Here is a 988,823-nt window from a genome sequence, read left to right on the forward strand (position 1 = left end):
GGTAGTGCTCTCTCAGAAGTGCCTTATTTAAGTCCGATGGGTCCAAGCATATGCGTACTTTTTCTTTCTTTACTACCACAACCATGTGACTAGACCAAGAAGTCGGTTCTGTTACCTTAGCAACGACGCCGTCGTGCTCCATCCGAAGGAGGGCGAAGGAGGAGGGTGCTCGAAGGAGGGCGTGGGTTCGTGCCCCACTCCTGACACCATGTGAACGGTCGGGAGGCAGGGAACAAAGTGTGTTTATTATCAGACAAGGGGCTACTTATATAAGGACAGGTAAAAATATGAGCATGTGCACTTCGTACCGTAAGGGCACGTGTTAACATGACAATGCGCATACTTACAGATACTACGGAAAATCGCAGATGCTGTGTTTGTGTTCAAAGTATTGTACGGTATGAATTACCAGCAGCGCACAAAAACTACAACTCATCGAATACAGGCATCGGGTAACAACAGGTCTTTCCGACTTTACCATGCTTGAAGACCTCTATGTAAACGAGCAAACGAACAAGCACCTAGACAGAGTAGAGTTGCAGCCTGCAGCACAAATTATTTGCCTCAAGAGCTCAGAACCTGGTTCCCAGATACTATGCCAGCTAGCATATGAGATGCAAAGATGACTACCCCTCCCTTCAGAAAGAACCTCGGGAGCACCTGAACTTGTAGCACAACAGGCCCATACGGTCCAATATGGGGGCAAACAATTAGGCCAGGAGAATATATGCAACTGCCAAACACACAGAGGAGGTTGCTAATCATGAAGATGCAAGCAAACATCAGGCACATAAGTAGTGCAAAAGTGTAAAAGTAGTATAAAAGTGTAAAATCAGTGTAAAAGTAGTATGACACTACATAAAATTAAACCACTTATAAGTGAGTACCATTCCAGGTCATCCTACACCTAGAAAAGCTGAACTGAAAACAATCAAAGCAGCACTTGTAGTGCAAATTACACCCTGCACAACACCCTGCACACCTGCATGGATTCACCAGAAACTGTCTGGGCTTGCACATCACATGAGATTGTCAGGAAAAGCAGGAGATTGACACGCGACTTCAAAGCACATGGCCAAGAATTAAATTACAGGATGCATAGCCATGCAGATATTCCAGGACACAAGCGGGCTTATAGCGCGACATAAGAACTGAAAACTGGACGAGTGCAATAGATAAAGTGCAATAGATAGACAACGGACAGGAACGAAGCGCTCCGTCTGTTCACTTCGTTCTTGTCCATCGTATTTCTGTTGCACTTTAATTAATAAATTCATGAGGCTGCACGGGAGAAGAATCATGCCTCGGCCCAAGGGCCTGATTTCACATCCAGATCCATGTGTGCGCAAGCACGCACACACAAACACAAATGTTGTAAGGGTGCACAGCATGAAGCAGTATCAACAGGATGACACTAGATGGATGAGTGCTAACTTTCAACTAAGGTTCATTGTAAAAATGTGGCGAGTTGTACAAATTACCAGAAAAAAATACATCTTTGAAGGCTAGATATAAATTGGTGCTTGACGCAGCCAAACATAAATACACATGCTACAGAAAGAAAATACAGAAAAATTCCAAGTGCAGGAAGAATATCATTACAATTGCCAGTCCTGCATGCCAGCACCTCTCAAGAAACACTGTTCTTATTCCAATAGACAGACTGACAGCTTGCTTATGCAAGCACACTCTTCCATTTCTACGCCATCGGAAAAAAAAAAACAAATTTCTTGGAAGGTAGCCACATGCGCACTTGGTGATCACAATGTATTTTTCCCTGGACTTGTATATTTATATGTATTTTCTCCTTTTCCCATTTTCATGCTTGGTTTCATCAAGTACTAGTTCTTATCAGGTTTTATTGCTGTACTACTTTCTGGTAACCGTTTAAATCACTGCATTTTCACAATAAACCTTTTGATTAGAAGTTAGCGTACCCTGTTCTTACTGCTTTACACTATACATTCTTGCTACATAGGCCAAATAAAAGATTTTATAAGGTACACAGAAGCATCATAAGGACCATTAAAGTGACTTGTTGCAGTTCGAAAAAATAAAGAATAGCCTGGCTGCAAACGGCACCAGAGAACACATAGGACGAACAAGAAAGCCGAAATGATCTAACAACCAAAAGTTTAATGTACACACTGAGTAAATGCTGGCTGACAAGCAATAAACCGAACATACACAAAAAGGAGAAGCAAAAATTAATGTGTTTCCCGACAGGAAATGCATCCATTTCTAACGGAGGTCATGCTGACAAGATTCGCCCAGCATTTTTAGTTCTACAGCTTCCATAATTTCTCTAGGCAGCCGATCTGCACATAATGCTAGCTTCTTCCTCTGCAATGCATGCTCAGATGTCAAGAGTGCATTGTAGAGGAAGAAGCTAGCATACTGTGGAGATTGGCTGCCTAGATAAATTACGGAAGCTGTAGATGCAAAGACACTGGGAGAACCTTGTGTCAGCATGGCCTCTGTTACACTTTCAGAGATGGATGCGTTTCATGTTGGGATCTGTATGGACACATACCAGATTTTGCTTCCGCTTTTTGTGTAAATTCGATTTATTGCTTGTCGACCAGCATTTACTCGGCATGTTCAATAAACTTTCACTTGTTAATACACCTCATGATTGTCTTGGTCTCTAGCAGAAAGGTGTTCATTCTTTTTACAGTGAAGCTGTATGTACCTAGGCGAAACACTCGTGGTCCAATCACAAAAACCCTATTGTAGGGGTATGAGCCATTGTTTAGGGGGGTGTGAGCCACTATTCGTCTTACATGATGGACAGAGAAATTTCTTGTTGGGTAGACATAGAAATGCTTATGCATTTAAAACATATACATTTATCTACGCATTATTGCAAGGAAGGGACGCAGAGTGGGACGGGGTTAAGACAAGATCATGATGTCATAATTATCTCGCAGCAAAGGTGTGGTGGGCCATTGGCTACACCGATAGTGATGTCGTTTCTCTCTCGCAGCAGAGCTTCAGCCTCTCCGACTTTCCAACAGGTTCGAAAATGTGTCCCTGTATTTAATTAACTGAAATGTGCAGCCCCGGTGTGTCAATTGGCAACTACAGCGCATAACCGAGTCATAAATACTATGATTAACGCATTACAAAACACAAATGCGTAACATAATCCAGAAAGATTTTGATGGACCTGCTGGATTAACACAATGAACCACTCATTGCACTTTCCATGATGGTGATCTTGCAAAGCGCGGTGTGGGGCATTCCAAACCTCATTAAGAAACACAGACATAACCATTAATATAGAAAGACTTGAATAAACCATCGGAATTAACCCAGTGATAAACATTGGGGCAGCACATTTCAGCTTCGCTGGTTTACCATCTGTACAGGGTGCAGGGGCAGTAATTTTTTCTGTTATTGTTTGTTAAGTATTGTATAATATTGTGCCAGTAAAACACGTTGGGCTAGTTGGTGCGTTGTATTGGTGCTGCTTTTTTGCTGTTTTTTTTCTTAATTTTGTACCCTTCTTCCTTTCGTTACTACTTTTTTATCTCCCCTCGCCTAATACTCCAACCTTGCAGCCTGCGAGGTATATAAATAAATAAGTACATAAGCACGTCATTCATTCACCTGCATACACCTCGCACCATTCCTTGCTCAACCAATGACACTGTGTTGATGTCTCGCAGTCTGCATCAGCATGAACTGCCGTTTGCATTTCGGTATGGTTTATGAACAGTGTAGTGCAAAAACATTACATGACATTAAGGTTGTGACCTATGCGGTGCATAAGTACACCTTGTAAAAGATGACATGTTGGATTGTTGAAAATAGGACAAATTGGATATATCGCAGTTACTTTAACAGCATTTAATTGATCCCTTGACAAAAACTTCACTTCGCATAGATTCCAACATGTGCACTGAATCTGCAGCTTTTTTTTTTTTTTTTGCTTATTAATGTGGTCGTTACTGCATGGCCACATTGTAGATTTGAAAACAAAGTTCAATAAATTCGTTTGTTGCAATATAAAAATATGTGTAGATCACTGCGATTGCAACACCAGAACGTGATACAAACATGCACGCTATAGGATGCAGACAAATGCTTAGGACAAACTGCAGAATGTTTGCATCCTGATACTTGTGAAAGTGAACAGTTTCATTCCGTGGTGTTAAGAACGGCCCGCTGAGGTGCAAGTTTTGCCAGCCAGTTGCGACAGCGGCGTCAACTTTTCCTGGAACGCCACCGCAACCCTCTAGCCACACGGCGTCAATAAGTTTACTGCGTCCGCAGGACAATGCGCCACGTCCGCCACTCTGCGTCGCGGGATTGCCGAGATGAGTTCGACGAATCAGGCTTTGTGACGGAACCCGCCACCGCCGACCCGATCTGCTGTGAGCGGGGGAGTTGCCGAGCGAACGTCTTCGGAGGCCCCTTCACACGCGCCTTTCAAGACGCAAGACAATGGTCAACCGGCGGCCGCGCTGCGGGGGTCAGCTCGGGGAATAAGATGTGCCTTTCCTGACGTAAGTCCCGAGTTCTGCGAAGACCGTCTGACGTCGGTGGGGACCGTGAACCTGTGCGGAAGTGTGTGTGTGTAATCCCTCGCGCAAGGAGGCGGCTCGTCTACGGTGCCTGGTCGGCCATTTCCCTCACCTTGGGATCGAGAGAAGACCGAGTATTCATAAACCGCTGTTGTGCGGCTGCTCAGGGTATTTTCTCTCGCAGTCATGCTAGATTGATGAACTGCAACGTCCTTATGTAGATACTGGAAATAAACCCATATTCGTCGTTCTCGATGAGAAGCAGTCATTCCCTTCAACAACGTCCTCAGCGTGGATAAGTTGGACGACGGCATGGTCCAGCTACCATCTAATTCATGCCCGACTCCAATCTTGACAACTGGTTACGAGCGGTGGGATTGACCTCCCAATCCCTACAATGGCTGTCAACGAGAGGGAGAAAGAAAACTTAATTGTGTTGGTGGAACAAAAACGCATTGATAAGCTTAGAGATATAGTCATTGCTTAACAGTTCCGAAATGAATAATTATAGCTTGCTATCGACATTGAAGCAGCCTTTCGACAGCAAGAAAAAGAATCAGTTTCTCCAGACCTAAAATTTGAATTGCAGATAATGCAAGCAGGCATAAAATTATGCCAGTATAATCTGTTTAGGAATACCAAATTGGAATAAACATTGAGACTTTAATTTGTACTTTCTCTGGCTGAGCAATCTAGTTTGAAATGACTCCCATAAGCATGTCGTAACAATGTTGATCTAATACAGGTTAAATGCATGACTAGCTTAAGAAATCTGGATGATTTATATAAATTACAGTGAAGACACTACAATATCTAAAAGCATTATTAATATAATCATAAAATTTATTTCCACAATACAGGCTAACCGTGGGCGGCGTGCGAGGCTGAGCAGAAAGCTGAAAAACTACGGCAGGTGCGCCTGCCGCGGGCCTACGATCCTGCATTATGGATAGCGCGTATTATGGTCTTATGCTCTTCTTGTTAGAAGTTCCGAGTATACTACCAGCGCGAGACACAGGACAACAATGTGGACGAGAAGCGTGTCTTTTATAATGCTATGTTGCAACGTACAGGTTTTTACAAAAGTGACGGTACCTGCTCAAAACATTTTATGCGTCAGCTTTTGCGCCTTTAGAAATATTTAGACAGGGCTCCCATATATATATATATATATATATATATATATATATATATATATATATATATATACAGCGCACGCACGTCGATGGACGAACCAGGCTAGCGCTAAGGCTGAATTTCACAACAAGATTTTCATTGCATGTCCAGTAATCACACAGATCATTTGCGGCTTCGTTCAGGGGCACACACGGGCTTTCGGGTTGGTGCTTGGTGTTGCGTTTGGCGCAAGATTATTGCTAGGAGCAGGCACCGCATATGCGCAGTCACGAGCAATGTACACACATCATTTCTCCAGAAGCTGACGCCAAGCACGGGTAGCGCGAGGATCTTGTTGGGCTGACACGGCGACTTCGTGGCAGCCGAATTCTGAATACTGCATATGCGGTGAGGGTAGCTATATGAACTTGTCGACAGGACATCTTGTAGATTGTTGTAGCGCAGGCAGAACGAAACGGTCATAGAAGGCAGATGAGACAACACGCGGCGCTGAACCATCTGCGAACAGCTGTTTACGTGCGCCATGACCCACTGACTGCAGAAACCGCTGTTGCGCACTCCAAAACAAATCTTAACACGTTATTAAATTACTAAACGTGCATATTATTTGCTCCTATATACAATCCAGAAAAGTCAATAATATTATATTCTAAACGCTTTGGTCATTACAATAAAATAATTATGCAGCGTGGGCCACGAAACCTGGCAGTAAGCAACCCTGGGCGTCGCACCAGTCGCATTGTTGAAATCGCAATCATGTGAAATGGGCCCTCTAAATATCGTCGATTTTCGTCGTTCCAGTCGCAGCATGTGAAACAGCTTTTAGCAGGCATGCTACGCAGCTGGTGAAGCGAGTGGAGGCGAGCGCAACAACGAGGAACGCGGTGTGACGTCATGTGCCTCCTCGGAGCACGGCCACGGCGAAATCGCAAGTTCGCGGCCAGTACAGCTTTCGCTTTAAAAGAAATAGGGATCGTTTGCTTGCGCCGCCACACTTCAGCAGCCATGCGCACGGAATGCCATGACGCTTGTCGTGCACGATTTCAGTTCGTGAGTTTCGACTGGAATTCGGGTCGCTTCCCGTGCGCCGCGTTCTTTTGTGCACACAAATTATTCCGTCATCAAAGGCCATCAGAGTCAACAACGCCAGCGTTGGCCGACTGTTTAGTTCTTGTATCGCACACTGTCTGCTCCGTAGCATGACCGAAATCAAACTTATAAGCAGCGTCCTCCATCTTCATTCCCGCCGTGGCTAGAAAGGCTCGGGGATACGGCCGCAGTCAAATGAAAACCACTGCCCGCGGCTAATTTACATGCATACGAGGTCGGGTGAGGCGCCGATGCGCCAGTTTACTTCGATTTATTTTTATTTAAATACTGCGTTCTCTTAACTCTAAGTGCCGTTACTGTGCGAAACTGTAATTTAAAGAACTGTATTCGTGAAACGTCAAACTCGCCTCGAATGTGCGACGTTTATCTCTGTTTATCGTGTATATAGGCATGTACATTTCACTCTATGCTGGTTCAAAAGGTGCTCACTGAACCGGGTAAATTCGACCTTATTTTTCTTGGGGCGCAGGCAATTCATATCACTGTTTCATAGGTGCAGCTCCTTGTACATGACACTCCAATGAGGCATCGCGCCGTGCGATGTCCCGGAAGTAATGAATACGGCCCCAGAACGTTATTATACGGAGTTGTCTTCGCTTTGCTCTGAATAGTTTTGTAGCTGTTTCAAGCAGCTAGTAATTTGTTTCTGTGGAACGCACAGGAATCAATAAAGTTTCTGATACCTATACACCTTTTTTGATCCCGCTCCTGATCTCGATTAGAGTTCTACTGAACGGTAAATTTTTACGTTACTCCGACAAAGGGCTTATTGCGAAAGCCACACATCTCCGATTCCTTCTCTAAATCAACAATAAGAAATTCATCAGCCCTTCCACTCTAGGAATAAGGACTAGCAGCGAATATCTGGTGTGTTTTACCTCGATCGACGCATCTATGTATATATAGGTATTATTATTATTATTATTATCATCATCATCATCATCATCATCATCATCATCATCATCATCATCATCATCATCATCGTTATTATTATTATTATTATTATTATTATTATTATTATTATTATTATTATTATTATTATTATTATTATTATTATTTAGAAGCGGTGCACCGCTTGCCTAATAAACGTAAAACGATCCCGACAGTCCTGATACGGTTCACTTCTGTAGAAACGAGAGAAGCTTGCTTTGATTCACGAGGAAAGCTGCGGCGATTACACTAGAACAGTTCTCTACCCAAATTGTTTTTCAACGATAACTTGACAAAGGAAAATCGTAGTTTGTTTTGGCGTGCAAGAAACGTGTCTAAGGAGAACAGGTACAAGTTTGCCTGGGTCAGATTTTTCTAAAGAAGGACGAAGGTGCACCTTTGATCCGAGTAATCAGGCCAGCTGATATTGATAGGATTGTATAAGCAGCATGGCGTCTTGTTTCTGTGTGGTTCCTGATTTTAGAAGTATCAAAAATACGTTTGGCCTGAGGTCACAACATAATTTTACTTTCGTCAGCGTAAACATACGAAGACTACGAAAGTACTGGAATGAATTTAAAGACATAGCGAAAGCGGCTAGCAATTACGTTGACGCTTTTGTTCTCACTGAGATGAATGTACCACAAGTCGGTGCCGATATGTTTACGCTGACTGGTTATCGTTCACATTTCGTGACTCGGCCACGAGGGCGTGGAGGTGGTTTAGCGATTTTTGTTCGTGACATGTATGTGACGTCTGGAATAGATATTACGTTCATGACTCATTTCTAGATGACAAAACAGTGGTAGTTAACGCGTTCAACCGTTTTTTCTCGCGTGCTTCTGAAAACGCTTTATCCCAACAGGAAAATCATTGTACGTTGAAGGAATCAGTGCCGGCGTCCGCCTTTTTGCGTAGCTTATCAACACCTGACCTGAAAAGTATTCTTTTTAGTCTTCGGCAAAATAAACCGCCAGGAATAGATGGCATATCAGGAGGCACTCTGCGAAGAAACTTCGATGTGCTTGCGAACATCTTGCTTCTTTTAATTAATGGCTTTTTAGAAACTGCAGTAATTCCCGAGACTGAAAACGGCTATAGTTAAGCCATTATATAAGGGATCGCGAGGCAGGAAAAATAAGGTTGAAAACTATAGACCAATCTCAATTTTGGCGGTACTTTCCCAAATACTAGAAAAAATCCTTTACGAATGCATGACGTCTTTCTTAATGAAGTTTTCGATTTTATCGCCCAGGCTGTTTGGTTTCGTTGCGAATCGAGGTACCACAGTCATATTAGAAGAATTCTCAGATGAAGTATATTCTGCATTTGAAAACAACTTATTCACCTGTGCGCTATTTCTAGGCATAGCAAAAGCTTTTGACACAGTGAATCGTAACATTCTACTAGAGAAACTAACTTTAATGGGATTCAGAGGACCATTCCACAACGTACTGCGAAACTACACGTCTGGTAGGTCACAGATAGTTATGGCCGACAAGGAAACCGCCAGTAGCAAGTAATGGCTTACAGCCGGTGTTCCCCAGGGTTTGATTTTATCACCTCTTTTATTTAACATATTTGTAAACGATCTTCCTCTAGTAATTTCTAAAGGCAATATCTATCATTATGCTGACGATACGGTAATATTAACAAAGCATATAAATTATGAAAAGGCTGTGGGCGCCTTGCAAAATACAATACACAGTGTAATGCACTGGTTTGCAAAAAAATGTATTAATGTAAATATCAGGAAGACACAGTTAATATGTTTTAGAAATCCCTTAAAGACCACAGCAATAAACATTCCAGTATTCTTGCATGACCAGCACTGGGTTTCATGTACATGTACCCCTGTTCAGTATGTAGACTGTGTGAAATATCTCGGTTTATTTATTGATAGCAGCATGTCGTGGCAGCATCATGTGGCCTACTTAGGAGTGTCGCTTGGTTGCTTTTTAATATAAAAGATTTCACGCCATTTTCGGTAAAGAAAACCATAGTGCATGCACTCGCATACAGCATATTGCGACACGGAATCACCGTTTTCGCTTTCTGCGCATTGCGATGGCAAACGAGAATGGACAGTTTACTAAAAAATATATTGAAAAGTGTTCCCTATGGCTATGGCCAGGTGTCAGGTGACAATTCATTTTCAGCGTTAGGTTTGCCTTCATTTCAGTCGTTATTTAAGCATACTGTTGTTCTTCGTCATTTTTGGAACGACCAATTCAGAGAGAAATATGTAGCCCCTTGACTTTTGAGGGACAACATTCGTTTCAATGTTCCTCGTTCATCAACTAGGCATGGTGAGGCACGACGATGTGTCTATGTGCCAAAAATCTTTAATGGTCTACCTGACGAATTTTTCTCGGTTAGTCAAAAAAGGTTTTAAAGAAAATGTCATCTTCCATTTGAGTTTATTAATGTATGGGTATGTGTTTATTTGAAGTAATTTGGTTGTCTTAACCCGTACATCTATATGAGCTTACAAAAATTTTCACTAAGTTGACATAACTTGTTCTTAATTTTTGTTTTTTGTGGTATATAAGCATGAAAAAAATGTTCACTACATTGGAATAACATGTATTTAATTTTTTGTTTTGATCTATATAAGCATGAAAATATGTTCACGCTACATTGTAATAACACGTATTTAATTTTCCTTATGTTGGCACAATGTTTTGTCGGCACTAAGGTAACGCCTGTATGTACATACACCGACCTCATCGCTGTTGCCGGCGCTGCCGGGCCTAGTCACACAAGCCGTTTAGGCTTCGACAGCCGGGCAACCGTGACGGCGCACTTGGAACTGTAATTTTGCGCACTCATCTTCTCCTATAGACAGGCGTGCCCGGAACTCGAAACAAAGCTTGCGCAGACTATGTCAACCGTTGTGGCGGATCTGCACGGCCAGCATACGACGCTGTCGATCACGTAAATAGTGTTCGCTCGACCGTGTCGGTCCGTAGATGATCTCAACGGCACCACGCCAGTGACCTGCTCTTCAAGAAGACAGTCGTTCACGAGTGATCAGAAGGCTGAAATGATCCTGGCTCTGGGGACGACAAGAGCAAGGCAGCCAAGCTATTCCGGATGTGGCATTGTGGAGGACGACCTGGTCCGTCAACAATCCTTATAACGTACTACGTCCTTTGCGAGACGGGTAGCTTCACAAGGAAACGACACAGGACTCCGAGGGTAGTTCGAGAAGCGGAAACGGATGTTTTGACATTCTTTGCGGCTAATCTTCACGGTAGTGTGCGCGACGCCAGTGCGGAGGCCTTAACCTCAAGGTCATCGGTTCGGAGGATTTAACAATAAAAAAGTCGTATGCGCCCGTACCATGTATACATCTTCATCAAAAACTTGAAAACCGAGATTTTGAAAACAGACTTGACTTTCCCAATCGGATTTTCACGAAATGCGAAGAAGAACCGAAATGTCTCACACGCCTGCTTTGGACGGACAAAGCTAATTTCTCCAGAAACGCACAAGTTGATCTTCACAACGCTCACTACTGCAGTGATCGGAATCCCCACTGGCTGGCACAAACACGATACCTATACCAGTGGTCGTTTAATGTGTGGTGCGGTATTTTTGATGGCAACGTCTTCGGACCCATCTTTTCTTGACAATACACTAACGACGCAACACTACGTCAACGACATCCTCGAGGGCCCCGTGAACGACGTCTGTTCAACGTTCCCCTTGCGCACTTTCGGAACATCTGGTTTCAACACGATGGGGCTCCTGCGCACAGTTGTAGTCGGTCTCGAGCGGGGCTCGACAAGCTTTTTTCTGGACGGTGGATTGACCGCCACGAACCTGCACTCTGACCTGCGAGGTCGCAGGACATGATACCACCGGACTTCTTGAGGGACTGCGAGAAATATCGCGTGTGTAGCAGCGAAACTACCACTACGGACGCCCTAAAGGCAAAAATAAGCAGAGTCTGCCGCGAGATTCCAACGTCGTTGGTCAAAGCTGCAACAGCACAAGTGCTGTAAAGAAGCAAGCACTGTATTGGCTTCAGACGGCGACCTGTTTGAGCACGTGCTATAGGTAGCAGTGGAAAATAACCGCTCGAAACTGATGTAAAAACGTGACTGTTTAACGCACCTTCATGATGTCACCATATCCTTACATAAAAAAACTTTCGACAAAGATAGAAATAGGTAAAAACTGCTTTGTTTTGCCTCTTTTCCGGGGTTCAAGAGACAGAAAGGGCAAATGGCTAAACCACTTGGCCCTTTGGATGTTCCTTTGTGGGCGGCTGAGACGCCTTGCGTGTGTTTGGTTTATTTTTTATTGAAATAAACTCCCGAGTATCTCTTTTCTGTTCTTCCGAGAGCTGTCCTTTCTTTTTTGTGCTCTTTTGCACTGTTAGTTTTTAACATTGGTTCAATTTCTTTTGTAGCCTTGTTTCATGGTACGCGAATTAAGGTTACAGCTATCCCGAGCGCCTCATGATCGAGCACAACGGTCTTGCGTCCGCAGATGCTGACGCTTATCGCACCACGCTACTTAGGTCGCGAGACCTCTCGAGTCATGCTACATGACGAAGCCTTATACGATGGGGCAATAAACGAATGCAGTCGTATATCTTTCAAAGGTTGCTTGGACGAGCTTGAGTAGCAGCGCGCATCTATTTCATACATTGCGCATTTCGCGGGCTTTTCTTCTTGGAAAAAACAACCAGGCACACATCAGCACGAAATAAATGCTTGATTCGGAGGTCATTTAAGGTGCCCTACAACTTTGTAATTGGCATGCTTGCGACTGAAGGAATAATTGAAATGTTAGCTAATTAAACGAAATAAATAATACCTTGTGACGAAAAGAAAAATGTGGCTGTAAGTACACACGACTGCCGCTGCTATGCAGTCGGTACGATTTCCCTAGAGCACTTGGGGTGTATTTTATTTTTTTAATCTTGGTCCAAGTAAACTTGGACACCCTGTATATACCACTTCGCTGTAAAATTTCAGTGCCATTCCACTCCGTGAAGGTAGATGACCAGCGAAGCTCTGTGTAGTGATGACTATGTTGATTTAATATATGGGGATTATTATATTGATCGAATAAATACACAAAGACGTGACTTCTACCGTCTTTTATTTTATTACCATAGTGATAATCGCTTTATGATCACTGTGGTAGACGGCCACGGGCTGAGCGACGATGCTGGAAATACCCTTAGCAAACACATGACCGACGACGCGATGCATCGACTCCAACCCATCCTCGACGGCCTTCCGCCGTGCCCGCCGGCGAGCACGGGGCGTCGTCGGACGCGACGGTCCCGTCGACCGACGCGCGCTCCTTTGATTTATCCGCCCTCGTCAGGTTTTGCCGATCGTCATAGCTTGCACGATATTGTGTCGGTTCACAGTGGTCGCAACATCGTGTTTCCCGAATCTCGCACGCACGAGGCCTTGAACGCGCCTAGGTACACGATATATTTTCGGTGAACTTGAACAGCGCTTAAAACTTGTGCGTAAAAGTGAGCAAAGGAAAAAAAGTTTTCAGCGCTTACCGAGAAGCTCCGAGCGGCGTATCGTGCGCTCGTTGTCTGGTCTGCCTGCCTAGTGTCACGATATAGTGTCAATTCTCAGTGGTCCTAACATCGTGGTTCTCACGCACGAACGCACGCGGCCTTGGACGCGCCTAGCGTGTGGGCCCGCAGCGTTCCCGGAAAACTACGGGAACACTGCGGGCCCGCACGCTAGGAAGTCAGGAACTCATTCAACCTACAATGGTGCCGTCCTCGGTCAGTCAGACATCGTCTGAACATTTCGCGCGTGGATTGACGGCCCTGCTACCGCCGCGCTCGCAATACAATTCCCGGGAATACAAACAAAAGTACGCTACAGAAGGAATAACTGCAAAGGTAGGAATGGACGCAAGTACGATCCTTCCGACTAGATGAAAAGCTGTGTGTTAACTTTACAAGTCGTGGTGTCGCTACTTGTTTTTTCCTTATTCTTTGCGCGAATACTCTAAATACCTTCTCGTCACTTTTATCTGTTCCTTCTGTGCGGAAATTTTGCATCATCAAAGAAATCCCGTTTTGGCAGCGCGCCTCGTAAGTTGGTGCGGATAAATTCTTGAAAATTGTAGTGGTATGGAAAGCGCAGTACTAACATCTATTCACGTGTTAGGTTCCCCGAATCCGTTTACAAGATCTTTGTGAACTACCGTCTGTTTTGTAGGCTTATAAAGAGAGAATCGCGGCAGGTGCAGTTGTTAGGTGTTTGTCCGCGTTATATTTTCTAGTGTTGTCACTAGAAAGTATGTGCAAGCTATGTCAGTAGTGTATTGCAAAGCTGAAAATATGCGGTCAATGTGGTAACACAATTTTTGTGTCACCATGTGAATACATGCCAACCTGAGGACCTCGAAATTCGGGAGACTCTCCAAGTGGAAATGGAATTGACGAAAAAAAATCACTTTTTTGGTTTCACAGCAATGTAAGAAAAACTCTGAATGGTACTGTGAAATATATATATATTGTAGTAGGTAATATGCATGTGGCACTGTGCGGACTGCCACCGCATGCGGCGTGAGACCCGAGCTCGGGCTGCTGATGCGAAGCGCTAGGTCTCGTGATCAGGAGCTGCCTGCGATCCCTCGAACGAGCTGCAATAAACCCCATTTCATTTGATGGAGGTGCGGGGTAACCTCGGAAACTGGAACTCCGAAGCCGGATGCTACCGACTGTTGCAACCATGCCTGACGAAACCACCCAGGAAGATGCACCACAGCCTCCGGCGGTCATCGTTTCCGGTGCGTTCAGCCAGCGTGATCCTGCCAGCTTTAATACTTTGTTTAGCGCAAAACGACAGAGACAAGAAAGACGACAGGACAAGGTCCTTGTCCTGTCGTCTTTCTTGTCTCTGTCGTTTTGCGCTAAACAAAGTATTCATGGATTCGCACCAACTAGCCCGCCAACGCATTGTGCTGCCAGCTTTAGCGGCACCGATGATCATGACTTGGAGGATTGGTTGTCATCTTACGAACGGGTGAAGCAGCATAACAAGTGGGACGACGTCACCAAGTTGCACAACGTGCTGTTTTACTTAACCGGCGTCGCCAACCTCTGGTTCCGAAACCACGAACACGATTTCACAACGTGGAGCACATTCAAGAGAAGTTTCGCAGAAATGCTCGGGCGCCCCGCTGTGCGCAAGCTTCGCGCAGAACAACGCTTACGGGGGCGTGCGCAACATCACGGCGAAACTTTGACAAGTTACATCGAAGATGTCATTGACCTGTGTAAGCGCGTGAACCGGTCAATGGCGGAACAGGACAAGATAAAACACATTATGAAAGGCATGGAAGAGGACGCCTTTCAAATGTTATTAGTGAAGGATCCGCGTACCGTGGCCGAAGTTATCAATTTGAATAAAGGGAAAATCAGACATCAACCATTCGTAGCAATTGCTACAAAGGAACCCATACGGGTTCCTCGAAAGAAAAGCCTCAAAGTTGAAGAAACATTCGTCCTCGTCCGGGACTCGAACCCGGGACCACCGCCTTTCCGGGGCAGCCGCTCTACCACCTGAGCTAACCAGGCGGCTAGCAGATGGCAGGGCGAAGTAGTAGTAGTAACGGGTGGATGTCTGATTTTCTCTTTATTCAAACTACTACGTCAAACTCTTGCCTTTGCTTCGCGTTGTCGACAAATTCGACTTCGCCCTGCCAGGGAGACAGCAGTGGGTTTGAGCCACATCTGACGTGGTTCGCTCGGCTCCCGCTTTTTGCCAACATTTTCGGATGTTTTTCGAGTGTGTACCCCTGAACTTTCCAGATTTTCGGATCCGTGAAGTCAAGAGGAACACGCCGATACCCGACTTTTGTGGGTGGGTGGACTTTTGTGACATTTCTTGCCGTTTTTCTTTCGACTACGCCGTGACCGTGTGCTGTGCCTAACCGTGTTAGGGTTCGCGAGGCGAGGCATCGCTCGCCCACCTCTTCTCGTCGTAGGCTTTTCCACGGACTTAGTAATGGAGTGTGAGGTGGAAGGGGAGTTTTTATCCCCCGAGGACTTCACTAAAGACTCCGGTTGGCAGCTCGTTGCCGCCAGACGTTCTTCAATGAGCAAGAGAAACGCGGCCAATGCCAGTGCGGCCGACGTTCAGCATAACACCGGTTTCAACGCTCGGCGTAGCGCCAACCGCGCGGGCATTAAAAGCAAGATCATTCGAGGGGCCAGGATGCCTCCGATGCCCAAGGAAGAGGCAAAGATCGTCGTGCGGCCCAGGGGAGGCCTGTGTATCAGCAAGTGTGGACCTACCGCAGTCGCCGACGCCATATGGCAGGCTGTCGGGCTCGATTCGACGTCGCGGGACACCGACACGATGTGTCCCCACTTTCAACAAAACATAATGTTGGTCAGCACACCAAACAGGGACAACGCTGCACGCTACGTCGGCATCGAGGGCATCTCCGTCGCCGGCCAACGTTTCGAGGTGAGCGCTTATGAGGCCGCCCCCCACTACACGTTCAAAGGCGTCATCCGAGGCGTCTCCCTTACCGACGGGCCCGCGGCGATCGACAAAAAACTCGTCAATCCGAGAAATCCCACGGCGCTGGGCGCCAAAAGAATCAAGAACACCGGCACCGTGGTGGTCCTGTTCGAGGGGTACCGGGTGCCAAATTTTGTCTCCTACGGCGGCACTATCGTCAGGTGCACTTTATTTCGCAAACAAATGGACGTGTGTTACAGCTGCGGGAGACTCGGGCACCGCTCTGACGTCTGCCCTTCGCCCAACGACGCCATCTGCAGAGGATGCGGAGAAGCAAACCCCGACGCTCAGCATAGGTGCGATCCCAAATGCAAGCTGTGCGGAGGCGACCACCTTACCGCCGCCAAGGAGTGCAAGCGACGGTTTCAGACGCCATATCTCGTCAGGCGCAGACGGGGGCAACGCTCCCGTGCCCTCAACGCCGAACATTTGCCGCCCATGGAGAGCGCGAATCAAGGCCGGCAAGCATCGCCTGAACGCCAATACGATCGCAGCCGCTCCCGGTCCAGGGGGAGATCCAGGTCTCGTGGCCGCTCTAGCGGTCGCACCAGGAGCCACTCCGTCTCCAGGGCCAGGTCGAGGTCAAGATCTCTGCTGCGATCCAGATCCAGGTCCAGATCCGGTTCCAGGGGCCTCCCGGGTTCCATAACCCAGCCAGCATCCGGGCCTCAGCCCGCCTCCACACGTTGCGGAAAGCAGCCTACCCTTCTTTGGGCCGATCTGGTACGACCCAAGCCCGGCGCCAATACCCAGGCTGCTCCGACATCTCGTAGCAACCCGCCCACAGAGCAAGCTAGAGACGCGGAAGTCATTCGCTTACGCAAAGAAAACGACGACCTCAAGAACACGATCAAGACACTAGTTAGCGAAATGGCAGAGATCAGGAAACTCGTTTCGAATGTGTCGGGTAACGGTGCGTCAATCACGGCCACCGAGACTCCAATCTCAGCTCCGGTAGACGGTACTGCGACGTCCTCCAAACGCAGGGCAGTGCTCAAACAAACATGTGAATCGGGAGCGTTGTCTGCAGAAGTCAACGAGATTAAGCAAAGTCTCATTGGCCTGGCAGACGGCCTCAAACAGGTCACCGCTAGCGTCGCTTGCCTCAGTGATAACGTTCGCCAAATTCAAGTTGCGCTCGGGGACCCCAACAGGGGCCTCGGAGCTCTCGCAGATCGCATCGACGCCCTTGAGGCGCGAATGGCTTCATCCGCCTCCGTCGTACAACCGCTAACCGTTCCCGCTATACTAAAGGAAGCTACACTTCGTTATCTCACCAGCGCGGCGACAGGAGGACCCATTCTTTGCGCAGGCCTAACTGCCCTGTTAGGTGGTAGTCCGTCAGGTCAGCCATAATGGATAGATTCAGAGAGAGTTTTCGCATTTGGCAATGGAACTGCAGAGGGTATACTAACAAAAAAGCCCCTCTGCAGCAGTTTTTCAGGTCTTTCTCTGCGAAACCTCAGGTCATTGCTCTAGAGGAAACATTAATCTCCGCAGCCTCGCTCCAGGGATACAGGGCCGTGTCGGGCCGGCCCGGGGGGCGAGGGATTTGCACCTTGATCGATAAACGGCTAACTCATATCACCCACGACCTCAAGCTGGCGAGTGGTAGAATCGAATATGTCATGGTTGAGATCCTGCTCGACGTTCCGCAGCGGAATCAGCGCAGAAACAGCGTGTTCGTCCTCAATGTATGTAGCAACCCCAGAGACTCGCGCCAGCAGTTCAAGACCATTATCAAGAAGGCGACCGACTTGGCCGGCCCTCGACCCTTCGTCGTCGTCGGCGACTTCAACGCACCATATGGCATCTGTGGTTACGTCTACGACACTACCAAGGGGCGAAACCTGTGGCAAGACGCCAACGAGATGGACCTCACTCTGGTCACTGACAAGAATTTTCCTACGCGCATTGGCAACTCCATCACCCGGGACTCGACACCCGACCTCGCCTTCGTGAGGAACGTCGAGGACGTGGGTTGGGAGAACACCGCCATGGAGTTCGGCAGCGACCACTACATTCTCGAGACCAACTTCAAAGTGTCTCGGAGTAGGGTCAGGGAATTCACGTTCATTGATTGGGACCATTTTTGCAGGATTCGTGACGAACGCGGGAGAGCCAGGGCACCCGCCACTCTCGAAGAATGGTGTGAAGACATCCGGAACGACGCTTCCGCGGCCACCAAGAAAGTGGAAACAGATCTCGACGTCGAGCGGATGGACAGCAGACTCGCCCACCTGATCGAGGCCAAAACCGCCATGCTCCGCCGATGGAAGGGTCAAAGGCTCAATCGCAGACTCCGAAAGAAGATTTCGGAGCTCAACAAGGTCATCGAAGACCACTGCAAGGCGCTATGCCAGCAGCAGTGGGACGAGCTCTGCGAATCCATCGACGGACGAATGCGAAACGGCAAATCCTGGGGTATGCTGAATCAACTTCTGGATGAAAGCGGCTCGAAGTCAAATCAAAGGCATACGTTTGCCCGGGCCCTTCACGAAGCCACCAGGTCTAACACGGTCGATGAACTCGTCGCAAAACTCATACAGAAGTACCTGCCTGTCCGCCGCGACGGAGATCCGTCGACCCAACTCTCGGACAACCAAGGCCCTCCACGCCCCGAGCTGGATGAAGACTTCTCCATTGCCGAGGTCAGACAGGCCATCTTCGCGCTCAACCGCAAGTCTGCGCCGGGTCCGGACATAGTCACCAACAGAATGTTGAGAAACCTCGACGACACGTCGATTGTCTTTCTGACCGACAAGATAAACGAGTCCTGGAAGAGCGGCATTGTACCTGCAGAATGGAAGACGGTCTGCACGGTGCTCATTCCCAAGCCCGGCAAGGCCCCGAACATCGAAAACTTGAGGCCGATTTCTCTGACCTCCTGCGTCGGCAAGGTCATGGAGCGCGTCGTCCTCAACAGGCTTAACGGGTACCTCGAAGACAACGAGCTTTACACATACAACATGATCGGCTTCCGCGCCGGACTCTCAACGCAGGATGCCATGAAACTAATCAAGCATCAGATTGTGGATGGCCGTTCCAGAGACGTCAAGGCTCTGCTCGGTCTGGACCTCGAGAAGGCTTTCGACAACGTGCTCCACACCTCCATCGTCAAGACCATTTCAGACCTGGGTCTCGGTTCCAGATTCCACAACTACGTCAGCTCTTTTCTAACTGACAGGAAGGCCAAGCTTCGCATTGGAGACTTCCGCTCCGAAGATGTGCCCCTCGGAGGGCGAGGCACTCCTCAGGGCGCCGTCATCTCCCCAACATTGTTTAACATCTGTATGATTGGTCTTTCCGAGAGGTTGTCGCGCGTCGAGAACGTCAAGCACACCATTTACGCCGATGACATCACCATATGGTGCTCCCGCGGCTGCGAGGGCAGAGTCGAAGAAGCCATGAAGGAGGCGATTGACGTGATCGAGGAGTATCTCCGCCCCACCGGTTTCGATGCTCCCCCGCCAAGTCGGAGCTGCTACTTTACAGAAAAGAGAAGGGAGGCAGACCCAAAGGTTGGAAGCCAGTCTCTGAAAGCAGCATCAGACTTCGCACTTGTGACGGGGGGGTGACACCCAGGGTCGACGTTTTTCGGGTCCTGGGCATGTTTGTCGAATACAACGGCGGAAACGGAACTGCTCTCCGCAAGATTATCGCAAAGACGGACAACGCTTTCCGCCTCGTTCGCAGAATCGCAAACCGGCATCGAGGCATGAAGGAAAGCAATCTTCTCAAGCTGATCAATGCCTTCGTACTCTGCCACCTCACGTACACGATTTCTATGCACAACTGGCTCAGAGCGGAGCGAGACAAGCTCAACGTTCTTATCCGCAAAATAGTCAAGAGGGCTCTCAGGCTACCCATCAGGACCCATACCGAGGATCTCTTGAAGTTGGGGGTACATAACACCGCCGAGGAGATTGCCGAAGCCCAAGAACGCGCGCAACTCACTCGCCTAGGCACCACAGCAGCATGTAAACGCATCCTCGAAGAGCTGTGTTACCACCCTGCGGGATTCCCGATGGTCAGTACCCCGATCCCTAGGTGCATTCGAGACAAGTTCGAAGTGGTCCCTGTGCCCCGAAACGTCCATCCCGTCCACAACGAGGGCAGACGCAAGGCTAGAGCAGCCGCCATCCTCAAACAGATCAAGCGACACGACATTAGCGCAAGCTTCGTCGACGCTGCGGAGTACAGTGACGGGAAGACCTTTGCCGTCGTTGTGGTCGACTCGGGCGGCAACATTTCCAATAGCGCCTCTATTCGCACTTCAGACCCCGGAGTCGCCGAGCAAATCGCCATCGCCCTCGCCCTGCTAGACGGTCGTGGGTCCGAAATCTATAGTGATTCCAAAACGGCAGTTAGGGCTTTTCAAAAGGGTTGCATCGCCAAGGAAGCTGTTCGTCTTCTTAGCGGCTCGAGTCCACATGCTCTCACAAACCATTCAATTCACTGGTTTCCCGCTCACGTAGGATCGGTCGAGGGTGCTCCCCCGAACCTCAATGAGTCTGCCCACGAGGCTGCGCCTGACCTCACCGACCGCGCTTCCTGTATGAGGAGCACTGACTCCCCTCCTCTCTACGGTCACAGGGACGCTCCCGCTACTCACAACGAGATTATTAAATATTTCTACATGTCCAGAAGGGTCTTTCCACCCCCTCTCCTCAAGTTGAATAGGGCGCAAGCCGTTTCGCTTAGGCTCCTACAGACCAGCACATATCCGTGTCTGTCCGCTTTCCACGAGGCTACCCCGACGTGTATCGCGACGACGCCTGCCCGTCCTGCGGCCAGACCTCCACTCTACCTCACATGCTCTGGGAGTGCGGGTCGACATACCCCAAGTTCATCAAGGAGGAGTGGGACTCGCTTTTGCGTAGCCCCGCTCTAGAAAAGCAAATCCTGGCCGTGGGGCGTGCCCGCGACCGGGCCGGTGGGCTAGACCTGCCGGTCCCGACGTGGGACTAGCCGGGTGCGCGACGAGTTCGCGTCCTCGCCGGACCTACAATAAAGTTTATTCACTCACTCACTCACTCGCCCTGCCATCTGCTAGCCGCCTGGTTAGCTCAGGTGGTAGAGCGGCTGCCCCGGAAAGGCGGTGGTCCCGAGTTCGAGTCCCGCACCAGGACGAATTTTTCTTCAACTTTGAGGCTTTTCTTTCGAGGAACCCGTATGGGTTTCCTTTGTAGCAATTGCTACGAACGGGTGGATGTCTGATTTTCCCTTTATTCATTACTTCTCTCCACCTTGCGGGTTTCCGCAGAACTACTACGTCAAACTTATCAATTTGTGCCAAAGTTTTGACGAGCTACGGAAACAACGCATCTTAGCTTGGGACCCACCCCCTATGGAAGATTCGTTAGCAGCATTGGTTATTGGCGACAACCACACAACTTTGCTGACGCAAATAAAAGAATTTGTGCGCGAGGAGGTCGCGCGACAGCTCTCGATTTTGCCGACCACGGAGAAGCCTTCTCAATGTTTGGCTCCAGCGATCCGACAGATAATTCAAGAGCAAGTGACCGAAGCTCTTCCACCTCCGTGTCAGCCGGCTCCCGTGGCCGCGCCTCTGACGTATGCTGAAGCTGTTGCACGGGCGCCTCGTCTGCCGGGATTCTCTCCTCCGCCTTCAGCGCCTCGCCCGCCGGTGTTCTCTCCTCTGCCTTCGCCTCGCCAGCCGGCGGCTCCCTTTTTGAGCGCACAGCAGTAGGGTACAAATCCTTGGCGCACTGCTGACAACCGCCCAATATGCTATACCTGCGGTACCCCAGGACATGTAGCGCGCTTCTGCCGCCGGCGCTTGCCGGCCTTCGTGGGCACCCCGCGACCACCCAGCTCCGGCTTCCGACCATTCCGAATGCCTCAACGACCCCCACCGGAAGTCTACGCTGCCGATGACATACCGGCACCGCAGTCACAGCTCTACGGCACTCGTCGCTCGCCTTCCCCTCGTCGGCGCTCCCTCTCACCCATGCGTCGTAGGCCCAGTGCCAGTACTACTGAGGCGGAAAACTGATTTCCGCAGTTCCTGAAGCATGAACTGCGTCATCGTCGGAACATCAAAGTCCTCGTTTTTCCCCCGCTAACGTTATTGAAGTGTCCGTTGATGGCATCACCCCGCCGTGGTTGCTCAGTGGCTATGATGTTGGGCTGCTGAGCACGAGGTCGCGGGATCGAATCCCGGCCACGGCGGCCGCGTTTCGATTGGGGCGAAATGCGAAAACACCCGTGTACTTAGATTTAGGTGCACGTTAAAGAACCCCAGGTGGTCAAAATTTTCGGAGTCCTCCACTACGGCGTGCCTCATAATCAGAAAGTGGTCCTGGCACGTAAAACCCCATAATTTAATTTTTAATTGATGGCATCAAATTCCTTGCGCTCGTCGATACAGGTGCTACTGTATCCGTGATTAGTGAGAAGCTTTGTCGTGCATTACGGTAAGTGACCATGATGCCTTCGGTACTATTGCTCAGAACAGCCAGTGCACAAGTTCAGCCAGTCGCTATGTGCACTGCCAGGGTGCTGATTCGATACATATTGTATTCGATTGATTTCTTTGTGTTAACTTGTTGCTCCCACGATGTGATTCTCGGTTGGGATTTTCTGTCGCGCCATCGCGCCGTCATTGAGTGTGCACGTGCTGAGGTTAAGTTCTCTGTTCTGTGCGATTTGCCATCTCACGACTTTCAAGATCATGACATTAGCAGGATCTGTGTAGCTTCAGATACTGACCTTCCCACTCACAGCGCTGTATTTGTCCCTCTTTCATGCGCATCGCTTGCCGAAGCGACGGTCATGTTTTCACCCGCTGCCGTCTTCCTTCGCCGCCAGCCTATATTGTTGCATTTCGCCCACCTCACGGTTCACCATGGTGCTGCAGAAATACTGATTTCTAACCCTAATTCGTACACTTTGGCTTCGCACTGTGGCGAGACTGTTGGTACCATCCAGACTGTGGACGCTGACGTTTATTGTGCATTTCTCTGTTGCCGACGATGTGGATACTGCCAACGTAACAGCACTGACAACCCATGTGCCATCTAACCGAGTATCAGCGAATGTTTTTTGTCGCTCTATTGCCGATGACCTCGAGCCGACACAACGTGAGCGGCTAATTACTCTTTTAAATGATTTTCACGCCTCTTTTGACTGCAACCAAGCATTATTAGGCCGCACAAGTACCGTCTCTCACCACATTGATACGGGACATCACGCACTGTCAGGATTTCGAGGACAATCTCAATTGCTGTCCCCCAGATATTTGGACCTTGCCGTTGGGTGCGGGAGTTGGCCGAGGTTGAGGAGGACGTCGGGATGAAAACTGGAGGTTTATATACAATATTTACAGTGAGAGTAAATTAACAGTCTTAAAGTCATTACGGCCGGCAGCAACTCGGACGCTGCGGCCCGTGGCAAGAAGCTCGAAAGCGATGAATGAAGGAATGCCCTCTTGCTGCTCCCGGTCTCTGGCTTTTAAGCCCTTTGGTGTCTCGAAGTCACGTCACGTTCGGCCAATCGGCGAGCCCGCTCAGGTGACGCCATTTTCGGCCAATCGGCGAGCCCGCTCAGGTGTCGTCATTTTCGGCCAATGGTAGGCGCCCGTGTGATTGTGTCACACCCGGCGCCGAGGGTCGCTCCTTGGGCCCCAATTGTCCGAGGGCTTACTTCTCTCTGCGGTATTGCCTTTCCGGCTTGCAAGCGCCGTCACGATAGGCGGATGGGGGCGACGTTGCAGTGCTGCAAAGCAGCTTTGCTCGGGACCTGCTTTACCTGGAACCCATGCCAGGCTCCCGCTACACTTTCGGGAAGAGTCAAGCAGTGAATAGCTCCACCTGCGGCGCACGAGGTGGGGGACGCCAACCCGTTTGCACGTGCCGCTCTTCTGGCCAACTTCACAAGTCTGGCCAACTTCACAAGTACGTAATCACAAGCGCGCTAGCCTTGTGGTTACTATTCAGAACGCGTACTTGCGTCGTAGGCAAACCTTTCATTTCGCTTACTCACGTTTCTTCCTTTAGTCCCTACAGGACACGCAACCTAAGCAAGAGCGTAATTTGCGTAACTTACGCACTCCGCAGAACCCTTAAAAAATGCGTCTACTAATTACTAGTTCTACGCAGGCTCACTAAAGAAGTCAGAATACGGCTCCCCTCAACACACACGAGCAACCCAGTCATAAATCTGCTTCCTTCCGTCCACACAGGACACGCGCTAATAGACCTAAGAACGCTTCTCAGTGCAAATCATGCACTCACTGAAAATCTACGCGCTTAACCTTAGAAAATAAAAAACACATAAAAAAGAAGGTTAACTAATACACACACGCGTTACGATAGGCCTCTCAACGATAACCTTGACCTTCAGGTTACTCACGCACACAAAAAAGAAAGCCTATTTACTCATTAACTAACAACTCGCTAAAGTACAGGTTTACTTAAAACGGGTCTTTCAACTCTCGGAGCTTCTCAAACAAAACATAAACAAAGCTCATACTTTACATACTGAAAGAAACTGTAGTCTTAAATCGCGATATATTTCAAATGCTCAAAAATAAAACAAAACAGCACTTTTTACTTCTACGGAAGCTCTCTTGGCCTCCCGTTCCAAACGCTTACGGCTGACTCAAAACTTTTGAGCCGTACTCGAGGTGGTCGCGGTTCGAAAGCTATGCTGGCTACTGAGGAACAAAAGGGCTGACTCGCTATCAGCTCCTCCAAGACGTTACAGTCCCCTGCCAATTTGCGTCCTGGCGCCACGCTTTCATCACTAACTTGACTGACCGCGTCGCGACTCCCTACCACCTCGTCTCGTCTTGCCATCTGGCGCTCCTTCGCCCTACATGCTGCACTCCGAAAAGAACGACGGAACGACAAGGAACGTAGCTGCCCCGTGCCCTGTGTCCGCGTCCGTGCAGAACATGCTTATCAGTCACTTTCTGACCGGTGGCCCGAACGTGCTTGATGCGCACATGTCAACGACGATCGCACCCTTCTTTTCTTCGCGCCCGTCGCCGTTTTTGGCTTCGCAACATTAGCCACCGCATTCCGATCTTTACGACGCTTCTTTCTGCGGCGCTTTGTCTTCGAACTCGCTTTCATGCCACCCTCTCGCGCCTCGTGCTGGCCGATACACATCTGTTCAGCCTGAATCGGTCTCTTACCCGCACAGTCCGAATGATCCTTAACTAAGTCATCCGTCTCTTGGCTACCTTGACTGGCGGAGAGCTGCACCGATCCCTGAACAATGCAGTTGTCTTCTGTCGAGCTACGCACGCAATCCTGAGAGCTGCCCTCAACTGCATCGTCCAGCTGGCACTGCACTTAGGCACGCAGATCCGACTCGACAGTTATCTCGAAATGGGTGCTCACGTCTGTCGGGTCAGCAGTATTCTGTGCTTCGTTAACTACCTCGTTAACGTTACATGCGACGCACAGGCGTGGTGACTGTGCCAATTCATTCACAGCTGGCCTAGCTGTCTCTACAGTGCTCTGTTGGCACAGCACCTCGTCGCTTTCACTATGGCCTTTAACAGCATCTGTTGCCACTAAGGCATCGTTAGCGGCTAGTCCTTTCCGTTCACCTATGAATGTGCAGCCAATCTCACAGGCACTACTCTTATCGTCGGCTTTTTGTGAAAATCCGCCAGATTCTTCATTCTTTTGCTCTGTACTGCCTACATAATTTTCAGACAGGCGTTGTCTTTGTTCCTTTAACTGCTGAGAATATTGTATCTGCTTTTCCAATGCTGCTTTCTCTTTCTCGTACTTTTGCTCACGCTCACGTTCTTGGCGCTCACGCTTACGTTCACGACGCTCACGCTCCCGTGGTTCTTGTATCACCTCCCAAGCAATCTTAATGCTTTCATCATCATTGCCACTATCCTGAATCGCCTTTATGATAGCTGGCTATTTCATCTGTTGGTCCGCCTCAACTCCCAAATCTTCGCACACCAACAAGTCTAACCTCGTCAACCTTTTAAGATCCATGGTAGCTGCCCTGACTGGTGGTTAGAACTGTTTTCCTTAATTAATTTGTGCAAACACACAATATGCAACAAATTCCCGATTCCTAGAACTGTCAAAATAAACTCGACATTTGAAGTCTGGCGAATCAAAAGGAAAAAAACCACACGCTCACTTACGGTTGCAGCACCCTGCCATCTGGTTCATTGGTCCGCTGTTTCCGGTTCCTCAGGACTCTCTGGGTCGAAGGCTCTTTCTCGATCGTTGTTCCCAGTTCCTTAGGACTTCTCTCGACGAAGGTTCGATCATCCGTAGCGCTGCCACCAGTTGTTGCATTTGGAGACGATCCCACCGCTGTCAACCAGTTGTCAGGATTTGGAGGACAATCCCAATTACTGTCGCCCAGATATTTGGACCTTGCCGTTGGGTGCAGGAGTTGGCCGAGGTTGAAGAAGAGGTCGGGATGAAAACTGGAGGTTTATTTAAATTATTTATAGTGAGAGCAAATTAACAGTCTTAAAGTCATTACGGGCCGGCAGCAACTCGGACGCTGCGGCCCGTGGCAAGAAGCTCGAAACAGATGAATGAGGGAATGCCCTCTTGCTGCTCCCGGTGTCTGGCTTTTAAGCCCTTCGGTGTCTCGAAGTCACGTCACGTTCGGCCAATCGGCGAGCCCACTCAGGTGTCGTCATTTTCAGCCAATGGTAGGCGCCCGTGTGATTGTGTCACACCCGGCGCCGAGGATCGCTCCTTAGGCCCCAATTGTCCGAGGGCTTACTTCTCTCTGCGGTATTGCCTTTCCGGCTTGCAAGCGCCGTCACAATAGGCGGATGGGGGCGACGTTTCAGTGCTGCAAATCAGCTTTGCTCGGGACCTGCGTTACCTGGAACTGTGCCAGGCTCCCGCTACACTTTCAGGAAGAGTCAAGCAGTGAATACTCCACCTGCGACGCACGAGGTAGGGGACGCCAACCCGTTTGCGCGTGCCGCGCCTCGGGAACCGGGTAGATGTGCTTCTGCGCTCCTCAATTAGCTGTGGCGTGATTCGATGTGGTCTGGTGAACTCGAAGGAGGCTCAGGAAAAGGTCCCGTATCTAACAGCACCATTACGCCAGCGTCCGTACCGCGTGTCATTCACCGAGCGTCGTGTCATCACCGAGCAAGTTGAAGACATGCTTGAACGTGGTGTTATCAAGCCATCCTGCAGCCCTTGGTCGTCTCCCGTAGTACTCATTAAGAAAAAAGATGGCTCGATTCGTTACTGTGTGGACTATCGTCGCCTCAACAAGATTACACGAAAAGATGTCTATCCTCTACCGCGCATAGATGACGCCCTGGATCGTCTTCGTGGTGCCGAATTCTTTTCTTCTTTGGGCTTGCGATCGGGCTATTGGCAAGTGCCAGTGGATGCATCCGACCGCTCCAAGACAGCTTTCATTACGCCTGATGGCCTGTATGAGTTTACAGTAATGCCATTCGGCCTCTGCAGTGCGCCCGCGACATTCGAAATGATGATGCACAATATTCTACGAGGCCTCAAGTGGAAGACGTGCTTGTGTTATTTAAACGACGTGGTAGTTTTCTCCCCTGATTTCACCACTCACCTCTCTCGTCTACGCGAAGTCCTTACTTGCCTTACCACCGCCGGCCTTCAACTTGACTTGAAGAAGTGCCGCTTCGGAGTCCGCCAGCTGACCATACTTGGCCATGTCGTGTCCAAAGACGGCGTCCTTCCCGACCCTGACAAACTTCGTGCTGTCGCAGAATTTCCACGGCCGACTACAGTGAAAGAGCTCCGAAGTTTTCTCGGTCTTTGCTCTTATCTTCGACGCTTCGTGCGCAATATTGCTTGCATCATTGCTCCCCTGACCAAGCTCCTGGCTGGCCCAGGTAACCTTCGCGATTGGACTCCGGCATGTGAGCAAGCCTTCATCACTTTGCGTCGTCTGCTTACCTCACCGCCTGTTCTACGCCACTACGACCCGACTGCACCGACCGAAGTTCATACCGACGCCAGCGGCGTTGGTCTTGGAGCCGTTCTTGAGCAACGCAAGCCTGGCTTTACGGAATATGTGGTTGCATATGCGGGTCGCGCCCTCACGAAGGCAGAAACCAATTATTGTGTCACAGAAAAAGAATGTTTGGCAATAGTTTGGGCCTTAAAGAAATTTCGCCCTTACTTGTATGGTCATCCGTTCGACGTTGTGACAGACCACCACGCGCTCTACTGGCTTGCGTCACTGAAAGACCCGTCGGGGCGTCTTGGACATTGGGCTCTTCGGCTCCAAGAATTTGACATTCACGTCATCTATCGATCCAGGCGCCAACATTCTGATGAAGATGCGCTCTCCCGTTCGCCCATGCGATCCGACGAAACGCCACCATCATCCAAAGAGTGCCCGGTTGCTACACTTGCTGATACTGACATGCCGTCTGAACAGAGAAAAGATCCGTGGATTGTGTCTCTGATTGACATTCTTAGCAGTTCTTCAACGGCTACATGCCCTCGAGCCCTTCGCCACCAAGACGGCCGCAAATGGCTGTTAGTCATCCCTCGCCATTTGCGCTTCGACATATGCACGTATTTCCACGCCGACCCACAACAAGCTCATGCTGGCGTCCTGAAAACCTCGAGCGGCTCCGCCAGCGGTACTACTGGCGCGGCATGTATTCTTATGCCGCAAATACATTCGGTCATGTGCAGCCTGTGAGCGACGCAAGACATCTCCTCATACGACAGGCCCTCTGCAACCTTTACCGTGTCCTGCACGTCCTTGTGATCGGGTTGGCATCGACCTTTATGGGCCTCTTCCATGCACTGCTAACGGAAATCGTTGGATAATTCCCGCAGTAGACCACCTCACAAGATATGCCGAAACTGCTGCACTTGCTTCGCCTGCTGCTCGCGACGTCGCCGCATTCATCTTACGGCATTTCATCTTACGGCATGGCGCACCGCGAGGGCTGCTCAGCGACCGAGGCCGTGTCTTCTTGCCCGAAGTTATTAATGAGCTACTAGCCGCGTGCCGCACCACTACGGCGTATCACCCACAGACTAACGGTCTAACGGAACGGTTCAACCGCACTCTTGGTGACGCGCTCACCATGTATGTTGCGTCTGATCATTCCAATTGGGACGATGTCCTCCCTTTTGTGACGTACGCGTATAATGCCGCCGTTCAGGCTACCACAGGCTTTTCACCAGTTTTCCTTCTTTATGGACGTGAACCATCCACTACCCTCGACACCGTACTACTATATCACTCGGATGCCTCTGAATTCATCCCTTTTTCCGAAGTTGCTCGCCATGATGAAGAGTGCCACCAACTGGCTCGCTCGTTCCCGTCGGATACCCAAGGAATCCACAAAGATCGCCACGACAACGATCAGCCCACACAGTCCTTCGCCGTGGACTCTCACGTCTGGCTTCGGCTGCCCTTCCAAGCTCCAGGCCTTAGCCCAAAGCTTGCTCCGAAATATCAGGGTCCGTACCGGATCGTCGCGTGCACATCGCCTGTGAATTATGTGGTGGAACCGGTGACGGCATCTTCAGACAAACGCCGCCGTGGCCGCGAGACGGTTCACGTCAGCCGCCTGAAGCCGTACCACGACCCCCTTATCATATCATCACCTTAGGTTGCCAGGATGGCTCCTCTTCGCCGCGGGGGCAATTGTAGTGGGTAATATGCATGTGGCACTGTGCGGACTGCCACCGCTGCGGCGCGAGACCCGAGCTCTGGCTGCTGATGCGAAGCGCTAGGTCCTTGATCAAGTGAGTGAGTGAAGAAACTTTATTGCAGGTCCGGCGAGGACGCGAACTCGTCGCGCACCCGGCTAGTCCCACGTCGGGACCGGCAGGTCTAGCCCACCGGTCTGGTCGCGGGCACGCCGGACGGCCAGGATTTGCTTGTCTAGAGCGGGGCTACGCAGAAGAGCTACCTGCGATCCCTCGAACGAGCTGCAATAAACCCCATTTCAATATATATATATATATATATATATATATATATATATATATATACATTGTTGCACATACGTGTGAGGAAAACGAAGACCGGTGAGCGTGCTTGCGGTCCCGGCTTGGGAAGGAAGAGGACGACGTTGAGACCTTCGACCAGCGAGCCGCTCTTGAGCTCACCTTCGCGGCCTGAAATAAACGACCCCCTTCAGCCGTACGGGTGATAAACGGTCTTTTTCGCGCGTAAACAAAGTGGCGGAGGTGCGGGGTCAGCGCTCACAAAATCACTGCTGCAGCTTCGCCGAAGCCGTTACACCCGCCATCTGCCGCTACCGTCTTCGACATGCTTGACCAAGAAGCCACTTCGAGGGCAGCGCCTAGCAATTTACTGCAGTACTACGCAGTTACACCCTCCTTCCGAGGAAAAGCGGAAGAAGATGCCGACGAGTGGCTCTTCCACTACAAAGGAGTGAGCAAATACAACGGGTTGGATGCAACCGCTCAGCTTACCAATGTGGTGTTCTCCCTGACCGATACTGCACTCGTGTGGTACGAGAACCACGAGGACACGCTTACGACATGGGGACTTTTTGTGGACGAGCTAATGGCGTGTTTTGGGGACTCAGCTGCAAAAAAGAAGCGTGCTGATCAGGCACTGTCGCAACGGGCGCAGCTACCAGGTGAGACATGCACCGTATATATTGAAGAAGGGTCAAAGCTGTGCAAGGTGGTCGGTGCTCGTATGTCGGAAGAAGATAAAGTCGGACATTTGCTGAAAGGAGTGGCTTAGGACGTGGATAATTTTCTAATCGGGAAAGAAAGCTTAAGTTCAGTGTCCGACGTCACTCGGCATTGCAGAACTTTTGAAACCATCAACATGTGTCGGATTATGCCAAAGTTTGGCCGGTTGGCAAACGTCACGACAGTTGGCAGCGTGGACACGAGCCCTTGCCTCGACCTTCCTTCAACAATCCGACAGATTGTCCGCGAGGAATTGTGCCACCGCAAAGAGATGTCGCGTTCAACACCTGACCACAATGGCTTGTACACGTCACGAGAGGCCATGATTGGGTCACATTCGGCCCCTTGGCAACCGATGGTTAGCTCAGCGGCCGTGGAGTACAGCCCAGCCCCACAGTCGAGGATGAGACACGCTCTCCGACTCCGCGCTGTGACCGATGCGGTCAGCGTATGCCTTCTCGACGCCCGATGTCCTGACACACCCGTTGGACCGACTCGCTACACGAGGTAAAATGATATTCCGTTCATCGACGAACAACCAAGGTTTCGACCCCTCCCGGTGTGTCACTCCTGCAGTGTTCCGGGTCATATATCGCGGTTTTGCAACCACCGTATGACCCCGTGGTATGACCAGCCCTCAGTGGGCACGCTGCTCTTCCTCAGTGCACACGCGTCCTACCCATTGCACGGCCGGAAGGCAACTGCTGATAACATCGCTAGACGACGCTGACGTCACTGTAAAGAGGCGCACGCATGGCGTCGGGCTATAAATTCGCCTTTGGCGTTTATAGTTCGGCCATAGAGTAACATAGTAAACGTAAAGAGTGGACACGCCCATAGGCGCCTGCGGCCTACTTGAGTTACTGTATATGCTACCTTTGGTATCATGTACAGTAACTCTAGCCTACTTTGGCTCTCAGCGCACGTAGCGGAACCGGCAAAACGCACCAGCCTCCAAGATGGTCGCGCACGCTGCCGAATCTCGGAGGCTCCGATTTCAGTTTCGTTTTTTGTATTATATTTTTTTTTTTTTTTTTTTTGTGATCCATACCTTTGCTTAAATCGCGTGATTTCATGCAGGCGCTTGTGCCGCTGTTTGTATGTTGTGACGACGAGCGCGCAAAGGTGTTTCACTCATGTTAGTTTCATTTAAATTCATATTTGCTGTTTCAAGCTGTAACTTAGCGCAACAATCATGCCAACTGTTGAGGAAGTAGAACTTTATCGCTCATGATATTGTACGTTTAGTAACTCACGACAAAAGGCGTATCGTAAATAAATGTGCCGTGTTCCTTAAACATAAATGAACTTGCTGCACAGTCAGGAACACGAAAATAGCAGACAATTTATTGCAGCAAGATTGTAAGAGGCAGATACATGAAAACGGGAAGAAACGGCGAAATTCAAGTAATACGGGTGTCACACGGCGCACATTTAAACGCGATCAAGCCCAATCCGATTTGAATTTCTCAGTCACGATTGGTTCTTTTGCGCAAGCTGCGCGATGGCGCCAATATCAGTCGCGAATTTCAATCCGGATCGAACGTGTTCGCGATCGAAAGTGCTCGTGCGACGCCGCTGTAATGGAGAATATTCGGAAATGGCCTGATGGCAATAACTTTGCACAAGCAAAACACATAGAAGACGTGTTGCAACTATCCAGATAACGAAAAAAAACTGCTAATACACGACAGCAATTAATTTGCTCAAAATGGGATTGTCTTAGAAGGAAAAAATATGACGTTTTTTTTTTTTTTTTCTTGTACTTCTGCGAAGGAGGGTGAATTAGGGCAGCAAAATTATGTGAATGGTAGCGTGCCCAAATAAAATGGCTGCAAAAATAATTGAGCACGCACCATCTTCATCTCGAATGTGTATGCCAGTGTGTCCGTCATTGAACAGCAGCAATTAAGCACTTTGTGTTGGGGGTCTTCACCTGCTGTCTTCGAAGCCTTGCAATCGTCTTCTAATACTTGGAATTTTGCCCTTGAGTATGCGTGATGTCCTTTGGCTGTGCAGTGTATTTTGAGGAAATGGTGGAGATTCCTGGAATACGTAAAATGTCCTACCTGCTTGCAGCGATAGTCGCCGTTAAAGATGAGCAACTTGCGTTGCGATGCTATCGGGTGACGCAGGCATCTGCTGCCGCAGCCAACACAGCGACTACCCGGCATTTTAGCGTTGACTCCTTTCCAACCTGCACGTTTCTTTTCTTTCGGGGGCCGCAAATGTGTGGCTCACACTTGGTGTCCCACATTGTTTCAATATGGACAAGTCGCTTTCGTGGAAATCACCTTCGGCAGCCGTTTTTGCGGGTCTTTCCACCCAACTTCATACACGTCAGACCATGTAAGCACGTATGCTGGTCTCCGTTCGTGCTAAATCGCAGCCGAGAAAGGCCACAGGCGCAATTTTCCCATGGCTGCAGCACGAAAGGGTGAACGGGGAGCACGAATCACGGTGTGTGTAAATTGGGAGTCTGTGTCGCTGTGCAGACTGCAGGAGCAAATGCTTGCTTCGGGAGACTGCTTTCCAATGCAACTGATCAGGCTGCCACATCCGAGAAGCATAACACGGCGACCGTAACCAAGTGAGATAACAGCAAAATTATACAGCAATCAATCACCGCATAGAGTTCAGACAATACATTCTACATTGGCTACGAACCATATGGCAACAGTGAGCATTCACGTACATGGGTCTCTTACGGTACATTCAGCCACCTACCTACAAGCATACTGCTTGCCTTCGTCGCATGTGGTGGTCTGTTAACGAGCGACAACCAGCGGTACAAGCAGATTGGACAGGGCGTCGCACATGTTTGAACCGACAGTTGCCTTTGAAGATGAGCAACTTCCAGTGCGAAGCAATCAGGTGACGCAGGCATCTGCTGCCGCAACCAACACAGCGACATGGACTACCCGGCATTTTAGCATTAACTCCTTTCCAACCTGCATGTTTATTTTATTTCGAGGGCCGCTAATGTGTGGCTCACACTTGGCGTCCCAATTTGTCTCAATATGGACAAGTCGCTTTCATGGGCATCACCTTCGGCAGCCATTATTGCGGGCCTTTCCACCCATACGGCTATCAACTTCATACACTTCGAACCATGTAAGCACATATGCTGGTCTCAGTTTTGAGCAAAATAACGCCGAGGTAGGCCACAAGCACAATTTGCCCATCGTTGCAGCAGGAAAGAACGAACGGGGAGCACCAGTCACGGTGTGTGTATACTGGGAGTCTATGTCGCTGTGCGGACTGCAGGAGAAAATGCTTACCTCGAGAGACTGCTTACCAATGCAATTGACCAGGCTCCCGCATCCGAGAAACGTAACATGGCTACCACAACCAAGTGAGGCAGCAAAACCAGATTCTGCAAATCAATCACTTCAATGTAGCTTGCGCAAAGACCCAGGATATCGAGGAAGAAGAGTAATCATCAACGAGACTAGGAATATGGAAAATGAGAAAGCTTACATTCAAGAGAGAAGCCACTCTGCTCTGCAAGCATTGAAGGCTTTAAACATCAAGAAAAGTAAAATGGTGCATAGCACACGGTGTGTAGGTTAATGCAAGACAAATGCTGATGCTGCATCAGCTATTTCAGGAGAGGAATTGTGCATGGCAACATACACTAGAAGATACTGCTACAGATATGTTAGGCTACTAGACAGTGACTGGTATTAAGTATCAGCGAAGAATCGGTTGACCTTTATGTTTGGATGAGGATGAATGATCTCTAACGAGAATGGGCAATGAAAAAGCTTGCATTTATAGAAGAAAAATAACACTTGGCACAAATGGAATTGACATGGCCAGGAAGCTTCCTGGCCATGCCATGGATTAAGGGCAAACTGACGAAACTCTTTTGGCCAGCGTCGTCCGTGTTTGGTCAGAAGTTGCAGGTGCATCTGAAGATGAAGAATTTCTAGAAAGTCCTTTTTGAGTTACCTGGATGACTCAGCTAAATACCCGTGCTGGTGGAATGGTGGCTGAAGCTCTTTTCAGTCTTGGCACAGTCCTCTGCAGACTTGATGTCTCATCCAAATTCTTCTGCATGCGCTTCTTTGTTCGTGGTGTAAAAGCCTTGCAAATTCAGCTCCAGCCCCTTCCTGTTGGTGCAGATAGGATCTCCTGTGATGACCAAGGTGCGCTTGGCATAGACTCTGTTGGGGCAGAACGGTGACACGAGATACAGCACAGATTAGGCAAACTCATGTGTGTTTTCTTTTATGTTCGAACCATTTATACTGAACCATAAATATGAACAAACATTCATATCTGCTCCAAATAGCAAGCCAATACAGCATATATCAAGCATATTTATTTCTGAACCATGTGTTGTTTACCTTGTAATAGCAGCCAACGTCCACACAATGGCCTTGTTGTAGCAGGCAGCAGCTTCTGTTTAGTGCGTGGAGCGTGTTGCTTTATACTAGCGCCGTCCTCATTACTGCATGTCTGGAACAGAAATTTTGACTGAATCAGAAATTGAAAAAGCACAATTTTGCAATATGAAATGCAAAAAGGTGTGACATATACACTGTAATGGTTTGTGACTACAGAACACATGCAAATGTACAGTTTGTTCTAAAGTGCTTAAGCAGCATGTTAAATAAATATTGGTATTGACCATAAAATTGATGTCTGCCTAGCTACAATGCATGTCAACAGCTTAAATATCATTAAGATCACAAATAAGAACATTTGTGCGTTCATCTATACACTAGAAGAGATCACAATGCTGGTTCCACAAGAAAATTCATAAAAATCATGACGCTATTAGAACTGATGCATTATTTTTCTGCACGAACGTCATGCACCGCTTCACTACTGCAAAAATAAATGCCCTACGGTAAACCAAACTGAACAACAACAACAACATTTGGAACCGACAAGTACGAAATATGGGTGAATCATCATGCTTGCAAGTGTTTAATACATTAAACTCTGTACTTTCACTTCATTTTACCAAAGGATTATTCGGTTTCGTGGACGAAAGGAGTTGGCAGCGGACTCGAAAAAAAGTTTTATATGTACATTGATAAGGCTACTCAGTCTCCTATGACCACGGCTACAATAAGATGAAAAATGAGACGCGTGTTCCGATATCGTTCTCTCTTTCCTGGTTGAGTGTGTATAACGACAGCCTCGCAAGTAAAGGTTTATTTCAAAAACAGCAACTGAGATCCTGACTGCTCATATGTAATGCAGCTCGTTAACTTGTCCCCGCCTGTAAGTTAATGAGACGGATATTATATAACGATTCAAGCAGCGGTGTTAAACGACTCACCGTTATTGCCGTTGTCAGCCGTAGCAAAATCCAGCTCCCGTTGCGATGCAGACGTGTTCCGAATGGCTCACGACCGAAACCCAACTTTCGGACTTACATGTCCGCTTGCAAACACGTCACTTCAACCCAAGTTAAATAACGCGAGACATCGAAGCGCAAGAAACTAGTTTTAGAAACAAAGAAGCAGCCAGTCTGAGTGTACGAACGAATGAATCCGTGCCGCCGTGCACTCGAAAATACCGGTAAAAATTTTAAATCCAGGCCAGAGGTCACGTGAAAGATCGATGATGCTGAACGCTATTTGCGTTTATAGGGGCAAAGAAACAATAAACTAGCTAATAAATAGTGCAATATCTAATTAGCAATCATAATTTTGCCCTATTTTTCATGTAATAAAAATGCTTCCGAAATTGTAAGAGAAAGTTTGTAAAACAAGATTGCGCTTATTACGGCGCCTCTAGCGGGAAATGTTGGAACTAACGTAAGCATCCCAAAGGGATCCTACTCTGCTGGTTTTGTTAGCAGCGGCGTGCGGTCGATTTTTTCGCCCTCTGTGGCCGTTTGTTGAACTTGAGAGTGTGCAGGGCCTGTACAAGGCTTCGCACATGTTGGGTCGTGCCCAGTGGTCGTGCCCATAGAGTTTCCTACAGGAAACTCTATGGTCGTGCCGCCAGTCAAGCTGCTAGCTGCAGCCGCAGTCACAGCCGCATTTTTCTTGATAGGCTCCGCCAGCTAGCGAAATCGGCGAAGCTCCATAGCTCGGCCGCGAAACGGCTCGAGCTCGAGTGTCCGTTCTTGTCGTTTACTATGTTACTCTATGGTTCGGCGTTATGAGGCTCTTGCATTGCCCAGGGGGCGCTGCGAAAATGGTGCTAAAAAGCGCCCTCTGTCCTGAACTGGGTAGTACCGAGCTCGGTCGTCTGCTTCGGAAAGCACGTTTACAATATGGACCCGCCACTTTCGGTTTTTTTGTACTACGGCTTGCAGAGAACATCGGGCGCCGAAGATTTTTTCAGGGGTAGCACGCTGCGTAAAGGCAATAAATTATGCAACGCCGAATACGTGTATGCCATTCAAGAAATAAGCGGCGAAGTTTTAGCGCGGTGTCAATCGCAAGTGAAGCGAGTCGCGTACGAAGTTGAACTTCAGGTAAGGTTTGTACGCTGCTAGATTCCGGCGCCAAAACGCGAGAAAATACTTGCTGTAAATGAATTCACAGCAGTGATAAGCAGACATCATGTGTACGGAACTGCTCGAGCGCACGAAGGTACACGCCGCGACGGCAGCGGTCTTTCGACATGCCGCGAAACGGCGGGCCTCCTGCAATCTTTGTTGACTTATGCTGCTAGACAAGTAGTTATGCCTGCACTGTAGTAGCGGCCATCTGTCCCTTTAGCAACTGATAAATAACTGATGCAATGCATATGAGCTCCCAGTAACGTACGTGCGAATCGCGCTGCAGCGCGAGCTCGTGCGCTGCTCGCTTGATGTAGCTTTTAATGACAGCGCTTGAACATCGATTTGCTGCAATCAGTACTACCTTGCTGCGCTGCCTCAACGCGCTGGCTTGATATCAAGGATGAGCGCATTTAACTCTGTTAACCTGTGCTGCTCGTAGTGGACTAGCGAATTGTCACCGAATGAGCCCGACCATTTGTGCTCATTTGCACACACCTGCTCACTTCACCACTTCCCACCGGTCGAATTGTTAATTGTCGCTGTAGCCGGGTCTCGAATCGTGAATCACCAGCCATGCCTGCTGCTATGTCGGTCTGCCGTCGGGACTGTGGGTGCAAAAGACCGAATTTTAGAACGCAGATAATCAAGCAAGCTTCAAGACAGGTGAAGCAGTCAGCATGGCGCAAGGTTTCGCTTACCCAGCGCGACGAACTGCAGCTATCCAGCGCGCCCGACGCTTCGCTTCGTGAGGCCTTGAAGGAAAACGGTAGAATTTGATGTTGGGATTCAGGCCTTCTTGTTTATGGCAGCTCACGACGCAGAAGTAACGACGGTGACGCTTTTTCGAGGCTGAGCTAGGTCTCTCCGGATCAGCGTCGCCGATTCCTTCTGCTTCCAGCATTACGTCTCACGGAGAGTCCGTTTTCGTTAAACTATAGGCTGCGGCGAGCTCGCAACGTGGTCGGCGTGGTCTGTGAGAAGTGACGAGCTTTTTCGCACTCGCAACAGGGCAGAAAAAAGCGCGAATCGACGCAAAACTCGGGCTATAGAAACGTGCTTCCCCATAGTCAGGGCTCAACACTACCCAAGCCGGTACTACCCAGATAACGTTTCGCGCGCCGCCACCAGGCACCGCTACTATACCTCAAACTCCAGCGCAAGACGGCCATCGGCGCGCGGGCGAGCGTCGCTCGACGCAGGGCGCGTCGATGCGCTGGACTGACCCATAATGATTTCTCGGTCTAGGCGAGCCGCACGCAGAAAAAACTGAAACCTAGCCATGTACAGCTTCGCTGTAAAAATTTCACAGGCAACGTCGATGCGTTTCCCGTATGCAAGTTGCAGCCGAATCGCACAAACACTCGGACGCGCTGGGCCGCTTTCGCTGAGACAAGCCAGCGTGCGTCAAGTGGTTCCTTTCGCTGATGCGATGTGAGGGTTTGGCGGCTCCGATCTTTAAAAAATACGCAGATCCCATACACTGTGGGAATCTATGTAAGCGAAGCTTTCCGTGCTGGATGCTTTGATTGACGATAGTTAGCGGTGATGTTGACTGCTAAAGCTTAATTTCTTGAACGTTTAGGCTAACACGAGAGTGGTGAGTTGATGTTAAGCGTTACCTTGCGTGCACCACTGCTGTTTGTCTGCGCAGCCATACACAGGACCGTACACAGAACACACAGGGAGAGGTGTTTGCTTAAGGAGTTGTTGTGCGCCATATTTTATAGTCTCTGAGAGGGTTGAGCGTTGTCAATGCCTCACATGGCACATCGCATTGTGGCAGAAGTATTAAACTTGAATGGTATTATGGTGCTGTGCGTGCCAAAATCACACTCGGATTATGAAGCACGCCGTAGTGGTGGACTCCGGATTAATTTTGACACCGTGATGTTCTTTAATGTGTCCCAAAATCTAAGTGCACGTGCGTTTTCTATTTCGCCCCCGTCGAAATGTGACTGCCGCGATTGGGATCAACTCCGCGAGCTCTAGCAATGCCTTGCCGTAAAGCTAACGCGGTGGACACAGAAGTGTTGTTTTGACGGTCGACGGCTTCAGTAGTGTCTCCTTGACCCTGCGGTGCGCTTTAATTATTGCGGCTCTGCTTCTGCACACCCTGCGTAAGTTGCCCGCTTGACATATTTGCATGGCGTTTATTTTTCGGAAAACCCGCCGTGGTTGCTCAATGGCTATGGTGTCGGGCTGCTAGGGTCGAGGTCGCGTGATCGAATACCGGCCACGGCGGCCGCATTTCGATGGGGACGAAAACACCCGTGTACTTAGGTTAAGGTGCATGTTAAAGAACCCCAGATGGCCAAAATTTCCCGAGTCCTCCACTACGGTGTGCATCATAAGCAGAAAGTGGTTTTGTCTCGTAAAACATCATAATTTAATTTTAAAATTTTCAGATATACCAGCAACGAACTGTACCTTGAACTTAGGCTTATTCTGTTTCCGATTTTCTTGCTTTCTCACGTCACATTCCACCTCTCTTATATGGGAACGGCCTCTTCTCCTCCCTCTCCTACTCGCTACAGTTCTACCTGCGTCCACTCTGGCCTCGCACGTTAGTAGAAAGGGAAGTTTCTGCAATGCTTCTGAGGGGAGTCACGGATAATTACAAGCCGCTAAGGTGGCGACGGCCAGGGAGCTCCGGAGGGCATTGTGAACATTCGACGCGGTGGGGTGAAAACGAGTTTCTCCCGTCGCCTTTCCTCTCTTACTCGCGCCCGTCATCACGCTCTGAACCACCCCCCGACGCGGTGTGCGCCACAGCAGCAGTGGGAAAGTCGAAGGAAGAGGCAAAGAAAGCTTCGCTTTAAGGTGGCGGTCCCACTCCGGCGGCACGAGCCCCCCGTTTTCAGTACTTTTGGAGCAACCATGGCGGCTCTTCTACGTCTGTGATTACTGAGAAGGGCTTGCCATATAAGCATGGGCGGAACTTTGAAACAGCCCAGACGAGAGCAAGACATTCGCGCTCCGTAATCGAATAGTTGCGCTCTGCAGATGTCAGGAGTCGGCTAGCGTAGGCTATAACGCGGTCGTGTCCGTGTTGGCGTTGCGATAAGACGGCGCCGATCCCATAACCACTGGCATCGGTTCGGACCTCTGTAGGTGCGAACAGGTCAAAGTGGGCCAAGACCGGTGGATTGGTGAGAATCGTGATAAGGCGTGAAAATGCGGCAGCCTGAGGGGAACCCCACGTGAAAGGCACGTCTTTCTTCAGAAGCTCAGTGAGTGGTCAAGCGATTGTTTCGAAATCTTTCACGAACCGTCGGAAGTAAGAACAGAGCCCCACAAAACTCTGGACATCTTTGACAAACTGAGATACAGGAAAAGCTGTTACTGCTCTAACCTTCTCCGGGTCGGTTTGTACTCGGGAAACATCGACGAGATGGCCTAGATGGCCTACGTCAGAGGTAGGTGGTATACGGCGAGGCGACTAACGGCGCGGGTCGGCATATGGGCAAGGAGACGGGGAAAAGGAGCTCGAATACGGCGACGTCCAGGTGGTGCGGCAGTGGCGAGCGACGTGGCTAATGCGGTTACAACGGAAGCATATGGCCTTGTCGTCCGGAGTTCTCCACTCGGCAGAGTTGCGGTATCTGGGATGGGAATACAGATCGCCGTGAGGCGGAGCTGTCGGCACCGGTCGGGCGTCAGGTCGGGAGACGGAGCAGGCAGCAGGAAAACCTAGGTGTGCAAATTCTTGCCGTACAACTGCCTGAATGTGGGAGATCGCTGGGGCTGGTTGGTCAATGGTGGGTTCAAGTGGGCGTGAATGGAACGGCGCAGGAGTTGTAGCCTCGAGTTCGCGGCGAACAATGCGTGTGACGTGGTCATTAAATGGTGGTGAAGCGGCAAAGTCAACACAAGACAACGTCGCAGCCGTGTTAGGGAGCCGGGAGAACTGTGGAATGACGCGGCGGCTTTTGGCGAGCTCAAAGCGGCGGCACTCTTCGACAATGACGTCGATGGTCGGCACATTGTTGAAGACCAACAAGTTGAAGGCGTCTTCCGCGATCCCTTTAAGTACGTGGCCGACTTTGTCAACCGCAGCCATTTTCTCGTCGATTTTCCGGCAAAGAGCGAGCACGTCTTGTATGTACGAGACATACGATTCAGTAGAAGACAACTCGGGTAGAAGGCTCTTTTCTAGCAGCCAGCTGCCGACCGGTGGGATTTCCAAAGAGGTCGACGAGCTTCTCCTTGAAAGCATCCCAGCTAGAGACCTCGTCCTCGTGTGTCCGGAACCAGACACGAGGAGTTCCGCCCAAGTAGAATAGGACATTGGCTAGCATAATGGTAGGGTTCCAGCGGTTGTTTTGGCTAACACGCTCATACAGGTTGAGCCAGTCCTCAACGTCGACATTATCTTGGCCGGAGAATATGCCAGGGTCGCGGGGATTGGTAACCGTAACGTACGTTGTTGTCAGGGCCGCAGGAGTAGAAGGAGACGAGGTGTCGTCACCGGGAGCCATGCGGAAAGCAGGACGGTGCGGCCGCTGCGGAGCTCCGTGGCGAGTATGGGGAACGGCACCCTCCACCACAATGTTACGCGAAGGAGTCAGTAAGACGAGCAACTATTTACAGGTTATATTTACAACAGCGGTTAAGTGCTGACCGGTTAGATTCACAGCGCGAGCCCAGTTCGTTCTTGCTCCACTTTTCTCGAGTGATGGCGCCCACTCGCCTCGTTCAAACAAATAAATATCACACGCGTGTAGCAATATAAAGTTGTCTTATATACCGCAAAAAAGCTTAATTCTTGTAGATTTCAACTATATATAATATAAAGAAATTGATTAATGTGATTTAGAAATAAATGTTCAAGAACAAGCACTATATACATTGCTTTTGCGAACTGTGTCTCAATTGTGACGATATTTAGAAGAAACTACCGCATTTGCTGCATTGCAGCTTGCTCTATAGCTTTAGGACATATTTATCTATTTCCTAGACGCAGCAAAATAGTGTTGAATTTTTACTTTGTGGATAGTTTGCTTTTGAAGATTGCCGAATATCGCAACTTCTGTTGTAAACAGCCCGGCAACTACACGCTCAAGGTAGCTAAATTTTGGATAAATTAGATTTCAAGGAATTTCCATTTAGGACGCAAAATTTCGTTCATGTACCTTTATTAGTTTTCTTAATAATGCGACCGAAATTAAGCAATATTTAGAATTCTGGTCCTACTTTAGCCCATTTTTGCGGGAAGGTACTAAAGCTATGAAGCTGCGGTTTTGAATAAGACAATTAGAAGCCTGAATTCAAAATCGCAACGCATACTTATCCAATAAAGCAAAAAGAAACGCTGTCCGGGACGCGCGAATTTTACTATTTTCTTTCCGCTGGTAGCACGGATAAAGTCGACGCAATCTTCAGACCGTACCATAACCTAAGGACTCCTATCTCACACATTAACAGCTATGGTCATTTATGTTTGTAATATGTTGTAATCACAGTCACAAACTGCAAAGAAAGGAAGAAATTTATACTATTTTCGCACTTACATGCAAAATTTTCACCTAGCGCCATCTACACGACTGCCACAAAAGTGCTGAACCGGGAAGTTCACAGTTTCTTCGAATGTGGCGGGCCAAAACATTTTACCTCAGGAACGAACGTTTTCGACTTTTCCGCCGAAGGATTCCTGGGACGGAATCTTATGGCGGTTCCGAAAGCAAACCGGTTCCCTTGTCCTCACGTAATTGGTCAGAATTATGTTTGCGTCAGCGGCCGTCAGAGACAGCGGGTCGGTGCCGCAAATTTTGAAAACGTCACGAATCTTTCATTCATTTTCAAAGTGAACCCGTCGTCGGCCATCAGTGGAACCGGACGAGCACATCATAATTGGATTTCTCCGCTCTTTCTGCGCATGCGCGAGGAGCAGTGGCTGCGAGAGAGAAATGTAGGGATCATGCGCAGAATTATCCCCAGCCCGCGCACCGCTTTGAAAGGTTGTCTGCGACCGTCGGTGAAACGGCTTGGGCGCCTTTTAGAGCGCAGCCCTTAAGCCCAGGCTACACGGGAATGGGGTCGAGTGCGGCCGGACTAAAGTCCCTAGATTTCCTGCTCTTTCGCCAGTAGGGAAAACTACCTACGTCGGACGCCATGTTCTACCTAACCTCCTCAAGCCGCGTATCCGCATAGATGGCATCCGGCCGTGAACGGTCGCTGCTGCACCGCATGGGTCACATATGAGGAGTTTTTTTTCGAAATGAGCCAAATCCACAAACCGAAACTGGGTCAGATAAAACGGTAATGACAAGAAAAACTAGGCAACTTTCTCATAGAAAAACCGTTGCAACGAAATGGGTCAAATAACGCCAGGCGAACGTGTTCGCAGATCGTATTTCGTATCGAAATTGAGCCAGATCCAGCTGTTGCACGGATCAAAATGAGCCAAATCCATTTGCCCAATAGGAGAGCGCTTTTGGCATGACGTCATTTAGCCATCGCTGCCTCCTTGTCAGTTCCCGCCAAGGAGTTGGTTCCCGCCGGACAGCTCAGAGTGTTTCGTTCGTGTTTTCGCGAGTTCTTCGCTTTTCTGATATCGTTGTTCATGGATTCGGATAGCAATGAAGAGATCGGCGAAAGATCTATCCCTAGACGTCGACGGCGAAGTGAAAAAAAGCCGCATCACCACCGTAAAAGCAAGAATGCGCCGTTGCCAAAATGTAAACACGCGAAAAAGACTCTCAGGTGTGCGCTTGTGACAGAAGCATCCACTAAACGTTTCAAGGAGAAGTTTTACGAACTGTGTAGCGTAGAACAAAAGGCGTTCGTTTTGATGTACTGCACGCCAACAGCCGTAAAACGTAGGAGAGGAAAAGAAGCGGAACCTCGTCGGAGCCTTGCTGTTGTTTACAAGGTACGGATAGAAAATGGCCAAGAGATTCGTGTTTGTCGCGATATGTTTTGCGCAGTGCTTGATATTAGTCACAGCACAGTTACTCGCTATATAAAGCACAAGCATGAAAAAGGTGAAGTGAAAGCCGACAGTCGTGGAGGTGACCAGAAGATCAAGCGCTACGGTCGAAAGCGATCAGCTGTTGTGGGTTTCATTAAGCGACTTCGGGCAAGAGAGTCGCACTACAACCGGAAGAAGACAAAAAAGTTATACCTTCCAAGTGAGCTGAAGAGCATCCGAAACCTGTGGCAGATTTATAACCAACAAGCACCCGAAGATGTGAGGGTGAAGTATGGCTTCTTTCACCACATTTTTCGAGCGACGTTCAATCTTTCGTTCAGAACACCGAGGACAGACGTTTGCTCTGTGTGCCTGAAAAATGCGTATGAGATGAAAACTTGTGGAGATGTTTCACAGAAGCAGCGTCTCATAACAGAGCAACGTGTACACAAGTTGAAGTATAAGGCTTTTTATTCCCTGCTGCGTGAGAAGAGGGAAGACTTGAAAACATTCTCATTTGATTGCCAACAAAATCAAGTGCTCCCCAAAGTTCCGGACCAGGAAGCCTACTACAGCCGCCAGCTCTATCAGTACCACCTCTGCGTGGTGGAAAACCAGGCAGATGGATCAATGCCCAAAGAGGCCATCCATTCCTACACATGGAGCGAAGATGAAAGCTCCAAAGGAAGCAACCAAGTAGCCAGTGCGGTACATAATACACTTCGAAGCGCTAACTTCGAAGGAATTAGAGAGGTGCGGTTAGTAGCCGATGGCTGTGCTGGACAAAACAAGAACAGTACTGTGCTTTGCATGCTTCTTTGGTGGCTCCAGAATGAGGCTCCAGCAGGTGTCTCAGTAGTTTCCCTTGTGTTTCCTGTCACAGGACACAGTTTTTTACCCCCAGACAGGGTATTTGGCAGAATTGAAAAAGATGTTAGACGACACGAAGAAATCCTGAATCCACAAAGCTACCAAAGGATTTTTTCAAATCACGGCACTGTGTTAGAGCTTGGAAAACATTGGCATGCGTACGACTGGAAGGCCTACTGCACGGCGGTGATGAAGTCGACATCCAGCTTGCCGTTCAAGATAACCGAAACGAAGGTCTTCTACACTCAAAGAAATGCAGCTGGTAGGAGTCCTCAAATTAGAGCAGAGCCTCACTATAAAGTTTCTGTGTCAAATTTCGTGTCAGTGCTAAAAAGGGGAAGGTCCCTTGCACAAGCACCCATAAGATGTGCACTGTACGCACACCACGTCAACGAAATGAAAGTCAGAGATGTGACCAGCCTTCTTGTGAAGCATTTCGGAAATTCCTGGCAAGACAATGAAGAGCTTGCGTACTTCGTTAGTGTCTTCAGGCGCGCCCAAGGAAATGATCCTGCGGAAGAATTAGAAGAGAGCTGCTTATGCTGCCAAGAAGACGCACCTGCTCTTCAAGTATAGTTCTATTGTTCTTGAAGCACAGCAAAGCCCTGCTGCCAATGTTATTATAGCTTTTCTGTCATTATTACATGATGCCATTCTGGAAAGCCAATTTTAATAAAGTTTTCATAACAATACCGCCTAAAATCCAGTGTTTCAATTCAATACGAGCCAAATCCAGAGTTCTCACCCTAATATTGGGCATATCTGCCGCATAATTTTTCATTACTTGTGGTCGTAAACTTGCCCTAGCCGACATGTAAAGCATATCATATAATAGCTTTGCTAGCGTTGCATTTAGGTCCGGTAACAAATTTTTGCTTTTTTCTCAACTTTTGTTTACGTGGATTTGACCCATTTCGAAAAAAAACTCCTCATATATGTTTCAGGCATGGGGCACGTGGCTTTTTTTTAACCCTTTCCTATCTGTCCTCTTTCTAACCCCTATCTCCCAACCCCAGTGTAGGGTAGCAAACCAGAGACTGATATCTGGTTAATCTCCCTGCCTTTCCTCTTCTCTCTCTCAGGCGTGGGGCCAGACAAACAAATATGAACCCAGAAGCGCACTGCACTGTTGAGTCCTAACGCGAAATTTGTCGCCGTACTCACCGATGGTGTCCGTTCTCAATTTTACGGCGACGCCTGCCGCGCCTCTGCGGTCGCGCCGGTCGCAGAGAATCCTTCGCACGAGACAAAACGATTAACGCGATCAACTTACTCGAAGTTTGCTCGCAGCAGCGTGCCAGTGACTGCGTCAGGAAGAACGTGGATGGATGGATGGATGGATGGATGGATGGATGGATGGATGGATGGATGGATGGATGGATGGATGGATGGGATGGGATGGGATGGGATGGGATGGGATGGGATGGGATGGATGTATGGATGGATGGATGGATGGATGGATGGATGGATGGATGGATGGATGGATGGATGTTATAAGCGTCCCCTTTATAAGCGTCCCCTCTGCGGTGGTTTGCGCCACCAATCTCTTGCTATTATACTGCTTAATGCCCTACCTCGGTGGAAAAAAGAAAAAAAAACACTATGAACTCACACAACCAAATTTTCTGACTCCCTATTGCCAACTGTGCTTTGGTACGTCTCCGTTTTTTGTCATGTCCCTACTTTTTTTCCACCAATCCTCCAATCGCCTCTTACTGATCCCTATTGCGGACATGTTTACTTTCCCCCTGCTCTCGCTGAACCCAAGGGTTTTAAGGAGGCCAGTGGTGCTGTAACGGTTGGGGTGGGGCATGAAATATATGGTAGCTGGCCCATGCCGTCATCCAACTCATCCACACCGAGGACGTTGTTGAAGGGAGCGACTTGTTTTCATCGAGAACGAGGAATATGGAATTTATTTACGGTATCTACATGAGAACGTTACAGTTCATCAGTCTAGCATGACTGATGAGAGAATGCACACTGAACAGCCGACAACGGCTGCTTAACTACACTCTGTCCTCCCTAGATCCCTAGGTGAGGGAAAACGACTGTTCAACCTTCGACCAGTTCGGAGCGTCCAAAGTCATCGTAGCCTTTTGGGGGGGGAGGGTTTACACACTCACTTCCGCACAGGTTTCACTGACCACACCGAGGTGAGAGGGTTCTCGCAAACACGGCACCTGCCCCGAGCAGGCACCTCTTGATCCCAGAGTTAACCCGCAGACAGTGGCCGCTGCGTCTGTCTATTGACTGACGACTTCTAAGGCCCGTGAGAGGGCGCCACAAAACATCTTTTTTCATGGGTTCCGCCGCTCCCAACAAACCGTGACGGTGACCGCGAATCCACTAACAATACTTGGCCTGCCGACTGCGTCTAGACATCCCGGCGCCGTTCGGTTGGGGACGCGACGCATTGTCGCCCTTACAAAGCGAGTCGCCGCAGCAGACATGCCGGCGCCGACGGGTTGTTGACGAGGAGCATGGTCGTCCTTACAAAGCGAGTCGCTGCAGCGGGCCGGGCAAGTTTCGACGGTCGCTTCCCCGACGATCGTCAGCCCCCGCAGGTCGAACGTAACAGCTCCTCCATGGCCAGAAAAATCTCGACGGGCCAGTGCTGATAACCACTGGGCAGGAAAAGAATGGCTGGTGGTCATGGTGGGATGCCTTGGCTTGCAACGGAAGGCTGTGAAATGATGACACCACACCAAAACATCCAACAAGGACAGGTAACTGCAAAGCGAACCCCACAACACGGCTCTGCGCCGAGATGACGTATCCTGGATCTCACTTTAGACCCGCTAGGCTTCAAGGAAAACATAAGTGCAGGAACAACAAATGCTGCATTTCGCTATGCCAATTTTTGAAGTAATTTCGTGCTGACAAATTGAGCAATCATGGAAGGAGTCCTGGTAAATGAGAGGGGATCTTCTTGGCTTAACAAAATTAACAATAACCCCAAGATTTAGGCGGGTTCCCTAAACTCAGAATTCAAATTAGCCTGCTCAAACCATCCGCATTGCTACGCAACTATCCCTTCTTATATCTAACGGAGAAGTGGTACTCCTGGAGAGTGAGGCTCCATCGGAGAAAGGGGCCATTCTTGTGTGACATTTGATTGAGCCACGTCAGAGGACAGTCGTCGGTCTCGAAGATGAACCTCGCTCCATACAAGTAACGCGACAAGTTCTGGGCTGCCCAAACCAAGCAAGCACATTCCTTCTCTGAAGCGCTGTAGGCTTCCTCTCTTACTTTACGGCTGGCATAGAAGATAGGATGTTCCTCATTATCGTCGCCGACCTGACTAAGTACCACGCCCATACCCATGTCGCTTGCGTCACACTGAACTATGAATTCCTTTGTGTGGTCTGCCACGCAAAGCACAGGACGAGAAACCAATAGCGTTTTCAAACCTTGGAAAGCGTTCTCTTTGTCCTTATCCCAGTGCACGTTACTCGGTGCTCCCTTCCGTAGGGCATGCGTTAAAGGACTTGCTATTTGTGAGTAATTCGGAATGTACCGTTGATAGTACCCCACAAGTCCCAAAAATGAACGAATGTCTGTTCTCGTGCGCGGCTGTGAAAATTCTCCAATCGTAGTTGTTTTCAGCTCGGCCGGCCGTCTCGTGCCTTGACCGACAACATGGCCTAGATAAGTAACCTAAGAGCAGCCAAACCTACACTTTTCCGCTTTCATCGTTAAGCCGGCTTCCACAAACCGTGTGAACGCCTGTTTGAGGTGCGATACGTGTTGTTCTCAGCTGTCCGAAAAAATTGCTAAATCATCAAGATATGGCAAGGCGAACTCCTGAAAGTCTTTTAGGACAATATCCATTAACTTAGAGAAGCTAAAAGGCGCGTTCTTCAGCCCGAAGCTGAGTGCGAGAGGGCGAAAAGTGCCTATAGGTGAGATGAATGCGGCATAGCGGCTGGCACATTCTGAAAGGGGAACTTGCCAGTACCCCCTCACGAGATCTATAGTTGAAATGTATTTAGCAGCGCTAACTCTTTCAATTTGTTCCTCAATGTTGGGTATCGGGTACAGCTGATCCCTAGTGATGGCATTTAACTTCCTGTAGCCAACAAACGGACGAGGGTCCTTGTTAGGGGTTTCTACCAGTATTAGCGGTGACATGTAGTCACTCTTAGCGGGCTCAATAACTCCAAACTCCAGCATGCGCTGTATCTCTGCCTCCATAATTTCTCTCTGTCGTGGAGACACCCTGTAAGGCTTTGATCTTACGGGTTCGGTTGATGTCAGCTCTATTTCATGCGTTATTAGTTCGGTTCTATCCGGCCGATCGCTGAACCTGTCGAGATATTCCCCTAACAGCCCTCTTAGCTCATCTAGCTGCTCGTGTCTAAGAGCGTGCGAGCTTACTGAATGTTTTACCACTTCTTCCAGACTGATTTCAGTGTTGGAGGCCGCCTTATACTCATTAAACTCGGTACTAGTGTAGCCCTGCTCCTTGATGATAAAGTTAACGACTCCTCTCCGCTCTATATACGGCTTCATCAAATTGCAGTGATATATCCTCACATCCTTCCTGTGACCGGACATTTTCAGAGCATAGTCAGTATCTGAAAGTTTGTGCAAGACTTTAACGGGTCCGTCCCAGTGAACTTCAAGCTTGTTCTGTCTTGAAGGTCTGAGGATCATTACCTGGTCTCCGGCGTTAAACGTACGAAGCCTGGCATTCTTGTTGTAATAGAACTTGGCGTTCTTTTGAGCTACTCCCATTTTCTTTTCGACTAGTTCTTGGGTTGCACTTAGTAGTTTGAGCAGCTGTAGCACGTATTCTAACACTGTTGGACTCTCTCCTCTTTCCTACAACATCTCTTTTAACATTCTCAGTGGAGAACGGAGTGTCCTCCCATACACTAGTTCTGCTGGCGAAAACCCTGTAGCCTCATGAGGAACCGTTCACAAAGCAAACAAAGTGGCCGGAAGACAATTTTCCCAGTCCTCCTTGTGCTTGTAACAGAGCGCCCGTCAAACTTGCTTAAGCACTGAATGCCACCTCTGTACACTATTTGACTGAGGGTGATAGACACAACTGTGTATCAACTTTACCCCGGACTTTTGTAAGAATGTGGAAGTCAGTGAGCTGGTGAATACTCACCCTTGATCCGCCTGAATTTCGGCTGGAAACCCAACTCGTGCGAATACTGCCAAAAGCGCGTCTACTACATCGACGGAGCTGAGCTCTTTCAGAGGGATTGCTTCCAGAAACTTAGTAGCCGGACACAGCATGGTAAATAAGTACTTGTAACCTGACTTTGTCTTCAGTAGAGGCCCTACCGTGTCTATCACAAGTCGTCTGAAAGGTTCTGAATTTAAGGGCACTACCTTTAGTGGAGCTTTCCAGGTTTTCCTGGTTTAATGAAAGTAAATGAAGGTAAATGTAATGAAGGTTAATGAGTGCAAAACGAAAGCGGTTATATTTAAGCCGAAAAACAAACATATACCTCCGCATCAAGATATTAAATTAAACTCGCGAAGTATTGAAATAGTCGAGAATTTCAAATGTCTGGGTGTCATCTTTTCCGCGAACCTGTCTTGGGATAACCATGTCAAAAATGTTGTAATCAAATTGGGCCAAATAACAGGTGTAATATACCGCTTAAGGTGTATTCTTTCTACGCGCATCAAACTCTTGCTATATAATTCCTTTTTTTCTTCACACTTGAACTATTGTCAGTTAGTGTGGGGAAACACGACATCCAACAATCTAGAGCATATTCCCTTACTACAGAAAAAATATCTCCGACATACATATAATGCTCCCTACACTGCATCGACAATAACGTTCTTCATGAACACCGGTGTAATTCCAGCGTATAATCTGTACAAATGTCGATTAAGTCACGTCTATAAGGCGGAAGTCTATAAGAATATTTTTAATCTGCATAAACTCGCCCAATTGCAAACTAGAGCACCAAATTACTCGAAGACTGGACAGTACCGACACCATGGTCAAACTATGGGAAACAGTGCCTGAGGTATACATTACCCACACCCCTAAATTATTACAATTCAGTTCGTTTCAATCTTTTCTCTTCGTCTCTCAATGAGCTCCGGCTGATGTATGTGATCGCTTTGTAACACTTGTGTGACCATTCTATGTGTATTTTTCCATTGATGCTATTCGTGACTTTTGAGTAATGTATATGATGAGCAATATTATGTATGTACGGTATACATGTGTATATTTGTAATGGATGAAAGAATGTGATGCTGCCTCTGCCCAAAAGAGGGATGGTGGACTTGTCAACCTGTCCAATGGACAGCTTTTTTTCCGCCACCCCCCATCTGTACTTTACAAGATGGAAATAAACTTTCATTTCATTTCATTTGCCCGAGCGCTGGCAGGCGTCGCATGATCTTACAAAGTTTTCTACGTCTTTGAAACAGCCTGGCCAGTAGTATTCCATAAGCAATCTTTCCTTCGGCTTGTTTATACATAGGTAGCCAGACCACCCATTTCCATGACAGAGACTCAAAAGGTCCTCCCTGTACTTAGTAGGTACGACTAAATGATCTAGAATCCTGCCCTTTCAGTATCTGTAGTCCCGATACAAGAATCCTCCTCTCTCTTGTATCGTCACGTTGCGCTTAGCAATGCCTTCTTTAGCTGTGTGATGCGATTTAGCTAAGCTGTCATCATTGTTTTGCTCGGCTGCCAGTGACTCTTTGTCCACACGTAAGAGCTGATCAAAGTTCTTTGAAGCCGGTGATAGGAACGACCCTGTCTCGCTTGCGAGTGCGTCAGCTGGCTTTTCCTGCAGGCATGAACTTCGACACCCTAGTTATACGCTCTCATTGAGCTGGTCAGCTGGCAGGGTTTCCTCAATCGTTTTTTCGTCCCTCGAGCCTAGCTGAAGCTTCGGTTACTGAAGCTACCTCTTTTGCTACTTTCGCTGGAGCAGCTTTTGCATTTTCAGTCGAAAGCGACGCGATTTTACGAGCTTGGAATCGCGTCAACGCCTGTACTGCGCCCTCTCCCAGTTTAAGCCCTTTGTCACGCAGTAACTGATCTGACCGATTCGAAAAAATGTAAGGCTACTGCAGCGACAAAAATTTGGAAAATGCAGCCTCGCTCACGAGCTCCCTGAACGGTCCACTGATTTTGACTTTGGCCATGGGCAGACACACGCTGTATTCTTCTACAACCTGTTCGATCCATGCTACTTTTCCAGTGAAGTCATCTACCGTCACGTAAGAGGGATGGACAATGTCCATAGTGGCGGCACTGTCTCGCAGCACCCGGCATGGTTTCCCATTAACTTGCCGGTCGTGAAGATATTGGCTTAAAAGTCCCATATTTTCGTCTTTTTCATCCATATAGGAGAAAACTACGCTAGGCTTCCCCCAGTTCACAGCGATATGTCCGAGTTTGTGGCACTTATAGCAGCGGATCGGTCTAAAAGATTCGAACTTTCTTTCCTGCTCTTTTTGTACGGTTTCCCCGTTTGATTTCTGCTCGCTCTTTTCTGAGGGCTTTTCCTCCACGTCTACAAGCTCCGGTCGTATAGTCTGCGAACCCTTTTTGAACGGAAATGGTTTCCGCGGTCCATTTCGACCGTCCCAGTTTCCGTCCTCGGCGTTCAACTTTCTACGCATTGCGCACTCTTCGGCTAATTCGCCGCCCTTTCCACAGTGTTTACATTTCCTCTGTATTGCACCCACAGCTTCACAGATGGTGGGATGCTTTTGTAAAACTGCTCTAAAAACATGCATTTAATGATCCTGTCTCTGCTCTCGTACGCTTCCACGCTTTTCAGGCACTCGACTAGGTTGGCCTTTAAGCTATATGCAAACTCCGGATATCCCTCGCTATCCTTATTGCCTGTGCTTCTAAATCTTTGCCGAAAAGCTTCGGCTGAAAGGCGGTACTTCTTCAAAAAACTAGCCTTAACTTTCGCATAATCATACATATGCATCCTGCCCACTGAGTCTGGCGATTACTTCCGCAGCCTCACACGGCAACATAGACCGCAACCGCTGTGGACATGTACTCGGACCGAAGTTCATCTTCTCGCAAGTCCTTTCAAAATTTCTTAGGAACAAGCCTATGTCGTTACCGACCTCAAATGGCTTTAACAGCCTGTCCATGCGGTATGATTCTGCCTCACTTGATCGTCCCAGAGCCCCTTCACTTCCTTGAGACAACTCCAAACGTTTGCTTTCAAGTTCAAGTTGCAGTTTTCTTAACTTGCGATTTTTCTCGCGTTCCTCTCTGTCCCATTCTTCTCTCTCCCTGTCCCGTTTCTCTCTTTTCCTAAAAAGATCTAATCCAATTTCAATGTTCTCCTCACTGGCCTGTTCAGAAATGAGCTGCAATAATTGCGATTTTAGCATTTCCTTGCGTACCTCCAGGCCCGGTTCCTCACCACCAATCAACAATTCGTCTCTCAGCAGTGTCCTTAACTCTATTATTTCTGCTTTACTACCTTGGTCCTGCTCGCTAAACATACCTAGGTAAACCCAACCTGGCTAACAATAAACAATCCAGCTTCCCTACTGTTCTAAACAGAACAACCACAAAATGAAGCCTAGAGAGTCAAAGCAAGAGCCAAGCACTCACCGCAGACACAGCACCACGTCGCAAAGTCCGTCTCACCGCTGTCAGCCAGTTGTAAGGGTTGGGATGGGGCATGAAATAGATGATAGCTGGCCCATGCAGTCGTCCAACTCATCCACGCTGAGGACGTTGTAGAAGGGAAAGACTCGTTCTCATCGAGAACGAGGAATGTGGGATTTATTTACAGTATCTACATGAGAGCGTTACAGTTCATCAGTCTAGAATGACTGATAAGAGAATGCACACTGAACATCCGACAACGGCTGCTTAAATACACTCTGTCCTCCCTAGATCCCTAGGTGAGGGAAAACGGCCGTTCAATCTTCCACCAATTCGGAGCGTCCAAAGGCATCGTATCCGACCCGCCTTTCTTGGGGGGGGAGGGTTTACACACTCACTTCCGCACAGGTTTCACTGACCACACCGAGGTGAGAGGGTTCTCGCAGACACGGGACCTGCCCCGAGCAGGCACCTCTTGATCCCAGAGTTAACCCCAGGACAGTGGCCGCTGCGTCGGTCTATTGACTGTGGGGCCCGTGAGAGGGCGCCACAAAACATCTTCTTCCAGGAGTTCCTCCGCTCCAAACAAACCATCACGGTGACGATGAATCCACTAACAATACTTGGTCCGCCGACTGCGTCTAGACATCCTGGCGCCTTTCGGTTGGGGACTCGGCGCATTGTCGTCCTTACAAAGCGAGTCGCCGCAGCGAGCTGGCCCCGCAGGTCGAAAGTAACAGTGCCTAAATCGACCGCTGGGCACATGTCTTCACATTCTAATAAAACATGCTCCATCGTTTCCCTATGATGATGATAATGATGATGAAGCCTCAGTCAATGGCACAAACCCACTGAGGGGGATAGGCCACGAATTGGGTGGTAATATGATCGAATAAATAAAATAAAATGAATTGGTTAATAAATAAATAACCCGAAAAAAGAAAAGAAAACAAATAATCCAAGATGCAAAATAAACTATGTATACATGAGATAAAGTATTGATCAATACTATAGTAAGCCTTGCGTTGAGAGGAATGTTTAAAAAAAAGGATATACTTAAACTTGAGTAAGGTAAATTATGAATAATAATAGTAAGATTTAAATTGTGAATTTGTGCTTTTACTTTTTCAATTTTCTATAATGCAGTAGAAATAAATCAATTCTTGAAACTAAAGACTATTAACAAGGCATTCTTTTCGTGCCACATAGAAAATTAGAAATGGCTAGGCAAACGTTCCTGTGGCTATATCCCAAAACTGTTGCTCCAAGGGAGAATATAACAGTGCTACTTAAAGGTAATCCTAAATTTTGAAGTGGAATTTCTAGACATAGTTTTCGATGAGTAGAGAACCGCCGGCATGATAATAAAAAAATGATCTATAGTTTCTGGTTCATTGCAGAGGTAGCATAGAGGGGATACCGCCAGACCACATCTGTGCAAGTAAAAATTAAGTGCTGGAATACGGCAACGCAGCCTGGTAGATGAAACTTCAAATTTCCGATTAGGACACCATTGCCGGTTCCAAGAATAATTTAAGTGTAAAAAATCTGAAGATTTTGTTAATGACAGAGCTTTTTTGTCCTCGCTCAAAAAAATATGCCGATATCTGGCTGCAGTAATGTGCGCAGTTGCCGGCAGCACAAATAGCACAGGACCTGCTAAAGAAGCTCGTGCTAAGGAATCGGTTATTTCATTAATATGAATGTCTCGGTGGCCAGGGACCCATACTACATGAACTAAACTTAAGTGAGGCGGAGCTAATGAATAAAACGTGTTCAATGTTGTCGATTTTGTAGACGCAGTAAGTGCGCTGCATACAGATAGAGAATCTGTGACGATAATAACTCTTGTAATATGAATAGGTAATTTCCGCAAGGCAAGAACCATTGCCAGAAGTTCGGCATGAAACTGATCTGGTAGGCGAAGTGAAAAAGACCAATTGAGAGATGGTGAGTAGATACCCACACCTGCCTTCTCTTCACACGAAGAAGCATCGGTTGCTATTACGTTTATTTTGAAACGGGCCAAATAATCTTGTAAACGGTCATTCAAATATGTTGTGGGCAGAAATTTCGCATTGTGTGGAAAAATGTCTGCAAATTCAATTTTCAGCGACCCCGGAGACCTATGGAGCGGAATTATTTCTCTAAGGCGAACTTTTAAAGGTGCTAATTGTGCTTGCACAAATACAACTTGCGGGGTATGGAACCGTGGCCACATGATCTCAAAAAATGGACTTGGTTCCCTAATAAATGCATATTGTCCACGTCTTAGCGAAGAATCATAAGCTCTTAAGTAGGTTTGAACCGTAAGCACGCGCGATCGCGTGTGAAGAGTAGGTAGGCGCGCTTCCTGGTATAATACATTATTATCCAGGATTTTAGGGAGACCTAAACATAGTCGAAGAGCTTCTCTTTCTAACAGAACAAGGGGTCTTAATTTATATTTTGCACTTCCAGAGAATAAAACCCAGCCAAATTCTAGAACCAGTCGTACATACATACAATAAATCATAATTAGTGTGTCACTTCGCATACCAGAACGTCGGTTACTGATTCTACGTAGTAAACCTACGGCTCGTGTCCCCTTCTTTCCAATATTCTCTATGTGAGAACGCCAGTTAAGTTTTCCGTCATATATGATGCCCAAGTAATTAAGTGACTCTACCTGAGGAATGGTTCTCTGTTCATATTGCTACGGAACAATATGCGCGATCACGAAAAGACGAGCAGGGCGAAGACGACGACGACGATGAGAAGCTAGCGCGGGCTGTTGCCTCTTGGCCAAGCGCAGCGTATTTTCTTGTAAATATACTTGTACATAGCTTTTCGTCTGCGTCTTCCTACGTAACACATCTGGTGGAGGTGGACGTTCCCTGTACCTCGTCACGGAGCTTCGCAGTGGACGGTACGTCGAGCTTTCCTTCATGGCTCCCGGCGACGACAACCGGACTCCCCCGGCTCCGACACCTGCTGCCACTTCGACGACCTACATCACTCTCCCCGCTCCCCGTGATCCTGGCGTATTCTCGGGCAAAGATGGGGAAGATGTCGATGACTGGATCAGCCTGTATGAACACGTCAGCCGCAATAACCGGTGGGACCCTACTATTATGCTCGCCAACGTAGTCTTTTACCTCGGTGGCACACCTAGAGTTTGGTATCGCAGGCACGAAGATGAGCTCACCAGTTGGGATTCACTTAAGACACAGCTTCGGGACTTGTTCGGCAACCCCTACGGTCACCAACTTGCTGCGCAGAAGGCGCTTTCCGGCCGTGTGCAGACGTCAACAGAGCCCTATGTCACGTACATTCAGGACGACTTGGCTCTGTGCCGCAAAGTTGACACCCACATGACTGAGTCAGACAAGGTTGCCCGCATCCTCAAAGGCATTGCCGATGACGCCTTCTTGCTCGTTTGCAACAACGTAGCGACGGTGGATGCTGTTATAAAAGAGTGCCGCCGCCTGGAACTCGCTAAAAGCCGACGTATTGACCAGCAGTTTGCCCGTCTGCCCAACACCCCAGCGACATCTTCCTGTGCCGACACTCCTCGTCCCAACAACACTGCCGATGTTACCAGGATCGTCCGGCGTGAGATCGAGGCCGCCTATCCGGCTGCCTTCGACTCCAGTCCCACCAACACATCTGCAGTCACGGTCTCACTGATCCAGGCAGTTGTCCGCCAAGAGTTCGAAAACATGGGTCTTCACACCATCTGCTCGGCCCATCGTCCTGATACCCGCCCGGCTTCTTCGATTCCGCCCCGTCCCGCACCTTCTTACCCACCACGTTTCCGCAACCCATCTGAATGGCGCACTGCTGACGACAAGCCCATTTGTTTCCACTGCCATCGAATCGGGCACATTTCTCGGCACTGTCGCAGTCGCTGGAGTTCCCCGACCCGGTCTACTTATACCGCCTACTCTCGCCCCCCAGATGGCCCTTCTCGTCCCTATGCCGCACGCTCCGATAACGCCACCGCCAATTCTCCTGCACCGAACCGCTCCTATTCTCGTTCGCCTTCGCCCCAACAACGACAATCTCGCTCTCCCCAGCCCCGTCGGTCCTATTCGCCGACTCCCTTCGGACGCCGCTCCCAGCCGGAAAACTAGACGATGCATTGCTCCCTACGCCGCCAAATCCTCTACTGACGTTGCCCACTCATCTGAACCTTCTTGACGTGCAAGTCGACGGTGTTTCTGTGTCTGCACTCATAGACACTGGAGCGCATTTGTCCGTAATGAGCGCTGACCTTCGTAACCGGCTCAAGAAAATTATCACGCCCGCCACGACGCCTGTTGTCCGTGTCGCCGATGGCGGAACAGCCCCCCTAATTGGTATGTGTACCGCCCGCGTCTCCTTCGCCGATCGCTCAACAATCGTGCTATTCACAGTCATCGCCCACTGTCCCCATGACATCATCCTCGGCTTAGACTTCCTCTCCGCACATTCTGCTCTCATCGATTGTTCCGCCTGTACTCTCCGCCTTGACCTGCCTGTTCTGGATCCTGCTGAACCACACCCCAGTCGCCTCAGTTCCGTCGACTTCGTTCGTTTGCCACTTTCGGCACTGACCTACGTTGACCTAGTGTCTTCCCCACCAGTCCCCGACGGTCGCTACATCGCGGCTCCTATGCAAGACGTCCTCCTTACACACGGGATCACAGTACCTCATACAGTTTTATCTATTACGGTGAATTACGTCTCCCTGCCAGTGGTCAACTTTGGCTTGACGACACAAGTGCTGCCACGCGGGATGTCTCTGGCCCAGCTTTGCTCATTCGGGGATCACTCAGTAGCATCCATTGCAGTAGACGACACTTCATCCGATGCTCCTCTACCATCGCAGTCGGCAAATTGTACCATCGCTGACTTACAGAAAATGATTGCGCCCGACTTGCCGTCCGAGCACGCTCGTGAACTCTACCGCGTTCTGTTTTCCTACCACGATATTTTTTACTTTAACGATCGTCCTTTGGCCCAAACTACAGCTGTCAAACATCGCATTAATACCGGCGATGTCCCTCCTATTCATCGCCGCCCGTATCGAGTGTCACCAGCTGAGCGTCAAGTTATTCACGCAGAAGTTCGCAAAATGCTTGCCAAGAACATTATTGAACCATCATATCAAAAAGGATGGTCAAAAAGAAGGATGGCTTATGGCGCTTTTGCGTGGACTATCGGCACCTTAACAGGGTTACCAAAAAGGACGTGTATCCCCTACCTCGGATTGATGACGCCCTTGACTGCCTCCACGGTGCTCGCTATTTCTCCTCTATTGACCTTCGCTCCGGCTACTGGCAGATTGCCGTGGACGATCCGGACCGCGAGAAGACTGCTTTTGTAACACCCGACGGTCTTTATCAATTCAAAGTGATGCCGTTCCGTCTATGTAACGCCCCTGCCACTTTTGAACGCATGATGGACTCCCTTCTTCACGGTTTCAAATGGTCCACGTGCCTGTGCTACTTGGATGACGTTATCATATTCTCCCCAACGTTCGCTACGCACCTCGAGCGCCTCTCAGCAGTCCTGGACGTTTTTCGTCGAGCCGGTCTGCAACTCAACACATCGAAGTGTCAATTCGGCCGTCGCCAGATTACCGTCCTTGGACATCTCGTTGACGCGAACGGAGTGCATCCGGACCCAGGCAAGATCCATGCTGTTGCGCACTTCCCTGTTCCGAAGTCTGTCAAGGATTTGCGCAGCTTCATCGGCCTTTGTTCCTACTTCCGCCGTTTCGTGAGAAATTTCGCCGCCATAGCACGACCACTAACCGAGCTTTTGAAAGAAGACGCCCCTTTCCAGTGGGGCGATAACGAGGCCTCTGCATTCTCACATCTAATCGACATTCTCACAACGCCTCCCATTCTGGCCCATTTCGATCCTTCTGCGCATACCGAAGGCCGTACTGATGCCAGCGGTCACGGAATTGGCGCAGTACTGGCACAACGCCAGCATGGCCACGACCGTGTTATCGCTTACGCCAGCAGGCTCCTCTCACCCGCGGAGCGCTACTATTCCATCACTGAGCGTAAGTGTCTGGCCCTAGTTTGGGCGGTTGCGAAATTCCGCCCATACTTATGTGGCCGACCCTTTTCCGTTGTCACAGACCATCACGCGCTTTGCTGATTATACTCACTGAAAGATCCTACAGGAAGACTTGCTCTCTGGGCCTTACGCCTCCAGAATATTCGTATACTGTCACCTATAAATCTGGCCGTCTACACAAGGACGCTGACTGCCTGTCTCGCTACCCGGTCGACGAGCCTGACGACGCCGACAGTAGTAGTGCCAACGACATTTTCTCTGTGTCTGCCTTCGCTAACATCGCCGATGAGCAGTACCGAGACCTATCGCTGCGAGCACTTATCGAGCGTCTGCGCTCAACACCTACCGACGCATCCGTTCGCCGATTTGTCCTCCAGGGCGGCATTCTGTATCGAAGGAACTTCCTCCCTGACGGCTCTGGTCTTCTTCTTGTCGTGCCAAAACAGCTACGACAGACTGTGCTCTTTGAGATGCATGACGCACCCACTGCAGGACATCTTGGGGTAACCCGCACGTACGACCGCGTCCGCCGCCGCTTCTATGGGCCTGGTCTCGCTCGCTCCCTTCGACGCTATGTTGCTGCCTGTGATCCCTGCCAGCGTCGGAAAACACCTCAGGTGCTACCTGCCGGTCATCTCCAGCCAATCACCGTCCCTGTAGAACCGTTCTTTCGTGTTGGATTAGACCTGCTCGGTCCCTTTCCCACGTCATCCTCTGGGAACAAATGGGTAGCCGTCGCGACTGATTACGCCACCCGATACGCTATCACTCGGGCTCTCCCTACCAGTTGCGCCACTGACGTCGCGGACTTTCTCTTGCGTGACATTATCTTGCTTCATGGCGCCCCGCGACAGCTGGTTACTGACCGTGGTCGAAACTTCCTCTCGAAAGTTATCGCTGACATTGTGCGTTCCTGCTCCATTCAACACAAACTGACTACCTCATACCATCCTCAAACCAATGGCCTGACAGAGCGGTTAAACCGTACTCTTACCGATATGCTGTCCAAGTACGTTTCCAAAGACCACCACGACTGGGACATATTGCCCTTCCTTACGTAACATTTGCGTACAATTCTTCGCGGCACGACACCGCCGGATTTTCTCCATTTTATCTGCTGTACGGTCGCGAACCTACCTTGCCCCTAGACACGGCACTTCCTCCTGCTGCGATCTCAACAAGCGAGTATGCGTGCGACGCCATCGCCCTCGCCGACCATGCACGCCAGCTTGCCCGTGCTCGACTGACGGCCTCACAAGCCACTCAGCAGTGTCACTACAACGCCCGCCATCGTGACGTACAGTTTTCGCCTGGTGCGCTCGTGCTCCTGTGGTCGCCCTCCCGTCACGTCGGACTTTCAGAGAAGCTCCTTTCGCGATACACAGGGCCCTACCGCGTGCTGCGCCAGGTCACGCCTGTGACTTACGAAATTGCTCCTGTGGGTTCAACCTCGTCCTCCTACGTAACAACCTACGTAACCTTCCTACGTAACAATATACTAATGATAACTGCAACGGCCCGGAAAGCGGAAAAACAAGGACTGCACTTTTGTTTACGTTTACTGATAGATGGAGATCGTGAAGCCACGTCTGTAGAGTACAGAGGTACGTTTGCAAAGACAGGTGAAGAGAATTGATGTCTCTAGCAGTCGCGAAAAATGCAATGTCATCTGCATACACATACAGATTCACATCCTGGTGCAGCGGTACTGAACTCATCAATATGTTAAATAGCACAGGAGACAGAACAGCCCCCTGGGGCACCCCTCTTGTCTGATCGACTGCCTTGAAAAGCCGTTTTGAAAACAATGAAATTTTCTGTTTCTTAGAAATTCAAGAATTCATGCCGTTAAATATCTAGGAAAATTGTAGGACTGTAATCTGTCCAGCAGTAGAGAGTACTCAACGCTGTCATAAGCTTTTGCGATGTCAAGAGTCACTAAAGCACTAACTTGTTTTATATGTTGAGCAAGTTGGATGCGGCTTTCTAAATCTACATGCGCACACCAAATGGACAGACCGGGCCGGAAACCTATCTGGCATGGGCTCAGTAACGAATTTTGAGATATATGATCCATCATACGATCATATAAAACACTTTCAATTAGTTTTACCATATTTGACGTAAGAGAGATAGGCCTAGTGTTGTCAAGGTTGTAGCCAGCTCCTTGTTTTTTAAGCAGCGGAATAACTTTGGCTGTCCTCCATTCTGGTTAAACACAAGCATTTTTTAGAGAATAATTAACTGCGTTAAGAATGTCATCAGAAGACATTTCAAACAACATTTTTTAGCATGGCATTGGAAATGCCGTCAGGACCTGGAGCTGAGGCAGGCAGAGATCTAAGGACATTGGAGAGCTCTGACACTGTGACTTCCACGAAGTCATCGGCGATGGGAGGCTTTAGTGGCCCATTCGGCAAACGTGATGTTAAGCGTTGCGCTAAGCCCTTTCCTATGAATTCTAAAGAAGCAGATAACTCGCGTGGTGAAAGTATTTTCGATTCAGTATTCGCTGGTGTTGGTATGAATTTTCTATATCGAAGGAATCTGAACAGAGCTTTTTTGTTGCTTCTTCTTTCTTATAACTCGCTTTTAGGTGCGCGTTCTAAGGCATCCCGATTTTGTTTCGAAAAGTAATGAGCTACCCTTTGAGTTATCATAAATTGTTTCTTTCCTGATTTCGTTTTTTTTTCCTCTTAAGTAGTTACTCATGGCAGGTTTCTTTTCCACTGCCGCCACCCGTGAGATTATTTCGGCCTCTGTGACTTTCCGCTTGACGTTCTTCGTTGCTGTGTTGCCCACCCTACAGGCCGCATACTTGCTGGTAAGCTTCCTAGTTCTTTTCCTCCCCTGTGGATCAATGTTTTTCCTGTACAGATACCTCAACACTCTCACAGCTCATTTACTTTCTTCCATATTCCCTCAGTCGTTCTTCATACTGAATTTTACTGTGAGCTTCCCTCACTTCAAAACCAGTCCAGCCCATATCACCCTGCACAGCTTCATTTGTGGTCCTCCCGTGAGCGCCCGATGAGAAGCATCCCAATGACCTTTGGTTCTCATCGAGTCCTGATTGTACTCCTGATTTAAAGCAAAAAACGGCATCTCCAAAACTCCTGGAACCATTACACCTTTCCTCATACCCCGGAGCATCTCGTACCTATTGTATCCCCATAGCGCTCTGTGCTTCATAATGGCTGCCTTTCTCTCCCTTTTTACTGTTGTTTTTTCCTGTGTTTTCATATATCTATTGCCTTCGTTTAGCCATATACCAAGGTATTTATATTCTCTTACCCGAGGTATTTCCTGGCCCTGTATTGCCACTGTCTGTTCACTGTTTTCATTGAATACGGTAACACCTGATTTTCTAACACTAAATTTCAAACATAAAACATGGCTGCCGCAATGAGTGCCGCCCAACGAGATTCGTCGGCGGTGCTATGGTGTACTAAATATGGGCAGTGTGTCGTCCGGCGGCGAAAACGTGCCTCTTTTTGCGATGACGGCGTGGGGTGCTGGAGGAAGCCGGGCTACTGCAGCGCCACCTGTTGATGCAGCTTGGAGTCGTTATTGGCAAGAGGGAAAATAATGGTGCAACACAGGGCCTCCGGGATTGGCAGTTATGGTGGTCGCGGAGGTCATGCATCTGCGTACAGAGCTCGCCGATTGCTTGTTGTGGTTTTTTCCTGCTGCGTTTGCACATCCTTTATGTGCACGGAAAGCACTGCATTTCTAAATATATCTGTGTGGGTATGTGCGTTTATTCAGTGAAACCTGGCAACCGCCTTTCTGGCTTATGCAACATGAAAGAAATCCCGTGCAACCCACCAGGCACAGTGCAGGTGCTCCTTCCAGGCTTCTTATCCTCGTGATTCGATATACCAAAAGCAGATGCGTGTTTACCGAACGGAACGAGTAGATGAGTGTTTGTTTGTCTTCTGCAACCGAAACGCTGAGCAGACCATCAGGAACACTGCATGATCTGTGGTTGTAAACGCGTAAGCTTAAATGCTGTTTTGATATATCCTAACAGTTTGTAGTGATCATTGTTTTGTCAATTATATTCACTTCAATTGTTTTGAGAGCATTTTCGTTCATAAATGCAGAAAGTATTGCACAACATGTTTAAATTTCGCGCGCTAGACACGCCGGTCGATCGCAACGCCCTCCTGGTGGCGTCATCGCAGAAGTGTCCCCGGTTCTGCCATTGTTTTACTGTACGGACGACACACTGCCCCATTCCAGTACACCATAGCGGTGCTTCGAGGCTTGTCGCTACTTTTAAAAAAAGCAAAACATATCTAGGGACATTAGGCCGGACGGATGATGATGATGATGATGATGATGATGATGATGATGATGATTTAATGGCATCCCCTTTGAAAATGGGCGGTGACAAATAGTCTGCGAGCCTGCTTTATTTAACCAGCTATGCTAGAGAGAGAGAAAGAAACGTTTATTATTCGAAACAGTGTCCCGAGCGAGGCCCGGTATCACCCTCAGCTGGGAAGGCTCATTAGTCCAGGAGCCCTCGACTGCCCTCTTCGCCCAAGCGACGAGTTGTGGTTGGTCTTCCATGTCCCCGAGGGCGACCTTGGCCTCCAACGTTTCGAATGGGTGGTCAGGCCCCGAACACTCTCAAGTTCAACAAATGGCCACAGAGGGCGAAAAAATCGACCGCGCGGCTCTGCTAAAGAAACAGGCATAGTACAACAATTGAAAAGGTTCCCCACTGAGCGCATTATCTCCCGCTAGAGGCGCCGTAGTAAGCGCAAAGAGTGGTTCGGATTTTATGGCGAATGGACGTGCTTTTCGGGGTTCCGTAGCGGCGACGAAATCATAAGTTTTTCTGCATGCTTTGAGCTTGCTTCTGTTTTTTTATTTCCTGATTTTTTTACTTTAAGTAGTAATTGGGTGGTTTTCTTTCCTTTGTTATTGTCTCTCGTATTTCGGGTGCGCGGGTGTGCTTCGTGTACATTTGTACATTTGTTTTTGCAGGATGGTTAGAGTCCTTTCGTGCCACGTGTTCCAACACGTGCAGACGGGTGGGACGTTGAGTGTTTGTAGCCTTTAAATGGTAGCTTGGAAGTGGCAAGACAAATAGCTATTAGTGGTTTTACTGTGCGTGTTTTGGTAGGAAAGTGAGAGCGTGGCCGCGTGGTTGAGCGCGTGCGAGAGCGTGTCATACCTTCGGTCTCCGCGGCATTGATTGTTTTGGAAACAGTGGTGAGAGTTGCTTTGCGACATTTTGAGGATTTGGATCCTGTGATTATCGGTCTTTGCTAAAAGGCACGCGCTCTGCATTGATATAGTATTATAGTATTTGCATGAGTAGTAGCATTATTATAGTATTGTAGTATTTGCAAAAAGCCGTGCAATACATGGCGAGAAAGATGCTAAAGCAAGCAGTGCGCGGGGGGTCCCTCAAGGCAGATGAGGAGACGGACGACAATGGAGAGGGCATCGAATCAATCGGCACACAATGTGATGTCGATACTAGGCTGCAGAAAATGGAGGCTTTGCAGGAAGAGCTTCTCAAACAGGTGCAAGAGCTGAAAAATGAGCTAAACAGGGAGCGTGATGCACGGGCGGTAGTCGAAAAGAGACTTGAAGCAGCTGAGGAAAAGCTGAACAGGGCCGCCATTGTGAACGAAAATGTGCGAGACAATGGAACGCAGACCCCCGACGCGACAGGCGAGGAGGGGTCAGCGAAATACGTGTAACGCATGCAGGGTGATTAAGGGTTCACTGGAAAGAGCGGCACCTACCTTGAGGCCGCCACGCGGAAAAAGCAGAAGCCCAGGGTACAATGCCCTTTGTCGAGTCCGAATCACGCGGAAAAGGACAAAGGGAAGCAGGGCGAGGTAGGAGAGAGTGAAAGGGTGATATCGCTGGCGACTCAAACCTGTCTGGGTGCTCAAAATCAATTGTGGAGAGGGTGAAAGGCGACAAAAGAGTGGCGGTAGAGGCATTTCCAGGGCGGACACTGGTTTGTGTGATGGAGTGAGCAAAAGAAAAGCTCGCGGAAAATGCCCCCGTGCGCAACCTTGTCATAGTAGCAGCTGGGCTAAATAACGTCCTAAACCGGAAAGGGCCAGGACTAGCTCAGCGCTTGGCGAAGGGGGTGGACTACTTGCGCGAGCTATCCCCTCAAGTGCAAATCGTGGTGTGCACGGTGCCGGAGGTGCCTGTGCGTGACAGTCACGTACAAAGAGCCGTAGTGGCTGCTAATGAGGCAATATGGAAAATGAGCCGAGAGAAAGGCTTCGAGGTTGTCGAAGTAAACAGGGAAGTGAGAAGTTGTGGTGGTTTTAAACGAGACGGGATCCACTTCAATTACAGGCTGGCGACTTGGTGGTAACGCTGTTGCTTTTTTAGGGGGCCCGCGGGCGCTCAGGAGGTCAGAGTAGATAGTAATGAAGGTCCCCTAGGGGAACATCACAAGAGCATCATCGCCGTCCAAAACAGAAAAAGGAGGAAAGCAAGAAAAAGAGCTCGCCATGCAATAGGCTACATAAACATGCAGGGCGGCAAAAGAAAGAAAAAGTGGGCAGAGATTGAGGAGCAGTTACATAGAGAACAAATAGGGGTGTGTGCGGTTACAGAAACGCACCTTAGAGACTCAGAAGAGCCGCCAGTTATTGAGAATTATGTATGGGAAGGGTGCAAGAGAACTAAGTCGGAAAGAAAGGGAGGGGGAGTCGGAATGCTCATCCATCAAGGAGCCAAATAGAAAAGAGTAAATTCAAAATGTCAAGAGCATCTTTGGTTATCAGGTACAATGAGTGGGAAAGAAACTTGGCTGGGCGTTACGTATTTGTGGACCGGATAAAATTGCACAGAGAAGAATAAAGAGTTAGTGCAATGCATAAGCGCTGATATTAACGGTTTCGGGAATGGTGCTGAAATGGTCTTATTAGGTGACATGAATGCCCACATACAGGATTTAGATGGCTATACCGGAAATAACGGGAACTCAATGCTAGACTTTTGTGAGCAACATAACCTCGTTATCGTGAACACAGGGCCTAAGTGTGCAGGGCAGACCACGTGGGAAGTGGGAAACCGGCAATCAACCATTGATTACTGTCTGATGACAGAATGAATTCATGATAAGGTGAGAGAAATGGTTATTGATGAGGAAGGGCATAGCAGCATAGGGAGTGACCGTAAACGCGTTTTAAAAATGGGATATGTAGTTGGGAAAAAGAGCAAGGAGAGCAAAATGGCCAGTCCAAATTTGAACACTGAACAAATAGCAAATATAGTCACTAGAGTTGAGGAAGATCTTGGCAAATGGCCAAGTAAAGAGTGGGAATATGGTGAGCTTCTAAGTCTAATAACGACAGAAATACGGAAAGGGAAACAACATGTTCGTTGGAAAAGAAAAAGAAACCGAAAAGCTGGTGGAACAAAGAGATACGAGAAGCGGTCGCCGAACGACAGAAAGCATCTGGAGAGCACAGGCAAGCACAGAAGGCACAGTTGCCGCATGAAGTAACCAGTAAATGGGAAATATACCGAGAGAAAAAGTCTATGGTTCAAATACTGGTGCAAGAAAAATTAAAAGGTGAAAGTGAACGTTGGTTGTCAGAAATACGTGAGAAAAAGAAGGCCGCACCTAGAATATTTTGGAGCCACATCAAATTATTAGGCAGGAAGTCAACAACAATACAACTGTCACAATCCACCCCGGGTCGTGAACTAGGGAGGGCTTCTCAGCGTGGTGGTGCTGAAAGATTACTGACCGGCGAGCTGCCGTGCTCGTCGGTGTTTATTGTGGCTCGGGTGACCACTGTTGCCTGCCGAGCTATAGCAGGCCGCCGAGCTTGGCGGGTGAACCAAGATTATGTCCGAGGGGGCGTCACCTACTTGCTACAACCCCTCACCCCCAGTTTGTTTGTTAAAATAAAAAACAAACGTCCAAGTTCAAACAAATGTCCAAGTTCACACTATGAGGCTCTGCCTCCATCCTAGCTGGGTCGACGGTGCCTGCTACCCAGGCGAGTAACGGTCTGGTGGCCTCCGCCGTCGAGTACTCCGCCTGGGCACCGGTGTCGACGGGTCGGGTGTGGCAACGCCGGGTGCTGCCTGGGCCAGCCTCGCTCCATCCGGAGGGTCCGTAGTGGTCGGCCTCGTGAGTGGTGCCGAGCTAGACACCGGTCCAACGGGTGCCGCACCACTGGCTACGGTTGCCGCCTCCGAGGTAGGTGGTACTCCGCTAGAAGCGACTGGTGCTGCCGCTAGTCCTCCTGCGGGCTGGAACTCAGTGGCAGTCGAGGGTGCTGGCCAGGTCCCGAGGCGAGGTCTGACATGGTCGGCGTGTCTATGCCACATGGCCCCGTCTGGCATGCGGACGAGCAGCGATGAGGCGCTGGCAGGAGACACCACCTGTCCGGCAGACCAGGGTGAGCCAGGACGGAAGTTCCTGGCGAAAACTGGAGCTCCCGACTCTGGCAAAGGCCCGGGACGGCATCCTTGGTCAGCAGCCAGCTTCTGCTTCAGCTGCTTCAAAAGCACTGTGGATCGAAGGTCCGGATGCAAGACGTGCAAGGGTGTCTTGACCATCCGACCCAGCAGGAGCTCACAGGGGGCACGGCCAGTGACATCGTGAGGAGTGGTCCGGTACTGGAATAGTATCCGAGCAATCTGCGTCCGGAAATCCCCAGTCTGGCTCTTCTTAAGCTTGTCTTTGATAGTTTGCACTACCCGCTCGGCTGCACCATTTCGAAGCAGAAGATGGAGCGGCTGTAGATGCTGCGACAGGTTCGGCAGAAAACTCCTGTAGAAGTTGATGAGGCCCAGGTAGCTCTGAAGCTCCTTCTTGTTCTGGGGCTTAGGTGCCTTGAGCACCGCATCAACTTTGCGGGGAGCCGGGGCTAGGCCTGCCTGGGAAATGATATGTCCCAAGTACTCAACGCTGGGGGCTAGGAAAACACACTTTTCCAGCTTGAGCTTGAGGCCGGCGTCCTGTAGTCGTGCCAAGACGTTGTGCAGGTTCTGCAGGTGGTCACCGTCGTCGCTGCCAGTAACCAGGATGTCGTCCAAGTACACCGCCACGTGCCTCATGCCCCTGAAGAGGTTGTCCATCTCCCTCTGGAATATGGCTGGGGCTGAGGCCACGCCAAACGGTAAGCGCGTGTACTGAAAGAGTCCCAAAGTTGTCGATATAGTGACATACTTCCGGGAGGCATCCTGGAGCACCAGCTGCTGGTAAGCATCTCTGAGGTCGAGCTTGGTAAACTTTTGTCCACCGGACAATGCTGACCAGAGATCTTCAATCCGGGGCAGCGGGTACTTCTCGACGGTAGCGACGGGGTTGATGGTAACTTTGAAATCCCCGCAGATTCTGACACTGCCATCTCGCTTGAGGACTGGCACGATGGGAGCGGCCCATTCAGATGTCTTTACGGGCACCAGGATGCCCTCTCGCTGCAACCGTTGCAGCTCCTGGGTAACCCCGTCCTTCAGGGCGAACGGCAGTGGGCGAGGCTTGAAAAAGCGTGGCCGGGCTCCCTCAGGTACATAGATGCCAGCTGTCGTGCCGGCAAATGTGCCCACCCCTGGCTGGAACAGGGACTTGAACTGGGTCAGGAGGCTGGGGACGTCTTGCACCACATGCAGGCTGGCTTTCTGGTACTGTGGCAGACGAACGCCCAATGCATGAATCCAGTTTCGGCCCAGCAGCGTCGGCGACGACCCCTTCGTTAAGTAAAGGGGAAGGGTTGCCTCCCTGTCGCCAAAGCGAACGCTGACCTGTGCCTGACCCTGGACCTGGGAGAGTTGCCCGGAGTAGCTGCGCAGCATCACGCCCGAAGCCTCGACGGACACGCCGGGGAAAGTCCGCTTGAAGAGCTTCCCGGCCATTACAGACACGCTGGCCCCCGTGTCCAGCTCCATGGAAATGGGGTGCCCGCAGATTTCGACGGTCAGCATGTATGGCGGCACAGACGACGGTACAAAGCCTGTGTGCCACATGTCGAAAATCGGCGGGTCCTCGGCCACGACGTGGAGCCTGGCCGCGGAAGAGCTTGAGCTTGCTGCCGCATGCCTCCGCCGCGTACCCTTGCGACGGCTACCCTGGCCGCGGGCTTGTGTTGTACCTGGGATTGAATCCGGCTGCTGCTTGCTGTTCGTCCTCCCACTTCGGCATACACGTGCCAGGTGCCCAGTTTTCCCGCACGTAAAGCATTGTGCTTGAGAGAACTGGCACTGTGAAGGGGAGTGGGCACCACCACAGCGACCGCAGGTACTGCCCTTTGTCGCGAACTTGTTGACCGCCGCTTCCGCCGACGGTGAGCCAGTCGCACGGGAAATCTCGCCGGCGTCCTTGGCGGCAGCTTCCATTGCCAGCGCTGCCTTCACGGCGTCGTCCAGCGACGGGTCGGGAAGCTCCAGGAGTCGCGTCTGCATGGCGGGGTTGTTGATTCCGCAGACGAAACGGTCCCGGAGCAGCGAGTCCAGTTGGTCCCCGAAGGCGCAGGCACTCGCTAACCCTCGTAGCGCAGCAACGAATTGCCCGAGGGTCTCTCCTTCCCGGCGGCTCCGGTTGTTGAAGCGGAAACGCTCCATGAGTGTGGACGGTGCTGGGTTAAAATGCGAGCGCAGTATGGCAAGCAGCTCACCCAGCGTCTTAACGTGCGGCGTGGCTGGCTTCAGAAGGTCGAGCAAGAGGCTGAAGACGCGGGTCCCGCAGCTGGCCAGGAAAATGTCCCGCTGTTTGGCCTCGGGTGTGTCGTTTGCCCGGAAGAACACGTGGACTTGCTCCTCGTAAATTTGCCAGGCGGACCCATCTTCCTCGAACGGCTCGAGCCTTCCGTACAGCGGCATGGCGACAGCAACGGGGGGCGGTGTTTCGCCGCTCGCGGCGGCGTGGGACGCTCCGTAGGTACTCGTCGCCAGCTTCTTCGCCAGAGTCACGAGGATCCCATCTTCGTCGCCAGTGTCACAATCCACCCCGGGTCGTGAACTAGGGAGGGCTTCTCAGCGTGGTGGTGCTGAAAGATTACTGACCGGCGAGCTGCCGTGCTCGTCGGTGTTTATTGTGGCTCGGGTGACCACTGTTGCCTGCCGAGCTATAGCAGGCCGCCGAGCTTGGCGGGTGAACCAAGATTATGTCCGAGGGGGCGTCACCTACTTGCTACAAACAACATATCCTAGACGAAGATGAAAACAGACTGCAAGGAGAAGCGGCAATAAATTACATCCGAAAAGTAACAGCCGAATCTTTCCAAGGCAATGACGAGGTTGTATTTGAAGAAAAAAAGAGCATGAAAGAGACCCACGTGGAAAAGGAGCTGGTGCTGACAAATTTAAACTGGAGGAAAGCGGAAGAGAAAATTCCTAAGCGCACAGCCACAGGACTAGACGAGGTTCCCGTTAGGCTGATAAATGAACTAGGACCAAAAAGTAAGGAAGCTCGGGTGAAAGCAGTGGAAAAAACTTTAAAAGATAGACGAATACCAGACAGTTGGCGACAAAGCAGAATTAATTTAATTTATAAAGGTAAGGGGGAGAAAGACAGAATTCACTCGTATAGACCGTTGACCATTACATCGGTAATATACAGGCTAGCAATGCAGGCAATCGAATTAAAGCTTCAAGCATGGGCAGAGAATAATGGCATTTTGGGAGAGCATCAGAATGGCTTCAGAATAGGTAGGCGTTTGGATGATAACTTGTTTGTTCTTACTCAGTGTATTGAAATATCAAAAGCAGAAAGCAGACCGTTGTATGTGGCCTTTTTAGACATTAGAGGAGCCTACTACAACGTAGACCGTAACATTTTGTCAGATATTTTGGCAGGGGAAAGCTTAGGTAACGATTGTCTACAGCTTTTGAGAGAGATTTACCTAGAAAATACCGTTTGCGTTGAATGGAAAGGGGTGAGGAGCGAGGAGAAAGTTCATATCAACAAGGGACTGAGGCAGGGGTGCCCTTTATCCCCGCTGCTGCTTATGATGTACATGGTGAGGACGCAGAGGGCGCTAGAAGGAAGTAATATCGGGTTCTATCTCTCATACAATCAGGCGGGTACAGTAATAGAGCAGCAACTCCCAAGTTTATTTTATGCGGACGACATTGTATTGCAGCTAACAAGCAAAGTGATTTGCAACGTCTGGCTAATATCTGTGGACAGGAAGGCAACAATTTAGGTTTGAAATTTAGTGTTAGAAAATCAGGTGTTATGGTATTCAATGAAAACAGTGAACAGACAGTGGATATACAGGGCCAAGAAATACGTCGGGTAACAGCTTATATAAATACCTTGGTATATGGGTAAACGAAGGCAATTGATATATGAAAACACAGGAAAAAACCATAACAGTAAAGGGGAAGAGAAATGCAGCCATAATGAAGCACAGAGCGCTATGGGGATACAATAGGTACGAGGTCCTCCGAGGTATGTGGAAAGGGGTAATGGTTCCAGGACTTACTTTTGGAAATGCGGTTGTTTGCTATAAATGAGGGGTACCATCAGGACTCGACGGGAACCAAAGGTCAGTGGGTCGCCTCGCAATGGGCGCTCACGGGAAGACCAAATGAAGCTGATAAAAGAAATGAAGCTGTGCAGGGTACGTGATATGGGCTGGACTAGTTTTCAAGTGAGGGAAGCTCGCAGTAAAATTGAGTATGAAGAACGGCTGAGGAATATGGAAAAAAGCAAATGGGCTGGGAGAGTGTTCAGGTATCTGTACAGGAAAAACATTGATTCACAGTGGAGGAAAAGAACTAGGAAGCTTACCAGCAAGTATGGGGCCTGTAGAGTGGGCAACACAGCAACAAAGAAGGTCAAGCGGAAAGTCAGAGAGGCTGAATTAATCTCATGGGTGGCGGCAATGGAAAAGAAACCTGCCATGAGTAACTACTTAAGAGGAAAAAACGAAATCAGGAAAGAAACCATTTATAATACTCAAAGGGAAGCTCATTACTTTTCGAAGCGAGATCGGGATGCCTTAGAACACGCACCTATAAAGCGAGATATAAGAAGGAAGAAGAAGCATGTGCTTGCTGCGGTAAGGCTAGGGAAACGACGGAGTATGTTTTATTAGAATGTGAAGACGTCTATACCCAGCGGTCGATTTAGGCACCACTGGCCTCCTTGAAGCCCTTGGGTTCAGAGGGAGCAGTGGTAAAGCAAACATGTCCGCAATAGACATTAGTAACAGGCGATTGGAGGATTGGTGGAAGAAAAGTAGGGAAACGACAAAAGACGGAGACGTAGAAAAGCGCAGTTGGCAATAGGGGATCAGAAAATTTGGGCGTGTTAGTTCATAGTCTTCTTTTTTTTTTTTTTTCAATGTTTAACCTAAGTAGGATATAAGGCAGTATAGTAGCAAGAGCTTGGTGGCGCAAACCACCGCCCCGTTCCAAAGGGGACGCTCATAATATCCTTCCATCCATCTATTTTAACCTACAAACTTTCTTTAACAACAAACGAAGCGTTTTTATTACATGACAAAGAGTACAAAATTATCATTCCTAATTTTAAATTGTACTCTTTATTACCAACTTTATTGTTTTTTGCCATTTTAAACGCAAAATAGCGTTCAGCATCATCGACCTCCCACGTGACCTCTAGCTTGGATTTAAATTTTTTACCGGAATGTTCGCGTGCACGGCAGGTACAGATTCTTTGGTTCGTACATCGGTTGGTTATTTTGTGCTAAAACCAGTTTATTGCGCTTCGATATCTCGCGTTATTTAACTTGGGGTGCAAGCCCGAAAGCTAGGTTTCAGTCGTGAGACATGTGGAACACGTCTGCATCGAAATGGGATCCGGGTCCTGCTGCGACTGGGGACAGCAATACCGGTGAGTTGTTTAACATCGCTGCTTCAATCGCTACGTAATATATTCGTCTCGTTAACTTACGGGCGGAGGAAAGTTAACGAACTAGATGCTGCATTACGCATGGGCAGTCAGGACCTTCCGTAGCTGTTTCCGAAATCAACTTACAGTTACGAGGCCATCATTATACACACATTCACGAAAGAGAACGCGATATCGGAACGAGCGTCACATTTTTCATCTCGTTGTAGCCGTAGCCATAGGTGACTGAGTAGCCTTATCAATATATTCTTTTTTCGAGTCCGCCGGCAACTTCTTTCGTTCACAGAACCGAATAACCCTTTGATAAACTGAAGCTAATGTACTGAATGTAATGTATTAAACAGTTGCACGCATGATAATTCACCCATATTTCATACCTGTTGGTTCCAAATGTTCTTGCTGTTCAGTTTGGTTTACCTCAGAACATTTATTTTTGCAGTAGTGAAGCGGTGCATCACGTTCATGCGGAAAAAGAATGCATCATTTCTAATAGCTTCACGTCTTTCATCTATTTGCTTGTGAAACCAGCAGTGTTATCTCTTCTAGCGTATAAACGAGCATACGAATGTTCTAATTTGTGATCTTAATGATACTTAAGCTGTTGACATGCATTGTAGTTACGCATACATCAATTTTACGGAGAGTAACAATATTTATTTACCATGTTGCTTAAGAACAGTGTACATTTGCATGGGTTCTGTAGTCACAAACAATTACAGTGTATATGTCGCACCTTTTAGGATATTATATTGCAAAATTGTACTTATTCAATTTCTGATGCAGTCAAAATTTCTGTTCCAGACATGCAGTAATGAAGACGGCACTACTATAAAGCAACACACTCCATGCACTAAACAGAAGCTGCTGCCTGTCAAAACAAGGTTATTGTGTAGACTTCGGCTGCTACTACAAGGTAAACAACACCTGGTTCAGAAATAAATATGCTTGATATATGCTGTATTGGCTTGCTAGTCTTGAGATACATGTCATTTCCTTGTAGCAGATGATATGAACATTTGTTCATGTTTACAGTTCAGCATAATTGCTTCGAACATAAAAGAAAACACTCCATGAGTTTGGATAATCTCTGCTGTATCTCATGTGCCACTGTTCTGCCCCAACAGAGTCTGTGCCAAGTACATTTTGGTCATCACGGGAGTCCCCCATCTACACCAACAGGAAGGGGCTGGAGCAGAATTCGCAAGACCACGAACAAAGAAGCCATTCCAGAATTATTTGGATGAGATATCAAGTCTACGCACGACTGTTTGAAGAGTGAAAAGAGCATCTGCCATCATTCCACCAGCACGGATATTGGCAGAGTCATACAGGTACCTCAACAACAAAAATTCTGTCTTCAGATGTACCTGCAACCTGTGAACAAGCACAGACGACGCTGACCAAGAGTGTTCCGTCAGCTTGCCCTTCCTTAGTGAGTTTCCTGGCCTTGCCAATTCGTGCCAAGTATAATTTTGTTTCAATGAATACAAGCTTTTTCATTCCACGTTTTTGTTAGAGATCATTCCTCTTCATCGTCCAAACATTAAAGGTCAACCGATTCTTTGCTCATGCTTAATACCAGTCACTGTCTAGAAGCATAACATATCTGTAGCAGTATTTTCTCAGGTATGTTGCCATGTGCAATTCCTCTCCTGAAATAACTGATGCGGCATTGGCCTGTGTCTTGCCTTTACCTGTGTGCTATGTAGCATTTAACTTTTCTTAATGTTTTTGGCTTTCAGTGCTTGCAAGGTAGAGTGGCTTCTTTCTTGAATGCAAGCTTTCTCATTCCCATATTGAATTCCTAGTCTCATTCAGGATTGTTATTCTTGCTCGACAGCCTGTGTTATTGTGCAAGCTACATTGAAGTGATTGATTGCAGAATCTGGTTTCACTGCTGTCCGACTTGGTACTTGTCACCGTGTTACGTTTCTCATATGTGGGAGCCTGGTCAGTTGCATTGGGAAACAGTCTCTCAAGGCAAGCACCTGCTCCTACAGTCCGCACAGTGAGATAGACTGCGAATTTACATGCACCGTGGTTGGTGCTCCCTGTTCCATCCTTTTCTGCTGCTGCCGTATGCGAATTATTCGCTTGTGGCCTTCCTCGGCTATGATTTGGCGTCAACAGAGACTCTCATACATGATTACATGGTTCTAAGTGTATGAAGTTGATATCCATGTGTGTGGAAAGGCCTGCAAAAGTGAGTGCAAAATGGTGATGTCCACAAAACCGACCCTGCCCATATTTAGAGAATGTGGGGCACCAAGTGTGAGTTACACATTAGTGGCACGCGAAAGAACAAAAAGAAATGTGCAGGTTGGAAAGGAGGTAACGCTAAAATGCCGACTAGTCCATGTCGCTGTGTTGATTGCGGCAGCAGATGCCTTGCGTCACCCGATTGCTTCGCAATGCAAGTTACAGCGACTTTCGATACAAACAAGTGGTGCACTGCCCAATTTGCTTTCGCTACTGATTGTCGCTCGTTACCAGATCGCCATGTGCAACGACGAAAGTGAGCAGTTTATGAGCTCGCGTTGATGGTTTCAGCGTATCTCGACATGCAAATTTTATTTCTGCTCTTTTACGAGAAGGTGCACTGCTTTTCTTCTGCCAATAAAGTCGCACGTCGTGTTCACTCACTTGTGGCTTGTTTGTATGGGCGTCAGTAGAGGCTATTTAGTCTTCTGGCGATTAAAACGCGGCAGCTGAGACATGCCGCAAAGCCAGCAAGGCGAGCACGGCGCGTACCCAGCGTACGCAACCGGTATAAAACGGCTATATTGGATATTGGACTAAAAAAAAGGGCATTTCCGCTTCCTGTTTAAGTGGCGCCGCGCCATCTGTCGGGCCCCCTGCTAAGTACCATGTGCTGCCGCTTCTTATTTTCAAACCACTGTGCTGCCGCTTCTTATTTTCAAACTACTGTGGAAGGTACAGTTTCCCTTCTCTAAAGTTGGTTCTTTATTCTATGATGTAGTCTTCGTTTTCTTCGTGTCCTTGTTTCGCATGTTTCCGGTTGCATTTCGCTGCCTTCCTGCCACGGGCACTCCAGGAGCAAGTGTGCCAGGATGTCGGGTAGGTTTCAGAGTGGGCAGAGGTAGCCGTGGAGCGTCGGGTAGAGGTGGTGCATTATGCTATACATGCTTTTTATCAAGCATTTTGTATACATCTCCCTAATCTTTTTTCTCCCCTTCAAAATCTACATTGTGCCGCTAGCTATGACTGTAAGAGAACCGGTCGTAGTAATATCGTCCCTGCTTTTTTTTTCACCAATACTTTAAACGTCTCTTGCTTATTTCGACTGCTGGCCGGTTGACGCTTCCGTCCACTTTAAACCCAGTCGCTTCTGGAAGGCGTACCTACGGTTCTCACTGGGTGAATCCCTTCGCATTCAATTAGGATGAGCTGAGTGGTCCCCGCATTATTTTGCTGCAGCATACACATGCCTAATCTGGTTCCGAATATTCGCTCCAGTGTTTTTCTCCTTAGGAAACCGGCTCGAGCCTGAAAAATAAGGCACTGCCCCTTCTGTTACCGCACAGATTTTTCCTTCTACTTTCTTTCTTCATATTGTAAATCTCCAGGGTCCATTTTGTTTCCCTTCATTGCGGCGCTCCCCCGCTGAGGCGGCACGTGTGGAAAATATTTCGAGGACGCTTAAGCTTCGCCTTCAAGAGTGGAACACGATAACACTCAGAGACCCCCGACTGCTTTTCATGCTTCCCGGCAACTGCAGTTTACGTAACCGTAACGTTTAACGGGAAACACTGGCGGCGAACGCGATGCGCGAAGGCAAGCTTTCTGGTAGAAACGCGGCCTCTTGCGTGGGTCGATTTCCTATTTTTGTTTCGCACTTTCAATATTTGTCTGAGAAGAGCTAACGTAAAAAATATGCACTGTCGGTATTTTTTTTTTCCATTACATCTGTTTGTGGGCTGCTGTTCTCAAAATTCCGAGGAATAACGTTGCAAAGAATAAAAGACAAGGTATGAGCAACTTTGGCGGTAGAAGAGTGGTTGAGTATGCGTGGTTCAGAATTTGGTCCGAAATTGTTTTTGCCGAAGCGACGTCCGATGCCTGATTTTCTGCGACACGGGGCCCCTAACGGCGTTAGATTTGCACGAGCGAACTGGACTGGGGCGAGGACGCACTCCGCGGCATATTCAACGTACTTTCGCTGCGTGCGCCGAGGCCGATTGCGCATTGTACGCTCTTAACATACTGCTTTATTTACACTGCAAAATTATGCTTACACCGCATTTTGCCAAACATATATGTTTGATCATGGTTATATTGCGCTCAGTTTTACACAGACGATGTTAAGTAAAGGACAGGACGTGGACGGACGTAACGCAAACTAGAGTTGGTAGTTTGCGCTACGTCAGTCCACGTCCTGTCCTTCACTTAACATGGTCTGTGTAAAACTGAGCGCAATATAACCATGAACGTTCACCAACTAGCCCCCTTCATTGTTTTACTAAATATACATTTGAGGCATGGATTATACAACACGATGTTTCGAATTTTGCTGTCATTATGAAGTGCATCATCTGCTAGCAAGCGCGCGTTCGCTATGCGGACACCCTATTTTTGTTGGAGAGCTTGTACTGGAGTCGAGGTCTTACGGAGTCGCCATCTGTCGGAAGCGCCTACCTTGCATAGTACGAGGGATAACGCAGCGCGCTCCTCATAGGTTTCGCTTATGGCGTTCAATGAAAACCCCACGCGGCAGCCCTCCTGGACATTTCTGTAAATACTCTGAAAACGAAGGAAGTTTTTTACTGTAAATATAATTACCTTAGGCAAACTGAAAGCACAGAATAGTTTTACAGACGCTATCTCTTTACCGAATACGTACAGTGAACGCCACTGCGCGCGGCCGCAGCGATGGAGAGAGAGAGAGAGAAACTTTTATTGTCAGGGTTGAGTGGAATTTTCTTTCCCAGCGGTGTGGGCTAGCGTGGCGTCTGCTTTGCCGCGACGCTATCAGCCCATTCCGCCAACCGTATCTGGTCTTCCGGGTTGTAAGTTTTCGTCTTAATCTCCCACTCTTCGTGTGATGGAGCTCTCTAAAGAGTTCTCTCAGGGGAGGGTTCTTTTGGCATCCCCACAAGATGTGACCTTGGTCTGGCAGGGGGCAGTTACATTTGCAGTTTGGTGGATATTCACCACCGGTCATTGAAGCTAGTCCTTTTGGACTAAGTACAGACCTAGTCTGTACTCTCCTGAGGTTAGTCGCCTGTATACTTGTCAGTATCTCGTGCGGGGATGGATATATTAGCCTCGATTCGGAATAAATGGTCATTTCGTTAAAGGTGTGGATACCTTCATGTCGGTCAACCCCATCGGGTAAGCCCACCTCCCAGTTACTTGCTGCTCGGGTGGCCTCATTACCAGGGTTGCCCGCATGAGCGCGTACCCACACCAACTTCAATTGATCGAGTTCTTTGATGATTCTGAATGCTTGAGGGGAAATGAAACCGGAGGTGTAGTTATGAATCACTGTTTTTGAGTCAGATATAATAATCTTGGTGCCCGGGATGGAGGTGCCCATGGCGATGGCGACCTCTTCCTCCTCCACAATGGAAGATGTGTTTACAGTCGCACAGCTGATGGTGTGTCCGTAGCCAGTACTGACGGCTATGGTGTATCGACCATCACGGGTGTGAGCAGCATCCACGTATATGGCGGGTTGGTTTTTGTAGCATTGCCGGAGTGCCGCCGCCCTAGCTTTGCGTCTAACGCTGTTTTCGGTGCTCATGTTTTTCGGAAGCTGGGGGGATAATGATCTTGGTCCGGATAGTGTTAGGTCTCCGGGGTGTCGTTGTGGGATGTCTAAGGCTGGTTGATAGTTCCCCGTGGCCGCGTCTCACGTTCTTCGTCGCCGCAATGGCGGCGGCGTTGTCGTCTTGGGTCCGGACAGACATCAGAGCGATGGCTAATCCGGCGACAGTTAAAGCAGGCTTCAATCCGTTCGCGGAATGGATGCACAATAAAGAATGAGGCCCAAAAGTGGATGTGCTTGGGTAATGTTTGTCCGGCAAAGGTCACCACAATATGGCGAGAGGATCCTATCCTTCTTGCTCCAGCGATTTCCAATCCTGTATTTCTCGTGCATATTTCCTTGAATATGTCGGCGTCAGTCTCGTCCGAGTAAGCGCAATAGATAACGCCTTTCACTGAATTTTCTGGGGCCGGTGCGTATGTAAAAACGGCACATCCCTGTTGCTCAATTTTAAGGCATTTGATGTTATAAGCTTCAGCTCTTACCCTGGATGGGGTGCTGATCAGCGCAGTGTTGCTGGTGACTTGATCTTCTTGCACCACTTCATCCAGGTTAGCTTGGGCAGCGGCATACACTGTACGCAGAATCTTGGCTGGGCCGTAAGATAGCAGGTTGATCGCGCATTGTGGGCGAATGATGATCTTGTAATCTTCGGCCGGGAGCTTCGGTAGGGGTCTTCGGCAACGACGGCGAGCGAGCGCGATATCTGCTTGGCGTTTTCACTTGGCGTCCCTTTGTTCACTTCGGCGGCTGGCTGCGTCCCGGCGCCAGTCTTGCGTCGGGCACATCGCCGCTGCGTGTCAAGAGCGGCCCAACTGCCGTCGTTCAGTTCTTCGTCGGTGATGTTTTCCCCATCCACGACGATTTCCATGCTGCAGAATTTTCGGATCACTAGGGTAATGCAGTCGTGTTGGCGTGGAGTCCCGACTACACCGGCGCCGTTAGACTTCTCGATGAGGAGAGCCAAGAAGTGAATGCGTCTGCTCTCCACGGCTGCTACGAAGCATACTGCAGTAATGGTATTTCCCGAACTGGCTGCTTGCATGAATGGTAGGCAAACGCTGAGAGAAAACTATGGTAAATATGCTCTTATAGTGGGTTGCCTGCATAACCTAATGGAGCAGAACAGAATGAAGCCTCAAATAAGCGATCACATGGTTTCGCAGCTACTGATTGCGCGTTTGCATGCATGTCCGCGCACAATGTTTCGCTTTCGCTGCGAGCACATTTTCGCACTATGCCGTGAGCTTTAGGCCGCAGAATATGAGCATTTGACAGTACACAGGCAACCATTGTTGCGTGGAAGCTATCAGAGCTGTTCAAAAATAATTTCGTTACAGAGACTTCGACGCCTACTTCGATGTGCCGTCGCGACGATTCAATCTTTTTTTTTTTTTACTAAATTCTTGGACGTTTCAATATTATTTCTGAAGTTGCGTCGGACTGCATGTTTATCATTCTTCTCAGCGTGCGATTTCCCGCTGCTTCTTTTTTTGTAATCCAGTACATTAATTTATAACACAAACGTGAATATGTGTCATACCTTTTTTTAATGTGCTTCTTACCGCTCCCTTTCCATTCCAGTGAACTTGCCAGAATCCAGCATCAACAAGTTTATAGACCAAATAAAGCGTCATGACACTACCCTGGCAGCGGGCGCATGCGAGCGTCTCTGTGCTCGTTTTCTGCTACTCACCGAACATCGCAGTCCCGACGTCATGTCAGAAATCTTCCTCGCGTCTGTGCTTGCTGCATACCCGAGTTGCAGCCGATGGCTGTTTTCCGGTTCTAAGTTTCGCGTGCCAAGCTTAACGCAGCTTTTTGTCCTGCGGCTACGTGTGAATAAGGGTGACACCGGTCCGTTGCGTACGTCCTGCACTATGGCACCGGGCAGCAGCCTACCATGCTGCACGCCCCCAAAAGCAGCCACTACCTATTATAATGCTTTCAAATGCTGTCAAGCAGATACCCAAGGCAGAAAAACTTCACCACTTAATCGGAACCACAGCGCAGGTGGAACATTAAACTTTTGTTTTCAGTTGGCTTCGGCGCTGCCAACGCGGCTGCTGTGTCCACTTGATCCCTCATGCCACGTCACGCCGACGCTGGCGCCAGCTTTTCCAGTGGTGGAGCTCGCCCCAACAATTTTTTTTATTTCTTTATTTTCTTTTGTGCGCCCACGGCTCTTGTCGTCTGTTACCAATTGAAGTTTTAGCCCGGTGAACTGCTGTCTTTAACACAGATTTCCAAAATTAGGATGTAGTTCTAAAAGAATTATGATGTCCCTTTATAGTAAGTAAGTAAGTGCTTTTTTCCCATGTACAACATACATTTGAATATGGACAGGTTTTGAGTAAAAAAGCTGCGTCAGCAGCTTGACTAAGTCCTAAAACCCATTTTATGGCAGCAGCAGGGGGAACAACAGTGCATGTGGGAATGATAACAATAAAGCAGAATAATATAACGCAAAAGAAACAAACCTTATACGGGCACCTTTTACGTGCGAAAACCACAATCTGATTATGAGGCACGCCACAGTGGGAACTCGGGAATAATATGGACCACCTGGTTTTTTTTTAACATGCAGCCAAATCTAAATACACGGGTGTTTTCGCCCCCATCGAAATCCGGCCACCGTGGCCGGGATTCGATCCCGGGACCTCGTGCTTAGCAGCCCAACACCATAGACACTAAGCAACCACGGCGGGTAGCATGTAATTTTACCACAGCAACCGCCGATCTACAATGTGCAGCGACGTAAGAAAATTTCATCGTGTTGTTTCACGCCCGATTCTTCTTGGTGGAACATTAAAGAGCACAGACAATAATCGAAGAAAACAATATTATAGCGAAATAAACCAGGTTTATTAGGTGCGTGGTGCGAAGAGGAAAAGCGGGTGACTCAGTAAAGAGATATATTCATGTTATATGTATAATAGAAAAATTGCAAGATACTCTAAATGTACTAATTGAAAAAGTGACAACTCTCGACCGGAATAAGCGTGCTTGCAGTAACAAACGCGGCACCACGTCATACATTTTTTCATGGGAGCGTGCAAGGCACCTACTTCGGCCTGGATGGAACGCATAACAATTACAGTACACTCTAAATTGAACCGACACCAAGTGTACCAATGGGTGTAGGGGTTGGAGGTCGTTGTAGGGAGGACCTGGCTCTTCGTCGGGACTAGGCGTACAGGAGTTACTTACATACTTACATTAGAACAAGGGCTACATTTGAACAGTCTAGCACGATTCCTAAATGGAGCATGCAAGACGAAGCACACATCACACGAGCTCCAAGCACACTGCACAGAGCACACTGCTCACGAGACCGATCACACCTCTAGCAGCCGACAAACTGCTGTTTGAAAAGCTTCTGTCCTCCCTAGATCCCTAGGGGAGGGAAAACTGCTCTCCAACCTTAGTCCAATCGGACCGTCCACAGTTGTTGGGGCGTAGTTGTACCGCCTTTGAGGGGGAGGGCTCACACACACACGTACGCACTTTGGATTCCCAGAACCCGAGTTGAGCGGGTCCTCGTCGCCAGGTGGTCATGCCTGACCCCAGCCGGCGCCTCTTAATTCCAGAGCTGACTTTCTCCGGTAGTCGCCACGAGTGTCAGCAGACTGTGACGAATCCTGGGGCCCGAGGAAAAACATACCGTAAAGCACCCTTTTGTTAGAGAAGCTCTTCTTGCTGCAAATATACCATGAAGGCCACCGCAAATCAACCAACAATACCCGGTCCGCCAAACGTGGCCAGCCCTGCAACCGTCGCCAACTCTCCGAAGAAGGTGCGTGGTGGATTAACGTTGCCGTAGTCTCCAGTTCTCCGAAGGAAGTTCATGGTCTGTTAGCGCTGTCGTCTTCGCCGGTTCTCTGAAGGGTGCCACCACCACGGGTCGATCGAAGCACCTGCAGCAGGCTGAGGTGGTTTAGCAGAGCAGTACCCCTGCAGGCCGATCGTAACACGGGCTTTCCGAGAGAAGGAATTGTGGCAATGCTTGGATGCTAATATGAACAACAGTGTTAAGAGAGATGATATTGAATACGTATACTTGGACTGAACCGGGCCGACTGCGAAGACCAATGTAATCTCCATGGCTGGTCAGGCAATCTTTTTCAATGTGCTTGCACGTGAAATGAAGTAGAAACATACAAGTCTCATCGAATGCTCTTTAGTATTCAGATCTTATGCGGTTCCTGAATACAAAATTAAATATGATTGAACAGTCGCTTTTGTTCGAATGCAAAGCATTGACGTGTCCGATGTAAGTGCGCGGACTGTTCCGAATGATTCTGCTGCCGGCGAGTTGCAGCTGCTGCGTGGAGGCCCATAATTTCCTGAGAATTAACGCACGGGGTTTGATAACTTCTGCATAACACGTCCCTAGCTGTCAATCAATATAAACGCCCCGCTTTCGGGCAGCCTGCAAATCTGCCAACTCGATTCAGGCAAGGATTTCTTTACAGTCTCATGTTTTCATCCCACTAAAACTTAGTGGTGCAGGTTGTAGCACACTTATCTCCTTCAACGAACAAATCAAATCTTCATATATCTCGACGTGTATATGATGCTTGTCGTTTCTTTAACCGTTTCATTATTGTCGCTTTGACAGTGCACCGAATACCTGAAAGTGGCCATTTGTATATATACAAGCTTCTCAGTTGATCTGACGTGCAGTTCGAAAAAGCATTACAGGCAGGTTTGAAATATAAGATAAGCACTTTGTTTAAACCCCTAGGAAAGAGCCGAAGGACAGAGCTACTTTCTTTTTATTTTAAATAAGGAAATTCTGGAGTTTTGTGTGGCAGAACAACGATATACAATTAGGAGGCACCCGCGGCGTTTGAGCTTTCACCACCTAGGGATTTTTAACATGCACCTAAATATAAGTACACGAGTGTTTTTTACAGTGGAGGTGTTAGAACCTAGCTGGGTTTTTCTTGACGTCGGCAGCTTCGCCGAGCTAGGGAACAGCTGAGAGAGAGTGAAAGCAGAGTATAAAAATAGCATCGCGCAGCATAGCGGCGAGGGTGGGTGGAGGCAAGCGGGGGAGAAGGAGCGGCGCGGCGGGGACACAGGTGGTGTAACGTCATTGATCTCTGATAAAAACCCGCGCGCTCGCTTCGGCGGTCCTCTTTCTCACAGTGGAAAACCATTATGCGTGGCTCTGCTATCGCGAACACCAGACCAGCGGAGCTGGGGGAAGCCCAGCAAAAGTTAGACTAAGTGTGCGGTTTGGCACTATTTTACTGGCCTTCCGCCTTCCTCCAACTTTGCTGGTCTCTGGTGTTTGCAATGACAGATACACGCGTAATTTTTTTTCCATTTCGTCCCCATGAATTTCCGCGGCCTGGATTGAACCCGTGAGCTCCAATTTCGAAGCCCAATGTGATAACTACTACTCCCACTAATTGAACTACCGCACCGGCTTCTTTTCCTTTTTTTTTTTTTTTTTTTGAGCATGGACTGGCAAAAAAAATTAACGCGGCTTACGGGCCAAAGATTGGCAAAATATTGTTCTCCAAGGCAACTACAATAACATAGCAGAATCGGAGCGAAAACAATCTGAAATCCAAACATTCCAACAGCGGGCGCTCACCTCATCGATCCTGGAAGCGAGTCAAGCTGTGGGATGCGAAACCTCCCTGCGTCTGCGCACGACGTTCGCAGGTGCCTTCTAAAGCAGTTTTCCGTGCAAAATGAAGACGAAAAATAAAATAAATTATGCACGGATTTGCTATCGCAAACACCAGAGACCAGCGGAGCCGGGGGAAGTTAAGGCTACAGAAAAATCCATGCTTTCTTCCTGTGGGGGGGAGGGTTTCGGTTGGGACGGCGCTCCATTTGAGGCGTCCCCTCAACAGAAGGGATTAGTTGAGACGCCATATGCGTCAGTGTCGTGTGCCAGGGCAGCGGCAATCTTAGCTCTGATGCATTAGGTTTGTTGAAATCCGCCGAAGCGAGCGCGCGGGTTTTTATCGGAGAGCAATGACGTCACACCACCTGTGTCCGCGCCGCTCATTCTCATCCGCTAAGCTCCACCCACCTTCGCCGCGCCGCTATGCTGCTCGATGCTATTTTTATACTCTATTAACGCGACAGCGTTAAGGAGCTCGTGTCGCAGAAAAGCCAGTGTCGTCGGCGGCGTTGGCCGTGAGCGATAAATCCCAGCAGGCACTTCATGAATAAAAAACAGCTTGCAAGATGGGCTGGGTGGGAATCGAACCAGGGTCTCCGGAGTGTGAGACGGAGACGTTACCACTGAGCCACGAGTTCGATGCTTCAAAGCGGTACAAAAGCGCCTCTAGTGAACGCTGTGTTGCCTTAGAAACGAGCTGTTTCTAAGGCTCAGGCGTGCGTCGCTTGCTCAGGCGCACATTTCGTTGTCGCGCCGAACGCTGCGTTGCTCGACGCTCACCGCGTCCGATGCGGGGCACGTAGTCGCTGCACCGTAGCCCATTGTCTTACACCCCTTCGCGGGTCGACGGGAACGCTTTCGCGTTCCACTCTTGAAGGCGAAGCTTAAGCGTCCTCCAATTTTTTTTCACTATTAGATCTCTCCCCACAGTTCGGCGAAGGTGCGGACGTCAAGAGAAACCCAACGTGGTTCTAACAGCTCCACTGTAATAAACGCCGCTTGGAGCATATGCAGAGGAATTTGTTATGAACAAGAAAAAATTGGTCGGCGATTACTGTTCTTGGTAATGCGATCGTTGAGCGCAGCTGCTACCTTACTTCAACAACAGGCAACCGCATACAGAACACGCAGTGCCGGACGGAGGCGCTTCTGCATTTCGGTATGGGCAGCACACACCGCGATCCGCCGCTATCGAGCCGGCGATGCGCCATCACGCCATCTTATAGTGGGTCACCGTCGCGGAGAGGGGGGGGGGCGATTAGCAATCATGTAATGTTTCTTCTGAGGTGGGATGAGGAAACGGGTGGAGAAAATATTTAGTAGAGGTCACACATTCATTCTCTCACAGACAGGCCTAAATGTGGCCGCACAAGGTTGGGGCTGGAAGTAGAAGGGGACGAAACGCCCTAACTGTCTTTCGAGTAACCGCAACGGCACTGCGCTAGGTAAAGGGAAGTATAGGGCAAGAGTGGAGGCAGGAGGACAGCCAGAGGCGACAAATGCCCCTGAGGAACACACCCCGCAAACGGGGAAGCGAGAGACACGGCTGAGAGCCGTACAGCCACGCGATGCGGAGAGCCATGGATCACGCGCGAGCCGGCAAGGAACGCCCGCCGCCGGCACCGCGGAGTGCCACGACAGCGGAAGGGACGTTGAGGACGCAGTGGACGGTAGTGGCGAGAATCGCCGCAACGGCGCTGCGCCGACGAAGGGGGCGAGAGGATAGGCTAGCACACGTGATCCGGCTTTGGAGGACAAGGGGAGAGCGGCTGGCGCCGCACGCGAGATGGCAGCAGGAACGCGCGGATGACGACCTTAGTTACGGCGAGGGCGACGCGAAACGTGAGAACGGGCGCCAAAGAGCTGCGCCCTAAAAATATTCGCAGACTTATGCCTATAAGAGGAACTCGTACACGAAGTACATTGACGCTGTATAAAATAGTTCTTGCGCCACGGTGATGTTTATTGGGCATCCCCTTTGAAACGGGGTTGCGACAAATAGACACCCAGCCTACCTTATCTAATCAGATTTTACTACACCTATCGCTGCATAGCATTGTGCCTATCTGATGGATAATTTCGTCCTTACAGCCTACAGGTATGTATCTCTATACTGTACCTACGTGTGCTTGCAACGACTCCGGTTCTATCAATTCATTTCGTGCTTTTTTCCGCCATTGCTCTGAACGTCTCAACTGCTCACCATTTAGTCCTTCCATCCTCTTCGAATCCAGCACTTCTGGAAGGTGGACGCTTCCTACGGGTGCCGCTGGGTGAATATCCTCGCGCGCCATTTTGCTGTGCCGAATCGTTTCCGGGCTTTTGTTGCAGCACACACATGTGCTCCACCATGTAACGCACATTTGTTACGGTATGTTTTCGTGCTCAGGCAACCATCTCAGGCCTTAAATATCAAGCAAATGCTCTTCGTGTTATTACACAGATTTTCCTCTCGCGATTTTTCTTGCCGTTCTTTTAAATCTCCATGGCCGTTTATCGCGATAGCAATTATATGGACACTCCTGGCGTATTTTCGCTGTGATGTTCCGTATAAAGTCCAAGTGCGATAACATCGTAGCCGCGCGCCATATGCTGTGGGTGCGAGCGAAAGCGTGCGAGGGTGAGTCGAGGATGGTGGCTCGATCTCGCGTGCGCAAGGAAGGAAGGAAGCGCGCTGTCTTTATCACGCGCAAGGCACCGGGGATGTGGGAGGTTTTACTCTGGTGGCGGCAGCTTAAGGGATGGCTGAGCGTGGCGACGGATACAGAGCCTAGGCGCGCTGAGGGCTGATAGCTTCGTGTGCGCTGTGTTCCCGCCACTTCGTTCGCGTTGAAGCGAGTTAGCGCGAAAGTCAATTTGCGCGCAGCTGCTGTCGCTCTTCATCACGCGTGCGTCTTGACAGCGAGTATCCGCTGCTCTCAAGTGATATGTGTTCATTTTCGTCTGTCCGTGCGTGGCACCATGCTTGTTAGTTTAGTTAGTAGCGAATGTTCACACGTTCATACGGCCGATAAAGCTACTATCCTTAATTCGAATAGCTGTCTAATAATTCGCTATCGCAATCGATGCTTCGCCTTTCGGGCGAAACTGCGGCTTTTCCCCCCCTTCGAATGTAAAACAGCGCCCCCTCAGGGAGGGGGAGGTGGGGGCAAAGCACTCGATGCCATCCTTGCAGGAGCCCTGGGAGAACCGGCAGGGCCGGTGATGATGGGCTGAGGTTGCCTAGATTCTTGGCATTACGCCGAAACCGACGCCGATGTGACGCTGACGGCGCGGGAACACGAACGTTGAGGTGCTTGGTCCACACTAAAGAGTTGTCTTCATCAAAAAACACGGACGCGGCAACCGCAAAATATTTGAAAATTTGGGCATCTCCTCCTAGCTGTCCTCTGCAGTGTAGCCGGTTAAACACAACATGAGAAACAAAAATTATCAACTACTGGCTAAGATAAAGATGCAAACAATTCGTTGTCTATTCAAGTGAGGTATATCGAGGTGGCGGGATCAAATCCCGGCCGCTGTGGTCGCATTTCGATGGGGCGAAATGCAAAAACGCCCGTGTACCGCGCATTGGGTGCACGTTAAAGAATCCAAGGTGATCAAAATTAATCTGGAGGCCCCCACTACGGCGTTCCACATAATCAGAACGTGGTTTTGGCCCGTAAACTCCAGAATTTCACTTGATTCACTGTACCCCTGTAAAGGGTGCACCGCCGTAGATATAGACATGTTGAGGCAAGGCCCACCTGGTCTCTTGTTCAAAAAAAGAAAGGGCCGGTCAGGTGTCGACGCTAAAGAAAGCAAATATGCGGTAGCATTTGAAGTTGTACACGTATTTCATGCTGCACAGAGGAACGGTCACCTAATTACCTTCCAGTGGGTACCTTGGTCATTGTGACTGCTGTATATTTTTTAATTGTTTCGTTACCTCATTTTATTTTGTCATCTTGTCATTTCGTTAAGCAAAAAAGAAGTGAGGCGTGCAGACAAGACACAAGAGTAGAAGAGAAGTGGACAACACGAACGATTAAGTGCCTTAACAGTTATCTCTCACGTAGACCGGCACGTGTACCCGACTGACACGTGGTGTTACCATTCCTGAGCTTGCGCAGATGAGTTTTGTGTCTTCTTTATTTTTTCACCTCAGTGCTCCCTTCAGTTGACGGCGTTCGTGTTGTCCACTTCTCTGCTCTTGTGTCCTGTCTGCACGCCTCACTTCTTTTTTGCATAATGAATCCTTACCAACTAGCTCAGCTGTCTGTCATTTTAAGTTTGTCATTTCGCTCTACTTGTGCCATATTTCTGTCACTCTTTAAGAGTTCACTGGTCTGGCCTAATCGCCTTCTTTATTTTTTTCCGGATACATCTCAACTGCTGGGTCATGTTGCTTATTTCTGACGTCATATCGCTTTGATGCCTTTCTGCAACATACTCTTTCTTTATTTTTCAAAATAGTTTCTAAAAGTAAATAATAAATAAACAGGCGTACCGCCAACTATTTTTTCTCGTAGCCGCACGGTGACGGTTCTCATGCTTCCCTGCACAGACGAACACGCTGCGCTAGCAGAGCGACGAGCTAGCGTCTCGGTCACGAAAATGCGACCGGAGAAACGCACCCTGTCGTTCGCCGGAAACGTGCAAAATGGGCCTGTTTTCTACGAGTGACACGACGCGCCGCCATGCTTGCATGAAACCTGGCGTGCGCATCGCATTCACCGTTAACATTGCCAGCCCACTTTATATATATATATATATATATATATATATATATATATTTCTATGTATTCCCTATGTTGTCCTTGGTGTCAATGTTTGTTGACTTCTTATGATATGATTAATAAAAATCCGGCCCCTCGGATAACACCCTCCCTTCTCGTTTATATATATATATATATATATATATATATATATATATATATATATATATATATATATATATATATATATCTGCGCAGTACAATCAACCTTTTTATATGGCTTTCAGATTATGAAAAGGCATTTGATTCAGTAGAGGTATCAGCATTCATGGAGCCATTGTGTAATCAAGGTGTACAGGAGGTATACATTAATATCTACAAACATTCCACAGCTACCTTGCTTCTCCACAAGTAGAAAATTACCTGTCAAGAAAGGGGTTCAGCAAGGAGACACAATATCCCCAACGCTATTCACTGCATGCTTAGAGGTATTCGAGCTATTATACTAGGAAGGCTTAGGAGTGAGGATTGACGGCGAATATTTTAACCTTTGCTTTGCAGATGAGATTGCCTCCTTCAGAAATAGTGCGGATGAATCGCAACAAATGATTGAGTACCGTAACCGAGAAAGTGTACGATTAATATGCAGAAGACAAAGGTAATGCTCAACAGCCTGGCAACGGAAGAATTCAGGATGGGCAGTCAGCCTCTAGAGTACGTGCAGGTGTATATTTATCTTGGACAATTACTCACAGGGGACCTTGATCATGAGAAGTAAATTTACGGAATAAAAAAGGGTCTGATTGCATACGGCAGGCATTACCAAACCCTGACTGGGAGCTTACGACTGTTGTTGAAAAGAAATGTGTACAATCATTGCATTCTACCGGTGCTAACATATGGGGCCGAAACTTGGAGGCTAATAAAGAAGCTCAAGAACAAGTAAGGACCGCGCAAAGCGCAATGGAACGAAAAATGGAAGGTGTGACGTTAAGAGACAGGAAGAGAGCGGTGTGGATCAGAAAGCAAGCAGCGACAGCCGATATTCTATTTGACATTAAGATAAAAACCTCAGTGCCTATCCACTCTGTGAAGAAGGATGACCAGCGAAGCTGTTTATTGGGCCCCTTAATGGCGAACTGCACCTCCGCCGTGGGTCGGCCCGGTATCTTCGGGATCGACCCACGTATTGGGAGTGCTTAACGCCTGTGTCATCTCCGCCGCGGGTCAGCCCGGTATTGCACTATCAGCGGGATCGACCCACGTATTGCGAGTGCTTAACGCCTGTGTTACCTCCGCCGCGTGTCGGCCCGGTATTGCACTATCAGCGGGGTCGACCCACGTATTGCGAGTGCTTAAAGCCCGTGTGACCTCCGCCGCGGGTCGGCCCGGTATTGCACTATCAGCGGGATCGACCCACGTATTGCGAGTGCTTAACGCCTGTGTCATCTCCGCCGCGGGTCAGCCCGGTATTGCACTATCAGCGGGATCGACCCACGTATTGCGAGTGCTTAACGCCTGTGTTACCTCCGCCGCGGGTCGGCCCGGTATTGCACTATCAGCGGGATCGACCCACGTATTGCGAGTGCTTAACGCCCGTGTCACCTTCGCCGCGGGCCGGCCCGGTATTGCACTATCAGCGGGGTCGACCCACGTATTGCGAGTGCTTAAAGCCCGTGTGACCTCCGCCGCGGGTCGGCCCGGTATTGCACTATCAGCGGGATCGACCCACGTATTGCGAGTGCTTAACGCCCGTGTCACCTTCGCCGCGGGCCGGCCCGGTATTGCACTATCAGCGGGATCGACCCACGTATTGCGGGTGCTTAACGCCCATGTCACCTCCGCCGCGGGTCGGCCCGGTATTGCACTATCAGCGGGGTCGACCCACGTATTGCGAGTGCTTAAAGCCCGTGTGACCTCCGCCGCGGGTCGTCCCGGTATTGCACTATCAGCGGGATCGACCCACGTATTGCGAGTGCTTAACGCCCGTGTCACCTTCGCCGCGGGTCGGCCCGGTATTGCACTATCAGCAGGATCTACCCACGTATTGCGAGTGCTTAACGCCTGTGTTACCTCCGCCGCGGGTCGGCCCGGTATTGCACTATCAGCGGGGTCGACCCACGTATTGCGAGTGCTTAAAGCCCGTGTGACCTCCGCCGCGGGTCGGCCCGGTATTGCACTATCAGCGGGATCGACCCACGTATTGCGAGTGCTTAACGCCCGTGTCACCTTCGCCGCGGGCCGGCCCGGTATTGCACTATCAGCGGGATCGACCCACGTATTGCGGGTGCTTAACGCCCGTGTCACCTCCGCCGCGGGTCGGCCCGGTATTGCACTATCAGCAGGATCGACCCACGTATTGCGAGTGCTTAACGCCTGTGTTACCTCCGCCGCGGGTCGGCCCGGTATTGCACTATCAGCGGGGTCGACCCACGTATTGCGAGTGCTTAAAGCCCGTGTGACCTCCGCCGCGGGTCGGCCCGGTATTGCACTATCAGCGGGATCGACCCACGTATTGCGAGTGCTTAACGCCCGTGTCACCTTCGCCGCGGGCCGGCCCGGTATTGCACTATCAGCGGGATCGACCCACGTATTGCGGGTGCTTAACGCCCGTGTCACCTCCGCCGCGGGTCGGCCCGGTATTGCACTATCAGCGGGATCGACCCACGTATTGCGGGTGCTTAACGCCCGTGTCACCTCCGCCGCGGGTCGTCCCGGTATTGCACTATCAGCGGTATCGACCCACGTATGGGGTTTTGTGCCTACACACGGACACGATCCTCGGCGAACTACACCTTAACAGCTTTGCTGTAAAATTGATTACGTCTTTATGTTTCTTAATTATTTAATTAATTAATGCCTTCGACGAACGCGGGAGCGCGGTCGCGCCGATGGGCGCCAACGAGCCAGCTGTGGAAGAAGACGGCGACGCTGGAGGCAATCGTGATGATGATCATGGTTTTGTGTTAACATAAGGACACAATATTGGGGAAACTAGCCCTTAGCAGCTTCGCTGTAAAATAATTTAGCACGACAGGCCATGTAACGCGTAGGGCAGATAACGTGTGGACCATTATAGCTACAGAATGGATGCCAAGGGAAGGGAAGCGTAGTCGAGGTCGGCCGAAAATTAGAGATGATGAAATTGGGAAATTTGCAGTCGCAAGGTTGAAGTCACGTGGCGAAAGAAGGGGGCAAGTAGTGATCGCTGGGAGAGACCTTCGTCCTGCAGTGGACACAAAAAACAGGCCAATGATGATGCAAAGAGACAGAAAACAAACCTGTGTCTTGTTTGGAAAATCACGATGTTTTATTGAAGGATAGCACACTCTTTATTCTTTCTACATTCAAGGTACAGTTTGCATGCCCCCTTCACTGCAAGGCACCGACTGAAATAGCGGAGTCGACGCCCGTAGAGAAATCTCGGCAAGAACAGTGCGCTCGTCCCTCGGCTACAGAAACCCAACGGCTGCCAGTTGTGAGCTACTTTCCACATCGTGCGACAGTTTCAGAGATAATAATGTAGCACGAGCACGGCGCACGACCGAATCAAAGCGAAATGCAGGCGGCAGCTGCTTGGTAAGCTTGTTACGTATGCACGAACAGAGCTCGTCAGCGAAGGCTGACGCCGCAGTTTTCGTTTTTGTGGCCTGCGCGATTCCACACTCACTATGTACGTTGACGTGGATTCGGTAGTTTACAAAACCCGCAGCCGTCCAGCTTCGCCCCTCCCCGTGGGCGCTGCCAACACTGGGCGCACAGTCCAGCAGACGTGGACAAACAGCGATCGTCACCGCTGTTCCCGGCTGCTCACTCCCAAGTCCTGCGGGGAAAACAAGGCGCGCGTGAACAACGTCTGCGACTGTCGCCGCCATCAGATTGCTTCCCCCCCCCCCCCCCCCATCGCGACAGGGCTCCAACGTAGCAGTCGAATGTACTCACCTTTTCAGAGCGTGTGTGTTGTCGTCACTGCGCTGTTCTGAGAATGCTTTGAGCCTGCAATAGCAGCTTTCATTTTATGTTCTCCCTTCGGATTTCCCTCGCGTTCGTGCCCTCGAGCAGAAATAAATGAAAAATCGCGAAGCCGTTCCGAAATTCTTTTCCGGCCTGACAGCTCCTCGACGCAACCAATCATCTCCCGCGACACTTGGCCCCATAAAGGCGGCTGTTGTCTTTCCCCCTCTCCCATAGCGAGGGAACTGCGGCACACGGGCGTCGCATGGCAGCGTCAGCTCTGTTTCTATACGGCGCGTGCCGGGAGATTGTTTGTGCACGGCCCTCTTTTTACGGACGTCGTTATTTCACCTCACGGTTCACTCATTTTCTCCTAGTTCGTTGTCTGCCCTCTCGGTGTCTCTTTTTATTCTTATACAAGCCCTCATGCTTGAAGTGACAAAAGTGGACACAACCCCACGCTGTTAGCTTCGGGCACGGAGCGCTTCGGGGCAACTTGAGAAACTCTGAGGGTGGCTGCCTTCGTACACCCCCCACTCTGCCCACCTATTTTTTTTCTCTCTCGACTCGCCGCGTTGATTTAGTGGATGTACGGTGGCCAGCAGCCAAGCACGAGGTCGCGCTTTCGATTCCTGGCGGCCTCATCGATATTCGGGGATGAAATGCGACGACGCGCATGTAAGGCACGTTAAACAAGTAAGCAGAATCAAGTCAGTGTGCAGCGATCCCGTCTTTGGAAGATTCAGCACCAATTACGGTCCGGACAAACCATTTCGCAGACAAGGCGCTCCTCGGCTGCCAGCAACGGTCTCCAAGCCATAAAACGAGTGCCTCTCGTGCTAGCAATCATCGTGAGATCGGTTCTGTCGGATTTTTTAATTTTATTTCTTTCTTTCGTGGTCAAGGTAAACGCCCATGAAGAAGTCGCGCGTATGAGAATGCAGAAGCAGGCTTAAATCAATTAAAAGTGTTCAAAATTATCCAAAAGGCAACTTTACTATGCGGGAAAATGACAAAGAAAGATTGCCCGCGGATTGCGGTTCCCGCCGATACGAGCCGCACTATTATCAGAGACACGACAGCGAGGGAAATTCCATAGAGGCCGCCACATCGAGGAGGTGGGTGCAGACGAGTGGCCGCGGCCTGCACCGCGGTCAGGAACAGCCTAGTTGGAATTTGTGGCACGAAACCAGAAAACCATTTATTTGTTTCCTTATTGTTTTTCCCATACTTGCGGTTTTGCGCATGTGTTCCAGGCATCGTGTACAACATATATTGGCGAATTTTGAAGGTCTAACGATGATGACGATATCTTTTTTAAAAGAAGACTGCAGTTTTGCCCGAAAGGCGAAGCATCGATTGCGGTAGCAAATTAGTGGACGTAGCAAGGACAGTAGTTTTATCTGCCGTACAAAATTGTAAGCATAGGCATACTCTTTCTACTTTACATTAATGATTTTCCATAAAATATAATTGACTAACATACGTCTCTATGCTGATGATTGCGTCCTCTAGCAGAATATTAACTAACCTCGAGATCATACTATCCTTAACGACGCATTCTCACACTTCTGCTCATTAGGTAACACCTGGCAGATGAGCATAAAGTTCTCCAAAACAGTTGCAATGACATTCACTAGGCGTCTAATTCCTTCTGTTTTCTCGTACGCTTTCAGTAACCGCTTCCTACTAAAATTACCCGAAGATAGGTACCTCGGATCCTTATTCTCTAACAGCTTTTCTTGAAGCAAGCATCTTGAAGTAATATGTACTTAATCACTTAAAAAATTTGGCTATCCCCAACGCACCCTTCGTGTGACACCTAAAGAAACTAAACTGCTAACATATAAAACACTAATCCGCCCAATCCTTGAATATGCATCTATAGTTTGGAACCCTTTTCATAAAACAATATTAACGAGACTAAGTCCGCACAAAAGAAAGCTGTTCGTTTTATCCACCGTCGCTATGACAGGGAGTTCCCTGCCCGTATAAATAAATACTTTAGTTTTGCTGAACCTCCCCGCACCCGTAGCTCTCACAACCTAATATTTTGCCACTGCCATCTAGAACGGACACGTATAAACATAGTTTTTTTCCCTAAACAATTGAACGTTGGAATGCATTGCCTGGAAATATTTGTTCATTGCCCTTGACGAACTTTTTGTCTGCAATTGACATATGATGTTATCGCCACTCCTGCTATAGCCCAAGATAGGCTGCAGTATTTAAAAATTTATTATGGGGTTTTACGTGCCAAAACCACTTTCTGATTATGAGGCACGCCGTAGTGGGGGACTCCGGAAATTTCGACCACTTGGGGTTCTTTAACGTGCACCTAAATCTAAGTACACGGGTGTTTTCGCATTTCGCCCCCATCGAAATGCGGCCGCCGTGGCCGGGATTCGATCCCGCGACCTCGTGCTCAGCAGCCTAACACCATAGTAAAAATAAAAGGTAATAAAAATTAGAAGCATGGTGTCACGTGCGCACAAGCAAACATGAACACATCCCGCTCGATGACCGCGGAAACTCGCTGTCGAAACGCTGCAGTGAGGAAGCGCAGCAGCAGCAGCGCGCGAATTAACCTTCGTGCTGCGCCTCGCATCAACGCGAACTAAGCAGCGAAAACACCGCGCGGCAGACTATGCCCCGTCGCAGATGCGTTTCAAGATACAGCGGCCCGGGGGCGTATTCCGCCTTTTGCGACGCCGAACTGCGCATGCGCAGCGCCCTTGCGGCTAAGGGCCGAAGCAATTTGGCAGGCGCACCTGTGGGCGCACGGCCGGACTCGACTCTCTCCTCCGAGTGAGTGAAGTACGGCCGTGGCAGGCGCTGCACTGGTCAGTGGAATAGGGCGCCAGGCGTTTCTCTTAGACTCTTACAGACCGGCACATATCCGTGTCTTGCCGTTCTACACGGTTTACCCCGACGTATAACGCGACGACGCCTGCCCGTCCAGCGGGCAGACCTCCACTCTTAGCACACATGCTCCGGCAGTGCGGGTCGAGATACTCCAAGTTCAGCAAGGAAGAGTGGGACTCGTGTTTGCGTGGCCCCGCTGCAGCCAAGCAAATCCTGGCTGTCCGGCGTGCCCGTGACCGGGCTGGTGGGCTAGCCCACCAGCCCGGTCAGTCCCTACTCGAGACTTGCCAGTCCCGAGTAGGGCTAGCCGGGTGCGCGACGAGTTCGCGTCCTCGCCGGAACTCAAATAAAGTTATTTTACTCACTTGTTAGTCTTGCCATTCTCGCTGCCGCGCGCACGGAACGCCTTTCGAACATTATTGCCATCGAAATTTGGTGCGATGCCAATGGCGTGTCTCGTGTACGGGTGCACCTCCCGTGACCATCCCAGCAGGGCAATGCGGATCTTCAGATTTCCGTCGGTAAAACGCGATCGACAGCGCCGTGAAGTCTGTATTAGGGCTGCACTTAGCGACAGGTATGTATTGGCATATGCAGTTTACCTCTCTGTTTTTGTCATTACTGACTCGTACGAATAATCTCGATGAAGACGCAAATGTATGTTTGAGCTAGCGAAACAAACAATCTCTGAGCTCGCGCCACCTGGTTGAGTGAAACGCGAAGTGTTCTCTTTTTTTTTCTATCGTCTCTGTGCGTCCGTCGCTAGAACGCCGTCATTTCGCAACTTCACACCGTGCACACTTGCAGCTTTAGAAACGCTCAGCGCATGCTCGTGATGTCGGCGTAGTTATCTGTCCGAGCTAAGATCACCTGCACTGCCGGGCTGACGTGGAAAACAGCGTGCACTGTGGAAGTAGCTGATGGTGCTAGTTAGCAATCGTTGCTAGTTGTCGTTTCGTCATTCTTGCTGGCACCAAGTAATATTTACTTGCAGAAGGCTTTTAGGTTAATTAATTTATCGCTTACTTCACTTATCAAACACAGGTAATTTCCCCTATGTTGTCCTCGGTGTCAGTGTTTGTTGGATATCTGTATTTCTGTATGTTGTAAGCTCAGTGACTGACAGCATTAGCTCCATATGTCCTGTACGAAAATTGTGGGCATGTACTGCTTCATTCACGATTGACAATAAACAATGTAAGCTTACTTGCCTGACATGTTTCTTGCCAGTTGAGACCTCCAGGTCACCTGGCGATATAATAAAGGTATCGGTAGTCATTTTAAAGTATCGTACACACGAACAACGCCCCAAAAGCGGTAGCAAAACGTCCAAAACCAGCGAGCAGCGCGATGAGCCCAACCAGCCGCTACCGTAGCGCATATATTGCTCACTACATAATGATGATGATATTAGTTTTGATTTTGCCAGCACCATTTCTAGGTCGCATACAACGTTCACAACGCCACCACTACTCTTATTTCCGTTGCACTGTGGAAGGTGCAGTTTTCCTTCTCTAAGTTTATATAGGTGTTCTGGCTTTACCACCGCAACAGATGCTCACAGGCCCGCATGCAACGAGTTGGTTACATGCGAATTTTGCTGCCGCGACTTCTCGTTCTCGCGTTTGGTGAATCACTTCCTGGTTGCGGCTTTCCAATTGCTAGTAAGTACAGCGGGGCGTGGCACTTCCGAAGGCGCCGGACATTTGCGCGCATACGCGAGTAAGAGCGGGTGCGAGAGAAAATGTGGGGGCTTTTTCTCCTTCAATATATGACTCTGCCTAGGCACTATGGAAGAGAAGATAGCGCGTTTTAGACGTTTGTCCCTAGGCATGCCGGCATTGCGGAGTGCGCTAGAGTTTATTAACGCTTGGATGCCGGCTGCCGCAGAGGTGAAACAGGTGATAACATCGCAGATGTTTCCAATGGATCAGTAGAGACCGTGGAAGAGGCCGGTCCGCATGTACTCAAAATCTAGAAGGCCTTAGCAACCGCGGTTCAATGCGAAGTGCCTGAAAGGACGCCAGCGACGAGAATACGCCGCGTCCCCCTAACACGTTTTAGGCTAACCTAACCTGATGAGGCTGAAAAAGAAAGACAATAATGCTCACAACCTAACCGTTGTGAGAATATGCCACGGCACCCTAACGGCTTTTACGCTGACCTAGCGTAACGTTGACATAAGCCAACCTAAGCTAACATTAACCTAACCTAATGTAACATAATGTGACCTAGACGCAAGGACAATAATCCACGCGGTGTAACCACTGTGAGAATGTGCCTCGGCACCCTAACGCCTTTTAGCTAAAGTCCCTTGATAATTTGAAAGTAGCGACACTCTTTGACCTCTGCCGCGCGACCTCCTCGCCTCCTCCTCGCCCCTTGCGCGTTCCCCCCGCGGCAACCAGTTTTGCCCCCGTTTTTCTGCACGACGATTGGTCTCCCTGTCGTTGCCCTTGGAAACGCGCGGATCTTGAGCTTTGCTTGCGTTAATCTTTTTCGTTCGCGCCATTTTCCTCCTGAGCACGGCTGGCTCGGCGCTTTAGCTCGGCGTAGCGAACGTTGTACGCTGTGTTTCCTGGTCTATGTGCTAGCGCTATGCCGGGCTGTTGCGCATGTAACTGCAGCAAGAAGCCTGAAGATGGTTATGGAATTTTAATGATACCACAAGGAAAGCGTGACGGCTTGCGCAGAAAGCAGTGGCTGCATGACATTGGCCGAAAGAACTTTGTTCCGACAAAGAACAGCGTTGTTTACGAGCTGAGGCGTCTTTCTTATAACTCGTAGCAAAGCATCCCATAATGTTGCATTTTTTTTTTCATTCTTCCGGCCTGCTCACCATCGTTTTTGTTGCGGTTGTCCTCAGTATGCTTAATATTCTGGGGCGGCTCCATCACCTTGCAAGTCGCTAACTGTTGTTATTCAGTCGGAAGTGCAGCATTATAGATCCTGCTTCGCGCCCTGAAAAAAATTGTGGCAATTATGCCCGTGGTATTGCAGGTGATGAGCGTTAGCTTAGTCAACATTGAGTTTTTTTAAAGTTTTAAGGCGAAAGCCTTTATATCTCTATGTTTCAAGGTCGCGTTGTGAACTGGAAGTATCACTTCACCCAAGGAAGGCCAGAGGTGACCCAAAGCATGTCCACCCCTGTATAAGAGAATGATTACCCAAGTTAATTAATGAATCATTAGTGATTGACATATGGCGGATTAGGGAGGATTAAGGTTGATAAGAGTGTATTAAACAATATTAGGGTGGATTAGAGTGTATTAAGGATTAAGATGCAAGAACAAATATTAAGGTGGGTGGAGGAGGATTAAGGCGGATTATGGTGGATTAGGGTGAAGGGTTGATGAAAGGGTATTAAGATCGATTAGGGTGCATTAACAAGGACTATGGAGGATTAAGGTGGACAAAGGAAGATTAAGGTCGATTAATGTGGATTAAGGTGAATTCGGGTTGATAAAGGAGGATTAAGACCGATTAGGATGAACTAGGGTAGATTAAGGTGGATTAGGGACCATGGAGCTGGATTATGTTTGATAGAGGTGGATTAGGGTGTATTAAGGTAGATTGGGACTATTAAGCAGGATTAAGTTGGATTAAAGTGCAAGAATAGGGATTAAGGTGGATGAATGAGGATTAAGGCGGATTATGGTGGATTAGGGTTGATAAAGGAAGATTAGGACCGTATAGGGTAGGCTAAGGTGCATTAGGGGCGATGTAGGTTGATTAGGTTGTATTAAGGTAGATTGGGAGTATTAATCTGGATTAAGGAGCATTAAGGTGGATTAGGGTGGACTAAGGTGAATTAGGGTTCATTGAGTATTAAGACCGATTAGTCTACCATAATCCTCCTAATGCACATTAATCCACCGAATCCAGATTCATCGACCTTAATACTCCTTTCTTCATAATCCATAATCTACGAAAGTACTCCTTAATGCACCCTAATCCACCTTCATCGACCTTAATCTACTCTAACCCTCCTTAATGCACTGTAATCCTCCTTAATCAACCCTAATGCTTCCTCATTCACTTTAATCCACCCTAATTCGCTATAATCATCCTAAATTCACCTTCACCCACCTTCGTCAACCTTAATCCAACCTAGTCCTCCTTTATGCACCTTAATCCACCCTAATGCACCTTCATCGACTTTAGTCCACCTTAATCCACCTTAATACGCCCGAATTCATCTTAATCCAATCACTAATCAATCATTACATTGCTAATCATTAATCATCTCTTAACGCGGCTGCACATGCTTTAGTTCGCTTCCCGCCTTCCTTCGGTCACTTGATATTTTCTGTAGCTCACAACGGGACCTTGAAACAGAGGTCTAAGGCCTTCGCTTAATAAGCCACACACAAAGGGATGTTTCACAAGCAATACTAGATCAGACGCACGAAGTAAAGCATCTGATCATGTGGCAGAAAAATTGTCTGGAGTATAGAACTCGCCTCAAAGCTTCCTTTACATCGGTATACCCCGTTCATACGGCTTTAAGAAAAAACCAACCTCCTCATAAACGTTGCCTCCAGCATTATCAATGCTGTTATTAGCATTTCTCGAAATTTTCAACCCCACTGTGGCGCGCAGCTGGCACAAAATAACACGCCGCGGACAGGAGGAAAAGCGCACCATGCGCAGCCGGCGGGCAAGGAGAATCGAGGAGGTTGCGCCGTGAGGAGGAGAATGTCGCTACTTTGAAATTATCAAGGGGCTTTATTTTACGCTAACCTAACGTAACCTAAGCTAACTTAACGTTGACGAGACGCAAAGCCAATAATCATCACGGCGTGACATAAGGAAATCCCGTTCAACCATGGTTTCAAGGTTGAATTTTTTCAATTGCTAGTAAGTACAGCGGGGCGTGGCATTTCTCAAGGTGCTCTACATTTCTGCGCCGGCACAAGTAAGAGTGGGTGCGAAAGAGAAAATCTGGAGGTCTTTGCTCCTTGAAAAATACTCCCAAAGAACAACCGTGCTGAAGGCCTTACTCGCGTTAGTAAGGTTCCTGTGGTCTATGGGGCTTCACGATAGACTTTAAGAACACCGCCCCCTACCGCTGTGTATTGTACGCTGTTTGCTCGTGCTCGTCTCTCTTCACTTCGGGTATGCTTCGGGAATGAACGACAATCTTGTGGGCATCATTAAGGAGTGCGCAATAGAAGTCGGTGGTAACGCCGTTAAACAGGAAACCAGTAAGCTATCGCAGGAGACGAAAGATCTGATCAAGAAACGCCAATGTATGAAAGCCTCTAACCCTACAGCTAGAATAGAACTGGCAGAACTTTCTAAGTTAATCAACAAGCGTAAGACAGCTGACATAAGGAACTATAATATGGATAGAAGTGAACATGCTCTCAGGAATGGAGGAAGCCTAAAAGCAGTGAAGAAGAAACTAGGAATAGGCAAGAATCAGATGTATGTGTTAAGAGACAAAGCCAGCAATATCATTACTAATATGGATGAGGTCGTTCAAGTGGTTGAGGAGTTCTATAGAGATTTGTACAGTACCAGTGGCACCCACGATGATAATGGAAGAGAGAATAGTCTAGAGGAATTTGAAATCCCACAAGTAACGTCGGAAGAAGTAAAGAACACCTTGGGAGCTATGCAAAGGGGGAAGGCAGCTGCGGAGGATCAGGTAACAGCAGATTTGTTGAAGGACGGTGGGAACATTGTTCTAGAAAGACTGGCCACCCTATATACACAATGCCTCATGATCTCGAGCGTACCAGAATCTTGGAAGAACGCTAGCATAATCCTAATCCATAACAAAGGGGACGCCAAAGACTTGAAAAGTTACAGACCGATCAGCTTACTGTCCGTTGCCTACAAAGTATTTACTAAGGTAATCGCAAATAGAATCAGGGACACCTTAGACTTTTGTCAACCAAAGGACCAGGCAGGATTCCGTAAAGGCTACTCAACAATAGACCATATTCACACTATCAATCAGGTGATAGAGAAATGTGCAGAATATAACCAACCCTTATATATAGGTTTCATTGATTACGAAAAAGCGTTTGATTCAGTCGAAACCTCAGCAGTCATGGAGGCAGCACATAATCAAGGGTGTAGACGAGCCGTATGTAAAAATACTGAAAGATATGTATAGTGGCTCCACAGCCACCGTTGTTCTCCATAAAGAAAGCAACAAAATCCCAATAAAGAAAGGCATCAGGCAGGGAGATACGATCTCTCCAATGCTATTCACAGCGTGTTTACAGGAGGTATTCAGAGACCTGGATTGGGAAGAATTGGGGATAAGAGTCGATGGAGAATACCTTAGTAACTTGCGATTCGCTGATGATATTGCCTTGCTTAGTAACTCAGGGGACCAACGGCAATGCATGCTCACTGACCTGGAGAGGCAAAGCAGAAGGGTGGGTCTAAAATTAATCTGCAGAAAACTAAACTAATGTTTAACAGTCTCGGAAGAGAACAGCAGTTTACGATAGGTAGCGAGGCACTGGAAGTGGTAAGGGAATACATCTACTTAGGGCAGGTAGTGACCACGGATCCGGATCATGAGACTGAAATAATCAGAAGAATAAGAATGGGCTGGGGTGCGTTTGGCAGGCATTCTCAAATCATGAACAGCAGGTTGCCACTATCCCTCAAGAGAAAAGTGTATGATAGCTGTGTCTTACCAGTACTCACGTATGGGGCAGAAACCTGGAGGCTTAAGAAAAGGGTTTTGCTTAAATTGAGGATGAGGCAACAAGCTAGGGAAAGAAGAATGATGGGTTTAATGTTAAGGGATAGGAAAAGAGCAGATTGGGTGAGGGAGCAAATGCGGGTTAATGACATCTTAGTTGAAATCAAGAAAAAGAAATGGGCATGGGCAGGACATGCAATGAGGAGGGAAGATAACCGATGGTCATTAAGGGTTACAGACTGGATTCCAAGGGAAGGGAAGGACATGTAATGAGGAGGGAAGATAACCGATGGTCATTAAGGGTTACGGACTGGATTCCAAGGGAAGGGAAGGACATGTAATGAGGAGGGAAGATAACCGATGGTCATTAAGGGTTACGGACTGGATTCCAAGGGAAGGGAAGCGTAGCAGGGGGTGGCAGAAAGTTAGGTGGGAGGATGACATCAAGAAGTTTGCAGGGACAACATGGCCACAATTAGTACATGACCGGGGTAGTTGGAGAAGTATGGGAGAGGCCTTTGCCCTGCAGTAGGCGTAACCAGGCTGATGATGATGATGATGATATATACACTCCGATGAAGGCCGGTCCACCGGCCGAAACGTAAGTAAAAACATATGCCTTAACATTCCTCTTCTATTTTTTTGCTTTTTTTTAAATATTACACCTTCGGATGTGGAGTGAAACGCTTCATCTAGTGTGTGTGTGTGTGCATGTATATATATATTATATGTATATATTTCTTGCACTTGAAGAAACTTCGTGTGACCTCGAAGAATTGAGCACTGAAGTGAAGGCGTTATATGAGTATATACAAGACCTCACAGAAGGAGACAGTTCAATTTCACAGCCTGAGTCCTCTCGGTGGTGTAATCTTCCTTCGTGTAATTTTTTAATACTTGGCTATCACTAATACTGCTTCGCCTTTTCGGCGAAACTGCAGCCTCTCTTTCTTTTTATTTTTCTCTGAGTCCGAGTATAAGCGCTACTGAGCATGACTGTTGTTCATTTTGATTTCGAGTGAATCCAGCTTGGCCTCATTTCGGTTACTGAGTGAATTATAGTATTCCCCAACTATCATACACCAAGACTTAAAAAAAAGACTACTTGCATTACTCGAAGGAAACCTAGTGCCCATTGTTTCCAATACAGTGGAGTAGCCGCCACTAATTATTTCATTACTGAGATTTATTAATTTATTATTTATTTATTTATTTATTTATTTATTTATTTATTTATTTACTGAATACCTGTGTCGCCTCGCAGGCATTATCGCAGGGGGGACAGTTAGAGAAAGATGTATTAAATCATTCACAGAAGTAGAGAAGTAACATCAAGGTGCGAGCACACAATAAGCGAACATTTTCAAGCGCAACAGAAAATTAAAACAACATTAATACACTAATGCATTGTCACAAACACAGACAGGAATAAAAATCGTGATTATCAAATACTGAAACACATTCCTCCAGTAACAAATTTCTGTCTGTCACAGTTTGTGGAAAAAGGGATTTGGCAAAGTGGTGCATATTACAGCTGTATTCTCACAGCTTCTTTGAGATTTAATTCGGTTAATTGCAATTAATTATCTGACTCAAGTGCTGTCCTAATTTTCAAAGTGTGAATGAGTCATTTGTAGGTACCCAACATCTAACTGTGGTGTTTTCAGCGACGTACTAATTGCGTACAGTTTCTTTTCCGAATGGCAAGGAAACCTCACGAAGTATGAAAAATACCATGTGAGTGCACTCCCGCCCGCATAATAAAGCAGCGCCCTCAAATAAGCTGTTTGAAAGCAACTGCACTGCCTGTCGCAAACCCGAAGAGACAGCACATCACCTTGATAATGGTACGGAACGAGCCCCAATGGCAGGTCTGGTGGCTTCACAGCTATTCCTTCCTCTCATTTTTACATCACACTTATCCGTCTCTCAAGGCCGGCTGATCACATTGATAACAAAAGCACTTGATAACACAGCGAAGCGCCACGCTGTTTACGCACGAAATGCGAAAAACAATGGAATAGGCATAAAATGTTTCAAAATTCCACATTAGGTACTCGCACCACATCGAAAGAGCGCGCGTGAAGCTATACTTTGAGCCAGAAACTTGCTTCAGATCAAAGCCAAATTAAAACGACCGTTTTATTTTGCATGGAAGAGCTCGGGCCCCGGAGGCATACCCCCCCCCCCCGTAGTCAGTGCCTATGGATGCATGAATTGCATGCATTGTGTCTTCGTCCAACGGCTCGTTTTGTTCCCCATCTCTTCGGCGACACTGATAGCATTCTGCTTCCTGTGTGCTGTAAGAGACTGCCACTGAACGCAGCTCATCGCGATTTGAGTTCGCCGGTGCCGCATACACTATTCGATAACGACAGCCGAAACGCAAAATGACGACCGAAAAGTAGACGAGAAAGGGCGGCCGTGAGAGAGGAAAGAAGGGAGCTGCACAGCATGCGGGGCCGCCTGGGAGAGGGTAGGCTGGCTTCCCTATAAGATATCAAAACCGAATGGCGGAAACCTTTGCCTCAAAGTGCAGCTACACAGCAGCGGAATACGCACTGTCGTGAAACCACATTTCAAGGCAATAATCGCGATGCCGTGAAGCCAGGCGGCAAGGCGAAATTCGTATAGAAGTATATAGCCCGCATCCCAAATTAACTGTTCAGTTTCTTGAAATCTTGGTGCAAGTTCTACGCAAAGTACGGTAAATTTGTACTTCTCATCACTTACAACTGAAATGGGTGGGAAAACATGGTATCAGGTTACAGGGCCTGTTCGCGTGGTAGCACCCAAGATTGTTTCGGAACCCGGAAACTTCTTCAGCTGGTAATAGTGAACTTTTGCTTGCCTCGCCTTAATTCCTAAACAATACAACCAAGAGGCCGCCAACCTCTCACTCTACCTGCGATTAAAAAAAGAACAGCCTTTGTGCCTCATGTAGCTGCTACTCATGAATCTTTCTTTTCTCCCCTGCTGCCGTATCACGTCCGCAAATGGAAGACACGTTCCTACTTCCATTAGCCGTATCAAACGTCTCCGTGATTGCAATTTAAACATTAATCTAATCTTTCCAACTCAGACATTTTCCGAAATGGGCAGAAGCGCATGAACATTTGTTATTTTGGATTAGCCTCGTCAAAGATATATTACACTGTGTTTTGGTCGTTCCCGAAATAGCCATTCCAGCCATAGGAGTTGCTCAAGGGAATATAAGCAAGGGAAAGCGATCATGAAATATTGGAATTTCCTTTTCCAAACATGCCAACGGGCCTTCCCCATTCCAATTCTTTTAAGCTAGAAAAAACATTTCCCTCTTCAGTGAACTAACACTCGCTCATTCTAATGCTAAATAAGCATCATCGAAGGTTTGGTTACGCGGTCTGAGGCCATTCTGTTCTCTGATGGCTCTTCTGATGGCTTAGTGGAGATTTCATAAATGATGTCAATATGTCTCCTGCAGCTTCCGGCCTTGGTGGTGGTGGTACCATTGGGTCCCCCCACGTTAGCTCTAATAAATCATTCTGCTGAATGCCATCCGATTAGGTGCTGAAAAAGCGAGTCTTTTTGACATCAAATATGGTGAAGTTGACAGAATGTCCGCAAAGCACTTCTTGTTCCTCAGTTTAAATGTTTTCAAGCTCGAAATCATGGGCTCATGAGCGTCGGATTAACCTCGCATGGCGAAGCACTAAATATTCTTTGATCATCTCAGATATTTCTAAAGCCTGATGGAAGTAAGGTTAGTGTCCAAAAGCAACACACGCAATGTGAGGAAAGTGGCGGGCTCCGGATTGTTTTCTATCAAGTGGCGCTCCTTCAACCCAAGCCGCAGTACATGCGCGTAATGCGCCCCAATCGGAATGTGGCAGCCAGGATCCGAACTCGCAACCTCCTCATGCACAGCCCTCAAGCTTGTGACAGTGTCAGGCACAAAACTTTGACGGAGTGTTTACATGCTAGTGGCCTTCCTCGGCAACACAGGTCTCGCAATATGCTAGGAACGCCGGGAGTTGCTCTGCCGTTCAAATTTGCCTCTCACTGTGAAATTTCGGGCAGGCTTTGAATGTGCTTTGAGGGCAGCATACGTACAAAGTGCTCCTTCGGGAGTGCATTCCTCCAAAACGGGTGCACAGCTTCGACTAGCTTTTTGCAGTATAAGATGGACCCACCTGGCTGTAGCGTGACCTTATCCTGGCGTAGAAGAATTTGAAGAAGAACAGCAGGTCATCAACGTGTCCGGCACATCCCTGCAAAGCCAGCAACTGAGTGACAGCCAGGTGGACGGCTTCGGCCGTGGCCAGCCAGCTGGACGGTTTGCCCCGCTGAGGGCGCCAGAATGCCGAACGGCCGCCCTCCAGCACTGCGCACGGGAGCCCTGCCAATAAAAGGAGCAACAGCCGCCATACGCCGTCTGGCACCACTCGTGGTGCAATGCATCTACCCAGATTCACATGTTCAGGGAAAACTTTGCACAGCTAAACAATAGGTCAGGGGGTGGCACCTGGCGATTACATTATCACCTTTCACTCGTAAAAATAAGATCAGTAGTATACACGCGTTCTGTTACACTAACAAAAGGCGACCATAACATATAACCCCATGTGGCTGTTGTATGCACACATGCGCCTAGAGGCCGACATCAGAGCCATGTTTTCCTGCGTCTACACATTACAGCAGAATCTTCGCCCGTTCTGTGGCAAAGCATTGAGGGCACACACACACTCTCCAATCGTCGGCACAAAGCACCCCCGCGACAGTAGATCGACACTAGCACATTGCACAGCTTTCGGCCCGCTTCGATTCTGTGCTCGAGCTGTGTCGCGCTAGAAGAGGGCATTCTCCAAGAGCCACATCGGTGGAGTTTTTCACAGTACTCGGAGAGATGACAGCTTTTCTTGTGCACCTTGGCTTTTCAATTTCAGGTGAGCACTGACAAAATATCACCTGACTGGCAGTTCGGCTTGGTTCGAAGCATCTACAAGCATGTCTAAATACGTGGAAGCTAAATACACATTTCTTCTTTTTTTTTTTTAGGCGGTTGCACACATTGCCTTTCTTCCCCTCCCACTGCTCTAAAGGAACTGCATCCAATGCACAGAGTCACAACAAAGGCATGTGTCCCATTCTGCAAGACGCCAGTCTTGCAGACCGATCGCACGCTGCAGACACGGATCCAGCATGGCCCGTGCGCTGCGCTGTAGCTTGTGCTCCCTCCTCGAAGACAATATTCATCACAAGCGAAATCCCCATTCGCGTCAACAGGCACTGAATGTCTGCATTGCACGTAAGGGATTACCTTTAATCTTTGCGTCAAGGTAGATCCTCTTGGTCTGCTTCCACGTACTTCAGCGGAGATGATGACCACGCAAGCACAAGGAGGCCGCATGCAAGAAAAACAAGGCCGCTCTGGGACAGGCTCTCCGTAGATCAGGCCGCAAGAGCAGCACAAATATCCAGGTGAAGTACTGTCGACTCCTGCTAATTCGATCCTTGCGGGACCGCAAGATTCAGTCGAATTATACGAAAGGTTGAATCAACGAACGGCGGCAAAAGCAACGGTTTCACATTGTTTGTATTGCTCAAAGTAACCTGTAATGTATTTCTGCTTCTTGCTTCCGAAGAGCGACTCAACCATCACACGGCGATGAGCGCTGACATGTTTAAGCTAGGCATTGGACTGAAACACCACCGAAGGCATGCTCACACACTTTTCATTCACTTTTTAAATTTTGTAAGCTTCAAGAGTTACTTTTGTCAGTCTGCTTTGGTCCCAAATTAACATAGTAATTTTTGTCAAGACTGGGACGCAGCCGCACTCCCGGCAAAGTATGCCTAAATGGCCTGAAATAACTTTCATGGCATTATAATGATGCCCTTTTAGCCTCCGATTCATACACTAGCCTGTCTGACCGATTACGCGCATTCGCATGACACGGATGTTAAACAACATTCTGTATTCAATGCACAAATTGCATGCAGTGTGTTGCGGTACAGGCAGTCGTCTCTTCTTTGTCTGAGTTTACTTTCTTGCAGATCCTATGCACGCGTTCAGGAGCTGAAAAAAGAAACACTATGTCCACTCTGAACTTTCCCGCTATCCTTCTTAAGTTATTCAAGATGCTATGTATGTAAGGTATGACCACCACCTTCTTTGGTCTGAACTGCTATTGCACACATCCGAATTGGCCCTGTGCTTTTTACTCAAATCCTCCGCTACTGAGGTCAATAGTCACAAGGGGTAACCGGAATCGACCAGAGGCTTAGCCTGGCCCCATAAACTTGTTTCAACCTTGCGGTGACATGACTTCATCAATTCACCTAGCCTGCTTGATCTAATCAGGTGTGATATACATGTTTTTGATTTTGGTATTTATATACATCTCCTTAATTTTCTTTTTCTTCCTCAGGACAATCCATTATTTCTTGGCCAATCCCCCAAAGTGGGTAGGAGCCACATACATGATAGGAAAACCAAACAACCTTGTACCGCTATCTATGCAACCACTACATGGTGTGCGACCTGGTGTAATAATATGCAAAGTGCACACAAACTGATGCTACACAGTGTGCATCTCACATCACATGACAAGTGGCACAATACGATGCTAATGATGATGATGATTTATTGCCATCTCGTTTGAAACGGGGCGATGACAAACAGTCACCTAGCCTTCCTGATTTAACTAGGTATGCCATAAACGTATTTCATGTATGTATAACACCGGCCTGTGACTTTTTTCTTCCTGAAGACAATCCAACCATTTTCAGCCAATCTCCTATAGCGGGTAGGAGTCTGGCGATAGCTGCAACGAACACCGAATGGCGGCGGCAGACAACATCGCCAAGCGAAACAAGCCCGTAACAGGTTAAGCAGTAAAAATCACCAGCGATTACAATACTCCCCAATGCGAAATTTTAGTGCACCTCTACACGTGTTTCAATTTCGTGATATAGTGAGGCATCGCACCAACTGGTAGAGCCACGACACACAACACCATGTATATAGACATGTCCACTCAGTTGCTGCGTCCCGGCAACCACAGCTTGCAGAGAATGCTATACGTGAAGGCAAGCTTTCTGGTCATTGTTGTTCTGCACCCCGCACAGCCGGTACCGCCACTGCCACAGATGCGCAGACGTTAGCACCATCTGGCAGTGCTTCAAGCTGGCTTCCTCCGCTTTCCTCCTCATGCGTCCACCACGCCCTCCTTCCCCACTTTCCTCCTCGTGCTCTCTTCTCTCTCGCTGTGTTTCATTTCCCGCTGCGCTCCACATTCGCTCAGTTACATCGAAGTAGAATGCCAACGCTCAATGTAGGAACGGGCATCTAAGAGCTGCGCTCTAAAATGAATCCTGAGCTGGCATCAGTTTTAAGTACAACCATAAAGAAATTGCTACACATTTGTGCAAGGTTGCATTCTCGGACATTCTCAGGGTTGGTGTAAAAAGCAGAGGGCCGATTCTAATAGACAGTTTGCAACCACACATAAACGCATTACATACGTAATGAAATAGCGTCGTCCCCACTGCGCATGCTCCAGACGCTATTGGGTTTCTGTGGTTTACGTGCACTATGGTAACGTAACTTATTTGTTGAGTTTAACATTCGTAATGTTTACGGATGCTAAGAAATGGCGTTGTTCAACATGGCGGCATCCATGGCTCCTGCTTCGGCGTGAATTCTCGTGATGGCTACACCCTCACTCGTGTTGATCACCAGTAAGTACCAAAATGAGTTTTCACTTTCTCTAAACTCACTTGAAACGTTAGCTTGGGTGCACAGTGCGTTCAATTTCTGAGATTGTTTGGCGATTCCGGTGCCCATAGGCCTAACGAGATGCGTCCGTCTAGCAACAACAGGATGGTTGCTAATGGATTGCTAACGGAGGCGTACAAAACCGAAGTTTATAATAGGGGTTCAGAAAGTTTGGTTATGGGAATCATCGAGGGCTTTCTTGTTTCTTTTTTTTTTTAAAGAGCGTACGTTAGGGCATGTTGGTATTCCATAACTGAGGTTTTTAGCACACAAAAAGGGACGAGAGACAGAGGCAAGACGCGGACACAGCGCTTTTTCTTCTTTAACATAGGTAGGACATTAACAATATAATAACAAAAGCTTGGTGGTGCATGCCACTGCCCCGTTCCAAAGGGGACGCTCATAGCATCCGTCCATCTTTCCTAGGTTCACGTTCCTGTACGGTAAACTAAATGTCTTGAAAGGACGCGCACTGTAACGTTCTGCAAAGGTGTTTACATAAGGTGACAAATGCTATGCTATTCTATATCTGTCCAATGTCCACAATAGCACTGCAGGACGAAAGAAGGTGGCAGTCGTACCTTGCATACATCGCATCTCACATAATTTGAAAAGGACAGCGAGAAAGTGTAGGTTCTTTCTTTCTTTTTTTTTTCCTTTTTTTGCTCCTAAACGCTTGCAAAAGATGTGAAAGAAAGTAAACTCTGAAAAGGTTGAGACGACTGCCTGTACCACAAGGTACTGCACACAACTTGTGCACTGCATAAAGAATGTTGTTTATTTAATACCCTAGTGCGAACGTGTGTATATCAGTCAGACAGGATGTTGTATGAATTAGAGGCTAAAAGAACATCATTTTAATGCCATGAAAGTTATTTCAAGCCATTTAGGCATGCTTTGCCAGGAGTGTGGCTGCATCTCGGTCTTTAAATAAATTGCCTTGGTGAATCGGGCCCAAAGCAGAATGACAAGAGAAATTCTTGAGGCTTACGAAATTTTTAAAAATGAAAAAGAAGTGAGTGAGCATGCCTTCTGTGATGTTATTGCAAAAAGAGATGAGGTTTCTCATGTTATTGAGATAGCCATGCAAAAGTGCAAGCAAGTTGCTGTTAAGCTGTTTGACATGTTTCTGTTCCTTGGTGTGTGCATCTCAATGTTGACATTCTTGCGCATGCGAAATAAGAATTTGTAGTTGAAAGCAGAAACTGTGTGTGCATCAAAACTCTTTTCTGTCCTTATCCTGCCATGCTGCACTGTGTTATCATGAATCCCAACCAACTAGCCCGCCCATGCTCTTTAGTTAAAATAGCAGTTGTTTTTCGTAATAAGCTAACAGCTACAGGGTCGCAACATATGTTTTTGCCACTCTTGAGACTTGCATACACTGCAGGACAAACTGGTGAAATGGTTCAGTCTAGGCATGGGCCACAGTTCCATTTGCATTGTAGAGGAGTGGCTTGAGGAATGTGGGACCACAAGTAGAGTCACAGGCTGTGATCCATGGACAGCGACTGATATACACGGCGATGGACAGTAAGCGTAAATAGGAGACAAGTTCTGCATGTCTGATATTTCTGATTGCCAGAATGTGTGGCATGCTACATTAACAACAAAATAAAATCAGGTGCATGGTATATTTGGGTGTACGTTGTTTTCTATGAGCCCATAGAAAGAAAGTGTGTATTAGAACCTGGCAAATATTGTCAAATAAAGCAGGGCAATTTTCTGACGTTATAATTCAACATGCCAGATAATTCGATTGATTCTGTCAATTACCTCAAGGTCGAATTAACAAAAGTTGAGTATATGCCAGGTGTATTCTTTATTTTTTTTTTCGGATCATGCAAAGTTTTTTCAAATTTCCTGTGGCAGATAGCATAATTCTAGTCACTGAGCTAGATTAATCAAAGATGCAATCATTACTTGAACAAGAAATCTAAATGCATATTCAACAAATAAAAAAATCCCTATTAGGAGCACCTATTGCAATTAATTTTAGTAAGTGAGTTTGCAAGGTATATGCACTTGGAACAAGTTCTGAGGGTGGCACAGGTCTTAAGATATGCGCTATCAAAGCTGCAATAATAATGTGCTCTCGTTCCACTTACCTTTCTAATAAAATGCCGTGTGCACTGAAGCATAAGAGTGACTGGAATAGCCATGTACTCAGGCACACTTTGAGAATGAATATCTCGAAACTTGTGTCATCCTGTAAATTCGTTCCAAGTAGATAAAACTTGCAAGCTCACCGGCTACAATTAATAAATTGCAATATGTGTCATAATGTAATTCGATAAAAAAATAATTAGTGAATTAGTTTTAAATTATTGATAATGCATTTTGATTTCTCATGCGAGTAGCTTCTGCGGCCTCAAGTAATCCAGCTCAAGGACTACAATTACACTATCTGCCACAGGCGATCTTTAAAAATTCTGCATGGTCTATGGGACAAACTATGGGAAAATGGCATCCTCGTTTTCAGCTTTAAAAATATGGAATGACCTACCCCGTTCACTTAAACTTACGTCATCTTTGAATGTATTCAAACATGAGTTAAGATGCGTTATTTCTTATTGTAAATAGCTTCATGTCCTATAACATGCTCTCTGTATAATTGTGCTTTTTGATATATGTACTTTTTTGTTTGTTTTCTCTTACTAATGTATTGCATTACGCGCATTCATTTGTTTTCCTTGTACTTTTTTATATTTGCTGCTGTAACCCACGTTTTGTAGACATCTTTCTTTTTCTTTTTAGAACCGAGGGTCCCATTGCAGTCATTGACTTTGGGACCCTCGTCTGCATACTATTTGTTGTTTACTTATTGTTTTTTGAATGACGAATAAACGGAACTGAAACTGAAACTGAACTGAACTGAAACATTCGTGTAATGAGTACCGACATAATAAATAATCAGACACAATGAAGTAAACATAACATAAAACCTACTGCTATAATGAGGGGCCTGACATGGTATTTCAACGAAGCAAACTCTTGTTTCTGTTTAGCTGAAATATGCAAGTTAGCAGAAAAAGTCCAACCTTCGCAAAAGATAATGTACTCTTCATACATTTAAGTCTTCTTACGCACAAAACACATGTAATTGGGTGCTTTAACAATGTGGAAGCAGCAATCAGAGCTCATCTTGAGCAGTAGCATAGACCTTTATGTAGCCTCAATATAATAGTTGTCGCTAATACTATGTACAGTGTGACGGGTACTGTGAGAGCTGAAGTTTGTGTAAACTTTTACAATGAATATTGTGAACAAATTTGTGCTCTAATTGAGACTATCTTGTGTTGACATACATAAGCTCATTTACATGTAGTAATACAGTATACTTCCGAAATTTCAAATTCGGTTGATTCAACTCTTCGGTTAATTCAATAAAACTGAAGGTCCCGGCCGGTGCCCATGCATTTCTACGGGCCCAAACTTTCGTTATTTCAATCCTATAATTGGCCTTCACGGGACAATTCCAACTTGACCAGCCAGCACGCACACACCCGGTCCCTGTAGGGGAGGCCGATGGCGACCCCTGTAGTGGCAACGTCTGTCTCAGCGGAGCATAGGGAACATGCGTGGAACACGTCACCTCTCGTCGACAACGCCTATTTTGGGCATGTCCTAGGAAAATTTACAAGCAACAACCGTAACTCAAATTGCCTTATTAGGGTCTCTACCTGATTCTAACACACACCTTTGTTATATTTTTAAAGAAAATTGGGCCGAGAATTGCAGTGCGGTGCAATCGTACCTGAAACAAAAACGGCTTTTGCAACAATTCCGTGCTTTACCGCAATACCTAGATGTCATGAGGCAGAGCTAACTTTAGAAAAACGTGTTGCGAAGTTGACTTTAGGCAACTGGCCACCATTGTGCAACATATTTTCTAGCTGAAAAATCGGGTGCACGCTAGATTTCTACTTTGGACTCATAGAACGCGGACGCGCATTTGATTTGGCGGGCATGTTAGGATAGGGCAAATACTAAGAAATGAGTCAGCGGTATGTTATGGCATTTTTGCAGCATTTTGTTTAATTCAACCCGCCAGATAATTCAATTACTTTCGGCAGTCCCGTCAGGATCGAATTAACGGAAGTCGACTGTATTGTGGATACAGCCACATATTTTGCTCACAAAAACACCAGCAACGCCGCACCTCTGTGACATAAGAGCTCTACAACGAAAAAGCCTCACGAAATTACCAGGCACAACAGAAAACAAGCATTGCAAAAACAGCACACACTAGAAATTTCCATCATCCTTAGTAAGCATCGCTCATATGCAAAAATGAGGAGCTGTGTGCTTTGTAGTTAACACACTGATTAATATCACTGTATTTGAAGTTCAGTGTTTGACGGAAGCCCGTCTGGTCAGGATGAAACATGGTAAAAAGGTAAACAAAAACCCGGGGCACTTCGCCGACCAAATAAAGATTTAAAAGAAAAGAAGACGTTTCGGCTCCCACACGGGAGCCTTGTTCACAAATAAAATAAACAAAGGTGCGCGAGCAGCTCGCTTAAATAGTCTTGAACACGTGACACAGGCAGCGCGCATACACTGATGGCAGATTGCCATCGCTCCTGTTCAGAGTGTGTGGCGTAGTCTGAATCATGAGCGACTCAAGATAAAGGCGTCAAGATAGCCCTTTTTCCCTGGCAAGGACACGTGCCTTACCCCAGTCGATTGCGTGGCCGCTTGAAGTGGCATGCTCAGCCAAAGCACTAGATTTCACATTTTCTTTTTTTTTTTTTTTTTTTGACGTCATAAATGTGCTGTTTAAGACGCCTTTCAAAGTCACCAGTTTCGCCAATGTACACGTACTCGCAATCCGCGCATGGGACAACGTACACAACACCTGGGAATTTCTCTTTTGGTAATTTGTCCTTAACATTGACGAGTGATTGCCGTAGTTTCTGGTTTGGAATGTGTGCCACTCACAAAAGGGCAGTGGTTTCGACGCTTCTACGACGCGCGGAGAAAATCTGCACGAGACAAGAAGAATATGCAGCCGACGTAAGCGTGGTACAGCAGGAACTATCAGCCTGTGGTTACCCGTGCTCTTTCTTGAATGCTGTCGAACGACAAATGGCATGTCCGCAGTTACCCTATGCTGCCTCTAGTCAAAAGCGCACCGGAATACCATATATCCCGTCCACAAGTGAAGCTCTAAGCCGTATTCTGCGTTCATACAATGTTCAAGTGGCACACATTCCAAACCAGAAACTACGGCAATCACTCGTCAATGTTAAGGACAAATTACCAAAAGAGAAATTCCCAGGTGTTGTGTACGTTGTCCCGTGTGCAGATTGCGACTACGTGTACATTGGCAAAACTGGTGACTTTGAAAGGCGTCTTAAACAGCACAATTATGACGTTAAAAAAAAAAAAGAAAATGTGAAATCGAGTGCTTTGGCTGAGCATGCCACTTCAAGCGGCCACGCAATTGACTGGGGAAAGGCACGTGTCCTTGCCAGGGAAAAAGGGCTATCTCGACGCCTTTATCTTGAGTCGCTCATGATTCAGACTACGCCACACACTCTGAACAGGAGCGATGACAATCTGCCGTCAGTGTATGCGCGCTGCCTGCGTCACGTGTTCAAGACTATTTAAGCGAGCTGCTCGAGCACCTTTGTTTATTTTACCTGTGAACAAGGCTCCCATGTGGGAGCTGAAACGTCTTCTTTTCTTTTAAATCTTTATTTGGTCGGCGAAGTGCCCCGGGTTTTTGTTTACCTTTTAGCCATCACTGTATTTCTGAAAAGAAAAAGAACTCTGATGTCAGAATAAAAATGCACAGCAGGGACAGATACCTGTCGATAAATATTAATGTCCTCCAGGGAATGTTGAAATGCTCCTTTGCACAAATGACACATGGGCCGGCTGTCTGGCCATTCTGCCTGCTCTTCCACAGCTTCTCAAAGGGCTGGGCATTCTCTCCGGGAAAAAGCAGCAACACCTATTTCCCAAACAAAAATGCAGAAACACAGTGTGTTCCCGCTCATGGAGTTGTTTTGACTGCATGTAATCACTTGCAACATAGTTTAAGCACCACGTACCATTAGACAAGTTTTGTACTTTTCTGCTAAGACTGCTTTCGTTTGCGCCCTAGGCACAAAGCACTTCCATTCTAATGTTGTTATTAAATTCTGGTAAAGCAAAATCAAATAATAAGCTGTTACAGCTACACATTGAGGTGTAGCTGTAAATTATAATAAATATTTATAAACCAACTATAAAAAAAATCATGAGCCATTCGACTCTGTGAACACGGTTGACCAGCGAAGCTGTTTAGCACACAACACAGAGGTGACACATAATTTTGAACAAAGATATGAACTCAGTTATTGTCGTGATGGGTGGTCATTGTGACAAAAGGTATGCACACTCATTTATTTTCTTGATCGGTGGTCATTATTTTACTTGCAAGTCCAATCACAGTCCTTGATAATGTCAAAGCGATGCACATACACGGCTGGGCCGGATCGCACTGCGAGGGATACGCCTGCAACACGGAATGTGTAAGCCGATCCCTTTTGGGTACCGACACATCTACATTGAAATCAATGACAATGGCAACAGGGGTAGTGTCATCGCAGCTAATTCACGCAAAGTGAGTAACCATGAACCTTATAGGACAAAGAGCCATTGGATTTTTTTGCTTGCTTACAGGGTTATGAGCCATTGATGATGAAAGATTTCAATGTGCTTTTCTGTATGTTGTATGCGTGATTAGGAAGAATTTAAGCACTGTTCGCTTCATTTTGCTCAGTACTTGTAGCCTCTGCCTTACAGGCACGACGAAATACACTGTATGAACGGTGAATGATTACGAGGGTATGAGCCATTGATGATGACAGTATTCGTTCACAGAGAACAAAAATGCAAGGAACCCTAGCCATATACAGCTTCACTGTAAAAACAGACTATAAGCTATAAATAAAACAATAAAGCAAACAGTGCAGTCATAAAAGAGAGAGAGAGAGATTTGACCTAGGTACTCAAACACAGAATTCACTATTCCACTACATAGCATACAGCCACAGTAATGCAACTTCACCATAATTTTGAGCAAGCAGTGTGTCACATAGACATAGACCACTGGTCTCATGTAGCTGTAATTAACAAAATACTAGGGCCCTTGGTTCCTCTTGCTCCTCACTCTCGAGCTTGACTCAAGCCCCTTTATTCAAACAACCCACGAGCCTGATGTTCTCTACAAAGCTGTTGCACAATCACTACTGATCATGATTGACAGGCAGTTCTCTCCAGTTCTCTCTTGTTATGTCTACATGAGGCTAACGTAGGTTTCGCTCACCATGAGAAATATGCAATGTAATACATTTTCAAGTATGGTTGTTTGGGCTAGTTGGTTAGACACCACAATGGGGCTCATAGCGCTGGAAGACAGGGACAAGAACGAGACAACAAGGACGAGTGCTCGTCCTTGTTACTTGTTCACTCGTCCCTGTCTCGCTCTTGTCCATGTCTTCCAGCACTATGACCCCCATTGCTGTGATACATTTATTTGGTCTCATAATACCAGAGTCCTTCAATGATTTTCTGGTCACGAAACTCCGCCATAATGCTATGAGAGAGCTTGCTATGTTGTCGCAGCTGCCACGCAGCGGTGCTGAGAGCACGGTGGGAGTAGAGTTACTGTATTGCTACCTTTGGTAGCATATACAGTAACTCTAGGTGGGGGCAAGACGAAAGCTGCGCGCTGCATCAGTTGGTTCTTTATTCTGTGGATGGGCGCCCAAGTAGTCCGGCGACATCAGCAGTCGGTTTACCTCATTTCAAGAGATAATTTGTTGATCTGTGCCGCGTTGTCGCTTCGACTACAGAGGTACGAGCAAAAAAGGTATCGTTATTTTGTTTGCCTAGTGACACCGTTCAGCGGGTGAAGTGGAAATGTGCAATACCACGACAGGAAGCTGGCGGCTTTACCTTCGACTCTCAACACATCAGAGTGTGTGAAAAAGATTTTGACACCACAGACGTTGTTCGAAGCGATAAGTTCATTGTGAAAGGTGACGCTGTGTCCTTGTCCAGCGCCGTTCCTTGGCTGTTCGAAGGGCTGCCGATGTAATAGGCACCACGGCAGAAAGTGTGCATTTGTTTCTCAGATGCCGTCTGCACTTCTTCACAAGGGAAAAGAACAAACTTGCACAGGCAAGTAAGCGTGCAACATGCCTAGCCAGTGGGGGCAAGAAAGTGATGTGCTGAATTGCTTGCTTCCTTAACGGTTTAAGCCATGCAAGCAAGCAGCAGTTCCTTTTTCACTGCTTTTTTTCAATGCGATAGATAATCATAAAAAAATGCATTTGTCTCTTTTCATTCGCTATTATGTCAACCATGTTCATTTTTCTATATTTAACTACTTCACTAGAACTACTTCGTAGCTTGCTGTTTTTTGAGATGCTTTCCATCATACTATGTATTTTGTATTTTGTTTACTGTAATTTTTTTTGCACAACAGTGTCATGTTGACAAACATATGTAATGGAATGTGCCATTATACTGAAGCTTGTGACGCAATGGGCATTAGTGTCTCCTCAGCTTGACACGTTTTGGGATATTTGCCCCATGTTATGTGGTTCGCATTCTGAATAAATCTGCAGTGCAGCAGCGTCATGCTCGTGAACATGTGTGCTTATTTTTATTTAGATTAGTGGCATGAAACACGGCTTCGTTTCAGTTAATCAAGTCTCCCCGGTGCAGTCTTCATTACGAAATCTCACGCTATGCAAGCATAGTCAGTCTGAGCAACACACGCTGTCATTATGAAGCATGCCAGATCGGAGTGGAGGTGATAGCGGGACTCGTCCCAGAAGGCGAGACATTTGTGAAAGCGCAAACAACGCGAGAATTGGGGCTGCATGGGTGGCCTTGCGTAGCTGCACAAGGTGAAGTGAGACATGCTCTCGCTCGTGCAATGCCTACGTAACATGAACTTGTCAAGGTTACACGTTGGAAATGAACAGACGGTGGTACAAACTCGGAGTTAAGGCTAAGTTGGAGATCAGCACGCATTCACGCGACACACGGACGTTGCCCTGCGAAATCTTCGTCGTTCCCGCTTTGAAATGTTGCCGACGCTCTCTGCGATAGGTTGCAGCAGAGTGAAGTTAGCTTTTAAAACTGTAAACACAGGAAATTTAGTAGCTTTCCTGTTTTGTAATGCGGAAGTGGCAAGCTCGCGTGGCATAGACGGTCTCATTGCAAATAGCTAGTGAGATCGGTGCTGTTTCAAGTCTTGCTGCGAGGCTTAAATGTGCGAGTACTTGGCGAGTTTCTTGGGCCTTGCACAGTGTCACAAGCCCAAGCAAATAACCTATTCTTAAACAAATAATCTCATGCTCCTCTGCCTGAGAAAAGGAACTGCGCTGCAACGACGCATACATTCAATATTGCTGCATCAGCACGACTGCCTCCATCGTAGCCTTGTTATCTTGCACAGGTAAGCGAAAGTAACTTTTTTACGCGCACATGCAATAAGCGCATTGTATGTAAGCCAAAATATGAGTGGCAGTAGAATGTTAGTTGTTTGATGAAAGATAAGCAGTTGCTTCAAACCGGTACAGGAGTTTCAGCCAAGTGGACATGGAATGCCCCCATGCTAACACTAGCGACCCTAGCGGCAGCTTCTGTCCCTGTATAAAACTATGGGCGGAGTTTCGTGACCAGAAAAGCATTGAAGGACACTGATAATACAGGTTAAAAACACCACAAAGAACAAAGGCACGGCAAGAAACTGCTTTTTTGGCAGATACAAAGTCACTCTGCACGAGTTGGTCACGTGAGAACCACACAAGAGCATACATATAAAGCAAATATAAAAGTTGGGTTGTGTTAATTTAGACACAATAATGCCACTACCACTTCCACGAAAACAAAACAAGAGGTGCGCTTATTCGATTTCATCATGAGAAACAGCAAATTGATGAACCAATAGTTTGTAATTTACTTTAAAAGTACACATTATCGCAACATTGGTTCATCAACACATCGGTGGCGACTGAGAAATTCATCCATATATCAGCTAAACATGTAAAAAACATTCATGCTTGTATAAATCACATTTAGCCACTCATTTAGTAAAATGGTTAAACACTATCAAGCAGATGAAGTGTGCTTATCAGTGTTATCTGCAATGCCTCCTCCAAAAAAATTTTACTAGAATTAATACTGTGATAGCACGGCATATTGCATGATAGTAACTGCCTACTGCAGAACTGCAGACAGTGTGGCATGAAAGTAGACGCCATAGAATGTGCTGTCGTACATTATACATAGACCAAACATTTGTAGACAACATAATGTTATGTTGTCCCTTTCAAATACATTTTGTAGGTAATGGAGTGACGCATTCAGTCACACTACATGCTAATATATATTTTAACACTCACACTGGCGAACATATGGTGATCAGGGAACAAGCGACACACCAAGCATGTGCAACCTCACCATCCTCTTCTCTCTTCGAGCCGACGCACCGAAAAGTAGGCACTACAGTGCCCTCACTCTAGTAATGAAGCCGCACCAAGCGGCGCGAAAGGAAGAAATGAAGGTTGTATCTGTAGAAAAATGCACTCTAGGACTCAATATGCAGGTTCAAAGGAGTTTACGATGGTGCGTGTGCTTATCGATTCATTTCATCAATGGACACGGTGTCTTCGCGACCGCTCATCAACATAAAGTGTTTGGGCGTACGGTTGAGTACCCTGAAGGGGCCGTCGTATGGTGGTTGTAGTGGAGCACCGACTGCTTCTCGGCGTATGAAGACATGTGTGCAGTCGCTGAGGTGCGGGCTGACAAATGTGTTCTGATGAGTGGGGTGAAGAGATGGCGAAACAATGGTGTCCATCATAGCTCGGAGTTGGCTTGCGTAGCTGCCGTTTTCAATGGGTACAATGTTATACATGCATATTAGCTGTAAGAACATAGTTCAGTTATTTTAAGAATACAAAACTTCATAAAATATCAGGGCATGTCTACAATAGCACATTTGTGATTAATCAAGTAAATAATTATTAAAAAGCAACTAGATATAGCCAATTTTGTTTTGTCGTTTTGCTACAAATAGAGAAGCAATAAGTAATGATTGGCAAAAGGCATGTTATATATTTGAATCCTTGCCTGTTATGGAAGCACTCAGCTTATAATGATACACAGTAAAATGCTTACCTCATTTGGGTTGAAAGCTGGGATGTTGGGAAATGTGTAAATCTTTACGTGGTCTGGAGCAAGGACAGGCAAGTGAGCTGCAGTACTTTTGCCATCAACTTCGCCAGCATGCTTCAGAATGGCAATCTGCATGGGCAACTGAAAAAAAAAACACAAAAAGGTGAATTGAATTGTCTGTCATTTCGGCTAGCACACCTCAACCTCGCATGAACTCGTTGGAGCGAGGAAAACATTCACTAGGGAGCTTAGTTCCCTCATTCATACTTGAAACATACAGAAAACAGTAAGATGTAACAGGGCACCAACAGACATCACTTCTGTGAAATTAAAAAAAATATGTACATTACACAAGTTACAAAAGATTGTTTTGACAGATGCACATGAAAGGAAGCGTTCAGATTTGGCTTTGATGCAGCCACAAGTACTGCATAGAACTACTAAAGGCTACCCAATGGTAGCCTGTTCTCAAAACACGTCGCTCTCGTATATTCATGTTATATTTTTGTGCAGAATTACGATGCGCTCAAAGCGGTGGTGAAAAAATGGCAGAAGTACACGCAAAACATGGTCTGCTCCATTCAGTGAAGCACCATGACGGTTATCTTTCAATACTTTGTAACGACCAAACAACACCTTCATCGAAGTTTCTCAGTTTACCTGTCTTTACATTAGCATGCATGATATCGATAAGGATAGAAATACAGCAAGGTTTCGTGCCTCTTTTACCTTTAAGTATGGAATTCTGTCGCGAATGCTGTCGACTGCGGTAAAGCACGTGTAGCAAAAGTACATACGCGACTTATGACATTTTGGACAAACGCCACGGTCGTTTATTTCTTCCAAAAACTCCGATGATGATATACGCAGATGGGAGAACGGATTTTCATGCCCGAATTCAAACAGGCAGCTTCGCGTAATGAGCGGTCGCCACTCGCGACTCATGCCCTTGCAGCCAAATAGCCTCGATTAAGCAATCTCAAACAGTTGAATGACAGAACACCTCGAGACGTTGCCACAACGCGAGGACTAGGATGAGCATGCATTGGACAGTGAAGGATACCCCTAGCATAGAGTGAAACTCTATGCTCCTTCGCATCTTCCACCATGCATCACACTGCACGGAGGATTTGCTCGTGGCTACTGCTAGGCGTTCGGGTGTTCTGTGCTACCAGCTACAGGCATTTGTATAGGTGTTCTGTGCTACAGGCTTCTTCGCTACGATGAGCTATCCGGCTCCGTCGCTTCTTTTTTTTTTTTTTTTTTTTTTTGTTCTTGCATGTCCTAATTGGACCGTGGTCCTGATACGCCATCAACTTCAAAATAATAAACAATTGTTTATAAAAACATATTAAAATAAATACTTGTAAAATTTTTTTTTCTGAAGTTGTTTTATAACCAGCCCCTATTGCCCACTAACACCACTACATGGAACCAATGGTGAAATCCATAGAGCTTCATATTAGTATAGGTGAAATCAATGCCTAGAAGCTTCTAGGCATAGAGTAGGAAACACTATGCTTCTAGGCGCTATGGGCATAGAGTTTCCTACAAAAATTACTAGAGGGAACTCTGGCGCTAGTGTCTACGGGAGCTGCAACGAGAACGGTTGTCCCAGCACGGCCGCCTCGATCACGCGCGCACGGGGCTTGCTCCGGCCGTTCCATTCGGACGGAGAGGGCGTAATTGCGGAGAGTGGCGCAGCCGCTCTTTTCGCCGCACCGCGGCGCGCGTGCCCGACCCCTCGCCTCCCCTGCTATGGCTTCGCAAGAGGCGATTTGCGGCGCCTTGGACGTATTGCGTGATGAAGAGTGGCGGAAAACCGCGATGAATACAAATTTACACAAGAACACCAATTACTCCTGCGGCTAGGTATTTATTTTCTTACTAAGCTCCAGACGCTGCGGCCGCATGTTGCCCGAAGCGGGCACTCATGATGCCATGCGAAACGAGTGCTCCCCGGAAAACAATCATATCTGCGGGTTTTGGGCGCAGCAGGCCAATGAAAGCATGGAAGTATGGAAAGGCATTGCTTCTTTATAAAAGAAGTGCCACGTCTCACGAGGCAACGCAGTAGTAATTTTTTTCCCCTGTGAATTCATGAACGTTTGTGCATGACGTACAAGCTCGGTCAGAACGTCTTTACCGGTCAAAAAACAGCCTGGAAGGAAAATGGCAATTGTACTATGAAGAAAATGGGCAGGCGTGTTGCACCCTGAGCTGTCAATTTTATATTCCTTAGGCGAGCTCATCACTGTTCCTCCTGTACGAGAGAATCTGCTCACCATGAGTCGACAGCCGCGGAGGGCAACGTCCTGTCGCTCTGATTAGTCTGTATACTTGAATATCATGACTATATTCGTGGTAAAAATTACCAGCATAACAAAGTCAGTGTATGCAGGAATTTATGGCATGGTCTTCTCTTGCCTCGCATATAAAATAGAGGACAACTCTCCAGATGCGGCAAAATCATTGCCGTGATCTTGCACACATCGTTTGTGCCAATACGTGGCACTGCGATGTCGATGGCCTTCTTTACTTTTACAAGAACATTGAACCTCGGGCTTTGGGAACACCAAACCCCCTCTAGTTCGGTGGTTAATAAGTCCCATCACTGGTGATATTGATGGTTCCGAATCATTCAGTCTCGGGCAGGCGCTGCACATCCTTTGTTCTTCTATCGCTTTCACGACGAAACCGGCGACGTATGCTACTGCAGCGGTTTCCACTGTTGAAGGCGGCCGCTGCACTGAAAAAGAAAAGGTAAGAACAAAGTGCTCATATATCAGGACTAATTAAGGAATATGGAGCTCCAATCCCGGCTTGAAAAAGTAATAAGCTCGAAAGGCTATTATAACTGCATGCGCAATACATGAAGTCTGCCTACTTACAGGGCATCACTTTCAAGGGCGCCAGCAAACTGTTGACATCATCCACGAAACTCGGTGGTTCAGAAATGCTAGAAAACAAAACGGTACAGAAACTACATATTAGTGACCGGCATGAAAAAGGTGCAAAAGCATGGGGAAACAGCACTAGCTTGAAAAGCACATTTTTTTTAAACGGAGCTGGGGCCTATGCATACCTAGGTAGGAAATCGCTAGTTGCTGCTGACACACTGCTTTGATCATCCGCAATATCGGGTGGTTCAGACAAGCTGAAAAACAAAACAGTGCAAGAACAAGAAGTTGGTTACCACTGTATGTGGTGTACAGAGGTAAAAGAACCAAAGGAAGCGCGCGTCCTTTTTGAACAACTGACATCAAATAAATGGTGCTGCAGCGGATGTGCATACCTGAGTAGTGCACTACTGGTTTTAGCCGAGGTGTTCTGAGGAATGCTCGATGTGTCCAGTCCTGAAGATGTCCCGCTCGGCACAGCTGGATCAACTCTGCTTAATTGGGTTGATGTAGAAGCACTGTACATGCTGGAGAACAAAAAAATGAATACGACAGAAATGACATCAGAAGGAAAAAATGCCAAGAAAATTTTCTAGCATGTTCAGCACAGACTAGCATTAGTGAACAAGTGAAATTAAACCGCAAGAACTTGATATACTGTGAAATACACTTAACCTTGCAGCAAAACTTGTGTGCTTACCTCATAACACTCTGACCATTTCCAACCTTTGATGCCTGCGATGCACACAGGATGCCAGTCCGGAGTAACTTTTCAAGGCCGAAGGTGACAGCTCTAGCGTCTAGACAGTCATTGCAACCCGCCATTTGACGCAAAGCACTGAACAGGACCTCAACCGGATCACTTGACAGATTTCTCGTGAGGACATAAAAGAACCCACTCTCCAGCAAGTACTTAATACAAAGAACAGAAGACTTGCTTATGAGCAGCAGTGCCTCGTAAGTTTCTGGGCTTAGGAATTTTTTTCCACTTGATTTGCAGGCACTGTGGAGACTCTCAAGGTACTGCGGGAATTCGTCCTCAAGCCAATTCAAGCGTCCATCTGTCGCACAGAAGAAATGCATCTTGTCGGGCTTGTCGGGCTCCGATGTATTCGCTTCTCCAAGCATGTGCCATGCCGCCGCGCCGTCGGCAGGAGTGGGAGAACAGCGCCGCTCCGCGGCGCGCGAGGAAACTTCTCCGATTACACCTCTCCAATGGGGTGCGCGCTGAATGGGACGGCCGGAGCAAGCCCCGCCGTGCGCGCGTGATCGAGGCGGCCGTGGTCCCAGCATGGGAATTATGGGAAGTACATGGATTTGCCTAAACTTCGTCCTTTTTGGGTTCAAACGGCTTTGTGGCTTTTGAAACTCGTCATTTTCAACAGCGTATTCCGTAATAAATAATTAAATAAACATCATTAAAATTGCCCTACGGCAGGTTTCGGACACAGGGGCTCTAGCACAGAAGCCTGATATTGAAACCATTAAGCCACGGACGCATATGTCCACAAGCGAATGAAACGCCCTTATGAATTTATCGTGGGCATGCCCAACGTTACTAGACTAGTACCTAGTCTAGTAACGTTGGGCATGCCCATGGGGCACTTGCATTGCCCAGGGGACGCTGCAAAAATGGTGCTAAAAAGCGCCCTCTGTCCTGAACTGGGTTGTAGGAAACTCTATGGGCCTATGGGTCGTACCAAGCTCGGTCGTCTGCTTCGGAAAGCACGTTTACAATATGGACCCGCCACTTTCGGTTTTGTTGTACCACAGCTTGCAGCGAATATCGGGCGCCAAAGATTTTTTTCATGGGTGGCACACTGCGTAAAGGCGATAAATTATGCAACGCCGAATACGTGTACGCCGTTCAAGAAATAAGCGGCGAAGTTTTAGCGCGGTGTCAATCGCAAGTCAAGCGAGTCGCGTACGAAATTGAACTTCAGGAAAGGTTTGCACTCTGCTAGATTCAGGCGCACAAACGCGAGGGCGCCTGAATCCTTGCTATAAATGAAATCACAGCAGCGATAAGCAGACATCATGTGTACGTAACTGCTCGAGCGCAAGACGGTACGCGCCGCGACGGCAGTGCTCTTTCGACATGCCGCAAAACGGCGGGCCTCCTGCAATCTTTGTGGACTGCATGCCTCTAGACAAGTAGTTATGCCTGCACTGTAGTAGCGGCCATCTGTCCCTTTAGCAACTGATAAATAACTGATGCAATGCATATGAGCTTGCAGCAGCGTACGTGTGAATCGCGCTGCTCGCTTGATGTAGCCTTTAATATGACAGCGCTCAAACATCGATGTAATACCTTGCTGCGCTGCCTCAACATGCTGGCTTGAGGTGAAGGATGAGCACATTTAACTCTATAACCTGTGCTGTTCGTAGTGGGGTAGTGAATTGTCACCGAATCAGCCCGACCATTTGTGGTCATTTGCACACACCTGTGACGCAGCAGAGGGTGCTAAGAATACCTGGCTCCGGACAGGCCGCCAGTGGAATCTGGACCTGGCAACGTTTAACGTTAGAACGTTATCTAGTTAGGCGAGTCTAGCAGTGTTATTGGAGGAATTAGAGGGTAGTAAATGGGATATAATAGGGCTCAGTGAGGTTAGGAGGACAAAACGAGCATATACAGTGCTAAAAAGCGGGCACGTACTGTGCTACCGGGGCTTAGCGGAGAGACGAGAACTAGGAGTCGGATTCCTGATTAGTAAGGATATAGCTGGTAACATACAGAAATTCTATAGCATTAACGAGAGGGTGGCAGGTCTTGTTGTGAAACTTAATAAGAGGTACAAATTGAAGGTAGTACAGGTCTACGCCCCTACATCCAGTCATGATGACCAGGAAGTCGAAAGCTTTTCTGAAGACGTGGAATCGGCGATGGGTAAAGTCAAAACAAAATACACTATACTGATGGGCGACTTCAATGCCAGGGTAGGCAAGAAGCAGGCTGGAGACAAGTCAGTGGGGGAATATGGCATAGGCTCTAGGAATAGCAGGGGAGAGTTATTCGTACAGCTTGCAGAACAGAATAATATGCGGATAATGAATACCTTTTTCCGCAAGCGGGTCAGCCGAAAGTGGACGTGGAGGAGCCCGAATGGTGAGACTAGAAATGAAATCGACTTCATACTCTGCGCGAACCCTGGCATCATACAAGATGTAGACGTGCTCGGCAAGGCGCGCTGCAGTGACCATAGGATGGTAAGAACTCGAATTAACCTAGACTTGAGGAGAGAACGGAAGAAACTGGTACATAAGAAGCCAATAAATGAGTTAGCGGTAAGAGGGAAACTATAGAGGAATTCCGGATCAAGCTACAAAACAGGTATTCGGCTTTAACTCAGGTAGAGGACCTCAGTGTTGAAGCAATGAACGACAATCTTATGGGCATCATTAAGGAGTGCGCAATAGAAGTCGGTGGTAACTCCGTTTGACAGGAGACCAGTAAGCTAGCGCAGGAGACGAAAGATCTGATCAAGAAACGCCAATGTATGAAAGCCTCTAACCCTACAGCTAGAATAGAACTGGCAGAACTTTCTAGGTTAATCAACAAGCGTAAGACAGCTGACATAAGGAAATATAATATGGATAGAATTGAACATGCTCTCAGGAACGGAGGAAGCCTAAAAGCAGTGAAGAAGAAACTAGGAATAGGCAAGAATCAGATGTATGCGTTAAGAGACAAAGCCGGCAATATCGTTACTAATATGGATGAGATAGTTCAAGTGGCTGAGGAGTTCTATAGAGATTTATACAGTACCAGTAACACCCACGACGATAATGTGAGATATGATAGTCTAGAGGAACTTGAAATCCCAGAAGTAACGCCGGAAGAAGTAAAGAACGCCTTGGGAGCTATGCAAAGGGGGAAGGCAGCTTGGGAGGATCAGGTAACAGCAGATTTGTTGAAGGATGGTGGGAACATTGTCCTAGCAAGACTGGCCACCCTATATACACCATGCCTCATGACCTCGAACGTACCGGAATCTTGGAAGAACGCTAACATAATCCTAATCCATAAGAAAGGGGACGCGAAAGACTTGAAAAATTATAGACCGATCAGCTTACTGTCCGTTGCCTACAAAGTATTTACTAAGGTAATCGCAAATAGAATCAGGAACACCTTAGACTTCTGTCAACCAAAGGACCAGGCAGGATTCCGTAAAGGCTACTCAACAATAGACCATATTCACACTATCAATCAGGTGATAGAGAAATGTGCGGAATATAACCAACCCTTATATAGCCTTCATTGATTACGAAAAAGCGTTTGATTCAGTCGAAACCTCAGCTGTCATGGAGGCATTACGGAATCAGGGTGTAGATGAGCCATATGTAAAAATACTGGAAGATATCTATAGCGGCTCCACAGCCACCGTATATAGTCCTCCATAAAGAAAGCAACAAAATCCCAATAAAGAAAGGCGTCAGGCAGGGAGATACGATCTCTCCGATGCTATTCACAGCGTGTTTACAGGAGGTATTCAGAGACCTGGATTGGGAAGAATTGGGGATAAGAGTTAATGGAGAATACCTTAGTAACTTGCGATTCGCTGATGATATTGCCTTGCTTAGTAACTCAGGGGACCAACTGCAATGCATGCTCACTGACCTGGAGAGGCAAGGCCGAAGGGTGGGTCTAAAAATTAATCTGCAGAAAACTAAAGTAATGTTTAACAGTCTCGGAAGGGAACAGCAGTTTACAATAGGTAGTGAGGCACTGGAAGTGGTAAAGGAATACATCTACTTAGGACAGGTAGTGACTGCGGATCCGGATCATGAGACTGAAATAATCAGAAGAATAAGAATGGGCTGGGGTGCGTTTGGCAGGCATTCTCAAATCATGAACAGCAGGTTGCCACTATCCCTCAAGAGAAAAGTGCATAACAGCTGTGTCTTACCAGTACTCACGTATGGGGCAGAAACCTGGAGGATTACGAAAAGGGTTCTGCTGAAATTGAGGACGACGCAACGAGCTATGGAAAGAAGAATGATGGGTGTAACTTTAAGGGATAAGAAAAGAGCATATTGGGTGTGGGAACAAACGCGGGTAAATGACATCTTAGTTGAAATCAAGAAAAAGAAATGGGCATGGGCCGGACATGTAATGAGGAGGGAAGATAACCGATGGTCATTAAGGGTTACGGACTGGATTCCAAGGGAAGGGAAGCGTAGCAGGGGGCGGCAGAAAGTTAGGTGGGCGGATGAGATTAGGAAGTTTGCAGGGACAACATGGCCACAATTAGTACATGACCGGGGTAGTTGGAGAAGTATGGGAGAGGCCTATGCCCTGCAGTGGGCGTAACCAGGCTGATGATGATGATGATGCATACACCTGGTCACTTCACCACTTCGCAGCAGTCGAATTGTTAATTTTCTCTGTGGCCGTGTCTCGAATCGTGAATCACCAGGCATGATCGACTGCTGCTATGTCGGTCTGCCGTCGGGACCGATGGTAGACCGACCGAGTTTAGACCGAAAAGACCGAATTTTAGAACGCAGATAATCAAGCAAGGTTCAAGACAGGCGAAGCAGTCAGCATGGCGCGAAGTTTCGCTTACCCAGCGCGACGAACTGCAGCTATCCAACGCGCCCGACGCTCCGCTTCGTGAGGCCTTGAAGGAAAACGGTAGAATCTGATGTTGGGATTCAGGCCTTCTTGTTCATGGCAGCCCACGACGCAGAAGTAATGACGCTGACACTTTTTAGAGGCTGAGCTAGGTGTCTCAAGATCGGCGTCGCCGATTCCTTCAGCATTACGTCTCACGGAGAGTTTGTTTTCGTTAAACTATAAGCTGCGGCTAGCTCGCAGCGTGGTCGGCGTGGTCTGTGAGAAGTGACGAGCCTTTGCGCACTCGCAACAGGGCAAAAAAAAAAAAGTGCGAATCGACGTAAAACTTGGGCTAGAAACGTGCTTCGCTACAGCCAGGGCTCAATACTACGCAAGCCGGTACTACCAAGATAACGTTTCGCGCGCCGCCACCAGGCGCCGCTACTATACCTCAACCTCCAGCGCAAGACGCCCATAGAACATGCCTGCCGCGTGAGCCGAGAAGCTGCTACCGGCATACTACCGGCCCATCTCCTCTTTTCTCCTCTCTACCAGGGTCGGCTGCGAGCGCTAGTTGCGGCGGCTGCTCCAAACTGGAATCACGTCTCTCTGCCTCCGAGATTTTAGCGGTGTCTGTTGCATTCTCGGAGGCAGGACCCGCGGTCTCTCGTCAAGCCATTGGTCGAGCGCGCGCCGACCTATAGTTGTTGCAATAGTAACCGTTACTTCCTCCGCAACAGGAAGTAGCGTTGGCAGCGAGCGCCGTCTCTCCGCGTCTACCCTGAACCACACGAACCCCCGCTCCAATGGGAAAATCAGCGACGCGGCAGGCATTTATGTAGTAAAGGAGGCATTGGTGGAGTACTCGAGAAAGATCAGGCCTAACATCAAGTGCGCTGCTGTGCGGTGTCTTTGTAGTGTGGTTCTATCGCTATTTATAATTCTTCTTTACAGAAACAATAGTCGAAAATGTCTGTTGGTACAGGGCTTTCAGTATCAGGGAAGCGATCCTCTGGCGCCTCGGTGCGTACCCAGAATGGTATGTTGCTCGTTTTGTGTGCCGGTCGTCAAACGCGTGCTTGTATGCTAGCTATCACGTGTGCGGTCGAATAATTGTGTATGGAAAAACCGCTAATTTCGTGTCTAGTAGTTGTTGCGGCTGTTAAATAATGACTTCATTCTGTGCCGATCGACGTGCATTGCCTTCTGTTAGCTTCACTAAACGTGTTGAAAACATTCCTTCCACTGTGTAAGACCTGCGAACTTCTATATATGGCAGTGACCTGCATATGTGATAAGGGGTTTTCGCGTACCAGCGCAAAATCTGTAACGTTGTTTTTGCGATGCATGTATTTGGGTGCTACGGTGCATATATTTTGGGTGGTGTAGATAAGCTTGATCCTTAACTCTGCAATTAAGGAGTTGCAGAAAAGATGGAACGCCACGCCTTTCTCTTAACCTAGTTTGAGAATGTGTGGGCGGAGTGGCAGGGAGTCTCCTACGGCCCGTAGCACGTCTTGATAGCTTGCCATGTGCACCAGTAGTGCAGGTCTGTGAAAAAGCGTGCATCCTGCATCCATTGCGCCTAGAGCGCTCTAGCGATGCGCAACAGAACAGAGTGTTAACACAACAGCTGCCAAGTTAAACGTACCGGGCCGAATAGGGTGTGGTACGCACGTCACGCAGATTCCACTCTTCTCCAGACGGCAACGCATAGACATTGGTTTCTTTTCGTTGCAGCATACCGACCTTGCGCTGAACAGCATAGGAAATCATTTCAAGACATCCAAGCTGCAACGCTATCAGTCTAAACCTACGCTTCAAAACGTAATTAAGGGATGCCACCAATCTATGACACCGCGGAAATTAGTAAGCGTAATTGGCTTCGTCCATGCAAAGTCTCTACAGCTGTGTATTTGCTTCTCTATTTATCACCTACCATAGACAAATGTGGATGGCCACTAAACCGAAACCATAAGTTAAGCTGTATCAGTGAAAAGTCACTGTTGCCATTAAAGGAGGCTTCGTAAGCCAGAAAAGGGGCAAGAACTGCAGACGAATGGCGAAACCACCTTCAAGTTCCCGCATCAGTTTGTCGTGAAGTCGTGGATTTTGACGGTTTTACTCGAGTCTAGTAAACTTGTTACTGATGAAGATGGGCTACAATGTATTCTAAATGAGCCAGAAACTAACTTTCGAGAACGTTTATTCAACCACAATGGCCCAAACATGACAGAATAGTTTGAAAGCCGTGACGTCAATGCTGTGGTATTGGCACAAAAGCCAAAAAATTTAACCTTGGCCTTAATTTAATGATTAGCCCATTACAGAGTAATTAACGAAAATAGAGTATTTAAAGTATACATTATCACTCTAAACCGATTCAGTGTTTCTCTTGGGCTTGGTGGCCACTCCTCGGGCTTGGTGAAAAAACACATTCTGCAGATGGCATATGCTGCTGTGAGTAGCTCAGCCAAATTTCACAGCCGTATGCGGTGCATGGGGCTAGCAAGCAGAGCACTGCGGCCTTCTCCTCACACTTTCGGGCCGCCAGTGGCTGCCCCTCGACGGGCAGATTTCCACAGACCATTGACTGATACCTGACATAAATAAAAAATTGGAGTTTGGATCAGTGCACCATTTCCTGCTGTTATTGCGTATATTTATTGATGCAATTTGCCAAACCAGTTGAAGTAAGCAAAGATCGATGTTTCAAATTTCAATAAGAATTGCATACCTCCAGAAGAAGCTATCGTCTGCTCGCGCTCAGTCGCAGCCGCCTGCATAGGAACTAAACTTTGGCCATACCGCTTATCGGTCCCATAGCCTTTGGGCCTCGATAATTTCTATTAATTTTAAACAGCCAACTGGCCCCAAACCACTTAAACCTTAAGGTCAGACTACATGTACGCTTGCCAGCATGCGCTCACTTTTGGCTAGATGCATGGACAAATCGCTTCGTATTAAGCTATTTACAGTGCTTCTAAATGTGCAATTTGGATATGGCTACTCTCAGTGGCTCAAGCTGATGCACCACGTAGCGGGGCCAGACTGGAGCGCATATGAACCTGAACATGCACTCCAGCCTTGTAGTGCACATAGCAAACACACTACAGTTGCATGTAGCTACGTTTGCTATGCAACGTAGATACTGCGGCTGCCAAGGAGCACTGCAACGAGCCAGCTGCCTGCTCCGAGTAGTCTCTAGGGGCGATGTGGTTCCAGGCATGTGGCGAGCCTGTCCAAGTACAAAAAGTCCGACTACAACAGGTTGTCTGCCTCCCGAGTTGCACACTGTCAAGGTGTGTCGCCATCATGGTCAAAACTCGTTATGAGGGAACATAAAGACGTGTCATTCGATCCTCTGAAAATGTGCGATTGCCATAAAGATTAAGTACGTAGGGAAATTTGCTAATTGCCACTCGTTGCTAGAAACCTGCATGTAGCCATCTAGTACACTGTGGCACAGCAAATGCATGAGACGCCACAAACACCATCCTTCATAAGTGGAAGGATAGCCTCCAAGTTAGGCGCATTGTGGACACCAAAATTGGAAGTAGTGGTGTCCCCGTGAACATCCAAAATCAAATTTAACCCTTTGAGGCTTGATTTTTTTCGCCATATGCGACCGCCAAGGGTCAATTTTTTTTATTGCATATTCCAATAATTCTTAGGGACTTGTTTCTAAAAAAAATTACCGTAATTTTTCCAGGGTGACCGTAAAGTGAGAAAAAAATATTTTGCGTTGGTATATGTGTACTCATCATTCATGAATAACAACAATAAAAAAGGAAATAAACTTATTAAAATTAAAAATTTGATGCATTATTATACACATAGCTCAAGGCTTTGAAGATGTGCATGCTAGAATATTTCGCAACTCTCACCTGTTCCTTCTCTTACACTAATATTTACGCCCATAGCGTAATCAAACTGTGTAGGTGCAGTCACTAAACAAGACTGTGTGGTTATGTGCCTGTCAAAAAAGCAAAACGTGTGACAAACTTCTGCTAATCTTGATCTTATCACCAACCAGAGGCAATTAGTTTTCACGGGTGTCCAAAAAAAAAAAAAAGCAACGGAAACGCACGCACGGCGGCATCCTTCCTATGCGCACCCTTGTGAGCACTAAGCAATCGAGAAACAAGTGGTAGCCCTTTGAGCGATTAGTAACGAGGTAGCCATCAGTTTTGCGAGCAAAAGAGGCTGAAACTGCCCACGAAACAAAATCCAGACCGCCGCCCACACGCGCGCGCCAATGCGCGAGCGGTAGTATATAAACGCGCGGGAGCAAACTAGTCCTAAAACAAACCATGCAACGAAAACCGAGAGAGGGAGGGGTGCGAAAAACATTTCCTGTATTCCCACATAGTGGCAGCACATGATAGAAAAGAAAAATTTAGGACATTGGCGCGCTTTTATATGTATAGACGGCGCCGTAAATATACTGCATCGACCATTTTTTTTTACTTGTTCACGGTGCCCTATATTTACGTCATTGACCCTCAAAGGGTTAATTGTGTGCCACAGTGACGTTCAGTAGGCGGAGCATTGTGGGCACGTCCTGCTTCCCTGTAGCCTTCGCAGTGCCAGGCATTTAAGAAGCCAGAGCACCGCGAGGGGCATCGTCGACCATCTTTAATTGCCAATAGCTCCACTTCTGCTGAATGCATTGACATACTTGTGCTGCAATGGAATTCTGAAGCAATCTATTTTATCTTCAAATGCATTTCTTCACTTCAGGGACCCTTTAACAACTAAATTGATCTCTTAATATTAAATTCCAGAGTGAAGCAATGTGCTGCTTCAGTAGAGTCTTACACATTGCTTTCAATTTTCTTTTCTTGCAGTGATGGCGGCATGCTCCATTGCCAACATTGTGAAGAGCTCTTTGGGGCCTGTAGGCCTTGACAAGATGCTCGTCGATGACATAGGGGTGAGGCATTTTGTAGTAGTAACTGCTGCTCCAAAAATGTGTTCAATTAGGGACCTGCTTGACTTGAAAATGTTAATAGGATGTGAGGTTTCTGGACTGGAACTACTTTATAAATGAATTTTTAGCTTCAGCCTTAAGGCATGTGGTAATGCAGCTCATCACAATTCCAAGCTGTCTTTCAGGACGTGACAATCACCAATGATGGAGCAACTATACTGAAGCTCCTGGAGGTTGAACATCCTGCAGCCAAAGTTCTGGTAGAGCTTGCAGACTTGCAGGACCAAGAAGTTGGTGATGGGACTACATCTGTGGTATGGCTTTTATTTTAAGTTTTCCTTGGTCAAAACTTACTACGTAATACGGTACTGTTGGCTGTGTATTCATCCCATGCTTTCTATAGTTGTGGAGGCTCCCCATCTGCGGGCAGAAAGGATAAATAAATAGTGGTCATAAAATGAACAGGTATTATTTACTGCATTAGGACAAAAGCAAAGGCATTCATTGTAAGATTCGTTACAGCACAACACAAGACACGGACAAAAGGAAGGTATAAAACGATGACATGGCGTTGTGTCGTCGTTTTATGCCTTCCTTTTGTCCATGTCTTGTGTTGTGCTGTAACGAACCTTACAGTGAATCTTAACCAACTGGCCCAACTTGCCGTCTTAAAAGCAAAGGGGCAGTAAAGAAAAATTTATACGTATGTGATTAATTCGCTTTCGAAAAGTAAGACCCGGGTGCCCAGTGGCGTAACCTGCTGGATCTATGCTTATGAATTGCATGTTTCTTGAAAAATGTCAATACCTGGTTGCCCATCCCACGTGCCTAATTTAAGAACTGTGGGTAAGGTGCTAGTCCTACTACTGTAGTACACCTGCACAATGTATTCAGCTGATGCCATTATATTTGCTCAGCTGCAATAAGGGGGGATTAGGAGATGCCTGCTCTTGAACCACTTGGCATGTGGCTCTTGCGCGAAGCCTCACTGGAGTGAAGACAGGAAGTTGGAGTGTCCTCTTAGCTGGCCGAGGAAGCTGACAAACTATTTCATTCTACTCTTGGTTTCATACATAATAGGAAATGCCACGAAGGCATCATATTTATTGCGACGAAACATTTATTCAAAAAGGATGGAACTTAAGCCTGCTCTTTTGAGGAATAAGGGGATACAGCTACCCTATTTAGTATATTCTAACGTGCCCTCGATTATAATGCGCACAACTTTCACAGCTAGATATGAAAAATGTGAAAGCCTTGTCTGTTAACCTACAAATGTTTATAGTAGGGGCAAAAGTAATGACGATTTGTTTTTACTCAGAAAAAAAAAATTGCATTCATCCCTCAGTGGACAAGGCATCACATATCCCTTTCGAAGGCCTCTTGGCTTTTTTTTTTTTTTGCATTTTATGTCTAGCAAAAATATACAGTCAACAGCAAAAGATTGCAGGATGCACGAGCGCGTGGCAAAGCGACCCTCATCCCCTTCTAGCGGTGAACCCCTGGTGTCGAGACCGACGCCTGCACGCATGCGCGTCCCTCTGAGACTGCAAGTGTGCATGTTTCCGCGCTTCCTCTGCGTGGCAGCGATATCCAAATGTAGCAGCGACATAGCCCTCTTGCGATATGCGCCGTGGCGGCTTCAAGGGGCAGAACATCGTTTATACAATGGAAATCAATTGTCCATTTTCGTCTTGCCGGTCTCCTTCTATAGAGCGCGTCTTCTGCCACACTCTTCTGTGGTAGAACGCACCGTTCGTAAAAAGAAAGAAACAACGAAGATTGGCCATGAGAAGGTGCAGCCCAGAAAAAAAAAAAATTAGTTGTTGCATTCGCCACCGGGCCAGACCTATGCGTCAGCGCTCGTGACTTGACAAAAAGCGGCTGCAGTGGCGCCCGCAAGTTCACGCTTCTAAACACATTTCACACAGTTTCGCCCGTCGAAGCCACCACAGCGCATGTCACAAGAGGGCTACCTCACGGCTACATTCGGATATCGCCGGCGCGCAAGGAGGAAGCGCGAAAACATGCACGCTTGCAGTCTCGGAGGAACGTGCATGCGTGCAGGTGTCGGTCTCGACACCAGGGGTTCACCGCTAGAAGGGGAGGAGGGTCGGTTTGCCACACGCTCGCGCATCCCGCAAATTTTTGCTGTTGACTGTACATCCATGTACATGATGTGAAGAGGAAAGCACAAAAAAAAAACTGCGTCTCAGTGCAGCTTGACAAACCCTGCCTTCACTTAAAATTTTGGCAATTGATCCTACATGTTTGTAGGATGACTTTACAAATTTGCCCTCTGATCGCTATCAACAGTCCATAGCACCTTGTCTTTGGGCACCGTCCATGGCATATGAGATACTGCATTCTTTAAAAGGCCCCTCACCAGGTCTGGCCATATTGAGCTGACAAGCGCGTCTTCATCCGCTCTCGATATGGCAGCACGCGCAAACGATATGCGTGCGTGTGGGCGGCTGAACTTCGCGTGGGCCAATGAGAAGCCTCCATTTTGCCACATGATCCCAAGCAGCCAATGATGGGCTCACATTCGTTTTTTACTTTTTTGCGCTTATGTCTGCATTAACGCAATGCATGAAGCTCATCTACGGCGGGAAAAAGAGCTGAATGATCGCTCTTTCAGACGAGGCCAAGATGGCCGCGTAATGGCTGACGGCTACGAAATGTGGCGCCGCCAAATCTGGGCGTTCTTTTTTCAATGTTTTCGTAAGAAGCCATGTCGAGTTCGCTTGTTTATTTGACAATTTCTTTAAAACTAAAAGTGTCTTTAAAGCATCTCAAAGGCCCAAGACATTGGCTATGGGTGGAAGGGACCCCGATAATTATGAATATGACAAAATTGAAAAAACTATGTTTATGTGATTTCTCCATCCTTAAGACCCGCAGGACACGGGTCTTAAGGATCGAGAAATCTCAAAAAAGCGCCTTAAGGGGGGACTCCGTAAGGCGCTCCACTTGCATTCGAAAACTTGTGCTCAAGTTGTGCATGCAAGCTTTTTCCAAGGCCGTGCGTAAGCACGACAGTACAATTCCGCGCTTCACAATAATAGATTACCAGAATAATTGATATTAAAGCCAAAGCTTTACCGGCCGTGAACTTGCAATTTCGCCGTGGCCGTGCTCCGAGGAGGCACATGACGTCACACCGCGTTCCTCGTCATTGCATTCACCTCTGCTCGCTTCGCCAGCTGCGTCGCATGCCTGAACATCTAGGAGGATTGAAAAGAGAGCTCGCGTGCGCCGCAACCTCGGTTGAGGCAGCAGTATAGACGGCGACAATTATGATGAGCAGGAGGAGGCCTGGAATCGACATCGGAACGAGATGAAGAGGAAACAAATCGCCCAGGAAACAGACGAACGGTGCGCTGAACGACTGGCTAAACGCCGCAACATAGCTAGACAACCAGACTAACCTGGACTTGCAATCAAGATTAACCAGGGCTAACCATCCTATGTCTTAGCTTTCGCTACGTATATCCTGGCATAGCCAACCTAAGCCACTGCCAATTTTTAATAGTCTAAGCAATAATAGATTAGTTTTTTGACTTGTGCATGAATTTTGGTTCGGATCATGTTTGCTGACACTACAATCCAAGTTCTGCAAAATCTGTTATAGATTTCGCGCCGGGCCACTAAAAAATTGTGAAGCGCTGAATTGTACTGTCGTGCCTTGGAAAAAACTTGCGTGCACAAGTTGAACGCGAGTTTTCGAATGCAAGTGGAACACCTGAAGGCCGCAGGTTACCCTATGTACCTCATCACATCAGTTTGTGAAAAGCTCGTGCGCATTGCAAAGCAAGAAAAATGCGGGCGTCGTCCTTCTGTTCAAAATGAAGGAAACGAAAAATTGGCAGTTTTCCCCTACGAACATAAAATTTCACACGGCCTAAAGATGTGGCAAAGCGTTATGGCGTTCGGATGGCATTATCTGCATCACACAGGCTTATACCCCTGTCACATAGCAAATCTAATGTCATTTACAACGAATGACATTTGCTGATAATGCCATTTGTCTGCTGCCACATGGTAAAACGTAATGACATACGTCGAAAATGACGTTTACAAACGAATCAGTTCGCCAAACTCCTTCGCATTCGTTTGGAAACGAATGTGTATCCTCGACACCACGAGTGTACCAGTGTTTCACAAACAGTACTGCTTCTTTTTTGTTTTAACAAAAAAACACTATTATTCTATCAATTTTATCACCTAAATATTGCTTTAACGACATTGAAGTCCATCACGTGCGTAAATACAGAAAACTACTCTCAGTCCAGTACCAGACAGCAGTCTTCAGCTTTCGCTGCAGCAGTCGTGTTGGTTCGCACCGGAGCATCGGCCGCGGCCGCTTCAGTTGACGGCGTAAAAGCATGCGCGTGTTTTCCTGTGGCACGCGTCAAGAATGAGGATATTAGGAGCCCGCATGCACATCAGAACAGCGATGACATGCAACTGCCCTTCTCGTACCACTTTAGCAGATGTAGCGGACGCGCCTATTGTTCTCTTCGCCCTGTTGCTTGCCTGAGCTTTGGCTTGGCTTGACTCTACTTCGTTGGCAATGTCGACAAGTTAGTGATCGAACGCTACGGTTTGAAAGCAACGATCACATATTTTAGGGGAATTTAGCATATTGGAAAATAATTATTGAAGAAAAGTGGGTTTGAGGCGTGTCTTTTTTTTTTTACTATCGTCATTGTCATCATTTTCATATGACATTAGTTTTCGCCGTGTGACAGCGCGCTGTGATAATGACATTAATCGCAACAAATGTCATTTGTTGGAAATGACATTAGACTTGCCGTGTGACAGGGGTATTAGTCGCATTTGCACCATTGTGCACAGAAGGGCACAGGCCACGTCAGTGGGTGATAGAGGGTGCAGCTAAAAACATGTTAATCGTTTTGTCCATTGTGTCTCAGAAGTAGTATACAGAATTCCCTCAAGCTGTGGTCATATGTACACTCGCCCACAAAATATTGCGGGGTGCGCAAGCGCGTGGCAAAATGGCCCTCCTCCCCTTCTAGCTGTGCACCCCTGGTGTCGAGACCAACGCATGCGCGTCCCTCCAAGACTGGAAGCGTGCATGTTCGCGCTTCCTCCTTGCGCGCCGGCAATATCGGAATGTAGCCGCGAGGTGCCCCTCTTGCGATTGGCGCTGTGGCAGCTTCGACGGGCAAAACTTCGTTTATATACAACGCAATTAAGAGTTCATTTTCATCTCGCCTGTCTCCTTCTGTAGAGTGAATTTTCTGCCATGCTCTTCTGCAGGAGAACGCTCCGTTCATAAAAAGAAACAACGAAGATTGGCCGCGAAAAGGTGCAGCGCAGAAAAGAAAAAAATGACTCGTTGCGTTCGCTACCTGGCCGCGCTATGTGTCAGCGCTTGTGACCCGGCAAAAAGCGGCCCCAGCGGCGTGCAAGCTCACGCTTCTAAACACGCTTTACATAGTTTTGCCCGTCGAAGTCGCCACAGCGCATATCGCAAGAGGGGCACCTTGCAGCTACATTCGCATATCGTCGGCGCGCAAGGAGGAAGCACGGAAACATGCACGCTTGCAGTCTCGGAGGGACGTGCAGGCGTTAGTCTCGACACCAAGGTTGCGCGGCTAGAAGGGGAGGAGGGTCGTTTCGCCACGCGCTCGCGCAACCCGAAATATTTTGGGGGCGAGTTTACATTGGCCAGACAGGCAGATGTGTCAACATACACCTAAGAGAACACAGAAATTCGTTAAATGGCACACCATCCTCTCATCTCGCCTTACATTGTAAATCATGTCTGTGTAAACCCATCTTCGAAAACAGTCATTTTGTTCTGTCACCCTAACCAAACCACACGAGAAATCTCTGAAGCCTGTCGTATCACCAAAAATGCCGCGCTGTGTGTAAGCCAACCATCCTTATTACTACATGATAAAGAATTCAATTTTATTAATCGATATTCAAACATGCCTTAGGTGCATGCTGTTCTTATACCTCATCTTGACATGCGTGAATTGTCCATGTTCTATATATTTATTTTTCCATACGTGCATTAAACATCAGTTGGGAGTGAGCGCGTGTAGTATGTTTCTCTTTCTATGTCTTTCGGGTTATTAGCGCTATGAGTTTTTATTAATATGCGTTACCAACTAGCCCACCTAACCATCCTTTTCTTTACTCATGCACAGTTAAGTTCATGTTCCAAAACCTGTCAAAATTAATCTAGAGCCTTCCATTATTGCAAACCTTGTACACACAGTAGATTTCGCACACAAAGGGACAAAGAATTAAGCCCTGCCTTTCTAACCTAACCACAAGGAACCATGAGCCTAAGGATTCTGTCCATCAGCGGCTATAGATAGTAGACTTTTCCGCACAACTGCAACGCCTTGCTTGTACTGAAAGCACGAACATCAGAATTTTTTTCAATAGGAAAAAAAAAATGCCTTGAAAATTTACAAAGTGTATGTGCACATCCAATATTGAAGCTTCTGCTTCAGTTTGCTTCTTGTCTCAGGCACTGCCGCTAAAGCATCAGTGAAAGTCTTCTTGAATGACATACTACTAATATCAGAAACGTTTTGTGAAAGTGCATTGTACAATAAGAGGAGCCATGAGGTCGCGGGACTAAATAAACATAGGGCTCCCTACAAAAAAAATGAAGCAGCAATGAGGGAATTTCATTCTCTGGAATGTTTTAAACAAGTTTATCCTTGCACATTTGCTTAAATATTCATTCTCGTTGCAGAGCATGGCACTACTGCTTAAGCTGGACTTCAGAATTTTTATGCAAAAGAATGTGCACCTGGTAATTACTCCAAAAGTTCGATTTGCACCCTTGAAAACCATGGCCCTGGGTCTACGGCATTTACAAGTTTAGTCTGCCTTGGCTGCTCCAAAAGCTGCTTACTCTGAAGAGACATGGACCTATCACAGCTCTGGAATTATAACTCTCACCTTGTTTTATCGGTAATTGAGTAGAATGCATTACGGGAAAGCATAGATTCCCTGTCAGATTTTTCTTCTTTTAAAACACCGCTATTGGCATGTTTTACTCAATTGGAAACAGTGTAATCGTGTAATTGCAGTTTGTGTTGCGTGTTTGATATAATTTTCATTTGGTTTTAGAGCACAGCTCTTAGGCGGCCGCTCCCGCGGTGAGCATCAGCGTAAACGAGCCAACGGGCACAGCGAAGGATAAAATACGCAAGAAGAAAAATGGAGGAGGAGGGTATGGCGAAAGTGTGAGAAGGAAAGCATATTGCGGTGGCGATGGCTGCAAGATGGCACCATAGTAGCACACGTCGTCTGGGAGGTCTATCTGCGGCGGCGGCTGTGAATCGTGGCCACACGTCACCCACACATTGGCTCGCGATCTCCCGATTAGCGACAGTTGCACCACATTGTGCTTCGTTTGCAACGTGCCGCGCAAGTAAATTACAATGTGTGCCGCATGAGAACGATTGTCCACGCCAGCCAGTATATTGCGAAATAAAAACATGTATAAAGCTTGGCTCAAATTTCGTATTAGAGAGTATCATAATCATAAGTGAATTTCTCCCCTCCTATCTCGTTGCTCTTGTTTACAAGGTGAGACAAGTACCTTTCTGTGTCTAATGTCCTTTGTCTTGCTGCAATAATTACTTGTTCTTGTGCCTATTTGCACTTGTGTAAATTTTTTGTACTTGCTGTAACCACTGATGCTTCTATTGAATGCCTCCTGGGCTCACAGCGCACTTAGGTAAATAAACACAATTTGTGCTCCCTCTAAAGCTGTGCCACATGTGCACAAAAAACGACACTCGACCTAAAGTTCCCCAATGAGATTTTTTTTGGGCAGACCTGCCAGGCATGTAAATTTAATTACATTTGACATGTTGATGCCAATTGCAGGATCTGAAGTGAGCAATTGTAGAGTACTAATGTGAAAAGAATGTGTTGTGGGGTGTGCTGTGCACAGCCATCATCATCATGGTGGTGCTGCTCGGGGAGCTGCATGCCGCTGCATTTGAAGCCCGAACACAACTCGGTGAAGGTCCCTGCTCCCTGTTCAATTGCCTGGTGTTGTTTCCGAAAGCCTCAGCTGGCTGTCGGGCTCAGAAGCCATGGTCCCGAGTCTACGGCATTTACAAGTTTAGTCTTCCTTCTTGAATAGGCAGACTAAACGTCACGTCACTATGGTGCCATTAGCTTCAGTTGTCTTTTAAAGCATTGCAACCGACCACAGCAACTTTGTCCATTGCATGTTAAATACAAAGCCTGGAAGCAAAATGGCACGTGCCATGTCATAGTCGTTGCGATGCCAACCTGAAGAAGCTTGCCGAGTACAACTCCTGACACAAGCATTGTAGTTGAAAGTTGTGTATGAATTATTTTTGGGTGGATAAAAGCTGTTTCAAAGGCTTCAAGTTACACTGCAGTGAGAAAGCACTGGCATAGAGCGTATGCATTTCTTAGTCAAATGAGTTCTGGTGAACGCATTAAATAGCGACTGACATAGGTTTATCTTTGTGGGATCACACAAGGCTCTAAAATTTGAGCCATTACAAAGATTATTTTCTGGGCCCCTGTGGCATGGGTATTAGTTTTTGACAGTTGGTGAAATGTGAGTGCTCAGAAACAATTCAATAAATGAATGTTGTCTGCTGTGGTTAATCCTGCCTTGTCCTTGCAGGAAAAGTTTCATGCTGCAACTGTGAGGGGCAGGTTGTTGTGGCAAAAGTTTCTGTGGGCCTTGGCTGTAATGATGGCTTGCATTCACTGTGCAGGGGTTTTGTAGTTGCATATAACAATTTCCATTGGTATTTCATTTTTGTGGTATTTTACCGCACCAGGTTCTGATCGCTGCAGAGTTGCTGAAAAATGCAGATGAGCTTGTCAAGTGTAAAATCCACCCGACATCCATCATCAGTGGCTACCGCCTGGCTTGCAAGTGAGTAAAGCTGTGTGAAGTCTGCTTTAAAATGGGCTTCTGAAAACTTGGGGGAAACACTGCTTTTTGAGAGTGGTATCTTGCAGCATTGAAAAAAATAAAAACATATATACTAGCTGCTCAAGAGTGCATGGAGCGTCGTTATATCAATATTTGCCGTATAGAAATTGCCTGTGAAGTACCTGTGTTTTAATCTGCTAGAGAAAACTGCATGCACCCTCTGTTACTCCTTTAAGGAAGTATTTTAGGCTTGCACACATTATTGTTACCTGTAAGAAGCTTAGTTAGATTTTGTGTGCAGTGCACATCGGGGTGCCTGCTGTTGTGGTTTTTACATTGGACCAAGCATCTCACATGGTGTGATGTGCCGTTCTCATGATCCCTCAGAGAGGCTTGCCGGTACATCCAGGAGCACCTTACCACGTCAGTTGAAGAACTGGGCCACGAGAGTGTGGTGAATGCTGCCAAGACAGCCATGTCCTCCAAGCTCATTGGGCCGTATCCTTGCTTGCAGTGCGGTGGGCCACACCCGTGGGTCCAGCACGATAATCAAAATGCATCACTACAAAGACGAGCATAAATTTACACACCAAATATTGATGACTTTCAACACAGAGTCCTTGTAGATAAGAAGCACCACTTATTACGGAGATTATCGGCTACAGTGTAAAAATATAGCACAATAGTAATGCTGCAAGCATTTTAAACGTTCACTCAGCAGGAACCCCCCTGTCACTGATTGACGGGGCACTCATTAATGTGGAAAGTTGGGCGAATTGGTGATGGCTGATTTCGGGAGCAGCGAAGCGAGTGTCTCTCCGCTTTGTCCTGGTCAGCATGCTGCTTCACCCACGTGGGGCATTGATGTGTGACTCCTCGCTTTTGAATCAATCAAGCTAGCCATTGCATGTAAAATTGGTATTACTCTTGTCAAGATGATTTCCAGGTACATTGGCTCTTGTGAATTGCCTGGTCTTGCACATCCTCTGTCTCTGCTTCCAGGCCCTTGCCTCAACCTGCCCCCAATGATTACAAGAGTAGTGGCCTGAACCTCTTCTATGAGGAAAACCTGTTCATGCTACATCAATGAGGGGGCAGGCATTGGTATTACTCTTGTCAAGATGATTTCCAGGTACATTGGCTCTTGTGAATTGCCTGGTCTTGCACATCCTCTGTCTCTGCTTCCAGGCCCTTGCCTCAACCTGCCCCCAATGATTACAAGAGTAGTGGCCTGAACCTCTTCTATGAGGAAAACCTGTTCATGCTACATCAATGAGGGGGCAGGCATGTCTTGCTTGAAGGGCTTCTTGGTTAATCGTGTGAGGAATATTCTTGTGGGCCTGTTGTTTTGCTGGCTTTATTTCTGAGAATGTCACTTGGCCTTCTGCTGGAGCTTACTTAAGCCTAACATGTAGAGCATGAACAATACGTACGCAGGAACGACAGTAAAACCTTGTTAAACCGTACCCGCTTAGTTTCGTTTTAATAGTAGTAAAGTCAAATCCCCGACTCAGTGGTCATTGAACATAATGCATTTTGTATATGCATAAACCATACCAGCTTATTGCATATATATTGGTTAAAGCGTAATGTTTCCACATTTCATCGCGAAATCGCGGTAGGCAAACTTTTCGCCCCGTCTTGGTTAAGAGGGGAACTTAGCAACGCAAATACCATGATTATTCTGCATGGAAAATGCCGCCCAAAAGGCAGAATTTCGATACTATATTTGATATGCAGTGAACAACATATTGTTTTATATGTTTTTTTTTCTCATAGCCCTAACGCATAAGTTGATACTCTTAAGTCGACTTATCGCTGTGGACTGCACTGTACTTGCAGCACAGTCATGTACTTCCTTGACTATGTGTCCCAGAGATTCGGACTTCTTTGCCAACATGGTTGTCGATGCGGCCAATGCCATCAAGGTGTCCGATGGCCGAGGAGGCTTCCGCTACCCCATTAAGGCTGTCAATGTGCTTAAGGCACATGGCCGTAGTGCTCGTGAGAGCATGCTTGTTCACGGCTATGCCTTGAACTGCACCGTTGCGTCCCAAGGTATGCTTTCTGGCTATAGGTAGCTTTTACGGTTAGACCTATATGAGTAACCCCTGTTCTTGCAGTGCCTACACAGTCGAATCTCGATAATTAAAACCTGAAGGGGCCCGAAAATTTGTTCGAATTAAAGGAAGCTAATTGAATGGAGGACTTACCTGCAGTGGCGCATATGCACTGAGCTTACACATATGTGGGAATTCCAGAAGATTTACTCACGTGTATTGACCAATTACAGTCAATGTTTGATTTTTCGGACTCGGGGGGCCGTGAGAACGTCGTCGCATAACTCTGCTGTATTGGGGCGAAGCTGACTCGAGAACGCGCCGTACCTTCCGCGCTCCGAAACCATTGGCAAGGATTGCAAAGATGGAGTCGGTGCCATTGCTAACAGCGGCGAATCGTTTCAATGAAAAACACGGCACCGAACAGCAAGAAGCTTGGTAGCGAATGTTGAAGTAGCTAGGCCTAGCATTGCTGCGGTGTGACTATGACTGCCAGTGCATCTGCTGGTCGGAAGCACTGCCGTGTGATTTGGCGTGCTGCTGAGAATGTTGTGAGAGCGCAGTATGTTTGAATTACCGGGCGTTTTCACCCATTGGAATACAGTTGAACCCACTTATAACAATATTTAAGTGCCACGAAAATTTCATTGTTATAACCTATAATTGTTATAACCGGGTTGCAGGAAAAAGAATCAAAATGGGGAGTGGCATAGCTATTCAGAGAAAACTAATGTCAAGGAGGCCAGTTCTCCCCACCGCCTTCCTCCATCCGCCTTTTGATTGTGTTGACTCGTTTAAAGGGCCCCTCAAAGGCCCCGTAGCAAATTTTCGTTATACGCTGGAAGTTCGGCTCTAGGGAGCGTTCTGCCACAAACATTTTTCGAATCGGCTCATTAATAGCCGAGATAGAAGTATTTCAGTGTTGCAAACCCATGATTTCAGGAAGCAAGCTTCACTGCAAGCATAGATGCTCTCTCCACTTGCCCCGTTTAGCCTCCGCAAACGAAATTTCTTCCTTCCATTCTCTCATACCGGTCCCCGAGGATCACGTGACGCATACGTCACAACCCCGCCTTTTTTTTTTTTTTTTACGCTTTTTTGCGGCACTGCATACTTCCGTTGACGGCATCACATGCGAGCTGGTGAGATTATTGAGCACACGATATTGCGCGTTCCGCCCGACAACACCCGACTAGTGGTATAAGTCTGTGCTACACACATACTGAGGCAGACACAAGTGAATCACAGAGCATGATCCCACGCTGGAACACGGTAGACAATGACATTGTTTTGGTGTCTGTGCGTGCGACTGCATGGCATAGGAACAAGCAGATGAAACAAGTACCGTAAAAACCGGAATATAGGTCGAAATTTTTTTTCAAAAAACTATTGCGAGAATTCGACCCTCATCTTATATACCGGACATTGGCGGAAAAACTACGGAAGTCTTGCAAAAATGGGCGGATGAAGTAAAGAGCCGCCATCGCCATCAGCAGCAGCGCGGCATGGCGACATTATGGCATTGCCAATTTGCGTTTACGTTGTCACAAAGTTATTTTGGCTAAAGGCTGCTTTTTCACATTTTGTTTCAAAATGAGCGGAAGCCGACGGCAATTCACCGTCGCCTTCAAGAACAAGGGAAATGAGTGCGCGGAAGCCCACGGCAACCTTGTGGCACAGTGCGAATTTGGAGTATCCGAAAAGAGCATTCGGTACCGGCGGAGGCAGAAGCAGCAAACCAACAGAAAACGTCATTTCATGGGCGGACCGCAGAACTGGGAGACAAGGTTGCGGAGTTTGTCCGGGAGCTGCGTGTAGGATCGCTGCCTGCGACTGCCGAATGCATCCGTTTGAAAGCGGTAGAGATAGCGCGCGCCACTGGACTGGGCAGCGAGAAGCATTCGTCATCAGACTCTAGTTCGGACGACTCTGATTCGGAGTAGTGCTTGCGCACTTCGTGCCTTTCTGTGTACTGTACACTTGGCGTGTGCACTGTGCACTGTAAGTGTACTGTACACTTTTCAAATCTAGAGCAGTGCGCTTTTTCACTGGCAACATCGTGCATTGCCGATCAGCAGGCGGATCAGCCCTTTCATACAAGAGCGACTTAATCCGTTAGCAGAATTGCACAAAATGAGGGCCATAGAATAAAGAACCAACTGTGAGGCCCTGGTCCAGCGAGCAATTTAGGTAGGGTGCCGTAATCTGGGAGCAGCACAGTTAGCGCGGTCCACTCCTGTTTCAAAGGCTGGCATGGTGCAGAGCTAAGGGCACAGCCCATTCTTGTTCACAGGGGTGGAAGGGTGACGGGAGTCATGTGCGCGGGGGCAGTTGGGGTGGTGGGTGATCATGCAGCGGCTCGCATGTCACTTTCTTTTTTCTTTTCAAGGATTTTGCATTCCATTACCTTTCGGCAGGGACGCACAGGAGCCAGACTTTGTAATAACCGATAATGCAACGTGAGGATATTGTAGTAAGCGGATTATTGCTACATAGAAAACATACAAAAGTTGATGGTGCAGCAGCTTTTAATTCTTTAACCTATATATTGTTAAAACAGGTATTATTATAAGTGGGTTCGACTGTACGCATAAGTTCGACGGGACGACAGCGTCGATTCGAATAAACCGAAAGTTCGAATTAACGAGATTCGACTGTACAAACAAATCTGAATTATACAATCATGCTTCATCTGAATTTCGAAAAGTCCCATCTAGAATGCAGCGAGTACAATGTTTCGGATTTTTGGTTGACTGGAATACTCGTCTGGGTTGCCGAGAATAATGCTAATCCCCAAGCTGCTGTCTCAGCCTGGGGGAACACTGACAATGGGGTGCAGTTTCGATGTTGGGGTGTGAAATCTTGCAGTCTTGCAAGATCCTGCACACGTTGTGTGTGTACTCACTGAAGTGGCAGCAATACAGGTGAAGAAAACTTGGCAAAAGATTCTCCTCAGCAGGGAAGAGAAAGGTCAAGGAAGTAATGGTGTGCGAATACTTGAATATCTACTGCAGTAAAACCACTTTAAACTGTGCCCGCTTAAACTGTAGTTTCATCTTCAAAGTAGTAAAGTCAAATCACTGACTCGGCGGCCATTGAACTTAATGTGTTTTGTATCCGCATAAACCGTACCAGCTTACTTTGTACATGTCTGTTAACAGTGTCTCCACTTTTCGTTGCGTAATCACGGCAGTAGGTCGGCCCGGCAGAATGAGCCTCAGAGATTGGAACGGCCTCCAAGCGTTAACGCAGAGGGCGCTTGAAAGGGTGATGCCATATCATTTTGGCCCTGTGCCGGAGAAAGTTCTGGCTTCTGTTGTGGCATTGTGCATGCTAGGGCTTGCGTCATGCCGAGGCTCAGACAATAACCGGGTGCCCAGGCTAGAAGAAAAATTGGACATTGTTCGTGCTATCAAACATGGCACGAGGTAGGCTGGCACTCCTTTCGGCCTAGCCTGCCCATGCCTCGGTTGAATGCCTAGACCCTCTCTCTGTCTAAGGCGTCGTGCGCCAGCTAAGTCAGTTTCTTGTACTTTGCCGATATCCCTGAAACACTTTGGCTATAGCGTCCGTATACTTCACTATTGTTGAAAGAGAGCTTGCTTGAATTCCAAATTCTTCTGCGATGTTTTATTTTTCTTGCCAGCTTCAGCTTGGGCGATTACTCAAGAGCTCTTTCCTAATGACGAAAACTTTCGTTTCTTTGCCGGCTGCGACATGCTTCTTCCGATATGTATCACTTTGGGAGACAACGCCCAAATGGAGATGCAATTTGTTGTCAAGCATACATCACACCCTGCCTGGTACACCGGAGCCATTCTCACGAAACTTTATAGCGAATGAATAATTAGAAATACTATAAAATTAAAATTGTTTTTTGTATGTTGTTTGTACGTGCACTATGTCCCTAACCAATGTGATTCAAAACATTTTCTTGGAGCTCGGATGCTCCCCCGAGTGAGCAAATATGTAAGCGTTATGCCTTGATGAATTTTCTGTATTCAGTTTGATACAGTGCAACCTCGTTATTGCGACCACCACATTAACGCACTTTTCAGAAATCTGCAGCTGACCTCCTTATGATTTCAATGTAAGATAATTTCAGTACTGCGAGCTTCAAAATGCTGAACTTTTCAGAATACCTATCGTTATTCAGTGTCTATGCCATGTTAATATCTCTGTACTGCGAACTAATATTCTGAAATCTGGGGATTCTTATACTGAACTTTTCAGAATACCTATCATTATTCAGTTTCCGTGCCATGTTAACATCATCTCAGTACTGCGAACTAATATTCCGAAATGTGGGGATTCTTAGATTTCCCTGTTTTTTTTTCCGGCAGCCAACACAGTAGGCTAGCAGACAAGGCGTAGAAAGTGGACACTGTGGGACACGGAATTGGAAAACCTGAGACAGTGCTCAGTTAAAAAAAAAAAAAAAAATGTGGAGAGAATTTTTTAAAATATATTGCGGAGGTGACAACGCATTGTGTTTTGTGTGTGCATACTCCGCCCAGGCAAGTGTTGCCTAGCAATGGAGGCACGTCTCTTTCTTCTTTCGCCCTTCTCTCTGCGCATGCTTCTTTCTGCGGCTGTGCTAGCTACACGCACGGAAAAGTGCAACCTCCATACAAGCGCGGATGCCACACAGTTGCACTTTGAACTTTCCAGATGGTGTCGTTTACACGGGCTTGCACTGTGGAATAGTTCATGTGTCTGGCTCGAGTAAAACATTTGCACTGTACATGGCAAGGTATGTGAAAAACAAACAAGAAACATCGCACTTTGGAGGCGACATAAAGCTTCCTTTTTGTCAGTAGTTTTCTCAGCGTCTGCTTTGCATGCGTCACTTATTATACGTAGGGTTGTTCGTTTTCGGGTAAAACCCGATTTTACCCGATTTTTGCACCCCGAACATGTTCCTAAAATATTGGGTAAAACCCGATTTTTCCCGATTTCTGAAACAACTGTGCCCACGGAATTGCTGTGCCTCCAGTTGGCGCGCAGGCAAGAGGCGGCCAAAGCGGCCGACAGACAGACAATCGTTGACTGTAGGCCCCATGGTGCCATCTAACGTCGGAGTCCCGAACACAGCGCCTGCAGCTTGGGCACGTGCAGCGGCGATATTTACACGTCGTGCATTCGCAGCACTGCTGACTAGCGTTCACGATGGGAAGAAAACGAAAGACATTGGATGATTGGTGCAAAGAACACGAGGATTTACAGACTACAACAAAAGACTCTGAAGGCAGCCGCGCGCTGGTGTGCAAGTACTGCAACACTGAGATGTTCACCGATCCAGCGAAGAAGCCCTACGACCGAATTCGCGAGCATCTCGCGTCATCGCGTCATAAGAAGTTGAAGATGGCGGTCCAAGAAGCTGAAAAGGCGGGAACATCTCAGCCAACGCTCTTCGATGTTTCCTGTAGGCAGCGTGCGAAAGAAAATGAAGAGGATGGCGTGATTCACGACTTCGTTCGTGCCCTGGCGTACAGTGGAATCAGCATGCATCAGGCGGACGGACCTCTGGGGGATTTCGTACTCAAATACTGCAAGGCCGCTAAAACTATGCCGACTGGACAGCGACTTCGGATTAAATACCTGAAAGAAGCTTTTGACAAGGACATGGCGAAAATCTGTGATGATATGCAAGCCGTTAAAGTGAGTGTTATCGTCGACGAATCCCCTGACATAACCGGAGTGCCTACCATTAACACTCTGCTGTGCTATTATAGTCAAAAAGCAAAAAAGAAGCAGGTTTGTTTAGTCGACGTCGACAGAGTTAATGCTTCGAACAGCTACACAGTGGCCCGGGTAGTCGGCAAGGCTCTCCTTACTGTGGGCAAGACGTGGAAGGATGTTGTAGCCGTAGCCACAGATTCCGCGGAGTACATGCGAAAAATGGTACGTGAGATCTGCGAAGCTGAAGCGATCCACACCTTGCATGTAAAGGACTTAGCCCATTTGATCCATGTGAGCGTTGACCATGCAATTTCGTCACCTTGCGTGTCTGATGTCCGATCCGCAGTGATCAAGTTTGGAGCATTATTTAAGCACGCTAACAAGCTGCACCAAAAGTACATCGAAATATGTGCCTCTAATAGCCTGTTTGGCGCTGATGCAAAGAAGCCTCCTTCTGTAGTTCCGAACAGATGGCAAAGCTTCTACAAAGTGCTTGTTGTCGTCATAGAAATGTGGAGCTCATTAACAGAACTTGTTGAATGCTTGCATGATAGCACCAAAGCGGAAGCTATTCGAGCGATACTTTCTGAAAAAGAGGTTCTTTATGCAAAGGCAGTCTTAATGAGAGATGCACTCGAGCCTCTTTTAGATGTCCAGAAAACGCTTGAAAGCGGAGAACTCCTCATGCCATGCTTCGATCACCTCGTAAACGTCAAGCTACATCAGACTGTCAACGAGCTTTCCACGATGATCGGTAAAAGTGATTGGGCGAAAGGTGTTTTGTCTATGTTGCCTAAGAGCTGTGCCATATGAGTAAAAACTTGTTGTGAAGAGTTTTGCGCCAAAATCTCCACAAAATGGGACTGCACTTTGAAACGGAACGTCTCAGACAAAGAAGAAAACCAGTTGACATTGTGGAAACTGGGAGCCGTACTCGATCCGTTCCAGAAGCGGCTGCTGAGTCAGTCGTTTGATGACTACCGACCTCTCTTTAATTCCGTGATGGACGATGTAGGCTCGCTTCGCGAGTAGTTCAACCAGTACTTGCTGGAAGCAAGCCCCACAAATGAAGGTGTTGAAGTGACGGACTTTTGGAACGACGCAACTGTGCGTTGCCCAAGGCTAGCAAATGCAGCGTTATCATTGTTGTGCCTAGCTAATGGCAGCTGTGACGTTGAGCGAACATTCTCTCAGCTAAGGTACCTGCAGAGACCAGACAGGTCTCGTATGGAAACCGAGATGTTGCGCATGCAGATGATTATGTATGTTAATAAGGACGGGTAGAACGTCGATGACCAGCCCTCGTGAATAAAATGTTTCTTTTCTGAAAACTGACCGTTGCCTCTCAATGCGAGTAATAATTAATTACCAGAGAAACGCCCAATTTTGCAATATTTTCTTGAAGGCAGCCCAAAATCTAGCCCTATTTGTTACCCACCGGTTAGAGCAAATCAAATAAATTATTAGTTTGCAAACTTAACCTGATAAAACCCGAATAGCGGAATTTTTCCACGAAAAACCCGATTTCTCCCCTATTATCAAGCCGAAAAATAACGCCAGATTTTTACCCCCCGAATTTGAAAAAATATAAAACCTGAAAACGAATAACCCTAATTATACGGTGCTTCAGTGGTGTGTGGCAGCGGAATCTATGGAAAATAGCAACAGTGTGGGCCGAGAACCAACAGGGACGTCTTTGTGGACAGCTCAAACGGTGACAACTTATAAACTGATAGGTTGATGGGCAGAATAGTAAATTCTGATGCTTTGACCATAACGACCTTTCAGAATAACGAATGATTTTCAAGTGGTCCCGTGTCATTTGTTATATCGAGATTTGAGTGTGCTACTATTCGGTATTCGCACACCCTTACCAGAAAGCTATCAAGACTTTACCTTCACTGTAGTGCTGCGATTGTGACTTTTTATGCATTGTATGGATTTTGTGTATTAGTATTTTCCTAGATATGTACCAAGCATTTCATATTGTTTAGGTTCGTCTGTATATGCTCTTTCTGGGAAGTGATGCTTAGAAATGCAGTGTCCACATATTGAAAACTGTAGCTTGCGCCTGTGTAAGCCTGAAGTGGTGCGTAAGTCATCAGTGAATATAATACTAAGAAGTATTCTGCACTAAGACAACACTACATTTAGCTTGAAATTTAATGTGCAGGTATTTGTCGATGTGGCTTTGTCAGAATAATCAATATGCTAACGTAGCTAGTTGCTTGCACATCTGCTTCCAATGATGATTCGAGTTCTTTTAATAAATAATAAGAGCATCACATAATGCATTATTGCCTGGCAGTAATTGCAAAAATTAGTTTTTGCCGCTTCCGCCTGCTTCGATACCAGTGTGAACATAGCCTACACCGAGTTATATAGAGTTCTACTGGACTGTGCCATTTAGTTTGGATTATCCGAAGATAAATGAGCTGTGACTTAAGCTTTTACTGTACTAAGACGGGAAAGAAATTACATCTGCAAGCTAGAATTTTTGTTTAGCTGGGAGGACAGACCTATTGGTGGGTTCCTCTGGGCCTGTGCAGCAGTGATGGGTGCCCTTTCTATTGCAGCCATGACCAAGAAGGTTTCCGGTGCCAAGATAGCTTGCCTGGACTTCAGCCTGCAGAAGGCCAAGATGCACATGGGTGTTCAGGTGCTGGTCACTGATCCTGAGAAGCTTGAGGCCATCCGCCAGAGGTGGGTCAATGCTTTAAAGTGCACTGCATTACTGCAGTCACCCTGATGTGTGTTCCCTGCACGTGACCTCTGCCTTCTTTTCTACGTGTCTGTATAATTATTGACATTTTTTGTGAACATTTTATTTACATCGGAGGTTTTTATTATTTCAGAGTACAGCTAATGGCCCGCTTGTGAGGTCATACACGAGGGGGATAGTAAATAAAGTAGTATTATAACTACAAATAATTGGAACAACACTGGTAAAGCAAGGACAATTAGATTGAGTAGAAGAAAAAAGTAAAGTACATGATACTAACACTGCATTACATCGGCAGTTATTGAGGAGTTTTACATTTTGCTTACCTTAAAGTTAGTGTACGCAAACAACTATGTGTACAAAAGAAAATGCCCTGCGCCTAATTTACACCCAGTTTTTATGAATCCACAGAGAAATACATTGGGCACCTAAATTTACACGCGCCTGATATTGTAACAAAAAAAGAAGTCATGCATGCCTCATTCTTTTAATCAGAAGATTAAACTTGCTGACTTACAATCAGTGGGAAAAGTGGCCCTTTTTAGAAGGCACTAGTAGTTATTTTTTATTGAATATACCATTGTGATTTCAATAACATGCTGTATGTCAATAGAAAGCTAAGCAGATATATTTTTAAAGGTACGAGTTTCAAGAACACCTGTTTGACAGTTATATGTAATGCAATTTGTGGAAAACAGCTTACTGAAAAGCAGACCAAATTCTTAAATACTATGTGAAATGTTTCTACTTTAATTGTCGACAGTGTGTGAAAGTTAACGTTCTAGCTCCTGGGGGTGTGGGCTGCAAGCAAATGTTTCCTGTTTAGTAGAAACAACCTTTTTCTTACAAATATTAGGCAGAACTTCACGTCCTGCTGGACTGGCAGCAGCGAACCTCCACCATATCTTGTATGAAGTGAGTCTACTCCTTAGACTGCACTCTAGATGGTGCAGCAGGCAGATAGCCACAAAGGGTCTCTAACCCTTTCCCGCTGATCGGCATGGCCGCTGATAGCTCCTGCCTTCACAATCGCGGTGCTCCCGGTTTTCAAGATGGTTGATATCGTTAACTGGGCGAGTTCATACTTCACAAGGGTGCTCACCTTGAAGCCGCATCGAGAGTCCTGCAAAATATGTATCTTCGTGTCAATCGACACAGCTTTGCGCTTTGTCGGCGCCATCTTCGAACTGGGTTGAACCGTTGGTTGCACGCTGCTTTGGTGGCGTCAGCCTGGTATCGCAAGAGAGAGAGACGCGGGACGGGTGCCACCGTGCCGCTTTGCTTGTAGCTTTTTTTTCTTTCTCTTTCGGAGTGACTGTGACCGACGCGCATGAAGCAGCTAGCGCCATCTTGTGGCGCGCTGCGCCTACTCAGCTATTCTCCGGTGCACGGGCGGGGCGGGACGCGCTGCGCGGTATTGGTGGCAGATACGAACTTACGGAGGTAAACATTGCCTCGTCTCGACATCGTTCGTTTCAGGGAACTAAGCAACGCAAATGTTACGATTATTTGGCACGGAAAACGCCGTCCAGATGGCAAAATTTTGATCGTTATATCCGATATGCGGTGAATAACCTATCGTTATAACGGTTGTTTTTCCCCATAGACCTAATGCATAAAATGACACTCTCATGTCGACCCATCGTTATAACCGATATATCGTTATATGTGGTATCGTTATAAGTGGACTGCACTGTACTTATGTCATTGACCCTCAAAGGGTTAATAATTCCTACCGCTCGCCATAAGGGCACGTAAACCCGCAAAATAGAAGTGAAATAAGGTGTATGTCACAAATATGCCTGTGATATACACCTCTGCTTTACTTGGCAAACCAGGAACCACATCAAATTGACTCACGCGGGAAAGAAATACAGGAATGACAGTGAAGACCAAGTAAACAAGCGAAAGCGTAAAATGAATATTTCTAGTGGTGTTCTTCTAATGAGCTCTGGAGGAATTATAGTGAGATATATTTGTGGAACAATCACAGTTCTTTTGGGTCCCTCGTTTACTGCTCCACCAAGTGAAGTGCCAAAGCCCATAGAGTTTCATGCAATAATTGCTAGAGGGTACTCTGGCGGTAGTGTCTACGGGAGCTTTAATGGGAGGGTTGAGCCAGCATGGGAATTACGGGTAGTACATGGATTTGCTTAAACTTGGTTCTTCCGGCTTCATATGGCTTCATAGCTTTGTGAACTCGTCATTTTCAACAATGTACTCCGCAGTAAATAATTAAACATTATTAAAATTGTCCAACCGTAGGATTCGAAAACAGGACCTCTAGGTGTAGACGCCCAATATTGAAACCATTACACCACGGTCGCACGCATCGACAAGTGACATATAACGCCCTTATGAATTTATAGAGTGCCTTGAGACGCTAGGCACGTTTTGATTTGGCCGCTACCTGCTGTGGTTGCTTAGTGGCTATGGTGTTGGGCTGCTTGCTAAGTGCGAGGTCGCGGGATCGAATCCCGGCTGCATTTCGATGGGGGCGGAACGCGAAAATGTTTGTTTACTTAGATTTAGGTGCACATTAACCCTTTCGCTGTCGGACGTTTCTGGCCGTGACGCACCCCCAGTGTCGGCTTGGTTTCAGGGAACGAGCATAACAGGGAATGAACATAGCAATTTATTTTTGATTATGATTGGTATACAAATAACATAGTCAATGCAATATGCACATTTCAGTGTTCTGCAGCTGTTGTTAGTAAACATCATCATCATCATCAGCCTGACTATAAAATCTGCTCAACATCCGAATCTGACGATGCGGAACCCTCTTCGTCTCAAGCGACTTTGTCCGAGTCCGAATCCGAGCTCGGCTCGTATTCTGAATCGGAATTCAGCCACCGCTTCCATGAGCAGACGAAGGTCCCGCGCGCCGAGCCATCCGAAAGTAACCGCATGCAGGGAGGATGCGCTTTCAGTCGCCCGCGCAACGGAGAGTTAATGGGACGTTGCGTGATCAAGAAGACAGAGGGAGATGAAAAAAGGCTAAACAAAGTTCGAAGGGCTTTACGTTTACTGCTGCAGGTCGGAAGCGAGGGTGCGGCGAGAGAGCGAAAGCAGCAATCGAGTCACCCTTTTTGGAGAGGCAACGGCACGTGCGCCTGAACTTGACGCGCCGTAGCAGGCACACCATCAGAAGAAAAATAAAAACCTTCAAACCAGCGGAGATTACAGAACAACCCCTGAACCCATAACCACACGCGCGCGACGCATGATCCAGCGAACGCGGAGCCACCGCGCCACTCAGCAAAGAGAAAGTGGGGAGTGGCAGTCGCACCGTACTCTTCAATACATGGGTTAACACAGGTCGGAGCGAATATACGAACTTGTAGAAAGAGTCAATAGATGGCGTGGACAATCCAGGAGCGCCTGTTTTTGCGCTCAGGCGCGAAATTTTGAACGCACGATAGAGAACGTACCGGTACGTCAGTGACACCGTGGGAGGGAAGCGCGATGACGTACCGGTACGTCAGTGACAGCGAAAGGGTTAAAGAACCCCAGGCGGTCCAAATTTCCGGAGTCCCCCACTGTGGTGTGCCTCATGATCAGGTAGGGGTATTGGCACGTAACCCCCACCCCCCACCCCCTTTTTTTGTGACTTGGCTACCTTGACAAGCTGAACTGTTGCAATTAGCAGCGATTGTTTGTGTTGGCAGCATCTTCCGCACCTAGAAAAGTATACATTGCTCTGAAGCTTACGGCAATGAACTCATGCAAAGCGTAATAAGTGAATTCACGAGCACAAAGATCAGACAAATCCATGTGCTTCCCATCACTCCCATGGTGGCTCAACGATTGAAGCGCCAGGGTTCCCATAGTACATTGTGGGAAACTCTATGCCAAAATCGACTGTATTATTTGGGATGTTGTGCAATGATGCATGGCCGCGTAGAGTGCAGGATGCTGTGGTTCTAGACCTACTGTGCCCACCACAGAAGGCTAGAAAAACACCCTCATAAGCACAGCAGAGAAATGCCTAGCTCGGGCGGCTTGACAGATAACGGTAGAAGCGCCATTGAAAACACACCGAATCATTCTACACTTACATCGGTGTTTTCTCTACTTCCTTTTTAAATAAAAAGATTTTCATCCCTAAATATTTTCACAAACAATGGCTAAATTTGTTAATTTTTGCTTTTCCTTCCCATTTGGCTGTTGCCTCGGCTCTCTCCCTTAGTAGACCGCTTAATTTTCAATTTCTTGCGACTCTTGTTTCCCATTGCCACAAGTACTCTACAATTAGGGGGAAAACCAGACGCGGTAACGGGTGACATTCATCTTGCTTATGGGTTTGACGGTTATTGCTGGGTTTGATGAAAATTTTGAAATTTTTAGGGATGATTATGAAATGTACATTGTTGAAAAGATACCAGTGGGGCCTTTCTAGTGGCAGCACCTTCAGATTTCAAAACAAACATCGAAATAATGAGAGAGGTGAAAACATTCTGCCATTTCTTAGCAGGAAGAATATCAATCTGTTTCACGCCCTCAGTTCAGTGTCCTTTCCCTTGACCCAATCAGCGATCGCTTCTATGCCTTGGCCATAATAATACTGTAACAGTAGCCCAGTGTTGACCGCTGTGCCTTGCGAGGAATGGCAGTTTGCATGCGCAAAGACGCGGGACAGTGTACGCTCACTGGGCTCACTCGCGTACGCCTTGACAGATGCCGCTTCGTACTTTGTTATTGACATTGTTTCAAAACACTTCGTTATCTACAAATGTAATTGTTATATTTTTATAGCTGTTAGATCAGCACAAAAAGGAAAGAAGCACTTTCTTGCATGCTATAAATCTGCTTCACTGAGAGTTGAATGTACCGTGCTGTAGCTGCGAAGCCAGGCGTGCCGATGTGACGCAGCCCAGGCGTGCGATAACAGAGGAGCTGTTCCCCAAGATCACACCGCGTTTTGACACGTATGAGGCATGCCGCACCGTCTACGCATGCGCGGGCGCGCGGGCGCGGGCTTGCGTGCATCCGCAAACGTACGCGTGGTCTGAGCTTAAGGGTACCTCGAGCCTTGAGATTGGGCATGGCTGTTGCGGGTAGCCTAGGACTTCTCATGTTCAGTCATCATGGTAGGAATTAATGTCCATTCTCGTACTCTTAGGTAGTCCTTTAATTGCTTTGGGCCACATGTGGTCCTTTGCGCAGTCGAGTGCATTTGATATAAATGGTATAGAAAGCACAAGCAGTTCAAAGCTAATGAATACTATCGTATACAATATAAAATACATAGAAATGAAGCTCTGGCCTTACTTAGAAAATCCAAAAAGAAGTATCATACAACTCTTATAGAAAGCAACCAACATCCTCCGCGAAAAATGTGGAAAATAGTTAACTCGATCATTACACTTCGAGAGAAGGATCATATATTGCCAGAAATTATCCCACCTATTAGAACCACAGAAAGCCTTGCGGAAGACTTCAATCAATACTTTGTAATATAGGTCCAACTCTTGCGAAACAACTAAGTATGCACGAAGCCCCCGATCTCCCAGCTCCTGTACTTAATTCTTTTGTTTTTGATGACATTACTCATGATGAAATCATTTCTACCGTTAAAACAATGACTGGAGGAAGAACACCAGGTAAAGATAAGATCCCCTTACTCGTCATTAAACAGCACATCAAGGAACTGAGTGGGCATTTAAAAAAATCATTTAATGCATCCTTCTACATGACCACATATCTAGACGCATTTAAAATAGCGCAAGTCACACCAATATACAAGTCCGGTAGTAAGGATGACATCCAGAACTACCGACCAATATGAATACTTAGTGCCCTTAACACAGTATTTGAAAAGTTATTGATGAAACGTTTTACCCATTTTCTAGATAAATATAACGTACTAGTAGACAACCAGCACGGTTTTAGGAAAAACAGATCTACTTCCACGGCTGTACAGTGTTCAAGTGAATTTATTAACAAAGCATTAAATCTTATGGGCATCATTAAGGAGTGCGCAATAGAAGTCGGTGGTAACGCCGTTAAACAGGAAACCAGTAAGCTATCGCAGGAGAAGAAAGATCTGATCAAGAAACGCCAATGTATGAAAGTCTCTAACCCTAGAGCTAGAATAGAACTGGCAGAACTATCTTAGTTAATCAACAAGCGTAAGACAGCGCACATAAAGAACTATAATATGGATAGAATTGAACAGGCTCTCAGGAACAGAAGAAGCCTAAAAGCAGTGAAGAAGAAACTAGGAATAGGCAAGAATCAGATGTGTGCGTTAAGAGACAAAGCCGGCAATATCGTTACTAATATGGATGAGATAGTTCAAGTGGCTGAAGAGTTTTATAGAGATTTATACAGTACCAGTAACACCCACGACGATAAGGTGAGAGAGAATAGGCTAGAGGAACTTGAAATCCCACAAGTAACACCGGAAGAGGTAAAGAATGCCTTGGGAGCTATGCAAAGGGGGAAGGCAGCTGGGGAGGATCAGGTAACAGCAGATTTGTTGAAGGATGGTGGGAACACTGTCCTAGAAAGATTGGCCGCCCTATATACACAATGCCTCATGACCTCGAATGTACCGGAATCTTGGAAGAACGCTAACATAATCCTAATCCATAAGAAAGGGGACGCCAAAGACTTGAAAAATTATAGACCGATCAGCTTACTGTCCGTTGCCTACAAAGTGTTTACTAAGGTAATCGCAAATAGAATCAGGAATACCTTAGATTTCTGTCAACCAAAGGACCAGGCAGGATTCCGTAAAGGCTATTCAACAATAGACCATATTCACACTATCAATCAGGTGATAGAGAAATGTGCGGAATATAACCAACCCTTATATATAGCCTTCATTGATTACGAAAAAGCATTTGATTCAGTCGAAACCTCAGCAGTCATGAAGGCACTACGGAATCGGGGTGTAGATGAGCCATATGTAAAGATACTGGAAGATATCTATAGCGGTTCCACAGCCACTGTAATCCTCCACAAAGAAAGCAACAATATCCCAATAAAGAAAGGCGTTAGACAGGGAGATACGATATCTCCAATGCTATTCACAGCATGTTTACAGGAGGTATTCAGAGACCTGGAGCGGGAAGAATTGGGGATAAAGGTTGATGGAGAATACCTTAGCAACTTGCGATTCGCTGATGATATTGCCTTGCTTAGTAACTCAGGAGACCAATTGCAATGCATGCTGACTTACCTGGAGAGGCAAAGCAGAACGGTGGGTCTGACAATTAATCTACAGAAAACTAAAGTAATGTTTAACAGTCTCGGAAGAGAACAGCAGTTTACGATAGGTAGCGAGGCACTGGAAGTGGTAAGGGAATACATCTACTTAGGGCAGGTAGTGACCACGGAACCGGATCATGAGACTGAGATAACCAGAAGAATAAGAATGGGCTGGGGTGCGTTTGGCAGGCATTCTCAAATCATGAACAGCAGGTTGCCACTATCCCTCAAGAGGAAAGTGTATAACAGCTGTGTCTTACCAGTACTCACCTACGGGGCAGAAACCTGGAGGCTTACGAAAAGGATTCTGCTGAAATTGAGGACGACGCAACGAGCTATGGAAAGAAGAATGATAGGTGTAACGTTAAAGGATAAGAAAAGAGCAGATTGGGTGAGGGAACAAACGCGGGTAAATGACATCTTAGTTGAAATCAAGAAAAAGAAATGGGCATGGGCCGGACATGTAATGAGGAGGGAAGATAACCGATGGTCATTAAGGGTTACGGACTGGATTCCAAGGGAAGGGAAGCGTAGTAGGGGGCGGCAGAAAGTTAGGTGGGCGGATGACATTAAGATGTTTGCAGGGACAACATGGCCACAATTAGTACATGACCGGGGTAGTTGGAGAAGTATGGGAGAGGCCTTTGCCCTGCAGTGGGCGTAACTAGGCTGATGATGATGATGATGATGATGAAATAACAAAGAGTATGTAGCTGGCATTTTTGTTGATATTAAAAAAGCGTTTGACAGTGTGAACCATGATATACTACTATCAAAACTACACCGGTATGGATTCAGAGGTCAAGCGAAGCAGTTTTTCGAAAGCTATCTTTCTGGTCGCAAGCAATTTGTTAAAATCGACAAATCCATATCAAGCGTTCATTCCATCCTTTGTGGCATGCCTCAGGGCTCGGTATTGGGACCATTACTCTTTTCCTTGTACATAAATGATCTGCCAGATGCTTTGAATTATGCCCAAACTATTATATATGCTGATGACACAGCCCTTGTCTTCTCGTCATGACCCTAATATGCTCCAAAGGCATGCTAATAGTGATCTTTCTCGCATGTGCCAGTGGTTTTTACAAAATAAATTAACAATACATACCTCAAAGACTAAATACATTGTGTTCTCTAGTCAGTATAAAAATTCATATAGCTTAAATGAGTTACGAATAGGCGCAAACCCCCTCGAACAAGTCGATCAACAGGTATATCTTGGTATAACTCTAGATTCAGCTTTCAGTTTTAATCCTCACATAATTCGAGTAAGCAACAAATTGAGACGGGCTTGCTTTGTCCTAATAAAAGCTAGAAAGTTCTTCTCGCTTCGCACATTAAAAATTTTGTATTATTACCTTTTTCAAAACAATGACTTACTGTGTGGAGTCCTGGGGACTTACGTATAACACGTACTTAAATCAAATAGTAATTTTACAAAAAAGAGCACTTCAAATAATAACACATAGTAAACACACAGATAGATCCGCACCGCTCTTTCGTCACTTAGACATTACACCTTTCTTTGCTATGCGGGATTAGAAACTAGCTTGTGTGGTTATACATATACTAAACCATAACATCCCACTATCATCATCAGATCTTGCTAATCATCATCTGTTTTTGTATATCCATCTCGTCCAACTAGAAATTTTTTCAGTTGTCGTTTTAACCTTCCAGCTGTTAATAATGTGTACAGTAAAAGAACTATCGCCTATGCCACTGCTAAAATCTGGAACCAACTGCCTGCTAACTTAAAAGTAGGTCAATTCTCAACCGCCGATATAAAAAAATTTTTACGGAGCCAGCAATATTCGACTCCACGATAAGTCTGTTTTTTTTTTTGATGCATTCTTCCTTTTATTTTGTCCTCCGAACTATTGTATAATTTCTTGAGCATTTCGCCTTCCTTTGTGTATAATTGTTGCATAACTGCTGTTACATGAATCCTGTGTAAAATATTGAGTTGTCTCGCTATAATTATTTTTTCGCACTTCCTGCATGGGCCCAAGTCTAGCCGAGAAGGCTAAGGGCCCAGATGATTCACATGTACTTCTTATTAGTCGTTTGAATAAACTGATTTTGAATTGAATTGAATATTCCACAACAACTCTGCAGCAATCACAAATGGTATTGTGGCCCATGCCTAGACTAACCACTTCACCAGTTTGTCATGACAAGCTGGAAATATGGGATGCAGTTTCATCGCCACTATCTTAGCACATAGCTTCCCTCTCCATCTTATATGCTAAAAAGAAAGCAAAAACTCGTTCTGTTGCTCTCTTGTGAGGACAGTAGCATTGGCACCGACTCTGACAGTTGGCTGTGAACTCAGTTTCGTTTTCGCATCCAATTGTAATGTGCTACGAGTAGCACAGAACATTTTGAAACATTCAGGAACATTTTGTTGAAAAGGAAGTGTGCACATCAGATTCTGGCAATTATGTAATCATTATGTGCCGTCATTTTCTCCTGACACTGTTGAGGGCAAGGCAAAAGCATTTTCAGTAGGGCTGTGCTAATACCAAATAGATCTCAAATTGAATGTTGAACTGAATCAAGAAAAAAAGCAGAATGTCATATCGAATATCAATTTTTTTTTTACCTAGAATGATAGCCCAAGCTTTTTAGCTGTGCCATCCAGAAACACTTTAAAGCAGCATGTGCTACTTTATTCCTACTGCTAAAACATGGCACCCTCGGTTAAACGGAATGTTTGGCTGCAGTTTTGAGCTTAGTAATTAGTATAAAAATTCAGCTGTATCTAGAGAGAAAATGGGCATTCTCAAACAAAGCTTGTCCGTTGCGATTTTCGCAGAGAAATGGACATCACCAAAGAGCGTATCTCCAAGATCTTGGGTGCTGGTGCCAATGTGATCTTGGTCACTGGAGGTATCGATGACTTGTGCCTCAAGTACTTTGTGGAGGCTGGTGCCATGGCCGTGCGCCGCTGCAAGAAACAGGATCTTCGACGCATTGCAAAAGCCACTGGAGGTACTGAAGTCATTTGCATGGTCTGAGTAACTTGCATTTTCTGCCTCCTGTCTTGAGCACAGGAGCAAGATTTACTTGGAGTGCAGGGTGATCGGTGGTACAGTCGAACCCACTTACAACAATATGAAAGTGCCATGAAAATTCCTTTGTTATAAACGATAATTGTTATAACTGGGCTGCATGTAAAAAAGAAAATCAAAATGGGGCATGGCGTAGGTGTTCCAAGAAAACTATAATGGCAGTGAGGCCAGTTATCCTCCCCACCTCCTTTCCCCATCCGGCTTCTGATTGTGTTGACTCGTTTAACTCTGCTTCCCACACGCTCCGATCTCGTGTTGTTAACAAGCCACGGCTGTTGGCGTTCGAGAATGACACTGCTATAACTGCAAAGAGGGGTCACGGGCGGCAAGTGACATACGAGCTCCGTCGAGGCATCGCTTTGGTAGTCCCAAAAGGTACCTTTTAAACAATGTGGGAAGGTTGCCGCGGCAGCATCTCCGCTTGAGAAATCCAAAAGAAATGCTGGAACGGGATCGCCACAAGCATCTCACCACGTACTTCCCACTGGCTTGCACGAGAAAACTGCATGTCCGTCGGCCTTGCTTGCTTTACGTGAAGCTTGCAGGCATCCTTTTCCAAGGCATCCAGGTGCTCCACGTAGTGAAGCGGAAGGTCCCTCGTGTAAACAGTCCCATGAGGGACTGAACCATCTACAGGACCTCCCACAGGGACAATGTTAAACGACCTGCCCTACCACATCAGCGCTACCGTCGGGGCCATCACTGTCACTATCCGATGCAAGCATGTTCACGACGATCGCCTCATCGGTTAGGAGCACTTCGTTTCCAAATCTAGAGCAGTGCACTTTCTTTTCACTGGCAATGTCGTGCATTACCGATGATCTGTGGGCAGATCAGCCATTTTCCGTTTCAGCGGCGAGTCCCAACGACCAAAGACAAGCACAAGGGACTTAATCTGTAAGCAGAATGGCGCAGAATGAGGGCCATAGAATAAAGAACAAACTGTGAGGACCTGGCCTAGCGAGCAATCTAGGTAGGGTGCTGTAATCTGGGAGCAGCGCTGGCAGTGTTGTCAACGCATTTAGCGCAGTCCATTCTTGTTACGTAGGGTGGCGTGGTGCAGAGCTATGGGTGCAGCCCATTCTTGTTTGGAGGGGTGGAAGGGTGACGGGAGAGATGTGCACGGTGGCAGTTGGGGTAGAGGGTGATCGTGCAGCTGCTCGCATTTCACTTTATCTCTTTTCTTTTCAAGGATTTCACATTCCATTACCTTTTGGTACGGACACCCAGGAGCCAGACCTCATTGTTATAACCAATAATGCGGCATGGGGACATTTTAGTAACCAGGCGTTTGCCCCGTAGAAAACATATAAAAGTTGATATGGCAGCAGCTTTTCATTGTTATAACTGATATATTGTTAGAACCGGGGTCGTTATAAGTGGGTTCAACTGTATTGCGTAAGTATTATCTTAGTATAAAAGAGGTTAGGGAAGATGTATCACTTTACCACACGTAGCACCTCTGCATCCTGCATGATGCTTGGATTGCTTTGTAACATAAAATCTATTGACCATATTTGCTCGATTTTGACGCACCCTCGATTGTAACGTGCACCCGTTTTCTGCGACAAGAAAAAAAAAGGGGGGGGGGAATCCTGTCGATTGTAATGTGCACCCGTTTGCCATGACTCAAAGAAGTCCTTTACAGTACCACCCACCTTATTCTTTCATACAGAAATACAACTTTCTCTCATTTGGAAAAAACAAGGATTTACTCCCAATGCACTGAATTTGCGATAAATAAGGAAAGTCGCAGTTTCGCCTGAAAGGCAAAGCATCGATTACGATAGCAAATTAGTAGACAGCTATACGAAAAGTAAGGATAGTAGTTTTATCGGCCGTATAAACTTTTAAACATTCGCTTACTAGCTAAATTAACAACCATGGTGTCACACACACACACACAAGGAAACATGAACACGTCTCACTCTATGACCGCAGAAACTCTTTATCAAAACGCCGGAGCGAAGAAGTGCTGTAGCAGGAGCGAGGGAATTGACATATGTGTGGCCTCCAGCTTCAACGCGAACTAAGCGACGAGAACACAGTGCGGTGCGCCGGACGCCGGACTTGTTTGTACGTCAAAGGCTTTAGGCAAAGTGTGCCCGACACAGATACATACACGACGCTACCTTCAATGCCTTTATTTCCGAGAAGAGAGCTACATATACGCCTGAACGGATGCGTTGCAGAACATTTACCCAGAGCAAACTGATAACAGCAAAATTGCGACCTACATGAGACCCATAGTTTGATAGTGACTAGCATAGCGCCACTGATCTTCACTCCGGTCCTGGAAAACGCAGTGGTCAGATGACAACTTGAGCCAAGGAGCTTTTGCTCCATGCCGCCACTCTGCTGCATTCAGCATTTTGAATCGTACTTCTTTATTTCTGCTGTTCAGCTCAGCTGCTGGTCAGCTTGGCCAACATGGAAGGCGAGGAGTCCTTTGATGCAAGCATGCTGGGAGAGGCAGAAGAAGTGGTTCAGGAGAAGATTTGTGACGATGAGCTGATTTTGATCAAGAAGTGAGTATGTGCCACTAGCCATGGATCCTTTTCTCCCTCCCACTGTTGGCCTCCCTGCTGGTTTGTGTTGGGTCCTCTTGACTTTCTTGTACTTGTTAAGGGGCGACGCGGCTCTCGAAATCGAAAAAAATGCAAAAAAATGCCAATTCTCAAAAATCTCGATTTTGAAGTCTTCATTGTCCAAAGTATTACCCCACAGAGTATTATTGCTCAATTCCTTCTCAAAGTATTAAAAAAATGGCAATTTGTAAGCGTCGGTGGGCCGGAATTGAAGGCCCAGCTCGAAAATTTTCCCTAATTTCAAGCCGCCAAAGCTCTGGACAATGCAGGGCGATCGCCGCCATCTTGGTCTCATTTGAAAGCTGGTTTTCCGTACTTCATTTTGGCACCTTTCAACACAATGAAGGCATTCTGTGAGCGACGGTATCGGTGACGTTTTCGAAGGGTGAAATTCCGAAAGAGCGACGCTGATTGGCATTTCTTTGCATGTTTAGCACTTTTGCTTTCCCTATGGCACAACAGGGGTCGCACCATCGAGATCCATGTAGAGACCTCGTTCGCGCACTTTTCATTTGTGCTTCGGTGCTGCAGTGCTCGCTTTCCCTGTAGGTTTGTTCGATTCAGAAAAAGGTGCATGGCATCACAAATGAAAAGGTGCAGGGGGTGCCAGCTATGGTGTGCCGGGCTGCACGCACTCGCTGCAAGGTTCAAGGGTGCATCGCACCGTGGCGGCACCTTGCCTTGCACCCCGTTCAATCGCGCCCGGGAGTGCTTGGGGAATCCTCGGGGAAACCTTGGGGAATCGAAAGCCTAGTACAGTGCACCCTGAGTAGATGCAGAATGTGCAGAGAAACTTGGCTGAATTGGATAGACCTTGTGGCACGACAGGGGTCGCGCTGTTGAGATCAATGTAGCGACTACATTTACATCCTTTCGGTTTGTGCTTGCCGCTTTGGTGCTCAGTGTGCACGTGTAGCAATGGTGCATTCCCTGTGGCACACCAGGCGTTGCACCGTAGAAATCAGTGTAGCGAAGACGTTCGTGCCCTTTTCGTTAGTGCTTTGCTGCTGCGGTGCTCACTTTCCCTGTGGCACAACAGGGATCACACTGTTGAGATCAATGTAGCGTCCGCGACTGTGTTCGCACCTTTTCTGTTTGTGCTTGACGCCGTGGTGCTCGCTGTGCACGTGTGGCAATGGCGCATTCCCTGTGTCACACCAGGCGTTGCACCGTAGAGATCAATGTCCTTTTCGTTTGTGCTTTGGTGCTGCGGTGCTCGCTTTCCCTGTGGCACGATGGGGGTCACACTGTCAAGATCAATGTAGCAATCGCGTTTGCGCCCTTTCAGTTTATGCTTGACACCATGGTGCTTGCTGTGCATGTATAGCAATGGCGAGTTCAATGTGGCACACCAGGCGTTGCAGCGTAGAGATCAATGTAGCGACCACATTCACGCCCTTTTCCTTTATGCTTCGGTGCTGCGGTGCTCGCTTTCCCTATGGCAGGCACAACAGGAGTTGCATTGTCGAGATCAATGTAGCGACTGCATTCGTGCCCTTTTGGTTTGTGCTTGACATCGTAGTGCTTGTTCTTCATGTTCGGGGGGTTTCTTTGCATGTTTAGCACTTGTGCTTTCCCTATGGCACAACAGGGGTCGCACCGTCGAAATCGGTGTAGCGTCCTCGTTTGCGCCCTTTCATTTTGCACTTCAACGCCATAGTGTTCGCTGCGCATGTTCATATACTTGCGCATAACCCGCGTTTATGAAGTTAGATGTTGCTAATTCTTTTGCATGAGCCCTTTTTGTTCCATTTCTTTTTCTTAAGTGGCTAATTAGGTGCTTTCCAAGTATGCCAGACATAAGAGTTGTTATTGTATGTTTTGTTACTGAAGAGAGTTCTCACATGCAGTCTACATTCCATAAGCTTGACAAAACTCACTCAACTGAAAATTATCTTCATTATTATTACTGTATTTACTCGCATAATGATCGCATGCGCGTAATGATCGCACACCTGAACTTTGTTGTCAAAATTCTATTTTTTTTAATTTCCCGTGTAATGATCGCACCCCGAACTTGCCGCAGCAATGTCGTGTGCCAAGTCTAGCTAATATTGATTGCGCTTACCATCTGTCGAATGCTACACGAATGACTCTTCAAGACAAACCAAACGGTCTGCACGCGCCAAACATTCTTAAGTAGATGCCTCATTTCATTACTTTCATCACTTTCCGCACTTCCATGACTAAAACAAAGCTGCAACCAAACTTGCCTTTATTATGTGTAGGCTTTATAATGGTTGTGGTCAACAACAACAAAAAAGGCGCCTTTCGATTCTTCTCATCTGCACTCGTGGGCTCGCAACAAATCGCGAGCGGAAACGATAGTAGCCACGTTTACACTGATACGTTAAAAGTGTACCCTATTCATACGCCGACGCTTGTAACACAGCCAAGATATCCACCCACCCTTAGCGGAAACGTGCCGTATTAGGATAGTAGTGAAGACAGATGCCGCAGTTTCCGCAGCATGCCGGCCATGTGTTTCTATGTCACTGGCAGCTAAGTGCGCCCATCTCTTTCTGTCCCCTCAAAGTAGACATGGCTACGTTATTGCCGCAAACTTGCCGATATTAACGATATTATTCATTACTGATACGAAGAAACTGTTTCAATGCACGTAATGTACTCACGAGAAGAAGAAAAAAATCGCGTTCGGCACGTTCGGCTTGCTCCGCCGGCTGCCATTTTTGTTGGTGTCCCGCAGCAAATGCGGGCCGAAAAAAAACAGTTTTTTCTTTTTGCGGGAAATTTAACCCGCGTAATGACCGCACTTCTGATTTTGTGTCAATTTTTCCGACAAAAAAGCACGATCATTATGCGAGTAAATACGGTAAAATGCAGGAAATGTGGTGATAGTAACTTTTCAGTCCACATAGGTAATTGCCTGAAAGTGTTAATCACAAGTTTTACCCTTGTTTGGGATGGAAAATGTTCGGGAGAGTTGTGAGCATGGACGTGCCAGAGCGCACTTCCATCTCAACAAAGTATTGCAGCAACCAAAAAGGTCATTGCCACACTGGTCAGTGGCTCCGTGTCCACGTACAGTGACCCCATGCAAGTTAATGAAGTGGAACTAGCATTATGCAAAAGTGGCTCCTTCTGAGCTAGTTTGTACAGTGCAATCTCGATATAACAAACTTCAGCGGACCGTGGCAAATTGTTCGTTATTCTGAAAGGTCATAATAGTGAAACCATCAGAATGAGCCATTCTGCTCATCAAACCATCAGTGCCCCAGTTCCGTCAGTGCCACTCTATGAGCCATCCATGAAAAGGCAACTGTTGGCTCGTGGCCTGTGCTGTTGGTATTGTTAATATATTCCGCCACCATGGACCGCCGATGCACTGTATAGTGATAATGGTGCCACAAAAGAAGCGACGACACCTTCTAAAGCAGCGACTCACCTCCAAGAACAAAGGTCCTTTTCTTTCCTTCCGCATATCTTATCGCAGACACCACAACTGCCTTGCTGAAGGCAGCCACCTGAATTATTCTAAAATGCAAGTGCGGGTAAACTACACCGTCAGGAAAAAGCAGACCATGTGGCCTCATAAGCACGGAGGTTACGTTTCTCAGCATGCCTAACTGCTGCTGAAGAAAGAGGCACACCTCTGTTGCTAGGTGACACTCGTCTCAACAGAACATGTGCTTGCAGAACCTTCTTCTCCCCCTGCGTGGTCAAAATTAATGTGGCGTATCTCATTACGGCGTGCCTCATAATCAGATCGTGGTTCTGGCACACAAAACGCTATAATTTTTCTTATTTCTTCTCTCACTGTCTCAAGTTTTCTGAGCTAATGCGCCGCGGCACGCACTTTTTGCGCTGTGGTGTCATGCCGACTGCCATGAAGGATACGTAATCCCCAGATTTTGGAAACTGAATAGTGGTCATTATTCTTAAAAGTTTAGTATTCTGAAGTTTGTAGTACTGAAGTACCTCTACATTGAAACTATAAGCAGTTAGCAGGGGATTTCTGAGATGTTTGTTAATATGTATGAAAAATTTGTTAATGTGTTCTAGAGATGAGGTTTCACTCTATTAGCCAAGTCTAGATAGCACTATGCAACTAAACCATCACAAAGAAAACCCAACACCACTCGAGGCCAATGCCACGTGCAAGCACAATACAACCTTGTGTCGTGCTTGCCTTTGTGACATAGTTATGTGTTGCTGTCTAGACTCGGTCAGAATAGCGTAATGTTGCATGTTCAATAAAGTGTCACATTGTGGGCAGCTTTTGTTTCATTATACCACTGTGGAAAACAAATCTATTTTGCACATTTGTCACCAGGCCTAAGGTGCAGACTGCAAGCTCCATTGTAGTACGTGGTGCCAATGACTTTTTTGTGGATGAAGTAGAGCGGTCAATCCACGACGCCTTGTGTGTGGTCCGCCGAGTGCTCGAGTCCAAGACTGTGGTGCCTGGAGGTGGGGCCGTAGAAGCTGCACTCTCCATCTACCTGGAGAACTTCGCCACTTCTCTGGTGAGGGTGTCGCCATTGCAGCTTTTGCAGTAAACTCTAATATGCGTTCAGTTTTTGTGACAGTTGCATGCTGCACGAGTATGCTCAGTCTCCTTTCATAGAGATGCACTGAAGGGCTGATAGCGCAATCAGTCTTGCACCATTATATTTCTGTTTCAAGGGTGGCTAGTATCTTGTCAGTGTACTTGGATGCCTGTGCACCGACATGCATTCATGAAAGGAAGCTGTGCAATCTCACTCACAGCACTGGATGTACCAGTTGTGCCAGTTCTGCTCTGTTAATTTAAAATTCTAACATCTACCAGACTGCCCAACGTCTCTTTCCATGTGACAATTGCAGCAAGTAGACTTGCTCCACACAACTGCGAAATGTTGGTTGCAGTTATACACTGGTCCAAATTGGGTACGCATTCAATTTGGGTACAAATTGTTAAATGTTAATTCTGGGCAAATAGTCTGCCTCTTGTATTATTCAACCCGGCAAATATTTCAACCAACTTTGTCAGTCCCATCAGGGTCAGATTAGTGGAAGTCAACTGCATTTGGCTAGACCAATGGTAGTTTTCATGTAGACTTGCTCCACGCAACTTCGAAATGTGGGTCGCATTATAAAGCGGTTCAAAGTGGGTATGCATTCAAGTTGGGGACAAATTGATAAATGGTAAATCTGGGCAAATATTCTGCTTGTATTACTGTCAACGGCCGATTTTTCGGACCCTCTAGGGAATGTAAAAATGTACGAAAATTCAGGCAGTCCGAAAAAATGAATGCATGCAAAAAAATTGCACTTTTTTCTTTTTTTCTCGGATCTAGAGGTAAAGGGCGAAGTACCAGGCTTCCAAAACCCTGCCAAAGCATCAATGAAGGTGCTATAAAAAGAGGCATTCAAAAACTCTGTATGCAGCCGACTGCCAGTTTATTATGTACATGTGCATCGTCGGGCAGCCACTGTTATTGCTGCAGTGGCTTGAAGAACTTGTTGATTGTTGTTTGGACGACGTTCCGGTTGCATGCGATCATATTCGCCTCGATCTGAGCAAGGGTCATGTCAGCACTGTACACCGATGAAAAAGTCAACAGTGCTCGCGTCAACTCGGCGCTTGTAGGCAGCGCAGGCATGGGCTCCTCATTTTCAACATCGGAGTCTTCTGAATCCCCCACAACCTGATGGACTATTCCCTCGTCAGTCAGTTCTGCGCAGAAATTGAGTTCATTGTCAGCGTCAACAAACTGTTCAAAAGTTATTTCTGTGGGTACGGTACTGCTTTCCGTGCTTCGATGCCATCGGCGAGGTCGACGAAGACTGAGTGGGGGCTACAGAAGGCAAGCGAAATCCTCAAATTGCGAACAGTGGAGTTCGCTGACGAGCGTCGAAGCACCTAGGCCTAGCGTCGCAGAGCACACTTGACACAACAGCACAACCACACACCACGCTAGCCAAAATGTGGCCTACGCAAACAAACGAAATAGCGCCGCTCCGGAAACTCCGCCGGAGGCGGAAGTGCGGCCATTTGCGGCGATGAACATAGCCAGCATGGCCAGACCAAATCGGTGTGTGACGGCTAGATTCGGCTAGTTGTGGTTCAAAGCAGTGATATGCTTCGGCTGCAAGTCGATTTCCTTCGCAAGGGTGCGGCGTGAGGAGCCAAAGGACCTTCCGTCGCATCAAAAAGTCCGGAAAAGTGGACGGCGGGGGGGCTCGAGTGTCCGAAACTTCTGATGTCCTTGTACATTGATTCTATGGGGCTCGTGGCGGTGCCGTGAAGACGTCCGAAATATCAGGCATGTCCGAAAGCTTGGGCGTCCGAAAATTCAGTCGTTGACTGTATTCAACCCGGTGAATATTTCAACCAATTTCATCAGTCCCATCAGGGTCAGATTAATGGAAGTCGACTGTATGTGGCTAGACCAATGGCAGTTTTCATGTGCAAGGATCAGCTAAAAGACGTTTTTTGCCGAAAGTTAAAATACGCACAAAACCCAACACGATTGGCAGCGTTCGTCACACGAATAGAACACAGGCTACCTCACCCGATAGCTGGCGGAACTTCTAGACCACACTGCATGCACTCGAGAATACTCGAGTGCTGTGCCCATTGTGCCAAACCACACCAACCTGCTCAAAAACACTAATATTGAGTGAAGTCGCCAAATTTTATGCAATGTGCGTGTGGTGTGGCGACCACCCAGCTATATCTGTTGGCTAGCTTTTACCCCTGGAATCCAAGCCTAAGCAATTCGTTTCACCATTGGGGCCTTTGAAGTGTGGATGTGTTTGGTTGAGCATTGTATTTTGGTTGCGAAAAACAGTAAATTGTTTTGTGCTGTACAGTGCATTTTGAATGTTTTATATAAGTCTGACGTGTTTGCGTACTATGCGGACTAGCTAAAGATGATTTCAACTGGCGCTCAGTTTGTGGGATAGTCAGGAACGAAAGCCGCGCTCTCAGCTGAATGAATTAGTCCATTCAGCATGTAGCTCAGCAGTTTCATTATACATTTTAGGGCTCGCTTGTGCGCCCTATTAGTAAATCTGTGCTGATTAAGAGGAAGCTTTAGCTTGGGCCCAACTCTGACGCGGCCTATTCAAATGCATGTAAAACACAATAATGTTTTTCTGAGATAACCCCTGGGCTGATGTTAATGAAATTTGTTGCATTTGAAAGAGAAAGTTAAATTCTAGTGACTGTAGCAAGCCGAATTTCGATGTAGGTCCTGAATTTGGTTAATAAAATTTCCAAAAATTCCAAAGTCTGAAAAATGTAGAAGCACGAAGTTTACAAATTCATAGCTCTGCATCAAGAACAGGTGTCGCAGTTCTGTAAACAGCATTGCATTCATTAGATCATTCAAAGCGGACAAATTTGATATGTCATTTAATATTTTACCTGAATTTGTTACGTTGTTTACAAGGGTTCTCCAAAAGCTGTATTTCCATATCACTAAATTTTTTTAGATTCATGTGTAACATTAATTTTGTCCGCTTTAGATGTACTATTCAATGCAATTCACAGAATTGTATTATTATTTTCGTTGCTGAGTTACTGAGTGGTAAATTTGATAGTCTTTGTTTTTTGAAAATGTTCTCTTTTTGCCAATATTTAATAAGAAATTGGCGACCTTAATCAAGAATTCCAAGCCAACAGTCACTAGATTTTAAGTTTGTCTTTTAAATCCAACAAACCTTGCCAAATTTGGTGCAGTGGTTGCCGAGAAAAACTAATTCTCCTTTTACATGTATTTAGATAGGAGCACCTGAGCTAAAGCTTCCTCTAGTGGCGAACACCTTTGCATCTAATGTTCCAAATATAATTCACACCTGCACCACATCCGGTTACCGGGGTGATATTCCAGCACGCTGACAAATGACCCGCTTGCTTTCGCTAAACTTCTTGACCAGAAATATCCAATAGGAACCGTAATCGTTACTGGAATTTGGACTCCAGGTACTCTGTTTCCTTTACAATCACACCACACAGTCGGACTTTTGCCCCAGCAAAATGCAAGCTGAGGATAGAAAGTTTGTTTTAGTCAACCTCAGTGGCTAAATGGCAATTGTAAAAACAGGTCGGAGAATATTCAAATAACATAAATTGTGTTTATGGCAACTATGCTAACGATGCCAATTGTGCATGTTGAATCCGAAAATTTTAAAAACCGTCATTCAGCATCCAAAATATTGGTCATTGTTTTACAGTGGCTTGATGACGCCTCCAGCGGAGCTGCGAATAAGCCCAAATAACCTAGCTTGCACAAAATACTATATTTGTCGACGACGTCGATTGGAAAGCCAGTGAAAAATCTTTTTCTTTTTCTTTACAAAAAATATCACTTCTTGGCAAGCGTTGTGGAATATTGGCAAAAATGCAATGAGCAGCGAAGTAACTTTACATTTATTCTGTGGTATTCTGCTATTCCAACTGAATGTTGACAAGAAGGAGTAATCAACTTAATTTATAAACATGAGCTGACGGTGGAATTGTCCGAGGTGGGTGATGTCCCTAGTCCAAGATGCCGTGGGCCTAGTCTTGTCAACAAGACTTGAAAAATAAGAGGGCATTATGCAAATGGCCTTCACTGTATACTAATGGGTGCAGTTCATGGTGGTCACTGTGAGTATTTCTTGTTTATTGTGCATCAGCAAACTTAATTAGCTAACTTAATCATTTCCCTAGCCGATGATGAGATGTCAATGAAAAAGTTGTGGACGTTGACAAATGGTCGATAACAGCATCGAAAGCAACCTAGGATTCTTGCGGAACTTCTTTCTAGCGAAAAAGAAAGACCATAATTTTAATTTCTTTGTGTGTAAATGCTGTGCACGTGACGTTCCCGCATGCCATAAAAGGCATCAATCTCAACGCAAACGTCGTCATACGAACACTGGGAACGAGCGGTCATGCATTGTTCTTGATGCATCAGATGCTTTTGGCACACATCTTCAGTCATGAAATGTGAAGTAATGCGATCTTGTAACTGTTCAGAAAGTGAACCGTTACAAGGCCACGTAATATACACAACATACTAGATGAGTGTTTACATTTGACACCACTGATTTCACTGGCACGGCGACATGTTTTCACATGGTTTTTATTTTTATTTTTATTTTTTAATTTTGTAGGATTTCTTTTTTCTTTTTCACTTTTGCTAGAAAAAAGGACCACACAAAACTTAGGTCGCGTTAAACACTGTTATTGATCAAACTTTACATTGGCAGCTTATCCAATAAGTAAGTTAATACTGTATTTACTCCCATTATGAATGCGCAATGAACGCAACCTCCACAATGGTGGAACAGCTGTGCCATTTGCGCCCAACTGCGCTGATAGTGGACCTTCGCACCATCCTGCGTCAGAACGGCACTTTAGCGGAAAATTGCACCGAGCTTGTGCTAAAGCAAGCATGCAAGCAAAACCTTCCTTCCATCAATGCCTCGCAGCTAACATAACTGAAATCAAAACCAACAGCCTGCTGTCACTATTATCATTGTAGAAGGAATGGGAGGCTTGTTGGAGTCGTCCAGTTTGTTGTTCCTGTATTTTTCTGCAACACATGTACAATGTAGTGCCTCTGTACCCTCTTGCTCACGCTTTATTTCGGTGTTCATCGAACCCGCATGGTACCGTGATGTTTGCCGAAGGAAGATGTCACATTCTAGGATTAAAGGTTAGCTGTTTTGATGCTTATGAGTGATATAAGGGTTTTGTAAAAGAGCTGCTGTGATCAGAATTGCATGTTGTACATAGTTTAGAACGGTATTAGCAAGCACATGTCAGCTTCTGCATGTCTGAGCTAGTGAATAGATTACGATATTAATAGTACCACCAGTTTACTGCTCGCGGGGATGTGGGCCAGGTTAGTTTTGGTATTATGTTTAAGCATTCAGCATGAACACAAAGGGGTGTTTGAGAAAGAAAACGGTGCGAGTGTTCGTCGCTGGCCTAAGTGCATTCCACTGTCATGTTTTATGTGTAGTGTTCTTGAACTTACTTGCCATGACCAGATATTGTGTCTGATTTTCGGTCACAATATCAGCTTTTAATGCTTTGAATGCAAATATTGCAAAGGTGGAAAAATAAACATTTTTTGCATAACTTCCTTAGGTTGTGTCGTGCTTTATTGAATAAAATTAGGGAAAGTGAGAACCTACGACACCGTTTATTGCATTTGATAGTCGCAGATTTTTACAGGACTGAGGTCAAATGTGTCACACGGTGAGAGCCACCACTTCGATAGGTGCCGCATTTGTTGACGCAAAACTATTGTCGAGTTTGAGTTACTGTGCTACGTCGGTGAGATAGCATCACCAACACAAACGCAAAACTCTCTTGGCGCAGGCACAATGGCACTGACACTATTTCTTTGTTTAAAAACACGGTAATGGGCATGGCGTGACATGAGTGTATGGAATGATGTCATGTTCAGCGTAGGTACGCGTACTCTGTCGATCTTGCCATGAGCGTTTGCCCACAAGCCGTGACTGTCGCACTGTGTTACATCCTCGGTTAATAAACCAGCGTTTGTTGACGATCCGTCTGGTGCCTTCTCGGCACCACAGACGGATCTGTGTTTTTTCTTTTCCTCGCATAATGATAGCATCCTGAACTTGCTGCCATAAAGTAGGAGACATGCGATGTGATTTGGTGCATGTAGCACGACTGCCTCGCTAATCAGGAGATGATCGTGAGAGGCAGCATGTGGGTGACACGGGGGTGCAATTCACAGCGGCCGCTGCAGGCAGACCTACACTCGTGCAGGGCTTTGTTTCCATATGAGGCATCAGTGACGTCAGCGGTGAACAGACGATGTGCACTACTCTAGCACCATCTCATAGCCATCATCGCCACGAAGCCCATCTTGCACGGCACTTTGCTTCTCACGATTTCGCCATACCCTCCTCCTCGCGCTATCTTCCCTATCGCTGTCTGTCATCCACACTCTGCGTTCACTCTTTCATCCTTCGCTGTGCTCGTTCGTTCCGTTACGGGGGCACCAAGGGACGATACCAACGCTTGCCCCAGGAACAAGTGCCCAAGAGCTGCGCTCTAAAAGTAATGCTCACAATTTACTCCGCATAATAAGTACACCCCACTTAGCAAAGATGTTTAGGAAGAAAAAGTGCATTCATTATGCAAGTAAATATGATAAGTGTTAGCTAATTAAACTTAAAATATTGGTTGCTTGTGCATAAAAAAAGCCTGTTGGCTAGCATTAATAGACACCTATCATTGTACAGTGGGTGCTATTTGCATAAAGCCCTGGGTTATTTTTTTTTCTTGGCCACATTTACTTGGACACTTCTGGTATATAGCATCATTAAGGGGGGACCCTGCTCTTTGGAGCTGAAAATTGGCCCAAATATCTTTATGCATCCCATTGCTCCAGGTTGGTGTAGAGCATTTATTCTTGAATGGATCCTTGTATCCTCCTTGATTGATTTAGCCTCTGCTATATCATCATAAGCTGGTAGTGGAATGTTTTTCCTTGTTTTCTCAAAACAGCATTTCTTGCAGTGTCACTGTTTTGGAGGGATGATATCTCAGGTTCTACATATCCTACCACAATAATTATTTGTTTGTGAGAAAGGCAGACAAATAGAGATTGCAGTTGGAATATAATGTAGACAACTGTTGTGACAGAAATATTAAAAAAGTAATAATATTTCCTGGGTGTTACTATGAGTCCATACCTTAAAAAACGTTTGACATGCTGTAAAATTGATTCCAATCAGTGTAGAGCATTCATTCTTGTACCACTGCATGCTCTGGTTGCTCAAGATTATTTTTTATATGTCAACGTATATAACACCATGTATTCATGAATTTTTTTTAATTTCTAGAGATATATTTATTGTGTAAGAAAATGGAATGTATATTGAATTGGCACATGGAAATCCATAAACTCCACAAGTTTCATCAAAATTGACTTGGAAATAAAAAAAGTTTGTTGATGTAGGGTCTCCCCTTAATTATGGGTTCTGAGAAACCCACATCGGTTTCCTTTGTTAGGCGGATGACAGTTACTCCCTTTCATGAATTTTCATGCACATTTCGGACTTCCCCAGAACTGCCACAGCTTAATACTGCAAAGTCAAATAAAGAACACCTTTTCTTGATCTGCCTTTATTTTACTCCTGTTAAGCTTGACCAAGCGGCTCCTAAACGCCCATCTTCTGCTCCGTTATAGACAATTCGTGCTCCAAACCTGCTACAAAATTCTCAATTTGCTGCTCTCAGTGCTGCTCCAATGCTCCCTTTGTCACTTCCATCCCTGATATACTGCATTGTGCAATATCTTGGCTGGATGACAGGATGCCAGCCTGCAGTTTGTATCCACAGAAGAGAGTGTGTTGAGTTGAGCGTGCACCTTTGCCAAATGAAAAAACACTCACTCGCCATGCATTTGTGCACATGCATTTCAGCATCAGCCCATCACTGCGCTCCTGTGATAGACAAGGGGAGAACAGGTGTGTGGTGTCTGTCTTGGCTAGCAAGTTCGGTGCTTCGCTCACGAGTGCAAAACGACACTACCCCTTTGCCTAAGCAACCCACACCCAACAGGCTGAAAGGTACAGATAAAAGGCCCAAACAATCCCAGATGCGCTGCTAAGTTTTGCGGAAGTCGCATGTTATTCTTTTTACCCTCGTTCATGGGGCAAAATGGCAACATTTGTCTACCTGACACGACCTTGGTTGGCACAGTGCGGAGGCACACTTCCTCAGGAGTGAGGAAGTGCCTCACCTCATTTGCCGGGGATTCGGACAGCCTGGCACAACCACAAAGCACATGCCATGGCCACAGAATTGTGTTCTCACATTTTCGTGATTTCACTGCTGTGTACCAAGTATGGAGACCTTTGGGCAGGGATTGTCCCTGGTATCTTCAGAGTTGAGATTTTGAAATATGTGGAATGTGGCGCAAGAACTTTTCAAAAGATAAGATGAGAAACACATGGGAGTTGGCACCATGCTGTGAAAGAATTTCGGCTTAAATGATATTTTATTGCTTAAGACGTACTGGTGAGCTAGTTGGTTAATCATCATGGAATATGGCAGCGCACTTTGAAACAAGGACATAACACAGAGTGAACAAACACAAGTTGCAGTATAATGCTCGTGTTTGTTCACTCTGTGTTACGTCCTTGTTTTGAAGTGGGCTGCCACATCATGATATTTCGAGGTAGCGTAGTTCGAGTTAACAAAGGTTACTGTATTTTTTTATGTGTAAGCATTATAGGGCTACTTTGTTGGGAAATCTGTTCGTCTGTTTGTAATGCGTGACACAATGCACTCCAAAGGATCCTATGGGGTGTTTGTGTGTGCGTGTGTAATGCACAGTTAAACAGTCAAGGTCCAATTTTTCGGTCTTTCTAGGGGTTGCAAAAATGCCAGAAAAAACGAATGCATGCCTTTTACTGCCCCCAAGGACTCAAATTGCCACAGGCACATCCCAAGTAGCTCTAAAGGCCTGCCAGTACACTTATTAGGCACATCGGTGCTCGTACTGTGACACGAGATCACAGTTGCAAGCATGCATGCTTAAGCAGTCCTCATACGTGGGCCGATCCCAAAGATAGTGCAACGTCGGGCTGACCCACGGCATAGGTAAAGCAGGCGTTAAGCGCTCAGCATACGTGGGCTGATCCCGAAGATAGTGCAATACTGGTTTGACCCGCAGCGTAGGTGAACCAGACATTATGCAGTCCCCATACGTGGGTCGATACCGAAGATAGTCCAATGCCGGGCCTGCCCATGGCAGAAGTGAAGCAGGCGTTAAGTACTGTTGGATCTGGAGGGCAATCCCAATTGCTGTCCTCCACATATTGGACCTTACCGTTGAGTGCGGGAGTTGGCCGAGGTTGAGGAGGACTTCGAGATGAAAACTGAAGGTTTATTTACATCATTTATAGCGAGAGTACAAAGAAATTAACAGTCATAAAGTCATTACGGGCCGGCAGCAACTCTGACGCTGCGGCCCGTGGCAAGAAGCTCGAAAGAGATGAATGAAAGAATGCTCCCTTGCTGCTTCCGGTCTCTGGCTTTTAACCCCTTCGGTGTCTCGAAGTCACGTCACGTTCGGCCAATCGGCGAGCCCGCTCAGGTGGCATCATTTTCGGCCAATGGTGGCACCCGTGCGAGTGCAAGTCACATTCGGCTCAGAAGGTCGCTCCATTGGCTCCACTTGTCCGAGGGCTTCTCTGCGGTATTGCCTTCCTGGTCTGCAACTGCCGTCACAAAGGCGCATGGGGGGGTTGCTGCCAGGGCTTCACGGTGCATTACAGCCTCGTTGCCTTGTGGCTTGCAAGCGCTCAGTGGAGGCAGGCGGTTTGTACTCAAGCGACCTTTCAGAGCCGCAAAGCAGCTTGGCTCAGGACCCACGTTACCTGGAACCGTGCCAGGCTCCCGCTACACTTTCAGGAAGAGTCAAGCAGTGGGACAATAGCTCCACATGGGGCGCACGAGGTGGGGGATGCCAACTTGTTTGGACGTGCCGCACCTCAGGAACGTGGTAGATGTGCTTCTACACTCCTTAATTAGGTGTGACACGATTTGATGTGGTCTGGTGAACTCGAAGGAGGCTCAGGAAAAGGTCCCGTATCTAACAGCACTCGCCATACGTGGGCCGATCTCGAAGATAGTGCAATGCCGGGCCGACCAGTGACGGAGGTGAAGCAGGCATTAAGCATTTGCCATACGTGGACCGATCCTAGTGCAATGCCGGGCTGACCAGCGACGGAGGTGAAGCAGGCATTAAGCACTCCCCATACGTGGGCTGATCCCAAAGATAGCGCAAAGCCGTGCTGACCAGCGGCAAAGGTGAAGCAGGCGTTTAGGGCCGATTTACGCTCGAGCTGCCTTCGCCACACCGCACGTTTGCGATCGTACGAAAAATTGCACATATCGAGCACTTGTGCACAAATTACCATTTACACTGTGTGCACAGTGTATACCTTACACATTGTAAACCGAAATTTGTGCACAATTGTTTGATACGTGCGACCGCACGCGTGCGGTGCGGCTTGCGGTGATGGGTGGCTCGAGCGTAAATCGACCCTAAGCACTTGCCATACGTGGGCCCATCCCGAAAATAGTGCAATGCCGGGCCGACCGTGGCGGAGGTGAAGCAGGCGTTAAGCACTCGCCATACATGGGCCGATCCTAGTGTAATGCCGGGCTGACCATCGGCGGAGGTGAAGCAGGCATTAAACACTCCCCATACGTGGGCCGATCCCGAAGATAGCGCCATGCTGGGCTGACCTGTGGGGGAAGTGCAGTTCGCCATTAAGGAGCCCACATACAGTTTCGCTAGTCATCCTTTTTCAGAGTGGTAGGCTACTGAGATTTTTTCGCCTTCACTATCACTAGAAGGGGCAGCTTCTTGGTGCCAACTGCATTTGCCCCAAACACGACAGTTACCCTCTCTTTACTATGCTTCCCACCAGCGCAAGCCTCATTAGTAAAGGAAAGTGAACTGTCCTGCAGCATTTTGAAGAATAGGCCTGTCTCGTCGCAATTAACCCTTTGAGGATCTATTTTTTTTCGCCATATGCGACCGCCCAGGGTCGATTATATTTATTTGATTCCAATTTTCCTCAGGGACATATTTCGAAAAAAAATTACCGTAAATTTTCTAGAGTGACCATAAAGTGAGAAAAAAATATCTTGTGTGGGTATATATGTACTGTTTATTCATGAATAACAATAAAATAGGGAAATAAGCTTGTAAGAATAAATAATTTGGTGCATTGTTATACACATAGTTCAAGGCTTAGAAAATGCGCACACAAGAATATTTTGCAACTCTCAAATGTTCCTGCTCTTACACTAATATTTACATCCATAGCGTAATCGAACTGCGTAGGTGAGCGCACTCAAGAAAACTGTGTGGTTGTGTGCCCGTCAAAAAAGCAAAACTTGTGACAAACTTCTGCTGATCTTCATCTTATTGCCAGCCAGAGGCAATTAGTTTTGCACGTCTCCGAAAAAGAAAAGTAAATGCACGGCAGCATCCTTCCTATGCGCACCTCTATGAGCACTAAACGAGCAAACAGGCGGTTGCCCTTTGAGTGATTAGTAACAAGGTAGCCAATAGCTTTGCGAGCGCAAGAAGCCAAAACCACCAGTAGAACAAAACCCAAACTGCCGCCGCCCGCCCGCGCACCAGCGCTGAGCTATATAGATGCGCTGGAGAAAACTAGCTCTACAACAAACCATGCAACGAAAACCGAGAGAGGAAGGCGCGAGAAAAATTCCCTGTACTCCCACATAGTGGCAGCACATGCCAGAAAAGAAAAAAAGTTAGGAAATAGGCACGCTTTTTAAACGTACTGACAGCGCCGTAAATACACAGCATCGACCATTTTGGGCTTGTTTGCGGTGCCGTATATTTACGTCATTGACCATCAAAGGGTAAAAAATATCTATAGGAGCATACTCTTGTAGCAGAGCCTTCAACTTGTTCCATAATCCGTGACAGTAGGTTGACCCACGGCACCGTTCTCCCCGTAAGCTTTCTTGAAAGAGACTCCGTGCCTTTTCTTAAACCCACGGATCCACCAATCAGTGAAGTCCTGAATGCCCATTTTTAAAGCAAGCATCTCGGCTTTCTGCTTGAGCATGTTGCCGGAAGTGGGGCGGTTCTTTGCTTGCACTCCTTTCAACCACAGCTGCAGGGCCTCTTCCAAGCTTCGGAGGTTGTCCTTTCCGGTCATTTTTTGTAGTTTAGCAGTGTGACTGGTCAACTACAGACAAGATCTTTGTTTTTCACGTAATCAGGCAAGGTCTGTTTGGAGATTAAACTCCTGTGCAACATCTACTTGAGTCCGTTCTTCCTTGATGAGCCTGATGATGACGGCCTTCTTGTCCAGCGTCAAGTTGAATATTTTCCACGCTTCAACACATTCGGTGGAGACGGGTGAAGAGCAGGGGCCTTGGCGTCGAAAACATGTCAGTGTTGCACTGAATGAATGGCCGCAACACACTGAAATACTGATATGTTTTCAGCGGCAAGTGGTGGCAGGTGATGATTTCAATTGCACTGTTCTGGATAAAAGTTGCCGGATCACTGCTGGACGAAAATGTGCGCAACACCACCTACAAAACCAAGGCAAAATTGATGATGATGGTGGTTATCGTGAGCATCACCTGGCTTTCATAGGTGGTGTCCAAAACTGGCCATGCATGACCAGTTTCCGGCTCTGAAAATTGCTTCTGCCACAGGCTACAGGCAAAAGCATGGCCTTTAAGATCAACGTTTCAATAGGCGCCACCGTTGCCGCGTGGATTGTAATGCCTTTTATAATTGCTAATCAAATTACTATACCAGTGCAAGCCACTTCACGTCCGATCCGAAGCAAGTCAGGCGGCTCAAGTTTCAAAATGGCGTTTTCCCTAACTCATAGCGCTGGTCCGTCGCCGCAAATTTTGTCCGGAAAATCAAACTTCTGGCTTTGTGTTGTCCAAAAAATCGGTCACGAAAATGCAGTAGCCCTATGGGAACTCTGATGGTGCATTTATGAAGGCTGGAATATCCATGAAGTCCGAATTTTTGGAGGTAAAAAAAAATCGGTTGGCTACTGTATTGCACAATATTAGCCCTCGGCCTCATCGTTGTTGACGTGAGCTATAATGTTAACGAATTTAAAAGCAGCAGATATTCATAGAAAGTGGGGAGAAACGCCACCTATGAAGCACTTTTGAGCCACACAACAGGCACCGCACCTTTCGCCACCAGTGGTGCCTGGTGCCCCTATGCGTTGCTGCCTCCGTGCGCTGCACTGCCCCTTCTAGTTGAGAATACCTCCGGTCATGGCAAAAAGACTAGAAAATTGGACAGCAAAGGGTCTTTGCATCTAAAATTTAAGGCGGTCTTTTACACACTGACTCAATGGGGTACTGTGGCATGCAACACACACACACACACACACACACGGATAAAATAAAAGAAGCCTAGCAAACATCATGCAACCAGATGTATGTGTGCAAGGTGAGCGACTGAAAAGAAGAATGCTTACACACTACCTGACAAATCGCACTAGGGAGTTTCTGCAGTAATTTTCTATGTGATTTGAAAGTGTGTTCACTGCAAAAAAATTTTGCAGTAGTCTCAGTGAGGCAAGCATTGGTGTAAGTGTTTGCTTCAATTTGCACACTCACAGAACTTGGAGCTGCTCTCTTTCCACAGAAACCAGTTTGGGTGCATTGTGCCTCAAGTGCATATTGACGGTGAATAATGCTGCTTTCATTGATTACTTGCCATGTTTCTTTGGTAGAGCTCTCGTGAGCAGCTGGCCATAGCAGAGTACGCACGCTCGCTGCTGGTCATTCCCAAGACCCTGGCTGTGAATGCTGCCAAGGATGCCACTGACTTAGTCTCCAAACTCCGGGCATACCACAACAGCTCCCAGACCAAGCAGGACCATGCACAGCTCAAGTGGTGAGTAGAGCTCAAAATACGGCTTGCTCCCCATGCATGCCATTTCGCAGCAAAGTTGTTAAGGGGAAATTTAGTGATCCGTAATTTTTTTGCCGCACGTCGTGTTTTACTGGCTCCACGTTGGAAGTCAGGGGTGAAAGTTGGCAGCGTGGTTCAACAGCACAGCCTGCATGGAATGCCTAAGCAGCCATATGACCATGGCGTCAAATGCGCAGGCAGTGTCGGTGATGGATCATCACTAAGACCACTTAGCAAACAGACAGTAGTTCCGATGAAGGGTGCAAGAACTCACTTATACAGCTTTGCTCTCTTTGATGTATTAAAAGCTCAGACTGGCATTCATGTTGTTCTGTAAACCATAAATATTTATGATTGCTTAGCACAAACAAAGAGGGATGGGAAAGAACGAGGGGAGCACCAACTTTCTTCGGTTTATTCTATTTTGTATTATATCCAATGTATATATGCAAGCAAATGCGCAAGGTGCCGAACATGCTTCAATTGCGCAACACCCCAATCACAGCCAGCTATCAAAAAACCTTCTTTCTGCATGCAAGAGTAAAACTGATGTGTCGCTAATACAAGATGAACTTCGCTCTTTAATGTGAAATCCCGGCCACGGCAGCCGCATTTCGATGGGGACGAGATGCAAAGACACCCGTGCACTTAGATTTAGGTGCACATTAAAGGACCTCAGGTGATCCAAATTTCTGGAGTCCCCTACCATGGCATGCCTCATAATCAGATAGTGGTTTTGGCACGTAAAACCCCATTTATTTTTTCCAATCCAACACCAAATTTTGTCACCTCTTGTTAGAAATCGTTTGCATGCGATTGTTGGAATGACAAGTTGGATGCCGCATCATGCCATGTGTGTCCAGCTCCTACCGGTAAAGCATTGCCAGAATTGCTCTTTCATTTACTTTCTGTGAATGACCAACTCTGCAAAATTTATTTCACACTTGGAAATTCACTAACACATTTAGGCTGGTTTCTGACATCCACACTGCAATTAATGCAGCTGCGACGGTGCAGCCTTTTGCGCATGTGAAAGTGCGCTAGGCTGTCCTCACTGCTAACATGTTGTGCTATGAAGTGCTTGCTCCACCTACATTCAAGACTAATCTAGCTGTCCCACAGTGCGGTAGGAAATTGTAATGACAAGCTAAAGCTATAACGAGGCTAGACACCTTTGTGTTACAAAGCACAGTATGGCAAAATAACGCACAAGCGTAACTGTGACAAAGCAGTAGGCGTATAATTGATGGGCGTATGTCAGAAGTCAGCTTTCGCATTTTAGCGTGGCAGGCCATTGCTTGTGGCAGTTTTCATCAACAGGAAACCTATGAAAACTTCTTGAGCCTCCTTTTTTTTTCTCCTCTCTTCGGCACAATTCACCGCGACACAACTTGTCGGCAAACTGCGATTCCTTCCTCGCAATACTGCTAACCATACACGCACCAAACTCGCAAATGAAAGTCCCACACCAAACTCGCAAATGAAAGTCCCACAGCAACTGAGGCATAGAGTGTGACTGAGTGAGCTAGGCAGAGTTGGAGTGCCTACTGCGGCGAAGTTGATAAGGACGACAGCGCTACCGCACCTTCGTGACGACGTAGGGGGAAGCAGGTGTGTACAATCGAACTTTGGTATAACCAACATGGATACAACTAAGTAAATATAAAATTTGATTCGTCATTCTTTACTTAGTGGCACATCTTCCTGCTATGATAAAGCCAAAAATGCAAGACCCAACACAGTGTCTGTTATAGTGAAGCAAATTTTTCGTTTATGCAAGGATTAGGATGGGTATTATGGCGATAAACATGTCAGATGCGATGGCCAGCCGATTTTTCAGGAGCTTTGTTTTTCGGGCCTGCATGATTATTTGGACATCCCGGCAGCAGTGTTCTCTGCCTGTAGAACCAACAAGGGGAATGCAGGGCTGAAAGGTCAACTTTTGAACTGAAATGTCGATTCTAACAAAATTCGGCGGCATGATTTGTCTTGTTGTCACTACAGGGTGTGTACCAACCGAGAAAATCAGGAATTCTCAGGGAATTTGACCAGTCTGGAAACACTCAGGGAAAACTCACGGAATTCGTGCTTTATCAGGGAAAATTAGCTGTGACTTTATTGAAAGGGAACGAATGTTGTCTTAATGCTGGCCCCAGTAACAGAGGAATTGCAACGAATCGTCATTGACGCCGTGTCATCGGCATGAGGTATTGCTAGAGTAGTTAACGACCGATTTTTCGAACATGCCCGATAATTCGCACGGCTTTGCGGCACCACCACATACTCCATATAGTCAATGTATATTGCACTGACTGCAGGTCTGAAATGGCATTATTCAAAGCCACCACTGCCGCCATTTTGATTATCTCGGCGCCTCGAACCGGCGCTCTCACAACCAGATCCGGTGGCAGCCATAGCCACCACTACGGCAACGTTAGGCCTAGCTGCTTCTACGTTCGCTGTTAAAGGGTCCCTGAAACGGTTCTGACAAATTTTGTAGACGCGTAAGGTACAGCTTAAATAGAACATTCGCACCACAATTTAAGTGAAGCGTTACGTATTAATGGATCTACAAGCGATTAGAAGTTACCCTTCTTCCTAGCCATGCTTTTCCTCCTCAACTCGTTCACCGAGCGAGCGGGGCTAAGCTCCGCCTTCACTGGTTCTGCGTCACGATGCGACGTCACATCGTCCACTTCCGGTTGTTTTAGAGCCCGCCCCCGCCCGCGTGAGACCTCTCCGCTAGCCGCTTGGCCGTCGAGCCCAAGCGAGAGCTATCGAAGCAGCGTGCGTTGCAAGCATTCTGTCGTAGCGCTGAACGTGTCTTGTATTCCGGTAACCACAGGCAAGCTGGTCATTTCGGCAAATGACTGGAGGCGTAAACTCAAGCTGATGAAGGAACTTTAGCGTAGACGTACGTGAGCGACCTGATTGGTCTGCACAGTCCATACACTTGTTGGCGCAGCGCTTAACCATCCAAACAAAGCGCTAATCTTGCTCTAACCAAGTGTAAAACATTTTAAACATTTATAAAAACAATGTGTTGATAATTGCACTCCTGCGAAAAATACACACCAGCAGCAAAGAAGAATACACTTCGTTACTGTGTATGGTGCCACCAGGTGGCTGCACCGTGCAGGCCATTCACATTTGCCCTTCTGCTCATCTCATGGCTCATCCCGTTACGGCATAGTCAAGTGGCCAGACTCTGTCGCCTTGCGCATGTGTTTGCCCTAATACCAGACTCGCGAAACGCTATTGCGTTAGTAATCTTCCGGTGTAAAGTGATGGCCATAAACGCGCAAATCCTGACGCCAATCGGATAGCGGCAGTCCAATGCGCAGTAGCCAGTTCCATCGTACGCTGCCTTGCAGAGGGACACGATGTCGCAGCTTGACATATTGCCAGTCGCTACGTTTGCAGTCCACAAGGCAACAAAGTCGAATCATTGTGCTCGCGAAAAGACTGAGACCGACTCTGACCGCGGAGCTATCGTCAAAATGGAGTACGTTGAAACACAAGCAGACGACACTTGCTGTGTGCCGGAAGTGCTTAAGTGTACTGAAAAATTGTTCTTGTGCATTCTCTTTATGTTATTTTCTTTTTATAAAAACACATTAACTAACATTCCAACTATTACAAAGATCATTTGTTTACCATAAAGTTGGAAAAATTATCGATCACGCGCCCTTGTCAGCCACTCGGATAGCTCGCCCCACTGACGTCATATGGGTGATTTCGGTCATATGGGTAGGGGCGGCTTAAAATTCCGCCGAGCAGTGTGCTGCGATCGGCAGCGATATGCATTTTTAAAACCTTATAATAAATTACACGCATTACGCGGGCACTTAGATGTGTCAATTAATGATCAGAAGGACCTAGTCTAACGACTCAGTACGTTTGTAGAAAATCGTCAGAAGCGTTTCAGGGTCCCTTTAAGCTACTTGCCGTGCGGTGCTGTGTTTTTCATTGAAAGAATTCGCCTCTGTCAGCAATGGCACCGACTCCGCCGTTGTAATCCTCTCGATTGGCTTCGAAGCCCGCAGTGTTGCGTAATGCCAGTATCTGAAAGTTAGCTTTGCCTTAATACAGCGGTGTTATGCGGTGAAGGATAACAAGCGTGGGAAGGGGCAATTGTCGCGAGACACAGTATGTATTACTTAATTACACACGTGTGCACCCCCGTCTCCTGTCACAGTACGAGCACCGATATGCCTAATACATGTACTGGCAGTCCTTAAGAGCTTTTTTGGACGCGCCTGTGGCAATTTTAGCCCTTAAGGGCAGTTAAAGACATGCATTAATTTTTTTCGGACTGCCCGATTTTTCGAATGTTTTTGCGGTGGAGTCTGAAAAATCGCACGTTGACTGTACAACTGACCAAGAGGATGCTTCAAATGATCCATGGGGTGAACGCATAGCAGAAGGAGGATGAGAACAGAAAGGACCGAAGCACTGAGGAATTAACAGGAAAGAAAGCATGCAGCCGCCTCTTTGAAGGAGCTTGAGCTCAAAAAACGGAAGTGTTGGCTGACGTCGAGATGCAGGTGTCTCTCATTCAAGCCAAAATAAACTCATTAAAGCCCTGAAACCCAACACTGATATGTTGTGTACGGGTTGAGAGTATGTCAGGGCAGTTGAGGTTGACTTTCCAGCTGCTGAGAGAGAATCTTAGTTATGACAAAGTTCAGGCCTCATACCAATGAGCTTGTTATCAGTTGATAGAAATAGCTCATATTCAAAAATATTTACTTAGGTATGCATCTCCTTTTCATTCGTATTTGAAAAATGTTCGACTCAATTTGGAATGGGTTTTACCATTTTTTTCGCTGTGGCCTCTGTTTTCTTTTTAAATAAAATAGATATTACTCCTTACTACTCCAACTAAATTTTCATTTTTTTTGTTTCAACATGCTTAGAGTGACAGCATCGAGCCACATGGTGTTAGCCTGTCTTGACATAAAACAAAGTTCTGGCTCATTCAGGGAATTTTGCAATGGGGCTCAGAGAAAAACCTGGAAATGTCAACTTGGTAGACACCCTGCATTAGTGTATGTAGAAAACTTCATTTACTACATTTACTAATGTAAAAACGTTTACTAAAGTACATGTAAAAAAAAATTTAGGAGATTGATGCCTGTATTCTCACATCTTTGTGCATTTGCTGGCAAATATTGGCCAAGATTCGTCACATTAAGTGCAACAATTATTGGGCATGTGCAGCGAAAACAACCCAAATACTGGTTATATTGCAGATGATCAGTCATTTTTATTGCAGATGAGCTGGTAAATTGTCAGAGAGCCTAGGAGCCACAGATTGCGTCATACTGATTGGTGTCGCGAGATGCTGCAATTTGAAACCAGCTGCTTGTGCTGATTTTGAATCACATTGATATGTGTTCAAGGCAAACTTCATCAGTAATACTCAGTAAGAGGTGCTTATGCACGCATATGAATCAAAGATCTAATTTGAAACTTTGTGTCAGTGCTACTTTCTATGAATAATATCTAATTATTCATAAAACACAGACCAAAGTTGTCGGTGAACAGTTTGTGTCACTTGTCAGGGTGGGTCAGAAAACTTTTAGCAAATAGTAGCATAATTTTAAACTAAATTTTGTGCAAGTAAGTGCCCATATGTGCTCTCTGCTATAAACGTCCATTACAGCTGGCTTTCTTTAGTGTAGTGCAGTGTTGCTTGTTAGAGCAATTCTTTTAGTTCGGTCATACTGTTCAGCAGGTGGCATGAACATTGAGATTAATAGTGCATGGAGCAGTTAAGGCATTAAGCCCCCCCCCCCCCCCCATTTAAACCAAAGAAGCTTGGCCATTGATGGCAGCAGAATGAAGCTTCTCGAGAGCATTTTCTTGCTTTGTTAGGCATAACACTGCGCGGCTGAACTTGAGCTGCGGCATGCACTCCAAAAATGCTTGTGCCTTGTAATAGGTCACAAGGCTTTGTTTTACATCCCCATTTTGCCATGATAAGGACATATTTATGTTTTCTACATCTGGAGCACCTCTAGATGTTGTCGCACTGTAGTAGTGTTCATAGTGTATCTGCCAAGCCATTAGTATTAGTTTGCAGCTATGTAGTGTAGACAGACTAAACAAAGTGGCGATTCTTTCAGGGTTGGCTTGGATTTGTATGAGGGAACAGTGCGTGACAACCTGAAGGCTGGTGTCCTTGAGCCAACTGTGTCCAAGATCAAGTCCCTGAAGTTTGCTACTGAAGCAGCCATCACCATTTTGCGAATCGATGACCTCATCAAGCTTGAGCCCACCCCTTCAAGTCATGACGACAGGGACGAGTGCATGTAAATTATCCTACTCATGTTCATTACTGCCACTTGCTCCCTGGACTGAAGGCCCGCATGACTTGCGATCTACAACCTCACTGGCCAGTGCTGAACAAGCTATGTGGCAGATATTGAATAAAACATTTTTCTGCTTACATGGTATTCGAAGTGCGCTTTTCTGCATAACTTATTACACAAAAGCAACTCGAACCAGTTTTGAATATGTTTGTAGTTTTTTTCTAAAAAATTCAATGTTTAATCCATTCTCTCTGCAAAATGGTTCAGTACTAAAAAAATTATTCTCATTGTGGTAGCTCAGAAAATGTATAGTTCATTTGTCATCTTAGCATGGACATTAGCTTAATCACCTCCAATGTGCCACATATGTCGGCTTAGTTTCCGTGTAGGCACCTTTACCAGGGCTGTTACTTAAAGTTGTGTTGTCAGCGTAAAGTGAAAGAAGCACTCAGTTTATTATTTTTCTTCAACAGAAACGGGTCAGTGAAAGCAAATGTACAAGCCGGTGATATGCGCACGTGTAAGCTGCAAGCCTAGATGCACCCTGATGCAGTCCGTCTGCCAAAGTCGAGCTTGTGGAGATTGAGGTATGCCCCGGCACCATTGCCTGGGCATTCACCTGTTCTGTCGTCCCTACGCCTCTCCCCTTTTCCACTCGCGACAGTTGTCAGAGGTGGCGTCACAGTGTAGCTGCTCCTGGTGTTAACAGCGCAAAACATAGAAGGGACACGAGACAAGAAGACGACACCACGAGCGCTGTGGTGTCTTTGCGTCTCATGTCCCTTCAACGTTTTTTTGTTAACACCAGGATGGAAAACCAACAAGCCCAAGCTGCTATTCCAGGGGTAGCCGCTGTCGGCTGCTCGCAACGGGAGCACGGTTCTCATCTCTCTGGGACCAGCACTGGGTATGTACAGGCTTCCCTTTTATCTGCCGGCCCCTTTGTATCTCATTCCTGGGCTCGCATACGGTGCCTTTGCCCATACGATGAGCGTGCACCTTGTGTCGATCCCTTCCGGATGCTAAGCTGGAGCGGTGCCTAGTGCTCGCGCATGGTCGAACTGCGCCGAGCCACACTTATCAGAAACCCAAGCTGAAGGAGGTTGCACGAGCTCTCATAGGTTGGCCCATTGGTTATTGTGGGTGCCTTTGCTCTTGCAGCGACGTACTATAGGTTCCCCTGTCTGTAATTTCGGCCTTGGCACAAGAGCCCTTTGGTTCCCACGAACCCCAGGACTGTGTGTTTGGTTGGTTGGGTGCCACGAGAGGCAGTAAACGGTTTCCTCCAACTCGGGGTGATACTGTGTTTTCCTGTGTGCGTAGCGCTTGGTAGCCTCTTTGTGGCCTGAGCATGCATGCAGTAGCGTGCTAGGCGACGGCTGATGGTGCAGTGTGGCTCTCTAAGCACGAATTCATGGTGGTCAACACTCCTGTGAGACCCTAGGACCCCCATAAGTTGTTGCGCATCAGCCTAGCGCCCAAGCAGTCTTCACTGTTTTGAAGACAAGACGTCTTAGCTGACTTCACATGGTTTGCCATATCTGGGTATCTTGTAATCTTACATGCAGAAGGAAAAATGGTCCTGTTGCACCTCCAGAGCATCGTAGTGAGTTGGAAAAGGTATCTAAATGTAGGTCTCAACAAGACGAAGTGAGGATTAGTGACAGCGTAGTAAAATGAATAGCATGGGTGTAAGTAGTGCCAATATAGTTGAAAATTAACCACATTGCACCACAGACCACATATTGCAGATCGGTCCACCTGGCTCTTTGTCAAAAAAAGTCAACCTAGTGCCGACTCTTAAGGTCGGCGTAATTAGGTCATACCACGCGAGACATCTCAGACTCAAAAGTGACCATCATTGATTTTCTTGAAGAAAATTGGGCTACATGGCTATTATTGTGTGAATAAGGTTTTACGAAAGTATTTTCCTCAAAAAATGTTTGATCACGTGAGCGCTCTTTGAAATTTCCACAAAGTTGCAAAAGTTGGTTGGAGGTACACTTTTTTTATTCAGGTTTGAAACTAGGTGCAATAAATTTTATTTGAGAGCATTGCATTCGCATCGTTCTTTCGTATGACGTCATAATTGAATACATTTGAGAACTTTCCGTGTTTATTTGGCTCAGTAAAAAAAGCAATAAAAGTTGCGTTTTTAGAAAAAATTTTCGTAAACCGCTTTATCTTTCCAGCTACCATAATTTTTCTGCCTGTTACTAGTGTGTGCTAAAAATAATTTGAAATTATTAAATATATTTTTTGAGAAAAATGCCTCTAAAGTTGGCAAGAAGTGAATTTCTTGTGATATTCAAGCCAAATTTAAGCATTAAGGCCCTCCAGATAAAAATGTCAGATAGCTCAATGTGCGCTACCGCCTCTTGTCATTTAGAAATGTTCATTCGAGTAAATCTTGTCTGAAGCGAGAAAACAATTTTTGAAGTCAACCAATATCGCCAGCAGGCACTGCATACGTGCCGCAGCTCTCGTCGTCGTCTGCCGCCCAGTAGACTGCGGCTTGTCTACAGGATAATTTTTCACTTTAGTGGAATTTTTAAAAATGGCATGTTGGAGATACCATAATTCTAGTTCTCGATTTTTCAGGGAGGCGGACATGCACCAAAAATTTAAACACATATTCAGGGTTTCTACAAACCGGGAATTCTCAGGGATTTCGAGTAGTCTTGAAAAACTCCGGATTTTTATAGAAAGGGAATGAAAGTCACGGTAATGCTGACTCCAGCAACAGAGAGGAATCGCAACTTTGACGCCGCGTCGGCTGGAGGAGTACAGAGTACTCCTCCCAGAGTACAGTCAACGACTGACTTTCCGGACGCCAGATAATTCGGACGGCTTCGCGGCACAACTACGTACCCCATAGACAAGAACGGCACCACGAGCGACGCTGCTGCTCCGGTGTTGAGAGCGCCGCATGCGGGGCAAAAATTCAACTAGCGGGTGGTACACCTCCCATCTCTCGTTCGCACCGCCTTGATTGCCTCTTGCACTGCGCGTGTTTGGGCACGTTTCGTATCGCGCGCCGTGTGTGCCTACGTGTGTGTGCGTGGACATTTTATTTGAAGGACGATGTACAGTCTGTTTCACACTTAGGGGAAAACTCGGAGCGCATTGCATCGCGATGCGGCGAGCGCTTGAGTCGGGCGGCGGCAGCAGCTCGGGGTCTTGGACGGCGTCGTCTGCTACGGCGGCGCGCGCTGGCCGCATTGTCGGGAAGCGTTCTGCTGTCAGTTGCAGTGCGCTGATGTCATCGTTACTGCGTGAAATGAGCCGGTATTCTTTACTAAGCGTTGTGTGACGCCCGCTGATACGCCTCGAAGGTAAGGTCATCGCTGAAAGGTGCAGGGCAGTCACAGACGACGTAATGATTCCATACATTCTTGACGGCCCGTTCCTGGAAGGCGACTATATATTCTAACACGATAGGCCGCCGATCCACACTGCTCGTGTTGTGCAAGAGCTGTTGGAAGAGCGCGCCGTCATTCTCTTGGAGTGGCCGCCTCAATCCCCGGGCGACAACATCATTTAAAATGTCTGGGGCTCGCTGAAAGTATCGCTGGCGCACGATCCCCTCTATCAGTCGCCCGAAGGTAGGCTTCGATCCACCATCGTCAGCGACTGAGACGTGCTGCGAATGAACACATCCCTGATCAAGTCACTCTACACTTCACTGCCTTCCAGGATGAGCGCTGTCATCGCTGTCGCTGGGGACATGAGATACCAACTGAAGCTCGGAGCGTGACTTGTCCTATTCCCCGCCGGCGGGCAGGGTCTGGCTGGTGTAGTGAATGACTGTCGAGAAAAATCACTTCCATCAGATCATTGTGTTAATCTAAAACATTCATTTAATCGTATCCGGCCGTTTGTTTCATCGTGTTCGACCCCCATAGTTATCATTGTTGAGTGCTTTGTTTTCCTTTCGAGTCAAATAAAGACAGCGCGTTGCGCGCACATCTTGGTGCCTCTTGTCGCTGCTTATTACGGTAGCACACACAGTGAAGAAATATACGTGCACGCGCTCAGTACTCCGGCCTTTCGAAAGAACAAACGAAGCATGCTGTCAAAAGTTTTTGGAATTCTATTATCGCCAATGAAGACTCAGAGTTTGGCGTCGCACAACGTTTAGCAAAGAATATCAACCCAGTTCCCGCAGTACCGATGAAATCGGTGCACTGCCCCTGACCGTGGCACAGGTGTTCTGTGGCAGCACGCTTCCCGACAATGCGGCCAGCGCTCGCCGCCGTAGCAGACGACGCAGATCACGACTCCGCCCCTCGAGCGTCAGCGCCTGCTCGAGCTGCCGCCGCCGCACGACTCCATTGCTTGCCGCATCGCGATGCAATACGTTCCGAGTTTTCTCCTAAGTGTGAGACAGACTGTACACGCGTCTATTTGCCTTTAAGAAGATCGGTACACTTGACGATTATTTTTATGGCTGCAATGCGGCGAAAGGGCAGCGTCTGCTTAGCCATTTAAGTGACGCTGAGCAGGTAATTGGAAACGACATCGTATGTGCCGCTGGAAAAATCGGCGGCACATACATACGAGCTAAAGCCATTTTTGCAGTTTCTCACAGAGAGCTCTCCACAGAGCTTGCCGCAGAGAGCTCATGTTCTTTATTCTATGGAGAGCTCTCCACATGCCAGTTACGAGCACTCTCGTGAGGCACCTTTGTCAACTAATGCACTCAATTCATGACCGTCTATTGTAATGCGCAAGTCTGAAGAAATTCTCTGTTCACTTATCTTATTCATCCGCTTCTGTTCGTCGCGGCTGCTCGGTAAACTTGACGGAGGATCATGGCTTTTTCGAACGTCAGCGGCCTCGCCTCCACAGGTCGCTCGCTTCAGTTTTCCGGACGTGGGCTCAGTGAACGACGCCTTGGTGAAATCGAGAATGGCCGTGAACTTGGTGATCGGTAGCGTGCAGACGTTGATGATCGGGGCTGGTGTTGGTATCTAGCAGCCGGATCCTGTTGTCGGGTCAAGTAGTCCTGAATTTCGATGGGTCTTTCGCCATTACGAGGACAAGGCGCATTTATCGTAAAGCCGCGAAGACCTGCTCTGCGATATGGGCACATTCTGTAAAGGTGTCCAGCTTCCCCGCAGTGGAAACAGAGTGGCGTCCGGTCGGGTGCACGCCGCACGTCACTTTTTCGTGGCCTCAGCTCTTCTAGAAGGGGTCCACTGCGCAGAGTCGGCTGGCGGCTGCTGGGGGTCGCGAATGGAGAACTATGCCCGGTCGGTTGACATACCACATCAGCGTACGTTGGCACGCGGCGTACGGGTGGTGGTTGGTCATGATGAACAGGCGGTTCCTCACGTCCTGGCTGCAGAATGGCGTGGCGAACTTCATCTCGAATGACGGCGGCGAGAGTTGAAACTTTCGGCGTGGCTTCCGGTAGCTGCAGCTTTCGAAGCTCCTCCTTTACGATTGATCTCACCAGTTCCCTTAGTGCTTCGGTGTTACTGCCTGGTCCTGCTGACAGGATATCGGCCGGTGCACTGGTGTCATCATGATTGTAGTGATGGGCACGCTGCTGCAGCGCCTTCTCTATGGTCGTCGCTTCGATGCGAAACTCAGCAACACTGTGTGGTGGGTTGCGGACGAGTCCTGCAAACAGCTCCTGCTTAACGCCACGCATCAGATGGCGTAATTTCTTCTCTTCGGTCATGTTTGGACCGCGCGCGCAAGGAGACGGGACATGTCCTCGATATACATGCCGACACTCTCGTTAGTGCGCTGGTTTCTGGCTTGTAAAGCATGCTCTGCCTTCTCTCGCCGATCGGTGCTGGCATACGTGGCAAGCAGCTGTCGCCGAAATTCTTCCCATGAAGATAGCGTCGCTTCATGATTGACGTACCACGTCCTCGCTGACTCTTCTAACGCGAAGTACACGTTGCGAAGCTTCCGTGTCTCGTCCCAGCCGTTGAAATCTGCCACTCGCTCGAAGTGCTCTAACCAGTTTTCCACATCTTCGAACGTATCGCCGTGGAAGGACTCGGGCGTGCGTGGTGTGTACACAATGAGCTGGGACGATGCCACTGGGCTGGTCATGGTTGCACCGTCGCTGGTAACTGTTGCCTGCACTGCTGCAGCAACAGGAAGCGGTCCTAACTCGGGTGGGTCTCCTCGGATGCGGCGGCTTGTGCGCTGGTGTACTGGAGTCAGTTCCCTGGGTTTCAATCGCTGAGGGTCGGGGCTCCGTTCCCTTACGAACTGGGGACTTCCAATCATACCCCGCACCTCCACCAGAAATGTAGCACTCTTCAATGAAGCACACTAAACACACTGGTTTATTGTGGGCGAACTTGTGCCCGGAAACTCAATATTAAGCATTCACACACTTTAAAAGAAGAGTTAACAGGAGCCTATACCACAGTCAACCGCGTCTCTCCGCCGAACGCACTTTTCACGCGCCCCGAAGGCCAAGAGCCACGCCGTGGCTTCTCATTGGACGGCAGACTCGGGCGCTGCCGTGAGCGCGTGCACGGGAGACACGCGCTGTATCGCCATGCGCGAAGCGTTGCTGGTGCTCTTCTAATGGCGATGCGACGAGTAATGGGTTTTAGCGATGAGACGCATGGAAAGGTGCCTCACGAGAGTGCTCGTAACTGGCATGTGGAGAGCTCTCTGCGGCAATATGTTTGCCACAAATCCGTGTTGTCTCTGATGGCGACAACGGACTTCCATCGACACTGTGCGGAAATAAACAAAATATATCTCTGCATAGCACAAGTACGACATATGCACACAACTGTAACTACTACGTCCCCTACACTATAGAATAGAGGCAGCAATGTAAATAGCTCGGCCATTTTTTAAAAGTTCTCAAGGGACGGAAGCTGAAAGTATTAGTAATCATTTCTGCTTCAGCAATGCCGGCGCGACCAAGACGCGGGCCTGTATCATCCAATAACTCGATCGATCGATCGGTGCAGTGGTGATGCAGGAATGAACCCCGGTCATGTTCAGTGCATCGTGGACATATTCAATTTCTCGACACGCGTGAACTTCGGCCACTACTAGCGCATACAACAGAAGTTTCCATTTTTGGGCAGCGCACACACAAACGAAACATGAGAAAGAAGACAGGACAAGCGCTGGTCTAACAACTGAAAGTTTTTATATGAATAAAAGGATTATATACCGAGTAATTATTAAATTCATGTGGGTTACATATAAAGACCGTCGTACACTCAGGAGTGATCAATGAACGAGCTCGCTTCGTTTGCCTGTTTACTTCGTTCGGCGCACTGCAGTAATCCATGTCTGTCGTCTACTTTTTTCGTACCATTTTCTTGTGAATCGGCAGAATTTCACTGGTGGTATCAACCCTTTCGTGTTTACATTGCTTTCGTAACAGTTAACACTAATAATCCGGTCATCCAAAGCGGCGCCGTCGCAAACAAGAGACGTTTCGCGCGCAGCGCGAACTGAATGCGGGCGCGATCGTGAAGGGAAGCGGCGGCGGAAACCTACACCCGTTGCAGGTGAAATCGTTCCGTCAGGGGAGAAACGAGCGCTGGCGTCTAGGATGAAACTTTTCCTCGGGCCCCAGGATTCGTCAGTCTGCTGACACTCGTGGCGCCTACCGGAGAAGTCAGCTCTGGAATTAAGAGGCGCCGGCTGGGATCAAGCGTGACCACCTGGGTACGAGGACCCGCTCAACTCGGGTTCTGGGAATCCAAAGTGCGTACGTGTGTGTGTGAGCCCTCCCCCTCAAAGGCGGCTACGCCCCAACGACTGTGGACGGTCCGATTGGACGAAGGTCGGTCAGCAGTTTTCCCTCCTCTAGGGATCCAGGGAGGACAGAGGCATTTTAAGCAGTTGTTTGTCGGCTGCTAGAAGTGTGCTCGTGCTCGACTAGCGGTGTGCTTGGTGCTTGGAGCTTTGTGCTCGTGTGCTGTGTGCTTCGTCTTGCGTGCTCAATTTGGGAGTCACGTTAGACTGTCGAAATGTACCTCTTCTTTTAATGTAAATAAATCCTGTACGCCTAGTTCCTGACCAAGAGCCAGGTCCTCCATACAACCCCGAACACAACTCTTACAGTCAATGGGCTTCGATTTTCCACTTCTGGCTACCCGCGGGCTGCCAGAGCCAGCCAGAGCGCCTTCGTTTTTCTCGGGTTGCTCCGCCCACAGCTCGGGCTGGACGGTTCTGGCACGGCCGCTCGATCCAAAAGCACAAGGTGCGGCCCGCTGCGTCGCGCCTGAACGGCGTCTCGGACCTAGTTCTCCGTGCGCCCGCTGCGGCGCCACCGCTCGGGGATGGCTGCTGATAGAGAGCGCCTTCACAGCTGCGTCGGCACGCGCGATCTCCACTCCAGTCAAGGCGTAAATAATGCGTTTTATATTTGGAAATTGCAGACAAAATCTTTTAAGTCGTTATTGCAAGTGCTGATTGTGCCACAAACGCCAACAGATTGTCACAGGGGTGGAAATCTGTTCCATAATACGCCTGAACGCTATCCGTGACGGTTGCCCGTACGATGCACGACCGGGTGGTGCCCTTCTATCGAGAGGTTCTGCTTGAAGCAATCTATCAGTACTTTTATTCACTTCTCGTGAACACGCACGCAAAGTAAAAACTTTACATAGGGAGAACTTGTACGAGCTTCCCAAGTAATTCAAACTAACTAGATGAAATAAAAACGCTTATCATTGCAAATAATCATCAGTAGATTGTGTTTCATGAAAACGAAGCATATTGAGTGATGCTAGAGGTTATCTAAGGAGTGCGTCCCTTTTAACAAAGCTTCAAAAGGCCTCTGCTTCGAAGATGCTCATACCGTTTATTTGAACACTCTTTCCATAAAACACATTCCCGCAGGATTCTTTCATTGTAGGCAAGTTTTTTTCCCCCGGAAATGGCCACTTGGTTGCTGATAAAAACAGCAGCTTTGTCTCCTTTTTCCGCTCTTTGTAATACCTGAACAAAGGACTGAATTTCGTTGTTGTTTTCATAAACTAAGAGGCGGTTTTTCATTTCGTTCCGTTCGGACTGCAATTTTTTCAGCTCTTCTCCTTGACGGGCAACTTTTCTTTTTTTCAATCTCTTGACTGCTTGCTTTGACTGTTCTAGGACGTCCACAATATCTAATGTAGTTTGGCAGGCCTGGTCAACAGAAAAACTACGTTCAGAGCATGATTCTAAGGCAGTCTCTGGAACTAGAGCTTCCACCTCGTCGCTGAGAAACTGCAAGGCACTTTCGATGTTGGGGCTTTCTCCTGAGCTGCCGCAATTATCGCTTGCCTCAACTACTGTGTGATCAGTAAAGTTTCTTCGATGGCGTTTTTTGGGCTGCACATTCTCTTTTTGCAGTTACTGTGAATATTTGCCACACACGGTCGGTACCGCATTAGGAAGCAGGAGCCTAAGTCTCGTGTTCGTTTTATAGTCACTTTCTGTAAAGTGCAGGGAACATACCAGAGATCTATCGCTCGGTTCCCACTTGCTTCCTTTTCCCGACACTCCTGGGCGAGAGATATTCTTTAGCCACGCTCCTCGACGCTCTAAGTCGTAGGAGAACTCGTGATATTTCACAGTCAGGTCCTTTTTGGCATTTATATCGCAGAGTGGCACACAAAAGTTGCGCGGCATCGCGCCACATGAACGAGGCTGGCTACGGCACACACGCACACCGAAGAACCTTAACAAAGCACAGCAAGCACAAGCAAACTTTCTCACACATACGCACGCGAAAAAGCACGAGATTAATGCATATCGCACGAGGCAAACACGTTCTGACGCGTACCAACATGCTCACACACACGCACGTGAAAAAGCACGAGATTAATGCATATCGCACGAGGCAAACACGTTCTGACGCGTACCAACTTGCTCACACACACGCACGTGAAAAAGCACGATATTAGTGAATAGAGCACGAGGCAAACACGCTCTGACGCGAGAACCAACGCCCGCTTAACCCAGGCGCGAAGTCGCGCAAGCATCCCCGAGCAGTGGCGCCTTCACCAAGAAAAGCGGTCGCAACTGTAAACTCGGCCGGGACGCGCCCGCCTATTGTCCGCGGCGCGACGTAGCCGGCCGCACCTTGCTTTGCATCGAGTGGCCGTGGTTCTGGCTACCCGCGGGCTGCCAGAACCTGCCAGGACGATTTTGGTCTGGCTGCTCTCTGGAAGTTCTCTGGCCAGCAGACGACTAAAAGAGGCGATGGGCGCTCGCCGCCATCTTTGCTGGGACTTCACGGATTGCAACGCGGGCGCTTGAGGACTTACATTTACCTCGCTCAGCCAACTGTCTACGGTCATCTTCAGATTTCCTTACTTCTAGTGTTATCTTTTTAGGTGCTAACGCTCCGTTCCGCATCGCAAAGCGGTGTGGTACGAGCCGTGGTGAACCGTCTGAAGCTTTTGTGTGTGTGTGTCCCCTGATTGATTCTTCGCGGCGGTGAACAGAGCGCCGCGCTCTCATGCGCGCATGGTAACTGCATCGTGTTCCACGCAAGTTTAGACGCTCATTCACACATTGCGGTACCTTTTGGGTTCGTCTTTCACTGGTGGCGTTCCTTTTCACATATCTCGCGTATGCATATCTCTCCTTTCTCTGCAGTTAGCGAAGGCTTTGCAGCTAGCCCGTGTTCGCTCCGTCTCTCCGTCGTATGCTTAGGTGGCAGCTCGAAACCGATTTGTGTTCGGACTGCAGGCCTTTGATATAAGAATGCACTGATTGCACTCGGTACATTAGACACACGTACATTGGCTTATTGCTCTCATGATTGCGACCAATGTTTTGGTGTGAAACGTTTCGCTGGTCACAGGCGACGTGCATTTTCATGCGCCAGCCGCGTCCCCAGCTCCTTAGGGTCAAAATGGGAAGCACCATCAGCCACAACAAACTTTCTGAAATCGAAGCCCAAGCAGGTCGGCGCGAAATTTTCAGCTTATGAGATGTACCCGATAACCTGCTTTTTCATGTCTTGTGATGACACAGCGCCAACTCATCAATGTCGCCGGTGGTCGACGTGATCACTGCGAACAGGGATCCTCCAGCTATCGCTTTCGAGTATACAATCACGATTTCGCGTCTTGTCATCCGCCGCGTCGGAGGCCATCTGTTGCGCTGCGCAAGGCGAGGTTGGCCCAGTACGCGTGCTGCGCCGAGTCGCGCGAAATCGCGCGAAAGTGATCGTATTCCTGAATGCAACTATATATTTTCAAGCTGGTAATGCATAAATGGGCCGACTACGTCGAGAGCGCGCTGGCCTCGCCGGGCGCTGCCATGTTGGTCGCATGTTTACATTCTGCCAGCTGTACCGGCGTTCGATTTTGCAAACTTCGGGCAGGTTCGGGTTGTCTTGGGATCCCGGCCCACGTGACTTCCTGTCAGAACCGGAACTAGCTGGCTGCCAGCGGGCTGCCAGAACTACGAAAATCGAAGAGGCCCAATGTATAAGAACGTCTAAAATTTCGGACACAAGAACGCTTCACCGTCCGATTTTCCGGAATTTCGGCCGTGACCGCAGGTCCGAAACGGCATTAATCAAAACCACCACCGCCGTCATTTTGATAACCTCACCGCCTCGTCCCGGCACACTCGCACGCAGATCCAGCTGCAGCCGCGGTAGCCACCAAGCTTCGGTATTAAGCTTCTTGCCGTTCTTTGTCGTGTTTTTCATTGAAAGAATTCGCCGCTGTCAGCTATAGCGTCGATACCGCCTTTGTGGTGATCGCGATTGTCTTCGAAGTTCGGAAAGCACGGTGCGTTGCATAATGCCGGTTCTCGTAAGTCATCTTCGCCTCATTACAGTAATGTTACGCTGTGAAGCATAACAAATGTGTGAATGGGCAACTGTCACGGGACACAGTTGTATTCTTTAATTATACAAGCGTGCACCAGCCATCTCCTGTCACAGTACAGGTACCGATATGCCTAATAAGTGTACTGGCCGGCCTTCAGAGCTTTTTCTGACGTGGCTGTGTTGATTTGAACCATTAAGGGCTGTAAAATACATGCATTCATTTTTTCGGACATTTTCGCGGTTCCTAGGGAGGCCGAAAAATCGGACGCTGACTGTACAATTGTCCAGGAGGATGCTTCAAATAGCCCGTGTGGCGAACGTGCAGCCGAAGGAGAACAAAAAGACAAGGACCTACGCATTCAGAAATGAACAAGAAAGGAAGCATGCGAGCACTTTTTTGAAGGAACTGTCACTCTAAAAGCGAAGTGTTGGCTGATGCCGAGATGCCCTCATCCAAGCAAAAAAACTAAAACAGTGAAATGCAACACTGAGGCGTTGTGTGCAGGCTGAGAGTATGGCAGGAGAGTTGAGGTTGACTTACCAGCTGTTGCGAGATAATCTCACTTGTGATAAAGTTCGGGCCTCATACCAATTAGCTTGCTATCAGTTGATAAAAATCGCTCATATTCGAAAATATTTTGCATGCATCTCTTTCTTATTCGTATTTGAGAATGTTCGACTCGATTTGCAATGGTTTTAACTACGTATTTCTTTCGAAGATATTTTATTCGTTGTGCATTTTACTAACCCCTCCCTTCTGTTTTCTTTTTGAGTAAAATAAACACTACCCCTTACTATTCAAACTGGACTAAGCTTTTTTTAATTTTTAGCATGCTTACTAGAGAGTGACACCATTGGGCGACATGATGTAGAGATAGAGAGCCCGTCTTGACATAAAACAAATTTCTGTGTCACTAAGGGAATATTGTAAATTCACTCAGGGAAAACCTGGAAAACTCGGGATTTGGAAATATCAACTTGGTAGACACCCTGCATATTTAACTAATTAATTAACATTCACTAACTTCCTAATTAATTATTGTACGGCACATTGAAATTTACAAATTATAGCCAGTGAGATTGTCAGACGTATATAAAAGGAATTTCCAGCATGATACCGATTTGGAGATATTTTCCATAGTATGGGACGAAATACAGTTACTTTCTTGCTTGAATGCATAACAGCGTTTTGTTAAAAAAGTAAGCGGACCATCAATGAATTTTTAGGCTAGGAATATGGTGCATATTGACACGTGTACTTGAAACGTGTACGTTACGCACGCTGACGAACTTCCTTGTTTTGTTGTTTCTTTGCTACGGGTGTTTTTCTTTATTACTTTCGTTTGCAGCATCAGGTCAATGCTTTTTTTAAGAGGGGGGGTATTGACACGTGTACTTGCCTATCCTTTTCAGGCGGCCACATTTCGCCGCCTAACAAATGTTATCGCACAGCGCGGGACGCGCCTGCATGTATCGGAAGTTTCTGGAATGTGATCGACGCTTCTATCCGCTGTCTGTTGTCGCCGAACCTTGTGTAATCTGATTGCATGTATGCGCGACGCGAATGGTGTAGAACTTTGTGGAAGGCACGCGGGTCCCGGCGATTACTCTGGAACATTCGACGACTGATGTATAAAAGCCGACGCGCTTGACCCGCTGATCAGATTTTCGACGATCGCCGACCGTGTGCCGCTATCGTTGTGCTATAAGTGTAGCCTGTTTTGTGGGCACAGGTTCGCCCAATAAAAGTTAGTTTTGTCTTTCACAGTATTGCTACTGTGTTCTTCAACGTCACCACCACGTAACAATATCTCGAAACTGGTGGCATTCTGGAAATTCATTGGAAGTGGATACGCCTGACAATCTCACCGGCTACAATTCGCAAATTTCAACATGTGCCGTACAATAATTAATTGGGAAGTTAGTGAATGCTAGTTAATTCGTTGAGTGTTTCGATTTTTGGTGCAAGCAATGTCCGCCTCCCTGAAAAATCCAGCTCAAGAACTAGAATTACGGTATCTGCAACATGCTATTTTTAAAAAAACCCATAAAAGTGAAAAATGATCCCGTATCACTCTTAGGCAAAGTTACACCCTTTGGGGTGTATCTCTGCCACACAACGATAATCGCCATCTGCCATGCTTGCGTTTCCTATCTTGAAAACGCCGCGCCCGCTACTTTCCTGTCGGGAATGCTATGTGATGCTGATAACGCGCATGCCGTTCGTTACTGGAAAGTACCGGGCTCACCGCGTTAAAGAAAGGAAATGCGGACAAGACAGATGACGATTATCGTTGTGTGGCAAAAGGGTGTAATTTTGCTTAAGAGTATACTAGCCGCCATCTGCTGGGCGGCAGACAACGAGAAGAGCAGACGACGACGCGATGTGCAGACGACGAGGAGAGCTGCGGCACATGTACAGTGTGCCTAATGGTGGTATTGGTCGTTGACTTCAAAAATTGTTTTCTCACTTCAGACAAAATTTACTCGAACGAAAATTTCTAAATCACAAGCTAAGAGGTCGTGCGTATATTGAGATATCTGACATATTTTTATCTGGAGGGCCTTAATGCTTAAATTTGGCTTGAATATCACAAGAAATTCACTTCTTGCCAATTTTGGAGGTATTGTTCTGAGAAAATATAAAGTAATAATTTCAACTTATTTTTAGCAGTCTCTGTAGTAACAGGCAAAAAGGGAGAAAAATTATAGTGGCTGAAAGGATAACGCGGTTTATGCAAAAAATTTCTGAAAACAACTTTTATTGCTTATTTACTGAGCCAAAATAACACGGAAAATTATAAACTGCATTCAATTATGACGTCATACGAAAGAACGATGCGAATACAATGCTCTCAAATAAAATTTGTTATTGCACCTAGTTAATGTACCTCCAACCAACTTTTGCACCTTTGCGGAAATTTCAGAGCGCTCACGTGATAAAAATTGTTTTTAGACAAGGATACTTTGGTGAAACCTTATCCGCACAAGCCATGTAGCCCAACCTTTTCAAGAAAATCAATGATGGTCACTTTCGGGTCTGGAACGTTTTGCATGGAATGACCCAAGTGTGCGTGAACTAAACGAATAATTACGAAATTTATGAACATGAAAAACAAAGTATAGAGAGATATAATCGACGTTTAATCATCAAATTTGAACCACCATGTACGTAGACGTCTTCTATAGGCGACACTTGGTTCACCTCTTTTATTATTACCCTATTTACTCGCATAATGATCACACTTTTCTGTCAAGAAAATTGACGCAAATTCAGGGGTGCGATCATTACACGGGTTAAATTTCCCGCGAAAAGAAACATTTTCTTTTTTCATCCCGCGTTTGCTGCGGGATGACAACAGGTCAACAAGCTGGCGGCTGCCGCTGTCAGTGCGGGATACCGAAACAAAAATGGCAGTCGGTGGAGCAAGCCGAAAGCGCCGAACGCGATTATTTTTCTTCTCGTGAGTAGATTACGCGCATTGAAACAGTTTCTTCCGTATCAGTAATGAATAATATCGTTAATATCGGCAAGGCTGCGACAATAACGTAGCCATGTCCACTTTGAGGGGACAGAAACAGAGATGGGCACGCTTAGCTGCCAGTGACATAGAAACACATGGCGAGCATGCTGAAACTGCGGCATTTGCCTTCACTGCTATCCTAATACGACATGTTTCCGGAAAGGGTGGGCGAATATCTTAGCTGCGTTGCAAGCGTCGGCGTATGAATAGGATACACTTCAAACGTATCAGTGTAAACGTGGCCACTATCATTGCCGCTCGCGATTTGTTGCGTGCCCACGAGTGCAGACGAGAAGAATCGAAAGGCGACTTTTATGTTGTTGTTGACCAAAACCATTATGAAGCCTACAAATAGTAAAGCCGAGGCAAGTTTAGTTGTAGCTTTTTTTCATGGAAGTGCGGAAAGTGATGAAAGGAATGAGGGTGCGTGCAGACCGCTTTGTATGTCTTCAAGAGTCATTCGCGTAGCATTCGACAGATGGTAAGCGCGATCGTCATTAGCTAGACTTGGCACACGACATATCGCTGCGACAAGTTCAGGATGCGATCATTGAGGGAAAGCAACAAAAATTGAATTTTGACGACAAAATTCAGGGGTGCGATCATTATGCGAGTAAATACGGTATTATTATTTGCGCGTTTGTCTGCCACTGCGACGAAAACTAGTAGCACTAGATGGCTGTACTCTGAGGGATTGGGGGACCATGGCCTGGGTCCTTGAAAACAACGGGGGAATTATTTGTAGTTTCTAAAGGGGCACTGAACCACTTTCTCGAAGTGGAGAAATGTGCTTGAAGTTAAAATAGGCTATTTCAGAAATACTTTGCCGCAAAAAGGGCTAGAGTGCGTGCTCGTGTTCATGTGCTCTAGTGTGGCTGTGCTACGTGGTGTGGACCAGCTTGACCGACCGATTTTGAAGCGCTATGACTAGCTCAGTAGGAAGCGAAGTCTGCCAAGCCGTCTAACCATTGTCAGGATTGGGGGCTCAATCCAATCGCTCGTAACCCGTTGTCAAAATTGGAGTCCGGCATGAATTAGAAGGTAGCTGGCCCATGCCGTCGTCCAACTTATCCACGCTGAGGACGTTGATGAAGGGAAGGACTGCTTCTCATCGAGAACGAGGAATAAGGGTTTATTTACAGTATTTACATGCAGTTCATCAGTCTAGCATGACTTCGAGAGAAAGTACGTCAGTCTAACACGACTGCTTGAGAGAGTGTCTCAGTCCAACATGACTGCTTAAGAAAAGTGTGTCGAGCAATCGCACAACAGCGGCTTATAAACACTCGGTCCCCCCTTGATTTCAAGGGGACGGAAACGTTCGTCCAGTCATTGTAAACACGCCGCCTCTCCCCGGGACGGCTTACACACACACACACACACACACACACACACACACACACACACACACACACACACACACACACACACGCACACACAGGAGCACAGTCCGGAGCCGACGTCAGAGGGGCTTCGTAGAACTCGGAGCTGACCCTGGTAGCGAGCCCGAGTAGCCATTGTCCTGCGTCTTGGTCGGCGCGTGGGAAGGGATCCCCGACGACGTTCGCGCGGCAACTCCCCCGCTCGCGGTCGACCCGGTTGGCGGTGTCGCGTTGCGGCACAAAGCCTGCTTCGTCAAACTCATTCAGTCCCAATCGCGACGAGGCCGTTTAGTTACAATGGCGACGAGGTGACGCCATGACTAGAGGTTTGCGGTGGCGCTCTAGGAAAAGATGACGCCCGTTGGCGCAACTGGCAGGCAAAACTTGCACTTCATCGGGCCGTTCTTAACACCATGAGCGGCCAGGAGTAAGCGCGCGCTGGCAAGCGGGCGTGTGGTCTGACCTTTAGTTTCGCGTGGTTCGAGGCTAGTTGAGGGTTCAAAACTAGTAGAAATTAACAAGATCCGATGGCTACGACTCCGATAAGCAGGGTGGCGAAAGTTTAATTCCTACGCGGGCGGCCGCGGTCGAGCGTGAACAGACGATAGTGAGCTTCTTCCTGGTGTGCGTAATTATTATAGAAATTCGAAAGCAGATTCTTGCTTCAGCCTGTTTATTAAACTTCGTCAATAAATACAAGCAGTTACAGTAGCAAGAAGCGCACTGATCCAAACACCCTTCTTAATTGATGTCACCTATTAGCCAATAGCAGCCGTGTGTGGGGATCTGCTTTATTACGAGATAAAGCGTCCAGAAACGAGTGAGGAGCAAGCTCCTGTTGAAAAGAGCGTTTGAGAGTGTCAGAGTTGTAGGACGATCTCACCGCTGGCGTCCAGTTGTAAGGTTTGTAGTCGGGCATGAACTATGTGGTAGTTGGCACATGCCGTCGTCCAACTCACCCACGCTTGGGACGTGTTTGTAGGGAGGAACTTGCTCTCATCGAGAACTAGGAGTACAGGGGTTTATTTACATTAAAACAAGATATACATTCGACAGTCTAGCGTGACTTCCAAATGGGGCACGCAAGACGAAGCATACAGCACACAGCTCCAAGCACACTGCTTCTCGAGCACGGGCACACTCTAGCAGCCGACAAACTGCTGCTTAAAATGCCTCTGTCCTCCCTGGATCCCTAGGGGAGGGAAAACTGCTGTCCGACCTTTGTCCAATCGGACCGTCCACAGTCGTTGGGGCGTAGTCCACCCGCCTTTGAGGTGGAGGGCTCACACACACACGTACGCACTTTGGATTCCCAGAACCCGAGTTGAGCGCGTCCTAGTAGCCAGATGGTTACGCTTGATCCCAGCCGGCGCCTCTTAATTCCAGAGCTGACTTCTCCGGAAGCCGCCCCGAGTGTCAGCAGACCGACGAATCCTGGTGCCCGAGGAAAACGTACCGCAAAGCACCCTTTGTTAGAGAAGCTCTTCTTGCTGCAAATGGACCATGAAGGCCACGGCAAATCAACCAACAATACACGGTCTACCAAACGTGGCCAGCCCTGCTGCCGTTGCCGACTCTGCGAAGAAGGCGCATAGTGGATTAGCGTCGCCGTAGTCTCCAGTTCTCCGAAGGAAGTTCATGGTCGGTTAGCGTTGTCGTCTTCGCCGGTTCTCTGAAGGGCGCCACCACCGGGGGTCGATCGAAGCACCTGCAGCGGGCTGAGATAGCTTTGCAGAGCTGTACTCCTGCAGGCCGATCCTAACAAGAGAAAGGTGACTTCGCGCACCGCTTGCGCGAAGTCACCTTGGCTGAGATGTTCACAGCAGCGTACGCTATCCGCAGACCATGTTCTTTCACTATGCCTGAGGAGTGGTTCAGGACCCTTTTAATTGAAGTGTAGAGATGATAAGCTAAGGGAAAATGAAAATGGACAAAAAAACTGTGTACATCCCACGCGAGTGGGAATTAATTTAAGCAAAGTTTTCTGTGCTGTTTTGATTAACGATAATTAGAGGTGATGTTGAAGGCGAATGTTTAATTTCTTCAGCGTTCAGTTCAATATGACAGTGGCGAGTTGATGTTAAACGTTACTTCATATGCACCACTGCTGTCTACATGCGTCGTACACAGAATACACAGGGATACATGTTTGCTTGAGGCATCGTGTGCTATTGTTCATAACCTCCGAGAAGCTTAGCGCTGTGATTTCCTCACACGGCGCACCGCTTCGTTGCCGAAGTGTTAAACTTTAATTGAACTATGGGGCTCTACATGCCAAAACCACTATCTGATTATGAGGCACGCCGCAGTGGCAGACTCCGGATTAATTGTGAGCCCTTGGCGTTCTTTAATTTGCACCTACATCTAAGTGCACAGGCGTGTTTGTATTTGCCCCCAGTTAAAATGCGGCTGCCGCGGTCGGGTTGGAACCCATGACCTCGAGCAATGTCATAGCCGCAATGCTGCTGCGGCGGGTACAAAAGTGATTTGACGTGCAACCGGTTCCGTAGCGTAGCCTATAGACACTAGGTGCTTCAATGCAGCTTTGCGTCTGGACGCTGTGCTTCAGTTGCTCGCTTGAGAAATTTGCACAGAGTTTATTTTTCAGAAATAGCAGAAACGCACTGTGTCATACCTTGAACTAAAATTTATCCAGTTTGTCCACAACCACTGTCGTGCCTTGTAGCAGCATTTTCTCGCCTTCTCACGTCACTTTTTCCCTCCCACGCTGTTCTAATGAATGAGTTTAGCGTAATAGAAGGATAGAAATGCGCAGAACACTAAAGGACCTATAGTGTGTAGCGTGCTATTTCTCTCATTTAATGTTGCCGCGCTTGCGTGGTTTACGTAGTTTACGCATAACATGGTGGCGGTCCCGGCCCCCTGCTTCGGACTGAATTTGGTTTTGCTTTTGTAGAATTAACTTTGTAGCAAATGATTTGTGTAAACAGCTTTCGCTTAGTCTCTGGTCTCTCCGACGACAGAGTATTATGGATAACCATGTTGAGTTTTCGTGATCGTTTCTCATTTTGAATGCGTCGAAGCCCAACGAGAGACATATGTGATGATGACGATGATTTATTGGCATCCCTTTGAAACGGGGCTGGGACAAATCGTCACCTAGCCCGATTGAGTTACTCAGGTATGCTATCGATGCATTTCCTTGCAGCATTCTTGTATACATCTCTAATCTTCTCCATCTATCTACCTTGTACCACTGCCTGTGATGGATCCGGTCGTATCAGTCCGTTCCCTGCTTTTTTCCACCAATACTCTAAAGGTCTCGTGCTTGTTGCGACTGCTGACCGGTTGATACTTCCGTCTACTTTAAATCCAAGCTCTGCTGGTATGTTACGTCCGTCTCTGTTTCTCTCGCCTTCTTTCCTCCCGGTTGTCTATCGACACTTTCAATTACCCTGCACTTGGCCGCCAACTTTGTTGACCTCCTCCTCCATACTGTGTCCACGCTTTTCAAATACAGATACTTGTGCACTTTAGCCGCCCATTTATTTTGATCCATGTTCCCGAGTTTTTCTTCAAAACTAATTTTGCTCTGCACTTCTCTGACTTCGAACGAGGCCAAACTGTCGCCTTGCACTGCTTCATTTGTGGTTTTGCCGTGGGCTCCCAAAGCCAACCGGCCTACAGATCTTTGGTCAACTTCCAACCCCGACAAGATATCCAATTTTAAACACACAATGGCATTTACAGACGTTAGCGCTGGCACATTTACTACTTTCCAGGTTCGAAGTATCAGCTCATATTTATTGTGGGTGCAAAATGCTCTATGTTGCATTATTGCTGCATTCTGCTTCCACTTTATTTTTGGATTACCTTGGTGGATGTTTGAGTAGGTTTTTTTTTTCACTTATGTATACGCACAGCCGAGGTATTTATATGGCTTGACTATGGGTATGCCTTGCTGTTGAATTGGCACCACGTAATTAATCGTCTCTTCATTAAAGATCATAATCCCCGATTTCTCTGTGCTAAACTCGGAGCCTAGATTCGTCGCTGCGTTGCCACAGATATTAGCAAGTGTCTGTAAACCTCTGTTATTGTCCACTAGTAGCACTATGTTGTCTGCGTACATCAAACTGGGGACCTTCTGTTGCACCATATGATCATTACTCATGTAAGATAAATCAAACCCTAATTCACTGTTTTCCAGTCGTCTTTCTATGCCCTTAACATAAAGCTGAGCCTCCTCCTTACAAAATTTGTCGAGGGATCAAATACACGAATAATAACTGCATTGCTGTTGCCAAAGCTGCTGCAAGCGAATTCTTGAACGCTACGCACTGTCAACACAAGTAAAATATGTATCTTTTCATAAAAGAATATATTCGTATGTACCAAAAGTTGTGCCAGAAATAGATTATATCAATGCTTCCGTGTTCTTTGTATATTTAATAAGTAAAGAAAATATCACGAAATTTAGAACTATATCAGTTCGAAACCAGCCAAGCGGTGCATGCCGCTGATGTGATAAACGTAAAGTTCATGGTTATATTGCGCTCAGTTTTACACAGACGATATTAAGTGAAGGACGGGACGTGGACGGACGTAGCGCAAACTACTAACAGTTTAAAGGGACACTAAAGGTTACTATTAAGTCAACGTGGACTGTTGAAATACCATCACAGAAACCTCGAAACGCTTGTTTCGTGCCAAGGAGAGACTTATTTTAAGAGAAAATGCATTCTGAAGCGTCCGCGTACCTCTAGCGCAGTTCAAATCGCCCGCCCTCCGATCGAGGAGTACTGACATCATGGTCTCATAGTGACGTTGCGCCATCGGTGAGTAGAACAGCGTCCGCAGACGGCGCTACGGCTTTTCTGCGGAAAACGCAAACGCGCGGCCAGAAACAGAGCCAAGACAGAGCCGACAGCAGAGCGAAAGCGGGAGTATGGTGGCTAGCGGAAAGAGAAACGAATTACGTCCCACGGCACACGGAGAGTCTGTTTTCGTTAAACTATAGGCTGCGGCGAGCTCGCAGCGTGGTCGGCGTGGTCTGTGAGAAGTGACGAGCCTTTTCGCACTCGCAACAGGGCATAAAAGAGTGCGAATCGACGCAAAATTCGGCCTAGAAACGTGCTTCGCCACAGCTAGGGCTCAATACGACCCAAGCTGGCACCAACCAGATGTCGTTTCCCGCACTGCCACCAGGCGCCGCTACTATACCTCAAACTCCAGCGCAAGACGCCCAGAAGCTGGTACTTTATTCTATGACGCAAACTTCGACGCTCGTCGCAATGGACCCTGACACCGACAGATTGGCTCGCGATGGTGGGCTCAACTTCAGCGATTTGAGCACCGGCGAGCGCGACCTGCTGCTGAGGGCTCGCACTGCCGGCGTCGTTGCGTACTACGACGGCGGCCTCGACACCGGCTCTCCGGAGCGGGAAAGCAACGAGGGCTTCCCACGACATCACATGGACGTGGCATTCTCGCTGCTTGTTCCAAATGAAAGTTTCGCGAGCCAGCAGAACCCTCACAGCACGACGCGATAACGAAACTACTGAAACTCCAAAGTGTGCGCGGCGCAGAGTCGAGCGCGCAGAGTCGAGCGAAAACGAAACCTTTCGAACACCTATATTACTGAAGGGTAACGTCAAAATGTTATTTTTTCTTAGAATCGAATAGACGTAGACAAGTAGCATTTTTTTCCGCCTTAGAATCGAATGAAATGATATTTTTAATACGAGTAGTTGAGTATTCGTAACACAAATTATGAGGAGTGCTTTCGTCATCGGGCTAGTACCGGAATGTCGCTGGGGGGTCTCAAATCGTGTCATGCATTTACCTCAATTTCTCGGTTACTAAAGCTCTGTTCGCGATTACATTGACGCCTTAGACGTTCTAGAACATTGCTCTACCACTTTAACTTGAGTTTTTGGTAACCTTTAGTGTCCCTTTAATACCGTTAAAGAACGCGCTTATATACAAGGAAATACGGCACGGGGGGATATAAAAAGATATGACAAGGTGACAACATGTGATCATGGTTCGGGTCAGGCATACATCGTTCAACTGCACCCGCTTCAACAACAATGCTTCAACAGCAATGATCAGGTATTTCTACAACTTGGCAGAGTTGCATGCCGAAAGCTTGTGGAAAGGCTCATTCAAGAGCCTCCCTAGAAGAGACTAGCGTAAGCCTCAAGGAAGCAGTGCTGTCAACCTATCCGGTAGAAAGATCCCCGATGATGTGCAACAGACCCTATATAAGGGACCAAAATACGCAATTGAACCTCCAGTAACGGCAGTACAGTTCCTGGCCATGGCACGCCCAGTCGCAGAAAGAACCCCTGAGCCAGAAAAAAGTGACTTGAATCCAAGAAGTTTTGACGGGAGTGTCGAAAAAGAGCCTCGTAGAAAAAACCCAAGCCTGCAGGAACAAGCAGAGTGACTAGGTACCTCAAGAATGAAAATCTAAAACTGTTCCTCTCGGACAAAACAGGCGTGTTTGTCGTGATGAACGCTCCTGAATACGAAAAATCCGCCCAAGAAGCGATCCGCAAGAAGTTCGCAAAAAGCGACATTACCTACAAAGCAATCACAAAGCTGAAAAATGAAGCAGACAAAACATGTGAAAGCATGGCCTTGACAAGATTGGCAAAGCGCGTGAAATAGAGCAAAGAACTCACTCTGAAGCGATCTTTCACGGTAAAAACCCGCAAAGAGGGAATTCCTTTTAGGACGATTGTTGAAGACCGCGGAACCTGGCAAAGATGAATCGCGGACTACCTTCAGGCCTGTTTGAATTCCTTACCTTTCGACGACCCGTTCTTGACCCACAACCCTGACGAAGTTGTTGTAACACTAAAGAGTAGCCCGCCTACGTCTTGCTTTTCAATAGACGTGAAGTTCTACAGTGTCCCGAGGCCAGCGGTGGTACAAGCAGTAGAAGAAGCCATCGACACGTTGGGCTACACCAAATTTCAGGACGTGTGCAAGTGCAGCATTTCTAGTTTTGTGAACTTGTTAAAACTGCATCTACATGGTGCGTTTATCGAATATGGTGACAGTGTGTATGAGCAGAAGGATGGTATCGCTATTGGTTCTTGTATAGCTCCCGTGCTTTCCGACTTATTTTTGAGTGTGGGAGACAGGAAACTTGCCGCCTTGTTTGAAGAAACTAACATAACTACCTGTTTCAGATATGTTGACGATTATTTGGTGTGCATGAAAGAAAACCAAACCGATCCATTTAGCGTAGAAACTGTCATCAGCATGTTCAAGAAAGCGCATGAAGGTTTGGAGTTCACGTATGAGACTCCTACCGAAGGTCGATTGCAGTACCTTGACATAAACATTAGGCTCAGAGGCTCCCACATCTGCTGGTGCTGCAAAACTAGAGGAGAAAAAGAAATCCTGAGGTATGACTCTTGCCATTCTAAAATCATAAAAAGAGGCATCGCCAAGGCTTGCATCAGTCAAGCAATTGAAAAATCATGCCGCCATGCTTTGAGGGAACGCATCGATTGGGTATCCGAACAGCATGGTGGTGCAAATCTGTGAAAACTTGTTGCCCGAAATCAGAACCAACAGGAAAAGGCAGAAAACACAGGAAAAATAAAAATAAAAAAAAAACGCTTGGTGTTGCCTTACATCCATGGTTTGTCACATAGGATAAAAAAGACAGCCCAACGCCATGATGTTCAAGTCCTGTTCTCCGCCCCGCAAAAAACTAAAAGGCATGTGCAAGAGGGTGAACGCAGGATCCAAAGAGGCCAATCCTAGTGCTACGGTCTGTCAGACTGAGCACGCGAAAAAGTACGTGGAATGTGCTACTTCAGTTGTTTACCAAATCCCACTAGATTGCGGGAAAGTATACATCGGGCAAACTGGACGTTGTCTAAATGATAGGTTACGGGAGCACAAATACACGTGCCAGCTTCTGACAGCACCTAGCAACTTGGCTGCACATTGCAAACAATGCAAATGCTCTCCGCTACTAGAAAGCACCACAGTCATTGGCACATCAAAAACAAAAACGGAGCGAGAAATATGGGAGGCACTTGCGATAGCTAAAGAAAAAGAGATGTGCGTAAGCACTCCGTCCATCGCGCTTATCGAAGCTGAGGTCCAGCTTGCCAGGGCGAACGGGTGCAAGTGAACGATGTATGCCTGACCCGAACCATGATCACGTGTCGTCACCTTGTCATATCTTTTTAAATCCCCCACCCGCGCCATATCTCCTCGTATATAAGCGCGTTCTTTAACGCTATTAAACAGTTGGTAGTTTGCGCTACGTCCCGTCCTTCACTTAATATCGTCTGTGCAAAACTGAGTGCAATATAACCATGAACGTTCACCAACTAGCCCCCTGCATTGCTTTAATAAACGTAAAGGCCCTGAAATAAGCGGAGGACAAATGTTTTAATGAAACTTTTCATCAGAAGGCAACAAACACTGACACCAAGGACAACATAGGGGAAATTACTTGTGCTTAATAAATGACATAAAGAAACGATATTGGTAGAGCATCGCACGCGAAATGCGAAGGTTGTGGGATCGTTCCCTACTTGCGCCAGGTTGTTTTTTCACCCACTTTCATTTCCATTAATTTATCGTTTCTTTATTTCGTTTATTAAGCACAAGCAATTCCCCCATGTTTTCCTTGGTGTCAGTGTTTGTTGGGTTCTGATTATATGACTAATAAATATCGGGCCCCTCAGTTAACCCCCTTTCTTCTCGTTAATGAAGCTGTAATTCAAGAACCTTGTTTATATTTTTATACACACGCAACGGCCAGGGAAAATTTCAGTAACGCTGTCCATCATTCCCACGTATTCCACAGGAGGAGGCGTCACCGGTAATGTATTGTAATTGCACCGAAATTATAGTCGCAACAGGGATCACATATAAAAAGCAGGAGTTCTGCAAAGTATACATAAGGAGTGCGAAGATACAATGGAATATAAAAATGCGAAGATAAAGGGCAAAAAAGTGTCACTGTTAACAAAGTTCACTGCATGTATACACAAAGCCTCGCAACAAGATATTTAAATATGCGTATAAATATCCAGTAAACATATGTATCTAAGCAAAAGTCGTTGTATATAATGCGTCAAACAAGGCAAATAAACATGCGCAATCACAGAATCCCTAAAGCTCCTTAAACTTCGTAAGGTAGCGCCATGCTTTGAAGAATACCGCCTCCTCCTCGCGCGCGCTGGCCGACGCCGCGTCGCTATCGGCACCACGTGCACCCTCGCGCCGTGCTTCAGCGCCACTTTCGCTCGAGGAGCGCCTACGGAGTGGCGAGGAGCGCATGTTGGCGCCGTGGCTACGCTCGAGCGGTGTAGGCGGCGCCACGGTCGAGGAGGAAGCGTGAAAGAGGAGAAACGAGGAGGAGTGAAGGCGGAGGAGGACAGTGTCGCTACTTTACGACAAAATAGGATATGCCGTACCAACAAGCTAGGGTCTTCTAGGGACCCTACTATAGCTACCCCCACCTACTTTACGAAGTTTAGGGGCTTTAAGAATCCCTCCTCGCTCTCTCCACTCTCCCCGATGCATCTCGCGCTGCAGGAGGCGGCGCGCTTCCTGTACTGTGGCGGCGCTGCGATCGAAATAGTTGCATATGACATGTATTTGTGCCTTAGCAATAGATGCCTTTCTTTCTCTTCTTTATTTCATTTTTTAATGCCGCTCGGTGATTGCGCTTGCATTGCGGCCGCAGTGTCGTTTTCATTCTACCATGTTATTGTATGGTTCCGTTTGCAGAACAAATATTTTTCTTGATCTTCAAGCAGCGTGCATCCTTCGGGTGCATTTTGCGCATGTAGTGTTCCATCAGTAGGTCTTGCGAAACGCAGACGGAAAAGGAGATGTAAATTTCCTGCTTGCCGCTTCAAACAAACAACACATATCTGCCCCATCCGGCGCCCTGTACTCAGATTTACGGTAAGTATTCTTATTTATTTATTTATAGATATATTTATTTATTTCTACATACTGTCAACCCTTTGACAGGGTTATTACAGGAGTGGGGTACAGAAAGAAACTTACAGAAAAAGATCAAAACTGCAGTGCAACATTTCATTCACGTTTCCCTCTTCATAGCGCAATAGAATGTGGAGTAATTGGTATGGGTTCTTTTATTGCGGTCGGACCTCGGGCGCCAAAAAGAGTTGTAGGTAGCCATTATACCCGTTGAACACACATTGGTCTATTAGCCGCCTACAAGACGTCCTGGCAAGATCACCAAGACGTCTCGAAAATCATTATAAACGTTTACAAGACATCTTCTAGACGTCTTGGCAAGATATTTAAGACTTCTTGAAGACGTCTTACCAAAACTTTGTCGGATGTCTTAAAACGTCTTCTAGCCGTCGTGTAGACCGTCTAATGCACCGCCAAATAAGGGATATAAGACGTTTCGCAAGACCTTTTGCAAGGTCTTGGAAAACGTATCATAGCCGTTTTAAAAACCGCCGTAAGAAATATTGCGAGACATTGCGTAACCATCCCAAAACATGCTTTCCCAACAGACTAGAAAAACTTGCGCAAGGTACGATACCTTCGAGTCAATATTTGTGTAACGTAGCCCTATAATTTAGTAAAGCAATTTGTTGAGTGACAGGTAATTTAAGGCCACAAGCTAACGAACTTATAAACGATTCAAAATCTTCAGGAAGTGGCGCAACTTCTAGTCAGGAATATTTAACATTCATTGCAAGCATCAGCACCTTAATATTGTATCGAAAAGTACCACATGTTCATTGGGCTAGGGAGTAGTTGCAAAAATGACAGCAAGACCTACAAACCTGTCAATTTACAGTGGGAACACCATTGCCAGTGGAAGCACTAGCGCAAAGGTGCCAGTTGAAGTAGTCTCTTGACGCTGAAATTCAGTCATAACATTGCAATTCAGAGTCGGTTTCCTTCCAGATCAACTGTCCAACGAAATGATGCTGAGATTCAGTGATCTGTCTAGAAACGGCATACACTGGACCTATGCGATGGTCTGGCAAGACCCAAGATCATTTTCCTTACCTTGCCAGCATTGTTCGAGATTTGCGGATGGAATAATATCAAGGACTCCAGCAACACTATCGCAGAAGTTTTTCTTCCATGGATGTTTGGCACACACGTGAATTCAGGAACACAATACACCCTTTCACTATAGCATTAATTATGAAGAAATTGAGTGACTCCTGACAGGCTAAGTGGACAGATCAGTGGGAACGTTCCTAATCCTCGCAATATTGAAAAGTTTGGTTGCACCGACAGAACCAATGCCTATGGCCCATTTCTTACAACCCACCATAGCACCAATGAAATATTGGCAAGGTCACAAAAGCGACATGTTAAAGCCACGCTTAACATAAAGAGTGATTAATCACACAATATTTTTCACTCCTACATTTTTATGTACGAGCATAGCAGCAAGAATGGCGCTGCCCAGCCTGCGCCCATCTGTTCACGCTACTCCTGAACGGCTTGTATCGGCGTAGCTGGCGGATGCTCTGTGGTGGGTGTGCATGTGTTGGAACGGATTTCTTAAAAATCACCTGGAGCACCGCGCAATTCGGCCTGTTAAGGTGGCATTAGCCAAACGGGAGGACTTCACTTGCACGACGATAAATCGCAGTGTAATGCTAATTAACCTATAATCCATTAATTTCAACTTATTCACTTTAGGGCTCATGCTCCAAATGCGGAATTGAAACCGAGTGATGATGAACATTCATCACGTCTATGGTGAGCTCGTTTCAAGAAATAGTCCCTTGAAATCTGGCAAAATACACTGATCGTAAAATGTGGGGTATCGCGTACCAAAATCGCAAAGTGATTATAGGTCACGCCGTAGTGGGTGGATTAATCTGGCTTTTTTAAGCGTCCACCCAACGCGTGGTGGTACGCGGGCGTTCTTGCACTTCGCCCCCATCGTAGTGCGGCGCCGCCGGATTGCATTCGTGACGTTGCGGTGTGTACCGCGGCAGGTTGAATGCATGCCTCGTGCAGCACTTTCGCTGACGTAATTGTTAACCGGCGTATGAACGCATTTCGCCGCAGTATTTGTGAACGTGTGTCAGCACTTGTAACATAATCGCTAATGTGAATAATTCGAAAGTTAATTAGTTAACCTCTCTTGATTAGCTATCTGAACGTCATTAATTACACCAATCTCCCTGAATAAAAAGAAGTTGAATGTTTAAAAAAGAACTTTCTGAAAGAGAGTATTTTAAATAATATAGTTACTCCTAATCGTCTGCATACTTTTTTTTATTCACAAGTTTTCCAGTTTGCTCACAGAAAACCAGAAGGGTCAAAACTAAAAGCGCTAGCATGAGCATGACTGAGGCCCTGACCCGCGCAGATTGTACATGTACAATCTGCGCTCCCGCGAAGCAATCAGGACAGCGTAAGAATGAGGAGAAAAGGGGAAAAGAGGGGGGGGGGGGGGGATTTTAACAAGGAATTCATGAGGCAAGATCGAGGAAAAACTTGTACACTACAAGCACACGATGCGCAACCAAAAAACAGCATGAACAGCACAGTTTGGGTAAACAATAAAAAAGGGTAATTAACCCTATTTGTAGTACTGATATTTCAGTTCTTAACGTCACGATTTGCAACAGTACGCATTCCGTAACAAACATAGGAATCAGGAAACAAAAACAGACATAGTACTTCACCATGTCTTGCATATAAAAACGCTACAGTATTCATTTGGCTCAAACTATGTATGCATAGTAATTTGCGTACCCTCAAAAATAAGTACATAAATGTAATAAAGCTAGACTTCAAACCAATGGTCAACTTCCACCTGAGCATGCGGATAATCCGCTAAGCATTGTGGCAGCCGATGGGACGCGGAGGGTTTCTCGCGTGAAAATAGGAGCAACGATGTCTTCTTACGGCGGAAGGATTGTGAATGAAACCGGCGCTGTATTACACTCGCCCTGCACTGCAGGTGTGTGCAGCGACTACTCGCTGTATGCAATACGCGAGCGCTATGCACGTCAGCGACAACACCAACCTTCTTGGTGCAGTGCATGTATACATACTAGTTCACTGTATATTCTTGGTCAACACAGCGGTCGATCACCCGCAGTTTTGAAAAGAAAGGCGCTTTCGACGGTAACCGCAGGCTCCGCATTTGTCATAGAGCCATAGTACAAAAATAATCTTATAAGCTGAAATTTAAAAAAAGAAGAGGCGTTGCGAAAGAAATTGAACGTGCTTTTAGAACGTGTCATAACGTCTGTCAGAAAGCCGCCATGTTGAGTTAGACTTTGGCACCTAACCCGCGGAGAAAACGTGGGTTTGATTCTTAATGAATGTGCTTTTTCTTTCTCCGCAATTTCTTTCTTTTGTTTTAAGATTCAGGAGTAGCAAGAACGTTATAAATAACCAGTTTCACGCATTCACAAGTTAGCGGCAGCGCATTCTTCTTCCGCTGACAGCTACTATATGTCTTACGAGCGAAATATAAAGACAATCGTAGATGTACACATACTAGATAGTTTCATGCTATCAGAGGACTATCAAACCGAAAAAATACCGGAAGCAGCTGCTTTGCTTACTGTGCACATATACGCTCGCAGCAACATGGCGAACGCCCGCAGCGGCATCCGCCATCTTCCCGCTCCGTTGAAAAAAAGACGAGAATTGTGCCGCCGTGTCTGCATGCGCCGCGCGAACTTCGCCTTTCAGTTTTGCTCCATGTAACCCAAGGCTTGACGATGAAAATTGCACAGGAAAGAGACTTGGGAACACGCTCAGTTTAAATAAACCGGAAGTGGACAACACTTGCTCCACCGCTTAAAGGAGGCAGAACATAGCGCTGGCCGCACGGTGTGAAAGTTCAGGGGGAACGCCGGGGCTTGAGGGTAGGGTAATGCTTAACCACTGGTATGCGTGTTGTTATAGCGCACTGAATTACGAGAAAGCGTTTGATTCAGTCGAAACCTCAGCAGTCGTGGAGGCATTACGAATTCAGGGTGTAGACGACCTGTATCTAAAAATACTGAAAGATGTCTATAGCGCCTCCACAGCCACCGTAGTCCTCCATTAAAAAAAAGCAACAAAATCCCAATAAAGAAAGGCGTCATGCAGGGAGATACGATCTCTCCAATGCTATTCACAGCCTGTTTACAGGAGGTATTCAGAGACCTCTATTGGGGAGAATTGGGGATAAAAGTCGATGGAAAATACCTTAGTGACTTGAGAGTCGCTGATGATATTGCCTTGCTTAGTAACTCAGGAGACCAATTGCCATGCATGCTCACTGACCTGGAGAGGCAAAGCAGAAGGGTGGGTCTGAAAATTAATCTGCAGAAAACTAAAGTAATGTTTAATAGTCTCGGAAGAGAACAGCAGTTTACGATAGGTAGCGAGGCACTCGAAGTGGTAAGGGAATACATCTACTTAGGGCAGGTAGTGACCGCGGATCCGTATCATGAGATTTAAATAATCAGAATAATAAGAATGGGCTGGGGTGCGTTTGGCCGGCATTCTCAGATCATGAACATCAGGTTGCCATTATCCCTCAAGAGAAAAGTATATAACAGCTGGGTCTTACCAGTACTCACGTACGGGGCAGAAACCTGGAGGCTTACGAAACGGGTTCTACTTAAATTGAGGACGACACAACGAGCTGTGGAAAGAAGAATGATGTGTGTAACGTTAAGGGATATGAAAAGAGCAGATTGGGTGAGGGAACAAACGCGAGTTAATGACATCTTAATTGAAATCCAGAAAGATAAATGGGCATGGGCAGGACATGTAATGAGGAGGGAAGATAACCAATGGTCATTAAGAGTTACGGACTGGATTCCAAGGAAGGGGAAGCGTAGCAGGGGGCGGCAGAAAGTTAGATGGGCGGATAAGATTAAGAAGTTTGCAGGGACAACATGGCCACAATTAGTACATGACCGGGGTAGTTGGAGAAGTATGGCAGAGGCCTTTGCCCTGCAGTGGGCTTAACCAGGCTGATGATGATGATAATGATGATGATGATGATAGCGCCCTGACGTGACATTCTGGTGGGAAATCATTCCTTGAGAGATACCGTCTGTGTGTAAGCTTACAAGAACCGTTTCAGCGGCCCATTAACCATCTGATTCATGACCCACTGTATGTCCCACAAACACTGAGGACAGCAACAACAACCTGTCTTCTTATACGTTGTTGTTGCAACTTCGAAACATGAAATTATGCAGTGTTCTTGTATTCGTGTTTGTGTGTGTGTGTGTGTGTGTTTGTGCGTGCGTGTGTGTGTGTGCTTGCGTGCGTTGGCACGAATTGAAACACATAGATATATAAAACAAGAACTGAAATAAGACATATAAATATGCTGGTATAAGACGTGAGGGGACCACAGAAATGTGTAAATGACAAGTGGCAAAAATAATGAATAAGTATTTTTTTTTTTGGGGGGGGGGTAAGGGGCAGCCACTGAAGTCCTAGTCTTGCGATGAAGAGCATAAATACTTGAAACCAGCCGTATAGTATAGAATGCATCCTATGCGTCGTGCTTTAAGACACTGCATAGTGTCGAATGGCATATCCCCGAAAGGGGTACCTGGACTTCGAGCGGCGACCCCATCCAATTTACTGAGCGGCAATATGCGACGATAACCGACAGAGTGTGCAGCAAGCGGTCGTCAGAACGGAGAATCGCACAGTTTGCTCGCAGTGGCGATCCGAGCAAGGAAAAGAAAGAAGAAGCCCGTTTCGAGCCAGGCGCGAGGGAAGCCCATGGCTGGAAGTGGCCGGACGTGCCGGTATGGAGCTTGACTGCACTTAGGGACTCGCCGTCCTCCGCTAAGGGGCTGGGCCGCGGTGGTGCGGTGGCCACGTCGGAGCGGCCGCACCCGGCCCCGGCATGGCCAAGAAGAAGAGCAAGAAAGGCAGCAAGGGCGACAGTCCCAAGGGCAAAGGTGGCAAGAAGGGTAAGGACAAGGCGCCCCCCTCACCCAGGGGCAAGAGCTCGCCGAAGAAGGCGGCCGCCGAAGAGGCCCCGCCGCCTCCCGAAGCCCCGCCGCCGCCGCCACCTCCGCCGCCGCCTCCCCCCGAACCGCCTGGCAATGAGGAACAGAAGCAGCAGACAAAAGCACTCAAGGACCTCATGGAGCGCAAGATGGATGTGTGGCAGAAAATCCTTGTCTCACCCAAGGACGAAGACCGTAAGGAAGGGCTTAAGAGCTACAAAAACATGGCTGAGGAAGAACTACGCATCATTGCTCGGAACATCTCCAAGACAAAGCTCCAGGAGCTTATCGACCAGAAGGTCAACTTCTTCGTCCAGATCGGTGTGTCCGATGAGGACGACCAGAAGCTGGTCGGCCTGCAGGGCTTCAAGCAAGTCTCCGAAGAAGAGCGCATGCTGGCCGCCATGGAAGCGCCCGCACTCGCCCGGCGGGTCTTCGGTGACGTGGCGATGGGTGAGCTTCCCCCGGTGAGTCTCCAAGGGCCGCCGTCGAGCATGGCGCCCGAAGCCGCCCACATACCGCTGGGAGAGCGTCCTCCCGGAGCTTACCAGCATGGTGATGCGCGTGGAGGCGTGGCGTGGGCGTTCCCTGACCGTAAGGCGTACGGCGGCGGCGTGCAGCGGCCGTCTTACGTGCCCCCGCCGCGGGGCCAGCAACCACCGCCGCGGCCGATGCCCGGGCCGCACCTTACGCAAGACCAGAGCCAGCTAATGGAATACGCCTTGGAGATGCAGCGCCGCCTTCCCAAGCGAAGGCTGCCGCCCAGCGGCGGGACAGCCGAGGTTCACCACAAGAGCCGCCTGGTCAGCGAGTTCGTCGAGAAACTGGCCGCAGAGATCGCTTCCAAACGGATATCTCGAGACGAAGCCAGGGAGCAACTGAAGGACGTAGTAGAACTTGAGAATGCTCTCGCTGAGACCCTTGTGTCGGCGACAAGTGTGAAACCGGACATGACTGAAGAAAAGCTGGCTGCTATCGCGAAGATGTACCAGGACATCTCTCACACTGTAGTTTCCAACCCCGACATGAACCGTGATGATGCGCTGAGCAAATTGAAAACAGTGGCTGCTATGGAGAATGAGCTGACCCAAGCGCTCGTATCCGACGAAGAAATCGCCAACAGGCCTTTCCGCACCACCACTGCAGAAGAGAGCGCTTTCAAGCTCCAGCAGATGAAGATAAACCTCGCTGACGAGCTGCAAAAGAACATGGCAGTCTCTCAACCAGATGCGAATAAAATCCAAGAAAGCATCAAGAAACTGTACGAGCTCGAGGTGAAGCTCATGGACAAACTTTTCGCGACCAAAACTGGCAAAGGTAAAGGTCGTGGTGTTGATAAGGAACAGGGGCCTGATCTCGCCGTAGGTGATGAGCCTAAACGCGTGTTTGTAAAAAAGTCCAAAAAGCCTGCGACAGTCGTCGAGATATCTTTCTCCGAGAGTGACGAGAGCGGAGCGACGCCCGTGATTCGTGTGGTGGACAGTCCACCAACGGTAGGCGATGGCGAGCAGAAGGGTGGTCACCCTTGCCCTCTACACGGAGGCCGTGTGAAGAAGGACAAAGATGACAAGCCTTGTCCACTCCACTCGGATCCGCGTGGGAAGCCTAGGATAACATGGAGCTCGCATCCGGTGGCGCCCGAAAGTATCGACCTTTCCGACAACGATATGCAGCTGCTTACCGGCAAAGATAAGCGCCGCGGAAGGCTGGATGACCTGGGAAAGAACTTGGGTGACAACTTTCGTCGCGGAAGTCAGGAGTGGGACTTCAACCTGCATGCGAAACCTCGGCCTCCACCGCCGTTTATGCCGCCACCGGCACCGTTTCCCCCGCCGCCCGCGTTTGCCCCTTATATCGGAGCGCCCACGGACTCCATGTACCCTGAGTACGCTCCCTATATGGTCGCGCAGAACTTTTCACAGCCGCCTCCTATGCAGCCGTACATGTATCCGCCCCAAGAAGACGTGAGGAGAAACGTCGTCTGCGGAGATGATCGTCCGCCAGTGATGGATGATCGGCCCCCTGCCGAGCCGCGGATCATCGTTCCCACAAGGTATAAGGGCTTGTTGCCGGACCAGCCTGAGAATGGCCGCGACGACGAGCTGAGAACTACTTTGGGGGACAACTCTTTTTACAGTAAGGAGACTTGGGAAACGAAGCCATGCATGCCGCCTAGTTACATGAGTCAGTATCAAACGTATCCGATAATGGAAGCCCCCGACCAGGAGTACGTACTTCCGAAGTACAGGCCACAGCCAAACGTCGACGTGGGTATTGACGCCTCCTCAATGTATCCTGCAGCCGTCACCGACACAGAGTTTGATCAAGAAAACGGTCGGGTCCTTGGTTTGGAAACTGGAATCCAGATCACCTTTCCCAGCCAGACGAACATCGCCGTTCCCAGCCCAGCAACGGCGGTTCAAGCGCAGCAGCCAGTCGCTGTACACGTGGCCACCTCGCCGCAGATGCAGGCCACGACGACGACAATCTCTGCAACCGACGTCCAGTCTGTAGTCACGCCTCCTCGTCGTCGGCGGAGGTCCCGGAGGCATCAGGGGTCCGCGTCAAGGTTTCGAAGGCGTCGCTTCAGTGACTTCGGCGACGGCTTCGAGGACGAAGGCGATGACTCGGACTTGGTGCGCCCGAGACGGCGCACCAGGTCGCGACCGCGTTCTCGCTCTCGAAGGAGAAGCCCACGCACTCGCCGGTGGCGCGGGAATTACGATGACGACGACTTTGGCCGGCTTCCTCCTTCCAGAAGACGGAAGAGGCAGAGGAGCAAAGTGACTCGGCGGAACCGGCCCTCCCGCAGTGACACCGTGGCGGAGGAGGTACCCGGCGTCCCCTTCTGGGATTGGATATGCAAAAGCATTTGCAGCCTGCTACCGTTTTCGAGGGACGGTAAAGGTAGCAAAACCAAGAGAGGGGCTAACATTCAGCGGCTGGTCGACGATGTAATGGCGACGTCTCAAGAAGTCGTTCAAGCCAAGAGGAAGTTGCAGAGTAATAACGGTAGTGTGGAAGCGTCAGTGAGGAGCATGGGAGACTTAGAGAGTAAGCTCTGGAAGCTTATAGACCTTGAGGTAGACCTCGTGAATGAGCTCGCCCGCTACCGTTGGTCTGGTGACGTGCAAGATCCCAAAGCAGAGATTAAGCTCAACACCGCCGAAGAAAAAATATGGAGGGTCATTGGAGTGCAAACCAGGCTTGCGCAAGATTTGGGAGATTGGAGAAAGACGTCTACGCGGTCTCTTCAAAACTCTGGCATGGACACTCGAATGTCCTACTCTGGGCAATACGGAAACTTCGGTCCTCAGGGAAATTACGGTCAGTCTAACGGCTTCAACAATCATGGAAGCTACGCGATCCCGAGCACTCACGCAAACACGACAAGTATGTGGGCCGGTCCGGGCAGTCGCGGGAGCATGGGTAACCAAGAAGGCTTTGCCATCACTCAGGCGCCCGGGGACGATGAACCCGTGGAGATATCCGACGCACCCTCACAGTCGCCGCCAGCAAAACCGAAGCGAAAGGTGTCCAAGGCTTCCAAGAAATCCAAAAGGTCCAGGCGACAGAAAAAGAAAGGAAAGCGCAGGTCACCTGCCGTGACCGGATCTCCGGGATCGGCCAGCAATAGATCCTCTAAGAAGCGCAGCAAGTCACGCGCGCGCCGCGCGTCTTCCAGCACATCGAACACGACGACATCAAACTACACGACGGAGCCGACCTCTACCGAGAACACGTCGTCCACCAACGGGTCGACGAGCGTCGGTAGCGATCCCGACTCTGTGACCATTACCAACACTATCATCATCTCGAGTGAGATGGACGACGATGGAGTCGCCAAGCCGTCCGCCGTCTCTTGGAAGTCTCCGAGCAAGGAGTTCCTCTCGAGTATCGACCGCTCGCAGACGACGCCCGTCGAGTGGGAGACCAAGAAGGAGGGCAAGTACATCTACGTCAGGGCCAAACCTGGCAGCGGTCCACAAATGCGCGAGGCCAGGCGGAGCGCCTCCCACGGGGCCGCCCGGAGGCCCAGGGACAGCCTCGAAATGCTCGGCAGAGGTGGACGCAGCTGGTCGCGGAAAGGCCAGTGGGGCGCTTCCCCGGATCGCAGACGCGCGCCGGGCTACGACATCAGGGTGCGCAGAAAGGGAGGTCGCCGCCGCGGCGCCGACGAGGACGACGAGGAGCTGATGTCGGCCACTCTCTCACTGGTGACGTCGGACGGCACGGACAATGCGTACGGTTCCCGGTGGAGTCCTCCTCGCCAAGGCGGTCGCCGGAGGCGATTCCGTTCCGTTGGCCCCATTGTCAACAGAGGGAGCTACCAGTCGAGGAGCCAGTGGTCGCTCTGACGGTGCCCTGGTATACCAACCTAGTCATATCCTTCGGCACGGTTTTGTAATAAATACTCCAGGCGTTCGATAAACTTGATATGCACATGGCGTCGTCTGTACTTGTCTCTGTACGCACACAAATAAGGCAGGAATTGTCAGGATTGGGGGCTCAATCCCATCGCTCGTAATCCGTTGTCAAGATTGGAGTCCGGCATGAATTAGAAGGTAGCTGGCCCATGCCGTCGTCCAACTTATCCACGCTGAGGACTTTGATGAAGGGAAGGACTGCTTCTCATCGAGAACGAGGAATAAGGGTTTATTAACAGTATTTACATGCAGTTCATCAGTCTAGCATGACTTCGAGAGAAAGTACGTCAGCCTAACACGACTGCTTGAGAGAGTGTCTCAGTCTAACATGACTGTTTAAGAAAGTGTACTGAGCAGCCGCACAACAGCGGTTTATAAACACTCGGTTCTCCCTTGATTCCAAGGGGATGGAAACGTTCGTCCAGTCATTGTAAACACGCCGCCTCTCTCCGGGACGGCTTACACACACACACACACACACACACACACAGGTTCACGGTTCGGTACGGAACCAACGTCACACGTACTTCGTAGAACTCGGAGCTGACCCTCGCAGCGCCCCCGCGTAGCCATTGTCCTGCGTCATGGTCGGCGCGTGGGAAGGGGTCCCCGACGACGTCCCGTTTACAGACGCTATCTCTTTACCGAATATGTACAGTACGTGAACGCCACTGCGCGCGGTCGCCGCGATGCAGTCTCCCGAACCGGCTTCTTGCGTGACAGGTAGGCAAACGCTGAGAGTAAATTATGTGAAATATGTTCTTATAGTGGGCTGTCTGTATAATCAAATGGGGCATAAGAGAATGGAGCCTCAGTATACAGCGATCGCACGGGTTCGCAGCGACCGACTGCGGGTGTGCATGCATGTCCGCGCACAATGTTTTGCTTTCGCGGTGAGCGCGTTTTCGCACCATGCCGTGAGCTTTAGGCATAAGCAGTACGATTGCTTATCGGTCAACAACAGAACAGCATCCCTGGTACACTAATTACAGACGGTCATGAATACAGTAAAAAGACTTTATCGTATAAATTCGATTCCCACTTTTTATCTTCAGGCGCATATTCATCTTCCAGCACTCAACTAGATGCGCAGAAATATATGTCCTCTTTCACTTCGAATTAAAGCTACTCCAATTATTTTCGTTGCTCACCTTTTATCAACACCTTTGCAACATATTTGTAACAGGCATTTTTCCAGTTAATATGAAAACAGCTAGGGTTGCGGTCTTGTATAAAGGTAGTCCTATCCAAGACCTTAACAATTATCAACCAATTTCGGTGTTACCCTTGTTCTTAAAGGTTTTAGAGCACATAATAAAAACAAGACTAACCAAGTTTCTTGATGAACATGGATTGCTTGTCAAGGAACAATTCGGCTTTCGCGAAAAAAAAATGTACAGAAACAGCCTTACTTTGTATCAAAGAAAAATAGCTAAGAATATTGATAGCAAGGAGTTCACCATAGAATTTTTTTTAGACTTCCGAAAAGCCTTCGACTCTGTTAAGCATGATATACTGTTTTAAGAATTACCATATTATGGCATTCGAGGGTACGTAGCTCTACAATTAATACGCAGTTACTTAGCAGACAGCCTGCAGTATACGTCTCTTCACGGGTATAAATCTCGGCTACAGCCATTGAAATTCGGTGTACCACAAGGTTCTATACTCGGTCCACGATTTCTTATTATCTGCATATATGATATTCTGCCCGTGCCACAAACTTCCTCTACAGTTTTGTATGCGGAGGAAACCAGCTTGTTTTTTTCTGGCAGCCGTTTAAGAGATCTAGAAAAGGTGGCGGACGAGTGGTTGATCTCGCTTTAATACTTGCTGAATGTAACCAGCTACAGTTAAACGTTAGTAAAACTAAATACATTTTATTTAAAGGCAGAAATAATCGCGGAAATTTGTCCATTTCTGTTCGATTTAAAGATAATGACGTCGACCGTGTACCGTTGTCTAAATTCTTGGGTGCACTTTTTCATGAAAACCTCAGTTGGACACCGCAAATCAACAAACTACATGCCAGTATGCCTAGATCAATTTCTGTCTTATATAAACTTAGGTCTCTGGTACCAAACTGGCGAAAGCTACAGTTATACTACTCATTAGTTCATTTCATCTACATTACTCTCTCTTACTCCGGGGTACGACTTCAAGAACGAATCCTGAAAGGTTAACAATTGTACAAAAGAGAGCTGTTCGCTGCATAGAAAATCTGGGACCAACTGAACACACTGCGCCATTTTTTAACAAGCTTAAATTACTTACTGTTAACAAACTTTATAACCTCACGCTTGCCTTGTATATTCACAAGGAAATTGGAAATGACGTAAGTAGTCATATGACTCAATGCTACCCTACTAATGTTCCCTATGATCTCCGACAAGAGAGATTTAGAATACCGCTATTCAGAACCATTTACGGAAATCAAATATTGCTCTGCCTAATACCTAACCTTCTCCGCAATGATATATCCACGAACTTATTGAAAAATGTAGTTCTATACACAGTTTCAAGAAAAATGTTACAATGTGCTTACTCTCTGGTACTGCTTCCTAAATAAGTTCCTGTGTTAAAAAAAAAATTCTATGACCTTTGTACTCTGCTACATTCTGTAAACGGCATACATTGCTAGGAATGGCTTATGTTACACATAGCATAACGCTTGCATAATCTTGTACATTTTAACATGTTGTCAGTGATGTACGCGTTTGTTCTTGTTATGGGTTATTGCTATTTCATTACTGTGATTCTGTTACGCAATTTAAGAAGCTTGTTCGCCATGTTACTTCTGCTTTTCGAACAATTTTATTTCGCATGTTCTAATGTATAAAGTCGTCTTTCTTTAATTTTTTCATTTTTTTCTTTTTATTTTCACTGCTTCTGAGCAAATGTATGGGTCAAGGGACGTTAGTCAGACAGAGTTCATCTGCCTTTAGTCCTTTCAACACAGGCAATGTATGTATGAATAAACTGAAATTGAAACTGAAAACTGATAACTGAAACTTGCTCCTGTCATGTAAACACACGCTCCGAACCACCACCCGACGCGGTGTGCCAGACAGCAGCAGCAGTGGGAAAGTCGAAGGAAGAGGCCAAGAAAGCTTCGCTTTAGAAGTGTTACCTAATGACAAGAAAAAGAGTGTTTGTTATGTTCTTGTGTTATGTTGTGTTTGGTTTTCTGCCCTGTGCAGGAAGAAAGGGGGTGAGGAGAAAGGAGGCGGGTACACAATTTTACAGTGAAGCTGTTTATGCGGTCTCTGTGCCGTTGTTGTCGGACGTCGCTAAATCTATCATCATCAGCAATGGCTCGCCCTCTTCCACAGCTGCTCGTTGGCGCCCCTCGGCGCTACCGCGCGAACGCGCTCGTCCACTGCACCCGCGTTCGTCGTTTTCCACCGGCTCCGTTGCCATTCCAGCAGCGTACAATTTCAGTCCTCTCCTGTCGTCGTAATAGGGAGGCCGCGTTCACGGGGGTATGAACCATTGCTTAAGGGGGTATGAGCCATTCATTGTCTAACGTGACGGACAGATTTAATTTTGAAGTAATTTGATTTTGAAGACTCGCAAACGGCAATGCCAGGCAGATGCTGCTAACCACGCCACCGAGCAAACTCGAGACATCGAACGCAAGCGACAAACTGCGGGCATGCCGTCACTGACGTGGTTCTCTCCATCGTTCTCTCCATCGCAGCCGAAATTGTGTGTAACCGCATTAGGAACACAAAGACGTCAATTGTCAATTGTGGGGTGTCTCCAACCCGCATTAGTGTTCCTGTATATGCTCCCGCAGGGAGCAGAGTTGTGCATAGGTTCGTCATTATGTTCCAGATATGCAGTGAAGCCACTCCTCGCGCGCGCTCAGGAGGCAAATGCCGCGCGGTGTTCCATTTGCTTTTTTGTCTGCTTGACGCAATGGCACTTTTTAATGCAGGCTACGCTCGAACCATTGGCGTAGCCAGAAAGGGTAGGGTTATAACACCCCGAAATGTTCTTTGCATCTATACACGCACATATACAAACACACGCACGAAGGTGCATACGGGGGGTAGGACCCCCCTCGATCTCCCGAAATAAAAGCCTGACTACGCCCGTGGCTCGAACAGCTCAAAAGTTCGCGTGCCGCCACCCAGTACCTTGCAAGAAAATGCGGTACAATGTTTTTCAGCATGCGTATGAAATTTTCCGCCGAGGTTGTAAGGCAAGAAATGTTTTAAATAATCTTAAAAGAAAACTTCACACGCCTAAGGTGGACAATTATTGAGCGCATTTTGGCGGCCGAAACCAGCCGATTAATGATCGTCGCCAAGAGAACTGTACTGCCTGCATTTATGTCAGTGACCGTTTACAGCGTCACTTATCACTAACTGTCGTCCACAGCAGCTGCATGTTTTCGATATATGCGGTGCAGACACGTAAATTTCATTTCATTTATTATCGCCTTGAAGGCCCTAAGGCATTACACAAGGGGGAGGGAGGCAATACAAACACGTGTAAGAGTGGTTTCGTACAAAACAAAATAAAGAAAGAAACATTGCTGATTTTGTATGACTTTAAACAATAAAAGAAAAATTACGAATTTAAACAAGCAACACGGAAATACATTCGCAAAAGAAAAATCTAGGTGGAAGGGTTGACAAGGGTATAGACTATTCCGAGTGGTTTATGATGGGTTCATGAGCGATGTACACTGGGAACAGAAAGTTATTCAAAGTGATTTGTTAGGAATTCACGAAATTTTTTGTTGTCAGTGCAGGTAACGAAGTTGTCAGGAAGCGCATTCCAATAAATGATTGCATCAGGAAAGAAGGAAGTGGTCACGGCAGACGAGCGGCCGGGCAAACATGCTATGGCAGAGCTGTGACTTATGCGATAGGAAGTTCTCAATGGTGGTTTAAGAAGGTGGTGCCTTAAGCATGGATTCTAAAAAAAAAAAAAAGGAATGTAGCAAGTAAAGACGTGATATGATGCGGCGAGACTTCAGTGTTGGCAGACCTATTGTTTGCTTCAAAGAAGTGACACTAGTGTACCGTGAATAATGTGAAGTGATGAAGCGGGTGGCTCGGTTTTGAACGACTTCCAATGATGCGGCTAGGTAATCTTGAGATGGGTGCCAGACAGCGGAAGCAAATTCGAGTTGGGTACGGACAAATGTCACGTACGCCAACTTCTTTACCTCTGGGGATGCCTTCTTTAAATTTCTTTGTAGATACCCGAGTGAGCGCGCAGCTTTGCGACGTATTGTTTCGATATGTGTTATCCAAGAGAGTGAGGACGTCAAAATAAGACCCAGGTACTTGTAGGATGAAGTGGTGCTGATGTTGACAAAGCTAATGCGGTAAGTGGACTGAAAAAGACTGCGCTTTCGGGTAAAAGACATCGATTTGCATTTCGATAAGTTGAGAGGCATGTGTCATTTTTTGCACCATGACGAGATGGCATCGAGGTCACGCTGCAGGCAAAGAACATCGTCAGAGGAGTTAACAGTGTTGTAAACTACGCAGTCGTCTGCGAAAAGTCGTAGCTTACTGTGTATGCTAGTGGGCAAGTCGTTCACATAGATTAGAAATAATAAAGGGGATAGACAGGCGCCCTGAGGGACGCCCGAAGTCACATCGGTAAGAGGTGAGCGGTGATTGTTTGTGGAAGTGTATTGTGTGCGCGCCCGGATAGGAATTGTTCAATCCATATGAGTAAGTTATTGCAGATTCCAAATCCAGACAGCTTTTGCAGTAAGAGCTTGTGAGGCACCTTGTCAAAAGCTTTCGAATAATCTAAGAAAACGGCGTCGATCTGCAGGTTCCTGTCCATGATAAGTATAATGGCGCGGGTGAATTCGGCGAGTTGGGAATCACACGATAAGTGCTTTCGGAAACCATGCTGGAACGGGTAGAAAATTTAATTGCTTCCAGGTATTTCATTAGGCTTGAGGCTATGGTGTGTTCTAGTAATTTTGAGGGGATGCTTGTAAGGAAGGTTGGGCAATAATTGGCAAGGTTTGAGCGGTCACCTGATTTAAAGATGGGCAAGATATTAGCTTTCTTCCAGTCACCGGGAACGGTCCCAGTTTCTAGCGATTTCTTGAATAGTACGCAGAGTATTTGGGCTGATACATGAGAGGTGTTCTTCAGAAGTTTACTACTTATACCATCACAGCCAGCGGAAGATGATGGTTTAAGACTATTGATTAGGTTAAATATGCCCTCCGCGTAAATGTCTAGGCCTGGCGTAGCTTGCACTGAAGCAGTAAGTGTGGGCAGGTCAGATACGTGGATGGGAGATACGTGAATGGGAGAAGTAAATACAGAAGAAAAGTAGTTATTTAGGGCGGTTGCGCATTCATCGTTATGGATAGGTTCATCATCGAGGTCAACGAGTTCGATGGTGTTAGATCTGTCTTTCGCGGAGAGCATGCGCCAGAATTTATGTGGATTTGATTGGAGAATTGAGAGTAGATCGTGACTCTTAAATTTATCTTTGGCTTGACTGACCTCTTGAATATACAGTTTTACGCACGCGCGATACCTTTCCTATGCAGCAGTGTTATTACTTTGATTTGCTTTCCTCTAGAGAGATTTTTTTTTACGCTTAAGAAGAAATTTTACACGTTTAGTGACCCAAGGGCTGGTATAATCTGATTTTGCGACAATAGTGCGTATGTACTTATCTTTTAGGTTTGACATTGTGTTTCTAAATAGCTCCCAGTTTGAGTCGACTGAGCGTGACGAGAAAGTGGTCTGAAAGTTCTGCCAAAATGACTCCGCTGTTCATGGCCTCGTAGTTACTTCTCCGGTAGTCAGAGATTAGTTTTTGGGTAGATGATTTCTTACTCAGTGGGAGACGAATAACAACGTGCAGGAGACAATGATCGCTGAAGCCAGGTATCGCGGTAATGGCGGAAATGTCGTCCGGGTGATCTGTAAGAAGTAAGTAGAGCATGTTATCGCCTCTGATGGGACATGCTATCACCTGCTGGAGGTTGAAATCTTCTGTTACTTCAAGAAATTGTTTCGCTTCAGCAGAAAAAGTCCCTGTTGATACAGACAGTATGCTCCAGTTAATCTGGGTGTAATTAAAATCTCCGAAAAGAAAAAGCAGTGCATTCGACAGCTTGTGTTTATTGGTTGCTAAGGATTGGGACAGCAAATCAATGAAAGCTTGCTGTTTATCACGTCATCATCATCATCATCAGTCTGGTTACGCCCACTGCAGGGCAAAGGCCTCTCCCATATACTTCTCCAACTACCCCGGTCATGTACTAATTGTGGCCATGTTGTCCCTGCAAACTTCTTAATCTCATCCGCCCACCCAATTTTCTGCCGCCCCCTGCTACGCTTCCCTTCTCTTGGAATCCAGTCTGTAACCCTTAATGACCATCGGTTATCTTCCCTCCTCATTACCATGTCCTGCCTATGCCCATTTCTTTTTCTTGATTTCAACTAAGATGTCATTAACTCGCGTTTGTTCCCTCACCCAATCTGCTCTTTTCTTATCCCTTAACATTACACCCATCATTCTTCTTTCCATAGATCGTTACTTCGTTTATCAGGTGGTATGTAACAAATGCCAAAAACGGTTTTTGTCCTATTGTTATAGATACATGCCCATGAAAGTTCAAGGTTTGTGGGGCTTCGGGCTAACGTGCCCGGACCCGGCTAGCTAAGGTCTAAGGAGACACGTAGCTCGTCCCCACTCAGCAGCGCACGCAAAGGGGCGCCGCGGCGGGTTCGCTGACTCACCGGCAAGGCGTAGAGACGACTCCAGCCGTGGCACCAACGAATGGGGGTTTATTCCCTGTTATGTACAAAATGCGCGTACAGTACAGGAATACGGCACTGGGGTAGCAGTCGCAGACTACGGGTGAAAGCTCCCGGGAAGTCTGCTCCGCTACGCTGGCTCTTCCGAGCAGATTCGCCACACACAAGGGGGCCGCCTTGCTCAGAGTGGCGCGGGACCAAGTCTGCCCGCACGTCCGACAGCCAAGAGCACCGAAAGCCAATCTGTCCGGGCGAAAGCGCCCGCGCACCTCCGATGCTGAAGGAGAGAGAAGCCGAAGAGGGGGCCCCGCTCCTCAGGCACTGTTCTTACGCGTGGCGCACGGCGTAACGTGAGCCGCGCGCGCAAGCAGCAGGCTCCGCGTGGCGCCGGCACCAGCGGCCGTACATAATGTACGCTATACAAAATAAGGCTTGGAACTGCGTGTCCCCAGCCATCGCGCGGGAGAATGGCCCAAGTCGCGCGTGAACAGGAGATAGGGGTCCAAAAGGGGTCCCCACAGGTTACCATCGTGACACATTAGGTAAGATGATAATGTCTATCTAACAGCGATAAGAACGCCTCCTCCTCTTCGGCCTTGTCTGTCGTCACGGTATAATGTGAAGTTAGTGTTAGACGGAAAAACTTCGCTATCGTGTATGACCGAGCTCAGCCACGTTTCTGTTAGCAAGATGATATCGGATTCAACCGATCGGATTATAAGTAAATAAATAAGTAAATAAATAAATAAATAGCCGCGTAACATTAACTTCACAGAACCCATCAGTCCACTACGAACTCATTAACACTAACATGGCGCTCTTTGGCCATACCTGACCCTTGCGCCAATAAACATCGAACATTCATTCATTCAATCAACGGAGCCTGCTCGGTGGCTCTGGTGTCTCGCCGCTACCAGTTCCAACAGTATCAATCAGTGCAACGAAGATCGCAGAAAGCGGTGCTATTGACCTGGACAAACCAATGGTACTAGCTCTCGTCGCTAAGGGGCTTAACCACGTCATCAATGAGCCCTATGAAAGAACCGCCCTTCATCGACTGCACCAGTGGGCACGGCGCAGGCGCCACGAGCGCACCGTTTATACCACGCGTCTACTTCTCGTACAGGCTTTGCTCTCGTCAATCAGCGGAGCCTGCTCAGTGGCTCTGGTGTCTCGCCGCTACCAGTTCCAACAGTATCAATCAGTGGAACGAAGATAACAGAAAGCGGTGCGATTGACCTGGACAAACCAATGGTACTAGCTCTCGTCGCTAAGGGGCTTCCCCACGTCATCAATGATCCCTATAAGAGAATCTCCTTTCATCGAGTGCACCAGTGGTCGCGGCGCAGGCGCCACGAGCGCACCGTTTATACCACGCGTCTAGTTCCCGTAAAGGTTGGTCACCAGCAATCGCTATCTTGTCACTCTGTCGTGCCCATGCATATGTTTGCATATTGCGTATGATTGTTTAAGCATATGTAAACTTGTTTTGTGCTGTGGTGTGGAGGAGAATGCAGGACAATCGGTGGAAGATATGTTTAAATCTATATTGGATAGCGAACAAGTTATTCTATCTGAAATAAGTAAACTGAAATCCCGTCTTGAAGCTACAGAAAAAGTTATAAACGGTTTGGCATACGGTTAGTAAACCTGGAGGATAGTGTGCAAACGCTGCAACACAGTGCTTCCGCAATTGAAGATATCAGCGCATCCATGAAAGTTATGCAAGAGACGCTAAAATGGCAACGAACGAAACTTGTGGACCTAGAAGGTCACAGTCGTAGGTATAACCTGGTGATCTTAGGTATAACGGAGCAGCCAATAGAAACAGAATCTGTTTTTTCGTGGCAAAGTTGTTAAAGACATCTTCGAAACAAAGTTGTTGTCGCCTCGATGATAGGCACGTAGTATTGCAGCTCCCGTCGCCTCGATGATAAGCACCCGCCGTGGTTGCTCAGTGGCTATGGTGTTGGGCTGCTGAGTACGAGATCGCGGGATCGAATCCCGGCCACGGCGGCCGCATTTCGATGGGGGCGAAATGCGAAAACACCCGTGTACTTACATTTAGGTGCACGTTAAAGAATCCCAGGTGGTCGAAATTTCCGGAGTCCTCGACTACGGCGTGCCTCATAATCAGAAGTGGTTTTGGCACGTTAAACCCCATAATTTTTTTTTTCGATGATAAGCGCGGGGTATGGCACAACAAGCGTTAGTAACGCTAAGGCCCGGTTAGAAAACTAAACTGACCATACCAAGTTAGGCACAAGTGTACATCATTAAACCCGGACGGCACGGACGAAGAGTCGTTTCAAATAAAGGTTCATTCATTCATTCATTATACCCTGTTAAAGTGCCTGCCTAAACGAAAGCACACTCCGCAATTTGAAAAACCCGCATGATATTTAAAACACATAAAAAGAACAATGGTCTACTCTCCGGGAAGACAAAGAAGTAGTCCGGAGGGGAGTGTTTCAAATAAACCAGCATAGTGTCAGTAAGCTTTTTAACGTTATGCAAGTTCATCATCCGTGTAGTTGCCAACTGCTTTTTCCCCAGACTGCTTTTCCCTCACTTTTGCATTCAAGTCGCCCATGACTAGCACTATCGGGACGGTGCTTTATAAGAGGGGGGCATTGACACATGTGTTTATCTTTCTCCGGTGACCGCTGTTCACCAGCTTGCAGGTGTTAAACATCGCTCAGCGAAGTACGCGCCTGCATGTATCGGAAGTTTCTTGAGTGTTATCGATGGTTCTATCATTTGTCTGTTGTCGCTGCACCTTATGTAATCTGATCTGCGGTTCAAGCGCGTCGGCTTTTGTGCATGAGTCATCGAAGGTTCCAGAGTAGTCCGCGCGCGGCTCTTCCGGAAAGTACTTCGCGTCCCGCATACGAATGCGAAAACACGTACCCGTGTGCTTAGATTTAGGTGCACGTTAATGAACCCCAGGTGGTCCAAATTTCCGGAGCCCCCCACTACGGCGTGCCTCGTAATCAGGGCGTGGTTTTGGCACGTAAATCACCATAGTTTAATGACTTTTAATTAATTTAGGCCTCTGCTAAACCACACCTTGCATTTTTTTGCGAGACAAGAAAATTGTGGCACATTTAAAATGCCGTGTATTTTCCGCACTTTGTCGATTTTCACTGCAATATGGCTTCTCCCGTCAATTTACACATTTCACTCCTTTATTGGCGCAACTTTCACAGCGTTCCCAGATGCAGTTTTGAGGGAGCATGAAATACCAAATCCCCTGAAAGATTAGTATGCAGACCATAGAGGCAAGTACAGATAACCACGCTACACATCAGCAACGAAAATACGCCCGGCACGGCGCCAGAAGTGTCCACGAGCGTGTGTGTAGCTGCCGTGGCCTGGGTTGCCCGACTGGGCCAGTGACCAGCTGCGCCTTTTGCAGAAGCCTAATTGGCCTCGTGCAAGATATCACGAGGGGGGAGGGTGAAGATGCATACAAGTGTTAGTTGAGGATATTAAAGAAACGAAAAAAAAATATTATTTTCTCGTAGTATTCCTGCAGGAATGTCATGTATGTCATATACATGAATGTCATGTCATGTATTAGAGTGTATTGTCATGACAATACACTCTAAAAAGTTTGCATCCTTAGGGGTGTATCTCGGCCACACTACAATAATCGCCATCTGTCTTGCCTGCATTTCCTTTCTGGAAAACGCTGCGCTCGCTACTTTCCCGTCGGGAATGCTCTGTCATGCTGATAACGCGCACGCGGTTTGCGGCTTGGAAGTACCGGGCTCGCAGCGTTAAAGAAAGGAAACGCGGGCAAGACAGATGACGATTATTGTTGTGTGGCAAATATACACCCCACATGGTGCAACTGTTTTTAGAGCGTAGAGATAGGGAAGTGAGGACAAAATCATTACCTTATTGAGATCAATCCTATTAAAATGAAGAAAAACTGACCACCAACAGAAAACAATTTAGAGGATATATTTCGTGTAGTCCCCAATGAAATACAATTTCCTAATAAAACAGAGTTTTTCTGTTTTTCTGGAGGTAGAAGGTTCTGAATACGAGCTGTACTGAAATAATTCGGAATTTATTGAGTCTACTCAACACAAGGTATTCGACATCCTATTGACGGCACTCTATAGAAACTGAAACTCAGCAGAATTAATTTTCACATCGTATTAAAACGTCTTATAGCCTGAATTTCTTGCCTGAAGAAAAACATTCGAATCGAAGTTAAAATACTTCTGTGCGAGGTAGGAACATCAGTACTATCACACCATTAGCTACGCCGAGTGTGATATGTAAACTTGATATAAAAACAACTGAGATAGGCGTATAACAAAGAACAATGTCTTCATATTCGCATGTTTTCGTACAGAACAAATTCCGACTGGGCAAGGGAACCTTATCGCGTCTTATGAAAATATTGCAGAGATGGCGAGTTCAATTCATGTATGGACGCAGCCGCGTGCGCTTCTATGCGCAAAGCGTTGTTTTCTCAGTCAGAGATGGCGACGCCCTGGTGCGTTTTGGCTGTATGACCACACGTGACGTGAAAAGGAGCATTAATTATCTCGCTTCATTAGGGCCCCTTTTGATTCATCTGCTCAGGCTCGTTATATGTCGCTCATTTTAAACAGCACTAAAACAAACGGACAAGGAAGAGCACCACAACAAACGCTGTCAACATCTTTATTGAAGCCCGCACAAATACATACTATTCGCAACGGGCTGAAAGAGAGAAAGGCAAGGCGAGTCATCGTCAATGAATTTCCGGTGCGCATGCGTCAAACGTAAAACTATAGAAATATAAAATAGGCAATATGTACACAATCGAAACTCATCAACTTCTAAGGAACTTAAGTTCGTTGTCGCAAAGAGCGGTGGTCCTGTGCTCTTCCTTGTCCGTGTTTTTTTTTTTTTTTTAGCGCTGTTTAAGATGAACGACCCGTGCCAACTAGTCCGCACCCAAACCCTTCTAAGTCGTTATGTCGCGAAATCGCCACAACAGTTTAGCCCAGCTGAATTTATTAGAAGTTTAATATGAACTCAAAATCAATTTATTTTAGGCGATCACATCTAAAAGCTTGCTCACTTTACTTCTTTCACCACGCTCCGCTGCTTTTGCTCCCGACTTCTCTGTAGGTTGTGGGGTTCTCACAAGCGTGCTCTTGGGACAAAGGAACGACAACACAGTAGTGCAAACAATCACAAGGGCATTTATTGCACCTTTCATAGATCGATGCCTGCTAGCCGAGTTGCTAAACACAAAACATGCCAATGGGCGCGCGACAAATCTAGAAGTCCGACTCACCGCGACCGGATATAGCGAGCGAATATGTTGGCCCCATGTTGGATCCCAACGCCTGGTCGTTCGCGCGTACGGTCACGCGAACGGTGGCGCGTTCGAAGGCGGCCACGCGAGACGGTCTCGCAGAAGCATGGATCGGCGCACGCGCGGGACATCCGCCGCGTTCGTCGGCCCGCCGCCCAAGAGAGCCTCTTCCTTTCCCGCGCCCAGGTAACCCCGCCTGTAGGCGGCGTCAGCAGCGCAACACTCGCGCCATCTGTCGTACGGCGCTTCAACCACTCCGACCGCCGCGGGCGCCAGGCCACGCGGCGAAGCCGCACTGCAGGAGACGAGCTACGCGGCAAAAAAATATCAGGGGACGCGAGAGAGTCGCGCATCCCCACATCCCCCCAACCTTAAATCACGGCATATTCCGGCGAAACATGCCACATGGTCTAACATCAACGCGTGCTTCGCGAACAAGGTAGTACATGCAACAGTGGCCTCACTGAGGAAATCTCCACACGCTGTCCATAGCACGCGAGCCGACATTGTCCTTGGGCACACCGCTGGCGTCCGCCGGTCACAGCAGCAGCTTTGCAGACTCGACGGCATGATTCCAGGCCAGGACTCCGGAAACGGCGACGCAGTAGTCGGCACGAGCAAGCGTCGCTCGCGACGACATGCCCTGCTGGCGGTAGCTTTCGGTGACCGCCGGCTCTTTTCTCCGCCGCCGAGGGTTGCCAGCTGGATACAGGCGGCCGCCGAAATCGCTGCGCCGAACTGGCCACAGCATCACCATCGCCCGGCGTGGCTCGATCGTAGTCCGGGGCAGCAGCGCAGACGAAGTGCAGGTGACAGCAAACCAGGGGTGACTCCGCTCACGCTGCGTACACTCAACGCACTCGGCAAACACTACAGTAGTGCAAGGGAGAGGATGTCTGCATGCGCATCGCCCACGTGGTACGATGCTCAACTCGGCTAGCAAAAGATTGGGCAGTTACTCAGATGCTAAGTTCACGTGAACGAAGCTCGCTTCCTTGAGTCGAATGAGTAATTTCAATTCGTGCGAGGCTACCTAGAATGAGGGAAGCAAAGTGCAACGCCTCAACTCCACGGTCCACCAGGTTGTGTCCCTCCACGTGCGACAGGCACCTTCGCAAAACCTTAGGCCTAAAGCGTTGCTACCCTAACAACTACCGGCATCCAAAACACAAAAAATGAGCGCAAAACAGGCAGCCGCGAGGAGTCGTCAGCTCTGTTAGGTGGTCCTACCCCGCTCGGTGCACACAGCATCCGAGTTGACGGCGCCCACCGTCCCAGACGGTGTCGGAGCGCCCGGTGCCAGGCCGCAATAGCAGTCAGCCCATAGTGGCACCCCTGGCCCGCGTCCACCTGGCTCCCAGAGCCGCGACTTCATCAGAGTCATCAAAGAGATAGAAGAAGCTATTTACATGAGAAATTCGGACCACCCATGAGGCTTCTGTACTCACTCGCTTCAGGCTTGCCAATGCTCCGCGGGCGCTAAGCCTCGCTCTCCCATGATGCAGACCACGTGGCTCTCGTACCGACGAATGTCATTAAAGAAACACTTGCGAAAAGGCTTAGCATGTTGACAAGTTCAAACACACTACAGCCACCGTGGCCTCGCTCAAGAAAGCACCCCGCCAACGCTAGCGATCAAAATCCACACTAGGCCTACGCTTCGGTTCAAACAAAGGTCTCGAACGAAGCAAAACTGTTATAACTATCGTCCGATGCCCCAAGAGGCCCCACGTTGGGCGCCAGATGTGGGGTTCTCACAACCGTGCTCTTGGGAGAAAGGAACGACAACACAGTAGTGCAAACTCACAAGGGCATTTATTGCACCTTTCATAGATCAATACCTGCTAGCCCAGTTGCTAAACACAAAACATGCCGATGGGCGCGCGACAAATCTAGAAGTCCGACTTACCGCGACCGGATATAGCGAGCGAATATGTTCGCCCCATGCTGGATCCCAACGCCTGGTCGTTCGCGCGTACGGTCACGCGAACGGTGGCGCGTTCGAAGGCGGCCACGCGAGACGGTCCCGCAGGAGCATGGATCGGCGCACGCGCGGGACGTCCGCCGCATTCGTCGGCCCGCCGCCCAAGAGAGCCCCTTTCTTTCCCGCGCCCAAGTAACCCCGCCTGTAGACGGCGTCAGCAGCGCAACACTCGCGCCATCTCCCGTATGGCGCTTCAACCACTCCGACCGTCGCGGGCGCCAGGCCACGCGGCGAAGCCGCACTGCAGGAGACGAGCTATGCGGGAAAAACATATCAGGGGACGCGCGAGAGTCGCGCATCCCCACAAGGTGTATGGATAAAAACAACTTTATTTTAAATCCGGCAAATTTTAACGATCCGGGCTCAGGTCTCCCACGAGGGCACTTGGAGGCCTTGCCTCGTCGCCGCCTCTCGGGCCTGCTGGGCTGCCCACTGTTGCGTCTTGAGGTTGAAGCTTCGCGGAGCGGCTCTGTAGGTCAACGCTCCTTGCACGCAATGGTCCAGTGTCGTTTACTGCATTTCTCTCTCCGCACTTGTTCGCTTTTCTGCAGACCCGAGGCCAGTGGCACATACCGACTGTGGGAATTTCCAGCATTCCTCGCACATAGGCGGCGGCTAAAGTTGTATACCGGCAACGTGGCGGGGGAAAGGCGCATGATGACGAGCCTTCGAGGCACGTACCCGCAGCGGAGGTTTAATTGAGCGCTCAGCTTTGAAGCGTTTTCTTTTTCTCTCGGCAGAGCGCGCCACTGCCGTCTCACCACCGTCAAGACACAGGTGGAATCTGTTAATACCTCGGAATTATTTATAACGCCTCTCTCAACTGGCGCCCACGCATAGATCATGTGACTGGAAAAGATAACCGTGCAATTGGCATATTGCGTAGGCTGAGCAGTCGTCGAATAGGATTGAGAAGAGATACACTCCTAATGATATATCGTATGTACGTTTGCCCTGTATTAGAATTTGGTTGCGTGCTCTTCTCTGGAGCTCCAGCCTACATGTCCCGTCCTCTAATCCTCTTAAAAAGAGAAGCATTACGTCTGTGTTTAGGTATTCCTAAATTTGTTGCGAATTCTATTCTTTATCTAGAATCCCGTGTTCCTCCTCTTTCGCGCAGGTTCCGGCTTTTGACAGTGCAGACGTTCTTAAGGATTTATGAATCACCGCTGCGACATCCCCAAACAATCTTTATTTCACAACCTGCGTTGTTTTTCGGTATCGACTGGCCACGACTACTTACTCCGCAAATTATATTCGTGCAAAAATTACTTGACTCTTTGGGCGTGTGCATATACGGATTTGGATGAGATAGTTCAAGTGGCTGAGGAGTTTTATAGAGATTTATACAGTACCAGTGGCATCCACGACGATAATGAAAGAGAGAATAGTCTAGAGGAATTCGAAATCCCACAGGTAACGCCGGAAGAAGAAAAGAAAGCCTTGGGAGCTATGCAAAGGGGGAAAGCAGCTGGGAAGGATCAGGTAACAGCAGATATGTTGAAGTATGGTGGGCAGATTGTTCTAGAGAAACTGGCCACCCTGTATACGCAATGCCTCATGACCTCGAGCGTAACGGAATCTTGGAAGAACGCTAACATAATCCTAATCCATAAGAAAGGGGACGCCAAAGACTTGAAAAATTATAGACCGATCAGCTTACTGTCAGTTGCCTGCAAACTATTTACTAAGGTAATTGCAAATACAATCAGGAACACCTTAGACTTCTGTCAAGCAAAGGACCAGGCAGGATTCCGTAAAGGCTACTCAACAATAGACCATATTCACACTATCAATCAGGTGATAGAGAAATGTGCAGAATATAACCAACCCTTATATATAGGTTTCATTGATTACGAAAAAGCGTTTGATTCAGTCGAAACCTCAGCAGTCATGGAGGCATTAAGGAATCAGGGTGTAGACGAGCCGTATGTAAAAGTACTGAAAGATATCTATAGCGGCTCCACAGCCACCGTAGTCCTTCATGAAGAAAGCAACAAAATCCCATTTAAGAAAGGCGTCAGGCAGGGAGATACGATCTCTCCAATGTTATTCACAGCGTGTTTACAGGAGGTATTCAGAGACCTGGATTGGGAAGAATTGGGGATAATAGTTAATGGAGAATACCTTAGTAACTTGCGATTCGCTGATGATATTGCCTTGCTTAGTAACTCAGGGGACCAATTGCAATGCATGCTCACTGACCTGGAGAGGCAAAGCAGAAGAGTGGGTCTAAAAATTAATCTGCAGAAAACTAAAGTAAAGTTTAACAGTCTCGGAAGAGAACAGCAATTTACAATAGGTAGCGAGGCACTGGAAGTGGTAAGGGAATACATCTACTTAGGGCAGGTAGTGACGGTGGATCCGGATCATGAGACGGAAATAATCAGAAGAATAAGAATGGGCTGGGGTGCGTTTGGCAGGCATTCTCAGATCATGAACAGCAGGTTGCCATTATCCCTCAAGAGAAAAGTGTATAATAGCTGTGTCTTACCAGTACTCACCTATGGGGCAGAAACCTGGAGGCTTACGAAAAGGGTTCTACTTAAATTGAGGAAGACGCAACGAGCTATGGAAAGAAGAATGATGGGTGTAGCGTTAAGGGATAAGAAAAGAGCAGATTGGGTGAGGGAACAAACGCTAGTTAATGACATCTTAGTTGAAATCAAGAAAAAGAATCGCAGGACATGTAATGAGGAGGGAAGATAACCGATGGTCATTAAGGGTTACAGACTGGATTCCAAGGGAAGGGAAGCGTAGCAGGGGGCGGCAGAAAGTTAGGTGGGCGGATGAGATTAAGAAGTTTGCAGGGACGACATGGCCACAATTAGTACATGACCGTGGTTGTTGGAGGAGTATGGGAGAGGCCTTTGCCCTGCAGTGGGCGTAACCAGGATGATGATGATGATGATGATGATGATGATGATGATATGCGATGTACTTCCTATTCCCAGCAGAGCTTTTGCAACGGATATTCAATTCGATGACATTTTTCTAATAATGCAAAATTACTTCCACACCGTATTATAGACGGTATATTACAAGATCACCTGAAAAGCCTTCAAGCAAACATTGTAATTGCGACAGATGCTTCACAATGTGAAAAAAAGCCAGGTGTAGGAATATTTTCCCCGATTATTCATTGGACATTTTCTCTTCAGCTGCCAGATTTCATAGCGATCTTTTTAGCCGAACTCATGGCCGTAGTGCTGGCATTACGCAACTTAGGACCACCAATTACGTCAGCCGTTATAGCCACTGATTCGTTATCATTGTGCTCATCCCTTACTGCTTCTGGTGATTCTCGCATGATGAGGACATTTCAATCATTGGTATCTGGGTACTCGAGAAGCGTGCGTTTGATTTGTGTGCCTAGCCACAAAGGACTAATTATAAATGAAATTGCAGACTCTCTGGCGAAGGCATCGATAAGTGGCCCGATTCTTCCTTACTGCCCATTGACTACTCATGTTACTGCTGCTAGATTTCGCAGGAGTGTCATAATGCAGGCAGTATCAGGCTCCGCAATTACGAACTCTGTGGACTATGGAGATCTCTTATACCCTTGGCGCAGAGATTTTTGCCGAACACGAAAAATTGTAGTGTTCATCACGAGACTGCGCTGCCGTGTAGCTGCGTTAAACTTCTATCTCCACAGGTCTGGTCTGGTCCCCTCACCATTATGCTCATTCTGTGGCGAAGCGGAGACAATAGACCATTTCTTGTTGTCTTGCAGGCGTTTTTCTTTTATAAGAAAAGGACTACTCGAAATCCCGCTTCGCACTATTGGTCTAAATTTATCAGTGCCTGTGATCCTATTTTTCGGAGCCTTCATTATTGGTTCAGTCACAGAAATGTTTGCTTGGCAATCCAAAATTACCTAATTGAAACCAATCGATTTCCATGTTAGACTGATCGTTCTTCCTCCCCACTATAGCTTTCTCTTAGTTCTTATCTATTAATATTATTATTATTATACCCGGTTTTCTTGTGTTTATTTTTTTCTCTCCGAGCACAAAACGTCTACTTTAAACTCCAATGTTCGAATTGTTAACTCGCTTATTATTATTTTTTGCACCTGATTTAACCACCCGATTTATGGCCAATCCCCCACTGTGGGTATGTGCCACGGCCACACAGACCAACAACAACAACTTCTTCCTCCACATGCGTTTCTTTCCACAAAGCGCGGCCGTCATCGACAGCAGCCTTGGCTGGCGAGGAACAAGGCGGCAGCGACAGCCGTTCGCTGCCGTCCCCAGACGAGCGATAGCCGAGGGGCCGGACCACGGAGGCAAGCATGAGCGTGCCCGCGCAGCCGTGAGCCAGGATGCCGCCGAGACCGCCGCCTGGCCGGGGCCCGTCTCCGCGGGGCTTTCCGCTGCGGGGCCCGCCACCGCGTGGCGTCAGTCCCGGCCGTGGAGGCCGGGGTAGCCCGGGCCGCGGAACTCCGGGACGCGGCGCGGCCACCCCGCCCGATGCGCCGCCGCCGCCGCCGCCGCCGCCCCCGCCGCCTCCGGTGAGCGAGCAGAAGAAGATGTTCCAGGACCTGATGGCCAAGAAGGTGGCCGAGTGGGATCGCATGATGGACACCACCAAGAACGAGGAACGTGGCCTGAGCTTCGACCAGTTCCGCAAGCTGAGCGACGAAGAAGTCGACCTAGCCAGGAGAACCGTCTCCAAGAACAGGCTGAAGGAGTTCATCGACCTCAAAATCCAGTACTTCGACCAGCTGGCCGGCGAGTCCACCCCGCAACACAGGGGCGAGGGGCTCCGGAAGTTCAAGCAGGTGTGCGAGAGCGAACTGGAGTTAGCCAAATCGGTCGGACCAAAAGTGTTTCTCGAAGAGGCCGAGGCGGAAGCCGCGCTGGCAAAGAAGCAAGCGCAGGAAGACGAAAAAAAGGAGGAAGAAAAGAAGAAGAAGAATAAAGAAGAAGAAGAGAAGAAGGCGAAAGAAGAAGAAGAAGAGAAGAAGAAGAAAAAAGAGGAAGAAGGCAAAGCGGCGAGAGAATCCCAGTATCAGCATCACGTCCAAGCGCAAGCCATGTACGGAATGCAAGCCATGATGCCTCGGATTATGCCTGGCATGCGTCCCCGCAATATGCCGTTCCCCATGACTCCAGAGCAAATGCGAGCGCTGATGATGACTTCGGGTGGCCAAGCGGCGTCCACGAGTCGCATGTTCTCCCCCTCAGGCATGCAGGGAATGCACGACGGTATGGGCCCTATGACTCAAGGGTCTCACATTGCAAGTGAACACAAACCTCTCACAGCGGAGGAATTGGCAGCTCTTTATGACGCTGACGGCACCATGCAGTTCATCAAGGCACCGGGCCAGTACCCGTCCAGGCTTCCTTCCAAGTCCTCCACGGCCGATCTAAGAGCCACCGACAAAGAAAAAGATTTCAAGGTCGCCGATATTGACCAAAAGCTGAAGCTACTTACTCAGCTGGAATCAGCGAGGGGTGTTTTGCAGAACCATTACCCGCCTGATTCAAGCACGAGCATGGCCGACGAAGTGAGGAACCGACTGCGCAAGATAAACCGGCTGCAGATGAAGGTGATAGACGAAATACTTGGAAGCAAAGCGGACCTGACGTCAGAAATTGTGTCCGACCTTCGGCCAGAAAAACAGGAACGGGAAAAGTTTGATGACCCGAGAAAAGGTGCTATGAAAGGGAAGAAGGGGAAGCTTCATAAGGAGTCGAAAAAAATAATTGTGGAGCTACCTGACTACAGTGAAGCCAATACACATGTTGTGACCGCCTCGATATCTCGGTTTGATGCTCAGGGCATATGCACAGGGACTACAGACCTCTGCCCCATGCCAGAAGAGTCCCGTCCCGAAGTCCTTTGGGAGAGGCCCCCTGACAGGAGGAGCATGGCTGGTCCTCCCTGTGACGACTACGGTCCACCGCCGGACACAGGCCAACACTGTATTCATTACGAACAGCATATCGACTTCTTCCCAGACAATGCGCCTCACTACCACGAACAGATGCCGCCGCCGCCTGAAGACGTGTACTATCCGCAGCCAGCGTTCTCCACCCCTACCTACTCCGTGCTGCAGTCGCAGTGCTTCACGCCGCCTCCTAGCTTGCCTTTGGAATTCGACATAATCGCACAAGGAAATTTCAGTTTCGCTCGCGAGGCCATCGACGTGGGCGTCGAAGCAGAGGATCTATTCCCAGAAGACCTGTACGACGACGACGACGAGGAACCTCAGCTCCCGCCTCCGTCTAGCAAGCCCCAGATGCTCTCCAAGACAACCATCATCGTTAACAGGCCCGAGCAAGGCGTGCAAACCGAAATAGTCCAGCCGGCGGAGCAGTTGCAAATGCAGCAAATTTCCATGCAGTCGGCACAACCTTTGCAGATGGCGGCAATACAGACGGCAGCTGCATCGGAGCAGCGGCCGGCTCCGCCTCCGTCGCCACAAATTCACGTGCAAACTGTCGAGCCGAAGCAGAGCTCGTCGAGTGACACACGCTTCGCCAAAAGCTGCGAGGAGAGTCTGCAGAGAATTGCCAACTCGGTCGATGACATCCTCAACTCACTGAGTTCTCTGTCGTCCGACTACGCCCAGGGCGCAGGGCGGCGTCAGGGCCGCTACGATGACGACTACTATGATGACGACCCGTCTTACGACGAGTACGACGACTACTCAGAGTCCGACGATCCACCTCCTCGCCGCCAGAGTCGAAGATCCAAGTCTTCGGGTAGGCGTCGCACCAGTGCCGTCAATAAAGAGAGTCCTTCACTTTGGGGCTGGCTCTGCCGTAGCGTCCGTACCATCAGGGAGGGCTCACCGTCTAGTGCGAACCAGAACGATTCGCAGATCGTTCAAGTGGCGAACCGCATCCGTGAGCTGGTGCAGAGGGTCATCCAGGCCTCCAACGAGGTCATCGTGGCTCGCAAGGCGATCCAACAGGGTGGGCTACAAGGGCAGATCGCCATGCAGAACGTGTTCGAAGCCGAAAACAAACTGTGGCAATTGATCAACCTCGAGGGCCAGCTGGCCAACGAGCTGGCCCAGTACAGAACGCTTGACACCACTTCGGACAAGGCGTACTTCGACAGCCTCATACAGGCGGAAGACAAGATCAGGCGCTTGATACAGGTTGAAACGCAGCTGGCGAATGAGATTGGAGCTTGGCGCCAGATGTCGCAGCAGATGCCTCAGGCGACATCCTATACACGCACAACTATGTACAAGGTTCCGGGAAACGTTTGCAGCACTTCAACGTCTGCGACGCCAACCGGCCTTCTGTCGCCCTCCTCGAGTTCAACAGGCTACACGTCATAAATTGCTTGCAGTTATTCTTAACTTGTTCTTAACCATCATACCAGGGCAATGCACGCGGTTATTGGGTCGTATTCGGCTTGCGCGACGCGCCTTTTCTCGAGCTACATGGTTTCGATTTGTGCTAGAAGCGATGAGGGTGGGGGGGGGGGGGGGTTGTCAAACACTCTTCTTACATCGATGGCTTTCAGCGTTCATCCATAGCTTCTTGCCCAGCACCACTTAGATGAGGCGAGGCAACAAAGAGCACGATGTATGGTTTTCTTTATTGCCTCCCTAAAAAATCATGCGTCAACCTTTGCTTACTGCGCTCTTTCCCTATAGAATTCCTGAGCAGCGTGGGGTGAAAATTGCTAAGCAATTTTGGAAGTGCTTGTATATTACCGTTGCCAGTAATGTACCCAAAGGACTCGCCAAGTTCGTACATTTTAGTCCGCACTATCGCGCTATTCCCTTTAAAAAGCTCAAGTGGCGCCTCAGTAGTCATCGACAATGTAGGACAGCCGAAATAGCGGTATGCACTTACCTACTGGTGAATACAATAGCATGGACACTATTACTTGCATTCTGAGTTGTGTCATAACACTCGATGCTCGCGAACAGACATTCTCACCAGTGCGTCTGCTAAGCAATATACAGGAAGAAAAACATCGGGCACTACCCGTCTCACGATGGCTGTCGACGTTAATGCAATTAGCATTCAAACAATGTAGCGAGACACCATATTGCTGAAAATATATTTAATTAAAATCTATAGTGGTCATTCCGAGATTTCCACTGCTTCGGTTTCGTTACTGATTGCACGGATCCCACGCACATGAGGGAATAGGCGTTAAGCAAAGCTTTAATGTTTGCGCATATTTTACATTTAAGTGTTTTGCAAAACTAAGCGCTATTGACGAAATCGTTTGTTCAAAATGACGAACATGGAATGTACGCACTGCTTTCTAGCCGACTTCTTCGCTTCTTGCCTATGGCCCTGCTCGTCACAGCCCTCGGCGATTGAAACGCCACAGTCGGCCCGCGCCACTGGTGGGCGCTGGGGACACCAAGCTGATGGCATGCGATGAAAGCGAGGGCCTTTGTGACGCGTTGTGACTGTTTGCCACATGCAGGCCGATGATGGCGTTTGAATCGCTGAGCACTGCTGTATGCAATTTGTGGCATTGGCCAGGAATGGGCCCGGTGACACTTACTCCGGGACCCAAGTTGTCTAATGGGGCACATAGCAAGTGCCACTGAATGCTTTAGTCCTGCTATTAGGGAACATCATCATCATCAACCTATTCTTTGATGCCCACTGCAGGACGAAGAACTCTCCCCGCGATCTCCGGTTACCCTTGTCTTGCGCTTGCTGATTCCAACTTGCGCCTGCAAATTTCCTAATTGCATCACCCGTGCACCTAGTTTTGGGCTGCCCTCGACAACGCTTCCCTTTCCTTGGCACCCATTCTGTAGCTCTAATGGTACACCGGTTATCTGCGCCCTACGCATGCCCAGCTCCATTTTGTTGCGATAGCAATTATGTGGGCACTCCAGGCGCATTTCTGCCGTCGAAGTCGCCGTGAGGTTCCGTCCAAACGTGATGAAATCGTCGCCGCGCGCTGTATGCTGTTGCGGGTGAAAATGTGCGAGGGTGAGCTGGCGAGCGCGGCTCGATCTTGCGGGCGAGGAAGGCACGGGGCTGAGACGAGGGCTGCTTGGCGCGACTGTGCGGACGCCGTACCTTGAAAGCGATCTGCGATGTTTGCAGAGTGCGCTATGCTTTCCGCTTTTCGTTCGCGTTGAAATAAGATATGCACGAAGGTCACTTCACAAGCGTTTTGACCGTCCGCGCTCATCGAGCGAGATGTGTTCACGTTCACCTGTGCGCGCGTGACACAGCATTTGTTAATTCAGTTAGTAAGCGAACGTTTGCAAGTTTATACGGCCTATAAAGCCACTGTCCTTACTTCGTATAGCTGTCTACTGATTTGCTATCGTAATCGATGCTCCGCCTTTTGGGCGAAACTGCGACATTTCTTTCTCTTAGCGTCAACTAGAATATCGGATATCCCCGTTTGCTCTCTGATCCAAACCACTCTCTTCCGGTCTCAGAGGGGTCTCCGGGTGCCATGATTTGTGCTGCACCAGCGCACATCCCAATAGCGGTAAATGTGAAGCCCCGAGGAATCTTATTGCGCTAGCTTTCGTGCTCCCAAAATTTTTGTGTTACGATTTTCTAAGCATTGCTTATGTGGCATTCAGGCATCAAGTTTTACAAAGTAAGGAACTGTAAAATAACTAAACCTGAAGAGCCGTCAACATGTGTAAAACTATCTTATTACAGTGGCCGCGAATATGCCACGTGCAACCAGACGCACGTGACGCGTTGAAAGAGTATGTGCAGTATCGAGTGGTGCCCCTCGCGACACCACGTGAGCGGAAAAAAAGAACAATTAACTATTTGCCGCACCTAACTTATTTTCTGAAGTAATACAGCGCTTGCCGGCGAGTTTCGGAAGCACGGGAGCGCCAACGTGAACGTGGGGCTACCGGCACACGGTATAGGCACGGCTCTGTCCAAAGGACGCACCTTCATTTTCTTATAGTCGGCACGTACTGTTTTCATAGTACGTCCCCGGTCAAATTCCACCAGAACGTTGGTTGCCAAGCATGATAAACTTAGAACACATTCGAACAGTATAGCTTTAATGTGCGTGCACGAAAGAATTGTTGACTTCGTCCATTGGCACTAGTTGACCGACTCGAATCCTTCCGTTCATATGCCAGTTTCATCATAAGTGCCGAGTTCGTCGCCAGGCGCTCGCTAGAAACAACATCTTTTGAATTTGCGCGCGGCGAAGCTGAAGGCGTTGAGCCTCTCCGTATTGAGCTGGCAATCCAAAGCTGACGCTCGTCTGCAACCACAGGGGCGGAACCCACGCTGTCGCCGCGGCTGGAGATGCACTTCACATTCGCTTCGGGAGCTATTTTTACTGCCGAATGCAGCACTGTGGTAGACCATGAATTTTGAGTCATGTAACATGCAGCAATCTCCGACGGAGCACGTTAGAATCGCACTAATTTGCGATGACATCGGTGCCATTCCAAGCTGCGTCTGGGAGAAACGGCGATTCGCACATGCCAGTGCGAGTAGGAGGGCGGCGCGCTGGCGCGAGGCCGTGTCAGCCGCACCGCTATACTGGACGGATGTTATGAGCGTCCCCCTTTGAACGGGCTGGTGGGCTGCGCCAACAAGCTCTTCCTACCTAGGTTAAAAAAGAAAAAAAAAGAAAAGAAAAATAACCATGAACTCCCACAACCAAATTTTCTGACCCCATATTGCGAACTTTGCTTTTTCTGCGTCTCAATTCCCAACCTTCCAATCGCCTCTTGCTAATCTCTATTGCGGACATGTTTACTTATCCTGCTCTCGCTGAACCCAAGGGCTTCAAGGAGGCCGGTGGTGCCTAAATCGACCGCTGGGCAGATGTCTTCACATTCTAATAAAACATGATCCATCGTTTCCCTAGCTTTACCGCAGCAAGCACATGCTTCTTCTTTCTTATATCTCGCTTTATAGGTGCGTGTTCTAAGGCATCCTGATCTCGCTTCGAAAAGTAATGAGCTTCCCCCAAACGACTTCTTCTTGCGGAAGTTGGTGCTTAGATTTCCTAGGTATACTTTGTGGCGGAAAATATATTTCTTGAAAAGGGACAGAAGAAAGGAAGACAGTGAAGCGCCAAACTACCAACTGTTTAATGACAGCCTAGAAAAACGTATAGAGGAAAATACAACTTCCGCTCATGCGCAGGGAGCCAAGGTGTACCAGAACAACATGGTCATAACATACTTTGGTTAAAGCACATTTCTGTGGAATATAATACAATAGATGTATCGCTGACACCATCAGACCCTTTCTTTTTAATATAAAGCGTTTCCAACAACTCCCTTGCAGTTTCGTTTCTACTTTTGCCGTACTTTTACCTTTTTTACTCGGTTCCGCATCCTGAGCTTTTAAAAGCCGTTACAGTGCATTGATGAAAGTGGCGAAGCTAATTTTGTGTCTAAAATGGAGATGTCGGCTTCGAAGTTTGTTTCCCGCTTGGAAGCTTATGTCAACCGCACCTTTGTAAGTTTTGAACATGGCATATTTTTGCAGAAAGAGAGCATTTGCATTGGTTCACGTGTAGCACCCATTTTATGCGCCATCTTCTTATCCTACTTTGACCACGCACTACACTGTGTTTTTACTTCATCTCATCCTAATGTTCTTAAAGTTTTTAGATACGTTGATGATCTTTTAGTTGTCGTTCACAATAGGTGCCCCTTGCCATGCCATGAAAAGGCTGCGGTGTTCAAGAACTGCAGAAAGTTAAAAGGGACCGGTATTTCTGTCTCGGATGATTATTCTATAAACACGCTATGAAAGCGGAAAAATCTATGGGAAAGCTATCTGCAGGACAGTCTAAATTGCTGGTTGGTGTGCAAGACATAAAAAAACAATTGAGCGATACAACCAACGCTCTTTTGGACCTGAGTAAGAGACGTGGCCACTGTGGAAACCAGCTGTCAGCATATAGAGCCCATGCGACAGCAGCTGCAGTGCGTACAAATCGACAACGTGCAAACTGTTCGTCATGTCTGTACTCTGGAAAGCCGACTAGAGGATGCCGAAAACCGCTCTAGGCGAAATAATTTGATATTTTATGGCATATTTGACACTTCTTCCAACGAATCCTTCGCGCGCTCAAAGGAAATAATCATCCGCCACTGCTCCGAGTACATAAGTGTAAAACCTGATGAAATCGAGCGTGCGCATCGCCTTGGAGGACGAATTCCCGGCCGGAACCATCCCATTATCATTAAATTTTGTAATTTTAAAACAAAAGACGCAATTTTGGCAGACGGCGCCGAAAGTGGAAGGGTACAGCATTCAGCATTGGCGAAGATTTTTCCAAACAAACTCAAACCGCGCGCAAGCACCTTATCGCATATGCGAAAAGCAAAGCTGTACCTTTTTCTCTTCGGTATAAAACCTTGCATATCGGACCCAAGCGTTTTTTTTTTTGGACGAATCGTCCTAACAAGACAAGGAATTATAGCTACCACGCAAGAACCTACAGACAGTTCAACGTTCTACACCTATTCCTGAACCACCCTTTCCGTTATCAGTCATTTTTTCTAACATACGAAGTTTTCTTCCTAAACGTAATATCATGTCAAACCGTCTGTCATCATCTGAAAGTAATGTTCTCGTACTCACCGAAACGTGGCTCTTTGATGACGCTTCTGAAGCAGAAATCCTCGCCGACTTTCCTAATTTTGCTGTGTTCCGCAAAGATAGGCAGGAGTCTAGAGGGGGAGGTGTTCTTAATGCTGTGAATAAGCAGCCATCCTGCTGCGTGATTGACGTAACATCTGAACTAGGAATCCTATGGCTAAAATTCAATGTTAATCGAGAGCTGCTACTTCTCGGTGTGTGTTATCGCCCCCCTAACAGTCCTGCTGATTTCTCTCTCAAACTTAACAATATCCTGGTCCACTTAGCGAAAAAGTGCCCGAATTCATGTATCTTTCTCCTCGGAGATTTCAACTATCGAAACATTGACACAGGCTACTGAGAACATTTTAGATCTTATACTAACCACTCATCCCGAAAGTCTGTCAACCATTAAAGGGACACTAAAGTAAAAAATGATTTCTTATGCGTCAGTAAATTACTGTTCTACAACACCAAAAACACCACTCTTACAACGATAAGACGTTTGGTAAGCGAGAAAAAGCGCAAAAACGAAATACGGGTTTCGACGCCTACTTACGTTCCCGCAGCTGGGGCCTGTGACGTCTTGGATTTTGATGGCATCTTCTAGGGCCTACTAATTATATATAGCGGTACAGATTGACTACATTGTGTTCTAAAGGAACCAAATATTAAACATGCCAAGTTTCGGGAACGTTTATTCAGCCTACGCGGCCCAAATGCGAAAAGATACTTTGGAATCCCTCACGTCACTCTGACGTACTGGCGCTGGGGTTTTGGCGCGAAATTCAAATACTGATACTTGGACCTTCATTTTCTCATCTAATAATCACCCGCCGTGGTTGCTCAGTGGCCAATAAAGAAAAAAAAGTGGTTGCTCAGTGGCTATGGTGTTAGGCTGCTGAGCGCGAGGTCGCGGGATCGAATCCCGGCCTCGGCGGCCGCATTTCGATGGGGGCGAAATGCGAAAACACCCGTGTACTTAGATTTAGGTGCACGTTAAAGAACCCCAGGTGGTCGAAATTTCCGGAGTCCCCCACTACGGCGTGCCTCATAATCAGAAAGTGGTTTTGGCACGTAAAACCCCATAATTTTTTTTCTCATCTAATAATCAAACTATTTTTTAAATGACTGCCTGCAGGATTCTCAAACAATGTTTCATTAGTCTAAACTGACTTATTGTTTCGCTTCAGTGTCTCTTTAACTACCTCCGCAAAATTAGTCATCATAAAGTAATCCATGCCACCTTCACCTTTATTCCCAGCTTACGCCGTTCTTATAAAAAGGACATCCGCCTTTATGACAAAGGCAACAACGCTGCAATAAATCAATACCTACACAACGTCTATGAAAATTTCGAATCAAGTTTTTATTTGCGCTCTGTGGAAAACAACTGGTCTCTCTCTCAGAATAAACTTAACGCCCTAGCAGAGAAGTACATTCCAACTATAACCGTTCGCGCTAACCGACATCAGCCATCGTTTAACAAAACACTTAAAACTCTCGAGAACAAAAAGACAAGCCTTTTTCGATCCGCAAGAATGAAATCAAGCCCCGGCGCCTGGGAAAGATACTACCAGTCTGAGCGTGTCTACTTGGACGCTATCCGCAGGCATAAACAATCGTTTTATCATAACGACCCTCACCGAGTCATAACTAATAACCCGAAAAAATTTTGGCATATCATTAATCCCCACACTATCAGTATCCCAAACGAAATGGGTGATCCTTTATCAGACGCTGACTGCACTAACATTTTTAACACAACATTTTCTTCAATTTTCACCATGGAATCCGATACGCCCATTCAAGGTATTTCTGCTCCTGCCATGTCAGAAATGCCCGCCGTCATTTTTTCATTAAACGGTATCTGCAGCATAATAGAGAGCCTCAAGATCTCATGGTCTGTTGTCCCTGACAAAATTATTTCAAGACTTCTAAAAACACTAAAATCATTTCTGCTTCTTTTTGAATCTTGCTGTTTTCACAATAGTTAACCACACGTAATCTACCGATCGAATGAAAAGTGGGCAAGGTCGGTCCTGTGTACAAATCAGGTAATAGGAACTCACCACTGAACTACCACCCGATTTCCATAGCAAGCGTCGCTTGCAAAATCATAAAACGTCATTTTCTCGTAATTAATCAACTTTCTCGACTCAAACGATTTTTTTCATTCATCATAGCACTGTTTCCGCAAGGTATTTTCTTGTGAAACCCAGTTGGTCATCTTTCTTCATGATCTGCATTGAAACCTCGATATAATACACAGACTGACGCAATTTCCCTCGATTTCGTAAAAGCCTTTGAGAAATTAGCTCATCAACGCCTGCTTCTAAAATTTTCACAGTTGAATATTCACCCTAACGTTCTAAGGCGGATACAAGGATTTCTTACTAATCGCTCACAGTTTGTGCAAATCCATAATAGTGCTTCTAACCCGCTTCCTGTAACATCAGGCGTTCCACAGGGCTCTGTGCTAGGACCCCTCTTTTTCTTAATATGTATTCATCATCTACCATTTAATGTCTCTAGTCACATCCGCGTATTTGCTGACGATTGTCTTGTCTACCACACCATAACTAACACCAGTGACTAAGTATTGCTTCAGAACGACCTAAACAATATTCAAAATTAGTGTGACGACTGGCCAATGCTACCAAGTCCTTCTAAATGCAAAGCAATGTCAGTAACCCGCCGTCGAAATCCTCTCGTGTTCTCTTATGTAATAGAAAACAAGGCTGTTGAACCAGTTAAACCTTTCCAATACTTAGGCATCACTATTTCTCACGACCTTGACTGGTGTTCGCATGTGAATAACGTTATAACATCGGCTAACAAAAAGCTCGGTTTTTTTAAACGCCACTTACGAAAAGCTCCTCCCCACGTAAAACTACTAGCATACAGATCGTTCATCAGACCTAAACTTGAATACGCGTCTGCTATCTGGTGGCCGCATGAAATTTACCTGATTAACGCCCTTGAAGCCGTACAGAATCGCGCTGCTAGGTTCATTCCCTCAGCATATTCTGACGACGTCATCCTTCAAAGCAGACTCCAATTTACCAACTCTCGCCGTCGCATCGCCGTCGCATCGTTATTTCACAATTTTTGTCACAGTCCTCTCGCCATCGCACCACACATTTCACCGCCGGCACGAACACCACGTTGTGCTAGTCATTCATTAAGTGTCGCTCGCCCCAAAACGCACACTGTCACTTTTTCGTCCTCGTTTTTCCCTCGTGCAGTTGTAGACTGGAACGGCCTTCCTTAAGACATCGCTGCCATCACCAGTTCATCTGCATACGGAAGAAGTGTCATCGATTCTCTCACCTTAACTAATATTGTTTTAACAATTGTTGATTGTAATCCCACCCCTTATGTATTACCCCCGTGTGGGGTCTTTAAGGAAATAAATAAATAAATAGATAAATAATCCTTTAACGAAAAAGCATTAGATGCAATCAAAAAGAATTTTAAGCCTGTAAAAGTCAGCTTATCAAAAATTAAGAAAACCATGACTTCATTCTGTGAGGAAATTGGCTGTGAAAGATTAGCTAAACAGATCAGACAGAGCAAAAAGATTCTCTTACAGCTTTCTTCAGTGCCAAGACCCATCAGGTTGTCGTGCCGTTTCGAACGATTATTAGTGAGCGGGACACGTGGCAATATCAAGTCAATAGTTTTTTGCTAAAACCCCTGCAGCTTCTTCAACTCACTGACCCTTTCTTGACTATAAACTCGGATGAAGTTTTTGAATATTTCTGTGGAAGCCAAGGAATAGGCCTTTTTGTTGTTGTATTGTTGTTGACTTCCTGCCGAATAATTGTATGTGGTTCCAAAATATTCTAGGTGCGGCCTTCTTTTTCTCACGTATTTCTGACAACCAACGTTCACTTTCACCTTTTATCTTTGCTTGCACCAGTATTTGAACCATAGACTTTTTCTCCCGGTATATTTCCCATTTACTGGCTACTTCATCCTGCGGCAACTGCACCTTCTTTGCCTGCCTGTGCTGTCGGGATGCCTTCTGTCGTTCGGCGATCGCTTCTCGTATCTCCCTGTTCCAGCAGCTTTTCGGTTTCTTTTTTCCTTTCTAACGAACATGTTACATGTTCAACACTGTGTCGGTCAGGAACGAGGGAGGCAGAGGACTAGCTACGATGATAAAAAAAATCTAGCCTTTATTGAACATCCAATCCAATCTGGACGGGGTAAGATGGAGGCGCTTTTCGTGGAGGTTATACCGCACGGACGTCTCAAGCAGAGCGTCTTTGTGCTTAATGTCTATAGCCCGCCGTCGGACAAAAGACAGCCGTTTAACTCCCTGCTTAGGAAGGCGACTTCGATAGCCAAACAATCTCCTCTGATAGTTGCTGGGGACTTTAACGCCCCTCATAATGCATGGCGCTACGTCAGACGGACTGTAAAAGGAGAGAACCTGGCGAGGATCCTGGATGATCTTGCGTTTTCGGTAATTACTGACCCAGGGTTCCTCACTAGGCTGGGCACGTCAGTTGCGCGAGATACAACACCTGATTTGGCCTGTGTAAGGAACGTAGGTAACGTAACGTGGGCCAATAAGCAGGAGAACCTGGGCAGTGACCACTTCATAGTAGCGGTAACATTAACGGTGGAAGCCCGACCGGCCAGGGTATTTCGAGTCACGGACTGGGAGGAGTTCAGGAAACTTAGGACGGAGCGAACGAGCACATTTTCCTCGTTTGACGAGGCCATCGAATCGCTAACGGAGGACGTCGAGAGGGCTGCTAAGGTAGTACAAACAGAAGCGGAGGTCCTAAGAATGGATCCGCACCTAGGGCATCTGTTGGAGGCGAAATCGTCAATTCTGATGAGGTGGAGAACACAAAGGTTAAATCGCAGGCTGAGGAAAAAAGTTGCGGAGCTCAATAGAGAGATTGAGAGATATTGTGCGGAGCTCAATAGGCTACAATGGGACGAGGGCTGCGCTGCAGTAGACGGGTCCATGCGCTCAGGAGGGAAGTGGAACCTCCTCAAGCACCTCCTAGGTGACGCGCAGACAAAGCATAATCAAAGGCAAACACTTAGTAAAGTCATACACCGGCACAAACAGGAGGGAGGTACTGAAGAGTCACTTTTGAATGCGATCGCGGATAGATACCTTCCTATAGGGCCGACGCAGGAAGATGATTATCCGCAGATCGAGTGCGCGAGGGTAGAGGAACTGGACGCGCCTTTCACAGAATCAGAGATCAGGGCGGTGATCTACAATTTAAACAGCAGATCGGCTCCGGGTCCGGATAATGTTTATAACAGGCTATTACGAAACCTGAACGATAAAGCAGTGGAACTACTTACTAAGGAGGTCAACAGGGTATGGGAGACAGGACAGGTGCCTGACGGATGGAGGTCGGCTATAGTGACACTCATCCCTAAACCAGGAAAACTCCTTCATTTGGACAACATGAGGCCAATATCACTAACCTCGTGCATAGGCAAGGTAGCGGAGCACGCGATATTGAACAGGGTTTCCGGGTACATAGAGCGCAGAAACCTCTTCCCACATAATATGGTTGGTTTTCGGCCCGGCCTATCGACGCAGGAGGTTATGCTAATGCTAAGGAAGCAAATCTTTGATAGCGGCACCCGAGACGTGAGAGGGATTCTCGCCCTGGATCTCACTAAGGCGTTCGACACAGTGTTTCATAGATACATTCTGCAAGCCACGGCCGGGATAGGCCTGGGAGTCAAATTCCAGGCCTTTGTCAGGTCGTTTCTCATGAATAGAACTGCTGCTATTCAGGTGGGGCAGATTCGGTCGAGCGTATACGGATTGGGAGCTCGGGGTACCCCTCAGGGATCAGTCATCTCGCCACTGCTCTTCAATATAGTCATGAAGGGTCTATCAGATAGGCTGGGCGGCCTCCAGGGCATAAATCACGCACTTTACGCAGATGACATCACGATCTGGTGCCCAAGGGGCTCCCTAGCTGAAATGGAGCAAGCTCTACAAGCGGCCTTGGACGAGACGGAGGCTTACCTCGCGGACACGGGTCTCAAGCTGTCTACGAGTAAATCGGAGCTGTTGCTTTACAGACCCGCAAGGCAAGGGGTTCGGGGTCTGACACCCCCCAACAAGCCACCCGTGGCATTATACGCGAATAATGGGCAGAAAATTCCTAGAGTTGACTCAGTTAAGATCCTAGGTCTGCTTATAGACGCGAGGGGCTGTAATGCCAGAACAATTACCCACGTTACAGCCAAAACGGAGAATATGTTGAGGGTAATTGCTAGGGTGTCCAACCGAAAAAAGGGGTTAGGTGAAGACAACCTCCTTCGGATGTACAACGCGTTCCTCATGAGCCATATTAACTATGTGGCGTCAGCTCTAGTGTGGACAAAAACGGAAAAGACCAAATTAAATACACTCATGCGCAAGAGCATCAAGAAAGTGCTAGGTTTGCCTATTGCCACGAGCTCCGACAGGCTAGATCAACTCGGTATGCACAATAGCATAGACGAGATCATAGAGGCACAGGTCACTGCCCAGGTGGTTAGGCTATCGTCGACCGAAGCTGGCAGGCGAATTCTCGACGAGGTTGGCATGGCTCCTAGGATATTGGAGGACCGGCGTATAACATTGACACGAGAAACGAGGGCGACCTACCTAATGAGGCCCTTCCCTCTGAACGTACATCCGCAGCATAACGAGGGTAGACGTAAAGCCCGTGCACGAGCCATATTGAAGAAAGTTAGAGATGACAGAGACTCCGCGGTCTTTGTCGATGCGGCGCAGTACGGGAACAGGAGAGTGTTCGCGTTATCGGTTGTAGACGGGCGAGGGGTGCTTCGGTCCTCGGCCTCGGTCAGAGCGGCCACCGCGAGTGTAGCAGAGCAAATTGCGATTGCGCTGGCCTTGTGTGACCCAGAGCGTTCCTACATTTACACCGACTCGAGAGACGCAATCAGAGCTTTCGAGTCGGGTAACCTCGCACGAGAAGCGGCCTCTATTTTAGAAAAAAGGGCTTGCCCCGGTTTTCATTATATCACGTGGTTCCCCGCACATATGGGGACGAACGTTCTCGAGGGATTCCCAAACCTCAACGAGCTTGCCCACGACCGTGCGCGAGAACTCACGTGCCGCGATGGTCTGGAGGCTCCGGAGGGGCAGGAAGGGACTCAGCAGAACGATCCACTCCTCACATTTAATGAAATTACTAAACATTACCAACTTGGTCGGAGAATTTATCCTCTGCCTCACCCGAAGCTCAGTAGAGGTCACTCAGCTACACTTAGAATGCTGCAGACGGGATCTTTCCCGTCGCGGGGATTCCTCACTAGGATGTACTCGGATGTGGACCCTAGTTGTCCCGACTGCACTGAAACCTTTTGCTCAATGGCTCACATGCTCTGGCGATGTCCCGCGTTGCCTAACGACTTCCTCTCCAGCGAGGCCGAATGGGAGGAGGCCATCAGAAGCACGGTACTACGAAAGCAAGCCCAGGCTATCCAGAGGGCCCAGGAAAGAGCGGAGCGTCACGGCGTTCTGTCGTTTACGTGGGCGCGGCCAGCGGCTACAATGGCCTCCCGTTAGGAGGTCCTGACAGTAGCTGCTCAGGATTAAATAAAGTTCGTTGTCTGTCTGTCTGTCTGTCTGTCTGTCTGTCTGTGTCACGCAGCTTGAACACAATCAATATGGTCGTAATGATGATTCTAATAATAATAATAATAATAATAATAATAATAATAATAATAATAATAATAATAATACCGTATTTTCGCGATTCTAAGCACCCCCCTCTATTTTCGCGAAAAAATTGGGAAAAAAGTTTGCACGCGAATCTAAGCACCCCCCTATTTGTTAAGAAGAGCGCGTAGGCAAGACCGCCAAGCGCGCTTGCTCGCTCTGTCATCGAGCCGGAACCGTCCGAGTCCCGAGGTAGCATCGATGGCGTCCGCGGCGCGATCTTGCCGCACAGCCGGACTGCAGAGCCGCGCGGACTCGTGAGTGGCAGTGATAGTGACTAAGCATCCGACACAAGCGGTGGGCTCACTGTCTGCACCAAGTTTTTCTTTTGGATGTTTTCAAAATAAAATGCTATTTCTTGCACCCGTCTCGTCGTGATGTCGCAGCGAAAAGGGGGAGGGGGGTCATTCTACATTTTTCGAATCTAAGCACCCCCCCCTCACTTTGGGCATCGCGATCGTGAAAAAAAGGGGGTGCTTAGAATCGAGGAAATACGGTAATAATATTAATAATAATAATCCTTGAGGTATCATGGCTCTCTAGGCTAAAGAAAAAGGCTGGCGCCTGTACTCCAGAGCGTCTGATAGCCAGCCATCTAGAGCAGGAAACTGCAGGATGCAGAAGACAGCCCCTTCCCCTCCACGCACACGCACACGCTTGCTCAATCACACAGCACGGCACACACGCGCAAAGTCGACGGGTGCACAACACACAGGAGTGTCAATTCAGTCCGGTCGCAAGGAAAGGGAATCCAAATGACCAGGGGAGTGGAGAGAAAGCTTTGTATGCCAGATATAATCATGGAGTTGTGATGTCGGGCCATACAGGCGTATTGGGGCTCAGGCTGTGCTGACGACTTCTTCAGACGAACTGAAGAAGAAAGATGAGTGCTGTCCAGAGAGCCGCCAAGCATCCTGCAGAATAGACTAGTACAATGTGGCGCTGGTACTGTAGGACGTGCCACTTGAGGGCTTTGAGGCAATCCTCGTAGGCTGGCATGAGCTTGTGACAACCGAAAAGACTGGAGTAGAGGGTGCGTGTTGGCCGGCGCTGAACAAGCTTAAGTTTGTTAGCGACGCGAGTTTTGTATGGTGACTATACTGATGAGCAGTACTCAAGTCATGGCAGAATAATACAAGTGTAGAGTGCTCGGAAAACCTTGCGTCATCAGTGAAGGGAGACATAGGACACAAACACAAGAATGGGCCGATCCTTGGATACAGTGCTGGTAACATATGCGGAAAAGTTGAGAGAAGAGCTGAATGTTACACCCAGAATGGGGCGAAGGGCCGGAACAGTCTTTATAGAGGTGCCTCTGAGAAAGTAGGTTGGACACGCAGCATTTCTGTTGTAGCTTATACGCATGGCAGCACATATTGCAGTGCTACTACAAAGTATGTTATTGTAGGCCCAGCCGCTCACTTTTACGAAATGTATTTATTTCAAGCAGATATGCTGTACATCGGCAAAATGTTTCAGTGGAAGTGTTAACTTGTTAATCAAATGCATTTTGCGAAGATGCATTAGGAACTTGGTTTTGAGTTGATCATTTTGCTGACTACGGTTTATAGTATCGCAGCAAGAAACATTTTAGCAGAAGCTCAACAGATTTGGGCAGTTTAAGCATACGGACTGCACAAAGCACTGATGGTACCTTTTGACCTTACCCACACTGCACTCACACCATCTGCACTTTTCATAATCAAAAAGTGAGATAAACATCAATTACAGTTTCATTGACTCAGTACTTGCTGCTTCTGAAGCAGGCATCGAAGCAATCTTATTAGTATACGCTGCTACATGCATATGTCTTGCATGATGCAGGTCCTGCTGCGCACCGCACACGGTGCACACGCTGCATATAGACTTCTTTTTGCAGTGCACACTGACTCGCACACTGACTCGGCACACTGACTCGAACATAACTGCACTGTGTCACGTATCATTCAGTGCGTCAGTGTTCTTGAGTGCTGCACGAGCGATTTATTCCTAACTAATCGAAAAGACGCATGCACTTGAAAGAAGTGAGTGAAGAGTACAGTGAACTTGTACTGAACTGGATTGACATGCCGAATAGAAGAGCGCACTGTCAGCTGAAACGGGGGGCATGTTTTATTATGTAAGTACTTCCCATAGTTCGGCTGCTAGTGGCTTTCGCTTTCGAAAGTTATATTTACCGCTATAAACAGCACAGAGCTTGCCCGTTAAACTTGAGTCACCCGACACTACACGAAACACGCCGCGGCTAACCACCCCAAGTTCCACGCAGTTCATTCACCACATCACACACCGCACGAAGTCAGGAGTGCCATGTTATAAATCAATGCAGCGCCAAACGGAACAGAAAATTCATTTCCTTCGACATAGTTTTTGAGCTGGGCTTGTTCACTCGCCAGTTACGAACTCGACGGACGCGCTAGGCCTACGCGTAACGTAAACAACATCGGCGGTAGGCGAGTGCCGATTATCCAGACTTCGGAGTTCGGAAGCCTGTTTCCATTCGTTTCGAGCGCAACAAAATGCACATACACCAAGCACAGATGTTGCGGTAATCATGGTTCGGTTGCTTCTTTTAGCAGACGATCGCACTGAGACCGGCGGATCGAACCCCAGTGGGCAGGTTGGATTTGTCGGCGTTGTTCGAAATCCGTTCGTATCCAGGTCGCACTGCCGCAACCTACGGTTGTCGGTCGTGTCGTTGTGGGCCTACTATTACAACACTATCTTTCAGGATAACCGTCGCGCTTGTCGTGCGTCCAAAGAACTCGGACGATCGTTGGTGTCAGTGTCTTCGCATGGGCGGCCATCATAGGCATAGCAGCCGGAGGCTTCGCAGCCTCCGATTGGTTGACGCCGGCGACGCGTTTTGCGTCACAGCCTCTCATTGGTGCACGCCGGCGAAGCGTCACCATGCATCGGCGAACTTCAGGCATCGGCAGTCGATATAATCGCTGAGCGTCGTCACGCTTCGCCCTGTTCCTGACCGACGCTTTTGACGCCTCGGCGCGTGCCGAAGCTTGCCGACGCGTGCCAATCGTTGGGGCTTTAGGCGTCCGTTTTTGCGTTGAGCGTCGGCGTCGTCGGTGTAACCAAGCGAACGAGCAGAGCAAAGGATGAAACAGCGAACGCGGAGTGCAGCGGTGGATGAAAAGCGAAGAGAGCGCGAGGAGGAAAGCGGAGGATGAGGGTGCAGCGGAACCATGAGGCGGGAAGCAGAGCAGGAGGGTATGGCGAAAGCGTGAAAAGAAAATCGTACACTAAAATAATTTGCACCCCTTTTTCACTTTTAAGGGTGTAAATTATTTTACAGCATAGTACCGCGCAAGACGGCCTCTGCGACGACGACCGCTACGAGATGGCGCCAGAGTAGCTCGCCATCGTCTGTTCACCGATGACGCCATCGATAAGGCATGCGGCGAGCGCATCCACCGATACCATATATGGAAACAAAGCGCTGCATGAGCGGAGGTTTGTCTGCGGCGGCTGCTGTGAATCGCACCCGCGCGTCACCCACGCGTTGCCTCTCGCGATCTCCCGATTAGCGAGGCAGTCGCGCCACACTTCGCTCCGTTTGCTATGTGCTGCACGAGACATTGTCCGCGCCCGCTGCGCTACTTACAGCGTTATCTTCGTAATATAAACCGTGTACCTATATGTAATCATAATACAAAGTATTGACACGCATACTTATTTCACGTAGAGCTGCGCTCAGATCATGGGAAGTATCGCAATCGTCGATGAATACTTTAGACGTGTTCTTACCGCATCTGCTGAGTGGGACGTACAAAGGTTGTTCATGCGAGCGGCTCTGTGCCGTCAACTAGTGAACGAGGAAGCTTCTGCTACAAGAGCCCTGCGATCGACGTTCGCGGAGACGCAAGAAGCTTGTGTGAAGCACATTCGGCTGTGCGCACAAGGTTGCTGTGGCGCCTGAGAAACGACACTATGTAGGACAGTGGCTTTAAATAGAAAAGACTTGGTGTCCAGCAAGTTTGCTGTGGTGGGTATTCGATTTGTTGATCGCGAGCTAAGCGATACTGTGCGTCTTGCCTTTCGGCGCTGCGGGCCTGCGATAAGAACACCACAGGGCCATTTAAGACCTTTCGGCGCCTTTACTTTGAGTCTGCTCGGTTCTCTTTCCGAACGGAAAGCCCACGGAGATCCTGCATACCAAAGAATGAATACGAAAGAAAGAGAAGCAGAAAGCGTTCGCGTGTCGACTTGCGCAGAGAGGAACGGCGAACAAACTAGACTGCAAGGAACTTGTCGCTTTTCGTGTCTTGTGTTTGAACTGCATTGTAGAATTGTGCGATGCTCACACTCGGCCACACGAGAATCATGTTCAGTCGTTTCTAACAGAGCTGGTGCACCCTTCAGTGATGTCGTACGTGGATACGCAAATTCTTGTGTGTTCTCTATCGAGTGCGGGGGAGAACACAATAAAGCTCCTGTAACTGGCAGCTCACGCGATATGAAATGCAGTGCATCTATCTCGGGCACACTGTGCACACTAATCGGTTATGTTGCATAGTGTGTCCGATGTGAAGTGTAGCTCATACTTGCTTCGTGTCCAATTAGTCTTACGTAAACACGTCGGAGCTTTCCCAGTGACGGCGTGCAGCTTGCCAAACATAGGAGACAATCTTGTTGTACTCATATCGATCGTGGTATACGCTAAAATCACACGGCAAGCGAGATGGTATAGCAGGGTTAAAATGCAGCACAATGTAGGGCGCTAGCGCGCGGCTCCAATGTGGTACTCGTATTTAAAAAAAAAAGATATAGCGTACTCTATGTCATCTAGTGTCTCTAATACAGTAACTCAAGCCCCTAAGAAGCGTGTATATTTAGGCAGCAGCTCCGCTGCTGAAAGAAAGCTTGGCCAACTGCACGGCGTTGCAACTATATATGCAGTGAAGCAGACGACACTGCAGGTCCGCTGAACCAGATGATGCTGCAGGGTGCTCTCGCTGATTTATCTCTGTGGTACAATTTTCTAATCTCGAATGTGATCGCATTAAGGAAGACGTACCGGCATTCAGAGAGGACAAGTTGGCTGCAGCGCCTTCGGTTTTCAGTCAATGATAACCGCAAACGCGCTGTGGCCCACTGCCACCCGCACCGTTCCCGCGGTCCCTGTCGTCATTACCATCTTCATTGCAAGAACATGGCTTCCGACATGCACTGAAAATTCTGGTCTATAAAGAACTCGGCATCGGCTGTAGAGAAGGAAATTTTTGTTTGCAGATGCCTCGAAATATATATTCTGATAACAAAAATCTCAGTCGCCGACGGATTTGTCAGACTGCAGGATTCCGTGGAATTCTCTGCGGCGCTGCGCGCACCTATAGCACTGGAGTAGCAACCGAATTTTGAGGACGCCGCACCACGTTGACCGCACGAGCGCTGCGACCGATTATCGCCGGGAACAGGGCCGCTGGACACGATGTGGAGGAGTCGTGCATCCGCGAGGAGACTACTGTAGCGGATAGGGTGGGCGTTCAGGGCACGGAATCTGTCTAATCTGTCCGTCTGTAACGCGTGGCACGATGCGCTCAGCATAAACGCCGTCTATCAACTGAAGGCAGCGCTGTTGTGGCGTAAAAGAAAGCGGACACAAGGCTAATTTGCGAATGCTCGGGTGGGGTGGCGCCACTCTTCAATCAGGCACACATGCAGGCGTATGCGAGGGATAACTGTTTAGGTTCATTTCTTCCTTATGCAAGTTAATCGAAGGCTGGCTCACGTGTGCGCTTCCACTACTATCGAGATGCCAGGCCTCGACCATTAAACACGTTCTTGTGCCTGTATAAAACAGCGCATTCATCGAAATCTGGCGTGCATTTACAGTCTCGACAGTTCAAACAAAGAATAAATGGCGATCCTCCGGTTAACGATCTTACATGTTCCATTAATCTCTGATTAACACAAAGGCCTGTCTGCCCCAACGTTATGTCTGCCCCACGTAGAAGCGGCCGCAACTGAAGGAACACCATATACCACACATAAGTAGCACTCTTTGTGAATTTGTGCGTGTGTTTTACGAAGCAAATGTCTGTCCGCATCTTGTCTTTTACCACCCACCGTGGTTGCTCAGTGGCTATGGTGTTGGGCTGCTGAGCACGAGGTCGCGGGATCGAATCCCGGCCACGGCGGCCGCATTTCGATGGGCGTCTTGCGCTGGAGTTTGAGGTATAGTAGCGGCGCCTGGTGGCGGCGCGGGAAACGACATCTGGGTCACACCAGCTTGGGTCGTATTGAGCCCTGGCTGTGGCGAAGCACGTTTCTAGGCCGAGTTTTGCGTCGATTCGCACTTTTTTCTGCCCTGTTGCGAGTGCGAAAAAGCTCGTCACTTCTCACAGACCACGCCGACCACGTTGCGAGCTCGCCGCAGCCTATAGTTTAACGAAAACGGACTCTCCGTGAGACGTAATGCTGGAAGCAGAAGGAATGGGCGACGCCGATCCGGAGAGACCTAGCTCAGCCTTGAAAAAGCGTCACCGTCGTTACTCCTGCGTCGTGAGCTGCCATAAACAAGAAGGCCTGAATCCCAACATCAAATTCTACCGTTTTCCTTCAAGGCCTCACGAAGCGAAGCGTCGGGCGCGCTGGATAGCTGCAGTTCGTCGCGCTGGGTAAGCGAAACCTTGCGCCATGCTGACTGCTTCACCTGTCTTGAAGCTTGCTTGATTATCTGCGTTCTAAAATTCGGTCTTTTGCACCCACAGTCCCGACGGCAGACCGACATAGCAGCAGGCATGGCTGGTGATTCACGATTCGAGACCCGGCTACAGCGACAATTAACAATTCGACCGGTGGGAAGTGGTGAAGTGAGCAGGTGTGTGCAAATGAGCACAAATGGTCGGGCTCATTCGGTGACAATTCACTAGTCCACTACGAGCAGCACAGGTTAACAGAGTTAAATGCGCTCATCCTTGATATCAAGCCAGCGCGTTGAGGCAGCGCAGCAAGGTAGTACTGATTGCAGCACATCGATGTTCAAGCGCTGTCATTAAAAGCTACATCAAGCGAGCAGCGCACGAGCTCGCGCTGCAGCGCGATTCGCACGTACGTTACTGGGAGCTCATATGCATTGCATCAGTTATTTATCAGTTGCTAAAGGGACAGATGGCCGCTACTACAGTGCAGGCATAACTACTTGTCTAGCGGCATGGAGTCAACAAAGATTGCAGGAGGCCCGCCGTTTCGCGGCATGTCGAAAGACCGCTGCCGTCGCGGCGCGTACCTTCGTGCGCTCGAGCAGTTCCGTACACATGATGTCTGCTTATCGCTGCTGGGGATTCATTTATAGCAAGCATTTCCTCGCGTTTGTGCGCCTGAATCTAGCAGCGTGCAAACCTTACCTGAAGTTCCACTTCGTACGCGACTCGCTGCACTTGCGATTGACACCGCGCTAGAACTTCGCCGCTTAATTCTTGAACGGCATACACGTATTCGGCACTGCATAATTTCTTGCCTTTACGCAGCGTGCCACTCCTGCAAAAATCTTCGGCGCCCGCTATTCGCTGCAGGCCGTGATACAACACAACCGAAAGTGGCGGGTCCATATTGTAAACGTGCTTTCCGAAGCAGACGACCGAGCTTGGTACGACCCATTTTGGGACTGAGGGCGCTTTTTAGCACCTTTTTCGCAGTGCCCCCTGGGCAATGCAAGAGCCCCATGGGGGGCGAAATGCGAAAACACCCGTGTACTTAGATTTAGGTGCACGTTAAAGAACCCCAGGTGGTCAAAATTTCCGGAGTCCTCCACTATGGCGTGCCTCGTAATCAGAAAGTGGTTTTGGCATGTAAAACCTCATACTTTAATCTTGTCTTTTACTTGTTTAGTTTTTCTTTGCATCGGGCACAAATTTTACGTAGCTTATTGGTAGCCGTTAAAACAACGTTAACGCCGTAGCTACTCCACACTTTCTTTAGCCTGTGCGATAAGGAGTGGATGTGTAGAATACCGGCGACTATTAAGGCGGAAGCTTTTCATGGCTCATTGTCAGGGTCATCTGCCGTTAGCAGAAACTGTCACAGCTTTCCGGCCTCCTGATTGGTCTCCTCTGTGTCGTGACGTCACTGTCGCTAGACGCAGGTGTGCGTCTCCTGATTGGCTCGCGTGCGTGACGTCACTGTCGTCAAGTGCGGGTGTCGGGGTGGTTCGGCGCCGCGCGAGATGTCTGAACACATCGGCACGCGAGGCGGCCTTGTGTTCGACGGTGCGCCCTGACGTCACTGTCGTCAGGCGCTTGAAGTGGCTTCCCGATTGGGCGCTGTGTGGCCTGAGGTCACACAGCGCCCGGCGTGTGGCGACCGTCTGCTTGGGTGTGGTGTGGCGGCGGTGGTGGCGGCAGTTTACTTTGCGGTATCGTGTAGGAAGGATGTCTCGCCAAACCAGTGTCTCCCAACACGCAACGTGCGGCAGCCGCTGAAAGCAAGCGGCGCTCAAAGAGGCTGAGCGTATACGATGCATGCATTAGGGCGGCGAGGCGCGTCCGACACCACAGAGTCCAGGGACGCGACGGGCCAACGCAAGATACGCAATGCGTTTGAAGCGACTCGCTGCATCTGCGGGTACCAAGGCAAATTAAGCTCGGAAGCGCCGTGACCGCCATCTTGCCGCGGCAAGCCGAGCAAGTACAAGTCAATCGAGCGAAGTAGATGATGATGATGGCCAACTACACCCCGACACTGCCATGGAAGACGCGTCTCGTCCTGATCCACAAACGGCGCTGCAACAGTTCGGCGCTGCAAAGCAGCCATCCTGGATGTGGACCCACTAAAGCACAAGGAGTTCACCGGCCATGAGTTGCAAGCCGACATCCTCCCAGATGACAGCTTTGAAATGATGGACTCAGAAGACATCGAAACGATAGACATAGGCGTAAACAACGTTGCAGGCATTTAATAAACAAACAAACATTTACATAACAGTGTACGAGTTGTGTGCCTCCGTGGTGTTTCCGACGCAACAAATTGCCACTGGCAATGGTGTCAGGCTTCCGCCGTTTCACACTTAGCTCTCGACAAAGTGTCTTCCGTTTTTTTCTTGCTATTATTGCTTTCTTTAACCATGTTTAAACTTGGCGAGATGATGGACTTTTTTTAAGCATTCAGCGACAGTGGCAACGCGAGCATATCACATACGGCTACTTCAAGGTAGACGCGCAACCTGCGCTCCCCGAGATCTTCAGGACCGGGGCTGAACTTCTCATTTTAAAGTTGTACGAAAAGAAATCGCCATGCCATGCTTTAAGTTCTCTCCCACCAAATCGTCAAATCGTGTGCGCACGAAATGAGCGCCAGCTTTAATGCGCAGGCTATATACACGCCTACTAGAAGCAGCCTATCCTCGTGAGGGTTTCGCTGAACGCTTAAAAAAGTCCATCATTGCGTTATGCCCATCGTTTCCGTTGACTGCCGTGAGCAACGGAAAAAAAGGAATGTGAAATGAATATAAACATTGTCTTTTTTTACCTTTCCCACTAAAACGGAAGAGTCTTGCGTATAAATGAACTTGTACTTAGCGACTTATTTTTCTTGAATTACGTAGCAACAACCTGCACGCCAGAGGCGCCAGAAGCGCGCATCACATGCCGCAACCGAAGCGAACGAGGCCGACCGCGCATGTCAAGCTCGCCTGTTCGAAAACGGCCCTTCTTTTCTTTTCCTCTTTTCTTTTTTTGTAGTAGCCTGGGTTTGTTGGGCTCCCGACGTATTCTTGCGTTCATTCTGCACTTCGACACGGCACCACTGCAGTATTGGACTACGGCAAGGTGAGTAATTTTGTTTGACAGTCTGCGATATTTCAAACAATTTAGGCTTGCGGCACGTACTATACCGACATTTGTGACGCAGTTAGTGAAAAACAGCTTGGCCGTCCTGGCGCAGTTAATTTGATTTAATGGCTCGTACTGGGAGATGTCTGCGACACTTTCTATAGGCCCCAACATTACTGTAACTTATTTCGGTAGCTCAGGTGCTCCACAGCTGCTGGGGACTGAGGGCCATTGGGTAATTAAGTGAACCATTCGGGAGGTGGTGGCCGAATACTGCACCGGGTAGGCCAATTCCTGTTCTGGTGAGGGAGTGTCTTGAAGTTTAGTGGGCCTTCTTAATTTGGTTGTACCTCGATTATGAATGAATGAATGTATGGTGTTTATTGGCGCAAGGGCCAGGTATGGCCAAAGAGCGCCAAGCCAGTGTTGAGTAGTTCGATTAGTATACACTCTAAGAAAAATCCCGGGGAGAACGGGAGTAACTGGGCCGTTAGTCCTAAAAAGGGCGCTTTCGTCACTCAAATGACTAACTGCATGAATGTGCGTGCCGCGTGCAAATTTCGGAGAGTAAGTGTTTAGTCCCTGGTCGGAAAGAGAGCAACGGGAGGACGAACGGCAACAGTTACTCCCCATGCGCTTCGCTGTTTTCGTCCGCGTCATGGAGTGATGCGGCGAAAACGGTATTGTCTAGCTATATACATAGTGCATAGGTCGAACTTCGTGCACTGTCTATTGAACTACATGCAAAGCAGCACCTTGCCTCTTCGTGAGAAAATTACGTGAAACTTAAAAGCTGGAATGTGAAGAGTCATGCCCTTTGTGCGCACACCATAAGTGAGCGACACACATTAAACGCGCAAGTCATTGATAGACGGCTAGATTTTCCTGGACAATAGTACCTAAGTGCCTTCTGTTCAAACGAGGTTACGAACTTAACTGAAGCGATCTGTAGCTCAAACGGGGCACGCTAAGCGACAGAAATTGTCCTTCTCTGTCGTCTTGGGTGCCCCGTTTGAGCTCGCTACACGCAGTGCCCCAATTTAGATGACCCCAAGAATACTCGGGCTCATTTCCTTTCGCAGTCGCTTATGGTTGCAATTACACTCAACATTAGACTCTCACTGCATAGCATGCACAAAATGCCGAGTCTCTTTTACATTGCCGCACTTGCGTTCCGATGCTTAACGCTGTCTGAATATCCGATCCTGTCAACCGACCGCCGTGGTGAACTAAGCTCGAGGCAATAGACGAAGAAATGTACCGTGGCGCAGAGATAAGGGCGCGTAACGAAAAACTGTGGTCCGGAGAGACGCCCACCAAACGCGCGCTCAGTGATGAAAAAAGGCACGCTCTGTCGAAAGAGATAACAGAAATATGCTATCAAAACGAAATCAAAAATCGAAGAGAAATAATCAAGCAGGCATTCGTCGAACATTGCCCAGATATATTCAGCCTTAATACACCGAACACCGACTACTTCAGAACAGAATTCCTATCGCTGATGCCGAGATTAGAGGACGACCTTGTGCACGCTCTAGAAGCCAGTATTACGGCTGATGTAAGAGTTGTCGGACGATCCCACCACTGTCAAACAGATGTAGGAGTCGTCGGACGATCTTGCCGCTGCCACCATTTGCAGGAGTTGAAGGTCGTAGAGAGGAAGTCGGTGAACAGGATTTATTTACATATTAACATCTTAGACAAGACATATGTCGACAGTCTAGCGTGCCTTCCATATGGAGCCCGCAAGACTAACATACAGCAAACAGCTTACGAGCACACAGCTCACTAGTACATTTCGAGCATGACAACGAGCATACAGCTGACTACGACGAGCACGACAACGAGCACCCTCTCGCAGCCGACAGCCGCTGCTTATAAGCACTTGTCCCCCCCTTGATTCCAAACAAACGGAAACGTTCGTCCAGTCATCGTTCGACGTCACCGAAGATGACCCGCCCGTTTGGAGGAGGCGGGCTCACATACTCGTGTTGCAGACACACACAGGTGTAAAGGTCCGGAGCCGACGTCAGAGGGGCTTCGTAGAACTCTGCTCCGTTAAGGGTGGCGCTGGTGGGTAGCACATTCCTGAGCTGACCCCGCGCCACGTGGCTGCCGGTTTATTTGCAGTTCTCTGAAGTGCGCCCCGTCCGGTTGGATAGGAACACGTGCAGCGGGCTGAAATAGCTGGCACGTTGTCACCCCGTACGGCCATTCCTAACAGCTCCTCCATGGCCCCCCGCAGGGGCGTCTGCTTTAGCAGGCGTTTGGTGTGTTGCGACACCACGTACCCGAGCACATGAGGGTTGGACCCTCCGGCGTGTAGCCGTGCGCGGCTTAGCCGTGTCCGGGGAAAGGGGGATCCTGGGGGTTGAGCCAATGCCGGGTGTTTGGACCTTTATGGCCCCTCGGTGGCGGCAACACACCCCTTTGGCCTCGGCTTCACGTAGACGGCACCCCCGGACTGACCCACCCGGGGGAAATCGGTAGTTGCCGCTTCCTGTCCTCCTCTCCATTCTGCGTCTTTTTCTCTTCCTTTCAATCTTTCCTGTCTTCTCGTCTCTTCTATTTACTTCCAAGTTTCCTGGCAGCGAGGGTTAACCGTGTGTGGGTGGCCAACCTTGGGTAATCCAGATTGGGTTATAGTGGCATCGTACAACTGGCGAGGGCTTGTCTTACTCGTAAGACTTGCTCCGTCCCGATGTTGGGCTCGGTGGTGGGCGGTTGGCGCTGCTGCCGAACTCAAGACCCCTATATGGCTTCTAGTAAACCACTTTCCCTTGATCGCCCTCTAAAAAGAGGGCGCACCGATGCAACCTTTCAATTCTTTCTGAAAAACAATGAAGAAAATTTCCCTAAGTACCATGTAATCCATAGTGAGAGCGACACGAGCGTACGTAAATTCTCCCCCTTCTTGCTGGCGAAATGCCTTCGCAACACGATAGGACCTGGCTACAAAGCCACAAAAATGTCCAATGGAGATCTGCTCCTTGAATTGAAAGATAAATCCCAATATGAGAAAATGAATGACTTGAAATGCATAGGCGATGTAGCGGTCACTGTGTCCGCACATCGAACCATGAACACGAGCCGTGGAGTAATCTCTGAAGACGACTTCATGAACCTTAGTAATGAAGAGCTGCTTGAAGGTTTTCAGGACCAAAATGTCATCAAGGTAGAACGAATTCTAATCCGCAGGAATAACGAACAACTTCGAACAAAGCACATTGTACTAACCTTTGGTACCAGTGTGTTGCCTCGTACAGTGGATGCAGGATATATCAATATCAAAGTACGTGTTAGGCCGTACATTCCAAATCCTCGACGGTGCTTTAAGTGCCAGAGGTATGGGCACGGTTCCCAGACATGCCGAGGACGGCAGACTTGCGCGAAATGCAGCTGGAATGATCATCCATCAGACACTTGCGACTCATCTCCACATTGCGTGAACTGTGATGGAAGCCATCCAGCCTACTCTAGAACGTGCCCTAAATGGAAGAAAGAAAAAGAAATCATTACATTAAAGGTCAAAGAAAATATAACATTTCAAGAAGCAAGGAAACGTCTGTCATACTTGAATCACACAAGCTTTTCCGAGGTGGCGCGACGGGGGGCAGCGTCACAAATCCCTCGGGTGTCTACCGCGGTCACTGACAGTGGCCCGGTAATCACTCCGCCTGCCCCCCTGGTGGCTGCAGCAAGTGCTGCTGCATCAACATCGAGGGTGGACCTGCCGACTCCAGTCCCGCAGGTCCCAAAGCTAATCCGAACTCCACGGCCTGGGACGCGAGTTTCAGCGCCTAGTTCACGATCCTCCAGCACCTCAGAGAAGGTTATGGAGGTCGATCAAAAATCCCCGGCGTCATCGACGCCGAAAGATCAGCGCTCTCAGGAGCGCGCTAGGAGAGAGAAAATTCCTGTAACTGCTCAAAGAAAGGGACCAGTAACCTAAACGGTTACCGCCCTTGTATACATATCCATCTATCTTTACCACGTGCTCTTGAACACAAACAAAAATCTTCCTCAATATGGCTACACAAATAATTCAGTGGAATGCCAGGGGCCTATTTCGCAATCTAGATGATATCAAAGATCTGCTAGAGGAATATCAGCCACGACTGTTCTGTGTTCAAGAAACACATTTAAAGTCTACACACAAGAACTTCTGAAGACAGTACATAATTTTCCGTAAAGATAGAAATAATGGCAATACTTCTTCAGGTGGGGTGGCAATCATAGCCCAAAAGTCGCTAGCATGCCAGCATGTATTACTCCAAAGTTCATTTGAAGCAGTGGCTGTTCGGGCTATATTGTTCAACCAACTTATAACTATTTGCTCTATATATTTACCGCCCGATGGACGGTTTGACATTGCAGAATTTGAAAAGCTGATTGACCAGCTTCCCGAACCCTATATAGTAATCGGAGACTTCAATGCTCACGGCACATTCTGGGCTGACTCAAGATGTGATGCGAGAGGACGGGCAATAGAGAACTTCCTTCTTTCTTCTGGAGCCTGTCTATTTAACAAGGCAGAGCCAACCTTTTACAGTCCCACAGACAACACGTATTTATGTATAGATTTAGCCATAGGGTCAGCATCACTTCTTCCATACCTGGAATGGAGAGTTATCAGTAATCCATATGGGAGCGATCATTTCCCTACACTCCTAGAAACAACAGTGGCACGATGGACCAGCTTACCCCCCAAAATGGAGACTTCATGCAGCAGACTGGTCAAAATTTAGAAACATAAGTCAACTGTGCTTAGAAGTGGGCCATCTAGGTGTAGAATAACTGGCTAGCTATATCACTGAACACATCCTCTCTTCTGCTCGAAACTGCATACCTCAATCCTGCACAGATAAAGTAAATCTAGAACCGTGGTGGAACAAAGAGTGTGAAACTGCAAAGAAACTCCAGAACAAAGCATGGAGTAGATTTTCACGCTACTCCCAACCATAGAAAATCTAATAGAATTTAAGCGGTCCAAGGTAAATGGCCGCCGTATTCGCCGAGTATCGAAAAGAGAAAGCTGGACACGCTACGTATCCTCCATAAACTCATACACGGATGTGTATATAACAGGGTACGTAAACTAAAAGGACAACGTCCAAATCCTTTTCCTCTCGTCAATGGCTCTGGTGAGTCAATAGAAGACCAAGCAAACACTCTTGGCGAGCACTTTGAGAGAGTATCAAGTTCGGAAAATTATTCCGAAATTTTCTTAAAGCATAAAAGAATAGCTGAAAATATTCCTCTACATCCAAAAGAGTCATCAGAAGGGTACAATAGACCATTAACGTTCCATGAACTGAAGCTTGCCCTAGGCTCTTGTGGTAGCTCGGCTCCAGGTTTTGACACAATAACATATGAAATAATCAAGAATCTGCCTTATGAGACCCTAAACTGCATCTTAGGTCTTTACAATAAGATTTTTGCAACTGGTCATATACCTTCATCTTGGAAAGAAGCAATAGTCCTACCAATACTCAAACACGGCAAAGACCCTTCCTTAGTTAATAGCTATAGACCAATTGCACTGACCAGCTGTCTACTTAAGGTATTTGAAAAAATTATTAACCGTCGCCTTGTGTTCTTTTTCGAATATAACGGTATATTCGACCCTCATTAATCTGGCTTCCGAAGAGCGAGGTCGACAACCGATAATCTTGTTCTGCTTGAGTCATATATACGTGATGCATTTGTACACAGCCAATACTGTCTATCTGTATTCTTTAATCTTGAAAAGGCATATGATACTGCCTGGCGATATGGTATTCTGCAAGACCTGTCGTCCTATGGAATTTGTGGTAGTATGCTGAACATTTTGCAAGATTACTTATCTGAAAGGAAGTTCCGCGTAAGAATTTGCAATGTATTATCGCGCACTTTTATTCAAGAAAACGGTGTACCACAGGGAGGTGTGATAAGTTGCACACTTTTTATAATCAAAATGAACTCTCTCCGCTCTTTTATACCACCAATGGTGTCTTATTCTGTCTATGTGGACGACATCCAAATCAACTTTAAATCTTGCAACCTGTCCATATGTGAACGCCAGATACAGTTAAGTGTTAACCGGCTCGCGAAATGGGCAGACGGGAACGGGTTTAGATTCAGTGCAGAGAAGACTACCAGTGTGCTGTTTTCCAGACGTAGATGGGTATGTCCTGACCCTTGTATTACGATATTGGGAAAAACCTGATAAATAGAAAAGAACAGAAATTTCTAGGTGTAATCTTCGATAGTTAGCTAACCTTCATGCAGCATATAAAACAGTTGAAACTGAAATGTCTTGAAACCATGAAGCTTTTGAAGGTTTTATCTCATCAGTCGTGGGGAACAGATAGGTATTGCCTCCTATCTCTTTTTAAAAGCCTTGTGTTGTCCCGCATAGACTATGAATGTATTGTATACCAGTCGGCTTCAAAGACAACACTTAAAGTACTCGATCCTATATATCACTTAGGTATCCGTCTAGCGCTTGGTGCCTTTTGGACGAGCCCCGTCCAAAGTCTCTGTGCAGAATCGGATCAGTGGCCGCTGGATTATCAACGTACATGTCTGGGAGTCACCTATGCACTAAGAATCATGTCACTAAAACAACATCCATGCAAAGCACTCATAAGTGATCAGTCCACAAATCAGTTGTCCTTAAACAGGCCTTCACACGCCCCGCCGTTCCCGTTGACAGTAAAATCTGTTGCGGAAAAACTCGGAGTAGTTTTCACAGATCTACAGGAAAGCGACAATGCTGAACCCATCCCACCTTGGGAGCAATGTACAGTTACCTGTGACTTGTCCTTTACAGCACTGAACAAAAAGAGTTGTGCAAGTGCCCTCACCCAGCAACATTTCTTGGCCCTTGAAGACAAGTATAGATCGATGGCATTTTTCACTGATGCTTCGAAGTCGGCAACTTCGGTATCATGTGCAGCGCATGGCCCAAACTTTTCCAATACTAAAACCTTACATAACCATAGCAGCATTTTTACAGCCGAAGCGTACGGTATCGTGATCACTGTTGAATACATAGTGCAGCACAAGATACAAAAGTCCATAATATACACAGATTCATTAAGCGTTGTCACAGCCCTGTCCTGTGGCAAAGCAAGCCGAAACCCTGTAATAAACATGCTCCTTAAACACATTCATGTAGCATATAAACAAAGCCTTGCTCTTGTTGTATGCTGGTTGCCAGGACACTCTGGGATCACAGGCAATGAAATGGCAGACCAAAATGCTGGACAAGCGGCTCATCGGGATATTATTGATGTAAACTGGGTACCTGGTGTAGATATGAAACCTGCGGTACGAATGGTGCTTCATAACCATTGGCAAGATGAGTGGGACAAGCAAGTGGAAAATAAGCTGCACCTGCTTTAACCGCGATTAACCAAACATTTCCCACTGAAGCTTGATAGACACACTGAAGTCACCCTAGCACGACTCAGAATAGGACACACTTATGGCACACACAAACACCTATTGACTGCAACTGACCCACCGACGTGCACACGCTGCGGTGAGAACTTAACCGTTCTACATGTCCTCATTCAATGTCCCGAACTTCACCGAGAGCGAGTAGCTCATTTTAAGGAACTCTACACACACCATACACCACCCCATCCCTCGATGTTCTTATCAGAGGAGGCTCTTGTTAACTTTGAAAGAGTGCTTAATTATCTTGCTCAAGCTAACTTTCTAGATATCATCTCATTCCATGCTAACCATCAGATTGTGCCTCACAGATGAAGTACAATCTGATGCACAAAAGTATGTCTGAGCTCTCTTGCACTTCTTGCGTGAGCAAGAATTGTACAGCAAGGGACTCGGTCAATCCGCAACAATTTACCATGTGTGCCTATAACCAATGCATCTAAGACTTTATATTTCTCTTCATAATTTTAGAATTCATTCATTAGTATTTATCCCCGCAGGGGCGTCGGCGTCAGCAGGCGTTTGGTGTGTTGCGACACCACGGACCCGAGCACATGAGGGTCGGACCCTCCCGCGTGTAGCCGTGCGCGGCTTAGCCGTGTCTGGGGAAAAGGGGATCCTGGGGGTTGAGCCGAAGCTGGGTGTTTGGACCTTTAAGGCCCCCCGGCGGAGGCAACACACCTCTTCGGCCTCAGCTTCACATAGACGGCACCTCCAGACTGACCCACCTGGAGGAAATCGGCAGTCGCCTTTTCCTGTCTCTCTCTCCCTACAATCTTCGTCTTTCCCCTACTTTCCACCTTTCCTGTCTCCTTCTCTCTTCTATTTACTTCCTTTCTCCTTGGCGGCAAGGGTTAACCTTGTGTAGCTAGCCAGCCTTGGTTATGCTGTATTTGGTTATAGCAGCGATGTACGGCTGGCGTTGGCAGGGTTTCTATCGCAGGAGCTCCTGTCACGTCCCCCTGTTGGGCTCCATGGTGGGTGGTCGGCATCGCGGCCGAAAACCCAACTGTACTTATGGAAAATGCTTTTCCTAAACTCCCTGATCGCACTCAGAAACGAGGGCGCACCGAAGATCTCTTTCAGTTTTTCGGACGCCAAGTCCAAAATTTTCCTCGTTTTCATGTCATCCACGCAGAAAAACCAGCTAAACAAGTACGAACAATCTCCCCGTTCCTTGTATCAAAGTCTCTTACCGAAGTTTTTGGCCCAGGATATAAGGTGTCGAGGATGGCAAGCGGTGACCTCCTCTTGGAGCTCCGCGACCAGAAGCAATTTGAGAAGCTGCCACAGCTAGCATCATTTGGGGAGACCCAAGTAGTAGTAACCCCGCACCGCACGATGAATACCTCCCGCGGCGTTGTCTCGGACGATGATTTGCTGGAGCTCACTGAGGCCGAGCTCTTGGAAGGTTTCAGTGAACAAAATGTTATAAATGTCAAAAGAATTAAGATGAGGCGAGATGGTAAAGAACTTGCGACCAAACACCTAATACTGACTTTCAATTCAAGTGTCCTGCCCGAGTCAATCGAGGCCGGGTACACCAAGCTCCGTGTAAGACCGTACGTGCCAAATCCCCTCCGATGTTTCAAGTGCCAGCGTTTTGGCCACAGTTCGCAGAGCTGCGGAGGCCGCCAAACTTGTGCAAAATGCAGCGCGCATGAACACTCCTCTGAAGCCTGTGAGAATTCTTTCCACTGTGTAAATTGTGATGGCGAGCATGCCGCATACTCGCGCTCATGCCCGTCTTGGAAGAAAGAAAAAGAAATAGTAACAATCAAAGTAAAAGAGAATATCTCATTCAAGGAGGCACGCAGGCGGGTTACATACCCTCCTAAGGCCAGCTTTGCCGAAGTGGCGCGTCAGGAGGCAGCGTCACAACGGCCTCCGGCGGCTGTCCGACCCACAAGCCGTGAGTCGGCAGTCACGCCATCTGCCCCCGCGGCGGTGGCAGCTAGCGCTGCTCCGTCAACCCAGCAGACGGGGCCACCGACCCCGAAGGTGGGCGCAGCCGAGGCTGCCCCAACCTCCCCGGCCCCTTCCAGCGCTGGCAACAGCCGGCGCAGCCAAATCCCTCAGGGAGCCCCATCGACCTCCGGGCTGGTGGGCGCAGGGGTCTTGCCCTCCAAGGCGAGACTTTCCCGGGAACCTTCTCGCTCGCAAGAGCACGTGTCCGGCGCCTCACAAGAGGCAATGGACACAACACCTATCCTCAAGGCGCACCAAGCGCCTAAGGAGCGGCGAGGTTCCCTCGAACGCTTCAAAAAGAGTAAAACCCCGGTTACAGGGCCTCGAAAGAGCTCTGGAACCTAAGCTCTGAAATCTCTGTAATTCATACTTCTGTTTTCGTATACACAGCACTTATTTACTACCAATATGGATACACCAATAATTCAATGGAACGTCAGAGGACTTCTCAGGAACCTTGATGACGTGCAAGAGCTTATCCAAAAACACAATCCAAAAGTGCTGTGTGTACAGGAAACACACTTAAAACCACAACACACAAACTTTCTCCGACCGTATGTCACGTTTCGCAAAGATCGCGATAATGCTGTCGTATCATCAGGCGGTGTTGCCATTTTGGTTCATAAAAGTATCTCCTGTCAGCGTTTACAGCTACAAACGCCCCTTGAAGCAGTGGCGGTTCGAGCTGTTCTTTTAAACAAACTCGTCACCATTTGCTCGCTTTATGTACCCCCACACTTCAAATTAAACAAACATGAATTTCAGTCATTTATAGACGAATTGCCAGAACCTTATCTTGTCCTTGGCGATTTCAATGCGCACAGTTCCCTGTGGGGCGACTCTCGTACAGACGCACGAGGTCGTCTTGTTGAACAGTTCCTTTTTTCTTCAGGTGCGTGCTTGCTGAATAAGAAGGAACCCACGTATTACTCCCTAGCAAACAGAACCTTTTCCTCTATTGACCTTAGCATAGTTTCCTCGTCCATTCTGCCTGAACTCGAATGGGAAGTTATGAACAATCCTTACGGAAGCGACCACTTCCCCATACTATTAAGAACACTTAAAGAAAACGAATATCCGCCACAGGCTCCCAGGTGGAAGATTGACACAGCAGACTGGGAGAGGTTCCGAAACTTAACTAGTATATCATGGGATGACATGTCTTCTTTAGAAATCGATGCTGCTGTGGAGTACTTCACAGCCATCGTAATAGATGCCGCATCTAAATGCATACGTGAATTAAGCGGCTCGGCATGCAAACGGCATGTCCCGTGGTGGAACAATGAATGCAGAATCGCACGTAGGAATCAGAACAAAGCGTGGGGGTTGCTACGCGCTTCCCCCACTGCAGAAAATCTTATCAACCTTAAAAAAGTAAAATCCCAAGGTAGGAGAACCCGCCGACAGGCCAGAAGAGAAAGCTGGCAAAAGTATCTATCGAGTATTAACTTGTTTAGGGATGAGGCCAAAGCCTGGAACAGAGTAAATAGGATTAGAGGGCGGCAAACACATTCACTCCCCCTGGTAAACACACAGGGCGAAACACTGCAAGACCAGGCAGACTCACTCTGGGAATACTATGAGAGCGTGTCAAGTCCAACAAGTTATACACAGTCCTTTCTCAAATACAAAGAAACAGAAGAACGTAAGCCATTAACAAGAAAAGCTCGAGAGAATGAGCCTTACAACCGTCCTTTTTGTATTGCTGAATTGAGAGCTGCCTTGAGCGTATGCAACAGCTCCGCACCAGGATCTGATAGAATCATGTATGAAATGCTCAAAAACGTACACAATGACACGCAGGTTACACTACTCACACTTTTCAACACCATTTGGGATGCAGGGTACCTTCCAACCGCATGGAAGGAAGCCATTGTGGTCCCTGTTTTCAAACAAGGCAAGGACCCTTCCTCAGTGGCAGGTTACCGCCCGATAGCCCTCACAAGTTGCATTTGTACGGTGTTTGAAAAAATGATTAACCGGCGACTCATCCATTTCCTTGAACTGAGCAAAATCCTTGATCCCTATCAGTGCGGCTTCCGAGAAGGGCGCTCCACAACTGACCATCTTGTACGTGTAGAAGCCAATATCCGGGACGCATTTGTACACAAACAATTCTTCTTATCCATATTCCTCGATATGGAGAAGGCGTACGATACGACGTGGCGTTACGGAATCTTAAGAGATTTGTCAGAAATGGGCATCCATGGTAATATGCTAAACCTAATAGAAAGCTATCTGTCCAGTCGTACCTTCCGGGTAAAAGTAGGAAATGTACTTTCGCGTCCTTTTACGCAAGAAACGGGTGTACCGCAAGGAGGCGTGCTCAGCTGCACACTCTTCATCGTGAAGATGAACACGCTTCGCGCTTCATTACCACCGGCAATCTTTTATTCTGTCTACGTGGACGACATACAAATAGCTTTCAAATCCTGTAACCTCGCAGTGTGCGAGAGACAGGTACAGCACGGCCTGAACAAAGTCTCAATGTGGGCTGACAAGAATGGATTTAAGATCAATCCTAACAAAAGCTCTTGTGTTCTTTTTACAAGAAAGAGAGGCCTGGTTCCTGATCCTTCCTTAGAACTGTGTGGACAACGAATACCTATCAGCAAACAGCAGAAATTCCTAGGTATCACACTTGACTACAGACTCACTTTCATTCCACACATTAAATATCTGAAAGAAAAATGTCTGAAAACAATGAACTTAATGAAACTTCTATCCCAGACTACATGGGGTAGTGATAGGAAGTGTTTAATGAACCTATACAAGAGCCTAATTCGGTCTCGATTGGATTATGGTGCTGTAGTATATAACTCTGCCGCCCCGAGCGCACTAAAGATCCTAGATCCTGTCCACCATCTAGGAATCCGACTGGCCACTGGCGCTTTCAGAACGAGTCCCATACAAAGTCTATATGTAGAATCAAATGAATGTTCTCTCCACCTACAGAGATCATACATTAGCTTTACATATTTCCTTAAAGTACGCTCTAATCCTGAACATCCATGTTTTGATACCGTTACTGATATGACGTGCGCTACACTTTTCAGCAATCCTCCCTCCATAAGACAGCCTTTCTCGCTGCGGGTGAAGGAGCTTAGCGATGAAATGCATGTCCCACTCCTTGAGCATCGCTTAATGCACCTAACCAGGCTCTTACCTCCTTGGGAGTGGCAGGTGATACAATGTGACATATCCTTTATAAAAGTTACAAAGCACGCTTCTGAGGCCGAAATCCGAACGCATTTCCTAGAACTCCAGCACAAGCACTCCTGCGCAGAGTTCTACACAGACGCTTCAAAGTCAAATGCCGGGGTATCCTATGCAGCCGTCGGCCCATCTTTTTCGGAATCCGATGTACTGCATCCGGAAACAAGTATTTTTACGGCCGAGGCCTACGCATTACTCTCTGCTGTAAAGCACATAAGAAAATCCAAACTTCCAAAAGCAGCGATCTATACAGACTCTCTCAGCGTCGTGAAGGCCTTAATGTCACTCAGCAAACATAAAAATCCCATATTTAATGAACTATATTCGGTCTTGTGCAAAGCGTACTCATCTAACAAGAATATCATAATATGCTGGGTCCCTGGCCATAAGGGAATCGAAGGTAACGTTCTGGCGGACGAGATGGCCACGTCAATCACATTGCAAGCTGTTAACCCTACCACTGCGGTGCCTGTCACGGATCTGAGGCCTTTCTTGCGAAGGAGGCTGCGAGATCACTGGCAACACATGTGGGATGCGGAAACGGATAATAAGCTCCACCTGATAAAACCACAGTTAGGATTCTGGCCCTCTACTACAAAATCGCGCCGAACAGATGTCCTATTCTGTCGTCTCAGAATAGGACACACGTTTGGCACCCATAATTTTCTGCTCACCGGAAGCGAGCCTCCAATCTGTGGTAGATGCGGGGAGAGGCTGACCGTACTCCACGTCCTCCTGGAGTGTCGGGAAGCTGAATCTGAGAGAAAGAGATATTTTTCCTTAGCATACCGCCGACACATTCCTCTTCATCCTCTAATGTTTCTCGGTCCAGAACCGCTTTTTAATACAAACAGTGTCCTAGGTTTCCTCAGAGAGGTCGTCTTACATGTTATTAGTCCCATGAATTCGTAGCGCCTCCTCTCTCGAGAGGATGCCACTGCGATAATTGTTTTGCGTAGCACATGCCTCCAGGGCCTTGTGCTTCAAGGGCTCTAAGGAGGCAGTAGTGCTCTGGCATTTCTTATAATCGTGATATATTTTACCTATCGCACCATTCTTTTTATATGCATCTAAACTCTCATAGTACAAGTCATACATCATCGCCATAATTTTATCATACAGATTTTACGCACTTTAGAGCGTATATTTTAAGGCCTCTGTACAGCCACCTCACACCAATTCCATAGTAATCATAAGTACACTGCAGACTCATTAGCACAGACATGGCGCTCTTTGGCCATACCTGGCCCTTGCGCCACAAAACGCCATACATCATCATCATCATCACTAGTATTTATAGATTTGTCTTACGTGTAGGCCTATACAACTTACATTTTAGTCATAGCACCAAACCCACAATTTTACTAAACAAAAACACATGTCCTGGCGCCCTTTGGCCTTAGATACTCTTGCGCCATTAAACATCAATCATCATCATCATCATCCTCAATGTCCCGGAAAATCTCGCCTGGCCAGTGCTGGCAACCGCTGGGCAGGAAGAGAATGGCTGGCGAGCAAGACGATGGCTTTGCTCTCTGCAACCCCTGCGTACTGTTGCAAATTGGTCGCAAGCCCCAAGGGTAGCGTTGGCCTGGCGGCCGGGGGCACAGCTGGAAGCATCCGAAGGTCCTGGCAAAGGATGAGTCGACTGCTAACAGAACAACTTGTTTATTCTAGCATCGCAAAAGAGCGGCCGGTCAGGTCGACCGAAGTAGAGAAACGGGAGACCACGTTACTCGACTGAATAAATCGAAGCTTCTCTCTTGTTGTCCGGGGGCAGCTGCTTTTATACTCTCGGAGTCGAGGGCAAGAAGGAACGGCTCGGAAGAGGCGAACGTGACGGCGGCGCACGGACACCTTGTGACAAGGGACAAGTATCCGCCGGGCCGGCGCCGGTCAGACCTCCTCGCTTCGCAGTTGGGGAGCTCCTCTCCCTGGCTGCCGCGCTTTGACGAGCGTGGGCACCAACACACACACACACACACGCACACACGCACACGCGCACACGCGCACACACGCACACACGCACACACGCACACACGCACACACACGCGCACACAAGCGCACACACGCGGCATTGAAACATGCCTGGACGCGCTTAGCAGGAGGTGTTGGGGCAGCGCTGAACTGGCCAAAATGTCCGCCGCTGTGAACGAAGCCCCGGCGTCCGTTGCATCCGCGCCGGCTATACCGCACGTCGGAGGCGAAACGTAACAGTACTTGGAATGCCTTCAACCATCTCACAACAACTGGCAAGAAGAGTCGATCCGGCAACACAATACCACTCAGCGTGCAAACGCCCGGAATCAGCTGTTAACCCACCAGGCTTCCTATCAAAATTTCAGTGCTAGTCACTCAACTGGGAACCCCAAATTTTGCCCCGAAATTTCGTGCCGCCAAAGCGAGCGTTCACGTTCTTCTTGAGTTCGACCAAACCCGACTGTCGCGCTGCACAAGAGTAAAGGTTTACGCAGAATTAAACCGAAGGCTCTCAAACACCAATACCCAAACATAACTTAAGCAGCCTAACTTCACGAACAATACCCTGTACCTCGCTAACGACCTCGATGCCATGAGATGCGACGCACACGCGCGGTAACTGTGCCAATTTGTTCGCAGCTGGCCTAGCTGTCTCTACAGTCCTCTGTTGGCACAGCACCTCGTCGCTCTCACTCTGGCCTTTAACGGCCTCTGCTGCCTTAGTGGCAGCAGAGACCGTTAGCTGCTAGCACTTCGAGTTTACCTATGAACGTGTTGCTACTCTCACAGGTAGTACTCATTCTCTCGGCTTTCGACTGAAATCTACTATCTGCTTCTTCCCACTTTCGCTGCTTCCAGCCTACAGATTTTTCAAGCCGCTATTCTCCTCGTGCGTTTAACTGCTGCAAATCCTGTATCTGTTTCTTCACTGCTGCCATTTCCTTTTCAACCTCCTGCCGTTTTTGCTCACGCTCTTGGCGTTTTCGCTCGCGCTTTTGGCGTTCTTGCCTAATTGATTCCTGTTCCTGTCTTTTGCTTAGAATTCGTTTACCTAGTTGTTCGAATAATTTCAAATCATTGCCACTTTGCAGAATGGCCTTACGAATTTCTGATTCCGTCAAGTCCTTCTCTACGTCTACCTCGAGCTCTTCACACAACCACAACAGGTCAGCTCCCGTCAAACACATTAGGACCATGGTCGCTACTTTAAGCTTTGGCTCTGCTGTCGCACAATACTTGCTGCGATACCCACGTAAATCAAAATACAAGTAAAAGATCCCCAGCGAATCAAATCAAAAACACAGAAATTGAAGCCAGGTAAATCTTACAGCCAAAACCAAACGCTCACCCACTGAAGCAGCACCATATCACCAGTCTCTTCGGGGGCGTGGGTTCGAATCCCACCGCTGCCACCAGTTTTATGAGTTGTCGGACGATCCCACCGCTGTCAAACAGATGTAGGAGTCGTCGGACGACCTCGCCGCTGCCACCATTTGAAGGAGTTGAAGGTCGTATAGAGGAACTCGGTGAACAGGATTCATTTACAGGATTTACATTTAAGACAAGACATACATCGACAGTCTAGCGTGACTCCCATATGGAGCCCGCAAGACTAACATACAGCAAACAGCTTACGAGCACACAGCTCACTAGTACATTTCGAGCATGACAACGAGCACACAGCTCACTACGACGAGCACGACAACGAGCACCCTCTCGCAGCCGACAACCGCTGCTTATAAGCACTTGTCCCCCCCTTGATTCTAAGCGAGCGGAAACGTTCGTCCAGTCATCGTTCGACGTCACCGTTTGACGTCACCGAAGATGACCCGCCCTTTTGGAGGAGGCGGGCTCACATACTCGTGTTGCACACACGCACAGGTGTAAAGGTCCGGAGCCGACGTCAGAGGGGCTTCGAAGAACTCTGCTCCGTTAAGGGCGGCGCTGGCGGGTCCTGAGCTGACCCCGCGCCACGTGGCTGCCAGTTTATTCGCAGTTCTCTGAAGTGCGCCCCGTCCGGTTGGATAGGGACACGTGCAGCGGGCTGAAATAGCTGGCACGTTGTCACCCCGTACGGCCATTCCTAAGACTGAGGAAATTGAATCAGCGATTCTGGAGCTTAGTTCAAGTAAGTCTCCTGGGCCAGACGGTCGCGGCGCATCTCTATATAAAGCCTTTAGAACAGAAATGGCAGTCGCACTTGAAAGGCTGATTAACGAATTCTATGAAGTACTACGGCCAGCGTAGTACTAATTCCTAAAACGAATGATCCGATTAAGTTAGTCTGTTGAATCATACCGTCCCATCAGTCTAACAAACGTGGACTATAATATATTCGTGAAGATTTTAGCTCGACGCCTTCAAAGTGTTATTAAATCACTTGTAGGGCTACATCAGACATGCGGCATAAAACGCGATAATCAAGTGCTCGCTTGCGGAGGGTAGCGGGGAGTGGGCACCTTCGCCGCTCCCGCAGCTCTTCGCGCCTGGCCGCGACGCTGCAGCCAAGGCACCCCGTTCCCTCCTTTCCCTTTCTTGGAACCGGGGAGACTCCCTCTCCGCCGCTCGGGGAGAAGCGATATTCCACCGATGCATCTTTGTCTTTCGGCTGAGGAGCTTGCGACTGGCCGCATCTCAATTCAGCCGCTGAGACTGCCGCACGCCGTTCCCCTGGTGCGCTCGGCCTTTGTGAGCGACTGACCGCCCCAGGGCCCGAGCGCGGATCCACTCTGGGTGAGCTGAACTCATATCAGCTTCTTTTCTGGTTCCCACATTGTGCGGTTTATTTCGTCCCAGACGTGCGGAACGCTCCGCCGCTGTGGTTTTGTTTTGTATTTGTATGTGTGGTTTGCTGTTGTTGTCCAATTGGTATACTTGTACTCTAAGGTGAATAAACACCTTAGGTCGAGACTCACCCTGCCCCCCCCCCCCTGGTCTGAACCCGCCGTGGTCGCAACTCACTGCGAACCGCGGGTTAGGGGTCACAGCTCTGACTGTTAGGGCTGCTGCGAAAGTGCTAGCGAGTGACTGCCGCTCCGCCGGCGCTGTACGACCCAGAGAAGGGTCAGGTGCGCACGCGCGAACTTGAGTAATACCCCTATAACCTCGAGCCCTTTTGTTTGCGGCGGCTGAAGAGCCCAAACATCCGGGGTTACACTTTTCATAAAACTGAAGTTCGAGTTTTAGCATATGCTGATGATGTAGTAGTGTTTTGTACGGACCATTACAGTGTTAAAGCAGTTGTACAAGAGGCAGTAAAATTTTGTACTGCAAGTGGAAGTGCTATTAACTGGAACAAGTGTCTTGGTTTTTGGCATGCGAATTGGCAATACAAGCCTGAGACTTTTTGTAACATGCAATGGTCGGTAACTCCAGGCACATACCTAGGTGTCCTCCTCGAACATTATCAAGATAACAAAGAATATTGGGACAATGAAGTAGTGCGAGTGAAAACCCAGACCGGCAAATGGGGAGGGCATAAATTTTCAACGTTTGCAAGAGCCACCGTGTGTAATTTGTTTTTAGTCGCTAAAATCTTTTGTGCGATGAAAGCGTTATGTCTGACGGGGATGTCTGCGCCAAAGCTGCATAGAGTATTTGCGATGTTTATTTGGGCCTCAACATGGGAACGTACAAGTCGTAGTAATATGTTCTATAGAGTGTTGAATGGTGGGCTGGGGTTGTCACATTTGTTCCTCAAACAGATTGTAAGCAGATTTTTTTTTTTTGCGTAATCAAACGGATGCCTTTCTGAGAACAATGATTCAAGCTCGACTGCGCCCTGATTATGTAGTGTCGTCCATGTATACGGTGCCAATGCCCTTAAGTGCTTTTTTACGTGAAGTGGTCGCGTCTTTCCAAATACTAAAAGCAAGATTTTCTAGTGAATATCTGGCCGCTGTTACTAGTAAGAATTTGTATAAAGATCTTGTTGATGTATTCTTGCCTGTACCGTTGTATCGTACAGTATTTATTTTAGGTTCAGAACAAGATGTTCTTAAGAGAGTTAAACGAATGCCGGTAAGAGCTTCTGTTAAATCTTTCTTTTTTCAACTACATACAGGCACTCTCCCAGTGAAACCGTGGCTGCAAAGCAAAGGCATTTTTGTACCTTGGTCTGTGAATTGCTTTATATGCAAAATACCGGATACGATTGAGCATATCTTTTTGGACTGCCATGACGCAGGGTTTTTGTGGGATATTCGAAAACGTAGCTTTAAAAAGGAATTGCCGTTAAGTGCTTTCGGGATACGCTTCCTGCCATACGCGGAACCAGAGGGAGTGCCTGTCGATCTGTTAATGCTTCTGTACATGCATAGCGTGTGGCGAACGCGTATGGATATTAGACATTAGCGCATTGTTCAGGCCCCAGCACATGAATACTTCATTGAAAGTGTGCTATATATACGCGAATTTTTCTGTGCACAGAGTGATCCTCCTGATTGGCTAAGTGCTTTGGACAAAGTGACTAGCCTACATCGGTCTTATCACACCACACTGGTCCGGCATTGACTAGTTGTTTTTTATGGCCATGTAATATTCACATTCTACTTTGTTTTGCCAAGCCGGTAATAAATTAAAAAAACGCCGTGGTGTAGTGGTTAGAGTACCTGACTTGTGAGCGAGAGGACTTGAGTTCGAATTCTGCTTCCGGGGCGCGTTTTTTTTTTCAGCTCAGTAATTTTTTTACTATGGTATAAATGCCTAATTTCATTAATTCCACCTTTGCGGAACATCGGAACGAATTACCGTTACTGCCTTTAGGAGCATCAGAAAAGGGCAACTGTTAGTCCTCGAAGGAGTAAGCGCATGGGGAGTAACAGTGCATCCCATGTCAGTTAGTCCCCAAAAGGACTAACCTCCCTACTACTTTTAGTCCTTTTTTTAGTGTAGCCGCACTCGCTCTCGGCATCTTTTGCCTGTGACAGGCGTCACTCCAAGCGTGCAGATGTTGCGCACTGGAGGAGGTGAATTTCAAGCTCAGCATCGTTAAAAAAAAACAGTCTTATAGCGGGATGTAAACTTCCGCCTATGGAAACCGAGCATTCGACAAAGCTCAGTCAGATGATCCCAGAGGCAGCGACGCTACCTTATCGCCGACAAGTACAACCCCGAGGTTCCTGCATGTCTAAAAATTTCTTTGATTTATCATCTCAATATAACGTAATATAGAACGATTTCAACACGGTTCTGGCCTCGTAGTTCCAAAATCGCACGTGCGCGAACGGCCGTGAAATCGGCTAGGTAAACCCTGCAGGCGTACCGACGACCACACCTACGCAGGCGGTCGTGATTTACCTCCGACACCCGTTAAAGAATAATAATATCGTGCACGATGCGCTCACTTCGAGTAAGTCAAAGTCAATTTCGTATATATCAAATGCTTGAAAACTTGCTTGAAATTTTCCGCGCGATAGGGGCTTTGCTGATCGCAGCAGGTGACACGGCATAGTATTTCTCAATGGTTCTAACATCGTGGTTTCAGAGTCACCTGTATGCATGCGGCCATGAACGCGGCTAGATAAACGATACAATTCCTGCGAACTTCAACAATACTTAAATGTAGTGTAGAAAAAGAGAGAAAACGAGAAAAATAAAAACTTTCAGCGCTTACCGGAAATTTACTAGATGGCGGCACACCAAGCAACTCACGGTCTCGGCTGCCTGTCGCACGCATCGGAGAAGTCATTCCCAACGAGGTGGAACTGATGCTGATACCTATGGAGCAGAGACTTGGAAAGTGACAAAGAAGCATGAGATCAAGTTAAGGACCGTGCAAAGAGGGATGGAACGAAGATTGCTAGGCATAACGTTAAGAGACAGAAAGAGAGCGGTTAAGATCAGGGAGCAAACGGGTATAGATAATATTCTAATTGACATCAAGTGAAAAAAATGGAACTGGGCAGGTCATGTAATGCGCAGGTTAGATAACCGTTGGACCATTAGGGTTACAGAATGGGTCCCAAAAGAAGGGAAACGCACTCGAGGACGACGGAAGACTAGCTGCATGGAGCGATGAAATTAGGATATTCGCAGGCGCTAGTTGGAATCGGTTGGCGCAGGACAGGGGTAATTGGAGATCGCAAAGAGTGGCCTTTGTCCTGCAGTGCACATAGAACAGGTTGATGATGGTGATGATGATTTCGGTAGGTAGGTTTTTGGGTACGTTCGCCGCGCCTGGCGTTGTGACGCAGTTAACGAAAAGCAGCTCGGTCGTATGACGCAGTTAGTTTCGCGTGTACTGAAGAATCTTACTGGGACGAGTTCACGAGGCTTTGTCTGACCCTGAACATCACTGTAATTAATTTTGATACCTTTTGGGATACTTTCGGGGCGCGCTCGCCGCGCCTGACGTTGTGACGCAGTTAACGAAAAGCACCTCGGTCGTGTGACGCAGTTAGTTTCGCGTGTACTGAAGAATCTTACTGGGACGAGTTCACGAGGCTTTGTCTGACCCTGAACATCACTGTAATTAATTTTGATACCTTTTGGGATACTTTCGAGGCGCGCTCGCCGCGCCTGACGTTGTGAGGCAGTTAACGAAAAGCAGCTCGGTCCTGTGACGCAGTTAGTTTCGCGTGTACTGAAGAATCTTACTGGGACCAGTTCACGAGGCTTTGTCTGACCCTGAACATCACTGTAGTTAATTTTGATACCTTTTGGGATACTTTCGGGGCGCGCTCGCCGCGCCTGACGTTGTGACGCAGTTAACGAAAAGCACCTCGGTCGTGTGACGCAGTTAGTTTCGCGTGTACTGAAGAATCTTACTGGGACGAGTTCACGAGGCTTTGTCTGACCCTGAACATCACTGTAATTAATTTTGATACCTTTTGGGATACTTTCGAGGCGCGCTCGCCGCGCCTGACGTTGTGAGGCAGTTAACGAAAAGCAGCTCGGTCCTGTGACGCAGTTAGTTTCGCGTGTACTGAAGAATCTTACTGGGACCAGTTCACGAGGCTTTGTCTGACCCTGAACATCACTGTAGTTAATTTTGATACCTTTTGGGATACTTTCGGGGCGCGCTCGCCGCGCCTGACGTTGTGACGCAGTTAACGAAAAGCACCTCGGTCGTGTGACGCAGTTAGTTTCGCGTGTACTGAAGAATCTTACTGGGACGAGTTCACGAGGCTTTGTCTGACCCTGAACATCACTGTAATTAATTTTGATACCTTTTGGGATACTTTCGGGGCGCGCTCGCCGCGCCTGACGTTGTGACGCAGTTAACGAAAAGCACCTCGGTCGTGTGACGCAGTTAGTTTCGCGTGTACTGAAGAATCTTACTGGGACGAGTTCACGAGGCTTTGTCTGACCCTGAACATCACTGTAATTAATTTTGATACCTTTTGGGATACTTTCGAGGCGCGCTCGCCGCGCCTGACGTTGTGAGGCAGTTAACGAAAAGCAGCTCGGTCCTGTGACGCAGTTAGTTTCGCGTGTACTGAAGAATCTTACTGGGACCAGTTCACGAGGCTTTGTCTGACCCTGAACATAACTGTAATTAATTTTGATACCTTTTGGGATACTTTCGAGGCGCGCTCGCCGCGCCTGACGTTGTGAGGCAGTTAACGAAAAGCAGCTCGGTCCTGTGACGCAGTTAGTTTCGCGTGTACTGAAGAATCTTACTGGGACGAGTTCACGAGGCTTTGTCTGACCCTGAACATCACTGTAATTAATTTTGATACCTTTTGGGATACTTTCGAGGCGCGCTCGCCGCGCCTGACGTTGTGAGGCAGTTAACGAAAAGCAGCTCGGTCCTGTGACGCAGTTAGTTTCGCGTGTACTGAAGAATCTTACTGGGACCAGTTCACGAGGCTTTGTCTGACCCTGAACATCACTGTAATTAATTTTGATACCTTTTGGGATACTTTCGAGGCGCGCTCGCCGCGCCTGACGTTGTGAGGCAGTTAACGAAAAGCAGCTCGGTCCTGTGACGCAGTTAGTTTCGCGTGTACTGAAGAATCTTACTGGGACCAGTTCACGAGGCTTTGTCTGACCCTGAACATCACTGTAGTTAATTTTGATACCTTTTGGGATACTTTCGGGGCGCGCTCGCCGCGCCTGACGTTGTGACGCAGTTAACGAAACGCAGCTCGGTCGTGTGACGCAGTTAGTTTCGCGTGTACTGAAGAATCTTACTGGGACCAGTTCACGAGGCTTTGTCTGACCCTGAACATAACTGTAATTAATTTTGATACCTTTTGGGATACTTTCGAGGCGCGCTCGCCGCGCCTGACATTGTGAGGCAGTTAACGAAAAGCAGCTCGGTCCTGTGACGCAGTTAGTTTCGCGTGTACTGAAGAATCTTACTGGGACGAGTTCACGAGGCTTTGTCTGACCCTGAACATAACTGTAATTAATTTTGATACCTTTTGGGATACTTTCGAGGCGCGCTCGCCGCGCCTGACGTTGTGACGCAGTTAACGAAACGCAGCTCGGTCGTGTGACGCAGTTAGTTTCGCGTGTACTGAAGAATCTTACTGGGACCAGTTCACGAGGCTTTGTCTGACCCTGAACATAACTGTAATTAATTTTGATACCTTTTGGGATACTTTCGAGGCGCGCTCGCCGCGCCTGACATTGTGAGGCAGTTAACGAAAAGCAGCTCGGTCCTGTGACGCAGTTAGTTTCGCGTGTACTGAAGAATCTTACTGGGACCAGTTCACGAGGCTTTGTCTGACCCTGAACATAACTGTAATTAATTTTGATACCTTTTGGGATACTTTCGAGGCGCGCTCGCCGCGCCTGACATTGTGACGCAGTTAACGAAAAGCACCTCGGTCGTGTGACGCAGTTAGTTTCGCGTGTACTGAAGAATCTTACTGGGACGAGTTCACGAGGCTTTGTCTGACCCTGAACATAACTGTAATTAATTTTGATACCTTTTGGGATACTTTCGGGGCGCGCTCGCCGCGCCTGACATTGTGAGGCAGTTAACGAAAAGCACCTCGGTCGTGTGACGCAGTTAGTTTCGCGTGTACTGAAGAATCTTACTGGGACGAGTTCACGAGGCTTTGTCTGACCCTGAACATCACTGTAATTAATTTTGATACCTTTTGGGATACTTTCGAGGCGCGCTCGCCGCGCCTGACGTTGTGAGGCAGTTAACGAAAAGCAGCTCGGTCCTGTGACGCAGTTAGTTTCGCGTGTACTGAAGAATCTTACTGGGACCAGTTCACGAGGCTTTGTCTGACCCTGAACATCACTGTAGTTAATTTTGATACCTTTTGGGATACTTTCGGGGCGCGCTCGCCGCGCCTGACGTTGTGACGCAGTTAACGAAACGCAGCTCGGTCGTGTGACGCAGTTAGTTTCGCGTGTACTGAAGAATCTTACTGGGACCAGTTCACGAGGCTTTGTCTGACCCTGAACATAACTGTAATTAATTTTGATACCTTTTGGGATACTTTCGAGGCGCGCTCGCCGCGCCTGACATTGTGAGGCAGTTAACGAAAAGCAGCTCGGTCCTGTGACGCAGTTAGTTTCGCGTGTACTGAAGAATCTTACTGGGACGAGTTCACGAGGCTTTGTCTGACCCTGAACATAACTGTAATTAATTTTGATACCTTTTGGGATACTTTCGGGGCGCGCTCGCCGCGCCTGACGTTGTGACGCAGTTAACGAAACGCAGCTCGGTCGTGTGACGCAGTTAGTTTCGCGTGTACTGAAGAATCTTACTGGGACCAGTTCACGAGGCTTTGTCTGACCCTGAACATAACTGTAATTAATTTTGATACCTTTTGGGATACTTTCGAGGCGCGCTCGCCGCGCCTGACATTGTGAGGCAGTTAACGAAAAGCAGCTCGGTCCTGTGACGCAGTTAGTTTCGCGTGTACTGAAGAATCTTACTGGGACCAGTTCACGAGGCTTTGTCTGACCCTGAACATAACTGTAATTAATTTTGATACCTTTTGGGATACTTTCGAGGCGCGCTCGCCGCGCCTGACATTGTGACGCAGTTAACGAAAAGCACCTCGGTCGTGTGACGCAGTTAGTTTCGCGTGTACTGAAGAATCTTACTGGGACGAGTTCACGAGGCTTTGTCTGACCCTGAACATAACTGTAATTAATTTTGATACCTTTTGGGATACTTTCGGGGCGCGCTCGCCGCGCCTGACATTGTGAGGCAGTTAACGAAAAGCAGCTCGGTCCTGTGACGCAGTTAGTTTCGCGTGTACTGAAGAATCTTACTGGGACCAGTTCACGAGGCTTTGTCTGACCCTGAACATAACTGTAATTAATTTTGATACCTTTTGGGATACTTTCGAGGCGCGCTCGCCGCGCCTGACATTGTGAGGCAGTTAACGAAAAGCAGCTCGGTCCTGTGACGCAGTTAGTTTCGCGTGTACTGAAGAATCTTACTGGGACCAGTTCACGAGGCTTTGTCTGACCCTGAACATAACTGTAATTAATTTTGATACCTTTTGGGATACTTTCGAGGCGCGCTCGCCGCGCCTGACATTGTGAGGCAGTTAACGAAAAGCAGCTCGGTCCTGTGACGCAGTTAGTTTCGCGTGTACTGAAGAATCTTACTGGGACCAGTTCACGAGGCTTTGTCTGACCCTGAACATAACTGTAATTAATTTTGATACCTTTTGGGATACTTTCGAGGCGCGCTCGCCGCGCCTGACATTGTGAGGCAGTTAACGAAAAGCATCTCGGTCCTGTGACGCAGTTAGTTTCGCGTGTACTGAAGAATCTTACTGGGACCAGTTCACGAGGCTTTGTCTGACCCTGAACATAACTGTAATTAATTTTGATACCTTTTGGGATACTTTCGAGGCGCGCTCGCCGCGCCTGACATTGTGAGGCAGTTAACGAAAAGCACCTCGGTCGTGTGACGCAGTTAGTTTCGCGTGTACTGAAGAATCTTACTGGGACGAGTTCACGAGGCTTTGTCTGACCCTGAACATAACTGTAATTAATTTTGATACCTTTTGGGATACTTTCGGGGCGCGCTCGCCGCGCCTGACATTGTGAGGCAGTTAACGAAAAGCAGCTCGGTCCTGTGACGCAGTTAGTTTCGCGTGTACTGAAGAATCTTACTGGGACCAGTTCACGAGGCTTTGTCTGACCCTGAACATAACTGTAATTAATTTTGATACCTTTTGGGATACTTTCGAGGCGCGCTCGCCGCGCCTGACATTGTGAGGCAGTTAACGAAAAGCAGCTCGGTCCTGTGACGCAGTTAGTTTCGCGTGTACTGAAGAATCTTACTGGGACCAGTTCACGAGGCTTTGTCTGACCCTGAACATAACTGTAATTAATTTTGATACCTTTTGGGATACTTTCGAGGCGCGCTCGCCGCGCCTGACATTGTGAGGCAGTTAACGAAAAGCAGCTCGGTCCTGTGACGCAGTTAGTTTCGCGTGTACTGAAGAATCTTACTGGGACCAGTTCACGAGGCTTTGTCTGACCCTGAACATAACTGTAATTAATTTTGATACCTTTTGGGATACTTTCGGGGCGCGCTCGCCGCGCCTGACATTGTGAGGCAGTTAACGAAAAGCAGCTCGGTCCTGTGACGCAGTTAGTTTCGCGTGTACTGAAGAATCTTACTGGGACCAGTTCACGAGGCTTTGTCTGACCCTGAACATAACTGTAATTAATTTTGATACCTTTTGGGATACTTTCGAGGCGCGCTCGCCGCGCCTGACATTGTGAGGCAGTTAACGAAAAGCACCTCGGTCGTGTGACGCAGTTAGTTTCGCGTGTACTGAAGAATCTTACTGGGACGAGTTCACGAGGCTTTGTCTGACCCTGAACATAACTGTAATTAATTTTGATACCTTTTGGGATACTTTCGGGGCGCGCTCGCCGCGCCTGACATTGTGAGGCAGTTAACGAAAAGCACCTCGGTCGTGTGACGCAGTTAGTTTCGCGTGTACTGAAGAATCTTACTGGGACCAGTTCACGAGGCTTTGTCTGACCCTGAACATAACTGTAATTAATTTTGATACCTTTTGGGATACTTTCGAGGCGCGCTCGCCGCGCCTGACATTGTGAGGCAGTTAACGAAAAGCACCTCGGTCGTGTGACGCAGTTAGTTTCGCGTGTACTGAAGAATCTTACTGGGACCAGTTCACGAGGCTTTGTCTGACCCTGAACATAACTGTAATTAATTTTGATACCTTTTGGGATACTTTCGGGGCGCGCTCGCCGCGCCTGACATTGTGAGGCAGTTAACGAAAAGCAGCTCGGTCCTGTGACGCAGTTAGTTTCGCGTGTACTGAAGAATCTTACTGGGACCAGTTCACGAGGCTTTGTCTGACCCTGAACATAACTGTAATTAATTTTGATACCTTTTGGGATACTTTCGAGGCGCGCTCGCCGCGCCTGACATTGTGAGGCAGTTAACGAAAAGCAGCTCGGTCCTGTGACGCAGTTAGTTTCGCGTGTACTGAAGAATCTTACTGGGACCAGTTCACGAGGCTTTGTCTGACCCTGAACATAACTGTAATTAATTTTGATACCTTTTGGGATACTTTCGAGGCGCGCTCGCCGCGCCTGACATTGTGAGGCAGTTAACGAAAAGCAGCTCGGTCCTGTGACGCAGTTAGTTTCGCGTGTACTGAAGAATCTTACTGGGACCAGTTCACGAGGCTTTGTCTGACCCTGAACATAACTGTAATTAATTTTGATACCTTTTGGGATACTTTCGAGGCGCGCTCGCCGCGCCTGACATTGTGAGGCAGTTAACGAAAAGCACCTCGGTCGTGTGACGCAGTTAGTTTCGCGTGTACTGAAGAATCTTAGTGGGACGAGTTCACGAGGCTTTGTCTGACCCTGAACATAACTGTAATTAATTTTGATACCTTTTGGGATACTTTCGGGGCGCGCTCGCCGCGCCTGACATTGTGAGGCAGTTAACGAAAAGCAGCTCGGTCCTGTGACGCAGTTAGTTTCGCGTGTACTGAAGAATCTTACTGGGACCAGTTCACGAGGCTTTGTCTGACCCTGAACATAACTGTAATTAATTTTGATACCTTTTGGGATACTTTCGAGGCGCGCTCGCCGCGCCTGACATTGTGAGGCAGTTAACGAAAAGCAGCTCGGTCCTGTGACGCAGTTAGTTTCGCGTGTACTGAAGAATCTTACTGGGACCAGTTCACGAGGCTTTGTCTGACCCTGAACATAACTGTAATTAATTTTGATACCTTTTGGGATACTTTCGAGGCGCGCTCGCCGCGCCTGACATTGTGACGCAGTTAACGAAAAGCACCTCGGTCGTGTGACGCAGTTAGTTTCGCGTGTACTGAAGAATCTTACTGGGACGAGTTCACGAGGCTTTGTCTGACCCTGAACATAACTGTAATTAATTTTGATACCTTTTGGGATACTTTCGGGGCGCGCTCGCCGCGCCTGACGTTGTGACGCAGTTAACGAAACGCAGCTCGGTCGTGTGACGCAGTTAGTTTCGCGTGTACTGAAGAATCTTACTGGGACCAGTTCACGAGGCTTTGTCTGACCCTGAACATAACTGTAATTAATTTTGATACCTTTTGGGATACTTTCGAGGCGCGCTCGCCGCGCCTGACATTGTGAGGCAGTTAACGAAAAGCAGCTCGGTCCTGTGACGCAGTTAGTTTCGCGTGTACTGAAGAATCTTACTGGGACCAGTTCACGAGGCTTTGTCTGACCCTGAACATAACTGTAATTAATTTTGATACCTTTTGGGATACTTTCGAGGCGCGCTCGCCGCGCCTGACATTGTGAGGCAGTTAACGAAAAGCAGCTCGGTCCTGTGACGCAGTTAGTTTCGCGTGTACTGAAGAATCTTACTGGGACCAGTTCACGAGGCTTTGTCTGACCCTGAACATAACTGTAATTAATTTTGATACCTTTTGGGATACTTTCGAGGCGCGCTCGCCGCGCCTGACATTGTGAGGCAGTTAACGAAAAGCAGCTCGGTCGTGTGACGCAGTTAGTTTCGCGTGTACTGAAGAATCTTACTGGGACGAGTTCACGAGGCTTTGTCTGACCCTGAACATAACTGTAATTAATTTTGATACCTTTTGGGATACTTTCGGGGCGCGCTCGCCGCGCCTGACGTTGTGACGCAGTTAACGAAACGCAGCTCGGTCGTGTGACGCAGTTAGTTTCGCGTGTACTGAAGAATCTTACTGGGACCAGTTCACGAGGCTTTGTCTGACCCTGAACATAACTGTAATTAATTTTGATACCTTTTGGGATACTTTCGAGGCGCGCTCGCCGCGCCTGACATTGTGAGGCAGTTAACGAAAAGCAGCTCGGTCGTGTGACGCAGTTAGTTTCGCGTGTACTGAAGAATCTTACTGGGACCAGTTCACGAGGCTTTGTCTGACCCTGAACATAACTGTAATTAATTTTGATACCTTTTGGGATACTTTCGAGGCGCGCTCGCCGCGCCTGACGTTGTGACGCAGTTAACGAAAAGCACCTCGGTCGTGTGACGCAGTTAGTTTCGCGTGTACTGAAGAATCTTACTGGGACGAGTTCACGAGGCTTTGTCTGACCCTGAACATAACTGTAATTAATTTTGATACCTTTTGGGATACTTTCGAGGCGCGCTCGCCGCGCCTGACATTGTGACGCAGTTAACGAAAAGCACCTCGGTCGTGTGACGCAGTTAGTTTCGCGTGTACTGAAGAATCTTACTGGGACCAGTTCACGAGGCTTTGTCTGACCCTGAACATAACTGTAATTAATTTTGATACCTTTTGGGATACTTTCGAGGCGCGCTCGCCGCGCCTGACATTGTGAGGCAGTTAACGAAACGCAGCTCGGTCGTGTGACGCAGTTAGTTTCGCGTGTACTGAAGAATCTTACTGGGACCAGTTCACGAGGCTTTGTCTGACCCTGAACATCACTGTAGTTAATTTTGATACCTTTTGGGATACTTTCGGGGCGCGCTCGCCGCGCCTGACGTTGTGACGCAGTTAACGAAACGCAGCTCGGTCGTGTGACGCAGTTAGTTTCGCGTGTACTGAAGAATCTTACTGGGACCAGTTCACGAGGCTTTGTCTGACCCTGAACATAATTGTAATTAGTTTTGATACCTTTTGGGATACTTTCGAGGCGCGCTCGCCGCGCCTGACATTGTGACGCAGTTAACGAAAAGCACCTCGGTCGTGTGACGCAGTTAGTTTCGCGTGTACTGAAGAATCTTACTGGGACGAGTTCACGAGGCTTTGTCTGACCCTGAACATAACTGTAATTAATTTTGATACCTTTTGGGATACTTTCGGGGCGCGCTCGCCGCGCCTGACGTTGTGACGCAGTTAACGAAACGCAGCTCGGTCGTGTGACGCAGTTAGTTTCGCGTGTACTGAAGAATCTTACTGGGACCAGTTCACGAGGCTTTGTCTGACCCTGAACATAACTGTAATTATTTTGATACCTTTTGGGATACTTTCGAGGCGCGCTCGCCGCGCCTGACATTGTGAGGCAGTTAACGAAAAGCAGCTCGGTCCTGTGACGCAGTTAGTTTCGCGTGTACTGAAGAATCTTACTGGGACCAGTTCACGAGGCTTTGTCTGACCCTGAACATAACTGTAATTAATTTTGATACCTTTTGGGATACTTTCGAGGCGCGCTCGCCGCGCCTGACGTTGTGACGCAGTTAACGAAAAGCACCTCGGTCGTGTGACGCAGTTAGTTTCGCGTGTACTGAAGAATCTTACTGGGACCAGTTCACGAGGCTTTGTCTGACCCTGAACATAACTGTAATTAATTTTGATACCTTTTGGGATACTTTCGAGGCGCGCTCGCCGCGCCTGACGTTGTGACGCAGTTAACGAAAAGCACCTCGGTCGTGTGACGCAGTTAGTTTCGCGTGTACTGAAGAATCTTACTGGGACCAGTTCACGAGGCTTTGTCTGACCCTGAACATAACTGTAATTAATTTTGATACCTTTTGGGATATTTTCGAGGCGCGCTCGCCGCGCCTGACATTGTGAGGCAGTTAACGAAAAGCAGCTCGGTCCTGTGACGCAGTTAGTTTCGCGTGTACTGAAGAATCTTACTGGGACCAGTTCACGAGGCTTTGTCTGACCCTGAACATAACTGTAATTAATTTTGATACCTTTTGGGATACTTTCGAGGCGCGCTCGCCGCGCCTGACATTGTGAGGCAGTTAACGAAAAGCAGCTCGGTCCTGTGACGCAGTTAGTTTCGCGTGTACTGAAGAATCTTACTGGGACCAGTTCACGAGGCTTTGTCTGACCCTGAACATAACTGTAATTAATTTTGATACCTTTTGGGATACTTTCGAGGCGCGCTCGCCGCGCCTGACGTTGTGACGCAGTTAACGAAACGCAGCTCGGTCGTGTGACGCAGTTAGTTTCGCGTGTACTGAAGAATCTTACTGGGACCAGTTCACGAGGCTTTGTCTGACCCTGAACATAACTGTAATTAATTTTGATACCTTTTGGGATACTTTCGAGGCGCGCTCGCCGCGCCTGACGTTGTGACGCAGTTAACGAAAAGCACCTCGGTCGTGTGACGCAGTTAGTTTCGCGTGTACTGAAGAATCTTACTGGGACCAGTTCACGAGGCTTTGTCTGACCCTGAACATAACTGTAATTAATTTTGATACCTTTTGGGATACTTTCGAGGCGCGCTCGCCGCGCCTGACGTTGTGACGCAGTTAACGAAACGCAGCTCGGTCGTGTGACGCAGTTAGTTTCGCGTGTACTGAAGAATCTTACTGGGACCAGTTCACGAGGCTTTGTCTGACCCTGAACATAACTGTAATTAATTTTGATACCTTTTGGGATACTTTCGAGGCGCGCTCGCCGCGCCTGACATTGTGAGGCAGTTAACGAAAAGCAGCTCGGTCCTGTGACGCAGTTAGTTTCGCGTGTACTGAAGAATCTTACTGGGACCAGTTCACGAGGCTTTGTCTGACCCTGAACATAACTGTAATTAATTTTGATACCTTTTGGGATACTTTCGAGGCGCGCTCGCCGCGCCTGACGTTGTGACGCAGTTAACGAAACGCAGCTCGGTCGTGTGACGCAGTTAGTTTCGCGTGTACTGAAGAATCTTACTGGGACCAGTTCACGAGGCTTTGTCTGACCCTGAACATAACTGTAATTAATTTTGATACCTTTTGGGATACTTTCGAGGCGCGCTCGCCGCGCCTGACGTTGTGACGCAGTTAACGAAAAGCACCTCGGTCGTGTGACGCAGTTAGTTTCGCGTGTACTGAAGAATCTTACTGGGACCAGTTCACGAGGCTTTGTCTGACCCTGAACATAACTGTAATTAATTTTGATACCTTTTGGGATACTTTCGGGGCGCGCTCGCCGCGCCTGACGTTGTGACGCAGTTAACGAAACGCAGCTCGGTCGTGTGACGCAGTTAGTTTCGCGTGTACTGAAGAATCTTACTGGGACCAGTTCACGAGGCTTTGTCTGACCCTGAACATAACTGTAATTATTTTGATACCTTTTGGGATACTTTCGAGGCGCGCTCGCCGCGCCTGACGTTGTGACGCAGTTAACGAAAAGCACCTCGGTCGTGTGACGCAGTTAGTTTCGCGTGTACTGAAGAATCTTACTGGGACCAGTTCACGAGGCTTTGTCTGACCCTGAACATAACTGTAATTAATTTTGATACCTTTTGGGATACTTTCGAGGCGCGCTCGCCGCGCCTGACGTTGTGACGCAGTTAACGAAAAGCAGCTCGGTCCTGTGACGCAGTTAGTTTCGCGTGTACTGAAGAATCTTACTGGGACCAGTTCACGAGGCTTTGTCTGACCCTGAACATAACTGTAATTAATTTTGATACCTTTTGGGATACTTTCGAGGCGCGCTCGCCGCGCCTGACGTTGTGACGCAGTTAACGAAAAGCACCTCGGTCGTGTGACGCAGTTAGTTTCGCGTGTACTGAAGAATCTTACTGGGACCAGTTCACGAGGCTTTGTCTGACCCTGAACATAACTGTAATTAATTTTGATACCTTTTGGGATACTTTCGAGGCGCGCTCGCCGCGCCTGACGTTGTGACGCAGTTAACGAAAAGCAGCTCGGTCCTGTGACGCAGTTAGTTTCGCGTGTACTGAAGAATCTTACTGGGACCAGTTCACGAGGCTTTGTCTGACCCTGAACATAACTGTAATTAATTTTGATACCTTTTGGGATACTTTCGAGGCGCGCTCGCCGCGCCTGACATTGTGAGGCAGTTAACGAAAAGCAGCTCGGTCCTGTGACGCAGTTAGTTTCGCGTGTACTGAAGAATCTTACTGGGACCAGTTCACGAGGCTTTGTCTGACCCTGAACATAACTGTAATTAATTTTGATACCTTTTGGGATACTTTCGGGGCGCGCTCGCCGCGCCTGACGTTGTGACGCAGTTAACGAAACGCAGCTCGGTCGTGTGACGCAGTTAGTTTCGCGTGTACTGAAGAATCTTACTGGGACCAGTTCACGAGGCTTTGTCTGACCCTGAACATAACTGTAATTAATTTTGATACCTTTTGGGATACTTTCGAGGCGCGCTCGCCGCGCCTGACATTGTGAGGCAGTTAACGAAAAGCAGCTCGGTCCTGTGACGCAGTTAGTTTCGCGTGTACTGAAGAATCTTACTGGGACCAGTTCACGAGGCTTTGTCTGACCCTGAACATAACTGTAATTAATTTTGATACCTTTTGGGATACTTTCGAGGCGCGCTCGCCGCGCCTGACGTTGTGACGCAGTTAACGAAAAGCACCTCGGTCGTGTGACGCAGTTAGTTTCGCGTGTACTGAAGAATCTTACTGGGACCAGTTCACGAGGCTTTGTCTGACCCTGAACATAACTGTAATTAATTTTGATACCTTTTGGGATACTTTCGAGGCGCGCTCGCCGCGCCTGACATTGTGACGCAGTTAACGAAAAGCACCTCGGTCCTGTGACGCAGTTAGTTTCGCGTGTACTGTATCTTACAGCGACGAGTTTACGAGGCTTTGTCTGACCCTGAACATCACTGTAGTTAATTTTGATACCTTTTGGGATACTTTCGGGGCGCGCTCGCCGCGCCTGACGTTGTGACGCAGTTAACGAAACGCAGCTCGGTCGTGTGACGCAGTTAGTTTCGCGTGTACTGAAGAATCTTACTGGGACCAGTTCACGAGGCTTTGTCTGACCCTGAACATAACTGTAATTAATTTTGATACCTTTTGGGATACTTTCGAGGCGCGCTCGCCGCGCCTGACATTGTGACGCAGTTAACGAAAAGCACCTCGGTCGTGTGACGCAGTTAGTTTCGCGTGTACTGAAGAATCTTACTGGGACGAGTTCACGAGGCTTTGTCTGACCCTGAACATAACTGTAATTAATTTTGATACCTTTTGGGATACTTTCGAGGCGCGCTCGCCGCGCCTGACGTTGTGACGCAGTTAACGAAACGCAGCTCGGTCGTGTGACGCAGTTAGTTTCGCGTGTACTGAAGAATCTTACTGGGACGAGTTCACGAGGCTTTGTCTGACCCTGAACATAACTGTAATTAATTTTGATACCTTTTGGGATACTTTCGAGGCGCGCTCGCCGCGCCTGACATTGTGACGCAGTTAACGAAAAGCAGCTCGGTCCTGTGACGCAGTTAGTTTCGCGTGTACTGAAGAATCTTACTGGGACCAGTTCACGAGGCTTTGTCTGACCCTGAACATAACTGTAATTAATTTTGATACCTTTTGGGATACTTTCGAGGCGCGCTCGCCGCGCCTGACGTTGTGACGCAGTTAACGAAACGCAGCTCGGTCGTGTGACGCAGTTAGTTTCGCGTGTACTGAAGAATCTTACTGGGACCAGTTCACGAGGCTTTGTCTGACCCTGAACATAACTGTAATTAATTTTGATACCTTTTGGGATACTTTCGAGGCGCGCTCGCCGCGCCTGACGTTGTGACGCAGTTAACGAAACGCAGCTCGGTCGTGTGACGCAGTTAGTTTCGCGTGTACTGAAGAATCTTACTGGGACGAGTTCACGAGGCTTTGTCTGACCCTGAACATAACTGTAATTAATTTTGATACCTTTTGGGATACTTTCGAGGCGCGCTCGCCGCGCCTGACATTGTGACGCAGTTAACGAAAAGCAGCTCGGTCCTGTGACGCAGTTAGTTTCGCGTGTACTGAAGAATCTTACTGGGACGAGTTCACGAGGCTTTGTCTGACCCTGAACATAACTGTAATTAATTTTGATACCTTTTGGGATACTTTCGAGGCGCGCTCGCCGCGCCTGACGTTGTGACGCAGTTAACGAAAAAGCAGCTCGGTCCTGTGACGCAGTTAGTTTCGCGTGTACTGAAGAATCTTACTGGGACCAGTTCACGAGGCTTTGTCTGACCCTGAACATAACTGTAATTAATTTTGATACCTTTTGGGATACTTTCGAGGCGCGCTCGCCGCGCCTGACGTTGTGACGCAGTTAACAAAACGCAGCTCGGTCGTGTGACGCAGTTAGTTTCGCGTGTACTGAAGAATCTTACTGGGACCAGTTCACGAGGCTTTGTCTGACCCTGAACATAACTGTAATTAATTTTGATACCTTTTGGGATACTTTCGAGGCGCGCTCGCCGCGCCTGACGTTGTGACGCAGTTAACGAAACGCAGCTCGGTCGTGTGACGCAGTTAGTTTCGCGTGTACTGAAGAATCTTACTGGGACCAGTTCACGAGGCTTTGTCTGACCCTGAACATAACTGTAATTAATTTTGATACCATTTGGGATACTTTCGGGGCGCGCTCGCCGCGCCTGACGTTGTGACGCAGTTAACGAAACGCAGCTCGGTCGTGTGACGCAGTTAGTTTCGCGTGTACTGAAGAATCTTACTGGGACCAGTTCACGAGGCTTTGTCTGACCCTGAACATAACTGTAATTAATTTTGATACCTTTTGGGATACTTTCGAGGCGCGCTCGCCGCGCCTGACGTTGTGACGCAGTTAACGAAACGCGGCTCGGTCGTGTGACGCAGTTAGTTTCGCGTGTACTGAAGAATCTTACTGGGACGAGTTCACGAGGCTTTGTCTGACCCTGAACATGACTGTATTAATTTTGATACCTTTTGGGATACTTTCGAGGCGCGTTCGCCGCGCCTGGCGTTGTGACGCAGTTAACGAAAAGAAGCTCGGTTGTGTGACGCAGTTAGTTTCGCGTGTATTGAATCTTACTGGGACGAGTCCATGAGGCTTTGTCTGACCCTGAACATGACTGTATTAATTTTAATACCTTTTGGGATACTTTCCAGGCACGCTGGCCGCGCCTGGCGTTGTGACGCAGTTAACGAAAAGCAGCTCGGCCGTGTGACGCAGTTAGTTTCGTATGCACTGTATCTTACAGCGACGAGTTTACGAGGCTTTCTCTGACCCTGAACATAACTGTAATTAATTCTGATACCTTTTTTGATACTTTCGAGGCACGCTCGCCGCGCCTGGCGTTGTGACGCAGTTAACGAAAAGCAGCTCGGTTGTGTGACGCAGTTAGTTTCGCGTGTACTGAATCTTACTGGGACGAGTCCATGAGGCTTTGTCTGACCCTGAACATGACTGTATTAATTTTGATACCTTTTGGGATACTTTCGAGGCACGCTCGCCGCGCCTGGCGTTGTGACGCAGTTAACGAAAAGAAGCTCGGTTGTGTGACGCAGTTAGTTTCGCGTGTACTGAATCTTACTGGGACGAGTCCATGAGGCTTTCTCTGACCCTGAACATAACTGTAATTAATTCTGATACCTTTTTTGATACTTTCGAGGCACGCTCGCCGCGCCTGGCGTTGTGACGCAGTTAACGAAAAGCAGCTCTGTTGTGTGACGCAGTTAGTTTCGCGTGTACTGAATCTTACTGGGACGAGTCCATGAGGCTTTGTCTGACCCTGAACATGACTGTATTAATTTTGATACCTTTTGGGATACTTTCGAGGCACGCTCGCCGCGCCTGGCGTTGTGACGCAGTTAACGAAAAGAAGCTCGGTTGTGTGACGCAGTTAGTTTCGCGTGTACTGAATCTTACTGGGACGAGTCCATGAGGCTTTGTCTGACCCTGAACATAACTGTAATTAATTTTGATACCATTTGGGATACTTTCGGGGCGCGCTCGCCGCGCCTGACGTTGTGACGCAGTTAACGAAACGCAGCTCGGTCGTGTGACGCAGTTAGTTTCGCGTGTACTGAAGAATCTTACTGGGACCAGTTCACGAGGCTTTGTCTGACCCTGAACATAACTGTAATTAATTTTGATACCTTTTGGGATACTTTCGAGGCGCGCTCGCCGCGCCTGACGTTGTGACGCAGTTAACGAAAAGCAGCTCGGCCGTGTGACGCAGTTAGTTTCGTGTGTACTGTATCTTACAGCGACGAGTTTACGAGGCTTTGTCTGACCCTGAACATAGCTGTAATTAATTCTGATACCTTTTTTGATACATTCGGGGCGCGTTGGCCGTGCCTGGCGTTGTGACTCAGTTATAACCAAGAGCAGCTCGGCCATGGCGACAAAGTTAGCTTGGCGTGTAGTGAATCTTAGTGGGACATGTTTGTGACGCTTTTTATGGCGCTGCCGCAACATATACTTTGTTTCGGTACTCATGCTTGTCGGAAACGCGACGAAGGATTGCCAAGAGCGATAACACCGGAGTGTGTTGCACCGCCAGAACGCGTAAAAGATAACGCCGAGGAGTTTAAAAATGAGGAACTCTTAACTCGAAGATTCTGTCTTCTTAACCATTGAAAAACAAGCTTCGCTCCCACGCATTTGTCTTGAGGTCGAGTAGAAGGCATTCGAGCGTCTAGCATGGTCTGGCTGAGAGCCTGTGTTTTAGCTGCCTGTGTGTACGTAGCGTACCATCGCGTCGACTGAGGCCAAAGTAATTTGGACACGGTGCAGTCGCCCATGTATTTGTGCCCATAAAATGCAGGAAAGAATGCCCGGGAATGGGGGACTGCTTGGAAATCAGGTGTTTTCTTCTTATTTTATGGTATTGTTTGATATTAGTCGGGTATATTCTACGCCGTGTATGTAAAAGCGAATTGATTTTGTTCGTAATGCCGCCCATTCACCACTTTCTCCCCGTTTCGCCTATACAGGCAGTATTTCTATAAGGTGCTAATACCAAAATGACACGTATGCTTGTAATTTTCTTTTTTCAGCTCACGCCGTCCGGTGGAGCTTCGTAGGGGAGCGGCGGCTGCTTATCGAATGCCACAACGTTGGATGAATGCACAAAAATCCCCGAACGTGCATTTATGTAGAGGAAAATAAACATTTCTTAATTTGACAAGGCGTTTTGTGTCTACTTTATGAAATTGCACATGGCACAGATTCGATGGAGGCTTGTAAAGATAGTTCGCAACCATTTTTACTTCATAATAAAACGATTCCGCACCAATGTCGCGCGCGGTTGAGTAGTAGAAGCAAAAAACAAAAACAAATGCCGTGCTGATCAACGCAGTGTAACGCGTACCAGTTAGCGTTCAAAACGCGCGCGCCAGAATGTTCGGTGGCGCTGCAGTCAATTCGGCCGCGGGAGTGTGCGCGCTTCTTTCTGAAGGCTCAACCAGACGTACGCGTTGCAATGCGCCCGCACGCGCCGCACCACGCCTGGGCGCGTACGGCGTCAGGCGCGGAGGCTGTTTCGCGTGTCGGCGCGCGGCGGCGTGGAGACCTACAACCGCTAGGATTTCTGCGCCCGCGCCGGAAGCTGCCGCTCGCGTCAGTAGCATGACGCACCTCACATGACCACGGCGAGCCAACGTCACTTCCGGAACGACTCTTCGAGCGACGTTCAGGCAAGCCCGGGCAAGCTGCTTCAGCACCTTGTTGGCTGTGCGCGTTGAGATCGACGTTCTTCATGGCAGGTGCGGAAATCTTCAGCCGTGACGGCTGCATTAACAATGAAACTTTGATCGCCGAAGTGCAACGTCGCCAACCATTGGTACTGCTGGTACCGACGTCGCCTTCTCTTCAGCATTAGCAGCAACGTCATAATTTTCATGACGAGCAACACTTTCTTTTTTCTGGACAACGGTCTCATGATTCAACAGTTAGCACAAAGGTCGAAAGCTTGCAGCGCAGTTCGAGGTCTGACACACCGTACAACACGCGAGGCGCGTAGCACACGAGTGATGCTATGCCGATGCTGCTGCAGGTTTCGCCGGGCTCACAATACTCATATTAGGTCGCAGTTGAGCTGAATGACCCACAAGGAGTCGTAAAATATGTTTCTGAAATATAAAAACAAGCTTTAAGCTAAAATTATTGTCTTGCAATATGTAACACATTGCTAGACTGCCTTGAACATGGCAAGCTAGCAACACTGCGCTGCCGCGACGAGACGCGCGGCTACGCGCGGTAACTCGTGCATCGTTTGGGTGCGCGCCCTCTTCCTCCGTCGGGCGCGGCGCGACGTCGAGCCAGCGCGGCGTGTGCGGACGCATTGGAACGCGTACGTCTGGTTGAGCCTTGAGCGCAGCAGCGCCGTTTTTTGCCCCACGCGGCGCCCGTCGGAAGCTCGCGCTGTGCCGCGTAGCACGGCCACCGCTGCATTGCCGTCCATTAATCGCGCTCAGCGGTGTTCGCGGGTGCCCGTGGTGCAATGCACCCTCTCAAGGCAAGCGCAAGTAATGCAGTTCTTTAGTAGACAAGGAATGTTGACTGATGCAATGGTAAGCGGCAGATAAGACCCGCTCGGTTTCTATGATTAACCTTGCAGTCTGATTTATTTTTGCTATATTAGCAGTATCTTCAAGAACGGGGCGGCATCCACACATTTTGCAGTGAAATGCTGGAAAACCGTCATCTGATAGATTTTTCACTTCGTTTCTGGTTCTCTCACACATTAATGCCTGCTGGTCTGACCTATGTGGTATCTACCACAGGATAGTGGAATCCGATAAACTGCGCATGCGACTTATCCTTCTGTTCTGAACTGACCTGTTCTTGCTATGCTACGCTTCATGTCATTCAAAGGTGATAAACCAACAAGCCCTCATCGTCACGCTTGTTGCAGTTGAAAAGAAAAAGCAAGAGAAAAGGCAACGAGGTCAACCAGGTGAGCGTCTGGTTTGCTACCCTACACTGGGGGTAGGGAAAAGGGCAGCTGCAAACCCTTCACTGATATCACGAATCAAGAGCTTGTTTATATATATACATATATATATATATATATATATATATATATATATATATATATATATATATATATATATATATATATATATATACCTGTGCGCGTAGTCTGCGCTAGCGTGTGCGATCAGATACGATAAGCTCACTCGCAAGTCGCAAAATGATAGGAAACAGCTTTTGCGCGGAAAACGGTTCCCATAGTAATGCTTGGTATAAGACAGCAAATTGAAGAGCTTCTACTGGCAAAGTACTTGCGAGCACCTTGTCAGTGAGATACTGCAGTGATGTGACAGTGCTTTGAGGAGTTGGGCGCAAGGTAGACGCTGTCCCAGTTGGTTTTCGTTAATTACTTATTGAACTTTTGACCAACCTGTTTACATCAATTTGGTCGGGCCAACTTGTCCATTTAGCAAAACTGATAGTTGGGCGAGCTGGTACGAATTCATAGTGAAATATTTAGCGCGCACAATCGACAAGGACACAGTGAAGGGGGACACACGAGCGCTTACTCACAACTGCTTATTTTCGGAAAGATACAGAACATAAATACCCCAACCGTCACCTCTGAGCATGTGCAACAAGAGTCGTCAGATAAACAGAAACAGATTAAAACAGATTAAAAAGGTTCAACCTGTATTTAAGAATGGAAATTCATTGTCAGTGATTGCAACTGATGGTTGGCTTATGTGTCCTGTTCGATTGTGCGCGCTAAATATTTTACTATGAGTTGTACATTTACGCAAATGCGTTGTGCGCGAGCGGGCTAGAGCACCTGGGTAACATTGCTAGGGGTGCCACTTCTGCTGCGATTTCTTTCCCACGTGTTCTTTTCAATTATTACTTCTTTGAACACGATAGCGTTATGAAGCCCGTGTCGCAAAAAAGAAAGAAAAAGTCCGGCGTCAGACGTCGTTAGTGCAAAAAGATTTTCGAACCACCCATGCCGAGGCTTTCCATGAGACGCAAGAAATTTGCTGAAATAATTGAATTTCTCAAGTTAAAATACGCACAAAAATTGCAACCTACGGCTTACACACAACCTACAGACATTATAGCTCGGATTCTAATTTGACTATACGAGAAAGTATAGTTCTGTTACTCGAAAACTCGAAGAAACCCCTTCACGCACAGACCGGCCGCGGCGTCCGCCATTTGCAAGCGCCGTCGCGATGCGCGTCTTGGAGGCCACGGAGCGGTGCGCCCGGTTCTTGCGATACCTCCAGCTGACGCTCGCCTCCGTCGCATCGCGGCCCACGCAAGAGGCCGCGTTTCTACCGTAAAGCCGGCCTTCGTGCACAGCGTTTGCGGGCAGCGTTTCCCGGTCAACATTACGCTTACATGCGCTCCGGGATGAGTGAGAAGCATTCAGGGATTTTTGAATGCTATTGCGTTTCACTCTTAAAGGCGACGCTTAAGGGTCTTTCAAATTTTTTCTACATTTCCTGGCATTTCATACCAAATTATTTTTCGACATTTTTCTTGGCATATTTGGCATCCTTGTAGTCATATTTAATTTTTGTGGGGCCAAAGTTCCCTTCATGGTGTCACGTGTCAAGGACTCGGCATGAACACATTTCGCGGACACGGGATCAAATACCGTGCGGGTACAAGTTGATTTGTTGGTTGTTCCTTCGTAAAATGGAACAACCCTCTGTGGGGGACTGGCCGCGAATCGGGCGATAGGAGGCTTCAAGAAAGTAAAAATAATTGTGTGAAAAGTAAGTTGAAAGGAAATTATTAACTGGAAATTTCAAAATTAAAAGAGCTCTCGCAGTTATAAAGTGAGTAATAATTGGTAACTTGTTCCTTGTCCAGAAAACATGATGAAGACGACGATGATGATACCTGTGACAAATGCTGCGAAAGTTTTTTTTCTGGCTGTCGGCATTGTAGAATTCTGAGCGAACTTCCCGCCCCTCAGGACGCTTTGAATGCCTCTTTAAACCGCCGTAACGTGCTCATCGGACTAGATCAAGGTAAACTTGCTAGTTACCTGGTAACCGCACTGGAAATAAGGCCGCAACAGCTGAGAGAGACACGCCGAGTGGTTCGTTTGCGCTTTTTATGGCCCGCACCCTCTGAACACATCTGCATGCTCGTGCAGCTAGCAGTACTTTCGTGATGCCTAAATGCGCAACGGTGGCTTGACAGCGGTGACTGCAGCCGTTTCTTTGATGATGACAGTTATTATGAGTTTGGACACGCGATATGTGCCCGATCAGACAACTGGATCAGCCTACCGGTGTCAGCGCAGAGGTGACGGGAAATAACCCCTGTTCGTTGAGAGAGCCAGGCACAAATCGAATGGAGTGCCGCGTACTTTGAGCCGCCCTCGTCGGTGAGCGTGCCTCTCGATACTCGAAAGAACGCCTGGCCACACGGGGGCGCTGCGCGCAGCCGAGCGCGCCCCCGTGAGCGGCCATGTCGAAGAAGGGCGCTGGCCGCTCGGCGCCGGCGCTGCCGCGGGGCCGGGCCAGCCCCGGCCGCGGATCTCCCGGCCGCAGCTCGCCCGGCCGCGGAGGCCGCGGAGGGGCCGCTTCTCCTGGGAGGGGCCGCGGTAGTCCTCACGCGACGCCGCTGACCGAACTGTCGCCGCCCACAGAGAAGGACATCGAGCGCAAGAAGCTGCGAGACATTATGGACCGCAAGGTGCTCGTGTGGGATCGCATGATGGGCACCGATAAGGAGGAAGACCGCAGGCTCGGACTCGAGACATTCAAGAGGCTCAGCGAGGATGAGGTCGCGCTTGCCACCAAGAACATGTCCAAGGACAAGCTCAAAGAGTTCATCGACCTCAAGATACACTACTTCGACCAGCTTGCCAACGCGAGGAACCACGACAAGCGCGTCGAGGGCCTCAGGCGTTTCAGGAAGGTGGGAGATGACGAGTTCCACCTGGCTAAGATGCTTGGGCCCGGCGACAGCCTCGAGGACATGGTCAAGATGCGTGATGAGCTCGACAAAAAGGAGCAGGCCAAGAAGGCCGAGGAGAAGAAGAAGAAGGAGCTCCTCGACAAGGTCAGGAGGCAGCGCGAGGAGATGGAGCAGCGCCTGCCCAATGTGAGCGTCAGCATCACCGACCCGAACATGACGTCGCAGATGCTGGCCAAGCAGCAACTCATGCATCTCGCCGATATCGAGAAGGCCGCCACCGAAAACGTGGCGCAGGTTGCGTACGGGATGTCGCCGCACGACGTCATTGCGCAACAGCAGCACCTGCTAGCAGCCGCGGCTCAGGTGCCTGCCATGATGGCGTCTCCGCTGTCACCAATGATGTCACCCTTGCCACCGATGATGACACCGCCCGTATCACCCATGCCACCCATGATGCCGGCCGCCTTCTACGGGCCGTTTCCGCCAGATATCCCCGGTAGCCAAACTCCAAGAAGCGCATTAGGTGCTGTTGCAATGGACTTGGACAATAAAATGCGCCTGCTTTCTCAGCTGGAAACAACGCGAAGAGCACTTCAGAGCCAACCTGTGGGATCACGTTCGAGTATGGCAGACGAGATTAAAGCCAACTTGCGGAAGCTCAACCACCTCAAGATGAGGCTCATCGACGAGATCCTTGGAGAGGGGACTGCGCCTGCTGGAGGCTTTGGCGAAGTTCGCACCTTTGAACACATGCGGAAGCGTGACGGCGAGAAGTCGAAAAAGGACCGCAAGATCATTTTAGAGTTTGTGGGCCCTGGTGCTAAGATTTCCGACCTTGACGTTGGCAAGAAAGACGGCGACAAGAAACAAACAATTGTGCTTGAACAGGAATTCGCTGGTGCGTTACAGTCACCGTCTTTGACGAACACCACGACTTGCCCAGTCCACGCTTGTCCGGCGTACCAGCAGTGTCTGGCCTACGGCTGCATGGCGTCGGAACCCGCTGGCTCCATGTCGCAGACGGTGTGTGCTAACGCACAGTACACGTACTCTCATCCACATTTGAACTATCCTTGCGCTCCGCTGGACATTAAGCCTGAAGTTATCTGGGAAAGGACAGAAACGAAAACGTACGCCGACAAGTCGACCTTGATGGATCCACCGGAGGCGCTAAAATATATGGACGCTGCCGTTACGTCGGATGACCAGAGAGTCGTGAAGGAGGAGTACAAGCACTACACGTGCGAAGAACCCGTCTACGAGAACGCTCGCGGTGCTTCTCCGCCTCCCGGGTACCAGCTGCTGAAAACAAATTACGTGCCCGTAGTGCCCCTGGCTATGCTCGAACAAGGCCTAAACTACTTGGACACTCGTGTCAGGCCGCAGCATGAAATTGGAATTTCGGCTGTGCCCATGGAAGACGACGCCGAGTACGCGCCTGCACCCTCAGTGCAGCGGTCGTGCCCGCCCGTCATATCGAAGACCACGATCGTCGTCAACCGAGCAGCCGACGAGGCCGGCCCACCGGTTCCCGCCTCCTCTCCAGTCGTCCACGTGGCGGCCAGTCCAGTGCCAGCACCCGCGGCAGTGACGCCGGTCATCGCCTGTCTGTCCCGCTCGTCTTCCGGGTGCAGGGGCAAGAGAGCTCTGCACGACAGCATGGAACGCCTAGCGAAATCCATCGATGATATGTACAACACGCTTAGCTCGCCAACGCGAAGTAGGGCAAGACGGCGGTCCAGATCGCGTTCCAGGTCGCGGTCCATCGATGACGACGACGACGATTCTGCCGGCTACATGTCGAGGACAAGTCCACGACTGCGTCGCAGGCGTCGCTACTCGAGGCGCAGGAGGTCGAGGGGATTCCTGGACCAATGGCGAGACGACGATGACGACGACGACGACGACGACGACGACGAGGGAATGGACGAGACAACTTTCCGCACGAGAAGGCGTCGCAGCAGGGCTGACCAGGACGAGCTGCCATCGCTGTGGGGCTGGCTCTGCCGGAGCCTTTGCAATCTCACAGAGGGCTACGACGAACGGATGCGCGCCGAAGCCCGGGACATGCGCGTGCTGCAGATGGGAAACCGTATCCGTAACCTAATTCAGAACGTGATACGGGTATCTAGAGAAGTGATAGAAGCACGCAGGGCCATTCAGCAAAGCGGCCTCAAGGGTGAGGACTACACGAAGAACATATTTGCGGCCGAAAGTAAACTGTGGGAACTGATCGACCTGGAGGCGCAGCTGGCCAACGAGTTGGCGCTGTACCGACAGTCCGACATTGCGACCGACGACCAGTACTTCCAGGGCCTAGCTAACGCCGAGGATAAAATCCGGCGTCTGATCGGCGTCGAGACGCAGCTAGCACGCGAAATAGGCAACTGGCGCAAGTCATCTGGCAAGAAGCTCCCGTCGCCATCGAAGACGACTATCTACACGGCGCTGTCGCGGATACCATCAGTGCCGTCCGTGCTGGGCCGTTCTTCGGGCACGCGCTCCTACAGCTCGTTGTCGTCGTCGCCCAGCGCCACGACTTCGGGGCCCACTACCACGACGCCTTCGACGTCGGGATCGGCGTCACCGACTGCGACGCCCACGAGCGCGGCGTCTGGAGCCGCTGCTTCCACGTCGGGCAGCGCGTCCAGCTCCGCAGGTAGCGAGAAGGGAAGTTCAAAAAGGAAGAAGAAAAAGAAGAAAAAGAAAAAGAAATCCAAGGGCAGTTCCAAGAAGAAAAAGAGGAAGAAGCGCTCCAAGAAGTCCAGCAAGAAGAAAAGGAAACGCAAAAGCAAGTCTCGCTCCAGCAAGAGCAAAAAACGGAAAAAGAAGAAAAGGAAGAAGAAGAAGAAGAAGAAGAAGTGACGGTGGTGTCAGCCAAACCTCGATTGTCACGAAATACAACCTCGTGAATGTGACCGGCGTGTGAGGGCAACGCGGCGTGCGCAACCGTTATGCATCGCAAACGATGCGCGACCGCCGCCAAAGGAGGCTGCACTTGGCGGGGCGCTGTGGACGACGAGCGAGCGTACAGAAAATTGACAAAGCTTATTGTAGAGCAGGATACGCTGTATGGCAAGCATTGAACAAGCAAGCAACACGAATAGGAAACTTGCAAGCCTGTTCGCCAGGAATTGGGCGTGGCACCAGCGGAAGAAACGCGAAGTTTGCGTGTTTATACATAATGTGCAGCTGGCCAATGACTACAAATTTTATGGCGGTATGTGACATGAGAGATCGACAACACTGCAAGCAGTTAGTGAATGCAATATACGCGTACTTTTACGTTAGTGCTCGACTGTGTCTTCTTGTTAAATTGTGCCGTGTTGGCGGCACACGCTACCTTCGTACGTCATAGCAGCAATGTCCGCAGGTGAGATGAATAAATAAAAGCACCAAGGAAAGACAAGTCTTGTGTCTTGCGAGCCGCGCATGTGCCGGTGAAAATACGAAGCACCACACGTTGCAAAAATTTTGTTGAATATAGCCTTTGTAATCATTTTTATTATTCCCAATATTTTCCTCTCACGTACGAAGTGAAAAGTAGTTTTGCTCCTCGCTCTGAAGACGTCCACGTTCAGACGCATGTGTCAGCAAACACAGCGTGCAAAATGTTCGCGCTCTCTTGTGCGTGAATCCTACAGCGGGCTCCGTCGCTCGCTTGGAATATCGTGCCGAAGGGTCGATTACATAGGCGGGCCGCAGGCCTCCTTGTGATTCCTGAGTGCTGCCCCGTACCACTCGAGCTCGCCGAAGAGCTTGGCCAAGCGCTCGGAGAAGCCGTCGTCCGAGGCACTGCCATCTTCGGCGACCAGCGTCTGGACTTTGGCGTTGAGGCTGATGAACGGCACCGTTATCATGCCCAGCTCGCCCAGGAAGCTGCGAAGCTGCATGGCAGCAGCCAGGCCTGCTCCGACACCTGCGCAGACAGACACGGGTTAGGTCTTGCACTTGACCAAGTGCGAAGTACACTTTTTGGCTGAATTAGATTTCATTCTAGACTTGGAGCTAACCGGTCCTAAGGCGTGGCCCAGCTGACAGGCACGGCAGAACAACGTGCGCCGTGAGCAGATGCGTCCCGCCACTGAGTTCTCGTGGCGTTGATGCTGGTGCGATCGGCGCACCTGATGAGAGAAACGACAGTTTTGTCTCCAAACAGGATATGAAGCGCTGGAACTGTCGGGCGCGTAAAAAAAAGTCGCAGTCTAGGGCGAAACTGCAATGGCCGTTTCTATGCGGTCTTCTTGAGAAAGCCCTACCGATACCGGTGGATGGTCCAATTACGGCCTTGTGGGAGAAAGAGCGACATGTTTTCTACCGCGATGGCTGTTCATGGGCTCTCGCTCCTAGTCGTCTCGATGCCACTCGATGCCCATCGCTGGAATACCGGAGGGTTTTGGAAGAACTTAATAATAAAGAAAAAAAAATAGACGCAGCGCACTGCAGGCACATATGTGGCACCAGTCTTTGCGAGAGTGCATATAACGTTTGTGCTCACGTGTGTGTATGTGAGCCCTCCCTTATGAAAATGGATTTAGAGTTCCTTTAGAACTCGTAATGAGTTCCTATGGAGTCTAACGGGACTCTATAGAAACTCGCGCGCTATAGAGCCGTCTGCACAGAATCTCTGTACGAAGTCTAAAGCAACCTGCCTATAGAAGAATGTCACTTCACAGACAATATATTTGTGTTAGAGGTTGTATAGACGTCATATGTACTGAACTTTATAAATTAATTTTTATAATACATCTTAAGAACTTCTAACGTGACCTGTTCGTAGAATGGCTCCCCATTCGCCCTCTATAAGCGTTCTATAGAGGGTGTATAGGAATCATATCAACTAAATTCTATAGAAGAATGTTTGTAGAACGTTTTTAGCACTTCTAATGCGGCCTGTCTGTAGACTGCTCTCTAATCCCACCCAAAAATGTGCCATCATATGACATATGTACTGAATTTTATAGAGGAACGTTTATAGGGCATATAAAGAAGCTAAAGCACGGCCTGTCTAAGAACGACTCTACATTTGTACTCTATAAACGTTTAATAGAAGGTGTTCAATGCTGTTGAATAATATCTCAAAGTGTCTAACTCGGAAAGGCACCCATTGAAAATGTTGTACATGGAACAAATGATATGAAAAAGTGATATACATTACTTCAGACCGAATTGGACAATTGCGTGCGTCGTTAACGTGGTGCGAGGCCCACAGCACTGAGAGCGTACTGAGATATTCACACATCACGCACTGCAACACGTATAGATATTTTGCTTTTTAGTTCGACGTAGAGAGTTGTATCGCTAAGTTCTTGTAAAATTACCACTCACGCCACTTTCCAAAGAATAAAAATCCTAGCTGATTATTTCAACCCCTTTTCAGATGTTTTTACTATCAAGCAAGAGCATCTTTAAAAAGACACTCATTGAAGAAGGCGAACAAGATAATCGAAATTAGACAAACCAAAGTAACGTCATGGAAGCGCGCATTGTGGTTTCTATCGCATATCAGGCACATACCCGGGGGGGGGGGGGGGGCGCCCTCCCCTAACTAAGCGACATTAAACGGCACTTTTCATGCAAAATTGGCAACTGGAAACAAGAGTCGCAAGGAGTAGAGAAATTAAGCGATCTACTAAGGTGGGAACCGAGGCAATAGCCAAACAGGAAGGAAAAACGAAAATTAACAAATTTAACCGTTGTTCGTGAAACTATTTATGGATCAACATATCTTTATTTAAATAGGAAGTAGAGAAATTGCCGCCAGAAGTGGAGAAGGATTCCGTGTGTTTTGAATGACGCTTCTGCCGTTATCAGTCTAACCGCCTGACGTAGCCACTTTTCTGTTATGCTTATGTGGGTGTTTTTCTAACCTTCCGCGGTGGGCGCAGTACGTCTAGAACGGCAGAGTCCTGCGCTCTAGCTACGTGGTTGTACGGAACATGGCGGCCACGCATCGTTACGCAGCTTCCCAAATAACAATACGAGTCGGTTTTGGCACTTGGTAGAGCAGTAAGCGAGGGATCCAAAAGAACTGTGATTGTTCTGCAAATGTACAGTTCTGTGTATTTCTTCCAGATCTAATTACAAAAAAAGATGCCACTAGAAATCTTCATGTAACACCTTTGCTTGTTTACTTGTTCTTGGCAGTGTTCTTCCTGCGCGAGTCCATTTGATGTGGTTCCTTGTTTGTCAAGCAAAGGAGAGGCCTATCTCCTTTGGTCTATCTCCACAGGTATACGCCTGTGAGATACACCTTACTTCATTTCTCCTTTGCGGGTTCCCGCGTTTTTAAGGAGAAATGGCTTTATTCACATTCACACTAGTAAGGGCACCCCTCCCCCCTCATTTGCACAGAAAAGTTACCTTGAGTTGCCTCCCCCCCCCCCCCCCCGAAAAAAAACATCCTGGGTACGTGCCTGTCGCACATGTAGGTAAATCACAAAGATGACCAAGAAACGCCAAACAAAACTGCGCGTAAGCAGCCGCGTCTACTTGCTGGAATGTAATGACTGCAGCACTTGGGGTCGAAACACATCGAACGCCGCCACACATTTATGGCACACACCACTTAAATGTGACAAATGCTCGCTGCAGAGACGTGCACTTTTTTTTTTTTCGAGGAGTCTTCGTGGGTCGCACAATGCACACAGAAGGCACGGACGACATGAGCGCGATCCGCGCACGATAAACACGCCCCCACGAAAGCAAGATACGGACCACATAAGCGTAACCTGCGCCACACGAGCAAAATTAAAAACCATCGTATATTTGTTGCTATGCGATGGACACAGTTACAAAACGCAAGGAATCATCACACACTGCACATGTGTACCTCCAAGATTGTGTCGACAGTTTCTGGGCTGCGTTCAAACGACAGCAGGAAGTTACTTCAAAGGGAAACGAAGTGACGGCGCAGCGTAGCGCAGTTAACGGCTGCTCAAAACGTTATTTAGGGCTTTAAGGCCAGTGACCGAAGTTGTAATCGTTCAATCACGCCGCAGCGACAGCTTTTTTTTCAAGGTAACTTGTTCAGATGTTGAAGGTCATGCTTTTGCTGGCTGCATGCGGCATAAGCGATTCAACAGCAAGAATACGTCGTGTACTTTATTTCTGCGTTAAATTACAGCGTACAATATAAGCATGTGAATGCTTCTTTTTGTCTCGCAACATGTGTACGTAGCTGGGCACAAAATGGCACAAAACCTGCTGTAGTGCTTATTATTGCAGGCATCACGGAGGCCACAACGACCGCACAAGTATACAGACGGCGCTGGCGGCGCCGGTAGAAAAAATATATGGTTCAAATGCTGCTGCAAGCAAAATTAAAAGGAGGAAGTCAAGTTGGTTGTCAGAAGTACGTGAGCAAAAGAAGGCCGCACCTAGAATATTTCGGAACCACATAAAATTATTAGGCAGGAAGTCAACAACAATACAACAACATATCCTAGGCGAAGATGGAAACAGACTCGAAGAGAATTACATCCGAAAAGTAACAGCCGAATCTTTCCAAGGCAATGACGAGGTTGTATTTTAAGAAAAAAAAGAGCATGAAAGAGACCCAAGTGGAAAAGGAGCTGGTGCTGACAAATTTAAACTGGAGGAAAGCGGAAGAGAAAATTCCTAAGCGCACAGCCACAGGACTAGACGAGGTTCCCGTTAAGTTTATTAATGAACTAGGACCAAAAAGTAAGGAAGCTCTGGTGAAAGCAGTGGAAAAAGCTTTAAAAGATAGACGAATGCCAGACAGTTGGCGACAAAGTAGAATGCATTTAACTTATAAAGGTGAGGGGGAGAAAGATATAATTCACTCGTATAGACCGTTGACAATTACATCGGTAATATACAGGTAAGTAGTGCAGGCATGGGCAGAGGACAATGGCATTTTGGCAGAACTTCAGAATGGCTTCAGAATAGGCAGTTGTTTGGATGACAAATTATTTGTTCTTACTCAGTGTATTGAAATATCAAGAGTAGAAAGCAGGCCGTTCATGTGGCCTTTTTAGACATTGCAGGAGCCTACGACAACGTAGACCACAACATTTTGTGGGATATTCTGGAAGGGGAATGCTTAGGTGACGATTGTATACAGCTTTTGAGAGAGACTTAACTAGAAGATACTGTTTGCGTCCAATGGGAAGAGACGAGGAGCGAGGAGAAAGTTGATATCAACAAGAGATTGGGTAGGGTGCCTTTATCCCCACTGCTGTTTATGATGCACATGGTGAGGATGAAGAGAGCGCTAGAAGGAAGTAATATCGGGTGTAGTCTCTCGTACAAACAGGCGGGTACAGTAGTAGAGCAGCAGCTTCCAGGTTTATTTTATGTGGACGACATTGTGTTGCTAGCTAACAAGCAGAGTGATATGCAACGTCTGGCTGATATCTGTGGACAGGAAGACGAGAATTTAGGCTTGAAATTCAGCGTTAGAAGATCAGGTGTTATGGTATTCAATGACAACAGTGAACAGATAGTGGGGATACAGGGTCAGGAAATACTTCGGGTGAAAGAGTATGAATATCTTGGTATATGAATAAACGAAGGCAATATATATATGGAACCACAGGAGAAACCAATAACAGTAAAGGGGAAGCGAAATACAGCCATAATGAAGCACAGAGGGCCCTGGGGATACAATAGGTACGAGATGCTCCGGGGTATGTGGAAAGCGGTAATGGTTCCAGGACTTACTTTTGGAAATGCGGTTGTTTGCTTTAAATCAGGAGTACAATCAGGACTCGATGGCAACCAAAGATCAGTGGGATGCCTCGCATTGGGCGCTCACTGGAAGACTACAAATGAAGCTGTGCAGGTTGATATGGGCTGGACAAGTTTTGAAGTGAGGCAAACTCACAGTAAAATTGATTATGAAGAACGACTAAGGAATAAGGAAGAAAGTAAATGGACTGGGAAAGTGTTGAAGTATTCTTACATGAAAAACATTGATCCACAGTGGAGGAAAGAACTAGGAAGCTTACCAGCAAGTATGCGGCCTGTTAGGTGAGCAACACAGCAACAAAGAACGTAGGGAAACGACAAAAAATGGAGACGCACAAAAACAAAGTTCACGATAGGCGTTCAGAAAATTTGGTTATGAAAATTCATCGTGTTTCTTTTTTTTTTTTCTTTTTTACCTAGGTAGGACATTAGACAGTCTAATAGCAAGAGCTTGGTGGCGCAAACCACCGCCCCATTCTAAACGAGACGCTCATAACATCCATCCATCCATCCATCTATCCACGCGACTTGTAAAATACGGCTCCATCTCCAATCGGTTATGTGAGCTGCGTCGATGTGTTTGTGTGATAGTGTGTTTTTAGGTTTGCTGTAATGAAATGAGACGTAGTTCGCGAGCACGAAAGTGCCAGGAGATGGCTTGCATCTCGCTGTAAACACGCCGTATGCGTGGCGCCAGCTAAATGTAGACCAACGATTTTCATGCCATGGAGCGCGTTCCCTTGCCTCCGCTGGTTGTCGTGGAAAATTTGGTGGACGTCGCAAAGAAGTAATGCGTATTATTAGCGTGCCTCAGCTCGTCCAGCACGCGGCGGCTTGTATGCTGCAGGTATCGTCGCGCACGCTGCACTGGAAACTTGCAGAGCGCCTTTCGACCTCGTAGTACTGTTGAAACGGTAAGCAGTCGTGCTCGCCAACTACACGTGCGTTCATGCGTGTTCTGTGTGCTTCCCGTGTGTGTATAGAGTGCCTTGCGAACGTAGGAAGTGGAACAACCACGACAACAGTGAAACCTGTGCTCATGCTTGCTGCGCGCTGTTTGTCAGAATTTCGTTACGCAAGATCTATTGCCACAATGCGGAATTCATAATCCTGATAAGCGTTTCCTTCCGCTGAGAAAGGTTATTTTCGGAAACTATGCTCATCTTGTGCAGTTGTGCGTGAGCTCCCGCTTGTCTGCGAAAGTTGTGTTGTAACAACCCGTCTACCCCTTCACCGATTCTTTCTTCAATGACGTTTCCTCGCTTTTGAGTGCTTCGACGTTGGGCACAATCTCTACTTACGAGGTTTTCCGTTAACGAACAGTTCTAGGGAGAAAATTTAAGCCAGCCGCAGCTTGATACTAGTACAGTTTTATATTCAAGACAGGGTGTGTTGACATAAGTTTGACTGAACTAAACATGACCGGGGAAAGTTGCTCAAGCTAATCGAAAAAACAAGAACATATGATTCCATGTATTTATACGATTCCATGTATTTCATATTTCATATGCGCTTCTTTTCTTTGAACATATTTAATTACATTACTGTATGAACGTATTCCCTCCTGCCTGGGTCACAAATTGGCCTGCAGTATTCTGTAAATAAAAAAATAAATAAAAATTACATTGTAATGTTCTGCTGCGGAGTGTCCAAATTTTACTTTTATGAAGCGGTCCCTATTATCGTGACATTCGATGAGGGGGAAATGAGACATTCCATGATTTCAACCTTTTGCTCTCTTCCCGCGTTAGTGCAGACGTTGTTTTCGTGACTCTTTTTAGATGGTGCTTGCATGTGTCCACGATATGAGAGTTTCATTGCACCAGTGCTATATGCTAACACAACTTATTTGGTAGTGGTGAGGCCATGACCCACAGCAGTAATGACAAGATGAAGGAGCCCCCAGAAATGCAGACCCCATGGATATGACTGCAGCAGCATGGCGTGTGATCTGGATGGTCACGTCAGGTGTGTATGACGTGTACGTGTTCTAAAAAGTGGGCTTGGTATCATTCATGGTGAAGTTTATCAACACATTACTTAACGCATCTTACTAAAGAGGATAAATATTTATGCAACTTTATTGAACTTGCTGCTTATGTGTGTGGATAGCCATTACGCCCACATTATCGCGTTCTGTATAACACTATACCTAATCTGTCCTGATGTCTAGTATTTTTTCTTGCATAAGTTGCTTGGCTACAAGTTAATTTTTTTTACGTTGTACATAGCATATTTATCACTATCTATTGGTATTTTATTCTTTTAAATCTATTTCCTGTGCTGTATATTTTGTTTATGTATTTTATTGCTGCTTATGCTAATCTCGTGCAGTTTTCTGTGCATGTAAGAATTCGAAGTGTAGTGGGCTAAATATGTCGCAGGTCTAAGCACGCAGTGTGCACACAATTGTTTATCACTGCTATTTTTACAGTCATTTCTGTTTTGTTCCCAGATTAAAAACCACTGGCAAATACACGTTTGATGAGCTTGAATTTTTTTGAAAATTAATATGAAGGTCAGTATTCACTATGCTGCCCTTGTGACTTACGCAGGATGCCCTTTTTCATGCATTAAAGATGAGAGCTCATTCCATGTCTTGCTATTTAAGTGGTATGCCTCACTAATTTCACTGGTCAATTTTTTACGGTGGATGAAAACATGAACGACTGTAATCCAACAGGAAGCCCCGTCGTGGAAATGCACGGCCAAGTTCGATAACCATACTGGTCTTTTGAATGAAATATGATGATTTCTTAGGCGCATGATAAGGCACCGGCCAGTTTGCCCTATGCATACTTGACCACATGCGAATAAGATGCAGTACACTGCCTGTGACACAAACTGGACAAATTTAGCGGTATCTTGCACAGAGCAAGCCTCCCTAGCCTTTCTCAATTCACTTGTGCACTGCCGCGCATATCATGGCTGCTTTATTTTTCACTGGATATGTAGGCACCCTGACAAGGAAGGCTTGCTTAAAGATACCACTAAATTTGCCTTGTGCGTGTCAGGGGTAGTATAGTCCTTGGATCATGTGTATATTTGGTCAAATGTACATGCAGCAGACCGGCTGGTGCCTCAACATGTGCCTAGGACAGAACCATAATTCACTCAAGGGACCAGCATGTTCGTCCCACTTGACCATGCACCGATGCGACTAGGGCTGTGCACCAGATTTAGGCTGTTCATATGTTTTGTTCATGTTTTGTGACAAACAAAATCGCTGAAGAATACCACATAAAAAGAATGGGTCACAATCTGTTTACTGAATTCCCCGCAACCTCAAGTAATAAAAAATGTGTTTCTTGCAACTGGTTTCAGGCACCTTATTTCTTGCCAAATCTTCTGCTTGGCCTATAAAGCAGTTATGCAATCAATTTTCAAATTTACGTGATTTCTGAGTATAATTTTTTGTTTCTGTTTTTCACATGCTATGTTGCAAGAAGGACCCTTTTTAATTAAAACTGAATTAACTTTATTTTTCAATTGCAATTGGGAATTTGAGCTCAGCATACAGACCAGTGTACATACGCATACTAGATTAGAAATAATTGTTTCGATAACTCAAAAAGCACAAATATATTGTGCCCATTGTATCTGACAGTGACACTGCGAATGTGTTCCAAGTACCACAAATTGGCAGTTATCCAACATAATTTGTGAGAACAACCATAAAACATTATTAGTCCCCATGCAATGGATACTTACATGCATTATCATGATTGCTCAATCTCAAGCTCCACATAAGAAGTTTAATACTGATGTATTAAGCATAGTACATACCAACTATGGCTAACAGCTGATGGAATATTAATTTTGTCACCCACTGAACAATAGAAGCCAGTAGGTCATCCCCCCCCCCCCTTTTTTTTTCAAAAAAAAATTATTTGCTATGCATAATGTGACATTTGTATAGGACTCTTAGTTCATGGGTGCTCCTACTTGCTTATGTTATAGATGGAAAGGTGTTGTCATTGCAAAATGAGATTAATGTGCGACAGCGCTGTTGTCGTTTGGAGATGCTTTTTTGTCATTAGCAATGATATTCTAGTGTCAGGCGCATTGACCCAGTGCTGGTGTCAAAAAAGCTTGGGAAAGTGAAAATATTCTCAAAAGTGTTTCTCAAAAGAACTGCCTGTCTTTGCTCAGAGTGGTCGGGGAGGCAGGGCGTTCCGCCACTTTCTTGTAATATTTTTTTCTGAAATACTGAAATGAAACTTAGCATAGTGCCACAACTATAAACATATTTGTGGCATGTTTGTGCCTGCTAATACATTATGGCTGAATGTTCATTACGCCTTTTGAAAGTTAATTTCAATTGTATTTTGCAGACTTCACCGCCGCCGATTACTAGACGGACTGAATAAGGCTAAAAACTAGTCGTTCTTCGCTGCTTTCCATGGAAGTGAAACAGCTGGCGATCATGTAAGAATGAACTTGCAACACGTGAGCAGTAGCCAAAGCTCCATACAGGTCATGCCGGTGGTGGAAACTGGAAGGCTAAGGCAAACCGCAATATTTGTTTGCTTGCTTATTCATTTATTAATATTTATTTATTTATATCTCACGAATGTTCACAGGCTTCCAGCAAGGAGTTAGGTAAAAGAGAAGTATTGTTCCATCAAAGTAAACATGTTATTCGAAAAAGCATAATTCACATAGCACGGTAGAATGATGAAACGCTTTTTATTTAGGCAACTAGTCGGCTTCTGATACAAATTCATGAACACTGCAAAATTTGAGCAAATCTGTAAGGTTAACAAATCTTACTCATAAATGAAAAAACGATATCACATTTCTGTTGTACCTAATATCATAATTCAATCTGGCAAATTTGACATATCATACGCTGCTCTAAAATACAATCACTAATTCGTGAGTAGATGCGTAAGACTCTCGAACATTGTAACAATTTCATGTAAGCTGTAAATTTATATATCGAATTTCTTGACTTTAGACATAGGACATGCATTCTGCAGAACTGCGATATCTGTTTTTGGCACAGAGTTGTAAATTATTAAGCTTCGTGGCGTTATTTTTCTTAAACCTGCCAATATTCAATAATTTTTACTTCTAGTCTCTAAATCAAAGTAGTTCTTCCTGCAACCAGTGGAAATTAACTTTCTCAAATGCTACAAACTTAATTCGAATTAGTCCTGTGGTTGTCTCAAATGTATTTTTGTGTTTTAGATGTATTTGAGTAGGGAAATGGGAGTTAGCCCTGAGCTGATGCTCGAGGCCAACTCCGATTTGCAGAAGTAACAAAATTGTGCTAGTTCTTTCTCTTTTTTTTGCAAGTTACAGTTGCAAACTGAGTAAATTTTTTTCCTTCAAGCTTTGTAATTTTCAACAAATCTTAATTAAAATTCATAGCCTAAACGTAAAAACTATGCTTTTAACATTTTTAATGTAACAATCCTCGTCAAATTTCGCCCCATAGTTGCAGAGAAAAACGATTTTACTGTTTATGAGCTCCCAAGCCAAATCTTTTTCTTAGGTATTGTGTGCCGTCAGTCTGGTTTGTATTTCCCACCATAATTTTGGGATATTGGCTCTGATCTCAAAATTTTTTCATGTGCAACGAAATTCCAAGCTTTTAAACTTTGCACGATATATGGTGTATTTCTCTATGAAGACAACTATTGGCCACATTTTTGCAAGCACTGCAAGTGTTATTTTTACACATAAACATAGACTAAAATGCTGTGTGATTTCGTCAGGCTGACACATAACATTACAGTGCACATTCATATCAATCAATTTTCATTCTTTAGTATCGATGCGCACGGCTGGAACAGCAAGTTCTTTCGCAGTCTTAATGGTAAGCTTTCTTGTTCTACTCAAGCTTGTTATTGCCAGGTGTCAACTCTAGCCAAGTCTGCCACTGATTTTTTTCACCGCATGTTTTGTGCGTTAGCACGACCAGCTTGACCCAAGAAGCATGTTGGCAGCTACAGATTGTGTGTTGCAAGTTCTAGTCTGAAACGTGTATGTAACATATATGAAGCATCTATCTAGTCTGAAGTGCAACAAACATTTAAAACTCAATACTTTGGTTGTAGCGCAAATTTTTTTGCCGCTGCATTTACTGCAGTCGTTAATGCCAACACAGTACAGTTCTCTAGAACCTTGGTAAATTGCAAGCACTTTACACATATTGGCGTAGGTTCTATAGTCATTTGCCTGTAGGATCTCGATAGCAACTGCATAAAAATATCCTATAGAAATTTACCCTTAGCATCTTCGAAGCAACTCTATAAAAATGTTCTATATAAATTTGTCTTTAGCATCTTCAAAGCAATTCCATAGAAATACTCTATAGAAATGTGTGTTTAGGATCTTAAAGGCAACTACGTAGAAATGTTCTATATAAATTTGCCTTTAGGATGTTCAAAGCAAGTCTATTCAGCGATTCTATAGAAATGTGTCTTTAGAGTTCCTGTAAGAACGCGGTGGCCAAATAACTTTGGAACTCTATAGGAAAATTCTATCGACAATCAAAATAAACACAAAAGAGTTGTATAGAACAAATTCAAAAGTCTTTCTAAAAACAAGTTAGAATTTTTTGTAAACTGGTAAGATCGGAATCAACCAGAATCGCGCAGCTCGTTTCATTCCATCAGATTACTCTCGGCGTGCCAGCGTATCGTCAATGGAGGAACGCTTGTTTCACCTGAACTAGGTTCGCGCCGTAAATGCTTTCGCCTTGTTGCACAAAATCTGTTTTGATTCTGCCCCCGCATTCAGAAATGCAACTTCAGTCGAAGCCCATGCTTAGCTTGATCTACATGACGCCAATCGTGAACCCGCCGACGGAAACGCAGTGAGCGTTTTCGCGCACGCCAGGCTTCATCCTAATCAAGCCAAGCATGGGCTTCGACTCAAGTTGCATTTCTGAATACGGCGGTAAGAGACGTCTTTTCCGCTCCCGTCTACGTGTCATCGCGTTCAGACCACAATTACAAAGTTGGTGTGCCATCTTGTCGGGATAATACGTACAGCGAATCTTTCATTCCGAAGACTAGCATAGAATGGAACCAGCTTCCCGCTACCATCGCCGCCATCACCGACATCGACAGCTTCGAGACTGCCATTTGTGAAGCCTTTTGCTAACATGTTTTTCATTACTTGCTATAAGTGTTTTCTTTCTTTTACTGCGAAGACATTTGTTATTTGCCTTCCTGTAAAGCCATCGGGCCTTAAACGAGTCAAGACTTTTCTCATCCTGCACAACAGCGCTGCGCGGCTGTTTTCCTGCGTGTGGGCACGGATGTCGTTGTACGAGTTTAACCTAGAGTTACTGCATATGCTACCAAAGGTACCTTTGGTAGCACATACAGTAACTCTAGTTTAACCCACCGGGAAGCGCCACCTATACACAATCGAGTATACGGGATCCCTTCGTGCACGAATATTTACACCGCACAAAACAATGCAAGGCTTACTACGCACAGTATTGCGCCAGCCACCACGTCGCTGCTTCGCATTATCGGCGAAACTTTTCGCTAGTAAGAAGAATAAGAAGCCCACATAAGTGTGGTCATCCAGCTAAGCGAAGAATCGCCCCGTCGTCTGCGGAAAATCACGAAGTTAGCCTGCTGTGTTCCATCGCAGCTGCTCATCGAATGCTCGATACGCGTGGCGAGACGGTCGGCGAGCAGACGGGCGCTCGAGGAGAGCCTCACCGACGGCGTAGGTGACGATGGCGCACGGCTTGTGCCGGTACGAGTCCGGCGGGAACTGGTCCATGGCGCTGCCCAGCGCCGGCGCGATGCACCGGTTGTACTCGGGGCACAGCACCAGGTAGCCGTGCGCCGCCTTCACCGTCTCGTGCAGCTGCGCGAGCCACGTCGGCGGCGCCTCGTCCGGGCCGTGGAAGTGCAGCGGCTTGCGCACGGCCAGCAGGTTCGGCTCCTCCTCCGGGTCTGCGGCGAAAGGTGGGACGGTTTGAGCGAAGTACGTATCGTTCGCTGCCGGGTTGAGAAGCCGCCAATCATTTACTTTAACTTAGTATATTCGATCAATACAACTAATTACGTAATTACGGCCCTGACTGATTAAGAAGTCAATTGAGAAGCAAGATACAATTAGAGTATCCATAACTGAAGATAAAGAAGCACCACGTGATCACGCACCCGCCCGCACAATGGTCTCCGAGTAGTCTCGGTAGGTCTCGAAATAACGAATAATAGGTCGGAGAGGTCGCGCCCCTGTCGAGACGAAACGAGGCGGAGAAGCGTCTCGCACAGGGGGAGAAGGCAGGTCACGTGGGCGCGGACGTCCTCGGCGCCCGGAAAGCGCTGTTGGGCACCCGAGGCTCCGGAAGTTGAGGCGTGCAGACAAGCCTCAGCTGCCCGACCACGCCGCGGAACGTCTCGGCCGTGTCCCGGCTTGAGCGAGCGGTGCTCGAGCGGATCCTGGCGCGTCGTGGAAAGAGTGCATGCGCAGTTGCCTATTGTGCCGCAATACGCTACCTTTCGTAGTCATTATGTGGGCGCTGCTTTGTGGGGCGGGTTGGTGCGTAACCACGGAGTATTTTTCACATTTCGCTGCATTTCTTTTTCAGCTGCCAAAAATGCGCTCCCTAAGTGTATCTTGGTGAAAAGATCCTTCTTCAATATTTCTTATATACCTGTCTACAATTTCCTAGTAATAAACGCATTACACAATTATTTTAATTACCGAGCTTAGTGTCGGCAACAAAGAATACTGGTGGCGTCTCAACTCGACTGGGAGCATGTGTACTTAGATTTGTTTGCGCAAACTTATCACTCTTCTTTAAAGCTCGGTCCGTGTGAGCTGGGACGGCGGCATGCCTTTAAAAGGTCATCATTATAGGCAAGGGGAGGGAGAGTTTTATTCGAGATGGCAATTTGCCAGAAACCAAGTGAAACTCTCCTGCCACCAAGAACTTAAGAACGTGCCCCGTCTGTCGTTTAAACCCCGAGGAAGAAGTCGAGTTGGAACGCAAACGTAAGGTGTGATAAACAGTACTTTTTGTTGGAGACGTTGTTAACTTTTCAGTTAATTAGTCCCACCAGACAGGTAATTCTGTCGGAATGTTCAGGTTCCATGTTGCTGTAGTAAGCGGTCAGTTCATGACGTATGTAGTACAAGGCACGAAGGCGCATATTGGCGTTGCACGTGTCGCAGATGTATATTTTGTGCAAATATATGTTTGAGGGTGAGCACCTTGAAACTTATTAGGATTTCTAGTAATTCGACATGCCACAGAGTGATTCAATTACGCAATAGCAACAACTTAACAATTACGACAAGCGCTTGTCGTTTAAACGGAGTACCGCTCTTCTCCGAGAGACCTTGCGCATGCGCGCACAACTGCGGCAGTGTTTGGACGCGATCACTTCGGGCCGGAATGCTTTCAACTTCGGTGTGACGGCTGTCCTGGAGTCTCAACTGATCAACCACACAGCCTCTAGTAATGTCGATCAACATTCCTGGCCCTTGTCTGAACACTGGCTTAATGCGCGTGCGTGGCGTAATTAAGACAAGCTGCACATCGCACGGCCGATAGCAGCTGCGAGGGAGAAAGCAGTCGAGTTACTTGGCCGTTGGCATCTTTTGCGACAATCTGGGACAGCAGAGTCCAGTGAATGCTCGCAACGGATTCCATCTCGCGTTCCCCATCTTACCTGGACAGTTCGTCGTCACGTGCGTGGATCATCAGTGGAGTCAGTGTTTTGAAGGCCAACTTGTTGCCCTCGTCGTTTGCGGCAACGTCTGGCGACTGTTGGAGCAAGCCCGTGTGTGCGGCTCGCGCCTGTGCATTTTCGCGCATTGCAGCTATGTTGACCCTTTGCACCGCGTTTGTGGATAGTGTGGACGACGGCGACAAACTTGCAGAGACGCGAATCACTGCCGTGCTGCTGCGAGGCAGTATTCCGCACACAGCCGAAGGAGACCGTCACTGCTAGTCAGCGTCGTGGTTGGCGAGGTTTCGTCAGCGGGAAAATTCCACGAGGGCCGCAAGGAAAAGCGGAGCAGAGTGGATACACTGCAGTGAATCCCACAAGTTTTGTAAATATTAGGTGTGAGAGAGCAGTATACATTCTGTGTAGATATGTTGCATTAAACGGAACGTGAGTTTCAAGTCAGGTATATGCAGCATCGCACTAAGTATCCCGTCACGTTAACATACTGTTACGGTTGGCGTGTAACATCCCGGGCAAAAAGGATGCTCAAAAACCATGCCTAATTGAAACGGAGGATGGATTCCTAATTTTCTATGGCTGTCTCGAGTGGCTGCCGGTCTGGCAGGCGCCCCGCAGTGATGACAGGCCCCTTTGTGTGTGCGACCAAGGGGAGCACCCTCTCCGCGAACTGTCCAACTCTAGGGGAGAACGCGTTCCGCGAACTAGACAAGGCCCCCGGGTTCATCATCATCATCATCATCATCATCATCATGAGCCTGGTTACGCCCACTGCAGGGCAAAGGCTTCTCCCATACTTCTTTAACTACCCCGACCACCAGCGGAGGCAAGCACGTGCAAACGTCACCTGAGAGAAGGGACCAAACCGCCCATCCTCGACCAGACTCCATGGGTTGCCACCAGAGGCGGCAAGCCCGTGAAAACGTCACGGAAGAAAGGATCAGCTGCCTACGATCCCCGACCCGAGGGCTGCCGCCAGCAGCGGCAAGCAAGTGCAACGTCACCTGGGAAAGTGGGAGCAGCCGCCAAGCACTGAAGGACTCAGTGCATGTCACGTGACGTTGACGTGATGAATATCCCGCCTACGTCTTTAGTGGGACTATTTAAGAGGCCCCGCAATGTACTTTTTCAATTCATTCATTCTCTTCTTCTGTATCCTTCACCAACCATTGAATAACTAGTGCAAGTTTCGCACTGGAAATCGTCTCGTCCCTGCCTGGTCGCCATGGCGTACCGGACGCCTGTAGCCCGCTGACAACGCCACGCTACCCAATAGTAACGCCGGTCGAGGTTCGAGAAACGGCATCGAAAGAATACCCAGCGCTGTGGGCGCTGCAAGCAGCCGTACCGGTCGGACGCACGTTCGTATCGGTCGCGATATATCGTTGTTCCTGCTTTGAAGTTTTCGGGGTACGGCCCGGAAAATAGAAAACGCACCACCACCGTGCTCTTGTTCGCCAACGAACAGCAAATCTGACGCTCCTACTTGCCAAGCAGGCACGGAAAATCGTGCTGACAGCCCGGATACGCCCACCGCTGACGCCTGCATGGCGGACGAGGAACCTGCTCCAAGCATTGCCGCCGCTGATACCGGCATGGCAGACAAGTCACCACAAGAGATTGCGGCTATACCGTTTTGCAACCCCTTCTCCGTCCTCAGCACTGAAAACATATGGCTGGGAAAAACTTCTTTGAGGTAGGACCGAGTACTACTCATTCATCTAAAGCTGCTTAAAGACCCAAGGTAGGGTTATGTGCCTCCCGGACAGCTCAGGCAGCCACACAAAGACACGCAACTGCATGGCCGCGTCCAGGCAGCCTCTGTAAGTCGATGCAATAATGACGGGACCCGTCGCAGTAGACCATCGTTAGAGGGGCTGGCGTACTGTTCGCTGAAAAAAGAACTATTATCGAGCATCTGATCCCATATAAGTTAAACATACTGTGTTAATCATGTTGACGTCACCTGGACAACTGGGTACAATCTCTGCCTCTTTTACATGCTTCAATAGCCAGTGAACTCCACAAAATTCATTTTCATACTGCATTTCAAGTACGACCACTGGAATGCAGCAATCAGTTTGCTGTCGACATGTCACATCTACATATGAGAGACCATTTAGTTGCATGCAGTGAAAACTCTTCAAGTCTGTGACAATGAAATATCAATTCGAGCATACAAGACTATTGATCCCGGTCAGATACGTGGCGTGATTTACTGCGCACGCGGACTCGCCAGTGAGGACCTCATAATTATAACCTCACTTCTGACTCGTGCAAGATGGCACTCGGCCTATGGGCAGCTCTTATCACATTCGAGGGCTCTTAACTGCCGCGCAAAATTAAACTTTACAGCGTGCTCTTACCAGTCGTACCCTATCAACAAAAGTCTGTGGCATAAACACAGGGAAGAGTCTGCAGGTCAGCCTCCGTACGACGGCCGTCTCGCGCATCGGGTGACTGCCCAGGAAAGGCGCTCGGGTGCAAAGCATCGAGCGACAAGTGCGCTGGGGCGAAATCGTATAACGGTTCGGAAAGCGAACGGTTCACTTCCTTGCTTGAGCCACTAAATGGGCCGCTCCCATGCCGGATGTCGAAGAAAGGGTCGACGCAACCAATGCACGAGAGGGTGCCACCTTTGAAGTTCGCGTCATCATATTGCATGCTTGTCGAACAGCTGCATGCTTGCTCGTTTAATCTAGAATCTAAATTAAATATTATATGGCAAGTTTTAAAGTATAAACATCCGAGCCTTGACGGAATACTTGAAGTAATTTATTAATGCCATTCTCTTTCACTCTGAGCCGACAGGTTGTTTCGCAAGCGTAAATGATTTGGCAGAAGGGCGCAGCGCGTCTGCTATAGACCGCTTCATTATAGTGGCTAGATGGGGGCAGTGTGATGGGCGGCGTATATACGCCGTGCGAGGGAAAGGCGCAATGAGCGATGAAATTTCCCGTTGGCGCTAGGGGCGCTGAAGCGCGCTGGTGATTAAAATACCTCAATAATTTCAAAGTATTGACAGGCTTTGATCCAGTCGACGACGCCAGTGATAGGCTGAACGGTGACATGTGACCTTGCTCCGCCCCTTTGCTGCCATGAAAGTTCCTGCGCTCCGGGCGAAGTGCGCGCGTTTCGCCTGTTGTGCTATGCACGTTGCTGCGATAATTTCGTTCCGGGAGGGCCGAAATGCCTTGTTGCTGTGCGGTTGGGTGCCGAAACCGGACGAAGGATGGCAAGAAGTTATTTTGCATCCCACGCTGCAACCAGAACCTAACCAGAAGAAAAGTATGGTTGCACAGAACTCAACGGAAGGACTTTGAACCGTCGCTAACTGCACGACTATGCGAGGCAAGTGACGTAGAGCGATACGAAGGTGCGACAGAAAGTATACACGTGCGTGTGTCGAGCTGTGATGGTATTTCACTCGCGTGTATGAATGTTCATGGTCGAAGTTTGTGGTGAATATTTATTGTAGTTCGTTATGAGCCCGCTGAATGGCTCAGTATGACCTAGGGGTCGAAGGAGCGAAATGCCTTGTTGCTGTGCGGGTGGGTGCCGAGATCAGACGGAGGACGGCAAGAAGTTATTTTGCATCCCGCGCGGCAAATAAAACCTAACCAGAAGATAAATATGGTCGCATAGAATTGGACGGAAAGACTGAACCATTGGTAACTGCACGACTATGCTAGGAAAGCAACGTAGAGCGGTACGAAGGTTCGAGAGAAACTATACACGTGTGTGTGTGTGCAGAGCTGCGATAGTATTTTATTCGCGCGCATGAATGTTGACGACCGAAGTTTGTGGAGATTATTGATTTTAGTGCATTATGAGCCCGTTGACTTAGCAAGTGCAGCATGACCTAGCATGCTAGTAAATAGTGTGGCAGAAGCGCATTAACTCGCTGACAAATATCCGCATTGCGTTACGTGCGCAATTTCAGCAAATTTCAGCAGCGAATTCTACTTTTATACTTTCCTGTGTTTGTGCGCGCGTTATTAACTGCGCTTCACAATATATATGTCCAAAAAGTCATCCAACTCTGCATATTCTAATCATATTTGGTGCATTGCATATGTGAATAAATATATTCCTAAGTGTCTGCATTACTCTGCTTTTGAAAACAAATTCTGCATAGCCACTGCTATCGGCCATCAAATAATAAAGTGTAATACAATATATCAAAGTAGATTACATACAGCTGCGAGCTCGTTCCTTTCAAGTTTCCCTTACACTCGAAGATGTTTCAATAATCGGCGAAGCCATTTGACTGATGAAAAACACACAACTGCAAATTAACATCAGAAAAACGCCAGAAGCGATACACGGATTGCCAGCAAAACACAGTGCAGTAATAGCTAGGCCAATCCGCGCACGTTTCGTACAAGGGCCCTCTAATTCTTACGGGGCTTTAGCGGTGCACGGAGGCGAAAAGGCATAAACACAACAATGCGCGTCATGATTCCAGTTTACGTGGCGACGTCGCATGGTTCACGAGAACAGTCAACCGCATTCACACACGCGCACACACTACGCTCGATGTTGGTGTGCCGTGAGATTAGATCGCCCGAACACGATCGAGGAGACTCGCTGACACGATACCACCGCTTCAGAATGTCACGACAGTTGCACTGCCTCGTAGCATTGAACCGCAAGACACAACAGTCGTCGTGTAATCGCTACACGACAGACACGCAAGACTGTTGGCGCACTCGTTTCCACACACATACACAAGACGTTTAGTTACCGTGAGGGTCGCACGTTTCAGCGACGTTATGTCGAAAGTTTTTCGGTCCAAGCGACTGCCAGCCTTCTTTACACGAATTCTTCGTTTAAAGTAACCGCTATGTCTACGCAGCACACTTACAAGCAAAATAATTAACAGAGCAAAGGGGATTAACCGCAAGCAATCACCAAGGCTCACGCGGTGATTGAGCGCAAACGAACGAAATTTTAACAAGCGGAATCGAGGCGATCAAGCCCTCATTTCTCTCTTTTGAGCGTTTTGCTTTCAGCGCTCATTTGAAATTAAAGGACCACATTTAGCAGTTCGGGCCCTTCTTTCGTTTTTCACCACAGTCAGACACCAGTAGGTTTTATTTCCGCGCGTGTGCAGATATTTTTTCACCTCACGAATGCCGCGGCGCCGCGGTTTAGCGTGGGCGCCGTCTGCTACAGGAACTTCCTAGGTGGCGCGCGCGGCAGATGTCGCTACCTTGAGAATTATAGAGGGACCTTACCGGTGATAGGGGACTCCGACGTGGGAGGGCTGAACAAGGCGTGATGGTGAGAGTGAAGGCGGACGGGCGAGTACAGGTCACGGTGTAAGAAGTATACAGAGTATATTCGTACACCGTGGTACAGGTGGAGGCGCAAGCGGGCAAGGGCATGGCGGAAGCAATGACCAAGGCGCGGGAAGTGGTAGGGGACGGCACGGAAAGCGACAGCTTGGTCATTATGCATGCTGGGCTCAATGACGTGCTTAAGGGAAGAAGCCATGACCTTGAGAAGCACATTGAGACTGGGCTGAGTAAGCTTAGAGAGGCCTCCGGGAGGGGGCATGTGACCATATGCACTATCCCAGAGGTCCAGGGCCAGATTTACCAGGTAGAAAAAAGGGTGGTTGAGGCCAATCGGGTCATTAGGAGTCTGAGCGGACGACTCGGGTACAGCGTGATGGAGGTCAACAGGGACGTGTACGGAGCCGGCTTCAGGCCTTTTGTGCAGGATGGCATTCACTACAGTGGTGCCACTGGCAAAAGGATAGGGGGCAGGAGGGGTCGCCAGGCAACAGCTTCTTTAGGGGGACACAGAGCCCTGAAAGAACCCGTGTAGGCGTGGACGATTCGAGGCAATAGCCACAAACAAGCAAACATAGGTACTATAGGAGAGGCGACAGGAATAAGCACCAGAGCCAAATTAAGTCAGACATAGGGTTCATTAACATGCAAGGTGGCAGAAATAGGTAAAAGGGTAGGAAATCGAAGAGCAACTAAGGCAGGAGAACTTAATGGTTTATGGGTTTGTAGAGACACATCTTAGGGACATGGAACAACTACCCTGTAACCCTGATTATGCATGGGAATACTGCAACAGAGTGCAGGGTAGCAGAAATGGCGGGGGAATTGGAGCACTCATTCATAAAAATATAAATTGGCAAAGGGTCAAACAGGAATGCAAGGAGCATTCATGGCTAAAAGGAAAAGTAGCAGGGGCGAAAACACTTCTAGGCTTTGTATACCTTTGGACAGGATCAAATGCTAAAGAGGAAAACAAAATAATGGTGGACTGTATAGCAGCGGACATCAATGAGCCAGGAAGAGGATGTGAGATAATTGTATTAGGAGACATGAATGCGCATGTTGAAGATATGGATGGGTACACAGACTCCACAGGTAACATGCTGCTGGATATGTGTGAGAGGCATAACTTAGTTGTCTGTAACTCTACTGAAGAGTGTGACGGGATCATAACATGGGAGGAAGGGAGTCGACACTCGGCAATAGATTATGCGTTAATGTCACATAGGATGTACGCTAGATTAGGAGCCATGATTATAGATGAACAAGGCTCCAGAAGTATAGGTAGCGACAACAAACTTATCAAGTTGAGTTTTAAGAGGGAAACTAAAGCACGAACGACGCGTGAGGAAATGTCAGATGTGATTTTTTACTCAGAAGACCCAGTGGAAATAGCGGCCAAACAAATTGAAGAGGAAATATCAGAGGGTACTGAAACCGATTGGACTTGCCCAAAGTTAATGAGACTATTTGAGCGTGAGCAAGGTAAGGCGCGAGTCAGGAAAACAAGGAAAGGGATACCAAAACTCAACACCTGGTGGGATGAAGAGGTTAAGAAGGCCATAAAGAAACGTCAGGAAGCCTCCAGGGAACACAGGTATTCCAAATGTAAGGGAGAACCTGAAGCAGAAGTAGAGAGGAAATGGATAAACAACATAAAATGCAGAAGGTAAGCATCCTATTTGATCAACGAGAAAATCAGGACAGAAGGGTCCCAATGGCTGTCAGAAATAAGCAATAAAAAAGATAAACAGGCAGCTAGGAAATTCTGGCAACATCTGAACTCCTTGGGTAATAGGACAAGCCTAGAGCATAGGTATATAGTAACAGCTCAAGGTACTCGGTTAGAAGGAGAGGAGGCAATGGAGCATATAGGAACCATGATGAGGGAAAAATTTACAAAACAGAGAAATGGTACATGCAGTACGTCGGAGAGAGATAGCCCGGTCAACCCACTGCTTTCGATTGGACAAAAAGAGTGGGAAAGGGCCGAGAAGAGGGTACCAAGTAGCACATCGGCAGGCCCCGATGGTATTCCAATTACGTTAATAAAGAAATTGGGCCCGAAATCTAAGAAAGCATTGAGGGAGGTGGTGAGCAAAATGCTAGTGGATGGTAAAGTACCTGACGAATGGAGGGTAAGTAGGATGAGAATGATATATAAGGGAAAGGGGGACGAAGCTGACATAAATAACTACCGGCCTATAACAGTGAGGTCAGTGGTTTACGGGTTGGTTATGCAGATTATAAAGGACAGACTGCAGGCATGGGAAGACAACGAGGGGGTGCTTGGAGAGCTACAAAATGGGTTCCGGAAGCATAGGAGGCTGGAAGTCAATCTGTTCTCACTAACATAGTGCATTGAAATAGCTGAAAAGGAACACAAACCCCCATGGCTGGCTTTATTGGATATCAAGGGAGCCTATGACAGTGTACTTCAAGAGGGTTTGTGAGGCATTCTGGAAACTTTAGGAGTGCAAGATGGAGTAACCAGTTTCTTAAAAGATATCTATAAATATAACCGGGTGAATATACAATGGGAAAAGCAGGCTTCGGAGCCTGCAATGATTCGGCGGGGGCTTAGGCAGGGGGGCCCATTGTCATCTCTGATGTTTATGATGTACCTACAAGGTTTAGAGGCCAAAATACAGCAAAGCGGACTCGGCTTCAACCTATCATTTTTCAAACAAGGAAAATTGATGGAACAGTCATTACCAGAACTGATGTACGCGGATGATATTGTATTAATGGCTGACAATACAGAAGATCTGCAGGTATTGATGGACATATGTGGTACAGAAGGAGACAGATTAGGCTTGAAGTTTAGCAAAGAAAAATCAGCAGTCATGATTTTTAATGATAACATTTGCGGTGAGCATAAGATACAGGAGGCCACGGTTGAGATAGTCGATAAATACAAGTACCTTGGGGTGTGGATAAATAACGGCATTAAGTATCTGACAGAGTACAAAAAATATGTAACGACTAAAGGTAACAGAAGTGCAGCGATTATGAAGAGTAGGGCACTGTGGAACTACAATAGGTACTAGGTAGTGCGAGGGATATGGAAGGGGGTAATGGTTCCAGGCCTGACTTTTGCCAATGCAGTTCTATGTATGAGAGCAGAGACCCGGCAACAGTTGGAAACTAGGCAACGTGGTGTGGGTAGGCTCGCTCTGGGAGCACATGGCAAGACACCAAATCTTGGGGTGCAGGGGGATCTGGGATGTTCTTCTTTACTTCTTACGCTAGTAGCAAGGTAGCATTTGAGGAGCGATTGAGAAAAATGGGGGAAATGCGGTGGGCTAGGAAGGTTTTCAGTTACTTATACACGAGGAATGTTGACACAAGGTGGAGGAAGCGAACTAGAAAATTGACCAGCAAATACTTGGGCAGCAGTGGGGGGGGACAGGTAACGAATCATCTGTCAAGAAAAAGGTTAAGGAGACAGAGAGGCGTATGTGGAAAACAGAGATGTAAACCAAATCGGCATTAGAGACATACAGGACGTTTAAGCAAGAAATAGCCAAAGAAAATATTTACGATAACTCTAAGGGAAGCTCATTGTTGTTTGAGGCCAGGACAGGTGTACTGCGGACTAAAACGTACCGAGCCAGATACCAGGAGACATACTTGTTGTGCGGGGCGTGTGGAGAGGAGGAGGAAAGGACTGAACACCTGATACTTGCTTGTAAACAACTTCACCCTGCAGTTGAATGTAACGGGGACCTATTCAAAGCTTTGGGTATTAAAGACAGTGAAAGTAAAATAGACTTTGAACAGGTAGAAATAACTAAACGCAGGCTATCTGATTGGTGGATAATATCAACGCAATAGTAAAGGAGTAAATACACAGGTATGCATGCATATAGTACCATTCAAGGCTAGGTGGCGCACGTCGCCGCCGCCCGATTCAAAGGGTTGAGACTCGATCATCCGTCCATCCATGCTTAAAGCGAAATATAAGACGGAAGATGAAGCATGTGCTTGCTGCGGTAAAGCTAGCGAGACTATGGAGCATGTTTAGTAGAATGTGAAGACGTCTACCCAGCGGTCGATTTAGGCACCACTGTCCTCCTTGAAGCACTTGGTTTCAGCGAGAGCAGTGGAAAAGTAAACACGTCGATTAGAGGATTGGTGGAAGAAAAGTAGGAAAACGACAAAAAAACGGAGACGTACAAAAGCACAGTTCGAAACAGGGTTTCAGAAAATTTGGGTGGGGTAGTTCATAGTGTTTTTTTTCTCTTTTTTATTGTTTAACCTAGGTAGGACATAAGGCAGTATAATAGCAAGAGCTTGGTGGCGCAACCCACCGCCCCGTTCCAAAGGGGACGCTCATAACATCCATCCATCCATCCATCCATCCATCCATCCATCCATCCATCCATCCATCCATCCATCCATGGATGGATGGATGGATGGATGGATGGTATGGATGGATGGAAGCATGCATGCGTGCTTGATTCACAGTGGAGGAAAAGAACTAGGAAGCTTACCAACAAGTATGTAGGGTGTGCAACACAGCAACAAAGAACGTCAAGCGGAAAGTCAGAGAGGCTGAACTAATCTCATGGGTGGCGGCAATGGAAAAGAAACCTACCATGAGTAACTACTTAAAAGGTAAAAAAAACGAAATCATGAAAGAAACAATTTATGATAACTCAAAGGGAAGCTCATTACTTTTCGAAGCGAGGTCAGGATTCCTTAGAACACGCACCTACAAAGCGAGATATAAGAAGGAAGAAGAAGCATGTGCTTGCTGCGGTAAAGCTAGGGGAACGATGGAGCACGTTTTATTAGAATGTGAAGACGTCTGCCCAGTAGTCGATTTAGGCACTACTGGCCTCCTTGAAGCCCTCGGGTTCAGCGAGAGCAGTGGAAAAGTAAACATGTGTGCAATAAAGATTAGTAAGAGGCGATTCCAAGATTGGTGGAAAGAAAGTAGCGAAACGACAAAAAACGGAGACGTACAAAAGCAAAGTTCGCAATAGGGGATCAGAAAATTTGGTTGTGGGAGTTCATAGGGTTTTTTTTTTCTTTCTCTCTTTTTTGAACCTAGGTACGACATTAGGCTGTATAAGTATGGTGTATGGAATGGGGCAGTGTGTCGTCTGTACAGTGTTAGGAGCGGCCTGCACGGGTACTGCTCTGTAAAGATATTTCAGCCCGCTGCACGTGTTTCGATCGACCCGCGGTGGGGGCGCCTTTCAGAAAACCAGCGAGGACAGCGCTAACCAACCATGAACCTACTTCAGAGAACTGCGGACTACGGCAGCAAGAACAGTACCCCCCCCCCCCCCCCCCCATAGGGTGCTTTGCGGTGCGGGGGCCCCAGGATTCGGCACAGTCTGCTGACACAGGTGGCGACTACAGGAGAAAGGCAGGTCTGGAATTTAGAGGCGCCGGCTGGGGTCGGGCGTGACCATCTGACTACGGAGACGCAAGACAATGGGCACCACGACGGCCGCGTTGCGAAGGTCAGCTCCGAGTGCTGCGAAGGTCGTCTGCCCTCGGAGGGGGGCAGTGAAAGTGCGTACGTGTGTGTGTGAGCCCTCCTCCTCCAAAAAGGCGGGTAGTCTACGATGAGGTCGAACCACGACGTCGAACGGAGTGTTTATAAGCAGCTGTTTGTCGCTGCTACAGTGTGCTCGTCGTCGTGCGCTGTGCTCGTCAACGTACTCGTGAGCTCTGTGCTCGTATGCTGTATGCTTCGTTTTGCGGGCTCCATTTGGGAGTCACGCTAGACTGTGTAAATGTCTCACTTGTTTAAAATGTAAGTACTGTAAATAAACCCTGTTCACCAAGTTCCTCCCAAGTTCCTCTCTACGGCCTTCAACCCTTACAAATGGTGGCAGCGGCGAGATCGTCCGACAACTCCTACAACTGTATGCCAGCGGTGGGATCGTCCGACAAATCTTACAACAGAAAAACAATGGGAGAACCGGGGACGTTTCTGCGATGACGCCACCAGCAGGGCGCTGCGATCGACCAGCGCGCCTATCGCGCGAAATTTAAACACATGCAAAACTTTCTGCATTTATAAACTAAAACGCTCTCAAAACGCAACTGAAATTCTTATAATTCGCAAAAAAAAAAAAAATAATACGAACTGTTAAGATACATTAATAACGCCGTCTATGCTTGCACGTTTCCGACCACAAATCATGCAGTATTCCTGATCGTCTGTTCAGCCAGTGGCTCAGCGTTTCGGTTGCAGAAGACAAACAAACACCCGTCTGCTCGTTCCGTTCGGTAAGCACGCATATGTTTTGAGTATTTCGAATTTCAAAGACAAGAGGATGAAGAGCCCGGAAAGAGCACCTGCACTGTGCCTGGTCGATTGAAAGGGATTCCTTTCATTTTCTATCAGCCAGAAAAGCGATCACCAGGTTTTACTGGAGAAAAAAAATCCTGCTCGGTGACGAATGCAGCCGCTAACATCTAGATATTTCGCTCCCTAAAAGGGCGCCGAAGGGAAGGAATACAGCCAATGGTCTCAATGTACCCGATCTGAAGCTGCCCGGAGTTGTGATCGTTATGCAGGAACCTTAACGCACGCACGCACGCACACACGCACACACGCGCACACGCACGCACGCGCACACGCACACACACGCACACGCACACACACACACACACACGCGCACACACACACACACACACACACACACACACACACACACACACACACACACACACACACACACACACACACACACACACACACACACACCACAAAGTACATTTGCAAACCCAGCGCTTGCCGTGCACATAAAGGATGTGCGAACGCGTCAGGGAAGACCACAGCGAGCTGTCGCCGAGCTCCAAAACGTACATGCATGACCTCTGCGACAACCATAACTGCCGATCCCGGAGGCCCGGAGGCTTTAACAGCTATTGAAGTTCAGCAGCGCCAGGATCACGAAGCACTGGCGACAATTACCAAAAAGATTGACGACGCTGAAAACAGAGAACGACGCAACAATTTGGTATTTTATGGTTTTACGGACGCAGTTGCAGCTGAGATAGCTTTAAAATCTGAGGAACTTGTCGCAAATTTGTGTACCTCAAGGCTTGAACTTACTGATGTCAGCATTGAACGTGCGCATCGAATAGGGCCGTATCGTGAAGGCATTCCACGTCCAATAATTGTTAAATTTTCTTCTTTTAGGGCTCGTCAATCTGTGCTGTCAAGAGCACATAAGTTAAAGGGAACAGATTATAGCATATCGGAAGATTTTTCGCGTTTTGTTCGGGACAAGAGAAAGAAATTGTGGGAGTTTGCAAGGGAGCATAAGCAGCAAGGAAAGAAGGTTATTTTAAAGTTTGATACGCTGCACTTAGACGGCAAACGGTATCAAATAGATAGAGCCACAGGGTGCGTAGTCCAACACTGACCGCTTTGTACGCCTAGAGTTGCGCAGCCGCTTACCGTTATGGTTAGCAATTGTCAGAGCATAAAGAACAAAATCGACGATTTCTTTATGGTGGTTCGATCGATACGACCCTCAATCATTTTGGGCACAGAGTCGTGGCTTGATTCTGCAATTGCGGATTCTGAAGTTTTTCCTCCTGGGTATCAATGCTTTCGTCGCGACCAAGTGCAAGAGGAGGAAGGGTGTTTATACTTGTAAGTTCAGATATACGTAGTATATTGTTGGATTGTTCTGTTACTGATATTGAATGTGTTTTTTGTAGAATACGGCTGCAGAATGGGAAAGGTGTCGTAGTTGGTTCATATTATAGGCCTCATAGCTCAACGTTCGAACAGTTATTCAAATTGTCTGAGTATCTTGAAACGATTAAAGCGTATCATATTTTGATCGGGGGTGACTTTAACCTACCACATATTAATTGGTCAAGCAATGAACCAAGGTATACTGCCGGAGGCCGACTATATGCGACTTTTTTTATATTCTGGACGAGTACACATTTACGCAGTACGTCCGTGAGGCATCTCGAAATGACGGGACAGGTCATGTTCTTGACTTACTTCTTTGTAATCTGCCTAATATTGTATCGAATGTCCATGTTTTACCGGGTGTTAGCGACCACAATATAGTTGTGGCTGATGTAAATGTTGAGACTATATCTGTTCCCAAAAAAGCTGCCAGAAAGGTGTACGCGTACACTAGAGCAAATTATGATGCAATTAATTCGGCATTTGAAACCTATTTTCCCGCTTTTGATACACTAGCAGCCGAACTGAATACTGAACAGTTATGGAATGTGTTTAAAGAAAAACTATTTGATCTGCGTGAAACTTCCGTTCCCATTCGAATCTTGTCAACTAAGGGCACTAGAGATAAACCATGGTTTAGCACTCTGCTGCGTACTCTACTGCGTCGTATAAGGCGAATGTACAGGAAATGTAAAATAAAAAAAATAATTCTGTGGAAAACAAGTGTGAGCTGAAAAGAATGAAACTTAACTTTCAAAGTCTAACTAAAGTAGCTAAGAATTCTTACTTCTCGAGTCTTGGTAAGAAGCTAGTGGAGGACTCGAAACAGTTTTGGAAATACGTTCGTCTCAACGGTAAAGATAATACATCTATTCCTCCTCTAAAATATTCTCACACAATCGTTGATGATGATGCGTCTAAGGCAGCCATCCTTGGCAATTATTTTTCGTCCGTGTTTAGTCCAAGTTTTTCACGCGTTGTTAACATGGTTTCTCCAACTGAGGCAGAAGTGATGCCCGAGGTCACTTTTAGTGTGCCTGGTATTCGAAAATCGTTAGAAAATCTCAAACCAGCTAAAGCGTGTGGCCCAGATGATATACCAGCAGCGATAATAAAGAACTGTTCGGCAACGTTATCGTTTTACTTTCATCGTCTATTTCAGAAGTGCTTAGTTGAGAAATCACTACCTTGTGATTTGAAGTTAGCACGTGTTACACCTATTCATAAGAATGGGCCAAGAAGTGACGTTGAGCACTACAGGCCGGTGTCGTTAACCAGTATACCATGTAAAATATTTGAACATGTCCTTTATAGTTGTATAATGACACATTGGGTTAAACATAATCTTCTGCATTCTAGTCAACACGGTTTTCGGCAAGGTTTTTCTTGCTCAACACAGCTTGTTGAGTTCACGCATGAATTGGCTCTAGCAATAGATAAGCGTAAAGTAGTTGACTGTATTTTCTTGGACTTCAAAAAAGCGTTCGATGTTGTTCCCCATGACCTTCTTATTAGTAAATTACGGGGCTATAAACTAAATGAATCAGTTATTGCATGGATAGCCGAGTATCTCTCTCTAAGACAGCAGTCGGTAGTTCTCAACGGTTGTTCCTCCGGATATGTTCCCGTGACCTCAGGAGTTCCTCATGGCTCAGTTCTGGGCCCTCTTTTGTTTCTGATGTATATAAATGATATTACTACTGGCTTCAAATGCTTCAATGGCTATTACTACTGGCTTCGTTCAGAATGTTCGCGGATGACTGTGTAGTTTACAGGATTATAGAGAATGAACGTGATTCAGAATACCTGCAGTATGATTTCAATGTAATATCATCCTGGTGTGCCCATTCAGAAACGTCGTTGAATGTTAAAAAGTTTGTTCACGTCACCTTTACGAGGAAACGTTCATACCAGTAGAATACGTATACCATAAATAGCGCTACTCCAAGCGTTCACGAAAGTGATTTGAGGTGGACTAAGCACGTTCACCACATCAAAGTAAAGGCTACACGTGCTTTGGGTTTCTTAAGACGAAATTTCAGCGAACTTCCATTTAATTTAAAAGAACAACTGTATTTCATATCATGTGCGCTCATTGCTGGAGTACGCATGCGTTTGCTGGGATCCGTATACCAAAGAGCTGGCCGATACGCTTGAAAAGATACAGAATAGGGCAGTGCGATTCGTTCTAGGTAATTGGGATCGTCAACTTAGCATGAGAGAAAGCAAACGTAAACTTAAATGGGAAGAATTGAAAGATCGTAGACGAAACCTCAGGTTGAAATTTTTCCATAATATCTACCATTCTAAAACTGGAATCAATAAGGAGAAGTACATTCAAGAGCCGTCCTGTATATCCCAAAGAAGGGACCACAGTCTCAAAGTAAATGAATTTTCCTTTAAAGGTGACGTCTTCCGCTATTCATTTTTTGTTACATGTATAAGAGAGTGGAATAATCTTCCGCCTATGATTGTATCCAATGTGTCGAATGATGCTTTTTACCGCGCCTTGTGTAATTAGTTTCTTTATTGGTCTCAAATATGATGCTTATTTTTGTGTATCCCCCTGCTGTAATGCCTGCAAAGGCGAAGCAGGTATCAAATAAATAAATAAATGAATTATTTTTCCTCTTGCCAGCAATGACTCCAGGCTTCAGCGACAGGGCGCTGCAGTAGACTGGCGTGCTCCAGCACTCCCGGCCATCATCGCAAAAAGAGGCACGTTTTCGCCGCCGGACGACACACTACCCATAGTATATAATAGCAAGAGCTTGGTGGCCATTTTGAGTGGCCATTTTGCACTCCTTGCTCTCTTTCCCAACTTCATATCCCATTTTCAAAATAATGCGTTCATGATGACTCCCTATGCTGCTATACCCTTCCTCGTCAATGACCATTTCTCTCAACTCATCGTGAATTCCTTTTGTCATCAGACAGTAATCAATGGTCGATTACCGGTTTCCCACTTCCCACGTGATCTGCCCTTCACACTTAGGCCCAGTATTCACGATAACGAGGTTATGTTGCTCAAAAAGATCTAGCATTGACTTCCCGTTGTTGTCGGTATAGGAATCTAGATCCTGTATGTGGGCATTCATCTCACCTAACAGGATAATTTCAGCATCATTCCCGAAATCCTTAATATCAGCACTTATGCATTCCACTAACTCTTGATTCTAATCTATGCAATTATTTCCAGTCCACAATTACGTTACGCCCAGCAAAGTTTTTTTTTTTTTCACTCATTGTACCTGATGCACATACCATAGTTCCCGCCATAGTTTTATTGAGGGCGCCGCTATTTTGTGACCGCAGCGCCGTCTTTCGTGCGACGCCATGCTGGTATGTGGGATCGCGCTGGAGGGTGCAACGGCGAACGTGCTTTTGACGACGAGTGGCAAGTTTTCGCTCTTTCCCGAGAGGTGTCAACAAGTTGTTTGGATTGGAAAACTTCTTAGCGTGTCGTCACTAAGCTTTTAGCTTCGATATTGGGGGCAAGCTCCACCACTGGAAAAGCTGGCACCGCCGTCGGCGTGACGTGGTATGAGGGATCACGCGGACACACCGGCCGCGTCGGCTGCTTCGGAAGCGCCGAAGCGAGCTGAAAACGAAAGTTCTAAGTTACACTTCCGCTGCGGTTATGTTTAAGTTGGCAGGTTTTTCCCGCTTCAGGTGTCTGCTAGAAAACATTTGAAATCACTGTAATAGGTAGTGGCTGCCTCTGGAGGCGTACAACATGGTAGGCTGCTGCTCGATGCCACAGTGCCGGACGTACACAACTGAACCCAGCGTCAGCATTCACACGTATTCGAAAGACAAGAAGCTGCGTGAAGCTTGGATTACGAAACTAAGAACCGGCAAGCAGCCATCGGCTACAACTCGGGTGCGCAGCAAGCACTTCCGCGAGGAAGAGCGAGAAAATAATGCAGAGAAAGGTAGGGAGGTTAACCAGAGGTAGTTCCGGTTGGCTACCCTGCGCAGGGGGAAGGGTTAAGGGAGATAAAAAGAGAAACAGAGTGGAAGGGGGAGATGGAAAGAAAGGGAGACAAGCACGAACAAAGCGCGTACACTACAGAGCGGTAGGGGGCGGCATTCTTAGTCTGTCGTGAAGCCCCGTGGACCGCAAGAACAATAATAGCGCGAGTAAGGCCTTCAACGCGGATGTTCTTTCGGAGCATTGGCCTAAAGCTTTTAGCTCTGAAAGTGGACGATTGTCCAACTGGTCCAGTACTCTGCACACCACTTGTCTCTCAGCACTCCATCGGGGGCAGACACAGATAATGTGTGCGAGCGTCCCGTCGATGTTACATGTGTCGCACGTGGGGCTGTTGGCCATTCCTATGAGGAAAGCATATGAGTTTGTAAAGGCAACGCCTAGCCACAGACGGTAGAGCATGGTTGAGATTTCTGATACGGCATCGGGTCCGCGATGTTCGGTGAGTAGCAGGAAAGTGCGCCATGAAATGGTTGCCCGCGCGCGCTGCCCGGCTAATGTCATGAAGATTTGGTCTACGAACTTGTTGGTGCTAGATACTGGCAAGTTCACTGCAATGGAAAGGGAACGGTAAAATGTGCATTAAAAAAGACATGGCATATGCTCATGCTTGTGTAGAACCAAACTGTGTGATGTACTGCATTAAGAAAAAGAAGCAGCGAGTTATTGCTTGCAGAGAAGACCGATAAACGTGCAGTGCAACACAACTTGAGAAATAATGATCTTGGAATGTCCAAGACTTTAGAATACGAGAAAAAAACATTGAATCGTCGCGACGGCACGTCACAAGTCTTCGTCGTAGGCGTCGAAGTCTCCAGTTATATTGACATTATTTTTGAAAAGGTCTGATAGTCTCCACGCAACAATGGTTGCTAGTGTACTGTCAAGTGCTCATATCATCGTCGTCATCATCATCAGCCTGGTTACGCCCACTGCAGCGCAAAGGCCTCTCCCATACTTCTCCAACTACCCCAGTCATGTACTAATTGTGGCCATGTTGTCCCTGCAAACTTCTTAATCTCATCCGCCCACCTAACTTTCTGCCGCCCCCTGCTACGCTTCCCTTCCCTTGGAACCCAGTCCCTAAACCTTAATGACCATCGGTTATCTTCCCTCCTCATTACATGTCCTGCCCATGCCCATTTCTTTTCCTTGATTTCAACTAAGATGTCATTAACTCGTGTTTGTTCCCTAAACCAATCTGCCCTTTTCTTATCCCTTAACGTTACACCCATCATTATTCTTTCCATAGTTCGTTACGTCGTCTTCAATTTAAGTAGAACCCGGGCCCTATAACGTAAAACTATTCCAATATGTTTCTATTCCAATCTCCTGACGTCAAATTTGCATAACCACCGACGCAAGCACCGGGCGGTCACCCGCAGGGTTGTCTGAACAGACCAATAAAACGCTCTCCTGGTTCATAGGAGGTCACTTTTGTTTGCTTGAAAAACGAATAACATTGCCTACACTGAGCGGCTTGTCGTATCTAATTGGCTGACAAGAGGCGCGAAGAACGCTCAAGAGGAGAGGGATTCACTGGGGAAGAGCCAGTGCACTGAAAATCGATAACCGGATGGAGAGGGTGGTACCGGCGTCTGCGATTGGTCGGCTTTCCCTTAGCTTGTGGTGGCTGGTCGAAAATTAGGGCGGCATGCAACGGAAGCTTAAGAATGACGCTAAAGCTGACCCTCAGCAAAGAAGAGTTGGCAGAATCAGGTGGTAAACGTGCCAAAAGGGCTCGAAAACGTTACACGGCCACGCAAGAAGTCTTATTATACGCAAATACACCCATGCTCTCGCGCAGGTGCGAGTAGCCAGCGTCTCAGCGATCGGCGGCAGCCATCTTTTATTCCTTTGGGAACGGGGCAGCCTGCGGCTATTCCGAAGAAAATTCAGTTTTGTTCGGCATATTAATGCATCTTTATCGCATACACGTCACTTTGACGCGGTGAGTTTGTGCGGTTTTGTGACGTCGCGTGACAGGCAGGTGAAGTGGGTGCAGCCCGAAAACTTTTTACCAATAGCCGAGGGCTAATGTCAAAAAGGGGTCAAATTAGAAATAACTATTTTTCTTTCTTCCGTCAAATCATGCATAATCAGTGTGTACACATCATATCAGATGGGGAGGTGTCGCGGTTCTCATGACGTCGCGTGACAGAAAGGTGAAGTGGGCGTGGTCGAAAAAAGTTTTTGACCAATCGTGGAGGGCTGATAGCAGAATTGTGATAGAAAAGTTTAGAATAGTTATACGTTATAGCGCCCCCTTTTTGTAAGCCTCCAGGTTTCTGCCCCGTACGTGAGTACTGGTAAGACAGCTGTTATACACTTTCCTCTTGAGGGGTAATGGCGACCTGCTGTTCATGATCCGAGAATGCCTGCCAAACGCACCCCAGCCAATTCTTATTCTTCTGATTATTTCAGTATCATGATCTGCATCCGCGGTCACTACCTGCCCTAAGTAGATGTATTCTCTTACCACTTTCAGTGCCTCGCTACCTATCGTAAACTGCTGTTCTCTTCCGAGACTGTTAAACATTACTTTAGTTTCCTGCAGATTAATTTTCAGACCCACCCTTCTTCTTTGCCTGTCCAGGTCAGTGAGCATGCATTGCAATTGGTCCCCTGAGTTACTAAGCAAGGCAATATCATCAGCGAATCGCAAGTTACTAAGGTATTCTCCATTAACTCTTATCCCCAATTCTTCCCAATCCAGGTCTCTGAATACCTCCTGTAAACACGCTGGGAATAGCATTGGAGAGATCGTATCTCCCTGTCTGACGCCTTTCTTTATTGGGACTTAGTTGCTTTCTTTATGGAGGACTACGGTTGCTGTGGAGCCGCTATAGATATCTTTCAGTATTTTTAGATACGGCTCGTCTACACCCTGATTCCGTAATGCCTCCATGACTGCTGAGGTTTCGACTGAATCAAACGCTTTCTCGTAATCAATGAAAGCTATATATAAGGGTTGGTTATATTCCGCACATTTTTCTATCACCTGATTGATAGTGTGAATATGGTCTATTGTTTAGTAGCCTTTACGGAATCCTGCCTGGTCCTTTGGTTGACAGAAGTCTAAGGTGTCCCTGATTCTATTTGCGATTACCTTAGTAAATACTTTGTAGGCAGCGCACAGTAAGCTGATCGGTCTATAATTTTTCAAGTCTTTGGCGTCCCCCTTGTTGTGAATTAGGATTATTTTAGCGTTCTTCCAAGATTCCGGTACGTTCGAGGTCATGAGGCATTGCGTATACAAGGTGGCCAGTTTTTCTAGAACAATCTGCCTACCATTCTTCAACAAATCTGCTGTTACCTGATCCACCCCAGCTGCTTTCCCCCTTTACATAGCTTCCAAGGCTTTCTTTACTTCTTCCGGCGTTACTTCTGGGATTTCAAATTCCTCTAGACTATTCTCTCCCATTATCGTCGTGGGTGCCACTGGTACTGTATAAATCTCTATAGAACTGCTCAGCCGCTTGAATTATCTCATCCATATTAGCAATGATATTGCCGGCTTTGTCTCTTAACGCATACATCTGATTCTTTCCTATTCCTAGTTTCTTCTTCACTGCTTTTAGGCTTCCTCCGTTCCTGAGAGCATGTTTAGTTCTATCCATATTACACTTCCTTATGTCAGCTGTCTTACGCTTGTTGATTAACTTCGAAAGTTCTGCCAGTTCTATTCTTGCTGTAGGGTTAGAGGCTTTCATACATTGGCTTTTCTTGATGAGATCTTGAGATCTTTCGTCACCTGCGATAGCTTACTGGTATCCTGTCTAACGGAGTTACCACCGACTTCTATTGCACACTCCTTAATGACGCCCATAAGATTGTCGTTCATTTCTTCAACACTAATGTCCTCTTCTTGAGTTAAAGCCGAATACCTGTTCAGTAGCTTGATCCGGAATTCCTCTATTTTGCCTCTTACCGCACTCAATGTTTGGCTTCTAATGTACCAGTTTCTTCCGTTCCCTCCTCAAGTCTAGGCTAATTCGAGTTCTTACCATCCTATGGTCACTGCAGCGCACCTTGCCGAGCACGTCCATATCCTGAATGATGCCAGGGTTAGCGCAGAGCTAGTATAAAGTCTATTTCATTTCTAGTCTCGCCATTCGGGCTCCTCCACGTCCACTTGCGACTATCCCGCTTGGGGAAGAAGATATTCATTGTCCGCATATTATTCTGTTCTTCAATCTCTACTAATAACTCTCCCCTGCTATTCCTAGAGCCTATGCCATATTCCCCCACTGACTTGTCTCCAGCCTGCTTCTTGCCTACCCTGGCATTGAAGTCGCCCATCAGTATAGTGTATTTTGTTTTGACTTTACCCATCGCCGATTCCACGTCTTCATAGAAGCTTTCGACTTCCTGGTCATCATGACAGGATGTAGGGGCGTAGACCTGTACGACCTTCAATTTGTACCTCTTATTAAGTTTCACAAAAAGACCGGCCACCCTCTCGTTAATGCTACAGAATTCCTGTATGTTACCAGCTATATCCTAAGTAATCAGGAATCCGACTCCTAGTTCTCGTCTCTCCACTAAGTCCCAGTAGCACAGGACGTGCCCGCTTTTTAGCACTGTATATGCTTCATTAGTGCTCCTAACTTTACTGAGCCCTATTATATCCCATTTACTGCCCTATAAATCGTCCAATACTACTGCTAGATTCGCCTCACTAGGTAACGTTCTAGCGTTAAACGTTGCCACATTCAGATTCTAATGGCGGTCTGTCCGGATCCAGGGATTCTTAGCAATCTCTGCTGCGTCACTGGGCTGACCGCCGTCGTGGTCAGTTGCTTCGCAGCTGCTGGGGACTGAGGGCTGGGATTTGATTGTTGTATTCATATAGGAGCTTGCGGCCAAGTACTGCACCAGGGTGGCCAATCCTGCTCTGGTGCTCATATTCTGCGGTCTAAAGCTCCCGGCACGGCGCGAAAACGCGCTCGCAGCGAAAGCGAAACATTGTGCGCGTACATGCATGGAGACGCGCAGTCGGTCAAGCGAAGCCGTGCGATCACTGCATTGAGGCTTCATTCTGTTATGCTCCATTTGTTTATACAGATATCCCACTATAAGAACGTATTTCACATAGTTCGCCCTCAGCGATTGTCAACCTTTCACGCAAGAAACCGATTAGGGGGACTCCATCGCGGCGACCGCGCGCAGTGGGCGTTCATTGTACGTGTTCGGTAAAGAGATAGCGTCTGTACATGATTCTATGATTTCTGTTTGCCCAAGATTATTATTTCGGCAGTAAATAACTTCCTTCGTTTCGAGAGTACTTACAGAAATGTGCAGCAGGGCTCCAGAGTGGTGTTTTTATTGAGCGCCGACAGCCAAACCCATCAGGTGCGCGCTGCGTTATCACCCATACTACCACGCAAACGAGGCGGTTCCGACAGATGGCGACTCCGTTAGTCCTCGCCCCCTACAAGTGCAATATCGAACGGCGACGGGCCTAGAGGCGCTCCCGCAGCTCTGCCCACGATCGAAATAGGAGACGAGTCAACTCGGAACATTTTCGATACGTAACGTTTACATGTAACCTGTTATTATTTTATGTCTAGCCTTGACCTCTATTAAAGTGTCACTCAGGCGACAACAATCAGAGGTGTCTCCATTCTCCGCACCAGCGTGCATCCCAATTCAGGTAACCGCGAAGCTGCGAGGAAGCACGTTTTGCTAGCTTTTGTGATACTAAAATTTTCACAGTACGATTTTCTAGACATTCTTTATCGGGCACCCGGGCATCAAGCTTTACAAAATAAAGAACTGTAAAATACCTAGATTGAAAGGGCTATTAACATGAATAACATCAGCTCATGACAGCGGCCGCGAATATGCCACGATCAACCCGACACACGCGACGCGTTGAAAGATTATGCGCACTCTTAGGTCTCTAATGGTGCCTGTGCGTGCAAGGGCACCTCGCCTACTCGAGAGAGCTGAAAAACGAACAACTACTCTTTGAAACAGCAACATTATTTTCTGCAGTAATACAGCGCGCGATGAACGGCGTCGACGGCTTGTCGGCGAGATTCGGAAGCACGGGTGAGTCCATGTAAACTAGGGCCGGCCGGCACACGGTAGGCACGGCTCTGGTTACAGAATGGAAAAGAACACGCCATCATTTCTTTTCGTCGGCTGTTTTCACAGTAGGTTCTCGGTCAACTTCCGCCAGAACGATGGTTGCCAAGCATGATAATCTTAGAACATGTTTGAACAGAATAAGTTTAAAAGTAACAGCTTCGTCCAATCGCAATGGTTGACCAAATCGAATACGCACCTTTCTTTCATACCCCAGTTTGACCACGGGTGCCGAGTTCGTCGCCGCGCGCTCACTGGGAACAATACCTTCCGAACACACACGCGATGGCATCGAGTCCTTTCTTTTTGTGCCGGCAATACAAAGCGGACACTTATCTGCTATTGCAGCGGCGGTGTCCACGAAGTCGTCGCGGCTGAGGATGCACTTCATGCTTGCTTCCGAAAGCTATTTTTGCAGCCGAATATAGCAGAGTGGTAGCCCGTTGACCTTGAGTCATCTGAAGTCGCAGAAATCCCAGACAGAACACGTTAGAATTGCACTAATTCGCAATTAAACCGTTACCTTTCGAAGCTGTCGCTGGGAGAAAACGGAATCCGCACATACCAGTGCGAGGAGGAGAATTAGCTGAAGCGAATTGTCCCTCTTTCTTCTGAGCGTGCGAACTCCTCCCATTAGGCAGCAGTCTAAGCGAGTATTTGCACCATCTTCCATACCCATCACCTAACACTTTACAGAAACCGTGATGGCAAATCCGTGTGCACAACCATGCGGCATTTCTTTTTTCGCCGCAGTTGCCGGTTTGGTTTCTTCAATGGAATTGCCGGGGAATCCGGCGTAAGCGTGCAGAGCTCATTGGGAGGCTATAAGTGACGGCAACGCCACCTCGAGTCATTCTGCTACAAGAAACTGGCACAGGCACACCAGCATTGATCGGCTATTCGTGACCTACTGCACCCCTTCCTTATAAAACATAGGCGCCCCGGAAAAGGATCGCAACGTGCGTATAAGGCTATAAAGGTGAAGCATGCGTTTCTCCACGATTTCCTCATGCTTAGTTTGGCCCTTCGCTGTGATGCTGGCAGGCACAAGACGCCTATGATTAGATACAAATGCCTGTCTTTTTTCGGTTTACGCGAGGACTGTTGGCACTACCAAACGTAGAGTGTCATGGTTGCACACTTCAAAAGGATCTTCGGCCCAAGGTCGTGTCGGCGACTTTAACGCGAGGCACATGTGTCCGACACAATGGCGGACGCACGTGGCCAGCGCTTGTGGGAACATATGACAACACGTAGACTCTTTCTCGCCAATGATTTCGGCCAACGGGACACTTACCCAGACCTAACTCTTTTTGAGCCATCTCAACAAACTTACTTGGACCCGTGCGGAGTGTCTGACGGGTAGTGATCATTATCCATTAGTGTTGTCTTCGAGGGCGTAAACCACAACTACGCTATCGAAGAGATGGGCACGTCAGATGGGACAAGTATCGCAAGACACTTAGCAGTACGACGTTCCCGCAGAAATGGACGAGCTTGTTAGACAGCTTCACGCGGCCAAGCAGAATGCAGCAACCAAGCTTTCTGTCAAGTTTGATGCTCCCAAACCGGACTCTCACTTACGGACGTTGTGGAATCGTGGGCTTCCCGCCACTCTAATCGCGCTGCTCGTCGTCAACACATTCTTACTTGCACAACCAAAGAGATGGAGCTGTATACTGCCCTTCTTGCTGTCCGTTACTGGCAACTCCTCTGTCACATTTTCAATGACACACGTCATATGTCTAAGGCATGGCATATCTTCAAGGCCATTCTGGGACGCAAACGGCCGAATCCGCCAGCACTACAGTATGCCACTGAAGTTGCACGTTTCCCCCGACGAGTTGGCGCTACAAGCGGGACAAGTATTTTGTCCCTAGTCCATGGAAGCATCGGCACTATCCGTAGACCCACTACTCGATGTTTGCGAGTGCGACGTTCCTTTCAGTACAGACGAGCTGGAGGCGTCATTGCATGACACTAACTAGCGCAGCGTTCTCGGTCCGGATGGAGTACGCTACCCAACGCGTTACAATCTTCTACATATGCGTCATCTTGCGCTTCTCGAAGAGATTAACAAGTACTGGGAAATGCGTCATCTCCACGCTACATGGAAGCGGTCCATGGTGAGACCTACACCGAAGCCAGGTAAACCCAGTCGGAAGCTGCATGCAAGATTTAGGGCGATATCTCTAACGTAGAACATCTGCAAGGTAATGGAGGAAATGGCTCTGCGAAGGCTGGAATGGTACTTGTAGAAGTTCTCTCTTACGCTAACGTATGGTTCCGCCCGGGATATTTATTTATTTATTTACTTATTCTTTTATTTAAAGTACCTTACCAGCCACTGCAGGCATTGTGTAACGGTGGAGAGTACACTCAAAGATTATACAATAATTAGAATACATATGTGAATACATATACAAAAATACAGTATAAGAAATGCGCTAACATACAGTCATGTGGTGTTAAAATTGTACAATGGACAAACCGAATACTTTTAAACGCGAGAGGTCACAATATAATCAATAGAATTATAGAGCGAGCGGGACATATTTGGCTATAACAAAACAGTATTTGAGGGATATTAGCAGAATAATGACGGGAAAGACAAGAAAAAATAACACGTTATAAGTTATGTTGAGTTTGAAAAATGCGTTGTTAGAAGATGCCGGAATTTTTCCTGGTCACTCTCATAAGCGATAGCGTTAGGAAGATTGTTCCAAAGGCGAATGGCTCTTGGAAGAGCGGAGTATTTAACTGAATGAGTCTTTGCGTAGATGCGCTTGAAACTGAACTGATTGTACAACCGGTATGACCTGTAATGAGGAGTTTCAAGAGGCAGTACTGATGGCGCTGTATTATGGACATATTTATGAAATAATGATAGCAGGGCTATGTCACGACGGCAATGTAAGGGCTGTAGTGAGAGGTTCAGCTTAATTTGTGTTATGCGTTTGTTAAAGTGATAACAACTTGAAATAAAACGCGCAGCCCTATTCTGAATAGATTCGAGTTTTGCGATGAAGTATTTCTGATGGGGAGACCAGACGGATGCGGCGTATTCAAGCTGAGGTTGAACTAATGTTTGATAAGCTAGTTTACGAATGTCTTTAGTAGAATGATGCAACTTGCGTCTTATGTACCCTAATGATCTCGTTGCATTGGCGCATATGTACGCAATGTGCGTTGACCACGAAAGAGTCGAAGTTAGGTTAACACCAAGATATTTATATTGAGTATCATGCAAAATAGTGATGTTATTTATGTGATAAGGAAACGCAGATTTAGTATGCTTGCGGTTAAAGGAGATAATTTTACATTTATAAACGTTAAGCTTCTTTAGCCAAGTGTTGCACCAAAGAGAAATAAGTTCTACATCTTTTTGGAGGATTGCATGATCATCGGCACACTTGATGGAACGATAAAGAATGCAGTCGTCTGCAAAAATGCGCACGTGTGAGGAAATGTTATTGGGTAAGTCATTAATTTATATTAGAAATAGTAACGTTCGAAAGAGGAGAGAAAAAAATTATTAACTGCTGTGAATTGCTGACGATTAGAAAGGAAATTGCGAATCCATGTTAGTGTAAGAGAATCTAATTTAAGAGCAGATAATTTCAAAATCAAACGGCAATGTCCTAAGAGGTCAAACGCTTTTGAAAAGTCTAGAAAAGCACAGTCAGTTTGTAGATCCTTTTCCATGTTAGTACGCAAGTCAGTTGTTAATTCTAATAATTGCGTTTCACAAGAGTAGTTTCTCCGAAATCCGTGTTGATTCGAAAAGAAAAATTTGTTGGCTTCCAGGTGACTGTATACATCTGATGCAATTACATGTTCTAGCATTTTGCAGCATATAGATGTTAATGATATTCGACGGTAGTTTTCCGGTGCGTGTTTATTACCCGACTTAAATATGGGTATGACTTTTACTATCTTCCAGTCTGAGGGCAGCACGCCAGTCTCTAAAGATTGCCTGAAGATGCGAGATAGAATTTTACTAGATGCTATAACGGTGTTTTTAAGAATTTTATCATGGGAAGAATACATGCCGATGTTCTCACAAAGCCCAGCTGGGCTCAGTTTCGAGTTATAATTGGAGTAGACATAAAAAAATCTTTCGATTCTATTCCACATGTAACTATACTTGGAGGGCTTTTGACTTGGTATAAAGGGCAATCTCTATCATTTTTTCAAAGCTTTTCTTGAGAACGTGCCTAGCTTCAATGCAGCGACGATCGCGCCGGTTCGCGGTGACCGACTGCACGCATGTCCGCGCACAATGTCTCGCTTTCGCTGCGAGCGCGTTTTCGCACCGTGCCGTGGGCTCTAGGCCGCAGCGTGGGAGCATTCGACGGTGCACAAGCAACCATTGTTGCCATCAGAGCTGTCCGAAAATAATTTCGTTAAAACTAGGGACTTCGACGCCTACGACGCCGACTTGTGATGTGCCGTCGCGACGATTCAATCTCCTTAGTGGCACGAACATCGAATGACGCTCTTATTTCTTGCGCAGCACTTCCGGTTCAGCTCCCGAGACGACCGGGGAGGAAATTCAAAATGAATCAGGAAAGAAAAATAAATTAGCACAATACAAAATTCACGGGTTTCATTGTAGACATGATATCAGGGGATAAGTTTGGTCACAAGCTGAGTTACTGAAGTGTCTGGAATAATTCAAATTATACAGAAATCACTGGTTACCGCTCACCAAGGCACAGCATCGCAGACTCTGGAGACCGGCCAATTGAGCACAACTTTGGCAAAATTCCTGGAAACCAGAAAGCGGAAGCAATGACGTCACTAATGACGTTACACACAAGAAGGTGGCGTGATATTTAACCCCCTAATTAATGGAAAACAGTTGTCTTCGGATTCGGTCCTTGCGTTGCGTTCGCCTAAAGTTAACCAAAAAAACACCAACACCGAGGCGCGAGTGCCGCTAAGAGACACGTAAGTCAAAGATTAAGGTCGCCTAACTTTTTTTTTTTCTAAAGTCTTCGACGATAATTATTTGTCAAGTTGCGTCGCACTGCATATTTATCGGTCTGAGCCAGCAATTACCCGCTGCTCTTTTTTCTTAATCCAGTACATTTTATTGCTAGGTGCTACACAAGCATGAGCATATGTCGTGCTTTTCTTTAATGTGCTCTTTACCGTTCCCTTTCCATTGCGGTGAACTTGCCAGTATCGAGCACCAACAAGTTCGTGGGCCAAATCTTCACGACAGCCGGGCAGCGCGCGCGGCCGAGCGTCTCAGGGCGCACTTTCCTGCTGCCCACCGAACATCGCATCCCCGACGCAGTATCAGAAATCTCCCTCGAGGACGCGCTTGCTGCACACCCGAGTTGTAGCCGATGGCTGCTTGCCGGTTCTTAGTTTCGTAATCCAAGCTTCACGCAGCTTCTTGTCCTTTGGCTACGTGTGAAGGCTGACGCCGGACTCAATTGTGTACGTCCCGCACTGTGGCATCGAGCAGCAGCCTACCATGTTGTACGCCTTCAGAGGCAGCCACTACCTATTACAGTGATTTCAAATGTTTTCTAGCAGACACCTGAAGCGGGAAAAACCTGCCCACTTAAACATAACCGCAGCGGAAGTGGAACTTAAAACTTTCGTTTTCAGCCCGCTTCGGCGCTTCCGAAGCAGCCGACGCGGCCGCTGTGTCCGCGTGATCCCTCATACCACGTCACGCCGACGGCGGCGCCAGCTTTTCCAGTGGTGGAGTTCGCCCCCAATATTCCAAACACTGTCAAGGCACGAAGTAATGCACCCTCCTGCGGTGGTTTGCTTGTTAAAGTGCCGAGTTGAAACCTGCCAAACGCCAACAGAACTCGCTACGCCACGGCGTCACGCGGCTGCGCCCCTGGCGGCAGTCTTCGCAAGCAGCGCGCACGCCTTCCAGCGGCTCGGCCGAACTCACCGATGACGCTGACCTGGTGGCCTCTCTTCTCGAGCTGCGAGGTGACGTGGCGCTTGAGGCGCTCTGCGAGGCGTCCCGTGCGGCAGCTGCCCACGAACACGACCAGCTTGAGGGGCGGCATCCCGGCGGCGCCCACACGACCGCGGCGGCAGCACGGCAGCAGCGCAGCCACTCTGACCGACGGCGGCGAGGTTGCCTGCGCCGGAGGAAGGACAGCGGCGTCGGTGACGTCACTGCCGTGGCTTTTGTGCGGTTGGCTGCACTTAGTGGAAGCGAGAGGACCGAAAAGTATGCTGCGCGTGGAACTGACGAGAGGACACCAGTCGGTGGGGTTTTCGTCTGCAGATTCGTCTCTCTGTGAGCACAACACTTGCGCAATCTTTGTCGCAGACAGCGCTTCAAGGACTGGGAGGAGACTGCGACGACATTTATGCATCTACGCAGTCTTTTTGTACAATGTGTAACTGCTAATTATTAGCAGATTTTTTTAGAATTGCCAATTTCTGTTTCCTCGCGAAATAAATGCCAGTAAAAGCTGCCCGATAAAGCGTATTAAGCGATAAATCGTAACAGCCGACATTTTTTTTCTTTTTAGAACGGAGCTTACGCATTCATTCGTCGCAAATAACTCCGTAGTATCAGTGCGCTGCGCTCAATTGTATCAATCGAAGGATCACTTTAAAATATTGTTCTATGGACCGTCCAAAGAAAACAGTTCGTATACTACTTAGTGCGATGAGAATGCCACCGCTCCACGATGTTGATAGTGCACATACATATTATTAGAAAAGGCCCATGTGAAACGATTATTACGAAAGAGACTCGGCATTCGGCCCCATATTCTGAAATGACCTACGTCAGTTTCAGTCACAGCTGTGCGACGTCGCAACGCAGGCACCTGAAAAATGAGTGCAGTGCGTCTCGAAAAGCATTGGCTGGGATTCGCAGTTAGATGATGATGATGAGTTTCAGTGTCGTCTCCTTTTAAGCGGGCCAGTATTCAGTGTGTCCCACGTAACTTGTGCCAAAATATTAAAATATGCTAGTGCTGGACAGCACCAAGGTAGTGCTGCTGTCGCTTGAGCGAGACAGGCTATATTTTTTTGTATTTCGCCTAATTACATATTAGTTATTATTAATTAGCTTCTCAAATATAATAATCAGCAAGATTGTCAATCTGAAGATTGTAGGCAATTGTGGAAAATTCCCGATTCACCCTTCTGTTGCTCTATACGTGATACATAAACGTTTCCTCAGAACCTGAAAGAAGCCTGCGAAAAGTGCTGAAGGCTGAGCACTGATCCCAGACCGATGCCCCTTCTGTGCGGGACACACAAACCTTTACCGTACCACGTGGGAATGCCCCAAACCACCGGCCAAACTGCCCCTCTCCCAGTGCGAAGCAATTCTTTCCAGCACCGTCGCAGCTGGACGGCTAGAGGAAACTGATCGACCGGGCGAGTCGATTGCAGCAGCAGACGGGAAGGGATCCACCCTCGGGGAATAACTAACTGAAGAATAAAAAAGAAATTACGGCGGCACTTTTGTCACGACGACTGTCGATGGTAATGCAAATAACAATTGAGAAATGCATAGCGACAGATCACATTCCTGAAGTGACGTTTATTTAAGAGGTAATTACGAGGCTTCGCTTCGCCACATGCTCCGATATGTCGGCCCCACTTTGCTCCCGCTCGCCAATGTGGCCGCTTGACGACGACTGTGTGACGCCTACGCAGCGATGGCGAAGAAGGAACGATGTCGATCGAACGACGATGACGGCATCGGGACAGTGAGACGTTTGTGTGACGACGACGGTAAGGGACGGCTGCAGCGCGACGACGACGACGACCGGATGAGTGCGTTCGTGCAAACGCATGTGAGTTCGTGATCTTGAGAAAGGGCAATCATGACGCGCTATTCGACTGGAAGGAAGCGTGAAACGCCTTGTACACTGTGTTGCACATTCATTTCTCAAAATTAACTCGTAAGCATTTACGTAAAACATTCATCCAGGATGTCAAGTCAAGTGAATGCGGAACACTATGAATGTGGTCTATCAGCTTTCAATAAAACTGACACTTATTTCATCTAGACGCCTATGTCGTCACAAACGAGGAAAAGCATTCGTCAAGTGCGTTTCGAATAGCGCAAGATGACATGAAAGTTAAGCAGGTATCACCAACATGCCGAAGCGCTACGTAATGTTACACCTTCATCTATGTGGTTATGCAAATAAATGCAACGTATCAAAGATGAAAAGACGGTTACTTTCTCCGCATACATGAATGTGCAGATTTCTGTGTTTTAGCCGTCCGTGTTACCTAAACAAAAATGGGGGTTTTTGCGTTCGTATCACATAGCGGTTGTTAATGAGAGCTGAACTGAAAAGCGATCATATCCCTGAGCTGCATTTCTCGAGACCCTCCGATGGATGTATTGCAGCCAGAAGCGAAATCTACGCAGTGTTTGTACCTTCCGGCCGTTAGGGTTCCTTTCGTTAGGTAAATAATTGAGATATTCAACAATTAGGGACGGGTCGAAGGAACTACTTGTCAGAGATTGGTCTATAGGAGAGGCTATACGGAAGCTTTCGATCTAAGTCACGCAGCACTGTCGTTCTAAGAAACGGCCAACAACGCGTTCTTATGCTGCGGAATGTCTGAACGCGCACCGGCACACGCGCGAGTGAACACAGGCGAGTTCCCGTCGGTCACTGCGCAAAGACATTCCCCGAAAAGGTCCCACCAACTGTAGGCGCTCTCTTCGCAGCTTTTTGGGCGTCGTTGCTTTTAATGCTTGCACTTCAGACGACGTCAGCAAAAGAGGTGCATATTACGCGTTGTGCCGGAACGCTCCCGAAAACGGTGCTTTTTAAGGTGTGCAGGGCTCTATCGTCTTTCGTTTTCGTCTTCCTTAATTCATAACGAAATAATACAAATTTGTACAAAAGCCGGTTACTAAAAACATCATAGGTGACAACAAATAGCATAATCAGGGAGTTTGCCAACAAATTTATCTATCGACAATTCGTTCAACGATTATTCAAGTGTTGGTCAATTGCTAAATAGTTTGAGCAAAGATGGAGTAAATGAAAGAGTCGTGGAACGATTTACCGGGACGACGCTTAGAAAAGGACTTGGTCAGACGGGCCGAAAAGAAGGGGTATAGTTAAGGGGCGTCTGCGTTTCTTCTTTCTTTCTTCTTCTCATTTGCAATTACCTAGGACCTTGTACCACCGCTACGCCCGGGAAGCCGCTGCAGCGAACCACGCCTTGCTTTGCGCTCACTCGCCACAACGCCGAGGCGCGCGCTCTCACTTGGCCCGTCGGCGTCGTGGCGTCCGAGGAAGAACGCGACGTGTCGGAAGACATGCGCTGACGACGATCCGAGCACCGGCGAGACGCTGCCGATGGCGATGCCCCCGCCTCCTCGAGTGAAAGCCCCACGTTGTCCATGTATGTGCGACTCCTGTATGTGTTTTACTTTATTGTTGGTATATATTGGACGGAGAAAAAATGCCAAGGTGGGCTATACGTTAGAGCAGGCTATCGTTATGTTTAAATGTTGTGCGCAGGCCACGAAGAAGAAGACGGTCGCATTTGTGAAGCACGAACAGATGTAACATCTACGCTCTGCATCTACATCTAGACGTCACAATCTGGTGGCATTTTTCCTAACAATGCTTCACAGTATGAAGAAAACTCCGGTGTTGGTCTTTTTTTACCCAACGCTGTACTGCGTGCGGTTTCTCTCTGCGGCTGCCAGATTTTATACCCGTTTTCTTGGTTGAATTCATGGCAGTGCTGCTGGCTGTACGCAAATTAAATCGACCAATTACATCAGCGGTGATAATCACCGACTCTCTATATTTGTGTTGACTAGCTGTCGCTAATTACTCTCACGTTATGAGGGCGTTTCATTCATCGGTACCTATATAGACGCTTGAGAAGCGTCCGTATAGTTTGAGTACCTGATCACAAAGGATTATTTTTAAGTCAAATTGCAGATTCCTTAGCCAACGCTTCCATAGGCGGCCCGGTTCTTCCTTATGGCCATTTGCCTGGTTATTTCACAGCTGATCCGCTTCCTTGGCATGTCATCGTGCAAGCAGGCTCCGCAATCACCAACTCCACCGATTGACGCAGAGAGTGTTGCCAGACGCGAAAAATGGAAGTGTCCGTCACGAGGCTGCGCTGTCGCGAACCGAGGCTGCATTTCCAGTGGCACACGTCTGGATCTGTGCCCATTCTGTGGCGAGCTAGAGAGAATAGATCAGCTCTTTTTGTCCTGTAGACGTATCGCGATAATAAGAGAAAGATTATTAAACTCCGCTACCCAATGTTGGCATACATTTATCCGCACCTGGGGTTCCATCTTATGAAGCCCTCAGCGACAGAAATGTTAGATTGGCAGCTCAAAACTTTCTGACTGAATCCAATCGATTGCCCTGTAAATTGATTCCTAAATTGATTCCTGAAGATGGACGAGACATAATGCTTGAAAACTAGCGGTTCTCAATACGATGTGTCTATCGACTGCAAGGGTCCCAGAAAACTGGAAGAATGCAAACATACTAATTCACAAAAAGGGAGACGTTAAAGAATTGATAAATTATAGGCCTATTAGCTTACTCCCAGTATTATATAAAATATTCACCAGAATATTTTGCAATAGAATGAGGGCGACACTGGACTTTGGCCGTCTAAGGGAATAGGCTGGCTTCATGAAGGGATACTGTACAATGTATCACATCCATGTCATTAGTCAGGTAACCGAGAAATCCGCAGAGTACCATCAGCCTCTCTAGATGGCTTTCATAAATTACGAAAAGGCATTTCTTTCAGTAGAGATACCAGCGGTCTAGAGGCATTACGTAATCAAGTACTACAGACCGCTTACGTGAATATCTCAAAACATATCTACAGAGATGCCACAGCTACGTTAATTCTACACAAGAAAAGCTGGAAGCTACCTATAAAGAAAGGTATCAGACAGGGACACACATTCTCTTCAATGCTATTCGCTGTGTGCTTGGAAGAAGTATTCAAGATATTAAACTGGGAAGGCTTAGGAGTAAGGATCCATGGCGAATATCTCAGCAACCTTTGGTTTGCCGATGACATTTGTTTATTCAGCAACAATGCAGACGAATTACAACAAATTATTGAGGACCTTAACAGAGAGACTGTGAAAGTGGGGCTCCACATTAATATGCAAAAGACAAAGATATTGATGAATAGCCGGGCAGGGGAACAAGAGTTCAAGATCGCTAGTCAACCTCTGGAATTTGTGAAGGATTACTTTTACCTAGATGAATTATTCCCAGGGAACCCTGTTCATGAGAAGGAAATTCATAGCAGAGTAAAAATGGGTTGGATCACATACGACCGACATTGTCAGCTCTTGACTGGAAGCTTACCATTATCATTGAAAAGGAAAGTGTACAATCTGCATTTAATCGGTGCTGGCATATTGGGCAGAGACTTGGAGACTAACAAAGAAGCTTGAGAACAAGTTAAGGACTGCGCAAAGAGCGATGGAACGAAGAATGCTAGGCATAACGTTAACAGACAGAAAGAGAGTGGTTTGGATCAGAGAGCAAATGGGTATAGCTGATATTCTAATTGACATTAAGAGAAAAAAATGGAGCTGGGCAGGTCATGTAATGCGCAGGCTAGGTAACCGTTGGACCATTAAAGTTACAGAACGGGTACCAAGAGAATGGAAGCGCAGTCGAGGACGGCAGAACAGTAGGATTAAATTAGGAAATTCGCGGGCGCTAGTTGGAATCGGTTGGCGCAGGAAAGGGGTAATTGAAGGTCGCAGGGAGAGCCCTTCATCCTGCAGTGGAGATAAGATAGGCTGATGATAATGATGATGATGATGATGATGATGATGATGACTGTCGGCAATTATTCCGGGAGATGAATCGACTGGACCTGTTTTAAGTGCTTGTAACAGATGTTGATTAAATAGTTATGGTAAGCAGATTGGCGAAGCAAACTTTAGTTGGGGGTAAACGAACTTTAGGAATGTCATTGCGCGGATATTAGATGAACAGTTACGCATATTGTGACGGAGATATCCCAATGTTTTGGAAGCGGCAGTATAGAGACGGCGGTTGCATGAGAAATCCCGGAAAATAAGGTTTGGTGTGTGGCCAACGATGTGTGGCACACTTCGCCAGTATTTATCGTATTAAACGTGCACTTTTGAATGTTGACGAGTAAAAGACAGTGTTGTTATAAGCGCCACTTTATACCATGTTGAGTTCGTTGTTCTGCCTCGCTGCTCCCGTGCCATGATTTTAGGATAGGACTTTCTGTCCTCTCATCGTGCCGTTGCAGATTGTGACCGTGCTGAACTCGCGCTGCCGCCATTCGGCCACACCGTGTTTGAAGATACTGATGGCGCCTCGGGTCGTTTGTTCGTCAACTCCGACGCCGAGATTCCTCCTTACTCTTCCGCTCTTGCACCTGTTTCCTGCGTTGGGTTTTCCCGACTCCACAGTTCTTTTCACGCCTTCTAAGCTTGTTGCTCGCCGTCATCCCTTCTTGCTTCCTTTTGCTCTTGCGATTCGTCAAGGCTCCAGCGCACTTTATGTATCGAACCTGTTTTCTTGCCCTGCTCGCCTGCTCCACGATGAGTGTCTTGGTTATGCTGACAAAATCGAACCAAGCTTCCTTTACGATGTGCCTGACGACCCGGCTTCTCCTCTGGTTGACGCTCTGGCTCTTCAAGTTTCTCCTCCCACGCCGCCGTGGGACCCAACATTTTCCCGGTGTATTGATCCCAACCTCACTCCAGGTCAGCGCCCCCAGATCGTCGATCTCCTTGACCGCTTTTGCCCGTCATTCGACCTACAACAATCTCGCTTAGGCCGTACTTCCACTGTTGTCCGTCACACCGACAGCGGCAACCATGCGCCTTTACGCGACGAGCCGTATCGGGTATCCGCCACGGAGCGTAGCGTCATCCGTGAGCAAGTTCGAGACATGCTCCAACGCGGCGTCATAAAACCTTCGCACAGTCCCTGGGATTCTCCTGTAGTAATGGTCAAAAAGATAGATGGCACAATTCGCTTTTGCGTGGACTACCGGTGACTCAATAAGATCACCCGCAAGGACGTTGTATACCCCGTACTGACGACGCGCTAGACTGCCTCCAAGGCGCCGCATTCTTATCATCTTTAGACTTACGATCCGGTTGCTGGCAAGTGCCAGTGGCCGAGTCAGACCGTCCAAAAACGGCCTTCATCCCACCTGAGGGTTTATTTGAATTCACCGTGATGCCAGTTGGTCTGTGTAACGCGCCTGCCACATTTGAAAGAATGATGGACAACATATTGCGCGGCCTCAAATGGCAGATATGCCTGTGTTATCTGGACGACATCGTCATCTTTTCACCGGACTTTCCTTCGCACTTACTTCGACTTGAACGCGTCCTCAAGTGCATCGCCGATGCTGGCCTCCAGCTTAACTTGAAGAAGTGTCGCTTCGCCGCCCGGCAGCTGGTCATCCTCGGCCATGTCGTGTCGAAAGAAGGTGTACTCCCCGATCCGGCGAAACTACAAGCTGTTGTTCAGTTTCCGCGACCAGCGACTTTGAGAGAACTGCGCAGCTTCATTGGGTTAGCGTCATACTTCCGCCGTTTCATCCGCAATTTGGCCACCATAATAACACCTTTAACGCAGCTTCTTTGTGGTGGCCACAATCTTTCGACCTGGCCATGCGCGCTCTCGCGCATGGCGCTCTCCCAAACAGAGGTTGAAGTCATAGTGACCGACTCCCAACAGGCGTGCCGCAACTTTGCTAGCGGCAGAATTCATACCACTACGCTCCGGATCATCAATCAAAAGCCGCCAACGAGATCAGTCATGATCATCTGGGCGCCAGCTCATCAAGGCATTCCTGGCAACGAGGTCGCCAACCACGTGGCTCGAGATCTGACCCACCGAGCCGACGCCGAGGAATCTGAACCCGAGCGCATGCACCTTCTAGTCTCTTACCAAGACTTCACACAACACTACAAGCTAACCCGCAGAACATATGCACCCCCACACAAGTCACTACCTAGAGAGCAGGAGCGATTCCTCCGAGCTCTACAGGTTAATACATTCCCCCACCCAACCAGAAATCACCTCATAGACCCTGCACAATTCTCTCCGCAATGCCGCTTCTGCGCAGAGCCCGGGTCCCTCAGGCAGGGACCTCAGGCAGGGACCTCAGTAGGGGGTTGCAGAGCGGCACCATTAAATCCTCCGAACCCTTACCCCACTAACTAGCTTTGGGAGAGAGCCTTGGCCAGCTCCGACCTCGAGGATCAGCAATGGCTGATTGCGAGGGCCCAGGACGCGGCCCGAGCTCAAGGCATTCTGGAATGAGGACGCCTCTCCAAAGCTGCATTCACCCAATAAAATGTTTATTCTCTCTCTCTCTCGACCTGGCCACCGGATTGCGATGCCGCATTCACAAAGCTGCGTCGTCTCTTGACATCACCACCAATCCTGCGCCATTTCGACACAAGCGCTCCAACTGAAATACACACGGATGCCAGTGGCGTCGGCCGTGGTACCGTTCTCGCTCAGAGAAAGGCTGGCTTCGATGAGTACGTCGTCGCCTTCGCCAGTCGTGCACTCACTAAACCTGAATTGAACTATTAGGTCACAGAAAAAGAATGCCTGGCTATAATTTGGGCCATAACCAAATTCCGTCCGTATATCTCTATGGACGCCAATTTGACGTGATAACTGATCACCACTCGCTGTGCTGGCTGTCGTCCTTAAAAGAACTATCCGGTCGTCTTGCTCGATGGGCCCTTCTACTGCAGCAGTACGAAATCCGAGCGCTGTACCGTTCTGGCCGAAAACACTCGGATGCGGATGCCTTGTCTCGTTCGCCACTAACAGATGAGGTTAGCTCCCCGAAGGCCTCATTATCCGAGTCTTCCCTTGCTGCCACGTACATTCTTCTGGAGCAGAAAAAAGACCCATGGATTGTGTCCATGCTGAGTTTTTTGCCCACCCCATCGACACCTACTACCAATCGCGCATTACGCCGCCAAGCACATCACTTTTCCATTCGCGACGGGCTCTTGTACCGGCGTAATTACCTCCCGGACGGCCGCAAATGGTTGCTTGTCATCCCTCGGCATCTGCGTTCTGATATTTGTGCGGCGTTCCACGACGACCCCCCAGTGCGCGCATGTAGGTGTACTAAAGACATACACGTGTCTACACCTTCGTTACTACTGGCGGGGATTCATCCGTCATTATGTCCGCTCCTGCCTCGTTTGCCAACGCCGCAAAGATCCCCCTCGTCGTTAAACCGCCCCATTGCAGCCGTTGCCTTGCCCAGCACATGCTCGAGTAGGCATCGACATTTATGGACCTCTTCCAACCACATCAGACGGCCATCGCTGGTAATCGTGGCCATTGGCCATCTTACGCGCTATGCGGAAACTTCCCCTTTGTCCAGCGCTTCTGCACGTGATGTCGCCTGGTTTCTCCTACGCCACATCATCCTTCGCCACGGAGCTCCCAGGGAATTAGTGATAGAGGCCGCGTCTTCCTCTCCGACGTCATCGAGGCTCTCCTCAGAGAATGCCGCATTAATCATCGCACCACTACTGCATATCATCCGCAGACTAATGGCATGACCGAGCGCTTTTATCGCACTCTTGGTGACATGTTGGCCATGTACGTTGCATCCGACCACAGCAAATGGGACCATGTTCTACCATTTCTGACCTACGCTTATAATACCGCCACGCAGACTACCACGGGATTGTCGCCCAACTTTCTCCTGTACGGACGCGAACCTTTTTCCACAATGGATACTATCCTTCCGTACCGCCCTAACACCACGGAAACCACGGCCTTATCCGAAGCTGTTGCACAAGCAGAAGAGTGTCGCAAGCTATCCCGTATACTTACGGCAGAAGACCAGCAACGCCAGAAGCACCATCGAGAAACTTCTCATGCCCCTGTATCCTATGCTCCTGGCTCGCTAGTGTGGCTTTGGGTTCAAGCCCCTGCCCTTGGACTGTCACCGAAACTCGCGTCGAAATACCAGGGCGCATACCGCGTGATCAACCGAACGTCTCCAGTCAACTATATCGTGGAACCCCTCGAGCTACCTTTGGATCATCGCCGTCGACGACGTGAAATTGTGCATGTCCAGCGTCTAAAGCCGTACTATGACCCGCCTGTGTTGTCCTACCCGTAGGTCGCCGGGACGGCTTCCTTTTCCGCAAAGGAGATAACTGTACTGTAAACTAAGGAGCAGTGGGGCTGTGGCTTGGAGAGAGAGAACGACGACGAGAGAGGCAAACCTTGTTTCGGTGCTCGATCGGCTGTACTACCTCTCGCTGCTCTATCGTCCTGTCGCGAACGCCTGCTGCCCAAAGTGCATCACGATACTTTCTATTTCGACTAATTGACATTAGTCATGTGCTATGCTAGCCTGTTTAAGGGCAGAGTAGTTGGAAGGCATACTTTCTAGGAAAAATGGCCGCTCAAGGAGAAGAGCGAACTCGAGCGGCTTTAGAGGCTAGGAAAACTGCCTTAAAATATTTAGACTTGAGGGAAAGCTTCGTTAACAAACTATAACACGGCAATCAGCACTCGAATACGACGAGAGAAATTACTGAGACGTGGAAAATTCCCTTGAAAAAAAAATCTGGTTTGCTAGACAAATGCTCGTATGTATTGAACCTCTTAAAAGATGAGGGGTGAAATATGCGCTCACCGAGAGGGCATCTTCAGCGCGAGACATCCACAAGGCACCTTACAGAGATGTGGAGAGCTTCGCGGCCGGAACGAAGCATCCCTTCTCCGCCGGCCAAGAGGGGGAAACGTGCTTTCCGATCGCTCAAGGTTGCGCGGACAACGCATAGCTCTAGCGTCTAGGAAAAGCTTAACCAGGTGCGATGGCGGCACGCATAGCGTGGGAAGCTAGCCGCCAGAATAACTATACCAAGGACTGCTGCTGATGAGGGCGAAGTACCTTCGTGTAATTATAATAACCCTAATAGGACTACTTTCGAAAAAAAAGGAAACGGCCCAGAGGGCTATACTACGAGAGCTATGACTGATAGTTTTCTATATATATATATATATATATATATATATATATATATATATATATATATATATATATATATATTCATCTCATCTATGGGATCGCATTCGCGCGCTGTTTCTTTGTCTCTGCGTGTAGTACAGTTAAGAGAGCCAGTTTAAGGGCGGAGAAGAAGAAAGCAGAGAAAAGCAAAAACTGCAGCGCCGTGGTTTTAAAGCGCACCCGTGGTAGAGAAACGGAATGCGATATAAGCGTGCGTAGCCATGATACGCACACGACAAACTGCCTTAAAATATTTAGACTTGAGGGAAAGCTTCGTTAGCAAACGATAGCACGGCAATCAGCACTCGAATGCCTTCCAACTACTCTGCCCTTAAACTGGCTCTCTCAACTACTACACGCAGAGACAAAGAAACAGCGCGCGCATTAGATCCCATAGATGAGATGAATATTTACAATTAGTATTAGGGTTATAATTATATTCGAGTGCTGATTGCCGTGCTATCGTTTGCTAACGAAGCTTTCCCTCAAGTCTAAATATTTTAAGGCAGTTTGTCGTGTGCGTATCGTGGCTACGCACGCTTATATCGCATTCCGTTTCTCTACCACGGCTGCGCTTTAAAACCACGGCGCTGCAGTTTTTGCTTTTCTTTTCTTTCTTCTTCTCCGCCCTTAAACTGGCTCTCTCAACTACTACACGCAGAGACAAAGAAACAGCGCGCGCATTAGATCCCATAGATGAGATGAATATTTACAATTAGTATTAGGGTTATAATTATATTCGAGTGCTGATTGCCGTGCTATCGTTTGCTAACGAAGCTTTCCCTCAAGTCTAAATATTTTAAGGCAGTTTGTCGTGTGCGTATCATGGCTACGCACGCTTATATCGCATTCCGTTTCTCTACCACGGGTGCGCTTTAAAACCACGGCGCTGCAGTTTTTGCTTTTCTCTTCTTTCTTCTTCTCCGCCCTTAAACTGGCTCTCTTAACTGTACTACACGCAGAGACAAAGAAACAGCGCGCGAATGCGATCCCATAGATGAGATGAATATATATATATATATAGAAAACTATCAGTCATAGCTCTCGTAGTATAGCCCTCTGGGCCGTTTCCTTTTTTTTCGAAAGTAGTCCTATTAGGGTTATTATAATTACACGAAGGTACTTCGCCCTCATCAGCAGCAGTCCTTGGTATAGTTATTCTGGCGGCTAGCTTCCCACGCTATGCGTGCCGCCATCGCACCTGGTTAAGCTTTTCCTAGACGCTAGAGCTATGCGTTGTCCGCGCAACCTTGAGCGATCGGAAAGCACGTTTCCCCCTCTTGGCCGGCGGAGAAGGGATGCTTCGTTCCGGCCGCGAAGCTCTCCACATCTCTGTAAGGTGCCTTGTGGATGTCTCGCGCTGAAGATGCCCTCTCGGTGAGCGCATATTTCACCCCTCATCTTTTAAGAGGTTCAATACATACGAGCATTTGTCTAGCAAACCAGATTTTTTTTCAAGGGAATTTTCCACGTCTCAGTAATTTCTCTCGTCGTATTCGAGTGCTGATTGCCGTGTTATAGTTTGTTAACGAAGCTTTCCCTCAAGTCTAAATATTTTAAGGCAGTTTTCCTAGCCTCTAAAGCCGCTCGAGTTCGCTCTTCTCCTTGAGCGGCCATTTTTCCTAGAAAGTATGCCTTCCAACTACTCTGCCCTTAAACTGGCTCTCTCAACTACTACACGCAGAGACAAAGAAACAGCGCGCGCATTAGATCCCATAGATGAGATGAATATTTACAATTAGTATTAGGGTTATAATTATATTCGAGTGCTGATTGCCGGGCTATCGTTTGCTAACGAAGCTTTCCCTCAAGTCTAAATATTTTAAGGCAGTTTGTCGTGTGCGTATCGTGGCTACGCACGCTTATATCGCATTCCGTTTCTCTACCACGGCTGCGCTTTAAAACCACGGCGCTGCAGTTTTTGCTTTTCTTTTCTTTCTTCTTCTCCGCCCTTAAACTGGCTCTCTCAACTACTACACGCAGAGACAAAGAAACAGCGCGCGCATTAGATCCCATAGATGAGATGAATATTTACAATTAGTATTAGGGTTATAATTATATTCGAGTGCTGATTGCCGTGCTATCGTTTGTTAACGAAGCTTTCCCTCAAGTCTAAATATTTTAAGGCAGTTTGTCGTGTGCGTATCATGGCTACGCACGCTTATATCGCATTCCGTTTCTCTACCACGGGTGCGCTTTAAAACCACGGCGCTGCAGTTTTTGCTTTTCTCTTCTTTCTTCTTCTCCGCCCTTAAACTGGCTCTCTTAACTGTACTACACGCAGAGACAAAGAAACAGCGCGCGAATGCGATCCCATAGATGAGATGAATATATATATATATATATATATATATATATATATATATATATATATATATATATATATATATATATATAGAAAACTATCAGTCATAGCTCTCGTAGTATAGCCCTCTGGGCCGTTTCCTTTTTTTTCGAAAGTAGTCCTATTAGGGTTATTATAATTACACGAAGGTACTTCGCCCTCATCAGCAGCAGTCCTTGGTATAGTTATTCTGGCGGCTAGCTTCCCACGCTATGCGTGCCGCCATCGCACCTGGTTAAGCTTTTCCTAGACGCTAGAGCTATGCGTTGTCCGCGCAACCTTGAGCGATCGGAAAGCACGTTTCCCCCTCTTGGCCGGCGGAGAAGGGATGCTTCGTTCCGGCCGCGAAGCTCTCCACATCTCTGTAAGGTGCCTTGTGGATGTCTCGCGCTGAAGATGCCCTCTCGGTGAGCGCATATTTCACCCCTCATCTTTTAAGAGGTTCAATACATACGAGCATTTGTCTAGCAAACCAGATTTTTTTTCAAGGGAATTTTCCACGTCTCAGTAATTTCTCTCGTCGTATTCGAGTGCTGATTGCCGTGTTATAGTTTGTTAACGAAGCTTTCCCTCAAGTCTAAATATTTTAAGGCAGTTTTCCTAGCCTCTAAAGCCGCTCGAGTTCGCTCTTCTCCTTGAGCGGCCATTTTTCCTAGAAAGTATGCCTTCCAACTACTCTGCCCTTAAACTGGCTCTCTCAACTACTACACGCAGAGACAAAGAAACAGCGCGCGCATTAGATCCCATAGATGAGATGAATATTTACAATTAGTATTAGGGTTATAATTATATTCGAGTGCTGATTGCCGTGCTATCGTTTGCTAACGAAGCTTTCCCTCAAGTCTAAATATTTTAAGGCAGTTTGTCGTGTGCGTATCGTGGCTACGCACGCTTATATCGCATTCCGTTTCTCTACCACGGCTGCGCTTTAAAACCACGGCGCTGCAGTTTTTGCTTTTCTTTTCTTTCTTCTTCTCCGCCCTTAAACTGGCTCTCTCAACTACTACACGCAGAGACAAAGAAACAGCGCGCGCATTAGATCCCATAGATGAGATGAATATTTACAATTAGTATTAGGGTTATAATTATATTCGAGTGCTGATTGCCGTGCTATCGTTTGCTAACGAAGCTTTCCCTCAAGTCTAAATATTTTAAGGCAGTTTGTCGTGTGCGTATCATGGCTACGCACGCTTATATCGCATTCCGCTTCTCTACCACGGGTGCGCTTTAAAACCACGGCGCTGCAGTTTTTGCTTTTCTCTTCTTTCTTCTTCTCCGCCCTTAAACTGGCTCTCTTAACTGTACTACACGCAGAGACAAAGAAACAGCGCGCGAATGCGATCCCATAGATGAGATGAATATATATATATATATATATATATAGAAAACTATCAGTCATAGCTCTCGTAGTATAGCCCTCTGGGCCGTTTCCTTTTTTTTCGAAAGTAGTCCTATTAGGGTTATTATAATTACACGAAGGTACTTCGCCCTCATCAGCAGCAGTCCTTGGTATAGTTATTCTGGCGGCTAGCTTCCCACGCTATGCGTGCCGCCATCGCACCTGGTTAAGCTTTTCCTAGACGCTAGAGCTATGCGTTGTCCGCGCAACCTTGAGCGATCGGAAAGCACGTTTCCCCCTCTTGGCCGGCGGAGAAGGGATGCTTCGTTCCGGCCGCGAAGCTCTCCACATCTCTGTAAGGTGCCTTGTGGATGTCTCGCGCTGAAGATGCCCTCTCGGTGAGCGCATATTTCACCCCTCATCTTTTAAGAGGTTCAATACATACGAGCATTTGTCTAGCAAACCAGATTTTTTTTCAAGGGAATTTTCCACGTCTCAGTAATTTCTCTCGTCGTATTCGAGTGCTGATTGCCGTGTTATAGTTTGTTAACGAAGCTTTCCCTCAAGTCTAAATATTTTAAGGCAGTTTTCCTAGCCTCTAAAGCCGCTCGAGTTCGCTCTTCTCCTTGAGCGGCCATTTTTCCTAGAAAGTATGCCTTCCAACTACTCTGCCCTTAAACTGGCTCTCTCAACTACTACACGCAGAGACAAAGAAACAGCGCGCGCATTAGATCCCATAGATGAGATGAATATTTACAATTAGTATTAGGGTTATAATTATATTCGAGTGCTGATTGCCGTGCTATCGTTTGCTAACGAAGCTTTCCCTCAAGTCTAAATATTTTAAGGCAGTTTGTCGTGTGCGTATCGTGGCTACGCACGCTTATATCGCATTCCGTTTCTCTACCACGGCTGCGCTTTAAAACCACGGCGCTGCAGTTTTTGCTTTTCTTTTCTTTCTTCTTCTCCGCCCTTAAACTGGCTCTCTCAACTACTACACGCAGAGACAAAGAAACAGCGCGCGCATTAGATCCCATAGATGAGATGAATATTTACAATTAGTATTAGGGTTATAATTATATTCGAGTGCTGATTGCCGTGCTATCGTTTGCTAACGAAGCTTTCCCTCAAGTCTAAATATTTTAAGGCAGTTTGTCGTGTGCGTATCATGGCTACGCACGCTTATATCGCATTCCGTTTCTCTACCACGGGTGCGCTTTAAAACCACGGCGCTGCAGTTTTTGCTTTTCTCTTCTTTCTTCTTCTCCGCCCTTAAACTGGCTCTCTTAACTGTACTACACGCAGAGACAAAGAAACAGCGCGCGAATGCGATCCCATAGATGAGATGAATATATATATATATATATATATATAGAAAACTATCAGTCATAGCTCTCGTAGTATAGCCCTCTGGGCCGTTTCCTTTTTTTTCGAAAGTAGTCCTATTAGGGTTATTATAATTACACGAAGGTACTTCGCCCTCATCAGCAGCAGTCCTTGGTATAGTTATTCTGGCGGCTAGCTTCCCACGCTATGCGTGCCGCCATCGCACCTGGTTAAGCTTTTCCTAGACGCTAGAGCTATGCGTTGTCCGCGCAACCTTGAGCGATCGGAAAGCACGTTTCCCCCTCTTGGCCGGCGGAGAAGGGATGCTTCGTTCCGGCCGCGAAGCTCTCCACATCTCTGTAAGGTGCCTTGTGGATGTCTCGCGCTGAAGATGCCCTCTCGGTGAGCGCATATTTCACCCCTCATCTTTTAAGAGGTTCAATACATACGAGCATTTGTCTAGCAAACCAGATTTTTTTTCAAGGGAATTTTCCACGTCTCAGTAATTTCTCTCGTCGTATTCGAGTGCTGATTGCCGTGTTATAGTTTGTTAACGAAGCTTTCCCTCAAGTCTAAATATTTTAAGGCAGTTTTCCTAGCCTCTAAAGCCGCTCGAGTTCGCTCTTCTCCTTGAGCGGCCATTTTTCCTAGAAAGTATGCCTTCCAACTACTCTGCCCTTAAACTGGCTCTCTCAACTACTACACGCAGAGACAAAGAAACAGCGCGCGCATTAGATCCCATAGATGAGATGAATATTTACAATTAGTATTAGGGTTATAATTATATTCGAGTGCTGATTGCCGTGCTATCGTTTGCTAACGAAGCTTTCCCTCAAGTCTAAATATTTTAAGGCAGTTTGTCGTGTGCGTATCGTGGCTACGCACGCTTATATCGCATTCCGTTTCTCTACCACGGCTGCGCTTTAAAACCACGGCGCTGCAGTTTTTGCTTTTCTTTTCTTTCTTCTTCTCCGCCCTTAAACTGGCTCTCTCAACTACTACACGCAGAGACAAAGAAACAGCGCGCGCATTAGATCCCATAGATGAGATGAATATTTACAATTAGTATTAGGGTTATAATTATATTCGAGTGCTGATTGCCGTGCTATCGTTTGCTAACGAAGCTTTCCCTCAAGTCTAAATATTTTAAGGCAGTTTGTCGTGTGCGTATCATGGCTACGCACGCTTATATCGCATTCCGTTTCTCTACCACGGGTGCGCTTTAAAACCACGGCGCTGCAGTTTTTGCTTTTCTCTTCTTTCTTCTTCTCCGCCCTTAAACTGGCTCTCTTAACTGTACTACACGCAGAGACAAAGAAACAGCGCGCGAATGCGATCCCATAGATGAGATGAATATATATATATATATATATATATATATATATATATATATATATATATATATATATATATATATATATAGAAAACTATCAGTCATAGCTCTCGTAGTATAGCCCTCTGGGCCGTTTCCTTTTTTTTTTCGAAAGTAGTCCTCTTAGGGTTATTATAATTACACGAAGGTACTTCGCCCTCATCAGCAGCAGTCCTTGGTATAGTTATTCTGGCGGCTAGCTTCCCACGCTATGCGTGCCGCCATCGCACCTGGTTAAGCTTTTCCTAGACGCTAGAGCTATGCGTTGTCCGCGCAACCTTGAGCGATCGGAAAGCACGTTTCCCCCTCTTGGCCGGCGGAGAAGGGATGCTTCGTTCCGGCCGCGAAGCTCTCCACATCTCTGTAAGGTGCCTTGTGGATGTCTCGCGCTGAAGATGCCCTCTCGGTGAGCGCATATTTCACCCCTCATCTTTTAAGAGGTTCAATACATACGAGCATTTGTCTAGCAAACCAGATTTTTTTTCAAGGGAATTTTCCACGTCTCAGTAATTTCTCTCGTCGTATTCGAGTGCTGATTGCCGTGTTATAGTTTGTTAACGAAGCTTTCCCTCAAGTCTAAATATTTTAAGGCAGTTTTCCTAGCCTCTAAAGCCGCTCGAGTTCGCTCTTCTCCTTGAGCGGCCATTTTTCCTAGAAAGTATGCCTTCCAACTACTCTGCCCTTAAACTGGCTCTCTCAACTACTACACGCAGAGACAAAGAAACAGCGCGCGCATTAGATCCCATAGATGAGATGAATATTTACAATTAGTATTAGGGTTATAATTATATTCGAGTGCTGATTGCCGTGCTATCGTTTGCTAACGAAGCTTTCCCTCAAGTCTAAATATTTTAAGGCAGTTTGTCGTGTGCGTATCGTGGCTACGCACGCTTATATCGCATTCCGTTTCTCTACCACGGCTGCGCTTTAAAACCACGGCGCTGCAGTTTTTGCTTTTCTTTTCTTTCTTCTTCTCCGCCCTTAAACTGGCTCTCTCAACTACTACACGCAGAGACAAAGAAACAGCGCGCGCATTAGATCCCATAGATGAGATGAATATTTACAATTAGTATTAGGGTTATAATTATATTCGAGTGCTGATTGCCGTGCTATCGTTTGCTAACGAAGCTTTCCCTCAAGTCTAAATATTTTAAGGCAGTTTGTCGTGTGCGTATCGTGGCTACGCACGCTTATATCGCATTCCGTTTCTCTACCACGGCTGCGCTTTAAAACCACGGCGCTGCAGTTTTTGCTTTTCTTTTCTTTCTTCTTCTCCGCCCTTAAACTGGCTCTCTCAACTACTACACGCAGAGACAAAGAAACAGCGCGCGCATTAGATCCCATAGATGAGATGAATATTTACAATTAGTATTAGGGTTATAATTATATTGGAGTGCTGATTGCCGTGCTATCGTTTGCTAACGAAGCTTTCCCTCAAGTCTAAATATTTTAAGGCAGTTTGTCGTGTGCGTATCCTGGCTACGCACGCTTATATCGCATTCCGTTTCTCTACCACGGGTGCGCTTTAAAACCACGGCGCTGCAGTTTTTGCTTTTCTCTTCTTTCTTCTTCTCCGCCCTTAAACTGGCTCTCTTAACTGTACTACACGCAGAGACAAAGAAACAGCGCGCGAATGCGATCCCATAGATGAGATGAATATATATATATATATATATATATATATATATATATATATATATATATATATATATATATATATATATATATATATATATATATATATATATAGAAAACTATCAGTCATAGCTCTCGTAGTATAGCCCTCTGGGCCGTTTCCTTTTTTTTTCGAAAGTAGTCCTCTTAGGGTTATTATAATTACACGAAGGTACTTCGCCCTCATCAGCAGCAGTCCTTGGTATAGTTATTCTGGCGGCTAGCTTCCCACGCTATGCGTGCCGCCATCGCACCTGGTTAAGCTTTTCCTAGACGCTAGAGCTATGCGTTGTCCGCGCAACCTTGAGCGATCGGAAAGCACGTTTCCCCCTCTTGGCCGGCGGAGAAGGGATGCTTCGTTCCGGCCGCGAAGCTCTCCACATCTCTGTAAGGTGCCTTGTGGATGTCTCGCGCTGAAGATGCCCTCTCGGTGAGCGCATATTTCACCCCTCATCTTTTAAGAGGTTCAATACATACGAGCATTTGTCTAGCAAACCAGATTTTTTTTCAAGGGAATTTTCCACGTCTCAGTAATTTCTCTCGTCGTATTCGAGTGCTGATTGCCGTGTTATAGTTTGTTAACGAAGCTTTCCCTCAAGTCTAAATATTTTAAGGCAGTTTTCCTAGCCTCTAAAGCCGCTCGAGTTCGCTCTTCTCCTTGAGCGGCCATTTTTCCTAGAAAGTATGCCTTCCAACTACTCTGCCCTTAAACTGGCTCTCTCAACTACTACACGCAGAGACAAAGAAACAGCGCGCGCATTAGATCCCATAGATGAGATGAATATTTACAATTAGTATTAGGGTTATAATTATATTCGAGTGCTGATTGCCGTGCTATCGTTTGCTAACGAAGCTTTCCCTCAAGTCTAAATATTTTAAGGCAGTTTGTCGTGTGCGTATCGTGGCTACGCACGCTTATATCGCATTCCGTTTCTCTACCACGGCTGCGCTTTAAAACCACGGCGCTGCAGTTTTTGCTTTTCTTTTCTTTCTTCTTCTCCGCCCTTAAACTGGCTCTCTCAACTACTACACGCAGAGACAAAGAAACAGCGCGCGCATTAGATCCCATAGATGAGATGAATATTTACAATTAGTATTAGGGTTATAATTATATTCGAGTGCTGATTGCCGTGCTATCGTTTGCTAACGAAGCTTTCCCTCAAGTCTAAATATTTTAAGGCAGTTTGTCGTGTGCGTATCATGGCTACGCACGCTTATATCGCATTCCGTTTCTCTACCACGGGTGCGCTTTAAAACCACGGCGCTGCAGTTTTTGCTTTTCTCTTCTTTCTTCTTCTCCGCCCTTAAACTGGCTCTCTTAACTGTACTACACGCAGAGACAAAGAAACAGCGCGCGAATGCGATCCCATAGATGAGATGAATATATATATATATATATATATATATATATATATATATATATATATATATATATATATATATATATATAGAAAACTATCAGTCATAGCTCTCGTAGTATAGCCCTCTGGGCCGTTTCCTTTTTTTTCGAAAGTAGTCCTATTAGGGTTATTATAATTACACGAAGGTACTTCGCCCTCATCAGCAGCAGTCCTTGGTATAGTTATTCTGGCGGCTAGCTTCCCACGCTATGCGTGCCGCCATCGCACCTGGTTAAGCTTTTCCTAGACGCTAGAGCTATGCGTTGCCCGCGCAACCTTGAGCGATCGGAAAGCACGTTTCCCCCTCTTGGCCGGCGGAGAAGGGATGCTTCGTTCCGGCCGCGAAGCTCTCCACATCTCTGTAAGGTGCCTTGTGGATGTCTCGCGCTGAAGATGCCCTCTCGGTGAGCGCATATTTCACCCCTCATCTTTTAAGAGGTTCAATACATACGAGCATTTGTCTAGCAAACCAGATTTTTTTTCAAGGGAATTTTCCACGTCTCAGTAATTTCTCTCGTCGTATTCGAGTGCTGATTGCCGTGTTATAGTTTGTTAACGAAGCTTTCCCTCAAGTCTAAATATTTTAAGGCAGTTTTCCTAGCCTCTAAAGCCGCTCGAGTTCGCTCTTCTCCTTGAGCGGCCATTTTTCCTAGAAAGTATGCCTTCCAACTACTCTGCCCTTAAACTGGCTCTCTCAACTACTACACGCAGAGACAAAGAAACAGCGCGCGCATTAGATCCCATAGATGAGATGAATATTTACAATTAGTATTAGGGTTATAATTATATTCGAGTGCTGATTGCCGTGCTATCGTTTGCTAACGAAGCTTTCCCTCAAGTCTAAATATTTTAAGGCAGTTTGTCGTGTGCGTATCGTGGCTACGCACGCTTATATCGCATTCCGTTTCTCTACCACGGCTGCGCTTTAAAACCACGGCGCTGCAGTTTTTGCTTTTCTTTTCTTTCTTCTTCTCCGCCCTTAAACTGGCTCTCTCAACTACTACACGCAGAGACAAAGAAACAGCGCGCGCATTAGATCCCATAGATGAGATGAATATTTACAATTAGTATTAGGGTTATAATTATATTCGAGTGCTGATTGCCGTGCTATCGTTTGCTAACGAAGCTTTCCCTCAAGTCTAAATATTTTAAGGCAGTTTGTCGTGTGCGTATCATGGCTACGCACGCTTATATCGCATTCCGTTTCTCTACCACGGGTGCGCTTTAAAACCACGGCGCTGCAGTTTTTGCTTTTCTCTTCTTTCTTCTTCTCCGCCCTTAAACTGGCTCTCTTAACTGTACTACACGCAGAGACAAAGAAACAGCGCGCGAATGCGATCCCATAGATGAGATGAATATATATATATATATATATATATATATATATATATATATATAGAAAACTATCAGTCATAGCTCTCGTAGTATAGCCCTCTGGGCCGTTTCCTTTTTTTTCGAAAGTAGTCCTATTAGGGTTATTATAATTACACGAAGGTACTTCGCCCTCATCAGCAGCAGTCCTTGGTATAGTTATTCTGGCGGCTAGCTTCCCACGCTATGCGTGCCGCCATCGCACCTGGTTAAGCTTTTCCTAGACGCTAGAGCTATGCGTTGCCCGCGCAACCTTGAGCGATCGGAAAGCACGTTTCCCCCTCTTGGCCGGCGGAGAAGGGATGCTTCGTTCCGGCCGCGAAGCTCTCCACATCTCTGTAAGGTGCCTTGTGGATGTCTCGCGCTGAAGATGCCCTCTCGGTGAGCGCATATTTCACCCCTCATCTTTTAAGAGGTTCAATACATACGAGCATTTGTCTAGCAAACCAGATTTTTTTTCAAGGGAATTTTCCACGTCTCAGTAATTTCTCTCGTCGTATTCGAGTGCTGATTGCCGTGTTATAGTTTGTTAACGAAGCTTTCCCTCAAGTCTAAATATTTTAAGGCAGTTTTCCTAGCCTCTAAAGCCGCTCGAGTTCGCTCTTCTCCTTGAGCGGCCATTTTTCCTAGAAAGTATGCCTTCCAACTACTCTGCCCTTAAACTGGCTCTCTCAACTACTACACGCAGAGACAAAGAAACAGCGCGCGCATTAGATCCCATAGATGAGATGAATATTTACAATTAGTATTAGGGTTATAATTATATTCGAGTGCTGATTGCCGTGCTATCGTTTGCTAACGAAGCTTTCCCTCAAGTCTAAATATTTTAAGGCAGTTTGTCGTGTGCGTATCGTGGCTACGCACGCTTATATCGCATTCCGTTTCTCTACCACGGCTGCGCTTTAAAACCACGGCGCTGCAGTTTTTGCTTTTCTTTTCTTTCTTCTTCTCCGCCCTTAAACTGGCTCTCTCAACTACTACACGCAGAGACAAAGAAACAGCGCGCGCATTAGATCCCATAGATGAGATGAATATTTACAATTAGTATTAGGGTTATAATTATATTCGAGTGCTGATTGCCGTGCTATCGTTTGCTAACGAAGCTTTCCCTCAAGTCTAAATATTTTAAGGCAGTTTGTCGTGTGCGTATCATGGCTACGCACGCTTATATCGCATTCCGTTTCTCTACCACGGGTGCGCTTTAAAACCACGGCGCTGCAGTTTTTGCTTTTCTCTTCTTTCTTCTTCTCCGCCCTTAAACTGGCTCTCTTAACTGTACTACACGCAGAGACAAAGAAACAGCGCGCGAATGCGATCCCATAGATGAGATGAATATATATATATATATATATATATATATATATATATATATAGAAAACTATCAGTCATAGCTCTCGTAGTATAGCCCTCTGGGCCGTTTCCTTTTTTTTCGAAAGTAGTCCTATTAGGGTTATTATAATTACACGAAGGTAATTTTTTTTTTTTAAACCGACTATCGCGGACAACATGAGTCTCTTTCCACGTAAGTGTGAGGCTCGGAGGAGGAGCTGTGGCGCTTGAAAGTAGCCTGGGGCCTGACGAACCAACCGACTGAGCTATCTTTCCGGGCAACATCGAAGGGTCACGAGTTCAAATCACCTGTTATGTTCCGTTTTTTTTTTTTTTTTTTTTTTTTTCCGCCCCTTTTTCTTTCTTTTTTTCTTTCTTTTAATGTCTTTTCCTTTATTTTATCACTGTACGGGAACTCTCCTAAAAAAAAAAAAAAAAAAAAAAGAATAGATATATATCTTCAAATATGTAAGGCCTCACATGTGCAGGTCATAAATACGAGGTTCTCTAGCCGAGTGCCATCCATGCGGTATAACCGAGCTCAGATTGGTCCACCTTGACTGACCAAGTAGGGCACCACTGTAGGTTAAATGAGGCGTACAACTCCTGCGGGACCCGCCGTGGTTGCTCAGTGGTTATGGTGTTAGACTGCTGAGCACGAGGTCGCGGGATCGGACCCCGACCACGGCGGCCGCATTTCGATGGGGGCGAAATGCGAAAACACCCGTGTACTTAGAATTAAGTGCACGTTAAAGAACCCCAGGTGGTCGAAATTTTCGGAGTCCTCCACTACGGCGTGCATAATCAGAAAGTGGTTTTGTCACGTAAAACCCCATAAATTAATTTTTAATTTAACTCTTACGGGGACGGTAGAGTATCCGTCTCCAGTGCAAGAGGACCGTGATTCAAATCCCGGTGCCGCGCTATTCTCCACCGGAAAATACAAAAAAAAAAAAAACCGTGTGTTGAGAAAATTGCACAAACAGGCCTGGAGTGCGGCCTGATCCCGGTGACCAGAACCGGTGACGCACTCTCTCACCAGAGCAGGATTGGCCACCCTGGTGCAGTACTTGGCCACAACCTCCTATATGGATACAACAATCGAACCCCGGCCCTCAGTCCCCAGCAGCCGCGAAGCAACTGACCACGGCGGCGGTCAGATCTGTGACGCTGCAGAGGGTGCTAAGAATACCTGGCTCCGGACAGGCCGCCATTGGAATCTGAACCTGGCAACGTTTAACGTTAGAACGCTATCTAGTGAGGCGAGTCTAGCAGTGTTATTGGAGGAATTAGAGGGTAGTAAATGGGATATAATAGGACTCAGTGAGGTTAGGAGGACAAAAGAAGCATATACAGTGCTAAAAAGCGGGCATGTACTGTGTTACCGGGGCTTAGCGGAGAGACGAGAACTAGGAGTCGGATTCCTGATTAATAAGGAAATAGCTGGTAACATACAGGAATTCTATAGCATTAACGAGAGGGTGGCATGTCTTGTTGTGAAACTTAATAAGAGGTGCAAAATGAAGGTTGTACAGGTCTACGCTCCTACATCTAGTCATGATGACCAGGAAGTCGAAAGCTTTTATGAAGACGTAGAATCGGCGATGGGTAAAGTCAAAACAAAATACACTATACTGATGGGCGACTTCAATGCCAGGGTAGGCAAGAAGCAGGCTGGAGACAAGTCAGTGGGGGAATATGGCATAGGCTCTAGGAATAGCAGAGGAGAATTATTAGTAGAGTTTGCAGAACAGAATAATATGCGTATAATGAATACCTTTTTCCGCAAGCGGGTTAGCCGAAAGTGGACGTGGAGGAGCCCGAATGGTGAGACTAGAAATGAAATCGACTTCATACTCTGCGCGAACCCTGGCATCATTCAAGATGTAGACGTGCTCGGCAAGGTACGCTGCAGTGACCACAGGATGGTAAGAACTCGAATTAGCCTAGACTTGAGGAGGGAACGAAAGAAACTGGTACACAAGAAGCCAATCAATGAGTTAGCGGTAAGAGGGAAACTAGAGGAATTCCGGATCAAACTACAGAACAGGTATTCGGCTTTAACTCAGGAAGAGGACCTTAGTGTTGAAGCAATGAACGACAATCTCATGGGCATCATCAAGGAGTGCGCAATAGAAGTCGGTGGTAACGCCGTTAGACAGGAAACCAGTAAGCTATCGCAGGAGACGAAAGATCTGATCAAGAAACGCCAATGTATGAAAGCCTCTAATCCTACAGCTAGAATAGAACTGGCAGAACTTTCTAAGTTAATCAACAAGCGTAAGACAGCGGACATCAGGAACTATAATATGGATAGAATTGAACAGGCTCTCAGGAAAGGAGGAAGCCTAAAAACAGTGAAGAAGAAACTAGGAATAGGCAAGAATCAGATGTGTGCGTTAAGAGACAAAGCCGGCAATATCGTTACTAATATGGACGAGATAGTTCAAGTGGCTGAGGAGTTCTATAGAGATTTATACAGTACCAGTGGCACCCACGACGATAGTGGAAGAGAGAATAGCCTAGAGGAATTCGAAATCCCACAGGTAACGCCAGAAGAAGTGAAGAAAGCCTTAGGAGCTATGCAAAGGGGGAAGGCAGCTGGGGAGGATCAGGTAACAGCAGATTTGTTGAAGGATGGTGGTCAGATTGTTCTAGAGAAACTGGCCACCCTGTATACGCAATGCCTCATAACCTCGAGCGTACCGGAATCTTGGAAGAACGCTAACATAATCCTAATCCATAAGAAAGGGGACGCCAAAGACTTGAAAAATTATAGACCGATCAGCTTACTGTCCGTTGCCTACAAAGTATTTACTAAGGTAATCGCAAATAGAATCAGGAACACCTTAGACTTCTGTCAACCAAAGGACCAGGCAGGATTCCGTAAAGGCTACTCAACAATAGACCATATTCACACTATCAATCAAGTGATAGAGAAATGTGCAGAATATAACCAACCCTTATATATAGCTTTCATTGATTACGAGAAAGCGTTTGATTCAGTCGAAACCTCAGCAGTCATGGAGGCATTACGGAATCAGGGTGTAGATGAGCCATATGTAAAAATACTGGAAGATATCTATAGCGGCTCCACAGCCACCGTACTCCTCCACAAAGAAAGCAACAAAATCCCTATAAAGAAAGGCGTCAGACAGGGAGATACGATATCTCCAATGCTATTCACAGCATGTTTACAAGAGGTATTCAGAGGCCTGGAGTGGGAAGAATTGGGGATAAAAGTTGATGGAGAATACCTTAGCAACTTGCGATTCGCTGATGATATTGCCTTGCTTAGTAACTCAGGAGACCAATTGCAATGCATGCTCACTGACCTAGAGAGACAAAGCAGAAGGGTGGGTCTGAAAATTAATCTGCAGAAAACTAAAGTACTGTTTAACAGTCTCGGAAGAGAACAGCAGTTTACGATAGGTAGCGAAACACTGGAAGTGGTAAGGGAATACATCTACTTAGGGCAGGTAGTGACCACGGATCCGGATCATGAGACTGAAATAACCAGAAGAATAAGAATGGGTTGGGGTGCGTTTGGCAGGCATTCTCAAATCATGAACAGTAGGTTGCCACTATCCCTCAAAAGGAAAGTGTACAACAGCTGTGTGTTACCAGTACTCACATATGGGGCAGAAACCTGGAGGCTTACGAAAAGGGTTCTGCTGAAATTGAGAACGACGCAACGAGCTATGGAAAGAAGAATGATGGGTGTAACGTTAAGGGATAAGAAAAGAGCAGATTGGGTGAGGCAACAAACGCGGGTAAACGACATCTTAGTTGAAATCAAGAAAAAGAAATGGGCATGGGCCGGACATGTAGTGAGGAGGGAAGATAACCGATGGTCACTAAGAGCTACGGACTGGATTCCAAGAGAAGGGAAGCGTAGCAGGGGGCGGCAGAAAGTTAGGTGGGCAGATGACATTAAGACGTTTGCAGGGACAACATGGCCACAATTAGTACATGACCGGGGCAGTTGGAGAAGTATGGGAGAGGCCTTTGCCCTGCAGTGGGCGTAACTAGGCTGATGATGATGATGATGATGATGATGATGCTAGCCTTAATTGGATGAAGGTCGTTTTGGGGAATAGAATGAACGATTAATTGCTCGGTATATACGATTGCAGGCCGAAATTCGCTTGCAGGAAGATATGCAATTCGGTAAATCATGGAAAATCATTAATGAGCATTGGAAAAAGTACGGGTCTGAGAACACTGTCCTGTGGTACCCGATGTTACATTGCTAAAGGCCAGATAAAGATTGTTTACTGCCTCTAATTGCTGTTACTTAGTAAAAAAAAAACAATAAATTGCGGATCCCACGCACTGAGGGGTTCTATGTAAGCGAAGCTTTCTGTGCTGTTTGCTTTGACTGACGATAGTTAGTGGTGATGTTGACAACGAATGTTTAATTTCATCAACGTTTAGTCCAACACGAGAGTGGCGAGTTGACGTTAGACGTTACCTTGCGTGCACCACTGCTGTTTGTCAGCGTAGTACTAGAGCACACAATGGGGGGGGGGAGGGGGGGGGGGTTGCTTGAGGCGTTGTTGTGCGTCATACTTCATAACCTCTGAGAGGTTTGATCATATTCATTGCTAGCATGGTACATCACATCGTGGCAGAAGTGTTAAACTTTAATTGAATCATGTGGCTGTACGTGCTAAAACCACAATTGGATTATGAGGCACGCCGTAGTGGCGGACTCCGGATTAAATTTGACACCATGGTGTTACTTAACGTGTCCCTAAATCTAAGTGCACGAGCGTTCTTGTTTTCTTTGTTGTTTATTTCTTTAGCCCCCCGTCGAAATGCGGCTGCCGCAGTCGGTACTAAATCAACGACCTCGAGCAATGCCAACGCCGCAAGGCTGTTTTTACTCGTTTCGCGACTGTCCTGCCGTTTCTCTGCCTCCCGACCCCCCTCCTCCATACATTCTATCTAGCTTCCCTCTGGACTTGCACGCTAGTAGAAAGGTAAGCTCTGCAATTTCTGCAATGCTCTTGCGGGGGGTCACGGATAATCACACCTGTCAAGAGGCTAATGTGGCGATGCGCAGGGAGCTCCAGAGGGCGTTTTGCACGTTCGACGTGGTGCACAGCCTCAAACTAATTTCTCGCGTCGCCTTTCCTCTATGCCGCGCCCCGAACCACCCCCCGACGCGCTGTGCCAGATAGCAGCAGCAGTGGGAAAATCGAAGAAAGAGGCAAATAAAGCTTCGTTTTAAAAGGTATGGAGCCAGGACAATCTAATTTTAGTGACGATAATTTCAGTATCAATTTCTACGGTAGTCTAAACGCTAATGTGATGGAAAAATTGGCTTGGTGAAAACATCGACATGTTTTGTACACTCAACGTCAACATTTGACGTCTATTTTCGCTTTTTTACCATGCCGGTAGCGTTTGTTTGCAACTAGCATTAATATCGTGTACATTAGTATATTGACTTCCTGTAATCTTTCTAATCATCACAATAAAACTGATTCTGAACGAACGGAAGATGTCCTTCAGGTTGGGGAACCCGACCAGCTCGCGCAGCCTCTATCTGGCTCGGGAGAAGAGCCTCTTCGCAACAATGCGCTCGCATCTGTGGAAGCGACGGAATGTCGTCACACCTTCAAGAGAAAGCTACGTACGGCATCGCCAATTTGGTTTGCCAACAAAAATGCGAGAAAAAAAGAAATACAATAATCCACGATAGCTTACGGCCGGGCCAACCAAAACAACAGGCGATCCTGAATCAAAATACTTTGAACTTGTGGCGCTGGATCAACAGGATGAAAAAAAAAGAGAAACCGTATCAACGCCCACTAATAGCAGTGAAAGTCCAGACAATCTTGGAGACAGGTCATTGTGAAATTGGCGAACATACTTTCGGTCCCCCGCCATCGTACACGGCAAAGGAAGATCGGGTGGCGTCGTTTCAGAGGTGGACCCAAAGAACCCTGGCCTCGGATATGTTCTTACATCATCATATTGGAAGATCTTTTTTTTATTTATTGGACTCTCACGAAGTATCCGTGCTCGAGTGCAGTACAGAAATGAATGAAGGTACCGATAAGCCCTATATAAACGAACGTGAGCTCGAGGTGCTTGAAACTATGGTGACGCCGGTGCAGATTTCTCTCACGACGCAGCGACTATACGCGTACACTGGCCACGAGACAGGCGCCAAACGCAGAGTAACCCTTCAATGTGCGTGGATGACTTGCAGTCCCACATCACCGTGCCTGCCTGCAGCCAAGCGGATGCACTGCAGTCTCACACTGTGGGCAACATCCCCTTTGTGCAGCTGGACAAGAAAGAACGACGGCGTGAAAACTGCTTGGTTCAACGTGCGCGATTACACCTGGCCTCATGTAGCGACACTTGAACCGAGAAATGTGGGCGCGTTTTTTGCGCCCGTCCGTGAGCTGCAGACGTTGGTCTCGTCTCGTGCACCCAACCACAGCCACTCCGAACGACTTGATTTGGGGTTTTTTACATGATCCGAAATGGAGATCCCCACCAGCAAACGCGACTCTGGCTTCGACTTGCGCCGACTACCGCATGCTGATATCGTATTATATGCGCCCTTGGACCATCGACGTCCTTCATCTCGCTTTCCTCCTCGCTCAGTTGCCGACTAAAGCGCGTGCTTGCTCGGGCCGACTTTTCCGCCTTCCTACGGTTGCCGCTATCTATTACGCCGTAACAGAAGAGGCTGCGTGCTCTAGAAAGTTTCGTGACGGTTCGCGGATTCGCCACGCGAGAACGTCGCCGGGACGACGATGCCCGAGCGCGCCTCGACACGTACCTCTTCGTCCCGTCGGTGGCGTCCGACGCGTGACGCGGCGGCGGCAGCACTGCGGCCGCCGCTGCTCGGCGCATCGATCGTGCTCGCACGCGCCGCAGCTCGGTGGGAGGAACGCGCCGGCACCTAAATGATCCGCAAGGATGTACAACAAGCAGACTCTCGTCATCAGCGGTCGGTGGCAAGGGCGTCCGTTGGTCTGCGACGTCGAATTTGAATCGGTGTCCGGCTCGGTTACCAAGCGCGCACTGAAACAGGCGCCCTTGCCTTCCTTACGGTTAGTGTCGTGAAAAAAAAATAAAGAAACAGTGACTGCTTCTTCTTTTTATTGTTTCTTTTTTCAAAGTCGCCAACTAAATGTGCGAGCTATACACGGAAGCCGCTATGCACTGTCCCACACTGTCATAAACTGACGAGGAAACATGATGGCGCCTCGGGAGGATGCCGTCATCGCTGTCCTCTGCCGAGAGACACACCCCGGCCCGAAGCAGACGGCCGTCTCCTTTCCGTCAACAGATGGTCTCGATACTGTTTCAAATTACAGTTACAAGTGATAATCTAGAAAAAAAAAACACGAAATTCACGGCATCCCACCTATCGAAACTCGCCCCACGCGTCGCTCGGTTCGATGACGTTGTTCGTGGCTTTGAACGAAACCGAAACAAGCTGATTATATGTGGTGTTCAAATCCACGCTCCAGCGGCGGCTCTTTGTGAAAATCGGAAGCGCATCTGGAAATAAACCATGCTTTTGCTGACTGCCTGCGCCGGAATCTATTTGGGAGCCGGAAACACGTCATAGACGGCACCTTAAAAAAATTACGGGGCTTTACGGGCCAAAGCCACTTTCTGATTATGAGGCGCGCCATAGTGGAGGACTTCGGAAATTTCGACCACCTGGGGTTCTTTCACGTGCACCTAAATCTAAGCACACGGGTGTTTTCGCATTTCGCCCCCATCTAAATGCGGCCGCCGTGGCCGGGATTCGATCCCGCGGCCTCTTGCTAAGCAGCCTAACACCATAGCCAACAGACAGCACCTATATCGCAACTTTGAGCATTTAATTATGTGTAGTTACAGAAAGCCTACAGTACAGATAAATTGGAGAGGACTCGATCGAGTCAAGCTGCCTGACTTTCCTATGGGAGGCCATTCTCAAGAGCTGGACGCGGTCGTCTTTGTGCGGCGAAGGGAAAAAGCCAGTTGCACGAATGCACTGCGCGCGTGCCCCTACAGCGTCAGCCGACTGTGATCAATATTTCCGGAGAGAATACGTAAGCGGCGTGGGCCGCGACGAGGCTTGAGTCACTGCAAGCAGACACAACACAAAGGGGGTAGCAGAGGGTTCTTTGTTTCTTATATTTGAGAGTGGTATTTTGTGCAGGAAAGCGCGCTGTTCCTCGGCGGAGCGTGCGCTCCTTCGGGTGGCTCCTTCGCATGGACTGCCATCACGAGCACTGGCGGCTTCTTTCCTCGCCCTCCGTGTTCAATTGTCACACGTCTGTGGCATAAAATACGATTACACTCGGACGTTGACGTGTCCCAAATATAAGTGAGCAACGCCACGCAGTTCTTGCGTTTCTGCTGCAAATTCTGCGGCGCGAGACCGAGCTGCTCTGCTGGCTCCACGACACCGGTGCACTCTTAGTGCACCGGTGCATCCTAGTGGTGTTCCAAAGTGTAACACGAGACGCTTCGCACTGAATAATCACGATCTCGAGAAGCACGTCCTCCCATTATCATTCAAGTACCCAGATATACAGGTTTGTCTGCACACATCTCAATTCTAGCGTCACTAATTGGGACCACGCCTTGGATCGCGAGTTCTTGCAGTGCTGCTGTTTATTACGTTGTGAAGTTCACCCCCCGCGTAATTTTGGTTATTTTCGCCCGCACAAGTCACGCGCACAATTGCACAGCGGAAATTTAACCTGCGCGAAGTGTATTACTCGACATATGCTATATAGCATAGCTAACAACATCAAGTGCAGGCTCAGGAACTCGTTTAAATCGACGCAGCTAACAACACCAGTAACGCCGCCGACCAAGTGAGCTACAACACAGAAAGACACGCCTGAAATCGTCAACACCAGCTCGTACGCACGTTCCACCAACACCACCTCAACACCACCCCTCATACGGAAGCCCGCAACCACCCGCGAAGCCTTCGCGCAAACAGCTACGTATACCAATAAGCAGACAGGTATACAGACAGACATCCAGTGCAGGCCTCGACAAGAAAATAAAGCGTAAAAAGACACCACCTCAACATGTTTCGCCCCCGAGGTCTGCCCGAACCAAACAGAAGTGGCCGCCACGCACTACGGATAGCACACGCAACAACAAAGTCCTCCAATCCCGCAAACAAACAAATGACAGATTTCACCGAAAAACTTACACTAGCTGCATTAAACAGAGGAAAAAATCTGAGAAATAAGGTTAGGTGTCTCTTTACCCCCCGTGCTATTATTGAAGTGGAATGCTGTCCTAGAAAATTCATCGCTCTCTTTAACTGATATTCTCGAAGAAAACTGCAAAGAACAACTTACGATAATTACTAATCAGCTTGACAGCATCAATTTATCTGAACCGGGAAAAAAAAGCGAACTTGAACAATTCGTCGAAACTAGGGAGGAAAAGCTACTAGATAAATTACAGTAAAGAAGTATTAGAGCTGCAGATCCACCCAAGAAAAACTAATGTAAGCCCTACAGCACATAGCTCCACAGATAATGCTACAAGCGAGCATCCAGAGCACTGCTGCAACGTAGTAGACATATCCCAGAGTGTAAGCCCCGATGAAGTTGATCTCCTTAAACGTGGTCTGACGTTTTGTCCCACGAACAACGCAGTAAACGAATATGAGCTCCACAAAAGATATAACAAAGTTATAATCTTTTATTCCTGGTGGGAGCGACCCGCAGCTCTGCCCTCGGGCAAAGTTTCGCAGGACCTCGTAAATAAAATTGTCCGTCCGTCCGTCCGTCCGTCCGTCCGTCCGTCCGTCCGTCCGTCCGTCCGTCTGTCTGTCTGTCTGTCTGTCTGTCTGTCTGTCTGTCTGTCTGTCTGTCTGTCCGTCCGTCCGTCCGTCCTTCTTTCTTTCTTTCTTTCTAGGTGAGTGCATGTTTTTTTTTTTTTTTTTTTTTTTGGCACCAGTATATGTTTCATCGCCAGACGAGTTTCCGTCGAACACTTGACTAAACAGAGGTTTCAAGGCGCATGCGCATCATTTAGTTCTTTTTCGGTAGGCCAGGCGTAAGAAAACAGGATAGAGACTCTCTTAGACGACCTAGCACGTAGACACCGGAAGCCGAACAGTGCCCAGACCTTGATTTATACATAATGCTAATCTCAAAGGAAATTGAGTCAACTCGGCATTGCCGGAAACGCAGAATTTGACCTCCGCTCAGCACCAACTTCCTAAAGAACTCGCGGAAACAAATCATATTGTAATAAAAGAAGCAGACAAAGGCGGCAGTATCGTAATCTGTCCACCCGCCGTGGTTGCTCAGTGGCTATGGTGTTGGGCTGCTGAGCACGAGGTCGCGGGATCGAATCCCGGCCGCGGCGGCCGCATTTCGATGGGGGCGAAATGCGAAAACACCCGTGTACTTAGATTTCGGTGCACGTTAAAGAACCGCAGGTAGTCAAAATTTCCGGAGTCCTCCACTTGTACGGCGTGCCTCATAATCAGAAAGTGGTTTTGGCACGTAAAACCCAAAATTTTTTTTAATCGTAATCTGTCCATTAGAAAAGTACAAGAATGAGGCCGCCAAACAACGAAGCAACCACCCCCATTACGGGAAACTCGACTAACCCAACTTCAGACTACAACAATATTGTTCAAAGTTCAATAGCGGAGCTCCTGTCCAGCGAACTAATCACGAAATCTGAATATGATGCCCAAGAACAAAAGGCAGGCTGCTTTTATCTCAATTGTTCCTAAAATAGATAAAGTTCTTGTCAAAGAAACATTTACAGCAGAAATCCCAGGTCGGCCTGTTGTGTCTAACAACCCACCTACCGAGACACTATCTAAATTCTTAAATCACCACCTGTCAAACATCTCCACCACCCTCCAATCTTTTGTTCAAGACACGCCGCACTTCCTTTGAATTAACGACGGCATCAACGCCAACCAAATCCTTTCCGACCGTGCTATTCTAATCACTTTGGAGGTTTCTGCCCTTCACACTAACATACCCATGAGTGAAGAAATTGAAGCCGTATCGAAACCCCTCGCAGTCAATACCCAAGCTCCTGAAGGTTAGCTGTCACTCCTTAGGTTAGTTCTCACGATCAACTATTTCGAATTCGATTCTATTCACTACCCGCAAACTTTCGGCACTAGCATGGGAACACCATTCGCTCCCACGTATACCAACATCGTTATGGGACAGCTTGAAGCAGACCTGTTGAAATCCTACCCGTTCAAACCCCACAGTTATCTTCGTTACATTGACGACATATTTATAATATGGGAACACGGCACAAGCGCGTTAACCGACTTAATTAGCCATTTCAACCGCTTTCACCCGAGTATTAAATTTACTGCTCACCACTCTCCTAGCCAAATCAAATTCCTCGACACGACGGTCTACATAAAAAACGGGAAACTGAGAACGACACTTTACCGGAAGCCTACGGATAGCCAGCAATATATAGGCTACAACAGTCACCACCCGCGACACTTCAGGCAAGGAATCTTTGTCGGACAAGCGAAACGAATAAGAAAAATCTGCAGCGAAGACCACGATTATATCCACCACTTAAATTACCTTAAAACAACGCTAGCAGAAAGGAACTATCCGCCAGTTCCCCTAGACAGCGCTTATGACGTCGCGTCAAGATTGGAGAGGCCGTCGGAATTAGCTAAGAAACAGCCTGCACCAGAATCTGACAGACCGCCAGCCTTTATAACAATATACTCTAATGCCCTCCCAAACATAATAATCATCCTACAAAAATACCACCCAATATTATCAAGTAACGAGCGTCTGAGAGCGTTCCCGGATGTACCAAGGGTTACCTATCGCCGCAGAGAAACTATAAAGGCGTGTTAGTGCATAGAAAAGTCAGCCGACATCATTTCCCTGTAATAAAAAGTACGTTGTCACCCCAAGTGTAAAACCTACAGGCACTTTCAAAGTGACATTAAAATTAAAAGCACCACAGATAGTTATACACACGAAGTGAAAACTAGCTTAACTTGTACTAGTTCGGACGTTATTTACATGCTTGAATGTTCCTTCTGTAAGAAACACTATAACGCTGAAACTCGACAATCACTGAACATCAGGTTAAACGGACACCACGCGGACGCAGCTAAAAAGCTTCCCAAAGCCGTTGCCGAGCACTTCAACCAACCAGGTCACAACTTTGATGAACTTACTCTACATCTTACACTCAAATCTTCGTTGTGAACGAGAAAGAAAATGCAGAGAATCATACCTCATCCATAAGTTCAAGGCATTGCAACCAATAAGCATGAACGCTTCAAAGGGAGCTTTAGAATCTATTCGCTGTGCTAAATTTCAAGCTATGCACAACAGCACTGAATTATTTTCATTTGGTTGCTTAGTGACTTTTTTTCTCTTTCTACCTGTTCTTTCTTTCTTTTGTTTATACATTTATCGAATTTTAGTAACCTTTTTTTCACGGGCACCATTTTCTGCCGCTCTTTTTATTATCTCTTTCAGATAGACGATAGCCCACTAACCCCCAGCGAAGCAGGTAATACGGGGGTGCTGTGCACACGGCCGTGTCACCGGCCTTGTGCACAGCACTCCTTTAAAATTCTCAGTTCTACAGCCTCGCCGCTAACACACCTTCGGTCGTTGCCTCTCCCGCCCGCGTTACCCCCTCTCCTCTTTAGAAACCTATGCGCCGAGGAAAGCATGTGTCGCCTTGAAAGACAAGTCCACTTGTCGAAACGTTGGCTGTCCATTTTACCTTGTTTACCAGCGACGTCTACGCTCAGCCTCTCTTGAGCGCCGCTTGCGTTCAGCGGCTGCCGCACGTCGCGTGTTGGGAGACACTGGTTTGGCGACACGAGGCATCCTTCCCACACGATACTGCAAAGTAAACTGGCGCCGCCGCCACACCCAAGCAGACGGTCGCCACGCGCGCCATTGCGACAGTGACGTCAGGCCACACAGCGCCCAAGCGGGAGGCCACTTCAGGCGCCTGACGACAGTGAGGTCAGGGCGCACCGTCGAACACTGGGCCGCCTCGCGTGCCGATGCGATGAGTCGTCGCACGCGGCGCCGAACCATCTGGACACCCGCACTTGACGACAGTGACGTCACGCACGTGAGCCAATCAGGAGGCGCACACCTGTGCCTATCGACAGTGACGTCATGGCACAGAGGAGACCAATCAGGATGCCGGAAAGCTGTGACAGTTTCTGCTAACGGCAGATGACCTTGACAATGAGCCATTAAAGGCTTCCGCCTGAAAATTTATGTGGATGACACCGTTTACGAGATAGATGCCGTCAAACTTCCACTTTCCTTATTATAAATCTTCGTTTTATGCATTGCAGCACAAAAGTAACTGGAACGCCAGTAGATTTCTCCGCAAAGTTCGGGAGTTAATATTTCGAAACTGGTGTCATCTTGAGAACTCGTTCCAAGTGGATCCGCCTTGCGAACTCCCCGGCTAGAATGTGTAAATTGCAACATTTAGCTGGAAGCTGAATTAGTAATTTGAGGTAATCAGTTAGAAACTTAATTATTATATTGTTTGGTAATTAGTAATGTCAGCCTCTTCGAGTAGATTAGCCCGTGGAGTACAACTGTGTTATGTACCACAGGCAATTATTAAAATGTTTAGGCCTTCTGAAAACAGAGCAGCCGGTGTAGTTGGTGCAGGCGCTCAATATATCTATAGCGTGCGGCAGTTTGTGGCAGCGCTGAAATACGTGCGAGCGCGCACGCACACAAAGCATGTGGCTGGCTCGGACACTCGATCGGCGCCGTCGGTGACGCTTTCATGGAGCGCCGGCCGCCGTGCAGTCGCCTTTCATCCGCCCAGCGCTGTACCTTCTTCTCGTGCGATAACTGTGGAATCATTTTTAAAACTTTTCTTTTCCGTGGTCATTTATGGGTCTTTGTGGATCATATTATGTGGCTCGTACAGTAAAGGTAAGCCATGGTTCGCCCGCAAAGTAGTTAAACGGTGAGAGCGAGCACTATATTGCGCACAAAAACCCATCGCATTAGGGGCAAATAAAGACTGCAAAACGTTCCTAAAGTCGTGCCGAATAGTCGAAAGATACATTCTTTCATATTTTCCGCATGCCTAAATAAGTAAGATAAAGTAATAGGAAGGTATAAAGGTATAAAGGAAGGTATAAATAAATAAATAACTTACTAAAGTCACGCATTATATTCTATATAGGGAGAAATAAGTGTGCCTTGGCTGATAGAATATTCGTGGATATAAAGAGAGGCATTTGATATGGTTTCGGACTGAAAGTTGTACTGTTACAGCATTGATATTATGGAGCCAACAGATAAGGAAGACACGGAAATTATAGGGGAAAGTATTTGTTGTTTTAATGTGTACGATTTATAATTGCTAAAGGGCCGGATCGAAAAACATTGGTGGGAGCGGAACTGATAACGACGCGTGCGTTGCGCTGCACCAACCGTGTTCTTTCTGCGCGTAAACATTTTCACTCAACCACACGTGACGCCTTTTTTGAAGCCGTTCTATCGAATCCCTTGCACATTGCGATTTTGTCGAAGCCTGCGCATTTCGCTTGTACGTTGGCCGCAATCATTGCGTGAACTGCGTTGCGTGAACTAGGAACTCGTGTCTACCGAAGCTGTGCATGTAATCGAATGATAAGAGGACAACAAACAATTACACCAAGGACAGCATATGAGAAATTAATTGCAGTTCCCAATTGAATTAAAGCAACGATAAATAAACCGAAATTAACACGGTCGAAAAAAAAGAACTGGCCGCAGTTGGGGCAGGAACCCGCGTGTTCGCATGACGCGTGCGATGCTCTAACCAACTGAGCGGCGCTTTTCTGGGCTATTCGTGCCTGTCAGGGAGTGTGCTAACCCTGGTAGCGTGTTAGCTAGCGCCACCAATCACGGACGTGGAACATCCTTTTCTGCCGCAGGCGTCACGTGGCGCGTGAACTGTGAAAGCAGCTGGTCGATAAACCCACACACGCTATACTTGAAGGCCAGCACCGTGTCCCTGAAATGAAACTCTCGGCCTATTTTCGCGAGCGAGAAAGTAATACAAGTACAAGCAGTTCTACCCCGTAACTGATACGCACTTGTTGGCGTGCAAATAAATTAATTTCCCCGACATACTGTCATTGACAGGCGTAAGCATTGTCGCTAAAGTCGTCGCCGTTACTGGGGCTAGAATCTCTCTCTCAGTTTCACGGCTTTCTTTTCTTGCCTCGATACACACAGAGGGGAGCTTCAGCAGCTGCTCCGTCACAGCGGCAACATCGGCCGCCGTGCAGTCTCGTGCATTCGACGACGTCGCTCTGCAAACCACCGGGCAAACGACGGTGAGCCGAGAGGTCGAATGACCCGCCGAGGGCCGCGCGGCGGTGGTGCTCCCGAAGGCATTCTTCGAGACAGCGATGGACACCGATATGAGCAAGGGACACAGTTGAGCAAATCGGCTGGATCCATTTCCCAGGGACCAGCCACAGTTCTCTTGGAGAAGCCCAGGCGTGCGAAAAATGCATTGTGAAGCAAATGTTCGAACCTGGGATAAAACGGCTTCTTTCAAAAGAAAACGAAAATATATTGAAGACCAGTGCCGTTATTGCGGTCGTGCTTTTGGTAAAAGCAGCCAGGTAGCATACATCGCTTGGCGTCGCAGAATCGTCGCCACAGTGAATGCCTCCTGCAAGTAAGCGTATGCATGTTGTCGCATCGCTGAATGAAAAAAAAAAAGAAAGAAAAATACACACGCACCACGTGCGTGTAGTCGAGCTTCAGCTGTCGTCGCGTCCTGCTGCATCTTTCTCGAACCTGTTGCGCATTCGTCTGGTGCGCGAAAACCGAAGCTATTAATAGAAAGGCGTATAACAGCAAACAACTATTTAATCCATGTCCTTCGCAGATTTACTTCTCCATCTGTATCAGCTATAGCCGCCCATTTGTGTCATAATACGCGTATCTAAAAGTGCATCATACATGCCCGAATAAGCAAGCGTAAAGTGTTTTCCTAATTCCTATAATGAACTGAACGTTTCACTATGAGTCACACAGGACATAATGCCACCTTAAGTACATAGTTTCAATTGGGTGGTAGATGCGGGCTAATTAATTTCAATTTCAAGCAGAGAGTTATTGTTCTGTGTAGGGTGTTCTATCCCCGTATCGTAATATATATATATATATATATATATATATATATATATATATATATATATATATTTTTTTTTAAGGCCGTGGCACGGCCTTAAAAACGTTAAACCATTAAAGATGCAATTTTCGTAAGTGTGCTCCGTTTCTTCAACTACCTATGCACCGGACCTACGGAACTTTTCCTTGTATTATATATATATATATATATATATATATATATAGTTAGAAGAAGCCAACAAACAAAGACACCAAGGACAACATAGGGGAATTGTACTTAGTAATTGAACTAAAGAAATTTTAAATTAATGGCAATGAACGTCCACTTTCCCACTTTCATTGCCATTAATTTATCATTTTTCAATTTATTTGTAAGTACCAGTAATTTCCCCTATGTTGTCCTTGGCGTCCTCGTTTGTTGGCTTCTTATGATATGATTAATAAAAATCGGGCCCCTCGGTTAACCCCCGTTCCTCTCGTTCATTATAGAGAGAGAGAGAGAGAGAGAGAGAGAAAGAGCCCTGTTTCCAGAACAGTTGACTGAGCGCGAGCGCCTTTTTGACGCTGCCGCCTAAGAAATAAGTGAATTTATTTCGGCGTTCGATAAAGCACATTTAGCCCTTGGTTTGAGTTCGTAAGAACTCAAGGAACACAGAGAAATGCCTATTTGAGCTACCAATGCCGTAGTTTTCGCCAGTGCAGGATGCATTTTACGATGCCCAATATATTGGACATTGGGTCTCAGTGACAACGAAAATATGATTGTATGCACTTGTAGTCTGTTTGCGCTACTTAAAAAATAACAGATATTTCGGCTACAATTACGAACTGTCTCAACTGTGGTGAGACAGTGCGTGCCTCAAAAACCGAACCCCGATGGCCTAAAATAATTTGTGCTTGCGACGCCATGTGGCCTTATTTTTGATTTCGAAAGGAACGAACTACAACCAAGGAAGTTCTGGAACTGGAGAGTCGGCCGTGCTCAGGCTTGCAACCAATCTCGCTCCTGGAAAGTACACCTCTCTTTTGACATACTTCACGGCTGGTCCGTTACTTGATAAATTGTCAGTGAAGGACACATCTGGTACCGGACCAGTGAAAAACAATGGAATTCCAAAAGGTGCGAACCTGTCTAGCGAAAGTGAGCGTAAAGTTAAGGGACGAGGAACATCAAAGATGGTGTTGAGAGTTGATGGGCAAAAGTTCTTATTAGATGGTACAACGACAAAGCCGTAACACTGATGTCATATGTTCTCGGAAAGCATCCTGATGACACGTGTCGCACGTGGTCTAGCCAGGAGAAAAAATGTGAATCTTTCCAGACCAAGTATTGTGTGTTTGTACAAGAATATGGGAGTTGTCAACATGACCGATCGCATGATCAGCTATTATTACCTCATCATCATCATCAGCAGCAGCCTGATTACGCCCACTGCAGGGCAAAGGCCTCTCCCATACTTCTCCAACTACCCCGGTCATGTACTAATTGTGGCCATGTTGACCCTCCAAACTTCCTAATCTCATCTGCCCACCTAACTTTCTGTCGCCCCCTGCTACGCTTCCCTTCCCTCGGAATCCAGTCCGTAACCCTTAATGACCATCGGTTATCTTCCCTCCTCATTACATGTCCTGCCCATGCCCATTTCTTTTTCTTGATTTCAACTAAGATGTCATTAACGCGCGTTTGTTCCCTCACCCAATCTGCTCTTTTCTTATCCCTTAACGTTACACCTATCATTTTTCTTTCCATAGCTCGTTGCGTCGTCCTCAATTTAAGTAGAACCCTTTTCGTAAGCCTCCAGGTTTCTGCCCCGTACGTGAGTACTGGTAAGACACAGCTGTTATACACTTTTCTCTTGAGGGATAATGGCAACCTGCTGTTCATGATCTGCGAATGCCTGCCAAACGCACCCCAGCCCATTCTTATTCTTCTGATTATTTCACTCTCATGATCTGGATCAGCAGTCACTACCTGTCCTAAGTAGATGTATTCTCTTACCACTTCCAGTGCCTCGCTACCTATCGTAAACTGCTGTTCCCTTCCGAGACTGTTAAACATTACTTTAGTTTTCTGCAGATTCATTTTTAGTCCCACCCTTCTGCTCTGCCTCTCCAGATCAGTGAGCATGCATTGCAGTTGGTCCCCTGAGTTACTAAGCAAGGCAATATCATCAGCGAAGCGCAAGTTACTAAGGTATTCTCCATTTACTCTTATCCCCAATTCTTCCCAATCCAGGTCTCTGAATACCTCCTGTAAACACGCTGTGAATAGCATTGGAGAGATCGTATCTCCCTGCCTGACGCCTTTCTTTATTGGGATTTTGTTGCTTTCTTTATGGAGGAGTACAGTGGCTGTGGAGCCGCTATAGATATCTTTCAGTATTTTTACATACGGCTCGTCTACACCCTGATTCCGCAATGCCTCCATGACTGCTGAGGTTTCGACTGAATCAAACGCTTTCTCGTAATCAATGAAAGCTATATATAATGGTTGGTTATATTCCGCACATTTCTCTATCACCTGATTGATAGTGTGAATATGATCTATTGTTGAGTAGCCTTTACGGAATCCTGCCTGGTCCTTTGGTTGACGGAAGTCTAAGGTGTTCCGGATTCTATTTGCAATTACCTTAGTAAATACTTTGTAGGCAACGGACAGTAAGCTGATCGGTCTATAATTTTTCAAGTCTTTGGCGTCGCCTTTCTTATGGATTAGGATTATGTTAGCGTTCTTCCAAGATTCCGGTACGTTCGAGGTCTTGAGGCATTGCGTATAGAGGCTGGCCAGTTTTTCTAGAACAATCTGCCCACCATCCTTCAGCAAATCTGCTGTTACCTGATCCTCCCCAGCTGCCTTCCCCCTTTGCATAGCTCCCAAGGCTTTCTTTACTTCTTCTGGCGTTACTTCTGGGATATCGAATTCCTCTAGATTATTCTCTCTTCCATTATCATCGTGGGTGCCACTCGTACTGTATAAATCTCTATAGAACTCCTCAGCCACTTGAACTATCTCATCCATATTAGTAATGATATTGCCGGCTTTGTCTCTTAGCGCATACATCTGATTCTTGCCAATTCCTAGTTTCTTCTTTACTGCTTTTAGGCTTCCTCCGTTCCTGAGAGCTTGTTCAATTCTATCCATGTTATACTTCCTTATGTCAGCTGTCTTACGCTTGTTGATTAACTTCGAAAGTTCTGCCAGTTCTATTCTAGCTGTAGGGTTAGAGGCTTTCATACATTGGCGTTTCTTGATCAGATCTTTCGTCTCCTGCGATAGCTTACTGGTATCCTGTCTAACGGAGTTACCACCGACTTCTATTGCACACTCCTTAATGATGCCCACAAGATTGTCGTTCATTGCTTCAACACTAAGATCCTCTTCGTGGCTTAAGGCCGAATACCTGTTCTGTAGCTTGATCTGGAATTCCTCTATTTTCCCTCTTAGCGCTAACTCATTGATCGGCTTCTTATGTACCAGTTTCCTCCGTTCCCTCCTCAGGTCTAGGCTAATTCGAGTTCTTACCATCCTGTGGTCACTGCAGCGCACCTTACCGAGCACGTCCACATCTTGTATGATGCCAGGGTTAGCGCAGAGTATGAGATCTATTTCATTTCTAGTCTCGCCGTTCGGGCTCCTCCATGTCCACTTTCGGTTATTCCGCTTGCGGAAGAAGGTATTCATTATCCTCATATTATTCTGTTCTGCAAACTCTACTAATACCTCCCCCCTGCTATTCCTAGTGCCTATGCCATATTCCCCCACTGCCTTGTCTCCAGCATGCTTCTTGCCTACCTTGGCATTGAAATCGCCCATCAGTATAGTGTATTTTGTTTTCACTCTACCCATCGCCGATTCCACGTCTTCGTAGAAGCTTTCGACTTCCTGGTCATCATGACTGGATGTAGGGGCGTAGACCTGTACAACCTTCATTTTGTACCTCTTATTAAGTTTCACAACAAGACATGCCACCCTCTCGTTAATGCTATAGAATTCCTGTATGTTACCAGCTATATTCTTATTAATCAGGAATCCGACTCCTAGTTCTCGTCTCTCCGCTAAGCCCCGGTAGCACAGGACGTGCCCGCTCCTTAACACTGTATATGCTTCTTTTGGCCTCCTAACTTCACTGAGCCCTATTATATCCCATTTACTGCCCTCTAATTCTTCCAATAGCACTGCTAGACTCGCCTCACTAGATAATGTTCTTGCGTTAAACGTTGCCATCGCAGCTGCTGGGGACTGAGGGCCGGGGTTTGATTGTTGTGTTCATATAGGAGGTTGTGGCCAAGTACTGCACCAGGGTGGCCAATCCTGCTCTGGTGAGGGAGTGTGTTACCGGTTCTGGTCACCGGCATCAGGCCACACCCCAGGCCTGTTTATGCAATTTTATCAACACGCGGACTTTTTTTTTTTTTTTAATCCGGTGGAAAATTGCGCGGCACCGGGATTCGAACCACGGACCTCTTGCACGCGAGGCGGGTGTTCTACCTCTACGCCACCATAAGGTGTTGGCTTTATGGCCAACACCTTATGGCCGAGAAATGGACCATAAGGTTCATTTTGCACTTGACGGACATGACCTTAAGCCACTCATGGTTACACTACAGAAGAGGTATGCGCTACCAGCAAGAACGACCCAGGGACACATTCCAGTTTTTGAAATCTCGCGTGTCTGTGGGAGACGCTCTGGTCACTGAAGCACTGCAAATTCCCACAGACGACAGTGATTCGTACTGGCAGCCACCCAAAAAGCGGGCTCTACCACCTTTTCTTCAAGTCCGATCAACAACAATCGGTCATTTACCACGACTTTCCGAAGCTCCAAATGCTGCCCCCAGCAGAATGGAAGGTTGCAGCATAAAAACCAAGTTTTCTTTTCTTTTTTTTTGCACGAAGTGTCAACTTTTATATTGCATCAGAAAGGAGCGACGATGCTTTGAGAAAACCCACTCCTCCTAATCAAAAAGATTCATAAGCTTGGATCTTGTTTGACATTGTTGATTTGTACTTGCATATTTGTAGCAGCCGCAAAGAAAAGTTGATTTTTGTTGCAAAATCATTTCTTTCAGCTATTGGTCCCAAGTACACCATTCTGTCTGTTGACGGAAAAAAGACCCCCTAAAGGTGCAATGTCCAATATATTGGACATTGTGCTAAGTCCAAGCAACGCATCAGACAGCAAAACTGCGTAGCAGTTTTCACCTACGCACCCCAAAAACGCATTTCTGAAAGTTTAACGAAAATCCGGGAAGTGAAGTTCACTCTGGGCCCCAAGAGCGTATATATAAGAGAGAGAGAGAGAGAGAGAGAGAGAGAGAGGTCTGACAACTCCGATCGTATAACTTAATGCATTACCACCACGTGTGCTTTCGCGTTCACGTGTTACAGGAGTAACACGTGAACATGCTGCCGAACTTTCACAGCGTTATGGGGCTCATTCCAACAGCTTTTTCGGTTGGCGATGGTGTCCGCCGCCAGTGTCCGTAGCAGTCTAGAAGCGTACGGTGTGTTGTTGGTGGAAAAGAGGCGTTGGAGCATTAAACCAGTTGTTAGTCTGCGCCCGTGTCGTGTGGTTCTTTCCTTGTCTTGTTCTTTCTTGCGCAGTTTTTCTTTGTTCTCATAATGTCCGTAGCAGACTCGGAATGGGCACCCACAGTCCCCACCGGTATTGAATCCGGGCCCACAGCGTGGGAGTCAGCTACTCTATACCGATTAGCCACGCCAGCGCTTGCTATATATACCAGCGAGAAAATGTCCTCTAAACGTGTCTTATAGGCGCGAGGAGACACGCGATGCGACATGGGCGCCCGCGTAGCGTCGATACGTGCACGTTTTAACGCGATAGCGTTAAGGAGCTCGTGTCGCAGAAACGCCGGTGTCGTCGGCGGCGTTGGCCGTGAGCGATAAATACCGGGAGGCACTTCACAAATTAAAAAAACAACTTGCAAGGTGGGCTGGGTGGGAATCGAACCAGAGTCTCCGGAGTGTGAAACGGAGACGCTACCACTCAGCCACGAGTTCGATGCTTCAAAGCGGTACAAAAGCGCCTCTAGTGAATGCGGTGTTGCCGTAGAAAGTTATACTGCGTTGTATATCGGTAATTATGAGCATGTAACTTACAGAAGTCGCAGTTACGCGAGTAGCGAAGTACGTTTCCGCTACATTTCTTCTGCTGCGCTCTGCGCACAAGCAGAGCCATCTTGCGACAAACACAGAAAACCCCTCCTCACAATGTGCGGCGCTGCCCCGACTGCGTGGCGCGCCACTCGCCCGCTTCTCCCCTTCGGGCCGTGCGGGGACCGGTACGAGGATGCCCCACTACACTTGCGTTTAATAAGTTTTCTCGCTCTCTCCCCTTCCAACTTCCAGCGTGCATCACTCGAACCCTCGTGTTTAGGCGACGCGGCTCCTCTTTCCGCTCACAGCGCGATTCCTATGTGCAGCGTCCGATGCGGGACGCCTCTGACGTGATCGCTGCGCCGTAGCGCGTCTGGTGAAAAAGCGTCCCCTGCGATGTGTGCCGAGCTGCTTCCGAAGAGTCATGCGTCTGCGTGGTGCTCCCAAGCGAGATAGAGGACGATCCCATCGAGGCGTCAGGCCCATCGTTTGGCTCGCGTAGATCGTTTCTCCCTCAGAGACACCGAGTTCTTTGGTTCGTTCCGCTTGCTCAGGCGCAGGTTTCGTTGCCGCGCCGAACGCTGCGTTGCTCGGCGCTTACCGTGTGATTGGTGGGTGCAAAGTCCGATGCCGGGCAGCTCATAAGTGATCGCTGCGCCGTAGCGCATTGTCTTACACCCCTTGGCGGGTCGACGGGAACGCTATTGCGTTCCACTCTTGCATGCGAAGCTTAAGCGTCCTGCAATTCTTGCATTGCACTTGCATATTATTACACTAGATAGAACGCCATGTAGCAGATGCACATGCAGCGGTACAAGGCAGGCAAAGAAGGTACGAGGAGCAAAAAGAAGTTTAAGGAGATGTGTACAAGAATGCTAGAAAAAATATGCATTGTGTACCTGATTAAATCAAGCTGGCTAGATGACTATGTCACCGCCGCGTTTCAAAGGTGCCAACAAATCATCGTGATCATTAGCCACTTCCCTTGCAATGTGAGATCCACGTCTTGTAGCGTCTATGTGTGCGCCTTTGCATTTCAGTTGCATATTATTGCACCAGGTGGCACGCCATGTAGCAGCTGCAAAGATAGCGGTACAAGGTGCATAGAGAAGTCTTGAGGAAGGAAGATTACAAAGATGTATAAATATTGATGTAACGAAGAACATGTATGACATGCCTGATTAATTCAAAAAGGCTATAAGCGAATGTTTTTCACCGTCCCGTTTCATAAGCAATGCAGTTAAATCAGCATCATGGTCATTACCGTAGTATTGTGCCACTTTGCATGCGCGCGGCATAGCGTCGATACGTACAAACATTGCATTGCAGTTATGTGATATTTCACAAGGTGTCCCGACATGTAGCGGTTGCATATTGGCGGCGAGGAGTTACGAAGTCGCCATCTGTTGGACGCGCCTCACTTGCGTAGTGTGAGGGATCACGCGGCGCGCTCCTCATAGGTTTCGCTTCATCATCATCATCATCATCAGCCTGATTACGCCCACTGCAGGGCAAAGGCCTCTCCCATACTTCTCCATTTACCCCGGTCATGTACTAATTGTGGCCATGTTGACCCTCCAAACTTCCTAATCTCATCTGCCCACCTAACTTTCTGTCGCCCCCTGCTACGCTTCCCTTCCCTCGGAATCCAGTCCGTAACCCTTAATGACCATCGGTTATCTTCCCTCCTCATTACATGTCCTGCCCATGCCCATTTCTTTTTCTTGATTTCAACTAAGATGTCATTAACGCGCGTTTGTTCCCTCACCCAATCTGCTCTTTTCTTATCCCTTAACGTTACACCTATCATTTTTCTTTCCATAGCTCGTTGCGTCGTCCTCAATTTAAGTAGAACCCTTTTCGTAAGCCTCCAGGTTTCTGCCCCGTACGTGAGTACTGGTAAGACACAGCTGTTATACACTTTTCTCTTGAGGGATAATGGCAACCTGCTGTTCATGATCTGCGAATGCCTGCCAAACGCACCCCAGCCCATTCTTATTCTTCTGATTATTTCACTCTCATGATCTGGATCAGCAGTCACTACCTGTCCTAAGTAGATGTATTCTCTTACCACTTCCAGTGCCTCGCTACCTATCGTAAACTGCTGTTCCCTTCCGAGACTGTTAAACATTACTTTAGTTTTCTGCAGATTCATTTTTAGTCCCACCCTTCTGCTCTGCCTCTCCAGATCAGTGAGCATGCATTGCAGTTGGTCCCCTGAGTTACTAAGCAAGGCAATATCATCAGCGAAGCGCAAGTTACTAAGGTATTCTCCATTTACTCTTATCCCCAATTCTTCCCAATCCAGGTCTCTGAATACCTCCTGTAAACACGCTGTGAATAGCATTGGAGAGATCGTATCTCCCTGCCTGACGCCTTTCTTTATTGGGATTTTGTTGCTTTCTTTATGGAGGAGTAAAGTGGCTGTGGAGCCGCTATAGATATCTTTCAGTACTTTTACATACGGCTCGTCTACACCCTGATTCCGCAATGCCTCCATGACTGCTGAGGTTTCGACTGAATCAAACGCTTTCTCGTAATCAATGAAAGCTATATATAATGGTTGGTTATATTCCGCACATTTCTCTATCACCTGATTGATAGTGTGAATATGATCTATTGTTGAGTAGCCTTTACGGAATCCTGCCTGGTCCTTTGGTTGACGGAAGTCTAAGGTGTTCCGGATTCTATTTGCAATTACCTTAGTAAATACTTTGTAGGCAACGGACAGTAAGCTGATCGGTCTATAATTTTTCAAGTCTCTGGCGTCGCCTTTCTTATGGATTAGGATTATGTTAGCGTTCTTCCAAGATTCCGGTACGCTCGAGGTCTTGAGGCATTGCGTATAGAGGCTGGCCAGTTTTTCTAGAACAATGTGCCCACCATCCTTCAGCAAATCTGCTGTTACCTGATCCTCCCCAGCTGCCTTCCCCCTTTGCATAGCTCCCAAGGCTTTCTTTACTTCTTCCGGCGTTACTTCTGGGATATCGAATTCCTCTAGATTATTCTCTCTTCCATTATCATCGTGGGTGCCACTCGTACTGTATAAATCTCTATAGAACTCCTCAGCCACTTGAACTATCTCATCCATATTAGTAATGATATTGCCGGCTTTGTCTCTTAGCGCATACATCTGATTCTTGCCAATTCCTAGTTTCTTCTTCACTGCTTTTAGGCTTCCTCCGTTCCTGAGAGCTTGTTCAATTCTATCCATGTTATACTTCCTTATGTCAGCTGTCTTACGCTTGTTGATTAACTTCGAAAGTTCTGCCAGTTCTATTCTAGCTGTAGGGTTAGAGGCTTTCATACATTGGCGTTTCTTGATCAGATCTTTCGTCTCCTGCGATAGCTTACTGGTATCCTGTCTAACGGAGTTACCACCGACTTCTATTGCACACTCCTTAATGATGCCCACAAGATTGTCGTTCATTGCTTCAACACTAAGATCCTCTTCGTGGCTTAAAGCCGAATACCTGTTCTGTAGCTTGATCTGGAATTCCTCTATTTTCCCTCTTAGCGCTAACTCATTGATCGGCTTCTTATGTACCAGTTTCCTCCGTTCCCTCCTCAGGTCTAGGCTAATTCGAGTTCTTACCATCCTGTGGTCACTGCAGCGCACCTTACCGAGCACGTCCACATCTTGTATGATGCCAGGGTTAGCGCAGAGTATGAAATCTATTTCATTTCTAGTCTCGCCGTTCGGGCTCCTCCATGTCCACTTTCGGTTATTCCGCTTGCGGAAGAAGGTATTCATTATCCTCATATTATTCTGTTCTGCAAACTCTACTAATACCTCCCCCCTGCTATTCCTAGTGCCTATGCCATATTCCCCCACTGCCTTGTCTCCAGCATGCTTCTTGCCTACCTTGGCATTGAAATCGCCCATCAGTATAGTGTATTTTGTTTTCACTCTACCCATCGCCGATTCCACGTCTTCGTAGAAGCTTTCGACTTCCTGGTCATCATGACTGGATGTAGGGGCGTAGACCTGTACAACCTTCATTTTGTACCTCTTATTAAGTTTCACAACAAGACATGCCACCCTCTCGTTAATGCTATAGAATTCCTGTAGGTGCAGCGGTGGCGTAGAGGTAGAACACCCGCCTCGCGTGCAAGAGGTCCGTGGTTCGAATCCCGGTGCCGCGCAATTTTCCACCGGATTAAAAAAAAAAAAAAAATCCGCGTGTTGATAAAATTGCATAAACAGGCCTGGAGTGTGGCCTGATGCCGGTGACCAGAACCGGTAACACACTCCCTCACCAGAGCAGGATTTGCCACCCTGGTGCAGTACTTGGCCACAACCTCCTATATGAACACAACAATCAAACCCCGGCCCTCAGTCCCCAGCAGCTGCGAAGCAACTGACCACGGCGGCGGTCAGACCTGCGACGCTGCAGAGGGTGCTAAGAATCCCTGGCTCCGGACAGGCCGCCATTGGAATATGAACCTGGCAACGTTTAACGCAAGAACATTATCTAGTGAGGCGAGTCTAGCAGTGCCATTGGAAGAATTAGAGGGCAGTAAATGGGATATAATAGGGCTCAGTGAAGTTAGGAGGCCAAAAGAAGCATATACAGTGTTAAGGAGCGGGCACGTCCTGTGCTACCGGGGCTTAGCGGAGAGACGAGAACTAGGAGTCGGATTCCTGATTAATAAGAATATAGCTGGTAACATACAGGAATTCTATAGGTTTCGCTTACGGCGCTCAATAAAAACACCACGCGGCAGCCCTCCTGGACATTTAAGCAGGTACTCTCAAAACGAGGGAGGTTTTTCACTGTCAATATAATAATCTTCGGCAAACTGAAAGCACAAAATCGTTTACAGACGCTATCTCTTTACCGAATACGTACAGTACGTGAACGCCACTGCGCGCGGTCGCCGCGATGCAGTCTCCCGAACCGGCTTCTTGCATGAAAGGTAGGCAAACACTGAGAGTAAACTACGTGAAATATGTTCTTATAGTGGGCTGGTTGTATAACCAAATGGGGCATAACAGAATGGAGCCTCAATCCAGCGATCGCACGGGTTCGCAGCGACAGACTGCGCGTCTGCATGCATGTCCGCGCACAATGTTTTGCTTTCGCTGTGAGCGCGTTTTCGCACCATGCCGTGAGCTTTAGGCCGCAGCATATGAGCACTTGACAGTACACTAGCAATCATTGTTGCGTGGACGCTATCAGAACTGTTCAAAAATAATTCTGTTATAGAGACTTCGACGCCTAGCTACGGCGACTGTGATGTGCCGTCGCGACGATTCAATCTTTTTTGTTTTGTCTTCTAAATTCTTGGACATTTCAATATTATTTCTCAAGTTGCGTCGCACTGTGTGTTTATCGGTGTTCTCAGCGTGCGATTTTCCTCTGCTTGATTTTAATCCAGTGCATTAATTCATAACACAAACATGACCATATGCTGTGCCTTTTTTTAATGTGCGTCTTACCGCTCCCTTTCCGTTCCAGTGAACTTGCCAGTATCTAGCATCAACAAGTTCATAGACCAAACCGTCATGATATCAGCCGGGCAGTGGGCGCGGGCGAGCGTCTCAGTGCGCATTTTCTGCGACTTACCGAACATCGCGCAGTCCCAGCGCCGTAGCAGAAATCTTCCTCGCGTCTGTGCTTGCTGCATACCCGAGTTGTAGACGATGGCTGTCTGCCGGTTCTAAGTTTCGCCAGCCAAGCTTCACGCAGCTCCTTTCCCTTTGGCTACGTGTTGTGAATAAGGCTGACACCGGGTTCCGCTGTGTGCGTCCGGCACTGCGGCACCGAACAGTAGCCTACCATGCTGCACGCGTCCAAAGGCACCCACTACCTATTATAGTACTTTCAAATGTTGTCAAGCAGACACCCAAGGCCGTAAAGCCTCACCACTTAATCAGAACCGCGGCGCAGGTGGGACTTTAATCTTTCGTTTTCAGCTCGCTTCGGCGTTTCCGAAGCAGCCAACGCGGCCGCGCTGTGTCCACGTGATCCCTCATGTCACGTCACGCCGACGATGGCGCTAGCTTTTCCAGTGGTCGAGCTCGCCGCCAATAGCAGTTGCATGCTTCATGTAGCTGACCCTGGATGTAGTAGGCTAGGTGAAAATTTGCCACCATCCCGTTTCGAAGGGGATGCCATCATTATCATCATCAACAGCAAACGTACCGTGCCACGGGATGTGACGCCACGTAGTCTGGATACCTGTGTTTGCACATGCGCCCCAAGTACTATCCCGGACGACGCAGAGCAAGGGTAAAGACTCTTCACAAACATTTTGGCATGGGACCGGGAGAGTATTACACGGATGCCAGTCGAAACAGCTCAGACACCTTCACCATAGTCTCTACATGTGAGAACAACATAACAACGGCATCCTTCAAAACTAACTCGCCATGCGTGGCAGAGGTTGCAGCCATCGCCTTGGCCATTCAGGACGCCAAGCGCCAAACCGATTCGGCTGTCATATTATCAGACTCACAAGCGGCTTGCCGCCTGTTTCAAAATGGAACGGCACCCCAATCAATACTCAACATTTTAAGCAATCAACAAGAAGGGCACCACACTATCATATGGTGTCTGACACACGAGGGACTGTCAGGAAACGCGAGGGCAGACAGTATTAACGCGACAGCGTTAAGGAGCTCGTGTCGCAGAAAAGCCGTGTCGTCGGCGTCGGCGGCGTTGGCCGTGAGCGATAAATACCGGGAGGCACTTCACAAATTAAAAAAACAACTTGCAAGGTGGGCTGGGTGGGAATCGAACCAGTCTCCGGAGTGTGAAACGGAAACGCTACCACTCAGCCACGAGTTCGATGCTTCAAAGCGGTACAAAAGCGCCTCTAGTGAATGCGGTGTTGCCTTAGAAACGTGCCGTAGAAAGTTATACTGCGGTGTATATCGGTAATTATGAGCATGTAACTTACAGAAGTCGCAGTTACGAGAGTAGCGAAGTACGTTTCCGCTACATTTCTTCTGCTGCGCTCTGCGCACAAGCAGAGCCATCTTGCGGCAAACACAGAAGACCCCTCCTCGCAATGTGCGGCGCTGCCCCGACGCGTGGCGCGCCACTCGCCCGCTTCTCCCCTTCGGGCCGTGCGGGGACCGGTACGAGGATGCCCCACTACCCTTGCGTTTAATAAGTTTTCTCGCTCTCTCCATTTCCAACTTCCAGCGTGCATCGCTCGAACCCTCGTGTTTAGGCGACACGGCTCCTCTTTCCGCTCACAGCGCTATTTTGCTCGATGATTAAACGTCCGAGCAACGGCATGGCCTAGCGAAGACCTTCCACCGAATTCTCGTGACATCTTCCTACAGCAAAGGCAGGAACGGAGACGTTTTGGACATCCTCACTCCGATTTAAACAGCCAATAGGAGAGGGACTGGCGTCGTATTCAGACGAATACATACCCCAACCTGCACCACTTACGCAGAATACGCCCCACGAGGTTCACTGACGAGTGCCCGTGGTGCACAGACACACCCACACTAAAACACATCACATGGGAGTGCCCCAGGAGGCCTCCGCACATAGACAGCCCCATATTACACCGACATCCACTAATGAGGCAGTGGGAGGCATGGCTTGCGGACGAGGGTCGGGAGCTCTTCCGGACCAAGCCCAGCGACCGCTCGTGCCATTGGGGCCCTGGAATAGGGGCCCCAACCATCGTGCCTTACCTTATTTATATTCAATAAAGTTTTTACTCCCTCACTCTTCGCGTCACGTTATGGCGCAAGGGGCGAAGCTGAAAGAGCGATTCGTGGAGCTACGCGCGCGGCTGCAGCCAGGCAGCGTCGGGCTCTGTCGAGGGCAACGCGAGCCGCAGCTCGCCGTTGACACCGGGCGGTTCAGGTCGTTCTCGTGAAAACCGCCCGAAGAAACTTAGTGCGAAGAACTGCCGTGCGTGGTGCCGAAAATGGAGCCCCCATGGAGGCAGCTCCTCCAGCTGTGACTATGGTGCGTGTCATGATTTTGGCTTCTAGCGCGAAGTGAAACACGGACACAGAAAGGAGCAGACAGGACAGCAGACAGGTGCGTGTGCCGTGCAGGCCTCTTTTTTTTTTTTCAAAGCATATGCTAGTGACCCTGCAAACTATTTCCCCCAACATGTATATTTATGTCACACTTCCCTGTAAGGCCGCCATTCAGGTTAGTGCAATTGAGAGTGAGATCACACGACTTATCTGAGGTCGATGAGCGCGCATATATAACGGGTTGCGTTCGTGCACTACTGTCGGGACGGGCGTTGCTTCTCCTGCATCCTAGGCAACGTTCGCGAGTTAGGCCGGCCGTTTCGGGCAGATCGTTAAAATTAGGCCCGGGGCCACTAGACCGGTCGCGTGCTCGCTACCAGAAGGGGGCGTACGCATCGCCACCAGAACAAAGGCAACCACTAATGGCGCTTTGTCGGGGTGTCGCCGGCGGACTGTTCGCTCGATACATCGGGAACATCGCTTTCGAGTGGCAGTTTATGCTCTGTGAAAAGTCTATCCGCGTTTCTCTAGCACACTGAGGCCTCACTATACATAATTGAAGGAAACGAAGACCCGTCTTGTATTTCGCGTACAAAGTACGACTTGCTGCGACGTCAGTGCGGCCTCGCATTTCGTCAACTAGTTCCTGGTTTATCGGCCGCTTTTATGCTAGGAAGTTCGTACTTTCTTCTAGCGCTGTTGGCTAGCCTTTTATGTTTAGAAAGGTTCGGAAAGGTTGTCTGGTTTGGTGCTTGCTTTGCAGTTGGGGGTTTTACCGATAAACAACTGCCAAAATTATAACGTCGTGGGTTCCACTGGTGCTTCGCCTTTCATTTTTGTGTCTTCATTGATCAGTTGATGCCGCGGAAGTGTAACCGTTCAGTACTCCTTAATACTCATCCTTGTACTTTGGACGGCCGCAGGAACTGAACCACTGCGGTGTCCTCGATGGCATCTCTTTTTGATCCGAAAGCATCAAATGGTCCATTGAACGAAATAATTCATCACCCCTTCCACTCTATGAAGAAGGACGAGCAACAAAGCTGTGAGGTGTTTTTCCTCAATCGGCGCGTCTGTGTATTATAGATACAATAATAATAATAATAATAATAATAATAATAATAATAATAATAATAATAATAATAATAATAATAATAACAATAATAATAATAATAATACCAATAATAATAATAATAATAATAATAATAATTATTATTATTATTATTATTATTATTATTATTATTATTATTATTATTATTATTATTATTATTATTATTATTATTATTATTATTATTATCGAAGGACACAGACAATGAATACACCTGTTGACTGTGGTGGAATTCATTCTTATTCTTTTATGAAGTATATAGCAACGTGTGCAAGTACCGCTGCATGGTAGACGGGAGTTCCACAATATTTACAACTTCACTGTGAACTATGTAATAATGAAAAGTAGATGAAGTTCGGTGTAATGTTGGAGTCGTCTTATACCTGTGTCACACGGGTACATTTGGAAGGCCTTCCAGTCGACGGCCTTCATAGTAGTAGTAGTAGTGATTTTAAAATGAAAGGAAGAGAAAAGTGCAGTGCCGTAACTGCCTCTCAAGGGAGGGCACCTCAACAGCACTGCACGGGGTAAGGGGAGTGGGGAGAAAAAGATTAGAGAGAGAATGAAAGAGAGCGAAAAAAAAAACAAGAAGGTTAAAGAAGAAGCAAAGCGGGGCTTACAGCCGCGCTCTCAGCTGAGTCTCGTCACAAAAGCCAAGGAGGGCAGCAAGCGCTCTCTTGGCGATGGAGGCGGGGGCTGCGGGAAATAGGAGATCACCCTCCGTGCTGCACGGTAGTCCGACTCGGCGATACGAAGCACAGAGCGCGGTGCGCTCAACGTCGAAGGATGGGCAACGCAGGACGACGGCCTTCGAAACGCCACAACTGTATCGACTCAAAGGAGTTGTAGCGCTGCTACACGGCACTTTTGAAAGGACGTTGAGTGGTTCAGACGTTTCTCGCAAAATTGTGTGGCGCTGCGGATCTTTATTTTCGTTTTCAGGCCACGAGAAGTAAAACAACATTAAAACCACTTAAAAGCGCTATGGCGGCGGTATATGACGGCAGCCGGCAGCACATGGAGTAGAGAGAGAGTGTACTGGAGAACATGGAGGAAGGAATGAACACAAGCACGTCGCTGTTGTCGAGAGTATGTGCAGTTCGCACATATCAAGTGGCAAAACTACTTCATTGAATAATTAAAACACTCATATATAGTATTTTAGAGCATTTTGGTTTGATTTGTTCTTTATAACCGTGAGTACGAGCACATTGTGAACGAGAGGGCATGTTCGCGCTGTTTCCGCTTCCGTTGCTCAAAGGCTATCGAGATTTCGATTGAGTTGTAGGGTGCTCCGTTGACTCGATAGACTGTTAGAGAGCTTTAGCTAAGGGAACGCAAGCGGCTTGCGTACGCAAGAACTAGGGGCGACGGTACTGCGCATGCGCGCTACGTTCGTCCACGTCCTGTCCTGCCTTAATATCGTGTTTGTAAACAGGGTTGCCAGATTTGGCTACTTTGCGCCAAATTGGCTACTTTTTGAGGCTGTTGGCGGGGGAAAAAATGCCTTGGCTACTTGGCTACTTTTGTGGCTACTTTTGAAATAGCTTGACTATTGTAAAAATTGGATAGAACCTTGTGTAGCTCATATTATGCAGCAACATTAGCAAATATTTAGGCCAACGCACGACGACGACGCTTCAAATCTTTTCAAGCTGGACCATCATCACGGTCAATCTGACTCGGGCGCTTTCATTTCATGCAAAGGATTTCGCACTGGTGACGTGACAGCGTGTTCCATCTTCGCATTGACGTTCCGCATCCGGCCTTCCGCACATTGGGCTTCTTCGATTTTCGGAGTTCTAGCAGCCCGCTGGCAGCCAGACGGCAGCCAGCTAGTGCCGGTCCTGATGGGAAGTCAACGTGAGGTGGGATCCTAAGACAACCCGAAGCTGCCCGAAGTTTGCAAAATAACACTTGGACAGCTGGCCGCGGGATAAACGTAAACATGCTACCAGCATGTCAGCAGCCGGTCTGGCCGGCGCGCTATCGGCGTAGTCGGTCCATTTATGTGTTCCCAGCTTGAAAATATACAACTGTATCCGGGAATACGGTCACATTTGCGAGATTTCGCGCGGCTGGGCATCTCACTTTGGAGAACGTAACAAAAGGCCTACGACGCGTCCGATGCCAAGACGCAAAATCGCACGTAAATAATCGCGAAAGCGATCGCTCAAGGATGCCTCGAACTTTGACCTTCTTCGAGAAATGTGTGCCAAGATTAACTCAGGCATTTACACCTGAACTGGAGCTGTGATTCTCATTTGTGATAATATTCTAGTCATATTACATGCTGACCAAAGCGCTCTTAGCTATAGTTATTTATACACGTTTCATAATATTTTTTTTATGTTCCTACATTTACTAAAAGCAGCTTTAATTGTTGGCTATGATAAAGTCTTCAGAGTTGCATAATAAATGAAAATGCAACGTTTTTCTATAACGTGGCTACATTTTTGTATGTGGCCAGAGTTGGCTACCTTTCTGGCTACTTCCCGTGATTTTTTGGCTACTTTTCAAATTTTGGACCTGGCAACCCTGTAAATTTTGTAAAACTGAGCGCAATATAACCATGTGCGCAGACCGATACGTCTGCTAGCGTTGTTGGGGTGGCCGAAAACATCGCTGCCCCTGAGCGGTCACGTTACCTACTTGACCCTCGCGGTGTACGAGAACTTAAGAGTAGCTAGCGGGTAGATAATCTGATAACTCTTTCGCCAAGTGTCGACAGACATCGTTTTTATATATATCAGGGAGGTTTACCGTGTCCGGTATTCGGGTAAACGCAGGCGGACAATATTGCTGTAACCTAGTCTAGTCTACTGGTGTAACTTTTCGGCAATGGCGTAATCGTGTTCTGCCAAAAATTTACACCCGCAGCAGGGTAAAATACACTTGGCTACTGCAATATTAGCTGTTTTTGTCTGTTTGAGCTTTGCGCCACAGGTGGCTGCATCATGCAGACCGCACCCATTTACGGCTCCGCCCCAACCTGCTCCGCCTGCGTTTACCCAAACACCGGGCACGCTAAACCTCTCTATTAACTGCTTTTAATAAGAATAGTTTTATGTGCTTAACTTCATATGCTTGATTTCATGTTTTAAAATATGATAACGAAGCAAAGATCAGACGTTGATGGCGCTGCGAGCGCTTGCGACCTATTGCGACCTCACTGCGGCTTGCGTTTGGGTACAGTGTACTCGAACAGGGGCAGTGTGTCCAGGCAGCGCTCGCCGCTGAGGCGCTTCATGTAGATAGCACGAGATGGCGCTGTAGGACGGACGGCACAGCGCTGCATGTTGATAATCATTTTCTGTCGCAGTCAAATAGACGTGCAAATGCTCGGCGGATGTTAATAGCGTCCTCGATCACCTTGCCCCGGGGTTGCCCCGAAACCAGAATGGTGCGCTTCGCACCGCGGTGGTGGCGCACTGCGGAGGGTCAACATCGAGGACAAAACTGCCCCTCGTGCAGGTGCCTGCATGCAGCGCCACCATGCCCCTGGCGCGCAAAACGTGCGCGAACGCGCGCGCGCGCGCACATTTGGTTGTTTACAGGTGCTGAGCATCCGCGGCAAACTCGAACCTTGTCAAACCGCGTGCTCCGGCGTACCCGGCTGCAATCAAACACACATGGATTTTATAATTAATGGCAAGAGACATCATGTGGCGATGTCTGTGGATGAAATGAACGATGTTCTGGCGAGTAAGTATTCGTTTTTAGCAACGTACGCGCGGGCAGTCGAGCGTACTGTCAGCAACACAGCGCGATGCGCTTCCGCGGCCTGCTCCCAGCAAGTTCTAGTAGCACAAATATGGGAAGCCACATAATTATACGAAATAATTTTTTACGCTTTACAGATCCGACAAAGCTGCATGCGTTGGTAGAGTCGATCACCGGCAGTGCGAACAGCAATGCGAAAGCCGATGGTCCGAGTGCAGTCGCAGGACCATCAGTAATTGCGAGCAGCAGCTTGTCTAGCAGCCCTGGCAAGTATTGCATTTCTTCGAGTTTTTTATAGACGTTCAAGTACATCGCCCACCGAGCACACTAAAGTGTAGGAGAAACGAGACTCGTTACGAAATAAATATAATTGGAATTCTGAAACTATGCATGTCCACTGAAAAAAGGCCCTATTAGAACATTTCTAACTGGAATTACTGGTCAAACACCAGTTGTGTTTTTGCCACCCATTGAACTCAATCATTTGAGCCCAATCGGTGCTTCCAATTGGAAATAACTTCACCCAATAACACCAATGGCGCACCATCCTATTGGGCCCTAAGGAATACGCAATTGGATTCATGAGCCCAATCGTTGACCTATTGGGTTCAACTGGCGCCAACAGGGCTCATTATTATTATTTTTTTGACTGGGTATGTTCAGTCGACAGTTAGCTTTCTTTCACATGTATTGCCCTTGCCATTGTCAATTTTGTGGCTATTATTTCTTGGATGGTACTGACAGAGCCATTTGTACATTTATTTACGTGAATGAATTTGTTCTCTCATTACCAGATGCTGATGAAAGAAATGACCAGGACGCGAAGATTTCTCAAACAAGTGAATGGAGTGAAGGGGAAACAAGGGTCCTTCTGGACAAATTTTATGATTACTTGAGCCAAGTGGGCCCGATGAAAAGATTTAAGAACAAGAAGGCCATGTGGGCTGCAATTGCTCTAGATATAGAAGATGAAACAGGACACTTCAAAACTGCAGAGCAGTGCCAGAACAGATTTAAGACCATAAAAAAGAGGCGCTCTGAAGCAAAAAAGCACAATGCAACCTCAGGTGCCGAGCCCACAGAAATTCCCTTTGACGACGAATTGGCCAAGATTAAATCCATAGACGACAGTTTTGAACCTGAGCTTTTGCGAGGACCAGGAAGGGTTGAGTATAGATCAGAGAAGCAAAATGACACAGTTCCACCCAAAAGATCAAAACTAAGCATCCCGGAAATGATGTGGAAAATTCATGAAGATAGAGAAAAGCAGCGAGAGCGACGACACAAAGAGAAGGTGGAGCTGTTGAAACACCTGCTGGGGGCACCAAATCAGCCTACAGTAGCAGCGTCTTCCTGGAGTCCGTAGTGTGCGACATCTGTACTTGGTCCTTGGCTAAAAGAACATAAAACTGCCCGGAGGATGAGATACAGAGAATAGGACAAGATGAGTGTGCATTTAGTCTACCTCTTACCTGCGAAGCACGTCATTATGCATTTTACTTACCACCACTTAGGCAAAAGTGGCAATGCTGTGCAATGTGTTGTTGTGATCATCACGTTTTAAATCATATTGCATCCTCCATTTCATTTCTGTTCATAATACTTATTAAATACATTGAACGATACACCTTGTGAGTATTCATGATGTATTTTATTACAACTCACTGCGTCTGGCTCAAGACACATGACAGAGAACCTAAGTAAGGTAAAGAATATTTATTTGTGGATCACTTGTACAAAACAAGCTGCGAGAACAAGGCATGGTAAGGGTATCTTACGAATTGTGGCTTAGCAAAAACGAGAATATGAAAGTGCAGCACATAACCACGAGACTCTTGGCACTGATGCATGGAAATGCAGTGTACAGGTGGCCCTCTCTCAGCCATGCTTGGTCAACAGCAGCAAGTGCAGCTAGCATTAAAATGCAGCGTACACTCTCTCTTGCCTCCCACACTTCTGTGTTATTCTACGTGGTAATTACAAGCAGACAATTCGTTGTAGCCTACTACTTACAAAAAACCTGCCGGCACAATATCTTTGAAAATAATAAAGTCCTTAAATGCTCTAAATATCTGTTTTGACAGCTTCCTTCATTCATCTGTTATCTAAGCAGGACTACTGTTACCACTACGAAAAGCCACCATAATGTAATAAGATATTATATTCAATTGCCTGCATTATTCTCGTGCTGCATGCTGATATCAATAATGTAAAATTGCCACTAGAAAATAATAATATGAACCTGCAATGAACCCTCATTTTTCTTACGGCCACGAAAGCGGTTGGAAGACATTATGAAGCTAAACCGAAAAAATAGATGAACAGCCAGATTCAGTACTAAATAGTCGTGGCTCACTGAATGGTCTGAAGGTACCGTACAATTTGCTTCCGTTTCTTTTCTCCTAGCTGCTTCAGCACTTTTTCTGTTTTTGAGTCTACAGAAGCTAGCATTTCAATCGGGTTTGGCCTGCTGGCATTTGTGGTACCCACATCCTCATAGTCAAGGCCACTGTCCCCTCCTTCAATGCACATGTTGTGGAGTACGCAGCATGCAAGAATGAACAATGTGGCCTTCTTCACTGTCCAGAATTCCAAGTACAAAAGTTGCCTGAAACGTCCTTTCAGCAAGCCAAAAGCATTTTCAATGCGTACTCGTGTTTGGCTCAAGCGCAAGTTATAATTTACACATTCAGGGGTCAGGGAACCATAGTCCCTGAATGGTGTCAGGAGATATTCTCGGAGTGGATAGGCAGCATCACCAAGCAGATGATACTTGCCTTCACAAACTCCTGGCAGTTTATCTAAAGCAAAACTGCGCTTGAATGTGTCAGCGTCGTGCATCTTGCCTGTGGGACCAAGGAACACATCCACAAACTTGCGATCAGCAGTGCAAATTGCCTGAACGCCGTATGACTTCTTGTCATGCCTGTTTGTATATGTTGAGGCAATCTTCCCGGCTGGACACCTCGTTTCTATGTATGTCCCGTCAATACATCCCAAGACATTTGGAAAACCTGAAATCTGAAGCCAGTGAAACATTAATGGGTTTTGAATTTACATTCCCAGTTACTTTCTTTAGCATGCTGAAATACCAATATTAACTATATTTAAATACACAATATACGAAAAAATGCTGCTAAAATGTGTGGGAAGAACTACAATATGGCCAGTCATACAGGGAGAGAAAATTAACGCTGGGTAAATGCCTTACCTGTGATTACAGTATGCACAGGTAGTGCTCACCAGAGAATAAAAGCAGTGGGTGACTAAAAAGTGAACACGGCGAGACAGTTGCCATAAAACGTGTCAGCCTGAGGATGGATTAGAATTAAAAGCATGCAGGGCAAAGGAGGGATTAAACCTTGCACTTAAAATACAATTCCTTCATATTATTCCTTTCTTTCATATATTCTCAATTCGACTTCATATGCAGTCCCCAACAGACACGTAGAGCATTTGTCAAAATTTAAGAGCCCAAGGCATGGTTTGTTTGTAAGCCATGTTCTTAATGGTAGCGCATTTGTGAAAGAGGAGAGAACTAGGGCCTCTCTCACCGAGATTTCGAATGCTGCGGGATGCATAACAAGCAGCAAACAGCGGTCCAGAAACAAACTCCTCTGGATTCTAATATTTAAAAAAAGGTTTAAATAAACAACTGCCCCATAAAAGCATTTATGACAACACCGTCGCCTTACTTCTTCGAACTCGGCGCTGGCTGCTCTTTTTTTTTCAGGCGTGTCTGGGAAGCGCATCACATCCGCGCTGATGCTGTCCAAGAAGCCCGCCACATGTTCGATGATTCCATTCACAGTGCTCTCCGCCATTCCAAACATGACGGCGACGGCTCGCTCGGTAGTCTTATTTCCTGCAAACCTGACGAAGTAAACAACTTGTCATGAATGCAGGTGCCTGACTAAAATTATTTAGAAACAAACAGGGACAAACAACTCACCAAAGAAACGAAAGAACGTGCTCCTCAGCCGATTTTTGCGCATGTGGGCCTCCATGATGCTTTGGATAAAAACTGGAGTTCTCGTAATCCGCAATCAGACGGTAGCAGACGCTCCTGCTTACCCGGAAATGCTTTCGGAACTGCAAGTAAACGACACAACACATCACATGGCGGTGGCATTACACAATGCTTTGGCAGCAGTAAACAACTGCAAATAGACAGGCTCCTTACTCCGGTGTCGTCGAGGCGCCTGACGACCCGTTCAACGAACCTGTCCACTTTCGGCCGCTCTTCACCACATTGTTTTTGGACGAGGTCGATCAGCATGTCGTCTTCGCTGTCAGACGAACTTGAAAAAAGCTCATCGATTGCGGCAACTAGCAGCGCTTTCTTTCTCATTGGCGACATCTCCAGTAGCAAGGTCCGTCAACTCCGTTGCAACCGCAGCCATGCCGCAGCTATCGGAACAGAGCGCCCGCGGTAGTGCAGTCGCATACGCGCGCGCGCGTCGCGCGTCCCGCAGTGCTTGCTGGGATTGCACCCCGGCGCACCGCCGATTTTCTCGGTGCGAGACGGGGCAACAAAAAACTGCTCCAACAGGGTGCGCTTCCGGTGATCGAGGATGGTCGGTGCGCACCGGTGCGGTTGATCGAGGATAAAAGTGCGCACCAAGGCGCCCCGGTGCGCACCGGTGCGGGTGATCGAGGACGCTATAAGATGCATCCCCGAAACTCACTTCATATCATAGATGAATTATATGTGCACTCCTAGCGCATCTCAACGCCCATTAGACGGATTTATTAACCTAACAGCAAATGTTTTGCAGACATCGAAGTAGTGGCGTAAAGCCGTTAAATTTGTTTTGGGCCACGCAACCAGAAATCATTCGGACGGAAAACTTGGCTGGAAATAACGCCGTAGTAAAGCACATCGAATTGATTATAACCAACCTGGATTCCAGGTGCACACCTTTTCTTTTGCGGTTCGCATTCATAAAAAAGCGGCCGCGGCATCCGCGACCCAACGTCAAGCGCTTAGTTCCTCAGCCGCTGTTGTAGAAGAGAAGGCAAAACAATATGTATGTACATAGCCCAAATCCAAAGAGCTTACTTGCTTGGCATTTACCTGTTTTCGCGATAAACATTTGTCCCTCGTTCTTTCATTCTGTTTGGCGAACCCCCCGCAACTACATTTGCACAGTTTATTCGTGAATTTTTTTTATTTACATGATGAAGTGCTCCCGAACGTCAGACTCATGTACGAGTATGAGACACAACGACATCCTACATTTCCATGACAGGAATAAAACAGGTAGGAAAGACGCCAAGTAAAAGGGATCTCTGCAAAACTACACACAGTATGCCCAAAACACAGAAAAACAGTGCGAGTACATTCCATCCCAAACAATGGATACCTATAGCGGAATTAATATGCGCAAATGAATTCCTTAATTCATTTCATAATTATATTCACAAAATTAGCTTTTTGAATGCACCAGAAAAAGTTGTGCATTCAGATAAAACAGACAAAGATCAGCATACATGTGTTGCACAATTCAGCCAACTTTAAAGTGCAATTTCTTTTTTCGTCGTGCTTCTCTTCACTGATTAAGCCCTTTAACATAAATGTGCAGCCTTGCTGGGACATAAAAACGCACAACTGCTGATGTGAAATTATCAGCGTGTATTTTGCAGCCTATGGCATAGCCAATTAAATTTAAAGCTTTCACTAGCTAGAATCATGGCATCAACTATGCTGTCGCTGCAAGGCTCCTCTTTGCTGGAGAAGGTTGTAAATATATTCCCTCGCGTTTCTTAATGTGCTTCGAAAAGCAACTTGGAGGGATACAGAAATCCTCCCCCAGCTGTAACAAATTTGTGAATTTTGAGACTCTGCTACTGACACTAGAGTTCTGCAAAAGAAGAGAACGGCAGTCCTCACATTTGTTGCGAGTAAAAATGTCTGCGCGACATACCCTGCCATATATTATGGATGAGGCGGTCATCGCTCCTTCTCTCCACATAAGCCCGGTGCTCTGCCGGAGTACTGTTCAGCAGCTCTGCTCTACCAGCGTTAGATTTCCAGCTTCAGCTAACTCAAGTGACGCAGCGTCCCCTTCCTCGTCATTATTATCAGGTGAGTGAAGTAGCGATACCAAATCTTTACTGACCTCTTTTGTTCCCTGTTTGCATTGCCTTCGCCAAGTTATAAAAACACAGGCAATTCACAACAATAAAAAATTGAGACGGCGCCGGTGACCGTTGGATCCTCACGACTGCCTCACAAGAAGTTCTACAACTTATATTGGCTTAGTCTAGATATCAATAGGTATTTAAAACCCTCACTTTCCAAGTATTCTAACAGAGCCAAAGTGCTGCACAATGTCACATGGAGCCCATCTGCCGTCGACTGGCTCAAGAAGCCGCAAAGTCCTTTCACATTGGAAAGAATATTTAGCGCCAGCGAACAAGGACAGAAGAGAGACGGCACCACAATGCGCTAACTTCAACAACTTGATTTTCAGGAAACACCCACCTATTTAACCCATGCACAGTTAAATAGGCGGGTGTTTCCTGAAAATCAAGTTGCTGTAGTTAGCGCATTGTGGTGTCGTCTCCCTTCTGTCCTCATTCGCTGGCGCTAAATATACTTTCCAAGTCAGTTCACCAACACGCCCAACAAATGGCAATCCTTTTGCATGTGACTCCCAACGAGACAGAAACTCGAGGAATCCCTTCAGAGTCATTCAGAGCAAGCACGCTGCAACCGGGCGCAACACACGGTGAACGCGTCCGCATGCGTCCGTACAGCCCGTGCGACTGCAGCGCCGCCACATACATCCGGGACCTGTCTACGCTCCCGGCTTCAAAGCAGTACATGGCGCTCTCCGAACACACTGCCCCTATTTTAGTACACTGTATTTTGGGGCCGCTAACGCACCCAAGCGTTAGGGGCCCCAACGCCTTGCGTCCCCTTAACTAAAGCTCTCTATTGACTCGGCGGCGTTCGAAACCGCCCGTGTAGCAGCTCGAACTTGACCTTTGAGTCAACTGACTATCGGTTGGAAGGCCTTCCAAACGCCCGTGCGACACGGGTATTAGTAGCCAATTGGCATATAATTTGTTCCTGGCTGTTTTCAATAAAAGAAGAGTTACGCCGTTTTCTGTAACCATACTCCCTCCGTAGACTGCCGTGTATTGACAGCAGACAGGAATTCTGTAAAGCTTACAACTTCACTGTGAACTAACCAATTATGACAAGTAAATTAAACTCGGCAGTCAGTTTGAGGTTAGGGAGTTGGGTTTAGGCAAAACGGCCCAGTTTAGGCGACTGCAGCAAAGCGCAGGACGAGTTCGCACGCTGCTGTATCGGCCCATAACTGGAAACGAAGGACGCAGCTGGGTTCCTCGAATAGGGGAAACACCAGAAACACCCACACGTGGAAAGAAATCGGATTAGTGGCTGCGCCGTAGAAGAGGCACTAGATCTGCACCCTCGCTGGGTCCGAGCTGAAGGGGAGTGTTCGGCGAGACGGGCGTGAAGATAAAAGGTAGGGGGTGCTCGCTGCTAATGGCCATGCGCTTCCCACATGTCCCGTCGACCGTCTCGGTCACGGAAAATTGGGCGGCGCGACACTGCCCAGCCGGTTCAATTGAGTGTCAATGTTTGGCATCCACGTGCGCCTTCTGAGAATGCCCGTGAACACGGCGGTAGCTTTACCGCCACGTAGCCGGCTACGACCGATGGATGCTTTTGTGTGCGATCGCCATCGGGTCCAAATTATGGTGCTTGGATTTCAAGCGAACCGGCCCACAGCTGCACGGGAGTTTTCTCAGTACTGGCAGGGCAGCCCACATTCTCGCAGCTTGCGTGGTGGCCGCTTGCAGGTGAAGAGGGGAGGACATCAAGGGCCGATACTCGCAGCATAACGTACGGGAGATTACACGTGTCTTTGAAAAATCCTATCACCTGGCATGTTGTAAAGAGTGCCACTGTTTCCACTAATGCCCTGTGCGCCACGAAGGTGGTTGTGCTATTGGTTACAATGATGGGAACTCGCATGTGTGATTGGCTGGTTTGCGACTCCTTTGTGCAACTGGGGGCTTAAGAAGTCATGTTAGGTTGTGTGGAGAAAGCGGAGTTTCGGGCTTGGACTCGGACAGACGCCTCGGCGTTTGAATAAAGCGTCACTTTATCGGACAACGGCTCGCGTTGCCACCGTGCACTCGAATCATCGAGGGGCACCGACTTCGGACCTTAAACACCTTCCCTCCTTAACTAGTGTTGAAGCTACCAGAGGATAAAGGGAAAGGAAATTAACTTCGGCGTACTGACAGAGTCGTCCTAGCGGCCAATTTCAGTGTGATTTTTTTCGAAGGTACCCACATTAGATTGAGAGCTACAGAGAATTCGCGAGAAATTGCAGACCAATATTTTTTCACGTCATCGCGACGCGTAGACGGACGGACATCGACCACCGCCGGAGGGTAGCTATATGCAGCGTTGCTGTAAAAGCTGGAGCAACAAAAGGGCACCTAGATTCCCATTGGCTGTGGCGTGGCCACGTCACTTGCGCGCCTTGACGGAACAGAGCGGGCTAAAGACCCAGATTTCCTGCTCTTTCGCCAGTAGGGAAAACTACCTACGTCGGACGCCATGTTCTACCTAGCCTCCTCAAGCCGCGTATCCGCGTAGATGGCATCCGGTCGTCAACGGCTGCTCCTGCACCGCATGGGTCAAATATAAGTTTCGGGCATGGGGTGCGTGGCTTTTTTTTACCTCTTTTCTCTTTGTCCTCTTTCTGACCCCTATCTCCCAACCCCAGTGTAGGGTAGCAAACCGGAGACTGATATCTGGTTAACCTCCCTGCCTTTCCTCCTCTCTCTCTCTCTCTCAGGCGTTGGGCCAGACGATCAAATACGAACCCAGAAGCGCACTGCACTGTTGAGGCCTAACGCGAAATTTGTCGCCGTACTCACCGATGGTGTCCGTTCTCAATTTTACGGCGACGCCTGCCGCGCCTCTGCGGTCGCGCCGGCCGCAGAGAATCCTGCGCACGAAACAAAACGATCAGCGCGCGCAGAAGCTCACTCGAAGTTTGCTCGCAGCAGCGTTACAGTGGCTATTCTAGCCACTGTAGCAGCGTGCCAGTGACTGCGTCGAGAAGAACGTGGCCGCCGGAATGAGCGCCGCCCAACAAGATTCGTAGGCGGTGCTTCGGGGCTTGTCTCTGCCTAAAAAAAAGCAAAAAATATCTAGGGACACTAGAGCGGGCCAAAGGATACACCTACCGGGCGCGCGCCTGGTGTTCCGTGAAGGCATACACAGCGACGACATGTCACCCTCGCTCTCGGAAGCCTGCGTTGAAGCGGTCTGCGCATGCGCAGTACCGTCGCCTCTAGTTCATGCGTACGCAAGCCGCTTGCGTCCCCTAAACTAAAAGTCTCTAGTATGGCTGTGTTATCCGTGGGTTCCTTGTCCGCGCAAGCTCACGCCTGCCTTCTAAGTTCGCAAGGGTAATCGCTGTAAACAAATTAATGTATAAAGAAAACAAAATAAATTCGAAAGGAAAAACGTTGGTAAGTAGTGAGCTCTCCAAAGGGAAGGTCTGCTGGGCCTATGAACCCAGAGGCGACAAGGCGCCACTGCCATTCGAATCAGCGCATTCAAAACTAGTGAAGAGAGCAATTGCAAACCTTTGTCTAACAAATGCGCTCAAAAAATCGTGCATCCACGCAATGGGACAAAGTTTTCGTCGGCAGGTTGACCGGCTTACTAGGGCTGGTTACCCGTCGCACCTTCTTGTGTCCGTTGCGGAAAAAATGAGCAAGAACCTAAAACTCAAGCGTGCCCATGGCGAGCCAGGTAGCGAGAAGCCGAAAGAAAAACGACTGACCGTGGCACTGCCATACGTGCACAACGTATCTCACCGCCTGAAAAAGATCGGGCGCAAAGCTGGTGTTAATGTAGTGCTTACTGCCCCGAAAAAACTAAAGAGCCTCTGCCGACGCGTCAATGCTGAAGAGCCGACAAACCAGGAAGGGTGCACGACTAATCACCAGAATCGTTTTGTGGAGTGCACGGAAGCCGTTGTGTATTCAATACCTCTGAAATGTGGAAAAAGGTATGTAGGGCAAACTTCTAGATGCACAAATGAGAGACTGAAGGAACACAAACTTAGCGTCGAGCAGGCTAACAGGAATCTTGGCATACATATCAGGGATTGCCCCTCAAAAGATTGCGCCGCAGAATTTAGACGCTGTAAAGTGCTGAAGAAACACAATGACCAGCTGGTCCGGGAGATAATTGAGGCGGCCGAGATTACCAGACTTCGTGACCAATGCACGCCGTCCTTGTTACTGACAAAAAAAGAACTTGAGCTTTTGCACGTGCAACCGCTATCTTGAGTGTATAAAAGGAAAAAAAAAGTGCTTGTTTCACATGATGTGCGATCACGTGACTGCGACACGTGAGGGCAATGTTTATAAGAAGCCGTGTTTCTTTTGGAATAAACGTTGTTGAAAGTCAGCGCTTGTGGTGTCTTCTTGTCTCGTCCCTTGTCTACATTTTGCGCTGTTACTAGCAGGATGGAAAACCAACAAGCCCAAGCTGCTATTCTAGAGGTAAGTAGTGAGTTTCGAACCTTCGACACCAGGCTCAGAGGTTGTGTATTATACCCACCGGGCTGAACCAAGATAGCAGGCTGTGGGCTTCGATTATTTCCCTGGTCATTAGGTTGCTGTTTTTGTCTGTTTCTTAAATTGTTTGTGTTTTGCTAGCACATTACCTTTTTTTTTTGTATTCAGACCGGCAACCGCACTGCTTACAGTGCATACCCAGATGGCCACTGGCTGGTTTCGTCACGTTCAATGTCACTGGGTGTGCGCCAAGTTTTAATTTGCTTCCAGTTGCCCGACGCGGAACCTCCCTGAAGAAGACGAGCGAGACTTGGCCCTCCGCTCTTCTCTGTCCGGCTTCTCTCGGATCTGTCTGCGGCTCCTGTTGCTTGGCCAGGTTTTTGGTGGTGTTAGGTTTTTGTAGGCTTATTCACTGATCTCCTAATTATTCTTGCGCCTGCTTCTTCCTAGGCTGATGCCCAAACACTCCCCCGGTAGGAGTTTTTCTCTTTGGACTGTCTCTATTCCGACAGACGAATTACTCCTGAATTTGTTTATCCGCAGTGGCGTGAGTACAGACCCGCTGGCTCTGGTTCATTCCAATGGAAGCTCTATACGGCTGACCAAAGCCCAGGCTATCCAGAAATCTCTCCGTGCTGCTACCTCTGCATACCAGACCATCACAGAAGTGAGGCAGTGAGGCCGCGGAAATATCGTGTGCAGATCACCAGACCAGGCCTGTGTCGCAAATTTGCTTAACTGTTCATCATTCTCGTCACTGCCAGCGAGTGCATTCATCCCTGCTCATCTCGTATGCACCAAGGGAATAATCAGGGGTGTCGATGCTGATCTATCTTCATCAGAAACATTAGAGAGATTATCTGGGGCTGTAGTAATTGCTGTTTATCGCTGCAATCGAGTGGTAGACAATAAGAGGGTCCCAACAGAATCGGTGATTGCAACATTCGCAGGAACTTCCTGTCTATCGGAACTAAAGGTGTGGCCCCTTGTGTTCAGAGTTGAACCTCTGGCATCGCGCCCGCTACAATGCCCTAATTGCTGGTGATACGGACATAGTAGTGTAGGATGCAGGTCTAGTCAGCGTTGTTGCAAATGCGGGGAAGAGCACGATCAAAGTGGTTGTAGTGCCCAAGATGAGAGATGCTGCCTATGTGGTGGAAGTCACCCAGCCAATTATTCTAACTGCTCTCCTAGGGCTCAGTAATTTCAGGTGGTAGAAATAATTGACAGACGACGTTGCTCCAGGAAGGAGGCGGTAAGCATCGTGAAAGAAAGGGCGCTTAACTATGCGGGTGTTGGGAGGCAAACTCTTACCTCGGACGTATCACTAACAGCAACTGTAGAGGCCGCTGTGGAAAAGTCAGTTACAAAAGCTGTGGAACGGCTGGCAATGAGCCTTGGGGAATGTATAATATCGCAGGCCGTCTCTAGTAACTTATCTCATTTGATGCAAGTCACCTGCCTTAGTCCTAAAATGACCCAAACAGTTGATCCCAAGCCAAAAAATTGTGATAGGCGTTCAGGTACCCATCCTTCTAATGAAGGTGTTGAACCTTCGACTTCCTGTTCCATAAGGCCTGCTTATAGTAATCCGGTTAACACGGATTTGGAAATGACAGATGTGGAACAAAACGCTCGAGCATATAAAAGAACAATGTCGCCAATCAATGATTCTTCCTCCAGTCCTCACCCAAAGCTAAGAAAATTCAGCTCAGTGCTGTACCGAAAGAAAGCATTCTACAGAAAGCAATTTCGGCTGCGGCACTTCCTAAACCATAGGGTCGCTGAAAGTGCTTCAGTGGAACTGTCGCTCTTTATATTCTGCTACTGTATATTTAGTTAACTTGTCTTACTATTCAACTTAACCCTGATTTAATTCTTTTACAAGAAACGCGGTTAAATTTCACAATAAATTTTCAATGAAATTTTACAGATGATTTCGTCTAGAGCGTCCTACTAGAGGTGGTGGATTAACTACATTTATTTCGTTTCAGATTTGCCATAAGTCCAAAATTTCATTTCATCTTTCTACTCCTGAGTGCGAAATACTAGCGAGAGACCTGAATCTCCCTGGATGTTGCCCCTTTACCATTATAAATGCATATTTTGACAGGACATCCTACTGTCAGGTGACTTCAACTATCACCGTATATCATGGAGGTTAATAACACGTTTGTGGGGCACCGGATTATGAAACTGGTCATTGGACAATGGGCTAACGTGTGTAAACTCCGGATCTATTACGTTTGTGCGGGCTTTATCTTGCTCTGCTATAGATCTTACATTCTGTGGCCCGAGTGTCGGCGTATCTTCTTGGTCGACTGTTAAGCGTGCGACAATCACCTTCCAGTAATTTTTGAAGTAGCACGTCCTCTAGCATTTATGAGTAGTCAGGTGCGAACTTTCATTAAATAAAATATTTTAAAGAATGCTTAGTAAATGTTCTTTCATCTCTGTGTGATGCGTGCATTGAGCGAAAAACCACGAATATCTGTTCCGCTTTGGAAAGTTCTCGCAAAAAGTCTGAATTTGAGATTCGTCTGAATAACAGAAATTCATACGGCCCTTGGTAGAATGACGAATGCGCTCGTGACTACAGAATAAGAAAAGCCGCTTAGAAAAGTTAATACGTAATGAGAGTAGCAAAAATTGGAGCGATTATAAATTTTTTCGAGCCTTCTTTAACCATACTGTTTCAAAAGCCAAAGACAAATACGACTGCAAGAATTTTGATTTACTATCTAACAAAAAAATTTGCGTACATTCTTCAGTTTCCTCCGCAGTAGGAAAGTTCTTCCGCGTCCAATTAATATTGACTATAACCTTAAAGGGACACTAAAGTGAAAAATGATTTCTTCTGCATCAGTAAATTACCGTTCCACAACACCAAAAACACCACTCTTACAACGATAAGACGTTTGGTAAGCCAGAAAAAGCGCAAGAACGAAATACGGGTGGCGACGCCTACTTAAGTTCCCGCACCTGGGGGCTGTGACGTCTTGGATTTTGATGGCTTCGTCTAGGGCCTACTAACTATATATAGCGGTACAGATTGACTACATTGTGTTCTAAAGGAACCAAATATTAAACATGGCAAGTTTCGGGAACCTTTATTCAGCCAACGCGGCCCAAATGCGAAAACATACTTTGGAATCCCTGACGGCACCCTCACGTACCGGCACTGGGGTTTCGGCGGGAAATTCAAATACTGATACTTGGACCTTCATTTTCTCATCTAATAAGCAAACTATTTTTTTTTAAATGACTTCCTGCAGGGTTCTCATACAATGCTTCATTAGTATAAACTGATATATTGTTTCGCTTTAGTGTCCCTTTAAGTAGTATTGAAATGAACCGATCACTAGTAGAAATCGCGAAGGGATTAGAAATTTGATTTTCTTCAGTTTTGCCAAATTGTGAAAGCTTACGAAGTGCATCGAATGATTTTGCAGAACTTACCATGTTAGAATTGGCTGAAATCGTGGAGCGACTGCTAGATTAAGCTCCCGGAGCAGATGGGGTAACCTCTGCCATGATCAAAATTTTCTTTAACGAAGCTTCTGATGACATTTTAGCTCTTGTAAATCACTCAATTAGATTTTCTAGGATTCCGCCTGCATGGAAAATTCCTAGAATAATTCCAATTGTTAAAACTCATGGGAAGGATATACAATAGATAACATTAGACCAATCGTGCTAGCCTCAACTTTGGTGAAATAATTGGAAGAATCCTATTGCCCGTATGCTTAAATTTGTAAAGAACAAAGACTTGCTTAGTCCCTGTCTAATTGTATTACGACTATCATTTCAATCTAACGCATGCTACCGGGGACCTAGAAAGTAGAATAAAATTAGCATGGTGCCGAGGACAGATAGGGGCTATTGTGACACTAGACATCTCCAAAGCCTACGATACTGTAGAATACGTAATTTTATTCGATATATTACGAAATCTTGAGTTTACAAATTACCTTGTAAACTGGATATGTAAATTTTTAAATGGAAGGAAATTCTGCTGCTCTCTAAGAGGCTTTTCTTCGAGCATACATAATCAATCACGAGGTGCATGTTCCTCAAGCAGCTGTCATTTCTCCATCATTATTTAACGATCTGATGAATTCCATTCCTCGGGGCATCAAGTTGGTCAAACGTATGTATACGCAGACGATTTCGCTTTCTTTGCACCAGACAGTGATATCCAATCCCTAAATTATCGTCTACAGAACTAACTCTAAGCCATATAAACCTGGTTAAACAAGATTCGCTTTTCACTTAACGTTAGAAAGTGCTCGATATTGGTTTGCCCTCTTAATAATGTCGTTAACATATCGCTATCCTACCGTCTCAAGACTATACCTCAAGTGCAGTCGGTGAAGTACTTAGGTATCGTCTGTGACGGTTCCTTCAGTAGGCTTGGTCATATTGACCAAAAGGAGTGAGAGCAGCTGGCATGCTACGTAAGCTATGCAACAGTCGGTCAGGAATGTGGAGACCCACTACTGATCATTTATAAAATGTACGTGTGGCCCATTACAGAATTTGGATGTGTGCTCTTCTCTGGTGCGCCAGCTTATAAATTACGCCCCCCTGTTCTGAGTGAGCGGGAAGCCCTGCGATTGTGCTGCGGATTACCGAAATTCGTGTCTAATAATGTCTTGCATCAAGAAGTCAGGTTGCCATCAATATTGTGCAGATTTCGGTTGTACGTTCAATCCCCTATTAGAAGAGTGGAAAACATATTGCTACGGCATGAGCCGGGCGAGGAGAAGAGGAGGAAGACGTTAGCTGGCGCAGCCTAGGGACGCCATCTATACTTGACCATCAACCTCGTCCTTTAATTAAAGCCGGTGCAACATTAACCGTAACAGTTTTGTGGTGGAGGGGCGGGTTACTTCGACCAAGACGACGGAGCTGCTGCGGCAAGTGCCACGCCGGAGCCGACGCCTCACTCGGCTGCCTCCACGTGATGTCCCATGTCCCACAGCGCCTTCTCTGGCTGCTCCAGTGCGAACTACCGGCGCCTGAATGCATCAGATGGAGCCCTGCCCTTTCTCAGAAAAATTCGGCGAGGACGTGGAGGAATGGCTCACCCACTACAAGCGTGTGAGCAAGTACAACGGCTGGAACTCCACGGCTCGACAATGTCGTTCTGTTCCTCACAGACACTGCGCTAGTGTGGTTCGAGAACCATGAAGATACCTTGACAACGTGGGAAAGCTTCGTTACTGACCTCACAGAGTGCTTTGGCGATTCCACCATATCTGTTGCGCCGTCTTCGACCAGTGCCCATTCTGCGCCTTCTACCCCGCCCGACGACTTTACAAAGGCACCGGACCTCTCAACCTAACCCGCCGCGGAGCTCCGTTGTCTTCTCGAGTCGTACTTCGACCTGAACGATCACCCTTTGGGTCAAACTACGGTTGTGAAGCATCGTATAAATACCGGCGATGCAGCACCTGTTCGCCGATGCCCATACCGGGTATCGCCCTCTGAGCGACAAGTTATCCATAGCGAGGTTGACAAAATGCTTGCCAAAGGGATTATTGAACACTCTTCCAGCCCGTGGACTTCCCCTGTTCTCGTCAAAAAGAAGGATAACAGTTGGCTCAAAAAGGACAACAGTTTGCGATTCTGCGTTGACTATCGTCATCTAAACACGATCACCACGAAAGATGTATATCCACATCCCCGCATTGACAATGCTCCACGGTGCCACTTATTTTCCATCGATAGACCTTCGCTCTGGATATTGGCAAATTGCCGGTGAATGAAATGGACCATGAAAAGATCGCGTTTGTCCCACCAGACGGTCTATATCAGTTCCGGGTAATGCCTTTTGGCTTGTGCAATGCCCCGGCGACATTTGAAGGGAGGATGGACATGCTCTTGTGCGGCTTCAAATGGTCCATTTGTTTGCGCTACTTGGACGGCGTCATCGTATTCTCTTCAACTTCTGTGACCCATTTTGAAAGACTTTCATCTATTCTTTCTGCTTTTCGCACCGCTGGCTTGCGGTTGAACTCGTCCAAGTGCCACTTCGGTCACCGCCAAATAACTATGCTCGGACATCTCGTCGATTCGTCAGGCATTCGCCCCGAGCCCGCTAAAGTTCATGCTGTGCAGAATTTCCCCGTACCAACTTGTGCCAAAGATGTTCGCAGCTTTATTGGCCTTTTGCTCTTATTTCCAAAGGTTTGTGGAAAATTTCGCCCATGTTGCCCGTCCCCTGACACACCTCCTAAAGAAAGACGTTTCTTCCTGCTGGGCCTCTGAACAAGCGTCTGCTTTTTCGCTCATCACGCTGCTCACCACACCTCCTGTTCTCGCCCATTTTGACGCCTCCGCTCCGACAGAAATCCGCACTGACGCCAGTGGTTACGGCATCGGCACAATTTTAGCTCAACGCCAATGTGGGCGCAACCGCGTTACCGCCGACGCCAGCCACCTCCTCTCTACAGCCGAGCGCAATTACCCGATTACCGAGCGCGAGTGTCTCGCCCTCATTTGGGTAGTGGGCAAGTTCCGATCCTACATATATGGTCGACCATTTACAGGTTACAACCGATCACCATTGCCTTTGTTGGCTTTGTTCCCTCAAGGATCCCACCGGACGCCTCGGTCGCTGGGACCTACGGCTGCAGGAATACACATACACTCTGATCTACAAGTCGGGTAGTCTACATCAGGACGCCGTCTGCCTGTCTCGTCATCCCGTCGATGCACCGGACGGTTTAGTAGATGTCGCACCGATCTGTGTTCTTTCGCTCTCCGCCTTGCAAGACATTGGCGCTGAACAACAACGCGATGAATAGTTACGGCCCGAGCTCCTAACTGTCATTCCCTCTCATCTGCGACAGATTGTACTCCAGCAACTGCACGACGTTCCCAGCGCTGGACACCTTGGCGTCACTCGGACCTATCTATGACCGAATTCGGCGACGCTTATTCTGGCCCCGTCTCAATCGCTCCGTGCGGTGCTATGTTGGCGGCGTGTGTGAGTCGCGTCAACGCCGGAAAAGACCAGCTGTGCATCCTGCTGGTCTGCTGCAGCCTTTGGATATACCGACCAACCTTCCTTTTTCGCGTTGGCGTTGATCTTCTTGGACAATTCCCTATATCAAATGACGGAAACAGGCGGATTGCCGTCGATGCGGACTATAAAACTCGCTATGCCATTACTAGAGCCTTACTGACCAGTTGCGCTACCGACGTCCCTGACGTCTTGCTTCACGACGTTATCTTGCACTACGGTGCACCTCGTCAACTTCTCACCGATCGCGGAAGATACTTTCTTGCCAAAGTCATGGACGACTTACTTCGATCATGTGCTACTAAACACAAACTTACTACCGCTTACCATCCCCAAACTAACGGTCTTACCGAACGCCTGAACCGCACATTAACTGACATGCTAGCAATGTACGTTTCCTCTGATCATCGCGACTGGGACACTGCTCTACCATTTATCACGTTCGCTTACAATTCCTCGCGCCACGACACAGCTGGCTACTCACCCTTCTATATCCTCGTCGGCCGTGAGCACAGTTTGCCTTTCGAGACTCTCCTTTCGACCACACTCGACTCGCCGACAGAGTATACTCGGGATGTCATCGCCACAGCGACCCAAACACGCCAGATTGCCCGCATTCGTCTTTCTGCTTCACAGACACGCCAGAAGTGCCGTTACGACCGGCATCATCACGACGTCGAGTACGAACCAGGTGCTCTTGTGCCAGTTTTATCTCCAACTCGGCGTGTTGGTCTTTCAATACGGCCCTTACCGCATCCTTCGCCAGATGAGCCCTGTCACATATGAAGTGTCTCCACTGGATGCCACCGCACATTCACCTCTCTCTGACATCATCCACGTCAGCCGTCTCAAATCGAACCTTTCTCAGGCCGATGAGCCGCACCAATAAGGTGCTTTTTCCGACGGGGGTGATGTCACAGTCGGTTATGTGGGAAGAAGAGGACGCTGATGGTGGCCTTGGAGATGACGAAGAAGAGTTTAGTAGTATCACTGCTCTATGCTTGTTGGCTCCGCCATTAAAAGCCATCTGAGAATAGACGCACGCTTCTTCCTTTCCGTAACAATATATAACATCACATCCAAATTTTCCTGGCGGCTGGAAATGTGCTCTGGAAGCTGCTGCTGTCCGGCATCACAACCGCTCCTTACAGCTGGCCTTGGTTGCTGCACGCCTCATTTTGCTGCCTGTGGAACCAGCGCATGGCTACCGGCGGATCATCTCCTGGGAATCATAGGCAAGGTAAATCTACAAGAACGTGCCAAGACAAAAGTACAGGAGCAGCAGTACAAGCTATCAATGAAGAAACATTATGCCAAACATCGGTCTAAAATTCCAGACATCGAACCAGGACACTTGGTTCTTGTACGCGAAGGACTTGACGCGTCTTGGAGTCGCCATTTGTCGGCCCCTACGTAGTGACCAAAACAGTGGAACGAGTAGGCGTTATGAAGGTCATTTATTACGAAGCACCAGGGGAGCAGATTGAATCAAGCGCCATTGGCAACGTCATTCCGTGTTACCCCAAGAGGAGACAATCAAAGCCGCGGAGCGTGTGAAGTGCCTGAAGAAGACGACCGAGACTGGGGGTGCAGGCACAGAAGAGGAAGTTCATTGAGATGGCGGACTAAACAGACCGTCTCATTTCTTTACATAGCAACCTAATATCTCTCTACTAGAAACATTATATCTATAACTTATAAATATACAAGCACTACAGCACATAATCTCAACATAACCGCTCGCTTCGCAGCAGTTACATTATTCAATGCTCGACATTTCGTAGACGTCAACTACGTTTGAGTCTTTAAAGTTTTTTGTCTGTGCTTATGTCTGTGATAGACAGGGGGCTCTTTCCAAAATATTGGTGTGAGGGGGAGGAGGGTTCGGGCTCCTGTTGGGACGGCGTGTAAAACCACTGAATTATCTGGTTTCCGAACAACGCCAGTACAGATGAGGAGAGAAAAGATATTTGCGCCCTTGTTGACATTACCAACAAGAAAAATTCGTGGGACAGCAGCATTCATACAAGCGAAGCTCTTTAGGCTGCATACATGGGCTGCATACATTACGAAATCGTACGGTCTCTTTTTTCATACAGAAGCACACTACGACGACACAGGCGCCGCCGCGATCACCGCACCTGCGCATCTGCCGCAACCGCTGCTGCAGCAGCCGCGCCATCGCCGCACTCCTTGCCGTGGCTCATCATACAGCATGTAAACTATACGAAGCGCACGAAGGCCAACCTGCTACACTGAGTGCACGTTCTTGTATAGTGTTTCTCTTACAACGCCGAAATTATGTGGTTCTGTTTGGACCCATACCCGCCGTGGTTGCTCAATGGCTATGGTGTTGGGCGGCTGAGCACGAGGTCGCGGGATCGAATCCCGGCCACGGCGGCCGCATTTCGATGGGGGCAAAATGCGAAAACACCCGTGGTGCTTAGATTTAGGTGCACGTTAAAGAACCCCAGGTAGTCGATATTTCCGGAGTCCTCCACTACGGCGTGCCTCACAATGAGAAAGTGGTTTTGGCACGTAAAACCCCATAATTTAATCTTTTCATTTGGACCTCTCGGACCCGCGGAAGTAGCGAGGGACCAAGACCTCGAGGAGCACAACGCACGAGACTGACGTTGTAGCCGCGTCGCGCTAAAGAGCTTGTCCTCCCTGAGTGGAGGGAGCCTAACCGATTCTGCTGGCATTTTTCAATAAAGTTGTTTTCTCTCTCTCTCTCTATTTGGACCCAAGCTATTAGAGCTAATTGGGGAAGTTGGCGGAGTGCTTCATCTCCGGGATCGGTCCACGCATTCCTGTCCACGTGCCGTGATAGCAAATTAAGCGGGCCCCGTGGGAACGCATGCGGGGGAGGTATACAGGGGTAGAGGTAAACAGCTTCGCTGTAAAATTTTGACGAACACCTTTGCAAGCGATGGCCGTCATCGTGCGCGTAGTTTTACTTCCGGCGACAATAAAGCGGCTCCACGGGACGCCAACGGCCATCCATCGCGTCTTATGCTTGCTGCCAAAATACACCTTTTCAAAGGAGCAGGACAAAAGAAATCACGTGGTCTCGTATAATGCTGCACGATATTCGACTGTGCTCCACGGGCCGATCTGCCCTGACCGACGTCGCTCGACGCATCTGCTGCCTCGTCTGACTGCGTGCATGCAAGGTGGCGCACTTACCTGCAAGCGGAACTCCGGCAAAGCGGCGACGAGCCGGCTGTGGGTGCGGCCGACCGGCTTCGCTGTCCCGGAAGAACAGCTTCGCTGGGCGCACACCGCGAGAGGACGAAGCAGGAAGAACGCAACAGCGCCACGCGCAACCCGTGGTTTTCAAGGCCGGGTGCCTGCGCGTGCACAAGGCCTCGGAAAATCAACGGCGCTCAGCAGATGAGGACAATAAAGAAGACGCACATGCGACACAGCCTCTTGTCCTCTCTCCACGTCAATTTTTGCGCCGTTTATTTCCACAAGTATGACCCATCAACTAAGCTCGAACCTAAATTTGTGGTATAAGGCAATCGCGAGTAGAAAACGCCCTCGAACGTACGTATGCTGCATCTGCTGGCGATTCTTACATTATGTATGTGTCTGCTGCTGTTTTTGCTGCTTACAACGTTTAGATTTTTAAAAGGGGAGGTAGGCTCGTTGAAGAGAAATGAAGGACGCTCGAGTCACGTTCTTAACCTGACTTGGCATACAGCGCGCATTTACACAATGAACTGTCACCGGAATGTTTAACGTTTGATCAAGCGTTGGTCTCGCAGAGCGGTCTGTTCGCGCGAATACGGCACGTGCTCTCCTTTCCACTCGGGATCTCTCCTCCGCCGCCGCCTCAAGGGCGCGCGAGCCGCCGACGTCGCCGTTCCGTACGCACCCGAAGCGGCCTTGGGGCTCGACTGCGGCCGTTGTTTATGTGTACACGAAGCTCGCCTCGCACCGGCGGCGCTGTGACGAGTCGAGGCTTCCCGCAACTCGCCGAATCGTAGCGCAATTTTCTTCTATCAGATAACGCGCGCTCCCTGCCGTCACTTTCACCACGCGAGTTATCGCAATGTGAACGGCGACGCACCTCTCCTTATCAAGACACTGCTGCGTTTTTTTCTTTCTCCTGGACGTCGCACTCAAGTAGCTGAGCTCTGGCAGAAAGGCTGCGTGTCTCGACCGCATCGTTACGTCACTAAAGCCGAAAGATTGCAATTTGCGGTTTGAGCACGCGAATGCACACGCGCGCTGTTGGCGTGTGCCGCACTCGTACTGTCCGCAAACGATCCCAACTGTGAATATAGAAGCGCGGTTAGACGCGTCTTATGTCAAAGCACCGTCAGGTCTCTTTCAGCAAACGCAACCTCTATGACGTAACCTTGACGTCACTCGATGCTCGCGCGACCGCACACGTGCCGCTTGTGCGCATTGCTGAACGCCCAGCGTCCACGCGCGCCCAAGGCCAGGGTGCGGTTGCTCGGCCCTCTTTTGCAGCCACGAGGCAAAGATGACGGGCCTCTCCGCTCATTTCCCAGTCCCTGCGCCCTTCCGCGGCGCATCTTGCACCCAAGCTCTCCCCCACAGTGGCCTGAGCAGCGCCAGAATAAGGAGGGCACGCGTTGACTGCACGTTTGCCGTGGCGGTCGATTCACTGGTGTACCAACAATTTGGCAGAAGGCAAGCAGCGAATGGCCTGACCTATCTCTCTCTCTACGTATGCATACCTATTGCCAGAGGCGTAGGCACGCGGGGGAGGGGGGGGGGGGGCGCTTATGGAGCTTCAGCGCCCCCCCCCCCCCGAAATTTTTTCGTGCTGTCATGCACCCCCGACTAAAACAACCCCCGGCGCCGGATCGCAGCCATTCAGGATTCTGTCTGGAATGTATTTTTCACGCTCGAACAGACATTTCAGCGCGAACATTGCGAACTCGGGCTGGATTTCGCGGCAACTCCCATGCACCGGGAGTTTGATAACGCAAAGAGCCCCATCCGAGCACAAAATTTAAAGGGCGTTTGGATGGCGAGCGGGATCGTCGCGGCATATCGCGGAGGCCGCGGAATCTACGGAGCGCATGGATTTGAAATTCGCAACTTTATGGGTAAACAGTTCTCGTGAACTTCTAATGCGAAAGACGCATTCACATTTCCAAAGTCGCGCTTTAGATTTTCAATTCCAGAACTTTGTGGCTTTAATGGTATAAACATGTGACGCCAGAGGTGCATTACCTTATTAAAGTCGTACATCGGACCATACAACGAGACAAGCCAAATCAACACACTATCAGACAAGTTGACAAAGCACGCAGCGAGGTCCGATGAGACGAAGCGTTCTGATGGTTCATTTGAGCCGTCAAGTCGCAGAAAAAAATATCAACATTTTTTCACCTGCGCCAACGCATCCACGTCAAGACACTAAGGCCAGCAAAGGCAAATAGGCTTTTGCTTATTTTTCTACTTGAATTTTATTCGCGAGGACACATTGAGCCTCTTCAATTTTCCTGCTCTCGCTACCCGTGCCAGAGGCAGCCAAAGCGAATCCGTTTTTCTCGTGTTGCCTCCTACACCGCACGGCACACATCTGCTATGCATAATTTGCTATCGCCGTGGACGCTTTGCCTCTCGGGCGAAACTGCGATTTTTGATGTCGTCAGAATAAACACATGTAGCTCAGACTCGCTCACAAAATGTATTTTTTCCTTAGGACTCACTAAAACTCTACTCAGCCGAGCTCACTGAGACTCCCGCGTCGGTCTGAGTGAGTCGAGCGAGTTCTCTGATCTGCAGTCGTGTGTATAATTGCAGGAACTGCAGAACGTGCCGCTTTGTCACTGTTTTTTTTTTTATGCGAGCGCGTCAAATAGCCCACTGAGCGAAAAAGCCGGCGTCTGTAGCAGCGAAGCGGCACCTAAAGTCCCATTGGTTGCGTCGCCACATCAGGAGCTCGCCTTGACGGAGCAGAGCGGGCAAACGGGAACACCTGCTGCGGCAGGAGCGCGCCAGGTGTCGCGTGAGGGCATCGCCGCGACGCCACGTCACCCTGAAGCCGGAGCGCGGTCCCCCACTGGGATACGGGACCATGAGCCAGTGCACAGTACAGCGTGGCGCTGTGTGCTGTGTTGGGGTGTGCCGTTGCGAACACGCACTACACTCATTTTAAGAGTGTGGCCAACCAATGTGCCAGTCGCCATTTCATGCTTACATCTACTTGATCATGCTTGATCTGGTGTATCACACGTGTTGGATGTACTCACCACGCGCCCGGAAAGACCTGTTGCCTTTTGAGTCCGCTCATTCTAAGACGGTAAAACGCGCCATTGTTATGCTGTGCCTGAAGGAAGCCCTGCAGAAATCATGTGTTCACCTGGTAAAGGACAGCCTCAACAATCAGATTGGCAAGTTACAGAAGGCTGGTTTTTCCGTTTCCGTCGTGGCTGCTGTGGCAGAGAAGCTTCTGCAAAGCTTGAAACCTAGAACACCTCAAGAAGGTGGCGGTCAACCGAAGACCAGACCGGCGGTTCTCCCCTATATTCATAGGGTCTCCCACAACCTAAAGAATATAGCCAATCGCTACGGTGTGCCGGTGGTATTTTCTGCCCCGCGCAAGTTGGCCTCTTTGTGCCCCCGGATTGTCTCCGGCGAGGAATGCGTGCGAGACTGCACGAAACGTCACGCCACCCAGTTTGTCAGGTGTTCGGTCGGGGCTGTGTATGAAATTCCCCTGACATGTGGAAAAGTTTACATTGGCCAGACGGGCCGTTGTATAAATGAACGATTAAGGGAACATAAGCTTTCTATGGTTAACGAAAAAGGGTCAAATTTGCCCTTACATTGCGGCGCATGCCCTTTGGCTACGCCTGATAAAGCATGCCAGCCTTTGCTGGCTAGAACCAAAATCTTAAGGCGCAGTCGTAACCAGGTAGCACGTGAACTAGCAGAGGCTTTTTACATTGATAAGTCAGGTGATGCATGCGTAAGCGATTCTAGTATCAATTTGTATAAGAAAGAGAAAACGTTCTTGGCATGTGCGCTTAGGCAATGATTGAATAAGAATCTAGGTATATATATTTATGTTCTTTCTGAATAAAATCAGTCGCGAGTTTGCGCCCGTCCATGTCCTTACTCGTCCGTGTCTTTTTTAGCGCAATTTCCTTCTTTAAGTATGTACGACCGACTCGCCCAACAACGTGCTCTCCTGAAGGAGGGCTTTATGTGTTTCGGATGGCAGTTGTTTTAACATCTCATATATTACGCGGTCTGAACCTGGGGCGGATGTATTACAACAGTTCAGTGCTGCCTGCAGTTCTGCTATGCAGAATGGTTCGTTGTACGCCGCACTTTTCGCACATTTCCTTTCTAACTTTTGCTTCTCTATTCGTGTTTTGTACTTTAGGAAGGTTTCGGAGTAGTGTGAGGAGATGGATATATGTTCAAAATGTGCACCAAGAAAGTTGGCTTGATCTTCCAGGCTTTCTCCGTGGCTATTTACTAAAGGCATGGAATACGTTCGTTGCCCATTAACTTTCTTCACTCTATTCCAGACTTTTGTCTCATCTGTGTACGAGTTGATGGTTGATATAAACTTCGCCCAACTCTCTCGTCTTGCTTGTCGGCGCGTTCTCCTTCCCTGGGATTTGACATGTTTAAAGTTTTCCAGTTTTTCTGCTGTTGGAGAATAGCGAAGCATCGCCCACGCCTTGCTCTGGTTCCTCCGTGCTTGCCTACATGCATCGTTCCACCAGAGAACACGCCGCTTGGAACCCATGCCACTCGCTTCAGTAATACATTTACAGGCGGCATCAAGTATAAAAGCTGTAAAATATGCAACATCATCATCTACGGTTATACCAGACATCTCAGTTCAAGCCATGTGTGTAAGAGTTCGGTACCGTTCTCAATCGGCTGAGTCAACCTTCCACCGAGAGACCTGCGGGGGAAGTTGATCGTGTTTTGGCGTAGTTAGGATTATTGGGAAGTGGTCACACCCATACGAGTTGTTAAGCACATTTCATTTAAATGGGGTAAAAGCGTTGGCGATAAAATGCTAAGATCTATGGCAGACTATGAATTGTTGGCCAGGTTAAAATATGTGGGCTCCTTCGTATTCAAGAGACATGTTCCAGAGGAAAAAAGCACCTGTTCAATGACGCGACCTTGCGCATCACAGCGCGTATCGCTCCACAAACTACTGTGTGCAATAAAATCACCGAGAATCAGATAGGGCTCTGGGAGCTCATCTATTAGTGATTCTAAGTCGCGTCTGTGAAGCTGATAATGTGGTGGTATATACAAAGAGCAGATGGTAATGAGTTTATTTAAATGTACGGCTTGAACGGCCATGGCCTCAAGGGCCGTTTGGAGCTTCAAATGCTGACACGCTACACTTCTATCAGCAATGATGGCTACACCGCCAGATGATACGACAGCATCCTCGCGGTCTTTCCGGAAAGTCATGTATTGTCGGAGGAAGTTAGTGTGCTTGGAAGTTAGGTGGATTTCTTGCACACACAGCACTTTAGGTTTAAACTTATAGATAATTTCTTGGACGTCATCTAGGTTTCTTAATTGTCCTCTAACATTCCACTGTATGATGTCGTCCATGTTGAGAAAAAAATTGTGCTGTGTATCTCAAAAGCGAGGAGAGTGACATTACCTTACAGAACCTTTGTTAGGCCCTCTAATTGGTGTTTTGTCTTTTTTGGAGCGGTCAAGAGAACCTCGCCGCTCCTTCGACGCTACCTGCGCCGTTTGGCTTGGACTGGTGTTCATAGCCTCTTGCGAGGCACTGGACACCCGCTCCCGAGAGCGATGTGTGCGTCGCGTAGACTTCATCTCAAGCGACGAAGTCTTCGTCCCCACGGGGCCGGAGGTCGACAAGACCCCTGTGGCCTCTGCGGTGCCCTGGCTGCTGCCGGAGATTGAAGAGGTCACTGGTGTGGACAGTTTGAGAGATGGTAGGGCAGCGCTGGCTGTTCCCACCGTAGGGGCGGGTGGCGCAAGCCTCGGCACGCTAGGCGTGGTCCAGGCTGCCGCCACAGGCTGTTGTGGTGCCGCCCCCCGTTGCACCACTTCAGCGAAAGTTGTTTTCAGTGAAAGTAACGAGGAAACCCTTTGTCGTGCTTCACGGAATGCTATGTTCTCCTTAAATTTTACAGTAATTATTTCCTTTTCTTTCTTCCAGGCTGGACAAGCTCTGGAGTATGCAGGGTGACTGCCACCGCAGTTCGCACAATGTACCTCATTAGTGCAGTCGTCAGCAGAGTAACTGGTTGTGCCGCACTTTGTGCACATAAGCTGTCCTTGGAAGCTCTGGGATGCGTGACCAAATCTCTGACATTTGAAGCAACGTCGCGGGTTGAGAATGTAGGGTCGAACATTAAGTTTTACATAGCCGGTTTCAAGAGTCTCGGGTAGAGTAGTTGAGCTGAAAGTGAGTATTAAATGCTTTGTTGGGATTTCATTGTCATTTCGTCTGATTTTGATGGTATGCACATGGAAAACGCCTTGGTCATTCCATCTATCCAGGAGTTCTTCTTCATTCAATGTCATTAGGGCTTCATCTGAGACTACGCCTTTTACTGTGTTCATGGTTCGATGTGTGCTCACAGAAACAGGGATGTTACCAAGGGCTACGAAGTGTGCGAGTCTGTTGTACTGTTCCTTGTCTTTTAGTTCGAGGAGCAAATCCCCACTTGCCATCTTTGTTACCTTATAGCCAGCTCCAATAGTCTCTTTTAGGCATTGGGCCACAAGAAATGGGGAAATTGTTCTAGCTTTTGTAGATGATTGTTCGCAGTGAAGGACGTGGAATTTCGGGAGAGTTTCTTTGTTTTTTGGAATGAATAGAGAGGTTGCGTCGGTGCGCACCCTTTTCGAGGCACGATCGGGTGAAAACGGGTTCGAGGATCTCATAGAAAAAGTGATTTGTTCGGCAACGGCGTCTGCCACCCACCACGGAGCCCAACAAGGGGGCATGGCAGAACATGTAAACAAGTCTGCACAGCGCCAGCAGTATGCCGTTACTATAACATAATATGGTATACCCAAGATAGGACAGCCACACCAGGTTAACCCTTGCCGCCAGGAAAAGTCGAAGTGAATGGAAAAGATGAGAAGACAGGAAAGATCAAAAGTGGAAGAGAAAGACGAAGATGAGGATAGAGAGAGACAGGAAAAGGTGACTGCCGGTTTCCTCCAGGTGGGTCAGTCTGGAGATGCCGTCTATGTGAAGCAGAGGCCAAAGGCGTGTGTTGCCTCCACCGGGGGGCCTTAAAGGTCCAAACACCCAGCATCGGCTCAATCCCCAGGATCGCCCTTTCCCCAGACACGGCTAAACCGCGCACGGCTACACGCGGGAGGGTCCAACCCTCGTGTGCTCGGGTACGTGGTGTCGCAACACACCAAACGCCTGCTGACGCAAACGCCCCTGCGGGAAGAGATCGTATCAGCTAGATGGTAGCAATGCGATACTCCACCCTTCGTCCTGGCTTCAGCAGAATTGCGAGCGCTTGGCATTCTTTGAGAATTTGCCAGGTTTTAGCTCGTGTGTTTTCTAAAACGGCAAATTAGTGTATGCGCGTGGAGGCTCCTGTTTAAAGCTTCCTCACGTCACAGCAAAGTAAGAAAGTCCTCGTTCGGAATTTACCATGGATTTAAGCAAACGGAGAAAGCCAGAGCTGTTATTACTGTGTGAAGAGCCGGGAATTGAGGACGGAAAAGTAAGAGAAAGCCGCAACTTATTGAGGCGATTGAGAAGTGAGAGGCTCTTGAATATGTAATTGCAGAAGCATGGGAAGAAATGGAGAAAGGAGCTGAGAAAGCTGAAGAATATGCTGCAGAAGAAAGGCAAGTAAATGAGAAAGAAAGGCAAGCTGATCAAAAGGAAGCTGTAGAAAAACGGGAACGACAAGAACAGAGAGCTCATGCATGAATTAAAGCTAAGAGAACTAGTCGTGCAGCGGGATCTAGCCATGCAATCGGCAAATAACATCTCAATAAATGAAAGAAGTTCAGGTGAAGCAGGAAGAAAAATAGGGGATCTCATGCCGTCGTACAAGCTTGTAAACGATGGCATGGGATTTTTTCTCGTTACTTTTGAACCTGCGAGAAAAACAGGGTTGGCACTAGAGAGTTGGCCCCAACAGATTCTGACGGTTCTTCCTGGCGAAGCAACCGAAATAATTGCAACGCTAACGAGAGATGACGCAGATGACTATCAGAAATTAAAAGCTACGTTGCTAAGGAAATATCGGCTCTCAGCGGAGGCTTTCCGTCGTCGTTTCGGGAGACAGCTAGAACGCCGGGCGAGTCTTTTCAAGATTTCACGTACAACCTAAAAGCCACTTTAATGAAGTGGCTAAAAGAGTAAGACGCGTTCGGTTGTCACGAGAATGTTGTTGAGTTAATCTGCATCGAGCAGTTATATGGGTCCTTGAGCGAAGAGATGCGCCTTTGGATTCAAGATAGGTCGGGCTAAAAAGCCTTGGAACGCGCTGCAGTGCTAGCAGATGAATTCGTGGCATGTCGCGAATCCGAGAAAACACGTGTAAGGCCATTCACTAAATTCAGTAAAGATGAAAACAGGCGCCATATTCACCACAGAAAAGCTGGAGGTGGGACAAAGGACGTGCAACCCGATAATTCAGGAGAGAATAACACCGCAGTAAACGAAAGAAAAACAGAAAAAGCGTTTGAGGCTAGAAAACCGGTCGTCTGCTTCTGTTTCTAGAAGCCTGGACACCTTGCGAACGGCTGTCAGAAGCTTAGCATTGTTTTTTTTTCGTGAATGGCAAAGAGACAACTTGGCCCTCTTAGAACCTTACCTTTGCGACCTTGTAGTGAATGGAATGTCGTGTACGGTACTTAGGGACACAGCTGCGACAATGGACATTGCCCATCCTGCGTTCGTGAAGCCTGAGGATTTCACCGGGGAATATGCGTGGATCCGGCAGGTAGTCGAGGAGAATAGTGTTTGATTGCCCATAGTGAGAGTGAAGATTGAAGAGCCGTTTGGACTATTGCTAACTAAAGCAGCAGTATCGCCAAATCTGTCGAAACATTATCCCTACTTATTTCCATATCACTCGGAAATGCTGTTGAAGAAAAAGGGCCTGAGTTTTGGCGACCATATGGTCCCAGCTCTCACGCGTTCCAAGGCTCGAGAGATCGCGGCAATGAAGCCAAAAATATGGCTCATGACATAAACACTCAGGAAGCGCAGCACATAGCTAGTGAAATCGGTGGAAAAGGTGCTAGCAAGGAGGCATCCTTGTCAGTGAGAATACTGCAGCAAGGGCTAGCAGAGAAATTAGAGACTAATCAGAGACTGAAGGTTGTTAAAGAAGAAATAGTGGCAGGCGAAGAGAGCGATTGCATCGCGAAAGTAGAAGGAGCGACTCTTCCGGAGGACATTCCTTGCGGAGATGAGGCTCGCTTAAGCAGCCCCAAAAAAGGTCAAGGAGGCGCTGAAAAACTCTCTCATACCTCCGCACTTGAGCGACGTTCCGGAAGCGTCAAAAGGAGAGGAGAATCTTCAAGGGGTGTACGGTAGTGCGAATGAATGAATGAAACCACGTTTATTCCACATTAAAATGCGCCGAAGACGCTGCAGTGGAAAGTGGAGGGGTGTTATTGCAAAAGGGGAAGGGTAAGGCTGCCTCCGTTTTATTAACGAACGTCCTGGAGGCAGCTAAGTGGGGGCCGCATGACGCTTGTGGCTGTCGCGGCGCCGATCGCCGACGGGTGGTGCCACTGGGTCCCGGAGGAACAACAGCAGCGCTCGCCAGAGCTCGATGGCATGGTCCGGAGACGTGGTATCCGGGCAAGCCCAAGTCCGGAGAGAAGAAGGCCAGGGTCCCCGCTGTATGGTGGCCAGGGCACGAAGCCTTGGTGGGATGCAGAGGGGGCACTCCCAACAAAGGTGGTTGAGATCAGCACATATGCACGTGGAACAGAACCCACTTTGGGGTGGTGGTGTGCCACCCCTGTGGAAACGGTTCAACAAGTGAGGAGTAAGGAGGGTGCCTGTCTGAATTCTCCGAAACAAAACTGACTCTCGCCGTGTGAATACCTTGGGTGGAAGAGACGGTATAGAGAGTGTATAGAGCCCACTGCTGTCAGGTAGGCGGCACGTCGTTGTTTGGTCGCATGCTTGTCTGCCATCGGGTGTGCTACCTCAGGTGTGGTAGCTAGGAGAGGATAAGGAGTATCGGAGGCTCTGGCTAGCGCGGTAGAGAGATGAGCGCGCGCCAGTCTATGAGCCTTCTCGTTTCCGGGGATACCGCAGTGCGCAGGGACCCAGTGGATGGTAACATCGTGACCGCATTCGCGGAGCAGGCGTGCCTGGTGCCGGATCTTCTGCAGTACGGGATCTGTGTAAATAACATTATCACATGCCTGATGGGCAGTCTGGGAGTCTGTGTACACATGATGGTGAACAGGGTCAGTTTGAGACGAAGTTGCGAGGGCCCACTCCAAATAATCTAGGATGGCCAATAACTCACCGCGGGTGCTGGTCATTGCTTCTGCTGATACATGATGGCGGCGGTTCTGATTTTCATTTGTCTGGTCGTACCACGCAGTGGCATAACAGGTGTTACTAGCGTCGTCTGCAGGCAGTGCAGCGTCCGTGTATACGATGCGTTCAGTCAAGGGGAGTGAACTCGTAGCCTTGGCATGCCTCTTGGCATATGCAAGGCGCCGCATTCGCTGAGTAGGCTCCATATTGAGAGGAAGTGGCCTGCGATTAAAAGACGGGACGAAACAAGACACACAGCGACACACACAGCGCTTTCCTGCCCCTTGAAGATGCATTACCAACAAGCCCACGTTGCAACCTTCGAGAGAAGCAGGGCAGGAACCTGACGCTCAGGGATTTTCAAAGGCACATTCAGTGACCGCCTGGCATGGCAAAAAGTTTTGAGGCGGTGCAAGTTAAAACGGGCGAAGTGTTCGGCACGGCGAGAAGTCGAGAAAGGCGCCACACCTCAGCCCGTAAGACAAAGGAACAGGCCGCCGCGCAGAACTTGAAAAGGTTCGTTGCGGCCGTTGCGTCTCTGCGAGTGCGGCTGAAAGGTTCAACCGGGCTGAGATATCCGACAGTCACTGCAGTGGAATGCGCCGCGAGAGAGAGGACAAAGGGAGACTGGCTATTCTTCCCGCGTTTACGGCCTCCCCTTCAGGGACAAGAAAGCAAGCCGCGGGCGCACAAAGTGGGAGGCGACAACAGTGTACACTGCTGACGTCCTTTGTTGCCCTCGGCGAGGCCCGAAGGCCGGTGGCCCAATCGAGTGCGCATTAAGAGGTGGCGCATCCGTAAATTTGACTTGTAAATAGAGCGCGAGGCAATTTTTGTTTGTTTGTTAGTTATTAAGCGCTTACTTGTTTTAATTTCAAAGGTTTCGCGTTACGCTCAGAATTTATTTGTATTGTTTGTTGTACGAGTCAGTTACAAAATGCGCGGTCGGTGTTGCTGCGATCGTGGCTCGTCCTCGCGCTGATTTTCGCAGATAAGCATTGAGATTGGAAGTTCGTGGAAACAAACTATTTTGGGTAATTCATTGCTTACAGAGCAGAATAGGTGTGGTTATCCGTCACCATTGCAGAAACTTGACTTGCTGAAGCGCGTTTGGAGAAGCAAATATTTTATTTTTGCGCATAGATAGTACTTTTTTTTACGTTTTAAATGCCACTTCATGAATCGGTTTAATTCATAGTTGAAGCGGTAGACCAGCACGTTTTGCATTAGAGGCGCTGGTACTGGAACAAGTAGCGCACCACGTGGCTTTCATCCGTTTGATCATTTTCATCTCGGTCCCTCGATAACTGTGGCGTTCCCGGGAAAAAGAAAAAAAAGAAGTTAGGCATTAGGTTGGTTGAAATAAGCACTGAAGTCTGGCTTTCTCGTTTGTTATCAGGAATCTCGAACGAGGGCCACAGATACGATTCTCATAAGGTTTTATGTGAAGAACGTGTGAACCTGGCAGTTCCCGTGGTTAGTTGGGCGCCGGCAACCTTCGAAAGAACTATGGACTTCTTACTTCGCGGCTATAAATGGTCCACATGCCTGTGTTATCGAGACGATGCCATAGAGTTTTCACCAACTTTCACGAGTCATCTAACGCGTCTACCGACTTGCTGTTTTCCGATGCGCTGGCCTGCAACTGAACTCATTCATGTGCCACTTTGTACGTCGTCCAATTACCGTTCTTGGCCATCTCGCCAGTGCTGCTGGCGTTCAACCTGACCCTGACAAGATTCGCGCTGTCCAGAACTTTCCTGTTCCGTCTTCCACCGCAGACGTAAGAAGCCTTGTTGGGCTATGCTCGTATTTCCGTCGTCCTATCAAGAATTTCGCCGAAACCGTCCGCCCTCTCTAAGGGGGGATGGTGCCCAAAATTTGTCTAAAACACCGTTTCTCAAAAGTAGGGCTAATAAATACTTCATCTTATAGAGAACATGTCCAGCAAGTGGCGCGCTTGCACATCTCTAAGAAAAATCCCCGGGAAAACGGGAGTAACTGGGCCGTTAGTCCTAAAAAGGGCGCTTTCGTCCCTCAGAGGACTAACTGCATGAATGTGCGTGCCGTGTGCAAACTTCGGAGAGTAAGTGTTTAGTCCCTGGTCGGAAAGAGAGCAACGGGAGGACGAACGGCAACAGTTACTCCCCGTGCGCTGTTTTCGTCCGCGTCATGGAGTGATGCGGCGAAAACGGTATTGTCTATAAATAGTGAATAGTTCGAAGTTCGTGCACTGTCTATTGAACTACATGCAAAGCATCACCTTGCCTCTTCGTGAGAAAATTACGTGAAACTTAAAAGCTGGACTGTGAAGAGTCGTGCCCAATCGTGCGCACACCATAAGTGAGCGATACACATTAAACGCGCAAGTCATTGATGGACGGCTAGATTTTTTTGGTCAATAGTACCTAAGTTCCTTCAGTTCAAACGAGGTTACGAACTTAACTGAAGCGATCTGTAGCTCAAACGGGACAAGCTAAGCGACAGAAATTGTCCTTCTCTGTCGTTTTGGGTGCCCCGTTTGAGCTCGCTACACGCAGTGCCTCAATTTAGATGACCCCAAGAATACTCAGGCTGATTTCTTTTCGCAGTCGCTAATGGTTGCAAGTACACTCAACGTTAGACTCTCACTGCATAGCATGCACAAAATGCCGAGTCTCTTTTACATTGCCGCACTTGCGTTCAGGGAAGCTGAAACGGTTTTAAATTTCCATGAATTGTTGGGATTGGGAAGAACAGACCTAATAATTTACGGTTCCGTAATTTTTTTGTTCGTTTTGTTAATATAAGGGGCGGAAATCGCTTTCTAAATCACCCCCGCAGACACGCCCCCATCGCTTCCCGGAGCGCCGGGTGAGGTGGTTGCCAGAGGAGAGAACCGGCGAGAGTGACGTCACTGACGGAGACCGAGCTGCCGGACCGGCGTGCTGGCATGTGCTGCCATGCCTCTTTCCGTCCTGCGCTTTACTGAACGACGCTATGAGAGATCTGCCGCCGCCGCCGCTCACGTTTGTTTTCTTTTGCGATTTTCGTAAACTGTTCTTTCCTTCTGTGCTGCGTGAGTGCTTACAGCCAAGGGCGCCCAACATGCCCTCGTTCTGTGCAGCATTCGGCTGCGCGAACACAGGCGGGCGAGACGATGTGATGTTTCACAGGTTCCCGAAGGACAAGAAGCTTGCAGCGCAGTGGGTCCGTGCGGTGAGGAGAGATAAGTTCGTGCCGATGAAATCAACTGTGCTGTGCTCTTCATCTTCCATCAATACGCAGCACATGCAGGTGCACCTAGTTTAATGAAAGCCTGATTAGGCCCACATTGATGCACTCGAGAAATGCGAACATTCGCAGCCATTAACGTCTGGTAACACAGTTTTAGCGTAGCCGGATAGCCTTACGACAAATGCGGAAACGCGTTGTTGCTAGCGTTGCTGTACTCCGTTTCATACATCAGGTGCAACGCTGTGGAGGCTTGAGATACTTCTTGCAGTGGCTGCGATCGCACTTAGAAAAAGTTCGGTGTTTCTTGACCCGATTTTTTAGAAAATTTTGCATATAGAAGCTGAGTTCTGAATGAAAAAAAGAAAGAATTTACCCATAGAAACAACCCGTGTACTTATACGGCTGCTAACACGTTTTTTTAAATCAATTTTCTTTTCGGTATTTTTTAATTGCAGCCCGTCGCGGCAGCTTCACGTGCATGCTCGCGCGAGCAAACGCCGCTGGCACGCTGCGAAGCATACACGGAAACGCGCGCAGTAATAAATTTTGGTGACCGGACTTCGTGCGTAGCTTCCACAGCGTTGCACCTGAGGTATGAAATGGAGTATAGGCTTGCCTAGTGACCTTCGACGTACGGTTGCAGTTATTGTGTTTACCACACGGCGGTGCTAAAACTGCCTAATATCTTTATGTCAACACTAGCATGGAGCACGCATACCGATTCTTGATCGAGCCACAATCGCAAAGTCGTCGAACCATAGTATGAATATTGCACACATAATACCTCTGGCCATCTCTGGATTTGTATAAACAACTTCCATGACTGTACCCCGCAGCACTGCATGTGCGCGCTTTGAAACGCGGCACTTATGTTCGCGATCGTGTATCAACACTCAAAAAACCACGGGACTACTTCAGACAAGCAGCGGCAAGGTGCTTGACATCGCGGAATTGCACCCGTGTTTACAATCTAATGAGAAGTTAGTGCTTCGGCATTCTTCTAGCAGCAAGTTCCCAGTGACACTTTAGCGCATTTTTTCTCCCGGCATTGGAACCTGCAGCTAGATGAAAAAAAAAAATACATACGTACCAGCTAAGATTTCCAACGCGCGAGAAGGTGCACACATCGCTCTCGCTGTTGGCACACTCAACATCGTCGTTGCCGCCGCTGCCACCGTTGCCGCCATCGTTTTCCGTATCGGCTGTCGGTTCGAACATGTACATACATGTACGGCGAAAATACAAGCTGTCCGAGACAGCGAGAACGTTCCATAATGCTTACAACTCAGCTATGAAGCCAGAACAGAACAGCGTGCTAGGCTCTGAAACGGCGGCGCCGACCGGAGACTGCCGCGAAAGACGTCAAAGTGGCCCCGACCAATCACGGGCAACAGCGGCGTTCGCGCGATGCCCTGAGGCGCTGGTGCGCGTTTTCTTGGAAAAACAGCCGCTTGCGTTTGTTTCCGCCCTTTTTGAACCAGATATTCGTGTTCAGGGGACTCAAAACTGTAGAATGCCGCAGAGAACTCTTTTTTTTTTTTCGAAAAGTGTTTCAGCTTCCCTTTAACCCTGTCTGAATATCCGGCCCTGTCAGCCGACCACCGTGGTCAAATGGTTAGAGTTCCTGACTTGTTAGTGAGAGGACGTGAGTTGGAATCCTGCTCTCGGGGCAGGTTTCTTTTTTTTTTTTTTTTGCTCTGTAATTTTTTATAGGGAATAAATGCCTAATTTCATTAATTCCACCATTGCGGAGCATCGGAACGAAGTACCGTTGCCCCCTTCAGGAGCATCGGAAAAGGGCAACTGTTAGTCCTCGAAGGAGTAAGCGCATGGGGAGTAACAGTTGATCCCATGTCAGTTAGTCCCCAAAAGGACTAATGGTTTAGCAAATCAGTTAGTCCTCAAAAGGACTAACCTCCCTACCCCTTTTAGTCCTGTTTTTCTTCCTTTATATATATAGTTGCACCACAAGCGATTCAAGATCGCGCATCTGATGCATAGCCGCTCGTGAAAGTGGGCGTGGCTACTAAAAAAGGTTCCTTACGTTGCAATTTTCACTACAAATAAAGTAATGCAACACTAATGCAAAAACGAAGGAAGGCCATGGCGATGGCCAGGAAAGGTTTCGTAAAGAAATCTGTTTCAGATGATACTGCAGACTACGCCCCAGGTGCACACTAGGATGGTGGAACAGTTAAAACTTAAACCAATATTTTTGAAAACGCTGTTTTCACTTGCGTAAGGAACATTTTCTCTGCGATGAGTGAACGTTTTTCATCTAAATTTCAATCAATAATTGCTCAATACTTTGCAGAGACTGAACTAAACCGAAAATTTTTCAACGAATACTTTTTTTACAACCTCCATCCAACAACTGCCTAGTTAGAAAGTAAAATCTAAAAATGATCGTATTTGAGGACTGCAATTATGAAATGTATTTCTTTTAGTTCAGTAAAGTCCCCGTGTTGTAGGGAAGATGTGAGAGCACTTTCGTTGCTCTAGAAGAAATCGTTATTTTTGAAATGTTCCTTTACCAAAGTAACAAATGTGTTCTATATATGTTTTAGTAAATTCCATACTACTCAATTTTTTTGCTAGAATTTTCATATGGAACAACTAGAAGCGCATTTAAATAGCTGTGCAAACTTTGAATTCTTTGTCGCGAGTAGAAGTTGACGTATTCGCCAAAAACGTTGAAGTCGTTTGTCTGTGTACCCTTAAGAAGAACGTTGCTTTCACACGAGGCCTCGTTCAAACCGAAGCCATCTCCGCCCTCATACGCTTGCTCACGGCTCCTCCATTGCTGGCTCATTATGGTCCATCTGCCACCACTGAACTTTACATGAATTCCAGTGGCCATGCAATTGGGGCTGTACTTGTTCAATGGCAGTTCAATGGCAGTGCAATTACGTGTATGCACGTAATTGCATACGCCAGCCGCCTCGTGTCAGCCGCCGTGAGGAGGAGGAATGAACGTTTATTGTGAGAAACAGCGAGAAAGTGTTCTTTCTTCGGGCGGCTCTCTTAGTCCAGAAAGCCGTTGGCGAATGGGCTTCTTCTATTTTCCACTTCTGGCTACCCGCGGGCTGCCAGAGACAGCCAGAGCGTCTTCGTTTATCTCGGGTTGCTCCGCCCACCATGCCACGCACTTCCGCCGGGCGTTTGTTTTGCACGGGCTGGACGGTTTTGGCTACCGCGGGCTGCCAGAACCTGCCAGGGCGATTTTAGTCTGGCTGCTCTTTGGCTAGCAGACGACTAAAAGAGGCGATGGGCGCTCGCCGCTATCTTTGCGGGGACTTCGCGGATTGCAACGCGGGCGCTTGAGGACTTAAATTTACCTCGCCCAGCCAACTGTCTGCGGTCATCTTCGCATTTGCTTACTTCTAGCGTTATCCTTTTAAGTGTGTTGTGCGGGACGCGATTGCGGCTGGCAATCAGAAGATAGAAGCGAGTAGTGCGTCCCCGAAGAACAAGCAAAAAGTGTCTATTTTGTGATCGAACGCATACTCTCGCACCCGGATTGCCCGGTCGACCAGCGCCATTTTGTTCTGGGCTGCCAAAGCGTGTTCGCCGGCGACCAGCAGACATGGCTAGCGCTAGCTCTAGGACTCCAAAGTCAGGAAATGTGCCCGTTCACGCGAATCCAAAGTACAAGAAGTCATCTGGGCATCGTTGCGTCGTGTTTGGATGCCAAAATAACCAGCGGAAAAGGAGCAGGTTGCTTAGCGCTGTTTGCGAAGAGCACAATACACGTAGGGAATCGTGCCGGTTCGGTGTTTTCAGCCTGCACCGATTTCCATCCGCAACGAAGAATGACAAGCTGCGCCACCGGTGGATAGCTGCAGTGAATAGGAAGAACTACCAAACCAGTGAAAATGCACGAGTGAGTATTCGATCTGTGTATATTTTGGTGCCACGTTCAACTTTGGGCACTACGAACGTAATATGTGTAACACGCAGGTTTGCTCCGAGCACTTTCTGGACAAGCCGACAGAGCAGAATCCCGCGCCGGTGCTTCGCCTTGGCTATAACAAGAAGGCAAGCCTTTTCGTGTTTTCATTCAGGCAGAGCTCCCGATGGTTAAGCGGAACAGTTGAGTTTGCGGTTAGCGATACTTGCAGCTGCTGCATGGCATGACCATTAAGCGTGAATGACAAGTTGTAAACGATAGTATGTTGCCCTGCTGGTGAGCGTTATTGCTAATGAAAGTAAAACGAAGTCTGCTCGTCACGTAGCATGCGTCGACAAAAACGTAAACAACGACTGCTCGTCGCCGAAGGCGTTCTTGCAGCGCGCCTGTCTTTACGAGCTGGTGTTGCAGGTGTCATTCGCAACGAATTCATTTGAGCATCCTGAGCTCTAAACTGCGTGCGGGCTGTTATGCAGGGCAAAGCGCAAAATTTTTCCGTTCATAAGGCGAGGAAAATAAGGTGCTTATTTATTGTTGTATTTTGTAACAAAATTTTGCTCGTTCTCACCAGTTTCTTTTACTGTTTTCTAAGGGAGCGCTAACAATCCGATATGGCCTCGCACAAGCGAAACAGGTCTGATACAAGGTAGCTGCAGTTGGTGGGGCTAATTTTTTGGAATGCAGGTGCGGTTGTTGTCTTGTACCAAAGGCTTCCCTGATGATGCAGCTTTAAGTAGGGATGGTAATTTTATGTGCCCTGTCATGGTTTGTGCAACTGTACAAAACCTGCATCCGTCATGCTCGCCCTGTTATATGGGCTTTGACTGCACATGTAGTTGAACATTATAACTACTGTAGTTCCTCATTTTCCAATGAGTGCAGGTTTAGCATCACATGCTGCTTGTTCGAGTACTGTAGGCTTGTGTTCTTAATGTTGTACTCTTAAGGGGTTGCACGATACAATTGGCCTGGTGCATTTTCTATTTCATTTTGAGAGGACTTTATGTCATCGCAACAGTGATGGCATGGGAAAGAACTACAGCCCTTCTTACTATAACATATATATTGTTTTCAATGTGCAGGTGGTGAAGGGCAGGCGTCTGCTAATCAGGCAGTCAAACGACCTCGCCAGTTGGTTGCCAAACGCGGCCAACCCAGTAGTGACCATGACAAACAAGACCAAACTGAAAGTGCAGAGGACAATGTTCTGCGTGCTTTAATAAAATGTGGCACCAACACAGTGCTGTAAAATCCTTCACAGGTTACGTGCTTACGTGGTTACCCGATGTATTCGCTTCTGCAGTCTGCACATCACTCAGTGTGGCCATTGCGGACTTGCATGAGGTCTTGAAGTTTGATTGAATCGAGACAGCGAAAATGACAGGCTAGAAAAAACGCGAAACACGCCTTCCGCCCAGCTAAAAAGCCCAAGTTTCGCTTTCGCGCCGGGTCGCATCTCCCGGCGTGGCAGCCCAGGCCTGCTACTTCGCGGCGCTTGGGATAGATGGCGCGACCGACGCTAATCATTATGGCGGCGCGCTTTGAATTCACGGTGTTCTGGTGGCGTGCGTCTATTTGTCGTACAAAAATCCCTCACGTGACCTGATCCTAGGTGCCTAGGGACAGCATTGTTTAGGGATTTTTGAGAAGGCGCGATGTTGGCGCCGAACGACGTCGTGGCGTGTTCGTCCTCGGCATGATCGTTCTCTGGACCGCGCGTTGTTCAACATTGCACATGTGATTGTACGTGCGTTGCTTGTGTGTTGGTTGTAGGTTCTGTGTTACTTGGCGGAAAGCCGTGAGTAGTGGTGGTGCGGCAGGGCGGCTTTGGCCTCGGTGAGCTCTGGCAGTACAGAATCTGCGTTGTGTGACCCGTGCTTTCTTGAGAACCCGGCGGTGGTGACAATTGAAATAATGAAGTGGCCTAGCGCCTTGGCAGCGAACCGCGATGTGGCGCCGCCGTGTCCGACTTTGCTTAACGGACATCGAGGGATGTGCTGCTCGCTGCAAGTCATGTAAATGCAACTGCGTCGACCGCCCACTGTTCAGCGCTGAATGTGTGTTTGGTGTGCTGTGCTTGAAACGAGTGGTGCAGCCGTGCAGAGGCGGTGGCGGAGTAGCAGAGTGGCTTAGGGGCTCCGTTTGCGCATTCACAGACATGTGCTCCCGTCTTGGTCTCATTAGCGGCTGTCGCGGGACTGTGGTGTGCTAGCTCCTTGCCTAGTATGAAGTGATATGAAAGCACAATGTTTATTAAAGGGACAAGATGTTGCCGAGATGGTTGCAGCACAGCCTTTTCTTTTTCTTCCAGGCACCTTTTCTACTTGAAGCTTCCATTGCAGTGTTTCGAGCCTCTTTGAACCAGCACGTAGTGTATATAAAAATTGGACACTGATTGGGAACATCACCTAAGTTCATGCCTATCTATAGTAGAAAGCTGTAGCACGACCAGACAAAATAAAAGAAGGGGGTGGGCTGCAGCAATACTAAGTGTTAAATGGTGCTTTATCCTTTCCCTGAACTTTCTGTTTTTGTGCTTTTTATGGATCCTCCGCAGTAACCACGCGAGTGCGAACTTGAGCTTATTGGTTTCAAGTCTCATGGTTGTTACTAACAGAACAGTGTGATAAACAAACAAGGGCTTCGAGGCATCCGTTCACCTTGCTTGCCTCAGGGTGCTGCTTCATAAGCACCGTGAGCATCCAGGCCAACTAGGAAGGGAGGTTTGTTGCAATTGTTTCTGAACTGTATTGCCACCAAACCAACAGTGCTCTCAATGACAGCTTTTGGACAGTAGAATGCTTGCACCCAGCAAAATCGTAAGAAGGAAGCATTCAGGATGTGCAAAGTGGGCTTTTGAAGCTGGCAGCATTACTGAAGGGGCTTTGCCCATCTGCCCTCTTTATGGATACACAAAGATGATTTCCTCTGTAAGAGGGATTGTTTCAGAGGTCGTTACATGCAACAGTGTTGGGTGTTTAGTAGCTTGTCTTCGCCCACTGTTAATAATCTGTTCCTTCTCCAGTGCCCCTATGAAGTGCCTACTTTTTGGACACAATGTGCTCTCCATGCATGCATGCATGTTTAGCTTGTAAAGACGTCTATTACCCCTTGCCTCAAGCTGGTCCTTGCTGATGTCACCCAAGAAGGCATTGGGGAGTATGGCAATGTACACTTACAAAACACTGTTGATACCAGTGAAACCAAATTAATGGAACTGCTGTTTTTTTTTTGTCCACTCCATTCTTGTTAGTTACAATGAGCAATGTCCGAACAGAAGGCATATGTAGTTGGTCGTGCATAGCCTGCGCACTAAGACTTGTTGGCATGTTATGGCCTTAGCACAGTGTTTAGATGTAAAAACCTTCTGATGTGTTGATGACTTCCTTCTCTTTATCATACTTTGCCTGATGGAGCCAGCCAGTGGGTCAAACAGATGTTCAACAGGCTTGCCACTAGTTTTCCCAGAGTCTCCTTTACCAGGGTGCTGCTTATAGATATCTGTTTTCTTGACCTTGCACCGCACTTCAACCATGGCCACACCTGCTAAACCTATGGCATGCGATCAAAAAAGTGCTATAAATCATGTTCCTCCAAACTTGTGACATGTGCTACAAGGCCTTGAGGAACACCCTCATTTATTTACGCCCTCATCATACTGTATGAAGCTTTGCATGATAAGTGCGACAATTAACATCTGCTGGTTTTTCAGTGTTATTCCTGTCCAACTTGCTGAAAGCTATCCTGAGCGTTGCAAAAGCAAACGACCGCTGCTGGACAAGAAGTGCTTAAAACAAGGGTCGCTATAACCACATATGTCACACGAAATGAAGAAGGTCACTGAGTATATAGGTGGTTTACTTCATATCCAACAAGCTTAGTTTTACCTTTGCTAGTGAGTAAACTCAACTTGCCCCGAATACATGGCCTGTGACAAACTATGTGCCAGATGCTGTGTCCCCTGCAAAGCTGAAGATGTGTATGAGATCCTGACACCCTGCAGCGGCTTCTACACTGGGCAACCAGGCTACTATAAAAACGACTGCCTTTACTAATATGATAATAACATGAAAACGGGCAGAAATTTGGCTATTAATTGGACCCAACTGCAGGTGCAAGCCACTCTTCCACCAGATGTGTGTTGTTCACAGAAACTGGAGCTATATAAATGCAGATAAAAACAATGATGTTTGAAAGTAGCAGAGTTGAACTATATTCTGCACAAGCAGTGCTACCTGCAGTGCTGGTACCTTAGCCACAATTCATGGCTGCATCACCATGCAAAGGCACTATTCTTGAATTATTAACTTCTATTATATTTATGGTGGCCATATATAGCAATTACATATCATCCACATTGTGTGCAATATGGTTAAATGTCAATTATGATAGCCATTCCTAATCTGAAATGCTACAAAAGAGCAAATATAGGCAACAAATTGCAATTCAACAAGAGAACCATTGCACAGGATAAGTGACAGACTTCCTTTTATTGAAAAAGAAATGTCACATGTGTCATGCCACCAGCAGTGGGTAGCAATCTTTCAAGCTTGGGTGACAGAGGCAAAACTTAGCAAAATGCTACAATCACGCTGTAAAACGGCCTTAGACACAACAAAAAACGACATCATATTGTAAAGAATGCAAGGGCAAGACTCCATCTAAGAACAGTCTATGGCACCACATACTTTACATGGTGTAAAAAATGTTGACATGGCCTACCCATAAAGAAAAAGCAACAAACACAGAAAACACGCCTTAAATGCAATGTGCAGAGTCTGAAACCAAGAACAAACAACCTGAAAAAGGCTTCGTTAAGGCTTTCAGCGATTCAAATTGTCAAACTGTCTCATCACTTCTTAATGAATCTGCACAGGTGAAAATGAAGGAAGGAAAGCCAAATAGCAGGGCTGCAGAAAATGTCACCGAATAAATATACTTTGCTTACCAACGATACCTGTGGTTTAGTTGTGGTCTGTGTATAAACTTTTCTTGTTTAGAATGGTTTAGCAGATAAGGAAAAAATGACCATAAGTTCACCAGGTGTATGCATAGTCTATGCACGAAAAGCCACTGCTTTCTTACTTTTATTTTTTTCTCTCTACTACTATGCATGAGTATTTAAGTGCCTTAATAGCACTGCTAACAACCTACTGCAGAACTCAAAATTGGGCAAGTTGTGGCATAAAGAAAATTGCAGTTTCACTCATAATGTGAAACAATGATGCAGTAGCTGGTGAAATATGCGCAGGAAGCTTACTTCATGCAGCATTTGTTAAACACTTGCCAATGCAAGTCGGTAATCTTAAAAAGTAAAATAAGTAAGAGTCGTATTTATTTGTGGGAGTTGTGCCTCCCAGTGTTGAAGTGGAAAGACTCGGCTTTTCTTCCTCCTCTTTCATATCCAGACTTGGCCACTGCTCTACACCGAAACAACCCTTAAGCTTCTTACTGCTGAATTCGTTTTGGTGTTCTCAAATCTATATTTGGGCTACCCATTGCTAGGCCTCGTTCTTAATCAAAGAATGAATCAATCAATCAATTCTCAAAGAGCATGTGCAGTCCAGCCAAAAGCAGGGGCAAGAATCCACATTGTGCTCCTGCATTGAAGGTGAATAACACGTACCATAATGGCGAATGTGCTTTAGTAAGCTTCCCTGCAATATTAATTTGTAATGTACAAAGAATTGTCAATGAAGCTTACCACGAGCACAGATGCACTTGCAAATTATGTCACAATTGAAAATAATGAGCACAGTGTAAACCTATGTGCGCTTTCCACTCTTAGTATGCTTTACTGTATGATGCTTATTTACACCCCTGTATTGCGGTGTAGCAAGGTACAAAAGAAACGTTGCATAATTAGGCTTTTTACGATTATCTTTCTCGCAATACACTAATATTTCGCGGTGAAGCCTAAGCGATGTACTGCGGTGAAACATACTAAAAGTGAAAAGGGTCCACTGTCACCGGACATAATAAGAGTTCTTTAATTATACACTCGCGCACCCGCCGCCTCTCAGGTCTCCTAAGTGGACATACTATGCTGGCTGATAGCGGCCCCCTCCCACTTTTAGTATGCTTCGCCGCGTAACTAAAATGTACTGCGGCGAAGAAGCCGTACATTTTTATTGAGTGAATAAACAAATGGTTTTTACAACAGTATAGCAATAAACGCGCACCATGCATCAGTCTACCACACGGAAGAGCGTCGCAACATACGGTAGCTGATTCACACAGACATGTGTTTATGTTTACGTTCGCACTCCTTGCGTAATAAGATTCCCAGAACTTCCACAATAGAAAGTAATTTACAACACACAAACGCAAAGAACACAGACATACGTCTCGTTTTCAACTCGGCCGTCATGCAATGACATATAGCGCGGAAAAACGTGAACATGCTGTGTGTTAGCCTCGTAAACTTCATACTAGGCAAGGAGCTAGCACACTACAATCCCGCGACAGCCGCTAATGAGACCAAGACGGGAGCACATGTCTGTGAACACGCAAACGGAGCCCCTAAGCCATTCTGCTCCTTCGCCACCCCCTCTGCATGGCTGCATCAATCGTTTCAAGCACAGCACACCAAACACACATTCAGCGCTGAACAGTGGGCGGTCGACGAAGTTGCATTTACATGACTTGCAGCAAGCAGCACATGCCTCGATGTCCGTTAAGCAAAGTCGGACACGGCGACGCCACATCGCGGTTCGCAGAACTTCGCTGCCGAGGCGCTAGGCCACTTCGATATTTCAATCGTGACCACCGCCGGTTCTCAAGAAAGCACGGGTCACACAACGCAGATTTTGTACTACCAGAGCTCACCGAGGCCAAAGCCGCACTGCCGCACCGCGACTACTCACGGCTTTCCGCCAAGTAACACACAGAACCTACAACCAACACACAAGCAACGCACGTACAATCACATGAGCAATGTTGAACAAACCGCGGTCTAGAGAACGATCGCGCCGAGGACGAACACGCCACGGCGTCGCTCGGCACCAGCATCGCGCCTTCTCAAAAATCCCTAAACGATGCTGTCCCTAGGCACCTAGGATCAGGTCACGTGAGGGATTTTTGTACGACAAATAGACGCTCGCCAAGAGCAGTGGCACGCCGATGACGACGCTGGAGTCATTGCTGATGATGATAGTTTTTTTTTTTTTTTTTCTACACGCGGACACGATATTGGGGAAAGCAGCCCTTAACAGCTTCGCTGTAAAGTAATGAAGTGCACCACGGTCGGCACTCTAGCAGGGTAATCTTCCGGATGCTTCGATGAACTTGTTATAGATGTATACTAAAACAGCGCGAGACAAAACGGCGCACCGTCTACTTTCTTTATGCTGTGTCTCGCGCTGCCATGAGGCGTCTGCTGTCTTTGGCGTCGCTCTGTCTGGTTTCGAGATTCTGCGCCGCGGCTGCCCGCGGCCCGGCGGCGGCGGCAGCGGCGGTGTCCACGGGAGCGAGAGTAGCAAGTCTGACGTCATGCAATGGCGATTTGATATGCGGTGTCGGGCGGGTCACTACTGAAACATGTTGGCCTATCCTTGTGTACAGTTCTGCATTGACAACTCACTGCATCGTGCTGACGATGGATGCATGTCAGCGTTTGGATTATAGCCCCGTATCGTTTGAATCGGACGTGGACTGTGGCTTCTTGCGTTTTTAATCAACGTCTACGTCGTTGGAGTGTGCGAAAGAAGCAGAGGTAATTGTACCCACTCGCTGAAGCATTTTAATTGGATAGTTCTGTTGGTGCTGCTGTCTAAATGAATTAAGGGCGTCAAGGGCCGCATGCAGTGACACTTTTGTTTTTTATGCGTGTTAAGACGCAGTTACTGCTTTCTGCAGCCACAAGATGTATATGACAGGTGCATTTGGGGGCATTTGGCGAAACAACCAGTAAGTAATACCTGCAAGTAATTCAGTGCCAGATAATTTCTCTTACGACAAACGACTCGCTGTGAGGGTAGATGTGGCGATGGGGCGCCAGCGCAACATGCTGATTGCGACAGTAAGCTTTTATCAAAGGGATATCGCTGGCCTCCATTGCACAGATGTCAACTAAACTGACGGCGCAGCTGAGTGTCGTATTTCCGCTCCCTCCCCAAGGTGTAGTGCCGGGGAAATTCTTGAGTCATGGCTGTTCTGCTTTATAGACAGCGATTTGCCCTTGTCTGAGCACTTGGGTGTTTTACTTGCGCACTTGCATTGCGGTTGTGCTCACCATAAGCAACTATCCTAAGCCTTATTTCCGCGACTAACGTTCGGGTGTTCAGGTTAAAGTGGTGCTTGCAGTGCTTTTGGAAACCGTCTGCGAGCGCCTGATTAAGCGTAACTGACATAATGCACAAACTCACCTTCGTGCCTCGCATCCAGCTCTTATACTCGCAGTTTCTTATGCTGTGCCTATTCCTCCAACTTCGCGCACTCTTCGTGCAATTAAAATTAGGTCACAGTTTTGCGGACGAGACGAATGGGGTCTTTCCTATCGCGCCTTTCTTTCGTTTTCTTTCTCAACGGGGCTTCGTCTTTGGCGGTTCGGATATCTGCAATGGTGCTCGAGGGCCTTTCAGCAGCACGACGAGGAAAACGAATGTCAGTGGGGGGTGTCGGGGCAGCTGTCGCGGCCCGCCCTTGGAATTTGCTTGCTTTCTGTACTGGCAGCAGGGCGTCGGCTTTGTTTATTCGCCTGTTTTATGGTCTTACGTCACGTGTTACACGGACAACAGTGGCTGATTCAAACGAAACTTGGTTGTTGGTGGTGGTGTTCAAATATTTGTCTCTATTTCGAAATCCGCTCGGCGAGTATGTGACTGCGCCCGGCGCGTACCTTTCGTCAATTTCGGAGTTTCGCTTATGAGTATGTGACTACTTCAGTTAATGAACAATCGCATTTTACCTCAGATTGCAGACACACTGCTGTAGTTCTTGCACGATGCCTCCTGAATAAAATAAAATATATTGATGAACAGTACAAATTTCGCACAGCAACCTAATAAGCTATTAATGACAAGCTTATTTTAGAAATCAAACTGTTCCCAGACAACACGCTGATGTCCTTTGGATATGCTTGGGATGTCCTGCTTAGGAAGTGTGGGATGTCCCATACAAATCCCCAAATCCTCCCAAATGAGACAAAAAACGACACCTATAGGATCTTCCATTATGTGTCCTTTCTGGTGACATTCTGGGATCATATTTGGATATCCACAGGATGTCCATTAAATGTGGTCTCCGGGGCATTCAGGGATCACATTTGGACGTTACATATTCTACTGTCCCTAGAAATTACCAGTGCATGCAGCATTTAAACGGCAGGTACCTATAAATACAAAGAATTGTCTTGTTGAAATTTGTACATTTTTTTTCGAACATTTTTTCACTTCAGTCACCTTCAATGTATTCTTCCCGAGATGTAGTTCACTCGTTTTCCTGCTTTTTCCCTAGACTGCAGGCTTATGGCTTTCAGTGGTTCTGTTGTTTTCCTCTTTGTTTTATATTTACCAAATCGTGAGAACACTGGAAACATTGCTGAGGGGGCAGAAGCACACGTATCCAGCTACACAGCAATGGGTGTGTGTAAGTTCCCAACATAAAATGAACAACAATGGATATTGCCCTCCTTGCTTCAATTCCAAGCCTGGAACAAGAGCTTGAAGACGTTTTTAGGCTGAGGAAAAGGTAAAAGAGCAAATGACAAACGCACTGAAGGTCATCATGCTGTAACAGTTCTAGAACAGAATTAAATAATAGAAAAAGTAATGTGATAAGGCAGCGAATTTTGGAGTACACTGAAGATGGCTAAAGTTTAGAAATGCTCTGACAGAAAAAATGAATTGTTAAAACATTAAATATTTTTGGATTTTTTGTTATAAATACATGACACTAATTTCATGTTGGACAATGCACTATAAGTTAGACAGTATTTCACACCAGTTGAACTTTGGAAATGTTAATTTGCTGAACACATATGTAATTAAGTCACATTCTCACAGGACCTATTAATACAAAGTTTAAAATAATCTTTTGCTGTGTTGTTTCCTGTGCCCAAGAGAAATTTTGATTTCCTGGAACCATAATTTCTTTACTAGTGTGCAGAGCCTGCTTAACTCTCATCTAGTAGAGCAGAATTCAAAGTTGTATTTACTTGCTAAGGTGCTTTTGTGTACATTGCTGTGCACTTTTTAAACATTGTACAACTGTATTTCAAGTTACGCCAATGATGCATTTAATTAGTCTTAGTTTTGCTCTCTTAACTCTTAATCCTACACTGCTAGAAGAGGGTTAAGCAGGCAGTGCAAGCTGTGTGCACCAGTAAAGAAATTAAGTTTCAGGAAACAAATATTTCAGCTAGGCACAGCAAACAACACATCAAGAAAATGATGGCACTGAATGTGGCAAATGGTATCATTAAAAACAAAACAAAAAAGGATGAAACACCAGTGAAAAAAATATGTTCATACAGGCCATGCAGATAATCTGCAACAAGAAAGCTGACTTCAGCGTTATCATATTTGACAGCGAAATTAAAAAAATTATATTTGTTGAGCAGCAAGTCGCTCGGCAGCATGGCGGAACCACGGCATGGCGGCCCTCTCGAGATCCTTTATTGTGGCATCTGGGTGTCAGATGTCATTAGTCAATGTGCCTGCAAAATTATCCTTTCTATAAGTTTTGCACACCACACAAAACTTGGACCAGTATATACTCTACTAAAACTGAATACCAGCACTAAACTTAGCAAAGTGTGAATAATAGGTGTATAAGTCATAAGCTGTTACAATGTCGTACATTATATATATTTTGCCATGGAAAATCCATCTAGTTAGGCAATAAGGGATCAAATCTGTCAAAGCAGCCTCAATACAGTGAGTATACTGCTTGACACTAGATTTAAAAACAACTGATATCAAATTTGCTACACCTAACTCACCACACATTAGCTTGCACAGATTCAGCTCGGAGAATTTTTTTCCCCTTCATTCCAAACCAACTGAAGCTTATTGCCGCGTTCCTGCTAAGGAGGGACTGTAGAATGCGTGTCGTTTTCTGTTTTGTTGAGTCCCCTCCTTGGACAGCCAAGTGCTTCTTCAGTTAAAAAGAAACAAGAAAAAATACAGCTATAAAGATAAATTGGGATTCAGTTAACACTGAAAGTTTTGCAACCTAAATGATTTCTTGGTAATAGAAAAGTGCTAACTGGCTTTTACTTTTACTCATATTCTTTAAAATTGTCATAGACAGTTAAAGTAAAATCCTACAGCATGTCATGAATGAGACTTAGTGTCATAAGTAACATCAGTATCAATTTCTGTCTTGTAAGTACAGCCCACTGTAGTTGCAAGACAGGCAATTTCACACTGAGCCTAGGCCATCAAGCAACATGATTAGGGAGTGGAGTACTAATGAAAACCTGCTTACAGCCATAAAATTGGCAAAAATTACAAGAATAGGCGAAGCAGAGAACTTACCATCTGATGTAGAGCTTGTCTGTCTGTCTCAAGCTTTTTGTCATAGTCGAGCACGTCTGTCGCATCCGAAAAAGGCAAATCAGGGAGGTCGCAAGGTTGTGAAGGTGCACTGTTGGCATTGCTGAGCAGTTCATTAAGGTATTGTGAATGGGCCTGCTGGGCCTGCTTAATACCATTAAGTATCTGTAAGACCCTTTCCATGAAGGCTACAAAAAAAAAATTAATGGCATTAGTATTATGTAAATTTTCATTTCAGCGCTATTTGCAAGATGAAAAATTACTGCATTTATTCGAATATAGGTAGACCTTTCTTTTTTTTCTCGAAACTGTTACCCAAAATTAGCTATCGACCATATATGTGAACACAGCTAGCCAGAGTGCCAGGCTGAGTTCCGCCATTATGCCTGCCGTAAGGCCAGTCTGGAGATTATTAAGACTGGCTTTAAAGAATGCTGCATATATAATGTGCTCAGCGGTGCACAAACAACGTCATTTGGGATGCCAAAGATGCCTGCGAAGCATCTAGCGAGGATGTCTTCTCTGCCAGTTCAGACAAGGTTACAGCTTGTGGCATCAACTAACGAGATTTAGTAGCCGAGCAATAAATAAAGGTGTGTCATGGTCAAAGTGTTGCATTTATCTAGAAACATATAGGTCTACCTATATTCAAATCATGTTTTAAAATTTTTTTTGTGAGTTTACTATATAGAGGTCAAGTATGTCAGTAGTCAACCTATTTTCGTGTACATATGGGGAGTTTATGTGGCAACACTTGGAAAAAAGAAACAGTGATGAGCACTACTAAATGTACTATCAGCCATAGTTGGAACATAAACAGCGGAGCACATGCTTCTTTATAGTTTTCGTCACCTAGCACTGGCCTTGTGATAACAGTGCGAGTTAGGATTCACGATTTGTGCGATGCTGCAGCCACACCATAGGCAGGTTGCGAACATAGTTCCCGCGCCTACTAGGGCGCCCCTCGCGGCGGCGAGCGCGGAACCAGCAGGATACGACCGGCCCGCTTGCGTTCAGAAAGCCTGTCTGTGCACTGTTTCGCGCGTAGCTGTTGCCTTTTCTGAGCAATGCCGAAGTGCAACCCGAGCTGTTGCGTAGTGGGCTGCAACAGCACGTACACCAACTCACGAGGAACAAAGTTTTACAGGTTTCCAAGCCGACCGTATGAAGCAGAACGGCGTCAACACTGGATAGCACTCGTCCGATGGCATAAGCTGTTTTATGTTCCGGCGTTATGCCAAGTGCGGTAACGCTGAATTCTTTGCTTTTACAGCAATGATGGACGCAACGGGACACCTGCAGTGCGTACCAGGATATGTAGCAAACAAAGTAGTTTGTTTCCTCACTGTACTGCAGCAAAGCTGTGGAACTCTTTCCCAATCCTCTCCCATTCAAACAGCGCTAGGGCTTGCTGAGAGATTTGAGGAGGGGTTGCAGCTGGCTGAGCTGGCGTACACCCTTCTGCGCCCAGCATATCAACTAAGGGGCAGTTGAGATCACCAAAATTTTTGACGACGTGGTTTATTGGAACCTCCTTTGCACGCACTGAAAAATCGCAACATAAAAGTATCGCACTTCCAGTAACTTGGGCGAAAATATTTTCCCAACGTAGTCTAACACAACTGGTAAGTTACTCACCTTTATTTGTGTTTGGGGAGAGCAATGTTAGAATACTTCGGGTAAGTCTTACGAGTTGTTCATATGCCCCACGTTCTTGGATGAGATGTTTTGGATTCGCATTTGCCGTCCTGTATGTACAGGGAAACTACCGCCGCGTCCTTGCACTTCCCTGCGAAGCCAGCACGGCAATCGCAGCTCCCCGCTAGGATTTGTCTGCTGTCGCCGATCTTCAAGAATCAATGTCACCTATAATTTCATGCGTTCACACCGTTCAACGAAGTAACTTACGCTGAGCTTCACGCATCTCACTGGTGCGTTATGTTTCGTTTGCGGAATACACCTAGCAGTCACTTCGATCAGTGCGAGTTCAACACTTTCCTCACGTCGTAGACGTGCCCCACTTCAAATAGGCGACTTCCTTTCTCTAAATTCTTTTCACGAAAAAAGCTGTCAAGATCTTGTAATTCCCGAAACCCGGTTAAAATTAATATCGGCACACTGTTTTGCGCCATCGCTACCGTTTGACAGGGCGCCGCCTAGCGCTTGCAACGTGCCCATGGACAACAAGTGCTTTTCTATGTCACCGCTTGCACGCTAGCAACCGTCATAGCTCGAATGATGGGGCGCGCTCCTAAAGGAGGAAGAAGCGATAAGCTGCACCACTGACTCATGGCAAGTGTCACTCCATCACGATGACATTGAGAAAAGGTAGCGTGCCAGCGGCAACATACAAAAGCTTTTCTTACATGCTGCATAGCTGCGCCATAGGGTTGGCTAATGAATACTCATGCTCACACCACTATCGTGAAGCGAAAGCTAGGTGAGGCAAACTGTGTAGAAGCTATGCACTTTGCTGTTTGCGTATCAATTTCCACAGGTACATAGCACAAGTGAAAGAAACATATTGTTCAATTACACAAGCTTAAGAGATGGAGCTCTAAGAACTTGCTGCTTATCATTTACACTACAGCATTCAACAGGGAACATGTGAATGCAAGCTGAAAAATAAAAATGCAGATATATAAATGACGGGACAGCCAGCAATATTGCAAGAAATTCTGAACCTGTGCTTGTTAGTATGGCTTCATGATAGAAAAGCAGAGTGACGAACGGGACGAGAAAGAGAGAATAGGACTAATCACTGGCTGCTACTCTGCAACCGCAATATATACGCTTTAGAAAATCAAAAAGAAGGTATTAAAAAAAAGCGCCTAAAAACCAGACATGTGTCCTTAATGAAAACGAAATGAGCGTCTAATCTCTTGGTCACGGAGATAGCCCATTTCTTTTTCGGTCAAGGAAACTATGCATCACTGTGCATTGCAAAGGGCTTTCATGTGTCAGCTCACTTCTTGCTGCAGTGGCTTAGAGGCTATGGTGTTGCGCTGCTAAGCTTGAGCTCACAGGTTCAATTCCTGGCTGTCACATGCACATTCTGATGGGGGCAGAATGCAAACATGCTCATGTGCCATGCACTGGGTGCATGCTGAAGAACCCCAGGTGGTCCAAATTAGTCTCGAGCCCACCATTACAGTGTGCCTGGCTCATAATCATATTTTGCTAGAGGCATGTAAAAAGCCAGAATTAAAATCTTTAGTGTCAGCCCGCGGTCAGTTGCCTTGACCGACAAAAAAAGTTGCTATCTCCATGACTGAATCATTGGACACTCCATTGTCATATTGCCGTTGTGATGCTGTAATGGTCTTTCCACCTTCGTCATTCTAACGTCATCACCGACTCTCGCCATGCCGTCATCACTACATCATCGTAATCGCATGGTTATCAGCACACCATTGTCATCGCGCTGTTTTCCATTGTCATCACTTCAAACATGTCATCTTATTGCCATTGCCATCGTTGTCATGCAGTTGTTGCCGTACCTTCATCACAGTCGTTGCCATGCACTTGCATCATCCCATTGTTCTCATGCTGTAGTCGTCATATTGTTGTGATTATACCATAGTCATCGTTTCAAAATTGCCATCTCCTTGTCGCCATGGCGTTGTCATAATACCTTCGTTGTTCCATAGACATCATACTTTATCATTACATCTTCGTCACACAGTCTTCATTATGCCGTCATGCTCACGGGCAACCTCGCCAAGTGAGGGCTATAAGAAAGTGAGCTGATACCGGAGACACCATATGTCGCCTATAGCCAAAGCAACGATAGTCTCAGAATGGCCACTGTAGATTTTTAAAATGAATGTGGCTTCAACAGTGTGGTGTGCTGCTGTATTGCTTGAATGCTAATCACATTACGTCGACAGTCATCATGAGATGGGTTCTGCCATAATTTTTTCTGTCATGAAGCTGCAACATAACTAAAGAACAAAGTTGATTTAGTGCTAAGGGCACCACCTTCTATTTCCAATATGTTACAATGAACAACAATATAAGTTAGTGCTAATGGACTATCACGAATGCGAATGATACATATAGAATACAAAAAATAACTTGTCTTAAGTAAATATTAAATGAGAAAGCAAGACAAATCAGTCTTCACAGATAAAATGCTGAAAATTTCGCCTTAGCAACACTAAAACCCAACACTGAACCCTATTAACTATAACGATTAATAGAAGGTGGACGACATACCGAGCACTTGTGAATCTGCGTGTGACCTTATAGCTCCAGTCAGATATGTGGATACTGGCCTGTATGATGAATCTGAACATAAACGACACCACAGGTTATGCACTGCCTGACTGCAGTGCATTAAATGTCCAAAAACAAAAATTATAATCGCTTAACAAAGCCAGCATAAAGATTTATATTACATGCGGAACATACCAAGAGGTTGCAACTCTGTGAAGCTGGCAACTTCAGCATGTGTCGAAGCAGGCCTGCATAAACCACCTGAAACAAAGACGTAAGAGGATAGATAGATAGGCTCAAAATGCCTGAAGTAGGCAAAGAATCCTAATTGCATTAAAAAACTAAATATCAAGAACTACAGCCCCATAACAAACATAGCAATGCGACATCAGAATGACACACCAAGCACAATGTGGTTCCATGTGTGGCCTTGTAGCTCCAGCAAGGGGTGTGGATACTGGTGAGTATGATGAACCTGAACATAAAACAGACCACAGGCATTTGACCATAACTAATATATGTACAAAAAAATAAAAAAGTGGAAACAATGAATGACAGCAACATGATGCATATCCCATAAATGACATAAGAGTTCGCAATTCCATGAATGAGCCAGCAGCTTCCGACCTGTGCAAAGCATCTAAAACAAAAACACCATGGATTAAACTCCACCTGCATAAAGAACATAACATTGCATATGAATTACAAACCGAGCACATGTGGATTCGTGCGTGACTTTGTAGCTTCAGCAAAAGATGGGGATACTGGCCTGTAGGCTGAACCTGAATGTAGAACAGACCATGGGTTATGCTCCACATGACCATAGGGTAATAAATGTACAAAAACTAATACTAGGAACAGTGAATCACAGCTGCACAAAGATGTATATCACATAGGTGACTAACCTTGAGGTTGCAAGTCTGTGTATAATCTTGGAGCTTCAGCGTGAGTAACTACAGACCTGTGCAAAGTATCTGAAACAACGAAGACACCATGACTTACACTCTGTTTGATAGCAGAATGCACAAGCAGACAAAAATTTAGATATACTAGCTGAGACCAGCAAAACATTGAATGCGCCAATAAACTGCATGACACACAAGGCATTTGTGTCATGTCCCATTATGTCTTACGCTGATATTCGTTCAAAAAAGCGTCAGTAGCCTGTAAGTGGTCTTAAATTTTTTACAAAAGGTGCAGAAGCTGAGATGGTGGGGCAAGGGGGTATTCTGTATGTGTCCACGCAGTGGACACTTACAGAATATACCCTCTCTCCTATGATCTGTACAATGCATCTTAATCATAATATGCAGTGCTCCAGTGCACAGGTGTGGTACAAAGCAACATTAAACTGCAATCACGTATGTAAAGACATACCAGGCACTTGTGCTTCTACCTGCCTTCTCTCAAATGGCATAGATGCTGGTCTGTACAGTACAGCTGAAACAGAAAGAGGCCACTGGTTATGCTTCACCTCAACACAAAATACATATAAAAAGAAAGAAAACGCTATGTGCCAACACAGAGGCATTATTTCACGGCTGGCGAGACAATTATGAAGCTGGATGAGAATAATCAGGTTTAAATAGTCCTGTAAAGCTGCATTACAAACACTGTGCACCAGTTTGCTAACAACTTTGCAGAGCAAAATTCTTATGTTGGAGTGGCTGTCTTAAAAGGCCAGCTTAGAAACCTTGAAAGAAATGTAATATGGTACTGTAATTTGCTGAGCCTGTGGATGAAGCTTCAAGCAATCTGACAGTCTTAAGCAGATACTGTCATTACTGCCAGTTCAGAAAATGGATTTCATTCTCATGCTGGATGCGTATATGGAAAGTTAGGTCAAAATAACTAGTTCCTAAGTCAGGAGCTGTAGGTGAAGTTAGAGATTAGCACAATGCTCCACAGTGTGCATAAAGTGAAGGCCTGAGCCTGCAGATTCAGATCGTCAAGCAGACGTTCAAAATGAGGCATGGCATGAAAGATCTACAAAAATGGTGCACTAAGCATGTCGTAAAGTTTCACATCCTCAAGAGCCATAAAATTCACAGGCAACAAACCGTTTGTTGATCAGAACTCAAATAGAACAGCTAAGTAAAAGGAAGAGCAAGTTTAAGTGTGCCTGGCTGAAGACTCGATATGTTGCGACCAGTGGTCCCCAAGCAAAGGTGTACAAAATGGTTTAATTAACTTTCGAGTATGATACCAGTTGAATTGCTACCACAGCCTAAATGACAAAACAATTTAGGGTGGACGACTATCCTGGCAGTAGAGCACGCGTGCCTTTTGTTATTCTCTGTGTTAACCTGAATAACAAAAGGCACGCGTGTTCCACTCAACATCGCAAACAATTTGTAACCTGTACTCGTAACGTTGTCTATGCCATTCCACTTTCATGCATCAATGCATCATGAGAGATTAAAAGAGCATCAATATAATGTCACTAGGGTAATCTCGGGTCATTTGGGTGTTCACTGCCGAGATTATTCCTGCAAGCCCATGTTTGAAAGTACTTCCATGCTGTATAGGGCTCATAGCCGGATGACGAGGGAGTTTGTGGAGGCCTGCGAGATTGCCAAATTAGAGGAAAAGTGCGTAAGCAAGCCTTCGGTATCGCTATCTGAAAAGGTGATACGATTCCTCAGTTTATCTTTGTGACCACTACAGTACATATTTTCCCCGTGCCTTGCACACGTGTACGGTTTATCGAAATTCACCACTGAATGTTCTTTTTTTGCTGTTACGTTTTTTAAAATTTATTTATTACAAATACCTACAGCGCCCGAGTTGGGCATTATCGTAGGGGGGTTAATTACAAACATAAAAGTCAACTTCGCGAACAACGGCATCATATCATCTGTGGTACGTATTAGAAATACAATAATCGTAATTATTAAAGAAAGGCAACACATCCAATACTAACAACATCCGATTATAAAATTTGTTACACAATGCATAAAATGGCACACTGGCAATATTGTCTAAAACAGATTCATATAAAGTTCTCTATGGCAGATGAAAAATTGGGTGCAGACACTATCTCATCCAGGAGCAAACTCCACTCTGCAATTATTCATGGAAAGAATGAAAACTTAAATACATTAATACGACTTTGGTAGGCCCTTACTTTCTTGGAATTGTCGCGTCTTTTAGACTGATAATGAGGTGGTTTTAAATATATGTTCTTATCGATTCCTGTTTTACCGCACCCGCCGTGGTTGCTCAGTGGCTATGGTGTTGGGCTGCTGATCACGAGGTCGCGGGATCGAATCCCGGCCACGGCGGCCGCATTTCGATGGGGGCAAAATGCGAAAACACCCGTGTACTTAGATTTAGGTGCACGTTAAAGATCCCCAGGTGGTCGAAATTTCCGGAGTCCTCCACTACGGCGTGCCTCATAATCAGAAAGTGGTTTTGGCACGTAAAACCCCATAATAACAAACAATAATAACTGTTTTACCGCTGTTAATATTGTGTAAAAGCTTTAACCTGATTATATTTCTGCGTGTGGACAGCAATTTCCATCCTCGATTTTCCCTGATTTGCGAACCTCTAATTTTGTAGTCGTAGATGCCCGTGACAAATCTTGCAGCCCTTTTCTGAACACGCTCTAACTTATCTTCAAGAACTTTTGTGAGGGGGTCCCATGCTGCGCAAGCGTATTCTAACACCGGCCTAATATTTGTAAGATACAAAGCTTCCTTCAGTGGTTTTGGCGCATACTTGAAGTTTCTGTGAAAAAGGTGCAAAAGGCGGCACGCTTTAGCGCTTGTTGCGTCAATGTGGGATGTCCAGTCTAATGCCGTAGCTAACGTGACGCCCAGGTATGTGACTTCTTCAACGCATTGTACTAAAACATTATTTATTAAGTATGAACTGGGCACCTTTTCTTTTTGTTCGTAAATTTAACATGATAACACTTTGCTACGTTCAAATCCATTTTCCATTTAGCACACTAGGAACAAATTTTTTCGAGATCAGACTGCAACACACTCGTATGTTCGGCACAAGACACAGGATGGTACACAACACAATCATCCGCATACAGTCTGATATTTGAAACACAGCCTTCACTTAAGTCATTGATAAATATGAGGAACAGCAACGGCCCAAGGACCAACCCTTGAGGCACACCTGATAAAACATTAACCGTTCTCGACGTCTCACCGTTCAGAACCACTTTTTGCTGCCTTTTGTTTGTTTCCGCTCGTACGGTATATATTTATCAATGCGTGCAAAACTAACATCTATAGTTGAAAGTGAAGCGCTGTGTCTGTGTATCTGTTTCTTCCTACGTCCTCGTGCAGTCGCGCTTATACCACTCTACCATGGATTCTAACCAACTAGCCCGCCAATGTGTTTTAATCCACAGGAAAGCTGTGATTGCTATGTATGCTGTCACCAGACTGATCCACATCGCAAAATTCCTGTGCACCGCCACAAATGCTGCCCCTCGCAACTTGGCTGAGCGAAAGGTTTGGAGGTGGTTCGCGAACTTCAACTGGCTGAAAGGAGGTGGCAGCGACACCAGGAAGATTCCTTGCGTTAATATGTTCGCCAGCAGCTGCCAATATTGCGCGCACATTGGCCTGCACGGCTTGGTTGACGTGACGGTAGGCAGTCGCTCAACACATGGAAGCCATGCTGACATTGCTGCTCGCTTGTATTCATCATTCAGATTCTCAATCGCCAGTAAACTGATGTGTGCATGTTGTTTACACGAGTGACATTGAGAGTATAGCACTGGACTGCACTTTAAAAGCGGCAGACTAACGCTACGAACATGGAGGAATGAAAAATGCGACGATAACTTACTTTCGTATTCGTTTTCCATGGCACGCTTCTCTCCAACCGTAAGCTCTAAAGAAGGTGAAAAACAAGGCCATCACACGTATGTCCGCAGGCCAGACTGATCAGAAACACTTAGCAAATGACAACACTTACCTTCGATTGAAACGCAGGCTTGCTCCACAAGCCCAACAATAAAAACTATTTGAGAAAGCGCGCGAAACCCCGAAACTATGTAGGACCTATGTGAACACGGAGCCCACGGGAGAAAATGCGAGACCATGGCAACAGAGCAGCCGTAGCCGCCATGCCGTATATAATGAACACATAATAAGGTCAAAAGTAAAAAGAAGCTATTCTGTATTTTAAATACTAATAATAAAACTTTTGTTTTATTGTGTTTTCTCTGCTTATTTGGAATTAGTTATGGAGTAAAAGATAAATTCAAAAAGAAATGAAACCGAAACTGCTCGCTGCTTCTCCGAGAATTTGGCAAGCAGGAAGTATGTAGGCAGGTCTGTTGCACGGATGGTTTCAATCCCCAATAATGTTTACGTTGAACTACATTCGTGCGCCATCGGAGTTGAACCGGTTTAGTGTGCAAGGTTGATGCATACATAAATATGGGACTAACGACCGACGCAGCCTATCGCGCGATATTGTTCACGTACGTACGTATTGCGCTTGCTAATTAACGTGCGAACGGCAGAATTCGTATGCAAAATTACAGTAAATAAGCGACAATGTGTGTTCTCGCCTCCTTAATGCACTTTATGTGTGCAGGGTTACGCAAGCTTAATTTGAGCGCGTACGTGTACTGGGATGGCACATAAAATACTCGTGAAATAAGCATATGTATTAATGTGACTATATATATATATATATATATATATATATATATATATATATATATATATATATTGCACGCAAGAGCCCATTTATGTACTATTCTGGGTCGTTTATTGGACATCCGTTCGCTTAAGTCCATGGGACATCCATATTACTTCCTTTTTTGGACTTGGGACTTCAGTACTAGCTTTGGACGTCCTTAGGACATTTGGTGTTGTCTGGGTTGCATGTTGCACCTCAAACATTGCTTTCTCACTTCTGTCCAGAACTTCATATTTTCGCATTACAACAATTGCTGACACAGTTAAATGCTCATAAAGGCGTGTTGGTCGTATTTATGTTATGGGGTTACTGCTTTGTGTTGTTTTTGTTTCAGGATGCTTAATTCAGGATTCTTCTTTTTTTCTTTTTGTGCGTTGCAAGTTTGACTCTCTTGTAACTTGACAGTAGAAAGTGTTACTCTTTATGGCATGCTAAAGGGTATGATTATTTAGCAAGCTAGTCGTGCTTTGCTAGAGCTCTTGCTCTTTTATTCTTTTTCATACGTTTTCCGTCTCTGCCAAATGTGTTGCGAGTTCGGATATAAAGGTGCTACACATCCAAAATCTGCAAGTGTGCTTTTGCAATGCTTTTTTGGATTGCACATGCACTGCATGCATTACCAATGATTTCTGCTTATGGAGTGTGTGCTTAGTTTGTAGCTAGCGCTAGCTTGCTTGCATTAGAGAGTCAGCTGATGCTGCACAGAGCTGCATTGTGGAATGAAGATCAAGCCTGCCAAGGCCGGGAAACTCATCATATGGTGCTGCCAAATCTCATTGGCTTCCTTCATCTCTATTTTAAGCTACAGGCTGCGTGGAAGATGACAAAAGAAACGTGAGAGGCCACGGACCATACTATGGGAGATGGAGCACACCATAAAGGCATTGGGACAGTGCAGAGAAAGAGCTTCGTTTTAAGAAATAAAAGTTTCATTACTGGTGTCTGTTTTGGGAAATATAATTTTAATTTTATCGGCATTCTTAAGGTTTTAAAAAAATATATTTTTAAAACTCAATGCTTTCCTTTAAAAAGCCTGTCACAACAACAGTCATAAAGCATAAATGATTCCCTGTATCCTAGCCTTGGCATTCATGTGAGGCTAGCTCCCAGCTGTGAAATGAATAAAAAAAAATGTCTGTTTAGTTATCTTTGAAAAACGTAACACATGCAAAAATTAGCTTTTCCTAAGCCTACGTTTTGACATAACAGGTCATAATACGAAATATTATTGGTGGATTTCAATAATCTAGTTCATTGCTGGGCCTTGATACGTAACAAATTAGCCAGGAAAGTTTCAAGAATTCTTAATTGAGTGAAGCTAATCATGTTGGTGTAACACAAGAAGGAAGAAATTTACCTTTTAAGGAAAACACGAATGAAGATTTAAGTTACTATATACATGAGAAGTCACAATGCTAGAGGGATGAAATGCTCTCTTCTTGTAGCAGGACTCTCCTAGATTTTTTTTCTCATCTTGTATATCATGAGACGCTAACTGCATCTTCTGAGTCCTATACATGTTTCTTCGTTAGCCTTGCATCTGTTGCCTACCAATCGTCACATAGGCTGATTTTCTATTCTAAACTGTGCCACGAAGATGCTAATAACACAAGAGTTATTCTAAATGCAAAGCTGCATGGTGGACAATGCATAGTGGAAGAAAGCTAATCGTTGCTGTGGCAGCATCTGTACCATGCACAATATCTGTGAACAAATACATCGGGTTGTGCGTCCCTTGTCAGAGCTTAAAGCTAACTTATATTGTAATACTGCAGTTTTTAAAATACTGTCGTATTGTTGCGCAAAATAAGCAACAATCTGACCATGTGACTCGCATAAAACAGTGAAGTTTACTAAGATGGAAAAACAAACATTTTCGTTTTGCAATATGTGGAGGGGTGCATAGGGCTATTAAAAAAAAGGAACTGAAAAATATAATTTTTGAAGACAGTTGCTACATAAAAGTTGGCAGCATGAATTATAAATGGTGTTCTTAAGATTGACTGGTGCCAAAGGAGGAGCAGTTCAGGGTGCAGCGAAACTAGGCATGGGATGGAGTTTGCTGAAGCAAAGCAAGGGCTAGAAGAGGGCTCCGTCCTGCATAGAAAAGTATGATGGCATGGTGATCTTATGATGGGATAGGGAGAAAATATGGCAACATATCCCCCCCACAGATGTTGAGGGCTGTTGGCCTTTCATGTCTGCATATCCTGCATACCTTTGCTGCAGAGAATATTGACTTTTGCTATTGGGGTAAGTGCCATTGCATATGGTGTGCAAACGTGATATGTGCAACATGTTTATAAAATGACTGGTTGTGCTAATTTTATTGGTGGATTATGTTCTGTTATTGTAGACAGCTCTCCCTATGGTACAGTATTTTATCCCATTTTTGTGCCTTGCCAAAGAGGAATATGATGCTGCAGTCGCCTGCAACCACTGACGTTGAATGTTTCAAACAAGTGGTGCAGTCCTGCTAAATGGTCATTACGCAAGATTTTATTTCATTGCAGGCATGAGAAATTGTGTAGCTGTACAGAAATCCCTGTTCTGCCAATCATAGTTCAAAGGCAATGCCAGAATGCAATAGTGTTTAGGAAATATGGTACTTGTGCATACACATGAAAATGTAGTGGTTTCAGTATGTTCCATGAGCCATAATCTTTACAATTCTGTATCTTGCATGAAGAAGCCGAAAAAAGGATCAGTAGTGTGCCTCTCAAGACTGTGTGCGTAGCTTATCCTCCCTGTTAGACTAGACTGGTATTAATGTGAGGGATTTCTTCACCCAATTCTATTCCTGTATCATCCACTGCTCGTGACCTGCTCGTGGTAACATAGGCTGAGCACCACTTGGACCATTGATGAAGTGCAATTGAAAAGAATTGAAATATTTCATTATCCCGGTGCTGCTTTGTTGCCTGCAAAATTTAGTCACCTGAACCATGGACCCAGTTTATCGCACAGTACAGACGTAGGGCTGTTGGCAACAGCCTTTAAAATGCAGCATGGTTTAACCTCAGAATTTAGCCGTGAATTACGCAGATTTACTGCAAGAGCCACTACTAATCATTTCCATCGTACTGCTACAAGCTCTTACAAGCTGCTACTAACAGTGTGCTAGTTGTGCACTTGAGTATCGAGACTAATACATGTTGGGCTTCCATCCATCGGTGTGACCTGCAGATGAGTGGAAAGCATGGAAAGTGAAGAGGTGGTCACATGTTGTGCCTCGTGCCCGATTCCATCTCCTGTCCTGGTGCACTCCAAGCCTGCCTTGTCATCAAGCGCAATGCTGCATCATGCACGCCACTCAAGCCTGGACTTGCGAGGTCACGTTGGGCCCTTGCCTGGCATAGCTCATGCAGTCACGCCACCTTCATCTGCGTCCAGTAACCACATGCCACGGAGGCCTCACCATCAACAGCACCAGCGCAATCTGAGCCTGGACTCGGCCATGCGTGTGCTGAGCCCTGCACACCACAGTGGTGGTGACACGGCAGACCGCCGCAGTTTGGCATCGGATGACAGTGGCATCTTCAACTCGGATGATGGTGACCGGACTTCTCGCGTAAATGTAGATGCAGCCAGCGGCACAGTGGCGCCAGTGCCACCCTGCCAGTTGACTTTGCGGCCACCAGTTCAAGGGGTCATTGACGAGGTCCACTCACCAGTGCAAGAGGCAAGTATAAAGGTTCACCCATTTGTTTCTGACCAGAAAACTGTGGCCTTATATTCCAACAATGCCATAGAAGTGTTATTTGACCCACTGTGGTGTTGTAGTGGCTTTGGTGTTGTGCTGGTAAGCCCGAGGTCACGGGATCAAATCTTGGCTGCGGCAGCTGCATTTTGATGGGGACGAAATGCAAAAACACCCGTGTGCCATGCATTGTGTGCATGTTAAAGAACCCTAGCTGGTCAAAAGTAACCCGGAGTCCCCCACTACGGTGCAAGTCATAATCACATCACGGTTTTGGCACGTAAAACCCGAGAATTTAAGGTTTAAATGTTATTTGGCATACAAGATCATTTGTGTTCTTAAAGGGACCCTGAAACGATTTTGATGATATTGTGTAAACATACTGAGTCGTTAGAGTAGGTCCTTCTGATCACTGATTGATACATCCAAGTGCTCCGCATAAAACATAATTTATTATGAGGTTTTAAAAATGTACATCGCTGCCAATTGAAGCACATCACTCGGCTGAATTTTAAGCCACCCGTAATCATTTGACGTAAAAATTGCCCTAAAGACCTTAGTAGGGCGAGCTACCCAATTGGCTGTCCAGGGCGCGTCATTGATAACTTTTCGAACTTTATGGTGAGCAAATGTTGTTCGTAATAGTTGGCATGTTAGTGAATTTGTTTCTATAAAAAGAAACTAACAGAAGGAGAATGCACAAGAACAATTTCTCAGTACACTTGATCACGTCCGACACACAGCAACTGTCGTCTGCTTGTGTTACAACGTGCTCCATGTTGGCGAGAGCTCCGCACTCATTGTTGGTCTCAGGCTTTTCGCGAGCACCATGATTTGCCTCTGTTGTGCTCTGGGCTGCAAATGTAGCGACTGGCAATATGTCAAGCTGCGACGCCCCTGTCCTTCTGCAAGGCAGCAGACGAGCGGAGTGGCTGCAGCGCATCTGACTGCTGCTATCCGATCGGCGTCAGGATTTGCGCACTTGCGGCTGTTCCTTTACACCGGAGGATTACTACCACAATAGTGTTTCGCGAGTTCAGTATTCGGGTAAGCACAAGCGCAAATGTGAATGGTCTGCACGGTACAGCCACCCGGTGGCACAGAGCTCAACCAAATACCGTAGCAATAACAAAATGTATTCTTCTTTGCTGCTGGTGTAAATTATTCGCATGAGTGTAATCATTAACACATTGTTTTTGTAAATGTTTAAAATGTTTTACACTTGGTTAGAGCAATATTAGCTCTTTGACTGGTTGTTTGACTCTTTATGTGCCCTAGAGTATGACTGGTTGTTTGACTCTGACTCTTTATGTTTTAACCACGCCACTGGGGTTCCTTGCCACTTAGCAATTCTGAACAGGCATTTCTTTTTATTTTTTAATGAGCGTAGCATCCTGTGATACTGTGGTTTTGAACTATTTACCCGGAAGTAAATCAGCGGAATATGAGCATGTGTAAACTGCATTAGTGTTTCCATAAAGAGTTTCCAGCTTTCCTCAACAGGTCGGGAAACAAAGTTACGTATGAACGAGCTGTAGAAATTCTCTAAACCTATGTTGATGGCAGTGAAATCGGCCTTCTTATAATTAAATATGCGCTTAGGTGTCGTAGTGCGTTTGTAAGTTCAACGAGTAGATGATCACTAAAACCAGGCATCAAAGAAACTGATGCAACTGTTTCAGGGATAGATGTGAGAACGAGGTCAAGGACATTATTGCCATGGGTGGGTTTCTTAATCATTTGCACTAGAGAAAAGTCTAGTGCAAGTGCTATGAAATCGTTGGAGTGTTGGCAGGGGGACGTTAGGTTAGCCCAGTCAATTTCGGGGTAATTAAAATCACCAAATAAGAATATGTTAGCTTTTGAAAATATTGTAGTAATTTCGCAAAGATTTTCATACATATAAGACGTGAACGTTTCTGTGCTTCCTGGTGGTTGATAACATATTCCAAATACATTCTTAGAATGTGAAGATGGAACGCAGACCCAGGTTATTTCAAACGGGCTTGAAATTTCAGAAGGAAAGGCAGTAATGTTTTTTTTTTTTTTAAGGCTATCAATACCCCGCCGCCCCTTCTTCCGTCACTGTTCTTGCGATAGATGCTGTAGCCAACCAATGGTTGTAGGACTTTGTTATCAGCGATATCGGAGGGGAGCCATGTTTCTGTAAGTAGTAGAATATCACAATTGCTGGTTTTTAGATGCGAGCAAACTTCAACACGTTTTGGGAGTAAACTGCACATATTTGTGAAAGATATCGAAATCTGCGCTACAGCATTATGGACACTTTGATTGTGAGGTGGATGACAATCTGATGTTATTGCTGGCCTTTGAAACTGCTATCTAGATGATTGAATAATGCTGTCAGTGTCAGGGCAGTAAGTGAACACGGTATTCTCTATGCGCAGTTTATCGACGGCTACCTTAAGCGGCACATTTTTGGACTTCGCAAATTCTATTAACTTTCTTCTGGCTACTCGTGTTTGCAATGAAAAGTCCTTGCAAACAGCAAAATATTTATTTTTGAACTTATAACCTTTTTCAATTACTCTTTGTTTATCCTTGTAAAGGGTGAATTCAGTAATGATCGATCTACATCTACCCACTTGGTATTTGCCAAGACGATGCGCATGGTCGACTTGCGAAGGTTCAATTGTAATGCTGAGTTCCTTTGAACATACATCAATGACTTTGCCTTCTGACGCTGACCACGTTTCATTGGAATCGTCGGGGATGTCAAAAAAGAGATTGCATCGCCTTAGTCGATTTTCCGTATCATCGCACCTTGATTCAATAGTCTTAATTTGCTCAGATATAGAATTAATAGCTTCAGGCGAGTGGAGTAGCAATGCGCCTTGGTTTTTTTTCAGCAATGACGTGTCAACCTCAAGAACACGTATTCTTGAAGATAACTGTTGCAGCCCTGCGTTGACAGATACTTGCCAATACTTAAGCGCATGTAAATCACTGCCCATATGTGCCTGTCCACTTTCAATCCTTGTTACGCTTTCTAAAACAGTTGTTAAGATTTCTTCGGTAGAAGGTCCTGGATTTGTCTCAACATCGCCAGATAGAAGCAGAGCCATTATTTTAACACACATTGCTATACAGCTGCTACAATGCTTACACAAGTTAGGGAGCTCAGTGGGGCACAACACCACGAATAGGCAACGGTTGCTACTCCGAACGGAAAAACAATCAAGGCATCTAACCTGGAACATTAATAAGGGTGAGTGCGCCATTCCTGCATCAGTGCTGTGCCCCAGTGAAGTGCTTGCCGAGGAATCCTTTTGTAGACTGAGGCCGAGATTGATAGCGGAAGCAGTAGACATAGATCCAGGTTGCCCTCTCTCGCACCACCCGTTCAGAAACTTCGAACGTTCAAGAGGGCTGCCATCCTTTACACTGAAGAAACAAATCACTGTGCAGAAGGCCGCAAGTTCGATGTTTCTGAATGGGGGGTGTGAGAGTGGCGATTGAAGCGAAGCTAAATTTTCACCTGTGATGGCAAGTGAAGAACTTCCTACGGGCCGAAGTCTGGACGCTTTCCAGAGCTGTAGGCCAAGCTTGCGGAGTACGTCGCTGAAATGCAGGATCGGTTCCTGCCAGCGAAGTGCGACATGGTCATGAAACAAGCCCGGATCTTCGCCTTTTAAGGACCTGCTCCGCTGTGAGTACAACGAGTGGCTGGCTGCAGAAGACTGCGAACTTACGCCAACCGCACCTGTCAAAAGAGCCTCCCTGACAGCTGCGTGTGGTTGGGTGCATTTGGCTTGGGCTGCTGTTCCACAAGATGTTGTGGTGCGGTCGTTTGCCAAATGTGGAATTTCGCTGGACGACGACGCGCTATGGGACTGTAGCAGCGATGATGATGGCAGCGCTAGTGAGGACAGTGGCACAAGTGAAGAAGTGTAGTCCAGTGACCATGTCACCTACAAATAAATTTTCGTTATCGAATGCACCCTCGGGTATGCTCTTCTTTTTTTTCTTCTTTTTTTCTTGTCACACGCGATATGGGGGGTCGACTTACATTCGAGTCGACTTACAATCATGTAAATACGGTATGTTGTTCCACCCTCCGTCTGGCCCCACGACCTGGTAGGGCTCAACTGAGACATTTCTGTAAAGTGTAGCCAAGAGGACTATGACCAGTATGTGAAGAAGGGAATGTTCTGCATCTCAAAGTGTTCAAGCAGGGCTACTGACGTTCACGCTAAAAAGAGATCAGAAGGTGTAGTGAAGTTTTTCAAACATAAAGAGCTTATGCTGTTGCAGTCGGATAAGGAAGGTCGTTTTGTTGTGTTGCCAAATGGCCGGTTTAACGAAAAAGCGCTGGCTGCAGTGAATAGTAATTTCGTTCCTGTCAGTAAGAGTGCTGTTGAGGTCAAGTCAAGATTCGTAGGGTTCTGCAAAAATTTGGACTTGACCAATTTTTGCTAAAGGAATCAAAAACAGCAAAGAAAGCTGTTTGAGGGTTTTCTTTACTGCAAAAATGCACAAGCCCGATATTCCTTTCAGAACTGTTGTTAGCGAGCATGGGGCATGGCAGCGCTGTGTGAGCCTTTTTCTTTTGAAAAAGCATAAGAAGCTACATGTGGACGATCCTTTCCATGTGAAAAGTTATTTGCAGGTTGCACAACTTGTTAAGTGTAATGACGGCATTAAATATGGCTTTTCTGTTGACGTAGGAGATCTATTCTACTCTATTCCTCAGGATAAGCTTACGGTTTCCTTAAGGGTACCCTGATACATTGAGGTATTGAGTACACGGATGTGGTCGACTTCCAGAACTCAGCGGGCCTGTCAGTGGACAGCTTTTTAACATTACTCGAGCTTTATTTAAGTGCGACTTTTATTCTTTTCAACGAGCAGCCATATCTGCAACACTGGGGAGTGTGTATAGGTTCATGTGTCGCTCCTATATTGTGCGAAATTTTTTTGTCTTTTGTTGATAGGTCTTTGGAGCTTGTTTTTAATGGGAGGCAGGTTTTAAAGGTTTTTATGTATCTTAATGATTTTTTAGTGCTTTTAAACAATAAGGGTGACTTTACATCCCCTGCTTTCATTTTGAAAGCTTTTGACAACCAAATCCAAGGGCTCCTTTTTACGCATGAACCTCTGGACGCCACAGGCCTGCAGTTCTTAGGTTTAAGGCTGCTTGAATTTGGTCATGTCTGCTGGGCTTATCAACTGTGAGCCTTGAAGCAATTGCTGCCATATGATTCCGCACATTCTAAGGTGGTGAAGCAAGCAGTAGGTTGTCTTTGCTTGGAATCAGCTCTGCGAAAATCATGCATGCATCAAATTCAATGCTTATCAAACCAAGTTGGATGCCTTTTGGCTACTGGTTTCCCTTTGACGGTCGTCAATGCCATAGCAGAGTCTCTCCTGCAAAAAGTAAAGCTTGGAGCATGAAGGGCAAGGGCAGAGGTCTAACGACCGAAGGTGAGACTGGAGGTTATGGACAAGGTGTCGCACAACCTTAATTAGGTTGCTAACTGTCACGGTATTCCTCTTTTTTCTTTTTTTTCTGTGCCCAACAAGCTTTTAAAGCTGTGCCCTAGAGTTTGCTGTGAGAGCAGGTGGGTTTACCGCACTAGGCATGAGAAGCCCTTTAAGTGCTCCAGAGGGGTTGTATATGCAATTCCCTTGCAACCTTGTGGGCAGCTGTAGACTGGGCAAACCGAGCGTTGCGTGAATGACTGTTTAAGGGAACATGCGAAAAAAGTAAAGAAAAAGGAAGATAAGGGCACACATGTGGCGGCTCATGTTACCATGTAAGGGTGTGACGCTCGATTTTCTGAGGCTACCATTCTGGGTAAAAGCAGCAACACCTCTTCTAGACTTTCACTTGAGGCCTTCTTTATGAAGAAGAATAGATAGGCGTAAAGTGAGCCTTCTATCTCATTACGTGATGCTGAATTTGACTTCTTGTTCAGCTGCCTTTGATGTGCATGCGCCTGTTCTTTTTGCTTGGTATGCGCATGCGTAACAAGAGGATATATATGTACAGTTCCGTCCTTCCATTAAACAGCTGTGAGTAGCGCTTGTCTTTGTCCACCTCTCATGTCTCTGTGGTTTTTATATACTAGTTCACTTATGGAAAACCAACTAGCTGAACAATCAATTCTTCGATTTTACTGTATATCAGGAAGGGTTACGGCCATATAACCACAAAATGTTGTTTGAGTTGTTCACCTTGTACACGGGGCTTCTTAAATTTGCTTAATACTGCTTCTTTTTCGGGAAAGTTATATAGATAACAAGAAGTGGTAAATGTCCACTCTTTGTCTGATTGTATTGAACAATTGTTCTGATTATAGGTTGCACCATATTCATCAAATGACTGTGCAGTATTGCTTCACCGTGCTTATTTGCACATGATAAATGTTCTCATTATTTGTGCTGCAGTACAAGTGGCAGTATTTGTGCATGCACACAAGACATTGAAGCCAAAGAAAGCACAGGGAAAGTGAACTGTTTTTTTCTGATTGGACTCAAATGAGAGATAAGGCTTGCGAAATCCTTGCTGCCATGGTGAGCCAAACGTCTCTCTGTCCACATTCCTGGGTACTTATAGGCAGTTGCCATCAAAGGCTTATGGGCTGCGGGATGTGAGAAAAAGCTGACTAATTTTGCAGCCTGTACTAGTATATGCAAACAACATACCGTCATACAATTTTACTCATTATGGTCAGGAACTGCTTTGATATTCAGCATTTTCTAATATCCCATGCTCAATAAACTGTCGATGCCAACTGTACATCTGATCGCAAAAGCTTTGTGGGAAAAGACACTTCTGCAAGGTTTATTCGTGCAGGGCACTAAGCCGTCCAAACATGGCGAACTCACCGTTACAAGCCTAACAACCGCACTCTGCTGGTCATGAGGCCTCCTTACTTCGGCCTTTTCCATGCGCTGCATGAGTACGATTTCCAACATCCTCTGCGGCCGACAATGCCACTTTCACAGTTGCAGAGGACAAAGAAGTTGAACCGGCCTTGTGAGCTCACTGCTATCTGCTAGTCAGACCTTGTATGCCCTGACGTGCCCATCATTCTGCTTAAAGATTTCAACAACTTTAGCTAATTTCCAAAACATAGTGGGTACTTTGTCATCTCTAACAATGACAAGGTCATCACTCTTCTAACTGTTGTCGAGCTTCTGTGACCCTGTGGGCTTCTTAGTGTCAAAATGTATTCTTTATACGAGCACTACCAAAAATAATTTATTTGTTTACATCTCCAGGCGTGCAGTGTGTCTGTGCGACCTCCCATGTTCTTGCTAACTTGAGCTTGAGGAAGGGTAGTAAGACATCTACGCACCAAAAAGTGCGAAGGAGGGAATATTTTGCCTTCGGCAGCATCATCAGAAATGTATGTGAGCAGTCTAGAATTTATCGCTTCCTCTAGCTCTGTCAGTAAAGTGTCGAGCTGCAGATATGCATGCTTGTGTGATGGCTGACTTGTGCCTCAGAATCTGGTGGACCTTGAAGAGTCAAGCCAATTTTTGTATTGGTTGCAATTAACGCTTTGTTGCCATGATCCCGTTCGATCTCACTGGAATTGGGCATCATTTTCCATAGTTGGTCGGACCTGATCAGGAGACTCACTACGAGCTCGCAGGTGACGCTTAGCAAAACAACGATGTCTGCCAATGGTTTGCCCACTGCAACAATGGTTTGCTGAAACGTGTTCATTTTTGGGGCTTCTATCATCTCATTGCAGATAAACGGAACAACAACGACTTCCACTTGGACCAACGCATTGTCGCATTGGCTGCGAAGCGTGACACTGATGACCTTTGCAAATCGAGTGTGTTGGGATCAAGCTCGTCTGAATGTGCTGATGACCTAATCAATCTCCCTAATCAAAGGTAGCTTAAGCTTCTTGCAGATGTTTTCTCACTGAGGAGTTCCCCAACTGCCGTTGTTTAAAACAACACAGACGTAACAGCAATGGGTCGACGTTGTCAACCAGGCACGGAACATCTGGAGGAGAGTCTCCGTAGCGAGTTGAGGCTTTGTACCATTCACCGTGCATGGTGACATTTGGTATCTTCTTTGATGCTGCCTAAATTGAGCTCTTGGTAACATCAGCGTTGCACATCGTGGAAGCATGACAACGCTTGCATGCGGTACACTAGATCCTGCAGTGGCATTCGCACAAGGGGTCCCTTTGTCATGCACTTGAAGCATTGACCATTTTTCCTGAGCATACTGCATTTGTCTTTGAGGCTAACATCACTGGTGCATCGTTTGGTCCTATGGTCCTTGGCAGCACAAAAGAAGCTTTGCTAAAACTTTTGCCGCGTTGTGTAGCACGCTTGCAGCAGGAGTCGACGACATATTGAAGCTCTAATTGTGTTTAAGACGTGTTTCCTCAGCCTTGGTGTCTTAGTCCGAGTGCATTTCTCCCTACGTACGACTTCTACCTGAAGAACTTTTAGCAGGCACTCTAACACCTGTTCAGATGAGTGTTCACTGTTCTCTGTGCCTACAGATGCCATTGTGGACTCGATGCTCTTGCACTTGTAATAGTCTACAACCATTCCTGGAGGTATAACTTTTAGGAGAATTTCACATAGCGTTGAAGCGTATGTTGAAGTGCTCACCCCAGGGTTTGTAAGTCCTCTTTGGTTGATTTGAATCTTGTCAAACAACTTCTACAAGGCTGTAGAAGTTGAAGATGCCATCGACCCAAGCATTCCTAGGTTTTCCAAGAGTTCTTGCTTGATCAACTTGCACTTTCCGAAGGACTGTTTCAATATTACAAATGCATCACTGTAGCTTGATTCTGCCACTTGAATTTCGGCAACCACTTGAGCAGCCGCTCTGTCAAGCAGAGAAACCAGATAACAGAAGTTATGTGTCAGACCTCCTCAGGTTCTTGTGAACAGAATGCAGAAACATATCCCAGAATGACTGCCATTGAGTGATCGTTCTGTCGAAATGCCCAAGTTGTAACTTCGGTAACCTGGTGCCAAACTTGCGTTGTGTATGCGTCACGTCTGCCGAGGAAGCAACCGGTTGGTTCCTGGCAGATGCAGACAGTGGCTGATTTGTTGGAGGCGAGAAGGAAACTTTGAGCATGTCAGTATTGTGCTCAAGCAAGGCCAATGCGCTGATAGCAGCATCTTTATATTCCATGATGGAATCATAATCTGCTGTAGCTTGTCACCCGCCGTGGTTGCTTAGTGGCCATGGTATTAGGGTGCTAAGCACAAGATCGCGGGATAAACCGGCCACGGCCGCCGCATTTCAGTGGGAACGAAATGCGAAAACACCCATTTACTTAGATTTAGGTGCACATTAAGGAACCCCAGGTGGTCCAGATTTACGGAGTTCCCCATTACAGCGTGCCTCTTAATCAGATAGTGGTTTTGGCTCGTAAAACCCCAGAATTTTTAGCTTGCTCATCAATCATGAATGCTTCCAACTCGATGTTGAGCTCGGATAACTCTGACTTCGTCACTTTTAACTGGCTATGCAGGACATGAAGGGCAGAAAGGTCTAACTGTCTGGATTTAATGAGCTCGTTCACCTCATTAATGGTCCTGCTTTGCACTCAGCAAGAAGTGTACTTGTTCTTGATGTGCTCCATGGCAGTCTGGCTGCAGATGTCTCTCCCAGACGAAGCTGCAAGTTGAATAGGCGCTGGCTGGCTTCTTGGGTTTCAGTGCCAAAAATACAATGTGGGAAAAGAAACTTCTGCAGGGTTTATTGGCGCAGAGCAATTAGGTGTACAAATGTGGCAAACTCAACATTGGAAGCCTAACATCCACATTCTCCCAATCATGAGCCCATTTTACTTTGTCCTCTTTGATGCGTCATGCAAGTGAAATTTCCAACAAGCTTTTGGAGTGCATAATTCAAGGAAAACGTGAACCACTGTACATGAAGCTAAGGATGCAGTGTGATGGCTTGTTGCGCTGAGAAATACACATTTTTCGCTGCTGGAGAGGATGCATTACTATAAATTCGCAGCAGTAACCTGTGCAGTGCCCTTCCAGTCCCAATCTCTAGTGATTCGGCACAGCACATAGACGTCAAGTAGTGTGCATTGATGTGCTTTGTTGTTCTTTGGTGTTCATGTGCCATGCTTTGCACAATCGGTCAAATGAGCGACGAGCTGTGCTTATATATGTGGCAGTGTACTGCTCGGTTGCCGAGACTGTCATTGACACTTCCTTGAAGAAGTTGTGCACCTTATAAAGCTACATTTTAACATTTTCTTGGAGCGAGTACTCAGAATGTGTTAATACAAGTAGCATAACCAGGTGAGTAGCAGCAAGCATGAAAACCAACAGCAACAAGCATGACATGTCCATTTGCTTTTTCTGCACCACTGGGAACCATGTCAAAGTGTTGCACGAGAAGCAGACTTGCACTCAATGTTTGTTTCCTCATCTTAATGCACCATCAGATGTTGTATGACAAATTGAGCCGGCACTGCTATGGCTTGATAGCAGTGGCCACATCGGATGTTGATGCCGGGAAATTGCCAATGGACAATTTTTTAAGCTTTTCATTGGCTTTACTGGGAGTGCCTTATTCGAGCCTCAGCAACAGCAAAGCGCCGCACTTCATAAAGGACCCAGAAGCGAGCATCGCAGCATTGAATAACCACAATCTCACCCGCCGTGGTTGCTCAGTGGCTATGGTGTTGGGCTGCTGAGCACGAGGTCGCGGGATCGAATCCCGGCCGCGGCAGCCCCATTTCAATGGGGGCAGAATGCAAAAACACCTGTGTACTTAGATTTAGGTGCACAATTAAGAACCCCAGGGGGTCGAAATTTCCAGAGTCCTCCACTACGGCGTGCCTCATAATCAGAAAGTGGTTTTGGCACTTTAAATCCCATAATTTTTTTTTTAAACCACAATCTTGGGCACATGGTGATTGTACTTTACAAGACCACTCTGCCCTCCAGCGTGCTCCTTGAGTGAGTTTTCAGGTTCTCTGATGATCTCTTCAGAAGGAAATGAGGGTAGATAACCCACAAAGCTTTTCGAAAAGCTTGTTAGTGAAGGTCACGTGTCAGGGGCTGCAGCGGACACACCAAAAGAGCCAGGCCAGCTCGTTCTGTTTACTCTATCTGTGCAATGTTAACAATGGTGGAAGCGAAGTTATTTATTTATTTGCTTATTTATTTATTTATTTCACAATACTGCAGGCCAACGTGGCTCAAGCAGGAGTAATGTAAAAGTGATCAGTTACCTTTTAGTAACTGCTCAATTACTGTCATGGAGTAGCAATTGTTGCTAAGTAATTGTTTGATTGAAGTAATTATAATTATAATTAGGTACTTAGTTTCTGTGACACGATGAGATGATGGCACCATATGCACCACTGGTGCAGATGGTGCCTAAACCTTAGGCATTGTCATCCTCTAAAGGGTTTGATTTCCAAGAACTGCAAACATCATCCCTTATTTGTAAGCAAAAAAAATGATGTGCTCGGATATGTAAAGCCTGGCATGTCAGAACTATTAATGGCCCAAAATGTACTAAAGCCAGAGTGACTCAATTATTCCAACAGTAAATGTCACGATTAAAATCCTTCTATGGCAGGCTTTAGTCGCGATGTCTTTGTGCATCATGACACTTCTATCCACTTAGTACCAAACTGAAACAAGGCTGCAGAAAAAGATGGCATTAGTTTAGAGCCTCTCCAAGGCTTGCCAGTCTTGGAGTCTTGTGTTTTGAGAGTTCACGCCCTCATTTAAATGAGGGAAAAAAAAAAGTTGAAATCTTAGATCAGTGTTTATCAGTGCTCCTTTATTGCTGCCTATGGAATAAAAATTTAAGCATTTTGAGTTATGGTTGATGTGCATGCAAAGTGTAGTGTGTGTATAGCGTGTGTACATTAATTGGAGCATTATCCAAGTGCTAAGTTTTTCAGGTGTCTTAAAGGGCCCCTGAAACGGTTCGGACAAACACTGTAGACGCGGAGGATACAGCTAAAGTTAATCATTCGCACCACAATTTGTGTGAAGCGTCACATATAAGGAGAGCTATGAACAATTTCAAGTTATCTTTCTCTATAGTCCTGCATTTTCTCCTCAACTCGTTCACGGAGTGATCGGGGCTAAGCTCCACTTTCACTGGCTCTGCGTCATGGTGGCACATCGTGCCGTCTACTTCCGGTTCTCTAGGAGCGCGCACGCGAAGCCTCTCCAAACTCTCCGCCAGCTGCTTGGCAGTCGACCCCAAGCGAGAGCTATCGAAGCAGCTTGCATTGCGAGCATTCTGTCCCAGCTCTGAACGTGTCTGGCGTTCCAGTAACCACAGGCGAGCTGGGCATTTCAACAGTTGGGTGGAAGTATAAACTCAAGCTGATGAAGGAACTTTAGCGTAGACATACGTGAGTGGCCTGATCGGTCTGCACGGTCTAGCCACCTGGTAGCTCAGAGCTTAACCAGCCAAACAAAGAGTTCATATTGCTCTGACCAGTGTAAAACATTTTAAACATTTTTATAAACAGCGTGTTAACGATTACGCTCCTGCAAAATATTTACACCAGCAGCAAAGAAGAATACACTTCGTTACTGTGTTTGGTTGAGCTCTGTGCCATCAGGTGGCTGCACCGTGCAGACTTCACGTTTCTGCTTCTGCTCATCCTGTGGAAACGGCACAGTCAAACGGCCAGGCTCGGTCCCCTTCACTTGCGTTTACCCGAATACCAAACTCGCGAAACGCTACTGTGGCAGTAATGCTCCGGTGTAAAGTGACGGCCGCAAACGCACAAATCCTGGCTCCCATCGGATAGCGACAGTTCGATGCGCTGCAGCCACTCCGCTCGTCTGCTGCCTTGCAGAGGGACACGATGTCGCAGCTTGACAAATTGCCAGTCGCTACGTTTGCGGCCCATAACGCAACAAAAGCGAATCGTGCTCACGAGAAGACAGACCGACACTGACCGCGAAGCTGTCGTCAAAACGGAGCATGTTGTAACACAAGCAGACAACAGTTGCTGTGTGTCGGACGTGATCAAGTGTACTGAGAAATTTTTCTTGTGCATTCTCTTTCTGTTAGTTTCTTTCTATAGAAACAAATTCACTAACATGCCAACTATTACGAACAACATTTGCTCACCATAAAGTTGGAAAAATTATCGATGATGCCCTCTGGGTAGCCAATTGGATAGGTCGCCCTACTAGCGTCATTAGGGCAATTTACGTCAAATGGTGAGGGCCAGCTGAAAATTCAGCCGAGTGGTAGGCTGCGATTGGCAGCGATGTACATTTTTAAAGCCTTATAATAAATTGCGCACTTTACATGGAGTACTTAGATGTATCAATTAATGATAAGAAAGACTTACTCTAACAACTCAGTACGTTTGTACAAAATCGTCAAAATCTTTTCAAGGTCCCTTTAAGAGAACAAAAGGCAGCGCAGTGTTTAAGCATGTTCGAAGTGTAGTTCTATGTCACGGGTTATATTCGGGCAAAGGTAATAAAGTGTGTGGTTTAAATACAGGCACCTAAAATTGTTAATGCAACTGCTTCAAACAGAGCTGAGATTCTGCAAGGTCGCGTAAGCCTGTTGGGTTCTTCATTCTAAATATATTAAAACGTTGAAAAAAGCTACATTTTTGCTTTGCCAGTACAGAAGCAAGAAGACGTTATCGGGTTCTATATGATTGGCTTACTTTATTTTGATGCAAGCCCTCTTAATAATGTACCATCGTCATCTTTACGAACCTGCCTGTCTTCAGACAAGTGTTGTGCAGTGCCATTAGAAAGCAAAAGGAGAGAGCGGTGCCATTCCTTCTTCCGTTGTGTGCAACCTTGCACATTCCCTGCACACGAGTGGAATATAATGATGGGGTGATAATGCTACCTCTCATACTCGCCATTCAAAGCTACAATATAGAGTCCATCCATATATATTCAAATGAAATTGGTAGTGTGGGCCAAAGTAGCATTAAGATAACAAAGTGTTAGGGACTGGGTGCTAATGCAAGAAGAAATGGTGCCCTTCTTGTCTTTTGTTTTTGCAACTTGCATTGCAGCATGTGCCTGATGAGGCTATTTGCCACACGCTCACCTGTTCCTGCTCATAAAGATAAGGACAGTATGTATACATGGTTTGGGGATGCAGGAAATCATTTGTGTATTACACTTGGTTTGCAAGTTCCTTTATCCTGCTAATTCAAAAGTAGCCTTTTCCACTTCGTTGCAGTCTGGATCATTTTAGTGAGAGGAGGGTGTATTTAAAATAAAAATAATCTTGGTTGCAATGTATAAATAGCTTTTGCTATGTTGCATAAAAATTTTATGAGTTAGGACATTTTTGTTACTGTTGTTGCATTAAAACATTGCCAGCTAGTTTTGAACACCCGACGCACTTTTCTGTTGTGTAAGTGCACACCTCTTGGATACGGAAAGAAAGCCATGTGGCACAACTGGCACATTATGCAGGACCCGACGCCTTCTGCTGAACGGCTGGTGCCAAAAGACTTGCTGCTACGGTTGTTTGAGTCTACGCTGTTTGACATGCCTCTCGCCATAGACTACCTGTTTCGTTCAAAAGAGCCTGGGGTGCTTGCATACCTAGGTGAGTGGTCCTTCTGTATGGATGCACTTGTGCTTCCTGTGGCATCATATTTCACTACAGTTCGACATAGGCTTATTCTGACTGCCTTAATCCTTTACACACAAATTAAGCTTTATTGCTGCTTCAGTATTGTTCTTTTTCACTATCAGATTTCTTAAAATGCACTATGCTGATGCTCACCTGATGCCTACCCTCATATGTTCTTATTTTTGTGCTTACCTGTTCTTTGCTACTACTGTAATGCCATGTTGTTGTGCAGATGCCTTAGGCATTCCTTTTTTCACTCACAGGTAACAGAATGTTCAGCTTCAGTGATGCTGATGTGGACTTCTACTTGCCTCAGATTGTCAGCATGTATGTGCACCACAGTGACATAGCAGACTCCCTGCGGCCCTACTTAGTCCAAAGGTAAAGGGGTGTTGATACTTGAAGTGTCTGTGGCAGAGTGGCTGTACTCAAACAGTGACTGAAAGGAAAACTGCGTAGAATCAGTCTTTCAGGGTTCGGTGGATTGTGTAAGTATATTTATGTGACATCAAGAAGGGTTAAAATGTACTTTACCACTTGCAATTGACACACTGTATATATCCAGAAAGCCACGTTCATTCTCTTCAGCCGGAAATCCTTACGGGATTTCCTGGTTCCTGCAAGTGCGGTACTGTTGACCTTGGTAGTGTGGTCATTGCTCTGAACTGCATGCAGTTTCCAGTAGGTGACAGCAGCTGAAAATTGTCTCATGGCATTGTCAGTGTCTGCAGCGCTGCTCCACCTCTGTTCTCAGCAGCACCTGGATTCACACCTAGCCCCGCTGTGGGTGACAACAGTGAAGATCATGATTGCCCGCATTCCTGCTATGCAGCGTATGGGCCTTGCCGTTAAGCCACTCATACATACTACATATGAGGACAGCTTTGCCTTGGTACACACATATGTTACATGAGACTAAAGATACTGTTTTGTTTGATATCCACTGGGCCAACTTTAGAAAGGTCTGTCGCTCTTAAATGTTAAAATCTGCTGACTGTTGAGAGCAGATTGCTAACTTACGCCATTAATTTAATTATAGAAATTACCAAAAAGCTAGTTCTTTTTTTGGGGGGGAGGGGGGGGAATGAAGCATCAGGTGCACGTTTATGCAATCCAGCAGCATAACTTAATTTTATAAACTGCATCTATTGAGGCACCTAGAGCGAACAGAAATGATACATTATACACCACTCTTAAATCTACCACTAATTTTTATGTAGCATATTTGCAGCAATTGCATAAATAATGTAGCAATTTTGTGTATGGTGTAAGCTTAAGTGCATCATATTTGTCCACTTAGCATATACACTTTGCAGACTTATAGCATCTGTTTTTTGTGAAGGCCTATGTGCTAGTAAGCTTAGTGCTTCAATTCTTCAAATAAATTTTACTTCAGTCATTGTAGGAAAGTTGAGGCCCTAAATCAAAATTCTGTTTCCAACAGTCAGTGAAGTTTATATTTCTCTGTTAAAGGGACACTAAAGGCAGATATTAAATCAAGCTAAAGTGATAGATTAGTGCTTGAGAATCTCCAAGGCATCAATATTATTGTGAACAAGGCCTTCGTAATCGAGAATTGAGGTAAAGGCAGGACATGGTTAGAGACTCCGCCGGGACACTCAAGTACTTGCCCAATGATGAAAGCACTCTTCAGTTAAATTCTGTCACTGATACTCAACCATTCGTTGCAAAAAACATCCTTGTGTTGTACTATAAAGTGAAATAAAATGCTACTTGTCCAGTTAATCTCATTTTTTAGAAAAAAAGAACTCATTGAAATTACCCTTGACAATAACGCGCGCAGTTGAAAAGTTTCATTTTTGCTTGAATCCGCGCCACCCACACTTTCACTTTTCACTAGTTTCGTTATTGCGCAGTGCTGTGCTGGTTTTGCTAGCTTGTGAAACTTGCACAAAGTGCAAGTAGCAGAGAATTAAACTTCCATGTGATGTCGCGCGATGCCCAAACAGTCTATGCCACTTGACCAAAAAGCAGCTGCAGCGGCGAATCCACCACACTGTTTTGGCTCGATATCGCCATCTGTCAGGTGGAGTTTTACTCACCGAGGCAGCAAAGGGTGGTGATGGCGTATGCAACGTCAACACTCCCCCAGTTAGGTGGCAGGAGATTTGAATTTCGAAAAAGGCATTCGGACCCTTCAAATGAAATTTTCTCGTAAACTAAGTATTTTCTTGGCATGAAACAAGCGTTGCGAGGTTTCTGGAATGGTATTTAAATAGTGTTCGTCGATTTAGTATTTGCCTTTAGCATCCCTTTAAATGCAACAAATTTTATTCAGATGGGCCCGGCGGTAGCTTGAGAGCAGCAAATCAAAGTTGGCCTCCAAGTTACTGCTTCATCGTAGAAGCTATGGCTCACAAAATGCATACCTTGTTCTGGCTTCTGTAACTGTGTCCCGTGAAGCAAAGTCCATTGTGTGCAGGTGCAGCAAGGACACAGACTTTTCGCTGCAGCTGGTCTGGCTTCTGTCGGCCTTCTGCTCAGACCCCAATGCACCTCCTCGGAAACGCTCGCAGGGGCACCAGCTCAAGCAGCTCATACTTTCTGAAGATTTCCGGTGAGGCCACACTGCTTGCGTCTGACTTGCCTACCTCTCAGGCAAGCTTCTCCACACAGTGACATACAATGGCAGCCATGACATTGGGTGGGAGCCTGCCTCCAGATTAGTAACTGTCTTGGTGAATGTAACTTCTCTTGTACAGTCGACTTCCTTTAATTAGACCCTGACGGGACCAATGAAACTTATCAAATTATTCGGTAGGTTGAATTAAACAAGACTCAGAAAAACACGTCAAAATATATTACTGATTCATTTGGCAGTACATGTACAAATGCACTCCCAGTACACCCACAAATCAAATGCGCTCCCAGTTTGTATTTGTCCAAAGTAAAAACTAATGTTGAAATGAGATTAAGCTTCTTAACAAAGTAGAAATCCTACACGCAACTGATTTTTACCACACAAAAAAATTGGCGGGGGCCTAGTACGTGTTGCGCAATAGCAGCCAGTTTTCTAAATTTAGCTTCGCCGCAATACACTCGTGTTATGCGGTAAAGCAGACGAACTTAGCCGCGGCGACTTTGTTTTCGTATTCGATTGCACCTGGCAATTTTTGGCCCAATTTTCTTGGAAACAGAGGTGCATGTTACAATAAGGCAAATATCGTAATCAGACGTTGTGAGGTACAGTTATTGCTTGAAAGTCTTCCTAGGGTGTGCCTAAAATAGGCGTTTTTGAGAGGAGGTGACGCGTGTTAAACGCATTAACTATCCCCTAAGCTACACTGAGACACCTATGCTGCTCTGAGACAGACGTTGCCACCAAAGGAGTCACTTTTCGGGTCGGGCATATGCGTGCTGCTTTATCAAATCCAAATTATCAGGCAAATGCCAATTTCAGGATCGCAATAACGAACGCTTGGGCCTTTCGAAATGCATGGGTCAGAGTTGGCCCATGCATCGGGCCAACTAGAAAGAAATGCGTGGATGTCAGCCGGGACCTTCGGTCGAGGTTGAAATGACTGAAAAATTGAATTAACCGTAGTCGAATTACCTGAAGTCTACTGTGTATACTGAGGAAGTTTAGCCTCGGAAGAGATAAAGTGCAGGTTGTAAAAAAGAAAGGTCAAACTTTACATTTGAAACATTGTGCACTATGTTAATTTTAAAGGGCTGTAATGTGCTGTACTGCACTTTTTTAAAACCATACCAGCCATGTCTTCAAAACTGCATGATTGAACTGTAGGCATTACATTGTATACATGTATCAGTAAAATAGACAAAACTGCCTGTCAGGTTTTCTTACTTAGCAAAACAACATATTAGTATGTGCCACAGCTTCTGTTGAAAATGCTTAGGTTACACCTCTGAATATCTCGAAAGAAAGCTAATCACTTTTGAAATGTGTTTTATACAGCTTAAGGCACTCCTCATTAGTCTTATGCTGGTCAATTGATCGCTACACAGTAAAGTGTATGCAAAAAAATTGTGGGGAAATGGGCTCTAAGGTAGTGGCTGGCCAGTGTGTGGTAGCTGGCCAGTGTATGGTCAATTCAAGGATCTTTTTTTAGGGATTTGTGAACACCGAATAGTAGATTTCAAATCAAATATCTAGTCAAATCAAGAAAAAGAAAAGCTGAATATCAAATCAAACATTGAATATCAGAAAATGTTTCACAAAAATTAATGCTTACAAATATTGGACAAGAAAGTACAGTGCTGCACATGCCTGTGAGTCTCCTAGCATTGTGTAACAAGAATATGCGCATGCTGTCTGTGACATGGGTAAATAGAAGTCAAGACGTACAGTACTGTCTTACTCTTATTCAAGGGTATGCCAGCACTTATTACAGCTCAGTTCTAGTACACGCAAATGTCGCTAATTCAAACACACTTAATTCAAACTTCCGGTTTATTCGGACCGACGCTGTGGTCCCATCAAAATTGTATGTATTCCAGTGGGCGAAAACGCCTGGTAAATAGAATACGCAAGCATTTGCAATGGTTAATTTCAACATACCGCACTTCAACAACATTCTCAGCAGCGTGCGAAATCACGTGGCGGCGCCTCCGATCAGCATTGCTCTTACCCCGCCAAAGAGGAAAAGCTTAGGAGACCCCCCTCAACGCCACACTCAATAAAAAAACAAAAGAAATGTAGCAGAAATTTCACCCTCTCTCAAATGGAAAGATTGCCGCTTCTGTGTCACGCCGTAATGCCCCAGTCGCACTAGTGGCAAAATGCGCGCCGCGGGAGGGATCGGTCCTGGGCCGAATTTTCACCGCTTGCTGCGGCAGCAAGCAAGCCGCGAGTGGAGGAGACCAGTAAGAGTGGCCACAACAGTGTCATACATGCGAAGAACTGGTGTCAGGCGGACCCGCCCAACCACACTATTCATACTCGCGTCTGGTTCAACCAGGCCGCTTGTTTTGCACTATCGTTTGCTTACATCAGCTCTCGCTCGTGCATTTTGGTTGGCTTGATTTGCTCTGGTTCATGCTTATTTTTATTTACAACGGCAAGTCTAAACCGAGACTTCCTGATGAAAAGGTTGTTGGGGACAGCGCACCATATCCGATTCTGTACGACAAGACAGACCCTGAATACAAGGACGCAGAGGCGACACTCAGTACCTCATTCTCCATGTCTTTTGAACACGACGACGCCACAACAGAAGGGAGCACACAATCATGATTATGATCAGTGGAAATAACTTCGTCATCTTAATAAGGCATTACTCGTGTTAAGAATGCAGGACGAAGAACGTAAGCACAGTGCCGATCTGTCAGCATACAAAGGGAAAAGCATGCAGACACGCAGAGGGAAGCAGTGGCGGAGGCCCAGTACTGCCTTGGCAACTCCGCTTCTTCGGTGGCATTCTTAGGTGGCAGAAGTGATTAGCACCATCCATCGAGCTGGCAGGAAAGCAAATCCGCTTCCCTCTCGCCCTTCCTCGCAACTATGCTCTCCTCGCCCTCCCTCTCAACTCCCTACTAACTCCCTCACCGGTCTCCGTGCCGGCGCCGCCAGTGCCACCGGGCCACCGGCGAGTTGCTCTTTGAAGTTTCGTTTTCTGCCGTTATCGGGGGGGAAGCAAGCCTTGGCCAGCATGGGCAGTTTCATGGTCCTCACTGGCTGTGTGCTTGCACGCCGCGATATTTCACGACTCTCACTGTTCGTGCATCGTGCTATGGTGTACGGATACTTCAAGAACAAGTCCTTCTTTTAATTCGAGCAAATTTCCAAGCCCTTTCGAGTTCGAATTATCGAGATTCGACTGTATATGAACGTCTGGAAGAATTTTTTTTTTATCGATAGAATTTTTGTTGAACAGAATCAAGTGCCTTTTTTCCCTTGGAAACTAATGAATTAGTGACGCCCTGTTGTACGGAATACCGATGAGGTTCTCAGTTTAATAGGGGACCTGTGTTTTGCAGCAATTTTTTATTTGTTGCATAGAAAGCCTTGCTTTCCAGCTTTTTTTTTTTCTCCAAAATGCGGAAGGGCTATCCCAACTTTACGGCAGGTGGGTTATCCTAAGGCCAGTCTGCACGGCAGAGAAAAGGACCGTGCATTACTTGACTCACGTTGCCGGAGCCAACAGTAAAGGGCAGGCACTGTCCGCTCTGTTTTATTGTCAGGTTCGACGCCATTTCCCACTTGTCAAAGATTCGACAATCTTCAGGGTCACGGCAAATTCGTGCGACACCCCCAACCCCTCCCCCCCACTTTCTCTTCCCTTCCTCCGTTCATGTGTCGTCCACACAAATGCATACAACTGGATTATGAAATTTTCGCACCCGCTGTGTAAATCCAAAGCTTATCGAGACGGATTGCTGGAAGCTACAAGACACCGATGTGCGGCCACCATACAGTGTCGCAGAGAGGGCGGCAGTGAACAACTTTGTTGCCGTGCTGTGCACTTACTTTCGTTGGGGAAGCTGTTGGTCGGCTTTCCAAGTATCGTGCAGCTGCTGTGAATAGATATGTGTCAATTCGGCACCAAACCATAACTATAGCCACCGACGCCCATTGAAGCAGTGCCATTAGGATAATGGCCTAGGCACAGTTGCCATGACGAAAATTCACCGCTGGCCGATGAGGTAACGGGTCACAAGCCATCGCAGACTGCTTGCTGCTAATATTTTTAAGGGGTGGCTCATCATGGGATCGATCCCGAGGTTTCACATGCGGGTTAGATTGACGGCTGTTGAAGTGGCGTGAAGTTTGTCGCTGCTTATTCAACACGATTGGTGCCTAACCTACCCAATCTTTGCACTTTATAAATTACACGCTGGTTATGTTTCCATTCCTTCTGTCCGTGTTGCATTCTCATTTCGATCAGTCCTGTTGACCCCGACAAACCTTGTGCAGGCCAATGCAGTGCTGTTCTGCAAATTGCGGCGTTTGGGTGCTGTGTGTCTGACCCCCGCACTGGGCCGACGTCGAGGAACACTCGTAGTTACAAAGTCCGCTACCATGTCAGCCGGGGTGGCGCGTCCATGGTTGTGCACAGCTGTCTTTTTGTGGTGAAAACGAAGTGAAATGCTTGCTTTAGGCAGCATCGAGAACTAAGGGCTCTAGGGTGCATGCGACACTGGGCGGCTCTCTGCACTGGATATATCAAATATTCGAGAAATCGAATACTAGTAGATATTCGATTCGGTGATGTTTGATATTCACACCCCCTCGCCTTTCTTTTTTCCTGTATCGGGTAAGTTTTTAAAATCCATTAAGGTTTGGGCTTGTTGGTGAAGCGCATCTAAAGCTGATTAGTGCAAACACCCACTGCTTTGTGCGTCTGTCTCAGGTGTTTGCGCTGTTCAGTTTCTGAAATGGTCCATTGCTTCCCGGACTTGCAGCTTAGGAAACAGGCAATTTTGTTCCTCTACCTGAAAAGATTTCAGAGCCGAGACTCTATGGCCACATTTGTTGGCACGATTATGCTAATTTCAAGATTTTTGACTGTGTTCTTTGGATGCCTGCTTTCATTATGCTGACACAGCAAGGGTATTGTAAGTAAATAGTCTGCTGGTAGAATTAACTTGTTCTTGAAGTGAATGGGAATTTTCAAGGGAAAGCTGTCACTGTGTGAAAGACATAGGAAAATGGAAATTGTTGAGAAAGGCCTTCAACCGAGAGGACATAATTGATGAATGAAAGGGAAAAACTGTAGTTCATCCAAAAGTAGCATTCTGAAGAACCTGCGTGGGGTTATTTTGTTGTCTGGCTCTTGGGTGAATGACAATTTTTCCCTTTGATACTTGCTGTATAGGTATTGTTTTGAGCCCCTTGTAGATCATACTCTGCATCAGCATATTACGAGTGCTTGTTTTGTGTAAAATGCATTTGGGTTGTGAACCTCTGGAATAGTCTTTTACTTTTTCATTCAAGGCCACGTGTTACCGTCCAGCAAACGTCTTCGCTCTTGGTGGTGTCTTCAAAAAAGACCCATCAGCGTTCCCTGTCAGATGCCACTGGTGAGCCCCTTGACCTTTATTACAGCTTTTAATATATGTAATAGAAATGAACTTAGTGCTGGGACTTGCTTTGTGTTCAAAACTTATTTTTCATTCTTTAACTGACAGTAGTGACAACCGCTACTGCCATGCATGAGACAACGCATTGGGGGATTTTGGAGAATACATTTAAGTGAGTAAAGATGGGAACTGAGTGAGTTGGTGATGAAAACAGCATTCAGTGCAGTTCAGAATGAACGTTTGTTCAAGACAGAGCGGCCGAAAATTTAATATATTTTTGCCACTACACATAATTTGTTGATATCGGTAATATGATCTGTGTTTAGTCACTAATGGATAGATTAATGAAAAATTTAGAGGGCATCTTGTAATCACAATGTTTAAACCAGCCAGCATGCTAAGCTTACCCATATGCTAGAAATCACCTAACCACTTTATTGTGATCAAAACTGTTATACACAAAAATATTGAATAAAGGGAAAATCAGACATCCACCCGTTCGTAGCAATTGCTACAAAGGTGCTTGTACCTACAAAGGTACAAAGGTGCAATTGCTACAATTCGTCCCGGACCAGGACGAATTTTTCTTCAACTATGAGGCTTTTCTTTCGAGGAACCCGTATGGGTTTCCTTTGTAGCAATTGCTACGAACGGATGGATGTCTGATTTTCCCTTTATTCATTACTTTTCTCCACCTTGCGGGTTTCCGCAGAACTACTACGTCACACAAAAATATTTTACCTGTGTGCATACATGAAAGCAAAATTTGTGGTAGTTAATTGTACTGTATGAAAGGCTAAACAAAAGTTGAGATGCTTGTTGACTTGCATTGTTTTCCAAACACTGAAGGAGTGTGGCAATACAGTCAACGATCAATTTTTTGGACATACCCGGTAATTCGGATGCCACGCACGGCACCTCCACGTACCCCATAGAGCCAATGTATAAGAATGTCTGAAATTTCGATTATGAAATCCTTTGCTATCCGATTTTCCGGTCTTCTGTCTGTGACCGCAGGTCTGAATTGGCATTAATCGAAACCACCACCACTGCTATTTTGATTATCTCCCAGGCTTGATACAGCGCTCGCATGCCAATCCGCTGGCAGCCGTAACCACTGCAGCAATGCTAGGTCTAGTTGCTTCAAAGTTCGTTGCCAAGATTCCTGCTGTTCGGTGCCATGTATTTCATTGAAAATATTTGCCACCTTCAGCAATGATACCAACTTCGCCTTTGTCATTCTTATTCATGGTTTCAAAGTGTGGAAAGCGCGTAATGTGTGAAGTTGCACAATTCAAGTTTCCGAAAGTCAACTTCACCACAATACAGTGTTATGCGGTCAAGCATATTCACTGTACCGTGGTGATGCATATTAAAAGTGGAATGAGGCCAGTGTCACGCGAAATAGTCTGTATTCCTTAGTTTACGCACACATGCACTGGTGTAAGATGTGTGCCTAGTGAAAGTTTCATTGCCACAAAGTCCTGTCCCGTGTCTGCTGCGTCTGCTTTAAAAGAAACAGCGCAGCCCACCAACATTATTGTAAAATTTAGATCTCTGTGTTTCCTCGCCAGCCTGTTTGTGAAATTATGCAAAGAAGTTTGCTCAATGTCGAACCAAACCAGTGCATAGCATAAAGCCAGGCTTTGACCCTGGCTACTGTCAGATAGAGCCACAGCTTTTTTCAAACAAACTGTACCAGTCATGTAGAATTTTTTTAGCCTTCTTTGCACAACACACACTAAGGCCAGCAAATGTCTGGAAGTTGAGTATTGTTGGCTGTTAAGAGGGCTTCTCCATAATGTGTGTGTGTGTTAGTGTGCCTGGCATGGCGAAAGTGCACAGATGTGTAGTAGTACAGGTGATTCCTGTCAACCCTCTGGTTTTGCATATTTTTCTTATGAACAGATTGAATTGCCCCATTTAGATAATTAGATTCAGTGCCATTCTACTCTGTGAAGGTGGAGACTAGTGAAGCTGTTTAGCACATGACGTAGAGGTGACCCACAATATTGAACAAAGGTACAAACATATTTATTGCCCTAATCTGTGGTCATTGTGGAAATATAGGTATGCACACACATTCATGTATCACGTCTGTGATTAAATGTGTCTGTCACATAAGACAATGATTGACTCATACCACCATAAACACGGCCTCCCCATTACGACAACAGAAGAGAAGTGAAATTCTACGATGGAAGGATGAGCGACAATTGAGCCAGCTGTGGAAGATCACGCTCGAGCCATTCTGATGATGGTACCGTATTTACCCGCATAATGATCGCACATTTTTGTCAGAAAAATTGACGTAAATTCAGAGGTGTGATCATTACACGGGTTAAATTTCCCATGAAAAGAAAAAAATTTCAACCTGCGTTTGCTGCGGGACACCAAAACAAAAATGGCGGCCGACGGAGCAAGCCGAACGCGCCAAACGCGTTTTTTTTTTCTTCTCGTGAGTACATTACGTGCATTCAAACAGTTTCTTACGTATCAGTAATGAATAATATTGTTAATATCGGCAAGTATGCGGCAATAACAGAGCCATGTCCACTTTGAGGGGACAAAAACGGAGATGGGCGCGCTTAGCTGCCAGTGACATAGAAACACATGGCCGGCATGCTGCGGAAACTGTGGCATCTATCTTCACTACTATCCTAATACGGCATGTTTCCGCTAAGGGTGGGTGAATATCTTAGCTGTGTTACAAGTGTCGGCGTATGAATAGGGTACACTTCTAACGTATCAATGTAAACGTGGCTACTATCGGTGCCGCTCGCGATTTGTTGCGTTCCCACGAGTGCAGACGAGAAATATCGAGAGGGGCCCTTTATATTGTTGTTGACCAAAACCATTATGAAGCCTACAAATAATAAAGGCAAGTTTGGTTATACCTCTTTTTCTCACGGAAGTGCGGAAAGTGATGAAAGTAATAAAATGGGGCATCTACTTAAGAATGTTTGGTGCGTGCAGACCACTTGGTTTGTCTTGAAGAGTCATTCGCGTAGCATTCAACAGATGGTAAGCGCAATCATTATTAGCTAGACTTGGCACACGACATATCGCTGCAGCAAGTTCGGGGTGCAATTACACGGGAAAATAAAAAAAATCATATTTTGACGACGAAATTTAGGGGTGCGATCATTACGCGGGTGCGATCATTATGTGAGCAAATACGGTAGTTTTTTGCATGATGGAGCCAGCTGTGGAAGAAGATGCCAACGAACATGCAAGCAGTGTTTGTGAAGCCCTCTGCATCTTCCTGCGTGAGACAAAACAAATTGCATGTTAAAATTCTTCTAAATACTTAAAATGTTCACAAAATATCTAGCTAAATTTTTTATTATTCATACCTGTAACATTAGACACTTTAAATCCCATTTGCAAGATACTTATTTCATTACACCCTAAATCATAAAAAAATGCCAATAGTTCCTTCACCACCTGGTTCATGGCCAATCCCCCACAGTGGGTTGCACCATTTCACTAGGGAACAAGAACAACAAGTGGCACTAGCGCCAAGAATTTTTTAACTCCTTTTTGAAAAAGTACAAAGCATTTTTTTGAAAGCATCTGTTCTTACCCTTGTGCCTGGGACCCCTTTGGATCCCATGTGCGACAAGGGTAGTTCGAAGGCACAATACAGCTCCCCCAGCCCACAGGGGTATGTGCCATTGAGGTGTGACCCTTTCTGCAATATCACGAGGATCGACCCGCATGATTTGTTTTTGTAAACATCTCGGACACATTCTCTTTCCAGATCTTAGCCATAGACAGCTTCGCTGTAAGAACTTAGCATATTTTTGGCACTATTTCAAAACCTTGCAGTTAATGTGGGTCGAAAGAAGTGTTTCAAATAAAGCATTGGAAGCATTTTTGGACTTCTGAACTAAGTTGAACCATGGCCTCCAAGATTGACGCTCGCCGGCTGGTTTTACTCCGGTCGTCGCTATTTGCCACGCTCCCCAGCAAAAAAGTGTCATGTGCCGCAGGCACCCGGCTACTCCGAAAGGGCACTGTTAGCCTAGGTGTAGGCACTAGCGGAGGCCACAGTAGAAGGCAGACCACGTGAGATCTCGGCGTGCGCATTGGCTCTTTTCTCACGTTTTGCAGAGCGTTTTTGCAGCCAAGGGAAAGGGGCAGTGCCTAGATCTTCCGAATGCATTTATTTTGGCCTAATTTACGAAGGAAGGCACAGCAACTGCCCAATTTTCTGAAATGAGATCATTGTAATGACATGCCGTTTTGATTGTGTTAGCATGATGTTATTATATTCGTGTCTGCTTCTTCACAGCATAACATATCCTGATGTGAGAAGTAATAGGGGTGTTCTGGCATTCTGCTTTCTTCAAGAGACATATGGATGGAAATTGAGTTGATTGTGGTCGCTGATGCATTCTGTTATCCTCGTCCCCTGAAACATAGCCTTATATTTGATCGCACAGATATTTGATGAGGTACAGACTAACCCAAGCAGGGTTACTTTCTGTGTTATAAGAAGCCCGTCTGAATGTTAAAGCCATTGGGGGTCGTCAGCTGTCATCCCCATAGGTCGCTGTGCAATGAAGGCTGGCAGCTCTGAAAGATCTTTAGGTATTCAGACTTTGACACCTGCTTGTGGCTATGTTCTTATATCTAATATTTGCATTATTATCTATGTCTACGCAAGTCATTCGTGTCTTTTGAATCCTGCACATGTTTCCAGAAGCTTAGCAAAACCAAATACTGTCAGGCTAGTTGGTGCAGGTACAAGCCCACTCGTTACAATCCCAATTGCCATCGGAAAAACTGTCATAGGGAAACTGGTCACACCAGCCAGCTGGTTCGATGCCATCTTGAAATAGGAATTCCGGAGAGGGTACCCTATTCTCATTTGGATTTATGTCACTGCAACCTTGTAAACTAAAACACTGAGCTCAAAGGGGAATGGAGGGTCGGTATGGCATAGGTCGGCAAACTAACTCATGAGTCCACTCATTCAGATTCACTCAAACTTGCACTGACTTGCGGGTGTGAGGCTGGACGAGTAGAATTTTGGCGAGTCTGAGCGTGAGCGAAAAAGGTGGAGTGAGTTCTGATTATTTTTTACTTCAGTCAATGTCCTATTTTTCAGACTCCCTAGGGGCCACGAAAACGTAACTCTAAAGGCCTGCCAGTACACTTATTATGCGTATCGGCACTGGTACTGTGATAGGAGACGGCGGGTGCACGCATGTGTAATTAACAAAAACAGTATCCCTTGCCCCTTCCTTCTTTTGGTACGCTTCACTGCAGTACATGGCGTATGCTTCACCGCGTAACACTGCTGTATTAAGGCGAAGCTGACTTTTGCGAACTGCCATTATGTAACGCGTCGTGCTTTCCGAGCTTCGAAGCCATTGGCGAGCATTACAAAGGCAACGTCGGCACCATTGCTAACAGCAGATCATTGTTACAATTAAAAACATGGCACCAAAAAGCAAGAAACTTGGTAGCAAACATCGAAGTAGCTAGGCCTAGCATTGCCACAGTTGGTGGCTAAACATGCCAGCAAATCTGCATGCGAGAGTGCCGGTTCGAGGAGGCGAAATAATCAAACTGACAGTGGTGGTGGCTTCGATTAATGCCATTTCGGGCCCGCATTCATGGCAAAAAAGTCCGGAAAATCGGATGGCTGAAGGCTATTTGCATCCGAAAGTTCAGATGTTCTTATACATTGACTCCATGGGGTACGCGCTGGTGCGGCGAAGGCGCCCGAATCATCGGGCATGTTCGAAAGATTGGGCATCCGGAAATTGGTCGTTGACGTTACATGGTGAATTTTGGAAAAAGCAATCATTAAAATCGTTGCAGCCACGGAAACGTCAAAAACTTATCCAAGCGGCATGCACCATACTTCAAACAACTGTATCAAGGGAAAAGAAGGACCTATCGCAAAGCTGTACACCTTGAGTCATTTCCAAATCGGTAAAAGATCATGTAGCAGTGCAAAGGTATTCTTTTCTCGCCTCATATAAGCTGCTGCAACCGTACCAGATCTCCCAAAAGCCTTCCCAGCGCATGAACAGCCATCGGTCACGAGTGCCACAGAGGAGGAGCCGGCCACGCCCACCTCTGAAATTACGTTCTCCCCATGCGATCGGGACGGCCGATGGAAAACCAGCCAGCGCATGCTAATCTCAGAGGCCATGGTTCAACTAAAGCAAATTTTGAATTAATGAAAGTACACTGTATGGTACTAATATTCATGCTCCTAAAGTGCATTCTGCCTTCTTCTAGGGAACACCAAACAAATTAAGCACAGAAACTTAAGCACAGACCATGGAATAAAGTTAGCAATACAATATGTAACAGTGCGGAAGGCCCCATATTGCCACAGCAGTGTCAGAAACAGCTCTGAGCGCTGTTCTGTCGTTAATTTTTTTAGGGATGGGTGAGCAGTACATTTAGTTTTAAATTGAGTTTGAAGTGAATAGTAATTTGGTTGAACAATCTTGAATTGTATAGTTCATATACATTGTATACCATATATCTTGGTAAAGAAAAATGCAGGAGCATTTTGTGTAATTATGCTAATACAAATATGCAAATATCAATTTCTTGCCTTGGAAGTAAATAATTGTGGTCTTTGCATAAGACCTTGAGGAAGAGCCAGAAGGAGAAAGAAAAGGGGAGGGGAGACCACTTTAGTTGCGTAGATGACAAGTTAATTTTCAGTGCTGCTATGCAGTTATTTTCATGCAAAAATGTAAGTTACAAATTTTTTTTACAATGCATGCAGTATGGCTAGCAGTATAGAAAGTTAATTTACAGAGTTTTGCTCAATGTTGTGGTTCAATATTAGTAGAACTTCGTTGATATGTTTTTGAATAGACTGTGAAAAAAAAATTAAATATGTAACAGTGCGGAAGACCCCATTTTGCCACAGCAGTGTTAGAAACAGCTCTGAGTGCTGTTCTGTCGTTAATTTTGGTTGATACTCGATACCTGTCTGGAAACCCTGTGAACAACTGTGGCACTGTTGCCCCATGTATATAATTGGGTGTCAGAAAATAAAGGGGACCATTCGTGGGGTATGACTGGCTGGCTCTCTTCTTCGTTGGCCCGTAGACTGTGATACCTCAAGCGCATGTATAGTTAGAGACGCATACTATAATCTCCGACAGTGGCCCCTTTTCAATTTTTTCATCACTGCATAACATGGCTGTATTGCGGCAAAGCTGACTTTAGAAAGCTAGCAAAATCTACAATGCTTTGTGACACCCTTATAGGACTGACAATGGTGTACTTCTAGCACTTGGTACTTGTGAATTTGCCTCTGCACCGTGAGATGCGGGAACATTACAGAATGGCACTCAAATCAAATTGGAACATAATACATGTCTTAGGTCGGTACTGAAAAAATGCGACGTAGCATCTGGAAAAATGCAACGGGAAGAAACATATAGTATTCTACTGTACTTAAATCTTGTGATGTCATTGTCTGTGGGGGTGTTTCTCGTTTACCCTTTGCATGGCTTGACGTGTGTCGCTTGCCACTGCAATTCCATGAATTCCACAGGTCGCATGCGATTTTGACTGCAACAACTGCGCAGTACCAGCAGTTCATTGTTGGTGTTTTGTACTTGCAAGCTTAATTTGTTCCACCCAGTAAGTGCACAAACTTAATGCAGACTGTATTTTGTGTAGATAATGCACACCGTGGCCTTCTACAGCTCTCGGTCTATCCCGTGCACGTAACCTTAACGGCAAATTTCACATGATGGTCCCAGCTAATTTTCGTCATGCCAACACAGCTTTGGCTGTTAGGCTTGGCAGTCGCCATCTGCTTTGCTAGATGGCGACTGAAGTTGTGGTTTGCTCAACGAGAAACATCGCCTAGGAAAGAAAGAATACTGGGGACAGCGATGAACAGCACAGTTATTTAGATTTTCCTACACCATGTGCACCAGTGATATCGGAATGATCGAGATGCCATTCAATTTCCGAAACTTTGACAATTGAAAAGTCGGTCAGCGGCATGGTGGCCCAGTGGTAGCTTCGTTATGGGCTTGTCCTGGCTATGAGCTGTGTCAATGTAACTTCTTCACCTGGAACTGAAACTTGATTGTATGTCTTCAAATTGATATTCATTGGTTCCAAATACAGTGGAACCCCGTTCATACATTTTTCACCAGACCGAGGAAAAAGAACGTAACAGCCGAGAAAACGCAACAGTGAGGAAAGCTCTGAAAATGAGTGAAAAAAGTGCAGCTTCAACTCTAGACAATTTATTTCCACAAAGTGCGCTTAGAACTTAAAAAAGTCCAGAATGGTGGCTTGCCGTTTCTTTCGCTCGCTAGAAATCGCCACACGTTTCTCAATAGCCTGGAAGGCCGCATTGCTGTCAGCGTCGCTGTGAGGTGCGACGTACCTGCGGAGGAGGTCCAGAGCCGCGACGGCTTCTCCAAAGCTAGGATTTGGCAACTCCCCGGCATCATGCGGCTTGTGCTCCTCGTCGTCACCGCGCCACGGCAATGGCAACGGAAGAAGGAATATCCGCGGGAAATGTTGCCCTCTTTGGCGTAATCATACTAACGTGCTAACGATTGTTTAGTATTGCTGCGGAGCGCGCGCGTCCGAGCAGCCCAGTTGCGCGCAGCGCGGCGTGGTTTCGCGAGAAATGTCAGCAAGAGAGGAGAGCTGGCCAGATAGGCGGAGCAACGCCATGAGCAATGCCAACTTCCGGCTTCCCTTTAGCTATAGCTTCACAAAGAGTGACGTCAGGGCCTCTCCTGAGTTTCTTTACTCCGTGAGTCGACCCGTCCAACAAACCATGTGGTGACCGTAATCACAGTGATGATAGTGAGAGCATTTTTCACGAATGGCCACCTAGTGGCGGCCTCTCAAACTGGCGTGCAGCTTCTTGCAGCCAGTTCCATAGCCAAGCCCGGTCAAAACTTGTCAAAAGCCAAAATGGCGGTTGGAGCGCTTTGCCTACTTTAGCCCAGGTGGGTTCGGGTTGCGACGCATCATGCGGGAACGTTTTCACAGCTACTACGTAACAGCGGGGTTCCTTATACATTGGATCCTATGGAAGCTATGCCGGGACCGGATGAAAACGACGTAGCAGCCGGGAAAACGCAGCAGTGAGGAACGTAACAGCAGGGTTCTACTGTAATTAAAAAATTATGAATACTGAAATTTGATACAAAGTTAATAATACTAAATAGCATAACATTTGATTGAATATCCAAAATATTGAATGTTCGCCCAACCCTAGTTTTCTCACATATTTTTGTAATGCCATGGTTGCATGAATATAGTGAGAGATTTCTTGCTCTTTGTAACCGGGAAGTACGGTGCTGATGCAGTGCAAGGTCCTATCCCATCTGCTAGGTTTGACCACATGAGCACTAAAAGACAGGCAGCATCATGTGATATGTAGAGCTCTCTAGATAGCTAATGTGCCAAGGATTGCAGCGTGCTCCAACATAGGCTACGTGTTGAGGTTCCACTTGTAAAGATCTAAGTGGTGGAATGAATAATTTACAAGTACAATGAAATCTTGATATAACAAACCTCATGGTATCGTCAAAAATTTTTTGTTGTTTTGAAATATTGTTTTGTATTTTCCATATCTTTGTTAGCCTGAAAGAAGACATTGTTGCTATAAAGTTTGTAATATGATGAGATTTCACTGTGTTAATTATATCGATTCTTCACTGCAGTAGCTGTCACCACCTCACCATTTTTTGTCACCATTTTTTAATTTTCCAGGATTTAAAAGGTCCACTTTACATCTGTAGTTGCATTGTATAGAGCAAGAACAGCAATTATTTATAGGTTGCTGCTTTTTTTTTTTTTTTTTAGCATGCTATTTTATGGCTACATTTTCTGAAACCAAGGCCTCATTTTTGATGTCCCATGTTGCAGGTATGAGTGGTGGAGGGAGCCGGCACATCCCCGAGTCTAGTCGTAAGGCAGCTCTACTGGGGGACCTGGGCTCAGGCCACGCCTTTGACAATGGCTGTGCCTGCTACGACAGTTGCGATGGCATCGTTGGGGATCTGCGTGGACGAGCCAGGGTGGAGTGCCATTGCCAGGTCAGTGGACAGGCCCACTTTGTGCGGCAGGTTGAATTGGCAATGGTGCGACGCCTTTTTGGTGTGCGCCATACAGCACAGACAGTGTGCGACCAGCATAAATTGTCACGCAAACAGGAAAAATGCAGACCAAAATATTTGTTCATTTGTTCACATTCTTTGGGGGCTTCACACACTTTCTGGGGGCTACCTATTTATGTATCTATCTGCGTTTGTATCTAACCATTTTCCCACCTACCTGGGCCACTGGGTATTTAGTGGTGAAAAAGGTAGTGCATCGTGCTGCTGTGCGGAGGTGACAAGGTAAAAAACCAACCATCGGACCAACTTGGGTCACTGAGTATGTGACAATGTGTATATGCATGCTGCTATTCAGTCAACCTCTTTTGTGCCGACATGGGTCATAGATACGGGACTGGGTAGGTACTGCTGTTTGAAGAAACCCTTTGATGCCAACATGGCGTGCTGGGCATGTCCCTCTGGGTCTGTGCTGGTCTCCACTGAACCTTTTCGATGCCAACTTTGGTCACTGGGTATGCGCCAATAGGTGTGTGGCACTCTTCAATGAATGTCCTTGATGCTATCTAGGGTAACTGGGTATGTGCCACTGGGAATATGCCAGTCTACAATGACGAAAAAAGGTCCCTTAAATTTCTTCGATGCTGAGTGGAATCGAACCGACGTTACAAGCACTGCTGAAGGACAGCAACCCAATGCATGAGCAGTGTGCGCCACAAATGTGCTGGGTATGGGCCGCTTTTCAATTAATGCCTTTCTGAATTATGGGGTTTTTTGTGCGAAAACCTTTCATGCCTTTAATGCCTTTTACGCCACCACTTTAGCGAGCTACACCGTGAGTGCACTATGTAAGTGCCAGTGTCTGATAAGTGAGAGAACAATTCTGTCTACACTCGACATTCGCAGGCACTGGTGCACCAAGCTTGTCGTCTCAGAAACCATGTGCGGAATAGATGCCACTAGACGGTGTAGCATGCCCAGAAAATTTTTCTTTTCCTTTTCCTTTCTTTTATTTTTTTCCATGGCTGAGGCATGCAGTTGACATGCCTGCCCGTTGCGAAGGGTGAAACCGAATTGCATCATCATCAAGAGTGAGAGAGGAGCCCGGTTGCCACATGCCGCATTTTTCTGCGTTCGCATGCAGCGGCATGCTATGCATTTCGGAGGCCACACGCAGGCTTTGCAGGGGCGGTGCTAGATAGCAGAGTGTTCTTACGGAAATGTGAACGAGCACCTCCGCTGCATCACATGCCCCATACATGACCCGTTGAAACGGTGGAGATATGTTGTGTCGCTATATTCATTCAATTACAGTAAAACAGGCTGTCTACCAACCAGGAAAACTGGGAATTCTCGGGGATCTTGAATAGTCTGGAAATACTCGGGGAGAACTCGTGGAATTTTTGCTTCTATCACGGAAAATTTGTTGTAACTTTATCGAAAGTGAACGAAGGTCGCGATAACGCTAGCTGGCTCGAGTAAAACAGAGAAGAATCGTAACGAATCGTCGTTGACGCTGTGTCAACGGGTGGAGGACTTGCCATTTTACAGTCAAGGACCGACTTCCGGACGTCCGACGGCTTCGCTGCACCACCACGTATACCACAGGTTCAATGTATAAGAACGTCTGAAATTTTGGACTCAAGAACTTTCGCTGTCCGATTGTCCGGACTTTTTGCCGTGACCGCAGGTCCGAAAAGCAATTAGTCAAAGCCACCACCTTCGATTTTGAATATCTCGCCGCCTCGAACTGGCACTCTCATGCAGATCCGCTGGCAGCCGTAGCCATCACCGCAGAAATGCCAGGCGTAGCTGCTTTGCTGTTCGCTATTAAGTTTCTTACCATTTGGGGCCACGTTTTTTATTGAAAGGATTCGCCGCTGTCAGCAATGGCATCGACTCCACCTTTCTGGTCCTGGCGATTGGCTTCAGAGCTCAGAAAGCACGGCGCGTTGCATAATGCTGGGTCCTGAAAGTCAGCTTTGCCTCAGTAATATTACGCAGTGAAACATAAGCGTAGGAAGGGGCAATTGTCACGGGACACAGTACGTATTCCTTAATTACACACGCGCGCACCTGCCACCTCATGTCACAGTACGAGCACCAATGTGCCTAATAAGTGTACTGGCAGTCCTTCAGAGCTTTTTCGGATGTGTCTGTGGTGATTTCGAGCCCTCAAGATTAGTAAAAGACGCATTCATTTTCTTGCCATCCTCCATTTTTCTAAATTCCCAGTTTTTCGGACGTTTTGGCGGCTCCTAGGGAGTGCGAAAAATTGGACGTGGACTTTACAACTAGCCAAGAGGATGCTTCAAATGGTCCGTGGGGCAAACATGCAGCGGAAGGACAATGAGAACAAAAAGGACTTCAACATTGAGGAATGAATGGGAAAGGAAGTGTGCTGCCACTTGTTGAGCTTGAGCTCAAAAAAACAAAGTGTTGCCTGATGCTGAGATGCAGGCGTCCCTCAGCCAAACCTAAATAAAATCTTTAAATCAGTGAAATGCAACACTGAGGCATTGTGCAGGGGCTGAGAGTATGTCAGGACAGTTCAGGTTGACTTAACCCTTTGAAGGTTTTTGCCGTACATGTACGGCGGTTGTTTTTTGTCCCGCAAGGTCTTTGCCGTACGGGTACGGTTTCATCCCTCCGTTTGAAATTTCGCGCCATAATGACGATGCATGCTTACTGGGAGGTGCTGCCACCTCTTAGGACTTACAAGAAGCGTTTAAAATTTGAGGTACCTTCTTGCAGAGATAAAGAGAACGGATTTCTAGCTTCAGCACGTCGCGCAGGCTGCGGCAACACCCCTTTTGCGGTTTCGGTTTCGCCGCGTGATCGCAACGGAGGCGCGGGAAACATGATTTTTCTCTTTGTCGGCACTATCTTGCAGAGGCGGCAGTAGTTGATTTCCATCTTGATTGGCGCTGCTCATAGCTGCTTTATCAACGCCGCTCACGAGGTATTCTCGCTCTCTGCGGCAACGCAGTTTCGGTTCCGCCGCGTGATCGCAACGGAGTCGCGCGAAACGTGAGTTTTCTCTTTGTCGGCACTCCCTTGGAGGGGCGGCAGAAGATGATTTCTACCTTTATTGGCGCTGCTCATAGCTTCTTTATCACCGCCGCTCACGAGGTGTTCTCGCTCTACGCAGCAACGCAGCGCGTACGCGGTTTTGGTTCCGCCACGTGATCGAAACGGAGTCGCGTGAAACTTGAGTTTTCTCTTTGTCGGCACTCCCTTAGAGCGGCGGCAGAAATTGATTTCTATCTTGATTGGCGCTGCTCTTAGCTTGTTTATCCCCGCCGCTCACGAGGTATTCTCACTCTCCTTGTTTACTGAGTTTCCGTCGAGTTCTTCAGATGCGCAGCAAAGCGGCGACATAGCCGAACACACTGCCGGTTCTCTTGACACCGACAGCGATGACTCTTCCGATTCTGACTTTGCTCCGTTCACCGAGTCTGAATCGGAAGGCAGTTTTTCTTCAGAAGAGGACAGCTCATCTTCAGACGAAGAGCTGCATTCAACCAGTTCGACCTCCGACCTCAGCGCAGCCGCAACATCTAGAAAGCGGGAAGAAGCGACGACACCCAGTGGGACACAGGTGATTTTTCGCCATCTCTTTTCAACTTTGATGACTCGCAATCAGGGCAGGTTGCGGCCTCTCTGCTCTCGCCAGAAGCAAGTGAATTGGATTATTTCCAATTGTTTTTCGATTAAGAACTTTTGTCACACATCGTCACCGAAACGAACAAGTATGGGAGTGAAAAAGCAGGCGCATGTCACTCAGGCGCATCGCGGCTCAGAGCCTGGGCGGCCGTGGACCTCCCGGAGCTTTACTGCTTCTTGGCAATAGTGTTGGTTATGGGCCTGGTGCGGAAGAACACCCTGCGGGACTATTGGTCGACAGACCCGATGCTGGTGACCCCGTTTTTTCGGGAGATTTTTTCTGTGAACCGCTTTGTTCTTCTGCTGAGCGTCCTGCACTTCAGTTCAATAACGGAGCAATCCGATCGCCTAAGAGCTATCAGACCGGTCAAGGAGGCCATTCAGGAAAAATTTTCCAGGCTTTTTCTTCCATACCAAGATTTATGCATAGATGAATCTCTGATGCCTTGGAGAGGCCGCCTTTCATTCCGGCAGTACATACCGTCCAAAAGACACCGGTTCGGAGTGAAGATGTTCATGATGTGCGACGTGAAAACCGGGTATGTACTGCGATTGCTAGTTTATACAGGAGCTACAGTTACCCTGGACAAAAGAAAGGAGCTTGGTTATGCGAGCTCTGTTGTTGCTGACCTTCTGGCAGACTTTCTTGGAAAAGGGCACTCTTTTTTTGTGGACAACTGGTACACAAGCCCAGTGCTCTTTGAATTTCTGCAGAGCAACAGAACAAATGCATGCGGAACTGTGCGTATCAACAGGAAGGGCCTGCCCTCTTTCAAAAAGAAGTTGAAGAAGGGTGAAATACAAAGCTTCGACAGAAACACTCTGCTTGCCTTGAAATGGTGCGACAAGCGCGAAGTCACTATGTTGACAACAATGCATGGACTGGAGATGCAAGATTTCGATAAGGTGGACAGAGCGACCGGAGAAAAAAAGAAAAAGCCTGCATGTGTACTTGAGTACACGAAAAAAATGGGACTCGTCGACAGAATAGACATGCAGCTGAGCTTCAGTGAAAGCATTAGGAAGACTCTGAAGTGGAACAAGAAGTTCTTTTTTCACCTGCTCGACATGACACTGCTGAACGCATTTATTCTCTACTGTGAGAGAACCGGCACCCCGGTAAAGTTGGCTGTGTTTAGAAAGAGAGTCGCTACCCAAATATTGGAACTGTACCAAACCCAAATCCAATGACCAAGGCGCGGAAGACGAACCACAGACAACCCGCTGCGACTGACAGGGCGCCACTTCCCAGAGAGAGTGCCTCAGACCTCTGCCCAACGCAGCCGCACGCAGAGAAGATGCCATGTGTGTGCCAACACAACTCGTCGCCCCAAGAGAAGAACAGACACGCGTTTCAGGTGTGCAGACTGCGATAAGGCGCTGTGCGTAGACCCATGTTTCAAGGAGTACCACACTCTGAAATACTACTGAACATTTTGCAGTTCAAAGTGATGCCGACACCAAAATACTGTTCCTAATTTTTTTTTTTTACTATTTATTCCCGACTTTACACATTTTGTACATTCAAGATCCGCAATAAAGTAATTTGACCACCAGGGAAAGTTTTTTTCGAAATAATTCGACCCTCCAAGGGTTAATTACCAGCTGTCGAGAGAGAATCTCATTTGTGACAAAGTTCGGGCCTCACACCAATGAGCTTGCTATCAGTTGATAGAAATAGTTAATACTTGAAAATATTTCATTCGGTATGCGTCTCCTTCTTATTCGTATTTGAGAATGTTCAACTCAATTTGCAGTGGATTTTACCATTCTTTTCAAAGGTATTTTATTCACTGTGCAGTTTACTAACCCCTTCCTTCTGTTTTCTTTTTTGAATAATACCGTATTTTCACGATTTAAGTCGACCACATTTCTTAAATTTGAAAGTCTGAAGTTGGGGGGTCAACTTACAATCGAAACCAAAACATGGCCCCGCCAAAAAAGCGAGACCAACGGGAGCTACAACGTAGTTACGATTTTATGTTTGCTCTATGGCCCTACCCGTATCTTTTCGCTATCCCACGTGTTTGTTCGCTTTTCGGAAGGGTTTTTAAAAATTTTTGAGATTTTTACAATGCATGCAACACTCATGGGGGGGTGTCGATAGTTGATGGAAGCGCCGCAGTTCCCATTTGCGGCGGCACCCTCAGAACGGCGGCAATGGCGGGGAGTATCGGTAGTTCATGGAAGAGCAGACACCACTCGCGGGTTTCTCTTTCTCTGTTGAAAGGCATTGGCATTGGTTCCACTTGACTGCCGTCTACGTGCTACTTCTATGCTTCCTCAGACCTCATGAGTGCTCCAGGCCCACTAATCGTTCGGCACTCATTCACAGCAGCGTTCAAGAGGGCTGCCATCCTTTATGCCGAAGAAACAAATCACTGCGCAGCGGGCCGCAAGTTCGATGTTTCTGAACGGGTGGTGCGAGAGTGGCGACTGCAGCGAAGTTAAATTTTGACCTGTGACGACAAGTGAGGAATTTCTCACGTGCCGAAGTCTGGACGCTTTCCGGAGCTGTAGGATAAGCTTGCGGCGTATGTCGCTGAAATGCGTGATCGATCCCTGCCAGTTAAGTGCGACATGGTCATGAAACAAGCCCGGATCTTCGCCTTAATTTTAAGGCCCTGCTCCGCCGTGAGTACAACGAGTGGCTGGCGGCAGAAGACTGCGAAATTACGCCAACCGGACCTGACAAAGGAGCCTCCCTGACGGCTGCGTGTGGTTGGGTGCATTCGGCGTGGGGTGCTGTTCCACAAGATGTCATGGTGCGGTCGTTTGCCAAATGTGAAATTTCGCGGGACCACGACGCGCTGTGGGCCGCAGCAACCATGACGATGGCAGCACTAGTGAAGACGAGTAGTCCAGTGACCATGTCAGCTACTAATAAATTTTCGTTATCGAATGCGCCCTCGGGTATATTCTCCCTTTTTTTTTTTTACCTGTCACGCGATATCGGGGGGTCGACTTACATTCGAGTCGACTTACAATCGTGTAAACACGGTATAAGCGCTACTCCTTACTATTCAAACTGGATTAAGTCATTTTTATTTTTTAACATGCTTACTAGAGAGTGATAGCATTGGGCAACATGGTGTGAGCCGGTCTTGACATATAAAACAAAGTTCTTTTTCACTCAGGGAATTTTGTAAAGGCACTCAGGGAAAACCTGGAAAACTCTGGGAATTTGGAAATGTCAACTTGGTAGACGCCCTGTAAAACCTCGTTAAGCCGTATGCGCTTAAACAGTAGTTTCGTTTTAAAAGTAAACTCAAATCCCTGACTCAGCGGCCATTGAACATAATGTGTTTTGTATCCACATAAACCATACCAGCTTATTGCATACGTATCAGTTGACACATAGTGTTTCCACTTTTCATCGCGTAAACACAGCAGTGCGTCGTCTCCATCGGGTCACCCAGCAGAACAACAAGCCTCAGGGATCGGAACCATGGATCAGAACAACAGCCTACAAGCGCCCTGTGCGTTTGCACGTGAAGCCAAATCAACATCATTTCGGCACTGTGCCAGAGAGCATTGTGGTATAGTAGTGGCGTCGGTGGTGACGTGCAAACAAGAACTTGCGTCATGCCGAAGCTTGGATAAAAAAGATGCTGGGCAATTGGCATAGAAGAAAAATTAGACATCCTTCGTGCTATCAAACGTGACATGAAGGAGTTGGCACTGGCACACGACAGGGATCTACTGCTGACTACGGTGTGTGGCATTTGGGATGCAAAGCAGTTCCTCGGCAGCGCTGCTGTGACCGCGAAGAGATGTCGGCTACGAGGTTCGACTTTTCGCCATCGTTGCCTCTGATGTTGCCAAAGTGTCGCCTGGCGATAGTGATGGGGACAACACGGAAAGCGACAGCACGGGTGATTCAGGCCCAACAGTGGCAGATGCTGCACGTTACGTCAGCCTCACGAATGCAGTCGTCACGACGAGAACAGCACCCCCCAATGAAAAAGGTGCCCCGTGACATCTGTAACGCTACCGTGCCCGTGCACGGAGAATATGCAACGCCAACGAGGAATCTGCCATGCGAGTGTTGGCCAAGAAGAGGGGGCTGGCTGAAAAGCTGGCTCGCAAGCTCAGTAAGTTTGGGTCCGCGGTCTTCGCTGTTAGGCTGCTGCAGCATCAAACGAAAATAACACTTTTGTCGCGCGAAGTGAATAATTACTTCAGGTTTCTTTCCCCTTTCATTGCCTTCTCTCCAAGTTCTGTTTTTGACAGGTAAGTGGGCGATCTCATGCTATTTCGGTTAAGCAGTACTACCATTTAGTACATACTTTTTCCGAGCTCCAGCCAACTACAGCTTAACGAGGTTTCACTGTATAAATGTATTATACCGTCGACAGTCATCATGAAATGGGTTCTGTCACCGTTTTTTGTATTAATTACCTGGAAATGTGATTTGCAATTTTTTCGTAGCTACTGTGTAAGCAAGGTGTAGTCCTAAATGTACAATCGCAGTCAAAAATACACGGCCCACGGCTGCGGGGCCACACTGCGGGCGGAGCTGCTATCTCCATTGGGCACTTGCTTTGAGGGTGCACCGAGTGATGCCAATCTTCGCCCTCACTCTCGTGCGGCCAAGTCACGCTAGTGATAAATTTCAAGTGCGGCGTTCGACTGTTTCTCAGCTGACGGCAAGTTGAAAAGAGGGTTCGTCAGTGCGCGCTTGCCTCCTTACTTCCCGCACCAGCTCACATCTCTTGCATACACGCACCGACTTTGGCAGGCGCACATTTGGCCGTTCGACTAAGCGCAGGGAACGTATGCCTGGCAGTGTACAATCTGGTTTCACGCTTCGTGTCTACGGGCGCCTCGCGACTGCGTGCCACGCTTTCGTGCATGTAGGCTCTCAATGAAAGACGCCATGCGAAGGAAATGGTACGTACACTCCTAAACAAAACTACACCCTTTTAGTCGTATCTTGCCAATCAACAATAATCATCTGTCTTGTCCGCATTTCCTTTCTTTAACGCTGGAGCCCAGTACTTCCAAGTCATGAACGGCGTGCGCGTTATCAGCATGACAGAGCATTCTCAACAGGAAAGTAGCGAGCGCAGCGTTGTCAAGAAAGGAAACGCAAGCAAGACGATGACGTTTATTGTTGTGTGGCAAGATATGACCCAAAGGGTGTAGTGTAGTGTTGTTTAAGAGTGTAGGAGTAGCAATCAAAGAGCCACCAAAACTTTGTTGGTGTCAACGCCCATCCTGACTAATGTTCCATTCTCGTTTAAGGCGAAAGTGTTACTAGGCTCGCATTGCAGAAACCGTTCGAACCTGTCAGCCGTGCCTGAAAGCCATCAGCCGCCGCCGTGCCAAGAACTACGGCAGCATGGCAAAAGAAGCAAAATGGAAGCACCCTCCTGTGCCCTGGCCATCAGCTGTGAACCAGCCTAATGCCGCACTTGAAATTTATCAAGCACGTGATTTGGCTGCACACGAGAGTGAGGGCGAAAATCGGCACCACTAGGCACCCGATGGAGATAGTAGCACCTCGTCGTGGCCCCGCAGCCGCTCCTGCGCCTGTATCCGTAGGCCACGTATTTTTGACTGCGATTGTACATTTTTGGAATTACGCCACTACTGCAGATGCAGTCAACCTTTGAAATGGAACAGTACATTCTAGTCACTTTAGACTTGTTTGCATTTGGATTTATGCTGATACAGTTGAACTCATACATAACAAATTCAATAGTTCCACGAAAAGTGGTTGCTGTATGAGTACAGTTGAATCCACTTATAACGAACCCAGATAAAACCGTAGCAGGAGGTCAAACCTTATTGTTTATGGCCTACCAGTAAAGGAAGAAGCAAGCGAAGCGCAAGAAGAGGCCGTAATCGAGGAAATAATCACAAAAATCCTTGAACTCGAACCTGCGGCCATTGAGCGCATACATCGCTTAGGAAGACGAGGACCAAACAATACACGAGGCCAGTGATATTTAAATTACTAGACACAAGAGATAAAAGTGTCCTACTAAAAAGCGGCTTTAAACTAAAGAAATCAGATCTCTCGATAGGGGAAGATTTTTCGTGAAAAGTTAGAGAGACCCGAAAGAAACTCTGGGACAGTGCAAAGCCAAACCGCGAAAATAAAGACAAGGTGTCGTTAGCGTACAACAAACTATTCATTAACAGTGTTTTCATCTGGGATGACGAAAAGAATGACAGGGTAGAAATAAAAAAGCGCGACAAAATGGAGCAAGAAAAAGAACGCAAACGTGGAAAAAAGAAAGAACGAAGTAAACTGTCCGGCAACAAGCCAATACCAGTGCAAGAAAAAATAACGTTGTTAAACGTAAACGCTCGAAGTATCTTAAATAAGGTGCAACCATTTGAAAACTTACTGCTCGATCGGGAACCAGATATAGTGGCAGTCACCGAAACATGGTTATCATAGTCTGTCTCAAGTCATGAAGTCACTCCCCCAAACTACGTACTGGTTCGGAAAGATAGGCAATCACGTGGTGGAGGCGTGGCATTAGCAATAAAGAAATCAATCCCACTGGTCATTCTTCCAGAGGTAGCTAATGCTGAGGCAATCTTTTGTAAGATTAACACTAAAGGCACAACTATAGTTGTTGGCTGCCTATATCGAAGCCCCGTATGAGGACACGAATACATAATTGCTATACAAGAATATTTGCAGCAACATGCTCGAAATTGTCTTGTTATTCTTATGAGTGATTTTAACCTTGCCGACCTTAACTGGTCTACCATGCAGTACACAAGAAAGGCTTCAGAAGCCCTTCTCGATATGATGTTAAATTTTAACTTTCGCCAAATTGTGGAATGCCCCACAAGGGTGCAAAACTCGTCTCGGAGTATACTTGACCTGATCTTGCTAACTACAGTCAACGACTGAATTTTCGGACAAGCCTGATATTTCGGACGTCTTCACGGCACCGTCACGAGCCCTATAGTATCAATGTATAAGGACATCTGAAGTTTTGGACGCTCGAACCCCCCGCCATCCAATTTTCCTGACTTTTTGACGCGACGGAAGGTCCTTTGGCTCCTCGCGCAGCGCCCTTGCGAAGGAAATCGACTTGCAGCCGAAGCATATCACCGCTTTGAACCACAACTAGCCGAATCTAGCCGTCACACACCGATTTGGACTGGCCACGCTGGCTGTGTTCATCTCCGCACTTCCGCCTTCGGCAGAGTTTCTGGAGCGGCACCATTTCGTTTGTTTGCGCAGGCATGCGCAGGCCAAGTGTGCTCTGCGACGCTAGGCCTAGGTGCTTCATCGCTCGTCAGCGAACTCCACTGTTCGCAGCTTGAGGATTTCGCTCGCCTTCGATGGCCCCCACTCCGTCTTCGTCGTCCTCGCCGATGGCATTGAAGCGCAAAAAGCAGTATCATCGATTTGTTGTTGACAGTCTGTTGACGCTGACAACGAGCTCGACTTCTGCGCACAACTGACTGACGAGGAAATAGTCCGTCAGGTTGGGAGGGATTCAGAAGACTCCGATGTTGAAAATGAGGAGCCAATGCCTGCGCCGCCTACAAGCGCCGAGTTGACGCAAGCACTGTTGACTCTTTCATCGGTGTACAGTGCTGACATGACCCTTGCTCAGATTGAGGTGAATATGATCGCATGCAACCGGAACGCCATCCAAACAACAATCAACAAGCTCTTCAAGCCACTGCAGCAATAACACCGGCTGCCCGACGATGCACATGTATATAATAAACCGGCAGTCGGCTGCATGCAGAGTTTTTGAATGCCTCTTTTTATAGTCACTTCACTGATGCTTTGGCAGGGTTTCGGAAGTCTGGTACTTCGCCCTTTACCTCTAGATCCGAGAAAAAGAAAAAAAGTGAGTTTTTTTGCATGCATTCATTTTTTTGGACTGCCTGAATTTTCGGACGTTTTTACGTTCCCTAGAGGGTCCGAAAAATCGGTCGTTGACTGTAGTAACTTCCTCTTAGAACTAGGGAAGGTAGAAATAATAGAAGGAATATCCGATCACAATATTCTTATGTGTATCTTGCCTCTAGATTATAAAATATCAGTGCAAACCGCAGCCCAAGCTATAATCAATTTCAACAAAGCAGACGACACCCACATACAAACCTATTTAGCTCATGAATTCCAAGAGTTTTCGGCATTGGCCTCAGATCCTTTGACTGATGTAAATGTTGTCTGGATGCGTTTTAAAGACATAGTGTCCCACTGTGTAACACATTTTATTCCTGTTAAATCGAAAAAAACATGAAAAATAACCCATGCATTACTCGGGAAGTAATACATGCAAAACGCCAACTCAAAAGGTTACGCAAGGCTAGCAAGGCAGCAGGCAATACCCCATCTAAGACCCCTAGGCTAGCGCTTGCAGCAAAAAATTTCAAACAGAAATCCAAAGAAGAGAAACACCACTACTTCAACACTGTACTCCCCAGCTTTATAAAGAACAACCCCCATAGATTCTGGAACCACTTTCGCCAAAAAAAAAAAAAATACAACTCAGCTCTCGTCAAGTGAAAAAGCGGATAAAGCCAACAGATACAACCAATTCTTCCGTTCAGTCTTCCCAAACGATAATGGCGTCATGCCGGACTTAGTTCCACGGACTGTTTCCACTATCGACCCACTCGTTATTACAGACGCTGGTGTTCTTAACCTTCTTCTTGCCCTGACACTAAAAAAGCATGTGGTCCAGACCCAACCAATTTCTTAAAAGGTACACACAGTGGTGCAGCAGATACCTCGGCCTTATTTTCCGTAAATCCCCATCAACATCAAAACTACCCAAAGATTGGAAAATAGCTAAAATTATTCCGATCTGCTAGTCGGGAGATAAATCTGTTGAATCAAACTTCAGACCAATATCGTTAACGAGCACGGCATGCAAACTACTCGAACATATAATTCTAAAACATTTAACTATTTTTTTTTAAAACGGAGGCATCCTGTCCCCTAACCAGCATGGTTTTCGCAGGGGTTTATCGACCATAACTCAATTAACAGAAGTCATACACGATCTCGCGCTGGGTATTGACAATCTCGGCCGAACGGGCATAATCCTACTTGATTTTTCTAAAGCGTTTGATTGTGTTTGTCGCACCAAACTAATAAACAAACTAAAAAGCATTATCGGAGGCAGAGAAATTGTTGCTTGGGTTCGTGGGCTTTTGTATAATAGGTGTCAGTTTGTTATTTTCGAACATACATCATCAGATATAGTACCAGTCACATCAGGAGTGCCCCAGGGCTCTGTGCTTGGGCCCTTATTATTTCTCGTGTATATTAATGATATAACCACTAACATAGACTGTAAAATAAAGCTATTCACGGATGACTGTATCATTTTTAGAGAAATTAAAAATGATCAAGATTGCTACTCCCTTAACAAATCACTTAGTAGTATTACAGAATGGTGCTCAGACTGGCAGGTGATAATCAATGTAAAAAAATCAGCATGCATGACTATAACAAGGAAAAAAGAACCTTCAGACTTTTGCTACACCATAAATGGTACAGCTTTGACTAAAGTACAAAAATATAAATATCTAGGCTTAACAATAACGTCAGACCTAAGGTGGGATGAACATATTGACCACATTACTTCATCTGCTATGCAAAAGTTATTTTCTTCGCAGATCACTTCAACTCGCACCCTTGTCAACAAAATTCCTAGCATACAAAACATTCGTTAGGCCGATCCTCGAATACGGAAACACTGTATGGTTTCCTCATACCCAGACTAACGTAAAGAAAATAGAAACAGTACAAAGGAAGGCCATTTGATTTATCCATAACAAATTTAGACGGGAAAACTCCCCATCTAACCTTCTAGCAATTTCTGGGCTCCTTACGCTCGAACCACGAGCGAAACAGGCACTTTTGAAATTTCTTTATCAACTCCTGTATAATTATTTCAAAATTGACATTTCAAATGACATTTCTTATTCACAAACACGACCTACCAGGCACAAACACACAGACACCTTAGTAGAATATAAATGTAGTAATGATGTGTTTAAATATTCCTTTTTTCCAGTTGCCATCCGTGAATGGAATAAGTTAAAACGCCTCTCACCACTAACACAGTCACCGTCTCAGTTTGAATTAAAATTTGAACAAATTTTCCTAGCAGGTTAAGATTGCTAGTGCTATTATTGATCGTGCAAACCACCATGTACTTGCGCCCTGTGTATGTAGTTGTGTATGCAGCATAGAATACCTAAATTGTCATTTTATCCTATTTTGAAAATTAGCATGTACTTGTGTTTGGTGTATACATTATGTAGCGCAAATTGTTTATTTTTAAAGTGCAAAACTGACGTTATACATGTATTGATCCTTAACATGATCAGTGTTGTTTGTATATGTACATATATATAGTGCCCACCTGCTATGGTCTCAGTAGAGACTGGCAGTATTGTAAATAAATAAAATAAATAAATAAATAAATAAATAATGATCCATCTGTTATAACAACCACATTTCAGCGCATTTATAATTTTCCAACTCCCCCTATGGAAACTGCTTCCAGATATAGTAAACGTTTTTTAAATCGCCGTACTGCTACAGCGAATGCCAAGACAAGCCCTACTCCAGTCCAAGTGTGACTATGATACGGCCTTCAAGATGAGCGAGCAAGCACCTCGCACGGATTCCGGAAACCGCGAAGAAGGTCATGCATGGTAACGAGTTTTCAAGGCACACCTCCAGCACCTCCAGAGCGCAGCTGTGCCGTGCACAGCATAAACAGCATGACGCAGAACATGCGCCAGTGTGATATCGGATTCCACGACGGCATCACTCTCATTTTTGCGCAATTGTCTGTGCGGCACCATATGCATTATGCCTGTTTCAACGATTTAGAACGACCATGTTTCTTTCCAACACGGGAACAACGGCCGCTCAAGCGTTCCTGGCGACATGGCCTGAGTCGTTTACACATTTCTGATTGCTGGTAACAGCTCATGGTTACGTTTTACTTTTCTAACATTGCATTTTTTTTTTTCTGTCTGAAGCGACATAGATAATGAAACTTTACAGCTCTTGTGTGGCTGATGTGCAGTCGTAATGCCAAGACCATGATTTCTGAAACCTCCGCAGAATGGTGGCATGCCGCACTAGTTTCCGAAGCTTTTTCTGGCCAGCTAGAAAGCTTCACTGTCGTGTGCAGAATACAGTCATGTCCTGCTCGTTGTAAAATATATCGCAAGCTCTTGAATAAAAGATGGCAGCTGTGCTTGCAGTTACGAAATGACAGGCAATCGGAACACTGTGGAAGAGAGGTGATCCGACGGCGGCACGAGGCGCGGCCCCTTAGTGTGACTTTCACACAAGCCGCTGCTGCAAGAGCCAGCACCTGTTCTGGGGACCTACTTTTTCACTTGCTTTGCTAGCGCTTCTACGGGCACGCTCGGCAGAGGCACCTTATTGCGATGCATATATGCAGTTCGCCTGCTTAAAACGACTCTATTTGGTTGGAGGAACGTCCCTCTATATTTCTGCCGACATTCCGAGCTTTAATTGAACTCGAGACCGCATTAGTAATTTATTAATTGAGCGCTCTAGCAGCTTTCATCTCAGCATAGCCCGGACTAGAGTACGAGTCCGAATTAGTGAGGCTTTACTGTATATTGGTTTTAATACATTGCTGGTGCCTCCTCAAAACCAAAAATAGCGAAGCCTAGTATTAGTAGTCGCTATCTGCTCCCAAATCCCAGAACAAGCCAAGCCATAAAGTAATACCTATGTGTGATTTGGTGTGCTAGTTCCATTCCGCATATATATTAATATCTTATTAACTGGAAATAGTAAAAACAGGAAACAATGTCGAGATAAGCAAAGTTGCGGAAATTGAAGTGAAAAGTCGAGTTCTACTGACCAGCTTTCCAACAAGAGCTTCTAAACAGGCTCTTCGTAAAGGTTTCAAAGAAAAAAATGACAGCATACCAGAGATGTCAACCAGCTCCGTTTTTCGGCACTACCATTTTATTCAGTGCATAAAAACTGCGTAAGGCTGGTCTGCTTTGCAGCAGCACTTGGACCTAGAAAGGCATCCTCGAGCTGCTTCACACATCGCATGAGCCGATCATTCCTGCCGCTCCACTCAACTTTATTTCGCACCAAGCAAAGCATGTTTCTTGCTTCGGCTGATGTCGGTCGGCACCTCTCGAGGTCTTCCGTCGTCGCCACCTTCACCGTCCCCTCCGTTTGTAGCCATCCAAGTGATTTCGGCGACATTGAACCGGTACATCCTGCCTACACAACGCGTCCTCATGAATGCTCGCGTCAATGGTAAGTCCGTGCCGCGTGTTGTTATGCTGCTAGGTTCCCATTTGAGATCCAGGAAAAACGTCTGCTTTGTGGTAGGTGCAGCAGCTTCGTGCGAAGCTTGTTAAACGTTCTGGTGGCGGAGTTTTTGTTGTGCTCTCAGGCAAGAGTTCAAGATATCAGCAATTTGGCGCAAGAATACTTAGATATAAATGGCAATAAGTGCATGGCATACTTGGATATAAATGGCAATAAGTGCATGGCATGTATGAGAAATGGTTCGGTGCTGCGGAAAATTGCGATTTAGCCGATTTTTTTAGATATGAGAGTTTGAGTTGACGTATTACTGTACAGCGTATTTTATTTTTGTATTAAATGGGGACTTGGTCCCAGGAGACTTCTTCAAGCAGTTTGTCTTACTCGCACGCCGCTATTCAGCACACATGCTCCAGGATCATGTGCTGCAGAATGACCACCGTGGGTTTGAGTACCACGAGCCTCTTTGTGTGCAGGGTACCACGCCACTTCTGCACTTGCTCTGGCCTGCTCTGCGTGCTGATGCGCCGCTATGCATGCACACCCAGCCATTCCGAGCTATAGGGGAAAGCTCTCCAGACAGAAACACAGGGCATTTATTAACTCTTTCGCTGTCGGACCTTTCTGGCCGTGACGCACCCCCAGTGTCGCCTTGGTTTCAGGGAACGAGCATAACAGGGAATGAACATAGCAATTTATTTTTGATTATGATTCGTATACAAATAACATAGTCAATGAAATATGCACATTTCAGTGTTCTGCAGCTGTTGTTAGTAAACATCATCATCATCATCAGCCTGACTATAACATCCGTTCAACATCCGAATCTGACGATGCGGAACTCATCTCTTCCTCGCATGAGACGCTGTCCGAGTCCAAATCCGAGCTCGGCTCGTATTCTGAATCGGAAGAGCCACCGCTCCAAAGAGCAGACGAAGGTCCCGCGCGCAGGGAGGACACGCTTTCAGTCGCCCGCACAACGGAGAGAAATGGGACGTTGTGTAATCAAGAAGACAGAGGGAGATGAAAAAAGGCTAAAACAAAGTTCGAAGGGCTTTACGTTTACTGCTGCAAGTCGGAAGCGAGGGTGCGGCGAGAGAGCGAAAACAGCAATCGAGTCACTCTTTTCGGAGAGGCAACGGCACATGCGCCCGAACTTGACGCGCCATAGCAGACACACCAACAGAAGAAAAATAAAAACCTTCAAACCAGCGGAGATAGCAGAACAACCCTTGAACCCATAACCACACGCGCGCGACGCGTGTGGTTATGGTTATGTGTGGTTTCTCAGCAAAGGGAAAGTGGGGAGTGGCAATCGCACCGTACTCTTCAATACATGGATTAACACAGGTCGAGGCGAATATACGATCTTGTAGAAAGAGTCACCAGATGGCGTGGGCAGTCCAGGAGCGCCAGCTTTGCGCTCAGGCGCGAAATTTTGAACTCGCGATAGAGAACGTACCGGTACTTCAGTGACACTGTGGGGGGGGAAGCGTGATGACGTACTGGTACGTCCTTGACAGTGAAAGGGTTAAGCTGCGTTCCGATACTACGCAAGTTTAAGGGGGGACGCAGCTTTCGCATGGCAAAAAATAGATTTTTTGAAAATCACATTTTCAGTTTCTATAACCCTTTTTCTATCCGATACCCAAATATTATCACTGTAAACCACTTAGAAGTGCGCTAAAAAATCCGTTTTATCAGCCAAGGTGGCGAAAAATCTCGCGGAAATCAATAAAGAACAGCGTTTTTCAACCACAATATCTCCGCAACGGTGCGACCGAGCGTCGCCATCTTGATCTCGTTGGAAAGCGCATTTCTCCCTCTTCAAATTTGTCGCTTCAGCTATCTACTCCATACAGAAACAAGTGCACAAAAAGCAAATGATTGAAGGTCGTGTCGGAGTCTGCGATCCGCCGCGCCTGCCATGCGACTTCAGCGTGGTTCGCCGTTGGTCTAGCGCTCGCATTGTCTGCTCGGCTTTTTGCACCTCGCGAGTATGGACGTTTCCACTCACTGTAATCTCGATGTGTCAAAACGGGTGCTACACGGAAATCGCAGTAGCGTGGCCGCTGCCTATGCTTGTGGACGTTTCAGACTCCCGGTTAAGCATTCTGAGCATCGGCGACGCGGAGTTCGCAACCAAGATTCACGCGCAGAATCCTTGGACATGCGGCTAAGCCATTCAGCACTCGAGGTGTTTCGGAATTCGTAACGATGCACGTCGCACACGCAATCCTCGGACACACGGCTAAACATTTTGTGCGTAGGGAGTCACTGACTCAGCGATCAAGCACATCACGCGCGGACTTTCCGAACCCTCGCCTGAGCATTTTGTGCATCGGCACCTCGGACCTGCAACTAAGCATATTGCGCGTTCGCTCTGTTATATTGTCAGGATAGCTCGTAACAATACCTATCATACCACTCCTTCATAAAGAGAACGTCATCATGAGCTCTGTTCACTAGGCCTCTTGGGCTAGCACAGACACCTGGCTGCAGAAGTGATTGAGGCTTCATACAAAAGTACAATTCTGGAAAGCACCTAGCAACTGCAAATCTATTTCTGGCTCTCTGATCCTAAGTTCTACAGTTATTGTCAAGTAAAGATCACTTGGGAGGCTGCTGACACTCGGAGCCTTCATTCAATAACATGGTCGATTATCAAAAGAAAAAAAAAATGCCTCACTGATTGTACTGGGGATTGCTATCAATTGGGTAGCCTGCGGATACAGGCTGCCTGAATGTACACTGGAACTATACCCATGCGCCCACAGAGTTCTGCACGTCACTTGGTTTGAAACTTGGGCACCATGCCCTTTGTAGAGCAGCAGCAAAGAATGCCCTATAAAAAGAAAAGGGGGGGGGGGGGAGCGCACCAGACCAGAAGCCACATGTACAAGAAGCCCCACACCACAAAACGCCCCAAAGACAACAAATTTGTTGCCTTTTAGAGAACTGAGGAGAAGGTGAAACTTTGAGAGCCGTTTTCTCAAAACTGTTTTTCTGCCTTTCTGCTCAGTTTCTGGAGCTGATTTCTTTGTTACTGTTTAAGACATTTGGACTCCGTTTTTTTTTTTTTTTTTCACATTTCTTAGGCTACAGTGCAGGTCGTGACATTCTCGCTTTCTTATCTTGACCCTTTGCAAGTTTACGATATGGCTATTCGTCTACCCAGAAAGTGTGCTTGATACGAAGGTAACATAAAATATGGCACTCCAAAAAACTTGTGTTGCGAAAAAAAAAATTCAAGAGTGTCACGACCTTCAGCACACATTTAGCTATGCAGTGAATACTTAACAAGCCTTCTATCACATTTTTTTTAAGTTCCTCAGGCTCTCCAGAAGGTTAGAGATAGAAAAATTCTGCTCAATAAAACTGAATAAAATGTTCCCAAGATATCACTCTGAAACTCTTATGGAAGCATCAGGGAGACATTCTAAACATTTGTGCCAATTTTCATCAAGAACCATGAAGAAATAAGGAAGTTGATTTTCAAAGCCACGTCCCCCCTTAACAACACAACCAGTTGGAATGTAACTGATATACATCATAACCACATAATCTCCACTAGCTGCTAAGGGCACACCGCAACATAGAAAAGCAAAGAACCCAGTCTAGAGAGACTGCCTATCCATCTGCCAGCGCCGGTTCCTGTGCACCCCACAGCAGAGAAAATAGAGAAACAAAGAGAGGAAGAGATTCCTTTTGCTAGATTCTAGGCCACTCTTATCAAACACCATTCACGGTTGGCTGATCCCATTGATAATGATAGCAGAATGTCGCTTTGACCAATAACAAGAAGAAAAGCAGAACTTTCCAACTTTCCAAGCAGTACTGGCAGAACTTTCCAAGTTAATCAACAAGCGAAAGACAGTTGACATAAGGAAGTATAATATGGCTAGAATTGAACATGCTCTCAGGAACGGAGGAATCCTAAATTTAGTGAAGAGGAAACTAGGAATAGGCAAGAATCAGATGTATGCGTTAAGAGACAAAGCCGGCAATATCATTACTAATATGGATGAGATAGTTCAAGTGACTGAGGAGCTCTATAGAGATTTATACAGTACCAGTGGCATCCACAACGATAATGGAAGAGAGAATAGTCTAGAGGAATTTGACATCCCACAAGTAACGCCGAAAGAAGTAAAGAAAGCCTTGGGAGCTATGCAAAGGGGGAAGGCAGCTGAGGAGAATCGGGTAACAGCAGATTTGTTGAAGAATGGTGGGCAGATTGTTCTAGAAAAACTGGCCACCCTTTATATGCAGTGCCTCATGACTTCGAGCGTACCGGAATCTTGGAAGAACGCTAACGTAATCCTAATCCATAAGAAAGGGGACGCCAAAGACTTGAAAAATTAGACCGATCAGCTTACTGTCCGTTGCCTACAAAGTATTTACTAAGGTAATCGCAAATAGAATCAGGAACACTTTAGACTTCTATCAACCAAAGGAGCAGGCAGGATTTCGTAAAGGATACTTAACAATAGACCATATTCAGACTATCAGTCAGGTGATAAAGAAATGTGCGGAATATAACCAACCTTTATATATATAGCCTTCATTGATTACGAGAAAGCTTTTGATTCTGTCGAAACCTCAGCAGTCATGGAGGCATTACGGAATCAAGGTGTACACGAGCCGTATGTAAAAATACTGAAAGATATCTATAGCGGCTCCACAGCCAGCGTAGTCCTCCATAAAGAAAGCAACAAAATCCCAATAAAGAAAGGCATCAGGCAGGGAGATACGGTCTCTCCAATGCTATTCACAGCGTGTTTACAGGAGGTATTCAGAGACCTGGATTGGGAAGAATTGGGGATAAGAGTTAATGGAGAATACCTTAGTAACTTGTGATTCACTGATGATATTGCCTTGCTTAGTAACTCAGGGGACCAATTGCAATGCATGCTCACTGACCTGGAGAGGCAAAGCAGAAGGGTGGTTCTAAAGATTAATCTGCAGAAAACTAAAGTAATGTTTAACAGCCTCGGAAGAGAACAGCAGTTTATGATAGGTAGCAAGGCACTGGAAGTGGTAAGGGAATATGTCTGCTTTGGGCACGTAGTGACCGCGGATCCGTGTCATGAGACTGAAATAATCAGATGAATAAGAATGGGCTGGGGTGCGTTGTCGGTCGGAGGAGTTGCCAGTGTACAGTCAGACCGATTTTCTGGACACCTGAGTTTTGGGACATGCCCAATAATGCGTACGGCTTCGCGGCACCACCACATGCCCCATATGGTCAATATATAAGAATGTCTGTAATTTCAGACTCAAGAGCCCTTCGCTGTCCGATTTTCCATACATTTTGCCGCGACGGCAGGTCCGAAATGGCATTAATCAAAGCCAACACCGCCATTTTGATTATCGTGCCACCTCGAACCAGCGCTCTCGCACGCAGATCCGCTGGCAGCCCTAGCTACCACCGCGGCAACGCTAGGCCTTGTTGCTTCGATGTTTGCTCTATGGTTCTTACCGTTCGGTGCCGTGTTTTTCATTGAAATAATTATCCGCTGTAAGTAATGGCACCGACTCCGCCTCCTTAATCCTTGCGATTGGCTTCGAAGTTTAACAAGGATGGCGCGTTGCATAATGTCGTTTCCCTAAAGGCAGCTTCGCCTTAGCACAGCAATGTTACGCGGTAAAGCGTACGTAAAGTATTGCGGTGAAGCTTAACAAGCGTGAGAAGGGGCAATTGTCACGGGACACAGTACATATTCCATAATTATACACGCGTGCACCCGCCGTCTCCTGTCACAGTACCAGGACCAATATGCTTAATAATTGTACTAGCAGCCCTTGAGAGCTTTGTCGGACGTGCCTGTCAGGATTTGAGCCCTTAAGGTCAGTAAAAGGCATGCATTCATTTTTTAGGACTGCCCGATTTGATTTTTCGGATGTTTTTGCGGCCCCGAGGGAGTACGAAAAATCGGACGTTAACTGTATAACTGACCAAGAGGATGCTTCAAATGGTCTGTGGGGCAAACGTGCGGTGGAATGAGGACAAGAACAGAAATGACAGTCACATTGAGGAATGATTGGGAAAGGAACTGTGCCACCTCTTCTTTGAAGGAGCTTGAGCTCAAAAAGCAGAGTGTTGGCTGATGCAAAGATGCAGTTGACCCTCACCCAAACCAAAATAAACTCTTGAAAGCAGTGAAACACAAAGCTGAGACATTGTGCGTGGGCTAAGAGTATGTGAGGTCAGTTGAGGTTGACTTTCCAACTGCTGAGAAAAATCTCACTTGTGAAAAAGTTCGGGCCTAATACCAATGATCTTGCTATCACTTGATTGAAATAGGTCATTTTCGAAAATATTTGCTTCTGTGTGCATCTCTTTTTATTCGTATTTGAATATGTTCGACTCTGTTTACAATGGGCTTTATCATTTTTCTTTTTGGAATATATTTTCTTTGCTGTACATTTTGCTGTACTACTCCTTACCATTCAGACTGGCTTTTTTTGTTAAACGCTTACTTAAGAGTGACAGCATTGGATGACATGGTGTCAGCCTGTCTTGTCATAAAGTTCGGTGTCACTGAGGGAAAACTTGGAAAACTCAGGCACTTTGAAAATGTCAACTTGGTAGACACCCCGATTATTTATTAGAATCAAACTCAGATGTATTTGGCTGCACATCGGTTAATTCAAAAAAGTCTCGGAGCTCAATGAGCACAGCAAATGTGTGATGCACAATAGGAAAAACTATGCTAGCGTCCAACCAAAATGTCTGCATCGCCATAGTCATCAGTGGAAATCGTACGTGAACAACAGGAATGCTTCGGGCCTAGTTGTGCCTTTTGTAGCCTTTATTCTTGCGTTTACTGCCGCGCATAAAACTGGGTTCCCATGATCCATGGATAACAACCGTGGTCTTGTAGAAGTTGCGGAAAGCAGTAGTTTCGTTTTGATTCACTGCAGTGGCTGCACATGCAATGTCGCAAACATGGCGGTAGCTGTAAGGGGGAGGAGCACCGGCTGCATCACGATCGATTAACAATGTGTTGGCGACCAGTTTACTGGAGAAAGAAATAATTGGGATATGCATGCGGTAGTGAAATGCATATCTTGGTTAAGGACGTGCACCATGGCCGCGCTGCAAAAGAAGACGCAAGGTCTTTGCTGCTGCGAGCGTTAATCTGTCACGAGATGACGAGAATTGCAGCTTCTGCGCTGCTCTTGTGCAAAATACAAACAGAATTTGCTTATTCATTCAATAAATAGAAACATGTCGACGTACTAGGCATTAATTAGTTTTCTTGATACCCTCAATAATTTGACATTCGGTTGATTCCGACATTTTTTTTTTGGTCCCGTAAAATCCAAATTAACGAGGTTGTACTGTAGCACTTGACACATCAACGGATGACAGCATTTTTGGCACTGTGATAAAACAGTGTGCTTGGCACTCTGCCCAAGAATGCCACTGCTCGTAGATGCCAATGTGCCTTGTGCTAGTCACGCGAAATTGAAGGTGTCCCTGGAATTGACAATTTGAGAATATCGCACACCTTTTCTTGGCCACTTTAGAATAAAATTGCTTATTTCCTGCTGAATCTGGTGTTTTGGACTCATGATTATTCTGTCTTTTCGGCGGTCCCCATCGAGTGTGAATTATTGGTCAGTGTATATAGACTTGCCCTTAAAAACTAAAAGTAACGACACTGAAGCTGGCGTCAGCAGTTACTATTCAGCAGCACTTTGGTCCAAAAATCAGAATTTCGGTGTCATTTTGCTTCCCGGCAGTTTTTCATACCTAGATGCAAATTTCTGTTGCACATGTCCACCTAAAAAAAAATGTGCCATCATATAGCTTTTTCAAAACAGTGACCAGTTCTGATCACCTGTCATTTCAAAACTTCAAGCACAGCTGCCATTTTTTTATCTGAGAGCTTGTGATATCTTTTACTACCAGTGGAACATGACTGTATTCTGCATACGAGCGCGAAGTCTTCTAGTCGGCCAGAAGCGCAAACCTTAGAAATCTTTGCTGCATGCCACCATTTTGCGAAGGGCCTGGACACTACGACTGTGCGTGAGCCACACAATAGCCATAAAGTTGCATTATATGTGTCGTTTCAGGCTAGAGAAATGCAGTGCTTGAAAGGTTTAACATCGCCACGAGCCTTTATCAGCAATCGGCAATGCTTAAAGGAAGCAGCGACCAACTGTGGACTTCTGATAACTGCAATATAACTGCCATTCCTTTGTAACACTGTGGCGACAGCATGCGGTGCAGCGTTTGCATTGACTTGGACTGCGTTATCATCGTCAACAATGATGATGCTTGATATTCCTTTTGTAAAGCATAGCTTTCTTTGCCTTTTCCTTCGACTTTCTAGTTGCTGCTGCTGCTGCTGCTCTCTGGCACACCGCATCAGGGAATGGTTCAGAATATGTCTGTGTACATGACAGGAGCGAAGTTGAGACGACGCGAGAAGCTTGTTTGAACCTTTGCACTGTGTTGAATGTGCACAATGCCTTCTGAAGTTCACTATGCATCATCACATTAGCCTCTTGACAGCTGTGATTATCCATGACCAGGGTGTCTACGAACCGGGAAACCCGGGAATTCTCAGGGAATTTGAATAGTCTGGAAATACTCTGGGAAAACTCGGGGAATTTGTGTTCTATCAGGGAAAATTAGCTGTAACTTTATTGAAAGGGAACGAAATTCGTGTTAATGCTGGCTCCAGTAACAGAGGAATCGCGAAAAATCGTCATTGGCACCCTGTCACGGCACGATGAATTGCCAGAGTAGTTAATGACATTTTCCAGACGCCCCATTTTTCGGGCATGCCCGATAATCCGCACGGCTTTGCGGTACCACCACGTACTCCATATAGTCAATGTATATTGCCCTGACTGCAGGTCTGAAATGGCATTAATCAAAGCCACCACCGCCGCCATTTTGATCATCTCGCCGCCTCGAACCGGCACTTTCGTGGGCAGATCCGCTGGCAGCCATAGCCACCACCGCGGCAACGTTAGGCCTAGCTGCTTCTACGTTCGCTATTAAGCTTCTTGCCGTGTGGTGCCGTGTTTTTCATTGAAAGACTTCGCTGCTGTCAACAATGGCACCGACTCCGCCTTTGTAATCCTCGCGATTGGCTTCGAAGCTCGCAGAGCACAACGCATTGCGTAATGCCAGTCTCCGAAAGTTAGCTTCGCCTCGGTACAGTAATGTTAAGCGGTGAAGCATAACAAGCATGGGAAGGGGCAATTGTCACGGGACACAGTATGTATTCCTTAATTATACACGTGTGCACCCCCATCTCCCACCACAGTACGAGCATCGATATGCCTAATAAGTGTACTGGCAGGCCTTAAGGGGGCATGGTAGGGTAAACCCCCAAAAAAATTGAATTTGCGATTTTGGCACAGAAAAATCGACTGCACTACAAGGAGCAAACCTGCGGAAGCGCAACGTCGAGCGCCAGCTCAAAGCGGTTCAAATGTCACGCCGAATTGTGCCGCGCATCCTGGCGTTTAAGAATGGCGGGCAGAGACTGGTTTGTTTATCATTGTCGTTTGCGGTTTACTTCGCTATGGTGTGTTTCTTTTTTTTTTTACCTGTGTGGGTGTGTGTGTGTGGTAAGTAAATGATTTGTACTAAAGAATTATATATTATTTAAAAGAAAATGAGACATCCACCCAATCGTAGCAATTGCCACAAAGGAATCCCATATGGGTTCCTCGAAAGAAAAGCATCGCAGTTGATGAAAAATTCGTCCTGGTCCGGGGCTCGAACCCGGGACCACCACCTTTCTGAGGCAGTCAGTGTACCATCTGAGCTAACCAGGCGGCTAGCAGATGGCAGGGCGAAGTCGAATTTGTTAAGAACTCGAAGCAGGAGTTTGACGTAATAGCCCTTTGTAGAAAAGAACTATTACGTCAAACTCTTGCTTTTGCTTACGTGGTCGTCGTCGCCTCTGTTTCGAGTTTCAAACATATTACTTGTCCAGAAGATGGCCCGATCGTCCAGCAAATGGAGCAGAATGACAACTTTCAAAAGTAATTGGTCTCCTGAGCAAATGTTTTCATGGACGAACACGGAACACCAATGAGTCGCTCAACCAACTAATCTGGTGCCGCTGCCCTAAGAAAACTTTGTCAGTGCTTACACATTGAAGACAGCAACTAACAATGCTGTCTTCGGACAAAGAGCGTGTTGACGGCAGAATTTTGTGACTCTGCTGAGAGCAAGGAAGGATGACTGATAAAAAAGAATGCTACGAAGGGTTTTGGAGGCACATGCAAGAAAGTCAGCAGTGAAATGTATTGTCCTGGGGCATTTTCAGCATCCAGAAGCAGTATTCGAACAGAAGACCTAATTATTTTCAAATTGATTTTTTTGATGATTTTTTTCCTATTCATTGTACCTTTTCTCAGAAAGTATTCATCCAATTCCAGTGAAACTGTACATATGTACTACAACCAGTCATAAATATTCTGAACTAAAGAAATCTCTGATAATATGAAGGACAACACTGGAAAAATTTACACTGCAAGAAACCACCCTTCTCGCTTTGCGCAAGCAGAGATGTTATTTTGGGGGGGGGGGGGGGGGGGGGGGGGGCGAGCTTCAAAGTGGATGTGATATCTCTTTAGTTTAGATATAACCTATTGGCATTTAGAAAAGCACTTTACTATCATCACATTCCTCTGCGTTCTTGCAGAGAAAAGGTACATCAAATAATTAAACAAACTTGAAATTTTGGGAGTGGGCCACAGGAAAGGCAAACCATCTAGACTCAAACAAAGTGTATCATGTTGTAACCAAGAGCCACTTTTATAAGCACGTGAAATTTGATGTGAATATCTGCAGGCGCTTCTAAAATAATATGTTAAAACTCGTTTGTTATTTACCCTACCATACCTCCTTAAGAGCTTTTTCGGACGTGCCTGTGGCAATTTTAGCCTTAAGGGCAGTTAAAGACACGCATTCATTTGTTTTTGGACTACCAGATTTTTCTGATGTTTTTGGGGCCCCTAGGGAATCCGAAAAATCGGACGTTGACTGTCCAACTGGCCAAGAGGATACTTCAAATGATCCCATGGAGTGAAAGCGTGGCAGAAGGAGGATGAGAACAGAAAGGACTGACGCACTAAGGAATTAACGGGAAAGGAAGCGTGCCGCCGCCGCTTTGAAGGAGCTTGAGTTCAAAAAACAGTGTTGGCTGACGCCGAGATGCAGGTGTCCCTCATCCAAACCAAAATAAACTCTTTAAAGCATTGAAACCCAGCACTGAGATGTTGTGTGCAGGCTGAGAGTATGTCAGGACAGCTGAGGTTGACTTCCCAGCTGCTGAGAGAGAATCTTAGTTGTGACAAAGTTCAGGTCTCATACCCATGAGCTTGCTATCAATTGATAGGAACAGCTCATATTCAAAAATATTTATTTATGTGTGCATCTCCTTTTCATTCATATTTGAAAATGTTCGACTCAATTTGGAATAGGTTTTACCATTTTTTTTCGCTGTGCATTTTACTAACACCTTCCTTCTGTTTTCTTTTTCAATAAAATAGATATTACTCCTCACTATTCAAATGGGATTAAGTAATTTTTTTTGTTTCATTATGCTTACAAGAGAGTGACAACATCGGGCAACAGGGTGTCAGCCTGTCTTGACATGAAACAAAGTTCTGGCTCATTCGGGGAATTTTTCAAAGGTGCTCAGGAAAAACCTGGAAAAATCAGGGAATTTTGAAATGTCATCTTGGTAGACACCCTGATGACACCCCCCCCCCCCCCACTGAAGCTTTGCAGAAATTGCAGCGCTTACCTATCTACTAATGTGCAAGTCCAGAGAGAAGCTAGGTAGAATGGTAGAGAGGAGGGGAGTGAGGAGTCGGAGAATGGGTAGAACTGACGCAGTCGCAAAAAAAAATGTATATAACAGCCTTGCCACTCTTCGCACACAGTTCCCATACAAGGGAGTGGGGGGAGGGGGATTGAGAAATGGTGACGTGAGAAGGCTAGGAAACAATACTGGCAAACAGTATGAACTTAAGTTCAAGGTATGGCACGGTACATTTCTGCTATTTCTGAAAAATAAACACCATGTCAATTTGTCAAGCGGACAACTTATGCAGAGCATGCAGAAGCAGAGCCACATTAAAGCGGATTAAAGCGGCATTAAAGCAGAGGTAAGGTCTAGGAAACACTATGGAAGCGGTCACACATCAAATCAACACTTCTGTGCCCGCCGTGGTAGCTTTGCAACTGTGGCATTGCTGGAAGTTGTGGGTTTGATCCCGACCGCTGCAGCCGCATTTTGACAGGGTCAGATTTAGCCTTTAGGCTAGATACGTTAAAGAACACCATGGTGTCAGAATTAATCCGCAGTCTGCCACTATGGCGTGCCTCATAATCCAGTTGTGGTTTTGGCACGTACAACCCCATAATTCAATTTAATACTTCTGCCATGATGTGATGTTCCATGTGAGGCAATGAATATGTTCAACCCTCTCGGAGGTTACAAAGTACGGCGCACAACAATACGTGAAGCAAACAGCTGTCCCTGTGTGTTGTGTACTAAGCTGACAACTAGCAGTAGTGCACGCAAGGTAACGTTTAGCATCAACTCACCACTCTTGTGTTTGACTAAAAGTTGAAGAAATTAAACATTTGACGTCCAGATCACCGCCAATTATCGTCAGTCAAAGCAAACAGCACAGAAAGCTTCACTTACATTAATTCCCACAGTGCTTGGGATCCACATAATTTTTCCATCATAGAAGGAAATAAATGCTTGTTCCAAATTGTTGGAATAGGCGTAATGCACATGGTGCTGCATGGACAATTGCTAAAAAATTAGAGTGCCACTGTCATGTCCTCCGAGGACAACCCAGTGCATGTGCCACTGTGACCACGGTATACCCCATGCTACGCTGTTTGTGCTGTACTGTCCCTTCCTGGAGGCGTGCCTTGAAAGCGAGTTATCATTGTGGCTTCCTAAATGCGCACAGGGCAGTCACTCGCTCATCTTGAAGGCCGCATTATTGTTGCGGTTGAACTTGAGTGGGGTGTGCAGAACAGTTTGGTTGCGCTTCAGTACTTTGCATTTGCCCTTTACTGAGACCAAGCTTGAAATGTTCATTGTAGCAGTATGGTGGTTTAAAAAGAGTTTGTTGTATCTGGAAGCAGTTTCAGTAGGCAGGGTAAAAGAAATGTGGTTGTTAAAAACGATTGTTATATCTGGGACTGTTATAAGTGTTTGTATTATGTACGGTGTATGCAGTAATTGTTCTCTTGCGTCCCCACGCAATGGAGCAGCCAGACTTTGTAGCACATGGCTGGGATTGTTGACTAGTGTGCTAGTTGATAGTAGCCAGTAGGCACAAGTTGTCCCATAAGGAGCAGAGTTGTTTGTAGCTCATAGCTAGGCCATCTTCAGATACAGTGGTGCCTTTAAGCCAGTCCTTGTGTTCACAAATTACAGGCTAAAAATAACTTTGTTACATTATTTTCTGTTATGAGGCAGAAATAAAAAGTTTATAGAAATGCATAAATACAAGGCTGAATGTCCCGTAAATGGATATGAATCGTGGTGGTCTTAGACAACACAGACTTGCAGGGGCCAGCATCATGCTCATTTTTAGTGTAAACGAGGCCATACGCTACTGGTGAATACAATCAAACCCACGTGTAACAACATATAGGCTAGTTGTAGCAGATTTTGGATCATTTGGTTGAGTAGTTGCACAGTAATGCAGCAGCTCGTTTCAATTCTATATGGAGGATGGCAAAGAACAGTGGTTGAGGTGTGAAATAGTTTGCCTGATTGTGTTCTGGTATTTGCAGGGTGGTCATTGCTTAACTCGTGGCTCGTTCTATTGTTTCTTCCAGGCACCTCGCCTCACCTCGCAGAACCAGTTTATAAAGACCCTCATCTCCTTGGGCCTTAGACTACAAGCAGTGCCTACAAAAGAGCTCAAAAGTAGGTTCACTAGAGCGGCATTCTCCTTAATTTTCTTTCCAGGCAGTTTGAAAGCCTCAATTGCATGCATGGCTTGCATGGTGCTCAAGAGCATGTATGCTAGACTGCAACATTGAATGCTATGGGGCATTGTTGAGCAGTGAGTCACTGTTCTGCTGCAGACAACAAAAGGAGAATGGCTATGGAAAGGTGAAAAGCCATAATACCTTGTAGTGTGGCCCTATAGCTCTTAAAGAAACAAGGCAGTAAAACAAAAATTCGGCAGACACACTTAAACGGACCCTAAATGATTTTGACTATATTGTACAAACGTACTGAGCCGTTAGGGTTGGTTATTCTGATCATTAAGGGATGCATTTAAGCGCATTTACAGATTGTCATCAAGTAAAAGATAAAAGAAAATCTAGTACTTTGCGTCCTTTAATTTCTTCTACATTTGCACTTATATTCGTTTTTTCGAGTTTCCATTTGTACTCCTGTAGATCACAAGCATGCATTCGCAATGGTGAAAGGTCGTTAGCACGCCTGTATGGTTTGCCTAGCCGAGTTCACGGCCGCCTGCACACGTCAGATTCCTGAACTACAAGGCCAGAATGGTTTACAAATCGTTCTATATTGAGTTACCCATCGCGATCAGGAAAACACATCTATTGCAGATAAATCAAAGAAGTTTTTAGGCACGCAAGATTAGCGAAATGGGTTGCAGAAATTTCTGAAGCGCACTGCCGATATGTGCCTACTGAGATGCCCCCCCGTTTGTGATCGAAGCAAGCGCATCGTGCATGTTATTATTTTAAACACGAGTAGCGGTATGAGCTCAGTGTCGCAGAGAACCCTGTGGCAGAGTCTTCTGTTTCATTCGGGAGTGAAAGTTACCGCGCATACACACACACACACACACACACACACACACTGCGTATATATGTACGGTTTCCGTTTGTACTCCTGTAGATCACGAGCATGTATTCGCAACTGCTAAATTGCATGTATTGCAAGTGCGGCAGAAAAAGAGACGTCAATAGGTTTCCCGAATAAGTTTATAGGCTTGTAGGGCCGTCATGGCGATACTTGGCGGCGATAAGGTAGCCTTGCCACCTACGGGATCATCTGACTGAGCTATGTCGAATGCTCTGTTGTCATAGTCAGAAGTTCGAATCCTTCTATAAAGTTTTTAATTTGACGATGGTGAGCTTGAAAATTCACCTCCTCCAGTGCACAACATCTGCAGGCTTGGAGTGACACCTGACACCGGCAAAAGACGCTGAAAGCGAGTGGGGCTTGTTATGATTGGGGGTTCAGTCCCATCGCTCGTGATCCGTTGTCAAGATTGGAGTCGGGCATGAATCAGAAGGTAGCTGGCCCATGCCGTCGTCCAACTTATCCACGCTGAGGACGTTGATGAAGGGAAGGACTGCTTCTCATCGAGAACGAGGAATAAGGGTTTATTTACAGTATTTATATCAGTCTAACATGACTGTTTGAGAAAGTCTAACATGACTGCTTGAGAGAGAGTGACCTGAGCAGCCGCACAACAGCGGTTTTTAAACACTCGGCCCTCTCCCGATACAAGGTGACGCGAACATTCGTTCAGTCTTTTTAAACAGGCCGCCTCTCTCCGGGACGGGTTACACGCACGCACACACGCATACACACCGGTGCGATGGTCCGGAGCCGACGTCAGAGGGGCTTCGTAGAGCTCAGAGCCATTCCGGGTAGCGCGTTGTCTTGTGTCTTGGTCGGTGCGTGGGAAGGAGCCTGCGTCGGCGTCCCCGCGTCAACTCCCCCACCCGTAGCAGATCAGGGCGGCGTTGTGCTGTTGCGCTCAAAGCCTGCTTCATCGAACTCCTTCAGTCACAACGGCAATGAGGCTAGAGCGTAACGGTGACGGTTTCAGCACAAAGCCTGCTTCGCCGAACGCATCCTAGCTGAAGCAACGGAGAGTGGAGGATGCGCGTATTGTTCATGACGCAAAGTTGACGTAGTCACGCCGTGGCTAGAGGTTGGCGGTGACGCTCCCGGAATGTTGCCTCCACAGTCGCAACTGGGTGGCAAAACTTTCACTGCAGCTGGCCGTTCTTAATAGGCTGTACTAATCCAGGTTCAACCAAATTAGGAAGGCCCACTAAGCTTCAACAAAGACACTCCCTCACCAGAACAGGAATTGGCCTTCCTGGTGCAGTATTCGGCCATTACCTCCCGAATGATTCCTACAATTAACCCATGGCCCTCATCATCATCATCAGCCTGGTTACGCCCACTGCAGGGCGGAGCCATGGCCCTCACTCCCCAGCAGCTGTGGAGCACCTGACCAAAGGCGGTGGTCAAACCTGTAACGCAGCAGAGGGTGCTAAGAATATCTGGGTCCGGACAGGCCACCAATGGAAACTGACCCTGTCAACCTTTAGTTGCCGAACTCTGTTGAGTGAGGCTAGCTTAGCAGGACTCTGAGGAACTATCAGACATTGTTTGGGATATCATCAGATTAGAACCAGTGAGGCTTACACATTGCTAAATAACGGCCATGTCCTCTACTATAGAGCTCTCTCAGTTAAGAAGCAATGGAGAGTAGGATTCCTAATCCATAAGGACATAGCGGGCAACATTGACGAATTCTACAGCATTAATGAGAGGGTAGCTGTAGTCGTAATCAAACTTAATAAGAGGTATAGATTAAAGGTAGTAAAAGCCTACGCTCCAACATCCAGTCACGATGATGATGAACTAGATCAGTTTTATGAAGATGTTGAATTATCGATGAGAAAAGTGCAAACTCAGTACACTGTAGTAATGGGCAACTTCAATGCAAAAGTGGGGAAAAAGCAGGCTGGTGAACAAGCAATTGGCAACTACGGTGTTGATTCTAGAAATGTTAAAGGAGGGGTACTGGTAGAATTTGCAGAAAGGAATAAGCTGAGAATAATGAGCACCTTTTTCAAGAAGCCAAACAACAGAAAGTGGACCTAGAAAAGCCCTAATTTTAAACAAGAAATGAAATAGATTTCATACATTCTGCTGATCCGAGCCTAGTGCAGGATGCAGAAGTGTTAGGTGGGGTAAAGTGCAGTGATCACAGGTTAGTGAGGGCTAGGATTCACCTCAATTTGAAGAGAGAAAGAGTAAAATTGGGCAAGAAGAAACAGGTCAACCTAGTGGCAGTAAGGGTAAAAGCAGACAAATTCAGGCTGGTACTTGCAAACAAATATGCAGCCTTAGAACAGAGAGAGGAAGATGGCATAGAGGTAATGAGTGAAACCATAGCTAGGCTGGCTTTGGAGGCAGCAATTGAAGTGGGAGGCAAGGCACCTAGGCAACCAGTAGGCAAGCTCTGCCAAGTAATTAAGGACCTAATAAAGAAACGACAAAGTATGAAAGTGCCCAACTCAAGAGATAAGATCGAATTCGTGGAACTGTCAAGACTGATCAACAAGGCGAAAATAAGTGATATTCGAAATTATAACGTGAGGAAGAGTGAAGAAGCCATAAAAAATAGACGCAGCCTGAAATCAGTGTGAAGGAAACTTGGCATAGGACAAACCAAGATGTATGCACTGAATGGTAAGCAGGGTAATATCATCAGCAATCTCGAAGATATAGTAAAAGCAGCGGAAGAATTCTGTACTGACCTGTACAGTACCCAGAGGAGTCTGGATACTTCAATTAGAAACAGTAATGAATAGGATACAGAAACTCTTCCTATAACTAGCGATGAGGTCAGAAGGGCCTTGCAAGACATCAAACGAGGAAGAGTGGCAGGAGAAGATGGAATAACAGTCGATTTAATCAAAGATAGAGGAGGCATAATGCTTGGAAAACTGGCAGCTCTTTATACGAGTGTCTATCTATTACAAGGGTCCCAGAAAACTGGAAGAATGCAAACATACTAATCCACAAAAAGGGAGATGTCAAATAATTGAAAAATTATAGGCCCATTAGCTTACTCCCAGTATTATATAAAATATTTACCAAAAGAATCTCCAATAGAATAAGGACAACATTGAACTTTAGTCAACCAAGGGAACAGGCCAGCTTCAGGAAGGGATACTCTACAATGGATAACATCCATGTCATTAATCAGGTTATCGAGAAATTTGCAGAGTACAATAAACCTCTCTATATGGCTTTCATTGATTACAAAAAGGCATTTGATTCAGTAGAGATACCAGCAGTCATAGAGGCATTATGTAATCAAGGAGGACTGCTTACGTAAATACCTTGGAAAATATTGTTGAAGGAAGAAAGCAGGCCCACGAGTGTAAAATAATGTATATTTACAATTTGCGTATATGGCGTTCATGCAACGGCCAATCTTCGACTTCCACTAGTTCATGTCACCTTCTTCTTTCCCTTCACCGTAATGTCACCCTCCTGGCGGGGTTAGCTCTGTCCCGGTGCAAGTTATAGAGCCTCACTTAACGGGGGGACATAGGGCTTGAGCCTGACGACATGAACAACATCGCTGGTTACGTTGGGAGGCACTGAAGGCTGACCGACTGCGGTGATCTCGTATGTTACGTCGGACAGTTGACGTAAGATCTGGTACGGACCAGAATAACGGGACAAGCCAACGCGACATGCAGGCGTCCAGAGAAGGACAAGGGAACCAGGTGAAAAATGGTGGTCTCGGTGCCGAAGGTCGTAGCGTCGCTTTTGAGAAGCTTGCGAGACTGTGAGGCGATGACGGGCCACCTCTCAGGCCTGGGCGGCTAAGGCAATAGTATCGCGAGCTTAGCCAGTGCTGGGTGATTGTACTGTGGAAGGTAGCAACGTGTTGAAGGGCAAGAAAGGAAAAATGGTGAAAATCCGGCAATGTCATGACCGGACGAGTTGTATGCGAAAGGGATGTTTGGTAAAGCGACATCCCAGTCGCGGTGATCATCAGAAACGTGTATGGCCAGCATTTCAGTTAGTGTCCAGTTGAGTCGCTCGGTGACGCCGTTCATTTCAGGGTGGTACGCGGTAGCAAGCTGGTTTTCTCTAGAACAGGACCGGAGCAGATCATCGACGACCTTCGATAGAAAGTAGCAGCCGTGATCCGTGAGTAACTGGCGAGGGGCGCCATGGTGCAGGATGACGTGGTATTTCATTTATTTACAGGTACAGGCATTACAGAGAGGAGTGGCAATAGAAAAAGAAAAAAAAAATTAGCTAATGAGGCAGCACATGGTCACAGATAGCCGACTTGAACACATCATGGTCTGTGATAGTGACGATGGATGCGGGAAGTCGATTCCAGTCTTGACTTGTTTTCGGGATGAAGGCTTCGAGGTATACATTGCTTTTACACTGAGGCACCCCAACCTTCATTCGATGATCAATACGGAATGACAAATGGCTCGGTGGTGAAAAAAGTGTCAATTTTAGCTCATTATTAGTGTAGTATATTTTGTGAAACAGGCATAAGTGGGAAATTCGACGTCTAGTAGAAACGAGAGGTAGTTCAAGCATTTGCTTCATGCCAGAAACGCTGGCTAAGCGATAGTAGTTAGAGAGGATAAACCTAACTGAGTGGTTCTGAACCGATTCTATGGACTGTGTTAACGAGCTAGCGTACGGGTCCCATATTGATGAAGCGTACTCGAGTTTAAAACGCACGAGTGTTTTATATAGTAGTAGTTTCAGCGAAATGGGAGCGAGGCGGAAATTCCGCCTAAGTATAATAGTAAGAAGTCGGCGACATCTGTAGCGCAGCTGGTTGGCATCACTCGTGCGATGACATATCTCGTGGCATAATCTGTTCCTACACCAATCCATTTGTTTCCTTCGATGGAAATTGGAAAGGGGCCAAGGAGGTCAAGGCCCACACGAAAGGGCTCTGTAGGGATATCAATTGGTTGAAGCAAACCAGCAGGAGGCATAGCAGGCGTCTCCCGGCACTGACACGGGTCGCAAGAAGTGACATAACGGCGCACAGAGCAATAAGTGCCGGGCCAGAAGAAGCGGCACCGCAGGCGGTCGTAAGTACGAGTGATGCCCAGATGCCCAGATGTCCAGCAGTAGGAGCGTCGTGAAGTTACTGGAGCACGGCCAGTCGAAGGTGCTTGGGAACGACTAGGAGGAGCTCCAGGCCATCAGGACGTATGCTACGATGGTATAAAGTTCCATCGCGCAAGGTGAACATCCGAAGGGACGCGTCATTGGGCGAGGAGCTTAAGCATTCGTTCCATAAGTGTTCGAAGAACAGTATCTTGGCATTGCTCGTCTCCAATATGGAGGAAGCCAGAGAGGGATAGAATACTGATGTCCGAGTCTGCAGCGGTATCGTCCAGTTGATCCATGGGATTGCAGGACAAGGCAGTCAGCGTCATTATGCAGGTGCCCCGACTTATACATAATAAAAAATATATATACTTGTAGACGCAATGCCCAACGTGCAAGTCGTCCAGTTGGATCCTTCAAAGAGGAGAGCCAGCAGAGGGCGTGATGATCAGTTACAACACAGAAGCTCCGACCGAAAATGTACAGTCGAAATTTCGTGACCGCCCATACGAGCACGAGGCATTCCCTCGCAGTAGTGAAGTAATTTTGCTCAGGCATGGAAAGAAGGCAGCTGGCGTGAGGACAGTGCCGATGCCATGACCACTCGCTTCAGTTCGTACTTCAGTGGGCGCAGAAGGGTCAAAGTGTGACAGAATCAGGGAAGTTGTAAGCTGCTCAATCAGGGTAGAGAAGGCTTTCTTTTGCAGTGGTCCCCGAAAGAAAGAGACATCTTTCCTAAGAAGGTCAGTGAGAGGGTGAGCGATGTCGGCAAAATTTTTCACAAATCGCCGGAAATAAGAGCATAACCCCAGAAAACTACGGACATCATTTGTTGAACAAAGTACAGGAAAATTTCGCACGGCGTGAACTTTCTGTAGATCACGTTGGATTCCGGCAGCGTTTACGAGATGGCTGAGCATGTTCATTTCACAACGACTGAAATGGCACTTGGAGGAGTTTAGCTGAAGGCCAGCCCTGCAATACACGGAGAGTATGGTTGTGAGGTGCCGCAGGTGGCTCTCAAAGTTCGGCGAAAGCACAGTCACATAGTTGAGGTAACAGAGGCATGTAGACCACTTCAAGCCGCGCAAGAGAGAGTCCGTCATGTGCTCGAATGCGCATTGCATAATCCAAAGGGCATGACTTTAAATTAGTACGGACCGTCCAGTGTGACGAAGGCGGTTTTTTCGGGGTCCATCTCATTGACACTAATCTGCCAATAGCCGGACCGGAGGTCAATTCATGAAATGTATTGGGATCCGTGAAGGCAGTCAAGAGCTTCATCAAGAACAAACGACGTGGAAATTTGACGAATGGGGTCATCTTGCTCCACGACAATGCTTGTCCCCACGTTGCTGATGTGATTAACAAAAAACTGGCAAACTTTAAGTGGGAAACGCTGCAACATCCACCATACAGCCCAGATCTGCCACCTTGCGGCTTCCACATTTTGGAGAAATTCAAAAAACAGCCCAAGGGAACCTGATTTGTGTTTTGGCCATGACGTGAAAGAGTCAGTTACAGACTTTTTGAAGAAGCAGCCCAAGGAGTTTTATGAGATGGAAATCGCGCGACTCGTTAGTCAGTGGGACAAATGTCTCAATGCTCATGGAGACTACTTTTAAATAAAGTGCCCGTTTGTCATATATTTGCACTGGCTCACTTTCATTTTACTCGCCCTTGTAGATATTGCAGAACTCTTGCTTTTTATATGTGCTCTTTGTTGCGACTATCATTGCGGTGCACTTACTCACAATACACAACCGATGACAGCTCCTGCGCAATACATTGGAATGGAGGACAGCATCATTGAGATATTTTCCATTGCCGTTGCATATGTACAAAAATGTAAACAAGGTGCTTGAGTGACAAAGCTTCATTCAAATATTTGTCCTCGACTTCTTCATTTCACGGTTTTTACATTTTTCATATGAGCGGCATGCACTGCTTCGCCGGTTTCAAACTGATATAATTCTAAAGTTCATGTGACATTTTCTTTACTTACTAAATAGACAAAAAACATGGAAGCATTGATATCAGTTATTTCGGGCACAATTTTTGGGACATACGAGTATATTCTTTTATGCAAAAATACATATTTTACTTGTTTTGACAATGCTTAGCGTTCAAAAATTCGTTTGCAGCATCTTTGGCAATTGCAATCCAGTTATTATTCAAGTATTTGATCCCTCGACAAATTCTTGAGGAGGCCAAGCTGCAATGTTAGCCCCCTCCCTGAAGAAAATTTCTGGCTACGCCACTGGCAAGTATATATGGTATTTGCCGATCATGTGTATGCTATTACCTTGTAGCTCAGAGTAGTTCACATGAGCAGTGATGGAGCCACCAATCATCTCTTCTGTATATTCAGGGTGTCTATCAACCGGGAATACTGGGAATTCTCAGGGATGTTGAGTAGTCTGGAAAAACTCAGGGAATTTGTGCCTCTATTAGGGAAAATTAGCTGTAATTTTATTGAAAGGGTCAAAAGTTGCGGCAATGCTGGCTCGAGTAACAGACAGGAATCGTAATGAATCGTCTTTGACGTCCTATCGTTGGCTGGAGGAGTTGCCAGTGTACTGTCAACAACCGACCTTCCAGATTCCCGATAATTTGGACGGCTTCGCGGCACCACCACGTACCCCATAGAGTCAATGTATCAGAACGTCTGAAATTTCGGACACAAGAACTCTTTGCCGTCCGATTTTCCGGACGTTTTGCCTTGACCGCAGGTGCAAAACCGCATTAATCAAAGCCACCACCGCTGCCATTTTGATTACCTTGCCGCCACGAGCCGGTGCTCTCGCATGCACATCCGCTGGCAGCCGTAGCCACTACTGCGGTTACACTAGGCCTAGTTGCTTCAACGTTAGCTATGAAGCTTCTTGCCGTTGGGTGCTGTGTTTTTTTATTGAAAGAATTCGCTCCTGTCTAGCAATGGCACGAACTCCGCCGTTCTGGTCCTCGCGATTGGCTTAGAAGCTTGGAAAGCACGGTGCGTCGCATAATGCCGGTTCTCAAAAGTCAGCTTCGCCTCTGTACAGAAATTTTACTTGGTGAAGCATACACAAAAGTATTGCAGTGAAGCATAACAAGCGTGGAAAGGGGCTACTGCCACGGGACACAGTATGTATTCCGTAATTATACACGCACGCACCCAGTATTTCCTGTCACAGTACGAGCATTGATATGCCTAATACATGTACCGACAGGCCTTCAGAGCGTTTTCGAATGCGTCTGTGGCGGTTTAAGCCCTTAAAGGGACACTGAAGGTTAATATTAAGTCAACGTGGACTGTTGAAATACCATCCCAGAAACCTCAAAACGCTTGTTGCCTGCGAAGAAGAGACTTACTTTATGAGAAAATGCATTCTGAAGCGTCCGCGTACCTCTAGCACAGTTCAAATCGCCCACCCTCCGATCGAGGAGTGGTGATGTCATGGTATCATAGTGATGTTGCGCCGTCGGTGAGTAAAATGGCACCCGCAGACGGCGCTATGGCTTTTCTGCGCAATCGCACGGCGAGAAACAGAGCCAAGACAGAGCCGACAGCAGCGCAAAAGCGGAACTATGGTGGCTAGCGGAAGGGAAAGTGCACGACGATAAGCTGATTCTTTATTTTATGACGCCAACTTTGACGCTCGTTGCAATGAACGACCCTGACAACGACACATTGGCTTGCGATGCTGGGCTCAACTTCAGCAATTTAAGCACTGATGAACGTGACCTGCTGCTGAGGGCTCGCGCTGCCGGCGTCGTTGCGTACTACTATGACGGCAACTGTATGTCATGGCTGTACATATTCACACATTTGTAGCTTTTCCTTCGGGAAAACCAAATGCCGAACTCACCGCCTCGTCTTCGACCTGCAGTTGTTCTTGTGCTTCGGAGAATGCAGGCAAGACCGACGCAACAGCGCTACGGGAAAGCATTGCTTTGAAAGGCACTCCACACAGTAAGTCGGTGTTGAACTCTTAATCCTCTGGACGAAGGGGCAGCGAGCACTCTATGCGATTTTTCGGCTCTTTGCAAGCGCGCTGTGGCAGAGGTATGGCACTTAAGGAGGGACGCGGGGATCAGGTCGCGAAAATCGCAAAAAAGATCGATTTTTGGGAATGACGCGTTTCAGTATCTGCAATGCCTAATCTACATAGTATCAAAATGGTTTGACTGAAAACGCACTAAAAGTGCCCGAAAAAAAAATTTATTTATCAGTGCATAGGGCGAGAAAACAGCTTTGAAGTATAAACCCCATGCAAGCGATCTTGCACGCAACAGCGACAAGCGACGCGATGGAGATGGCTGTCGCATTCGCTCGTCGCCTACAAGTTGCACCCCATGCGAGCGATTACTTCGAGCGACGTCTCCCCAATGTTGCCGGTATGAGGGCAGCAATATAAGCACCGAAACTAGCGTGACGTGTGCTTTACTACCTTAAGTTGATGTGTTTTACTGTAAAAAGCAGCATAAAATATTTATGAAAGTCTTGCAGTAGGTTCTTATCCTTGCACGTATAAAAATTCAATCGTTTGCTCATTCCCTGCGACAATCGGAAGTACTTGAGTTATGTACATCCAGTTCCGGCTTCGCGCTATTGGCTAGTCGCTCATAGCACTTCCGGGCGACGAGTGATGAATTCTAGATTTGCAGAACCGAGCGATCGCGCGACAAGACCGAGCGATCTGTTCACGCGACGGCCCGATCCGTCGCTCGTCACTGTCGCGCACAAAATCGCGCTCATGGGGTTTAGCCTTAAATCGCGTAAAATCACCGCAGTTCGCGAAGCCCTAACTCGTCTTTCCTGCCACCAAACGGTGCCATCTTGGTATTGTTCGAAAGCTCGAAGTTTCGCCATTCCGTTTCTGAATTCTTCGGTCGTCGCCATCTTGTAACAAACACACAAACACAAAAGAAGCACGTGGAAGCGTGGGTCTGCTAGAAGCGGTCACTTGGGCCCTGCGATGAAAGCGGGCCTCCGATTGGTTGCCGTACTGAAAGGCATCTCGCCATTGGTTGCTGCTTACAGCAGCGGGCAAGCTGACAACCACAGCGGACCACAGTTGTCTGCTTTGAAAACTACGCCGGCGTCTTTCTTCGTTTGACACTCGCAGAATTCGGATTTATGAAAGCTCCCAGGTTAGTGATGGATCGTTGCTCGTTCGAAAAGAACTTTTAAATGAAGCATGCCTTCGGAAAACGTAAGCGCAAGCCTCCTCCAGCGAGAAAAAGACGGCGCGGGAGAAGCAGAGAACCCGACTGAACACGCTGATAATGTGCCGTGTTATCTTGCACCGTGCGATTCCAGCAGCGAAGCCGACAATCACCCTGTGACATCGACACTGATAACCAAGCCAACGGAAGATGTGCCAACGGAGGCTCTCGCACCTGTGCGTACGGCCGCACGAGTCAGCAACCGAGATCGCGTTGTTGGAGGCGACGCGGGTCGAAGGTCACCATCGCCGGCAGAGACTGTGTAGGTTTCCGATGCATCGTGCGATAGGGGCACGCAGCCTGCGAGTGAGCCCCAATCGTCGACGAGCTACATACTGTATGGTGACTCAAGGCTCACCAGACGAATCGTCGCACGATTCAGACGCGCCTCGAGCCGCGTTTTGTGTCAGCAGTGACTGAAGAAGCGCAGGCATGCAGCGTTTGCGACTCCCTTCGCGCAGTGTCCGCAACTGAGCGGAAGTTCAGTTTGATGGACCAGCAAGGCCAAGAATAAATTTCGGCTCCTTGTGAGTGTGAGTTCATTATTGTGCAGGTTTCCGCGATGAACTCTTTGGTAACTCTGTGCCCACGACTCCAACAGCGCTCTGTGGGTGTACACTGCGATACTAGGCTCGGTCTGGCAGTGAAAATGGTGGTCATGCACTACTCCAGAGGGCTCAAGAAAAGAATAAAGAACGCCTGAAGAAGGCATACAAAGCCCACCAAACAAAGAAGAAAAGGTGAAAGAAAATGCCTGACAGCAATGATTCAAAATATTGCAGCCCTGGTGCTTTTTAATAAATTTCCAGTGCTTTTAAAATATTGCAGCCAGATTTCTCAATTGCATTTCTTTTGTCAATCACCTCGCTCGTGGAAAGCGTAGCACAACAACGGCTGAACCAATTTTGGTCCAGTTTGTTTTGCTGTGATCCACAAGCTGTGCTGTAGTTAAAGACAGTCTTGAAATGTTTCTTTATTTTTCCATTATTTAATTATTTCAGAATTACTACATGGCTCCATGCAGTGAAGCACAGTCATGTGCATGTTATGTTGAGCAAAAAATTATTAGCGCACTAAAAAAAAAATATCGAACACTGTCTTGATGTAGATTAGACATTTGGGCAAACATGCAAAGTATTCCCAGCTCCCTATCGTGTTTCGTTACTGTGCCAGGCTTTCCACAAGCAAGGAACTTATAAATTATTATAAAACAAAAGCTAATGAAGATATCCTAATGAAATTTTAGATCTGTCTCTTTATTGCAATGTGCAGTGTGTGTGCCAAATTTCAGTCCTTTCTGTCGAGAAACAAAAAAGTTAATTCTGATCCCCTCCTCCTCCTTTAACTTCACTCGTTGGCACACAGTGATAAGTAACCTTGGATTCGCCACTGCAACTGCCCTTGGCCAAGTTCCGTGGACTGTTCGCGCATCCCACGACATTACATGGACGTGGCATTCTCGCTGCTTGTTCGAAATGCAAGTTTCATGAGCCAGCAGAACCAGCGCAGTACGACGCGATAACGAAACAACTGAAACTCCAAAGCGCACGTGGCGCAGAGTTGAGCGCGCAGAGTCGAGCGAAAACGAAACCTTTCGACCACCCATACTACTGAAGGGTAACGTCAAAATGCTTTTTTTTCTTAGTATTGAACAGAAGTAGACAAGTAGCATTTTCTTCCGTCTTATAACCTAGTGAAATTATCTTTTTAATACGAGTAGTTGAATGCTAGTGACATAAATTATGATAAGGATGCCTTCGTCATCGGGCTAGTACCGGAATGTCGCTGGGGCGTCTGAAATCGTGTCGTGCATTTACCTCAGTTTCTCAGTTACTAAAGCTCTGTTCGCGATTATATTGATGTCTTAGACGTTCAAGAGCATTACTTTATCACATTAGGTTGACTTCATTGTAACCTTTAGTGTCCCTTTAAGGGCAGTAAATGACATGCATTTATTTTTTCCATCTGGTTGATTTTTCGGACGTTTTCGCGGTCCCTAGGGAGTTTGAAAAATCGGACTTGGACTGTGCAACTGACCAAAAAGATGCTTCAAATGGTCTGTGGGGCAAGCGAATGGCAGAAGGAGGACAAGAACAGCATGCTAATAAGCATGCTGGTAGGCCTTTTCGGATGTGCCTGTGGCGATTTCAGCCTTTAATGGCAGTAAAAGACATGCATTCATTTTTTTGGACTGCCCAATTTTACGGACGTTTTCGCAGCCCTTAGGGAGTCTGAAAAATGCTACGTTGACTGTACAGCTGACGAAGAGAATGCTTTAAATGGTTGGTGGGGCGAACGCGCAGTGGAAGGAGGATGAGAACAGAAAAGACAACAGGAAAGGAAGCGTGCTGCCGCTGTTTTGAAGGAGCTGGAGCTCAAAAAAAAAAAAAGGAAGTGTTGCCTGATGCCGAGATGCAGGTGTCTCTCATCCAAACCAAAATAAACTCTTCAAAGCAGTAAAACGCAACACAAGTGTCGTGCGTGGGCTGAGAGTATGTCCGGACAGTTGAGGTTGAATTACAAGCTGTTGAGAGAGAATATAAATTGTGACAAAGTTCAGGCCTCATACCACTGAGCTTGCTATCAGTTGATAGAAATAGCTCATATTCGAAAATATTTACTTCTGTATGTATCTCTTTTTATTCTTATTTGAGAATGTCCGACTCGATTTGCATTTCTTTAAAGACATTTTATTTGCTGTGCATTTTACTAACCCCTCCCTTCTGTTCTCATTTTGAATAACATAAACACTACTCCTTAGTATTCAAATTAAATTAAGTTGTTCTTTTTTTTAAACATTTTTCACATGCTTGCTAGAGAGTGACAGCATCGGGCAATATCGTTTCAGCCCGTCTTGGCATAAAACATAGTTCAGCATCACTCGGGGAATTTTGCAGACACTCTGGGAAAACCTGGGAAATTTAGGGAATTTGGAAATGTCCTTGGTAGACACCCTGATATTATAAACAGAAATTATGGGCCCTGGCAGAATTATGCACTAGGAACTCATGCAGTGTGGTCTACAACATACATGCACTTTAGTGTCACTTTAACTTATTGTACAATCATGTTATTTGCTAAATTAAGGCTGTTCTTTATTGGAAGTAAAGTTTTCTTTGCCTCTTCCTTTGACTTTTCACTGCTGCTGTCACTGTCTTGCACGCCGTGTCAATAGGGAGTTGAGAACACACAACAGGAGGTCGGGAGAAGAGTTAGGAAATGTCAAAGAGCATGCCTTGTTTAGTGGGAGCGCGGCTACAGTGCCCTCTGGAGCTCCTTGGTAGTCGCCACAATTCCCTGTCCTTGGAAAAGCACTACAGAAGCTACAGCACTTGCCTTTGTGCTCAAACGCAACAGTCCAGAGCAGTAGTAGAGAGAAGAGAATGTGTAGAAACAGATTCCCTGCCCAGTCAGCTACTGACACAGTAGTAAAAAGAGTGAACAACTTTATCACTCTTCGCTCGTGGCAGCTTGCCCATGTGGTGCGGGAGAGGGGCAACACGACATCAAGAAGCATGCATCGTTTAGGGCTTCCTCAATAAAGGAAACGCTTCTACTGCACATGGCAACAGTTGAGAATTAAGCGGATAAATGTTAATTCAGTGCATAGTACAGTCGACAACTGATAATTCGAACTCTACAGGGAACGTAACTAAGTCCAAACTATCGAATGTCCGAAAAAACGAATGTATCCAAAGAAAAAATATTTTACGTATGTTTTAAGCCCCTATGCAAGGAAGAAGGGATCAGTTCATTTCTGCCTGCACTTCCACTTATGTGCAACCAAGTCCACCTGTATTTCTGCCAGTGCCAGTTTTATGTTGTCTCTGTACCCTAATGCAAAGACTGCAAAGGCTCAAGTCAGGTCTGCATGTGAAAGCTCCGGCCACATCATCATCATCATCATCATCATCCGAGTTAAAGTCGCTGTTTGATGGTGCGAGAACTGCTCAATTGTTTCTTCATCGTTCATTTCGGCACACGACGACACTGTGTTGGTGTCGACGTCTGCAACGTCCTCAAATGTAACGGTCGCAGAAATTCGCACACCGCAGCCTAGCAGGTCATAAATGATGTCCGCATTTGAGCTCGTTGTGGTAGGCGGCAGGTCAGGCTCTTCAGTCGCGGAGTTGGGCTCATTTGGAGTCGAACTGCGAAGGCACTGTTGGTGCCATTTGACACGCACTGTCGGTAACTTTACAAGAAAGACTTCTTGGAGCCAGCAGAGTGCTGTGTGGAATGCATACTAAACAAACAAACAAGCACAAAATGGCGGAACGCTGTTGGGAAGGCAAATTCAACAAACAATAGCGGGCCATGAGCGATAGTGCCAGAATGGATGTTATGATTGCAATGTTGATGTGACCTCACAATTCATGCAAAGCCTCCAAGATTAGCATTTGCACTTAAATCTCTGAGGCACAGCGCTGCACCCAACACAAGTGCTCAGGGATTACTGTTTAGCATGCAATCTCTGAGGCCATAGTTGATGTCTCGTCGAGGTTGCCAGAGGAGGTAATGGCGGCAGAGTCGGCGTACAGCCACGGACAGTCTGGATAACCAAATGTAGAGCTGGCGGCTGTCCTAAATATTGATTGTCTTTATACATTAAGTCTTATGGGGCCATTGATGGTGCCGCAAAGCTGCCCAAATTACTGAGCATGTCCAGATTATCGGTGTCTCAATTTATCGGTCGGTGGCTGTACTGCAAGTTTCTGATATTTCTGAAACATAAACATCATAGAAATTAGTCCTGCGGAGAACTGACGCAGGGCGTGCAGACGCAAAGCCACAGTAGACTACCGCAGTGTCAAGACGACATTAAGCAAGCAGTCACCCAGCAAATTCAAAATTACATACCTGACGAGGTATCTTGGTAGCTATGGCGTTGCTCGAGGTAGCAGGTTGAATCCCGAGCATGGTGGTCGCATTTCAACAAGGGTGAAATGCGAGGAGTTTGCACACTTGAATTTATGTGCACAGTACAGAAATCCAGGTAATCAAAATTAATGCAGAGTCTCCCACTAAAGCGTGCCTGACAATCAGATTGTGGTTTTGGCATGTAAAGTATCATAATTTAATTGAAGTTCAACAGTTTTGTCACGATGTGGTGCACCATGTGAGGCGATTGCAGTGCTGATCTTCTTGCAGTCTGTGAACAATGGCCCACTACAATGCCTCAAGCAAACACGTCTCACTGTGTGTTCTTTGTACCACATGGAGAGACATGAGGGGTACATGCAAGAGGAACACCACTTAACCACTGTCGTATTCAATAACTTAGCCCTTTCGCTGTCGGACCTTTCTGGCCGTGACGCACCCCCAGTGTCGGCTTGGTTTCAGGGAACGAGCATAACAGGGAATGAACATAGCAATTTATTTTTGATTATGATTGGTATACAAATAACATAGTCAATGCAATATGCACATTTCAGTGTTCTGCAGCTGTTGTTAGTAAACATCATCATCAGCCTGACTATAAAATTCGTTCAACATCCGAATCTTACGATGCGGAACCCTCTTCCTCGCATGCGACTCTGTCCAAGTCCGAATCCGAGCTCGGCTCGTATTCTGAATCGGAATTGAGCCACCGCTCCAATGAGCAGACGAAGGTCCCGCGCGCTGAGCCATCCGAAAGTAACCGCGCGCAGGGAGGATGCGCTTCCAGTCGCCCGCACAACGGAGATAAATAGGACGTTGCGTAATCAAGAAGACAGAGGGAGATGGAAAAAAGCTAAACAAAGTTCGAAGGGCTTTACGTTTACTGCTGCAAGTTGGAAGCGAGGGTGCGGGGCGAGAGCGAAAGCAGCAATCGAGTCACTCTTTTCGGAGAGGCAACGGCACGTGCGCCCATACTTGACGCGCCGTAGCAGGCACACCAACAGAAGAAAAATAAAAACCTTCAAACCAGCGGAGAGGGCAGAACAACCCTTGAACCCATAACCACACGCGTGCGACGCATGATCCAGCGAACGTGGAGCCACCGCGCCACTCAGCAAAGAGAAAGTGGGGAGTGGCAATCGCACCGTACTCTTCAATATATGGATTAACACAGGTCAAGGCGAATATACGATCTTGTAGAAAGAGTCAACAGATGGCGTGGCCAATCCAGGAGCGCCAGCTTTGCGCTCAGGCGCGAAATTTTGAATGCAGGAGAGAGAGTGTACCGGTACGTCAGTGACACTGTGGGGGGGAAGCGCGATGATGTACCGGTACGTCCGTGACAGAGAAAGGGTTAAACATTCACCATCAACAACACAGCAAAAAACTCAAATAATACAAACACTATAGAAAACAATTACAAATAATTTTCATTTTTTCATTTTTCAAGACTAAATAGGTATGTTATTAATTGATTGATCAATCTAATCATTGGTTAGTTTCCTGATCTTGCATGGTATATTGTGCCAGCTTTTTTACACTGATCATCGTTGAAATGGCAGCACGAGCGATATGCTTATGTAGTTGTCGGCAATGTTTTCTTACAGCTCAGAGGCTTCAAGCTGAGCTTTCATTGGTCAACTTGAACTTGCCGGCACGGGTCTGGCTTCCTCTGCACTCTGACAAGTTTCCCCACCTTGTGGTGAGGGTGCCCCCACAAGCAGCTGCAGTGCTCAACTCAAAGGACAAGGTACGGGCAGCCATTTCTCTCTCATTTCCACCTTCACGTCTCTCAGGAGCCCAGTAGAATTTGCCTGACTTGAGCCTCCCATAGCTGAGTTGAGCTGAGGTGCGTGCTGAGAAGTGTGCCACGGCTGAGTAATGAGTGATCCTCTACGTTATGTGTGTGAGCTTATAACTGTACAGGTCGAGTAGTGATGCTTGTATACCAGCTGAAATGAGGTGAGCATCCTCCAGGTGTAGATCTGTTCAGTAGCTGTCCTGTACCTGCTCCAAGCTATGATCTGCAGAAACCACTATTCATGCCATGTTCCACCTACTGTTGCTTCGCTGTTTCTTTTTCATCATTGCAACTGGATGTTGGTGAGCGGGTTCATGGATGTTCTGACTGACCTGTATTGTACCTGCTGTGAGAAAACTATTTGTAGGACCTATTGGGTTGAGCATTTCTATCTTAGCTTGGGCATATCTTGCTGACAACAATAAAGATACAAACAAGACATAGGGCTTGCAAATACATCTCACCTGCCCCCTACCACACGCAGGCTGCAAAAACTGCACGAGCCGAGATGGCTGTGGCTTCATGTGCACTGTCTTCTCGCGGGTTTAGTGCTGGAGGTCGCGTAATCTCGAGTTTTAGAGACACATTAAGTGAGAGGCAGACAAAACGTTCACGCCCCTCTGCCTGCACTTTTCATGATAGTGTTTTCCCACTGCCGGTGATACATCAGCTGCAGGCGCAGAGTTCGCATAAAAGTGTTATAGGCTTCACTTCGTATAGCCAGTGCAAAGGTATCGTCGACACAGCATGAAACTATCTTTGGTCACAGACTCTCAAGTTCAATGAAATAATTTGCTTCTCATTGCAAAATAGTTTTTCAATTGCCACAAAAAACTTTGCTGCTCTTTCTATGTAAAAAAAAATCCATCGGCAACTGTACTTTGCATAACCCGCCGTGGTTGCTTAGTGGCTATGGTGTTGGGCTGCTAAGCACAAGGTCACGGGATCGAATCCCAGCCACAGCAGCTGCATCTTGATGGGGGCGAAATGCGAAAACATCTGTGTACTTAGATTTAGGTGCACGTTAAAGAACCCCAGGTGGTCGAAATTTCCGGAGTCCTCCACTACGGCGTGCCTCATAATCAGAAAGTGGTTTTGGCACGTAAAACCCCATAATTCAATTTTGTTCACTTTGCATAAAATGTCGAATTTCAATATAATGATGTAAAGTGCCGATTTTACTGACTTCATTATATCGAGCTTTAACTCTAGTCAAACGTATTTGGATGACTTTCTCGGTTGCTGCTATGAATTTTTGTCAACTCAGAATATTCAAGCACCTTAAAATGGCATGAACTCTCCCATCAATTTCTGCACAGATGAGAGTGGTTGCAAGTAAGTGTTTGTGGCAGTGACCTTCCTTTGACTAAAGATCACCGACAGCACATGCCATCTCAATGTGTTGACACAGTAAACTTATGGCATGTGCAGTGACGGTGTCACTAAGTGAGAGATCATGGAGTGCAAGAATCATGTGACAGTGCTGCTCTCATATCGAAGTAAACTTTTTTTTCATCTGCCATATGACAACAGGCACCGTACCTCATCTATGTGGAAGTGGTAGCTGTAGATGACATCCAGACGTCACCTGTTCCTGCAAAGGTCCTCAACCCTCTACGGTTGACACGCTCAGAAGAAAACCTCCCTGACTACTTTGGTGTGCAATCAGCATCTGTCTTTTCCATGTGTGGCATGGATGATGATGCTGAATGCTGGACCCAAGAGGATGACGAAATCTCCATGCAGGTAACTGCTGACAGAGCGATCAGGTGGCCAGCACCGCTGCTCACAAATCTCCACTGCTGGGGGCAAAAACAGGCAAACTCATTCTGTGGCTGAAGGTGCTGTTAGTGGGTTCAACATACTGTACCTTAAATCTGTAAAACTTTTTGTTGCGCAGACCTGTTGCTTTCAGCTGTTAGACATTAATGTTAGAACTGCTGAAATTTTCTTGCTTAAAAAATAAGTAGCTGTATGTGCAGAGCAAACTTTTCAAGGTTTTCTTCATACTAGCATAACTTGTCATGCTGGCATGACATACTTGGGCATACGTAGGACACCAGCTATTGCAGCATGGTAAAACAGTGACAACAGGCTAAGGTTGCCATGAAGGCCTGGTTGCTTCGTTAGGTTGTGCTGCTCGCAGCTTTTAAGCTGAGCGTTTACTGTCATTAGAATATTAGAAATGATCTGAGTGAATACTTAAAAAACAAGTGTCGGGAAATTCTTCATATATATTCTAAGTTCTTGGCTGTAAATGTGCTAAGCAATAAGTTGCATTATAATTTAATAAAGAGATAATTATTTGCACTCAAACCTCATTATAATGAAGTTGAAGAGTGAGCTGAAATTGCTTTTTTATATTCATTATTATATCGATTATTACCCTTTTGCTTCAGTATATGCCCAGTGGTGTGCACAACCTTAAACATGTAAAGAAAATGGCTCCGAGGCCCATTGAACCACTATGCACCAACGTATGTGATGAAATTCCAATAAACCATCAGCAAAAGAATCCACGGCATGTCGTATGCGACTTTTTAGCACCTGGCGCGACATTTCTTACAATAGCTTCCTTTCGTTCCAATGTGATGGTCTTTTGCTTCCACTTCCCACTTGGCTTGTTTCCAGTAGAACCTCATTCATACATATTGGAAAGAAAAAAAAAAAAAAGACATGAAAAAAAACGTCCTGACGGGAGAAAACATATAATCCAAGTGTAGTTGACACCTGTGTAATTGAAAGCATTGTGCAAACTGTTTCTCCACAAGACATTGATTTGCCTGAGACGTGCGTTGTCATTCTTGCATCCTTGGCACCCTTACATTCTCGCTTCTCGAATTTGGCCTCTGTCAGCAGCTTCCTTGGGCAGGAAGTTTTGACACCAATGCGCTTTGGGCTTTTGGGCTCAAGTAACCCGAGACGTGCTTTGTTTTCTCTTATTCTGTTGATCGCACACTGCCGCCAGGAAGTCTTACGTAACGGAATCGTATCAGCAAGGTTCTACTCTATAATGTCATAAAACTGGTGAAATGGTGACGCAGTTGGAAAAAAACAGCTAGCACGCTGTGATGCGAATCCATCGTGTTCAAGCAGCGCATGGCATGCAACATGGCATTTCGATTATGCAGGTGATCCACTGCTGTCTTGTGGCACCGCAACCCTGTTGAGTGAGTGTGTCGGCTTGGCTTGGCCAGCTCGGGGCCTCTGAGATCCCACTAGTACAATCTCGGAGGCCGCGTCTACCTTCTGCCAGTCTTTGCGTCATGTTGCAGTGAGGCACCAGTCTTTCACGTGCCCCGTGCACAGGCTGTTGCAGTTAGGCCTAGTTTCAACCAGCCGCGTGCTGCAGTGAGAGAGAGAAATGCGATGCACGTTGCACGCGACCACCTTGTGTGTGCGGCCAAGCGGGGCATGGAAGTATCCACTGAAAAGGAGTCGCCATCCTAAATCTTGCTCGTCGCCGGCGCAGTTATTTTCAGAAGGGCAAAAATTAATCCTATATAACACTAAAAATACCCAAAATATAATAGAAAAAATGCCCCGAATGAGTGCCGAACCTGGCAGAAAGCAACATACTCGGTGCACAATGGTCAGTATTTTCTGGTTTAGAGACGAATCTAGTTTATTATACCATGGAACCCATGGAATCGCAATGCAACCACTGCGCAGGTCTCGGCAGAACATTTTCGGCGTCAGTCGGGAGCACATCAGAAGGCGACATATCCTAGGCCTCCAGGCACCCGCTTGCAGGCATTCCCCAGCGCAGTCTGCGCGGGCACTGTCGGCACAATTAGACACTTGACGCGATGTTTCCGTATGCCGCGTTGGATCATCGGAACCTCGACACAGCACACAAAGCAAACACCACCATGCCGACACCAGTCACACAAATGAAAAACGTGGCCTACTCGCAGCGTGTGCACGAAGAAACAAATCAGCTGCTGGATTGTCTTGACATGGCTTACTAAGCTGCAACCGGAACTGCTGTAGAGCCACTCTATCGAACCAGGCAGAAACGGTGATGATGAGTGGGGATTGGCAGTAGCGCCACTTCGTGGGGCAGCAAGGAGGCTCCGTTCAAAACAAAAATGGCGTTCAGCAAGTCGAACCATGCACCGGTCAGACTCGGTGCATGGTGCTCTCGATCGAGTTGGCTCAAGGAGTGTCCGAAAAATCAGATGAGAGGTTGCAAGGTGTCCAAACTTTCGGCAGTTGTTATACAATATGGTCTATGGGGAGAATGGTGGTGCTGCGAAGCAGACCGAATAAACGAGCATGTCCAAATTTTTGGAGTCCGGAAAATCGGTCGGCAACTGTATGTATGAACTGGCAGGACACTTTTCCTTGGTTCAAAATGGGCCATATTCTGAAAGGTTTGCGTTTCACGAAAGTTTCACCGCCGCGATAGTAACATTCAATAAATCAAGCAACTGCTTACCCGTGACGTCAGTGTGCACTACCAACACACGCTGTTGAATGCTTCACATCGCATGAGAGAGCGCACCGTGCGAGTGCAGAGTGGCTCGGTTGTGTTGTTTTCGAGTGTAGTGGCTGCAGTTTGGGTTCTGCGCACTGACTATGGTTGGTTACGGCCGCTTTAGGTAAAATAAATTGAATAAAGAAGTGTGAAATGTTTTATTTTAAATGAATCAACATATATCGCTGCAAAACAGCGCGTGTAAGACGCCACCAAGAAGACTACTATAATCTACCCCTTATCTTATCTCTAGTACACTCCACCACCAACCGAACGCCAAAAGATGCCAAAGGACGTGCTCGTTTATTCAATTTATGGCGAGAGCACCCATCGACACCACGACATTAAAATGACATGAGCCGGAACTACTGGATGGCGCTGTTTATTTTCCGGCTTTGCTAAAACAGCCAATCAAAGCGTGCCATTGACGGAGGCGTTGCCAAGGCGATAGTTTCGCGGAAGGCGAACGTTTCAGAATACGGGCCCAGGTTTAAATACATGGATATCTATGCAGATTTCAAGGGGAATTGCATTTACCTTGTTAAACATGTTATTTCACTATATCCTGCTTTGTTATGATAAGGTTTGTGTGTGTGTATTATTATTTTATCAAACCACAAAACATTTGTGTCTGCATATACAGTGAAAGCTCGTTTATTTACATGCCGTTAATTTAAATTTCTCAATAACTTCAATCATTCATTGCTTTGTAGTTCGCATCCTCTGCATTAACCCTTTGAGGGTCGAATTATATTGAAAAAAACTTTCCAAGGTGGTCAAATTACTTTATTGCGGATCTTGAATGTACAAAATGTATAAAGTCGGGAATAAATAGTAAAAAAGAAATTAGGAACAGTATTTTGGTGGCGGCATCATTCAGAACTGCAATATGTTTTCAGAGTGTGGTACTCCTTGAAACACGGGTCTACGCACAGCGCTTTATTGCAGTCTGCACACCTAAAATGCGTGTCTGTTCTCCTCTTGGAGCAACGAGTTGTGTTGGCGCACACATGATATTTTCTCTGCATGCGGCTGCCTTGGGCAGAGGTTTGAGGCACCCTCTCGCATAAGCGCGTTGCCGCAGAGAATGAGAATACCTTGTGAGTAGGGGTGATAAACAAGCTAAGAGCAGCATCAATCAAGATAGAAATCAACTTCCACCGCCCAGTAAGAGAGTACCGACAAAGAGAAAAATGACGTTTCGGGCGCCTCCGTTGCGACCACGCAGTGAAACCGAAACCGCAAAAAGGGCACTGCCGCGCGATGCGCTGAAGCTAGAAATCGCTTCTGTTTATCTCCCCAAGAAGGTAGCGCAAATTTCAAACACTTCTTGTAAGTCCTAAGAAGTGGCAGCACCTCCCAGTGGGCACGTATCGTCATTATGGCGCGAAATTTCAAGCGGAGGGCCGGAACCGCACCCGTATGGCAAAGACCTTGTGGGACAGAAAACCGCCGCCGTACATGTACGGCAAAAACGTTCAAAGGGTTAAAGGGCCCCTGAAACGGTTGGACAAATTTTGTCGGCGCATAGGGTACAGCTTAAGCATCATTCGCACCACAATTTGTGTGAAACGTCTCATATCAAGAGAGCTACAGACGACTACAAGTTACCTTCCTCCATCGTCATGCATTTTCTCCTCAACTCATTCGCCGAGTGAACGGGGCTAAGCTCCGCCTTCACTGGCGGTGCGTCATGACGACATGTCGTGTCGTCGACTTCCGGTTCTCTAGAGCGATCGCGCGAAGCCTCTCCATAGCTCCGCCAGCTACTTCGCAGTTGACCCCAAGCGAGAGCTACCGAAGCAGCCTGCGTTGCGAGAATTCTGTCGCAGCGCCAAACGTGTCTGGTATTACGGTAACCACAGGCGAGCTGGGCTTTTCGACTGAACGGTGGAGGCATAAACTCAAGCTGATGAAGGAAGCTGATGAAGTCCAGCCACCCGTTGGCACAGAGCTTAACCAGCCAAACAATGAGCTAATATTGCTATAATTGTAAAACATTTTGAACATTTACAAAAACAATGTGTTAAAAATTACACTCCTGCGAAATATTTACACCAGCCGCAAAAAAGAATACATTTCGTTACTGCTACTGTGTGTGGTTGAGCTCTGTGCCACCAGGTGACTGCACCGTGCAGACCATTCACATTTGCGCTTCTGCTCATCCCGTGAAACGACACGGTCAAACGGCCAGGCCCTGTTCCCTTGCGCTTGCGTTTACCCTAATACCGGACTTGCAGAATGCTATTGTGTTAGTAATCTTCCAGTGTAAAGTGACGGTCGCAAACACGCAAATCCTGGCCCAGATCGGATAGTGGCAGTCCGATGGGCTGCAGCCAGTCCGCTCGTCTGCTGCCTTGCAGAGGGACACGATGTCACAGCTTGACATATTGCCAGTCGCTACGTTTGCAGTCCACAATGCAACCAAGTCATATTATAGTGCGCGCAAGAAGACTGAGACCGACTCTGACCGCGGAGCTCTCGTCAAAATAGAGCATGTTGTAACACAAGCAGACGATGCTTGCTGTGTGCCGGAGGTGCTTAAGTGTAGTGAGAAATTGTTCTTGTGCATTCTTTTTCCGTTATTTTCTTTTTATAGAAACAAATTAACTAACATTCCAACTATTACAAACATCATCATTTCACCATAAAGGTGGAAAAATTATTGTTGACACGCCCTGGGCAGCCAATCTGATAGCTCGCCCTACTGATGTCAATTGGGTGATTTACATCATATGGGTAGGGGCTGCTGAAAATTTCGCCGAGCAGTGTGCTGCGATCAGCAGTGATGTATATTTTTAAAACCTTATAATAAATTACATGCTTTACGCGGAGTACTTCCTTCATTCAAATAACTTTATTCAGTGTCTGCGATTTGGTGGGGTGGGCCTGTCAGGGTGTCTACCAAACTGGAAAACCGGGAAAACCAGGAATTCTCAGGGATTTTGAATAGTCTGGATATACTCAGGGAGAACTCAGGGAAATTGTGCTTCAATCAGGGAAAAATTATCTGTAATTTTATTGAAAGGGAACAAAAGTCGCGCTAATGCTGGCTTCAAGTAATAGAGAGAGATTGTAACGAATCGTCTTTTGACGCCGTGTCGTTGGCCGGACTGGGACTGGTACTCAAGAAGCTTAAGTATATAACCTCCTTGCATAGAAACGACAGATTATATAAGACAGTGTATAGTCAACGACAGGTTTTCCAGGCACCCGATTTTTGGGACGTGCCCTATAATTCGGACGGCTTCGTGGCACCACCACGTACCCCATTGAGTCAATGTATGAAAACGCCTGAAATTTCGGATGCAGGAATCCTTCACCTTCCGATTTTCCTGACTTTTTGCCATGACCGTCATGAAAGCGACCGCCGTCGCCATTTTGATTATCTCGCCGCCCCAAACCAGCGCTCTCGCACGCAGATCCGCTGGCAGCAGTAGCCATGGGAAAACACCGTGGCAACGCTAGGCCAGCTGCTTTGACATTCCCTATTAAGCTTCTTGCCATTCGGTGGTATGGTTTTCACTGAAAGAATTCGCCATTGTCATCAATGGCACTGTCTCCACCTTTGTAATCCTCGCAATTGGCTTCGAAGATCGGAAAGCATGGTGCGTTGCGCAATGCCGGTTCCTGAAAGTCAGCTTAGCCTCAAACAGAAATGTGACACGGTTAAGCGTATGAAAAGTATTGCAGTGAAGCTTAAGCGTGGGAAGGGACAATTGTCACTGGATCCAGTATGTATTTTTTAATTATACACATGTGCACATGTAGTCTCCTGTCACATTACGAGCACCGATATGCCTAATAAGTGTACTGGCAGTCCTTCAGAGCTTTTTTCAGATGTACGAGGGGCGTTCAATAAAGATTTCCCCTGACCCACTTCCTGTGGATGGAGAGCAATGAAACTTTGCAGATTTATTAGTCCTTCTCTACATAGGTGCCACCCAGGGACACACACTTCTTCCATCATTTTATGCAACTCTAAACACCTCGCTTGTAGAAGTCGACAGGTTGCTCTAAAAGCCATGTTGTGACTTCAGAAATCAGTCTCATCATCTGGAAAATGCTTGCCCTTCAAATATGACTTCATTGTTGGAAAGAGGTGGAAGTCCGATGGTGCGAGGTCGGGTAAATAAGGGGGATGCGGTAGAATTTCAAAGCCATAGCAGCGTGCTTCCATCTGGGCAACATGTGAGTTGTGAACTGGGGCATTGTCTTGCAGAAGGCAGACACCTTTGGTGAGCATGCCACGTCTCTTGCTTTTGATGGCCTCCTGCAATTTCCGCAGCAGTGAAGCATAGTATGCCCCAGTAATCGTGGCACTCTTTGCTAGAAAATCCATCAAGACTACTCCGTGCTGGTCCCAAAAAACAGCATGACCTTGCCCCCGAGGACTGGCCGTGTGCCTTCTTTGGAGGCGGTGAGTCCAAGTGCTTCCATTGCATCGACTGGACTTTAGTCTCCAGATCATAGTGATGGACCTAGCTTTCATCCTGTGCAATCAGTCTGTTGAAAAAGCCCTCCTGGTTTCCATGGCACATGGTCAAAAGAGCTTGGGAGCATTCAACTCGTTCCTGCTTTTGGAAAGGTGTGAGCAGCCAGGGAACCCTGCGAGCGGATACCTCACGCATATGAAGATGGTCCTGAATGATTTTTTCCATGGATCCCACACTAACCTTGACATTCTGGGCTAGGTCTCGAACGGTTACTCGGCAATTTTCCAATATGGCGGCCTCCACTTGCTGGTGTGTTCATCGATAGCAGAGTGGGGTTGCCCTGCAATCAGAGCCGTTCCACCGTAGTCTGACCACATATGAATTGACGATGCCAGTTCTTCACTACATCATATGATGGGGAATCCTCCTCATAAACCTCTTTTATCTCATCAAACGTCACCCTTGGAGTGCTGCCTTTCAAGTACAGGAACTTGATGACTGCTCTATATTCCACTGCATCAATTATCACACCTCACACCACTTGAGAACCTGTAAAGGAAAGACCGTTATTAGTTCAGAGTTGCACATTGGCACGGGACCTATAGTGACTCATCTCATTACACATGCATAGTTTCATCATCCTGCAATAAATAAAAGTGAGACAGGGGAAATCATTATTGAACGCCCCCTTGAGCCCCTTGAGGACAGTAAAAGGCCTGCATACATTTTTTTTATTGCCCGATTTTTTTAATGTTTTTGCGGTCCCTAGGGATCCGAAAAGTCGGGCGTTGACCTTAACACTGTCCAAGAGGATGCTTGGACAGTGTTAGGGGTAAATAATTTTTTCCTGAGACGTATAAAAAACAACCATTTTATCACGGTAACGAAAGAGTTAAAGAGAGTCCATTGTATGTGCAAGTGCACCCACGTAGATGTATATGCTGTGATGCTGCTCATAATGACAACTGACTTCAACAACCATCTGAGTAATCTGTAGCTTCAATAGACGAATCAAAGTTTAAAGAAATAATTAAAGAATGTCTACGTGTTCTTGTTTTACTTTGCACCACAGCAAGAGAGGTGTACTCCTGTTTCGTCTGGTTGTTCCCTCATAATTCAGCCTCACGTGTAGACAATAAAACTGTGTCATTTTCTACGTATTCCAGCATGAAAACATGCTTCGTGATTCGCTTGCATCTGCCTCACTGTTCGTGTAGCACTGACTTATACCGTTAGTCAGGTCTTCTTGTGCACAGCACACAACATCTTGCGCTGTGAGAATCTCAGCTGAAGTGCGCCACACAGGAAAAGATTCAGAGAAGAAAAAAATGCGGGGCTCGTGACGTGTGCGTTGCACAATCCGCCTCCAGCTTCGGTATGGGAGAACGCAGGGAAGGAATTTCGCTTGCAGAGGCTAGATGGGGGCAAGTAGAGAGAGCGTCTATGTTGGTGATGATGCTCGCCTCCTGAAATCATCAGTTTGTGACTGAAATATTTCTACCTTGGCTATTAATAAACCAATATGAAAAATTCTTGCAGTAGAACACTTCCTAGATGGCACGTAACAACTTCCAGCATATAACCAAAATTTGCTATTTGTCCTGGTGTGGGGCCACATAGCAAAAAACTGAAAGTTACCCACCTGTACTTTACCCAGCACTCTGAATGTTAGCCAACCTCATATTTTCACTCATTTTGTTTCGATTTTAGGTTGGCTATCTCGTGAGATTTTATGGTAGTTGTGTGGATGAGAAATGAGTGCAACCTGCTCCTCTCAGCGGCACTGTCATAGGGCAACTGATTTTGTGCTTCAGTTCGGTATAGCTGATTTTGCTACTTCAAAAGGGTAATTCTGCTGTTTCCATGTGATACATAACTTGGTCCACATTTTTCATATTTATGTTGTCATTTAATCGCTATTTTCTTTCTCTCTCATTTATTTCCTTCCATCACCTTGCTCGTTAACTCTGTGCCTCCAGTTTCCTGGCCATAATTATGTTCGCTTTAGTTAGGTTAACACTAACAAGATTAACACAGTTAGAGTCAACACTGTTTTTATATAAGTATAATCACATATGTGTTGTGCATGCACCCAATTCTTCTCCTGTATAAAACCGGCCGGAATTTCTTCAATAAACTGAGTTGAAAGTCAGCTTTCTTTCCTGTCTTTGTTTTTCCTTCCCAAAAACTGTACTGCACCTATTTCGTCCCCCCTGAGTGATTCGATTTTATGAGTGTTTGTTGTTGGGCCATTTAATATATAGTCATTAAAATGAATAATTGCAAAAATACTGCACCATTTTCAAGTGCAATTCTTCATTTTAATGGCTATATATTAATTGTCCCCACAACAAAAACTTATTCAATCGAATTGCGTGGGGGGGGGGGGGGGGGGGGGACAAAATAGCTTGAATTAGGCGATGTTCAGTCTAACTAAAGTGAACATAATTTGGGTCAGGGAACTGGAGGCACTGAGTAAACGAGCAAGGTGGTGGGAGGAAAAAGAGAAAAATAATAATTAAATGACAACGTAAATATGAAAGAAGGGTTATGAGAGACTGCGTTAGGCATCTCATGGAAATAGCAGAACCATTCTTCTGAAGCAACAAACTTGGCTATATTGAACTGAATCTTGTCCCCCGCCCTTGTCTCATTTGTGCATGCATGCTCTTCTGTATTAAATTTGTTGTAATGCATGAGTGGAAATACGGTATGAGAGCAGGGGCTGCATCATGTTGATCACCTTTGGGGATATCAGTTTCGGCAGGCAGCATCATACAGCCTTGTTGATATGATCCCATTTTGTATGGTTTCTCTGCACCAAAGTTCGTGATCGAAAACATAAAAAATGTCGCAATACAGTTGCGCTTCTTTTTTACCGGTTGATACATTACCAGAAAACTCTATCTTTCAGTACCAACGTTCAGTACATCAACAAATTGCAATCATATGATAAGTTTTTTCACCACTATATCCTGTGTAAACAAGAAACAGCATGAGACTCGCATTATTGAGGGCAGTAAGTACCCGCCACGGCAGCTTTATTGTGCTACTTGCCCGTCTGTGTGACATGAAAATGCCGGCACACACGCATTCCTTTTCTGGCACCAGCGAATCTCGTGAGTCATCACATGCCGCCAACCCTATTGCGATAGGCATCTTCACATATGTTTCACATTACGTGCGTGTGGCATAGTGTTGTTGGAAATTGGAAGTGTACTGCATGCTTTTAGTAGGCAATAACCCAAACACATTGCAGTTCTCTGGTCTAGGCTGCGCAAAGTGAGTGTCATGTTTCGCTCTGGTGGCATCATGTTACAATGTTGCCCACCAGCTCGATTCGTTTCGGTTTGCTGTTGCAGTCTTAAATCATTATGCAATAGGAATATGACAAGGTGTGTCTGTGGCTGCTCGGTCCTCACCAGCTTGACTCGAATTGGCATCTCACGTTGCAATGATTTGCACAATGTTTCACATTATGTAGACGTAAACTACAGTTGAGTCTGTCAAATTTTTCAGTGACCTTGAATTGTACATTTTCTTGTTTAGTACATTTTTTTCTTGCATTTTTTTCAAGCTCATATGAACAAGGTTCTACTGTATTTGGCTATGCCTTCCATCAAAACGACTCTTGTGGCACTGAGGTGTGGCACCATATGCTACATTGTGCAAAGCATCGACTAGAGCATTCGCCTGAGAATAAATCCCAAAAGCTAGCTGCCTGAGATCCTGTTTCCAATAAAGTATCACATCAAATGTCTGTCACGCATTGATACAAGTATCAGACAGTCATGTTATGCTGTTTGAAGTATGCTGTTACAAACCTGTGCTGACTTGTCATTCAGAAAAAAAGGGGGGGGGGGGGGGCACAGTCCATTGCTGTAGCTAAAGCCCCTTAAACTTCGTAAAGTAGCAACACTGTCCTCCTCCGCCTGTACTCCTCGTTTCTCCTCTCTTTCACATTCCTCCTCGACCGTGGCGCCGCCCACACCACTCGAGAGTAGCAGACGACCTTTTGCAGACTAAATGCACACATAGCAAGGCGTTGCGCTTTAAGTGTTCGTGTTGGCCTTCTAGCTCCAAGTAAGTTTGTGTACAGCATAGAATTTCTATACGGACAGTTGTACAAATTCAGTGACAATAGCTTTTTTTCCTGTTTTGATAACAACTTTTTTTAAAAGTATCTGAATGAGCACTAAGGCTGTGGCATGATGACTCCGAATGTATTGCGTGTGCGACAATTAGGTATGCAACATTTTTTAAGTGCGTGTCGCAAGATCTTGTTGGGAATGGTCGTAAATAAAACACGTACGATCGAATGCCAACATCTTGACCTCCAGCAAGCCCTCAGTAGCCTGAATAATTCGCCCGACCGTTACCATGTGAATTCGCGGCCCGTATCAGCTATGACACACAAAGGCCGACAGAGGCAACGAATGAACGCTGCTCTGATAGTTCGAAAGAGTGTTACAAGCTACACTGCCACCAATGTGCGTGCTTGCCAATCTTCCAAGCACGCACAAAGGCTCGGAGGTGGGCACTTTTGCTTTTGTTTCTCGTGCCTCAAAGTCGACAGAAATACACGCAGTCAATCATCGAGTTGGGATTCTGCGTATATAAAAAATGAAATAGGTTTTCTAGTATTTGTTCGCAAAGCGGGAGTGCAGTAACAGCGCTTCATTCAGGATCAAACAAGTGCATTATTTTTTTCACCTTAGGGACTCCTCATGAATTACATTTCATTGTGCGTTAGCTTGTCCATTCACGAAGTGACATACTTGTCGTGAAACGAGTTGCACTAAGGTGCATGCATTGAGGACCGGATGCGTTCACTCCAAAATAACGTTTGCGAGATATAGCTTTAGTAAAGGGATGACCATGCAAAGAATTGCCGCGCTATGACGCGGCCGAAATTGCAGCAAGTGAAGTGATACAATCATTCATATTGAGGCACCATTTGTTGTCTCATTACGTGTGTCTCAGAGACATAGTGGTCGAACGAGCTAATAGGCGAACGAACTAGTAAGCGAACAACTAAACGAACAAGCGGATGAAGGTTAAACGAGCCAGCAAACGAACGAATGACTGCATGTTTTCTTTGAGAGTGCTGCACTGCCGCATCTTAACCTACACACACTTTAAAGCTGCCATGAATTAACATGTACTTCTCAAGGCTCATCATGCTGTCATTCAGCGACGAACTTGGTTTCGGGAGAGCACGCACACTTTTCCTTTGTGTTGGAAATCCACCGGGTGACTGGCAATGACAAACATGAACAAAAAAGGCAAACAAAGCTATTCACTCTAAAGAAGGCTAGTTAGTAACCACAAAATGCAGAGTTGCTTTCCTAAGATTATTTTTATGCTCGAGCCTCACATTTTGTTAAAAGGAATGCACAGAATCCTAAAGGTTTCATAATCACGTTTTCGCACGTAGCCTCGGGTGCCTGCAAATTCATGTCTGTTGGCGTACATTACGATTAAGCGCACCAAATACGACTATGTATTGCTTATATAAACAAAGTACACATCGTGTAGGAACCCTATGAAAGTGTGCAGCCAAGTGGCAACTTCCTCAGTGAACTGTGCAATATCTACTACGTTATGGCCCACAACAGCAAGCCTGACATATACTATACTATGAGGGACTCGCCACTACTTCGTATTGGGGGCGAGGACTTACGGAGTGGCCATCTGTCGAAAACGCTTCCCTTGCATAGTGTGAGGGATCATGCGGCGCGCTCCTCATAGGTTTTGCTTACGGCGCTTAATAAAAGCACCACGCGGCAGCCCTCCTGGACATTTATGTAAGTACTCTCAAAACTAGGGAAGTTTTTGACTGTCGGTATAATAATCTTGGGCAAACTGAAAGCACAGAATCATTTACAGACGCTATCTCTTTACCGAATACATACAGTGAACGCCACTGCGCGCGGTCGCCGCAATGGAGTCTTCCAAATCGGCTTCTTGCGTGAAAGGTAGGCAAACACTGAGAGAAAACTGTGAAATATGTTCTTATAGTGGGCTGTCTGTATAACCGAATGGAGTGGGCTGTCTGTATAACCGAATGGAGCATAACAGAACAAAGCCTCAGTGCAGCGACCGCATGGGTTCGCAGCGACCGACTGCGCGTCTGCATGCATGTCTGTGCACAATATTATGCTTTCGCTGTGAGCGCGTTTTCGCACCATGCTAGGCCGCAGCATATGAGCATTTGACAATACTCGAGCAACCATTGTTGCCTGGACGCTGTCAGAACTGTTAAAAAATAATTTTGTTATAGAGACTTCGATGCTTACGGCGACTGTGATATGCCGTCGCGACGATTCAATCTTTTTTTGTCTTCTAAATTCTTGGACATTTCAATATTATTTCCAAGTTGCGTCGCACTGTATGTTTATTGGTCTTCTCAGCATGCGATTTCCCTCTGCTTCTTTTTCGTAAGCCAGTGCATTAATTCATAACACAAACATGACCATATGCCATGCCTTTTTTTTTTAATGTGCGTCTTACCGCTCCCTTTCGGTTCCAGTGAACTTGCCAGTATCTAGCATCAACAAGTTCATAGACCAAACCGTCATGACATTAGCCGGGCAGCGAGTGCGGGTGAGCTTCTCAGTATGCGTTTTCTGCTACTCACCGAACATCGCAGTCCCTGCGCCATAGCAGAATGTTCCTCGTGTCTGTGCTTGCTGCACACTCAAGTTGTAGCCGATGGCTGTCTGCCGGTCTGTCTGCCGATGGCTGCCTGTCTGTCATGAGCCAAGCTTCACACAGCTACTTGTCCTGCAGCTACGTGTGGATAAGGTTGACACCGGTCTCCATTGTGTGCGGCCGGCACTGTGGCACCGAGCAGTAGCCTACCATGCTGCACGCCTCCAAAGGTAGCCACTACCTATTATAGTACTTTCAAATGTTGTCAAGCAGACACCCAAGGCGGTAAAGCCGCACCACTAATCAGAACCGCAGCGAAGCTGGGACCTTAAACTTTTGTTTCCAGCTCGCTTCGGCACTTCCAAAGCAGCCGACGCGGCCGCTGTGTCCACGTGATCCCTCATGCCACGTCACCCCGACGGTGGCGTCAGCTTTTCCAGTGGTGGAGCTCGCCCCCAATAATCATGTGGAGAATGTTGGTCTGGAGTTCTCCCTCCCAATTCGTTGAATCCATGTCTTTCTTCTTAACCCTTAGTGCTCACCAGGTGGTATCGAGAAGAGCTTCTTGTCTTTGCTTCAACTATTTTGGCATACGAAGGCACAGCAGGTTATGGCGATAAAAAATGCTGTGAAGCGGCGTTGCATTTGCCACAAAACTTAGTTCAAGGCATTCGCATACCAAACAACACGGAAGAGCAACGGCACCAACATGCTCTCCTCGCCACTCCGTAGACACTTGTCAAGCAAAAATGGCGCTGAAGAGCAACTGTAAACAAACGAAGCCGGTTCGAGGGCCCACATGGTGCCATTAAAAAGTTTAGGGAGCTTTAGCTGTAGCTCGTGGCTATGACGCTTTGCATCTAACTGCAAAGTTGCAGGCTCAACTCCCGCCATGCAAGCTGCGTCCCGATGGGGGTAGAATGCAGAGGCTTGTGTACTGTGCTTTAGTTAGGCACACGTTAAAGAACTGCAGCTGGTCGAAATTCTTCCGAAGCCCCCCCCCCTTTTGCCATTAGAACATCTGCATGTTCATTTAGTACAATATGCCCCTTAGTTTAAGAAGAGAAAATACACAGGCGTGCATGTGAACTAACTTGCAGTCAAAACTTTTTTTTCCTTGTAGCGGTTGCTGAACTGTTGTGCATTGCATCAGTATACATAAGTGTGCTGTGTTTGTCTTCTTGCAGTTTCTGCGGAATCAGAAAGCACAAGAGCGAGACACACTGTCGGTGTTGTCGTTGGACAGCGGGACTAGTGCCGACAGCAAGGAGCCCCTCTTTGTTGTGGCCAGTGACGTGCGCCGGCGGCTGTCGGAGAACTCTCATGTGCCCAAGAATACAGTCAAGGTGAGGCTTTGCTCTTGCAAAAAGCCCCTCTCAGTTTCTGGCTTATGCACATCCTACGTATTTGAACTGTTAGCTTTGAATTAACCAGTAACCTAAACAAAAATTTATATTTGCACAAACCTAGTATTGCAGGTTTGTTTGGGACTTGCTCATTTGATTTTCACAAGACGCAGTCCTCCATTGCCATTGTTGCCGAAGAACAAGATTTAGCTGGTAGAGTGTGGTTGGAGGACTGAGAAGCAAGGATGCTCCTTGCTACATTAGTCTGTGCTTAAAGGGGGCTGACTGCTTTTATTACACGGCATTTTTTCTTTGCACCCATTCTCATCATACTGGGCTGAACAGTATTAATGGCTGACCTCCTCATGTGCAGCGTGATCCTGAGGACCCATCAGCAGCTGCCCTCAAGGAGCCCTGGGAAGAGAAGGTGCAACGCATTCGTGAGTCCTCCCCGTACAGCCACTTGCCTGGGTGGCAACTGCGGGCAGCCATTGTCAAGTGTGGTGATGATCTGCGCCAGGAACTCATGGCTTATCAGCTGCTCAAGCTCCTGCAGGTGCTTTCTCCACACTTTTCATAATCGTGGCAGGTTACTGGTCATAGCAGATTTAGAGGCCACCGCCATGTGACACTCTGCAATTCTAGCTAGCTGTGCAGCAGTGTTGCTGGGGGGCGCAACAAGTCCATGAAAATTTCACTTGTAATGGAGATCCATGTATGTGATGGAGGATTTTCGAATGAAGGATCCTAGTCCTTTGTAGTGTGAGTGAGCACTTGCTTGCGTAACTTGCACACTGCGCACTTCCCCCGAATTCTGGTGAACGGGAGACAGACAGGGACTGCAGCATACAAAAGCTTTGTCTCATTCCTATTTTATTTTGCTCCAGAAAGAAGTGAGCTTGCGTGTGCTTATGGAAAATTGAATTTTTAATTACTGTAATGCAGTTTAACCCACTTATAACAATATTCAAGTGCCACAAAAATGTCATTGTTATAACCGATAATTGTTATACAAGGGTTATTCAAAAAGTAAAGGCCATTTGGTCCAAAGAGTATATGTATATTGTCGCAACATCAGAAATTCGTGGACTTTCCCAAAAACTCCTATGAAGGTACTTTGGGCTGTACAGAGTGATCCGCAGGCTGAGCAACGTGAATTATGAGGACGTTCTTTATGGTGACAATAGTTCCAGTCACCGAAAGCACTTACCTGAAGTGGTGCATGTGGTACGGATGAAGCCGTACCTGTCGAACTAATTTTGTGTGTGTGTGTGTGTTTAGCTCTGTACCGTTATACACCTCCCTCATACGTTTAAATTGCGCATCAGGACAAGGCTTCCTTCGCTTGCTTCCCTGTTCGCGTACAGTAAAACCCCGTTAATTCGGATTTCACGGGACCGGAGAAAATGTCAGAATTAACCAAATGTCTAATCAACGAGGTTTCAACAATAATAACTAAAAAAATGCCTAAAACATCAACATACCTTTACTTCGTGACATAACTGGTTATTGTTGCTTGTTGTGCGCGAGAAATTTGCGCCGAAAGCACAATTTTTCGGAGTTCTTGTAGGTGGTACAGTCCGCGCAGACTGTCGGGAGAAATGACACAGATGTCCTCTAAAACATTAAGGGCGTCATCGGCCTCTTTAGTGGTGTGGCGCGACACTTTACATGCATCCATGATGGGCGCATTTTCGCTATCAGAGTCGGGCTCTTCGTTGCCTAGTACATCCAGTATTTTGTCGTCGTTGAGACGACCGGCAACAGCAACGTCACTATCAATGTGAATGTACTGTATTTAGTCGCATAATGGTCGCACTTTCTTATTTAAAATATTGCCGCAAATTCAGAGGTGCGATCATTATGCGGGTTAAATTTCCCTCAAGAAGAAAACATTTTTTTTTTTTTCATCCCACATTTGCTGCACGATGACAACAGGTCAACAAATAGGCGGCTGCAGCTGTAACAGTGCGGGACACGAAAACGAAAATGGTGGCCTGCGGAGCAAGCCGAACGCGCTGAACGCGATTTTTTTTCTTCTCACGAGTAGATTATGCACATTGAAACAGTTTCTACCATATCAGTAATGAATACTATCGTTACTATCGGCAAGTTTGCGGCAATAATGTAGCCATGACCACTTTGAGGGGACAGAAACGGAGATGGGAATGCTTAGCTGCCAGTGCAATGCCAGTGGAATGCTTAGCTACCCATGGCGGGCACGCTGCGGAAACTGCGGCATTAGTCTTCATTACTATCTTAATACGGCACGCTTCCGCTATGGGTGGGCAAATATCTTAGCTGTGTTACAAGCGTCGGCGTATGAGTAGGGTGCACTTCTAACGTATCAGTGTAAACATGGCTACTATTGTTGCTGCTTGCAATTTGTTGCGTGCCCACGAGTGCAGACGACAAGAATCGAAAAGCGCCTATTTTGTTGTTGTTGACCACAATCAATATAAAGCCTACTAATAATAAAGCCAAGGCAAGTTTTGTTGTAGCTTTTTTTTTTTTTTTTATGGAAGTGCAGAAAGTGATAAAAGAAATGAAATGGGGCATCTGCTGAAGAATGTTCGGTGTTTAGACCATTTGGTATTTCTTGAAGAGTCGTTTACGTAGCATTTGACAGATGGTAAGCGCGATCATCATTAGCTAGAGTTGACACATGACATGTCGCTGTGGCAAGTTCGGGGTGCGATCATTACAGTGGAAAGGAAAAAAATCGAATTTTGACGACAAAACTCAGGGCTGAAATCATTACGCGAGTGTGATCATTATGCAAGTAAATACAGTATTCATCTAGCGGGACGTCCGGAGGCAGAAGTCTGTCGAAGCAACTGTCATCTTCCTCGGCATTTTGGTTAACATCTGCATCCCCGGTTTCCAGAGAATCGCCATCACGGACAAAGCCGCTGTGTCGGAAGCAGTTCACAATTACTGCGGGCGGCGTGTTGCTCCACACATGCGCCACCATGTGCACTGCACTGAGCAGAGTTACATCATATTTCTTCTTTGCCTCAAGTACTATATGCGCTCAAGTACTTGTCTTCTGTATCAGCCTTTCACATACTGAATAATTTCTTGATCCCGAGGCTGCAGGGAAGCCGTTGTGTTTGGCGGCAAAAAAAGCAGCTGTGTGTTTATCAGCCCCGACACATTATCATGCACACTACAGTTATCTAGAACAATTAGCGCTTTGCACGATTTTACACAAAAACGTCAGTCCAGTTTGCGCAGCCAGGCCTGAAATATCGCTGAGGTCATCCACGCCTTTCGATTCAAGCGATTGTCTACGGGAAGTTTCTTTATGCTTTTGAAGCATCTCGGCTTTTCTGCTTTGCCGATTATCAATAGCGGTAGCCGCCTCGTGCCAGTCATGTTGGCAGCCAGCAATACTGTTATTCTGTCCTTGCTTCGTTTACCGCCAACGCAAGAGTCCCCCTTAAATGTGATGGTTTTATGCGGCAGGGCTTTGTAGAAGAGGGCCGTCTCATCTGTGTTAAAAATGTCGCAGGCATCATAATCAGCCAGGCGTGCGGGTAATCCGGCCTTCCAATCTTCGACAACGCCTTCATTCACAGCCCCTTTCTCGACGCATACGCTTCGGAAGACCATGGCCATGTCTCTTCTTGAATCGGTCGATCCTGCCTTCCAATGCCTTGAAGTCTTCGATGCTGAGCTTCAGCGCATACTTTTCGGCCTGCGCACAGATAAGGGCACCACTCAAAGGCAGCTATGTGTCGCGTGAATCGGCAATCCATCTTTACACTTTGTCAAGTTTCGGTTATGCTGCCGTTTGCAGTCTCTTCCTGTGTCAGCGAACTATGTGTGCTACACATTTTAATAACGTATCTCGGCTTGGAAAAATGGAGACAAAAATATTTCAAAATTTTTTACGAAAGAAGAATCCTTTTCCTTCCCATTCTATTATTGAGTGATGAACCACTTGTGCTCTATGAAGATACTTCTAATTATCTAAAGGCCACAGGAACCTACAGGAACTGTAGCACATTTCATGCTCTTATATTTTTACTTGCCCATTTACACCATTTTGCCACATTTGAACAAATAAGCTACTTCGAAAAACATGTGCTGGGTGCGTTATAGCTTGCACAGCTGCTGCGGCATTAAAATCCCAAACCATCATCATCATGTTCAGTCAGCATGCATGCGCCTGACCCATACATCCAATATGGCTGACCCTAATAGTGGCCAGTTTACTGGCGATGTCTGTTTTGGCTGAGCTTAGGGGACAGTGAATGCGTCGAACACACGTCATCTACCTTTGAAAACGCCTATTTTCGGCCTGCCCCAGGGAGATTTCCAAGTAATAAGGGTAGCTCACAATGTCTAATTATGGTATTTACCCAATTCTTGCACATGCCTATATTCTCCATGAAAGTTTAGCCAAAAACTGTGTTCGCATTGTGCTTATGTTTTGCTGCACAGCACTGCTGTACTGCGGCAAAGCTGACTTCAACAGTAGTGGAACAGCTTTGCCAATTGCGCCAAACCGTGCCAAAAGTAGGCTTTTGTGCCATCCTGCGTGAAAACGACATTTTAGTGAAAAATTGCGCCGAGCCTGCGCCAAAGCATGCATAAGAGTGAAATCCTGCTTCCATTAATGCTTCACAGCTAGCAAAACTGAAATCAAAACCAACAGCATGCGATCATCGTCATTGTAGGAGGAAGCTGAGGCACATCAGAGTCATCTGGTTCATCATTCCTTTATTTTTTTTCCAACAGCCGTACAATGTAGTGCTGCTGTGCCATCTTGCTCGCGCTTTATTTCGGTGTTCATGGAATCTGCATGGTACTACAAAGTCTGTCGAAGGAGGATGTCACATTCTAGGATTAAATGTTAGCTTTTCCAATGTTTATGGGTGATAGCAGGTTTTTGTAAAAGAGCCGCTGTGATCAGTATTGCAAGTGGTGCATAGTTTAGAATGGTATTAGCAAGCACATGTCAGCTTCCTCAACGTCTGAGTTAGTGAATAGATTATGATTTATAATAGTACCACCAGTTTTACTGCTTGCATGGATATGGGCCAGGTTGTTAATTTTGGCATTATGTATAAGCGCTCAGTGTGAAGACATGGAGCCCGTTGAAAAAGAAAACAGAAAAAGAGAACTGTATAAGTATTCGTCACTGGCCTTAGTGCGTTCTACAGTCACCAATTATATGTATTCTTGATCTTATTTCCATGTTCAGATATTGCGATTGATTTTCGCAATGTCATTTTGCACTTGCGACTTGGCCATCAGTGCGCCCCGAAGTTCGTGACCCGTCGGGGTAGCCTTTACAATGGCTATGACATTGCACCACTGCTCAGCTCGAGATCACGGGTTTGCTTGTGGCTGCGGCGGCCGCATATTGATGAGGGAGAGATGCAAGAACGCTTTTAATGCAAAAATTGCAAGGTGCAAAAATAAAAATTTTTTTGCATAACTTATGTTGTGCCATGCTTTGTTGAATCGAATGAAGAAAGCAAGAACCTACAGCACCGTTTATCGCATTTGATAGCTGCAGATTTACGAGGACTGAGGTCGAATTTGGTACACAGCAAGAGCCGCCGCTTCGATGGGTTCCGCCATGTTTGTTAACGCAAAACTGTTCTGTAGAGTTTGAGACACTGTGCTATGTAGCCGACAGAAACGCAAAATTGTCGCAAACGACACAAACGTAAAAGCATCACCGACACAAACGCAAAACCCTCTTCATGTCTCACACATGCGCAGTTGCGCTGACGCTATTTCTTTGTTCAAGAACTCCCTAATCTACATGACCTGATGTGAGTGTATTACGTGGTGTCACGTTCAGTAGAGGCGCGCATACTCAATCGGTCTTGCAGTGAGCCTTTGCAAACAAGCTGCGACTGTCGCACTGTGTTGCATCCTGGGTTAATAAACCCAAGTTTGTTGACGATCTGTTTGTGATACCTTATGGAAGAGTCGACGAACCCAGCTGCAGCACCTTTTCTGTGTCGCAGTCTGAAGGAGTGTTGTGTCCTTTCGTAACTGTGCTCGTAAGGTAAGCCTCGCACAAACCCGTCTCCACAACATATTGAGTATATCAGTTAAAATTTGTATGGTATATGGTAAGTATACGTGCGTTTGACCCTGTCACAAATCAGCCTTTTGCCTGCGCCAACACTTGCATGGAAAGGTGAAAGGACTGTTCCACCACTGTGAACACAGCGGTCCTGTAAATTTAGTGGTGCAGAGGCTAATTCGCTCTCACACATTGCTATGAAGATGATAAATGCATACTCGTAGTTAAAACTCTCAAGCCCTGCCTGTGGACCTACCCTGAAATGCCAGAAGTACACGATTGTCAGTCCCAGTAAGCGTGTCTCGGGGTGATTGTGGTTCTTGCCAGTTATCTGAAGGCATCTCTGCCACGATAAAGCTGTTTTATACAGTGAAGCATATAAAGTATGAAAAGAGCTCACTGTCATGAAAAGTAGTGTGCTTCCCACTGTCTCTGGTCACATTACAAATGCCGATATGTATAATAACTGTACCAGCTGCTATTCAGAGCTGTTTCTGACATTGCTTTGGCAATTTTGGGACCTTCCTTACTGTTATATTTTCCCAGTTGTCACATTTTTTTTTTTTTTTATGCAGTTCTTCGAAAAACATGTCAACGAGGTTCCCCGATAAGTGTATGGGCCTAGTAGCAGTGCTGCGAAGCCGTCCAGATAAGCTAGCGTGTTTGAGTTATTAGTCGGTGACTGTAAATAGTAGACCTGACTTATGAGCTCAGATTTCGATTTCAGATTTCCAACAAAGGAGTAAATGTGATATGCCACAGTAAATGTAGCCTAAAGTATGCACTACAAGGTTTGTTTTTCCCACAGCTGTAAAAAAAATAGGTGGTGTCCAAAACCACGCATCAATGACGTGTTGCTGGCATGTGCAATTGCTTACGCCCCATGCAACCAGCAAAAGCATAGCCTTCAAACTGTGCCGTAGGTCAAAGACAAGCAGCATTTCATGACTTTGGCAGGGAATACGGTGACAGAGCAGACGACTCATCCCGCTTTGCCCAATGCACGAATGCATGTTTGTATGATGACTGCTGCTAAGCAAAACCAGCGCCCCTCCTAGCCATGCACACAGGCAGCACGTATCGTGTTGAGCCAACATGGCATGCTGCGTTTGTTTCTGTAAGTGACGCACACTTGAAGCAATCTAACTGAAAGAGGAAGAAGACAATGGCAGCATGTTTGGGTTATCGTGTATTAAAAGTGTGCAGTATGCTACGACGGCACTACGCACACATACACTGCTGAGAAGATAGCTGAAGATGCTTATCATGATATGATTGGCAGAAATAAATCACACTGGCATGCCTATAAGTGGTTGTATTCTTTACTGAGGACGCCATCAGACTTCCATGCATTTCCAATGCTTAACCGTGCAGGCATCAGCACAATCAAGCTGAAACCGGATTCATTGGTAGACTGGTCTCTGCTTTCCAAAAAGGCGAAATTTCTGTTGCGGCATAGTGGGGCATATATTTCTTTTTTTACATGTTGAATTCTGGACACCCGGATTATTCGCACTTCTAGGCAGTCCCCGTTGAGTCCAAATTATTGGTTGGTGACTGTAGCCAGTTCATCACACTCCAGACTGAACGAAAACAAAAAGCTGCATGCCGAGTGCACTATGCCTCAAGAACTTACGTTTGCATATCACAAAAGGTGCTCATGTGAACACACATTCATAACAAAAGGGGGAAAAAGTACAATGGGCTTTCCATTGTTTGAGTAAAAGTCGGAGCAATGCAGACTCTGCTGCATTGTTTGACTTAAATACTAGTGACAACCTACCTTGCACATTTTCCCTTACCTTTCCAGCATCGCTCTAGGCTTGCCAAGTGGCAAGCGCACCTTGTGATGCCAATGAGTGTGTCAATAACAACTGAGCAGATATCCCAAGACAAGCGCAACTTTTGAGACATGTACTTACAGGTGTACCATGGAATACATCGGTGTTCCACTCAATAATTGTCCTGGAGCTTTCCTCAATGAGCATTGGACGAAACTTACTGGCATGTCAACATGTTCTCTCAGCAGATTAGGCTGGAAATTCGTGCTAGTCTTGGGATGTCATCAAAGTGGTCGTGGCTCCATACTTATTGGGCTAGATCTCTGCAATTGCGAGTGTGTGCACCATATGCATCTCCTACATTGCTGCAGAACATCTGGCAGCAGGAGCATGTGAACCTGTGGCTTCGGCCATATCGCATCCTCGTAACGTCGGCTGACAGTGGCCTTGTGGAGCCCATCCTGGACACCATGTCTCTGCACCAGGTGAAGAAGCACTCACAGCTGTCACTGCTGCAATACTTCGAGCAGCAGTTTGGGCCACCAACTAGTGAGGCCTTTTTGAGTGCACAGCGCTGCTTTGTCGAGAGCTGTGCTGCATACTGCCTCATCTCATACCTCATACAGGTCAAGGACAGGTAAGGAATGTTTGGTTCACACCGCCTCTACACAAATTTTCTTTCACCTTAGCTCAACCAGACTTACTGTCGTTGCACAATGCTGTTGGTAATCTCTTAGTGCTCTAAAGACCACTTGAATAATGGTGTATTAAGCCGTGACTGGTAGCACTTTTAATTCGACTAAACTTTGAATGCATCCAATTCAAAAGACTGCAAAATGGCTCAATATATTAATAGGGTAGACTTCAGTTAATTCAACATCGGTTAAAAAGGCCCCGGCCAGTGCCTGCACATTTCTGTGGGCCCAAACCTCCATTATTTCGATTTCAAAATTAGCTTTCATAATTTGAACTTGACTAGTCAGCTTTGCCACAATAATGTTTTGCACTAAAGCATATAAAAAAAAGGGAAAGGTACCACTGTCACGGGACATAGTATGCATCCTTTAATTATACAGGCATGCACCCACCATCTCTGCTCACAGTAAGAGCACCTACAAACCTAATAGTTATACTAGCACCATTCAGAGCTGTTGGATGACGTTGCTATGGCGATTTGAGCCCTTGTTTCACCTGCCATACGTTTCTCATATATGGAACTATTAATGGGGCCTAGAATACGTTCCTAAATTATACACACCTTGCACCGAGAAGTGGATAAAAACCATCGGTGTTTTGGGAAATCTAGCAGAACGGAATGCAGTAAGAGAAAAGAACTGCAAAAGTTAGGGGGCGTTTAAAGCCAGCAAAAAAGCGGGGTCTGTCTAAAGCTCTGAAGACGTGCCAGTAAACTTACTAGTTTTTTGGTGTTTGTGCTGTGACCGGAGACTGCGCATCTCCGTGTGTAAATTAAGGAACATGTGCATGCCCAGCAACAGCAGCACCTTTTTTTTGGCTTGGTATACTTCACCGCATAACACAACTGTATTGCGGTGAAGCTAACTGTAATGGCAAATACTGCCAAGTTAATTACCTAATCAATCAATCATTTTTATATCAGTATCAAAGACACTTGACAAGTAAAGACAAGAAGCCGTCTATCAGGCTTGACAGGGTCTGCATCCCCGACTGCAACGTGCATGATAAATACAGCACTTGAACAGAAACAGAAATACGTCGAAGAGGGTACAGAAGTTAGGTGTATTAATTGAAAGGTCCTAAATCAGTTACCAATGCCATAAATACTAGTAAAAAAATGGCATAATAACAAGCCATTGTGCAAACAACACTTGTAGACATTAGCAGGTTCACATGAGTATATGAATACCGCATGAAATGACACGTCGTGTTGTGAAAGGAAAACTCTCAGAAAATAGGAGCATCACAGCAAATCAAATAAAACAAATAGGTATGTTATTGTGTTATATTTGGAGCTCTGAATTATTATGCAGCATAGGTGTCTGATGTTTTAACATCTGAGTGCCGCAGTTTGTACATGTTCTAGGCACATTCCAGAGTCCACTCCATGCATCCTCATTGTATGGACGTACTCAAACTGGTTTAGTCCTTACAATTCAGTAAGAAAGGAATTGTTATTTTTCAATTCCAATTTATAGCGCTCATTTAACATTGTATGGTAGAGGTCATTTACTGGTAATGTATTGAGAGCCCTAAAGATTGGTTCCATGTGTTCATCATATGCAGCATTAACAATGTTGCGAAAGGCTTTTCTTTGAAGTTTCTGAGTGTTAGTTTTTGTTGTCATGCCCCAGACTAAGTTGCAGTACAATAATTTAGACAAAAACAGGAATTTGTGAATTAAAAATTTCATATTCTGAGCCAGGATGTAGCAATATTTGCACAAAACCCTTACAGTTTTGGAAGTTTATTTAATGTTTCATTTACTTGGAACTGTCCACGTCATGTGTTCTTCAAAAACAACGCCAAGACTTCTACCTTCACGTGATATTGGTATATCTGATGACCCTAATTTTAAACTTCTGGTTATATTGAGTGCTTTAAGCTGAGGGCACAGTAAATCTGCTTTCGTCTTTGCAGCATTGAAGTTTAATGTGTAGGTGACGCTCCAAGCGTGAAGTTTACTTAACATTACATTGCCTTTTTCTATGAGGGTAGAAGGATCACATCTTGTTATGAAAATACATGTATCGTCTGCGTATATAATAAATTTTGTGTTAGTGTCTATGTTTACTATATTGATACTGTTCATATATATGTGGAAGAGTAATGGACCTAACATACTGCCCTGAGGCACACCAGCTTGAATTGGTTTTACTTCAGATACAAAGCCATTAACAGTGAATTTCTGTTGACAATGATGAACATATGATGCGGAAAGTGTTAGGAAAGTGCCTCTAAAGCCATAATGTTCCACTTTCTCAAGTAAGGGGTGGTGATTGAGTCAAATGCTTCAGAGTAATCCACGAATATGCATAATGTTCATAGCCAATTTTCAAAAAACTGCAAGATGTGTTCTTTTTGGCACAGAAGGGCTGTTTCGTTTAAGCAACCTCTCCTGAAGCTGTACTGGCATGGTGGGATAATGATGTGCTTCACTGTAAAGCTGAACATGTGTTGATATATCAACTTTTTAATGCATTTTGAAAATATGGGAATAATTGAAATTGGCCTGTAATTAGAGAAGTCATTGGTATCACTATCCTTGAATATCACTGTTACTCTTGATATCTGAAGTCATATGGGGAATGTGCCAATGGAAAACATAAAGTTCTTTACATGTTCTAAGATGGGTGCGATTGTATGGATAGGATATTTTACGGGTTGTATCTGGAGGTCATCAGCATCAGTACAAATACTTTTCTGCAGTGACATGAGGCAAGTTACAATTTCGTGCACCGTAATGGGAAACAAAATGCACTATCCATTATTGGTGTTGAATCGAGATCGTGTTTACTCTTGATTAATGATGTGAAATATTAGTTAAGGAATCTGCTAATCGGGTATCTGTAAATGTCTCGCCTCTATTGGTGATTGTTAAATTTTATTCCTCTTTGGGGTCACCTTGCAGTATGGTATTTAACCGTTTCCACACTAGGTGAGGTCTTCTCACACTTCGGGAGAAAAAATGATTGGTCATGTAAATCTGTTTTACTTCTCGGAGCTGTTTGTTTAGGTTGTTTCGGAAATGCCTAAAGACACGCAAGTCAGTTAGGTCTGTTGTTTTCATGAAACACTGGTGGAGTTTCTTTTTCTTTCATACTCTTCAAGTGTTCCCATGTGACCCATGGCTTATGGGCTTTCCGAGCTCGTTTTCTTAATTTACATGGAAAACTTTAGTTGTACACTGCCTTAAAAATGCTTCTGAACTCTGCATAAGCTTCCTCTGGTTCACTAGAATCTATGACTTGGCTCCAGTCCATGAGACGCAAATTACAGTAAAATCATTCCAGTGCACAAAAATTTGTCTAAGTTTTCTCAGGCCGTGGTTTTGATAAGTTGGATAGTTTAGCGTACTGCATTAAAACATAAACGGGTAAGTGATCGCTTATCTGAGAGCTGATAACACCAGCACTGGGATGCTTGGAGGCAATATTGGTAATAAAGACATCTAGTAGAGTCGAAGTTGGTTGCACTCATGTCGGTAGGCTAATTGTGTTGATGTACAGTAAAACGTTGTTAAACCATACTCGCATAAACTGTAGTTTCGTTTTAAAAGTAGCAAAGTCAAATCTTCGACTCAGCGTCCATTGAACATAATGTGTTTTGTATCCGTATAAACTGTACCAGCTTATGTGCGTATTGGTTACACATAGTGTTTCCTCTTTTCGTCGCACAAACACAGTGGTGCGTCGCCTCCATCGGGCGGCCCGGCAGAACAACAAGCCTCAGAGATCAGAACAATGGCCTCCAAGCACCCTGTGCATTTGCGCGTGAAGCCACATCAACATCATTTCAGCGTTGGGCCAGAGAGCGTTGTAACGTAGTGCAAACAATGACTCGCGTAATGCTGAAGCTCGGATAAAAAAGACACCGAGTGCTCCGCATAGAATAAAAATTAAGCATCGCTCGTGCTATCGAACGTGACACAAAGTCCGCGCTGGCACGGGAGAGGGATCTATTGTTGACTTCAGTGTGTGGCATTTTGAATGCGAAGAAGTTGCTCGGCAGCGCTGCTTCAACCGTGAAGAGATGTCAGCTACGAGGTTCGACGTTTCGCCATCGTTGCCTCTGTTGTTACCGAAGTGTCGACTAGCGACAGTGATGAGGACAACACGGAAAGCGACAGCATGGGCGATTAAGGCCCGACACTGGCAGAAGCTGCGTGTTACGTCAGCCTCATGAATGCAATCGTCACGACGAGAACAGCACCCCGCAATGAAAAAGGTGCCCCGCGACTTCTGCAGCGTTACCGCCCGCATGCGCGGAGAACATGCAACGCCAATGAGGAATCGCCATGCGAGTGTTTGCCGAGATGAGGGGGCTGTCTGAAAAGCTGGCTCGCAGCTTCAGTAAGTTTAAAGCTTCTGTCGTTACTGCTAGGCCGCCGCGGCATCAAACAAAAATAACACTGTTGTCGCGCAAAGTGAATAAATACTGCATGTTTTTTTCCCTTTCATCGCACTCTTTCTGAGTTGCATTTTTGACAGGTAAGTGGGCGATCTCGTGCTATTTCAGTTAAGCAACACTACCATTTAGTACATGCTTTTTCCGAGCTCCGGCCAACTACGGTTTAATGAGGTTTCATTCTAGTTGTTTGCATGCAAGATTCTACAAAACTTGTCACGATTGATGATTGCTGTAAGCAATCAATGTTTGTCACCTCCAAGGATTACAGTATCATTAATATAGCTTAGGAAAGTTTCCAAAAATGTAATTAATTTGGAAACATTCGCATTAGTTGGATGATACATTACACTGTACACTCGAACACTGCTTTGGGTGGCAAGAATTTCAAAGTCAGGAGTAATTTTCGAAAATGCCTCCACAATAACACAGCAGATGTTACCTTTCACTAGCATGATAACTTGGCCCCCTTTCTTAAAGGGGGCCAAGGGATAAAGGGATAAAGGGACAAGCAGTCAGTGTTGCTGTGCTGGCACCCTTATTTGTAGACCATCTCTTAAAGAGGCGACAGTTGTACAAGAGGTTTATTGATGACGACTGGCCAGTACATCACATATATCAAGACATGCCCCCCTGCTTGGGTAGGCTATTTATACTGTAATGGTGGCGCTGGAGTGCCCACAAGCATGGCCCCCTGCTGGTTACAAGATACACCTTTCTTCCCTTTATTTGGCTACTGGTACCCATACCTTTTGGGCACTCGCCGGATCCTAGTGGATTGCCGCAGGGGCACTGGTCCAACTGGCTGCTGTCGGGTGTTCGGTTGCTTGGCCCTCTGCTAATGGTGCCACCTGCTGAGTAGACATGACTTCTTCTAATGCCCCCTCCCTCTGTAAAATTTTTGGGAGTACCTCACTTTAGGCATCTGCGTTCTCCGACAGCGTTATTTCGGACGAGGGAGCCGTTGGCGATACCACTTTACATCTTAAGTGATCGGCATGGCAATACCTAAGAACCCCACCTACACGTACCAGAAACGTCACTTTTGACACCTTCTTTACAATTTTGCCTGGCCACCAATTCACCCTTTCGTTGCGAACAGTACGGACATATACCTCTTTGCCTTGCGTAAAGTCACAGCTGTTACCCCTTCTTGCATCTGCTCTGAGCTTATTTTTTATTTTATTTTTTTCACTTCTGTTTTTCCACACTTTCATCCTGCACAGTTTCAGCATGGACAGTCTGGTTCAGACTTTTCGTCCAAGAAACAACTCGCAGAGCGCCGATTCTGTGAACTAGTGCGGCGTCATCCTGTATGAAAACAAGAAATTATCAATGCGGTGTTGTAACAACCGTATCCGGCCGGCTCTTTCATCTTCTAGCTGTAATTTCAAGATCCCCCTCTTCGTGGTCCGTACCAACCTTTCCACTGCACCGTTTGACTTGGGGTGATACGGGGGCGTGAAAAGTGACTTTACACCGTTTTGTTCCAAGAAGTGTTGAAATTCCCTGGATCTAAATTGTGGACCGTTGTCGGTCACAACGACATTGGGCAGGCCATACGCCGCAAAGCTGCTCCTTACCGCCTCCACCGTGGCCAAGGTTGATGTGCCGTGCATTACTCTTACCTCGAGTCATTTTGAGTACGCGTCTGCCATCAGCAGCAATGATCTCCCTTCCACTTCCGGAAAATCTAAATAAACCCTCTCCTAAGCATTTTTAGCTATTGGCCATGGTTGCACCGGTACTGATTGCGCTGAATTCCGTACACTTTGACAGACCTCGCACGCTCATACCAAGTCTTCTAGTTCTGTATCAAGATTTGACCACACAACTACACACCAGCATATTGATTTTCATCATTCCTGGGTTGCTCTCGTGTACTAAATACAGAACACTTGGCCTAAGAGCTTTCGAGATAACAACCCGACTGTTCCACAACAAACAACTCTGCTCTGTCGGCAACTCATGTCGACGATTAAAATATGGGCAGTATTGCTCTTCTGTTTCTTGAGGCCAACCGCGCCAAGTCATGTCTACTACCGCTCTCGGAACCTCATCCCTGTTGGTTTCTTGAGCCACTTCCTGGGTTGTAAAGGGAGAACCTCTGATAGAGGCGAAAAATATTTATTTCTTGTTCTTCCCTCGTAGTTGTTTCCAACGGAAGCCTCGATAAGCCATATGCGTGGCCCATTTGTTGGCCCTTCTTGTACTTGATGACATAGTGATAACAAGCCAAGAAATTTTTCCATCGCTGCACTCTTGCTATCGCTACTTGACTGCTGTGTCTCTTCGGATCAAACAACTGCGCCAGTGGCTGATGATCAGTCACTATTTCAAACTGCCGACCGAACAAGTACTTAAACTTTTTAATGCCAAAAATAATGGCTTGAGCTTCGCGCTCAATTTGGGCAGTTTTTTTCGGCCGCTGTAAAGCATGCGTGACGCGAATGCGATAGGTCTCTCGCCGCAACCTTCGGTGTGTGCGAGCACTGCTCCAAGGCGGTATGCCAGTGCGTCACATGTCAGGCGCAGCAGTTTGTTTCCATCGTACAAAGCTAGCACTGAATCCTCGTTCAGGAGCAGCTTGCATTTCTAAAAGCTGGTTTCGCAATCTTTTTGTCCATTCCCATGGACAATCTTTTCTGAGGAGCTTGTAGAGCGGTTCTAAGGTGGGGGCTGTTCGGGAAAGGAACCTAGCCTAAAAATTCACCAACCCTAGGAAAGCTTTCAATTCGGAGACACCAGTCTGAGTTGGAGCCCTCAATATGGCTTCTACTTTATCTTTCATGGGATGCATACTAACCGCGTCAATTTCGTGACCAAGATAGCAGACACGGTTTTTAAGAAATTGACATTTATCAGCGTCGGCACGTATCCCATGCTTCCGTAATCTCTGCAGCACCTGTTCAGTGCATCTCAGGCACTCGTGTTCGGTCTTTCCTGCTATGAGAACATCATAGAGATAGCACACTGTGCCTTTCAAGCCAGCCAATACCCGGTCCTTTACTGACTGGAAAATGGCAGCTGCGCTCGCGTGAAACGCGTGAAACGGAAAAGGCGAAGGCGTGTATTTATCGTTAGCAACTCTTGCGAAGGGTTATCCATTCAGAGCTGCAAGTACGCTTTCGATAAATCAAGCACACTGAAACAAGTTCCCCCTGCCAACAACGCGAACACATCTTCTAGCAATGGTAGCGGTGAGTGGGCAACCGTAATACAGGGGTTTTAAAGACACATGGTAGTCACCACAGAGCTTGACGGCTTCTCCATCACTCTTCAGAACTGCTACGACAGGGGTTGCCCATTAGCTTTCACACACTGGGTACAACACACCAGCCGATTCCAACTCCTTCAACTCTTTTGAAGCGAAAAGCTTCACTACACTAGTCAACACAGTGCTTCGCGCGAGCCAGCGCATGTCGGAATTGGCTTCGTAAGCGTGTTCAGAGTCGGCGCAGGTGGCCACTGCCGCGCGCTATGCGTCATCGTTTGATGTTCGCCGCAAGCACGTTTATCGCGGAGGCCGACTATATAACCGCTTGCCAGAGAATAGGCGTGCGCATTCAACATGGAAGGAGAAGAGAGTGATACTACCGATACAGAGAGTTATGTTTATGGCATTACAGAAATCGCAAGACAGTGAACCCAACAATGATGAATAAAGAAGTTTAATAATCGTGCATAACTTATGGTATATATCATTGATAAGCAGTTTGCATAACTACACAAGGCACATGTACAGCATAACCATAAGCTAACCAAAGCATATTCATAAGTGAAACCGTAAGCATAACCATAGGCTAAATCATAAAGCATAACCATAAGCTAAACCGTAAGCATAACCATAGGCTAAATCATAAAGCATAACCATAAGCTAAACCATAAGCATGACCGAACCTTTTCACTTCGAGATATCCAGGCTTAACCTTAGCTAAGCCGCAGCCAATTTTTTCAACTTTGTTTTTCAGGGCGTACGGCACTGGCCTGGCTTTACAGAATACAGGCTGCGCTCCCTGCTTCAAAACAATGGAGCCCACAAACCCCTTAATGGTTCCAATTGGGCCCGTGAACACTTCCTTGTGCTTGTCTAGCAACCCCACCTGTTTAGTGAATGTGTTCACTCGCAAAACATTTGACTAGTTTAGGCGAATATGCTTCAACTAGTCTCGGCCAAGCAATGCCAGTACCGTGCGCGCCTGTTCAATCACAGCTATCACGAGCGGCAGTCTAAAAGAATTGCCTTCATGAGTTACACTTACAGTGACACTGCCCTTCAAGGGAACACTTCAGCCATTGTATGTCCTTAAGCAAAACTGCACGGGCTGATATGGCAGACGTCCAAAATAGTTCACAAATTCACTTTCAGGCATAATAGATACCGCTGAGCCCGTGTCTATTTCCATGGCAATTGTTTGCCCATTTACATTCATATCAACTTTGTACGGCTCAACTCTTTCTCCTAATGCGTACAAATCTAAGCTAGACACGTCCTCTTCTGCGGTGAAATTGCTCTGCCTTCTCTTGCACATAATATCTAAATGTCCCATCTGGGAACAACTGTAGCACCTTGCCTTTATGTGCCGACAGTCCTGCTGGTGGTGGCTACCCCCACAACAGAAACACGACCGCATCCTGTCCTTGTCAGCGGACCCTTTCCTCGCAGCCGCCGTACCACGTCGCCGACAGTCGCTGGTCGAGCGCGTACTCACGGCACTGTCGCCACATTGCCACTTGACGTCGTCCTCTTCTTCTCAGGTCACGTCTCGTCCCGGTAGCACATCCCTCGCATGGTCGTAGTCGCTGCACTGTTGCCTAGTCGATGCGCTGTCGCCGTGTTGCCACTTGATGTCGTCCTCTTGTTCTCGGGTCACGTCTCGTCCCGGTAGCATCTTCCTCACATGGTTTTCCGCAGCTTCCATGGACGTGGCGATAACACATGCCTTGTCCCATGTTAGGCCTTTGTCGTCTTCAGCGGCCAAAAGCTTGCATCGAATAGCCTCGCTGCGCACACCCACGACGAGCTGGTCTCTGAGCGCCTCAGTTAAAAATGTTCCAAACGAGCAGTTCGTTGCAAACCGCTTCAATTCCACGTTGAAGTCATCAACTAACTCCCAGGGTCTCTTTGTGCATTTATGGAAGTTGTAACGCTCCGTGACTATCAACCGCTTTGGCGCGTAATGGTTCAGAAGCGCCTGTTTTATTTCTTGATACGTCTTCTTTTCAGGAGCCTCCGGAAACATCAGGTTCCGCAATGTGGCATACGCTCTGTCACCCACTATCGTGATAAGAATGTCCGTCTTGCTTTGTTCATCCAGCTTATTCACTCTCGCAAAAGCCTCGAACCGCTCGAAGTAGATAGCCATGTTACCTGTCGTGGTACAAAATTCCGTCAGGCGCCCGAAGAACGGTTGGTGGCTAGAAGACGGTGGCAGATCGTTGTCCATGATGTCTACTGCTGCTTGCTGCTTGAATCAGGGCCGGCGGTTCGTCCCACCCTCGTCGCCATTGTTAAAGAGACAGTTGCGTAAGAGGTTTATTGGCGACAACTGGCTGGTACATCACACAATATCTCAAGACACGCCCCTCTGCTTGGGTAGGCTATTTGTACTGTAATGGTGGCGCTGGAGTGCCCACAAGCGTGGCCCCTGCTGGTTACAAGATACAACACCATCGAATAGGAATACTCTTGCAGCCACAAAGCCCATCATCCAAGCCTCCCTGTGGGGTCTTTTAAGGACAAAAGCCAACAGAGAGCATGATGGTCGGTGACAATACAAAAGGATGGCCATATAGGTGGGGACGGAATTTCGCAACCGCCCAGACAAAAGCCAGACACTCTCTCTTGGTAGTGGAGTTGTTTCACTCTCAAGGAGACAAAAGATGGCTGGTGTACACAATAACCTGGTCATAACCATGCTGAACTTGCGCCAAAACAGCACAGATTCCATGGACACTTGCATTGGTGCACACCTGAGTAGGGGCTGAAACGTCGAAGTGGCCTAGGACAGGTGAGGTGGTGAGTAAAGTCATGAGACAAGAGAAAGCGGCAGCTTGGGAGAAGCCCCATGAAAAAGGCACACCTTTCTTCAGGAGGTCTGTGAGAGGCCATGCTATGGTGGCAAAATCTTTTAACAAAGCCGCAGAAGTAAGAGCAAAGTCCTACAATGTCTTTGACGGTGTGAATTTTTCCTAGGTCAGGTCGTATTACAGAAGCATTGTCCAGATATCCAACTACAGTTATCTGACGATGGCCAAAATGGGATTTTTTCAAGTTGAGCTGCAGGCCAGCCATGCAAACAGTACGAAGAATGGCTGAGAGTCACTCAAAGTGTGCGCCGAACGTAGGTGAGAACGCTGCAACGTCATCCAGGTAGCAATGACAAGTTGTCCGTTTAAACCCTTGAAATAGGGTCCATCATACGCTTCATCAGTAGCGTCCACATAAGCCAAAGGGCATAACCTTATATTGCTAAATTCCGTGTGGTGTTATAAAGGCTGTCTTTTCACAATCGATATCATCCACAGCAATTTGCCAATACCCGGACCGACGGTCGATGGATGAAAAGTACTGGGCACCATAGAGACAATCAAGGGCATCATCTATACGGGGTAGTGGATAGACATCCTTTTCACAGCAAAGCTGTTTACCTATATCAACTGGCAATTCTTTCCTGGCGGTCCACAGAAAACTCCACTTTCTAGAAATCGTCGATTTAGCGCAAAAAAAAAAAACATGTAGCGTATGCGCACATGGGTGGCTTGGTGTCACCGTGCGTGATGGATCGTGGCGAGAGTCGCCAAAAAATGGGTTGGCACTGAGCGTTGTGCCGCAAGAAGTTTTCAAATTGGCTCATTAATAGCCGAGAGAGAAATATTTCAGTGCCGAGAAATATTTCAGTGCCGTGAACCCATGATTTCAGCAGGCAGGCTCCATTGCCAAGCAAGACGCCCTCTCCACTTGTCTCGTCTAGCCTCCCCAAACGAAATTCTTTCCCTGCTTTCTCTCATACCGGACCTCGAGGATCGCGAGATGCATACATCACAGGCCCCACCTTCATTTTTGTTTTCTCCTCGCTTTCTTTTTTCGGTGTTACACACTTCCACTGATGGTGTCACGCGCGAGCTGTTGTCTTGTTCGCACAGCGCACGATTTTGCACGCTGTGCACAAGGAAACATGACTAGCGGTATAATTCAGTGCTACACGAATACTGAGGCAGAACAAGCGGATCGCAGAACATGATCACGCGCTGGAACAGGGCAGAAAATGGCATAGTTTCAGTACCTGCGCATGTGACCGCACGACTGTGTGAACAAGCAGACGAAGTGGAAGTACGTGTCTCTTCGGTACAAAGTAAAACAAAAAAAACACGCAGACATTTTGTTTGTGTGTTTTATTATTTCTCTAAACTTCAATTTGTCAATTCCAGCAACAGATCACACATATAACAGATGTCTTGTAATTCTTGAAGTCACGTGTCACCATGAGCGACGTGGCACTGCGAACACCAGTACGTAGGCGCAGGGACACGAGTGCATCATCCTCCGGCTTGGACTGCAGTGGCCGCGAGGAGAAGGAAAAACGGTGTTCGGTTCGAAATTTCAGATCTTTCCGCAGAGGGTAGCGATGCAATACTTTGCAGACACAATCTTTATCGCGCAATGTATGCTCTGTGCTTGTCAGCTCAAAATGGCCAGACTTTGTGAGGGGCCCTTTAAAGGTTACTGTATTTACTCGCATAATGATCGCACTTTTTTGTAAAAAAAAAATTGACGCAAATTCAGGGGTGCGATCATTGCCCGGGTTAAATTTTCCGCGAAAAGAAAACAAACATTTTTTTCATCCCGTGTTTACTGCAGGATGACAACAGGTCAACAAATAGGCGGCTGCCGCTGTATGTAGTGTGGGACACGATAACAAAAATGTCGGTCGGCGGAGCAAGCCAAATGCGCCGAACGCGATTTTTTTTCTTTTCGTGAGTACATTACGTGCATTAAAACAGTTTCTTCTGTATCAAGATTGGATAATATCATTAATACCGGCAAGTTTGCGGCAATAACGTAGTCATGTCCACTTTGAGAGTACAGAAACAGATAGGCGCGCTTAGCTGCTAGTGACTTAGAAACACATGGCAGGCATGCCGTGGAAACTGCAGCCATTTGTCTTCACTACTATACTAATGTGGCACGTTTCCGCTAAGGGTGGGAGAATATCTTAGCTGTGTTACAAGCGTCGGTGTATGAATAGGGTACACTTCTAACGTATCAGTGTAAACATGGCTACTATCGTTGCCGCTCGCGATTTGTTGCGTGCCCATGAGTGCAGACGAAAAAAATCTAAAGGCGGCTTTTGTTGTTGTTGTTGACTACAACTATTATAAAGCCTACACATAATAAAGGCAAGTTTGGTTGTAGCTTTTTTTGTCATGAAAGTGCGGAAAGTGATGAAAGGAATGAAATGGGGCATCTGCTTAAGAATGTTTGGTGCGTGCAGACCCCTTGGTTTCTCTTGAGTGGATCACGTAGCATTCGATAGATGGTAAGTGCGATCATTACACGGGAAATTTTTTTTTAAAAATGAATTTTGACGTCAGAATTCAGGGGTGCGATCATTACGAGAGTGCGATCATTATGCGAGTAAATACGGTATATTAGCCAATTACTTTGTTCAATTTATTGAGATTACTGCCATCACGCCAGATGCTGAGTGAAGCAATTATTCTACGACCAGCAATGCGTGGCATTCCATGGGTATGCACAGTCCAGCAGCTGTAGCACTGGTGAAAGACCTCTATGGCACATTACACATATGCTAAAGAAGGTGCAATGGACAAGGCTTCATAAAGAAGCAGCACAACTGTTCAGCTGAAAGAGTTTGCTGCTGACTGCTGTTAAAAGAGCATGTATGTGTTTGTGTGTGGCTTTGCGCTCCGACCTGTGAGAGCAGGTGTTGTTGGTATGCAAATTTGTAAAATCTTTTGAGCTCATAAATTTTTGTGGGTATATATATATATATATATATTTTTTTTTTTTTTCTTTTCTATATCACCGCATATGCTTCTAACAAACTTCGGATATAGTGGAACTACTTTTGTGTTAGACATGAGCTTGTCATAATGAGGTTTGACTGTGTTATCTAGTTCATGATAACTTTAAGACATTGTTCTATTAATGCTCTGCCATTTTCTGATTGTGATACGCTGCTTGTCAACCCTTCTGTGAAGCTAAGTTGCTTCAAGTTGCACATGCTGTGGCGGGTCTTGCCATGATCTCAGTATGCCATAATCATAATGGGTGCAGAAAACAAGATGGAGTTATACTGCTTAGTTACTCCTGCACCAGCTACCTAAGACATTGTAGATGTGCTGTTGAAATTTAACAAACCTGGAATCTTTTGTATCTCCTTAGCTAAGGATTTGTGAAAATCACATTTGCATTTCATTGATGATCAATTATGTATTTCGTCTGACCAAGCAGCACATTGAGCAAAACGAGAACAAGGTGAAAGCAGGAGCCAACTTTTCGACAAGGGGACTTGTCTTCTTCAAGGCAACATATGCTTTCCTCGCCACAGTGCATATAGGTGGGGTTCTTCTGAAGGGGAAGGGGCGTAAGGCATATGGGAGCGGCAACTAGCGAAGGTGTGTTTGCAAGGGTGTCGAATTGAGAATAAAAGTGCTGTGCACAAGGCCAGGGACATGGCCATCTGTCAATCACATGTAAATGGCCGTGTGTCAACGGTGTGCGTGCACAGCACCCCTCTATTACCTTTTTCGCTTGTAGTCACGGGCTATCGTGTGTCTGAAAGAGATAATAGGAGCAGCAGAAACCGGTGCTCGTGGGGAAAAAACTAAGAAAGAAAAAAAGAAATGAACTAAATAAAGAAAGAAAGAAAGAAAAAAACCACTAAGCAACCAAACTACGGGTTTTGCCAGCTTGAAATTGAGCTATGCTAAATTTCAAGCTATAGGCAACAACGCCTAGTTTGGTTGCTTAATATATATTTTTTTTTCCTTTCTTCCCGGTCTTTTTTTTTCCTTTAATTTGTTTATTCTATTTCTCTCTCTCCCCACGCCCCGAGCACTGGTTTTTGCCGTTCCTTCTATTATCTCTTTCAGAGACACGATATCCCACGACCACCAGCGAAACAGGCTGACACACGGCCATTGGCACGTGATTGACAGACGGCCGTGTCACTGGCCTTGTGAAGAGCACTCCTTTATTCTCAATTCAACAACCTCGCCGCTAACACACCTTCCCTCGTTGCCACTCCCACCCGCCTTATGCCCTCTCCCTTTTAGAAGAACCCCACCTATATATACTGCTGCGAGGAAAGCATAGTCGGCTTCAAGAAGACAAGTCCACTTGTCTAAATGTTGGCTCCTGCTTTCCACCTGCCGTGGTTGCTCAGTGGCTATGGTGTTGGGCTGCTGAGCACGAGGTTGCGGGATCGAATGCCGGCCATGGCGGCTGCATTTCGATGGGGGCAAAATGCGAAAACACCCGTGTACTTAGATTTAGGTGCACATTAAAGAACCCCAGGTGGTCGAAATTTCTGGAGTCCTCCACTACAGCGAGCCTCATAATCAGAAAGTGGTTTTGGCATGTAAAACCCCATAATTTAATGTTTTAATTGGCTCCTGCTTTCACCTTGTGCTCGTCTTGCTCATTGTCTTGAATTTCCATCTCCCGCCTTCCCCCGGTTTTCCCAAGTAGCATTTTGTTAGACACTAGTGTCTCCACTTGCATCTCTATGTGATGACCATCCTTTAATGTCAAACCAAATGCAAGTGCTTTATCCCAGTAAGTCTGAAATCCCCTCTGAGCCTCAAACCTCTGAGTATGTTTCATTCTTATAAGCAGTCATTGGCAAATGCGTCATGTTATTGTTAGTGCCTTCATGCTTGCTTTGTTTGGCAGGCATAATGGAAACATCCTACTCGATGGGGAAGGCCACATCATTCACATCGACTTTGGCTTCATACTGTCCTCGTCACCCAAGAACCTCGGCTTTGAGAGCTCCCCATTCAAGCTGACGCAAGAGTTTGTTGATGTAAGGAATTTTGCATCTCCCACTTTTATTGACATCTCAGGGCTGCACCATCTTCAGTACTAGTGGCGACTGCCAGGTTCTGTCTCAAATGAATGCATTCCGAACCGAGAGTGTTGTGTTTTGTGTTTTGAGTTTTGTGCAGGGCTGGCACTAATGATCTCTGTCCAGTACATGCTCCACATGTGAGAGAAGCTCTCGCATGTTTCATTCTTGGCTTGCAGGTGTGCACACTCGGGCACTGATCAACCCCTGCTCAAATATGGTTTTGCATGTGCTCGTTGGCACAGTGAAACGTCACTTGAGTGATGTACTCAGTCAAATTTGTACGAAAGCACTGCCATTGTGATCAATGGAAGAATTTTTCTGGAATGTACTTCAGTGTTGGGCAAAGTTCTTAGTTTTCTCCTACTCACTTTTATCTCCTGCAACTTTCTTACATTTAATTCCAAAATTGTTTGCTTGAAACTGTGCATACAGTAGCACATCATTATAATGAGCTAATGGGTGTGTCGATGTGATCACAGTTCCCTTGGAAATTTCTGGCGCTGTGCCAAGCTCGCTGTCTGCACACAGTATCAGTTCTGGCGGATGCACTCTTTGACAAGTCTGATTGAGAGTCTCACAAAAGTGGATATATAGTAGTATGTGTGTGTCTGTCTAAAAGTGATTTCCCAGGAATACCGCCCCTGTGTGCTTGGTCAAACCTGTGGCCAATGGAGCACAAATGGCGGTGTGATGTGCCGCTTTCGTTATGAAAGCTCATTAAAGAATTCTCTCAGTGAAGGTAAAATCTGAGGGGCTGCTTTTTTCTGATCGTAAATGTTAAGTGCATGCTGTACTTCTTTTTGAATTGCCAATATTCATTCATTCATTCATTCATTCATTCATTATACATGCTTTCAAGGCCCGAAGGCACTCCAGAAAGGAGTGGTAAGAAAGTAAAAATAATATGCAGACAATTATATAAAGCGAAAAAAATTTTGAGCAATAGTGTGGTAGACTGCTGTTTTGAATGAAGATGTATCTGCAATGTGAATGATGGAAGCAGGAAAGTGGTTTCAGTCGACACTTGTGCAGGGTAAAAAAGAATCATGGTACTTGTTCGTTCAGCAAGATTGGACAGCAACTTTATACCTGTGGTGAGATCTGAATAAAGGGTAGAAAAATGGGGTGATTAGTTGATTCTTGAGCACATGGTTAGAGTGATAAACTTTGTGGAATAGGCAAAGGCAAGCACATTTGCAGCGTAATGAAAGATCTGGTAGATTCAGGGTTATTTCATGCATATTACACTGGCATGGCAGAAATAGCTAGATAAACTAAAGTGAGCTGCGCGATTTTGAATTTCTTCAAGGGTAAGGGTTAGTGATTCTTGATTGCTATCCCAAATGGCGGATGCATATTCTAGGTTTGAGCGAAATAGGGTTTTGTAGAGTGCCAGTTTTACAGAAGTAGGAACAGTAGAAAAATTACGACGAAGATGCTTCATGTGAAGAAGCTCTAACAGATGCTAGTATAGTGTCATTCAGTACATATCTGCACTGACTGCCATTGCTGGCCATACGTGATACTGTATGCGCATCGATTTACACTTTCTAGCGTTAAGTTTCATAAGCCATTTGTTAAACCAGAGTGACACATTGTAAGGACCCCCTTGCAGTTTATGTATATGAATCATCAGGTTTAGTGATCTTTCGGTATATTACACAATCATCTGCGAACAAACTAATTGATGATATTGTTACACAGTTAGGGAGATCATTAATATAAATCAAGAAATGTAAAGGCCCCAAGATGGATCCTTGTGGCACTCCGGATGTAACTGGTAACAAAATAGATGAATAGTTATTGGTTGTGGCACATTGAGTTCGATTGGAATGCACCAGAATGTATGTTACATTCAGGTGCACTTTTATATTCCTTTAAGCCCATGAAAATTCGGTTCATGCTAGCTTCGGGAGCCTGTTAAAATTGTGTAAATACCGTAGGCCAAAACTTGGCGGCATGCAATGCTGTTAGTAACTTCCCTGGTGCCACAGTTCAAAACTACCACACGGTCATGCACAAAACAGTTTGCACTACTGAGTCAACAGCCACTCTAGTTCCATGATCCAACAGTGCTGCTGCATCACCACCACACAACGCTACAAGCCTCCGATTTCGTTCAATGCTTGTTATGGGACGCCAGCCGAAGTATTTGTGGTTCTGAAGTGTGTACTTGTGCCTATCAAAGACTACTGTATGAAATAAGAGGCATGTAGTGCTCCTCTGGTGCACTTGCAAAACGGCAATAAGCTGAGCAGTAGCCTAGAACGTGACGGCAGGAAATGGTCTTGAACTTCTTCATTTAAGTTGACTACGCCTGTGCAGCATGTACTAGAAGTGGCAAGATTTACTTCTTTTGGGATTTTCGGCAGTGTATGGCAGGCTGTCGCATTGACTTTGGTTTAGCGCCAGTCCTGTCATATGTGTTCCTTCGTCTTTGTCTTTAGCGCTTTTTTATGAAAACTATAAAGATGAACCAACTAACCCAAATCAAGGTATTGTTGCAAGATTTACTTCTTTGGGGATTTTCGTCAGTGTGTGGCTGTCGCATTTACTTTGGTTTACGCATTGTTAACTTCACCCCAATGTCCACTGTTGGTCACGCTGATGAACACTGGCTGTGACAAAGTAATTTTGGCACCCCTTTAGCCTCATTATAGCAAGGTTTTGACAGCAACAAACGGCACAGTCTCTCATGGCCATTCCGACAGCCGCCGTGTCAGCTTTGAGCAGGAATATTAAACTTTTGAAGATAGCACGGATATCACTGCACAAGTTTTACTTCAGCATGTGCATTGCATGTTAAAATGCGTGCACATTGATGGCACTGGATAGCTCGATTCCAACCATGTTTCAATTTGTCAAACAGTACCACACTCCTTGAAGTGAGAGCTCTCGTCTAGGTGTTGAACGCATCACATACACGACAGTGGTGGAACAGCTGCACCAATTGCGCCAAACTGCGCCAAGAGTAGACCTCTGCGCCGTCTTGCGTGAAAACGTCGTTTTAGCGGAAAATCCTGCACCAAAGCAGGCATACAAGTGAAATCCTCCTTCCATCGATACTTCACAGGTAGCAAAGCTGAAATCAAAACCAACAGCATGCTATCATCAATATCGTAGAAGGAAGCAGAGGCTCGTTGGAGACATCTGGTTCGTCATTCCTATATTTTTCTCCAACGGACGTAGAATGTAATGCCTCTGTGTGCCGTCTTGCTCACGTTTTATTTCAATGTTCGTCGAACCCGCATGGTACCACGAAGATTACCAAAGGAGGGTGTCGCATTCTAGGATTAAAGGTTACCTTTTTCAATGCCTATGGGTGATAGTAAGCTTTCGTAAAAGAGCCGCTGTGATCAGAATCGCACGTGGTGCGTAGTTTAGGATGGTATTAGCGAGAACATGTCAGCTTCCACATGTCTGAGTTAGTGAATAGATTATGATTTATAATAGTACCACCAGTTTTAGTGCTCGCATGGATATGGGCCAGGTTGTTAATTTTGGCATTATGTATAAGCGCTCGGCGTGAACACATGGGGGCCGTTGAGAAAGAAAACATAAAAGGAAAACTGTGCGAGTAGTAGTCTCTGGCCTAAGTGTGTTCTACAGTCAAATTATGTGTATTCTTGAACTTATTTCAATGCTCAAATATTGCGACCAATTTTCGATACGTCATTTCGCACTTGCGACTTAGCTATCAGTGTGCCCCAAAGTTCGTGGCCCGTCGGGGTAGCCTTTACAATGGCTATGGCGTTGCACTGCTGAGCTCAAGATCGCGGGTTTGCTTGCGGCTGCGGCAGCTGCATATTAATGAAAGAGGGATGCAAGAATGCTCTTAATGTGAATATTGCAAAAGTGCAAAAATAACATTTTTTTGCATAACTTTCTTATGTTGTGCCGTGCTTTATTAAATCAAATGAGAGAAAGCGAAAACCTACGGCACCGTTTATCGCATTTGATAGTCGCAGATTTACGAGGACTGAGGTCGTATGTGGTAAACGGCAAGAGCCGCCACTTCAGTGAGTGCCGCCATGTTTGTTGATGCAAAACTATTTTGCCAAGTTTGAGTCGCTGTGCTATGTCAGCAAAATAGCCTCAGCGACGCACATGCAAAACCCTCTTCGCGTCTCGTGCATTCCCAGTTGCACTGACACTATACTCCTCAATGTGCATGGCCTGACATGAGTGTATTGCATGATGTCATGTTCAGTGCAGGCGCGCATACTCGATCGGTCTTGCTGTGAGCCTTTACCCACAAGCCGTGACTGTCGCACTGTGTTGCATCCTGGGTTAATAAACATGCATTTGTTGACGGTCTGTCTGTGGTGCCTTCGCTTCCGCACCTTATCGGAGAGTCAACGAACCCAGCCGCAACACCCTATCTGTGTTGCGGTGTGAAGGAGTGTCGCATCCTTTAGTGACTGTGCTCGAAGGTAAGCCTCATGCAAACCCGTCTCCACAACATATAGACTATATCAGTTAAAATTGGTGTGGTATATGGTAAGCACACATGCGTTTGACCCTGCGCCAGCACTTGCGCTGAAAGGTGAAATGACTATTCCACCACTGACATGCCGCTCCAGGCACTGCTTGGCCTCGAGAGCCAACAAATGTGGAAACAAGCAGCCGCTTCATTTTTCAGTGCCATGCCACTGTGTGCTGACACTCGGGTACCCTCTGCAATGCTGAGCTCAGCATTGCACTGCAGATACGCATGCTCCTAATATATATGCAGTGGTGATAAAATCCGTATGGTAGCCATTTCATGTCAGCATTTTCATTAAGCATGCGAGCCACATTTATTACCATTATTAATCTCAACAAAGCGAGGCCTTTTTATCTTGGACGTGGCTGTAGCTGGGCAAAGTGCGGTTGTCGCATGGAAATCATGATCAGACTGTGTCATTCTACTGCAGGAAGAGGGCCTGTCCCAGCGATCTCTTCAGTGGCCCCACATTTCCTCATTTCGTCACACCACCATGTTCTCTGCCATCCTCGACTGCGTTTCCTCTCCTTTGGCATCAGTTACTCTAACAGGCCACCGTTTATCTGCCCTGCGTATTGAACGACCTGCCCCACTCTTCCTGTCGCTTAACAAAGAGGCCAACTTTCTCCATTCCTATGGTGGTGAACAGGGCAGATATACGTACGCATATTTCTCATGGTTTTGTTGTTGTAGTTTGAGAAACTCATACATAGGTGCAGGACAAGTTCTGTGGAGGAAGTTTTATGTCATACACTCAAGTAGCAAGGAGCTGCAAAGTATTCCCAGTAAGCAATGCAGTTGAAGTAAAAACTGAAGATCTAGCAGATGCCTTGCAAAAGCTTTCTTTTGTGAGGTGCCCACATCAGTTTCTTCTGCAGTTTCATGCTGCTGCTGTTGGGTAGATCAAGTTTCTTCCTTTCACTTTTCTGACGTGCACCTTTTCAGTGAGCATAGTGATGTGGAATAGTGAAAGTTTTTTCAGTGCACTCATGCACAAAAGAGGTTACAGGCACTGATCAACCACTGCTATCGTACAGGTGATGGGCGGCCTGGACTCGAACATGTTCAACTACTTCAAGGTGCTGATTCTGCAAGGGCTGGTGGCGGCACGCAAGCACCACGAGCGCATAATCACCCTGGTGGAGATCCTGCAGTCCAATGCCCGGCTGCCCTGCTTCCAGTGGCATGGGGCTAGTGCTGTGCGCGCTCTTCGTGAACGTTTCCACATGGGCTGCACCGACGAGAGGCTGCAGATGCTTGTTGACTCGCTTGTTGAAAGCAGTATGCACTCGCTCACGACACGTCTGTATGACAACTTCCAGTACTTCACAAATGGCATTCTCTAGGCTGGCTTTCCTTGACCGTCGGCCCTCCGCACCGAGTTCTGCTTGGTGGCTGGAGGTGTCTGGATTTAGTTCTTCCTTGCATGCTCAACTAGATGGGACCCCAGGTGTGCACCAATACCAACGCAAAACACTGTTGACATTCTTGTGCTAGCCCACTAGGGTGTTGGCGTACTGCAACAGGAAGGAGACCATTGTGCATGTGGGTGGGTATCTCTGAAAGACCAACTCTTTCACAGTTGTGTTACTCGCAGGTTTATTGAGGGTTGGCTGGAGCTTGCCCGTAACAATCCGTCATGCCTAGAACAGGATCCCCCTTTGGTGGAAAACCATGAATGGTGTCTGCTTTTGAGTGAACTTGTACAAGTCACTGCCAAGTATGAACAGCTTGTCAAGGCTGTGGCCAGCAGCAACTCTAGCCAAATTCCTGGCATGACTTCATCTGACTTGCTTTCGTATTTTACAGCATTGCAACAGCTTCTTTATAAAAGCTGCAAGTAGGGCCTGTTACCAGCAATGCAAGTAGGCCAACGAAGGCTTGGCAAGTCTCTCCCTCTTGTATATAGCACTCAACCGTGCAGAATGATTTCATTTTCTGTGCATCCCTTGTTGACACCAACCGTTTCTCATGCCAAACACTTTCAGTGCAGGAACAATCCGATGTCCCTTCATCATTTTATCTGCACCATGGCAGACTCGGTGCGACATTTTCTCCACACACTGTTCTTTGTACATAATATTCTGTTGTTAAGACACCTTAGGTGAACAGCTGCTTCATCATGCTGGTAACAAAGAGTAAAATGTTTTGTCCTTTAACTTGCATTCTGTGAACAGTTTTGCATGTATGGATGGTGAAGTACCTCATGTTGCAGACAGTCTGCATGGCTGAGCCAGATAGCTTTGCGGAGTGTGTGTTATGCAGTGGTTATGTCGTTTTCAGTGAGCGCTTTATAAAACGTTTCTGTGCATATTAACTCCAAGGCATAGTTAACGGTGCAGCAACTGTGCAGCCTTCTAGTTCGCAAAATGCCTCCTTTTGTACCATATGTTATGAACAAATCACTTTGCGTTTCGTCTAGGCTGCATCAACAGAGTGTTTATTTCACGTCGGGGCATTGCAAGCTTTCTTCTTTTTCTTTCTTTTCTGTCTTCTTTATTTTATTTTTATTTTTGCGAAAACTAACATGCTTGTGCTTGCATATGCATGGGAAGCCTGTCGGCCTTATTTGCACAGTTGCCAGTTCACAAATCTGAGCAGCAGCAGCAGAGTTTGGAAATGTGGCTGGTGAAACGGTGCAGACTGGTGTGCACTGCCTTGTAAATGCAGCTAGTAATTTTAATGTACATTTTATGCGGAGTCATGTTACAACAACCCATGTGTCTTACGAGTGGAAACCCTGTGGGCCGTCCAGACTTGCTTCTTTGACAGGCATATGCATTTAACCCCAAGACTTGGCATGTCGAGGTGAAAAAAGACTTGCATTGTTCAGTTGTGGCTCATGCAATCCCCAGACTATCACTCTGACTGTAGCTCATTGTCAACTGTGAACACTCGTCCGGCTATGCTTATACATTGTTCAGCATGGCACCAAAAAGGTAGCGTTTCACCCAAAAGATTGCTCAATAGGTCGGAGTGATTGCAAAGCAAACGTGCAGCAGGCAAAGAGGGTGTCACTGCGCTTTCACTTCAGGCGTGTATATTATTATGTTTAAAGTTTGCCTAGAAGTCGGGCTTGGTAGCGAGCAAGGTCGATATTGATGCCTCATGGTGCTAGCTGTTAAAATGCTTGTCTGCATAAGAATATAACATTCAGCACTAATGCATTCTTGTTGAGATATGCACTAGTGTCGGGCACACTTGGGACATCTTCAACCAGTCATTCCAGAGTGCTCTGGCAGTGCTACAAATGTCGTGTAGGATAACAACAAAACTTTCTTGCAAGCAGAAGTGGGCTCCAATGGTGATAGTGATCACTACAATACTTTATTATCGTGATACAGCTTACATGAATGTTGAAGCTCTGCCAGAGTTCTCTTAATCAACCAATTGAAGCTGCCACTGGAACATGTAAAGCTCCACTTAAGATACTTGTTGATCATTTTCGTGGAAGCGCGACGTTCCAGTTGGAATATATTTTAATGTGGTGCTTTCAGGGTGTGGGGACGATCCTCTCTGTCTAGTGCCAGAAAACCTTTGTCTTAGTGCATGGATCTTGCATCTGCATTCCAATCCTCTTTTTTTAATTAGGCCACCTGGCTTAGCGTGCCATACTTAAGTCAACCAGACATGTGATGCGTCCTTGCTCGCACATACATTTTTTCTGGCCAGGCCTTGCAGTAGCTGTGTACATATGTCCTCAGTTCTCCTTTTTCTGTTGCTTTCTTTTTAGCTCTCTAGCGCAGAAAACAGTTCATGTTACATTCAGTGTTCCCTTTCTCAAGATATTCTCTTGTGTCATCCTGCTGCGCCATAAGTATGCAAGCATGTCAGTTGCTTACAGAAATGGTGTTGAGAGAGTTCTTCGACAACAATGGCATGCAACGTGCATCAGGTCCAGGGTAACTGCACTGTGTTGATGGTAGCGTGGAGACTTGTGCATCGCTGTCTGTCCACGAACTGGAGGCAGTCCACGAGCTGTTGTAAATACTATGAAGGCTATTTTTCCAGGCTTTTCTTTGTACTAATGTGTAAATACTGTGCTAGATATTTGAGCTAATGGTTCGCTTGTATGGTATACTTTTGATTCTGTTGTATAGGGGAAGGCATTAATCGCGAGTCGCAGCAAGTTTTCATTTACATGACAACCCTTTTCTGCTTTTTTTTTCTCCAAGGCGCATGCCTGGCTTTGAGGCACTTTTGTGCTTGCTTTGGGAACCATAACATTGAGCCAAGCTGCATGCGCAATCCCGCCCAAACAGCTTCGTCATCAAAAGTTGGCGATGAAAAAATGAGTAACCTGGAAAAGGTTTTCTTAAACTCCATCATTGACGTTACTTTCCTGGATGCAAAATGAGGTCTAATGATTTAGTGTGCTGTAATATAATGAAAATTAAATTCATTTTCTTTTCTAATCATTCAGTCTGGTGCTTCATTCAAGTGTGCTGCAGAGAATGTTTGCTATTACAATGTGCCAAGAGCACGGACTCCCACGCTACATATTGTGATGCTTTCCGACTGGAAGTTATTGAAATCTGTGTGCACACACCTTTGTCTTGCCCTCATTTCTATTGCTGACAAAAAAAAAATCACTGTTGGAATAACAGTCCCATTGAATGTGAAGTACTTTGGAGTTTCCACCTAGAAACCATGGCTTTCGGCATGCCGAAGTAGACTTGGCAATGCACAGGTGCAAGACCTTGCCCTGTGTGAAAGGGTTGGCCCACGTGGGCACAGAGCTGCTGTTGCCCATTTGAACAGCGAAGCAGACAGACCGAGGTCACAATTCATGAACAACACATTTACTAGCATTGCTCGCCCAATGCCTCAGCTAGCCAACACCACATTTCCCCAGTGGTGTGAATGCATGTACAGTGCTCACGGAATGAAACGCGTCAATTTAGAGCTAAGTAATGCGCATACTTTCGCTTCAACCGGCTGCAGTTCGTGTCACATCGATGTAATTCTGGCGCGTACACTTACATCGGAGCCCTCGTCACCTTTGGTGACCAAATTCCTAGCGACATGACATTGTGCTCTCGCGTACTCTGCACATATGTAGGGTTGTACTAAATGCTCCGTGTCCTCTTTCAATCCGTGAGCACTGTACATCTCCGAACAAAAGTATACGGACCACAGGGTTGGCGAAAAAATGTATTTGTTTGTAATTAACACGAATAAATGGAAACTGACGAGTGCACTAGAAAATTCGTAATGCCAAGTTTGGACTGTAGTCTTCAATTTTAAGTTGCATTCACAGACAGAGGAGAAAATGAGTTTTATCATGCAGTCCCTGGACCTTATACTTTTGCTCACGGTTGTACTACATACCGTGTGTCCCAGCTAATACCAGCCAAGCTGTTCAAAAAGAATTATAATACAAATACACAGTGAAAGATGCGATTATAAAACCTATGGCACTAGGTCATTGTAGGTCTGACTACTGAACACTGTCGGTCTTATAATTGTACCTTGCACCGTATGTATTAAAATATTTTTTTCTTTAGACACCTTAACTAAACCTAACTGGGACACCCTATATACATGCCCAAATTCTAGCCATTGTGCAGGCTCCTCAACACGAGGACATTGTACAGCCAGTGTCTAAAGGATGGTATGTACAAATTCAGGCTTTGCCACCAGATAAGTGAATCAGTGCTTAAATTAAGAAAATTATGAATATGCTTTGGAAGGCAAAGCTCATCAGTTATTTGCAAAAATTCTACATTTTAAAATCTGCCACATTGAATAAAAAGCATAAATGTCTGCCGATTGTTGAGTAAGAGAAGAAATTGTGCAGAAACCATCGACGATAATTGTCAGTGAATATCTAAATCCTTCTAGTGAGCTATTCACTTTCTTAAAGGAATGATAAGCTTGTTGGCATGTATTTGTTACAGGATATTTAGGTAGAGCTTGTTTCGTTATGTAAGTTGCGAGAGAACAAAGCCGTTAACCTGCACATCTGTAGTAGTTGTATAGATAGATGGGTAGCACCATCGTGGAAGGCGACTGCCATCCTCCTCTCCCAGTGGCCACCACAGGGTACTGGGAGGGGAGGAGCGGCCCGAGGAGGGCTGTTCTACCCGACCATTCCACTTTAGCACCTAAACTTTCAGACGGCTCAAAGACCAGGCGCAACAGTATGTGTCTTGAGCTAGCCTGCGCAACTCTGTCATCTGCAGCTCGGCCATTCGAACATGCACCCTTTGTATCGGCGGTAAGTCCACCACCGACTGCCAACCACAGAAACAGACAAAGAAACCAATTTGTTTTAGAAGATGCTGTTTGCATTTTGGAACTAGCATCTTTTTCGAGCCTAGGCCACTCGTGTTGCAGGCACACAGCATTTCCATTTCACAGTGCACACACATTCACGAGTGATGACCGTGGCATCAAAATGTTTTTCACACACGCAAATATATTTAAAATAGATGTGAAGCCGAGCGTCTCTTGCCACCAAATGTCTCGCTTCCACTTCTCTCGTAGCCACGCGTTGATACCTTTTGTTCAGCGCCTTTGCAGCTAAACCAACAGGTAGGTACAGAACAATTATTAGGCTTTGTCACTGTCACCACTCTAGGAGAAATGTAGAAAAAACAAGAAACAAAGTGGAAAAGTGCACTTTGTGCCGACAACGTTGGCACAATAACTGTAGTCTACCATTGCACAAAAGCAGGGTGTCTACCAACCGGGAAGATTGGTAATTCTCTGGAATTTTGAATAGTCGAAATACTGAGGAAGAACTCTGAGAAATTGTGTTTCTATTGGGGAAAATCAGCTGTAACTTTATTGAAAGGGAACGGAAGTAGCGGTAATGCTGGCCTGAGTAAGAGAAAGGAATCGTAACGAATCGTCTTTGGTGCCATGTCATCGGCTGGAGGAGTTGCCAGCGTACAGTCAACAACAGACTTTCCGGGTGCACGGCTTCGCGGCACCACCACGTACCCCCATAGAGTCGATGTTAAGAACATCTGAAATTTCGGACGAAAGAACCCTTCAACCATCCAATTTTCAGGACTTTTTGCCACGACTGCAGGTCCAAAACAGTATTAATCAAAGCCACCACCATCGCCATTTTGACTACCTCGCTGCCTCAAACCGGTGCTCTCGCACGCAGATCCGCTGGCAACCGCAGCAACGCTAGGCTTAGCTGCTTCGACGTCTGCTGTTAAGCTTCTTGCCATTCGGTGCCGTGTTTTTCATTAAAATTATTTGCCACTATCAGCAATGGCACCCGACACCGCCTTTGTGGTCTTCGCGATTAGCTTTGAAGCACAGAAAGCACGCCGCGTTGCATTATGCCGGTCCCCGAAAGTCAGCTTCATCTTAAAGGGACACTAAAGCGAAACAATAAATCAGTTTAGACTAATGAAGCATTGTTTGAAAACCCTGCAGGTAGTCATTAAAAAAAATAGTTCGATTATTAGATGAGAAAATGAAGGTCCAAGTATCAGTATTTGAATTTCGCGCCGAAACCCCAGCGCCGGTAGGTCAGCGCGACGTCAGGGATTCCAAAGTATGTTTGCGCATTTGGGCCGCGTTGGCCGAGTAAAGGTTACCGAAACTTGACATGTTTAATATTTGGTTCCTTTAGAACACAATGTAGTCAATCTGTACCGCTATATATAATTAGTAGGCCCCAGAAGATGCCATCAAAATCCAAGACGTCACAGCCCCCAGGTGCGGGAACTTAAGTAGGCGTCGCCAACCGTATTTCGTTCTTGCGCTTTTTCTGGCTTACCAAACGTCTTATCGTTGTAAGAGTGGTATTTTTGGTGTTGTAGAATGGTAATTGACTGATGCAGCAGAAATCATTTTTCACTTTGGTGTCCCTTTAATACAGCAATGTTAAGCGGTGAAGCATAAGCGTGGGTAGGGGCAATTGTAACTGGATGCAGTAGGTATTCCTTAATTACATATGTGTGCACCCTCCATGTCCTGCCACAGTACGAACACTGATGTGGCTAATAAGTGTACTCGTAGGTCTTCAGAGCTTTTTCGGATGTGTTGTGCCAACTTGAGCTTTTAAAGGCAGTAAAAGACATGCATCCAGTTTTTCGAACTGCCCGAATTTTCGGACATTCTCGCGGCCCCTAGGGAGTCCGAAAAATCGGACATTATTTGCACAACTGGCCAAGAATATGCTTCAAATGGTCTGTGGCACAAACGCACGGCAGAAGGACAACGAGAACAGAAAGCACCTATGCATTGAGCTCAAAAAACAGTGTTAGCTGATGCCGATATGCAGGTGTCCCTCATCCAAACCAAAATAAACTTTAAAGCAGTCAAACGCAACACTGAGGCGTTGTGCGGGGGCTAAGAGTATATGTCAGGACAGTTGAGGTTGGATTGCCAGCTGTTGAGAGAGAATCTCGCATGTGACAAAGTTCGGGCCTGATACCAATGAGCTTACTATCGGTTGACAGAAATGGCTCATATTCGAAAATATTTGCTTCTGTATGCAACTCCTTTTTATTCGTATTTGAAAATGTTCGACTCGATTTGCAGTGGGTTTTACGATTTTTTTTTTCAAAGATATTTTATTTGCTGTGCATTTTACTTACCCCTCCCTTCTGTTTTCTTTTTGAATAAAATAAACACTATTCCTTGCTGTTAAAACCGAGTTATTTTTTTCACATGCTTACTAGAGAGTGACAGCATCAGGCAACATGGTGTCAGCCCATCTTGACATAAAGCAAAGTTCTGTATCACTTGGGAGAAACCTGGAAAACTCGGGGGAATTCGGAAATGTCAACTTGGTGCAGGCAGCCTGAAAGGTTCGCATGTGCGCAGAGTACATGTAGCATCTGTCGGGCGTCTGCTCTATTCGTGCCGCGCTGCGTCCACTGTGGGTGCCATGTGGAGTGCTCCCATACCACGGAGTAAGACATATAGGAGGTGAAACTCCCGTCAGCGCGAGCGAGCGCGGGCGACCAGATAAAGTCACAATTGTTGCATGCGCCGACGCTATCCTATGCAGTGGCGGCACCATGCGGCGCGTCGTAGAAGCCGCAGCGGAAAAAAAAAAAAAAAAAGCAGCGCCCGGCAGGCGGCTCGGCGGCTCCGGCAGCTCCGGCGCTCACTCCGGCGGCGCCCGCTCAAAGCAGACGACAAGCAGGCGAGACGGGTGTTTGCTTCGGCGGGCACGCCGTAATCGAACTGCGTAGGTGCACGCACTCAAGAAAACTGTTTTGTTGTGTGCCCATCAAAGAAAGCAACACGTGTGGCAAACTTCCGCTAATCTTCCTCTTATCGCCAAGCAGCTAGGGCAACTAGTTTTCGCGAGTCTTAAAAAAAGGAAAAGGAACGGAAACACATGCACGGCGGCATCCTTCCTACGCGCACCCCTGTGAGCACTAGAGCGAGAAATAAGCGGTCGCCCTTTGAGCGATTAGGAACGAGATGGCCATCGATTTCGCAAGCGCAAAAAGCCGAGAACCGCCCGCCACGGAGCAAAATAACCCTGGCTACAACCTGAAGCTACGTATCATCTTATAGCTGTCATGGAAAACGCGTTTTATTTTTTACTGTGCTCAAATGGCAGAAGCGTAGCAACGGTTGCTCTTCGGGCTAAAAGCGGTAAAGAAGCGCGCGAGAGTGCCCTCAGTAGAAGTCAGGCGCGCGCGGCCGAACGGGAGCAACACGCTCGACCGGTTGCCCTGGCAAACGAAACGGCGGTAATTTCTTCCGATGCCGCCAGGTGCCGCCAGCATGAAAATATATCCGCGGGCTTGTGACCTTTTCTGGTCGCCACAAACAGCGGAGTTTCCACTCCTAAATATTTCTTGCTCCGTGTCCCATACACGCAAGTTCTTAACCACCAGAAAACTATAGAAGGACCCTAATAATACTTTATTGAAATAAAAAATCACCAATCAAATTTTAACACTTCATTATATCTGTGTTCACTACATTGAGGTTTGACTGTGCAATGCGTTTCTGCGACTACTGTCTCCACTTATTGAATCCACACAAATAATTTTCTTTATTTTTGCTGACCACGCTTCATAGCAGTGAGAGAACAGAATTTGTGCAGTAATTGCCAACATTATTATTTTTTGTTAATTATGGAGTTTTACATGCCAAAACCACTTTCCGATTATGAGGCATGCCGTAGTGGAGGGCTCCAGAAATTTTGACCACCTGGGGTTCTTTAATGTGCACCTAAATCTAAGTACATGGGTGTTTTCGCATTTTGCCCCCATAGAAATGCGGCCGCGTGGCCGGGATTCAATCCCGCGACCTCGTGCTCAACAGCAACCATGGCTGGTACCAACATTTCTTTTTTAACATTGCTAATCAATATCCTTAGAGGGCATCTTGTAATGGCATAATTAAAGCCTGCCAGTACTCAAAGCATATCATAACCTTTGCTGTAAGTGCAGTGCACCAGTTTTGAGAGAATTAAGTCCTCAAGATTTAAAGTGAAATACATTGCTACCTTAGTTAACATATTTCTGCACTGTGGAAAAATGCTGTATAAAATAGTTTAGAGCAGCAATGCACTTCACAGCACATCTTAAGTCTGTGTTTATCTGAACTAGCACAAGAGACAGTTTCTAGCAAAACCTGATGTCTGCCGCTGCTCAAACTTAGAAGATTTGGGTAAGCTGCATGTTTGTGACAACTATAGTTTTGTCAGCAAAAATTAGGTAACATGACCATAGGATTGCCAAAAGCCCTGCATTTCAAAAAAATTTCTTCCTGCAAAACAGGCCGTCCAGAGGGCCCGCAACATCACGGAGTCACCACCTCCCTGTCCCGTCGTTGGCGGAGCCACCGACTTGATTAGCAGAGCCTTCGGCTCTCCCCAGTAAAGTTCCTCAGAACACTCCAATAAAGTTCTTGTCACTGTCCTGCTAAACACCTAAAAAAAAACATGCAAATTGAATGGACAAACACTAAGTTGCATCACCAATTGCTATGCTCTGCTGCATGTACAGGAAGCCACATGCACCACTGCTCTCATTTCAGCCGATGCTGCAGCAGGGCATTACTAACCAGTGAAAGGAAATAGCCTGCAATGTCAGGGCAGCACCATCAGAAGTCTGGCGATCAACTTTAAAACAATTGCGTTTTGTGTGTCAAACTCTCAATCTGATTACAAGGAACACTGTAGCGGGGAACTCCAGATTAATTTTGACCACCTGGTGCTCTTATATATGTGCACTAATGCACAGTACACAAGTGTTTTTTGAATTCCAGCCCCATCGGAATACACACCCTGATCAAACCTGCAACCTATAGCTCGGCAGGGATCCACCATAGCCACTGGGATACTGCATCAACTTTCAGGTGAAGGATAGAATGCAGGCCAAGCACAAGTGGAGATTGTAGTATTTGTGTGTACGAAATTCATACTATCTAAACATGGCATTGCACTTAAAAAGACTACCTGTTCATATTTGGAGTGCTTGTAGTAAGACGCTAGCAGACAAAAGTTTTCCAACATCTGACAAGTAGAATCTTTATTACACCCACAACATTCCCTTTGTAACACTAATATGACTCAATTCTTATCGCCCAGTCTTCAAGTCCTTGGGGGGGAAAAAAAAGAAACAGCCTCTCACCACATTTGTAAAATGACTGAGACAAACATACTTTGACAAAGAGAACATCACAAGAAACGGGTGCGTGCCTACATGTCCGAACTGTAACATAGCACATGTTGCACTCCTTCAGGGCTCGTATGTAATCACAGTGGGGACTCTGCAACATTAGTAAAGCTCTTGACTCTTGAAAACCACAGTGGCGGAAAAGCATTGGTTGTCAAGTCAAATGTAGCCACTGACTCCTGGCCCAGCCTAGGATGGAAGGAGAGAGAGAGAGGAACAATCAAATGCCAGAATTTGGTAGAAGCTACCTGCAGATGCAATGGCGACGCAAACGTCGCAAGCTTCCAATGCATCTGAAACATAATGCTGCAATTCTACTGTTCATGTATTTCATCAACTCATCACAACAGAGCATCCTTGTACAGTGAAACCCTGTTGATACGTTACTCACTGTTGTGTTCTCCTGGTCAATACGTTGCGTTTTCGCGGTCCCGACCTAAATCCCATTGACTCCCATGTATTATGTCCCCTTTGATACGTCGCCGTTCTGCAGTGTTCCCGTATCTTGCATTGATTTTGAACGCAGCGTGCACATAAATTTAAGAGTGCATAAGGCACACTGCAGCAAGCGACGAAAGTTTGCGATAAGTGACCGAAGTTGCACAAGCACAAGGGGGGCCAGGCACTCTGCTCAAGCATATCGGGAGAAAATGTGCACATTGCAGTTGGTGAGTCACTGGAAGACATGTACATTGGTAAAAACCTAGCGAGGACCACGCATACTGGGCCAGATCCGCCGAGCGAAGGGCTACATTTATTTTGGGGCAGGCAATGGTTATGTGCTGCATAATCGCCGGTTCTCTTTAGGCAGCTTCGCCGCAATACAGTCGTGTTATGTAGTGAAACACACCAAGAGTTTAAAGGGGCCACTGTCACGGGACACCATACGTGGCCTTCAATTATACAAGTGCGCACGCGCCATCCCCAGTCACAGTAGGAGTGCTGAGACGTCGAATAACTGTACTGGCAGCCATTCAGAGCTGTTATGACGTTGCTGTGGCAATTTGTGTCCTTCATGGTTACATTTTCTTTTAGAGCGCAGCTCTTAAGCGCCCGTTCCTGCGTTGAGCGTCGGCGTGCATCAGCGGTGTTACACCTCGTAACCGAGCGAATGTGCACAAGCGAAAGATAAAAGCGAACGCAGAGCAAAGCGGTAGACGAAAGAAGAGGAAAGTGGAGAAGGAGCGGAGGGGAAACAGCCTGTGCATTCGCTGAGTTGCTGGCAGCCACGGCATACGCCGCCACGTGGGCGATCTCATCTGCGCTTCCGAGGGAGGGGGGCCAGGGTGGCGTGAGGTGGGGAGAGCTACGCTCGTCTGCAGCGTCAGCTGGTGAGGTCAGTCTGTGGTACCAGCGTGTATGACATGTATCACTGCTCTTGTAAGGGGCGATGGCGAGCGACTACGAGTAAGGCTGAATGTGACGCTCCCTTGGGTATTGTCGCCGCTGACACTGGTGGCACAATTTCCCCACAACGAAGGGCTGCTCTCGTCATTGGTGGAATGAATGCGTCAGAAGAAAAGTGTAGTGCCATGTGGGCTGTGCGCCAGTGATGGCTATGATATGGTGCTGGAGTAGCATGCGTCATCTGTATGGAAACAAAGCATGCTAATCACAGCGTTCTCTTTCTCATATAAACCTATATAATCATAATACAAAATATTGGCACGCAAAATGAAAACACATATAGAGAGCTGTGCTCAAATTTCACATTAGGGAGTATTTTAATCGTCGGTGAATTTTTTCCACAGTCCCTTGAAAAACAAATCAACAGGGTTTTACTACACCTATATCTCTGACACATCTGGCTCAATCTGGGATGCCAAATTATCCTCACATTTTGTGAGGGAGGCCTGCCTACAAATTCTTAGAATACAATAAATTTTACATTCAATTGGTTCATAGGACCTACAGGGACTTTCACATGCTTCAGCTTTGGTGATTTATGCGTTTTTTTCAAGACTACTGTTTTGCTAAAGAAAGGGAGTCTCCTTTCTTTTTATTTTTTTCACATGCTGTTGCTCTCTTCTGTGCACACCCTGAGCAAAGCAATGCTAAACAGTGCTGTAGTCCAAGATGTTCTAGAAAGAAGAAATTGCTTGCTCTTGCTCCATGTCTGGGGAATACCTAACTGCATAGAACAGGAAGTGGGGTTAACAAAGCCACAGAAAGTATGACTAACCAGTAGCTGTGGATGGCATAGCTCTTCCACACCAGCTGTGCATTTGCACGACCTCGCACGCTTCTCAGCTCCAGCTCCTGCATGAAAATCGTGATCAGCAGCCTTATAAAAACGATCAAAGCCAGCATTCCTTCAAGTCTGATGGTTCATTTCGTGCAACGGCAGTGGGCCACAGTAAGCAAGTGATGCTGCCTCACTTGCATGGCACAAATCTAAGGAGTGTATATGTGAGTCATAAAAGGCATAGAGCAAGGCTTTAGAGCAAAGGTATAAAAGTTCACAAGTGGTTATATGACATGAGGGTGACTGAAAGTGCCATAAGCTATAGGTCCAACTAGTGCAGCAACATCAAACTGGTTTTGCAGAAAAACCGGTTATCCCGTTATTCGAATTTGAAAACTGGATAGCCCGAGTAATCGGTTATTCGGTTATTACTAACCGGATAGCCGGATGTTCGAATACCCTGGTATTTGTTCATCTGTACTTGTGCCCAAATTACCTCCCTTTCTCTCTTGTATTAGATTTGTAGTTATTTTTGCAACCGCTCGTGCGAGCCATATATCCTGTCTTGTTCACCTCCTTACCTTTCGTTCTTTAAATTTATCTTTTTGAATTGCTGTGCTCTCTGAAATAGTACTACAGGGTTTCCCCCTGAACTTATTCCAAGTGCCAGCTATTTTAGTCGAAGTGCCAGTCAATTTAACCCCAGCGCTAAATAATCTATTCTGTGCGCCACATATTTTAATCCTAACACCAGTGAATTTAATTCAAAGTAAAGATGCATTTGCGGATGTGTTATAGCAGTTCAAAAGAATGACGGAATGTATAACTGAAGAGCTTTCTTGAAGAGCATTGTCATGGGACTACAGAAATGCCTTTCCCGCGCGATATATCATCGAAATATTGCACTTGGAGGAAAAGGCAAGCAGTCAGTTCCAAGCGAACAGCCATTTACTGTCAGTTTCTGCAGCAGCTACCGTGCACACTTCTCCATCCTCGGCTTCTAGCATAACTAGCGCCTGCCATTACCCCTCCCTCCAAAAGAAGGACAAAAAGAAGAGAGACTACTAAGTCTTACCACTCGCGCTGACTCCCATCCACAAACTTTGTGGTGTGGCCCCTGTCGTCATGTCCGTTGTCTTTCTTTTATTTTCTCCTTGTGCCATTTAACATCTCCCCATTTCTTTTGGGGGGGGGGGGGGGGGGCTCACTTTCGTCTAGTCGCATGGAGAAGTAGTCCCTGTTCTTTTTGTCCTTTTGGAGGGAGGGGTAACGGCACGTGCTAGTTGCACTAGAAGCTGAGGATGAAGAAGAGTACATGGTAGCTGCTGCAGAAACAGACAGTAAACGGCCGTTCGCTTGCAACTAACTGCTTGCCTTCTCCTCTCGCGACAATATCTATGTCAGTATGGTTGGGAATCAGGCATGGGCTAGCGAAAGATACGTGAGGTAACGTGACATCCTTTCCCATGTGACTTGACGTTAACTACGTGTCCACCATCGCATAGCTTTTGATTTTCCCGTTTGTTTAATATCGATGTCAGCATTCTTGATAATTAACCATGGTCTGGCTAAAGCGTGATGTCACGCGACTCTTTTCCACGTGGTCTGAGGTAGGCGGAGTGCACACCATCGCAGACCTTGTTCGAAGCCTGGTCGTTGTATATCCACATCAGTATGATTGGGAATCACGCATGGACCAGCGAAATATATGTGACGTCACGAGACAGCGTCTCCCATGTGATTTGATGTTCGCTACATGTGTACCATCGCATAGCTCTTACGATTCCCGTTTGTTTGGCACCCATTTTGCTGTGTTTGTGAACTACATGTGGGCTTCAGAAAGATACGCAAGGTCACATGACATCCTTCCACCGCATGGTCCAGCGTACCCTTCGTGGGTATTATCACAAAGCTCCTTCGAAGCCCAATCGTTTGATATCCATGTCAATATGGTTGAGAATCGGGAATATCCTAGCAAATGTTACGTGAGATGCCGTAGCACCCTCTTCCACATGATCTCAGATGCATTACGTGGTTATAATAGCAGAGATTGTTCGAAGCTCGTTCATTTGATATCCATGTCAACGGGCACTGTAGAAAAGAAAATGATGAGAGGTCACGTGTGACACCTTTTTCAGCCTGTTTTTATCTGCTTTAGAAATCAACAGTTTGTTGTTGGATGCCCCTTTGTTTCAATGCATGTTAGCAAAACCATCAAACAGCTACATTTTACATGACCTATACATGGCAGTAATGTCCATAACAGTGCATTATTTAGATCATGTATCGCACGGGACAGGCATTTTTGTTGTCACATGACGACACTCGTCAAGAAAGCTCTTCAATTATGTTTGGTCGGCGCAAAATTAACATTTCATCATTATATTGAACATCCTAGAACACCTCCACAAATGCATCTTTACTTTGGATTACAATTCACTGTTGTTAGGATTAAAATATGTGGTGCGTAAATAAATTATTTGGCACTAAGAATTAATGTGTGGCAGTTGAGTTCAATTAACTGGCAGTTGGACTAAAATAGCTGGCGCTTAAATCAATTTGTGTGGGAAAATCTAGTAGATTTGAATATCCGGCTAACCGGTTATTTAAACTGGATGTCCTGAATATCCATTTCTTAAAATCCGGATAACCAGTTTTCAAGACCAGATTCACTTATCTCCAGTTAAACCAGATGGCCGGTTAGGCGTATATTTGCAAGGACTAGTGCAAACTGGCTTGGAATGAGCTGTGAACAGCAAATGCATTTAATCCAGATGCATAGAGATGTTACGTTGAATTTATTCCCTGCATATTATTTTAATTCACAGGTTTCTAACAAAGAAGCCTGTAATAAGACTATTCTGAGCTTGTTACAACTCAAGTTGCAGCCAATTGTAAGTTTCATAGATGCACGTATCCCAAACATAGCTGTGTTCCTAGGGAGCCCAAAACAAATGCAAAAAAGTGTAAAAGTGGCACTTCTATAGCGGGCACATATTGGAAGAAAAGAAATGCATTTAACAGTCAACACATTAAATTCAGAAAGACTGCCACCTTGTTCTGAAGCCTGTTGAATGGCCTATTCAATTCAGCACGTGTTGACAAGGTTACTGTTGTTGCATTGAAAAAGCCGGCACGCTTGCACACCATCAGATGGTCCTACTGGCACCAATGTATACACCATTGCAGTGCTTCTATTCACCCACCCCTGAAAGAAGGAACCCACCAGGTGAAATACTTGATCTGGCTGTGGTTCCATGCTGTGCCTGACGCCTCGCCAGTAGCCAGTGTTTCGCGGTGTCTTCATAGCAGGCTTTTTCAACACTGCCTTCACCCTGGTGCCTTCAAGCCAGAAGCTTCCTCGTAGCACAGAGGTGTAGGCTGGTCGACGAGACCGTAGTTTCCCCAGGGAGACGTACGGGTTGTCGGGTGTGGTCAGCATTAGTACCACTCCTGCATAATCCAACATCATCACTGTGGCTAAGGCGTAAACACAGACAGCTGATTACAACAGGACCTTGCCAAAGAGAGACCACAAACATATTTTCACGTTTGCAGAGACATTGGCAGGTCCATTGATAAATTGTACACCTTTTGTTAGTGTATCTTTGTAACATTCTGAAGCCACTTCTAATGTGCTGTTGATTTGTTCTGATGTCACTAGAAAGTTAGATGGGCACATAACAGCCAAACACCACAGGTAATGAGAACAGTGCAAGTTAGCAAAAAAAAAAAAATAGTGGCCATAGTCTGCTAACAGCTCCAAACTTAAAGCATTCAGGCTGCTATGGCTGTGCCTGAAATTTGTGCTTCCAGGAGAGAGAGAGAAGTTTAATGATACGAAATGCAGAGAGGTCGGCCTGAGGTATATTCCTCTAGCCAGCTACTCGGCGTTGGGGGAAAGAAAGAGGTGCATGATGGGTGACGATGACGAGAGGAGGATGTAAAACATATGGCAAGCAATTTGGCATGCTCAAAGCCTACAGTCCAGGCCCGTACTTTTTAAAAAGTTCAATAACACCTGGATGGCCTTGAAACTCGATTGAGCTTCTGGCCAAGGGCCTAAAATAACGTCCTCCGACATCGGTAGGCTGTCGAGACGCGTAAGGTCATTGTCAAAATTTTGACGCTCTTCCACGTACTTTGGGCAGTCACAAAGCACACGACCTATGGTCTCATTCACATTGCACAACTCACAGTCTGGAGACTCAGTGCGTCGCATGAGGTGCACGTATCCGCGCGTAAACGCTACCCCCAGCCTTAGTCTGTGCAGAAGACTGGCACAGCTGCGTTGAATTTTCGGTGGTAGCCTAAACTTCATGGTAGGGTCCAATCTCTGGAGTCGTCTGTGGCAATTATCCTGATTGTCCCAGTGGTTTTCTGTCGATTTTTGGATGACACTGGAGAGGAGGCAGTTGGCGTCCACTCTTGAAAAAGGAATTGCGAGCAGTGACTCTGGTTCTTCGAGTGCTTTCTTCGCCTCGGCATCAGCCAGTTCATTGCCGTGTCTACCACAGTGACTGGGAATCCACTGAAATGTGATGTGGTGGTCATTTTTGTGCGCTAAAGTGTAGAGCTCGGCAGTTTGAAGAGCCAACACTCTGTAAGTGCTTTCTTTCAAGACCACTATAAGTAGTTGCAGAGCCGATTTTGCGTCGCCGAAGACTGTTCATACTTGAGGAGGCTGTCGCAAAATATAGTGAACGGCCTCTCTGATTGCCACTAGTTCTGCAGATGCTGTAGTCGAGACGAAACCGTTGAATGACTTGATGCGCAGGCACGACAAAAGCCACACCAGACACATACGACGAGACCAATCCATTTGTATATTCATTCACCGAGGAGTCATATTCTTTCAACATATATTCAAGTGTTATATGTCTGAGGCCGACAGTAGGTATTTGCAATTTTTTAGAAATTCCGGGAATATATAGATGTACCCTTATTTTGTGCATTACCCATAGGGGCATACATGCAAGGTTAGCAGGGGCAATGATGGTATGGCAGATTCTTGGTATTTAATGGCTCTTGAAAAAGTGGAGTCCCACCGTATGACGGGAAGTGTCGATAAGGGATGGCATCCATGACGGCACAGCAGTCGCAGGAATACTCGGAAGAGGTTCGCATCATAGACAGGTAAAGGGGTGACGCGAGCCTCCTCAATTGTTCCGTAGGTTGAGGTGCAACGTGGAACACCGAGACATGTTTTCAGCATCTGTGCCTGGGCACTTTCCAGCGTACGCAAACATGACCAGCTCATACATGATAAAACTGGCAGGCTATACTGAATGTAGTCGACGTAGAGAGCCCGGTACAGCCAGAGTAGCGAATGCTCAGATGGACCCCACTTCATACCAGCCAGAAAGCGAAAAACTTGAGCAAGCCCAGTTAATTTTCTCTTTAACATTGCCACATGCTTCAACCATGAAACACCGCGGTAAATGACAACGCCGAGGTATCTGTGGTGGGTCGCATATGGGGTGACATTGCCATTGATCATAATTGGATACCAACACATAAGCTTCCGTGTGAACGCTAACGCAGCACACTTATCTGGGGCCAGTTGCAGTCCTTGGTACTGAGACATTAAAGAAACAGCTCGCTGCAACCTTGCACGAATTTGCGGCCATGTGACTGCGGACGCCCATATGCATATGTCGTCTGCATAGGTACTGATGCATACTGTATCAGGAATTATTTACGCAAGGCCAATAAGGGCAACATTGAAAAGAGTCGGGCTGAGCACTCCTCCTTGAGGCACTCCACGGACCACAACATGTCTTCTCGTTTCGCCATCATTCATGGACATGAAGACTGTGCGACCATCTAGGTAATTTTCAATCCACATGTAGAGACGGCCGCCGATGCCCAAATTACTGAGGGCATCAAGAGTGGCTTCATGCAGTACGCTGTCATGGGCTCTTTTTATGTCTAAGAAAACTGCTCCTACAAGTCGGTGTCGCCTTTTTTCGTGTTTGATCATGGACACGAGATCAATGACCCCATCTACTGCAGACCGTCCACGTTTAAATCCGGTCATCATTTCAGGATAAAGCTCATTCTTTTCCATGAATCATTCTAATCTAGTGAGCACCATCCATTCCATCACCTTACCGACACAGCTAGCTAAAGCTACTGGCCGGTAAGATAACATTTCGTAAGGCGATTTTCCTGGCTTTAGGAGAGCCACCAAACGGTTGGTTTTCCACTGCTTCGGGACTGTACTGGATGACCACGTGGCGTTATAGTACGACAGCAGGACTTTCCGACCTTCCACACCAAGGTGGCACAGAGCAGTATATGAAATACCGTCAGGTCCAGGTGCAGAAGATCGTCTTGAAGCAGCAAGTGCAGCTTCCAATTCTGGCATCGTGAAAGGAAGGTGGAACAGGTCAATCCAATGTTAGACAAGTTGAAATATCGGTACGGGTGACTCTCTTACAGAAGTCTTCGGCAACCTACACTTCCGTCAGAGATTGGTGAAGTGCTAGAGCACGGAAAGGATATTTTTGCTGAGGAGGGGCATGAAGGCTTCGCACTATCTGCCAGATTCTAGAAAGTGGCTTTCGAGGATCCAGAGACGAACAGAAGGTCCTCCACCATTGTTTTCCCATTTTTTGAAGGTGACTCCGTATTTTTCGTTGAGCTCATCGACGTAAGACAAGGTCTAATGATGATTGAGTTTGCCTAACCTTCCTTTCCGCTCTACGACAGATCGCACGGAGCCGTTTATATTCAATATCAATCGCCGTTGTGGATGTAGGTGCACTGATAAACTTAGTTGTTTTCAGCACTGACGATACAATAATGTCTTCTATATCAGATGGTGAAGTTATGTCTCCGCAATACTCTTCGACACATGTAGAGAATGTGGACCAATCAGTGCAGTGTACAGCAGATGTAGTTGATTGCACAAACCACTTCATCTGCACATATGTTGGTATATGATTGCTCCTGTGTGTTTCTATGTCCAAGCACCAGCTGACTGAGGGCAGGCGGCTCTGAGACACAGTAGTGAGGTCTAGGCAACTTCCGTAGGCAGTGCCGCGGATGTAAGTTGGAGACCCATCGTTGATGATAGTCAGACCTTCAGTGTCTATGAAGTCCATCAAGTTCCTACCCCGACAGTTCATTGCAGCACTTCCCCAGTAAGGATGATGAGCATTTAAGTCTCCAATAACAACATGAGGGCCTGGGGAACCTTGTAACACAGTGGATAGGTAGGAGAGGCCAAGTCTTTGTCTAGGAGGTATGTAGGCGCCGATGATCGAAAACACATGTAGTTTGTTTTAGTGTCACACACACACATATTCATTGCTGTCATGTGGAGTGATCATGTGCCAAACATACGTCATGTCACTGCGTACACACATTAACACTTTGCTCTTGTGCCCATCTTCACGTGACCAGAGCTTAACGTATCTGTAAAGGCAAAATTCCAACGCGAGACTTGGCTCACGTATCACGATCACTGGGAAGTGGTATTTGAAAATCCGTTGCCTAAAGTCAGACATGCAGCTGCATAGACCTCGAGCATTCCATTTCATTATAACAGAATGATGCATCTTCTGTTCCAATGTCCAGTGTGTTATCGTGAGAGCCATGATTGCCACCCTTATTTTAGAGCCGCTAATAGTGGCTCCATAGCATCTAACGCCTTCACGACAGATAGTGCAGTTGGCGTTGCCAATCCAGAGAGCAATATACGTATAGTGTTTACTAGCTGTTTAAGCATGTCTATAACCTTTTCATTTCCAAGCTTTTCTTTACCCTCCCGGCTCATGGGGAGCGCCGAAGGAGCATCTCCACCTGAAGCCCTTTGTGGTAGCGAAGGCCACTCTACAGCCGAAGAGGTTGGACGCAAGTTGAATGATGCTTCATTCCCTGAGGGGCGCGGAGGTACTGGGGGAGCTGCATCTTGTGTGTGTCGGTCTTGCTCTCTCTGTGGCACGTTTTGCATCCAAGTACTCGAAGGAAGTGCCTCTTTCTGCCGGGACTTGCTCTGGGAGCGGCGAGGCCTTTGCCGCAACCTGCGCCTTTTCTTGCAGACGGAATCGGCAGCCTCCTTGTGCGTGGAGTTCTCTCTCACCATTTTTCTCAGAATTTGTCTCTCCTCTGCCATTCTGGGGCAATCCTTGAATGTCGCTTCATGGGCTCTGGAGCAATTTGCACATTTCATGGCGTCAGACTCACAGGAGTCTACCTGATGAGCACCACCACATCTTCGGCACGACGTAGGATTCTTACACACAGCACTCACGTGGCCCAGTTTGAAACACTTGTGACACTGTAACGTTCATGGCACATATGGATGCACTGAGTGCCTCACATAACCTACTTTGATCGATGCTGGCAAAGAGTCTGACTTGAAGACCAACTTGATGCACTGGGAGCGGCCGAATCGGTGGATTTCGAGGATTCGCACTGTCGCAATAGAAGAGATCGCAGGTCTTCATCCTTGATGTCAATGTCCACATCTGATAGAACACCAGTGCAGGTATCATTGCCGTACGCTAGGAAAGAGTGAACTGGGATGTTGCAACCACTTGAATGGCTTTCAAAGCCTCCAGTACTGCCTGAGAACTCCCGTCTACCATCAGAATGTTATTCCGAGCATTAATGCGGATTTCTCTCACATGTCCTGAGGCTATTCGAACGAAGTATTTGGTCAGCGATTGTCTGTTCAACGAATTCAAATTCGTTCCTGCCGTAGTTCTCGTATCTCCTGCCGTAGCAAGCATGTGATGCCCCCTCAGGCATGTTTGTTCGCCGCCAGGCTCGGTGGCCTGCTAAGCTCGGCAGGCAACATTGGTCACCGCACCGCAATAAGCGCCGATGAGCACGGCTGCTCGGCAGTTAGTCATCGTTCAGCACCACCACGCTGCGGAGCGTCCCTCTATCGGAGGGTTCCTCAAGCCCTCCCTTGTTCACGAACCCGGGTGGATCGTGACACTGGCGACGAGTACCCACGGATCATCCCACGCCGCCGAGAGCGGAGAAACACCGCCCCCCATTGCTGCCGCCATGCCGCTGTACGGAAGGCTCGAGCCGTTCGAGGGAGATGGGTCCGCCTGGCAAATTTACGAGGAGCAAGTCCACATGTTCTTCCGGGCAAACGACACACCCAAGGCCAAACAGCGGGACATTTTCCTGGCCAGCTGCGAGACCCGCTTCTTCAGCCTCTTGCTCGACCTTCTCAAGCCAGCCACGCCGCACGTTAAAACGCTCAGTGAGCTGCTCGCCATACTGCGCTCGCATTTCAACCCAGCACCATCCACACTAATGGAGCGTTTCCACTTCAACAACCGGAGCCGCCGGGAAAGAGAGACCCTCGGGCAGTTCGTTGCTGCGCTACGAGGGTTAGCGAGTGCCTGCGTTTTCGGGGACCAGCTGGACTCGCTGCTCCGGGACCGTTTCGTCTGCGGCATCAACAACCCCGCCATGCAGACACAACTCCTGGAGCTTCCCGACCCCTCGCTGGGTGATGGCATGAAGGCAGCGCTGGCAATGGAAGCTGCCGCCAAGGACGCCGGCGAGATTGCCCGTGCGACTGGCTCACCGTCGGCGGAAGCGACGGTCAATGACTTGGCGACAAAGGGCAGTACCTGCGGTCACTGTGGTGGTGCCCACTCCGCCTCACAGTGCCAGTTGTCTCAAGCACAATGCTTTACATGCTGGAAAACTGGGCACCTGGATTGTGTATGCCGAAGGGGGAGGACGAACAGCAAGCAGCAGCAGCAGCATGATTCAAGCCCAGGTACCACACAAGCCCGTGGCCAGGGTAGCCGTCGCAAACGTATGCGGCGGGGGCGTGCGGCAGCAGGCTCAAGTTCTTCCGCGGCCAGGCTCTACGTCGTGGCCGAGAACCCGCCGATTTTCGACATGTGGCACACAGGCTTTGTACTGTCATCTGTGCCACCTTACATGCTGACCTTCGAAATCTGCGGGCACCCCATTCCCATGAAGCTGGACACAGGAGCCAGCGTGTCAGTAATGGCCGGGAAACTAGGACTTTCGTTTCTTTCATTTTCGGATCTTTTTTTTTTGCTGGCAATCTGTACTTTTCGTTGTTTTTCTTTGTTGTTCCCACTCCTGTAAGAGCCTGTAAAGGCTTACAGTATTAATAAAATAATAAAATAAATAAATAAAAATAAACTCTTGAAGCATACTTTCCCTGGCGTGTCTGTCGAGGCTTCGGGCGTGATGCTACGCAGCTCCTCCGGGCAACTCTCCCAGGTCCAGGTTCAGGCAAAGGTCAGCGTTCGTTTTGGTGACAGGGAGGCAACCCTTCCCCTTTAATTAACGAAGGGGTCGTCGCCGACGCTGCTGGGCCGAAACTGGATTCATGCACTGGGCGTTCGTCTACCAGAGTACCCGGAAGCCAGCCTGCATGTGGTGCAGAGCTGCCAAATCAGCCAGGAGCATCAGCGAGCCTCGCATCATGTGGAAAGCACCCCCTGGCTGTTCCCACAGAGACCCTGGTCCCACCTACATGTGTATTTTGGGGGACCCTTCACGGGATATTACTTCCTGGTAGTGGTGGATGCCTTTTCAAAGTGGGTGGAGGTTCTACCTGTCGCCACTCCATCAGCAGGCGCGACCATTGCAGCACTACGACAGGTCTTCGCCGGATGTCATCGTGTCTGACAATGGTCCTGCTTTCGCCAGCATAGAGTACCTGGCCTGGCTGACAAAGAACGGTATCCACAGGATGATGGTTGCGCCAGACCACCCTGCTTCAAATGGTGCAGCCGAGCAGGTGGTGCAAACCATCAAAGACAAGCTCAAGAAGAGCCAGACTGGGGATTTCCAGACGCAGATTGCCCGGATACTATTTCAGTACCGGACCACGCCCCACGATGTCACTGGTCGTGTCCCCTGTGAGCTCCTGCTGGGTCGGATGGTCAAGACACCCTTGGACGTCTTGCATCCGGACTTCCGATCCACAGTGCTCTTGAAGCAGCTGAAGCAGAAGCTGGCTGCTGACTAAGGGTGCCGTCCCGGGCCTTTGCCAGAGTCAGGAGCTCCAGTTTTCACCAGGAACTTCCGTCCTGGCCCACCCTGGTCTGCCGGACAGGTGGTGTCTCCTGCCAGCGCCTCATCGCTGCGCATCCGCATGCTAGAAGAGGCCATGTGGCACAGACACATCGACCATATCGGGCCCCGCCTCGGGACCTGGCCAGCACCCTCGACTGCCACTTCTGAGTTCCAGCCCGCAGGAGGACTAGTGGCTGCACCAGTCGCTTCCAGCGGAGCACCACCCACCTCGGAAGTGGCAACTGTAGCCAGTGGTGCGGCACCCATTGGACCAGTGTCGAGCCCAGCACCACTCATGAGGCCAACCACTACGGATCCTCCGGATGGAGCGAGGCTGGCTCAGGCAGCACCCGGCATTGCCACACCCGACCCATTAACACCGGTGCCCAGGCGGAGTATTCGACGGCGGAGGCCACCGGACCGTTACTCGCCTGAATAGCAGGCACCGTTGACCCAGCTAGGGTGGAGGTAGAGCCTCATATATTGAACATGGATGTTTGTTTTTTATTTAACAAACAAACTGGAGGTAAGGGGGTGTAGCAAGCATGTGACGCCCCCTCAGGCATAATGTTCGTTCGCCGCCAGGCTCGGCGGCCTGCTAAGCTCGGCACGCAACATTGGTCACCGTACCGTAATAAACATCGATGAGCACGGCTGCTCGGCGGTCAGTCATCGTTCAGCACCACCACGCTGCGGAGCGTCCGTCTATCGGAGGGTGCCTCAAGCCCTCCCTTGTTCACGAACCCGGGTAGACCGTGACAGTGGATGTTGAGGACTCACACTGTCGACAATAGAAGAGATTGCAGGTCTTCATCCTTGATGTCAATGTCCACATCTGATACAACACCAGTGCAGGTATCGTTGCCGTATGCTAGGAAAGAGTGAACTGGGATGTAGCAACCACTTGCATGGCTTTCAAAGCCTCCAATACTGCCCGAGAACTCCCGTCCACCATCAGAATGTCCTTCCGAGCATTAATGCGAATCTCTCTCACATGTCCTGAGGCTATTCGATCGAAGTATTTGGTCAGCGATTGTCTGTTCAACGAATCCAAATTCGTTCCTGCCGTAGTTGGGGTGTAGCCCCCGGAGAAGACCCGTTCATCACACCTGCTTTTAGAGTAGAATCACTGCCTGCTAACATCCGGCGAAGCTTGCACTTCAAGTCGCGCAATTTGGACTAGCGTGTAATCACTGTCCGATTCCATCTCTCCCGTTGTTGAGTTGTCAGATGAATCGGGAAGCCTATAGTTAGTGATGTCGCGGTTTCCCACAGACAGGGCTACCGCTGCAGGACTCGCCTTGTCAGGAGGGCGCGGAGGTCCTTTGTCCCCCATTCCGGAGGACGACGTCTTTGCGGAAGCTCCTGATATCCAGAAGTCGCACAACTTTGAAGAACCACAGAACAAGGACTTTCGTTCCGCACTTCTTCGTCTTGAGCTTCCAGTAAACACTGTACATGGTAAGGGTGCTAAAGTGAATCAATATCAGGTTATATTAGGTGGCCAAATCTAAAGCTGGCCAAATCTCTACAGCTGGCTCACCTGGCCACCAACTTTCTGTAGGCTTCTGCCTTAGGACAAGAACAACCTAACATACATGACTCTCCTGTTTTCTAAGCATGAAATTAACCTTGACCTTTTCGCAAGCCTGCTCCATTGTAACGCACTTGAAAGTAGAAAAGGCGGCACTCACATGAGCCAGCTAAACATTTGGCAAATTGCATCTCTCTATAAACACATTTTTAGGACCTTAAAGGGCTTCTGACATGACATTTCTGACTTCTCCTTTTTTTTTTTTCAATAGATAAAGGTTTTGGAGCTCAAAACCTTTGAAAGTATACTGGCAACACTCGGAGCACCCTAAATAATTTATTATAATAGCTTTTTGATTTTGCTTGCCAGAGGTATATGTGTCATGACTAGATTTTAGGTGCCTAAAATAGGCACCTGCAGCCTCATTTTAGGCACCATTGGGGCCGACACAGGCACCAAAAATAGTTTACAAACTGTGACTTGTCTTCTGTGTTGAATGTTCATTACCTATTATTGTGGTAAAAAAAACTAAAGTAGCATTTACTTTTGAGGTAGCAACCTTATTGTGAAGCCACTGATTGCCATGGCTTTGGTGTGTGCATGAGGGGCCGCTTTTTTGTGAACCTGCCTACTGCAACCAACATGTTTAATACTTTAGTAAAAGCAACACAAAAGGAACTCTTTAATACATCTGTTCTGGCACAATTAGCAGGTAGTGTAAATTTAATATAGTTCAACTTTTTCGTTTACAATCGCATCAAGTGGAGCAAGCACAAACAGAACATAGACCAGGAAACCCACTAAATGGTTAATGAGAGAAGCAGAAAATTTGAGCCTCATGAGTTGAAGTCAAAAAATGTTACAGTAAGAAAACGAGCATTGAATACTATGTTTAGAAGTCTTTTTAAAACCTATCACAGTAACACATGATCATCATCCTTGGGTTTGGAAGTTCAAGCTTGTGCCTCTTCCCACTCACAGTAAGCTTGTACAGGATGAAGAGAGGCACTCAACATTGTAACAGATCCGTTGTCTGTTCCCTTGCGAGAACCTCAGAAATATTTTTAAGCCATAGAAACTGCATTTCTTCAACGCAGACTGTAATTTTGCAGACATTCTCAACAGCTGCTGCAATGTACATTTGATGGACTGAACTTTTGTTATAATGCGGTAGCTGTGTCACGCCTTGTGAACTGTATTCCATAGGTTCTCTTTTTACGGAGTAAAGTTCGGTTAATTTGACTCTAGTTAATTTGATTCCAACCAAAGATCCCAGCTGGCACCCATGCATTTCTGGCCCAAACTTTCGTTATTTCAATCCTAAAATTAGCTTTCGCTGGATAATTAAAACTTGACCAGCCAGAACGCACGCATCAAACTCCCATGGGGACCCCAATACCAACCCCTTTAGTGGCAGCGTTTGTCTTATCAGTGAACAGTGAATGTCTTGAATGCAAGTCGTTTCCTAACGAAAACACTTATTTTGGGCTTGCACTACGAAAAAAGAAATTATGGGGTTTTACGTGCCAAAACCACTTTCTGATTATGAGGCATGCCGTAGTGGAGGACTCCGAAAATTTCGACCACCTGCGTTTTTTTTAACATACACCTAAATCTAAGTCTGGACAGGCCACCATTGGAATCTGAACCTGGCAACGTTTAATGCTAGAACATTATCTAGTGAGGCGAGCTTAGCAGTGCTACTGAAGGAATTAGAGGGCAGTAAATGGGATATAACAGGGCTCAGTGAAGTTAGGAGGACGAAAGAAGCATACACAGTGCTAAAAAGCGGGCACGTCCTGTGCTACCGGGGCTTAGCGGAGAGACGAGAACTAGGAGTCGGATTCCTGATTAATAAGGATATAGCTGGTAACATGCAGGAATGCTATAGCATTAACGAGAGGGTGGCAGGTCTTGTTGTGAAACTTAATAAGAGGTACAAATAGAAGGTCGTACAGGTCTATGCCCCTACATCCAGTCATGATGAACAGGAAGTCGAAAGCTTCTATGAAGACGTGGAATCGGCAATGGGTAAAGTCAAAACAAAATACACTATACTGATGTGTGACTTCAATGCCAGGGTAGGCAAGAAGTAGGCTGGAGACAAGTCAACAGGGGAATATGGCATAGGCTGTAGGAATAGCAGGGGAGAGTTATTAGTAGAGTTTGCAGAACAGAATAATATGCGGATAATGAATACCTTCTTCCGCAAGTGAGATAGCCGAAAGTGGACGTGGAGGAGCCCAAATGGCGAGACTAGAAATGAAATAGACTTTATACTCTGCGCTAACCCTGGCATGATACGAGATGTGGACGTGCTCGGCAAGGCACGCTGCAGTGACCATAGGATGGTAAGAACTCGAATTAGCCTAGACTTGAGGAGGGAACGGAAGAAACTGGTACATAAGAAGCTGATCAATGAGTTAGCGGTAAGAGGGAAAATAAAGGAATTCCGGATCAAGCTACAGAACAGATATTCGGCCTTAGCTCAGGAAGAGGACTTTAGTGTTGAAGATATGAACGACACTCTTACTCTTATGGGCATCATTAAGGACTGTGCAATAGAAGTCGGTGGTAACTCCGGTAGACAGGATACCAGTAAGCTATCGCAGGAAACGAAAAATCTGATCAAGAAACGCCAATGTATGAAAGCCTCTAACCCTACAGCTAGAATAGAACTGGCAGAACTTTCCAAGTTAATCAACAAGCGTAAGACAGCTGACATAAGGAAGTATAATATGGATAGAATTGAACATGCTCTCAGGAACGGAGGAAGCCTAAAAGCAGTGAAGAAGAAACTAGGAATCGGCCAGAATCAGATGTATGCATTAAGAGACAAAGCCGGCAATATCATTACTAATATAGATGAGATCATTCAAGTGGCTAAGGAGTTCTATAGAGATTTATACAGTACCAATGGCACCCACGAAGATAATGGAAGAGAGTAGTCTTGAGGAATTTGAAATCCCACAAGTAACACCGGAAGAAGTAAAGAAAGCATTGGGAGCTATGCAAAGGGGGAAGGCAGCTGGGGAGGATCAGGTAACAGCATATTTGTTGAAGGATCGTGGGCAGATTGTTCTAGAAAAACTGGCCACCCTGTATACGCAATACCTCATGACTTCGAGCGTACCGGAATCTTGGAAGAACGCTAACATAATCCTAATCCATAAGAAAGGGGACGCCAAAGACATGAAAAATTATAGACCGATCAGCTTACTGTCCGTTGCCTACAAAGTATTTACTAAGGTAATTGCAAATAGAATCAGGAACACCTTAGACTTCCGTCAACCAAAAGGACCAGGCAAGATTCCGTAAAGGCTACTCAACAATAGACCATATTCACACTATCCATCAGGTGATAGAGAAATGTGCGGAATATAACCAACCCTTATATATAGCTTTCATTGATTACGAGAAAGCATTCGATTCAGTCAAAACCTCAGCAGTCATGGAGGCGTTACGGAATCAGGGTGTAGACGAGCCGTATGTAAAAATACTGAAAGATAGTGATCGATAGTTAAAGATAGTGTATAACAGCTGTGTCTTACCAGTACTCACGTACGGGTCAGAAACCTAGAGGCTTACAAAAAGTGTTCTACTTAAGTTGTGGACGACGCAACGAGCTATGGAAAGAAGAACGATGGGTGTAATGTTAAGGGATAAGAAGAGAGCAGATTAGGTGAAGGAACAAACGCGAGTTAATGACACCTTAGTTGAAATGAAGAGAATGAAATGGGCATGGGCAGGACATGTACTGAGGAGGGAAGGTAACCGATGGTCATTAAGGGTTACGGACTGGATTCCAAGGGAAGGGAAGCGTGGCAGGGGACGGCAGAAAGTTAGGTGGGCGGATGAGATTAAGAAGTTTGCAGGGACGACATGACCAGAATTAGTTCATGACCGGGGTAGTTGGAGAAGTACGGGAGAGATCTTTGCCCTGCAGTGGGCGTAACCAGGCTGATGATGATGACGAAATCTAAGTACACAGGTGTTTGCGCATTTCACCTCCATCGAAATGCGGCCGCCGTGGCCGGCATTCGATCCCGCGACCTCGTGCAACTTGCTCTAGGAGGATATTCAAGCAATATAACCATAGCTCACAATGTCTGGTTACAATATTTACCAAATTCTACTATGCACCTTTCTTTCTTTTTTCAGGAAAATTACGCTGAAAATTGCCTGCGCAGTGCAAACACGAAATTAAAACCGCCCTTGTATTCGCATGCTTTACTGCATAATACGTATGTATTGCGGCGAGGCTGACTTTAGAAAACTGGCGGTCATTGTGCAACACACATTGCTCACTTTCAAGCTAAAAAATCAGGTGCACATTGGATTTGTACTTTTCTTAGACCTTTAGTGTAATTTTTTTTCTTCTTAGTTTTCTACTTTCTACACATAGAAAGCGGGCGAGCTTTTGATTCGGGAGCGTGCTAAAATCGGGCAAATACTGCCAAATGAATCAGCTGTGTGTTCTGGCATTTTTTTTCTCCGTCTTGTTTAATTCGATCAATTTTGTCATTCCCATCAGGGTCAAACTAACCCAAGTCGACTTTAGATCCTTTTTCACGCGATCGCGTGGGTGCCACCGCGTTTGATCACGTGGCGATGCATCGATTCCTTGCCTCAACTATATCTGTTGCCTCTGCATTTACATTGAATGTTCATGACACTGTGGCGGCCTCGCAAAGCTCTGTTTCAGTGGATAATTTTGATAGTGACTGGGTAGATGAGATGAAGCTTACAGCTTCGGAGGACATATAAACGCTTTAGGAGCTGATTAAGCCTTGCCCAAACAGTGCAAGCAGCATATAAGGTGGTTATACTAGAAGTGGGGCTAGATATGTATTCCAAGCTGTCCAAACTTTCCGCTTCTGAATTAAATCGAGATCAGTGTCTCTTGCTTTTTGTTTTTTATTTGCCAATCATGGTGAAGTTTCAGCTTGTCATGTTTCAGATGCAATACCGTTCCTTGGTGCGGTCATTTTGTGATTGCCTATTTTCTGCCAAATCGCACACGAGTGTGCTGAGTTGTGGTAGATCTATGGTTGCCACCCACCACGCTTTGTACGTAGGTGTTCTGTACTTTGTAATAGCTTGTAGCAAAGATGTATTATTAGTAGTTAGTTACTTTCTGGATCAACAGGAAACGTTCGTCTTCAAGCATTCATGTGCTGTCGGTGTAGTCCATCACCTATGCTTCGGCACACTAATTCAAAAATGTACCCATTCACTTATTCTTGATATATGAGCAATAGAGTGGGCATAAGTTAGAGCTGATGTGTATGTATATGTGCAAGAAATTTACTATGATAGGAGACAGCTCTACTACCTTAGTCACAATGTAACGAGCAGTACTGACTCTTGCTGACATTTTGAAGTTTAAGTCCTTTCTTTGGAGATTAGTGATCAAATGCTGGTGGGTGAGTGCGTTTTTTTTATCCTCGAGAAAAGCCATGCCTGACAAAATGCCGGTAACACAGGCAGTCACTGTGTAGCAGCGGTCTGTGAACTTAGCCACACAGTCGTTCTATTGTTTAATATGCCAGTCACTGTTTTTGCTGCTAACTACTTCAGACGTCTTCTCTCTACCGCACCACATTTGCAGCTTGCATGAAGAATAGTGATTTAGTGATCATCCAGTTGCATTTCAGACAGCTGATCGCACAGTAGCAGGATAGAAGTGGTAATGGTTTCGCATTTATGTGCCTTTGCCTGTGGCAATGTGCGGGGCAAAGGCCAAAAGCACCATTTTGTTTCTCGAGTGCAAACTACTCCGCAAAAGTAGTCTATATAGACGAGTTGCCATCAGCAGCAGCATCTGCCGATTCTACTAGGTCCTGTGGGAAAAGAATGTGTTTCTGAAACAATGAGCACCCTGATAAAACATTTTTTGGCACTAAAAGCGAATAGAGATACACAGGTGCAAAGGACTGAAATAGAGGCAATTTATAGGCAAGATAAAGTCAGCGCTGAAACACTTCTTAACCCATAATTAATGCTTGTACACAAAAAGGGTGTAGCCCTGAGAAGAAAGAAATAGGCATTTGCCCATCATTCGGTCTCTAGTCATGATGCAGGTAGTAATCATGCGAGAGTAGAACATTATGACATTATGGCACTCGCTTCGGCTCGCTCCGTTGCCTCCTATACTACTACTTGTTGTGAGGGTCGATGTAGCAACATAGCAGACGACCTAGCGAGCCGCAGTGAGTTTCAAAACGTTGTAGTGTCCTACTGTGACGTGATTACTGCTTGCGTCGTGACACATATACCTCCTGGGAAACAAAACCGAAAAGCTATTATGATAAATTATTTAGGGCACTCTGAGGTTTGCCAGTATTTTTTCTAATGTTTAGAGCTGCAAGACCTTCATTTACTGAAAAAAAAAATGAAAAGTTTGAATTGAAGTTATTCAAGTAAAATTTTGAACTACTGGTCTGCTACAATCTCATCCGCATTGTACATGCTTTTCTTCTCTGCCATCGTTCATACTCAGTGGCCATGCATAATTGGCATGTTGCAGAGAGGAACAACTCAATTCCCTCATCAGAAAGGTCTTTAAGCTTGGAGTCCACAACATGCTCAAAAAAATAATCAAGGCACAAGAGCGCTCACAGCTGCTCAGGCTATCCAGCACCCCGGCCTCAACCTTGTCGACCAGTGCCCTGACACCGTGCAGATTCCCAGTGACATCAGGTCTCAACTGCACATCGCACCCATTCCCCGCAATATACACCCCGCAAACAATGTCGGCAGACGCCGAGTCAGGTGTAGAGCTCTACTCGAGCATGTCCGCAACAACCACATTGAGGCAAGCTCCATGGATGCCGTGGCATATGTCTGACAAGAGGCATTCACCGCCTCCATCGTTGACTTCAATTCCAGGCTCACTTGCTGCACTACGGTAGCACTTTGAGGCCTGTGGTAGCCGAACAGGTTGCAATCGCACTGGCTGTGCTCGATGGTCGCAGAGAGGCAATACTATATAGTGATTCTAAGGCAGCCATTAAGGCCTACCAAACCGGGATGGTCTCCCCTGAGGCCCTCCGCATTCTCCAAAGCGCCAAAAGTATCTCTCCGCGTTCTCTCACTTGGTTTCCCGCTCACTTGGGGTCGACTGAGGGCTCTCCCTCTAACCCTAACAAAGCCACGCACAAGGCCGTGCGAGGACTCATGGACCGCACCACCTCCGCACTCCCACTGCCCTGCAGGGAACCCTTGCTCAAGTTCAATGAGATTACCGCACACGACTATCTGTCAAGACTGGTATTCCCCCTCCTGCACCCCGCCTTATGCAAGGCGCGGGCGGTGACCCTTCGACTTTTACAAGGCCGTGCATATCCTAACCTTGCGGTTCTTCATGCAATATACCCTGAAAGGTATCCCAGTGCGAACTGCCCTGCCTGTGGATTAAGGGCAATATTGGATCATGCGTTACGGGAGTGTGAAGCCATCGGCTCCTCCTTCAGCGAGGATAGGTGGGCTGCGCTCTTGGACAGCCCCGAACTCAACAACCAAACCATGGCCCTCCAGAGTGCCCGTGATCTGACCGTCAAGCTCAGCTTGGCGGTCCCTCCGTGGGACTAGCCGGGTGGCGCGGGGTCTCCCCTGCATCTTCTCTGGACCTAATAAACTTATTTCACTCACTCACCGGTCTGCTACGCAAATAAAGACTTGCAGGCACTGCAGCTGTTAACAACACAACTACGTACTCACCATCAGGAAAGAAACGGAGGTACCGAAAGTACTCCACCAGAAAGCATGGACGATAGCTTGAGTCTTGGAACGACGACTCGCCATGCCTCACATATGTGGTTCGGTTGATATAAACACCTGAAGGAAGTGCAAAACTGTTAGCAGCAACACAGGCAGATCCACACAATGCAACTTCACAATGATGCAAATAAAAAAGGATCCTTCAAACTGATCTCAGAGAATGCACTTCAAAGCACCATGCAAAAGAATTGCCCATTCTTCTTGAAGCGAGTCTAGCAACAGTCATTCCGCTCCTTCCCACACATAATACAAATAACCAAGTAACTTTAACCCCACAAAGCCCGGACAAAATTAATACAACTTGTTCATATTTATTTCTTATCATTGAAAGTGCACTGGTACGAAAAAAACTGAAATTATAATTGTTTAAATACTGATTATTACGGTAATTAATTATTTAATAATTGGTTTGCTGAACTATCTAGAACTGAAAACTCCCTCCAGAATATCAAAAACTCTAGTAAGGGTTTCCATTTCTTAAATCGAAGTTGTAGTCGGCTTAAACCTCAAATCCAAGCAACATTGCTGCCTTCAGGTAGCATATGTGGGTTTATTGACCAGTTGCCTTCACCCAAAAAGATCACATACCCGTGACGCCTGCAGAAGAAAGGATGTTCCACATCCACCACCAAGATTTGCGAGTGGTGGCGCTGGCTAACATTCCCAGGGTTAGTTCTTGTAGTAAAACATAAATATTGAAGAAAGTGGATGGGAAAACAGAACAGCGCTTGTCTTCATCTTTCTTTTGGTCCCTTTCTATGTACACGCTGTAAGTTATGTTTGCAATGGAATACCAACTAGCCTGTACCCAAACTCTGCTTAAGAATGTAAAACCTGGTATGAGCAACTTTAGTGATAGAATGGTGTGACAATACAGTAAAACCTCGTTAATTCGGCCTCCATTAATTTAGAAATTCGGTTAATTTGGACACGCCATCTGGTGCCATCAAACATGTACATAACCCTATGGCATGAAACTCCTGTTAATTTGTTTGCACTTTTCTTTTTTTCCATTTATACTTTGTTTTTTCTTGACATCGTACGTGTACCCGTCACTTCGTTTCTCCCGGCAATCTGTGCGGACTTCACCACCTACAAGAACTCCAAAAAATTGTGCTTTCCACGCAAACTTCTTGCGCGCAACAAGCAACAATAACCAGTTATTTCATAAAGTAAAGGTATGTTGATGTTTTAGGCATTTTTTATAGTTATTATTGTCGAAACCTCGTTAATTCGAACATTTTCTCCAGTCCTGTGAACTCCGAATTAACGGGATTTTACTGTATAAGCCACATATACTGCATGTCATATAGCCTGGCATATAGCATACACATATGTAAGTACAATTAAACCTCGATATAACGAAGTAGGTAAAATCAGCAATTTGCTTCGTTTTATAGAAAATTTGTTGTATTGAAATTCGACCTTGTATGCAGATAAGTAGAGTCGCCGATTGATTTTTCTTACACAGAAAAGGGTCACAGAATTTTCCGAATGATCAGGCAATCAAAAAAGGCAAATTTGAATGAGAAAATAATTCATTCTGAAGTTGGGAGCCGGTGACAAATGTGATAATGTTCATGCCACGTACGTCGACGATGACTTCACATCAGTGGTACCAATTAAGCAAAGACCGTCACGCTTTCGCGTGCACTCCGCCCCTGCGGTTGATAGCGTCACCTGCACTGGGACAATGCTATCAGGAAAAGCACCGACAGCGGGGAGTGAATGCTTCATCTGCCTTTCGTTCTAACGGGTCACCGAAACTCGAGATTACGTAACATAAACACGCAGAGAGACAGCTTATATGATGGTATGCTGTCTCAGCACACCCACTCTTCGCACACACTGCAGATTACCTCTTGAGCAGGGTGCGATGCTGCGTATGCGCTCCGCCACACTTACAGCCATGCACAGCCGTGGCCAAAATGCCCGCCACCTTTCTCGCCCCGCCCCTCGCGCGCACTTGATAGCGTTACCGTGAACTCGCTCCCCTCCCCCTCTTTCCCTTTGCTCGCGCAGGAAGGCAGCACTCTGGAAGCCACCATATTTCTTGTCTCCCGCTCGCACACTTTCACTCGCACCTACAGCACAATGTGCGCGAGGCGCGCTAGGATCTTATCACACTTGAACTTTATACGGAATGTGATGCAGTTCCACTTCGGCGGTCGCTCGTGTCGCGCTGCATGCGATTTGAGAGGTGTGTTTGCAAGCAGTAGCTTTAAATTCGATCATTTGACCATCTGCGTCCGCGGAAGTTTCCATTTATTCTCTTGGCATTCCTTTGTGGCAGAAGCGAAATTTCATTATATTGAAATCGCATACAAACACACTTCGTTATATTGAGGTTCAAAATACATGGTGTTAAATGACAAAAAGTTGTGAAAAGTTAAATACTTCATTATATCAAGAATTTCGTTATAATGAAGTTCGTTATATCGAGGTTTAACTGTTATACAGAACCTCACAGTGACTACGACGGCAAAAATTCACTTGGAGCGTCTATATGATTGCTATTGCAATAAAAAATGGTAGGCGACCCTAATCTTTCACTTAGGTGTCTCTTAGTGGCACGCGCACCCGGTATTGATGTTCTTTAGGTTAAACGAGTGAACGTCTTTCCCCTAGCACAATATGTGGATGAGAAGAAAGGGAGGGCAAGGAGGAAGCACCACGCGCACCACCTGGCGGGGCATAGCCCCCTGGCAAGCAGCACACAAAGTGCACCTTACGCACCCTCTCCGGTGCTGACGTCAGACCATGTAACGAGCGCGCGTGCAGGTGTTGCAAGCAAGCGAGCAAGCAGGTGAGCGCCGGGGGAGGAGAAGCAAGGGAGGAGGGGGTGACGTAACATCTGCTCTGCTAGGCAAATGTTCAATCTATGCCAGGGAACTGTTTCCCATTAATTAGCCGGCTCCTGGTGACGACACCTCGTCTGCTTCTACTCCTGTGACCTCGCCAGCAACGTACGTTACGGTTACCAACCCCTGCAATCCTGGCATATTCTCCAGCCAAGATAATGTCGACATTGAGGATTAGCTCAACCTGTATGAGCGTGCTAGCCAAAACTACTGCTGGGACCCTACCACTATGCTAGTGAATGTCCTATTCTACTTGGGCAGAACTCCTCGTGTCTGGTTCCGGACACATGAGGGCGAGATCTCTAGCTGGGATGCTTTCAAGGAGAAGCTCGGCAACCTCTTTCGCAATCCCACCGTTTAGCAGCTGGCTGCTAGAAAAGAGCTTGCTACCCGAGTTCAGTCTTCTACTGAATCGTATGTCCCGTACATACAAGACGTGCTCGCTCTTTGCCGGAAAGTCAACGAAAACGTTGGCTACGTACTCAAAGAGATCGCGGACAATGCGTTCAACTTGTTGGTATTGAACAATGTGTCCACCATCGATGTCACTGTCAAGGAATGCCGCCGCTTTGAGCTTGCCGAAAACCGCCGCGTCATTCCACAGTTCTCCCGGCTCCCTAACACGGCTGCGACGTCGTCTTGCATCGACCTTACCGCTTCACCACACTTAAATGAGCATGCCACACGTATTGTTCGTCACGAGCTCAATGCTACAAGTCCTGCGCCATTCCATCCACGCCCCCTTGACCCGACCTTTGACCAACCGGCCTTAACGATCTCTCTCATTCAGGCAGTGATGCGGCAAGAATTTGCCAACCTCGGTTTTCCTGCTGCCTGCTCCGTCTCCCGACGTGACGCCCGATCGGTGCCAACAGCTCCACCTCACAGCAATCTGTATTCCCCTCCCAGATACCGTAACTCTACCGAGGGGAGAACTCCGCACGACAAGCCCATTTGGTTCCGTTGCCTCCGCATTGGCCACGTCGCTCGCCACTCCCACATCTCCTGGACGTCGCCGTATTCGAGCTCCTTTTCCCCGTGTCCTTGCCCATATGCCCACTCACGCTGTAACTCACCTCCCCGTATGCCTTCTACCTCAGGCGTATCCGTCGATGACAGTCGTCCTGCTCGCTCGCCATCACCTCAGCACCATCGGTCCTTGTCACCCCAGCCACGCCGCTATTCATCGCTGTCCAATTATGGACCCTCCCAGACAGAAAACTAGACCATGCAGCTCCTGGGGGCAGTGCTGAATTATCTTTGTCGTGTTGAAATCCTCCAATGACGCTCCCAACAAACCAGAACTTACTTGATGTTCACGTCGACGGAGTCCCTCTGACGGCATTAATAGATACTGGAGCCCAGGCATCCATAATGAGTTGTAACCTCTGTCGTCGACTAAAGAAGGTTCTCACGCCTCCTACTACTCGAGCCATACGCGTGGCTGATGGTAGCACTGTTGACGTCACTGGAATGTGTACTTCCCGTGTCAGTATCGCCAACCGTCACGTTCCTGTTCTTTTTACAGTTCTGACCAATTGTCCCCATGACCTAATCCTCGGACTCAACTTTCTTACAGTGCATTCAGCTTTGATCGACTGTTCTGCCAGTACCCTTTGCCTCGAACTTCCTCTACTCGTGCATATTCATGCCGAACTGCCGAACAACTTTAGTACGACTGCCTTCGTCCGCCTGCCACCTAAAGCCTTGACTTTCATAGATTTGCTATCATCTTTTCCTGTTCCCGATGGTGATTACATCGCCACACCTGTTCCTGATGTCCTTTTGATGCTCAATATCACTGTGCCCCACTCCATCGTCACCATTGCCGATAAGCGGACATGCCTCCCCGTCAATTTTGGCCTGACAAAGGAAGTTCTACCCTAAGGTATGTGGTTGCAACGCTGTATGCTATAGGAGATGACCACGTCACGATGTTTTCAGTAGATGTCTGCTCAGATTCTTCACCATGTCCACGTCTGGAAATACGTTGCGGTGTGTGAGAAACGCCAGCGCCAAAAAACACCACTGACGCTGCCTGCCGGGTGCCTCCAACCGCTCAACATTCCTTCGGAGCCGTTCTTTCACGTAAGCTTGGACTTACTTGGCCCTTTCCCTCTATCCACGTCTGGCAACAAGTGGGTCGCTGTGGCAACAGATTACGCCACGGGTTACGCCATCACCAGAGCGCTTCCAACAAGCTGCGCCAAAGATGTCACCGATTTTCGTTCATGCGACGTGATTCTGCAGCACGGCGCTCCACACCAACTGCTCACAGACCGTGGTCAGACATTTCTTTCTCAAGTCATCATCGACATCCTGCAGTCCTGCTCCACCAAGCACAAGCTGACTACGTCTTACCATCCACAGACTAATGGTCTCACTGAGCGTCTGAATCGAACCCTAACAGACATGCTTGCAAAGTACATCTCGTCCGACCATACTGATTGGGACCTTGCCCTACCCTTTGTCACTTTTGCATATAATTCTTCGTGCCACGACACTGACGGTTATTCCCCATTCTTTCTGTTGTTCGGCCGAGAACAACAGAAAGAATGCCACTGGACACATTCCTTCCATCCGCCACAGCAAAGGCGAGTGAGTATGCACTTGACGCCATCACCAGGGCAGCCCAAGCACGCAAAATTGCCTGCGCTCGCCACCTGACCTCGCAAGAGAAGCAATGGCATTTGTACGATCGCCAACACAGAGACGTCCACTTTTTGCCTGGATCTCTGGTAATCCGCACCCCCCTACTCATCACGTTGGCCTGTCAGAAAAACTCCTGTCTCGGTACACAGGCCCATATCAAGTGCTGCGTGACGTGACTCCTGTTACCTACGAAATCACCCCAATCAGTACCAGTGCCTCATCTGCCCCAAATTCCACTGACGTTGTGCATGTTGCACGCCTCAAACCATATTACTCTCCTGTTATCACCGATATTTATATGCACCGGGACGATGCTTGCGCCGCTGGGAATAATGATTACATGCATATTGCGTGTTTCTTGTGGACAATGCACGCAGGCACCCCGACGAAGACAACGAACGCTCCCTGGCTCCCGAGCTGAACTGGCCAGCACTGCATTATCCTTTGTAAATATACTTTGTAAATAGTTTCCAGTTGTTAATCTTTCATTCGTGTAACAATATCAAGCCAACTTCTTGTGTGTGAGGTCAATAGTGATATCACTACTTCCGCTTTCTACTTCCCGGTTTCCAGGCATTTCACCAAAATTATACTCATGTGGCGGGTCTGTAAAGTCTATGATTCTGTGCTTTGATGTGCCGTAATCAGTAATTTCTAATTAATTCTAATTATTCCAGACACTCCGGCAACTCAACTTGTAACTAAACTTATGCTCTGATATCATATCTATAATGAAACTCATGAATTTCATACTGTACTATTTTTTTCAATTTTATTTTGAATTTCGTCCCCAGTCATCTCAGAAGGTGAACCGGAAGTGCTGCACAAGAAGCAAGAGTGTCACTCGATGCTCGTGCCACTAAAATAAAACTGTGCCTGAACAGGAGCCATGACACCATCATCATGGTGAGCTAGTGCAGGAGCTTCAAGGCAGCATCCTTTGTTCTTGGTTTTTTTTCTGGTTGGCCAAGGTCACCGTAACAGGGGCTATATTTTTGGTGCTGCATAAAGATAATTTATTAATGCAGCTCAAATAATTTTTCTCTCTAGTGCCTCTTAACCCACAAACGTGATCATGAAATAAATCACCGCAATACTGTTACTGTTGGCACATATCCACAGCATCATATCGGTCATCCAATGCGGAAAGCAGAAGTGCATTAAAATTTCCCAAAGAAGAAGCATATGTAGCAGATTTAGCTTCTAAGCCTTTGTGTAATGTTTGTGCCTTCTCTGACACATGTACCATATTTCTACAGCACTATAATGTTGATGCAACAGCATCATAATTGTGTCAGCTGCTGAAGTTTGGCAAATTTGGAGGAAAGAGATGAGCACAATTAATTACGGACAAATTTGTTGTTTTTCTGTTTCTATATTTCATGTACATTATTGAGTTCACTTCTAGTACTTATACGCACTGCACCTAACAGAGCACGACGGCCGCATTTCGATGGGGGCGAAATGCGAAAACACCCGTTTGCTTAGATTTAGGTGCACGTTAAAGAACCCCAGGTGGTCCAAATTTTCGGAGTCCCCCACTACGGTGTGCCTCATAATCAGAAAGTGGTTTTGGCACATAAAACCCCATAATTTAATTTCAAACCTAGCAGAGAGCTGTGCATACTCGGCACACTAATTGTGCCACATGTACTGCCGGATGTCACAGCTGAAGATGGCAGTGAAAAGCAGTAGCGGCCGCTCACCATTGTAACAGATCCGAGGCCGGCAGATGTACATTTCTCTCCATGAGTCATATTGGTTCAACTGACCACAATCTTCACCCCATGTCCTGCATAGAAAAGCATGCAGTAGAATCTTGTTAATTAACACTCCAAGGGGACTGGAAATTTATTCAAATAAAACATATTTCGAACCAGGAGAAACCTTGTAAATATAGCGCCCATTCAATTGTGTGGCACTGCGTGCAAAACAGTCACTAGGCTTGCATTGAAAAAGTTTAGGTTTCGTATCAAGTTTACTGTGGGTGCGAGAGAGCACATGCGAGGATGAGACAAAAAGTATGACACACACTGCACTCCCACATGCCCCATGTTGGAGATGAGTGCACGCTGCTGGGGCCAGCGTGCACTCCATTTTAAGCTGCATGGGAAAAAAGGGCGCATGCTGCTCTGTGCATCTTTCCTCAACATTTTTACAGTACGCAACAGTACAGTAGCTAGTGATGCATCGAACTTTCACCTTCGGCTCGGGTTTATCCAAAAAGTGGAACATGGGAGTAAGAGATTTTGTTCGAAATAACCTCTGCGTGGTCTTTAGGTTTGAATTGACAGGAGTTTTTCTCTATTCAAATACATAGGACTTTTCTGGGAAAAACAGAGTAGTTTGAATTATCCATCCATTTGAATGAAGAGATTGTGAATTATCGGGATTGCACTGTACATTCACTAACACTCATGCCAGAGCAACTTACACCAGGCAATGGACTGGTACACTGACGACCACTCTTTGATGAACTTTGATGCAGGTCTTTAATGTAATATAGTATATATTTTTTAGCTGCACAGCAAAACAAACCTTTTTGCTACATTACAAAAAGTGATTCTGTTAATTAATGCTCTACTGGCAAGACGCAATACATGTAAAATGTAAATAGGAATCGAAATTTTGCGAGTTTGGAAGCCAAGTTAGAGTGCTGGTAGCTGATATATAAATTATGAAATTGGCAATACATTCAATAAAAACAATTTTCTTTTTCTGGATTTTCACCTATGATAGAATTTGATGGCTTCAATTATAAAAAAAGAATTTAAAATAATAACTATTGGGTTTTACGAGCCAAAATCACAATCTGATTATGAGGCATGCTGCAGTGGAGGTCTCCGTAATTTGGAGCACCTGAGGTTCTTTAACGCGCACCTAAATCTAAGTACACAAGTGTTTTCGCATTTCGCTCCTATCGAAAATGCGGACGCCATGGCCAGCATTCAATCCCGCGACCTCACGCTTAACAGCCCAACACCATAGCCACTAAGCAACCACGGTGTGTTTCAATGTAGTTCTATCACAATTGGCTGTTGTGGCACGGGTCAAACTTCTCGAAAGAGGCAATGTTCAGTCTTTGGCTCCTGTGTAATGCAATAAGTCTACAAGGGGAAAACACGAGGAAGGCGGGAGATGAAAATTCAAGACAATGAGCAAAACAAGAACAAGGTGAAAGCAGGAGCCAGCATTTCGACAAGTGAAGTTGTCTTCTTCAAGGCGACATATGCTTTCTTCGCCACAGTATATATAGGTGGGGTTCTTCTAAAGGGGAGAGGGCGTAAGGCGGGTAGGTGTGGAAACGTGCGAATGTGTGTTAGCAGCGAGGGTGTCGAATTAAGAATAAAGGAGTGCTGTGCACAAGGCCAGGGACATGGCCGTCACGTGTCAATCACATGTCAATGGCGTGCACAGCAGCCCTCCATTACGCGTCTCGCTGGTGGTCGTGGGCTATCGTGTCTCTGAAAGAGATAATAGAAGCGGCAGAAACCAGTGCTCGTGAAAAAATAATAAAATATAATAAAAGAAAATACTGAAACGGAATAAATATATAAATAAAGGGAGAAAAAGAAAACGCTAAGAAACCAAACTAAGTGTTGCTGACAATAGCTTGAAATTTAGCATAGTGAATAGATTCTAAAGCACCCTTTGAAACGTTCATGCCTATTGGTTGCAATGTCTTGAACTTATGGATAAGGTATGATTCTCTATATTTTCTTTCTCATTCAGAACGGAAATTTGACTGTAAGATGTAGAGTTTAAGTTCATTAAAGTTGTGACCTGGCTGGTTGAAATGCTAGGCTTTGGGAAGTTTGTAGCTGTGTCCGCGCGATATCCGTTTAATCTAGAGTTCATTGATTGTCCCATTTCATCTATATATTGTTTCTTACAGAATGAACATTCAAACATATAAATCACATTCAAACTTGTACAAGTGAAGCTACATTTCACTTCGTGAGTGTAATTATTTGTGGTGCTTTTAATTTTAATGTCACTTTGAAGGTGCCTGCAGGTTTTGCACCTGGGGCAACAACATGCTTTTATTACAGGGAATGATGTTGGCTGACTTTTGCATGCACTAACATGTCTTTAAGGTTCCTGTTGCGGCAATAGGTAACAAATACAAATACAAATACCTTTATTTCAACATCAGGAACGTTAGGGGTGCCCCCAAAAAGCCTATGACTGGCCTGACAGAGGGGCGCACCCCCGTACATAAACACCGGCAGCAACAGAACACAGACAGAACAATAAAAAAAAAGACTACAGTGCATAGGTAAACATCATATTCAATAAAAAATTTGTGAACGTCCTCTTGCAATAACAAATAAATGAAGGCGGCAGAATTAACACGAAACTCACAGGAACACTGAAGAATGCAAAATGAAAAATAACAATAAGAAAAGAAAACGGGAGAAAGGAGGCGCAAGCTTGTAGTAAAAAAAAAATGTATTGTTAGGTTCTCAGTGCTCACTGTGCCGATTAAGAAGAGTTGGAATTATATGTCGGAGCATTTGACGACCGTAATGGATGGCACATACCAGACGTCGTTGTTACGTGTTAGGTAGTAATTAGCTTTCGGCCGTAAGTTAGCTGTGTTACCAAAGAATGCATCATGATTTTTCCGTTTTCCTTCATATCGTTTACTTAGCAATAAATTATATAGGTCATTAATTGCAGTTACTTTTAATGATGCGAAAAGAGGTTGAGTGTGAGCAGTAAACAGGGCATTCGCAATGATACGAATGACCTTTTTCTGTATTTTCTGTAACCTATATGTATTTGACCATGTTGTTGTACCCCACACCAGACGACAATATGAAAGGTTAGATAGAAATAGTGCATTATAAACTAAACGTCTAACACTCAGAGGTAACATGCCTGTGCATTTTACAAGTTTTTTAACCAGATTGTCGATGTGTATGTCCCATGAAAGATTGCACTGCAGTGTCACACCTAGAGCCTTTACTGACTCCGCTATTTCAATGCTTTGAGAACCAAGCCTTAGTGTACGTAAATGTTCTAGTGGTTTGTTCTTAGGTCTAAAAAGTACAGCTTTAGTTTTGGTAGCGTTAATTTTCAATAAAGATTCAGTACTCCATTCGACCAATTTGTGCAGATTTTCATTAGTGTTTAATGTCAAGTCATTAAGTGTTTTAGCCCTAAAAAATATGCTGACATCATCTGCATACATTACACATTTAGCGCTGTTATCAATGGTCACAATGTCGTTAATATAGATGTTAAAGAGTGTAGATCCAAGAATACTGCCTTTCAGTACGCCAGAATGAATGGATCTAAAGTACGATGAAGAATTGTTAATTACAACCCGTTGCTGGCAGTGCTCTAAATATGTTATTAAAAGCTGATAGAATGTGCCGCGAAATCCATAGTGTTAAGTTTAAGGAATAACATTTTGTGATATATGGAGTCGAATGCTTTGGAAAAATCCACGACAACCCCGAGAGTTAGTTCTTTTTCTTCAAATGACTCTAATATAATTTCCTTCATGGTTAATAATGCTGTTTCTGTTAATTTTTCTGCGACAAAACCGAACTGGGAAGCTGATATGACTTTGTGTTTGTTAATAAAACTTGTAATGTGCACTTGTAAAAGCTTTTCAAAACATATAGAAAAATCTGGCAAGATCGATATAGGTCGCTAGTTGGAGAAATTATTTTCGTCTCCTCCTTTAAAATTATGGTAATCTTGGCAACCTGTAGCTTTTTCTGGAAAGTTCCTGAGGAAAATGCCAAGTTTATTATGTACTCTAATATTGGTGCAAGTATGTGGGATGTGTACTTCGCTGGCAATATTTGGAGGTCGTCAATGTCCTTACTTTTACTATATTTCAGCGACTGTAGGAACGACAGAACTTCGTTAGTTGTAACAGGGGTTAAAAATGCGGTTTCGCTAACCTTTTGACTCATGCTGTTGAGGTATTGTTTGGGCTGCGTGCTGTCTGCAATGGACACGAAGAAATTATTGAAAGCATCTGCTAGTTGAGAACTGGACAAGTGAGTGCCATGCGTGACTATTTCATCTACTACAGTCTTCTCTTTTAAGTTTAGAAAATTATTGAGCCTCCCCCAAACAATATCGGAGTGCTTCATTACTTCGTCGTTAAATTGGTTACTTATATATTTTCTTTTGGCTTGCCGATTAATACTGTTAGCTTTATTTCTCGCAGCCTTAAACTTCAAACCGTCAATATCTTTTGTTTTCAGAAAGCACTTAAAAAGTATGTTTTTAATTCATATCGCCTTTAGGTATTCCTTAGTTATCCACCGCTTACGCGCCTTCGAAGCTCGCACTCTTGTTTTGTATAGAAAAGACTCATAATACAGCTGCCTGTAGGTGGAAATAACAATACCATAAGCTTCATCAACATTGGTCATTGGTTTCCTCATTGACGCTGCTCCAGTTTACTTGCGACAGTTTATCAGAAAATGCTTGTAAAGTAGTCTGGTTTATGTCTTGAACACGCACAATAAACCTTTTTGCAGGTTGTTAGAGGGGACTGTGAGATTTGTAATTAAATAAATTGGTAGGTGATCACTAAGATAAGCTGCCAGTGCACCAGATATTGACAATTCATCACATACATTAGTGATGAAGGTGTCTAGTAACATTGATATTTCGGGTGTAATGCATGTTGGTTGATTTATGATATTAAAAAATGCGTCGGTCCCCAGTATAGCGTAGAACTCTTGTTGAAGTGTTGACTTCTCAAGCAAGCTTATGTTCCAAGTCCCCGCCTAATATGCGTGTGTATTTATGATCATTTATCCAGCTGAAGTACTCGTCTATAAAATGGAAAAATTTGTTACTGCTTCCTCTGGGTGGGCGGTATGTGAGAGTAAAGAGCAAGGAATTAGATTTTAGGGTAAGCACCTCGTAGTCATTGGTTACAACACAGAAACTGTCAAGTAATTCGCATTTCAAAAGTGTTTTCGACAGCATTGCAACCCCCCCACCTCTCTTAGAGCTCCGGTTAAGGAAAAATGTGGAGTATTCAAGTAGATTAAGAACAGCAGAGTGGGTTTCGTACCATGTCTCAGAGATCATGACGTCAATCGAAAAGCTAAAGCTGGAAAGAAAGGCACATACTATGTCATCGCTTTTGTTTCACGCTGATTGAGCATTCAGATGCAGAAACGAAATGTTACCACTTTTTGTCTGATAATGGGTGCTCAGCTCGTAAGGTGTCGAGAAATCATAACTTTAAGCGTTCACTGATGCCATGATCTCAAAGATACAGTATGTTGCAATCTATTAACGATAGCCATACGAAGAAGCCAAAAGAGTTTAAAAAACGAAGCTTTGAAAAAAAATTCCAATGTAAACTGCAATGGGCATACTTATAGCATGGCACAGAAACTATTTTTTTTACCACGTCTGTGCACAAGTTGTACACTTTGCAGGGAACGGCATAAAAGTCAGTAAATTTTAAATCTACATCGAGAAAAAAGGCACTACAGACTCTCTTAGTACAGCCATCACACAGGTATTTACAAACCTTATTAGAGGTTAGTCTAGCATCGCTGGCAGAAACAAAAGTTAAGGTGACGAAGCAGTAAATGGCTGTTTTAAATGTCAAAGTGTCGAAGAACACAAACAAGAGAAGTCATATTCATATGTTTCCAGTTGTTATACTTGTCAAGTAACATTCTATTTTGGCGGTCCATGCGCTGATAACAAAAACGCTTAAGTGACCTTCACCAGGTCAGCCTCACAGGTAACATGCAGAATTGAAGAGTTCTCACTTTTTTTGTGCATTAAAATCTTTCCTTGCGATACCCACATGTATTTCCAATTTTTCTCCTTTTTGAGCTTTCAATCTTTACCCAGCAGCATCTTGTTCTCGACACACAAATGCTCGTTTATGTACACGAGGTCGTTTGTGTCAAATCCCAGCCTATATGCTTTCAGAGTTTTCTTCCGAGCAGCTGACAGCAACTTTTCACAAGCAGTTCTGCTCTCGGTACATCCTTGGTACAACCCTTGGTACATCCGAGAACGCTATTCTCAGACGCTCGTTACTTGATAATATAGGGTGGTATTTTCGTAGGATGTTGTTTACATTTGGGAGTGCATTAGAATATTTTGTTATAAAGGCTGGCGGTCTGTCAGATTCTGGTGTAGGCTGTTTCTTCGCTAATTCCGACTGTCTCGCCAATCTTGACATGGCATCATAAGCTCTATTGAGGGCAACTTGTGGATCTATTCGCTATGCTAAATTTCAAGCTATTGGCAGCAACACTTCCTTTGTATTCTTAGCATTCTTTTCCTTTTATTTATTTATTTATTCCATTTCAATATTTTCTTTTATTACATTTTATTTTATTTTTTTCGCGAGCATCGATTTCTGTCGCTTCTTCTATTATCTTTTTCAGAGAGATGATAGCCCACGACCACCAGCGAAACAGGTAATAGAGGGCTGCTGTGCACGCCGTTGACACGTGATTGACAGACGGCCGTGTCCCTGGCCTTGTGCACAGCACTCTCTTATTCTCAATTCGATACCCTCGCCGCTAACACAAGTTCGCTCGTTGCCACACCCACCCGCCTTATGCCCTCTCCCCTTTAGAAGAACCCCAACTATATATGCTGTGGTGAGGAAAGCATATGTCGCCTTGAAGAAGACAAGTCCACTTGTCGAAACGTTGGCTCCTGCTTTCACCTTGTTCTCGTTTTGCTCAATAAGCCTACAAACACTACAAGAATGGCTTCAGAGCAGAAATACATACACAGTGCTTCAGTAAACCTTGACAGTGAGAAGGGTTTGGGTGAGTTGGTAGCAATCTATAATAAACAGTTGTTGTTTAGATAGCTTTACAGTGAGTGGCAAGGATGAGCTTGGTGCTGAAATTCACACTTGTGGCTTCACTCTCTCTCTAAAGCATACACCACAGAAAACCACTTTAGTACAGAAGGCCTTTGTTGCATGACTTCACCTTTTCTTTTTTAATACATTGCCATTCCTAGTTTACTGTTTCTAGGCAACAAAAGGCCAGGAACAAAAGGTGCTGTATATCTATTGATGAGGTCCCCGACCCACTTAAACTTTTTACATGGAGGAAAACAGTAACATACAGCATATATATAAAACACATTAGCTTTGGTGTTATTAAGTGATATGAAAACTCAAGAATTCCTTATTTAGCACAAACTGAAAATGTTGCCACAAATTTATGAAACTAGATTATAGGATACTCAAAAATCTTCTAAACACCAATTATCAACAGATAAAATGTTACCAGTACCTAACGTACATAAACATAAATATACTCTTAATAAGCATCAATATCTAACCATCACCTTCTCTGTTACTCTGAACTACATGCTGGCATCACTTCAGATTAAACCAGATAACTTGCCTCCAGACTTTATACAGGAAAGCTCAAGAAATGTTAAACACAGTTGCATGCACTCAGAAGCTGTTAGAAACAGCTTAAGTATTTTGTAAACGTCTTGGTTCTTCTTTCAGGAATTCGGTGCATAATGCTTTTGCTACAGAGATATTTAGGCCAACAAAATGAATCTGTACGAGCGAAGGGGAATGTATTCTAACTTCAAAACCAAAAATTCATTTCCATGACACTCGCAAAATAAAAAGTGCAACTATAGTTTGCCTTAAGTGGTACAGCATACTATAGTTCAGTTTACTTAGTGCATGGCACACCGGACCCACCTTACACAAGCTGTGTGCCAAAGCTCAGGGTCCCTTGCACAGAGGTAGAAGCCACGACAGACCTGCCAAGACAAAGGTGTGAGCCCAGGCCTCCAGCCTAAGACAGTACTAGCACATACCTTTGAGACAGCTTCAAGTGATAGAATGTCCAAGTCTGAAGAGACCACCCATCGCAGTATAAACATAAAGACTTCTCGAGGAAGGTCCGAGATGTGTGTAGCCTGCAATAATTATTGACGACCATTAATCGGACAGTGCCAGCAATAAAAACCTTTAATTATTATGTACACCACAATGTGTTTATTGACTTGTCGCATTCCTGCACATAGAAATCATGCATAAGCACAAATACACATGCAGGCTTTCTCGAACACATATTTCCCAAGAACCACTTATTTCAATACAATTTCAACCTCACCTTACTAAATTTAGCACGAAGCGAAATATATCAACTGAGCGTGTCTTGCACAGCATTTGCACTAAATATGCAAAAAAAAAGTAAATAAGAAAGCTGATCACTGCACATAGGCAGATTGAGTACCTTTTGTTCCAAGGCCACAGAGCAGATGTTTGCAGGTGGAGTTTTCATTTTGATGCGTTGATGAAGGGACGCAGTGTTGTCATTGCCACATGATGAGTCATTGTCTTCACAACTGGAAACAAAGTTGTGTGCAATTTATCAGACATGGGACACAGAGATGCACTGTGTAAGCATTAACCTCATCTGCAGAGAGTTATGTGGCAAGCCAACACTGATGCATCAGTGCTATTCATCTGTCACACAAACTTTTTTGACCAGTTTAATACATTCAAGGGCTCTTTGGCAATGTACCATTTATTTAGTTATTTATTTATTTATTTATTTATCTATCTATCTATCTATTTATTTATCCAGACTACTACATGTGCCCAGGGGACATTAATGCAGCAGAGGTACATCACAAACAAGACAAAAACTATAATTAGAGCTATAGTACAGAAAACAAATGAAAGTGGAATGACAGTGTATGAAGTAATAACCATACGTGTCAGTCTGTAAGGGTGCTCGACTCTCTTATTTCTTCTGATGGTCTCCCCACATGGCTCACATCTCCTGGCATACAGCTTCCCCCCAAAGCACAGATGCGGCGGAGGGAGTCAGTGTCGCATTTAAAAATACAGTATAATGAGAGGTAGCATGACGATGATGATCCCTATTGGCATCCTCTTCGAAACAAGGTTCCAACAAATAGTTGGCTAGACTGCTTGAGCTAACTGGGTATTATATATGCGATTATGAGAAAACTGCGAGCGTTCCAATGTCAGCGCCACGTGGCAGCATGTACACTCGGCAACAAGAACTTGCTTCCTCCTTTTTGGCTTGAGGATGCAGCACGTGCTGTCAGTCCGCGTGCTTGCTGGTATGCTTTGCAGGACCACCCTGCAGAAGGCTTCAAAGTGGCGTAGTATATGGGTGAATATGATCGCTCGAACATGTCTCCGTTCGCGAGACTGCACCTGCAAACGCCTTGGGCGTCGATGTGCAGCATGGGTGAACATTATTTGTTCGCTATCCTAGTGTGGCGAGTCAAACCCTCTCGATTCCTAGTGTGTTGTAATTCTTGTCTAGTTCAGCTAGCTGGCATTCCATAGAGTGCGTCAGACCTTGCAAATAAAGTATACAGAGGTGAAACTGTAAGAAACGTTCTGGGAGATGCTGTGGCGTAAATTATATAAGCTCGACATCATGACTGCATATCATGCTGATGCCACACGAGTATGATGGCAAATAAGTCACTGGAAATGGTAGCACCACCATCAGGCATGTTGTTCCACTTACATACAGTGCGTGGAAAGAAGAATCGTCTAAATACTGCGGTGTGGCACTGCGTCTCTCTCATTTTCTTACTGTTATCTTTCTTTTGGGAATGGTATGTTGGATGTTTTAAATATTGCTGCTATCAATGTCAAAGTTATCAGGAGCTAACTGGTTAAGGAAGGACAGCTCGAAAAAAATGTGATATGCTGCAGAGCAGAACTATTGCATATGATCACAGGCTGTCATTCCCTAACCTGTTCGCTAGGTTCAGTGGGTGACATAGAAAGGCAGCACCTTTGTAAACCAGCGAAAGGGTCTACACTAGTAACATTTGTGAAACTAAGAGGCACATTTATAACCTTGCAGCAGAAAGAACTACCAGGAGAATGAAGCTGCAATATGCCGCCGAGCTTGACTATTCATGGTGCTGAAAGCAGAACAGAGGAATTAGTGCCTTAATGTAAAAGTCATGAGAAGCCAACAAACAAAGACACCAAGGAAAACATAGGGGAAATTACTTGTACTTACTAACTGAATTAAAGAAACGACAAATTAATGGCATGCGTAATGCGAAGACGTGGGATCGTTCCCCACCTGCAGCAAGTTGTTTATTCATTCAGTTTCATTGCCATTAATTTATAATTTCTTCAATTCAATTAGTATGTGCAAGTAATTTCACCCATGTTTCCTTTGGTGTCTTTGTTTGTTGGCTTCTCATGACATGATTAAAAAAAATTGGGCCCCACAGTTAAACCCCTTTCATCTCGTTGTTAATGTAAAAGTGTCACTTTTCTTATTAATACAGGGCTTTATTACACAACAGGAGGATTTGCAGTCTGTGAAATAACCACTTTCATAATTACATAATTATAATTCAATAATTTCATTTATTTATTAGTAAAAATACAGATAATTACATGTGCGTACTATACATAAGGAGGTACCATAGACTAAGACTGTATCGGGACCTCCTGTAGATATTGTAGATACTCACTCTGTTTCTGAGCCATTGCTTTCCTCATCTGAAATCATGTATATGAGTCAATTGTGAATGCACAAAGAACATGTATTTCGCAACGCTAGAAATTCATTTAAACTCACCAACAGACCATATACTGCTGCTTGCCAAACGAAACTCAATGTCTGGGACAATTTGTAAAGCTCTCCTGTAGTGTGAGATGGCTGAAGAAGCAACGAGGAGTTGTCAGAAGGCATTTCTGAAGATGTAGTGAAAAGAATGCATAAAAAGCAGAACTCACCATCATGCATTCGTCCAGATCTCTCAGCAGATACTCCTTTCAGGTAAATTTGCTTTGCCTGCAACACATTGTAACAGAGGTAACATATGCTAACAGAGCTCTGCCACAGAAGAGAGCTCATAGAATCCTCGACAAATTACACCCGGACGCCATAATGCTCCATTTTCCATCATTTGAACCTCGCCCCAGAGCGCCCCATTGCATACCAATGCAGTTTATGGAGGATGCTATAAGCCTTCCGGTACGCTGCCTGAAGTGGGCTGCACAGCAGAACCAGAGTATGAGTAGCGACCCTTCACAGTTTGCATCCGCCACAGCTAATTAAACCATAAATTCGAGGAAAATGAGCTCAAGCATGCATGGACTGTAGCACACAAAGATGAATCACGAGAGAAGGAGGAAACGCACATGATCGCTACACTTGCAACAAAATATTTATTAAGAAGCCGTCAGCTTGAATAAAAATGAGGAGCACACATGCAGTGGAACATAAAACATGCTGCTTTCACAAAACAACACCAGTACCTCAATAGAAATTCAAAAAAGTCATTTGCAATCGAGGTACAGAATTTTAACCAGGCTTAGGTGTACAGAGGGCTGACTCACACATGTGTCCGCATGTAAAATGTGCCTCCACTATCTCCCTTGTTTGAATGTCTTGATGTCAAAACAGCACTGTGGTTTCATTAAACAGCAGCTTGCATCCACAGTGCCTAATGTTGTACAAGGCGGGAACACAATGAGCATTTCAAAGAGTTGCTATGCTCTTGTAGCTGCACATTTAAGCTCATTGTTTCCTAATAAAAATTCATTTGCAAGTGTAGCAACTGTGTCTCTCTCCATCTTCTCTCACGCTTTGACTTTTTATGCTACAGTTCAAAATGGCCAACCTCTTACAACTCGACCAGTTTTATGTTTTGCTGAACACATACAATGTGCGCAAGACTCGTCCCTCAGAGGATCATTATCGCATGCTGACATTTCTCTTAAAGGGGCCCTGCAACATGCCAGGGAAAGCTTGTTGAGCACTACTGATGGCATTGACTCAATGCAGCGATTTTGCATATTTCGTAGACAGGACATGATGTCAAGGAGTGATTCTATGGTCACTGGTTGAAAATGTAAGGTGTGATTTACGTTTGCATGATATCACGAGTACTGTAAAAAAAGCTATGGCATTACGTTTTACAACCATTTTAGGTATCGCACAGCCCATGGTTGCAAGGTGTCTAAACTATGGGAATGACGCATCACATGCTGAGCATCTTGGTGCGCCTCGCAAAAGCAGGTTGTAACCACACAAGTGACACCATGCCCTCCACGATTACACTGCAAGCAACCTGATCGCAGAGGCTATGGAAACGCTATCAACAAGCTGAGCAAGCTTGGCAACCTTGGCATGCCGACTACCACTAATGCTCTGCGGTGTCAACACACGACGTCATGGGAGAGTGAAAGGTTGCATATAGAGCCATGAAAATTCCAGTCGAGGGCAACTCTCATCTTGACTGTACGTATTTTTAATTTTCTCTGACGGATAACCTGGGTTTCTGTGGGTCAATTGTGATAATTCCTTTTGCTCTATGTCCTATGACATGCTGAGAATTGATATAGAGCAAATAGAATGCCCCAAAAGCGGCATTGCAGGGACCCTTTAAGTGTAGCGTGAGAAGCCTACAATTTTTTTTTTTAGTTCATCATTTTACTTATTACTTGCAACAAACAGCACTTCTCTGCCTTTTAGGCGAGTTGCTGAAAGAGGCAGAAATTACTTACATGAGAAATCACTATGTCCAGGCAGCTAAGAAAATTAGCCAATTACAATTATCCACATTAGGGTGCATGTTGCCATTGCAAAAAGATGGAGGACGCTTAAGCTTCGCCTTTAAAAGTGGAACAGGATAGCATTCAAAGATTCCTGACTGCTCCGCTTCCCAGCAACTGGGGCGCATGAAACTGTAATGTTTGCCGGGAAACGCTGGCCCCAAACGCTATGCATGAAGGCGGGCTGGCTTTCTAGTAGAAACGCAGCCTCTCGCATGGTTCGCGATGGATGGATGGATGTTATGAGCGTCCCCTTTGAACGAAGTGGTGGGTTGCGCCACCAAGCTTTTGTTATTTTATTGCCTAATGTCCTACCTATATTTAAAAAGAAAAAAGAAAACACGATGAATTCCCATAACCAAACTTTCGGAACCTCTATTGTGAACTTTGTTTCTGTACACCTCCGTTGTTTGTCGTTTCCCTACTTCCCCCAATCTTCCAATTGCCTCTTACTAATTTCTATTGCGGACATGTTTACTTTCCCCCTGCGCTCGCAGAGCCAAAGGGCTTCAGGAAGCCAGTGATTCCTAATCAACCACTGGGTAGATATCTTCACATTCTAATACAACATGCTCCATTGTTTCCCAAGCTTCACCAAAGCATCAAGCACATGCTGCTTCTTCCTTATATCTCGTTTTATAAGTGCATGTTATAAGGCATCCTGATCTCGCTTCGAAAAGTTATGAGCTTCCCTTTGAGTTATTATAAATTGTTTCTTTCCCGATTTTGTATTTTCCTCATAAGTAGTTACTCATGGAAGGTTTCTTTTCTATTGCCACCACCCATGAAATTATTTCAGCCTTTCTGACTTTCCCCTTGACTTTCTTTGTTGCTGTGTTGACCACCCTACAGGCCACATACTTGCTGGTAAGCGTCCTAGTTCTTTTCCTCCACTGTGAATCAATGTTTTTTCTGTACAAATACCTCAACACTCTTCCAGCCCACTTACTTTCTTCCATATTCCTCAGTCGTTCTTCATAATCCATTTTACTGTGAGCTTCCCTCAATTCAAAACTTGTCCAGCCCTTATCACCCTGCACAGCTTCATTTGTAGTCTCCCCGTGAGTGCCCAATGCGAGGCATCCCACTGACCTTTGGTTGCCATCGAGTCCTGTACCCCTAATTTCAAGCAAACAACAGCATTTACAAAAGTAAGTCCTGGAACCATTACACCTTTCCACATACCCCGGAGCACCTCGTACCTATTGTGCTCTGTGCTTCATTATGGATGGGGCGGAGGTGAGTGCCACCTGGAGATATTGCAAGAAACCAGGCACATCACTCCATGGCCCCCCCCGAGATATTCACGCGCCGGCGCGGGCAAATGGCGAATGCCACAGCCAGTCTATGAATGGTAGAAACGCTGGAAAAGGAGTTTCTTTTGAGTTTTCGCATAACAAAATTATGCTTTCTCGTATAGCCAAATTACAATCCGCACAATCATGTCTGTAGGCTGTGTGTAAGTCATACTTTAAGATTTTTCTACGTATTTTAGCTTGAGAAATTCATTTAATTCAGTAGGTTCCTTGTGCCCCATGGAGGGCCTGGGTACGGATGGTTCGAAAATTTTTTTGCTGAAACAATGTCCGACAGCGGATTTTCTGCGACAGGGGGCCCTTAACGCTATTGTGTTAAAATCGAAGCCTAACAGTAGTGAAAGCATGGCTGCTTAATAGAAATCACAATACTAATACCCCATTCAAGGAATCCATCCCCAAATTTGCTAAAAGATGCTTAGGCATTCCGGTTGAGATTGCCTTAAACTGCTACAGGAAGGATCTTGAGAAACTGCTAACTGGTATGCCAATGTAGCATATTTTAAGGATGGATATGTAGAAACTGGTGCTACTCTTAAGATTTATGCTAAGCAAACATGACTTCACTACTGCTTGGCTTCCAAGTTTGCAATTTCAACAAGTGCGCTAAAGTGAATAAAAAGTTAATCAGTGAATTTTTCTGGTGAGCTATCTGGACACTGTGATATTTTTGTGCAAGTAATTTCTGCTGCTTTAGGTAATCCTTCTGAACAGGCTGAATTACGGCATGGTTGTTTGCTTGTTTGTTTATTTATTATGCAGTTAAAACTCGATCTAACGAAACCCAATTCTATGAAGTTCCCAATCTAATGAAAATATTTCCATTGCCCGGCAGGTACCCATAGGTTTCAATGTTATCAGGAACCCAAATTCACGAAACAAACTTGCCCGAACTCGATTTAACAAAGTTTTTCCTAAAATAAATGAGTAAAAAAAGCAGTGATTTCTTTCCGCTTCTGACACAGATGGGTTCTTCTTCGAGCATGTGCTCTAAAGCTATCGCGTTAAAGCATCTAGGCACCATGGTCACATCCCTAGCTTTATTTTGATGAGGCTGCACGCCACGCCCATGCACGGAACAGCCGACTCAACACCGCTTCCACAGGGGCAGCAGTAGTTGCTTTCATTATTTCATGATTTATGCGACAGATGGCTGGATTAGCGGCAAATACAATGCTGCGGTAGCTTTTGCGAGTCGCTACTTACAATTTTAGATTTCGATTGACCGAAAAATTCTTTTTTCAATTTTATGAACTTCCTGATTTAATGAAATAATTTGAGCGTGATCATCACTTCATTAACTAGTTTGAACTGTATCCTCAGGGACAAAGGCATTACAGAAGGGATGGGGAAAAAATTTTGTGATAAAATATGCACAAAAAAATAGCATCCACATTACAACTAAGAACTAATATTGAAGTTCAACAAGGATGATTCTTGGGCTAATTGGTACGGTTCGCTCATAATCGCAAAGCCTTTAGCGCAATTCAAAAAGACAGGGACGTGACAGAGACGTTAGCACTGTCCTGTGCCTCTGTCACGTCTCCGTCTTTTCGAATTGTGATATAGGGTTGGCCATTATGAGTAAACTAATATTGCACAATATTAGTATACAGATCAGGGTACATAATTCATAGTTAGTTCTGGGCAAAAAAAAATTCAAATGATGCTGCTGAACATGTGGAAAATACATAAAAAAGCTTGGAATGAAATGTCACATAAGGTTACATTAAAATGGTTACTTTTACTTATGAGGGCAGACAGTTTTTCTTTTAGTATGCTCAAACTAAAAGAAAAACACCCTGTAATTAGAGAGTGCTATCATTGGCACAATAACTAAACTGCCCCAACAGGACTTGTTACAAAACTATCATGCAATGCTTGTGCTATGACCAATGGCACAGCCAGGAATTTCGTTTGGTGGGGGGGGGGCTCATGACAGCTCGGCCGCCTCCTTATCGAATTTGTAAGGGATCAAATACATGAATAACTGCACTGCCATTGCCAAAGATGCTGCAAACGAATTCTTGAACGCTATGCACTGTCAAGACAAGTACAGTCCAATATTTTTTCATAAAAGAATATACTCGTATATCCCAAAAATTGTGCCCCGAATAACTGATATTAATGGTTCCATGCTTTTTTGTCTACTTAATATGTAAAGAAAATATCACACGAACTTTACAATCATATTAGTTCCAAACCAGCAAAACAGTGCATGCCGCTGATATGAAAAATGTATTTGCCGCTGCTCAGCATGAGGGTGTGGGATCGAATCCCGGCTACGGCGGCCGCATTTGGATGGGGGTGAAATACGAACGCGCCAGTGTACTTAGATTTAGGTGCAGGTTAAATAGCCCCAAGTGCTCCAAATTTCCAGAGACCCCTACTACGGCATGCTCCATAATCAGAAAGTGGTTTGGCATGTTAAAAGAAAAAAAATGAAAAAGGTAAGGTCCATGAAATGAACAAGTTGAGGACGCTTATTTTAATAAAACATTGTCATTCAAGAACCTTGTGTACATATCTATACTGTGGGGTTCTCACTCGTGCTCTTGGGAGAAAGGAACGACAACACAGTAGTGAAAACAATCACAAGGGCATTTATTGCACCTTTCATAGACTAATGCCTGCTAGCCGAGTTGCTATCCACAACACATGCCGATAGGTGCGCGACAAATCGCGAATGTCCGACTTACCGCAACTGGATAACAAGTGAATATGTTCGCCCCATGCTGGACACCAACGCTTGGTCATTCGTGAGTACGGTCAGACGAACGGTGGCGCGTTCGAACGATCGTGTTCGTCCATTACGGGGTAAGCCTCGTGAGACAGTCTCACAGAAGCATGGATCGGCGCACGCACAGAACGTCTGCGCCAATTGCCGACCCCGAGCCAAAGAGGAAGAGCCTTCTCCTTTTTGCACCCAAGTAACCCCGCCCTTAAGTGGCGTTAGCAGAGCAACACTCGCGCCATCTCTCGTACTACCCTGCGAACATACTGACCATCGCAGTAAAGCCACGCAGCGAAGCCGGATACAGGAGACGGGAGCTATGCGAGAAAACAACATATCAGGGGACGCGTGAGAGTCGCGCATCCCCACAATACATGTACAACGGCCAGGGAAAAATCTCAATGACACTGTCCTTTGTTCCAAAGTATTGCGCAGAAGCAGCTGTCACTGGTCGTGCATTTTGAGTAATCGCACTGAAATTATAGTCGCAACAGAGAGGACATATAGAAAGCAGGAGTTCTGCAAAATATACAAGGGCGAGTCAAATGAAAGTGAGCCAATGCGAACATACGACAAACAGCATGACTTATTTAAAAGCAATCTCCATGAGCATTTAGACATTTGTCCCACTAACTAACAAGCAGCGAGATTCCCGTCTCATAAAGCTTCTTGGGTTGCTGCTTCAATGAGTCGGTAACTGACTCTTTCATGACATTGTCCGACACGAACCTGGTTCCCTTGAGCTGGTTATTTAATTGCCCCAAAATGTGGAAGTTGCAAGGCGACAAGTCTGGGCTGTATGGCGGATGTTGCAGCGTTTCCCACTTGAAGTTTTACAGTTTAATGTTAACATTAAACTTAAGATGACCATTAAAGATAACTTTAAATGAGCAAGATGACCCCATTCGTCTATTTTCCACGTCGTTTGTTCTCGAGTGCAACACGCAGTCGATCCGACGTTTCACAATATCGGAAACGATCGATAGTCTCTCCAGGTTTAGCAAGTTTGACCAGTAACAGCTCCTGACGATCTAAAAAAAAGTCAATAACACCTTTCAGGCAGAAATGAAGGCCTTTGCTTTCTTTGGGGGCGGTGAATTCGAATGTTTCCATTGTAAGCGTTGCCGTCATGCTTCAGGCTCATAATAGCGGCACTTTTATTTGTCCCCGGTGACAACTGCAGACAAGAAGTCATCACCCTTATTGTGATACTGGATCAGATGAGTCAAAGCAGCGCCAAACGTCTCCGTTTTCTGGCGGTGATTTCTGTAATCTCGGCATCTGTTGCGCACACAAGAGCCGATAACCGAGATGTTCATGAATTATGGTACGAACCGAACTTCAGACGCTCTGCCAGTTCATCAATGCTTATCCTCCGTTCTTGTCTAATCAGCTCATCAACCTTTGCAATTGTGTTGGGGGTGATTGCACGGTGACTTTGGCCCGGTCTTGGATCACCTTTGCAACTTTAATGCCCTTCTTTGAACAGTTTGCTCCAACACTTCACAGTGGCCAATGAAATGCAATGTTCAACGTACATGGCAGCGATATGGCGAATAATTTCTTTTTGAGAAACACTTTCAGCCGTCAAAAACCTCACTACACCACGCTGTTCAACTTTTGGAGTGTCCATTATGTCACGCAACCATGTTCAACCCAGTGTATGAGAGCATTAACGAACCTTTATCCTCACACCTGCGTGTCACTTCTGTAAATTGGAGATGCCTATGTGCTACACGCATGCCTCGCACATAATGAACCGAACCATTATTGTGCGAGATGAGTAGGCTCACTTTGATTTGACTCACCCTCATACATTAGAAATGAGAAGATACAGCTTGATAACGGGCAAAAAAGTGTCACTGGAAACAAAGTTCACTATTTGTATACACAAAACCTCGCAAAAAGATATTTAAATATATGTATAAGTCTCCAATAAATCTACGTATCTAAGAAAAAGTCTGTGTATATAATGTGTCAAACACAAGGCAAATAAACATGTTGCGTAATCACAGATTCACAAATCTACGTATCTAAGAAAAAGTCTGTGTATATAATGTGTCAAACACAAGGCAAATAAACATGTTGCGTAATCACAGATTCACAGAATCCTAGATCCCACCTCCATTCTATCAGCTCCCCGACGTATTGTACACGACGAAAAGCAGTGCGCTTCCTCCCCACTTTTCTCCCTTTTGCACACAAGACTGAGCCACTTTGTCGGCTCACCCATGCCACCCCCCACCCCCCAACAGTTTCACTCGTGCATACAGCATGCGACACATGGTCTCAATTTTATCACCCTTGGACTTCATACGGAACATGAGGGCAGTGGCAGGAATGCGTCTGCATGGAGTGTCCATATAATTGCTACCGCAATAATAAGAGTATCCGGTAACGGAAGCATCCTGTGGCCCATTACTTTCCGCAAAAGAAGAAGTAACAGTAACAAAATTGAACTTTCCCCATACGCTGCGACGCAACAATGTCTTTTTTTTTTTTATATATTGTGGAGCGGCGGCACAAAAATGAAAAAAAAAAGAAAAAAACTCGAAGGAAAGCTTGTTGGCCACAATCAGATGCCTACTTTGGGCACTTAATGTGGCTACCGAAGGAATATTGAAGCAAACGTGAGACGCTTGGTCCATAGATAACCATACGCATACTGCTCGGTATCCTACACTGGTGAAACAAGACTTTCCAGAGAGGTTGCACTCAAGAAAACGCAGTGCAATCCGTCGTGCCCCCCCTATGATGGCAGCAAGCGACCATTGTTTCTTTTTCTTGTCTGCTACCCAGAAAACGTCCAAAACTCTGCCATACAAAAATCCTCTCGGCCAGGAGAAAACGAACATACACGCAAGTGCGCCACATGGTGGTCGGGACAACACGAGAAATATGCATGCGAGAAAAATGTAAGCTGGCTCTGGCAGCCCGCGGGTAGCGAGAACAAGAAAATTGAAGAGATTCAGTGTCCTCGCGAATAAAAGACAAAGTAGGAAAATAAATAAGGACGTAGTTACCTCTTCTGACTTTAGTGGCTTCACATGGATGCTTTGGCGCAGGTGAAAAAATGTTGATATTCTTTTCTGTGACATGACGGCACACATGAACCACCACAACGCTTCGTCTCATCAGACTTCCCTGCGTGCCTTGTCAACTTGTCTCATAGTGTGTTGATTTGGCTTGTCTCGTTGTATGATGTGAGGTACGACTTTAGAAAAGTCAGTGCACCTTTGGCATCAAATGTTTATAAGAACATTAAACCCACAAAGTTCCGGAATTAAAAATCTAAAGCATGGAAATGTCAATGCACATTTCGCATCAGAAGTTTATGAGAACTTTATGTCCATAAAGTTGCGGAATTGAAATCCATGTTCTCCATAGATTCTGCGGCCTCCGCAACATGCCACAACGAAGTTGCTCACCATCAAAACAGTCTTGAAACTTTTCGCTTGGATGAGGCTCCTTGCATTATGTCACTCCCGGTGTATGGGCGTCGCCGCGAAATCCAGCCCGAGTTCGCAATGTTGGTGCCGAAATGTCTGTTCGAGCTCAAAAAAAGCATCCCAACCAAATTCCAGAATGACTTCCGGCACTGGGGGTTGTTTGGGTCGGCGGTGCATGACAGCACAAAAATATTTCGGGGGGGGGGGGCTGAAGCTCCATAAGCCACCCCCACCCCCCTCCGGCTGCGCCCCTGGCTATTATCACAGCCAGAAGTGGCTACGCCTTAAAGACTGCATTATCTGTACACATCGATAACGAAGAAACGAACAGAAGGGCAGGGCCCAGCAACCACCATCTATTGCATGCAACATCGGCAGATAATGTGCAGGCATGTGTTTTACCCCTGGCGATGGCTGCATTGACTTTCTTGTTTTTTTTATTGCAAGTGCAGTGGCAGAAACCTGGACTGCAATGTACAACAAATAATTCTGCTGGTTCAGTTTTTGTTTCCTGTGTTCTTTGCAATTACAAGCAAATCACAATAAAGTATATTTGTTAGTTGGGACCTGTTTTTGCCATATGAACACATTTTGCTCTATTATCATGGCATGGAGTACATGCTACATACACAAAATGTGCCACACGCACTTTTTCAATCAGATGTAGCTCCTTGTCAGAGGCGTGGGATGATGGCTCCTCGTTGCCGTCTTCTTCAGCATCGTCCACACCACTTTGAAGACTGCCGCACTGCGCAGGGGGCTGCTGATTGTCCTGTGTTGTGCATGTTACAAAAGAAACATTTGGGCAATAATTATACAATTATACTGAATAATTATACACAACGGGGACACAGGGTTCATAAAGAACATCTTACTTAAAATTTAAGGCCAAAATTCCAGGAGGGGAAAACAAACCTTATTCACACACATACACTGAAAAATAGTGAAGACTCCTCTTAGCTGCAATTTCTTGCAGCTGAGCAGCTGCTGAGTTGGGCACATGCTTCAAGCTCTTTAGGTCACTTCTCTAAGTTTACCTTCCCATCGTAACGACATCAATCGCCTTCTGGCATAATGGTTAGTATAACCCTCATGCACTGGTATGGTGGCGCTCCGGCACATGACGAGCAGTGCCCACTGCAGCGGATTTTGGTGCATTCCGGCTGGGGCCTTTCAGGCGTGCAGACCTTAGGCAGCAGAGAGCGAGCAAAGCCTGCTACTTTAACGCCATTGTGTGTTGCAAAAGAACCATCTGAATGTTGATTGTGTGTGCTGCCTGAACACTGCAGTGGCATCCACAACGAGAAAGAAAAGCCGATGCACTGTCACATGTATATTGTACATAACAGAAAAATATGCGGGACATATGGATAGTGGAGACGCGCTTATGAGCAAGCATCGTTTTTACAGTTTTTATTATTCCAAATGCATGCTTTATAATCCTTTGTTAATTTTGGTTATCATCGCAAGAAAAAAGAAGCAAAATTTGGGCACAATGCAAGCTCCAAAAATAATCACAGAATGTCACACATTGTACAAATGTGCTGCAGCAACACCAGTTTGTGTTTGCCACTGCCACTTATGTCATGCAGAAGGGCACCATGTGTTTGGTAGCTGCCAGCAAAACACCTGGTGCAGAAATGTACAATAAGCTACCGATGATTTTTCACATAGGGAGAGTCAATATTTCTAAAACGAATGTGTCCTGTGCAATAACACTATATATACCTAACAAAGTGTCGTGTGCCTGTCAGTGGCATCGTCATTTAAGCAAACATTGGGGTCAAATATTGTTGATAGCCAATTCTTCACTGCTTGTGCCTACAAGCAGTGAATTACAAGAAAGAACACATATTAGAACCTCAAAGTCAAATTAAGAAAGGACACAATGCATTGATGTGACTCACGACTCTGTGCTGCAGGGCAAGACTGAAATATCACTAAAGCATTACCTGCAGCGTAAAGCATCTCACATTTCAGCATCGTGAAGAAAGGCAGTCAATTTTAATAGCAAACGGAACAAGATCTATCAAGATGTGTTTAGGCTAAACTCCACGATGTAAAACATAATAGTTGACCTAGTAAAACATAAATGCATTATATACATCCCTGTTGCTTAATTATTTATGGACTGCTTGTTTGTGTAATTTTTATAAATGAGTTTCTGTTCAGAAACTGGTAAAGGCTATGAAGGCAGGTTTGGGGAAAATACTTGCTTACAGCAGCTTGACAATACGTAAACACCTCTCGAGTGTAAATGAAGACGCATGTCAGCAGCATTGACCAAGCACTGCCACCTCTCATTGTACAGCATCTACAAAAAAATTTTGTGGAATTCGAAATATTCCAGACTGCACTTCCTCAGCTTTCGTGGCATTATATAGGAGACAGTACACAGGTGCAATTTCTTTTTAACTGTGAGGAATTCAATTTTTAACCACGATGCTCCATACTAGACCACCATGCAAGGACGTGTCGGCCCCTAACAACAGATGGCGCAAGGTGTCCAGCTCAAAGGTGCACAGCATGAGGCCTGTAATGTCCGATTCCAGCCAAGGATACTTGGCGTGTTAAAGCCAAATGGCTGAAACTTGATTTCTGCTAGGCGTTTGTAGAGCCTAAGCCTCAGATATCGAGCCATGCTTGCTGGGGTGTGAACTAGCAAACAACAAAATAGTGGCATGGCTTGGTCACTTGATCTGGCCTTGTCTAGCTCCACGATGGCTATGGTGATTTAAACAAGCCTGTCGTTGGTGGCTGTGAACAAGCTACATTGCCATGTTATAGCCCTTATGTGACTTTTGTTATATGGATGTCACACGGCATGCTTTTGATCGCGATTGGCTCTTTTCTCAATCTGTGAAAGAGAGCCAATCGCAGTTGAGAATTTTGATACAGGTCGGACTTAATCGTGATCAAAAGTGGCTTGTGACACGGGTATTACTTTGAATGTTCAAAAGTTGCCCCCAACCCCAGCTTTCAAGGAATTCCAGGAGCACATTTATTTTAAATGCATTTTAAATATCCTTGAATTTCGACATAATAGTTCTGCACAAACCCGCAAGGTGGAGAGAAGTAATTAAGGGAATATTCCCTTAATTACTTTCTTGGATATTATTATAATTTATTCTAATGCAAGGGTCTTCAAGGATTTCAAGGAGGTGTACGAACCCTGGACTGTCATCTACCCAACAACAGCACGAAGCTACAAAAGAAAACCATGCAGGCTTCTCGGAAAGAAAGATTTGTAGTTCAAAAAAAAGCTTGTCCTGGTAGTAAGCCAGGACAGGACCCACTTCAGTCATTGGCATTTCTTCCAAAACATACTAGAGATATGGATGGGTTTTGCTATCTGTCGACCAATAAAGAAAGCAGTGTGAGTGAGTAGAGGTAGTAGTAGTGGTAGTGGTGCGCCTGATGGGAAAACTCTGTTTTTTGTCATCGCTTTGCTTAGTATCACAAAACAGTTTCACATGATTGAAACAAAGCAACTTAGGGAGCCTACATGCACACGAGACACCGAGCCATGCATATTTTTAGGCTCTTTAAAGCAACACGGTCACCAGAGCCATCCAGACGAGAGAGGGGAGGTTCGTTGAGTTTGACCATGGCCTCCGACATTGTGCATGCTCCGTAAGTTCAGTGGTGGGTGCTGCCAGCTCCTTCTCTGTACCGCGGCACTCACAACAAAGGGTTTTTCATGCATCAGGGAGGCTTTCACACACTCCAGTACTGTTGCTGGGGCTTCGATGAGGCAAGAAAAAAATGCTGTCATGCTGTGATGTGATCGCTTACTGATTTGGAGATGACAGCTGTGTGCCGGAAACGCACTCTAATTCTCGATTTGTGGGTTGCTTTGCATGAGTCGCCTGCTGGCATCGCCACTTGCTTTCGTCTGTGCACTTTGCTGTTGTGATAGTGCATAAAGCAAGGCGTACCATGAAATGCCCACAGAAACATGCTTCAATCACTGGTGCACATAAATTTAGGTGCACGTCAGAGAATCCCAGGGGGTTTAATCTGCAGCTTCCACTATGGCGTGCCTCGTAATTACACTGTATTATGCTTTTGGCATGCATACCTCAGATATCAATTAATTTTTTTGCCGCAATCTGCACAGTAACGCTTTGTCGTGCCAAGTAATCAAGTGAATTGGGGTTTGTCATTTGATCCTTAAATTTGAAATCCTGTTTACTGACAGGACCAAGTGTTGTGCATGTTGGCCTGCATCAGCTAACCAGCAAAGGGATTAAAAATTATGATACAAGAGTACAGCTAGAAAAATCTTATGCTCGTCTTTTATGCTTGTCGATGTAGCTAATATTGGCTTTGTCAGTAAACGGACAAACCTAATTCACAGGATTAAGTATGCCAGCACAAACATAAATATTCAAGGTGAAGTGTCACTGAAATGTACAAATGAACAAAGAATGTTTTAGCTATCGCACAACAGGCTTTAAAGGGCCCCTGAAACGGTTCAAATTTTGTCGATGCATAGGGTACAGCTAATATTACTCATTCGCACCACAATTTGTGTGAAACATCTTATATTAAGAGAGCTACGGACGATTACAAGTTACTCTCCTCCATAATAATGCATTTTCTCCTCAACTCGTTCACCAAGTGATCGGGGCTAAGCTCCGCCTTCACTGGCTCTGCGTCATGATGGCACGTCGTGTCGTCGATTTTCGGTTCTTTAGGAGCGATTGCGTGAAGCCTCTCCAAAATCTCCGCCAGCTACTTGGCAGTCGATCCCAAGCGAGAGCTATCGAAGCAGCATGCGTTGCAAGAATTCTGTCACAGCGCCGAACATGTCTGGTATTCCGGTAACCACAGGCGAGCTGGGCATTTAGACGGAACGGTGGAGGCATAAACTTACGCTGAGGAAGGAACTTTAGCATAGACGCACGTGAGCTGCCTGATCGGTCTCCACAGTCCAGCCACCCGTTGGCACAGAGCTTAACCAGCCAAACAATGAGCTAATATTGCTCTAACCAAGTGTAAAATATCTTAAACATTTACAAAAACAATGTGTTAATGATTACACTCCTGCGAGAAATTTACACCAGCAGCAAAGAAGAATACATTTCGTTACTGCTACTGTGTGTGGTTGAGCTCTGTGCCACCAGGTGGCTGCACCGTGCAGACCATTCACATTTGCGCTTCTGCTCATCCCGTGAAACGACACGGTCAAACAGCCAGGCCCTTTTCCTTGCGCTTGCGTTTACTCTAATACCGGACTTGCAGAATGCTATTGTGTTAGTAATCTTCCAGTGTAAAGTGACGGCCGCAAACGCCAAATCCTGGCACCGATCGGATAGCGGCAGTCCGATGCACTGCAGCCAGTCCGCTAGTCTACTCGCTTGCAGAGAGACACGATGTCGCAGCTGGACATATTGCCAGTCACTACGTTTGCAGTCCACAACGCAACAAAGTCGAACCATAGCGCTCGCGAAAAGATAGACCGACACTGATGGAAGAGCTCTCGTTAAGAACGGAGCACGTTGTAACACAAGCAGACGACACTTGCTGTGTGCCGGAAGTGCTTAAGTGTACTGAAAAATTGTTCTTGTGCATTCTCTTTATGTTACTTTCTTTTTATAGAAACAAGTTAACTAACATTCCAACTATTATGAACATCATTTGTTTACCATTGGAGAAATCGATCACGCGCCCTGGTCAGCCAATCAGACAGCTCGACCTACTGACGTCAATTTGGTGATTTAAGACTTATGGGTAGGGGTGGCTGAAAATCCTACCAAGCAGTGTGCTCCAATCGACAGTGATGTACATATTTAAAACCTTATAATAAATTACATGCTTTACGCGGAACGCTTAGATGCGTCAATTAATGATCAGAAAGACCTACTCTAACAACTCAGTACGTTTGTACAAAATCGTCAAAATCGTTTCAGGGTCCCTTTAAGAAAATATTCTTGTGGATTAAAGAAAATCCATGTGTTGTGTTACATTAGTTTGGGTGCCATTAACTCTGGCAAGTCAAAATCTCAAGGCTGGGTGGAGCGTGAAATTGTGCGCCAAGTGTGAAATGATAAATTACACAATTATTTATTTATTAGTTGCTGCCCAAGCAGGCATTACCGTAACTCAACATAGTAATGATTAACATGTTAATTACATCAAACACAAATATACTAATTGCTTTTTCCACATGTCGGCTTACGGCATCTTTATCTTTCTTAAATAATTTATGGATTACATGTGTTCAGAAAAATCATGCGTAGGAGGGGCATATGGTTACATCATGTAAAACCAGAGTGATCTAACAAACAAATGAAAAAGAAAAAGCACAACATAACAAAATCACAACACAATAGCATGCAACATCAGATCAATGGTAGGAAAATGTATGCAGGGACGATACCAGTAAATGTTACATGCACATTAGTGCACTACAAAGAAGGAAGGTGTATAAATGCAAAAACTGCACATAAATGGCTGCATTACCAAAGAAAATATATTGTAAAAGGGAACTAGGCAGACAATAAGCTCTGGGTTCCACGATAAGCTATCGGTGGTATGTGAACCCACACATAATTTATTTCAAAAAAATTAATTATTTAACATAAATACGAACTATAGATACTACAAAACCAACGGATAAGGCTGTAGAAAGGTACAGAAAGAAGTACATGAAAAATAAGATTGAAGGGCTGAGATGGCAAAATGTTCGAGGCAGAGCTGCAAAACTGCCTGTGATATATCCTGCGAAAATTTTCCGCAACACATGAAAAGAGGCAATGCGCACGTTGATATCTCATGCAGTCGGCCTTCTACGCGTCTGCCTCCACGGGCGCCAGAGCTCTTAGAGTTACTGTATATGCTACCTTTGGTATGGTATGGTACGACATGGATGGTATGCTTACCATACTGAATAATTTTCGATGTCAGTACTTAAGCGAGGCACTCTCGGTAGGAATTATAGTAGCATATACAATAACTCTAAGAGCCCTCGGCTAACAGTGCCACCTACGGGCAGCAAGGCGCGCGCAGTGGTTAACACTCTTTTGGTGACGAGCGCGTTAGATTTCCGTGCAGCGCGAATGGTGTAGAATCTCGGAGACCATGTTCAGACCACGCCGTTTTATTTAGCTGCCGCCAGGTGGCGAAACCAGTCCACGTCGTCGCTTTTTTTCCAATGGCGAGGTACGCACCCTGATTACACTATGGTGCGCATACTATCATGGATTATTATGCAGGACGAACCGAGCAACAACGATTGCAACGATTGCGTTACTGAACGATGCGGAACTAAAGTGCGCTCTTGTTGCAAACATTGAGCGAGAACAGAAGCGTAATTTTGAAAATAATTTGCTTGTGTGAAAACGTAGGTCGCAGCTGCCTGCTATCGATCCCTGCACAGACTTTGTAGCGTGTGAGCGAAACCAACCCATGCTCGTAGTTCCGTTCACGCAATCAACTTGGCAGACTGGGAGCAGTTGTCATGAACAGAGAGACCCGCAGGCGCGATCTTGAAGATAAATATCAATCGAAATATCGATTAGCGGACGCTACACATGTAAACAAGCGGGGGAGCTACTCATACCACGCATGTGGCAGCAAATGCCGGGAAGTAATCTTTAGTCTTCCAGGGCGGGCATTCATAATCTGATAACAACGTCGGCACATAAATTTTGTAGACTTATAAAAGCGCATTAATGAGTGCATACGAATGTTCGTATATGCTCGTAGTCAATTAACTGAACGCGCCAGAAGGGCGCCGTTTGCTGCTAGTGCCGTGATAATGGCATGGGAATGAGCGACTCGTTTTGGACATGGATGGTATGCTTACCATACTGAATAATTTTCGATGTCAGTGCTCAAGCGATGCACTCTCGGTCGGAATTATAACGAAGCACACAATTTTGGTATCGTCGTGCCTTCAGAGCAGCCGCCATGCTTTTGTATATACCCACTAGAATGCACTAAGTGGAGCGAGCGGCTGGGGCCTGCATGGGGCGGCGCATGCTTTGCAATGTGACACGCGACGACGAAAAATGCTGTAGCGGCGCTGCGATCGAAGTGGATTGGGCCGCATCAAGGTAGCGCCGTTGGAAACTGCTGGCGATACTTCTCGTAAGGGTCATTCGTACCACTTCGCGCGCTGGTATGTGCGTTCAGACCGCTCAAACGGTGTTTATAATTGCATATGACACGTATTTATGCCTTAGTAATAGACGTCTTTCCTTCTCTTCTTCATATTATTTTATGCAGCTCGGCGATTGTGCGTGCATTGCGGCCGCAGTGTCGGCTTTCATTCTACAATGTTATTGTACGGTTCCCTTTGGAGAACAAATATTTTTGTTGTTCTTCAAGAAGCATGCAACTCTCGTGTGAATTTCCGCCCGTACAGTTTTCCATCAGTACCTTGCTGCTTGCATCAAACATATCTGCCTCACCCAGCACCCTGTGCTCAGATTTACGGGAAGTATTCTTACAGAAAAACTGCAGAAAATGAAACATTCCATTCATGTTCACGTCTTGCGGTACGGGTTCATTTATTGTGGTCGCACCTCGGGCGCCGAAAACAGTTTTAGGTATCCATTACATATACTACATTCTATTGCCCATAAGCCGTGTGAAATCTTTTGTGCAGTCTATGCTTATAGCGTCCTCAATTACCCGCACCGGTGCGCACCGAGGCGCCTTGGTGCGCACTTTCATCCTCGATCAACCGCACTGGTGTACGCTGACCATCTTCGACCACCGGAAGCGCACCCTGTTGGACATAGAGTTACCATACTGACTCTAGAGGACAAGCTACCCATAGGGCCCATGCCACGGAGGAAGGAAACTAAGGAGAGGCCCTGACGTCACTCTTTGTGAAGCAAAAGTGAAGCCGGAATTTGGCGTTGCTCATGGCGATGCTCCGCCTTTTGGGCCACCCTCCTCTCTTGTTTACATCTTTCGCGAAACCACGCCGCGCTGCGCGTGGTGTCGCGCGCGGAGCGCGCGCGCTCGCGCAACATGTGGCAGAGCACGGTGCAGGTAACACAGCGCAACAAGACACGGTGACTAACGCAAACCCGCCCACTCAGCGCCTTTGCCACGGCCCGAAACCTACCAGAGCAACACGTGTGAGCGCTCAAAACCATAACAACGCCGCCATTGTGGCCCAAAAGGCGTGGCCATACAACAAAAAAAAATAAAAAAGCAGCAAAAAAATGAGAACCTACTACGTCATTTCCGCCACACTTTTCTCCTAGCGCGCGGAGGGGGTAGGGCCTCTCCTTAGTTTCCTTCCTCCGTGGGCCCATGCTAGGGTGGCTAGAAGGGGAGGTGTGAATACCGGCGGCGCAAACGTGACCCCACAGCGCACCGATGCCGCGGGGCGGCGCTGTTGACCAAGGCGGGGTAAGCACGCAGCCGAAATGAGCGCCTCGCCAGCCTCGCGTCGGCTGCATCTCTACCACCGAAGTGAAAATGAGCCCGTTTCGGGTATCCCGCGCTTTCTGCGAGCGTCAAAGAATGAATCTTTATCATGAAAACAATGTTATGTCAGCCCAAATCATTACTCCTGCGAGATTTTACGGGCCCAGTTCGCACTGTATCGATATTCAAACGCGTTTTGTCTGTGCGCATTTCGTGAGCTGGCTTTGGGTGTTAGGAGCTAGTGGGGGCTTCGAAATAATTTCGACCACTTCGGGTTCTTTAACGCGCACTGACATCATACGGCACACGGCCGCCTTGCATATCGCCTCCCTGAAAATGCGACCGCCGTCCTCGAGATCAGCAGTCAATCACCCTATGCGTGCCGTAAGACCTGTAAACTGCAGACATTACCTGATAAAGTCTGGACGTATTTACAAACTACTCTTTTGTCTGCACTTGCAGACCTGTAGCATGTCATTTTGACGCTCATATAAGGAATTTACTATGATTGCAGACAGTGAAGCAACAGATCTGGTCATGAAATCGTTTATTTACAAGTGAGCAAAAATATTTACAATAATAATAATAATAATAATAATAATAATGCCTTTATTTTCCATCCCAAGGATGTGGGAGGGGGAGAGAAAAAGCTAGATATCCAGCTTGACGGGCTCTCGCCTCCCCGATACAATACATGATGTTTAGAAAAAAAAAAAGGCAAACAGTACAAGCATATATGTACAGACACAAGGAATATCACAAATGACAATTTTTACAAAAAATGTACAATTGCAAAAACAAAAACAAAGCGATGTGCATAATATGATGTCGTACATTTCAAATAGAAAGTGCCGCCCTTTCACTTATAAGTGAAAAAACATGACGCAAATCTTTTGACCGGGTGCGTTGGAGATTTAAATTGTAATGTTGGCAAATGTTTAAGAGATGTGGAAGAGTGTTTCTGAGCATATGTTGTCCGTAACCTGTTCTGAATGAATGTATGTGCCAAATATCGGTGTTTCTGGTTGCGTACGCGAAATTTCTTTTCTGCAGTGATGCCAGTTGGGCAATGAACGAGATGTTATTTTTGACCTCTGTAATGTATTTAGTGATTAGGCGGTATGCGTACAGATCATGAATCGGCATTGTGTTGTCTTTCATAAAGAGCGGTTTAGATGGGTGGTCATATATGCTACATTGTATATTATTCTGAGCATTCTTTTCTGCTGAACGTGCAATTTTCGTAGATTCGCGAAGGATGTTTCCCCCCAGACCAAATGACAATAATTTAGATGCGAACAGAACAAGGAATTGTGAAGGAGCAATTTCACATTTATAGGGAGGATGTCCTTATGAGTGTAAATCGATCCGATGACACGTGACAGTTTAGATGCTACGTAATTTGTGTGGTCATCCCACGTCATTTTCTCATTGAAAAGTACACCTAGTACTTTAAAGGACTTTACTATATCTATTTTAAAATATTAAGAGTGATATCATCGTTAATATGAACATCCTTGTTCTTTGGACGGTAAATAATGGCCTTTGTTTTGGAAGTGTTAATTTTTAGAGCGTTATATTTTGTCCACTTCTCAAGCTGCCTAATTGCTGTATTTGCTTTCATGACCACGTTCGAGGCAGACGAGGCTGAAAAGAATAAGCTGGTGTCATCAGCATATATGACCATTTTTATTTCTCTGTCTATCTGTGTTATGTCATTCACGTATATATTAAAAAGAAACGGGCCCATAATGCTATAACACTGAAGCACTGACACTGAAACACACAAGGTTTCAGTGTTTTCCGTTTCTTCTCACTGCTCTGCTGATTGAAACTTTTAAGCAAAAAGTGAATCCTTGTGAGGCAATAAAAACGTATAACTGAGGCTGTTAGGGTAGCAGAATGGTCTAGGCAAACAATCTTTGACATTTAACCAATTGACTGCAAAATCTCGGCCACAGCTTTGGCATGCTAGCGTGTTACACTGAATTAAAAATAATGGGGTTCTACGTGCCAATACCACTTTCTGATTATGAGGCACGCCGTAGTGGAGAGCTCCGGAAATTTTGACCACCTGGGGTTCTTTAACGTGCAGCTAAGTACACGGGTATTTTCACATTTCGCCTCCATCGAAATGCGGCCGCCGTGGCCGGGATTCGATCCGACGACCTCGTGCTCAGCAGCCCAACACCATAGCCACTGAGCAACCACGGCGAGTGTTACACTGAATAAACGAGTTAGTTTGTTTTCAAGGGCATTGTCCAGCTTATAGAACGATTCTGAGGGATATAAAAGGCCCTCAAGGTCCCACTCTTTGGATGCCTCTGGTGGAAGCTCTCTGGGGATATTGCCTTTATGGTGCTTCGTAGTCTTCACAATATGTGGGCAAAACACGCCTTCTCGCCACATAACCTGCAATGTAATAAACTAGCCGTGCGTCGCTGCGGTGCTCAACATAACTTTGGTGGTCCACAGCATCTCGCCCTCGAATGACGGAATGGCGGGAGGAACACTCCAAAACAGGCGACGAGACCAACTGACAGCGGAGGGCGCAGGCCAGCGCGGGAGTACCACGCCGTAATACCACGCCGCGAGCAGCAGCGCCACGTTCCCCCTGGTGGCATCGGTGCGCAAGGGGGTCACGCGCGCCCGGAGGAAAGCGCCGCCGGTATTCACACCTCCCCTTCTAGCCACCCTACCCATGCATTGAAATCGGGAACCGCAAAAGGCGTGCGTCTATTTGTCGTACAAAAATCCCTCACGTGACCTGATCCTAGGTGCCTAGGGACAGCATCGTTTGGAGATTTTTGAGAAGGCGCGATGCTGGCGCCGAGCGACGCCGTGGCGTGTTCGTCCTCGGCGTGATCGTTCTCTGGACCGCGCGTTGTTCAACATTGCTCATGTAATCGTGCGTGAGTTGCTTGTGTGTTGGTTGTAGGTTCTGTGTTACTTGGCGGAAAGCCGTGAGTAGCGGCGGTGCGGCAATGCGGCTTTGGCCTCGATGAGCTCTGGCACTACAGAATCTGCGTTGTGTGACCCGTGCTTTCTTGAGAACCCGGCGGTGGTGACAATTGTAATATCGAAGTGGCCTAGCGCCTCGGCAGCTAAGTTCTGCGAACCGCGATGTGGCGTCGCCGTGTCCGACTTTGCTTAACGGACATCGAGTCATGTAAATGCAACTGCGTCGACCGCCCACTGTTCAGCGCTGAATGTGTATTTGGGTTTGCGATGTGTGTGGTTTAGGGTTTGCGCGTTCACAGACATGTGCTCCCGTCTTGGTCTCATTAGCGGCTGTCGCGGGATTGTGGTGTGCTAGCTCCTTGCCTAGTATGAAGTTTACGACGCTAACACACAGCAGCTAACACGAGACATATAGTGTTCTTCGCGTTTGTGTGTTGTAAATTACTTTCTATTGTGGAAGTTCTGGGAGTCTTATTACGCAAAGAGTGCGAACGTAAACATAAACACATATGACTCCCAGAACTTCCACATAAGACTCCCAGAACTCCCACAATAGAAAGTAATTTACAACACACAAACGCTAAGAACACTATATGTCTCGTTTTCAACTCGGCCGTCATGCAAATGACATATAGCTCGGAAAAACGTGAACATGCTGTGTGTTAGCGTCGTAAACTTCATACTAGGCAAGGAGCTAGCACACCACAGTCCCGCGACAGCCGCTAATGAGACCAAGACGGGAGCACATGTCTGTGGACACCCAAACGGAGCCACTCTGCTCCTCCGCCACCCCCACTGCATGGCTGCATCACTCGTTTCAAGCACAGTCCCCATCACTCCCACCCTGCGCATCCTTGGCCTCTACCTGCAGGATTCCGGACGCAATGACCATACCCTTAAAACACTGAAGGCCTCCACGCAATCAGTGTTGCAGCTTCTACGCCGCGTATCTTCCCTGCACAAGGGTTTAGACGAAGCAGACAACATGAAAGTTGTACATGCTTTTACGCTTAGCCGCATTCTGTACGCCACTCCATATCTCAAGCTGAACTGCACGGAAACAGAGCGCGTGAACGCCATGATCCGCCTTGCAACTAAGGCAGCCCTCAACCTGCCTCGCAGCACTAGCACAGCGAAACCCCTTGCACTAGGCATGCATAACACGCTTCCTGAACTAGTTGAGGCGCACCTTCAGACGCAGTATTTAAGACTTGCCGCGAGCGCCACTGGCCGCCATATCCTCGCCTCCCTTCGCATCAACATACCCGCTAATCAGTCAACCCTTATGGCCATTCCTCGACACATTCATACACCCCTTGTAGTGAAACCCCTTCCTCGAAACGTCCATCCCCAATATCACACCTCTAGCCGCGTAGCTCGCGCAAATGCCCTCCACAAGTATTACGGACAAGTCGAGAAAGCCATCTGGGTGGACGCCGCATGTACAACACATGAAGCTGTAGCAGTTGCTTACAACCCAACCTTACCCCGACCCCTAACTCACCATCTTCCCTCGGGCTCTACACCTGAGGAAGCAGAGGAGACCGCCATCGCCTTAGCCCTTGCCCTTTCGGATGCTGAATACATCTTTAGCGATTCAAAGACTGCTTTGTCCAACTTTGCCAGAGGCAGAATTCACAACCCTGCCTAGAACTTGTTGAACATCCCCACCCAGAATTTACCACGCAGGGTTGAGCTCCGGTGGGTGCCGGCTCACTCTGGGAACCCCGGAAACGAGGCTGCCGATAAATTGGCCCGAAGTTTAATTTGCCGGGCTCAGGACAGCCTCGATCCGGGTTTCTCGAGGGAGCGGGTACACAGCTTTGCGGGGCTCACGCAAATACCCCGTTTGGACCGTCGGACTTACCCTCCTCCCCACCCCTCCCTGACGCACTCCCAACAGATCCTCTGGCGACGCCTCCAGACCCGCTCTCTCCCATCCCCTCAGCTGCTATCCCACTACTGTGGCATCTCCCCTACATGCTCCCTATGCGGAGACCCTCACGCCACACTCTCCCACATCCTTTTTGGCTGCCCTGCCGATCCTCCCCCGCAGGGACAGCCCGCCATCTCAAGCTGGGAGGACTGGGAGGTCCTGCTCTCGTCTACGGACCCGACATCGCAGGTTACTGCGGTGGCTCGGGCTGCCGACGTCATGAACAAAAGGAGCATGAACGTTTCGACGTAGTGCGGGACCGTGCGGTGGTCCAGGGACCCAGAGGAGTCCAAACTCACTTGCTGTGAATAAAGTTTTTCTGTCTGTCTGTCAAGCACAGCACACCAAACGCACATTCAGCGCTGAACAGTGGGCGGTCGACGCAGTTGCATTTACATGACTCGATGTCCGTTAAGCAAAGTCGGACACGGCGACGCCACATCGCGGTTCGCAGAACTTAGCTGCCGAGGCGCTAGGCCACTTCGATATTTCAATTGTCACCACCGCCGGGTTCTCAAGAAAGCACGGGTCGCACAACGCAGATTCTGTAGTGCCAGAGCTCGTCGAGGCCAAAGCCGCATTGCCGCACCGCCATTACTCACGGCTTTCCGCCAAGTAACACAGAACCTACAACCAACACACAAGCAACGCACGCACGATTACATGAGCAATGTTGAACAACGCGCGGTCCAGAGAACGATCACGCAGAGGATGAACACGCCACGGTGTCGCTCGGCGCCAGCATCGCGCCTTCTCAAAAATCCCTAAATGATGCTGTCCTTAGGCACCTAGGATCAGGTCACGTGAGGGATTTTTGTACGACAAATAGACGCACGCAGGTAACGCAACGCTCATGAGCGTGAGCCCCCTTAGACACTAGCGCCACGTTTTCCTCTAGGGTATTTGTTTAGAAACTCTACAAAGTTGGTTCTTTATTCTATGACTCTACGTTTCCTTTTATATAGGTATTCTGCGAGGACGCGCGCGTTTCGCTTCTCCGTTTTGGATTGTTGAAGTCTCAATGCACTTTTCTCGTATGTCACTCATATGTGTCACTTGTTAACTTACCGGAAAGCGTGAGGAGCGTCAGGGCTGAAAGCTGGAAGGATTTCTGCGAGACGTTACGTGACAGCTCATGTAGCGCGCAGACGACGTAGTGGAGGAAAGTTTGAGACAAAACTTACTAGTTTTCAGATTTACTTTGTTGTCATGATGAAGGCACGGTTGCGCTCAGCACGGTGTTTGAAGGAAGACGTCGTGGACGCAAAGAACTCCCCAGACTCGAGCAGTAGATGTGCTACTCGTGCCAAGCCCAAATCTGCCAATGCGAGGCCGACTGAACCTCGAGTCGCGGCTAAGAGAAAACCCGAGCTGAAGCGAACGGAAGCTGAGAATCCCGCTGAAAGACAGTTGCCTGTTACGAAGGCGACACCAGCTGCCGCCTTTGACGCGCAGCAGGAACCCACATCTTCAAAAACGTCTAAAAGAGCTGGTTCAGCGCCGCTTAAAATTGAATATTCGCATGGTCCACGTCATGAAACGGACAAAACATCCCCTTACTTTCCTTGGGTGCCTAAAAATTGGGAGGAGGTCTTGGGAAATGTGCGCAAAATGCGCCAGGCAATCGAAGCCCCTGTCGACACCATGGGCTGCGATAAGTGTGCCGACCAGTCAGTTCCACAAAAGGTGAGATGCGCTCGAACACTGCATAGATATATATGTCGCTGATGCCAGACTGCTTTTGCTGTAGTATTTCTTTAGTTCTTTTTTTGGGTACACACGCACACACACAACCTTCCTGGTATCGCAATTGACAGTAATGTCGAATCATTTTGAGTATGCTGTAAAGCCTCTGATTGAATCGGGAACAGCGGACATGTCAGAATTGCACTTTATAGTTAATTTGACTCCAATTTATGTTACTTTTTAAAGAGCGATAACAGTGGGCCAAATCACGTTACTTCGTGAGGTGTCTCGCAACACTCGTATAATGTGTTATATCTGATACTGAAATATCCACCTACTTGCCACAGAGTGTATGTAGCTGTCATAGCCACCCTTACTTCCTGCACTTCTTAAAACATTTATTGCAACACAGATAGTGTGAGCTGAGAGTACACAAGGAGACATGGACAGGAGGAGTGCAACATTTGCCTGTCTTCTCATGTACTACATATATATCTGGTATACCAGAAACAATATGACCTGTTGCATCTGAATATAGTGCTTGCTTTTGTAATGCCTGTGCATTTTTAGTGTTGCTAGAGCCTCAGTGAAAACATGGATGATATATCTGCTTACAAAAGCCAAATCATTGTTTGGTGCTTACCATAAATTCAGAAAAGAGCTGTCGTGAGAAACTTGCCTTTCATTTATTGTTGGAACTGTCTGGCTACCTAAATGGAAATGAAAAAAGAAAAGAAAAACCTAGCTCTCTCTCACATATATATATATATATATGATGAACCAAGGCTCTTGATTATGCTAACATCTTCATGGCATCATTAGAAATTCCCTTCCTTGAAAAGCACTTCATCAAACCAATATGTTACAGAATATTTCTTAGTGATATATCTTTGTGTAGGCTGATTATAAACAAAGCCTTTGCACTTCATTTTAATTTCAACTTCTTGCACCCATTGATTAGCCTGACACACTTTTTCCCAAGGGAGCATAGTGTGTGTGCATGGAGGTTGCATTTCCACATCACAGTATAAAAAGTTGCAGTTATCACCCATAATGCCAAGCAGTGAGGTAATAGCAGGTGCAATATTAGGCACAGCAAGTCTCAAGTCTTGCACTGTTTCGTGCGGTGTCGGTTCGAGTAAATACTCAAAGATGAGCATGAGCAATCTCCTTTGGAGACGGGGGGAAAAAAAAAAAAAAAAAACTTTATTCATCTTTAGCTTGTGGAGGTGTCACTCCCCACTGGTGGAGATTCGTGGCTTTTTTTTTCTTCCTGTTTCCTGCCTTTTGCTTTTGCTTCTCCTGTGGTTTTGCTTCTCCTGCCCGTTTGTGCTACGCCTGAAGTTATAAAGTACAATTTCAGGCAGTGTAATATTGTGTACGTACAAGCATAATAACTCTACCTGCATGGCTTTTTTGGTTGCGTGAGGGTATACGGATTGATTGCACTGTTTCACTGTTGAACGTTGCCACATGTAATTCTTGCACAACTTTCAGAGAAAAAAGAAAAAGATGTTAAATATATTTCTGTTTATGGGGTACAAGCAAGCTCATTTCCATCAATATGACACAATATCTTCTCATTTCCACCACAGTCCAAAGGCGTGTTCTTAGTAGTAGACAGGCCCTTTAATACCCCTAGCTGGCCATAATTAGCAACACAAAACTAAATACCCCTTTTCTTTTTCACACTTTCTTTTCCCTGTAACTATGCAGCAAAAGTCACCATAGTGGGTTGTGCATGCGTGTGTGTGCACTATTGTCTTTCTCCTACTTGTGCTTCCACTTGTCCCTCAAGTCCCCTCTTTTCAACTCGCCTTCCCTTGCATTCCTGACTTGTTGCAGACTATAGTTTGATGTTTATAAAACTAAAATGAAACTAGTACACATGCCTTCCTTCCTTAAGCCTAAGCAACTGCTTGTACTGAATGACACACATATACGAGTGCCTGGTAGTGCTCATGATTCTTCCAACTAAATAGCTGGCATTTTAGCATTGCACACAGTGTAATACCATGTTGGAAGGGTACGCATTTGGGCTGGTTGGCTCATGATTACGAGCAGAAAACAGCGCTCAACGACAGGACGAAGAGAATACCACGATGACCGTATACGTCTCATTTCTGAAACCTTTCACATCCATAATAGCGGCAACGCATGTGTAAGCCTTCTCGTCCATTTCACGGCATCCTTCCTTCCAAAGGAGACAGCTTTCATATCTCATTGATTATAATTTATTGCCCCTGCGCATGCTGAATTTTTGTTCCTTTTTTGTTCTTCGCGATAGTGGTAGATTATATATATACTGACTGAAAGAATAAAGACACTTGGTTGTTAGTCAGCGCTGTGGTCTATGTCCTTCTCTTTGTCCTGTCGATTGGTGCTGTTTTCTGCTCGTAACCACGGTGGGGTGCATTACCTGCCTGGCTTAGCCCAAAGCATACAACTGTGTGTGATCAATCACAACATCAGACAAAAATTTATATTTTTCAGAAACATAATGGTGGTGGTACTTGTCGCTATAATTGTGAAATGTAGTGCATAACGTGTCTTCCTGCGATTTTACTTAACAATGACAGATGGTGCAACTGTTACATTGCAGTGAAATTAACATTTTTTTTTTTTTTTTTTTTTTTGTCTGGCGTTGCTACAGACTACCTGTACTTACAATAATTTATTCTAGACAAAACAGGCAAGTAATGCACTCTGATGCACTACCAAAATACCACCTCTGTGTGAAATATGAGTGTGGGTGAGCGAGCAGTTTAGCATGAAGCTGTGTATACGTGCTTCTATTTATGTAACATTCGGTATGTGGACTACACTTGAGCATGTGTGACACTTTGTGACAATGATTAAAATGCATCTGGGGAGTCACAGAATTCATGAAACATTTCACATTGCAGCTTGTTCGTTACCAGCTTTTGGTTTCACTGATGTTGTCGAGCCAGACAAAAGATGAAGTGACACATGCAGCAGTGGTACGCCTCCGTGAGTTTGCCCTGACTCCGGAAAGTATAGCAGCAGCCAACGAAAAGCACATTGAACAACTCATCTACCCTGTTAGCTTCTACAAGGTGAGCACTGCCATGGCATATGTGTATTACTTTGTTGCAGGCCTCGACATTTGAAATTAAACCTCTTCTAGCTGGTTGCCGAATATTTCGTGACATACTGTTTGAGCTCCAAAACTAGAACAGATCGACACCATTTAAACAAGGGAAGACTAGGGTTGGAGACGATGTTTCGACAACGAAACAGGGCAGCAACTGTCCTCTTGGTAACGTTTATGTACACAGCTCACTCTTCCCCTAGGGTGAAGCTAGAGCACATATTGTCACGTAGTAGTGATGGTGAAAAAGGTCGCAAAACTGTGATTATATAAACTAGCGTATTATTGGGCGAACTTGTGCCCTCAAAAGCAGGCTACACTCAAAAGAACAACGATAGCGGCGAACACACTCTGCGATCTGCGAAAATCTGATCAGCGGGTCAAGCGCGTCGGCTTTTATACAGCAGTCGTCGAATATTCGAGACTAATCGCTGGGACTCGGGTGTCTTCCACAAAGTTTTACACCATTCGCGCCACACAATGAAATCAGATAACACAAAGTTCGGCGACAACAGACAGCGGATAGAAGCATCGATAACATTCCAGAAACTTTCGATACATGCAGGTGCGTCCTGCACTGTGCGATAACATTCGTTAAGCGGCGAAACATGGTTGCCAGATAAAGATAGGCAAGTGCACCTGTCAATATGTTATACGATTATTCTATAGTTGTCATTATTATACTACTATATAGTTACTCTAGTCATCATATTGTCACGAAAAGACAAATGAAGATGCACCCGGCATCGGCGAGACAGACAGCTGTACAAGATGGTGTACACAAAACTCAAGCCGGCGTCCTCAGCCTCTACTACTACTTCTTCTTCAGCGCCCACCTCTTGCCGAGCGCGCGTTCCAGTCACTTCTTTCTCAGCGCTGGCGCGTTACACCTAGCGGCATTATTCCCCCGCCAAAAGTAAAGCATCGGCCCCGATGCTTACTAAAAGAAAGTGGAAGTGTGGAAGTCGTATAGCATCGGGTTGGCGCCGCCTTAACGCGCGAAATACGGTTTGAGGCGAATAACATGCACTATCTCCGAGTGGTGCTGTCGATGCTGAGGCGACGCGGCACCGTCGGGAATGACCTCATAGTTCACTTCACTAACGTGGCGTATCACTTTGTAGGGTCCAAAGTATCTACTAAGCAGCTTCTCAGATAAGCCCTGGCGACGGATTGGAGTCCACACCCAGACTTGGTCACCTGGCTGGTACTCAACTTGCCAATGTCGAAGGTTGTAGCGTCTTGCGTCTGTACTCTGCTGCTTCGTGATGTGTATGCGCGCGAGTTGATGAGCTTCCTCTGCGTCGAAAGTAAGTGATGCGTCGGTGTCGTGTGGGAGCATTGCGTCTAGCGTGGTCTGGACCTCGCGCCCGTAGACAAGACGGAACGGTGTGAATTATGTTGTTTCCTGAATGGCGGTGTTGTACGTGAATGTACGTACGGCAGGACTTGATCTCATGTTTTATGCTGGACGTCTACATACATAGACAGCATGTCAGCAATGCTCTTGTTTAGCCGTTCCATCAGTCCGTTGGTCTGCGGATGATAGGCAGTGGCCTTGCGATGCTGCGTGCAGCTCAACTCGAATATGTGCTCTATCAGTTGGGCTGTAAAGGCAGTTCCTCTGTCGGTGATGACGTATGATGGGGCACCATGTCTGAGGACTATCTGATCGATGAAGAACTGGGCAACTTCATAGGCCGTGGCACGTTGTACAGCTTTCGTCTCGGTGTAGCGTGTTAGATAGTCTGTGGCGGCTATAATCCACTTGTTTCCGCTGGCTGACAAGGGAAAAGGTCCCAGAAGATGGGTTGAAGTAACCCCCCGGGTTTCAAAGACGGCGATTTCCTGCGTTGACACTCATGGCAGCTTTGCACGTAACGCTTCACCGTGGTAGAAAGTCTGGGCCAGTAGTACGTCTGGCATACTCTTGCAAGAGTATGTGAAAATCCCAAGTGTCCAGACGTGGGTTCATCATGGCAGGCTAGCAGGATGTCATCACGGAGGGCGGCAGGTACGACTAATAGGTACTCTTTGTCGCTGAGAGTTTTTCTTGTAAAGGACACCCTTTCGGAGGCAGAAGGTCGATAGATCGCGTGAAATGTGTCGTGGAATTGTAACATTCTTGCCTTCAAGGTGATCGATGAAAGGTCATATTTCGGCATCCTCGCGCTGCCGTGTGATCAGGTCAGATGCGGTGAGGGCCCCAAAAAATGCGCCGTCTTCGTCCATGTCCTTATCGCAAGTTTTGACGGGAGCGCGCGACAAGGTGTCCGCATCTTCGTGTTTGCAGCCCAATTTGTAGACGATGGTAACATCGAACTCCTGCAGACGGAGACTCCATCGAGCAAGTCGTCCAGAGGGGTGTCATAAGTTGGCTAACCAACACAAGGAATGGTGGTCTGTCACTACCTTGAAAGGGCGACCGTAGAGATAAGGCCGAAATTTCATGATGGCCCACACAACCGCTAGACACTCTTTCTCGGAAGTGGAGTAGTTGATTTCGGCGCGTGAAAGGGTGCGACTGGCGTAAGCGATCACTCGCTCGACGCCTTCCTGGTGTTGAACGAGTACAGCGCCAAGACCGATGTTGCTTGCGTCGGTATGTACCTCGGTGTCAGCGTCCTCGTCAAAGTGAACGAGGACGGGTGATTCCTGCAGGCGCTGCCGTAACTCGGTGAAAGCTGTGTCCTGCTCATCCGTCCAAACGAAGGGTGTATCTTCTCGTGTTAGGCATATGAGTGGTTCGGCGATCCGAGAGAAGTTAGCGATGAAGCGACGATAGTACGCACACAGACCGAGAAAGTGGCGTACTGCTTTCTTGTCACGAGGAGTCGGAAAAGCAGCAACAGCAGATGTTTTGTCTGGGTCAGGCTGGACGCCATCGGCGTTCACGACATGTCCGAGAAACTTCAACTCTTCATAACCGAAGTGACACTTTTCTGGCTTTAGTGTGAGATTAGTGGAGCGGAGCGCCTCAAGTACTGCCTCTAAACGCTCCAGATGTTCTTCGAAGGTTGCCGCAAACATGACGACGTCATCTAAGTATACTAACCAACTGTGCCACTTCAGACCTGTCGGAACAGTGTCCATCATTCTCTGGAATGTGGCCGGTGCAGAACACAGGCTGAATGGAAGTACTTTAAATTCATACAGTCCATCCGGGGTAACAAAGGCAGTTTTTTCGCGATCTCGTTCATCAACTTCGATTTGCCAATATCCACTCTTAAAATCTATCAGCGGCCTCGCCCCCGAAGGTTGCTGTTCTTAGTTTTCCGGGCGAGGGCTTGGCGATCGTCCCTGCGCTGCCATTGGAGGGCTTCTAGGAGCTAGGGAAGATCACCTGGGGGATGGCGAGCGCGACTGCTGCCGCGGGAACAGTGGCATGCCCTGCTGGTTCAGGTACTCTTCAATCGCCTTAGGCCTTTCGCCATATCTGGGCCTTGGTGAATCCGAGGCAAAACCTTGCAGTCCGAGGCGGCGGTATGGGCACTCACGGTATATGTGACCGGCTTCTCCACAGTGATAACACAGAGGCCTTCTGTCCGCGGTATGCCAGACGTCAGATTTCCTTTTGAGCGGGCGCCGATCCTCCATACGTTGGATCGGTTGCACTGATGGGAGCGGCGGGACGTATGACGCAGCGCAAGACGTGGCGGGGATGAAATGGGTCGGAACGCGGACAGGAACCCGCCCTAATATTTCCGCATACGATGGCCGCTGCAACTGTGTTGTCACAGGTGGCGCATTGCTGCTTGGAACGGGACCTTGGATCACTTGCTGCACTTCACTTCTCACGAGGGCAGAAATGGAACCCAGCGTGGGCTGAGGTGGGCAGCTGAGCCATTGAAGCTCATCACGCACTACCGAGCGGATAACGTCTCGGAGAACGTCCAGGTTCCCAAAGGCAACCGCGTCCGTCAGTGAAGCAGCATTCGCGTGCCTGTCATACGTAGCGGAGCGCTGGTCCGAAGGTGAAGTAGCGTTCATTTGCCTTTCATAGAAAGCTGAGCGCTGGTGCAGCATCTTTTCCATCGTCGTGGCTTCGGTTAAGAATTCTGCCATGGTCTTCGGCGGGCTTCGAACCAGGCCAGCAAATAGCTGTTCTTTAACTCCCCTCATTAGATGGCGCAGCTTCTTTTCCTCTGACATGGTAGGGTCCACCCGATGGAAGAGGCGCGTCATATCCTCTACATACGACGCCACGCTTTCATTCGGCAGATGAATGCGGGAATGGTGAGCCTGTTCGGCTCGTTCGCGGCGATCAGCATTGGTGTGTCTCCAGCAAGGCACGAAGGAACTCGAGCCACGATTTGAGGAGCCCGTCTCGGTTCTCGTACCAAGTGCGAGCACCGTCCTCCAAGCTGAAGTAGACATTTCTCAACTTCGCCGCGTCACTCCATTCGTTTATCTCGGCAACGCACTCAAATTGGGCTAGCCAGTATTCTACATCCTCGAAGATATCCCCGTGGAAGACTTTCGGCACTCGGAGATTCTGCAACAGGTACTGAGTTGCCGTTGTGGCCGTACCTTGCATAATGGTCGAAATAGGCGTCGATGTTCCTTCCATACTGGTCCGTGGGGGCGTCAATGTTGTTGCGGAGCGATGATCAAGCTCCGGAGGCAATCCTCGGATTCTCCTGCTGGCCCAGTGAACAGGGGTGTCCACTAGTATAGGGCTGGTACTCCTGCTACCTGGAGGGGTTTGTGGCATCGGATGAACCGTACCCTGCACCTCCACCAGTTTTGTCACGAAAAGACAAATGAAGATGCACCCGGCGTCTGCGAGACAGACAGCTGTACAAGATGGCATACACAAAACTCAAGCCGGCGTCCTCAGCCTCTACTAGGTACTTCTTCTTCAGCGCCCACCTCTTGCCGAGCGCGCGTTCCAGTCATTTCTTTCTCAGCGCTGGCGCGTTACACCTAGCGGCAATATGCAACACTACGAGTAAGGAATCTTTATCGGACGGACAAAATTGAGAAGAAGCATCTGTAGCGACGATAATTACATTCATCATTAAAAATAACTTTACAGTAGTACTAGCTGAAAGAAATGATCCACAATTAACTCTAAGTCAACCCTACGAGGATGCACCTATATTGGTAAGGAGTGCGGCATTCATTATAAAATGGCCAGGATAACAGAATGATTCTATTCCAATGGTATTCCTTTTTGCACTCCATCAGTGCTAGAATAGAGTAAAAGGAGCCCTTGGATTTTACTAGCTCAGCCTAAAAGACTATCCAAGCAGCAGCATTTCCAAACATAAATGATCTTGATGGCATCTTGCTAGATCCTGTGACTTCATACAAGTACCTCGGCATCCACATCAGTTCTAATCTTTCTTGGCACATACATGTTAACTATGGTACTAACAATGCAAACCGCATGCTAGGCTACTTCCAAGACAATTTTTCCTGAGAACCTTCGTCAGTAAAAGTAGATCTATATAAAACTCTTGTTCGCCCTAAATTAGGTTACGCAAGCGCTATCTGGGACCCCAAAAACACTACACTTCCAGAAATGATTGAATCCATTCAGAATCACACAGCATGCTTCATTCTATCAAACTACTCTCGGCATGCCAGTGCATCATCAATGAAAGCAACACTTGCTTTACCTGAACTATCTTTGCGCTGTAAATGCTCTCGCCTTTCGTTATTCCACAAAATCTATCATTATAAGCAGATTCTAAAAGGCGTTCTTTTTTCTGCTCCCGTCGACGTGTCGTTGCGCTCAAGCCGTAACCATAAAGCTGGTGTGCCATCGTGTCGGACTAATACCCACAGCGAATCTTTCATTCCAAAGACTAGCAAAGAATGGAACCACCTTCCTGCATCCATCACTGCTATCACTGACATCAACAGCTTCAAGACTGCCATTCATGAAGCCTTTTGCTATCATGTTTTCTTTACTTGTTATAACTATATTTTTTCAGTATTTTACTGTGTAAATATTTGTATTTACCACTCCTTCCTGTAATGCCCTCGGGCCTTGGAAGTATGCTAAATAAATAAATAAATAAATGTCCTACAGAAATATTACACAATAATATCAAGAAATGAGTTTCTTAGTCCCCTATAATGTGACAAACATAAAGACATGTTATTGGCACATGACAGTCAACCCTTTACTCACCACTAACAAAACAGGCTGTTCCCATCCTAGGTGTAAGACCTGCAAACACCTTAGAAACAACATAATGTTAAACCACTAATGAACATGTGCATGAAATTAAGTCCAGCTTTACCTGCTCTAGCTCCAACATCATTTATGTGCTTGCATCTTCGTTCTGCTGCAAACAGAAACACATCAGTGAAACAGGACATCCAATGAATGTTATGTTAAGGGACACTAAAGACAAATAATAAGTCGACATGGACTGTTTAAATACTATTCCAGAAACCTCGCAACGCCTGTTTCGTGCCAAGAAAATACTTTGTTTACAAGATAATTGCATCTGAAGGGTCTGACAATTCAAATCTCCTACCACCCGACCAGGGGAGTGGTGACGTTGCATACACCATCACCACCCTTTGCTTCTTAGTATAGCAACTCTATGTTTGCTGCCATCGTTGACTAAAACGGTGCCCAACAGACAGCGTTACCGAGCCAAGACAGAGCGGCGGATTCGCCGCTGCAGCTGCTTTTTGGTCATGTGGCATTGACCGTTCGGGCATCTCGTGACATCACATGGAAGTTGAGTTCTCTGCTACTTGCAGTTTGTGCGAGTTTTGCGAGCCTGCAAAACCAGCGCATCGCTATGCTATCGAAGACACCACTGAAACTCGAAAGCATGGTCGGCGCGGAGTCGAGCAAGAACGAAACCTTTCGACCACTCGCGTCATTGTCAAGAAAAATTTCAATGACTTTTTTTTTCTAGAAATTAAATAGAACTAAACAAGTAGCATTTTATTTTGTCTTATAGTACAATACAAGGATGTTTCTTGCAACGAGTGGTTGAGTGCTAGTGAAAAAATTTAACCGAGGAGTGCTTTCATCCTTGTGCAAGTACTTGAATGTCCCGGGGTAGTCTCTAATCATGACCTGCATTCACCTCAATTTCTCTATTATTAAGGCTCTGTTTGCAATAATATTGATGCTTTAGAGATTCTCTACCACTAATCTATCGCTTTAGCGTGACTTAATATTTGTCTTTAGTGTCCCTTTAAATGGACAATGTAGGGTTACATACAAGAAACTTGCCAATAGCAGAAGCACCATCGTCCATCCTCTTGATATTGTGTTCTGCTTGGAGCATAGGACACCATGATGAAACTTCCCAACGCTGTTGCAGAACATTTCAGCCCACAATATCGTAACTTCAAATATTATTCACTAACGCTATCGTTCAAGAGAAAAAAAAAAGTCATATCTTGTCCACGAGTTCAGCTAACTGCAACCAACAGGCATTAATGTTTCAAAAGGAGCTCTAGAATTTACATGTTATACTAATAACAAGAATTTAAATGACAGTGCTTAACTTCTTGCAATCTAACATACAGCGAGCACAGCTAATGGTATACCTCCCCTCTTTTTTCCAGTTTTATGAGCCATTTCTTAAACCACTTTCTCTCCTTTCATTATTGTAAATCAACCAAAAGCTTTTACTTCAGTTTTCTTACAAAAAAATAGCTGGGGTTAATAAGAAAGCAAGTCTTGACGACGGCTTGCCAGACCTTACCAACCTATAACAACAGGAGTGACATTTGCTGCTCAACGACATATCGCTTCTCAAAACAAAACACTGTCAGCAGTGACAGGAAAAAAAATTGGAACATAAAAAGCATAATAAATATGTTCAAGTTAACATAGGCATTCAATATGCATTGCTATACTAGCATATTAAGCATACAAGAAAAGACAAAAGCAAGAACATGAAAAAATAATTAGAAAAGGAATTCTTATTTAGCTCATGATAAGCTGTGGAGCACAGAAAAACAGTGGAAAGCACGAATTCAGTATAACAAATTTGTTAAACATAAAAGAGGCACTGCAGTCATATCATGCACTGCGATCATCATCAGCAGCAGCAGCCTATATTTAAGTAAAGCTTTCTTTGCTTCTTCCACTGCTGCTGCTGCTGTCTGGCACACCGCGTCGGGCGCTGGTTCAGAGCATGTGTGTACATGACAGAAGCACGGCAGAGAGGAAAGGCAATGTGAGAAACTCATTTGGACCTTTGCACCGCGTTGAATGTTAACAATGCCCTCTACAATGCCCTCTGGAGCTCCCTGGGCATCACCACATTAGCCTCTTTCATGACACCCCCGCAAAAGCATTGCAGAAATTGCAGCACTTGCCCTCTACTGACGTGCGAGTCCAGAGGGATGCAAGAGAGAATAGGAGGGGGGAGAATAGGCAGAGAATGTGTAGAACTGACGCAGTTGTGCAAGGAGTGAATAACCAGCTTACCACTCTTTGCTTGCAGTTCCCATACAAAGGGGAGGGGGAGAGGGCGAATAGGGAAAAAGTGATGTGAGGAGGCTAGGAAGCACTGATACTATAGATATGACAGCAGCTACGGGCAAACAAGACAAATTTAAGTTCAAGGTATGATACAGTATGTTTATGCTATTTCTGCAAAATAAACACCATGCAAATTTGTCAAGAGGACAACTCATGCAGGGCCTGCAGAAGGAGAGCCACATTAAAGCGCACAGTAGGATCTAGGTGATACTATGGAAGGGGTCACACGTCAAATCAACACTTCTGTGCCTGTCGTGGCAGCTTTGCAGCTATGGCATTGCTCGAGGTCGTGGCTTTGAGCCCAACCGTGGCAGCTGCATTTCGATGGGGGAGAAATAAAAAACGCTTGTGCACTTAAGATTTAGGGTCACGTTAAAGAACACCACAGTGTCAAAAATAATCCGAAGTCCACCACTATGGTGTACTTCATAATCCGATTGTGGTTTTGGCATGTACAGCCCAATAATTCAAAGTTTAATACTTCTTCCACGATGCGATGTGAGGCGATGAATATGCTCAACCCTCCCAGAAGTTATGAAGTATTTATTTTATTTATTTATCAGTACTGCAGACCACTGTGTGGTCCATGCAGGAGTGGCATACAAGTAATTAACAGATTCATAACAAGCAAGTAACAATCGGACAGAAAAGAAAACAACAAAGATAGAGAATGCAAGACATAGAACACTAATTACAGTCATAATACAGACATTCTAAGTCGCAGACAAAATCATTTGAATAAAAAACTGTAGGGTAGCGCATTCCAGTCCTACACTGTTTTAGGAAAAAAGCTGTATTTATATGAATTTGTCCTTGTGAAGATTGGGGCAAGTGTCCTGCCATGGGAATTAATAATGGGAAAATGAGACATCCACCCAAACGCAGCTAAGTGGATTGAAAACATCTCGAGGATCACCCCCCCCCCCCCCACCCACCCACTCCTTTTTTTTAGAAGCACTGCCTTCACTACTAATCCTTCACCTTACTCTCTCCCATGCACTTGTGCTCCTCACCCCTAAAGGTAGGGTGAGTCGCGTAGCATTTAAGGGCATGCTGTCAAGGAAAACAGCTGTTGCCTTCACTAAGACAAGTGCGCTTGTTTGCAGACTTTTGATGGCTTCAAGTTTCTATCTTCCTGTGAAGCATTTGTTTGGATCAGAGCAAGATGCTGAAGTGATAGATGTGCAGCTACTGTCCAACAAGAACATCTCTCTCGTAGAAAACAAAGCTTTGCACACGGAGTTCTCCAGCGAGGCTGTTTGCTCCAACAAACTCAAATATGGCTGCATCCATTCAAATGCACAAATTGCACGTGCCATTTTTGCAATACTCAGCTGCTTTACGAGCCATAAGATGTGGTGGTTCAAGTTCCATGTCATAGAATGCGCTTTGACAGAACATGGATATGAAGGAGTTCTTTGCACTAAGTGCTGGTTTCACTTTTAATAGCAACCACACAAATTTTACCCCAGTGCAGCAAGTAATTTAAAAATAATTTGGGCACACATACATAGGTTGTTGCAAGTTCATTTGAAATATCTTGCTTCAGGAAAGAAAAGTCACTCGATAAGGGATTATTTTTTTCTATCCTATAACTATTCACATGAGGTGAAAAATATCCCTGCGTGAATATCCCTGAGAATATCCCTGAGGATATCCCTGAGGTGAATATTTTGTGAATATCCCTGAGGTGAAAAATATTCCTAAGTGGCAAGCAACAGCTGTTTGCTTTCAGTTATCTTCACAAAAGCCAGCGACCAATGTGTCATGCCATGTCGTCCCTTAACCAAAATGGCAGGTGTCTCGTTGCGAGGTTTCAGAGCAATTTCTCTATGTGATCTGTGCTGTGGGGAAAGTGTTTGTGTATTTCACAAAGATTTCTGATGCACGTGTGTTGCAAGTAAAATTGCTTTCACAATATGTGTGACTGCTAGAAAGCGTGACACAACAGTCATCAAGGCACTTCACTTTCGACCCAAGCTAGTCCAGACATCATCACGGCTCTTTAAAAGCTCAATATAATCGTACATAATAGTATCACCTGGCATAACAACGCACATTGGTTTCATATACATGTGCCGAGGGACCCGTCTTCTAAAGCTTCATGTAAAAAGAAGAAATTTTTTTACTTTTATGCTTGCCACTGTTCACAAGATGCTGCTTCAGGCATGGAATATTTCTTGAAGCTTTTTGAGTTTTATTTTGGTGCTTCAGTGCTCACAAAATGGCAATGTGGTGGTAGACTTAGATCACTAGCGTGAGATAGAAAGAGAACTATCGAGATTGCTTCTAGGTTGCCTGGAATATTATGAAGTAAAAATTTTTGATCTAATGGGTTATTGTGAAGGACGCAGAGCAGTGCAGAAGGATGGTGACATTAACACAGTACAACAGCATGTGCCACCTAGCAGTGTGGTGCCACCTACTATCATAGGGGACACAGAAAAAGAGATCAGCGAGAAAAGAAACTGCATATTGGATTATTGCTGTAAAAGTGCTATGCATTAGACAATAAATCTGTGCCTAGGAAGCCACCAGAAGAGTGATGCTTGTAAATCAAGGAGTCACGGCGATTGCATGCTGATGCAGCTGTCACTTCATATGCTACGATAGGCTTCTACTTCAGTTGGCCCTTCCGAATGAACTGCATCTGGTGAACTATGGGCTACACGGAGCTGTTTTTGCTTAGTGCCTGGCTTACACTTTTCACTGAGTGTTTCTGCTCTAACAGGAGGGCATGTGATATAGCTGTTGGAGGCAATGTCACCAGAATTTAGCTCTCCTGGTCTGCTCTTGGCAAGGCCCACTGCATAGTGCATTGGTTGACGACACAGTCCCAAAGCAAGCTTGTGCATGTTAGCTCTTGCGTGCCACAGGTAACCACAAATAAATGCCATATTGTACATGCAGGTCACACGTTGGCATAGCCACCTGAAATATTGCACACCTTGAAACTACAAGTTCGCTGTAGGTTTCTTATGACAAATCAAGTCGAACTTTCACAAAGTTACCATTGTATTGCGTTAATGTTGATGCCAAATGCCATGCTGTCGGATCCAAAATACTAGGAAAGCACCTTGGTTTTCTTACGTTTTTTTTTTTTTTGTAGGAAAATTCAGTTATGTTGTGCATGGTCCTCAAAGCTGCAGAACATGTGAAACCTAGCTACACAAAGAATGATTACCCCATGAGTACCTAACAATATTGTGCTGCTGTACTCTGCGATGTGTCTGGGATGGATGGTGCCTGTGCTCTATCAGAAAATGTCACCATCTGCATATTGTTCACATCAAAAAGTGAATGCTCAAGCTTGCTTTTATCTCTGCTTCCAGTAAACCCCCTTCTGAAGGGAATGCTCCCTGGATTTTCCTGGATTACAGCTTTGTGTGGGGCCTGGTGAGGGAACATGTAGGGGACACAAAGCAGACACTGCCACATATCTCCACACCTTGCATTACCAGCTTCACTGCAGTAACTTTAGCAAAAGTTAGCATGTTGCTTTTGAACTTGCCAGTCGTCTTTCTGCTGCTACCTTTCTAGTTTTCATCTATGATCTTTTCTCACTACTAGGGGAAAATGGAAAGAGTCCAAAGTGCACATGGTGTCTGCAAAAATTTCAGTGAGAGTGTAAGATAAATGAGTGGCGCTCCATCGTAGTTGTGTTGTCACTGGAAAAATTGCTTTCCACTTAACTGCAGCTGCAAAGGAAGCCATCCTCATCTCAAAATGGGTACATATGCCTGGAGCTGATATAAAATTTGTACTAGTCCAGGGATCAAACCTGGAACTGCGATATTTCCAACGCAGTCACCCTGCCACCTGAGCCCGTCCTTGTAGATGACAATGCGAAGTTGGATTGATTGTTAAGCTGGAACACAGGAAGCTTGAAGCAATGTAAAGGGAGACTGAATTAGTGGCCCTCTGTGGCAGCATTGTGCTACCGGGTGGATGGCAATATTTTGTGTGAAGCCACCTTGCAGGTTTTTGCAGATCTCATTGGTCTCATGCAGTGACATAGTCTGCTCTTTTGTAATGGCATGCCATGCAGAATAAAGCCAAGCATCTGAAGCAGACAGCTAAGGTACTACTGGAGAAGTATGATGGAGACATTCCGGACAGTGTGGAAGGCCTGTGCAGTCTGCCAGGAGTCGGGCCCAAGATGGCCTACCTGGCCATGAGCTGTGGCTGGGGCCACACTGTGGGCATTGGTGTTGATACGCATGTGCACCGCATTTCCAATAGACTTGGCTGGCTGCCTGCACCCACCAAGACACCAGAACAGACACGCAAAGCGCTGGAGGCGTGGCTGCCCAGGTGAGTCCCACCTGGTGTTGCCGAGTGGGTTTGTCATCATCGTAAGGCTCTACTACTGTTTCACTTCTCATCTTACATGGACGGCAAGTGTAATGTAGGTACTAATTTTGGGGCACACTGCCCAGTGTCGACAGACAATGAGCATGTGTGACGAAAGCATACTCTTGAGTCCCAATAGAGCAGACTTACAACATGTTATTGTTTGAGTCTGTGAAGTGGCATCAAAATATAATGAAATACAGCAGCTCCAACCACTGCAGTTATTGATGCACAGCATCAGTGAAAAAAACCTAATTTCGTCATGAATAAGGCACTCTCACCAGAAGTGAAAAAATGCAGTGCATGCTTCCCTGCGTGACCATTGCACTGGACCCCTGAATTTCAGGCTCAGTGGTAAAGCTACAACAAAAACGATTTCTCAAATTTCGTGCTCTGAAAACTTTGCTGTTGTACATTGGGCACGACCCTTCATGTCGGAACACAGATCATGTCAGTTGCTTGCATGCGCCAATAGATAAACATGTACATTCTGCTGGATTATATAACTGGTTGGTGGTTTAAGGGTTCAATTCAAGAGCTTCATCTGCAAGTGTAGAGTGAAAGCAAAGGTTGGCTGGTAGGCTGCAGTTTATATAAAAGAACCCTGACAGAAACAGCAAGGATTGCACCTTTTGCGCTGACAAAAAAAAAAAAAATCGCAGTTTGGCCCAAAAGGCGAAGCACTGATCCCGACAGCAAATTAGTAGATAGCTGTACAAAGTAAGGATAGTAGCTTTATCAGCTGTATAAACTTGTAAACATTCGCTTACTAACCAAATTAACAATGATATTATGTGTAAGCGTGACTGAAAGAGGCCGTAGAAAGTAACAGACACAGAGACAGCGTAGTCTGTGTGTGTGTGTTTCTTTCTACGTCCTCATTCAGTCGCGTTTACACACTCTATCATGGATTCAAATCAGCTAGCCCGCCAGCGTGTTTTAACTAAGTTAACAAGCATGGTGTCACACGCGCACATGTAAACATGAACATATCTCGCTCGATGAGGGTGAAAACTTGCTGTCAAAATGCTGGAGTAAGGAATCGCAATAGCAGCTGCCGTTCGCTTTCAAGATACAGCGCCCACACATCCGTGCTGTAAGCAGCAGCTGCCAGAGAAGAACCCCCCCTCGCTGGCAGCATGTGCGCGCACGGCCTCATCTACTCTGGCTCGCACATCCGGCATGCGGCAATGATTTTATTGCCCTGGGACTCTATACGGAACCTCACGGAGACGGCAGCAATGCGCCTGGAGTGTCCATATCCTCCCAAGACCCCTTACAATATATTGCACATATATATTGACCGTACAATATATTGCACATTGCCTTCAATTATTTTTTTAACGGTCACTCGGAAGCGATTACTCAAAACATTCATTGTGGATTTGAATTCCGGTGAATTTGCAACTGTATGGAGATGGTTTACTTATATAACTGTCATCCGCTTTTGAGAAATTTCACATTAAATTGATCTTGACCTCTCCATTGTCACAGACGGTTGCAAGCAACACTTAAATGTGTTTCAGATTCTTTGAGATTGCCTGAAAATCCAGGACGCAGCAGCAACATTGCAATGTACAGCACATAGGACCATTCTCACCATAAATGCAGTTTTTACCACAACAAACATGAGCAGAGGGTTACTTCTGCCACATACATGGAGATGCAATGTTTGGCATCTAACCATAGTATTTAAATTTCCAAATATGTCTTTTACGTTCGTAACATACCAGTAGACAATAAAAACCAGCTTGAAATGCAATTTTGTCCTATAGCTGCATTCGGGTCTCTGAAAGGTATTGCTATAACAATAAAAACAAAACGACACAGAAAAAGGACCATGTTTTTGTGCAACGTATGCACCAGAAATTTCTGGCTACCCTTTCAGGATGCTTCGAACAGTACCACGCCATTCTCATGTACCAATAAGGAGAAGAGAAAGAAATATATATCCTACACTATGTTTTAGCACTTGGGTATATTCTCCTTGCAACGCTTAAAACTATCAAAGCAGTTCTGGACCACACTGTAAATTTAGGACTGCAAAGGGTTAAAGCCATATGCACGCAGGTGTGCCCACCGAGTTATGCTTGGGCATCTGTTCAAACTGCATAAAGGGAAAAGTTTGGAAACTACTAAAGATGTGTCTCTTTCGCCCCAAGGGTGCAGCATTGACAGCAATAGTGAAGTTTTGCATCGCGTTGGAACTCCCTGTTCTAACTATATGCGGGTTCGATATGCCTGCGCAACGCAGCACGCAATGCAACTAATGGGGGGGGGGGGGCAAAGGAATAGCTGTCAATCGCTGGTGCTAGCCAGTGCCCGTGAAGTATTAGATAATGCCATTTGGAGCCTACCATAGTTATGCACTCATGTGAGCTCTGTCTTTGGCTGTTAGTTTTTAAAATGTGGATTGTCAGAACCGGAAATGCCGCTAGGAACAGAGCAATGCTGGAATGTGTAAAGCATTACAAAAGGCTACTTGCTTGTTTGCACAAACATTGTCACAAAATTGTAAGCACTTTCGGCAATGTGCCACCTCCTGTGGGCTGGAACTGCACATGCCAATGTTCACTTGGAGCAGTAGTACAGCTTAAGCTCATTGTAAGCAAGCAATGCATCAACACGTAGGACCTTGCATGCACGAAGGCAATGGCCGTTATGCTCCTGTGACACATTTATGTCCATTGATGCAGGGGTGGAAATGTAATTTTTTTAAGGTACATTAACGCATAGTTTATCGTAGAGAGAACCACTTCATGGGAATTTCATTTGTTCTGTCTAACGTAACTTGTCAGGGGTAGTGCTGTGCCAGCACCTTCAGGCTTCTTGTTTGTAGAGGGCGGCACCATTGGTTTTGCACTTGACAAGGTTGTAGAGGCAAGTGTGAGTTATGTGCTGTCATAGCCATCACTCGTGGATTGCTCATTGCAGAGAGCTGTGGGATGAAGTAAACCACCTGCTGGTTGGGTTTGGCCAGACGGTGTGCAAGCCGGTGGGTCCCAAGTGTTCCACCTGTCTCAACATGGAGCTGTGCCCTTTCGGCAGGAAGCAGGGCAAGGGCTCCAGAAAGTGAGCACGTGGTTGGCTCTTACCTAGGGCTGCTGCTGCTGGTAACAGAAGGCACGAGCACAAACGTTAGCAGCCACATTATGTTGTTCAATACCGCTTTTATAAAACATTTTTATTGACAATGTTTTTCTTTTTCCCCACTGTTCCTTGTGGGTGGTCTTGATCATCTTGTCACCAGTGTGTCTACAAGGATTGCATGCAAACATCTGTGCCTCATTATAGCTGTGAATGATCTTGTGTAACCTAAGAATTCAGAGGGGAAATATTTACAATCATTGGATTAAGTTAAGGCAAAAGCAACACCACTCGTAGCTGTGTCACTGTTAAAAGGTAGCTAGATAACCAGTTGATGGAACTGCATCTTGTTCCTGAATGTTAGCCCACTCTGACTGTATTTCCGTGCATGGTAAAAAAGTGACTTCAGCGGTCAGAGAGAACTTGTCATATTGTTTGTGCAAAAAGTCCTTACTCACTGTTGCCTTCTGATATAGCAATGATTAAGCACATCTCCTTTGTTCTTTCAAGTATCCACTGATAAAACAGTTCAGTGTAAGTAGATTACTCTACTAGTTTTAAATTGTTGCACAACTTCTTTTTATGGTGTAACCTTTAATAGTGTCTCTCATCTGTGCAGATATCCTGTTTCTGTTTTCGTTCATAGAGGGATAATGCAAGGTGTTTGTTTTTAGTTCAAGTAAACAACACTGAGCTTACGAAGGTATTATTTTATAAAGGTTTTCGTCATTTTTAGAAAAATGAAGACATGGACAAATATTCCTTGAAAGCAATTTTTATTTCTAAAATAGCACAAGTTTCTTCATATTTGTTAATATTACGGCACTCCTAAAATCTTCCTTTGGCAGATGGGCACTTTTTGGCTATACATAGTACAAGCAAGCACGACAGAACCACAAGCATTTTTGTATGTTACAAATCTGATGAAACTTGTATGTGGAGCAAGAAACTGACATTATTATGCCTTACTTCTCTTCAGTTTGTATATAAGCATCATCACTTGAAGACTTAAATTATATAAACTGCAAGTCCATATCGATGTATAATATACGAACTTGGCCATTCTTAAATATCACAACCTTTTGCTCTTAAAAATGCAGGCACATAATTTCTTTGTGTCTCGTGCAGCAGAGATGATAAGGACATGCCCTTAGAGTGTGTATCCTTGGCTGTTTACTTGTTTTCATCTTCGATCAGAAATATAATGCGTACTGCTACAGACCAGTGCCAACCATCCTTACTGCTTACAGGAAGGCACTGCTGTGCAACAGATGCTGTACATACTATTTGCATCCGTTGTCCTGTTTGGTCCAAGGAAAGCCTGGACATTGTGCATGCTTTGTGGCATCGCCAGCCGATGTATCTTCTTGCAATGAAGGTGGACAAACGACCTCACAAGAATCAACCTTGGGGCTAGTTGTCAAGATATACTTTGGCGTGAACTTTGATCGCCAGCAACCTCACCTGGAAGTTGGTTCCTCAACTCTCACTATGTATGAGGTTAGGTCTTCATTGTTGATGGTGATTAGCTATTTGTGTTTCCCTTGCATGAGCCCATGTGAGCAGCTGCGAAAATGCTATGACAAGATGTGGCTACTATATGTAAGCCACACATGTTTCTAAACATGTACAGATTTACATCATGAGAAAGTGTAGTAAATACCACTGGCTTATTACAGTGGGGAACAGATGTGCATCTGAGCAGCCGCAGAAAACTGTGACCTCATTGAATCTCAAGGACAATGTGAGGTCAGCATTGTGGACTTCACTCACGGTACTCTTAGCCATCGTTAAACTCAGCCTCACAAGATGAGGCAACATTAACTCAAGGCTGTTGCAGTGTGCGATTTAGCTTAACATGAAAATTTTCGACAGCTTGTCCACTTGCCTTCAGAACAAGAAATGCCCAAACCAATCTTTCTTGTCAGTTGCGCTTCAAGTTATTCAAAGATTGATACTTTCGGTATTCATCTTGGAAAAACAAACACAATCTATGGATAAATCTGCAATTTGTGAAAATGTTTCTTGGTTAATGTTGTTTGGGTCTAAATGTATGATATCTTAAAATGCAGAACCCTACTCATATGTGGTCATAAAATAAGAATGTCAGTGTCACAATGGCTGCAAGGTTTTATAAAATATTTAGTATAAAATGTTCTAAAGTGATGTTTGAACATGCAGATTGCCAAGAGAATTTCACATTAACACTGCACTCAAGTTTTTCATTCCATTATACCTGATAATATTGTAAAGGAGTTCTATTATGGAATCAACCGCAACAGTTTTTCTTGGCCCTAAAGAAAAAGTAGCATTCTAAATCGGCTTTCCTACCATATAAAAGTATGTACCACATTGCTAATTTTGAAGAAATATGATGCAAAGATTCTCATATGCACAATGGCCACTACAGACACACTAGCATAATAATTGAAGTTGGCACTCTGGTAGTCATTTGCCAAAAAAATAATGTTTAGTGTTATTCACTAATCTTTCATTTGAATAATAGTATGTTTTGCTGCCACACTTTGTTGCCATGTATACCTCGTAGCATTTAACTTTTCATGGCAAGTTCCTTGGGACCTTGCTCCAAAGTAATGTCTAAATGAACTTGAGCATTGTAGTATCACACAAAACATGCTGTAAAATTGCTATCACGAGGATGGTTTTCAGGTAGCTGCAAACGTGAAGCTTATTGCAGCTTCATTCAAGACTTGGTGTACACTGCCAGTGGTGGTCCCTTTTCTTTAGTACTAGAAAAGGGTTTACACCACACATTTCATTCCTGTACCTCGGATAACTGAATGTGAGCAACAGTAATTACTGTATGGATAATTGTAGAATAAAGCTCTAGGCATGACAACCTTCAACAGCATTCCATACGTTATATGGATGGGGAACTTTCTGTGCTCTTCTTATTAAAGGGGCCCTGCAATACTTTTTCTTCAAAACTGAGAACAGAGTGGAGTGAGTGAACTGCCCTTCGATATATTCCCACACAAATTTTTGGAAAGGGCCTAATAATACCAATGACATAATGAGTTCAGTGTCTAATTACTTTACCCATCATTCATCAATGCACTGTTTCCTCTCAATTACAATGGCTGGCCTAAATTGCTCCTTTCTTTTTCTTTTTACTGTGTACCTATGGTACCTCTTCAAGGTTGGCATCTGACAAAGGTGCCGAAGAGTGACAGGATGGGCAGAATGCATTAATAACAGCCACGTCCCAGTTTGCTTGGGAGTAACTCACAACCTTGAACAATCATTCAATGGTAGGCATCTACGGGCTGTCCTGTGGGTCCATGATGGTGATGCATAATAGCAAGGGCCACAGCAGAGAGGACGACGTTTTAAGCGAGATCCCTGCCACATGCAATGGAATAATATTTGGCTTCGCGACAGTGTTGTCTACACATTGCGAACATTTTTTACAGCGTCCAAAAAGTGTTGCAGTGTCCCTTTAAAGCTTGGTACGTACCACCAAGTAGACAAAGAATTATGAAGCCATCTCTTTGTTGACTGGAAAGTCTTTAACGTGCACAAAATCGCCTGCTATGGATGTTCAGAATAGAAATCAGTGTTCGCAAAAGTCAAATTTGTTCATTCCTGAACACTTCTTCACATTGACTTGGGAATGCTCTATATATGAACATGCACTGACTGGATATCGGCTGGCTATATTGGTTGCTTGCCAAAGGAAAGCCAGTGCAAGAGCTCAAACTTTTTGAAATCGGAGAGGAGCAAACTGCTGAACAGTTGCCCAAACAGCACTTTGTAGATATCAATGGCCTGCACATAGCTTGTACAGGACTACGCAAGATGGAACATGATGACTTGAGCACAAATACAACATAGTACCTAATACAAATTTAGATGAATTGTACATCTTTTTACATTCCTGTCTGTATCTATAATTTTCATCTACATATTTTTAAGAGAGTCTTAAAAAGATGAAGCATAAAATTTAATAATGAAATGATGCAGTAATAACATAAAAGCTCACATATGATGCCTGTAAAGGCAGCTAACAGCTTGCTCTCTTTAGCTGAGAGCTACACCTAATGGCTACCTTCAGCTTTGACAAGAAGATACCCTGCTAGCTGCCCAGTTATGATGCTGCGAAAGGAACTTGGTGTGACCTACAAAATAGACGAGCTCTAACGTAACTTGCACCAAAAAACTGTTACAACTGCTAATAGACTAGTATACTATGTACGAGGTTGTGACAGGGGTAATGAAGTACACAAAAGGAGCATAGTTTCAAGGTGCACATTCCTGTCACTACATAGTAAGGCATGCGTCAATCTCTACAATACCAGAGCATTAAAATAGTTGTAGTGCTTACTGTAAATGTAGCAGTCTTGTGGACATCTCATTTCACCTAGTGTATAATAGTGCAAGTCATGGCAGTGCAATGTCGGCGGGGAATAAATCTCCTCAAAACAGCCCACCCGTTTTTGATGAGAGACGTGACTTGTATGTAGTAAGCCACTAGCTGGGAGGAGAGATGATGATGTGTGCAAGCAGTTCAAATTCTGTTACAGGCACAGAGAATATCTCCGAGAATGTGGGTGCCCTTGGGAGGGTGGGCAGTCAGTTTCGGTCGCGGAACCGGAGTCCCACAGGGTGGCTTGGCACCACCACAAACACGTAACTAGTGTTGATGTGTTGCGTGCAGGGCTCAATGATGAAGTTCTGGACCATCTGCAAGAGGGAACCATTCCAATTTTAGATGTCTTTCATTGGCAGATGAACGCAATTAAGCTAACTGCCCCTTTTTAGCTTTGTTGCATACTCAACATCAGCAAACATGCGCCAAGATTGAAAAAAAAAATGGACGATATAGATTCTGTCCTCCTAGCAGCTACTTGTAAAAGCTGCTACATATATGCTGCAGACTGACCAACTGCGATCCATGCCTGACCAAGCCATTTCACAGATGTGACAGAGTGTCGTTTTGGTGTGGAAGCTACACTCACACCAGCAACCAAGTTTTGTGCCTGTGACCAGCATCCTCAAGCAACCTGCATGAGCCAAACAGTCCAGGGCCAAGACAGGTAGAACCTTGGCTGCCTTGTTATGGCACAGCATTGCCAAGCAGACTTGCATGGGCTCTTTACATGCAGCACATAATTGCTTCCATATTTACATGTAAGGGAAGGGCTTCCATCCTATTTTAGTATTCGTGGGGGGGAGAGACAAAGAGAAGAAAAATGCAGCAGATCCAACGAGTGGGAATCTATATACAGCGAAGCTTTGTGTGAGTGCATAAAGAGTTGAAACACGAGTACACGCATGCATGCAAGCGTGGGTGCACACACATTATACTGAGCCTTTTGTTAAGTGGAGCTGCCGACTACTAGCGAGTACGACAGATGGCTTCAGAGGCAACAAGTGTGTATGTACGTAGTGCAATTCGAGTCGATTCTATCTGCAAGAAGCATTTACTTCCTCATTACTGTGCAGCTACAGATACGCGAAGGTGAGCTTTTCTTTTTTTTCCCCCCCGCACGACCAGCGGTGCGGATGCGCAGAGACCAGAGCCATCTGGTGGTGATGCAAGGAACCCAGCAGAGGTGTCACGTGCCTCCTCCACTGTGATTGGTATGCCTATTCGGTGACAAAACAGCCACGCAGCCCCTACAGTCACCAAAACCCAGTGATGTTCCCACAGACAAGCTTCAGTTTTAAAAAGCGAGGATTCCTTGTAAAAATTAAAAGCGAGTTGTGGAGTGGGGCCACCTGATCCTTATTCTAGGATCATTCCCACAAGCAGATTAGTCCAAGGGGTGCACTGTTCCCACCCTTGGAGTAGTGGAACAGCTTTTAATTTCTTTGACTACAGCATACAAAATACTCCTTTCAATCAACCATTGCTTCACATGCAAAAATAAGTGGATGGCCACTCTGGAAAATGACTTTTGATACGCCAACTGTTAATACTCATTCAAATCATTCAAACTTTATTTTGCTTATGGCAGTGCGAGGATGCATTGTAAAATGAAAATGCAATGCTTCGAATGGGCTGTGCGTTACTTGTGAGGAACACTGTAGCAGCGCACAAGTCATATTTGAGTCTAACGAGATTCGGTTCAAAGTCGCTTGAGGTGCATACGTTACAAGAATGTTACCGCTTTTGTAGAGTATTTTTTTTTCTTACCTGGTACTATAGGCAAGTGCACCAAGGGGACCATTAAGTGAAAGCGTGAAATGCGAACACGAGAAGCATGCTACAGTGAAACCTTGTTAAATCGTAATTGGCCGTAGCTCGGAAAAAGTATGTACTAAACGGTAGTACTGCTTAATCGAAATAGCATGAGATCGCCCACTTACCTGTCAAAAACGGAACTCAGAGAGAGTGCGATGAAAGGGGAAAAAACATGCAGCATTTATTCACTTCATGTGGCAAAAAGTGTTATTTTCATTTGATGCTGCGGTGGCCTAGCAGCAATGACAATGGCCTCAAACTCATTTAAGCTGCGAGCCAGCTTTTCAGCCAGCCCCCTCTCTTCTCAGCAAACACTCGCATGGCAGATTCCTCATTGGCAGTGCATATTCTCCATGAACGGGCGCTGTAGCGCTGCAGAAGTTACGGGGCACCTTTTTCATTGCGGGGTGCTGTTCTCGTCGCGACGATTGCATTCATGAGGCTCACGTAACGCGCAGCTTCTGCTACTGTCAGGCCTGAATTGCCTGTGCTGTCACTTTCTGTGCCGTACTCATCACTGTCGTTAGGCGACACTTCGCGACAACAGAGGTCGAACCTCATAGCCGACATCTCTTCGCAGTCGCAGCAGCGATGCCGAGCAACTTCTTTGCATTCCAAATGCCACACACTGTAGTCAACAGTAGACCCCTGTCATGTGCCAGCGCCGACTTGTTCGTGTCACGTTAAATTGCATGAACAATGTTTCATTTTTCTTCTATGCTGAGTACCTGGCGTCTTTTTTATCCAAGCTTCAGCATGATGCAAGTCCTTGCTTGCACAACGCCACAACACTCTCTGGCACACGAGACGTTCATCTGAGGGATCGCCAGCCGTTTGTGTGCAGACGCGAGTAAGAGTCTGCATGAGAGAGAAAAATATGGGGATTTTGCTCCTTGAATATATGACTCTACCTAGGCACTACGGAGGAGGTTTCTTAGTGCTTGCTGTATGCGCTTGTCCCCTAGATGCCGGCATTACGGAGTGCGGTCGAGTTTGTTTACGCTCCGCAGCTGGCTGCCCGCGTGGTGAGGTAGCGGGCACGGACGCCCCATTTGGTGATCGCTGTGTCTAAAGGGGCAAGGTTCCGACTGGTGTTGCATAAGTCACGGGTCGCTTTTTTTGTTGCGACGATAGATTGGATTCTTTACAAGCACTGCTCTAGGAGGCACATGTAACCAGCAAACGGAGGCCTCAGGAGAGCACCTGAGATTATAATAAAGCAGGTGGCGCAGAATCTCCAGGGCACCCAATGGGCAGTGGGGGGATCAAAGCTGGAAGCAGGGCGGCGCATGGGTTAGGGCCGCAGAGGCCAAAGTGTGCTGAACTGAAAGGGTGAAATTCAAACTCTAATTTAAACATCTACTGAAATGGGGTTGGGATCGGATTCATTTTGACTGCTCACAGAACCCAATTTGGAAACTTCTGGCTTAAGTTCATTGAGTTGCTCCAGATATGGAGTGTTCTCCAAATGAACTGTTCCAAATTTGCAGCTTCAGAAATTTTCTTGCCCCCCTGTTAACCTGCTACAAATTCAGGATATTCTTCTCCAAAAATTGCTGTAGAAGCTATTTCAGCAGTCCCACCTCTGTTGGCCAAATTGATAGACCAGTTAGTCGTAAAAACTACAATATTTACTCATTTGAAACTTGAACAATTTAGTACATTTATGTTTTTTTTTTCTTTCTGAAAAACTACGATGTTGCAAACTGGGCATTGTAATGCCTTGAAAACCTTAAATTTTAGCAAGAAATTATCTCACAGTTGGTATAGAACTCTTCTATTGAGAGCATTTTTCTGCTTACCACATGTTGGGTAAAAGGAGTGGAGTTGTTCCTTTCCTCTTTTTAACCTGTGCTGCTGAATGAATTATATCACAGGAATGACAGGGCTCTATAGAATGTGTCATTCTGTGCTGCAGTTTACAAGTGGGCTCAGACATTTGAGCAGTTGTGTGATTCATGAACTCTGCATAAAGTGAAGTGTCAAAGTGTCACTGACCTTGGCAGCTGTAGTCATGAGCTCGAGCTCTGCAAAGCGCCGGCCTACACACATGCGGGCCCCATGGCCAAAAGGCAGCAGGCTGAACGGGTGGATAAGTCCCCGTTCCTCCCCAAGCCAACGTTCAGGCCTGAACTGTCCTGGCTGTGGGAAGTACTTCTCCAGGCGACAGGTCACCAGCGAATTTGCAAACACCGGCACCTGTCAAAGAACAGTTTCAATGACTACTGCACGCAGCACATGCATGGGCAATAGGCACTTGTACACACTCATCGCCCAGTTGGCTGTGCCCCCCTTACAGTCTGCGATACACGAGCAGGGCACCAAGCTGAGTTTGTGACTTTAAGCAAACACAGCTACATTTCGACACCCATGCACCTGGTCTTGTATAGGCATGGCATGTTTTGACTTTACTCGAATGAACTGTGAAACATGTCACCAGTACAAGAAGTGAAAAACATGTGATGAACAAATGCCAGTGGTTTCCTGTGCAGTTGCTCTGGCTTCACAGTTATGGCAGCATTAGTTTTACTTGAGTTTCCTTAATCATCAGGGCAGCCAACATGGGAAGGAACACTAACAGAGGGATAGCATTTCTTTCTACGCCCACAAGCACCTTTTTTCTAGACTACCTGCCAATATTCATAAAGGCATCGACCCCTGATGGCAGCATTAAGCATTAGTTTGGGTGACGAGCACTCTGCAAAGACTACTCTGAGATTCACAAATATGTGCTCATTGCAGGAGTTGGCTCCACATTGCATGACAATGAATAGGGGAGTGGCCGAGCTCTGTAGGGGGAATCAGGGCTTGGTAATTAAACAATGGGACAACATGCGGGCTATGGGACTTTCTGTAATGGGGGTGCTCCAGATTAATTTTGACCGCCTGGAGTTCCTTAACGTGCACCTAAATCGAAGCACACGAGCACAAGGGAATTGAACCCTTGTGCTCTGCTGAACACACCAGCCACTGAGCAGGTCGTGCTCAGGTTGACCACAATGTGCTAGTAGTACGACCCTAATTATGCAGGGTTACCCTCCACTGTAATGCTTAGCTGAAGATAGAGTGTCCCGTAATGCCACCATGGTAACAGTTGCACATAAAGGAATGCAGTTTGATACTATGTGTTGCTGGGCTAGTTAGTTCTTTTATTGGTTAAAGAACACACTGAACACAAACACAATGATGAAAAGGGAAGAAACACTGTGAGGTTCTCCTCCCGTGCTCTTGGGACAAAGGAACGCCAACACAGTAGTGCAAACAATCACCAGGACATTTATTGCACCTTTCATAGATCAATGCCAGCTAGCCGAGTTGCTATCCACAAAACATGCCGATGGGCGCGCGACAAATCTAGAAGTACGACTCATTGCGACCGGATAGCGAGTGAATATGTTCGCCCCATGCTGGATCCCAACGCCTGGTCATTCGCGCGTACGGTCACGCGAACGGTGGCGCGTTCGAAGGCGGCCACGTGAGACAGTCTCGCAGAAGCATGGATCGGCGCACACGCGGCACGGCACGTCCGCACTGCTTGCTGTCCCGAACCCAAGAGGAAGCACCTTGTCTTTTGGCGCCCAAGTAACCCCGCCTGTCGGCGGCATTAGCAGCGCAACACTCGCGCCATCTCTCGTACTGCGCCTCAACCACTCCGACTGCCGCAGGCGCCAGGCCACGCGAGCCGTGCGGGAAAACAACATATCAGCGGACGCGTGAGAGTCGCGCATCCCCACAACACACAGGACAGCCACCACACGCAGCTAAATGTTATCTTGAGCAGGCACACTCATATTTAAAAAATCAGCAAGGTGCACAGAGTAGTCTAAATGCATGGGGTAAGAATGCCAACATATTGTAAAACCCTGTAATGCACGAATCGGGGACTCGTCTCATGATATTAGGTTTGTACCATACAGCTCATTGGGGGCACAGAAGCTTGGCCGTGTTTATTTTCCTGCCTTTTCGAAACAGAGCAATCCACTTAACCTTCTATGGCGAAGTTTAGTCACGCGCACCAGCAGATACTGTCTTCCAGAAACTCAGAGAAAAATAAACGTATTTAGGTGCTCAAGCCTGCTAAGTGTACAAGCCATCTGCAGCCTTTAGATGTCCACTTTAACAGCATGTTCAAGTATGAAATAAAGACCTAATTCATGCATTGTTATGATGACACAAACGCAATGCAATTGAATTAGTGCCTCTAATGGCCTCACTGAAAAAGCCACTGCATGCCACCTGGCTCATAGATGCATGGCACTCCCTCTCTGCGAGGCCAGAGATTCCCTGTAAAGCATTTGAGAGGATGGGCATAGTGCAAGCTTGTGCAGCGAAGTAAATCAAGTGCACCACATTTTAGAACGTACAACCAACAGAACTAGTTGAAAAGAATTTATTTTCCCTATTTTTTCATTTCTAGCATAGTGTTTCTTAGCTTTAAACGTGGCATCATTTTCCAATTGCAAAATTTGCATAAATAGGCACAAAAATAAAGAGTCTTACAGATGTAATACCAAGCTTCATCAAAACAGACTAATCACTGCATTTATTGCAGCTGTACTTAAATATAAAGTGCTTCCATTAATTCAAGCACAAATGTGTTGTATTCACCAGTGCACGACAGGCAATGCACTGGTGAATGCAACTTGGCTTTATTAAGTGATAGTTCATGTTGTCGTGTTAACCATTCCATGCACTTTGCCAATTTTTTTATTGTGCATTCCTGCTCAAAATCAAGTTGCAGGCAGCGCATGACCTTCGTGTTTCTTCCCTTTATGTCCTCGTCTAAGTTTACACTATTTATTGTTTCACATAATTCCCCCCACAAAGTGCACGCATAGTTGGACAGTACAGCAAGCATAACAGCATGTGCTGGTACCAAATGAGCAACTGACCTATAAATTGTCACTTGGTCCCTCAATTGTGCAACGCATACATTGCTTTACGTTTTGTTGCTGAACGTTTTCATTGAACCATCACTCTTATCGCATGACCACTCAGGCAAAACACATTTGCAGCACTGGAACTTCCCAAGCGTTAGTATCGCTTTGACAGCAAGATGGGGTCGATCATCCATCAGATCGTATGCACAATGTGAGTGCTTTATTAGTACGTTCTCCAACAAGCATGAGCGCTGTCGACTACTCTGAAACGTACAACAATGCATCTAAAATTGGTGGCTGACTTCAATGTATGTAGTTAGATTTGATTCAACAACTGCCGAGTGCTCATCACATTTTTTTCACTGGAGTCTTCCTTTGCCCAACAAAGAGTTTGATTCTTCCACTTACTCTTTCTGCAAGTGCTGTTACTTCAGAACCATCGCTATGCTGCGATAAAGTGAACCTTGTGTTACATATGTGAGTTCACTTCTTCCTTTTCAACAACGAAAAAAAAAAAAGAACGAAGAAATCCTAGAGGAGTGCATTCTCAATACTAGACAATGCAGTAGCTCCTGAAAACATGTGGTTCAATGACTTGCAGGTAACGTCTTTGGTCAGGGTTACCAGGGACTGTGCAGAGGATTGTACTGAAGAGTCGTGAAGTGTCATCACTTCAGCAAGTCACAGAACATGTTGGTTGCAGTAGCCTTCTTTTTTTCCTGCATTGACTGATGCAGTCCACACCCATGATCCTTCTGAGAATGGATAAAAAATGAAGCTTACTCCAGCGGGCACCCTGTATCCAGAGAGCACCACCTCCTCGGGCAGGATCCTCATTACACCAGGCACCGTAGGGCTTAACCTGAAAGCAATCACAGGGCATCGCTATATTCCCGAGTAGTTCGTCATATACTTCTGGCATTTGTTCCTTCAAGGTTGGGCATTCTTTTCCTGTGCTTTTACTTATATCAATTCATGTATCAACTTCATCTCTTGCTTTTACAACTTGTTTTCAAATGCATGTACACATGCGCAAGCAGAATGAAGAAAACATGTAGCAATTGTGTAGCAACATGTAGCAAACATGTGTAGCAATTAAAGGGACATAAAAGAATAATATCAAGTCGAGCTCTATTACTCATTGACACCTCTGCAAAGACAAAACAGCCACTTTTACTGTGAAAGAAGGCTTGCAGTGGAAATCAAAATGGATGCAAATATAAACTGAAAAGTAAAACTTGCTTGGGTGGCAAGTGTGACCTGGACCTTGCCAAGGCTCCTTGTATCAGAGTGCTCATAGGCTCACAGTTGCACACCAATCACTGTATTAGCCAAAAGGCATAGTTTTCGTTTTGAGTTCTCTCTCTCTCTCTCTCATATATATATATATATATATATATATATATATATATATATATATATATATATGTTGTAGTGGGTAACGTGCATGTGGCGCTGTGCGGACTGCCACCGCTGCGGCGCTAGACCTGAGCTAGGGCTGCTGATGCGAAGGGCTAGGACTCGTGATCAAGAGCTCCTTGCGGCTCCTCGAATGAGCTACAATAAACCCCATTTCATTTGGTGGAGCTGCTGGGTAACCTTGGAAACTGGAACTCCGAAGCCAGATGCTACCGACTGCTGTGACCATGCCTGATGAAACCACCCAGAAAGATGCACCACAGCCTCCGGCGGTCGTTGTTTCTGGTGTGTTGCACCAGTGGAGGATTGGTTGTCATCTTACGAGCGGGTGAGCCAGCATAATAAGTGGGACGAGGCCACCTAGTTGCACAACATGCTGTTTTACTTAACCGGCATCGCGAACCTCTGGATACTTGGCGCACTGCTGACAACCGCCCAATATGCTGTGCCTGCGGTACCCCAGGACATGTAGTGCGCTTCTGCCGCTGGCGCTTTCCGGCCTTCGTGGGCACCCTGCGACCACCCAGCTTCGGCTTCCGACCATTCCGTATGCCTCAACGGCCACCACCGGAAGTCTACGCTGCTGAGGACATACCAGCACCGCAGTTTCAGCTCTATGGTACTCGTCGCTCGCATTCACCTCATCGGTGCTCCCTCTCACCCATGCGTTGTAGGCTCAGTGCCAGTACTACTGAGGCAGAAAACTGATTTCCGCAGTTCCTGAGGCACGAACTGCATCATAGTCGGAACATCAAAGTCCTCGTTTTTCGCCCGCTAATGTTATTGAAGTGTCCGTTGATAGCATCAAATCTCTTGCCCTCATCGATACAGGTGCTGCTGTATTTGTGATTAGTGACAAGCTTTGTCGTGCATTATGGAAAGCGACCATGATGCCTTCGGTACTATTGCTTAGAACAGCCAGAGCACAACAAGTTCAGCCAGTCGCTATATGCACTGCCAGGGTGCTGATTCGAGCCATATTGTATTTGATTGATTTCTTTGTGTTAACTTGTTGCTCCCACGATGTAATTGTCGGTTGGGATTTTCTGTCGCGCCATCATGCCGTCATTGACTGTGCATGTGCTGAGGTTCAGTTCTCTGTTCTGTGCGATTTGCCATCTCACGACTTTTACGTTCATGATGTTAGCAGAATCTGTGTAGCTTCAGATACTGACATTCCTGCTGCTGTGCTGTATTTGTCCCTCTTTGATGCGCATCGCTTGTCGATGCGACGGTCATGTTTACACCCACTGCCCTCTTCAGTTGCTGCCAGCCTATATTGTTGCTTTTTGCCCTCCTCACGGTTCAGCATGGTGCTGCAGAAATACTGATTTCTAACCCAAATTCATACACTTTGGCTTTGCACTATGGCGAGACTATGGCGAGACTAGATGGTACCAATGGTACCATCCAGACTGTGGACGCTGACATTATTGTGCATTTCCCTGTTGCGACGTGGATACTGCCAACGTAACAGCATTGGCACTCCATGTGCCATCTAACCGAGTATCACTGGATGTTTTTTGTCGCTCTATTGCCGATGACCTCGAGCCAACACAATGTGAGCGGCTAATTACTGTTTTAAATGATTTTCACACCTCTTTTCACTGGAACCAAGCATCATTAGGCCGCACAAGTACAGTCTCTCACCACATTGATACAGGACATCACGCACCATTATGCCAGTGTCCGTACTGCGTGTCATCCAACGAGCGTCGTGTCATCACCAAGCAAGTTGAAGACATGCTTGAACGTGGTGTTATCAAGCCATTCTGCAGTCCTTGGCCGTCTCCCGTAGTACTCATTAAGAAAAAAGATGGCTCAATTCATTTCTGTGTGGACTATTGTCGCCTCAACAAGATTACACGAAAAGATGTCTATCCTCTACCGTGCATAGATGACGCCCTGGATTGTCTACATGCTGCCGAATTATTTTCTTTGGACTTGCGATCAGGCTATTGGCAAGTCCCAGTGGATGAATCCGACTGCTCGAAGACAGCTTTCATTACACCTGATGGCCTGTACGAGTTGACAGTAATGCCATTCGGCCTCTGCAATGCGTCCGTGACATTCGAAAAGATGATGAACAATATTCTGCAAGGCCTCAAATGGAGATGTGCTTGTGTTATTTAGACGGCATGGTAGTTTTCTCCCCTAATTTCACCTCTCTCGTCTACGCAAAGTCCTTACTTGCCTTGCCACCGCCGGCCTTTAACTTGACTTGAAAAACTGCCGCTTCAGAGTCCACCAGCTGACCATGCTTGGCCATGTCATTTCCAAAGATGGCGTCCTTCCCGACCCTGACAAACTTCGTGCTGTTGCACAATTTCTGCGGCCAACTACAGTGAAAGAGCTCCGAAGTTTTGTCGGTCTTTGCTCTTATTTTCGTCGCTTTATGTGCAATTTCGCCCTCATCATCACTCCCCTGACGAAGCTCCTAGCTGGCCCAGGTGATCTTCGCGATTGGACTCCGGCATGTGACTAAGCCTTCACCACTTTGCGTCGTCTGCTTACCTCACCGCCTGTTCTACGCCACTATGACCCGAGTGCGCTGACCGAAGTTCATATGGACGCCAGCGGCATTGGTCTTGGAGCTGTCCTTGCGCAACGCAAGCCTGGCTTTCCGGAATATGTGGTTGCATATGCAAGTCGTGCCCTCACGAAGGCAGAAACCAATTATTCTGTCACAGAAAAAAAATGTTTGGCTGTAGTTCGGGCCTTAAGCAATTTTCGACGATGTGACAGACCACCACATGCTCTGGCTTGCATCACTGAAAGACCCGTCGGGGTGTCTTGGATGTTGGGCTTTTCGGCTCCAGGAATTTGACATTCGCGTCATCTATCGATCCGGGCGTCAACATTCTGATGCAGATGCGCGCTCCCGATCGCCCATGCGATCCGACAAAACGCCACCCTCATCCATAGAGTGCCCAGTTGCTACGCTTGCTGTTACTGAAATGCCATCTGAACAGAGAAAAGATCCGTGGATTATCTTTCTCATCGACATTCTTAACAGTTCTTCAATGGCTACATGCCCTCGAGCCCTTCGTCGCCAAGTCACCCATTTCGTGCTATGGGACGTCATCTTGTACCACCGAAACTATCAGCCAGACGGTTGCAAATGGCTGCTAGTCATCCCTCGCCATTTGTGTTCCGACGTATGCACATATTTCCACGCTGACCCGCAACAAGTTCATGCTGGCGTCCTGAAAACCTGCGAGCAGCTCTGCCAGCGGTACTATTGGCACGGCATGTATTCTTATGTGCGCAAATACATTCGGTCATGTGCAGCCTGTCAGCGACGCAAGAGATCTCCTCATACGACAGGCCCTCTGCAACCTTTACCGTGTCCTGCACGTCCTTTTGATCGGGTTGGCATTGACCTTTGTGGGCCTCTTCCATGCACTGCTAAAGGAAATCGTTGGATAATTATTGCAGTAGACCACCTCACAATATATGCCGAAACTGCTGCACTTGCTTCGGCTGTTGCTCGCGACATCACCGCATTCATCTTACGGCATGGCGCACTGCGAGAACTGCTCAGTGACCGAGGCCGTGTCTTCTTGTTCGAAGTTATTAATGAGCTCCTCACCGCGTGCCACACTATTCACCGCATCACTATGGCGTATCACCCACAGACTAACGGTCTAATGGAATGATTCAACCACGCTCTTGGTGACATGCTCACCATGTAGGTTGCGTCTTATCATTCCAATTGGGACGATGGCCTCCCTTTTATGACGTACGCATATAATACCGCCGTTCAGGCTACCACAGGCTTCTCACCATTTTTCCTTCATTATGGACATGAACCATCCATTACCCTTGACACCGTACTACCATATCACTCGGATGCCTCTGAATTCACCCCTCTTTCCGAAGTTGCTCGCCATGCTGAAGAGTGCCGCCAACTGGCTTCGCTCATTCCTGTCGGAATCCACAAAGATCGCCATGACAATGATCAGCCCACACAGTCCTTCGCCGTGGACTCTCACGTCTCGCTTTGGCTGCCCTTCCAAGTTCCAGGCCTTAGTTCAAAGCTTGCTCCGAAATATCAGGGTCCATACCGGATCGTCGAATGTACATCGCCTGTGAATTATGTAGTTGAACCGGTGACGCCATCTTCGGACAAACGCCGCCATGGCCACGAGACTGTTCACGTCAGCCGCCTGAAGCCGTACCACGACCCCCTTATTGTGGCATCACCTTAGGTCGCCAGGATGGCTCCTCTTCGCCACGGGGGCAATTGTAGTGGGCAATATGCATGTAACGCTGTGCGGACTGCCACCGCTGCGGAGTGAGACCCGAGCTCGGGCTGCTGATGCGAAGGGCTAGGACTCGTGATCAAGAGCTCCTTGCGATCCCTTGAACGAGCTGCAATAAACCCCATTTCAATATGTATATATATGCCAAGAGCCGAGACACGATGCCGAGAGCAAGTGGGGCTATACTAATCCAGGTACAACCAAATTAGGAAGGCCCACTAAGCTTCAACAAAGACACTCCCTCAGCACAACAGGAATTGGCCTGCCTGGTGCAGTATTCAGCCACTACCTCCCAAATGATTCCTTCAATAAACCCATGGCCCTCAGTCCCCAGCAGCTGCAGAGCAACTGACCAAGGTGGCGGTCAGACTTGTAACGCAGTAGAGGGTGCTAAGATTCTCTGTGTCCGAACAGGCCGCCAATGGAAACTGACCCTGTCAACCTTTAATCCACCTCTTTTCATGGCGTGACGGCGCATGTGCCCTGCCCTAGCGGATTAATCGCAAAAAATTTTGGAAGGGTCGCGCGCGTGGCCGTTAGGTGGAAGCAGTTAGGTGGAACGAAACTGCTTTTATGGTTCAATTCTGGCCTTAGTGATTTGAAATCAGCTACACTTCACTTCGCACGGTGCGTACACAATAAGCAGTAAGCGGCGACACAACGCTGTGCCAACATCTGCACGTCACCGTACCTGCAGGCTGTTGGCCGCATTCGCTACATATATGGGTGGGCCTGTACGTGTTGCTTTGCCGACACATTTATCAATTTCAGAGATGCACTGTTTGCCTCTGCGTGAAGCGGCAAACAAGAAACGGTGTATTCGGTATACAGCAGCATAAACAACTGCCTCGCTGTTTTATACCAACGCCGTGTGAGCGATAGCATCCGTGCGTTTTTGTGAGAGAACAACATGGCCTAGAAATGAGCACTTATGCGAGCATGGCACGTTAAAACTGTAAGTATGATGGAGTTAAAGAAAAGCGAGAATGAGTTAACAGCCTGTAATATATGTATCTGGATCACAGTTGCTGTTGTTTAAGGGGTTCGGCCACTCATATTTACTCTTCTCAAGGTGTATCAACATGGCACATATGCGCAGGGATGCATGTTTTGATACATTTTGACACTATTTCATATCAGCGATGGACCTTTTCCACAATATTTGATGATAGCAACGACCTGCAGCTGTAGATGAAAACATGTGCACTGCTCTAATAAATCCAACGCAGAAGGCTGTGCTCAAAGAATTTTTGAATATGCGAAACGTCTAAATAATGTGTAAAAAGAATACAAGAAGTGATGTCCAACTGCAGAAATCAGTGACAAATTCCAATGCAGCCGTGCCGCCAAACGGAACTCGGCGTGTTTTTATCGGCCGCACTGTTTGCAGAACAGCACATTCAGGCCTGCTCATCCAGTAGTCATTGAGTGCTACATGGCTTCAGGAACGACATTCTGTCCCGAAGAAGTCATTAATAATGATTCGCGATCCATGAAACGCACAACCGACGCGCACTCAACGTGGGTGCAGGTACACAAATAAACCGGCGAAAGCCCGGGGACCCCCAAAATGTTTTCAGTGGCGTGCGGCAGAGGGCAGCACAGGAAAATGAAAGAGGCGGATTGCCAAATTCTGTCAAGTGAGGCTAGCTTAGCAGGACTCCTTGAGTAACTATCAAATATTGTTTGGGATATCATCAGATTAGAACCAGTGAGGCTTACACATTGCTAAATAAAGGCCATGTCCTCTGCTATAGAGCTCTCCCAGTTAAGAAGCAATGCGGGGTAGGATTCCTAATCTATAAGGACATAGCGAGCAACATAGACGAATTCCACAGCATTAATGAGAGGGTAGCTGTAGTCATAATCAAGCTTAATAAGAGGTATAGATCCCAACATAGTGCAGGATGTAGAAGTGATAGGTAGGGTAAAGTGCAGTGATCATAGGTTAGTGAGGGCTAGGATTCACCTCAATTTGAAGAGAGAAATAGTAAAATTGGTCAAGACGAAACAGGTCAACCTAGAGGCAGTAAGGGTAAAAGCAGACAAATTCAGGCTGGTACTTGTAAACAAATATGCAGCCTTAGAACACAGAGATGAAGATGGCACAGAGACAATGAATGAAACCGTAACTAGGCTGGCTTCAGAGGCAGTAATTGAAGTGGGAGGCAAGGAACCAAGGCAAACTCTCCAAGTAACAAAGGACCTAATAAAGAAACAACAAAGAATGAAAGTGTCCAACTCAAGAGATAAGATAGAATTCGTGGAACTGTCAAAGCTGATCAAAAAGGCGAAAATAGAGGATATTCGAAATTGTAACGTGAGAAAGACTGAAGAAGTCGTAAAAAATGGACGCAGCCTGAAATCAGTGAGAAAGAAACTTGGCATAGAAATCAAGATGTATGCACTGAAAGATAAGCAGGGTAATATCATCATCAATCTCGAAGATACAGTAAAAAAAGCGGAAGAATTCTATACCAACCTGTACAGTACCCAGAGGAGTCAGGATACCTCCACTAGAAACAGTAATGAACAGGATACAGAAACTCCTCCTATAACTGGTGATGAGATCAGAAGGGCCTTGCAAGAGATGAAACGAGGAAGAGCGGCAGGAGAAATTCGAATAACAGTCGATTTAATCAAAGATGGAGCAGACATAATGCTTGGAAAACTGGCGGCTCTTTATACGAAGTGTCTATCGACTGCAAGGGTCCCAGAAAACTGGAAGAATGCAAACATTATACTAATCCACAAAAAGGGAGACGTTAAATAATTGAAGAATTATAGGCCCATTAGCTTACTCCCAGTATTATATAAAATATTTACCAAAATAATCTCGAATAGGATAAGGGAAACACTGGACTTTAGTCAACCAAGGGAACACGCTGGCTTCAGGAAGGGATACTCTATGATGGGTCACATCCATGTCATTAATCAGGTTATCGAGAAATCCACAGAGTACAATAAGCCTCTTTACATGGCTTTGATAGATCACGAAAAGGCATTTGATTCATTAGAGATACCATCAGTCATAGAGGCATTACGTAATCAAGGGGTACAGAACGCTTACGTAAACGCCTTAGAAAATGTCTACAGAGGTTCTACAGCTACCTTAATTCTACACAAGAAAAGCGGTAAGATACCTATAAAGAAAGGGGTCAGACATGGGGACACAATCTCTCCAATGCTATTCACTGCGTGCTTGGAAGAAGTATTCAAGCTATTGAACTAGGAAAGCTTAGGAGTAAGGATCGACAGCGAATATCTCGGCAACCTTCAGTTTGCCGATGACATTGTTCTATTCAGCAACAATGCAGACGAGTTACAACAAATTATTGCGGACCTTAACAGAGTGAGTGTAAGAGTGGGGTTGAAGATTAATATGCTGAAGACAAAGATAATGACGAATAGCTGGGCAAGAGAACAAGAGTTCAAGATGGCAAGTCAACCTCTAGAGTCTGTGAAGGAGTACGTTTACCTAGATCAATTAATCACAGGGAACCGTGATCATGGGAAGGAAATTCAGAGAAGAATAAGAATGGGTTGGATTGCATACGGCAGACATTATCAGCTCCTGACTGGTGACATTATCAGCTCCTGATCATTGAAAAGGAAGGTGTACAGTCAGTGCATTTTACCGATGCTGACATATGGGGCAGAGACTTGGAGACTGACAAAGAAGCTTGAGAACAAGTTGAGGACTGCACAAAGAGCGATGGAACGAAGATTGCTAGACATAACCTTAAGAGACAGAAAGAGAGTGGTTTGGATCATAGAGCAAATGGGTATAGCTGATATTCTAATTGACATCAAGAGAAAAAAATGGAGCTGGGCAGGTCACGTAATGCGCTGGTTAGATAACTGTTGGACCATTACGGTTACAGAATAAGTACCAAGAGAAGGGAAACACAATCGAGGATGACAGAAGACTAGGTGGTGGGACGAAATCAGGAAATTTGCGAGTGCTAGTTGGAATCGGCTGGCACAGGACAGGGGTAATTGGAGATCGCGGGGAGAGGCCTTCGTCCTGCAGTAGAAATAAAACGATGATAGGCACTTGCAGATTGAGGCCGCATGTATGAAAAAACGATACTTTATTTCCTACGTTTCGGCTGGGGTCCGGCCTTCTTCAGGGAATGAGGAAGGCCTGACATAACGTAAAAACTAAAGTATATATATATTTTTTTTTCATGTGTGCGTCCTCAACCTACATGTGCCTGTACAACTACCGGATCTCGGCAGACTGGTTGCTTGAGGCACTTTGCATGTATTTGCGAGCTTCTTTCATGCTCGGAAAAACACTTTTATGTAGCAAGTATTGAGCGACAGAAAGCTGTATCGAGAGTTTTTTGTCGCTCTACAATTTTTGCATTGACACTTTTCATCGAATTATAATATTTGAGGAGTTGATGAATTAATTAAGACTAATTATCTAGTTACGTGGAATGGATCAAATAATCTGAGTATCTCCAAGCGACAGCAAACAACATTACCTTTGCTCTGTCCAGCTACATGGCATTTGCACAGTTTTAAAGTCTGGCTAAAGTTACATCGGACACCCTGTATATATATATATATATATATATATATATATATATATATATATATATATATATATATATATATATATATATATATATATATAGACACACACACACACACATATACACACGCACCAACACACAGATGCATGCACACACATACAAACAGTCATGTCTCATTAATATTGACCCCATTAATATGGATACCCCGAAATATTGACAAAATTTGCAGCGACCTGATATGCAACACAAAGCATGGCATATAAAATGCAAGGTTGAATGCCTTCTGGTCAGTTCTGATGTGACGAAAAAAAGGAATGGCAGGTGCAAAATTAGGCGGGTGGAACTTTCTGCTTAACTGAAAAAATAAATATGCAAATTGAAAGCAGACACACCTTTGGCACCTGTCTGTGCAGTATGCGATATTCGCCCAGTCAACGGTGCATGCCATGTTGAAGGAGCCTGACAAGTGGACGAATGTGCCAACAGCCAGCTCAGGTGCTGGCTGGCAGAGAAACCCCAAGTGTGAAAAACTTGAGGAAACCCTCAACATGGAAATGCGTGCTGCAGGCACTGTCGTGAGTGACGAGATGTTGCTAGAGAAGGCAAAACACTTTGGTGCAAGGATGGGCGAGTGATTGTTTGCTATCATTGCCAGTGCTTCCGACACTTGGTTCACCAGCACATTTGTGAAATAAGTTATCTTCTGTGCTACCTTCGTGGCAGCGTGCTGACTTGTGCACTGCGACAAACGTACGGTGCATGTATGCCAAAATTTACTGATGAGCATTAGCACACAGAACACTATTGCTTCTGTGTTGCAATTCTTTTCTTAAAATTTTGAGCTGGCAACTTGGGAGTGTGGGCCAAAACTTAAAGATTTGGTACCTTCATGTCTTTTCTCAGGCATTCATGACCTGAACTACTCTAGGGGCTGAGCAGCTTCAAGGCACCGTATTCACGGAGAGAGTGCAAGTGTGAATGCAGCCGCTGTGGCCGATGCCCAGGAAGACCTCAGGAAGTTTCTTGCCCAGTATTCTCCGGAGGATATTTGCAACTTTTATGAGACAGTTTTTTTTTTTTTGCAAGCTTGGCCCATCTGTATCTCTGAGATTCTTGTGTAATGTGACTGGCAGTCACATTACACAAGGACGGGTGCATATGCACCCGTCCTTGTGCTCGTCTCGCCTGTGTTTGTATTGCGCAACACCTTGCTTACAATATTCAGCAATTACTTGCAATGATAGTAATTAGGCCAGAAATGTCAAACATTATTTTCATACATCGCACATATTTTGGCCCACATTTGTGAACTTTGTCGTGCACAATTATTCTAGGATACTGGGAAACAGTGAGCAACCGCCTACTCACGCTTTCAAGCACTTGCTGAAGCAATTTTTACGATGCCCATAATTTAACACCACAACCCTCTCTTCGCATGGTCATTGACCTTAACGTCCCCCCGCATTCACCAATTTCGATCTTGGTGGACAGTTCTCTCAAAACAGCGGGCTAAATTCTGCGCCATTTCGATATCTACTTTACTGCAATGGCTACAATTAACCCACATATTTTGTACCTCACCCTACACATTACCCATAGACATTCTTCTTGTTTTCACAAAATAGAAACGAGGTATATGATTGTTCAAATGACTACAGACATCGGGAAGATCGACTGTAAACCTTGCATAACACATGAAAGTATAGAGAAAATTGGGGTTGAGTATTTATTTCCAAAGCACAGAATTATTCCAGAAATGCTAACGTTTTGCCACACATTACACTTACCGTAACCTGTCTCCAGTTTTCACCAATTGTAAACTCAGTGATGCGTAAAGTTTTCGCTGGACATTGGGAAACAGCTGATAACCATGTAACTACTTTGAGCACTTGCTTAAGCAGTTTTTCACAAAGGCTGTAATTAACTGACGCTGACAAAACTTCGCTCACATATCATGCATAATATGCTTCTTATTCTCTCCGAATGTCAACTTTGTGGCACGTTGAGTTTCACCATGACAATAGGCACACTTCCTGCAAAGTTTGCAAAATACACTTGTGAAGCTTTCAGTACACGTCACCCACAACATGGTCCCCATACTCTGCAAACATAGCATTACTACCATCTTTGGTTCTTTCGGGGCAATGGAAAACTGTGAATCTTAATAATGCCTCTACACAGGCAAAAATTGAAGGTTTAATAATTGTAATTTAGCTGTTAATTGACACATTTTTCTCTTCAGCGTTGTTAACATTACCCAAATTGTGTCTAAATATAACTTAGTTATAAGCAGCACACTTGGAAAAACACGGGCGAAAAAAATTGAAGCACTGAAAAAATTCAACGCTTTGTGTGTGTCCTCATTTTTTCTTCAAGTGTGTTGCTAGTAACTAAGTCATTATCATGAACTAGCCCATCAGCACGTCTTAAAGGAACTGACCACTGTTTTTTATGGTACCCATTTTATTTAGGGAAACGGAAAGCTTACCAGCCTCAGCGTCCAGTCTACAGTGGTAATGTGGAAAATGCCATGGAGCATTTGTTATTCAAATTCTTCAATCTGCATTGAGGATGTAGTTATGCTTAAGAAACCTACTGGATACAGAGGTAGGCGAGTGCGATAGAGATTATACTTCGGCATTGGTGGGAAGCAGACAAGTGCAGCCCTAGCTGTAAGAAAGTAATATTTTGCTTATCAAGCCAACGTTCCTGCAGTTCACGTTTTCTGTTGTATTGTGTTGAATTATTTCTACAACAAGTGGCATCCAAATCTACGCCCCAGTGATGGCTCCCTCCAAGTGACAGAAACTAACCTTGAAGGCTATGCTTTTGCTGGCTGCATGCGCCAGGCTTTTCTTTTAGCCAAGCCAAGTGAAGTGCTAGGATATTCCAGTAGTAGCAAAAGATCTAAAAACGTTGAGTGGTAGGGCCCTGGACAGTTCAGTTATTGCAGTGCAGCCATTCACAGCACGATTAGTCAATGGCATCCTCACAGAGACCACAGAACTCGGGGTACTCACTCGCAAACTGTTGTACAACTAGTACAACAGCACTCAGGGATTCTACAGCTCTGTCTAGTTGTACAGGGCGTTCACGTGAACCCTACAAGCGGGTCGAGTTGGATTGTCAAGCTGGAATCGGCCTGTCGAGTTCTTGCTAGCTGGTCAGCATGAACGAGCGTCAGGTCAGGCTGAGTCAGCCCAGCCTGACCAGTTTGCAGCATGCATGTGAACATCGTCGAGCCAGCACTGAAACTTGACCACTGAGATGTCAGTGTTTTATGCACTGGCAACGGAAATAGTATCAGGACAAGGCAAAAACGAGCATTGTGCAGTGCCAATAACGATAAGAAACATGAGATAGAGCCGGCTTTGGGAACCGGAAGTCCCATTTGAATGCGTCAATGTCTCAGCTCGAAGCTGCGTGCCAGAGTTCTCCAGACCCGTCGGAAGCTACTGGATGTCAACACGATCATGTCGGGCTCGTTCAACCTTATTTGACTCATTAGTATGGGCTTTCCTTACTTCTTATTACGCATGTAATAAAATGAAAATGCCCAATAATATGAAAACTGCGATTTTAGACTACAAGTATGTGGTATCACAAGAGCTAACGTATGTACAGTAATCTCATATACTACATTCGAAGTACCAAGGCTTCACCACCAGGTTGCGCCACTTGCCACATCTTGATACATTCTGTGGCAATTTAAAATTATTTTCACTTCACTCACCAACAGCATTCTTCATTATAATACTGTGAATCCTTTCATTTCCATCAACAACATGTTCTGGCCGGTCGTCAGTCCCTTTTAAAGAACACTAAAGAGAAACCCTAAATCAGTGTAGATCAATAAGGTCCCCTTGAATAACTCCAGTTTCATTTATTTTGCGGTACTATGGCGATTACTGAGTAAAAAATTAACAGCAATGATAATTATTTTTAATTTTGCATCAGAACCCCGGGCCCGGTTCAAGTGTAATGTCATAGTGAAAATTCTAGAAACTTGCCGAGTTCTGTTTTTGGCTCAGTTAAGATAGTCCGTGCTTAACAACAAAAGCTTAACTAGGCCCGAGCAGACGGTGTCAAAATCTATGACCTCAAGGGCCAGTTAGTGTAGGAACTTCAGGGCAGCGTCGCCACCTGCGTTTTGTTCTTGTGTCTTTTCTGGCACACCAAGCATCGTCTCGCAATAAGAATAGCTTTTTTGATATTGTAGAAGGGCAATTTACTAACACAGCTCAAATGTGTTATTTTTTTGTTTTTTTTTTAAGTGTCCCTCTGAGCTCTAAATATTAACTTCGTGAATTATCTAGTTATCCCAGGACAGCATTAATACACGCATGTAACAACTACACGGAGACTCCCCCCCAAAGTCAGCGCCTGCGGTTTTAGCTCTCTGGTAAATTTGCTTTCACAAGTTTGAGCTAGTTGGTGGCATTACATGACAGTAGGCTTTTGCACACGAACTATAGCATGAAGACAGGGGACTCGACAATCACATCACAATGCTTGTGATTGTCGAGTCTCCTGTGTTCATTTTCTAGTTTGTGCGCAAAAGCGTACTGTCATAGAATGCTTTCACTGACCCTTTTTGGTCAACACTGCATCCTAGAATTTGTTTTTTGTTTTGCAGTTTAAATAAAAAATGCTAAACCCTACCTATAGAGGGTGCAGCAGTATGTGGCAGTATAATGTCCCATTAGCTTTATGGTGATACTAGGAACCTCTGCACAGACTTAGGCGGCACATGTTATGTCAGTGATAACAGCAGCCAGTCCAACAGTAGTGTAAAAGCATATTATTCAGTGCCTTCATTAGCTATGCATTTCACAGTTGCCAAGCGTGAAAGCACTGGGTCAACCTCTTCTGGTGGCACAAATACTTTCAAAACAACTAACTCCGAAGAGCGACTGCATAAGGTGAACTGTGGTCATAGCAGGTATGGTATGCTTTTTTGAAGAGCTTTTACATTGGCTGTACAATCATGAAAACCTATGCAATCTGCCAGTAGGCTGGGAGACTTGGCAGATCACACAGCTAGTCAAACAAACAAGTATGTCATCACTGAGAACTGCTGCAGCTCAAGCGTGGTATTCACCACAGGAGCCATTGCAGCCAAGACCCATACCGGAAGCTTTCCTTTATGCATGCACGAAGGTAGGAACAGCTGCTGATGTCCTCGTCACCACACTTGAGCTCAGTGTAGAGCTTTTCCTGCACGTCCGGATTGGAGGCCAAGTGGTGCAGGAGAAAGCACAAGGCAATACTCGTCTAGATGGCAAAGAAAAAACAAGATATCCCGTCAATACAGAAACACAGCATCAGCCAGTAAACCAGTGCAGACACGATGTTTTTCTCCTAATACTAATGGTCAATCACAGTGTGGAAAATCCAATAGAGTATGGAACCACTGACAAAACAGACCTTGTTCTTTTACAGTTTGATGGCATAAGACAAGCACAGAAACAAGATTCACACAAAGCTAGTTATTATAATGCCCTCGAGGAACATGTGCCCTGTGTCTCAGTGTCCATTGAGCCATATTCATCCTACGTAGGACTGAACAAACCAATGCTGCATGTAAGATCACTGACTTGTGATGTCACATTGGGCACAATGTAGCCTGGAGGGCATTTTACATTATTCTCTGTGGCTAGCAATGAGGTTTCTATGATTTTGAGCAAGAAAGACAAAAGTATGTTGCTACCTCACATAATGATTGTACACCTACCGTGAAAACACCACCCGCAATGAAATCCATTATTGTCAGGTGGGTGTCCATCTCTGACAGCCCATTCAAACTAAGAAGTGCTTGGAGAAGGCTCTTGTTGCTCCCCAAGGAGTGGTCCTCTGACGTCTTTCTGGCATACTGCTGGATGTAGCCCAGTGTTATTCTGTAAAAGCAACCACATGGCTGTAGTAGCAGCACCATGACTTAAAGCTGTGAAACCCACTTGTACAGGACATCCTCAGCCTCCGTGTACTTCCGGTAGGAGGATGTATGCATGTACTTCCAAAGGGGAAGTCCGTAGTAGAGCTCCTGGTAGGCAGAAAACAGTTGCCCTGCAACGGCTATAACTGTGGATGCTTCTCCTTGTTCAAGTTGCGAGGGTTGCAGGCAGCCCAGTCGTGTGTCCAGGCACAGCCTAAATATTGCTGCAAACAGAGACAACCTCATAAGCAAGGCATTCTGCCTGGCCAAGCCAAACTGTACAAGGCTTTTTCTTTCTTATTTGGGAGAATTGGCTGCAAGCCACATGGGGATAGGGCTTCGTACTTAGGCCAAGGCAACACAAAATTTATTCTCAGAAATCAACTGTTCAAAGATGCTTAATATATGGACCATTGCAGCAGAAAACAAGAAAAAGGTAGAGAATTATACTCACCGATATTCTCATCTTTACAGTGTAGAAAACCATGACGAAGTACAGATCTCACTCATAATTCACGTTATACACATTGGACTCACTAAATTACAGACTCTGGTTGCAATCAAGACCTATGTAAGTTTTTGCTGTGCTGTTTAGTAAATGTGCAGTGTGGTGATTAAGCACACTTCTTAATCTAGACATCACACTCAGCAACACTTGTTGCACTGTTTTAAGAACATTTACCACATTGCATGGTCATTTTAAGTGACAACTGCACATGCTCTGTGGCAGCACTGCAACCTCTTTTTTGATCAGTTTACCAGAAGCAGTTTGGTCCAGGTAAAAGAAATAGTGCAGAAACCATGGATGACAACTGTCAATATAAGCAAACAGCCGAATGCTTCTTGAAAAGTATTCGCTCCATTGAAGAAATGATGTGCTTGATGGCATGTGTTCGTCAAACTGGGGACATTAAGGTAGCGCATGTTGTTCCATAGAGAATACAGCCAGCACATCTGTGGAGGTAGCATAAGAGGCTTTATATGTAAGCCAATTAGACGTCTGTATGCATCTCCAGTGGCACTGGCATGGAATGTGACCGCAACGCTCCTCTCCTGCCGAAGCCCACAGCTGTTCCATTGGGGGAAGGCTGTCCTTGCCAAGTGCAAACCTTACGTGCCATAGCATGTGCTTCTCAACAAACTAGTTGGCATTCAGTGACGAAAGCACCCAGCAGCTCTGCCATGCGATGTGCATCGGCACCTCTGCATTAGAAGCCTGACCACCAACCATCAACCGCTGACTGCCGACCACGAAAACTGGCAAAAGAGGCAAAGAAAGGCATTCGCTTTAAATTAGGGTGGGAGGCAGGAGGCACGCATAGGTCGTAGTATAACGCACCTATGGAAATGGTACAAAAGTTGCTGAAAGAAATATCGGGAACATTTATGTGAATAAACACGCCAGTCATCCCTGGATTCCCTTAAACCAATTAATACTGTGAAGGTGCGAGAGGTATGCAGACTAAAAGAGCATGGTCATCTGCCTGTATGAAAACTCAAGCTGTAAGGATCTCCCACCACAGTTACCAACAAAGCCATTTATAAATACACACTGAGCCCATCTTATAGATAACAGGTGCCACTTCTTTTCGTGCTCTTTACACTGCCTGGTAAGGGTGTGCAAGTATTCTAATATTTCAAATAACGCCCCATTAAGTTTGGTCTTCGAATCAAATAGTAACTATTCGTAAACATAAACATTTTTCAAGTATTTCAAATTGCCAACCATGCACGATCAAGCATAAAATTGAAGTAAAAGTGCAACAAATTTTTTTCCGGCAGCCATGGCAGACATAAAACACAAAAGGTTTTGTAGCAAAGCAAACTACATTCTTCAGGGAATCGGTCTTTTCCAGCTAAACCACCATTATTCACGTTTGCCAATGAGTCCAGAGTATGCAAATAAACCCCGTAGTTGCTTCTAATGCTCCATTTGTGCTTTTAATAGATAACACTTCATAATGTGCGATGTAATGAGAAATTTTCTCACATCGTGAATATACAGTAGACTTCCGTTAATCCGCCTCTGGTTAATTTGATTCAGACCGAAGGTCCCGGCCAACACCCATGCATTTCTATGGGCCCAAATTTTCGTTATTTCGATTCTAAAATTGGTCTTCGCCGGATAGTTCGAACTTGACCAGTTGGCACACTCTAAAAACAGTTGCGCCCTTTGGGGTGTATATTTGCCACACAACAATAATCATCACGTCATCTGTCTTGTCCGCATTTCCTTTCTTTAACGCGACGAGCCCAGTACTTTCCAGTAACAAACGACATGCACGTTATCAGCATGACATAGCATTCCTGACAGGAAAGTAACGAGCGCAGCGTTTTCAAGAAAGGAAATGCGGGCAAGACAGATGACGATTATTGTTGTGTGGCAAATATACACTCCAAAGGGTGTAAACTTTTCTTAGAGTGCATGCAGGTGCCTGACCCCTTTAGTGGCAGAGTCTGTCTTGGCGGAGCTTAGGGGACAGTGGATGTGCTGAAAACGCATTGTCTCTCATCAAAAATGCTTATTTTCGGCCTGCCTTAAAATAATCTTCAAGCAATAACTGTAGCTCCCAATGTCTAATTAAGGCATTTATCTGATTCTAATGAGGGCCTTCCTTTTTTCAAGAAAATTGGGCCGAAAATTGTCTGCGCGGTGTACTCGGACACTACAGACATGAAAGCAGAATGGCATTTATGGCATGCATGTGCTTTCTCGTATAACACTGATGTGTTTCAACAAAGCTGCCGTTAAGAAACCATGCGGCAAAGCTGACTTTAGGAAATTGGCCGCCATTGTGCAACACGCGAACCCTTGCCCATTTTTATTGCTAAAAATCAGGTGTGCATTAGATTCATACTTTGTTTAGGAGCTTTAATGTAATTTTTATGTCAGTTTTCTGCTTTGGGCACACAGAAGGTGGGTGCACATTTGATTCAGGAGTGTGTTAGAATAGGGCAGATACTGCCAAATGAATCAGCGGTGTGTTTTGGAGTTTTTTTTTTTTTTTTGCATCTTGTTTAATTTGACCCACCGGACAATTATATCAGTTTCGTCAGTCCTGGAACGGCCTAATTAACAGAAGCCAACTACTAGCGTGTCAAGATCATTTTATATTAATGGTGAAAAAGGCTTTTCATTATTCGAAAAGTATTCCATTCGCTTCTAGCACTATTCGATTTGGCATCAAACATTACTATCCTCACACCCCTACTGCTTGGTGTTCTCAAAGGGCATGCATCCACTCCTGGCTACATCACACCCACCATGAATTTCCTTTAATGACTGCATCATTCTGTGCAAGCTGGGGGAATACCTTCGGCTCTTGAGAGTGGCACCTCTGACATCATGGGCATCAATGCAGCAGTCCATGTGGCGATTGTTGCAAACAAACACGTTCAGCCTATTTCCAGCTCATATTTGATATTAGCAGACGAACTGATATGCTCATCTGTGGAAAAAGTAGTTATTAAAAAAGATCTATATAATGAGTTTTCATTTGAAGAATATTGTGGTCAGAGACTGAAAATTTGGTGTTCAGATAAGTGCTGCAAAAACTGAGAAGTTTCTTAAACACAGAAACCACAATTGCTATACCCTAATTAGCTATAAATTAAGAAATGGCAAATGATAGTATTTGAAATGTGTATGTGCCAAGGTCATAAATATCACTGACGCAACACACCGAAAAAAAAGAAGAAGAAAAGACTGCTGAATCTGAAAGTGTAAAGTGAAAGTGCTGAACTGTAATCACTCGGAAGACGTGCCACCTGGAATGTGCCATCATCCCAGATAATGTGGAATTTTGGCACTCTGAATCTATGGGAGTTGCCAGAAGGTAAGCACTTACGTCTTTCGTCAAATTTGTGGGAAATTGAAACTACCGCTTCCAGGAGCTGTAAATGCTCTGCTTTAAGTAAACTGTTTGTCTTAAAACAAATGAGTCTGGAGATCGAGGAACTAACCGAAACATTAGACAATGTGCTAAACCTGCCACAAGGCCTTAACTTGCATACTGTGGCTAGTGTGACTGAAATAAAAAAAGTTTCAGAAAATGATGCTGACAGGTGTGAAAAATTTGAAAGTAAATTTGCAGCAATGGAAACGGCTATAAATGAAATTAAAAGGAAGCAGGAAAAGTGGGAACCGATGTAGACAGCAACATTTGTCGACTCGCTGCTGGTGCTCAACAGGATTTAGATGTACGGACGAGGCTTGCTGATAATCTAAGCAACGTAAATATACAAAGCTACCAGAGATGCGACAGCTTACATTGTCTTACGGCTTGCCTGAATATATCCCTTTTGTACTGACTGCTTTAAAAATTCATTCTTTCCTGTAGCGATAAGAGAGTGGAATAGTCTGAGCGAGTGCAATAGTAACAGCTGCTCATTAGATACATTTGCTAGCTTCATGGAAAAATATCTGCTTGCCTTACAGTTTCGATTTGCTTGCTCTGCTTTGTCACTGATCCTTGTATGCTAGCACTCTTCCTTTTTTCTTTATTTTAGTTTGCTGCTCTGTTATCAACACTTTTAGTTATAACCCTTCTAAATACCCTCATTCTGTATAATATTGCATACTTTATTAGCTAATATTAGTTTTTTTTTTCTCTTCTCGATGTTCTAGTATGTCACAATTTACACCCTTTCATCTATAAATGCTTTTCCACAGACACTGAGGTTTTGTATAATGCATTATATATACGAGTGCATTCTGTTTATCATGTTTATCACATATTTTTTTATCACGTGTTTGTTAGTTTTGTCTTGAATTGGTTTGCTTTATTTTTTCACATCAGATTCTTTAGGCAACCCATACCTTAAATTTGTAATGGTGTATTTAATTCTGTTTCCTTTTTTAGACTAGCAACAACTTTTGCAATAACGCTCTTGTAATTATATACTGTATTATATTTGCTTTGTTGTTCGCAATTCCTACCATTGTACTTGCCTTTCTTGTTATAATCCCATCAGGGATTGACAATATGTGAAATAAATAAATAAATTCCCCTTCAGAATCTTGGAATGAGATGGAGAAGAAACGATCTAGATTTTTCTCATTTCCAAAGAATCGATTGAAAGACTGCACAGGTTAGTTGCATACATGTTAACAAATGCAGGCCTGTTGTAGTGAAATTTTCTTCCCTTAGAGGGACACCACTAAGTCAACATGGACTGCTCAAATACCATTCCAGATATCTTGCAACTCATGTTTCGTGTCAAGAAAATACATAGTTTATGAGAAAATTGCATCTGAGTGGTCTGAATACCTTTATCGCAATTAAAATCTCCTGCTACCCTGATGTACAAGGTCCGGTATCATTATAGAGCGCCTGGCATAGCAGACTGGCACACTGTGGTGCCCTAGTCCACTCATGCACACACGAGGCGCTTTCTGTCACTACCCCACGTAGAATGCGACAGTATTTTAATAATGTTCGTTGTTCTTAGGCATTTGTTTTTACAAAGAAGATGGTTTATATGCGGGATGAAAGTTAGCTCTGAGTCCAGCATGATGCCTATAAATTTGTGTTGTGTGGTAACTGGCGCGTGTTGTCTGTGCAGTTCCACATTGCGCTCTGCAAATAAGCCTCCATTTCGTGTGAAAAGAACACAGGAACTTCTAAGAGGATTTAGCTTAAAGCCATTTCCTTCTGCCCATTTACACACTTTGTTCAAGCCAAGCTGAACATGTTGCTCACATATTGCGAGGTTACATGACCTGAATCCTAACTGTGTATCATCTATGTATACAGAATAAAACATACTCCGCGGTATGCATGACCACAAGAAGTTCACTTTTACAAAAGAAAAAAGGGGGGGGGGGGGGGCACAGCTTAATACCCCAGCTTGCAGTACGTCAGTTTCCTGAATAAATGGCCTTGATAGAGCATTCCCGACTCTAACAGTAACTTTCAATTACATTCAGCATAGTGCCTCGAATATGCATTTCTGAGAGGTCTTGTAAAATCACATATCGCCAAGTTAGACCATAAGAAGCCAACAAACACTGACACCAAGGGCAACATAGGTGAAATTACTTGTGCTTAATAACTGAAATAAAGAAAGGATAAATTAATGGAAATCAAAGTGGATGAAAAAGCAACTTACCGCAGGTGGGTCCCACAACCTTGGCAAGTAGTAGGTTGTGGGATGCGAAGGTTGCGGGATCGTACCCCACCTGCGGCAAGTTGTTTTTTCATCCACTTTGATTTCCATTAATTTAATGTTTCTTTATTTCGTTTATTAATCACAAATAATTTCCCTTATGTTGTCCTTGGAGTCAGTATTTGTTGGCTTCTTATGATTCATATGGTATCGCCGTCGACAACATCATATGCGCAACCTATAAAGCTGCAACCACCGTCCACCGCGCACTGTGGGCTTCGCGGCTGTGCCACCACACAGACCGCTAACCAGTTCATCCTGATCATGCAGGTTTTCGCCCGCATCATCGTCGACCTGCTCGTGTCTGCCTTCTTGGCAGCCTCTTCTGCCACTTCGGGGAACTTCGTGCCTGCTGCCAACGGAAGCGAGCCCAGCGTCTGCCTCCTCCCTGTCGCCCATGCTTCAGGACGTTTGACAGCGCCTCCAGCCCCGCTGTGGATCATCGAAACTAATCCAGCTACCGTATCGCCGTCGACAACATCATATGCGCAACCTATAAAGCTGCAACCACCGTCCACCGCGCACTGTGGGCTTCGCGGCTGTGCCACCACACAGACCGCTAACCAGTTCATCCTGATCATGCAGGTTTTCGCCCGCATCATCGTCGACCTGCTCGTGTCTGCCTTCTTGGCAGCCTCTTCTGCCACTTCGGGGAACTTCGTGCCTGCTGCCAACGGAAGCGAGCCCAGCGTCTGCCTCCTCCCTGTCGCCCATGCTTCAGGACGTTTGACAGCGCCTCCAGCCCCGCTGTGGATCATCGAAACTAATCCAGCTACCGTATCGCCGTCGACAACATCATATGCGCAACCTATAAAGCTGCAACCACCGTCCACCGCGCACTGTGGGCTTCGCGGCTGTGCCACCACACAGACCGCTAACCAGTTCATCCTGATCATGCAGGTTAGTAGTTGGTATCAAGCTCATTCTAAAAAATCAAGTGATTACTTTTTGGTGCAGCTGCCAAGCCCACAGTGCTGCATTTTGCTTATTTCTGAATGTATTGAAGTCATACGCGCCTTGCTACTGCTATCAGGGGACATAGAGACAAACCCCGGTCCTGAAAAAGCCGTCCTCGACGAACTAAAAAAATTGTCTACTGGCCAGGCCTCACTAATATCCGAGATGCAGAGCCTCAAAACCCAGCTAACGAGCACAAACTGCACTATTGCTAATCTAAGCACCCGCCTCACAGACTTAGAAAATCTCTGCAAAAATCTTTTAGCTCTCCGAACAGAAGTTGACGCCATTAACACTAAGACCGGTCAACTAACCCATCGTATGTGCGATATTGAAGAGCGCCTTGACGACCTCGAGAACCGTTCCCGGCGCAACAATTTAATATTCTACGGTTTTCCTGACACTAACCCGAAGGAAACATACGTTCAATCGGAGCAAATAATTGTAAGCCACTGTCTTGAACGCTTTGGTCTTATAGTCGAGCCCAAAGATATAGAGCGAGCACATCGATTAGGGCGGTACACCACTAACCGCAAACGACCCATCATAGTGAAGCTTTCATCCTTCAAAACTAAAGAATCTATCCTCTCAAACGGTCCAAAACTAAAAGGCACAAATTTCAGCATTGGGGAAGACTTCACGCGTCCAGTTCGAACCGCCCGAAAACAGCTCATTGCCTTTGCTAGGAGCAAATCCGTACCATTTTCATTACGTTACAAAACATTGCATATTGGAGCCCAGCGATACATCTTTGACACTGCATCAGGAACTGTCAAAGCCGTATCGTAGGGATCATGTCGCCGTCAGCAACCACGCCATCAGCACCATAAATGCGCAAGAGCGAATCTTTCATTTTCTGTACTTTATACTAACATACGTAGTTTTCTTCCGAAACGCGTGCTCCTGTCTAATCTAGTACAATCAACCGGCAGTAGTATACTGATACTAACAGAAACATGGCTCAATGACGACATTTCAGATACGGAGGCACTGGCTGACTTGCCGAACTTTAACATTTTTCGCCACGACCGCAAAAATGCACGTGGCGGGGGCGTACTCATCGCCACTAACAAAGAACTATCATGCTCTCTAATCATTACATCTTCACAACTGGAATCGCTATGGGTAATGTGTCGTGCCCCTCCCGAAGCAATAACACTTGGGGTATGCTACAGGCCCCCTCGAACTGATCCAGATTTCGCCCTCGAACTTAATGAAATATTATCCCAGCTTACTAAAAAACACCCCAATGCACACATCCTCCTTTATGGAGACTTCAACTTCCCTAGCATTAATTGGCTCAATCAGGCTTCACCAACTTCAGGAAATACCGAAGCAAGCGAATTTATTGATGTTTGTCTCAACTTTGGCCTCATCCAACAAGTAACAGAACCGACGCGCGTCACTTGTGAATCCTCAAACATTCTAGACCTTCTACTAACGAATAACCCCGAAAGCTTAAAATCTATCGCATATTTACGAGAAATAAGCGATCACAAAGTCATTCATACCACTTTTAACTTCGTCCCCAAAACACGTCCCGTCTTCCGCAAAACAATTCACTTGTACGATAAGGCTAACTATGAAGCAATTAATAATGAATTACGAGATTTTCTGCCTGTTTTCCAATCCCATTTCGGTTCCCGTTCCCTCAATGACAACTGGCTAGTGATTAAAGACAAAATTACTGACCTGACTAATAAATTCATCCCCACGGCGAGCTTTTTTGCCAATAAAAATAAACCATGGTTCTGTAAAAATTTAATAAGACTCGAAAATAAGAAAAAGCGCCTTTTTCGTACTGCGAAATGTGATGGAAGACCGAGCGCATGGGACAGGTACTATTCTGCGGAAGACGCTTATTACACTGCAATTCGGAAAGCGCGAGAAACATTTTATCATAACGACTTAGCTAAAATTCTAAAAACTAACCCTAGAAAATTTTGGGAAGTCATAAACCCACAACAAACACATGACATCACACTTACAAGCGATAAAGACGAAATTATGAGCGACGCTGTTTGTGCTGACACTTTTAACATCGCGTTTTCATCCGTGTTCACTGAAGAAGCCGACTTTCCTCTTCCTACGCCACCTACTGCGACACTGCCAATGATGGCCCCTGTTGAAATATTTGTCGCTGGCATTTCATCACTCATTGACAAATTAAAACTTTCATCATCGGCTGGTGTCGACGACATTAACTCAAAACTGTTAAAAAATACTAAAGAAATTATTGCAGTGTATTTTTCGATGCTCTTTTCACTTTCACTTGAAACGGGAATCTTACCAGACGACTGGAAAGAGGGCAAGGTCATTCCAGTCCACAAATCAGGTAACAAACAATCCCCGCTAAATTACCGCCCCATTTCTCTAACAAGTGTCCCATGCAAAATTATGGAACACGTCATATACTCTCACATTATGCACTTCCTTGACACTAACAATTTTTTTCATCCTTCCCAGCACGGATTCCGTAAATCTTTATCTTGTGAAACCCAACTTGCCATATTTCTTCATGATCTACACTCTAATCTCGACCTCAACCTTCAGACCGATGCAATCTTTCTCGACTTCGCTAAAGCATTCGATACAGTATCACACAAACGCCTTATACTAAAGCTCTCCCAGCTGAATTTGCACCCTAACGTTTTCGCATGGATCGTAGCATTTCTCAACAAACGCTCCCAGTTTGTTTCAATTAAAAGTAGCCGCTCCAGCTCCCTCCCTGTAACATCCGGCGTCCCCCAAGGATCTGTACTCGCACCCCTCCTATTCCTCATATATATTAACGGCCTGCCTGTACATGTATCCTCCCATATCCGTTTATTTGCCGACGACTGTGTCATATATCGCACAATTACAAAGACTCCTGATCAAACTACACTCCAACATGACCTTAACCTTGTACAACAGTGGTGTGATCTTTGGTTAATGAAGCTTAATCCTACTAAATGCAAGCTCGTTTCCTTTCATCGAAAACTTAATCCCCTATCATTCTCATACCTAATCTCCCACTCCACTGTCGAACAAGTTCAAACATACAAATATCTAGGCGTCACCTTATCCTCTGACCTTTCATGGAACGCACACATCAGCAATATCACATCATCCGCGAACAGATCCCTCGGTTTTTTAAAGCGTCATTTGCGTCACGCACCATCAGACATAAAACTTCTCGCGTACAAATCACTCATCAGATCGAAACTTGAATATGCAGCACCAATCTGGAGCCCGCATCAAGCATACTTAAGAAACGAACTAGAATCTGTACAAAATCGCGCCACTAGGTTCATCCATTCTTCATATTCATACGATATAAGCATATCATCCCTAAAACGTAATACTGATCTTGCTAATCTTTCTGTGCGTCGCCGCATGGCCAGTCTTTGTTTGTTCCACAAATTATTTCACAGTCCGCTCAATCAAGCACCGTATATCATCCCACCGGCGCGCATATCCCCCCGTACGTCCCATCCTTACTCAATCGCACGCGCACGTGCTCGCACCACCACTTTTGCAGCCTCATTTTTTCTTCGCACAGCAGTGGATTGGAATGGCCTTCCCCGGAACATTGCAGCCATCACGTGTTCATCAACTTTTGCGGACAACTTAACTACATTTGTTTCTGATGAAGATCACTCTCTGTAACCTTGATTTGTAACCCACCCCTTATGTAATACCCCCTAACCGGGGTCTTTAAGGTAATAAAGTGATGTGATGATGTGATACAATTTATAAAAATCGGGCCTCTCGGTTAACCCCCTTTCTTCTCGTATATCGCCAAATTGTGTCACATGCCTTCTCCATATCTGAGAACACAAAGAAAGAACTGCTTATGGATAAAGGTGTTGCGAATGTTTGACTCAGTCTGAAACAGCACTGATGAGGGCCAGGCATTTTATTCAACTCAAGAAAAGGTAAAACATGACGATTTATCATTTTTTCAATGAGTGCATAAGCAGCTTGTGAGTGCTATTGGGTGGTAACTTGACATGTTGGATGGCTCTTTACCTTGTTTCAAGACCGGGACTATGATAGCTTCTTTCCATGTGGATGGAAGGTATCTGGCAGCCCAGATAGAGTTGAAAGGTGCAAACAGTGTCATCTGTGTGTCAGTGTGCAGGTTCTTGTCGTGACATACATGATTCTGTCGGCTCTCAGTGCAGAGCTCCTACATACGTTCAAGGCAGCTCTCAGCTTGACGATATTAAAAGGATGGCTGTACGGTTCATTCGGCCAGCATTTACGGTTCAGTGATTTAAGTTCTGCTAATTGCTTATAGTTAAGAAATGGTTCTGAGAAGTCTATGGAGCTTGATACATGCTCGAAATGTATGCCAAGGGCATCGGCCTCGCCTTCCAAGGTATTTTCTTGGTTATCGACCAAGGGCAATGGGTGGATTTGCTACCCTTTTTAGCCATCTGAGACCATTCCAAACTTTTGCGTTCTGCGTGTCAGAATTTGTTTGATAGAAACCTCTCCCAGCTTGTTCTCCTAGACCGTCTTCACACCCTCTTTCTCTGCAGTAGTTGTAACAATAGCAAATTTTGAATTACTCCCGATGCATTCTGTTCGTTTTGATTTGACAGGTATTGCTAACATAACTGAAAAGCTAAAAATATCCTCATCAGCTGGAGAGGACATCAATTCTAAGTTTCTCATTATATTACTAAAGTATGCAGCTCCATTATAATTTCAAAACTATTTGAGCTCCCACTTGAAACTGTCTGTATTTGCCATGATTGGAAAGTGGGGAGAGTTACTCCTTTCTTGAAGTCCAGAGACAAGCATCAAGACCGAGCCATATCAAAAACCAGTATACCATGCAAGATCATGGAACATGTCACTTCCTCTCATATAGCGAAGTTTATAGAACTTAATTCATTTTTTTAGTAATGCTCAACACGCATTCTGCAAGACACTTTCGTGCGAAACAAACATTTGTGTTTCACTCATGACTTGCATGCTTGACCGTAGGTCCTTTATAGACGACTACATATTTTTAGATTTCTCAAGGCATTGGACACAGTAACACATGAATTGCTTTTTCTTAAATTACACAGTCTTAATCTGATAATAAAGTTCTTGCACAGTTGAAAGGTCTACTTACAGATTGTTTCCAGTTTGCAACAGCTAATAACATAGACTCCTCTCATTCTTCAGCTATCGCAGGCATAACACAGGGCTCCGTAATAGGACCTCTGCTCTTTTTCAGTTTAATTAATGGCTTGCCCTCAAACACAACGTTGTTCATCTTTAACCGATGACTCCATTGTTTATAGGCAAATTAACAGTGACAGATTCAGCCATCCTGTAGTCCGATATCAACTGGGTTTATGAGTGGTGCCAGTAATGGAACACGTAATTAACAAATGCAAATTTATATGTGTTTGTCAACAATAAATTAATTATCCAACATATCACATTAACAACACTGACTTGGAATCTTTGTACTCATACAAGTACCTAGGCGTGCACATCTCGTATAACTTATCTTGGAAAACTCATTGATGTGAAATCTTGGAAAACATTGATTGAAAACACATATTAGGTCACCTCCACAGAAATTTTTCTCATGCCCTCGTATCTCTCACATTGCTGCTTTATAAAACACTGGTCCGAACTAAACTAGCATATGCAGCAGCTAGTATATGGGATCCTGGTCTCAAATCACTCATAGCTGACTTAGAGGCAGTACAAAAGGTGCTTTACGCTTCATTCTTTCCAACTAGCATCACACCATTTGTGTTACAGCTATGAAAGAAACACTCCCCTTTACCCGGCCTTTTTCATCGTAGAAAGTTTTTCAGCCTTTGTTTATTTTCTAAGCTTTATCATAACAATTCATCCCTTTAGGATAGGCTACTAACAAAACCATCCTACAGTTCCACATGCATTGATCACCATCATAAGGTAGGTATTCCATTTTTACTTTAAATCAGTTACCATGACTCATTTATTCCCAGTGCATGTTCGTGTTGGAATCGCCTTCCACACAAAGTTGTCGCCATTAGAGATATTAATGCTTCTAGAAGTGCTGCTACTTTGTCAATAACTACCCAAGTGTTGCAGCATTCCTGTTAAGGTTGTGATTGTATTGTATTGTTTCTGTTGTTGTTTTACATTTATCAACATTGTACCCACTCCCCTCTCTAATGCCCTAGGGCCTTGAGGGTAATAGAATAAATAAATAAATAAATAAATAAATAAATAAATAAATAAATAAATAAATAAATAAACAAACATTGCTCAGCATGCAAGCTGAAGTTATTCTTAGTTTGCCAGATGTGAAATGATATTTCTCTTAGCAAAATTTCAATATTGCTATGCGCTACTCGAAGACGATGATTTCAACACTTGGATATAGTGAGATCTACCCATAAGCGGCCACTGCTGACCTGATGACAACAATGTGTCTTGCTTGATGTTGGCTGGCTTCCATGTTGGCCAGTGCTTGCTACCCTTGTAAATACACCCTGTAAATAGTTTCCCTACTGCGCTTTCACGTAACATTTATTTGGTGGAGGTGTGGGGTATCTTCGGCCCATCGACGTACCACCCGAGCCCTTCTTCTGTGTCGGTTTGGACCTTCTTGGACCCTTTCCTGCATCTGCTTCAGGAAACAAATGGGCTGCCGTCACTACCAATTACACAATGTGCTATGCAATGATACAAGCACCGGCGACCAGCTGTGCTACAGACGTGGTAGATTTTCTCCTCTGTGGCGTAATTTTACTACATGGTGCCCGACATCAACTGCTTACAGACCGAGGCTATACCTTGCTGTCCAAAATCATCGACGATATCCCGCGCTGCTGCTCCACGCAGCACAATATCACCGCATCGTACCATCTCCAGACGAACGGGCTCGCCAAGCGCTTGAATCGAACCTTAAGAGACATGCTTTCAAAGTATGTGTCAGCTGACCACAGTGATTGGGAACCTGCACTGCTATATGTGACGTCCATGTATAATTCCTCCCGCCATCACACTGCTGAATACTTTCCCTTTTACCTTTTGTTCGGACGTGAACCAACTTTACCGTTGGACACATTAGACACATTTCTTCCTTTCCCTGCAACTTCGACTAGTGAATATGCACACAACGCCATTGCAAAGGGCTGGTTACGTGTGGCGAATAGCCTGTGGTAGACTTAAGGCCACCCAAGACAATCACAAGTGCCTTTACGACTAGCGACACCACGATGAATGTTTTGCTCCTGATGCCCTCGTGCCACTTTAGTCCTCCTCCAGACATGTGGTCCTTTCTGAAAAGCTCCTTCCTCGCTACACAGGCCCATACTGTGTCCTTTGACAAGTGATTGATGTCATGTACGAGATTGTGTCCACCACTCCCACTACATCTTCCGTTCCGTTGCCCAGCAACGTCGTTCACATGTCGAGACTCGAGCATTACCACCCTTCCTCTGCTGTGGGTCCTTAGTCGCGTTGGGCCGACACTTTTGCTTCCAGAGCTCATGCTACGTGCTATTCGGAGACAATGATGTCGGCCCCTGGATTTAGTGGGAAATCCAGGGGCTGACATCATTGTCTCTGAATATTAGGTCTGTTGAAAATAAAGCATTCATTCATTAAAAAAAAAAATACCCCCAAGCAGCCACTGCTGATCTTATGATGACAACATGCCTTATTTGATGCTGGCTGGCTTCCATGTTGGCCAGTGTTTGCTACCCTTGTAAATACACCCCGTAAATAGTTTACCTACTGCACTTTCACATAACAATATCTTCAACTGGAATTAGTGTTGGTTTAGTAGTTGGTTGTTGACCACCACATGCATCAATTGCGCAGCATATACTCACATTCCAAAGCAAGTCTAGACAAGGTGTCCTGAACACAGCCTATTTCCAGAGTTTCAGGGTCTCTCAGCCATCGCACATATTCAGCAAAGTCATCGCAGATTTCCTCTTGCCATGTTGCTAGCTCTTCTATGTTTCTCATCTCAAGCAACACCGGTGCAAGTGCCATGCGTAGTGTGTGCCATTCTGTACCAAGCCTGGAAAGGATGCCGAGGAAGGCAACACATGATTGCACTGTGAAAATATGCTAGGCATCATGGAAGTCTGCTGAACTGCAGCAATCACTGCTTACCAGTACACAACCACTGTATGGCATGAAGAATGCCATCACACTGTCACGATGCAGCCATATTGTAATCTGCTTACACGAATCACCATCATAATGACCATATTTTATTCCACTGCAGCACAAAGGACTCTCCAAGTAATCTCCATCTTCACATGTTCCACTTTAATATCAATAACATCTGTTTGCTCTAATCCACATAGCTGTCTTACTGTCTCCAAAAGTTATGCCTATCATTGTTCCATCGCTAGTTGCACGATCCTTAATAGCATCATTGTTTATCCTCCAACTTTCAGGCCTATAGGCTAGCATGTGCTGATTGTGCATTATGCAAGAGCACAACAAATAATTTCATCAGCTTTAAATGTGACCAGTTCGAGATATGCGACTATTGCTGTGTGGCAGTGAATGTGAAGATGGAGGCTAAATACGTTACAGGAACCAGAACTGGTGGTCATGCTAAACTACACACAAGTGAGACGCATAACACAGTGTGACTGTGCAAACTGAAAGCCATCCATTGAGCATTCAATTACATAAGAGGGGGGAGAATGGAAGATGAACAGAAGACAGCCATGTCAAATGCAGGGGAGCACAGAAAGGCTGGTTTGGTGACACAGTGCCTGCTTTCAAAAATGTGGTCATTATGTGACTTTTAATCACTGTGCCAGGCTGACACTGATGCATGCCTGAAAGGTGTGCAACACCATGCGACTGCCACCTCCAGTTCCTTTGATGCATCCTGTCTGCACTGCACTTGGCATGCATTTCAAATTGGTCACATCAAAAGGTAACGGAATTACTTGCATGTTGAGGCTTCATGATATAATTATATAGAGTAAGCAGCCACGTAAAAAAGCAAGAAAGAATATAACAAGGTTTTTATATCCATGGTCCTCTAAAGACCAATAGCTGACCAAATTGTGTTACGCAATTATGACGGAAGTGAAATTAGTGTGCTTTACATCGACAAAATTGAAATGCAGTACAAGTGGTTTAACAAGGAGTTCTTGTTTTAAATTGCACAGAAAATTGCAGCGAACTAGAAGCTACACCATACCATGAAACTTTGAGTGCTACCCCCTCCAACTCCCAACATAATTGCAAATTGGTACACATAACCTCATGTTTGTTAAATGTACTGTGCTTTTTGCTTAAAAAGGCATTCATTTTATTAGCATTTGTGGTCCTTCCACTGCATGTTACTATATCACTACGTAAAGAAAGTTCATGTTCATGTCGAAAAGCAGCTTTCTGTTTCTGTGAACTAGTGAAATGGCAGAACAGCAGCTGCCCTCACTTCATAGAGCACGCCTCTGTACACATGCATGTTTGTGAATATCCCAGTCTTCTTTTGTCTCTGTGCAATTCACAAAATGCAGTCAATTCTTAATGTCATGGAGGAGTATCAACATAGCCACAGAAGGGACTGTGCAGTCATTGCAAAGTGTCATTTTGTTTTTGAAGACTTGAGAAATGACTAGAACATGTAAGATTAGAAAGACACAACAAAAGCATAACAAAAACAATAAATAATTCAACAGTTATGAAGGCTTCAGCCATGTTATAATTGCCTTGATAAATTAAGAATAACTTAAAGAGGTGGGGCTGCACCTGTTCTGACTGTACCTATCAGTTGGCAGTTACAACTTTTTCCTATAACCAACATACAAACACAGCATAAAAACAAATGCAACCACAATTTGGAAAAGGGCTAGAAAAAATGTTTTGCAGTGCTTCCCCTGTAACCACTGTGGTATTTTAAATGGTAATCTTTCTCTTGCACACACATGCAAAACAATTGGAGTACTTTTAAAGTCAGTTGTTGACCTCTTTAATGTGACAGTATATGGTTTAGAATTGGCAAGAGCACTGTTTACTGATTACCACAACCATACACCACCAGTGGCCTAGTTTGCAAACTGTTGTCTTAGATACAGTAAGCGCAGTACAAGTGGGCAGTGTTGGCTAAACAAAAGTAAAGCTGTGCAATTTCAGCTCGTCTAGAATTAAAATGACGCCTGCTCAAATACTTACTTTTCATTAGCACTCATTTGGGATGCTTTGTTGTGTGCATGTGCTTACTTGTTGTTGCATAGAGAAGGGGCCAGTTGGTAATGAAAGGGACTTGTGCAGAAACAGACAAATAACGGGCGGGGACAGCCACAAGCGCTGGCTTTATTTTATAAATTTAGCTTTATTTGTAAAGGTTTATTTCTAAAGAAACAAAAAATAACTGTCATACTAACCTTGTCATAGTAAGAAATAGTAAAAAATAACTGTAAAAAATAACTGTCATACCAAAGCAGTGCTTGTGCCTGTCCCTTGTCTGTAGCCTTGCTGCAAGGACTAAAGGGAAGTGCCCTCTTGTTTTCTGTTTAAATCAACACCTTATCAGATGGCACTCACGCATTGGAAAGCCCCACACTTCTGTACTTGAGAGGGTGCTCAGTGCGGTACTTGCAGACAAACTCATTTGGTGGTCGGACTGGGCAACGCCCCTGACTACGAAATACGACCTGGAAGTCCTCCGGGTTGAAAGAATGGACCACTGGTCTTCGCCACTGGTACTCTTCTTTCATGAGGTCACCATACCGATTGTATTTGTCGGTGCTGGCTTCATGAAGCTGGTAGAGATTGTAGCGACCTGTACCAAAAAAGTATCATTTTACAGAATGCAAGTGTAGCAGAGTTAGCAACTTTTTAACCTTAGACATCCACTACATAAAATTTTTGTAAATTTCTGCATGTCCTAATATGTGGCAATATGTCCTTACATAGTGAACTTATGAAAAAAGAATACCTTTTATGTTGCCATGGTGCATAATAGGTCATTCAATCATCAATGCAACTATTATATTTATGTGCAGGGTTTTGCAGGCTGATATTACCCCCAAAATAAAGCACTTTCACTGAAGCCTTAGATGTAAATAAATACTGTTAACACATTAGGCCATGTATATTTATGTGAATGTATCTTGAAATTTCTCATAATCTCTCCCAATCACACTTAGCTCCTGCATCACACTGCTTTCCAACCTCAATGCTTACAGAAGATAAATGACAAGAATGGACTTAAATCTAGTGCCAGAAATGTGCAGATATATGCTCAAAGGGTCATATTAGAGTGCATTGAGTAATGTTATCTAAAGGAACATTTCACTTCCAAGTAAAATAATTTTTTTTTTATGAACATGGTCCATTTTGTGCTATGGAGCACCTGTTTTGCAGAACTAAGCGTCGCATGGCAAGACTAACACAAATATTTCCAGAGAGACTAGTGCTCTGTGCACAGCTTTAACTGTTTGTTAACGAAGGTCCCGTGTTTGAAAACAAAGATATTCCCTCGGCACCATTAATTACTAAACATATAAATGACACCAGCCAGATCCCCATGTACAATGACCAACATCTTTTTGGTGCTAACTTGCAAAAAAGGAAAGATACAAGAAAAAAAGAACTTTACAATGTTTTCACAAACATAGTGAGGGCACATGACAGCTTTGCTCTTTTTCACTCCGTTTGAAAAGCACTTCACTCTGAAAATCTGCAGTCCAACATTCACATATACACAGTTGCGAGTGCTAGCAGCGAAAGTGCACTTCATGGAAAAAAAAAGGGTCATTCACGTTTTCATTTCCCAACCATGTGCACTTTATCACATGAACACACACAAATTAACCTTGTGAACTTTATTGCAAATTTAACTGTGATGTGTAACTAATTTTAGTTAAATAGAACAATTAATTGCTAATTTCTGCTATGCTAAACTGCTAAATATCAAACCCATCGGTTTACTGACAATTCATGCCTGATACCAGTTTTATGAATTATGGAATCAAATTGTGCTATGCTGTGTGCTGCTGTACCAGTTAACATTTTTCCATACTACTTTTCTCCATAGTGGAGAAACATTAACTGAAACAGCAATGCATTTCACTTCTCATTTCTCAAAACTAGCGCCTAAGTTTGTAACAAAAGGTTACGCTTTGAGTATTGAGTACTTTCAAATTTTTAACAAGTACTGTCAGAACAAAGTGGCCAACAGGAACACAAGAATCGGCACATCCATCATCATTAGCTTATCTTATGTTGATTACAGCACAAAGGCATCTCCAAGCAATCTCCACCACCTTGTGTCGACTGACTTCAACCTATGCCTGCAAATATCCTAATCAACTAATCCCCTAGGATCCTCAATTGTGTTTCCCTTGGCCCCATTGTGTTTCTCAAACAGTTATCTGCTCTATGCAGTAAACGACCTGTCAACTTCTTCCTCAATAAGTCATGTCGATATTTGGGATTTCTGGAATGTGTCCAGATTTCGACAAATGTCCCAATGTTAGTGTCAGCTGCGTGTATCCACCTAACAAACTGCTTGCACCTGCTTTTAAAGGGACACTAAAGTGAAAAATGATTTCTTCTGCATCAGTAAATTACCGTTCTACAGCACCAAAAACACCTCTCTTACAACGATAAGACGTTTGGTAAGCCAGAAAAAGTGCAAGAATGAAATACGGGTGGCGACGCCTATTTAAATTCCCGCAGCTGGGGGTTGTCATGTCTTGAATTTTGATGGCATCTTCTAGGGCCTACTAATTATATATAGCGGTACAGATTGACTACATTGTGTTTTAAAGGAACCAAATATTAAACATGGCAAGTTTCAGAAACCTTTATTCTGCCAGCGCGGCCCAAATGCGAAAACATACTTTGAAATCCCAGACGTCACGTTGACGTACTAGCACTGGGGTTTCGGCGCGAAATTCAAATGCTGATACTTGGACCTTCATTTTCTCATCTAATAATCAAACTATTTTTTTTAAATGACTGCCTGCAGGGTTCTCAAACAATGTTTCATTAGTCTAAGCTGATTTATTGTTTCGCTTTAGTGTCCCTTTAAGCAACTTTATTGCCCCAAAATGTCCCAAATTTCCATTTGATGTCCCTGAATTTTACAGATTGTTCCAGTCATCCAGGTTTTCTGCAGTGTTTCCAGTGATTTTTCACAGATGTGCTTGTGCTCACTTTGCCATTCAACTGCAGGTCTAGCCTTGGTGGAGCACACCAGTTGTTTCCTCTGCCAATGTGCCCCCCCCCCCCCCCCCCCGCATCTGGATCACTTTGTAAACTGTCTTTAATTCCTTGAAAATTGCAATAGCTGTGAGTACCACATTTATCTTATGCTCATAATGTGTCATGCAGAGCCTGCCACAGTGGTTCATAATGGGTATGCGTCCGCTTTCAGAAGAGCTCTTCAAATGAAAGGTTGACCTCATCACAACTTCAGTTTCATTTTTATTCCAGGCACTTACCTACACAAAACAGCAGAGGTTTGCTGTAAATCCATCTGATTATTGCATCTTGGCACGGAATACTTAATGCCTTGTGCATATTGTAGTATATGCTGCATGGAGTTCTACTATACCAGGATGTGAAGTCATTCAAGAGCCATCATTGGAACTGGCTATCAAGTCCCCCAGTGTTGCATAAGCTTAGCCCATGCGAGAAGCAAAAGCAGCATTTGTTTGGGTTCCTTACAGACTTCTTAGCTCTTTCCCTCCAAGTATGATGTGTACTTGACATTTGCAGATACACTTATGTGGCTTCGAGAACCACTGATATTGTCACGGGTATAAAAATATTTACACTATGTATTTACAAGGCGTATGTAAAACAGCAGCCGAGAATCCCGAGAGGCTGTTGCCACTTCATTGTTTTCATCATCGACGACCTTGTCCTCTCTTTTCTACCGTAACACGACCCCCGGCAGAAAAAGCACCGTCCCGGTGCTTCAGACGTCGATAAGGGCATAGTAAGGCTTAAGCCGAGAGATGTGTACGACTTCAGGTGATGTGGAAGCGGGTGGCATGACGGAGGTATTGGGGATTATCTTGTAAGTGACATTGGTCACTTGACATAGAACAGAGTAAGGGCTTTTGTAGCACGGAAGGAGTTTCTCAGAGAGCCCCACTCGGTGGCAAGGGGACCAAAGTAGCACAAGAGAGCCTGGTGAAAAATATGTGTGACGATGCCGGCGATTGTAAGCGTGCCATTCAGATTCCTGCGATGCCAACAGATGAGTACGGGCAAGCTGGCGCACATGATCAGCGTGGGCGATGGCATCACGGGCATACTTGGTCCTCGAATCCTGTATCAAGGGGAGTGAAGTGTCCAATGGTAATACAGGGTCACGACCGAAGAGTAAGTAAAAGGGGGAATACCCAGCAGTATCGTGGCGTGATGAATTATAGGCGAACGTTACATAAGGAAGCGCCACATCCCAGTCCTTGTGGTCGGGTGAAACGTATTTCGATAGCATGTCAGTAATGGTCCGATTAAGTTGCTCAGTACGGCTGTTGGTCTGGGGATGGTAGGAGGTAGCCAGTTTGTGCTTGGTAGAATATGAACGTAGGATATCTGCGATGACTTGGGAGAGGAAACTGCCGCCGCGGTTAGTAAGGAGTTGTCATGGGGCACCATGTACTAAAATGACATCCCGGAGTAGGAAATCTGCGACATCGGTTGCGCAGCTCATAGGAAGTGCCCGAGTGATGGCATAGCGCATCGCGTAATCAGTAGCAACAGTGATCCACCTGTTGCCGGAGGTGGACTTGGGGAAAGGGCCAAGGAGATCCAAACCCACGCAAAAGAATGGTTCAGGTGGAATGTCGATCGGCTGTAAGTACCCGGCAGAAAGTGTTGCTAGCTTTTTGCGATGTTAACAGGGCTTGCAAGCAGCTACATAGCGGCGTATGGAGCGTGCGAGGCCGGGCCAGTAGAAGCGGCATCGCACGCGGTCGTAAGTGCAAGCAAACTCAAGATGTCCGGCAGTTGGGGCGTCATGAAGCTCCTGAAGCACGGTTGAGCGGAGGTGTTGAGGAACGACAAGGAGAAGGGGAGGACTGTCAGGATAAAAACTGCGTCGGTACATTATCCCGTTGTTGAGAATGAACCACCGTAACGATGGATCAGTAGGAGCAGATTCCATTCGGTCAATGAGGGTCCTCAAAGTAACGTTATGCCGTTGCTCGTTGGTCATGTACAAAAGCTGGGAAATGGAAAGAACACTTGCGGAAGCGTCTGTGTTGGCGTTGACGGGTGTGTGTACAGGGTAACGGGACAAGCAGTCAGCGACCTTGTGTAGGCGGCCAGACTTATACACCACCGAATAGGAATACTCTTGTAGCCGCAAAGCCCATCGTCCAAGCTTCCCTGTGGGATCTTTTAAGGACGAAAGCCAACAAAGGGCGTGGTGGTCCATTACAATAGAAAAGGTCCTGCTGTATAAATAGAGGCAGAATTTCGCCACTGCCCACACAACAGCCAAACATTTGTGCTCGGTAATAGAGTAGTTCCGCTCCGCAGGTGACAAAAGACGGCTAGCGCACGCGATAACATGTTCATGGCCGTGTTGAACTTGTGCCAAGATGGCACCGATTCCGTGGCCACTGGCATCGGTGTGCACTCCTGTAGGGGCTGAAGTAGCGAAGTGTCCTAGAATCGGTGGGGTGGTGAGCATGCTGGTAAGGCGAGAAAAGGCAGTGGCCTGAGAGGATCCCCATGAAAACACTTTTCATCACGAGATCTGTGAGAGGGTGTGGTATGGTGGCAACATTTTTAACAATGCGGCAGAAGTAAGAGCAAAGGCCCACGAAACTTCGGACATCTTTTGCAGACCGTGGAACAGGGAACTCTTTCATGGCACGAAATTTCTCTGGATCCGGTCGGATGCCAGTCGCATTGACGACATGCCCAAGAACAGTAATCTCACGATGGCCGAAGTTACATGTCTTGAACTTGAGCTGTAGACCGGCCTCGCGAAAAACTGCAAGGACAGCTGAAAAGTGCTCAGTGTGTGTGCTGAATGAGGATGAGAACACAATAATATCATCTAGGTAGCAGAGACAAGTCGACCACTTGAATCCTTGGAGTAATGAGTCCATCATACGCTCAAAGGTAGCCGGAGTTTTGCATAGCCCAAAAGGCATAACTTTGAAGTAGTAAAGACCATGAGGTGTTATGAAGGCGGTCTTTTCACGATCTAGATCATCGACAGCGATTTGCCAATATCCGGACTGTAGGTCGATGGACGAGAAATGCTGTGCCCTGTATAGGCAATCGAGGGCGGCATCGATACGAGGTAGTGGGTAGACGTCCTTCGTAATGCGGTTGAGGTGGCGGTAATCGACGTAGAATCTCCATGAGCCGTCCTTCTTTTTGACCAGCACGACAGGGGACGCCCAGGGACTTGACGATGGCTCAATGACGTCTTTCGCTAGCATCTTGTCTACTTCCCTTTTGATGACGTGAAGCTCCGAAGTTGAAACTCGTTAGGGTCGCCGATGGATGGGTGGATTATCGCCTGTATGTATACAATGTTTGACAAGTGACGTCTGGCCTAAGGGTCGGTTGTTCAGGTCGAATATATCCTTGTAGGAAAGCAATACACTGCAGAGCTATTCAGTCTCCGCAGGATTGAGATTTGGGGCGATCATTTTCCTAATGTCGTTGTCAGTACAATTGGCAGACCAGAAAGACTCACAGGAAACGTTGACAGCAAAAGTCTCAACGGAACTAACTTCTAAACCAGTGATTGTAGTCAGGGTGATATCTTTAGGCAGAATTTGCTGAGCGAGCCCGAAATTTACCACAGGGAGGTACGTGCGATTGTCTGTGACCCTCAATATTGTATACGGGACAGTAACGCTGTGGGTGAGAATGATGGCAGTTATGGGAGCGGAGATGTAATCACCATCAGGAACTGGCGTAGAAGGTGACATTTCGATCTATGTCAAGACCTGTGGTGGAACGTGAACAAAATCAGTCGGTCTTAGGCGAATTTCGTGTGGTGTTGGAGGAACGTTCAGTAGAGGCAGGTCAAGACGCACAGTACTTGAGGAACAATTGATGAGCGCTGAATGGGCGGAGAGGAAGTCAAGGCCTAGTATGAGGTCATGGGGGCATTGGTCAAGCACAGCGAAAAGGACGACAGTATGGCGGCCGGGAATAGGCACACGTGCAGTACACATTCCGACCACGGTCACTGTGCTACCGTCGGCGATTCGTACGAACCGAGTAACGGCAGGCGTAACAATTTTCTTTAAATGGTGGCGTAGGCGGCTGGTCATAATCGATATGTGTGCTCCGGAATCTATGAGGGCTGTGACGGGTGTGCTATCAACTTGGACGTCAAGAAGGTTATGTCTCGTAAACAACGTCAAAGGAGGATCTTGCCGTGAATCCGGCATTGTAGCACCACCTCGAGGTGCCACATTGCCTAGTTTTCCTGCTGGGACGGTCCTGGGTAGGTCAGCGATGGCGAGCGATGAAGCTGGGGCAGACGTGGCTGGCGACGTTGAGGCAAGGGCGAGCGAGCATAGCGGCGAGTTGAGGTAGTGGCGTCAGAAGTGTCGTAGAAGCGACGGGGTGAGAAACTTTGGCGCGAACTTGAATTCTGGAAGGTGTTTCGAGGAGGTATGTTGAGGCGAGGTAGGAAACGCTGCTTCGAGTTCGCGGTGTACAATTCGGGTCACGTTTTCGCTTGGTGGTGGCGAGCTAATTGGTCGGTGGAGTCGGCACATGAAGAGGTCACTGCAGTATTTGGAAGTCATGTAAACTGATTGTATATGCGGCAACTCTTTGCCTGCTCAAAACGGTGGCATTCCTTCATGACGGCGTCAACAGTCGATAAGTCTCTAAAGACCAGAAGGTTGAATGCGTCGTCCGCAATGCCTTTGATAATGTACCCAACCTTGTCTGCCTCTGGCATGGACGTGTCGATTTTATGACAGAGGGCTAGGACGTTCTGAATGTAGGAGACGTACAACTTGGTAGCAGTTTGGACACGCGTGGCGAGTTGTTGCTTGGCGGCGAGTTGTCGACCAGTCGGATTGCCAAAAACGTCGGACAGCTCTTCTTTGAACAAGTCCCAGCTGGTTAGCTCTTCCTCATGTGTGTAAAACCATGTTTGTGGTGTTCCATCGAGGTAGAACATGACATTGACCAGCATTATGGTCAGATCCCATCTGCTCACCTTGCTGATGCATCGCTCATACATCTTCAACCATTCTTCTACGTCAACACCACCGAGGCCGGTGAACTTGTTGGGGTCTTGCGGCTGAGGTAGAGCAACGTACTGGGCATGCGTAGTCAGTATTGCAGCTGCAGATGCGGTGCCTTCTACTGGAAGCCTGGTCCCAGGCTGTGTGAGACGTCCGCTGCGGAGCTCCATGGCGAAGACGCGTACCCTGCACCTCCACCAAAATGTCACGGGTATAAAACTATTTAGACAATGTATTTAGAAGGCGTATGTAAAACATCAGCCGAGGATCCCGAGAAGCTGTTGCCACTTCGTTGTCTTCATTGTCGATGACCTTGTCCTTTTTTTCCACCATAACAATATGTATGGATTTATACAGAGTTCAACTGCAAGGCTAGAAACAGCAGTGCTTGACACAGCTTGAAACCTTGTATTTTGAGGAGAAATTCTGGATGGTCTTGCTAAAAATAAACTTGTGAGGAAGCCCGACTATGAGTGGATGCATTTGCCAATAACAGCGAATGGTGATTATGACTTGGATGTAAAACGAGCACTCAGGTTCTTTTCCTTTTGTCTCTGTAGAAGTGGAACTCTTGTTCTCCAGCCGACTTTAAGAATACCGTAAACTTAAAGGAGAAAAGACTAAGGTTAAGCAAGCAGCCACTTGAGATGTTCTTGACAATTTACTCAATGGTAGAGAATAAAACAGCATTTTGTTTTGGTGGCCAGAGCATGATAAACATTGTAATGCCAATAAAAAACAATCTATTTTGGTGCTCTGTGCACTATCCCAGAATGTGTCCAGATTTCTTGGTGATTTATGTCCAGATTTTAGATGTACTGGAACAATTCCACAACATCAACGCGAACTCGTGCCATTAGCAATGCTGCAAGATTGTGTGTCTAGCATCCTTCTAATCTGTCATCGGCATCATTCTTCCTGTCTCCCTGTGCAGAGCAGCAGGCTAGAGCACACTAGCTCAGGTTGGCTGCTGTATAGTGATGTTTCTGTCCAGTTTTTGCCAACTCTAGTCATGTCTGTGATGCACATGTTTCAAGATTATCAGCACCCCAATGTCTGCTCATTTTGGCTGCCAAGACCTTGCAAAGGAAATCTAAGCAAGAACCAGAACATGACAAAAAGGTGCGTGCAGGGAATTGCAGTTATTCCTTATTTGCACTGCATGTACCACTTGCTTAAAGGCCAGAAAACGGGTGTCGTTCTTTCTGCTTCCCATAAACTGCCAGAATTGTGCAATATCACTGAACCAGTGAAAAAAGAAAATAGGGATTGTAATGTTAAACATAGGAACTATTGGGTTGACTGTTGTAGGATAGTCATTTATGATATTCTTGTATCTTGTGGTTATATTGAGCAAACCAGCGGATGACTTGGTGACAGTAAATGGAAACAATAAATCAGTTAAGACATATAAAGTATTCTTTAAAGACTCTTTTTCATTCATTTTATGTAGGAAGTGGATTAACATGACAATATTAAGCTGGCAATATTAATTTTAAATTTTGTGCCATAATGTTAGTGCAACATCACAAATTTCAAGGTATTTTTTTTGCAGGCTCACTCATTAGCTAGAATACAATGTAGTCCATCTTTACTGAAAAAATTAACTAGGTTCGAGCAGATGCTGTCAACATCTGCGACACTACAACAAGCTAGTACAGGAACTACAAGGCAGCATTGCCACCAGTCTTGGTATTTGCATCCTTTCCAATTTTCTTCTTTTCTCATGACAAGAGTGCCTTCTCTTTTAAATTGCAGGAGTGTAATTTACAAATACTGTTGAAATAAGCTTTCTCTTTAGTGTCACCTGCAAGCGCATACACTGAAGGAAGAATTACACTGTACCATTATGACACCATGTTCAGAAACACAGAAATGAGTACACCAGGCTTATTAGAAGCTGCAGCAATAGTAAAGGGGAGAGGGGTGGGTTGAAAGTAAACAATATATTACTATGCCTGATAAGGCATACTTAGAATCTTCATGAGGTTGTGCACCCACCTTGATTGTCATTAGTTTCTTATAAACTGTTTAACAGACTCACAATTGATAGGTGGCAGTTACATGGGTTCTTGATTAGGGAATGATGTGTGTGGCTGTGCACATGTACATCTGTTGCTTTCGAGAACGATAATCAATTGGAAGTTGAATTGACTTCGTCCGCCTTCTTGTCTTTGTCTGTTGTTCCTTTTCTTGGTGTGTGTGTGTGTGCTGTGAAGTTAAAATAATGTACCACCAACTAGCCCAGTCTCATACCTTGGCTAAGATTACTTTGCTATTTGTGCTAATGCACCTTGAAGTCTCATGCAATATGGACGTTCATGGCAACAGCAGCAGTTTATTTATTTATTATACATACTTTCAAGGCCCGAAGGCACTACAGAAAGAAGTGGTAACAAAGCAAAAAAAAATTCTCATTTATATGAAGAAAATTGTTAAGCGATTGCACGGTAGATTGCTGTTCTGAATCAAGATGCGACTGGGATGTGAATGAAAAAGAAAAAAAGAAAGATTGCTCAATTGCAAGAATCTCGCAGCTTGAATATCTTCAGCACGTATGTGCATCCGTGGGGGAGAGGGGGCATGCAGTCTTCCCTCGTTTTTTTTTTTTTTTTTTTTTTGTTCCCGTACCTGTGATGAATGCGCTATTATTTTTCTGTCGTATAACAATGCTCCCCTCGGCTCCACCTCGTTGCGTATATCGTTCACGATATATCACTGAAGAAAGTATCGTAACGCATGCATCATGCTTAAACGAGCCTGCTAATGCAGCAGCAAGCTTCCACATTTGAAATGCGCATAGCACGCTTAGGCACGCTACCTACCCCATCTCGTGTATTGCCAGCTAGTTCCGATGAAAGGCAACGACGGCTTGGGCCCGGGAATCTGGTCGAAAGGTTTTGCATATGCAGGCACCGCTGTCTGGCGTTCCTTGGATGCGGCGGCGCCGAGCGACACGGACTCCGAGGCGACGCTCCGCGCTAGAGCTCGTGCGGCTTGCTTCATCTCCTTAGTGCACAGACCATGCGCGCAGCCAGGGGCGAATAGCTTGCGAATAGAGCTGCGCTCAGCGCGGCCGAACAACAAACGAGCGCGCACGCCCGTGGCGAGTTTGTTTCTCGCGCCCAACGCCCGACTAAAACCAATACGCGCCCTCGTCGGCGATGACAGCGCGGGTTAGGGAAGAAGCAGGCGAAAAAAAGAACGAAAGGAAAGAAGGGAGGCGCGAGAGAGCGTGCTGCCGAACGTGACGCGACTACGATAATGACGCGTCTGCTCACCTGCTGCCGAGCGCACTTCCTAGTAGTACTCACAACCGGCGGCTGCCCCTCGGCTGCTGCCGCCGGCGGGCGGGCGTTGTTCGCGGGCTTTTGTGTGCGCCCCTTATCGCCTATCGGTTGCTCGCCCGCGCTGTCATCGCCCACTCGCGCACACCGGCGCCGATGCGGCGGCCGTATCACTCGGGGCGCCGTATTCCTTCGCGCGTCGCAAGTAGCGTCGTCATCGCACTGCGAGAAGAGCGCGTGCGCTGCTGCGGGAGGGTCGGAAGCGAACGATGGTGCGCCGACCGAGGCACCATTTTCGCCCGCACTGGCCAGTGACCTCTAACCGGCGAGCTCAAGGCCGAGGGCAAAGGTCACTGAACAGAACCGCGCTTGATAGGCTTTCACTACGGCGTGGCGAAGTTCTTATTCTGGAAAGCGCTACTGCACTTTGGTTGTCGAGATGATGTGAAATGCTCGACTTGTGATGCCCGTGTATTGACTAGTGTGTCTTCATAGCGCGTGCGCCTCCATCCGCTTGCACAGCCAAGCGAAACTTTTCTGCTGCATTGAACCACTACGATCACAGAATACTGAAGCACCCTGCACATCCAAAGTGGTGCAAAGCAAGAGCATTACACGGACGGTGTTTCTGTGGCACTTGTTGGCTGCTTCCCAAAGCATGCATTTTGAAGTGGACCAGGGGAACCGGTATATAGCCGTTAGTCTGCTGCAAGACCTCGCAGAATGTATTGCAAGGCTATGTGCAGGTGCCCTCGTCCACATAGGAGGTCTGTTCTATTCAGAAAAGGTGCAGGCAGTGCCGGTTGTGGTGTTCTGGGCTGTACCCATTCACTGCAAGCTTCAAGGGTGCACTGCAGTGGCAACTTCCCTTGCACCCCATGCAATAGAGGACAGGGGTGAACCGCAGTACCTTGGGCAGTCGAGGGCCCATCTGCAGAAGGTTCAAAAGGAACCTGGTCGGATCGAGCAGACCTAATGCATGACAGTGAAAAGGTGTGGCACTCGCACGCCTCAAGGTTGCATGTGTTATAAGTGAGCATCATCAGGGAAGTTTGTCAGCTTGCACCAGCCATAATAAGGTCCTTATAACTGCAGAAATATATCACCTGACAAAAAGCTAGGGCAACAATACTTTAGAGGTTCCTTATCGGGGCTACTTATCTCACCTGACACCATTCAGTGTCATCAGAGATTAGCTTTTAAGAGGAAGCTTTACCTTGGGAGCTCCTATCCAAGCACATGACAGCAGAGAAATTGCATTGTTCACCATCCACTGAGAAAATTGTGATTAGGTTTGCTGCAATTAAATGACTGACTTAAGAGCAGATCATTGATGCCATCAAATTTTCTATTTGCAAAAATTGCCAAATATTGAATTTTCTTTTAATCAAGCACAGATTTTAAAGCCCTAACTCAGCGGCAAGCAACAGTATCATTTCTGTAAACGGCATCTATTTGGACCTCTAAAGTGAACAAAATTGGTATAATTTACATCACTATACGTGATACAAATAATTTGTGAACAGAACTTTTGCAACACTTGTGGAGATAATGGAATAACATCACGTATCCTGTTAGTTATTCCACTTCGTGACCTTTTCCTGTATATAGGTGGCAAATGTATTGTTTCACTGTGTATCTTGAATAAACTTCTTACTAATGCATCATATTTAGACAATCTAAGCCAATAAAATAAGAGAATTTCAATGCGTTTTTGATGCAGAGTAACAGGGTTGTGAATCTCATGCTTCCATTTGTTTTAAAAGCTTCCTGTGTTGTGCCAATTTTTTATAAAAAATATGTGAGGCTGTAATCAAGTCTGCAAATTTAGCTTCTTCTCTAAATGCAACAAATCTGAAATTTGTCTAGTGGTTACCTGATGAGATTATGCCTCTGCACATGCATTTGAATACAGAAATTGGAGTTGGTGCCAAGCCAAAGCCTGTAAGCCTTGTCTGCTAATGCACTAAGGTCTGTGCTATACAGTACAGAATACCAGTTCTGTTTCTGTCAAGTGCAAGCCTAAAATTTAGCACATGGAATGGCAGTGTTCTATGCTTCCAAGGTTGCTTGTGAGCTTGAGCACCTTGTGCTTTGTGGACGTGGTTGTAAGTCGTAAGGTTGACATTAGTTAGAAATGGCACTCTTTACTTCACTGCTGCTCCCAAGTGCTTTGAACATACTGGTTGGTTTGTAAAGCAAATCTTTCTCGGCCTACTTCTCCAGCTTTGCCATGGCTACTGTCTGCCGAGTCAGTATCTTGGTGGATATGTTTCTAGATATAGACACGAAGTTTACATGTGAGTGAAATGCTAGTCCTGGCGAGTGGGCTTACATATAACATGGGTGTCACACGGCGCACTTTTGGTCGTGATCAAGCCCGATCCGGATCGAATTTCTCTGTCATGATTGGCTCCTTTGCTAAAGCTGCACGAAGAAGCCAATCGCATTCGTGAATTTCAATCCGGTTTGGGCTTCATTGCGATCAAAAGTGGTCGTGCGACACCGGTATAACTCTTGCATGCTGACCGACGGGGTAGTGAGAGTAAGCACACCTCCCTTTTGCAAAACAAAAAGATTAATTTCTACACAAAACCTGAACAAATAATGTCAGCTCATAGGTATCTCTAAAGCACATAAACCTGTTAATGTAATGACATATTCAATGGATTCTTTGATTTACTTGATTTTAATTGATTTATCGATTCGATACATGCCTGCTCTCTGCTCATCCTCCAGTATAGCTATGTGCCACTGTGATATAAGAAGCCCAGAATCCCTAAATGTAGAGATATAATATCTGTGCCATATTTTTCTGTGCATGCGCCCGTCATCACCATTCTTCTCTCGACAAGCATCTTTTGTTGCCTTCAACCTCATGGCACTGCTGCAAAAACATCTCGCACTGCATCCAGCTGACTTGCGCTTTCATTTCATCATGGCTTGTGAATAATGCAGTGCACAAATATAATAATTGCATGAAAAGAATGTTCACTTTTGTGGTGGATAAACAAAAACATTGCATGAAGTTGCACGCTGCACAGGATAAAAATAAATGCACCATGCCACCATTAGTTGTACAGAATTTAATTAACTGCTTAGCTTCACATAGATTCCAGATCTGCTTTTGTGTGTGTGTGCGTGTATTCTCCGTCCCCGCGTGCAGAATTTTCAAAGCATCGTCTATGTCACATGATGTGATTCTGCCTCTCCGGGTGGATCACTTGAAGTTACCGATATTGTTACCTGATTTAGAAAGTTACACAAATAAAAATTCATGCAGAAACTCCTCTCTAGTTGTCTAAATATGCATAAGCATTGTGCCACTTGCTCATCTCCATGCAGCTTGGCGTCATTATCAATGTTATGGAATTTTATCCGACCAGTGTAAACCCTTATCAACCCTCATCGATCATTATCAACCTTATCAAACATTCGCTTATCATGTTCAATAGCAAACATGATAAGGCAAGTTTAATTAAGATATAGTTGACTATGGCACTCGAACTCACGACTATTTGTGTTAATTAAGGCACTCGAAACCTCAACCTTTGGTAGGAGTTGAACCCACGACCTTTGGTGTTAAGGCTAATTTAGTGAAGCTGTTGCAAAACCAATACATTTGCTGAGGGGGTTATGCAATGCTTTAATGATAGTTTGGATTCTTGTTTTGAGCTTGTTCTTTATTGAAACGTATGCTGTTCTGCGTGTTGTGTGGGTGATTCCAATGAATGTCTGCACTGTTTGCTTCACTTTGCTGAGCGCTTGCAGCCTCTGCCTTACTTCGGTATGAGCCATTCATTCTTACGTGACAGACAAATTTCTCGTTGGATATGCATAGACATGCTTACGAATTTAGAATGTGCTTGGAAGTTGGATGGCAATATAGACATATTCCTATGAGAAAAATCCTAAGATTAGCACCAGTTTCGAGATATCAGTTTTAAAAATGCACAGTTGAATAGTATCACATTGTCATTTGTGGGAAATGGCAGAACTCAGTTGCTTCATAATGATACACCAAAAAGGCAACCTTGAAGGTGCTAAACTGTGAGTAACTTACTGAAGTGGAAACAGTTTGAACAAGCTGCTTCTATTAGAGTAGCCCTGATGACAATGAACACTGGAAGCCACAGCAAGGATGCACACCTCTTCATTGTCTAGCTGCTTGCCAGTGTCTCAGAAGCCAGTGGCACCTGTGCATGGCGTTTTGCACCAGCTGGTGTGCTGCTGAGGTGTGAACAAGCACACAGTGCCTATAGGGATTGAAACAAGGCCCTATAGCTCATGGGATGTGTTGTCGGCTAGGCCAACAGGTGGACAACCATCCAGAATAGAAAGCAAAACAAAGAACTGATTTTTTATTCTCCTGAGCGCATGCCTCGAGGAGCCCAAGCATGGCGCCGGAGCGTGGCCAAGTAGAGCTGCAGCCGAGAAAGACGAAGGAGCCGCTATGTGGCTAATTAGGGACTAGACTTGGTGGAAACTGTTGCACAAGCCCACACATTTTGAAGGCTGATATCTTGAAACTGGTGTGAGCATTAAGATTCCTGCAAATGGAAATGACTTCAGCTTCAATTAATAAAATTGTGGGATTTAATGTCCCGAAATTGCACAGTGTGCGTATGATGGGCGCTGTAGTGGAGGACTCCGAATTAATTTTGGCCACCTTGGTTTCTTGGACGCGCGCCCAAAGCACAGTAAATGAGTGCTTTTGCATTTGGTCCCCATTGGAAGGAGGCTGCTGCGGCTGGGAATCAAACCTGCAACCTCTTGCATCGCCAAAGCCACTGAGTGCCATGGCAGGTAGCAGAGTTGAGCAGCATCAAAGATATGTGAAAGAAAAGAAATGTCATCTACTCGAACGTACACGAAGCTACAAAGGAAATTCCATATGGGCTTCCCAAAAAGAACACTTAGCTGTTGAGCAAAAATTTGTCCTGGTCTGAGATTTGAACCCAGGACCAACTCCTTTCTGATGCGGTCACTATACCATTCGAGCTAACTAGGAGGCCAGCAGATCGCAGCGCAAGGGCAACTTAATGTCAGAAATCAGTTCTGTGAAATCCCGCAAGGTGGAGGAAGAATTATGAAAGGGAAAAATTGACAACCACTTGAATGTAGCATGAAGCTACAAAGGAAATCCTTTGAGAAATCTGTATGGGTTTCCTTTGTAGCTTCATGCTACATTTGGGTAAATGTCAATTTTTCCATTTCATGATTCTTTCTCCACCTTCCGGGATTTCGCAGAACTGATTTGCCATATTGATTATACGTGTATCTTAGATACTCCCTTAAGATACTCCTTGGGCATCTTGTATCTTTATCATAATACATTTGGCAAAACATTTATCAGTATCTTTATTTTTGATACTTCATGCGAAGTATCGTGTGCAGTGAAATGTCGATATGATCTTCAAGGGAACCGGAAATATAAACACATCATCCGTAGATTGTATTATCCAAATAGAACTCAAGAAAGTATGAAAATAGGTGTACACTGTGACTAACCCAATAGCAAAGGTTCCTGTGGCGTGAAGTGATGCTGCTCTGCATAACATGTTTGGCGGAGGAGCATAACTCGATGCCATACAAACCGCGACCAATGCACTTTTACCCCACAACATTGAAATAGCTTGTCAGTTAGCACTGAACTTCTTTCTCTTCAATATCCGTAAAAAAATAAAACTGCCGTTTCCTCACTCAGCTGAGCGGCTCCGCACCACCAGTCGGTGCAGCCGTACTGCTGCAGCGGCGTTTTACTATGTGCGTCTTTTTTTCCAGTGTGGCTGGGGCTTAACATGTTGTTCATGAGTCGGTGGAATGTTGTTTAAGCTAGAACACTGGAGTATAAAGCAATAGTTCTATAAATACCAGCAAAAGCCCACTTCCGTAGTAGTATTATCCAATTACAGGTGAAATCGCAATCGCAATAAGTGTATGAAAATGCATTGCTCCTATGGGACATTAGCCGAGAAAACAAAATAAAGATATGCAATATCTTGAAAAAAGTATTACGCAGAATTGTATCAACCAGATTACACTGTATCTAAAGATGCAAGAGACACTTCTAACAAAATCCGCAAACACAGCCACAGAGGAAAGCAATTTACACAATTTAAAGTTTATTATAAGAGATGGGACTTCGATGCTAATATTTTAAAAATAACCAAGCACGATTGAAAAAATCTGATACTGTGCTGCATTAGTATTAGCCAATTAGTAAAATTGTACTATATAACTTTTTAATTTTATATTCATTAGGCAAAATCTTGCAACTGCAGAATGGAAGGCAAGAGAGTGCTCATAGTATACCCTTTTGCTGGAAACTTTGTGCTTAGAACCACTTTTGAGAAATACGTTCTCAGCCTGTGTTGTGAAATGCATTCCTGTACCAGCTAACAGTTCTACACACATTCTGCACAGCACAAAACAAATAATCTGCAACTGCAATGTGCATCTTTTCATATTTTGACAATATTGATTACACTTTACCATTGCTGGCACAGTCACTGATAAACGCCCCCAAAGTTGTTCTGTAATAGAATTCAAAGTTGCAAAAGCAGGCACTAAATGTCATTGGTCATTCCAGTTAAGAATGAGTATGCATCAATGTGCATGCAACGTCCAGGCACAAATGACACAATACTGTTTCTTTAATTTGGGGAACACCAGGCAACAGGTGCAGTTGCATAGTAAAATCGAGTGAATGCAACGAATGGTGAATCAAGTCAGGTAGGTGTGTGCCACTTCTGTAATGTCAAATAATGAGGTAGCTTGCCTAGGGACTTTTCTGCATCAGTCCTCGACAAAGGTAGAGAAACAAGATTTGTTCCTTTTCTATCATCTTTATTGGCGAGGTGATTGCTAGAGGTATTGCAATGACCCTGCAACCACTGAAACATGATGTTGTGTCCTTTCGTTATCAGGTAGTTGTACGTTTCTTGTATCTCTCACACAAGTTGTTCACAGGGCTCGCAACGAACGGCTGACAAAAGGCATTGTGGGGCCGTCGTCTAGTCGCAGACTATTGCCTACTGATTAGCTGGTTGTTGGTCAATATAGTCAGCGGCACTTTGGAGCGCAATAAGCTCCAAGCTCGTCAATGCTGTCTTGTGAGGAATGTTGTAGCTGATGCTGATTGTTCGTGAAGGAATAACCACAGCACCGGTGGAGTTTAGAGAACCCATAAATGGGTTCGAACAGCAATGCTCTGTGCTTTGAATTATCATGACTTCCTTCTTATTGGTGTCACTTTCTTGCTGTTCAATACAGTGCCCTAGCTACTTTCCACTTCATCACCCCTATCCACTATGTTCTGCCACCTCGGTCTAACACCCTTTCCTCTGCTGCTGTCGACACTCCCATAAACATTTTATTTACTGGCTAGTTCCATGACACATTTGCACATTTTCCCCTCTGTGATTTAACGTTCTCGAAGGTTCCCAACATTTTCCCATCTTTATCCAGAGCCCCCTCACAAGAATGTGAAAGACGAATTTGCTTCCAAATGCAGGCGACCGCCGAAATCTCCACACTGTTTGTGAGCATACTAGGTGGATATTTTCTACCGAAGACCTAAGCACGGCTAATGACAGTCAGCATGTTCTTTTAAATTGAACATTATCTGCTGTTACATGATTTACCGTTTCTTCATCTGGTAGTGCAAAGTAAAATCAAATGCATGCTTTGCAAGACCATTATCAGCAGCACGTACTGCTCCACGTCCAAATTTAAAATTCACTTATAATGATGCGCACTTTGAACATTAGTACAAGCTTGCTAAGCTGTTGTCATGATGATAATGAAGCTTTTGGCATCTCATTTGAGGTGGCATATCTTACCAAGTTCATTCTTATAACTTTCTGGTGTTTCTATGTCTTTAAGTACCTTGATACCTTATGGCACACTTGCTGTAGTTAAAAAAAAAAAAAAAAAACCACGGCGTATAGTTTACAGAAATTGTTATGTCCGTAGAACATGCATAATCTATTCAATGCAGAAAATGCAGATTATGCACTGAAGCATTTGCTGCGACATATTTACTTGCACTAACAAGACTAGCGGAAAAGAAAAAGTGGGACAGGACAGAGCGCTAGACTTCTACTGACAAGCTTTATTCAGAACAAACATGCAAGCTTTGCTCAAATAAATGCACAAACAGAAGCATAAACGAATGTGCCACGTAGAAGAAAAAGTGCACAACGAAGCCAATAGGCACCCACAGCAAGCCATTACAAAACATTCATCAGGTTCTTCTCAAGGTACAACACTTCTTTATCAATAAGTGCCAGTACTCACCTATGGGGCAGAAACCTGGAGGCTTACGAAAAGGGTTCTACTTAAATTGAGGACGATGCAATGAGCTTTGGAAAGAAGAATGATGGGTGTAACGTTAAGGGATAAGAAAAGAGCAGGTTGGGTGAGGGAACAAACGCAAGTTAATGACATCTTAGTTGAAATCAAGAAAAAGAAATGGGCATGGGCAGGACACGTAATGAGGAGGGAAGATAACCGATGGTTATTAAGAGAAGGATTCCAAGAAAAGGGAAGCATAGCAGGGGACGCTAGAAAGTTAGGTGGGCGGATGAGGGACAACATGGCCATAATCAGCACATGACTGGGGTAGTTGGAGAAGTATGGGAGAGGCATTTGCCCTGCAGTGGGCGTAGCCAGGCTGATGATGATAGTGATGCCAGTGACGGAGCGCTTATACATTCATCAGCAGCTTTTGAAATGCAATGCGCCTCAAATATTTCCCTATCTAACTGCCTGGCGAACCGCCTGAGCACTTGCATGTTATGAAAACACAAGGAGCATTTATATGTACATCTACGAAAGTGGTCAGCCAAGTGGCCAGCGCCTACCAGAGCGTTTACAGCATTCCGGTGCTCTCTAAGCCAGTCATTCAGGCACCCACCTGTTTGTCCAGTATAGCACTGCATTTATTTGAGCATACGTTGGTTTCTTGCTTGTTTTTTCTGAATAAAGCTTGTGAAGTCTAGCGCATTGTCCTGTTCCACCTTTTTTTTCCCTTAGACTTGTTAGCGCTAGTAACTATGTTACAATAAATGCATCAACAGCAACTGGCCCAACTTTCTGCGTTAACTTTCAGGATCAATGACGTAAATATACGGCGGTGCGAAAAAGTCTAAAATAGTCGATGCCGTATATTTACGGTGCCGTCTGTATGTATAAAAAGCGCGCCAATTTCCTTTTTCTTTCTTGGCATGTGCTGCCACTGTGGGAATACAGGTAATTTTTTTCTCACGCCTCCCTCTCTCGGTTTTCGTTACATAGTTTGTGTTAGAGCTAGTTTGCTCCGGCTCGTCTATACACTACCGCTCATGCATTGGTGCGCGCGCGGCGGGCGGGCAGCGGTTTGGGTTTAGTTTCGCGAGTGGTTTCGGATTCTTGCGCTTGCAAAACTGAAGGCTATCTCGTTACTAATTGCTCAAAGGGCGACCACCTGTTTCTCGCTCATTTAGTGCTCACAGGGGTGCACATAGGAGAGATGCCGCCATGCATGCTTTTCCTTTTCTTGGAGACTCGCGAAAACTAATTGCCTCTGGTTGGCGATAAGACAAAGATTAGCGGAAGTTTGTCACACCTTTTGCTTTTTTGACTGGCACAGGACCACACAGATTTCTTGAGTGCGTTCACCTACGCAGTTCGATAATGCTATGGACGTAAATATTAGTGCAAGAGCAGGAACATTTGACATTAGCGAAATCTTTTTGTGCGTGCATTTTCTAAGCCTTGAGCTATGTGTATAACAATGCATCAAATTTTAAATTCTTATAAGTTCATTTATTTTCTTTATTGTTGTTATACATGAATAAACAGTACATATGTACCAACACAAAATATGTTTTTCTCACTTTAAGGTTACCCTAGAAAAATTACGGTAAATTCTTTTTGAAATAGGTCCCTTAGAAGAATTGGAATCTGCAATAAAAAAAAAAAAAAAAATCGGCCCGGGGCGGTCGTATGTAGTGAAAAAAATCGACCCTGAAAGGGTACTTGTACGTGTTTGCAATTGTCTGGGACAATTGCGAACACATACAAACGAGCATGTAGCAAACTAACACACTGACCCACTTTATGATTGGACCATAAAGGTGTGCATCGTAGCGAGTGCAAAGGTGGCGGGACAAAAATAGATGATTGTGCAGCGTATCTGCGTTGGTCTAATGGAAGCCTGGCTGACCACATAGACTGTTGCAGAATAGTGACATAATATAGCATTGTAATGCATAGTTGGAGTGTATAAAGAAGAATATGTTAGTAGAGGAAATTTAAAAGGAACGAGGTCTGTGGGTGGGAGATAAGAAATTTGAAAGTAAAGGCCTGCAAACTGGCAGCAGTCCTGTAGGGGTGCTTTAATGAGGAAACTAATATTGTGAAGTATCTTAAGATACAAATGGCAATTATCGTATCAGATACATTCAGTTTGATGGTATTTTCCCATACGCATCTGAAATAATTATCAGCTCAGTATCTTGTATTTATACCGTGATGTACTTGCAAAGTATCTTTGCCTAGCCCCTCACAGGTAGCCTTCAGTTCCACAATTTCTACATTGTCCTGAAGCAAATATTTAGAAGTTATTAGTGAAATCTTGTCAATCAGTTAACTAAACATTGTGTTGATGTATGCTGTAATGTATATCTCCAAGTAGTTCAGCCAGAGTGTACCATGGGCAATTAAAAGACAAATAGAGCCAAAGAAATGAAACAAGTGCAGTACAGTTGTGACCCTCCCCCCCTCTTCCCTTCTTTTTTAGTTTATGCCCCTCAATTGCTAACTAGTCTACTATGGCAGCTGAGAAAGGTGACAACACAAATTTCAGCTCTTTTTCCAGATTTATTGTAAATTCACAATTACACAGCATAGCTCAAATGGCACGCTTACACTAACATTTATCAGGGGTAGAAATAAAAAGCAAGAGTGTCTCTGCGTGGCTTGTCATGTTTCAGGGACCAGATTCACGTGGCAAGCAGAATGACACAAACACAAGGCTGTGGGGCTTGATGCACCAGCTCCCTGAAGCAGCGGGATAACGCAGACATGAAGTGCCACACAGCTGCTGATGTTTCTTTGACAGAAGCGACATCAAACATGTCAGTGTACAAACGCCTTGCAGTGAAAAAGTGCAAACCTATAGGTGTGGTAAATGCTCTCACATGGGAGGAAACACAGGGTTTCTATATACAAGAGGTCCTCACAAATTCTGCATATATAAAATCGGTTTGGCAGTAGCATTGTATGATATATATATATATATATATATATATATATATATATATATATATATATATATATATATATATATATACACACACACTATATGTGTGTATGTGTGTGCATGCATGTATGTGAGAGACTGTGCAGGAAAGAGTAAAACATGCCACACACATCTTTATCTTTGTTCAGACTAGAATGTTTCATACTTGTACTTGCATCACAGTTTTTAACAAGTCATCACTTGCACTACAATTGGAGACAATGGTGTGTTATTCCTGTAGGAATTCAAAACATTGTACATACGAACTTGGTTAGTGGCCTGAAAGCTTAGTAGTGCTCATTCTTAACAACAAGAACTGAGCTAGTTTAAAACTAGTTTTTGGTTTGTTTGAAACAAGTAGCAAGGACACGACACATGCACCTAGCACGAAAAAGAAAAGGCAGCTGAATGATGTTACAATGCTTCCTACTGCAAAGCTCCAAGATCTGAAATTTGTATTCATGGCCCTGCCTTACGGCGTGACCAATGGCATTCAGACTACTAATAATACGAATTTCAGAGCTCACAGTTTGACATAGAGCTTACAATGAACTACACCCACTGTGTAGAAAGAAGTACATCAAACTATTACTACAGCTGTTTTTCCTTCTGCCTTTCTGCAACTTCTAAATGTTTTCTGAAGCAATAGGAGGATGAATAAAAGATATTTTCAACATGCTCAAACAGCACTGTTTGCATGCAACCCTCCGAAGTACAACTGCACAAGTGTCACTGTTTAGTTCGACAAATATGCTGGCTGTAAATAGTCGAGTAAAAGCTCACCGATAAAAGTGTGAGCCGATTGACAGTGCTAAGAAAATAGAAAAAAAAAAAGAGCAAGAATTCTTTTTAAGTTGTAAAGGAAGCACAGAGAGAATAAAAGCTAGAAAAAATGTAAGAATGACACTCTTGTAACCGACATTGACTTCTTTTGTTGAAAACCACAACTTTATGGGCCCAAGAAGCTGATGTAAAACAGGCCCTAAATTGGTCTTGCATGCTGATTTAAATTATATGCCAGCTGCCACAACCACTTAATTATAGCAACACATGCTGACTGTTAGCTAAAGGATGAATGCACTAAACTCTGTTGTAGAGAGTGGAACAATACTTTTATGTGCAAGTTTAGGAAGGCAGTGAAGGTGAAAAAAAAAAAGGGATCCAGGCACGAAAGTAGAATAAAGAACACACAAAATTGTCACATCTAGTTCTCTGGAAACACCCTGTACAGGTATCTGACTAACCATCATATCCTTGAGCAGTTTATATTTATAGTACCGCTATAATAAAATGTTCTTCTATGCTACTTTTTATCCCAGCACTATGTACATTATGCTTTGTTCTTTGTTAATATTCTTAAATGTTGTGTGCTGTTGGCACAGAAACATGCACTGTTTTATACAACATATGAGCAGAAGCTGTTTGTATAACATGGTGAGGTTGTGGCTAGCACTAGCCCAGTTTCATTATTACCATTACTGTATCAAAGACTACTGTGAGCACAACATATTTTTCCTACATAAGGAACTGAACTCCAAATGGCAGAGACTGTGAAAACTGCTTATTTATCAGAAGATACCTCCAGCTGCAGGATACAAAGTGTCCATGTAATTTTTTAAGACAAATGCGTCCTAGCAATTTCTGTTATAAAATTATTGAGGAAATTTTCATGATGGCAGAACACGCAATTTCAAAGTATGCACACTTTGAAACTGATGTTCTTCTTTTTAACCATTGGCATTGTTGCTATAGATGCTCTTAACATTGCACAAGCCAGATAGCAAATGTGTCGTGATTTCAAGACATATAACAACCTAAAAACATGTATCGAAAACATGTAACAGTTTAAAAAGACTGAAAATGGTTTTTTGTAATTACAAATGCAATATATAAGCCCAGTGAATTGTGCAATAAGAGTTGGTCATTTCACAAAATCTCCATCAACTGTGACAGATAACAGGAAAGCCTGCAGAAGGGCAAAGAAAAGCCATTTCATAACTTACTACTTTGGATCACATGTTCAGCCGCAGGGAGTTTGTATGTGTAATGACAAATACTACACAGTGCACATGGAAGACACTAAATAGTAAAGTCGGCATATTTGTTTTGGCTTTTCACGAAAGAGGCAAAGATGCCACTTGCAGTTCAAGCTAAATCGAAACACACCTTACAACATACAGCCGGTAGCAAAAGTTTGCAGAAAAAGCCAGTGTTTTACAAACAACCCCCATGCCTTTTTATAGATGTAACAGCTGCTGTTGAGAAGAGAGCTTGTGGACAGAAGTGTATTTCTTGGTGCTTACAGGGATGTCTGCACTTCCACACTGCCTGACTGTTCTGTATTTTTGCTGTTGCACGAATCATGTTGTGGCAGATGGCACAATGTGTTTCTGACTTGGCAGCAACACTACAGCTGGAAGAGGCAAGGAGCTTATATGCTGCTGGGTTGATACTGATACTGCAACGAGCTTCAGAAACACACTGTACTGGCTGCTGAAGTGAAGGTTTCACTGTAACAATACAAAAACAGCCAAGTTGTGGGAAAGAATCGACATGCTTGTTAGCACAAAAGAAAGCACTTCCATAAAAGCTCAGCTTTTGACAGCAGAAGGCGCAGAGGTGCAAGCACTTGCAGGGTCCTCAACCTTGTGCCGTAATGGACTGTGCAGTGTGTGTGCTTTGCCACACTCCGTAGCAGCTGTGCCTATGGCATGGGCAGAGGCCAACTCCTTGTTTCTTGTGTGACCCCAACTTACACCACTGAATGGACTAACTGAGTGAAAGCAAAGCACTGTTAATTCTTTTTACCTGTCTCGACACGATGGCATGTAAAGGCAACTTATGTGCCTCTCACATCTTCTGGGCTGCATTAACAGAGGAAATCGAAAAGGTTGCAGAAAGTCATAAAGATATTCACAGATGTGAAGCAATTAATTCTGTACAAAGCAAATGCTTGAAATTTCTTGTACTAAAGTTGGCAACACAGCTTAAGAAGGCAGTCAAAGAAAGTGTCCATCACAAGAACAAACCTCCGAACTGAAATGGCCACACTTGGAAGTTTTAAGACCATGAGTCAACTTCAAGTTTAGAAAAGATACAGCTTACATAAGTATTGGTGTGTTTATAATGTGAAAACTCTTTCACAATTACAAAAGTGGCAGAAACAAGGGTGTGCCTTTGGGATAAGATCCAGTTCATTCATTTATGTAGAATTTGTTTTCCACAGTCATTTCAGATCAAATTACTCTTTTTCTCTGTCATCGAGGCATGGACCCAGCATGTTTTATTTTTGTCTGGCAGATTTGAATTTACAAAACCTGGCTATGATCTGAATGCTCACTTGAAGGTTCGCCTAGTTCCTCCAAAAACAATTAGTGGAATCTTCCAAACATTTCAACAAACCTGCTGAAAGTGAAAATGCATGAAATAAGACAAAAGTGAATCAAAGCTTTTACCAGCTCATCTCTAGACTGGATAATTGAAGTTACTAAAGACTATATGCAAGCACAGTTAGCCAGTGCTCCGAAGACCACGACAAAGAAGCAACAGTGCTAATCTCACTTGAGAGGCATGTGTATGCCTTTCACTAATCTGACAGCATATGAACAAAACTGGTTGGGAAAACTCCCCTGCGCTGCGGTTCCCCCTCAATCATTCCTTCCATCCATTGGTCATCCTCTGTGATCTCGCTGATGATGACAATGATTTCACCTTCACTGAATGACAGCTCGTCTTGCTGGTCGGCACAGCAGTCGTAGAGCGCACGACACCGGCGTCTTGCTTTTGTGGCGATGCGTTCACTGGGGCACTGCATTGCAAATGAGCAAGAGGCCTACTAAAAGCTATGCAAGTGAAAAACTGCAGTGTAATTAGAGGCTCCTTAGACACAGTGAAGCTACCAAGCAAACATGCATGCTCTTCCACAGTACCAGATACATTCTAAAGATACCCTGTCCTGTTCAGCATTAGTTGCCTCACAACAGAAATCAACACGCACAACAGTTCCCGCTTGCCGATTCCAGAGATCCCCAAGAACTCCTGGCCTGCTGTGCTTGATTGTAGTCCTTTGACTAAATATCGTTCCTAACTTGTTGCACCGCTTAGGGCTACACAGGACAAGCACATCCATTTTGAGCATACACAAACCTATGCTTTGAAAACTGCTTCAGTGGCAACTGCAAAGCTGTTAAGTATTATATCTGAGATAATGACCATACATTATCAACACAAGTGATTTCTTTGATTAGGCATAAATAATTAAGAACAAAACCGTGAGCTGTAACTGTGTGTAACAAAGCACCACACAGCTGAATAATATAGCATAAATTATTAGGACGCAGAGCTCAATCAGCCTTTTCATTGGAGGTGGTGCCCTCTCGTGGCATGCTAAAAGTTTGTCTGCTTGGGAAGTGGTGGAAAACAAACACGTGCTCCAAGTTCACATTGGATGCGTTACTTTGGCGAATTCTTTTTGGTTCAAGACAGCTGTGTATATACATTCAGGAACATTTAGCTAACTTGGGGCACTGTAATTGTAAATGAAGATTTTCATGTGCCTCTCATGTTCTCTAAATCAGTCGGCACGTGAGAAGTCAAGAAGCAGCAACATTTAGAATAGGTACGAGACTGTACCTTCACAAGGTAGTGCACAGCATCAGGCAGGGACATCCCAAATGGTGTTTCAAAAGATGCTACATCCACAGCAATACTGTTACGGATGAGATGGATTTATTTACAAAATGATCGACGGGGCGTGGAGACGACATCGCAGGCAGTCGGGCCTTTTCTACCCCACGTGCAGCTCTTCCATCTCCTCTTCTTTGGCTCTGCCGCGCAGTGTAATATCTTCCTCCGGCGCAGATGAAGCTTGTCGAGCGAGTTAGGGATCCACATAATTGGTAGTTCTTGATTCGGGAACCCTATGATGGTAGTGCTTCAGGCAGACCACATGAACCACTTGTGTCTTCTGCGACTGGTGATTATTGGCGGTCAGTTTTGCGATCATGTAGTTGACGTCACTTAATCAGCTGAGTATCACGAATGGACCGCTGTTCGTTGAGGGGAACTTGCGATACAAGCCTTCCTTCCACAGAGATGTCCAGAGTAACACACGATCACCAGGAACGATAGTGACTTGTATATGCCGGGCATCATAGCACGCTTTGGTTGAAACTTGCGAAGACAAGTGTTAAGCGAGCGAGCTGATGCGCTTCTTCGGCATGACACAGTGTCTGTTGAATGGATGTGTTTTCGTTCAGTGGTAATGGCAAAATTGTCTCCAAGAACGTTTGGGGACTGCGAGCGTACAACAAATAGAAAGGCGCATACCCGGTTATTTCGTGCTTGGCTGTATTGTATGCGTACGTGACAAAGGGCAGCACGGAATCCGGATTCCTGTGATCAGCTGAGACGTACAGCGACAACATGCTGGTAAGCATGCGATTCGAGTGTTCGGTGAGGCCATTTGTTTGTGGGTGGTACAGCGTTGAATGGCGATAAGTAGAACCGCAAAAGCGCAGCAGCTCTTCAACAACGTCGGCGGTGAATTGCCGTCCACAGTCACTTACAACACGTGGAGCGCTGTGACGAAGGATGACAGAATGAAGCAGAAAGCACGACACATCGGCGGCAGTAGCAGATGTAAGCGCCGCAATCTCAGTATAGCGCGTCAAGTAGTCGACGCACACGATAGTCCCGTGACGACCAGTAGAGCTCTTCGGAAAGGGGCCGAGCAAATCGATACCAACTTTTTCACTGGTTGCAAAAAACCTGCAGGAGGTGTCCCCAGCTTCTTATCACATTGACAACCTGGGCAACTTGCAATGTATTTTCTTGTGCTCTTCCATAGCTTCAGCCAATAAATGCATTGGCGTAATCGATGAAGCTTGTGAGCAAAGCCAAGGCGATGTGATGTCACCATGCATGGCACAAAGAATAGCAGTACACAGGCATTTGGGAATGACTAGGAGCAGGGAAGCGCCTTCGGCAGAGTAATTCTTTTTGTAAAGCAGGCCATTACACAGTGTGAAGGGCGTTGTCTGACCTAACGTGGGCGTAGCCTCCAATAGGGGTTTGAGTGTAGGATCATGATGTTGTTCACGTTTAAAGGTGCAGAGGTCAGGAAACTCAATGACGCTGGTAAGATAGTCATCAAAGTCGTCATTGTTAGCAGTGGAGTGTGGTGACGGGAGACGAGACAAGCAGTCGGCATTGGTATGACACCGACCGCTCTTGTAGCCGACAAAAAAGGTATATTCTTGAAGGCGTAACGCCCAACGTGCCAGCCGTCCAGAAGGATCCCGCAGTCCAACAAGCCAGCAAAGCGAATGATAATCTATCACTATCTTGAAATGGCAACCGTACAAGTATGGCCGAAACTTCTGGGTGGCGAAGACTACTGCCAGGCATTCCAATTCGGTGACAGTGTAATTTTGCTCCGCTCTAGTCAGTGTCCGACTTGCGTACGCGATGACGTGCTGGCGCGCATGATGAAGTTGAACGAGGACGGCGTCAACACCCACACCGCTAGCGTCAGTGTGTAGCTCAAACATGGCCTTGGGATCAAAATGGCACAAGACATGCCCCAAAGTTAGTAGATACTTCAGCTGACAGAATGCGTCCCCACACTCTGTAGTCCATACTTAGGGATTGTCTTTGTGAAGGAGGCACGTAAGTGGGTGACCAAGTTGGGCAAAGTTCTTAATAAACCGGCGGAAGTACGAACACAGGCCAAGGAAACTATGGAGGTCTTTTGCAGTCTTTCGTTGGCTAAAATCACACACTGCAGCAATCTTTTCAGGGCCAGGTCGAATACCATCTTTGTTGACGAGAAAACCGAGCACAAGAGCCTCGCGCTCACCGAAGTGACACTTCGTTGAGTTTAAGACCAGTCCAGCGTTTTGTATTCGGTCCAGTACGACACCAAGGCACTGATTGTGCTCCTCAAGTGTTTTGCTAAAAATGATTACATCGTCGAGGTAGCACATGCAGATCTCCCATTGCAATCTGCAACGCACTGTGTCCATAAGCCTTTCAAAAATTGCTGGTGCATTGCATAAACAGAAAGGCATGACATTAAACTCGGAAGAGACCATCTGGTGTCACAAAGGCAGATGTTACGCTGCATGAAGGCAATCGAGAGCCTCGCCGATGCGTGGCAGAGGGTATACATCCTTCTTTGTGGCTGCATTAAGTCTTCGATAATGAAAACAGAATCTCCAAGAATTGTCCTTTTTCTTAACTAATATCACTGGAGCTGCCCAGGGACTGCAAGACTCCTGGACAACACCTTTCTGCAGAATTTCTTGAACTTGCTCAGCAATTACTTTTCGTTATGCGGGAGAGATACAGTACACCTTCTGGCGAATAGGTGTTGCTTGGCTCGTGTTTATGTGGTGTTGCATTCATGAGTCAAGAAGCAAAATTGGACACTCATCTTGCGCGAAATCAAATACTCGCGCACAGCGGACAAGCACTTTTTGCAATTCTTTCCACTCTGAAGAGGATAGCGACTTGTTCATCATGCGGTAGAATTCCATAGAGTAGTTGCAATTTGCTGCCCTCGCGCCAGTAGAAAGGTCAACAGCGTCGATACTAACGGTCGCTTCTGAGTTGAAGGTGGCCAGCTTGAGTCCCGTCAGCAGTAAAACTTGCTCTAAAGACGCGTTCACTGTCCACACGTGAGCATGACCACCTACACATTCTATAACGGATCGAGGAACCAGTACATTTTTCTTCAACATAGTATGGGAGTGCGGCTCAATTAAACCATGACAGTGGTGTGGAGGGCAATCCATAGAAGTCACCGGAACAAATTCCGCAGTCTGAGCCGGTAAAAGGACATCGTAAGACACAGAAAATACACTCTGCTTGTCCATGCCAGATACTACTGGTTTGGATGTTATCACATGACTTCGAAGAGAAACTTCACCAGCCCCACAATCTAACATTGCACCACATTCACCAAGGAAGTCAATCCCAAGGATGATGATGTGAGTGGTGTGTTCCATAACAACAAATTCAGTTGGAAAATCTTGTCCACCCACACTCGCTATAGCAGAGCAAACTCCAACGGGCTGCAGCAGTTGACCCCCAACTCCAAGAAAAGTAGTCTTTTGGTCCGACGTGAACATCACTTTGTGTCCAAGATGATTTTTAAACAAAACACTCATTACCGAAACTGTAGCACTGGTATCGACTAAGGCGTCAGTATTTAAACCATCAACATAGACACACACTTTGTGTTTGTGCATGGTGACAGGCGGAGGACTACCTGACCGTCCCGCGACCTCACCTCCATCGGTTGCAACAGCTGGTTTCCCAGCTGGGATGGTGGTGAAAGTGAGTGACGGCGAGATGATGGCAAGCGACGATAGCTGGTTGGAGGAGAAGCAAGGTTGTGGTCGGAAGCTGGAGACTCACGCCGGGATGCACATTCATGCGGTTGTTGTCAAAGAGGCGCAGCGGTCTGCCACAGCTAGCTGTCTTGGCCTCCAGATTGATAAACGGGTATGCCCGAAACTTGCTGCTGCTGTCAGCGACAATACCTGGCGATATGTCCAAGCATACCGCAGCTAAAGCAAATAGGTGGCTTGCGGTACACAGGAAAATCATAAAATGGGGCCTGGGGCTGGCTGTACCGGGGAGCAAGGTGTTGGGGTGGTGCGGTCTGATGACGTTTGACGGCATGTGAAGGATGCCAGGACTCCGCCGTGTCGATGCGGACGCGTTCATCATGCAAAGGCCGAATTTCACTCTTAGTTTGCAGTTGGCAAAGCACTGGCTGTTCAGGACAGTGCACATCAAGTGTGCATTGGGGGTACTCCCGTCCTTTGTCTCTTGCTCCACCTTGTGCTTGAAAGTGCGGCAATTCTTCTTTAACGAGTTGACGTACTAGCAAGGCGATATTGTGGGAGGAGGAGACGTCCACGCTTGCGACCGTGGTCACATTGCCAAGTCTAGCAAACTTTGGCAATACTTGCGCGTCTTCAGTGCCTCGAAAGCATGGCAGTGACGTCTTACATCAGACAGAGTATGCAGGTCTTCCTTTGATATAAGAAAATTGTAGACATCTTCAGCGATGCCCTTCAGAAGATGTCCAACCTTACCTTTATCTGACATGCCCGTATTTACAATTCTGCACAGTTTCAATACTTCTTCAATGTAGGTTGTGCATGTTTCTCTGGGCAACTGTGCTCTATGCGAAAGTGTATGCTCAGCCTTCTCTCTTTCTGAAAGCGAGTCTCCAAAGCAGCTCTTGATTTCCGCAACGATTTCTGCGCCGTTGCGTTGCACCCATTGTGACCGCTTACCCTTTGATAATACTTCAGCCAGTCGTCGACATCCTCATCAGCTTTGCCGGAAAAGGCGCACAGTTTTTTCTGAGAGATCCAGCAGATGACTTGCCTTGAGCACTCACTGTTGTCTTGCATGCTTGCGCCATGGCTGCCACCAGCTGCTTGAGGTTTGTTCATGTCCGTGTCTTCAGGCGGTAGTCCAAGCAAGCGCCGGCTTCGTTGGAGGGTGTGTAGAAGGTTGTCCAGAGCGATCACCTAGCACCGTCCACCAAAGTTGTTACGGATGAGATGGATTTATTTATAAAATGATTGCAGGGGCATAGAGACGAGATTGCAGGCAGTTGGGCCTTTTCTACCACGGGCGCAGCTCTTCCATCTCCTCTTCTTCAGCTCCGCCGCGCAGCGTAACAATATGTACAATGAATGTAGTGCACTCTAAGAAAAGTTTGCACCTTTTGGGGCTTGTCTTGTCACCGAGCAATAGTTGTCGTTTATCTTGCGTGCCTTTCTATTCTTTGACAGTGTGCCCTTGGTACTTCGAGGTCATGAATGGCATGCGAGTTATCAACATGACATAGCATGACAGAAAAGTAGTGAATGCAGAGTTTTCAAGAAAGGAAAACACAAGCAAGACAGACAGCAATTATTGTTTAGTGACAAGATGTGGCCTAAAGAGAGTATAAACTTTTTAGAGAGTGATAGTGCGCAACAATATGCTCTTGTCTATGGGGCACCCCTGTCATCTATGCAGAAGGACATGTACCACATGACAGCATGGTACTGAGAGGGCAGTGTGGCACTGACAGCCATTGCATAGTGATTTTCTGTAGCATACTCTTGGTAAGTATCCTCAAAAGGTTACCCTCCGGTTGTATTTGATAACGTGCTTTCTACTTCAATTGTGCTATCATTTTCATCACTAGAGGCAGCATTTCTGGCATTCGAGAGCGTTTATTTGTGTTCAACGCAGACAAGGACACTGTGGCAGAATTCTGGATACAGCCTGTGCCAGGGCAGTATGCCTTGGGATTATTCACAATCTCAAAACATGCCACACAACATGTGCTGAACACTTGATTTACCAGAATAAAAATGTGCTTCACAATAACACTTTATTATTTGGCTCCCACCTGCTTCCAGCGTAGAGCAGTGCACAATGCACCACCAGCATCTAGCAGTATCACAGTATTGAACATATGCTCGTAGTAACCATATTTCAGAGAACAAACTGCTAAAAATGGGACTAAACAAGAAGACACAAGACATTTGTTGAAACCCACCAGTTGTGCTGTAAGTAAAAATACAAACCTCGATAGCAAAAGAACCTTTTTCATCGGAGTATTCTAAGCTAGTGAAACATGCCATCACGCATGCAGTTTTAAAGAATGCCTCTTCTTGGTCTTGTCATCAAGCAGTGCTCAGCTACAGCACCCAGGTACAGTGGCTCTCGACAGCCAGTTTTCCTGACCACTTTGTGAGCAGCATTGCAGAGACACTTTTGGGACTGTTTATACCAAGGAATCGCCTTATCATAAAATTTAATTGGTCAAAGCACATCGTGGTCCTGTACAGTCATGCCGTTTTCCACAAATTGAGGAATGCAGCAGTATGCGGCGGAGTCACAGTAGTTTTCACAATGCGGGGACACTCGACTCTCACGCATCCCCTGATGTTGTTTTCCCTGCATGGCTCTTGTGTCTCCTGTAATCCGGCAGCGAACGGTGTGGTTGAATATTAGCATGAAACATGGCGCGAGTGTTCCGCACGCCGGGTTACTTGGCACAAAAGGGCTGTCCTCTTTGGCTTGGGGTCTGTGAGCTGCATGGACGTGCCGTGCGCTCGTCCACCATTTGCGGGACCATTCTGCAAAAAGGCTTAGGAGCAGGACACCAGAATGGACAAACAGGATTGTTCGAAGGCACCATCGTGTGTGTGACCATACACATGAGCGATTAGGCACTGCTGTCCAGCATGGGAGCGAGCATATTCACTCGATATCTTATTGTGGCGAGTCGGACTTCCTCGATTTGTCGTGCACCCATCGACATGTTCCATGGGTAGTAATTCGGCTAGCAGGCATTAGTGCATGAAAGGTGCAATAAATGCCCTTGTCATTGTTCTAACTACTGTGTTATTAACTACAGGCCTCGCACAGGAGGAACCAGAGCTAGGTGAGCCTGTGCCCCCTAGCCTGACGACTACTCAAGTCATTCTCTGGCGAGAGGACGAGCCTCCAACCCATCCTTACTGTGGCCATCTCGCTAGGAATCAGCGAAGAGGCCCTCGCGGAACTCCTGGCGGACCAGTTCGCCCCTCCCGTTCCACAGAGGGCAGCCATTCTGCCGGTCGGACACCCCTCTGCCCAGCTGCCCACCTGTCTAGACAGCCTCCACCCTGCTTGGACGTTCAGCCAGGTCGCTGCCCTCTGAACCACTTGCCCTGCACGAGCTCCAGGCGGCTCTGAGGCGAAGGAAACGCCGCAGCACACCAGGAGCAGACGGTGTAACGCCACAGGTGCTCTGCAACCTGGCCGCCAGCGAGCAACATAATCATCATCATCATTAGCCTGGTTACGCCCACTGCAGGGCAAAGGCCTCTCCCATACTTCTCCAACTACCCCGGTCATGTACTAATTCTGGCCATGTTGTCCCTGCAACTTCTTAATCTCATCCGCCAACTAAACTTTCTGCCGCCCTCTGCTGCGATTCCCTTCCCTTGGAATCCATTCCGTAACTCTTAATGACCGCTAAGGACCTCTTAATGAGGTCCTTAGCGAGCAACAACGCCTGCTGGAATGCTTCAATGAGATCTGGCAGTCAGGGCAGGTGCCAGAGGCATGGCGCACAGCCATTGTGGCACCCATCCTCAAGGCCAGAAAACCGGCTGAAGAACTGTCATCCTATCGACTGGTCTCCCTCACTTCCACTGCCTGCAAGGTGATAGAGGCCACGGCCTTGGCACGACTAGACTGGGTGGCCCGCGCTCGTGGCTTCCTGGCAGACCAACAGATGGGCTTCCTGCGGCGGCGGTGCACTGCGGACTCCGTCGCTGACATGGTGTCCACCCTGGAGGATGCCAAGGCTTACGGGAGCCTCGTGATGCTCTTGCTGATCGGCATACAGGGTGCCTTCGACAGCCTCCCTCATGCAGTCATCCAGCAGGTCCTGGACCTCCTCGGCACCTGTGGCAACCTGCGGGAGTTCCTCTCGTCGTTCCTGCACAAGGGTGCAATTGTGCAGGAATTGTGGGTCGATCGAAGAGCACCCCCCGTCCAGTCGCTCCAGGCGTGCCACAGGGGTCAGTGGTGAGCTTCTTCCTTTTCAACCTGGCCTTGGCACGGTTGCCTGCTGCCCTGCCGATCGACCCTCACTTCCCCGTGTAGTCCTCAATCTACACAGATGACTTCGCCCTATGGGTGCGGGGACCACCGCAACACATCCGCAAGGCACATGCGGCCCTACAGAAAGCCCTGGACACTGCGGCTGCCTGCTTGTGCAGCATCGGCCTTACCATCTCGGCCAGGAAGACTGAGGCCTTGCTGCTGCATCCCAGAGCAGCAGCCCACCGCTCAGCTGCCCGGCTGCGCTTGGAGGGTGTCCAGATCCTATGGAGCAAGACAGTCACCTATCTGGGGCTGCGCATTGACCATCGGCTGACCTGGCTGCCGGCTACCAAGGCCCTGTGCGCCCAGACGCTTCGGGTCAGCAAGGCTATCTCACAGCTCCTTGCCCGTAAACAAGGCTGTACCACCAGGTAGGCCCTGCAGCTCTTTGAAGCTGCAGCCACTTCATGGCTACTGTATGCCCTCCCTCTTGTGGCACTGCCCCCACCACACCTGCGGAAACTGGAGCTGCAGCACCGGTCAGCAATACGGCTCTGTCTTGGCGTTCCCCAAACCTCACAAGTGGCCGCCACTCTTGCTGAGGCAGGTGCCTGGCCCCTGTCACTACTCTTCCTGCAACAGGGGCTACGACACATTAATCACCTACACCATGCCACAGATGGTCAAGCACTCCTTACCTGCCTATGCTCCCGGCCAGCATCACACATGCGACAGCTGTATGGCCTCTATAAGGAAGTCATATGGGACACGCCTGCAAACGCTGTACAGCCTCGCCCACCACAGCGACCACCAGTCCATATCTCGCCGGAGCTGCCAGGTGTCTCAAAGAACCGTTTCCCAACATGTGCCCTACAGCAGATGGCAGCCTCTCTTCTCCAAGAGAGACTTGGGGACCACCTTCACATCTTCGTCGATGGATCCGTGATACCGGAGAAGGGCTCATCCACAGCAGCTTGCGTTGCACCGGCCCTACAAAAGAGCAAGCTGTGCCGTCTCCCGGGACATGCAAGCTCTACCGCAGCATAGCTAGCAGGACTCCACCTTGCTGTGGACCTACTGGCAGAGGAGCTATCAGCGACCTCGGCAGCCATCTTCTGCGACTCCAAGGCGGCACTGCTCTGCTTGCAGAGCCCTGACAGGGCTAGCCTTGGGGTTGCGCTGCTCTCTACAAGATTGAAGGCCCTTCAGGACGCAGGATGCTCACTATCCCTGCATGGGCTACCGGCACACGTGGGGATCCCGAGCAATGGAGAGGCGGGCACTCTTGCGAAGAGTGCCCACCACTCAAGCGTCCTCCTCAGCCCTGCTGTAACGGCCGCAGACTTCTCGAGACACAGGCTGCACCAGCACATCATCGCCTGCCACCGGACAAGCGAGTATACCTGGGCCAGCCTCCACAGCCTCTTCCACAGCACGGCCTCCCACGAAGGGATGCCTCATTGCTGCTCCGACTGCGAGTTGGCTGCTACTGGACGGCAGCCCGCCGTCACCACCTTGGGAAAGCCACCTCGCCAGCCTGTGCTTCCTGCGATGAACCAGTGACTCTGGAGCACCTCCTGGTGGCTTGCCCTGCTCACCTGCAGCACCGTGGCTGACTTCTGCAGGAGTTCCACCGCCTGGGGCTCCCATGTTCACGACAGGAAGATATCCTCTTCCCCTGTCGTAATCAGCTACCAGCCTTCCTAAGCGTCATCGAGTCCCTCAACTCGTCGGGGCTCTCGGCAAGACTATAGGGAATTTCTACAAAGACGGACGGATAGCCTAATGGCAATCCCACCACCTCGGGCTTCCTGATGTGCCACAACTTCGCTTCTGCTGGGCCACCTCCTATACGGTCTATCACCAGCCTACTCCTCCGGTCGAACCCACTGGGCCCTCCCGGCCAGGCTGCTCTGATGCTGCTAGAACGACCCTCTACCTTTCTCCCTCCTACCCTCTCCCTCCTTTACTCCCATCTCCGCCACCCTGCTGGCGCTGAGCCGTGCCATGCATGGGTTGCAGAAGATAGTGCCAGCCTTCCCTCCTTTCCCCACAAGAACCACTTCTCTCTCTCTCTCTCAGTGAGTGGTCAAGCGATTGCTGTGAAATCTTTCACGAACTGTTGGAAATAAGAACAGAGCCCCACAAAACTCCGGACATCTTTGACAAACTGAGGTACTGGAAAAGCCGTTACTGCTCAAACCTTCTCCGAGTCAGGTTGTACGCCGGAAGCATCGACGAGATGGCCTAGCACTGTAATCTGTTGGCGCCTGAAGTGGCACTTCGATGAGGTTAATTGGAGCACAGCCTCGCGGAAAATGTCAAGGATAGCTGCGACGCGCTCAAGGTGCGTCTCAAATATAGGAGAAAACACAAGGACATTGTCAAGGTAACAAAGGCAAGTTGACCACTTGAAACCTTGAAGCAGAGAGTCGATCATACGTTCGAACATGGCGGGGGCATTGCATAAACCGAACGGCATAACCTTGAATTGGTAGAGGCCATCTGGAGTGATGAAAGCAATCTTTTCTTGGTCTTGCTTATCGACGGAAATCTGCCAATAACCAGATCGAAGGTCGATGGATGAAAAGTATTTGGCACCGTGAAGACAATCAAGAGCATCGTCGATTCGTGGTAAAGGGTAAACGTCCTTTTTAGTTATCCAGTTGAGGCGGCGGTAATCAATGCAGAAACGCCACGAGCCATCTTTTTTTTTTGACGAGCACGACCGGCGATGCCCACGGACTCAACGAGGGCTCAACAATACCTCTGGCGAGCATTTTGTTTACTTCCTGCTGAATAACTTGCCGCTCTGCCGTGGACACGCGATACGGTCGGCGGTGAATGGGAACAGCATCACCAGTGTTGATCCGATGCTTAGCAAGGGATGTCTGACCAAGTGGTCGATTGTCAGTGTCAAATATGTCACGGTAGGAAAGCAAAAGGCGATATAGGGTGGCTGCTTGGTCAGGTGTGAGGTCCGGAGCGACCATGGGACATAATGGGCCGTCGAGTTTCAAGGCATGCTGCGGGTAATCAGGAGGATCTGGAGATGCGTCGGCTGCAAAAGCAGTGACGTGGTCTCTCACTGACCGGAGCGTGGCCACCACTATGCCTTCAGGTAACACTTGCTTCGTCAAGCCAAAATTGATAACGGGGAGACACACGCGATTAGCGGCAAGGGTTACGACAGAGTGTGGCACAGAGGTCTTGCGCGCCAGGAGGACATCACGAATAGGTGTGATGACATAGTTGCCATCAGGCACGGTTGCCGTTGAGGCCGATTCGACGAAGGTTGGGGCTTTTGGAGGTAAGCGAACAAACGTCTGAAAGAAGAGGAAGCTCGAGGCACAGCATACCAGTTGGAACAATCGATGAGGGCAGAATGCGTCGTCAGAAAGTCGAGCCCGAAGATTAGGTCATGAGGGCAACTGGTCAGCACAGTGAACAGGACTGGAACTTGGCGGCCAGCAATTTTTATGTGAGCAGTGCACATACCACTGACGGCAGCAGTGGCGCCATTGGCGACACGTACGGCTCGAGTGATGGTAGGCGTAAGAACCTTTTTGAGGCGACGACATAGGTTAGCGCTCATTGTGGACACTTGGGCTCCAGTATTGATTAATGCTGTCAACGGAACACCATCTACGTCTACTTCAATTAGGTTCGTGTTGGTGAGGAGCATCAATGGAGGATTTGGACAGGACGAACGTGATGCAGTAATATCATAAAGTCATCTAAAGTTCTAATACCAGTAATTTTGATAAATCTAATGCAAGCTATGTAAATACTTGCTTGCATAGGCCGTTGTGTGCTTTGGCAGAAACAATTTTTGTGAACAAGTAGAGCTGGCAAACAAACATGTTTCTTTTTTTCTATTTCACAATTTATGGCATATCCCTTAATTCAAAGCTTGAGTCAATTCCAAAGACAATTTCATTTTGTTTCGGTTCTTCAAGAATGCTTCCATTCCAAAATATCATCAAGTTAAACACTTACTAAGATAATAAGATAGCTTTGAATTCATTGGTGGAAGTCTATACACAGACACCCTTCCCTCAAGTTTACGTAGGTTATTGCAGAGGAATGTCGCCCTGAGAGGGTGACATTGAGCTATCAGCTCTGCCAGGCTTCTAGGCTAGTGTGCTACATATTCGCCTTCATCACATGGTGGGTCCATCTTTATGTCCAAACTTTCACCTCTGAATATGAAAATTAGCGTACTGAATGTTGAACTTCATGGTAAAAACAGTTGTTAACAGACTTTTTGAATTTTTTCACAAGGAATGTTCGAATAATTGGGCAGCCCAAAAACATGGGACTTTTGCATTAAAACAATTTTGCTGCTTTTTCCAACACCAGCGCTATGAAAGATTTACTGAATGCCCAGCACTGTGCTTCACTAATATACCATCGATCTAAAATACCGCAATGGTTGTGACTGCGGAGGCATTTTGCTTTTGCTCATTGCACAGCTCATTGCACAGCACTGCTGAACACCAGCGCTATTAAAGATTTACTGAATTCCCAGTGCTGTGCGTCACTAATGTACCATCTATTTAACATACCGTGATGGTCGTGTCTGCGGAGGTGTTTTGCTTTTGCTCATTGCACAGCTCGATGTGCATCGCATGCCGTCGTGAAGTGCAGATATGCACGCACAGCCTTTGACTGTGCAACGTTATCAGGTTAGGCTCTGATGCGCAGTCAGTTTGTAGCTTTCTGCCTACAAGCGAGGTTTCACCGTTACGTTCATTAAGTGTATAAACAAACAAAAAGCATTCGCAGTAGTTGCTGGCATGTTACCCAAAGGCCCAATCTCGCCTTCCGGGTGCCACTCTAGCCCGTGTTCTTACATCCAATCACCACAGCGGTTTACTGGTCCGAACGTACCGACAACCACCTTGCTGCGACGACCTGCTGGCAGTGAATTTTTGTCATGGCCATATGATGCAGCTAGGCGTAACCAGCACCACTCCTTCAGTATTCTGTCGTGCAAGTTGCTGTTTGGTGCTGGGTCGACCACAATCTTAGTAGCGGCCGAACGGCATTCCTAAAGCCGCGAAATCACCTCGCTAACGAAAGTGGGAGATAGGTGACGAATTTAATGGTGGCAACTTTGTTCGTGGCTGCAATTTATGTGACACCATGCATGATATGTTAAAAAAATCAAGCAATACACCATACAGCATCACGAACTTCGGTCATCTGATTTACATTGGTCATACAGGAGACAAGCGCGAGGTCTTGCTGGGCACCATTGCAATCGCTCGCTGCTGCCTTAAAATCGACACTCTACCATTGCCTAGGCAACCTGCATGCAGCGGGGCAGAAGGTATTGAAAATAGACAACAGCCCACTGAAGAAACACTGGTACGACCCAGGTTTAACTGGGGAGGCTTGACCCACCACAGAGTTAATGCAGCTGCTGGTCTATGCCATGCCACTTTCGATAAGGCGGGAAAACGGCTCTTGGGGACTTGGTTCCGTTTTTAAAAGTCAAGCCACCCTTTAGGGGCAGGGTGAGCACATATTTCTCATATTTTGCGGAAATGTAACGGGATGTAGCAGGGTTCGCCCATTGGCGCAGTTTGGCGCAACTGGCGCAGAGGTAGCATCACCAAGTTACATATAACACATTACAGATAAATAGAAAAGTACTATTATAACTGTCCTCCTCTATCAGCCAGGATATTTTCCACATTCCTAAGAAACTTCTGTCATCAAGAAGGAAAGAGCATTTTTAATGTGAGAGAAGCAGAGAGGTCTGCCAGAGGAGCTTTGTCTTTGGCCTGATGCTCTGCGTACGGGAGAAGGAAAAGGAGAGTGTGACAATGACAAGTGTACAGTGAACTATGTACACGTATTATGTGCAAGCATGCTCTGTGCACAGCATGTCACAATGTGCAAGGTGTCCTGTCGTGCTTGTGTCATCAGAATGTACACTTCACAAGGAGTACAATTTCTTGCAGTAGCTGTGCAGGTAATTTCACATACCTGCTGATCACCTTGACTGTCCGCAGGTTTTCTTGCAGGGGGCATCTGTAATTTAAATGAGATGCTCAAATCATTTTCCCATAACAATAAGAAAGTTGATTTTTATGCACTCTGTTTTATAGAAAGCAGCGAGATTAAGATTTGTACAACTGGTCACACTTAGGCCATTCATTTTTGCTGTGCAGATTTTGACTTCAAAGGTGTACAGATCCCAAGGTAGTGGAAGGGCTGTGAGAAATGCCATAATAGAAGGCTCCAGGTTAATTAAGACCATCTGGGGTTTCCCAACTTGCATTTAAAATCCAAGTACATGAATGTTCTTGTACTTCACATCCATGGCAGCCACTGCAAACCTGCAGCTGTTCGAACACCATACCCACAGATCCACACAAGCAGATCTGGTGTCTTCACAAAGGTTGAGTAATTTTGCCTAGCACAATTGGTTATCTTCTTTGGTGTGTGCACATGAAGTTCACACACAGTCATTGATGAGGTAATGCAACAGGCCACTTGTGTTCAAGCTGCAACAATGACAATGTGGATGCTATTAAAGATCATTAATGATGCAGAGCTATCCACACAGAAATTGACACTAACTAACACTAACACAGTAACTTGCAGCACTGCGAAGTACGAGGTGTACACAGGCAATGTCCTTGCACAGCGGAATGTAGTTCTGGGCATAACTGGTGGGACTAGAGGGTTTTATTTTTGCTTGGTACATGATACATTGCAGCAATACATGACATGTTAGGCCATTTGTGCATGCACATAGTATCCCGCAATAAACTGTGGCGGTCACCGCTGTTAACGGTAATAGCTACCCTAACCGTCATGGTTAGCAACTTGACAGCACCCATACAGCCCAGACCAGTTACTTCGATCCGAATTCGCCCTTGCTGCCGGCTATCTGCCCTGACAGCAAGAAATAAATGGTAAAATATGTCATCGCCTATCTCACACTGAGGGTAAAGCATTAGGTATGTTTTGTTGTTATTATTGAAATCAGCTGTTTGTTTTGATGCTGAAAGGACTACAGAGGCGATGCCAAGCCATAAAAATGGTTTGATTTTCACTTAACAGATGGCGCAACAGCATTAGCACTGGTGATACACTGACAATGCAGACGCTATAAAGGCCTAATTGTTCGCTGCATCATTAGTTTACTACTCCACTCTAGTATGGCATGTGATGACGGTGGCAAGCAAACAGCAAATAGATGGCAAGCAGGTGATGTGGCGCAGTTGAATATATTAGGGGCGTTCACAGTTACTACTGGCTAAGGATAAGGAGGCTGCAAGAAACTGGTGCCAAAGTGGACAAGTGAAGCGATGCTCCGCCGGCACATTCATGAGAATGCAGCTTATGGTTAAAACGCCAAAATATTTGTTGTGTCACTCCACCACCCGTGGAGCATGTATCAACAGGATGGCAAGCCGATATTGAGCAGACGACGAGGTGCGGATGAACACATCTTGAGGGGCATTCGGCCTTCCTATTGGCTAAGAAGTCCTGCAGCTTACACAGTGACACAAGGAACTACTGGGACCGAGTATAGAGTTGCTATAGAGGAACCTATCTTTTCTTTCATGTCACCGACATTTTTCGACCGTACTGTCAACATGCCAGTACCCTCAACTACATAGTTTGCATGCGCTCAAATTGCACCACACTACATATTGTGGGGTTCTCCTCTGTGCTCTTGGGACAAAGGAACGACAACACAGTAGTGCAAACAATCACAAGGGCATTTACTGCACCTTTCATAGATCAATGCCTGCTAGCCGAGTTGCTATCCCCAAAACATGCCAATGGGCACGCAACAAATCTAGAAGTCCGACTCACCGCGACCGGATAGCGAGCGAATATGTTCGCCCCATGCTGGATTCCAACGCCTGGTCGTTCGCGCGTACGGTCACGCGAACGGTGGCGCGTTTGAAGGCGGCCATGCGAGATGGTCTTGCAGAAGCATGGATCGGCGCACGCGCGGCACGGCATGTCTGCACTGCTTGCTGTTCCGAACCAAAGAGCAAGCGCCTTGTCTTTCGGCGCCAAAGCAACCCCGCCTGTCGGCGGCGTTAGCAGCGCAACACTCGCGCCGTCTCTCGTACTGCGCCTCAACCACTCCGACCGCCGCGGGCGCCAGGCCACGCGAGGCGTGCGGGAAAACAACATATCAGGGAACGCGTGAGAGTCGCACATCCCCACAATATACAATTCAGCATTTACAAAAATAACTTTTTCACTCTTTCATGTTAATAATGAAAGTCCAGTGTTTTCATGACAAGTGTCACTGGAAACCTGCTGTAGCTATACAGGCAATCAGAACAGAGCTTCAGCACATGCATCAGAATGCCAGTTTGATGCACTGCTTTCAGTTTTGGCCTAGCCTGCAACAGCACCCCTCACACTGAAAAACGATGTTTTCATTAGCAAAATGCTTCTTCATGCTTTTGCTTGCTTTGCATTGTTACTTAACAAGTGCACTGCAGCAAAAAGTAATAAAAAGCTAATCACTACATTATACTGCTCTTTTGGTCTTGAATGTTTTTGAATATCCCTCTTGCTGTGATGTGGTGTTTGCATGGGGACCAACACGTCTTGCTATGTCCAAGGGGACTCAGAATGCATCTTCAGGACAGACATTTTATAATTTCTTGGTAAGCCTGTTTCACTGAGAAAGAAGTCATGGTCAAGCAGGCAGCCACCTTTACTCTTTTTAAAAGCTAGGCACTCATGCAACTTAACACTGTAGATAAATGGAGATGCTCACCACCAATATTCACTCAACGTTTGTTTACAAGAACAATGCTCATGGTTGTAGCAGCTGATCAGGGGGCTTATGAGTTGCTGAGCTTGTTGCTACAAAGGCTTAATACACTCAAACCTCATTATGATGGCGTTATGACCTATAATAAACTAATGGATATAACAACGCAATCATAAGACCCCTTCAAATTCCTATAGAAAGCCATGCATTTAAAATCTTGTTTTAACGAAGCCGAAATGTTTCATAAATGAATATAACAAACCTGTTTTTTTTTTAAGTTTGTAATTAACAATTCCTGATCAAGGCAAAATCTGGTGGTGCACCACTCTGTTGGCAACTCATCTGATGCAGCAGCTCAAAACTCCCGCAAGCTATCTGCTACTTGACAATGCACCAAAACGGCCCCACTACCAAATTGACGCATTTTGCAGCTGCCATCTCACCATGCTTTACCAAAAACACAGACTCTCGCACTCTCATGTGCACTGTGTATGTACATGACACTGTGCTTTGGTTGAAGGTTATGCCAGAATGAAACCCACACAGAGTGGCACTTCAGGAGGGATACCATTTGTCACCGGCTGTGACTAGAGCTGTACATGCACAGAAAAGGCTTTTTTTTTGTGTCACGGAGCTGTATTTTATAACGGTTCGTTTTTTTTTCTTTTCCTTAATCATTTGCTCACATGAAGCCACGCAGTCATTATCGCCAGGAAATACCACCTCTGCTTTCGTGTTCTTGGTGGTCGTGATGCTCATCGGAGTATCGTAAACATGCTAGTGGAGCACTGCAAGCCTGCTATTTCATGCAATGCTCATTTTTTTCTTTCCAAGCATCTGCTTGCATAAAGTGATAAGCACTGTATGAAATCTGGAGCTTGCACTGCTCCAGTGGCATGCTCACAAGGTGCTGATAATACCTGTTGCACCACGACAATGGTGAAGACACAAAATTAATGTTAACAGCTGCATCAGAGAAAATATGTGACCTTGTTGTGAAGATGCAGCAGAAAACAAACATTTGCGGTGTCCATCAACAGTGTGCTTTTGCACTGGCTTCAGTTTACCCAGTGGTAACTCAACAGCAGCCTTCCCTTTTCAGTCTTTTGCAAGCAGCAGTGAATTTACTATCTCGTATCAAAAACTGTAAAAAATCGCTTGCTCTCTCCTTTGCAATGTTGTCAGTAGCTACATTGCACGCACCCAACCAACTGGCATTGAAAGATTTCGTGAACGCAAGGACATTCTTGATAACACTGTTATTGCTGATATTGAATTGAATGAGAGGTATATATGCCTGTGATATCGAAAAGACCAAGGAAGTATTTTTTTCATCTTTGCACTTACAATCTACACATGACAGCTGTGCACAGCTGCGTCTACTGCACGTATCCTCAGAGATCACATCGGCCTGCTGCTAGTGTAGATGCGGTCACCACAGGGTGCTGCGACAGGCCCTCTGGCCTCTGACCACTGCGTGCTCCGATATTAATCTGTGGATCTCCAGGGGCGCGGTGATGCAAAATAGCCCGAGCACCCATTCAGTCTCTCGAGAGACCAACGCATACACCTAAACTGGAAACAGCATCGTAATAATAATAATAAAATGGTAATGGCCAATTTTTGGGCGGGGCCTTCTGAACATCAGTAGGATAACTACTGCAAACTTCATAAACTCGAACTCTGATATCTCGCAATATCGACTAAGCCAAAACTTTTTTTCTGGTCGTGCTTTCAACCCATGTGTTTTTCACCTCTTATCTCGAAAAGTTTTTGCCCCACACTTCAGATATCTCAAAATTTTGACTTCGAAAATAGCAGGCAAAAGACAACGGGGCAGCGTCACTAGCATGCGAAAGTAGCCGAAAATATTACTAGCGGTATTTCGCAAAAGCTCCATGTGATCTCTGCGCGGACGGAGGGCTTCTACTTTCGTGACTTTGCTGATCTGAAAAATCTACTTATCTAGAAATTTTTGCACGTTCTTACAGCTTCTGGTTAATGGGGATATACTGAACCTCAAACTCCACTTATACTGAAATAGTTGAAAAATTTGTGCGGCAGGAAACTCATGAGGAGACATTCTTTAATAGTGAGGCTGTTCTATGATTAGGTAGAAAAGCGTTTCAGGGCCCCTTTAAGCTTATCACTCGCATTCCCTTAATTGTGTGCTATGCATAATTATAAACTAAGTGCGTTGCTTATCTAAAAAAGGTCGATATATATTAACACACACCCTATATTGTAGCCCTGCTGGTAATGAGTTTGGCTGATATGTGACGCATGGCAAGTTTGAATCCTGGTGTTAATATCCTCATTTCAACTTATATTGCACCTTTATAGCAATGCAATGTTCTTATACAGCTTCCCATTCTACAACATTACCTAAAAAGTCCCTTTCTTCAGCTGCCAGCTTTTACTACAGTGATGCAATCTTCACAGACACAAGGTGGATTCCTAAGCGTTTATGCACAAGCTCAGTGGGTAAAAAATGCACAGGAACTTATGTGCTTTACTTAGTAGGCAAGTGAAAACAACCAAAACCCTCGTTATAACAAAGTGAGTGGGATGGAAAAAAATTGCACATAAGAGGTAATTCGATAAAAGTGACTGCCCCTTAAAAGCTAAGAAAGTAGAGCTGAAATAGCTTAACAACTCCGTGGAAGTTTAATACGGGTGTCATATGGTGCATTTTCCATCGTGATAGAGTCAGATCAGGATCGAGCGTTATCCCGATCTGTGGCCATGACAGTGGTATAAGTGAGAGATATTCAACGAAGGAAACCTTTATTGAGGTGCCAAAAAGGCCGTCAGCTGGGTGTTATACTGCCAGGTGCGAGTAATGCCTGCTCCATTTTTTTTTTTTTCAGGTACTGCATGAGGTCGTGGTCGCTGCCCATGCATTCAACTTTGTTTTGCTGCAGACAGAGGCTCTCCTGTGTCTGCGTCACTGTTGGTATATCACAGTGCTCTTTACCCATCAGCCCTTCATCCTCATCGAGGCCACCAAGAGCCAAGTCCACTACTTCGGCATCCATAGCTGGGGCGACGACAGGAACCTCAGCGTCAGTCAACGCAAATGAGTCGAAGTTGCCTTCCATGTCTTCGTCAATTATTCTGTGCACAGCTTTGCAGAGATGGTCGTAAACCTGGTGATCATCGTCAGGTTTGCCCAAGTGTGGCCAGGAAATCCAGCATACGCAAAACATTTTGCTATCTCTGAAGCTGCCAGCTGTTTCCATGAGTGGTTTAACAAATGTATGACACCAAGCAGGTCAATGTTGTAGCCTTCGTTGGCAAGATAAGCGGTGACGTCTACATTTTCTTCGTCGGTGACGTGCGACAACATCGTGTCGAGAGTTGTCGTTGGGTTCCTTCCATAAACCAGTTTGAATGGCATGATCTGTGTTGTTTCTTGCACTGCTATGCTGTAAGCAAATGTGACAAACGGGAGCACGGCATCCCACGTGACGTGTTCGATGCAGATCGCTACCTGTCGGCGAGCGTCTTGTTCAGTCGTTCCATTAGGCCATTCGTCTGGGAATGGCAGGCAGTGGTCTGCCGGTGACTTCTCTGACTATACTGCAGGATGGCTGGAGTAAGCTCAGTTGTAAAAGCCATTCCTCTGTCAGTAATGAGAACTTCTGGCGTACTATGTTCCAGCAGGATGTTCCCGACGAAAAATTTGGCTACTTCTGCTGCACTACCTTTGGGCAGGGTTTTCATTTCGGTGTAGCGGGTAAGGTAGTCGGTGGCCACAACAATCCACTTGTTTCCAGATGTTGATGCCGGAAATGGTCCCAACAAATTCATCCCCATCTGCTGAAACTAGGAGGCTTTATCGGCTATAATAATCCTGCCGGCCATGTCAGTGGCGTCTTGCGTTGCTGGCAGTCTCAACATGTTTTCACATAACGGGTGATGTCGGCGGTCAGGTGTGGCCAATCGTACTTCTCTTCTATTCTTGCAAGCATATGGGAAGACCTGAGGTGCCCAGCTGTCTTATCATGCAGGGCATGCAGTGCTTTTGACTGGAGTGCTGCGGGCACAACGAGAAGGCAGTTTGCACGGTCTGGCAAAAAGTTATTCTTCCCCAGGATGTCATTTCGTGAGAAAAACGAAGGCAAACCACATCTAAATACCCTTGGGACAAAGACGGTCGTGCCTTGCAAGTACTCGGTAAGGCTTCTGAGCTCCGAGTCGGCTTGCTGCTGCTCGGCAAAGTCGTCTGCACTTAGTGTACCTAAAACGGTATCCTCGTCTTGGTCATCTTGGGGCGGCGGGTACACGGGAGCGCGAGACAGACAGTCGGCATCAGAGTGTTTTTGTCTGGACTTGTAGATTACTGTGATACTGTGATTACTTTGGTCGGTGCATTCTTTGCTTCCAGGCTTCATCAGGATGGCGGCCCGTCACTGTTATAGCATGTTATTGTTAGTGTCTTCGGCAGCGGCGGAGGATTTTCGTCAGTTCGACGAACAGCAACCGCACCTCCATCGGTTGCTGCTTTTAGTTTTCCGGGTATGGGCTGAAGGATTGGCCCCTGGCTGGGCCAGTGTGTGGGCGGCGCTGCAGTGACAGATAGTGGCTTGGTGAAGGCGAACGGGATGATCGTCGAGAGCTCCACTGAATGGTGGCGAGGTAGTCAGCAATATCACAAAGGAGTCCACCTTGCTGCGGCCGCCGAGCTGACGGCGAACCCTCATAGTCCCATTTTGCGGTATGGGCACCGGTGGTAGACGTGGCATGCTTCTCCACAGTGATAACCCAGCGGACGATGGTTGGAGGCGTGCCAAACGTCGGTCTTCTGTGGAATGCTGTGCTGGGTGACGGTCGGGCGCGCTGGCAGCAGCGGCGGTAGACGATGGAATTGCAGTGCTGTGGGGCTCTGGTGTGGGTGCGGAGGTGGACCATGCTGGCAGGCGACGGCGGCGTATGTCATTGCTTCTGGCTGAGGTTACGAATAAGGCAATATCTTGCACAGTTCTTCATGCACAACGGCCCTGATGGTCTCTTGAAAGTCGTCGGAACCCAGTGCTTGGATGGGGTACTGTGGCGTGAGCACTTGGTGGTTATATTGTTTTGTGCGTATTTCTATAGTTTTCTCAATCATCGATGCCTCTGTAGAAAATCGGCTAAGGTCTTCGGCGGGTTATGCATCAGTCTGGCAAAAAGTTCTTGCTTGACGCCCCGCATCAGAAAGCAGACTTTTTTCTCCTCCGACTTTTTGGGGTCAGTGTGCCGGAAAAGACAGGCCACCTCCTCCGTGAAGATCGCTTTGGCCTCATTGGGCAGCTGTACTCGAGTCTCTAGTAGAGATTGGGCTCACTCTTTGCACATGACGCTTGTGAATGTCTGCAAGAAGCCGCTTTGGAACAGGTCCCACGTCGTTAAGGTGGCTTCTCGATTATCGAGCCATGTCCTGGCGGCGTCTTCCAATGTGAAAAAAAAACATGGCGCAGCTTGTCGTCGCTGTTCCAGCTGTGAAATGTAGCGACCCTCTCATACGTCTCCAGCCAGCTTTACGGGTCCTCAAATGTTGAAGAAGTTTGCAGGGACAACATGGCCACAAGTAGTACATGACCGGGGTAGTTGGAGAAGTATAGGAGAGGCCTTTGCCCTGCAGTGGGCGTAACCAGGCTGATGATGATGATGATGATTATGAAATGTTGAACCATGGAATGTCGGTGCCTTCCTGGGCTGCTGCAGCATGATCAGCATTGGCGACACAGGGACTGTCATTGTGGCTGCTGTTGTGGCCATGCACTTTCTGGTCTCCTCAGGCAAAAGTCCGTGCTCCAGGGGCAGTCCTTGCAACCTGTGGCTAGCTCGTTGGTCCTTGGCAACGTTGATGTTGTCTTCGTGGCTCGGACTTGGCTGACAGCTTTGAGAGGACGTTCGGTACATGAATGTACCCAGTCTTCCACCAGATGTCATACAGTAGTAACGGTGAATAATACAGCAGGAAATCTGTGAATCACGAAACCAAATTTTATTGGGCGAACTTGTGCCCACAAAAGTAAGGTACACTTAAAGCACAGCGACAGCGGTGAACACGAACGTTGATCGTCGAAATCTGATCTGCAGGGCAAGCATGTGAGCTTTCATGTGAGTCATTGAAGGTTCCAGAATAATCGCTGGTGCCTGTGTCTATTCCAAAACGTTCTACACAATTTGTGTTGCGCATACAAGCAATCATATTACACAAGGTTCAGCAACAACAGACAGCCGATAGAATCCTCGATAACATTAGAGAAACTTCCGAAACGTGCAGGCGCGTCCTGCGCTGAGTGATAACATTTCTTAGGCAGGAAAGAAAGACAAGTACATGTGTCACTATGCGATGAGCATGCATTGGAAAAAGACTCTTCTGGTATAGCTTTCATGTGATCTCAATCATTCCCCGATACATAGGCTGCAATATCGTGGTTCTGTTTGCTGGCAGAAACTCCAAAGTGATCGCTTTGACACTGCCAATCTTGCCATGGCTGGGACCAATGGCACCAACTATGGGGAAGTGGGAAGGGGGGAGGGGGCAGGCTTCAGGGCTCAAGCTTCCTGCAAACTTTACCAGGGGAGCAAAGCCCCCTCCCCCTCCTCCACGGCAATGGTGAAGCCTACCCTCAATTCCTAAGGCATCATCACCAGAGTTCTGTTACCCACATCATTTGAGGCTTCTTTTTTGTTGCCTCTACCTTTTCACTTAAAATTTTATTGTGGCTAAAAGCTTAGTGCATCACTGCTGGTGCGGATGTGCACGGCTGTTAATTAATGTCTTCGCTTTATTTCTGCAAATCCTGACCACAGAAGGGCAAACAAATTAGAGGCACCAGCGGCGGCTACCTCTCATTTATATTTTTTCACTTCACAATTTGTTTAACTTCCGCTGTGAACACCATGCACAGACACAATATATAGAAATATTGCTACATGTGTGTGGCATTTGACTGTTTGAACAAGGAGTGTGGGCGCCATCACTCAAGAAAGAGAAGGAAGAACGAACGGGGCTTGCGCGGTAAATTTATTGCTACATGTGTGTGGCATTTGACTGTTTGAACGAGGCGCGTGGGCGCCATCACCCAAGAAAAGAGAAGGAAGAATGAACGGGGCTCGCGCGGTAAATCTAACTGGTCATCGCTGCAGCCGCTTTTCTAAATATAACCTGTAAATAGTTGCTTGTCCTAGTGACTCGTCCTTCACCTAACATTGTGGTGGAGGTGGAATGTTCCCTATCCTCACCACGGAGCTCCGAAGTGGCCATACCATCGTCTTCTCAGCCATGGCTTCTGACGGAACCATCCCGTCGCCACCTACACCTGCGGCACCAACCACAATGTACGTAACGGTTCTTAGTCTGTGATCCTGGGACATTCTCCGCCCAAAATGGCATTGACATTGATACCTGGCTCAGCATGTATGAGCGTGTTAGCCAAAGCCACCACTGGGGCCCTACCATCATGCTTGCCAATGTGATTTTTTATCTGGACGGGACATCACGTGTCTGGTTTCACACCCATAAGGTCAAGCTCTTCAACTGAGACATTTTCAAAGAGAGGCTTCGCAACCTATTTGGCCAACAGGCTGCATGAAAAGAGTTTGCCACACGTGTCCAGTCATCGACCGAATCATATGTCTCCTACATACAGGAAGTGCTCGCGCTTCGCCGGAAAGTCGACAAACACAAGACTGAGGTTGACAAGGTGGGCCATATCCTTAAAGGCATCGCGGATGACACCTTCAATTTGCTGGTCTATAACGACATTTCTACCGTCGATGCCATCGTCAAAGAATGCCGCCGCTTCGAGGTAGCCAAAAGCTGCTGCGTCGTCCCACAGTTTTCCCGACTGTCAAACACCCCTGCCACGTCCTCTTGTTCCGCTCTTACCACCACACGACCATTTCAAGAGAACATCACACGTATCGTTCGCCGTGAGATTGAAGCGGCGAGTCCGGCCCCCCTTCATCCACGACCCCTTGACGGTACCTTCAACAAAAGCGGCCCCCACTATTTCCTTTATTAAAGCACTTGTGCGCCAAGAAATTGCAAACCTTGGCATCCCTACCGCCTGCTCTGTCTCCCGACATGATTCCACGCCCATTCCCATGTCCACAACCTGTAATGACCATTATTTCACTCCCAGACCATGCAATCCTGCTGAATGGCGAACCCCAAACGACAAACCAACCTGCTTTCGCTGCCACCGTGCTGGTCATGCAGCCCGCCACTGCTGCACTACCTGGATGCTGCCATATACGCACACACACACACATATACCCACAAACGCACATATACCCATTACGCACACACACGCACACACATGGGTGGGGTCCAAAAAGCTGGTCAGGCCCCAGCCCCCCAACCTGGAAAAATGAAAATTTTCCACCTATGGCTAGGACAGTTGTCAACAATGAAAAGCACATGGTGATGCTTTGCCTTGACTTTTCAATCCAGGAGGCGTACATACTCCTAAAAAACAGCTACAGTCATCCAAGCATGTTTATTTTTTTATATATACATTCTTTATGCATCATTATATTGCGAAAGCATTGTCATTTCTCTGCCTTCCCCAATATCAACATAGGAAACTTGCCCTTATGAGTCACATTTGCACCTAACAGCACAGTAACACGCGCCTTGCGTTCTTTGCCTTCCGATGAGGATCCGCCTGGTGTAGTGCACATACATACACTTTGGCAACAATTTGTAGAATGCAGCCTCGTCTAGGTTGTGAATGAATTGTCAAGTAGTAGTGACGGTGTAGAAAGCAACAAAACTGTGAATGACGAAACTATCACTTTATTGGGAGAACCTGTGCCCTCAAAACAGGCTACAGTCAATGAACAAGGATAGCGGCGAACACAGTCAGTGATCATCGAAAATCTGTTCTGCGGGTCAAGCGCGTTGGCTTTTATATGTGAGTCATCGAAGGTTCCAGAGTAATCGCTGGTGCCCGTGTGTCTTCCCGAGTACCACACTATGCGTGTTGCTTATACGATCAGATTACACAACCTTCGGTGACAACAGACAACAGATAGAACCATCGATTACATTTGAGGAACTTCCAATACGTGCATACATGTCCTGTGCCGAGCAATAACTTTTAAGTTATTCGTGGGTGAAATGTTGTCCCCGAGAAAAGGATAAATAAGTGCGCGTGTCAATATTACTGAAGCAGGGAGCTCTGCCGATGCTTGCACCACCCCTCCACAGTGTACTTTAGCCCACAGGTGCACTTTAGCCAAGAATCGATATTGAGGACTTGTCCTGCCATTGCTTGAAACACTCAAGCCAGCCGTTGCTGCATATAAAATTTTGCTTGCTCATCTGGACCACTAGAGCTTTGGCTTCTGCTGTCGGTGCAGGTCCATTCACTGGAAGGTCCGCACTTCTGGCATTTTTCAGCCACTCAAGAAGCACTCTCCACTTCAGGGTGCTTGGAATCACGGCTGTGCTTTCATTTGGCTGAGAAGCTCTTCTCGAAGCCATCCAGCATGACTCTCTTGTTTCAGTACAGTTGATAACATGGAAGGCAGCACGCTGCATTGCTTTGCAATTTCACATTTCTGCTGGTTGCCCTTTTCCACCTCACAGATCAATAGAACTCTCGGTTCTAAGGTCGCACACTTCTACGTGGGGACTGGAGGTGCCATTTCCAACTGAAGACCACAAAAGCACACGCGAGGCACACATATAGAAGCAATTCACAAACCACACATTCACAAAGCCTGCCCTGACCAATGCATGCGTGCATTCAAGCACGGGGAAAGTAGTGCGTCTTGGTTCGGGTGACATTGAGCAGGTGGACAGCGGCGCAGAGTAACATTAGTTCGTTCTGTTGCGCAATTTTCACACTACTTCTACACTACCATGGCCATGGCACCACTCACCACTGTTAATGCACAAGCACAGCAGGAGGGAAAAGGGTGTGTGACGAAGAGGTTGAGGGTCCCTCGCTCACCATTGACAACACGCGGGGGCAGCATGGAGGAACCGGGTGCACAGGCAGTGCAATGGCATAGCTGGCGACGAAGAGGGTTGCTCGCTCGCCCGGTGCAAAAAGCTTCACTCTGATTTAAAATAGCCGAGCGCTTCCATGGTGAATGTGCACACGCCCCTTGATAATTTGCTCTAAGTGGAGCAGCTTATGCTTCGAGTAATCTGGCTTAAAATGCATGCGTTTTGGTCAGGACTGGGGGAGATAATTAGAGTAAAGTGGCTTCATTATAACAAGAATTTACTGTACTTGAAAGTTAATTCCTGGTCACCAGACACACATTACTGTGGCAGAAGGGGGTTATGAGAAACCTGCAATGGCATTGTCCTAAGAGAGAAAATACTATAGTATTTTCCAGGCTGTAGTTTATTCACAGCACACAGTCCTTACTGCTAAATTTTTGCTAAAAACAATGTTTTCCTGAGATAGCCGACACCTTACATACAGCCTGCATCTGAGGACTCGCTCACAATATGCATAGCAGCCTAGGTACTTCCACAAACATAAAATCCAGCAAAATTGCTGTCATCAGAGCTGCTGGCATTAAAACAAAACAAAAAAACAAGCAATGTAGATACATACTATTATAGTTTGTCACTGAGTATTAAACTTGTGCCTCGACTGGGTGAAGGAAGTGACAACAGCTGGGCACAATTTGATGCAACAAACACCAATACCAGTACCAATGCCTATGCACAGATCACTGTGGGACTCATTTCATTTGTTGAGTGATAAAGACATTGCACTATGGCACGCTTTGAAAACATTAGCCATGGGAAAAAGGGCATTTAAAGTTACAACACCGCACTGTTCTATAATAACTAAGATCTAGCATCATATAGTAGTGCCTGTATGCTCTGATGACTGTACACAATAAAACATTTTCAACTTCTCGACTTTTCCCCTTTAGACATTGAACTACAATAGTGTGGAAAGTATTATAGCTTTAAACCTGTTGGGTAGACCACAATACAGATGTTAGTGGTATGCACAGTGTGGTGTTATAGTTTCTTATGCAATAGGAGAATGAGGGTAAATATGTACAAGAGCTACTGGGCAGTTCCTTTGCCTGCAAGCATTTAGTGCATATCCGTCAAAACAATAGTGTTTGATTTTGGATTGTAAAACTTTATTTGTCCAACAGATGTAGGGAAGGCTTTAAGCCTTCCCACCTAGACGATGGCCAGGAGTCCTTGGACTCTAGCGGCGGTTTCGGCCAGTCGAACGGTCTTCAGTTGAATCTCCGGATCGGAGCTGAGTAATAAGGTCTCCCATCGTTCTAAAGACTTTATTCTTCCCTCAGAGGGAGCCTGTGGGCATTCCCACAGAATGTGATTAAGATTAGCACTGGCTTTACATAGCTTACACTGGCTGGAGTACTGACCCGGGTAGTAGAGGCTGCACGACACCGGGCTTGGAAACGAGTTGGTTTGCAGGCGACACCAAGTGGAGGCTTGGCTCTTGTTTAAGGATATATCAGCCGGAGGATATTTAACCTGCCCTAGTCTGTGGTGCTGTGTGATCTCTCTGTAACACACTAAGCGGTCCCGCCCCGTGAAGCCTTTGGCTAGCCCACCAGCTCGGAATGTAAGTCCTCGAGCTAATTCGCGGGCCGCCTCGTTCCCAGCTAGGGAGGCGTGCGCAGGTGCCCAGATTATTTCAATTTTCCTGCTATCTCTGCAGGTCTGCAGGATTCTGTTCGCCTCGGGAGAAATTCTGCCTCTGGCAAAGTTCATCACCGCAACCTTAGAGTCGCTGACTCTAATTTTGGCTGAAGTAATTGCAATTGCAAGTGCTATGGCAGATTCTTCTCCAATCTGAGAGCAATCCATTGGAACTGTGCCACTGGCTATCAATCTAGTTTCAGCGCTCGCTACAGCTAGGGCCATGCGGCCGTTGCCATAGTCTGCAGCATCAACGTAGAGCACGTCCTTCGAGTTTTTGAAACGCTTCTCAAGAGCCTCGGCCAGTTTCTCTCTGCGTTCCTTGTGATGGATTGGGTGCATGTTTTGAGGTAGTGGTGGGATTATTAGTCGGTTCCGCACGCTTCGCGGCAGGTCGACTTTGATGCCTTCCTGCCCCTCATAGTTTATGCCAAGCCTAGCTAGGATTTTCCTGCCCGTAGGGCTTCCCGCAAGTCTCTCATACTGCGAGATCCTCACTGCTTCAATAATCTCCTCAAGAGTGTTGTGGAGCCCTAGACCTAAAAGCTTTTCGTTTGCAGTGCGGATGGGAAGCCCCAGCGCCTGTTTTATACTTTTACGTATGATGCCCTCAATCTTCTTCTTCTCGAACGACCTGAAACTGAGGAAGGGAGCAACATAAGCTATTCTACCAATAACAAAGGCCTGGACTAGCCTAACTAGATTCGTTTCTCTCATCCCGGACCGCCAGTTGGCAATCCTGTGGATCAGCGTCATGGTCTGCACTGCGCAGCCGTCTAGTTTCCTTATTGTTTCGCCATTAAAGCTGTTGGCCTGAATCAAAAGTCCCAGAACTCTGATTTTGTCCTCTTTTGGAATGGGGATCCCCCCAGCTGTGAGGGAGATTTGCGGTTCCTCCTTACTGGCCCTGCCTTTCGGCTGGTATAGAAGCAGTTCCGATTTTTGCGGTGAACATTTAAGTCCCCTAGGTGCGACGTAACCTTCAACTGCATAGATAGCCCTTTGGAGGGTTTCCTCTATTTGGGCATCGCTACCCCTAGTTATCCACAACGTGATGTCATCAGCGTACATGCTGTGGTTTAGTCCTTCAATAGCCTCCAGTCTTTCAGGGAGTTGGATCATGGCCACATTGAAAAGAAAGGGCGAGAGCACAGAGCCCTGTGGGGTCCCTTTGCTGCCTAATTTAATGGCATCCGATTGGCATTCTCCAATCTAGATTTTTGCTTCTCGGTCTGACAAGAAGTCCCTAATGTAATTGTAGGTTCGTACGCCTACTCCCAAGTCCTGAAGGTTCTCAATAATGGCTTTATGTGTGACATTATCAAAGGCCTTCGCTAGGTCAAGCCCTAGGATTGCCTTTGCGTCCCCCGTTTCCGCGTCGATGATTTGGTGCTTTAGTTGCAGCATCACGTCCTGGGTGGAGAGCCTGGGCCTAAAGCCCACCATCGAATGCGGATAGAAGTCATTATCCTCCATGTAGTTATTGAGCCGCGTTTGAATAACATGCTCCAAAAGCTTGCCTGCACAAGAGATTAGAGAGATAGGTCTTAAGTTCTCTATCTGGAGTTTCTTGCCTGGTTTTGGGATCATCACCACCTTAGCGGTTTTCCACTGATTTGGTAGTTTACCCTCTTCCCAGCACTTCTGCATAAAGTTAGTTAATGCAGTTATAGAGTTATCGTCTAGATTGCGAAGCATTTTATTCGTAACGCCATCCGGGCCTGAAGCTGATTTGGTTTTGAGCTTGGCAATCTCCACCCGGACCTCTGCTTCGCTGATGGGTTCGTCTAGGCTGGAGTTGCCTACGCCTTCATAGTTGGGTAGAGGTTCCTTGCTAGTGTCCCCTATGTATCTCTCCTGTATGTCCTTCATTAGATCTACTTCCATACCTTCGTACACATGGAGAATTTTTTGAAGGTTCTGTCGCTGCGCTGTTTTGCAGCCCTGTGGATCCAGCAGGTAGCGGAGTAGATTCCATGTCCTAGCTAGGCCTATATTTCCACCCATCCTATCGCAGGTGGACTCCCAGTTCTGCCTGGTTAGTTTGAGCTCGTAATCTTCTATATTTTTATTGAGCCTAGCGATCCGTCTCCTGAGATTGCGGTTCCACCTTTGCCTCCTGAGCCGTTTTTCCATGCTGAGCTTAGCTTCCCACATATGGAGGAGGTGGCTGTCCGCTATCTCCAGTGCAGAGTCTTCCATTATCTCCTTGATTGCGTTTTTAACGTCCTGGCCCAGTTTCTTAGCCCATTCATCAATATCCCTTATCTCACTCACTGCCGTCTCGCTTCTTATTTCGTGAAAGGCATCCCATTCAACAATTAGCTGGTTTCTGCCTTTTCTCCTGGCAGGGCCTGCGCTCACCACTGTTTCAAGAATAAAGTGATCGCTACCTAGGTTTTCCTGGGTATTAACCCAGGTTGCATCTCCCACGTTTTTGACGAATACTTAAAAGGAAGAGGTCTGGACACCGACCAAAAATGGTTTAAAAGAGTTATTTACGTTTCGGCTCGAAGTTTCGGCTCAAACAAAACGGAGCAGCAATGGGTGCGTCGATTTCGGTCACAGTAGCTAACCTAACAATGGAGGCTATCGAAGCTCAAGCGTTGTCGTCGTTTACACCAGCACCTAAAGTCTTCCTCAGATATGTCGACGACTGTTTCAGCATTTTGCAAAGGAAAAACCTTGACCCTTTCACAGCTCACCTAAACAATATACAAGCAGCAATCAAGTTAACCGTTGAAGTGGAATCTGAAGGGCAACTGCCGTTCCTGGACACCCTTGTGCAGTGAGATGGGCCAAACCTGTTATTCAAGGTGTTTAGGAAGCACACTCACACGGGCCGCTACCTAAACTACAGATCGGTGCACCCTGCTTCGCAAAAGAGGTCTGTTGTCGGCTCTCTTCTTAATCGGGCAAAAAACGTGTGCACAACAGCCGAAGACCACATGGCGGACAATGCACTTGTGCGGAGGGAATTAATGGCTTGTGGATACCCTGAGTACGTCATTGACTCAGTAGGGCGCCAGCTGGCTCGCACAGCACCCACCCAGCCTGGACCCCCTAAAAGACGGGCTTCGATTCCGTATGTCCCCGGCATAAGCGAGACTCTTGCACGCGTCCTGCGGTCATATGACGTGCAGGCTGCGCACGTGCCCTCCCGGAAACTTAGACACGAGCTCGTGCATGTGAAAGACCCTTTGAAAAAGGACAAGTTCCCAGGCGTGGTGTATGTCATTCCGTGTGCGGATTGTCGGTATGCCTACGTCGGTGAAACCGGCAACTTCAAAACAAGACTTACGCAACACATGAATGACGTCCAGAAACGACACGTTGCATCAAATGCCTTGGCCGAACACTGCGCAGCCACATCACATAAGATTAACTGGGAGAAATCTCGTGTGATTGCCAACGAGCGAAATCATTCTTCGCGTCTTTATCTTGAGTCCCTAATCATCCAAACCACGGCGCACACTCTTAATCGCAACGAAGGCAATCTGCCGCCCATGTATGCCAGGTGCCTTAATCATGTTTTGAGACGCACATAAAAAGGGGCACCAGCTCTGCCGCTTCTTTCATTATGAACAAGGCTCCCGTGGGGGAGCCGAAACGTAAATAACTCTTTTAAACCATTTTTGGTCGGTGTCCAGACCTCTTCCTTTTAAGTATGCATCATCCCGACCAGACGGGCTTCCGTCATACTCTCAATTTCATCGTTTTTGACGAATGTGAGGTCGGGTGAGGTGTCTACGCTGACACTATTCCCCGTTCTAGTGGGGGTTTGGGGGTCGGTCATTAAGGTGAGCCCCTCTTGCTGTGCATCCAGCCAGAGTTGCCTTCCCTTAACTCCTTCTTTTCTGTACCCCCAGGCAGCGTGTTGGGCGTTAAAGTCTCCCACCACTACCAAAGCTTGCCTGTTGGCAATACGCAGAGTTTTTTGGAGAAGAGGTCCAAATCGGGCCTTCCTTTATTTCGGGCCGCTATAGATATTAAGAACAAAGATGCTGCCTTCTTTCTTTTTTGCTGGAATGAGTTCAACAAGGACGTGGTCTATGTTGATAACCTCCGCATCGTGCTTAACGACTGCCAAGTTTCTCCTGACCAGGGTGGTTACCCCGGATCTTCCATCATCTGTACTAAATGATATGTAGCCCGATAATTTTGCATTCCCCGCAGTTTCTTGTGAAGCGATTACGTCCGGATTCTCTTTGCCAAGAAGGAGCTGCTGTAGGACCGCCCTTTTGCGATGGTACCCGCGGCAATTCCACTGCCAAATCGTGTGTTTATTGTGACTGGCCATGATTGAATTGTGGATTATCACCCAGTGGTATTAGGGTCGCAGCCGTCTGAGAACCACCATGTACCTTCTGCTCTGTTTCCCTCTGCCAGTTATTAATGCTCACCAACGTGGCCCTGTGTTTCTGGCTTTCTTCCGATAGCGCCTGGATGGTTTGGATGACTGATGCGAACTTTGCCTCCCAGCTCGCCTGGAAGTCGTCCATTTTCTTGCATAGATCTGCCATTGTGGGCTCTTGCGGCGCGTTCGCGCCTGGTTTCCTTTTCAGAGGTGGGGAGCGGGTGTCATCTACCTGCATCGCCACAGTGCTTTCAACGGTTGGGTGGGTTCCAATCGTGTTAGCTGTTTTGACTGCGTTAGCTACTTTCTTCTCCCTTTTTAGCATAGCGTTTTCTTTTTCGAGGTCATCTACTTTTTTAATGAGTTTCTCTACCGTGATTCTCATCTTGGCGAGTTCCTCGGACTCCGTATTTTTTGGGGAGACCTTATCTACCCAGCTCACCTCCCTTTGCTTGTTGGCTTGTTTGTTACCTGCTCTAACTGGTGATCAAAATAAGCTCCCAGAAAATATTGTCAATAAGCATGTACCCGAGAAATTTAAAGAACTCAATATAATTTCTAATAGGCATTATTCATTGTTTCATGTACAGTTAATCATCAGTTAATTACATCACATAAAAATTAACTATGGCGTAACCATCAGCTGTTGCACCCACTGATGCATTACAACAAGCAGCGTAGGAGTTGAGTGATTCCTGAAGCAGCGCAGCAGGACTACTACTGACATTGGCAGACTTGCCAAACATGTTGCTCGTGCACAGTGCATTTTGGCCAGCTAGGGGCACCAGAAGTGTACCTTGAGCATGGACGCAAGAGCTGCAGTTCACTGTGCCTGCACTTTTAACGCGACAGCGTTAAGGAGCTCGTGTCACAGAAAAGCTGGTGTCGTCGGCGTCGGCCGTGAGCGAAAAATGGCGGAAGGCAATTCATAAATAAAAACAAGTTGCAAGATGGGCTGGGTGGGAATCGAACCAGGGTCTCCGGAGTGTGAGACAGAGACGCTACCACTCAGCCACGAGGTCGATGGGTCTAAGTGGGACAAAAGTGCCTCTAGTGAATGCGGTGTTGCCTTAGAAACGTGTCGTAGAAAGTTATACTGTGGTGTATATCGGTAATTATGAGCATGTAAATTACATAAGTCGCAGTTAAACACATGGCGAAGTACGTTTCTGCTACATTTCTTCTGCGCTTGCCGCACACGCAGAGCCATCTTGCGGCAAACACAGAAGACCCCCTCCTCGCAATGTACGGTGCTGCCCCGACAGGTGGTGCGCCACTAGCCCACGTCTCCCCTTCGTCTCATTTGAGAGCATTAGGGCCGTGCGGGGACCGGTGCGAGGATGCCCCAATACCCTTGCATTTGATAAGTTTTCTCGCTCTCTCCCCTTCCAACTTCCAGCTTGCGTCACTCGAACCCTCGTGTCTAGGCGGCGCAGCTCCTCTTTTCACTCACAGCGCAATTCCTAGGTGCAGCGTCCGATGCGGGACGCCTCTGACGTGATCGCTGCACCGTAGCACGTCTGGTGGGAAAGCGTCCCCTGCTATGCGCGCCGTGCTGCTGTCAAGGAGTCATGCGTCTGCGTGGTGCTCCCAAGCGAGATAGAGAACGATCCCATCGAAGCGTCAGCCCCATGATGGCGTCCCCCTTCATGGCGCGTCGTGGCCCAGCTGTCCGTGCCGATCACGACGTTCGGCTTGCGTAGATCGTTTCTCCCTCTGGGACACCAAGTTCTTTGGTTTGTTCCGTGCGACTCAAGAGCATGCCGAGCGAATGAGTGGGTGATGCGAATGGGGTGCGATAACGCTAGCGCGTTCCACTCTTGAAGGCGAAGCTTAAGCGTCCTCCAAGTTTCTTTTTTTTGTAATTGTGAAACCAAGGCTCAATTTACTGTAATAGAGAAGCAGTCAATCCTTAGGACTGGTGAGGTGGTGCCCCCTCACAATGGAACCTGTGGGGGCACCCACCCCCTCTGCCTCCCAGATTCTGAAGCCCATGACCTTGGCTATGTCTGTGGAGGGCGGTGGCAACACTTCTACGTGACATTTGTTGTAAAGCAACAAATAAGCCGTTGGGGACGCCTATATTCATTCGTTGTACAGGCAACTTCGTTACAGTGGTTTTCGTTGTAGAGGCATTAAGAATACACAGGAAAGATGGGAATTGGGCAGGGACATAATAAATCCTTCATTATACAGGTCATTTCACAGCACAGGCACTTATCGTAAATGCGTTTCACTGTAATAATCCTGTAAGGAGAAATAAGCTTCAACAAGTCTAATACCACAAGTCAAAATACGTTTGGAGCTAACTCAATTCAGCACTTCGTACTTCTGATATGCTATTTGTCCAAAATTTCTCATGCCAAAGTTATCAGTTCTAATGGACAGACTTGACATGCCTTGTGATGGTGCTATGTATGGAGGGATGTATGCAAGGCCACATGCCTCTATTAGCCCCGAGAACGACCTAGAGGGGCGCTTCGAGCGCCGTTCGTCTGACGTCAGGGCATGGACTCGCGCCTGTCGTCTGCTTCAGTTCGGGCAGCGTCTGGACGCTTTCTGCAGTTGTTTCCGTTTGTTCGCTCTCGTTCCCAATGCTTGTATACTTATGAAGGGCCTCTCAAATATATATTTTAAGATGTCTTCGTTCTCGAAAATGTAATCAAGGAGCTTATTTCCTAGACAACAATATATTTCTCGAAGGCAACGCTATAGTGCCACCCAAGGGAGCTCAGACCAGCCCATACGGTTTTTTCATGTGCGGATCTACACTTTCCAGTGGTAGCTCATGTGAATAATAAACTCAAAAGCACAGCACATAAGAATCTAGTTAAGATTCCATACAAACCACGGTGCAATATGCGTGTCACAATTAAACACTGACTATATATGACTTCTACAACATTTATCTTGATTTTAACCCGCTAAAACACGTTTGCTCACGACGAATAGTTCACGGTATAATATCGAATTTTTCTGTCTTCACAGAAACCCTCAGCAGTAACATGAGGACTGAACTACCACTGCAGTTTAGATTCTGCCACTACCAGTTGCGTTCTTAACTGGTTCTCAAAATAAGGCCGTTCTTCATCGGTTAAATTTAAGTGGCGGTAACTTGAAGCAAAGCTGATTGAGGCTTACAGCTGTTTGCAGCACACAGAAAGGAATGTACCAATATTCATTCCATTTCAACGCAGCCTAAGCTGCGCTGTAGTGCCTCAAGTATGCTATAGGCATTGTGATTGGAGCTGTAAAGAGCTACTTCATGGTTTCAATTCGTAGTTGTAGTGAACTGCTGTGTTTCGCGAAAAATGCGCGCCTTACCATAACGACAATCGGTTGCTTCTGTTGCAGCAGGGGTGTGCCATATCGTCGATAAAAATTACTGAGGGTCACTATGACACATTTTATTGCTTGCATTTGATTGCTTCTGGATCTTAAACACGAAATTTTCTTTCATGTCATTGCTGTTATGGTATTCGTGAAGTATATATACACTATACAAGATGCGCCGTCGTGTTAACAGCCAATGTGTTTCTGGGTGCTTATTTCAGAGAACGGTGACAGTAGTACCAAACATTTTCACGCAAAAAGCGCGCCTATCTATTCCATTTAGAAGTTAATAGTTTCCACATTTGATTAAAACAACTCACCAGAGTGATAAAAATTATGATGAAAGCTTCACTGGGCAGTGTTCTTCTAACACGGATTTATAATGTTGACACCAAATACCAAGATATTTCTTCCATGTAAAATACTATGTCACTCATACTTAAGTAATAAGGGAATGTTAAGTGTTTAGATGAGCATCATAAATAACTTCGCGTGTTGAACTTGCAGACATTATTTTTAAGCAAAATTTATAAACAGACAGGGTGCATACATGCATTGCAAGACCAGTAGACCCCTTCAGCACTACATAGCTTGCGATATCCAAGTTGCAAATGTTCATGACTCACGTAGTTTCAAAGAAGAAACGGTGGTCCATGCATGGCAACAGAAATAATCCGAAATAACCTACTGTAAGTACAGTTCAAGCTGCCAAATCCTCCTAGCATGCATCAAGAAAACGAGCGCGCGGGGAAGCCGAGCGGGCCGGAGCGAGCTGCGTCCTGGCCGTGACGTCACTTGTGAGAGGGCGCCGCTCCAAATTCTTGCCGCTAATAGTGCAAGGTGAGCTGAATGCCTGTGACAGAGCAAAGTGCCCACAAGCTTTTATTCCTTACATTGCCATGAGCAAGATAGCCTGGGGACTTTTGAAACAAATACAGTTGAACCCGGATATACCATATTTACTCGCATAATGATCGCACTTTTTTGTCAGCAAAATTGACACAAAATCAGGGGTGCGATCATTACGCGGCTTAAATTTCCCGCGAAACCAAAAAAACTTTTTTTTCGTCCCGCGTTTGCTGTGGGACACCAAAACAGAAATGGTGGCCGGCGGAGCAAGCCGAATGCGCCGAACGCGATTTTTCCTTCTTCTCGTGAGTAAATTACGTGCATTGAAACAGTTTCTTCCGTATAATATCGTTAATATCGCCAAGTCTACGGCAATAACGTAGCCATGTCCACTTTGAGGGGACAGAAACAGATGGGCGCGCTTAGCTGCCAGTGACATCAAAACACATGGCCGGCATGCTGCGGAAACTGCGGCATCTGTCTTCACTACTATCCTAATACAGCACGTTTCCGCTAAGGGTGGGTGAATATCTCAGCTGTGTTACAAGCGTTGGCGTATGAACAGGGTGCACTTTTAACGTATCAGTGTAAACGTGGCTACTATCGTTGGTGCTCGTGATTTGTTGCGTGCCCATGAGTGCAGATGAGAAGAATCGAAAGGCGCCTTTTTTGTTGTTGACCACAACCATTAAAAAGACTACACATAAAAAAGGCAAGTTTGGTTGCAGCTTTTTTTTAGTCATGGAAGTGTGGAAAGTGATGAAAGTAATGAAATGAGGCATTTACTTAAGAATGTTTGGTGCGTGCAGACCGCTTGGTTTGTCTTGAGGAGTCGTTCGCGTAGCATTCGGCAGATGGTAAGCGTGATCAATATTAGCTAGACTTGGCACATGACATATCGCTGCGGCAAGGTTGGGGTGCGATCATTACACGGTAAATAAATAAAAAAAAATCTAACTTTGACGACAAAATTCAGGGGTGCGATCATTATGCGAGTAAATACGGTATTCAACCCGGATATTTCGAATTATTGGTTATAACGAGCACACAGATTATCCCCTTGAAAATCCTGTGTAAATGTATAGGAAAGTTGCGCTGAATATTGAACTCTAGTTTCGCAGGTCATTCGATTTATCGAACCCTTCGCCGCACACTGGAAGGTGCACTTTCTCCAAACGCACCGGCATCTCCCGTGCCCATCTGCAGTCATTCGGCGCACGATGCTGTGTGACGTTTGCGAGCCGCGTGCGCGGAGGAAGCCGGCTTGGCGACGGCTAGTCTAGAGCAGCGCCGCGCCCTGGAAGGTGCACTTTCCCCAAAGCCCCTGGCATCTGCCGCTGTCGTTTGGTGTGCAGCACCCCGTGACATTTGCAAGCCACATACGTGAAAGAACAAGGAAACTGGCTTGGCGACGGCCGGTCTAGAGCAGTGCCCCGCCCTGGAAGGTGCCCTTTCCCTAAAGCTCCTCGCAGGAAATTGTGGCGGGAATTGCTGGCACCCGAGAGGAAGGCGGTTCCAGTGGTGACGAAGGTCACCGTGGTCACGAGGAAATGCGCCCGTGCACAACCGCTGAGCTGGCCTCGGAGCTCAGCGTGATTCGACGTTGTTGCTGTGAAGTGGAGGGCACCGGACTATTTCACCTAGAAAGTCTCGACAAGATCAAAAGCAGCATTTTCAACTTTGTTTTCCAGAGCAAGAGGCAGTCAAAGATTAATGATTTTTTTTTCTTCTGCGAAATAAAATTCACCTTTACGTTGCCTGTATGGACTTTGCTGTTCTTGGATGCTCCGATAAGCCATCATTTGTCGCGACTCGAGCGGTGTCTCAAGCCAATTTCTGTGTATCCAATTATCAATATATTGAACTATTTTGCGATTCCCTTCGAGTTCAATATATCCGGGTTCGACTGTAGTGCACGCTTTGCACCTCCCAAAAAGAAACTTGAAAGACGAATGAAAACAGAACAAGTGGAGGATGAGGAAAATGATAGAGATAATAATGACAGAGAGAGAGAATGATGATTGGAGCAGCAAACCTTCTGACTGAAGTTACAATGTGGATTGAGGGGCATAGTGGCCTCAACAAACTATGTCATCAGCCTGGCCAAGGCAGAAGGTGAGAAAGCGTGCAGATGAGCAGCAGAGAGCAAGAACCTTGGCAGCAGAGGGCCTGGGACAGAGTCCAGTGTACCAAAGGTGAACAAGGGCGTGGCCCACCTTCCGTGGTGGTGGCACGGGCACCTCTGTAGCAGCTGCACCGCTCCCACTCGACAGCAAGGCCACATCCAGCAGACGGCCATTGCTGCTGCCAACAGGGTCACCACTGCTGATGCTGTTGCAGGCAGCCGATGATGCTTGTGAAGAGAAGGGCATGCATCATGTAGACCACTAGCTTACCAACCACATTCAGGTAGCACAACACAGCACCACAGTGATGGACTACAAAACGCACTCCCCAGTTTGTCAATATGCACCGCTATGCATCATGAAAAACTGGTAATGTACACTTACACGTGTGTTCCTGCTGCATTCTCTGACCCCCGAATGCTTCAAAGCTGCCGTTGTTTTCTTTGTGCCATTAGAGTCAACCGTCCAACATGACTTGCCAATGTGCAAATTGCATGTTCTTGATGCTAATGTGTGTTCTGCCTTAGTTGTAGTCATTTGTTTGTGCTGATTACAATGGATCACTCCAACTTGGCCAAGTGGGCAAGCTGGAAGTGTATATATGTTGTGTCTACAAAAGAGGTCAGTCTATGATGATGAATTACCTATGTCCATCTGTGGAGAAGCTGCTTGCATGTGCTCCATTTCACGTGCATGCTATCTGTCAGAAATTCAAGTACAAATTGGGCAGGAGTATTATATATACATATTTTTTACTTACTGGTGCAGCCTGACAGCGCTGCTCTCCACAATGCCAAAACAGCTCAATGCTTCCAAAGGGAGCAGCTTCAAGGACAGAAATAATTGAATGTACAAAATAAAGTTGCTTTGTGAAGTCTGCCAGTAACCTTGCAGGACCAATTTTATATATATTCAAGCGCTTCTGAGGGATGTACAGGAAGGTGCCAGCTGTACACAGAGGTGGGTCGTACAAGTGAAACTTTTCCTGTTACCACATGACATTTCCACTTCTTATTCAGTAGCACTGTTTAGCAAATGGAACCACTTACCAGTAGGCCCTGGAGCTGGAGGTGGAGGGCACTTGGGTCGTTGCAAGGTGCTGTAGTTGGGCCGCTCCTCCGTTCTGGCAGGGGAACAGATGGCACTGAGCTAGTGCTTACACGTGTGACCAAAAAGCTTGCACCACCACATATCACTGACTTTCCTGGGTCTCTAAAGTGTGCAGACCATGTAGCTAGGATATGACCTGATGTCACAGTGCAATTGAGGCTAAGCTCTCATAAAAACAGAAGCAAGATGAAGAGCATGCTAAAGGAGTACTGACATGGCACTTTCAACTCGTTTTTAGCATTAAATGAATGTCCAAGACCTCAAAACCCTATTGAAATACTGCCAAGCCTCAGCATGTTCTAAATAATAAACACTTTTCTACAGCCATTTGCAGTCTCGTTTACCAGGCGGCGGCTGCGTTGTAACATCATGACACAGAAAGTGGTCATGTGAGACAGGTCATTATGACATTTTCGCATTTACTCCAGCTTGCTCGATTGCCTCCTATGGTGCTACTGGTTGTGACGAGGCTTAATGTAGCAGCGTAGCAGACAACCGTGCAAGTGCCGAAATGTTGCGATGTCCTACTCCAAAATAAATGCTAAGAACAAGTGATGCAACTTTCTGACACTAGCTTAGCATAGAAAATAACATCTTTTGAATGAGCTTTTGTAATCAAATTCTGGAGGCGGCACATTTTTTAAATTAATTTATTTTTTATTTATTTATTTTACCCTCAGGGCAAAGCATTGTTGTCATGCTATACCAGAAATTATTGTCACCATCTTGTGATGCTTTCTGATCTGGCTAGGCTGGCTCTGATGGTAGACTAGGCAGGCAATTTTCAAGCGAATTTGCTTGGAAAAAAAAATGTGCGTGTAAGAATTAGGTAAATACTGTAATGACTCATTGTGAGCTACCATTTTCGTATGGAAATCTTTCGAGCAATGGCCAAGACAGACGTTGCAGCTATTGGAGTGACCACCACTGGGGTCAGGCATGTGTGTGCCAATTATTCAAGTTTGTATTATCCAGCTAAGGCTAATTTCAGGCTGGGATGTTCGGTCAGTATCAAATTGAAAAAAAAATTGAATTAATTGGAGCCTAACTGGAGCAACAGAAACCTACTGTATCTGCCATGGCACAGCAAGAAAAAAATTGAATCAGAAGCCCAGGCTATAAGTACGGTGTCTGCACTCACAGCACTTTGACTTGATGAAAAGTACCGTTACATGAAAACTGCTAATGTAGTATGGCTCAGGAGCTAATACACCAATACTGCCATGTGAACTATTCAATATTAAATGATGCACAGTTGGAGAGTAGATGCCTACCCTTTCAGCACATCTGATCCCTGGGACAGGTTTTGCCGGGACGAACCTGGTGCAAACACCAAAAAGACATGGGTGAGTGCCCACTTTAAATGATGCACATGTCGCTGGTTACTATAATAACTTAGCAACACCAACAAAGACTTTCAAAAATATATATATATATATATATATATATATATATATATATATATATATAAAAAGTTCCATACAAAAATAACACAGTTATGCACAAACAAATGCAAGCGCTGGTCCTCAGCCACCAAAGAATAATTCTGCCCAAAGAATAATTTTTCTGCCCACCAACATAATAAGTGGGCAGAAAAATTTATTGGTTACATTGCAAAATACCTCTTGCTCAAATGACCACGAACATCATTCATAAATTGCACTACCATACTCACTTACATGACCAAATTAGCCGTTCTCCTCAGCAGTACATTATACTGAGGCTCAACCACTCTTACAAAGTTTGAAGTTTGTGGGGATTGAGGTGCATCCTGTCACCCTTATGTGGCGTTCGCCTATTCTGCCTGCTGTGTCTCTCCCTTTTAAACCTGCGATGAGTCAGAGCAAAGGCCAAACTGCCAATCCCTTGGTGCTCTGCCCCAGGAGTGTCAGTGAGTAATTTTCTACTGACCGGTTTTCGAGGGTGGCGCTTCACACTGCCGGCCACGGCGACACAATCAGCAGAGCCAGCGCGAGAAAGACTTCTCTGGGACAGGTAAGTACATGTTTTTCCTCTTGTCTGCGGGCACCTTTGTTATTGGGCATCACTTGGACTTAAGCTTGTTTATGGTGCCTTGCACATACAGTGAGTGCGTACCTTGTACTGATCCTTTTCTGCACGCTAAGCCGAACAGCGGTGCCTAGTGCATGGTTGTACTGAGCTGCGCCACATTTATTGGAGGCAGAAGCCAATAGAGGTTGCCCTAGCTCTCATGAGAAGGCCCATTGGTCATCGTAAGAGTACACCACATAGCCATCGGGAAACTTCTTCCTTAGTAACGTTGCACAGCGAGCCACTCCTCCTGCAGTCACATGCTAGCGGCGCCCTTTGCTTTCTGCACTGCTCTGAGACTGGGCGTGTGCGCAGTGTTGGGTGTCACCGGAGGCAAATGAACCTGTTTTCGTTAACTTTGGGCAATACTGTGTTTCTAGCGTGTACAGCGCTCAGTGCCCTTTTGCAGGCAGAGCTGTCACATAATCTCGATTTTAGGAGACACATTGAAGCTAAAGGCGAAGGAAGCATCTTTTCCCAATGGCCCAATAATTTCAAAATCTTTATGGCCCCTTATGTGTAAGAGAAGTCCACCAGTGACTGTACTTATTCACATAGAAAGTCAACTTTCAATATAACAAAATTTTAATATAATGAAGTAAAGTGCAGATTTTACCAACTTCGTTGTATCGAGGTTTAACTATACTGCCGTTTTTCAAACGAGAGCCAGCACCCCATGGCCTTCGTACAGTCTAAAAGCAGTTGCACCCTTTGGGGTGTATATTTGCCACAGAACAATAATCCTCATCTGTCTTGCCTGCATTTCCTTTCTTTAACGCTGCGAGCCCAGTACTTCCAAGTCACGAACAGCATGCGCATTATGAGCATGACAGAGGATTCTCGACAGGAAAGTAACGAGTGCAGCAATTTCGAAAAAGGAAACACAAGTAAGACAGATGAAGATTATTGTTATGTGGCAAATATAGACCCCAAAGGGTGCAACTGTTTTTAGAGTGTATCCTCCAGACCTGACAATATGTGATTATTTTTTGTGGAGTTACCTAAAACAAAGATTGATGAAGCAACATTTAGCACGTACCAATAAGCTGAAAGATATAATTGGAGACTGAATTCAGGAATCAGATGTGTAACATATGATCACTTGGTAATTCCTCGCAACAATGGTGAAAAGCAAAGCCCCATCTCTGAATATGGCTAAAGAATATGATACAGTCGAACCCGGATATATCGAATTCGAGGGGGATCGGAAAATAGTTCGATATAGCGAAAATTCGATATACAGATATAGAGAAAAAAAACACTCGCGATCATAACAAATTGTGGCTTACCGATTGGAACAGCTGCGAATCACATAGGATGTGCACAAAATATGAAAGCGCTTTATTTCACGAAAAAAAAATCCCTAATTTTGAGCTGCTTTTTCCTCTGGGAAATGAAGTTTAAAACACTAGTCTCAATCTTCTCAAGACTGTCCAGGTGCGAGAGCCCAGTGCCTTCCATTTCGCCGCAACAGCGCCGAATCAGGCTGCACGCTGACGCCAGTTAAGTGGCTGTGCACGGACGCGTTTCTTCAAAAACACAGTTGCCCTCGTCGTCGCTGGAATCTGCGTCTTGAACGCCAGCTATTCCGGCCACAATGTCCTCATCAGCGAGGTCGGCTACCGCTTGAACTTCGCTGTCAGCGTTAATGAAGTCATCAACAGTAACTTCGGACGGGACGGCGCCGGGAAAATTGGACAAGTCGCAGAACGCGTCCTCCAAGCACTCATCGTCATCTAAAGCTTCCGGACATTCATCTCCGGCCACTTCAAGGCCTGCCTTGCCGAAACAGTTGGCTACTGTGGCCTGCTTCACGTCGCCCCAAGCGCCGGTAAACATCTGGTCAATCTTGAGATCGATTCCCATGCGGAGGTTTATGAGGAGCCGTTGAATAAGTCGCTTCCGATAGCCTACCTTGAATGCCTTTATGATACCCTGGTCGAGGGGCTGCAGTCTCGCTGTGGTGTTTGGCGGGAGAAACTTCAATTCGATGTGCTGCAGCTTGCAAGTTGTTTGATGGGCCGAACAGTTGTTTACCAGAAGGCAAACTCGGCGGCCTGATTTGCTCAACTCAGCCTCCCAAGCCTGCAGCCATTCAACAAAAAGTTGACGTGTCACCCAGGCCTTCCTATTACAGCCGTAGCGGACGGGAAGCTGTTTACAGTTCTTGAAGCAGCGCGGTGACTTGCTCTTCCCGATCACGAATGGCCGTAGCTTGCACGAGCCGTCCATGTTGGCTGCAAGAGGCACCGACACACACACTTTGCCCATTTTACCGCCGTGGCATGAGGTTCCACGAAGAGCGAGTGTCTTATTCGGCAACATTTGCCAAAAAAGACCAGTTTCATCTGCATTGAACATTTCTGCAGGCGAAAACTTCTCAGTGATCTTCGGCCACTCCTCAGAAAGCCACTGCTGCATCTCCTGGCTGCTGACAGCCCCACTTTCGCCTGAAATGGCCTTTCCTACAATGCCGTGGCGGTTTTTAAACCGTTGCAGCCATCCAGTGCCACTGCAAAAGTTTTCTTCGCCAAGAGCCGTAGCAAACCATTTGGCCTTTTCGATTAACATCGGGCCATCCATGGGAATGTTTCTCGCTCGGATTTCAAGAAACCACATATAGGGTGCCTGCTCCACTTTGTCAACAGCAGCAGGGCGCACACGACACGCTCCCGAGTGGCTTTCCTCACCTGCTTTAAGCTTGATGTCCTACTTGTTCTTTAACAACGTACTTAAAGTACTCCGCGGAATGCTGAATGCATCTGCCACGGAGGACTTCTTTTCTCCATTCTCGACACGCCGGATTACTTCAAGCTTTCTTGCAAAGTCCAGATTCTTTTTCTTTTTTATGTCGGCAGATGCCATAGCTCACCAGATGACCTCAATCACACACGCTACATACGCACGTTGAAACAGAGGTACGCACAACAAAACGCGCGATGCGCAGATGGAGCAGTCCGAGCGAAGCCTGTTCGAGCAACAGTCAACGGGGCTGCGAAGGAACGACAAAGGGAAAAGAAAGAAGAGAGCGTGGAAAAAGATCGGCGGAATATGCCGTCGAAGGCGCTGTGTTCGTTTTTTGAGCCCTCTCTGGCTCTCTTGTCTCCCCTGGCTTACAAGCGACCGTGCCGACCCCTCACTCTCTCTCTCTCTCTCTCCCTTTTCCCAGGAAGCGTGGCTTGGAAACGTCGCTGCATCTCCATGCCGCGCACTCTCTTCGCTGAGCTCCAATGCCCTTGCCCAATGCACACGCCAGCGGTAGAGGAGGAGCAAGAGAGCTCGCGCCGGTGGGGCGCAAGAACGGGGGAAAGGCTCTGCGTCTCCGTCGCTAGGCGACGGCCGCGCATGCGCAGAGGAGGAGCCTGCTGACTGACTCTGCGGAAATGTTTTCCCCTGAGGACCAGACACGAATGTCTTTGGGAAAAGCGCACCTCCCAGGGGGGCGGCGTGGCGTTCGATATATCGAATGTCCGACGAAAATAGAATTCGATATACTACGCAATTGTCCTATACTTTTACATAGTGTTTTCAAGGGGGTAATCTATGTGTTCGATATAGCCAATAATTCGAAATATGCGGGTTCGATATATCCGGGTTCAACTGTATTGCAGTTGCAAACTGCATATCTGTCCTCGCCATTTTTTACTCTATATGCTATTTTAAAGGGACACTAAGGGTTACTATTAAGTCAACGTTGAAACACCACTGTTGAAATACCATCCCAGAAACCTCAAAACGCTTGTTTCATGCGAAGAAGAGACTTATTTTAAGAGAAAATGTGTTCTGAAGTGTCCGCGTACCTTTAGCGCAATTCAAATCGCCCACCCTCCGATCGAGGAGTGGTGACGTCATGGTCTCATAGTCACGTTGCGCTGTCGGTGAGTAAAACGGCACCCGCAGATGACGCTACGGCTTTTTTGCGCAAAACGCAAACGCGTGGCCAGAAACAGAGCCAAGACAGAGCTGACAGCAGCGTGAAAGCGGAACTATGGTGGCTAGCAGAAGGGAAAGCGCGTGACGATAAGCTGGTTTTTTATTTTATGACACCTACTTCGACGCTTGTTGCAATGAATGACCCTGACAACAACACATTGGCTCGCGATGCTGGGCTTGACTTCAGCGATTTAAGCACTGATGAACGTGACCTGCTGCTGAGGGCTCGCGCTGCTGCGTTGTTGCGTACTACTACGACGGCAACTGTATGTCATGGCTGTACATATTCGCACATTTGTAGCTTTTCCTTCGTGAAAACCAAATGCCGCACTCACCGCCGCGTCTTCGACCTGCAGTTGTTCTTGCTCTTCGGAGAATGCAGGCAAGAAAGACGGAAAGCATTGCTTTGAAAGGCACTCCACACGACTTTAGTAAGTCGGCGCTGAACTCGTAATTCTCTGGAAGAAAGTGCGGCGAGCACGCTATGCGATTTTTCGGCTCTTTGCCAACGCGCTGTGGCAGAGTGGCATTTAACCACTTCGAACGGAGAGGTTCACTCGTTGGCACACAGTGATAAGTAACGTTGGATTCGCCACTGCAACTGCCCTTGGCCAAGTTCCGCGGACTGTTCGCGTATCCCACAACATCACATGGACGTGGCATTCTCGCTGCTTGTTCCAAATGCAAGTTTCACAATCCAGCAGAACCAGTGCAGCACGACGCGATAACGAAACAACTGTAACTCCAAAGTGTGCGCGGTGCAGAGTTGAGCGAAAACGAAACCTTTCGACCACCCATACTACTGAAGGGTAACGTCAAAATGTTTACTTTTTCTTAGAATCGAATTGAAGTAGACAAGTAGCATTTTCTTCCGTCTTATAATCTAATGAAATGTTCTTTTTAATACGAGTAGTTGAGTACTAGTGACAAATTATGATGAGGAGTGCCTTCGTCATCGGGATAGTACCAGAATGTCGCTCGGGGGTCTCAAATCGTGTCATGCATTTACCTCAATTTCTCGGTTACTAAAGCTCTGTTCGCGATTATATTGATGCCTTAGACGTTCTAGAGCATTGCTTTATCACTTTAACTTTACTTCATAGTAACCTTTAGTGTCCCTTTAAGATAAAGTAACGGGATGGAGTGGAAGCTACAAGGCGTGCTATTGAGCTCGATACAGTCAAACCTCGATATATCTAACACGGATATATCGAATTATTGGGTATATCGTACACTTTCTATATCACCCAGAAAATAGCATGCCTTTTTAATTTTTTTATTTCAAACGGGGTCGGACGTAATATGGATGCATCGAACTCCGCCACCCGAGACCACGTGTGCTCTTAAGAGGCGGTGAGCTTTCCCGCAATACCCTCGAACATAGCGGCGGCACGATGGACGTTCCCAACTGCTGCACACCATAGCTGTACACATCGATTGCAACGAAGGCGCCATTTGAACGTAGCGGTGTACGTACATGGCGGCATGGCTAGTGTGACTATTGAGTTTGACAACATCAATGATAATGGTCAACGACGCATTGCATTTGCCGCACTGACTCCGCCAGTGCTCGCGCCTGCTGCGCCCCGCGAGGACTGGTGGTTTCCACATGGTTTGCATTCCACAATGACGCGAGACTATGTGCGCTTGCTGGGCTCACTTATAGATGCCATGGCAGATGCCACTTAATACTCTGTGAGTGACAGTGCTCCAAAATGCTTCGATTGACGAACATGGAGATCACAGCAGAAGTACTGGCCAAACGAAGACACTGCCGAGGTTGATCCCGCAAGTGCTAGTGTTGCCCCAGTCCCGACTTCAACTGTGGCTGTACTGCTCTGGCCCTACTACGCCGCCGGCCTCTCGCTTAGACTATGTTGAGGACTATGTGTTTAAGCATGCGGCTGCCAATAAGAAGCAGGCTACACTGCTGCAGTACTTTCAGCCAAAGAAATAAACACCTAACCTAATTTACTGCGCCATGATTGGGGCGCGATCAGAGATCGTTGTTTGAAGTGCACATTCGGTTCTGTAACGCGCAATTGGCCTAGGCTGCGCCGACTTTGCATGACTGACGAAGCCAGCACGGCCCACGATGGGCTCCAGGCTAATCCCCCTTTAGAAGGAGGTGGTGGGTTGCGCCACCAAGCTCTTGCTATCATACTGCCCAATGTTCTATCCAGGTTAAAAAAGAAAAAAGAAATGAACAATGAATTCCCATAACAAAAATTTCTGACCCCCTATACTAAACCTTGTTTTTGTACGTCTCCGTGTTTTGTCGTTTCCCTACTTTTCTTCCACCATTTTTCCAATCACCTCTTACTAATCTCTATTGTGGACATGTTTACTTTCCCCCTTTTCTCAATAAACCCAAGGGCTTCAAACAGTCCAGTGGTGCCTAAGTCAACCACTGGGCAGATATCTTCACATTCTTATAAAACATGCTCCATAGTCTCCCTAGCTTTACCGCAGCAAGCACATGCTTCTTCTTCCGTCTTATATCTCGCTTTATAGGTGCGGGTTCCATCCCGATCTTGCTTCGAAAAGTAATGAGCTTCCCTTTGAGTTATCATAAATTGTTTCTTTCCTGATTTCGTTTTTTCCTCTTAAGTAGTTACTCATGGCAGGTTCCTTTTCCATTGCCGCCACCCATGAGATTACTTCAGCCTCTCCGACTTTCCGCTTGACGTTCTTTGTTGCTATGTTGCCCACCCTACAGGCCGCGTACTTGCTGGTAGGCTTCCTAGTTTTTTTCCTCCACTGTGAATCAACGTTTTTCCTGTACAGATACCTCAACACCCTCCCAACCCATTTACTTTCATCCATACTCCTCAGTCGTTCTTCACAATCAATTTCACTGCGAGCTTCCCTCACTCCAAACTAGTCCAGCCCATATCGCCCCGCACAGCTTCATTTGTAGTCTACCCGTAAGCGCCCAATGCGGGGCGACCCACTGACCTTTGGTTCCCATCGAGTCCCGATTGTACCCTTGATTTAAAGCAAACAACCACATTTCCAAAAGTAAGTCCTGGAACCATTACACCTTTCCACGTACCTTGGAGCACTTCGTCCCTATTGTATCCCCATAGTGCTCTGTGCTTCATTATGGCTGCATTTCTCTTCCCCTTCATTGTTATTGTTTTTTCCTGACTTTCCATATATCTATTGCCTTCGTTTATCCATATACCAAGGTACTTATATTCTCTTTCCCAAAGTATTTCCTGGCCCTGTATCGCCACCATCTGTTCACCATTTTCATTGAATACCATAACACCAGACTTTCTAACACTAAATTTCAAACCTAAATTCTTGCCTTCCTGTCAACAGATATTAGCCAGATGTTGAAAATTAATTTGCTTGTTAGCTAGCAACACAATGTCGTCCGCATAAAATAAAGCTGGAAGCTGCTGCTGTACTACTGTACCCGTCTATTTGTACGAGAGATTAAACCCGATATTACTTCCTTCTAGCGCCCTCTCCATCCTCGCCATGTACATCATAAACAGCAGTGGAGATAAAGGGCACCCCTGCCTTAGTCCCTTGTTGATATGAACTTTCTTCTCGCTCCTCATCCCTTCCCATTCAACGCAAACGGTATTTTCTAGGTAAATCTCTCTCAAAAGCTGTAGACAATCGTCACCTAAGCCTTCCTCTTTCAGAGTATCCCACAAAATATTGCGATCTATGTCGTCATGTGCTCCTGTAATGTCTAAAAAGGCCACATATAATGGGCTGCTTTCTACTCTTGATATTTCAATACACTCAGTAAGAACAAATAAGTTATCATCCAAACGCCTACCTATTGTGAAGCCATTCTGAAGTTCTTCCAAAATGCCATTATTCTCTGCCCATGCTTGAAGCTTTAATTTGATTGCCTGCATTGCTAACCTGTGTATTACCGGTGTAATGGTGAACGGTCTATACGAGTGAATTCTTTCTCCCCCTTACCTTTATAAATTAATTTCATTCTACTTTGTCACCAACTGTCTGGTATTCTTCTATCTTTTAAAGTTTTTTTCACTGCTTTCCCCAGAGCTTCCTTACTTTTTGGTCTTAGTTCATTAATCAGCCTAATGGGAACCTCGTCTAGCCCTGTGGCTGTGCGCTTAGGAATTTTCTCTTCGGCTTTCTTCCAGTAGAAATTTGCCAGCACCAGCTCTTTTTCGATCTGGTTCTCTTTCATGATCTTTTTCCTTTTTCCTGTGGCGATTTGAGTTTTTGGAGGCAGTAACAAGCATGCATTCACATTTTCATGTTTTTGTGGCACCTAGGAAGTCCAGAAAATTGGCTGTTGACTGTATAAACTTTTTCAAATACAAATAGTAAGTAAAGGATACCGAATAGTCAAACACAGACATATATATATTCAGAGCAGGAAGATTCATTTGTCTAATTAGGTACCATGACATGTGGGGACACTTGTTTATCATGCTTCCCGTGATGTTGATTTCCTCGCATAGCTCTTGCGCCTCTGTAATCCAGCTTCCGTGCATAGCTCTGCACTGCGGCAGTCAGCATAGTTGCAGAATAGTACAACAGACGCCATGAGTGTTGTGCTGCTAACACCACCTAACGGACGGGTTACCCGGGGGCAAAAAGGAGTAGCCTCTTCCTCTTTGGTTTGGGGACATGTCGCGTGCTCGTCGGCACACATTGCGGGACCGTATTGCGAAAGCAGAGCACAGAATGTCGCTGCCATCTTTCACTAGCAAGGGTGGTCGATGCGTGCACCTTCCTTCGCGCGTGCATCGAGGCACGTCACTTGCCTCGCTCTTTTTAAGACGGTTGCCTCCAGCGACATGTTCTCAACCATGCCATGCACTTCAACCACGCCTTTATGTTCATTTGTATGTTCACGATTTCGCGTAGACGAAGATTTATGTTTGCTACAAGAAGCTGCAAGTGATGACCCATTTGAAAACCCCGCAGCAGAGGAGCATGTGGTGCGCGCTGTGCAGCGTGTTGGCTAGCGTTGGCATCAGAAAGGATTGGATTGCAGAATCAAGCTCACTGGCTATCACGTGGAGTTCCCCAAGATGGCACTTTATTTTCCACTGGATAAAATGGGCCGGTAACGCTACAAGCACAAGTCTAGATATTTCATGGACAAATAAGTTACATATATTCGTTTTACTTTATAAATGGGATCAATTGGTGTTTTTATTTGGTGTTATTACCCTGAATTAGGCCATAGGATGCTGCAACTTTAAATTGTCTGTTCTGCTCCGCTAAACGTATAACTCAAACGTGAAAATCGCCTACTGCTCCGCTGTGGCTTAGCGGGTCAACTTGGTGCGGAGCAGACCGTAAGGACGCTCAACTAAAACACACTACTAATGCACTCAACCTAAGCGGCCATGGTGCCCCCCCCCCCCCCCCCCCCTGCTCCGCGCCCTTGTCACGCACCGCATCCAGGCAACACTGGCCTGCCGCATCTAGTTCATGAAAAGAAGTTTCCATGGCTTTTCTAGTTTTTTTTTTTATTTTTAAAGGCGCGTCCCCATTAGCGACACAGCAACTTGCCGCACACCATTTGTAGTTCACGGACCGCCGGCCGACAGCGGTCTTGCTGGCAAAAGGTGAGATGTGCCTGTCGCACAGTACAGAGGATTTCCCTGCGGCACAGCAATCAATGTGGGCAGTCAGCGACAGAGGAGTGGTTATAGCTATGCTCACTGCCACTGATCACTCGCCACCAATATCGTTGCTAAGCCTTTTCCGGCTCACTTCGAGTCTGTTGCAAACGGCGCTTCAGAATGATCCACCAACGCTCTTAAGCAGTAATGTTTTGTTACCGTTGTTGCCGCTTTACCCTCTCCTTGCAATAATTTCACACAAAGAAGAAAACATGCCAATATTTGTGGCATTGCCAGGTGCGATGCGAGCATGGCTAAGCCGCGGTTCGCTGCCGGTAGCCATGCACTGCAACTGAGCTCGACTTGTTTTGAGAGTGATGAACAGCACTAACAAATCTTTGGTTTAATCCATGTTAAATAAAATTTTAAATCCATGCCCACTGCATCTTTTTTTCTTGTGGGAAGACTTCGTTGTCACCATCTTGAACTTTGGTGCCATTCCGGGATAGCGCCCCCCCTCCCCCCCCCACACTTTGGCAGTAATTTAGACTTGCTTAAGGGGGGGGGGGTGCGCTTGCTCGTAATTTTTACGGTAAACAAACCGTGGCTATGGCGGCCACTTCTTTGCCACACATTGGTGACACCAGAAGACCGAACCCAGCCATGCCAGCGTCAGCACACCGACTCTCCCAAGGCAAGTCGTGATGTGTCCTCACGCAGTCCGGCAGACGTCCCGAGATTGTAGGGTGTCCAGGGATTCTATATCAACATGCCGGATGTCTGATTCATCCAGCTGGACAGCCACTTCCTTCTAAACAAGGTTACAGGCTCTGCCTGTGTTCCAGGCTCCGGTTGCCAGCCCCTGGCCCTGACTGCTACAAGGACTTGCGGACAGCTATCCTTGCTCACTACGCTACCTCGAGCACTCGGTCGCAACTCTTGCCATCTGAACCATTGCATCATTCCGCATCTTGTGATCCCACATAGCCTGCATCCACTCGTGCCAATCATCAGTATGTGCCGGTCCCAGGATCAAACCTCTATTCAGTCCATGAGCCTCCTCCCCAGCTCAAAGGCAGCGACACAACGACTCTCTCCAAGGAATTTAGTGGGCCAAATGCAAGTGCTTTCAGCTACTCTATGGCCCGCCGCTCTCCTTCCTTGGATATTCCTGCAAGCTGTCTGCTTTCCATTGGAGGGCACCTCACTCATCACCGATTCAGAGGCTGTTCCACTGGCTCAACTAGGCACAAATTTCACTCTTGATGGCATGGTGACGCTCCAAGCACAACCTTCGCGATGCCTTTAGCGACCACCGCAACCCTGATGCTATCGGCATTCGAGCTTCCATGGCAAGCAGCAGCAGGCGAGCCTTCCTATGTTCTATGCTCACACCTTTCGCGGATGCATGGCCTACAGAAATTTTGCAGGAGCAGCTCTGCCATCTGGTTTCTTCAGCTCACGAATCACTTGTGCTTTCTCCACGCAAGTCCTGAGCTGCCAGACGGTTTTAGGAGCTCCGACTTCTACAGGCAAGAGCATCCATGAGAATCTACGGCAGGTCGAAATTACGCACTTTGGTATCACTGTGGCTGCACCTCACTCAAAACATATGCTGCTGGTGGTGCCTGGTACATCTCTCTCGGATTGCGTGAACCCGACACTACTGACGACAACATGATCTGCACACTTTACCTGGACTTTACCATTACAATTTATTTCAATCGCGCTTTGCACTAGAAGAAGGCACTGTAGCAGCATGACTATCACCTCTAAAGCAGGTGAAGAACAAGATGGGCTCATGTGTGGGTAGCGCAAGAATAGAAGATGCTAGCACACTCGACCTGAGCGTCCGCGGTGTCGGCTGCTCCGGAGATCGTGCTGCACAATGGCTGGATGGCCTAAATAAACCGTGGCCACAGTGGCTACCACTTCGCCCCACCTCCCACAAATTGGTGACCCAGACAACCGAGCCCAGCCATGCCAGTGTCAACCCACAAGATCACGAATTGTAATAAAAAAAAAAAAAACTGTGCTATAGCCTCTTAGCAACTTAAAGGAGCCCTGAAACAAGTAGAGAAATGCATTTGAAGGTAAAATAGGCTATTTCAGAAATATTCTGCTGCAAGAAGTACTTCAATGTACTTAGTAGAAGCGAAGTTATTGGCAATATACACCTTTTTTGTGGTGCTTCTGCTCCTTCTTCAATACCTTGCACTGAGATGGCTATGGTGAAGTGGGGTGTGCCCACAACACTCTGCCTTCTGAAGGTTACCACGGTGCACAGTTCAAATTTAATTTTGGGTGTTAACGTAGATGCCACTACTACTGATTTTGGCACCTATGATGTGCCAAACGTAAGCCAAACACAGTTGTCCTCAGTGAGTCGAAGTGCCCTTAGCCAGTGGACTCTTCACAGCACCCCGCGGCAGGCACGCTATCTATGCTACATAGCACACCACAGCTACATGCAACTATAGTGCATATGCACAGCGTTAGTTTTGTGCACGACAAGGATAGAGTGTGTGCTCGCGCCCATATGCTCGTCTGACCATGCTACATGCTGCAGACTGGCTTTGTCCTCACCAGCTGGACCAACAGATAAGTAACCACACCCAGCTTGCGCATTTTGAAGAGCTATCAGTAAGTCTGTGAAGGCGTCCAACCAGGAGCGGCCAGGAGCGAGCGCATGCTGGCAAGCATGCGTGTGGTCTGGCCTTAAGTTTCGCGGGGTTTCAGCTTGTAGAGCATTCAAAAGTAGTCGAAATTAGTGAGACCCGACGACTATGACAGCGATAAGCAGGGTGGCCAATGTTTAATTGCTAAGCGGGTGGCCGCGGCCGCGCGTCAGCAGATGATAGCCGGCTTCTTCTGGAAGTACATAGTTATTATTGAAATTGGAAAGCATATTTTCACTTATTTTAGCTTGTTTATTAAACTTCGTCAATAGATATTGTGAGGATGCATGACTGTCACGTGTTCCCTGATATGTTGTTTTCCCCACATGTCTCACGTCTCCTGTAATCAGGCTTCTCCGCATTGCTTAGTGTCGCCGGCGGTCGGTCTGGTTGCAGCACATCACGAGAAATGGTGCAGGGGTGGCACTGCTAGCACCACCTAATGGCAGGGCGCAGCAGGGAGTAGGCTCTTCCTGTGTGGCTTGGGGGTCCGCAAGCGGTGCAGACATTCCGCACGTGTGCCAATCCATGCTTCTGCGAAACCGTCTCGCAAGGCTTACACCGGAATGGACAAACACGATCATTTGAACACGCCACCGTTTGCGTGACAGTAAGTGCAAATGACCAGGCATTAGTGTCCAGCATGGGGCAAACATATTTGCTTGCTATCCAGTCGCAGTGACTAGATTTGCCGCGTGCCCATCAGCATGTTCTGTGTGTTGTGAGCCGGCTAGCAAGCATTAGTATATTAAAGACACAATAAATGCCCTTGTGATTTTTTGCACTACTGTGTTGTCGTTCCTTTGTCCTAAGAGTACGGATGAGACCCCACGATATACACAGTAACAGTAGGAAGAAGTGCACTGATCTAAACACCTTTCTTAATTGACATCAGCTGTTGGCCAATGGCAGCCATGCATGGGAATGCGCTTTATTACAAAATAAAGCAAGCAGAAAAGAGTGAGGAGCAGGCTTCAGTTGAAAAGAGAGCATTTGAGCGACAGGTGACTTCGCGTTTCACTTGCAAGCACCATGCGCCGTACACAAGTGCAAAACTTTGCTGAGATGTTCACAGCAGCACATGCTATTTGCACACTATGTCTTTTCATTAAGCCCAAGGGGTGGTTCAGAACTTCTTTAAATGAGTAGTTGCAAACAAGCTTTCAAAGAATGAATGACGGCTGTATGACCAGTTTTCCAAAAAGGTTAAATGGTAACTGGCTGCCAAAGAAATATCAGTTTACAGAAAGAAAATGTCCCTTAGACTCATGTAAAACGATCCATGCAAGGAAAACACCACATGTTGCAGCATAAAAAAATCTTGCTGTATGGCCAGACTGCCGAAAACACTAAAGGTCAGACAAGGAAATATCACGAGTTATCATGAAACCTAAAACAAAGCTTGCATAACTTATGTTATTACTGCATTACTTCAAAAATATTTGTCATTATTTCACCTCTGATAAATTACAATACTTTGTTTAGCAGCAGGAGAACATTAACCAGGGGGGTTTTTCTCATTGGGTAAGCATTTCTATGCTTACCCAACAAGAAAAACCTTCCGTCCATCTATCCCGCAAGGCGATCACTTTCAAGACAGAGCCCGCAACAGCGAGCAACTTTACCTTCGTGCTGACTGTCGCTTCCACGTGAATGAAGTAGTGAGAACACAGCGCTCACAAAGCTCTCAGCACATGCTGCACCTTGCCCCTTGTGCAGATCGCTTTCAAGGTATGGGCCTGCACGTCTCTCTTCAACCCGAAGCGGCGAGAACTCAGCATGTGAAGCTATGTGCAGTTGGCACTCTCTCTTTCCACATTGCAGATCACTTTCAAGATATTATCCGCACACCCATGACATACACCGCCGCCACCAGAGTGCTGTGTACTGTTGATCACGCTTCACAATGGTTAGACACAGATCGATAAGGTGCTAAAGAGTGATACCAGCGCATAATGATCAGAACATCATCAGCACACCTGGTGCTTCCACATGCAGTAGTTTGCATTAATTCACTTTGCACCGACGTCCGCAGCAGTTCGTGTATCTCACAATGATGTCATTTATACTGGTAGGATCCAAGTTTCATAACACTGATAATGACACCGGGCTGTGTGGAGATGAGCAAGTGGCACAATGCTTACATTTAAGGCAGAAAGCTGGGCTAGTTGGTGGTTATGCATATAAGGGGACATTGCACTAGAGCGTAAAAAAAAGGACACGGACAGGAACAGGGAAAAAGACACACCGAATGCTAGACATTAACTGGCTTTTTTCTCTGAGGGACACAAATATATATGCAATAAGACGCATACTACATGATCAATCCCTGAAGCGCATGCGCAATGGCGCCTTATTGTGCAAGAATTTTATTTCTTTTGCCGTCAAAGATACGTTAGGCTTGCTGACGCAGGCCTGTTTTTTCCAGATGAATAAGGAAGGCCTCCAGTATTTCACGCCCTCTCTAATTTGTGCTAGAAGTAATCACTTGAGTCTTATCTCACAGCGTTTGCAATGTGCCGCCAAGTGCCCAGATCCCAATGGTGCCTCGACAAGCAGCTTATGCTTTATTAGACGAATGTCTAATGCGGAATTTGCCACATCGGCCAAACTGGCCGGTGTATCAACGTCCATCTATAATGGAGCACAAGCTGCTTGTCGAGGCACCATCGGGATCTGGGCACTTGGCGGCACATTGCAAACGCTGTGAGAATGGATGCATGTCGGTCTTTCATTCAAGTGATTACTTCTAGCACAGATCAGAGAGGGCGTGAAATACTGGAGGCCTCCCTTATTCATCGGGAAAAACAGGGCTGCGTCAGCAAACCTAACATATCTTTGACGGCAAAAGAAATAAAATTCTTGCACAATAATGTGCCATCATGCATGCGCTTCAGAGATTGATCATGTAGCATGCGTCTTTTTGATATATATTTGTGTCCTGAGAATAAAGCCAGTTGATGTCTAGCGTTCAGTGTGTCTTTTTTCCTGTTCCTGTCCGTGTCCTTTTTTAAGCACTAGTGCAATGTCCCCTTATACAATGCTTACGTGTACTTAGACAACTCTCAGAGGAGTTTCTGTGTGAATTTTTTCTGAAGTGTCTACCTATTGGACTATCCATTTTGTCTACTACTGAAGAGCTGATTGGCTGGGCTGTGGTACATGTGAGAGGGTGACAGGCATCCTCGGCCTGTCTCTATCGTACAGCTCCAGCCAGTCAGTGAGATCTGGAATGGACAGTCCACGAGGTGGAGACTTGCGGAATACCCCTCCAGACTTTCACATTCGCTTGTTGAGAAATATTTGGTTAAAAAATACAGAGTAGTTCCTTTTTGAATAGTTAGTGTGTGTAATATTCAATTCATATTCAAAACTGCGAAGATTGCCCCCCACGCTTACTTCCCACTGATGACTATGGTGAGGTGAACTCTGCCACTTTGTTTCGGTTGGACGCTAGCTTCACTTCTGCTCTTTTGCATTGTACATTTGCGGCCCTCCGCACTTGGCGAACTTTGAGGGCCATTCAACTTGACAGATTTGCAGCCAAATTTGTCATGTTTAATGAGAGCTTGATGCCACTAAATATTGCATACGCTTGCCGGGAGTGTAGGGCAAGTTCAAATTATATGGCTTTCCAAATGAACAAGGGTCTAATAATTGAGATCTTACTGTACTGGTTGCTTTGTTTTGCACACTAGGTGCAAGCTCAACTTGCCTTGAATGAAAGTGGTCAAACGAGAGTACAGCCACAGCAGTGCAGTGAGAAGCACTCACTTGACCCAAGAGTGGAGGGGTTCGATGAGCTGACTTGATCAAAGGAGGAATCAACTGAAGAGCTGGAGGCAAGGTCCACAGAAGGGTTTCGCTTGTGCACCAGACCAAGGGCACTCTGAGAGAAACATGGGTCGGAGGGAGTGCGCGAATGACTAGACGACTGCAGGCTTGTCGAGGGTGGTGGCAGCGGGGCTGCACGTTTCTTCATGGAGCCATGTGCATTGAGACCTGGAACTACCAACCAGAATTACTGGCTAAATAAGATTAAAGCAAGTTTGCCATCAAAAATTGCATGTTCTTTACTCTGACAAGTGTTGGATAGTTATCTCGTGCAATGATAGATGGAAGGAGCTAGTCAGAAGATTAGCAGTAAGAAAATAAATGTTCTTCACCATATTGTCTGCTATGGCACTTCATGCTTTTTAAGCTGAGAAGACACCTTGCGCAGCAAGATCTGCATAACTTGTTGTTTCCAGTGAATAAATGAGAACTAGATAAGCCTCCAAAGGGCAGGGATAGACAGGATGAGTGGTTCAGGTGTGCATTTAATGAACTTGCCTGCACAGGAAGTGCCAGCACTGTAGCAGACAAACTGATAGAGACAACTCCTGCCACATTCCTTGTGGGTATGGAGCGCATCTGTGGTGCTACCATTTCGATTCACATGCTCACTGTTTGGCTACACTGTAGATCCACGCCTTGTGCATCCACCAGCACAGCTGTAGCCTTAAGTCACCATGCACACACTGCTTACTAGACAGCAATGGCAGGTCCGTGTTTTAGTACAAAGTAGGCAGACACTACAAGGCAATTAAATTGACAGTAGTCAAGCTGAACTGGGAGAATGATGCTCGAAATCACAAATGCACCATTGGTGCTGTGAACAGAGCATTCTGTAAACAAGAAAACAACTTACATAAGCTTCAAACTGAAGTGACACCATTACTTAAAACGCAGCTAAATACAAAGCTAAGGACAACCCACATACAAGAAAGGAAAAGAACACAGTCAACTAACAACTTCTGTTTGCCAGAGGAGAAACCAATTAATATATACAGTATTTAAAAAAAAAGTGCATGCAAGAAAAATTCGGTCACTCCAAACCAAGAAGCACAGATTATGCACATCTCATAGCCAACCCTTCAGAAGTGCAGGTGAAGTGACATTTCACTGATGCACTCTGTTTCCAACTCCACGCCCCAAGATAGAGCCAAACATGCCATTCTGCTACCACTCTTACCAGGAATCTTGCTCCAAAATTAATGTTTGACGAACTTGCCAAACAACAGATTCTTTTGAATAAGTAAACGGAACCACCTGCTGTCCCAAGACGGAGCCAAATGTGCCATTCTGGTTATTTAGCATACCTGATTAATTCAAGCAGGCTAGGGGACTATTTGTCTTCACACCGTTTCAAAGGGGATGCCAATAAATCATCATCATTATTATCACCATGCTGTCACTTTTACCAGGAATTTCGTTTCAAGATTAATGTTAGACCAGCTTGTCAAAAAACAGATTATTTTAAATATGTACACACAATCACCTGCTGCTAAGAAACATCCCCATGGCAATTCTTTGTCAAAACCTGGCTAACTGAGCTCAATGCAAGCAAACAGCCAAAGCAAAGCATATTGATGGAGTAGCCACTTACTGACTGGCTTGCGATTCTGAGGCGGAGGGGGTGGTGGCCTAGGACAAGGCTGAGGACTTGCAGATTCCGGGCGTGTCGACTCGTTGCTGATAACGCTCGAAGGCCGGGACCTTTTCCAGTCTGATGTGAGCTGGAGAACAATACACTTTCATGTCCCCCACACCATACATTACTCGTGCTTCAGCTACCCAGTGTGGGCAGCTTGTTTAGTCTAATCAGAAGTAGTATTTGCTCGCACACAGTGTTACTGGTATATGTGGCAATATAAAAGCTAATTGAAATTGGAAACAATGCTCTATGCCTGAGAGATGGTAAAAGTGGCTTTTAAGTGTATGCTCCATCTATATAATATATGCAGCCTACAGCACGTATTATTACAAATCTACATCCTTGTACTACTTATTTCAGGCTCTCACAGCTTTTCAAACAAAAAAACTTACGCGATCTTCTGGATAGTCATCATCGCTGAAGTCTGTTGACCCATCATCTTGCGTCAGACCCCAGTCAATGCTGACATTCTCGAAAAGCGTTTTCTTGTTCTGCAGTGCATGCTCAATCTGCACAGCAAAATGCAATACAGCATTGGTGCCACATACTATATTGATAAAAAAAAAAGTTTTAGTAATCCAGTCAGGCAACTTGGAAATACTGCCTACTCCTGATAATTCATACCATGATTGATAAAAATTTCAGTTAATACATACATCTAAAATTATTTGTGAATCTGACATGCTTAAATGGATTCTTAATATGCAGCTTTCAATTATTTCTTTTTGCTTCCCATGGGAGGCAGGAGGACAACGCAGTAGCGCTGCTGAGTACGAAATCAGAGAGAGAGTAAACAACCATGGTCGTAGAGGTTGTTTGGTTATGGTGGGTGGAAGCAATTCCAAATCATGGTGGCCGATGTGGGCAAAATGCAAGAGCGCTCCTCATGTGCCGTTCATTGCCTTCTGTGCCCCAAGTGATCGGAGTTTTCTCCACTACTGCATCTCACAACCCATCACTGTGCAGTTTTGAAACATTAATGCCCACAGTATAATTTTTTTAATAGGCAACAGGTGGATAAGGCAGCCAAATGTGCCTGCATTTCATTGTCCAGGCAGGCACCACTATGTATGCACGCAGTGGCTTTGGCCTAAGTGTGTGCATGTGAATATTGTATGTTCATATAATCTTTTCATTAACATACTGCAATGCTTTTATTCACCTGAGAAGCTATCTCGTGCCCTGCACTTTAAAATGTGGCAAGCTCTACCACCATACAACCAAGTCCTGTGAGAGAGCATTCCCTTCAATGGTAGAAAATGCAGGTCTGTGAACAGCAAGAGTGCAGCTCTATGGAAATTAAGGGAAATGGCAATGACAACACAAATGCCAGGATGATATGTGCATCTGTTTCCTTGGTGCAGCAGCTTGCCATTCTCTTAAACCTTTCAGCGGAGTTACAGCTATGTGCACCTAAGCGAACCCAGCATACAGGCAGGTGATACTGCTTCAGCACACATCACAGTAACAAATCGTCATTTGTGCTGTGTTAAGCCTAAATATGGCTACATTACATATAGTTAATTCACATTATCATCATGATGTTCTTTTTTTATATTCATGTCCTTCCTTGCATACTCATCAAAATAAGGTTGTTCAGATCAGTTCGTGTTTGCCTGTGCGCAAGTGACACCATGCTTGTTAATTAGTGAGCAAATGTTTACTGCAATCCCCGCAGCCAGTAAAACTACGAACCTTCATTTAGTTGTCTAATACTTTGTTATCTCAATCAACACTTCGCCTTTTTTTTACTCCTACCAGAAAAAATCCATAATGGCTACCAAAATTTTAGCCGCCATCCGGATCTTGCTCCATTTCTAGGACACAACGCGCACGTGCAATGTCACAAATTTACAACAAATATGGAGGCTGTGAACAACAAGTTGTGACTCGTCGCCCTGCTTTTGTGTGATTTTAAAGCGAAGCTTTCTTTATGACGACCGACAGGTTTTGATGCTGCATTGGTTGGACTGTGCGGAGAGCAGTCTGCTGATAGCATCATCCCACTGTGAGCGCCACAATCAGCCACACCAGCAGAGTGGACTTGAAAGCTTCGCAGGCTTTGCTTTCTGCCGCGGATGTGAAGATATCGTTGACACAGCATGAAATCATATGCTTGGTCGCCGCATCTAAAATTCAACTAAATGACTGGTTTTATTTGTTTTTGTTTTTTTGTCATTGTAAGGAGTTTTCTCCGATTGCCTCATAATTTGGAAATTTTGTCAAAAGAGCCTCCCTGACGGCTCTGTGTGGTTGGGTGCTTTCGGCGTGGACTTATGTATGTATGCAAATGCACTTATGTATGCAAATGCGGAATTTCACTGGACGACGACGTGCTGTGGGACCGTAACAGCAATGACGATGGCAGCACTAGTGAGGACGAGTAGTCCAGCGACCATGCCAGCTACGAATAAATTTTCGTTATGGAATGCGCCCACGGGTTTGCTCTTCTTTCTTTTCTCCCCTGTCACACGCGATATGGGGGGGTCGACTTGCATTTGAGTCGACTTACAATCGTGTAAATACGGTAACCAAATTTCAGTAAAATGTTGATATTACTGATTTCATCATATCGAGGTTTAACTATATTTGATCATGACACATCAGTCACCACACCATCATAGAGCCAATGTGTGGCCTCTCCAGCAGGTGCACTGAAAGTGGGCCGCTGCCCCCACACGTAACAAGTGCGGCAACACTAAGCACTTGCTCACTTTCTCCACAACATGCTGAAAGTATGCATGGGACACCAATGGCATGAATCGCCACACATCAGCCTCTACTACAAATCTCGTTGCCACAGCTATGTCTTAGGCTGAGCTTGGGTTGATGTAGGCAGGGCAGTGATGTGGCCCCTGCTTGAATGTTTTACTGCAGAACTTTGCATGCATATTCCTTCTTGTCTCCAAAGTCACAGCAAGTACAGAAGCGAAATCAAAAGATGAGCATCTAGCTAAGAATCATCACATAATAGAACAGGAAGATGTAGAAGAGAACAAACAAATTTACACTCTCAACTGAATTTTCATGTTCAAGGGTGGTAAAGCTCTTCACAGAGAAGGTAACCAGCTCAAAAGAGAATTCACTGAAGTTTTCCACAACTGATCAACACATGCATCAGCACACCTATAGTAAAGTGAATTTGACTATCTTAGTAAATCTTGTAAGGGAGAAGCTAGATTGACTACAGTGCTTTCCTTCTGCTGCTAATCATCTTGTATTTCTTGCTAGTCACGTCTAGCCTAATTCCCATATAAGTGGTGACTTGTACATAATGAGTTGCATGTGCTCAGTTACTTGTAATAAATTATTTCTGGTAGTTTTCTAATTGATTGATTACTTTTTTTCTACTCAGTAATGTTCACTGTGTTTCAATTAATTTTTTAAGTAACCAATTACATGCAACCAGTACCTTCAGTGACACGACAAGTTGTAACATGTGACGGAGCTTTACAAGCTTCAATTTGGCGAGAACTATACTAAACTGCCTGCTGTTGGCCTCCCTTACAATTCCTTAGCCGAAGTGTAAATGGCTAATGAATGAAATGCACCGGCAAGAGACCCAGCAGATGTTGGCTGATGAATTGAACAACCACTGCTATAGCTCGATAGCATTGGCCACTTGGGGTGTTCGTGCCAGGAAATGACCTACAATTTATTTTTCAGCTCGGCCCTATCAGGAGCGCTTCCTCCGAACCCCAGCAACGATGAAGCACTGCACTTCATGGAGGACACAGACAGAAGCATCGAGGCATTGAGTAATCGTAATTTTGTACACCACAGTGTGTTTGGTGTTACACCGCCACCCTTCCCTTCAAGGTGCACACAGAACGATTTATTTTATGCGTTCGTTTCAGACGTCACGAAGTAATTATTCGTGTCTGTTACCGTGCACCTCAATCTTGTTCGACATTCTGTGTTTCTTTATATAATGCTTTGAATAACATTCTCGTACGATACCCAAATTCTCCCCTTCTAGTTTTAGGTGACTTTTTTTTCCCCAGATATTTTGTGGGATAGTAGCCATGACTTTATTAGAACACATACTAATGGAAGCTCTTATTTTGTTAATCTGTCATAATTTCAATTTAACCCAATTAGTATAAAAACCTACGCGAGTTACTACTACCTCATCAAACGTGCTAGATCTAGTCCTTACATCAATCCCAGATGTGTTTTCAGCATTTACATATTTGCTTAGGCTAAGCGACCATTGTATCCTTCACTTTCTTGGCAACTTTCCTTTCAAGCGAGCGCCACAGCACAGCAAAATCATAAGAGATTATGCTAGAGCGAATAGCACCGCTATTGACATCGAAATGCAATCTTTTTGCAAATCGTTCCTGCATTTCTACACGTATAATAGTGTAGAAGAGAACTGGGCAATTTATAAAACAAGAATGCTTTCCTTTATGGAGAAATATGTGCTTGTGTGTAAAATTCATTCCAAGTTTCGCTCTCCTTGGTTCACTCCACTGCTCAGCCGTCTACGAAACAAGAAAAAAAGAATTTACGGAAAAGCAGTATCAAGTGATAACACTGAGCGCTGGGCAGCTTATCAAAATTGCGTCTCTGATTACAAGCGTGAACCTGAAGTGGCCAAGTGCAAGTTTTTTTCAAGCACTCTTCCTTCGCTGCTTTGAAATAAACTGCGGCAATTTTGAGAAGTGGTTAGCGGTAAACCGAAACAAGATATCCAACTATCTGATGAAACGGGGAACATCATACCATCTGATATGTGCTCTGTTGGCCTGCATAACATATTTAAATGTTCGTTTTCTGATGAACAGTCCTTTTCATCACCTATATTTAATAGCCCCTTGTTTCCCACGATGGATCATATAATCATTCATTGGGTTGGAATAACAAAACTCATAGAGAACCTAAGGGTATCTGCACCTGGCCCTGATGAAATAACTGCTCAGTTTTTGATATGCACTGTAACCCACTCATCTATTATTTTATCTAAACTTTTCAAGCAGTCTTTAGAATGCAGTGTGCGGCCAAATGACTGGAAAGCGGGGAAGGTGGTGCCTATTCCAAAACAAGGTAACCCTTCATGCGCTATCAACTACAGACCCATCTCGTTAACCAGCATTCCCGGGAAACTTCTGGAACACATCATTTTCTATAATCTCATGCTTTTCCTTGAATCTAACAACTTTTTTAGTAAATATCAGCAAGGTTTCCGAAAAAGCTTCCATGTGAGACACAACTAGCCATGTTTATTAATTACCTGTTCTCATCTCCAGACCGAGGTTCTTCCATTGATTGTATCTTTTTAGACTCTGAAAAAGCTTTTGACAGAGTATGCCATCGTCTCCTTCTGAAATTAAGCAGACTTAACATTGACCCTTGTTTACTTAAGTGGATTGAATACTTTCTTGACAAACGAACTCAATTCGTATCCGCTAACAATTTCGTTTCACCAACCTGTTTTGTAACTTTCGTTGTGCCACAAGGCTCAGTCCTAGGGCATCTCTTATTTCTTATTTACTTTAACGATCTGCCGGAGAAATTGACGTCTAACACCCATCTTTATGCTGATGACTTGTGTTATTTATTGTGAAATAACTAACCCAGATGATTCCTTTTTTACTTCAATCTGACCTTAACACCATTTCTTCGTGGTGTAACCAGTGGTTAATGAAATTAAATGTCGACAAATGTAAAATGATAAAATTTTCTCGCGGTAGTGCTGTTTCTACATCCTCATACAAAATTAACAACTCTACTCTGTCCTCTGTCACTTCCTATAAACATTTAGGTGTTCACATTACTAACAATCTGTCATGGCAAACTCACATTGAATACGTGACAAACTCTGCCAATCGAACACTAGGTTTTTTTTACGTCGCAATTTTTCTCGCGCGCCATTTGGGATCCATCTACAGCACAGCTAACATACTTACTTCAGCCATTCAGAACTGCTCTGCACGTTTCATTGTATCTAATTATTCCCTCAGTGCCAGTGTATCCGCCATCAAAACTAGGCTTCATCTGCCAGACCTATCTTCAAGCAGGAAACTCGCCCGGTTATCACTCTTTCATAAAATATACTATACTAACCCAGAATTAAAAAATGACCTTTGTTGAACAATATCAAAATGAACAATATCACCCCCCATATTTCATCGCGAATCGACAACATCAAGGTAATAATTTTAATTATAGGGTTTCACGAGCCAAAACCACTTTCTGATTATGAGGCATGCCATAGTGGAGGACTCCGGAAATTTCGACCACCTGGGGTTCTTTAACGTGCACCTAAATCTAAGTGCACGGGTGTTTTCGCATTTCGCCTCCATCGAAATGCAACATCAACGTACAAGTACCAAGATGCCGCACAAACCTTTTCTTCAATTCTTTTCTGACCAAGACAGCATCCGAATGGAACCACTTCCCCGCCTCTGTCGCCAGCAATCCGGTTCATTCACCCTTTCAGACTGCTATATCTAACATTACATAATGATACACCACTCCTCTCTGTAACACCATCAGGCATTGAGAGTATTTTAAATAAAGAAAATAAATAAATTAAAAAATAAATAACTAAGTAAATAAATAAATAAATAAATAAATAAATAAATAAATAAATATGCAATGTTATTTAAAGGTGACAGGAAAATAATATGGAAGTGATCGGTTAGCTCTTAGTAAATGCTCAGTTAATTTTGTGGGACAATAATTGGTGCTGCAAAGAATTACAATTTTGAATGAAGAACGTAATTGTGACCAGTTACATTGTTTTTCTGTGGCATATACAGGCTAACAGCTATTACCACTCAATAGGTCAATTTCCTCGTCACTCACCAGCTCAAGGCAAGTGTGGTAGCCTCTCTCTTTGGCCAGGTCAAGTGGGGTCTTGTTGTCTGCATTCTTGACATCAACAGCAGCCCCACTTCGAAGCAGCAGCTTGATGCACTCAGTCTGGTTGTGCAGCACTGCAGTGTGCACAGGAGTGTTGCCCGCCTTGTTGTGGACATCCAGGCAGGGGCTGCAGCCAGAGCGGGTACGAGTGCCCAATGTCTGATCAATGGTGCCCAACTTGGTGCGTTTGGCCCCCAAACAGCGACAACCAACTACTCTCTCTCTTGGGTTTGGTTTCCTACCACTTGAGGACCTCTTCAACAAGAAAACTGCCACTGGAGATAGCCATTTTGGCAAACAATGGCCTGCAACTTGCACCGCATATCACAATACAGATAGTGCCAGTGGTGCCTTTCAGTCACTTTGAATGCAGATTTTCTAATTAGAGCAAGAAGTTTGTATACAGTCAATGACTGATTTTCTGGACATGCCCGATAATTCAGATGCCTTCGTAGCACCGGCACGTACCCCATAGAGTCAATGTATAACAGCTTATTTGATGTCCCACTAAGGCATTCATCCGTCATCTTGCGAATATGTCTTTGCAGGATGACGGACAAACACCTCAGTGGGACATCAAATAAATACAGATGGCCATGGTGGTAAAACATGGAAAGGAAAACTAATTTGTGAATTGCTGTGTTTGGGTCGTCTACTGAATACCTTTGTCATGCAGCCGCAGTTATATTGGACAAACGGGGCGTTGCATGAAGCAAAGACTAGGATACACAAAAATGACTTAGATAAAGGAACAACTAACCTAGTGTTGCACTGCAATAGCTGCGGATGTAAGCCTCAGTTTAGAGACGAATTTGTGCTGGATCGCCACCACGAGAAGGAAGTGCGAGAAATATCAGAGGTGGATTTTATTAAAAAATTTGGAGACTGATGCATTAGTCAACATTCAGTGGCTTTACACGAATAAGGAGTTTGTGCTTTTGAGCCTATGCCAACCCTAATCTTGTCTGGTTCTACTGCTGGCTAACCTTCCGATGTGACTAGTGTCCCTTACACTGTGTTTGACAAATATAACACGTTGTGTATATATATGTGTGTGTGTTGTGACCAATAAATTCAGTTGGTAGTAGGCGCTCGTGTTGTTCTCTTGTAATCCTTCTTCCTTTGTTCATTTTTGTTCTTTTTTCTGCACTTCAGTGCTTCGTGCTGCAGAAATGTTACACCATTTATTAATTATACACGCATGCACCCGCTGTCTCCTATCACAGTACAAGCACCGATATGTCTAATAAGTACTGGCAGGCCTTTAGAGCTATTTCGGATGTGCCTGTGGCGATTTGAGCCCTTGGGGGCAGTAAAAGGCATGAATTTGTTTTTTCGGACTGCCCAATTTTTGGGATGTTCTCGTGGCCCCTAGGGAGTCCGAAAAATCAGACACTGGCTGTACTGCATTATGCCACTCTGTTTGCCATTTGCGCCATGCCATATGGTGGGTGTGTTATGAGGTGCCCTACATCACAGATTGCAAAGCATAGGCGACTCATAAGTGCATTCCATTTTGTTGACAGTGTCACAACAACAAATTCTTAAGTTAACCCTGTAATGACCAAACATAGTTCTACGCCAAGGAAAACTGGCACAAATTGTTGACATTTACTTCTGGCCATGGAGAGTACATTTGTACAAGAAAATCAAAGACATCGAAATATTTAATTAGTAATTAGCTTGTTAAACTATTAACCCTTTGAAGGTTTTTGCCGAACATGTACGGCGGCGGTTTTCTGTCGCACAAGGTCCTTGCCGTACGGGTACGGTTTCGACCCTCCGTTTGAAATTTTGCGCCATAATGACGATACATGCTCACTGGGAGGTGCTGCCACCTCTTAGGACTTACAAGAAGCGTTTGAAATTTGTGCTGCCTTCTTGGGGAGATAAACAGAACTGATTTCTAGCTTCAGCGCGTCGCGCAGACTGCGGCAACACCCCTTTTGCGGTTTCGGTTTCGCCACGTGATCACAACGGAGGCACGCGAAACGTCATTTTTCTCTTTGTCGGCATTCTCTTGCAAGGCGGTGGAAGTTCATTTCTATCTTGATTGGCGCTGCTCTTAGCTTATCACCACCGCTCACGAGGTATTCTCGCTCTTTGCGGCAACGCGCTTACGTGAGAGGGTGCCTCAGACCTCTGCCCAAGGCAAGCCGCACGCAGAGAAAATGTTATGTGTGCGCCAACAAAACTCGTCGCTTCAAGAGGAGAACAGACACACATTTTAGGTGTGCAGACTGCGATAAGGCGCTGTGCGTAGACCTGTGTTTCAAGGAGTACCACACTCTGAAATACTAGTGAACATTTTGCAGTTCTGAGTGATGCCGACACCATAATACTGTTCCTATTTTTTTTTAGTATTTATTCTCGACTTTATACATTTTGTACATTCAAGATCCGCAATAAAGTAATTTGACCACTTGGGAAAGTTCTTTTCAAAATAATTCGACCCTCAAAGGGTTAACAACAGAAACTTCGCTCCAGCATATTCATAACGCAACTACAGTCGCCGACTGATTTTTCGGACTCCAAAAATTCGGACATGCTCGATTATTCAGTCTGCTTCGCGGCACCACCATTTTCTCCATAGACCATAATGTATAACAACTGCCGAAAGTTCGGACGCCTTGCAACCTCTCATCTGATTTTTCGGACACTCCTTGATTCATGCACCGACTCTGACCGGTGCATGGTTCGACTTGCTGAACGCCATTTTTGTTTTGAACGGAACCTCCTTCCTGCCCCTCGAAGTGGTGCTACTGCAAATTCCCGCTCATCATCATCGTTTCCGCCTGATTCGATAGAGTGGCTACAGCAGTTCTGGTCTCAGCTTAGTAAGCCATGTCAAGACAATCCAGCAGCTGATTTGTTTCTTTCTTCGTGCGCAATGCTGTGAGTAAGCCATATTTTTCGTTTGTACGACAGGTGCGGCGTGACGGCGTGGTGGTGTTTGCTTTGTGCGCTGTGTCGAAGTTGCGGTGATCTAACACGGCATACGGAAACATTGTGTCAAGTGTCTAATGGCACAGACAGTGCCCGCGCAGACTGCGCTGGAGAATGCCGGCAAGCGGGTGCCGGGAGGCCTAGGATTTATCGCATTCCCTACTGACGCTGGAAATGTTCTGCCGAGACCTGCGCATGACTACGAATCGGAAGATGACGCACCATGTGCTACGTTGCCGTCGCAGGCGGAGCGTGTACAAGCAGTGACTGTGCTTTCAGCCACCTATAGTGATCGTACGACCCTCTCCGAGATTCGGGCTTCTGATTGCGCATAAATGGAACAGCGTGCAACGGCGCATTCACGATTTCTTCAAGCCTACTGCCGAGCCCGAATAAGTGCGTGGAAATAAAGGATTTCTTTTTTTTCTTAATCTGCTTTTTCGGACACCTGTTTATTTGGACATTTCTGCAGTCCCCGTGAGGTCCGAATAAACGGTCGGCGACTTGCTTGAAGTTTCCAGGGCTTAAATTCGCATTTCGAGGCCTCAAGCTCAATGTAGCATTTATGATACTTTGGGTATTGCAGGGTTAAGAAAGTTAAAGTGCTAAAAACTGCCACTCCCCAATTTTGTCAATGTGTGAATGCTAGTAAAAGGAAGAGGAGATAGTTTCGTACAAGAAAACTGTGGATAGGCACTAAATGCCACGGATAACTGATGGCTTCAGTGGCTGTGTACTTGTGCAATTTGGATGGAAATTGCTACACCTTCCCAGGTGCGTTTACTTTTCTATACCTTTTGCTTTGCTTGGCACAGTAGCTTTGGCGTCACGCTGTTGAGCATGACGTCAGGGGCTCAATCCAGGTCGCAGGGGCCGTGTTTCAACGAAGGCAAAGTGCAACAATGCTTGTCTACTGGGCATTGTATGAAAGCTACAGTGATGAAACAATGCTTGAGAATGCCTAAGGGTTAAAATTATCACAAACAGAGCTTTGGTAATTGAGAAATTGAGCTAAATGCAAGACATGATTTGAGACTGCCCTAGGGCATTCATGTACTAGCCCAATTACGTCGGCACTCCTTACTATATTTCTGTCACTAGTACTCAATCACTCACTATTGCATTGATTATAGGACTCAAGAAAATTATATCTGTTCAGTTCAATTAGATTTTTAGAAAAAGGAACTCATTGACATTACTTTTGAGAATGTTGCAGGCGGTTGAAAGCTTTCGTTTTCTCCCGACTCTGTGCCACCCGTGCTTCCACATTTCAGTATTTTTGTTATCGCATAGTGCTGCTTTGTTTTGCTGGCCCGCAAAAGTCGCAGAAATTGCAAGTAGCAGAGAATTTCGTGTCTATGTGATGTCACGCGATGTCCAAACGGTCCACGCCACATGACCAAGAGCAGCTGCAGCGACAAATCCAACACTCTTGCTCAGCTTGGTTTCTCCATGGCTGCGTGTTTGCGTTTTCCGCAAGAAACCTCAGCGACGGTGCTGCAGTCCTGTTTTGGACATTGTTTTACTCAGAAATGGCACTAAAGGCTGGTGATGGCGTATGCAATGTCACTACTCCCTGCTTGGGTGCGGACAATTTGAATTGCGCTAAAGGTATGGCAACATTTCAGATATGATTATCTCTTAAACAAAGTCCTTTCTTGATGCGAAACAAGCACTGCCAAGTTTCTGGAATGGTATTTTAGCTGCATACGTTGAACCTGCAGGTGGTCAAAATTGATCTGGAGCCCTAACCCATGGCATATCTCATAATCCACTGGGCAGTTTCAGTACATTAAACCCCACAACTTAATTTTTATTTATACCTTTTGCCTGCTGCTTTGTAAACAGGATGTTCCACTCAAATTTTTCACCACTGCAGGCAAATTCTTTTTTACACAGTAGAATGCTATGACTCGTACTTGAAGAGCTCCCAGTGAGTTTCATGAAGTTTGTGTGTTTGGGATAATTGCCGAACTTTCAGGTGCAATGGGTGGCAAGCGTGACCCTCCAAATTTGTACCACACTCACCTAATAGGTCAGCAATGGTACACCATAATCGGAGCCCAGTTTCTCAGAAGAAAGTCTATTGTGTGTGTTATCAGAGGTCTCCCCATTTATTTAAGTTTATCTGGAGCCAGGGTAGTTTTGCTTGTGGACACCTTGCGCAGCTTTGGAAGCAGCCTAGTGACAGGCTGCCTCTGCTGTGATTGACTTAAAATATAGCCCCTCGAACATAAAGGACACATCATTCCAATTTTTTTGCTGAGCTAACCAGCTATTTCAGAGAAGCAGACCCATGAGATTTTTAATATGAAACATGGTCTTCATGGTCACTTTGTCATAAGTCCTGTAAGTGCTTACATAAACACAATGTTTAACTGTATGCATTGTGAAATGGCATCTCTGTGTAATATCTGAGCACATTTCTATACATATTGTTATCAAGGAATTCAACTTCATCAAAGCGTTTATCTTGGATATCTGTGCCCCCTCACAAGTTGTAGCTTGAGTGTTGGTTTTTGAAATAAAAGCATTATAAAAGTAATCAGCGAAACCTTCTCTAACAAGAAGTTCAGTAACAAGCAAAGCATGAGATCCATACCTATTTTGAACCAAAAAGTCCACGATGTGAAGGGAGGTGCCATCTTCTTGGGCAACAGCCACATGAAGCGCAGTGTCTGCTGTATTTTTCTGCATTGGAAATGATGGAGCCACATAAGCTCTCCTGCCTGCTCAACACATGGCTATAAATCACCTCTGTGGATTTCTGCAATTAATTACTGCTACACACCTTATTAGCATAAACATGAAGCATGCACTTAATATTTGAGGCCATGAGGAAAATATTGCAAAAATCCACACACAAGAGTTTTCTCACATTTTACATTGCAAAGCTCTGGATTGCTTATTTTGCACTCTAACTAGGGTTTCCATATTGAAATTGAGGTGAAAGTGCACCTATCATCACCATCATCAACATTCACAGAAGGTGCCGTAAGCGGACATCTTTGTTCACGGCTGTCTCAGGGCACTCACTCACTCACTCACTCACTCGCTCGCTCGCACGCACGCACGCAGTGGAGCAAACAATGAAACGTTTCTTTCCTTTGACCGCTTCCTAACATTACGTGAGGCCTCATTACAGTGAAGGGACAATGGAGGAAGCCCGCATACTCTGAAAGCTCCCTTCGCCCATCCTCACGTAAGTAATGGTTGCCGCATGCCTGGGTTCGAGTGGTTCTCTTAAAAGCTTTAAGCGAACACCATTATTCATTAAGAATATGTTGTATTGTCACATAATCTTTAAATTGAAGCGCTAGCATATAGACGCGAGCAAGCTTTCTTCTAGTTTTGTTTCCTAAATGTAAAAAAAGTACCCCACTATAATGCAAAACTTGATGGGCTCCATCAACACTGGCACGACGGCGTCGTGTAACGCCTAGGAACGCCACTCATGTCAAACGTGCGACCGAAACGCACATGCCTGGCAAGATGCACCGTGCTCGCGCTTCTCCGCAGGCGGGCAAGAGCACGAACTCGCAAGCAAATGCGGCATGACTAAGCAGTGAGGTGAAGCGCTCGTACAGGGCCAGGAGCGGCGTAAGGACGCATCAAGGTAGCTTTGGAGCTACCTTAAGCTGAGGAAGCGCCAAGGAAGCCTTCACTGAGGACCCCTCAGTAAGGAAGCTTTTAGAGTGACATAAGGTGGCCTCATCGCAATGAAGGTTTCCTTACTGAGGTAAAGGAGATTTCATTGTTTGGCACACGCACGCACACACACACACACACGCATGCCTTAAGTGTGGTACTCACATATGGCATGCATCAGTATGGTTTGATGGCAACAGCCAAGGAGCATTACGTCACTATGGTCTCTGCTCACACATTAACAAATTGATTGCAATGACATTACTGAGCCATAGAATTAATGGACTTCATAGTCTTCGTAGTTTGATTTCAATGGTGTTATTAAGATAGGATGGATAGTTGGGCTAGTTGGCACTGCATTCTCAGAAAAACCTAGAGCGCAGGAAAGACAAGATGCAAGGAAGATGGTGAACAACAAAAGCACTCACAAGCACTTTGAGCACCTGTGTTGTGTGCCACCTTCTTGTTTATCGTTGTTTCTGTGCTCCAGGTTTTTCCAAGAGTGTTATTGAGGCAAAATTAAATTAACAGGCTGTCTGGCATTTTCTCTCACTTGGGCAGCCATCCATGGTGTAAATCTGTTCACAGAAAGTGTGTGGTCATTGTTCCCCAGGAATGTCTTGCAACATATTGCACTTTCACAAAGTAGTAATTGTAGTGGTCGCCACATGTCATCTGAGAAGTGATGCCCTCTGCGCATAAGTGAGGGGACATGTGAAAAATAAAGCACTAGGAGTTTGGTTCTGAAAGGGTGCGATTGTCGTCTCGCATGCTCCACTCCCTCGTGGGCTGTCAGCACAGCCTGACAGAAACGCCACGAGGTATGGTGTCAGAAGTGGGGTCCGTTTGAAAAACTTGAGTCTTTGAACGGCCATCAATGACACGATGCTCCACGAAGAAAGTGCCCAATTGACTCAGTAGCTAGGCCTCGCTCTTCAGTCACCGGATACGCTCGATTTCTGCAACCTCATAAATTTGTGCTTGTGGAAGTCTCGCTTCGAAGATTATGCCACTGCCTCCGTGCATGGGCACAGACACTCATCCGCTCCTGGACACTCTTATTTGATGCAGACTCGTTAGCGTCCTATGAGGCTGTTGTCAAAAGCTTCACCAAGCACTTCTTGCATCCTGCTAATGAACTCAACGAGTAGTCCTACTTTCATAAGCGCATCCAACAACCTGGCGAGAGCATCGACACGTTTTACGCCGAACTATGCAAGTTATTAAAATTACGCAGACTAGTGGTCATCGGTGGTGGAACAACGCTTGGTTCACGACAGGTTCATTGCTGGCTTACAGGATATGCATCTCTCAGACCAGCTGTGCCGCTCCCTGAAGCTCACTCTCAAAGAAGCTTGGAGGCAAGCCTGTCAGTTCGGTGACGCTGATAAGGAACGCTCACTTGGGCAGGCTACTTTGCACACCACGGTAAACAATGATCCCGCAAAAGCGCAAAAGTTCCCTTTATGACAGCTTGGGGATGCCAAAACAGTTCTCTCAATGGATGCTAAGTTGGAACGCTGCCACCATGAAGCTGCGGTTTGTTCCTTCTGCAGTTGCACGTTTCAAGCACGCTCAGAGTGCCCAGTACAGAAGTTAGTCTGCAATTTATGCAGCAAGAAAGGTCATTTTGCAGAAGTTTGTCGTTCCAGAAAGTCGAAGCACGCCAAACTCAGTGCCATGAAGCTGCACGTTCTGGAGTCACCTGTCAAAGCCAAATTCATGAATGTCACAGTCGACAACTACACAACTTAATTCAATGTAGACTCCGGAGCTGAGGTTTCTCCAGTTCCAAGTGATTTGCTTGGAGTCCCGGTTGAGCTCGACAATGTTGATGCAGTCTTGACAGGACCTGGAGGCCAACCTCACTGTGTACAGGGCTCATATCTGGCATGTTTGCTTTGGCAAGGGAAGACAAGCTGTCAGCGTCTTTACATCATTGAATCCCTTTCTGTACTATTACTGGGTCCACCGGCTATCCAGGCACTGAGGTGGTCAAATTCCTTGGGGTCGTGAACACTCCTGAGCCAGCGCTTCATGCCGAACTGTTTCATGGCCTCAGCACTCTCTGAGATGAGTACGCAATTTGCTTGATTAAAGCAAGACGCTGTACCATCCTCAATAAGTGCCCTTCGATGGATACCTATGCTGCTGCGTGAAGTCGTTCAGCAAACTGAAGAAACTTGAAGGTGATTATGTCATTTGCCATATTGATAAGCCAACTCCGTGGTGTGCCGGTCTGGTATTGGTATCCATGAAGAATGGAAAGTATTGTGTTGACCTCACTCGTCTGAACCAGGTGGTTCTCAGAGAGTGTCATATTCCGCCTACCGTTGAACAAATACTTGGTCTCCTCGGTGATGCAGCCATTTTTTCGAAGCTGAATGCAACTGCAGGCTTTCACAAAGTCAAGCTGTCGGCGAACTCTCAAGAGCTGACAATTTTCATCACACCTTTCTATGGCCATTGTTTCTGCTGACTGCCTTTCAGTATCATATCTGCCCCGGAATACCTCAAAAACAAATGGCGCAAATTCACGAAGGTTAGGATGGTGTTGTTAATATGATTGATGATGTTCTTGTGTTTGGATGTACCAAGCAGGAACTGTAACAAGCACGTGACGCCCCATGGGGCATAATCTTTGTTGGCCCGCCAGGCTCGGTGGCCTGCCAGGCTCAGTTAAGCAACATTGGTCACCGAACCAATAAACACCGGCGAGCACAGCTTCTCAGGGATCAGTCATCGTTCATCACCACCACGCTGTGGAGCGTCCGTCTAACGGAGGGTGCCTCGAGCCCTCCCTTGTTCATGAACCCGGGTGGATCGTGACACTGGCGACGAGTACCCATGGATCGCCCACGCCGTCGCGAGCGGTGAAACACTGCCCCCCGTTGCTGCCGCCATGCTGCTGTACGGAACGCTCGACCCGTTCGAGGGAGATGGGTCCGCCAGGCCAATTTACGAGGCACAAGTCCACATCTTCTTCCGGGCTAATGACACACCCGAGGCCAAACAGCGGGACATTTTCCTGGCCAGCTGCGGGACCTGCATCTTCAGTCTCCTGCTCGACCTTCTCAAGCCAGCCATGCCGCATATTAAGACGCTGGGTGAGCTACTCACCATACTGCGCTCGCATTTCAACCCAGCATCGTCCACACTAATGGAGCGTTTCCACTTCAACAACTGGAGCCGCTGGGAAGGAGAGACCCTCGGGCAGTTTGTTGCTGCACTACGAGGGTTAGCGAGTGCCTGCGTTTTCGGGGACCAGCTGGACTCACTGCTCCAGGACCGTTTCATCTGCGGCAGCAACAACACCGTCATGCAAACGTGACTCCTGGAGCTTCCCGACCCCTCGCTGGACGACGCCGTGAAGGCAGCGCTGGCAATGGGCGCTGCCGCCCAGGACTCCGGCGAGATTGCCCATGCAACTGGCTCACCGTCGGCAAAAGCGGCAGTCAACAAGTTGGCGACAAAGGGCAGTACCTGCGGTCGCTGTGGTGGTGCCCACTCCCCCTCACAGTGCCAGTTCTCTCAAGCACAATGCTTCACGTGCGGGGAAAACTGGGCACCTGGCACGTGTATGCCAAAGGGGGAGGACGAACAGCAAGCAGCAGCAGCCTGGTTCAAGCCCAGGTACCACACAAGCCCGTGGCCAGGGTAGCCGTCGCAGCGCGGCACGGCAGGAACGTGCGGCAGTAGGCACAAGTTCTTCTGCGGCCAGGCTCTACATCGTGGCCGAGGACCCGCCAATTTTCGACTTGTGGCACACAGGCCTTGTACCATCGTCTGTGCCGCCATACATGCTGACCATCAAATCTGCGGACACCCCATTTCCATGGAGCTGGACACAGGGGCAAGCGTGTCTGTCATGGCTGGGAAACGGTTCAAGCGCACATTCCCCGGCATGTCCGTCGAGGCTTCGGGTGTGATGCTGCACAGCTACTCCGGGCAGCTCTCCCAGGTCCACGGTCAGACACAGGTCAGCGTTTGCTTTGGTGACAGGGAGGCAACCCTTCCCCTTTACTTAACCAAGTTGTCGCTTTGCTGGGCCAACACTGGATTCATGCACTGGGCGTTCATCTGCCAGAGTACCAGGAAGCCAGCCTGCATGTGGTGAAAGACGTTTCCAGCCTCCTGACTGAGTTCAAGTCCCTGTTCCAGCCACGGGTGGGTACATTCGCCGGCCCGACAGCTGGCATCTTATGTACCTGAGGGAGCCCGGCTTCGTTTTTTCAAGCCTCGCCCACTGCCGTTAGCCCTGAAGGACGGGGTAACCTAGGAGCTGCCACGGTTACAGCGAGACGGCATCCTGGTGCCCGTCAAGACGTCTGAATGGGCCACTCCCATTGTACCAGTCCTCAAACGAGATGGCAGTGTCAGGATCTGCCGGGATTTCAAGGTTACCATCAAACCCGTCGTTACCATCGAGACGTACACATTGCCCCGGATTGAAGATCTCTGGTCAGCGTCGTCTGGTGGACAGAAGTTCACCAAGCTCGGCCTCAGAGATGCTTACCAGCAGCTGGTGCTCCAGGATGCCATCCGGAAGTATGTCATAATATCGACAACATTGTGGCTCTTTCAGTACATGCGCTTACCGTTTGGCGTGGCCTCAGCCCCAGCCATCATATTTCAGAGGGAGATGGACAACCTCTTCAGGGGCATGAGGCACGTGGCGGTGTATTTGGACAACATCCTGGTTACTGTCAGCGGCGACGGGGCACCTGCCGAACCTGCACAACGTCCTGGCACGACTGCAGGACGCCGGCCTCAAGCTCAAGCTGGAAAAGTGCATTTTCTTGGCCCCCAGTGTTGAGTACTTGGGACATGTCATTTCCCAGGCTGGCCTAGCCCCAGCTCCCCGCAAAGTTGATGCTGTGCTCAAGGCGCCTAAGCCCCAGAACAAGAAGGAGCTTCAGAGCTACCTCGGCCTCATCAACTTCTACAGGAGTTTTCTGCCAAACCTGTCGGAGCATCTACAGCCGCTCCATCTTCTGCTTAGAGATGGTCAGCAATGGGTCTGGAAGAAGGAGCAGGACCGGGCCTTCCAGCGCAGCAAGGAGCTAATCACCAAAGCTCCAGTGCTAGTACACTTCGACCCAGCCAAGCCTGTCGTCCTGACTGTAGATGCGTCGCCGTACGGCGTGGGAGCCGTCCTGGCGCACCGGGACAAAGATAGCCAGGAACACCCTGTGTTGTTTGCTTCTTGTCGGCTTCATGCTGCAGAGCAACGCTACAGCCAGCTGGACAAGGAAAGCTTGGCCCTCATGTTCGGTGTTGAACGCTTCCACCAGTATCTGTGGGGCCAGAAGGTCGAGGCGGCCACAGACCACAAGCCGCTGTTGGCGCTGCTGGGGCCTGACCAGGCAGTTCTCGTGCAGGCATCACCTCAAGTGGTACGCTGGGCCTTGAGGCTGGCAGCTTACAATTACCAGCTGGTTCACCATCTGGGAACTGTGGGGTTGCAGGGTGGTGATCCCACAAAGTCTCCGGTACAGGGTCCTGCAGTTGCTGCACACAAGTCATCCTGGCGTGGAAAAGACCAAGATGGTGGCCCGGTCCCATGTTTGGTGGCCTGGCCTAGACCAGGACATTGCTCACATGGTGCAGAGCTGCCAAATCTGCCAGGAGCACCAGCGGGCCTCACGTCATGTGGAAATCACCCCCTGGCCGTTCCCACAGAGACCCTGGTCCTGCCTACATGTGGATTTTGGGGGACCTTTCAAGGGCCATTACTTCCTGGTGGTGGTGGACGCCTTCTCGAAGTGGGTCTACCTGTCACCACTCCATCAGCAGGCGCGACCATTGTGGCGCTCCGGCAGGTCTTCGCCACCCAGGGGTTGCCGGACGTCATCGTGTCCTACAATGGTCCTGCTTTCGCCAGTGCAGAGTACCTGGCCTGGCTGACGAAGAATGGAATCCGTCGGATGATGGTTCCGCCGTACCACCCTGCTTCAAACGGTGCAGCCGAGCGGGTGGTGCAAACCATCAAAGACAAGCTCAAAAAGAGCCAGACTGGGGATTTCCAGACGCAGATTGCCCGGATACTGTTCCAATACCGGACCACACCCCACGATGTCACTGGCCGTGCCCCCTGTTAACTTCAGCTGGGTCGGATGGTCAAGACACCCTTGGTTGTCTTGCATCCGGACCTCCGATCCAGAGTGCTTCTGAAACAGCTGAAGCAGAAGCTGGCTGCTGACCAAGGGCGCTGTCCTGGGCCTTTGCCGGAGTCGGGAGCTCCAGCTTTCGCCAGGAACTTCCGTCCTCGCCCACCCTGGTTCGCCGGACAGGTGGTGTCTCCTGCCAGTGCCTCATCACTGCTCGTCTGCATGCCAGACGGGGCCACGTGGCACAGACACACCGACCATGTCAGGCCTCGCCTCAGGACCTGGCCAGCACCCTCGACTGCCACTTCCGAGTTCCAGTCCGCAGGAGGACTAGCGGCAGCACCAGTCGCTTCCAGCGGAGCACCGCCCACCTCAAAGGCGGCAAGCATTACCAGTGGGATGGCGCCTTTTGGGCCGGTGTCCGGCACCACTCACAAGGCCGACCACTGAGGACCATCTGGATGGAGCGAGGCTGTCTCAGGGAGCACCCGGCGTTGCCACTCCTGGCTCGTCAATACCGGTGCCCAGGCGAAGTACTCGACAGCGGAGGCCACCGGACCGTTACTAGCCTGGGTAGCAGGCACCGTTGACCCGGCTAGTGCAGAGCCAGAGCCTCGTACTTTGAACTTGGACGTTTGTTGTCGACAAACAAACTGGGGGTAAGGGGGGTGCAACAAGCATATGACGTCCCCTCGGGCATAATCTTTGTTGGCCCGCCAGGCTTGGTGGCCTGCCAGGCTCACTTAGGCAACATTGGTCACTGCACCAATAAACACCGGCGAGCGCAGCTGCTAGGGGGTCAGTCATCGTTCATCACCACCACGCTACGGAGCGTCCGTCTAACGGAGGGTGCCTCGAGCCCACCCTTGTTCACGAACCCGGGTGAATCGTGACAGGAACATGATGCACTGCTTGAACAAGTGTTGACTTGTCTTGCAACTGCAGGCACTGCTTGAACAAGTGTTGACTTGTCTTGCAACTGCAGGCATCACTTTAAACCAAGAGAAGTCTTGCTTTGGGGTCTCCAAGTCTAATTCCTAGGCCTCAGTGTCTCAGCACAAGGCATCAAGCTAAATCTAGGCTAGATTGAAGCAGTCCATGCAATGGCACCTCCCACAGACCTTGCAGGTGCCAGACGTCTACTCGGGATGGTAAATCGTCTTGCAAGGTTTACACCACGTCTTGGAAACCACTGCACTGATGCACACCCTTCTAAACAAGAATACTAGTTGGACATGGCAGCATGAACAGGAAGCAGCATTCACAAAAATCAAGGAACTTCTGACGTCCAGTTGCTGCATGGCCAAGTACCATTCATCTTTTGCCACAACAGTATCAGCTGATGCCAGCTCTTCTGGACTTGGAGCAGTCCTGTTGCAATCACAACCATGTGGTGAAAATAAGCCAGTAGTCTTTGCCTCAAGATCTATGACCACCATAGAACAAAGGTACAGCCAAATAGAAAAAGGGGCCTTGGCTACAGCATCGGCAACCCAGAGGTTTGACGACTTCATCAGAGACATCCCGTGACTTCACTGTAGAAACTGATCCCACCTGCCTCTCGTGTCATTGTTTGGCAAGATGGAACTTGAAGTGCTTCCTCCGGCTAAAGACAATGCCCTATCAGTTCCAGATAATGTACGTCCCTGGAAAATTGTTGGCCACAGCTGATGCATTGTCCCGCACCCCTCCCAAAGTGCATCCAGAAGACACTGTGGATCTTTTTGCTACAGAAGTCGTGGCTTCTGCTCCAGATGTGCTGCTGGTGAACATACAGGATATCAGGAAAGCCCAAAGCTGCGATGGAGAGTGCAGCGTGACGATTTCTTTCTGCCAGCCAAACAAGTCAAAGATGGCCCCTCACGTATCAAAGTATGTATTAGTGAAGGATGAACTTTTCATTTGTGATGGCCTTCTTTTGAAGGGCATTCGCCTCATTATCCCTTCATCACTGAGATCAGCAGTCTTGATGCTTCCACATGAAGGACCTCAATGCATAAGTCGAACAAAGGCCCTCGCTCGTGAATCTGTATGGTGGCTGGGCATAGCGGCGGAGACTACCCTCTCGTTGCCAGTTGTAAAAAATGCGCCCTTTGCAAGTGAATCCAGTGGAACCACTCCTCCCTACCAACCTCCCTGGCCGTTTTTGGGAACATCTGGGCGTTGACTCGTGGAAGTAATACTGCTCCCAGTTCCCCGAGGTGGTGACACTAAAGAGCACAACAGCTCAAGTGGTCATTGATGTGCTGAAGAGCTTGTTTCCACAACATGGGATACCCCAGCAGGTAAGGTCAGACAATGGCCCACCCTTCTCTTCACGTAAATTCATTGCATTTGCTGCCCCTTACGGCTTCGAACACATCACCAGTAACCCCTATTACCAACAGTTTAATGGGGAAGTGGAAAGGATGATCCGTACTGTGAAAGAGCTCATCCGCAAGGCGAAAGATCCTCACATGGCCCTTCTCAGCTATAGGGACACACTTGAGATGAGTGACTTAAGACTTGCTCAACTTCTCATGGGAAGGCGATTAAGATCTCGAGTCCCAAAGACAGACGAGCAGCTTCGTTCACATTGGCCAGTAAGAAATTCGGTAGCACTCAGAGATGAACCTTACAAGAAGACTGTTCAGGAATAAGACCAACATCATTAAGCCAGAGATCTGCCGTCACTGCAAGCAGGTGAAGGGGCCTGGATTCGTCCAGATCAGGTTTGCACCACAGTTTTGAGTCGTGCTCAGCATCCAAGGTCCTTTGTAGTCGAAACAGAGCATGGAACAGTTCTGCAGTGAAATTACAGACATCTAGTTCCCTTTGTGCTAATGTGAACAGGGACCTTACCTCACTGCCCAATACAAGTGGGCAGCTACACCTGAGCTAGACCCTCCAACAGCAGCATCTGCTCCTTCACATGACGCTGGTGATAGTGTTGTGTGCACCCGTAGTGGCCATCGTATCGTTCCACCCGACTGCTTGAACATACGACTTGAGGGGGAGACATGTAGTGGCCGCCATATATTAGCTGACCAGTGGTGCCCTCTGGGCACGAGTAAGGGAATATGCGGAAAAGAAAACACTTGGAGTTTGATTCTGAAAGGATGTCGTCGCCCATGCTCTGCTTCGTCATGGCATGTCAGCACGGCCTAACAGGAAAGCCACGCGATAGTAATGAAAGCCATTTATTTTGTGCACAAAAGTGCCATCACTGATGGTCATTCAGGCTGTGGTTAAAGGAGTACTGACACAAAAATTTGAAGTCGAGATAACTTGTGAGATCGATTTAGTTGGTCACACACACATCGTCTATAAAATATCAGTGGCGAATATCGCTTAGAACATATTTAAAATCAATTTTAAAGTACGTGCGCGCAGCCAACCGCAAAACAGAGCACCTCGCGACATTGACATCAAGCGTGACTGTAAATAGCCAAGAAAATGCTACGTCACAAATTTTCGTTGGCTGCCATGCGACTTACATGTGCTCTTCTCCTCTGTTGCTTGTTCTAGCTGTTGTACTTGTAGTGGTACGCTCTCCATGTCGCTGCAACTGCAGTTTTTGTCGTGTACATCGGGATATTTCCCACACTATCAGCTTGACTACGCTGCCACAACGTTCAATGCCGATTTGTTGTGTCTTACCATTGGTCGTGGCCGATGCGAGGGTTTTGTTGAGGTTCGTCCTCGCCATCGCCGGCCGCAATATTTGAGTCGCTAAGTGATTGGCCACGTCTAAAGTGCGAGACACATAGTGCGATATTCCGTGCGATCTGTCGTACGGCGCGTCGTGTGCGACTTGCTGCATGCGGCGATTCGAGACACATGGTACGAATGAGCGAGCGGCGGGTAGCTCCACCCAGAACCGGCGCCCCTGCGCAGAAGTTCGGAATGCTTCGTAACTTCGAACAGAAAGTGAGAGCAACCGTATTTGCACAGCTATCTTGTTTGAAACAAACAATGACAATATAAACACGTCTATGCGAGCACTGTAGACGTGTTTCCGCAAAGCCGCGTTAGCAGTATCGGATCCGTTGACAGCCGCCGATGGCCAGGAGCTGGCAGGCCGACACCGGTTGCGCTTGTGACACAATCGCTTGCAGCTCGTATAACGAAGCGCCTATGTTAGTCGGCACAACATGTACACAGTTATGTCACGCTTAAATTGCAGCACATTTGAATTCATTGGCGCCAACAGAAGCGAACGGGCATGCCAGGCGAACTTGCGATCGCTGGGAGACGATGTAAGCCTAGCTCGCCAGCCATCTATCCGGGGCCGAGGGTCCCTGCGATGCGTCCGCAGCTAGTAATAAAGCGCCTAAATTCGTCAGCACAATCAATGCCTGAACATTTATGTTTCTCTTAAGTGAAAATACGGTTAGTTTTCCCGGTGCCGTTAGTAGCGATGAGTAAATACGCCAGTTAGGCGAGCCGCTTCGTATACAGACAATTGCTGGCGCGTCTGCGCTTACCGCGTCCGAGTAGAAATCATGCCAACGATTTACTATTCGCACAACGTTTTATAACTCGCACTCTTTCGAGGTCACTTTATTCTAGAAGTTATTTCGTGTCAGAAACAAATTGTAGCCGATTTATGTGCCGCCATCAGCAGCGAAAGAGGCCCGCGTTTCGACCAGGGAGAGAAAAATAGCAGACATGATCAGAGCGGCGAGGCGTCTGCTCGCCGGCCCCGCCCCGCCGGGTCTACCACGTGGCCATGACGTTCACGTTACCGGCGCTGTCATTAGCTGCGGTCGTCCGACCGATGCGGCAGTCGCATGACAATTCAGCAAGTTTGTCGTGCACGCTGGCTGCGCGTCAGAGCATACGTCATGGCTTTTTGCGAACACGTGACCACTTTGTTTACATTCCTGTTTCTCCCGTCTCGTTGCTCTCTGGAACCGAAACTTCGAATGGTTGCTACAAAAAGACTGCAAATAATTACCTGTCGAGCTCTGAAGTAAATGAAGTTTCGTGCCGTGATTACTGGGTCATTAACTACTTATTAAAGCAGAAAAAAACCACGTGGATTTTTTTTGTGTCAGTACTCCTTTAAGTCTTGACATTGAGAACCTGCTGCCACACTAGCACCAAGTTCAAGATGGCCCGTCCATGGCGCACCTATTGGTGGACTCCACAAGCAACGCTGGTGGCTGGTTGGCAAGTTCCTAAAGTTGTCTGGTGGTGCATCATTTTCTTTTCCCATTCCCAATATTTTTCCTCCAATTGTAAATTCAATTCAATATTTTGTGCAGGCTTTCGAAGCACATTCCCACAATTATATGGTGTCCACACACAATGCTCAGTAGCTACAGCTATGAGTTTAGAAAAATGGGATGGTGTTTAAATACCTTTGATCAACCAAGGTCTTAAGTATCACCTAGAAGATTCAAAGGCTAGGCTCACGTAATTTGGAAGCACTGCGGTGAGAATGGCCCCTTCTGCAAAGGCCTGTAGAAGCTGATAGAGGTGCCTGGCTGTGACAGCATGCTCCAAGTCGTGCAGAAGATCATTCTCGTCTGAGCAGGTCCGCACGGCAAACTTGCGGTCTACGTACTTGGCCCGAATGAATTCACACCGCTCCTCCCTGCAAGTGGAATTCAGTGTGAGGTCACTGCTAGGCCTGCACAATGGCCACTGTCTGAGTTTGGGTTTGCATTATACTACACTCGAGCCTTGTTATAACCAAGCTGAAATAACTTCATTATATCTGTTATTGCCCTTTACTGCAACATATGCCCAATGGAGGTGCACAATTGTAAACATCGAAATAATAAGACGGCTTTGCGGCACGTGAAACCGCCACACTGCCGCGCTATAACATTTCAAAACATTTCAATAAAATGGCGAAAGAATTTTCAGCACTGTGCCAATGAGATCTCCAGTGCCAATGCGATCTTCGAGGCCATGCCCAGCTTCCCGCCTTTGCAGCGTGCCGCAGAGATCGAGAAAAGCGATAATCTTTCACACCACTGCACGTAGCTACACAGCACGGGTAGCTCGCCCAGGCAGACACAGCTAGGTGCGGCCTAGCCGTGACCTCCGAGATTGCGTCCAAGAGATCTCGAAAGTAACGCTCAGCTGCGCCTGCTTGCGCGACATGCCGCAGTAAGAGAGAGGTCCAATAGTGAGCAGCTGCTTGTGTGCATCTATGCGCGGCGGTGAGAAAGACCTGTGTTGCTTAACAGCATATTCGATGCAGGGTCGCAACAGTTTTGAACTGCCGCAGCCAACGAGTGCCACAATCCGTGGAAAGCAAAGTACTTGGCCCACAATGGTCGGGCATTATTTGGTTCTGGAGACGAATCTAATTCGTTCTATTCACTGGCAGGACAATTTTACTTTGTTAAAACAAGGTTCTAAACACATTGATCTCTAAGCAATTTCAAGATTTCGCGTTGTTATATCCAGTATTTCATTATATCAGATTTTATTATACAGTCGACTCTCGTTACAAGGGACCCTGATAATGCCACAAAGAATGCCCGTTTTATCCGAAGTCCGTAATATGCGAAACACCTCACTTCTGAAACTTTCATCGTGATGTCTAACAATTTTATTGCAAACAGTGAGTGACGAACATACAAAGTTAAAAAAAAAAAGTTGAAGTTTCGCCCGAAAGGCAAAGCATCAATTGCGATAGCAAATTAAGCAAGATAAGTGCGCCATCAGCAACAAGCGAATCGACTTTTCTGCTGTCTCTTGCTTCAACGCAAACGTCAAAAGCACGATGCATGAGAAGCTACTGGCACTGGGCGCACTTTGTCCACATTGCAGATCGCCATGGTAAGGCGAAGTCGAACTTATAAACAACTCTACACATATAGGTATCCGTATGGGTTTCCTTAGTAGCAATTGCTATGATTAGGTGACTTTGCTTTGAGTTGTTGATAAGTTCGACTTTGCCTTGCCAGCTCAGGTGGTACAGTGGCTGCCCTGGAAATGCAGTGGTCCCGGGTTCGGTCCCAGACCAGGACAAATTTTTCCTCAACTGTGAGGCTTTTCTTTCGAGGCGCCCATATGGGTTTGCTTTGTAGCAATTGCTACGATTAGGTGGATGACTCATTTCCCTTTATTAATTACTTCCCTCCACCCCGCGGGTTTCTGCAGAACTATTACCTCAAACTCCGGGTCTGTTGTAACTAGCGTAGACTGTAATGAAGTTCCAGTGTATATACAAAACCTGCACCTACACTGCACCATGAGAAAAAGTAATCTGCTGCTAAGATAAAGACATAAAGAAAGCAGATCATTTCATCAAAACAAAAAAATATTGCGATTAGACAGAACATTAGCAACAAGAAAAACATGGATCTCAGGAGGCTGCCGAGAAGTCGGATGGATGCAGTGACACTTACATTGGACTGGTAGGGGTGGGTTTTCTGGATGGTGTCATGGTTGCTTCCATTGTTTCATTGAAACCATTGTTTGTCATTACCCTTGCCAGCTAGAACAAACAATTTGCAATAAGATGCTAAACTCACAAAATCGCTTCTCCTTATTATGTATTATGTAACTTATTATGATTCAGACTTTCGTCAAAAACTTTAGAAATGTGAAACATGCGACAAATACATAAAAAAATGCAAGAACAGTTCCTTGCAGCTTAAAATCGGAGGAGGTAACGCATAGGTCACACACAGACCTGCACAATGCATGCTTCCAATTGTTTGCTGCGTGCTTATTAAGAGAAGTAAGTTAGCTTTTTCATGCCAATCATATTACGACCTGTTTTTCATACAAGAGACATTGAGTTAATAAAGGAAAAATCAGACATCCACCCAATCGTAGCAATTGCTACAATGGAAACCCATACAGGCTCCTTGAAAGAAAAGCCTTGCAGTTGAAGAAAAATTCGTCCTGGTTCGAGACAAATTTTTCTTTCTCGAGCTTTTGTTTCAAGGAAGCCGTACGAGTTTCCATTGTAGCAATTGCTACGATTTGGTGCATGACTGATTTTCCCTTTATTAATTACTTCTCTCCACCTTGCAGGTTTCCGCAGTACTATTACGTCAAACTCTTGCCTTTGCTTCGAGTTGTTGATAAATTCGACTTCGCCCTGCCATCTGCTAGCTGCCTCGTCAGCTCAGATGGTCAAGCAGCTGCCCCGGAAAAAAAACTTTTCTTTCAAGGAACCTGTATGGGTTTCCATTGTAGCAATTCCTACGATTGGGTGGGTGCCCGATTTTCTCTTAATTAATTACTCCTCTCCATCTTGCGGGTTTCCACAGAACTATTATGTCACGAGACGCCAAGCCTCCTCGGCCCTGCCAAATCTTGTCACCATGGTAACATTCAAAATTAGCAATGCAACCTTATATAGCAGTAATGAGAATGTGGGACATTAAAGTATAAAAAGCAACAGATAATTACAACGTAACAAGGAATGGAATCTACTTAGACAAGGGAGACCAACTAGCACATCCAAAAAAAGACATCTGATCTGAGCCACTATCCAAAAGTACCCATGGGAGCTATACAGCTGTAAGTAAATCTGTGAACAAGTGCACAATCACATAAACTCACCAAGAGTTGTGATGTTCCTAGGTTGTCGAGTGTAAGTGACTGTATTCTGGAGATGTGCACACCAAGCTCTCTGTGTACTCCTGAACACTCAATGCAGGTCAAAATTCCAAAGTTTGTGGACAACCATGTTGGATCTGTTTGCAAAGTAAGTGGGCACATAAAATGAGGTTTTGTGGGCACTGGTATTCACAATAATTCTAAATGTTTTCTTCTGTAATAATTTGCACTGTACTAGTGCAAGGGAATGCTGGACAGTATGCAGTTAGGCCAAAAGCTTTCCCTGAGGATATGTGTCTAAACAGCTGAAGTAACCTTAATACTGTTCTAGCGAAAAAAGACATGGACAGGAAAAGACAACAGCTAGGAGAAAGCGAACACATGCACAGACCCCAATCGATGTTCACTTGTTACTACCTGGTCATGTTTTACGTAGTGCAAGGTAACGTTACAGTGAAATTTAGGCTCTGCCAATATAGTGGACTCTCTCCAAATGGAACCTCAAGGGGCCAGTGAAATTGTTTCCGTTTATCAGGAGTTTCATTTACTGAGAGACAAAGCTGAACACAATGGCACGAATACTAACCCAACCAACCATGAGGATAGTGTTCCGGTTAAGAGGCAGTTCCGTTTAAGTGATTTCCATTTATCAAGATTGCACTGTATATCATTATTATCCAGCTGATCTGAACCATGATACATAGCTGATTTAAATTAAACTATGACAAAAAAAAAAGATAGCTCTTAAAGAATGTTACAAATATTTCTTTAAAAACTTGGCAAATGAAGAGATTACTCCATCAACTGCTGAAGTATCATGTAGTAATGCTAGTGCAGTGGCTGTGTTGGCATCGCTAGAGATGTAAGGGCGGGGAAAAAAAGACATGAAAAGACTGGGGGATAAAATGTTCTTTTTTTTCGTGTTCTTTTTTTTTTTTCAGCACAAGGAAAGTGGAAAAAGAACCATTAAAATTTCCACATATGGTAATACTTGCCATTCTCTGCTGTGCAGCGTAAGATTTTAGAAATCACTATGATGACTGAAAAATGGCAGCACAGTTGTTTTCGAGTGTCTTCATTATATACTTTCAGTTTCACTTTAAAACGTAGCATAGCTTTCAAACATAGCGGAATAGGGCATGCCCTCCGAGTTTGGTCCAGGACTGGCGTTTTGGACTCTGCCAAGTATGTGAAACAGTCAACTTGGTGGCAAGGCCATAGCTTCCAAGCTGCTGCAGATACCTTCGCCATCTACTACTTGTGAACGAAAACGGTCTGTTTGGAAATGCTCATAACAAGCTTCCAAACAGACTCACAAATAAACTTGTTCGAAAACTCATCTACATAAATCAAATTTGAATGTGGAAGCAGCTGCAACTTATTCAAATGAGAATGTGCCTAGTGAGAGTGACTCTGAGACTGAGTAACCTTCTTCTCAATTATCAAATTAGCTATCTTTTGTAGAAGATAACAAGGTGTTCATTCCATTGTCTTTGTGTTCTCTGCATAATTATCAGATGTATTTAAGAATAATGTTTTTATTGCTGGAAAAACAAATATAAGCCATTTTATTACGGAGTTTCTTTTTAATTTTGGAAATTTTGAGAAAAATAAACTACAAGAAGGAAATGGTTTCTTTCCTCTTGCTCAAAATTACCAGAAATTTTTTCATCCCAAGGCATAGCTGCTCATGTCTTTACTGCACTACCTTACAGGATTGTAACCAACTCTGTCTCAAGTATGCCATCCTCTCACCGCAACAGCATCAGGTAAATAATGCAAGTATGTGAAGGTTTTCTTTTTTTCTGCGTGTGTCAAACCTACAGCAGTTACCTAGTCCTAAGCACATGACACTTATGGACATACACAATCATGGGTCGTACCAAGTGCTTTCTGCACCAGCCATAATGCCTTATTCCTCATGCATGTGCCTTTGCCATAACTGTTATTCTTGTCACCCTCTCGCAACACCAGTGCTTCACAATGCATCACTATGAGGTAACATGGCCCATCCTTTTATTAATGCCACCTTGGCTTAAGGCATGCACAAGCAGGGTCTCAAGAATGGTCCCCAAACCTTTCGTTGAGTTGCAGTCACAGCAGCGGTCATTGCCAGGCAACTGCTGCACCTGTCTTATGATGGACTGCTGAAACTCCAGGAGACTCTGATTCCCCATGCCACCGCCAGCCTGCCCTGGTTCTGTGAATGCCTTGCGAAGGGCTCCTTCCTTGCAGTTGACCAGCACTGCTTTCCACCTGTCCACACACAGGCACATTTTGGCTCATAAATTAGGTATACAAGGCTAGACACCAAATGCACAATACCAACCACTAAATTTGAACTAAACATTGCAGCCTTACCTCCCACATTCCATTTTCCCCCTATTGTTAACAAAAATGTAAAACCACCGTTCCTCTGCAGATAGAACACAGATATTCATCTATCATGCACGAGAAGACTTTCAGGGATTGTGAGAAAAATGTTAGTCTGAGAAATGGAAAACAATTTGTCAGTACTTTTGGTTTTATACATGCTGATGTACAGCTGTGAACAATGGATGATGTGGAGATACGAGATAAAAAAAACTCATGTTATTGAGCTTTGGTGCTTGCCTAGAGTTCTTAGACTTCCATGAATGTATAAATGAACAAACTATTCAGCCTTCAATGAGATTAAACATTAATATGCTTATAAAGCAATAGTCACACTTTGGCGATATCATGTGCACTGTTGATTCAATAGGAAAGAAATTGTGTATTGATGGTTAAGAAAACATAAGGACAGTGTTACTTAATGCACAAGACGGAGGGATTGAATTCTTCAGGACACAGGCAAATGTCTCAGTGAGTTTAAAGAAGCTGTACTTCATAGGTGTCACTGAAGGTCAACTATCCTAGGCGTAATGACAGCTAACAACGTTCATCTGTGCCCTCTCTCGAGATGGGTTAGCCTAAGGCTTATCCTACGAGAGACGGTCAGGAAAGGGCAAACGCTCCTCCACTTCACAACGCAGAATGGCGCTACGGCAGGGTTCGTCGACTCTCCGACATGGCACAGAGAAAGCTCGCTGTGCAGGTAACTTTAACTGATGGAGGTGGACGTTCCCTGTACCTCGTCACGGAGCTTCGCAGTGGACGGTACGTCGAGCCTTCCTTCATGGCTCCCGGCGACGACAACCCGACTCCGCCGGCTCCGACACCTGCTGCCACTTCGACGACCTACATCACTCTCCCCGCTCCCCGTGATCCTGGCGTATTCTCGGGCCAAGATGGGGAAGACGTCGATGACTGGATCAGCCTGTATGAACACGTCAGCCGCAATAACCGGTGGGACCCTACTATTATGCTCGCCAACGTAGTCTTTTACCTCGGTGGCACACCTCGAGTTTGGTATCGCACGCACGAAGATGAGCTCACCAGTTGGGATTCACTTAAGACACAGCTTCGAGACTTGTTCGGCAACCCCTACGGTCAACAACTTGCCGCGCAGAAGGCGCTTTCCGGCCGTGTGCAGACGTCAACAGAGCCCTATGTCACGTACATTCAGGACGTCTTGGCTCTGTGCCGCAAAGTTGACACCCACATGACTGAGTCAGACAAGGTTTCCCACATCCTCAAAGGCATTGCCGATGACGCCTTCAACTTGCTCGTTTGCAACAACGTAGCGACGGTGGATGCTGTTATAAGAGAGTGCCGCCGCCTGGAACTCGCCAAAAGCCGACGTATTGACCAGCAGTTTGCCCGTCTGCCCAACACCCCAGCGACATCTTCCTGTGCCGACGCTCCTCGTCCCAACAACACTGCCGATGTTACCAGGATCGTCCGGCGTGAGATCGAGGCCGCCTATCCGGCTGCCTTCGACTCCAGTCCCACCAACACATCTGCAGTCACGGTCTCACTGATCCAGGCAGTTGTCCGCCAGGAGTTTGAAAACATGGGTCTTCACACCATCTGCTCGGCCCATCGCCCTAATACCCGCCCGGCTTCTTCGATTTCGCCCCGTCCCGCATCTTCTTACCCACCACGTTTCCGCAACCCATCTGAATGGCGCACTGCTGACGACAAGCCTATTTGTTTCCACTGCCATCGAATCGGGCACATTTCTCGGCACTGTCGTAGTCGCTGGAGTTCCCCGAGCCGGCCTACTTATACTGCCTACTCTCGCCCCTCAGGTGGCCCTTCTCGTCCCTATGCCGCACGCTCCGATAATGCCGCCACTGATTCTCCTGCAACGAACCGCCCCTATTCTCGTTCGCCTTCGCCCCAACGACGACAATCTCGCTCTCCCCAGCCCCGTCGCGCCTATTCGCCGACTCCCTTCGGACGCCGCTCCCAGCCGGAAAACTAGACGATGCAGCGCCTCGAGGTGACGCTGCATTGCTCCCTACGCCGCCAAATCCTCTACTGACTTTGCCCACTCATCTGAACCTTCTTGACGTGCAAGTCGACGGTGTTTCTGTGTCTGCTCTCATAGACACTGGGGCGCATTTGTCCGTAATGAGCGCTGACCTTCGTAACCGGCTCAAGAAAATTATCACGCCCGCCACGACGCCTGTTGTCCGTGTCGCCGATGGCGGAACAGCCCCCGTAATTGGTATGTGTACCGCCCGCGTCTCCTTCGCCGATCGCTCAACAATCGTGCTATTCACAGTCATCGCCCACTGTCCCCACGACATCAGCATTGCAGCAGCTGTGCGGCCAGTCAAGGCTATTCACTTACACTGCTCGTGCTGCACTTTGATTTATGCATTGAAAGATTTTACTTAGACTTTCATATTATATTTTATCTACAATTTCTTTTTTTTTTGTCTTTAGGAAATGCTTCCTGTTCACCCTTCTACAGAGGGCACTATAATACCCTTCTATGGAAGGGACTGACAATAATACTGTGATGCTCTTATGTGTGTTTTGAGTTTATACCTTAACAGCATGTGGGACATGCAAAACGAGTGGAGAAGAGCGAGGCGATATTCGGCTGGCTAGCCGAATCTTGACTGGTACTCGATCAAGGTCTTTGCAGCTACCTCTATATGGCATCTCAATAAACACCTTTCATGGGCATAACAGAAAGATGGAGGCACGAGATACGACACAACATACCGTAGAGTTGCAACTGCTAGAACTTTGTCGGAGCTGCCATCTTGCTGGTCTACCAACAACCTTCATCATGTCTCGGGACAAACATGGACCAACGCCAGCGCTAGTTGTACCTGCTCAAAGGTCAATGCCGGTTGGACATGTGCAGCACTACGCGAAACTACACTCGTTCGCAGGAAGAGCAGGCAAAGATGTTGACGAGTTGCTGACGCACTACGCAAGGGTGATGTGCTACAACCGTTGGGACTGTCACACAGCTTGGATATGTTGTACTGTGTCTGAGACAGCACTAAAGTAGTACAAAAACGACAAAGACTTCTTAATAACATGGGAGAGCTTTGCTGAGGACATTAATAAGTGTTTTGGCAACTCCTATGCCAAACAAAAACCCCCGGAGCATACACTAGCTCAAAGAACTTAAACTCCTGGAGAAACATGTACTACATGCATAGAAGAAATCTTCAAACAGTGTGAAATAGTGGATTCAAGGTTGTCTGAGGAAAACCGAGTCGGACATCTCCTTAAAGGAATTGCAGAAGAGGTCTACAATTTCCTCATAGGCAGAGAACACCTTCATTTTGTCTCAAAAACCGTTCGTCACTGCCGTACTTTTGGGACGTTGAAGACACGTCACATTGCACCAAAATTTGGGCAACTGGCAAATGTGACAACCATCGCGAGCATCGATGCGGTTACAATACAGCAGATCATGTACCTGCACTAAGAACTGCTGTAACACAAGGTACTGGCGTAACATCATGCAACAACATGATGCCTATTCCCTGCAACACATGGTCCCTGCAGCACCATGTGCTTCTTGGTATCAATGATGCACCATGTGCATCATTGGTATATGTCACGGACATCAACAACAAATGAGCCCAATGGCCACATCAGGGCACATTTACGCCCAAGAAATGACATGGAGAACGCCCTCGCCCCGGCCAGTTTGCATGGTACGTGGTCTTCAGCCGGCTGAGCAAACTATGCTCTGTTTCACAGCTGCCCCCAGCCAAATACTTTGAGCAGCAGTTCATCATTCATCATTTACCTATGTGCACGGAGCAAGATAGACAGGAGTGCTGACTCCACTTGTCTGGAAAAGACAGATCCTGAAATGGCGGTTGCCATTTCACAGCTTGTTCACCAGATGGCACTATGCAGGGGAGCGAAATGTGGAGGGAGGGGGAGACTGCTTCAATCAACCGGTGCAGTGGGCACGTGGCTGCCGCTGCACCAAGCTCGCGTCTCTCTGTCTTTGTTATAGGAACGGCACATGGCTGTGCTTGGCCATGCTCCCACACCTACTTGCACATACGTCGTGTCATCTGCTCACCACATGCCCCGACACCAGTAGTGCACATAGGTGTTGCGGTTCGAGAGACGTTAGTTGACAAAACATGTCTTCATTTCATTTTAATTCATTTACTCATATTATATGTTACAGGGCCCATTGCAGGCTTTTATTAAGGGAGGTTACATGGAATTGTGCTAAGCACAGGAAAAAAAGAGCACACAGAAAATAAACGAAATGCAATGACTAGGCAAGGAAAAAATAAACTAGAATATGGTGGAGGGGCAGTTTGTTCAGTCTCGAGTCATGTCAGAAGACAGCGAAAAGAAGATTTTAGGGCGAGTGTGCCTTTTATTAGTGTCTTTATCTGAGCGTTCAAGTAGACAGTTGCTTCACTCGCTTCTCTTCTCGAGACGCTTTTCCTGTCCCCCAGTTCTTTCCATATGGCAGTCCCATGAAGGTGGAAGCTTCATTCCTTCTGGATGCAGAAATTGCTCCGGCAAAAATGAATTTTGACTTGTGCTCATAGTGTTTCTGCTGTTGCCATTTGGTGCTATGGAGCTACTTGCACAGTTTTCTTCAGCGAAATCATTGTTGCAAGGCATATTCAAACCATTCTCTTTGCTATCAGGTCGCTGTAGCCTCCAGCTTGCAAATTGTCAGAATCATTATCTTGAAGGCGAGGCTGAGAATTCCCCTTACGGAACATGCCTCAATAAGGGAACGCACCTACAGTGTATGTGTTGCTGAAGACAAATTGTTGTCTTTCTGCCTTTCCATATCCACATCTTGTTGCTCCTGGCACTCAGAATCAGTGAGCTGCACCTGGCTTCCCTCAAAAATCACAGAAACTGCTCTCTTTCAAAGTCAATCAAGGAACTTTTTTTCGTCTAGTAGGACACTCCCGTTATGTTCGCTGCAGTACTTATCAACAGACAGGTGCTACTCAAAATGTCACGCACATAATAGAGTATTTTAGTTTGGTGTTTTTACGCTCCACTCAGCAGCTGAGCGGAAGCGCGAATGTGCATGCACCCTCCGCTTAGCCGCAAGCGAGCTAGCGGAGCGGCGAACACAGTCCACTTACAAGCTGCCTGAGCAGAGCGTGCTGCACAGCGCATTGGCCAGCGTTGGTGTCAGAAAGGATTCGATTGGATGCAAAAGCACGCTGGCTGGCTATCACGTGGCGTTCCCCCAAGACGTCGCTTTTCTTTCCCCGCTGGATAAAATGGACCAATAATTACAAGTGCACGTCTAGATACGTCGTGGACAAATAAGTTATATATATATCCGTTTTACTTTATAAAAGTGATCAATTGGTGTTTTTATTTTCTTTCGTTACCCTCAATTTGGCCAGACGGCGCTGTAACTACGGAAGGTCCGCTCCACTCTGCTTAACGCATAACTAAAATGTGAAAATCGCCCGCCGCTCTGCTGTGGCTTAGCGGGGCAACTCAGAGCGGAGTGGACCGCAAAGACGCTCAACGAAAACACTCTAATCTCTTGCTTTAAGCGGACGCTTACTTCCAGGAATTTCCTGGCACCACTGCTGCAGCAGCTGTGGATCAGATGGTGCTGCAAAAAAGAGAAAAGAGAAAACTTCTTCTGTCCTCTGCCACAGCCGGATTTATAGCGGGGCAAGAAACACTCCATCAATTACTGTTCTGTTAGGCCTTTTCAAGGACGAGTATGAACACACCTTGTTCCATTGGGCATGATTAAACATACTGCATGCATAGTAAACAAAGCGCCGAAAACAAAAACTACGTAGCACATAAGCTTCACTTCCACGCACAGGTTCGGATGTGAAAAACATGTACTTCTGCTGTGCCTTTTCGTACAACCTTTAGTCTGTTTTCTCTAGGGATATGTACAAATGTTTTGCATACGTGCAGGAAAAGTAGGGGCATGTTTTCACTTGCATTTATTTCTGTGTGCATGTAATTTTGTGTTTGAACGCTGTCAAATAGAAATGCCGAGGACTCGAGTTTATAGCAGACAAAAAGCTCGGCATACCCACCCCACCAGCTCCGCGCTGCCGCCGTCACCGTTCTCTGCCCCTATAGTGCATGCACATATGGAAGCAAACTGTAGAATGGTTTTCACGTGCCTCAGCAGATAGCGCTACGCGAGGACATTAGTAGGCCGGGCTTGGGAACAGAGGAGAAAGCTAGGAAGCAGAGCGGATGGAAATAGAGAAGAAGTGAGCAAGGTGCCTGATGTCTGTGTTTCACGCTTTGTCTCAAGCAAATGTGCTGCGCAGTGGTGGAGTCGGTGCTCTGCCTACTTACTCTGTGCACATGTGCCATAGCTGTGGCGATGTGGGTCACATTACTAGGTACTGCAATCACTGCCAACCACTGAGGTTCGATCAATCGACTATGTCTAGGTGGTACCGCACTCCACTTGTGAAAACAAACTCGCCCTCGTACACATTTCCTGGTTGCATTTTTTGCCATCATCCGGAGACGCTGTAGAATCGTTCTCCAGCATCCAATCGCAGCTTGATACCACCACCTGCTCCTTGCATAAGTCGGTCGCTGTCTCCATGCCATTGCTACCTGTTGCCACCTCTGGAAAACTATCCAGCATGGCCATTAGAGGTAAGGTCATTGGACAATCTTCGATGTCGACAGAGATAACTCCACCCATTTGTATGTTTAAGAATAAGGTGTCTGTACTAACTGACGGTGTTTCAACAATGTCCTTAGTGGGCACGGGAGCAACTGTTTCAGCGGCGAGTCTTGCATTTAAAGGCCTCCTGTGATGAAAAGTGATGTTTTGCTGGTACCGTGCCAATACGTTGTGCAGGGTGTGGAGTTGTTGCATCTTGTCGGGATGTGCAATGTGGACTTTAGCTTGGGTGGTTAAATATTTACAGCAGAGTTTGCTGTTCCACCTCGTTCTACGCATGAAGTAATCCTGGGCCTTGATTTTTTTTAAACATGTGGCGATTGAGGTAAGTTCCAGAGCTTTTGCATAGGAATCCACCTGTTCTGTCATCCCTATGCCTCTCTTCTTTCCACTTGCGGCAGTTGTCGGTGGCAGCGCTCCACTCACGATGGTTTACGGTGGGGGTGCTTGTGTTGCCGGCAGCACCTCACCACTGTCCGAAGAGCGAGCGCAATCTCTCCGGGACAGCACTGGGTAGGTATACATTTTCCTTTCGTCCACTGACCCCTCTGTGTATCGGACTTTAGCTCACCTATAGTGCCTTTGCACGTATGGCGAGCACATACCTTGCATTGATCCTTTCCACAGGTTAAGCAGCAGAGCAGTGCCTAGTGCTTCCACATGGTCGTACTGTGCCAAACCACACTTATCGGAGGCCCACGCCAACGGTGATTGCCAGAGATATTGCGAGTGGGCCCATTGGTTATCACAAGAGCAAGCAGCATAGCTGTGGGGACTTTTCCTAAAGGCATGTCGCGGGGAGCCATATTCTCCCAGCGATGTGCTAGCGGCACCCCTGTCTGTATTTTCACCCTTAGCGCGGGAGCCCTTTAATCCCCGTGCCAGCTCGGGACCGGGCATTTGTGCAGTGTTGGGTGTCGCTGGAGACAACAAACGGTTTCTGCTAACCAAGGGCAATACTGTGTTCTCCTGCGTGCATAGTGTGCAAATGTAAGGGAGGGGACAGCTGATGCAGCCCTGTGGCTCGCTAAGCTTGAACCCGCAGTGGTCGGTACTCCTGTGAAGTACCAAATCGCCCACAAACTGTGTAGTGCCACTGTCAACTGCCGAATGGAAGAAATTAGTGTGAATATGGCTTTTCAGCTGAGTTTATGGAAATGCCACTATATCATCAAAGTGAGCTTTGCAAGTCCAGAGATGCAGTTGTGCCTTTGTTACCTGCTAAGTGCGTCTTATACATCTGCTTTCCTACCACCGACGGAACATCTGACGCTACCATGAAGCCTGTTCATCCGAACTGCATTAAGAGAAATGGGCTGATAACTTATTGCATGCTGTCAGTAGTTCACAGGCACACTAGGTTATAGACCGCAAGCTGCTCCAATGAACCTCCAGTACTACTGCATGGTCTGAAAGTCGCTGCATACCATGAAGACCAAATGTCACTCGCCATTCTTACAGAGGCCTCTCATTCTCTGGATAAATGGCATTTCATTAATGCACACCCTACGAACTCCTCCATTTTAGCTTTGATCAAAAAGTTGCTCAGTATTAACCAGCACAGTGAAGTGGCAAATAGTCTTTTGAGACATTCTAGACTTTTGGCTTTTCATGGCAAGAGGGACCAGCACTGTTTCCTCCTGCTTGTATACACCATCGCATAGATACGGGATCTGCACAGCCTTTGCGACAGAAGCCATACAGAGTTTCACTATTGGAATGCAAGGTTATCAATGAGCAAGTCCGCAAAGTGCTAAATAACAATGTAATCCAAAAATCATGTAGTTTGTGGGCAGCACCAGTGATTCTGGTTAAAAAGAAAGATGGATGGTAGATGGCACATCATAATTTTGTGTTGACTACAGCTGCCTTGACGTCATCACTAAAAGGGATGTGTACCCTTTCCCGCATATTGATGATACTATTGACTGGCTTTCCTCAGCATCTTAATTTTTGTCTCTCGACTTGAGGTCGGGGTATTGGCAGGTTCCTATGCACAAGGCAGACAAGAAGAAAATGATGCAAATAACACCAGACAGACTTTTCGAATTTACTGTGATGCCGTTCGGGCTCTGTAATGCGACTTCAACTTTCGAGTGCTTTATGGACAACATGCAGCTTGGTGTGAAGTGGGAAGTGTGCATGTGCTATCTAGACAATGTAGCGATTTGCGGTGCACATTCAGTGAGCACAATGCACATCACGATCTTGTGCTAGACTGCTTGGGCAAAGCAGGTTTGGTGCTCAACTCAAAGAAATGCCATATTTGAGAGCACCAAACACTGGTTCTGGGCTATCTAGTGGATAAGGATGGCATACGACCCAATTCAGCAAAGACTACTGCTGTCGAAGCTTTTTAACAATGTCACTCAGTAGAAGAGCTACGCAGTTTCCTGGGCCTTTGCTCATACTTTCGCCAGTTTATTTGTAGATTTGGCAACATCATCCATCTGCTGGCGTACCTCCTTGAAAAGGGTGTCTCCTGTGAATGGACCTCAGAATGTGAAGCCAGTTTGTGTGAGCTGAAGTTTCTTCTGATGTCCTATTCATGCTCTGACCCTTCAGCTCCCACAGAAGTTCATGCAGACGCTAGCAGTATTGGCGTCAAAACAGTCCTTAAGTTGGTCCTTAAGCAAGCCTAAAAACAACTACACAGTCATAGAGCAAGAATGTCTTGCATGGATTTTCGCTGTACAGTGCTTCCTGTCATACCTGTACAGGCGCCCCTTCATCATGTTGACAGACCCTTCTCTCTGCTGGCTGGCTAATCGCCATGATCCATCAGGTTGGCTTGCGTGTTGGGCACTTCATCTACAGAAGCATGATTTTACTGTTTCCTATAAAAGCCCTGACAGCATGTCGACGCTAGCTGCCTTTTAGGCATGCCACATGCAACGATGGACTGCGACACAAACAATTTCAACTGCTGTATTACATAATTGGAGCCAGGATTTCCTGATATCGATACCTTCAAGATTGAGCAACAAAAAGACCGCACTTTAGAGCCACTGCTCCCTACTGCATGAAAACCAGCATCGGCCACTTGCGTTTGCATTCATGATGAGGTACTACTGTGGAAAAAGAACTATTCTACCACAGCTTCACAATACCTCCTGGTAGACCCAGAGAGTCTTCATGTTTCAATCCTGCATGGTATTCATGATGATCCAACATCTGGTCATCTGGGATCTGTGCAAACGCTCTACCGTGTTCAACAAAGTTTCTACTGACCTAAAATGAGTCAGACAGCCGAACAGTATGTGTCCAGCTGCAATGAGTATCAATGTCACAAGCGTCCCACGAGCACTCCTTCTGGTCAACTAAATCCAGTGCCACCCACAAGTACTCCTTTTGAACAAGTCGGCATGGACCTTCTCGGTCCTTTCCATCAGTCATCTAATGGGAATTGTTGGATCATCGTTAGCGCAAATCACTTGATACGCTACAGTGAGACTGCTGCTATATATACCATTGGCTACTGCAGCTAAATTGTATCTTTTTCGGCTGTGTTTTGTCCTTTCAAAAACAGACCTCTCAGAGTCATTATCAGCGATCAAGGGCATCAGTTCACTGCAGATGTGGTCAAATAGGTGCTTCGTAAATGTGCTTCAAGTTTTTACTGTTCCACCCCATATCATCCACAAACAAATGGCCTTACAGAACACACCAACATAACTCTTATGAACATGCTTTCCATGTATATCATGTCAGATTCTAAGAACTAGGACAGCGTGCTACCTTTCTTTACGTACGTTTTTACTAGCTCACAGCACAAAACTACAGGCTAAAGTCCCTTCTTTTCCTTTATGCTCACCCACCTCATTATACACTATACTCCATCTCACAAGCTGGTTGCAGCACTGTGGATGCTACATGAATTCTTAGCCAATAGAAAGGCTGAATGCCCTTTAAGATCTCCTCATCTGTGCCACATCATCTGCTCAGCGTCTGCTTGCCAGCCTGTTACATGCTCCATGGTTGGTTGATTGATGCAAAAAAATTTTTGACGCCATTACCATAAGCTGCATTTACATGCATATGACAGCAGGGCTTTCTTTACCTGTACGCTTTCCCTGCAGTCACCTTGCAGCCTCCTTAGCAAGCAGTACGGGCGAATGCTCTTACAAATGTTTACCTGCGCCGCAGCGCCTGCTCGGAGTTTACTTGGCATTTGCTCTCTACCATCCGTACAAGTAGTAAATTAATGATGCAGTGAACAATTATGCTTTTATAGCATTCCGAATCGTCATGCATCACCAATGCTAATGTTGTGGCACCATCTGCTAACTAGAAATCAAACCAGTTTTATGGCTTAGTGCCGTGTCTGTAGTCTTCGCAGCGTGAAAACAAACAGCCGATCACAATAATTATGACAAAACATACCTAATGATTTGACCTCAGCTTGAGATAAGACTTAAGAGATGACAGATTTTGCCACTTGTTTCTTGTTGACAGGGTAGAGAGCCAGTAAGAAGCGCAAATTCGGATTGAAAAGGGGTGGTCGGTGCTGTATGGGCGCTGCCATGTTGCCACAGTTAGGGTAACGAGCAAAACGTGAACAAGGTGAATGCAGGAGCCAACGTTTCGACAAGTGGACTTGTCTTCTTCAAGATGACGTACGCTTTCCTCGCCACAGTATACATAGGTGGGGTTCTTCTAAAGGGGAGAAGGTGTGAGGCGGGAGGGTGCGGGAACCAGGGAAGGTGTTAGCGTGTCGAATTGAGAGTAAAGGAACCCAGTGCACAAGGTCAAAGCCAGGGCCACCCCTCACCCCCAACCCCGGTCTTTTAACCCACGCGTGTTAGTCGGCGTGTCAAGGGCGTCTGACAGGCCGGCTGAAAAAAAAAAAATGGAAAAAAAAGGTGGGGGGGGAGGAATGGAAAGGAAAAAAAAAAAAAAAGAAAAGAAAGAAGTGGGGGGAGGGGGGGGATACGCCAAGAAATCCAACTAAGTGTTGTTGCCTATAGCTTGAAGTTTAGCATAGCAAATAGATTCTAAAGCTCCCTTTGAAACGTTGATGCCTATTGGTTGCAATGTCTTGAACTTATGGATAAGGTATGATTCTCTGTATTTTCTTTCTCGTTCAGAACGGAAATTTGACTGTAAGATGTAGAGCTAAAGTTCATCACAGTTATGACCTGGTTGGTTGAAATGCTCGGCGACGGCTTTGGGAAGCTTTTTAGCTGTGTCCGCGCGGTGTCCGTTTAATCTTAAACGGATTAAGACGCCCTTGACTAACACGCATGGGTTAAAAGACCGGGGTGGGGGGTGAGGGGCGGCCCTGGCTTGGACCTTGTGCACCGCGTTCCTTTACTCTCAATTCGACACGCTAACACCTTCCCTCGTTCCTGCACCCTCCCGCCTCACACCCTCTCCCCTTTAGAAGAACCCCACCTATATACAGTCGAACCTCGATATATCGAACAGCACAGTGATCGCAAAATAGTTCGATATAGCCAGAATTCGATATATAAAATCACGCAGAAAACGCGTCAGAAACTAGCGCAAATCAATCAATGAACCAATCGTGGCACAATAGATACTCACATGAAGCTTCAAACAAAGTATTTATTTAGTTCGCTGAAAGTACAGAAGCAGCGTAGCCTGCTTCATATTGGCAACCGCGTGTTTGACCACGGCGTCCTCAACATAGTCCAAACGGGCCACAAGAGACAGTCCAGTGCCTTCTATTGCGCCGCAGTAGCGGCGTACAACAGCCAAAGCAGCTACAGCCTCAGTTGCAGTCGGGAGCGGGGCAACATCAGCGCTTGCTGGATCAGCCTCGGCAGCGTCTTCGTTTGGCCGCTCAGCAGTCACTTCTGCCGCGTTCTCCACATCTGTTAACTCCGCCACTGTTACGGTGCTGTCGTCACCGCCAACGAAGTCCGCAATGCACATGATGTGTGGCTCAGCACGGACAAAGCGCTCCAACTGGCTCCACGGCCGCCTCGATCACGCGTGCACGGCGGCGGCTTGCCCCGCCGTGCGCGCATAGGTGCGCGCGTGATCGAGGCGGCCGTGCTGGCTCAAAGCCGCCGCGTGTGTACGCTGCTACGTTCAAATGGTGCCCTCGGCGCAACCGATGTGGGCAGCTGTCGTACGCAGCAGTCTGGAACGCCGATCGCGCCGCCGCTATCTTCGAGAGTGTTGCGGGAAAGCTCGCCTCCTGTCAACAGAGCGCACTTGGTCTGGGGCGGCGGAGTTCGATATATCCATTTTACATCCGGCCCCGTTCGAAATAAAGAGTTAAAGATGCATGCGATTTTCCATGTGATATAGAAATTGTTCGATATATGCAATAATTCGATATGTCCGTGTTCGATATATCGAGGTTTGACTGTATACTGTGGCGAGGAAAGCGTACGTCGCCTTGAAGAAGACAAGTCCACTTGTCGAAACGTTGGCTCCTGCATTCACCTTGTTCACGTTTTGCTCATCGTCTTGAATTTCCATCTCCCGCATTCCCCGTCTCTTCCACAGTTAGGGTAGCAATTTTGGTTACTGGTGGTAACTGCCACAGTAAATCTCGGTATACAACTTGCAAGCGCAAAGGTACTAACATGTCACATATCGCTGTACCATATCATGTAGTGAGCTAAAATAAAACTCTCTAGTGTAGCCAATAATCAGCCAGTTACGTCCTGAACTACATTCCGCTGTGCAAGGATATTGCCTGTGTACGCCTCGTATCTTTGGCAGTGCTGCAACAAGCTTTTCAGATACTGCAACAAGCTTTTGAGATAGACTATAGGCATTATCTTCTCCTTTTCCAACCTCGCTAACCTCTGCATATTCAAGACCATCTCTCTTGCTGAAAACAGCCGACAACTTGCTTCATTGCGCACTCTGGTTTCACAAGGCCATTCGAAAGCACACTACGACCACCAACACGTGATATATGACACTGGTGACTTTATGTGGCTGTCGACGCCAATAAGAAAACGTGTTTTAGGTGAAAAACTCACGGTGCACTATTTTGGACCCTAGGTTGTTATCGATCGCATAGGCGTATTGACCTACTGCATAGTACGCTTCACTTCAAATGGCCAACAGTCAGCAACGACTGAAGTTATGCATGTCGTCTGTTTAAAGCCCTTTATCTTTCGACAGCCTGTTTGACTTGTCCAGCAGGCTTCGTCTGCGCAGAGCAAAATGCGACGTTCTTATGTGCGTTTTGGGTTTACGCCTCAACAGAATTAGAGGCATTCAAAACAAGTGGAGAAGAGGAAGACCATGTTCGGATGGCTAGCTGAATCTCAATAGGCACTTGATCAAAACCGTTGTGGCTACTATGTGGCATCTCAATACACACCTTTCGTGGGCATAATATAAATAGTGAGTGTTCACAAGAATGTAGTAAAAAACAATAAGTGAAGATTCACAGCTTGGAAATTGTGCAACATGCACCTCACAACCATCATCAACCATGAACATGAGTTTTATGTAAAAGGAACATCACACCTGTGCTTTTACCACACATGGGAACTAACCACATGGGTTAAGCAAATACATGCATTTCTTTTCTTTAATGCGACTACTGGGCTACAAGAAGTTGAGTTGCATCTGAATAAGGTTTGATAGAGTAGTCTCAACACACCCACCACCGTGGTAGCTTAGTGGCTTTGGCATTGTGCTGCTGAAAGTGCAGGCTCAAATCCTGACTGCGGCAGCCGCAGTTAGATGGGGGTGAAATGAAAAAGAGAAAAAAGACAAGGTCGTGTGCCATGCATTGGGTGCATGTTAAAGAACACAAGGTGGCCAAAATTAATCCGGAGCCCCCTACTACAGCGTGCCTCGTAATCATATTGTGGTTTTGGCACATGAAATCCCAGAATTTAATTAATTTTTGTAGTCACAACAGCCACAAGCAGATTCCTTTTAACAATTTGACAGCATAGGTGTCAGTACTGGTATGGTGAAGGTCAGTGTATCTTTTAAAATGAACTTTCAAAGTAAAGGGCAGGAGAAAATTATGAGGTTACCACTTCATTTTATTTAATTTCCACGTGAAATAAAACTTCAGATGTAAGGAAAAGAAACATGCGGTCATGCAATTCATTCAATCTGTCCAAATCATTTAATGGCCGCTTTTATGGCATGCAGCTAGAGTCAATCACAAAACTCGTTGGACGCTTATTTAATGTAGCACTTGCTCCACTCCAGAGCTCGTCACAGTGGCAACACTGAAGTCGATTGTGAATCTGTCTGCAGACAATTTGAATGGCATCAATGCAAAGTGCCTAGACAGTAAGTACTAAGCAGTTACACTTACGCTTCCATTTCTGAGTCATCGTCAGCTTGAAAGTGGTATGTTCGGTTATCTGCACAGAGGAATCACATGGAGCATTCGTCAGGCCTCTTATCATCTAGTACGGGACCATTTGATGACTACTCACAGGAAATTAAGTCAAAGGAACGCTTTTCTTCTTGTAGGCTCTGTGAAAGATGGTGAGTTGTACAGTATATAAAAAAAAAAAAAAAAAAACTATTTGAGCACACAAAGCTTTGTGAACCTACCTTCACTTGGCACGTAAGAAGGTTGAGCTTTGTAGGAGGTTTTGTTTCCTGCAAATACGGTTGAAAGTGAATGCATGGTGTTTTGTTTTTGGACTTGCTATACTGCAAATAATGCGGTTATAAGAAAAAGGTGTACAGGTACAATGAAAACTAAACATACTTGACGCACGAATGACATCCAGTAAATTAAAAACACATTTCACATCTGCACAGGTTTCTGAATGTGGCAGTTGCTGCTGACGCAGTTAAGCATATACATGCTTTCGTTGGCTAAGGTCAAATAGAGTCGAACCCAGATATATGAAACCCACATATAACACATATGATCATGTAGAACAGCCAGCTGTAAAATCCCCTTAAAAATTTTTTTCCAATATTTTTATTTTATACATAGAATTACCTATGTATCAAACTTCTTTGTGATCCCCTTCAGATTCAATATATCTGGATTCGACTGTAGTTCTTTTGCATACACTTCCTATTAAAGGGAACCTGACAGAAATATTGCAACCTTTATATCAACTTTTATATAATCTATGCTGACGATACGAGTTTATTCTTTTCAGGTAAATTGTGTGCCGATTTGGAATGTCAAGTGAATAGCGCACTGTCTGAAATTAATGCATGGGCTCAAATGAATTCTTTAAAACTAAACATTAATAAAACGAAGGCTGTTTTATTTCACCCCCGCCACACGTATGTCCCAACATTTCATTAAATAACTCTAAAATTGAAGTTGTAAAAAGCTTCAAATCACTGGGCATATATTTTTCACAAAACATGACATGGGATGATCACATGAACTACATTATTAATAAACTATCTAGGACAACCGGCATTATGCGCCATCACTGCTACTATTTTCCTACCTCTGTTAGCATACTCATATATAACTTTATTTTCTTCCCTATTGAATTACGCGTTTCTTGTATGGTCAACAACAACAGCTTCAACATTAGCAAGCTTTCCGTCTTGCAAAAAAGTGTTCTACGCCTAGCCTGTAAAGTCCCATATCGCTACCACAGTGCCGAATTGTTTAAGAAGCACCACATCATTCAGGTTCCATCAATGTATGATTACAAGCTATGCCGTTTATATAAACTCGGTTTGCTGAAAAATAATGATGCCATGACAAACCTAGCAAGGCTAGAGAAAAACTTCCTTGCCTATAATGTGCGCCATCCTGAAGTGTGGTACGTCGCTAAATGTAGGAACAATTACGGAAATAAAATGTTAAAATTTCAATTGCCTACACTTCTAAACCACATAATAAAAGAAAATAAGATTGAGATATCTAGTACATCACCAAAACAACTGCGTTTAATGTTTGTATAATGATGTGATACAATGATATTCTATTTCTTTGACTACTGTATAATCCCCTTTTCAAGTGACATTTTATAACTCCTGCAAGTGTTTTCCTCTTAGTAGGTTGTACTCCCTTAGCTGCACACTTTTATGCTTCCCCGTGTGATAGAGGGTCAGGGCTCCTCAAGCTGTTTTTACAGCTTTTACCTGCCCTCCTCGTAACTTTTTCTTGTTGCGGAATAAAATTCAATTCAATTCAATTCAACATTCCACATTTAAACCAGACTTGTACATAATGAATTACATGTTATTAACCCTTTGCAGTCAGTCATGTATTGGACCCCACCCAACATGCGAAAACATCCATTGCAGTCAGATAATGTGGGATGGCGCTCGACATAAGGGCATGCTCACATTCGCTGGTTATTTGGGTTGGGTTTTTCAAGTAAGTAAAGTGCCCTTTGCAGTATCTCCAGACAAGTTGTGGGGGTTCGGTCCGTGTGAGGCTAGGATTGAAGGCAAGCTCAAGAACCAGCCAAACACAGTCATTCCGTGGTTCTCCCTAACTCGAAGCTTGTTCTCATTGAAGGCCAACTGCAACAAAACTTCACTTGGGCTAAACTGACTATAAACGCCTAGCATGTACTCTCAAATTAATCTTGGCAAAGCCACAGGACTGTTAATTGCCTAATTTTGTTATTAGCAGCTATTAAATAGTGCCTATGCATATGACGCATGCAGTTGGCAACAAAGCGGTAGCCATGCAGATATGCCGAATATTCAAGAACAGTAGGCAACTGTTGATCTCTCAGTTGCACCATGTTGTGCCTAGGCAGCCAGGTGCATTGCTCGCTCATCATTTGCGAGTTGACGGGCGTCTCTCTCGCCATGGGTTCTGTCTGTTCCACTCGCTCTTTGAGCTGTTGCAAGAATGCCGATGTGTTGTATGGCAGTAGGGTGCTCGAATACGTACTCGAGCACGGGAAGTGGCTGTGCAATACACAACGCTGAGTAGAGGAAGGCCGAACACATCTTTCCTGTCCCAGCTTTCATGCGCGAACATGCACCGCAGTGTAGCAGGCAAGTGCCACGCGGATCAGCCAATGTGCACAGAGCACGTAAACTGCAGTGGACGAAGCTGCACAAGCTACATTTCAACAGCACAGTATCAAGATCTGCTTGGCAAACGCTTTCTCGAGGTGACTATAAGTACTATAAGCCGCGATAGCGCACAGAAACCAAAGGTAACGTTCAAAGGTAAATTGTGTTCAAGGGCGATATTCTCGAGCGAACATTTCCGGCAGAGCATCATCCTCATGATATTTCGAGCACTTCACATCAGATGTGCCCGAGAAGACGAACGAAATCCATTCTGACACAGTGCCAGAAATGAGCAGGAACCACATGCTGCATTTGTCACGAAGGAGAACGCAACACAGCAGCCATGGTGTAAATGGAGCGGCAAGCCATGCAGGAATGCAATGCTGCCAGAGCGAAACAGGCAAAGCTTTATCATAGCCGCAGTCCGGCCTGTCTGGCAGTGAGTTTACACACTTAGCAGTGAGCCCCTCAAGCTTGGCCATGCCAAGCCTCAGCTACTTACCATCCTTTACTACAGATGACAGCAGCTGTCTGATCGGTCTGATCAGTCGACAAGTCTGGTGCCTCCAGCGTGCCAGGCAGCGGCCGGTGAAGTCTGATATGTCATGCCGGAGACACTAAGATCACTAAAATTTTACCCAGGCTTTAAACATTACACACAGCAGTGCAGCGATCAGTTGTTGCCACAGCGATATTGGACAAGTACAGAGTGAGCGAGTGCTTAATTGTTTGTCAAACGCACAAATACAACATGCTCGCTTTAGTGAACCGAAATGTTCAGCATGCTGCTGGTCAGCCAAGCTAGTGTGCGATGCACCCTGTTCCAGCTGCTACAGCATGCGATAGGGCATGTTCTATTCCCATGCCAGCCACACTAGACTGTGGAGTGTCCAATTTTTGTCGATGTAGTATAACTGCGCCATGCGTGGATCGCGTCCACGTTAAACCGGACTATAATGCACCTTTAGCTTGGCCACCCCAATGTGTTCTTCGAGCGGAGGCAGAACGCATCAAGGCCCTGCCGTTGAATGTAGACAACCGGATAGAGAAAACCGGATGGACACCGAGAATATTTCGCATTAAAAGAACATTGCCAGCGCGCAACAGCATTGTCACAGCACACGAAACAGCCAACAGCAGACATGCCGGACCTGTTCACTGATATACCGGAGCGAAATAAAAGCCAGGAAAGCAGACAGCACGGGTGCTCGATCTTCACATCCTTCACTGTACATCACTTCCGTCTGGCGATAATGGCGGCGTTTTCTTTTTTTTCTTTTCAGTTTCAGTATGAAAAACATCAATTTTTGCGAGCTCTTTGTGAGGGACTGACCTGTATTTCAAGCGTAAGATTTTGCATAGACGCTCCTGCATGTCTAAATTATCTGAAACGGCTTTCTGCAAGGTAGAAAATTTCAATGCAGTTGGCCTTTAAAGAGAGTTTTCATTGCCTTTGAAATGTCTTCTTTCATCACTTATATAGCCACTGGCTGAGAGAGAAGAGAAAATATGGTTGATCCCTCTTTCATAGGAATCAGTAGAACACGAAAGTCAAATGTGTCTTACTGTACGTGAAGAATTAAGTTGCAAGTAGCCATCAGCGGCACCCTACCACTGCACAGGGATCCTCGACAATTGCCACACAAGCGAAAGTTGTCGAGCAACTCACGACCAAGAAACATCCCCTGGAGACGCTGCATTGCACGCGTCAGAGCACTGTGCAAATCCGCTATAAACCACACATGTTCGCAAACCGCACAAGCGAAGCCAAATGAATTGTTAGTAAGTCACTTCATGAACTCAGTCCGCTGCACTGAAAGACATGATTTGTGGACCAGCGACCGCTTTGTAGGTTTGCTTGGCACATTTGGTTTGTTTTGCTCAATTACACTTTTTAAAGACATAAATGTATTTAGTTACATTTTTTCTGTAACATGTACAAGTCTGCTTTAAACGCTGTGAACTTGTTTGTAAAATAAGAGACATAAAATAATTACAAGCAATAAACCAAGAAAGAGTTACTTACATCAGAGTGAGATATGTACAAATAACCGTCCTTCACTTCACACTTCCTTTTCTGCCAGACACGGCGCATTTTACCATCAGACTTCTTAAGCAAGTAGCCAATCTTCGTGTAGCCATAATGTTGGTTCCCCTGTGGCTGATGTAAGCTGTAGCCAATGGAGCTAACCTGTTCCAGAGCATAACAAGACAAGAACATGCAATTTCAGCAACAAATTGCTAAAGATCAGCGCCAGCAAGAAATCTCTGCAAGTCACAGCAAACTGAGCATTAATACCTGCACCATTAGAACGTTATATGAAAGACTTAAGGCACAGAATGTTAGAACAAACACATATGCACAATTCATCTTTGCTGCAATAGCTTCCAGATAGACACATAAGGAGGCCAATGACATAAGTATGATCATGACTGCTAGTTATATTTCACTATGGAATCATTCTGAAATCTCTGCTATGTAACAGGTAGTGCTGCAAAGCTACTATTGCTACTATCGTTAACTAAGCAATCAGCGTGAACACAAACTTGGCATAAGGACATTGTTACATCTTAGAATGCTGGGAATTAGGTCAAACGTTCTTTTCCACAAATGGAATGAATGAATGCCCAGTTTATTTATCGATAGCTGCTCCGCAGATAAGTTAAGAACATGATACCAGAAATAAAGGAATTGGATCTGTACTCTTGTGCATGCATCTACGTGAGGATGAAATCTGAGATAAACAGCATCAATAAATCCTTGTTTGCTGCCACTACTGACATTTTAGCGTGTACATGACCTTATGAACAATTTTTTAGCAATTATGACCTTATGAACAACAGTCACTCAACATGTTCCCTTCCCTTTCTGTTTCCATATTGTGCTAAGTAGCCATAAATCTAATGGTCTGAAATTGTTCAGTATGAACCGACTATCCCAGCAACACATATTACTGAAAACTGAACTTATCTGAACTTATCTTCCAGATATAAAAAAAAAATTCTACTTTCTCCAGAAAATGGACAAGTATATTGTTTTATTTATTTGATGTAGTACAATAATGTTTGCTCCGTGTCTATTTCTTTAGATTGCATTTTTCTCGGCATTATCTTTTTTATACACAAGTTACCGGCCCATTCCTTTGGTTTTTACATGCATTTTCCCCTTTCCTGAAATCTGTGTCTATCAATGACATTATGCTTGAAGTAACTAAACAAAATATCTGACAGCCATCCTTACATCTTTGATATCCAGGGAGGGTGAACTCCTTAGTGTGTTTCGAAGCTCGACGAGTTTCTTCCGCTCCTCATCCTGCTTCTGCCTGAGCTTTTGCAGCTTGCTTGACAGTTCTATAATGTAGTTGTTGAAGTGACCAATTGTCTTGAGCCCATCCTGAAAGAAGCTGCAAATAGAAGCTCACTTGTGAAGCACGAGTGTGGTTCTGCCATCACAGTACAACTGCAAAGGCTTCAATGCATGATAAATTACTATTATTGTGATAGCAATTATATGGACACTCCAGGCGGATTTCTGCTGTTGGCATCGCTATGATATTAAGTATAAAGTCCACGTGCGCTAACATCGCGGCCACGCACCGTATGCTGTAGGTGTGAGCCAAAGCTTGCAAAAGTGAGTCGAGAAGGATGGTGGCTTGATGTGGCACTGTCTTCTCCCGCTCACAACAGAGGAAAGCAGGCAACTGCACACCATCTTCTCACGGGCGCAAGGGGGGGGGGGGGGGGGGAGAGCTGGGAGACGTGTGCGCGCGCAATAAGCAGGTTAGTGCATATTTTCTCTTCTACTCTCTGGTCGCAGTGTGGCTGAGCGCGGCCGCGCGCAGCCTACCTTGGAGGCAATCGGCACCAGCTTCAAAGGCTAGCTGACCCGAGGTAGCTGATCGCTTTATGTGTGCTGTGTTCTCACGTACTCACATTCTCACTGCACGAGCCTCATTTTTTGGCCCAGGCCTGGGCCTGGCTTTGCCGGTCCTGCTTTATGAAGCCCGAGCCTAGCCTGGGCCCAGGCATTTATTACTAAGCTTAGAAAGGACCCACGTGTGCATGACCAGGCCCGGTTCGGGCAGGCTAGACAAAAATTTGTTGTTAATGATGATGATTAGTGGTGCCTTGCCCTTTGTAGCGGGCAATCAAACGGAAAATCAGGTGTGTACATGCATTGAAATGCTGCTTTACCCACAGTGGTAGCTTAGTGGTTAAGCTGTTGCACTGCTAAGCTCTAGGACGTTAGTTCAATTCCGGGCATGGCAGCTGCATTTCGATGGGGGAGAAATGTAAAAACATCCGTGTACTTAGATTTAGGTGCACGTTAAAGAACTCTAGGCGGTCGAAATTCATTTGCTCCCTACTATGGTGTGCCTCATAATCGTATCATAGTTTCTGCATGTAATAAGCCAGAATATAAATTAAATGTTGCTTATGCGATATGTGAAAAGTCATTACAATAAAGGTACAGCGACAATAAAACATAGCAAAACGTTTTTTTAATACAAAGTGTACAACTAACACGAAAAAGCAGTAGTAGCAAACTCGGGGCATTCTCTTTATTGCTCTTTTCACTTCACGTTAGAAACAACAATGATTGCACAAATTCTAAAAAGAGGCTTTTGATTAATAATTTGTTTCAGCAAGTAAGGTTACATATGGTGAACCGCAAGCAAAAGCAGATGAAATGTACATTGTTCATATTCTGACTTCGACACAATAATGTAATCACAACAATCAATATAAATTACATAATCAAGCTGTCACACACCATGCTTCAGGCTATTCCAGATAAAACGTTCCTCCCGTCTTTATGAAATAAAGATAGAAACAATGCTTAAAATAACATGCAGTGACACAACATTCTGCACCTGAAAACGGTGCAACAAAAATAGGACTGTGCAAAAACCAGCAACAGGTAAAAATAAACATGTTCATCTGCAAAATAAGCAGGTTGTGCAGGCTCTCCCGACTCTCATGGAGTATGTACCCAGTTGCACTAAAATTGCATTCACTACTTACAGATTACATCGTATGTGTCAGCTCCACCCTCTCGGGGTCTAATCAGCTACACTGTATAAGCAACAAAAGACCCAAATCTTTGTTTGTCTCATGGGAACATCAGTGATCTGGCCTATTGCCTGAGCTGTTGTTTTTACGCTGGTGTGCATAGCTTGATTTGGTCCTATTTGTCATTGAGCATGCAAATATATATATAGTGTTCCGAATTCATGAGAATACAGCCTAAAATAAATGCACAAGTAGAAAGAGACACCCCTTGCATTAGCGTTAAAATAATATAAAATTATCTAAATTGGTAATCATACAACCACACAAGTGTATTACTTCAGCTTGGCACAGAATGCCTTGGACCATGCTATGCATAATCTTTGCGTGTGTTCGAAGGCCCGGCTTGGGCCCTTTAATTAACGGTGCCAAGTCCGGCCCAGGCCCACAGCCTCATGCCTGAGCCCAGGCCCAGGCTTCAAGCCATGGGCCCGGGCAGGAGCTGGCGAAAAATGCTTCGAACAGCCCGGCCCAGGCTTTTGGGTCGGCCCAGGCCCATGCATTGCTCTATTTTCATGCACCTAGTTTGCATTTAAGTGACAGGCAGTACGAGGGAGAATTAGGTTGCCACTGTTGCTCCTCTTGATCACACCAGCATTCTGACAGTGAGTGTGTGGGGTCATCGAGAGAGATGTGTTCGTGTTTGTCTGTGCATGCCTGACAATATGCTTGTTAATTCAGTTAGTAAGTGAATGTTTACAGCAGTTTATGCCACTAATAAAACAACTAATCTTATTTCGTATAGCTGTACAATAATTTGGTATCGCAATCAATGCTTCACCTTTCAGGCGAAACTGGCCTTTTTGACAAAGGAAAGCAGCATGTGGCATGCACTGTGAAGGCCCACATAAACAAAGTGTTCACCGGCTACTGAAAGCACACTATTTGTTTTATTTTCATGTGAAATAAGCCTGATTTATTTTAATTATTAAACAGTGGCAGCTGTTTTTTTGGCTGAGGAGGCACAAGTGCAATGGAGTCCACCGATATGTTCACACGTTTTGTCAGCTGTGCAGAGGCACAGTACTTGCAGTGTGCCCACAGACTACCATGTATTGCATTCCAATTGAAATGTTACAGTTGAGATGTAGGAAGAGAATTATAGGAGAGAGAGAAAACTGTAAACACCAGTCAAAAACAACACAAATACATGGTGCAGGAAAGTGGCATTAGCACACACTTGTTGAAGTGTATGTGCAAGAGCACACAGCATCCATCTCCTGATTTTCATTTTGAGCACCATGGACACTTATGTAGCCAATGAGTACAGAGTTGAAGAGCATGGTCAGTGATAACAGCTGTTGTCAGTTTGCATTCTTACAAACTTTCCTTCAATGTCCGCTTAAACAAAACTGCGTGCATGTCGAACACTCACTTGAGCTGAACATTTATCAACAGAACCTTTTAGTCTAAAGATGACTTGAATGTGATAAGATGCTTTCATTGAATGGTGGATAATTGCCTACTGTCATGGCATGATGCTTGGTATTATATCATTTATTAAGCATGACAAACTATGTCTGTCAGCCCATCCTGCTGATGGTGAGCCATGGCAGAAATACCATGTGAATGAGACCTTTTCATAAACAAGAAAGCATTGTGCACCGACTAATGACTACTTGCAGCATGGAAGAAGCACCTTGATGCTTTATAAATGTACATTGTACTGAATACGTTCGTTGATGTGTATTCTCCCAGAAGGGCAATGTCACATCCTTTCTTGTAAGGAACAAAGAAAACAAAATGAAAAAGTAAACACTTTGTTACTTCTCAGGTACTGCTGTCTAATTTTATCAAATAAACCTATAAATTATTCATTGTGCAGTTAGTGTAAACTATTCTCATGCTTAGCGTCACACTTCACCAGTACATTTCCCCAAATGCTCAGTGCAGTTGTGTAAAGAAACATATGAGCATGTCTTCAGAGCACAATTTAGTGCAGCAGCTGTCTCACTGTAATAAAGAAAGAAATGCTAACAACAAAACCCAAGTCAAAGCGATAACAGCAAAAATATTGGTCAGAAAAAATGCAACAGAATGCCTCGGTGTGCACAAGGACAGTCAGGTCTCATGAAGGAATAAAATAATATACCAATAAAAGAGGCAAAAGTGAGAATCGGGGCTCCTTAGGATAAAAGCAAGGCAAGGGCTTGCCCATATTTTGCCTTCCATGATGTAAACACTATATGTAGATCGTCCACACTGTGTGTAAATCAACAATAAGAAAAATACAAGCTGCCTCTGCTCAGGCAAAAGGTAGCCTATCAGCATGCATTACAATGATGTGTCATGGCTTCTCGCTTGATTTTTTATGCTGCAGTACACTTATCTGCTTCTTCCTTGGTAGCAATACAATGCATAAGTCTTTCTTCCTCAACAAATTCTGTAAAGAAATGTAACTGACTGCATTATTTAGTAAGGGTAGGGATATTTAGTATTGCTGCCCCTATAGCCTAAAATGGTGCCAGTGTCAGTGCAGGGTTCAGTGGCTAAGGTGCTAACTTTCATGTCGAGAAGACCCAGATTGAAACCCCAGAGGAAATGCTGAATGTTTAAATGCAAAAGCATTGTGCAGAAAGGGAGCAAGATATCAGGCTATACTGTATCTGTACCAAAAATCACTCCGCCACCTTCAGGAGAGCGAAAAGGCGGTGACACCAGACTGGCAGAAAGGAGGAATGGGGACAGAAAGTGCACTGGAAAAGAGAGTGAGGAGGAACTGGGTATGGGGAAGGAGAAGGTGCACTGGAAACCAGCCAGGCAGTTACAATCACCAAGAATGGTCAGCAAGAGCCTCTCACTCTGGCACGCATTTGGAAGTGCCACAAGGCAATGCATCAGAGCGTAGAAAATGAAATGGCGGAAGAGCAAGGGGCTGCATCTTAGCAGGTGTACAACACAGTTTCAGTGAGTTATAAGAAAGAAGGATGGGATTGTAATGGAGCCAGAGTATATAGGCTTAACATTACGGTTGTGTGTAGAGGGAATGACAAGAAATAAAAGCAGTGAAGATGCTTCAGCCCATGAAAGTAGATGAAGCTGATAGAGGCCATCACAATGCCGAGGTGGCACAAAGGTACCGAGCTCCCAGAACATCTGAGTGATGTGCTGTGCATTCAGAAGAGCTGAAAACAGTGAAACATACAAACACAGATACGCGGCAGCCAAAAAGAACAGACCCAAAGCCTTCGTGGGTACGCAGCAGAGTAAACAAAATATTGCATCTGCTACTTCACAAGCTGCTTCTGTGTGCACCAGGTATGACTCGTGTGGCACTTGAGTAGCTGGCATGAAATGCAATCGATGGTTGCTAAGTTTGGTGCTTAGGAATGAACCATAATGAGTAGACATGACAGACTTCCCCCATAAACAACAAAGTAAAACAAACTAATATATAAACACACCAAACAGGACATCACCTATGCTTTCATATATTTCTCTAAAAAGTAACTTGAACCCCCCAACTTTTTTTAAATTAATATTTCAGATCTTTTTCTATGCTATTACAGACTGACGAAGACACTATCTTTCATATACACTCTACCACCTATAGAAGCATCATTACATTAGTACTGCGGGATTCTAGGGTCTCACAAGAGTACTGACCATTGCAAGTTTAAGCTTAGCGAGCCACAGGCCCATGTCAGCAGTTGCCTCTCGTGCTCTACTGCGCCACTGCAAGTGCGCTCAGGCCGCAAAAGGGGGGACATAATCGCTGCGCACGCAAGAGAACATAGTATTGCCCTGATTTAGTGGAAACCATTTATTGTCCCCGGCAGCACCCAAAATTGCACAAACGTCCGGTCCCGGGCCAGAATCAAATGGCTCCCAGGCCAAGGGTGAAAATACAGACAGAGGCGCCGCTAGCATGTCGCTGTGACAGCTAAGGCTTCCCGTGACACACTGCTGGAAAAAGTCCCTGCGGTTATGCTGCTTGCTCTCGCGATAACCAGTGGGCCCACTCGCAAGGGCCCGAGCAATCTCCTTCGGCTTGGGCCTCCAACAAGTACGGCTCAGTGCAGTACAACCATGCTCAAACAATAGGCACTGCTCTTCAGCTTAGTGTCCGGAAAGGATCAACACAAGGTATGCGCTCGCCGCACGTGCAAAGGCACCGCATGTAAAACCCCAGATTTTAATTTTTATATTTGTTCAGGAGGATATCTTTCTTAATACCATGATGTAATGATGGCTATGTATCACTGGATAAACATGTCAGTAAACGCTTTCACATCACCCTTTCACAATCACTCTTAGAATAACTGGAAAGAGACATACAATGCCAAGAAGTCTGTAAATTTAGTACCTTTACAGGTAAACAATGTGTCTCTTTCACAAACTTTCCAAACCTGTATAGTCAAAGGTTTATGCGACGAATTTGATTTGAGCAGAGGACTTCAGTGTTCGTGTATAATGTCGGTGAAGTGTAACCAAATGAACATTTGTTTTTCTCTGCCCAGCAGGACACTTGAATGGAATCACCTCACAGAATCGTGCACTTCAATGTGAGCTGGCCATTGTTCATTCAGAGCATTACGTTCCCAAAACTTAATCGATGCTGAGAGCTTTAAGCTTGCAATAAAAATAATGTTTATTTCATAAAAGGTTTAGAATTTTGTTGTTTTGTCATGTAGCTACTCTCATCTGTGCAACTTCTTGTTCCAGACACCTCCCTGCCTTGTGGCTATGTGTGGCCAGTATTTTCACAGTCCATATGGGCAGCCGCTATAGCAGACCAGGAGACAGGGCAACATACGCTCTGCTACGTGTAGACTTGTAAGATGCGGGCATCGCCATCATTGCCCACCGTATGGACGCGTCTAGATGGATAACATGCTTCCCTGTCAGCTGTGCTGCTATTGCAGTGTTGCGCCTCTGTCGGTTGAGTGCTCCTCTCGTAAGGGTGCACTCTACCTGAGTTCACTAGAATGCTGGGCACCGTACAAGAGCTCAAGTCCTAGAGACAAAGGTGGATGAGAGGAAAGCGTGAAGTACCCAGTGCTGTCTGGGACGGATCTCTCCTAAGCTCAATCTGCTGGCAGCGGCCAGCCGCTGATGGCGACGCGAGCACCCCCACCGCCAACAACCACCGCGAGTGGAAAGGGGAGAGGCGTAAGGACGACACAATAGGTAGATGCCCGCGCAAAGATGCCGAGACATACCTCAATCCCCATAGTATCTATTGAAATATTTTTACACAAAACTGCAGAGTACTGCAAGCAAAAACACGTGGTTGATAAGCATGGCTCAAGACAGGGCAACTGCATTTACATCATACGGAAATGTGTACTTTGATAGTGCCATAGCAAGTAAGGCTATAATGTGCCAAAGAAATCAATTCCAAATATGAAATGAATTTACAAAGAAAAAAGAAAAATATGCCAGTATCATAATCTTCAGCCTACCTATGTCCACTGCCAGATGAAGCCCTCGCCCAGCTACCTCCCATGACGCCCCTCTCTTGTGTCAGCTGGCTTCACCCTAAGAGTGCAAATTTCCTCTACCCACAAAACATACACTAACATTTGCAGTGTTACAGCATGCATAGAAATCTTCCTTTCTGCCAGCAAACATAATTATCATAAATTAAGACAGACACTTCAGTAACTAGGTAATATTTCAAAGCAGATAGAAATGAGTTGCACAGAATGACACACAAGTGCTAAACTCGCAATTGGAGGATTGGATGAAATTGATTTCATACTTTGTGCCGATCCCAGCATAGTGCAGGATGTAGAAGTGATAGGTAGGGTATCAGTGCAGTGATCACAGGTCAGTGAGGGCTAGGATTCACCTCAATTTGAAGAGAGAAGGAGTAAAATTGGCCAAGGAGAAACAGGCCAACTTAGAGTTATGGCTGGTACTTGCAAACAAATTTGCAGCGTTAGAACAGAGAGATGACGATGATGACATAGAGCTAACGAATGAAACCGTAGCGAGGCTGGCTTCAGAGGAAGCAAATGAAGTGGGAGGCAAGGCACCAAGGCAACCAGTAGGCAAGCTCTCCCAAATAACAAAGGACTTAATAAAGAAATGACAAAGAATGAAAGTGTTCAACTCAAGAGATAAGATAGAATTCACGGAACTGTCAAAACTGATCAACAAGGCGAAAATCGGGGATATTCTAAATTATAACGTGAGAAAGACTGAGGAAGTCGTAAAAAATGGTACAATAAGCCTCTTTATATGGCTTTCATAGATTACGAAAAAGCACTTGATTCAGTAGAGATACCAGCAGTCATAGAGGCATTGCGTAATCAAGGAGTACAGACCACTTACGTAAATATCTTGGAAAATATCTACAGAGATTCCACAGCCACCTAAATTCTACACAGGAAAAGTAGGAAGATACCTATAAAGAAAGGAGTCAGACAAGGAGACACAATCTCTCCAATGCTATTCACTGCGTGCTTGGAAGAAATATACAAGCTATTAAACTGGGAAGGTTTGGGAGTAAGGATAAACGGCAAATACCTCAGCAACCTTCGGTTTGCCGATGACATTGTTCTATTCAGCAACACTGCAGAGGAGCTACAACAAATGATTGAGGACCTTAACAGAAAGAGTGTAAGAGTGGGGTTGAAGATTAATATGGAGAAGACAAAGATAATGATGAATAGATTGTCAAGGGAACAAGAGTTCAGGATCGCCAGTCAGCCTCTAGAGTCTGTGAAGCAGTACATTTACCTAGGTCAACTAATCAGAGGGAACCCTGACCATGAGAAGGAAATTCACAGAAGAAAAAAAATGGGTTGAATCGCATACAGCAGACATTGTGAGCTCCTGACAGGGCTTACCGTTATCATTGAAAAGGAAGGTATACAATCAATGCATTTTACCGGTGCTGACATATGGGGCAGAGACTTGGAGACTGACAAGGAAACTTGAGAACAAATTGAGGACTGCACAAAGAGCGATGGAACGAAGAATGCTAGGAATAACTTTAAGAGACAGAAAGGGAGCAGTTTCGATCAGAGAGCAAATGGGTAGAGACGATATTCTAATAGACATTAAGAGGAAAAAATGGCACTGGGCAGGTCATGTAATGTGCAGATTAAGAAACCGTGGGACCATTAGGGTGACAGAATGGGTACCAAGAGAAGGGAAGCAAAGTAGAGGACGACAGAAGACTAGGTGCTGCCACGAAATCAGGAAATTTGCGGGTGCTAGTTGGAATCGGCTGGCGCAGGACAGGGGTAATTGGAGATCGCGCGGCGAGGCCTTCGTCCTGCAGTGGACATAAAATAAGCTGATGATGATGGTGATGATGATGATGATGATACACATATGCCATGACTTGCACATTGTCATTCATAATAAAATGTCGCTTTTATTGGCACACGGACAACAGATGGCCAAAGAGCACCATGACATACAAGGTCTGTAAAAAAGTATTTGACCTTATTATATATATATATAGTATTACGATACCATCGAGCGATGCTCAAGGGACGAGCCGCCGCAAGGACGATGACGACAAAGTGGGTCTGTGCCCTTGGCGTGAACGAGTATCGGCCTGGCGATCTGTCTCCAGTGTAAATAGCCTGTATATAGCCTCTTTAATCTGTGTCTTTCCACATGTAACATTCTGGTGGAGGTCGGCGATTCCCGTCCTCACCACGGAACTCCGGAGTGGTCGGTACATCGAGCTTGTCACCATGCCTCCCGATGACGAGACCACCTTTGCAACGGCTTCGGCTTGTCCGACTGCTCCAATCATCACGGTTGCCCAACATCGCGACCCTGGTGTGTTCTCTGGCCTGGAGGGAGAGGACGTTGACGAATGGATCAAGCTCTATGAACATGCCAGTGCTAATAACAGTTGGGACCCAACGATCATGCTCGCCAATGTCATCTTTTATCTCGGCGGCACCCCACGCGTGTGGCACCAAATGCATGATGACGAGATAAACAGTTGGGACAGTTTCAAAGAAAAGCTCAGGGAACTGTTCGGCGACCCCATTGGGCGCAAGGCTGCCACGAGAAAGGCTCTTGCGTCTCGTGTTCAGACATCCACAGAGCCGTACGGTTCATACATCCTCGACGTCTTGGCGCTCTGCCGCAAAGCTGACGATACTATGTCTGAAGCAGATAAAGTGTCGCATGTGCTAAAAGGCATCACCGACGATGCTTTCAATTTGCTTGTTTTCGGCCATGTCTCGACTATCGACGCCCTCATCAAAGAATGCCGTCGCCTCAAACAAGCTAAGCGCCGCCGTATCACACATCACATCACGCGGCTACCCAACACTGCTGCTACGTCGACATGTGAGGGTCGACCGCGTCAGACTACCCCATGTGACGACGTAATTCGTATTGTTCGCCGCGAGCTCGAGGCTGCCTGTTTGCCAGCTTTCTCCGCGACGTCTCCCGATCCACCAGCAACCACGATTGCGCTGATTCAGGCCGTCGTCAGACAGGAATTTGAGAACATGGGTCTCAACTCCGTGTGTTCATCATCTACACCCACGGTTCCCCAGTTCTCTAGCAGCCCTCCTCGTCCCCGGCAGTTCTTTTCTGCCACATCTCTCCGCAACCCGGCCGAATGGCGTACCCCTGATGACAGGCTGATCTGCTTTCACTGCTGTCGCATCGGCCACGTCGCTCGCCACTGCCGCAACCGATGGCCACCACCTCCTCGGACATACACCGCCGCTCATTCCCGCCCCTTTGGACGTTCTGTTCCCTATGCCACCCGTCATGAAATCATTGCCGCTGATGCTCCTGCCCCGAACCTTCGCTACAGCCGCTCGCCCTCACCTCGACGGCATCAGTCTCGTTCGACCCAACCCTGTCGCTTCTCTCCGTCGCCTATCGCCTCCTGGATCCAGCCGGAAAACTGGGCACTGCAGCTTCTGGAGGTGAAGCTGCGTTGTCCACCCTGCCCTCAAATCCTCTGCTCACGTTACACACGAACCAAAACCTTCTTGACGTTTACGTTGATGGCTATCCTGTCAGGGCACTCATCGATACAGGTGCACATCTTTCTATTATGAGTGCTGCCTTCCGACGACGACTGAACAAGCTCCTCACTCCACGACTGAACAAGCTCCTCGCGTCGTCCGCGTTGCAGATGGCGGCACTGTGCCTATCATCGGCATGTGTACGGCACGTGTTGTCATCGCCGGCCGCCACACTCCTGTCCTCTTCCCCGTGATTGCTCATTGCCCCAACGACCTCATTCTCGGCCTCGATTTTCTATCCGCGCATTCTGCTCTTATTGACTGCTCTGCTAGTACCCTTCGCCTTGAGTTGCCGATTCTCGCAGAACCTTCTGACTTCTGATTGCTTCTAGTCGGCAGAGTCAATTTTTCACTGAGAAATACGGGGAGAGTTCTCATCACTTTTTGTTAACACTAAAGCGATGGGGAAGTGGTCACTCCCGTAAGGGTTTATGATGACGTTCCACTCCAGATAAGACATGAGTGTACTTAATGCAATGCTTAAATCTGTAGATGAGCATGTTTTGTGTACCATGCTGTAGAATGTGGGCTCCTTTTTATTTACCAAGCACACACCTGAGGAGAAAAAGTTTTCAATTATATGCCCTCTTGCGTCACAACGAGAGTCGCCCCACAGGCTGCTATGCACATTTATACCTCCAACAACAATGTATGGTTGAGGAAGTTCAGCAACAAAGCTTAGGAACTCTGATCTGGAAAGTTGATAATTCAGAGGGATATATAGGGAGCTTATAGAAAGAGCACCGCTGAAAGAGCACCGCTCGGACTGCGACTGCCTCAAGGGAAGTTTGAAGAAGTAACTGCTGACAAGCAACATTTTTGTCTACTATGATTGTGATGCCACCCGACGAGGTGAGTGCGTCATCGCGATCTTTTTGGAAAATGGCATATTGCCTGAGGAAGTTACTGTGTGCTGGTTTTAAGTGTGGTTCCTGAACACACAGCACCTTTGGATTGTATTTGTGTGAAAGTTCTTTAATGTTATCGAGGTTGTGGATAAGACCTCTCACATTCCAGTGTTATATTTGTGTACCCATATTGTTTGTGCTTTTGTGCTGCTTGTCAAAAGGAGTCAAGTTGGCTTACGGAGCCTTTCCAGGTCCCATAATTTGGAGTATCGTGTTTCTTGCAGCAGTCACGAGATTTGCACCGCTCTTGAGGTGCTGGGCGCACTGGCTGAATGTGAGTGGTGTCCACTGACTCCTGGGAGCCGCTGGACTTCCTTTCACTCGAGCGAGGTGTTTCCGGGGCAGGCCTTGCCTTAAGAGATGAAGTCTTGGAGATCACCAACCCAGAGGTCAATGGGCCCTCCTTCAGGGACGGCAAAGCAGCGCTGCCCCCTTATGCACTGCATCAGCCTACCCTGAGCTATAAAGGAATGAAACACGCTTCCGCGCTTCCTTGAAAGAAATGTTCTCTTTTGTCTTGAAAACTATTATTTCCTTTTCTTTTTTCCACGTGGGACATGATCGCGAGTAAGCTTCATCTTCACCGTCGCAGTTACGACTGTGGCGTGTACCACTACAGTTCAAGAGATGTGTTAATTGGATCTGCATTTTGCACAGGTCAGTCGGCCTCGGCAGTTGTGCGAGCCGTGGCTAAATCTTTGGCACTTAAAGCATCTATGTTGGTCGGGAATGTGTACTATTACTCGTGTCTTTGTGTACCTGGTTTCAAGAGAATCTGGCAGTACACTCGTCTTAAAAAAGTGAGTATCGGATGGTTTGTTGAAATTTCTTTGTTTTCACGCTTGAAGATTATTCGCTGCACTTTGATAATGTTCTGCTCCTTCCAGCCATCCAGGAGCTCCTCTTCACTCAAGCTCAGGAGATCATTGCTCGAAGTGACTCCTCTGGATGTATTCATTGATCTATGTGCTGTCACTGTGACTGGAATATCACCAAATGTCATGAGCTTTGAAGCGTTTCCATACTGAAGCTTGTCTTGAACCTCATGCAAAGGGTCCCCACTAGCCATTTTTGTGACTCTGTAGCCAGGACTCAGTGCGGCGGTGAGGTGCTTAGCAACAACAAATCGGGAAACAGTTTGGACAGTCTTCTTTGCAGAGTTTTCACCATATACGACATGATAGCAAGGAAAGACTTCTTTATGTGTGACCAAAAAGTTTAATGTTTCCTGGGTGCACCCTCTTTTGAAAAGAGGATGATCAGGCAGTTTGAAGAATGAAGCTGATGCCATAAATCCTTACTTAATTTCAGCCACGATGCCAGCCACCCGCAACCGAGCCCAACACGGGGACATGACAGGAGCCCCAGTAAGGGAAGTCCTGTTGACACCATCTATACACTGCTGCTATAACCAAATATGACTTAACCAAGACAGGTTAGCCACACAAGGTTAACCCTTGCCACCAAGAAAAATGGGAAGTAAATATAAGATAAAAGAAGACAGGACAGTAATGAAAGAGAAGCGCAAAAAAAACATAGAACGGAGATGAGGACAGGAAAGGGTGACTGCCGATTTCTCCTGAGGGGATCCCTGCAGAGGTGCCATCTACGTGATGTGGAGGCCAAAGAGGTATGCTGCCTCTGCCAAGGGGCCATAATGGTCCAAACACCCGACATTGGCTCAACCTTCAGGGTTCCCTTTTCCCTGGACACAGCTAAGCCGCGCACAGCTACACGCAGGAGGGTCCAGCTCTCATGTGCTCAGGTACCTGGTGTCACAACACACATCGTCATTTAGTGCAACTAAACTATTGTCACGTGGTGGTGACGTTGAAGAACACAGTAGCAATACTGTGAAGGACAAAACTTTTATTGGGTGAACCTGTGCCCACAAAAACAGGCTACACTTATAGCACAATGATAGCGGCGAACACAGTTGGCGATCGTCGAAAATCTGATCAGCCGGTCCAGCGCGTCGGCTTTCATACAGCAGTCATCAAACGTTCCAGACTAGTCGTTAGGATCCGCGTGCCTTCCACAAAGTTCTACACCATTCGCGTCAGGTGATGAAATCAGATAACAAAAGGTTCGGCGACAACAGACAGCGGATAGAAGCATCGATAACTTTCCAGAAACTTCGGATATATGCAGGCCCGTCCCGCGCTGTGCGATAATATTTGTTAGGCGGCGAAACGTGGTCGCCCGATAAAGATAAGTACACGTGTCAATACCCCCCTCTTAAAAAGCATCGACCCGATGCTGCAAACAAACGAAAGTAATAAAGAAAAGCACTCGTAGCAAAGAAAACGGTATAAGGAAATTCGTCAGCATCCGTAAAAGGGTTTAAGGCGCACCATGTGGACCACTTCAGATCGTGCGCGGCGCCGCTGTGAACGCGAAATGCTGTCTGGCACGACCTCATAGTCCAGTGCGCCAATACGTCGGATGACCTTGTAGTGTACGAAATAGCGTCGCAGTAGCTTCTCACTGAGTCCTCGTTGGCGTATCGGGGTCCATACCCAAACACGGTCGCCGGGCTGGTACTCGACGAAGCGTCGTCAGAGGTTGTAGTGTCGGCTGTCGGTCCTCTGCTGGTACTTGATCCGTAGGCGGGCGAGCTGTCGGGCTTCTTCGGCGTGCTGGAGATAGGTAGCGACGTCAAGATTTTCCTCGTCAGTGACGTGCGGTAGCATGGCGTCGAGCGTCGTCGTCGGGTTCCTGCCGTAAACCAGCTTAAATGGTGTAATCTGTGTTGTTTCTTGCACCGCCGTGTTGTAAGCGAATGTTACGTACGGCAGGACCGCATCCCACGTCTTGTGCTCAACGTCGACGTACATTGCTAGCATGTCAGCGAAGGTCTTGTTCAGGCGCTCCATGAGACCATTCGTCTGCGGATGGTAGGCAGTTGTCCTCCTGTGACTTGTCTGGCTGTATTGCAGAATGGCTTGCGTGAGCTCTGCTGTAAAAGCCGTTCCTCTGTCGGTGGTGAGGACTTCTGGGGCACCATGTCGCAGTAGGATGTGCTCGACAAAAAATTTCGCCACTTCGGCTGCGCTGCCTTTTGGTAGAGCTTTAGTTTCAGCGAAGAGGGTGAGGTAGTCCGTCGCCACGACGATCCACTTATTCCCAGATGTTGACGTCGGAAACGGCCCCAACAAATCCATCCCAATCTGCTGGAATGGTCGACGAGGAGGTTCGATCGGCTGTAGTAATCCTGCTGGCCTTGTCGGTGGTGTCTTGCGTCGCTGACAGTCTCGGCATATCTTGACGTAACGGGCGACGTCGGCGGTCAGATGCGGCCAGTAATACCTTTCCTGTATCCTCGACAGCGTCCAGGAGAATCCGAGGTGCCCAGCGCTTGGATCGTCGTGTAGGGCGTGCAGTACTTCTGGACGCCGCGCTGACGGTACAACAAGAAGGTAGCCGGCGGGGACTGGTGAGAAGTTCTTCTTCACGAGCAGGTTGTTTTGTAGCGTGAACAAAGACAACCCGCGCTTAAATGCCCTAGGGACAAAGTCGCTGTTCCCTTCCAAGTACTCGACGAGGCCTTTTAGCTCCGGGTCTGCTCGCTGCTGTTTAGTGAAGTCTTCCGCGCTTATTATTCCAAGGAAGACGTCGTCGTCCTCGTCGTCTTGCAGCGGGGGAACGATGGGGGCGCGTGATAAGCAGTCGGCGTCAGAGTGTTTTCTTCCGGACTTGTATATTACGGTGACGTCATATTCTTGCAGTCTGAGGCTCCACCGCGCCAACCGTCCGGAAGGGTTCTTTAAGTTGGCTAGCCAACACAACGCGTGATGGTCACTGACGACTTTGATTGGCCTGCTATAGAGGTAAGGGCGGAATTTTGCTGTAGCCCAAATGATGGCAAGGCATTCTTTTTCAGTCATAGAATAATTGCCTTCCGCTTTTGACAGCGACCGGCTAGCATACGACATCACCCGTTCAAGTCTGTCTTTCCTCTGAACTAGGACGGCACCGAGGCCTAGGCTACTGGCGTCAGTGTGGATTTCAGTATCGGTGTCCTCGTCGAAGTGTGCAAGTACTGGCGGCGACTGCATGCATCGTTTCAGTTCTTGAAATGCGTCGGCCTGCGGCATTTCCCACTTGAACTCGACATCACATTTCGTTAGATGTATTAACGGCTCCGCGATGCGTGGAAAATCCTTGACAAAGCGCCTATAGTAGGCACACATGCCAAAGAATCTGCGCACTGCCTTCTTGTCGATTGGCTGTGGAAACTTTTCGATGGCAGCTGTCTTCTGCGGGTCGAGGCGTACTCCAGATTTGCTGATGACGTGGCCTAGGAATAGAAGCTCATCGTAAGTGAAGCGACACTTTTCCGGCTTCAGAGTGAGCCCCTATGACTTGATGGCCTCTAATACTGTCGCTAGCCGCTTAAGGTGATCATCGAAATTTCCGGCGAGGACGACAACGTCATCCAAGTAAACAAGACAGGTCTGCCACTTCAATCCTGCTAAAACCGTGTCCATCACGCGCTGGAACATTGCAGGAACCGAGCATAGTCCAAATAGCATAACCTTGAACTCATAGAGGCCGTCTGACGTGATGAAGGCGGTCTTTTCGAGATCCCTTTCGTCGACTTCTATTTGCCAGTAGCCAGACTTGAGGTCCATCGATGAGAAGTATTTAGCATTGCAGAGCTGATCCAATGCGTCGTCTATCTGTAGGAGGGGGTATACGTCTTCGTGATTTTGTTCAGTCGACGATAATTGACGCAGAAACATAGGGTTCCGTCCTTTTTTTTCACTAAAACAACTGGAGACGCCCACGGGCTTTTCGACGGCTGGATGATGTCGTCGCACAGCATTTCGTCGACTTGTTGTCTCATAGCTTCGCGTTCTCGCGTCGAAACTCGGTAAGGGCTCTGGCGGAGTGGTCAAGCGCATTCTTCGGTTATTATGCGATGCTTTGCGACTGGTGTTCGTCGAATCCTTGACGACGTCGAAAAGCAGTCTTTGTATCATCGAAGCAGACTTCTGAGCTGTTGCTGCTTAATCACAGGGAGACTTGGATTTATGTCGAAGTCTGGCTCGGGAACTACGGTCGTCAGGATAGATGTGACAGAATCCGAGAGGACAAATGCATCGCTGGTTTCCTGAATTTCCTCTATGTATGCGATCGTCGTGCCCTTGTCGATGTGCTTGAATTCCTGGCTGAAGTTTGTCAGCAACACTTTCATGTTTCCTCCGTGCAGTCGAGCGATCTCTCTTGCGACGCAAATTTCACGGTCGAGCAGTAGCCATTGTTCGCCTTCGATGACGCCTTCTACGTCAGCGGATGCTTCGGTGCCGACCGAAATAACTATGCTAGAGCGAGGCGGTATGCTCACTTGATCTTCAAGCACACTCAAGGCGGGGTGACTACGAGGGCTCTCCGGCGCTATCGCTTGATCTTCCGACAGCATTATTGACTTCGACTTCAGGTCGATGACTGCGCCGTGTTGGTTCAGGAAGTCCATGCCGAGAATGACGTCTCGTGAACACTGTTGCAGGATAACGAAGGTGGCCGGGTAAGTCCGGTCATGAATGGTAATTCTTGCCGTGCAGATTCCACTCGGCATGATGAGGTGTCCTCCAGCGGTCCGAATTAACGGGCCTTCCCATGCAGTCTTAACTTTCTTCAATTGGGCTGCGATGGGTCCACTCATGACGGAGTAATCGGCACCTGTGTCTACCGTATTTACTCGCATAATGATCACACTCGCGTAATGATCGCACCCCTGAATTTTGTCGTCAAAATTCGATTTTTTTTATTTCCCGTGTAATGATCGCACCCCGAACTTGCCGCAGCGATATGTCGTGTGCCAAGTCTAGCTAATAATGATCGCGCTTACCATCTGTCGAATGCTACGCGAACGACTCGTCTGCACGCACCAAACATTCTTAAGTAGATGCCTCATTTCATTACTTTCATCACTTTCCACACTTCCATGACAAAAAGAGGTACAACCAAACTTGCCTTTATTATGGGTAGGCTTTACAATGGTTGTGGTCAACAAAAACAAAAAAGGCGCCTTTTCACCTGCACTGGTGAGCACGCAACAAATCGCGCGCGGCAATGATAGTAGCCACGTTTACACTGATACGTTAAAACTGTACCCTATTCATACGTCGACACTTGTAACACAGCTAAGATATTCGCCCACCCTTAGCGGAAACGTGCCGTGTTAGGATAGTAGTGAAAACAGATGCCGCAGTTTCCGCAGCACGCCGGCCATGCGTTTCTGTCACTGGCAGCTAAGCGCGGCCATCTGTTTCTGTGCCCTCAAAGTGGACATGGCTACGTTGTTGCTGCAAACTTGCCGATATTAACGATATTATTCATCACTGATACGGAAGAAACTGTTTCAATGCACGTAATGTACTCACGAGAAGAAAAAGAAATCGCGTTCAGCTTGCTCCGCCGGCCGCCATTTTTGTTTTGGTGTCCCGCACCCGCATCCCGCAGCAAACGCGGGACGAAAAAAAAGTTTTTTTTTTTTTTTTGCGGGAAATTAAACCCGCGTAATGATCGCACCCCTGATTTGCGTCAATTTTTCTGACGTAGAAGTGCGATCATTATGCGAGTAAATACGGTACTAAGGTGGTGACTGCGTGGCCGTCGAGAAGCACGTCGAGGTCGGTGGTTCTTTGTCTTGCGTTACAGTTAGGCCTTGGCATCGGATCACGGCTGTGTCACGTTGACCTGAGGTTGGTACGTGGCGTCGTCAGGTGGTCTTTCGTCAGCGTGTTCTTTCCTGCCTGACTTCGTCGGGACGGCGGTGTGTCGTCGTTGTTAGGTCGTCGAGATAGTCTTTTCAGCGTCTTCGGCGGCGGCGGAGGATCTTCGTCAGTTCGACAAACAGCAACTGCACCTGCATCGGTTGCTGCTTTTAGCTTTTCCGGATATGGGCTGACGGACCGGCACCGGGCTGGGCCAGTGTATGGTCGGCGCTGCGGCGACAGGTAGCGGCCTGGTGACGGCGAACGGGACGGTCGTCGAGGGCTCCACTGAGTAGCGGCGAGGTAGTCGGCGATGTCACAAGGGCGTTCACCTTCCCTCGGGCGCTGTGCGTTGACAGCGAAGCCTCGCAATCCCAGGTCGCGGTATGGGCATCGGCGATACACATGGCCAGCTTCGCCGCAGTGGTAGCAGAGCGGGCGGTGGTCTGAGGTGCGCCAAATGTCAGTCTTCCTCGCGTAGGTGCGCTGGACGACGGGTGGTCGTGCTGGCGGCGGCGGAAGATGGAATTGCGGCGTTACAGGGCCCTGGCACGGTCGCGGAGAGGGACCTTGACGGCGTGCAACGGCGGTGTAAGTCATCGCTTCTTGCTGGGGCTGCGGTAATTGTGGTTGCACCTCAGGAACTTCAAGCGATCGGTGCACCTCTTCTTTCACGATGTTGGCGATCAAGGCCACTTGAGGCTGCAACGATGGCAAGACCTTGCGCAGTTCTTCACACACAATGGCCCTGATGATTTCGCACAGATAGTCCGTGGCCAGTGATTGAATTCCGGCGTAGCTTGTTGGCTTGGTGCGTCGGTCGAATTGCCGGTTCCGCAATTCCAGTGTCTTCTTGATGCTCGTCGCCTCACGAAGGAACTCATCGACGGTCTTCGGTGGGCTTCTTACTATTTCGGCGAAAAGTTCCTCCTTTACACCACGCATCAGTAGGCAGACTTTCTTCTCTTCGGACATTTCTGGGTCGGCGTGGCAGAAAAGACGGCTCATTTCCTCAGTGAAGATAGCGATCGTCTCATTCGGCAGCTGCGCTATGGTCTCCAGTAAAGCTTGGGCTCACTCTTTTCGCACGACGCTTGTAAATGTTTGCAGGAAGCCGCTTTGGAAAAGGTCACACGTCGTCAAGGTGGCTTCTCAATTCTCGAACCACGTCCTGGCGACATCCTCCAATGCGAAATAGACATGTCGTAGCTTGTCATCGCTTGCCCAGCTGTTAAACTTAGCAACCCTCCCATACGTTTCCAGCCAGCTTTCCGGGTCCTCAAATGTGGAACTGCAGAACGTCGGTGGTTCCCTGGGCTGCTGCAGCACGATGAGGGACGCTGAGGCTGCCATTGGGGTTGCCTTGGTCACAATCTTCTTGGTCTTTTCCGGTAGAAGTCCATGCTCTGGGGGCAGCTGTTGAAGACGGCGGCTTGCTCGATGGTCCGGGACTACGTTGGTGTTCTCTTTGCGGTCCGAGCTTGGATCACGGCTTGTCGGGGGCATCCGGTACATGAACAAAAAGCACCTCCACCAGATGTCACATGGTGGTGACGTTGAAGAATACAGTAGCAATACTTTGAAGGACAAAACTAACTTTTATTGGGTGAACCTGTGCCCACAAAAACAGGCTACACTTATACCACAACGATAGCGGCGAACATGGTCGGCGATCGTCGAAAATCTGATCAGCGGGTTCAGCGCGTCAGCTTTTATACAGCAGTCATCGAACGTTCCAGACTAGTCGTTGGGATCCGCGTGCCTTCTACAAAGTTCTACAACATTCGCGTCAGGCGATGAAATCAGATAACACAAGGTTCGGCGACAACAGACAGCAGATAGAAGCATCGATAACTTTCCAGAAACTTCGGATATATGCAGGCGCGTGCGCTGTGCGATAATATTTGTTAGGAGGCGAAACGTGGTCGCCCGATAAATATAAGTACATGTGTCACTATCATCTACACCAACCGCATTTCTTTTTTATGCAAACCAATTGATGTTTCGCTAAGACCTTTTTTTTTTTCTTTACAAATATGAAAGGCTCAACCACTTCTTGAGAAATCTTATGTTTGTAGCTGAATACTATATTAGTGTTTGTGAGGAGTGGTGTCTGTCATGATGAAGCTCCTACACAACGAGCCACACTGAGGAACTGTTTGATGCACCATGCAAGAATACCAAGTTAGCACATTTCCATGCTAGAGGCCTAGATCATTTGTGGGTGCAGTGCTGCATATTAAAGTAGCGTCTAATGCAACATCCATCAAATAAGCAGCTTCAGCTAATTTAGCCTTGTTCTTCACAGACAAGACACTCAGCCATAAAAATCAGATTTCCTGAGAAGAGCTTAGTATCTTTTCCCATCTATAAAGAAAACTGTGGGCCAAAGATCAACTGGTTTGTATGAAAAATAAATACAGTTCCTGCAGATTATATTTTTGCAAACTTAAATGCATTGAATGGCTATGCTAGGTGAAGGAATATCGTGGGTATGCACCATTCCTGCATCCTGGTATTAATATTCTCTGCATGACAGAGACACAGTGGTGGGAGCTGGTGTTCTGCCACAAGAGATGGCACAAGTACGCCGCCTGTGCGGACACCACCGGATAGCATGGACAGCTCAGCTGCAAGAGGAAGTTGCTTCTACGTCTTTGGCTAGTCAGCATGCTTAGGCTGGCTGTGCACTGATTGGTGCACTTTGTAGGAGGGACATGCAGACGGCTTCCCATCCAGGTTTGGAGAGCAGCACTGCCAAACACATTCGCTCATACATGCTTCCATTTGGGGAACTGCACCCACAAATGACCTAGGCTTCAAAGTCAGGCACGAGCAAAATTCACTCAGTGCCTTTATGTGGCGAGTCGAATCATCTATTCTTCAGCAGGGCCACTGAGGAAACATCCTTTGCATTTCATCTAGCCGGCATCATCATATCAGAGCAAAAAATACCCTCTTTGTATGTGTGTACTGTGCTGTTTTCTTGGTTGCCAAGTGCTTTTCAACCTTCCTATAGGCATACTTTATGCATGTTACTATACTGCAACAATAAATTCTTCATTGTGAAAATCGTTTTGTACTGTATTTTTCTGCATGCTATTATCTACTACTCTACATTGTCAGGTGCCTTATGTGGTTGTCTGTTCATCATATGCAAGCTTGTATTTACGCTGTGTAAACAAGAACCCATTGCTTAGTTTTTTGTATATGTTACCTCTGTCTTGTCCATCAATGCCATTCTGCATGTTCTACACCCCTGTTACGTGAAAGCTATGACCAACCAATCTTTTGACCAATACTCACTTGTTTTGTGCATGGTAGAACTCAACCAGGTGTTGCAACAGTTCCACTCCTTTCTTGGTCTTGATTTCATTCACTCTGATGAGATACTGCAGGATAAAACACATCCCAAGTGTTGGGTCACACATAACTTTGAACAAAGTCAGCATTTGTTTAACTAGGCTGTGTGGCACTCTTTGGCCAGAACTGGCCCTTGTGCCATAAAAACCCAACAAACAATCAATCAATCAACTAGGCTGTGCTACCACTGGTCTGCAAGAGTGTCCTTCTCCAAATGTTACTCTCCGATTAGGTACTAACAAAACTAGCATTTCGTCATAGCACAAAGAGAGTGTCGCAACATCAGTTCACCATGATAGCCCTAACAGTGAAGTGAGAGGCATCGAGCTTGATTATTATTGCCACAGAAAATTAAAGCAACTATGCGTCTTCAATGCTAGACAACCCTGCAAGTGCAATAAATTGTGTTGGTGTAGCACAACATACAGTACTCTAGGGCTGAGTGAATACCAAATAGCTGCTCTAAACATAAATATTGAATAAAATAAAAGCAAAGAAACAAATTTATAGAATATCTAAAAATGAACTCTTGCTTAAATGTCAGCAAATTTCACGTAAGAAAAGCAGCTGAGTACACATGCTCAGGGGCTGGCTTCACTTCTCTGTCCAATGCTGCCAACCATTGAGAAATTTTTATACATGATTTGCAGGAATGACCACAACATTTTGAAAATTATGCTATTCTAGGTGCTACTAACAGGGTATATCTGAGTATTACAGAGAGGCAGCAGAGATATTGCCTGTGTACTTTAGGTATAGAGACAGAACAAAGAAAGCTTTGTTTAGAAAACACCTCCACATATGTCTATGATTTTCGTTGAAGGAATCTGGCAAGATTCTTTCAAACGGTAATCAAGTCAAGCTGCAGTGACAGAATAGTGCCTGAGCACATCCAAAGTGCCAGTTTTTACAGGGAACAAGCAATTTCACAAGCAAGGGAGTGACAACACTCGCATCACCGCTGTTAAAATATGGTACTAGCTCCCATCACATAATGTGTCCCATTTATGTACATTAAACCATAGGCACAGATTATGGCGTCTCTGAGGCCTGAGCCCCCTCCGAAATTTTCTGGAGGGGTTGGGGGGAGGAGCAGAGCCTCCTCTTAATATGTTATTAGCAGAGTTCTGTTCGCCACATCATTTGAGGTTCCTTTTGAGTTGCCTCTACCTTTTCAGTTAAAATTTTATTGTGGCTAGAAGCTTGCTGCATATTTGTTGGTGCAGACATGCATGACCTTTAGTTCATACCTTCGCTTTATTTCTGCAAATCCTGATAATAGGAGCACAAGCGCATTAGAAGCACTAGTGGTGGCTACCTCACTCGTATTATTTCACCTCAACATTTTTTTTTTATTTTACACTGTGGACACCATGCACAGATGCAATATATTTAAACATATACACAGGACAAAGTTTATTATATTTTTAAAGAAAAGGAGGTAGCCAACTAACAATTATTTCTAATGGTATGAATAGCCTATACCTAGAGAATGAATATGTTGCTGTATATTCACCTCGCTTCAAATAAAGTACAAAACTGTAAGATATAACATGTTATTTTTTTCCTCAGACAATTTCGGATCGGAACCAACTACCACGAAAAGTTGCCACCACCACCGCAAATGATAACTTTTTCTTGTTGCTCCAGTAGTGCATTTTTGTGGGCAATGTAATTAATGCGAAAGTGAATTCTATCAAATATAAAGAATGTAGTCTCGTAATTACTAGGCCCTGTGACGCATGTTTATGTTTATGCTAAAATTATTGCTTTCTATTCTTATGGTTTATTCTTGCAGTGTTTGTTTTCACGTGTGTGTGTCATCACAATGTTTTATGCACATGACTAATTCACCTGTATTCTTTTTTCCTTCATTGTACTACGTCATCCCCCCCCCCCCCCCCCCTGTAATGCCATGCGTGGTGCTGTAGGTAAAGTGATAAATAAATAAATAAATAAATAAATAAATAAATAAATAAATAAATTGCTTTTCTTGCGTGCTTTTTTGACCCTGAAAAAAAAAATCCAAACTTCAATGACCCCTTTGGCAGAATCTTTTATCAACAGCATGCGAAATTCATGTGAATGATATATGTCTCAGTATTGCTTCTCTTTCAAGTAAGCAATGCTAACGACCAAAAAAACCTCTTCTAATAATTTACAACATTTATTAGGGATGGGAACATCGCCACTTGCATGCAGAGGACATAGATATACTATATATAATTCACTCAGTAACCGAAATGAGACCAAGCTGGATTTACTCGAAATAAGAATCGATAGGCAGCAGTGCTATAGCAGTGCGCAGCAGTGCTTATACTCAGACTCACAGTTTAAAAAGAAAAAAAGAAAAAAGAAGGCTGCCATTTCGCCAGAAAGGTGAAGCATTATTAGTGATAGCAAAGTACAAGACAATTCTTTCAAGTGAACAATTCTTCGAGGTCACACAGTTTCTTCAAGTGCAGCAGTTATCAAAGGAACACACACACGCGCGTGCGCACACGCACACACACAGACACAGACACACGCACACACACATGCACGTTGAGCTTCTTTGTTCATATTAAAGGAAACTTTACATGCGACATCGCCAATGTGGTCTACCTTTCTTAATGTACTACTTGTAATCAACAGTATATCGGTCAGGCAGAGATGCCTTTCAGTATACAATTTAATAACCACAGGTCTCATGCAAAATCTTTTTTGAACCTTCCCATATCCAAACATGTCCAACTTCCCAGTCACTCTTTCAGTGACCTAAAAAGTGACAATATAGGAATCAGGCCTTTACTCACACCACGACCGTGAAATTTGCGAGTCCTACCTTATTTATAAGTTTAATACCGCTGCCTTAATGAAAGCACTAGGAAACTCACATGCTTTCCTTATGGTTAGCACAATTCCCTGTAAGGAAATTCCCTGTAACCTAACCACGACGCATGTAAGACGGCCTTGTATCGTGCTGACACGTCCGCATGTCCTTTGTTTTACTCTGGAGCTGCTAGCCTCCGTTGCACGGCAGGTTTGTGATAGAGTGGCGTCTTTTTAACTTAAACGATGACGGTCCCTCAAGACTGGGGAAAGCAATGCCTTAGGCATGGCTCATTGCAGCCACCCACGTTTTTCCCCTGCAGCCACCCACATCTTTTTTCTTTGCCGCCACCGTAGAAAGGACGTTTTCTTTTTTTTCTTTTACCATGAAGCTGTTGGCCTCTAGTTGGTCGGGATTTTTCGGTCTGTGCTCCTCAAAAGACAGACCTCAAATGGCAGCTGGAAAAGGAATTTGTGTTGGCGTTGCCGCATAACAGAATTATGTTTTCTCGTATATTCGAATTACAATCTGATGCTATCATGTCTGCAGGTTGTGTGTAACTCATACTTTACGTATTTTGAATGCATTTTACTTTGAGAAATTCAATTAGTTGAATAATGTACTTGTACTAGGCGAAGGGCCTACAAGAATGAGAATGTAGGCTGCATTTCCACACATGTGAGTGTGTCTGTGACATACGCTGCTTGTGGTGGTAGTGCTTGTTTAACATCTCCTAAGGTCAGTTGGAGTGGTGGTACTTGTCTAGCGTAGGCAACAGCTTTAATGTACACACACTTTTACAGCATGGAATGTTTCATTGCATTGTAGAGGGGGTTCAGAAACGATTGATGCAACTTTTTGTGGCAATGTACGTGGTGTGTGGTGATGTTTTTCAGCATTTTAAAGAAAGCCCACGAAATATGAAATAAAACCATGCGACTGCCCCTGTGCACTATTGTATTGCAGCGCACTCAACCGTGTGTGGAGCCTATCGCTTATCAGGGACAACGGCACTTCATTTCTGTGTGGTACCACCAAAGATGCTGATGCACTGTGAAGCCGATGCCTAGAGCCACGGCCACTCACTTTGCCACGATCCACGCGTACATTTCTTTCGCATGAAGCACGGTTGAGAGCTTTGTAATATGATAGCTCATGAGTGCAGTCACGTGGTTTTATTTCATATTTTCATATTTAACCTAAGCACCTTCGGCGATCGGTGTAGTTACAGAATAGTACAAGAGATGGCGTGAGTGGTGCGCTAACGGGTGTTACTCGGCCGCAAAAGGGAGTAGCCACTTCCTCTTTGGCTTGAGGCCGGCGGAGTGCGTGGACATGTCGAGTGCCTGTCAGCACTCTGTGGAGGACTGTCTCGCAAGAGATTTCAGAACGGGGCACCAGGATGGATGAACACAATAGTTTGAACGCGCCACCGTTCATGTGACTGTACATGCAAACTATTAGGGCACGTGTGCAGCATGGGAGCAAACATATTTGCTCTATATCCTGTCATGGTGAGTCAGATGTACTCAATTCGGCAGTGCTCACCAGCAAGTTCTATTGATAGTAATTTGGTTGGCTAGACTGGAGTATAAACGGCGCAGTAAATGCCCTGTTCATTGTTCGCACTACAATTTTATCGTTTCTTTGTCTCAAGAGCACGTTTGAGACGCCACACACTTCACAATAAAATCGTAAAACTTGGTAGGTATGGCAAGAAAATGAAACACCACATAGCCATGCAAGTTCGTGGAATTAATTTTAGACACACAGCAGAACATGCGGTGAAAGTTTGTCTCACATATGTGAAGGTCAGGACATCACCCTCACCCTGTAGTTGCCTTTCAATATATTCTAAAAACAAAATAAATAAATAAATGCAGATTAACATAAAAGCAGCAGTGGAGGCTGAAACATGGCTGCACTCCTCCAGCCTAATTAGCAGTCCAAGGCCCTGTTTCATTTTATGCTTGGCTGCAAGTGGCATTGAGAAACACACCACCTGTCTTGCATGAAATGACTCAGCGCTAGTGATGGGCAGGAAGCACGTATAACGAGTCAGTTACATGGCACACAAAAAATATATAAAAGGCAAAGTTTCATCAGAAATCATTTATATAGACTTAGCCTGTCTTGTTCAGCCTGTGCTTAATATTTAGACTACGGTATTTATGAATAAGCAACAAATTAGACAGGTTTGACTACTATGTGAGCAAGAGAAGCAACGTCATGGAAGCTAAGCAAAACAGGAGACTAGATGTGGGCAACTCTGGAGGTTTCTCCATTGTGGGGATGCTCGACCTCATGCGTCCCACGATGTTGACTTCCCCGCACAGCTATCGTGTCTCCTTTAATTTGGCTTCTCTGCGTAGCTAAGCACAGGCAGCGGTCGGTGTGGTTGCCACATATTACGAGAGATGGCGCGAGTGCTTCACTGCTAACACCACCTAACAGTGGGGTTAGTCGGGCGCTACAGGAAGTGGGCTCTTCCTCTTTGGATTGGGGTCAGCAAGAGGCGCGGATATTCCGCACAAGAGCAGATCCATTTTTCTGTGAGACTGTCTCGCGAGGCCTAGGAGCAGGGCACCGGAATGGACAAACACGATCATTCAGATGCGCCACCATTCACATGACCATACTCGTGAATGACCAGGTGTTGGTGTTCAGCATGGGGCAAACATATTCGCTTGATATCCAGTCGCAATGAGTCGAACTTTTTAGCTTTTTCGCACGCCCATTGGCATATTCTGAGGATAGCAATTCGACTAGCAGGCATTAGTGCATGAAAGGTGCAACAAATGCCCTTGTGACTGTTTGCACTACCGTGTTGTCGATCCTTTGTCCCAAGAGCATGTGTGAGACCACACACCACATAAGTTGTAACATGACAATGTTCAAACTTATTGAGCACAAGGTGTACAACATGGCAAGCAAAATACCCTTGATAAAAGGCAACCAGAATTGTTCTGCAGTGCAGCATGCAAATTTCAAAAATCTTACACACTCACAAATGCTCCTCACCTCACACATCTGCAGCTGGAACATTTTCCTCTCTTTCTCCATTTCGTCAGCAATCTGATGAGAAAAATCACATGCATGAAAAGTGGGCAAGGCAAAATGGGAGTCTATACCTCAGCGGGTGATATCTCCGTCCTGATTAGGCCAGCTTCTTTGGCCTGCTGTTTTTTCTCTTTCTCTATTTTAGACCTGATGATGAAAGGAAAATATCATCACCTTTAGAAAGCACAGCACTGAAATCTAGAAACATGCACAAATATGCACAAAGAGAGAAGGGCATCTTCATTGCAGCACAGGTGAACATTGTCACACATACTTGCTAACAAATAAGGAGCTTATTGCAACAGAATTATCTCAGAATCAAATGCTACAGACACAACATGCACAGAGGAATGCTTACAGCTGAAAGACACATCTAATGCAGCATCCATCAAAGCAGCATCCACATTTTTTAAGTACAATGAGCTAATTATCCAGCAAGAATGCTTTGGAGGTGTGGGGGTCGAAGTGTTGACCATCACTCGTAGGGTGAGCGTTGTGCAAACCCATCTCCACATAGGCTAATTGTTCCGTAGTTATACAGCTAGTTACGCTGCAGATGTCACTAAAATGTGAGGACAAGGCAAATGAAATTATGTGAAAACACTAAATGCTGTCCATGTGCTCTAGGCTACTTTTGCAGTGTCATCATCATCAGCCTGGTTATGGCCACTGCAGGGCAAAGGCCTCTCCCATACTTCTCCAACTATCCTGGTCATGTGCTAATTGTGGCCATGTTGTCCATGCGAACTTCTTAATCTCATCCGGCCACCTAACTTTCTGCCGCCCCCTGCTACGCTTCCCTTCCCTTGGAATCCAGTCCGTAACCCTTAATGACCATTGGTTATCTTCCCTCCTCATTACATGTCCTACCCATGCCCATTTCTTTTTTTTTATTTCAACTAAGATGTCATTAACTCGCGTTTGTTCCCTCACCCAATCTGCTCTTTTCTTATCCCTTAACATTACACCCATCATTCTTCTTTCCATAGCTTGTTGCGTCGTCCTCAATTTAAGTAGAACCCTTTTCGCAAGCCTCCAGGTTTCTGCCCCGTACGTGAGTACTGGTAAGACACAGCTGTTATACAATTTTCTCTTGAGGGGTAATGGCAACCTGCTTTTCATGATCTGAGAATGCCTGCCAAATGCACCCCAGCCCATTCTTATTCTTCTGATTATTTCAGTCTCATGATCCGGATCCGCGGTCACTACCTGCCCTAAGTAGATGTATTCCCTTACCACTTCTAGCACCTCACTACCTATCGTAAACTGCTGTTCTCTTCCAAACTGTTATACATTACTTTAGTTTTCTGCAGATTAATTTTTAGACCTATCCTTCTGCTTTGCCTCTCCAGGTCTGCCTCCAGGTTTTGCAGTGTAAATACAGTTAAACCTCGGTATAACAAAGTCAGCAAAATCGGCAATTTGCTTCGTTACTATTTATATTTCCTTGTATTGAAATTCAACCTCTTATGCAAATGCAAATAAGTAGAGTCATCGATCTATTTTTCTTGCATGGAAAGAGGCCGCAGAATTTTCCTAATTGTCGGGCAATCGAAAAGAAAAGCAAACTTGAATGAGAAAACAATTCATTTTGATAAATTTGGGAGTCGACGATGAACGATATTCCTTCATGCCACGTATGTCGACAATATCTTCACATCGGGGTACGAATTAAGCGAAGCCAGCCACGCTTTCACGTGCACTCCGCCCCCGCTGCTCATAACCTCCACTGAGACGACACTATCAGGAAAAGCGCTGGCAGTGGGGAGCGAATGCTTCGTCTGCCTCTCGCTCCAACGGGTCACCAAAACTCAGAGATTACGCAACCTCCAATACTAAAGCACGTGGGAAGACAGTTACATGATGCCACGCCAACTCTACCATGGCTCTTCCACATCATTATCCGACTCTTTGCAAATGCGGCAGATTGCCTTTAAAACATTATCAGAGATAATCAAAGTGAAACCCAAAATAATTTTGAGTGTGAGAGTTTGGTAGATGTAAGGCATTTGAAGTGCTCTACTGCCTAAAATTTATGCTGCATAAAATCAGTGACTTTACTATGAACTTACGACTTGGCTTCGTAATCTCGAGATGCCTTGTCAAATGGCCTCTTGAGGTCCTGGATATTTGATAACCAAAAAATCACATATACACACAATAAAATGTGAAGTAGCTAGCTTAAGCAGAACCATCCAGGAAACCTTAGCCGTATCATGTCAAACACATCTAGCACAAGCAGTCTTTTATGACGAAAGCCATCTCTATAAGTACTTACTCCTTTAACGCCCTTTAAGTCGCCTTTCAACAAGTTGTCCAGGGGAAACATAATAATATTGTGTAAACTTTGCATCTGCAACAAACAGACAACATTGAATTTGCTTTCATTATAGCCTACTAACGACATACCGTACCAGTGGCACACACACTGAAAATTTTTTAAAATATATTTGTAGCTGTGCATGTAAATAATAAAACTTATGGTCTTCAGTGTCATTTCTTGATATTGTGTATTTGAACAGCCAGAAACATAAATGGAATCGGGCTAAAGTAAACCCCACAAAATAGTGCGATGGTAATAAAGACCCCTGCAAAGCCCATTTAGATATTGCATAGGTCTAGCGTCTGTGATGCATATTGCACAAACCAGGTGAAATCAGAGACCACACAATCACTTCATTCTAAGTACCACGACACAGTCGCTGGTCTATCGTAGTAACATGCATATAAAAATCTTACCAGAGTTTTCATAAGGGCTGAAAGCTCTTTCGTCACCACTGAGAACTTGAGAAATGCAGCACCTAAAAAAAAAAAAAGAACAACCAAGGCTGCATCATTACACTGCCTGTGACACAGGATTGAGCAAAAGCAAGATACCTGCCAACAGCTTGAACTAGATACAGTGGGACATCTCGTGATATACAGGGTGTTCCAGCTAACATTAGCGAAGGTTTAAAAATATGCCGAAGCACACTAAGAGGATGTGACCAAATTCATATTGCGTCATTTTATGCAATGGAGAAAATCAAACTATTTCTGGTAATCTACTAATTCCATAATTAGTCAATATTGTTTACCAAATTTGTGAGTATTAACTTTAGGGCAAAACTTTGAAAGAGAAAGTTGTAGAGTACTCCAGAAAACATTTAATTCAGAAGCTTCTAACTTTCTACTTCTCCTGTAATCAGTTTTTTCTGTGTCTTAAAGAAAGCCATCAAAATATGAAAAAAAGAAAACATGTAACACACCTGCATGTGCACCACAATTTCAGTGCTCTCAAGCATGCTGCACATGAATGAACAGCGCACTTAGCCTGGTCTGCTTACCGTTGTCGTGAAGTGCCGTGGGAGAAGCATATCAATGATGGAAATCACACCACCAAATCGCTGCTGTGCCATTTTTTAACCGGCAGCACACCTGGTTAAATGCACTGTTCGTTCATGCTCACTGTGCATGTTGGAGAACACTGCAATTGTAGCATGCAGGCATGTCACATGTTTTCTTTAAATGCATAAGCATTTCTATGCCTACCCAACGAGGAAATCTGTCCATCACGTGAGACAAATCACTATACAGAAAATAATGTATGAAACATTGTTTCTGTGAAGTCCTTGTTGAAATATTTGATGACGGAATAAAAGCCATCTCTAGAACCACATGTAGAACTGAGTATGCATTGTAGACATCAGGAAAATTAAGATTTTATGAAAATTTCATACCAAACACACCACATCCCCATTGCATTTCGGTGATTGCGGGATGCACCTTTCGTTGGGACGTTCCTTCACCGACCAAAGTGCCACCGATCTATGAGGGCTCATGCACTTCATGTTGTGCAACACAGACAGATAAGCAGTCAATATCTCAACAAGGATGATAAGGAGTGATAAGGGGTTATATGAGCCTCATCATGGTTGATAGTGGTTCGACGCAGATGGATAAGGTGCTAAAGAGCGATAAGGGCTTATAATGGTCGGATCAATTATGATAATGTTAATAAGCACTGATAGCAGTTGATAAGGACAGAAAACAGTTGACAAGGGTCGGATCATGTCTGATAAGGTTGATAAGGACAGGTAAGGGATGATAAGAATGGGATCAATTGCATTAAGTTTGATACCAACCGATAAGGGTTAAGGATAAAGGTTAATCGATAAGTCGAAATCTCAGCAGTCATGGAGGCATTACAGAATCAGGATGTAGACGAGTCTTATGTAAAAATACTGAAAGATATCTATGTATAGCGGCTCCACAGCAACCGTAGTCCTCCATAAAGAAAGCAACAAAATCCCAATAAAGAAAGGCGTCAGGCAGAGAGATACGATCTCTCCTATGTTATTCACAGCGTGTTTACAGGAGGTATTCACAAACCTGGATTGGGAAGAATTGGGGATAAGAGTTAATGGAGAATACCTTAGTAACTTGCGATTCGCTGATGATATTGCCTTGCTTAGTAACTCAGGGGACCAATTGCAATGTATGCTCACTGACCTGGAGAGGCAAAGCAGAAGGGTGGGTCTAAAAATTAATCTGCAGAAAACTAAATAATGTTTAACAGTCTCGGAAGAGAACAGCAGTTTACAATAGGTAGCGAGGCACTGGAAGCGGTAAGGGAATACATCTACTTAGGGCAGGTATTGATCGCGGATCCGGATCATGAGACTGAAATAATCAGAATAAGAATGGGCTGGGGTGCCTTTAGCAGGCATTCTCACATAATGAACAGCAAGTTGTCATTATCCCTCAAGAGGAAAGTGTATAACAGCTGTGTCTTACCAGTACTCACGTACGAGGCAGAAACCTGGGGGCTTACGAAAAGGGCTCTACTTAAATTGAGGACAACGCAACGAGCTATGGAAAGAAGAATGACAGGTGTAACGTTAAGGGATAAGAATAGAGCAGATTGGGTGAGGGAACAAACGCAAGTTAATGACATCTTAGTTGAAATTAAGAAAAAGAAACGGGCATGGGCAGGACATGTAATGAGGAGGGAAGATAAACGATGGTCATTAAAGGGACACTAAAGGTTACTATGAAGTCAAGTTAAAGTGATAAAGCAATGATCTAGAAAGTCTAAGGCGTCAATATAATCGCGAACAGAGCTTTAGTAACCGAGAAATTGAGGTAAATGCATGACATGATTTGAGACCCCCCCAGCGACATTCCGGTACTAGCCCGATGACGAAGCCACTCCTTGTCATGATTTATGTTACTAATACTCAACTACTTGTATTAAAATGATAATTTCATTAGGTTATGAGACGGAAGAAAATGCTACTTGCCTACTTCTATTCGATTATAAGAAAAAATAACATTTTGGCGTTACCCTTCAGTAGTATGGGTGATCGAAAGGTTTTGTTTTCACTCGACTCTGCGCCGCGCATGCTTTGAAGTTTCAGTTGTTTCATTATCGCATCGTGCTGCGCTGGTTCTGCTGGCTCGTGAAACTTGCATTTGGAACAAGCAGCGAGAATGCTACGTCCATGTGATGTCGTTGGATGCACGAACGGTCTGCGGAACTTGGCCAAGGGCAGTTGCAGCGGCGAATCCAACGTTACTTATTGCTGTGTGCCAACGAGTAAACCTCTCTGTTCGAAGTGGTGAAGTGCCATACCTCTGCCACAGCGGGTTGGCAAAGAGCCAAAAAATCGCATAGTGTGCTCGCTGCACTTTCGTCCAGAGGATTGCAAGTTCAACACAGACTTACTGTGTGGAGTGCCTTTCAAAGCAATGCTTTTCCGTAGCGCTGTTCCGTCGGTCTTGCCTGCATTGTCCGAAGTGCAAGAACAACTGCAGGTCGAAGACGGGGCGGTGAGTGCGGCATTTGGTTTTCACGAAGGAACAGCTACAAATGTACGAATATGTACAGCGACATACAGTTGCTGTCGTAGTAGTACGCTATGACGCCAGCAGCACGAGCCCTCACCAGCAGGTCATGTTATTGCTAAAGTCAAGCCCAACATCGCGAGCCAATGTGTCGTTGTCAGGGTTGTCCATTGCATTGAGCGTCAAAGTTGGCGTCATAAAATAAAGAGCCAGCTTATCGTCGCAAGCTTTCCATTCCGCTAGCCACCATAGTTCCACTTTTGCGCTGCTGTTGGCTCTGTCTTGGCTCTGTTTCTGGCCGCGCGTTTGCGTTTTGCACAGAAAAGCCGTATAGTGCCATGTGAGGCCGCCGTTTTACTCACCAACGACGCAACGTCACTATGAGACCATGACGTCACCACTCGTCAATCGGAGGGCGGGCGATTTGAACTGCGCCAAGGTTCGCGGACGCTTCAGAATGCATTTTCTCTTAACATAAGTCTCTTCTTCGCATGAAACAAGCATTTCGAGGTTTCTGGGATGGTATTTTAACAGTCCACATTGACTTAATATTAACCTTTAGTGTCCCTTTAATGCTTACGAACTGGATTTCAAGAAAAGGGAAGCGTAGCAAGGGGCAGCAGAAAGTTAGGTGGGTGGATGAGATTAAGAAGTTTGCAGGGACAACACACCCACAATTAGCACATGACTGGGGTAGTTAAAGAAGTATGGGAGAGGCCTTTGCCCTGCAGTGGGCGTAACCAGGCTGATGGTGATGATTATGATGATGATGAGGGTTAATAAGGGTCTGATAATAAGTCTGATATAGTTGATAACAACAGATAAGGGTTGATAAGCTTAGTACAGGTCAGATAAAGTTTCATGACATTGATAATGACACCGGGCTGCATGGAGATGAGCAAGTTGTACAAAGCTTATGCATACTTAGACAAATCCTGGAGGAGTTTCTACGTGAATTTTTTAAAATATAGTCCGAAACAGCCAAATTAGATGTTTCCTAGAACGCTCTACAACTTCCTCATTTGTGGCCTCTCAAACGTACCCTTCGGACATAGGAACAACAAAACAGTAGTGCAGTCAACCACAAGGGCATTTAATGCAGCTTTTATACACCAATCTAAGCAGCCAAATCGTTGCTGGTAGAACATGCCGATGGGCACCCAACAAATCGAGGAAGTCCGACTCACAGTGACCGGATAGTAAGCAAATATGTTTGCTCCCATGCTAGACACTAACGCCTAATTTTTTTCGTGTACAGTCACGCGAACAATCGTCCTGCTCCTAAGCCATTCGCAGGGCAATTCCACGAACAACCGGCGAGAGCGCAATATGTCCACGCAGCTGGCCGACCCCAGGGCAAAGAGGAACAGGCTACTCTCTTTTGTGTCCAAGTGACCCCGCTGTTAGGTGGCATTAGCAGAGCAGCACTCGCACCCTTTCTCCTTGTTTGCCTATGCCTTTAATAACATTACTTTAAATAGAGTGTTCGAATTCAAATATTTAGGTATCCTACTAACACACGATTTGTCATGGTCTAAACGTATTGATGTCACCTGTAACAAGGCCCTTAAAAGACTAGGTTACTTGCATTGCATGCTGCGTCTTGCTCCTCAAGAAACTGAACTTCTAACATATAAAACTCTCATTCGCCCCATCTTTGAATATGGCTGCATTGTATGGAATCCGTACAGACACTGCGACGTCAAAAAACTAGAATCAACAAAAAAAAGCAGTGCATTTTGTTTGTAGGAGATAAGGCAAAGACTTCTCACCGTCTACCTCTTTCCCCTACTTGGTCTCACTACTCTTGCAGAGCGTCGCAAACTTGTATGCCTAAAATTTCTTCACATGTTAATCAATTCTCCTCGTCTCTCCTCTCTAGATAACTATTTGACCTTTTGCAAGCCCTCCTGTACGAGGAGTCACCACACTCAACCTTTTTGCCCGCACTGATTCCTTTAAATACGGCTTTTTTCCATCAACAATTGAAGTTGTAATTAATTACCGAGCAACATCCGTTCACTACCACTGAAACAACTGTTTATAAATGTTTGTATTTTTAAAGAGGAAAAGAATCACGACTTCGGACGGGACGTGACAGAGTGGACTGTTCAGACGGTCCTTCGTCATGTCAAGTCGCGGTTCTTTTCCTCTTTAAACATGTCAGACCAACTGGCCCAAAGTTCCCCCCTCTTGAACTGTAAATGTTTGTATGTTTGTTGTTCATCCAACTCCTGCAATAGCCTCATTGATGCTGCAGTATGTATAAATAAATACAAATAAATAAATAAATAAAAATCTGCAACTACACAGACTGCCAGTGGCACCCAGCTACGTGGGCAAGCCGGCGCACAGGAGATGTAAAAGCCATGCGGCGAAAACAACATCAAGGTATACGTGAGAGTCGAGCATCCCCCCACATTGTAAGTTTTCCCCTAAGAGCATCCCCCCACCTGTGAAGTTCGTTAATTAACCTTGACTAAATATGCAATTAAGCAAAATAGAAAGAATAATGCGACTTGCTCCATACGATGGCCAACAATGTGCATTTGGTTGCATCCTCCCATAGTGTTTATACATATTTTTAAACACTGTTATGTTTCGCCTACGACGTGCGGTATAGCCGGCGCCGATGCAACGGACGCCGGGGCTTCGTTCACCACGACGGACATCTTGGCCAGTTCAGCGCTGTCCCAACGCCTCCTGCTAAGCGTGTCCAGACATGTTTCAATGCCACATGTCTTTACGCGCGCGCGTGTGTGTGTGCGTGCGTGCGTGCGTGTGTGTGTGTGGGTGCCCACGCTTGTCAAAGCGCGGCAGCCGGGGAGAGGAGCTCCCCAACTGTGAAGCGAGGAGGTCTGACCGGCGCCGGCCCGACGGATACGTCGCTTTTTGTCACAACGTGTCCGCGCGCTGCCGTCACGTGCGCCTCTTCCGAGCCGTTCCTTCTTGCCCTCGACTCCGAGAGTATAAAAGCAGCTGCCCCCGGACGCCAAGAGAGAAGCTTCGATTTATTCAGTCGAGTAACGTGGTCTCCCGTTTCTCCACTTCGGTCGACCTGACCGGCCGCTCTTTTGCGATGCTAGAATAAACAAGTTGTTCTGTTAGCAGTCGACTCATCCTTTGCCAGGACCTTTGGATGCTTCCAGCTGTGCCCCAGGCCGCCAGGCCAACGCTACCCTTGGGGCTTGCGACCCATTTGCAACAACATTGACTAAAGTTAGCTGGGACACCCTCTATATCTACAGTTAAGTGATGATGCTCAATCAAGTATTTATTTGATTTGAGGGTAACGTCAAGATGTGTGCTGCAATATTGCAGCTGTTTTAAGACATGACCCTCCATCCTTAGCACTCTGGCTGCATCCATTGCAACAAATTTCGCTAATGTGCCAGAGCTATGAGCCATGGCACACCTGTCTTTCCTCAGATACTGTTCATGTCCAAGCAAGCAGCAGCTGGCCCCTCGAAAGCATGGCACTGAGTTCACAGGCCCCAGGCTTGGTCGATTCTGGAGAATATCTTTATTTTTGCTTGTTCTTTTCTTTTACCTCACCTGTTGCTTGATGATCAGTGACAAACAATAGTGCTTGCTTTTAACATTAGAGGTCTGGAAAGGCACAAGGCTCCAGTAGACTGAGAGACTGGAAACATTCAATGCTAGTCTCAAATACCTTGTTGAAAGCCAGTTTAGCGCTGTCTGTAAGTACTTCATGCTTAAATGTGTTTTTGAAGTGGTGATGAAGTGGTCAATGCCCATACTTGATGGCCAGAACTGTAGCTATGACTACACAAAAAATCACAATGTGATGTTAAGGCTGCACTCATTCATTCAGCTGCCATTCCATTCACTGTAGAACACTTCATCTACATTGTTCAAAAAAATACGACTACACCAAACAAATAGTAAGAATGCCCAGATAACAATGATTGAACACTGTAATAGAAGCATCATTTTATGAACATAAAGTTTAAACACCCATTTTTGTTTGGAAGTAACTGTAGTAACTGCACTTCGATGCTTAAGTTTTTATTTTTCAGTATTTTTAAGGTAGAGGAAATTGTACTTTCCACTTTGGTTAAGGTGAGTGCGTTACAAAAAACTGCACATTACATAACAACTTTCTTGTTTCTCAAAGTACACTTTTAAAAGAATAATAAGCCCGAGTGATGAAAAAGGGTGTGTTTGCCGAGAAGAAAAAATATTAGCTTATTAAAAAAGTATACACATACCAATGTCGTGCTCTTGATCTTTTGTGACTGCATTGGCACCCAGCCTTTCGAGAGCCTTGGAAAGGTATACTTCGTTGTCGACATGAGCTATTTGACAGTAAAGAATAACTTATTACTGCGGCATACAGTGAAGCATGTTTAAAACCGTTGCATCTGCTATCCATTGTTGCACAAGTAAGACCACAGTTAATGTTTATTCAGCTTCAAATGTACTTATTAAAATACCCAAGGAACAGAACTTCTGCAAAAGCTGAATAGCTGAGTAAGCCATTTCTCACCCCCCTGTATGTCAGAGGCCTCCACATAAAACTGTTATAACAGAGATGTTACTACATTTACAAGCATAGTAGAAAGTAAATGAGACAGCAATGCTATGCAAAGGATAGTTGCATGCGTGAGAATGGGTTTGCCTTAATACATATTTATATTTTTGTTTACCCTTCACTCAGTGTTTTACGCCAAAAAAGAAGAGTGCAACTCTGCTGCCACGTTGGACTGTCCCAAGTGTAAAACTAGCAAGCTGCCCACTTGGTCCGTGGTTTTGTAGTGATGCCTTTTTCTGTGCTAATTCCTTTCGGCACTTTTCGTGTTCTTTCGGCACTTTTCGTGTTCGTGAGTTGCTACGTTTGATGCTCCGCCCTGGGCGAACCATCGCTTGATCATTCACAAATGGGAAAAGTGCCAAAAGGCATTAGCATCTGGAGAAGACATAGTTACAAAATTGCAGCCTTGGAGCTCCTTCCTCATCATTATGATTTTTGAGAATTATGATCAATGGTCAAACAATGCAGTGTGAGGGGAATTACTCCTCTTGCATCTGTAAATAACTCCCAATTTCAACATGCACTTTACACAGCTTCTGCACATGCATGACATAAATAAACAAATGGGATATGCTAACAAAATCCTTATTAACTTATGTTATTAGAAAAACCTGGCATGCGAAAAGTGAACAAAGGCATTAAATGGTGTATTATGAAAAAACTGGCAAATTATATGGAAAACAAAGTTAAGCATAGAAACGAGGTGACCTGTACTTACTGTTTCCACTGTTGTAAACTGCTTTCACAGCCTTTTTCATCTTCGTCAATCCATCCCGATCAAAATCAAGTGTCTGCAAAAAATTATCACGAAACTACAACTCTATTCTCCAGAAGCAATAGCATGCTCCCCATGGAATTCCAATATTCAAATCAAATGTCTACTTTACGTAATGAATGATTACAGTGTTTTTGTTCAACAGAGCAATGAATTGGACGTTCGTTCATTGTTATCGTACTATGTGCAGCACACCCTAACGGGGCTAACACTCACTGGAAACGAAGACACAAACTGACGCACACACACAAAAAGTTTGATGGTTCCATGTCACCAACTCCCAAGCATCTGGAACTTCCGCAGTTGCCGAGCACCAGGCCGGGAGCGTGCTTGTACTTATTTTACCGGTAGTTACCAGGCGGCCGCACTCGTGTGCCTCCCACAGCTGCAGCGGATGCTCGACTATTTCGCCAAAGCTGTGGTTGGGCACCAGGGGCACCGCAAATCTCTTCAGGGCCGGCTTTCGAGGTGAGAACCCGTATAAAACAACCGAGCGCGACGTCGTGGTACACCTCTACCCGTTAGGAAAAAACCGGCGAGTTTCCGGCGGCACCGGGATTCGAGCCCAGTACCTTCCGTATACGAGGCGGATGCCCTACCATGTCGCTACTTCGGGTGCTTTTTTTTTTTTTTTTTTACTACTACTTCACTACTTCAGTGTTCTTAATCATGTGTGACAATTGCACAGATTATGCCGTTGGCAAGCGATGCCGAAACCAGCTTCGCGGCTGATGGTAGTAAAGATGTGCAGATGTTTATTGTCCCTTTTACAGCCATTACGTGTTCACAAACGCAGCTATCGTGCAAATCGTTCTGAATGATAGAAAAAACGAACGGCGAGCTGTTGAAAGCGCCAAATTTTTAATACTGACGCAGCTTCAAAAAGTGTGCGCGCAGTGATTTGGTTGATACGAATATTATTTCAGCACTAGAGCAATGTTGTTAGCGAAATCTCCTACGCGTCGCGCTGAAAAAGCACCAGCGCGAGTCATAAGCAAAGGAATATGAGAAAGAGGAAGTAAATAGAAGTGGTGTTACTGAAAAGTGGGTGTGTTTCCCTTCCCCCTCTTTCTTCGCGCTTGGGATCTCCTTGTTATCGAGCAAAGTAACTACACACTTGCCAGCACTAGTAGAATAAATCGTGAGCGTGCTCAATTTAATATTTCTCACGCCTATCGACGATTGGTCACGCTTCGAAGGGCTGCGATGTGCCTCACCTCTTCGAGTAGATTAACACTTTGGCGGCAGTGGTTCATCTTGCCGACGAAAGTCGACGTGGTCGGCGAGTTGTAGTCCTCCTGCGTTTCGGAGACAAACTCGTCGACGCTCATTATACCGGGCATCGTGGTATTTATCGGCGCTCGCTTCAAGACCGATCAAAGAGACAGGATATCCTCCCGTTGGAATCGGTCCGGCTGGCCGACCGATAGGCCGCCTCGACGCTTCCCCGGCGTTTTCGGAAGTCTGCGGCTCTCAGGAACAATAGGCAAGATGCCCACACAACACGTAGAGTCGTGGCTCCAACATTTTAGACTCGAGCGATCGGCGGGATGCTCCTCGCAGGTTGGCCTAAACAAAAACATACGTCGCTTGACATGTCAAGTGCGGCGCACACTTGACCACAGAACCATACAGAACACCTACATAACCGCCCAACTGGCCCAACCTACCAACGGGGATTTCTTTCTGTCTCTGCCGATGGTGTCGTTTTGTCGCTTCCAAATCTAAACAGCCCTTTCGCCACACGCTTACATTGCGACTTGTCTTGTGCAAAATAATGAATAGTAAGTATTGTTGCTTTTATAGAAATTACAAACCTATCACAATAATTTGCATTAAATTTTACCATAGTCTTGTTTTACGCATGGCATTGCTTCCATAGAGAGGTTTAGTACGAAACGGCACAGTTTATGGTTTTGGTTCCATGTGCTTTCGGCAGGTTCTTACGGTCACTTGTCTAAAGTTGCGCTGTGGAAGCGCTTTGTTTGTTTGAGGGGCGATTTTGTTAGAGGGGCGATTGTAACGTTTTTCGTGTTGATTCTGCCATTGTTCTACTCAACGGGGCTCAACTATTGGAAGCGTGTAAGCATGGCGGCAAGTGATGACGCTTTTGACCAGGTAAAGATTGACGTAACCGTGCAAAGGTTGCAAATTTCTGCTGGTGTGCTATTGTTTTGTAAGCAAGCACGCTGGACGAAGTGGCTAAACTAACGGCTGTATAATCGAAACTTCAGTTTGACGATGACCTCGCTGAAGGGGCCGAAGTACAAGCTGGGGACAGGCGCAAAAGACTGTTTTCGAAGGAATGTAAGTGTGTGTGTGTGTGTATATATATATATATATATATATATATATATATATATATATATATATATATATATATATATATATATATATTTATGCTTTGACAAACTCAAAACATTGTTATAAAACCTCGCGATTACAGTGAGGTGCATGATGTACGGGTTCGGAGACGACCAAAATCCGTACACGGAGTCTGTGGACCTCCTGGAAGACCTTGTAATCGAATTCATTATTGAAATGGTAAGTCGTACATGACGTGTTTATATTAACATGAAATTGAATATCACCTTTTTTCGCCTATAAATATGTAGTCTAAATGTGCCGCACCAGCAGTTCATGTGTGCGTTAGCTGCCGTTAGGGTCAGTGAATTACAACGGACGTCAAGGATTCAGAAATGTGATTTTTCTTTTTTTCTAGTCATCACCTCACCAGCTGCAACGACGTTACGAAAGCATTCCATCTCAAAAGAAGAACTTTCCCCATCCCTCATCCCAAGCTAAACAAAGCACAGGCAATCACCCTTTGCCTGTTACACGTACCCCTCATTAACACGTAGCCACAGGATCTACCTTAGTAACAATTGCAAGATCTGTAAGACTTGGGTAGCATCGCTTCCCCGAATTCTATTGGAATGTAAACACCAATCATCATCATCATCAGCCAATTTTATGTCCACTGCAGTACAAAGGTCTCTCCCCAAGCCTGTCCCCTGTCCCACGCCAACCGACCCAAACCAGCACCCACAAATTTCCTAATTTCATCGCCCCACCTTGTCTTCTGCCGTCCTCGACTGCGCTTCCCTTCTCTTGGTACCCATTCTGTCATCCTAATGGTCCAAGGGATATCTACTCTACGCATTACATGACCTGCCAAGTTCCATGTTTTTTTTCCTTCATGTCAATTAGAATGTCGTCTATACCCGTTTGCTCTCTGATCCAAACCGCTCTCTTTCTGTCTCTTAAAGTTATGCCTAGCATTCTTCGTTCCATCGCTCTTTGCGCAGTCCTTAACTTGTTCTCAAGCTTCTTTGTTAGTCTCCAAGTCTGCCCCATATGTCATCACCGGTAAAATGCACTGATTGTACTCCTTCCTTTTCAACGATAACATTAAGCTTTCAGTCAGGAGCTCAGGATGTCTGCCGTATGCGTTCCAACCCATTTTTATTCTTCTGTGAATTTCGTTCTCATGGTCAGGGTTCCCTGCGATTAGTTGATCTGGGTAAACGTACTCCTTCACAGACTCTAGAGGCTGACTGGCGATCCTGAACTCTTGTTCCCTTGACAATCTATTCATCATTATCTTTGTCTTCTCCATATTAATCTTCAACCCCACTCTTACACTCTTTCTGTTAAGGTCCTCAATCATTTGTTGTAGCTCCTCTGCAGTGTTGCTGAATAGAACAATGTCATCGGCAAACCGAAGGTTGCTGAGGTATTTGCCGTTTATCCTTACTCCCAAACCTTCCCAGTTTAATAGCTTGTATATTTCTTCCAAGCACGCAGTGAATAGCATTGGAGAGATTGTGTCTCCTTGTCTGACTCCTTTCTTTATAGGTATCTTCCTACTTTTCCTGTGTAGAATTTAGGTGGCTGTGGAATCTCTGTAGATATTTTCCAAGATATTTACGTAAGTGGTCTGTACTCCTTGATTACGCAATGCCTCTATGACTGCTGGTATCTCTACTGAATCAAGTGCTTTTTCGTAATCTATGAAAGCCATATAAAGAGGCTTATTGTACCATTTTTTACGACTTCCTCAGTCTTTCTCACGTTATAATTTAGAATATCCCCGATTTTCGCCTTGTTGATCAGTTTTGACAGTTCCGCGAATTCTATCTTATCTCTTGAGTTGAACACTTTCATTCTTTGTCATTTCTTTATTAAGTCCTTTGTTATTTGGGAGAGCTTGCCTACTGGTTGCCTTGGTGCCTTGCCTCCCACTTCATTTGCTTCCTCTGAAGCCAGCCTCGCTACGGTTTCATTCGTTAGCTCTATGTCATCATCGTCATCTCTCTGTTCTAACGCTGCAAATTTGTTTGCAAGTACCAGCCATAACTCTAAGTTGGCCTGTTTCTCCTTGGCCAATTTTACTCCTTCTCTCTTCAAATTGAGGTGAATCCTAGCCCTCACTGACCTGTGATCACTGCACTGATACCCTACCTATCACTTCTACATCCTGCACTATGCTGGGATCGGCACAAAGTATGAAATCAATTTCATCCAATCCTCCAATTGCGAGTTTAGCACTTGTGTGTCATTCTGTGCAACTCATTTCTATCTGCTTTGAAATATTACCTAGTTACTGAAGTGTCTGTCTTAATTTATGATAATTATGTTTGCTGGCAGAAAGGAAGATTTCTATGCATGCTGTAACACTGCAAATGTTAGTGTATGTTTTGTGGGTAGAGGAAATTTGCACTCTTAGGGTGAAGCCAGCTGACACAAGAGAGGGGCGTCATGGGAGGTAGCTGGGCGAGGGCTTCATCTGGCAGTGGACATAGGTAGGCTGAAGATTATGATACTGGCATATTTTTCTTTTTTCTTTGTAAATTCATTTCATATTTGGAATTGATTTCTTTGGCACATTATAGCCTTACTTGCTATGGCACTATCAAAGTACACATTTCCGTATGATGTAAATGCAGTTGCCCTGTCTTGAGCCATGCTTATCAACCACGTGTTTTTGCTTGCAGTACTCTGCAGTTTTGTGTAAAAATATTTCAATAGATACTATGGGGATTGAGGTATGTCTCGGCATCTTTGCGCGGGCATCTACCTATTGTGTCGTCCTTACGCCTCTCCCCTTTCCACTCGCGGTGGTTGTTGGCGGTGGGGGTGCTCGCGTCGCCATCAGCGGCTGGCCGCTGCCAGCAGATTGAGCTTAGGAGAGATCCGTCCCAGACAGCACTGGGTACTTCACGCTTTCCTCTCATCCACCTTTGTCTCTAGGACTTGAGCTCTTGTACGGTGCCCAGCATTCTAGTGAACTCAGGTAGAGTGCACCCTTACGAGAGGAGCACTCAACCGGCAGAGGTTGGAATTATGGCGTGTGCAACAGCAAGTAGAACGAGGAATCGGGGCACGCACTGACAAGCACTTTGTTGGTGCAATTTGCATATCCTTACTTCCCTCTGTACTTCCTTGCTGTGGCCTAACATTTTGGAATGGTACACATCAACGTACAAGACTGTCTATGATGCATGCTATATATATAGTGCACCGAGTCAAAAAGAACAGACACAACAGTAGCACTGGCTTCTATCTGCAGGACTTATTTTTCTAGGAGGGATATATATGGCACAACAGTTCTGTGGAATCCCGCAAGGTGGAGGAAGGTTCATGAAAGGAAATATTGTCATCCACTTGTATGTAACATGCGCTACAAAGGGAACTTGCAAACTGCAAATGAAGTTCATCCTGGTCTGAGCCAGGATGAATTTTCCACAGCTACGAAGCTTTGTTTCTGAGAAAACTGTATGGATTTCCTTTGTAGCTTTGTGCTACATACGGGTTGATGACAGTTTTTCATTTAAAGAATGTTTTTTTCTTCACACAGCACGTACGTTCACTTTAGCACAAGAAAACCTGTAGCTGGAAGTCGGCACCATTGTTGTGTTTGCCCTTTTCATAGTGTGTGTCTAGCTAAGCAGTTTTTTTGTACCATTATTTTATTGTGTAAACTTCTCCTTTCAGACACACAAAGCAATGGAGATTGGGCGGACAGGCCGTGTTCAAGTGGAGGACATAGTATTTCTAGTGCGTAAGGACCCTCGAAAATATGCACGTGTTAAGGACCTTCTAACCATGAATGAGGAACTGAAGAAGGCTAGAAAAGCATTCGATGAAGTGAAGTATGCATCAGTATAGCCTTCTTTCATTATTCTGTTACTTCAGTCATTGTAGCAACTGATGTGTGACCTAACACGGAAAAAAAGAAGACATTTCAATATCACTTGCATATTGGGACATTGTAAAGTTTCATTACCTGAAAACAACAGCAAGCTTGAAAAAGCCGTAGTTGTACCTGTGTATAAATAAATATATATATATCTACAAGTCATAGATTAAGATATGTGCTGCAAAATAAATTATTGAGAAGATAATTAGTGTAATTATGTTAATTATTCAATTAAGCATTCTCATTTCTCACAGAAGTAATGGCCACCTTAACAAGAAATTTGGATCATGGGTTAGAATGTAAAAAAAACAAGAAACCCTGTGTGCATGTGTATGTGTCACATAACTCACATAAATATGGTTCATTAGTGTCTGGAGTGATGGCTTTCATTAAAAAAGTCACAAAAGTCAAGATAAATTCATAGATCATTGTTATAAAATGACAAATGTGCCACTAGTGTTCAGAGCACAATCTACATAACAGAATAGTAATGGTGCTACTCAAGGTGTGGAATCTTCTGCTGATGCACATTATCCTTATGAAAATTTGTCATGTAATAAATCAAGTAATAAAATTTTATTGCACTTGAACACACAAAGTGCCGCTCGACCAGATTAATGGGGCTTTATGGCACAAGAGCCAAAGAGCACTTCAAAGAGAACTCGGTGGTTTTGCCAATTGGCACTACTTGCAGACATGTGTCACCCCCTTTGTGCCACCTTTAACTCACTGAAGGTGGCAGAGCATGACCTCAGATTTTCAGCATAGTGCAGGATGTGGCATCACTATGTGCCAGTGTATAGCCTGTGTGCACCACCTTTCTTTCTTTTTTTTTTTTTTTTTTTTTCTTGGGGACTATTGCTGAAAAGGCGCCCCATCGTCTGTTGCGATTCTCTTAGTGCCTAGGTTATCTCTTGGCACAATAGAGTTTCTAAATAAATACCCTAGAGGGAAGTGTGACGCTAGTGTCTACAGGGGCTCTCCTTAGCGTTGCCTCAACCTACATAGGAATGATGGGAAGTACAGGCTTCGGATTGACTTCGATCTTTAGACTAGCGGCGTTTGCTTGCAGCGCAACAAACGAAGCTACACTTGAATATTATTGCGCAAAATCAAATTTAATTTCTGCAGTGTCTTATATAATTCACAACATGTTGCATAAACTTTGGATGACTTTGAGATTGAAGCACAGTTTACTATGGTTTACACCAGAACACACCAGGGTATGCATTCTTGTGCAATTCTGTTCCGGATTTAACGCCGGAGAATAATTATTTATTTTTACAACAGCAATAACAACTGTGCATGTGCTTATATAAATATACTCAAGTATTTATGGAAATAAAGATTTTGTATTGTGAGAAAGTGTTGCGCCCCTGAGAGTAATGCTACAAGTGTCATCTGCTACAGTGCCTGCTCGCTACGAACACAACATTTTTCTCACGTACGACAGGCACTTGCGAACTCTCTGTCTTTTGAAAGGCGGCATCGGCTGTCACGATTGCTGAATGTCTTCAAGTACTTTTAAGCACATCTGCTGCAGTACATTTGTGGCCTCCTACGAGTATGCTTCATTATAATTTATATTGACGTACCGCTTCCGAAGCGTTATGTCGTGGCTTTGCACTTAACCATTTTGTGACACTAGACTACAGCCAGGAAGCAGCAACCTTTCCTACCACAGGTAAGTTTGTGTTCTCAAAGTCCTAAAGCATTTCAATGAGCACATAAACAAGCAATGCATAATAAAGCCCTCAATAAAATTTGATTGTCAAGCCACTAGAAGTACAACTGTCTATGCCTTGTATCAGTAGTGCCTTCTTTTTCCTATTCTGAAGTTTCATAAAACATGTAACGCTACACTGCCAACCTAACGCTTAAGAAAACCAAGGTCCAAACGGTCAAAACATGTTCTTCCAACATTTACGATGCCGTCGCTTTCTCGTCAGGGCTTCGACACCACACCGCGACACAAACATAATCCCAGCCGCTGGCCCAGAGAGCTTTGTGTTGCACTGTCCCATTGCAGGTTATAGCATTTGCGTTTGGAGCGAAACCAAAATTGCCAAAAAAGACTAGTTTGCCCAATCTAGTTTGCTGTACTTCCCATCATTCCCATGATGGTTGAGTGATCGCAGCGCCAGATTTCCCTTTAGTTATACTACTGTGAAACTCTATCCTTGGCACAGAACAAATGCTGAAAGATATTCAAGGGGTTTGGGAGCTTTCAGTGGTTGTTGGGGAGCTTTCAAGAGGACCTTGTCATGTGCTTCCTCTGATCCATCATGGTACTCCTTAACACATGGTGTATCATACGTGATACACATAGATAATATAGATTAGAAAAGAAAAACCCTGCATAACTACCAAAATTTATGTACTCTCTAGCCTTGAAATACATACAAATTTAGCACTGCAAATAACGTTTGAGGTGCTATTCTTCTATAAAATATAAGATGGCAGCTTGTTACACAATGAGCAATATGTTAATAAGTAAACCAGTTATTTTCACAATTTCTACACTCTAAATCGGTGCACAATAATACCAGGCTGCTTGTTTACTGTTTAGCCTGCTGCAATATTTTAATCAAAATATGTATTCTGGTGTTTTTTTTTTTTTTTAGAGGAAAATTTATTTATTCACTCAAGAAAATAAAATCACAGTAACAAGATATACAGAAGGAGGTCCCAAAGCGCAAGGCTGTAGGGGGACCTCCTGTTCTAATTAGAAAGATCAAAACAAGTTAGGTTACAGCAAACGCAGCAAAGTTTTAAAGTTGTCTACAAATAATTACACATGACAGCAAAGGAACCAAAACATATGATAGTACAAAGAATGGCATTATGAACAAATAAAAGTAACAAAACAATTCAGGTTAATGCAAATATAGCAAAGAGGTAGAATTGTTAACATGTATTAATGCAAGAAAACAAGTAAACTGAAAACATGGCATAACACTGTATAGAATTACATCATGTACTGAATTAAAAACAAAACAAAAAACATGGGAAGTGAAATGTAGCCTATGAGGCAGTGTTCTAACAATAACTGACACAAGGAAACAAGTGGACAGATATGATGAAATGTTGGTGAAATGGTGAAATGTGAAATGTTAAAGAGATATAATGTTTTACCCATAATGAAGCAAACAGAACATGTTAAATTACATTACAGCAATTACAAATTAAGTAAATATGAGAATAAATGCTTTTTAAAGCTGCCTATACTGGGAGACAGCTTTATGTCCGTTGGAATACAGTTCCAGTAAGACATCGCTGTGAACGAAGAAGTGAATTTGCCAAAATTAGTTCTGATTTTGGGTAATAAGAAGTTGTTAGCTAATGCAAATCGAGTATTATTATGATTAGCAAGTTGTTCAGTGTTAAAGATTATTTGGGGAATGTTTAAGTGAAGGGAATTATAGACAAGGATTGCCATGTTTAATTGAAATAGTTTATGAATTGTGAGAATGCGATGCTCTTGCAAAAGAGCAGATGCAATCAATTACACAATCATTCATATTTGTATCTTATACAGGGTGCCCCAGCTAACTTTAGCCAGAGTTTAAAAATATGCTGATGCACTCTAAGACGATGTGACCAAATGCATGTTGCCAACTATTGTATGGAGTAAGTCACATTATTCCTTTATTATGCTTAATTGCATAATTAGTCAGGATTAATTAACCAACTTTGGAAGCAACGAAGTTAGGCAAAAAAATTCTGCTTAGAAAGCTGTAGAGCGCATTGCAAAACGTCCAATTGGGCAGTTTCTAACATTCTAACTATTAGGCATTAGTGTTTTTCCACTTCCTGCAGATGCCCGCAAAATACAAAAAATTACGTCGCAAGCCCACTTGCGCACCATGATTTCAGCACTCCCAAACGTTTCGCGTACAAATGAACATAGTATTTATCCGGGTGTGCTGCCGCCGCGCCCTGCTTATCACTGTCACGAACCGCCGCGAGGGAAGCACATCGGTGGTGTCAATCACACAGCCAATGCCTGCGTCATTGCCCCGTTGCCTTTTAAGCGGCAGTACACCCTGCTAAATGCTATGTTCATTTGTACGAGAAGCGTTTGGGAGCGCTGCAATCGCGATACGCAAGCGGGCATGTCACGTGGTATTCGTTTCTTTTTTTAATTTCGCAGGCATTTGCAGTAATTAGTGAAGGGAAAATGAGACATGTGCCCAAACCTAACAATCGCTACAAAGGAAACCCATCCGGTTTCCTCGAAAAAAAAGGCCTTGCAGTTGAAGAAAAATTTGTCCTGGTCCGGGACTCGTACCCAGGACCACCGCTTCTCCGGGGCAGCCACTCTACCATCTGAGCTAACCAGGTGGCTAGCAGATGACAGGGCAAAGTCGACTTTATCGACAACTCGAAGCAAAGGCAAGAGTTTGACATAATACTGCGGAAACCCGCAAGCTGGAGGGAAGTAATTAATGAAGGGAAAATGGAGACATCCACCCAACCATAGCAATTGCTACAAAGGAAACCCTTATGGGTTCCTCGAAAGAAAAGCCCTGCAGTTGAAGAAAAATTCGTCTCGGTCTGGGACTCGAACCCGGGACCACCGCCTTCAGTAGTAAGCAAAAATCTGCAGTAAGTGGAGAAACACTAATGCCTAATAGATAGAACATTAGAAACTGCTTAGTCGGACATTTTGCAAAGCACTCTACAACTTTCTAACTGGAATTTTTTGCCTAACTTTGTTGCTTCAAAAGTTGGTTAATTAATCTTGACTAATTATGCAATTAAGCAGAATAAAAACAATAGAGTGACTTACTCCGTACAATAGTCAGCATCGCCTTAGAGTGCATCAGCATATTTTTAAACTTCACTAAAGTTAGCTGGTACATCCTGTATAATACAAATATAGCATGCAGTTATGGGTTATGTTGTGAAAGAGAATGGAGATTTGCTTCCCTGTGAAAGAACAAAGTGATGGCAAAGTATGTTTCTATGGGCTATACTTTTCTTTCCACCACTATTGGTTATGAATAATTCGGAACATAAAAATTCTAGCACCATTTGTGAAAGAACTATTAACATCAGCAACAAATAACTCTCGGAGGAAGAGCAAGAAAGGTTTTTTTTTTTTGCTTGCATCAAGCTCCTAAACACTATGCAAACCAAAAATTTACATAAAACCAAGGTCTACAAATGATCTAGCCTAAACATTGAATCTGTTAGTCAATCAAGCATGACGTCTTCAAACTTTAAACAAACTTGTACTAGCTGGAGGTACTAGAAACACTCCAGTTTTTAAAGCAATAGTTCTGATACTTTTTGTAAGCTCTCCACAATTCAACTGTCTTTTTGTGTGGTCATAAAGTATACCCATAACTGCATAGTGTATCAAATATGTGGCAACTTTGGCTCATAAAATCACAACCATGTATTTCTTTAAAAAGTTGAGGTTTGCTTAGGCATATCTGGCCTAATGGAATGTTCATCTCATTTTTTCACAAGAGAATAAAAATTTATGCAAAAAGGGTTACGTATGAGATGAGCAGGGTCCTTTATGCCTTGTTTTGGATAAGTCGGAACCTGAAATTCATTTGATACAAGCATGGAGATAAAATGTTTCTGTTGCTTTGATTTATGTCACATTTCTCATTCAGGTTACGTTTGAGCAAGGAAATGTTTTTCTAGGAAGAATAAAGTGCGAACTGGACACTGACAAAAAAAGCACACGTGTCTCATTTTTTTCTTTCCATACTGCCTTATGTAGCACCAACGTGCCCAAGCTGATACCCTTGTTTTTTGCAGCTTCCGAGTCCTGTAAGGTTCTCAGAGTGAATACTGCTGTGTCAGGTACATTCATACTGAAGAAATCTGATGTGCAGTTTTGTCACACCCCTCTTGTCTAGTGCACCAAGGTGTGAATGAGTAGGTATCGTTAGCCATGGTCTTCATGATAGGAAATGTAGGAACAGGTAGCACGAAGCAAAGCCAACACTAACTTGATTGCTAGTAGCAGTGAGAGTGAAGTGTGACTAATGTGCTTTCAGATCAGATAGGGCACCTTTGGGACAGCAATTGTTATCAGATTGCTTGACCGAGCCTTAGTAGCCAGAATTCTCCCCAGAATTGCTTCTTCAAGCACATGTGCAGTCTTCACATAATATAGGCTCTTTTAAAGGCGAAGCTTACTTTGCCTCTTCCTTCAACTCTCCCACTGCTGCTGCTGTGGCTTTCTTGCACGCTGCGTTGGGGGTAGTTCAGAGCGTGTGTATACATGACAGGAGTGCGGTAGAGAGGAAAGGAGACGCGAGAAACACGTTTTGGACATTTCAACCGCGTTGCGTGTGCGCAATGCCCTCTTGAGCACTCTGGTTGTCGCTACATCAGCCTCTTGACAGCTGTAATTATCCATGACCCCCGCAAATGCATTGCAGAAACTGCAGCACTTACCTTTCTACTAACATTCAAGTCCAGAGGGAAGCAATATAGAATGGCAAAGGGTCGAAGAATGAGCAGAACAGACACAATCGCAAAATGAGTGAATAAGAGCCTTGCCACTATCGCAGTTCCCATACTGGGGGTGGGGGAGAAGGCAAGGAAACGCTACTACCATACACAACAGCAGTTGCGAGGAGACTGGATCAATTTAAGTGCAAGGTGCAGTACCTTACGTTTCTGTTATGTTTGAAAAATAAAGACCATGCAAATATGTCCAGTGGAGAGACAACTTATGCAGGGTGTGCAGAAGCAGAGCTGCATTAATTAAAGTGCTCCGCAGGATCAAGGCAACACTACGGAAGCATTCGCACATCAAATCAACACTTCTGTCTCTGCCAAGGTAACTTTGCGGCTACGGCATTGCTCGAGGTCGCGAGTTTTATATCTACCGCGGAATCCTCATTTTGACAGGGCCAAAATAAAAAGCACTTGTGCATTTATATTTAGGAACAAAAATACCACGGTGTCAAAATTAATCTGTAGTCCATAACTACGGCGTGCCTCATAGTACAATTTTGGTTTTGGCATGTAAGGCCCCATAATTCAGTTAGTTTACTATTTCTGCCACGATGCAATGTGCATGTGAGGCAATGACAGTACTCAACCCTTTCAGAAGTTATGTATGGTGCACAATAACGCCTCAAGCAAACGCCTCTCCCTGCATGTTCTGTGTACTATGCAGACAAACAGCAGTGGTGCATGCAAGGTGATGTCTAACACCAGCTTGCCACTCTTGTGTTGGACTAAACATTGAAGAAATTAAACATTGCCATCAATATCACCATTAATTATCGTCAATCAAAACAAACAGCACAGAGAGCTTTGCTTACATAGATTCCCACAGTGCATGGGATCTGCATAATTTTTTTAATCAAATTTTGGTTTCTCATCTGCTTATTGCTAGCCATTGCAAAGTGTTCTGCGTCCGATTGCTGGTTTAATTAAACTGGTAGATTGGTGAATATATGTACAGTGTTGAGGTGCAAGCAGAGAAAATTACTGCAAGACGTGTTTAGGAGGGCAATTCTAAATACAAAACAAAGAAGTTTTTATAATATTGGAGAATAATGACATAAACACCTTGATTTTCACGAGAGACATGATAAAATGTTGGATCTCCTTGTACTAGCTAAGAAAAGTATGAGTATTCTTCTCATTAAAGGGACGCTAAATGCAAATAGTAAGTCAAGCTAAGTGATAGATTAATGCTCGAAGAAGTCTAAAGCATAGGTATTATCGCGAAGACAGTTTTAGTAATAAAAAAATTGAGGTAAATATAGGACACTTTGTAACTCGCCCACGTCATTCAAGTACTTGCTCGGTTCGAAGGCACTCCTAATTTTATTTCAGTCATTAGTACTCAACCTCATAATAAAAAGATAATTGCATAATAAGACGGAAGAAAATGAAACTCATTGACATTACTCTTGACAACGACACAGCCGGTCGAAAGGTTTCATTTTTGCTCGACTCTGCACCACCCGAGGCTTCACATTTCACTAGTTTCATAGTTGCAGAGTGCTGCATTGGTTTTGTCGGCTCGCAAAACTACCACAAACTGCAAGTAACAGAAATTCCCACATCCATGCGATGTCACAGGATCCTCGAATGGTGCATGCCACCTGACCACAAGCAGTTGCAGTGGCAAATCCACCGCTCTGTCTTGGCTCAGTTTGTCCGTGGCCACGTGGTTGTTTTATGCCAAAAAAAACAGCGCTGTCTGTCGGGCAGCGTTTTACTCAGATGCCTGTAAAGGGTGGGAATGGCGTATGCAACATTGCCACTCCCCCGCTCAGGGTCGGGCGACTTGAATTCCGCTAAAGGTATGCAGACACTTCAGGTGCAATTTTCTCTTAAAGGGCCCCTCACCAGGCCCCATAGCAAATTTTGGTTATACGGTGACAGTTGTTATGTGTCCTCTATGGAGCGTTCTGCCACAAAAATTTTTCAAGTCGGCTCATTAATAACCGAGATATAAATATTTCAGTGCCGCGAACCCGTGACTTCAGCAGGCGGGCTCCACTGCATAGCGAGACTCCCTCTCCACTCGCCCCATCTAGCCTTCGCAAACGAAAATTCCTCCCTGCTTTCTCCCATGCTGGACATTGAGGATCGCGTGACACATACATCATAAGCCCCGCCTTCCCTTCTTCTTTTCTTCTTTTTTTTTTTTTTTTTTTTTTGCAATGCTCATTTTCGATGGCGGCGTTGCGCGCGAGCTGTTATCGTTTCCCGCAGTGCACGATTTTGCATGCTGTGCACAAGGACACATGACTAGCGGTGTAATTCAGTGCTACACGAATACTGCGGCAGAACGAGCGGATTGCAAAGCATGATCACATGCTGGAACACGGTAGAAAGTGGCATAGTTTCGGTACCTGCACACGTGACCACACGACTGTGGGAAGAAGCAGACGAAGCGGAAGTACATCTCTCTTGCTTCGGTGTGAAGTAAAGCAAAAAACCCGCAGACATTCCGTTCGTGTGTTTTATTATTTCTCTAAACTTCAATTCGTCAATTCAACAACAAATCACAAATAACAGATGGTGCAATAACAGATAATTCTTGAAGCCACGTGTCCCCACGAGCGACGTCACACTGCGGACTCGTATACGTAGGCGCAGGGATGCGAGTACGGCCACAGGGAGAAGGAAAAATGGTGTTTGGATAGAAATTTCAGATCTTTCCGTGGCACGTAGCGATGTAATACTTTGCAGACATCATCGTTATCATGCAATGTATGTTCTGCGCTTATCAGCTCAAAATGGCCAGACCTGGTGAGGAGCCCTTTAAACGAAGTCTTTTTCTTGGTGCAAAACAAGTGTTGTGAGGCACTGCCTTTACAGGAAGTGGTAATTCAATTTTTTTAGCGCAATATTCAATATGGCCGCTTTTTGATGGTGGCGTACACTGGGTACGCCCCCGCTCGCCTTGCTGGCTTTGCAGCGTGCCTCAGTTGCTACGTTTTAATTGCCAGGAGACTAAAGATCCTCTACTGACGCCCATACAAGCAAGCCACAAGTGAGTGAATAGGACGTGTGACTTTATTAGCAGAATAAAAGCAGTGCACCTTCTCGTACAAGAGCAGAAATGAAATTTGCATGTCGAGATGTGCTGAAACCATTAACGCAAGCTCGTAAACTGCTCACTTTCGTTGTCCGCACATGGCGGTCTGGCAAAGAGCGACAATCAGCACCGCAAGCAAATTGGGTAGTGCCCCACCTGCTTGCATCAACAGTCGCCGTAACTTGCATTGCGAAGCAATCGGGTGACGCAGGCATCTGCTGCCGCAGCCAACATAGCGACATGGACTACCCGGCATTTTAGCGTTGCCTCCTTCCCAACCTGCACGTTTGTTTGTGTTCTTTCGGGGGCCACTAATGTGTAACTCTTACTTGGTGCCCCACATTCTCAATATGGGCATCACCATTTTGCAGCCAATTTTACAGGCCTTTCCACCAGCTTCCACCAGCTATCAACTTCATACACTTTGGACCATGTAATCACATGTGCTGGTCTCCGTTCATGCGACATCACGACTGATGAAGGCCCACAAGCTTAATTTGCCCACAGCTGCAGCAGGAAAGGTAGAATGGGGAGAGCACCAATTACGGTGCATGTAAATTGGTAGTCTGTCGCTGTGTGGACTGCAAGAGCAGATGGTTACCTCGAGAGACTGTTGCCCAATCCAGCTGACCAGGTTGCCACATCCAAGAAACATAACACGGCGACCATTATCAAATAAGACTCTGCATTCAATCGCCGCGTTAGGTTCAGACAGTACACTGTACACTGGCTAAGATCCACATGACAACAGTGAGCATTCACGCACTACAGGTTGCTTACAGCACATTCAGCTATCCGACTTCAGGCACAGTGCTTGCCTACATCGCACATCATGGTCTAGTAACGAGTGACAACCAGCAGCGCAAGCAGATTGGACAGTTCCCCACCTGTTTGAATTGACAGTTGCCGTAACTTGCACTGCGAATCTATCGGGTGATGCAGGCACCTGCTGCCACAGCCAACACAGCGACATGAACTGCCCGACATTCTAGCGTCACCTCCTGTCCTACCTGCACGTTTCTTTTTGTTCTTTTGGTGGCCACTAATGTGTCGCTCACACTTTGTGCCCCACCTGCTCTCAATATAGACATGGTCTGTTTTGTCGGAATTACCATTTTGCAGCCACTCTTGCAGGCCTTTCCATCCAGGTGGATATCAACTTCATACACTTCAAACCATGTATTGTGTATGATAGTCTCCGTTCACGCCACATCACAGCCAAAGAAGGCCACAAGCACACTTACCCACGGCTGCAGCAGGAAAGGACCAACAGGGAGCACCATGGTCAGTGAGTCTCTGCTGACGCCAAATCATGGCCGAGGAAGGCCACAAGCAAAATTTACATGTAAACGGAGTCTGTGTCGCTGTGCGGACTGCAGGAGCAGGTGCTTACCTCAAGAGGCTGTTGCCCAATGCAACTGACCAGGCCGCCACAACCTAGAAATGTAACGCAGCACCCTTGACCAAGTGGGACAGCATTGAAACAAGACTCTGCAATCAAATCACTTCAGCATACTCTAACATAACGCTCAATCCATACATTGGCAACGATCCGCGTGACAACAGTGAGCATACACGCACACGGGTCGTTTGCCGCACATTCAACCGTCCGACTGTAGGCATAGTGCTTGCCTTCATCACACGTGGTGGTCTGGTAACAAGCAAATTGGACAGTGCATCCCACGTGTTTGCACCGTCAGTCACCGTTGAAGAGCGACTTCCATTGCGAAGCAATCAGGTGACGCAAGTATCTGCTGCCGTAGCCAACACACCGACATGGAGTACCCGGCATTTTAGCGTTGCCTCCTTTCGAACCTGCATGTTTCTTTTTGTTCTTTTGCATGCCACTAATGTGTAACTCGCACTTGGTGCCCCACATTCTCTAAATATGGGCATGGTCAGTTGTGGGCATCACCATTTTGCAGCCACTTTTGCAGACCTTTCCACATGTGGATATCAACTTCATACACTTAGAACCATGTAATCATGTACGAGAGTCTCCGCTGACGCCAAATCATGGCCGAGGAAGGCCACAAGCAAAATTTGCACACGGCAGCAGCAGGAAAGGACGGAACGAGGAGCACCAACCACGGTGCGTGTAAATTCGCAGTCTATGTCACTGTGCGGACTGTAGGAGCAGGTGCTTGCCTCGAGAGACTGTTTCGTAATGCAACTGACCAGGCTCCCACATACGAGAAACGTAACGGTGACGAGTACCAAGTCAGACAGCAGTGAAACCAGATTCTGCAATCAATCACTTCAATTCAGCTTGCGCAAAAAACACAGGCTGTTGAGTAAGAATAGCAATCCTGAATCAGACTGATTTAAATGTGGGAATGAGAAAGCTTGTATTCAAGAAAGAAGCCACTCTACCTTGCAAGCACTGAAAGCCAAGAACATTAAGAAAAGTTAAATGCTACATAGCACACAGTGCAAAGGTTAATGCAAGACACACGCCAATGCTGCATCAGCTATTTCAGAAGAGGAATTGCACATGGCAACGTACACTAGAAAATACTGCTACAGATATGTTATGCTTCTAGACAGTCATCATCATCAGCCTGGTTACGCCCACTGCAGGGCAAAGGCCTCTACCATACTTCTCCAACTACCCCGGTCATGTACTAATTGTGGCCATGTTGTCCCTGCAAACTTCTTAATCTCATCCGCCCACCTAACTTTCTGCGGCCCCCAGCTACGCTTCCCTTCCCTTGGAATCCAGTCTCTTCCCTCCTCATTACATGTCCTGGCCATGCCCATTGCTTTTTCTTGATTTCAACTAAGATGTCATTAACTTGCGTTTGCTCCCTCACCCAATCTGCTCTTTTCTTATCCCTTAACGTTACACCTATCATTCTTCTTTCCATAGCGCGTTGCGTTGTCCTCAATTTAAGTAGAACCCTTTTCGTAAGGCTCCAAGTTTCTGCCCCGTACGTGAGTACTGGTAAGACACAGCTGTTATGCACTTTTCTCTTGAGGGAGAATGGCAACCTGGTGTTTTGATCTGACAATGCTTGCCAAACGCACCCCAGCCCATTCTTATTCTTCTGATTATTTCAGTCTCATGATCCGGATCCGCGATCACTACCTGTCCTAAGTAAATGTATTCCCTTACCACTTCCAGTGCCCCGCTACCTATCGTAAACTGCTGTTCTCTTCCGAGACTGTTAAACATTAGTTTTCTGCAGATTAATTTTTAGACACACCCTTCTGCTTTGCCTCTCCAGGTCAATGAGCATGCATTGCAGTTGGTCCCTTGAGTTACTAAGCAAGGCAATATCATCAGCGAATCGCAAGTTACTAAGGTATTCTCCATTAACTCTTATCCCCAATTCTTCCCAATCCAGGTCTGTGAATACCTTCTGTAAACACGCTGTGAATAGCATTGGAGAGATCGTATGTCCCTGCCTGACGCCTTTCTTTATTGGGATTTTGTTGGCTTCTTTATGGTGGACTACGGTGGCTGTGGAGCCGCTATAGTTATCTTTCAGTATTTTTACATATGGTTCGTCTACACCCTGATTCCGTAATGCCTCCATGACTGCTGAGGTTTTGACTGAATCAAACGCTTTCTCGTAATTAATGAAAGCTATATATAAGGGTTGGTTATATTCTGCACATTTCTCTATCACCTGATTGATAGTGTGAATATGGTCTATTGTTGAGTAGCCTTTATGGAATTCTGCCTCGTCCTTTGGTTGACGGAAGTCTAAGGTGTTCCTGATTCTATTTGCAATTACCTTAGTAAATACGTTATGGGCAACGGACAGTAAGCTAGACAGTGACTTCTAGACAGTGACTGGTATTAACTATGAGCAAAGAATCGGTTGACCTTTAATGTTTGGATGAGGAAGAGGAGTGATCTCTGACAAAAATGTGGAATGAAAAGCTTGCATTCATTGAAAAGAAAGTTGTACTTGTCACAAATTGGCAAGGCCGAGAAGCTCGTTAAGGGCAAGCTGGCAGAAATCTTTTGGCCAGCATCCTCTGTGCCTGTTGAGAGGTTGCAGGTACATCTGAAGTATTGTACCATAATATACTGGCTAGTGTCCCGTCCAGGGGGCTCTTCCAATGAGAGGAGGTAGACCCGCTAGTGCTGCCTTCCAACTTTGGCCGCTAGGGGCGCTGCACATCGTTAAGGCGAGCAGCACGCAGCGTCTACGGGGTGCATTGAAGCGGCCAACAGGGTAGCCGCGAGGGGACGCGCGCTCACGTTTACATGTCGCCCAGTGCGAGTCGCGCTGGCTCTGCTTCAGTAACGCCACGCGCCCTGACTTGTAAGAAGTAGCGCTCGTTTCTTTTTCTGCTGCAGCAATTTCAAAGCGTAGAAGAGTGCACGCACAGGCCACTTGCCGGCTGAAAGACAAGCTGTCACTTTACACTCAAACTATTGAGAAACAAGCGACAAAGTGCAGAACTTGAAGAGGGCGTCCTCGCATACCGGTTACAAGCCCTTTCACCGAAGCAAAGACTTGCTGTTATGCAATGCTTTCAAGTCGCTCGCCGCAAATCAACGAAAGGTATGTAGTATAATCCGGACTGATTGCTTAATTGTGTAATAATGCGAATGAAAAGCCCGAAGCTTTATGAGCATGTCCGGCGGGAAGGCATACTCATCCTCCCAAGCAGAAGCTGTTCAAAGGTGCACATGCGGAAATACAAGAATGGGTTTGGCTTCAACCCTCCTATTATCACAGGGATTGAAATAATAACAAAATCCATTTCCAGGGGAAATGTAGGCTGTGCTTTTGTGCAAGATCTTAACAGAATAAGCCGTGTTGCTCGCAGAAAAGGCTGGGCTGAAGGTGGATTATATCACGGTGGATGGAGCTTCATGGAACCGTTCAATGTGGCGCCTTTATGGAATTTGTGCCTCCCCGACGTCCAAAAAGCCATCTGCACCACACCCTATTTCCTGCTTCCCACGTGATGTGCCTATCACACTTAGGCCCTGTGTTCATGATAACGAGGTTATGTTGCTCACACAGGTCTAGCATTGACTTCCCGTTGTTGTCGGTATAGCCATCTAAATCCTGTATGTGGGCATTCATGTCACCTAGTAGGATAATTCCCGCACCATTCCCGAAACCCTTAATATCAGCGCTTATGCATTCCACTGACTCTCTATTCTTCTCTGTGCAATTATTTCCGCTCCACAAAGACGTAACGCCTAGCCAAGTTTTTTTCCCACTCATTGTACCTGATAACCAAAGATGCTCTTGACATTTTGAATTTACTCTTTTCCATTTGGCTCCCTGATGGATGAGCATTCCGAATCCCCCTCCCTTTCTTTCCGACTTAGTTCTGTTGCACCCTTCCCAAACATAATTCTCAATCACTGGCGGCTCTTTCGAGTCTCTAAGGTGCGTTTCTGAAACCGCATACAATTCTGTTTGTTCCCTATTTAACTGCTCCTCAATATCTGTTAGGAATGGCCTGCCGATGTGCCGACATGCAAAGTTTCTCAACCAGTTGCAGCAGCAGGGTTGGCGTTTTCTAGGAACCGACCATCCTTCTCCACCCTCTTGGCGTCACGATGTCTGCTGTTTAAGGAGGACAATACGCCGCGTCAGCGGCGTATTGTCCTCCTTAACTCTCTGTCGCGGGAAGGCCGAGATGAGTTCGACGAACCAGGCTTTGTTACTGAACTAGCTCGCCACCGCCGACCTGGTCTGCCGTGAGCGTAAGCCCCGAGTTCTGCGAAGCCCGTCTCACCTCGGTGGAGGCAGTGAAACCAGTGCGTACGTATGTGTGCATGAGCCCTCCTCCTCCAAAAAGGCGGGTCAACTACGCTGACGTTGAACGCTAGGAATTGGCGGTGAACTGCCGTTTTCCCTCACCTAGGGATCTAGGGAGGACGGAGTGTTTATAAGCAGCTCTTTGTCGGCTGCTAGGGTGTCCTATGTGACCGTGCTCGTGAGCTGTGTGCTCGTGCTCAACAAGCGATGTGCGTGGAGCTGTGTGCTGTATGCTTCGTCTTTCGGACTCCATTTGGGAGCCACGCTAGACTGTCGAATGTATCTCTTGTTCTAATGTAATCAGGGTGTATACCAACTTGACATTTCCAAATTCCCTGAGCTTTCCAGGTTTTTCCTGAGTGCATTTGCCGAATTCCCTGAGCGACACAGAACTTCGTTTTATGTTGAGAGAGGGGCGGACACCATGTCGCCCGATGGTGTAACTCTCTAGTAAGCATGCTAAAAAATTTTAAAAACGACTTAATCCAGCTTTAATAGTAAGGGGTAGTGTTTATTTTATTCAAAAAGAAAACAGGATGGAGGAGTTGGTAAAGTGCACAGCGAAAAAAATATATATTGGAAATAATGCGTAAAACTCGTAGTGAGACATTCTCAAATACGAATAAAAACGAAATGCATACAGAAGCAAATTTAACATTTTCCAAGATGAGCTATTTCTATCAATTTTATCCCAAGGTGCGGCAGACTCCATATAAAATTCATGGCGGGAGAATGCCTCTGAATTTTATAGTGACCCATCGTAAATGCATAGTAACTAATATTCATTAAGCCGTGCTACGTTTCTTCAATAAATATATAGAATCACGCGCTCAAATTACTTGCAAAGGTTAATTATTGGGCCCAGGCATTACAACAAGGGAAGAAATAATCTTTTGCGATTACTACCGAAACCCCCCACTTCGCTTTCACGAAGGCCCTCTTTGAAGGGACGTCAAAGAGAGCAATGCCTTCGCGAAAGCGATCGTTTGAAGCGATACATTTCACTGAGAAGTGGAATGGGTGTACCTTAAGGTATGTCACCACCTTTGAAAAGGCGTTTTTTCTCGTAAAAATGTCATTTTCTTCTTTTTTAAATTTCGAGAATCCCGAAACATTCAAAAATGTTTTGTAGCAAGAATCATGTTCGTATCTCATTTAGTTCAAAAGTTATAGCTATGGTTATAGCCAACTTTCGAACGGGTGGTGAACAGTTCCGAAACCGAAACTGATGTAGTTTGATAACAGAAACTAATAATTCAGCAATAATCAACAGCGTATATTGAAAACTTGCTGTTATGTCTTAGTCTGACATATAAAAGGCCGGCGCTGGGTGCATGCGCGTGGCAGCAGACGACCCCAAGTGGAGTCCGCTGCTGCCACGCATGATGACGTCACAAAAAGAAAGCTTAATAAAAAATACATGAAATGCTAACGTTATCGTTTTTTTGGTAAATGCACTGCGCCTGAATAAATAAAGCATTTATTTTATGCTGCGTTTTAAAATCGAAAATGACTGTGGGCGCCTACACACGCGTGCACGCAGTGGGAGGACCGTTGTGATTCCTTGTGGCCGTGTGGTGTGTACTGTAGTACTGGATCACTGTGTAATATCGGCGAATATGAATAACGTTGTTGTTACGAAGCTACAGAAGCTTCGAACGAACTGTGCTGCATCCACGAAACAGCACGACATGTCGCCTCATTTGGACTGTCGGTTTTGAAGAGTCGTGGTAACACAGCGCCGACTGCATATGGTGCCGACACGGATAATGCATATTGCAGGGTGTGTCATATGTAGCGATTCTTTAAGTTGTGTGTACGCCTTCTGGCAAAGCCGGATGCCTGTTTGGCCTTGCTTTCACGTCGACACACTGCTCACGAGCTCGAAAACGCAGAAGTGGTGCGCGTCGGCATTGACGTCGATGTAGGGTGCATGCACATTTCCAAATCGCTTTGCAAAGTAAGGGCGCCTTTTGTCGATGAGCAAAGTGCATTCAAACATTTCGCGTCGCCTTACGCACGCAGAAGCCTAGTAACGAAAGCCTGGAGGTGAAACGCGAATCTAACAGAAAGGCCTGTTCCCGCCTGAAGGCAATGTCAGCAAGTGTCCATGACGAGTGTCAAGTGACTCACACGAGGCTGGGCGTTGAACAGTGTGTGGAGTGCCGCTGCTTCAGACTGGCCAGGGCCCAACCCGCTTTCATGAACCATTTGAAATGCCCAGTGTATTAGTTGCTATAGATTGTGGTGCAGTGAGACAGCCATTCCATAGCAGCCATGAAAATTACCTGTGGAAGTAATAGTAATGCGATAGGCATTCGTGGTGATTGTCATTATGTATCACATGCATCGGAGTGCGATCATTTACACCCTGTGCACCTGTTTAGATAAATGCTTTATCTTCTGAAGATACGGTACAGCACCTGGATCTTGAGTGGATCTTTCACTGTACAGGCTATACCAAAACCTCTCTACCTTTGTGTGCTTCATTTTTTGCCAACTGTCTTTGCTCTACAAAGAAGGCCAAGTTTCTCTTGTGCGACTTGCAATCAACACGGGTCATACACATGTGGTAGAGCATTAGTGGTACAATATTCAATTGGGGGCCATTGTACATGCACTCCTAGGGAATCATTTGCTATGGCAAATACTAACGTAGTGGCATTTCTTTTTTAAATTTGTATGCCTTAATAATGTTGTTAAAATATAGAAGTATGTCTGCAAATTTAATAAATTTTGAGATCCTGACGTAATTCCTAATGCATGTTGGTACATTATATTATTCCCAACGGACTTCTCAGTATCGCTTTTATTTCTCAGCATTCTCCCACAACAGGTATAGTTCTTTCATCTTTGAAACAAACGAAAGTCCTCCCGCTTTTCAAATCTGGTGACTAAGGCATTTGTAGCTATATATAGATTGATCTCCTTAGCCCCTTATTCAAGTAAACTGTTAGAATACATAGTTTATAAGCATACTGTTGAATTCATTGAATCGCATAATGCCCATGTAAGTTCTAACATGGATTTTTGCGTGGATTTAGTACCATGTCGCAGTCAACTCACGACGTCACTCATGCTTGTGTTTTCTAGCAAGGTCAATCATGATTAATAGCTTGCACTTCATTTGCTTGCTTTTTTTCACATTGCATGGTGTGTGCCTATTGTTCTTGTATGTATACCTGAATAAAAAATTCAGTTGCAAGTCAGTGCTCCTGTTGCATTTTCACTGTCCTTCATACTTTGTGCACTGTTTCTACTCTTCCAAAAACGCACTAACTCGTCCAGCTCTCAGTATGGAAGTTTAAAGTCAGCTGTTAAAATGAGAATCCATAAACATGAAAACTGTCTGTAGGACAATATCAATGATTTTACTGTTTGCAACATGCAGTTTGTACATGTTGGTACAAGAAGATTTCTTAGAGATATACAGACTGTTACAGTGTGCAAGGTTGAATGGTCCCGTCCCTGCCATGAATACTGCAATATCATAAGTGTGCACAGGTCTTGCACTGCAAGCCAGAGACTTGCTCCAGGGCCTTCTTATTCTATGAAGTGTCAGCTGCTTGCATTCATAACGTGGTTGGCAAATCGCTTACCTATTTCCCATCTAAGTTCCTTGCATTTCATTCTGCTGTATTCATCAAATTATTTTCAGCACCTTTCTTTTAATGACATTAAGGGTTACATTCATTTTGTGTCAAGGTGTTTTCTAATGCACCAAGATTAAAGATTCTGACAAGTTTTCAAAGCTGATGCAATGGCAAAAATATGCTCAGCCATAAAGTGTGCTCATTGAGACACCAGGCACCTCGTCCCACAAAAATCAATCAATTCTATTTTTAGATAAAAGCACATCAGTTTCTTACTTGTCAAGCTACATCTCTAGGCGCCACATGGTCTTTCCAAAAAGAAGGTTGCACAAGTATTTAAATGCACTGTTTAAAAGTTTACTGTTAAAACCTGTGTTTCCTTCATTTCAGTTGCAATATGTGAAGTAGGTAGCAAGAGTGTTTAGCTTTAGTGCATCTGCTGTTGACAGAGCTAAGCTGACATGAAGGTGAAAGGGCATCCCTACATATATCAACCCAACGTAAAGGTATGGCTTGATAAAGACATGTTGTGCTGGAAAGGTGAATTAAAGGTCACAGGATTCTCTGGTAATGTAGCACACACAATACACCTGGGATACAATATGCAGATTACTTTGCAATTACTCATTTGCTTTCTTGGTGTTGCATGGCAGGAAAGAAAGCTACAGCGTAAGCATGCATGCTAATCTTCATAACATCATAAAAATTGCAATTCATTGCTCCACCAAAGGCACCATCAGCCAGCTAAGCCATTCTTGACATAGAGCTTCTCAGCCTGGTCTCTACATATGTTAGCTTTGAGAATGTCTTTTCACACAAGCTTGTCACAGGAACTCTCGAAAGGAGGTCAAGAACGCAACATAAATCTTTGGAAACTGATTTGTCCAGCCCAGTATCATTTTACAGTCCTGGCTTTCTTGATGCCAGTTTGGGACTTGAGAAGCTGCAGCTTAGCATGCAAGGTGTCGAATTATACATATTTCAGAGGAGTTAGACTTGAAAAGCCATTTTATTATCCCCCACATTAAGGTCCAAAAGGCTCTACATGAAAACTATGAGATAAGCTTGCGTAAATCCCATGCAATGTGGGAATTGATGTTATGTGAAGTATTTTACAGGTAGTTGGCTATGCCAAGGTGAGGTGTTGCTATCGGTCATTCCGAAATGAACATTCGTGTGAAACTTGCTTTTCAATCTCAAACGGAGGCGACCAACAACGGGTGGGTGTGCTACTGCTGAGAGACCTGGATCTTTTCATGTGAGCCATCTGGTTCCAACGCAGGTAGCGTGAAAGGTGCATGACAAAGCTGGGATGACGACAACGCAACGAACACGATGGCATCACAAACACAACACATCCACACATCTGGGTAGTGGCACAAGCTAATATACAACTTGGGCTATTGGGTTGGCATAAAAAAATGTAAGAGTAACAACCCCATTATTGAAATCTTTCAATACAAACTATAACAAAAAATTTAGTGCTTTGTTGCACCTATAAAACTACATCAAAAGATCGTACACTAACATAAGCAAATACACAATAAAAAGTCCATTACAGCAAAAGCAATATTGTATTACTTATGCGACTTTATTTTATCGATGAGGCCATGAAAGTAGAAATGCCAGGTGATAACACTTTGCCAAAGCACAAGCAAATGTCTCGTTTAGTCCACTTCCTTTTTGGTGGACTTCAATTTGCTGGTCATTGATGCTTGTACATGTTGACATACCTCCTGCCAGTCATGGCAAAAGCTGATTTTTTATGGCATACAGTTTTTCAACTCCAAGCCCAGCTGCTGCTCTTTTTTTTAGCATAGCTTCCTTCAGTTGCAGCAATAATATAAAGTTAATATGTTTTGGGCCAATGTACAGATATTTCTGTACTCTTGCATGTCATCCTATCTTTTTACTTCTCCCATTTCTGCCCAGAATGATGCAGTTGATTCGATTTCCAAGGTTGCTTTTGCATTGCTTGTAATTAAGCTAGGAAGGCAGCATTCTCCACTCTTTTTCTGTCCTTGCTGGATTAAGCAACAAGCGAGAATACTGCTTCAGGTGGCGCAGTGGTTGCTTTATTTTGTCCTCCAGTGTAATAGCAGTTGCTACGAACTTAGCAAGAACCTGGTCCAGATGCCAGCAGTCCTTTCTTCACCTTCGTCACAGATGTCTGACAATGCAAATTATTGGCAGAAAATTGGCAGATCATGCACTTCAACTTGCTCACCAGCTTCAATGCATGTTGCTAGGCAACGCTTGCAGTAGCTGACATATTCCACTGCCAACAAAACTTGTGTGTCTGTATCAGCATCACTCTTTTCTCTGGTGTTTGGTTGGATGAAGTTCTGCAAGAGAAGAATCTGCCTAATCATCGCACGAATTCCTGAGTATACATTAACCAAAATATTAATTGAATTGGTTTAAGCAATGTAGGTAGTTGGGCGAGTTGGTTCAGCATTGCAGGCTTGTAAAAGTATATAAAATACAAGGACAAAAGAAAGGACAAGAATCAGTAGTGCATGTGCTACGTGTGTGTTTTCCTTTCTTTTGTACTTGTATTTTAGGTGCATTTACACGTCTGAAATTGTTTAAGCATGTCGCATCTTAGTTTCAACAGGTATGGCTGACTAGATTTCGTGTGGTTTTTAGTTTTCCTGCATGGGGTTTACATCTGAGAGAGAAAGAAAGGAACAAGGAAGGCCGGGTAGGTTAACCAGACGTTCATCCAGTTGGCTACCTTGCATGGGAGTGAGGGTATGAGGGGTTAAAAGAAAAAAAAGGAGGCAAATTGAGACTAGTTCACTTGCATAAGACAGATGGTGTCTATAAGTATCTTTTCAGATTCGTTTATTTTAGAAAGTCATAAGAGCATGTATGCATAGCTTTCTTCATTAATATGGCCAAGCACCCAGGATCCTAGCCTCTGTGAAAGGTCAACTATCCAGTTGGGTGGGTACACTGTAAAAGGGCTGACATTGGACATCAAAGACTGACAGGGGAGGTGTTCAATGGTCTTTTTGCAGTTACAGTGGTCACATTTAATAACGAAGGACAGTGAATTTGTAAAGGCACTTGATCAAGTATGCCTCTAAATACCGGGGGTTACAAAGAAGGCCCACATTACATAGACAGTTCTAATAGAGCTTTCTCTCACCTCGAAAGGGAGATGGTGATTGATGTTGCAGCAGGTGAAAACATCTTTGAAAGTGGAGGCTAGTGAGTAACAATGGTTCTTGAAAATGTAGCCCGAGAGCTCATCACTTTCAAGCAAACAAGATGGTACTCAAGCAAGATGGTGGAATGTTGAATATGTGCTCTGAGCCCTTTAGTATGTATAGCTATGTAGGCCGAGATTAGGTCTCTCTGCTGATTGCAATTGTAACAATTCAACTGTCAACAATCGCGAGTGTATTTTACACACAGTAGATTCAAGAAAATGCTACCTCGAGACCATGGCTATATCACCAATTTAACCAGTTCAGAGCTAAACTTACATTTCAAAATACTAAAGGTCTCGTTAACGGCCATGCGCTCAAGAGGGATTTATTTAGAATTATTTGTCCAGCATGCCATACATGTACCCACCTGTTATATTGACTAGGACAGGGACCATTGATTTATATTTGCAGAGGCTTTGTAACAGTGAGGGCTGTCCCTAGGAATTCAGTAGCCACACAATACATGATTTGTGGTGCAACCAAAAATATATCTGAGCTGTGCTCCACAAAGGCAATGAGAAAATCACTTTTGTGATAGTGCATTTCACATGGATGTAAGTGTAAGTCAATGTGCTTTTTTCTTTTTTTTCTCACTTCCTTTCTTTAGTCCTTTGCCGTCTAATATGGAGAATAGTTTTCCAAGCCTGGGGCTGGTGTTTATTTAGATGCAATTAAATTTTCTCTCGGAAGAGAGAGAAGAGCAAGATGTTGAAGATTTCACAGCCACTGACAGTCCACAGTACACTCTAAAAAAAGTTTACGCCCTTTGGGGCTTGTCTTGTCCTACAGCGATAATCGTCATATCTGTCTTACTTGCATATTTCCTTTCTTGAAAACTCGGCGCTCGATACTTTACTGTCGAGAGTGCTGTGTCAAGCTGCTTGATTACACACAAGCCGTTCGTCACTAGGAAGTACCGGCCTCGCAGCATTAAAAAAAGGAAATGCGGGCATGACAAATGATGATTATTGTTTGGAGACAAAATACAACCCAAATGGGGTAAACTTTTTTTAGAGTGTAGTCATAGCTTACATAAATCCACACGTGGGCAAGGTCTTGTATGCATCTCATAATGGTCGACAAATTTGCTTTAATTAGCTTCACCACAACATAGACATTTTATGGGCTCAATTGTACAAAATGCAGTGCAGGGAAGCATATGTTCTAATATATATGTATACACACACACACACACACACACACACACACACACACCTACACGTCGGCAAAGGTCTTGTATGTGTTTCTTAATGGTTGTTGACAGATTTGCTTTATCTTCACCACAGTACAGACAAGTTATGTGGTGAGTTATACAAACTGCATTGCTGTGAAGCATACTGAGATTGCAAGGGGGCTCAGTTCAACTCTCACGGGGACTATAATAAGAGTCTCTAATTACACACGAGCGTACACGTCGCCTCCGGTCACAGTATGAGCACTGAACCATCTAATATGTGTACCGACATGCATTCAGAGGTGTTTCTGGTGTGGTGTTTTAAGCCGTTGTTTTGCCTTCACGATTCCCCTCTGTTCGCGCCCTCTTTATGCACAACCACTCGCGAACAACAATAAAACCAACTAATAAACCCAGCTATTCGCTGCAATGCATAATTGTTGTCTGCAAATGGGCTTTACAGCAGCATTAAGTATTATGCAGTGAAGCGCTGTCGGAAAAAAAATTTAAACTCCGGTAAACACATTGCGCTTCATCATGTTTTCGCAATGTTCAGTGTCTCGCAGGTAGCCAGTATATATATATATATATATATATATATATACAGTAAACTCTCACTTGTACGAACGTCGGTTTATCGAATATTTCAGAATAATGAATTTTTTAAAAATCCCCGGCAGTTTTCTTATAGATTCTGTGCAAAAATGTTTCACTTAAACGAATTTTGGAACAGTCAATATTTCAGTTTAACGAACTTGCCGAACTTGCTCAGAGGGCCAAGGCTTATTTTTGTCGATAGCAATACTTCATTTGAAGACTATGCACAGTGTGACAGTGCACTGATTTCCTGTGCTGGACAGACGGATCTGGAGATTGTTTCCAGTGTTCGTCCTGAAGAAGAAGAAGAGTGCGACGATGAAGAGGCAACTGCCGAGCCAGTTTCAAGCCCTATAACTCTAGCTGAGGTTGTAGGGTACATTGTAAAGTTGAGAGACTTTGTGTCTCAACAGCAAGCTGTGCCAGAAGAAGCGTACAAAAATATTGACTCTTTGGACAGTTTTGTTACTTGCTGTGCTTTAAAAGTACAAGTGCAGAAGAAGATGACAGATTTTTTTCTAAGTGAGAAAGGCAGCATTATAACTGTTATCAACATTGTGCTTGTTGATATGTACAAATTCCATTTCACACATTTCTAACACTGTGGATGCCATGTCTTTTGCTCCATAAATTGCACTTCAAACTTTTGAATCTGTGTGCCAAGCCTTATGTTGGTCTAGTGAATATTCAGTTTAGTAAACTTTCAGTTAAGTGAACTATTTCCTTCGGTCCCTTGAAGTTCACTTAATTAAGTGAGAGTTCACTGTATATATACGTGCAAATCAAGTTTTTACAATATGTTCTCAGCAGTTGCAGTGGCAGCGATGAACTTTTACACCAAAATCTATCGGCTTCATCGCATAAAATTTGTGCTGCAGTGAAAATGTATTCGACGTGTACTATACATATCCGACTGCACTGGTACAATAAACCATCCGCAAAATTAAGCCAATAGCTGTTTAGCTTGAGTTTCGTCGTTTTAGTGTCTTCGTGCGAGTGAGATGTTTCCAACTTTTTAGTTTTTTGTCAGTGAGGTTCATTATTACATTGTACTGCAAAGAAGCTGCATGTCAGAAGTACATATTCTTTACTCGTTGCGCAGTGACTAACAAATTAGTGGTTCTCGCCATGAACTGCTGTCCATATTCACAATGGTCACAGTGATCTGACAACTAGTCCCTGCAAATCAGTACTCATTCCGCTTATACTACGTGTCTTTTGGTGTGCGCTACCAATCAGTGATTCGATCATTCTGTCTGCTGTTTTCAGTCGTCCATTAAAGCTGTATGTGCTAGTATTTAGAAACTTGGACAATGTGCAATGATTTTCTCATTTTTATGTTTTATATTTAATTTCTTTTTTTATTTTTTCCCTTCCTGTTTCCAATGTAATACAAGGCGTTGTGCAGGTTAACGATGGAGTACTTGTAAAAGATAGCGCTGTTTTTTGAACACTCTAAACATGCATGGTTTTGAATCTGGCTTCGATTATATGTGTAAAAGGCAGGAACTGCTATTCACAAAGGCAGCCCTGTTAGAATAACTTATTGTTATGTGAGAATAAACCAAAGTTATTGTTGAAATGTTCTTTCCCATACTCACTTGAATGACTGAGATGCCCTTGTACTTAACTAGAGATGGCCAGTTGGTCAGCTCACTTAGGCAATGGCCTGGCCAACTAAGGTACCGCTTTGCCAGAAATTAATGGTGGCTTTAAATTACACCTTATTGTGCAAGGTTTTGTGTCGAGCAAGTAGAGCACCACACAATAAATTAAATGACTGACAGTCACTGTACAAGAGAATCTTCTGCCTGGAGTCAATGTTTGGACAAAGGGACTTGCCTTATTAACAACTGATTTCCACATAGCTCATCGCTCGCAAGGGTCGAGGAGGATAAGCAGGTGCGTAAGAGTAAAATGAAGGCTATGGAAAGGGGAAGTGGAAAGCTTTGAAGGCAAGGATTAGTTTACGATAGTAAAAGGGGTATGCTAAGGGTTCTCCCAAGTGGGGTGACGAAAACAACCCACAGAACTTCAAATGAACCATTACATACAAGTAGGCGCCAACCTACTGTGGCAGCCTTTTAGGGAAACCTTCTAATTAAAGTAAGGCTTGCAATGTCAACTCTGTGGACAGCTGAAAGTATCTCATAATCATTTCACGTAATGTCCTGGCCATGACCAAATATAATCTGGAGCTCCTACTGTTCCACTTGCCCTTTGTATTTACTATGATATAGTGTTACCTGAAAACACATCTTTCTTGATGGACGGCTTTTAAACTTGCAAAGCCTTTGATCACTTTAACATACTCGTGCTTCTTAAGCACGATGTCAATTTTATGAGCTTTTTGTCAATGGGTAACTGTTCTAAGACCTGTGGTGTACAAAATTTATTTATCTTCCAATGCTTACTTGTTCAACATCTCCCAATATTGCACATCATTTCATATTTAAGACAACAGCAGTTATAGTGGACTAAGGAGGGCTGTATTGACTGATGGAACTACCCACATGAAAATATTTCACTTTTAGTACTCTTAAGAGTTCAGCATTTGAATTGTTGAAACATTCAAATGTGGTCAAATACACTGGGTTACAATTATTGGATTGTGTCTGCATTAGAAAGAAAAGAATGTAACTGCTGCCATGTCATGTATGGAACACCTGGCTTATAAATTAGGTCATGAACCCAAACCCTAGCAGGAACATGGATTTTGTTTTTTATACAACAATGATTTTTTTGTAGGATCATTTCTGATCACTAACTCAGCCACGCTAGCACCTATGAGTGGTATATATGATGGCTAAATTAATATTTGGTACGTTATATTTTAAGCTTGTTTTTTTAACTAGTATATGCACTTGAATTGACTTGACTTATGGTTGTGCAGCTTTGCTAAGGTTCACTTCTTTATATATTGGATACGCGTTTAATGGGTTCACAGCAACTCTATTTTCATTAATCACTCTGTTGTGGCAATCTAAATGTACCAACAACCATCATCTTGCACTCATTTCTCTCCTTCCAAGTTGAAAAAGAGACACAAAAGAAAGAACCATGGTCACTAATAAAAATGTTTTGCCTTTAGTGTACATATATGACTAAACCTGTATTCCATACATACTAATACAACTAGGAAGACATTACAGCATGGAGCCCCTCTGGTTGCTTGAAAGTTCCGAGATTCGTGCAGCTCTAATTAATATCAATATAAGTGACCTTTCCTCTGTATACGTTCCAAGTAGTACTTAATGAACTGGATTGTGGAAATAGGCCTAATGCTGATGCTATTAAGCTCATTTGCCAAAAGACATTGCTACCTGATTTGTGTGAAGCCTGTCTGCAGCTCCTTTTTATAAATTTAGGTGTATAAAAAAGGGTAATATTATAAACCTGATGATAAAGTAGTCATTGTAGAGAGAATCTGGTTCATATTTTAATGTTTGGAACAGGAGCCAGAAATACCACCGATGTCACCTGCCATTGTTAATGATGTGTGGCAGGTCCTACATACATTATTCTTAATCTGCTACTGAGACCCCCCCCTCCCCCCTTTGCTTTAAATCATTGTCCAAACAGAAAGAGCATGTAGGTGGCTGTGTTAAGACTTGTTCTTCATTATTGCCTTTCACTGAAAGCCATGACCCAAGCTCTTAACAGTATTCCTTTGTCTAAGCAATGCAATTTTGTGTCATCAAGCTTAGTATTAAAAGGAACTCGTCTGCCAAAGGCATTTTCATAGTAGCCTAATAATTTACCTGCAGTTTCTTTGCAAAAGCTACCCAACATTTTTCACCGCATGCCTTGCATTCTTAGACTTTTGTCCTTGCTGTCTAGTTTTGGAATCGCTGACGTACATCATTTCAGGCGTGCTTTCTAGCAAGATTGGTAGACTTGACTTTCCGTCAATTGCACAAGCAATACTTGCCAGGTGTGCAGCTTGTGTTCCCCTACTTGATTCTGAAATGAAATACTTGTACACATTGTGGTATGTTTAACATTTTCCGTGCCTTCGATGAGCTAGGTTCGTCCGTGGCTTTTTGCTAAAAACGGCCAAAGACAAGCTCAGCTCATAAACAGTACTTCGCATTCTCTAGCAATGCCATAGACAAGCCAAGATGTGTCTCAATGCTTAGTCAGGCTTTTGATCGAAGGCAATGCATAATCCATGGGACAGCACAAGCAAATTTATTCTTTCTGAGCAGGTAAAACACGTTGCCAACTAAGGTTTTAAAAATACGTTAGCCACTTCTCGTCAGAATGAAATGAATTGTGGGGTTTTACATGTCAAAATAATGATATGATTACGAGGCACACCGAAGTGGGGGATTCCGCATTAATTATGACCATCTGGGTTTCCTTAATGTGCGCCAAATGCACAATACATGGGTGTCTTTGCATTTCACCCCTATCGGGGTAGCAGTACGACATGGAAGGGGATAAAGAAGCGTTTGATAGTACATACCGCATGAGTGTGCTTAACTGAGCTGGTTAGTGCACGTTTATGATTGAATTTAACAGTGCTGAAGATGGGTGGAGAGAAGACAACAGACAGCATTAGAGGGGTGAAACCTCAAAACGCTGTAAATAATTTAATATAGTAGCTTCTTCACAGCCAATTTTGTTTGCCAGGAGAATACTATGCCCTGATGTCACGATGCAGTATATGGTCATGTGGGAGCAGGACATTGCGATGTTACGACACTCGCTCTAGCTCATTCAGTCGTCCGCTATGCTGCTACATTGGTCTTCACAATTAGCAGCGCACAAGTCGACTGAGCTAGCCGGAGGCCTCAAGAGAGTGTAAAAACGTCGCAATGTCCTTCTCCCACGTGACCACATACTGTGTTGTGATGTCACTACAGTATCCTCCTAGAAAACAAAACCGAAACCGGCTCTGGGAAAGCTAAATCACGCCACTCCAAGGCTTGTTATTATATTTTCAGAGCTCGAAAGCCTTAACTTAACGAGAAAAAAAAGGAATAATTGAAGATATCATGTCAGTACCTCTTCAAATGGAACTTTGCAGACGATGTTCGGCCTAAAGTGTATCGGGTGCTTTGAATAAGCATTTATGGTCTGAGGATGTGTTGTAAATGCCAAAGAAAAGTCGAAGGGGGATAGCCCGCGGGCATAGCTTTGTTGGTGGAGTACTTTATTTGAAAAACCTGAAGGAGCTAAGTAACATTTTCTTGGTGCAAATATTGGCTTGCATAGCTGTAACTGGCACAAGAATTGTTGAAGCTTGAAGCAGCATCGACTCTGTCATGGGCACTCAAGCAGTGGGCAATCCTTCTCTGGACAAAGACCTAGAGTGAGGGGGCAGGGTAGAACTGAAAAATATTGCCGTCCAGCATGAATGCAAGGACATTTTATTTATTTATTTACATAATACTGCAGACTTCATGTGGTCCAAGCAGGAAGGGCAGATAACAAGGCATATTTACAAACGCCATAAAGTTATTACATAGACAAAAGGTTTGACACATGACACCAATGAGCGAAACAAGTCAAAGGAAATAATACATTGCACATCAATCTGCACATCAAAATTCATTGCTAAGATTTCTTTCAAAACTGTCACTTGAGACAATCTGTTCAGGCAGTGCATTCCAATCGTTTATTGTGTGCGGAAAGTATGAGTACTTAAACAAGTTTGTTTTCGCAAAATATGGTGTTAGGGCATGGGTATGTTGGTGACGGGTTTTTCGTGTAGTTGAAGGTGGAACATAAGGTGAAGAAGAAATTCCAAACTTTCCCTGGATGAGTGAATGAAGAAACGTTAATCGAGCAATTTTCCGTCTCATATGAAGAGGTTTCATTTCGTTGGAGGCCATTAAAGCAGATGGGGAATCAGTTCTCTTGAATTTATTGTAAATGGAGCGCACAGCCCGTCTTCGCACGTTATCTATTTTTGCTATATCTTTTTTGGTGTACGGCTCCCACACTATAGCCGCATACTCAAGTTTGGGCTGAATAAGAGAGTTATAGGCTAATAGCTTAACGTGACTGGGTGCTCCTTTGAGCTTGTGTTTCAAAAATACAAGTTTTTTTAACACAGATGAACAGATGTAATCAACATGGTCGCTCCAGTTAAGCTGTGAATTTATTAAAACGCCTAAATATTTGTATTTTTCGACTTCCGAGATAGTAGTGCCGTAAGCAGAGTAACTAAAGTGGATAGGACGTTTCTTTCTTGTCATGCGCAAAAGCACAGTCTTATCAGAATTGAAGACCATTTCTGATCTGTCACACCAAGCCACAATTTCGCGGAAAGCATCCTGCAGTAATATTTGGTCAGCCACAGAACTTATTGGGGTGTACAGCATGCAGTCATCGGCAAATAAACCAATTTTAACATTTCTATCAATGGAACACACGATGTCGTTTATATAAACCAAAAATAACAGTGGACCTAGGACACTTCCTTGAGGCACGCCAGATGTCACTCGAAGTAACGTGGAAGAGATGCCACCGATATCCACAAACTGTGTTTGATTTTGTAGGTAGGAAGCAATCCAGTTTACTAAGGTCAAGGGCACGCCTATTAATTTCAGTTATTCAAGAAGTTTATTACGGGGAACTTTATCAAATGCTTTGCTGAAGTTTAAAAAATTATGTCCAGTTGTCCAGATTTATCTAATACGGAACTAAAGTTATGGATAGCAGTAACCAACTGCGTGACAGTTGAAAAACCTTTCCTGAAGCCATGTTGAAATGGAGACAAGCATCCTTTAGAGTTTAATATTTCAAGTATGTGGTTAGCGATAATGTGTTCGATTAGTTTGCAGCAGGTACTCGTCAAAGAAATCGGACGGTAATTGCTTAAACATGCGCGGTCCCCTTTTTTGTGCACAGGCACAACTCTGGCCATTAGCCAGTCGGGGGCAATGAAAAAGACGATAAGGATAAACAGAAAATTTTTGTTAAGAAATGAGCTAATGATTCAGCATAACGGCGTAAGAAGGCGTTTGGTATGTCATCTGGACCATGCAAACTTTTGGTATCTAACCGGAGTAGGGATTCAACAACACCTTCGTAGGATACAGTGATTGATTCTTCAGGTGGAAGGTCAAACACATGTTTATTGGCACTTCAGAAAATACAGAATGAAAGTAGGCATTGAAATGCGTAGCAATTGATTGAGAACACGCAATCACGTTGTTACGCATAGTGATTTGATTTATTTGCTTGTGGGAAGTTCGAAGGTGATCCCAAAATTTATGGGGATCATTTCGCATAAATTGTGGAAGACTCTCTGTAAAGTAATGTTTTTTTTGTTGATATAATGCTAGAAGAAAGCTCTTCTGCTAAAATAGCTAACTGACTAGCACTGGCGTTCTTAGCTTTTTTCAGCCGTTTAAGCCTTCGTTTTAGGTGAATAATGTGGCGATTTACCAGGGATTTGCTTTCTTTAAGCGCTTCTTCTTATTGGGTATGAAGCTATTGATACAATATTTACACTGTTCCTTGAATGTGTTCCATAACTGTGTGACACTGGTTCCCACAAAGCTTTCATAAGCCAATTCCAAGTAATCAAGGGTGAACTCATCCAGTGCTTTTGAATAATCTTTTACGTTCTTATGCTTTGCTTTTTCTGTACGTCCGTGGACTACATGTAAAGATACGATTACTAACTTTTGATCAGATATTCCGTCATGAACAGATACTGTGTAAACACAAAAAGAGCGTTTTATGAACATTAAATCTAAGATTGACTCAGTAGAAGCATGTATTCTAGTTGGTTCGGTGACTGTTTGCTGAAGGTTGTGGGACAACAGTATATCATAGATAGCGTCAGCATTTTCAGAATATCCAAGGTTTTCGTTAGATCAGTTTATGGTTGGCAGATTGAAATCCCCTGCAAGTATCAATTTTTTATTTCTGTAGTTGAACAAAAAATCCTGCAGCTTATGCAGATAGTCCAGATCTGAATTAGGGGGCCTAAACAGTGCACATAAGATGAAAGTGTAGCCAAGATACGTGATTTTCAGAGCAAGGCTCTCATGGTTTTCTGGTGAATTTAGAACTGTAGCGGAAACATTCGGTTTTAGTAAAATGGCTACGCCACCTCCTCGTGACCCCCTATCATGCCTAAATAAGTGTATGGTGGAGGAAAGATGCAATCATTAGTGATATCACAGAGAAGCCAAGTCTCGGTTATAACAACTATATCAGGGCTGTGAGTAAACAGAGCGATCTCAAGGGCAGTTGCCTTGTTCACTATGCTTTGGGCATTAATGTTTAATATAACAAGGTCACGAAGAGCTGGGTTATCTAAGGGGGTCTGTCAATCAGAGTTACTAGAAGAGTGGAGAAAGGCTAATCCGTTGTTCAGTTGAATCGTTCCAAGCGTACATGCTGTTGCCGATTTTGAGCTTGTCATGAACGAGATAAGCCTTCTTTCCATCCTTCCTTTCGGTTTTGCAAGATTCCCAGAGCAATTTTTGTTTTCTTAGTGTCTCCTTAGAATAATCATTTTGTATGGAAAAAGCCGAACCTTTAAGTTTACTAACATTTGCATACAGGGCCTTTTTTTCATTAAAATCTTGGAAGAATGCGATTACAGGTCGGTTTGAGTTATTTGCTTTTCCTATTCTATGTATACGGGCAAATGGATGACGTTGAGACACCAAGGTGTTTTTCAAAGACCTCAGAAATCACCTTATTTTTAAGTTCCTCTTCAGTTTCAGAGGTATCTTCCATTATGCCATGTATAACCAAATTCGAGCGACGACTGCGATCCTCCAGGTCAGTGAGCTTTTGATGTTGCTTGGAAAATGACTGCTTTATCGAATTCATATGCTGTTCGATTGGAGCAAGTGCGTCAATACCGGCCTTGAAGTCGCCAAACAGATGTTCTATGCAATCTAATCTAGTTGCTAAGGAGCTGAGAGATATATCTAGCTTACTTTGGAAAGCTTTCAGTTCCGAAATTTCCTGCTGTATGATGGTTTGGGATTTCATGATTTTATCGAACATTTCCTGAACAGGAGGGCCAGGGTTGCTTTCTACATCACTGCATAAGAGCAGTTTGCACACAATTAAGCATTCATATGCAATGCACATCAAACGCCGTGGGCATGGCAGGACCAGCAACATACGGTTATCACTTCTGCATGAGGAGTAGCAACCAACCTTGTGAGCAAATCGGGATGGCCGATTTGCTCACAAGGAACAAATTTTATTCCATCTATTTCAGGCTTTCATGTTGAGTTTGCACAGTTATGCAATTTTGGAGCTGTTTATAATGTTTTATGTATCGTACAGTGGGGAAGTGTTATTTTATTATAGTGTTCAAAAGGAAATCCTTTTTTTTTAACATAAAGTATTATTTTCACTCTTTTCTTGCATTCGGGTGCTTGAGTTATTTCCCGCTATTTTTCTGCATTCGAGTGCGTGACTCTGTCTGTCCAAGCTGCCAAGTGCCTTCGCTTCATCCTTGTGCTCTTCTTGATGCCTTCAGTATGATGCCTGTCTGTTTGATCACACACGAAAGTGCAAAAACTCTCCTTTGACTTATCGTTCTGGTTCTGATCCTAACTGCCACACCTTATATCAAAGAATCCTCGTCTCGTTTTTCTGCAAGCTTCATCCCCCCCCCCCCCCGCTTTGTTTTGCGTTTTTGTCTTTAGGACAAATGTTTAACATTTCTTTAGCAGTGGTGCCAGATGGATTATCAGTCCCAGTTAAAGGAAAGCTGTCGCCGTCTTCAGGGCAGACACAGCACCTATTGACCGACACAGCATAGCAGACCTGCTGACAGAGAACAGAATGGCTTTTGTGGCACAAATTCAGATTCGCCTCCGAGTTTCTGTGCTTTTGAAGCTATGACTGTTGCTTCTGCAACGCATCTATTTGCTGTGAGAATATCGCTACTCAAGTAGTGTTAAATTCTTGCAGCATTCTTTAGACCGAGTTACTTAGCTTCATCAATGGGCATCCTCTAGTCATGTGAACAAACCCAGCTCTATCTATGGCCTGCTTATTAAAATCCCTGTTCGCATAGCGGATGTGTAACGTGCTTTCGTCTAATTTCGTCAATCAGACCTCGAGCTTCACTTACTGCAGCAGATGTCCAATTCAATGTATTCACAAGCCTCTACGTCACTCATGTTGAAAGCAAACTAAGTTGAACTTAACAACTATTCGTGACATAGATGCAAGTATTCTATCACTTTTCTTTGATGTCAGTGTGCAAGAATATTCCCATACTTCTCAGCCACTCAATGTCCCATAATTCAGTCTTTTAGGTCCCTAGGGCACTCGTGAGTGCACAGACAAGGATGCTACATAATTCAAATCAAATCATATTTTATTCTCCAGCAAGTATCTGGATGGTCACCTGGGCTAAAAGCTGTACGAACAGCTTGACGAAGGCCCAGGAAACCATTACATGGCAGCAGCAGACAGAACGAAATAACAATAGCAATACAGAAGTAGTCATCAAATCAAACCAAGTACAGCAATCAAGTACAGCAATAACACAGAAGTTTTCTTAAACGACATATGAAGAAATACGAATTACATGTGCACAAAGTATGTTCGCAGTTGTTTTCGACTAAAACCAGCAGTATCTTTATGTTTATTGAGAAAAAATGGCAGATTCTGAGCAAGGATTGCAGCTTGTAATCGGTTCTAAACTGTGGTAAGGACCAAGTGTCAGTAGAACGAGTCTTAACTATTGGTGTACGATATTCAAGGGAAGTTGTGTGAGGAAATTACTCATACCTGTGGAAGAAAAGTATGTTATTTGTAACAAACGAAATTCATATATATTATCTACACGGATCAAATTGAATGATACTATTGTGGGATTAACACTCGACGTTGGTTCAATGTTAACGATAAGGCAAATAATTTTCCTCTGCAATACAAGAAGCTTGTTCATATTTCTTTTAGGTTTTGAAGCCTATATCAGTGTGCAATAGTTAAAGTGAGAAAAAAATAGGGCATAATATATTTTTAGTTTAGCGCTTGTGGGAAGAAATGTGCAGCAGCGTGAGATTATACCTGTAACTGCAGACAGTTTTCTGGAGATGTAAACAGCATGAGCGTCCCATTTTAGATGGGCAGAAAAATACACACCGAGAACCTTGTGCTCGGTGACTATTTCTATATGCTGGTCTTGTAAAATGAATTCACTGGAGGAACTGCTTTATTCTGAGTACAAAAAAGAACTGCTTTGGATTTAGTTGGGTTTACTTTGATTTTATTTACTCTAGTCCATGCCGATAGTTTAGCAAGGATATCATTGCATTTTGGCTCTAGTGTGCTAATATTACTCCCACATAATTGTTAGTAAACACCAGTGATTCCTCCCATCTTTAACACTGCCATGGTGGTACTGGATGCTTGAAGGGCAAAGCTTCCAAATTTCAGATGGGATGACCTCAGCGTTCCAGCCTTGCAAACCTTGGAGTGCCCATCACGATGAAGGCGCAGAATATTGGCAGGCACACAGCTGGTGGTTTCAAGGGCTAGGCCTGCACGATCAGCCTTCTGATGAGACTTGCTATCCCAGCCTTGTGAGCTATGGAGCAGTCATCGTTGTGGTGGCGAGATAAGTGTGCACTCTATATGCCGTTCACTTCAAGGGCTAGGCTTTCAACGTGGATGTCACTGAAAAAATTTATCGTCCCAGCCTTGCAAGCTTTGCAGTTGTCATTGCAGTTGTCCTTCGCATCGATAGGCAGGTCAGCGGCTGCTCCAAGGGATTGGCTGACAGGTTGTGTCATTCACCTCTGGGGGCATCCTGGCTTTGTGAACTTTAGGCCGTTGTGCCGTTGTGTAAATCTTCACGATTTACTTCCCCTTCCATGGGTGCATTAAACTTTTGTTGCATGTATGCGATGGCTTTATTTTCTTTTGGGTACTATGAGGTTTTGGGCAAGTCACCAATTCCAAATATAAGTAACCAACATGATATCTACTGATTATTGGTAGCCATGTGGAAAACAGGCAAATGCAGTAAATATGTAATGGCTAAAAAATCACTTCACATAGTTAGATGGTCTGTTGAGATTTTTAGGCCTGCCAAAGCTATAAGAACACGACAGTGCAAGCCATAAAGTACTTAAATTTAGAACAATATACAAAATATTATTCGGTTATTCACTATGTTGACTGTTTATTAAATAAAGACTGGCAGATTTTATTCCGTAATGATGCTGTGAACAGCCATGCAGCTCAGTATAGTTGCAGCCGCAATGGGTCTGTGCTGCGCAGAAATGTATATGAAGTTTATTAATTAAATATTCACATAACATATGACGAGAACTCCATTGCCATATACATGCAGCCATGCAGGTAGGTCTGCCTGATCAATCAGTGCAAAAACAATTAGGCCATAAAAATCGCTGAGTGGCTTGTTTTATTTGAAACTGACTTTGCCCAAACTACACACAAATGAAAAATCATCACATATCTGTCTCAATATGACAAACATAAATGAGGGGGAAAATGGCAAGACAAGGAGGAGAACAAAGCCAGAAAGATTGGGCTTGGTTCGAAACCTGACAGCAGCTTCAAAGCATGGTCAGAAGGTTGGCCCAGGATGCTAGAAAGTATGTGTATGTTGGGAAGAGTTCGAGGGCATTGTGGTCAGCCCCATGTTTGATCCACAGTACTATTTGCAATGCGTGTCAATAATTGGCCTCCTGAAAGTTGTTTCCTATGTAAGCATGGCTGTGTATGTTTCAGCTCAAGAACAGAAGTTATAGTTACCTGCTTCTGTGCCTGAACTGACAGATGAGCACGCTTAATAAATCAGGACGTGTCAACAGAATGAATGTCTACAGAATGAAGTCATGTAAGGTTCCCAAGTGTTGCATAATTCAGTTTCCTAAAATCAGCTTCGCTACAATACAGCCTTGTTATGCAGTGAAGCATATGCAATGTACGGCGGCGAAGCATATTATAGACGTGGAAAGGGGCCACTGTCACGGGACATATAATGTGTTCCTTAAAGGGACATTAAAGGGAAAAATTATTTCTTCTGCATTAGTAAATTACCTTTCTACAACACCAAAAACACCACTCTTACCAGTATAAGACACTTGGTAGGCCAGAAAAAGCGCAAAAACGAAAGACGGTAGGCGATGCCTCCTTGAAGTTCCCGCACCTGGTCGCTGTGAAGTCATGGATTTGTATGGTATCTTCTAGGGCCTACTTAATTACATAGCGGTACAGACTGTCTACATTGTGTTTTAAAGGAACCAAATGTGAAGTTTCGGGAATTTTTACTCAGCCAACGCCGCACAAATGCAAAAATATGCTTTGGAATCCCTGATGTCACACTGACGCAGCTGCGTCAGGGTTTCGGCACGAATTTCAAATACTGATACTTCGAACTTCATTTTCACATCTAATAACCAAACTATTGTTTTAAAATGACTGCCTGCAGGGTTCTAAAACAATGCTTTATTAGTCTAAACTGATTTATTGTTTCGCTTTAGTGTCCCTTTAATGATACGTGTGTGCACCCTCCAATTCCTGTCAGTAAAAGTACCAATACACCAATTAATTGTACTAGCAGGCCATCAGAGCTACTTTGGACATGGCTGTGGCAATGTGAGCTCTTATTTCAACCACCATGCAAGGATGTAGCTAATATTCTAGAAATAATAAACACTTAAAAAACATGAACACTATAAACTTTGGCTTGATAAACAAAACGTTACTTTCTTACAAGCTAGGGCCGCACTTTTCATCCCAGAACATGGGCCTTAAATATCCACAGAAACAGCTTTGAATGGCTGCCAGTACAGTTATTACATGTGTCGGTATTTGTAGTATGACAGGGGACAGTAGGTGTGTGCATGTGTAATTAAGGAACACACATGTCCTGTGACTACAGCTGTATTACGGAAAAACTGACTTTAGGAAACCAAATTATGCAACATTTTTAGACCCTTGCCCAAAGCCAATCAAATTTCTTGCGCAAAAAACAATTATCAGAATTTCTTACTATATTCCAGTGTTTTCTGTCTGCAATGGTAGTACTTTTTGCATGTAAAGTTGAAGAGTCTAATATAAATGGTTTGTGTGTAAATTGTCTATCAGGATAGCTTAAGCGCCAAGTAGAACACAAAAGGAAGATGACATACAACACAGAAAAGCTGAAATTTGGCCTAGAGAGCACAAGATAGCACGAATTTTAGTTCTTGTGTAAATGTATTTTTTTCCATGAGTTGAAAAACCCTGTTCACTTGATGTTGAAGATAAAAGCTATAACGAAAAGTACACAAATTCTTAAGGAATGAAAATGCACAGGGTAGGCTCATCAGAAAGTATAAGATTTGCCTTCTAGTGAGAGTTTCTCACAAATTTAAATGTGGTTTGTAATGAGAGCTAATTTTGAATGCTGATAATTCTAAAAATTCTATCACATTGAAGTCATTTAATAAGGATCTAGCTTCTTCGCTTTTTCCTCCAAGTTTGGCGTTGGCATCTAACCAAGTAGACGTAGCAGGATACAGCTGTACAATGGACAGGGAGAACGTGAACATCTACAGGACTAAGGACTCCTGCCAGATAGACTTAGTGGAAGGGCTCTGCACTTACGTGATGGGTGTATTTAATAGCTCATGCAATTCAGAGATGCTCAAACAGTAAACATGTTTAATACCTTGTAGTGGCATGACTGTCACCTCTAACACAGGCGAAAAAGATGAGCTCACATGCAGGTAGCGCGAGAATAGATCATGCTAGCGCAATTGACCAAAGCGGCCGCGGGTCAGCCTGCCCCGAGATCCCGTGGCACCATGGCTGGCTGGCCTAAACAAACAGTGGCTACGGCAGCTACTTCTTCGTTCCGCCTCCCTCAAAGTGATGACACAGCTCACCAAGCCCAGCCTTCCCACAACTTGGTGACCAGGATGACTGAGCCCTGCCATGCCATCATCAGCGCACCAACTTTACCAAGGCGAGTAGTGACGTGGCCTCGCACGGTTTGGCAGACGTCCTGCGATTGTAGGGTGCACGGGAATTCTACACTGACATGCTGGACATCTGGTTCATCCCGCTAAACAATCATTTTCTTCTCAACAAGGTTCCAGGCTCCGGCTCTCAGCCCCTGCTCTGACTTGTACAAGGACTCGTGGGCAACCGTCCTTGCTCACTATGCCACCTTGAGTGCTCACTCTCCTCCAGCTGGTGCTCCATCACAACAGCTCTCGCCATCTATCGTGTCATTCTGCATCTGGTCGTCCCACATCACCTGCGTCCACCCATGCCGGTCGTCCGCACGCGCCGACCCCAGCATCAAACCTCTACTTGGTTCGTGAGCTTCCTCCCCAGCTCAAAGGCAGCTGCTCAACGATTCGTTCCAAGAAATACACTGGACTAAATGCAAGCGCTTTCGGCTACTCTACAGCTCGTGGCTCTCCTTCCTTAGACGTTCCCACAAGCTGCCTGCTTTTCCACTCGGGGCAACTCACTCATGGCCAATTCAGAGGCTCAGCCACCGACTCAACAAGGCACAAATTTCACTCTCGCTGGCACGGCGTTGCCACAAGCACAACCTTCGTGATGCATTGAGTAACCACTGCAACCCTGATGCTATCGGCATTCGAGATTTCCGATGTTGTGCTCACACCTTCCGCGGATGCATGGCCTACCGAAGTTTTGCAGGAGCAACTTTGCCATCCGGTTTCTTCAGCTCGAGAATCACTTCTACGTCAACAACATGAGTGACCAACACGTGCGCTATCTCCACGCAAGCCCCGAGCTGCCAGACGGTCTTTTTTTGGAGCTCCAACTTCTACAGGCCCGTGCATCTACGAGTGCCTGGGGCAGGTTGCGATTTCGCACTCTGGTATCATTGTGGCTGCGCCTCACTCACAACCTATGCTGCCGATGCTGCCTGGTGTATATCTCTCAGATTGTGTGAACCCGACACTACCAATGACGACACCGTCTGCACACTTTACCTGGGCTTCACCATTGGACTTTATTTCAATTGCACTTCGCACTAGGAGATGGGCTCTGTAGCCGCGCGACTATCGCCTCCAACACAGGCAAAGAAGATGGGCTCACGCACAGGCAGAGCAAGAATAGAACATGCTAGTGCACGCGACCTGAACGGCTGCTCCCAAGATCCCGTGACACCATGGCTGGCTGGCTTGAATAAGCCGTGGCTACCTCTTCATGCTGCCTCCCATAAATTGGTGACCAGGATGACCGAACCTAGCCTTCCCACAACTTCTTTGTACATACACCTCTGCTCACAGTGCTTCTTTCGCAAGTCAGGAAAGATTGCCTTAGCCTGCAAGTCATTATTGCATTCATGTAATTAACCATGCGGACTTGTTAATTTGCATTCCAGCAGAAGGGTTAAACATTTACACCGGTCGGAAATCAAAATGGAGCGACTCCCATGCATTATGGGAACCAATGTTAGGGTAGCATTTTGCTGGTAACCCAACATTGTTATGATTAACGTGAAGTGTTGCTAGGCGGACCGACATGTTTGTGCAAAATGAACTGTGTGTAACGAAAGCAAAAAGACGTCAGTGACTATGTGTGACACTGACGGCATGATTTCTACTCCGGCCATTTGAAGTCAGCTTACAACACGCAGACTGTTACGTTCTACATGTATACTGGACGAGCATATGAAAGAGAGGCATGGATTGTGAAGTTATCAGTGATTATGTGTTATACAATCGTACATACCTATGGCTATGTCATGTGATGTATGTTAAAACAACGATGGCTTCATAGGTTCCTCAGCCGAAAGCAGTTTTTTAAAAACCCATAAGGGATTTCTTTGAAAAAAAAAAAAAGCTTCAAAGCTGAAAAAAATTTTCTCCAGGTCCTGGGATGGAACCCAGGACATTGTGCTAAAGTCAGGTTGATGAGAATTTTCCTTTTTGTGAACCTTCCTTGATTTTGTGGGCTTCCACAGAACTGATTTGCCATTAATTGGGCTTAGGAGCAGACAAATGGTCGACGGCCCTAACTTTGACCGCCTAAATGCCTTGGGATAGCATACAAGAGTTTATAGGCTACTAGCCTGCTTCTAAGGTCACATGCAATTAAAATGAATTATATTAACACATGCAGGATCGTTCTAATAACATATGCCTCCATGAACTCATGCACTGCCCAAGATGATAACACGTGAAAAGCACAGTTCACATTAGTAGGCCTTGCAAAGCGTGCCAAGATGCACACCATGAAATTTATTTGAATTGTTTGAGTGTTTCCTAATAAGGTCATTTAATGGGACACTAAAGGCAAATACGAAGTAGATGCGGCCAATTAAAGTAGCATTCCATAAACCTCACAGTGCTTGTTTCGTGCCAAGAAAAGACTTAGTTTACGAGAAAATTGCGTCTGAAGGGTTTGCATACCTAGAGAGCAATTCAAATCACCTGCTCCTGAGGACAGAGTGGCGACATTGTGCCATCACTGCCCTTCACTCCCATTGGTGAGTAAAACAGTACCCTACAGACAGTGCTACAGTTTTCTGCGCAAAATGCATATGCGCGGCCATGGAGCAACCGAGCAAAGACAGAACGTTGGACTCGCCGCTGCAACTGCTCTTGATCAAGTCGCATGGACTGTTCGGGAATCCCGCAACATCACATAAACATAGAATTCTCTGTAACTTGCATTTGTGTGAGTATCGCGAGCCAGAAAAGCCAGCCCAGCACTATGTGATAACGAAACTACTAAAACGTGTAAGCGTGGGCGATGCTTTCAAGGGTAACCTCAATGGCTTCTTTTTTCTAAATATCAAATAGAACTAGACGAGTAGCATTTTCTTTCATCTTATAATGCAATGCAGAAATCTTTTTATTACTAGTAGATAAGTCCTAGCGACAGAACTTTAATGAGGAGTGCCTTCATCATCGGGCTGGTACTTTATTGTGCTGGGGCAGCCTCTAATTGTGTCCTGCAGTTACTTCCGTTTATCAATTACTGAAGCTCTGTTCGCAATAACAGTGATGCCTTCGACGTTCTCGAGCACTAATCTATTACTTTAGCTTGGCTTAATAATTGCCTTTAGTGTCCTTTTAGACACCAGTCCCTCTGACCTGCATAGGACTTGCCACAGCAGAGAGGTATTGCGCTAATAACCCCCACAGCACAACACACAAAGTGCTTGGCATGGTTCTTCATACATCCTTGTCTCTCAGTACTCGTGTTACAAAGACACAATTGGGCTAATCACTTCGGTGCGGGAGAAATCACTGGGGCACCATACCTACCAGCCAAGTTTTTCAATTTGTGGCTAATTCTGAGCACATATGGCACGAAGTCATATCTAGTGATATCTGTTCTTTTTATGTCCGATGGTGTGTGCTAGTGAGGAACGCTTCACCTTTCAAAGAACAGATTTGGTAACAGCATGTACAACAAATTGAGTGAAGCTGGATTTCAAATGCCTCTTCATTCAATGAAATCGCATCAACAGGCCACTTGCCCCAATTGGGCAAATGGCCAATAAACCACCGTACCACCCTATCTTAGGGCATCAAGGGGCAGCCGAAGTCAGAGCCCTCGAACAGTTGCCTGCTGATGTATTTCATGATGCCTGCAGTTAAGACGTCTGCTGCTGTGGCTGTGAGTGGTAGTGGCTTATGCCAAGGGAATGGGAGGGTGAGTGCCACAGTAGCTGAATTGGTAAGCCGCCACATGCCTAATGAAGGTGGTGTGGATTCAGCTCCTACCTACAGCAAACTATCTTTTCGTCCACTTTCATTTCCCTTTTCCATACTATTTATAAATCCCGAAAATGCACAATTAATTTACCCTATGCTTTCTCCGAGTTCATTACCTATTTTCATCATCTGGTCAAACAATTATGGCTCAGCTCGATACGGGCTACTTCAGCTTGGAAGATAAGAACGTCCGAGAAAGCCAAAGGAAGTGACTTGGTCGGCAATTGTGGATACTGTTCAGAATCCGCTTTAAAAACATAGGTTTTCAGCTAAACGCATAGCAAAGACAGTCAATTTGTCATAAAGGTGCTTAGAGTAAATACTCACTAGTGCACTAAACATGAAAGTTTTAGCTAAGTGTGCCCCAATTGTTGATAAGAAATGCGGAAATAAGGTTACTTGTCAATCTAGTATATGCTCCTGACAGTGCAGCTTGCCGGCGAGCGCCACAACACCTGTCACAGCAGAAGCGCAACTAGGGGACAGATGGGGGGAATAGGATCCCTGCAAGACAGTGCAGTTTGCGGCTTTGAAGTTGGTTGGTGCACAGCATGGTATTGGCGCGTTCAATAAAAGCATGAATCTTTTTAAAAGGCGGGAGCTGACGCGTACGCTTTCGATTCCGCGTTGTACTTGTTAAGTGGTCAGTCCTCACACCACCGGCAACTGTGCTTTCCGTGCTCGTATGTTGACATATATAACGGCATTGCCGGACATTTGTGTCATTCTTCTGCCTGTCCCTGAAGAGGCTTGGTTAAAATGTCCTCTTTGCCACATTAGGGCGAGGCAATTGTTTAATAAAGCAAAATTAACATAAAATACATGTTTTCTTTAGGTTGTTGTTCCGGGTGATCTAGTGCCTCACTTGATTCCCCCCTTCCCAATGCTTCATAGGCTTCATCACCTCTCTTGTTTCATGCTGGCGGCCAGACCAGGCTCTAGTTACTTCAGCGTCCAGTGAAGGTATGCACCTGGGAGCTGCTATTTACATGAAGCAGCAGTGCCTGCCTAACCGGACCCTTTAATCTGATTTGCAACTAGAGACAAGTTTTACATTTAAAATAGTGTGAAGCTTGTCACCAACTTGTGATAGCACTGCAACGCACACTAATAATGCGGCAGAAGTCGACCGTGAGGCAGCCCTATTACAAAAATCTGGACTTATATCTGCCTTAACGCACCCCTAAATCAATTTTCCATTTCGCTTTCCTCAATGGCACTTGGACTATCTTGGACTATCTAGTGACGTAGATGCGCTCGTGGCATGGCTTTCCTCAATGGCACTTGGACTATCTAGTGACGTAGATGCACTCGTGGCATGTTTTGAAAGCATTGTAAAATCATGTATAGATAGATTTGTTCCTTTGAAAACTAAGAAAAAAAAACAGTAACCTTCCCTGGATGAACCGAGAACTGCTGCACTTATCGCGACGTGCTGGCAGACTTCGCACTAAGTGCTCAAACAATCCTCAGGCATGCGTTTTGTACACTCGGGTAAAAAATGAACTGCAGAAAAAAAAGGCCAAAAATTTCTTATATAATGTTCAGTTGCCGAAACTGTTCAAGTCTAACCCCCGTAAATTCTGGTCTTTCATGTCTGCTGGCTCTTCTTTTTCCACATCTTTTAAAATCAACAACAGTGTTGTTAACGATCCATTAGAGATTTCAGAAGCGTTTAATACATATTTTCAGTCAGTGTTTGCCTCGGATGATTCCAGTCTTTCAACACTTACAACTAACGATTCTTATGCAATTGATGATATCAACATTAGCCTATGTGTTTTGAATCTCGTACTAAACTTAGATACTAAAAAACCAGCCGGCCCTGATGGAATTCTGTATTCCTTTTTAGTACGATTCTCGCTATGGATATCTAAATATCTGTTCATTATATGTCAGAAGTCCCTTAATGGCGGCGTTGTGCCTTCTTCCTGGAAAAGAGCTAAAGAGCTACCTTTATATAAACCTGGTGTCACACAGCTCTCATCTAACTATAGGCCTATTTCTTTAACCCCAACCTCATGCAAAATACTAGAACACATGATCTATAAGCATATAATAATGTTCCTTGAAAATATTACTCATTGAACATATTTCAGCATGGCTTCAGGCATGGTTTTAGTACTGTAACCCAACTTGCAGAGTTCCCTCATGACCTTTCCCATTACATCGACTTAGGTAATCAGATTGACACCATATTCATTGACTTTATAGCAAAGCTTTCGACACTGTACTACAATCTAAATTTCTTTTGAAACTCCATAATATTCTAAATAACCCTCAGTTAGTATCTTGGATTTCCAGTTTCCTTTCTATGCGTTCCCAATTCGTATGCTATGATTCTGCGGATTCACCTGTAGTCGACGTCACCTCAGGGGTCCCACAGGGATCTGTACTTGGCCCTCTACTATTCTTATTGTTTATTAACGACCTTCCAGACCATGTTACTTCAAAAATACGCCTCTATGCAGACGATTGTGTTATGTACAGCCCAGCTGACTCACTCGCTGATCATCAGCGCCTTAAAGATGCCTTTGTTTCATTTTGTGACTGGTGTGCTACCTGGAAAATGAGCATCAATTTTGATAGCACTGTTATAATGTATTTTACTAACAGAAGCAGGCCCGTATGTTTTGATTATATGTGCAATGGTGTACCACTAACACGAGTTTTTCAATACAAATATTTAGGCGTCATTTTTACACCCACCTTGTCTTGGTCCAAACATATAATTACATTTGTAGTAAAGCGCTAAAAAAACTTGGTTACATCCGCCGTACTTTGTCTGCTGCTCCGAGGGACACTAAATTAGTAGCATACAAAACACTGATTCGCCCAATTTTAGAATATGCTTCCTCTGTATGGAGCCCATATAAACAATGTGAAATTAATTGTATTGAATTGGTCCAGAGGAAGGCTATTCGTTTTGTTTACCGTCGCTTCAACAGGCTTTTCACCGTCAGCTGCTTTGCGGAATTAAACCTCCAGTTTCTTTCTAGATGGCGGCACATAGAATCTCAGATGATTTTCTATTCTTATAAGAACTCTCTTTGTCACCTATCAGATCCCTCCCTTTTAACGCCTGTTTGCTCGACTTCAACTAGAGCTTATCATGCCTCTAATATTAGACCACTCCATCCACGCACTAACACTTTCAAATAGTTTTTTCCCCCGCATGATTGAACAGTGGAATTTGTTACCTGCCGAAGTTCGTTTGTTACCCATTTCTCAATATTTAAATGCTGTTGCTGATGTATAGTTCCTTTACATTTTTCTATTTCTATGTTCCTGTTTATGCATATCATAATTAGTTTTACTTGCATGTACACCCACTCCTGCCATAGCCCTAACAGGCTGCAGTTTGTATGAAAAAACAATGTGTAGCAGACTTCACCAACTTGCCCAAGACGAAGTCCTAGTCAGACTCAAAAATCTCCTTCAGAGATTTTCTTATTGTGATGAGAATTTCTGTCACTGCACGGCACTCTGTTCGAACAAGGCCTTCACTGATAAGATGGGAGAAAAGAAAGGTTATAGAGGCAAAAATTGTCACATTGTCACTCAGATATATTCCCTAACGCAATGCCTAAAAGATTTTTTTTTGTTGGACAAGAGGATCAGGCTAAGGTTCAAGACCTATGAGCATTCTATTGCACAGATGAAGGGATTAACCAAACAAGCCCTGCGAAGTCAAGGAAGATCCATACAATGGAAACTTGGCATTTGCTTGAGAGTGGCATGCATGGACCTGCAAACCCACACCGGTCATATTAGCGTGCATCTCACATCTATAACCTAATGCAGGTTCCTGCAATGAACCTACATCGTGTTTGTAAACAAGTTGCGAGGAACATTTGCGCAAACCTGGTACCTCGCATAGCGCCATCAAAAGAAGCAATACTACATAGCAGCTTAGCAAACTAGCTGGAAGAAATGTAAGCAAATTTCTTGGTCTAGCCAAGCTTTACAACAAAATTGAGCCAGAGTAGAATTATGAGCGGCTGGGCCACGTTCTGCAATATTTGTCTTCATAGTTTACATTGGGGTTGCTCAACATGTTCCTTTTGAACTGTGGCGAGCAGGTGCTCAAGCAAGTCGCGATTCGCTAGCCGCCAAAATCCGAGATAAACAAGGGAACAGTATGAACACGAAAGACAAGAAACAGTAGAGGTAAATGCGACGTCGAGTGCCATATAAAAATTGCAACAGCTCACTTACTCAGGCAATATCTGCAACAGCAATCCTACCAAGGACGAAACAATTTTTTTTTCGCGATCGATGCACAGCACTAAGCGGCAACTGCGGCAACAAGCACTTGGAACGAGTTTAAACGTTTTTACCATAAGAGCAAGAAGTTCTGCCAAACTAAGAGCCCACATATGCCCCATTCACTTCAGTAAATTCAACAAACAAGAGCAACAGCACTGAAAAACGTAACAGGAGCTGCACAAGATCACACTACCAACCATAAACGCGCTCCAAGGCATAAGGAAACGAGCTGCTCCAGCGTTGCGCCCAAGTGTAGCTCGAGATCGCAATCTCGAACACCATCCGGTTCTTCCAGCGCAACTAACTAGAACAACATTCTATCACACAACATAGTAAGAAACCGTAAAATTGTGCTCTAGCTAGGCTGAACAGCTGAAGGAGCTCCAGCAGCGCGGGCAAAACTATAAACCGGAACACGCCATACTTGTTCAAACAACGTCATCATAACTGTGACGTCACTTCCGTGCGTGGCAGCAGCGTTTTAGTATGGCATTTCGCTTCTACCACGCGCGTGTCACCAGTTACCGCCTATATAAAATATTATTCAAAGGCAATTTGTAAGGCTTCCTTTTCTTTAAACATTGCTTTAAATCTCCGCAAGGGGGATGCATGACGCTACAAACGCGCAGGAAAACTCCGTAGAGAAAACTCTATGCGCGCAGGTATGCATGCACATAGAGTTTCCTACAAGTAATTTTGTAGGAAACTCTATGTGCATGCATACATAGAGTTTCTCACTACATTACCTAGAGGAAAATCTGGCGCTGCTGCGCTGTGGTATGCATGGGAATGCCGGTATGTTGTGGATTCGGATTGGCATCGTTTTCGTAGACAGAGGACACCTTGAAGACGCACTTGACAAGTACCGTTCCATCTGTCATTTCATTCATTTTCTACTAGAACAGCACGTGAAAAGCTGTTTTAGCTTTATTATTACGCGAAAACATGTTTTGTTTAACTATGAGAACTTGTTATTGTGTGTACGACTACATGTTACGTGAAAACTATCAGCGGGCCGCTAAAGTTGGAGGACAGACGACAAGGTTCGCGCTCGCTTTGAAACAGTTGGTCGTCCGTTCTTGCTTTTCTTCGCTTGGTCATGCATCGTGGGTGAGTAAAGATGTAATATGCGTGAATGGAAACATTTTATGAAGATTTTACTTTGAGAACGCGTTATTTGCGTAGCCATATCCACGTTTTAGACGAAGCCTCTTACAACACCAGCCAACGCGAGCCTCGCAGACACATATACCGTCATTCACAGTGGGCAGTCGACGCAGTTGCATTTACATGACTTACAGCGAGCAGCACATGCCTCGATGTCCGTTAAGCAAAGTCGGACACGGCGACGCCATATCGCGGTTCGCAGAACTTCGCTGCCGAGGCGCTAGGCCACTTCGATATTACAATTGTCACCACCGCCGGGTTCTCAAGAAAGCACGGGTCACACAACGCAGATTCTGTAGTGCCAGAGCTCATCGAGGCCAAAGCCGCATTGCCGCACCGCCGCTACTCACGGCTTTCCGCCAAGTAACACAGAACCTACAACCAACACACAGGCAACGCACGCACGATTACATGAGCAATGTTGAACAACGTGCGGTCCAGAGAACGATCACGCCGAGGACGAACACGCCACGGCGTCGCTCGGCGCCAGCATCGCGCCTTCTCAAAAATCCCTAAACGATGCTGTCCCTAGGCACCTAGGATCAGGTCACGTGAGGGATTTTTGTACGACAAATAGACGCACGCATTCCCATGACGGCACGGTGCCCCCTTAAGAAACTCCCATAGACGGTGGCGCCAGATTACCCTCTAGGTGTTATAGTGAGATGGATGGATGGATGCAAAACTTTAATGAAGGTCCTGAGGTGCGCGACTCAGCGCGCTGCGGGCCGCTCCCACGTTGGGACAGTCACCGCCGCATCGTGGGCCCTCTGGACCATACAGTTTCCTACAAAATTACTAGAGGGGACTCTGGCGCTAGTGTCTATACGTGAGCTACAATGGGAGCAGTTGTCCCAGCATGGGAATTATGGGAAGTACATGGATTTGCCTAAACTTCGTCTTTTTGGCTTCAAACGGCTTTGTGACTTTGTAAACTCGTCATTTTCAGCAGTTTATTGCGTAATCAATAATTAAATAAACATCACTAAAATTGCCCGACGGCAGGATTCGAACACACGGACTCTAGTACAGAAGCCTGATATTGAAACCATTAAGCCACGGATGCATTTATCGACAAGCGAATGAAACGCACTTATGAATTTATCGCGGGCATGCCAGTGCTTTGAGACGCTTGGCGCGTTTCTATTTGGGCACATAGACAAGCTCAATCGTTGCAATTAATAGCAATTGTACGCGTTCCCGGCGTCTTCCGCACTTCGAAGAATATAGATTGCGCTGAAATATACGACAATAAGATTTATATAGCGTAATATACAAAGCCACAAGAACGTCTGAATCCATCAGCACGAAGATCAGGCAAATCCATGTACTTCCCATCATTCCCATGGTAGGACAACGACTGCAGCGCCAGAGTTCCCTCTAGTAATTTTGTAGGAAACTCTATGCTCTGGACAGCCCATAGTTGCGGCCCGGCATCGGGGCTCTTGATAGCGGAGAGCCACTTCTCCTCATTGATTTGTTCTGTGCCCCGTAACGAGGGGCAACGCCAGAGCATATGGTTTAGGCTAGCGATGTCATTGCAGTGCCTGCAAGAATCAGTGGCATAGGTGTCGGGATAAAGCTTGTCAAATAAAGCTGGGCTGGGATACGAGTCTGTTTGCAATAATCTGAGGGTCAATGCCTGCGCTCAATTTAACTTCTTGTGTGGAAGGGGAAAGTCTCTCCTGCCGAGATAAAAGTGCTGCGCAATTTCATTGTATGTGGTCGGTTGATCTCTGTTCTCCACCACTGCGGGCCGGCGTTGGAGTTCTCCATGGTCGCGGAAAGCGAGACCTCGCGCCTTGGAGTGGGCCAGCTCGTTGAGGTTTGTGTGGCCTCCCATGATGGATCCCATGTGAGCGGGGAACCACGTGAGGGTGTGGGTAGCGATGCTTTTGCCGTCGAGGATGCGAGAGGCTTCCTTACACACAGCGCCAACGCTGAAGGCGCGGATGGCTGCCCTGGAGTCGCTGAATATATGGGCATGTTTGTCGTCCAAGAGGGCCAAGGCAATGGCCACTTGCTCGGCCGCACGCGACGACGTGCTTCGTACCGAAGCGGCGTTAACGGTCGAACCCCTGTGGTTGATCGACACTACCGTGAAATTGTTGCTGTTGTCATACTGGGCCGCGTCAACGAAGCAGCTGCCGCCAGGGAGTTCTGTCGCGCGGCGTAGGAGCGCCACCGCCCTGGCCTTCCTTCTTTCTACGTTGCGCTGGCGATGCATATTGCGCGGGGCAGGCGATATGAGGATGCTATCTTTCTGCTCTTTCGGAAGGCCCTGATAGGCGTCTTCGACAGTGGCCGGGGGGACGCCCATCTCTGTTAGGAGTCGTCTGCCTGCCCTGGTGCCGGAGAGCCTGAGAATCTGTGCCCTTTCTTGTGCTTCTGCAATTTCTTCCAGGGTATTATGAATACCCAACTGCAGGAGTCGGTCGGTGCGTGTGTAGTTTGGTAGTCCGAGCGCGCTCTTGATCCCCCTCCTTATCATGGCATTTAGCTTGTCTCGCTCGGCCCTCTTCCAGACGTGCATGGCCGCTACGTACGTGAAATGGCATAACAAGAAAGCGTGGACTAGCCTTATCAGATTCTCTTCGCTCAGGCCTCTCTTTCTGTTAGCCACCCGCCTGATTAGACCAATGACGCTATCCGTCTTCTTTGCTAGTTTGTGTATGGTGATGCTATTCGTACCCGCCCCTTCGAGTGTCATTCCCAAGATTCGAATGGACGCGACTTTGGGAATGGGATCTCCGCACTTGGTGTAGAGATCAATTTCAGTGGGGGGTTTCCAGTTATGTGGCTTGCGGCCCTTTCTAGTTGGGCTGTAGAGAAGGAGCTCCGATTTGTTTGGGGAGCACCGGAGTCCCGTGTCGGTTAGAAAGCGCTCTGTAGTGTCGACAGCTTCCTGGAGAGCGGCTTCGACTTGTCCGTCACTGCCACCCGCGCACCAGACAGTGATGTCGTCTGCATAGATCGTGTGACCGATGCCCTGGACCTTGCCTAGGTACCTTGAGAGGTCGACCATTGCGATGTTAAAGAGGAGCGGTGAGATGACTGACCCCTGAGGGGTGCCTCTTCTGCTCAGCTCCATTTTCTCCGATTCCAAATCTCCAGCCTTGAGGATGGCACATCGTTTGCTCAAGAAAGATCTGACGAAGGCATGGAAGGACGAGCCTAGGTCAAGTTTGGAGATGGCGTCGAGAACGAACTCGTGACGGATGTTATCAAAGGCCTTCTCCAGGTCCAAACCAAGGATGGCTCTCGTGTCCAGAGTGCAGCGTTCCAGGATTTGTATCTTGATAAGCTTCATGGCGTCCTGGGTGGAGAGGCCTGGCCTGAAGCCTATCATGTTATGAGGGAAAAGGTCGTTGGTCTCGATATACTCGGCAATTCTGTTATGGATGGCGTGCTCGGCCACCTTCCCTACACATGACGTCAGTGAGATGGGGCGGAGGTTGTCCAAGCTCGGCGGTTTACCGGGCTTTGGGATTAGTATGACCTTCGCCAACTTCCATTCTTCAGGTACAATTCCCTCCTCCCAAATCCGATTTATCTCATCTGTGAGAAACTCGATCGATGCGTCCTCTAGGTTTCTGGGAGCCTTGTTGTTAATGTGATCCGGGCCGGGCGCTGACCTGCCATTGAGGTCGTGTAGGGCACGACGGATTTCACTGGCTTTGAAAGGCTCGTCCAGCACGGAGTTCGGCTTCCCTTTGTATACTGGGTATGCCGCATCATCGGCCACAGTTTTGAGCGGCAGGTACTTCTTAGCTAGCATCTCCAGCACGTCCTTTTCCGAAGACGACTTCTTGGCTTCGTGGAGTGCTTTAGCGAGGACACTTC

General features: G+C 46.2%; 12 protein-coding genes, 5 long non-coding RNA genes and 1 pseudogene across 34 annotated transcripts; 8 read left to right on the forward strand and 10 right to left on the reverse strand.

Moving 5' to 3' along the window:
* Positions 1-72,392: 72,392 nt before the first annotated feature.
* On the forward strand, positions 72,393-81,061 carry LOC129382212 (uncharacterized). 3 transcript variants are annotated; one of them, XR_008610304.2, is made up of 4 exons: positions 72,393-73,606; positions 74,426-74,537; positions 74,749-75,056; positions 80,997-81,061. It is a non-coding gene; the product is annotated as an uncharacterized lncRNA (long non-coding RNA). The 3 variants fall into 3 exon arrangements; XR_008610305.2 differs by having other exon boundaries at positions 72,398-73,606; positions 74,749-74,955; XR_011895074.1 differs by lacking the exon at positions 80,997-81,061 and having other exon boundaries at positions 72,407-73,606; positions 74,749-76,262.
* Positions 81,062-93,040: 11,979 nt separating this feature from the next.
* Positions 93,041-123,749, reverse strand: LOC126521648 (tRNA-uridine aminocarboxypropyltransferase 1). 2 transcript variants are annotated; one of them, XM_050170368.3, is made up of 6 exons: positions 122,924-123,749; positions 122,198-122,335; positions 116,821-116,966; positions 108,545-108,591; positions 107,418-107,623; positions 93,041-93,579 (listed from the first exon to the last, which is right to left on the reverse strand). In XM_050170368.3, the coding sequence occupies exons 1-6, from the start codon at positions 123,137-123,139 to the stop codon at positions 93,547-93,549; spliced, it is 786 nt and encodes a 261-aa protein (XP_050026325.1). In that variant the 5' UTR covers positions 123,140-123,749; the 3' UTR covers positions 93,041-93,546. The 2 variants fall into 2 exon arrangements, with proteins under 2 accessions (XP_050026325.1, XP_050026327.2); XM_050170370.3 differs by having other exon boundaries at positions 123,198-123,747.
* Positions 123,750-124,612: 863 nt separating this feature from the next.
* LOC140218724 (uncharacterized) lies at positions 124,613-125,734 on the reverse strand. Of its 2 annotated transcripts, XR_011894895.1 has the most exons (4): positions 125,490-125,734; positions 125,280-125,351; positions 125,086-125,153; positions 124,613-124,943 (listed from the first exon to the last, which is right to left on the reverse strand). It is a non-coding gene; the product is annotated as an uncharacterized lncRNA (long non-coding RNA). The 2 variants fall into 2 exon arrangements; XR_011894894.1 differs by having other exon boundaries at positions 124,613-125,153.
* A 5,723-nt stretch (positions 125,735-131,457) lies between these two features.
* CCT1 (chaperonin containing TCP1 subunit 1) lies at positions 131,458-192,754 on the forward strand. Of its 3 annotated transcripts, none has more exons than XM_055065763.2 (13): positions 131,458-131,545; positions 131,609-131,693; positions 135,505-135,590; positions 135,773-135,901; positions 144,419-144,516; positions 144,904-145,014; positions 146,393-146,574; positions 154,835-154,961; positions 165,017-165,192; positions 167,677-167,800; positions 172,155-172,347; positions 186,119-186,282; positions 192,432-192,754. In XM_055065763.2, the coding sequence occupies exons 2-13, from the start codon at positions 131,624-131,626 to the stop codon at positions 192,619-192,621; spliced, it is 1,650 nt and encodes a 549-aa protein (XP_054921738.1). In that variant the 5' UTR covers positions 131,458-131,545; positions 131,609-131,623; the 3' UTR covers positions 192,622-192,754. The 3 variants fall into 3 exon arrangements, with proteins under 3 accessions (XP_054921738.1, XP_054921739.1, XP_072144724.1); XM_055065764.2 differs by adding an exon at positions 132,395-132,523 and having other exon boundaries at positions 131,492-131,693; XM_072288623.1 differs by having other exon boundaries at positions 131,492-131,693.
* Positions 192,755-192,842: 88 nt separating this feature from the next.
* LOC129382213 (uncharacterized) lies at positions 192,843-252,082 on the forward strand. Its single transcript, XM_055065762.1, has 2 exons — positions 192,843-193,524; positions 248,943-252,082. Exon 2 carries the CDS (start codon positions 249,086-249,088, stop codon positions 252,059-252,061), a length of 2,976 nt encoding a protein of 991 aa, XP_054921737.1. The 5' UTR covers positions 192,843-193,524; positions 248,943-249,085; the 3' UTR covers positions 252,062-252,082.
* A 22,467-nt stretch (positions 252,083-274,549) lies between these two features.
* On the forward strand, positions 274,550-312,649 carry LOC129382190 (uncharacterized). The gene is made up of 2 exons (XR_008610273.1): positions 274,550-274,814; positions 312,519-312,649. It is a non-coding gene; the product is annotated as an uncharacterized lncRNA (long non-coding RNA).
* Positions 312,650-320,842: 8,193 nt separating this feature from the next.
* On the reverse strand, positions 320,843-469,734 carry LOC126521650 (NADPH azoreductase-like). 5 transcript variants are annotated; one of them, XM_055065765.1, is made up of 4 exons: positions 469,705-469,734; positions 364,751-364,946; positions 333,774-334,013; positions 320,843-321,289 (listed from the first exon to the last, which is right to left on the reverse strand). In XM_055065765.1, the coding sequence occupies exons 1-4, from the start codon at positions 469,717-469,719 to the stop codon at positions 321,057-321,059; spliced, it is 684 nt and encodes a 227-aa protein (XP_054921740.1). In that variant the 5' UTR covers positions 469,720-469,734; the 3' UTR covers positions 320,843-321,056. The 5 variants fall into 5 exon arrangements, with proteins under 5 accessions (XP_054921740.1, XP_050026329.1, XP_054921742.1 ...); XM_050170372.2 differs by lacking the exon at positions 469,705-469,734 and adding an exon at positions 443,898-443,979; XM_055065767.2 differs by lacking the exon at positions 469,705-469,734 and adding an exon at positions 441,193-441,397.
* Positions 424,790-427,506, reverse strand: LOC126521644 (putative nuclease HARBI1). Its single transcript, XM_050170355.2, has 4 exons — positions 427,272-427,506; positions 427,041-427,180; positions 426,784-426,961; positions 424,790-426,109 (listed from the first exon to the last, which is right to left on the reverse strand). Exons 1-4 carry the CDS (start codon positions 427,446-427,448, stop codon positions 425,441-425,443), a joined length of 1,164 nt encoding a protein of 387 aa, XP_050026312.1. The 5' UTR covers positions 427,449-427,506; the 3' UTR covers positions 424,790-425,440.
* Positions 453,251-456,688, reverse strand: LOC129382214 (uncharacterized). Its single transcript, XR_008610306.1, has 2 exons — positions 454,199-456,688; positions 453,251-454,066 (listed from the first exon to the last, which is right to left on the reverse strand). It is a non-coding gene; the product is annotated as an uncharacterized lncRNA (long non-coding RNA).
* fwd (phosphatidylinositol 4-kinase beta fwd) lies at positions 465,607-616,725 on the forward strand. The gene is made up of 15 exons (XM_050170317.3): positions 465,607-469,052; positions 485,920-486,415; positions 500,855-500,990; positions 501,281-501,398; positions 503,461-503,595; positions 508,933-509,018; positions 518,916-519,085; positions 548,914-549,004; positions 566,680-566,822; positions 568,407-568,619; positions 583,631-583,789; positions 584,163-584,345; positions 591,994-592,259; positions 607,647-607,779; positions 613,348-616,725. Exons 2-15 carry the CDS (start codon positions 485,933-485,935, stop codon positions 613,654-613,656), a joined length of 2,625 nt encoding a protein of 874 aa, XP_050026274.1. The 5' UTR covers positions 465,607-469,052; positions 485,920-485,932; the 3' UTR covers positions 613,657-616,725.
* LOC126521516 (uncharacterized) lies at positions 471,674-474,210 on the reverse strand (annotated as a pseudogene).
* A 7,029-nt stretch (positions 616,726-623,754) lies between the features above and the next one.
* LOC126521642 (F-box only protein 9) lies at positions 623,755-682,014 on the reverse strand. Of its 4 annotated transcripts, none has more exons than XM_050170351.3 (13): positions 681,870-682,014; positions 674,706-674,828; positions 664,734-664,791; positions 664,576-664,656; positions 664,469-664,496; positions 662,218-662,329; positions 661,796-661,897; positions 661,677-661,738; positions 653,686-653,771; positions 646,407-646,523; positions 629,340-629,566; positions 626,111-626,187; positions 623,755-624,117 (listed from the first exon to the last, which is right to left on the reverse strand). In XM_050170351.3, exons 1-13 carry the CDS (start codon positions 681,870-681,872, stop codon positions 624,009-624,011), a joined length of 1,185 nt encoding a protein of 394 aa, XP_050026308.1. In that variant the 5' UTR covers positions 681,873-682,014; the 3' UTR covers positions 623,755-624,008. The 4 variants fall into 4 exon arrangements, with proteins under 4 accessions (XP_050026308.1, XP_050026309.1, XP_054921746.1 ...); XM_050170352.3 differs by lacking the exon at positions 681,870-682,014 and adding an exon at positions 680,944-681,050; XM_055065771.2 differs by lacking the exon at positions 681,870-682,014 and adding an exon at positions 677,852-677,950.
* Positions 682,015-689,328: 7,314 nt separating this feature from the next.
* On the forward strand, positions 689,329-710,340 carry Nthl1 (Nth-like DNA glycosylase 1). Of its 3 annotated transcripts, XR_008610307.2 has the most exons (5): positions 689,331-690,032; positions 692,939-693,109; positions 705,666-705,931; positions 708,905-709,107; positions 710,308-710,340. XR_008610307.2 is itself a non-coding variant. In XM_050170356.3 (4 exons), exons 1-4 carry the CDS (start codon positions 689,556-689,558, stop codon positions 709,044-709,046), a joined length of 1,056 nt encoding a protein of 351 aa, XP_050026313.1. In that variant the 5' UTR covers positions 689,331-689,555; the 3' UTR covers positions 709,047-709,164. The 3 variants fall into 3 exon arrangements, 2 of the variants coding, with proteins under 2 accessions (XP_054921748.1, XP_050026313.1); XM_050170356.3 differs by lacking the exon at positions 710,308-710,340 and having other exon boundaries at positions 708,905-709,164; XM_055065773.2 differs by lacking the exons at positions 692,939-693,109; positions 710,308-710,340 and having other exon boundaries at positions 689,329-690,032; positions 708,905-709,164.
* LOC129382215 (uncharacterized) lies at positions 691,221-692,932 on the reverse strand. The gene is made up of 2 exons (XR_008610308.1): positions 691,436-692,932; positions 691,221-691,370 (listed from the first exon to the last, which is right to left on the reverse strand). It is a non-coding gene; the product is annotated as an uncharacterized lncRNA (long non-coding RNA).
* On the reverse strand, positions 709,817-766,787 carry LOC126521639 (ecdysone 20-monooxygenase-like). Of its 3 annotated transcripts, XM_055065769.2 has the most exons (10): positions 764,888-766,787; positions 764,432-764,615; positions 753,952-754,189; positions 751,260-751,453; positions 736,331-736,532; positions 736,108-736,270; positions 735,505-735,647; positions 720,929-721,007; positions 717,264-717,464; positions 709,817-713,761 (listed from the first exon to the last, which is right to left on the reverse strand). In XM_055065769.2, exons 2-10 carry the CDS (start codon positions 764,610-764,612, stop codon positions 713,651-713,653), a joined length of 1,512 nt encoding a protein of 503 aa, XP_054921744.1. In that variant the 5' UTR covers positions 764,613-764,615; positions 764,888-766,787; the 3' UTR covers positions 709,817-713,650. The 3 variants fall into 3 exon arrangements, with proteins under 3 accessions (XP_054921744.1, XP_050026304.1, XP_054921745.1); XM_050170347.3 differs by having other exon boundaries at positions 764,432-766,787; XM_055065770.2 differs by lacking the exon at positions 764,432-764,615 and having other exon boundaries at positions 764,888-766,782.
* LOC126521640 (uncharacterized) lies at positions 743,157-745,105 on the forward strand. Its single transcript, XM_050170348.3, has one exon. The coding sequence runs from the start codon at positions 743,371-743,373 to the stop codon at positions 744,220-744,222; it is 852 nt and encodes a 283-aa protein (XP_050026305.2). The 5' UTR covers positions 743,157-743,370; the 3' UTR covers positions 744,223-745,105.
* A 9,416-nt stretch (positions 766,788-776,203) lies between the features above and the next one.
* On the reverse strand, positions 776,204-932,590 carry Asap (ArfGAP domain of ASAP). The gene is made up of 28 exons (XM_050170315.2): positions 932,028-932,590; positions 930,754-930,826; positions 929,713-929,799; positions 922,394-922,455; positions 921,933-922,007; positions 921,727-921,776; positions 919,726-919,801; positions 919,616-919,669; positions 913,726-913,811; positions 891,998-892,160; positions 890,783-890,947; positions 886,348-886,395; positions 886,227-886,266; positions 886,103-886,151; positions 870,883-871,061; positions 868,809-868,942; positions 867,641-867,729; positions 865,689-865,869; positions 853,133-853,221; positions 847,528-847,711; positions 841,107-841,223; positions 840,667-840,796; positions 839,013-839,246; positions 822,274-822,319; positions 820,939-821,012; positions 819,917-820,116; positions 794,796-794,840; positions 776,204-779,988 (listed from the first exon to the last, which is right to left on the reverse strand). The coding sequence occupies exons 1-28, from the start codon at positions 932,151-932,153 to the stop codon at positions 779,767-779,769; spliced, it is 3,078 nt and encodes a 1,025-aa protein (XP_050026272.1). The 5' UTR covers positions 932,154-932,590; the 3' UTR covers positions 776,204-779,766.
* Positions 932,591-932,719: 129 nt separating this feature from the next.
* Positions 932,720-937,602, forward strand: LOC126521656 (transcription initiation factor TFIID subunit 13-like). Its single transcript, XM_050170377.3, has 4 exons — positions 932,720-932,928; positions 933,045-933,117; positions 933,257-933,354; positions 936,808-937,602. The coding sequence occupies exons 1-4, from the start codon at positions 932,899-932,901 to the stop codon at positions 936,979-936,981; spliced, it is 375 nt and encodes a 124-aa protein (XP_050026334.1). The 5' UTR covers positions 932,720-932,898; the 3' UTR covers positions 936,982-937,602.
* Positions 937,603-988,823: the final 51,221 nt, after the last annotated feature.

This window comes from Dermacentor andersoni, chromosome 6 (genome assembly GCF_023375885.2).
Source record: "Dermacentor andersoni chromosome 6, qqDerAnde1_hic_scaffold, whole genome shotgun sequence".
Lineage (NCBI taxonomy): Eukaryota > Metazoa > Arthropoda > Arachnida > Ixodida > Ixodidae > Dermacentor > Dermacentor andersoni.

What these genes read in the sequence shown, in the direction of transcription:
- LOC126521642 (XM_055065771.2), bottom strand. Translation starts at nt 677,935, where the DNA reads ATGCCAGCAGGCGACTCATGCAAAGCAACCCACAAATCGAGAATTAGA. An exon ending in CAGCTGTCATCTCCAAATCA is followed by an intron (nt 674,829 to 677,851) that starts GTAAGCGATCAC and finishes TGCACAACACAG; the next exon opens with GACAATCAGCAGCCCCCTGC. An exon ending in TATGCCATCCACAGCTACTG is followed by an intron (nt 624,118 to 626,110) that starts GTTAGTCATACT and finishes CTTCCATCCTAG; the next exon opens with GCTGGGCCAGGAGTCAGTGG.
- LOC126521656 (XM_050170377.3), top strand. Translation starts at nt 932,899, where the DNA reads ATGGCGGCAAGTGATGACGCTTTTGACCAG. An exon ending in GTGATGACGCTTTTGACCAG is followed by an intron (nt 932,929 to 933,044) that starts GTAAAGATTGAC and finishes TCGAAACTTCAG; the next exon opens with TTTGACGATGACCTCGCTGA. An exon ending in TCGAATTCATTATTGAAATG is followed by an intron (nt 933,355 to 936,807) that starts GTAAGTCGTACA and finishes TTCTCCTTTCAG; the next exon opens with ACACACAAAGCAATGGAGAT.
- CCT1 (XM_055065763.2), top strand. Translation starts at nt 131,624, where the DNA reads ATGTCTGTTGGTACAGGGCTTTCAGTATCAGGGAAGCGATCCTCTGGC. An exon ending in CTCGGTGCGTACCCAGAATG is followed by an intron (nt 131,694 to 135,504) that starts GTATGTTGCTCG and finishes CTTTTCTTGCAG; the next exon opens with TGATGGCGGCATGCTCCATT. An exon ending in GACCATGCACAGCTCAAGTG is followed by an intron (nt 186,283 to 192,431) that starts GTGAGTAGAGCT and finishes CGATTCTTTCAG; the next exon opens with GGTTGGCTTGGATTTGTATG.
- Asap (XM_050170315.2), bottom strand. Translation starts at nt 932,153, where the DNA reads ATGCCCGGTATAATGAGCGTCGACGAGTTTGTCTCCGAAACGCAGGAG. An exon ending in CCAGGCCCTCTGCTGCCAAG is followed by an intron (nt 794,841 to 819,916) that starts GTTCTTGCTCTC and finishes TTTAAATTACAG; the next exon opens with ATGCCCCCTGCAAGAAAACC. An exon ending in ACAGTCAAGGTGATCAGCAG is followed by an intron (nt 779,989 to 794,795) that starts GTATGTGAAATT and finishes TTTGCAATGCAG; the next exon opens with TGCCCCAGTGAACGCATCGC.
- LOC126521639 (XM_055065769.2), bottom strand. Translation starts at nt 764,612, where the DNA reads ATGAAGCAAGCCGCACGAGCTCTAGCGCGGAGCGTCGCCTCGGAGTCC. An exon ending in TTGCGGGTGGTGTTTTCACG is followed by an intron (nt 735,648 to 736,107) that starts GTAGGTGTACAA and finishes TTTGCCATCTAG; the next exon opens with ACGAGTATTGCCTTGTGCTT. An exon ending in TCATGACTACAGCTGCCAAG is followed by an intron (nt 713,762 to 717,263) that starts GTCAGTGACACT and finishes TCCCTCTTGCAG; the next exon opens with ATGGTCCAGAACTTCATCAT.
- Nthl1 (XM_050170356.3), top strand. Translation starts at nt 689,556, where the DNA reads ATGATGAAGGCACGGTTGCGCTCAGCACGGTGTTTGAAGGAAGACGTC. An exon ending in ACCAGTCAGTTCCACAAAAG is followed by an intron (nt 690,033 to 692,938) that starts GTGAGATGCGCT and finishes TTCACATTGCAG; the next exon opens with CTTGTTCGTTACCAGCTTTT. An exon ending in CTGGAGGCGTGGCTGCCCAG is followed by an intron (nt 705,932 to 708,904) that starts GTGAGTCCCACC and finishes TGCTCATTGCAG; the next exon opens with AGAGCTGTGGGATGAAGTAA.
- LOC126521650 (XM_055065765.1), bottom strand. An exon ending in CCACCAGGTCAGCGTCATCG is followed by an intron (nt 334,014 to 364,750) that starts GTGAGTTCGGCC and finishes CTTTCGCCGCAG; the next exon opens with ACCCGGAGGAGGAGCCGAAC. An exon ending in CATCGTCACCTACGCCGTCG is followed by an intron (nt 321,290 to 333,773) that starts GTGAGGCTCTCC and finishes CTGTCTGCGCAG; the next exon opens with GTGTCGGAGCAGGCCTGGCT.
- LOC126521644 (XM_050170355.2), bottom strand. Translation starts at nt 427,448, where the DNA reads ATGTCGCCAATGAGAAAGAAAGCGCTGCTAGTTGCCGCAATCGATGAG. An exon ending in CACGTTCTTTCGTTTCTTTG is followed by an intron (nt 426,962 to 427,040) that starts GTGAGTTGTTTG and finishes TTACTTCGTCAG; the next exon opens with GTTTGCAGGAAATAAGACTA. An exon ending in CCAGCGCCGAGTTCGAAGAA is followed by an intron (nt 426,110 to 426,783) that starts GTAAGGCGACGG and finishes CACTGGCTTCAG; the next exon opens with ATTTCAGGTTTTCCAAATGT.
- fwd (XM_050170317.3), top strand. Translation starts at nt 485,933, where the DNA reads ATGGAAAGTGAAGAGGTGGTCACATGTTGTGCCTCGTGCCCGATTCCA. An exon ending in TTCCCTGTCAGATGCCACTG is followed by an intron (nt 509,019 to 518,915) that starts GTGAGCCCCTTG and finishes CCCATGTTGCAG; the next exon opens with GTATGAGTGGTGGAGGGAGC. An exon ending in AGCTGCTCAAGCTCCTGCAG is followed by an intron (nt 584,346 to 591,993) that starts GTGCTTTCTCCA and finishes ACATTGCTGCAG; the next exon opens with AACATCTGGCAGCAGGAGCA.
- LOC126521648 (XM_050170368.3), bottom strand. Translation starts at nt 123,139, where the DNA reads ATGAGTCGCGAGTGGCGACCGCTCATTACGCGAAGCTGCCTGTTTGAA. An exon ending in ACAGAATTCCATACTTAAAG is followed by an intron (nt 122,336 to 122,923) that starts GTAAAAGAGGCA and finishes TTTTTTTTTCAG; the next exon opens with TTGCCCATGCAGATTGCCAT. An exon ending in CCTTGACGCAAAGATTAAAG is followed by an intron (nt 107,624 to 108,544) that starts GTAATCCCTTAC and finishes TTTTATTGGCAG; the next exon opens with GGCTCCCGTGCGCAGTGCTG.
- LOC126521640 (XM_050170348.3), top strand. Translation starts at nt 743,371, where the DNA reads ATGCAGGTTAGTAGTTGGTATCAAGCTCATTCTAAAAAATCAAGTGAT.
- LOC129382213 (XM_055065762.1), top strand. Translation starts at nt 249,086, where the DNA reads ATGCCGCCGAGACCGCCGCCTGGCCGGGGCCCGTCTCCGCGGGGCTTT.